The 1,153,433-nt window shown below is 38.3% G+C and overlaps 8 protein-coding genes, 8 long non-coding RNA genes and 1 pseudogene across 30 annotated transcripts; 12 read left to right on the forward strand and 5 right to left on the reverse strand.

Annotated features, from left to right (window-relative positions):
* Positions 1–95,823: 95,823 nt before the first annotated feature.
* On the forward strand, positions 95,824–105,973 carry LOC137249923 (uncharacterized). Its single transcript, XR_010952618.1, has 5 exons — positions 95,824–96,149; positions 96,546–96,719; positions 96,792–97,020; positions 104,065–104,245; positions 104,316–105,973. It is a non-coding gene; the product is annotated as an uncharacterized lncRNA (long non-coding RNA).
* Positions 105,974–118,261: 12,288 nt separating this feature from the next.
* Positions 118,262–120,061, forward strand: LOC137247982 (uncharacterized). The gene is made up of 4 exons (XR_010951974.1): positions 118,262–118,349; positions 118,416–118,554; positions 118,616–118,772; positions 118,832–120,061. It is a non-coding gene; the product is annotated as an uncharacterized lncRNA (long non-coding RNA).
* Positions 120,062–120,606: 545 nt separating this feature from the next.
* LOC137249924 (uncharacterized) lies at positions 120,607–123,966 on the reverse strand. Of its 2 annotated transcripts, none has more exons than XR_010952619.1 (5): positions 123,759–123,966; positions 123,628–123,699; positions 123,128–123,521; positions 122,367–123,071; positions 120,607–122,302 (listed from the first exon to the last, which is right to left on the reverse strand). It is a non-coding gene; the product is annotated as an uncharacterized lncRNA (long non-coding RNA). The 2 variants fall into 2 exon arrangements; XR_010952620.1 differs by having other exon boundaries at positions 123,128–123,571.
* Positions 123,952–127,168, forward strand: LOC137249925 (uncharacterized). Its single transcript, XR_010952621.1, has 3 exons — positions 123,952–124,205; positions 125,742–125,853; positions 126,013–127,168. It is a non-coding gene; the product is annotated as an uncharacterized lncRNA (long non-coding RNA).
* A 1,471-nt stretch (positions 127,169–128,639) lies between these two features.
* LOC137249933 (uncharacterized) lies at positions 128,640–130,918 on the reverse strand. The gene is made up of 5 exons (XR_010952627.1): positions 130,275–130,918; positions 129,984–130,210; positions 129,692–129,923; positions 129,293–129,635; positions 128,640–129,239 (listed from the first exon to the last, which is right to left on the reverse strand). It is a non-coding gene; the product is annotated as an uncharacterized lncRNA (long non-coding RNA).
* Positions 130,919–132,859: 1,941 nt separating this feature from the next.
* On the forward strand, positions 132,860–165,969 carry SmF (small ribonucleoprotein particle protein SmF). Of its 2 annotated transcripts, XM_067782025.1 has the most exons (3): positions 132,860–133,112; positions 141,960–142,025; positions 165,752–165,969. In XM_067782025.1, the coding sequence occupies exons 1-3, from the start codon at positions 132,935–132,937 to the stop codon at positions 165,841–165,843; spliced, it is 336 nt and encodes a 111-aa protein (XP_067638126.1). In that variant the 5' UTR covers positions 132,860–132,934; the 3' UTR covers positions 165,844–165,969. The 2 variants fall into 2 exon arrangements, with proteins under 2 accessions (XP_067638126.1, XP_067638127.1); XM_067782026.1 differs by lacking the exon at positions 141,960–142,025 and having other exon boundaries at positions 132,863–133,112.
* Positions 165,970–261,003: 95,034 nt separating this feature from the next.
* SK (small conductance calcium-activated potassium channel) lies at positions 261,004–852,682 on the forward strand. Of its 8 annotated transcripts, XR_010952625.1 has the most exons (16): positions 261,005–261,768; positions 376,095–377,093; positions 379,552–379,653; positions 518,279–518,424; positions 534,837–535,056; positions 536,223–536,324; positions 558,950–559,266; positions 607,489–607,593; positions 660,820–660,955; positions 674,720–674,830; positions 680,034–680,161; positions 701,160–701,229; positions 701,297–701,398; positions 703,619–703,785; positions 851,517–851,696; positions 851,915–852,682. XR_010952625.1 is itself a non-coding variant. In XM_067782017.1 (15 exons), the coding sequence occupies exons 2-15, from the start codon at positions 376,095–376,097 to the stop codon at positions 707,816–707,818; spliced, it is 2,874 nt and encodes a 957-aa protein (XP_067638118.1). In that variant the 5' UTR covers positions 261,004–261,768; the 3' UTR covers positions 707,819–708,434. The 8 variants fall into 8 exon arrangements, 6 of the variants coding, with proteins under 6 accessions (XP_067638118.1, XP_067638119.1, XP_067638120.1 ...); XM_067782017.1 differs by lacking the exons at positions 851,517–851,696; positions 851,915–852,682 and adding an exon at positions 707,650–708,434 and having other exon boundaries at positions 261,004–261,768; XM_067782018.1 differs by lacking the exon at positions 851,915–852,682 and having other exon boundaries at positions 851,517–851,906.
* LOC137247614 (uncharacterized) lies at positions 548,118–555,689 on the forward strand (annotated as a pseudogene).
* LOC137249926 (uncharacterized) lies at positions 776,005–777,153 on the forward strand. Its single transcript, XM_067782005.1, has 2 exons — positions 776,005–776,961; positions 777,044–777,153. Exons 1-2 carry the CDS (start codon positions 776,005–776,007, stop codon positions 777,119–777,121), a joined length of 1,035 nt encoding a protein of 344 aa, XP_067638106.1. The 3' UTR covers positions 777,122–777,153.
* Positions 802,175–835,104, reverse strand: LOC137249927 (N(G),N(G)-dimethylarginine dimethylaminohydrolase 1). Of its 3 annotated transcripts, XR_010952622.1 has the most exons (7): positions 833,479–833,669; positions 817,230–817,449; positions 817,053–817,155; positions 803,569–803,666; positions 803,240–803,464; positions 802,744–803,189; positions 802,175–802,669 (listed from the first exon to the last, which is right to left on the reverse strand). XR_010952622.1 is itself a non-coding variant. In XM_067782008.1 (6 exons), the coding sequence occupies exons 1-6, from the start codon at positions 834,875–834,877 to the stop codon at positions 803,064–803,066; spliced, it is 810 nt and encodes a 269-aa protein (XP_067638109.1). In that variant the 5' UTR covers positions 834,878–835,104; the 3' UTR covers positions 802,175–803,063. The 3 variants fall into 3 exon arrangements, 2 of the variants coding, with proteins under 2 accessions (XP_067638109.1, XP_067638107.1); XM_067782008.1 differs by lacking the exon at positions 833,479–833,669 and adding an exon at positions 834,840–835,104 and having other exon boundaries at positions 802,175–803,189; XM_067782006.1 differs by having other exon boundaries at positions 802,175–803,189.
* A 21,040-nt stretch (positions 852,683–873,722) lies between the features above and the next one.
* XRCC1 (DNA repair protein XRCC1) lies at positions 873,723–890,100 on the forward strand. Its single transcript, XM_067782027.1, has 6 exons — positions 873,723–873,779; positions 876,268–876,459; positions 876,536–877,543; positions 889,142–889,230; positions 889,330–889,652; positions 889,718–890,100. Exons 2-6 carry the CDS (start codon positions 876,373–876,375, stop codon positions 890,095–890,097), a joined length of 1,887 nt encoding a protein of 628 aa, XP_067638128.1. The 5' UTR covers positions 873,723–873,779; positions 876,268–876,372; the 3' UTR covers positions 890,098–890,100.
* Positions 890,101–896,450: 6,350 nt separating this feature from the next.
* Positions 896,451–921,201, reverse strand: LOC137249936 (uncharacterized). Of its 3 annotated transcripts, XR_010952629.1 has the most exons (6): positions 921,060–921,201; positions 918,763–919,305; positions 917,025–918,701; positions 916,556–916,745; positions 916,253–916,483; positions 896,451–896,939 (listed from the first exon to the last, which is right to left on the reverse strand). It is a non-coding gene; the product is annotated as an uncharacterized lncRNA (long non-coding RNA). The 3 variants fall into 3 exon arrangements; XR_010952628.1 differs by having other exon boundaries at positions 918,763–921,201; XR_010952630.1 differs by lacking the exon at positions 921,060–921,201 and having other exon boundaries at positions 918,479–918,701; positions 918,763–919,547.
* On the forward strand, positions 916,998–924,012 carry LOC137249935 (WD repeat domain phosphoinositide-interacting protein 2-like). Its single transcript, XM_067782029.1, has 4 exons — positions 916,998–917,571; positions 917,774–917,852; positions 921,960–922,334; positions 922,394–924,012. The coding sequence occupies exons 3-4, from the start codon at positions 921,977–921,979 to the stop codon at positions 922,558–922,560; spliced, it is 525 nt and encodes a 174-aa protein (XP_067638130.1). The 5' UTR covers positions 916,998–917,571; positions 917,774–917,852; positions 921,960–921,976; the 3' UTR covers positions 922,561–924,012.
* A 430-nt stretch (positions 924,013–924,442) lies between these two features.
* LOC137247983 (uncharacterized) lies at positions 924,443–930,280 on the forward strand. Its single transcript, XR_010951975.1, has 4 exons — positions 924,443–925,212; positions 925,274–925,481; positions 929,736–930,120; positions 930,180–930,280. It is a non-coding gene; the product is annotated as an uncharacterized lncRNA (long non-coding RNA).
* A 2,227-nt stretch (positions 930,281–932,507) lies between these two features.
* Positions 932,508–938,977, forward strand: LOC137247984 (uncharacterized). The gene is made up of 4 exons (XR_010951976.1): positions 932,508–932,979; positions 933,041–933,248; positions 937,511–937,895; positions 937,955–938,977. It is a non-coding gene; the product is annotated as an uncharacterized lncRNA (long non-coding RNA).
* Positions 938,978–942,301: 3,324 nt separating this feature from the next.
* LOC137249937 (uncharacterized) lies at positions 942,302–948,773 on the reverse strand. The gene is made up of 5 exons (XM_067782030.1): positions 948,512–948,773; positions 946,343–946,794; positions 945,561–946,273; positions 945,400–945,499; positions 942,302–942,919 (listed from the first exon to the last, which is right to left on the reverse strand). Exons 1-3 carry the CDS (start codon positions 948,562–948,564, stop codon positions 945,924–945,926), a joined length of 855 nt encoding a protein of 284 aa, XP_067638131.1. The 5' UTR covers positions 948,565–948,773; the 3' UTR covers positions 942,302–942,919; positions 945,400–945,499; positions 945,561–945,923.
* A 27,255-nt stretch (positions 948,774–976,028) lies between these two features.
* Positions 976,029–982,143, forward strand: fz4 (frizzled 4). Of its 2 annotated transcripts, XM_067782032.1 has the most exons (4): positions 976,029–977,220; positions 977,278–977,546; positions 977,608–977,808; positions 977,914–982,143. In XM_067782032.1, the coding sequence occupies exons 1-4, from the start codon at positions 976,262–976,264 to the stop codon at positions 978,348–978,350; spliced, it is 1,866 nt and encodes a 621-aa protein (XP_067638133.1). In that variant the 5' UTR covers positions 976,029–976,261; the 3' UTR covers positions 978,351–982,143. The 2 variants fall into 2 exon arrangements, with proteins under 2 accessions (XP_067638133.1, XP_067638132.1); XM_067782031.1 differs by having other exon boundaries at positions 977,608–982,143.
* Positions 982,144–1,153,433: the final 171,290 nt, after the last annotated feature.

Genomic DNA, 1,153,433 nt, shown 5'->3' on the forward strand with positions numbered 1-1,153,433 from the left:
AGCACGACGCAAATTGAAAGAGGAGCTCGGCCTTAGATCTCTTCGGAGGTTATCGCGCCTTACATTTATATTTATTTTTTTATAAACAATAGCATATAGTTTTAAAAAAAATTTTGTTTAGTATTTAGTAATATTGTATGACTTTTTTCAAAAATTAATTTCTCAAAAAAGGTTATTTTTTCTTTTAACTTTTTCTATATTGAGTGAACAGTTCATATTTCAATTTGGCTAAATGCCTATTAGCCAAAACTTGTTGTTTTCGAGATATTACTTTTTGAACATTAAACATTTTTTCCCCTTTATTGATGCAATGCATTACAGCATACAATAAAGGAGGTGACACAATGACATTTTTCATATAGATGCGTTTAACACAAGCTTATGCATTCCAATAACATCGCCATAATCAACCAATATGTTGCGTTTGTAAATATGAAGGAACTTCAGACTTGGCAATTGAAGTTTATTACGCCTTGCTCATTCACATACAAAATTTCGCGAAGCACTGTTGTAAACTTTCTCCCTATACAACAAAAATACTTGCTAACATATTTTGTGTCGTATTCGATTGTTATATTGCAGTTTTTAAATGCGAAAAATGTTAGAAAATTTACCAACCAGTGGGAAAAATAATTTCTCCTGCAAAGTGTGCCCTTAGCCAAAGCAAATGTCAAATTCTTCTTATTCTGATTTCCTTGGAACAAAATTGGGACGTTGGCTACTTTGCAATATCAGATGGCGCTAGTGTCGCTCATTCTACCGTTCTCCATAAAAATAGGTCCAATCTACTCATAATGCATAAGCATGTGTTAAACTCATCTATATGAAAAACTGCTTATGTTTCGGCCCTATAACTTTGTCAAAAATTAACCGATTCTCATGATTTTTTCTTTGAAATGTTCGTTATTACCAAATGCTTAAAATTATTTAAAATATCACATTTATTATTGAAAACATTTATTTGTTATTATTTTTCAGAGTATGGCAAAATATTTCACTAAACCTCCAATACCGTCACAAGAGCATTTGCCATGTCCTGTTACAATATCACTGCAATTCTGAAAAATAATAACAAATGAATGTTTTCAATAATAAATGTGATATTTTAATTAATTTTAATCATTTGGCATTGATTACTTTGTATGCTGATATGTATTGCAACAATATATGGCGAAAAAAAGTTTAATATTCAAAAATTCATATTTCGAAAATAACAAGTTTTGTCTAATGGATATTTACCCAAGTTAATAAATAAATATAAATATAAACTGCTCACTCGATATAGAAAAAGTTTAAACAAAAAACAATAATCGTTTTTTTTGAAATATTAATTTTTGAAAAAAAAGTCATAAATTTTTACTAAATACTAAAAAATTTTTTTTTTAACTATATGCCATTGTTTATAAATTTATATAAAATTAGAATTAATAGCGAACATTTCAAAGAAAAAATCATGAGAATCGGTTAATTTTTGACAAAGTTATTGTATGCTGTAATGCATTGCATCAATAAAGGGGGGAAAATTTTTAATATTCAAAAATTCATATCTCGAAAACAACAAGTTTTGGCTAATAGGCGTTTAGCCAAATTGCAAGATGAGTAGCTCACTCAATATTATAAGGAAAATATTCACTAGTTATAATGTAGTGTATGTGCGTGGAGCTTTAGCTGTGTTTGACAGGCGCGGGCAGTTGGCAACGCGCATGTTAAATAAAGCTACGGCCCACGTCACGCCATAAAAACGATATACATAGATATACATAAATTTAGTCGAGTCGCACACGAATGTGCTAGGAAGTTTTTATTAAAAAAATTTAATAAAGTGAAACAAATTTGATTTGAAAGTTTTTGTAATGGGCATTTGGCGCATAAGACCGCCTCATAAAAGAAATTAAAAGGATACGGCCACAATCTGGAGGAGGCGCCCTCCAAGGCGATATAACTGACCATTTGGGGTAGCAGAAGAGGTGGCGGGTAAGTCGGAGTTCACATGGCGGCCGTGAGGCTGGAGCCCGGTCTTTTTCAATTTTGGCAGCGTGACGAACCGGACATCTTTTCTCGGCAGTAGTGGTGAGTGGAAAATTTTTTTCGGTGCGAATTCAATGCGTGGTGTTCTACATAAAATTTAATAAAATCAATAAAGTTAATAAAACTACAATTTCTAAATCAAATTCATTAAATCTACGATTCGTAAAACAAATTTAATAATTTTCTAAATAAAATTCAATAAAAGTACAATACATAATTTTCTAAATAAAATTTTACTAAACTGCCATCGATTTTCTAACTAAAATTCAACAAAACTTCAATATAAAATTTTCTAAATAAAATTCTACTAAACTACGATATAATTTCCTACATTAAAATTTAACAAACTTACAACACAACTTTCTAAATTAAAATCTAACGATCTACGACATATTCTCTTAATCAAAATTCAACAAAATTACTCAAAATTTAACAAATTCTGAAAAACCAACGGGCCTGTGCATAACGGCGCTCGCACCACGCCACGCATAACGGCACTCAAAAACAAATACATGCACAATTTAACGCAATTTTCCACCACCACCAACTTTAGCACGCAAAGACGAAAATCAGTAACAACACCAGCAGCGAATTAAGACTGCCAGCGCAGCAGCAGCAGCGAACGCCAGCAGCAGTGGCCAGAAGAAGATAAAATAAGTATATTATATATATATGTATTTAACATTTTTAACATTTTTTCTTTACACGTATATATGTATGTACATCAAAAATTAAATTTTTTTTATTAAATTCGGTGCCTTCGCATTTCAATTAAAATAATTTCGCATTTCATATAAATTTTGGATTTTTGATATAACGGTGGTTTGTGAAAAACCAATTGAATTTTTTTATATAAGCGGTGGTATGTGAAAAACCCAATTAATTTTTTGATATATGTGGTGGTTCCGTTAAAAACCAATTAACTTTTTTGATATATGCGGTGGTTCCGTGAAAAACCAAATAAGAATTTTTGAATAAAGCGGTTACCGTGATTACCACATTTTGAGACTTTTACCAATTCGTACTTACATACTTTTGAGCCATTTTAAATTCAATAACTTTTTACAGATTTTTCATATAAGTATACTGCATTTTCAATTAATTCTTTTAGTAAATTGTTAAATATTTCTTTAGCGACTATTCACCTGTAAATCAGTTCCCTTTTATAACATTTTTTTTTCTTCTCTCTTTTTCCTCAACAATTCAAATATAAATTCAGACATTCAAATAAGTACTTCATTAATTTCATAGTATGAACTGAATTATTTGTGCTATTCTGATAACTACATATATACCTTAGAAGTGGTAAGAAAGTGCAAAAAAATTCAGACTCAGAATCCGATTCCGATAATTCAGCCTCAAGCTACGAAAGTTTAGCTTCATCTTCGATCGAAGAAGTCACAAACCAGGAAAATAGATTTTCTTTGTCAACAGATTTTCCAGACTTCGAAGATTCTTCCAGTAAAAATTTAACTTCTAATTAAGCTTCAAATATTAACGATTCAATTAGCGCACAATTAACTTTAACTTCTTCTACTTTAAAATCAGAGCTTAACGACTCAAATAGTACAGCCTTAGTTAACCCTTCTACTAACATAAACCAAGATCTTAACGATCCAAATAGTACAAATGTGGCCTCACCTTCTACTAATTCAGCTCCAGATCTTAACGTTCAAATCATGGCAACACCTGAGGAAAAGAGAATTTTCATTAACACATGTGCTAATTCTATTATTGAGAACTACAGTGGTGATCCTCTAGCACTTGATTCTTTTATAGACAAAATTGAATTACTTGAACAATTCGCTACTTCAGATTTAACTGATACTTTTATAGCGTTTTTAAAATCCAAACTTGAGGTTAAAACCCGGGAAGCAATACCAAGACAAGTAATCTCAGTTAATGAAATTAAAACAGCTCTACGTACCTAGTAGGATCAAACCAGACAACTCGAAAGTTGCTGCAGGAAAAATTGCAGCGTTGCACGTTAATAACAACAATTATACAGATTTTGCCAAAAAAGTTGAAGATTTAGCTGACTCACTTGAGCGGTCTCTTATTATTGAAGGGATCACTCAAGCGAAAGCTCATGAAATGGCAGTCGAACAAACTGTTAACGTGTGTCGTTTAAATGCAAAATCCAATTTAGTCAAAACCATTTTAGCCTCAACGGCATTTACTGATCCGAAAGACGTAGTAGCGAAATTAATTGTAGAACAAAATAACGAAGTAACTGAGCGTCAGGTTTTAGCTTTTCGATCGCGTGGTAGTTATAGAGGTTTTTACCCAAATCGCAGCTATACTGGTTATAGAAATAATAGCTCATTTTCATACAACGGCATATAGGTATATAGATCCATTGTAGAACCTCACTTCATATATTGCCCTACAATTTTATTCACATTAGCGGATTCGAATATCTCAAAACTCCAGGTGAAGCAAAATAAAGCAATGCGGTTTATCCTTAAGAAACGCTACGATACACCAATACATGAAATGCTTGAGGGCCTAAATTGGCTAAGTGTTAAAAAAATCGTCGTATACTATACTTTAAAATTTATACATAACATTAAAATAGGAAATCAGCCGAAATATCTAAACGACCGACTGATATACAACAACGAGGTTCACGATTACCAAACAAGAAACAGAAACAAGTTTCGCCTGCCGGCAGTACGATCGAAGCTCGACAAGTAAAATATATACTACGAAGGACTGAGAGAATACAACGATCTTCCAGTTGAAATAAAACAATCCCAAAACATCAATGAAATTAAAGAAGTTATTGTATAATTATCGCAAAGAACTACCTTTTAGATAATGATCTCATAGATGTACAAATAAGTTAGGTCTACAAGACTGTACAAAATTAAATACATAAATAAAATAAAAAACCGTAATGGCAGCAATAATCAAAGATATAGGAATTATAACGGAAATAGATACCAAAATAGCAGCAATAGTAATACACGTCCAAATACAAATGCTAATCCAAACAATAGTAACAAAAGAGGTAACAATTCGAGATCATCCAACGGTACAGGTAGAAACGCAAACGTTCGCGCTTTACACGCGAGTGCCCCTCAGGAGCGAACACTGGGGGAGGACGAACTAACCGAGTAAGCGAATTTCCCTCACCAATAGGCATCTATTGTTTAAACCTAAATTATTCAGATTTCATAGAATTAGAACTTAGCGAGTCAAAAAATTTTGTTCTTTTCTAGTAGACACTCAAGCCGACATTTCTCTAATAAAAATATCATGTATAGACAGTAACATTTCCTTAAATACAAACAACATTATTAACATTACCGGTGTCACTTCTAATTCAGTTTCTACTTTAGGTAAATTTACAGCAAATTTAAATTTTTCAAGCTTTTCTATTAAACATACTTTACATGTAGTAAATGAAGACTTTAATATTCCATCCGATGGCATACTGGGTAAAGATTTTCTGAAAATTAACAAATGCTTTATTAATTTTGAAAGAAATAGTATTTCCTTTTGGGTAGGTAATGAAAAAGTTGCGATACCAATCCTGCACGGAACAGAAAGCAGTTGTATCATTCCTCCCAGATGTGAAATATTCAGACTTTTTTATTTAAGAGATTCACCCGAGCCACTTTTCGTGGACTCGCAGGAAATTGAAAAAGACGTTTTCACAGCTAGGTGCATTGTTAATTCCAGTAACCCAATAATTAAAGTCATAAATACCACGGATGATATAAAGTATGTGAAAAGAAAAAGTATTCGGACAGAAAAACTTTCAAACTAAAATGTTTATACAATTAACAAGACAGAAACAGAAGACAAACGTACGAAAAAACTTATTTCAATTTTAAAAAATCAAATACCTCAACATGCTCATAGTAAATTAATTGACCTTTGCATAGATTATGCCGACATTTTCGCTCTTGACACGGACAAAATGACTTTAAACAATTTCTACGAGCAAAAATTAAGACTGACAGACAACGAGCCGGTATATGTTAAAAATTATAGATTGCCATACTCTCAACGGGAAGAAATAAATCGCCAAGTAAATAAATTATTAGGCAACGATTTGATTGAACCCAGTTATTCGAATTACAATAGTCCTTTGATTGTAGTCCCAAAGAAGGATACTAATGGTCAAAAAGCATATCGTATGTGCGTAGATTTTCGCGTAGTAAACAAAAAACTCATTGCTGATAAATTTCCACTAGCTAGAGTTGAGGATATTTTAGATAATCTCGGTAGAGTAAAATATTTTTCCACATTAGAACTTTTTTCTGGATTTCATCAAATCCCCTTGCATCCTGACTCACGTGACATTACGTCTTTCAGCACTGAAAAGTGCTTCCATTCGGTTTAAACATAGCACCAAATTCATTCTCACGAATGATGACAATAGCTTTTTCGGGTATACCACACAATGTCGCATTTTTATACGTCGACGATATTATCGTCATAGGTTGTAGTGAACCACACCATATCAAAAATCTTTCAAAATTTTTCGATACTTGTAGGTCTTTAAATCTCAAACGTAACCCAAATAAATGCAACTTTTTACGACCAGAAGTTACATTTTTAGGTCACAAATGTTCAGCCAAATGTTTGTTGCCAGACGACTTCAAAATAAACGCAGCGTCTCTAAATCGATTAAGCAGGAAAATAGTTGAATTTATATGGGATGTAGAGTGCGAAAGAGCATTTTTATCTTTGAAAGCAGAGTTACTTTCACCAAAATTACTTCAATATCCAGATTTTACTAAACAATTCATTATCACCGTTGATGCTTCCACAACTGGATGTGGCGCTATTTTGAGTCAAGAACAGCAAGGCAGTGATTTACCAATTTGTTTCGCTTCTAAAGCATTTAATAAAGCAGAGCAGAAAAAACCAATTATAGAATTAGAGCTTTTAGCTATTTACTTTGCAATCAAGCAATTTCGACCATACGTTTATGGCACCCATTTCATTGTAAAATCCGATCATAGACCTCTAGTATACCTTTTCAATATGAAAGACCCATCTTCAAAACTTTCGAGAATTAGGTTAGAATTAGCAGAATATAACTTTACTTATAGTTTACATAAGGGGTAAATCAAACGTTTTCAAGAATCCATTCTTGGTACGTTGCTAATGGCCGACATTTAGTAATATTCTTGTGTGTATTTGCTATCAACATCAGTTTTGAATCGTCATCTCGAAAAAACCATACCTTCCAAATTACCGAATGAAAATTTTACAACACAACTTGTAGAACAACTAAGTATGGTGAATGAATCTATTTTGATGATATTCTCAATTTTTTACAAGTTTTGAGATAAGAAATTAGTCAAATTCCAACTTATTTTTTCAAATTTGCCGAAATTTAGTTACTAATGGTCGAATTTTCGCCATCGCATATTCAAAAATGCCGACTTCAAAAAAGCTGGGATAAGAAATTTAGTATAATTCCGATTATTTTAAAATTTTGCAGGAATTTAGTTGCTAATAGTCGAAATATCGTTACCGCACATTCAAAAATGCCGACTTCTAAAAATCTGAGATAAGAAATTTAGTCAAACCCCAAATTTTTGTTTTTCAAATTTGTCGGAATTTAGTTGCTAATGGTCATCGCACATTCAAAAATGCCGACTTCAAAAAAACTGGGAGTGTGACACCCCCCACACCCCTACCTCGCACCGCCCCTGCCTCTAAAAATTGTTTTCAAATTTTGCTGTTCTCCCAATTATCTATGTCGGCTAGCTGTAAAACAAAAGCATAGAAGTTGGAGTTTTTGTAAAAAGCCGTACGCCAGTTGAAGTTTTGCAATATATGTGATCACGCCATATGATCGAGAGTGCGCATTGGCGAAAATTCGAGAATTTACGTTTTGCGGAAAATACAGTTAGCTGAAATTGGATTTTTGGGTAGTACGATTTGCTGATAAGTGCGATGGTGCGTGGCGGTAGTTACAACTTAAGATCGCAAGGTGACCAAGTGGATGCAGATGCTGAGAGCGTGGATGGTGTGCCAATTGCACAATTTTCCGCAGTTGTTGCCAGTGTTAAGGCATTAACCGACGCTGTGACCCGGTAAGAGCAGCCACGGAGGATAGTCAGCTTGACACAGAGCGCCTTCGAAATAACATCGCGTCAGAACCACAAGCAGCGGCACCAATTCACCAGTTGAGTGAAACGCCAACTGAATCTTTGCTAGAACGACCAACCCAAAATATATTGGTAGAAGCTAGTGAATCGACAAAAAAGTTATACGACTTGCCTATATTTTCGGGCAACACGGAAGAGTGGCCTCTTTTCTTGGCTAATTTTAAAGATACAACTGAAGCGTTCCGTTACAGCAATAGACAGAACTTGATGCGCCTACACAAGTGTTTAGTCGGCCGAGCAAAAGAAACGGTAGCTTCGATGGTAATATATCCAGAGGATGTGCCAAATGCCATTGCCGGACTTGAGTTTCAATTTGGTCGTCCAGACCTCCTAGTAAGAAACCAGCTCACCAAAATCCAACAGTTTCCGAACATCGCCGAAAATAAGGTTGAGCAAATTTTGTCGTTTCCAACAAAGACCCGCAATGTCGTAGCGTTTCTAACCTCAGCTAAATGTGAGTACCACCTGAATAACACCACACTCTTAGAGCACCTAGTTACCAAGCTACCACCTAGCAAGCAATACGAGTGGACCAGACGTGCGGTGAATATAAAGCCATATCCGACAACAAAAGAGTTTTCGCAATGGCTAAGTGATATTGCCCAAGTGGTTTGCCTAATGCCACAATCAAACATTGCTACGAGAAGTCAACAAGCACAATCGCATCCACAGTCCTCGCGGCGTTTAATGTTAGTTGGCAGGGAGCGTCAACAAGAGCATACAGTCAGTTTAAAGTGCTACGTGTGCGATGGGGCACACTCGATTAGCGATTGGCAAAACTTCCATCAGTCAATGAGTGCACGTTTGGAAAAGGTGAAAGCCTTACAACTTTGTTTCTCGTGCTTGCTTAGGGGACATAACACATCTATTTGCCGTTCCAAAAAGCCTTGTGGTGTAAACGCATGCCGCCGATATCATCACAAAAGTCTGCATGAAGCTCCGATCTCAAGTTCTACCCCGCCAACAGTTCAAAACAGTGGGCCACATCAGCCGCTACTTAATTGTAGGGAAGCACTGTACAAAAATAGCCAATTTTTCAAATAAGTACCAGTGTCGTTGTTTGGGCCGAATGGTAAAGTAGACATTTATGCCATGATAGAAGAAGGATCAGCCATATCCTTACTAGAATACAGCGTAGCAACGAAACTGGGACTCAAGGGCCTTAAGCAGCCATTAACGTTACAATGGTATGGTGTACGTCTGAATAGTCTTCGAAGGTGAGCTTCGATATACGGTGTATAGGTGCATCTGCGACGTACATCCTCCGAAATATATGTACTATTCGAAATCTCGATTTGCCAACGCAATCCTTTAGCAAAGCTGAGTATAACCATTTTAAATTTTTGCCATTAGAAGATTACCATCAAGCTAAACAATCGTTACTTTTACTTTTCGATCGCTTGTTTCTAATATTACAGAACTTGAAACCAAACTTAACTCGGACTCAACATGTAACGCCAGCGGGGCACAGTAGCTGCGAAAAAGTTCTGGGAAGGAATTGGAATACGGCAACTGATTCGTTCGAGTTTACATTCAAGTTTTGCATTTCAAAAGCAGTACTAGATGAAGTAGGTACCCCGACAATACGCGAACTTTTGAGCATTACAATGTCAGTTTTTGACCCTTTCGGCCTTCTCGCCGATTTCTTGTTATTCGCCAAAATACTGACCCAAGAAGTTTGGAAGACTCTCATCGAATGGGATGAGCTACTGCCACATGAACTTCACCATAAATGGTTTGCTTGGTGGGGTGAGTTCAAACACATCGACGAGGTCACGGTTGGCCGTTGTTACTCATCTTTACTACAGTCGCCGACATCCGTTCAGCTCCACATAATAGTAAACGCCAGTCAAGTTGCATTTGCTGCAGCGGGGTATTTTCGAGTCTCGAGCTCGCAAAATTGCGACGTTACTTTTATTGCCGGTAAAACCAGGGGCGCACCTCAAAAGCTTCTATCGGTGCCAAGACTGGAATTGCAGCTGTGCTAGGTGTCCGACTCGCCAAGCTCATATGTCATGGTCATAGCATTCAGCCAGACCTCGTCACATTCTGGTCAGATTAGCAAACGGTACTGCAATGGGTCAATTCAAAAGAAAGAAAGGTGTAAGCTTTACGTAGGCCATCGCATAGGAGAAATAATATCGTCGTCCAAGCCTTTTCAATGGTGTTGGATACCAACAGACAAGAGCACAATTGATACAGCAACTCGTCCGAAATGGCCACCTAAGTTAGAATAATGTAGTTTAATCGTTTTTCTTCTTTTGCCAGGTTAAAACGGGTGATGGCATGGGTGTATCGGGCTGCAAGTAAATTTACACGTCGCAAGCATGAAAACAACAACACTGCTCAGCTGAGTTCAGCATGGACAACCTCCGAACTCGAGAAAGCCGAGAAATACATCGTCAAAGAAGTCCAACGCGAGGTTTACGCGGAAGAGTTTGCACAGCTAGAAAAATCCAAACGTTTTACCAAGCAAAGCACCATATATGCATTGTCAACATACATAGACGACGAAGGTGTTATGAGGTTACGCGGGCGCATAGGCGAGGCTACAGTTTTGCCAGAAAAAGCTAGAAGACCGATTTTGATGCCGTCCAAACACATCGTCTCACAGCTTATCATGCGTCAGTACCACGAAAAGTATCACCAGAATGCCTCAGTAAGTTTGAATAAGGTTCGTCAAACATATTGGTTTCCTCACGCTAAATCGTTATTGAAAGTTGTGCAAAGAAGTTGTGCGCAATGCCGAATTGATAGAGCCACGCCGAAACCGCCTCTAATGGGTCAACTGCCGGAAGACCGGGTCACGCCTTACGTCAGGCCCTTGCATACACAGGGGTTGATCTATTGCGCCCATTTAATGTGGCGATAGGTCGCCGCAGAGAGATGGGCAGTTATATTCACGTGCCCTACCACCAGGGATGCTCATTTAGAACTTGCGCACGACTTGTCAACAAATACCTTTCTTTTAACCCCACGTAATTTTATCAACCGCCCCGGAACGCCAGTACGAATCCGCAGTGACAATGGTACGAACTTTATAGGCACCCAGAGAGAGCTAAAAGAATCCGAACACATCTTAGATTGTGAATGCATATCTAACGACGTTGCCCAACGCGGAATAGACTGGAAATTCAATTGCCCTTTGAGTACAAACTCAAGTAGTCTGTAAGAACCTTAGACTATTTTTGAAATTAAATTAAATAAATAAATAAATAATCCTAGTTCTGGTGGCTGCTGGGAGCGCCTCATACAGATCGTAAAACAACTTTTGCTCAAAATCATACGCGAAGACCATTAACCGAAGTACCTCTGTCATCAGAGGAAGATTCTCCAAGTATGCTAAATCATTTTCCTTTGGGGTGTCTCAATTAGACGCAAACGCCACAACCAATAGACGAAAAATTATGTTTGAAAAAGCAATGGCGCATAGCTCAAAGTCTCAAAGATCGATTTTAGAAACAATGGACACGACACTATTTACCACAGTTAATTTTGCGTCGAAAATGGCAGGATGAAGTCGAGCCCTTAAAGGTGAATGACTTGGTGTTGGTTGGGGGCTTCGCCAATAATCGAATGGTGTGGGAAAATTCCCAATAACGGCAACCACCATGGCGTAACTATACAAGGTGACAGCTGACTCGTAGTTTTTTACGAATTGACACATCAACTTTCAGCGCAGTACGATTTGACATTAGTACATCGGCTCACAAAAACAAAGTATATGGGAACTTTCAATGATGGCTGCAGGAATGTCACAGCGGCTACCACCTTGTATGGTTCCACCATGGCAACCACAGTTAAATCATGCCATTTAACGGCACTTTTCCATGGCGCAGTCGCAATAGGAGTGGAAAATGTTCTTCCTAACGTCACGACGGATTGGTGCGCATTTTTTGAAAAGAGAAGATGTGAAAGGCGTCTCTTGAGACCTCACTCAAAAACTTTGGTCCGAATTGCGGTGGGTAAAACTATTGTGAAAATATTCGGTGCTTTTATTTAATAAAACTTTAGTATCAAGTATCATAATTCGGATTTGTGCTTTGAGCGAGTGTGAATCGATCGGGAGCTATTGTTCGTTTTTTTCTTTGCGAATAATTGTGTAATTTTGTGTGCTTTTAGTGGTAGTATAAAATCACGGAATTATTTCTCGCAATATTTTCGAAAGAGGCTGCAAAATCTAAGGCTCCACCATCGCCAAACCGCGCGCTACCACCGCCGACAGCGCAACACCCCACGCCAATACCACCTTCAAACGTACACCCCAACCGCGCATGAACATCAAGAGCGTGCCGCACCGTGCAACAACAGAACAGTGACAGCAAAAAGGCAGAGGCCCACCTAAACGGCCTCCTGCATCTCCAATAGTGACATCAAAAGGCAGAGGCCCACCTAAACGGCCTCCTGCATCACCATGAGTGACATCATAAGGCAGAGGCCCATCTAAACGGCCTCCTGCGCCACCAATAGTGACATCAAAAGGCAGAGGCCCACCCAAGCGGCCTCCTGCAATACCAACAGTGTCCACAAAAAGGCAGAGGCCCACCCAAACGGCCTCCTACAGCATCGGCAGTGACATCATAAGGCATAGGTCCTCCTAAATGGCCTCCTGCACCACCAACATTGACAACTAAAAGGCAGAGGCCCACCTAAACGGCCTCCTGCACCACCAACAGTGACAACTAAAAGGCAGAGGCCCACCTAGACGGCCTCTTGCAGCACCGGCAGTGACATCATAAGGCAGAGGCCCACCTAAACGGCCTCCTGCAGCACCGGCAGTGACATCATAAGGCAAAGGCCCACCTGGTTGGCCTCCTGCACCACCAACAGTGACAACTAAAAGGCGGAGGCCCACCTAAACGGCCTCCTGCACCACCTGCAACGAAAACGGCCAGCAACATCAATGGCCTGCAGCCTGACTTTGGTGAGTACGTTCCAAAAAAACAAAACAATATATAATAAACTGAAAATGAAAATTCAAAATTAGAAAACTTAGAAGTTAGAAAAAAAGAATAATGTACTTAACTTAATTGAACACAATCTAATTAAATGGCGGCCACCGTGGTGTGATGGTAGCGTGCTCCGCCTATCACACCGTATGCCCTGGGTTCGCACCCCGAGCAAAGCAACATCAAAATTTTAGAAATAAGGTTTTTCAATTAGAAGAAAATTTTTCTAAGCGGGGTCGCCCCTCGGCAGTGTTTAGTAAGCGCTCCGGGTGTATTTCTGCCATGAAAAGCTCTCAGTGAAAACTCATCTGCCTTGCAGATGCCGTTCGGAGTCGGCATAAAACATGTGGGTCCCGTCCGGCCAATTTGTAGGGAAAACCAAGAGGAGCACGACGCAAATTGGAAGAGAAGCTCGGCCTTAGATGTCTTCGGAGGTTATCGCGCCTTACATTTATTTATTTATTTTTAATTAAATAATCGTAAATTAGGAGTTAGGAAACTAAAGTTGCAGATAGATCGGAAACGAAAAAACAAACAAAATTATTTAAGTTAATGAATTTAAACCGAATGGAAGGAAAATAAATAGAAAACTTAAGTTTAAAATAGATTAAGATAAGGCAGGTTTGACTATATTAAATAAAATTAAGGGTAAGGATAATTTTAAATAAGACTACCCTTACTTAACTAGATAAAAACAAAAAGAAAGGGAGAATGAATTGAAATAAATAGGACATTTTTAATTAATAAGCAAAACACAAAGAAAAGGGGAGAAATATATAAACTTAAAATCAGGGAAATAAGGAAATAACAAAGAAAATTATTTGCGCGTATACAAATGAAATAACGAATATGAAATAAAATAAAATAAGATCAAATTAAATTAGAATAAAACTACATTAAAATCAATTAAAGTAAAATAAATATATGCAGTAAATAAATAAAACAATAAATACCTAAATACAATTAATGCATAAATAAATACTATAAATCAATAAAATAAAATAAACAAATAAAATAAAATAAAACCTGATGAATAAAGTGAATTATTAACAAAACAAAAGGCCAATTATAATTAATGAATAGCAAATGGACGGGCCATACAAATAACTAAATTTAAACTAAATAATTAGGAACATATTAGGAAAAGAGAAGAAAGGAAATTTAATTCTTTTCTGGTATTATTAGTTTTGCATTCGGTAGTTAACGTAAACATCTGATATGGCTTTTTATTTCTTTTGAGCCTTCTGCATATTTTTATACATACCAGCAATTTTGATGAATTTTTCAATTGGATTGAATTATTTTGAGATTTTTTTTTGTTTAATAAAAGTGCGTAAACAAAATGTAAAAGCATCAGTTAGGGTAACTTATAAACAAAAAGAAAATATTTCAATATTTTTGTATTTCTATTATACCTATGTCCTAGTAATGTATATAGAATAAAAATGCACATAGGGAATTCAGGTAAGGGGCACCGAAATATAGGTGCGTCGGTGGCCATGGATTTGAGGGTGGGAATAAGCACCGGGCGTCGCAACAACACCCGCGGCGCCCCCTATGTGTATTCGGCCTTTATATTTTTCGTTTTAATTTTCAGCCCTATTTTCGATTTTCAGCGTATGGATAACCGGTCGTTTCCCGTTCGGCTCATTTTTTTTGCGGTTAGATTTTTTTTGAATTTTGTTTTTGAATGTTTAACGGTCTGTCCGTGGCATCCGGTTCGACCGGATATCGTTTTATTTTGAAATTATAAGCGTTTTCAGTCGTCTCTGCGCTTTTCTCAGTTTTTTTTTAAAGGCATGATATGACCTTTTTTCTGTTTATGGCGCAGGACAGCAAGGTTGGCAAGAACCCAGCCCAGCCGACATGACTAGCCACAGTGCTCCCCCAGATCATGCCGACTGCCTTCCTTGCTGCTCCACTGAAAATGCGTTTCCATAACAGATGGCGCCCAACTTGGGGCCTGAAGCACTGGTCTCGGTGGTCAGTTCGGGTCAACTTGTGAAGTTGACCATCCCACCAGTCCGAGGTGAGCAGCCGCAGGAGTAGCCACCTGCGTTGCGGTGGGATGGTTGGACTTATCAGGTTGTCCGGAGTGGTCATCGGGGGCAGTAGCGGAGGGTTCTACGGGACTACACGTGAAGTCCTCCGGATTTTGTATTTCTCCCGGTGAGGCAGTGCTGTACGCACTTAGTTTTTTTTGTAGATTTGGTGCTTTAGTTTTGCCGGATGTTGTCCGTTAGTCGGCTCGGATATATATATATGTCCGCTAATTGGGGTTTTTATTTTTTTTAATGTTTAAAATTTTGTAATTTTTTTTTCTCTTTTATTTGCCGAATTTGTATTGTCTGGTATAAGTGTGTGTATTACAAGGACCCCAGCTCATCCCACGTCTCAGGTGGTACTCTAGAATACGACCTGGATTTTGACGGGTTGAGCTGGGATTCAATGCGGCACCCTTTCCTGTCTCACCAGTCTGGGGAGCGGCCATTGAAGCCGCTCCACCGATTGCGGCGGAGGCAGGAGGGGTGTCCAGTTTGAGTGGACGGGAGGCCCCAACACCCCCAGCCAGTCCCAGAGGTGAACCACTGGAGGTCGTACTCGTGTTGCGGCTGGGTGTGCTGGGACTAAACTGTGTGTGTCTGGAACTGACCCTAATGGCCCCAACCAGTCCCAGAGGCAGGTCCCTAAGACCCCCTTTTGCGCTGCGGTTGGGAGCACTAGGGACAAGTATGAGTGAATTTTTTTTTTTTAACAATTTTTTTTTGCCAGTATGCCAGTGCTTCTAATGATGGGATGTCAGCATTTCCATTGCATCTAAATACACAAGTAGTTTTGCGAAACCTATACTGTTTTTTCTGATTTTTTTCCTTAACCCCTAACTGCCTTACGTTTTTTTACACCAATACGCAAGTTTAACAATTTACAAATTCCTTTTTGATTATAATGTCGCATGACCAGTCATTTAGGCGAATGTCCAGGAACACGTCGTTCGGGAGTGGAGGCAATTTTAGAGGGAACCACTTCCGGGGTGGCAATAATAGGGGTGCGTTTTCGAAGGCCAAGCATCCCCTGGTGATGCATACACCAGTAGGTGGCCGAGATGGAGGTTCAGCGGGGACGAATGCAAGCTCGGACCAAAATTACCAGCACGAAAAAATGGATAGACCGGGAACCACCAGCAATCTGAACGCGCCCCTGATAAACGCGCATAATACCTCGGGGCTAATGACCAATGTGTCGACATATGCACTAGACGGAGCTGGTGCTTTGCCATTGAATCATGGGACTTTTGGAGAAGCTGCAAGCGATAGGGCGCATACCCCAGGGATCCATGGCGAAGCTCCTCGTGGAGACTCGTGGGTGGAAGTGTTACACCAGCTTTTCCGGACCTCACAGGAAGAAATGCGGAGGGAGATGGGAACGATCCGAAACAACATGGATCAGCTCAACGCAGCTCTCGAGTCTGCTCAACAATCAACGAATTTTAACAGGAACGCGATTAGAACGGAACGTAACCCACTTCTAGCGGTTGTAACCCCAATGAACCCTGTTCCGAACAGCATTGTAGTAAAACCCCAGGAGTGGAAAATATCATTCGATGATACTGGGAGCGTTGCGGACTTCCTATTTAAGCTAAACACCATGTGCGACTTGTGCATTTTTGTGCTATTCATTAAAGAGAGAATTCGGTACCCTCAAAAGTAACCACGTGATCATGATGAAGATCTCCATGCTTAAGCAGAAGCTAAGCGAGTGCTTTGACGTGTTCCACATGGACATAGTCTCCTTAAATGTGCGCCTAAGAGAACCAATGTCAGAGGTCTTACTGATTGCCATCATAAAAGGGAACGTGAACATTAGCGTTAAGCTGATGCTCTTCAACGCGGAAGTGAGAACCCTTCATGATCTACGCGATGTAGCATGCAGAGGAGATCAAGTGCTGAAGGAAAGCAAGTTATTGGGAACCACTTACTCGGGACGTCACGTGAACGAGGCCCACACGATAACCCCGGAAATGTGGATGGAAGGCGAGGCTTGCGAAGCTGACCCACAGATAGAGGCGTTGGAGTATCGACGCAACAGGAAACCGGACTATTCAGGAATCCAGTGATGGAATTGTCAGGCTATGGGGCACTCTTATATTTACTGCGAGGAACTCATTAGGAATCCGTTTTGTTTTAAATGTGGGTATAAGGGAGTACTTACTCCAAAATGCCCTTGAGACCATCTGAGGCAGGGAAACCAGTACCCGAGCGAGAAGACGGTGGAACCTTGTTCGATGTCATAGCCCCATACCAGCCAGTGTTCGAGGCGTCGTCCCGTGCGCTGAACCAGAGGGTGAGTCTCTCGCAGGTACCGGGTTGCATGGAGGTGGTGAGCTTCCGAGGAGTAGTAGTACCCTGGCGAAGGAGTACCCAAAGGTAATAGTAACTTTCCCTGACAGTACAGATAATTCCAGTAGTTTTGAATCCGATAGTCAAACGTCCTCATCCGCGAGGGGCAAACCGACCAGAATTCTGCAACGCCAGCATAGGTATGCCGCTTGTCAGACGCATTTTCCACTTAGTCTAGAAGAAAGGGAACATAGGTACGAGCGAGTGAGACATGCGATTTTTGAAAATCAACCGGTATCAGAAAATATTTTGAGGTGCAGGAGAAGATATCACCGGAGAGTACAGGATTGCCGGAGAGTAGATTGCTGCAAACCACCACGTTAATGCTTACAGAGGATGAAAGGCCTCTCGTTAAGGCAAAAATCAAAGACAGTTTTATTGTGGGTTTGTCGGACTCGTAGCGTAGAGTGCGTAGAGGTTACCAATAAAAAGAACGAAGAACTTAATCTCCATGATTTGTCACCAACCGGAAGAAGAGATTTACAGAAGGTCATAGAGGCGTTTCCTTCATTTGGAAAGTTAGGTCCGCGGCAAAGGAAATTAGTGGAGCATCACATTGATACTGGTGATGCCGTTCCTATAAAAAGCAAACATTTCCCTCTCTCGCCACCGAGGCAAGCCGAAGCTTTTAGCGAGATAGGCAGGTTACTCGAATTGGGAGTTATAGAGGAATCGAACTCTCCGTGGGTAGCCCTGTGGTACTGGTCCGGAAACCAGGTAAAGTTAGGTTGTGCATAGATTCCAGAAAGGCGAACGCGGTACCCGCGGAACCCGCTGCCTCATATTAACGGCTTATTGAGCAGACTGAAGGATACGCACTTTATTAGTGGCATTGATCTGAAGGACACGGTCTTCCAGATCAAACTGACGGAGTCCTCCAAGGAAAAAGCAGCATTCGCGGTTCCGGGAAGGCCTCTGTACCACTTCAAGGTGATGCCCTTCTGTCTGTGCAATGGATCGCAGACTATGAGTAGACTGATGGACAAGGCAATCCCTTCGCGTCTGCGGGAGAATGTCTTCGTCTACCTGATGGTATGCAGTACGAACTTTGAGGAACATCTGGAATTGCTGGCGGAAGTGGCAAAGTGTTTGAGCGATGCAGGTCTGACAATAAACGTAAAGAAAAGCAAATTTTGTCTGAAGGAAATTCGATATTTAGGATACTTGGTAGGCAGCGGGTGCTTGAAAGTGGATCCAGGGGAAATAGAAGCGATGCAAAACTTTCCGATCCCTAAATCCCCTCGGCAGGTGCGTAGGTTTGTGGGCATGGCAAATCGCTACAGGGCATTTATTACCAATTTTGCTGACTTGGCAGGTCTCTTGACCGACTGCGTTCGTAAGACATCAGGCCCTTTCAAGCCTACCTCTGAAGCTATAGAGGCCTTGGGAAAACTTAAAGTAGTCTTGAGTTCCGCTCCTGTCTTGGCCCAACCCGATTTTTCCAAAGAGTTTGTAATCCAATGCGACGCTTCCAAAATAGGTGTTGGCGGGGTGTTGTTCCAGGTCGATGAAGAGGGGGCTGAGCATCCAATCGCGTTCGTCTCGAAAAAGCTGAATAATGCTCAACGCAATGATACAGCAACCGAGCTGGAATGTCTCGCCGCCACAGTCAGCGTGAAACGCTTCCGACCCTACGTTGAAGGATTACCGTTTCGGATTATCACGGACCACTCCAGCCTCAAGTGGTTGATGACGCAAAAGGACTTGATCGGGAGGTTGGCGAGGTGGTCGCTTCTGCTGCAAAGATATGACTTTAGAATGGAACATCGCAAAGGCACCCTGAATGTAGTACCCGATGCGCTTTCGCGGTTTGATGCCGACGAGTTGACCATCACTGCCACACCCGGGGAAATAGATTTAGTCTCTCCCGAATTTAGCAGCAACGAATATCTAGATTTGATTAGGACCATCACTGCAAACGAGGAGTCGCTTCCGGACTTACGAGTGGTGGATGGTGTAATTTTCAAAGGGTTAAATTTCGGAAGGGGGTGGAAGGTGAAGAAGACTCGCTATGGCGTTTGTGGTTGCCGAAGGGGCTGACGGAGGAAGCCGTGAGATTGGCACATGACGCCAACCAGAGTTACCATGGTGGGTGGCAGAAAACCCTGGAACGCGTTAGGCAAAAATACTTCTGGCCACAGCAGGCTAAGGACGTCAGGGACTACGTCCAGCGTTGTGACACCTGCAAAGCTGTAAAACCCACTAATCAGCAGTCGATACCACCTGCAGGGAATACCTTTGCATCCGAGAGGCCATTTCAGCGATTATATTGTGATTTTCTAGGGCCTTATCCGCGATCCAAACGGCGAAATCTATTTCTTTTCATAGTTCTGGACCATTTTGCATAGTATGTTTGGCTAAAGCCCATGCAGAGAGCCACAACTGTTAATGTTACAAATTACTTCGCTTCAGAAACTTTTCCAGCTGTAGGCCTCCCGGAGTTTATTCATAGCGACAATGGTAAACAGTTTATCTCGAAGGAAATGAAACAATTTTTAGAAAATTATGGGGTGACACACGTGAGGACGGGGTTATATTCTCCTCAAGCGAACGCCTCAGAACGAGTTAATAGAGAAATTGTGTCTAAAATTAGAATTTTCCTGAAGGATAAACCCGACCATACCGATTGGGACAAGCATATACCAGAGATTTTATCCGTTCTGAGAAGCGATTTAAATACGGCGATTCAGTGCTCTCCATACTTTGCATTATATGGTCAAAATATGGTCCAACATGCCTCGGCGTACAATATTTTAGAGAAACTCGACAGCCTTAGAGAAGACCAGGTTACAATAGCAAATAGAACCGACAAGCTGACTAATATTTGCGAGCAAATCCGTAGAAATTTAGATCAGGCAAAGGATAGGGGAATAAACACCTATAACAAGCGCTCTAGGCAAGTCACCTACAGGGAAGGTCAGGAAGTTTTCCAGAAAAACTTTGCTTTGAGTGACTTCAAACAGGGCATTAACGCCAATTTCTGCCAAAATACCTTAAGTGTCGAGTGCTCCGAAAAATAGGCAATGCATTGTATGATCTCGAGGACCTAAACGGGAAATTGATAGGTCGCTTCCTTGCTTCGGATATTCGCCCTCAATAAACCAAAAGAACGTTTTTTTGCTAAATTTAAAAATTTATTTTTTTTTAAACCTTCAAATTTGATTTGTTTTTTACTCTGTCTGGGCATTTTGGCGGTCGGCGACATCTCGCCCAGTACTCTCCCCGAGCAACGATATTCATAGGGTGTTCACACGCGTTCTCACCGAGTCCAAAATTGGGTTGGACTAGCTTTATGGAGTTTTGACGAATTCTCCTTTATCAAAATGTCTACATACATATACTTAATTTTTTGCCTTCCTGTGGGGGCGATAACCACAAGGGAATACCATGCGGAGTTTTGACGAGTTCTCCATAACAAATGTCTAATTGCGCAAAGCCTTTTACTAAGAAACAAAATTAATTTACCAATTGACTTGATTTGTTTTTTTTTTTTTATGATGGACCTTCTGTTGCCCGGCTAGCTTCGCGGTAGAACTTTGAGACTCTTATCTTAGGGGTGAGCCGTGCCCCACGTTAACTGACATCGGAGGTTCCTGAGAGTGGCTTCCTACAGGTGAACCGGTTTCCTGTTCGCTTCTTCGTCAGGTCTTCAAAGCGAAGCAGGTTTGTTATGGTCCACTTGGGAGATTCACATTGCGACGTTCTACTGACTGGTGATAGGAGGTTAGTTAATAGGGGAAAGGTTAGGATTCACCCTCACTCATGTGTGCCTGGGGTGGTTAAAACAAATTTTTGTTAATTTCGCGCGGGTGGCACGCCAAATAATCCAATGGTGTGGGAAAATTCCCAATAACGGCAACTACCATAGCGTAACTATACAAGGTGACAGCTGACTCGTAGTTTTTATACGAATTGGCACATCAACTTTCAGCGCAGTACGATTTGCCATTAGTCCATAGGTTCACTAAAACAAAGTATATGGGAACTTTCAATGATGGCTGCAGGAATGTCACAGCGGCTACCACCTTGTATGGTTCCACCATGGCAACCACAGTTATATCATGCCATTTAACAGCGCTTTTCCATGGCGCAGTCGCAATAGGAGTGGAAAATTTTCTTCCTAACGTCACGACGGCTTGGTGCGTATTTTTTGTAAAGACAAGATGTGAAAGGCGTCTCTTGAGACCTCACTCAAAAACTTTGGTCCGAATTGCGGTGGGTGAAACTATTGTGAAAATATTCGGTGCTTTTATTTAATAAAACTTTAGTATCAAGTGTCATAATTCGGATTTGTGCTTTGAGCTAGTGTGGATCGATCGGGAGCTATTGTTCACTTTTTTTCTTTGCGAATAATTGGGTAATTTTTTCTTGGTAATTTTGTGTTTTAGTTACGGAATCATTTCTCGCAATATTTTCGAGGCTGCACAATTTACGGCTCCACCATCGCCAAACCGCGCGCTACCACCGCCGACAGCGCCACACCCCAAGCCAATACCACCTTCAAACGTACACCCCAACCGCGCAGAGGCCCAACTAAACGGCCTCCTGCACCACCAGCAGTGACATTAAAAGGCAGAGGCCCACCTAAACGGCCTCCTGCACCACCAATAGTGACATCAAAAGGCAGATGCCCACCTCAACGGCCTCCTGCAAGAGCAACAGTGTCCACAAAAAGGCAGAGGCCGACCTAAACGGCCTCCTGCACCACCAATAGTGACATCAAAAGGCAGAGGCCCAACTAAACGGCCTCCTGCATCACCAATAGTGACATCAAAAGGCAGAGGCCCACCTAAACGGCCTCCTGCACCACCAATAGTGACATCATAAGGCTGAGGCCCACCTAAACGGCCTCCTGCACCACCAATAGTGACATCAAAAGGAGGAGGCCTATCTAAACGGCCTCCTGCCCCACCAATAGTGACATCAAAGGGCAGAGGCCTATCTAAACGGCCTCCTGCAATACCAACAGTGTCCGCAAAAAGGCAGAGGCCCACCCAAACGGCCTCCTGAAACACCGGCAGTGACATCATAAGGCAGAGGCCCACCTAAATGGCCTCCTGCACCACCAACAGTGACAACTAAAAAGCAGAGGCCCACCTGAACGGCCTCCTGCAGCATCGGCAGTGACATCATAAGTCAGAGTCCCACCTAAACGACCTCCTGCACCACCAACTGTGACAATCAAAAGGCAGAGGCCCACATAAATGGCCTCCTGCACTTCCAATGGTGACAATCAAAAGGCAGAGGCCCAACTAAACGGGCTCCTGCACTACCAACAGTGACAATTAAAAGGCAGAGGCCCACCTAAACGGCGTCCTGCAGCACCATCAGTGACATCAAAAGGCAGAGGCCCACCTAAACGGCCTCCTGTATCACCATCAGTGACATCAAAGGCAGAGGCCCACCTAAACGGGCTCCTGCACCACCAACTATGACAATCAAAAGGCAGAGGCCCACCTAAACGGCCTCCTGCACTACAACAGTGACAATCAAAAGCAGAGGCCCACCTGAACGGCCTCCTGCACCACCAACTTTGATAATCAAAAGGCACAGGCCTACCTAAACGGCCTCCTGCACTACCAATAGTGACATCGAAAGGCAGAGGTCCACCTAAACGGCCTCCTGCACCACCAATGGTGACATCATAAGGCAGAGGCCCACCTAAACGGCCTCCTGTACCACCAATAGTGACATCAAAATGCAGAGCCATCTAAACGGCCTCCTGCAATACCAACAGTGTCCACAAAAAGGCAGAGGCCCACCTAAACGGCCTCCTGCACCACCAATAGTGACATCAAAGGGCAGAGGCCCATTTAACGGCCTCCTGCAATACCAACAGTGTCCACAAAAAGGAAAAGGCCCACCCAAACGGCCTCCTGCAACACCGGCAGTGACATCATAAGGCAAAGGCCCACCTAAACGGCCTCTTGCAGCATCAACAGTGACAGCTAAAGGCCGAGGCCGACCGAAACGCCCTACTGCAGCACCGGCAGTGACATCGTAAGGCAGAGGCCCACCTAAACGGCCTCCTGCAGCACCGGCAGTGACATCATAAGGCAGAGGACCACCTAAATGACCTCCTACAGCACCGCCAGTGACATCATAAGGCAAAGTCCCACCTGAACGGCCTCCTGCACCACCAACAGTGACAACTAAAAGGCAAAGGCCCACCTAAACGTCCCTCCTGCAGCACCGGCAGTGACATCATAAGGCAGAGGCCCACCTAAACGGCCTCCTACACCACCAACAGTGACAACTAAAAGGCAGAAGCCCACCTAAACGGCCTCCTGCACCGCCAACAGTGACAACTTAAAGGCAGAAGCCCACCTGAACGGCCTCCTGCACCACCAACAGTGACGACTAAAAGGCAGAAGCCCACCTAAACGGCCTCCTGCACTACCAACAGTGACAATCAAAAGGCAGAGGCCCACCTGAACGGCCTCCTGCACCACCAACTTTGATAATCAAAAGGCACAGGCCTACATAAACGGCCTCCTGCACTACCAATAGTGACATCAAAAGGCAGAGGTCCACCTAAACGGCCTCCTGCACCACCAATGGTGACATCATAAAGCAGAGGCCCACCTAAACGGCCTCCTGCACCGCCAACAGTGACAACTTAAAGGAAGAAGCCCACCTGAACGGCCTCCTGCACCACCAACAGTGACGACTGAAAGGCAGAAGCCCACCTAAACGGCCTCCTGCAGAATCGGCAGTGACATCGTAAGGCAGATACCCACCTAAACGGCCTCCTGCACCACCAACTATGACAATCAAAAGGCAGAGGTCCACCTAAACGGCCTCCTGCACTACCGACAGTGACAATCAAAAGGCAGAGGCCCACCTGAACGGCCTCCTGCACCACCAACTTTGATAATCAAAAGGCACAGGCCTACCTAAACGGCCTCCTGCACTACCAATAGTGAGATCAAAAGGCAGAGGTCTACCTAAACGGCCTCCTGCACCACCAATAGTGACATCATAAGGCAGAGGCCCACCTAAACAGCCTCCTGCACCACCAACAGTGACAACTAAAAGGCAGAGGCCCACCTAAACGGCCTCCTCCAGAATCGGCAGTGACATCGTAAGGAAGAGGCCCACCTAAACGGCCTCCTGCACCACCAACAGTGACAACTAAAAGGCAGAAGCCCACCTAAGCGGCCTCCTGCACCGCCAACAGTGACAACTAAAAGGCAGAGGCCCACCTAAACGGCCTCCTGCAGCACCGGCAGTGACATCATAAGGCAGAGGCCCACCTAAATGACCTCCTGCAGCACCGCCAGTGACATCATAAGGCAAAGGCCCACCTGAACGGCCTCCTGCACCACCAACAGTGACAACTAAAAGGCAAAGGCCCACCTAAACGGCCTCCTGCAGCACCGGCAGTGGCATCATAAGGCAGAGGTGCTCCTAAATGGCCTCGTGCACCACCAACATTGACAACTAAAAGGCAAAGGCCCACCTAAACGGCTTCCTGCACCACCAACAGTGACAACTAAAAGGCAGAAGCCCACCTAAACGGCCTCCTGCACTACCAACAGTGACAACTAAAAGGCAGAAGCCGACCTAAACGGCCTCCTGCACTGCCAACAGTGACAAATAAAAGGCAGAGGCCCACCTGAACGGCCTCCTGCAGCACCGGCAGTGACATCATAAGGCAGAGGCCCACTTAAGCGGCCTCCTGCACCACCAACAGTGACAACTAAAAGGCAGAGGCCCACCCAAACGGCCTCCTGCAGCATCGGCAGTGACATCATAAGGCATAGGTGCTCCTAAATGGCCTCGTGCACCACCAGTTCGATTCCTTCTTGATCTAAAAATTCCTTCAAACGTACTGTTTTGAATTCATTATCCGCGGTTATTTTCTCTGGTTTGCCTATTTTCGAAAAATGATTTTCTAACTGTTCAATTATTGTAATGTGATTTCTATCTGTTAAGGCATATACTGCTCCAAATTTGGAGAATTTGTCTATTATTGTTAGAAAATGAAACCGCTTTATAACGTAAGTGTCTATATGTATTACTTGATTTATATCCGTGTTTCAGTGTAAAAAAATTTACGTTTGATGGGATTTCGATCATACTTAATTTCTTTACAAATGTCACATTGGTTAACGACTATTTGTACCAATTCCATTAACTTTGGAAAATAAATTTTTTCTATAATTTTATTATATGTCTCCTGGATGCCTGAATGCATACTCTCTTTTACGTGGTGCAGTGATATCTGTTTCACTGCCTCTACCTCCGTTTCATTGTCCCTTGCGCTCATTGTGCATTTATAGAATTTTAATTGCTTGTCATCTGAAAACATTTCCCTTAACTTCTGTTGGACAATGTTATATTTCGTATCGGTGAGCTCTGAGTACATTCCAACTGATCCTTTGGTGATATACTTTCTAAAGATTTCTCCCATTGTATTAAAATCGCTTTCCGCTATAAAAATTATTCTTTTTCCATGTAACTGTTTCATTTCTTCGATCTTGTTATTAGTTAAAATAATTTGTGTTTTATATTTGTTTACAATTTCTTCTTTGATAAAAAAATGATACTGAAGATTTTCTTCCGCTGAATGCATTGTAGCCATAGTCTCATCTTCTAGGTTATTTATCGTTTCCGAATCAATTTTCTTATCCTTGACTATTGGTAAATCCCTACATTTATCAATTTCTTTCACACTTTCCATTTTATCAACTTCATTATCTATTCTACTCAAAAAGTCTTCTACTTGATTTTCTTTCCTTTTTAAGTATTCTATGTTGAACTGATACTCTCCTAATTTTAGAAGCCATCGTTGATGTCTAGGTGACATGTCCTTTCCTTTATATTTAGCATGTAGGTATTTTATTGGCTGATGGTCTGTAAAAATTGTAAACTTTCTTCCGTAAAGGTATGGTCGTAAATAATTAACACCCCATAAAATCGCTAGAAATTCTTTATCTGTAGCAGAGTAATTTTTTTCGTGATCATTTAGTGTTCTGGAAATACAGCATATCGGATGCCCTTCTTGTGACAAAACGGCACCGATTGCGTAGTTCGACGCATCAGTAGTTAGAGTAAATGGTTTATCAAAATTAGGATATCTCAAAATTGGGTGAGAACTAATTAGTATTTTTAATTTACCGAATGCTTCTATATAGGTTGGATCCTTAGTATTGATCTTTACGTTTTTTTTTAAGTATTTTGTTATAGGATGTGCTACTCGTGCGTAGTCTTTTATAAATTTCCGGTAGTAACCTGTCACTCCTAGGAAACTTTTTATTTGTTTCTCCGTTTTAGGTAACTGTAACGCTTCTATTACCTTTATTTTATCCGAATTTGGTTTTAAGCCATTTTATGTTAAAATGTGCCCCAAAAATTCAGTTTCTTTTTTCATGAAATTGCATTTGTCCATTTGAACCTTTAAATTTGCTCTTTCTAGCACCTTAAAAATTTCTGTTATTGTCCTTACATGCTCCTGAAGGGATGTACTAAATATCAAAATGTCATCTAAGTACACAACACATGTTTTATTGATGAAGTCTCTTAGAGTTTCATTCATTAGATGTTGAATGTTGCCTGGGCATTTTTCAATCCAAATGGCATTCTAATAAATTCATACTACCCGTGAGGTGTTGCAAACGCCGTTTTCTCTCTATCTTGTTCCCTTATTAAGATTTGGTGATAACCTTTGGCTAGATCTAATGTTGTAAAGTATTGTGCTTTACCCAGTTTGTCCAAAATTGAATTAATATTAGGAAGAGGAAATTTGTCATCTATTGTTACTTCGTTCAGTTTTCTGTAATCTATCACAATTCTATATTTCCTTTCTCTAGAATTATCCTTTTTTTTTGGTACAACAATTAATGGGCTAGAATATCGTGAGCTACTTTTTCTTATAATTCCTTGTTCTTCTATTTCTTTTATTTGTTTCCTCACCTCTGCCTCATGTTGTGGGGGATATCGATATAATTTGCTGTTAACCTGTCCGTCTGTCGTCGTCCTAATTTCGTGTACGACCTTCGTCGTGCCTGTTAGTTGGTCACTCTCTTTAAAAAATAAGTTTTTAAACCTTTTTATTATTTTTTCAACCTCCTCTCGTTCTTCCTTGTTTAAGTGGTCAAGTCTTATTCTGCTCCAGTCAAACTTGTTTGCTTCTAACGTATGAATTTCAAGATTTTTAAACGGGTTACTTTCAAAATAAGTTGTTTTTTCATTAAGTGTTATACATTCATCCACTAAATTGATTGTTGTGTTAAAACAATTGAGTAGATCGATGCCTATTATAAAATTATATTTTCTGCCTTTTAATGGAGTTACTTTCCACTTAACTCTTGCATAGTTCGGAAGATTAAATTCCGTTGGGGCTTCCGTCAATACTTCATATTTAATTATATCATTTTTCAAATGTGATTGGATTCTTCAGCAACATTTTTTTTGAAATCGTTTATATCACTATCGATTAAACTTATACTTGCTCCAGTATCAATCAGAGCAAAATATTTCTTGTTCCGCAATGTAAGCGTTATGGTGGGAAGACAGTTCGAGCTGGTCCCTCGAAAAAATTTTGCTCCTCTTCATTTGGGTTTTCATTAAATTGGGTCCTATAATATTCACAATTATTTAATTCTTCTTTTCTTTCTTCTTGGTTTGCCCGAATTTTTTCTAAATTATCAATCTCCATCGGTTCCGCTCGGTCCTGCCTAGGTTGATTACCGCGATTTTGACCGGAATTTGGCCTAGGGTTTCCTACCTTTGGGTACCTCTGAAGTTGATCTGAACTACTTCTGTAGTTATTATTTTGGTAATAATTTTGAGGACTCTGCCTCCTTTGTAATGACACATTTTCCCTATTTTGGTATGACCCTTGCTGATTTTGTCTTACTTGTGCTGAGTTTCCTTGATTATTTCTAAAATTACCAGAGCTTCTCTCGCCTTGGCATGTGTTTTTATTTGGAACTTGTGGCGTTTGGTTATAGTTTTTCTTCGGCCAATCTCTATACCTTTCTTCTCTTCTATATATTTTTCTATATTCCGGTCGGATACACGTATCGTCGAATCTTCTTTGATTCATTATGGATATAATTTGGCCTAATTCCCTACATTCATATATTTTGTCTAGCAACGTGCCCTGTGTCATCTCCTTCGTTGTGTTTACTAAGAGACTATCTAAGTTAGTGAGATCTATTCCCTGTCTTCCCCTATAGCATACTATAAGCTCATCGGCTTTATACCTGATATTTTGAATTTCAACAGCCAGTTCGCTTACCGAGTTGACCTTAAGGGCTGTGATCCGTTTGTAGATCTCGTGAGGCTCAGTGTCGGGCTTATATCTCATCTTTAACACTTCTTTTATCAATTGCCAGTCGTCTGAGCGAGGGATATTTATTACTACGTTTTTTGCTTCGCCCTGTATGGTCCGGTAGAAGATCATTCTCGTCGACTCCTTCTTCTCGTTTTCGTTGTTTATTGTTGACAGCAGGTATTCTGTGCTCAAGAAGAAATAGTTTACCGATACATCACCTCGCCCGGTGAAAATTGGTATCTGGGCGATGTTCTTCGACAGCCGGTCCGTCCCCGTATGGTCCGCTCTGTGTTGCAGCTCCAGGTATGCTGCCCTCAGCGCCTCCAGCTGTTGTTCACGTCTTTCCAGTTCCTCGACCAGATCTACTGGTGCTATTTGAGCTTGATCTTGAGCCATTGCCCTTCTTAAGTCGTATTCTCTTTGCCTTGCTGTGCCTATGTTTTTTTTTTTTTGCACTATCACTTTTTATTTATGTCCGCTATTTGTGGGTGGTGCACTACAATCCTGATGCGTTCACTTCACTGCCACTTATTTCAATATTTTGTGGGTGGTGTTCTACAAGTTTATTGTGATCACTGCACTGCCACTTATTTCAATACTTTGTGGGTGGTGTTCTACAAGTTTATTGTGATCACTGCACTGCCACTTTTTGTTACTGATAACAAGTTTTATTTTTATTTATTTTATATCCTAGAGGGTCCGGCCAACTCCTGAGTTGACTACAGAATCGCAGGATTGTATACGGGTGTTAATTAGTATTATATATTTTAAGGGGAACGTTTTCCGTAACCGATCCTTTTTATTTCAAAAGGACTTTCGACTGCGCCAGATTCGTTGCTTAAGTCGCGGCGGGGCTTTTTAAAAAGGAAGATATAAACCAAAGGCAGAATACGCTTAAGTAAATCAACACGACTGACTAGGGTGTAACTCTGAATCAAACTGAACTTTCACTTTATTACAGTTAATAATGAAACTTACAATTTGCTGATAATAATATTAATACTTATTGCTAAATGAATGATATTATTGCTTACTAAGTAGAATTAACTAGCTGTGTACTTAATGTTTTGTTAAATAGCAGAATTCCCAGAATTGCCAGATGAAAACTTTATTTTAGACCGGATATTAATACTTTTGTTTATTTGTGATTTTTAAAATGAATTGGTCAATATCGTCTGCTGCTGACTCTGCACTTATATAACTTGGCGAGCTATTGACCTTATTTGGTAGAGTAGCGGAATTATACGTAACTACCCTCCCTTTTAGATTGGAATTCTCCTGAATTCTACTATTTAATTTTATAATTACTTTATTATGTTTAAAAATTGAAAATATTACAACCATTATTATTATAATAATTATGCTTACGATGCATACATATGAAACTTTGCTATGGTTATACAAGCTTGCAATACTCTGTAAATTTATTTAAGTTTAATGACATCCGTTAAAGTTATTTTTTCTGTAAAATTGCGTATCATTTAATTTTGAATGTATATTGTTTTTTCATCAATATTTTCTTTTGAATTTGAAAAATAATAATCATTTATTTTTAGTGAACAGTTCGTATATTGTAACAAATTATTTTCTACTAGAATAACTGTATTTTCTGTACAAGTTTGATTTATTAATAAGTTTCGGACATTCTTAATAAGAATTGTATCTATATCAATTTCTATTATTTCTAGCTCTTTGTTTTTAGTAAATTGGCAATTTGAGTTTAAAATACAATGTCTGCTTGGCTTTAATTTTCCTAGCTGTTTATTTTCTTCAAATTTATACGCTTTGTTGTTGTATTCAAAAATTTCTTCGATTTTGTAGTCAATCTCATGATAGGCATCGTTTGGTATGGAATAATGCATCTAACTTGAACATTTACAAAAGTTACAGGTATTTTTATACTAAGTATTAGAAATGTATTATTAAAAAATGCTGCTCCAGATTGTAGGTATTTTAGCTTATCGTAGTCAATATCATAGTTCATTATTTCATTCTTGTTAAGATATTAGGGTGTATTATCTTGTACTTGGCTGCCACTACGCTATAAAGTATATGTTCTATTCTAGTTTTCAGCAGTTAAATTTTTGTTAGTTGCTCTAAATATAAACTTCTTTCATATTCCTCATCAAGTGATTTTTGTATAAGGTTGAGTCCTTTTTCTATTTTAATTTTATCGTTATTTATAATCTTGTTAATCTGTTTTAGGGTGCTGCTAAAATAATCGTTTACAACGACCTGTTTATTAATTTTTTCTCCTGTTTGTAAGAGGTGATTTTTTATATCCTGTCTATCCTCATCGTCCATCGTACCAAATATCCATTTTGATAAGGTACCGCCTGCATTTATCAGCCCTCGCTTGTGTCGTTTGTTTTTCGGTCTTAGCGTTAGTAATTTGCTCCTTGTGTCTGCTGTTTCAAGTAATAAGAGGTCTTTGTATTTTGCTTTCGTTGATACTACGTTGTCCGTCATTTTGTTTAAAATGTCTTCTATCCTGGTTATATTAATCATGTGTAAGATAATTTCAGTGTCTTTCACGATTTCTTGCGCCTTAAATTGAATATCTGTAAATCCTGACTGATCCTTAATTTTAGTCACGACGATCTCACAATAGGTTTTAGACGTCCATTGTATCATCAATATTATCATCATTATTATCTGTAAATTTAAGAGGTCTTTTAATATTACATGGATGAATACCCTTGAGACTTTTCTTCTTATATTTTGGTTGCTCCTTGTGCCTTAATGCTTTATAATTTTTTATAAAGCCTCTTCTACTAGTTTCTACGTAGCTTTCTCGTTTCTTGTTAAGTTTATGGATACATTTTCCCATAGATAACTCCATATTTTGTCTAATTTTTTCTTTACTAATCTTGCCATTTTGTACTTCTACCGGGATACCTTTTATTGTTGAATGATATCTTTCATTATAAGTTCTTATTACTTTTTGCATAATTTGATTGATTGGTAATTTCTTGTTCAAATAATATATTATCCTAAATATCTCAGCCACAGAGTTGTGCATTCTTTCAATATCTGCATTTCCTGTGTGGCTATTAGGTTTCGTCAGGTGTAGTTCGATTCCTTCTTGATCTAAAAATTCCTTCAAACGTACTCTTTTGAATTAATTATCCGCGATTATTTTCTCTGGTTTGCCTATTTTCGAAAAATGATTTTCTAACTGTTCAATTATTGTAATGTGATTTCTATCTGTTAAGGCATATACTGCTCCAAATTTGGAGAATTTGTCTATTATTGTTAGAAAATGAAACCGCTTTATAACGTGTCTATATGTATTACTTGATTTATATCCGTGTTTCAGTGTAAAAAATTTACGTTTGATGGGATTTCGATCATACTTAACTTCTTTACAAATGTCACATTGGTTAACGACTATTTGTACCAATTCCATTAACTTTGGAAAATACATTTTTTCTTTAATTTTATTATATGTCTCCTGGATGCCTGAATGCATACTCTCTTTTACGTGGTACAGTGATATCTGTTTCACTGCCTCTACCTCCGTTTCAATGTCCCTTGCCCTCATTGTGCATTTATAGAATTTTAATTGGTTGTCATCTGAAAACATTTCCCTTAACTTCTGTTGGACAATGTTATATTTCGTATCGGTGAGCTCTGAGTACATTCCAACTGATCCTTTGGTGATATACTTTCTAAAGATTTCTCCCATTGTATTAAAATCGCTTTCCGCTATAAAAACTATTCTTTTTCCATGTAATTGTTTCATTTCTTCGATCTTGTTATTAGTTAAAATAATTTGTGTTTTATATTTGTTTACAATTTCTTCTTTGATAAAAAAAATGATCTTGAAGATTTTCTTCCGCTGAATGCATTGTAGCCATGGTCGCATCTTCTAGGTTATTTATCGTTTCCGAATCAATTTTCTTATCCTTGACTATTGGTAAATCCCTACATTTATCAATTTCTTTCACACTTTCCATTTTATCAACTTCATTATCTATTCTACTCAAAAAGTCTGCTACTTGATTTTCTTTCCCTTTTAAGTATTCTATGTTGAACTGATACTCTCCTAATTTTAGAAGCCATCGTTGATGTCTAGGTGACATGTCCTTTCCTTTATATTTAGCATGTAGGTATTTTATTGGCTGATGGTCTGTAAAAATTGTAAACTTTCTTCCGTAAAGGTATGGTCGTAAATAATTAACACTCCATAAAATCGCTAGAAATTCTTTATCTGTAGCAGAGTAATTTTTTTCGTGATCATTTAGTGTTCTGGAAATATAGCATATCGGATGCCCTTCTTGTGACAAAATGGCACCGATTGCGTAGTTCGACGCATCAGTAGTTAGAGTAAATGGTTTATCAAAATTAGGATATCTCAAAATTGGGTGAGAACTAATTAGTATTTTCAATTTTTCGAATGCTTCTATATAGGTTGGATCCTTAGTATTGATCTTTACGTTTTTTTTTTAAGTATTTTGTTATAGGATGTGCTACTCGTGCGTAGTCTTTTATAAATTTCCGATAGTAACCTGTCACTCCTAGGAAACTTTTTATTTGTTTCTCCGTTTTATATAAGTTATGCAGGTCCTTATGGTCCTTGCTTTTCTTAAATAAATAACACAACACAACACTTTATTTTAATACACTTTAACACTTTATTTAAAACAACTTTAAATATTTAGCAACTAATTAGTTGACCGTGCAACTTCACTGATTAAACTGAATTACCCTCGAAAGGCAATGATGCCTCCTTAAATACCTTTCCTAATGCCGTTCTGCTGCTGCTGTTATCATATGTAAAACGGTCGCACATTCAGTTGTTGTTGCTAGCGCATGTGATGCTATGATAAGTGCAAGTTGCTAGGTAAGTGCAAGCAGCGACGTCGCGCGATCAGTTTTAACGCTTCTCTTTATGCCTGCCTACGACCATCACGTTGCTATGGTAAGCAAGCGCAAGCAGTGACATTGTGCAGTGCGTTGCTGGGCTGGATATTAAACCTGCCGTTGCTATGATAGAACCACGCGCAATTACTTGTTCTACCGTTGGGTTGCATACCAAGCCCGTGCATATGATGTTGCTATGCTGTGATCGTATGCAGTGGGTTGTTATGCTGTTGGCTTGCACATGATGTTACTATGGTAGCGTCACGTATTGCTTTTGTGCGATTAGTTGCGCTGTTGTTGGGCAAGCTCTGTTAGGCAAGCGATGGGCATTTGAGTTGGATTGTTGGTAGGCAAGCGATGATCATTTGTTGGTTTGTTTTGCTCTGCATCAATTGACCTTGCCATTTGACTTGGTTGCTAACTAGTTGTTTGAGGCTACGTAGAGAAGCTAGGCATATTGTTGACTTAGCAGAGATGTGCAATAGGCATCATAACTTAACTCCTCCCCCTCTTAAATTCGGAGCGTCCCTGATCCGACGAACTTATAACTATACATATTTTTAAAAAATAAAAAGATCTATAATCTAAATATCCTTTTCTTTTGCGGACTTCGTAAAGAAATAATGATTTCGATGATCTTGTGTGACTTTTTTTTAAAGAGTTATAATTTGACATCTTTTGAAATTTTAATTAGCTGCAAATATTTAATTCTTTAATTTCTTACTAAATTACGGGAATTCCATATTTACTTCTCTTACAAATTTTAAATTGGCTTTTACAATAAGCTTTTTTCTAAAAGATATAACATGTTTGTTTTTTTTTTTTTTTAAGTGGTAATCAATGATTTATAATGTTGTAAATAATGTTTTCCGTATACATATGTACGTTTTTTTATATAATTATTATTTTCATTTTATTTTTGAATTATTGTAGCTTCGTAAAGTTAGGCTTCGATAAAAAATTATTTCTATATTTACCATAAAAAAAATTAGAATTTGGCTTTTATAAAAACCGTTTTAAAGAAAATTATAGATTTTTTTTTAATATAATAATAATTTATTTATTTAATTTTTGAAATAGTGTGTTTCGTATACATATGTACGTTGTTTTCATACTTATTATTTCCATTTTAATCTTGAGTTATTGTAGCTCTTAAAATATATTTATAATGTTTGGATATTTTTTACTAAACCATGTCAATTCTCTATTTATAATTCAGAAAAATTATAGGTAAGCTTTTATAGGAAGTGTTTTGAAAAAAATTATAATATTTTTAAATATAATAATAGTTTATTTATTTATTTGGTTTTGAAACTATTTTTTTTCTGTATACATATGTACATTTTTAATTCAAATATTATTTCCATTTTATTTATAAGTTCTTGAAAAATATAGCAAAAATTCATAATTTTTTGTTTCACTAAATTAGATATATATATGTACATTTCAGAACAATTTTATGCGGACTTTTATAATTTGCGTTTTAAGGTAATTGTATACATATTTTCTAAGTTAGTATTCTCAATTTAATCGAAAAATTATTGTTTCCGTATTATTTACATTTTATTTCGAGTTAAGCTAGGAAAACCTTACATGAAAATTATTTGGTTTTACTTCCATTCGGTATGTTTGTAGTTAGATTTTTTTTATATAATCATGTGATTTTGGTTGGTAGAGAATCTTAAGAAAATTATTATAAGAAAACTACAGTTGTCGTATACATATGTACGATTTTTTGTATAATAATTTTCAAAATTTAATATCAAAAAATAAAAAATTTTTTTTTTTTTTTTTTACATCAAAATTTAAGGAATCCAATATTTCGTAAAAACTATGTTTCATGGTTTTGAATTAAATTTAAAGCTAGTTGTTTTTTATTGGGTGATCAGTAGAAGTCGTTGAATTGATGACTTAATACCTTTGATTTAAAAGATTTTTTGTTTTTTTTTTTTGACAAACCAGTTGCGTTTATACTTGATATGCTGAATGCTTATCTTAAGTTATCCTTATGGACTTTTTTGCCATTTATCAACACAGTTGTTCCTAAATCTTTTTGTACAATGTTTTCCACGTACACCTTGCTTAATTTATTCCCTAGGCGTTTATTGCGGCGAACATATACCTTTTCTCCTTCATTAAATTTTCTATGATTGTTAACAGATTTTTTAACGACATTTTCTTGTGCAACAGTAAGCGCTACTTTAATTGAGTCTAGGTGATCTTTGGGAAAATTATTAATTACATCTATGGGTTTCGCATTTACAGTAGAATGTATTGAATTATTATACTTATATGTTGCAAGTAAAATCAATTCATTGGTATCTGTTATATTTTGTTCGGCTTTTATACATCTTGCGATTTCTGTTAGCGTTGAATGTACTCTTTCTATTTGGCCGTTACTTTTACTGTGTAAGGCTGGTATGAAAAGCTGCTCAATTTCGAAATGATATTTCAATAAATTGGATATTGTATTGGAATGAAGGGATTTCTCGTTATCGGAAACAACTATTTTGGTTTTTCTGAACTTGTTCAGTACTAAAAGTAGAGCAGTTTTAACATCGGTTGTTGATCTGGATTCGATAGGAATCGTAATTGTAAATTTGGAAAATTTATCTATGCAGGTAAAAAAATAAAATTTATCTACCGAAAATATGTCTAAATGGAGGATTTGGCCAGGATATTCTGGAATTGGTGTTTTTCCTACTTCTAATTTTGATGGGTGTCTATTATATTTATTCTCCGAACAAGTTTTACAATTTTTAGTAATTGTTGTAAGGGTTTTCTTTATATCTGGGAAAAAGTATTCAGATATCAACTGCTTGTAGTTCTCCTGAATTGAGCGATGGGCTCTGTTGTGCTCCGTGGTAGCAGCCTCGATTTGGTCTTCTCTTTTTATTAAGTCAATTACAATCCTTTCCGTATGTATAAACTTTACTCCTGGGAAATTGGACAAGAGTAACGACTGAACTCTGGCTAAAGTTTCGAGATCACCACAAACTCCGTTTACTACATTTGGGTTAACCTTTTCCCGGATTGTTTGTAAAAGATATTCTGCAGTTTTAAAGTGTATGGAATGTCTAACAAGTTTTTGGAATAGAATTTTGGTGGATTTGCTGTTCACCTCGGATGTTGTCAGCACTAACTGAGATCTAAATTGGTTTACGGGATTTTTTATGGTTTTTATTGTGTCTGAAAGAGATAATTCACTATGAGCTGTAGCGCTTGAGTCATCCAGATTGTGAATATATTGACGCGAAAGTGCATCCGCTACTTTGTTGTCTTTACCGGGCTTATAAAAATATTTCGGAGCAAATGAATTTATAAATGCGGTCCATCTTTTAATTTTCGAATTGGGGTTTTTATCTGGCATGGCGAATGTAAGCGGCTGATGGTCTGTGAAAATATGTATGTTTTTAATGCCATACAGATAATGCCTTAACTTTTGGAATGCCCAAACTATTGCCAACAGTTCACGTTCATTCGTGGCATAGTTTTCCTCAGCCTTATATAGTGTACGAGATATCATCGTTATAGGTTTGCCGTTTTGCGAAAGCACAGCTCGTAATGCTACGGATGAGGCATCGGTTGTTATCTCGAACGGCTTAGAGTAATCTGGGTGTTGGAGAAGGACGTCTTCTGAGGCCAAAATAGTTTTAAGTTTATTGAAGGCATTTATTGCTTCTTCGTCTAATGAGATATTAATCTTTTTGGACTGTCTACTAGTAACGTGGCCATTGTCACCTCTTAAGTATTTCGTAAGTGGTTTTGAAATATGCGCATAGTCCTTTATAAACCTACGGTAATAGCCCGAAAGACCCAAAAAGGACCGTAGAGATCTTAAAGATTTCGGCTGTTGGTAATTTAGGATGGCATCTACTTTACTAGGACATGTTTGAATTCCTTTATGCGAGACTGTGAAACCTAAAAAGTCGACTTCGTTCCTAAAAAATTTAGATTTTTCTAAGGACACTCGCATTCCTGCTCGCTCGATTTTCTTTAGAATGGAATCGACATGCCTATAATGGGAACTTTCGTCTGGTGAGAAAATGATGATGTCATCAACGTAAACGTGACATATTTTCCCAATGTCTTCACGCAGAATGTCATCTATTGCCCTTTGAAATATGCTTGGCGCATTTTTCAAGCCAAATGGCAAACGGCAAAACTCATACTTGCCATTGTTTACGCTGAATGCTGTTTTGCACCTATCTTTCTCTCGAAGGCAAATCTGGTGGACCCCTGACTTAAGATCGAGTGTCGTAAATAACTTGGACTTACCTAAATTTGAGAGTATTACTGTAGTATCTGGGATTGGATATTTGTCAGATGTAGTATGTTCATTTAGCTTCCGAAAGTCGATGACCATTCTCAACTTTTGGTTTCCGTCATCATCTAACCCTTTCTTTGAAACTACATGAACAGGCGAGTTATAGGGTGAATATGATTTCCTTATGCCGTCTTTAAGTAGGGACTCAATTTCGTTGTTAATAAAATTCGATACTGATATTGGGTAAGGATAGCTTCTTGAATAAATTGGCTTATCAGTTACCATGTCTATACTTGCTATTACATTTGTGTTATACGGAAGAGCTCTATTGGGGTTCGCAAATGCGTTAAAATTATTTTGTGTAAGTGTTTCAATACTACAAGGTGTTTCAATTTTTTTAGTATGAGCCATGTTAACTTCCTGACATTGAAAAAAGTTGAGATTCTCTTTTCCGTTTTTATGGAAAATCAGTCCAGCTTTTGTGTCAATATTTGCCTCGATATCTTTCAACAAATCATATCCAATGATTCCATCAAAAGTATCTAATTGGGGTAATATATAAAAAGTAGCAGTCGTTCCTAGAATATTGACTTTACATTTCTCAGAAATTTTATTTACACCATTTATAGATCTTAGTTGAAAGGGATATTGTGTGGCGGTTATTCCTTTCAAAAAACCATATTTTTTTATGTAATTTTTCGCGGTTCCCGTGTCTATCAGAATTTTAAGAACTTGTCCATTAGGTAAAGTTCGAGTAATGAAGGGCAAGTTCGACCTTAGCCTAAAAAATTTATCTCATCTAGAGGCTGATTATCTTCCATTTCGGAGTAGTATGGTTCGTTCGACAAAGGGTCTTCGTACTCGTCCACTGCCGTGGAAAATGAATTATTTTCCATAGCGTTAATACGTTGCAGTTTGTTAAAGGGTGCTTGAGTGGAGGTAGTGTTATTGTAAGGTCTCTTGAATTGTTGTTGAGGTTGGGCAAAGTTGTTGGCTTGTTGCCGCGTCCGCTGTTGATGAGAATTTAGTCGATTTGAACTATTTCCCTGTTGAAATGTTTGTTGGCGATTTCGCTGTTCGAAAGGATTGTTTCTGATTTGAGGATTTCTTCTGAAACAAGAGGTTCCCTGATCTATTTCCATTGGAACGGGGTATTGTGCTGAACTGCTTGGATTTGATCGATTTGGATGAGGAGGAGTATTAGAAAATGGGGTACTTTGATGTACTTGTGGCAATCTTCCCGAGGCATATGTATGCGCGAAGTTATATCTGTCTCGATTATGTTGCAACTCTTGCGCTGCAGCTAGTGCACTGGGTAAGTCTGGTGGGTTCGCAGAGAAAAGGGTATCGCAAAGTGGGCGCCTGAGACCGGAAATGAATACCCTTAAAGCGTTTTCCCTAGCCTTTACATTAAACGCATTGCAAAGTTCCTCATTACTGCTATATGTCATAATATTTTTGTTTAGAATCAAAGTAAGTTGCCTATCAACTACATCATAATATTCACTAATAGACATTTGTCCCTGCCTCAATATATTGAGCTGATTTTCTAATATGTGGAGTGGTCGTTTATCTGCATATAATTGGTCTAACTTAGAAATAATGGCTTTAAAGTTTAGCAGAGTGTTAAAAGCGCTAAGATTTTCGTTAGCTGCCGACGTTATTTTGTTACGCAAAATACCCATGGCAATATAATATGGCTCCGAGCCCTCGGTATAATAGTTTATCGCGAACCTAGCTGCTTCCCTCCATGCCGGATATTCAGATATTTTACCCCTAAATTCTGGTAGAGACTTAATCAAATTAAGATCCGTATGGCTACTTTGCGTACCTGCAACAATAGTTACGGGACTGAAAACTTCTACTTTTCTAGGTATAATACTCTGAAAATCTCGTCTTAACTCTGCTAATTGTTCCCTAAAGTTCTCTTCAACCACTTCTACTGTCGACGCCAGTAAACTAGCCACTGCATTTCTATCCATTTTTTAATTAAAAAATTTTTTGTTGTAACACTATTAATTTTTTTTTATAATTTAATTAGAATATAGATATTTATTAATGCAATTTTTTAAAACTAATAATTTTTCATACGTACAAATATATCGAAGTAGGTAATGAAGATCCTGTTGATTGATGAAGTATTTCGTCCTGCGATTTACAGATGACACTTCCAAAATTTTTTTTTTAATTTAGAGGGTGCCTTTAGTTTTTAAATCAACATCTTTTGTCTGTTTGAAGACGTTTAGCACCATTTGATAATTATTGTTTTAGCGTATTGTATTTGTATTCAGTTTTTTTTACCTTTCTTTTATTTAAATAATTCAAAATTTTCCAAATAGCATTTAAATTAATATGCTTGTTCTTTTCTTATTATTTTAAGGATAAGTATTTATTTCAAAGTTGTTTCACTAATTTTTATTTGAATTTACTGTTTGTTTTCCATTATCCTTTTTCAAGGATTTTTATTTTAGATAACGTTTTTTAAACATTGGTTTATTTTACAAGGATGATTTTATTTTCCTTTTTCTGTACACATTTTTTTTAAATAGCTTTTAAATTAATATATTTTAACTATTCAGTAATTTTTCTTTGACTTTACTTTTTTACTTCCTTCAAAGATATTTACTTCATTTAAAGTTTTTCCGAACACTGGTTTATTTTAATGGTCACTGTTTTTATGTCCTTATTTGATAAGGATAAATATTTAAGAAAAATTTTTTTGAATAAAACAAGTATTTTCCTTTAGCTTTATCCTTATTTACAGGATATAGCTTTTTAAAAACACTTATGTCTTGCACTGTCTTGTTTTTAATTATAACCCTTATTTAAAGGATATATCAATTTTTTTTAAAGCACTCGCACTGTTTTTTATTTTATTTGATTAAAATTTTTTTTTATTGTAATCCTTCTATAAAAGATATGTGTATTTTTTATACTCTTGGGTTTGCACTATAGTTGGGCGCCGGTTATGCAGGTCCTTATGGTCCTTGCTTTTCTAAAATAAATAACACAACACAACGCTTTATTTTAATACACTTTAACACTTTATTTAAAACAACTTTAAATATTTAGCAACTAATTAGTTGACCGTGCAACTTCTCTGATTAAACTGAATTACCCTCGAAAGGCAATGATGCCCCCTTAAATACCTTTCCTAATGCCGTTATCATATGTAAAACGGTCGCACATTCAGTTGTTGTTGCTAGCGCATGTGATGCTATGATAAGTGCAAGTTGCTAGGTAAGTGCAAGCAGCGACGTCGCGCGATCAGTTTTAACGCTTCTCTTTATGCCTGCCTACGACCATCACGTTGCTATGGTAAGCAAGCGCAAGCAGTGACATTGTGCAGTGCGTTGCTGGGCTGGATATTAAACCTGCCGTTGCTATGATAGAACCACGCGCAATTACTTGTTCTACCGTTGGGTTGCATACCAAGCCCGTGCACATGATGTTGCTATGCTGTGATCGTATGCAGTGGGTTGTTATGCTGTTGGCTTGCACATGATGTTACTATGGTAGCGTCACGTATTGCTTTTGTGCGATTAGTTGCGCTGTTGTTGGGCAAGCTCTGTTAGGCAAGCGATGGGCATTTGAGTTGGATTGTTGGTAGGCAAGCGATGATCATTTGTTGGTTTGTTTTGCTCTGCATCAATTGACCTTGCCATTTGACTTGGTTGCTAACTAGTTGTTTGAGGCTACGTAGAGAAGCTAGGCATATTGTTGACTTAGCAGAGATGTGCAGTAGGCATCATAACTTAACTTATAACTGTAACGCTTCTATTACCTTTATTTTATCCGGATTTGGTTTTAAGCCATTTTCTGTTAAAATATGCCCCAAAAATTCAGTTTCTTTTTTCATGAAATTGCATTTGTCCACTTGAACCTTTAAATTTGCTCTTTCTAGCACCTTAAAAATTTCTGTTATTGTCCTTACATGCTCCTGAAGGGATGTACTAAATATCAAAATGTCATCTAAGTACCCAACACATATTTTATTGCTGAAGTCTCTTAGATTTTCATTCATTAGATGTTGAATGTTGCCGGGGCATTTTTCAATCCAAATGGCATTCTAATAAATTCATACAACCCGTTAGGTGTTGCAAACGCCGTTTTTTCTCTATCTTGTTCCCTTATTAAGATTTGGTGATAACCTTTGGCTAGATCTAATGTTGTAAAGTATTGTGCTTTACCCAGTTTGTCCAAAATTGAATTAATATTAGGAAGAGGAAATTTGTCATCTATTGTTACTTCGTTCAGTTTTCTGTAATCTACCACAATTCTATATTTCCTTTCTCCAGAATTATCCTTTTTTTGGGTACAACAATTAATGGGCTAGAATATCGTGAGCTACTTTTTCTTATAATTCCTTGTTCTTCCATTTCTTTTATTTGTTTCCTCACCTCTGCCTCATGTTGTGGGGGATATCGATATAATTTGCTGTTAATCTGTCCGTCTGTCGTCGTCCTAATATCGTGTACGACCTTCGACGTGCTTGTTAGTTGGTCACTCTCTTTAAAAAATAAGTTTTTAATTCTTTTTATTATTTTTCCAACCTCCTCTCTTTCTTCCTTGTTTAAGTGGTCAAGTCTTATTCTGCTCCAGTCAAACTTGTTTGCTTCTAACGTATGAATTTCAAGATTTTTATACGGGTTACTTTCAAAATAAGTTGTTTTTTCATTAAGTGTTATACATACATCCACTAAATTGATTGTTGTGTTAAAACAATTGAGTAGATCGATGCCTATTATAAAATTATATTTTCTGCCTTTTAATGGAGTTACTTTCTACTTAACTCTTGCATAATTCGGAAGATTAAATTCCGTTGGGGCTTCCGTCAATACTTCATATTTAATTATATCATTTTTAGTTATTGTACTAAATGCGATTGGATTCTTCAGCAACATTTTTTTTGAAATCGTTTATATCACTATCGAATAAACTTATACTTGCTCCAGTATCAATCAGAGCAAAATATTTCTTGTTCCGCAATGTAAGCGTTATGGTGGGAAGACAGTCCGAGCTGGTCCTCGAAAAAATTTTGCTCCTCTTCATCTGGGTTTTCATTAAATTGGGTCCTATAATATTCACAATTATTAAATTCTTCTTTTCTTTCTTCTTGGTTTGCCCGAATTTTTTCTAAATTATCAATCTCCATCGGTTCCGCTCGGTCTTGCTTAGGTTGATTACCGCAATTTTGACCGGAATTTGGCCTAGGGTTTCCTACCTTTGGGTACCTCTGAAGTTGATCTGAACTACTTCTGTGGTTATTATTTTGGTAATAATTTTGAGGACTCTGCCTCATTTGTAATGACACATTTTCCCTATTTTGGTATGACCCTTGCTGATTTTGTCTTACTTGTGCTGAGTTTCCTTGACTATTTCTAATATTACCAGAGCTTCTCTCGCCTTGGCATGTGTTTTTATTTGGAACTTGTGGCGTTTGGTTATAGTTTTTCTTCGGCCAATCTCTATACCTTTCTTCTCTTCTATATATTTTTCTATATTCGGGTCGGATACACGTATCCTCGAATCTTCTTTGATTCATTATGGATATAATTTGGCCTAATTCCCTACATTCATATATTTTGTCTAGCAACGTGCCCTGTGTCATCTCCATCGTTGTGTTCACTAAGAGACTATCTATGTTAGTGAGATCTATTCCCTGACCTCCCCTATAGTATACTATAAGCTCATCGGCTTTATACTTGATATTTTGAATTTCAACACCCAGTTCACTTACCGAGTTGACCTTAAGGGCTGTGATCCGTTTGTAGATCTCGTGAGGCTCCGTGTCGGGCTTATATCTCATCTTTAACACTTCTTTTAGCAGTTGCCAGTCGTCTGGGCGAGGGATATTTATTACTACGTTTTTTGCTTCGCCCTGTATGGTCCGGTAGAAGATCATCCTCGTCGCCTCCTTCTCGTTTTCGTTGTCTATTGTTGACAGCAGGTATTCTGTGCTCGAGAAGAAGGAGTTTACCGATACATCGCCTCGCCCGGTGAAAATTGGTATCTGTGCGATGTTCTTCGACAGCCGGTCCGTCCCCGTATGGTCCGCTCTGTGTTGCAGCTCCAGGTATGCTGCCCTCAGCGCCTCCAACTGTTGTTCACGTCTTGCCAGTTCCTCGACAAGATCTACTGGTGCCATTTGAGCTTGATCTTGAGCCATTGCCCTTCTTAAGTCGTATTCTCTTTGCCTTGCTGTGCCTATGTTTTTTTTTTTGCACTATCACGTTTTATTTATGTCCGCTATTTGTGGGTGGTGCACTACAATCCTGTTGCGTTCACTTCACTGCCACTTATTTCAATATTTTGTGGGTGGTGTTCTACAAGTTTATTGTGATCACTGCACTGCCACTTATTTCAATATTTTGTGGGTGGTGTTCTACAAGTTTATTGTGATCACTGCACTGCCACTTATTTCAATACTTTGTGGGTGGTGTCCTACAAGTTTATTGTGATCACTGCACTGCCACTTTTTGTTGCTGATAACAAGTTTTACTTTGTTTTTATTTATTTTATATCCTAGAGGGTCCGGCCAACTCCTGAGTTGACTACGGAATCGCAGGATTGTATACGGGTGTTAATTAGTATTATATATTTTAAGGGGAACGTTTTCCGTAACCCATCTTTTTTATTTCAAAAGAACTTTCGACTGCGCCAGATTCGTTGCTTAAGTCGCGGTGGGGCTTTTTAAAAAGGAAGATATAAACCAAAGGCAGAATACGCTTAAGTAAATCAACACGACTGACTAGGGTGTAACTCTGAATCAAACTGAACTTTCACTTTATTACAGTCAATAATGAAACTTACAATTTGCTGATAATAATATTAATACTTATTGCTAAATGAATGATATTATTGCTTACTAAGTAGAATTAACTAGCTGTGTACTTAATGTTTTGTTAAATAGCAGAATTCCCAGAATTGCCAGTTGACAACTTTAATTTAGACCGGATATTAATACTTTTGTTTATTTGTGATTTTTAAAATGAATTGGTCAATATCGTCTGCTGCTGACTCTGCACTTATATAACTTGGCGAGCTATTGACCTTATTTGGTAGAGTAGCGGAATTATACGTAACTCACGCGACGCGAACCCTGCACTCCGAAGCTCGGGCGCCAGTTATCTCCTGTATCGGGGGAGATGTAAAAAATTTAAGGATGCGGAGGAACTCACTGTCCTCCGATACTTGTGAATTGAAACAAGGAACGATTTCAGATTAGACGTCACAACTTCTTTATTCGTGCCACTTGCACGCTAATTAACTACTACCCTAAACATACGTTGCAACTTACTTAAATAACTTCTTAGCCTAACTAAAATGTTTACATTGCAGTTCCCATGCTTTACCCAGAACTGCTCGTGCGTGTAGACAGAAATTGCTTAGCGTGCGATTCCCATAACTAACGTAAGGTGACCTGATCGATGGTTGCGCGTGTGCCGCTTCAGCGACTTTATCCTATTGAACTAAATAAGTCACACGATTAGCAACGTGATCGTAGGGTGGACCGTTGCGTAGTATTATGGTACCTATGCGTGTAACTTGCATTATGAGTAGATGGCACGTATTTTTATGGAGAACGGTAGAATGAGCGACACTGGCGCCATCTGATATTGAAAAGTAGCCAACTCCCCAATTTTGTTCCAAGCAAATCATACGAAGAAGAATTTGACATTTGCTTTGGCTAAGGGTGTTGGCACACTTTGCAAGTGAAATTATTTTTTGCACTGTTTGGTAAATTTTCTAATATTTTTCACAATTAAAAACTGCAATATAACAATCGAATACTACACAAAATATGCTAGCAAGTATTTTTGTTGTATAGGGAGTATGTTTACAACAGTGCTCCGCGAAATTTTGTATGTGAGTGGGCAAGGCGTAATAAACTTCAATTGCCAAGTCTGAAGTCCCTTCATATTTACAAATGCAACATCTTGGTTGATTGTGGCGATGTTATTGCGATGCATAAGCTTGTATTAAACGCATCTATATGAAAAATGTCATTGTACCGCCGCCTTCAGTTGTGATAGATAGTGGACGCGCATAGAATGCATGGGATTAGTGCAGAGCATATTTCAGTTACATTTGAGTATAATGCGTATTGAAATTTAGTAGTACTAATTTTATGCGTAGCAATTTCAGAGGTGTATTTAAAGTTTGTCGCTTAGCAGTCCATATAAAGTTTAAGCGTAAACGTATATAGACGTGAAAAAAAAACACAGCTAATATATGGAGAAACTTAAGAGCTTTTATAATGTATTGCCTTTTCTTTAATTGTTTAATCACCAATTGAAGACGTGCAAATGTAGGCTAGTACTTTTTAATGCAAGCCTTTTATATGGCACATTGGCAACACTTGTTTAGAACGATGACAATTTTTGGAACAGAGATGTTGAAATATTTGTAATTTGCTTCTTTTATTATTAAATTTTTAGGAAAATTTCAATATGAATACTTTTCCAGTTAACTTCTTCGTACTTTATTGTCATTTAAATATGGAAAAAATGGTCATCACGGACAATAATTAAATTTTGTGTTGATATTTTGAAGTGGCTTAAATTAAATGCAACCATGTGATATTTGAGTGGGTTTTGTGCATGTACGACATTTTTCATAATTGATTGGTACTAGAAAAGTGTGTGCACACTCAGCAAAGGCTGCACTCATTTGAATGCTTATTCTGTGTTGAAAAATGTTTGTGTTTCATTCAATTACTTCATTCCTTCTTCGAATGAGTTAAGGAGTGCATTCTTTTTTTCCACTACTGAATGAAGAATGGGTTGACTTTTAAGCCACATTCCTTAGCAAGGAATGAATGAATGAAGAGAAAGCATTCTTAAATCAATGATATAATATTTAAAATGATTGCACAGTTTTACAGCTCTGCGCCACGGTGATGTACAATTTTTTGTGTGGGTACAACACAACAACAACCACATGAAAATCGCCAACTTCAAATGCAAATATCTCCGGACAGAGATAAAATTTTTCTTTTCCGCCTGCGGATTATTGTTCTCCAGATTAATACGCGTCTTTTTACACCTCTCTCGATATTTTTGGTAGCGTATTAGCATTCGACCCCTCAACTAGACTTTTACCAAAAATTCAAGAGAAAAACTGGAAATGTGTATGGTTTTTCTCAACTTTGTTTACCAAGAAAAAGTTCATATTCCGTACTGTTAATATCAGCCAGAAGTTCCAGGAAACCACCCCGTATTCTGTTTTCTGAACATTGCATTCGGGGAAAATCTATACCTTCATGCAACACTTCCCCAAAGGAAATGATATTTTGGCTTTGTTTCGTGAATCATTTGGGTATTTTAGTCCCCTTTTCCATCACCATTCTTGAATTCAAGTCTGCCGCGATAGGTTGGAAGGTCCATCATATAATAGACTCCAGAAATCTCCAATGGTCTTCTGACACCAATTGTAATGCATTTCAAGAATACTTTGTTATTTTGCACCGTCTGCTATCGTACGAATCAGTTAATGGTCAAATAAATAACCAAAAAAATCAGTATAGCGATATCTCTTTTATTTACAACTCTACTGTGGTAGTACTTCACAGTTATAATACTCGCGTACTTCACTAAAAGCGTGTGGGGTAAGGACGTCTGTTCTTACCCTGCAAAAATCGCGAGTAGTCCAGGCATGCATGTATGGAGTACTCGCTATGGACCAACCGAGTGCTCCAAAATTAACCACAATTCATATAAAAAATATGGTCCAATTAACATTGCGATGTCCTAGGACTGGACCATATACTCCAGCTCCTCATTACATCAGAATAATCCATGGAGTACCCACAGTCCAATAGACATCGTGTAGTGATTACAATTAAGAACAATCAATGATCGGCTTACAATATGTTCGTGTAGAAATATGAGTTGGTCCATTGCTGCATTACAGTGGAGTGTTATGGTTAGTACTCCAGTACTCAAATGTTATTTTTGCTGTTAGCTAGCGACTAACATGTACATATGTGTGGGCAACTTGCTTTGATGTTTACTTTGCTGTTGTTGTGCATTTATTTACTAGCAGCATAGTGATATATAAACTGTGTAATAATCTTGTTGAGGGGTCGACTGTTAATACGCATCCAAAAATATCGAGAAAATTGACCTCGACAACAATAATCCGATGGCGGAAAATAAAAATTTTAACTCGTTCAAAAGATATTAACAAAAAACCGAAAAATGACATATGGGTCCCTCCGAAACCGGGGGTGGTATCCATAGTATTTTTGCGCAGAACTCCTTTCTGCGTTAACGGCCTTTGTCCGCGCTAGTAAAAAATTACCCTGGGTGGGTCCAACACCGGTTTGGAGACCAAAACTATATCCGCGCAAAACACATATGTCCACAATTTTTTTTGTGGGTACTGCAACCTTACAACAACCACATGAAAATCGCCAACTTCAACTGCAAATATCTCCGGGCATAACATTTTTCTTTTCCGCCTTCGAATTATTATTGTTGTAGAGGCGTACGGGCTATTGAAGTTAAGAGCCTTTGTAGAACATTATATTAATATTTATTTTGATATTAAATATGTTATGGAAATGCATTTTCAGTGGAGCAGCAAGGAAGGCAGTCGGCATGATCTGGGGGAGCACTGTGGCTAGTCATGTGGCTAGTCATGTCGGCTGGGCTGGGTTCTTGCCAACCTTGCTGTCCTGCGCCATAAACAGAAAAAAGGTCATATCATGCCTTTAAAAAAACTGACAAAAAAGCCCAGAGACGACTCAAAACGCTTATAACCGGATGCCACGGACAGACCGTTAAACATTCAAAAACGAAATTCAAAAAAAATCTAACCTAAAAAAAAATTTACCGAACCGGAAATGACCGGTTATCCATACGCTGAAAATCGAAAATAGGGCTGAAAATTAAAACGAAAAATAAAAAGGCCGGATATACATATATAGGGGGCGCCGCGTGTGTTGTTGCGACGCCCGGTGCTTATTCCCACCCTTAAATCCATGGCCACCGACGCACCTATATTTCGGTGGCCCCTTACCTGAATTCCCTATGTGCCTTCTAAATCAACAAAATAATCAGCATTCCCATTTTATATAACATTTATTCTATATACATTGCTAGGACATAGGTATAATAGAAATACAAAAATATTGAAATATTTCTTTTTGTTTATAAGTTACCCTAACTGATGATTTTGAATTTTGTTTACGCACTTTTATTAAACAAAAAAATCTCAAAATAATTCAATAAAATTGAAAAATTTCATCAAAATTGCTGGTATGTGTAAATATGCAAAAGGCTCAAAAGAAATAAAAAAGCCATATCAGATGTTTACGTTAACTACCTAATGCAAAACTAATAATACCAGAAAAGAATTAAATTTAAGTTCCTTTCTTCTCTTTTCCTAATATGTTCCTAATTATTTAGTTTAAATTTAGTTATTTGTATGACCCCGTCATTTATAATTGACCTTTTGTTTTGTTAATAATTCACTTTATTCATCAGGTTTTATTTTATTTTATTTGTTTATTTTATTTTATTGATTTATTGTATTTATTTATGTATTAATTGTATTTAGGTATTTATTGTCTTATTTATTTACTGTATATATTTATTTTACTTTAATTGATTTTAATGTAGTTTTATTCTAATTTAATTTAATCTTATTTTATTTTATTTCATATTCGTTATTTCATTTGTATACGCGCAAATAATTTCCTTTGTTATTTCCTTATTTCTCTGATTTTAAGTTTATATATTTCTCCCTTTTCTTTGTGTTTTGCTTATTAATTAAAAATTTCCTCTTTATTTCAATTCATTCTCCCTTTCTTTTTGTTCTTAGTGTTGTTTTGTTTTGTTCTAGTTAAGTAAGGGTAGTTTTATTTCAAATTATCCTAACCCTTAGTTTTGCTTAATATAGTCAAACCTGCCTTATCTTAATCTATTTTAAACTTAAGTTTTGTATTTATTTTCCTTTCATACGGTTTAAATTCATAAACTTAAATAATTTTGCTTTTTTTCGTTTCCGATCTCTCTGCAACTTTAGTTTCCTAACCCCTAATTTACGACTATTTAATTAGATTGTGTTCAATTAAGTTAAGTACATTTTTTTTTCTAACTTCAAAGTTTTCTAATTTTGAAATTTCATTTCCAGTTTATTATATATTTTTTTGGAACGAAGTCACCCAAGTCAGGCTGCAGGCCATTGCTGTTGCTCGCCGTTGTCGTTGCAGGTTGTTGTTGTTGTTGTAGCAATGCTTCGCCCCACCTAACAGCCGCGACCGATCACAAATTGTCATCAATATCCTCTAACGGGAATCCAAGGAAACATGCTGTTTCAACAGGGGTGGACCATAAGGAAAGGGGTGTTAGAGGCGTTGGTTCCACATTACAATTAAAGAGATGGTTAGTGTCATGTGGGGACATATTGCAAGCGGGGCATACATTTTGTATGTCTGGGTTGATTCTGGATAGGTAAGAGTTTAACCTGTTACAGTATCCAGAACGAAGTTATTCAATTTAAGACGCAAGAAATCGTGAAAGACACTGAAATTATCTTACACATGATTAATATAACCAGGATAGAAGACATTTTAAACAAAATGACGGACAACGTAGTATCAACGAAAGCAAAATACAAAGACCTCTTATTACTTGAAATAGCAGACAAAAGGAGCAAATTACTAACGCTAAGACCGAAAAACAAACGACACAAGCGAGGGCTGATAAATGCAGGCGGTACCTTATCAAAATGGATATTTGGTACGATGGACGACGAGGATAGACAGGATATAAGAAATCACCTCTTACAAACAGGAGAAAAAATTAATAAACAGGTCCTTATAAACGAACTCGATAGCGTAGTGGCAGCCAAGTACAAGGTAATACACCCTAATATCTTAACAAGTAATGAAATAACGAAGTTATGATATTGACTACGATAAGCTAAAATACCTACAATCTGGAACAGCATTTTTAATAATACATTTCTAATACTTAGTATAAAAATACCTGTAACTTTTGTAACTGTTCAAGTTAGATGCATTATACCAATACCAAACGATTCCTATCATGAGAATGACTACGAAATCGAAGAAATGTTTGAATACAACAACAAAACGTATAAATTTGAAGAAAATAAACAGCTAGGAAAATTAAAGCCAAGCACACATTGTATTTTAAACTCAAATTGCCAATTTACTAAAAACAAAGAGCTAGAAATAATGGAAATTGATATAGATACAATTCTTATTAAGAATGCCCGAAACTTATTAATAAATCAAACTTGTACAGAAAATACAGTTATTCTAGTAGAAAATAATTTGTTACAATATACGAACTGTTCACTAAAAATAAATGATTATTATTTTTCAAATTCAAAAGAAAATATTGAAGGAAAAACGATATATATTTAAAATGAAATGATACGCAATTTTACAGAAAAAATAACTTAAACGGATGTCATTAAACTTAATAAAATAAATTTACAGAGTATTGCAAGCTTGTATAACCATAGCAAAGTTTCATATGTATGCATCGTAAGCATAATTATTATAATAATAATGGTTGTAATATTTTCAATTTTTAAACATAATAAAGTAATTATAAAATTAAATAGTAGAATTCAGGAGAATTCCCATCTAAAAGGGAGGGTAGTTACGTATAATTCCGCTACTCTACCAAATAAGGTCAATAGCTCGCCAAGTTATATAAGACGATATTGACCAATTTATTTTTTTTTATCACAAATAAACAAAAGCATTAATATCCGGTCTAAATTAAAGTTGTCAACTGGCAATTCTGGGAATTCTGCTATTTAACAAAACATTAAGTACACAGCTAGTTAATTCTACTTAGCAAGCAATAATATCATTCATTTAGCAATAAGTATTAATATTATTATCAGCAAATTGTAAGTTTCATTATTGACTGCAATAAAGTGAAAGTTCAGTTTGATTCAGAGTTACACCCTAGTCAGACGTGTTGATTTACTTAAGCGTATTCTGCCTTTGGTTTATATCTTCCTTTTTAAAAAGCCCCGCCGCGACTTAAGCAACGAAACTCGTGTGTTAAGTGAAAAGTGCAAGAAAAATAGAGAAAATTGAAAATTCCCCAATCTAACAGGGAAAAGTGAAAGAGAAAGAGAGAAAATTGAAAATTCTCCTATCTAAACGCGAAAAAAATCCTCAAATTAGACATTGGATTGTGAAGGTCACACGTATATTTTCTTACAGTTCTTATCTTTTCAGCATACGTAATCATGAACGCCGACGAAATGAAGAAGTCGCTGACTGAAATGAATGGCGCCGCGAACACCATCCTCGCTCAGCTGAGGAAATTCGAGGAACGCCTCAAAAGCGTAGAATCGACAAACGCTGACGAGTCCATACAAGGACTTAGCCAAACCCTAGAGAGACTAGAAAGTAGGGTAGAAGAGGTTCGTCGGCAATCTGTCGATAGCGGGGCAACACCAGTAGAAGAGCCTCTTGTGACTCCTCATACGGAGGAGGATCTCAAAGAAATAGCGAGGTTACCAGATTGCGTGAAAGAACTTCAAGTGTTTGATGGATCTCGGGAGCACTATACCTCCTGGATCCATAGTGTAGAACAAGTCTTAAGTGATTATAAGCCTGTCCGGCAAAAGCCAATATATAGGGCAATTTTAAGGCACATGACATGCAAGATTAGGGGAGCGGCAGATGCCGCCTTGGTGTATCACAATATTCTAGATTCAGATTGGAAGAAAATCAAGGAGATTCTCTCCTTGCATTATGCGGACGTTAGGAATATCGAAACCCTTGATCAGCAAATTACCCTCATGACCCAGGGGCGACAAAAGTTGTCCGAATTCTATGCCCAAATCAACATGCAATTGTCACTCATGATAAATACGATAAGCACTGATAAATGCACACAGAAACGGTGAAGGCATTGACCGAGGCACATAGACGAAGAGCCTTGGATGTCTTCATCAGGGGGCTAAACGGCGACTTGCCGACCTTGCTTCTTATGCAGAAGCCAAAATCCATACCTGAGGCATATTTGTCATGCCTCACGTTCATGAACGTGGATCGGCGAAACGCTATTTACCGCCCCCACAGGCATTAAACAGAAGTGGCCGAATGTTCGGCGATTCGTACCAAACTCTATCACAGCGATATTTTCCTCGCGGCAGCACAGACTACTATGTCTTACCGCAGAATCCAGCCCGAACCATTCAAGGTACAATAATGCAACCCACTTCAATGGGAGCTTTGCAGACCGACATCAAAATCAGAGGGGATTCAACTCCCCATACGCTAGGTCAGGGCAAACCAGGAATAGCCACAAATCTGCGCAAAGCTGGCGCAACAACCGTGACCCCCCCCCCCTCCACGGCTTTAAGAGTGGATGCACGGTGCGTCCTCTCAAACCCGCCAGACAGGAAATTCCAGGTTCTCTAGGTACGACGGGCCAAGGAAAAGTCAGTTTCCAACAAAATTATCAAACAAGAGACAAAAATTGTTTCATCTAGTGGCCGTAGACGAAGAGGAGGGAGAATATGCCTCCAGTGAACAAAAAGGTTCAAAAGTTGACCAACTAAATTTTACAATGGGAGCCTCGTGTCCGGCGTACCATATTTAGAGTACGTCACTCAGGGTCAAAGTATATTAGAGTTCTTAGTTGACACCGGCGCAAGCAAAAACTACATTAGCGAGCGCGTAGCTTTAAACACTACCCCAGTGGAAAAACCATTCCAGGTAATATCGGCGGAGGGAAGAATCAAAATCGACAAGAAAGTTTGCGGAAACTTTTTTCAGTTTGTTGGTAGGGATCTGCCGACTACATTCTTTGACGGGATAATAGGGGATGATACTCTCTCCGAAATTACAGCGGTGTTAGATAGGGAGCTCAATACCCTCATCCTTAAACCAGACATCCTTCTTCCTCTTAAGCGAAAGACTGCGCAACACATTAACTCCATTAACATAGACATCCCCCTTGACAACTATGTCACCGAACGTACGAAAAGCAAGCTATATGGGATACTAGAAAAGTACGAATCTTTATTCGGTCCAGTCGACCAATCCACGGAAATTCAAACCAACCTCCAGGCTGAGATAAAAACAGTAACCGAAAACCCCATTTACACCTAAAGCTATCCCTACCCCGTCAATATGCGTAGAGAGGTCGAAAGACAAATTCAGGAACTGCTTTCACAAGGCATCATCCGTCCGTCAAAGAGTCCCTATAACTCCCCCTATGGATTGTCCCAAAGAAATCCGGCTCGGATGAGGAAAAGAAATACCGGATGGTCATTGATTTTAAAAGGTTAAACGCCGTAACGATTCCCGATACATATCCCATCCCGCACATCAACGGAACTATAGCCAGCCTTGGCGAAGCCAAATATTTTACCACACTGGACTTAACGTCAGGAATCCATCAAATCCCAATGAAAAAGTGTGACATCCCTAAAACGGCCTTTTCCACCATGAATGGAAAATATGAATTCCTGCGACTTCCTTTCGGGCTCCCTCTATCTTCCAAAGAATGATAGACGATGTCCTCAAAGAATTTATAGGTCGAATTTGTTTTGTATATATCGACGATATAATTATCTTTAGCAAGGACGAGGCCACCCATTTGGAGGACATCGAAACAATTCTTTTTAGACTACTAGACCCGGTACTCAAAGTTAACCTCAAAAAAACACAGTTTTTAAAAAGAAGCGTTGAATTTCTGGGTTATATTGTAACCTCCGAAGGAATCCTGCCAAATCCTAAGAAAATAAATTCGATAAGAAATCTGTTGCCACCCTCAAATCAAAAATAGCTCAAAAGTTTTTTAGGTTTAACTTCTTACTATAGGAAATTTATTCGGGACTACGCCACAATTGCGAAAACGCTCACTAACCTCACAAGCACAAGTTAAGACTACGCAGTCCAAAAAGTGCCAATGTCACTAAATAGGGACGCCCTTAGGGCATTCGATGACCTTAAGGAAATGTTGACAACCTCAGAAATCTTAACACTTCCCAACTTCGAAAAAACCTTTAACTTAACAACAGACGCCTCAGACTACGCTATTGGCGCGGTATTGTCGCAGGACTATGATGGCAAAGGCAAGCCAATTGCGTTTATATCGAGAAGCTTAAAAACCACAGAGGAAGGGTACGCTACAAACGAAAAAGAAATGCTCGTCATCGTTTGGGCGTTAGACAATCTGCGAAATTACTTGTATGGTGCCAAGAAAATACATATATTCACCGACCACAAACCACTATCTTTCTCCCTCAGCAATCGCAACTACAATGCTAAGCTGAAGCGATGGAAAGCCCGGATCGAAGAGTACAATTATGAACTCATCTACAAACCCGGAAAATCTAACGTCATGGCTGATGCCCTTTCTCGTCTAAAAACCCAAGTAAACCAACTGACGGATTCAATGCTGCCCACATCCGAGGTCGGTAGTCAGAATGCAACCATGGGGTCAGATTCCGATACAGTCCATAGCGCAGAACAGGATAACACAGACCTGATCCCCTTGGTGGAAGTACCACTAAATGTTTTCAGAAACCAAATTGTGTTCGGGGGCAGACTTGAAATCTACGAAGAACCGCACCCTGGACACTCACGCCACTACGTAGGGATAGAAAACATTAGTGAGAACGAACTAATTATCATTTTGAAAGAAAAACTGAGCCCAAATGTCATCAATGGTATCAAAATACCGGAAGATCAGTTAGGCCTATTACAGAGAGTTTATTTAGACCATTTTACCAACTATAAGGTACGAATAGCGCGTACCCTTGTGGAGGACTTAAGAAATCCAGATAATGTGTGTGGGCAATAACAAAGGAGCACAAAAGGGCTCACCGTAATGCCACGGAGAATAGGAAACAAGAGCGTTGCTATTTTCCCAAGATGAGCAGTCAAATTAGGAAATATGTACTGGCTTGTGAGACGTGTAAACTCAGTAAGTACGACAGGCACTCCCATAGGCCAGAATTACAGGCTACAGCAATCCCATCGCAACCATGCGAGATCCTTCACTTAGATATATTCGAAATTCAGGGGGAAACATTTTTGAGTTGCATCGATAAATTTTCTAAATTCGCAAAGCTTTTCCACATCAGAAACAAAGGAACCTTGCACCTTAGGCAAAAAATAGTGAAACTTCTGCACTATTTCACCACCCCTAGAATTTTAGTCACTGATAAAGAACGCGAATTGATTAGCCCTGTTATACAAAGCTTGTTAGAATCTCTAGGAATTCAGCTTTACCGCACCCCAACTCAGAGAAGTGAAGTGAACGGCCAAATCGAGAGATTTCACTCTACGTTACTTGAAATTTTTAGATGCTTAAAGGCGGAGAATGAAGCCCTCAGGACCAAGGAACTTGTTATCATAGCTGTAGATCGCTATAATAATTCAGTTCACTAGGTAACGAACAAAAGACCAACAGAAATTTTTGTAATCGCTCACAAGCCTCCTACTTCCAAGAACTCCTTGACTAGAGCAGAAAAATGAATATCCAAAGTAAAGCACTATTGAGGGAAAAGAAAATGGCTCAGATAAAAAGACACAATAAAAAAGGGATGCTACCGGAGCGCTATGACGAAAATGACGTCATATACGTGAAGGATAAGCAAATAAAGGGGAAGAAAAAACCTCTATACAAAAAAGAAATCGTTTCAAAAGACAATAAAGTTTCAGTCACCACACTTAGTGGAAAAAAAATTCATAAACTCTATATTAAAAATATAAAGAAGGGGACAAACTACCCCCACACAATAAAACAAACAAACATACAAAAAACATGAAAAGAAATTATAAAAGATCTGGCACCAAGAGGGAGTTTATCTAACAAGAGCGGGCTTTTAAGTGGGACAAATCGTGCTTTGGTAGGCTCGTAGTGCCATCGAATTTGACAAATGGCTACACTACTTCCAAACGGGATTCTGGCGATCTCCCCATAGCTGGTTCGAGAAATGTTATCACCTTTGGTCCAGGAGAAAAAAGAAAAATTTGAGCTTATGCGCCTAACCCGCTAACCAAATATTTATTTAATTCTCTGCGCCTAATCCGTAGACGAAAAAGAGAAAAGAAAAAGTTGAGCTTATGTGCCTCATCCGCTAAGAAAATATTTATTTAATTCTCTGCGCCTAATCCGTAGATGAAAAAGAAAAAAAGAAAAATTTGAGTTTATGCGCCTAATCCGCTAAGCAAATGCATATTTAATTCTCTGCGCCTAATCCGTAGATGAAAGAGGAAAAATGAAAAACAAACTTAAGCTTATGCGCCTAATCCGCTAAGCAAAAATAAAACAAAAAAAATTTTTTACAAAAAAAAATAAAAATAAAATTAAAATATTAATCCAAAGAAAAGAAGAAAAACCAAAAAATTGTTAACAATGAAAAAAAAAAGAAAACCCAAATTTTTCACCTTTTTAATTTTCCTAATTTTTTGTTCCTTTTTTATTTTTGAAACCTTTTGTAATAACAGTATAAAGTAAAATTTTTAAATTTTATTTTAATCTTCCCCACTAATCATAATTTGTAAACCACTGACACATTAACAAATTAACATCGCTAGAAAGGCGAAAATCCTAAACTAAAGAGGACGCTAGTTTAATGATAACCAATCTAATCTTAAGAATTCTGCTTACTAATAATACCTTCCTACTATCAATAACATTTTTCTTTTTTATTAAATAGATAACCGTAACTTACTTAGAACATAACAACTACTAACTACATTAAATTAGAATTAACATCTTGCGTTGCAGATTCCCACTACTGGCAGCCATCAGCGCACTACACTTATTTAACTACAAGGCCCCAATAATAACCATCCAGAGCGGAGATGGGTGGATCATAGGGGGCTCATTCAAACTCATACACGTAATCGACCTACAAAAATATAACACGATGGTGACTCAAATGGATAAATTAGGAAGTCATTTAATCAAACGAACCGACGAGCAACTCTTAGCCCAGCACTACATCAACCAAACACTCGAACGACTCGGAGAGTTGATGGGAAGCACAAGCAAGACTAGAGTCACCCGATCCATTGACTGGATTGGGTTAGCATGGAAATGGCTGGCAGGATCGCCTGACCCAACAGATTGGAATAACATCCTCCACAGCCAAAACCAGATAATAGCGAACAACAACCATCAATATAAGGTCTATAGAAAGCTATTCACAACCACCGAAACGAATTGAAACGAATTGAAGAAGTGGTGAACCGCACCAACTACGTAGTAAAGAAACAGAAGAAATCGAATTCGAGCAAAGCGCACTTCGCAACATCGTCCTCGTTTGCGAAGAGGTCAATGAATTTGTGCGAGCATGTCAATTGGCAAAGCGAGGAATTGTTAATACCAACTTTGTACCGTAGCAAATGCTACGCCACAATATCTATTATACTATTACTATCTATTACTATACTATATTATTACTACCGACATACATATGCGTACATACTGGCCCAACAACCATCGCGCAAGCACTAGGCAAGCCAGCGATGGTGAACGCACAATGCTTGGGAATTTTCGTTCGTGGCGCGCTGTGCGCGACAATGCGAGCATAATTCTCAATGTGTTCATAGTTACATATGAATATAATGATTTGCCGGAATACACCAGGCACACTTCGCCGTAGGTAAGTGAAGTGCGTGTCGGCCGCCATCGGCGGTCGACAAGGGGTGCCCTTTGGGTTAGGAGGGTACGTCACAAGGTCAGTTCCATCGATGGTACGCCCCCCTGCTTATCGAGCGCCCAGCCGGTTTACCCACATTTCAGGTGAGTAAGACGGGATTTACACCCCTTATTACTCACTGGAAAGGTAATGCACGAGCAGCCTTATCGGGCAGGAAGGAAACCCGTCCCAACGCCAGTGGCGGGGCGGATTTCCCCACTACCCTGGCAGACTGCCCGAGCCAATATAAATACATTCCAGGGAATCCCTTTGGGTCGACGGGGGGTAAAGTTACAAGGTCGGTTCTGCCGATGGTACTCCCCCCCCCCCCCCCCGGCTTATTGGGCAGCTCTAACACTTATTCCAGGGACTCCCTTTGGGTCGACGGGGGGTAAAGTTACAAGGTCGGTTCTGCCGATGGTACTCCCCCCCCCCCGGCCTATTGGGCAACCCTAATATATTGTAATCAACTCCTCTGAGTAAGACGGGGCTCATCCCCCCCCCCCCCCCTATTACTCAGAGGAAGGGTAATGCACGAATATACGGTTCAGGTAAGAGGGGAACACGTCCCAACGCCTGCGGCGGGACAAACTCCCCTACTACCCTAGCCGAATACCCGAGCCAATATATTATAGTTAGTTAAACTAGCCTCGTACTAATAGACACTTCGCCGTAGGTACCATCATCAACACGATCCCGATCCTCGGACATCCCATCCCGAAGTCTAGCCACCCATCGTCATAGCTATTTGGTGAGAGCCACCGTCACTCAGTACTCTCTCTTCGGGCGTGATCCTAACTACCGCCGTCATTACTACCGCCGTTAGCACCCCTTAGCGAGAGCCACCGTCGTCTTCGCCATCTCAGCCACCGCTTAGCTAGCACTCTATCTCCCTCTCTCTGCGGATAGCCGTCCTCCTTGGATTATACTATATTGTCAGCGACACTACCTAGTGAACATCTCTCTCTCTCTCTCTCTCTCCTGGATTCAAGGTTGTGGATATTTTAGCCTGAGAGCCGCGTTTGTGTGCGTGTCCGAAATCCAAACACTAATTTACTGTGTATTTATTTAGGTGGGGAAGTGGGACCTCCATCCGACTCTGGATTGACTTGAGCATACCTCAGCCTTTGACCAAACCCACCTCATAACTTGTTAGACATAGACGAGGTGAACCAAAACCTATCCAAACCAGAAACCCTCCCATACCAGAATGTAATTGAGGCAATCGAATATGGCCAACCATCGGTCCTCACAAACGGAACACTTCTACTCTACGTCCTATCGATGCCGAAAGTGGAGGCCAGTAAATACAATCTTCTGATTACCCGCGCTGGAATCTACGCTGGTAAACAAGTGGACCTACCGTACGATCAAGAGGAGACATACGGGTTGACGAAGGATTGCATGGTTATCGGCTCATCCACAGTATGCAGCTCCGAGTCCTTGATTGCGCTGGAAGAAAACAGCTGCCTGCCACGACTCTTAAAAGGTGGGGCTGCTAGTTATCAATTTAGAGCTGGTAAACGAAAACACCATTTTCATTTCAAACTACCAGGGCATAATAAGGAGCAACAATGCCAAAAATACTATTAATGGCACATACGTAATTCAATTCAACAACGAGACAATCAAGATTGGCGATCAGGAATTTTCCAGCAATGAAGCTGTTACCGCACACGCCCTCCCAGCCGTACTTTCTAACATAAAAAACCATACCATGAAAGTCAACTTGGAGTACATCCACGACATCACAATGGAGAATGTTAAGTATCTAGGCTATGTCAATGAAAACATCAATTTTTCTATCGTTACAGAGGATATCTTGATTTGCGCAATAGCCCTTATTGCCGGAACGCTGTGGAGATGTTACACAAAGAAACTAGACCTTCCTCCGGTTCAAATTCCTACGCATTGGACGGGAAGCATTAGCATAAATAGTATCCCCAAAGGCAAATATGCACCTGAATTTTATCTCTCAGATCCTAGCCTGCCAGTCACAAGCGTCAGTACTAAATCATCACCAGAAGGCCGCAATCACTCCTTACAAAATTTCTCCCCCTCACGCTTTTCGACATTTGATCTACGAGACGCAGATCTTTAAAGGGGGAGGAGTTACACGCATAGGTACCATAATACCACGCAACGGCACACCCTACGATCACGTTGCTAAGCGTGTGACTTATTTAGTTCAATAGGATAAAGTCACTGACGCGACACACGCGAAACCATCGATCAGGTGACCGTACGTTAGTTATGGGAATCGCACGCTAAGCAATTCCTGTCTAAACGCGCGAGCAGTTCTGGGTAAAGCATGGGAACTGTAATATAAACATTTTAGTTAGGTTAAGAAGTTATTTAAGTAAGTTGCAACGTATGTTTAGGGTAGTAGATAATTAGCGTGCAAGTGGCACGAATAAAGAAGTTGTGACGTTTAATCGGAAATCGTTCCTTGTTTCAATTCACAAGTATCGGAGGACAGTGAGCTCCTCCGCACCTTTAAATTTTTTACATCTCCCCCGAGACGGGAGATAACTTGCATAAGCATGTGTTAAACTCATCTATATGAAAAACTGCTTATGTGTCGGACCTATGATTCAGCTATATGTTATACACAGAAATACAATACACTCTGTAGCTGTAGCTATCTGTTTAACTACTACCGCTAGATGGGTCTCCTAAGTATTATCTAAGCGAGGATAGGCGTTTCTTCACGCGCAAACGAAACGTATAAAAAAAAATGTAAGGCGCGATAACCTCCGAAGAGATCTAAGGCCGAGTTTCTCATCAACGAAAAGTATACGCGTATAAAAAAAATACGGCTTTTATTCTTGTAAACACAATAGTTTGTAATTACAGTCATTTAAAGTAGGTTCTATAGGTATCTGCAGCTTTTTTCATAGCAAGGAAATTAACTATGAATACAAATCTGCTCAACTAAAATAGAATTCAACCAAAACAATTTCAATATTTTACCTATGCCGTGCAAATAGGCAGAGAGACTATTCTCAACCATTCGGGTCCTATATTTATATTCCGTCAAATACTGTTAAAATATCAGCTGTAAAAAAACTGTAGTCCGATGGGGCCAGTCAATAACCTCTGAAGAGTTTCATTTTTTTTTGTGGCACAGATGAAGGAAAACGCGGAAGGTGAATCAGGTGAATAGAAAAAGCCTGAAACACCGTAGGACGATGCCATGGAAATAGACATATGTTTATCGAAATTCTCGGAATTAGGAAGCTCCAACAAAATCGCCGATGGACCTATGCACTTTGATGTATTTAAATGACTTAAACTCAAATATCTATTTTTGTTATATTATCGACAAAAAATATCCACAATTTACTCTATTTGGTCAATGCACAATGTGTTCATTTACAAAATCCATTTTACAACAATAGCAAAATAAGAAGGAACATTTTGACATATAGCAAGAAAGCAATAGATTGTCTTTGCGAAGTTTCAGCCAAATTCGACTACATCTTCATGTGTTTTGAATACTTTATATAATCAAGAGCCCTATAGTTTTATGTAAGCGAATTTTCCTCGAGATGTACCTAAAAAGGAAACCAATCAACTCACAAGAGCCTAACATTATTTGTTCTCATACGATTAATTAAAGAAAAATCAACCCAATTACGAAGTATACAAAATCTGCTATGAAGTACTATTTCTTGTATGTCTTATGTTCGGACACCATGAAGATGATTTAAGACTTTCCTGGTTTATAATAACTACTTGTTTGTTTTCGAAATGGTACCATCGCAATATACATACCAGTAAATGCTTCTTTCTTTTCAGTTGCTCTTAAGCAAACATAATAATTGATATTCAACAATTATAAGCCGCTGTTAAGCTCATGAATTCTTAAATATTAAACTGCTTGAATAATTAGAAGGGGCTATTTGTCCTATTGACCAATTTTACGCCTTTTTTGCACCCAACTCCTAAATTGATTTAACATATCTGATGGCAATGAAAGTATACAAAAAATATAACATTGGGGAAAAAGTATTTAGTACTGAATGGTAAAAAAAGTGTGCATTCATTTCAAGTTTACATTCATTAAACGTTGGGAATAGTTCCTACATTCACACTCTATATTGAATTATATTTTACCATTCAATAAAACACACACTTTAGTTTTGAGTTAAAGTATTTTAAGCCATTCAGGAATGGAGATTTATAATATGCAACCAAAAAACCAGACATTTTTAAAAGAATGCTGAGAGAATGCACACTCAATTGATTCAATCTTTTTACAGCTCTTCCGTGGCGGTAGCCAAGGTTATACCACACACCAGGACTGGGCATGGCGTAGCCCAGGGCTATTTTTTATAAGCGCGGCCGAAAACCGCCAACGCAGAAAGGTGTTCTATGGATCCCACCCCAGGTTTTGGAGGTACCCGCGGGTCTTTTTTCGGGTTTTCGTTAATATCTTTTGAACGAGCTAAAATTTTTATTTTCCGCCTTCGGCTTATTAATACTGATGTCAAGACGCGTCGATGGTAGCGTATTAGCAGTCGACCCCTCAACTAGACTATTACCGATTTTTTTTGTTTTGTTAACAAATATGTTCTCAAGCTCTTGTCGGTGTGCTTTAAAACGAATGCAACCAGGTGCAAGAGCTTACAAAACAAGTGGAATTTTTGGAATGCTGGTTAAACATAATCCAGAGGATGCACAATTTTATGTAGATGTTTGAGACTATCGAGCATATTTAGGGTATGAAAAAGAAGGAAATATGATTACCATTATTCATACCGAAGTACCTTCTGCCTTGGCAGGCCGTGGAGTAGGGAAGTATTTGGCAAAGGAAGCACTGTTGTTGTTGTTGTAGCAATGTTTCGCCCCACCTAATAGCTGCGACCGATCACAAATTGTCATCAATATCCTCTAACGGGAGTCCAAGGAAACTTGCTGTTTCGACAGGGGTGGACCATAATGAAAGGGGTGTTAGAGGCGTTGGTTCCACATTACATTTAAAGAGATGGTTGGTGTCATGTGGGGACACATTGCAAGCGGGGCATACATTTTGTATGCCGGGGTTGATTCTGGATATGTAAGAGTTTAACCTGTTACAGTATCCAGAACGAAGTTGAGCCAAAGTGACTCGCGTTTCCCTGGGGAGTATGCGTACCTCTTCCGCAAGTTTTGGGTACTGTTCTTTTAGTACTGCATTCACCGGGCAATTCCCGGCATAAAGGTACGACGCCTGTTTGTGGAGTTCACCAAGGACCTGCTTGTGTTTTTTTGCTTAATACGGCTGAGTTCTCAGGTGCCGTATTTCCTCAAAATGATTACGGAGATGACTCCTCAAGTCTCTAGGCGGTGCTGGCTCATCAATCAGATGTCTGTTGGGATACCCAGGTTTCTGGGTATTCAACAGGAAATGTTTGGTTAGCATCTCATTACTCTCCCTGATGGGGAGTATTCTCGCCTCATTATGTAGATGGTGTTCTGGGGACATACGAAGATAGCCCGTAGCGGTTCTGAGCGCAGTATTTTGGCAGGCCTGTAGCTTCTTCCAGTGGGTACTTTTTAGGCTTAGCGACCATATAGGGGACGCGTAGCACGCAAACGGCTGGCCAATTGCATTGTATGTGGTAATGAGCGTTTCTTTGTCTTTTCCCCAAGTACTGCCAGCAAGGGATTTGAGGATTTTATTACGGCTCTGGATTTTCGGAACAATTGCGGCTGCGTGCTCACCAAAATATAGATCCTGATCAAACGTCACATCCAAGATTTTGGGGTGTAGGACAGTCGGTAGCGTAGTGTCATCGACGTGGATGTTCAAAATGGTCGACATTTGGGACGTCCAGGTTGTAAATAGGGTAGCAGATGATTTAAATAAAAAAAAAAAAAAAAAAAAAAAGCAGATGATTTAGTCGATGATAATTCCAGGTTTCGCGAGGCGAAAAAACTGGAGAGATCAGGAAGGTAGCCGTTTATTTTGTTGCAAAGCTCATCGATATTTGGGGCCGGGCCTGTGGCCATTATTGTACAGTCATCGGCGTAAGAAACAATAGTAACTCCTTCTGGTGGCGAAGGTAGTTTTGATATATAAAAATTAAGCAAAAGTGGGGATAGGATACCACCCTGAGGCACCCCTTGTTTAATTCTTTTTGGCTTTGATATTTTGTTTCTGAATTGCACCGATGCCTGCCGACCACCCAGATAATTTGCGGTCCACCTTTTAAGACATGGGGGAAGTGTAGACCCTTCCAAGTCTTGCAGTAACGTGCCATGGTTGACCGTATCAAAAGCGCCGTTAGCACCCCTTAGCGAGAGCCACCGTCGTCTTCGCCATCTCAGCCACCGCTTAGCTAGCACTCTATCTCCCTCTCTCTGCGGATAGCCGTCCTCCTTGGATTATACTATATTTTCAGCGACACTACCTAGTGAACATCTCTCTCTCTCTCTCTCTCCTGGATTCAAGGTTGTGGATATTTTAGCCTGAGAGCCGCGTTTGTGTGCGTGTTCGAAATCCAAACACTAATTTACTGTGTATTTATTTAGGTGGGGAAGTGGGACCTCCATCCGACTCTGGATTGACTTGAGCATACCTCAGCCTTTGACCAAACCCACCTCATAACTTGTTAGACATAGACGAGGTGAACCAAAACCTATCCAAACCAGAAACCCTCCCATACCAGAATGTAATTGAGGCAATCGAATATGGCCAACCATCGGTCCTCACAAACGGAACACTTCTACTCTACGTCCTATCGATGCCGAAAGTGGAGGCCAGTAAATACAATCTTCTGATTACCCGCGCTGGAATCTACGCTGGTAAACAAGTGGACCTACCGTACGATCAAGAGGAGACATACGGGTTGACGAAGGATTGCATGGTTATCGGCTCATCCACAGTATGCAGCTCCGAGTCCTTGATTGCGCTGGAAGAAAACAGCTGCCTGCCACGACTCTTAAAAGGTGGGGCTGCTAGTTATCAATTTAGAGCTGGTAAACGAAAACACCATTTTCATTTCAAACTACCAGGGCATAATAAGGAGCAACAATGCCAAAAATACTATTAATGGCACATACGTAATTCAATTCAACAACGAGACAATCAAGATTGGCGATCAGGAATTTTCCAGCAATGAAGCTGTTACCGCACACGCCCTCCCAGCCGTACTTTCTAACATAAAAAACCATACCATGAAAGTCAACTTGGAGTACATCCACGACATCACAATGGAGAATGTTAAGTATCTAGGCTATGTCAATGAAAACATCAATTTTTCTATCGTTACAGAGGATATCTTGATTTGCGCAATAGCCCTTATTGCCGGAACGCTGTGGAGATGTTACACAAAGAAACTAGACCTTCCTCCGGTTCAAATTCCTACGCATTGGACGGGAAGCATTAGCATAAATAGTATCCCCAAAGGCAAATATGCACCTGAATTTTATCTCTCAGATCCTAGCCTGCCAGTCACAAGCGTCAGTACTAAATCATCACCAGAAGGCCGCAATCACTCCTTACAAAATTTCTCCCCCTCACGCTTTTCGACATTTGATCTACGAGACGCAGATCTTTAAAGGGGGAGGAGTTACACGCATAGGTACCATAATACCACGCAACGGCACACCCTACGATCACGTTGCTAAGCGTGTGACTTATTTAGTTCAATAGGATAAAGTCACTGACGCGACACACGCGAAACCATCGATCAGGTGACCGTACGTTAGTTATGGGAATCGCACGCTAAGCAATTCCTGTCTAAACGCGCGAGCAGTTCTGGGTAAAGCATGGGAACTGTAATATAAACATTTTAGTTAGGTTAAGAAGTTATTTAAGTAAGTTGCAACGTATGTTTAGGGTAGTAGATAATTAGCGTGCAAGTGGCACGAATAAAGAAGTTGTGACGTTTAATCGGAAATCGTTCCTTGTTTCAATTCACAAGTATCGGAGGACAGTGAGCTCCTCCGCACCTTTAAATTTTTTACATCTCCCCCGAGACGGGAGATAACTTGCATAAGCATGTGTTAAACTCATCTATATGAAAAACTGCTTATGTGTCGGACCTATGATTCAGCTATATGTTATACACAGAAATACAATACACTCTGTAGCTGTAGCTATCTGTTTAACTACTACCGCTAGATGGGTCTCCTAAGTATTATCTAAGCGAGGATAGGCGTTTCTTCACGCGCAAACGAAACGTATAAAAAAAAATGTAAGGCGCGATAACCTCCGAAGAGATCTAAGGCCGAGTTTCTCATCAACGAAAAGTATACGCGTATAAAAAAAATACGGCTTTTATTCTTGTAAACACAATAGTTTGTAATTACAGTCATTTAAAGTAGGTTCTATAGGTATCTGCAGCTTTTTTCATAGCAAGGAAATTAACTATGAATACAAATCTGCTCAACTAAAATAGAATTCAACCAAAACAATTTCAATATTTTACCTATGCCGTGCAAATAGGCAGAGAGACTATTCTCAACCATTCGGGTCCTATATTTATATTCCGTCAAATACTGTTAAAATATCAGCTGTAAAAAAACTGTAGTCCGATGGGGCCAGTCAATAACCTCTGAAGAGTTTCATTTTTTTTTGTGGCACAGATGAAGGAAAACGCGGAAGGTGAATCAGGTGAATAGAAAAAGCCTGAAACACCGTAGGACGATGCCATGGAAATAGACATATGTTTATCGAAATTCTCGGAATTAGGAAGCTCCAACAAAATCGCCGATGGACCTATGCACTTTGATGTATTTAAATGACTTAAACTCAAATATCTATTTTTGTTATATTATCGACAAAAAATATCCACAATTTACTCTATTTGGTCAATGCACAATGTGTTCATTTACAAAATCCATTTTACAACAATAGCAAAATAAGAAGGAACATTTTGACATATAGCAAGAAAGCAATAGATTGTCTTTGCGAAGTTTCAGCCAAATTCGACTACATCTTCATGTGTTTTGAATACTTTATATAATCAAGAGCCCTATAGTTTTATGTAAGCGAATTTTCCTCGAGATGTACCTAAAAAGGAAACCAATCAACTCACAAGAGCCTAACATTATTTGTTCTCATACGATTAATTAAAGAAAAATCAACCCAATTACGAAGTATACAAAATCTGCTATGAAGTACTATTTCTTGTATGTCTTATGTTCGGACACCATGAAGATGATTTAAGACTTTCCTGGTTTATAATAACTACTTGTTTGTTTTCGAAATGGTACCATCGCAATATACATACCAGTAAATGCTTCTTTCTTTTCAGTTGCTCTTAAGCAAACATAATAATTGATATTCAACAATTATAAGCCGCTGTTAAGCTCATGAATTCTTAAATATTAAACTGCTTGAATAATTAGAAGGGGCTATTTGTCCTATTGACCAATTTTACGCCTTTTTTGCACCCAACTCCTAAATTGATTTAACATATCTGATGGCAATGAAAGTATACAAAAAATATAACATTGGGGAAAAAGTATTTAGTACTGAATGGTAAAAAAAGTGTGCATTCATTTCAAGTTTACATTCATTAAACGTTGGGAATAGTTCCTACATTCACACTCTATATTGAATTATATTTTACCATTCAATAAAACACACACTTTAGTTTTGAGTTAAAGTATTTTAAGCCATTCAGGAATGGAGATTTATAATATGCAACCAAAAAACCAGACATTTTTAAAAGAATGCTGAGAGAATGCACACTCAATTGATTCAATCTTTTTACAGCTCTTCCGTGGCGGTAGCCAAGGTTATACCACACACCAGGACTGGGCATGGCGTAGCCCAGGGCTATTTTTTATAAGCGCGGCCGAAAACCGCCAACGCAGAAAGGTGTTCTATGGATCCCACCCCAGGTTTTGGAGGTACCCGCGGGTCTTTTTTCGGGTTTTCGTTAATATCTTTTGAACGAGCTAAAATTTTTATTTTCCGCCTTCGGCTTATTAATACTGATGTCAAGACGCGTCGATGGTAGCGTATTAGCAGTCGACCCCTCAACTAGACTATTACCGATTTTTTTTGTTTTGTTAACAAATATGTTCTCAAGCTCTTGTCGGTGTGCTTTAAAACGAATGCAACCAGGTGCAAGAGCTTACAAAACAAGTGGAATTTTTGGAATGCTGGTTAAACATAATCCAGAGGATGCACAATTTTATGTAGATGTTTGAGACTATCGAGCATATTTAGGGTATGAAAAAGAAGGAAATATGATTACCATTATTCATACCGAAGTACCTTCTGCCTTGGCAGGCCGTGGAGTAGGGAAGTATTTGGCAAAGGAAGCACTGTTGTTGTTGTTGTAGCAATGTTTCGCCCCACCTAATAGCTGCGACCGATCACAAATTGTCATCAATATCCTCTAACGGGAGTCCAAGGAAACTTGCTGTTTCGACAGGGGTGGACCATAATGAAAGGGGTGTTAGAGGCGTTGGTTCCACATTACATTTAAAGAGATGGTTGGTGTCATGTGGGGACACATTGCAAGCGGGGCATACATTTTGTATGCCGGGGTTGATTCTGGATATGTAAGAGTTTAACCTGTTACAGTATCCAGAACGAAGTTGAGCCAAAGTGACTCGCGTTTCCCTGGGGAGTATGCGTACCTCTTCCGCAAGTTTTGGGTACTGTTCTTTTAGTACTGCATTCACCGGGCAATTCCCGGCATAAAGGTACGACGCCTGTTTGTGGAGTTCACCAAGGACCTGCTTGTGTTTTTTTGCTTAATACGGCTGAGTTCTCAGGTGCCGTATTTCCTCAAAATGATTACGGAGATGACTCCTCAAGTCTCTAGGCGGTGCTGGCTCATCAATCAGATGTCTGTTGGGATACCCAGGTTTCTGGGTATTCAACAGGAAATGTTTGGTTAGCATCTCATTACTCTCCCTGATGGGGAGTATTCTCGCCTCATTATGTAGATGGTGTTCTGGGGACATACGAAGATAGCCCGTAGCGGTTCTGAGCGCAGTATTTTGGCAGGCCTGTAGCTTCTTCCAGTGGGTACTTTTTAGGCTTAGCGACCATATAGGGGACGCGTAGCACGCAAACGGCTGGCCAATTGCATTGTATGTGGTAATGAGCGTTTCTTTGTCTTTTCCCCAAGTACTGCCAGCAAGGGATTTGAGGATTTTATTACGGCTCTGGATTTTCGGAACAATTGCGGCTGCGTGCTCACCAAAATATAGATCCTGATCAAACGTCACATCCAAGATTTTGGGGTGTAGGACAGTCGGTAGCGTAGTGTCATCGACGTGGATGTTCAAAATGGTCGACATTTGGGACGTCCAGGTTGTAAATAGGGTAGCAGATGATTTAAATAAAAAAAAAAAAAAAAAAAAAAAAGCAGATGATTTAGTCGATGATAATTCCAGGTTTCGCGAGGCGAAAAAACTGGAGAGATCAGGAAGGTAGCCGTTTATTTTGTTGCAAAGCTCATCGATCTTTGGGGCCGGGCCTGTGGCCATTATTGTACAGTCATCGGCGTAAGAAACAATAGTAACTCCTTCTGGTGGCGAAGGTAGTTTTGATATATAAAAATTAAGCAAAAGTGGGGATAGGATACCACCCTGAGGCACCCCTTGTTTAATTCTTTTTGGCTTTGATATTTTGTTTCTGAATTGCACCGATGCCTGCCGACCACCCAGATAATTTGCGGTCCACCTTTTAAGACATGGGGGAAGTGTAGACCCTTCCAAGTCTTGCAGTAACGTGCCATGGTTGACCGTATCAAAAGCTTTTGATAGGTCTAGCGCTACGAGTACTGTTCTATGGTGGGGCTTCTGATTTAAACCACAATTTATCTGGGTGCTAATGGCATTCAGCGCGGTGGTGGTGCTATGGAGTTTTCTAAAGCCATGCTGATGACTGGCTAGCTGCAAATTTGCTTTGAAGTGGGGGAGCAAAATGGCTTCGAGCGCCTTGGCTACTGGCGATAGGAGAGATATCGGGCGATATGACTCTCCTATGTTAGCTGGTTTCCCAGGCTTTAGTAGCGGTACCACCTTGGTCATTTTCCATTTTTCGGGTATGACAAAGGTGGAAAGAGACAGGTTGAAGACATGTGCTAAATATTTGAAACCCTCTTTCCCTAGGCTTTTAAGCATCGGCATGGCTATGCCGTCTGTGCCCACTGCTTTGGATGGTTTAGCATGACCGATGGCATCATCAACCTCTTTGGCGGTGGTGGTAATTGGTGACGCGCTGAACTTATGTATACGTGCGTGTCTGTTGGCCCTCCATCTATTTTTGTCGACCGTATAATGCATTATGTATTGTCGGCAGAAAGTACTTGCGCATTTATTCGCATCCGACAACACTTTGTCGCCACAGGCGATGGAAACTTTTTCATTGTGTCTAGACGGATTCGATAGGTACTTTACAGTGGACCAGAGTTTACCTACACCGGCAGAGAGGTTACAACCGCTTAGGTTCTCCTCCCATTCCGCCCGCTTGTGTTCATCCACAAGCAATCTGATGCGTTGGTTTATATCCCTTATTTGGGGGTCGCCGGGATCGAGCTGTCTTATAAGGTCACGTTCTCTCGCTAAACTTGCGGCCTCCGCCAGGAAGTGGGGCCGAATTTCGGGAATTCTACCGGCGGGAATGAAACGAGCCCAGGCGGATTCAATGACCTTGCGGAAAGCACGCTCCCCTTGGCGGGCATCAGTTGGGATAGGGAGGGCAGCAAAGCGGCTGTCTGTAAAGAATTTGTATTCGTCCCACTTTCTTTTTTTAAAGTTAATGAAAGTGCGTTTTTCTGCTACGATTAAGTCGGCGGGACGCTCGATTATGCACTTAAAAATAGTTTTAGGCTTAGACTTGATTGCGAATTTTTACAGAACTATGTACTGAAACATGAGCCGCAATACTTAAAATTGGTTAAGGATTCATTTTGGTTTGATTAAATACTTTTTTATAACGATAGAAGTTTAGAATTGGGGCTGTTGTATTAACGATAAAAGACACTCTCCTCCTTTCGCTCCAACGATCTGCCGACTTCATCGCCACCGAAAAACGCACTTTCATCAATTTTACGAAAGGAAAGTGGGATGATTATACTGAAATTGCTTTGCTGCTGTCTCTATCCCCACTGATGCCCATCAAGGGTAGCGTGACCGCAAAGTCATTGAATCCGCTTCGGCTCGTTTCATTCCCGCCGGAAGAATCCAGGAAACCCGGCCTCATTTTCCGTTGGAGGACGCAAATTTAGCGAGAGAATGTGACCTTATAAGACAGCACGACACGGCGAATCCCAAATAAGGGATATAAACCAACGCCTCAGATTGCTTGTGGATGCACACAAGCGGGCGAAAAGGGAGGAGCATCTAAGTAGTTGTAACCTCTCTTCCGGTGTGGGTAAGCTTTGGTCCACCGTAAAGTCACCCTATCGAATCCGTAAAAGCACAATAACAAAATTTTCATCGGCTTTGGCGATAAAGTGCTGTCGGAAGCGAAAAAATGCGCGAGCGCTTTTTGCCGACAATATATAATGCATTCTACGGTTGACAAAGTTAGACGGAGGGCCAACAGACACGCACATAAACATAAATTCAGCGCGTCCCCAATAACCATCACCGCCAAAGAGGTTGAGGATGCCATCGTTCGTGCTAAACCATCTAAAGCAGTAGGCCCAGACGGCATAGGCATGGCGATGCTTAAAAAGCTAGGCAAAGAGGGATTTAATTATCTATTATCTAGCGCATGTCTTCAACATGTCCCTGTCTACCTTCGTCATCCCCGAGATATGGAAAAAGGCCAAGGTGGTTCCGCTATTAAAGCCTGCGAAACCAGCTAACATAGGAGATTTTTATCGTCCGTCGCCAGTAGACAAGACAATTGAAGCCCTTCTGCTTCCATATTTCAAATTTGCCAATCATCAGCATGGCTTCCGATTTTACATAGTACTTGGCGGCCACCGTGGTGTGATGGGAGTGTGCTTCGCCTACCACACCGAATGCCCTGGGTTCACACCCCGGGCAAAGCAAAATCAAAATTTTAGAAATAGGATTTTTCAATTAGAAGAAAATTTTTCTAAGCGGGGTCGCCCCTCGGCAGGGTATTTCTGCCATTAAAAAAGCTCTCAGTGAAAACTCATCTGCCTCGCAAATGCCGTACGGAATCGGCATAAAAACAAGTGGGTCCCGTCCCGCCAATTTGTAGGAAAAATTAAAAAAAGGAGCACGACGTAAATTGGAAGAGAAGCTCGGCCTAAAATCTCTTCGGTGGTTATCGCGCCTTACATTTATTTATTTATATATCAACATTCAAGTTGATATTTTAAAAACTCTTGTTTTGGTTTGTAATATAAAATTTATTTTTGTTTTATTTTTGAGTTTAAATATTTTCCAACTAATTAGAATTTTCTTTTTTTTGAAGTTATTCAAAATTTTAAGTTAACACGAAAACTCAATTAAAATTATTTTAAAAATTAAAGTAAAGAGTACAAAGTAGTTAACACTATATTTACTCCCCCTCCAAGAAAATTTTAAACAAACAAATTATTAATTAATATTAAATGTAACCTTTTTTTGTTTTTTGTTGTTTAATGTATTTGTATTTAAATTAGTGTTAATAAGTATGTTTGCTGGTTTAAGTAAATCAATTGAAATATTTTTAATAGTATTATTGTATTGAATTGTAAATGTTTTATGTTTCTTAGATATAACTTTAAAAGGTCCTTCATAAGGTGATTCTAAATTAGATTTACGAAGAACTTTAACAAAAACATACTCACAATTTTCTAATTGTTTAGGAACGAAAACATTTTCTTTGTTATGATGAAAAACTTTAGAACGAACAAGTGAAAAATATTCTCTTATTTTATGAAGAGCGTCATTAGAAAAATCATGTTCTTTATTACTATTTGAAATAATTAATTCACCAGGTATTCTAAGTGTTTGGCCATAAACAAGTTCAGCAGATGAACATTTTAAATCTTCTTTAATAGAAGTTCGTAAACCAAGTAGAATGAATGGTAAAATGTCAGACCAATGAACCGAGTCGTTTGATGCTATAATTGCTGCTTTTAAAGTTCGATGAAATCTCTCTATCATGCCATTTGCTTGGGGATGGTAAGGAGATGTATGAATTTTATGAGAACCTAAAAGTTTAGTTAATTCCGTAAAAAATTTTGAGGTGAATTGTGAACCTTGATCTACTGTAATATTCAATGGTATACCAAATCGTGGTATATAATTTTGAATAAAAGTTTTTACTATAGTATTTGTTGAAATATCTTTAAGTGGATAAGCTTCAGGCCAACGTGAAAATCTGTCAATAATTGTTAAAATATAACAATTTCCTTTTGAAACTGGAAGAGGTCCAACAATATCCATATGAATATGTTCAAAACGGCCTGATGGTATTTGAATTTTTTGGATAGGAGATTTAGTATGTCTTGAAATTTTGGATTTTTGACAATTGATGCAAGATGAAGTCCAATCGTTAATCTCTTTACGCATGTTAGGCCAATAATATTTATTTTGAATTAATTTTCTAGTTGTTCTTATACTTGGATGAGATAATGAGTGAATTTTGTCAAATATAATTCTTCTCATAGAATGTGGAACATAAGGTCGAAAAGGTTGTAGAGAAACATCACACCATATATTTAAATTAATAACTGGAATATGAATTTCCTTTAAATTATTTTTAGAATTTTGATCAGAAATGGTTTTTTGTAAAAATGTATCAGTTTGTTGTTCTTTATATAAAGTTTCTAAATTTATATCTTGAATTGAAATTGCATTTATTTCTGGAATACGGGAAAGTGTGTCGGCAACTATGTTGTCTTTTCCACGTATATACTGAATATCATTTGTAAATTGAGCAATATATTCAAGATGACGTAGTTGACGAGGAGATCTATCTACTTTAGAATTTAGAACATGAATTAAAGGTTTATGATCAGTATAAATAGTAAAAGTTCTACCTTCAAGAAAATGTTTAAAATGTTTAATTGAATTATAAATAGCCAAAAGTTCACGATCAAATGTTGAATATTTAGTTTCTGTTGTAGTTAATTTTCTTGAAAAATAAGCTAAAGGTTCTAGTATATTATTGCTAGTTTGTTGAAGAACTGCTCCAATAGCAACATTTGATGCATCTACTGCTAATGATAAAGTACCATTTTTGTCGAAATGTGTAAGTAAAGTATTTTTAGCAAAAAGTTTTTTAACATTTTCGAAAGCTGTTGTGGTTTCATTTGTCCAATTTAATTGTTTGAGTTTGTTTTTAATTGCATGTGTTAACATTTCATGCAGAGGACTAAGTTCTGTTGCTAACATTTTAATATATCTGTGATAGTAATTTATCATACCTAAAAATTTTTGTAATTTATTTATAGAAATTGGTTTTTCAAAATTTGTTATGATTTCAATTCTATCTAAAGATGGTTTAATACCTTCGCCTGAAATTTCGTAACTTAAAAAATTTAATTTATTTACACCGAGAGTACATTTTGAAGGTTTGATATTTAAATTATATTCTTCAAGTCTTTTGAAAACTGATTTTAAATGATTTATATGTTGATCTTCATTATCACTGGCAATAAGAATGTCATCAATGTATGTAAATACAAAATCGAAATCAGAAAATACTTCATTAATAAAGCGTTGGAAAGTTTGAGCACTGTTTCGTAAACCGAAAGGCATTCTTACGAATTCAAACATTCCAAAAGGGGTAGTTATTGCAGTTTTATGAATGTCTTCTTCTGCCATTGGAATTTGGTGGTAAGCACGCACAAGATCAATTTTGGAAAAAAATTGTTTGTTTTTTAAATCAATTGTTAAATCGTGAATATGTGGTAAAGGATACCGATCTGGTGTAGTAATAAAATTAAGTCTTCGATAGTCTCCGCAAGGTCTCCAATCATTTGGTTCTTTTTTAGGAACGAGATGAAGTGGAGATGCAATAGGAGAATTTGAGGGTCTGCATATACCCGTTTTAACTAAAAATTCAAATTCAGCTTTAGCAATTTTAAGTTTGATTGGATCAAGACGTCTGGGTTTCGAAAATGGTAAAATACCTTTTGTTTCTATCCTGTGAACCGTATGGTGTTTAACTTTTTTAGTATAATCTGGTTCACAGGTAATAGATGGAAATTCATTAGGTAATTTTGAAAAATTATTTTCGACAATAGGAATTTTGAGTGAGAAAATATCAGAAAATCCAGAAGATCCAGTAACTTTAATTTTTGTAGTAGAATCCATTATTTCTTTATTTTTAATATTGACAATAATTCCGAATTTTTCTAAAAAGTTTGCTCCTAAAATTGGTGTATCAATATTCGCAATAATGAATGGAAATTCAAAATCTCTTCTTAAACCTAAATCAATTTTAAGTAGTTTTGTACCGAAAGTTTCAATTGAAGAACCGTTTGCTGCAGTCAAAGTAAGATCCGAATTTCTTTTATAAATTTTAAATTTAGAAAAAGGAATAACTGATACAACTGCGCCGGTATCGATAAGAAAATTAAGTTTATTGAATTTATCAAATATGAATAGGCGACGAGTAGGTTTAATAATAGTTCCATTATCCGTCACCGTCATAATGGATCGTTTCAGTTTAAATTTTGTTCGGAATTTGAATTGTGATTTTGATTAAAATTGCATGGGGGTATACATTTAAGAGTGTTATTCTTAAATTTTTTGTGATACCAACAAATATTTGTTTGTGAAGTAAAATTACGATTGTTTGAAAAATTTCTTGATTTTGAAAAATTTCGAGATTTAAATTTATTTCTATCTTTAGATCTTGAACGGATTTGTAATTGATTAATATCATTAGAAATTTTATTTAAATTTTGAAAAATAGCCGTGGTTAATTCAGTTAAATTTTTAACGCATTGTTCTAAAATATTATTATTTATACTTGAGACTACAGGAGATTTGGAAGAATGACGTTTGTTGATTAAATCAAAAAGTTTGTCAGCTAAAATAATTACTTCATCTTTATTTTGATTGTTACTAGAAGTTAAATGGATTTGTATTTCTTGTGGCAATTTACGAATCCATAATTTGAAAAGTAATTCTTGACTTACAATGGAGTCAGTACCTATAAGTGATTTCATAAATCTGAATAATTCAGATGGTGAACGATCACCAAGTTCAGTTTTTGAAAATAATTGTTCTAATCGTTTTTCTTCGCTAAGAGAAAATCTTTCACATATAATTTTTTTGATTGTATCATATTTATTAAAAAGAGGAGGAGGGTTAATAACATCTAAAATTTTAGATATAGTATCTCGTTGAAGAGTAATTAGAACATTTTGAAATTTTAAATTATCATCATTGATATTGTTAATTTCAAATTGTCCTTCAACAAGCAAAAACCAGGCATCAGGACAATCTTGCCAAAATTGTGGTAATTTCATAGATTTAGTAGAAGGAAAAGTTGTAAAGTTATCTTGTGTTGAAGTATTTTGTGTTGTATTAGAGATGTTGTTTTGTGTTGTATTAATGTTAGAATTTTGAGTTGTATTGTGAGTCATGATATTATTTGTATGGTTGATATTTTGATTTTCTGCATTTGTAAATTTACGAGTTCGTATTGGTGAACGTAGAACAATATGAAAAAAAAAAAAAAATAAAATAAAATGAAAAATTTGAAAATTAGGAAATATTTAAGATTTTTTTTGGAAAGGGAGTTAACAATTTAAATAAAATATTTAAGTTTATATAAAAAATAAGTAAATTTAAATAATTGTTAAAATATAAAAATAATCTTAAAATAAATTTGAAAGTTAAAAGGTTTAAAATTTTAATTTAAATTATAATTGAAAAATTTTTAATTTAATATTAGAATAAAAATTATACTTACATAAAATTAAATTTAATAAAAAAATATTAAAATTAATAAGTAGTTGATTGATGATTGTTTAAAAAATATCTTGAAATTAATATCTGGATTGTTTGATATCGTAATGCTTTTAAAATATGCAATGGCTTTGTTGTTTTATTTGTAAATCTCTTAATTTTCATCGTGATGTCTTCATTTTTAATCTGTTCTTGTGTGTATTGCGTGCAAAATTGTTGTTGTGGCTTGCATAACCCAATCGTTGTAAATGTTTTTATTTTGTTTACACACACGTTTTTAGAGTTCTTTATTAATTAACAAATCGTAAACAAATTTTATTTTGTATTTTGTTTATGTTGCATAAAATTCATAGAATGCTTACTAGTACATTTCTGTTATACGTACTTTTATGTTTTTAATTTGATTTTCAACACTTATTCTTTGTTTTAATGTTTCGTATATATAATTTACAGCGACTTTTATATGAAATTTGTACAGAATGTTGTTGTATTGCTTCCTGTTCACAAATGTATAGGGAACACGAACATAGTTAAATTATATGCACAAGAATTTCAATAGTGCTATTTATTAAATTTTTTATTCAGTTAATTCTTCAGCGCGTACTGCATAATGCTATTTTTATTATAACAAATATGGAGGGATAGTTTTGTAATTGGTTTAGACAACTAAAACAAATTTTCTTTGGTAGTACGTCACTTAGTTGCACTTCTATTTGCGGTATTGTACTGGTCAGTAGCTCTGCGATACGTAAAGCGCCACATTTAGTAATTGTATCAAATAAACATATAAGTCCGTTGGTAGGATCGCCAATATATCAACATTCAAGTTGATATTTTAAAAACTTTTGTTTTGGTTTGTAATATAAAATTTATTTTTGTTTTATTTTTGAGTTTAAATATTTTCCAACTAATTAGAATTTTCTTTTTTTTGAAGTTATTCAAAATTTTAAGTTAACACGAAAACTCAATTAAAATTATTTTAAAAATTAAAGTAAAGAGTACAAAGTAGTTAACACTATAATTTACCACCGCGATAACCGCCAATAGCATCCAGATAAATTGCGGTTTAAATCAAAACGCCCTACCATAAGACAATACTCGTTGTGTTAGACCTATCAAAAACTTTTGATACGGTCAACCACGGCACATTACTGCAAGACCTGGAAGAATCTCCCCTTCCCCCAAGTTCCAAAAGTTGGACCGCAATTTATCTGTCTGATCGGCAAGCATCTGTGCAATTGAGGAACGTACCATTCAAACCAAGAAGAATTAGACATGGGGTGCCACATGGTGGTGTCCTATCTTCACTTCCGTTAAACTTCTACATGTCAAAGCTACCTTCACCACCAGAAGGAGTCACTATCGTTTCCTACGCCGATATCTGCACAATAAAGGCCACAGGCCCAGGCCCACAGATCGATGAGCTATGCAACAAAATAAATGGCTTCCTCCCTGATCTCCAGTTTTTCGCCTCGCGAAACCTGGCGTCACCGACTAAATCATCAGCGACCTTGTTTACAACATGGACGTCCCAAATGTGGACCATTTTTAACATCCATGTCAATGCCACTACGCTACCGACTGTCTTACACCCCAATATCTTGGGTGTGACGTTTGATCAGGATCTACATTTTGGTGAGCATGCAGCCGCAACTGTAGCGAAACTCCAGAGCCGTAATAAAATCTTCAAATATCTTGCTGGCAGTACTTGGGGAAAAGATAAAGAAACGCACATTACCACTCACAAAGCAATTGGCCGGCCGATTGCATGCTACGCATCCCCGCCTAGTGACTTAAGGAGTCATCTCCTTAAGCATTTTGAGGAAATAAGGCACCTGAGAACTCAGCCGTATGAAGTAAAAAAAAACACAAGCAGGTCCTTGGTGAACTCCACAACAGGCGTCGGACCTTTATGCCGGGAATTGCCCGGTGAATCCAGTACTCAGGGAACAGTACCCAAAACTTGCGGAAGAGGAACGCATACTCCCCAGGGAAACGCGAGCCACTCTGAAGAAACTTGCTGTTTCAACAGGGGTGGACCATAATGAAAGGGGTGTTAGAGGCGTTGGTTCCACATTACAATTAAAGAGATGATTGGTGTCATGTGGGGACACATTGCAAGCGGGCATACATTTTGTATGTCGGGGTTGAATCTGGATATGTAAGAGTTTAACCTATTTCAGTATCCAGAACGAAGTTGAGCCAGAGTGACTCGCGTTTCCCTGGGGAGTATGCGTTGCTCTTTCGCAAGTTTTGGGTACTGTTCTTTTAGTACTGCATTCACCGGGCAATTCCTGGCATAAAGGTCCGACGCCTGTTTGTGGAGTTCGCCAATGACCTGCTTGTGTTTTTTTGCTTCATACGGCTAAGTTCTCAGGTACCGTATTTCCTCAAAATGCTTACGGAGATGACTCCTTAAGTCCCTAGGCGGTGTTGGCTCATCAATGAGATGTCTGTTGCGATGCCCAGGTTTCTGGGTATTCAATAGGATCTCTTTGGTTAACATCTCATTTCTCTACCTGATGGGGAGTATTCTCGCCTCATTATGTAGATGGTGTTCTGGAGACATAAGAAGATAGCCCGTGGCGGTTCTGAGCGCAGTATTTTGGCAGGCCTGTAGCTTATTCCAGTGGGTAATTTTTAGGCTTGGCGACCATATAGGGGACGCGTAGCATGCAATCGGCTTTGTGTGTGGTAATGAGAGTTTCTTTGTCTTTTCTCCAAGTACTGCCAGCAAGGGATTTGAGGATTTTATTACGGCTCTGGATTTTCGGAACAATTGCGGCTGCGTGCTCACCAAAATGTAGATCCTGATCAAACGTCACACCTAAGATTTTGGGGTGTATGACAGTCGGTAGCGTAGTGCCATCGACGTGGATGTTCAAAATGGTCGACATTTGGGGCGTCCATGTTGTAAATAACGTCGCGGAGGATTTAGTCGGTGATAATTCCAGGTTTCGCGAGGCGAAAAAACTGGAGAGATCAGGGAGGTAACCGTTTATTCTGTTGCAAAGCTCATAGATCTTTGGGCCTGGACCTGTGGCTAAACTTGCGTCCTCCGTCGCGAAGTGGGGCGGGGGGCATTTCGGAAATTCTACCGGCGGAAATGAAACGAGCCGAGGCGTATTCAATGAGCTTGCGGGAAGCACGCTCCCCTTGGCGGGCATCAGTTGGAATAGGGAGGGCAGCAAAGCGGTTGTCTGTAAAGGATTTGTATTCATCCCACTTTCCTTTTTTAAAGTTATGAAAGTGCGTTTTTCTGTGACGATGAAGTCGCCGGTAAGCACAAGCGAAAAATGTATAGGCAGGTGGTCGAATGCCAATGTTACCATCGGCTGCCAGTTGACGCAGCTTACGGGTTCTGCGCTCACGATTGATATATCCGGCGAACTGTGACAGCTTCTTACCATACGTGTGGGGGCGTCTCCGTTTATTGTGCAGAACGACGTTTCTTCTATTTGATCCGCCAACATCTCACCCCTACTTTCCGCCCGCAAGTTTGAATGCTATAGATCGTGATGGGCATTGAAATCGCCTAAGATAATGCGATTGTCGCCAGTGAGTAAGGCGCTGATATTAGGGCGGTATCCACTGGGGCAACAAGTGACAGAAGGGATGTAGATGTTGATGATTTCTAGATTTGCATCGCCTGACCGGACAGATAAGCCTTGACGTTCTAAGACACTGTCCCTGCGGCCAATGTCAGAATCAAATGTACGATATTGCACAGAGTGATGTATGATAAACGCGATGCCGCCTCCATTTCCGCTCTCGCGATCTTTTCTGTGCACATTATACCCAGAACAGGTCTGGAGAGCAGATCTTGCTGAGAGTTTAGTCTCTTGAATTGCAGCAATGCGGATGTTGTGCCGCTCATGAAATCGACTATCTCCGTGATCTTCCCAGTTAATCCATTGCAGTTTAACTGCAGAATTCTGAAGTGCATTGGGGGAGACGTCGTCACTCTGGGAGTAAGTGACGGCTGACTACGCTTGGGTTGTGGAAGGCTAGGACGCAACTGCTGTTGTGGCCCTGGGACTGGACGTCCTTGGGTAAGCATTAGGGTACCCGGTGTATTTGGGTATACGGCCTGGCAACATGGCGCAATGAAACCCGTCGGGGGGTTGCCGTCGCGGAGACCAGAACATCTAGGAAAGTGGCACCGTCCATGGCATGAACTGCATTGGGCGGATGTCGCAAACATATATATTCTGTGCTGGCAAACGGTGCAAATCGCCGGAGCCCTTCACTGATTTTCATTAAACATTTTATTTATTACGTGAGGTTACTTCTCTAAGTATAAAAAGCATAGAAAACGTAGTTTTTTAAATTGTTATGGAAAGTTTTTAAATGCAACAAAGTATTTCGGTAAAATATTTTCTAGGGTCTCTACATTTACCATGCATTTTTAACGAAAATAATAACAATATTATTGCTCAAAAACGTATTTAATAATCAAAATTTGGTAATTCTATACGGCAGCATGACACACATACATGTCCAAAAACATCTAGAGGGGTATCAAAAGACGCGTTTTGGATCAGGAACCCGAATTCGAAAGCGGAGGGCAAACATGTTGGGTATGTCAAGAGATAAGGATTATTGTTGTCGAGGTCAATACGCGTCCTTCGACACCTCTTCCGATATTTTTCGACGCATCTTAGCAGTATCATGCTGTCGTATAGAATTACCCAAAATTTTCCTCACATGCCTATTTTTTCCTGCTCTTCTAGTTTATTTCGACACTCACAGCATATTTTTATTTGCGGGAGACTTTCACAGCGCCATAAGTTAAGGCGGATTTGCATAGAAGCTTTGGTCGTGTTCCTTCGATCTGACGCTTAGGCAGGTCCATTATATAAGAGACTGTTTGCCATTTTCTTCGCTTTGAAGCGATCACAGGGTAGGAAATCCTCCTTTGAAATATTTTTGTTTACCTTAACATTGGATAATCTTTGCGGTGCGGCCATAAATTGAACTAATCTGTCTGGTGAAGCATCGCAACAAAAGTCGGACTTACATAAACGCTTTGGTTGCGTGCCTGTGCATGACATACGAAAAGCAATGAAATGCCTTGTCGTTATCTCCGCTTCGAAGCGACCAAACTATGTTTCACCTCTACACTAATTCTATGTATCACCTCTTAAAATGGTGAGTGTCCACAATTCATCGCAATTGATTCAGCTATATATTATACACTATGGCCAGCAGAGGGTTGTGTCTCCGCTTTTCGGTACACCCCGTGCTGTATCTAGTTATTTAACCACTGCCGCTACATGGGTCTCCTAAGACTTTGTCTAATGCCCCTATTACCGTTTACAACCCAACTCTGGTTGAGTTGAAATTTCGCAATTTGTTTAGTCTAACAACTTTTTGTGGCATTACCCTTTACAACCTTGTGTTAGTGTAGTTGTCAAAGATGTCAAAATCTTACAACTGATTACTAGCAGTTGTCTCATACAATTTTGCAGTTGTTTTGAAGAAATTTAACGTTTAGAAGACGGTTCACCACCTAATTTTTAACAAAAATTTTCAAAATTGATATCAAAAGACGCGTTTAGACCTTCGATTTAAGAATCCGAAAACAAAAATTAAAAATTTTATTTCTATCATATCATTTCGGTTCAAATTTTCATGTGGTTGTATTTTGCCAGATTTTTTTACACACTAATGCAGAAAGGCGTTGGATGCACCCTGGGTTATTTTTACAAATTGCGGCCTAAGGCTGCCAACACAGAATGATATTCTGTGCAAAAAAACTTTGAATCGGGCCTCATATTTCGGACCCTCTCGGGTCATTTTGTGGGTTTTTGTACCTAAATATTTTGCGACGGAATTAAAATTTTTAATTTCCGCTTTCGAATCCTAAAAACGGAGATCCAAAGGCGTCTTTTGATACCACCTTTGATAAGAGTTAGATGATGCGCGGGCTCATAAACCGTTACCAAAAAAAAAATATATATATATAGCCGGTAGTTAAACATTTTTTAATCAAACAATAATCAACAATTTTGTGCACATTTATAGAAAAAACAACGTTTAAACAAAGGATTATATTGAATAACTTTTTGAATTTTTGAACGACATTCCGAAGTTGGTCGAGGCTGGCCGCAGTTCGGATGCAGCCAAAATAGGTGAAATTATGCGAACGTGAGTCCCATTGATACTAATCACTACTCCTGGGCATCCTGTTTTAGAGTAAAATACAATTTTTGCTGTTTGGGTTTTAATCCACTTCGCACAAATAAGCTCGTCAATAATATCTAAAACCAGTCCAACACCAAAATCATTTCCAAAGCATATTTGATAGCTGCCATCATCAAGGAATCTGAATGTGGCGCATAATTTGAAAATAGGGGTAAATCCTTCCCTCGAAAGCGTTTGCGTAAATGGTCCTTAATTTTGTTTAGTAATGAGTAAAATGCTTCCTTTCAAATCTGCAAAATAACTTCATTTAAAGCTCATCATTTGTCACTTAAACATTTTCTTACTTGGTGCTTGGTAGTTCCAAGGGATTGGAATGATCACGCGAATGTTTTCCGTATTCGCGACAAGTTAATCACCAACATTTTCGCCATTATAAAATAGATTTCATATCATATAATATCAGTAATAACAAAATCACTTTTGCAAATGCTTAAATGTTCGCCACAAATTGATCAGCTGTTCATTCATCTGTCAAATCATCACTTTCTTAGGTTGGCAGCACCAATTCAACTTCAACTGAAATAAATTGTAATTTGTAATACTAAACAGAAGTTGAGTTGTTTTAATTACAACTCAACTAAGTTCAGTTGTATGCCGTAATAGGGGCATCACCCACAAATCATTTTCCCAGATTGCGCATTCACGAGTTCAAAATTGCTTCGTTTTGCGCAGCTACGTCACAGTTGACTTCTTGAGCGAATGAAAGAAAGAAAGAAAAAATAAGAGCTAAAGGACAATGCTGTATGAACTGCCATAAAAAACAGCTGATCTTTTTTTACATGCGCAATGCGCATTCTTCTGTTTGTGATTTGTGGTCTAAGCGAGGATAAAGGTTCATGCACATTATACGACGCGACATGTAGCGACAAAATATTCTTTGCATGTATTCTTATAGAGCCATGCATCCTAGCGAGAGTCGTAAGACACGACAGGACCAATTGGTTAAGATGACCAACTAGGCGAAAATGCCGCGAATATTTTGTCTGAGCGTGTCGCTACATGTCTCGTCGTATAATGTGCATGAACCTTAAGCGTTTTTTTTTTTTACGCGCAACCGTAAGCGTACACGCGTGTAAAAAAAATACGGCTAATAGAAGATTTGTGGCCTCCAACAATGCGGAAACTTCCGGAAAGCAAAACTTATGTAAACTAGATTCAAAAAAGTTTAGAGAAACTTAACAAAATATAAATATATGTATAATAGGGGCCACAAAGTCGATCTTCGACTGTGGTCGAAAGAGCTGATCGATCAGGACTAGTGTCATTGTTCGATAATTCAATAAATTTAACCGTTCAGAAAAGCACATTCCCATCATCTGGCAAATAAAATAAAAGCAAATTATTTATTATGAAGAAAAAAGCTTAAGTACTGGAATTAGCCAGAAGTGTAAAACGCTGAAATGCATTTCACCGCGTAATTTTAGCTTCCTAAACATGTTGTTACATGTGTAATGTATCCCACGAGGTGGTGGGTGCCTGCAAATTAAAGCCAAACTTCAGTTTAAGAATCCTTAACAAGGTTGGATTGGGCTTTATTTCCTACATCACGAAACGCAAACATAAAATATTACAGTACAAAAGTATTACAATGTTGGTTAAGTAAAATAAACTTACGCTTTTGTACGACCTCATACTCCACCGCCAATCTCGTTGCTTGTATTATATTTGATTAAATTATTTTCTCTAGGTATGGGAGACTTGGCGATGAAGTAGGCCTAATAATCGACAAACATTAAATTTACAAATAGAAACATCACTAGGTAAATCATTCTTAGGAGCTAATCATGGTTCAATTATGTACAGGTTGGCTCATCTCATCAGCTGATTTTATTTATGTCATTGCATGTTCGAAGGGATTGTCAAAAGGAGATGGCAAATTCAAAATGAAACCAACACATTGGCAACATTTTATTTACACAAACAAAAACTGCTAAGTTTTATGTTCCCATTCGCACGAACACCAATACACAGATTTTGACAATTTGAACAGACATATTTTGTTGCTTTACAGATGAGCCAACCTGTATATAGTTGAACCATGGAGCTAATTATGGCAAAATCAGTGAAAGCTCAGCTGCGGCAACATCCCCGCCTCCGTGACTCTATCAAAATTCACCAATATCAATTTTCGCTAGAACGCAGGCTGGGCGCTTAAACACTTCTATCTTCTTATAGACTTCCATGGATCTAACCTGACCCCTTCCCCATTAGCATACAACAACACTGGCACAATTTTGAATAACAACTTTGACTCCTGCCTACAATCTACTGTATTTGTAAAAACTGGATGTAATGATTCCTGCGAAACCTGTTGCGGGACGGCTTGCTGCGATGCTCCGGTTGTTGTGCCTGCCTGCTGCATTCCACTACTTGATGCTACTTGCGACCACTGCTGTCTATACGTTCCCGTACGAGCTCGTCCAGCTCCACTGTAATCATGTAGAAGTATATGCAACCATTTTGTACAACGTTGATCTCAGCAATCGTGTTGGTCGCGACAGACATCACTGCGATGGTTACTCTTTAAGCAATTAAAACAGAGTGGCTTTCGACGAACTAAACGCCATCTCTCACCGTAGTCCATCTCCAAAAACCGTTTGCATTTACTGAGCGTGTGCCACTCTGAACACACTTCACATTTCGTTGACCGTGAATCTGTACTCTTACTTTCATTCGCATGGAAAAATCTGGGACGACCTTCATTTCTATTTGGTCGCTGTTGTACGTTCGCATACACACAAGCTGAATTCACTATTTTCGACAATTCTTGTAGCCAGTCGCTAAAGTGACATATCGTTGGTCGTGGTACAATTTGTGAAGCTTGACGTGCCCACTCAATACGCCTTTGCATGGGAAACTTCATCAGGAGCTCCTACATCAAGGTTGGGTTCGACAAGTGATACTCACAGTCAGCTGCTTGGAGAAACGCGGATAGGTTTTGCACCTTCGTCGCAAACGTCACTAGCTGTGCCATATGGTTATCTTTAATTAGTGCTGCACTTCTAATTTTATTTATATGGCTCTTTACTAACAATTCCGGCTTACCAAAGCGCTCTTCCAGAGTCATCATAATTTGCCTAATATTCCTGCTATGTATCAACAAACACTCAATAGTTTCTCTTGCCCTACCTTTAACCGCCTTCTGCAAACGCATCATAATCTGTGTATCACTGTATTGGGATTCTGCAGTTGTTGCTGCGAATGTTTCTTTAAACATCGGCCAGTCTTCTGGATGACCGTCCAATTCTGGTAAATCATAGAGCTTACGTATTGCACCCGTTTGAGAAATTGTTTGGAAGCGACCTACTACGCTGGATGCAGCTCTAATTCTTCCAAACGATATACCTTCACGTTACAATTTTTTAACACGAGCACTGCATTGGATTTCCAATCCACATTACAAATAACATGTACGTCGTATGTATCTTAAATCCATCCAGCGCTTTTTCTTTTACGAGGAAATTCGGAACAATGTTTCCCAGAAAAAGCGAAATAAAGAGTTTTGTAAGTTATCGCACGTGGCGGTGGGTGGCTCCAAATAAAAGCCACACTTCAGTTTAAGAATCCTTAACAAGGTTGGATCAAGTTCGGTTTTCCCCACAACACAACCGCGTGCTAAAAAAATTACGCTATTCATGTGGTTGAGAATAAAATGGAGGATAGTGCGGGAATCGAAATGACAAAAATTAAATTAAAATTTATCGTACTTGGAGTAAACCATTAAATCAGAATATATATAAATATCAGTTCGCGTTATCATTTCGTCGCGAAGAAAAACACGCAAATTGTGCAAAAATATTCAAGTGCTATCGGGCAAAAAAATTGAAATTAATAAATAAACCTCATGGAAGTGCTAATATATATGTATAAAACCTTCGTTTTATACGCTTTTCAGTGGCAAACACAGACGAATGCTATCGGGCAAATATCCGATATAAAAAATCAATCATTGTTATAATGTTAAAATAATAAATTTAAAACAATGTAAATCTAAACATACATAAAACTATCTTTTTATGTACATTCATACCGATTTGGAAAATACATAATAGCCGTGTTTTTTTTTTTTACACGCATATACGTTTCGTTTGCGCGTAAAAAACACGCATATCCTCGCTTAGATAATGCTTAGGAGACCCATCTAGCGGCAGTGGTTAAACAACTAGCTACAGCTACACGGTGTACCGAAAAGCGGAGACACACCCCTCTGTTGTATTTCTGTGTATAACATATAGCTGAATCAGTGGTGAAAGATAGTGGACGCGCATAGAATACATGGAATTTGTGCAGAAGGTGAAACATGGACACATATTTCAGTTACATCTTAGTATAATTCGTATTGCAATTTAGTAGCACTAATTTTATTCGTAGCAATTTCAGAGGTGTATTTAAAGTTTGTCGCTTAGCAGTCCATATAAAGTTTAAGCGTAAACGTATATAGACGTGAAAAAAAACACAGCTAATGTCACCGAGGACAAACGGAACATATAACTGTAGAGAAAAGAAAACCAACATAAATGTACAGTCATGTACATATAATCAATCCACATAAACGTGTTATAATATAAAACCAATTACGATGAAAAATTTCTTAATAAAATAAAACAACTTAAAACTGAAGATTGGCTTAAAGATTGGAATTACCAAAGGTTGGACTAGTTGCGAGGATACATATATGCGCTACAACCAAAAAGTTACATAATATCAAATTTGACTGTAAATCATGAAAAATATGAAATACCAATAATATTTTATGCCACAGAAGACAAACGAAACAATTAATGCCCTACTATAGTCATCATATAGAGCTTCACAATCTGTTAATAACTAATTAAATTGAATATAACCTGGCGTGGTGCCATCTAAAATACCAACCCAATCGAATATAAGTTGGCGTGGTGCCATTCAGAAACCAACCAAATTGAATAGAATCTGGCGTGGTGCCATCTAAAATACCAACCCAATTGAATATAACCTGGCGTGGTGCCATTCAAAAACTAATCAAATTTAATAGAACCTGGCGTGGCGCCATTTTAAAACCAATAATACTTGAAAATACGAACAGTTACAAGAATGAATACCAAACAGCAAGCTGCTACACATGGTTCTGGCCGCTATGGTATTACCATTGTGTATTGCTGAAGCCAAAATTACATATAAACTGTTTTACAACAATCAAAAAAAAATAACCACTGTAAACGCACCATTATTGTAACATTGTGTCGGGAACGTGCTATTATGTACAGATTAAGAAAAGCAAAATACAACTCTGATCTATGTTTAAATATAAGGAAAATGCAACTACGTACGATTAAGAAAGAAAAGAAATAAAGAAGGAGAAGGCAAACTTCCGGTTAGCCATTATTATTCGATTCGGCGAAAAACTAAAAGCGTGTTTTATTAATCGGCTTGGATCCCTTAATATAGAAAGTTAATTTATTCAAATTTACAACTCAGGTGCGAGGTTCACCCGGAAAAAACGAAAAATAATATTATATATAAATTCAACATGCCAAATACTAGGGAAGATGTCATGAACGCCTTGCGACAGGCAGGAATACATTTTCCACCATCGGCTACGCTACAGCCACTACGAAAACTTTTGAATAATGTAGTGGGTGATAACAACGATTGGACTTTGCCATTGCCAGGAGTGACCGCGCATTCAACATCCACTAACATCACCTCCAATGGTGAAACTGCTGCGATTGGAACCACCCATAATGTTGCCGCTAATGCCCCTAATGCTGCCACTGCCTTAACTGGTGGCATAGGTGCCAATACTGACGTCACTGCCGCTACTGATACCAACGCTGCCACTAATACTCCGGTCGCCACAGAGACCACTGCCGCAACCATTATTACATGTGCCGACGTGACTGCCGCAACCGACAGTACCTCTGCCGATGTTACTGCCGCAACCAACAATACCTCTGCCGACGCCACTGCCGTTACCAATACTATCGCCACTGTCAATAGCACTCCTGCCACCACCAATATAATCGCCGTCAATGACGCCACTGACGTAGCTGCCGTCTACGATAACATTGCTGACGCCGCTAAGAACTCCACTGCTGCCACTAGTCTCATAGCCACCGATATCAATACCACTGACAACACCGCCATGTGTAGTGCCGCCGACGCCAAGCACGCCGATTCAGAGTCCGAGATTATAGCTCTAAAAAAACGTTTGGAAATTTTATTATTGCGAAGACAAATTCAGGAAATGGAAAAACCTCCAAAGCATTTTTACCAAAACCGCCTGCAATTTGGCTATATCGAACACGCTCTCCCCAAGTTCAATGGGGATGACGTCACCTATCCTGTACATAATTTCATTCGTGACCTCGAGGAGATTATGGACTCCTCAGGTGCAGATGAGAATTTCCGCTTGCTCGCTCTACGCCGTTCACTTACGGGCACAGCCCGGGTGTTCTTGTCGACTACGTCAGCAATAAGCTACCAAGCACTGAAGAGGGCGCTCTTCAATGAATTTGACATGGGAATCACCCGACAAGAGGTGTACAAAATGCTTGCGGAACCACGCTGGAAAAAGAAAGAGGAATCACTCCACTGCTATACGCTCACCATGCAGGCGATTGGTAAACGAGCCAATATCGACGAAACGGAACTGATAGGCTTTATTATAGATGACAATGGTAACTCAACTCCACATATCGAAATCCTCATGACGGCACGAAATGTGGAGGAGCTCAAGGCGTTAATCAACCGATATCAAAACAGGTATTTCATGTCAGGTGTGACACAACCACCCAACCATCGGACGCAACTATCCAACCAACGGCAGATAGAGCAAAATCAAGCTGAAAAACTAAAATGTTACAATTCTTCTAGGAATGGGCACATAAAGCCAAACTGTCCATTCCCAACACGCCCAGATGGCTCTTGCTTTAAATGTTGGCAGATGGGCCATGACCACCGTTCTTGTCCAAACCCGGCCAACATATTGAGGAAGCGGGATATAGCAACAGTCACCGGATACGAAGATGAACAACAACAACATGAACCATTTGATGTCATCGGCGAATATAATTAAGTGAGTATAGTTTCAAAACTCGTATAAAATTAGTCACTATTAACGTTGTTTCCCTTTTTGATACCGGCAGTCCTATTAATTTAATTCAGTTGTCCTCTATCCCAAAACAACTGTGGCCAAACTTCACCCCGGATGGGATTCCCTGGTTACAAAGGTATCGGTGGATGCAGAATCAAAATACTTTTTTAAATTAAATGCAATATTGAATTCCTCAAACAAATAAAAGAAATTGAATTAAACGTTATTGAAGATAAGAATATTAGTATGCCAGTTATTTTGGGACGAGACTTTCTTAGCAAGTTTGATATTAGACTCAATAATATGAGAAAGAGATATACTAAGAAGAAACTTTTATATATTAGAAATATTGTCAATAATCATAGCTTGAATGAAGTACAGAAGTTTGTAACTGATTCTGACGCACACTTCGAGGTTACAAAACTAAAACACCCATTGAGAAAAAAATATGAAAGTGATGCTGTCACTTACTCCATAGGTAAGGTTGATTATAATACCACTGCCGGATACAGCGGTCGACGTACCTGATATTTTTTGCATTGACATCCCGGAAGATGAGAAGAATATAGACATAGATACTAAACTAACCAAATACCAGCAAAAAGATTTAGAGAAACTTATAGAGAATACGTATCTCAATCCTGATATGAGACAAGAACTTTATAAATACGAAATGAAGATACATTTGACGACCGATGTACCTTTTCATTGTGCGCCGCGTAGACTTTCCTATTCCGAGAGAAATTAAGTTCAAACCATCATTGATGAACTTTGTCGAGATGGAATCATAAGACCTAGTGATTCACCATACGCATCAGCAATAGTGCTAGTTAAGAAGAAAAATGGTAAAGTCCGAATGTGCGTGGGCTATAGGGCATTGAATAAAATTACGGTCAGGGACAATTACCCACTGCCCTTTATAGATGAATGTATAGAGTACTTGGAAAATAAGAACTACTTTTCGGTTTTAGATTTGAAAAGTGGCTTCCACCAAGTGCAAATGGCTTCCGAATCCGTTCCCTTGACTGCTTTCGTAACGCCTCACGGCCAATATGAATACTTGAAAATGCCGTTTGGGCTGAAAAATGCTCCTGCCGTATTTCAACGATTTATCAATAATATTTTTAGGGATTTGATCGAAACTAGAAAGATGATAATTTACATGGATGATATTATTATAGCGACTCAGGATTTTGAAGAGCACAAGGCCCTTCTTAGGTTAGTATTAGAACGGCTTACCCTGCGGGCGCTGAAGCTCAATGTCGGGAAATGTAAGTTCGGATATGACGAGATAGATTATTTAGGATACATCGTATCACGATCAGGAATACTGCCAAATGGTTCTCATATTAAAAGTATCCAGAATTTCCCTGTTCCGACAAATGCTAAACAGTTACAGCCCTGTATTGGACTTTTCTCTTACTTCCGCCGTTTTGGCCGTCCTGCTCCCAAATAGCCAAGCCTTTACAGAATCTACTCCGTAAAAACTCTCCTTTTGACTTTGATATAAAATGCCTTGACGCCTTTAATGAACTTAAATCCAGATTAACCAAAAGTCCTGTATTGTCTATATTTAATCCGACGAAGGAAACCGAACTTCACTGTGACGCTAGTAGCATATGATTTGGTGCAGTTTTACTGCAACGTCAAGACGATAAGAGATTCCATCCAGTTTCGTACTTCTCTAAAACGGCTACTCCAGTCGAATCAAAGTATCACAGCTTTGAGCTTGAGGCTTTGTCCATCATATACGCGCTTAGAAGGTTTAGGACCTATTTAGAGGGTATACCTTTTATAATCATTACTGATTGTAACTCTCTCACAATGACGCTTGAGAGAAAACAACTCAACCCTCGAATAGCCAGGTGGGCCCTCGAGCTCGAAATTTCAACTACAAAATAAAACATAGAAGAGGGATAGCCATGCCACATATTGACGCCCTTAGTAGAAGGCAAATAGCCCTTGTTGGGAATACCGATGATGTTGAGTTCCAGATACAGGTTGACCAGGAACGAGATAAAGAAATAAGTTCCATCCGGGCCAGTTAGAACATTCAGAGAGCGAAGAATATAGCTTAGTAGATGGGGGTTGTGTATAGGAAGAGTCGAGACAAAAGGATTGCTCTATACGTGCCCCAGGAAATGGAAGATAGCGTAATACGGTCGATACACGAAAAATTAGGGCATCTATCTGTGGAGAAGACGGTAGACAATCTGAAGTTGTACTACTGGTTTCCAAGCATGCGACCAAAAGTTGAAAAATTCGTTAGAAATTGCCTGAAGTGCATAATGTATGCGACTCTACCGCGGACTAAAGAAAGGGCTTTGCATCCCATCCCTAAAGTCTCACTACCATTCGACACTATTCATATTGACTACCTTGGACCACTGCCGTCACTTAGGTCCAAAAGAAAGCATATCTTAGTCGTCATCGACGCGTTTACCAAATACGTTAAACTATATCCAACCAATTCGACTAGCACCCGAGAGGTCACCGCTGCCCTTGATAAGTATTTCAATTATTATAGTAGGCCTAGACGAATCATTAGCGATAGAGGCACATGCTTTACATGCCTTGAGTTCAGTTCGTTCGTGACAAAACGGAATATTTCTCATGTTAAAGTGGCCGTGGCGTCTCTCCAAGCGAATGGACAGGTGGAAAAGGTAAACAGAGTACTAAAGAGCATGTTAGGAAAGTTGATTGATCCTATTACCCACGACGATTGGGTTAAGAAATTACTTGAGGCCGAGTATGCTATTAACAATTCCATGCATAGCACCTGTCGAGATACCCCGAGCACACTCTTGTTCGGAGTTGAGCAACGAGGGGTCATTATTGACGAATTCACGGAATATTTTCAAGACAAGGGGAATCCCGATGCAGAGAGAGACTTAGGTCGCATCCGCATGGATGCCTCTGCCTCAGTTGCCGCCAGACAGGAGTACGACTCCGCGAGGTTCGCTAAAAATGGTATCCAAAGTAAGACGTATAATGTGGAATAGGGAATGACAGGTACGTCGTACGCGATATTGAAAATTGCCAGCTTACTCAACTACCCTATGACGGAGTTATTGAAGCTTATAGAATGAAAAAATGGTGTCAACCACCGCTGGTGTGCGACGAGAATACAGAACAGGATCCACTAGAAATTTGTTAGGACTACCTTTCAGTAATTTGATCGAGGCCGATCATGTGTCAGGTTTGGCCGAGTTGTAAACGCACCATTATTGTAACATTGTGCCGGGAACGTGCTATTATGTACAGATTAAGAAAAGCAGAATACAACTGTTTAAATATAAGAAAAATGCAACTATGTACGAATAAAGCTCCCATTACTGATACTTAGCATAGACTTGACTTGACTTGGCGTAAACTTGGCAACTTAGCCGCGATTATACTCCACTTGGCGCATACAACCTGGCATCATAATCAGCGTTGAAATTTATTTTTAAATAAATGTAATTTGTTTGACAAAATGTCAAAATGAATTGGAAACAAACAAATGGTATCTCAAAATGTAAACGTCACTTAGAACTTACGTAGATAATCAAAATTCAACAGACTTCTAAGTCAAGTTAAGTGTTGCCAAGTTTTGAGTAATCAGTAACATGCAATGTTCATTTAACAGAACTGTAAGTGACAGTTCTCAAGTCAAGGCAAGTCTATGCTAAGTATCAGTAATGGAGCCTTAAGAAAGAAAAGAAATAAAGAAGAAGGAGAAGGCGAACTTCCGGTTCGCCATTATTATTATTATTATTTATTCAAATTTACACCACTTGAGATTTAACTTTGCTTTATGGACTAACGTCCGTGCCATTATACCCAACCAAAAAAAAAACGGTTGGATTGAGTTGGGATTTATTTCCTACATCACGAAACGCAAACATAAAATATTACAGTACAAAAATGTTACAATGTTGGTTAAGTAAAATAAACTACCGCCTTTGTACGACCTCACACTCCACCGCCAATTTCGTTACGTGTATTAGGGGGACTCATGTAACCATATAAATGCCTTATAAAGTGTGTAAACGTATAAATTTATCTAGTGCGTAAACGAGCTGTCAAATTTTGTATAAAAAATTATTTACACAATTTGTATAAATTTACGCGCACATTTCATTGTGTAAACACGGTAAACTCAAGGAATGCAACCTTGCAGACATTACAGCAGGCATTTTCATCAGAAATCTCCAACATCAGCAAGTAAAGGCGTTTTAGTTTTGATTTTTCACTTAATCTTGGCATTTTTTAATTTGTATAACAATCAAACAAATTTTGTTTTGCAATAATACAGCTGATAAACAGTCAAGTTTATCAAGGGTATTACTAGGTGCGTTCATATAACCGCGTGTGTAAATCGATATAATTTTACACCTTATAAGTTTATATGCTTTCATGAGTCCCCCTATTATATTTGATTAAATTCTTTTCTCTAGGTATGGGAGACTTGGCGATGAAGTAGGCCTAATAATCGACGAACATTCAATTTACAAATAGACACATCACTAGGTAAATCATTCTTATGCGGCAATTACCCACCGACGTGTGCCGTACGTACGGCCGTTTGTCGTACGAAGCACGTTTGACCGAACTCTCAAGCCCGTAGGAATCAATGTGTGCGTCTGTGTACATGTACATAAGATATTTGTGTGTGTATTGTTTACAGATAAGCACTGTTGCCATTGACCATTTTGCATGTATGCTTATGGAAACATCAACTTTTTCCAATTTAATTTTTGATATTGTAAAAGGCCGGAATACTATTAAATAAGTATAAATAGATTAAATATTTATAATCAGCACTTTTACATAATTATTTCGAATTATTTTCACAATTTTTCAAACTTTAATTAGGCGTTTTTGCATAAAATTGCAAACGGTCAAAAATTAGCGCACAAAAGTTCACTAGGCAACTCTGTCTAGTGAGAGAGCGATCAGCTGACACGTTCTTACGGAAAAAATCAAAATTGTTTTGATTTCTACGTTCCGGGCTACGTACGTACGGGCGTTGCACGTCGGTGAGTTTTCGTTTACATTGCACACTCATAAGATAGGTCGTGTCAGCTGACACGTTTTTTCTACGTACGTTCGTGAGTAACCACGGCTTTAGGAGCTACCCTACAAGACGGTGGTAACCAGTTCACCCACACATTCAAAGCTTTTTTCGCTCTCCACTAACACATCGACGTTTCATGCTGTCATCGAAATGACAGTTCATTAATTATTCCGGAAAAATTGAAACGCAAAAAAAATATAAATTGTTTACAACGAAAAATATCTTGTGCTTTTAGTTGTGACATGTGACGGAAATTAAAAATTTTGTTGCAGAGAACACCTTTTTGCGTTGGCGACCTTCGCCCAAAATAACATTAAGTTAATTTGAGTTGTGACATGTGACGGAAATTAAGAATATTGCTGCAGAGACCATCTTTTTGCGTTGGCGGCCTTCGCCCAAAATAATATTAAGGGTAAAGTTTTACAAGACGGTACACCACCTAATTTAAAAATATCAAATAATAATAAAAACGGAGTTCGACGCGCGTCTTTTCATTCCTCGTTTGATAATTTTTTATAAAAATTAGGTGGTGCACCGTCTTTTAAATCGTTACCATATTAAGTTGTATAGAATCGACGGGATGGCCTACAAGGTTTCATGTCATACTAAATCGCTCCCGATATGTTCGGGCTAGTACCTTAGTTGTTCCCGGAACGTATCCGATCTGCATCCGGCAAAGGACCACCAAAGTCCATAACGGGGAGTGTCCTTATCGCTACAACAACAACAACATTATTTACTTTCTGATTTTCATTCATACGTATGTGCATTTTTAAATAATAAAAAAAATGTTATATTATTCTAATAGATAGCATCTCCGCCGGGTTGCGATTCAGCTCAGAATATGCCAAAATCAAAGGAAATCTACAAAAACAAGGTACTTTACAAGCAACATGCTTTGGAATACGGTACCAAACTGGTTGGATGTATTTCCCTAAAAAAGGCTGGAACTACGCATCTTGGTTTGCCAGTATTTGCTTCGGTAATTTATATTGATTTGTAGTGATTAAAAATTGCAATAGTAGATAATGTAATGTGAATTAAAATTGAATAGGTAGCCGGAGCAAAAAAGGCAACTGATCGGCCTGCAACTGTTATTTATGTGGTGCCACCGGGAGCTGCTGCTGCTATCCTAGAAGCATTAGAAGCAGAAATGTCTTTGATTTTTTGCATCACCAAAGTTGTGCCATAACATGATAGGGTTCGCGTTAAGCACGCTCTCTTAAGGCAAAAAATCGCGTCTAGTCAGGCCCGATTGTCCAGGAATCATCGCACCAGAAAGGGTAAGTAAATTGGCTACCATATTAAATATATAAGCAACATGTATGAATTTTTTAGTGATAATTTGTCATGCTTTTGTTGATAATCAACTGAAGAATGCAAATACGACAGAGTTCGAAGTTCATGTGAAAACCAATTAATTTTTTTAATTAGCATTTGGAGAGAAAAATGCATATGTATGTATGCATAGAACTGCATAGAAGGGGAGGAAAAATGAATTATTATCAGTAGATTTGCTAGATTTTTGTCATTTCCCCTGCATCGCAGTTGTCATTACATTGCGTTAAGAGAGGACATCAACACCTTACTACCCACAGCCAGTTAAAATTATTGTAAATTTTGCTCATTTCATCACTGTTTCAAAACGTGGAAAGATATATATCGAGCATTCCATGGAGAATGGTGCATTTTAGCAGACTTTCGCATTGCCGGCATTATTAATATTCAATCCCTAGAAGGTTTAATGTAGTCATATCAATAGTTCCCGAGATGGTGGGGCTAGTACCACAATGGTGCTTGTTACCCGAACGTAGATAGATAGATCATTTATTGAGGATTGCACAGTGACTTGCACATCTCCTTCACAGCACCTCATCCTAGCCGACTTCCTTGATGAACCCCAGCAGTGTTCTTTGCTTGAGGGATTAAATGTGGGAATGCTCTGGCCATGGTGAGCCCATAAACTTAGCCCTACGTCTTGAAATTGCGCCGCAATCTAGAAGGATATGGTCCACCGTATGCTGATCCATCACAAAATCGGTATGTGTTGTTCGATACTATACCCAGCTTTTGCATGTGACTGTTCAGTCTACAGTGTCTTGTAAGAATAGCCGTTGGGGTTCTTAGGTTATCTTTTTGAGAGGCCTATTAATGCCCTATATCGAGTTGTCCTGTAACCCCCTAACAGTAACTTAGATTGACTCAGGCCTGGCATATTGCGCCAGTGTTCTTCCCTATTTCCCTTTCTTCTACTAATAGATGCCCCTGTGGGCCAACTGGCAGGAACGGCTCGGGATCGATGGGTCATGCAGTTGCTGCCTCTCTTACCGTGTTGTCCGCCTGTTGTTGTTGTAGTAGCAGTGCTTCGCCCCATCCAATAGGTGCGACCGATCACAAATTGTCATCAATGTCCTCTAACGGGAGTCCAAAGAAACTTTCTGTTTCAACAGGGGTGGGCCATAATGAGAGGAGTGTTAGAGGCGTTGGTTGCACAATACAGTTAAAGACATGGTTGGTGACATGTGGGGACACATTACAAGCAGGACAATGTTTTGTATGTCGGGGTTGATTGTGGATAGGTAAGAGTTTAACCTGTTTCGTTATCCAGCTCGAAGTTGGGCTAGAGTGACTACTCTCGTTTCCCTAGGGAGAGTGCGTTCCTCCTCTGCTAGTTTTGTTCTTTGAGTACAGGAATCACCGGCATAGAGGTCCGACGCCTGTTTGTGGAGTTCACTTGTGTTTTTTAGCTTCAAACGGCTGTGTTCTCAGGTGCCGTATTTCCTCATAATGTAATGAGGCCGTGAACAACAAGAGCCACAAAAGATTTATAAAAGTTACGAGGACGCTGGATTTTGGAATCTAGCCCAGAGCAACCTGTTCGATGCAACCATCCCTTGCACATGAAACACTGACAAGAGAATTTATTTTTTTAATTTAATTTATTTGTTATTACGGCTGTTAGGCCCAAAACTTAAACTAATAAGTACAATTCATTGTTATAATCACTTATTTCTATTGAATATGCTGTTGGAATGCCATGTGATTCCGATCAGCATATTTACTAGCGTGACAGAGGGACGAGTCTGGGAGCCACTCATTAAAGGAAGGTTGGAAAGGACGCGTTTCCAATCCTCCAGTGCACCCAGCTTAAGGCAACAAAATTTGGAACTTATATTTTTCAATTATATGTGTATTTTAAGCTTTCGGAATGTATTAGTCTCCGATCAATGAAGCTAAACATGTCTTTGGATGTTGGAAATTGAAAATAAGTGTATCCAATCACCCCTCAACTTTGTTTAGTAAAGACGCTGTCGGAATGCATGAAGATACCGATTAGCACATCTCAACATATAATGGGAGGTTGAAAAGGACGTGTTTCCAATCCCCCTTGCTCCAACTTTTATTTGGCCTTATTTTCGTTAATTTTGTTACACATTATATAATTTTATTGTTATATTTATGCTGTCGGAATGCGAATGATTCCGATCAGCAACAGTAAATACCAGCTGGAAATACCGAATTCCAGCGAAATTAGTTGTTGGAACTGTCTGGAGTTACAGGTGGCGACCGATTTTCTTTTCCTTAGGGCCGGATGCATCGTATTTTGCTGCTACCATTATTACCATTCCCTTTTCGCGCTCCAGTATCGGTATATCATGTAAAAAAATAAAAGAAAAAAAACTATCTTATTGGAAGGGTTTTACAATGCTCCAATAAACTTTTTTTTAAAAGTATTGAAGTTATTACTACTTTTTATGTGATTAGGAAGTTCATTGAAATATTTCAGGCCCTTATATTGTATTGTATTGTATTGTATTGTATTTTATTAAACATTTTCCAGATGCATACTTATTAACCTAAGATTACAATATTACATTAAATAATTTCAAATTACTATGCAGCATAGGAAAAGTATATGGCATTTTTTATATTAAAGTTTAACATAGTTCTAAATGCCAGTCCTAGCTTTGGTATATTGTTTTGTGTGGGGTGTACAAAAATAAAAATTTCATAAAGAGTTTAAGTTATACATTAAATTAAATCATCAAAGATATGAAAGAGAATCAATACTAAATATTTGCAGCTTCCTAAGGTATGTACGGTTTATAGGGTCATCCTCAGCATCGTTTCTAATTCAAAGTGATTATAACCAAAAAGATACAGCTTAACTTCTTTTTTAAATAAGTTGACATTTCTTATTACCTGTACAGTGGCAGGAAGGGAGTTGAAAAATTTGCACGACGTGTATGTGTAAAAACTTCTAAAGTGCGACGTCCTAGTATGCGGAATTTGTACCATCGGAAGTAGATTTCTTCGTAAGTTGTAGACTTCCGAAGGAAAGCTTTCCAGGTAGCCACACCGTATAAAGAATGTTTTTAAAACTTTGTAAAGATAGAGATGTCGACACGGAAATATATCTAGTTTCCTAAAATATAGCATAGAGTGAGACCTATAGTTTGCACTACAGATTCGCCTTATAATCCCCTTTTGAATTGTTACCACTGCTGACAGCTTATTAGCCGAAGCGCCGCCCCAGCATGTGATACCATATTGCAGTTTAGATTGAAATATTCCGTAGTAAACTGTTTTTAAAGTGGATATTGAACATAACTTTTTCAGACGATAAAAGTGACGAGTGGTATATAGAAAGTATTTTTTTAGTGCATTAATGTGCTCAGACCAACTCAAGCGGTTGTCTATTATAATTCCTAGGTACTTGAAATTCTCAACAACTTCAACCCTGAAGCAGCTCTCACTACAGTTTCTATTACAATCAAAAGATCTCATCGCGTCACTTTGAGTGCACGATATATGGTGCATGTTAAAGCGAGAGCACACTGCGGAGTGAAATATGACATCATAACTTGGTTTTTCTTTGAGAACATGACTGAAATACATAAGTCTAGTTTTACTACTTACAATCAGTTTGTGTGAAGCGAACCAGGTTCGTAACAAATGTATATCATGGTTAATGTCACATATTAATTCAAAGTAATTCGGTGTACTGTACGCAATTGCAAGATCGTCTGCAAAGGCAGTGGCCTTGCCTCTCAATGGAAGCTTAAATATTGAATTAATATAGACCAAGAACAATATTGGACCAAGAACTGAGCCTTGGGGAACACCCAGATTAACAAGCTGTAATCTACTGTAGCTACATTCTACTTTAACTTTTTGTGTTCTGCCCGATATATACGATTTAAGCCACTTATGCATAACACCGCGGAATCCTGCACTATATAGTTTATCCAATAGTACACCCCTATCGACCATATCAAAAGCTTTTGTTATGTCCACAAAGAGACCAGCACAACTTCTTTTTTCATCCAGAGCTTTGTAGACGTTGGTGCAAAAATCTAGCAAAGCGTCTTCTGTTGAAAGGTCAGAACGAAAGCCAAACTGCATGGAGCTAAAAAAGCTCGCTTTATTTAGAAAATTAACAATTCTGGTTTTAACAGCCTTTTCAAAAACTTTAGATATGGCCGAGAGTAGTGAAATAGGTCTGTAATTATTAACATCTTTTTTATCCCCTTTTTTCAAGATCGGAATTACAATCGCACATTTCAAACCATCGGGAAAAATACCCTGAGTAATGCTGGTGTTGAATAAGTATATCAGTATATCAACCACATTAAAATATATCTTTTTTAAAATTAAATTGGAAATACAATCCTCACCGCATGAACTAGAGTTTTTTAAGGTTTTTATAATGCTTATAATTTCGAAACCTGTGATAGGGTCAAAAAAGAAGCTACCGTCCTAAAAATATTCTTTTCCGGCAAACGCAGCAAACCCATTTCTCAGTACTGGGGTCAGGAGAAGGACCCGGAGTGGGGTCGATACCTTCCCGGAAGAGGAGAGTATGGCGCAGACCCGCTGCAAGGATCTGCTGGGGGTTGACAATTTGTGGGAGAGACGCAACAAATTAAACATGGAGTCCGCCTGCTCATTGCCCTCCACTCCCCTGTGGCCTAGGACCCAGGCCAACAGTACTACGTTGTGTGCTCCTAATTGATTCAGCTTTTCTACGCACTGAAGGACAAGTGCTGACTTTATTTCGAACGCCGCAAGTGCCTTTTGTGGAACCTGACTGTCTGACTGAGTATGGCAATTGTTTCTTTGGGGTATCAGCGCTGAAGGTTCAGCTTAGCGCACTAACTTATGGCGAATACTTCCGCTCGAAAATGCTCGGATGTGCTTTTAGAGTTACTGATATTTTGGTTCTGGGTCCGAAAACTCTGGCTCCAATCCCCTCTGGCGTCTTCGAGCCATCTATGTACCTTCCGATCTTGAGCCTAGTAATACATTGCACCTGCCTATACCTATACAGCCGTACCAAGAGACGGAGCAGCCCATTACATATTGGCACAACCGGAGCACTGCTGGACATCCATCCTATATGAAAGCTATGCATTCAAAAGTGTTTGTACCAGTGGCTGGTGCACACCGAACTGGATCAATGTATGCTATATTGAGGCCTTCACAAATACCAAGCTATGTTTATGTAAATAATGTTACTGCTAATGTCAATTTGCACGGTTGAGCACATACAGTACCTACGTTTATACAAGGTGGAACACCACACTACCTACATGGCGATGTAGCCACCGATCAGGTTGTTGTAAGAGATTAATTAAAATATGTTATTCATAAACACTGATTCTTATATTTTTATTATCATTAAACTGTAGACTAGACTCATGACGGGTATTCTTACTGGATACTGCCTTCTGGCGTCACATGCCTTTAAATTAGGCTTGGTCAGTGATAGCAGATGTAGGAAGTGCGAGTTGGAGGAGGAAACGATCGATTTCATTCTGTGCTCGTGCCCTGCGCTTGCCGGGCTAAGACTCCAGCTGACAGATGTCAGATCTAGAAGCAGCAAGTGGCTTAAGTTCTAGGAAGCCGCTAACCCGCTGGAGCCATGAGAAGCGTGGGTGCACTTTGGGTGTCCCAAGACAAGTTCCGTACCTGCTCCGAATAATTTGATAGATAGATAGATTAGATAGGGATCTGTTCTAGGTCCAACTCTTTGGAATGCAGTGTATGGCGGGGTGCTACAAAACCACCTTCCCAGAGGCACGGAAATTGTCGGCTATGCAGATGATATTGTCGCAGTAGCAGTGGCCAAGAAACTTGATCTGCTCCAAGCATTATGTAATGACGCCATGGGAAGAATAGAGGAATGGTTGACGAACACGGGGCTGGAGATGGCTAGCAATAAGACAGAAGTGGTTCTGATGAGCTCAAAGCGGACTGTGGATGAGTTGGTCCTAACCATAGGAGATTTTCAAATAAATTCAAAGCCCTCCTTGAAATATCTAGGAGTAATCATTGACTCAAAACTAACTTTTAGGGAGCCCTTCAGGGCGGTGGGGGACAAAGTTTCTAGAGTTAGTGGAACCCTAACGCGAATAATGCCCAACATCGGCGGCCCAAGCGAAGCTACCCGTCAGCGATTATCCAACGTAACCAGCTCTATAATATTATATGCAGCACCAGTATGGCACAGATCTAAAATGGTCCACCAAAAAGATATACTAGCAGCCTACCGCATTACTGCTATACGAATAGCATGTGCTGTTCCGACGACGCGATCCATGTTTTATCCAGGAAAATCCCAGTAGATCTACTCTCAGGTGAAATGGCCGATCTGTATGGCATTGGATTCAGCCGACCATCTGAAGATGCTAAGAAAACCGTAAGGTCACGAACAATAGTTAGGTGGCAAGAACGGCGGGAAGATTCGAGAAAAGAGCGCTGAACCTTCATTCTAGTCCGGAATATAGCGGAATGGTACGAGCGAAAACACGGCAAACTAAATTACCATCTCACACAGATATTGAGCGGGCACGGTGGCTTGAAGGAATATCTACATAAGCGTGGGATAGAGGAGGATCCTTTCTGTCCAAGCTGTCCGTCCGAATTGGAAGGCGCAGAACATGTAATATTTCACTGCCCTCGTTTTCACGGCGAAAGACTGTCTATAAACAGAGTTTTTGGAGAGGAACCTTCCATTAGGAATTTAGTTCCACGAATTTGCGGACAAATAGATTGTTGGATTGCTGTGAGCAAGATGGCCTTTATAGTAATGACGAAATTGATGATGCATGCCGAAAGGGAGCGTAGAGAAATGCGCATACGAAGTAGTGGCGACTAAATCGCTTTTGAAGTTACTTTACCAGGTCCTGATTCTAGTTATCTGAAATTTCTCTTGTGCCTTTGGAAAAGAGCTATGTGTGGAGCCCTATTTATGGAACACTTTTCGGCTTATATTAAAAACTTTTAATCTATTCTTACTGATATGAGTTTCTTTTTCATTCTAGGTAATTTGATTTTGACGATGTGAGGATAGAAATATCCCAAATATTCCAGCTGTGGCTGTAAGAACATACATTTGCTCAAATTAGAAGAAAACTGCACGGTTGAGCACATCCAGTATCTACGTTTATACAAGGAGGAACACCACACTACTTTCACGGGGATGTAGCCACCGATCACGTTGTTGTAAGAGCTTATTTTAAATATGTTATTCATAAACACTGATTCTAATATTTTGTTTTGGTTTTTACTTTAGAGTCAACCTGTTATATAAGCGATGTCAGCTATGCCTGTAACTTAAGCGCCTTCAGATGTAATAGTTACCGCGGACGCGGTCACAGGAGTAGTTCACTACGTGGGGATTACACTAATCAAGGACTTTCAATATCGGAAGGATTTCCAGCACTATATCACACCAACAATATGTGCAATCACCCGAATAAATTGTACAACAAACGTTAACACCACATCATCAGCCAGCAACAACAACAACAAACGCAACAAGTTGAAACTTCTAAACAATTAATGACTAGTGAACCACCAACATATCCGCACTATGCGCAAACATCAACACCAACATGTGTCGCCTACTTTGCAACACGGTGAAGATGGCCAAGGCCATTCTGATTCTAATACTGATAAAGGCGAACCATTGGCAAATTTAAAAACTCAAACAGACCACGAAAAATGTTGATGATGGTATTAATTCTAGTACGGATAGTAAAGAATTTAAACCTAGGAAAAAAGCTAAACTTGATAAAAACTTAACCGAAGATGACAATGTTTCTAATTCTAATACTAAGGAAGATGAACCTTTGATAAATATGAAGCTTAAAACAGAGTTATCAAAAAATGACGTTGATGATAATGATGTTGATGCAAAGTCCAATGTTGAAAATGATGAAAATTATGAAACAGAATCTGAAAATAGTATGAGTGTGGATTATAACCTGAAGCAAAACTGTCATATCCTGTACGGCCAGAATTAGATGTTAAGAAAAGAGCCTACATAAAGAGGCTCAGTATATTTATGGAAAATTTATCATGAGACAATGCCCAATGTATGTATTTCAATTAAATTCAGCACATTGTTGGAAAAAGCATCTAAACTTTATGCATCGTGTAGAGAAACCAGAACATTTACAATTTAAATATAACGAACGTGGTGCAAAATGTAAATTTTGTGTTATTCAAGCAGCTACACCAAGCTTCAACAAATAATTGGACCATGAGATTTCTCATATGCCTAATAGTCATTATTTAAAATGTAAATTATGCGATTGGAAGACGAAAATACATTCAAGTATGAATTTTTATTTACGTGTACAACACGCTGAAACAATTGATGTAACAACGAAAAGTTTAGAATTGAATGTTTGTCCATATTGTAATCACAATGGTATTTACGCAAACACTTAATACATCTTTTCTATGTTTAGAATGTGGTGAATAATTTAGAACAAATACAAGTTTACGTGTACACCACAAGATTTGAACGGAAATATCTTGAGTGTATGGTTACACTATGTGGCATCTACAAGATATTTATAATTACTAGTATGGAATGAATCCGGATATGGAAGAAAACGGAGGTGACGAATCACCATGCTTCTTTGGGTTCTGGTGATACTCCTGACATGCTTCCTAATTTCCCTACGTCTGATGTTACTATACCTACCAAACTAATATGACTGCAAACTGATGAGCAACACTACCAGCGCAGGAAAAATAAGAACTTCAAAACAAGGTTTCGGAAAGGGCACGACTATGAATAGACGTTAATGTATTTATATAGTTTATAAATATAAAAATTCACATATGTAAAGTTCGCTAGAGTAATAAGGCAATAATTTAAATTCTAAAAAAACATTGTATATATGAATAATTTATAATTAAATATTATCTGAACATAAAGGACGCGTTTCATTCATAGAAAAAGCGATTTGACAGAAGGTAACCGATACGGGTAACCGATAGACCAGTTACCCGTATTGTTGTTGTTGCATATGTTTTGGTTAGCGATAACGAAAACATAACTGATGAAGTAACTTAAAAATGTAAATAACATCGAGCGAGAAGGAATGTCGAAAACACAATAGGTAAGAGCGAGAAAGAGAGTCACACGTACACTATTTTGAGAGAGCACATGCGTTACCTTTTTCACGACAGCAATGTAAAAGTCATTAAGACTTTGGTGGACAAGTTATTGATGACGATCAAGTAATCGATTAGGGAACGGGTACCTGTCTTGTAGGGTAATTATGGCAAAATAAGTGCAAGCTCAGCTGCGGCAACAACATATGTTAAAAACTAAACTTCATAATGACCATAGAAGTGTTCATGGACTTGCTATCCAGTAAAGATGAATGGCTGCAACAATGTACAAAGGCCAAGTCTATTCCAACCAATTTGCCAACAATTCTCAGATTTTGCGCTAGGGATTTTCTCAACTGAGCTTCGAAAACGAGAATGCACTCGGAATTTTTTCCACCTGGTCCTTTCTGCAAGTTTCTATTGTTATAAACGGGTTTTGTCCAATTTTTGAAACCAGTCTTCGAAGCAGTTGCTTTGTATTCAAGACCTTGGACCTATATGTAGGGTTCTTCAATTATATTGACCCAATTATTTTTATTTAACTCTGTTACTTTGAACTTTGTAATTTTAATATGATTTACAATATTTTAATTTTAAATATTCATTTTTCTATTTTCCAAAATTTTCATTATTATTCAATTGTGCATCATGAATATATAACATTTTCTTTTAAATAATTTTTGTCTGGATATTAATTTTAATAAAAATAAAGCCTCCTACACTATATACGATTAGTACAAATAGTTTAAAATTACTATTAGGTAGCAAAAAAAGGAGAAAATAAACACAAAAAACTTACGTTTCAAACAATTTCTTCTACTTCGAAACAGCGCACATAGGTAGATTTTAAAGTTTAAGGCGGCCAAAAATATTTTATTGCCTATATCTTCTTTAAATTGTTTAAAAAATGAAAAATTATAATAATTTTTGTAATTAATCGGTTATGTTAAAAAAAATAGATATTACACTGTGCAACACTAAAAAATTTCTGCGCAGTGAGGCTATTTTTTATGTTGTACAGCAAGAAGTGTAATAACTTAGTTCTGTCTTTATCTAGGTTTTATGAAAAATTATAATAATTTGTATAACTAATCATTTATATCAGAATAGATATTACACTGTGTAACACTGAAAAATACCTGCGCAGTGAGGCTATTTTTCATGTTGTACAGCAACAAGGGTGTATCAAACCCTCTACCTAACCCCCTATCTGCAAGTATCTGCAGCTAAATTTAATGCAGTTGGCAAGCTAATTGTGCAAATTACCATGTTAAAAACTAATTTTCACTTGGACGGACTTGGAAATATAACAAAACTGGTTTTGAACACCAAAAATCAAAAAAAAAAAACAAAAGATGGCAAACTCAAAATAAAACCAACAAAACATTTTCTTACTACACACAAAAGCTGCCAAGTTTTTTTTTTCATTCCATTCCATTCGTCCAACACCAACACGCTGATTTTGACAATCTGAACAAAGGTATGTTGTTGCTGTAGAGATGAGGCAACCATATAGTTGAGCCATGAGTGCTACCAACTCAAAAGTGGTTAGCAGTAAAAAAAAATCCACTAAAAAGACGAAACGGACAGAACTGCTATATGGATCAGAAATTGAACCAGATAAATATCAGGATCACAACGTTGTTCTTGCATTTGCATGTTAAATTTCTATCCGTATCTGGTTCACGGGTCTTAGGAACGTAACTATTATCTAAGCGAGGATAGCGTTTTTTTACGCGCAAACGTAAACGTATATGTGTGTAAAATAAAACACGTCTAAAATATCAAGCAGCAGCGCTCTACTTGACGGCAAATTTGAACAAAAAGGCGAAAAAGTGTGGAGCCGCTGTCGCTACATGTCATGTGTCTTAAGCTGCAGACAATGGTGCTTTATCGGTAACCGTATCGGCCATCTTATAACAGCTGATTCGACCAACCTATGGGAATCAATGCAATCGATTATTGGTGCCGCTGAAGTCGTAACCGTATCGTACCCAACCAATTGGTTTTTGGTTAACCGTCGTAACGATAAACAGCTGATTATGTTACGTATACGACTACAGCGATACGACAAACAATGACTCCGCTTTTAACAAAGACGATAAATATAATAACCAGCGGTGGGCACCACTACATATACACGATTACCAAATTGAGAATGTGTTAGTATAAACGAACACGTGGCCTGCACGAATGCAAAATCTAATAGCGTTTTCTTTTCTGAAATAAATTGTTGCCTAAGTAAATGGTAAAGCCTTAATAGAGTTACTCCTACCCCAGAAAATTGTCAACATTTATAGTGCATACAAAGAAAAATTCAACTCACCATATTCATTCATATCACAAAGTACACAAGAAGATTGTGCATTGCGCATGTAAACATTAAATCAGCTCTTTTTTATGGGCAATTTCTACGTCATTTCCCTTTAGCTCTTGTTTTTTTTCTCTCTTTCTTTCATTCACTCAAACAGTCAACTGTGACGTAGATGCGCTGAACGAAGCAATTTTGAACTCTTTTGAACTCGTGAATGCGCAATCTGGGAAGGTGATTTGTGTGAGCGAATTGAGAGTTTCACAGAGTTGCACTGCAACACCGCCATTTTATGCAGGGTAAAAGTGTAACGCTTTTGCGAGCAGGCAAAAATTTTCACAAAAGAACGAAATACCCCGTAAAGGCGGTGCCTGTTTTTTAGAATAGAACAACAACCCTTGCGCGGCGTACAAAAAGCGTAACACTATAGCCAGAAAAGAAAACGCTATAATATTTATTTAGTTTGATTTCAGCGCTTGTACTGTAAGCACGTATCACACGCACTCTTGGTACAGTGCTTGGTCGTAAAATACGGATGTATGTACATACTTATGAACGCAAAATATTACAGGTTGCATGGAAAGTAGATTTGTTTTTTTTTTTTTTTTTAAATAGCGCCAATAAGCTACAATGCTTAATTTGCGGAAACATTTTAAGTTACATTTGCAAGAAAGCTTAAGTCGACATTTCATTTAACTCCACAGGAGCGTAAACTCTTGTGTATCAATCTTTTCACCTATGGCTTTTATTAAAAACATCCACTTGGAAAATGAAAAACCATTCATATAAAGCTCAGTTTTGCAAAGATATAGCTTATTTTATTCGTCCACGACCCCCTTAAAAATCTTTTATATAAAAGTTGGCGTGGTCCTGAACCGATTTCGTAAATTTTTCTTTAAAGCATTCCTTATAGTAAAGGCAACTTCTCTGCCGAATTTGGTTACGATAGGTTTGACTATTTTTGGTTTATGATTAATAATATTTGTAAAATTGATTTTATCCCAAGTGGGCGGTGCCACGCCCATTTAAATATTTTTTTACAAATTTTTATCAAGTCTCAAGACGTCAAATTTCGACATTCTAGGTGTATTTACTAAATAATCAGTGTTTTTGTGTTTTCCAAAATGTTATATATGTAAAAAGTGGGCGTGGTTATCATCCGATTTCTCTCATTTCCAACACCCATCTATTCTGGGTCCAGATAAGCTCGTGTACCAAATTTGGTGAAGATATCTCAATATTTACTCAAGTTATCGTGTTAACGGCAGACGGACGGACGGACATAGCTCAATCAAATTTTTTTCGGTACTGATGATTTTGATATATGGAAGTCTATACCTATCTCGATTCCTTTATACCTGTACAACAAACCGTTTCCAATCAAAGTTAAAATACCCTGTGTACAGGTACATCTGGGTAAAAAAAAGATTAGAGAAACTGGTTTTTTCAATATATAAGTGCCACCTAACGTCAATGCAAAAGGGGATACACAGGACCAGTGCTCGCACTATGTATATGTATTACTTTTGTCATCGAATGAAAATAAAAAACTTAAACTGCGATGGGCAGAAAAATTCCATCGATATTCACCTACTGGTTAATGTGAAAAAAAAAAAATAGTAAAACTACCAAATTTTACTCCTGAAATATGCAAAAAACAACAGTTTTTCGTGGACAATATTGGTGGAAATTTTTCATTCATATGTACGCATTTTTCGACTGTCCTGTGTGGTAATAGTGCGTGCGACACTTCATTATTGTACGGACGTCGAAATCAAACTAAATGTGTATGGTCGTTGATATTGACGAAGTAGCAATTTTTCTTTCGCTCGTCGTATACGCATATGGCCGCTTAGCAGGTGCTAAGCTCATGCCCACCTATGATAATAACAGACGTCACTCGTTACTTTGCATAATGTTTTTGGTTAGGGTAATCGGAAGTTTTTTTTTTGCGAGATGTACATTACTGTCTTTATACCTTTTCGTGGGGTATTTGTGTTTAATTTTCCGACTGTATTTAATTAATTAATTAATTCCCTTTCCAAAAATCACATTTGCATAAGGTGCCTACACGACATGGATAAATGCGAGACAATTGAAAATGTCCCTCATGGAAAACATTGGGCCAAAGAGGATAAATATAATAATAGCCACTAGTCTTTTTTAATTTCCAGCGAGTTACTCGCCACTCGTAGCAGACTGGTGGCTCTTATTATTTTTATCCCCTTTGGTCTTACTGCCTCATTCTGTTTGATGATATCGTCTCCAAAACGATCATCGTTCGTGTGTTCGTATTATGAATGGCAATGCCATAGACAAAACGTCAACAGCTGACTGTTTCGTAACGAAAGTGCTCGATGGGTATTCTGTATCACGAAAAGGTGCTACCAATACGAAAACAAAGTGTCAAAAACAAAAAAAAAAACAAACAACAAACCTATCGTTTTGGTTGAAAATGAGCGGAACGAACAAAAAAAGTGGGTATTAATAATTAATTAGTTATTATTGTATAAAAAAACTTGTATTTTATATTAGAAGATCCAAAAAAGACCACAAGCGCCCAATTCCTCGTGCTTGTTCATGAGCTGGAAGCAAATGTGGATCTGGCCAGAGGAGCACCGGTATATGGCGGAAATAAAACTTCATTTGATGAGCAATTGACCAAAATTGCGGAAAAAGTAAATGCCCACGGTCCACCTCAAAGAAGAGCGAGTGAATGGAGAAAGGTATTATATGTATACATATGTATATCCAAATATTATTTTATGTTATTTTATAGATTTTTGCCGACCTCAAATACCGCACCAAAGAAAAAATTGCAGAAGACGCGGCAAATATGAGTGCTAGATGTGGCGGACCATTTCAGCTGTCTCCACTCAAAGAAGTGGACGAGGCTATAGACAGAATGCTGCTAATGACGAAAAGCAGCGCCAAGCGGAATGATAATTGGTGTGTCAAGTTCACCGAGGGCAACGTCTTCCACAGATGGAGAGCTAGTTGAATTCGCAGCAGTGAGTGCTGTAGCACGTCCAGTGTCCCCGACGCCACCATATGCTTGTGCTTCGCCAAATTCCATAGAGGAAGTTAATACCAGCACGACCACTGCCTGGACACCGAGCAGAACGCAGCGCAGAACCACTCGGACTCAAACCTTCCAACACCGCATTGCCGATTCGGCGAAAATTCAAGCCGATGCAACCGAAGCACTAGTTGACGTTGGTGAGGTACAGGCCAAGGCAATGGAAAATTTAGCTGAAGCAGTTATGCTACAAGCAGATGCTGCAAGTTCCATTGCCAAGTCATTAGAGCAGCTAGTTGCTATTTTCTTTCGACAGTCTGAGGCATTAGAAGCTATAGCAAAGAGGATAAATAAATAAGAGCCACCAGTCTGCTGCGAGTGGCGAGTAACTCGCTGGAAATCAAAAAAAATTTACGTCTAATGTTTTCTGTGAGGGACAGTTTTAATTGTCTCGCATTTATCCATGCCGTGTAGGCACCTTATGCATTAGGAGCGTTTCATTGAGTTATCGGGCTCTGGCTCACGATCAAGTCTAATTGGAAGGATCTGGATCAACTTAATGAGAGCTGGTAGCACTAATATAAAACATGTTTTGTTGAAAATAAGAAGAATAAACGCACACAAAAATTGAAGATACTGATAGAATTATTAACATTTAAATAGTTTCGCACGTAAACAAACTATTTATTTTCCTTACATTTTCTTCAAGTTGGTTACTCTTTCCGTGTTTTTGCTTTTAAATATGGCGAAATCTTTTATGTATACACATATGTACACCTATTTTTTTCAGTGCTACTATGGCTCAACTGCATGGTTGGCTCATCTCATCAGCTGATTTTTTTTTTCATTTCACTGGATTAAGGATTGTCAGAAAGAGATGGCAAACTCAAAATAAAACCAACAACACATTTTCTGTGTAGTACACACAAAAGCTGCCAAGTTTTATGTTTCCATTCCATTCCATTCTTCTAACACCAACACGCTGATTTTGACAATCTGAACAAAGGTATGTTGTTGCCGTAGAGATGAGGCAACCATATAGTTGAGCCATGAGTGCTACCAACCCAAAAGTGGTTAGCAGTCAAAAAATCCACTAAAGAAAACGAAACGAACAGAACTGCTATATGGATCAGAAATTGAACCAGATAAATATCAGGATCACAACGTTGTTCTTGCATTTGCATGTTAAATTTCTATCCGTATCTGGCTCACGCGTCTTAGGAACGTAACTATTATCTAAGCGATGATAAGAGTTTCTTTTACGCGCAAACGTAAACGTATACGCGCGTAAAATAAAACACGGCTAATATCAAGCAGCAGCGCTCTACTTGACGGCAATTTTGAACAAAAAGGCGAAAAAGTGTGGAGCCGCTGTCGCTACATGTCATGTGTTTTAAGCTGCAGATATTGGTGCTTTATCGGTAACCGTATCGGCAACCTTATAACAGCTGATTCGACCAACCTTATTGGAATCAATGCAATCGATTATTGGTGCCGCTAAAGTCGTAACCGTGTCGAGCCAACCAATTGGTTTTTGGTTTACCGTCGTAACGATAAACAGCTGATTACGTTAGGGATACGACTACAGAGATACGACAAACGGCACCAATGACTTCGCTTTTAACAAAGACGAGAAATATAATAACCAGCGGTGGGCACCACTACATATACACGATTAACAAATTGAGAATGTGTTAGTATACACGAATATGTGGCGAGCACGAATGCAAAATCTAATATTTATTTAGTTTGATTTCAGCGCTTGTACTATAAGCACGTATCACACGCACTCTTGGTACAGTGCTTGGTCGTACAATACGGATGTATGTACATACTTATGAATACAAAATGTTACAGGTTGCATAGAAAGTACAGTTGTTTTTTTTTTTTTTAAATAGCGCCAATACGCTACAATGCTTAATTTGCGGAAAAATTTTAAGTTACATTTGCAAGAAAGCTTAAGTCGAAATTTCATTTTACTCCACAGGAGCGTAAACTCTTGTGTATCAGTGTTTTCACCTATGGCTTTTATTAAAAACATCCATTTGGAAAATGAAAAAAGCTCTGGTATAAAGCTCTGTTTTGCAAAGATATAGCTTATTTTATTCGTCCATGACCCTCTTAAAAATCTTTTATATAAAAGTGGGCGTGGTTCTTAACCGATTTCGTAAATTTTTCTTCAAAGAATTCCTTATAGTAAAGGCAACTTCTCTGCCGAATTTGGTTACGATAGGTTTATCGATTTTTGATTTATGATTAATAATATTTGTAAAATTGATTTTATCCCAAGTTGGCGGTGCCACGCCCATTTAAATTTTTTTTTTTTTCAAATTTTTATCAAGTCTCAAGACGTCAAATTTCGACATTCTAGGTGTGTTTACTAAATAATCAGTGTTTTTGTGTTTTCCAAAATGTTATATATGTAAAAAGTGGGCGTGGTTATCATCCGATTTCTCTCATTTCCAACACCCATCTATTCTGGGTCCAGATAAGCTCGTGTACCAAATTTGGTGAAGATATCTCAATATTTACTCAAGTTATCGTGTTAACGGACAGGCGGACGGACGGACATGGCACAATCAAATTTTTTTCGATACTGATGATTTTGATATATGGAAGTCTATACCTATCTCAATTCCTTTATACCTGTACAACAAACCGTTATCCAATCAAAGTTATAATACCCTGTGTACAGGGTAAAAAAAAGATTAGAGAAACTGGTTTTTTTCAATATATCAGTGCTACCTAACGTCAATGCAAAAGCGGATACACAGGACCAGTGCTCGCACTATATATATATATATATATATTACTTTTGGCATCGAATAAAAATAAAAAACTTAAACTGTGATGAGCAGAAAAATTCCATCGGTATTCACCTACTGGTTAATGTGAAAAAAAATAGTAAAACCACCAAATTTTATTCCTGAAATATGCAAAAAACAACAGTTTTTCGTGGACAATATTGGTGGAAAATTTTCATTCATATGTACGTATTTTTCGACTGTCCTGTGTGGTAATATTGCGTGCGACCTTCATTATTGTACGGACGTCGAAATCGAACTAAATGTTTTTGGTCGTTGATATTGACGAAGTAGCAATTTTTCTTTCGCTCGTCTTATACGTATATGGCCGCTTAGCAGGTGCTAAGCTCATGCCCACCTATGATAATAACAGACGTCACTCGTTACTTTGCATAATGTTTTTGGTTAGGGTAATCGCAAGTTTTTTTTTGACGAGATGTGCATAACTGTATTTATACCTTTTCGTGGAATATTTGTGTTTAATCTTCCGACTGTATTTAATTAATTAATTCCCTTTCCAAAAATCACATTTGCATAAGGTGCCTACACGACATGAATAAATGCGAGACAATTGAAAATGTCCCTCATGGAAAACATTAGGCCAAAGAGGATGATTATAATAAGAGCCACTAGTCTCCTACGAGTGGTGAGTAACTCGCTGGCAATTAAAAAAATGTATGCCTTATGTTTTACATGAGGGACATTTTCAATTGTCTCGCATTAATCCATGTCGTTTAGGAACCTTATGTAAATGTGATTTTTGGAAAGGGAATTAATTAATTAATTAAATGCAGTCGGAAAAATAAACACAAAAACCCCAAAAAAAGGTATAAAGACATTTATGAACATCACGCCAAGAACTCAGCGCAGAACCACTCGGACTCAAACCTTCCAACACCGTATTGCCGATTCGGCGAAAATTCAAGCCAGTGCAACCGAAGCACTAGTTGACGTTGGTGAGGCACAGGCCAAGGCAATGGAAAATTTAGCTGAAGCAGTTATGCTACAAGCAGATGCTGCAAGTTCCATTTCCAAGTCGTTAGAGCAGCTAGTTGCTATTTTCTTTCGACAGTCTGAGGCATTAGAAGCTATAAATAATAAATAAGTAAGAGCCACCACTCTGCTGCGAGTGGCGAGTAACTCGCTGGAAATCAAAAAAATTTACGTCTAGTGTTTTCTGTGAGGGACATTTTTAATTGTCTCGCATTTATCCATGCCGTGTACGCACCTTAAACAAATGTTATTTTTGGAAAGAGAATTAATTAATTAATTAAATAAAGTTGGAAAAATAAACATAAATATCCCACGAAATGTATAGAAGACATTTATGCACATCTCGCCAAAAAAACCTGCGAGTACCCTAACGAATAAAATTACGACGTCTCTTATTATATTTATCCTCTTTGGCTATAGTAGCAAAGATGACTACAGAGTTTGTACGTGAGTCCTAAATTTAATTGTTCTAAACTTTATTGTTTCTAGGTCCCGCTTTTAGTGTTGATACTCTTTTTGTTGCTGCTTATATTTATGCTTTTGTTACTCATAGGTCGAGGAACTAATTCGGGACCTAGAAACAATGGTTCGGCCTTTCCAGAATTCCAAATTTGATAAAAATTGGCACTGGTATTTTTGTGTTCGCAACTGTAACTGTAAATCCAAAGCAGCGTTCGATAAGGTTTCGAGCTTCACAATGTACCTCATTGTATCGAGTTTGAACCGCTTCTGAAGGGGTCCTAAATGGCGTCATTAAATAAGGTTGCAGAGGATATCCGGAATCGCCTGTCAAAAAATTTTTGTTTGTTTTTTGCTGAATCATAGAGAAATTAAAAACTATAATTACCTAGTAGCCAAAAATTACTTTTTCCATTTTGATATTGTGTTCTCATATGCCGTTCTGCTTCACTATGCTTCCATATTAATGAGTCGTGGTTTGCCCCTGGATGCCTTGAATCTACAAACATTATGACCATATTGTGGTCACATATCTATAGAAGGAAACAAAAAAAAAAGCTGTCACCATAGTGAACGTAGTCTATTAGTATACATACTTACAACCAGCACATTTAAGCTATAAAAGCCTTACGGTTGTAATATAGGTGATTCATATCTGCAGGAGGTGACTTGATCCGCACGCGATTGCCATCCACGCAGTCAACAACACCCGGTATGCCGAATTTGGTAATGAAGTGCTCTTTTACTGCACGTTCTTCTTCCTCACTCCTCTCAAAATTTACCACTTTTGGCTGAAATGATTCGCAAAAATGGATAACCATTCATCAATGACTTTCTATACCGTAGGCTGGGCCATGGGTGAAATGCTTTCATTTCCAACTCATTTCTGATAATTGCCTGTTGCCAGAAAACGCAGGAACGTGGATAATTTTAGTTGGAGTGATAAATGCGTGCTATGAAATGTATCTTTGAAATATATTTGTAATTCGTCAAAGATATGTTGAAATATTTCTTTGTTACCGCGAAAATTTTGAACAAATCTACAAATAAAATTATTTTGTAAACAATGTCAACAAAGGCGCAATTTGTTATTTTACTCGGCGTCCGGTAAGTGAAGAACGTTCGAGCTGTCTCTCAATATCCGACTTTGGATTTTTAATTCTTTTGCTTGGAACACTAATAGAGCAATAGCTTGATACATTTTTATTATATTTATATCACTATATTTATTTCACTAACAACTTTATTTTTATTTCACTTATTTTGTAAACTTTATGGACGTGCGCAAAACCAAAACATATGTGCACAGAGTTGCAAGTTTGACACTTGATATCGTGTAGTTGACGAAGCATATATGACACTACCTTATTTTTGCATGGATTCCAAGCTAAAAAAAACGACGAAACTTTATCGAAACTTCAAAATACAAAAACAATTTCTATCATGAAAAAGCGAGAACACTATTCCCACAAAATTGTGAGTTTGACATGTTTTTGTTTGTTTGTTTTATGTTTTACATTTTATTTTTACATTAACATTTTTAACAATAATAACAATGCAAATAACACGCGAAAATTATTTCGGTCTCTAATGTTTCAATTTTTTTCGCAAGAAAGTTGATTTTAATTTTGTTTTTATGCACCAAGTTTTCAAACTAAATCAAAATTTTCATTTGTCAGAAAAATATAAAAAAAAAACGGGCGAATGTCAAGAAAACCTATCGAAATACAAATTGGCTCGTTTGTTTTTATTGAACTAGCTTGTATTTTTCTTGTATTTCGTTAGTTTTTTGAAATATAGTTTACACACTTACACCAGTACTAAAGCCGTATTAGGAGGGAGTGCGACAAAAAACTAAAGATAAAATACAAAAAAAAAATACACGAAAATAAAGTAGTGTCGTATAGATATAAGATTCAGAATACCATGAGCACGCCAAATCGTCCAAGCAGGTATCGTTCGTTGAGCGTATCATTAGCCCTCATCCGGTGGCAAAATCCTGAGCCAGATAAATAATTTTGCATGTGAATGCAACAACAACGATTTGAGCCAGATAAATCCAGATAGAAGTCTGGTTCAATTTATGAGCCAGATAATTTGTTAATTACTTATTCTTAGTTTGGAAACGGTGCCTTTAATAAACCTACTTTTTGAAAACTAGATGTCGCTGCTTAGCCTTTCGCCGTATGAGTTAAATGAAAAACAGCGGCGACATCTGCCAATCACATTTCACGTGTGCGAAAATTTCACGACATCTGCTTCTCAAGTCTCTCAATGATCCAGAGCATTCCCGTGAGAATTGAGCGTCAGCCGGAACTGTAAAACTCACTGGAAGACGGCAATTGTGAATCAAACTAAAGGCCCGATTAATCGTGACTTATAACCATAAAACCATAACCAGATAAAACAGATAGAACCTACCTTATGGAAATCGATATAATCGATTAATGGTGCCATACCATAACGATAACGCCATAACCATACCATAGCCAACCAATTGAATTTTGGTTTTCGGCCATATCCACAAACAGCTGGTTGTTCATTCGCCTATTTCTTTGCCATTTTGTGTATGTGTATATAGTTTTTTTGTTTGCCAATTTTTTTGTTTTGGTAATTAAAAATTCTATTGTTCCGTTTATTTGAAAGACAAATTAATTTCGTTTATTTTTTATGCAGATCATAATGGATGACTGCAAATTAATTGAATTTGTACGCGATTTCCCATGCTTTTATGACAAGGCAAACCGTGATTTTAAAAGACGCAAATAAAAAATTGCCGCTTGGAAGGACATAGCAGAGAATTTAGGTGTGGATGGTAAGTAATAATGAATAATCTTATAATATGTGCGCACATAGGGTATGATTATTCCCAATAGTTGCAGTAGCGGTAAGGCGATGGGGGAATTTACGAGAGCGTTTTAGCAAACAGATAAGAAGCAGTAATAACACTTCAGGAAGTGGCGCGTCTGATGGAAGGCAGTGGGTTTTCTTAGAGAGTCTTCAGTTCTTAAGAGCCCACATTATACCCCGACCGTAAGTATAATGGAATTACTTAACATGTTTGATTATGAACACATTTTCTAGTACAACAGAATGCGGCAGAGCTCTCAAAACATAAACAGAAGTGTTGAATGTGGCATAAGTACACCCACCGTTTGCGAGTCACGCCCTGCAACTCCCACTTTACCTGATCTGCTATCTATAAACACACAGTCCCCTCCTATTCCTCCAGCGCAGCTGTCACCTGCTTTATCTCAGTCGTCTCCGATGCCACAACCGCAGTCTGAGCCATCAACATCTCGCGGACGAAAACGAACGGTAGTTTTGCGTGATGAATTGGACGCTGCCATAATGGAGACCGTCCAAACTTTTAGGGATGTATGTGCGCCTAGAGCTCGCCGCGAGAATTACAGTTCCGATATAAGTGCATTTGGCTCCATGATGTGCTCCGTCATATCGAGTTTGAAGAAGAAAAATCAGGCGGTGGTGATGCAACGGTGCACTGAGATTGTCATGCAAGCTCAGATTGAGGAGAACGACGAAACAGAGACTGTGGAATACTTGTATGACAACCAGTAGGGTGATTGCCATTTTTATAATTTTAATTTTAAACTAAAAGGCTGGCACTACAAAGCAGACAAGAAATGAGTAATTATTTACGCCGGGTACGCGATCTAAATTATTTCTGCATAATTGTGTGTGTGTGTACAACAAAATCATCAAAAATACAGACACATGAAAATTTGAAACCGATTTTTGAAAATATCTATTGCCTGGAATAAACTGTTTAAATTTCGCCTTTGGATTATTGATATCGAGGTCAAAACCCGTCACCCGACACCTCTCCCAACATTTCTGGACGTGTTTTATCAGTTTGGAGCTAAAGTAAACAATTACCAAAAAAGGCAGGCATACAAATATATGTAAGTAAGAAGTTTTTGTATATCCACTTTTTATACATATTTGTATGTCTGCCTCTTTACGCGTTTTAACGCCAGCCTTTCAATAGCAAAACCTATCCTTTTAGTTTATAAAGAAACTGACTAATTTTTCTATTTAATTTCCTTTTAAGTTGTAATGAAATCTGAATACATCCCATGACATATATTTAATATGTCAATATGAATGCGACTGCAAATATGCCACGGGATGTTAAGTTGAGATTCCTAATGAAAGTACAAAATGTATATATAAATGGATGTACAGTTTTGTTCACAAAAGTAGTAGCAAAAATTATTGCAACATTTTATCGGTTATTTGTTTCTTTTATTTAATTTTATTAATTTTAGAAAAAACTTGATTGTAATGTACAACAAAACTATGTAAACGACTTTCAAAACGTTTTTAAACAAATTAGAAAATTCAAGAAGTTTTTGTAAATCTTCATAAAAATTTCATACTTTTTACTTGGATATTTTAGAAACTTTTTTAGTATGGAGTTTTGTAGGTTAATGAATTTTAGTCTAACAAAGTGCAATTTTGAAGTCTGCCAAAATTCGCATTGATTTTTGACACACTTCAAAATTGCACTTTGTTGGACTAAAATTTATTAACCTACTAAACTCCATACTCAAAACTTTTTTTATAATTCCAAGTAAAAAGTTTGAAATTTTTATGAAGATTTTCAAAAACTTCTTGAATTTTCTAATTTGTTTGAAAAGGTTTTTGAAATTGGTTTACATAGTTTTGGATATACAATACATTCAAGTTTTTTCTAAAATTAATAAAATTAAATAAAAGAAACAAATAACCGATAAAATGTTCCAATAATTTTTGCTACTATTTTTGTATGTAGATATATATGAGATTCCTAAGAAAGTACAAAATGTAGACTGAAAATCGAATTGTGATACATTAATTTCTTTATTTATTAATATATTATATGTTGTATTGCATGTAACATGAAAGTTGACCTATCCTAATATAATAATACGTTATTTCGAGTAAAAAAATATGGTGATTATTGAATTTTGATAATGTAACAAAGAAACACACATAAGAACTAAAATTTTTATAATAGTAGATATGTACACACCTGCTCATATTAATAGTGAAAATAGTTTTACTCACAACATATATTGATGTACAGTTGCGAGCACTAAAATAGCAGTGAAAATTATTGATGTATTTTATCAGTTATTTTCTCCTTTTATTTATTTTCTTTAATGGTAGAAATAACTTCAATGAATTGTATAACCAAACACATGTAAATTTATTTCGAAAACATTGCGAGCACTAAAATAGCAGTGAAAATTATTGATGTATTTTATCAGTTATTTTCTCCTTTTATTTATTTTCTTTAATGGTAGAAATAACTTCAATGATTTGTATAACCAAACACATGTAAATTTATTTCGAAAACATTTTCGGGAAAATGTGAAAATTCGAAAGGTGTTAAAAAATCTTCATGCAAATTTCAAACTTTTATTTAGAGTTTTCAGAATTTTTTTTTAGTATGAAGTTATTAGTCCAATCAATTTTAGTTTAACAAAGTGCATGTTTGAAGTCTCTCAAAAATCGCATTGATTTTTACCAATTTTTTTTCAAAGAGTGTTTTAGATTTTCTTCCATATAAATATTTACTCTTTGTGTGGAACGAAATTAGTTTACATGTGTTTTTGGTTATACAATTCGTTGAAGTTATTTCTAAAATTAACAAAAATAAATAAAAGAAAAAAATAGCGTTTATAATTCTCACTGCTATTGTCGTGTTCACAGCTGTATGTGTTATTATTGATATTCATTTAAAATATTGCATAATCTATAAAAAAAATGGTATATGTATATAAAAGTTTCAAAGTTTACGCAAATGCCAGAATAGATTTTTAGGTAATCTTTGAGTATGAAGCTTTGTTGCCCATTGGTTAGTAATAGCTCAAACATAGATTTTTGTTGATGCATTAGTGGATGAAAATTTAACACTTTCTAACTTGCACATTATTATAACAAAATTGAATAAGAAACAAAGTTGCATACAAGAGATTTTCTAAAAATTCTGCTCAAAAGGTTTCAAAGTTCGTGACGGATTTTTAAAGTTAAATATATTTATTTATATGAAATAAATTGGCGTATTTATGAAAGTGCAAAAAATATGTATTTAAAACATTTTTTTGTTGTCCTTCAAAATGTTGAGTTCAATTTTTCGTTTTCCGGCAAAATATTTAATTTGAATTTTGCACTTTCCATTTTATACTAAATATTAGTATGTGTAAACACTAAAGGGCAGAACTAGAATAAGAATGCAAAATACAAACTTTGTGGTATTATATTATGCTCTATTTAATATACACGAGGCAGAATTGCCATTTTTACCAATTTTTTATTTACTGAAATTATTTGAACTAACTTTCTATATAAAAACCATAATATATGTTTTAAAAATATATGAAGTATTGTTTCGTTATCGTTCTTTACTGTATGTGTAAAGAAAAAAATGAAATAAATTATATTATTCTATGTTAAAATAATTTGAAAAGCTCATGATTTTGTAGCAGCATTGTGTTTGTGCAGCATAAATGGTTGTTGCTTTGTTTTGTTGTGCATCCGCCTTCCGCCGAAATGATCTATAAGGAGGTAGTCAAAATGTAAAATAACTTCTAGATAAGTGTATATAAGTTGGGTTCTTACCTCCCGAAATATATTACTCGATGTGATTTTGAAATTCTACTGCACCATCGGTCATAAAGTAGTTGGTAAGGTATTCCCGATACTCGTATGCACTATTTCAAAATCCCAAATGCGTTTTCTATAACGCGGCGGGCCCGCGACAGTTTGTAATTAAAAACTCGCTGTCCTTGTCGTATTCATTCCCAGATAAGGTTTAATTAGGTTGGTTTTTAAGGGAAATGCACAATCTCCAACGAAAAAATGCGGAAAGGGTTGTGACGATAATGGAAGAGGAGTATCTGGTGGAAGTGGTAGTCGATTTTCCAACAGATATTCCCCAAACCTTGTGGCATGAAAAATGCCTCCATCGCTTTGACTTCCATAAGCTCCTACGCTTACAGCGGTAACTTGTATTTAGCATCGCATGCTGCCAACAAGACGATGCTGAAAAGCTTTTTATAATGAAAAAACAGTGATCGTGAATTCGGAGGGCATTTTATAGCAACGTGCCTTCCATCAATAGCACCTACACAATTTGGCATGTTCACATTTAGGAAGTCAGTAGTTATATCTTTGTATTGCTGCTCTGTGGGTTCACTTAAATATATTGGGGAAAGCGTTTGCCAGATAGCCTCGCAAGTCCCCAACACAATCATCCTCACAGTACTCTTTACAACTTTGTGGCTCCAAACAATTTTTTTGAAAGGAATACCATGTGCCAAGTACCTAAAAATCATACTAATTAATACAATATACGATGTTAATATCTGGAAATTTTTTACTTAAGTGTAATGGGTAAACGTTCTTCCACACCATTTTGTTGTTTGAATTTGGTCAGTGATGGAGCCATTAGTTTTAAAAAAGTGTCATAAACCGGTAGGGACATTCTTTTATGCGCAAAAAAACTCACTTTCGTCCATATCCTTAATTCTTAAGAAAGTTGTTTGGTGATATCCGGCTTGAGTCCTATTAGCATTAATGGGGCGGGCATGCCATCGTCTTTTTTGTATTAATTTCCTTCTTTTAGCATATAACGCCATTATGCTGAGGATCAAGTTGTCAATTTCTTCGTCACTGCAACATAACAAACAGGCCAAATGGTAAGAGCACCTCAGGATATGCAACCTCTTTGCTGGTGTTCGTATTATATGGTCAACCGTCAATCCCTAACAGACCCTACCAAATATAACGACAGAGTATTAATGCACTTCCCACGGCAGCGGGTTCTATGCACCAAAAGGTTTTGTGTAGCAGTTTCCGTGTTTGATTTAAAGATACTTACTGTTAAATTCACGTCCTTGCACTCAAATATATATAAATATTCGCCTATATGTAGTGCTATATTTAATTAAATCTGTAAGAATACAGAAATCCTTATTAATTTGTTAAACTTTTAATATGTGAACAACTTACATTTGAGGTACATGTAGATAGGTGGCTTTATTCACCACCTAATTGTTTCACTATGTAGATATGCGCCCAATTTGTTGCAATATTAATAAAAAAGACTATTAAAAATGTTTTCTTTTACTTTATTTTGATTAAAAATTACCAAATCTTGCAATCACTTTGCACAATCACTTTTTATAAACAAAACATTCCCAGCTCATGACGGCAATGGTCAGCAGTTTACGGTTATGTCACCATTAATCGATCACAATAGAGATGGTTATGGATATGGGTATGGTTACGACTATGGCGTTTCGTGGTACGCAGATCACAAAAAAGTAAAAATTCCATATAAAAAACGCTCAAGAAAAGAGTGGCCCAGGATATTGGATATTTCTGATCCATTGCATTGCAACAAAAATGCAGTGGATCAGGCCTGGGTCCACTTAAGTAGCTCACTTGGGAAAGAAGGTATGTTAATAAAACTTTGTGTATGTATATTTGTCGTAATTGTTTACTTTAGCTCACAACTGCTAAAACTCGTCCAAAAATATCGGGAGAGGAGCAAAAAGACGCGCTTTGCACCCAGGATCACGAATCCGAAGGCGGAAATTCAAAATTTTATTTCGTTTCGGAGATATTTGGGTAATAGTCTAGTTGAGGGGTCGACTGCTAATACGCGTTGTAGTACCCACAAGAAAAACTGTGGGTAAAGGTGTGTTGCGCGGATATAGTTTTGGTCTCCACACTGGTGTTGGACCCACCCAGCGTAATTTTTTATAAGCGCGGCCGAAGGCCGCCAATGCAGAAAGGTGTTCTGCGCAAGAAAACTATGGATCCCACCCCCGGTTTCGGAGCGCTACGGGGCCATTTTTCGGTTTTTTGGAAATAACTTTTGACAGAAATAAAAATTAGAATTTCCGCTCTCGGAGTCGTGGTCCTGGGATTAAAACTCGTCTTTTGACACCTCTCCCAATATTTTTGGTCGGGTTTTTGCAGTTGTGAGCTAAAGTAAACATTTACCATATTTGTGTATTTTAATTGGTAATTATTTACTTTAGCTCAAAACTGTTAAACCACGTCAAAAAAAAAAAGGAGGAGTGTCAAAAGACGCGTTTTGTCTGTTATAAACAGGTATTTGCAAGCAAAGTAGGAAATTTTCTGCAATTTCCATTTGGTTCGTGTACGCATTTTGTTGCGTGTTCCGAAAACTGCAAGTGTGTTATTGGTACGGAAGTCAAAACGCCACGCCCCTTTTATATAACGATATTATTTTTAGCCTATGACCATCCTTGGAAGGTTTCTAGTGGGTTGTGCAAATTTGGTTGTGATCGGTCGATATGTTTAGGACGCAACTCGATCTATACCTACATACATACATACATAATTTGATTTTTATATATATATATAGATGTGCAAGTTAAAAGTACCTGATAAGTTTCCCCGAAATTTCAGAATTTTTTTTTGTCGAGAGAGTGGAGTATTTTTTCCATATGTTTTGATTGAAAAATCACTTTTTGTGCATGAGTTGTATGGAAGAAAACAAAGCTGCACAACGAAATAAACAAATATTTTTTTTTCGACAACGAAGTCAAAAAAAAATTTTTTTAAATTCGTTATGTTGGCATCAGAAACAAAATGAAAAACTCAGAATTTTTTAGTAATTTTTTGAGCGTTTTTTGTATGGAAAAACATACTCAAACTCTAAAAATCAATTTTTTTTACTTTGATATCAACGAAATGAAATTTTTGAATATCGAATAAAAAACGAAATATTTTTATTTTTTTTAAGAAAATAACCAACACTCTCTACAAAAAAAGTTCTGAAAATTCGGGGAAACTTCTAACTTGGACATTACAAAACTGCATATTCGAAAAATTTTTTGAAATTCGGATAAAAAAATTCAAGTTTTGATAAAAAAAAGGTTTTTGAAGTTTGATCTATTGTCATGAATTCTGTGTGTATACTTCAAAATTTGTTAACATTGTACATGTACTCTCCTGCAGGACATTTACATCTTCATCGAATTTCAGTGAGGAATCAAGCCAATCTCCCTTAGATCCCTCAGAGGTCTTGAACAGCATGCAAATTAGTGACAACGATTCCCAATACGACTATGTGAGTATGGGTGCAGATGGTAATATCGACAGCAGTAATGCGCATTTGCACCAGCATCACATTCTGCGTTGATGTCTGGCAAAATGCGCAACAGCATGACGTTCTATAAATAATAAATAAATAAAATATATAAATAGACCTATCATTTTGTATTTACAGAATACAAAGTGTTCGAAACCGTATACGTTATCTCAAAGTCCAGATGAGAAGTGGGGGCGCTTCAATAGAATTTTAAAAAAGCAAGAGGAGTTTTTGGAGGATCGTAAGAAATCCCCATACGCCCAGGCATTATCGACTTTTGACTGGCTGCCAAATAAGCTGCCAAGTTCTGTCGGAGATGACATGTGTCTTCACATAAAGAGTATCCTTCTACAGAAAATCGAGGAACACAAATCCAGCCAGACCACAGAATAAATTGGTCTGTACGTCAGTGCACCACCTGTTATCACATATTGTCCTCATGAAAAATTGGTATAAATTATATTTAAGTAAGCAGGCTAGACCACGCCGTCGAAATTATGATTCCTTATGTTGGTACGAACAAAAAATTGGTCTACGACATACACTCATTGCCAAATTAATAGGTACATAATTGATCGGTCAACTACACCTTTCAGAATAGTTAATTGAATTTCAGAATTTGTCATCTGGATTGAGAATAGTTATCTGGATTTCAGAATATGTTAATTTGATTTCAGAATAGGTAATTGGATTTCAGAATGTGTCAATTGGATTTCAGAAATCGTCAAGTTGATTTCAGAAAATACCTTTCGAACCATTTTACATTTAAATGAATTTATGAAATGCCTTGAACTTACAAATTATTTTCCAACTTTGCGTAATTGATGCCTTCCGAAATTGAATTGTCTATTTTTGAAATCCACTTCACACATTCTGAATTTCAATTGTCTATTCTGAAATCCAATTACCTATTCTGAAATTCAGTTGACGTTTTCTGAATTCAAAATGGAAAAGGTTTAGATTTGCGAATGATTCCTTCTAAGTTTTTAATTTTTTTTATAACAACTTTAAATTTTTGTTTCGTTCGAACATGAGGAACTATAATTTCGACGGCACGGTATAAATTGCCAAATCGCCTCAGCCTAATACAGGCCCTTATTGAAAGTATACATTCAATGAATTTAATAAGCTCTTAAAGCGTCCAAATATTGAAGTCTATTAGCAAACTCTTTTGTTCATATTACCCAATATATTATTAGATAAAAAGAAATGTTATTTTATGTTTGTTATAAATTATACCCCTTATTCATAAAAAAAAAAAATAAAATAGATTTATTAAGCTCTTATAATTGGAAATTTGTATGGAAATGTCATTTTAAAAATCTTTATAAACCCTCATGATTTTTTATGTATAAGGGGTATATTTATTTAATCCCATTATTCATATAAAATATTGAAGGTTTATAAAGCATTTTAAAATGACATTTCTATACAAATTTCCAATTAAAAGAGCTTAATAAACCTATTTTATGTTTTTATGGATAAGAGGGGAGGTTTATAGGCGCTTATTGAAAGCATGCCTTTATTATTAATTATTGTATTGTATTATTAATGAGCTCTCCAAAAGTAAATATTGAAGTCTGTTGGTGAAATTTATGATATATAGTGTGCGACATAAATAAAGCACCGAAATTCCTTTCAGAACATCTACATAGCTCAACAAAAGTCAAATTATAAGTTCTAGGATGTTAAGTCTCTTTTATTAAGGAAGAACATATACTCAATATAATATATAAATGTTTAGTATATCGACGGCTGAGTGGAAGATCACCCTGTTTCAAAACATTTAAAAAAAAATGCCCTTTCTCAGAAATTGTTTCAAGAACGCCTTAATTTAGGATTTTTTCCTAAAACGCCCTATTTTATAACTTAGTTCCCAAACGCCGTATCTTAGAATGAGTTTACAAAAGGTCTTATTTGAACGAAAACACAATACACTTGCAGCTGAGATAGGGCTTTCTGAAATTCATTCTGAGATAGGACGTTCTTGAACCAAGTTTTGAAATAGGGCATTTTTGAAACAAGTTCTAATTTAAGGCGCTCGTGAAACAATTTCTGAGAAAGGGAAGTTTCGAAAAATGTTTTGAAATACGGTGATGTTCCACTCAGCCGTCGATTTGGTCTTCACAAATAAAAGCAAAATATTGGGGCATATTCATAGTCAGAATTAAGTGGGTACTTAAAGTTAGTTGTAGCTTTTTGACAAAACTTCCAATGGGCTATCTGTCAAAAAAGTTACAACTAATTTAGAGTATACGCCCCATTGAATTAAGAACTTGCATTTAAGATTTTACTTAACCAAAAGCAACAGAGACTTCGGTGCTTTAGTTTTGGCGCGCGCACACTGTACATATCGTCACATGATTGCCGGAAGCGTGAGTGTGCCATTTTTTAAACTTTGATCTAATCAGGCCATTAGATGAACCATTAAATATTCTATATTGTATCAAAATCTCGATTAAAATGCATCACAGGAAGGCTGTATAATTTGCATAACAAAAAGGCACTCTAATTTGCAAAATATAGCTAAATCTATAATAGAAGCCACCTAAACCAAAGTTGCAAAAGTTACAAAGAATTAATCTAACTTTGAAAAACGGACATCAAAATTTGCATCTTTTTTGGCAGAGAGTCTAGCAAATTTTTGAGTACGCAGTTTTGTAGCCCAATCAATTTCAGAATAATGGTGTAAATGCCTCTACAAAAGAGTTCTGAAAATTCAGATAAACTTTTTAGCCGTTCTAGCATTTACATTATTATTTTGAAATTGATTGGGCTACAAAACTGCGTACTCAAAAATTTGCTAGACCCTCTGCCAAAAAAGGTGAAAACTTTGATGTCCGTTTTTCAAAGTTTGATTAACTCTCTGTAACTTTTGCAACTTTTGTTTAGGTGGCTTCTATTATAGATTTCGGAGCCACTGTTTGTATGTATATTTATTTTTAGTTTTCAATGTTTCTTTGTATATACATACATTGTCTGAAAGTGAAATTTATAGACTGAATAAAAGCCTTCAATTCCAATTCTATATTTAATTTTGCTATTTTATATTTTTTGTATGACTTTGGGTCCATTAAAGGAAAGTACAGCGTCCAAAACCATTTTAGAAAATAAATCTTTTTGTTGATGAGTAAGTTTGGACGACATTGCTGTGGCAGCGCCTTTTTCCAATAAAGCACGTTGTTATTCCTTTGATTGGCGCCTCTACATGTACAGCCATGCCATATTTTGGTCATGCATAATTGTAATGCTTTACGTATAGCTTTAATAATGATATGTGCATGCGCGCCTTCCTCAACATATGGCTTAATTTGTTTTAAGATTTCACCTGCTTAAAGTACTACTGAAGTGGTGCCATCGCTGACCTGATAAGAGAAACATTTTTATTCTACACATTCTGATATAACAAAAAACTTACATCAGCATCTTGAGATTTGGCGATGTCGACTAGAGTTTTACGGCTGGATGCACAATATGCAATAGTTTCATACTGCTTGCCCCATCATTTGAAATTGTGGCCTTACCACTGGAATCAACAATATGCTTGTCCATACTGCGTGGACCCAATGTAGTGCGTATAGCGTCCACAATTGATTGCGAGGCATTGATGTTGGATATGAGTTGAGGTTTACCTTGAGAGCTATCGGTACCCAAACATTTTTTACACAAAAACTCATACGTACCCAATACAAGTTCAGGACATTCATATTTATCGACACGCTGTCCGGTGTGGCCCAAATATTGGAAATATTCAGTTGGCACTGTTGAGAAAAAATATGGATCAATGAACACAAGCAAAATTTAAAGATTTTTTTACCATCTGTTGTTACTTTACACACAAGACTTTGGAAACGACGACCAGCATCTACAAATTGTATATATGAGCCTTGCAAAGATTACATCTAATTGCACCCAATTCACCAAAATTTATAATGGGTGGCTCATATTCACCCTCAACCGTGCGTGCCATTGGTGAGACGGTAAATGTAATGGACAAAGCTGTTGTTTTTAATAAATCAGCTGTTGCAGGTATGCAATACAAAGAAGACCTGCAAAGAAGAAAGATCAATGTAATTGCCAAACAAAACATTAATTTCGATTATCGATACCTAACGTAACGTGGCGAGGAGTTACCCTAATTTTCTACCACATATTTTGTGGTCACCAATGGTGGTAATAAACCCTGTTCATTAGTAATAAAAGCACCACCAGCGCTATTTTGATTTTCAATGATAACGCTTATCGGATTTGGCATCTGATCGGGATCTAAACGGCGTCGGGCTTGATCATACTGTTGCGGCTGTTGATATTTACCAGTAACAGTTGCTGGTGGTTGCTAAAGAAAATAACACAAAAATAATCATCAGCAAATTTTTAAATTATTAGTTGTATTAGCATACATTATAACCAGAACGTCCGGACGTGTCCGGGTATTGGGTGTTGACCCGGCTTGGGTGGTTGACTGAGCATTGGCGTCTGTCCAGGTTGTGTTGGTGGCATCATTTGACCCATGTAACCACGTGGTACACCTGATTGTTGTAGAGGATAATTTGGATTTTGAGGTTGTGGTGGATAGCCCGGATTTTGTGGCATTGGCAGATAGCCATCCTGGGGAGGTTGTTGCTGCTGTTATCGTGGCATTGTATAACCCGGTTGCTGTTGTGGTATATACCTTGGCATAACTGGATGTGGTGTCATTGCCCCACCTGGTCCAGTAGATGCGGGCGGCATACCTGGAGGACCTTGTTGCTCACGGCCACCAAATGACTGGCGCATATGGTGTTGAGGTGGCATTTGACCGGATTTTGACTGCATTAGACTAGGCTGTCGTGGCATTGGACCCAGTTGCGGTGGCATTTGCTGTTCATCGGTTTGCTGGTATGGAGATTTAACACAGACGGCAATTGTTGTTGGTGGTGTAGCTGACCAATTTGAGGACCACTCTAGAAAAATAACAACATTTTTAGACAGAAAATTATCAAAAATATATGTTTGCGAATACTTTCCCTAATAAGGAAGTGACATTCTTTATATTTCTTTTGATTATGTGCTCTTCTTCTTGCTTGTTTCATTATTCACCGTAGATTTTTAAACGTCAAAATTACTTCCATACTACTATTTTTCACGCAAGAAAAAAGGCAAAATTTTTCTTGAGCAATTACTTGTGATCTGCGTACCAAGCTTAAGGATGTTTAATTCGGCCTTAAGGCAAGGTGCACACGAGGCTACGCGTCATAGACACTGCAGGCGAAATTTGTACGCTTAGATGCCGAACACATGTATTTGAATGGAGAGCTGCATACGAGGCGTCAGTTGCATGAAAGCGACAAAGCATGCAATTTTCGTGTAGCTAAGCGTACAGCAATGTTGGTCGCTGAGCGTACGTACGCTTGAAAAAAAGGAAGAACAAGATGTTTGTTCACATTTTTTTTGTATGCAAATTTGTGTAATTAGATAAAAAAAATGTTACTTTAGTTAATAAAAGTGCGTGAAAGGTATATTGCCAAAGCGAAAAAGAGTATTAAACACCACAACAGCTTGGTTAGACATTGTTGAAGCGTTTAAAAGGCTAAAAAGTGTTGGAAACTAGAAATCACCCTTTTCTCTAGTCCGCGGTGGTTTAAAATTGCATTTCATAATTTACAAAGGCACGAGGATGCAAACAACGGTTAATACCTATTTTCCTTTGGTTTCGGGGACGGATATAGCTGAAGAAATTTAATTTTCAATTTTTTTCAATAATTGTTTGCTTCTTGTAGCGACGCTCGAAAGTAGCTTCGTGTGCAGATCTTGAGGCGTAGAAAAATTGTAGCTATATGAAATATCTTGTACGCGTCTATGACGCGGAGCCTCGTGTGCACCTTGCCTAAGTGCGGTACGCAGATCACACGAAAGTAAAAATTCCATATAAAACGCGCTCAAGAAATGCTCAAGAAAATTCCTTGTGGTAAATTTTCTTGAGGTAGTACGCAGTTTACAAGAAATTTAGTACGCTACTTTACTACTATTTTTCCATCAAATTTGAATACGGCAACACCGGTTTCCGCAAGAAATATGTCAAGTGCCATATATTTTTTGAAGAAAAAAGTAAACAAACTGGAAAAATTAGGTAAGCGCATGTTTTTTTAATTTTTCTGCAATAAATAATTATTATTTTATTTCAGAAATGGAAATAACAATAGCTGCAGCACCAAAACGCAAAAAGCGCATAGTGAATTTCACGGCGGAGGAGAAACGGGCACTTATAAGGGAAGTGACATTCTTTTGTTCATGTGGTCTTCTTCTTGCTTGTTTCACTATTCACCGTGGATAATTATACGTCAACATAACTTCCATACTACCATTTTTCACGCAAGAAAAAAGGTTAAAATTTTCTTGAGCAATTACTTGTGATCTGCGTACCGCTCTTTATCTGTTAACTGCCTGACAGGATGTTCAATATGGCTACTTTTTATCTTTTTGACAGGGTGTTCAATATGGAGGCGCATATCTTCAGCGGGTGATAGAAAGAGATACAGAATGAGACAGCGATAGTCAATTACAAATCAATAAGAGATTCAAGGGGTTGTGTAGCGCAACATATAGCTTCTCCAACCCAATTGTAAACCTCACCTTCGAGCGGCGAATCCCGTTTCACTAACAGACGAGGCTCTGGCGACCCCAAGCTCTTCATGGAACTTGGGGGTGGGGAGGGAGGGATGGCCTGAAGGTTCAATGTGGCCATATAAATCGTTCCTGAGATGGTCGGGCCAGCACCTTAATGGTGCTGTGTTGCCGTAGCGTATCGGATCTGTATCCGACAAAGGACCATCACATCGAAAACACTCCCCAAAGCCTTCGGGGAGTAACCTATTTGGAATTCGCCGAACAGAATGTGGTAGTTAATTTGTAGGCATCTTCAATGGCATAGTGATGTGCATGACTTGCGAAAATTTGCTCCATGTCTATCGATAAATCTTGAATAAAAAACAATGTATCGGTTAGTACCAATTCCTAACGCGTTTTGTTCTTTATTTGCCGGTGTTCTCTTATCGAGTGGAATAAATTTACATTAGCCATCATGTCTGCTGCTATGCCAATAAATCCGAAACCATTTCTAAATGGCTTAACGGGGAAAGCGGTTATAATAAAGTTGAAATGGGGTCATGAGTATAAGGGATATTTGGTTTCTGTGGATGGATATATGAATATGCAGCTTGCCAATACAGAGGAGCACACTGCCGATGGTCAAGTGACTGGTAAGTATGGTAACGTTTTACAACACACTAAACTGCGCTGAAAGATATCGGGAGAGGTGTCGGTAACTCTATACGACAGCATCGAACTTTTAATACGTGTCCAAAACGGAAGGGATGTCAACAGCCGTGTTTTGGTGCTAGGATTGCGAATCTGAAAACGGAAAACAAAAATTTTGGGTAACGTTTTAAAAAACGGTGCACCACATAATTTGGTAGTAGTGTAGTTTACGGTACCCACCGAAATTTGGGCCAAGGTTTTCGAGTGAGGTATCAAAAGATGCGTATTAATCTCGAGAACAATAATCCGAAGGCGGAAAAGAAAAATTTTATCTCTGTCCGGAGATATTTGCAGTTGGCCATTTTAATGTGGTTGTTGTTGTGTTTATACCCACAAACAAAATTGTGCATCACCGTGGCGGTAGCCACGGTTATACCACACACCCGGACTTGGCATGGCGTAGCCCAGGGTTATTTTTTATAAGCGCGGCCGAAGGCCGCCAACGCGGAAAGGTGTTCTGCGCAAAAATACTATGGATCCCACCCCCGGTTTCGGAGGGACCCGAGGTCTTTTTTCAGTTTTTCGTTAATATCTTTTGAACGGGTAAAAAAAGTTAACTTCCGCTTTCGGATTCTTGATCTAGACGTGTATACGCGTATTTTGATACCTCACTCGAAAATTTTGGCCCAAATTTCGGTGGGTACCGTAAACTGCACTATTACCGTTTTTTGTAATATTTGTTGTACACACACACACACACTAATGCAAAAATGTGTTCTGCGCGCATTTAGTTTTGATCCCAAAACCGGTGTCGGATCGACCCCAGGGTAATTTTTTATAAGCGCGGCCGAAGGCCGCCAACGCAGAAAGGTGTTCTAGGCAAAAAAAACTATGGATCAGTCCCCATATTTCGAACCCTTTCGGGGTCATTTTACGGTTTTTTGTGAATAACTTTCGATAGAAATAAAATTTTTGATTTCCGTTTTCGGATTCTTAAAACGGAGGTCGATAAAAATTAGGTGGTGCACCGTCTTATAAAACGTTACCAAATCTTGTGTCGCAAAGGGTAATTCTTTACTTTAGCTCACAACTGCTAAAACTACTCCAAAAATATCGGGAGAGATGTCCAACGACGCGCTCTGGACCCAGGATCAGGAATCCGAAAGCGGAAATTTCCTTCCGGAGATATTTGCAAAAAAAATTGATTATTTTAATGTGGTTGTTGTAATTTTGATGCTTTTGTTGTACCCACAAAAAAATTGTGGGTAAAGGTGTTTTGCGCGGATATAGTTTTGGTCTCCAAACCGGTGTTGGACCCACCCAGGGTAATTTTTTATAATCGCGGCCGAAGGCCGCCAATGCAGAAAGATGTTCTGCTCAAAAATACCAGATCTGTTAAATTTGAATTAGCATTGGTAATCAATTAATTAGATGCCCTTTTAATAGCCAATGATTATTTCAATTGCTTTCCGAAAAAAGCAATTACTGTTGTTGTTGTTGTAGCAATGCTCGCCCCACCTAATAGCCGCGACCGATCACAAATTGTCATCAATATCCTCTAACGGGAGTCCAAGGAAACTTGCTGTTTCAACAGGGGTGGACCATAATGAAAGGGGTGTTGGAGGCATTGGTTCCACATTACAATTAAAGTGATGGTTGGTGTCATGTGGGGACACATTGCAAGCGGGGCATACATTTTGTATGCCGGGGTTGATTCTGGATAGGTAAGAGTTTAACCTGTTACAGTATCCAGAACGAAGTTGAGCAAGAGTGACACGCGTTTCCTTGGGGAGTATGCGTTCCTCTTCCGCGAGTTTTGGATACTTTTCTTTGAGTACTTAATTCACTTGGCCATTCATTATGCGTCGAGCGAACTCCTAACCCTTGATGAGGGTTCGTTTGACGTGGCGCTGATCCAGTAGCAGTGGCTCTCATCGGGAGGAAAAGTTTCTGAACTTGCCCTGCAAAAATCGTTGGACCATTTGGTCCACTGGAGTACTTACCATTATACTCCACTGTAATGCAGCAATGGACCAACTCATGTTTCTGCACGAACATATTGTAAGCCGATCATTGCTCATTTTTAACGATTGTAATCACTACACGATGTTAATTGGACTGTGGGTACTCCATGGATTACTCGGATGTAATGCGGAACTGGAGTATATGGTCCAGTCCTAGGACATCGCAATGTTAATTTGACCATATTTTTTGTATGGATTGTGGTTAACTTTGGAGCACTCGGTTGGTCCATAGCGAGTACTCCATACATGCATGAATGGAGTACTCGCGATTTTTGCAGGGTAGCGCGCGAGATTCGTTGCTTAAGTCGCGGAGGGGCTTTTTAAAAAGGAAGATATAAACCAAAGGCAGAATACGCTAAGAAAATCAACACGACTGACTAGGGTGTGACTCTGAATCAAACTGATCTTTCACTTTATTACAGTCAATAATGAAACTTACAATTTGCTGATAATAATATTAATGCTTATTGCTAAATGAATGATATTATTGCTTACTAAGTAGAATTAACTAGCTGTCTACTTAATGTTTTGTTAAATAGCAGAATTCCCAGAATTGCCAGTTGACAACTTTAATTTAGACCGGATATTAATACTTTTGTTTATTTGTGATGTTTAAAAATTTAAAATGAATTGGTCAATATCGTCTGCTGCTGACTCTGCACTTATATAACTTGGCGAGCTATTGACCTTATTTGGTAGAGTAGCGGAATTATACGCAACTACCCTCCCTTTTAGATTGGAATTCTCCTGAATTCTACTATTTAATTTTATAATTACTTTATTATGTTTAAAAATTTAAAATGTTACAACCATTATTATTATAATAATTATGCTTACGATGCATACATATGAAACTTTGCTATGGTTATACAAGCTTGCAATACTCTGTAAATTTATTTTATTAAGTTTAATGACATCCGTTAAAGTTATTTTTTCTGTAAAATTGCGTATCATTTAATTTTGAATGTATATTGTTTTTCATCAATATTTTCTTTTGAATTTGAAAAATAATAATCATTTATTTTTAGTGAACAGTTCGTATATTGTAACAAATTATTTTCTACTAGAATAACTGTATTTTCTGTACAAGTTTGATTTATTAATAAGTTTCGGGCATTCTTGATAAGAATTGTATCTATATCAATTTCTATTATTTCTAGCTCTTTGTTTTTAGTAAATTGGCAATTTGAGTTTAAAATACAATGTGTGCTTGGCTTTAATTTTCCTAGCTGTTTATTTTCTTCAAATTTATACGTTTTGTTGTTGTATTAAAAAATTTCTTCGATTTCGTAGTCAATCTCATGATATGAATCGTTTGGTATTGGAATAATGCATCTAACTTGAACATTTACAAAAGTTACAGGTATTTTTATACTAAGTATTAGAAATGTATTATTAAAAAATGCTGCTCCAGATTGTAGTTCATTATTTCATTCATGTTACGATATTAGGGTGTATTATCTTGTACTTGGCTGCCACTATGCTATAAAGTATCTGTTCTATTCTAGTTTTCAGCAGTTAAATTTTTGTTAATTGCTCTAAATATAAACTTCTTTCATATTCCTCATCAAGTGATTTTTGTATAAGGTTGAGTCCTTATCTATTTTAATTTTATCGTTATTTATAATCTCGTCAATCTGTTCTAGGGTGCTGCTAAAATAATCGTTTATAAAGACCTGTTTATTAATTTTTTCTCCTGTTTGTAAGAGGTGATTTTTTATATCCTGTTTATCCTCGTCGTCCATCGTACCAAATATCCATTTTGATAAGGTACCGCCTGCATTTATCAGCCCTCGCTTGTGTCGTTTGTTTTTCGGTCTTAGCGTTAGAAATTTGCTCCTTGTGTGTGCTATTTCAAGTAATAAAAGGTCTTTTGGTTTGGTTGATACTACGTTGTCCGTCATTTTGTTTAAAATGTCTTCTATCCTGGTTATATTAATCATGTGTAAGATAATTTCAGTGTCTTTCACGATTTCTTGCGTCTTAAATTGAATGTCTGTAAATCCTGACTGATCCTTAATTTTAGTCACGACGATCTCACAATAGGATTTAGATGTCCATTGTATCATCAATATTATCATCATTATTATCATCATTTTTATCTGTAAATTGAAGAGGTCTTTTAATATTACATGGATGAATACCATTGAGACTTTTCTTCTTATATTTTGGTTGTTCGTTGTGCCTTAATGCTTTATAATATTTTATAAAGCCTCTTCTCCTAGTTTCTACGTAGCTTTCTCGTTTCTTGTTAAGTTTATGGATAAATTTTCCCATAGATAACTCCATATTTTGTCTAATTTTTTCTTTACTAATCTTGCCATTTTGTACTTCTACCGGGATACCTTTTATTGTTGATTGATATCTTTCATTATAAGTTCTTATTGCTTTTTGCATAATTTGATTGATTGGTAATTTCTTGTTCAAATAATATATTATCCTAAATATCTCAGCCACAGAGGTGTGCATTCTTTCAATATCTGCATTTCCTGTGTGGCTATTAGGTTTCGTCAGGTGTAGTTCGATTCTTTCTTGATCTAAAAATTCCTTCAAACGTACTGTTTTGAATTCATTATCCGCGATTATTTTCTCTGGTTTTCCTATTTTAGAAAAATGATTTTCTAACTGTTCAGTTATTGTGATGTGATTTCTATCTGTTAAGGCATATACTGCTCCAAATTTGGAGAATTTGTCTATTATTGTTAGAAAATGGAACCGCTTTATAACGTAAGTGTATATGTATTACTTGATTTATATACGATGGTGTTTCAGTGTAAAAAAATTAACGTTTGATGGGGTTTCTAACATACTTAACTTCTTTACAAATGTCACATTGGTTAATGACTATTTGTACCAATTCCATTAACTGTGGGAAATAAATGTTTTCTTTAATTTTATTATATGTCTCCTGGATGCCAGAATGCATACTCTCTTTTACGTGGTACAGTGATATCTGTTTCACTGCCTCTACCTCGGTTTCAATGTCCCTTGCCCTCATTGTACATTTATAGAATTTTAATTGGTTGTCATCTGAAAACATTTCCCTTAACTTCTGTTGCACAATGTTATATTTCGTATCGGTAAGCTCTGAGTATATTCCATGATCCTATATAATGATCCTTTGGTGATATACTTTCTAAAGATTTCTCCCATTGTATTAAAATCGCTTTCCGCTATAAAAAGTATTCTTTTTCCATGTAATTGTTTCATTTCTTCGATCTTGTTATTAGTTAAAATAATTTGTGTTTTATATTTGTTTACAATTTCTTCTTTGATAAAAAAATGATCTTGAAGATTTTCTTCCGCTGAATGCATTGTAGCCATAGTCTCATCTTCTAGGTTATTTATCGTTTCCGAATCAATTTTCTTATCCTTGACTATTGGTAAATCCCTACATTTATCAATTTCTTTCACACTTTCCATTTTGTCAACTTCATTATCTATTCTACTCAAAAAGTCTGCTACTTGATTTTCTTTCCCTTTTAAGTATTCTATGTTGAACTGATACTCTCCTAATTTTAGAAGCCATCTTTGATGTCTAGGTGACATGTCCTTTCCTTTATATTTAGCATGTAGGTATTTTATTGGCTGATGGTCTGTAAAAATTGTAAAATTTCTTCCGTAAAGGTATGGTCGTAAATAATTAACACTCCATAAAATCGCTAGAAATTCTTTATCTGTAGCAGAGTAATTTTTTTCGTGATCATTTAGTGTTCTGGATATCGGATGCCCTTCTTGTGATAAAACGGCACCGATTGCGTAGTTCGACTCATCAGTAGTTAGAGTATATGGTTTATCAAAATTAGGATATCTCAAAATTGGGTGAGAACTAATTAGTATTTTCAATTTTTCGAATGCTTCTATATAGGTTGGATCCTTAGTATTGATCTTTACGTTTTTTTTTTTAAGTATTTTGTTATAAGATGTGCTACTCGTGCGTAGTCTTTTATAAATTTCCGGTAGTAACCTGTCACTCCTAGGAAACTTTTTATTTGTTTCTCCGATTTAGGTAACTGTAACGCTTCTATTACCTTTATTTTATCCGGATTTGGTTTTAAGCCATTTTCTGTTAAAATATGCCCCAAAAATTCAGTTTCTTTTTTCATGAAATTGCATTTGTCCATTTGAACCTTTAAATTTGCTCTTTCTAGCACCTTAAAAATTTCTGTTATTGTCCTTACATGCTCCTGAAGGGATGTACTAAATATCAAAATGTCATCTAAGTACACAGCACATGTTTTATTGAAGTCTCTTAGAGTTTCATTCATTAGATCTTGAATGTTGCCGGAGCATTTTTCAATCCAAATGGCATTCTAATAAATTCATGCAACCCGTGAGGTGTTGCAAACGCCGTTTTCTCTCTATCTTGTTCCCTTATTAAGATTTGGTGATAACCTTTGGCTAGATCTAATGGTGTAAAGTGTTGTGCTTTACCCAGTTTGTCCAAAATTGAATTAATATTAGGAAGAGGAAATTTTTCATCTATTGTTACTTCGTTCAGTTTTCTGTAATCTATCACAATTCTATATTTCCTTTCTCCAGAATTATCCTTTTTTTTGGGTACAACAATTAATGGGCTAGAATATCGTGAGCTACTTTTTCTTATAATTCCTTGTTCTTCCATTTCTTTTATTTGTTTCCTCACCTCTGCTTCATGTTGTGGGGGATATCGATATAATTTGCTGTTAATCTGTCCGTCTGTCGTCGTCCTAATTTCGTGTACGACCTTCGTCGTGCTTGTTAGTTGGTCACTCTCTTTAAAAAATAAGTTTTTAAACCTTTTTATTATTTTTTCAACCTCCTCTCTTTCTTCCTTGTTTAAGTGGTCAAGTCATATTCTGCTCCAGTCAAACTTGTTTGCTTCTAACGTATGAATTTCAAGATTTTTATACGGGTTACTTTCAAACTAAGTTGTTTTTTCATTAAGTGTTATACATCCATCCACTAAATTGATTGTTGTGTTAAAACAATGAAGTAGATCGATGCCTTTTAATGGAGTTACTTTCCACTTAACTCTTGCATAATTCGGAAGATTAAATTCCGTTGGGGCTTCCGTCAATACTTCATATTTAATTATATCATTTTTAGTTATTGTACTAAATGCGATTGGATTCTTCAGCAACATTTTTTTCAAATCGTTTATATCACTATCGATTAAACGTATACTTGCTGCAGTATCAATCAGAGCAAAATATTTCTTGTTCCGCAATGTAAGCGTTATGGTGGGAAGACAGTCCGAGCTGGTCCTCGAAAAAATTTTGCTCCTCTTCATCTGGGTTTTCATTAAATTGGGTCCTATAATATTCACAATTATTTAATTCTTCTTTTCTTCTTGGTTTGCCCGAATTTTTTCTAAATTATCAATCTGCATCGGTTCCGCTCGGTCTTGCCTAGGTTGATTACCGCAATTTTGACCGGAATTTGGCCTAGGGTTTCCTACCTTTGGGTACCTCTGAAGTTGATCTGAACTACTTCTGTAGTTATTATTTTGGTAATAATTTTGAGGACTCTGCCTCCTTTGTAATGACACATTTTTCCTATTTTGGTATGACCCTTGCTGATTTTGTCTTACTTGTGGTGAGTTTCCTTGACTATTTCTAAAATTACCAGAGCTTCTCTCGCCTTGGCATGTGTTTTTATTTGGAACTTGTGGCGTTTGGTTATAGTTTTTCTTCGGCCAATCTCTATACCTTTCTTCTCTTCTATATATTTTTCTATATTCGGGTCGGATACACGTATCCTCGAATCTTCTTTGATTCATTATGGATATAATTTGGCCTAATTCCCTACATTCATATATTTTGTCTAGCAACGTGCCCTGTGTCATCTCCTTCGTTGTGTTTACTAAGAGACTATCTATGTTAGTGAGATCTATTCCCTGACCTCCCCTATAGTATACTATAAGCTCATCGGCTTTATACTTGATATTTTGAATTTCAACAGCCAGTTCACTTACCGAGTTCACCTTAAGGGCTGTGATCCGTTTGTAGATCTCGTGAGGCTCCGTGTCGGGCTTATATCTCATCTTTAACACTTCTTTTATCAGTTGCCAGTCGTCTGGGCGAGGGATATTTATTACTACGTTTTTCGCTTCGCCCTGTATGGTCCGGTAGAAGATCATCCTCGTCGCCTCCTTCTTCTCGTTTTCGTTGTCTATTGTTGACAGCAGGTATTTTGTGCTCGAGAAGAAAGAGTTTACCGATACATCGCCTCGCCCGGTGAAAATTGGTATCTGGGCGATGTTCTTCGACAGCCGGTCCGTCCTCGTATGGTCCGCTCTGTGTTGCAGCTCCAGGTATGCTGCCCGCAGCGCCTCCAATTGTTCACGTCTTGCCAGTTCCTCGATCAGATTTACTGGTGCCATTTGAGCTGGATCCTGAGCCATTGCCCTTCTTAAGTCGTATTCTCTTTGCCTTGCTGTGCCTATTTTTTTTTTTTGCACTATCTCTTTTTATTTATGTCCGCTATTTGTGGGTGGTGCACTACAATCCTGTTGCGTTCACTTCACTGCCACTTATTTCCATATTTTGTGGGTGGTGTTCTACAAGTTTATTGTGATCACTGCACTGGCACTTATTTCAATATTTTGTGTGTGGTGTTCTACAAGTTTATTATTGTGATCACTGCACTGCCACTTATTTCAATAAGTTGTGGGTGGTGTTCTACAAGTTTATTGTGATCACTGCACTGCCACTTTTTGTTGCTGATAACAAGTTTTATTTTGTTTTTATTTATTTTATATCCTAGAAGGTCCCGCCAACTCCTGAGTTGACTACGGAATCGCAGGATTGTATACGGGTGTTAATTAGTATTATATATTTTTAGGGGAACGTTTTCCGGAAGAAGGGAGCAAAGGGCGGTTGGTCATAGGCGCAGATGCGAACGAGAGAGGTGAATATCTATTTTGTTACATCCTGCAAACCAATTTGCAGATAGCCAACAGGGGAAATGTCCCTACATACATTGGTCCAACATCCAGCAATGTTCTCGATATTACATTGAGCTCCGAGCGTTATATATGTTAATTTGACCATATTTTTTGTATGGATTGTGGTTAATTTTGGAGCACTCGGTTGGTCCATAGCGAATACTCCATACATGCATGCATGGAGTACTCGCGATTTTTGCAGGGTAGCGTGCGCGGGTTTGGCGTTTACTACGCGCAAACGGAAAGACGGGTGCGAGCTGTAGTAATGGTAAGGAACCAGCTGCATTCATATATGCTGCCTAATTACACCACTGAGGACCTCGTAGCGGTGGCCGTTGAGAAAAAGAATAAGCAGGCATTTATCCTGGCGTTCTGCTGCATGACCCATGCTGCGGACGTTCCACCGATGGAGTGCAAAATGCTAGTACAGGAGGAAGGGATCAAAGGGCGGTTGGTCATAGGCACAGATACGAATGAGAGAGGTGAATCTCTATTTTGTTACATCCTGCAAACCAACCTGCAGATAGCCAACAGGGGAAAAGTCCACCCCAGCGGGTTAGGGGATCAGAATATACCCGCGGTAGGTATGCCTGTCGTAAGAGGCGACTAAAATACCAGATTCAAGGGGCTGTGTAGGGCAACCTTTCAGGTTGCCAGCGCAATATATAGCTTCTCCAAACCCAATTGTCAACCTCACCTATACGCGGCGAATCCTGTTTCACTAACAGACGACGCTCTGGCGACCCCAAGCTCCTCATGGAACTTGAGGGTAGGGAGGGAGGGAATGGTCTGAAGGTTTAACGTGGCCACATAAATCGTTCCCGAGATGGTCGGGCTAGCACCTTAATGGTGATATGGTACCGGAGCGTACCGGATTTGTATCCGGCAAAGGACCATCACATCGATAACACTCCCCAAAGCCTTCGGGGAGCAACCTTATCGCTACAACAACAACAACAACAGGGGAAATGTCCCTACATACATTGGTCCAACATCCAGCAATGTTCTCGATATTACATTGAGCTCCGAGCGTTATATATCAAGGTATGATTGGATGGTTCTTGATAGACCATTCTTTTCCGACCATGCGTATATCAGTTTCAGTATCCCCTAAAGAGGGTAGAGAAGGGAATAACCTTTAGAGAATCCTAGGTCAGCGAACTGGACTAAATTCCAGACATGTAGAAACAAAACTGGGACAACCCAGAGAGGTTGCCAATGTGGAGGAAATGGAGGAGTAGAATGAATTCCTAACAAGGACACTTATGACTGCGTATAACAAAGCTTGCCCTCTAAGAAGATTCAGAGGAAAAGCAAAGCCGCCATGGTGGAGCAATGAGCTGAGTCTTCTAAGACAGGTAAAGAAATGTTTAAGCTCACAAAGAACGCGGAAAGCGAAGCGTGTCGGGACGAGCACAGGGATCTACTGAGGATCTACAAGCGTGAAATTTCCAGGGCGAAGAGAATCTCATGGAAAAGTTTCTGTACGGACTTCCAGCGAAACAGCACGGTTGAAAAAAATCCTAGCAAGGGGAAACATCGTCCAGGGACTAATAAAGAGAGAACAGGGAATGGTCACGTAATAGTGAGGAATCTCTTGAGGTGCTTCTCGACACACATTTCCCATCGGGAGACGGTTTAGAAGAGTCAGCAGACATCACCCTCACTTCGATCACGGAGCGGGTAGTGCCGGGTTTGGTGACCGATACCAAGATCGAATGGGCAGCGAAAACGTTTTCTAAGTTTAAATCGCCGGGCCCAGACGGTATATTCCCGGCCATGCTACAAGTTTCAAGAATGGCGGTCGTGGAATGGCTTAAAATAATATTCGATGGGTGCATAAGGTTGAATCATGTACCGCACTCTTGGAGAACTGCTCGTGTAGCTTTCCTACCAAAGGCGGGGAAGATGGGTCACGTGTATCCCAAAGACTATAGACCCATTAGCCAAACATCATTTCTGCTCAAAACCTTTGAGAGGCTTATAGATGTAAGCCCAACGTGGATGAAAAGCTGCTCTCCACAACACAGCATGCGTACACCAAAGGCAAGTCGGTGGACACCGCATTACATAGGGTGGTAATAAGCATAGAGAAATCCCTGGAATATAAGGAGTATGCTCTAGGAGTCTTCTTGGACATTGCCGGGGATTTCAATAATGTTTCTAAATGGGCGATTATGGATGGTCTTAATTGCATTAAAGTACATCCCGCCTTAATCAGATGGATCGGCTGCATGTTAAATTGCAGGAAGATTACATCACAATGGGGATTGTACGAGGCCACGAAATCAGTGGACAGGGGTACGCAGCAGGGAGGGGTACTATCACCTCTGCTGTGGACGCTGGTCATCAACCAATTGCTCAGGTGATTCGATGAGGGACCCGTAAAACTTACGGCTTACGCAGATAACGTTGCAATTGTCATAAGTGGAAAGTGCCTTCCAACGATTAGTTCTTTGATGGATCGGGCGCTTCGGGATATTCATACCTGGGCATCTAATGGGCTGAAAGGCAATGCGGAGAAGACGGATATGACCTTGTTTACAAAGAGGTACAAGGTTGTTACTGTTGTTGTGGCGATAAGGTTGCTCCCCGAAAGGGGAAAATTGTTCTAATGAAAGGTACAAGGTCCCAAATTGGACCAGGCCTAAGTTAGGGGGGGGGGGGTGACCTTACAGCAGAAACCTTCCGCAAAATATCTAGGAATCATCCTAGACAGTAAGCTGTCATGGAAACTCAACGTGGAGGAGAGGGTCAAGAAGGCCTCAACGGCGCTGTTGTTGTTGTTGTAGCGATAAGGTTGCTCCCCGAAGGCTTTGCGGAGTGTTATCGATGTGATGGTCCTTTGCCGGATACAAATCCGGTACGCTCCGGTACCACAGCACCATTAAGGTGCTAGCCCGACCATCTCGGGAACGATTTATGTGGCCACATTAAACCTTCAGGCCATTCCCTCCCTCCCTACCCCCAAGTTCCATGAGGAGCTTGGGGTCGCCAGAGCCTCGTCTGTTAGTGAAACAGGATTCGCCGCGGATAGGTGAGGTTGACAATTGGGTTTGGAGAAGCTATATATTGCGCTGGCAACCTAAAAGGTTGCGCTACACAGCCCTTTGAATTTGGTATTTTAGTCGCCTCTTACGACAGGCATACCTACCGCGGGTATATTCTGATCCCCTAATCCGCTGGGGTGCTTAGCATTACGGGAGCCCTGAAAACAACCCCGACGGCTGCATTGTATGCCATTCTGCACATTCCACCTGTAGACCTGGTAGCAAAGAACATAGCATTAACAACCGCAACCAGGCTTGGTGCCTCGGGGCAGCTTGAGCGCCGACCATATGGCCATAGTAGTATAGCGTCATCAATCACAAGACGAACAGACTACCTGATTCCCTATCTGCGCTTCGAGGAGATCTTAAGGCCACAATAGAGGTGGACGGTTGGCGCAAGGGTGCGCAAATGGCGGACGAGGCGATACATGTGTACACAGATGGTTCCAAAGTAGTGGAAGGAGTAGGGTCTGCAGTATACTGTGCTGATCCGGAAATAAGCAGATCCTACAGGCTGCCGGTTTACTGTAGCGTGTTCCAAGCGGAAATATAAGCCGTAACCAAAGCAGTAGAAACCCTGGAAGAGAATAGCTTAAGTCCCCCAGCGGGTTAGGGGGTCAGATTATACCCGTGGCAGGTATGCCTGTCGTAAGAGGCGACTAAAATACCAGATTCAAGGGGCTGTGTAGCGCAACCCTTCAGGTTGCCAGCGCAATATACAGCTTCTCCAAACCCAATTGTCAACCTCACCGATCCGCGGCGAATCCTGTTTCACAACAGACGATGGTCTCATGTAACCTGGGGGTGGGGATGGAGGTATGGCCTGAAGGTGTAATGTGGCCATATAAATCGTTCCCGAGATGGTGAGGCTAGTAACTTAATGGTGCTGTGTTATCGGAGCGTACCGGGTCTATATCCGGCAAGGGACTATCACATCGATAACACTCCCCAAAGCCTTCGGGGAGCAACCTTATCGCTACAACAACAACAACAACAGAATAGCTTAAGATGCAACCGTGTTAAGTTTTATATTGACAGTCAAACAGCAATTAAGGCAATAATCTCGCATAGCACAGCATGTAAATGCATGTTAGAGTGTAAGCAGTCTCTGGAGAGAATCGGGACAGGGAGAAGCATACATCTATATTGGGTCCCAGGGCATATGGGAATAGATGGGAATGAAAAAGCGGACGAACTAGCTAAAACAGGCGCATACCTTGAAGCTTTCTCCGTAGACGTCCCAATTAGACTGGGCGAGATTAAGCGAAGGCGAGAGGTGCACATGATCGACCAAGCGGGAAAGGCGTGGGTTCAAGCGCGGGACTGTAAAGTGTCGAAGATTATGTGTAGGTTTTACAACCTTAGACTAACAAAGCTGCTTCTATCATTAAAAAGAGATGACTGTAGACTCATGACGGGTATTCTGACTGGACACTGCCTTCTGGCGTCACATGCCTTTAAATTAGGCTTGGTCAGTGATAGCAGATGTAGGAAGTGCGGGTTGGAGGAGGAAACGATCGAGCACGTTCTGTGCTCGTGCCCTGCACTTGCCAGGCTAAGACTCCAGGTATTAGGAGTGATACAGCTGTCAGATATAGAAGCAGCAAGTGGCTTAAGTCCTAGGAAGCTTCTAGTATTTGCCAAGAGGACGGAGTTATTTTATTTTATTTATTTATTTATTTATTTGAGTCTTTAAATTTACAAATTTTTACAGACTAGCATAATATTATGAGTAGAAAGATCTTAAATGACTAATTAGGGATGCATACAAAGAAGTGCAGTCAACACCTGAAGAGCTGAAATCAAATTGAGATCCGCACAAGCCCTCGCGATAGGCGCGTAGTTGGTCCTTGCAAAACTAATTTTAAAGGTCTCAAAATGCCGCAAGTTTCTGCAGGGAACATTGAACGGAATTTTTTCCAGGAGCGATGGATAATCTACATCTACAGAAATTAAGCCAATGATAAACGAGCACGATAAGATGGTTCGTCTATTTTCAAGCGTACTCAGTTCAATTAAAAGACATCTCGATTCATCTGACGGTAAAGGATCAGAAAAATTCAAAGAACGGAGAGCAAAACGTAAAAAAACTTTTTGAACTCTCTCGATGCGATTAGAGCGACCAGTATGGTACGGTCTCCAAATTATAGCAGCATACTCCAGTCTCGATCTGTCAAAAGAGCAATAAAGAGACTTGAGGGTGTGAGGGTTAGTGAAAGCTGAACAATTTCTACGAATGAACGCTAGCATGGCATAAGACCGAGTAATAACGTAGTTTACTTGGTTAGCGAAACCAAATTTAGAGTCAAAAAATACACCCAAGTTTTTAATTTCCTTTACGGATTCCAGGGCACAGCCCGCAATACTATATGAAGTCCGTAGAACATAAGCCGATTTCGAAAAAGATACATGGACACACTTTTTGATGTTTAGGGTAACACGAGTTAAACAACACCAGTTTTCAACATTGAGGAGGTCTGATTGCAGCCGTTCAAAGTCACGAGAACTCTTTGTGGTGGCGAAAATTTTGAAATCGTCTGCATACAACAAGTATTCCTCAAAAGCGAAGCATCAGCCGATATCATTTATAAATAAAATAAAAATATAGAGGCCCTAGAATACTTCCTTGCGGAACCCCAGAGGAAGCAATGATCTCTGTGAATTTGGCACCTACTTGGGCGAATAATTAAAAAAACCATATCTCATTCGTTTGTCCATGCTTGTCCAGGAAAAATTTTCGTTTGTCCATCTTTTGTTAAAAAGTTATTTCAAAAAAAAAAAAATCGTGTGTGAAGTTGGCACCTCCATTTGCGAGTATTTAAAAAAACTGAATGCCATTCGTTTGTCCAGGAAAAATTTTCGTTTGTCCACCTTTTGTTAAAAATTTATTTCAAAAAAAAAAAAAAATCCTGTGTGAAGTTGGCACCTCCATTTGCGAGTATTTAAAAAAACCAAATGCCATTCGATTGTCCATCGTTTGTCCAGGAAAAATTTTCGTTTGTCCACCTTTTGTTAAAAAGTTATAACAAAAACATTTTTTTTCGAAAAAACCCAAAAAATTTTTTGTTTCGCTTTATTGTGCTAAATCGTATGTCCGTCGTTTGCCCATCATTTGTCCAGGAAAAATTTTCGTTTGTCCACTTTTTTTTTTAAATTATTTCAAAAAAACAAATTTACGAGTAATTAAAAAAAACCAAATGCTATTCGTTTGTCCATCGTTTGTCCACGATTGTCCAGGAAAAATTTTCGTTTGTCCACCTTTTGTTAAAAAGTTATTTCAAAAAAAAAAAAAAACAAAAATCGTATGTGAAGTTGGCACCTCCATTTAAATAAATAAATAAATCAATGTAAGGCGCGATAACCTCCAAAGAGATCTAAGGCCGAGCTTCTCTTCCAATTTGCGTCGTGCTCCTCTTGGTTTTCCCTACAAATTGGCCGGACGGGACCTACATGTTTTTATGCCGACTCCGAAAGGCATCTGCAAGCAGATGAGTTTTCACTGAGAGCTTTTCATGGCAGAAATACACCCGGAGCGCTTGCCAAACACTGCCGAGGGGCGACCCCGCTTAGAAAAATTTTATTCTAATTGAAAAACTTTATTTCTAAAATTTTGATGTTGCTTTGCCCTGGGTATGAACCCAGGGCATACGGTGTAGTAGGCGGAGCACGCTACCATCACACCACGGTGGCACCTCCATTTACGAGTAATGAAAAAACCAAATGCCATTCGTTTGTGCATCGTTTGTCCACGTTTTTCCAGGAAAAATTTTCGTTTGTCCACCTTTTGTTAAAAAGTTATAACAAAAATATTTTTCTTCGAAAAAACCCAAAAAAATTTTTGTTTCGCTTTATTGTGCTAAATCGTATGTCCGTCGTTTGCCCATCGTTTGTCCATGTTTGTCCAGAGAAATTTTGGTTTGTCCACCTTTTGTTAAAAAGTTATACAAAAATATTTTTTTTTCGAAAAAACCCAAAACATTTTTTTGTCCCGCTTTATTGTGCTAAATCGTATGTCCGTCGTTTATCTGAACGAGACTTCAAGCAATTATTCTCGTCAAAAACTTTATGTAGTTTCAATGCATCAAGCAATAAATTTGGATCGATATATGGTGATCGAGGCGGGCTTTAAAATTCAAAGCCAATTTGTTGGGATAAGAAAAAAAAACAATATTTTTCAAAAGAAAATTAAAAATTAACTTGATTAAAACTAAAAACCCTCACCTTTCAAAAAACGTAAAAGTGTACGCGCGACTTATTGTAAAAATGTAAATGATCTTAGAAAAAAGTTCTTAACGAAGGATTTTGCACCTTACATAAAAAAGCCACAATTTTAGCTTTATAAGGACATTCTAACTAATTCCTTAACATACAGAAAACCAACTTATACGTAATGAAACGGATCCAAATTCCTCAAACTCAGAGTCCAGGCCTTCGAAATCGAAATAGAAAGTATAAAGACGTAAATTTTTGTAAACAATAATCTACATAGTTTTTACTCATGCGATAATAATTTTTAAATCACAACCCACTTGAAGTTCTGAAAAAATACACGTGAGACAATTAATGTTTAATTGCTTAAATAATTATAAAACAACTAGCGGACCCCGTTGCACTTCGTAGCAACCAACCAAAAAAAGAAATGAAAGATTATAAATTTTTTTTATGAAATGAATGCCTTGTATTTAAAAATTATTAATGTCAATCCAAAACATTTGGATATACAATATTTTTAGTTTGCCCATTGGAAGCGAGCACAAACAAACAATTTGGAGTTCCAACTCTTGAGCAGGCCACGTATAGCTGTCCATGTGAAAAGCACGGCTCCTCCAAATTTAATCCGCATATTTGAAACGTTTGTCCTTGTGCCTTATTGATGGACATGACAAATGATAGACGCACTGGGAATTGCAAACGCAATTTTCATATGATATTCCGCATGAATGTCGGCATGAAATTGCCTCTTACAATTTTGGTCGCACCAAAAGACGTCATTTGAAATGTCGCATTGTATTCTTGAATGTGAGACAAAAAATGCTTAGACGTTTGCGACGTTCCAAAAATGAATGAATGAAGTGGAGGGGGGGAGATTCAAATGCTGGTAGTCTCACTTTTCCATTAGCACAACACATGCCAGGCGTTTCACCCTGAAATTTGGCTGCATCACGATGTGGAAATCTCACCGTCATTCCACCAATATTGGCATGTTCACTATAATCATTTTCGCTATTGTAAGCGAAAGCAGCGTATTCCATATCTTGCACAGCAATACGTGAAAGTCGTGTCGTTCGTCTCGATGTTGGATTTAATGGATTTGGATCTGTCGATCTATGACGACGTGCGTTTCGTAATTGTTGTACTTGGTTTTGTTGTGAGCGTTCCTCTACACTTTGCGCTCTCCTTTGATTAAATCTATAGGTAGAATTACGTGTACGTCGACCTATAGTTGATCGTCTTGTTGGTGGCATTTTGATGCATATGATGAAATTATGGAAAAAATCTTTTTTAACTATGTTTTCTTGCACTGAACACACTTAAAATCACTTTTTAAATTAATAATAGTTGGAGAAATGTAGAGCGTTTTCTACATCTATGTATATGCCAAATCAATAGGCAAACGAAATTTGGTTTTTATATGGCTTTATTTTGTCGTAACTCTTTGACGATTACAAATTCAGTGATCTTACATGCTAAGAAAAAATTCAATTTAGGCAGCAGAATTTATGTTTAGGAATTTTCCATGGAAAAGTCCTGCTATTTAATGTTGACAAAATAAGCGATGAGTGCGAAGAGTATATAGGCAAAGTAATATTAGTGCAGGTGAGTGTGCATTATGTTGCTGCAGTGGGAGTGGGAGTGCGGTGGGAGCAGGAGTGAGTGGGAGTGCAGTGCACTGAGGAATATGCCATAATGGCAAAATGATAAAAAAAGCGAAAAACAAAAGCGAAGACGGTGACGTTACGTTGTACAACAAAAGCATGGATGCGTGCGATGAGTGCGAGTGTGTGTTTGTATGTATGTAAATTATTAACTTAACGAAGATATGTTGGAAAGGCAGGCGTGAACAATAGTTACCATCAGAAGAAAGTGATCGATAAACATTTGCATTTGGACAGGTTCATCTGTTTAATATTTGTATGCTGTCAATGAAATTAACTTGTAATAGGTTGGATCGATTTTTTTCGTTAGGTCGGACCGAAATGTAAACTTTTTTTTTCATATTTTGAATTTTTTCTAAAAAAAATTATAACTCAAGAATGACTAAACCGATTTGGGATTTCAAAACCAACTAACCATCATCTCTCCTTCCTGTATCTTTCCTAAAAATTTCAATGCAATCTGTCGAGCCGTTCTCGAGTTATACTATGTTCAAACAGAAAAATAAATTGAGGCTATTTCGATTTAAATGGAGTGGTGTTCATACAACTCTATTTAGCTTACACAATAGTAATTTGATAGCTGGTTGGCTCATCTCTACAGTAACAACATATCTTTTTTGAGACTGTCAAAATGTGCGTGTTGGTATTAGGTGAATGGAATGGAATGAAAACATAAAACTTTGAAATTTTTGTGTGTTGTAAGAAAATGTGTTCAATGTTTTGGTTTCATTTTGATTTTCCCATTTCTTTTGACAATCCCTACTCCAGTGAAATGAAAGACATAAAATCAGCTGATGAGATGAGCCAACCATATAGTTCAGCCATGCGTAACTGACGTTTAAATATACTCAATAAACACACTTTACAATGTTGCATTTGCAGTTTGAAACAATTTATTACGCAATTTTTTTTAAATTGGCAATTTATTATATGACAAATTGCGTAATAAATTGCCCAACCAGTATAAATTGCCAATTTGGTGTGTGTTTGAACCTAGTATTATGGAGTGACAATCAAAATGTACACTTCTTTTTATATATATAGATAAAAATTTACCTTATTTACGGGTTGCACGAGGCAAAGCTTTAGCAAAGCGGAAATGCTTTGACAGAACGAAAAATGACACTAAGCCGAAATTGGTTTGTCTTCAAATCAAATTTGACAAGGGATGGTGGAACTTCGTTCCATGTACATCGATTTGAGAACTTGCTCTATATTAAACAATCAAGGAAACATAATCTTTTATCATCTAATCATAATTTTTTATCATCTTTTAGTAACTTAAGGTGCTTAAATCTTCTTTTAGTAACTTAAGGTGTTTAAATCTTCAATCAGAAACTATTTTTTTTCAAAAGGTTTTAAAAAACGTTTCTCCTTACAGGAGCACGCCAAAACGATTCTTGTTTAAGATTCACATTGGCCATTAAAATGAGATGCCTCTCCGAGACTTTGTAAGTTTTTATACTCAGTTGAGCAGAGCTCACAGAGTATATTAACTTTGATTGGATAACGGTTGGTTGTACAGGTATAAAGGAATCGAGATAGATATAGACTTCCATATATCAAAATCATCAGTATCGAAAAAAAATTTGATTGAGCTATGTCCGTCCGTCCGTCCGTCCGTTAACACGATAACTTGAGTAAAATTTGAGGTATCTTGACGAAATTTGGTATGTCGGTTCCTGGGCACTCATCTTAGATCGCTATTTAAAATGAACGATATCGGACTATAACCACGCCCACTTTTTCGATATCGAAAATTTCGAAAAATCGAAAAAGTGCGATAATTCATTACCAAAGACGGATAAGGCGATGAAACTTGGTACGTGGGTTGAACTTATGACGCAGAATAGAAAATAAGTAAAATTTTGGACAATGGGCGTGGCACCGCCCACTTTTAAAATAAGGTGATTTAGAAGTTTTGCAAGCTGTAATTTGACAGTCGTTGAGGATATCATGGTGAAATTTGGCAGGAACGTTACTTTTATTACTATATGTATGCTTTATAAAAATTAGCAAAATCGGAGAACGACCACGCCCACTTTAAAAAAAAATTTTTAAGTGAAATTTTTACAAAAAATTTAATATCTTTACAGTATATAAGTAAATTATGTCAACATTCAACTCCAGTAATGATATGGTGCAACAAAATACAAATACAAAAGAAAATTTCAAAATGGGCGTGGCTCCGCCCTTTTTCATTTGATTTGTCTAGGATACATTTAATGCCATATGTTGAACAAATATTTACCAATCCTTGTGAAATTTGGCAGGCGCTTAGATTCTAGGACGATAACTGTTTTCTGTGAAAAAGGGCGAAATCGGTTGAAGCCACGCCCAGTTTTTATACACAGTAGATCGTCTGGCCTTCCGCTCGGCCGCTAACACGATAACTGAAGCAAAAATCGATATATCTTTACTAAACTCAGTTCACATAATTACACACTTTGTATTGGTATAAAAAATGGCCGAAATCCGACTATGACCACGCCCACTTTTTCTATTTCGAAAATTACGAAAAATGAAAAAAATGCTATAATTCTATACCAAATACGAAAAAAGGGATGAAACATGGTAATTTCATTGGCTTATTGACGCAAAATATAACTTTAGAAAAAAACTTTGTAAAATGGGTGTGACACCTACCATATTAAGTAGAAGAAAATGAAAAAGTTCTGCAGGGCGAAATCTAAAGCCCTTGGAATCATTGCAGGAATACTGTTCGTGGTATTACATATATAAATAAATTAGCGGTACCCGACATATGATGTTCTGGGTCACCCTAGTCCACATTTTGGTCGAAATCTCGAAAACGCCTTCACATATACAACTACCACCACCTTCTTTTAAAATCGTTATTAATACCTTTAATTTGACACCCATATTGTACAAATACATTATAGAGTCACCCCTGGTCCACCTTTATGGCGATATCTCGAAAAGGCGTACACCTATAAAACTAAGGCCCACTCCCTTTTAAAATACTCATTAACACCTTTCATTTGATACCCATATCGTACAAACAAATTCTAGAGTCACCCCTGGTCCACCTTTATATCGATATTTCGAAAAGGCGTCCACCCATAGAACTAAGGCCCACTCCCTTTTAAACTACTCATTAACACCTTTCGTTTGATACCCATATTGTATAAACGCATTTTAGAGTCATCCCTGGTCCACCTCTATGGCGATATCTCGCAAAGGCGTCCACCCATAGAACTAAGGCCCACTCCCTTTTAAAATACTCATTAACACCTTTCATTTGATACCCATATCGTACAAACGAATTCTAGAGTCACCCCTGGTCCACCTTTATGGCGATATTTCAAAAAGGCGTCCACCCATAGAACTAAGGCCCACTCCCTTTTAAAATAATCATTAACACCTTTCATTTGATACCCATATCGTACAAACAACACATTCCAGGGTTACCCTAGGTTCATTTTCCTACATGGTGATTTTCCCTTATTTTGCCTCCATAGCTCTCAACTGAGTATGTAATGTTCGGTTACACCCGAACTTAGCCTTCCTTACTTGTTAAACATATATTTACACATGATCGGTGCGTAAGTGCTTTTGTAATTATGTTTTCAATAATAAGATTTATTCATATCCAACAAAATTTTTTTGGGGTTTTTTCGAAAACAAATATTTTTGTTATAACTTTAACAAAAGGTGGACAAACGAAAATTTTTCCTGGACAAACGTGGACAAACGATGGACAAACGAATGGCATTTGGTTTTTTTAATTACTCGCAAATGGAGGTGCCAACTTCACACACGATTTTTGTTTTTTTGAAATAACTTTTTAACAAAAGGTGGACAAACGAAAATTTCTCCTGGACAAACATGGACAAACGATGGGCAAACGACGGACATACGATTTAGCACAATAAAGCGAAACAAAAATTTTTTTGGGTTTTTTCGAAAACAAATATTTTTGTTATAACTTTTTAACAAAAGGTGGACAAACGAAAATTTTCCTGGACAAACGTGGACAAAAGATGGACAAACGAATGGCATTTGGTTTTTTAATTTCTCGTAAATGGCGGTGCCAACTTCACACACGAATTTTGTTTTTTTGAAATAATTTTTTAACAAAAGGTGGACAAACGAAAATTTCTCCTGGACAAACATGGACCAACGATGGGCAAACGACGGACATACGATTTAGCACAATAAAGCGAAACAAAAATTTTTTTGGGGTTTTTTCGAAAACAAATATTTTTGTTATAACTTTAACAAAAGGTGGACAAACGAAAATTTTTCCTGGACAAACGTGGACAAACGATGGACAAACGAATGGCATTTGGTTTTTTTAATTACTCGTAAATGGAGGTGCCAACTTCACACACGATTTTTGTTTTTTTGAAATAACTTTTTAACAAAAGGTGGACAAACGAAAATGTCTCCTGGACAAACATGGACAAACGATGGGCAAACGACTGACATACGATTTAGCACAATAAAGCGAAACAAAATTTTTTTTGGGGTTTTTTCGAAAACAAATATTTTTGTTATAACTTTAACAAAAGGTGGACAAACGAAAATTTTTCCTGGACAAACGTGGACAAACGATGGACAAACAAATGGCATTTGGTTAAATTTTTAATTTCCGTTCGAGGATTCGTGGTCCTGGGTCCAAAACGCGTCTCCTGATACTCTCGATATTTTCATACGAGTTTTAGCAGTTGTGAGCTAAAGTGGAGAATTACCTCGAAAAGACATTAACCAAAAACCGAAAATGACACCGATCCCTGAGGTGAAAAAACTGTAGAGATCAGGGAGGTAGCCGTTTATTTTGTTGCAAAGCTCATCGATATGTGGGCCTGGGCCTGTGGCCATTATTGTGCAGTCATCGGCGTAGGAAACGATAGTAACTCCTTCTGGTGGCAAAGGTAGCTTTGGTATGTAGAAGTTAAACAAAAGTGTGGATAGGACACCACCCTGTGGCCCCTTGTTTAATTCTTCTTGGTTTTGATGTCGCGTTTTTAAATTGCGCCGATGACTGCCGGCCAGATAATTTGCGGTCCACCTTTTAAGATTGTGGGAAAGGTAGACCCTTCCAGGTCTTGCAGTAACGTGCCATGGCTGAACGTATCAAAAGCTTTTCATAGGTCTAGCGCAACGAGTACTGTTCTATGGTGCTGGTTTTGATTTAAGCCGCAATTTATCTGGGTACTAATGGTACTTAGCGCGGTGGTTGTGCTATGAAGTTTTCTAAAGCCATGCTGATGACAGGCTAGTTGCAAATTTGCTTTGAAATAGGGGAGCAAAATGGCTTCCAGCGTCTTGGCTACTGGCGATAGGTGAGATATCGGGCGATATGAATCTCCTATGTTAGCTGGTTTCCCAGGATTTAGTAGCGGGACCACCTTGGCCATTTTCCATATTTAGGGTATGACAAAGGTGGAAAGGGACAGGTTGAAGACATGTGCTAAATATTTGAAATCCTCTTTTTCCTGGCTTTTAAGCATCGGCATGGCTATGTCGTCTGGGCCACTGCTTTAGATGGTTTAGCTTGACCGATAACATCCTCAACCTCTTTGGCGGTGATGGTAATTGGGGACGCTCTAAATTTATGTTTATGTGCGTGTCTGTTGGCCCTCCGTCCAACTTTGTCAACCGTAGAATGCATTATATATTTTCGGCAAAAAGCTGTAAGATGACCATCGTGGTCATCTTTATTCTTGCGTCGTAGTTGACGCAGGTTATCGCCCAAACGCTTTAGCGCAACTTAAGTAAAGCACACAATATTAATTGCGTAGACTTCTCGCACATACACTGCTTCTAATACCAAAACAAGAAACTGATGAACTTTACTCTTTAAATATATTCTTTTGAAATTTTATTTTTACTGAATATAAAAATGTTCACAAACTTAGAAAATTTAATATATATGTATATATATATATATATGTGAGCTGCTGAAAACTTTGCTTCTTGACGAGTTGAATGCGCGAAATTAATTGGCGTCATTCGAAGTGACGTTTATGAAGGTAACCCTCATGGTGAGTGATTGGTGTGGTCAAAAAATTGACGTGGTTAATATTTAATGATTGATGTTATGGTCACTCAACACTTATCATAAGGGTTGCCTTACATCATCCCCCTTTGGAAAAGAAGAATTGGCCAAATTCTTCTGTCCCAAACGTGATGTATTTTATCTTAATAAAAGTTTAAGACTGTTAAACTAAATTTAAATCTACATCTATGTTTAGATCTAAATTAAAAATGAAATTCTAAAGTCTAATTCTAAAGTAGGACTTAAATTTAATTTTTATAATTAAAAACAATTTTTTTTTTTGTGTTTTAATTTTACTGTATGAATTAAGTTCTTAATTTTTAATGATTGTTTAAATTTATTTGATTTCATTGTCTTTTTTTTTCAGGTTTGGAAGAAAAACATTTTATTTCTAATTTAACAATAGAGATTAACTTTAAATAATCTTGAATTTAAAATTTAATTTAATTAATTTTCCTTATTCTATTTTTATGTACTATTTTTTTCTTTTTCGTTTCGTCATCAATTAACGTGACGTTTACGCCGTCAATACCTATTACGGTATACGGACCAATATAGGTACTACTATGCTTGTCGCGGGGTTCTTTTTCAAGCAATACCTTGTCAAATACCTTGACAGATATTGGTTGTGAACTTTTGTTATATCCGGTTTGATTTTTTAATTTGTGTTCTGTAACTGTTTTATTCGCTAATTCGTGAGTTTTTTGAAAACGAAATTTAACTTCTTTCGAATAGTTTTCTATGTTATAAATCGGGTCTATTTTATCGGTTTGCAGTTCTTTTGGTAAATTAGCTGCTTTGCCAAATACTAATTCATATGGTGAGAATTTATTATCGAATACTGTGTTTGTTGTTGTGTTATGAAGAAAAGTGAAATATTTCAAGTAAACATCCCAGTCGGAAAAATTGGGATTTAGAAAAGATCTTAAATATTCATTGAAAACTCTGTGATTTCGCTCTACTGTGCCAAGAGTTTCATGATGGTACGCTGTGGAAAATTTATGTTCTATTTTTAATAGTTTTGTTAACTCTGAAAAAATTTCATTTTTGTATTCGGTACCTAAATCAGTTTTAATCGTCTTCATAATGCCATATATTAGTATGAAATTTTCAAAAATAGCTGATGCGACCGTTTTTGCACTTTTGTCAGGTATCGCAATCGTTACTAAGTATTTGCTGAGATCGCATATAATGGTGACAGCGAACTTGTTACCATTATCGGATTGAGGTAGAGGTCCTATAGTGTCAATGACAACAATGTCGAATGGCTTACATGGTGTTTCGGTTAGGACTAAATTTTCTTTTGTTTTTGGCTTAACCTTATTCAAAAGACATTTTTCGCAGTTTTTAACAAATTTCGCTATATCGCGCGCCATGCCTTTCCAATAATATTTGGTTCTGAGTTTTGCGTAAACTTTTTTGCTACCGAAATGTCCTCCTAAAATTTGGTCGGTATGGTAAATTGTTATTAATTGTTGTTTTTTGTCTTCGTCTGTCACAGTTTCTACGGGTTCGGTTAGGACGATTTCTAAATGTTTTAAAATTTTATTCCCAGTGGTTTTCAGATCTGATATCGAAAAATATTTAAAAAGATTATCATTTTTTTGCAATTCAATTATATTAATATTGCGCTTGCCAGCTTCTTTTTGTAGCTTCAAAAGTAATTCATCTAAATGTATTATTTTGTTAGCACACGCAACCTTAATTAACTCAATCTTTTTGTGTTTTAAATGCGCATTTAATTCAAAATTCGTAATTTTACCACTTTTATCATAATTTATTTGTGATTTTACTCTGGGTATTTTCTTTGAAAATTTGTTTGAAAAATTATCATAAACTTGTAATTTTATGTTTTCTTTTACTTTTTCTTCTTTGAGTATTTCTTGTTGCATTAATTGTTCTTGTTTTGTCTGTGATCTTGTCTGTACTGCTAAAATTGATGTTCCTGAATTTTTTATTTCTTCTATTGTGATGCGAGAGAGTGCATCTGCTCCTACGTTCGTTTTACCTTTTATGTATTCAATAGTGAAGTTGTACTCTGCCAGTTCAAGTCTGATACGTGAAAGTTTTGAAGAGGGATCTTTCATATTGAACAAGTAAACTAATGGACGATGATTGGACTTGACTGTAAAGTGTGTGCCATATATGTATGGTCTGAACTGTTTTATTGCAAAAAATATAGCTAAAAGCTCTAACTCAATTATTGATTTCTTTTGTTCTGAATTATTAAATGATTTGGACGCGAAACAAATTGGTAAGTCAATGCCATCTTTATTTTGACTTAAAATGGCACCACAACCAATTTTTGAAGCGTCGACAGTAATTATAAATTCCTTTTTGAAGTCTGGGTATTGGAGAATTTGAGGAGAAATTAAAGATTTTCGAAGTTTTTCAAATGCTATATCACATGATTGATCCCATTTAAATTCTACTCTTTTCCTGCTAAGTTTATTTAAAGGTGCTGCTATGGAAGCAAAATTTGGTATAAACCTTCTGTAATAATTGGCGAATGCCACGAATCGTCTTACTGCATCTTTATCGGAAGGTTTCGGATATTTCTTTATTGCAATTATTTTGGAATCGTCTGGAAGTAGACCTTTTGACGAACATTTGTGTCCTAGGAAAGTGACTTCTGAACGCATGAAGTTGCATTTTTCGGGATTAAGACGCAAATTAAATTTTTTGCATGTTTGAAAGACTTGTTCTAAATTTTTAAGATGGTGAGCTTCGCTGCACCCAATGACTATAAGATCATCGACATATAAAAAGGCTTGGTTTGGAGAAATTCCTGAAAAGGCAATTGACATCATTCTTGAGAATGAATTCGGAGCTACGTTTAAGCCGAATGGTAAAACTTTCCATCGAAAAGCACCGCGATCAGTGCTGAATGAAGTGATGTCTCTAGAATCTTTATTTAATGGGATTTGGTGAAAACCTGAATACAGATCCAATGTAGAAAAATATTTGGCTCTGCCTAGATTATCAAGAATATCGTCTATTCGTGCAAGTGGGAATTTGTCTGCTATCAATTTTTTGTTTACGGCTCTAAAGTCAACACACATCCTGTAGGATTTCTGTCCATTTGGATTTTTCTTTGGCACAAGTATCAATGGACTATTATAGTTGGAATAGCTGTGTTCTATAAGATCGTTTTGCAATAAATTATCAACTTGTTTATTAATTTCCTCTCTCTGACAATATGGTAAACGGTAGTTTTTTATGTAAACAGGATTTGTATCTGTCAATCGTAATTTCTGTTCATAAAAGTTGTTAAGTGTCATACGATCGGTCTTTAGTGCAAAAATATCATCATATTTTAGACATAAATCGAGAAGTTTTGGTTTGGCATAGTTTGGCATTTGTTTTTCTAAAATTGATTTTAATTCCTCTGACCTTTTCGAATCTTTTGAAAGATCATTGATTTTATACACGTTATAGTTGGTGATTTCATCCGTAAGTATGTTACAATTTCTTACGTATTTTACCTCGTCAGTGACGTTTAATACCTTTATTATCGGATTGTTAGTGTCAACAATACACTTTGCGGTGAACACACCACTACAAATTTCCTGTGCGTCTATAAAAACTGGATGTTTAGATTTTTTCAGCTTAAATAAGCGATAAACTTCGCATCTAGGAGGAATTATCAATGTATTATCGGTTGTATTATGTAAAATTGAAATTTTATGAATATTTTTGCCAATGCCAATAGTTATGCCCTCGTTTGCATAGTCTATGATGCAATTGTATTTTTTCAAAAAGTCTTTGCCTAAAATACCATCTGACGGTATATTGAATTTGTCATCTACTACATTTAAAGTATGTGGAATTGAAAAATTTGAATAAAAAAGTTCTGTTTTAATGGTACCCAATGTTGAAACTGTATCTGTCGTAACACCCGTTATATTTATAATATTGTTGTTATTTATAGAAACATTTTGTTTTAAACTTGAAAGTTTTATAATTGATATATCAGCCTGTGTATCTACTAAGAAAGTGCATGTTTTAAAAGAGTCATTGCAATTCAGTTCGATAAAATCTGAGTAGTTCAGGTTTAAACAATAAATTGATTTATTTTGAAAAACGTTATTTAATTCAGATTCTGGTCCCCCAGTGTTCGCTCCTGAGGGCCGTTGGCGTTTAAAGTGCGTACACTAGCGTTATTTGTAGTATTTGAACGTCGATTGTTGTTGTTACTGTTGTTATTGCTGTTGTTTCTGTTTACGGGCCTGCTATTGTTATTTCGAAAATTACCATTATTTCGCGAGCCATAATTATTGTTGTTATTATGCCTATAATTGCTATTGTTGTTTCTGTTAAAATTGTTGTTGTACCTCGAAAAGTTGTTCCTATTATATTGATTTGACCTGAAGTTACCTCGAAAACTATTATTTTGCCTGTTATAACGTGATCTAAACGCTAGTACCTGCCTTTCACTTGTTTGGTTATTTTGTTCTACGATCATTTTCGCAACTACATCCTTAGAATCAGTAAACGTAGTTGACGCTAAAATTGATTTTACTAGGTCTGAGCGAGTGTTAAGCCGACAAACGTTGACGGTTTGTTCGACTGCCATTTCGTGCGCTTTTTCCTGAGTCATTCCTTCTATAACTAATGATCGTTCTAAAGCATCGGAGAGTTCCTCAACACGTTTAGCGAATTCAGTATGATTATTATTAAAAACTTTTAACGATGCAATTTTTCCTGCAACAACTTTTGAGTTGTCAGGTTTTATTCTACTTTTTAATGCATCTTTTATTTGTTGAATTGTTGTTACTTCATTTGGAATTGCCTCACGCGCTTTCCCTTCTAACTTGGATTTTATAAACGAAATGAAAGTATTTGTCAAATTTTCTTCCATCAAATCTTCTATCAAAACTATTTTATCTATAAAGGATGCAAGTGAAAGCGGATCGCCGCTGTAGTTTTCTCTAATTATGGATGCACACATAGTTATAAAAGTTTTCTTTTGCTCTGAAGTCGCCATTGTTGGTTGTTCTTCGCTAATTGTGTCTAAATTATTATTGTGGAGTGAATTGGAAAATCCAGGGAAATCCTCAAGAAAAGATACGTGACTTTTTTTAATAATACTAGCTTTGTAAGCTGAAGTTGTCGATGCGTCAGATAATTCTTCCTCAGTGTCAAAATCAGAACTTGATTCGCTTTCTTGTATTAATTCAGAAAGATCTTTGGGTATTTTTATATTGCAGTTAATTCTAGAAAAACATTTAGTGAGTTGTTCTCTGCACTTTGACAAACTTTCGATTATTGAACTAGGCTTATCTCGATTTTCAAAATATGAGTTTACTTGTATTATTATTTGGTTATAGCTTTTAATTAAAGCATCTTCATATTCTATTGATTTTTTCGCTGAGATAGATCGGTTATTTAAAACTCGTTTAGTAACTTTAGTGAAATTAGAGCGTAAATTTTTGAAATTGGAATCAAAATCTGACATATGACAACTGACATCTGAAAACTTTATTACATTTATTGAAAATGTTTACCTCCGTGGCAGAAAAAAAAAAAAAAAATGTTTCATAAAAAAATTCGGAAAAATGTTAAGATTAACGCTGTAGGCACTGTTTATATAAGAATGAAGTTGAAACTATTCATTCGCTCAGTAATTGTGGTTTGTAATTTAAAAAAATTTTTTTTTTTGTTTAAAAAAAAATCAGAGAATATTCGAAATATTTAAAATCGATGAGTTAATTGGTAAATGGTAAAGATTCGCATATTCGAAAGGCACTGTATTTAAGACTTATTTTGTAAATGCAAGTGAATGTTGAAATATTTTAACCGCACTGTATTCGTTTAATAATGCAAAGAGAAAAAACTGTTGGGATATTTAAAAGACACTGTATATAATACACAGTTTGAAAAGAGTCGCAAATGTAAGATATGTTGAAATATTTGGAATACACTGTATTCGTGTGATGCTTCGAAGGAATTGTTAACTATTTGAATGGCACTGTATTTGTTGCAAAAAAAATATGTAAATGTTTAGACATCTATGATGCTTAATTTCCGAAGAAATAATTGGAAAAAGAGAAAAGTAAGCTTTCACCGATAAAATAAATTTTCACCATTACTTTGATTGACTGTAACCCGTCTATGTTGATATTTAAAGTCAATGAGAATTTTTCAAAATTGATTAGGTTTGAATAACTATCGCAAAATTTTGGCGAAAAGATTTGATATTTTTGGTATTATACATATAGAATTGATGTATAATTTGCGTTTCAAAAAATGTTTTTTAAAAAATGTATGAATTTGAAAAAAATATTTTTTCGATTGTATTTATTACGAAGCAATGTTCGCATTTAAAATAAAAAATTCCAGTTCCATATTAATGTTCGAAAAAGAAAGAATATAGTAATATATGCGTGATAATATGCATGTGATGGCCGTATATTTGAAATTATATTTAATGTGCATTCGAATTTTTGGCGATATTTAAATGTTTACATGTTTATATTTCAATATAATTGTTTTATGTATGTAAGTAATTTGAAAAATTCAATTTCTTAATTTAATTAGTTTAACATGTTATTGTCTTTAAAGTAGAAAAAGTATGTTGCTACATGCGTAGTAAACAAATGTTTAAGAAAAGTATGTTTATAATCAAAAGTGTCAAATTGTGTTGCTACATGCGTAGTAAACAAATGTTTAAGAAAAGTATGTTTATAATCAAAAGTGTCAAATTGTGTTGCTACATGCGAAGGCTACATGTGTATTACGAAAAATTGTTGCTAAGTTTATAGTATACATGTATTTATACTGAGAAAGCCAAACTACCTACGTATGTACAAAGTTAAAATTTTATATACGTATATTTTAAGGTACTGTACCGCCCTTTTTTCTGCTTTGCTTGCTGCCTTTGCTTGTATACTGCTGAAATTTGTTGTTGTTGTCTTCCTTTGCTGCCGTTACCCACTGATGCTTTTTCTGCTTCTCTGCCTCTCATTCTTGCTTCTGTCTTTTTGCTTCTTTTGCTTTCTCGAATTTTTGTGGATGAGTAAATGGCTTGGGGTTATATTTAACCGCTATTAACGGTGCTCTGTAAAGGCGTCACAGGTGGTTGTGTTTTTAATATCACCGTTATGGCATGGTACAGCCGATTAAAAATAAAATTTTTGTTCATATATACATATGTATATGTATGTATGTTCCAGCCCATCACAACTTTCTAACACTTCTTTATATTTTCAAAAATGTATATATGTATATTTTCTTTTATATGTATTTTAAATGTAAATTTTTGGGTAAAAGTCCACTTTTCGTTGTAGTTTTGGTTTTTTTTTTGAAATTTTATAATTTTTGTAGTTTTTCTTTTGATATATATATATTTGTTTGTACTTTTTAGAAATTTTGTAATTTTTGTAGTGTTTGAAATTTTAAGATGATTTTTTTTTTGTAGTCTTTTTGTAATTTATAATGTTTTGTAGTCTTTTTATGATTCTATGCTACTTCATGTAATTTTTGCAAAGTTTTTCTTTGTCTTTTATATTATTTTACGTATTTTTGCATTAGCACAACCACCACGCACTTTTTTCGTCCATAACCCCACGCACATATATATATTTTTTTTAAAACCTTAAATTGATTTTGTACTGCAGGGAATTTTCTTCTTCCCCGGAGCCATCTTTTGCCGCAGGCATGGCCACGGTCGCCATGTAAGACGACCATCGTCACGGTCGCCATGTAAGATGACCATCGTGGTCATCTTTATTCTTGCGTCGTAGTTGACGCAGGTTATCGCCCAAACGCTTTAGCGCAACTTAAGTAAAGCACACAATATTAATTGCGTAGACTTCTCGCACATACACTGCTTCTAATACCAAAACAAGAAACTGATGAACTTTACTCTTTAAATATATTCTTTTGAAATTTTATTTTTACTGAATATAAAAATGTTCACAAACTTAGAAAATTTAATATATATGTATATATATATATATATGTGAGCTGCTGAAAACTTTGCTTCTTGACGAGTTGAATGCGCGAAATTAATTGGCGTCATTCGAAGTGACGTTTATGAAGGTAACCCTCATGGTGAGTGATTGGTGTGGTCAAAAAATTGACGTGGTTAATATTTAATGATTGATGTTATGGTCACTCAACACTTATCATAAGGGTTGCCTTACAAAGCGCTCGCGCTTTGTCATTGCGCCTGGACGGATTCGATAGGGACTTTACGGTGGACTAAAGCTTACCCACACCGGAAGAGAGGTTACAACTACTTGGATGCTCTTCCCATTTCGCCCGCTTGTTTGCATCCACAAGCAATCTGATGCGTTGGTTTATATCCCTTATTTGGGGGTCGCCAGGATCGAGCTGTCTTATGAGGTCACGTTCTGTCGCTAAATTTGCGGACTCCGCCGGAAAATTAGGCCGAATTTCGGGAATTCTTCCGGCGGGAATAAAGCGAGCCGAGGCGTATTCAATGACCTTGCGGAAAGCACGCTCCCCTTGACGAGTATCAGTTTCTTGTGGTCATACCAAATTGTTCCTGAGATGGTCGGGCTAGTACCTTTATGGTGCTTGGTACCGGAACGTACCGGATCTGCATCCGCCAAAGGACCACCAACATCGTTACACTCTCCAAGGCCTTCGGGGAAACAGGAAACCAAGCCTTTACGGTCCCTGGAAAAAATATTGACAATCTCCGACCTTAGAAGAATTTTTATTAATATTTCATTTCGATATGTATACTAAATTCAATCCTCTATTTTTAGGAAACCTTGGCGAAGTGCTTATACGGTGCAACAATGTTCTGTATATCAAAGGTGTCGATGATGACGATGAAGAGGGTGAAATGAGAGATTAATTTTTGTAAATAAGTCAAAACAAAATACCAATGTTTCCCCACGCGGATTCTTATAATTAAGCTATTTAGTGTGTATGGTAGAAATTTTGTGTGAGGAGTTTTAATAAAATGTCATATGTAAGTCGATGTAAAGATATTTGGGGCATGTACACAGTTAGGGAACGTACCCAAATTACGTGACCCCTTTAGGGGGGAACGGGGGTTTCTTTAGGTATTACACCTGGTCACAGCGGGGAGGGGAGGGATTGAGACGTAGTCAATAATCTTTAGAAAATATTGCATTTTTTTGTGGAATTTATTTCGCGTCAAAATTTTCATGAAAAATCATCAGAAAAACGTGCACGGTAATGCAGTGGACGATGTGTCTCGCGTGCCACCTCTGCAGGTCCTCTACAGGAGACCAAAAGAGATCTTATGTATCGTAGAGCGAAGCGCTAAGTGGATGGACATCAAGGCTGTCGACGAGAAGAAAAAAAAATCACGTCTGAGGAAACTCCTAATGCTACTGCTCCCATAATCTACGAGGTATCCCAGTGGCTTGATGCTGGAAGCGTATTCGTAAAAGTTGAATTAGATGAAAAGAAATGAAAAGGAAAAAGACTATAAATTCAGCTGTTGTTATAATCTGTTTTTAAATACATTTTTTCTTCTTAATATTAAACAAAAAAAAAAAAAATGAAATGTTAGGCGCGATAACCTCCGAAGAGATCTAAGGCTGAGCTTCTCTTCCAATTTGCGTCGTGCTCCTCTTGATTTTTCCCTACAAATTGGCCGGACGGGACCTACATGTTTTATGCCGACTCCGAACGGCATCTGCAAGGCAGATGAGTTTTCACTGAGAGCTTTTTATGGCAGAAATACACCCGGAGCGCTAGCCAAACACTGCCGAGGGGCGACCGCGCTTAGAAAAATTTTCTTCTAATTGAAAAACCTTATTTCTAAAATTTTGATGTTACTTTGCCCGGGGTGTGAACCCAGGGCATACGGTGTGGTAGGCGGAGCACGCTACCATCACACCACCATTATTAACTTATAATTATATGTATGCTAGTTAGTAACAACAAATATAAATGAAATATATACATTTTTTTTTAAGTTAGCAAAAAATAATTTAAAATCATACTTATGAACTACTACATGAAAACTAAAGGGGGATGGTGGGGTCTTAAAATATACTACCGGTGGTTACCGAGGGGGGAGAGGGGATAAAAAGTTGTAGGAAATGGGTCACGTAGTTTGGGTACGTTCCCTTATATGTTTTTACTTTGATACAACAAAAACAACAACCCGGGTTAAAAAAATAGTTAAATGCTATTCTTACTATAGCTGAAACTACTTAGATCAGCATGACATATTAATTATTCACCTTGACCTATAAGTTTGGCTACAGCAAAAAAAAAAGCCATGGACGTTGCTTATGGCGGCAACTTTGGACACCCATGTCATGGCATTGTGCTACCGACTGTCACAAAAATACTGGATGTGACGTTCGATCACATCTACATTTGTACGTTAAGTTCAGAGCCGTAACAAAACTGTCTAGTCCCTCGCCGTCAGAACAAGGCGATTGGCCGGCCGCTTGCATGCTACGCGTCCCCGATATAGTCGCCGAGCCTAAAGGTTACTGGAAGAAAATACAGGCCTGTCAAAACACCGCTCTCAGAACCGCCACGAGCTGTGCTTCCTTATACCTTTTCACAAATCATACCGGGATCCGTCGATTCCATTAGCTGATTTTGAAATATTTTACTTCTAACTTCGCCATGATATATTAGTGTGGCTGAACATATGTAGGTAATTTTATGAAAAGTGCGGACACCAAGGAATCGTGCACTCTCGTAAACCTTGAACATATGAAACCTATACCGATTTCAAATTCATCGTTCAACTTCAAAAATTCGACTAGTAAATCGATTTACTTAAAAATGCCATTAGTAAAAAATGGAGATGCCATAACGTAATGTAATCATTCAGCATGTTAACTTGTTCATTCCGTGTGTTCGGACATTCTTCTCCATTCAAGAATTTGTAGAATCGTGTTATATTTGTAATATTATGTGAGGTAGTATCAAACGAAGGTGTTCCGAATATTCTAAATTAATGGTTTATCCGGAACGCGTCCATGAATACTTAAATGCGAAAGAGCTTTCCGAAATTTCAAAATAAAAAGGTGTACACAGGGGCTGTACACAGGGCCGCACAAAAGCTTATATTTTCCAGCAAAGTCAAAGCCAGAATATTAAGTTCTAAGTTCTGCTGAGTAGAGTATCACCCCATGTCGGCTGCCAGTTCACATAAACGCCCTATAACAGAACTAGGTTGAAGAACGCCTTATCTCAGAATGCTTTTCATTAGCTCCCTCTTATGTCGAAATGCATTGAATTTATGCTCAGATAGGGAGTTTTGAGATAGTGTATTTTTGAATAAAATTCTGACGTACGGCATTCTTCAAATTCTGTAAGAATGACCAAACCAACTTAACAATTTACCAATTCACGAAATACAAATTTATTATCACTACTCAGTGGCGTAACTATACCATCTGGGGCCCGCGGCAAATTCTTTTGATGGGACCCTATCAATAAAAATCGTCACGATGTACTCAGTTTTATTTTAATAAGCTTCAATATTTTCAGCGTACTCAATTTTTAATGTATCCAAACTGAATGCATACATATCTACACACATAACACACGCTGTGTCTAAGTTGTTTAGTCTGTAACTAAGAATTTGCTGACACCGTGTATTCCTCTACTCCAACATTTTCACACGCTTTTAGCAAGTGCATTGAAGCAACTTATGAATGTCTGTACGAATGTGTATGCATACGCTTGGCTACATGACTTTTGTTATTTTGTTAGACTTCTTAAGAATGTAAGAATTAGAGTACATATGTATATGTTTATGTAGTAACTAAGTAGCGCATAAGAATTATGTATAAATACTCTGAAGTTGTTATTAATAAAGAAGATTCGCTATTCGGCACTCAATGGTGCCACCTCCTTAAATAATCTTGTTTAAACCCGCAGGGGTATTCGGCACTTAATGGTGCCTCCACCCAAAATAAATAAATTAATTTATTTTACATGGCGATCCTGCCACTTGACAATCGCCACCAATAAAGAACATCAACATTACCAGTTCCTTAGACGGTTTCAAAAATTAAGGTGGTAATTTATATAGACATGCCCAGTTCCTGAGAGTGACGAAATCAAAACCCAATGGGATAAAAATAGAGCCTACATATTAAGCAAAAGTATTCACAGTACACAACATTGAAGGGACATAACTGAACATCCATTAACGTAATAACAGACGGAAAATAACAAGCGGCATACAAAGTGGAATAATACTGAAGAAGGACAAGAAAAAAAGGAAGATAAGAAGCTGATTCACATACGCTGAGGAAGATAACCGGCAACAGGAACAACAGAAACCTACAACAAAATTTAGGCATTATTAAGTAAAATAACTCTAAAAATATTAGGGCAACCTAACGGCTGCCTATTGACGAGCAAAAATTATATTTTTGCAATTTTTGTTGTTTTATCGGCCTACTTGATTTGTAAGATCGCGGGTTCGAATCGAGCTCAAGGCCTAACAATAATTATTTTATCATTATTATTGTTATGATAAATTTTTTCTTAATTGAAAAAATTATTAAATTAGAATAGAAGAAAGAAAAAATTTAGACAACTGCCAAAGCTCGTTGTATATATCCATTTCGGGAACTGCTAAATTCCTTCATCGGCAACGTTTAGGCGCCGCTGCTATAACGATTCAGTCATCACAGCGGTTTTTTGTTTGTCTTCATTAATCCTACTTCTATTCTGGTTTTTGCTAATTGATATTCACAACACTGCGACATCTGTTGCAGAATGAATGTGAAAATTGGACTTGTTTGATGGCAATGCTGCCATAGTGTCATATTTTATTGACACTTTTTCCCCGTGCTCTGGAATGTATTAACAATTTTTGTTGTTATATCGGCCTATCAATAGGACATTTCGGGAACTGCTAAATTCCTTCATCGGCAACGTTTAGGCGCCGCTGCTATAACCATTCAGCCATCACAGCGGTTTTTTGTGTGTCTTCATTAATCCTACTTGTATTCTGGTTCTTGCCAGTTGATGATATTCACAACACTGCGACATCTGTTGCAGAATTAATGTGAAAATTGGACTTGTTTGATGGCAATGCTGCCATAAAAAAAAAATAAATGTAAGGCGCGATAACCTCCGAAGAGATCTAAGGCCGAGCTTCTCTTCCAATTTGCGTCGTGCTCCTCTTGATTTTCCCTACAAATTGGCCGGACGGGACCTACATGTTTTATGCCGACTCCGAACGGCATCTGCTAGGCAGATGAGTTTTCACTGAGAGCTTTTCATGGCAGAAATACACCCGGAGCGCTTGCCAAACACTGCCGAGGGGCGACCCCGCTTAGAAAATTTTTCTTCTAATTGAAAAATCATATTTCTAAAATTTTGATGTTGCTTTGCTCGGGGTGCGAACCCAGGGCATACGGTGTGATAGGCGGAGCACGCTACCATCACACCACGGTGGCCGCGGTGGTGCTGCCATAGTGTCATATTTTATTGACACTTTCCCGTGCTCTGGAATGTATTAACAATTTTTGTTGTTATATCGGCCTATCAATAGGCCATTTCGGGAACTGCTAAATTCCTTCATCGGCAACGTTTAGGCGCCGCTGCTATAACCATTCAGCCATCACAACGGTTTTTTGTTTCTCTTCATTAATCCTACTTCTATTCTGGTTTTTGCCAATTGATATTCACAACACTGCGACATCTGTTGCAGAATGAATGTAAAAATTGGACGTGTTTGATGGCAATGCTGCCATAGTGTCATATTTTATTGACACTTTTTCCCCGTGCTCTGGGATGTATTAATAATTTTGGTTGTTATATCGGCCTACTGCCTTGTAAGATCGCGGGTTCGAATCGAGCTCAAGGCCTAACAATAATTATTTTATCATTATTATTGTTATGATAATTTTTTTCTTAATTGAAAAAATTATTAAATTAGAATAGAAGAAAGAAAAATTTAGACAACTGCTCGTTGTATAGATCCATTTCGGCAACTGCTAAATTCCTTCATCGGCAAGGTTTAGGCGCCGCTGCTATAACCATTCACCCATCACAGCGGTTTTTTGTTTGTCCCCATTAATCCAACTTCTATTCTGGTTCTTGCCAATTGATATTCACAACACTGCGACATCTGTTGCAGAATGAATGTGAAAATTGGTTTGATGGCAATGCTGCCATAGTGTCATATTTTATTAACACTTTTTCCCCGTGCTCTGGGATGTATTAACAATTTTTGTTGTTATATCTGTTAAGTTGTAGATTTAGTTAAGCATATGTGGTACGCCTTAGGCTATGTGTTAGGTGCACATCACTAGATACACATAATAAAGTATCATCACTAATAAGAAAACCATTGTAAAAGAAGCCACGTCTTTGTCAATATTTATATATTTAATAAAACCATTTCTTATATATTAAATAAAACCTTTTTCAATTTGATAATTGATAAAACCTTATTATGGTACCGTAGTCAAAGTTCGATTGACTTCATACGAAAATTAACTTTTGATTAAAGAAAACTATCTTGCCTTGTGTGTTACTCCCTACGAAAGAAGTCACGCAAAAAAATTTCAAATACAAAATGGCGACAAAGTGTGACATCAATATACCAATATTTGATGGTCAAAATTATACGATGTGGAAGAAAAGAATAATTATGTTCTTAAAAGTAAAAAAATGTAATGCAGTAATCGAACGGCAGAAGGCAGAGACCGACAAGCAGCAAGAATGGGAAGATCAAGATCTACGCGCTATAAATTATATATATAGTGCGATATCTAATAAGCAACTAGAGTTTGTATGCGACAAAAACTGCGTTGGAAATAATACGAAAATTCGACTCGTTATATATGAAAGAGTCTACAGCACTGCAAATTGTTTGCAGAAACAAGCTGGAGCGGCTAAAACTGAGGGAGTATTCCGACTCAGCAACATTTTTTGGGGATTTTGAGCGTTGCGTAAATGACTCGAAAACTGCAGGGGCAAGTGTGTCCGAAAAAGAAAAACTGAATTATATGTTGAATACGTTGCCGTGTTCGTATAGTTACATTGGCGATTTAATCGATACGCTGAAGGAGGAGGATCAGACGGCTGACTATGTGAAAAATAAAATTGAGATGGCGGAATTAAAAACTTCAAATGAAGAAAATGGTGGGCGAAAGTCAAATGAATTTGCTGCAAATAAGCGGCAAAATGCCCGCATATGTTATAATTGTGGCGAAGTTAAGCATTTCCAAAGATAGTGCAAAAATGGTGAAAAAAACATGTGGCGATCAACACGAGGGCGGCAAGCAGTCGGAAGAGGACGTTACGGCAAGGGCCGCGGAAATTATCACGGCAAAAGTACAGCAAGCCCGCATAGAAATAGCAAGCAAACCGAAGAGAAAAACGAAGACAGAAACAGCGCATAGGTGACAACGATTTCACGTCATATGGTGGCAAAGGCAAGCAAAGTAGAAGGTAACGAAATCAAATGGTTTTTAGATAGTAGGTGTACGGGCCACATAATAAATGATGAAAGACTTCCAAAATTATAGGGTATTTGAAAAACCTGTAAATGTTTATCTTGGTGATAATAGGGTTGTGAGGGCGGCCAAAATCGGAAATGTGCTAAGCTATTTTGAAACTTTCGGAAAAAACAATCTTATTGAAATGGAAAATGTTTTCTATATAGAGGACAGGAACACAAATTTAATCAGGTATATTAAGTTGACAAAAAATAATGTAGTGGTATCAAAAGGTAACTTGACAAAAAGCATTAATAAACAGACCAATTCTAAATATTCACGCGGAATTTTGTTCTCGCGGATTTTTTTATTCCCGCGGAAAAATTCCTCCAATTCTTTTCTCCTAGGGAGAAGAAAAATTGGGGAATAGGAATTTCGAATTTTCGAAGTCAGCTGTTTTGTCAATTGAAATTTCGTTGCGCATTTCTTATTTTGTTTAAAAAATTTAAAAGTTTAATTATTGTTGCGAATTTGTTTGAAATTAAGAAATAAGGTATAAATAATGCACATTATTGCATTTCATGTGGTATTCACTGAAATGAGTAATGAATTGGTGCCACAGCAACATCAACAGAGGAGCATAAGAAGAAGACGGCGGGATAACACAAATCCGCCGGAGTTGCCTGCTTTCATTCTGCAAAGCAATTTTCTGGCGGCCAAGTCGAGTTGAGTTCGCCTTTCGCCATATGCCAAAATCTAATTAAGCCTTCTTAAAAAATCCTTGCGCAATTTCTGGATGGCTGCATCAAATATACAAAGAGCTCTTCCGTTGGTTATGATATACTTTTCGACTTAAAATAAACAATATTGTGGTTGTTGTATTAACAGTGAGAATATTGTGGTAGAATGTAAATACATATTTTAGCACAAATTTGTACAAATAAGTGTTCTTTCTTAAAAGAACCAATTTCCTTTAACTAGGTACTTAGATGCATTCCCTTTAATTTAACTAGTGAAAAAACTCCTATGAAATGGCAAAGAAATCTCCCTCTCCCTCACATTCATAATACCTACTTTTCTCCCATAACCGGTTTCCTCTTTTTCGAACATTGTTCAGAATAGGAGGAAAGGGAGAAGTGAAAAAACTCACAAGGAATTTTTATTTAGAATACGAGGAATGGGAGAAGGAAAAAAACTCGCACAGAATTTTCGTTTAGAATTGGGCTGAAAAAGGGTAAAGTAACTGCAGTAGCGTTTAAAACCAATGGACTGTATATTATGAAAAGTAAATTAAAGCTTGATGAACATTTTTTCAATATGGCAAATAAAAATACCAAAAATATGAGTGAGAGAGAGAAGTGGCACCGATTGTTGGGTCATGTAAACTTCAAATATTTAAATCACATGTCAAAAAATCAAATGGTAGAGGGAATGCCGAGAGAACTTGAATGAAAATATGCATAATATTCCTTTTGAAAATAATAGACGAAAGGCAAAGGATTTGTTGGAAATTGTACATACTGATGTATGTGGACCTTTTTCAACAATTGGCTTCCAAGGTGAAAAATATTTTGTTTCTTTCATAGATGATTATAGCAAAATGGCAAAGGTGTATGTATTGAAATCCAAAGCGGAAGTTTTTGATTGTATCATTGCGTATGTAAATGAAAGTGAAAATTTGACGGGAAAAAGGGTAAAGATTTTACCTTATCGGCAACTCTTTGTTCGCGCGAAATGAACAGCGGGGAAGCCCAAATTTCTTCACTTATATTTTACAGGCGAACGAGAGGAAAAGAAAATGCTAAGTAATTTTTTGTTTTGAAATTTGATACTCTTATGATTATATGTACTTTTATTATTAGAAATACATCAATAAATAATGCACAATCGGAAGCTGAGTGGAAAAAAGTGAAATTCCTGTATTCCTAAGTATGAAAATTCAGATTTTTATGACAACGTATCAGTCGGCCAAGTTATCCATTGTGGACAAAGCCACGGTTCCAAAATGTTGAACACCTCACTGGAACAAGATTGACTAATACCCATTTCGTCCTTTCCAACGCCTTTTCCTTATGCGAAAAAGCGAATACATGTACTCAACTTTACAATTGGTGGAACTCCAAATTTTTGCTTCAGTGGTGGCAAGGAGTTGGTAAGAATATCTAGCTTGTTTAGCCTGTAATATTGGCGAACGCTAATTGAATAAAAATTAACTTGTTATTCAAAAGTGCTGACAATAGTAATGTTTAGCTTACAGTGAATCAATTAGCTCCAAAGGGTTAGAACTGTCCCTTTATTGGTCCGAATCGCTTTCACATTTATATTCTCCTCGCGCTCAATCAATACTAACCTAATTTGTGAGGACCCCAAAGCCGAGGACTTTGTATCCTCACAACATACACATATCCATAAATTTTTCTAAATAACTTGAAATAACTTGAAATTTATAATAATATTTGAATTTATCACTTATACATTTTATATGAAGCACCAGAAATATACATACATATGTATAACTTTATGAATTATGCCCTAAATACATATATTCTGTTGTACATTGAATTGATAATTATTAAATTGAAGAACAAATTAGAGTTGCGCACTTTTGCACGCAAGCAAAATATTTACATTTTCGCAAACATAAATTTTAAATATAGGATCACCCTAACATGCATTGAATATTTGGAAGGGAGGCAGATAGGAACAAAACATAAAAATGTAGCGGTCAATCAACCCTTTACACACTCAAAATCCAATACACCCAGCTACAAATACAACATACATAATAACTTAAGTGAATGGAGATCAGCAGCAAGTCGTCAAAATAAGCGCCGCTACTAATTGAAATTTCGCTATACATATTTACGCACTAGCATACAACATACCAACGCACGCCATACTACAGAAGGCAGAAGCATCGGGCAAAGCAAAACACAACATTAGAATCAGGTGATCACAAACAAATGTACAAACACACAATAATTATAGCAACGGCTGGAAAGCGCAGGATGAGCAAGTACAAAGGCATTGTATTCAATAAGGAGCATTATGGTGCATGGAAATTCATGGGAAGGAAATATTTACAGGAATAACAGTTGTTTTATATTGTGAATACTATTAGTTAAAAGTTATTTTAAAATAACCGTTTGCCTGCGCGCAAAAATTAGTATATAAGGGCGACGAGTTCGCATTGAAATTCAGAGATTAGGAGACAGGCATACGAGTCGGTAGGTTTTATCACTACCGACCAAGAGTACACCTGAAGGCTTTTTCACTTCATTTGTACTAAAAGTATACTCGTCTGGAGGCTTTATCACTCCATTCGACCGCAGAGGTTGGCCGAGGGCTTTATCACCTCAGTCACCTCTTACAAAGTAAGGGAATCAGCTAGGAGTAGAAATAGAATTTTTATTAAATAAATACTTTCGTAACGTTTTATAAGAATAAACAGGGTTATTCTTTTAGAAGGATCGGTAGGAATTTCTACTTTCAGGAACCCTGGACGGACTGAGACTAACCCCGGCAAAGTCAAAGGAAAAGTCCGTCACATTTTGGCGCCCGAGCAGGTTAAACAAGTCAAATTTTAAGATATACTTTCAGAGCATCAGAAACGAAGAGGGAAACAAGATCCACACACTTCTGGGTTAATACGACGAGGCCCGAGCAGGTTAAACAAATCAAATTTTAAGATATACTTTCAGAGCATCAGAAACGAAGAGGGAAACAAGATCCACACACTTCTGGGTTAATACGACGAGGATATAAAGCAAAACAATGGTAAAGGTATCGTGGATATACTATATCACTAGAGAGGATCTGGTAGCCTACAGCACGGAATTTGGGCTAGAGGATGGCGGAACGGTTGACGAACTAAGAAAACGATTGGCGACATTCATCCAAGAGGAGAAGGATAACGAGAATTTACGGAATCGATTCACAGAGTTGGCGATTCGGCATGCGCGGTTAACAAATCCACAAGCATCAAAGACAAGCAGCGAACTAAATTCACCAAGAAATGACAGGCAGGCAAATGGTGCACCAAGTCAATTGGAGGTCGGACAACCACCGGTACATTTTATTCAGCAGCCTGGTACGTACGCAACAACAAATTATATTCAACAGCGTGGCACATATGCAACGACCATGGACAGAGTAAGGAAGTGGGGATTGAAGTACGACGGAGGCAAAGATCCCCTAGGATTCATCGAAAGAGTGGAGGAGCTAGCAGATGGGTATGAAATCAACCGCAACACAATTCCAAAAGCGCTGCCGGAGTTATTGAAGGACAAAGCGTTGGTATGGTACAGGAATAACAACCGGCATTGGCAGGAGTGGGACGCCTTCAAGAAGGACTTCCTGAAGTTCTTTCTAAGCTCCCGATACTTAGAGCAATTGGAAGATGAAATTCGAATGCGCGTACAACGACAAGGTGAGCTATTTAAAGATTATGTCTTAGTATTACAAGGACTCATGCGTAACGCGGGCTACACCGAGGAGCAGAAGCTAACCCGCATCTACAGAAACTCACGCAGAGAACTTTATGTAAAGCGAAACGAGGTCAGCAATCTTGAGAAGCTGGTAAGTTTAGCTCAAGACTATGAAAATATTACTCCTGACAGGGAACCAATGCGACCTACCACAAGGCCATTCATACCACGGCGTCAAGAAGGTCAGTACCAGTGTCTCCAGGCAGAACAAAGACAGGAGGAGCGAGTAGAAGTCCAGCAACAGCAGAGGTCAGAGCCACAACAAGAATATGTATGTAGACACAAGAACGTCGTGCAGACGATGCGGAAGAGGCGGTCACTTTTCATACGGGTGCCGAGGCATAAGAAGAGAAGTTTGCTGGACATGTGGTAAGATAGGCGTGCTCACGCGTGATTGTTGTAGGAAGCCACAGGGAAACGACCAGAGACCACATTGCAATCGAGGGATGGGATCTTCGGAGAAATTAGACATGTTCAAATACACAAAGGACCGCATATTGGTAACAACGTATGTGAACGGAGAAGAAGCGGAAGCAGCGATTGACACGGGAGCGACGAGGAGCTTTATAAGTGATGCAATGGCGAGAAGATTAAAAACTGGCAAATTCAAGGAAGTAAAGACGCGAGTAAGAATGGGCGATGGCAGAGCAATAATAGTCAAAGAAGCGGTAGATGCAGAACTAAGAATGGGTGATAAAGTACAGAGGAACGAGATACTAATCCTACCGGGACTGGGCGATGAGGTGGTAATTGGCACGGACTATCTGGCGAAGGTAAACTTTGAGATGAGATGTGGTGGTCAAGAAATAATGTTGAGAGTAGACGAACGGAAGCAAGAGGTAGTGACATGTACAACTGTTCGGCCTGGGTGCGTCTGAAACCGGCAGTGGGTAGGCGCACACGGGTCGATCTCGGAATGGTGGTTTCTGACGATTGTCGCGACGCGTTTGGTTTTTGCACTTTCGAAGTGGCATGCCCTGTAAAACCAGACACTGTTTCAAGTGTCTGAAACCGATTAGACAGGAATTTATCCATATCCTCCCACTTGGATATGTCCATTTTATGGTCTATACTTTGCTCCCAAAGAGCCAGCGTGCTCTCTGGTAACTTGGTTGAGCATAGATAGGTCAGGATTGCATCCCAATTGGAAGTGTCAATTTTGTGGCATTTGAGGGACGAAATACAATTATTTATATCATTTTGCAGTTTTTTTATTGAACTGTCACACTCACTTTCTACCTTTTTTAAGTTAAATAAAATTTGTAGTTGCGTGTTAACTAAGATACGTTTGTTTTCGTATCTTTCACACGAGTTTTTCCAGGCCATCTAGAAACCTTCATTTGTGAGAGGGCATTTTTTAACGATATCTTTTGCTTCGCCCTGCGTTTTGTTGTTGAGATGGAATAACTTTTCCACCCCTTTCAAACTAGAATTGTTTATATATATTGCCGTGAACAGGTCGCGAAAAGTTGGCCAAGACAGATAATCCCCTTTAAAAACTTCCGTGTCGCAAGCAGGGAGGCGAATTTTATGCGCACGAGGTTCTTGCTCAGGGTTGACGTTCTTGTCCGCTTTCTTGTATTTTTCTGCCTCAGCAGATATAGACGCTAGGCATCGCATGTAGATTGCGTATGCTGCTTTTTGCTTTTTTCTTACCGCCATAACGTCATCCCCTGACACCTCCTCAGATCCTAGTAGCGAATCAAACGCAGACTTTACCTTCTTCCACAAGGACCACAACTCTTCCTGCTGTATCACAAGGGTGTGCTTGCTATGGTCACTTTCCGGAATAAGGCTGTAATCTGTATCAAACTCTGCGATTAATTCTACCAACCTGATGTAGGTTTCCATGGTCTTGGTTACGTTTATTAAAGAGAAAATTGCCGATTAGAAATAATGAGAGTCTCCTGAATTAAGATACCTGGCCTAGCAGTGATTTAAAAAACTTCGAATTTCGACGTTTTATATTTATTACTTTTATTTCAGACTTTCTCAGTGTAGCGACAACGGAAAAGGGTTTATTTTTTGGACTTTTTGTCACAGCAGTGAAAAATAGCAAACGATATTATGCACAAACTTTTTGTCTCAGCGGCAACAACAAAAGGGGGGACCACTCGCCACGTCCACAGATAAATGAGTGTATTGTGAACAAATGAAAAAGTGCGTGCGATATTGCTAATGAAAATCGAAAAAAACCCAAAAAAAAATGAAGAAAGAAATAAATTTTTTACAAGAAGTGAGCGCCTGAATTAATTTAATTGGAATTAATGTGTTTGTGATGTGCAAAAAAAAAACAACAACAAACTTATTCGGTATTGTGCGGAAAGTGAGGTTAGGTTAACCTCTTCCTTGTGTTGTGTCTGGAAAACCTTACCACTGGTGGGGGGATAGACCAGATAATCACAAGGATCGAAATAAAATTAATAAACCAAGTGATTTAATTTTTGAAATTGGAAAGAAAAAATTGGTGCTCACTAAATAACTTCACTTTTTCACTTCTTTTTTGATTTTAATTTTTTCGCGCACTACACGGGTCTTTTTTTTTATTTCTTTTGCAAAAAAAATAACACTCAAAAAAAAAGTGGCAAGAAATATAACACTTACTTTTTATTGGTTTTTGTGCCAGAAAATTTGATTATGCTGTGCTGTGGTTGGCGAATATGCTGTGGCTCTGGTCACCTATGTAAAATAAACCCTTGTCAATTTTCGGCTGCTAATATCGTGTTGTATAATATGTAACTTCCAAACTTATTTGTTATGTTCTGCTGGGATATGCTTTGGCAAATAAATTTTTTGTAGGCAAAATTGGCAAATTTGATAGTACGCAAATGTGCTGTGTTGTGGACTGTATAACAAAAGGCGCTTCTAGTTCCTGGTGAGGAGGACCAATGTTCGGCCTGGGTGCGTCTGAAACCGGCAGTGGGTAGGCGCACACGGGTCGATCTCGGAATGGATGGGTCACTCAAAGAAATAAATAAGAACACAAAGAGGATTCCCTCGTTATAAAATAATATTTAATTAGAGTGTAAGGAAATATAAAGAGGATACAATATTACCTTTGCGTATAACTTGACGATGGTGATCCTGGGCGATGTGAACTGGTTGGCGGTCGATCGAAAAAGAGGCCGGTTATCCCGTTGAGGACAACCGCTAAGCCGCGAAAAAGTCCTCTGGTATTAAGGAGGGGAAAAAGCCACACACACAACAGCCCCCACATATACGTGCATGGGTGCTGACAACCCGCACACACACGTGCATGCGTATGAAACGCATGCATGTGCATGCATGCACACAAATGCGGCGTGAGTGTGGGTGGCTGGAAATATTATTAAAACGTTAAGGAGGGGCGCCGTCAATCAGATAAAAGTTAGGCATTGGGCCTAAACAACAACTATGGTCGAAACAAATAGCAAAGATTTCAAGGAACACAACCCAATGGCGGCGATAGCAACTAGCAAGACAAAAGATGCGGTGAGTAAATTTCTGTGCCAAGAATTACAGGTATTTGCAAATATGACAGGAGTATCCAACGTGGCCACACACAAAATAGTTGTGAGGGACGACCGTCCAATTAAGCAAAGATACTATCCGAAGAATCCGAAAATGCAAGAAATTATCAACAAAGAAGTCGACGAGCTGATCGAAAAAGGTTGCATCGAACCATCGAATAGCCCGCACAGCGCACCCATAGTTTTGGCAAAGAAGAAGAATGGTAAATGGAGACTCTGCGTAGACTACCGTCAACTAAACGCAAGATCAGTACCAGACGCATATCCTTTACCTCGTATACAACATATCTTGGACAAATTAAGAAGCGCGAGATTTATCAGTAGCCTCGACTTGAAAAATTGATATTGGCAAATCCCTATGGAAACAAGCAGCAAACAATACACCGCATTCACAGCACCTGGGCGTGGACTATACCAATGGAGGGTAATGCCATTTGGCTTGCACTCAGCCCCAGCAACTTTCCAGAGAGCACTTGATCGTTTCATAGGACCAGAATTGGAACCATACGCGTTTGCCTATCTGGACGATATTATCATTACAAGCAAACATTGGAAGAGCATATTGCACATTTCACAGAAGTATTTCGAAGGCTGCATAGAGCGAACCTGAGGATAAACCCGGAAAAATGTGAGTTTTTTAAGAAAAGGTTAAAATATCTAGGTCATGTCGTTAGCGAGGAAGGCATCCATACCGACCCAGACATGATAGCAGCCATCAAAGAACTGGAACCACCGAAGAATATACGAGAGTTACGACGTTTTCTAGGAGTCATGTCATGGTATAGAAGATTCGTGCCGGATTTTTCACAAGTGTCACACCCGTTAACATCGATGCTCAAGAAAGGTAGTAAGTGGAGGTGGTCTGAAGAGCAACAATCAGCATTCGAAGCACTTAAGGCAGCACTGACGCAGGCACCGGTACTCGCTTGTCCAGATTTTTTGAGGAAGTTTAGTTTACAGACGGATGCAAGTGATTTTGGTCTTGGTGCAGTACTTACGCAAGGTTCAGGCGACGAAGAGCAAGTAATAGCATACGCAAGCCGCAGGCTAAACAAGGCAGAGATGAACTACTCACCGACAGAAAAAGAGTGTTTGGCAATAGTCTGGGCAATACGAAAAATGAGGCCACACGTTTACAGTAATAACAGATCACCTAGCGTTGAAATGGTTGAATTCGATAGAGAGTCCAACTGGTCGGATTGCGAGATGGGCGCTGGAACTACAGCAATACTCATTTGACGTACAGCATCGAAAAGGAAAGTTGAACGTTGTGGCAGATGCATTATCAAGGCAACCTATGGACGAGCAGTTGGGTACGTTGACGATGGATTACGGAAAAGCCGAGTGTAAGTGGCTTAAAGCAAAGATGGAAGATGTAAGAAAGGCCCCGGAGAAATTCCCAGAGTACGTTATCGAGGATGGAAAATTGTACAGACGCATAGGAAGTCAGGTGAATGGCGAAGATGCAGTGCCATGGAAGCTATGTGTGCCGACTCCACAGAGACGCAGAGTGCTAGAGGAGATTCACGACACACCGAGCGCAGGGCATATGGGCATCCGAAAATCGATAGCAGGAGCAACAACACGGCATTACTGGCCAGGAATGTTCAGGGATATAAGGAAGTACGTACAGCAGTGTCACATATGTCAAATATATAAACCGAGTCAACAGCCAGCCGCGGGTAAGATGCTAACGAAAATTTCAGAGGAGCCTTGGGCAACAGTCTGTGCAGACTTTGTTGGTCCAATGCCACGATCGAAGCATGGCAACACTATGGCATTAGTCTTCCTAGACAAATTTTCAAAATGGGTAAAGGTAGTACCAATCCGAAAGGCAACGACAGAATGTTTAATAAGAGGATTTCGAGAGAGCATTTTAGCACGGTTCGGCGTTCCAAAAGTATTTATTACGGACAACGGAGCGCAGTTTATCAGCAGACGTTTTAAGAGATTTTTAGAGGAACTTGGCGTGAAACACCAATTAACGGCACCGTACACACCGAAGGAGAACCTGACAGAGAGGGCAAACAGGAACATCAAGAGGATGATAGCACAATTTACGGGAAAAGAGCAGAGGATATGGGATGAGTTGTTACCAGAGATAACGCTGGCATTGAATACAAGTGTATGTGAATCGACAGGTTACAGTCCAGCATACATAGTACAAGGGAGGGAACCGAGAATCCCCAACAGCCTTTACGATGAGCAGACATTTGGTACAGGTGAGAAATTAGCGAACCCAGGAGAGAAGTCAACGAGGATGAAAGAAATATTCGAGATGGTACGACGTAAGCAAGAGAGAGCATCTATATAGCAAGCGAAGTATTACAACTTAAGACGAAGGCAATGGCGACCGGCGATAGGCGACCTAGTGCTGGTAAAGGAACATCAGCTGTCAAAAGCGGCGGATAACTTTGCAGCCAAACTAGCGCCCAGGTACAGTGGACCTCACCGGGTAACAAACTTTGTGTCACCAGTGATCGTAGAGCTAGACAAAGTCATCAGAGGAAGGAGGAGGACAGCCCATCTAAGTGAGCTGAAAGCATTCCACGCAGCCGACGCCGCCGACAACAACGAATCCAGGAGGCAAAGTCATAAACAGAGATACAAGAAGGACGCTAGTGAAGATCAAACCGCGTCAACATCGTCAAATCGAACAGCAAACAAAAATCCCGAGGTACAACAATAGAGAAACAACAGCGAGGTAGCCATTTGTGGTACGCTCACACGAGTAAGCGAAGAGACCGAGAGAAAACACGGAGAGAACCAAGGTACAAGTCAACAGCCGATAGCATACAGAGACCGTCAAGTACGAAACAATGCGGAGAATCAGGTACGAATATTTCCAGAAAATAAATTACAGATCGCCAGAGAACCGGCGCATGGATCAAGATTACACCTGGGAAGGCAGTTCGCTATGGCAGCCTTAAACGAACACACACCCCGAGACAACTGCGGAATTACAGACTATTTTGTAAGATTCTACTTCAATCCGGATGAAATCGGTAGTAACGGACACGCCCAACCGAGACAGTGTCAAATCATACACGAAGAAATTTCATTTCAAGAAGGACCCGGAAGTCGAATCAACCACTAAAAGCTTGGTAAACTCTAACCACAATAACATAATCACATAAATATACTCTTTAACTAGGCGCATGATATACCACTTTTTTTTTAAAATCCACCATACATGGCGGGAACACCCTAAGGAAAATCCACCAGTTTTTCATTTATTTTATAGACTGGCATCACACATACCGCCGACGGGAAGGGCAGCGAAACGCCAACAACCAACGACGACAGCGAAATATTCAGCCGTAAGGCCAGCGAGGTCAACGGCAGCCTCAACGACAAAAACAGCGACATATTGAGCCTGATGGCCAGCGACGGCAGCGACGACGAAGCAGCATGGGCGAACACCACTTCCGCGTACGGATCACGCGCACCGACCTGGTGACGGTGGGTCTCATTGCGGCAGGTGAGGGGGGAGTGTGAGGACCCCAAAGCCGAGGACTTTGTATCCTCACAACATACACATATCCATACATTTTTCTAAATAACTTGAAATTTATAATAATATTTGAATTTATCACTTATACATTTTATATGAAGCACCAGAAATATACATACATATGTATAACTTTATGAATTATGCCCTAAATACATATATTCTGTTGTACATTGAATTGATAATTATTAAATTGAAGAACAAATTAGAGTTGCGCACTTTTGCACGCAATCAAAATATTTACATTTTCGCAAACATAAATTTTAAATATAGGATCACCCTAACATGAATTGAATATTTGGAAGGGAGGCAGATACGAACAAAACATAAAAATGCAGCGGTCAATCAACCCTTTGCACACTCAAAATCCAATACACCCAGCTACAAATACAACATACATAATAACTTAAGTGAACGGAGATCAGCAGCAAGTCGTCAAAATAAGCGCCGCTACTAATTGAAATTTCGCTATACATATTTACGCACTAGCATACAACACACCAACGCACGCCATACTACAGAAGGCAGAAGCACTGGGCAAAGCAAAACACAACATTAAAATCAGGTGATCACAAACAAATGTACAAACACACAATAATTATAGCAACCGCTGGAAAGCCCAGGATGAGCAAGTACAAAGGCATTGTATTCAATAAGGAGCATTATGGTGCATGGAAATTCATGGGAAGGAAATATTTACCGGAATAACAGTTGTTTTATATTGTTAATACTATTAGTTAAAAGTTGTTATTATAAAATAACCGTTTGCCTGCGCGCAAAAATTAGTATATAAGGGCGACGAGTTCGCATTGAAATTCAGAGATTAGGAGACAGGCATACGAGTCGGTAGGTTTTATTACTACCGAACAAGAGTACACCTGAAGGCTTTTTCACTTCATTTGTACTAAAAGTATACTCGTCTGGAGGCTTTATCACTCCATTCGACCTCAGAGGTTGGCCGAGGGCTTTATCACCTCAGTCACCTCTTACAAAGTAAGGGAATCAGCTAGGAGTAGAAATAGAATTTTTATTAAATAAATACTTTCGTAACGTTTTATAAGAATAAACAGGGTTATTCTTTTAGAAGGATCGGTAGGAATTTCTACTTTCAGGAACCCTGGACGGACTGAGGCTAACCCCGGCAAAGTCAAAGGAAAAGTCCATCACAAATTGCAATACTAAACATTATTTTATAAATTTTTTATTTCTTTTTTGTTGTATTTTAAGGAAATATATAATTTGTTACAAAATTTACACAATTGTAAGTAAATTATTTGTTCACTGCTAATTCACAATAGAGCATCAGCTGTTTCGAAGTGAACTTTTGTTCGCCCGAAATTGCCGATAGGCGGAAAAAGTTCACCCGAACAAAAGAAGTGAAGGCGAACACTTTTCCGCGTGAACTTCGCGATAAGGGTGAATAATTGTCCGGCATATGTTCACGAGCTAAATGGAACCGCGGAAAGGTTTAATAGAACTGTAATGAAATTGTTTGTGCAACAACTTATTTGAAAAATCGTACGCTAACATCTAATATGGAAAAGAAAACGCCTAATGAGATATTTTTTGGAAAGAGAGCGGATATGTCAAATTTTCGGTAATATGGAAGCAAAGCTTTTGTTAGGAAATCAGAACAGAGGAGAACCTCAAAATGGGATAAAAAGGCAGAAATGGGTATTTTGATTGGATACAGCAGTGTTGGTTACCATGTACTATTGAATAATAAAGTCATAGTTGCTAGGCATGTAGAGTTTGTTGAAGAAAGTGTAAAATGTATTGGCTTGCATGAAGATGAGACTGCAGACGAAAGTAGTGATGCTAAGGAAAGATCTCATGATAAATCTTAGGTCAAAGTTTTAAAAGCGCAGATACTAAAGATGCTGACGGTAATGAAGAGGCTTGAACGCATTCTGAAAAGAGTGAAGAGGAAACCCGAGATGAGGTACGTAAATCAAAGCGCGAGATAAAGAGGCCAAAGAAACTTGAAGATTACACCTACGTCATTTGAGGAGGCGATTGAGTCAAGTGAGGGTACTTTTTGGAAAATAGCTATGAATAAAGAAATTGAATGCCTAAACAAAAATAAAACTTGGAAGTTAGTTGAAAATTCAAATAATAACAGGGTTTTGGATGTAAAATGGGTTTATAATAGAAAATCAGAAGGCACTTACAAAGCGAGATTGGTTGTTAGATGTTTTCAACAAGCCGATGAGATTGACGAAATTTTTTCTCCTGTTGCTAAAATGCAAACTTTAAAAATTTTATTAACATATTGTTGCCAAATGGGGTTCGAAGTTGAGCAAATGGATGTAGAAATTGATTCTTGTTTATATACTTGTAAAATTAGAAAAGAGGTAATTTTCCTTTTAATCTTTGTTGACGATTTATTAATCTGTGCTAGGGGTCAGAATGAAATTAGTAAAGTAAAAAGCCAGCTATCTAAAAAATTCAAAATGAAAGATCTTGGAAAAATTCAAGAGCATCTTGGTATAACCGTGGACTATGGGCCCAGTAAAAGTGAAATGAAATTGAACCAAACCAAATACATTGAATCATTGGCTAAAATGTACAATATAGAAATAAGCAAAGTATTTAAAACACCTATGGAAGTGAACTTGAAACTTGAAAAATCAGAAATATATAAAGAAAATATAAAATTGAGAAATTTAATTGGCGCCTTATTGTATATAAGTTCAGCTATCAGACCGGATATAAGGTTTAAGGTTAATTATTTGAGTAGATATCAAAATTGTTACGACAAAACACATTATGAATATTTGCTGCGAATCCTGAAGTATTTACACTCAACTAAAAATTTGAAATTAACGTAAAAAAGAGAGGAAAATGTTAATATCCTTGATTGTTATGTCGACGCCGATTGGGCGGGTGACATTTTGGATAGAAAATCCACCACAGGGTATATTATAAGACTATTTGGTAATGTAATATATTGGAAATCCATAAAGCAAAAAACTGTAACAAAAGCTTCAACATTTGCAGAATATGTAGCATTGTCAGAAGCCGTAAGCGAATTGAAATTTATAATAGAATTATTGAAATCATTTGACATAAAATTTGAAAAACCAATTAGTGTGTATGAAGATAACTCCGGAGCAGTAAATATTGCAAAGTATGGTAACTTTACTAAAAATTCTAAACACATTGAAATTCACTATCACTATGTACCTGAATGTGTTGAAAGAAAAATTATAGATGTTGTAAAAGTAAATTCAGATAATAATATTGCTGACATTCTAACAAAGTCGCTTGGCCGAGAAAAATTTGAAAAATTTAGAAATATGAAAATGTAAATTAATACAACTAAATCTAAGGAGGCGTGTTAAGTTGTAGATTTAGTTAAGCATATGTGGTACGCCTTAGGCTATGTGTTAGGTGTACAGAACTAGATACACATAATAAAGTATCATCACTAAGAAGAAAACCATTGTAAAAGAAGCCACGTTTTGGTCAATACTTATATATTTAATAAAACCATTTCTTATATATTAAATAAAACCTTTTTCAATACATTTGATAAAACCTTATTAATATCGGCCTACTAATTTGTAAGATCGCGGGTTCGAATCGAGCTCAAGGCCTAACAATAATTATTTTATCATTATTATTGTTATGATATATTTTTTCTAATTGAAAAAATTCTTAAATTAGAATAGAAGAAAAAAAATTTAGACAACTGCCAAAGCTCGTTGTATAGATCCATTTCGGGAACTGCTAAATTCCTTCATCGGCAACGTTTAGGCGCCGCTGCTATAACCATTCAGCCATCACAGCGGTATTTTGTTTGTCTTCATTAATCCTACTTCTATTCTGGTTCTTGCCAATTGATATTCACAACACTGCGACATCTGTTGTAGAATGAATGTGAAAATTGGACTTGTTTGATGGCAATGCTGCAATTTATCATAACAATTTCCGTCTTTCAGTGAGTTTTACAGCTCCGACTCACGCTCAATTATCACGGGAATGCTCTGGATCATTGAGAGACTTGAGAAGCAGATGTTGCCGCTGTTTTTCATTTAACTCATACGGCGAAAGGCTAGCAGCGACATCTATTTTTGAAAAAGTAGGTATATTAAAGGCCGCGTTGCCAACCTAAAAAGAAGTAATTAACAAATTATCTGGCTCACAATTTGGCAGTTGAAACCGCTTAGGTAATTGTCGACCTGATTGATAGTGTTGTATAGTGTTGCATATTGAAAAATATGACACTATTGTGAACGAACGAATGAAATGAACATACGAATGTGCAGGTAAACAAAAATAACAAAAAAACAGCGTGGCGGAAGGGTGACATACATACAAACAAACACACGCATTTCATGTATTTTGTTTTTGTAATTCTCTGGTTGAGTGTCAAAAATATACTGCGCTAGAAGTAGAAATATCATAGCAGCTAAAAAAGTATTAGCTGATAAACTTCCACCATCTGTATGGTTTTGCCATAATGAAACTGTTTCGCTAGTTGAAGCGTTTTTTTTTCAAGCTCGCTTGAAACCATCACAAGCATTTTTATACATGGACGATTTAGTCGTATTGGGCTGCTCCGAAAAACATATGATACAAAAGTTAAGAAATGTCTTTTCAACTTGCAGAAAATACAATTTAAAATTACATTCAGATAAATGTTTATTCTTCAGTCAAGAAGTTACTTATCTTGGACATAAATGCACAACTACTGGAATTTTACCAGACCCAAATAAATTTAAAATTGTTCAAAATTACCCAACTCTCAAAAATGCCGATGAAGCAAAAAGATTTGTCGCATTTTGTAATTATTATAGAAGATTCATACCAAATATCGCGGAATACACTAGTATACTAACAAGGCTTAGTAAGAATAATGTCATCTTCAAATGGACATACGACTGCGAAAAATCTTTTAACTACCTAAAAAATGCATTAATTAGTCCAAATATCCTACAATATCCCGATTTTGATACAGTTCCATATTACAACTAACGCAAGTGGTTATGCTTGCGGTGCTGTGCTAAGCCAAGAGTATGAAGGAAAACAATTACCAATTGCCTATGCCTCAAGATCATTTACAAAAGGCGAAATAAATAAAGTCACGATCGAAAAAGAATTGGCGGCCATACATTAGGCCATTATATATTTTAAACCATATGTTTATGGCAGAAGATTCACAGTGAAAACAGATCATCGACCTTATTTATTTTCAATGAAAAACCCTTCATCATTTGGGGTGGAGTACATAGCTGGAAAAGAAAATTACGTGGCAGACGCTCTGTCACGAATAGATATCAATGATTTGAAAGAAATGTCAGTACAGGCATGTAAAATAATGAAAGTTGCGACAAGATCATTAACTAAAAAGAATTCCAGTAATAACAAAATAATAAAAATAAAGAGAAGAAAAGCGACAAAGAGAACTCTATAGTATATTAAGCGCTTAATAAATGTGAAGTAAAAAGAATAGTACAGCTCGTTTTCGATCCTACGAAATTATATTTCAAAAAAGGAAAGAAAATGTGTAGTAATATAAATATAGATAATCAAATTGTTGAGGCGAAGTTTGACCTGGATCAATTCTTTACCAGGCTTATGAAAAAGCCGGCAATTTAAAAATAAATAAAATACAGTTGTCCTTAGGAGACAAATCGTTTAAGTATACTCGAGTAAACACATTTAAAGAGATTGGTACCAAAGTTCTCAGAAATTGTTGCATTAACTCCGGAGGTTGTGCATGTGACGGAAAATGATAAAATTAAAAAGATTCTTAAAAAATATCACGTTGATCCTGTTAATGGTGGCCACCCAGGAATCAATCGTACAACTAATAAAATTAGACAAAAATATTACTGGAAAAATATGAAAAATGATATAAGAAAATATATAAAGAAATGCGTAAATTGTAATAAAAATAAAATTAATAAAAATTTAAAAGAACCAATGATTTTGACTGAAACACAACCGAAGGCGTTCGAAATAGTACAAATAGATACAAGTGGACCATTACAGGGATCATTAAATTGAAACGAATACGCTGTTACTCTGATATGTGATTTGAGTAAATACTTAGTTACAATTCCTATACAGAGCAAACATGCAAAAACAGCAGCCAGAGACATTCGAAAATTTCATCTTAATTTATGGAAGTATGAAAACAATAATAACGGATATGGGATCTAAATATAAAAATAGCTTGTTTGGGGAACTATGTAAGCTTCTCAATATTGAACAAAAAACATCTACGCCGTATCACCACCAAATTTTATGGGCCAATTAATGGTGACTTATAACCATAAAACCACAACCAGATAAAACAGCTGATCGAACCTACCTGAATGAAATCTATGTAATCGATTAATGGTGCCATACTATAACGCTAACGCCATAACCATACCATAGCCAACCAATTGCTTTTTGGTTTCTCGCCATATCCATAACCTAAAAATATTTGAGTTGGTGAATTTAATATCTTTTTATAGATTTTATTCATTGTTTTGGACACGTTATTACTAAGAGCCTTATTTTTTGTGGAATATGTTTGTAATTTTTTGTGTTTTCTTCACTTTTATGAAATTTTCACGATTTTTAGATTAAGGCACCATTAATCGATCACATTGGAGATGGTTATGGATAGGATATGGTTACGATTATGGCGTTAGGGTTAAGGAAGTTTAAGTGGACCTTTAGGCACTGTTGAATGTAGCCATAGAACTTTCAATGAATATATGCGTCCTTAAATATCCATTAACAAAGATGATTGGGATGAGTATCTTAAATATTTTGCATATTGTTAAAATACAACCCCATCTACAGTTCATTATTATTGCCCGTTCGAACTAGTTTTTGGTAAAAAACCCTGACTTACGAATTTTTACAAGAAAATACGGTAAGCCCATTATACAATTATGAGGCTTACGATAAAGAAATTAAATATAGGTTACAAATAGCATAGAGTAGAGCCTTTAAATTAGTAAAAGAAGCTAAAGAAATAAATGTAGGAGATTCAGTGTTAGTTAAAAATGAAACAGACCATAAGTTAGATAGTAGATATAAAGGGCCCTATAAGGTAGAAAATATCGATAAAAATAATATTTTTACTCTAATACCCTATATAGAAAGCATAGAGAGAAATAATAATAATTACGCTTTAAGAAATGAAAATAAGAAAATTATAATACACAAAAATATACTTAAATTACTTATATAAAAACATCTTATCTCGACTTAAATGTTCACTTCCTCACTCATAAATTTCTACTAAAAACATGTACAAACAAACATATAAATCAAGAAAATTATTGTACGCAAGATAGGCACAAATCATTAGAAATAAAATCATTAAATTTTTTTATCATAAACATAACCCTATGCTTAAGCAAAATGTTCAAAAAAAAAGCAAAGCTTCTTAAGAAGGTTTTTGTCAATTTTAGTTTTGAAAATGACCGTTCAGCACTAACTGTAGTCCCAGGAATTGTAGAAAAATAACAGTAATGCAGTAATGTACAATTATTATATTTTATTATTAATCTATAGCAAGACGATTTTCCTATTTCTTTTCCTTTCTCTGTCTTTTCTTATATACCTCATTAAATTCTAGAGCTTTTTTTTTAATAGATCAGGGTCCTTTAAAATTTTTAATGTGGAAGGCTGCAAAATACTGAAATTTGAAACAATTTCATTCATTGGAATGAAACGCGATTTCGGTTGGTTTATAATGATGTCCAATAATCGATAAATTATGTTCACTTTGAACAAACTTTCCGGTGTTTTACCATTTTCCTGCGAGTTTAAGAAAATTCAGTGATGATGGACCATTTTTCTGCTTACTACTCGCTTCCATTTTTAAATTTTCAAAATCATGTCGATACCTTTCCAATTCTAGATAAATTGTGAAACGTTTTAATGCATCGATATTAAGTAGGATCTTGCAATGGAAAACCAATAACATAACAAAATTGTAGTTTTCGCTCTTCTTTTTGAGTGAAACAGCTTTATTTCTTTCATCTGATTTGCAATTTAACAGAATGTTTTCGTAAGAGCGTAAAGCGAACTTTTAAAGCAAAAACGAAATCATAACGTCCTGCGCATCTAGTAGGGTTTAATGTTTTAAGGTTATTGAAGTTGAAGACTCACTTTTTTTTATCTATATACATATATAAAATAAAATTTGTGTTAGTTGGTCGCCGGTGTCTGAAGAGATGCGTCGGCCGAATTTTTTCAAACTTTCACATAAGTTGCGTATACCTCACTCGGTGGTTATTACATAGTGTAACGAATTTACTGAAATTCCTATTATTTGCAACCTTCGTTCGTATCGCTAAATTGTTGAATAAATAACTCCAATATTCAATGATGCAAAATGGTCTGTATTAGAGTACTTCACAATAACACTTATACTTCGCAACCAATAGCGTGCTTAAATCAAACTGATTGGTCGTGCCCCAGCTGTTGCTGCTTTTATACTCTTCGGTTTCTTCGTTGGCATATTTCTAGGCGTTTCTATTTCTAAAATTTACTAGTTCTCTGAAAATTGCATACTTTTGTGAGTATCTCAGAAATATGCATGTGTATGTGTGAGAACTATTTTGCTGATGATTGCATACTTTTGTGAGTAACTCTCCGCTGCTGCATGTACATATGTGTAGACATAATGATTGATTTGTTTATGTAGATACAAGTGCTGCTGGAAGTACTAGGGCTTAAAAAAATAAATAAATGTAAGGCGCGATAACCTCCGAAGAGATTTTGGGCCGAGCTTCTCTTCCAATTTGCGTCGTGCTCCTTTTTAATTTTTCCTACAAATTGGCGGGACGGGACCTTCTTGTTTTATGCCGACTCCGAACGGCATCTGCTAGGCAGATGAGTTTTCACTGAGAGATTTTCATGGCATAAATACACTCGGAGTGCTTACCAAACACTGCCGAGGGGCGACCCCGCTTAGAAAAATTGTCTTCTAATTGAAAAACCTTATTTCTAAAATTTTGATGTTGCTTTGCCCGGGGTGTGAACCCAAGCCATTCGGTGTGGTAGGCGGAGCACGCTACCATCACACCACGGTGGTCGCTTAGTATCGGCTTAGAGATGATAGTATCCCTTAGTGTTGCTAATATTCGTCACACTGCCCTCCACCTAAGTCCGATCGTCCCGATCAGACAAATTTCCTGATCTAATCGCTGCTAGCCTCTCCAAATGAACCACCCTTCTATTTCGTGGTTTCCCAATGGTTTGTATGCGGTAGAAGGTATCATTGATCCTCTTCACAACTATGAGCCTCCTAAACTGCACCGAAATTTGGATGGAACACCTTTCCGCCGGTGGGGGTTGTATAACAGTATCAAATCTCCCTCCAAGAAACCTTCCGAATTTTTGTTCTCGTCGTACCTGTGTTTCATCTTACTACTCATTACCCTGGGCCGTAACCTCACACCGTTCTTTGGCCAATGAACTACTTCGTAGAGCTTGCGCTTAACGAATTGGCTTTGCATAATCAGTATCGTTCCCACGTTTCACAACAGTAGTACGCCCTGGCTTGAAACTATCCTCGCGTTCTTTCTGGGAAACTCTTTCCTTCGTTTTTGTGCGTCCATTTGGTTCTTTCAATGCCAGTTTTTCTATCGCAGGTACCTTTGATTTCGCTTTATTTGGCCCATTCGATCCATCAACCTTTGCCCGAACTACTGCCCTTGCCTTTGGTGGTCTTTGTCCAATCGCCTCCACCAGCGCTCACTTACTGCTGAACCCTTTCTCAAAACTGAAGTTTAGTGGTACATCCTTGTTCCTATAGCGCATAATCTTTCTCCGCATATCGATCCTGATGTCATGGTCAACTAATAAGTCCACTCCCAATATGACTTCATCAACGATCTCCACCACAACGAATTTGTGTAGAACCATGACCTTCACATATCCCTTCTCCCTGGACTTGGTTATACTCGCCAGTGACCGTACGCAACCTTGCTCCAGGTAATGACTTTACTCTCCTATTGACCAAATCAGATCGGATTAAGGGATGAGATGCGCCCGTATCTACAGTCAGTACACGCTCCTTGCCATCCACATTTCCTTTGACGGTAAGACTGCTTGATTTCCTTCCAATTTGCGACACAGATATCACAGGACTCGCTCTTGCCCCTCCAGCTCTGTTATTAAGACCACCCATGCTGTTGAAACCACTAGGATCAAGATCGCAACGACGTGCAATGTGACCGGGCTTCCCGAATTTGAAGCATTTGATAACTCTTTCACTCCGCTTTTGGGATCCTTTCAGCGCCTCCAATATTGTGTTCACCCAGTCTGGCCTTTCTACCTCCACACGGCGTGCTTTGGACGCTGGCTTACACAGAAGCGATGCTGTTTCCTGAATCAGAGCATGTGCTACCGTTTCTGTGAATGTAGGTTTTGGGTTTGCGTATGTCGCTCGCTTCGTTTCGATGTCCCGTATGCCATATATAAAGCTCTGGATTTTTGCCCTCTCGGTATATTCCACGGATGCGTCCGCATTCGCTAAATGTGCCAGCCTTTCAACATCCGACGCAAACTCTTGCAGTGTTCCACCAGCCCTCTGGAAGCGGTTCAGTAACTCCATTTGGTATATCTGTCTTCTATGCTCGGTTCCGTATCGTCACTCCAGAGCTCCCATCAATGCTTCATAACAGTTCCGTTCGCCCTCTGGAATGGTTTGTAAGATCTCAGCTGTAGGCCCTTTCAATGCTATGAACAGTGAAGCAACTCGATCTTCAGCATTCCAATGGTTCACTGCAGCGGTCTTTTCAAACTGTAGCTTAAATACCTGGAAAGGAACAGAACCGTCAAAAGATGGAATTTTTACCTTCGGATTGCTCGCTGGAACAGCCGGGCGATTTAGTTGTAATTGCTCCCTACGACCTTTTAAATCATTGAACTCTGCCTGAAATTGTGCGATTTTTGCATCCTGCGATTCAAGTTTTGATGATACCCTTGCTTCCTGTGCCTCCAGCTGCGAGGATATACGGGCCTCTTGTGCTTTCAATTATTCAGCCAACTGAGATGTCATATATGTCTTCTGTTCTGCCAGTTGAGATGACATTTGCGACGACATTTCTGAAATGCGTGCCTCCTGTGCTTCCATTTTCGATGTAATCTGTGTAGGCATTTCTGACATATGGTTTCTTGTGCTTCAATCTTCGATGTTATAGGTATCTCCTGTGATTCCAGTTGGGATGCTATACTTGTCTTCTGGTTTTCCAGTTGAGATGACATTTGCGATGTTTGAGCAGATATTGCAGCCAAAATTATGTTCAAGTCTGTGGTCGTAACTCTCTGCGATGTTTCGTCTTTCTCTTAAATTTTTGTTGTTGTCTCGTCCCCATCAGGATGAAAGACATCATCGTCCACATTAATTCCTTCCGACTCCATAGCGTCTCGTAGGCGTGCCTGAAGTTCGAGTTTATTGCCGGTTGTATTCACTCAACTTTGCCATGTCCAAGTTGTATTCGCAATCTTCGGGATTTATTCAAAAATCCTCTTCTGACACCAATTGTAACGAATTTACTTAAATTCCTCTTATTTGCAACCTTCTACTAACGTTCGTATCGCTAAACTGTTGAATAAATAACTTGTAATGTTTGCGGATTAGAGAAAATCGAAATCTAGGTTGCAGTGCCCAGTTAGCGGATAAAATTTAATGCCTATTGAAACGGCAGCAGGTTGAATTCTCCTCTTTATTCAAAAGTTGTTTTCTTTTATACAAAATTTCTATGAGCTAAAATACTTACACTAATACTTACAAACTAAGTATAACACACATATATATTCAATTCAGTTCCCTGGGAACTCCATTCTAAGCATTAAAATTGGATGTGGAATGTGCAACGCAAGTATAAATGAATTATGTTAATAATTTGTCTACAGGTAAAGTCTTGTCGCGAGCAAGCTCTAAACAGTGTCATACCAAGGCTCAGGTTACCATATGATGCACAATATATGTTTGTGCAAAATATATGTTTGTACAAATGAATGAATGTGTCAATAGAATCTCATGCCGTACCAAAGCGAGCCAAAATATACGTATGTACAATTGTATGAATATGTATGTAAGAGTCAATATATTTTAAGACATTCCAAAACGGGTTGAAATATATGTTTGTACAAATGAATGAATAACTTAATGAGTGAATGCTACACCATCCGCCTTTGAAAGAGTAGACATATATAATTTTGTACACGAATTATCTATGGCTACTCAAGTTAGGTTAATGGTTTTGAATCCGTTTGTGCTTACTTTGCTTGTTGGGGGTTTTTTTTTTTGTGACATTTAGCTTGGTTTCCAAAGAATAGTTTACATGTGTTTTTTTTTTCTCTTTTGTTTTGTTTTATTATTGTGTTTTTCTTTTGCATACAATAGAAATTTTCTTTGTGTTTATAAAGTTCAATGCTCTTATTCTATGATTTTAAGTCTATTTTTATGTATTACAATTTTCTTATTTTTATTAGTTTGATTTATGTTTTCTATGTTTCTATTTTCTACATTGTTTTTATCGATCTTTTCTACCTTATAGGGAATTAATATAAAATTATTATTTTCATCGATATTTCCTACTCTAAAGGATCCTTTATACCTACTATCTAACTTATGCCCTGATTCATCTTTTACTAACACTAAATTTCCTAAACTTATTTCTTTATGTTGTGTTTTCCTATCATAACTAATTTTTTGTTTTTCCTTAGCCTTGTTTTACTCATTTATATGCTCTACCTTGCGCTATTTGTAACCTATACTTAATTTCTTTGTCGTGAGCCTCATAATTGTATAATTGGCGTACTGTGTTTTCTCTTAAAAATTCGTAAGTCTGGGGTTTTTTGGCAAATACTAGTTCGTGTGGACAATAATTATGAACTGTAGATGGGGTAGTATTGTAACAATACGCAAAATATTTATGATATTCTTCCCAATCATTTTTGTCAATGGATATGTAGGAACGTACGTATTCATTGAATGTTCTATGAATACGTTCAGCTGTGCCTAAAGTTTGATGGTGGTAGGGTGTTGACGTTTTATGGTTTATTTTTAGAAGTTTACATAATTCCTCAAATAAGCTATTTTCATATTCGCTTCCCATATCCGTTATAATTGTCTTCATGCAACCATAAACTAGGATAAATTTTTCGAATATCGCTTTGGCTATTGTTTTTGCGTGTTTGCTGGGTATTGGTATTGCCAAATACTTAGTCAAGCCACATACTATAGTAACTGCATATTCATTTCCATTTTCCGTTATGGGAAGAGGGCCTATCGTATTGTAACGAATTTACTTGCAAATCTTCTTATTTGCAACCCTCTTCTAAGTTCGAATCACTAAACTGTTGAATAAATAACTCCAATATGTAATAATGCAAAATGGCCTTTATTAAAGTACTTCACAATAACACTCAAACTGTGCAACGAATAGCTTACTTAATAATCAATAACTGCTTGATAGCTCAACTCAAACTGAATTCCAGCGCCTCTACATTTGCTGCCTTTTATACTCTCTGATTTCAACGTTGCATCTTCTAGGCGCTTCCATTTCCAGAATCTTCTAGTCCATTAGCTCTTAAACTTCTCAGCTGTAACTACAATTGCACGATTTTATAGCTTCTCTCATTGCATACTTTCAGGAGTATCTCAGATATATGCATGTGTTTGTGCATTGACTCTCCGCTGCTCGTATACGTACATGGTACATATGTGTAGACGCAATTATTGTTTCGTTTATGTAGATACATAATGATTGAATTATTGATGTGAATTCACGTCACTGCTTAGTTTTGCTAATATTCGTAACACCCGATCAGACAAATCTCTCGATCTAAACGCTGCTAGCCTCTCCAAATGAACCACTTTCATTTTGGTTCGTGGTTTGGGAATGGTTTGTATGCGGTACATTACATCGTTGAGCCGTCTTACAACTTTGTATGGGCCTTCCCAGTTACACTGCAATTTCGGGGACAAACCTTTTTTTCGTTGTGGGTTGTATAGCAGCACCAAATCTCCTTCCTGAAACCCTTCCGAATTAATTGCTTTATCGTACCTCGCTTTCATCTTGTCACTCATAATCTTTGCTCGTTGCCTTACCAGATCGTGTATCTCTCTCAGCTCTTCTTCCAAGACACCAGTGGATTTCTTGACATTCCTCTCCGCATCGGCATCTATCCCATACTTCAAATCAGCTGGCAGTCGAAGGTCATTGCCAAAAATTACCTTTGCGGGAGTTTGGCCCGTTGTGTCATGTACTGCCGATCGGTAGGCCATCAAGGATTATGATATGTGTGTATTTCAGTCCTTATGGTACTTGTCTACTACTTTCCTTAAATGCTCCTCCAATGTTCTATTGAAACGTTCCACCATACCATCGGACTGAGGATGCAATGCAGTTGTCCGTGTTTTTCGAATGCCCAACTTCTTGCATATTTCTTGGAACACAGCTGATTCAAAATTCCTGCCTTGGTCAGAATGTAACTCCATTGGTACACCATACCTTGCAACCCATTCGTTTTTAACCACTTCTGCTACTGTTTCTGCTTCTTGGTTTGGGATTGGGTATACCTCTGGCCATTTACTGAAATAATCCATAACCACCAGTACGTATTTGTTTCCGCGGTTGCTAGTAGGAAATGGACCTGCGACATCCATGGCGATCCTTTCAAATGGTGCACCTGAAATATACTGCTTCATCTGGCCATGGCTTCGGGTTTTGGGCCCTTTCGCTCTGCTGCATACCTCGCAGTTGACAATCCACTCGGTGACCGACTGACGGCAACCAACCCAATAGAATCTCTGCTTAATTTTCTCGAGTGTCTTCGTGATTCCAAGATGACCTCCACTTGGACCATTGTGCAGCTCGCTGAGCACGTGAGGAATCCTCTTTCTGGGAACAACTATCAGTTTCTTCTTGCATTTACCATCCTCACTCTCCCATACTCGATGAAGGCAACCGGATATCAATTCTAAACTGTTCCACTGTGCCCAATATGACTTCGCAATGGGACTCTCTGCTGACATCTCTTCTCTGTTTGACCTTTCGTTTCGTTCGAACCCTTGCATAACACGTGACAGATCTGTATCTTCTAGCTGACACTTTCTTAGCTGTTCCTTGTCCCATTCATCTGTATATGTTATAGTCATTAGCCGGACATCTATAATGTCTCCTTTAGCCTCGGCTTTTGAACAGTGCTTGCATTCCAAACTACATGGTCTTCGTGACATTGCATCGGCATTCCATGGGTACTACTTTTTCGATGTTCAATGGAAAAGTCACAGCTTTGTAGTCGCTCGATCGACCGTGCCAATTGTCCTTCCGGATTACGGAACTGCATAAGCCATTTTAAAGCTGCGTGATCTGTCCTGACACAGAATCGCTGGCCGTAGAGGTATTTGTGAAAATGTTTAATGCACTCTACCAATACCAACAGCTCTCTCCGTGTAACGCAGTAGTTCCTCTCTGGTTTTCCAATCGAACGGCTGTAATATGCAACTACCTTCTCCTGTCCATCGACCAGTTGTGATAAAACACCTCCTATAGCATATCCACTCGCATCTGTATCTAGAATAAATGTTGCTCCTGGAATCGGATATGCTAATATTGGGGCAGTGCACAAACGCTCCTTAAATGTTTGGAAGTTTGGAAAGCTACTTCTTGCTCCTTCTTCCATTCGAAAGCTTTATTTTTTCTTGTAAGCTCATGGAGGCTATGGGCTACGCTGGAAAAATTTGGTACATATCGGCGGTAATATGTGCACAGCCAAGGAAACTTCTTAATTCATGTAGGTTCTGTGGTCTTGGCCAATCCTTTACAGCCTCTATCTTTTCGTTCGCAGTGCAGATGCCCTCTGTCGTTACCTTGTGACCCAAATAATTTACTTCCTTTTTAAACAGCGCACACTTTTTGGGACTTAACTTCAGGCCAACGCCAGCTATTCTTTGGAAAACTTCCTCCAAGGTCTTAATATGTTCATTAAAATTCTTGCCCAATACGATGATGTCGTCCAGGTACACCAAGCATGTTTTCCAATGTAGTCCTTTCAGTACCTGGTCTATGAGTCTCTCAAAAGTAGCTGGTGCATTACAAAGTCCAAAAGGCATCACTGTAAATTGCCAAAGACCATCACCGACACTGAAGGCTGTTTTCTCTTTATCTTCCTCCTTCACCTCCACTTGCCAGTAGCCACTTTTCAAGTCCAGCGTGGAAACACATTTCGTACCAGATAGCGAGTCCAGAGTGTCGTCAATTCTTGGCAATGGGTAGCTATCCTTTTTCGTTACGTCATTCAACTTCCGGTAGTCCACGCAAAACCTCATTTTTCCATCCTTCTTCTTTACAAGTACGACCGGTGAGCTCCATGGACTAGCTGATGGTTCGACCACGCAGCTGTCGCTCATTTCTCGTATGATATGATGTTTCACAACGTTGGTGCGGCCTGGTTTAGAACTATCCTGGTCAAATATGTTTGCGTACTTTTGGAGCAGTTTTGCCTTACTCTGATATGCTTCCTCTAGCCCCTGCGTCCATGCCGTGATGTCAATTGAAAGATCAGTATTACTAGCTGAAACGTGTTCCTGGAGCTGTTCACAGTTAATAACTACTTCAGCCTCTTGGCATCTTCCCAAAATAGCTCCTTTAGTCAGTTTGAGTGGTGACTTGAACTCATTGAGTACTCTTACCGGAATACGTCCATCTTGTTTTGTCATAGCCAGGGTTTTTCCTAAAAGTATGTTCAGTGCTGATTTGTTAGCTGCTTCGACAACCCACAATTTGTTTGTCCCACAATCTCCATAAACCTTTGCCCAGATGACTGCTTCGGATTTGGTGGTATTCGCTGACTCTCTTTCACCAGCACTCGTTTACTGCTTAGCCTCTCTCGTAGCCGAAATTAAGTGGTACATCCATGTTCTTATATCGCATCGTCTTGCTTTGCATGTCGATCTGTATGCCCTGGTCGACTAAGAAGTCCACTCCAATTATGATTTCATCAACAATCTCTGCCACTATAAAATTGTGTACTACCGTGACGTTCCCAATTGCGACTTCACATGATACTTCTCCTAGAACCGTGCTGGCTTCTCCAGTGGCTGTACGCAATCTTGCTCCATGCAATGGTCTTATCTTCTTGTTGACTAAATCCGCTCGAATGATGGAATGAGATGCACCCGTATCTACAGTCAGTAAACGTTCCTTTCCATCCACATGTCCTCCGACAGTAAGATTGTTTGACCTTCCAATTTGTGAAATAGAGATTATGGGGCATTCAATTGAGGGAGCCTGAGTCGCTTTAGTTTAACGATTGAGTGGACTTGGAGATTTGCTCATCTCCTTCAGCTCTGCGTTTACGGCCACCCACATTGTTGGAGCTATTGGGACCGCTGCTGCAATGTCGTGCAATATGACCTGGGTTGCCGCACTTGAAACATTTAATAACTCCGGCATTTTTCTGTTGTGATCCCTTCAGTGCTTCCAAATTGTGTCTACCCAATCTGGTCCTTCCACTTCCACACGATGAGCTTTGTATGCTGGTTTACTCAATAGTGAGGCCGTTTCCTGAGTCAAGGCATGTGATACCGTTTTAGCAAATGTCAGCTTTGGGTTTGCGTATGTAGCTCGCTTCGTTTCCACGTCCCGTATGCCATTTATAAAACTCTGGATTTTTACCCTCTCGGTGTATTCCACGGGTGCGTCCGCATTTGCGAGATGAGCCAACCTTTCAACATCCGAGGCAAACTCCTGCAAATTCTCATTCGCTCTTTGGTGACGGTTTTGCAACTCAATTTGGAATATCTGTTTCCTATGCTCGCTTCCATAACGTCTCTCGACAGCGGCCATCAATGCTTCATAGTTGTTCCGCTCTCCTTCGGGAATCGTCTGTAGGATTTCGGCTGCTGGTCCTTTCAATGCCACGAACAGAGCTGCAACTTTATCTTCAGCATTCCAGTTGTTCGCTGCCGACGTCTTCTCAAATTGGAGCTTAAATACCTGGAATGGAACAGAACCATCAAACGTTGGGGATTTTACCTTCAGAGTAGACGATGACGTTATTGGGCGGTTCAATGGTAACTCCTGAATACGATCTTTTAAAGCATCTATCTCGGCCTCAATTTTATCTTGTCGACCACTGAACCCTTCCTGAAACTGCGTTAGTTTCTCTTCCATACGCGATTCTAGTTGTGCAGAGATCTGCGATGATACCTGTGCTGAAATTTGTGTCGACATTTCTGATATACGTGCCTCTTGTGCTTCAATTTTAGATGCTATTTCTGACGACATTTCTGAGATATGTGTTTCTTGTGCTTCAATCTTCGATGTTATGCGTGTCTCCTGCGATTTCAATTGTGATGACATGTTGGTAGATATTTGTGATGACATTTCGGACATTTGTGCCGATATTGCAGCCAATATCATGTTCAGGTCTGTGTTCGCCATTGTCTGTGGTGTTTCTTCCATTTTTGTTATTTCCTCGCCATCAAGATGAAAGTCATTCTCTTCCACATCAATTCCTTCTGCTTCCATTGCCTCTCGTAGCCGTGCCTGAAGTTCAAGTTTAACGCCACTTGTATTCAATCCACGGCTCTCCAACTCCTTCTTCAGTTGCTGGATCTTCAATTCACTGAACTTTGCCATGTCCTTGTTGTCCTCTGGAATTTATTCAACAATCCCACTTCTGACACCAGTTGTAATGAATTTACTTGCAAATCTTTTTATTTGCAACCCTCTGCTAAGTTCGAATCACTAACTGTTGAATAAATAACGCCAATATGTAATAATGCAAAATGACCTTTTTAAAGTACTTCACAATAACACTCAAACTGTGCAACGAATAGCTTGCTTAATAATCAATAACTGCTTGATAGCTCAACTCATACTGAATTCCAGCGCCTCTACATTTGCTGCCTTTTATACTCTCTCATTTCAACGTTGCATCTTCTAGGCGCTTCCATTTCCAGAATCTTCTAGTCCATTAGCTCTCAAACTTCTCAGCTGTAACTACAATTGCACGATTTTATAGCTTCTCTCATTGCATACTTTCAGGAGTATCTCAGATATATGCATGTGTTTGTGCATTGACTCTCCGCTGCTCGTATACGTACATGGTACATATGTGTAGACGCAATTATTGTTTCGTTTATGTAGATACATAATGATTGAATTATTGATGTGAATTCACGTCACTGCTTAGCATCGGCTTAGAGATAGCAGCACCCCTTAGTTTTGCTAATATTTGTAAAAGTATCTATTTGTACTGTGTCGAACGCTTTTGTGGGCGTTTCGGTTATAATCATAGGCTCTTTAAGTTTTTAATTATTTTATTTTTATTACAATGAGCGCATTTTTTGATATATTTTCTGATATCATTTTTCATTCCTTTCCAATAGTATTCTTGTTTTATTTTATTTGTCATGCGATTTATTCCTGGGTGGCCACCAAAAATAGGATCGTCATGAAATTTGTGAAGAATTTCTTTAATTTTTTCATTATTTGTCACATGCATAACTTCTGGAGTTAATGCTATATTTAAATTTTTGAGAACTTTGGCACCAATTTCTTTAAATGCGTCTACCCGGGTATAATTATCTTTAAACAATTTGTCTCCTAAGGACAACTGTATTTTTCTAATTCCTAAATTTCCGGCTTCTTTCATAAGCCTGGCAAAGAATTGACCTAAGTCTATCTTCGCCTCAACAATTAGATTTTTTATATTAATTTCGCTACAAATTTTCTTTCCTTTTTTGAAACGTAATTTCGGAGGATCGAAAACGAGCTGGACTAGTCTCTTTGCTTCACATTTATTTAGCGCTTCAAATATTATTGGGTTCTCTTAGTGACTTTTTATTTCGCGAGTTAATATCGAGCTCAAGGCCTAACAATAATTATTTTATCATTATTATTGTTATAATATATTTTTTCTTAATTGAAAAAATTTTAAATTAGAATAGAAGAAAGAAAAAATTTAGACAACTGCCAGAGCTCGTTGTATAGATCCATTTCGGGAACTGCTAAATTCCTTCATCGGCAACGTTTAGGCGCCGCTGCTATAACCATTCAGCCATCACAGCGGTTTTTTGTTTGTCTTCATTATTCCTACTTCAATTCTGGTTCTTGCCAATTGATATTCACAGCACTGCGACATCTGTTACAGAATAGTTGTGAAAATTGGACTTTGTTTATGGCGATGATGCCATAGTGTCATATTTTATTAACACTTTTTTCCCCGTGCTCTGGGATGTATTAACAATTTTTGTTGTTATATCGGCCTACTAATTTGTAATATCGCGAGTTATCATTATTATTGTTATAATATATTTTTTCTTAATTGAAAAAATTTTAAATTAGAATAGAAGAAAGAATGTTAGGCCTTGAGCTCGATATTAACTCGCGATATTACAAATTAGTAGGCCGATATAACAACAAAAAGACTTTTTATTTCTTTATTTTTACTACTGGACTGTTTATTGTTATGTTTTTTGTTAGTTTCCGACCTAGTCGTAGCTTTTAGTATTTTACACGCTTCTACCGGTATTTGTTTTAGTTCTTTAATATCTATGCGTGGTAATGCGTCGGCTACATAGTTTTCTTTACCTGCGATATACTCCACCTCGAAATCATATTCTTCCAGATCTAATCTGATTCGAGTTAACTTTGATGACGGATTTTTCATCGAAAATAGGAATGTTAAGGGTCTGTGGTATGTTTTGACCAAAAATTTTCTACCGTAAACGTATGGTCTAAAGTATGTTATGGCCCAATGAATGGCCGCTAATTCTTTCTCAATTGTTGCTTTATTAATTTCTCCTTTAGTAAATGATCTTGATGCATAGGCAATTGGCAATTGTTTTCCTTCATACTCTTGGCTTAATACTGCTCCGCAAGCATATCCACTTGCGTCAGTTGTTATACATAATTGTTTATTGAAATCGGGATATTGTAGGATATTAGGGCTTATTAACGCAGCTTTCAAATAGTCAAAGGATTTTTTGCAATCCTCTGTCCAGTCAAAAACTACATTTTTCTTGCAAAGTCTTGTTATCTAATTCTAGAATATTCTGCAAAATTTGGGATAAATCTTCTGTAATAATTGCAAAATGCGACGAATCTCTTCGCCTCATCCGCGTTTTTAGGTGTTGGGTAATTTTTAACTGTTTCGAATTTACTGGGATCTGGCAAAATTCCTTTGCTTGTTCATTTATGACCAAGATAAGTTACTTCTTGGTTGAAAAATAAAAATTTATCAGGATGTAATTTTAAATTATATTTTCTACAAGGTGCGAAAACATCTCGTAAATTTTTAATCATATGATTTTCGGAGCATCCAAATACGACCAAATCGTCCATGTATAGAATGCTTGTGAAGGTTTTAAGCCTGCAAATGCTAATGTCATCCTTCTTTGGAATGAGTTCGGTGCTACTTTAAGGCCATTCGGAAATCTTTTAAAACGATAAGTACCATTATCTGCTGTAAAGGATGTGATATCTCTTGACTCTTCGCTGAGTTCAATCTGGTGAAATCCAGACATTAAATCTAAGCATGAAAAATATTTAGCTCTTCCTAACTGATCTAGTATGTCATCAATTCTTGGTAAAGGGAATTTATCTGCGGTTAATTTTTTATTTACTTGTCTGTAATCTACAACCATTCTCCATCTTTTTTCTTGGTTATTCGATAGTGATTTTTTCGGTACTAATAAAATTGGACTATTTAATTCTGAAATTGAAGGTTCTATTATGTCATCTTTAACTAATTTGTTTACATGTTTATTAATTTCACTCTAATCAGCTTCTGGTATTCTGTAATTTTTACCTAGGCTAGGTTATTGTCTTTCATATGAAGTTTTTGTTTGTAAAAATTATTAGTGGTAATTGGTTCTGTTTCCAATGAAAAAATGTCAATGAATTCCGCACATAATGCATTAAGTACTTTATTTGCAAATTTTGGAAAATTTTTATTTAATCTTTCTAATTTTTCCTTATTGTTGGCCTCATTTTCGAGTTTTTTATTTTTAACTATTGTATAATCATTAAAATTTTCTGTACGAATATTAAAATCTTGAAGTGTTGCATTTTTATCTGTTGTATTTATAATTCTAACAAATGTTTGTTGTGAATTTGCTAGTGTGTTTGCAATAAAAATACCTTCAGACAATTTTTGTTGTGGGATTAGTAAAGCTGAATTGTTATTTTCTATGTGAATTTGTCGAACTACTTCTGATCGTGCGGGAATTGAAATACTATTAATTGTTGGTTTGTTAGTCATCTGAATTATTATGTTTTCTGGGTAGTCATATGGACTTAGTATTACAGTGTCACCTTCTGTTTGATAATCTAAAATGCAATTATATTTTTTAATGAAATCTAATCCCAATATTCCATCGCATGGGATTGGGAAATTGTCTTCTACTACGTGAAATTTGTGTCTAATTAGTAGGTAATCATCTTTTAAGTCCGCTTTAACCGTGCGAATAGCGCTGGTTATCCCTTGACCAATTCTTCTTACATCTACTTTTTGAGATTATTATTGCAATAACTGCTCCCGTATCGATTAGGAGGGTTGATATGGAATCATTCAGAGTTGTTCTGGAAGATATGTAGCTATTAAGGTGTAAATTGAAAATATATAATTTTTTATTTATTGAGGTGGAGTTTGTTGGTTTTCCTGTTGTGTTACATTTCGGACATTTCTGGTGTTATTGCGGGTATTTCCTCGCGATCCGAAATTTCGACCAGATCTTTGGTTATTTTGTCTGTTATTATTATTATTGTTATTATTAAAAGAACGTCTATAATTTCCTCTATAATTATTGTTTTGGTAACTCGTGCGGAAGTTACCTCAGAAATTTGAATTTTGTTGGCGAATATGTAAAATTGAATTTGTGCTTCCAGTTACTTCTGTGCAACTGTTAGTAAATTTTGATATAGCTTCTTTCATTGTTGGGAACGTTCCAGCTTGCATAATTGTTTTTACTTTATCGCTGGAGCAGTTTTTACACATAGCTTTCACAGTTGATTGTTTAGCATACTTGGTTGCTAACTCTGGTGTTAGTCCGTCAGATATGTATGCTCCTTCCAACGATTTTGTGAGCTTTTCAATTTCAGCAGTGTATTGATTTGCAGTTCTACCGCGCTGTTGGATATTCAGGAGGTTTGCTGCCAAAACTTCAACTGATTCACCCTTAATTGCTGTTTTTAAATTTTGTTTTATTGCCTCAATTGAGCTTTCAGTGCTTATTAGGTTTCTGGCTGTCCCTTTCAGCTTGGTTTTTATTATCGAAACCGCTACAGCTTCATGGGTATCCTTAATTTGTTCTAAGATATTCAAATCATCCAAAAAGCTATTCAAGTTTTCAGCTTTACCATCGAATTCTGGCAAAACAGAAGAAGCAGTCTTTAAAAATTCGACTATTGTTTGTGACATTTTGTTGCTTTCAGTTTGTAAGGTTTTATTAAAAATTTCGATTTTTGGGGTTTCCCCTAGATTTGGTTGAGTTTCAGGTAATAATCTAGCGAAATCAATTTCTACCTCTCCTTCAAACGACGTTGGGACTAATGCCTCAATGTTATATCTACCTAATGAGGATACTAATTTATCTCTAACACCGGAATTAATTTGTTGTGCTTCTAGTTGATGGCTGGCAGTTAATTTGCTATGTACTTCTTGTATAGCTTTGCCTATATTATTCAATGACAGTAATATTGTCGTGAGGTGTTTTAAAATGGTTATTCTTTGTATGCTTATATTTTTATTGATACATTTATAAGCTTTTTCTGCTAAAATTTTTTCTTCCACAAGTGTGTTGAGAATAGTTTCCCATTTGCCCATCGAGGTAAAAAAAAATATGTATTTTTTTTTTTTTTGGGTTTAGACTTTCTAGACCATCTGCTCGGCTCATGTATTTTTTCTTTAAAAATTTATTATGAGTTGAGTATAATTTTAGAAATAAGTTGACGCAAGTGCAGACCGTCAAAATTATCAACAAGATTTTGATAGTCTAATGCCTCACCCTGGTCAATTACTTTGGAATTAATTACGTTTCACTGGGTTCTTCTGACAGACGGAAGGTTTTAAAACCGGGGCAAACTCCTGTAGGAACGAAAACGGCGACCTTGTAACTGATGTCCAGAGAGTGCTTAGATTATGGAGGGAATACTTCTGTGCTCTCCTAAATGGAGGCAGCAATTCACCGCGCAGAGATGAAGAACCCGATCCCGCAATCGATGATGATGTAATATATGTCCCGCCGCCAGATTATGACGAAGTTAGAATAGCAATAACCAGATTGAAAAACAACAAGGCCGTGGGCGCTGATGGATTGTCTGCCGAGCTATTCAAGTACGGCGGCGAGGAGTTGGTAAGGCGCATGTAGCAACTTCTTAGCAAAATACGGGCGGACGAGTGCATGCCCGACGGTTGGAATCTAAGTGTTCTTTGCCCAGTCCACAAGAAGGGGGATACTGCAAAATGCACCAACTATCGTGGAATCAGCCTTCTTAATATCGCATAAAAGGTCCTTTCAAGTGTATTGTGCGAAAGATTGAAGCCCACCGTGAACCGGCTGATTGGACCTTATCAGTGCGGCTTCAGACCTGGTAAATCTACCATCGACCAGATTTTCACAATGCGCCAAATCTTGGAAAAAACCCGTGAAAAGAGAATCGACACACATCACCTCTTCGTCGACTTTAAAGCCGCCTTCGACAGCACGAAAAGGAGCTGCCTATATGCCGCTATGTCTGAATTTGGTTTCCACGCAAAACTTATACGGCTGTACAAAATGACGTTGAGCAACACCATCAGCTCAGTCAGAATTGGGAAGGACCTCTCCGAGCCGTTCGAAACTAAACGAGGTTTCAGACAGGGTGACCCCCTATCGTGCGATTTCTTTAATTTGATGCTGGAGAAAATTATACTAGCTGCAGAACTTAACTGCAATGGAACAATATACTATAAAAGCGTGCAATTACTGGCATATGCTCGCTTCCCAAGGCAGTCGGTTCTATGTACCCGAGCGATTCGGGATTTTTCCCGACCAAGGACTGTCCTTTCAGTGTGACCCCATTTAATTTGTTGCGTCCCTCCCACAAATTGTCATCCTCCCAGCAGCTCCTTGCAGCAGGACTGCTCCATATTCTCTTACTCTGGGAAGGCATCGAATCCAATCCGGGCCCGTCTCCTGACCCCGGTCCTGAGAAATGGTTTTGCTGAATCTGCCGGAAAAGAATCTTTTTAGGACGGTCATACTCTGTTCAGTGTGTCTCGTGCAAGGGATGGTTGCATCGGACAGGTTGTTCTGGGCTTGATCCCAAAACCCGACGTCCACGTAACTTTTATAAATCTTTTGTGGCTCCTTGCTGTTCACGCCCAATGGCGTCCCGTAGTCCACGCCAAGGACGCCTAGTCCCAGGGCCACAACAGCAATTGCGTCCTGGCCTTCCACAACCCAGGCGTAGTCACCCGTCACTTACCCCCAGAGTGGCGGCGTCTCCCCTTATGCACTTCAGAATTCTGCAGTTAAACTGTAATGTGCTAACTGGGAAGATTACGGAGATAGTCGATTTCATGAAGCGGCACAACATCCGCATTGCTGCGATTCAAGAGACTAAACTCACAGCAAGATCTGCATTGCAGACCTGCTCTGGTTATAATGTCCACAGGAAAGACCGCGAGAACGGAAATGGAGGCGGCCTCGCGTTTATCATACACCACTCTGTGCAATATTATGTATTTGATCCTGGCATCGACCGCAGGGACAATGTCTTAGAACGTCGAGGCCTATCTGTCCGGTCAGGCGATGCAAACCTAGAAATCATCAACATCTACATACCTCCTGCCACCTGTTGCCCCAGTGGATACTGCCCTAATATCAGAGCCTTACTCACTGGCAACAATCGCATTATCTTAGGCGATTTCAATGCCCATCACGATCTATGGCATTCAAACTTGCGGGCGGACAGTAGGGGTGAGATGTTGGCGGATCAAATAGAAGAAACGACGTTCTGCACAATAAACGGGCACGCCCCCACACGTATGGTAGGAAGCTGTCACAGTTCGCCAGATAGCTCAATCGTGAGCGCAGAACTCGTAAACTGCGTCAACTGGCAGCCGACGGTAACATTGGCATCCGACCATCTGCCCATACTTATTTCGCTCGAGCGTACCGCCGACTTCATCGTCGCCCAAAAACCCACTTTCATAAACTTCAAAAAAGGAAAGTGGGAAGAATATAAATCTTTTACAGACAACCGCTTCGCTGCCCTCCCTATCCCGACTGATGACCGCTAAGGGGGGCGTGCCTTCCGTAAGGTCATTGAATCCGCCTCGGTACGTTTCATTCCCGCCGGGAGAATTCCCGAAATCCGGCCCACTTCCCGGCGGAGGCCGCAAACTTAGCGAGAGAACGTGACCTTATAAGACAGCTTGATCCAGGCGACCCCCAAATAAGGGATATAAACCAACGCATCAGATTGCTTGTGGACGAACACAAGCGGGCGAAATGGGAGGAGCACCTAAGAGGTTGTAACCTCTCTCCCGGTGTGGGTAAACTTTGGTCCACCGTAAAGTCCCTATCGAATCCGACTAAGCACAAAGACAAAGTTTCCATCGCTTTTGGCGACAAAGTGTTGTCGGATGCGAAAAAATGCGCGAGCGCTTTCTGCCGACAATATATAATGCATCCTACGGTCGACAAAGATAGACGGCGCACATAAACACAAATTCAGCGCGTCACCAATCACCATCACCGCTAGAGAGGTTGAGGACGCCATTGGTCGCGCTAAACCATCCAAAGCAGTGGGTCCAGACGGCATAGCCATGCCGATGGTTAAAAGCCTAGGGAAAGAGGGTTTCAAGTATTTAGCGCATGTCTTCAACCTGTCTCTTTCCACCTTTGTCATACCCGAGAAATGGAAAATGGCCAAGGTGGTCCCGCTACTAAAGCCTGGGAAACCAGTTAACATAGGTGAGTCGTATCGTCCGATATCTCTCCTATCGCCAGCAGCAAAGACGCTTGAAGCCATTTTGCTCCCTTATTTCCAAGCAAATTTGCAGCTAGCCTCTCATCAGCATGGCTTCAGAAAACTCCATAGCATTACCACCGCGCTAAATGCCATTAGCACCCAGATACATTGCGGTTTAAATAAATACCCCCACCATAGAACAGTACTCGTAGCGCTAGACCTATCAAAAGCTTTTGATACGGTCAACCATGGCTCGTTACTGCAAGACCTGTAAGGGTCTACCCTTCCCCCATGTCTTAAAAGGTGGACATGGGTGCAATTTAGAAACGAAACATCAAAACCAAGGAGAATTAAACAAGGGGTGCCACAGGGTGGTGTCCTATCCCCACTTTTATTTAATTTCTACATATCTAAGCTACCTTCACCACCGGAAGGAGTCACAATCGTTTCCTACGCCGATGACTGCACAATAATGGCCACAGGCCCAGGCCCAAAGATCGATGCGCTATGCAATAAAATAAACGGCTATCTCCCTGATCTCTCCAGTTTTTTCGCTTCGCGAAACCTGGCATTATCACCGACTAAATCTTCCGCGACCTTATGTACAACATGGGCGTCTCAAATGTCGACCATTTTGAACATCCACGTCGATGGCACTACGCTACCGACTGTCCTACACCCCAAAATCTTGGGTGTGACGTTTGATCAGGATCTACATTTTGGTGAGCACGCAGCCGCAATTGTTCCGAGAATTCAGAGCCGTAACAAAATCTCCAAATCCTTCGCTGGCAGTACCTGGGAAAAGATAAAGAAACGCTCATGACTGCATACAAAGCAATTAGCCAGCCGGTTACGTGCTACGCGTCACCCATATGGTCGCCAAGCCTAAAAAGTACCCACTGGAAGAAACTACAGGCCTGCCAAAATACTGCTCTCAGAATCGCCACGGGCTGTCTTCTTATGTCCCCAGAACACCATCTGCATAACGAGGCGAGAATACTCCCCATCAGGGAGAGAAATGAGATGCTGACCAAACAGTTCCTGTTGAATACCCAGAAACCTGAGCATCCCAACAGACATCTGATTGATGAACCAGCACCGCCTAGGGGATTAAGGAGTCATCTCCGTAAGCATTTTGAGGAAATACGGCACCTGAGAACCCAGCCGTATGAAGCGAAAAAACACAAGCAGGTCCTTGTTGAACTCCATATACAGGCGTCGGACCTTTATCCCGGGAATTGCCCGGTGAATCCATTACTTAAAGAAAAGTATCCACAACTCGCGGAAGAGGAACGCATACTCCCCAGGGAAACGCGTGTCACTCTTGCTCAACTTCGTTCTGGATACTGTAACAGGTTAAACTCTTACCTATCTAGAATCAACCCCGACATACAAAATGTATGCTCCGCTTGCAATGTGTCCCCACATGACACCAACCATCTCTTTAATTGTAATGTGGAACCAACGCCTCTAACACTCCTTTCCTTATGGTCCACCCCTGTTGAAACGGCAAGTTTCCTTGGACTCCCGTTAGAGGATATTGATGACAATTTGTGATCGGGCGTGGCTGTTAGGTGGGGCGAAGCATTGCTACAACAACAACAACAACTGGCATATGTTGGTGACATTGATATCATCGGCCTAAACACCCGCGCTGTTAGTTCTGCTTACTCCAAACTGGAAAAAGAAGCGGTAAAGATGGCGCGCCTTGGCAACCACGCTACTGTTGGCAGCCATAATTTCGAAATAGTAAAAGACTTCGTTTATTTGGGAACCAGCATCAACACTAGCAACAACATCGGCACTGAAATCCAGCGAAGAATCAATCTTGCCAATAGATGCTACTTTGGACTAGGTAGGCAATTGAAAAGTAAAGTCCTCTCTCATATTCTACAAGTCACTTATCGTACCCGTCCTGCTATATGGGGAAGAAGCATGGACCATGACAACAGCGGATGAAGCGGCCTTGGGAGTGTTCAAGAGAAAAGTTCTTCGAAAGATTTATGGACCTCTACGCGTTGGCGATGGCGAGTACTGAAGAAGATTTAATGATGAGCTGCACGAGCTATACGCAGACATCAACATAGTCTAGCGAATTAAAACGCAGCGGCTGCGCTGGCTAGGCCATGTTATGCGAATGAAAGATGATGCTCCGGCTAAGAAAGTGTTTCTATCGGAACCAGCCTATAGAAGCAGAGGTAGAGGGCGGCCTCCACTCCGTTGGAAGGACCAGGTAGAAAACGATTTAAACTCCCTTGGTGTGACCAATTGGCCCCGGTTGGCGGAGCGACTGGCGCGCCTTGTTGGACGGCCATAACCGTTTAGACGGTTAAGCGCCAATTTAAGTAAGTAAGTACATATGAATGAATAACTTTATTAGAGTACTTCGCAATAACACTTATACTTCGCAACCAATAGCGTGCTTAAATCAAACTGATTGCTCGTGCCTCAGCTGGTGCTGCTTTTATACTCTTCGGTTTCTTCGTTGGCATATTTCTAGGCGTTTCTATTATACACAAAAATATACTTAAATTACTTATATAAAAACATCTTATCTCGACTTAAATGTTCACTTCCTCACTCATAAATTTCTACTAAAAACATGTACAAACAAACATATAAATCAAGAAAATTATTTTCCGCAAGATAGGCACAAATCATTAAAAATAAAATCATTAAATTTTTTACTATCATAAACATAACCCTATGCTTAAGCAAAATGTTCAAAAAAAAAGCAAAGCTTCTTAAGAAGGTTTTTGTCAATTTTAGTTTTGAAAATGACCGTTCAGCACTAACTGTAGTCCCAGGAATTGTAGAAAAATAACAGTAATGCAGTGCATACTTCAAGAAAGCTGCAAGAGATAAAATTATTATTTTTTATTATTAATCTATAACGAGACGATTTTCCTATTTCTTTTCCTTTCTCTGTCTTTTCTTATATACCTCATTAAATTCTAGAGCTTTTTTTTTAATAGATCAGGGTCCTTTAAAATTTTTAATGTGGAAGGCTGCAAAATACTGAAATTTGAAACAATTTCATTCATTGGAATGAAACGCGAAATCGGTTGGTTTATAATGATGTCCAATAATCGATAAATTATGTTCACTTTGAACAAACTTTCCGGTGTTTTACCATCTTCCTGCGAGTTTAAGAAAATTCAGTGATGATGGACCATTTTTCTGCTTACTACTCGCTTCCATTTTTAAATTTTCAAATTCATGTCGATACCTTTCCAATTCTAGATAAATTGTGAAACGTTTTAATGCATCGATATTAAGTAGGATCTTGCAATGGAAAACCAATAACATAACAAAATTGTAGTTTTCGCTCCTCTTGAAGTGAAATAGCTTTATTTCTTTCATCTGATTTGCAATTTAACAGAATGTTTTCGTAAGAGCGTAAAGCGAACTTTTAAAGCAAAAACGACATCATAACGTCCTGCCCATCTAGTAGGGTTTAATGTTTTAAGGTTATTGAAGCTGAGGACTCACTTTTTTTTTTATCTATATACATATATAAAATAAAATTTGTGTTAGTTGGTCGCCGGTGTCTGAAGAGATGCGTCGGCCGAATTTCTTCAAAATTTCACATAAGTTGCGTATACCTCACTCGGTGGTTATTTCATAGCGTAACGAATTTACTGAAATTCCTCTTATTTGCAACCTTCTACTAACGTTCGTATCGCTAAACTGTTGAATAAATAACTCCAATAGTCAATGATGAAAAATGATCTGTATTAGAATACTTCAAAATAACACTTATACTTCGCAACCAATAGCGTGCTTAAATCAAACTGATTGGTCGTGCCCCAGCTGGTGCTGCTTTTATACTCTTCGGTTTCCTCGTTGGCATATTTCTAGGCGTTTCTATTTATAGAATTTACTAGTTCGCTGAAAATTCCATACTTTTGTGAGTATCTCAGATATATGCATATGTATGTGTGAGAACTATTTTGCTGATGATTGCATACTTTTGTGAGTAACTGCTGCATGTACATATGTGTAGACATAATGATTGATTTGTTTATATAGATACAAGTGACTGCTTAAAAAAATAAATAAATGTAATGCGCGATAACCTCCGAAGAGATTTTGGGCCGAGCTTCTCTTCCAATTTGCGTCGTGCTCCTTTTTAATTTTTCCTACAAATTGGCGGGACGGGACCTTCTTGTTTTATGCCGACTCCGAACGGCATCTGATAGGCAGATGAGTTTTCACTGAGAGATTTTCATGGCATAAATATACTCGGAGTGCTTGCCAAACACTGCCGAGGGGCGACCCCGCTTAGAAAAATTGTCTTCTAATTGAAAAACATTATTTCTAAAATTTTGATGTTGCTTTGTCCGGGGTGTGAACCCAAGGCATTCGGTGTGGTAGGCGGAGCACGCTACCATCACACCACGGTGGTCGCTTAGTATCGGCTTAGAGATGATAGTATCCCTTAGTGTTGCTAATATTCGTCAAACTGCCCTCCACCTAAGTCCGATCGTCCCGATCAGACAAATTTCCTGATCTAATCGCTGCTAGCCTCTCCAAATGAACCACCCTTCTATTTCGTGGTTTCCCAATGGTTTGTATGCGGTAGAAGGTATCATTGATCCTCTTCACAACTATGAGCCTTCCAAACTGCACCGAAATTTGGATGGAACACCTTTCCGCCGGTGGGGGTTGTATAACAGTATCAAATCTCCCTCCAAGTAACCTTCCGAATCTTTGTTCTCGTCGTACCTGTGTTTCATCTTACTACTCATTACCCTGGGCCGTTCCCTCACACTGTTCTTTGGCCAATGAACTACTTCGTAGAGCTTGCGCTTGACGAATTGGCTTTGCATAATCAGTATCGTTCCCACGTTTCACAACAGTAGTACGCCCTGGCTTGAAACTACCCTCGCGTTCTTTCTGGGAAACTTTCCTTCGTTTTTGTGCGTCCATTTGGTTCTTTCAATGCCAGTGTTTCTATCGCAGGTACCTTTGATTTCGCTTTATTTGGCCCATTCGATCCATCAACCTTTGCCCGAACTACTGCCCTTGACTTTGGTGGTCTTTGTCCAATCGCCTCCACCAGCACTCGCTTACTGCTGAACCCTTTCTCAAAACTGAAGTTTAGTGGTACATCCTTGTTCCTATAGCGCATAATCTTTCTCCGCATATCGATCCTGATGTCATGGTCAACTAATAAGTCCACTCCCAATATGACTTCATCAACGATCTCCGCCACAATGAATTTGTGTAGAACCATGACCTTCACAGATCACTTCTCCCTGGACTTGGTTATACTCGCCAGTGACCGTACGCAACCTTGCTCCAGGTAATGACTTTACTCTCCTATTGACCAAATCAGATCGGATTAAGGGATGAGATCTACAGTCAGTACACACTCCTTGCCATCCACATTTCCTTTGACGGTAAGACTACTTGATTTCCTTCCAATTTTCGACACAGATATCACAGGACATTCAATAGCTGGAGCTAGCTCTCGATCTCTACATCTGAACCGCTCTTGCTCATCCCCTCCAGCTCTGTTATTAAGACCACCCATGCTGTTGAAACCACTAGGATCAAGATCGGAATGACGTGCAATGTGACCGGGCTTCCCGAATTTGGAGCATTTGATAACTCTTTCACTCCGCTTTTGCGATCCTTTCAACGCCTCCAATATTGTGTTCACCCAGTCTGGCCTTTCTACCGCCACACGGCGTGCTTTGAACGCTGGCTTACACATAAGCGATGCTGTTTCCTGAATCAGAGCATGTGCTACCGTTTCTGTGAATGTAGGTTTTGGGTTTGCGTATGTCGCTCGTTTCGTTTCGATGTCCCGTATGCCATATATAAAGCTCTGGATTTTTGCCCTCTCGGTATATTCCACGGATGCGTCCGCATTCGCTAAATGTGCCAGCCTTTCAACATCCGACGCAAACTCTTGCAGTGTTTCACCAGCCCTCTGGAAGCGGTTCAGTAACTCCATTTGGTATATCTGTCTCCTATGATCGGTTCCGTATCGTCACTCCAGAGCGCCCATCAATGCTTCATAACAGTTCCGTTCGACCTCTGGAATGGTTTGTAAGATCTCAGCTGTAGGCCCTTTCAATGCTATGAACAGTGAAGCAACTCTATCTTCAGCATTCCAATGGTTCACTGCAGCGGTCTTTTCAAAGAACAGAACTGTCAAAAGATGGAATTTTTACCTTCGGATTGCTCGCTGGAACAGCCGGGCGATTTAGTTGTAATTGCTCCCTACGACCTTTTAAATCATTGACATCTGCCTGAAATTGTGCGGTTTTTGCATCCTGCGATTCAAGTTTTGATGATACCTTGCTTCCTGTGCCTCCAGCTGCGAGGATATACGGGCCTCTTGTGCTTTCAATTACTTAGCCAACTTAGATGTCATATATGTCTTCTGTTCTGCCAGTTGAGATGACATTTGCGACGACATTTCTGAAATGCGTGCCTCCTGTGCTTCCATCTTGGATGTAATCTGTATCGGCATTTCTGACATACGCGTTTCTTGTGCTTCAATCTTCGATGTTATAGGTATCTCCTGTGATTCCAGTTGGGATGCTATACTTGTCTTCTGGTTTTCCAGTTGAGATGACCTTTGCGATGTTTGAGCAGATATTGCAGCCAAAATCATGTCCAAGTCTGTGCTCGTAACTGTCTGCGATGTTTCGTTTTTCTTTTAAATTTTTGTTGTTGCCTCGTCGCCAACAGGATGAAAGACATCATCGTCCACATTAATTCCTTCCGACTCCATAGAGTCTCGTAGTCGTGCCTGAAGTTCGAGTTTATTGCCGGTTGTATTCAATCCACGGCTCTCCAACTCCTTCTTCATTTGCTTGATCCTCAATTCACTCAACTTTGCCATGTCCACGTTGTATTCGCAATCTTCGGGATTTATTCAAAAATCCTCTTCTGACACCAATTGTAACGAATTTACTGAAATTCCTCTTATTTGCAACCTTCTACTAACTTTCGTATCGCTAAATAACTCCAATAGTCAATGATGCAAAATGGTCTTTATTAGAGTACTTCACAATAACACTTATACTTCGTAACCAATAGCGTGCTTAAATCAAACTGATTGGTCGTGCCTCAGCTGGTGCTGCTTTTATGCTCTTCGGTTTCCTCGTTGGCATATTTCTAGGCGTTTCTATTTCTAGAATCGACTACTTGTTTACCAGCTATAAACTACAGATGCACGTTTATAGCTTCTCATATGCGCGTGTATGTGGGAGATATTTGCACAAATGATTGCATACTTTTGTGAGTAACTCTCCGCTGCTGTATGTACATATGTGTAGACATAATGATTGATTTGTTTATGTAGATACAAGTGACTGCTTAGTATCGGCTTAGAGATGATAGTATTCCTTAGTGTTGCTATTGGTGACTAGGCTCACGAGATATAGGCCAAAACGTGGATCAGGGTAACACTAGGATGTGGTTTTACATTAAACAAAATAAATGTAAGGCGCGATAACCTCCGAAGAGATCTAAGGCCGAGCTTCTCTTCCAATTTGCGTCGTGCTCCTCTTGATTTTCCCTAAAAATTGCCCGGACGGGACCTACATGTTTTATGCCGACTCCGAACGGCATCTGCAAGGCAGATGAGTTTTCACTGAGAGCTTTTCATGGAAGAAATACACCCGGAGTGCTTGCCAAACACTGCCGAGGGCGACCCCGCTTAGAAAAATTTTTTTCTAATTGAAAAACCTTATTTCTAAAATTTTGATGTTGCTGTGCCCGGGGTGTGAACCTAGGGCATACGGTTTGGTAGGCGGAGCACGCTACCATCACACCACGGTGGCCGCTTTAGTACAGGGTAGTTTTCATACCTATTGGTGACTATGGTCTCGAGATATAGGCCAAAACGTGAATCAGGGTAAAACTCTTTTCATCCTCTCTTATATCCTCTCTACTCTGCATTTTTTAGTTTACCATAAACGGCCCATTCAACTTGCCTATCCCTTTCATTCTTCCGTAACTTTCCTCTTACTCTTCCTTCCCTTGCTCCTGCCCACTCTCACTATTACTCTTAATTTGATCTTTATATTATTCTTACGCTTCCTGTAAACCTCTTTTTACTAATTTTTCTCAAACCATTACCCTTATTCTTACTTTTACCCTCACTCTCCCTCTTCCTCTTTGTCTCTTTACTTTTCCAACTGCCCACCAAATTCCTCTAATTTACTCCTTTTCTGCTAACTTTCCTATCCAAGTAATTATTTCTCATAAATATTTTTGCAATTTCTATGTCAAAAATTTAAAATCAAAGTTCAGCAAGAATGTGTCTATATAAGGACACTTTTTTCGCTGATTTTGCCCATTTATATAAAGGAAATACTTAACATTTTTTATTTTCTTTTTGTTTTACATATCAATTCATAACAAAAATTTTAACTGCAGATTCTGTGGTTCAAAATATGGACAATTTTTGGTCTAAAATTTAAGCTGCAATATTTTAATTCCAGTTTTTGGCGGTTTTAAATATAAACTCAAGTGTTTAAAAAGCAACTAAAAATGTTTTAGTTCTAGCAAACCGGTTTGTTTTGATATTAGCGTTTGGTTTGAAAAATGGCAATTTTCTGGACTTAAATTTAAACCAAAATGTTTCGATTTAAAACAAAAAAAATTTGTTAATATACATATGTAGCCAGAAAAGTTTAAGATCTAAACCAAAAATTTCAACCGTTCATTGATATAAGAATTTCACTTTTTTTTTTATTTACTAGACTTTCGTGAGCTGAGTATTGAACTCGGAATCTCCGACATTCATACTTCATACTGATGTTAAGGCAGATGCTTCTATCCATTCAGCCCCGCTACACACTTTGCAAATTGTCTCTAAGTATTGCCTTTTTCCGTATATTTCTGCCATGAAAAGCTTCTAAGTAAAAACATTTCTGCTTTGCAGATGCCGTTCGGAATCGCGATAGCCGCGGCGGCCGTTTATCCCCCCAAATATTTTGGTAAAATTCGTAAATACATCTTAAATTCAACTGTGAAGAATTTTTGGTGGATCTTCTGATAAAGTTTGTATTACTTATTAGAAGGAAAATGTCTAACTTCCTACAAATCAATTAGTCTGCTGGGAAGTTGTAAAGATTTTTAGGGAGAAACACATTTGAGAGTATTACTTTCACCTCCAAGTAGGTATGTTAAACTTTTTATACTCAGTTGAGCAGAGCTCACAGAGTATATTAAGTTTGATTGGATAACGGTTGGTTGTACATATATAAAGGAATCGAGATAGATATAGACTTCCATATATCAAAATAATCAGGATCGAAAAAAAATTTGATTGAGCCATGTCCGTCCGTCCGTCCGTCCGTTAACACGATAACTTGAGTAAATTTTGAGGTATCTTGATGAAATTTGGTATGTAGGTTCCTGAGCACTTATCTCAGATCGCTATGTAAAATGAACGATATCGGACTATAACCACGCCCACTTTTTCGATATCGAAGATTTCGAAAAACCGAAAAAGTGCGATAATTCATTACAAAAGACCGATAAAGCGACGAAACTTGGTAGATGAGTTGAACTTATGACGCAGAATAGAAAATTAGTAAAATTTTGGACAATGGGCGTGGCACCGTCCACTTTTAAAAGAAGGTAATTTAAAACTTTTGCAAGATGTAATTTGGCAGTCGTTGAAGATATCATGATGAAATTTGTCAGGAACGTTACTACTGTTACTATATGTACGCTTAATAAAAATTAGCAAAATCGGGAAAGGACCACGCCCACTTTTAAAAAAAATTTTTTTTTAAAGTAAAATTTTTACAAAAAATTTAATATCTTTACAGTATATAAGTAAATTATGTCAACATTCAACTCCAGTAATGATATGGTGCAACAAAATACAAAAATAAAAGAAAATTTCAAAATGGGCGTTGCTCCGCCCTTTTTCATTTAATTTGTCTAGGATACTTTTAACGCCATAAGTCGAACAAAAATTAACCAATCCTTTTGAAATTTGGTAGGGGAGTAGATTTTACGACGTTAACTCTTTTCTGTGAAAATGGGCGAAATCGGTTCATGCCACGCCCAGTTTTTATACACAGTCGTCCGTCCGTCCGTCCGTCTGTCCGTTAACACGATAACTTGAGTAAATTTTAAGGTATCTTCATGAAATTTAGTATATAAGTTCCTAGGCACTCATCTCAGATCGCTATTTAAAATGAACGATATCGGACAATAACCACGCCCAATTTTTCGATATCGAAAATTTCGAAAAATCAAAAAAGTGCGATAATTCATTACCAAATACGCATTAAGCGATGAAACTTGGTAAATGAGTTGAGCTTATGACGCAGGATAGAAAACTAGTAAAATTTTGGCCATTGGGCGTGGCACCGCCCACTTTTAAATGAAGTTAATTTAGAAGTTTTGCAAGCTGTAATTTGGCAGTCGTTAAAGATATCATGATGAAATTTGGCAGGAACATTACCCTTATTACTTTATGTCTGCTTAATAAAAATTAGTAAAATCGGAGAACGACCACGCCCACTTTTTAAAAAAATTTTTTTTTAAATTCAAATTTTAAAAGAAGAGTTAATATCTTTATAGCATATAAGTAAATTATGCCAACATTCAACTCCAGTAATGATGTGCTTACAAAAATAAAAGAAAATTTCAAAATGGGCGTGGCTCCGCCCTTTTTCATTTAATTTGTCTAGGATGCTTTTAATTCCATAAGTCGAACAAAAATTAACCAATCCTTATGAAATTTGGTAGAGGCTTGGCTCCTAGGACGATAACTGTTTTCTGTGAAAAAGGGCGAAATCGGTTGAAGCCACGCGCAGTTTTTATACACAGTCCACCGTCTGTCCTTCCGCTCGGCCGTTAACACAATAACTTGAGCAAAAATCGATATATCTTTACTAAACTTAGCACACGTACTTATCTGAACTCGCTTTATCTCGATATAAAAAATGGCCGAAATCCGACCATAACCACGCCCACTTTATCGATATCGAAAATTACGAAAAATAAAAAAATGCCATAATTCTATACCAAATACGAAAAAAGGGATGAAACATTGTAACTGGATTGGTTTATTGACGCAAAATATAACTTTGGAAAAAACTTTGTAAAATGGGTGTGACACCTACCATATTAAGTAGAAGAAAATGTAAAAGTTCTACAAGGCGAAATCAACAGCCCTTGGAATCTTGGCAGGAATACTGTTAGTGGTATTCCATATATAAATAAATTAGCAGTACCCGGCAGATGATTTTCCGGATCACCTGGTCCACATTTTGGTCGATATCCCGAGAACACCTTCACATATACATCTAAGGGCCACTCGCTTTTAAAACCCTCATTAATACCTTTAATTTGATATCCATATCGTACAAACACATTCTAGAGTCACCCCTGGCCCACCCTAATGGCGATATCTCGAAAAGGCGTCCACCTATAGACCTAATGCCCACTCCCTATTAAAATGCTCAGTAACACCTTTCGTTTGATACCCATATCGTACAAACATTCTAGAGTCAACCTTGGTCCACCTTTATGGCGATATCTCGAAAAGGCGTCCACCTATTGAATTAAGGATTACTCCCTTTTAAAATACTCACTACCACCTTTCATTTGATACCCATATCGTACAAACACATTCTAGAGTCACCCCTGCCCACCCTAATGACGATATCTCGAAAAGGCGTCCACCTATAGACCTCATGCCCACTCCCTCTTAAAATGCTCAGTAACACCTTTCGTTTGATACCCATATCGTACACACATTCTAGAGTCACCCTTGGTCCACCTTTATGGCGATATCTCGAAAAGGCGTCCACCTATAGAACTAAGGATTACTCCCTTTTAAAATACTCATTACCATCTTTCATTTGATACCCATATCATACAAACACATTCTAGAGTCACCCCTGGCCCACCCTAATGGCGACATTTCGAAAAGGCGTCCACCTATAGACCTAATGCCCACTCCCTCTTAAAATGCTCAGTAACACTTTTCGTTTGATACCCATATCGTACAAACATTCTAGAGTCACCCCTGGCCCACCCTAATGGCGATTTCTCGAAAAGGCGTCCACCTATAGACCTAATGCCCACTCCCTCTTAAAATGCTCAGTAACACCTTTCGTTTGATACCCATATCGTACAAACACATTCTAGAGTCACCCCTGCCCACCCTAATGACGATATCTCGAAAAGGCGTCCACCTATAGACCTCATGCCCACTCCCTCTTAAAATGCTCAGTAACACCTTTCGTTTGATACCCATATCGTACACACATTCTAGAGTCACCCTTGGTCCACCTTTATGGCGATATCTCGAAAAGGCGTCCACCTATAGAACTAAGGATTACTCCCTTTTAAAATACTCATTACCATCTTTCATTTGATACCCATATCATACAAACACATTCTAGAGTCACCCCTGGCCCACCCTAATGGCGACATTTCGAAAAGGCGTCCACCTATAGACCTAATGCCCACTCCCTCTTAAAATGCTCAGTAACACTTTTCGTTTGATACCCATATCGTACAAACATTCTAGAGTCACCCCTGGCCCACCCTAATGGCGATATCTCGAAAAGGCGTCCACCTATAGACCTAATGCCCACTCCCTCTTAAAATGCTCAGTAACACCTTTCATTTGACTCCCATATCGTACAAACACACTCTAGAGACACCCCTGGTCCACCTTTATGGCGATATCTCGAAACGGCGTCGACCTATGGAACTAAGGATCACTCCTTTTCAAAATACTCATTAACAGCTTTCATTCGATACCCATATCGTACAAACATATTCTAGAGTCACCCCTGGTCCACCTTTATGGCGATTTCTCGAAAAGGCGTTCACCTATAGAACTAAAGCCCATTCCCTTTTAAAATACTCATTACCACCTTTCATTTGATACCCATATCGTACAAACACATTCTAGAGTCATCCCTAGTCCACCTTAATGGCGATATCTCGAAAAGGCGTCCACCGATAGACCTAAGGCCCACTCCCTCTTAAAATGCTCAGTAACACCTTTCATTTGATACCCATATCGTACAAACAAATTCTAGAGTCAGCCCTGGTCCACCTTTATGGCGATATCCCTAAATGGCGTCCATCAATAGAACTATGACCTACTCTCTCTTAAAATACTCTTTAATACCTTCCATTTGATACACATGTCATACAACCACATTCCAGGGTTACCCTAGGTCCATTTTCCTACATGGTGATTTCCCTTATTTTGTCTCCATAGCTCTCAACTGAGTATGTAATGTTCGGTTACACCCGAACTTAGCCTTCCTTACTTGTTTATCATTAAATCAGTAGTCGAATCCGAAACCCAATCCGCATCTATGGGCTGATGGCGTATCGCGCGGTGGCGGTACTATGTAATTTTTGGGAGCCATGATTGGCAAGTCGCAAGTTTGCTGTGAAATAAGGAAGCGAGAAATATTCAAGTGTCTTGCCTACTGGCGATTGCCGAGATATTGTACGATATGAGTCTACCTGGTTTACTGGTTTCCCAGGTTTTAGTAGCGGTATCACCCTCGCCAGTTTTTACGGATGATGAAAGTGGACGTTTAAATCCCTCATTGCCAAGGTTTTTAAAAATCGCGTTGTCAATCCTGTCCGGGCCTACTGCTTTCGATGATTTTTACAAATTTCTATGTCTTCTTCAAATTCTTTGCCGGTGATGGTAATAGGGAACACGCTGTGCTTTTGTTTATGTGCGCGGGTATTGATTGGCCTGCAGACTAGATTTGTCAATCAAGAAATGCATAAAATATTGCCAGCAGAAAGCACTCGCGCATTTCTCCCCATCCAATAGCACCTTATCTTCGAAAGCGATGGATATTTTGTCGTTGTGCTTAATCGGGCTTGAGAGGGACCTTACCTACACCGGCAGAGAGGTTATATTTCTTCAGTTGTTTCCCAAATTCCTCATGCCTGTGATTGTCTACAAGCTAAATCATGCGCAGGCTTATGTCTCTGTTTTGAGGGTGGCCAAGGTCTTGCTGTCTGGCAAGGTCACAAACGAGCCAACGCGCAAACAAGGACCTTGCGGAAGTCACGTTCCACTTGAAGGACATCAGTCGGGATTGGCAGGCCAGCGAAAAGATTATCTAGGTATTATTAATATTTTCCCCACTTTCCTTTTCTAAAGTTAATGAAAGTGCTTTTCACAGATGTGATGAATTCGGCAGATTGATCAAACGAGAGGTGTATGGCTAGGTAGTCCCGGCTCACAATGGATATGTCTTACGAGCTATGACACTTTACTATCATTAGTGTGAGGACGTCCCCGTTTATTGTACAGAACGCCATGTCCTCTACTTTACTCCTCTGCTTATACTTATCTTTATCTTATCTACTAACCAATGTTTTTGTAGAAATAATATATTTTATTTGCTTTTGAGGACTGATACCTTCTACAGATATCAATCGGAACCAAAATCGGAATCAGAAGTCTAAGATCGGAAGCTTCAACGTTTCGGAATCAAAACAAAAGATCCATAAAATCACAAATATACAGACGTATACACATACCTACAGTTTATATACATATCGCAAATATTTACCCACCGTATGTTTGCATGCACGTAAATATTGTAACGAATTTGCTTGCAAATCCTCTTATTTGCCTTTTTGCTAAGTTCGTATCACTAAACTGTCGAATAAATAACTCCAATATTGAATAATGGCAAAATGGCCTTTATTAAAGTACTTCACAATAACACTTATACTTTGCAACTAGCTGGCTTAATAACCAAACTGATAGCTTAAATGAAACTGACTTTCAAAATAATACTGCTATTGCTCGCTAGATATCGTCTTAATCGAAAACTGCTTATAGCGCCTCTACCGCTGGTGCTTTTATACTCTGTGATTTCCTCGTGGCATCTTCTAGGCGCTTCCAGAATTTGCTTAGTTGCCGTCATATAATTATAACTACAGATGCACGTATATAGCTTCTCATATGCGTGTTTTTTGTGAGCGACACTTCAACAATTACAATTGCATACTTTTGGGAGCATCTCTTCTCTGCTGCGTGTACGTACATATGTGTAGATATAATGTTTTATTCACTTATGTAGATACAAAATGATTGATCTATGGATGTGCATGCAAGGCGCTCCTTAGCATCGGCTTAGAGATGGCAGCACCCCTTAGTTTTGCTAATATTCGTAACACTGCCCTCCACCTAAGTCTGATCGTCCCGATCTGCCGATCTAAACGTTGCTAGCCTTTCCAAATGGACCACTTTCATTTTGGTTTGTGGATTACCGATGGTTTGTATGCGGTACACTAAATCGTTGATCCGTTTTACAACTTTGCATGGGCCTTCCCAATTACACTGCAATTTCGGGGACAAACCTTTTTTACGTTGTGGGTTGTATAACAGCACCAAATCTCCTTCCTGAAAACCTTCCGAATTAATTGCTTTATCGTATCTGGCTTTCATCTTGTCACTCATAATCTTTGTTCGTTGCCTTATCAGATCATGTATTTCTCTTAGCTCTTCTTCCAAATCACTAGTGGATTTCTTGGCATTTCTCTCCGCATTGGCATCTATCCCAAACTTCAAATCAGCTGGCAGTCTAAGGTCATTGCCAAAAATTACTTTTGCTGGGGTTTGGCCCGTTGTCTCATGCATTGCTGATCGGTAAGCCATAAAGAATAATGGTATGCGGGTATCCCACTCTTTATGGTACTTCTCTACTGCTTTCCTTAAGTGCTCGTCCAATGTTCTATTGAATCGTTCTACCATACCATCGGATTGAGGATGCAATGCAGTTGTCCGTGTTTTTCGAATGCCCAATGATTTACACATTTCCTGGAACACAGCTGATTCGAAATTCCTGCGTTGGTCAGAATGTAACTCCATTGGTACACCATACCTTGCAACCCAATTGTTTATAAACACTTCTGCTACCGTTTCCGCTTCTTGAATTGGGATTGGGTATACCTCTGGCCATTTGCTGAAATAATCCATAACTACCAGTACATATTTGTTTCCGCCGTTGGTAATAGGAAATGGACCGGCGACATCCATGGCGATCATTTCAAATGTCGCACCTGAGTTATATTGCTTCATCTGGCCTTGACTTCGGGTTCTGGGCCCTTTCGCTCTGCTGCAAACCTCGCAGTTCGCAATCCACTCAGTGACCGACTAACGGCAACCAACCCAATAGAATCTCTGTTTAATCTTCTCGAGCGTCTTCGTGATTCCAAGATGACCTCCGCTTGGACAATTTGGCAGCTCGCTGAGCACGTCAGGAATCCTCTTTCTGGGAACAAATATCAGTTTTTTCTTGCATTTACCATCCTCACTCTGCCATACTCGATGAAGGCAACCGGATATCAATTCTAAACTGTTCCACTGTGCCCAATATGACTTCGCAATGGGACTCTCTGCTGACATCTCTTCTCTGTTTGGTCTTTCGTTTCGTTCGAGCCCTTGCATAACACGTGACAGATCTGTATCTTCTAGCTGACATTTTCTTAGCTGTTCCTTGTCCCATTCATCTGTACATGTTATAGTCATTAGCCGGACATCTATAATGTCTTCTATAGCCTCGGCTTTTGAACAGTGCTTGCATTTCAAACTACATGGTCTTCGTGATATTGCATCGGCATTTCCATGGGTACTACCTTTTCGTTGCTCAATGGAAAAGTCATAACTTTGTAGTCGCTCGATCCACCGTGCCAATTGTCCTTCCGGATTACGGAACTGCAGAAGCCATTTTAAAGCTGCGTGATCTGTCCTGACACGGAATCGCTGGCCGTAGAGGTATTTGTGAAAATGTTTAATGCACTCTACCAATGCAAACAGCTCTCTCCGCGTAACGCAGTAGTTCCTCTCTGGTTTTCCAATCGAACGGCTGTAAAATGCAACTACCTTCTCCTGTCCATCGACCAGTTGTGATAAAACGCCTCCTATAGCATATCCACTCATGGAGGCTATGGGATACGCTGGCAAAATTTGGTGCAAATCGGCGGTAATATGTGCACAACCCAAGGAAACTTCTCAATTCATGCAGATTCTGTGGTCTTGGCCAATCTTTTACTGCCTCTATCTTTTCATTCGCTGTACGGATACCTTCTGTCGTTACTCTGTGACCCAAATAATTTACTTCCTTTTTAAACAGCGCACACTTTTTGGGACTTAACTTCAGACCAGCGCCAGCTATTCTCTGGAAAACTTCATCTAAGTTTTTAAGATGTTCATCAAAGTTCTTGCCCAATACGATGATGTCGTCCAGGTACACCAAGCATGTTTTCCAATGTAGTCCTTTCAATACCTGATCCATGAGTCCCTCGAAAGTAGCTGGTGCATTACATAGTCCAAAGGGCATTACTGTAAATTGCCAATGACCATCTCCGACGCTGAAGGCTATTTTCTCTTTATCTTCCTCCTTCACTCCACTTGCCAGTAGCCGCTTTTCAAGTCCAGTGTGGAAAACCATTTCGTACCAGAGAGCGAGTCCAGAGTGTCGTCAATTCTTGGCGAGGGGTAGCTATCCTTTTTTGTAACATCATTCAACTTCCGGTAGTCCACGCAAAACCTAATTTTTCCATCCTTCTTCTTTACAAGTACTACCGGTGAGCTCCATGGACTAGCTGATGGTTCGATGACGCCGCTGACTCACAACTTCCCGCTTCGCCAGTGGAACACTACGTGGAGCTTGACGGATCGGCCTCGCATCTCCAGTGTCAATTTGATGTTTCACAACATTGGTGCGGCCTGGTTTGGAACCATCCTGGTCAAATATGTCCGCGTACTTTAGGAGAAGTTGTTTTTCCTTACTCTGATAGGCGTCCTCTAGCCCCTGCGTCCATGCCGTGATGTCATTTGAAAGATCAGTATTACTAGATGAAACGTGTTCCTGGAGCTGTTCACAGTTAATAACTACTTCAGCCTCTTGGCATCTTCCCAAAATAGCTCCTTTAGTCAGTTTGAGTGGTGACTTGAACTCATTGAGTACTCTTACCGGAATACGTCCATCTTGTTTTGTCATAGCCAGGGTTTTTTCTACAAGTATGTTCAGTGCTGATTTGTTTGCTGCTTCGACAACCCACAATTTGTTTGTCCCACAATCTCCATCAACCTTTGCCCAGATGACTGCTTCGGATTTTGGTGGTATTTGCTGACTCTCTTCCACCAGCACTCGTTTACTGCTGTAGCCTCTCTCGTAGCCGAAATTAAGTGGTAAATCCATGTTTTGATATCGCATCGTCTTGATTTGCATGCCGATCTTGATGCCCTGGTCGATTAAGAAGCCCACTCCAATTATAATTTCATCAACAATTTCTGCCACTATAAAATTGTGTACTACCGTGACGTTCCCAATTGCGACTTCACATGATACTTCTCCTAGAACCGTGCTGTCTTCTACAGTGGCTGTACGCAATATTGCTCCATGCAATGGTCTTATCTTCTTGTTGACTAAATCCGCTCGAATGATGGAATGGGATGCACCCGTATCTACAGTCAGTAAACGTTCCTTTCCATCCACATGTCCTCCGACAGTAAGATTGCTCGACCTTTTTCCAATTTGTCAGATATAGATTATGGGGCATTCAATTGATGGAGTCAGCTGTCGCCCCTTGCTGCTGACTCGCTGTAGTTTAACGATTGATTTGTCTTGGAGATTTGCTCATCTCCTTCTGCTCTGCGTTTACGACCACCCACATTGTTGGAACTGTTAGGGTTGGTGTTGCAATAACGCGCAATATGCCCTGGCTTTCCACTCTTAAAGCATTTGACTGCATCATTATTCTTCTGCTGCGTACCCTTCAATGCTTCCAAAATTGCGTCTACCCAGTCTGGCTTTTCCACATCCACGCGATGAGCTTTGTACGCTGGCTTACGCAAAAGTGAGGCTGTTTCCTGAGTCAGTGCATGCGATACCGTTTCAGCAAATGTTAGTTTTGGATTCACATATGTAGCCCGCTTCGTTTCCACATCTCGTATGCCATTTATGAAGCTCTAGATTTTTACCCTTTCAGTGTATTCCACGGGTGCGTCCGCATTTGCAAGATGAGCCAATCTTTCAATATCTGAAGCAAACTCCTGCAATGTCTCATTTGCTTTTTGGTAGCGGTTTTGCAACTCAATTTGGAATATCTGTTTCCTATGCTCGCTTCCGTAACGTCTCTCTAAAGCGCTCATCAATGTTTCGTAGTTGTTCCGCTCGTACTCTGGGATGGTCTGTAAGATTTCCGCAGCTGGTCCTTTTAAAGCTACGAACAAGGCAGCAACTTTATCTTCAGCATTCCAGTTGTTCACTGTTGCGGTTCTCTCAAATTGTAGCTTAAAGGCCTGGAAAGGAACAGAACCGTCAAAGGATGGTGTTTTTACCTTTGGATTACTCGTTGAAACTGCTGGGCGATTTAGTTGCAACTGCTCGATACGTCCTCTCAAAGCATCCACCTCGGCCTCGATTTTTTCTTCAAACTGTAAAATTTTTGTATCTTGCGCCTCCAACTTCGAGGAAATACGTCCTTCTTGCTCTTCCAGTTGAGCAGAGATCTACGATGATATCTGTGCTGAAATTTGCGCCAACATTTCGGATATCCGTGCCTCTTGTGCTTCAATCTTCGCTGTTATACGGTTCTCCTGCGATTCCAGCTGAGATGACATTCGCGACGACATTTCGGATATACGCGTTTCTTGTGTTTCCATCTTCGATGTTATTCGTGTCTCCTGGGATTCCATCTGTGATGACATATACGTTTTCTGTTCTTCTAGTTGAGATGACATATACGTTTTCTTTTCTTCTATTTGAGATGACATTGTCGATGTTTGAGCAGATATTGCAGCCAAAATCATGTTCAAGTCTGTGCTCGTAACTGTCTGCGATGTTTCGTTTTTCTCTTCAATTTTTGTTGTTGTCTCGTCCCCATCAGGATAAAAGACATACTCGTCCACATCAATTCCTCCTGCTTCCATTGCCTCTCGTAGCCGTGCCTGAAGTTCGAGTTTAACGCCGCTTGTATTCAATCCACGGCTCTCCAACTCCTTCTTCAGTTGCTGGATCTTCAATTCACTGAACTTTGCCATGTCCTTGTTGTCCTCCGGAATTTATTCAACAATGCCTCTTCTGACACCAATTGTAACGAATTTGCTTGCAAATCCTCTTATTTGCCTTTTTGCTAACTCCAATATTGAATAATGGAAAAATGACCTTTATTAAAGTACTTCACAATAACACTTATACTTTGCAACTAGCTGGCTTAATAACCAAACTGATAGCTTAAATTAAACTGACTTTCAAAATAATACTGCTATTGCTCGCTAGATATCGTCTTAATCGAAAACTGCTTATAGCGCCTCTACCGCTGGTGCTTTTATACTCTGTGATTTCCTCGTGGCATCTTCTAGGCGCTTCCCCTTAGTTTTGCTAATATTCGTAACAACATGTACCAAATACCAATGACAGTTACAGTGCAGGAGGTGTTGGAACTTTTGTACGCGATACTTTTGACTGCTCGTCAGTTAGTAATAGCTTAAAAAGTGCAGATATGTTACAGCTTTCCATTAATATCAAAGGCGAACTATTTGTTTTCTTTGGGGTATACAGACTTCAGTATGTACCTATCTCGTCATTCCTTGAAGAATATTCCTTTTTAGTGGTAAATGCGAAATCAGTTAATTTTTTATTCTTGGTGACATCAATTTGAATATTTTGCATCGTTCCAGTATTACTGCCGAATATTTGGCTTTAATGGCGGTAAATGGTTTGGAATCCTACATAAATGAACCAACACGAACAAGTTCAGACAGTTTCATTGACCACGCCTTTTGTCGTTGCAACTCGCTTCCTAATAGAAATTGTACAAGTCTTAATATGGACTTGCAAGTAACCGATCACACGATGACTGGTATACAGCTAACTGGTATTACGTCAGGCAAACCAAGTATCAGCCGCGCTCGTAAATCGATTTCTAAAGTAAACTTTACGATGCTGAATACCAAGCTTCTTCTGGAAAATTGGTCAGACGTGTACGCGGAAAGTAACGTATCGGCAGCTTATGGTATATTTTTAAACACTTTAAAAGTGCATATCAATACCTGCACTCTTAATGTGAGTCAGCGTCAGGCATGCTTAACCAACGAACAAAATAACTTTGTTTCGTTTATTAACGTTAATTATCGTAACGAAATGATATCGGTTCGTTGGTTAAGTATGCCTGGTCAGCGTAAACAAGCTGTGCGACTTAAACTTTGGATTAGCCGAGATCTATTAAGGAAAATAAAGTTCAAAAATAAGTTAGGCAAAAAATGTGCTAAGCATCTCAATTGTAGGAAGCTTCGCACTCGCTACAATAAAATTAGCAATCAGTCCAATAAAGCAATACGCACTACGCGCGATACCTTTTTTAAAAACAAGTTTAACTCAGCTTTGGGCAATACCAGAAAAGAATGGGCCGTCATCCACAGTTTCCTAAACCGCGACAGTGTAGGGAGCCACGAGCCAGTTACCCTACGTGCTGAAAGTCACCTGACTACAGACCCAGAAGAAGTTGCTAACAAATTTAATACATACTTTACCTCGATTGGTAATTCAAGTTCAACCCTTTGTGATTGTCAGTTTGCAGCCAATCTACCCTTATGCCAAGTTGCACCTAATAGTTTCTTTTTTAACCCCATATCCAGCTTCGAAATCGCTAAAATTATAAAAACATTGATCAACTCTAGCTCTAGCGGCGATGACGGCATTTCAAATAGTTTATTAAAAAAAAATATAGCTCAATATAGTAGACATATTGAAACATTTATTCAATAAAAGTATAACTCAGGGTGTTTTTCCTGATGATCTTAAATGTGCCATTGTAATCCCGATCTTCAAAAAAGGGGTTAAGAGGGACGCACGTAACTACAGACCCATATCTCTACTCCCATCGATTTCCAAAGTATTTGAAAGGGCGGTTAAAAATAGAGTTGTGAACTTTCTAGATAAATCGAACTTTTTCAGCCCCATGCAGTTCGGATTTCGATCCAGACTCTCAACAGAGGACGCTCGGTTAGATTTCTGCTCAAAGGTGTACAAAGCTCTAGATAATAAAAGTAACTGTGCTGGTTTATTTGTCGACATAACAAAAGCTTTTGATATGGTAGATAGGAATATACTTCTGGACAAAATACATCGTGCAGGTTTTCGTGGCTTTATGTACAAATGACATCTTATCTTTCTAATAGAATACAAAAAGTTAAAGTGGGTAGTTACTACAGTAGTCTGCAGGACGTTAATCTGGGCGTACCCCAAGGCTCTGTCCTTGGCCCGGTACTGTTCCTGATTTATATTAATTCAATTTTTTCAATTCCATTGAAGGGCGAAACGACTGCCTTTGCAGATGATCTTGCCATTGCGTATAGTACAATGAGCTACTTCGAACTAATATGTGATATTAGCCACGATGTATATCTGCTGAGGACTTGGTTTGCTTTACACAAGCTACTTGTTAGTAATAAAACGAAGTTGATGTATTTTAGCCTTGCCCCAAAGAATTTGAGGCTTGTGATCCTTTTTTTCATTCAGTAGAATGCGCACGTTTTAACATGCATCATATGTCGTGCACTTTGAATGCCACGAAAAGTTCACTCGCAACCAACGTTAAATGCAGTGATAACTGCTTCAGGATTGATGTTGTTGAAAATTTCTAGCACCTAGGTACTTTCTGTACACTACCCGTCACTTCTATCGTTTCAAAAAGTGTTGCACTATGTCCACTCTAAAAGCTGTTTACTATGGTCTAGTCCAATCGAAACTTCAATATGGGATTACCTGCTGGGGTGGCGCCTCGGCTAGTAAGTTGTCACCCATTGTAACACTCCAAAAAGGGAATTATAAGACGCATATGTGGCGCAAACTAAAGGTCTCACGCTATGATATCTTTTAGGAGACTAGATATACTACCATGTCGTCATCTATATTTTTTTAAAGTCCTAAAAACTTTCTTTATTAGATCGGGGTACTTAGGGGTACTTATCCTTCTGAAGTCTACAACCTTAGGAGCAATCTGCTTCCATCGGTACGAATCCCGCATGCTCGGACATCTCATTTCATAAGCTTTTATACATACACGTCGTGCAAAATGTTCAACTCTCTCCCTGCTTATAAGAAATCTTAACCTATTTCAAAGGAAAATAAAAATGTATCTGATTAGTTTTAGCCACTACGATCTAGAAGCCTTGCTGAGGACGCTTCCCAAGGCAGTCGGTTCTATGTACCGGAGCGACTCGGGATTTTTCCCGACCAAGGACTGTCATTTCAGTGTAACCCCATTTAATTTGCTGCGTCCCTCCCACAAATTATCATCCTCCCAGCAGCTCCTTGCAGCAGGACTGCTCCATATTCTCTTGCTCCGGGAAGGTATCGAATCCAATCCGGGTCCGTCTCCTGACCCCGGTCCTGAGAAATGGTTTTGCTGCATCTGCCGGAAAAGAATCTTTTTAGAACGGTCATACTCTGTTCAGTGTGTCTCGTGTAAGGGATGGTTGCATCGGACAGGTTGTTCTGGGCTTGATCCCAAAACCCGACGTCCACGTAACTTTTATAAATCTTTTGTGGCTCCTTGCTGTTCACGCCCAAGGGCGTCCCGTAGTCTACGTCTAAGCGCCCTCCACTACCTCCCAGCAGCCTAGCTGCTCAGCAAGCCACAACAAGTAAAGCAGGTCTTCAACCTGTCTCTTTCCACCTTTGTCATACCCGAGAAATGGAAAATGGCCAAGGTGGTCCCGCTACTAAAGCCTGGTAAACCAGCTAACATAGGAGAGTCGTATCGTCCGATATCTCTCCTATCGCCAGTAGCAAAGACGCTCGAAGCCATTTTGCTCCCTTATTTCCAAGCAAATTTGCAGCTAGCCTCTCATCAGCATGGCTTCAGAAAACTCCATAGCATTACCACCGCGCTAAATGCCATTAGCACCCAGATACATTGCGGTTTAAATAAATACCCCCACCATAGAACAGTACTCGTAGCGCTAGACCTATCAAAAGCTTTTGATACGGTCAACCATGGCTCGTTACTGCAAGACCTGTAAGGGTCTACCCTTCCCCCATGTCTTAAAAGGTGGACATGGGTGCAATTTAGAAACGAAACATCAAAACCAAGGAGAATTAAACAAGGGGTGCCACAGGGTGGTGTCCTATCCCCACTTTTATTTAATTTCTACATATCTAAGCTACCTTCACCACCGGAAGGAGTCACAATCGTTTCCTACGCCGATGACTGCACATTTTGGTGAGCACGCATCCGCAATTGTTCCGAGAATTCAGAGCCGTAACAAAATCCTCAAATCCCTTGCTGGCAGTACCTGGGGAAAAGATAAAGAAACGCTCATGACTACATACAAAGCAATTAGCCAGCCGATTACGTGCTACGCGTCACCCATATGGTCGCCAAGCCTAAAAATTACCCACTGGAAGAAGTTACAGGCCTGCCCAAATACTGCTCTCAGAATTGCCACGGGCTGTCTTCTTATGTCCCCAGAACACCATCTGCATAATGAGGCGAGAATACTCCCCATCAGGGAAAGAAACGAGATGCTGACCAAACAGTTCCTGTTGAATACCCAGAAACCTGGGCATCCCAACAGACATCTGATTGACGAGCCAGCACCGCCTAGGGGCTTAAGGAGTCATCTCCGTAAGCATTTTGAGGAAATACGGCACCTGATAACCCAGCCGTATGAAGCGAAAAAACACAAGCAGGTCCTTGGTGAACTCCACAAACAGGCGTCGGACCTTTATGCCGGGAATTGCCCGGTGAATCCAGTACTCAAAGTAAAGTATCCAAAACTTGCGGAAGAGGAACGCATACTCCCCAGGGAAACGCGTGTCACTCTGGCTCAACTTCGTTCTGGATACTGTAACAGGTTAAACTCTTACCTATTCAGAATCAACCCCGACATACAAAATGTATGCCCCGCTTGCAATGTGTCCCCACATGACACCAACCATCTCTTTAATTGTAATGTGGAACCAACGCCTCTAACACCCCTTTCCCTATGGTCCACCCCTGTTGAAACAGCAAGTTTCCTTGGACTCCCGTTAGAGGATATTGATGACAGTTTGTGATCGGTCGCGTCTGTTAGATGGGGCGAAGCACTACTACTACAACAACAACAACAACGTTGTTGTAAACCATATCTAATTTTTGTATCTACATATATCAGCTGTTTCTTTATCGGAACCTTAACTAATTAACGAATTATCAATTGTTTCTCTATCGTAATCCTAATTAATTATCTGAATTATTGTGAGCTTATTCTATAATATTGTTACGAATATTAGCAAAACTAAGGTGTGCTGTTATCTCTAAGCCGATGCTAAACAGTGATATCATGCACATCCATAGATCAATCATTATGTATCTACATAAACGAAGCAATAATTGCGTCTACACATATGTACCATGTACGTATACGAGCAGCGGAGAATCAATGCACAAACACATGCATATATCTGAGATACGCCTGAAAGTATGCAATGAGAGAAGCTATAAAATCGTGCAATTGTAGTTACAGCTGAGAAGTTTGAGAGCTGATGGCAATTAGTGGATTCTGGAAATGGAAGCGCCTAGAACATGCGAACGTTGAAATCAGAGAGTATAAAAGGCAGCAAATGTAGAGGCGCTGTAATTCAGTTTGATTTGAGCTATCAAGCAGTTTCGATTAAGACGCTATCTAGCGAGCCATAGCAGTATTCTGTTGAAAGTCAGTTTCATTTAAGCTATCAGTTTGGTTATTAAGCAAGCTATTAGTTGCAAAGTATAAGTGTTATTGTGAAGTACTTTAATAAAGGCCATTTTTCCATTATTCAATATTGGAGTTATTTATTCAACAGTTTAGTGATTCGAACTTAGCAGAAGGGCAAATAAGAGGATTTACAAGTAAATTCGTTACAATATTATTAAAAACTATACACCCCACACTGAAAAAGAATTTTACTTTGTGAACTAACATTTAATACTATTTTAAAATTTAATATAAAAAATGCCATGTACTTTTCCTATGCTATATAGTAATAGAATGTCTCTTTCAATATTGTAATTTATTTAAAATATGCATTAAGAAAATGTTTAATAAATTAATAAAATAAATAAATGTGTGTGTATGTAAATTGTAAATATTTATTTTTCCTTAATTCGAAAGTAGTTGCCATTCACGAAAATTGAGCGAAGCGCCAAGCAAATTTTACATCATTTATTCATAAATACATACTTACAAATATGCACACTAAATATAAAAGTGATTGTGACTTATCGTGGGTCAGACGCGGCGTATGAGTATTCCAACGATTTGAGGCAAAAGAATTGTTCGGTATACAGAAAATTAGGTCTACTGCACAATGCAACGGAATTCCTCTTTATATGTAAACATATACATATGTACATAAAGACAATTTGTATATGCGATGACATTTTTATGTTTTATCGTAAATATGTGCATTAGGGATGTTCTTACTTGTTCAGGAACAAAATACAAGTCTTATTATTGTTCTTTTCGGTTAAAAGAGCTCGCAACGGAAGACATTTAATGACCAGCATGTCCTGCAGCCCGCCCATCCTACATCTGCTGTCACTAACTCCAGAGGTCCCTGTGAGTACGCCTTGACCATGCTCCTCAAGTCTTCACTCTATCGAAATAAGAAAAATTTTGATTTATCGTAAGCCTTGCACTTAATCGATTTTGCAACTCGCGCTTGAAACAACGTATTTCCTAATTAATTGATCAAATACAATTTATGTCCAATTTTTATTTGGGAAAAATTTGTCCTCTTATAAAAAAAAAAATAAAAATTGCTTACGGTTTTATTGAAAACAATACTTACATTCAGTACTAATAATACTAAAAGATAGAAAATAATTAGGTAGGCCTTAGGTACTAGTCATCACACTCCTCAACAATCTAGGGCGTTGGTCAGAAAAATAAATAAAAGCGTGGACCGCGTCAAATTTCTATTGATAGTCAACCGCTTACATCTTTATAAATGATATTTTCATATATGCATAAGTACAATCAACTGAACCTTTATTAGGTTATGCTACGCCTCACGTTTTTAGAAATTTCACGCGCCCAACACTTTTACTAATTTTTCTGCTAAACGCCCTAGATTGATGAGGAGTTTGATGACTAGTACCTAAGACCAACCTAATTATTTTCTATATTTTAGTATTATTAGTACTAAATGTAAGTATTGTTTTCAATAAAACCGTTCAACAAAAAGTTTTTTTTAATTATTTCATTTTCTCTTTTATTATTATTACAATATTAATAAAAAAAATGTAAGGCGCGATAACCTCCGAAGACGTTTTAGGCCGAGCTTCTCTTCCAATTTGCGTTGTGCTCCTTTTTAATTTTTCCTACAAATTGGCGGAGCGGGACCTACTTGTTTTATGCCGACTCCGAACGGCATCTGCAAGGTAGATGAGTTTTCACTGAGAGCTTTTCATGGCAGAAATACACTCGCGGTGCTTGCCAAACACTGCCGAGGGGCGACCCCGCTTAGAAAAATTTTCTTATAATTGAAAAACCTTATTTCTAAAATTTTGGTGTTGCTTTGCCCAGGGCGTGAATCCAGAATCTTTGGTGTGGTGGGCGGAGCACGCTACCATCACACCACGGTGGCCGCTACAATATTAATGCACTCAATAGTTTGTCTGAGAAAGTTATTTTTAGTTAAAGTCGAAAACTGAAAATTGCGCACGGTTTGTACCTTACCAGCCGCGGAAAGCTCCTATAAAACATTTACTGATCAATAAACAACGTTCTTACCAAATATCGAATATTATATTAAAGTTTTGTGAAGAGTTTGGGACCAGGAACTTTTACGGGTTTTTTTTATACTCAGTTGAGCAGAGCTCACAGAGTATATTAAGTTTGATTGGATAACGGTTGGTTGTACATATATAAAGGAATCGAGATAGATATAGACTTCCATATATCAAAATAATCAGGATCGAAAAAAAATTTGATTGAGCCATGTCCGTCCGTCCGTCCGTCCGTCCGTTAACACGATAACTTGAGTAAATTTTGAGGTATCTTCATGAAATTTGGTATATATGTTCCTAGGCACTCATCTCAGATCGCTATTTAAAATGAACGATATCGGACAATAACCACGCCCAATTTTTCGATATCGAAAATTTCGAAAAATCAAAAAAGTGCGATAATTCATTACCAAATACGCATTAAGCGATGAAACTTGGTAGATGAGTTGAGCTTATGACGCAGGATAGAAAGCTAGTAAAATTTTGGCCATTGGGCGTGGCAACGCCCACTTTTAAATGAAGGTAATTTAGAAGTTTTGCAAGCTGTAATTTGGCAGTCGTTAAAGATATCATGATGAAATTTGGCAGGAACATTACCCTTATTACCTTATGTCTGCTTAATAAAAATTAGTAAAATCGGAGAACGACCACGCCCACTTTTTAAAAAAATTTTTTTTTAAATTCAAATTTTAAAAGAAGAGTTAACATCTTTACAGCATATAAGTAAATTATGCCAACATTCAACTCCAGTAATGATGTGCTGCAACAAATTACAAAAATAAAAGAAAATTTCAAAATGGGCGTGGCTCCGCCCTTTTTCATTTAATTTGTCTAGGATGCTTTTAATTCCATAAGTCGAACAAAAATTAACCAATCCTTATGAAATTTGGTAGAGGCTTGGCTCCTAGGACGATAACTGTTTTCTGTGAAAAAGGGCGAAATCGGTTGAAGCCACGCCCAGTTTTTATACACAGTCCACCGTCTGTCCTTCCGCTCGGCCGTTAACACAATAACTTGAGCAAAAATCGATATATCTTTACTAAACTTAGCACACGTACTTATCTGAACTCACTTTATCTCGATATAAAAAATGGCCGAAATCCGACCATAACAACGCCCACTTTATCGATATCGAAAATTACGAAAAATAAAAAAATGCCATAATTCTATACCAAATACGAAAAAAGGGATGAAACATTGTAACTGGATTGGTTTATTGACGCAAAAAACTTTGGAAAAAACTTTGTAAAATGGGTGTGACACCTACCATATTAAGTAGAAGAAAATGAAAAAGTTCTACAAGGCGAAATCAACAGCCCTTGGAATCTTGGCAGGAATACTGTTAGTGGTATTCCATATATAAATAAATTAGCAGTACCCGGCAGATGATTTTCCGGATCACCTGGTCCACATTTTGGTCGATATCCCGAGAACGTCTTCACATATACATCTAAGGGCCACTCGCTTTTAAAACCCTCATTAATACCTTTAATTTGATATCCATATCGTACAAACACAATCTAGAGTCACCCCTGGCCCACCCTAATGGCGATATCTCGAAAAGGCGTCCACCTATAGACCTAATGCCCACTCCCTATTAAAATGCTCAGTAACACCTTTCGTTTGATACCCATATCGTACAAACATTCTAGAGTCACCCCTGGCCCACCCTAATAGCGATATCTCGAAAAGGCGTCCACCTATAGACCTAATGCCCACTCCCTATTAAAATGCTCAGTAACACCTTTCGTTTGATACCCATATCGTACAAACATTCTAGAGTCACCCCCGGCCCACCCTAATGGCGGTATCTCGAAAAGGCGTCCACCTATAGACCTAATGTCCACTCCCTCTTAAAATGCTCAGTAACACCTTTCGTTTCATACCCATATCGTACAAACATTCTAGAGTCACCCCTGGCCCACCCTAATGGCGATATCTCGAAAAGGCGTCCACCTATAGACCTAATGCCCACTCTCTCTTGAAATGCTCAGTAACACCTTTCGTTTGATACCCATATCGTACAAACATTCTAGAGTCAACCTTGGTCCACCTTTATGGCGATATCTCGAAAAGGCGTCCACCGATAGACCTAAGGCCCACTCCCTCTTAAAATGCTCAGTAACACCTTTCGTTTGATATCCATATCGTACAAACATTCTAGAGTCAACCTTGGTCCACCTTTATGGCGATATCTCGAAAAGGCGTCCACCTATTGAATTAAGGATTACTCCCTTTTAAAATACTCACTACCATCTTTCATTTGATACCCATATCGTACAAACACATTCTAGAGTCACCCCTGCCCACCCTAATGACGATATCTCGAAAAGGCGTCCACCTATAGACCTCATGCCCACTCCCTCTTAAAATGCTCAGTAACACCTTTCGTTTGATACCCATATCGTACACACATTCTAGAGTCACCCTTGGTCCACCTTTATGGCGATATCTCGAAAAGGCGTCCACCTATAGAACTAAGGATTACTCCCTTTTAAAATACTCATTACCATCTTTCATTTGATACCCATATCATACAAACACATTCTAGAGTCACCCCTGGCCCACCCTAATGGCGACATTTCGAAAAGGCGTCCACCTATAGACCTAATGCCCACTCCCTCTTAAAATGCTCAGTAACACTTTTCGTTTGATACCCATATCGTACAAACATTCCAGAGTCACCCCTGGCCCACCCTAATGGCGATTTCTCGAAAAGGCGTCCACCTATAGACCTAATGCCCACTCCCTCTTAAAATGCTCAGTAACACCTTTCGTTTGATACCCATATCGTACAAACACATTCTAGAGTCACCCCTGCCCACCCTAATGACGATATCTAGAAAAGGCGTCCACCTATAGACCTCATTCCCACTCCCTCTTAAAATGCTCAGTAACACCTTTCGTTTGATACCCATATCGTACACACATTCTAGAGTCACCCTTGGTCCACCTTTATGGCGATATCTCGAAAAGGCGTCCACCTATAGAACTAAGGATTACTCCCTTTTAAAATACTCATTACCATCTTTCATTTGATACCCATATCATACAAACACATTCTAGAGTCACCCCTGGCCCACCCTAATGGCGACATTTCGAAAAGGCGTCCACCTATAGACCTAATGCCCACTCCCTATTAAAATGCTCAGTAACACCTTTCGTTTGATACCCATATCGTACAAACATTCTAGAGTCACCCCCGGCCCACCCTAATGGCGGTATCTCGAAAAGGCGTCCACCTATAGACCTAATGTCCACTCCCTCTTAAAATGCTCAGTAACACCTTTCGTTTCATACCCATATCGTACAAACATTCTAGAGTCACCCCTGGCCCACCCTAATGGCGATATCTCGAAAAGGCGTCCACCTATAGACCTAATGCCCACTCTCTCTTGAAATGCTCAGTAACACCTTTCGTTTGATACCCATATCGTACAAACATTCTAGAGTCAACCTTGGTCCACCTTTATGGCGATATCTCGAAAAGGCGTCCACCGATAGACCTAAGGCCCACTCCCTCTTAAAATGCTCAGTAACACCTTTCGTTTGATACCCATATCGTACAAACATTCTAGAGTCAACCTTGGTCCACCTTTATGGCGATATCTCGAAAAGGCGTCCACCTATTGAATTAAGGATTACTCCCTTTTAAAATACTCACTACCACCTTTCATTTGATACCCATATCGTACAAACACATTCTAGAGTCACCCCTGCCCACCCTAATGACGATATTTCGAAAAGGCGTCCACCTATAGACCTCATGCCCACTCCCTCTTAAAATGCTCAGTAACACCTTTCGTTTGATACCCATATCGTACACACATTCTAGAGTCACCCTTGGTCCACCTTTATGGCGATATCTCGAAAAGGCGTCCACCTATAGAACTAAGGATTACTCCCTTTTAAAATACTCATTACCATCTTTCATTTGATACCCATATCATACAAACACATTCTAGAGTCACCCCTGGCCCACCCTAATGGCGACATTTCGAAAAGGCGTCCACCTATAGACCTAATGCCCATTCCCTCTTAAAATGCTCAGTAACACTTTTCGTTTGATACCCATATCGTACAAACATTCCAGAGTCACCCCTGGCCCACCCTAATGGCGATTTCTCGAAAAGGCGTCCACCTATAGACCTAATGCCCACTCCCTCTTAAAATGCTCAGTAACACCTTTCGTTTGATACCCATATCGTACAAACACATTCTAGAGTCACCCCTGCCCACCCTAATGACGATATCTAGAAAAGGCGTCCACATATAGACCTCATGCCCACTCCCTCTTAAAATGCTCAGTAACACCTTTCGTTTGATACCCATATCGTACACACATTCTAGAGTCACCCTTGGTCCACCTTTATGGCGATATCTCGAAAAGGCGTCCACCTATAGAACTAAGGATTACTCCCTTTTAAAATACTCATTACCATCTTTCATTTGATACCCATATCATACAAACACATTCTAGAGTCACCCCTGGCCCACCCTAATGGCGACATTTCGAAAAGGCGTCCACCTATAGACCTAATGCCCACTCCCTCTTAAAATGCTCAGTAACACTTTTCGTTTGATACCCATATCGTACAAACATTCTAGAGTCACCCCTGGCCCACCCTAATGGCGATATCTCGAAAAGGCGTCCACCTATAGACCTAATGCCCACTCCCTCTTAAAATGCTCAGTAACACCTTTCATTTGACTCCCATATCGTACAAACACATTCTAGAGACACCCCTGGTCCACCTTTATGGCGATATCTCGAAACGGCGTCGACCTATGGAACTAAGGATCACTCCTTTTCAAAATACTCATTAACAGCTTTCATTCGATACCCATATCGTACAAACATATTCTAGAGTCACCCCTGGTCCACCTTTATGGCGATTTCTCGAAAAGGCGTTCACCTATAGAACTAAAGCCCATTCCCTTTTAAAATACTCATTACCACCTTTCATTTGATACCCATATCGTACAAACACATTCTAGAGTCATCCCTAGTCCACCTTAATGGCGATATCTCGAAAAGGCGTCCACCGATAGACCTAAGGCCCACTCCCTCTTAAAATGCTCAGTAACACCTTTCATTTGATACCCATATCGTACAAACAAATTCTAGAGTCAGCCCTGGCCCACCTTTATGGCGATATCCCTAAATGGCGTCCATCAATAGAACTATGACCTACTCTCTCTTAAAATACTCTTTAATACCTTCCATTTGATACACATGTCATACAACCACATTCCAGGGTTACCCTAGGTCCATTTTCCTACATGGTGATTTCCCTTATTTTGTCTCCATAGCTCTCAACTGAGTATGTAATGTTCGGTTACACCCGAACTTAGCCTTCCTTACTTGTTTTTTAATTTTTGCATTAATATTGTGACGAATATTAGCAACACTAAGGGATACTAATATCTCTAAGCCGATACTAAGCAGTGACTCGTATGCACATCAACAAATCGATCATTATGTCTACCCATATGTCCATACGAGCAGCGGAGAAGAGACGCACAAACACATGCATATATCTTATCTGAGATGCTCCCAAAAGTAGCAATTATCTGTGGAAGTGGCACTCACATATACACACGCATATGAGAATCTATACACGTGCATCTGTAGTTATAGTTTTATAGCAGTAACTAAGTAAATTCTGGAAGCGCCTAGAAGTATGTGAACGAGAAATCACAGATTATAAAAGGCAGCAACTGTAGAGGCACGACAATCAGTTTAATTAAGCACGCTATCTGTAGAAGTGTTATTTTGAAAGTAGTCCAATAAAGACCATTTTGCATTATCGAATATTGGAGTTATTTATTCAACAGTTTAGTGATTCGAACGTTACCAGAAGGTTGCAAATAAGAGGAATTGCACTAAATTCGTTACAATTGGTGTCAGAAGAGGAATTGTTGAATAAATTCCGGAGATTTTGAATACAACTTGGACATGGCAAAGTTGAGTGAATTAAATATCCAGCAACTGAAAAAGGAGTTGGAGAGCCGTGGATTGAATACAACCGGCAATAAGATCGAACTTCAAGCACGGTTACGAGAGGTAATGGAGTCGCAAGGAATTGATGTGGACGAGTATGTCTTTCATCCTGATGTGGAAGAATCAACAACAAAAATTGAAGAGAAAAACGAAACATCGTAGATAGTTACGAGCACAGACTTGAACACGATTTTGGCTGCAATATCTGCTCAAACATCGACAGTGTCATCTCAACTGGCAGAACAGAAGACACATATGGCATCACAATTGGAAACACAGGAGACACGTTTAACATCCAAGATGGAAGCACAGGAGGCACGCATTTCAGAAATGTTGTCACAAATGTCATCTCAACTGGCATAACAGAAGACAAGTATATCATCTCAACTGGAATCGCAAGAGACACGTATAACATCCAAGATAGAAGAACAAGAAGGGCGATTATCATTGCAGGTGGCACAAATGTCTTCGCAATTAGAAGCACAGGAAGCAAGGGTAACATCAAATTTGGAGGCGCAGGATGCAAAAATCGCGCAATTTAAGGCAGAATTGGATGATTTAAAAGGTCGTATGGAGCAGTTGCAACTAAATCGGCTAGCAGTTGCAGCGAGTACTCCAAAGTTTGAGAAGATCGCAGCAGTGAAGAACTGGAATGCTGAAGATAAAGTTGCAGCTCTATTTGTAGCATTGAAGGGGCCAGCAGCCGAAATCCTACAGACTATTCCCGAAGGAGAGCGGAACAACTATGAAGCATTGATGGCCGCTGTCGAGAGATGTTATGGAAGCGAGCATAAAAAACAAATATACCAAATTGAGTTGCAAAATCGTTACAAAAAGCTTATGAGACTTTGCAAGAGTTTGCTTGTGGTTGGCTCATTTGGCAAACGCGGACGCACCCATGGAGTACCGAGAGGTAAAAATTCAGAGTTTTATAAATGGCATACGGGATGTAGAAACGAAACGAGCTACATATGCGAACCCAAAGCCAACATTTGCTGAAACGATATCCCATCCATATACACAATTTTGGAAGCACTGAAGGGAGTACAACTGAAAAATGCCGGAGTTATGAAATGTTTCAAGTGCGGCAACCCAGGTCACATTGCACGACATTGCCGCACTGGTCCCAATAGTTCCAACAATGTGGGTGGCCATAAACGCAGAGCTGAAGGAGATGAGCAAATCTCCAAATCTACTCAATCGTTAAATTAAAGCGAGTCAGCCGCAAGGGGCGACAGCTGGCTCCCGCAATGGAATGCCCCATAATCTCTATCTCGCAAATTGGAAGAAGATTAAGCAATCTTACTGTCGGAGCACATGTGGATGGAAAGGGACGTTTACTGACTGTAGATACGGGTTCATTCCATCATTCGATAAGGTTTAGTCAACAAGAAGATAAGACCATTGCTGGGAGCAAGATTACGTACTGCCACGGGAGAAGACACCCAGGTAATTGGAGAAGTAGCATGTGAAGTAGCAATTGGGAACGTACCGTGAGTACTACACAATTTTATAGTAGCAGATATTGTTGACGAAATCATAATTGGAGTGGACTTCTTAATCGACCAAGACATCGATATGCGGAGAAAGATTATGTGCTATAAGAACCAGGATATGCCACTTAACTTTAGTTTGGAGAAATGGTTCAGCAGTAATCGAGTACTGGTGGAGAAGACTGGAAAAGACCACGAAAGTCAAAGGTAAAGGTTGATAGATCGAATGGGCCAAATAAAGCGAAGTCAAAAGTACCTGCGAGAGAAACACTGGCATTGACAAACCCTAATGAACGCACTAAAACGACTGAAAGAATTTTCCAGAAAGGATGCAAGGGTGGTTTCAAGCCAGCGCGCACTACTGTTGTGAAACGTCAAGACGATACTGATGATGCAATGTCAATCCGTCAAGATCAAGCTCTGAGAAGTAGTTCTTCATTGGCCAAAGAACAGAGTATGAGGGAATGGCCCAAGGTAATGAGTAGTAAGTTGAAACATAGGTACGACAAGAACAATAATTCGGAGGGTTTTCGGGAGGGAGATTTGGTACTGTTATACAACCCTCACCGGCGGAAAGGTGTTCCATCCAAATGTTGGTGCAGTTGTAAAGGCCCGCACAAAGTTGTGAAGAAGATCAGTAATACCATCTACCGCATACAAACCATTGGGAAACCACGAAATAGAAGGGTGGTTCATTTGGGGATGCTTGCAGCGTTTAGACCGAGGGATTTGTCTGATCGGGACGATCAGACTTAGGTGGAGGGCAGTGTGATGAATATTAGCAGCACTATGGGATACTATCATCTCTAAGCCGATACTAAGCAGTGACTCGTATGCACATCAACAAATCAATCATTATATCTACCCATATTTCCATACGAGCAGCGGAGAAGAGACGCACAAACACATGCATATATCTTATCTGAGATGCTCACAAAAGAAGGCAATAATTTGTGCAAGTATCACTCACATATACACGCGCATATGAGAAGCTATAAACGTAGTTATAGCTGGTAATTTTATAGCTGATAACTAACTAGTAAATTCTAGAATGGAAAAGCCTAGAAATATGCAACGGGGAAACCTGACAATATAAAAGGCAGCAACAGTAGAGGCACGACAATCAGTTTTGATTAAGCACGCTATCTGTCGAGCAATAGAAGTGTTATTTTGAAAGTAGTCTAATAAAGATCATTTTGGATTATTGAATAGTGGAGTTATTTATTCAACTGTTTAGTGATTCGAACGTTAGCACAAGGTTGCAAATATGAGGAATTGCACTAAATTCGTTACAATATATCTGCTATTGTAATGTAGTTACGTGCCATAAATATATTGTCAATTATGTGATAGTGAAAACTTTAAGCAACCTAACGAATTTTGCCGGGGACTAAAAATTATACGAGGAACCTCGATTTTGAAAAATTGCGAGGTTTATTGCATTAATAATTGTTCTAGTATCTGCTGATGCATTGCCCCTTTTCCTAAAATTTTCGATATCGAAAAAGTAGGCGTGGTTATTAGCTGACTTCGAACAATTTCAATACAAATATATTTTGAGTTCAGAAAACCCGTGTACTAAGCTGGGCGAAGATATTGGCATTTTTGTCCATCGTGTAAACGGACGGATAGATGGAAAGACGTACGATTTTTACAAGAAACAGTTTTTGTCTCCTCATTCCAAATATCGGTCTGATAGGTCGATTTTGATCCGACTTGCGGCATTAATAGTATTATAAAACTTTGTACTTTGCTACACCATCACTATTGAGGTGAAATATCAGCATAATTCAGTCATATACCACATAGATTTGAGAGTTTTGCTACCATTAGACTTTGAAAATATTTTTTTGAGTGGGTAATGAATAATTGCGTATTTAAAATTGTTCCAACATTCGATGTCGATATTTTTAAAGTGGTCGTGGTCACCAACCGATTTCGTTTATTTTCACATAGTGTATTGTGGCGAATTTTAGCATCACTAAGCTCTAGTAAATAAAGGCAGTGCCGTAGAGACAAAAATCCGGGCCGGGACTAGACAATTAAAAATTAATGACGTCTCCTTCATGAATCATTATTGATGGATTACATGAAAAAATTTTTTTGTCACATCAACTAAATGATTTTTAGACTAAGAGCTGACAATAAAATTATCACAGAATATTTACTATTTATACTATTTTATTGTAACGTAGAAATAAAATTCTCTTTTAACAGCCACATATTGTTTCAAATAATCTTTTCTAGTTATTTGGTAACATTTTAATACATTTCTGATAAATTTAATGATGATTATAAATTTTAATTATTCATAGAAAGTTCGGATATCAAAGAGTGGCTTTACTTGCTTTTTTTCGTTGCAAAATTTTTATAATAATATCAGAATTTGACTGTCTTGCCAAAACAGATTCAACACAAAGCGTGGCAAGTCCTGAAACTCGCTCTTGAGATGAACACGATCTATGAAAGCTTTCGATTCTTGAAAGGACGCTGAAGGAACGTTCTGCACTAGGTACAGTGACAGGTATAGTGCAAAAGATACGTAAAGTAACACAAATGTTTGGGAAAGTCGTATACAGATTTTGATCATATGTAGATGGCGTTTAGCAATTCCAATGTCGACAGACCTTTATCAAAATTTGCTTCGTAAATGTGTTTCAAGTGAATTATTTCATATTTTAAGCTTTGTCCGACTTGTATTTTTCGACAAATTTTGCTGCGCTCGCCCGAACCGTAGTTTCATCCATGTCTTCAAATTGCCACAGAAAGGAAAACGTCTCACTCAAATTTCTCATAGCTGCAAATCGTTCAGTAATGCCAGTGATTGAATCAACGATCACCAGGAATGTATTGTTTTTAAAATCAGACTCTGAATCATCCGTAATCATCTCATTTAAATTATCTTCAGAACGTCTTTTGAGTTCTTCAATTGAATAGCAAGTGCTTTGCATTCGTTTAAAATTGTTTCCCATTGGTTCCTGATCAACTTCAAAAAAGCTAAGGCATCTAGATGTCGGACCTCAACATCTATGGTGGTGTCTCTAGCTTGGAGGACCACGTTGCTTTCATTAATGGTATTCAGTATTTTGGACCAAATTGAGGACAGTATCTCCGTATGCTTGTGCAGTCAAAATACTATGAAGTTTGTCTGAAAGACTATGAAGAGAGCACGGTACATTTTTTTAAGGATGTCCCATCGTTGTGGACTGCTGCTGAAAATAGTAAAACATTTTTATACAACTCCGAAGAAAGTAGTTGCAGCCATACAACATTCTGCAGCATCAACACCACATAAATTGAGACTGTGGGTTGCACAAGGCAAGTAATCAGCATTCGAGTTTTTGTTGAGAATGTGACGTAGTGCTCTGTTGCAAGCTGCTTTCATATTGGCGCCGTTATCGTACCCTTGTGCACGGCAATCTTCAATCAAGTATGGCAAATTAGATCAGCGATTTTCTGATCAGTTTTTTGGTTACAATTCACGAAAGCCAAAAACCGTTCTAGAATTGTAAAATTTGTTGCTTTCGAATTGAAATGGAGTTAGCGCAAAATGAACGTAGTCAACGTGACTAGCATCAGGCATATCATCAACGATAATAGCAAAATACTTGGCTTTCTTGCCTTGATGTAATATATTTTCCCTCACGTGCTTTGTACAAATTTCTATAAATTCGTTCTCAATGTCTGGGGAAAGATAGTGAACTTGTAAACGTTTGTGCTGCTGTTGTGAAATCTCAACTTTCTCCAAATGATCTCTAAGTATCGGATCATATTGGCTTATGAGATCTTAGATGCTCAAAAAATTTCCATCGTTTCGTTCACCAAGATATATACTTTCGCCTTTCAAAGCTAGGCCTCTTTCACCCAAAAATAAAATAGTGTCCAAAATTCTATATAAAATTTCTTTCCACTTTTGAGTTTCAGTGATTAGCTGTTCATTAATAAGTGTATCAGTTGTAGCCTCCTTTTGAATTAGATTTTGTAAACATCGCCATTGAATATAATATTTAATGTGATCTTGAGTATTTTCGTGTGATGATAGTTTATCGTATAGCTTCTTCCATACCTCGAATTTCGAATATCCGCAGAACAAATTTTAGGTCGATTTAAAGTATTGGTGCTTAATAGACGACATGGTAGGCAAAAAAAAGCATTGCTAATGACACTCCACACTAACCAGTCACATTCCACTTTCTCTCCATTTGGCAAGATTCTGTTTAACAACGAGGTAGGAAATGCCTCGTCATGACAATCACGTGGAAAAATAACAGGACACTTTTGATGACCTCGACGAATTATTTCGTTGACTTCTTCAGATCGCAAAAACTCATTATTCGCGGTACCGATATCAAAGTCGTTTAAATAATCTTAACTTTGATACAGAGTTGGTGGTATTGTTGGAAGACTTTTTGAAGATGAACCTTCATCAGTATCACCACGAAAATTTTACGATTTCGGATTCATGTAAACATACATTTTTGTTTGATGCTTCTATTGTCTCCTCAGGCCCAGGCAAAAAATCATTATAAATATTCGTTGCATTTGAAATTCGGCTTAAAATTTGGACATGGAACAACTAAAGACTCTCCTGAATTAAAAAAAATATCTTAGTACCTCTAAATCGCGGCCCCCCTGAGAAACATATTTTTGTTTGATGTTTTTATTGTCTCCTCAGGCCCAGGCAAAAAATCTTTATAAATAATCGTTGCATTTGAAATTCGGCTTAAAATTTGCACATGGAACAACTAAAGACTCTCCTGAATTAAAAAAATTTATTAGTACCTCTAAATCGCGGGCCCCCTGAGAAACCCCGGGCCGCAGGGAATCCGCCCCCCCCCCCCCTCCTGTGAAATTATTAACTTAAAGTATTAGCAATAACTGCCATGGTGACAAGTAAGATAAAATTACTTGTTCACTTTCCATGCATGGAAATGTAGAAACTTCATACCAACTTCTAATGAAGTCCCAGCTACTGCTATAATTTTAATATATAATTCTAACGAATGGTGGCCAGGAGGAAAAAAGAATCGGCAGTTGATTTGAGGATATTGAAAAATTAAAATTGTATGATGATATTGGGCACACAGGAGTAATTTTTCGTATGAACATCCAAACGTATGCATGTATGTAAATTTAAACACACAAAAAAAAATTGTTTCCCAAATTATTAAATAAATTATAAAATTAAAAAATTGCTTCAAATAAATGTTTTCATACATTTGAAAAAGCAATATGGGCAATCCCCGATTATTAAAATCATACAAACAGACAAAATTGGTTAATTCGTTGTAGTTCTATAAATAGAACGAAAACAGCAACAAAAACCAAAGTTTCTTTGAAAACCGCCGTACCAAGCATAGCTTTAACACATAATTGCATACGAAGTATGCAATGTGTAAAAGATTAAAATATGCAAAAAGAAGGCAATTGGGAAGAACTTTACAACAGGCATGACGTAGCTGAATGCGTTTACAACCATTTCAACTATCGTAGGAGTGCGAGTTCGACTCCCACTTCCGGGAGAAAAACTTTGAAGAGATTTACAAGGTATAATCGAAACAGCTGTCGCCTTGTCCGTCCTGATGTCACGTTGTTTAAAAAAAATTTTTCCCAAATTATTAAATAAATTATAAAATTAAAAAATTGCTTCAAATAAATGTTTTCATACATTTGAAAAAGCAATATGGGCAATCCCCGATTATTAAAATCATACAAACAGACAAAATTGGTTAATTCGTTGTAGTTCTATAAATAGAACGAAAACAGCAACCAAAACCAAAGTTTCTTTGAAAACCGCCGTACCAAGCATAGCTTTAACACATAATTGCATACGAAGTATGCAATGTGTAAAAGATTAAAATATGCAAAAAGAAGGCAATTGGGAAGAACTTTACAACAGGCATGACGTAGCTGAATGCGTTTACAACCATTTCAACTATCGTAGGAGTGCGAGTTCGACTCCCACTCCCGGGAGAAAAGGCTTTGAAGAGATTTACAAGGTATAATCGAAACAGCTGTCGCCTTGTCCGTCCTGATGTCACGTTGTTTAAATTTTTCCCAAATTATTAAATAAATTATAAAATTAAAAAATTGCTTCAAATAAATGTTTTCATACATTTGAAAAAGCAATATGGGCAATCCCCGATTATTAAAATCATACAAACAGACAAAATTGGTTAATTCGTTGTAGTTCTATAAATAGAACGAAAACAGCAACAAAAACCAAAGTTTCTTTGAAAACCGCCGTACCAAGCATAGCTTTAACACATAATTGCATACGAAGTATGCAATGTGTAAAAGATTAAAATATGCAAAAAGAAGGCAATTGGGAAGAACTTTACAACAGGCATGACGTAGCTGAATGCGTTTACAACCATTTCAACTATCGTAGGAGTGCGAGTTCGACTCCCACTCCCGGGAGAAAAGGCTTTGAAGAGATTTACAAGGTATAATCGAAACAGCTGTCGCCTTGTCCGTTCTGATGTCACGTTTGTTTAAATTTTTCCCAAATTATTAAATAAATTATAAAATTAAAAAATTGCTTCAAATAAATGTTTTCATACATTTGAAAAAGCAATATGGGCAATCCCCGATTATTAAAATCATACAAACAGACAAAATTGGTTAATTCGTACATTTGAAAAAGCAATATGGGCAATCCCCGATTATTAAAATCATACAAACAGACACAATTGGTTAATTCGTTGTAGTTCTATAAATAGAACGAAAACAGCAACAAAAACCAAAGTTTCTTTGAAAACCGCCGTACCAAGCATAGCTTTAACACATAATTGCATACGAAGTATGCATGTGTAAAAGATTAAAATATGCAAAAAGAAGGCAATTGGGAAGAACTTTACAACAGGCATGACGTAGCTGAATGCGTTTACAACCATTTCAACTATCGTAGGAGTGCGAGTTCGACTCCCACTCCCGGGAGAAAAGGCTTTGAAGAGATTTACAAGGTATAATCGAAACAGCTGTCGCCTTGTCCGTCCTGATGTCACGTTGTTTAAATTTTTCCCAAATTATTAAATAAATTATAAAATTAAAAAATTGCTTCAAATAAATGTTTTCATACATTTGAAAAAGCAATATGGGCAATCCCCGCTTATTAAAATCATACAAACAAACAAAATTGGTTAATTCGTTGTAGTTCTATAAATAGAACGAAAACAGCAACAAAAACCAAAGTTTCTTTGAAAACCGCCGTACCAAGCATAGCTTTAACACATAATTGCATACGAAGTAGTTCTATAAATAGAACGAAAACAGCAACAAAAACCAAAGTTTCTTTGAAAACCGCCGTACCAAGCATAGCTTTAACACATAATTGCATACGAAGTATGCAATGTGTAAAAGATTAAAATATGCAAAAAGAAGGCAATTGGGAAGAACTTTACAACAGGCATGACGTAGCTGAATGCGTTTACAACCATTTCAACTATCGTAGGAGTGCGAGTTCGACTCCCACTCCCGGGAGAAAAGGCTTTGAAGAGATTTACAAGGTATAATCAAAACAGCTGTCGCCTTGTCCGTCCTGATGTCACGTTGTTTAAATTTTTCCCAAATTATTAAATAAATTAAACACATAAACTTTACATAGGTGTGTGATGAAGATATGTATAGTATGGCGGGCGCCGTGGTGTGCAGAGAGCGTGCTCGCCAACCATATCAGAGGGAACCGTGGGACCAAAAACGCTTTGAAAAATAGTTTGTTCAAAGCGAGGTCGTCCCTCAGCAGTAGTTTTTCAAGCACTTCGTGTATTTATCCCATGAAATATTTTCAGCGAAAATTCGTCTATCTTTCAGACTCTATTCGGAGTCGACATAAAACATCGAAGAAGGTATAAATTAAAATTATTATGTACATTAAGATGCCGCCGCGGGGTTTGCAGTTTTAAACAAAATATGAAAAGGAGAACGTTCTGTCGAATTTGGAAAACTCGAGTTATTCGAGCTAATCTTAAAATACGCTTGATATCTACTATTTATCTAATCGTTTTAATTTAACCCTGAAGTACGTTTTGTCAAAAATATTTCAATTTAAGTGTATCCTTTAAAAAGTAATTTGGATAAACCACATTCTGTTAATGAAATGCAAACCGAAAGAGTTAAAGTTTGGGTGGAACATATGTATACTCAGCGCTCACTTTAGCTTCAAAGATGGAGTTGGCTTTGAGCCTAGATCAAACATGGCAGTACCACGTCCACATAGAATCTCAAGCGTGACATTCATTTAGCAACAAAGGCAATTTACAAGGTTTCCTATTCAGCGTATGTACTATGATTTTAAACCTGACATGTTTGCTTTGTTGTTGTTTATCATATAAAATATAAAAAAAAAATACAGTGCAGCAGCCTATGCAGGTATATTAAGTGTGCTAAAGTGATACCAAAGCGAATTCAACCAATTCGCCGTACAGAAGAATGTGAAATCAAAAGAAAATTTTCATTAATTTCGATTAACTGACATATTGTTGTACAAGGCGTTGTATAAAAAAAAATCTAGAAAAAGCAATCAGCTGATGGGATAACAACACTTGGAATTGAATTCACCTTGGTTATAGTCAAATAATTTTTAGACAATTCCAAGGCGAATCCATACCAGGTGGTGGCAAAGCGAATTTAACCAATTCGCCGTTCAGAAGAATGTCAAATCAAAACAAAATTTTCATTGATTTCGATTAACTGACATGTTGTTGTACAAGGCGTTGTATGGAAAAAAATCTAGAAAGAGCAATCAGTTGATGGGATAACAACACCTGGAATTGAATTCACCTTGGTTATAGTCAAATGAGTTTTAGGCAGTTCCAAGGCGAATCCATACCAGGTGGTGGTGGCAAAGCGAATTTAACCAATTCGCCGTTCAGAAGAATGTCAAATCAAAACAAAATTTTCATTGATTTCGATTAACTGACATGTTGTTGTACAAGGCATTGTATGGAAAATAATCTAGAAGAAGCAATCAGCTGCTGGGATAACAACACCTGGGACTGAATTCGCTTTGGCTTTACTCAATTTTGGTATTGGAAACCATGGAAACAACTCAAATCTTAAAATTTTATTTATCTTTAAAAATTTCGAAGCAGTTTCTTAACAAAATGCAAAAAAAAAAAAAATGAAAAAATGGTAAGTAGAAATGAAAAGATTAGCGGTTGCATAAATTTTGATCTTTAAATTCTTTTGACTAAGGGCTCTTCTTAAAAAATAAAAAATATGTAAGGCGCGATAACCTCTGCTTAGAAAATTTTTCTTCTAATTCAAAAAACTTGTTTCTAAAAATTTGATGCTGTTTTGCACGGAGCGTGAACCCAGGATCTCCCGTGTGGTAGGCGGAGCACCCTATCATCACACCACGGTGGCCGGGCTCTTCTTACGGATGTGTTTTAATACGAAACACAACTCATTGCAGTGTTCACAACGCCCCTATTTAAGAAAATACTCCATAGAACATTAAGATACCTTATAAATCGCCTTAATTATTTTAAAATTTTGATGAGGCACCCCCACCAGGATTTTCTTCAATTTCACAGTGGTTGCCTTGCATGTTTTTCGAACCTCAGCTTCGCTCTTTTTTTGATTTTTTGTATCCCAATAATAGTCGTCGTCGACCTCACATAGACTGAATGTGTCCATAACGTTGCCAGAATTTGTTTAACGACCAAACGAAAGAAACCCAGGACTTATGTAATGGAAGAACTCCGACCTCTCGGCAAATACTATAAGTTTTCTAGATCCTAGCTGAATTGCTGCTTCGAGGTATTTTAACTCTGCCACCCCTAATAGGTGGAGCCTTGACCTGGCGAGCGCAGGACACGAACACAGAACGTTTCTTCCTGTAGCTCGCACTTTGTAAATCTGTTGCCATCGCGAGCCCGAAGTCTTCTATCTTCAGAGATATGACCCACTTCGTGAATCTTATATCGTAGGATTTGCATATGATTTGATTGATGCAACTCCTGTTTCCTTTTAATTTCTCCTAAACGTATTGGGACGTCTACCGTCGACTCAGTGAGTGCTGCATCCTCCTTTGCAAACCCATCTGTCTTTTCCTTACCTTCTATCTCCTTATGATCGGGAACCCAGTACAGATGTATGGTCCGGCCTGAGCGATGTATATATTGACGCAGTTGCAGCTTAAGCACGCTTCCTTCTGAGTTTCTGCAGCGTGTTCCATGGCTATAGTTTCCGCCTGCAAGACGCTGCAGCAATCTGGCAGCCTGTGGGATCCACTTATTTCTGGATGAGCACAGTAAATAGCAGAGCCGACCCTTTCCGTTAATTTGAAACCATGTATATAGACGTGATGGCGGCCACCGTGGTGTGACGGTAGCGTGCTCCGCCTACCACACCGGATGCCCTGGGTTCAAACCCCGGGCAAAGCAACATCAAAAATTTTAGAAATAAGGTTTTTCAATTAGAAGAAAATTTTTCTAAGCGGGGTCGCCCCTCGGCAGTGTTTGGCAAGCGCTCCGGGTGTATTTCTGCCATGAAAAGCTCTCAGTGAAAACTCATCTGCCTTGCAGATGCCGTTCGGAGTCGGCATAAAATCATGTAGGTCCCGTCCGGCCAATTTGTAGGGAAAATCAAGAGGAGCACGACGCAAATTGGAAGAGAAGCTCGGCCTTAGATCTCTTCGGAGGTTATCGCGCCTTACATTTATTTTTTTTTTATTTTTTATATAGACGTGAATGGTATGTTCTGCTATTTCTGCACTCCGGTGCCAACCCTCCAACTCAATTGTGGCTCCAAGATCTCTTTCGAAGCTGAGACACGGGACAGTCTATTCCGTTTGACCGATATTAGATGGCGCTATACTGCTGTTGGCGTACGGCCTGTACTCAAGCTGCCCAGAAGCCTTAAGTCTTGTTCATTTGCTAACGCGGTATATTTGGCAATTAGGTATGAAGGCGGGATGTGTACAATCGCATGCAATGCTGCTGTCGGAGTAGTTTGCAGAGCTCCCGCTATGCTCTGCATACACCCAAAAATTTTTTGGTAAACGTACTTTTTTGCGTGGCTGTCCAACAAAAAAGGATCCCATAGTACAGTTTGGGTTTGAAAATTGCCGCAACAACCCAATGAGAGAGTTTTGGTAATAGGCTCCACTTTCATTCTAGCATCCTCTTGCATGCATACAGTGCCGCAGAGGCTTTTTTCGCTCTCTCTTCCACATGGAGTTTCAACGACAACTTACTATCTAGTATATTTCCCAAATATTTTGTGCTATATTTTGATCGGCCTTTTCGGCGTTGGCCGTTAACCCGACCAGATGCCCAGGCATGTATATCCCCAAGCGCCTGATCGATCAGAGAGTTGATTATTGTTAGGTATCAGCCGCTTATGATGACTGAAACGTCATCTGCGTATGCTGCAAGTTTGGCTGGCCCTCCATTGAACCGCCTAAGAAAAAGATTTATGACCAGCGTTCACAGCACGGGTATAAACCCCCACACTGTGGCGTTCTTCGGTTTACAGATTTTGTTGCCTCTCATAGACCCCATTGCGATGTGATCATTCTGCAGCTTAACATGGAGCCGGTCACATTTGCTAAAGCTGGATGAACTTAATCGTGTTGAGACTGTCCATGATTGCTCTTTTCGAGACATTGTTGAAAGCTCCGGCAATGTCCAGAAAAACACATAGGGCATATTCCTGGTGTTCCAGGGCTTTCTCTATATTCATGGCCACCTTATGCAATGCAGTATCGACTGACTGGCCTTTGTTGTAACCGTGCTGAATAGAATAGTTCTCCATTCATATTGATTTTATATTATAACTTATATTTCGACAAAAATTAGTTCTTTTTTCAAAGAAAATAAACATATAATAGTAGTACATAGTAGTTAGCTTCTTTCCCCTCTGGGTGTTAACTTGTACCGCCTACCACACCAAATTATTTATTTGTGATATCTTTGTAAGGTAAATAAGGAATATTAGCACACACAATTTTGTAAGGGAAGGCAACTTAGCGGCTAACAAGGACAAACTGTGGTCCTAATGTTGCTATGACAGCTAATACCATCTTTTTTTACCGAATATTTGGGAAAGATCTCATCCCTAATAAAATTTCAATTGACGAACATTTTTAAATATACATACATATACATATATGCACATTAATCTTCCACGCTGTCCTCAATTCAACAAATCCAAACGATTTTGAAATTTTCTTTCTTCTACATATTCAAGAAAAGGTTAGGCCTGTCCCCAGCAAGGCCGTGTGGCACGCTTATGCCAGATGGTCCATCGCCTTTTTCAGACATTCCATGCGTGTTCTGGTTAGAGCCGGGTATGTGCAGAGGAAATGTTTCTTCTTCTTCGTCCCTACAACTTCGACAGAAGTCATTCGTTGAGATTCCCATGCGGTCGCCGTGTACTGCGATCAGACAGTCTTCCGTTAATATCCCGAACAACGGACCTAGGATGAGACGATTTCGATAGATAAGGAATTTAGTTCGGTTGTCTTTTATGCAAGGCCAGGTTTGTTGGGTCACTCCACAGTTGGAGTAGACATGAGGAAATGTTTGTACATGGCAAGCAAAGGAGCGATGTGCCCTAACTGAATTACCTCGATCTGTTCAGTGACATCAGTAACACGGTTCCCAAGAACACCAGTGTGATCCGCAACCCACATTACCATTGTGGTAAACCGAGAGGCTTGTTCGTTTGCCGACTGTTTGCATTCTATTGCAACCTTGAAATGGACGTGAGGCTGTTAGTTCTGCCTGTGATACGCTGCGATGGCTCTGTAGTCTAACACTTAAGAAGAGAGAAAGATCTTTTGGGGATTTTGAGTATGGATTGGAGATATCATCCCATTCGCATTGCCCTGTGATTCTAATAGAGAAGTTGTTGTCTTAAGGAAGGGCCGGAGTAGTATAATCTAGTTGACGAAAGTTTTCCGTAATGGTTCCCAGAATGGTGGTTTGGCCAAATCAGGTGTCGCTCCGAGGCAGGACTGTATTCAATTTAACCGCATTACAGCAAGCCTGAAGCTTACCACACTGGTCAATTAGAAACAGATAGAGCATAACCTCTGGGGATGTTGAACATGTTCTGAAACATATTTTTTTTACTAAGGGAGTGCATATTTTTGTGCATTTGGAACCACTATTTGCTATGCACTGTTAACACAACTACAAAAACAACCAGTTCGACATAAAACTTTCTTTCTCTTATTTTGTTTTGTACTGAAAGTTTTCATCAGATTTGTTATTCAGTGTTGAAAAAATTTACTAGGGATTTTGATGTTACTTATTTGCAATGACGTATTAGATGCATGACCATGTATTTTGTTAGTGTATTGTTTTGACAGGTGTGCAATGAAATGATCCTAGGCCATTTGCATAAAGTACTGACCTGCAATTAAAGGCAATCGAGATACATAGGTTTCGATTCAACAATTTCCAATAACACAAATTTAGACAAAAAACGGGTAATTTTTAGGGTTTTCGTGAATATCTTTTGATAGATACAAACAATTTTTTTCTGCATTCGGGTTAATGATACTGTTCTGAAGTGTAAATGGAACGTAAAACCCCATTTAGCAGTTATTGTAAGAAGGTAATTTTTCTTAGACTAGCGATTAAAAAAAAGCGTGAGTACCAAGTACTCGTGAAGATCGATGACTGAACATACAGGTGTACGTCTGGAATCAAATTTTTTTAGGTTAACAAGAGCTCGCCCAGGGGTTGAAGTTGACCCATAACAGAAACAAATAGTTCCTGAACTTTTGAGAAGAGCTCCGTCGGCTACTTGTTGGTACCAACCCATTTGGTTATATAATCTTCGACTTATCGGTTTGTTATCGAGTTGTTATTGCCAGTCATAGGCTTCTTAATGGTTTTTATAGGCTTGTCATAAAAGGGCAACACATTTGTAGTTGATTTGATATTACAATTTTATAGGTATCTGTGTCACCGTAAGCCGATGAGTCGTCATTATCAAATCAATAACATGCCAGTAACAAACTAGTAACACTCCGATAAGAAATCGATAACTTTTTTTATAAATCGATGCATTTTTGATAAGTTTATTTATTTTAATGTAAAGTTATTTTGTTTTATTTTATTAAGTTTTATTTAATTTTTTTTGAACTTTTTACTTTATTTTAGTTTCTTTTATAAAAATTTATTTTATTTTATTTAATATTTTTTTGTATTGTATAAATTTATTTTGTTTGATTTTTTAAATTGAACGTAATTAAATTTAAGTTTTTATTTTATTTTACTTTAATTATTTTTTCTCTGTTTGCACTTTATTACACATTTCACTTCAGTAATAAAAATCACGAATTTGTTCATGTTTACTCTGCCTCTTTATTTCCAACAAAACAGCAGTGTATACACCTTTTTGAGCACTTGCATGCACACAAATTGTGTATTTATATGCTCAGAGACTTAAATTTATGTGTAAATTACATGTCGATCTTGAGTTGCTGTGTAATTTCGCTAATATCAGCTCAACCACACACCTTGTTCCCATATTACGCTATATTGTAATTACTATACTTACGTTCTCATTTTTTTACTCCGCACAGCATACCAATACCACATACTATGCATACGCTTATACATTCTTTAGTTCACCATACAATACATATTCCCATATTACAGATTACACCTGTATTAACATTCTATTGCATATCTATTACAAAGACTTACGCTTACACTCACATCTAACTCTTCCATTACGCCCTTACCAGGAGTAAAGACCTAACAAACATGTTTACACACAAACATTTTCTCCACCCTAATGTGTCTATATATGCACATGTGCAAGTCGAATGCCACCTAAAAAAGTGAATAAAAGCAACTCAAGGAATAAACTTTTCCCGACTTGTTTTGCTGGCATGAAGAAATGTATACACTACATTTGCCGAGTTCATTCGTGGCTTAACATGTAAAAGTTTTTCCGAGCAACAAAAACGAGCGAAGCTAACGAACTTTCATGCAACAAAGAACAACGAAAGTGAAAAATTTTCGAACTTTCAGTATCGCACAAACAACACTAACGGTAACATCGTTTATATGAACAGTGGAGAATAAAGAGAACAACACCGCATTGTTTGTTCCGACAGCCCTATTCTTAGCAGTGTCCTAGTGTATTCACGCCTCTCAAAATACACTGAAAAAAAAATAAATAAAATTAATAAGAAAATGTAAAAGAAATAAAATTTAAAAATATAATAGTGACTAATAGATAATTAAATTTAATCAAAAGTAAAGTTCAAAAAAAAAATTTATGGTGGGCACAGAAAAGTGTATAAAAGCCAATGTATACATATAAATGTTCTTAAGTATACATGCGAATACATCTACGCAAATAAACCTACATACACATGTATACTCGCATTTAATGCGTACAAGTGAAAGGTTTAAGTTTAGTGAATTTAAATAAATAAATATAAAGTTCAATTGCACTGACCTACGGCGTCGGTGATTAAAGTAGGCACTCTGTACATATCCTTACTGTTTACATATATGTACTGTGTAATAAATGCTTTTATACATATATATAAGTACCTACTTGGTATATCATTTTTGTTGTACTCATCTTGTTTGTTTTATTTATTCTAAGTAATTAAAATGGTTTTCATTTGCGAAAGCTGTTGTTGTTGGAGTTGCAAAATTGTGTGTGCAATTGTGAACTAAAGGTAAGTAAATTATTGTGTTGTTAAAATATAATAATTTTTCATTTTTAGTATAGATAGTTTTTCCATATGGTTGGACGTACATAGATAAAATTTCTTGCATATGCATTTTATGCATTACAACTTCGGTGTTAAGGAGTTTTCTGTTCGTGTACGAATCCTTTGTCTGATCGATTGAATTCAAATAATGGAGACACGAGTGCACTGTACTTTTCATATGGCCAATGTACTTACATAAATACTTATATACATATGTACTTACTTAGTGCAAAAATACTTATGGCTGCCCTATATATAGGCACAAATAAACTTTATATATGTATGTATGTTCATATGTGTGGCGGCCACCGTGGTGTGATGGTAGCGTGCTCCGCCTATCACACCGTATGCCCTGGGTTCGCACCCCAGGCAAAGCAACATCAAAATTTTAGAAATAAGGTTTTTCAATTAGAAGAAAATTTTCTAAACGGGGTCGCTCCTCGGCAGTGTTTGGCAAGCGCTCCGAGTGTATTTCTGCCATGAAAAGATTTTAGTGAAAACTCATCTGCCTTGCAGATGCCGTTCGAAGTCGGCATAAAACATGTAGGTCCCGTCCGGCCAATTTGTAGGGAAAATCAAGAGGAGCACGACGCAAATTCGGAGGTTATCGCGCCTTACATTTTTTTTTCTTATTTATTTATGTTCATATGTGTGCTTATACATACTATTTATGTATGTATACTTGGGTGTATTTATGTAAAAGCAATTAAGGTAGACAATGCATGCATTATAAATAGAAACTTCAGCTATGTACATACATACATACAAATGTATTTATTTCAGTTTTATTTTAAATACATACATACATACATATGGATACATTGAGTGCCTATGTATTTTAGCACTCCTCCGATTGCAGCTATATTTAGTACTCTATTTACAAAAAGCTTTTACATACATATGTATAATTACATATCTACTTTCGTGTTTCTAATGTTGACAGAATTATATGTATCGTCACATGCTCTATGCAAAATTTACGTGCGTATCGCAATTTGTATACAAATTTGAGTTTTCTGCACCGAATGACAATCACCACTTGCCGACAATATAAAACAAATATGTATACATATTTAATGGGTGCACAAAAACTTATTTTTTATACCCAGCGTGTACTTTTACATATGGCTATTATAGCTTTATTTGGATAGCGGAAGGGCGTAAAGGCATAAAGGAATTGAGATAGACGCATACATCCATATATCATATAACACTATAATTTGAATAAAACATGAGATATCTTCACGAAGTTTTGTTAATTGGCTTATCTAGAGTGAGAATAGATTGGTATTGAAAATTTTCAAAATCTAGAGATAACCACGCCCATTTTTCGTCATCGAAAATTTCGAAAAGTGTAAAAAATGCGATAATTCATTACTAAAATCCGATAAAGTAATACAAGTAATACAACTTGACATGTGGATTGACTTTATGCAGGAAATAGAAATGTTGTTGATGATATCGTGCTAACATTTGGTACGCAGGTTGTCCAATAGCAGGGACTTTACTGTATGTAAATTGACCTAATTGGTTGGCGACCACGCCCACTTAAAAAACAAGCTATGTCGATATTTTGAAAAAAGGAAAAATGCGGCAATTCATTGCTAAAGAAAAATACTTTACGACTTGAAATAGATATTTTGTAAAATTTTGGAAAATGGGCGTGGCACTTCCCATATTTAGAAGAAGAAAGTTTAAAAGTTTTTAAGCCATAAAGCTGCTGAAAATATCTTGGCATGGATGTTGTCCTCGTTATATGTTTATACTATATGTATATGCCTTGATAAATTAACAAAATCGTTTGGCGACCTGCCCACAAAGTCTAATGGTAACAAAAATTCTAGTACGAAAATTTTATAATAAATAAAAATTTTGCCAAATGTGCCTAGCCCTCATTTAGGTTAATACCATTGTGTGAAAGGCTCATTTATTTCTCAGATCGATACGATACCAAGGTTTGGATACTCGATACCTAAAAATATAGTTATAGAAGTATCCCGAATACCTTCTCACAGAAAGTATTCCTATAACTGTAGTTAGAATAACTGTTTGAATTTTTCATATAACTGCAATCAATGGTGATTTTTGTAAAATCTCTTGGAACAGATGGAACGACTAAAGCAGAATTTTAAAATTTTAATAAAAGCAATAAATTTCAAATAAAAGTATCTAATATCAAGTTTACAAATACCGAGATTATTAAAGAACTAGATTTCTCATATCGTCGATGAAAGTGAAAACTGCCTCTAATTTTTGTAACAAAAAATGGCCTTATTCAGAGGCTATTATTTATTATAGAAAATTTATGTGCGGTTTCGCAGTTTCACCGACGATATATAACGATAATCAGTAATAAGTTATATACTTTAGAGATAGCTTTTGCCCAGACCTTGAACCATCTCTATGGTGTCATCCCTAGATGGCAGTACGGAAAAAAAGGAATCGACAAAACAAAATCATAAACAAGATTGGGGTACGACAGTTTTGACAGTTAAAAATTTAGTTCCTGCGGATGGGGCATATGTGAATGCGGAGATTAGGGCCCAGTTTTTCTGTACAAGTTGAACTCAGTTTGTCAGTTAAACTACGCTTAAATCATACAAACGGACAAAATTGGTTAATTCATTGTAGTTCTATAAATAGAACAAAAACAGCAACAATACCAAAGTTTCTTTGAAAACCGCCTTACCAACAAGCATAGCTTTAACACATAACTACATACGAAGTATGCAATGTGTAAAAGATTAAATATGCAAAAAGAACGCAATTGGGAAAAACTTTACAACAACTAAGGCATGACGTGGCTGAATGCGTTTGTAACACGTTCAACTATCGTAGGAGTGCGGGTTCAAATCCCACTCCCGGGAGAAAAGGCTTTGAAGAGATTTACAAGGTATAATCGAAACAGATGTCGCCTTGTCCGTGCTGATGTCACGTTGTTTAAATTTTTCCCAAATTATTAAAACGCTTAATCTTATTCTGCAGTTTTTCAGTCTACTTTAACTGAAGTTTAAGCTGAGCTTAAGCGGCCGATCTGGCTTAACTCTAGTTAACCTATCAGTTATTTGCGTTCGTTCGAAATGGCGCCGAATATACCCAATAAGCATTTGGGCTTGAGTACCATTAGAACTCATGTTGATAACTAGGTATACTTCTAAAATCTCAAGAGTTGTTTCGAAACAGTGGCTCAACTCGAGGATCATAGCGGACTCTGCAAAAGAGGGAATATTTTATAAAACAAAAAATGCTTTAACTTAAGTTGAAAAAATTTAATTCCCAACTTGTGGTTCTCTAACTGGAATCAAATGTAAAATTCCATACTACAGTATTTTCACGAAAATAAAATAAAATATATGTAATTTATTTTTGATTAATTACGCTTCATTACTGCTATCGACCAGGTGTTTATTTTTCACAATAAACAACTGTTGGTTTTGGTGTTACCTCCTTGGAGATTTTGTTTTCATCTCCACCTCAACTCGATATCCAATGTAGGATACAGATAAATTATTAAATTGCGTTGTTGTAATATTTGAAAATATTTTTAAGTTTTTAATATTTTATTCATTAACTTATATGTATATGTATTTATATTTAGATGCAAAATAGTTCAAAAAGACGTTTTACGGTTAAAAATGTTTGGTTATTTAACAATTAGGGGCCTGTTTAACAAAAGTTAAAGAGGCGGCAAAATTGTTTGCTTTTTTTAAATTTTATACGAATGTTGTTGATAATATTGTTGACGAACGTTATTGTACCCAAATATGACAATTATTTAAAATCGTCATTGACAATTTTGGAATTTAACCCCGTCGAAAGGTAAACTCAGTACCAGGTATTGTTATACTAACAGCTGATTGCTTCTTCTTAATTACTTTCCATACAACGCCTTGTACTACAATATGTCAGTTAATCGAAGTCAATGAACATTTTATTTTGATTTGACATTCTTCCCCACGGCGAATTGGTTGAATTCGCTTTGCCACCACCTGGTATGAATTCGCCTTGCCCTGTCGCAAGGAGTGTCAGAGTAAATTTACAAAGTAATTTGTGTGATAGAAGAGCTTATCTTATTTCTATGCCTTCAAGAGTAATGACGAGCCCTACGTGACGCATAGGACGACCCTTACACCTCACCAGTGTTGCTAAAATTTCGAGCTATATTTGGCTTTTTTCTCCGTCTAGCTTGAAAAAAAAACGGAAAGGTATTTAGCTTCTAGCTCTCCTTAGTTTTTTTTTTTCAAAACGGTGGACAACTAGATAAACATATTATCAAATGTTACCTTGCTGCGAGAACCTTTCTTTTTATGAAATTCACTACAGTGTGAATATAAAACTTGTAGAAACGTCTAACCTACCAAATAATGATAAATTCAAGCTTAAAATGCATTTCTAGTACTTTGTTTCAATGTAAAAATAGATACAGACTCAACTATTTGACTGAGGTGGAAGTAGTTCATTTTGAAAGAGCTGTCAAAAAATGTTTGATTCATAACATAAACAAAATGACTATCGCAGATCATCTTTATTTAATAAATTCGATTTATATGCAACAAGAAATAAAATTTCGATTGCTTTTTATTGTTATTATAAAAATTTTTATGTGCAAATAAAATACGCCTGAATGGACCATTACAAGAACTATATACATAGATTAGAGGGCGATTGTTGTATAGGACATAGTGGCGGCCTCAAATGGCTTCGCGCTGACACCGGGGCATAAAAATTTGATCCTGATTATTTGGTAGCCGTATGGATCCATTGGCCTAAAATAAGTTATTGACACCAGACCCAATGGTAGTCACAGCCTTGTATATAGCTTGGGTAGACTCGACGGCATCATACCAAGGTAAGGGCGTGTGATCGAAACACCCGATTACAAATCAATTTGGTACCAATAATGCGGCTACGAAGTGTTGCGGTTGGGAACATGGAGCCCATAGTTGGGCCATTGATAATGCAATTAGATCCGTGTTTGACACCGTGGGGTTGATTCTTCCATTCACAGGTACTCACCTAAAGCATATTGAATAATAAAAAGCCGTATAAGCTGGAGCCGCGTCGTTTACTGCTATGTGGGGATACTTGCTGTGGATCCCTATTGACCCCTTGCCTCTTGAAACATGCATACACATTACAAACACCACACAAGTCTTAAAATAATAGTTTTGTGATTAATTTCAGTCATAAACAAACAATTAAGTTTTGCAAATGAGCTCTCACAGTTTTGAATTTTTTTGTTCAAAACTGCTGCAGTGTTGAAAAGTTTCAGTGGAATATTTGTTAAAGTAACTAAACTTTAAGTGAACTTGCACCCAGCCTAAAGAAATCTTGTTGGTATTTCATATTTTAAAATTAGAAATTCTTGTTAAATGTATCCATCAATTCTGTTTTTACTTCTTTCTTTTATGGCTTTTGCATCTGAGTCAACGCATTTAATAACAAAGATTTTTTTAAATTAATTATTATTTCGCCTATGAACTAACCGCATTACATGAATACGGGTTTGAGCTTTTGACATACTCTTTTTAGTATAAATACATAGGTTCATTAAAGGCTTTTAATTCATACAAGTCCCACCCGTGGCAAATGCTGTGCCACCCGCGACCCTTACTCTTTAGATAATAGCATTAGAAATTACAAATTATTATAACAAATTAGTTACTCTTGCATTATTACATAGATTCCTCAGTTGTCAATATATTTGAAACAATCTAAACAAAACAAGCTAATGTCATATATTCGCAGGTACAGGTAATAAATATCCCAGCAGAAAATGAAACTAGTTGGTTCCCAATACTAACGTGTACTATTATTATCTGTTTATTTTCTTTGAAAAAAAGCGAAAAATTATTTAAGTTCCCTTGTTGTAACCAATTGGCTTCAGTTAATCCAACGAAGAAACGACGAACGCCTTGTTGGTCATCCATAACCTTTTAAACAATTAAGTGAGCAAGTAAGCTTGAAATCAGTTCTGAACAAAGCAGACGAGTATATATTATATATTTATGTATGTATGTTTTTTTTAGTTAAATTTTTCTCTTATTTGGAAATTTTTTAAACAAATAATAGTGAATAAAAAATATTTCGTTTTAATTTTTTTCATTGGCAGTATGGTACTGGCTATAAAAACAAACTGCCACGCCGCGGGACATATTTAGTTTCTTGTCACTCAAATATGTATTCGTAGAAATTATCTGCATTTTTGTGCGTAATGATAATGGATTCAAATTTGATCGAATGAGCCAAAAACAGAGTGATCCGAAATCGCATTTAAATACTTTGCTCACGTTTTATTGGCGCCAAGATGGACAAAAATATGAGATACCTTTTTTTGAGTTTCATAAAACCTTTTCAAGACAGCGGTGTTGAAAGCTCTCCTGTCAGCCGATTGTCACTAATCACATCTCGGTCGATTTCGAAGGTACTTTTCATCGTAGAAAGATCAGATATGGCACGTACGGACTTTCTCTTTATTCTAAAGTCAACGATATTTGCGATGACCTCAAATATATTCTAGAAATGTCGATTTTTGAAAATTTTTGGACAATCTTACCAAACTGTTGATTTTTCCCGAAAGTTTTGTTTTTCCAACCAACACCATTTTTAAGACGTACTATTCAAAGATTTCAGTACCTAGCAATCGATTAAATTAACAAAGATTCAACAAAGAACACATATGTGGTACATAAATGGCGTATACGTAATCGAATATTCGTTGAGTTTTCTTATGATCTCGATACCACGCTTAAGGCTTACCTTTTAGCTGCCAAGTTTTGTGATTCTGTTAGTTTTGTTTTATTATATGATACATTTTTTTACCTTATTTTTCAATTTGCATACACCAAAGCGAATTCAGTACCAGGTGTTGTTAACGATTCGCTTTGGCGTATACATTAAATGCTTGATTTTCTTCTCATTGAAAGCTTAAAAATCAAATGAAATTTTTTTGGTTAAGTTTTAACAAGTTTAACTTTTAGAATGAGGACGTGTTGTTAACCTATCTATTGTAACGAATTTACTGCAATTCCCCTTATTTGCAATCTTCTGCCAACGTTCGTATCGCTAAACTGTTGAATAAATAACTCCAATATTGAATAATGGAAAAATGGCCTTTATTAAAGTACTTCACAATAACACTTATACTTTGCAACGAATAGCTTGCTTAATAACCAAACTGATTGATAGCTCAAATGAAACTGATTTCTCGCCTCCACTGTTGTCGCCCTTTTATACTGTCCGACCTCCTCGTTGAATATTTCTAGGCTTTTCTAATTCCAGAACTTACTAGTTAGTTATAAATTTCTCAGCCACAACTACAGATGTATAATTTTTATAGCTTCTCTCATACTCCATTCGCTTGTATGTGTGAGCGACACTTCCACAATCACAATTGCATACCTTTAGGAGCATTTCAGATAAGATATCTGCATGTGCTTGTGCGTTGCTTCTCCGCCGCGTGCACGCGTATGTGTAGACATAATGATTGAATTATTGATGTGAATTCACGTCACTGCTTAGCATCGGCCTGGAGATGGCAGTACCCATTAGTGTTGCTAATATTCGTAACACTGCCCTCCACCTAAGTCTGATCGTCCCGATCAGACAAATCTCTCGATCTAAACGCTGCTAGCCTCTCCAAATGAACCACTTTCATTTTAGTTCGTGGTTTGCCAATGGTTTGTATGCGGCACACTACATCGTTGATCCGTTTTACAACTTTGTATGGGCCTTCCCAGTTGCACTGCAACTGGTTTTACAATTTCGGGGACAAATCTTTTTTCCGTTGTGGGTTGTATAGCAGCACCAAATCTCCTTCCTGAAATTAATTCGGAAGGTTAATTGCTTTATCGTACCTCGCTTTCATCTTGCCACTCATAATCATTGCTCGTTGCCTTACCAGATCGTGTATCTCTCTCAGCTCGTCTTCCAAGACACCAGTGGATTTCTTGACATTCCTCTCCGCATCGGCATCATCCCATACTTCAAATCAGCTGGCAGTAGAAGGTCATTGCCAAAAATTACCTTTGCGGGAGTTTGGCCCTTTGTCTCATGTATTGCCGATGGGTAGGCCATCAAGAATAATGATATGTGTGTATCCCAGTCCTTATGGTACTTGTCTACTACTTTCCTTAAGTGCTCCTCTAATGTTCTATTGAAACGTTCCACCATCGGACTGAGGATGCAATGCAGTTTTCCGTGTTTTCCGAATGCCCAACTTCTTGCACATTTCTTGGAACACAGCTGATTCAAAATTCCTGCCTTGGTCAGAATGTAACTCCATTGGTACACCATACCTTGCAACCCATTCGTTTGTAACCACTTCTGCTACTGTTTCTGCTTCTTGGTTTGGGATTTGGTATACCTCTGGCTATTTACTGAAATAATCCATAACCACCAGTACGTATTTGTTTCCGCGGTTGCTAGTAGGAAATGGACCTGCGACATCCATGGCGATCCTTTCAATTGGTGCACCTGAAATATACTGCTTCATCTGGCCATGACTTCGTGTTTTGGGCCCTTTCGCTCTGTTGCATACCTCGCAGTTGGCAATCCACTCGGTGACCGACTGACGGCAACCAACCCAATAGAATCTCTGCTTAATTTTCTCGAGCGTCTTTGTGATTCCAAGATGACCTCAAATTGGACCATTATGCAGCTCTCTGATCACGTCAGGAATCCTCTTTCTGAGAACAACTATCAGTTTCTTCTTGCATTGACCATACTCACTCTCCCATACTCGATGAAGGCAAGTGGATATCAATTCTAAACTGTTCCACTGTGCCCAATATGACTTAGCAATGGGACTCTCTGCTAACATCTCTTCTCTGTTTGGTCTTTCGTTTCGTTCGAGCCCTTGCATAACATGTGACAGATCTGTATCTTCTAGCTGACACTTTCCTAGTTGTTCCTTGTCCCATTCATCCGTACACGTTACAGTCATTAGGCGGACATCTATAATGTCTTCTTTAGCCTCGGCCCTTGAACAGTGCTTGCATTCCAAACTACATGGTCTTCGTGACATTGCATCGGCATTTCCATGGGTACTACCTTACCGATGCTCAATGGAAAAGTCATAGCTTTGTATTCGCTCGATCCACCGTGCCAATTGTCCTTCCGGATTACGGAACTGCAGAAGCCATTTTAACGCTGCGTGATCTGTCCTGACACGGAATCGCTGGCCGTAGAGGTATTTGTGAAAATATTTAATGCACTCTACCAATGCCAACAGCTCTCTCCACGTAACGCAGTAGTTCCTATCTGGTTTTCCAATCGAACGCCTGTAATATGCAACTACCTTCTCCTGTCCATCAACCAGTTGTGACAAAACGCCTCCTTTAGCATATCCACTCGCATCTGTTCTAGAATAAATGTTGCTCCTGGAATCGGATATGCCAACATTGGGGAAGTGCACAAACGCTTCTTCAATGTTTGGAAAGTCACCTCTTGCTACTTTTTCCATTCAAAAGCTTTATTTTTTCTTGTAAGCTCATGGAGGCTATGGGCTACGCTGGAAAAATTTGGCGGTAATATGTGCACAGCCCAAGGAAACTTCTCAATTCATGTAGGTTCTGTGGTCTTGGCCAATCCTTTACAGCCTCTATCTTTTCGTTTGCAGTGCAGATGCCCTCTGTCGTTACCTTGTGACCCAAATATTTTACTTCCTTTTTAAACAGCGCACACTTTTTGGGACTTAACTTCAGACCAGCGCCAGCTATTCTCTGGAAAACTTCCTCCAAGTTCTTAAGATGTTCATCAAAGTTCTTGCCCAATACGATGATGTCGTCCAGGAACGCCAAGCATGTTTTCCAATGTAGTCCTTTCAGTACCTGGTCCATGAGTCTCTCAAAAGTAGCTGGTGCATTACAAAGTCCAAAAGGCATCACTGTAAATTGCCAAAGACCATCACCGACACTGAAGGCTGTTTTCTCTTTATCTTCCTCCTTCACATCCACTTGCCAGTAGCCACTTTTCAAGTCCAGCGGGGAAAACCATTTTGTACGAGATAGCGAGTCCAGAGTGTCGTCAATTTTGGCAATGGGTAGCTATCCTTTTTCGTAACGTCATTCAACTTCCGGTAGTCCACGCAAAACCTCATTTTTCCATCCTTCTTTAGTTATTCTTATTTCAAAGAACCCCACGCTGAACCAGTATAAAATTGGATTTTTTACAAAAATGAAACCGAAATATAGAAAAAGAACCGCCGCAGTCGAAAATTGGAATACACGTTTTAATATTCCAAATTTTCTCTAAACCTTTAGTTAAATAAGTTCTTCTTATCTCAGGGAGGACGTCATTGAGCCATTTTTTTCAGATTTTTATTAGAATAGTACCAAAATATAGGAAAAGGACCGCGGTATCCGAAAATTTGTTATAATAAACATGTCTCTTTGCATTCGACAACAAAAATATAATAAAAACTATAAAACATAACTGTAATTCAACAGTTGTTAAAATTGTAATACGTGGAGGTATGAAAAAAATTATTGACTTTATGGCCATGTGAAAAAAAAAAAAAATTTGACTTTATGAACGTTTCACTTTTCATGTTGTGACCATTTCATTTCCAATTCCCAAAAATACCAGAGTCACAAAAGATCTTCGGGACTCGATATCTTTTTTAAGAGCAATCATAGGCAGCCAATTCAAACGTTACTTTCCTGACCCTGCAAAAAATGCGATTAGTCTAGGATACCGGACTCATCAAAAAGTTGCAAAAGAGTATGTGACCAACGCTAATTTTGATCTCTTTGTATGAGTTTATCTGTTCCCTTTTGTTTGAGCATGTCCTATGAAGAGAATAATTGTACCCATTTATACCCAAAAGGGACCAATAGGACCAATCCCCTTTGTACCCACATGGGAACATATGAAGACTTGTCCCTTGTTGTATCAATAAGGACCAGTCGCATTTTCAACCCCAATGGTAGTAGAATGATACTCTAATGATAGTGGGCGCTTTCTTATGTCAAAATACGCGTATTGACCTCGACAATAATAATCCGAAGGCGAAAAGAAAAATTTTACCTGGTGCAGTGATATAATATTTTGCCCGATCCAATCAGAAATGAAAAGATCTCTATAATAAGAACCAATTATAGATGACAAAGACGGTAAGGAGATATTTGAAGCTGAGCCCATGATTTGAACGCTGAAGAGCCCTAAAGCAGCGTTAATGGTCCGCCGCAAAATGTTAATGAAGCAGAGAGATAGTGAAGACACATTATGAAACTACAAAAGTCGATAATGAGGATTCCTTTGATTTTTACAATTTAAAATTACAATTTCTGCGATAGCCGTTGCTTTGGAGTGCTCCTGTTTGATGGTTTCATAAACGTCTGCGGTTTTTTGTGTTTGTGCGCTCACCTTATTGCTCGCTTTGGCATTGCCAGCCGAAGGCCAAAGTGTGACAAAACTTTATCGCTATTTTTTCGTTGTCGTTTTGTCTGGTTTTACAAGACCTTTACCAGACCACAGTTGACCGTTGACCATAGATCAACAACGCCGCTAAAGAAGTTTAACAATAAATTGGCGCAGAACACCTGAGCGGGCGCTGTCTGACAAGGCCTCATTGTACCCTTATGGGTAGTGACGGACAGATCCTATTTCTATTCGGCTTTATACCCTTAAAGAGTACTGTTCGAAGGTCCCCATTGTACCACAACGGGTGATGTCGTACAGGTCCTCCTTGTACCTGTTTGAATATTGTCGAACAGATGCTCTTCGCCTATTTTTACCGATTTTTAAATTTTTTCTTAACTTTCATACAATAATTTTTATATTTTTTTTCGTATTGGTATTGTAGAAAAATATTAAAAAAAAAACAAATTCTGCGATAATGAAACCTATGATACTGGTATATTAGGCTCGGTATGCGGCTCCGGATATTTATGAAATAATTCAATTCATATCCATTTAACGTTTTTTACTTTGTCTCTTAAAATTTGCTGCATAAGTTTCAAACTGACATCCTAACTGTACCCCAAAGGAACTAAAGGGGATCAATTATACCCCAATAAAAACAAAATAGATCAATCGCAGGTCTCTCTCTTTAGGCATTAATCGCATGATTTTTTGCAGGGGGTATTTCTTCTATAAATTTCACACCACAAGATTTTTTAATTGAGAGTATGTACCTACCGTTTCCTTCCAGCATTTTTTTGTGTTTCCTGCTGACACCTGAAGAAGTTTACATGGTTTTTGAGCAGAAGTTTTAAGTTCAACATTAGTTCAGGGTTAGCAATTACTCATATGGCAACATTTGGATTTCCCTATAGTGCTCTTCCTCACATACTGCTATTTTAGTCTGAAATTTATTACATTCATTAATTTTTATGCTTGTTTAAGTATGTTACATCCGTATACTATAAATAAATGCAGCCAGCAAAAAAAGAAACGTATGAGTGATTTTGAGATATAGGAAATATGTACGTCGACTGGCCTCGTTAGTCGCTTTAAGACGACATCAAAGTGAAGACAATACGAAGGTAAATATAGTACTGCTACACAAAAAAAATGTGCATAGTTCCATGTAGCTTTCGATAAGCACTGTTAAAAACATTAATACTTTACAAGAAAAATACATGCAAACATATTTTATCTACTATTCATTAGTTAATTAAAATTTTTTGATTGTGAAAATGTTAGAAACTTACCAACGAGTTGGAAAAATAATTTTACTCGCAAAGTCTCAAAGAACCCATAGGCAAAACAAATGTTAAATCTTCTTCTTTTGCAAAAGTCGAAAGTTTTGTTTGTCAGGTGGCGCTAGTGTCGCGCGATATGTCGTTCTCTATGCAAATACTTGCAATCTGCTCATCTGTCAATGTATGATGCTGCATCGAAAATCTTATGTGACGGGCTATTAAGGTTTATAATGCGCCTCAGTCTCAAACATCGTCTGAGTTGAATAAGTTTAATTTGGAACGAAAGCTTTCTAGATTTAAAATATCATAGTTGCGATTGGTTTTTTAAGTTTTTGTTTGTTTACGTTTGATTTTTAGCGCAAAACTGGCGAATTGGGAAGGTACTTAAATATCCTTTTTCTTTTTAAATACTTCTTATTAAACAAAAACTAGTTCAAAGTAACTGCAATAAAAATAAAAGTAACAACAAAGACCATTAATTTTAAATGTCAACAAAAATAATATTTGGTAGACTTGATTTTCCCTATATTTTTTTTTTTTTGTATTTACTTTGGGTTGGGTTTGGGTTTTAGGTTAGGTGCAACTGGCCGCTCCATGAGGACCTCACATAGAAGGTTGTTTTAACGACCAAACTGAAAAACCCTATCAAAAACCAGGACCTGTGTTATAAAATAACTCCGTCCTCTTGTCAAATACTAAAAGCTTTCTGACAGCAGTATCACTCTTAATAGCTGGAGTCTTAGCCTGGTAACCGGAGGACACGAGCACAAAACGTGCTCGATCGTTTCCTCCTCCAACCCGCTCTTCCTACATCTGCTATCACTGACCAAGACTAATTTAAAGGCATGGGACGGCAGAAGGCAGTGTCCAGTCAGAATACCCGTCATGAGCCTACAGTCCTCTCTTTTCAATGATAAGAGCAACTTTGTTAGTCTAAGGTTGTAAGACCTACACATAATCTTTGACACTTTACAGCCCTGCGCTTGAACCCACGCCTTTCCCGCTTGGTCGATCATGTGCACCTCTCGTCTTCTCTTAATCTCGCCCAATCTAATTGGGACGTCTACGGAGAAAGCTGCAAGGGACGCACCCATATGACCTGGGACCCAATATAGATGTTGAAGAAGTTTTAGTTTTGTAAAATTTATTAAAAGGAGCAGGAGAATGAATTATCCTTCAGACTTGGCAGCTTCGTCACTTGGCTCCAAAAGAAAAAATAGCCATTTTTTTCTTTGTGTGTATGTACATATATATGCACAATTATATTTGCGACTAAAAAACACTCATCGACAATTGCGCATAGCCCAATTAATAATTTTTCGACACGTCACTGTATGACTGCAGCAAAAGCAGCGTCATCTCCCTTCACAAGTGTGGATAAAGTTGTGCACATAGCAGTCAACATTAAGTTAAAGTGCAGATATATAAGCACGTAATGAAAACACAGCCAATATCAAATTTGAAAACCAATCCCAACTGTGAAAAGTCATGGCCTTGGCTGAATGTGTTTTATAACAGCGCAATCATCGGAGGAGTGAGGGAAAGGACTTTGAAGAGATTAACACGGTATAATCGAATTCGCGTTGTCCGTCCTGATGTCACGTTGTTTCAATTTTTCCCAAATGATTAAATAAATAAAATAAATAAAAATTGCTTTGACCAAATATTTTCATGCATTAAAACTAATAAAGGGCACTCCCCGCTTAATAATACAAAATTAAAGAATTCATTTTAAAAAATAAATATACAAATGGGACGATATTTGAAGAGCATAGTTGTATTGAACCCTCAATTCTTTTTTTAGCATATTTACTACACTAACTTGAATAAATCGTATAATGGGAGTGTTTCTTTGCAGGAGTCGTGAGTGTTACTTCGCAAGGGTCATCACACTTATTTATATAAAAGGTTGTAGAATAAAATCTTACGTCGGAAGAAATTAGTAGAGAAAAAGAAGAAGTAGTAGGTATTAGCATTGTTGCAAACCCGAGAAATACAAAATTCAGTTATCATATTGTAATCAGTTTGATAAACCTTACCTAAAGCCTAAGTTTTTTGGCTGGTATGCAAATACATGTGTATGTATCGTATGTATGTTTGTGCATTCTAGTGCCAATGTACCCTTACTGACAATAAAGGCTCCATTACTGATACTTAGCATAGACTTGACTTGGCTTGCGAACTGTCACTTACAGTTCTGTTAAATGAACATTGCATGTTACTGATTACTCAAAACTTAACTTGACTTAGAAGTCTGTTGAATTTTGATTTTCTATATAAGTTCTAAGTGACGTTTACATTTTGAGATGCCATTTGTTTGTTTCCATTTCATTTTGACATTTTGTCATACAAATTGACATTTATTTAAAAATAAATTTCAACGCTGATTATGCTGCCAGATTTTATGCGCCAAGTGGAGTATAATCGTGGCTAAGTTGCCAAGTTTACGCCAAGTCAAGTCAAGTCTATGCTAAGTATCAGTAACGGGGGCTTTAATTCGGTCGCAGTTAATTTTTCTTTCACACGACTTCCCCAAGGTATTGCCGTTTTCGGTTTCCTTAAACATACCTACATATGTACATATGTACGTTTGCATGTTTGTACACACCAGAGATCTGCTTTGTCTGAGCCAAAAAATTTTGCATAAATGTGTACTTAGTCAAGTACAGAAAAATACTATGAGTGACTAGCCCATAAAATAGAAAATACATACGAGTGCCCCGCAACACATATGTCCCATACATATATGACATTGTTGAGTATAAAGTTTATACCACACACAATGTTGACGAATGTTATTAGCAAGCAACAAACAAAGATCGTTTGTTAATATTTTCAATGCGCACAAGCGAAAAATATTTAATGATAATGTTGGCCAACCCTTTTGCGCAAATACAATGTATTTAATTATATAAACCTTTTGCTTCCCATTGTGCGCATTAAAAATATAATAACAAACGATTTTGTCTTGTTGCTTGCTAATAAGCGAATGAACCAAGCAAACCGATGTATCAAGTGATGTGCGCGATTATCGCGCTCTCACTAACACATCTGCATTTCCAATTTGCCGATACCTGGTATAAACTGAATTCATAGTCGCTTTAACTCAGTAGCATGTTGGTTTCGAGTGTACAGCTGGAGTCATTGGTGCCGTATGTGGTATCGCTGTATCCGTATCGCTAATGTAATCAGCTGTTTATCGTTACGACGGTAAACCAAAACCCAATTGGTTGGCTACGATACGGTTACGACCTTAGCGGCACCAATAATCGATTGCGTTGATTCTCATAAGGTTGGTCGAATCAGCTGGTAAAAGGTTATCATTTTTTAAGAGCCTACTGTTGTCCCTGCGTCCAGGTTCCCGCTATTTGCTCTGAGTGTCCATATAATCGCCACTGCTTCGCATGGACATTTCTCTGCGCTCCCCCACAGCATCCATCAGGCGTGTCATTACTATAAATGCCATTTTGCTTACTGCAGTCCAGCACTCTTTCCTGTTGCACATATGTGATACTAAATTTCTCGTGATAGGTTCCTCCCCAAAGACTCCATGCAGAACGAGTCTTTCTTCGGGGAAACGGGGGCAGTGGAACATGACGTGCTCTGCGTTTTCTACCTCCGTGGTACACATTGGGCAATGAGGATCTTCCTCTATCCTACGCTTCCATAAATACTCTTTGAAACCGCCATGTCCACTCATTATCTGCGTGAGATGGTAGTTCAGTTCGCCGTGGTTCCGCTCATTCCATTGAGCTACGTTCCAAACTAGCGTGAAAGTCCAATGCCCTTTACTCGAGGCCTCCCACCGTTCTTGCCACTTAGCTATTATTAGTGTCTTTGCTGTTTTCTTGTCTTCTTCAGATGGTCTCTCGATATTAGTGTTATACAGATCGGCCATTTTGCTTGCCAGTAAGTCCACTGAGATTTTCCGGGTTAGAACCAGGATCGCGTCGTCGGACACCGTCCGATAAGCACTTGCTATTCTTAAAGAAGTAAGTCGGTACGCTGCTAATATATATTTTTGATGGGTCTGTTTAGATCCATACCACACTGGTGCTGCGTGTAGTATTATTGAGCTGGTTATTGTGGACAATAGCTGACGTTCAGCTTCGCTCGGACCACCAATGTTAGGCATTATTCGCATAAGTGATCCATTAACTTTAGTAATTTTCTCCCCCACCGCTCTGAAGTGCTCTTTGAAAGTTAACTTAGAGTCAATGTGCACTCCTAAGTATTTTTAGGAATCCTTTGAAGTGATTTGATGATCCCCGACAGTTAAGACTAACTCGTTCGCTGACCGTTTGGAGCTTACTAATACCACTTCCGTCTTTTGGCTAGCCAACTCCAGTCCCATATTGGTCAGCCATTCCTTTATTCTTGCTACGGCGTCATTACATAATGCTTGAAGCAGGCCCAGTTTCTTGGCCACTACTACCACTGCAATATCGTCAGCATATCCCACAATTTGCGTGTTTCCTGGTAGATCAATCTTTAGCACCCCGTCATATATTACATTCCAAAGCGTTGGACCGAGAACAGATCCCTGTGGGACGCCTCCTGTGATTTTGTACTCTTTTGCTCCTTGATCCGTGTCAAAAAGAAGTACTCTGTCTTTAAGATAGCTACCTATTATTCTGCGTAAGTAAGCTGGAGTGCCGAAGCTTTGCAGCGCTGCCATTATATGCATCCAGTTCGCAGTGTTAAAAGCATTCTTGATGTCCAACATAATTAGTGCACAGAACTTCCTTTTATTTTGGCCTCCAGAGATAGCTTCTCTAGCTATATTGACGACTGTTTGTATTGCATTTACGGTGGATCTTGATTTGCGAAATCCATATTGAGTATTCGATAAGCCACCTGGTCTTTCTAGAGTCAGCTGTAGGCGCTCACTAATTATACGCTCGAAAATCTTCCCTATGGAATCCAGCATACAAAGTGGCCTAAATGAGGATGGTTGGTCCGGCTGTTTACCACGTTTCAGCAATAGGACAAGTCTTTGTCGTTTCCACGGGCGAGGGAACACGTCTTCTTGCATACAGGCATTAAAGAGATCAGTAAATAATGTAGCCCTAGTTGTGATCGCGGCTTTAAGGGCTATGTTTGGTACTTCGTCGGGTCCTGGGGATTTGTTATCAGCAACTCTTTTTGCAGCGTCCAGCACCTCTTGCTCTGTAATTTGCGGAATTTCCGTACTTTCTAGATCCTCGCTTGGATAAGTCCAGCGATCTTGCGCTGGGAAAAGTGTTTCAACAATAATATTCATCAGTATCGGGCACGTAGGTCGCTGTGATATCGGTCCTTTTACTTTGGCCATCACAGTTCTGTAGGCTGATCCCCAAAGGATCTAGGTCGACATTATCCAGCAGTTCCCTAAAGCATAACTTCTTGCTATTTTTTGTGGCATTTTTAAGTGCCTTTCTTTGTGCGACATAGATCCTGTGTAACTCCGCATATCGTTGTGATGAGCGTGCCCTCTGCGCTATTCTTCGTGCTTTGTGACATTTTCTACGCTCTTCCGCAATTTTGTCATTCCACAAATATACCGGAGTGCGCTGTGCTTTTCCGCGACTTCTGGGCATGGCAGCATCACATGCCATACATAGCAACTTAGTGATTTGAACCGACTGGTCTTCCGCATGCGATTCTCGTACTATGGCGTCCTTCCAGATAATGTTAAATATTTGTGGGTCGAAAAGGTGCTGTTTCCATTTCCTACTTTCTCGATGTCTTGCAGCCACCGTTCGTGGAGTTTCGAGCAGCTCTACGCTAATAGCTTTATGGTCGCTGTGTGTGTAGACGTGCTCGTCTTTCTATTTCGCTGCTAGCGAAGGTGAGATCTATAATGGATCGTCTGGTACCTGTATCGAAGGTATATATCCCTGGTTCATTAAGAAGTTCTAGCCTCAAAGAAGTAAGGCTTTCGAGAAGAACTCTCCCTCTTTTGTTGGCTCGTCTACTTCCCCACACAGACGACCATGCATTGAAGTCTGCAGACACTAAAGCGGGTGTTTACCTCGTGCTTCAATGGTGATCCCGTATATCATGTCTTCGAACTCCGCGATGGTCATGCTCGGATGGGCATAGCAACTGAAGACGTATGTACCGTTGATTTTTGCCCACGTGAATCCTGGTACCGTTGGCGTCATATTTTCCTGTGGGAGAAATTTCCCTGGTGCCCAAATTGAGGCTTTCCCTGCCGAATCTGAGTGCCAACCCTGCTCCTGGCGATTTTTGTATTGTTCAGAAAGTACCACTATGTCATATACTCCTTCATAGACTGTTTGGGACAATAGCTCTTGGGCTGCCTCGCAATGGTTTAAATTGAGCTGCAATACCCTCATGAGACAGTCATTTTGCTGCCCTCTCGTTGTTGGCATTTAAAACTGCCCCCACATAGCGCGCATTTCGGTGCGTTTTCGCTACTTGCAGCCTTATGACCTTCCTGGCTGCATTTCCTGCTTAGGCTAGACATATCTACAGTCTCCTTACATTTCTGAGCTATATGCCCGTAGCCCCAGCACCTATAACAGCGTTTCTCTTGCTTGAACTCTCTAATTCGACAGGAAACCCATCCTACCCGGATTCTTTGCGTATTAAGAGCCGCCTTGGCATCATCCCCTGTAAGGCTTATAAGTGCCGACTTCGTGCCACTGTACCCTGTGCGTATGCTTTTTATGGCAGTCACATATGGAAGTTGCACTGTAGTGTGACCATTTGGGACTTTGTTATAACTTTAGCCGAGTCCTTTAGTACCGCTTCAATTTCTGCTTGGTACGCGCTTGTTTTCCCATCTTCCGATTTTTTCAGCTCTAGTAACAGCTCTCCTTTCGCCGTTCTTCTAATCATTTTGACGTCATCACCCAGGGATTTTAATTCGTCGCATCTTCTCACTTTACGCAATATGTCGGCGTACGTCGCATCCCTCTTCCTCTTTCTGCTCCGTCTTCTCTTGCGTTTCTTGCCGTCGTTTGTGACCACCCACGTGCCCTGGTAAGACGTCTTTTAGTGTAGTAGTGGGTTTTACCACGTTGTTCTCCTTGTTCGAGTACGAAATATTCCTCGGTCGCTTTCCTGGGGGTGATGGACTTCTATCCTTGGCATATTCGCTTGCACGCAATTTATGTTCTAAATTCTTTACCTCTAGGGCCGACTCGATCTACAGCACTTTTATTACGGAGGCCAATCGCTTGATTTCCGCGTATATATTATTACGCCCTATGAAGAACTGCATCAAGTCCTCAATCGCCTTGCCTAGCTTGGTCATCTTTTTTCTCCAGGGGGTTTTTGCTGATTTAACGCAGCTGACGCCTGCTTAATTAGCTCACTTAATGTTGGTGTGCCCGTTTGAGCCTTGCTGTCGGAGCTATTTTTGCAAAGCTTCGGTGTAGCACCAGGCGACAACGCGCCCAGCTTGCTTTCGGCCTCCGCTCTTTTGGGGTTCGTTACCACTCGCGACGAATTGTTAAGGCCCCCAGCCGATGGACCACGCCCTTCTGGAGAGCGAGCTAGCTTCCTTCCTATGAATGGATTGAACGCCATTTCATTCTCCTGTGTTTGGTTTTTTATTTAAGTATAGTTGTTGTTCATCATTTATTTAATTGGGTCCCCACTTGAGGCCGCTATCTTGGTCCGAGTGTGCAGTTACCTATATAGATCCCTTGGTTGTCTATGCGAAGGTGGGGAGGCCACGTGAAGGTTGGCGCAGTCCCTCATGAAGACTGCGTTCAGAGCCAGATCAGTATTAATCGGGAGGATCTCAACCGAACTTGCACCACCAACTTAATGATGACGGACTTTGAACGTACCCCAAGGCCTGCCAAGGTTTTAACGGTACGGAGACGAATGGGGCATTAACCGGAAAGTCATTTCGACGGTGTGTCAAGCCGTGTACTGAGATTTCCGAATGCCACATTCGCCAGCCCTTAACAAACATATCCAAGTCGTTGATTCCAGTATACCTTAATTAAGACCTTACTGGGCTCAATCTTAATGTGAAAATCAGCTTAAATTTACAAAAAATTTACCTCTTTACTTTCCTGAGTGTGTACCCCACGTCGTATAGTTGCCTCCCTATCTTGGGTAAGTATTCCCTCGAAGCAACCCCGTACTAGGCTGTGGATGCTTAATTCAGGGTGCTATCTACTCGCCCTGCCACTGGAGGTTCTCAGGGTGCTTTAGGACTTTTGAGCCAAACTCCCCTCACCAGCCGCTCTTTGTCGAGGACTGCTTATTTGATATTCGCAGCTAACCTAATTAATAGGCCGTTCACTGTCCGCCAGCAGTGACCCCCTTGGCCTGAGCTCAGCCAGCTTAGCGCTGTATTCAGTTTAGTTTCGTGTACATCGATGTGTTGCTAGCGTCAGAAGACTGATATGACTATATTCATTTTATTACACTATTAGTCTTACTGATTCCAATTAGTGTTTTCGTATAACGCAGTTGACTTTCTTGCTCAATAAGACAATTGAGTACTGCATAGTGTACAAGTACAAGTGTGTTGACTTCTTTCTGACAGGCACTCGCTTAAGTGGGCATAACGGGAAAATCTGGGTTGCCATTGTTGTTTCGGTTGAAAAAGGTCAATTAGGGTTCTGTGCAGAGACGTAAAAGATTGAAACAGGGTTTATGTAGTCACAAAAGTGTTGCTCCTGTTCCACGGCATTTTAATTTTATATCATGGCGAAAAGTGTTCAGTTCAGAGTTATTGATTTTCATTAAAAGTTTAATTTATTACGGAGGGTCGCTCCTTTAATTGTAAAAAGCAGAGAAAACGTAGAGTTTTTCAAATTATTGTGAAAAACTTTTTAATTTGAATTTCTGTACCCAAGTTCACTATGAAAAACTGAAAAATGTACACTTATTGAAAACTCATTTGCACACACAATTTACACTTTGAATTTAATTGTTTTTATGCACAAAATTTTGAAACTAAAAACAAAATTTTCATTTGTCAGAAAAAATAAAGAAAAAACTGCCTAATGTCAAAAAACCCTATCGAAATACAAACTGGCTTGTTTGTTTTTAATGAACTACGTAGAATTTTTCTTGTATTTCGTTAGTTTTTTCAAATATAGTTCACATACTTTCACCAGTATTGAAACCTTATTGGCTCCCTCGACAAAAAATATAAGAGAAAATACAAGAAAAATACATAGAAAATAAAGTAGCGTCATATAGGAGTTTGATTTGTTTGCAATTACAGCACCATTATATTTGCAGGAGGCTTTCACAGCTACAAAAATTAAAGCGGATTTACACAGACGCTTTGGTTGTGTTGCATTCATTAATTCATCTGTCGGGCGAAGTATCGAAAAATTTTTCATAAATGCTTTGGTTGCGTGCCTGCGCTAAACTATATTTCAAAAAACTAACGAAATACAAGAAAAATACAACCTTTCATTAAAAACAAACGAGCCAGTTTGTTTTTCGATAGGTTTTTTTGATATTCGGCCGTTTTTTTTTTTTTTCAGACAAATGAAAGTTTTTTTTTAGTTTGAAAATTTGGTGCATAAAAACACAATTAAAATCAAGTTTCTTGTGAAAAAAGTGAACCATTAGAGAAAGAAATAATTTGCGCGTGTTATTTGCATTGTTTTATTGTTAAAAATGTCAATGTAAAAATAAAATGTAAAACATAAACAAAAACATGACAAACTCGCTAATTATGGGGGAATAGTGGCCTCGCTTTTTCATGATAGAAATTTTTTTTGTGTTTTGAAGTTCCGATAAAGTTTCGTTAGTTTTTTCAGCTTGAAATCCAAGCAAAAATAAAGTAGTGTCATATATGCTTTTGAAGTGACCAAAGCGTTTTATATAATTTTGCCCTTATGCATTTGTGTAAACAGCCTTAGAAGTGAAATTTTTCCATGTTACACGTGTGACGCTTTATATTTTGACTCTAATTTAAATAAATTTTGCTTTACGTATGTTTCCGCATTGTTGCAGGCTACAAATCTAGTATTCTTATTTCCGCGGAAATATATGCAACTATTACATCTGTAAATACTACAAAGTTTAATTTAACTATTAAATGCAACTCAGCTTGAAGTACTCTTACGTACCAAAAATGCAACTCTAGACCTGAGATTTGCATCAGGTGAGCGAGGCTGTTTGTAGTTTTGACGTTTATCGCTTAGTTGACACACTTGGTATAGGTACACTATGGAGTACTGAACTGCTTCGTAGCTTATGAGCGGTAATTCATTTTACGAAGCATGACTATGTAAACGTGTTTTAGTGGATATAAGTCATGACGGAACGATACAAGGTGGCAGCATGGTGACATACCTACAAACGTAAATAATAATTCCATGTATTTTGTAATTTCGATGGACAAATGTCAAAATCGTACTGCGCCGGAAGTTGATGTATCAAATCAAATAAAAAAAGGTTATAATGAGCTGTCCCATGCTGCCACCTTGTATCGTTCCGCCATGGATATAAGTGCTTGATATTATTTGTTTGTGTACGCACTAATACTCATTTTTTGGTTAGTCCACTAATAACCAGTGTTTCCAGGTGATGAAAAAAAGAAGCTAGATTGGCAAAAAAAGGTTAGAAAAAGCTAAATTTAGAAAAAAAGAAGCTAAAAAAAGGGCAGAAATTTTTTTGGTTAATTCATACAATTTTTTTTTTTATTTTAGTTTACACATTTGTAAATAAAAACTTATAAACATAACTTAAACATAATTTCTTGTTTCAAAACATATCAGTCACATTTTCCTTGACTAGCATATGGAATTACTTTAAATGATTGCATATGTGTATATACACACAAAAAAATATTACAAACTAATTATTTATATAAAATATTCCCCGTCTGAAACATCAGAAGAGCTTAAGTCTGCGAATAAAGTTTGGCTATTTACCATAGATATGAGATCATCGGTAATTTCAAAATCAATACAACATTTAGATAAGCGTTTTAACGAGCATCTAATATTAAGCAGCGCATTAAGCATTTTAATTTTTAGTTTGTTCCTTAATTTAGTTTTTAGAATTTTCATGCTACTAAAAATTCTTTCAACCTCCGCGTTACTGAGTGGTAATACTAAAAAACTAAATATGAATTCGACAAGTTCTAAAAAAGGTGGTTCGTTTAATGAATTTTTATGTTCTCGGACTTCCGACCAAAATTCCATGGTGGAGTGTACATTTTTCCATTGTATAGTTATAAGTTTTCGCCACTGCAGCTCCATTAATGCTATTTGACTTGAAGAATAACTATGCTTCTCTTTTTCAAAGTAAGAAAATACATCTGGTTTTGAAACTTTCAACGAATTTTCAGCAGAAAAAGAATTAATCTTTTGTAGAGAACTCATATTATTAGGTATTAGGTGTTCACAGGAACTATTGAAATTATTTTATTTTAGAAATTATTAAAAATACATTCGGATTAAAAAAGGCTAGAAAAAAGTCACGAAGATAAACCCAAAATTTCGAGGCTAAAGGCAAAAACAAAAGGCTAAATCTAGCCTCGAAAAGGCTAACCTGGCAACACTGCTAATAACCTTAAAAGATGAACAATTGCAGCCCACTGGTACACACATGTGGAAAATGATAAATTATCTACATATAAACATAACTATTATTTATGTTTATTAGAGCGGGCCAAATCCATCAGGAGTATAGCAAAAACATAATCTACAGATGATTCTAAGAAAAATTGCTGAAGACACCATAGCTCTAAGTCCGATTTCGAGTCCCCCACTTTTGCAAAATAGATATTTTGCCATATGAATGTGGGGTTTGGCCAAAAAATCTTCATAGCTTCTGATAGTATTATAGGAAAAATATCATAAGGTATTTTACGTACATTTCAGAATCTGTATTATTATCTATAGTGTTTTTGAATTTTAGTAGAGATATCAGGCTTAAATTATGAGAAATTAGCCTAAAATGAACTTTTAACAACTATATTATCATTTTTAACAAATTTCTTATGGAAATTTTTTTTCTTTACAGCTTTTTGTATTTAAATGTAAACATTGTTTATGTATCTCATATGTAGTACTGCGTCTCTAATGTGACTGAACACTTATTGAAATTGCAGTAAATCTACTACAATAGCGATTTGCCCTTTTGCAAAACTTTGCACTGCAATCTACTTACTCCTCTTAATTTCCTTTCTTTCGCGGATATTATTGCACCTAATACAATAAATCAAATTACAGCACAAAGTTACCAGCTCAGATCTTTCGCAGCGAAATTCGAGCGTTTGGAATCTAATATCGGGGCTCGGTGTTTGTTAACAAAATCACCATGTCTGGTAAATTGTTTTTGTTTGAAAATATTTGGTTTCGTTAAGCCTTACAAAAAATATTTTTCCGATTTCACACTTTTTCTTTATTTGCCGAATATCATTACCAGAAATCTGTAGACTTCTTAAGCTTTTATAACAGATAAATGATAGAAATCGAGACATAAATGCACGCAGTACGAACAAAATGAGGGCCAACTGGAACGTTAACGAATTTCGTTAAGGTACACTTTAAAATAACGTCATTAACACCTGGCTTAATTCATTATCGGTTAAAGACCACGCCCACTTTTCCTTAAGGTCTAACCTTAACAAAAGTTTCAATAGCTCTGTATTTACCTACATTTGACTTGGTATGGTTGAGCTAAGAACAAAAGTTAAACACATTTTGGCGTGACCCGCCCCTTTTCCAAAATACTCATAATGCCATAAGTCAAACAAAAATTTTCCAATCCGAGCGAAATTTGACATAAATATTTTTTATAGCTAAAATTGTTAAACTGTATTTTTACAATTTTTCAAGCTCATTAGTGGTAGTCTTTGTATCCCTTTTGCATCTTTTGAACGAAAATGAGTTCAGAATAGAACCATATATGTATTACTGCGCAGTTTAATAGCACTATTAACAACATAAAGCAAAGAAAAACAGCGTTTCAAATGCACAGCTGGGTATGTAATGTTCGGTTTCACCCGAACATAGACTTTCTTACTTGTTTTTCTCCAATTTCAATAAAAATTTTCATTAAGATATAAAATAATAATTTCAATTGGCAGTTGGCCCAACCTCTCAGAAAGTTTGTGTTCGTTGTAAGCGCCCATTGTTAAAGGTGTCAGTTGAAAGCACTGCGAGGGGTCAAAATTATAACTAGTATCGTCTCTTAATACGGTAGTTCTGCGTTAGTTTAGACTTAGTGAGATCCGCTGCAGGGAACCTACGACTCACAGTGGCGCCTCTGCCGTTAAAGCATGGCAAAAATTAAAAAAATCATGAAAGCGTTCGCTAAATCTAGTACATGTTTCTAATAGAGAATTTTCCAGGGATCAAGAATATATAGAGGCGCTCAAAGTTGACCAATTTTCAACATTGGGAAAAATTTGAAAATTTTCTTCTTTTTCGTGGTATTTGGTTTTGTGAGTAAATAAGGCGGCCGGTTGTCGTTTTCTTGTATAGCAATTAAAGGTAATTTAATTTAGGATTGAAACAAAAAAAATTGTTATTTTTAGGCCCTTTTTAAAACTTTGATGGCAAAAAATAAAATGTTAAAATATGTGCTCCGTCAAATAAACAGTAGTTATTTGTGAAATATTCAGTTACCTAAATTCATAAAGTCTACCTGCGTCCAGCTGCAACGTCACTTTTTACATCAAATAAAGTTAAACAACCTTGGGCATAAATACGCGCCTGAGCAGGTCTATATAATTCAGTACGGCCGTAAGGTCGTTTTAGTTATTGGAACTTGTTAACAACATACATTTTTTAGTTACGAATTGTACACCTGAAATTCATTTTAATAATTTGAGTAGGTACATAAAGCTATCCATCATACAATGCACATTATCATTCGTCTTTTGGAGATTAAGGAACTAAGTATTCTGTTTACTTAAATAAAGTGAATAGTATTTTTAAATACAGTTCACAGTTTAATATTTAGTCAGATACATTCGAAACCAATTCTAATATTTATCTAGAAAACTCGAAACTATTTGCGGTGTTTAAATCTACAAAGTCAAGACGGGACTTCGTTGAGGCTATTATGAGAGAATTAGCGAGTGAAACAAACATTAAAGAAAAGGAAGGCCTGGAAGAAAAAATTGGTTTACAATACATAATGATAGAAAGAAAATGGAAGGACGTCTATCGTAACAATTCAAAATTTCTAAGTAAGCATGAAAAGTGGCTAGCTGACAAAACTTTTTTGGACGAAGAAACGCCTAGCACGTCAACCAATCCAACTAGAAGGAGACCAACAAAACCCATAGAAGAGTGTTCTATCTACACAAGGAAAAGGAAGCTGTCTGATACCACAAAAGCTATGGCCACGACTCATCTTTCAGAAGCACTGGCTATTAAATATAAAAAAGACGAAGAAAACGTGAAGTCTCATATAACAGAAGCAGTTGCGGTAGCAAGTCCAGTGCGACTGATGAGGATCAAAAACAGCATTCACACACCACCCAAATACGCTACCAAGGAAATACACTCCCGAAGAAGCTTTGGCGCTGTTTATAGATCTCGGTTTAACGAAGGAAAAATATATTATATTGCGTAAGTCATTATATCAACGTAATGCCGATATTTTACCTGGATACAAAAAAATTACTCAAGCCAAGAAAAAAGCAGTTCCTCTAAGTCCCAAAATAACCGAAGTATCAGTCTACACGACTCAAGTTGAAATCACTGCCAAAGGAGCTAGCATTGATAACTAAGTGGGGCTGTGATGGATCATCAGGACAAAGCGCATATAATAGACGATGTAGACGATGAACCAATTACAGATAGTAATATGTTTATGGCTTCTATTGTTCCATTACGACTAAAAGATGAAGCTTCAGAATATTGGAAAAATCCACGACCGTCATCAACTATATTGTACCGCCCGATATTATTTAAATACGACAAGGAGTCTTCGGAACTCATAAAAGCTGCAGTGAGTGATATAAAAAATCAAATTGCCAAATTAGAACCAACAATAATTGAAATTGAAGAGGGGAATGTCATTGCAATAAAGCATGATTTTCTTCTAACAATGGGCGATGGAAAAGTTTTTAACTTAATAACAAATACGACATCTACAATGAAATGTCCAATTTGTGAGAAGAGCCAAAAGGAGTTTGAAAATCTTGATGATTGAATAACTGACGAACTAAATTATGAGTATGGAATATCTCCTTTGCATGCTAGGATAAGATGTATGGAATTTGTTTTGAAGCTGGGTGATACACTACCACAACAAGGAGAAGTTTTCGACAACAATACAACATGTAAGGAGAAACAAAACAGGAGAAAAAGAATAATTCTATAAAGAGATTGGCCTTAGAGTTGACTGTCCAAAGTATGGATACGGAAATACAGATGATGGTAACTCCTCAAGAAGATCTTTTGAAAACGATGAAGTAACTGCTCGCATAAAAGGAGTTGATAGAGATATTGTGAAAAGACTGGGAGTAAATTTAAATATTTTAAACTGCCATGAACCAGTTAGTGGACCCAAATTTGGAGAATATGCATCTAAAATTACAGAGCTGCTGCATCAAAAGTATCCTGAGAAGAAACTTACACCAACGGTACATAAAATTTTAGCACATGGAAAAGGTTTAATAGAGTACCAGTGGAAGAAGCTCAAGAATCTAAGAACAAGGACTACAAAAGATATAGATGTATGAACACCTGCAAAGTATCACGAGTTAGACAAAACGAAGACCTTTTCAACATGTTAGCTATCTCTTCTGATCCAGTCATATCATCTATGATGTATGTAAGAACACAAAAAGATCTTACAGATGCGTATAGCTCAGAAATTGTTGCTTTGTTAGATATATGTTCCAGTGACGATGACTATGTTAAGATAAAATAAGTTTCCCACTTCTTATCACAACAATGAAAAAGAGATTTCCCTTCACTTTTGTTACTTTATTGAAAAATAAGATATCTATGTACAAGTTAATTTTTTATTTCAAATAAAAGAATTAATTAATTTAGCAATTTATAAATATATACTTTTCGTTATTGCATTTCTCTAAAATTTTTCAAATTTATTTTAAAGCTTAGGCATTTCGCCTTCAAACGAGCATTAAATTTTTATAGAAATCGATACGTCTATCGAGTTTGGTACAAATTGGTAAAGCGGTTACTAAGATCAAACTTTTTAGCATAAATTGGCAGTGCCACTCCCCTTTTCCAAAATTCGTTGGCTGTTTAATCTTTAGCTCAAAACAATTTCATTGAACCACTTTCAATAACTTTTAGTTATTAATAAAATACATATTTGGCTTGTAAATAAAAAAAAAAAAACATGTAAAATTTTACGATGAATTTTGAAGCACCTTGTTATTGTGGCACCAAAAACGGACATTTGAGTTTTATAAGAGTATTGCCATTTAAAAGAAACAATACGTCTATCGATTTTGGTAGTTATTGATTACGTGACTACTTAGATACAGCTTTTTATCATAAGTGGGCAGTGCCACGCTATCTTATCAAAATCATTAGTTTATCTTATTTAATGTTTAAATACGTCATTATAAGACAAATCTTATTTTATTTTTTTTATTTTTTACTAAAAACATTTTGTTTTTGCATTTTTCTAAAAAATTTTCGACTTTGACGAATTTTTTTGAAGCACCCTGTATCTGTGACATTCTGAGCTTTCACACAATAAAACTCCAAATAATTAGCTTTCATTTGCATTTTAAATTTTTAAAATATCTTCATTGGTTCAAAAGTTATGATTTTTGCAAAGAAAAAACTCAAAAGGCGCCACTGTACGGAAGTAACAACACTGCTTTGTATACATACAATATATGTATGTACAACTCTATCACAGGTTAAAGTAGAAATTCGCACCAGTCTACGCTTGCTTTTGTGATTTTCCTACGTATTTCATCACAAACCATCAACTGATGCCAGTGACATTTAATAGTTGGCATGTTGACAATATGAGTGTCATAGACACAGTAACACGCGAACAAAAATTAACAATTCTTCTTTTGAGTGACGAAGGTTGAAAATAAATTTGGAATAGCTACATACGTAGTTTCAGAAATTGCCATCGATATTAATAAATATTTAAGCAGGCGAGGGTAGAAATAGCTCTAATTATTTATTTAGGTTAATTATTTATTTATTTGCTCGCTTATGTAGTAAGTATGTACATATTATTATTATATATACATACATACATGGGCTTTAATATTTTGTTACCAAATTGAAAGAAAAAACAAGTTACTTCTTAACAATTTATAAAACCTTTCATTTTTGAAAGAGCAGATTCGCGCACATATTTGTCAACAGCGTAACCGAAAAGCTTTCGTCTGCACTTATTTCCCAAATATGCAAAAAACATTGCCTCTTTGCAACTCCTATTAACTTATTTATGTATTCGTCCATGCTCTACTGAACATATCCAAATACTTTCTTTTGTTTTCACATGCCCAGTGGCACTAGATTGTGGCTATGCTAGTATGATTTTCTATTTTTAATTTCCAGAGATATTTCAGTAATATGTTTTCCTTGCGGGTTTAGATGAAAAATTCCCAATGCATCCGAATTTCCCGCAGCAACCGGTTCTCCGTGTACCAAAAAGCTTCCCCATCTCCGTTTAATACCGAATAGTTTTTAAGTGTTGAGAGAAAACTTAAATATTGAACGTGTAAAATACCCTTTCTCTACATGTACATGTACGCGCCAGAACTTTTCCAACAGAATAAGTCGAAGGATGGCTTAGAATAAACTTGCGTAGCAAAGGCCCATAACATGTTAGCGTGGTACCTGCTCTGGCAGAGACTTCTAGCAAAAAGCGTGTATTCTTGGTTACAAGTTAAACGGAAGTGGTAAAACTTTATTCATAGTAATGTTGGCTGTGTTTACATGTGACATCTGTTATTATTGATATGATTTCGAACGTATTTTCTGTGTCCGTAGAGCGACTTCGAGGCCGTGAGAACTTTGACGTCTGGAAAAGCCAGGCGAAATCATATTTGGTGATCAAGGGCCAGTGGAATGTGGTCGGAAAAGGTTTGCCTGGGAGTCCAACAGACGCCGATCGTGATGCTAATGAGAAAGCATTGGCTGAAATCACGATGTTGGTCGAACCAAATAATTTTAGACATTTTGCCGGTAAACATACAGCAAAAGGCGCATGGGATGCACTGATGGAAGTCTATGAAGACAAAGATTTGACGCGACAGGTTGAACTCTTAAAACAGTTGGTACAACTCAAGCTGTCGAATTGGGAATCTATGCAAGAGTATGTAAATTCAATGATTATGACTGCTTTTAAGGTTAGAAACGCAGGTCTGAAAATCAATGACGAGCTGACTGCATCGTTTAAGCTAGCTGTCCTGCCAAATGAGTTTCAAGCACTAGTACTTGCCGTTGAAAACTCAAAGAAAACGCTGACTGTAGACGCTGTGAAAAATATACTTTTGCAAGATGCAAAGCAAGGTGTTGAAAATACCTTGTAGACCAAATCGAAAACATTTGCAAAAATTCACTGTCGTTCGTGCAAACAATTAGGGCACATGAGCCGAAACTGCCGTAAGAAAACAGTAAGGGATGAAAAATCAAAACAAAACACACAACAAAGTCAAGTTTTATTTGCTTCATCGCTTTATGCGAACATTCACAATAATGAAGACTGGTATGTAGACTCCGGCTGTTCTCAACATATGGTGAAAAGTAAAGAATTGATGACAAATCAGAAAAGTGTAAAAAACAAGAGTGTTGTTGTAGAATAGCAAAATTACTGTTGAATGCAGAGGCGATGTGCAGATTTCTTTACCTGTTAAAAATCAAAATACGAAGGCAACCATAAAGAATGCTGAATATGTTCCTAGCCTGTGTGCAAATTTGTTATCAGTGAGCCAGTTGACAGACAACGGGAAAGAGGTTAGGTTTAAAGATAATGGATGCGAAATATTCGACGAAAATAAACAGTTGATTGCAAGTGCAAACAAAAACAAATAAGGCAGGTTAAGTTCGGGTGTAACCGAACATTACATACTCAGTTGAGAGATATGGTGACAACATAAGGGAAAATAACCATGTAGGAAAATGAACCGAGCGAAACCCTGGAATGTGTTTGTATGACATGTGTATCAAATGAAAGGCATTAAAAAGTATTTTATTAGGGAGTGGGCCATAGTTCTATAGGTGGACGCCATTTAGGGATATCGCCAAAAAGGCGGATCAGGGTTGACTCTAGAATGTGTTTGTATGGGTATCAAATTAAAGGTATTAATGAGGGGTTTAAAAGGGAGTGGTGGTTGTTGTATAGGTGGTCGCCTTTTCGAGATATCGGCATAAAGGTGGACCAGGGGTGACTCTAGAATACGTTTGTACAATATGGGTATCAAACGAAAGGTGTTAATGGATATTTTAAAAAGGAGTGGGCCTTAGTTCTATAGGTGGACGCCTTTTCGAGGTATCGCAATAAAGGTGGACCAGGGTCGACTCTAGACTTTGTTTGTACGATATGGGTATCAAATGAAAGGTGTTAATGAGTATTTTTAAAAGGGAGTTGGCCTTCGTTCTATAGGTGGTCGCCTTTTCGAGATATCGCCATAAAGGTGGACCAGGGGTGACTCTAGAATTTGTTTGTAGGGTATGGGTATCAAGTGAAAGGTGTTAATTAGTATTTTAAAAGGGCGTGGGGTTAAGTTCTATAGGTGAACGCCTTTTCGAGATATCACCATAAAGATGGACCAGGTGTGACTCCAGAATGTGTTAGTACGATATTGGTATCAAATTAAATGTATTAATGAGAGTTTTAAAAGGGAGTGGTGGTAGTTGTTGTATATGTGAAGGCGTTTTCCAGATATCGACCAAAATGTGGACCAGGTTGACCCAGAACATCATCTGTTGGATACATGTAATACCTGCCAAGATTTCAAGGGTTTTTTATTTCGCCCTGCAGAACTTTTCCATTTTCTTCTACTTAATATGGTAGGTGCCACAACCATTTTACAAAGTTTTTTCTAAAGTTATATTTCGCGTCAATAAACCAATTCAATTACCTTACCATGTTTCATTCCTTTTTTCGTATTTGGTATAGAATTATGGCATTTTTTTCATTTTTCGTAATTTTGGATATCGAAAAAGTGGGCGTGGTCATAGTCGGATTTCGTTCATTTTTTATACCAAGATAAAGTGAGTTCAGATAAGTACGTGAACTAAGTTCAGTAAAGATATGTCGATTTTTGCTCAAGTTATCGTGTTAACGGCCATGCGGAAGGACAGACGGACGACTGTGTATAAAAACTGGGCGTGGCATCAACCGATTTCGCCCATTTTCAGAGAAAGCAGTTAACGTCGTAAAATCTATGCCCCTACCAAATTTCAAAAGAATTGGTAAATTTTTGTTCGGGCGTTAAAAGTATCCTAGACAAATTAAATGAAAAAGGGCGGACCCACGCCCATTTTGAAATTTTATTTTATTTTTGTATTTTGTTGCACCATATCATTACTGGAGTTGAATGTTGACATAATTTACTTATATACTGTAAAGATATTAAATTTTTTGTTAAAATTTTACTTAAAAAATTTTTTTTTTAAAAGTGGGCGTGGTCCTTCTCCGATTTTTTATTAAGCATACATATAGTAATAGGAGTAACATTCCTGCCAAATTTCATCATGCTATCTTCAACGACTGCCAAATTACAGCTTGCAAAAGTTTTAAATTACCTTCTTTTAAAAGTGGGCGGTGCCACTCCCATTGTCCAAAATTTTACTAATTTTCTATTCACCTACCAAGTTTCATCGCTTTATCTGTCTTTGGTAATGAATTATCGCACTTTTGCGGTTTTTCGAAATATTCGATATCGAAAAAGTGGGCGTGGTTATAGTCCGATATCGTTCATTTTAAATAGCGATCTGAAATAAGTGCTCAGGAACCTACATACCAAATTTCATCAAGATACATCAAAATTTACTCAAGTTATCGTGTTAACGGACGGACGGTCGGACGGACGGACGGACGGACATGGTGTAGCATTATACGTCATACCCACTGTAATGTAGCATTATGCTTCATACCCACTGTAACACACTTGCAATAATACGTATCATGAACTCCAAATATATTTTAGTAATAATCGTATTACAATATTTTCCAACATAAATTATTGAACTAACCCAGACGGTTAACTAACATCAATGGAATGCCGAATATGAAACCCTTATCCGTTCACAGCTAATAAATTACTTATTACATAAAACCCATTATGGGAACTAACTAAAATACTCACATCGATATTCCAACGTTGCGAACAGGCATACAAACTTACAAACTTACGTGTATGCATAGCATTAACCAAAGTACTCACATTGATCTGCTGACGTAGCTAAATAACATATACAAAAATACATGTATAGAGTCATGCATACAAAACTACATGTATACAAAGACTGTATACAAACTTACATGTACTCATACCCCATTTTCAATGTACATATTTTTAGTTATTAGTATTAAGATATTTATGAATGTATAGGTTAAGTAAATTACTATATAAGACAAAGAATTTATTAAATAAACAGAGATTTAATGTTTGCACATCGAAGTCGTAACTTCTTTTCATTTTCTCCAAACATTTCATGGCGATCCTGCAAGTCTAGGTCAATAACTAGCACAACTGCTAAAAGATCTAGCTGGCCAGAAGAGCCTGTCGGTTCGGAAACATAAATAAAACAGGATCCGCCTGTAAATCAAACATTTAAAAAAAATTTTTTTAAAAAATTTCAAAAAAAATATATATATAATTTACCTTGTTAAAATTTAAAGTAAAATTTCTTTATGGAAAAAAAGAAGTAGCAGGAAAATTAAAATTTCCTAAATTCGAAAAAAAAACTTTACTTAAATTTTTTAAATATTAAAGTAAATTGGAATGTTTAGGACACTTCTTTAAAATAGTCAGTTAACTTCAGACAGTTTCACCTTTCCTTTGGAGAAAGCCTATAGGACATTTTTATAGATTTAAAAATAAAATTACTCTGTTAATAATAAATAAAAATGCAAAGAGATTCCTCGGACATTCCTCTCTATTGGTGGGACGAAAAGACCCGACACACTAGGGACCTATCCAAAGAATTAGAGGGTTTAAAGAAATTGTGGAAGATAATAGGTATGGAAAGGGAACCCACAATTGAGGACATTATAAACCTGACTACCAAGGTGGAAGAAATAATGCGTATGATGAGGAGAGTGTCCCCCAACAATGCCAAATGCTAAGTAGCATCTGAAAGAAAAAAAAAAGCTCGTTTCCAACCTAAAAATTTAGGAAAAAGATTGAAACCCAATGTGACATAGAGAAAAAAAAATAATAACAATAAATAATACTTGGAAATTTTTTTTCCTTTCAATTTTAAGAAATGTCAAAAATATTAAATTTAAATAAAGAAAACTAAATCAGCAAAATTTTATTTTAAAATATTTTGAAGAAAAATTACTATTTCTAAATATTAGTTACTTTGTAAAATTATTTAAACAAAAGAAAATAAAAATTTAAAAATTTTCTTTAAGGAAAAATGTAAAATACTTAAATCGAAAATGAATAATTCTAAAGTAAAACAAAAATTACAATTTTAGAAGTAAATTGTTAAAATATCAATTAATTAAATAAGATAAATTTATTAATGTCAAGAGTAAAATGGAACGCATAGGATAAGAGAATAACACCGAAAAATGTTATTAAAAATTAAATTTAGTTCATTACTCATAGAAGCAGGAAAATAATTATATTTCAAAATGTCTTGGTGGACAAAAATAGCCCAAGGCATTATGGTAGCCATAGCTGGCTACAAGGTAGGAAAAGGAAATTCTGAAACATCAGAGAACAGGATAGTAAATTATGAACCACCAGCTGAACCAGAAACAAAGGCTGCTCCAAACATTCCAGATGTTTGGCTAGCAGTTTTAATATGCATTATCGTGCTGTTAATCATAGCGATAGCCGCTATACTTAAAACCTATATGAAATTTAAATATAGGCAAATGAATAACGTGCAACAGCGCGTCTAATATCCTTTGTATCTCATACCCAAGTTTCCAAATTCAACACTGAGGAAGAGTAAAAAACAATTGAAATAAAATCTCAAATAGAAAATCTTAAAATATCACAATAGACGGTAAAGGCAGCCCTGCCTAAAGCGAACAGCAAACCAAAAACTTGCATAACACCTCTAAATGCTCTTGACAAAATTAGTCAAGAAACAATAGCAAATTCTAGGACAGTGGAAATGGGCAAAAACTAAGAACAAAAAATAAATAATACAAAACTCCTAAAACCAGCCCATAACAACAAAAAAAAAATAATGAAAAATAGTCACAAAAGAGAACATATAAACATATTAAAGCGCTATTTACAATAAAAGACTAGTCGCGCTCGTTTTTCATCTTAATACAGAAAAATAGTAGCGTAGAAAATTTTCAAGTAACCAGATTGTTGAGGAAGTTATTGACTTAGGACAATATTCGACCAGGCATAAAACAAATGCCGGCAATCCAGGACTTGAAAATTTTAAGAAAATACACAGTTGTCCTGAGGGACAAATTGGTGATTAAGAATTGAATATTTACTGCAGTAGGCGAATTTATAAAATAATAATTGTTAACAAAGTTCTCTAAGACCAAACAATAGCACTAACCAAAGAGGTTGTGCATGTGACAATCCCGGTATAACAATAAAAATATTCTTCATAAATGTTATAACCATTCTGTCTTGGTGGCCGCCGCAGAATTCGCATGACAAATAAGATCAAATAAATTGCTGGAAAAATAAGAAAAACAAATTAAAAGATGGGATAATTTTTGCATCCACTGTACCTTTTTTCCATTAACCAGCTAAATTACTACAATAAATATTAATTACCTCGCTCTTCCACCAACTACAGCTACTAAATTTCCCGAATAATTAGCTATACAATTTTTTTTGATTTTAAGTTTAATGTAACTCTAATAAAATAATATAAAAATACAAAGGTGTAGAAATATATATAAGTATGAGGTGTTTCAGCTATAAAAACTCGCTTTTATAGAAACCATAATTTTAGGAAAAATATTTTTTTTCTTTAACTCCGATAAAATAGAATAGGAAAAGTAATAGGAAATATCTTTTACGCTAAATAGAATTGAATAGTAGTAAGAAATATTCTTACTTCAAATTCCTCAATAGATTAGAAAATATTAATAGGAAAATATTTCGATAGGAAAATAGGTTGCTTGATAAAAATGGTAGAAACAATAAAAATAATTAATAGTCCATCTAAAATATCTCTTAGAAAGAATCTAAAAAGAAATATTCCAATTTGCTCAATTGTTTAATAATAATTTATATCTAAACAATTGAAAACATTTTTTTTTTCTTCTGCTTCATATTTCCATACAAATATTAAAAATAAATTCTAAAAACAAGCGGATTTTAGATGGGTCGACACATTTAAAATCCGGCAATAAAATAATAAAATAAATAAAATAAACAAGATAAATAAAATAAGTAAAATTTAAAAATTCTATATCTAAAAATTAAAATTTTTGAAAAAAGGACGTATACAAAAACAAAAAAAAATATATGTAAAATGTAAAAATATTTGAGAAAAAAGGGATATGCATTAAAATATAAACAATAAAAACATCAAGGTCAGCAGATCAAAAGCAAAGCAAACAACCTCTTTCACTACAATATCAAGTAACAATAAAATATCAAAATCATTGAAAATACGACAAAGAGTCTTATACAATTGTCCACAAAACAATTATATAACACTCTTTTTTCTAAGGCGGATGGTGTAGCATTATACGTCATACCCACTGTAATGTAGCATTATGCTTCATATCCACTGTAACACTCTTGCAATAATACGTATCATGAACTCCAAATATATTTTAGTAATAATCGTATTACAATATTTTCCAACATAAATTATTGAACTAACCCAGACGGTTAACTAACATCAATGGAATGCCGAATATGAAACCCTTATCCGTTCACAGCTAATAAATTACTTATTACATAAAACCCATTATGGGAACTAACTAAAATACTCACATCGATATTCCAACGTTGCGAACAGGCATACAAACTTACAATCTTACGTGTATGCATAGCATTAACCAAAGTACTCACATTGATCTGCTGACGTAGCTAAATAACATATACAAAACTACATGTATAGAGTCATGCATACAAAACTGCATGTACACAAAGACTGTATACAAACTGTATACAATGTACATATTTTTAGTTATTAGTATTAAGATATTTATGAATGTATAGGTTAAGTAAATTACTATATAAGACAAAGAATTTATTGGATAAACAGAGATTTATGTTTGCACATCGAAGTCGTAACTTCTTTTCATTTTCTCCAAACATTTCAATGGCTCAATCAAATTTTTTTATGATCCTGATGATTTTGATATATGAAGGCTATATCTATCTCGATTCCTTTATACCTGTACAACCAACCGTTATCCAATCAAAATTAATATACTCTGTGAGCTCTGCTCAACTGAGTATAAAAATGGTTTGTACCGTCTGAATTGCGCACCAAGCAACAATATAGCAATGACCGTGAAAAACTGCGACCTTTGGCATAAGCGATTGGGACATGTTTGCCGCGAAAGTGTCACAGCTATCCAAAATGCTTCTGATGGTATCAAAATTTCGTCTGGTGAAGGCAGCAATTGTGTGGTCTGCATAAAAGGCAAACAGACGCGAACATCGCAAAACGAAAAAGGGAGGCGTGCTACACTGCTGTTAGAGCTAATACACAGTGACGTAATGGGACTACTAAACGTGTCTTCATTCTCTGGTGCGCGCTATTTGTTAACGTTTGTGGATAACTATTCCAGGAAAATGTTTGCTACCCCAATTAAGTCGAAAGCCGAAGTTTTCAGAGAATTTGTTAAGTTCAAAACTTTAGCTGAAAATCAATGCTCGAAAACTATAAAAGTCCTTCGGACAGAAAATGGGCGTGAGTATGTTAACGAAAAATTTAGTAAATTTCTTACAGAAAATGGTATTATCCACCAAAAGACAACACCCTACACACCGGAACAGAATGGCGTTGCAGAAAGGCTCAATCGAACTATCACTGAAAGAGTCAGATGCATGCTCCTCGATGCAAATTTGGAAGACAGATTCTGGGCTGAGGCTGCCGTAACTGCAGCGTATCTATTGAACCGTACGCCGTGCAGAGGTAACGATGTTAGTCCAGAAGAGTTGTGGTTCGGTCAGAGACCAAACTTGAAGCACCTCAAAATTTTTGGCTGTAAGGCAATGGCTCACATAGCCAAAGAAAAGCGCAGTAAGTTAAAAGCTAAATCACGAGAATGTATTTTGGTTGGCTACAGTACTGAATCAAAGGCATACCGGCTGTATGACCCTGTAACTAAAAACATTATAATCAGATGTGATGTGGTCTTTCTTGAAAATTACACTAATAATAGTCCACATACTGCAGTTGAAAAGTCAAATATTGTTAATTTATGGCTACCTGAAACAATTCCGATTGACAATTCAGGGATGGGAAATGTGGAAGAATTGCCAACAGAATACAATAGCCGAGCAACTATGGACGACAACAACCAATCACAAAATGATGGCGACTCCACTGTTGAATTTTTATCAACTGATAGCGATGATACGTGTGTCCCAGAACATGACGAAATTACAAATTCTGCGCTACTGGGTATGTAACATCAGATCCAACCACTCTGGAAGAAGTGATGGCAAGCCATGAGCGTGATCTTTGGCAGGCAGCAATGCGTGAGGAAATGGAATCACATAAGATCAACGGCACCTGGAAGTTGTCTGAGTTACCTGTTGGTAAGAAAGCTATCCCATCGAAATGGGTATTTAAGACAAAAGTAAATGGCGATGGAAACCCTGTGCGCCATAAAGCCAGGCAACCACAAGGTTTCAGCCAAAAGTAGGGCGTCGATTACGACGAGACTTTCGCGCCAGTTGCGCGATATACCTCGATTAGGTTTTTACTCGCCTTAGCAGTCAAATATGGTCTGATATGGATGCTGTAATTGCCTTTTTGAATGGCGATCTTTAGCAAGAGATATTCATGACTCAGCCGAGTGGCTTTGATGATGGCTCAGGTCGTGTGTGCAATCTGCAAAAATCGCTATATGGTCTGAAGCAGTCCAGTCGCGTTTGGAACATAAAGCTGAATTCAACTCTAGTAAATTTCGGTTTGCAGCGCAGTAATGTCGACCCATGCGTGTACTTTCTCATTGCTGACAACAAAATGCTGTTTGTTGCAGTTTACGTTGATGATGTCATCCTCTTCGCTAACGATACAGAACTGCTTAACAAACTTAGAGACACGCTTTTCAAAACCTTCAAAATGAAGGGTCTGGGGTATAGCGTCGTCAGTTTTGGGTATCCGTATTACTCAAAATGTGAAAGAAGGAGTAATGAAGATCGACCAGTCCCGCTATATTGCCGATATAATTCGACGCTTCGGCATGGACGAGTGCAATCCGGTAAGCACACCCCTCGACGTCAACCAAAAGCTATCCGAGGAGATGTGCCCAACTAATGCCGACGACAAAAAGGAGATGGCTAGTGTGCCATACATGCAAGCCATTGGATGTCTGCTGTTTGCAACTCAAGTCACCCAACCTGATATATGCTACGCCGTTAACTTGCTTAGTCGATACAGTACAAACCCAGGGAAGGCGCATTGAACTGCAGTAAAGAGAGTATTACGCTACCTCAAAGGAACTCTCGACAAGGGCAAATGACGTAAGTAACCGCCGCTCAACAACTGGGTATGTTTTGTTACTTCAGAATGCAGCAATTTCTTGGGCTACCGAAAGGCAGCGTACGATTGCTTTGTCAACCACTGAGGCTGAATTAATGTCAATGGTGGCTGCGATTCAAGCGTCAATCTGGCCTAAGCGTTTGGAAATGAATTTAGTGCACAGAGTTTCAAAAACAATGACCTTGTTTTGCGACAACAAAAGCGCTATACACATAGCTGAAAACAACTCGTATTCAAGCAGGGTAAAACATGTCGATGTCAAATCACAGTTTATCCATGAAAAACTTAAAGATGGGCAAATAACTCTACAATAATTGGAACGGACAAAATGCTAGCCGATATTTACAAAAGCATTGTTTGCTCCAAAACTAAAACAATTTTCAAATGAATTTGAATTAATGTAATTTTTCATCTTAGCATAAGCAAAATCCTTTATATATTTTTTAGACTGTATAACGTTGCCTAATCAGAATTCGATGTATGGTAAAACGTACTTATTATATATTGTTTAAAACTTGAATTGCGCTTGAATGAAATGGAATATTTAATATAGGGAAGATGTTGAAAGGAAACTTAAATATTGAACGTATAAAATACCCTTTCTCAACATGTACCTATTATTGACAAATCTAAAGACAGCTAACATTACTATGAATAAAGTTTTACCACTTCCGTAACCAAGAATACACGTTTTTTGCTAGAAGTCTCTGCCAGAGCAGTTACCACGCTAACAGTCGAACATCTCTCATCCCGGGTGGGGCAATGGTACACAGTAGGTTAGGTTAGGTTGAACTGGCCGGTCCATGAGGACCCCACATAGACTGATTGAGTCGGTAGTGTTACCAGAAGTTTGTTTTAACGACAAAACTGAAAATCCCTATCAAAAACCAGGACCTATGTTATAAAATACCTCCGTCCTCTTGGCAAATACTAGAAGCTTCCTAGGACTTAAGCCACTTGCTGCTTCTAGATCTGATAGCTGTATCACTTCTAATAGCTGGGGTTTTAGCCTGGCAAGTGCAGGGCACGAGCACAGAACGTGCTCGATCATTTCTTCCTCCAACCCGCACTTCCTACATCTGTTTTCACTGACCAAGACTAATTTAAAGGCATGGGACGGCAGAAGGCAGTGTCCAGTTAGAATACCCGTCATGAGCCTACAGTCTTCTCTTTTCAATGATAAGAGCCACTTTGTTAGTCTAAGGTTGTAAAACCTACACATAATCTTCGACACTTTACAGTTCCGCGCTGGAACCCACGCCTTTCCAACTTGGTCGATCATATGTACCTCTCGCCTTCGCTTAATCTCGCCCAGTCTAATTGGGACGTCTACGGAGCAAGCTTCAAGGGATGCGTCCTTTCTAGCTAGTTCATCCACATTTTCATTCCCATCTAGTCCCATATGCCTTGGGACCCAATATTTATTTATTTATTTATTTATTTATTTATTTATTTATTCATATTATAGTCTAGGACAATCAGAACCTCCTTACAGACTATTTACTAATATATCTTAACTAATAAATATAAAATATTCAAATAATTTCATTCAATAGCAGTTTAAACCTAAATTTATTTAATGCAAAATCAATATCTATAGAATACAGCAAATTAAACTCCCTCATTGCCCTAGCAATTGGAGAGTTGGAAGCATAAGTCGTTCTAAATCTATCTAACCAGAAAAAATCGTGACATCGAAGGGTTCGCGATGGTACATTGAACCGTATACGTTCTAAAAGATAGGGCGAGTCAACCGTCCCATTGATGATATCATATAAAAATGTCAATGAAAGCATTGATCTTCTACTCACTAAAGATTTAAGGTTAATTAAAAGACACCTAGAACTGTATGTTGGAACAGGGTCTTGAAAACGCAAAGACCGGAGGGCAAATCGCAAAAATATTTTTTGAATACGCTCAAGTCGGTCTATATGGCAGGCATGGTACGGCCTCCAAATGAAAACAGCATATTCTAGTTTAGACCGCACTAGGGTTGTAAATAAAAGTTTTAAAGTATAAGGATCACTAAAATCCATACTGAAACGGCGAATGAACGCAAGTGTGGAATAAGACTTCGCAATGACATAATTAATCTGACTGTGGAATAGAAACTTCGCATCAAAGACTACACCAAGATCTGATATTTCATCAACAACCCTCAGCGTAGAGTCCCCAATATGATACGAAACAGGAAGAACATTTCGAGTTTTAGCAAAGGTAATACTAAAACATTTACTTATATTTAAAAGCAGACGATTCCGTTTACACCAGTCCATTACGTTATCAAGATCAGCTTGGAGCATAGTGGACTCAGATTGAGTCGTGATTGATGCAAAAATTTTCAAGTCATCAGCAAACAATAAGAATTCAGCATAACTGAAACAATGACGTATGTCATTAATAAAGATAACAAATAATAAGGGACCCAACACGCTCCCTTGGGGTACACCAGAATTGGCAGTAAACGACCGCGAAGAAATACCATCTACCACAACAACACAGCTACGATCTGCCAAGTAAGATCTCACCCAAGATAGCATACTAGAATGTATGCTTCTCCCTGTACCGATTCTCTCCAGAGACTGCTTACACTCTAACATGCATTTAGATGATGTGCTATGCGAGATGACTGCCTTAATTGCTGCTTGACTGTCAATATAAAAGTTAACACGGTTGCAACTTAAGCTATTCTCTTCCAGGGTTTCTACTGCTTTGGTTCGGCTAATATTTCCGCTAGGAAAACGCTACAGTAATCCGGCTTATTTCCGGATCAGCACAGTATACCGCAGATCCTACTCCTTCCACTACTTTGGAACCATCTGTGTACACATGTATCGCCTCGTCCGCCATTTGAGCACCCTTGCGCCAACCCTCCACCTCTATTGTGGCCTTAAGATCTCCCTCGAGGCGCAGATAGGGAATCAGGGAGTCTGTTCGTCTTGTGATTGATGACGCTATACTACTATGGCCATATGGTCGGCACTCAAGCTGCCCCGAGGCACCGAGCTTGGTTGCAGTTGTTAATGCTATGTTCTTTGCTACCAGGTCTATAGGTGGAATGTGCAGAATGGCATACAGTGCAGCCTTCGGGGTTGTTTTCAGGGCTCCCGTAATGCTAAGCATTGATAGTCTGCATACCCCCTCTAATTTTTTGAGGTATGTTGTTTTTTGTGTGGCTTTCCACCAAACAAGAACTACATAGTATAGAAAAGGGCTTACAATCGATGTAAAAACCCAATGAGAAAGAGAGGGCGATAAGCCCCATGTACACCCCATCATCCTTTTACATATATAAAGTGCCGTTGAGGCCTTCTTCACCCTCTCCTCCACGTTGAGCTTCCATGACAGCTTACTGTCTAAGATGATTCCTAGATATTTTGTGCAAAGTTTCTCCTGTAAGGTCACCCCTCCTAACTTAGGCCTGATCCAATTTGGGACCTTGTATCTCTTTGTAAACAAGACCATATCCGTCTTCTCCGCATTGACTTTCAACCCGACATTAGATTCCCAGGTATGAATATCCCGAAGCGCCCGATCCATCAAAGAACTAATCGTTGGAAGGCACTTTCCACTTTTGACAATTGCAACGTTATCTGCGTAAGCCGAAAGTTTTACGGGTCCCTCATCGAATCGCCTGAGGAGTTGGTTGATGACCAGCGTCCACAGCAGAGGTGATAGCACCCATCCCTGTGGCGTGCCCCCGTCCGCTGATTTCGTGGCCTCGTACAATCCCCATTGTGATGTAATCTTTCTGCAATTTAACATGCAGCCGATCCATGTGGTTAAGGCTGGATGTACTTTAATGTAATTAAGACCATCCATAATCGCCCATTTAGAAACATTATTGAAATCCCCGACAATGTCCAAGAAGACTCCTAGAGCATATTCCCTATATTCCAGGGATTTCTCTATGCTTATTACCACCCTATGTAATGCGGTGTCTACCGACTTGCCTTTGGTGTACGCATGCTGTGTTGTGGAGAGTAGCTTTTCATCCACGTTGGACTTTATTACACATCTATCAGCCTCTCAAAGGTTTTGAGCAGAAATGATGTTAAGCTAATGGGTCTATAGTCTTTGGGATACACGTGACCGATCTTCTCCGCCTTTGGTAGGAAAGCTACACGAGCAGTTCTCCAAGAGTGCGGTACATGATTCAGCCTTATGCACCCATCGAATATTATTTTAAGCCATTCCACGACCCCCATACTTGGAACTTGTAGCATGGACGCAAATATACCATATGGGTCCGGCGATTCAAACTTAGAAAACGTCTTCACTGCCCATTTGATCTTGGTATCGGTCACCAAGCCCGGCACTACCCGCTCCGTGATTCAAGGGATTCCTCACTATTACGTGACAATTCCCCGTTCTCTTTCTTTACTAGACCCTGGACTATGTTTCCCATTGCTAGGACTTTTCTCAACCGTGCTGTTTCGCCGGAGCACTCTATGTCCGTACAGAAACCTTTCCATGAGGTTCTCTTCGCCCTGGAAATTTCACGCTGGTAGATCCTAAGTAGATCCCTGTACTCGTCCCGACACGCTTAGCTTTCCGCGGTCTTTGCTAACTTAAACATTTCTTTTACCTGTCTTCTTAGAAGACTCAGCTCATTGCTCCACCATGGCGGCTTTGTTTTTCGTCTGAATCTTCTTAGAGGGCAAGCTTTGGTATACGCTGTCGTAAGCGTCCTTGTTAGGAATACATTCGACTCATCCAGTTCCTCCACATTGGCAACCTCTTTGGGTTGTCCCAGTTTTGTATCTACCTGTTTCTGCAATTTAGTCCAGTTCGTTGACCTAGGGTTTCTAAAGGTTCCTCCCTTCTCTTCCCTCTTTAGGGGGATGCTGAAGCTGATATACGCATGGTCGGAGAAGGATGGTCTATCAAGAACCATCCAATCATAACTTGATATATCACGCTCGGAGCTCAATGTAATATCCAGAACATTGCTGGATGTTGGACCAATGTATGTAGGGACATTTCCCCTGTTGGCTATCTGCAAATGCGTTTGGAGGATGTCTGCTGCTCCTGACGCATTGTGGTGCGCATTTGAATGTGCGCCTATGACCAACCGCCCTTTGCACCCTTCCTCCTGATACACAGTAAGTATTTTATCTTTGTTAAAGTATTTTGATTAAATGATCTGGGGATTTCAGTTCTTATAGCTTCATAAACTTAACATTTAACTATTACTATTGTGGTGAGCAACTAAATATATTGTTACGAATTTAGTGCAATTCCGCTTATTTGCAACCTTCTACTAACGTTCGAATCACTAAACTGTTGAATAAATAACTCCACTTTTCAATAATGCAAAATGGTCTTTATTAAAGTACTTCACAATAACACTTCTACTTCTCAACAGATAGCGTGCTTAGATCAAACTGACTTTCGTGCCTCAACTGCTGCTGCTTTTATGCTTTTTGGTTTCCTCGTTGACAAATTTCTAGGCGTTTCTATTTCTAGAATTTGCTACCAGCTATAAAATTACCAGCTATAACATAACTACAGATGCACGTTATAGCTTCTCATATGCGCGTGTATATGTGAGTGATACTTCCGCAAATAATTGCCTACTTTTGGGAGCATCTCAGATAAGATATATGCATGTGTTTGTGCGTCTCTCTCCGCTGCGTGTACGTACATATGTGTAGATATAATGATTGATTCGTTTATGTAGATATAAGTGACTGCCTGCTTTATTGTTGTTGTGGATTCATTTACTTAGCATCAGACTAGTGATGTGAGTATCACTTAGTGTCACTAATATTCGTCACAATATTTTATAATATTTGCAAATGGTAATCAATTTTGTAATTGTCACGGGCCCGAATTTAAAATATTTCTTTATAACCATCGTAAGCGGCAGACTTTGGCCTGCGTCAATCAATATCTTAATCCATTGATCTACCTTCCACCTCGTTTCCCCACTCCTACTTTCACTCCCGTTTCCGCTACCACACCTACTCACATGCCAACGCCCACTTGCGGAGACAAAGTGTGTTAAATTTGCCTTAATAGGAGGCGTGGTCTGCTCACTTTTTGAAAATTCGGAACAGATAAATTTATAGAGTACCTTTACTCCATCATCCATAGTTGAACTGTAACAAAGTCGGATGTTTTGGCAAGATTAAAGTTATATTGCCTGAGGTGCAATTTCCACTCATCCTTCTACTCCCACTCCAATCTCACTATCACTCCAACTGCCATACCTACTGCTACTGTAGTCGCAGAGATAAGGCGATAAGAGAGAATATTTAAGGCTCACGATTGGCATATTAACTGGACCCTGCCTTCTGGCTTCACATGCATATAAGTTAGGCCCCGTCAATAACACCAGATGTGTGGCGTACAAGCTAGGGGGAAGAAAAAATTGAGCACTCCCAGCCCTACTAACAATGCTTTTATGAAAAGCCAAAATTAAACATTTTTGTTAGGATTGATAGGGTTTTGATTTAAAACAAGTGGCAACGCTGTTAGAGATTTGCTTGAAACATTTTTGGTTATTTAGAGGTTTTTACCAATTTTTTTAAATATTTTATTATGATTATATACAGTCAACTTTTTTTTTAATCCTGTCATGTTTGCTGTAGCACTACTTTTTTGTCAGTGTTTAAAGTTTTCGGACTTCATGATATTTTTTTTGGGAAATTATGGGGCTTAAAAGATGGGATTATTCACTATATCCCTTCCCAGAGATAACACTCTTAAAATTAATTTTCGGGCAGCTGTCACAACAATTTCATTATTTGTGCACGGCGAAATTTGGCAAACTAATTTTCGAAGTTAAAAAATTGTTGTTAAATTACTATAACGTAGTTACATTTTCAGGTAAGACTAAGGAAATTACTATAACGATCTTTCATCCAAGCTATTTTATGTATAAGGGAAACGAAAAAAATGTGTTTAATGGAATAACTCACTGAAATATGTACATCCTTAATCATTTAAATACCAGGCTATGTTCACAGATACGTTTGCATGTAACATCTTAATTAATTTTTTGATTTATGATGTGATTAGATAAGGAAGGCAATTCCAAGTTACGTACAGTAAATGTTAAAGCTCTTATCGACTGACATTCTTTTTCTTACTACGTATTCGTAGGTGTACAGGTTAGATAAGCTCCAGATTTTGAAAAATACAAGGTGAAGGTGTTACTCGCTAGTTTGACACAAGCAAAGCTTTAGTATTTATATTACTGTCTTGACACATCTTTTTCGAGCTCAATTATGGTCAGATGCAAATTAATGGATATGAATTTGTTATCAGCACAGAGAAGTAAACAAGGGATACAAGTAAACACCAACAAAATGAGCTTTTCAGGGTCAGTAATAAAAACAAACCCTTGTGTATATAGTCGGATTTGGGAATCAAACACGCGTCTTTGATATATTCTCCAAAACTAAAACTTTATTTCAAATCATTCTTTACACAAGTTATACTTAAAACTTGAATTACGCTCTCTTAATAATAAATAACCGTAACTAAAACTAAATGGAAAGTTAAATGAATGCTCTCTAAAGTTCATTCGCTCTGTTCTTATTTTCTCTCTTTATAAAAACTTAAATATATGTATAATTATATATATGTGTACTTATGTACACATGCTGCTTATGTATGTACATATAATCATTATATCACTAGATGCGGTCTAAATATAGCTCTTTGAACTATGTGGTAATGAGTTGGTTACTCATACGCCATGTCGCATGGCTGTGTTAATAATTCTACTAATACTATAGCCGGGAAAGTTTGTAAATTGGTGGTTCAAACACGCAAGAACTATTTAACGGTATTGGCTAATACCTGCCTCAGAGGTTCCGAAAGCATACAAAAAAGCTATAAGGGTAGCGAAGGCTGTGTCCTGGCAATTCTTCTTCTCCTCAATAGAGAACACTCGTGAGTCCTCCAGACTGAGTAAAATTCTGTCCAAAGAACACCACAACAATCACTTCGTAAGAAGTGAGGCAGGCCTATGGACAGACTCAGCAGAGGACTCCCTGGGCACACTAATCAATACTCACTTCCCTGGATGCGATCTAGCACCAGTCAAAGAATCTCCCTGCAAGGACTCTCAGCCTTCAGAAGGCTTACTGAACAGGATAATAGACAGCGAAAAGATCAGGTTTGCCATAAATGGCTTCTCTCCATTCAAATCGCCCGGTCTTGATGGCATTATCCCGGTAATGTTACAAAAGTTAGGTGATCCAATGATCCTCTGGCTGGAAGTGGTATACAGAGCAAGGATCGCCCTGACCTATATCCCAAAAAGCTGGAGAAAAACAAAAGTAATCTTTCTGCCAAAATCGGAAGACGCACACACGAAAATGCCAAAGACTACAGGCCAATAAGCCTCACATCCTTCATGCTCAAGGTCCTTGAGAGGCTTCTGGATATATATATTAGATCAATAATAACAGGACCAAACCTGTCAAAGGCACAGCACGCCTAGATGAAGGGAAGATCTACGGAGACCGCTATCCATGAGCTAACGGGCTTTGTGGAAATATCACTACACTACAAACAATTCACACTAGCAGCTTTCCTAGATATAGAAGGCGCTTTCAACAACATCGAAAGCGGCACAATTGTGAAAGCCCTGCAAACGGCCGGAGTTGACAACCACATTTGTGTGGATGGACTCAATCAATGCTGGAAAACAGAACCATACAAGCGGATATGGGTTCAGTGACAATAACCCGCAAGGTACACCCCAGGGCGGGTCCTCTCGCCACTACTCTGGGTCATTGCACTGAACGAGATACTACTCGAACTCGACACGAATGGTGTTAATGCAGTAGCATACGCAGACGACGTGGTCATTGTAGTCTCGGGGGCTTTTCCCTCGACGCTAAGCGACATCCTTCAGGGTGCGCTAAGTAGGCTACACACCTGGGCGGCATCGTGCGGCCTCAACATCAACCCTAGCAAAACAGAACTGATACTGTTAAGTAACAGAACGAAAATACCAACATTTCGACTGTCCTCACTAGATGGTACGGAGCTCTCGCTCTCAACTAGAGTTAAGTACCTAGGCGTCGTAATAGACAACAAGTTAAATTGGAAAACCAATATCGAAAAAAGAGTAGAGAAGGCGTATATCGCATACTACTCGTGCAAGAGAATAGTCAACAGAAATTGGGGGCTGAAGCCAAAACTCATGATGTGGCTCTATACGGCGGATTGGTCGGTCGACAAAGTTGGCAGGGAGGGGTTCGCCTCACTCTGCACTGACGGATCCAAAATGGACTGCGGCGTCGGCCAACTAACTAAATGTCGCAATCCCCATCCGCCTTCCAAACACAGCTAGCATCTTCCAAGCTGCAAGGAATAGATAGGGCCTGCATCTTCCAGCTGCAGAACCGGATAGAAGGTGAGGTAGTCGTACACTCCGACTGTCAAGCGGAGCTAAAAGCGCTAGAATCACCATACACATCCTCAAAAGCCGTCGATAACTGTAAGAGGGTGCTACGTGAAGCAGCTAACCAGGCAGCTATCACACTTAGCTGGGTGCCCGGCCACAGGAATATTGACGGCAACGAAAAAGTGGATGAAGCAAAGGCGGGAGCATCGTTAGACATCATGGAAGTAGTCGCGGTGCATCGACCACTCACATCAATTAAAAGAGACATTCTCACCTATCTTAGGAAAATAGCAACCCGTGATTGGTACTCTACGGACACCTGTAGAACCACCAAACTAATATGGCCAGAGTACAACCAGAAAAGAACCGATGATCTACTAAATAGGTCTAGGCAAGAAATATACAGAATCACGGCCACTATTACAGGGCACTGGCCGTTTGGCCCGCACGCGAGTAGAATGGGTATCCCCTATAATGAGAGGTGTAGGAGCTGTAGACAGGAGGGTGCCAAGGAATCGGTTACCCACTTCCTCTGCGAGTAAGGTTAAGTTCCCCTCAAGAAGGGACTGTAGGGTCTGTCGTTCATCCCAACTGAAGTTCTGGGTATAGAGAGACGTGTACGCTCCTGTCGCATGACTCGACGAGGGGGCGCGAAATGTGGATTTGCTCAGATAGCCAAGCAGCGCTCATGGCGCTTAAATCCCCCATCACGGCCGTCAGCAGCTGCAAGAGGTCGCTTCAAGCTGCAGCCAACTTCGCAAACAAAACCATTTTATGGGTAACAGGAACATTGAGGTCAACGAGAAGGCAGACGAACTTGCTAAGGTAGGAGTCTTGATGGATGCTGCGGAGGCAGTCGATATACATCATAGTAGATAGTAGTAGAACAGAGGACCTACTAGGTAAAGGATTTCTGCCACAATCATGGTACACTGGCCACTAGGCCTTCATGCCGAGAGAACGGGGATCCCTTTCAACCCCATTTACAGGAGCTGTGGAGACGGAACATGGAAAGAAACGGTCGCATATTAGCTGTGTGAGTGCCCAGCCTTAGCTCACACTAGGTTTATAACTATGGGGAGTTATATACTGCCGAAACTTCCGGAAGTAGCTAAATGCTCCGTAAAAGATAGCAGCAGGTTCACTGACAGCACCTATTGGTTTGAACGGAAGACCGACTAGCCTTAATAAAGCAGCAATTGGTTTTAGAAGAAAGTGCATGGCGCAAAGTGCGCTAGTTGTGCTCGGGTTTTTGGTATTCAGGAGGAAACAGTTTTCCTCTCCAACCAAATTGTTACATTTATTTCTCCATCTCTGATCTTTCTTAAGATATTAATTCGATTTTTTACACCAGTAGGGAGTTTTAAATGAAATTCACTTCATGTTCGTATGTTTTTAGTGGCGATGTATAAAAGCTAAAGATCTATATATGTATGGCAATATAAATTAATATATAATTCAATAAGAGAATAAGGCGAAATCAGTTGCTCTTTTAAGAGAACGCCAAGTCATAGTATTTCCCAACGTACTAGTCCAATTCCCGTGGCTTGTGCACTGGGCTTGGGACATCCCACTTTAAACACTGTATTCAATGAAAAATCAGGGCACGCCTCGGATTAGATCTCTTCTTTGCGATGACGACCACGGGAAGTCGCGTTAATTTGTTTTTGCGGAGAGCCAGGCAGCCTTTCAGGGCATACTCTTAAAAAGCCTGTATTAAGGGTATAGAAAGTAACAAAAATACCGACGAGTTGACAAAGGAGAGTCTAGGTAAACTCAGTAGTATCACAACTCTGCGATATTGAAGCAGCAACGAAGCTGGCTGCTAGAGCAGTATTTGCCAACTAAAGGTCAAATACATAGATGTGATATGCGTTTTTGAAATTTTCGAAAATTGTGATGCTTGAAATGAACTTCTACACATTTTTTAGCCATTGTCGATGTATACACATTAACTAGTGAATGAAAGCAGCGGTTTTGTATTTACTTTATTGTTTATTTTTCTATTGACTTGTAACGACAAATAATGTGCGTAATATTATGGAGCATTTATGATTGACATTTTGAATTTTAGCTAAAGCCTTAAGTATACCTTTAATATAGTAAAACTAATAAACACATATAAATCGAAATATACACACTAGGCCGGGTCGATTTGTGGGGAGGCAAAAAAATCGCCCATTGCTCTATGAAAATCATATTCTAGGGATCAAAATAAGAAGTTTTGCCGAACCATACCTCTAAAACGAATTCTGAAATTGCTTGTGTTGTTTTTTTTAAGCCACCACAAGACACAGCAGGTAGAATTGAAATTGCCCCTACCCAAAAGTTCGACCCAAAGGGGGGGGGGGGGGGGGGCATCAGAATTCGTTTTAGAGGTATGGTTCCTTCGGCAAAGTTTCTTATTTTGATCCCTAGAATACGATTTTCACAGAGCAATGAGCGATTTTTAAATCGACCCGCCCTAATACACACATATATGTATATATGTTTATGTATATACGCAGTTGTGGTAAAAAAAATAGCACACATATACCACTACTACTATTTATACAATGGAATTTGTTAAAACATGATGTGACATACAACACTATTTTTATTATATAAAATAAAGATGTCACTAACTATTCTCTAAGTAATGATATTGTAGACATGTAAAATTAAGCTATCGAATATGTACATACGCTTATGAGAATAATGAAATAAATAATAATCTAATCTAATCTAATCTAAACCGAAGTTGAATTTGTATGTAAATTATGTTTATTGTTTTTAATAATTTTAACACATAAATAGTTCGATTTATAAAAGAGAAAATTTTCAAATTTATTGCAAGTTTTAGTCAGTGCCAACTCCATTCAACAAAATTTATATGTAGAACGAAAAAACTCAATGGAAACCACATTCAACCCTCCGAAATTGCAAAATGTATAGAAAATGACTGGATCTGATAACTTTTCATAATCACAAAAAGATTTTGTGCTGTGTTAACACTTTTCGAAGTGATATGAAAACTAAAACCCCCGTCATATACATGCGTTTAACGCAATCTTATGCATGATGAGTAGATTGCACGTATTTTTATGGGGAACGGCACATCGGGCGACACTAGCGCCATCTGACATGAAAAAATAGTCAACTTCCAACTTTTGTTCAAAGGAACGTATAAGAAGAAGAATTTGATATTTGCTTTGGCTAAGGGTGCTTTCAGACTTTGCAAGTGAAATGATTTTCCTCACTTGTTTGTGCTTTTCCAACATTTTTCACAGTTAAAAACTTCAATTGAACAAATGAATAGGACAAAAAATATGGCAGCAAGTATTTTTCTTGTATATTAAGAATGTTTATAATAGCAAAGAGCAAAAAAAAAAAATTTTAAAATCTTTCATAAAAGTGCTTCGCGAAACTTAATATTTTAATGGGTAGGCGAAGTAAACTTCAATTGCCAAGTCTGAATTTCCTTTACATTTACAAACGCAACATCCTGCGTGATTGTGGCGATGTTACTGGAATACAAAAGATTCGGTTGAACGCATCTTTATGAAAAACTTCGTGGTGGATCGGCCATAATTTTAGAGTTACCACTGTTGCCCGTTTTATTGTGTAATTCGTAATGACAGAACAGCAAGCCGCAATGGTGTAGTGGAATCGTGATTGCACACCGATCGCCGTGGGTTCAAATCGCAGCCCAAGCAACATTATTTTTGTTTTTTATTATTATTATTGAAATTCAACTTGTTAATGAAGTTTGCCAGATCTGTCCTAACAAGCAGATGGGGTGTAGTGGCAGCGTAATGTGCCTTTCAGACCGAAATACCTGGATTTCAGTCCCGGCCGAAGGAAATATTTTTTATTATTATTAAAATTTAAACTCCATTTTTAGAATAGTCCTGCTATTACCCAATATTTTTTTTAGTTATTTAAAATTTTTTACAAAAAATTCATTGAGCTTCTATTCAAAAATAGTTACAAATATTTAACTTTTAGGTTTTTAACTTAATTTAAAAATGTTCATGTTATTTTATCCTGTTAATTATTCCATGTGCTCTACTTAATATAGTATTTTGCCTTAGTGATGTAGATTGCATTGTTAAGACCACCTCAGTTATAATAATAGCCAATAGTCTTACGAAAGATTTTTGTCTTTCGAAAGAGTGTTTTGTGGTGAAAGTCCGTGATAAGAACTGCCCTGAAGATAGTTTCTATTGTTAAAAGGTTTTAGCAGTTTGGAACGTTTTTATCTCCTACTTCTTCATCGAAATAAAAAAATTCCTTTTTAGGGAAAATTGGAGTAGAGAAAGTGCTACTGCGAGATTGAAAGTTTTCTAAAGAATCTGATAGAAAAAATTGAAACTTTTATGAAAATTTGTTGTAACAATTTAATTTTTTTTTCAACTTGGTTAATGCTTACAAGCGTTGTTTACATCTCGATTTTTAAATCGTAAGTCGGTAGTTGTTAGTTTTTATGTGTACTTTGTTTTTATAAAATTTTGGAACTGCATGCAAAAAGAGAAGTTCTTTGAAAATGACGTTTTGGGATTTTGGTGCTTGAAGCATTTGAGGTGTTGTTGATTTTCCGACAGGGTGGATAATTGATGTATATTTGAACGATTTTCCGTCATCCCCTTTTTAGGCGTTGCGCCATCATCAGTATAAAATCTTTCCAATGTATTCGTTTACAAAAACCAATTTTTACAACTTTCGCCAAGAAAGGCGATGTGTCCCACTTCCTAGGTAAACAAAAGCAATCGGGATACAGTTGCATGCTTTTTCACAACTACCGACCAAAGAATTAACGAACCAGGTGTGTACAACGTTATGGCATTATTCATTTACGTTCTTTAATAGATCGAACTATCAAAAATAATCAAGATTCAAAATCAATAATACGCTAAATCCATATGTGTAGTCATATTTACCAAACAATATCAGACCAATTCTAAATATTCTCGCGGAATTTTGTTCTCGCGGATTTTTTTATTCCCGCGGAAAAATTCCTCCAATTCTGTTCTCCTAGGGAGAACAATAATTGGGGAATAGGAATTTCGAATTTTCGAAGTCAGCTGTTTTGTCAATTGAAATTTCGTTGCACATTTCTTATTTTGTTTAAAAAATTGAAAAGTTTAATTATTGTTGCAAATTTGTTGGAAATTAAGAAATGAAATATAAGCATTGCACAGTTTTATTGCATTTCATGTGGTATTCACTGAAATGAGTAATGAATTGGTGCCACAGCAACATCAACAGCGGAACATAAGAAGAAGACGGCCGCACACAAATCTGCCGGAGTTGCCTGCTTTCATTCAGCAAAGCAATTTTCTGGCGGCCAAGTTGAGTTGAATTCGTCCTTCATCATATGCCAAAATCTATTTAAGCCTTATTAAAAAATCCTTGCGCAATTTCTGGATGGCTGCATCAAATTTGTTTACCAAGAGCTCTACCGTTGCTTATGATATACTTTTCGACTTAAAATAAAGAATATTGTGGTTGTAGTTGTTGTTGTATTAACAGTGAGAATATTGTGGTAGAATATAAATACATCTTTTAGCACAAATTTGTACAAATAAGTGTTCTTTCTTAAAATAACCAATTTCCTTTAACTATTTTGATGCATTCCCTTTAATTTAACAAGTGAAAAAACTCCTATGAAATGGCAGAGAAATCCCCCTCTCCCTCACATTCATAATACCTACTTTTCTCCCATAACCGGTTTCCGCTTTTTCGAACATTGTTCAGAATAGGAGGAAAGGGAGAAGTGAAAAAACTCACAAGGAATTTTTATTTAGAATACGAGGAATGGGAGAAGGGAGAAAACTCGCACGGAATTTTCGTTTAGAATTGGTCTGTATATATTTTGAAATTTGGTGCTTGCGTTTTGAACGCCACTGTATACGCATACTTACAAATTTATATAATTATATACATGTTTGTACATATTTAGAATACAATTGCAATCGTCCGTCATTATTTTTGGCTCAAACGGTGCTGTCAGATTCAGTTTGTTTAAGAAATGTCTATCAAAACAGCCAGAAGCCAAATCGAGAAGAACTGGATGGGGATACTGGCCGGGTGAATGAAATATTTGGCTCAATGTATATATAAACGTATTTGTTTAAGTACATATTTCCATACAAATACATATTTACATATTTTTATGTAATATATATTTTTGTGGATTGTGGTGTAATAAAATGTCGTAAGAGGCGACTAAAGTAACAAATTGATTCAAAGGGTTGTGTAGCGCAATCCTCTCAAGGGGTTGCTAGCGCAATATATAGCTTCTCCAACCCAATAGTCAACCTCACATACCCGTGGCGAAACCTGTTTCATTAACAGCCTAGGGGTTGGCAGGGCGTTATGGCTTAGAAGGTTTCATGTGGTCATACCAAATCGTTCCCGAGATAGTTGGGCTAGTAAATTTATGGTGCTTGTGACCGGAACGTATCGGATCTGAATCCGGCAAAGGACCATCAGCATCGATAACATTCCCCAAGGCCTTCGGGGATTGTCCTTATCGCTACAACAACAAAAACAATATTATATTTATATGAAATCAGCATGTCTCTGAGTGGGACCAGTAGCCAACTGGTCTTTCTGCATTACCCTGGATTCAAAGATATCACCAGAAAATGGTCGGTTCCAAGTTCTTATATGTCTTGGTAGGACTAAAATCCCTCCGAGAGATGCCACTCGGTAAATATTTCTGCAAAGCAGCAAACAAGCTTATTAAAAACAATTATGGAGGGGACCTTACCTACCTTTAATGAATTTATTTCAACAACAGTATGAAACATTTTCACAAGTTCGTAGCCTATGAACGATCAATTGTGTGGATATAAGCATAGTGTTCCGTACTAATGTCCTATTTTCAGGGCGAGTTTTAAGTTGAAGTTGACTAGAGTTTAACCTTGCCACTTTGTTCGATTACATAAAATTTTGCTGCTCATCTCAGCGTAAACAGATCTAAACTCTAGTCAACTTTAACTGTAATTATAGCTCGCACGTCAAAACTACAAACAACCTCGCTCACCTGATGCCAATATCAAGTCTTAAGTTGCATTTTGGAACTTTGCGTTGCATTTGATAGTTTAATAAAACTTAGCATATAAAAAATGAAATGGTTGAAAATATTTCTGCAGAAATGAAACAATAGAAGATTTATGGTCTCCAACAATGCGAAAACTTGCGCAAAGTAAAACTGATTCAAATTAGACCCAAAAAGGCATGAGAACACAACAAAATATACTTTGAACGCGGCGCCCACAAATGTAATGTATTGGTTATGTTAGAAAAACATAAGAATCAATGATTTTATCATTTGTCAATAAACACTGAAGTTAGTTAAAGATTAGAGGAATATTGGATAACTCCCCATCAACATTCCCGAATCGATTACTAATATAGTTTTCTAACAATTTTCTTGAGTCGAAATTACACTAATTATCCAAAGTGTTTAAATAAAAATTCCATAACGTTAGAGAGTGTGTTTGCTGGGTTATTATTTAATATTTACTTCTATTTTAGTTTTTATTGACAAAATAAAAATAACGCAACTCTCTGTCGTTTGCCGAAAATAGAATAAGTTTTGAAATAGCGTCAGCGGCAATCGTGATACATTGTCGACCCTGAATAGAACACGTGTAAAAATAATTTGACAAATACCGCTTTGTAGCCACCGTCATGAATATAATCAATCCTAATGGCACGATGCCGCATAGCAGTTATAAGCATTTTGTAGTAAATTGGAGAGGCCAACTAAATCAACATTGATAACTTTGGTGCTAAGAAGCGCATGTAGAGCGGGCCACTGGTAGCCACACTTGTACCTACAGCGCTTTAGTCTGAGTTATATGTATTTAAATTAACTGCCCAGCAGTGAATCGCACTAGTTCTCTAATTATGTCCCCTTGCAGTGCTTTTAACTGGCACTTTTAACAGCGCAACTGGTTCATGCTTCTGGAATAATCGCAGTCTTTTATTATTCAATTTAAATACAAATGGCTCAGACTTCAACGCTGTTGGTACAAGTGTTGCTAATGACTGTCTCACTCTACATCCGATTAACACCAGTTCGGAGGTAGTCATTAAATCATTAGTGTGAAACTGTCCCATTGCGCGCCTATCTCCCATATACGCTGCAGGATAATCAAAAGCAGCGTCTATTTCAGAACAAACTACGACTGAACCAGTTGAAACACGTTCAAAAGGTGCCAAAGGGGCGCCATTGCCAATTCGAAGGACATCGCAATGACAAAAGAGTCAGTTGAGAGCATTGTTGAGCGGATTGTGCGATGGGCCTGTGACCCGCCACGTCGAACGACACTCCAGTGAAAATGCCCAAACAGCCTCGGATAAGTAGACAACCCTTAACTGATGACGAAACGTTCAAATTTCAATGATTTGAGAGCATGCATCTGGAACGCCCGTTTGCTAAATTGGGTTGTTGTCCTCTTCAAAGTGAAATCCAACATCACAGCCATGCAAGAAATGCGATGGACGAAGCAAGGATGGAAGAATATAAAAAAGACAAATATACAAATTTAAAAAAATATCACTGCTACAACAACAACAGCAACAACATAAAAAATACGACGAGTTGAAAGACGTTTTTTATGAACGCTTACAATGCACAGTAGAGCGCTTACCCGGCCATGATACAAAAGTCGTGCTGGGCTACCCCAACGCCAGGGTGGGCAAATAAAGTGCTTTTGATCCCACAGTAGGAAAGTTCAGCCTCTACAGTGAAACATCCCCTAATGGACTAAGGCTGATCGATTTCGCCGAGGCCCGAAGGTTTATGCACAAAAATATACATCAAGCTACATGGCTGTCCCCCGATCGAAATACACTCAGTCAAATCGACCACGTTGTGATAGACGGACGACATGCCTCCAGGAAAGCTAGAAGTCGAAAGGCTGCATTCGCAACGGACTGCCAATAACTTCGCCACCCGACTCTCACACTTGCTCTCTGAGAGTACAAGTCAACCCGGCGGAACGCAAGAGCAGTGGAAGCATATCTTTAAAGCATTTCGTACCGCCGCCGAGGAAATAATTGGTATGAACGCTACCGCGAGTTAAAAAGGGAATCGAGATTCCTTTTCAGGAAAAAAAAGCAACGGTGTGAGTGCGAGGAGCCTCAGTTGCTAACCACCAGGAATAACGCCCGCAAATTTTTTAAACAAACTTGTCGAAAGACGGAAGGTTTTATGTCCAGTAAGAACGAATACGGTGACCTCGTAACCGATGTCCAGAGAGTGCCTTGATTATGGAGGGAACATTTCTGTACTCTCCTAAATGGAGGCAGGGATGTACCGCTCAGGGGTGATGAATCCAATCCATTCAATGATGATGGAAATAAAGTCGCACCCATTCCATCCGATTATGACGAAGTCAGAATAGTAGTAACCAGATTAAAAAACAACAAGGCCTCGGGCGCTGATGGATTACCTGCGTAGCTATTCAAATAAGGCGGTGAGGAGTTGGTAAGGCGCATGCATAAGGTTCCTTGCAAAATATGCGCGAGTGCATGCCCGACAATTGGAATCTAGGTGTCCTTTGCCCAGTCCACAAGAGTGCGAATCCTGCAAACGGCGCCAACTATTGCGGAATCAACCTTCTTAATATTGCGCAAAAGATTGAAATCCACCATGAACCGGCTAATTGGACCTTATTAGGTCCGCTTCAGACCTGGTAAATCTACCATCGACCAGATTTTCACAACGCGCCAAATCTTGGTAAACACCCGCGAAAAAGGTATTGACACACATCACCTCTTCGTCGATTTTAAAGCTGCTTTTGACAACATGAAAGGAGCTGCCTATATGCCGCTATGTCTGAATTTGGTTTTCCGTTTAATCGTGTTAATTAGTGACGTCTCCTAATGCGATGCTTATGCGCTAGTTCGGAACGAGCGCGATTCGCTGTGGGAAGTTAGGTTTATTTCTTCTGTTTAATTTAGACAACATGTACACCACGATTTAGTCGTGCTAGTTTAGTGAGAAGCTTCACTTCTAAAGTGTACTGTTTTTCATGCCCAACCTTTTGTCTCTGAGTGTGACATGTACCCCAAAAACAATGGGGACAGCAAAAAACGTTTTTATGATTATAATACCAAAAACAAGAAAAAAAGTTAAACACCTTTTGTTTGTTCCAACCACAAAATAAATGTCCTTGAAGGAAATTTCATGTCATGGAGACTAACTGGAGCAGAAAGTGTGCCGGCAAAACTTTTTATTGTTCGCATGTTTGTGTGTATTTGTATGTAAATAGATTGTGTTCGAATAAGAAAATTTGTTTGCACCTGCCTTCAAAGCAATTCAAATACACGGAAACCAATATTATAAAAACTTCAAAGTATTTGTTTAGGGCCAATTTTTTGTGAGGCATTACAAGGTGATATTTACGGTAAAATCCTATTTAAAATTGTAATCTATAAAATTACACCTCCTTGAAACCTTTTCAAATCAGTTATCAGTGACGTAGTGAGTGAGGGGAAGGGGGGGGTTCAAGGGGGGCATCTTGCACCGGGCGCTACTCACAGGGGCGCCAAAGGGTCCGCAAAGCAGAACTTCATGGACAATTTGTATTTTTATTATAACTGATTTCTGGAAAAAAATTCTATACTAAATATGCATGCATATATCGGGAACACTTGCGACAGGTTGTGGAATAATTGAAAGCATATATCTTTTTTTCTCACATTCAATGTTACGATGGGAATTATTAAAAAATGCTTTAACAAAAACTGTCAAACGTGAACTTGAAACACAATGGAGCGCCAGAATATAGGCGGTTAGCGTTATCGTCGATAGGCTAGATAATGTAGTAGAACACTTAGAACAATTAGCAGAGGACACTAACACCACAAGTGACACCAGAACCGAAGCTACAATTCTGTTGCAAAATATACTAAATTGTATTTTCATAACATTAGTTCATTTGTTGAGGATTGATCGTATGCAGCTCAGATTACAAAATCCGGGGATGAATTTTAGAGAAGCATATCATGATCTTAAATCATTAGCGACTGAACTATCCGATATTCGAGACAATCTCTGTGAAGAAGCAATAGAAAAAGCGAAATCTCTCGAAATGGGATATTGATATACAGCCCAATTCTAAAAAAAAGATCCTTGCGAGTTTTTCCCTTCTCCCATTCCTCGTATTCTAAATAAAAATTCCTTGTGAGTTTTTCCACTTCTCACTTTCCTCTTATTCTGAACAATGCTTGAAAAAGCGGAAACTGGTTAAGGAGAAAAGAAGGTATTATGAATGTGAGTGAGCGGGAGATTACTCTGCCATTTCTTAGGAGTTTTTTCACTTGTTAAGTTAAAGGGAATGCATCTAAATAGTTAAAGTAAATTGGTTCTTTTAATTAAGAACATTTATTTGTTTAAATTTGTTCTAAAATATATACATTCTACCACAATATTCTATATTTTAAGTCGAAAAGTATATCAAAAACAACGGAAGAGCTCTTAGGATATTTGATGCAGCCATCCAGAAATTGCGCAAGGTTTTTTTAAGAAGGGTTAAATTGATGTTGTTTCTGTTGCTTTTTCGGCCTTTGAATTGAAATAATTTTAGTAATCTTAAACGAGCTCTAGGCCACACATTAAATAAAATACACACACTTGTTGTATATTTTTAGCGATATATCTAGGTCGATATTTCGATTTCAATTTGAAATCATTCAGGACTGAAAAATGTTGTTATAATATTAATAAATAAACACATAAAACCAAATTGCACAAAAGTATATCATCAATACCTACATTATTGACTTCACAAGGGTTAAATAGATTTTGGCATATGACGAGAGACGAATTCAACTCGACTTGGTCGCCAGAAAATTTCTTTAATGAATGGAAGCAGCAAACTCCAGCGAATTTGTGTTATCCCGCCGTCTTCTTCTTCTTATTCTCCTCATTTGATGTTGCTGTGGCACCAATTCATTACTCATTTCAGTGAATACCATATGAAATGCAATACAGTGCATTGTTTATACTTTTTTTCTTAATTTCAAACAAATTCACAACAATAATTAAACTTTTAAATTTTTAAACAAAATAAGAAATGCGCAACGAAATTTCAATTGACAAAACAGCTGACTTCGGAAATTCGAAATTCCTATACCCCAATTATTGTTCTCCCTAGGAGCAAATAATTGGAGGAATTTTTCCGCGGGAATAAAAAAATCCGCGAGAACAAAATTCCGAAGGAATACTTAGAATTGGGCTTATAGTAAAACGTGTAAGAAGGCACCGCAAAGAATCGGCTAGAGATGTTCGTCTTTCCGCAGAATGTGAAATTTAACGCTTAATGAAAAGTGTTCTCGATCGTCTCCAACAAGAAATACTTAAAAGATTTACACGGCTAAATGACCTTAGTTTTAAATTTCTTTTGGACGTTGGAAATTTGTTAAACAAGGATAATAAGGACTTAGAAAGAAATTGTATGAACTTGGGTGCATTTTATAATACAGATTTCGATGGAGCAGAACCAAAAAATAGTTTTCGCCGGGCGCTAGAAAACCTTCACTACGCCACTGGCAGTTATAGTGACAAAAGGGTAAATATGGTAAACAAAGTTGTTTTGCGGTTAAGATTCTTTGTAAGCAATCCAAGAAGGCTATCAAGCATTTCACTCCGTTAGTGCAAAGAAAACATTCAACAACCGGCACTAACATTAAAGCCAAACGACAGCGCGGTACTGACCAAATTTATATGAAAAACAAGTACGATAGGCTAAGTTCGGGTGCAACCGAACATTACATTCTCAGTTGAGAGCTATGGAGACAAACTAAGGGAAAATCACCATGTAGGAAAATGAACCTAGGGTAACTCTGGAATGTGTTTGTATGACATGTGTATCAAATGGAAGGTATTAAAGAGTATTTTAAGAGGGAGTGGGCCATAGTTCTATAGATGGACGCCATTTAGGGATATCGCCATAACGACGGACCAGGGCTGACTCTAGAATTTGTTTGTACGATATGGGTATCAAATGAAAGGTGTTAATGAGTATTTTAAAAGGGAGTGGGTCTTAGTTCTATACGTGGACACCTTTTCGAGATATCGCCATAAAGGTGGGCCATGGATGACTCTAGAATTTGTTTGTACGATATGGGTATCAACTGAAAGGTGTTAATGAGTATTTTAAAAGAGCGTGGCCTTAGTTCTATAGGTGGACGGCCTTTCGAGATATCGCCATAAAGGTGGGCCAGGGGTGACTCTAGAATTTGTTTGTACGATATGGGTATCAAATGAAAGGTTTTAATGAGTTTTTTAAAAGGGCGTGGGCCTTAGTTCTATAGGTGGACGCCTTTTCGAGATATCGTCATAAGGTGGACCAGGGGTGACCCTGGAATTTTTTTGTACGATATGGGTATCAAATGAAAGGTGTTAATGAGTATTTTAAAAGGGAGCGGGCCTTAGTTCTATAGATGGAAGCCTTTTCGAAATATCGCCATAAAGATGGACCAGAGTTGACTCTAGAATGCGTTTGTACAATATGGGTATCAAACGAAAGGTGATAGTGAGTATTTTAAAAGGGAGTGGGCCTTAGTTCTATAGGTGGACGCCTTTTCGAGATAACGCCATAAAGGTGGACCAGGGGTGACTCTATAATGTGTTTGTACGATATGGGTATCAAATTAAAGGTATTAAGATTCGAGATATCGACCAAAATGTGGACCAGGGTGACCAAGACCATTATCTGTCGGGTACCGCTAATTTATTTATATATGTAATACCATGAACAGTATTCCTGCCAAGATTCCAAGGGCTTTTGTTTTTGCCCTGCAGAACTTTTTCATTTTCTTCTCCTTAATATGGTAGGTGTCACACCCATTTTAAAAAGTATTTTCTAAAGTTATATTTTGCGTCAATAAACCAATCCAATTACCATGTTTTATCACTTTTTTCGTATTTGGTATCGAATTATGGCATTTTTTTCATTTTTCGTAATTTTTGATATCGAAAAAGTGGGCGTGGTCATAGTCGGATTTCGGCCATTTTTTATAACAATACAAAGTGAGTTCAGGTAATTACGTGGATTGAGTTTAGTAAAGATATATCGATTTTTGCTCAAGTTATCGTGTTAACGGCCGAGGGGAAGGACAGACGGTCGACTGTGTATAAAAACTGGGCGTGGCTTCAACCGATTTCGCCCTTTTTCACAGAAAACAGTTACCGTTCTAGAGTCTAAGCCCCTACCAAATTTCACAAGGATTGGTAAATTTTTGTTCGACTTATGGCATTAAAAGTATCCTAGACAAATTAAATGAAAAAGGGCGGAGCCACGCCCATTTTGAAATTTTCTTTTATTTTTGTATTTTGTTGCACCATATCATTACTGGAGTTGAATTTTGACATAATTTACTTATATACTGTAAAGATATTAACTTTTTTTTTTAATTTGACTTTAAACACTTTTTTTTTGAAGTGGGCGCGGTCGTTCTCCGATTTTGCTAATTTTTATTAGGCATACATATAGTAATAGGAGTAACGTTCCTGCCAAATTTCATCATGATATCTTCAACGACTGCCAAATTACAGCTTGCAAAACTTCTAAATTACCTTCGTTTAAAAGTGGGCGGTGCCACGCCCATTGTCCAACATTTGACTAATTTTCTATTCTGCGTCATAAGTTCAACTAACCTACCAAGTTTCATCGCTTTATCCTCTTTGGTAATGAATTATCGCACTTTTTCGATTTTTTGAAATTTTCGATATCAAAAAAGTGGGCATGGTTATAGTCCGATATCGTTCATTTTAAATAGCGATCTGAGACGAGTGTCCAGAAACCTACATACCAAATTTCATCAAGATACCTCAAAATTTACTCAAGTTATCGTGTTAACGGACGGAAGGACGGACGGATATGGCTCAATCAAATTTTTTTCTCGATTCCTTTATACCTGTGCAACCAACCGTTATCCAATTAAAGTTAATATACTTTGTGAGCTCTGCTCAACTGAGTGTAATTATTTGTTAGTTCTTCTCAGGTATGCTTTTTACATACATTTATTTTAATTCCTATACATTTATGTAGGCACATCGTCCAATACATTTAGATATTGTCCATCGGTTAACGACAGAACAGCTAATACTTACAAATCATTTGAAGTAAAAATTGTCAAAGAACAATGTTTTATAATGTATGGCTTATTCAAAATGTGTGGATACAGCTTAATGTAAAAGTTGTCATATGAAAATATTTCAAAGTTTTAAGTTTACTCATAGGTTATCTTCGCACTATCAACATATGTGCATTTCGGTAGTGGTTGAGGATAAATAGGTCTTTGTTAGGACTTTGCAACGAAGTTTTGAGAGTCCATCATACAAATGTATAAATTCCACCGACGCAACATTAAACTGTCGACCTATTAACTTAATACCATTGTCCAGAATTCAGAGCTAATACAGGAGATTTAAGTCTTAAGAGTTGCGTGCCAAACGTGTACCACCAACAGCGCGGATGTTTGAGGTATATACATTTCAATTAAATAGTCAAACGCAGCGACTAATTCAGTATCACATACGACTGAGCCAGTTAAGAACACGTTAAATCGGTCTGCAATGAAGGTTCAGTCGTTCAGTTTATTCGTTAAACGCTTATCTACAAAGGGAAAACTTTCGGGAAAGTGGAGAAAACTGAAAACTTCGTAGTGCATACAATGATGTAGATATGTACGTGGTAACTGAAGGAGCTTCAAACCAGCAAAGCTATTTATTTTGTTAAACTGACTTTCACCTCGCTTTTATTGCTGCTTTACAAGTGTTTTCACATAAAAAACAGCCTTTCTCAAAAAACGTAGTTATGCGGTTAATGAATAAATGGGGAAAATTGCCATTTCGTAGGACATCACAATGTTAAAAATGTCAGTTCCCCGCACTGCGATTGTACCGTCTCTTAATGTACCTATTGGATGGGGCGAAGCACTGCTACAACAACAACCATCTCTTAATGCATACTTCTGCGCTAGATCGGAGTTAATGCGATTTGCTGCTACAATTGTACTAGCATTTGTATTTTTGCAATCTAAAAGATTCTCGATTATTCGTTGCCTTCTGTTATAGTTCGAATGACTGAACTGTTGAATAAATAAACTCAACAATTTTGTATTCATCTTTATTTACAGCACTACTATGGTAGCAGAACTTCACAATTTAATGTATTCGCGTACTTCACTTAAAACATGTTAAAATGCTGTTTTTATACTCTCAGTTGGCTCGCTCGCCTATATCTCCCAGGGTCTAGACTTTTCGAAAGCCACCTTCTCGATTAGTTGCTTATCTACTTCCTCATCTCTTTGCATCTCACATCCGCCGTTATCTTCTGTATACATGCTTTGTTAGCAAATATTGACTAATAGTGAAGCGGGTAAAACCCAAGTCCCTCAAGTAAATTTTAGCCTATGAAAGAGACACATACATAAAATGATATTCAAAATGTTATAAGTGGAAATGAGGGAAAACATTACAAATATTTAGAGAGTGTGCTCTCTTTGCGGAGGTGATTATGCCCCACCTTCTCACAAAATTAACCAAGTCTGCAGTATGGCTGCTAGCCAAGCTAGTCAAGTGTGTCAGTTGTAAAACTAATCAATTAACCCGCACTATTCTTACTGGGTGTGTATAGATCAATAGTCGTCAGCAAATGAAGTAAGTATTCGCGCTCACTTCACACACATTATTATTCTCTTTCGTTTAGTATGAGCTGAACAAGCAGAGTAGCAACATCAAAGAGGCTATTGTTTATTTGAGTGTTTCCAAACAGATATTTTGCAAACAGACGCCCAAGCGCATAATGTTTTAATATTTAATTATGAGCAATATATTTTGTAAAATTTTTTTTAGACCCAAGCAAAAAAATAGTATTTGTATGGCATATTTGCATATTGAGTGTTAGCAAACATGCGTGCATACGTCCTACCTCATTGTTTTTTTTTTATCAACTACTAAAGCATTACCAGCATAATGATTTTACTCTTACTAACACAGCCACAAGTTCAGTTTTGGCGACCACTGGTGTAGATTATCTTATGCAGCGACAATTTTTTGCTGGCCCACGTGCGTAAATTTTTTCAGCTCTCATACAGAATATCGTACATGTATAAAGCAAAAGCTCTATTTGCACTGTACTAGAGTATAAGTGTGCTTATTCTTCCGATTAAATGCACACAATTTTATATTGAGTGGAATTAAAACTTTTTATTAAAAAAATATTCGTATTACTATGATAGTAGGGGTTGATATAACGGTACGATTTTAGAGAAACTCTTATAATATACACCACTAACAAAATGCATTATTATTCTCTAAAACATATACATATATTTCTAAATAAACAAAATTAGAACTTAAAATAAAAAAAAATTAGAACTTAAAATTTTCCACATGTATTTTATGTATTAAGTATGAATATTAAAATGCTTGAATATGGAAAAAGTTTAAGTCTTACCTTCAATTTTCCCAGTTAAATCCAAATAGTAAAAATAATAAAATCGAATTACATCCACACGTACTTATGTGAATTTTTGTATATTTCTGTGAGTGCACATACAGTGCACCTGCACACTCGAGGTTCATACTAAGTATCTCTAAGCATGGCATGTGATTCATTTGATGCACTAAAATGTAAAACACATGACTCAAAATTAATAGCAAGTATGGAACGCATTGATATTAAAGAATTATTAGTTTCTCTTTATACACTCAACAAAAAAAAAAACACTACTTACCTAAAATGATGAAATCATTTCCTAAACAAATTTTCTATGAATTTAGGAAGATTTATATAAAATGAGTAACTTCTTATTTTTGTAAACAACTTTTCATTAACTTAAGAGAACAGTTTTCTAAAGTTTTTAAATTGTTTTTGTTTAATTTTATACTTGCGACTAGGGGCTTCCTCCCCTCACTTCAACCACTTCGGAGTACAACCTTACTAGTTTCTGCCCCACTCTCGAAATAAAAAGTTGTTCTACGCTTACTTACATAATTGCCGCTTATCCGTTTAAACGGTTATCGCAGTCCAACAAGGCGCCCAATCGCTTCTTCTTGGGTTAACTGGTGCCAAATGGTCAAAACAAAAGAACTTGCATCGTTTTCCACCTGATTCCTAGAGCGGAGTTGGGACTGCCCTCTTCCTCTGCTTTTATTTTTTTATTTTTATTTTTTATTTTTGCCGAAAAGTCAAAAACAACAATGGTTCTTACTGACTAAAACGAATAACTAAGCCTAGCTACAAAACAGAGTTAAGTAAATTAAGAAAAGTAGACTTTGGATAAGAAAAATCAAGCATAATAGAATTAGAGATCTCATTAAGTTCACGTAGAGAGCGCGACAATGGAGCATTTATCGCATAGTTAGTAGACTTGTGTTTAATAAAAAGGGGTTATGAGAACGAAGAGACCTCGTTGGAATAAGAAAATGAATCGCGTGCAGTAAAGAGGTGCAATCAATGTCTCCATTAACAACTCCGAAAATGCGAGACAAGGAAACGGTTGACCTTCTAAGTTCTAATGGTTTCAAATTAATCAGCAGCAAGCGGGAATGATAAGAAGGGACTGGGTCTGAGAAATATAAGGATTTTAGGCAAAATTTTAGGAAGATTTTTTGTACTCGCTGAATCCTGTCGATTGCAAACTTGTGATAAGGCCTCCAAATAAATGCAGCATATTCCAGTTTGGAACGAACAAACGATGAGTATAGCAATTTCAAGGTATAAGGATCTGAGAAGTTGGTGCTACTACGCCTCACGAAACCTAAGGAAGCATACGCGCTTGAAATTGCATAGTTAATATGGTTATTGAAAGAGAATGAGGAGTCAAAGATAACCCCTAAGTCTTTAATCTCATCAAGGAAGTGAATGGGAGTACCCGAGATAGTATATGTGGTTGGTAAGACATTGCGAATTTTGGAAAATGTGACATGAAAGCACTTGTTGAGATTAAGAGATAGACGCGAATTACGGCACCAGATTGCTAATCTATCTAAGTCTTCTTGGAGACGCTGAGCGTCATCATTATTTTTAATAATGGAGAAAACTTTTAGGTCATCAGCGTAAAGTAAGAACTCAGTTTCCTATATCATTGATGAACAAAATGAAAAGATGAGGACCTAAGATGCTCCCTTGGGGTACCCCAGAGGTGGCATAAAAGAGTTGGAAGATACACCCTCAATAGAGACCATGCAGCGTCTTTTACTTAGGTAGGAATACAACCACTTGAAAACCGAGGGAAGCGAGTTTACGTAGTAGCATATTGTGAGATACCTTGTCAAAAGCCTTAGAGAAGTCGGTATAAATGCAATCTACTTGATGGCTTGAAGAAAACGCATCAATGCAATATTGACTAACAAGGATAAGTTTGTGACGGTAGACCTTCCTACAACAAAGTCATGCTGATTTGGTAGTTCATATGAGGATTCCGATGAAATACTTTCTTAGCCTAGGCATCTGTTTATCATAATAGTCCCTTACAAGGGAATCATTACATTTTGTTCCAAATACAATTTCTGTTTTTTTACAGATATTTTTTTTTTCAAGACAAGAATAACTTAAAGTTCTCTATTCGTTATTCGTATTCTGGAAATGTTCAAATCAGCCTAACAGGACTGTTTCCTAACATTTTCAGAATACGAATAACGATGATAAAATGTACTATACGTAAAATAAATTAACATTCTCTGCTGGCTACGTAATTATATTATGAAGTGATCCCCAAAAATTTTGTCAAACCTCGGATTTAAAACAAATTATTTAATTATAAAGAAATTTTCATCTTAATACTGTCGTATGAATGTTTTATGCAAAAGTAAATTTTAATAATAATTAAGCCTAAGATCTTTATCATGCATCTATTGAAAAATGATAGTTCCAAAAACGGAGAGATAATGGAATGAAATGTTGAGCACTAATTAGAAAGATTTGGCTGGAAGATACATCCTAAACACGGGACTTATATTCAAATTATAAAGTTTTTTGAATTTTCGACGCCAGATATCGAGCAGAAAAAAATTGTTGGGACAATTTTTTAGTAAAATTTATCCGTTCCTCGAGCACGAGGACGGTAGGAGCGAGATTTTGCGCGAAAACAAGCATTCCTGATTTTACTTCAAACCGATTTTGATACTTTAGATGAGCACGGACTGTACCCAAATCACAGTTTCTGGCGTAATTTTAAACTTTTTTTATGCCAGCATAACGGTGTGTCCAGAGTGCATATTGCGTAACTATAATTTGAATGAATCGGGAACAAACCAAAATTGCAAAAATATTTATATATATTATGCCATGTAACTCGTCTAAAAACCTACGGAATGTTACGGTCAATGTATTACAACCAGCCAGAGTTGTTGATAAAATTAAGAATATCCGGGATTGCTATCACAGATAACCCTCTGAGGTCTTCTAGAAACGGGGTTCCAAGGAACCTTAGCCGGGCCTTAGCTAGAGCCGGGCATTTACACATAAAGTGTTCTATTGTCTCCCTGGCATTTGGATCTTTGCAGCTTCTGCAGAATTCGTAATACGGAATGCCCATCTTGTCCGCATGCGTACCTGCTGCCCAATGGCCGGTGCTGACTGCTATCAGTTTGCGTGTGTTAGCCCTGGATCTGTTCAGAAGACTTCTCGTCCTCTTTCTATTATTGTTTGGCCAAATGGATTTTGATATTGCACAGGTGGTGATGTTATTCCACTTTGTTTGTTGTTGTTGTTGTTGTAGCAGCGCTTTCCCCATGCAATAGGTGGGGCCGATCACAAATTGTCATCAATATCCTCTAACGGAGTCCAAGGAAACTTTCTGTTTCAACAGGGGTGGACCATAATGAGAGGGGTGTTAGAGGCGTTGGTTCCACTTTACAATTAAAGAGATGGTTGGTGTCATGTGGGGACGCATTGCAAGCGGGGCATATATTTTGTATGTCGGGGTTGATTCTGGATAGGTACGAGTTTAACCTGTTACAGTATCCAGATCGAAGTAGAGCTAGAGTGACTCGTGCTTCCCTGGGGAGTGTGCGTTCCTCTTCCGCAAGTTTTGGGTACTGTTCTTTGAGTACTGGATTCACCGGGCAATTCCCGGCATAAAGGTTCGACGCCTGTTTGTGGAGTTCACTGAGGACCTGCTTGTGTTTTGTGGCTTCATACGGCTGAGTTCCCGTGTGCCGTATTTCCCCATAATGCTTACGGAGATGACTCCTTAAGCCCCTAGGCGGTGTTGGCTCATCAATCAGATACCTGTTGCGATGCCCAGGTTTCTGGGTATTCAACAGGAACTGTTTGGTTAGAATCTCTTTTCTCTCCCTGATGGGGAGTATTCGCGCCTCATTATGTAGATGGTGCTCTGGGGACATAAGAAGACAGCCCGTTGCGATTCTGAGGGCAGTATTTTGGCAGGCCTGTAGCTTCTTCCAGTGACTAGTTTTAAGGCTTGGCGACCATATAGGGGACGCGTAGCATGCAATCGGCTGGCCTATTGCTTTGTAAGTAGTAATGAGCGTTTCTTTATCTTTTCCTCAAGTACTGCCAGCAAGAGATTTGAGGATTTTATTACGGCTCTGGATTTTCTGTACAATTGCGGCTGCATGCTCACCAAAATGTAGATCCTGATCAAACGTCACACCCCAGATTTTGGGGTGTAGGACAGTCGGTAGCGTAGTGCCATCGACGTGGATGTTCAAACTGGTCGACATTTGGGACGTCCAAGTTGTAAATAAGGTCGCGGATGATTTAGTCGGTGATAATGGCAGGTTTCACGAGGCGAAAAAACTGGAGAGATCAGGGAGGTAGCCGTTTATTCTGCTGCAAAGCTCATCGATCTGTGGGCCCGGGCCTGTGGCCATTGTGCAGTCATCGGCGTAAGAAACGATAGTAACACCTTCCGGTGGCGAAGGTAGTTTTGATATGTTAAAATTAAACAAAAGTGGGTATAGGACACCACCCACAGAGGTGCCACACTCTGTTTAATTCTTCTTGGCTTTGATGTTTAATTTCTGAATTGCGCAGATGCCTGCCGACCACCCAGATAATTTGCGATCCACTTTTTAAGACATGGGGGAAGAGTAGACTCTTCCAAGTCTTGCAGTAGCGTGTCATGGTCGACCTTATCAAAAGCTTTTGATAGGTCTAGCGCTACGGATACTGTTCTATGGTGGGGCACCTGATTTAAACCACAATTTATCTGGGTGCTAACGGCATTTAGCGCGGTGGTGGTGCTATGGAGTTTTCTAAAGCCATGCTGATGACAGACTAGCTGCAAATTTGCTTTGAAGTAGGGGAGCAAAATGGCTTCAAGCGTCTTGGCTACTGGCGATAGGAGAGATGTCGGGCGATATGACTCTCCTATGTTAGCTAGTTTCCCAGGCTTTAGTAGCGGCACCACCTTGGCGATTTTCCATTTTTCGGGAATGACAAATGTGGAAAGAGATAGGTTGAAGACATGTGCTAAATACTTGAAACCCTCTTTCCATAGGCTTTTAGGCACCTACATGGCTATGCCGTCTGGGCCCACTGCTTTGGATGGTTTAGCATGACCGATGTCATCCTCAACCTCTTTGGCGGTGATGGTAATCGGAGACGCGCTGAATTTATGCTTATGTGCGTGTCTGTTGGCCCTCCGTCTATCTTTGTCGACCGTAGAATGCATTATATATTGTCGGCAGAAAGCGCTCGCGCATTTCTTCCTGTCCGACAGCACTTTATCGCCAAAGGCGATGGAGACTTTTTCATTGTGCCTAGACGGATTCGATAGGGAATTTACGGTGGACCAAAGTTTACCCACACCGGCAGAGAGATTACAACCGCCTAGGTACTCCTCGCATTTCGCCCGCTTGTGTTCATCCACAAACAATCTGATGCGTTGGTTTATATCTCTTATGTGGGGGTCGCCGGGATCGAGCTGTTTTATAAGGTCACGTTCTCTCGCTAAATTTGCGGCCTCCGCCGGAAAGTGAGGCCGAATTGCGGGAATTCCACCGGCGGGAATGAAGCGAGCCGAGGCGGATTCAATGACCTTGCGGAAAGCACGCTCCCCTTGGCAGGGAGGGCAGCAAAGCGATTGTCTGTAAAGGATTTGTATTCGTCCCACTTTCCTTTTTTAAAGTTTATGAAAGTGCGTTTTTCTGTGATAATGAAGTCGGCGGTACGCTCGAGCGAAATAAGTATAGGCAGATGGTCGGATGCAATGTTACCATCGGCTGCCAGTTGACGCAGTTTACGAGTCCTGCGCTCACGATAGATATATCCGGCGAACTGTGACAGCTTCCTACCATACGTGTGGGGGCATCTCCGTTTATTGTGCAGAACGTCGTTTCTTCTATTTGATCCGCCAACATCTCACCCCTACTGTCTGACTGCAATTTTGATGGGCATTGAAGTCGCCTAAAATAATGCGATTATTGCCAGTGAGTAAGGCGCTGATATTAGGGCAGTATCCACTGGGGCAACCGGTGGCAGGAGGGATATAGATGTTGATGATTTCTAGGTTTGCATCGCCTGGACGGACATATAAGCCTTGACGTTCTAAGACACTGTCCCTGCGGCCGATGTCGGGATCAAATAAATGATATTGCACTGAGTGGTGTAAGATGAACGCGAGGCCGCCTCCATTTCCGCTCTCCCGATCTTTTCCGTGGATATTATACCCAGAACAGGTCTGCAGAGCAGATCTTGCTGTGAGTTTAGTCTCTTGAATCGCGGCGATGCGGATGGTGTGCCGCTTCATGAAATCGACTATCTCCGTGATCTTCCCAGTTAATCCATTACAGTTTAACTGCAGAATTCTGAAGTGCAACGGGGGAGACGTCGTCTCTCTGGGTTGTGAAAGGCTAGGACGCAACTTCTGTTGTGGCCCTGGGACTGGACGTCCTTGGGTAAGCATTGGGGTACCCGGTGTAATTGGGTTAGCGACCTGGCAACATGGCGCAATGAAACCCGTCGGGGGGTTGCCGTCGCGGAGACCAGAACATCTAGGAAAGTGGCACCGCTCAAGGCAGAAGCTGCATTGGGCGGATGTCGCAAACATATATATTCTGTGCTGGTAAACGTTGCAAACGGGGGTAGGGACTAAGAGTCTGTTTCCCTGACCTACACGATTGCTGCCGGAAAAGAGGGGGGAAGAAGACGGGGGTAGGGGCTGATGCTCGGCATTGCTACCGACTCTACTACGGAGATAGTAGTTATGAGTGGTAGCAGCCATTTGAGATTTTGGCGCCGTGGGGCGCGAGCAGCAACGGGTACTTGTTGTGGCTTGCTGAGCAGCGAAGCTGCTGGAAGGTAGTGGGGAGGGGGGGGGGGGGGCGCGCTAAGGCGTAGACTACGGGACGCCCTTGGGCGTGAACAGCAATGAGCCACAAAATATTTGTAAAAGTTACGTGGACGTCGGGTTTTGGGATCAAGCCCAGAACAACCTGTCCGATGCAACCATCCCTTACACGAGACACACTGAACAGAGTATGACCGTCCTAAAAAGATTCTTTTCCAGCAGATGCAGCAAAACCATTTCTCAGGACCGGGGTCAGGAGATGGGTCCGGATTAGGTTCGACACCTTCACAGAGCAAGAGAATATGGAGCAGTCCCGCTGCAAGGAGCTGCTGGGAGGATGACAATTTATAGGAGGTACGCAACAAATTAAATGGTGTTACACTGAAACGACAGCCCTTGGTCGGGAAAAATCCCGAGTGTCTCCGGTACATAGAACCGACTGCCTTGGGAAGCGCCACTTTGTTTGTGCTTTCTTCAAGTAGAAGCTTTGGATATTCCCCTTGGCTACTGCTAAGGGTATGCCTACTTCGACACTGGTTATTTCCTCGTTCATATCTAATGAGCCCCTGCGTGCTAGCTCGTCGGCCTTCTGTTGTTGTTGTAGCAGTGCTTCGCCCCACCTAACAGACGCGACCGATCACAAACTGTCATCAATATCCTCTAACGGGAGTCCAAGGAAACTTGCTGTTTCAACAGGGGTGGACCATAGGGAAAGGGGTGTTAGAGGCGTTGGTTCCACATTACAATTAAAGAGATGGTTGGTGTCATGTGGGGACACATTGCAAGCGGGGCATACATTTTGTATGTCGGGGTTGATTCTGGATAGGTAAGAGTTTAACCTGTTACAGTATCCAGAACGAAGTTGAGCCAGAGTGACACGCGTTTCCCTGGGGAGTATGCGTTCCTCTTCCGCAAGTTTTGGATACTTTACTTTGAGTACTGGGTTCACCGGGCAATTCCCGGCATAAAGGTCCGACGCCTGTTTGTGGAGTTCACCAAGGACCTGCTTATGTTTTTTCGCTTCATACGGCTGTGTTCTCAGATGCCGTATTTCCTCAAAATGCTTACGGAAATGACTCCTTAAGCCCCTAGGCGGTGCTGGCTCGTCAATCAGATGTCTGTTGGGATGCCCAGGTTTCTGGGTATTCAACAGGAACTGTTTGGTCAGCATCTCGTTTCTTTCCCTGATGGGGAGTATTCTCGCCTCATTAGGTAGATGGTGTTCTGGGGACATAAGAAGACAGCCCGTGGCAATTCTGAGAGCAGTATTTTGGCAGGCCTGTAGCTTCTTCCAGTGGGTAATTTTTAGGCTTGGCGACCATATGGGTGACGCGTAGCACGTAATCGGCTGGCTAATTGCTTTGTATGTAGTCATGAGCGTTTCTTTATCTTTTCCCCAGGTACTGCCAGCAAGGGATTTGAGGATTTTGTTACGGCTCTGAATTCTCGGAACAATTGCGGCTGCGTGCTCACCAAAATGTAGATCCTGATCAAACGTCACACCCAAGATTTTGGGGTGTAGGACAGTCGGTAGCGTAGAGCCATCGACGTGGATGTTCAAAATGGTCGACATTTGGGACGTCCATGTTGTAAATAAGGTCGCGGAAGATTTAGTCGGTGTTAATGCCAGTTTTCGCGAGGCGAAAAAACTGGAAAGATCAGGGAGGTAGCCGTTTATTTTATTGCATAGCTCATCGATCTGTGGGCCTGGGCCTGTGGCCATTACTGTGCAGTCATCGGCGTAGGAAACGATTGTGACTCCTTCCGGTGGTGAAGGTAGCTTAGATATGTAGAAACTAAACAAAAGTGGGGATAGGACACCACCCTGTGGCACCCCTTGTTTAATTCTCCTTGGCTTTGATGTTTCGTTTCTAAATAGCACCGATGCCTGCTGACCACCCAGATAATTTGCGGTCCACCTTTTAAGACATGGGGGAAGGGTAGACCCTTCCAGGTCTTGCAGTAACGAGCCATGGTTGACCGTATCAAAAGCTTTTGATAGGTCTAGCGCTACGAGTACTGTTCTATGGTGGGGGTTTTGATTTAAACCGCAATTTATCTGGGTGCTGATGGCATTTAGCGCGGAGGTAGTGCTATGGAGTTTTCTGAAGCCATGCTGATGGGAGGCTAGTTGCAAATTTGCTTGGAAATAAGGGAGCAAAATGGCTTCGAGCGTCTTTGCTACTGGCGATAGGAGAGATATCGGACGATACGACTCTCCTATGTTAGCTGGTTTACCAGGCTTTAGTAGCGGGACCACCTTGGCCATTCTCCATTTCTCGGGTATGACAAAGGTGGAAAGAGACAGGTTGAAGACCTGCGCTAAATATTTGAAACCCTCTTTCCCTAGGCTTTTAAGCATCGGCATGGCTATGCCGTCTGGGCCCACTGCTTTGGATGGTTTAGCGCGACCAATGGCGTCCTCAACCTCTTTAGCGGTGATGGTGATTGGTGACGCGCTGAATTTGTGTTTATGTGCGTGTCTGTTGGCCCTCCGTCTAACTTTGTCGACCGTAGAATGCATTATATATTGTCGGCAGAAAGCGCTCGCGCATTTTTTCGCATCCGACAGCACTTTGTCGCCAAAGGCGATGGAAACTTTGTCTTTGTGCTTAGTCGGATTCGATAGGGACTTTACGGTGGACCAAAGTTTACCCACACCGGTAGAGAGGTTACAACCTCTTAGGTGCTCCTCCCATTTCGCCCGCTTGTGTTCATCCACAAGCAATCTGATGCGTTGGTTTATATCCCTTATTTGGGGGTCGCCTGGATCAAGCTGCCTTATAAGGTCACGTTCTCTCGCTAAGTTTGCGGCCTCCGCCGGGAAGTGGGGCCGGATTTCGGGAATTCTCCCGGCGGGAATGAAACGTGCCGAGGCGGATTCAATGACCTTGCGGAAGGCACGCTCCCCTTGGCGGGCATCAGTCGGGATAGGGAGGGCAGCAAAGAGGCCGTCTGTAAAGGATTTATATTCTTCCCACTTTCTTTTTTTAAAGTTTATGAAAGTGCGTTTTTCGGTGACGATGAAGTCGGCGGTACGCTCAAGCGAAACAAGTATAGGCAGGTGGTCGGATGCCAATGATACCATCGGCTGCCAGTTGACGCAGTTTACGAGTTCTGCGCTCACGATTGAGATATCTGGCGAACTGTGACAGCTTCCTACCATACGTGTGGGGGCATCTCCGTTTATTGTGCAGAACGTCGTTTCTTCTATTTGATCCGCCAACATCTCGCCCCTACTGTCCGCCCGCAAATTTGAATGCCATAGATCATGATGGGCATTGAAGTCGCCTAAAATAATGCGATTGTTTCCAGTGAGTAAGGCTCTGATATTAGGGCGGTATCCACCGGGGCAACAGGTGGCAGGGGGGATGTAGATGTTGATGATTTCTAGGTTTGCATCGCCTGACCGGACAGATAGGCCTTGACGTTCTAAGACGTTGTCCCTGCGGTCGATGCCAGGATCAAATATGTGATACTGCACAGAGTGGTGTATTATAAACGCGAGGCCGCCTCCATTTCCGCTCTCGCGATCTTTTCTGTGGACATTATACCCAGAGCAGGTCTGCAATGCAGATCGTGCTGTGAGTTTAGTCTCTTGAATCGCAGCAATGCGGATGTTGTGCCGCTTCATGAAATTGACTATCTCCGTAATCTTCCCAGTTAGTCCATTACAGTTTAACTGCAGAATTCTGAAGTGCATGAGGGGAGACGTCGCCACTCTGGGGGTAAGTGGCGGGTGACTACGCCTGGGTTGAGGAAGGCCAGGACGCAATTGCTGTTGTGGCCCTGGGACTGGGCGTCCTTGGGCAAGCATTGGGGTACCCGGATGATTTGGGTTTGCGACCTGGCAACATGGCGCGATGAAACCCGTCGAGGGGTTGCCGCCGCGGAGACTAGAACATCTAGGAAAGTGGCACCACCCAAGGCAGGAGCTGCATTGGGCGGATGTCGCAAACATATATATTCTGTGCTGGCAAACGGTGCAAACGTAGGTAGGGACTAAGAGTCTGGTTCCCTGACCTACACGATTGCTGCCGGAAAAGAGGGGGGGAGAAGACGGGGGCAGGGGCTGTTGCTCAGCATTGCTTCCGACTCTACTACGAAGATTGTAGTTATGAGTGGTAGCAGCTGTTTGAGTTGTTGGCGCCGTAAGGCGCGAGCAGCAGCGGGTACTTGTTGTGGCTTGCTGAGCAGCGGGGCTGCTGGAAGGTAATGGGGGGGCGCTTAGACGTAGACTACGAGGCGCCCTTGGGCGTGAACAGCAAGGAGCCACAAAAGATTTATAAAAGTTACGTGGACGTCGGGTTTTGGGATCAAGCCCAGAACAACCTGTCCGATGCAACCATCCCTTACACGAGACACACTGAACAGAGTACGACCGTCCTAAAAAGATTCTTTTCCGGCAGATGCAGCAAAACCATTTCTCAGGACCGGGGTCAGGAGACGGACCCGGATTGGATTCGGTACCTTCCCGGAGCAAGAGAATATGGAGCAGTCCTGCTGCAAGGAGCTGCTGGGAGGATGACAATTTGTGGGAGGGACGAAACAAATTAAATGGGGTTACACTGAAATGACAGTCCTTGGTCGGGAAAAATCCCGAGTCGCTCCGGTACATAGAACCGACTGCCTTGGGAAGCGTCGTCGGCCTTCTCGTTACCCTCTATCCCCCTATAACCCGGGACCCAGATAACGCGTAGTTCTAGATTGGAGGATAACTGGGATATGAGTCGCTTGCAAGCCCACACTAATTTTGAGTTAATGTGTGTCGAGGAAAGCGCTTTTATTGTTGCTTGGCTATCCGCAGGATGCAAACTTTACCAGCTACATTCAAGCCCTCCAGTGATTTGCCAAATCGCGAGGATTTATGCTTGAAACACGCTGCAGTGCGATGGGTGTCTGAATGGTGTAGACAAATCTAGGGACTCAAAGAAGACTCCGGCCCCCACTTCCGATTCCATCTTGGAGCCGTCAGTGTAGATTTGGATGTCGCCGACCCTTATACTATATACTATGCCGTTGCTGAGTATCCTCCCAACACCCAGACTCCCTCAGTCTCAGTGCGGTTTGTGACGATGTGCAAAGTATATGCAAGTCGATCGGAAGCAGGTGCAAAATGGGGTCTAAAGCAGCTGTGGGGCAAGTGCGTCCGGCCACTATGGCACCAACACACGCAGTCCGCTGGACTTTTTGCAGGCTGGTGAGATTGTAGCTCTTACTTAGAGCTTCCCACCAGACTATGGAACCATAGGTAAGCACCGGTCGCACCACCGCCTCGTACATCCAAAGTACCATGCTTGGCTTGAGTGCCCATTTCTTACCAAACATTGATTTGCAGGCATAGAAGGCGATGCAGGACTTCCGTACCCGCTCTTCGATGCATACTTTCCAATTCAACTTGCAGTCAATTGTTAGTCCCAGATACTTGGTACTCGATGACAGGGTTAGTTGCTGGCCGTTTAAGAATGGTAAAAAAAAGTAAAAAAAAAAATTAAATTGTTCTAATGAAATCGTTCTTAAACAATGAAAATTTCGTTTCATTATCTCTTTGATCTTTTTTCAATTTTTCAATACACATACATGTGTGAGATTTAATTATAAATAACTCATACAACAGTATTAACATGACACTTACCATTGTGTACTAAGCAAGTGTCATCTGCCTGACAGGTTGCATATACGCTGACATTTTTTTGTATTCAAAAAATATAAATTAAATGTTATGATATAACAATAATAATGATAAAATAATTATTGTTATGCCTTGAGCTCGATTCAAACCCTTTACAAATCAGTAGGCCGATATAACAACAAAAAATTGGTATATTTTCAAAAGCTGAAAAGTTTTAATATACATATCTATTCCTTAAAACATTTCGGATAATCGCTATGTCATCACAATACTCAAGAGCAATTAAACTTAATTCTCAAAATCCAGCACAACCACTACACTCAGCACCCGTTGATATTTATTTCAATTGTTATTGTCATTAATATGGCATCCAGATCATCTCCACCAATTTTTTGTTACTATACTTGAATTATTACTGGAGTTACAGCTTCAGAATTGTGGTGGAGCGGTGCCACACTGATTTCTTAAAATTTTGAATCGATATTGCTGCCGACCCAAATTTTAGTCCAAATACAATATTTGAACAAGTTCGCTTTATTAGCAGACATATATGGCATCCCAACTGGAATCACAGGAGGAACGTATTTCAGAAATGACGTCGCAAGTGTCATCTCAACTGGAAGACCAAAAGACATATATGGCATCTCAATTGGAAGCGCAAGAGGCACGTATATCTGAAATGTCGGCAGACATTTTGGAACAGGTATCATCAAAACTGGAAGCGCAGGATGCAAAACTGGCTCAATTTCAGGCAGAAGTAGATGATTTAAAAGGTCGTATGGATCAGTTACAACTAAATCGCCCAGCTGTTTCAGCAAGCAATCCAAAGGTAAAAACACCATCCTTTGACGGGTCTGTTCCTTTCCAGGTGTTTAAGATTCAGTTTAAGAAGACCGTAGCAGTGAACAACTGGAGTGCTGAAGATAAAGTTGCTGCACTATTCGTGGCATTGAAAGGATCTGCTGATGAAATCTTACAGACTATTCCTGAGGGAGAGCGGGATAACTACGAAACATTGATGAGCGCTCTAGAGAGGCGATACGGAAGTGAACACAGGAAGCAGATACACCAAATAGAGTTGCAAAGCCGCTACCAGAAAGCAAATGAGACATTGCAGGAGTTTGCTTCAGATATTGAAAGATTGGCTCATCTCGCAAATGCGGACGCACCCATGGAATACACTGAAAGGGTAAAAATCCAGAGTTTCATAAATGGCATACGAGATGTGGAAACGAAGCGGGCTACATATGCGAATCCAAAACTAACATTTGCATGGTATCGCATGCACTGACTCAGGAAACAGCCTAACCTTTGAATAAGCCAGCGTACAAAGCTCATCGCGTGGAAGTGGAAAGGCCAGAGTGGGTAGACGCAATTTTGGAAGCATTGAAGGGTACGCAGCAGAAAAATAATGATGCAGTCAAATGCTTTAAGTGTGGAAAGCAAGGGCACATTTCGCGTTATTGCAACACCAACCCTAACAGTTCCAAAAATATGGGTGGTCGTAAACGCAGAGCTGAAGGAGATGAGCAGATCTCCAAGACCAATCAATCCTTAAACTAAAGCGAGTCAGCCGCAAGGGGCGACAGCTGGCTCCCTCAATTGAATGCCCCATAATCTCTATCTCGTAAATTGGAAGAAGGTCAAGCAAGGAACGTTTACTGACTGTAGAAACGGGTGCATACAATTCCATCATTCGATCAGATTTAGTCAACAAGAAGATAAGACCATTGCTTGGAGCAAGATTACGTACAGCCACGGGAGAGGACACCCAGGTAATTGGAGAAGTAGAATGTGAAGTAGCAATTAGGAACGTCACGGTACTACACAATTTTATAGTGGCAGGTATTGTTGATGAAATCATAATTGGAGTGGACTTCTTAATCAACCAAGGCATCAAGATCGATATGAAAAGCAAGACGATGGGATATAAGAACATGGATATGCCACTTAATTTCGGCTACGAGAGAGGCTACAGCAGTAAACGAGTGCTGGTGGAAGAGAGTCAGCAAATACCACCAAAATCAGAAGCAGTCATCTGGGCAAAGGTTGATTGAGATTGTGGGACAAACAAATTGTGAGTTGTCGAAGCAGCAAATAAATTAGCACTGAACATACTTGTAGGAAAACCCCTGGCTATGACAAAACAAGATGGACGTATTCCGGTAAGAGTACTCAATGAGTTCAAGTCACCATTCCATTTGACCAAAGGAGCTATTTTGAGAAGATGCCAAGAGGCCGAAGTAGTTATTAACTGTGAACAGCTCCAGGAACACGCTTCTTCTAGTAATACTGATCTTTCAAATGACATCACGGCATGGACGCAGGGGCTAGAGGAAGCCTATCAGAGTAAGGCAAAACAACTGCTCCTAAAGGACGCGAACATATTTGACCAGGATGGTTCCAAACCAGGCCGCACCAATGTTGTGAAACATCAAATTGACACGGCAGGTGCGAGGCCGATCCGTCAAGCTCCACGTAGAGTTCCACTGGCGAAGCCGGAAGTTGTCAGTCAAATCATACAAGAAATGATCGACAGCGGCGTCATCGAACCATCAGCTAGTCCATGGAGCTCACCGGTAGTACTTGTAAAGAAGAAGGATGGAAAAATGAGGTTTTGCGTGGATTACCGGAAGTTGAATGACGTTACGAAAAAGGATAGCTACCCATTGCCAAGAATTGACGACACTCTGGACTCGGTATCTGGTACGAAATGGTTTTCCACACTGGACTTGAAAGTCGGCTATTGGCAAGTTGAGGTGAAGGAGGAAGATAAAGAGAAAACAGCTTTCAGTGTCGGTGATAGTCTGTGGCAATTTACAGTGATGCTTTTTGGACTTTGTAATGCACCAGCTACTTTTGAGAGACTCATGGACCAGGTACTGAAAGGACCACATTGGAAAACATGCTTGGTGTGCCTGGACGACATCATCGTATTGGGCAAGAACTTTGATGAACATCTTAAGAACTTGGAGCAAGTTTTCCAGAGAATAGCTGGCGCTGGTCTGAAGTTAAGTCCCAAAAATTGTGCGCTGTTTAAAAAAGAAGTCAATTATTTGGGTCACAAGGTAACGACAGAGGGCATCTGCACTGCGAACGAAAAAATAGAGGCTGTAAAGGATTGGCCAAGACCACAGAACCTACATGAATTGAGAAGTTTCCTTGGGCTGTGCACATATTACCGCTGATTTGTACCAAATTTTTCCAGCGTAGCCCATAGCCTCCATGAGCTTACAAGACAAAACAAAGCTTTGAATGGAAGAAGGAGCAAGAAGTGGCTTTCTAAACATTGAAGGAGCGTTTGTGCACTGCCCCAATGTTAGCATATCCGACCCAGGAGCAACATTTATTCTAGATACAGATGCGAGTGGATATGCTATAGGAGGCGTTTTATCACAACTGGTCGATGGACAGGAAAAGGTAGTTTCATATTACAGCCGTTCGATTGGAAACCAGAGAGGAACTACTGTGTTACGCGGAGAGAGCTGTTGGCATTGGTAGAGTGCATAAACATTTTTACAAATACCTCTACGGCCAGCGATTCCGTGTCAGGACAGATCACGCAGCGTTGAAATGGCTTCTGCCGTTCCGTAATCCGGAAGGACAATTGGCACGGTGGATCGAGCGACTACAAAGCTATGACTTTTCCATTGAGCATCGAAAAGGTAGTACCCATGGAAATGCCGATGCAATGTCGAAGACCATGTAGTTTGGAATGCAAGCACTGTTCAAAGGCCGAGACTAAAGAAGACATTATAGATGTCCGGCTAATGACTATAACGTGTACGGATGAATGGGACAAGGAACAACTAAGAAAGTGTCAGCTAGAAGATACAGATCTGTCACATGTTATGCAGGGGCTCGAACGAAACGAAAGACCAAGCAGAGAGGAGATGTCAGCAGAGAGTCCCATTGCGAAGTCATATTCGGCACAGTGGAACAGTTTAGAATTGATATCCGGTTGCTTTCATCGAGTTTGGGAGAGTCAGGATGGTCAATGCAAGAAGAAACTGGTAGTTGTTCCCAGAAAGAGGATTCCTGACGTGCTCAGCGAGCTGCACAATGGTCCAAGTGGAGGTCATCTTGGAATCACGAAGACACTCGAGAAAATTAAGCAGAGATTCTATTGGGTTGCTTGCCGTCAGTCGGTCACCGAGTGGATTGCCAACTGCGAGGTATGAAACAGAGCTAAAGGGCCCAAAGCCGAAGTCATGGCCAGATGAAGCAGTATATTTCAGGTGCACCATTTGAAAGGATCGCCATGGATGTCGCAGGTCCATTTCCTACTAGCAACCGCGGAAACACATACGTACTGGTGGTTATGGATTATTTCAGTAAATGGCCAGAGGTATACCCAATCCCAAACCAAGAAGCAGAAATAGTAGCAGAAGTTTTTAAAAACGAATGGGTTGTAAGGTATGGTGTAACAATGGAGTTACATTCTGACCAAGGCAGGAATTTTGAATCAACTGTGTTCCAAGAAATGTGCAAGAAGTTTGGCATTCGAAAAACACGGACAACTGCATTGCATCCTCAGCCCGATGGTATGGTGGAACGTTTCAATAGAACATTGGAGGAGCATTTAAGGAAAGTAGTAGACAAGTACCATAAGGACTGGGATACACACATATCATTATTCTTGATGGCCTACCGATCCGCAGTACATGACACAACGGGCCAAACTCCCGCAAAGGTAATTTTTGGCAATGACCTTCGACTGGCTGCTGATTTGAAGTATGGGATAGATGCCGATGCGTAGAGGAATGTCAAGAAATCCACTGGTGTCTTGGAAGAAGAGCTGAGAGAGATACACAATCTGGTAATGCAACGAGCAAAGATTATGAGTGACAAGATGAAAGCGAGGTACGATAAAGCAATTAATTCGGAAGGGTTTCAGGAAGGAGATTTGGTGCTGCTATACAACCCACAACGAAAAAAGGTTTGTCCCCGAAATTGCAGTGTAACTAGGAAGGCCCATACAAAGTTGTAAAACGGATCAACGATGTAGTGTACCGCATACAAACCATTACCAAACCACGAACCAAAATGAAAGTGGTTCATTTGGAGAGGCGAGCAGCGTTTAGATCGAGAGATTTGTCTGATCGGGACGATCAGACTTAGGTGGAGGGCAGTGTTACGAATATTAGCAAAACTAAGGGGTGCTGCTATCTCTAAGCCGATGCTAAGCAGTGACGTGAATTCACATCAATAATTCAATCATTATTAATCCACATAAACGAAACAATAATTGCGTCTACACATATGTACCATGTACGTATACGAGCAGCGGAGAGTCAATGCACAAACACATGCATATATCTGAGATACTCCTGAAAGTATGCAATCATAAGCTATAAAATCGTGCAATTGTAGTCACAGCTGAGAAGTTTGAGAGCTGATGGACTAGAAGATTCTGGAAATGGAAGCGCCTAGAAGATGCAACGCTGAAATCAGAGAGTATAAAAGGCAGCAAATGTAGAGGCGCTGGAATTCAGTTTGATTTGAGCTATCAAGCAGTTATTGATTAAGAACGCAATCTGGCGGGCAACAGTAGAGTTTCATTTGAGCTATAAATCAGTTTGGTTATTAAGCAAGCTATTCGTTGCACGGTTTGAGTGTTATTGTGAAGTACTTTAATAAAGGCCATTTTTCATTATTCAATATTGGAGTAGATGCATGAAATCAGGAACGCGATTCACTGACTTCTTTAAAAACATTTGACGGCGGTAAATTATTTTAACAATAATTTTAACAATTCTGCTATTCATTAACTCAAGCCCAAAACTCGATAAAATAAACCCAGCTGTTATCATTGTCTGTTTTGACAATTTACATTTGTGGTCGTTGTTGATGTGCTTACGCTGTCGAGAAAGTTGTAATAATTTATTTACTGGCTAATTATGTTTTATTTTGAAGTTTAATTTGTATAGTTTGTGGCGAAACGCAACTGCTAATAATAGATGAGTGGTAGACTTTGCTGGTGGACGCCATTCTGAAAAAAAAAAATTATGAAAAGAAGATATCAAATTTTTAAGTACTTCCTTTATATAAATGAACCAGAAGACACGACAAATGTTTGTTTCTTCAAAAACATAATACTGTTGAACTTTGATATTTAAAATTTAACATAACCAATGTATCTCTGAACCCCCTTGATCGCTTTCCCTCATTATACCATTCATGAACATGAAATGGTATATTAACTTTGGTCCGATGTTTGTAACGTTGAGAAATATAAAAGATAGACTCACCATTAAGTATACCGAATTGATCAGGGCGACGAACTGAGTTGATATAGCCATGTCCGTCTGTCGGTCCGTCTGTCCGTCCGTCTGTCTGTTTGAACGCAAACTAGTCCCTCAAATTTTGAGATATCTCAATGAAATTTGGCACAAGGATGTATTTTTGTATTATATTAGACATTTGACGGATCCGATATCGGACCACTATAATATATATCTCCCATACGACCGATCGTTCAGATAAGACGATTTTGGTCATTCCTGCCACAATTTAGAAAGTGTAAACGTGAAACTCGGTGATATATATTCCACCGTGGTGTGATGGTAGCGTGCTCCGCCTATCACACCGTACGCCCTGTGTTCAACTCCCGGGCAAAGCAACATCAAAATTTTAGAAATAAGATTTTTCAATTAGAAGAAAATTTTTCTAAGCGGGGTCGCCCCTCGGCAGTGTTTGGCAAGCACTCCGGGTATATTTCTGCCATGAAAAGCTCTCAGTGAAAACTCATCTGCTTTGCAGATGCCGTTCGGAGTCGGCATAAAACATGTAGGTCCCGTCCGGCCAATTTGTAGGGAAAATCAAGAGGAGCACGACGCAAATTGGAAGAGAAGCTCGGCCTTAGATCTCTTCGGAGGTTATCGCGCCTTACATTTTTATTTTTTATATCATAGAAAATTTGCTGTAAAAATAATTTCGATCGGAGCTATATATAATATATATCCCATACAACCGATCGTTCAGATAAGGGGGTTTTTTGCCATTTTTTATTTTATATTTATCTTCGTTTAGGTATGTACATCTGTTCACTATATATTTCTTATCTTATACATCCGAATGCGGCCACCGTGGTGTGATGGTAGCGTGCTCCGCCTATCACACCGTATGCCCTGGGTTCAACTCCCGGGCAAAGCAACATCAAAATTTTAGAAATAAGATTTTTCAATTAGAAGAAAATTTTTCTAAGCGGGGTCACCCCTCGGCAGTGTCTGGCAAGCGCTCCGATTGTATTTCTGCCATGAAAAGCTCTCAGTGAAAACTCATCTGCCTTGCAGATACCGTTCGGAGTCGGCATAAAACATGTAGGTCCCGTCCGGCCAATTTGTAGGGAAAAATCAAGAGGAGCACGACGCAAATTGGAAGAGAAGCTCGGCCTTAGATCTCTTCGGAGGTTATCGCGCCTTACATTTATTTTTTTTTATACATCCGATTATTTGGAAATTATGAACGGAATAAGATTATTGTTCAGCCCCATTCATGAAAGGTATGAAGTCTTCGGCACAGCCGAAGAAAGTCCCGTCCTTACTTGTTTTAAATTGTCATTGGTTTCGGAAGTGTGTTCCAAGTTTCAAGACTCTAGCATTCCGGGAAGTTACTTAAGAATGGATCTCCAATTTTGTATGGAAACTGGTGGAAAAACATTAAACGAAACTAATATAAGGAAGTAAAAAAGGAAATTTTTAAACAATATAAAAATACTTAACTTAGTTCTTAAGTTTTGACAGTTCATTACCAGGTGGACCACTTTTTCTCAAACTGAATAACAAATTAACAAGTGTTGTTTTAACAAAGTTAGTGAATCACCCAATCGACAATGCAACCAATAATTGACTACGATAAAAGGCTCGATCTAAAAAATCGGCAAAAGTTAGTCCATCGCGCTACAGGTCTGGGCACTGTGGACGTTACATTTATTTGCATATTTTTCGCAAGTTTTTTTTTTTTTAGAAACATTCAAATCACACACAATTTTACACTGAAAGAAAAAGACTGGTAAAATCAACCGAAATACGGGTCAATTCAACCGAAATTTCTGTCAATTTTTATCCATTGAAACAAGATGTTGAGTGAACTGCGCACAAATCGTTGATTCGTAATTGACCGTTTTACTAGTCAAATAAACAAAAAAAGCTGTGTCATTATACTTTACCCATAGTTTTGTTAAATTAACAATTATTACTGTCGCTCTAGGAATACAAATCAAAACTTTTAATATGAAAGGGATTTCTGTTCTTTTGAAATTACCAGTGCAAACTGTTAAATTAACAGAGTTTATTGTCGAAATTACACTACCAGTAAAATCTATTGAAATAACAGATATTTCTGTTTTTTCTAGATTAATAGCGTAAACTTTTACATCAACAGAGTTTCCTGTTCATATGACATTAATACCTGTGGAAAAAAGTAAAAGCCGGATAAATATATATTCAAACTTACGTAGTTTTTTTTTTTTATTTGTATAAAGTACACATAAGTACATTTCATTTGTAATGATTTTATTGCTATATGTAGTAATATTAATTAAAACAATAATAACTTAAATCTGAATTCAAATAAACAAAACTTGTTCCGAATTACCATCGACAGCTTTGTACGAAAGTATGTTGCCATATATACGTAAATATATGAATAAACAAAAAAAGTTGTGTCATTATACTTTACCCATAGTTTTGTTAAATTAACAATTATTACTGTCGCTCTAGGAATACAAATCAAAACTTTTAATATGAAAGGGATTTCTGTTCTTTTGAAATTACCAGTGCAAACTGTTAAATTAACAGAGTTTATTGTCGAAATTACACTACCAGTGAAATCTATTGAAATAACAGATATTTCTGTTTTTTCTAGATTAATAGCGTAAACTTTTACATCAACAGAGTTTCCTGTTCATATGACATTAATACCTGTGGAAAAAATAAAAGCCGGATAAATATATATTTAAACTTACGTAGTTTTTTTTATTTGTATAAAGTACACATAAGTACATTTCATTTGTAATGATTTTATTGCTATATGTAGTAATATTAATTAAAATAATAATAACTTAATTTATTTAATAATTTGGGAAAAATTTAAACAACGTGACATCAGGACGGACAAGGCGACAGCTGTTTCGATTATACCTTGTAAATCTCTTCAAAGCCTTTTCTCCCTTCACTCCCGGGAGAAAAGGCTTTGAAGAGATTTACAAGGTATAATCGAAACAGCTGTCGCGTTGTCCGTGCTGATGTCACGTTGTTTAAATTTTTCCCAAATTATTAAATAAATTATAAAATTAAAAAAAAAAAATTGCTTCAAATAAATGTTTTCATACATTAAAAAAAAAAAAAGCAATATGGGCAATCCCCGATTATTAAAATCAATAATAACTTAAATCTGAATTCAAATAAACAAAACTTGTTCCGACTTACCATCGACAGCTTCGTACGAAAGTATGTTGCCATACATACGTAAATATATGAAAACATAAATACGTATGATTGCTACATATATAATTGCTACATACATATTCATACACGCGTTAGTACAAGCTCTTAGCGAACCACATTGGCGTTGGTTTCAAGAACTTTATTGCCCCTATTACCGTTTACAACTCAACTCTGGTTGGGTTGAAATTTCGTAATTTGGTATTACAGATTACAACTCAACCTGTCAAAAAAAATGGCGGTTGAGTTGTCTAGTCTAACAACTTTTTGTGGCATTACCGTTTACAACGTTGTGTTAGTGTAGTTGTCAAACGTGTCAAAATCTTACAACTGATTACTAGCAGTTGTCTCATACAATTTTACAGTTGTTTTGAAAAAATGTAACGTTTTAGAAGACGGTTCACCACCTAATTTCAAAGTTGGTATCAAAAGACGCGTTTCGACCTCCGATTTAAGAATCCGAAAACAAAAATTAAAAATTTAATTTCTATCATATCATTTCGGTTCAAATTTTCATGTGGTTGTATTTTGCAAGATTTTGTGTACACACTAATGCAGAAAGGCGTTGGACCTACCCAGGGTTATTTTTACAAATCGCGGCCAAAGGCCGCCAACACAGAAAAATCTTCTGTGCAAAAAAACCGTGGATCGGGCCTCATATTTCGGACCCTCTCGGGGCATTTTGTGGGTTTTTGTAAATATTTTGCGACAGGAATAAAATTTTTAATTTCGGCTTTTGAATCCTAAAAACGGAGGTAAAAGTCTAGTTGAGGGGTCGACTGCTCATACGCTACCAAAAATATCGAGAGAGGTGTCAAAAGACGCGTATTGACCTCGAGAAGAATAATCCTAAGGCGGAAAAGAAAAATGTTATCTTTGTCCAGAGATATTTGCACCTGAAGCTGGCGATTTTCATGTGGTTGTTGTAATGTAGTACCCACCAAAAAAATTGCGAACTTAAGTGTTTTGAGCGGATATAGTTTTCGTCTCTAAACCGGTGTTGGACACACCCAGGGTCATTTTTTATAAGCGCGGCCGAAGGCCGCCAACGCAGAAAGGTGTTCTGCGCAAAATACTATGGATACCACCTCCGATATCGGAGGGAAGGTCATTTTTCAGTTTTTTGTTAAAATATCTTTTTAACGAGCTAAAATTTTTATTTTCCGCCTTCGGATTATTAATACTGACGTCAAGACGCGTCGTTTGACACCTCTCTCGATATATTTGGTAGCTTATTAGCAGTCAACCCTTCAACTAGACTTTTACCAAAACGGAGATCGAAACGTGTCTTTTGATCCACCTTTGATGAGGTTAAATGGTGCACGGGCTCATAAAACGTTACAAAAAAAAAAAATAAAAAATTTAAAACCGGTAGTTAAGCATTTTTTAATCAAACAATAATCAACAATTTTGTGCACATTTATAGAAACAACAACGTTTAAACGAAGGATTACATTGAATAACTTTTTGACTTTATGGAGCGATAATCCGAAGTTGGACGAGGCTGGCCGCAGTTCGGATGCAGCCAAAATAAGTGAAATTATGCGAACTTGAGTCCCATTGTTACTAATCACTACTCCTGGGCATCCTGTTTTAGAGTAAAATACAATTTTTGCTGTTTGGGTTTTAATCCACTTCGCTCAAATATGCTTCTCAATAATATCTAAAACCTTTCCAACACCAAAATCATTTCCACAGCATTTTTGATAGCTGGAATCTGAATGTGGCGCGTAATTTTAAAATAGGTGTCCACTGTACAGCCTTCCATCGAAAGCGTTTGCGGAATTGGTCCTTAATTTTGTTTAGTAAAATGCTTCCTTTCAAATCTGCAAAATAACTTCATTTGAAGCTCATCATTTGTCACTTAAACATTTTCTTACTTGGTGCTTGCTATTTCCAAGGGATTGGAATGATCACGCGAATGTTTTCCGCATTCGCGACATGTTAATCACCAACATTTTCGCCATTATAAAATAGATTTGATATCATATAATATTTCGTAATAACAAAATTACTTTTGCAAATGCTTGAATTTTCGCCACAAATTGATCAGCTGTTCATTTATCTGTCAAATCATCACTTTCTTAGGTTGGCAGCACCAATTCAACATGAACTGAAATAAGTTGTAATTCGTAATACCAAACAGGAGTTGAGTTGTCTGAAGGTTGAGTTGTTTTAATTACAACCCAACTAAGTTGAGTTGTATACCATAATAGGGGCATATTTCAACCTTTTCTTCAAAAAATTTCACCGTATTGTTATTATATAATTATAGTTATATTAGTATGTACTTAATAACCGAACTTCAATTGGGCGTACATCAAATATGCTGGCACACATTGAACAGTATACACTTTTATTAAACGCACTTTCACCAAATTTTATTTTTTATAATTTATTTAATTTATAGTTTTGAACTTCGCCGCGCGTCACCTCACTTTTTAAATAGAAATGAAAATAGTAGCCACGAAACTGATTCTCAATTATTTCAGTTGTAGCTCATTCTCAATTTCTTCTCTTGCATGTAGATTTGCCACACTTGATGGTTTCGAACAAAACTTGTAGTATAAATGTTTGACATAACATTTTAAATAGAGAACTTGTAAGTTATAGAAAAGTAAAGATTCAAGTCGCGGGAAGGTAATTCACCACTGGAGTAACTTTACATGTAATTCGGCAAGTTTAATTCTCGTAACACTTTGTTTTGAAACGATTCCAAAACAACTCAAAATTTTATGCTGTCGGAAACATCAAAAAGGATGTTTTTTATTGCCTTATTAGATTGTTCGCGTGAGTGTAGATTCGTAAAAACTTCAACAAAATGTTACTAACTTTGGAAAAACCCTGTTCGTTCAAACAAAACTTTTGCAACAAGAGGGTGCAATTTTGCATTTCGCTTGGAGGAGAAGTTGCAAAATTGTACCCGATAAAAAGGTGTCCCGGTTTCGCATAATTTTTTGCAGTGTTATGCACCGTAAATTCAAAAAAGGGTTTTTCGTTTGCTAAAATGAGCATTTGTGGCCATAAATTAAAACAGGGTATATTTGTTTATCCCAACGCGTTTCGACGTTACCTTACGTCTTCTTCTTTGGGGATCTGTTTAATGTTAAGTATATAAAATTAAATACATTAAACTTTATTTTAAGATATCTAACAATAAACATAAAACTGGCACATCACTTAACACTTATTTAGCTACTTACATTAATATTCACATTAATAATTATTTTTTTCAGGTACTAATATAATTGTGCAAAGAAGAAGACGTAAGGTAACGTCGAAACGCGTTGGGATAAACAAATATACCCTGTTTTAATTTATGGCCACAAATGCTCATTTTAGCAAACCAAATATTTATAAATTGGCCCAAACAACATAATAAAGGGTTTTTTCGTTTTGTATTGATAACTGAAAACTAGTTTTTTGTTGTTTTCCCAATTAGTGTGTTTTTTTGATTTGGTGGTTTCCTTATTTTGGTATTTTTTTTAACAAGTGGCAGCATCGTCATAAGTACAAAGTAGAGAGCGCAGTGAGCGTAAAATTCTCTTTGAAATTTGCTCATGCATTGACTGTTGTTGGCTGTTAAAATTACCAGTGAGATGAGTTGTGTTAACAGAAAAATTAGTTAGATTGCTTAGGAATCTGTCAATTTTACAGAACTTTGTTAACTTAAAAGCGACAATTTCTCTTCTGTTTAAATGACTATACTAAGTTGTTCGCTTGACATAGAACTCGGTCGAATTAACCATAATTCGATCAATTTCACCGAATCTCCGTTAAGTCAAGAACAACAGAACCGATTTGTTGATTTTACTAGCATCATTTCTTCCAGTGTATGAAATACGATACGAGAAGCACAATTTTTTTTTACATACATTTTTTTTTTAATTTTTTTTCTGACATAGAAGTTTTGCGATTTGTTTTCAAATTTCACTAACACAGTAGTTGCTATTACAACGCTGCATATCTTAAAAAAATATAACGACGGGGCACGATTTACCTCCGGCGAAATTAAGGACGGGTTTCTCTTCCAATTTGCGTCGAGCTTTTAATTTTTCCTACAAATTTCCGGTACGGTATCTACATCGAATGGCACCTGCAAGGCAGATTAGTTTTCGTTGAGAAGGTTTTCATGGCAGAAACACACTGCCGAGGGGCAATTAAAAAAAAACTGCTGCTGCTTTGCACGGGACTTGAACCCAGGATCTTCGGTGTGGTAAACGGAGCACGCTACACCACATCACGGTGACCACCAAAGACGGCATTTAATCAACGAAGAAGCCCATAGCGAAACACTCAAGAGTCTAATGATAATCCACCCTTAATGTTTTCAATGTGGGTGTACAAAGCTTGAGCTAAATTGCGGATTTCGCATATCCAGTTTAAATGAAGGCAACTTGTGTACTTTTATAACTGTATTTAAAGGAAGATAATAAACGAAAATATGCAGATAAATCCACTTGGAGCTCATAATCGTGTACGTTTGTAGCCCATGCAGTAAGAAGTTCTGTCATGTGTTCGATGTGCACAGATTTTGTCATAAGCAACTCGTGCTGTGGCTGCAGTATTCTACATAGCGTCGCCCGGAAAAATTGTTGTCGTATGTGAAATTTGGGCCGAATTGAGTTAATAATGCAGTTATACTAAAATAATCAAGATCTTTCGAATGACGTCATCCGTTGTTCGCTATCTGTTTTATTTTCAGAGATATTGAGCAGTATTTTGTCGTATGTGCAAGGTCACAAGCGATTTCGTCTAATTTTGTCGCATGTGACAACTAATTTTCACGTACGACAATTCTCCATATATACTTTCTTCTTTGAACACTCGGTAAAATATTGTCGTAATCACCAATTAAACCAACACATACGATACAATTTTACAGAAGAGTGCTAACATTTTGTCTTATGTGTCATACAAAACCGCATGATCTCACAATATTTAGTATAGATTACGATGTCGGCAAGTACGGACGAATCACCTGCGCCACTTTTGCCGCCGGAAGTGAGTAAGTATAAATTCAAAAATATGCAATGCAATTAATTGAAAACGGTTTAATATTAAATACTAAGCGATAGCGATAGTGATTTTTCACCAGATGATGATCAGAAAGATCCGAACTACATTCCAAATACTTCGAAAAAGTCTGCAATAACGCATTATTATGAATCTACGCTTCCCAATGCAGTCAGTTCTATGTACCAGAGCGACTCGGGATTTTTCCCGACCAAGGACTGTCATTTCAGTGTAACCCCATTTAATTTGTTGCGTCCCTCCCACAAATTGCCATCCTCCCAGCAGCTCCTTGCAGCGGGACTGCTCCATATTCTCTTGCGGGAAGGTATCGAATCCAATCCGGGTCCGTCTCCTGACCCCGGTCCTGAGAAATGGTTTTGCTGCATCTGCCGGAAAAGAATATTTTTAGGACGGTCATACTCTGTTCAGTGTGTCTCGTGTAAGGCTTGGTTCCATCGGACAGGTTGTTCTGGGCTTGATCCCAAAACCCGACGCCCACGCAACTTTTATAAATCTTTTGTGGCTCCTTGCTGTTCACGTCCAAGGGCGTACCGTAGTCTACGCCTTAGCGCCCCCACTACCTTCCAGCAGCCCAGCTGCTCAGCAAGCCATAACTAGTACCCGCTGCTGCTCGCGCCCCGCGGCGCCAACAACTCAAACAGCTGCTACCACTCATAACTACTATCTTCGTAGTAGAGTCGATAGCAATGCTGAGCATCAGCCCCTGCCGCCGTCTTCTCCCCGCCTCTTTTCCAGCAGCAATCGTATAGGTCAGGGAAACAGACTCTTAGTCCCTAACCCCATTTGCACCGTTTGCCAGCACAGAATATATATGTTTGCGACATCCGGAGCTGCATTGGGCGGTGCCACTTTCCTAGATGTTCTGGTCTCCGCGACGGCAACCTCCCGGCGGGTTTCATTGCGCCATGTTGCCAGGTCGCAAACCCCAATCTACCGGGTACCCCAATGCTTGCCCAAGGACGCCCAGTCCCAGGGCCACGACGGCCGTTGCGTCCTGGCCTTCCTCAACACAGGCGTAGTCACCCGTCACTTACTCCCAGAGTGGCGACGTCTCCCCCTATGCACTTCAGAATTCTGCAGTTTAACTGTAATGGATCAACTGGGAAGATCACGGAGATAGTCGATTCCATGAAGTGGCACAACATCCACATTGCTGCGATTCAAGATACTAAACTCACAGCAAGATCTGCACTGCAAACCTGTTCTGAGTATAATGTCCACAGAAAAGATCGCATGAGCGGAAATGGAGGCGGCCTCGCGTTTATCGAACACCACTCTGTGCAATATCATATATTTGATCCTGGCATCGACCGCAGGGACAGTGTCTTAGAACGTCAAGGCCTATCTGTCCGGTCAGGCGATGCAAACCTAGAAATCATCAACATCTACATCCCTCCTGCCACCTGTTGCCCCAGTGGATACCGCCCTAATATTAGCGCCTTACTCACTGGCAACAATCGCATTATCTTAGGCGACTTTAATGCCCATCACGATCTATGGCATTCAAACTAGCGGCGGACAGTAGGGGTGAGATGTTGGCGGATCAAATAGAAGAAACGACGTTCTGCACAATAAACGGAGACGCCCCTACACGTATGGTAGGAAACTGTCACAGTTCACCGGATATCTCAATCGTGAGCGCAGAACTCGTACACTGCGTCAACTGGCAGCCGATGGTAACATTCGCATCCGACCACCTGCCTATACTTATTTCGTTCGAGCGTACCGCCGACTTCATCGTTACAGAAAAACGCACTTTCGTAAATTTTAAAAAAGGAAAGTGGAAGGAATACAAATCTTTTACAGATAACCTCTTTGCTGCCCTCCCTATCCCGACTGATGCCCGCTAAGGGGAGCGTGCTTTCTGCAAGGTCATTGAATCCGCCTCGGCACGTTTCATTCCCGCCGGGAGAATTCCCGAAATTCGGCCCCAGTTCCCGGCGGAGGCCGCAAATTTAGCGAGAGAACGTGACCTTATAAGACAGCTCGACCCAGGCGACGCCCAAATAAGGGACATAAACCAACGCATCAGATTGCTTGTGGATGAACACAAGCGGGCGAAATGGGAGGTGCACCTAAGAGGTTGTAACCTCTCTGCCGGTGTGGGTAAACTTTGGTCCACCGTAAAGTCCCTATCGAATCCGTCTAAGCACAATAACAAGGTTTCCATCGCCTTCGGCGATAAAGTGCTGTCGGATTCGAAAAAATGCGCGAGCGCTTTCTGCCGTCAATACGTAATGCATTCTACGGTCGACAAAGATAGACGGAGGGCCACAAGACACGCACATAAACATAAATTCAGCGCGCCACCAATTACCATCACCGCCAGAGAGGTTGAAGATGCCATTGGTCACGCTAAACCATCCAAAGCAGTGGGCCCAGATGGCATAACCATGCCGATGCTTAAAAGCCTAGGGAAAGAGGGTTTCAAATACTTAGCGCATGTCTTCAGCCTGTCTCTTTCCACCTTTGTCATACCCGAACAATGGAAAATGGCCAAGGTGGTCCCGCTACTAAAGCCTGGGAAACCAGCTAACATAGGAGAGTCGTATCGTCCGATATCTCTCCTATCGCCAGTAGCAAAGACGCTTGAAGCCATTTTGCTCCCCTACTTCCAAGAAAATTTGCAGCTAGCCTCTCATCAGCATGGCTTCAGAAAACTCCATAGCACCAACACCGCGCTAAATGCCATCGGCACCCAGACAAATTGCGGTTTAAATCAAAACCCCCACCATAGAACAGTACTCGTAGCGCTAGACCTATCAAAAGCTTTTGATACGGTCAACCATGGCACGTTACTGCAAGACCTGGAAGGATCTACCCTTCCCCCATGTCTTAAAAGGTGGACCGCAAATTATCTGGGTGGTCGGCAGGCATCGGTGAAATTTAGAAACGAAACATGAAAACCAAGAAGAATTAAACAAGGGGTGCCACAGGGTGGTGTCCTATCCCCACTTTTGTATAATTTCCACATATCTAAGCTACCTTCACCACCAGAAGGAGTCACTATCGTTTCATACGCCGATGACTACACAATAATGGCCACAGGCCCAGGCCCACAGATCAATGAGCTCTGCAACAGAATAAACGGCTACCTCCCTGATCTCTCCAGTTTTTTCGCCTCGCGAAACCTGGCATTATCACCGACTAAATCTTCCGCGACCTTATTTATAACATGGACGGCCCAAATGTCGACCATTTTGAACATCCACGTCGATGGCACTACGCTACCGACTTTCCTACACCCCAAAATCTTGGGTGTGGCGTTTGATCAGGATCTACATTTGGTGAGCACGCAGCCGCAATTGGTCCGAAAATCCAGAGCCGTAATAAAATCCTCAAATCCCTTGCTGGCAGTACCTGGGGAAAGGATAAAGAAACGCTCATTACTACATACAAAGCAATTGGCCAGCCGTTTACGTGCTACGCGTCACCCATATGGTCGCCAAGCCTAAAAACTACCCACTGGAAGAAGCTACAGGCCTGCCAAAATACTGCTCTCAGAATCGCCACGGGCTGCCTTCTTATGTCCCCAGAACACCATCTACATAATGAGGCGAGAATAATCCCCATCAGGGAGACAAATGAGATGCTAACCAAACAGTTTCTGTTGAATATCCGAAAACCTGGGCATCCAAACAGACATCTGATTGAAGAGCCAACACCGCCTAGGGGCTTAAGGAGTCATCACCGTAAGCATTTTGAGGAAATGCGGCACCTGAGAACTCAGCCGTATGAAGCAAAAAAGCACTAGCAGGTCCTTGGTGAACTCCACAAACAGGCGTCGGACCTTTATGTCAGGAATTGCCCGGTGAATCCAGTACTCAAAGAAAAGTACCCAAAACTTGTGGAAGAGGAACGCATACTCCCCAGGGAAACGCGTGTAACTCTTGCTCAACTTCGTTCTGGATACTGTAACAGGTTAAACTCTTACCTATCCAGAATCAACCCCGACATACAAAATGTATGCCCCGCTTGCAATGTGTTCCCACATGACACCAACCAGCTCTTTAATTGTAATGTGGAACCAACGTCTCTAACACCCCTTTCATTATGGTCCACCCCTGTTGAAACAGCAAGTTTCCTTGGACTCACGTTAGAGGATATTGATGACAATTTGTGATCGGTCGCGGCTGTTAGGTGGGGAGAAGCAGTGCTACAACAACAACAACAACATGAATCTATTGCCCCGACAATCGATTCAACACCAAATGATGTTGGCAGCCAACTTCGAAATTTGCCGTCCCACGCCAGCAATTCTTGTATGTATGTGCCTTTTCTTATTTTAGTTAATCTATCAATACTTATCTTCAGATTATAGCACGTTTGTTTTTGTTTTGCCCTTAAGAATAGGCACAGATACAAATTCACACTTTAAATATAAAAAAAATCTTTTAAATGCTTTTTGATTCATTTCTTTTTTTCATCATTGGCTTGGCATTTACATTTCCTTTTTTCTTGCTTCGATGGATTTTTTATTAGTAAAGGTCGTTGGTTGTATTGTTTAATTCTTGAGCAATCATAATGTTGGCAGTTCAAATTTATCGTTAGGATTTCTTTATGGTTTTATATTTTACGAGCTTCGTTTGTTTCGCATGCGCATACTTATTAACATATAATACCTGCTCCTACAAACATATGTATGTACATATGTATGTATATATCCGTAAGTCCGTGCCTCCCCCATGTATACACAAACTTTGATGACGACGCCTATTGAAATGAAGGAAATGTTTGCTTATACACAAATAATTTAATTTTAATTGCTTTATATACTATGTACTTATCTACATATAACCATTGCCCAACAAAAAATACGACTAGTCTAAGATAAATCCGGGGTGGTCAGAAGAATGCGACTATATGCCTTGAACCATCCCTTCTGTTTGACTATGTCCTATGGAAAGTCTAATTGTACCTATTTATGCCTAGACTGATCATTTTTGTATCCCCTGAGTACTGTCGTTCAGATACTCTTTTAACTCCCGTGAGGGTACAACGGGTGCTGTTGGACAGGCCGCGTTGCGGCTACTGTCGGCCCACTCCTCTTTGTTTGAGCATGCCCATTTTCATTAGTTTGGATAAATTACAGCCCATTAGAGCCGAAATAGATCAATCTCTCTTTAGGATTTACACGCTCGATTTTACGCAGGGGGTTCAAAGCATTTTCTTTGTGTATACTTTTATATATACATACATATGGGGTATTCCATCCCATTTCGACCAATTTTGAACCCGACCCCTTTAGAATTGGCTGAAAGTTTTTCTTCTTTTCCTAGCTTACGAAAGACGTTTTTCAGAATTTTTTCAAATTTTTTCATCCAACTCAAAAAAAGTTATGAATTTTTAAAAAAACACCGTTTTTGTTTTCAAAATGCTATAACTTTTCCAAAAATTTACCGTTTGGGATTTTTTTTTTTAAATTTTTTTTTAAATGTACTTTTCGAAAAAAATACAAAAAAATTTTTAAAGTTTTTTTTTTAATTTTTCAGTTTTTCGAGATTTTTCGAATTTCGCCATTTTTTTTTTCTCATAAAAAACTTCAATCAATTCTGCAATCACCCCCACTAATCCCAGAATGGCGCGATTTTTTTTTTATTTAATTGAAAAAAAAATTTTCAAAAATAAAAATTTTTTTTATCAATTTTATTTATATAACAAAAAAATGTAAGAAAATGATTTCTAAGTATTCTTTTCTTTATATATGTTTCAGTTGGATGAAAAAATTTGAAGAAATTCTGAAAAACGTCTTTCGTAAACTAGAAAAAGAAGATAAGCTTTCAGCCAATTCCAAAGGGGTCGGGTTCAAAATTGGTCTAAATGGGATGGAATACCCCATATGTATACCTAAATATTTCCATTCTCGCTTCTTCACTTTCGCTTGCTATATACTACTTAAGGGTACTTCACACCATAGTTACCTTGTATGGATGGAATAAGACTGAAATTTGTGCATTAATTAAAAATGCTGAATCGTAATTTTAAGTGACTACTGACTACTATGTAAAAGGCGTTAATGCGCTGGAGACCACCATTCAGAATGACGGCTCTTACGTCATCATCGCGTTAACCTCTTTTACTAAGTCGTTTTAACTACTTAATGCGGATGTGGTTCAACTAAAAAGTGTCAACTTTTTGTGAAAATTGCATGTATGTTAAAAACTGGATCCTTTACTGCTGACTTTTCAAAATGTTTAACATTGATTAGATTTCGGTCTACTTAGCTATATGTAAGAAAATGTGCCTAAAACTATTTGCGAAAGTTAGTGACTTATTCATAATATGTGAGATGAGGATCAAATTCGGTTATAAGCCTATCGTCGCCCGAAAAAATTGATGTCGTATGTTGCATTAAAAGACTTTTGGGAAAACAGGTTTGAAGTTTGGAATTGTATTTCTCCAAAACGCCTCATTAGATTTTCTCCAAAGTCTGGGAGAATACTACTAGGCCACGAAATTCTTAAATTGTTTTAGTTCTGTTATATATTGTTAATTATTTTGGAATTTATAAAGGATTTTCTTCAGTAAAATTTTGTCGTATGTTATATTTAGCAACAGTCTTGCAGCAATGTGTATAACGTACGACAAAGTGTGCTCTCAAGTTCAACCAAATTAAAGACTTTTTAAATTAGTTAAATATTGTATTTTATTTCTCATAAAAGTAAATAAATTAATTCACAGCAAGTAAAAGCACAGTAGAATGAACATCTTTCCAAAAAAAGTTAAATTCTGTTTTAAAAAAAACCTAAATGTACGAGTATCATAACCAAACAACTTAAACAAATAAATAAACATAACAATTCAGTTTTTAAACAAAAATAAAGTAAACAAACAATTAAACAAATAAATAAATAATAATAAACAAAGCGATAAGTAGCTCAAAATTTAAGTAAAGCTTGATAAAAGTCTTTATCTTCCTGGTTTTCCAGGAATGAAATGGCACTTGTTAAGTCTTTCTTTTTATTTTCATCAAAGGCTTTTTTCGGCACAAGACAAAAGGGGTTCTCTCAAATGGTTATGGATTTTGAAAATCAATTTCTTTTTTTGAATATTTGTAAACGAATAATTTGCATGTTCAAATGAAATTTTCGTTCCAATTTTGAACAAAACATTTCCAGGATATAGTAGAGATTTGCATTTAAAAAATTGTACATCTTTAAAATTCATATTTTCCGATTTTATATAATAGCACTTAAAGTCATTATCAGTCATTTGTAACAAACGGAGTTTTGTATTTAGAAAGTTTGTATTTTTAAGCAGTCTTAATAATGTAAGTTGACTAGGAATTTCGACGTTTCGTAAGTATTTCTTAATTACGCTGTGAACACAATGAACCAGTTGTAAGCAAGAATGCCCTGGCTCACTGAAATTTTGCTTAATTTCTATAATATGTGGATGATCGTGTAAGAATTGTAGCAAAGCAGTCGCAGTTATACGATTCCTTTTTTGCGGAACGCACGAGTCACTCCATAATATAATGGTATTAATATTTGGATGCTCTTCTAAAATTTTACTCAATATTTTAATTAAGGCACTGGCAATGTCGTTTCCGCTTCGTCCGCTCAAAGTTTCGTTCCAAAGGGCGCAGTATGTTACTTTGTCGCATTTAGGTAGTATAAGCGTACCAGTAAGGTTAAATACAGACAACTTTCTTTTATAGTAAAAGCTTGAAGCAAATAATTTCGGAAGTGAAAATACATTTTGTAGATCATACTCTAAAATCGCAGTATTTTTGTCAATAATCTTGAGATCGGCATCACGTTCAGCTATTGTAAATCTTTTTTCATTTAAATGTTTCTCAAACAGTTGAACAGAAGCTACCGTTCATTTAGCATTATTTGCTTTAAAGAGACTACATTTGTCGCAAACATCCTTACGTGGTGTATAAAACCCTAAGTTGAACTTTGTGTTAAATACCTGCCTGTAAATATCTAAACTGACTGGGTTATTGAGCGAAATTTTATAGAGATCATACATTTTTTGGATACTTAAATTGGCCTTGAGGTGAAGGATCTACAGTAATGTGATTTGACTGTTGGGAAGCTCAAAATATGATTCTTTACTTCCTCTATTCGACTTTCTTCGGTACGTTTTCTCCCACGATGATGTAGTTTAGACAAACATTCCTTCGTGTCTACTGCATAATGTTTGCGAAAAAAGTAGTAGATGACTCGTTCGGATATTGATAAGGTGTTTAAGAAAAATCTTTTGCAAACCTGTACAGTTTTGGTACATGATTTCAAATAGAATTTAAAGCTGTTCTTTTTTTTTTTTGGATCATCCTGCCTTTTGGTCTCACATCGTCTGTGTTTACCTTCCTCATGTTATACAAAATTAGCATAAAAGGTCTGTTTCTCTGCAGGACTTAGGCTCCAGAAATGGACGAGTATAAGTTGCTTTTCCTCTGTAGATATATTTCTTGTACATGTATAAAAACAAGATTGAGAACATGCTTGATCAAGAGTTTTGCCAGGCATTTGTTTGCCTTTGTTGCTTACATATGGTAAGCGTCGATTGCGAAGATTTTTTCTCACATTTTGTTTCCAAAGTTCGGGATTTCGCTCACGTTTCCTAGTTACTGGAGACTCGCTGTAATCTGAAGATAAGTATTGATAGATTAACTAAAATAAGAAAAGGCACATACATACAAGAATTGCTGGCGTGGGACGGCAAATTTCGAAGTTGGCTGCCAACATCATTTGGTGTTGGCAGCCAACTTCGAAATTTGCCGTCCCACGCCAGCAATTCTTGTATGTATGTGCCTTTTCTTATTTTAGTTAATCTATCAATACTTATCTTCAGATTACAGCGAGTCTCCAGTAACTAGGAAACGTGAGCGAAATCCCGAACTTTGGAAACAAAATGTGAGAAAAAATCTTCGCAATCGACGCTTACCATATGTAAGCAACAAAGGCAAACAAATGCCTGGCAAAACTCTTGATCAAGCATGTTCTCAATCTTGTTTTTATACATGTACAAGAAATATATCTACAGAGGAAAAGCAACTTATACTCGTCCATTTCTGGAGCCTAAGTCCTGCAGAGAAACAGACCTTTTATGCTAATTTTGTAAAACATGAGGAAGGTAAACACAGACGATGTGAGACCAAAAGGCAGGATGATCCAAAAAAAAAAAAGAACAGCTTTAAATTCTATTTGAAATCATGTACCAAAACTGTACAGGTTTGCAAAAGATTTTTCTTAAACACCTTATCAATATCCGAACGAGTCATCTACTACTTTTTTCGCAAACATTATGCAGTAGACACGAAGGAATGTTTGTCTAAACTACATCATCGTGGGAGAAAACGTACCGAAGAAAGTCGAATAGAGGAAGTAAAGAATCATATTTTGAGCTTCCCAACAGTCAAATCACATTACTGTAGATCCTTCACCTCAAGGCCAATTTAAGTATCCAAAAAATGTATGATCTCTATAAAATTTCGCTCAATAACCCAGTCAGTTTAGATATTTACAGGCAGGTATTTAACACAAAGTTCAACTTAGGGTTTTATACACCACGTAAGGATGTTTGCGACAAATGTAGTCTCTTTAAAGCAAATAATGCTAAATGAACGGTAGCTTCTGTTCAACTGTTTGAGAAACATTTAAATGAAAAAAGATTTACAATAGCTGAACGTGATGCCGATCTCAAGATTATTGACAAAAATACTGCGATTTTAGAGTATGATCTACAAAATGTATTTTCACTTCCGAAATTATTTGCTTCAAGCTTTTACTATAAAAGAAAGTTGTCTGTATTTAACCTTACTGGTACGCTTATACTACCTAAATGCGACAAAGTAACATACTGCGCCCTTTGGAACGAAACTTTGAGCGGACGAAGCGGAAACGACATTGCCAGTGCCTTAATTAAAATATTGAGTAAAATTTTAGAAGAGCATCCAAATATTAATACCATTATATTATGGAGTGACTCGTGCGTTCCGCAAAAAAGGAATCGTATAACTGCGACTGCTTTGCTACAATTCTTACACGATCATCCACATATTATAGAAATTAAGCAAAATTTCAGTGAGCCAGGGCATTCTTGCTTACAACTGGTTCATTGTGTTCACAGCGTAATTAAGAAATACTTACGAAACGTCGAAATTCCTAGTCAACTTACATTATTAAGACTGCTTAAAAATACAAACTTTCTAAATACAAAACTCCGTTTGTTACAAATGACTGATAATGACTTTAAGTGCTATTATATAAAATCGGAAAATATGAATTTTAAAGATGTACAATTTTTTAAATGCAAATCTCTACTATATCCTGGAAATGTTTTGTTCAAAATTGGAACGAAAATTTCATTTGAACATGCAAATTATTCGTTTACAAATATTCAAAAAAAGAAATTGATTTTCAAAATCCATAACCATTTGAGAGAACCCCTTTTGTCTTGTGCCGAAAAAAGCCTTTGATGAAAATAAAAAGAAAGACTTAACAAGTGCCATTTCATTCCTGGAAAACCAGGAAGATAAAGACTTTTATCAAGCTTTACTTAAATTTTGAGCTACTTATCGCTTTGTTTATTATTATTTATTTATTTGTTTAATTGTTTGTTTACTTTATTTTTGTTTAAAAACTGAATTGTTATGTTTATTTATTTGTTTAAGTTGTTTGGTTATGATACTCGTACATTTAGGTTTTTTTTAAAACAGAATTTAACTTTTTTTGGAAAGATGTTCATTCTACTGTGCTTTTACTTGCTGTGAATTAATTTATTTACTTTTATGAGAAATAAAATACAATATTTAACTAATTTAAAAAGTCTTTAATTTGGTTGAACTTGAGAGCACACTTTGTCGTACGTTATACACATTGCTGCAAGACTGTTGCTAAATATAACATACGACAAAATTTTACTGAAGAAAATCCTTTATAAATTCCAAAATAATTAACAATATATAACAGAACTAAAACAATTTAAGAATTTCGTGGCCTAGTAGTATTCTCCCAGACTTTGGAGAAAATCTAATGAGGCGTTTTGGAGAAATACAATTCCAAACTTCAAACCTGTTTTCCCAAAAGTCTTTTAATGCAACATACGACATCAATTTTTTCGGGCGACGATAGGCTTATAACCGAATTTGATCCTCATCTCACATATTATGAATAAGTCACTAACTTTCGCAAATAGTTTTAGGCACATTTTCTTACATATAGCTAAGTAGACCGAAATCTAATCAATGTTAAACATTTTGAAAAGTCAGCAGTAAAGGATCCAGTTTTTAACATACATGCAATTTTCACAAAAAGTTGACACTTTTTAGTTGAACCACATCCGCATTAAGTAGTTAAAACGACTTAGTAAAAGAGGTTAACGCGATGATGACGTAAGAGCCGTCATTCTGAATGGTGGTCTCCAGCGCATTAACGCCTTTTACATAGTAGTCAGTAGTCACTTAAAATTACGATTCAGCATTTTTAATTAATGCACAAATTTCAGTCTTATTCCATCCATACAAGGTAACTATGGTGTGAAGTACCCTTAAGTAGTATATAGCAAGCGAAAGTGAAGAAGCGAGAATGGAAATATTTAGGTATACATATGGGGTATTCCATCCCATTTAGACCAATTTTGAACCCGACCCCTTTGGAATTGGCTGAAAGCTTATCTTCTTTTTCTAGTTTACGAAAGACGTTTTTCAGAATTTCTTCAAATTTTTTCATCCAACTGAAACATATATAAAGAAAAGAATACTTAGAAATCATTTTCTTACATTTTTTTGTTATATAAATAAAATTGATAAAAAAAATTTTTATTTTTGAAAATTTTTTTTTCAATTAAATAAAAAAAAAATCGCGCCATTCTGGGATTAGTGGGGGTGATTGCAGAATTGATTGAAGTTTTTTATGAGAAAAAAAAAATGGCGAAATTCGAAAAATCTCGAAAAACTGAAAAATTAAAAAAAAAACTTTAAAAATTTTTTTGTATTTTTTTCGAAAAGTACATTTAAAAAAAAATTAAAAAAAAAAAATCCCAAACGGTAAATTTTTGGAAAAGTTATAGCATTTTGAAAACAAAAACGGTGTTTTTTTAAAAATTCATAACTTTTTTTGAGTTGGATGAAAAAATTTGAAAAAATTCTGAAAAACGTCTTTCGTAAGCTAGGAAAAGAAGAAAAACTTTCAGCCAATTCTAAAGGGGTCGGGTTCAAAATTGGTCGAAATGGGATGGAATACCCCATATGTATGTATATATAAAAGTATACACAAAGAAAATGCTTTGAACCCCCTGCGTAAAATCGAGCGTGTAAATCCTAAAGAGAGATTGATCTATTTCGGCTCTAATGGGCTGTAATTTATCCAAACTAATGAAAATGGGCATGCTCAAACAAAGAGGAGTGGGCCGACAGTAGCCGCAACGCGGCCTGTCCAACAGCACCCGTTGTACCCTCACGGGAGTTAAAAGAGTATCTGAACGACAGTACTCAGGGGATACAAAAATGATCAGTCTAGGCATAAATAGGTACAATTAGACTTTCCATAGGACATAGTCAAACAGAAGGGATGGTTCAAGGCATATAGTCGCATTCTTCTGACCACCCCGGATTTATCTTAGACTAGTCGTATTTTTTGTTGGGCAATGGTTATATGTAGATAAGTACATAGTATATAAAGCAATTAAAATTAAATTATTTGTGTATAAGCAAACATTTCCTTCATTTCAATAGGCGTCGTCATCAAAGTTTGTGTATACATGGGGGAGGCACGGACTTACGGATATATACATACATATGTACATACATATGCTTGTAGGAGCAGGTATTATATGTTAATAAGTATGCGCATGCGAAACAAACGAAGCTCGTAAAATATAAAACCATAAAGAAATCCTAACGATAAATTTGAACTGCCAACATTATGATTGCTCAAGAATTAAACAATACAACCAACGACCTTTACTAATAAAAAATCCATCGAAGCAAGAAAAAAGGAAATGTAAATGCCAAGCCAATGATGAAAAAAAGAAATGAATCAAAAAGCATTTAAAAGATTTTTTTTATATTTAAAGTGTGAATTTGTATCTGTGCCTATTCTTAAGGGCAAAACAAAAACAAACGTGCTATAAGTTTATAGGGGTTGAGCAGCTCTGATAATGAGTGTTCTGATTTCTTTCAAGATAGGTCAATTCTTCTTCCAGTTATAGCTGCCGAAACTTTGAAGAAGGATGATGAAAAAAGGGTTGATGCCACGCCCACTTTCTAATATTTAAAATTTTTAATTTTCATCAATTTCTTGTCATAATGGAACTTTGGAAGTAAAATAGCATTTATATAGAGTAATTTTTCTCAAACATATTGCCTATTATATGCGGCTACGGGCCTTTAAAATTTTTTTACATAGAAATGGCCTTGAGCTGATTTTGTCCATATTATTTAGGTTCACTCCCTATGACAATAATCGACCGAGTTTTGCGATGACAACGGTTTTTCATTATTTCAAAAATTTATTTGATTAGAAGTGGCCGAACATTTTAGAACATTTAAACTATGGGTTAGTATTTTAATCTACTCATGAAATTTGGTTATTGTTTATTGAATAATAACGATTTTGGTGCTTTTAAAAACTTTCTTTATATATATATAGTGGGCTGGTTATCGTCCGATTCCCTCATTTCAAATCGCGATGGAAACTAGTGCGCAAGAACCCACATACCAAATTTCAATGCAATATCTCAAATATCTTACTCAAGTTATCGTGTTCACAGAGGTATGGATGAACGGATGGACGGACATGTCCTCTCTCGACGAACAAAAAGCACGCTCTACATGTCCTGATACATGGTTCGGAATCATGGACGGTGTCGAGAGAAAATAAGATGGCTCTTGAAGTGTTCTAGAGAAAAGTTCTTCAGGAGGTTTATGGTCCTGTCCGTGGTGTAGATGGCGAGTATCGAATGAGGTATAATGATAAGCTGTATGAGCTTTACGCAGATATGACAATAGTGCAGCGAATAATTACCCAAAGGCTTCGCTGGCTGCCCCATGTCATGCGAATTGTCGAAGACGCTCCGGCCAGGAAAGTATTTCAGTCGACTCCGCACTTGGGAAGCAGAGGACGGTGATACCTCTACTGAGCCAGGTGGAGGAAGACTTGAAGACTCCCTTGGTGCTTCCAATTGGCGTAAGCTATTGCGAAATAGAGATGGTGGCGCTACTTGTTGCGAAACGGCAAAAATCGCTTAGGTGGTTAAGCGCCAATTAATGATGATGATTATTTTGATATATGGAAGTCTTTACTTATGTCGACTGGTTTATGCCGCTGCCACATACCGTTATGCCTGCAAAACTAATATACTCTTGAAGTTTAGTACAAAAACAACTACTTTTTGAAATTATTATTAGGTTGCCTTTTTATCGTATAGGTAGATATATTGAAAAGAAAGAATGTTAACTTCAATATGCGATAAAACTCGACGTGGTAACTGACGTATACCTTAAGTTGTGGAGGGAACACTTCTCTTCTTTGCTAGCTATCGAGGGAGAAGCCTAACCCGATATCATAATCGCCGATGATTGAAAACACCTACCGGCTCCCCGAAGTGGGAATGGCAATATCCCGGCTATAAATTATGGGTCGCCTGGTAATATCGTCGAGCTGAAGCGAAGAGTTGGTAAAGAGCATGCCTCAGCTCCTGTACAAAATATCGTCAGATTAGCGCATCCCTCCAGGTTGGAATTTAAGTGTGCTCCCCCCAATCCACAAACCGAGCCAACTACCGGGGGAACAACCTGTTAGCGTATTGTGCGAAATACTGAAACGCATAGTCAACGAACCGATTGGACCTTATAACAGGGGCTTCTGACCTGGTAAATCTCTTATCGACCAGATCTTCACGATGCGATAGACCCTGGAGAAGACCCGTGATAGGAGAATCGACACTCTCCACCTTTTTATCGACTTCAAAGCAGCCTTTGATAGCGCTAATATAACTTGTTTGTATGCTGTTATGTCTGAAATTAAATTGACTGCAAAGTAAATAAGACTCTACCAAATGACGTTGAGCAACACCCCAACTACGTAAGGATTAGGAAGGACTTCTCGTAGGCTTCGACTCCCTTTCGTGCGATTTCTTCACCATAATGCTGGAGCAGCAGAACTAAATCGTAATGGTACAATCTATTATAGGAGCGTGACTGACATATAGCTACCTGAGAATACCGATGTCGAATGTGAAAATTTTCGATTTTACGATTATTGCAATTTCATAGTATACTCCTCATGCTCTATCGAATGGTACCATTAGTTTCTTCCTGAACGCTATAGATTTCCAGATATCCATCATTTTATCGTATGTCATATGATTTTAACGTCCTGTGTGTGTATTTTGTCGTATGTGCAACAAATAACGAACATACGACATTTTTATATTCAAATTGGTGATTTATTTTGTTCAGAATACAGTTGTCGTATGTCACACAATTTTAAATGCACTTATATACATTGAGCAAGTCAAGTAACAAAAACAGCAAATAGATGTGAGTTTAAATAAAAATATTGGTTTTGTTTATACTCCATACCATCTATTGCTTCTTTTGGTGAAGGAATCGAACCAATTAAAAGAAAATGTGATTTCACTTGTGGAAAATAACTACTTTGGCCGAAAAACGTTTTTAAAAGTAGGTACCGGTTATAGTATGCATTGAAATAGTTGCAATATAAAATTCAGTTAACTCTATTTTTGCTTGTTGCCGCGCTTAGTGAATTTTGTTTCAAACAGAAACAATGAATAGTTAAAAGGAGGGAAATACACTCACAATTTTGGCAGTTAAGTTCAATCGAAAAACGTTTATTTTATGCTAATTTTGTCAAACCAACAGTAATAAAACAAGAGTTTGCACTATTTTTTTCAACGCATAGTCAACGAACCGATTGGACCTTATAACAGCGGCTTCTGACCTGGTAAATCTCTTATCGACCATATCTTCACGATGCGATAGACCCTGGAGAAGACCCGTGATAGGAGAATCGACACTCCCCACCTTTTTATCGACTTCAAAAATTTTTTTTAAATACTTTGGGAATATCTGAAAGAAAACTCTATTATTGTTTCAAATTTTTGAATGACCCTGAACAAGGACTGCGAAATGAACGCAGAAAGCACCATGGTAGACCAAAACCCTCGCAGGACAAAATTGAAGAAGTAAAAGCCCACATTAATAGTTTCGCACTACTGCCGTTAAAGAACATCGCACAAGTATTTGGAGTGCAATTTAAATTTACAAAAAATTTATGATTTGTATAAGGAAAAGTGTGAATATCCTGTACGCATACATACATATAGGAGTGTATTTAATAATGAATTCAACTTGTCATTTTATAAGCCGAAAAAAGACCAATGCGATATGTGTGTTTACGCAAACGTCAATAAAAATATTTTAAATGAAAGTGAAATGACAACATAAAATGCAATGTATGCAAAAGACCCTATGCAAAGAGGAGCGAGATGCCGATCGCCGCAATAAAGGTCCCTATATTGCCGTTTTGTGTTACGATCTGGAAAATGTTTTCACTTTGTCCAGAATGTTCGCTTCCAATTGCTATTACCAGAGAAGACTGTGTGCGTGTCTATACTTTGACGGGAACTCTAGTTAAGTGCAATGGTGAAAAAATAACGTGCTGTGCCCTATGGAATGAATGTAGTGCTGGAAGAAGTGGTAATGATATAGCAAGCGCTCTTTTAAAAATTTTAGTCAACGTTGAGAACGACTACCGCGAAATAAAGAAAATTATATTATGGAGTGATTCCTGCATTACACAAAGTAGAAATAAAATAACTGCCACAGCTTTACTTTACTTCATATATCAAAGTCGTATTAAAGTGGCAATACAAAAATTTTCTGAGCCAGGGCACTCCCAGGTCCAAGAAGTGGACTGTGTATACAGTGTCATTGAGCGGCATTTAAAACATCTTGAGATTTCGAGTCAAACGGTATTGGTACGTCTCTTATGAAACGCTGTATTCGAAAGAGTGAAACTTAAAATTTTGAAACTAGAAAAAAATTACTTCAAAAATTTTGCGTTGAAAGCAAAAACACTATATTTTAAATCTATTCCATTTTCTAAAATAAAATATATTGAGTATAATATGGCAAGTTTATATCAAACCGGCTATCAGCTTTCGCATGGTGAAGTCGAGTTAATTTATAAAAACGTTAAACAAGAAAACCTCTGACGGATAAATCAAAATACACTGGACAACTTCATAGAAAAACAATTATCTGTTTTAAAACCTAAAAAACTCGTCGAAGGTAAAATAAAAGACTTAAAAAGTATGTTGTGTTACTTTGAAAAGGAGAACGACCGCAAATTTTATGAGGACCTCTTTCAGTAGCTTACATGCATTGTTATTCTTACATATTTATCAATCATTTGAGGTGTTGCTCACAGTTTTATTTTACTTTCAATAAAGAACGTATTGTAGTGAAAACCAATAATTTTATTATTTGAAAATTCTCCTTCTTGATAATGATAATAACTAATAATTTTTTTATTTATTTATTTTTTTGTTATTTTTTTATTCTTTTTTTGTATACATATATATTTTGATGTCTTTTTCCTGGGGCTTTCGGTATGAAGGCCAGCACACTGTCATACCATACAAGGGCGACCACTTATCCTAAGCGCCCATTTGATTAAAACTGAGTTAATTGCATTTTTTGAAACTTTAGCATCATACCTATCTTGTGGTTCATAGACGTCTATAGATATATTCACCTGACCTTTCGTCGCATCTTTTGAATGACAGTATTGTCATATTTTGTTTCTTCCATCGGATCAAATTCTAATTACATCGCCAAACGTCCTAAGTAATTTTCTTCAAACAATTAATATGTATCTTTATATTCATACATAGTATATTCATATTTCTAATATGCTTTTTGTCGTATGTTCAATGGATTTTTTTTTTTTTTGTAAAAAAATGTAAGATACGACAAATGTATTCTGGAGAAATACGCTAATAACATCTTTGCTATAATAGTACAGTTAATTTGACTAAGCCTGATGAGAGTGCAATACTCAGTCCACAATTAGTCCGAAATTTGAGAAAATATACAGCGCCATTTTGTAAATATTACTGTTGAACTTAAAAAGTCGTCTCCTGAAAAATCCAGATTTGTAACATACGACATTCGTATTCTGAGGTAGCGATATGCCGATGATATTGATATTATTAGCCTCAACAAATGGGCCGTGAGTTCTGTCTTGTTTTGATTAGAAAAAATGGCAACAAAGTGGGTCCAGCGGTAAATGAGAACAAGGCAAAGTACTCGTTGTCATCCAAGAAAGAGTTGGCGCATTCGCACCTTGGCAGCCACGTCATTGGTGACGGATATAAATTCGAGACTGTGAAGGATTTCGCTTATTTGGGAACCATCATACCTGTCCTGATGTATGGGCCCTTCGATGGCTCCAGAGAAAAGCGTTCCAGCCATAGACTCGCACCTGTATATTCGAAAATTAGGCGTTGGTTGATAATTCGATTTGTTGATTACGCTTCAATGAATCTTTTATTTTTGTTAATATGTTTATTGCATTAATAGCTGGAGAACTTTAATAAAATTAGGTTACTAGACGAAATGAAATAAGCTATTGCGGAAAATTTTTCAGATAAGCAGCGTAAACGAGCATACGTAAATAATCTTTTCCATTTCTCTAAAAAGCAAAAAAAAAATAAATAAAAAGTAAATAACAATATGTACATACTGGAAACAAAATAAACGCATTCATTTAGAAATTATATAAAACACACAGTTATTCCCTCAGCATGACACCATTGCATAATTAAATGCTATCCATTTGGATGAACGGTCCATGCGGAGCAAGCACATTGAGGTGAAGGTCACAGCTATAAAACTTAGGCACACAAATTCAATTAACAGCTGAATCTTTAAGTTATATTCATAACAATTGAATGTTTTAAATTGAGAATACTTTTCTATTGAATGATATTTACAGAATAATCAAACAGAGATAGAATATTGATGCGCTCTGTTATGTGGGTATTAAATTTAAATAATTTCATTTAAGGCATCACTGTATGTGAATATCTTAGCTCTAAGATACTTTTGATTTTTTTTCAGCCAAATTTGGACAAACTTAGTAGCAGTGTACGGGTATAAGGAATGTACCGAAGGGTTCGAAATTTTCAACTCATCTTTTTTGTCTTTTTTACTTAATTTTTATGAACATGAAATAGCATTATTATAGCCTTGATTCGCTGTTGAAAGTTAGTAAGTAAATATATAAAATATTTGGTTTTTATTTATGCGTTGCCTTGAGCTCGAAAAATTGAATAACGTACTCTACCGTTATGTAAAGGGCGTTATAAAGCGGCACCGCTTTCAGAGAACCCAAGCCTTAACCCAAAATTAAATACCCAGAGCTTCTATCCATTCATTTAGCTTCAGATTTGGAGACCAAGTATTATCAAAATTGAAGGTGTTATTAATCGCATTTGCCCACTTTTATTAAAAATATAGTTTTTTTTTTTAATGAAATTAGTGCACAGAGGTTTTTTAGGACAGGTGAATTTTTCTTCCAGTTATAAGCCGCCTCGAAACCTAGCAGAAACATATCTCAAAAAAGGGCGCTTTTCGTTTTTGAGTCGACGTGTTCCACATTAGAGTGGTGTGTTATTTTCACTACGCTATCACATCTTCATAAGAAAACGTATCACAACACCGGATATTAATATAGCGTTGCCAGATTTAGAAATCGAAAAAAATACGTTGGGGCAAACTAAACAGTAGAAAACACAATCAAACAGTACATTTCTTATGAAACAAAAATATCAAAATATTGATATGATTTATGTGTTTTTTTAAACAATTTGACCTTTCGCCCTTTTTATATTCGTAAAAACGACATATCTTACATAAACTAGCGCATTCAAAGCTTTATAATTTGAATTCCTTTGTTAAGATAATTGAAAGTTCTAATTTTTATATGGCTCATCGTAACGCCCCGTTTATTACCTTTTCACTTTATTTTAACTTAAGATTCTTATCTTTTATTCAAGTTATTTGAAATAAGTCACCAATTAAAATATCATTTTTTATATTAGTGTAACAATACAATATATGTATAAATATTTTTCTTTTACGCTTTTTTTCAGATGTCCCTACAAAAGCTATGTGAAAATACAAATTCAGGTTATGTCAGCTCTGAAGAAACCGATTCACTGCTTGTGTCGAATACTCCAAAATGTAAGTCCTCGGTACTACGTCACATAAAAATGAGCTCAGCCAATGGACCAACATCGAACATGAACTCCTCATCGGCTGGAAAGCCGGCTCTAATACGCCAAGACCGCACCTCCACCTATTTAACGAGTCCACAACTTTCCCAGCAAACTCGCATAGGTTCGGAGGAAAGCGTGCGTGGCGTGATTGGCAGCACTGGCGGCGGAGGAGAAGATGATCTCGAACAAGGCCTACGACCGACAACAGTGCCTGACATTGAAGTTCATGAAGACGACCAAACTAGGCAACAGTCAATACAAAAGAAATTGGATTCGAACCATTTTAAACAGCAACAATCACAAGCAAACTCACGTACACAGTTGCAGCAACAACACTCACAACCAACCATATCAATAACAAATTTAAATACGTATCAGTTGACGCAAGAGTTAGCACATCCGCAAAGTAATCCGAATTTCGGATCATCATCATATCAAAATCTATCATGTGGCATACCATCAGGTGCCCAAAATCGTTGTCGCGCTTGTCGCAATTGTAGTCGACGAGCTTCAACAACGCCTATTTCAACAACGGTCAATCTCGGCATGGACCGCTCAACATCGAAAGACAGTGTCCGAAGTGCCTTTCAACAGGGTAACCTGTGCATATCCAGTTCGACGATGCAACAAAATGCTCCGCCATCTGTTCTCGTTACTTCGTCACCAACGAATGGATCACGCATAATACGACAAAGTTCTCAGCCAGAGTCGAGTACTGCTGCAATTTGTTGTGGAGCTCATAGTTCTTGCGGTCATTCGCATACAGTTCCAAACGTTTCACTTAAGTTGCTACGTGATAGTGCAACGGATGGATTTGCAGGAATTGCTGCTGATTCATTGCGTATAAATGGTGGAATGCGACCATTCAAGCAGGTAAGAAAATTTATCATTCTTAAATATTCGCATACATCGCACAAACGCTCATTTCTATTATTTACATTTGATATTTTCCTACTTGTAAATAATGACTGTAAACGAACCTACAAATGGAGAGACCGAACACTGTCTGAAAATATGCTGAACATATGGGGAGCATTAACTCAATAATTGTGAAAGCAGATTAGAAGTAGATTATTAATCGACAATTTATCTGAAACGGAATGCATAAGTAAATACAAAAGTAATTTGCGGAATAAACTTGGCAGTTCCTTATCTTAGCTCACCTCTTCTAAAATTTTTGGACGAGTTTTAGCAGTTGTGAACTAAAAAAGTAAAGAATTACCATCAACTTTTTGCCAATAAGGAATGTTTCAAAATATTAAAAATATAACAAAATATATTTTAGTGTGGCAGTATGAAAAGAAAGAGTTCCGATTATTCCAAATTAATAACTTAACACAAGTATAGGTTATCCGGGAAAGATTTCATGAATACTTAAACAAGAAAGAGCGTTCCGAAGTATCACAGGCTAATTTGGCCTACGAGATACAATCTTTCCTGAATTTCTTATGAATGTGATCTGGTTTTTTTTAAAGGATGGTAATTCTTTGACAGTAAGATTTGGAATGAGGAATTGTATTCTAAATCAAAATATATTTGAAATAAATAAATCTCGCACCAAAGTATAGTTACTTATTCGGGAAATTCACAAGAGCGTCGTATTCATGTAAAAATTTAAGAATTGAGTTATTTCCATAGTTTCCAATATAAAATTTGATTAAAACCTAGCACATACGGCGAATAGGCGACCTTGTGAATTGCCTAATTGATATAATTCAGGAAAAGTTCTAAAAGCGATACCGATATAACTTAAAATATCCCCAGTTTGTTTGTGAAGAATTAACCTCGTAACCATCCCAGCCTGTGCCAAAAAAGTGCCACAACCCACTTATTCTGAACGCATTCAAAAACGGCATCGAAATCATATGGAAATACCGCAAAAGCAAGTCTCACAATTGCAACGAAATCACTCCTAGGTTATCTATTGGGATTGCCACCATCATTTAACATTTATGTAGTTTCTCATGTTCATAGCGACTCAAACAGTCAGTTTTGTCTCATACGACTGGGAAGGCCAGTCAGTATACTGGCGGCAGCAAACTTTGGCTTAGTAGCTGACTTTGCGCCAATCGGTCACACTACGGGAATTTAAATAGTTTTCCACCTGTTCCTTCTAGCGGAGTGGAGCCGCCATCTTCCTCTACTTTAATTGGCGGGTTCCGATAAAAATACTTTCTTAGCCGGAGCATCATCTTTCTTCGCATCACATGGCATGGCTAGCCGCTGCGTTTTAATTCGAAAGGACTTCGGGGATTCAATGGGTTGTGTAGCGCAATATATAGCTTCTCCAACCCAATTGTCAACCTCACCTTCGAGCGGCGAATGCCGTTTCACTAACAGACGAGGCTCTGGTGACCCCGACCCAGAGCTCCTCACGGAACTTGGGGGTGGGGAGGGAGGTATGGCCTGAAGGTTTAATGTGGCCATATAAATCGTTCCCGAGATGGTAGGGCTATGTTAATGGTGCTATGTTAACGGAGCGTGCCGGATCTGCCGGATCTGTATCCGGCAAAGGACCATCACATCGATAACACTCTCCAAAGCCTTCGGGGAGTAACCTTATCGCTACAACAGCAACAACATCTTCTACGTCGGTACGCGCCATCGCCAGCTAGTAGAGGTCCGTAAATCTTTCGAAGAACACTCCCAAAATCGTTTCATGTTGTCATGGTTCATGCTTCTGCACCATAAAGCAGGACGAGTACGATAAGTGACTTGTAGAGTATGACTTTCATTTGCCGAGAGAGTAACTAACTTTTCAATTGCCTACCTCAGCATTTGTTACAAAAGCGCCCAATCTCATAACTTAGTTGAATAACGATTATCTCAGATTTTTTTTTTCATATAACCTTATCACCTGTCAAATGTATTGAATTTATGCTGAAACAAACTCTGAGATAGAGCGTTTTTGGAGAAAGCTCTGAAATACGGCATTCTTCAAAACAATATCTTTATAATTTCACAAAATATTTAGTAAAAAATTCATAATTTTCCCCAAAATTTTTCGTATTTACAAATTTAGTAACACTACTAATATACTACTTAAGGTAGTTTTCTACTACAATCTTCCTTGCAGGGTATTGAATTATTCCTCGCTTTTCTTGCTTTGTAAAAGGAACCCCTTATGTTTTTTAAATGTAAGCTCTGCAGACATTAAAAAACAACCCTCTAGTGATTTAATCATGGGATTGAATATCGCTTGTATTTTGGAATCGATTTATTTTTAATTTGCATAACCATAAAAAAAACGTCGACTCCGCATTTCCTTACATACATTGAAACAATCAGAACTATTTGCATATATAAGAATTAAACAACAATTCTCCTCTAGGGTGTTCTACTAATGCCCCGAACATTGTCGGAGAGCCGAAAATTACGCCTAAGAAGAGCTTTCACAGAAGCAACTAACGAAACCCTGCAATGCTCCAAAATGGTATTTAAACAAAAACTTACAAATTATAGATTTTCACACAATTCCCCTTTACTTAGTTACATTTGAGCCCTTTGTATGCCTTATCAAAATGCACCGTTAAGCTAGATTGCTGTTTAAAAATGTTAAATAATAGAATAAATAAATTAATATTTCATCAAAATTGTAATTGCATAAAATGTAGTCAAGTGAATACCCCAATTGCGCATATTCACTGTACCAAGCACCCTTCTGATAAATTATATAAAAATATCATTGCTTTAATCCAAGTTTATGGCACCAGCTTTTGTTTGCATTTGCTGCGTCCTTCACTGCATTCCCTGCTTGTAATACCGTTAGCTGTACCTGCATGTAATTCATAACGCTTTGAACCCATTAAATAATAACACGGGACAACAAAATAAAAGCACTTTCTTGCAACAGAGTAATCATGGTATTTTTCATTTAGATCCTTCTCGCTGAACATATAGTCTAGCATGTCTGAGCTATTTTTTATTTGTACTTAAAAATTTGTGGGCATTTTTGATGAAGTTTTAAAAGATCTAGAAGAGTTACAACTTTAATGTCGAAGAAAATATTGCTTCCTGTAAGAAGCTTAAGATTTCATACAGGAACTTTAACTCCTCAGGATTAGTCTTTCAATAATTTTTTTATACTCAGTTGAGCAGAGCTCACAGAGTATATTAACTTTGATTGGATAACGGTTGGTTGTACAGGTATAAAGGAATCGAGATAGATATAGACTTCCATATATCAAAATCATCAGTATCGAAAAAAAATTCGATTGAGCCACGTCCGTCCGTCCGTCCGTCTGTCCGTTAACACGATAACTTGAGTAAATTTTGAGTTATCTTGATGAAATTTGGTATATATGTTCCTGGGCACTCATCTCAGATCGCTATTTAAAATGAACGATATCGGACAATAACCACGCCCACTTTTTCGATATCGAAAATTTCGAAAAATCGAAAAAGTGCGATAATTCATTACCAAATACGGATTAAGCGATAAAACTTGGTAGGTGAGTTGAACTTATGACGCAGAATGGAAAACTAGCAAAATTTTGGACAATGGGCGTGGCACCGCCCACTTTTAAAAGAAGGTAATTTAGAAGTTTAGCATGCTGTAATTTGGCAGTCGTTGAAGATATCATGATGAAATTTGGCAGGAACGTTACTCTTATTACTATATGTCTGCTTAATAAAACTTAGCAAAATTGGAGAACGACCACGCCCACTTTAAAAAATTTTTTTTTTAAACTCAAATTTTAAAAGAAAAGTTAATATCATTACAGTATATAAGTAAATTATGTCAACATTCAACTCCAGTAATGTTATGTTGCAACAAAATACAAAAATAAAAGAAAATTTCAAAATGGGCGTGGCTCCGCCCTTTTTCATTTAATTTGTCTAGGATACTTTTAATGCCATAAGTCGAACAAAAATTTACCAATCCATGGGAAATTTGGTAGAGGCTTAGATTCTAGGACGATAACTGTTTTCTGTGAAAAAGGGCGAAATCGGTTGAAGCCACGTCCAGTTTTTATACACAGTCGACCGTCTGTCCTTCCACTCGGCCGTTAACACGATAACTTGGGCAAAAATCGATATATCTTTACTAAACTCAGTTCACGTACTTATCTGAACTCACTTCGCATTGGTGTAAAAAATGGCCGAAATCCGACTATGACCACGCCCATTTTTCGATATCGAAAATTACGAAAAATGAAAAAAAAATGCTATAATTATATACCAAATACGAAAAAAGGGGATGAAACATGGTAATTGTATTGGTCTATTGACGCAAAATATAACTTTAGAAAAAAACTTGGTAAAATGGGTGTGACACCTACCATATTAAGTAGAAGAAAATGAAAAAGTTTTGCAGGGCGAAATCAAAAGCCCTTGGAATCTTGGAAGGAATACTGTTCGTGGTATTACATATATAAATAAATTAGCGGTACCCGACAGATGATGTTCTGGATCACCCTGGTACACATTTTGGTCGATATCTCGAAAACGCCTTCACATATACAACTAACGGCCACTCCCTTTTAGAACCCTCATCAATACCTTTAATTTGATACCCATATCGTACAAACACATTGTAGAGTCACCCCTGGTCCACCTTTATGGCGATATCTCGAAAAGGCGTCCACATATAGAACTAAGGCCCACTTTTTTCATATACTCATTAACACCTTTCATTTGATACCCATATCGTACAAAAAAATTCTAGAGTCACCCCTGGCTCTCCTTTATGGCGATATCTCGAAAAGACATCCACCTATAGAACTAAGGCCCACTCCCTTTTAAAATACTCATTAGCACCTTTCATTTGATACCCATATCGTACAAACAAATTCTAGAGTCACCCCTGTTCCACCTTTATGGCGATATCTTGAAAAGGCGTCCACCTATATAACTAAGGCCCACGCCGTTTTAAAATACTCATTAACGCCTTTCATTTGATACCCATATTGTACAAACAAATTCTAGAGTCAACCCTGGTCCACGTTTATGGCGATATCCCGAAAAGGCGTCCACCCATAGAACTAAGGCCCACTCCCTTTTAAAACACTTATTAACACTTTTCGTTTGATACCCATATTGTACAAACGCATTCTAGAGTCAAACCTGGTCCACGTTTATAACGATATACCGAAAAGGCGTTCACCTATAGAACTAAGGCCCACTCCCTTTTAAAATACTCATTAACACCTTTCACCTTGATACCCATATCGTACAAACATATTCTAGAGTCACCCCTGGTGCACCTTTATGGAGATATCTCGAAAAGGCGTCCACCTATAGAACTAAGGCCCACTCTCTTTTAAAATACTCATTAACACCTTTCTTTTGATACCCATATCGTACAAACAAATTCTAGAGTCAACCCTGATCCGCCTTCATGGCGATATCCCTAAATGGCGTCCACCTATAGAACTCTGGCCCACTCCCTCATAAAATACACTTTAATACCTTTCATTTGATACACATGTCATACAAACACATTCCAGAATTACCCTCGGTTCATTTTCCTACATGGTTATTTTCCCTTATGTTGTCACCATAGCTCTCAACTGAGTATGTAATGTTCGGTTACACCCGAACTTAACCTTCCTTACTTGTTTACCCATGAAGTTGAATTGCCGAGTGATTTTTTAGCAACATGCTTCATCAACGCATGGCAACTTCCTGCCGATTCCGGGAAAAAGGTGAAAAAGTGGATAAAGTTGGTATTACTTATTTTATAAGCTTTAACTCTTCAGGATTCTGCACACATGGCTATGCAAATTGAGAGTACAGCAGACGAGGTTCGATAAACAACTGAGAGCTACCATGGTTACTTTGTTGCAAAAGTGCTGTTGTACAGTGTAATTACAATGAATTTATTATGAATCTTCCAATCAAATATAAAATGATCGACGACCAAAAATATCATTGCTATTCTTGTAATATTTATCTTGTCTTTTTAAGTAGGTAGTATTTAAGTTTCAGTCGACTATTCGTGATTATGATCATAGTAACTACAATTATGTTTCGCATTTTACTTATACATATGTACATAAAAACGAAAATATGAAGAGACTAATTTTATATAAGGAGCACTCGCTTTACTCTGATTGTGAACCTAAAATTCTGTGGAAACAAATTAAATTTCAACTGATAACATTAACCACAACTATTAATTTGGAAATATGTATGTCGCAGCTTATACTCTGAAATTAGGTTAGGTTGAATTGGCCGGTCCGTGGGACCTCACATAGGCTGAATGTGTCCATAGTGTTACCAGAAGTTTGCTCAACGACTATACTGAAAAATCCTATTTTAAAACAGGAGTTATATTATAAAAGAAATGGCGGCCGCCGTGATATGTTGGTATCAAGCTCCGTCTACCACAGCAAAGGTCCTTGGTTCAAGTCCCGCAAGAAGCAAGAACCAAAATTTATTTAAACGTTTTTTTATAATTAACAACAAGTTTTTCTAAGCGGGGTCTCCGTCGGCAGTGGTTGAGCGAACACCCTGGATGTATTTCAATGATAATTTGTCTGCCTTGCAGCTGCCGTTCGGTGTCGCATAAAGCACTTTGGTTCCGTCCGCTAATTTGTAGGAAAAATTTAAAAAGAAGCACATCGCAAATTGTGAGCGAAGCTCGAACTATCCCTCCCCTTGGCAAATACAAGAAGGTTTCTGGGATCTATCCTACTAGCTGGTCCTAGATGTGATAGCTGTGTCACTCCTAATAACTGGAGTATCATTTCCACCTACAGCCCGTACTTCCTATTGCCTAGTTTAAAATATGACGCCAGCAGGCGTGAGCTTCCAGTCCAGTATATATGTATGTCTCTCCCTATCTCTAGGGGTTGTGTAAATCCTAACACAATTTTGGATGTTGTGCTATGCGAGATTATTGCCTTTATTGTTTCTTGGCTATCAATATAAAAATTGACGCGGCTCCTGTTTAAGCTATTTTCCTCCAGTGCTTCTAATGCTTTGGTCACAGATAAAAAACTACTTTGCACGATATACCACTGCCGAGGGGGACCACGCAAAAAAGTACTTTTTCTAAATTATTTTAACCCTTTCGCCCCGACTTGTGCAGAGGTTTTGCTCAAACTTTAAATTAAATGAAGTTTGTAACTTACCTGTATTACGGTATTTTGGGGTGGGACATATTTATCCCAACAGGGTATAAACTACACACTTGTTATGTAATAAAATATGTATTGTAATTTTATTTATTTTATGAATGTGATGAAGCGAAACACTGCATAGAGAATGTCAAATTACAGGCACGGCAAATAATTTTTGTTCTTTTCTCGATTTTTCGACTGGCGCATGCGACGCATCAACGCACTGTTGCGCCTCTGCCGTTAAAGCATGGCAAAATCAAAAAAATCATGAAAGCGTTCGCTAAATCTAATACATGCTTCTAATAGAGAATTTTCCAGGGATCAAGAATATACAACTGATTTTTCACAGAAAATTATAGTTTACCAGGTAGAGCCGCTCAAATTTGACCAATTTTCAACATTGGGAAAAATTTGAAATTTTTCTTCTTTTTCGTTGTATTTAAAATGGTTTCGTGAATAACTAAGGTGGCCGGTTGTCGTTTTCTTGTATAGCAATTAAAGATAATTTAATTTAGGATTGAAACAAAAAAAAAAATTGTTTTTTTTTTTGGTAAAAGTTTGCGGATATACCTGTTTTTGGAAATGCCTATTTTTAGGCCCTTTTTAAAACTTTGATGGAAAAAACAAAAAAATTTTAAAACATATGCTCCGTCAAATTAACACTAGTTATTTGTGAAATATTTAGTTACCTAAATTCATAAAGTCTACCTGCGTCCAGCTGCAACTTCACTTTTTACATCAAATAAAGTTAAACAACCTTGGGCATAAATACGCGCCTGAGTAGGTATATATAATTCAGTACGGCCGTAAGGTCGTTTTAGTTATTGGAACTTGTTAACAACATACATTTTTTTAGTTACGAATTATATACCTGAAATTCATTTTAATAATTTGAGAAGGTATATAAAGCTATCCATCATACAATGCACATTATCATTCGTCTTTTGGAGATTAAGGAACTAAATATTCTGTTTACTTAAATAAAGTGAAAAGTATTTTTAAATATAGTTCACAGTTTAATATTTAGTCAGATACACTCGAAGCCAATTCTAATATGTATCTAGAAAACTCGAAACTATTTGCGGTGTTTAAATCTACAAAGTCAAGATGGGACTTCGTTGAGACTATTATGAAACAATTAGCGAGTGAAACAAGCATTAACGAAAAGGAAGGCCTGGAAGAAAAAATTGCTTTACAATACATTATGATAGAAAGAAAATGGAAGGACGTCTATCGTAGCAATTCAAAATTTCTAAGGAAGCATGAAAAGTGGCTAGCACGTCAACCAATCCAACTAGAGGGAGACCAACAAAACCCATAGAAGAGTATTCTACCTACACAAGGAAAAGGAAGCTGTCTGATACCAAAAAATCTATGGCCACGACTCATCTTTCAGAAGCACTGGCTATTAAATATAAAAAAGACGAAGAAAACGTGAAGTCCCATATAACAGAAGCAGTTGCGGTAGCAAGTGCAGTGCGACTGATGAGGATCAAAAACAGCATTCCCACACCACCAAATGCGCTACCTAGGAAATACACTCCCGAAGAAGCTTTGGCGCTGTTTATAGATCTCGGTTTAACGAAGAAAAAATATATCATATTGCGTAAGTCATTATTGCAACGTAATACAGATATTTTACCTGGATACAAAAAAATTACCCAAGCCAAGAAAGAAGCAGTTCCTCTAAGTCCCAAAATAACCGAAGTAACAGCTGAAATTGAGCTACAAAACCTAATGGATCATACGTCTACACGACTCCTTCAAAGTTTTACTGAAGAAAAGTTGAAATCACTGCCAAAGGAGCTAGCATTGATAACTAAGTGGGGCTGTGATGGATCATCAGGACAAAGCGCATATAATAGACGATGAAACAATTACAGATAGTGTTGCGACTAAACAACTTTTGGCTAAATTTACGAGGCTTTCGAAAGTATAAAGAACAGGCTTTACTGAGTTTTACAGAATTCGCTTTTATTATTTGTAACGTGTGAATATTGTTTAGTTTAAAATGAATAGTTAAATGCAATATATGGCGCACTTTTGCGCTTTACTAATAGTTATAAAGAAATTGTTTAAATTAGTTAAATTGGTAAATCGTTTCAACACAGCTTAGCTTAGTGGCGGTTTTGTTTGGTTTCGTTTGTTTTTATATCTTTTCGTGCCTCGTACGCGTCTGAATTCTCGTAGCAAACTAAACTCCTCGAAGGAACGTTTCGGTTAATTCAAACGCGCTTACATTTTTGGCACGGTTGCATTTTTGAGTATCAATACAGATAAGTTGCAATTTTTTGTATAAATAATAAGATAATTCAAATTCAGTTTCGAAGTGATTGACAAGCAGTTTCATTTAAATAAGATTTAAAATACTGTAACGTTCTTAAGGAATATTTCCGAGCATTCTATGGTTTAAACTGTAACATCCTCCCCCCCGTGATTCACGTCACTGGTAAGAGAATCACTACCAACGTCAAGTATTGCAATTTTGGATGCTGGCCTTCGTATGACTCCGGTTGATGTCTTAACTAAAACGGATCTGACTTGACCATCTGGAGCTGGCTTTGCCTCTGTGACGATGCCCCTTTTCCAGTGCCCTCGGCTTTCGTTGTCGTCGCAGATTATAACAACGTCACCTACCGCTATCGGCTTTACTCTCTTATACCATTTAGTACGACGTGTCAAAGTGGGAAGATACTCAAGTATCCACCTCTTCCAGAAGGTTTGCTTCAGTTGCTGCGCTATATGCCATTGTTTGCGCAGACATTTTTCGTATGAGAGTGCAGGAGTTTGTATTTCATTTGCGCACCCTAGCAAAAAATGATTTGGTGTTAGAGGTTCGGCGTCTTTGTTTTCTAGTGGAACATGTGTTAATGGACGCGAATTTATCAAATTTTCTGCTTCAATCAGTAGACTCTGTAACGTTTCCAACTGTGGCGCTCGTTCTTTAAGTGTGAATATTAAAACGCGTTTTACGCTTCTCACCATTCTCTCCCATGCGCCTCCTGCAGATGGATTGGCAGGTGTGTTGAAAACCCACTCAACTCCTCTACGATCGCATTCCGATTGCATGCCAACCTGCACACTTACCCAGTCTTCCTTGCTCGCGCCGACAAAATTTGTTCCCATATCGCTCCTAAGTCGCACCGGGACACCTCTTCGGTTTACAAAATTACGACAGACAATTATGGCGGAATCAGTCGACAGGTCCTTAGCTAGTTCTAAATGGATGGCTCTGATAGTTAAACAAGTAAAAAGCGCGACCCAACGTTTTTCTCGACGCCGGCCTATGGATACCAATATGGGCCCGAAATAGTCGACCCCTGAATACGTGAACGGGCGAACGAAGGGCGTAATTCGATCGCTGGGTACTTGGCCCATGATTGGTGGTTCAGGTACAGCTGATAAGTTTTTGCACATTTGACAATTAGCTTTAATTGACCTTAGTACTCGGCGTGCGCTTGGAATCCAAAACTTCCGACGTATTGCGCATAGTGCTGCATCAAAATTATGGTGATGGAAAACTTCATGATAGTGTTTGGCTATAAGGCGGGATATAGGGTGGTCTTTTGGCAGAATTATTGGTCGCCTAGTTGACAGTGGTAGACATTCTGCGTAATCAATCCTCCCGGCCAATCGTAATGTGCTTTTCTCATCTAATATTGGGCTGAGCTTAAAGAGAGAATTACATTTCGGAATTTGAGCACCCTTACGTAACAATTCTATCTCGGCAGCAAACACATTGTGCTGTACTAGTGCGCAAATCAGTAACTCAGTTCGCTTAATTTCATTTGCATTAACAAAATTTGACGCATATTCATAGCCTTTACCCTTGCGAAATTTTATTATAGCATATCGTACCCATGTCATTACTCTTAAAAACTTATAATAATTTGAATACTTGTTGAATGGGATTACCACGTCTGGTAAAGCTATCGTGTATATTTGCTTAGAGAGTCTCTCCTCTTGGCATTCGTTTTGATTAATATCGCTTGGCATTACTGGCCATTCAGTATCAGGTAATCTCAAAAAGTTAGGTCCATTTAACCACTTACCATTTCCAGAAAATGTTTTGATGCGCGTTGCATTATCGGCTGGGTTTTCTATACCTGGGACCCACCTCCACTGACTGGGTTCAGATGTTTGCAATACCTCAGCTATACGGTGTGCTACGAACTGCTTGTAGCATCTGGCATCGGACCTTATCCACTGCAGAACTATTTTTGAGTCTGACCAAAATATCACTTTATTTGGCTGAACGTCATGTCTATTGATGGCCGCTTCTTTCAACCTTATACCCAGGACAGCTGCTTGCAATTCAAGCCGTGGAATGGACAGGGGCTTGAGCGGGCTGCATCGGGATCGACCAGCTACAAACATAACTTCCGTGTTGTTTGTGTATTGAATGCGCCAGAAAGCGACGGCAGCAAATGCGATCTCGCTCGCATCGACAAAAACATGCAGTTGTATGTTAGCATTCGGGTTCAAAAAACTTACGCTATAGCATCTGGGCATCTTGAAATCTTCGATGGTGTTCAGTGTTTTGTACCACTGCATCCATTTCTTATAAATGTCCTCAGGGATTGGCTCATGCCAGTCAACGCTTCTGTGCCACAAGCTTTGCATTAGCACCTTTGCTCGTAAAACCATTCCACAAACAAAACCAAGTGGGTCGAATATCGACATAGTAACGCTTAACATTTCACCTTTCGTCGGTCGTCTACTATAGTCCAAAACAGCTTTTGGCACTTCTGAAAATGTTAGCTTGAATAAAAAATAATCTTCGTTTGGGTTCCAGTGCATACCCAGTACCTTTTCGGTAGCACCTTCACCTCGGCATATATAGTTATTTTGTTGCGTACACGATTGCGCATTGTTCGATACGGCTCGTATAAGCTCTTCTGAATTTGATACAAACCCTCTTATCTCGAAGCCAGCGCTGCTGTGGATGTCAATTACATCTTTGGTTACTTTAATACTTTCTTTGACGGTGTCAAAAATGTCCATGTAATCATCTACATAGTGCCTGTCGACGATGGCATCTACGGCTCTTGCGTTCATATTTCGATATTTTTCAGCATGCATATTTTTTATAAATTGCGCCGAGCAAGGGGAACTTATTGATCCAAATATCATTGCGCACATCACATATACTTCAGGTGCTTTTGATTGGTCGCCCTCTCTCCAAAGAAAGCTTTGCGCTCTTTGATCTTCTTTACGAATCAAGATCCGATGAAACATCTCGCGGATGTCACCACAAACTGCTACTTTACCCTGCCTAAACTTGCATAATATTGCTAAAAGCGATTTGGGTTGGTATTTTTCCGGCCCTTTCATTAAGGCACAGTTCAACGACATATTATTGATTTTTGATGCAGCGTCGAAAACAAGTCTGCGTTTGTTACCCTTATTTATGTTACATGTAGCAAAATGTGGTAAATACCACGTACGATCGGCACTTACACTTAATTCATCGGGGGAAAGCCGCTTCGTGTATCCCTTGTCTACATACTCGGCAATTTTTTCCTTGTACCACTTTCCATACTCTTGATCTCGTGCCATTTTTGCTTCAATTTGCTCTGAACGTTTTACGGCCGTACTGTAACTCTGCGGAAAATTTATATTATCTTTATTCCACAGTAAACCAGTTTCATACCTGCCGTTTACATAATTTGTTGTCTGTTGCAATAAATTTTCGGCTCTTATATCTACTTCTGATTTTACAATTGGCGATTTTACAACTTCAAACTTTTCTGCAGCAAAATATTCTGACATCTGTTTGTTTATTTCATACAGTTGTGTGTAATCAATATTCACGTGACCAACTGTGACGTCATTAGAGCGATATTCGTTCGATCCAAATAGTGTCCAACCTACCATTGTTTTGTGGACTGCAAAACCATCATCTAAATTGACATGTTTACTTGTTCTTATTAAATCTGCATGCGAAAGTCCAATTAGAATTTGTGGTGTTACATTGTTATAATCTGTGATTGGTATATTTCTCAGCTGTTCGTGACGTTGCATGAATTCGCTCAAGTTCAACGATTGCTGTGGTAGATACAACTTCTTTGTTGTACGAACTCCCCTCATTTGATAACTCGGTGCTGCTTCATTTATGCCGCCGATCTCAAACGATACTTGCCGCGACTGTTCGCTCATACTTTTATTTCCAATCCACTTCAGCCGAAGTAAATCGGTTTTGCCTTTGAGGCCAATGGCGTCTGCTGCCTTTTCTTCTAACAGCGATATTTTTTCGCCTTCGTCTATAAAAGCAATAACATTGATTTCTCCTTTTGGACCTTTTATTTTTACAGGCAAATATTTTAGGAGTGTTTGTTTACGTTGTGGTGAATTCGACATTTGGTCAAATGGTTGCTTTGGATTCAAATACATTGTAGCGACAGCTGTTTCAACTGATGAAATATTTGTTTTGTTATTATTACTAGGATTGTGAAGCAAACGATTATGATATTTATTACATGACGATATACCACATACACGTCGTTTTCGGCAGTTTTGCACACTATGACCGGGCTGTAGACAACAAAAACACAAGTGTTTCTTTTTGATCAAATCCCACCGTTTGGAATAATTTTCCTCTTTAAATTTTGGGCATTGATTTAAGCTATGGTTTTGATCACATAATGAGCATGATTTTTCCTCTTTTGTGACAGTCATTATGGGTTTGAGTGGGCCTTTCGGCTTGTGGTGTGAAAGATCGTTGGACATATTTCGTGTCGGCATAACATCTATCGCCATTGACACGTACATGGCGGTGTTTTGTAACCAGTTTGAGAACTGATGCACATTTGGATATGGATTCTGCATTTCGAGGATGTGGCGTGTCCACTCTTCTCTCTTGTTGAGCGGCAATTTGCTCACTAACTCATCTATTAATATTGGGTTATTCAGATGTGGCGTAGCACCCGAAGTTTCTAAAAATGCTACTAAATTCGACACCATCGAACTAAAATTTAGTATATCGCCGATTCGTCCGGCAGTGACAGGTGGAAAGGTTCGAGCCTTGGCAATTTGGCTCCTAATCAGAAGCTCTGGGCGCCCGTAGTGAATTTCTAATGTTTTCATGGCTGCATATACGCTAGATGGGTGTATCAGTAGTGACTCTACTCGCTGTCTAGCCTCTCCTTTTAGGGCTTTCTGAAGACGCAGCAAATTCTCCAACTGGGAGTACGAGTGCATTTCAGTGGTTTCCTTAAAGGCCACGGAAAACATAGGCCACTCTTCAGGGGAACCATGGAACTCTGGTAAATCTAAAATCTTACGTGTAGCTGAATATCGTATCGGACTCCAGGATGGGTGTTCCTGAGGGGTGGTTTGTGGGTTATACACTGAAGTTGTCGTGGGCGGAAAATTTCTTCCTGGTGGAAAATTACCTCGATAGAAGTTGTTTGTGTAGCAGTGTGGCTGCATTATTGGTGGCCGGCATGTTGGCGACCACATGAAAGCGCCACTGGTTGCATCGAGTTTGACGTTGGCTGTATTAACGTCGGCAGAGTTTAACATTGAGGCGTTGGCGGGGTTAACGCTGACTGAAGCTGGGTCGAAGAGGTTTGCAGTGGTATATAGGCCACTGTTATAATGACTGCAAGTACCCGTAGTGCTGGCAAAATTAGCGCTTGTGGTTATACAGTTTGTAGGTATGGTGCTGGTACAATTAGCACCTGGAGATATAAAATTGGCATGTATGGTGCTGGCAGAATTAGCACCTGGAAATATAAAATTGGGATGAATAGTGCTGGCAGAATTAGCACCGGCAATATAGGCACTAGCTGAAGTAGTGCTGACTTTAGTGAGGTTTTCATGACTTATTGTGCTTGCGATCGAAGGATGGGGTGTCTCAGATACAAATACACGATTACCTGAGTTAACAAAGATGACTTCATCGGGCTTGAAGCCGGCAGGCTTGGCTTCGTTGCTAGGTACGTCGGCGGCGGTGACGTTGTTAGCTGTTTGACGATGTAGGGCATCCTTGCATTCTACCTTTTCCTTCTCCGATGATACAAGTGACATTTGCAAGGTTTTTATTTGCTGGCGTAAGTCTTCAATGAGTTGACCATGTGCCACCATTGTGGTGTTGGCTTCGTCCTCACTGCTGGAACTCTTATTCGTACTATTGTTGTCGGCCATTTTCTTGTCTCGAATATTCGATGAACGCTTTCTCATACGAAGATTATAGCGTGAATTTACTGGTGCAGATTTTACGCGAGTACTTTTTGCGTATTTCATTAACAATATTTACGATTTGCGATTATATAAGCGCGGTTAGCGTAGCAATTTGTACGTAAATTGCGAAAAGATATAAAAAGATGTTGCGACTAAACAACTTTTGGCTTAATTTACGAGGCTTTCGAAAGTATAAAGAACAGGCTTTACTGAGTTTTACAGAATTCGCTTTTATTATTTGTAACGTGTGAATATTGTTTAGTTTAAAATGAATAGTTAAATGCAATATATGGCGCACTTTTGCGCTTAACTAATAGTTATAAAGAAATTGTTTAAATTAGTTAAATTGGTAAATCGTTTCAACACAGCTCAGCTTAGTGGCGGTTTTGTTTGGTTTCGTTTGTTTTTATATCTTTTCGTGCCTCGTACGCGTCTGAATTCTCGTAGCAAACTAAACTCCTCGAAGGAACGTTTCGGTTAATTCAAACGCGCTTACATTTTTGGCACGGTTGCATTTTTGAGTATCAATACAGATAAGTTGCAATTTTTTGTATAAATAATAAGATAATTCAAATTCAGTTTCGAAGTGATTGACAAGCAGTTTCATTTAAATAAGATTTAAAATACTGTAACGTTCTTAAGGAATATTTCCGAGCATTCTATGGTTTAAACTGTAACAGATAGTAATATGTTTATGGCTTCTATTGTTCCATTACGACTAAAAGATGAAGCTTCAGAATATTGGAAAAATCCACGACCGTCATCAACTATATTGTGCCGCCCAATATTATTTAAATACGAGAAGGATTCTTCGGAACTCATAAAAGCTACAGTGAGTGATATAAAAAATCAAATTGCCAAATTAGAACCAACAATAATTGAAATTGAAGAGGGAAACGTCATTACAATAAAGCACGATTTTCTTCTAACAATGGTCGATGGAAAAGTTTTGAACTTAATAACAAATACGACATCTACAATGAAATATCCAAGTTGTAAGAAGAACCAAAAGGACTTTGAAAATCTTGATGATTCAATAACTGACGAACTAATTTATGAGTATGGAATATCTCCTTTGCATGCTAGGATAAGATGTATGGAATTTGTTTTGAAGCTGGCTTATACACTACCACAACAAGGAGAAGTTTTCGACGACAATACAACATGTAAGGAGAAAAAAAATAATTCAGGATGCATTCTATAAAGAGATTGGCCTTAGAGTTGGCTGTCCAAAGTATGGATACGGAAATACAAAAGAAGGTAACTCCTCAAGAAGATTTTTTGAAAACGATGAAGTGACTGCTCGCATAACAGGAGTTGATAGAGATATTGTGAAACTGCCATGAACCACCTAATGTACCCAAATTTGGAGAATATGCATCTAAAATTACAGAGTTGCTGCATCAAAAGTATCCTGAGAAGAAACTTACACCAACGGTACATAAAATTTTAGCACATGGAAAAGATTTAATACAGTACCAGTGCTTACCATTAGGAGAATTGTCTGAAGAAGCTCAAGAATCTAAGAACAAGGACTACAAAAGATATAGATGTATGAACACCTGCCAAGTATCACGAGTTTGACAAAACGAGAACCTTTTCAACATGTTAGCTATTTCTTCTGATGCAGTCATATCATCTACGAGGTATGTAAGAACACAAAAAGATCTTACAGATGCGTATAGCTCAGAAATGGTTGCTTTGTTAGATATATGTTCCAGTGATGATGACTATGTTAAGATAAAATAAGTTTCTCACTTCTTATCACAACAATGAAAAAGAGATTTACTAATCAATTTTGTTACTTTATTGAAAAATAAGATATATATGTACAAGTTCATTTTTTATTTCAAATAAAAGAATTAATTAATTTAGCAATTTATAAATATATACTTTTCGTTATTGCATTTCTCTTTCAAATTTATTTTTAAGCTTATTTTAAAGCTTAGGCATTTCGCCTTCAAACGAGTATTAAATTTTTATAGAAATCGATACGTCTATCGAGTTTGGTACAAATTGGTAAAGCGGTTACTAAGATCAAACTTTTTAGCATAAATGGCCAGGGCCACTCCCCTTTTCCAAAATTCTAATCTTAATCTTTAGCTCAAAAAAATTTCGTTGAACTGCTAGGCGTTTTTATTAATAAAATACATATTTGGCTTGTAAATTAAAAAAAAAAAAAACATGTAAAATTTTACGATGAATTTTGAAGCACCTTGCTATTGTGGCACCAAAGACGGACATTTGAGTTTTATAAGAGTATTGCCATATAAAAGAAACAATACGTCTATCGATTTTTGTAGTTATTGATTACGTGGCTACTTAGATACAACTTTTTATCATAAGTGGGCAGTGCCACGCTATCTTTTCAAAATCATTAGTTTATCTTATTTAATGCTTAAATATGTCATTATAAGACAAATCTCATTTTATTTTTTTTATTTTTTACATTTTGTTTTTGCATTTTTCTGAAGCACCCTGTATCTGTGATATTCTGAGCTTTCACACAACAAAACTTCAAATAATTAGCTTTCATTTGCATTTTAAATTTTTAAAATATCTTCATTGGTTCAAAAGTTATGATTTTTGCAAAGAAAAAACTCAAAAGGCGCCACTGTGCGACGTCTTTTAGACTGTTCTATGGGTAAATGATCACCTACATTTCTCATTGATTTGTACCTTTTCGAAAATCTTCCAGAGCGACGGCATCGTTTATATATGGTAGACTCCTTTCCTTTTTAAATTAGCGACTCAGCAATTTCGACAAACATTGGTAAAAAGGGACGTTTTTTCCTATTTAGCTATGAATATGTAACTCAAATGTTAACAGCAGCCATTATCATTCCACGATAAAATACTTTTTCCCACCATTTGCTTGATTTTCTTTTAATATCATACAATCCAATTAATATCATCAAAATCCTTCCGTTTTTCATCTCACGCTTGACAGTGCTCATTTCAGATGTGTGGCAGTTACTGAGGAAAATTACCTCTTTGACACATTGCCTGCCACTTCACCGCAATGGAATGGTACCTGTAATCAAGAAAGTTACGATTGAAATACTAAATTAAGAGGTTTTGAATTTGACTTGGTACCTGCCTTATTTATGTAATATTTCCTCACATGTGAACCCAGAACCTTCGATGTGGTAGGCGAGCACGCTACCACCACATCACGCGGCCGCCTCTTAGAGAATGAAAGAAAAATATCATTTAATAGGGTAGGTTCAGTTGGCATGGACAGCCGTATATGCACATATCGATCAATTTGGGGGTGATATAAAAAAATAATTAGAACCAATGATTTTAAAAATTTAAAAAGAAAGTTTTCTTCTCAAATACGGAAAATACCACAAAGAAAACTAAAACCGAACTAAACTCTAAACTGACTGCAACTACCTTTAAATACACATACATAGCTGCTGTTAAAAATACTTACTCACCGGATGTCAAGGAGGGAGGGCTTCCGCTGTAATTTGCCTCTCTTTACCCGCCCAAATGATGTTAATTCGGTACGTCTTGCTATTCACCATACAAATGGATTTTATCCCCAAATGATGTTAATTCGGTACGTTCAATAACATATGACAGCCGCCGTGGTGTGGTGGCAGCGTGCTCCGCCTACCACACTGAAGATCCTGGGTTCAACTCCCCGACAAAGAAACACCAAAGATTTACAAACAAGTTTATTAACTAAAACAAATTTCATGAATTCTGCACAGGAGCTATGCAAACCAATCTAAAAAACGCTTTCGAAAAAGTTCGGAAATTAGTTAAGTATGTAGTTTTATAGCCTACCGATATTATTGTTACTGTAGTAAAACTTATAAGTCACTCAAAATTCGCATAGATTTTTGTAATTCTTTTTATCGAAGTTTCTTTTATACGAAGGGCGCAGGGCGCATGTTTTATTTCTTTTAATATATTTCATAGTTTGTTTCAGTTACACAAGCCATGCAATTTTTTTCTTTAACATTGGAAAATAAACAAGGGCTACAAGCTACTTAAGAGTTTTTCGTCTTCGCAGTTTTTCTTGATTTCAGTTCTTCTGTTCTTATGTACATATTTATAATAGAGCTCTTGTATTTACATAGGTAATCGCCCCCGCGTAATTTCCCGCGCCACGCCCACGCCCAGAAGAACAAATTATAGGAGTTTACCCCACACACTATTTTTCGGTTTGCCAAGTTCACCAAATGCAAGCCGAGCTCCCGCGTAATTTCCCACGCCCACGGTGGGGAGTGGTGGCTTGGGAGTTTCCCTAGTCTAATGGTGTTTTCTTTTCTACACGAAAATGTCGCCTTCACGCCAACCCTTCAAAAAGTTGTGTTCTGTTGTAAAATCAGCTTGGCCTCAATAGAGGGCATCGTTATCTTTTCTCAACAACCTTCCCCTAAAAATGGCCAAAAATGCAACATTACTTCCCTCGCTGCCATTGACGGTGCAGGAAACAGACCTGTCAATTAGCTGGTGAATCACACGAACCTGAAGCGAATGCTATATATGTACGTATGTGTCGCATCATGCCTCACTCAAAAGTAATTTGCGATCACAGTGACAGCGAACAACCACACGAACTGCATTTTTTGTAAAAATGGTTACAATTTTTGTTCTTTTCAAGTCATGCAGGGTGGCACTCAACATTTTAAGTGGATAAAATTTCACAGGGCGAAGTGAGAATCTTAAAAATGTTTGCACCTGAAAGTGGCGACATTTTCGTGTAGAAAAGAAATCATCATAAGTGTAGCACAAGAATTCTGTTATCTAAACAAAGATGTCTGTTATTACCATACTCTTGTTACTCTGCAAAGCGCAACACAAGAATTTTACTTACATTGTTGCATTGCAACAACATGTTTGAAATCATGATGATTGTGATGATGATTATTTCCCTCTGCCAAACACAATAATTCTGTTATTTCTCTGCAAAAGCAATGCAACACGCAACATGTTTTCTCTCATGCGACTTTTTTTTATGGTGTGTTTTTCCAAGACGTGGTAAATACTTCCTGCTTGGTGAGTTTATAATCTAAATGCGCTAGTTGACAATAGATGTCGCAGTAAGTAGTACACGTATTTTTCATATATGTTTAGTTGTGAGGGGAATTCTTGCTGTAATAAGAGGTGAAAAGCCGCGCATACAGTGTTCTAAAAAAGCTGCATGTATAAATTTAAAAACAATTGCGCTTATAGAAAATGGTTATTTCAACTGCTGAGTAGAATATAACCCTGTCCTTCGTTTTCGGATTCGCGATTCTGGATCCAAATGCGTCTTTTGATACCCCTCTCGATATTTTTGGACGAGTATTAGAGTGTTATCTATATCTATCTATCTATCTATAAATCTTATAAAATAAAGTCGCTAAATGCCATGTATGCACATAACTTCACACAGAAGGCTCCGATTTTAAAACGGGTTTTTGCATTTGAAAGCTTAGCTACGTGAGATGGTACAGTTAATATAATTTGAAGTTATATATTATAGGGGCGTGGCAAATTTCCAAAATGTAGTAAAAAATCATAAAATATTTGTTTACACAGCTATAACTCATAAACGGATGGATGGATTTAAAAAATTATACTTTTCAGTAAAACTTTGAAATATTTACCTTCGATCTGCATCAAAAAAAAAAAACTTGATTTCTTTCTTATATCAGCCAAATTGTTTAAACAAAAGTAACATTTTTATCAAAAAATGCGTATGTGTGTTTGTTCGCTGTGAACTGTCCGCGCTAATTGCTTTTGAGTGAAGCTTGATGCGACACACACATACGTACATATATAGCATTCGCTGCGTTATTTAACTTCGGGCGTAGGTTTATAGGTATGTATGGATGTACATCACTACATAGTATAAACCAAAGTCGCTTTTTCTGTCCCTATGTCCCTTTGAATGCTTAAACATTTAAAAATACGCAACGGATTTTGATGCGCTTTTTTTAATAGATAACGAGTGAAGAGGAAGTAACGGATGAACATATTTGGCTGAAAATTGAACCAGCAGACAGACATAGGCTAATTTTTATCCCGTTCTGGATAGGGTCTTGAGATCAAAACGTGGACCTGGTAATCCAGGGATATGTTTGTACAATATGGGTATCGAATGTAAGCTGTTTATTAGTACTTTGATACGGGGTATTTCTCGTACCCGCGGGTAACTAGGGTCTCGAGATATAAGCGAAAACGTGGACGCGGGTACCCCTAGAATGTGTTTATAGAATATGTATAACGAATGAAAGCTGTTGATGAGTGCTTTAGTACAGGGTAGTTTTCATACTTATTGGTGACTAGGGTCTCGACATTGAGGCCAAAACGTGGACCCGGGTTCCCCTAGAAAGTGTTTATACAATATGGATAACAAATGAAATTTGTTGATGAGTGCTTTAGTACAGGGTAGTTTTCATACCTATTTGTGAAGGGTCTCGAGATATAGGCCAAAACGTGGATGCGGGTACTCCTAGAATGTGTTTATATAATATGGATAACAAATGAAAGCTGTTGATGAGAGCTTTAGTACAGGGAAGTTTTCATACCTATTGGTGACTATAGTCTCGAGATATAGGCCAAAACGTGGACCAAGGTAACACTAAGATGTGTTTTTACATTATGGGTATCAAATTGAAGCTGTTGATGAGTGCTTTAGTACAGAGTAATTTTTATACCGGTGGGTGACTAGGGTCTCAAGATATGGGCAAAACCTGGACCCGGATACCCCTAGAATGTGTGTGTAATATGGATATCAAATGAAAGTTGTTGCTGAGAGCTTTAAAGTAATTTTCATTGTGATATTCGATTTAGTTGCATTAACCTGGCAAAACTGATAAATGTGCATGCGAAGCCGAAATAAAGACATGAATTAATAATACCCACATACCTATTTACATACGTCCTATTCGATTTGCCTGGCAATAAGGGATGAAGAAGAATGGGAAAAACTTTAGAGAAGAGAAAAGAGAGAAGGTGACTGAGAAAGAGATAGAGTGAGACGAAAATAGAGATAGATGAAGCAAAAGACGGAGGGAGGAGTGAATAAAAGGATTAAGAAAAAGTGTGGAGGGGGGGGGGGGATAGACCAAATTTAGGGCAGAACAACGTCTGACGGGTCTGCTAGTGCTTTCATATATGAGAAGGGCGTTCTTCAACCGAATTCTTGGATCGGGGGTTTTTGATACAAATTCGCGTTTTTGATTCAAACGTTTTCGAAACGGCAGCCGAGATGTGATATTCCACTCAGCAGTCAATTTTAAAAATAATTAGATATTAATAGCTTAGACTAATTAGAATAAATAGTAGTTTAAAAAAACTAAAAAAAAAAACACAAAAAGACTTTTATAAGAATGGGGTGCTTAATATATTAAATTTTACAATTATTTTATTTGCAATTATCTTACTTACTTACTTAATTGGCGCTTAACCGTCTAAACGGTTATGGCCGTCCAACAAGGCGCGCCAGTCGCTCCTTCGCTCCGCCAACCGGCGCCAATTGGTCACACCAAGGGAGTTTAAATCGTTTTCCACCTGGTCCTTCCAACGGAGTGGGGGCCGCCCTCTACCTCTGCTTCCATAGGCGGGTTCCGATAGAAACACTTTCTTGGCCGGAGCATCATCTTTCATTCGCATAACATGGCCCAGCCAGCGCAGCCGTTGCGTTTTAATTCGCTGGACTATGTTGATGTCTGCGTATAGCTCGTACAGCTCATCATTAAATCTTCTTCGGTACTCGCCATCGCTAACGCGTAGAGGTCCATAAATATTTCGAAGAACTTTTCTCTCGAACACTCCCAAAGCCGCTTCATCTGCTGCTGTCATGGTCCATGCTTCTGCCCCATATAGCAGGATGGGTACGATAAGTGACTTGTAGAGTATGATTTTCGTTCGCCGAGAGAGGACTTTACTTGTCAATTGCCCACCTAGTCAAAAGTAGCATTTATTAGCAAGATTGATTCTTCGCTGGATTTCAGTGCCGATGTTGTTGCTAGTGTTGATGCTGGTTCCCAAATAAACGAAGTCTTTTAAAAAATAAAATAAATAAATGTAAGGCGCGATAACCTCCGAAGAGATCTAAGGCCGAGCTTCTCTTCCAATTTGCGTCGTTCTCCTCTTGATTTTCCCTATAAATTGGCCGGACGAGACCTACATGTTTTATGCCGATTCCGAACGGCATCTGCGAGGCAGATGAGTTTTCACTGAGAGCTTTTCATGGCAGAAATACACCCGGAGCGCTTGCCAAACACTGCCTAGGGGCGACCCCGCTTAGAAAATTTTTCTTCTAGTTGAAAAACCTTATTTCTAAAATGTTGATGTGGGTGCGAACCCGGAGCACGCTACCATCACACCACGGTGGCCGCTTTCTAACTTAAGTCTTTTACTATTTCGAAATTATGGCTGCCAACAGTAGCGTGGTTGCCAAGGCGCGTATGCGCTGACTCTTTGCTCGATGACAGCAGGTACTTCGTTTTGTCCGCATTCACCATCAAACCCATCTTTAGCGCTTCTTTTTCCAGTTTGGTGTAAGCAGAACTAACAGCGCGGGTGTTTAGGCCGATGATATCAATGTCATCAGCATATGCCAGTAAATGCACGATTTTATAGTATATTGTTCCAGTGCGGTTAAGTTCTGCAGCTAGTATAATTTTCTCCAGCATCAAATTAAAGAAATCGCACGATAGGGGGTCACCCTGTCTGAAACCTCGTTTAGTTTCGAACGGCTCGGAGAGGTCCTTCCCAATTCTGACTAAGCTGATGGTGTTGCTCAACGTCATTTTGCACAGCCGTATAAGTTTTGCGGGGAAACCAAATTCAGATATAGCGGCATATAGGCAGCTCCTTTTCGTGCTGTCGAAGGCGGCCTTAAAGTCGACGAAGAGGTGATGTGTGTCGATTCTCTGTTCACGGGTTTTTTCCAAGATTCGGCGCATTGTCAAAATCTGGTCGATGGTAGATGTACCAGGTCTGAAGACGCACTGATAAGGTCCAATCAGCCGGTTCACGGTGGGCTTCAATCTTTCGCACAATACACTTGAAAGGACCTTATATGCAATATTAAGAAGGCTGATTCCACGATGGTTGGTGCATTTTGCAGTATCCCCCTTCTTGTTGACTGGGCAAAGAACATTTAGATTCCAACCGTCGGGCATGCACTCGTCCGCCCATATTTTGCTAAGGAGCTGCTACATGCGCCTCACTAACTCCTCGCCGCCGAACTTGAATAGCTCCGCAGGCAATCCATCAGCGCCCACGGCCTTGTTGTTTTTCAATCTGGTTATTGCTATTCTAACTTCGTCATAATCGGGCGGGGGGACATATATTCCATCATCATCGATTGCGGGATCGGGTTCTTCCTCTCTGCGCGGTGAATTACTGCCTCCATTTAGGAGAGCAGAGAAGTATTCCCTCCATAATCTAAGCACTCTCTGGACATAAGTTACAAGGTCGCCCTTTTCATTCCTACAGGAGTTTGCCCCGGTCTTAAAACCTTCCGTCTCTCGCCGTATTTTTTGGTAGAATTTTCGGGCGTTATTCCTGGTGGATAGCAGCTCAAGCTCCTCGCACTCACGCCTTTCTGCTTCTGCTTTTTTCTTCCTGAAAAGGCGTTTCGCTTCCCTTTTAAACTAACGATAGCGTTCACACACTCCTCTTGTCGCGCTCGCTTTTAACGTAGCCCTGTAGGCAGCGTCTTTTCTTTCGGTTGCAACGCGGCATTCTTCATGGTACCAATTGTTTTTTCGTGGCCGCCGGTAACCAATTTTTTCCTCGGCGGCAGTACGAAGTGCTTTGGAGATATGCTCGCACTGCTCCTGTATTCCTTCAGGATTAGTTGTGCTCTCAGAGAGCAGGTGTGAGAGTCGAGTTGCGAAATCATTGGCAGTCTGTTGTGATTGAAGCTTTTCGACGTCTAGCTTTCCTTGTGTTTTTTGTTCCATGGTTTTAGCCGCGTTGAGGTAGGTGCGTATTTTGGCTGAAACGAGATAATGGTCCGAGTCGATGTTAGGTCCTTGAATCGTGCGCACATCTAAAACACTGGAGGCATGCCGTCCGTCTATCACAACGTGATCGATCTGATTGCGAGTATTTCGATCAGGAGACAGCCATGTAGCTTGATGTATCTTTTTTTGCATGAACCTCGTGCTGGATATGACCATGTTTCGAGCAACGGCAAAGTCAATCAGCCTCAGTCCGTTAGGAGAAGTTTCATTGTGTAGACTGAATTTTCCGACTGTAGGGCCAAAAACACCTTCTTTCCCCACCCTGGCGTTAAAGTCGCCAAGAACGACTTTTATATCATGACGGGGGCAGCGCTCGTATGCCCGTTCTAATTGTTCATAAAAAGTGTCTTTCACCTCATCGTCTTTCTCCTCTGTCGGCGCATGGGCGCATATGAATGATATATTAAAAAGTTTTGCTTTTATTCGGATAGCGGCGAGACGCTCGTCCACAGGCGTGAACGCCAGTACTTGGCGACAAAGTCTCTCTCGCACCACGAATCCGACGCCGAAACTGCGCTTATTCGTATGGCCACTCCAGTACATGACACAATTTTTGATCTTCTTTCTTCCTTGCTTCGTCCAACGCATTTCTTGGATGGCGGTGATGTCAGATTTTGCTTTTACGAGGACATCAACCAGCCGGGCATCTGCACCAATCCCATTCATGGAGCGGACGTTCCAGGTGCCCCCCAGCGGGTTAGGGGATCAGAATATACCCGCGGTAGATATGCCTGTCGTAAGAGGCGACTAAAATACCAGATTGAAGGGGCAGTGTAGCCCAACCCTTCAGGTTGCCAGCGCAATATATAGCTTCCACAAACCCAATTGTCAACCTCACCTATCCGCGGCGAATCCTGTTTCACTAACAGACGAGGCTCTGGCGACCCCAAGCTCCTCATGGACCTTGGGGGTGGGGAGGGAGGGAATGGCATGAAGGTTTAATGTGGCCACATAAATCGTTGCCGAGATGGTCAGGCTAGCACCTTAATGATGCTATGGTACCGGAGCGTACCGGATCTGTACCCGGCAAAGGACCAGCACATCGATAACACTCCCCAAAGCCTTCGGGAGCAACCTTATCGCTACAACAACAACGTTCCAGGTGCACGCCCTCAATTCATTGTCCTTCAAACGTTTGCCATGGTCATCATCAATAGAGAGTGTATTTATCCGAGGCTTGTTGTTATATTTCATTGGAGTATGGTTTTACGTGGCGGGTCCCAAGCCCAGCGGACAACCCGCTCAGCGGGGGTGTAAATATTACTTGCACGTTTATATAGCGAGCCGCTTGTTCCAAGACAGAAGCCCGCTTGGGGCCGCACCTAGGAGGTGTACAGACGCTGCCGATGAGATCTCCCACGGCTAGCCCTTAAACCGATTATGTCAGAGTGGCCTAGCCAGGTTGTCGCCTTCTCACATTAGCTCACCGCTAAATGGATGTTTAGCGGCTACCCAGTGGATACTTGGCCGCAAGCGACCGGCAGTAGTGAGCTGCTTGAACCGCATGCAAAAGAATCGCTCTGGCCATTCCCAGGTGAACGGCGGTCAGAAGCTTTCCCCACTTTCGTGGACTTCTACACTCGGCTCCACCCTCCACCCCTCGGCTTAAATTAGCCTACAGTAATTTTACCATGTTAATTTTATTGATACATGTTAAAACTTTACATGGTGGTATAAAAAATGTATACCACCCTAAGTCACATAAATATACGCCCACACGTATGGTTTTTCAATCTATGGGTAATAGATTTACATACTTTTAATTCTATTTATATACAGTCATTCGAAAAAGTTAAAATACAGCAAATTTTGTTTCAGCAATTTTCAGCAAACTTAGCTCCGTTTGAATTATTTTCGATATTCCTTTCTTAAAATTTGCGTCAATATACATATAATAAGACTTGTGCAAGTGTAAGTTTAAAACTTTATTCAACATTTGAAAAAATTAGGCGAATTTTCATGAAAATATAAAAATTTTTCAACTAGGTAAGGTTGAACTTGCCGGTCAATACAGACCTCACCGAGACTAAATGTGTCCATAGTTTTACCAGAATTGGTTTGACGATCAAGCCAGGACTTATGTTATAGAATAATTCCGTCCTCTTGGCAAATTCTAGAAATTTTCTACGACCTAGCTCAATTACCAGAATTGGTTTGACGATCAAGCCAGGACTTATGTTATAGAATAATTCTGTCCTCTTGGCAAATTCTAGAAATTTTCTACGACCTAGCTCAATTGCTGCCTAAATGTGTCCATAGTTTTACCAGAATTGGTTTGACGATCAAGCCAGGACTTATGTTATAGAATAATTCCGTCCTCTTGGCAAATTATAGAAATTTTCTACGACCTAGCTCAATTGCTGCCTCGATGCCTAGAGGTGTACAGACGCTGCCGATGAGATATCCCACGGCTAGCCCTTAAACCGATTATGTCAGAGTGGCCTAGCCAGGTTGTCGCCTTCTCACATTAGCTCACCCCTAAATGGATGTTTAGCGGCTACCCAGTGGATACTTGGCCGCAAGCGACCGGCAGTAGTGAGCTGCTTGAACCGCATGCAAAAGAATCGCTCTGGCCATTCCCAGGTGAACGGCGGTCAGAAGCTTTCCCCACTTTCGTGGACTTCTACACTCGGCTCCACCCTCCACCCCTCGGCTTAAATTAGCCTACAGTAATTTTACCATGTTAATTTTATTGATACATGTTAAAACTTTACATGGTGGTATAAAAAAATGTATACCACCCTAATGCACATAAATATACGCCCTCACGTATGGTTGTTCAATCTATGGGTAATAGATTTACATACTTTTAATTCTATGTATATACAGTCATTCGAAAAAGTTAAAATACAGCAAATTTTTTTTCAGCAATTTTCAGCAAACTTAGCTTCGTTTGAATTATTTTCGATATTCCTTTCTTAAAATTTGCGTCAATATACATATAATAAGACTTGTGCAAGTGTAAGTTTAAAATTTTATTCAACATTTGAAAAAATTAGGCGAATTTTCATGAAAATATAAAAATTTTTCAACTAGGTAAGGTTGAACTTGCCGGTCAATACAGACCTCACCGAGACTAAATGTGTCCATAGTTTTACCAGAATTGGTTTGACGATCAAGCCAGGACTTATGTTATAGAATAATTCCGTCCTCTTGGCAAATTCTAGAAATTTTCTACGACCTAGCTCAATTGCTGCCTCGATATATAACAACTGCCTGGCAGCCTATAGCATCTACTTATTTCTGGATCGGTACAGTAAACAGTATACCCGACCCCTTCTGTTCATTTGGAGCCATCGGTTAACACGCGAATTCTGCCGTTCAAAGCAGAAGGCAGCAAAGTTCATATATTGCCTTTTAGGAATATTGACGCCAATAAATTTCTGCAACTTCAATTTACGCAGTAACTAAAAAATCTTTAAAAGCTCAAATTAAAAGAGAAAACAGCATTTAAAATTTGTTTTATGTTTCGTCTTTCTAAATTTGCAGGCCAGAAAAACAGTAAAGCAATTTTCCAAGGCAAGAAAGCAATATAAAATAAATATTACTGCTTTTTTTCTCTGAAATTTGGTTATACATATACATTTTATACTATAATATTAATAAAACATAAATATAATATATACAATAAAACTGAAGACAGTGCGGATACAAATATTGTAAAAACGTTCAATTAACCTAAAAGTATCTTGAGCAACTTCATGCGTATATAAAAAATATTTCGTTGTTTTATAGCTTTTAAACGTTTAAACGGTTAAGCGCCTATTAAGTAAGTAAGTAAGTAAGTAGTAGTAAACAGCGGAAGCATTGTTAAATAAAGCGCTGCTAAAAATCCAATGTAACTAGACTCTGTTGATGCGCGCCTGTAAATATACCACACAATTTGGACATCAAAGACCATAACAAGTTTTTTCAACATTGCAAGCAAATCAGCAACTGTCAATTCGAAATGTGAAATGAAAAAGTTTAAAATGCATAACGTTGTTTGCTATTGCAACGTTTCCAATATCAAATGCTTAAAATATCAAAACTCTGCACTACCTTATTGTAATAAAATTGTACTGTTAGAAAGATTTCTAAGCAAGAAAGTTAAAAGACATGAAATTGTAGTCTCATTTTACTGCTTTTAGGTTTATAAGACAAGAAGGCAGTTCTCGTCTTATTTCAGCCTTCGATTAATTAATTATTAGAACCACATAATAAAGATTGCGGCCCAAGACCTTTTACGAAGGTCAGGGACGGGACCATGTAGCACGTTCGCCGTATATTAGATGACGCTTTACAGCTATGACCGTGGGATCAAGACCCGGCAAAAGCAACATCAAAATTTTGGAAACAAGTTTTTTACAATTAGAAAACAGTTTTTTTTTTAAGTTTTGTGTGGCTGTCCACCAAATCAATGACCTCATAGTAAAGTACGGGCTTGAAATTTGCCATGCATACCCAATGAGAGAGCTTGGGCGATAGGCCAAATTTTAAGAACTTTTCTGGGTACGCAGTTTTGTAGCTCCTTGATTTGTAGTGTAATAAAGTGTTAATCTTTATCCTACTTATTTTTTCCCATACAAATTTAGGAACAACATTTTTTCATACGCAAGAATATAGAGAAAAAAAATGTCCAGAAACGGAAACATTTTCGAATTAAAATTAACACCATTGTAGATAAAACAAGTGGGATACCTTATCCGTAAATTTTCTGGCAGGATGTTCAATATGGCGGCGCATAGGGCCGGCTATCTTCAGCGGGTGATAGAAAGATATACAGACTGAGACCACGATAGTCATTAAAAATGAGGTGATCGGCTCTATTTGTAATTTTAACGTCTATGCAGAAGTTTTCACACTTGTCTTATCCACAATGATTATCACTTTATTGAACTTGAGTTCAATGAGATAGAAGTTTACATACCTACTCAGACAACTTCTAAAAATTCTTAGTGTTAACTTTAATTTTTTCATGAAAAGTCGTTGAATTTTGTCGAATTTTTCATAAATTTTCAAACCTCAATATATATCAAATAATATAAATTGAACTTTTTATAAAAAAAATTAGAGGAAATTATTTAACTAAACTAATTAGGCTTGCTGAAAATATCTGTGTATTAACTTTTGTGATAGACCGTATATTTTATATAAGCAGATATGTATAAGTAAATACGTTTCAACATGGCCACATGGCTTGTCTGTCACTCGATTTCTTCGATTTTTGTTTTATTTACACGGTAATCTTTTTTTGTTCGGTGTTTACAATGTCTCGGTAAATATGGTGCAAAATATGGCATTTAAATTATAAAATACCGCACGAATAAATTAGGTGTAGATTTTTGAAATTGTGTTTAATGTGAAATACCTAAGTGGATGATAGAGCGGAAGGGATTAACCGATATGCAGGTAATTTGCAAAACATATTTAATATTATTATTGTCACGGATATTAGCATCACTAAGTTATCCCATCACTAAGGCGATGCTAAGGCCCACGATAAGCAGTATTTACGTGAATAACCAAATCATGTATACACATATATAAGGCAGCCGAAATAAGTCACACACAGATGCATTTACTTATACGCCTATGTATGCGCGAGAGACTGTAAACTACAAACATTCACATCAATAATTCGATCATACATAAACGAATAAATAATTGCGTCTACACATATGTACGTATACGAGCAGCGGAGCGGCAATGCACAAACACATGCATATATCTTATCTGAGTTGTCACAAGAGAGAGCAATAATTTGTGCACGTAGTTGTGGCTGGCGATTTTGTAGCCGAAACTAACTAGTAAGTTCTGGAAATCGAAGAGCCTAGAAGTATGCAGCGTAAACTATAAAAGCGGGGCAGGCGAGTAAGAAGTAATTCAGTTTGAGTTGAGCTATCAATCAGTTTGATTAAGCACGGGATCTGGCGGCCAATAGTAGAGTTTCATTTGAGTTATCAATCAGTTTGGTTATTAAGCCAGCAAGTAGCAAAGTATAAGTGTTATTGTGAAGTACTTTAATAAAGGCCATTTTTCCATTATTCAATATTGGAGTTATTTATTCAACAGTTTAGTGATTCGAACTTAGCAGAGGATTGCAAATAAGAGCATTTGCAAGTAAATTCGTTACATTATTATTATTAGAACTTGTGAACTTGATGACTTTGTAACTTAATGGAGTCTGGTAATTAGCTAACTGAATTTTTAATTAGGAAAACCAAGTGGCCACAAAGCTTTCTCCAAAGTCAACCGGAAGTAGGTAAACTTTTTTTCTTATTAATGGTTTTATGTGGAGGTTTGATTTGCCTTCTAGTTATTCAAATAAAAACCAATTAAACTGGTCAACAACATTTTTGTACATGGGTCGTGCGTATATTTTTTTATTGCTTTTGCACCCAGAAATAAGAATATGAACATAAAAAAGTTTTTGATTTGGTTTTGTTCGAAAAAAATGAGAAAAACGAAAAATATGAAAATTCATCAAAATTTGACATAGATTTGACTTATTCTAGTATAGTAAAAATCAATTTAAGATTTATTCTTATGAATTTAGTTTTAGAATACAGTTTAAATGTTTAAAAATGCTTTTTCCTGCTTTTCCTACCATATTCGGTAACATGTTCTCTTTTATTAACGTCCAAATATAGTCCCCCATCATGCTTTCCGTATACTGGCCTTGGTACCGTTTCTCAAACTCCATTATATCTTGATGGAATCGCTCCCCGTGTTCTTCTGAAAAAGCTCCCATATTCAGACCAATTCTAAATATTCTCGCGGATTTTTATTCCTCCAATTCTTTTCTCCTAGGGAGAAGAATAATTGGGGAATAGGAATTTCGAATTTTCGAACTCAGCTGTTTTGTGAATTGAAATTTCGTTGCGCATTTCTTATTTCGTTTAAAAAATTGAAAAGTTTAACTATTGTTGCAAATTTGTTTGAAATTAAGAAATAAAATATAAACAATGTACAGTATTGCATTTCATGTGTTATTCACTGAAATGAGTAATGAATTTGTGCCACAGCAACATCAACAGAGGAGCATAAGAAGAAGAAGACGGCGGGATAACACAAATCCGCTGGAGTTGCCTGCTTTCATTCAGCAAAGCAGTTTTCTTTCGGCCAAGTCGAGTTGAGTTCGCCTTTCGCCATATGCCAAAATCTATTTAAGCCTTCTTAAAAATCCTTGCGCAATTTCTGGATGGCTGCATCAAATATACCAAGAGCTCTTCTGTTGCTTATGACATACCTTTCTACTTAAAATAAAGACTATTGTGGTTGTTGTTGTATTAACAGTGAGAATATTGTGGTAGAATGTACATTCATATTTTAGCACAAATTTGTACAAATAAGTGTTCTTTCTTAAAAGAACCAATTTCCTTTAATTATTTTGATGAATTCCCTTTAATTTAACAAGTGAAAAAACTCCTGTGAAATGGCAAAGAAATCTCCCTCTCCCTCACATTCTTAATACCTATTTTTCTCCCATAACCGGTTTCCGCTTTTTCGAACTTTGTTCAGAATAGGAGGAAAGGGAGAAGTGAAAAAACTTACAAGGAATTTTTATATAGAATACGAGGAATGGGAGAAGGGAAAAAACTCGCACGGAATTTTTGTTTAGAATCGGGCTGATTATCTTTGAATTTATCCAGATGTGAATGTAACATGTGCATCTTTAGCGACATTCTACATCCGACGGCGGAAAAATTCGTAATCATGCCAGTTATCATCATAATTTTCATCCCTATGATTTCCAAGAAAGCCATACTGCCTTAAAACTGTTCAACGCTACTTTCTCCTCATTGCTAAGTAGGTCCGGGAAAATATCGCAGTTCATAATTTTTTTATTTGAGGGCCAACAAAGACTCCAGCTTTAATTTTCGCCTCTGACAGCTTTGGAAAAAAAGTCTGCAAATATTTGAAATCTTTAGACTCAATATTAAGAGCCTTCTCAAATTGTTTAATAAGGCCCAATTTAATATGCAATGGCGGCATCAATATATTTTTAGGATCGACAATTGCTTCATGTTTAATATTAGATCTTCCCACTCCATACTCAGTACGTTCAGGCCAATGTTTTTGGCGATAGTGGGCGGCATCATTTCTGCTATCCCATAGGCAAAGATAACAGGAGTGTTTGGTATATCCACCCTGCATTCCAGTAAAAAAAGCAAACCATCTTGAAGTCTCCAATAACTTCCCACTTGTATTCCGTATATTTGATTGCAGTTAATAGCATTTTAATACTGTCATAATTTTCTTTGAGATGTATGGAATGAGCCAGTGGAATATATGGAAATTTGTTCCCATTGTGTAGTAGAACTGCTTTTAGACTTTTTGTTGAGCTATCGATAAAGAGGCGCCATTCATTTGTATTACAAGGAATACCAATTGCTTCAAATAAACCTTTCACGTCATAGCAAAAACAGAGTCCATCTTCCTTACTGTAGAAGCAATAAAATTCTTCATGGCGCTTTCTTTGCCGAGATATTCGAACATCAGAAGTAAGTAAATTTCGTTATTTAAGCCGCGATGCTAATAACTCTGCTTTGTCTTTTGATAGATTTAATTCTGTTATTAAGTTATTGAGATCTTCATAGTTGATGAGATGTGGTATTCATAGTTCAAATTGAGGAACAAATTCGGAATGTAGGGATGCAGATGAACTCGGTGTTTGAAAGCTGCCTTGAGGGAATAGTTGCTTTTCCAACACAGGTGGATCAGGTACAGGATTTTGTTCCGAATGTGGTACTGGAGCGGATGTCGATGGTAGTTCCGGATATATTGTTTTCCTTTAACATTACCCTTTCGGTGGTTTCACTACACAAAAATAGCAATCAGTGTAATGATTACTCGGTTCCCTCCAAATCCTCGGCACTGCGAACTTCATGGCTCTTTTCTCACCCTGGTACCAAACTATAATAAAACTTAAAGCATTTCGTAACAATTTCAGTTATTATGCAATTATATATATGTAGATATATGTATATATATATATATATATATGAAACAGTTAGTACAATAAAAAAGAGAAAATAAACTTACGATCCAGAATGCTTCTGCAAGAGTTACATGAAACATGTGGATCCCATTTTTATACTCAGTTGAGCAGAGCTCACAGAGTATATTAACTTTGATTGGATAACGGTTGGTTGTACAGGTATAAAAGAATCGAGATAGATATAGACTTCCATATATCAAAATCATCAGTATCGAAAAAAAATTCGATTGAGCCATGTCCGTCCGTCCGTCCGTCTGTCCGTTAACACGATAACTTGAGTAAATTTTGAGGTATCTTGATGAAATTTGGTATGTAGGTTCCTGGGCACTCATCTCAGATCGCTATTTAAAATGAACGATATCGGACTATAACCACGCCCACTTTTTCGATATCGAAAATTTCGAAAAATCGAAAAAGTGCGATAATTCATTACCAAATACGGATTAAGCAATGAAACTTGGTAGTTGAGTTGAACTTATGACGCAGTATAGAAAACTAGTAAAATTTTGGACAATGGGCGTGGCACTTTTAAAAGAAGATAATTTAGAAGTTTTGCAAGCTGTAATTTGGCAGCCGTTGAAGATATCATGATGAAATTTGGCAGAAACGTCACTCTTATTACTATATGTCTGCTTAATAAAAATTAGCAAAATCGGAGAATGACCACGCCCACTTTTTAAAAAAATTTTTTTTTAAACTCAAATTTTAAAAGAAAAGTTAATATCTTTAAAGTATATAAGTAAATTATGTCAATATGAAACTCCAGTAATGATATGTTGCAACAAAATACAAAAATAAAAGAAAATTTCAAAATGGGCGTGGCTCCGCCCTTTTTCATTTAATTTGCCTAGGATACCTTTAATGCCATAAGTCGAACAAAAATTTACCAATCCTTGTGAAATTTGGTAGAGGCTTAGATTCTAGGACGATAACTGTTACCTGTGAAAAAGGGCGAAATAGGTTGAAGCCACGCCCAGTTTTTATACATAGTAGAACGTCTGTCCTTCCGCTCGGCCGTTAACACGATAACTTGAGCAAAAATCGATATATCTTTACTAAACTAAGTTCACGTACTTATCTGAACTCACTTTGTATTGGTGTAAAAAATGGCCAAAATCCGACTATGACCACGCCCACTTTTTCGATATCGAAAATTACGAAAAATGAAAAAAATTCCATAATTATATACCAAATACGAAAAAAGGGATGAAACATGGTAATTGTATTGGTCTATTAACGAAAAATATAACTTTAGAAAGAAACTTGGTAAAATGGATGTGACACCTACCATATTAAGTAGAAGAAAATGAAAAAGTTTTGCAGGGCGAAATCAAAAGCCCTTGGAATCTTGGAAGGAATACTGTTCGTGGTATTACATATATAAATAAATTAGCGGTACCCGACAGATGATGTTCTGGATCACCCTGGTCCACATTTTGGTCGATATCTCGAAAACGCCTTCACATATACAACTAAGGGCCACTCCCTTTTAAAACCCTCATTAATACCTTTAATTTGATACCCATATCGTACAAACACATTCTAGAGTCACCCCTGGTCCACGTTTATGGCTATATCTCGAAAAGGTGTCCACATATATAACCAAGGACCACTCCTTTTTAAAATTCTCATTAACACCTTTCATTTGATACCCATATAGTACAAAAATTTCTAGAGTCACCCCTGGCCCACCTTTATGGCGATATCTCGAAAAGGCATCCACCTATAGAACTAAGGGCCACTCCCTTTTAAAATACTCATTAACACCTTTCATTTGATACCCATATCGTACAAACAAATTCTAGAGTCACCCCCTGGTCCACCTTTATGGCGATATCTTGAAAAGGCGTCCACCTATAGAACTAAGGCCCACGCCCTTTTAAAATACTCATTAACACCTTTCATTTGATACCCATATAGTACAAACAAATTCTAGAGTCACCCCTGGTTCACCTGTATGGCGATATCTCGAAAAGGCGTCCACCTATAGAACTAAGGCCCACGCCCTTTTAAAATACTCATTAACACCTTTCATTTGATAACCGTATTGTACAAACGCATTCTAGAGTCACCCCTGGTCCACGTTTATGGCGATATCCCGAAAAGGCGTCCACATATAGAACTAAGGCCCACTCCTTTTTAAAATACTCATTAACACCTTTCATTTGATACCCATATCGTACAAACAAATTCTAGAGTCACCCCTGGTCCACGTTTACGGCGATATCTCGAAAAGGCGTCCACATATAAAACTAAGGTCCACTCCTTTTTAAAATATTCATTAACACCTTTCATTTGATACCCATATCGTACAAAAGAATTCTAGAGTCACCCCTGCCCCACCTTTATGGCGATATCTCGAAAAGGCGTCCACCTATAGAACTAAGGCCCACTCCCTTTTAAAATACTCATTAACACCTTTCATTTGATACCCATATAGTACAAACAAATTCTAGAGTCATCCCTGGCCCACCTTTATGGCGATATCTCGAAAAGACATCCACCTATAGAACTAAGGCCCACTCCCTTTTAAAATACTCATTAACACCTTTCATTTGATACCCATATCGTACAAACAAATTCTAGAGTCACCCCTGGTCCACCTTTATGGCGATATCTTGAAAAGGCGTCCACCTATACTAAGGCCCACGCCCTTGTAAAATAATCATTAACACCTTTCATTTGGTACCCATATCGTACAAACAAATTCTAGAGGCACCCATGGTTCACCTTTATGGCGATATCTCGAAAAGGCGTCCACCTATAGAACTAAGGCCCACGCCCTTTTAAAATAATCATTAACACCTTTCATTTGATACCCATATCGTACAAAAGAATTCTAGAGTCACCCCTGGCCCACCTTTATGGCGATATCTCGAAAAGGCTTCCACCTATAGAACTAGGGCCCACTCCCTTTTAAAATACTCATTAACACCTTTCATTTGATACCCATATCGTACAAACGCATTCTAGAGTCACCCCTGGTCCACGTTTATGGCGATATCCCGAAAAGGCGTCCACATATAGAACTAAGGCCCACTCCTTTTTAAAATACTCATTAGCACCTTTCATTTGATACCTATAACGTACAAACAAATTCTAGAGTCACCCCTGGTCCACGTTTATGGCGATATCTCGAAAAGGCTTCCACATATAGAACTAAGGCCCACTCCTTTTTAAAATACTCATTAACACCTTTCATTTGATACCCATATCGTACAAATGAATTCTAGAGTCACCCCTGGCCCACCTTTATGGCGATATATCGAAACGGCTTCCACCTATAGAACTAGGGCCCACTCCCGTTTAAAATACTCATTAACACCTTTCATTTGATACTCATATCGTACAAACAAATTCTAGAGTCACCCCTGGTCCACTATTATGGCGATATCTGGAAAAGGCGTCCACCTATAGAACTAGGGCCCACTCCCTTTTAAAATACTCATTAACACCTTTCATTTGATACCCATATCGTACAAACAAATTCTAGAGTCACCCCTGGTCCACCTTTATGGCGATATCCCGAAAAGGCGTCCACCCATAGAATTAAAGCCCACTCCCTTTTAAAATACTTATTCAGACCTTTCGTTTGATACCCATATTGTACAAACGCATTCTAGAGTCAATCGTGGTCCACCTTTATAACGATATTCCGAAAAGGCGTCCACCTATAGAACTAAGGCCCACTCCCTTTTAAAATACTCATTAACACCTTTCATTTGATACCCATATAGTACAAACAAATTCTAGAGTCACCCCTGGCCCACCTTTATGGCGATATCTCGAAAAGGCGTCCACCTATAGAACTAAGGCACACTCCCTTTTAAAATACTCATTAACACTTTTCATTTGATACCCATATCGTACACAAAAATTCTAGAGTCACCCCTGGCCCACCTTTATGGCGATATCTCGAATAGGCGTCCACATATAGAACTAAGGCCCACTCCCTTTTAAAATACTCATTAATACCTTTCATTTGATACCCATATCGTACAAACAAATTCTAGAGTCACCCCTGGTCCACCTTCATGGCGATATCTCGAAAAGGCGTCCACATATAGAACTAAGGCCCACTCCCTTTTAAAATACTGATTAACACCTTTCATTTGATACCCATATCGTACAAACACGTTCTAGAGTCACCCCTGGTCCACGTTTACGGCGATATCTCGAAAAGGCGTCCACATATAGAACTAAGGCCCACTCCCATTTAAAATACTCATTAACATCTTTCATTTGATACCCATATCGTACAAAAAAATTTTATAGTCACCCCTGGCCTACCTTTATGGCGATATCTCGAAAAGGCGTCCACCTATAGAACTAAGGCCCACTCCCTTTTAAAATACTCATTAACACCTTTCATTTGATACCCATATCGTACAAAAAAATTATAGAGTCACCCCTGGTCCACCTTTATAACGATATTCCGAAAAGGCGTCCAGAATTAAGGCCCACTCCCTTTTAAAATACTCATTAACACCTTTCATTTGATACCCATATAGTACAAACAAATTCTAGAGTCACCCCTGGCCCACCTTTATGGCGATATCTCGAAAAGGCGTCCACCTATAGAACTAAGGCCCACTCCCTTTTAAAATACTCATTAACACCTTTCATTTGATACCCATATCGTACACAAAAATTCTAGAGTCACCCCTGGCCCACCTTTATGGCGATATCTCGAAAAGGCGTCCACATATAGAACTAAGGCCCACTCCCTTTTAAAATACTCATTAATACCTTTCATTTGATACCCATATCGTACAAACAAATTTTAGAGTCACCCCTGGTCCACCTTCATGGCGATATCTCGAAAAGGCGTCCACATATAGAACTAAGGCCCACTCCCTTTTAAAATACTGATTAACACCTTTCATTTGATACCCATATCGTACAAACACGTTCTAGAGTCACCCCTGGTCCACGTTTACGGCGATATCTCGAAAAGGCGTCCACATATAGAACTAAGGCCCACTCCCATTTAAAATACTCATTAACACCTTTCATTTGATACCCATATCGTACAAAAAAATTTTATAGTCACCCCTGGCCCACCTTTATGGCGATATATCGAAAAGGCGTCCACCTATAGAACTAAGGCCCACTCCCTTTTAAAATACTCATTAACACCTTTCATTTGATACCCATATCGTACAAAAAAATTATAGAGTCACCCCTGGTCCACCTTTATGGCGATATCTCGAAAAGGCGTCCACATATAGAACTAGGGCCCACGCCCTTTTAAAATACTCATTAACACCTTTCATTTGATACCCATATCGTACAAATAAATTCTACAGTCACCCCTGGTCCACCTTTATGGTGATATCTCGACAAGGCGTCCACCTATAAAACCAAGGCCCACGCCCTTTTAAAATACTCATTAACACCTTTCATTTTATACCCATATTGTACAAACGCATTCTAGAGTACCCCTGGTCCACGCTTATGGCGATATCCCGAAAAGGCGTCCACCCATAGAACTAAGGCCCACTCCCTTTTAAAATACTTATTCACACCTTTCGTTTGATACCCATATTGTACAAACGCATTCTAGAGTCAATCGTGGTCCACCTTTATAACGATATCCCGAAAAGGCGTCCACCCATAGAATTAAGGCCCACTCCCTTTTAAAATGCTTATTAACACATTTCGTTTGATACCCATATTATACAAACGCATTCTAGAGTCAACCGTGGTGCACCTTTATAACGATATTCCGAAAAGGCGTCCACCTATAGAACTAAGGCCCACTCCCTTTTAAAATACTCATTAACACCTTTCATTTGGTACCCATATCGTACAAACAAATTCTAGAGTCACCCCTGGTCCATCTTTAGGGCCCTTTTAAAATACTCATTAATACCTTTCATTTGATACCCATATCGTACAAACGCATTCTAGAGTCACCCCTGGCCCACTTTTATGGCGATATCTCGAAACGGCGTCCACCTATAGAACTTAGGCCCACTCCCTTTTAAAATTAGCATTAACACATTTCATTTGATACCCATATCGTACAAACAAATTCTAGAGTCAAGCCTGGTCCACCTTTATGGCGATATCCCTAAATGGCGTCCATCCATAGAACTATGGCCCACTCCCTCTTAAAATAGTCTGTGTCATACAAACACATTCCAGGCTTACCCTAGGTTCTTTTTACTACATGGTGATTTTCCCTTATTTTGTCTCCACAGCTCTCAACTGAGTATGTAATGTTCGGTTAGACCCGAACTTAGCCTTCCTTACTTGTTTGTCCTGGTTTTTAACAGGTAGACCGAATTAGGCTAGGTAGGTCTCGCAAATCCTTGCGTTTTTGGTTAAATCGAACTTTTTTTTTGTCTTCTTTTAATACATTCGCCACATATATAGCAAAACGAATTAGCCGCTCGTTTACAACTTCTAGAAGACGTCATTCCTCTGTGATATGCAAAAACATAGTGTCGCCCAAAACGAGTGACCCAAGAAACTACAGCTTCTTAAAAAAATGTTTACTTATAAAAACGCTCTATTGCTAGGCCTGCCAATCCGTCAGTAAAAGTTTCGATGAGTTTCTTAATATGTACTTAACGAATTGCCAAATTTAGGTAAATCATGTGTATCTGGGACCTTTTATCTCATTTTTACTGTTTCTCAGCCACATTTTTTTGGTTTTTTTTTACTGGAGCCCTTTTTATCACCCCTTCATACCTTAGTCAAAAATATCACACGATTTGAATGATATTTTAATAGGTGTAAACATTTTACATATTTTTAAAACAAAATCAGAAAGAATATCGGTTCGAATACGAGCTGAAGGCCTTACTTTACTTTTTTTTAGCTCGAGTTACGCTACGTAAATTTTTTGTAGAATTTGGAAGATCTTTTTTTACAGTTTGCTTTAGTTAGGGTCCTAGAGTTAGCAGAGTCCTTGATATGTCTCGTTGCCATACGGCAATTGCAGGTAAGCCGGAAAACTGGTTAATATATACATATTGAACTCTAAGGGGTACTGCCATCTCTAAGCCGATGCTGGGCAGTGACGTGAATTCACATCAAAAATTCAATCATTGTGTCTATACATACACGTACACGTAGCGGAGAGGCAACGCACAGACACATGCAGATATCTTATCTGATGCGCATGGGGTATGAGAGAAGCTATAAAAATTATACATCTGTAGTTGTAGCTGAGAAATTTATAACTAACTAGTAAGTTCTGGAATTAGAAAAGCCTAGAAATAGGCAACCAGGAGGTCGGACAGTATAAAACGGCGAAAACAGTGGAGGCGAGAGATCAGTTTCATTTAAGCTATCAATCAGTTTGATTTAATTAAGCAAGCTATAAGTGTTATTGTGAAGTACCTTAATAAGGCCATTTTTCCATTATTCAATATTGGAGTTATTTATTCAACAGTTTAGTGATTCGAACCTTAGTAGAAGATTGCAAATAAGGGAAATTGCAAGCAAATTCGTTACAATTGGTGTTAGAAGAGGAATTGTTGAATAAATTCCGAAGACTTCGAATACAACGTGGACATGCCAAAGTTAAGTGAATTTAAGATCCAGCAACTGAAGAAGGAGTTGGAGAGCCGTATATTGAATACAACCGGCATTAAACTAGAACTTCAGGAACGACTACGATAGGAGATGGAATTAGAAGGAATTGACGTGGAAGAGTATGACTTTCATCTTGTTGGCGCGGAAACAACAAAAATGGAAAAAACACCGCAGACAGTTACGAGCACAGACTTGAACATGATTTTAGCTGCAATATCTGCTCAAACAACGACAGTGTCATCTCAACTGGCAGAACAGAAGACATATATGGCATCTCAGCTGGAATCGCAAGAGACACGTTTAACATCCAAGATGGAAGAGCAGAAGACATATATGGCATCCCAGCTGGAATCACATGAGACACGTATTTCAGAAATGTCGACACAGATTACATCAAAGATGGAAACACAACTGAAAGAGCAAGAGGCGCGTATATCATCAAAACTCGAAGCGCGTATGGACGAGAAAATAACGCAGTTTGAAGAAAAATTCGAGGCAGAGGTGGATGCTTTGGGAGGTCGTATACAGTAATTGCAACTTAATCCGCCGGCTGCTTCAGCGAGTAATACGAAGGTAAAAGCTCCATCTTTTGACGGTTCTGTTCCTCTCCAGGTCTTCAAGCTACAGTTTGAGAAGTCCGCAGCAGTGAACAACTGGAATGCGGAAGATAAAGTTGCTGCACTGTTCGTGGCATTGAAGGGGCCAGCAGCCGAAATCCTACAGAGGATCCCCGAAGGAGAGCGGAACAATTATGAAGCATTGATGGCTGCTGTAGAACGACGTTATGGAAGCGAGCATAGAAAATAGATATTCCAAACTGAGTTGCAAAACCGCTACCAAAAAGCAAATGAGATATTGCAGGAGTTTGCTTCAGATATTGAAAGATTGGCTCATCTTGCAAATGCGGACGCACCCGTGGAATACACTGAAAGGGTATAGATTCAGAGCTTTATAAATGGCATACGGGACGTCGAAACAAAGCGAACTACATACGCAAACCCAAAGCCAACATTCGCAGAAACGGTGTCACAAGCTCTGATTCAGGAAACAGCGTCGCTTCTGTGTAAGCCAGTTTCCAAAGCACGCCGTGTGGAAGTAGAAAGGCCAGAGTGGGTAGACGCAATATTGGAGGCGCTGAAAGGATCGCAAAAGCGGAGTGAAAAAGTTATCAAATGCTTCAAATGCGGGAAGCCCGGCCACATTGCACGCCATTGCGATCTTTGTCCTGGTAGTTCCAACTTGGGTGGCCGTAAACGCAAAGCTGGAGGAGATGAGCAAGAGCGTGCCAGATGTAAAAATCGAGAGCTAGCTCCAGCTATTGAATGTCCTGTGATATCTGTGTCGCAGATTGGAAGGAATTCAAGTAGTCTTACCGTCAGAGGGGATGTGGATGGCAAGGAGCATGTACTGACTTTAGATACGGGCGCATTCCTTAATTACAGGAGAGTAAAACCGTTAACTGGAGCAAGGTTGCGTACGGTCACAGGCGAGTATAACCAAGTCCAGGGGGAAGTGATATGTGAAGTCCTAATTGGGAAGGTCATGGTTCTACACAAATTCGGTGTGGCGGAGATCATTGATGAAGTCATATTGGGAGTGGACTTCTTAGTTGACCATGACATCAGAATCGATATGCCAAGAAAGATTATGCGCTATGAGAACCAGGATGTGCCACTTAACTTCAGTTTGGAAGAAGGGTTCAGCAGTAATCGACTACTGGTGAAAGAGATCCGGCAGAAACCGCAAAAGTCAAAGGCAGCAGATCGGGCAAGGGTTGATGGAACGAATGGGCCAAACAAATCCAAACCGAAGGTACCTGTGAGAGAAACACTGGCATTGAAAAGCCCTAACGGACGTACTAAAACGAAGGAAAGAATTTGACAGAAAGAATGCAAGGGTGGTTTCAAGCCAGGGCACACTACTGTTGTGAAGCTTCGCACAGTGGCGCCTTTTGAGTTTTTTCTTTACAAAAATCGTAGCTTTTGAACCAACGAAGATATTTAAAAAATTTTAAATGCAAATATCGCATATACAGGGAGCTTCAAAAAAATTCGTCAAAGTCGAAAATTTTTAGAAAAATGCAAAAACAAAATGTTTTTAGTAAAAAATAACAAAAAAAAATGAGAGTTGTCTTATAATGACATATTTAAGCATTAAATAAGATAAACTAATGATTTTGATAAGATAGCGTGGCACTGCCCACTTATGATACAAAGTTGTATCTAAGTAGTCACGTTATCAATAACTACCAAAATCGATAGACGTATTGTTTCTTTTAAATGGCAATATTCTTATAAAGCTCAAATGTCCGTTTTTGGTGCCACAATAACAAGATGCTTCAAAATTCATCATAAAATTTGACGTGAATTCACATCAATAATTCAATCATTGTGTCTACACATACACGTACACGGAGCGGAGAGGCAACGCACAGACACATGCAGATATCTTATCTGAGGTGCTCCTAAAGGTATGCAATTGTAATTGTGGAAGTGTCGCTCACACATACAAGCGCATGGGGTATGAGAGAAGCTATAAAAATTATATATCTGTAGTTGTAGCTGAGAAATTTATAACTAACTAGTAAGTTCTGGAATTAGAAAAGCCTAGAAATATGCAACGAGGAGGTCGGACAGTATGAAAGGGCTACAACAGTGGAGGCGAGAGATCAGTTTCATTTAAGCTATCAATCAGGTTGATTTAATTAAGCAAGCTATAAGTGTTATTGTGAAGTACCTTAATAAAGGGCATTTTTCCATTATTCAATATTGGAGTTATTTATTCAACAATTTAGTGATTCGAACCTTAGTAGCAGATTGCAAATAAAGGAAATTGCAAGCAAATTCGTTACAATATGTACGACATCATTTCGCAAGCCTTTAAAACTCAAATTCGGCAAACAATCGCCCATAGCATTATCGGCAAGTGCCAATTTGAAGAAATGGCCGTCCTAAATCTAGTGTGAGGTACATCACGCCTTGCATTTATCATTGTAGATAAGAAAAGTGTGATATCTTAAACATAGACATCAAACTAATTTTTAACACGCTTTTATTAGCTTGGCCTGTATGTAACGGAATCTTTCAGCTTAATTTTCACCGGTTTCTAGAATTCTGATTAATTTGAAACTTTGCAAACGTATCAAGGACCGATGACAATGCATTAATGTGGTGGTGCGGTGACATAAGGTCAACGGCCATAAGGTCAATTGGCCTTATTACCACTTTGAATGGCCATAAGTTTGATTGAAACTTTGAACACGTATCAAGGCTCGATGACAATGCATTAATGTGATGGTGTGGAGACATAAGGTCAACGGCCATAAGGTCAATTGGCGTTATTACCAGTTTGAATGGCCATAAGTTTGATTGAAACTTTGCACACGTATCAAGGCTCGATGAGAATGCACTAATGTGATGGTGCGGCGACATAAGGTCAACGGCCATAAGGTCAATTGGCCTTATTACCACTTTGAATGGCCATAAGTTTGATTGAAACTTTGCACACGTATCAAGGCTCGACGACAATGCGTTAGTGTGATGGTGTGGTGACATAAGGTCAACGGCCATAAGGTCAATTGGCGTTATTACCACTTTGAATGGCCATAAGTTTGATTGAGACTTTGCACACATATCAAGGCTCGATAACAATGCATTAATGTGATGGTGTGGTGACATAAGGTCAACGGCCATAAGGTCAATTGGCGCTATTACAACTCTGAATGGCCATAAGTTGGATTGAAACTTTGCACACGTATCAAGGCTCGATCACAATGCATTAATGTGATGGTGCGGTGACATAAGGTCAACGGCCATAAGGTCAATTGGCCTTATTACCACTTCGAATGGCCATAAGTTTGATTGAAACTTAGCACACGTATCAAGGCTCGATGACAATGCATTAATGTGATGGCGTGGTGACATAAGGTCAACGGCCATAAGGTCAATTGGCCTTATTACCACTTTGAATAGCCATAAGATTGATTGAAACTTTGCACACGTATCAAGGCTCGATGACAATGCAATAATGTGATGGTGGGCTGATATAAGGTTAACGGACATAAGGTCAATTGAACTTGTAACCACCTCAAATGGCCATAGATTTGAAACCTTGCACATAATGCGAAAAACGCATTCCTTTATTAATGATAGAAGTGGATGCATGGCACATCTACGAAAGAGCATACTGGAGCCCTTTTTAACACGCTTTTATTAGCTTGGCCTGTATCTATCTATGTATCTATGTATCCATGTATGTATGTGACGGAATCTGGAGTGGAACCGAGAGCCCCGGTAACGCAGAGATCCGAACTCCGTTGCACCTTTTGAATCATTGTAAGATAGGTACTTTTAGCTAGTGCAGGCCACCAGACCAAGGCACCATAAAGAAGAATCGGGCACACAATGGCTGTGTAAATCCAGTAGGTCACCCTAGGGGAGTATCCCCACGAGGTGCCAATTGCCCTCTTGCAGGTGAACAGCTCTGCTGCTGCCTTCTTGCATTGCTCCACTATATGGTCACTCCATAATAGCTTCCTATCCAGAATGACTCCCAAATACTTGACTTGATCGCTAAACGCTAAGAACGTACCCCCAATTCTTGGCGGTGTAAGATTTGGTACTTTGTAACTCCTCGTGAAGAGGACAAGCTCGGTTTTATCCGGGTTGACTTCGAAACCTGTAGCGGGTTGTACTCCTGGAGCAGATCCAGGATGTCAGCTGGGTCCGTTGGTGTCACTGGAACCCAGGCTCTTGCCCTTGGTCGTGAGGGGATATCACGCGCCTCCACTACCTTAAGGCGCGCGCCCGGATATACCACCCCTATCAGCGTGACGGCGGCTCTATAGAGGTTTACCGACCTGGCGTCGTCACAGGCAGTTAGCTTGACATTGCCCTGGAACCACCCTGCAACGGTGTCAGATGGCGGTGGACCAGGGTTGTCTTTATTAACCTTAACGGCCACCGTAGCGAGCGCAGCCTCGATCCCCTTCCACTGTTGTTTCGGGATCCTGCCATCTTCGCTGCTATCGTCTATAATGCCAATGATCTGCCGACCCTTGGCAATTTCGGCGAAAGACCGCGTCCAGCTCTTTTCGGTGCCGTGGGGTTGGATTCATCCATGGACCGCTGGCGTTTCGAGGTTTCATCACTCTCGACTAAAACTTTTAAAATTACTTGAACTAAAAAATTTAAAATAAATAATAGTTTAAAAAAACTAAAAAACACGCTTTTATAGCTAACCGAACTAAAAAATAGAAAATAATTTTCAATTAAAAAGAGTTTATATAACAGTAGTAGAAGGTAAAACAATCATTTATAGTTAATCACCTCAAAATAAAATTATAATAAAATTTAATTTATTAACAGAATAATTTAATTCACAGTAAAAAGCGTGGGGTGCTTGATATTGAATGTTACAATCATTCTATTTGCAACTATCTGAGAGGAAAGACATAAAATGTAGTCAAATACACCCCACGCTTTTTAATCTGAATTAAATTATTCTGTTAATAACTTAAAGTTTATTATAATTTTATTTTGAGGTGATTAACTACAAATGATTGTTTGACCTTCTACTACTGTTATATAAACTCTTTTTAATTGAAAATTATTTTCTATTTTTTAGTTCGGTTAGCTATAAAAGCGTGTTTTTTTAGCTTTTTTAAGCTATTATTTATTAAAGTTATTATTGTGGTTTCTTCCTGCGTTTATCTTTATCATCCACTCTATGCGCCGCCATATTGAACATCCTGCCAAAGCGCTAAAACGCTTTCTGTCCTGTCAGTTACTTTGACGGATAAGATATCACACTTGTTTTATACACAATGGCTTTTATTTTTTACTAGCCTTTACCCGCGGCTCCGTCCATACAGAGAAAATAAAATATATGGGCTATTCACGTTAGCCTGCTTATCATAATATCTGATTAGAAATTATTTTTGTCTAATATATTGTTACGAATATTAGCAAAACTAAGGGGTGCTGCCATCTATAAGCCGATGCTAAACAGTGATATCATGCACATCCATATATCAATCATTATGTGTCTATATAAACGAATAAATAATTGCGTCTACACATATGTACGTATACGAGCAGCGGAGAAGCAATGCACAAACACATGCATATATTTTATCTGAATTGCTCACAAGAGAGGGCAATAATTTGTGCAAGTATTACTCAAATGAGAAGTTATAAACGTAGTTTTGGCTGGCGATTTTGTAGCTTTTGAACCAACGAAAATATTTAAAAAATTTTAAATGCAAATATCGCATATACAGGGAGCTTCAAAAAAATTCGTCAAAGTCGAAAATTTTTAGAAAAATGCAAAAACAAAATGTTCTTAGTAAAAAATAAGAAAAAAAAATGAGAGTTGTCTTATAATGACATATTTAAGCATTAAATAAGATAAACTAATGATTTTGATAAGATAGCGTGGCACTGCCCACTTATGATACAAAGTTGTATCTAAGTAGTCACGTTATCAATAACTACCAAAATCGATAGACGTATCGTTTCTTTTAAATGGCAATATTCTTATAAAACTCAAATGTCCGTTTTTGCTGCGACAATAACAAGATGCTTCAAAATTCATCATAAAATTTTACATGTTTTTTTTTTAATTTACAAGCCAAATTTGTATTTTATTAATAACTAAAAGTTGCTGAAAGTGGTTCAATGAAATTTTATTTGAGCTAAAGATTAAACAGCCAACGAATTTTGGAAAAGGGGAGTGGCACTGCCAATTTATGCTAAAAAGTTCGATCTTAATAACCGCTTTACCAATTTGTACCAAACTCGATAGACGTATTGATTTCTATAAAAATTTAATACTCGTTTGAAGCCGAAATGCCTAAGCTTTAAAATAAATTTGATAAACTTTAGAGAAATGCAATAATGAAAAGTATATATTTATAAATTACTAAATTAATTAATTCTTTAATTTGAAATAAAAAATTAACTTGTACATAGATATCTTATTTTTCAATAAAGTAACAAAATTGATTAGTAAATCTCTTTTTCATTGTTGTTATAAGAAGTGAGTTGGCGGCCACCGTGGTGTGATGGTAGCGTGCTCCGCCTACCACACCGTATGCCCTGGGTTCACACCCCGGGCAAAGAAACTTCAAAATTTTAGAAATAAGGTTTTTCAATTAGAAGAAAATTTTTCTAAGCGGGGTCGCCCCACGGCAGTGTTTGGCAAGCGCTCCGGGTGTATTTCTGCCATGAAAAGCTCTCAGTGAAAACTCATCTGCCTTGCAGATGCCGTTCGGAGTCGGCATAAAACATGTCGACAATTTTTAGAAAAATGCAAAAACAAAATGTTTTTAGTAAAAAATAAGAAAAATAAAATGAGATTTGTCTTATAATGACGTATTTAAGCATTAAATAAGATAAACAAATGATTTTGATAAGATAGCGTGGCACTGCCCACTTATGATACAAAGTTGTATCTAAGTAGTCACGTTATCAATAACTACCAAAATCGATAGCCGTATTGTTTCTTTTAAATGGCAATATTCTTATAAAACTCAAATGTCCGTTTTTGGTGCCACAATAACAAGATGCTTCAAAATTCATCATAAAATTTTACATGTTTTTTTTTTAATTTACAAGCCAAATTTGTATTTTATTAATAACTAAATTTGCTGAAAGTGGTTCAATGAAATTTTATTTGAGCTAAAGATTAAACTGCTTTACCAATTTGTACCAAACTCGATAGACGTATTGATTTCTATAAAAATTTAATACTCATTTGAAGGCGAAATGCCTAAGCTTTAAAATAAATTTGATAAACTTTAGAGAAATGCAATAGCGAAAAGTATATATTTATAAATTACTAAATTAATTAATTCTTTTATTTCTATAAAAGAAAACGACAACCGGCCACCTTATTTACTCACAAAACCATTTTAAGTACAACGAAAAAGAAGAAAATTTTCAAATTTTTGCCAATGTTGAAAATTGGTCAACTTTGAGCGGCTCTACCTGGTAAACTATAATTTTCTGAGAAAAGCCAGTATATTCTTGATCCCTGGAAAATTCTCTATTAGAAACATGTATTAGATTTAGCGATCGCTTTCATGATTTTTTGATTTTTGCCATGCTTTAACGGCAGAGGCGCCACTGTGCGTCGGAACGATACTGATTATGCAAAGCAAATCCGTCCAGCGCATGCTCTACGAAGTAGTTCATTGGCCAAACAACAGAGTGTGAAGGAACGAACCAGGGTATTGAGTAGTACGATGAAACACAGGTACGATGAGAACAATAATTCGAAAGGTTTCTTGGCGGGAGATTCGGCACTGTTATACAACCCTCACCGGCGGAAAGGTGTTCCATCCAAATTTCGGTGCAGTTGGGAAGGCCCGTACAAATTTGTGAAGAAGATCAGTGACACCATCTGCCGCATACAAACAATTGGGAAACCACGAAGTAGAAGGGTGGTTCATTTGGAGATGCCAGCAGCGTTTAGATCGAGGGATTTGTCTGAACGGGACGATCAGACTTAGGTGAAGGGCAGTGTTACGAATGTTAGCAGTGACGTGAATTCACATCAATAATTCAATCATTGTGTCTACACATACACGTACACGCAGCGGAGAGGCAACGCACAGACACATGCAGATATCTTATCTGAGGTGCTCCTAAAGGTATGCAATTGTAATTGTGGAAGTGTCGCTCACACATACAAGCGCATGGGGTATGAGAGAAGCTATAAAAATTATATATCTGTAGTTGTAGCTGAGAAATTTATAACTAACTAGTAAGTTCTGGAATTAGAAAAGCCTAGAAATATGCAACGAGGAGGTCGGACAGTATAAAAGGGCGACAACAGTGGAGGCGAGAGATCAGTTTCATTTAAGCTATCAATCAGGTTGATTTAATTAAGCAAGCTATAAGTGTTATTGTGAAGTACCTTAATAAAGGGCATTTTTCCATTATTCAATATTGGAGTTATTTATTCAACAATTTAGTGATTCGAACCTTAGTAGCAGATTGCAAATAAAGGAAATTGCAAGCAAATTCGTTACAATATGTACGACATCATTTCGCAAGCCTTTAAAAGTCAAATTCGGCAAACAATCGCCCATAGCATTATCGGCAAGTGCCAATTTGAAGAAATGGCCGTCCTAAATCTAGTGTGAGGTACATCACGCCTTGCATTTATCATTGTAGATAAGAAAAGTGTGATATCTTAAACATAGACATCAAACTAATTTTTAACACGCTTTTATTAGCTTGGCCTGTATGTAACGGAATCTTTCAGCTTAATTTTCGCCGGTTTCTAGAATTATGATTAATTTGAAACTTTGCAAACGTATCAAGGACCGATGACAATGCATTAATGTGGTGGTGCGGTGACATAAGGTCAACGGCCATAAGGTCAATTGGCCTTATTACCACTTTGAATGGCCATAAGTTTGATTGAAACTTTGCACACGTATCAAGGCTCGATGTCAATGCATTAATGTGATGGTGTGGTGACATAAGGTCAACGGCCATAAGGTCAATTGGCGTTATTACCACTTTGAATGGCCATAAGTTTGATTGAAACTTTGCACACGTATCAAGGCTCGATGAGAATGCATTAATGGGATGGTGCGGTGACATAAGGTCAACGGCCATAAGGTCAATTGGCCTTATTACCACTTTGAATGGCCATAAGTTTGATTGAAACTTTGCACACGTATCAAGGCTCGATAACAATGCATTAATGTGATGGTGTGGTGACATAAAGTCAACGGCCATAAGGTCAATTGGCGCTATTACAACTATGAATGGCCATAAGTTGGATTGAAACTTTGCACACATATCAAGGCTCGATCACAATGCATTAATGTGATGGTGCGGTGACATAAGGTCAACGGCCATAAGGTCAATTGGCCTTATTACCACTTCGAATGGCCATAAGTTTGATTGAAACTTTGCACACGTATCAAGGCTCGATGACAATACATAAATGTGATGGCGTGGTGACATAAGGTCAACGGCCATAATGTCAATTGGCCTTATTACCACTTTGAATGGCCATAAGATTGATTGAAACTTTGCACACGTATCAAGGCTCGATGACAATGCAATAATGTGATGGTGGGCTGATATAAGGTTAAAGGACATAAGGTCAATTGAACTTGTAACCACCTCAAATGGCCATGGATTTGAAACCTTGCACATAATGCGAAAAACGCATTCCTTCATTAATGATAGAAGTGGATGCATGGCACATCTACGAAAGAGCATACTGGAGCCCTTTTTAACACGCTTTTATTAGCTTGGCCTGTATCTATCTATGTATATATGTATCCATGTATGTATGTAACGGAATCTGGAGTGGAACCGAGAGCCCCGGTAACGCAGAGATCCGAACTCCGTTGCACCTTTTGAATCATTTTAAGATAGGTACTTTTAGCTATCGCAGGCCACCAGACCAAGGCACCATAAAGAAGAATCGGGCGCACAATTGCTGTGTAAATCCAGTAGGTCACCTTAGGGGAGTATCCCCATGAGGTGCCAATTGCCCTCTTGCAGGTGAACAGCTCTGCTGCTGCCTTCTTGCATTGCTCCACTATATGGTCACTCCATAATAGCTTCCTATCCAGAATGACTCCCAAATACTTGACTTGATCGATAAACGCTAAGAACGTACCCCCAATTCTTGGTGGTGTAAGATTTGGTACTTTGTAACTCCTCGTGAAGAGGACAAGCTCGGTTTTATCCGGGTTGACTTCGAAACCTGTAGCGGGTTGTACTCCTGGAGCAGATCCAGGATGTCAGCTGGGTCCGTTGGCGTCACTGGAACCCAGTCTCTAGCCCTTGGTCGTGAGGGGATATCACGCGCCTCCACTACCTTGAGGCGCGCGCCCGGATATACCACCCCTATCAGCGTGACTGCGGCTCTATAGAGGTTTACCGACCTGGCGTCGTCACAGGCAGTTAGCTTGACATTGCCCTGGAACCACCCTGCAACGGTGTAAGATGGCGGTGGACCAGGGTTGTCTTTATTAACCTTAACGGCCACCGTAGCGAGCGCAGCCTCGATCCCCTTCCACTGTTGTTTCGGGATCCTGCCATCTTCGCTGCTATCGTCTATAATGCCAACGATCTGCCGACCCTTGGCAATTTCGGCGAAAGACCGCGTCCAGCTCTTTTCGGTGCCGTGGGGTTGGATTCATCCATGGACCGCTGGCGTTTCGAGGTTTCATCACTCTCGACTAAAACTTTTAAAATTACTTGAACTAAAAAATTTAAAATAAATAATAGTTTAAAAAAACTAAAAAACACGCTTTTATAGCTAACCGAACTAAAAAATAGAAAATAATTTTCAATTAAAAAGAGTTTATATAACAGTAGTAGAAGGTAAAACAATCATTTATAGTTAATCACCTCAAAATAAAATTATAATAAAATTTAATTTATTAACAGAATAATTTAATTCACACAAAGAAATGACATATTTAAGCATTAAATAAGATAAACTAATGATTTTGATAAGATAGCGTGGCACTGCCCACTTATGATACAAAGTTGTATCTAAGTAGTCACGTTATCAATAACTACCAAAATCGATAGACGTATCGTTTCTTTTAAATGGCAATATTCTTATAAAACTCAAATGTCCGTTTTTGCTGCCACAATAACAAGATGCTTCAAAATTCATCATAAAATTTTACATGTTTTTTTTTTAATTTACAAGCCAAATTTGTATTTTATTAATAACTAAAAGTTGCTGAAAGTGGTTCAATGAAATTTTATTTGAGCTAAAGATTAAACAGCCAACGAATTTTGGAAAAGGGGAGTGACACTGCCCATTTATGCTAAAAAGTTCGATCTTAATAACCGCTTTACCAATTTGTACCAAACTCGATAGACGTATTGATTTCTATAAAAATTTAATACTCGTTTGAAGCCGAAATGCCTAAGCTTTAAAATAAATTTGATAAACTTTAGAGAAATGCAATAATGAAAAGTATATATTTATAAATTACTAAATTAATTAATTCTTTAATTTGAAATAAAAAATTAACTTGTACATAGATATCTTATTTTTCAATAAAGTAACAAAATTGATTAGTAAATCTCTTTTTCATTGTTGTTATAAGAAGTGAGTTGGCGGCCACCGTGGTGTGATGGTAGCGTGCTCCGCCTACCACACCGTATGCCCTGGGTTCACACCCCGGGCAAAGAAACTTCAAAATTTTAGAAATAAGGTTTTTCAATTAGAAGAAAATTTTTCTAAGCGGGGTCGCCCCACGGCAGTGTTTGGCAAGCGCTCCGGGTGTATTTCTACCATGAAAAGCTCTCAGTGAAAACTCATCTGCCTTGCAGATGCCGTTCGGAGTCGGCATAAAACATGTCGAAAATTTTTAGAAAAATGCAAAAACAAAATGTTTTTAGTAAAAAATAAGAAAAATAAAATGAGATTTGTCTTATAATGACGTATTTAAGCATTAAATAAGATAAACAAATGATTTTGATAAGATAGCGTGGCACTGCCCACTTATGATACAAAGTTGTATCTAAGTAGTCACGTTATCAATAACTACCAAAATCGATAGCCGTATTGTTTCTTTTAAATGGCAATATTCTTATAAAACTCAAATGTCCGTTTTTGGTGCCACAATAACAAGATGCTTCAAAATTCATCATAAAATTTTACATGTTTTTTTTTTTTAATTTACAAGCCAAATTTGTATTTTATTAATAACTAAATTTGCTGAAAGTGGTTCAATGAAATTTTATTTGAGCTAAAGATTAAACTGCTTTACCAATTTGTACCAAACTCGATAGACGTATTGATTTCTATAAAAATTTAATAATCATTTGAAGGCGAAATTCCTAAGCTTTAAAATAAATTTGATAAATTTTAGAGAAATGCAATAGCGAAAAGTATATATTTATAAATTACTAAATTAATTAATTCTTTTATTTCTATAAAAGAAAACGACAACCGGCCACCTTATTTACTCACAAAACCATTTTAAGTACAACGAAAAAGAAGAAAATTTTCAAATTTTTGCCAATGTTGAAAATTGGTCAACTTTGAGCGGCTCTACCTGGTAAACTATAATTTTCTGTGAAAAAACCAGTTTTATATTCTTGATCCCTGGAAAATTCTCTATTAGAAACATGTATTAGATTTAGCGATCGCTTTCATGATTTTTTGATTTTTGCCATGCTTTAACGGCAGAGGCGCCACTGTGCGTCGGAACGATACTGATTATGCAAAGCAAATCCGTCCAGCGCATGCTCTACGAAGTAGTTCATTGGCCAAACAACAGAGTGTGAAGGAACGAACCAGGGTATTGAGTAGTACGATGAAACACAGGTACGATGAGAACAATAATTCGAAAGGTTTCTTGGCGGGAGATTCGGCACTGTTATACAACCCTCACCGGCGGAAAGGTGTTCCATCCAAATTTCGGTGCAGTTGGGAAGGCCCGTACAAATTTGTGAAGAAGATCAGTGACACCATCTGCCGCATACAAACAATTGGGAAACCACGAAGTAGAAGGGTGGTTCATTTGGAGATGCCAGCAGCGTTTAGATCGAGAGATTTGTCTGAACGGGACGATCAGACTTAGGTGAAGGGCAGTGTTACGAATGTTAGCAGTGACGTGAATTCACATCAATAATTCAATCATTGTGTCTACACATACACGTACACGCAGCGGAGAGGCAACGCACAGACACATGCAGATATCTTATCTGAGGTGCTCCTAAAGGTATGCAATTGTAATTGTGGAAGTGTCGCTCACACATACAAGCGCATGGGGTATGAGAGAAGCTATAAAAATTATATATCTGTAGTTGTAGCTGAGAAATTTATAACTAACTAGTAAGTTCTGGAATTAGAAAAGCCTAGAAATATGCAACGAGGAGGTCGGACAGTATAAAAGGGCGACAACAGTGGAGGCGAGAGATCAGTTTCATTTAAGCTATCAATCAGGTTGATTTAATTAAGCAAGCTATAAGTGTTATTGTGAAGTACCTTAATAAAGGGCATTTTTCCATTATTCAATATTGGAGTTATTTATTCAACAATTTAGTGATTCGAACCTTAGTAGCAGATTGCAAATAAAGGAAATTGCAAGCAAATTCGTTACAATATGTACGACATCATTTCGCAAGCCTTTAAAACTCAAATTCGGCAAACAATCGCCCATAGCATTGTCGGCAAGTGCCAATTTGAAGAAATGGCCGTCCTAAATCTAGTGTGAGGTACATCACGCCTTGCATTTATCATTGTAGATAAGAAAAGTGTGATATCTTAAACATAGACATCAAACTAATTTTTAACACGCTTTTATTAGCTTGGCCTGTATGTAACGGAATCTTTCAGCTTAATTTTCACCGGTTTCTAGAATTATGATTAATTTGAAACTTTGCAAACGTATCAAGGACCGATGACAATGCATTAATGTGGTGGTGCGGTGACATAAGGTCAACGGCCATAAGGTCAATTGGCCTTATTACCACTTTGAATGGCCATAAGTTTGATTGAAACTTTGCACACGTATCAAGGCTCGATGACAATGCATTAATGTGATGGTGTGGTGACATAAGGTCAACGGCCATAAGGTCAATTGGCGTTATTACCACTTTGAATGGCCATAAGTTTGATTGAAACTTTGCACACGTATCAAGGCTCGATGAGAATGCATTAATGGGATGGTGCGGTGACATAAGGTCAACGGCCATAAGGTCAATTGGCCTTATTACCACTTTGAATGGCCATAAGTTTGATTGAAACTTTGCACACGTATCAAGGCTCGATAACAATGCATTAATGTGATGGTGTGGTGACATAAAGTCAACGGCCATAAGGTCAATTGGCGCTATTACAACTATGAATGGCCATAAGTTGGATTGAAACTTTGCACACATATCAAGGCTCGATCACAATGCATTAATGTGATGGTGCGGTGACATAAGGTCAACGGCCATAAGGTCAATTGGCCTTATTACCACTTCGAATGGCCATAAGTTTGATTGAAACTTTGCACACGTATCAAGGCTCGATGACAATACATAAATGTGATGGCGTGGTGACATAAGGTCAACGGCCATAATGTCAATTGGCCTTATTACCACTTTGAATGGCCATAAGATTGATTGAAACTTTGCACACGTATCAAGGCTCGATGACAATGCAATAATGTGATGGTGGGCTGATATAAGGTTAAAGGACATAAGGTCAATTGAACTTGTAACCACCTCAAATGGCCATGGATTTGAAACCTTGCACATAATGCGAAAAACGCATTCCTTTATTAATGATAGAAGTGGATGCATGGCACACCTACGAAAGAGCATACTGGAGCCCTTTTTAACACGCTTTTATTAGCTTGGCCTGTATCTATCTATGTATCTATGTATCCATGTATGTATGTAACGGAATCTGGAGTGGAACCGAGAGCCCCGGTAACGCAGAGATCCGAACTCCGTTGCACCTTTTGAATCATTTTAAGATAGGTACTTTTAGCTATCGCAGGGCACCAGACCAAGGCACCATAAAGAAGAATCGGGCGCACAATTGCTGTGTAAATCCAGTATGTCACCTTAGGGGAGTATCCCCATGAGGTGCCAATTGCCCTCTTGCAGGTGAACAGCTCTGCTGCTGCCTTCTTGCATTGCTCCACTATATGGTCACTCTATAATAGCTTCCTATCCAGAATGACTACCAAATACTTGACTTGATCGATAAACGCTAAGAACGTACCCCCAATTCTTGGCGGTGTAAGATTTGGTACTTTGTAACTCCTCGTGAAGAGGACAAGCTCGGTTTTATCCGGGTTGACTTCGAAACCTGTAGCGGGTTGTACTCCTGGAGCAGATCCAGGATGTCAGCTGGGTCCGTTGGCGTCACTGGAACCCAGTCTCTAGCCCTTGGTCGTGAGGGGATATCACGCGCCTCCACTACCTTGAGGCGCGCGCCCGGATATACCACCCCTATCAGCGTGACTGCGGCTCTATAGAGGTTTACCGACCTGGCGTCGTCACAGGCAGTTAGCTTGACATTGCCCTGGAACCACCCTGCAACGGTGTAAGATGGCGGTGGACCAGGGTTGTCTTTATTAACCTTAACGGCCACCGTAGCGAGCGCAGCCTCGATCTCCTTCCACTGTTGTTTCGGGATCCTGCCATCTTCGCTGCTATCGTCTATAATGCCAATGATCTGCCGACCCTTGGCAATTTCGGCGAAAGACCGCGTCCAGCTCTTTTCGGTGCCGTGGGGTTGGATTCATCCATGGACCGCTGGCGTTTCGAGGTTTCATCACTCTCGACTAAAACTTTTAAAATTACTTGAACTAAAAAATTTAAAATAAATAATAGTTTAAAAAACTAAAAAACACGCTTTTATAGCTAACCGAACTAAAAAATAGAAAATAATTTTCAATTAAAAAGAGTTTATATAACAGTAGTAGAAGGTAAAACAATCATTTATAGTTAATCACCTCAAAATAAAATTATAATAAAATTTAATTTATTAACAGAATAATTTAATTCACAGTAAAAAGCGTGGGGTGCTTGATATTGAATGTTACAATCATTCTTTTTGCAACTATCTGAGAGGAAAGACATAAAATGTAGTCAAATACACCCCACCCTTTTTAATCTGAATTAAATTATTCTGTTAATAACTTAAATTTATTATAATTTTATTTTGAGGTGATTAACTATAAATGATTGTTTTACCTTCTACTACTGTTATATAAACTCTTTTTAATTGAAAATTATTTTCTATTTTTTAGTTCGGTTAGCTATAAAAGCGTGTTTTTTAGTTTTTTTAAACTATTATTTATTTTAAATTTTTTAGTTCAAGTAATTTTAAAAGTTTTAGTCGAGAGTGATGAAACCTCGAAACGCCACTGGCGGCCACCGTGGTGTGATGGTAGCGTGCTCCGCCTATCACACCGTATGCCCTGGGTTCAACTCCCGGGCAAAGGAACATCAAAATTTTAGAAATAAGATTTTTCAATTAGAAGAAAATTTTTCTAAGCGGGGTCGCCCCTCGGCAGTGTCTGGCAAGCGCTCCGATTGTATTTCTGCCATGAAAAGCTCTCAGTGAAAACTCATCTGCCTTACAGATGCCGTTCGGAGTCGGCATAAAACATGTAGGTCCCGTCCGACCAATTTGTAGGGAAAAATCAAGAGGAGCACGACGCAAATTGGAAGAGAAGCTCGGCCTTAGATCTCTTCGGAGGTTATCGCGCCTTACATTTATTTATTTATTTAACTTAAATTTTATTATAATTTTATTTTGAGGTGATTAACTACAAATGATTGTTTGACCTTCTACTACTGTTATATAAACTCTTTTTAATTGAAAATTATTTTCTATTTTTTAGTTCGGTTAGCTATAAAAGCGTGTTTTTTTTTAGCTTTTTTAAGCTATTATTTATTAAAGTTATTATTGTGGTTTCTTCCTGCGTTTATCTTTATCATCCACTCTATGCGCCGCCATATTGAACATCCTGCCAAAGCGCTAAAACGCTTTCTGTCCTGTCAGTTACTTTGACGGATAAGATATCACACTTGTTTTATACACAATGGCTTTTATTTTTTACTAGCCTTTACGCGCGGCCCCGTCCATACAGAGAAAATAAAATATATGGGCTATTCACGTTAGCCTGCTTATCATAATATCTGTTTAGAAATTATTTTTGTCTAATATATTGTTACGAATATTAGCAAAACTAAGGGGTGCTCCCATCTATAAGCCGATGCTAAACAGTGATATCATGCACATCCATAGATCAATCATTATGTGTCTATATAAACGAATCAATAAGTGCGTCTACACATATGTACGTATACGAGCAGCGGAGAAGCAATGCACAAACACATGCATATATCTTATCTGAATTGCTCACAAGAGAGGGCAATAATTTGTGCAAGTATTACTCAAATGAGAAGTTATAAACGTAGTTTTGGCTGGCGATTTTATATCTGAAACTAACTAGTAAGTTCTGGAATGGAAAAGCCTGGAAGTATGCAATGAGAAATCAAAAAGTATAAAAGGCGCGACAGTAGAGGCGAAGAGTTAGTTCATTTGAGCTATCAATCAGTTTGTTTATTAAGCCAGCTAGTTGCAAAATATAGGTGTTATTCTGAAGTACTTTAATAAATTCCATTTTCCATTATTCAATATTGGAGTTATTTATTCAACAGTTTAGGGATTCGAACTTAGCAGAAGGGCAAATAAGAAGATTTGTAAGTAAATTCGTTACAATTGGTGTCAGAAGAGGAATTGTTGAATAAATTCCAGAGGACAACAAGGACATGGCAAAGTTCAGGGAATTGAAGATCCAGCAACTAAAGAAGGAGTTGGAGAGCCGTGGATTGAATACAAGCGGCGTTAAACTCGAACTTCAGGCACGGCTTCGAGAGGCAATGGAAGCAGAAGGAATTGATGTGGACGAGTATGTCTTTTATCCTGATGGGGACGAGACAACAACAAAAATTTAAGAGAAAAATGGAACACCGCAGACAATGGCGAAGCGGGAAATCGTGAGTCAAATTATACAAGAAATGAGCGACAGCGGCGTCATCGAACCATCAGCTAGTCCTTGGAGTTCACCGGTAGTACTTGTAAAGTAGAAGGATGGAAAAATGAGGTTTTGCGTGGACTACCGGAAGTTGAATGATGTTACGAAAAAGGATAGCTACCCACTGCCAAGAATTGACGACACTCTGGACTCGCTATCTGGTATGAAATGGTTTTCCACGCTGGACTTGAAAAGTGGCTACTGGCAAGTTGAGGTGAAGGAGGAAGACAAAGAGAAAACAGCCTTCAGCGTCGGAGATGGTCTTTGGCAATTTACAGTAATGCCCTTTGGATTATGTAATGCACCAGCTACTTTCAAGAGACTCATGGATCAGGTATTGAAAGGACTACATTGGAAAACATGCTTGGTGTACCTGGACGACATCATCGTATGGGGCAAGAACTTTGATGAACATCTTAAAAACTTAGAGGAAGTTTTCCAGAGAATAGCTGGCGCTGGTCTGAAGTTAAGTCTCAAAAGGTGTGCGCTGTTTAAAAAGGAAGTAAATTATTTGGGTCAAAAGGTAACTACAGAAGGTATCCGTACAGCGAATGAAAAGATAGAGGCAGTAAAGGATTGGCCAAGACCACAGAATCCGCATGAATTGAGAAATTTCCTTGGGCTGTGCACATATTACCGCCGATGTGTACCAAATTTCGCCAGCGTAGCCCATAGTCTCCACGAGCTAACAAGAGAAAATAAAGCTTTTGAATGGAAGAAGGAGCAAGAAGTGGCTTTCCAAACATTGAAGGAGCGTTTGTGCACTGCTCCAGTGTTAGCATATCCGATTCCAGGAGCAACGTTTATTCTAGATACAGATGCGAGCGGATATGCTATAGCAGGCGTTTTATCACAACTGGTCAATGGACAGGAGAAGGTAATTGCATATTACAGCCGTTCAATTGGAAAACCAGAGAGGAACTATTGCGTTACACGGAGAGAGCTGTTGGCATTGGTAGAGTGCATTAAACATTTCCACAAATACCTCTACGGCCAGCGATTCCGCGTCAGCACAGATCACGCAGCGTTGAAATGGCTTCTGCAGTTCCGTAATCCGGAAGGACAAATGGCACGGTGGATTGAGCGACTACAAAGCTATGACTTTTCCTTTGAGCATCGGAAAGGTAGTACCCATGGAAATGCTGATGCAATGTCACGAATACCATGTAGTTTGGAATGCAAGCACTGTTCAAAGGCCAAAACTAAAGAAGACATTATAGATGTCCGGGTAATGACTATAACATGTACAGATGAATGGGACAAGGAACAGCTAAGAAAGTGTCAGCTAGAAGATACAGATCTGTCACGTGTTATGCAAGGGCTCGAACGAAACGAAAGACAAAACAGAGAAGAGATGTCAGCAGAGAGTCCCATTGCAAAGTCATATTGGGCACAGTGGAACAGTTTAGAATTGATATCCGGTTGCCTTCATCGAGTATGGGAGAGTGAGGATGGTAAATGCAAGAAGAAACTGATAGTTGTTCCCAGAAAGAGGATTCCTTACGTGCTCAGCGAGCTGCATATAGGTCCAAGTGGAGGTCATCTTGGAATCACAAAGACGCTCGAGAAAATTAAGCAGAGATTCTATTGGGTTGGTTGCTGTCAGTCGGTCACCGAGTGGATTGCCAACTGCGAGGTTTGCAACAGAACGAAAGGGTCCAAAACACGAAGTCATGGCCAGAAGAGGAAGTATATTTCAGGTGCACCATTTGAAAGGATCGCCATGGATGTCGCAGGTCCATTTCCTACTAGCAACTACGGAAACAAATACGTACTGGTGGTTATGGATTATTTCAGTAAATGGCCAGAGGTATACCCAATCCCAAACCAAGAAGCAGAAACAGTAGCAGAAGTGGTTACAAACGAATGGGTTTCAAGGTATGGTGTACCAATGGAGATACATTCTGACCAAGGCAAGAGTTTTGAATCAGCTGTGTTCCAAGAAATGTGCAAGAAGTTGGGCATTCGAAAAACACGGACAACTGCATTGCATCCCCAGTACGATGGTATAATGGAACGTTTCAATAGAACATTGGAGGAGCATTTAAGGAAAGTAGTAGAAAATTACCATAAGGACTGGGATACACACATATCGTTATTCTTGATGGCCTACCGATCGGCAGTACATGAGACAATGTGCCAAACTCCCGCAAAGGTAATTTTTGGCAATGACCTTCGACTGCCAGCTGATTTGAAGTATGGGATAGATGCCGATGCGGAGAGGAATGTCAAGAAATCCACTGGTGTCTTGGAAGAAGAGCTGAGAGAGATACACGATCTGGTAAGGCAACGAGCAAAGATTATAAGTGACAAGATGAAAGCGAGGTACGATAAAGCAATTAATTCGGAAGAGTTTCAAGAAGGAGATTTGGTGCTGCTATACAACCCACAACGAAAAAAAGGTTTGTCCCCGAAATTGCAGTGTAACTGGGAAGGCCCATACAAAGTTGCAAAACGGATCAACGATGTAGTGTACCGCATACAAACCATTGGCAAACCACGAACCAAAATGAAAGTGGTTCATTTGGAGAGGCTAGCAGCGTTTTGATCGGGAGATTTGTGTGATCGGGACGATCAGACTTGGGTAGAGGGCAGTGTTACGAGTATTAGCAAAACTAAGGGGTGCTGCCATCTATAAGCCGATGCTAAACAGTGATATCATGCACATCCATAGATCAATCATTATGTATCTACATAAACGAATCAATAATTGCGTCTACACATATGTACGTATACGAGAAGCGGAGAAGCAATGCACAAACACATGCATATATCTTATCTGAATTGCTCACAAGAGAGGGCAATAATTTGTGCAAGTATTACTCAAATGAGAAGTTATAACGTAGTTGTGGCTGGCGATTTTGTAGCTGAAACTAACTAGTAAGTTCTGGAATGGAAAAGCCTGGAAGTATGCAATGAGTAATGAAAAAGTATAAAAGGCGCGGCAGTAGAGGCGAAGGTGAGTTTCATTTGAGCTATCAATCAGTTTGGTTATTAAGCAAGCTATTCGTTGCAAAGTATAAGTGTTATTGTGAAGTACTTTAATAAAAGCCATTTTTCCATTATTCAATATTGTAGTTATTTATTCAACAGTTTAGCGATACGAACGTTGGCAGAAGATTGCAAATAAGGGGAATTGCAGTAAATTCGTTACTATATTTTATTTTTGTAATAGAGTAAAAAAAGTACTAAATGAGCTTATAACTCATAAGGCGCGCTTACGTACAATACAGTTTTTTTTAAATTAAAAAAATACATTTTGTTTTAAGTTAAATTAATTGATATGACAGGGGTAAAGGAACTACTATACAGAGAACAAAGGAGTGAAATTGCAATTAGCTAAAAACAAAGATACCTTTTTAGATGAAAATAGTGGTGCTTTTTCGGGTATTTAGTTGGTTAAAATATTACAATAAATATATATTATAATATTACAATAATTTAGGTGTAAAGTTTTAATGTTAAAAATATATAATTATGTACAATAAGGAATTTTTTTGTCGCAGACGAAAAAGCCTAATTATCGTTAAAGGTTACAATGAAATTATAAAGTGTTTTATTTCTTTACAGTCAATTTATTTTTTACTTTTTAGTTAATTTTATTAACCAATAATAGAAGGTTATTTTTAAAAAAGTTTGTTTTTCCTTTAATTTTGTTTTTTACTTTTTAGTTCGTTTTATTAACATGTAATAGAAGATTGTTCTTAGAAAAGCTTTTTTCTTAAATTTAATTTAAATATGAATTTTTTTTAATTTTTAGTAGGGTAAAATATTGTTTAAATTAGTTACGTATTCTTTACTTAGTTATTTGTAACGTTTCTCATCCTATCCATTTCTTTTAATGCATCAACATTACAAGGTTTCTTCGAAGTCAACTTTGAACAGGCAAGTTCTTCTATTCGAGTGCTAACTAACCTAAAATCATATTTTATTGTGACTTTGCTTATGTCGCGTTCAATTTACAACTATTTATTACAGATCTCTGCTCTGTTCCATCGCCAAAAATCTGTAAAACAAAATCAAGTGCGCAGAAAAGTATGCAACAAAAAGTATACAACATTTAGCGATAACAGCCTAACTTCTACGTTGGTGCATACACAAACAAAGCGAAATTACCTGCGTTCATGAGGACCTAGGATTTTATTCTTTATTATTTTATTATTTATATTGTCATCGGAGTTATACATGTGTGCAAAATTTCAGCTCAATCGGACACCGGGAAGTGTATCAAATTTAACTTGCAAGATTTGATTACAGACAACAGCCAAGTGAAAGTAAATAAAAGCTTATAAAAAGAGTAAGTATAGTTATAACAGTTCGTTATAGGATTCATTTAAAAAACTCAAAAAGAGAACGAAAAAGCTGTGTTAGATATTAAAGATAAAACATACCGAATTTTGTGGTTATTATTAAAATAAAAATTGGCCCAAATTAACATACCGAATTTTAATTACGAATAATTTCCAGCAAATCCATGGCCACAAAAGCTCATAATTTAAAAGGGCATGTGTGCTGAACTACCGGTTTCGAATGGTCCTTAAATGATCCCGGAAGAGTTCACAAATGATACCAAAATAGTCCCGAAATGATCCCGACGTGATTCCGGACAAATCCCGAAAACCATCGAGAAATTATCCCTTAGGATTCCCCAAATGATGTTGTTGTAGCAATGCTCGCCCCGCCTAATAGCCGCGACCGATCACAAATTGTCATCAATATCCTCTAACGGGAGTCCAAGGAAACTTGCCGTTTCAACAGGGGTGGACCATAAGGAAAGGGGTGTTAGAGGCGTTGGTTCCACATTACAATTAAAGAGATGGTTGGTGTCATGTGGGGACACATTGCAAGCAGGGCATACATTTTGTATGTCGGGGTTGATTCTGGATAGGTAAGAGTTTAACCTGTTACAGTATCCAGAACGAAGTTGAGCAAGAGTGACACGCGTTTCCCTGGGGAGTATACGTTCCTCTTCTGCGAGTTCTGGATATTTTTCTTCAAGTACTGGATTCACCGGGCAATTCCCGACATAAAGGTCCGACGCCTGTCTATGGAGTTCACCAAGGACCTGCTTGTGTTTTTCCGCTTCATACGGCTGGGTTCTCAGGTGCCGTATTTCCTCAAAATGCTTACGGAGATGACTCCTTAGGCCCCTAGGCGGTGCTGGTTCGTCAATCAGATGTCTGTTGGGATGCCCAGGTTTCTGGGTATTCAACAGAAACTGTTTGGTCAGCATCTCATTTCTCTCCCTGATGGGGAGTATTCTCGCCTCATTATGCAGATGGTGTTCTGGGGACATAAGAAGACAGCCCGTGGCGATTCTTAGAGCAGTATTTTGGCAGGCCTGTAGTTTCTTCCAGTGGGTGGTTTTTAGGCTTGGCGACCATATGGGTGACGCGTAGCACGTAATCGGCTGGCTAATTGCTTTGTATGTGGTCAAGAGCGTTTCTTTATCTTTTCCCCAGGTACTGCCAGCAAGGGATTTGAGGATTTTATTACGGCTCTGAATTCTTGGAACAATTGCGGTTGCATGCGCACCAAAATGTAGATCCTGATCAAACGTCACACCCAAGATTTTGGGGTGTAGGACAGTCGGTAGCGTAGTGCCATCGACGTGGATGTTCAATATGGTCGACATTTGGGGCGTCCATGTTGTAAATAAGGTCGCGGAAGATTTAGTTGGTGACAATGCCAGGTTTCGCGAGGCGAAAAAACTGGAGAGATCAGGGAGATAGCCGTTTATTTTATTGCATAGCTTATCGATCTTTGGGCCTGGGCCTGTGGCCATTATTGTGCAGTCATCGGCGTAGGAAACGATTGTGACTCCTTCCGGTGGTGAAGGTAGCTTAGATATGTAGAAATTAAACAAAAGCGGGGATAGGACACCACCCTGTGGCACCCCTTGTTTAATTCTCCTTTGTTTTGATGTTTCGTTTCTGAATTGCACCGATGCCTGCCGACCACCCAGATAATTTGCGGTCCACCTTTTAAGACATGGGGGAAGGGTGGACCCTTCCAGGTCTTGCAGTAACGAGCCATGGTTGACCGTATCAAAAGCTTTTGATAGGTCTAGCGCTACGAGTACTGTTCTATGGTGGGGATATTGATTCAAACCGCAATTTATCTGGGTGCTAATGACATTTAGCGCGGAGGTAGTGCTATGGAGTTTTCTGAAGCCATGCTTATGAGGGGCTAGCTGCAATGCGATAGGAGAGATTTCGGACGATATGACTCACCTACGTTAGCTGGTTTCCCAGGCTTTAGTAGCGGGACCACCTTGGCCATTTTCCATTTCTCGGGTATGACAAAGGTGGAAAGAGACAGGTTGAAGACATGCGCTAAATATTTGAAACACTCTTTCCCTAGGTTTTTAAGCATCGGCATGGCTATGCCGTCTGGGCCCACTGCTTTGGATGGTTTAGCGCGACCAATGGCGTCCTCAACCTCTCTAGCGGTGATGGTAATTGGTGACGCGCTGAGTTTGTGTTTATGTGCGTGTCTATTGGCTCTCCGTCTATCTTTGTCGACCGTAGGATGCATTATATAAAATGCAAATGATCCCGAAATAGTCCCGAATTGACTCTGACGGGATCCCGGACGTATCCCGAAAACCATTCAGAAATTATCCCGGAGGGTTCAACAAATCATCACGAAATATTCCAGAAAAAGTCACGAAATTACCCCGACTGATTCCCGGACGGATCCCAAAAACCATCCAGAAATGATCCCGGAAGAGTATCTGAATGATCCCGACATAGTCCCGAAAATTATCCAGAAATGATGCCGGAAGGGTCCCCAAATGATCCCGAAATGACCGTGACGGGATCCCGAAATAATTCCAAAGAGTCCCCAAATGATCCCGAAATGACCCTGACGGGATTCCATACGGATTCCGAAAACCATCCAGAACTAATGCTGGAAAGCTCCCGAAATGAACCCAAAATAATGCAGAAAAAGTCGCGAAATGACCCCGACGGGATCCCTAAGCCACCCTGAAAGGATCCCTGAAGGGTCCTCAAATGATTCCGAAATAGTCCCGAAATTACCCGGACGAGATCCCTGACGAATCCCGAAAACCATCCAGATATGATGTCGGAAGGGTCCCGAAATGATCCCGAAATAGTCCCGAAATTACCTTGACGGGATCCAGGACGGATCCCAAAAACTAACCAGAAATGATCCCGGAAGGATCCCCAAATTATCCCGAAATAATTCTAAAGAGTCCCCAAATGATCCCGAAATGACCCTGATGGAATTCCAAACGGATTCCGAAAACCATCCAGAACTAATGCCGGAAAGCTCCCCAAGCAAACCCGAAATAATCTAGAAAAAGTCGCGAACTGACCCCGACGGGATTGCGTAAACTGTCCAGAAAGAATCTCTGAATCCCAAATGATCCCGAAAAACTCCCTAAATGACTCTGACGGGATCCCGGACGAACCCCGAAAACCATGCAGATGTGACGCCGGAAGGGTCCCCAAATTATCCCGAAAAAGTCCCGAATGGTCCCGAAAAGATCCAGAAATAGTTCCGAAAAAGTCCCGAAATGACCCTCACGAGATCCCGGACTGATATCGAAAACCATTCCGAAATGATGCCATAAGGGTCCTCCAATGATCCCGAAATAGTCTCAAAAAATTTCCAAAATGACTCTGACGGGATACCAGACGGATCCCGACAACCATGCGCAAATGATGCCGGAAGAACCCCAAATGATCCCGAAAAAGTCCCGAACAAATATCGAAATAACGCTGACAGGGTTCCGGACGGATCCCGAAAACTATACAGAAATAATCCCGGAAGAGTCCCAAAATGTTCCCGAAAAAATTCCGAAATTACCCCGACGGGATCCCGAACGGATCCCGAAAACCATCCAGCAATGATCTCTGAAGGGTACGCCAATGATCCCGCAATGGTCCAGAAAAATTCCCGAAACTACCGGGATGCCAGATGGATCCCGAAAACTATCCATGAATGATGCGGGAAGGGTCCCCAAAAGATTTCGAAATAGCCCCGAAGGATCCCAAATGATCCCGGAATAGTCCTAAAAAGTCCCAAAATAACCCCGACGGTATCCCAGACGTATCCCGAAAACTATACAGAATTGATCCCGGAAGAGTCCCAAAATGATCCCGAAAAGTACCAAAATTACACCGACGGGATCCCGAAAACAATCTAGGAATGATCCCGGAAGGGTATCGATATGACACTGTCGGGATTACAAATAAGGTGAAGCTAATTATAAAAAAAAACATGTTAATAAGGCAGCAAGCGCGTTGAACCGAATGAAGAGTTACAAACAAACATACAGGTAAAGCTAATAAAAGCGTGCTAATAAAAACAATTGAAGGAGGGAGGTTGGCGGGAGGAGACGGAGAGAACCACCGATCGTTTTCCCAAAATTGTTCTCGATCTGTATTAGCCAAATATCAAAAATTATTGATTTAGGAGAAAATTTATATTGAGTTATAACAATTTATAGATTTTGAACAATAGGTTAAGAGGAGGGGTGGGGGGAGGCGGAGGGTGTGACTGCTCACTTTGTAAGCCCTCGACTTATTTTAATTGTAATATTGGTGAAGGCCAGTATACGCAAAGTTATAATGTGTAAAAATTATTAAAAAATAATTGTTCGAAGGGTCGTGGTACCTCCGCCCCTTTGCATTTTCAAAAAAAATTTCGTCAGTAGACTATGGTCTATCTGTGTCCCAAATTTCATTAAAATCCGTGTAGCCGTTCTGGCGTGATGCAGTCACAAAGACGAAAATATACAATACAATAATTAAATTATAACTGGGCCTAGGGGCGGGGACCCCCCCCCCCCCCTTTAAAAAAAATTATCGCCAGTAGATCCTTCTAGACTATTGGCTATATGTGTGACAAACTTAATCCAAATCCGTCCAGCCGTTCTTGCGTGATTGAGGCACAAAAGCAAACGTCTGGACATATAAACATCCAAACATCCAAACTTTCGCATTTATAGTAATAAAAACATTTAAGCAATCCGAAAATGCACGGAAGCAAATACAATAAGACGTTTAGGTTTTTCATATATTTTATCAGTGGCCTAATGTACATATGTATGTGTATACAGGTATATTTATTAAATTATTTATATATATGTACATATATCTTGTGGTCGAAATGCTTACACCCAGGGCCGTAGAGAGAAAATCTGGGCCCGGGACTAAACAATTTACGGGCCCCCCATAAAAATCCACTAATACATTTGATTAATTTGAATTAATGACGTCTCATTAATGAAAAATTATTGATGGATTACATCAAAAAACATTTTTGCCAAATCAACTAAATGATGTTTGGACTAAGAGTTAAAAATAAAATTAACACAGAATATTTACTTTTCATCATATATGTAATACTCCTATATTGCTACAACATGTTACACTCATGAACATCAGAGTGCCGATATATTGGTTCCACCCATAAATTCAGAAAACAAAAATGCAGAAACACATTTTTTCAGAAAAAATTAGTCAGTACTCTTTTTTTATAAAGCCAAAGTTTAGAAGTCACAACTCCGAGACAAAAGTTCAGAAATCAAAATTCAGAAGTCAAAATTCAGAAATTAATATTCAGAAGTCAAATTTCAGAAGTCAAAATTATGAAGTCAAATTTAAGAAGACAAATTTCAGAAGTTAAAATTCAGAAAGTAATCACACAGCAAAAAAACATAAAATTTTGCGCAAAATTTAATGTATTGTAACGAATTTACTGCAAATCCTCTTATTTGCCCTTTTGCTAAGTTCGTATCACTAAACTGTTGAATAAATAACTCCAATATTGAATAATAGAAAAATTGCCTTTATTAAAGTACTTCACAATAACACTTATACTTTGCAACTAGCTGGCTTAATAACCAAACTGATAGCTTAAATGAAACTGTTTCAAAATAATACTGCTATTGCTCGCTAGATAGCGTCTTAATCGAAACTGCCCATAGCGCCTCTGCCGCTGATGCTTTTATACTCTGTGATTTCCTCGTGGCATTTTCTAGGCGCTTACAGAATTTTACTTAGTTATAAATTTCTCAGCTACAACTACAGATGCATATTTTCTCATTTGAGTAATACTTGAACAAATTAATACCCTCTCTTGTGACAACTCAGATAAGATATATGCATGTGTTTGTGCATTGCTTCTCCGCTGCTCGTATACGCAGATATGTGTAGATGCAATTATTGATTCGTTTATGTAGATACATAATGATTGAATTATTGATGTGAATTCACGTCACTGCTTAGCATCGCCCTAGAGATGGCAGTACCCCTTATTGTTGCTAATATTCGTAACACTGCCCTCCACCTAAGTCCGATCGTCCCGATCAGACAAATCTCTCGATCTAAACGCTGCTAGCCTCTCCAAATGAACCAATTTCATTTTGGTTCGGGGTTTGCCAATGGTTTGTATGCGGTACACTACATCGTTGATCCGTTTTACAACTTTGTATGGGCCTTCTCAGTTACACTGCAATTTCGGGGACAAACCTTTTTTCCGTTGTGGGTTGTATAGCAGCACCAAATCTCCTTCCTGAAACCCTTCCGCATTAATTGCTTTATCGTACCTCGCTTTCATCTTGTCACTCATCATCTGTGCTCGTTGCCTTACCAGATCGTGTATCTCTCTCAGCTCTTCTTCCAAGACATGAGTGGATTTCTTGACATTCCTCTCCGCATCAGCATCTATCCCATACTTCAAATCAGCTGGCAGTCGAAGGTCATTGCCAAAAATTACATTTGCGGGAGTTTGGCCCGTTGTCTCATGTACTGCCGATCGGTAGGCCATCAAGAATAATGATATGTGTGTATCCCAGTCATTATCGTACTTGTCTACTACTTTCCTTAAATGCTCCTCCAACGTTCTATTGAAACGTTCCACCATACCATCGGACTGAGGATGCAATGCAGTTGTCCGTGTTTTCCGAATGCCCAACTTCTTGCACATTTTCGTTTTTAACCACTTCTGCTACTGTTTCTGCTTCTTGGTTTGGGATTGGGTATACCTCTGGCCATTTACTGAAATAATCCATAACCACCAGTACGTATTTGTTTCCGTGGTTGCTAGTAGGAAATGGACCTGCGACATCCATGGCGATCCTTTCAAATGGTGCACCTGAAATAAACTGCTTCATCTGGCCATGACTTCGTGTTTTGGGCCCTTTCGCTCTGTTGCATACCTCGCAGTTGGCAATCCACTCGGTGACCGACTGACGGCAACCAACCCAATAAAATCTCTGCTTAATTTTCTCGAGCGTTTTTGTGATTCCAAGATGACCTCCACTTGGACCATTATGCAACTCGCTGAGCACGTCAGGAATCCTCTTTCTGGGAATAACTATCAGTTTCTTCTTGCATTGACCATCCTCACTCTCCCATACTCGACGAAGGCAACCGGATATCAATTCTAAACTATTCCACTGTGCCTAATATGACTTCGCAATGGGACTCTCTGCTAACATCTCTTCTCTGCCTGTTCTTTCGTTTCATTCGAGCCCTTGCATAACATGTGACAGATCTGTATCTTCTAGCTGACACTTTCTTAGTTGTTCCTTGTGCCATTCATCAGTACACGTTATAGTCATTAGCCGGACATCTATAATGTCTTCTTTAGCCTCGGCTTGGTCCATGGGTACTACCTTTCCGATGCTCTATGGAAAAGTCATAGCTTTTTAGTCGCTCGTTCCACCGTGCCAATTGTCCTTCCGGATTACGGAACTGCAGAAGCCATTTTAACGCTGCGTGATCTGTCCTGACACGGAATCGCTGGCCGTAGAGGTATTTGTGTAAATGTTTAATGCACTCTACCAATGCCAACAGCTCTCTCCGCGTAACGCAGTAGTTCCTCTCTGGTTTTCCAATCGATCGGCTGTAATATGCAACTACCTTCTCATGTCTATCAACCAGTTGTGACAAAACGCCTCCTATAGCATATCCACTCGCATCTATATCGAGAATAAATGTTGCTCCTGGAATCGGATATGCCAACATTGGGGCAGTGCACAAACGATCCTTCAATGTTTGGAAAGCCACCTCTTGCTCCTTTTTCCATTCAAAAGCTTTATTTTTTCTTGTAAGCTCATGGAGGCTATGGGCTACGCTGGAAAAATTTGGTACAAATCGGCGGTAATATGTGCACAGCCCAAGGAAACTTCTCAATTCATGTAGGTTCTGTGGTCTTGGCCAATCCTTTACAGCCTCTATCTTTTCGCTTGCAGTGCAGATGTCCTCTGTCGTTACCTTGTGACCAAAATAATTTACTTCTTTTTAAACAGCGCACACATTTTGGGACTTAACTTCAGACCAGCGCCAGCTATGCTCTGGAAAACTTCCTCCAAGTTCTTAAGATGTTCATCAAAGTTCTTGCCCAATACGATGATGTCGTCCAGGTACACCAAGCATGTTTTCCAATGTAGTCCTTTCAGTACCTGGTCCATGAGTCTCTCAAAATTAGCTGGTGCATTACAAAGTCCAAAAGGCATCACTGTAAATTGCCAAAGACCATCACCGACGCTCAAGGCTGTTTTCTCTTTATCTTCCTCCTTCACCTCAACTTGCCAGTAGCCGCTTTTCAAGTCCAGTGTGGAAAACCATTTCGTACCAGATAGCGAGTCCAGAGTGTCGTCAATTCTTGGCAAAGGGTAGCTATCCTTTTTCGTAACGTCATTCAACTTCCGGTAGTCCACGCAAAACCTCATTTTTCCATCCTTCTTCTTTACAAGTACTACCGGTGAGCTCCGTGGACTAGCTGATGGTTCGATGACGCCGCTGTCGCTCATTTCTTGTACGATTTGACTCACAACTTCCCGCTTCGCCAGTGGAACACTACGTGGAGCTTGACGGATCGTCCTCGCATCTCCAGTGTCAATTTGATGTTTCACAACATTGGTGCGGCCTGGTTTGGAACCGTCCTGGTCAAATATGTTCGCGTACTTTAGGAGCAGTTGTTTTGTCCATGCCATGATGTCATTTGAAAGATCAGTATTACTAGATGAAACGTGTTCCTGGAGCTGTTCACAGTTAATAACTACTTCGACCTCTTGGCATCTTCCCAAAATAGCTCCTTTGGTCAAATTGAATGGTGACTTGAACTCATTGAGTACTCTTACCGGAATACGTCCATCCTGTTTTGTTATAGCCAGGGGTTTTCCTACAAGTATGTTCAGTTCTGATTTATTTGCTGCTTCGACAACCCACAATTTGTTTGTCTCACAATCTCCATCAACCTTTGCCCAGATGACTGCTTCTGATTTTGGTGGTATTTGCTGACTCTCTTCCACCAGCACTCGTTTACTGCTGTAGCCGCTCTCGTAGCCGAAATTAAGTGGCACATCCATGTTCTTATATCGCATCGTCTTGCTTTGCATATCGAGTTTGATGCCTTGGTTTATTAAGAAGTCGACTCCAATTATGATTTCATAAACAATACTTGCCACTATAAAATTGTGTAGTACCGCGACGTTCCCAATTGCTACTTCACATTCTATTTCTCCAATTATCTGGGTGTCCTCTCCCGTGGCTGTATGTAATCTTGCTCCAAGCAATGGTCTTATCTTCTTGTTGACTAAATCTGATCGAATGATGGAATGGGATGTACCCGTATCTACAGTCAGTAGCCGTTCCTTTCCATCCACATGTCCTCCGACAGTTAGATTGCTTGACCTTCTTCCAATTTACGAGACAGAGATTATGGGGCATTCAATTGAGGGAGGCCAGCTGTCGCCCCTTGCGGCTGACTCTCTTTACTTTACCGATTGAGTGTACTGCGAGATTTGCTCATCTCCTTCAGCTCTGCGTTTACGACCATCCACATTGTTGGAACTGTTAAGGTTGGTGTTGCAATGTCGTGCAATATGACCTGGGTTGCCGCACTTGAAACATTTAATAACTCCAGCATTTTTCTGTTGTGATCCCTTCAGTGCTTTCAAAATTGTGTCTATCCAATCTGGTCTTTCCACTTCCACACGATGAGCTTTGTATGCGGGCTTACTCAAAAGTGACGCTGTTTCCTGAGTCAGTGCGTGGAATACCGTTTCAGCAAATGTTAGTTTTGGATTCGCATATGAAGCCCGCTTCGTTTCCACATCTCGTATGCCATTTATGAAGCTCTGGATTTTTACCCTTTCAGTGTATTCCACGGGTGCGTCCGCATTTGCAAGATGAGCCAATATTTCAATATCTGAAGCAAACTCCTGCAATGTCTCATTTGCTTTTTGGTAGCGGTTTTGCAACTCAATTTAGAATATCTGTTTTCTATGCTCGCTTCCATAACGTCGTTCTACAGCAGCCATCAATGCGTCATAACTGTTCCGTTCGTACTCTGGAATAGACTGTAAGATTTCGGCAGCTGGTCCTTTCAATGCTACGAAGAGTGCAGCAACTTTATCTTCCGCATTCCAGTTGTTCATTGCCGCTGCTTCTCAAACTGTAGCTTAAAGACCTGGAAAGGAACAGAACCGTCAAAGGATGGTGTTTTTACCTTTGGATTATTCGCTGAAACAGCTGGGCGATTTAGTTGTAACTGCTCTATACGACCCTTCAAATCATCGACTTCTGCCTGAAATTGAGCGATTTTTGCATCCTGCGCTTCCAGCTTTGAAGTTACCCTTGCTTCCTGTGATTCTAACTGCGAAGACATTTGTGCCACCTGCAATGATAAGCGCTCCTCTTGTTCTTCTATCTTGAATGTTATACGTGTCTCTTGCGATTCCAGTTGGGATGCTATACTTGTCTTCTGTTCTGCCAGTTGAGATGACATTTGTGACGACATTTCTGAAATACGCGTTTCTTGTGCTTCAATCTTCGATGTTATTTCTGACTACATTTCTGCAATACGTGTTTCTTGTGCTTCAATCTTTGATGTTATGCGTGTCTCCTGCGATTCCAGTTGAGATTCCATCTTGGATGTAATATGTGTCGACATTTCTGACATACGCGTTTCTTGTGCTTCAATCTTCGATGTCATTCGTGCTCTTAGGATTCCATCTGTGATGACATTGTCGATGTTTGAGCAGATATTTCAGCCAAAATCATGTTCAAGTCTGTGCTCGTAACTGTCTGCGATGTTTCGTTTTTCTCTTCAGTTTTTGTTGTTATCTCGTCCCCATCAGGATAAAAGACATACTCGTCCACATCAATTCCTTCTGCTTCCATTGCCTCTCGTAGCCGTGCCTGAAGTTCGAGTTTAACGCCGCTTGTATTCAATCCACGGCTTTCCAACTCCTTCTTCAGTTGCTGGATCTTCAATTCACTGAACTTTGCCATGTCCTTGTTGTCCTCTGGAATTTATTCAACAATTCCTTTTCTGACACCAATTGTAACGAATTTACTGCAAAACCTCTTATTTGCCCTTTTGCTAAGTTCGTATCACTAAACTGTTGAATAAATAACTTCAATATTGAATAATGGAAAAATTGCCTTTATTAAAGTACTTCACAATAACACTTATACTTTGCAACTAGCTGGCTTAATAACTCAGATAAGATATATGCATGTGTTTGTGCATTGCTTCTCCGCTGCTCGTATACGTAGATATGTGCAGACGCAATTATTGATTCGTTTATGTAGATACATAATGATTTAATTATTGATGTGAATTCACGTCACTGCTTAGCATCGGCCTAGAGATGGCAGTACCCCTTAGTGTTGCTAATATTCGTAACATTATTTTTGCTGTCTGATTACTTTCTGAACTTTGACTTCTGAAATTTGTCTTCTTAAATTTGACTTCTTAATTTTGACTTCTGAAATTTGACTTCTGAATACTAATTTCTGAATATTTGTTTCTGAATTTTGACCTCGACAACTCTGGTGGCGTCTCTAGCTTGTGGTACGACGTTTCTTTCATTAATGGAAGTCAGTATTTTGAACCAAATTGAGGACAGTCGAAGTTGTTGATGTACTTGAGAATGCCGAAAATATCTCCGTGTGCTTCTACAGTCAAATTTAGTTTAAGTTATGCGTTTAGTGCTTGTGTTAATAATGGAACATGGTTTGCGAATGGTCTAACTGCCCAATTCTAGCCGACCACATAGTGTCTGAAAGACTGTCAAGAGAGCTCGGTACATTTTTTTGAGGATGTCCCATCGTTGTGGACTGCTGCCGAAAATTGTAAAACATTAGCAGCCGTGCGAAATTCTGCAGCACCAACACCGCATAAATTCAGACTGTGGGTTGCACAAGGCGAGTAATCAGTATTCGAGTTTTTGTCGAGAATGCGACGTTGTGCTCCGTTGTAAGCTCCTTTCATATGGGCATCGTTATCGTACCCTTGAGCACGACAATCTTTTAATGTGATTTCATGTTTACCTAGAGTATGGCAAATTAAATCAGCGATTTACTGACCAGTTTTTTTGTTACAATCCAAGAAAGCCAAAAACCGTTCTTAAATTGTAAAATTTGTTGATTTCGAATTGAAATGGTGGTAGCGCAAAATGAACGTAGTGTGTTCAAAGTGACTAGCATCATGCGTAGCATCAACGATAATGGCAAAATACTTGGCTTTCTTGCGTTGATCTAATATACATAGTTTCCCTCACGTGTTTTGCACAAATTTCTATAAACTCGTTCTGAACGTCTGGGGAAAGATAGTGAACTTGTAAACGTTTGTGCTGCTGTTGTGAAATCCTAACTTTCTCCAAATGATCTCTAAGTATCTGATCATAATGGCTTATGAGTTCTAAGATGCCCAACAAAGTTCCATTGTTCCGTTCACCAAGATATATACTTTCGCCTCTGAAAGCTATGCCTCTTTCACCCAAAAATAAAATAGTGTCCTAGTTCTATATAAAATATCTTTCTACTTTTGAGTTTCAGTGATTAGCTGTTCATTGATAAGTGTCTCAATTGTAGCCTTCTTTTGAATTTGGTTTTTGTAAAGATCCCATTGAATATAACATTTAATGTGATTTTGAGTATTTTCGTGTGCTGACAGTTTATCGTATAGCTTCTTTCACACCTGCAATTTCGAATATCCGCCAGGACAACAAATTTTAGGTCGATTTACAGTATTGGTGCTTAACAGATGACATGGTAGGCGATAAAAAGCATTCCTACTGGCACTCCACATCAACCAGTCACGCTCCACTTACGCCGTAAGCAATTATACAGCAATTATCAAAGCAATAAATCAAAACACCACGCTCAGAGCTGCCTCGGGATTTCTTCTTATGTTTCCAGAACATCATATACACAGTGAGACAATAGTACTCCCCATAAAGAAGAGGCATGAAACTCTGACCAAACTGTTTCTGTTAAATACGCAGAAACTTGGTCATCCCAGCAGACATCTGATTGAAGAGGCCCCTCTTCCCAGGAAAATTCACTAGATTGGGTAAAGAGGCAAGCAATTTGGGTCGTGCGGTGAATTCGGAAAAACGAAGTAACGACTGTCATCCAATAAAGTATCAGCACATTCGATCCTTGGAAGCCAGTTCCCTGTTGACGGATATAAATTGGAAATAGTGAAAGATTCGGCTATCTGGGAACCAGCATTAACAGCAAAAACAGATAGCCTGATTACAGTGAAAGAGGCGGCTGCACACCACAACGACAATAAAGCATAGTTTGTAAACAAATATTGAACGCGGGAGCCAAAAATGTAAATTAAAGCAAGCAGTAACCAAAAATTAAAAGTTGTGTGCTAATTAATTTAAAATATTGTAACGAATTTACTGCAATTTCCCGTATTTGCAACCTTCTGCTAACGTTCGAATCACTAAACTGTTGAATAAATAACTCGACTATTCAATAATGCTAAATGGCCTTAAGTAACGTACTTCAGACGCTCGCCAGATAGCGTCTTAAATCAAACTGATTGTGGTGCCTCTAGTGTTGCTGCTTTTTATACTCTTCGATTTCCTCGTTCCATATTTCTAGGCGCTTCTATTACCAGAACTTACTAGTTAGTTATCAGCTATAAACTTACTCAGCTATAACTACGTTTATAGCTTCTCATATGCGCGTGTATTTGTGACTGATACTTGCACAAATCATTGCCTACTTTTGGGAGCATCTCAAATAAGATATATGCATGTGTTTGTGCTTGTCTCTCTGCTGTGTGTGCGTACATATGTGTAGACATAATGATTGATTCATTTATGTAGATCAGACATCGGCGTTTCATAGATCAATTGATCAGACAAAGAGGTTACGCTCTTCACACAGACAGGTTGCGCTCTTTGCTTACCAAATTATTTAGTCGTCGCTTAACAAGTGGCGTAGCAACACCATGTGGGGTTATCGCATGTTTGCGCAGCGAATGTTAAAAATATACATGAATGTACGTATATTTTTTTTGGTTAGCATAGAAAATTGTTCGCTTTGCATTTTGTGCATCAAAAAAATAGCAGTCTTTGTTAGTTGCTGTCTAACAAGTGACTGACATGAAAACCAATTGGTTCGCGCTCTCACTTACCTATACACTTGCATTTACAAATCTGCCTACGCTTGATGTAGATACAAGTGACTGCCTGCTTTATTGTTGTTGTGGTTTCATTTACTTAGCATCAGACTAGTGATGTGAGTATCACTTAGTGTCACTAATATTCGCCACACTGCCCTCCACCTAAGTCTGATCGTCCCGATCAGACAAATCTCTCGATCTAAACGCTGCCAGCCTTTCCAAATGAACCACTTTCATTTTGGTTCGTGGTTTGCCACTGGTTTATATGCGGTACACTACATTATTGACCTTTTTTTTGTTGTGGGTTGTATAACAGCACCAAATCGCCTTCCTGAAAACCTTCCGAATTAATTGCTTTATCGTATCTGGCTTTCATCTGGTCACTCATAACCTTTGCTCGTTGTCTTAAAAGATCGTGTATCTCTCTCAGCTCTTCTTCCAAGACACCAGTGGATTTCTTGACATTTCTCTCCACATCGGCATCTATTCCAAACTTCAAATCAGCTGGCAGTCGAAGGTCATTGCCAAAAATTACTTTTGCGGGGGTTTGGCCCGTTGTCTCATGCATTGCTGATCGGTAAGCCATCAAGAATAATGATATGTTTGTATCCCACTCCTTATGGTACTTGTCTACTACTTTCCTTAAATGCTCCTCCAAGGTTCTATTGAAATGTTCCATCATACCATCGGACTGAGGATGCAATGCAGTTGTCCGTATTTTTCGAATGCCCAATGATTTACACATTTCCTGGAACGCAGCTGATTCGAAATTCCTGCCTTGGTCAGAATGTAACTCTATTGGTACACCATACCTTGCAACCCAATTGTTTATAAACACTTCTGCTACTGTTTCTGCTTCTTGATTTTGGATTGGGTATACCTCTGGCCATTTGCTGAAATAAGCCATAACCACCAGTACATATTTGTTTCCGCAGTTTCTAATAGGAAATGGACCTGAGACATCCATAGCGATCCTTTCAAATGGCGCACCTGAGTTATATTGCTTCATCTGGCCATGACTTCGGGTTTTGGGCCCTTTCGCTCTGCTGCAAACCTCGCAGTTCGCAATCCACTCAGTGACCGACTGGCGGCAACCAACCCAATAGAATCTCTATTTAATCTTCTCTAGCGTCTTCGTGATTCCGAGATGACCTCTGCTTGGACCATTATGCAGCTCGCTGAGCACGTCAGGAATCCTATTTCGAGGAACAACTATCAGTTTCTTCTTTCATCGACCATCCTCACTCTCCCATACTCGATGCACGCAACCGGATATCAATTCTAAACTGTTCCACTGTGCCCAGTATGACTTCGCAATGGGACTCTCTACTGACATCTCCTCTCTATTTGGTCTTTCGTATCGTTCGAGTCCTTGCATAACATGTGACAGATCTATATCTTCTGGCTGCTATTTCCTTAGTTGTTCTTTATTCCATTCATCGGTACACGTTATAGTCATTAGCCGGACATCTATAATGTCTTCTTTAGCCTCGGCCTTTGAACAGTGCTTGTATTCCAAACTACATGGTCTCCGTGACATTGCATCAGCATTTCCATGGGTACTACCTCTTCGATGCTCAATGGAAAAGTCATAGCTTTGTAGTCGCTCGATCCACCGTGCGAATTGTCCTTCCGGGTAACGGAACTGCAGAAGCCATTTCAACGCTGCGTGATCTATCCTGACGCGGAATCGCTGGCCGTAGAGGTATTTGTGAAAATGTTTAATGCACCCTACCAATGCCAACAGCTCTCTCCGTGTAACGCAATAGTTCCTCTCTGGTTTTCCAATCGAACGGCTGTAATATGCAACTACCTTCTCCTGTACATCGACCAGTTGTGATAAAATGCCTCCTATAGCATATCCACTCGCATCTGTATCTAGAATAAATGTTGCTCCTGGAATCGGATATGCCAACATTGGGGCAGTGCACAAACGCTCCTTCAATGTTTGGAAAGCCACTTCTTGCTCCTTCTTCCATTCAAAAGCTTTTTCTTTTAATCTCATGGAGGCTATGGGATACGCTGGAAAAGTTTGGCAAAAATTGGCAGTAATATGTGCACAGCCCAAGGAAACTTCTCAATCCATGCAGGTTCAGTGGTCTTGGCCAATCCTTTACTGCCTCTATCTTTTCATTCACAGTACAGATGCCTTCTGTCGTTACCTTGTGATCCAAATAATTTACTTCCTTTTTAAACAGCGAACACTTTTTGGGACTTAGTTTTAGACCAGCGCCAGCTTTCTCTGGAAAACTTCTTCTAAGTTTTTAAGATGATCATCAAAGTTCTTGCCCAGTACGATGATGTCGTCTAGGTACACCAAGCATGTTTTCCAATGTAGTCCTTTCAATACCTGATCCATGAGTCTCTCGAAAGAAGCTGGTGCATTACATTGTCCAAAGGGCATTACTGTAAATTCCCAAAGACCATCTCCGACGCTGAAGGCTGTTTTCTCTTTGTCTTCCTCCTTCACCTCCACTTGCCAGTAGTCACTTTTCAAGTCCAGTGTGGAAAACCATTTCGTACCAGAGAGCGAGTCCAGAGTGTCGTCAATTCTTGGCAAAGGGTAGCTATCGTGTTTCGTGACGTCGTTCAACTTGCGGTAGTCCACGCAAAACCTCATTTTCCCATCCTTCTTCTTCACAAGTACCACAGATGAGCTCCATGGACTAGCTGATGGTTCAATGACGCCGCTGTCGCTCATTTCTTGTACGATTTGACTCACAACTTCCCGTTTCGCCAGTGGAACACTACGAGGAGCTTGACGTATCGCCTCGCGTCTCCAGTGTCAATTTGATGTATCACAACATTGGTGCGGCCTGGTTTGGAACCATCCTGGAACCATATGGTTGCGTACTTTAGGAGCAGTTGCTTTGCCTTACTGTGATAATCTTCCTCTAGCCCCTCCGTCCATGCCGTGATGTCATTTGAAAGATCAGTATTACTAGATGAAACGTGTTCCTGGAGCTGTTCACAGTTAATACCTACTTCAGCCTCTTGGCATCTTCCCAATATAGCTCCTTTGGTCAGTTTTAGTGGTGACTTGATCTCATTGATTACTCTTACCGGAATACGTCCATCTTGTTTTGTCATAGCCACGGGTTTTCCTACGAGTATGTTCGGTGCTGATTTGTTTGCTGCTTCGACAACCCACAATTTGTTTGTCCCATAATATCCATGGACCTTTGCCCAGATGACTGCCTCTGATTTTGGTGGTATTTGCTGACTCTCTTCCACCAGCACTCTTTTACTGCTGTAAACTCTCTCGTAGCCGAAATTAAGTGGTACATCCATGTTCTTATATCGCATCGTCTTGCTTTGCATATCGATCTTGATGTCCTGGTCGATTAAGAAGTCCACTCCAATTATGATTTCATCAACAATCTCTGCCACTATAAAATTGTGTACTACCGTGACGTTCCCAATTGCGACTTCACACGATACTTCTCCTAGAACCGTGGTGTCTTCTCCAGTGGCTGTACGCAATCTTGCTCCATGGTCTTATCTTCTTGTTGACAAAATCCGCTCGAATGATGGAATGAGATGCACCCGTATCTACAGTCAGTAAACGTTCCTTTCCATCCACATGTCTTCCGACAGTAAGATTGTTTGACCTTCTTCCAAATTGTGATATAGAGATTATGGGGCATTCAAATGCGGGAGTCAGCTGTTGCCCCTTGCGGCTGACTCGCTTTAGTTTAACGATTGAGTGGACTTGGAGATTTGCTCATCTCCTTCAGCTCTGCATTTACAGCCACTCACATTGTTGGAACTATTAGAACCGGTGCTACAATGATGTGCAATGTGACCTGGGTTGCCGCACTTGAAACATTTCATAACTCCAGCATTTTTCTGTTGTGACCCCTTCAGTGCTTCCAAAATTGTGTCTACCCAGTCTGGCCTTTCCACTTCCACGCGATGAGCTTTGTACGCTGGCTTACTCAAAAGCGAGGCTGTTTCCTGAGTCAGTGCATGCGATACCGTTTCAGCAAAAGTTAGTTTTGGATTCGCAGATGTAGTTCGTTTCGTTTCCACATCTCGTATGCCATTTATAAAACTCTGAATCTTTACCCTTTCAGTGTATTCCACAGGTGCGTCCGCATTTGCCAGATGAGCCAATCTTTCAATGTCTAAAGCAAACTCCTGCAAAGTCTCGTTAGATTTTTGGTAGCGGTTTTGCAATTCTATTTGGTAGATTTGTTTCCTGTGTTCGCTTCCGTAACGTCGTTCTACAGCAGCCATCAATGCTCCATAGTTGTTCCGCTCTCCTTCGGGAATCGTCTGTAGGATTTCGGCTGCTGGCCACTTCAATGCTACGAGTAGAGCTGCAACTTTATCTTCAGCATTCCAGTTGTTCACTGTTGCGGTCTTCTCAAACTGAAGCTTAAAGACCTGGAAAGGAACAGAACCATCAAAGGATGGTGTTTTTACCTTTGGATTACTCGCTGAAACTGCTGGGCGATTTAGTTGCAACTCTCAATATTTCAATCTCGGCATCAATTTTGTCTTCGAGTTGTAAAATTTCTTGCGCCTCCAACTTCAAGGAAATACGTCCTTCTTGCTCTTCCAGTTGAGCATAGACCAGCGGTGATATCTGTGCTGAAATTTGCGCTGACATTTCGGATATTCGTGCCTCTTGTGCTTCAATCTCTGATGTAGTCTGTGTCACCATCTCTGAAATACGCGTTTATTGTGCTTCCATCTTGGATGTTATACGTGTCTCTTGTGATTCCAGTTGGGATGCTATACTTGTCTTCTGTTCTGCCAGTTGAGATGTTATATCTGTCTTTTGCGATTTCAGTTGGGATGAAATTTGTGACGAAATTTGGTTCAACACTGCTAGTATCGCGTTAGTGTCAACACTTGCCAATGGATTCGGAGTCTCTATCTTCTCCTCCATTTTAGACGCTGGCTCTTCCACATCAGGATAAAAGACATACTCGTCTGCATTAATTCCTTCCAACTCCAATACCTCTCGTAGCCGTGCCTGAAGTTCGATCTTATTGCCGGTTTTATTTAATCCACGGGTCTCCACCTCCTTCAGTTGCTGGATCCTCAATTCACTCAACTTTGCCATGTCCAAGTTATATACGCAATCTTCGAAATGTGTTCAACAATTCCTCTTCTGACACCAATTGTAACGAATTTACTACAATTCCTCTTATTTGCAACCTTCTGCTAACGTTCGAATCACTAAACTATTGAATAAATAACTCCACTATTCAATAATGTAAAATGGCCTTTATTAAAGTACTTCAGAATAAGACTGCTATTGCTCGCCAGATGGCGTCTTAACTCAAATTGATTGTCGTGCCTCTACTGTTGCCGCTTTTTATACTTTTCGATTTCCTCGTTCCATATTTCTAGGCGCTTCTGTTTCCAGAACATACTAGTTAGTTATCAGCTATAAAATTACTCAGCTATAACTACGTTTATATTTTCTCATATGCGCGTGTATTTGTGACTGGTACTTGCACAAATCATTGCCTACTTTTGAGAGCATCTCAGATAAGATATATGCATGTGTTTATGCTTCTCTCTCCGCTGTGTGTACGTACATATGTGTAGACATAATGATTGATTCCTTTATGTAGATATAAGTGACTGCCTGCTTTATTGTTTTTGTGGCTTCATTTACTTAGCATCAGACTAGTGATGTGAGTATCACTTAGTGTCACTAATATTCGTCACAATATTGTATGCACATCCATAAATCAATCATTATGTATCTACATAAACGAATCAATCATTACGTCTACACATATGTACGTACACGCAGCGGAGAAGCAACGCACAAACACATGCAGATATCTTATCTGAGATGCTCCCAAAAGTATGCAATTGTAATTGTGGAAGTGTCGCTCACAAATACACGCATATGAGATGCTATACACGTGCATCTGTAGTTATAATTATATGGCAGTAACTAAGTAAATTCTGGAAGCGCCTAGAAGATGCCACGAGGAAATCACAGAGTATAAAAGCACCAGTAGTAGAGACGTGACAGTAAGTTTCGATTAAGCACGCTATCTATCGAGCAATAGATGTGTTATTTTGAAAGTACTTGAATAAAGACCATTTTGCATTATTAAATATTGGAGTTATTTATTCAACAGTTTAGTGATTCGAACCTTAGTAGAAGATTTGAAATAAGCATTGCAATAAATTCGTTACAATTGGTGTCACAAGAGGAATTGTGGAATAAATTCCGAAGATTGGGAATACAACTTGGACATGGTAAAGTTGAGTGAATTGAGGATCCAGCAACTGAAAAAGGAGTTGGAGAACCGTGGATTGAATACAATCGGCAATAAGATCGAACTTAAAGCACGGCTACGAGAGGTAATGGAGTCGCAAGGAATTGATGTGGACGAGTATGTCGTTTATCCTGATGGGGACGAGATAACAACAAAAATTGAAGAGAAAAACGAAACGTCGCAGACAGTGACGAGCACAGACTTGAACATGATTTTGGCTGCAATATCTGCACAAACATCGACAGTAACATCAATGTCGTCGCAAATGTCGTCAGAAATAACATCGAAGATTGTAGCACAAGAAACGCGTAGGTCAGAAATGTCGACACAGATTACATCCAAGATGGAAGCTCAACTGGAAGAACAGAAAACATATATGCCATCACAATGTGAAGTACAGGAGGCACGTATTTCAGAAATGTCGTCACAAATGTCATCCTAACTGGAATCGCAGGAGACACGCATCACATCGAAGGTTGAAGCACAATTGGATGAACAGAAAACACACATGGCGTCACAAATTGCAGAACAATTAAAAGAGCAAGAGGCACGCATAAGATTACAACTCGAAGCACAGGAAGAGCGTACCTCAACGAAGCTGGAGGCACAGGAAACAAAAGTCTCATCGCGGCTGGAGGCTTTTAGTGAATGACAAGATAAAATGGGGGCCGAAATGGATGCTTTGAAAGATTCGTATACAGGAGTTGAAATTAAATCGCCCAGCAGTTTCAGCGAGTAATCCAAAGGTAAAAACACCATCCTTTGACGGTTCTGTTCTTTTCCAGGTCTTTAAGCTACAATTTGAGAAGACCGCTACAGTGAACAACTGGAATGCTGAAGATAAAGTTGCTGCACTGTTCATGGCATTGAAAGGGCCTGCAGCTGAGATTTTACAAACCATTCCAGAGGGCGAACCAAACTGTTATGAAGCATTAATGGGCGCTCTAGTGAGACGATACGGAACTGAGCATAGGAGATAGATATGCCAAATGGAGTTACTCAACCGCTTCCAGAGGCCTGGTGAAACATTGCAAGAGTTTGCGTCGGATGTTGAAAGGCTGGCACATTTAGCGAATGCGGACGCACCCGTGCAATACACTGAAAGGGTAAAGTTCAGAGCTTTATAAATGGCATACGGGACGTCGAAACAAAACGAGCTATGTACATACGCAAACCCAAAGCCAACATTCGCAGAAACGGTTTCACAAGCTCTGATTCAGGAAACAGCGTCGCTTCTGTGTAAGCCAGTTTTCAAAGCACGCCGTGTGGAAGTAGAAAGGCCGGAGTGGGTAGACGCAATATTGGAGGCGCTGAAAGGATCGCAAAAGCGGAGTGAGAGAGTTATCAAATGCGGGAAGCCCGGTCACATTGCACGTCATTGCAATCTTGATCCTAGTGGTTGCAACAGCATGAGTGGTCTTAATAACAAAGCTGGATGAGCAAGAGCGGGTAAGATGTAGAGATCGAGAGTTAGATCCAGCTATTGAATGCCCTGTGATATCTGTGTCGCAAATTGGTAAAAAATCGAGCAGTCTTACAGTCAGAGGGATGAGCAAGAGCGATTAAGATGTAGAGATCGAGAGCTAGATCCAGATATTGAATGCCCTGTGATATCTGTGTCGCAAATTGGTAGAAAATCTAGCAGTCTTACCGTCAGAGGGAATGTGGATGGCAAGAAACGTGTACTGACTGTAGATACGGGCGCATCTCATTCCTTGATTCGATCTGCTTTGGTCTACAGGAGAGTAAAGTCTTAACCTGGAGCACGGTTGCGTACGGTCACTGGCGAGTATAACCAAGTCCAGGGAGAAGTGATCTTCTAAGTCTTAATTGGGAAGGTCATGGTTTTACACAAATTCGTTGTGCCGAAGATTGTTGATGAAGTTATATTGGGAGTGGATTTCTTGATTGACCATGATATCAAGATTGATATGCAGAGAAGGGTGATGCGTTATGAGAACCAGGATACGCCACTTAACTTCAGTTTGGAGAAAGGGTTCAGCAGTAACCGAGTACTGGTTGAGAAGACTCGACAAACACCACGAAAGTCAAAAGTAAAGGTTGATGGATCGAATGGGCCAAATAAAGCGAAATCAAAAGTACCTTCGAGAGAAAAACTGGCATTGACAAAACCTAATGGACGCACTAAAACGACTGAAAGAATTTTCCAGAAAGAATGGAAGGGTGGTTTCAAGCCAGCGGGCACTTCTGTTGGGAAACGTCGGAACGATACTGATTATGTGAAGCCAATCCGTCAAGAGCAAGCTCTACAAAGTAGTTCATTGGCCAAACAACAGAGTGCGAGGGAACGATCAAGGATAATGAGTAGTAAGATGAAACGCAGGTACGATTAGAACAATAATTCGGAAGGTTTCTTGAAGGGAGATTTGGTGCTGTTATACAACCCTCACTGGCGGAAAGGTGTTCCATCCAAATTTCGGTGCAGTTGGGAGGGCCCGTACAAAGTTGCGAAGAAGATCAGTGACACCATCTACCGCATACAAACCATTGGGAAACCACGAAGTAGAAGAGTGGTACATTTGGAGATGCTAGCGGCGTTTAGATCCGGAAATTTGTCTGATCGGGACGATCAGACTTAGGTGGAGGGCAGTGTTACGAATATTAGCAACAATAAGGGGTACTGTCATCTTTAAGCCGATGCTAAGAGTGACTTGTATGCACATCCATAAATCAATCATTATGTATCTACATAAACGAATCAATCATTAAGTCTACACATATGTACGTACACGCAGCGGAGAAGCAACGCACAAACACATGCAGATATCCTATCTGAGATGCTCCCAAAAGTATGCAATTGTAATTGTGGAAGTGTCGCTCACAAATACACGCATATGAGATGCTATACACGTGCATCTGTAGTTATAATTATATGGCAGTAGCTAAGTAAATTCTGGAAGCGCCTAGAAGATGCCACGAGGAAATCACAGAGTATAAAAGCACCAACAGTAGTGGCACGAGAGTCAGTTTCGATTAAGCACGCTATCTGTCGAGCAATAGAAGTGTTATTTTGAAAGTACTCGAATAAAGACCATTTTGCATTATTAAATATTGGAGTTATTTATTCAACAGTTTAGTGATTCGAACCTTAGTAGAAGATTTGAAATAAGCGGAATTGCAGTAAATTCGTTACAATATTATTAAAAAACAACCATTTACACGCTCATATAGCCGTGCCGTATGATGCTGCCGGTGCGTATACGTAACATGTATAACCAGCAAATATACAATTGAAGCCAAGACGAATCTATAGAAGGTGATAGCAAAGCGAATTGAACGCAATTTGCTGTGCAGAAGAATGTCAGGAGAAAAGAAAATTTGTATTGATTTCGATTAAATGACATATTGTTGTACCAAGGCGTTGTATGGAAAATATCAAGAAAAAGCAAACGACTGATGGGATAACACCACCTGGTACTGAATCCGCCTTAATTAAAAGTAAGTTAAGGTTAACAGCGTACAATTGAATTCTTTTAACTTATACTACCTGCTATTTACATTTTGTTATATTTTTATTGAAAAAATCAAAAGAACGCCACTCTCTATAGCTTGTCAAAAATAGAATAAAATTTAAAGTATTTTCCTTGAAAAATTATAGCTTTTGAGCTATTGAAGACATTTTAATGAGTTAAGCTGTCTCGGAAACCGATTTATTTAAACCTTCAATAGTTTAAAACACAATGTGCCACAAAAACCGTGTGGTTCACAATAGTACGAGTCAAAGTTAAAAAATGTGTTTAGTAAAAACTGAAGGAAAACAAGTAAGGAAGCCTAAGTTTGAACGATACCAAACATTATTGACCCAGGGTATGGTCTCATATATATATTTAGGATATATTTAGAGAAAACTTGTATGGCATTTATTGATATTCAAGCAGCAAATCTCGTTAAATTCGATCGCTTTTCGTTCGACTTTCGGCGGCCGCCGTGGTGTGGTGGTAGCGTGCTCCACCTACCACGCCGAAGATTGTGGGTTCAATTTCCGGGCAAAACAACATCAAGCTTCTCAGCATGAAAATCGTCTCACACGTTTTCCCAGTGTTGAAAATTTTGTCAACTTTGAGCTGTTCTACCCAGTTTTCTCGTTAAAAGTTATTTAAAAGTTATTTATTCGTGGCCCCGAACACGTTTATGACACTTTTCTTCATAACAAGGCTTTTTCGACAGAGGCGCAACAGGGCGCCGTCAGTGTAATCAGACCTTATGCCAGCTTGGAAACCAACAAGTGTTACTTTTTACTGAGTAGGCAATTGAAAAGTAAGGTCATATCCCGAGGAACAGAAATCACGCAGTATAGGACTCTTATGATACCTGTACTGCTGCATGACTTGGAATTATATACGGCGTCGATATTAAACATGTAGGTCCCGTCCCGCCAGCTTGTAGGTAGAATTAAAAAGGGGCACGGCGCTAATCAGAAGAAGAAGCTTAGCCTAAATCTCCTCTGAAATAAATCGTGCCAAGTATACGATACGTCTCCTGGTGTTTAGCTGTTCTGTGTTCTTGTTTAGATGTAAATAATTCCCGTATTGCCCCAAAGTGTAGGGTATGTTATGGTAGGGCATGTTGTGCGTATGGATGAAGACGGTTCCACCCAGAAAGTGTTCTTGTCGGCACCCGTGACCTTCTATTGAACGGCAAAATTCTCCTAAGTGATTAAGAACTAAATTATGATAATGATGCATGATTTATGAAATATTTTTTAAAAACCCATTGGTTTATTTTCCAATATAAGAGAGAAAGTGGCGGCCTATTCAATGAAATCTTTAATATGGCTTCAATAAATGGCAGTGTTGTTTTATTCACAAGCAGAGTTTTACTTTCTGTATTTAGAAGATTATTAATTCGATTATTTGAAATTCTTGCCATTAAAGCGTTACATGAATGAAATTATTCGTATTAATTATCTTGTAGCACGGGCCTATAATTGACTGTTTTAGTGAAAAATGTGTTTGCTTGCTATTAATGTCACCCTAATGTTTACTTGTGTAATACAACGTTTGAGTGTTATGCAGCGATATGGCAACTTTAATACTAATACATATAAGGGAGCCGGCAATGGTTAACGTATTTTCTCTTGACTTTACCGATTGGTGTTCGTATTCGACGATTCGTGTCGTCATTGCGACTAGTAAATATTTATACGTAAGGCTCGTTCGCTTGCCATCCATTGTACGTGTGCCGTCAGCCCAACTCATACGCCAGGAGCATAAAGGCTTCCCCCTCGTCATATAGTATCAATACAGTTTTATTGTTGTTAATTTTCTCTTTTTCTCTCTCTGTCGGAGCATATACTTAATAAGTAACGGTCGTAACAAATTTACTTTTATTTTGTTATTGCTTCTACGATTCTTGCATGCCCCACCTTGTGACTTCGATGACACTTCAAACGACTGCCTGATTCGAGCAAAACAATATTCTGCGAAAATCGCTACAATAATATGCAAAAGAGAACGTAGCAATAACAACATATCCTTTTGATAATTTACTCACATTCTTTTGCTTATATCTATTACTTCTATTTTTGCATTTGCCATTTCGGTTTCCGTTGTCGTTGAGTGGTTAGTGGCACATTCAGTCTGTATTGTGTTTACACCCCTGCCTGACGTGGTAGACCCGAAGTTTTAAGCGTATTTTTTGACCGTACAGAAACAAATCAACAACAAAGAGGCCCTTCAATACTATATAAAATGAAAATTCGGAAATAAAAAAAATTTGATAATTTTAAAATTAAAATATGTCTCACTAAACACAAAAGAAACAAATGAAGTTTTCGTCACCCTTGAAACTAATTTTTACCAAAAATGTAAGAACTATTTATATGTGTATACCAGCAAAAATGTATTGCAGTGATTTTGCTTTATATTGTTAAAAGTAAGAAAATATGTTTTGTTTTTTTAAATAAAACTCAGCATAAAATAATAATAATGTTCATCAAATCTATTCAACTTAAAAATTTTTTCTATGTTGTAATAACTAAAGCCACCGCACCGCGCCGTCTGGTCGAACCTCTTTTTTTTGCAAAAATAACAAATAGTGAACAGGAAAAGGAAAATGTATCTATCTCATGATGAGCCTCAAAAAGTTTCACAATTGTGGGCAGAAAAATGTTCACTGATTAATTTGAAATATTACTTTGGGCAGCAAAACGATATTTATTATAGAGTTGAAGTGAAAATACAAAAGAAAAAAATATCTACGAAATACAGCAGTATTAAATAATTTGTTCATATGTGCAAGTGCGTGTGCGTGGCTACGTGTGTATCATGCATATATACATGTGTATGTGTATTATCTACTACAAACCGATAATACAACCAAAGAAGCAAAAAATAAAGTAATACAAAAATTAATTGTGAAGTTTTTTTTATTATCTTGTTGAAACAGTGAAATATTGAATTGAAAGAGTCCACGCAATTGTAGAAAAGAAAATACACACCTTAAAAAGGACAACGAACAATGAACTGAAAAAAAAACAAACGCAAATGGCGAAAGGCCGTGCGTGAAGATTAAATAGTCTCCAAGTGTGCTTTAGTGGGTCGCGGAAATTTGTTTAATACGCGCTTCTTCCACGCCATACCGACATAAAAATATTTAAAAAAAAAAATTATAATAATAATGTGTGCATACATACCAGAGACCAAAAACTGCCGCTATTTAAACTTCGCAAATTGAAAAAAATGCCTACTCTTAGTTTTGAGTTCATTTTGTTCAATACAAGTCATAAAAGAGAAATATTTTTTCAGTTGTCAATAAGTCTAAGATTGGGTTAAGTCAAACTGGTCGGTCAATCAAAACCACCATAGATTGACTGAGTTCATAATGTAATCAGAACTTTTTTGGCGAACAAACAGAAAACACAACTAAGTACGCGGACTTGTGTTATATAATAGCTCCATCCTCTTAACCAGAAGTTTTCTAATAAGTGTTATGTTTAAACGTCTGTTTCTTTAGTTTATTTTGTATAGTGTTGGATATGAATAACGTGAGCTGAAAATTTAATAGAAGATAGCATTCATAAGATAACAGCTTTGTGAATAATGCTCAGCAACTACAAAATAGAAATAGAACTTTGTCTTTCCTCGCGCAAATAGTAATAATCCTTTTGTTTAGCATTTCATTTGGAGCGCTTATTCTGCTATTTGCTCCACTTTAAAACACGATGTAGCTCGTAGCAGAGCATAAGAAATGCTACGGCTTATTTATGCTACGGCTCTGCTCTATGCTCTGTTCTTGTTCAGAACCAGAGCAGTAGCAGAGCATATTACTCGTTGCTTCTGCTGCTACGGAGTAGCAAGTGCAAACACTGGTTCTAACATTATAAGTTTCTATAAGTGGCGCATGTTTGAAAAAACGTTTACAATAGTAAACATACACGATGTTCTGTTAAATCACTGTTCGATTACTTGAACCGTTTGGTCAATAGTTTTAATCAAAAATGTTTCTAGAAGGCATGTCATTGCATATTATTGCAATATTTAAATATCTTAAAGTTTTCGTTTAACAGGCAACGAATATTTTCACGATTAGGTTGAGCTCAGACAGAATGAGTGTTATTAAACGATTTTATTTAGCTTGACTTGACAGGCCGGTCGTTCTGAACGAATTTTGTAATTAAAATATCGTTAGCTTAATGTGAAAATGTGCTAAGTCAACTTTTACGAATTTTACAGGAGACGAAAAAAACTGAATAATTTTTGAAATACCCATCTTTTTTCAAAACTGTGAATGGGGATACCTTAATTGCAATGCTTTTGATTGTAGAAGCTTTGAAAAAGATAAATAAAAATCATGTATGCCAACCCAGCAACTATTTTATGACTTAGCACAATTTCCGCACTCAAAACAAATTTTTTCTCCTGACTTAGCACTTTTTACTCAATATGTTTTCCCATCACTCCTCCCCTTTAATGATTGAAATATAACACTAAAACTATATTTTTGACAAAAAATACTATTTATTTCTCAAACTATTTCTAACGGTTCTTATCTGGACTCTTTTGGCGGATTGTGCGCAGATAATAATTTATGTTTAAATTCAAACAATTGCTGTGTTGTGTCTTATTCCAAAAAAAACTGCCATATACTTTACCTACAAACTAAATGCTAAATCTCTTAATCGTTGTCAAGAGAGAAAATACGTGGGTGTTATTTTTGACTCCAAACTCTCTTTTTCTAGTCACACTGACTTTATTGTTTCAATGGTTGGGTTCAGTAGACTAACACCAGTGACTTTAAGGACCCTATGACGTTGAAGGCACTTTATATATCCTTGGTCAGAAGTGGTGTTGAATATTCCTCAATAATATGGAATCATTTCTATGAATCTAACTCCTATAAAATTGAGGGAGCTCAAAATTTTTTTACACATATTGCTTTATGTATGCTTCACTGGCCAGACGGCCTCCCATCCCATACAAGCAGGCACAAATTGCTTGGACTTCATGCTTTGCTTGCCTATAATGTAATAAACTTTAGCACGAATTGCTCTAATTTATATAATTTGTTCATTCCATATATTCCACTGCGTGATCTTCAGCATAATAGATTACACAGGCTGACAGCATCTCAGACCCAGGAACCGGACTATATATTTTCGAAGGATTTTGATGCGATGAATGGAAATCTGGCCTCAAAATTGCTCCATCAGCTCTAGTTTTCGAGATATCCTAACCTAAAAGTGCAAAAAAACACCGTTTTTGCCCATATTTGAGGTTATGTAGCCTTGCAGATATTTTCTTTCACCAAAATTAAAGGATGGCACCTTTGCATACAAGTCTTATTCTTTCAAATGGCGTTGAGTTTGCTCAAATATAATTTTTTTCGCTGAAATATCGTATTTTGAAATTTTGTGGTGTGGTAGCAGTTGTTTCTGGGGGTTAGGGGATACGGAAGTTGATGGGTTAATAATTAAGTTGAGTGGCCCACTTGTGGTGTGAGATATCTAAATAAATAAAACTTATTTTAGGAAAAAATGCGAGTAAACGCTGTCCCCAGGGTTAAGTGGGTTAGCCTGCTTGCGGTATGATAGGGCTGGTTTCGAGGGGTTTCGAAGGGCTGTGTGTGACTTGGTACCGGAGGGTTAGATAGTGTAGGGGTGTGGTGAGTTAGCAAACTTATGGTGTGAGACAAAATTTTAAGAAAAATGAGACTCAATTCAAGAAAATTAGTAATCGACTATATCATGTCTATGTTATCTCAATCGATTTTCAGGTGTAGGGAAATTTAGCAACATGAAAATTTCAAAATGCGATATCTCAGCGAAAAAAACGATATTTGAGCAAACTCAACGCCATTTGAAAGAATAAGACTTGTATGCAAAGATGCCATCCTTTAATTTTGGTGAAAGAAAATATCAGCAAGGCTACATAACCTCAAATATTGGCAAAACGGTGTTTTTTGCAATTTTAGGTAAGGATATCTCAAAAACCAGAGCTGATAGAGCAAGGCCAGATTTCGATTCAGCACATCATAAACTTTCTGAAATATATAGTCTGGTTTCTGCGTCTGAATAATGGCCTGTGTTATTTATCGAAATAACTCATAAAACGAATTATGCTATGAATGAACCTATAACTAGGACTATACATCTACATAGCAAATAGAGTCAGTAGTGCTATTAATTTTAATAACAGCTTAAATTTAAGCTTGAATTGTTTTCTATTTTTAACTAGTCTGTAAGAAAGCCTGTAGTTATCGACATGTAAAAATTGAAGTAGATAAAAGTCAGCGAAAAGCATTTATCAAATACCAAAGGCATGTCTCAACTGGGTGAATCCAATTTCAAGGGGTTGTGTTCGCAACCATCTCAAAGGGGTTGCCAGTGCAATATATAGCTTCTCCAACCCAATTGTCAACCTCAACTATACGTGGCGAATCATGTTTCATTGACAGCCGAGGCTCTGGCGACCCCAAGTTCCTTTTGGAGGTAGGCGGTGGGGAGGGTGGGATGACCTGGAAGGTTTAATGTGGTCATATAAATCATTCCCGAGATGGTCGGGCTAGTACCTTAATTTTTTGTTACCGGAATGTAGCGGATCTATGTATATCCGGCAAAGGACCATCAACATCGGCCCAAAGCCTTCGTGGAGTGTCTTTATCGTTAATACAACAACAACAACAAAGCATGTAATTTTAGACTGAATGAATTAAATAAGTAAATAAAATGCGCGCACAAAGAAATTACTAGTAATTCAGATTGATATTATTGACTGGTTGACTTAGCACATTTTTTTTTGAACAGCTGACGACTTAGCACATTTACACATCATTGCCCACAGCACATAAAAATTAAAAATTAAAATATTTTTTTTTTTTTTTTGTGATCGTTGTATTTTGAATTCAGTTTTAAAACTGCATTAAAATGCAATTTTTTCAAAAAAAGTGACTTAGCACATTTTCACATTAAGCTAACGATATACATATAAGCTACAAGCTTGAAACTTGGAATTTAGTTAGGAACCCGAAGACAATGCAATAATAAGATTAAAAAAACTCCGCTGGGTGGTGCAAGGATCGAGATATTCAAAAACATCGTATTTGTGATCCGATTTGGCTCATATCTGTCACAAATATTACATACAGTCCGGTAGAAGTGAGATCAAAATACTTTGGAGTTCGAGGAGGGACAGGCATACGTGGCGCCGAGTCAAGTAAAGTCTTTCGAAAGATTATGTATTGAGATTAGATTGTAACAAATTGACAAAAAAGAGTCCTTGTAATAATGAGTCACTAAATGAACTAAATAGAATGAGAAATAATAGGCAATTAAATAAAAACTAAGAACTTGAAAAAAAAAAATAAAAAAGAAAACAATTGTTTAAGTTAAACGGTTTTATTGAAAACAATCCTTACTTTAAGTAATAATAATACTAAAACCTAGAAAATAATTAGGTAGGTCCTAGGTACTAGTCATCACACTCCTCATCAATCTAGGGCGTTGATCATACAATTAAATAAAAAGCATTGGGCTCGTGAAGTTTCTAAAAATATGAGGCGTAGCATAACCTGATTAAGGTTCAGTTGGTCTTACTTATGACCTAAAAATTTTACGCATCCAATGCGTTTTATTTAATTGTATGATCAACGCCCTAGATTGATGAGGAGTGTGATGACTAGTACCTAGGACCTACTTAATTATTTCCTAGGTTTTAGTATTATTATTATTATTACTTAATGTAAAGTTGTAGTTACCCACCGACGTGTATAACGTACGTATACGTATACCGTACGTACACACATTTGAGCGAAATTTATGCCCGTAGTGGCAAAGAAAAAACTGTTGCCATTGACCTATTTGAATGCATGGAAACATCAACTTTTTCTATTTTAATTTTTGATGTTGTAAAATGCTGGAATTAATATTAAATAAGTATAAATAGATTAAATATTTATAATCTGCACTTTTACATAATTATTTCGAATTATTTTCAAAATTTTTCAAGCTTTGATTAGGTGTTATTGCATAAAACTGCAAACGGTCGAAAATTAGCGCATAAAAGTTTACTAGGCGATCAGCTGACACTTTCTTACGGAAAAAATCAAAATTGTTTTGATTTCTACGTTCCGGGCTAGGTACGTACGTGCGTTGAACGTCGGTGAGTTTTCGTTTACATTGCACATTCATAAGATAGGTCGTGTCATCTGACACGTTTTTGTACGTACGTTCGTGGGTAACTGCAGCTCAAGTATTGTTTTCAATAAAACCGTTTAACTTAAAAATTTTTTTTAAATTATTTTATTTTCACTATTAACTTGATTTTAAAAATAACTAATAGCGTTTGGTCTGATATTTTATACATTCAATTAAAGTAAAAAAAATGGTTAGAAGCACAAAAAAGGTAATTCATGTCAACTCAATTCATTTATCGCGAGCAAGCAAACACACATTCCTTCCACTCTCTTGCCATTCGCGACAGCCTTTATCCCTGTCAATTAATTTGACACACGTACGAATTAACAATGAATTTAACCTTTTTATATCAAAAAATTACATGACTTGCAAGCTTGATGCTTTCGTATCCAAAATATTTATATTTACTGCCCAATTATTGAGAATTCGGTAGAGCTTTAGCTTAAATCTTGTGTCTTTTAAGATTTGCATGTTAAAACTTGCAGGACCTGCCGCCAAATGTTTGCAGAGGCTTAAATCTATTTAATATTTAACAGTAGACATACATATATCAATTTTCTTTTTCGATTTGCGTTTTGATGCACTGAGTCCGAATCCGCTACCAAAATTGACCTGTTCTTGAGTTCTGGTTCAGCCCTAGCCTCAAAAACGGGCAAATATCTCTTGCTGTTGAACGTTTCTGCGCATATGCCGATAGGCAGTTCTGGTTGTGGACTCGGATTCAGCGCATCAAAACGCGTCCGCATTATCAGACACGAAATTTATTGTTTTTTGTCTCCAAAATACATTAAATGGTTATCGGTATTGCATATAGTAAATACAAAAGCCATTAGATATGAGCCTTGTCTTTTTATTTCTCCTGCAACATAATGTATGAAGACAGACACGTTCAGGCAAAAGTAAACATCGTTTTGCCCATGGTATAAATATTACCAGGTAAAACCATTTACTCTTCTTAGCGGCCATAATCATGAACTAATAAACAGATCCCGCATTAAAAAATGAGAGAGCACAAAATCATAGTTAGCTGTGAAATAAATTGTCTCGTCGTGACGTCACGCTTTTGACAACATGTTTCATTGCTGACCCAGTGTTCAGACTTTATTCCAATCGGAGTATTTTTCTCCGCTCTTATCTTCCTCTACATTTTTTATCTCAAAAGTTTATTTGGGTCGAATTGAAAACTAAATAGTATTACTACCTAATATTTTTGGTTGAAGTTTTTATTATATACGTATGGAAACCTGATTGTTTACACGTGACGATTGGATGAAATTACGTGAATTCATTTTTCGGGGCTTAAGACATGTTTCTTCACATTCTACTCACAGTTTTTGTACTTTTTTCGTACGGAAAGAGAATAGGGGGAGTAAAATGTGTGCGATCTGTAAATCCTGCCAAAATTCAACGTGCTCTATGTTCTTGAAGTTTTATATAAAATTAAGTACGTTGAGTCAGTGAGGCCAGCTAACCCAGTTTTGCGATAACAGTCGCCAATTGGGGGCACCAAGTGAGGTCAAATTTTCCTCCAACTAACTCTCCCAACTCAGTAAAGGTCTTCTCTTTCCTCTGTTTACAAACTGCCGGAGCGTGTTCGTTCATCCGCATAACATGCCCCACCTAGCGAAGCCTTTGGATTTTCAATCGCTGCACTATCGTCATGTCTGCGTAAAGATCATTTAGCTCATCATTATACCTCATTCGATACTCGCCGTCGACATCACGCATAGGACTATAAACTTTCAGGAGAACTTTTCTCTCGAATATTCCAAGAGCCATCTCATCTTCTCTCGACACCTTCCATGATTCCGAGCCATACATCAGGATAGGTATGATGAGTGACTTGTAGAGCGAGAACTTTGTTCATCGAGAGAAGACTTTACTTTTCAATTGCCTAAAGAAGCACTTCTTGGCAAGAGTTATTCTCCGTTTGATTTTTAGACCGACATTGTTTTTGCTTTTAATGCTGCTTCCCAAATGAACGAAATCCTTCACAGTCTCGAATTTATATCGGTCAACAGTGAGCTACAAAGGCCGCGATGACAGCAAGTATTTCATCTTGTCCAAATTTACTGCAAGACCCACTTTTTTTTTTTTGCTTCTTTATCTTATACCAACTCTTCGCCTCCCTGTATGAACAGCCACTACTTGGCACCTTGTGGTTTTTTAGCCGTGATATTGGATGCCGGGGAGTGTTTTTCATCATCGGCGATCGTGGTATAGGGTTCGTCTTCCCCCACACTCTGTACGTCAGTTACCAGGTCGCCATTTTCGTTCCTACAGGAATCTGCCCGGTCTTCAAACCATAGGTCATTAAAAGAGCATGAAATATGTATGATAAACCGAAAATAATAATAATAATATTTTTTCGCGTTAAATATCCGGGGGGGGGGGGGGGGGGGATAGAATGTGCTGTGTTAATGGGAGCATTAATTGGTCATCCTACACGTTTTAGGCCGACTCCATGTGCATCTGATAAGGCAGATAACTGCTGAGATACATTTCATGGCAAAAACACAATCGAACGGTTTGCCAATCCACCAAATCAATTTGGTGTTAGTTGTTCGCCCGCTTTCAAAAAGGAAGGAAAAATATGCTGTGAAAATTAAATTTTTACTCCGATGTAGTCGTTTACTCAGGTAATAGTTTTAAATACTCCGAACACTGGTAGCGAAACATGAGAGAAATGTAATAAATCGAAAATTTTCAAAAGCGCTACGCCATCAAACTTTTTTTCAAATTCGATTACAAATACAACAATTCCGGAATGCGGGATCTTAGCTCATTCGATTAAGGGCCATAATGGTTTTTTTGATTTTTAAAAAAATTTTAAAATCACTCTCTTAAATTTTGTGGAAATGCCAAACCAAACGAAACACACAAAAAATTGTTGGTATGACATTTTTCACTTTTTTTAATGCCAAAAAAATAAAATGCTTATGAAATAAATGAAAAAATATTTGAAAAGTTTTGAAATCCGTTTTTATGTATATGGAAAAAAAATGAGTTGCCAATATAGTGGATACCTCAACACGTCCCATTTTTGCAAAGCGACAAAAGAAAATACCTTCCTTCTAAACCTATTCTAATTAAGAAGCGAATGTTGGAGACCACCCCTATTGATTTTTCATTCATCCTTCACTTGGTTGATACGTCTTTAACCCTTAAATATGCTGAAACTTCACTTTTATAAGAGATCAGCAGTCTCAAGTGTCCCCGCTACTGCAGAAAAAATGATCTTGGAAGGTAAATTTGTTAATGGGTGCTTATCCGTTTAGGAGATGCTGGTCGTTCGCGATAACTGATGCCAACAGGCACCAAGAGAAATCAAAGTCTTCCCCCACCTGCTTTTCCGAACTCAGTGGAAATCTTCCTATAACTTCCCCACGCCAGCAAAAGCGCTGTAGCTCTTCGCATCTTAGCTAAAAATCATCGTCCAGTTGGAGTATGATAGTTTTTGGAGGCTGAATTTAACGGCTGAACGGCCAAAGTCTGCCGCCGTGGTGTAGAGCTGGTGTGATGGCCTATCCATTAAAAATATTTAAGAAAATTGCTATAAATGGTAACGGTTGTCCCTCGGCATTACCTTGACACCAAAAGTTCGTCCGCCTTAGCAGATAAAGTTTTGGGTCGGCATAGAACATGTATTTAGGTGAGCCAGTTCGTAGAAAAATTAATACACGATACCTAGCCTTTAAATTGGATGGAAAGCTAGACCTTAATCTCCTCGGATATATATCACACCATTCCTCAGAAGAGGATCGTGGCCTGATGCTTATTTTTGCGGGAGACTACAATACAATTCTGAATTGAAAATTCTGGAATGCGGTTGACCGTTGAGATTTCTTTCCCACCAAAAAAAGTTATTTCTACCAATAAAAAATTCGGTTTTGGATAAAATATCATAATATTAATGTTAGAACGCAAAATACCGAGAGAGATGTCAAAAGACTCGTATTGACCTCGACAACAATAATCCGAAGGCGGAAAATACAAATTTTAGATTGTTCAAAAGATATTAACGAAAAACCGAAAAATTACCCCGGAGTGCTCCGAAACCGAGGTATATCCATAGTATTTTTGCGCAGAACACCTTTCTGCATTGGCGGCCTTTGGACGCGCTTATAAAAAATTACCTTGGATGGGTCCAACAACGGTTTGGAGACCAAAACTATATCTGCGCAAAACACTTGTTCACAATTTTTTTTCTTTGGGTACACAAAATCATCAAATTACAACAACCACATGAACATTTTTAAAACTTCTTTTGCAAATATCTCTTGACAAACACAAAATTGTTTACCTTCGCTTTCGGATTCGTAATCCTGGATCCAAAACGCGTCTTTTGATACCCCTCTTGATATTTTTGGACGTGTATTAAGAGTGTTATGCTGTCGTATAGAATTACCAAATATATTACAGTTTGTTATATTTCTGTTATGAAAACAAAACCAAAATAAAAAAATTAAATTGTGAGAGCAGTGAGAATTAAAAAAATTGTTTAAACGTCATTTCGGCTCTCACTGGTTTTACCTTGTAATATTTATACCCATAATGGAATGAGCCAAGATCCCGCATTCCGGAATTGTTGTATATGTAATCGAATTTGAAAAAAAAGTTTGATGGCGTAGCGCTTTTGAAATTTTTCGATTTATTACATTTCTCTCATGTTTCGCTACCAGTGTTCGGAGTATTTAAAACTCTTACCTGAGTAAACGACTACGCCGGAGTAAAAATTAAATTTTCGGAGTATATTTTTTTTTAATTTTTGAAAGCGGACGAACAACTAACATCAAATTGATTTGGTGGCTTGGCAAACCTTTCCATTATGTTTTTGCCATGAAATGTTTCTCAGCAAAAAAGTTATCTGCCTTATCATACCTGTACATGGAGTCGGCCTAAAACGTGTAGGATGACAAATTAATGCTCCCATTAACACACCACATTCTATCTCCCCGGATATTTATCGCGAAAAAATATTATTATTATTAGTTTCGGTTTACCATACATATTTCATGCTCTTTTAATGACAGAAGGTTTCAAGACCGGTGCAGATTCCTCTAGGACCGATAATGGCGACCTGGGGGTCTTGCAGTGAATTTGGACAAGACGAAGTACTGTTGATGGATATAAATTCGAGACTGTGAAGAAACTTCAAGAAGTGCTGGCAGGATTTACAGATCGCGCCCGGAAACATCTTTTGCTTACATTCTACTTCTTCTTTTCTCATTCCGTACGAAAAAAGTATAAAAACTGTGAGTAAAATGTGAACAAAAATGACTCAAGACGCAAACAATGAATTCACGGCATTTCATCTAATCTTCACTTGTAAACAATCAGCTTTTCATACGTATACAATAAAAATTTAAACCAAGAGATATTACGTAGTAATACTATTTAGTTTTCAACTCGACCCAAATAAACCTTTGGGATTAAAAATGAGCGGAGCAAAATATTCCCATTGGAATAAAGTCTGAACACTGCGTCAGTAATAAAACATGTTGTCAAAAGCGTGACGTCACGCCGAGAAAATTTATTTCACATCTAACTACGATTTTTTGCTCTCTCATTTTTTAATGCGGGATCTGTTTATTGGTTCATGATTTATACCCACGGTTCAACTATATGGTTGGTTCATCTGTACAATAACAAAACATGTCTGTTCAAAATGTCAAAATCTGTGTATTGGTGTTGGTGCGAATGGTATGGAATGGAAACATAAAACTTAGCAGTTTTTGTATGTGTAAGAAAATGTTGCCAATGTGTTGGTTTCGTTTTGAGTTTGCCATCTCCTTTTGACAATCCCATCGACCATGCAATGAAATAAATAAAATCAGCTGATGAGATGAGCCAACTTATATCATGGTTTTGCCAATAACTTCAGGGATGTTATTACACTGCTACTATTGGGCTTATCACGTAGGTGTGCTTATGAGGTTATCTGGTTATTATGGTTTGATAAAAAGAAGAAACAAGAGGTTAAAAGGAAGAATAACATTAAGATAAGATTAAGAGTAATAGCGGAAATCAGATTTAGAGGCGATTAAGAGTTAAATCGAGACGATTAAGAGAAGAAGGGGGAAGATTTACGGAAGAATGAAGCGAATTGGGAAATTCAGTGAACCGATTACGGTAAACTGGAGAAAACAGAGGGTAGAGGAAACAAGTTAAGTAGAAGAGATTGCGACAGAGGAGAAGCAGGTGGAAGGATAGAGATACTCAGCACAACGTATGTCAAGTTTGGTCATAAGGCTGTAAGTATCTAATATTGCTGTATACGTTAGGTTAGTCAGAACTGTTCAAAATAAAGATCTTATAAGTTAAACATGTTTTTTTGATATCAAGAAATTCCATAAGCTCTGATTTTTTGAAGTATCGTTGCTGTAAAACTTCTACCGCTATATATTTTTACATCCTTCACCTTTTTCTGCTAAATGAGCCTACCTCTTGAAATTTGGTTTACATAGGTAAATGTTGGGTCGTATACAGTCAATCGGAAGTTTTCGTATTACAAGCTTCCATATGCTTTTCTGTAACTACATCGCATTGTCCCAAATCGTCAGTCATCTTATTGACGTCAAAGTTCTATTTCCATATTCCTTAGATGTGGACATTCAGATACTCTGAAGATCCAGCAATTCAGTTCCGCTGACTAAAGCGTAGTCATTTCCTCTCAGCAACCCCGTAACTCTTGTGCATTGAAATAATTCCCGCGGAATCAACGTCAAAAAATTGAAGAAATGGGCGGGTATAGTCAAATGTGGTGCCATTTTGTATTTTTTTAATTGCCATCCAAGATTTATTTTTTTACATGACGAATATTTCAAAATGTTCTTGTTTTATAAAGCTGTGTATCAAAATGCCTGACGTTGTCCTAGACAGGAAAATGTTAAAATATGAGATTTAATTAATCGCACCAGTTACGTCTAGTAATAGAGTACTAAATATGCCTCCATCTAACTATAGTTATTAGACTCACATGCTTTTGACAGCTTGTATACAGCTTGTATACAGCTGTCATTGGTTATGTAATTTGGCATAGTTGTCAATATGACGTTGACACATATACACATATACCAATGTAAATTTGGCTATACTTAAGTTAATTCCTGGACTATACACAGAACAGTTAATAATATCCAAACTTTGTTTTTTACTAAAATTTGTTGAATAATAGTGGAGAATTAATGTGGAAGTAACCACGCAAAATCTAAAGGTGTTTCTTTTTAAGAAAATACTCAAATAATAGCGCAGGTTGGCTTTTTGCACAACGTTCAAGTATTACGTAGCTCATTTGTAAATAATTCTTAATGGTAAGCGACTGAAATATTTGTCTTAAAAATCAGTTATTAAGTAAAGAAAAAGTTAAAGTTAGCAAAGAGATCTAAATTTTATTTAATAACTGCTATAAAGAAACATTTATGTCCTATCCCTGTTGCGTATGTACAATACTGTGAATGTAAATTTTGATTAAGCCTTACGTTCTAACAACCCACATACATACTTTCAATTTAAAAATTAATTCTCACATGCTTTTAAGTATGATGTATGCGTTAATGTGTGTAAATGCTTGCAACTACCCTGCAAAAAATGCGGTTAGTCTACGATGAGTTCGGGAGGAGTCGCGAAGGAGTATGCGACTAATGCCAGTTTTGATCTCTTTGTATGCGTTCAAATGTTCCCTTGCATGTTTAAGCATGTCCTATGAAGATACTAATTGTACCCATTTATACCCGTACGGGAACGATAGGACCAATCCCCTTTGTACCCATATGGGAACGAACGAAAACTAATCTCAAAACATTTCAAATGCAATATTAAAACTCGTAAAAAATTGTTAGATACATCTATGTTAAAAAATCATTAAGTCGCCAACTAATTCCAAGAGATATGTGTCGATGATAATGGAACATATGGTCCAAGTCATTTAGGTTCGGTATAGGGCTCCGCATTTTTTTTTAAATAATTCGAATCAATCACCTATAATATTTTTTATTTAATTCACTTCTTTGCCGCTTTTCTTATATTTATTAAAATGGGCTACATGGATTTCAACCCAACTAATCCCAATTGTACCCAAAAGGGATTAGAGGGGTCAATTATGCCCCAATGTAGACAAAAGAGATCAACCGGAGACCGCTCTCCTTAGCGATTAGTCGCACAATTTTTTGCAGGGTATAATTTAAGACAAACACATCCTGCATGGCGTATACGTAACTTTTTGTTGGAATGTACTCTAAGTAGCCAACTTACTGGCATAACTGGGCATTGTAAGAGAGTAAAGCGGCAATTACCCACCGACGTGTGCCGTACGTACGGACGTTTGTCGTACGAAACACGTTTGACCGAACCCTCAAGCCCGTAGGCATCAATGTGTGCGTCTGTGTACATGTACATAACATATTTGTGTGTGCCTTGTTTACAGCAAAGCACTGTTGCCATTGACCAGTTATCATGCATGCTTATGGAAACATCAACTTTTTCATTTTAATTTTTGATGTTGTAAAAGGCTGGAATTTATATTAAATAAATATAAATAGATTACATATTATAATCTGCACTTTTACATAATTATTTCGAATTATTTTCACAATTTTTCAAACTTTAATTAGGTGTTTTTGCATAACGGTCAAAAATTGTTTTGATTTCTACGTTCCGGGCTACGTACGTACGGGCGTTGCACGTCGGTGAGTTTTCGTTTACATTGCACACTCATAAGATAGGTCGTGTCAGCTGACACGTTTTTTGTACGTACGTTCGTGGGTAATGCGGCAGTTACCCACCGACGTGTGCCGTACGTAAGGATGGTTGTCGTACGAAGCACGTTTGACCGAACTCTCAAGCCCGTAGGAATCAATGTGTGCGTCTGTGTACATGTACATAACATATTTGTGTGTGTATTGTTTACAGATAAGCACTGTTGCCATTGACCATTTTGTATGTATGCTTATGGAAACATCAACTTTTTCCAATTTAATTTTTGATATTGTAAAAGGCCGGAATACATATTAAATAAGTATAAATATATTAAATATTTATAATCAGCACTTTTACATAATTATTTCGAATTATTTTCACAATTTTTCAAACTTTAATTAGGTGTTTTTGCATAAAACTGCAAACGGTCAAAAATTAGGGCACAAAAGTTTACTAGGCAACTCTGTCTAGTGAGAGAGCGATCAGCTGACACGTTCTTACGGAAAAAATTAAAATTGTTTTGATTTCTACGTTCCGGGCTACGTACGTACGGGCGTTGCACGTCGGTGAGTTTTCGTTTACATTGCACACTCATAAGATAGGTCGTGTCAGCTGACACGTTTTTGGTACGTACGTTGGTGAGTAACTGCCGCATAACTGCCGCTTAAGCTTGTACTTGATAGTTTCCTATACATATAAATATCTGTATTTTTATATATCTATATATATAAATCTGTATTTTTATATCTAGAAATCTTATAAAATAAAGTCGCTAAATGCTATGTATGCACATAACTTCACACATAATGCTCCGATTTTAAAACTGTTTTTTGCATTTGAAAGCTTAACTTCGTGAGATGGTACAGTTAATATAACTTGAAGATATATATTATAGGGGCGTGGAAAATTACCAAAATGTAGTAAAAAATCATAAAATTGTTTTACACAGCTATAACTCATAAACGGATGGATGTATTTAAAAATTCTACTTTTCAGTAAAACTTTGAAATATTTACCTTCGTTTTGCATAAATAAAAAAAATTTGATTCCTTTCTTATATCAGCCAAATTGCTTAAATAAAAGTAACATTTTTACCAAAAAATTGATTGTTCGGTGTCAACTGTGCGAGCAAATTACTTTTGAGTGAGGCATGATGCGACACATACGTATATACATGGCATTCGCTGCGTTATTTAACTTCGGCCGTAGGTTTATAGGTATGTACTATGTATTTTCATATCAGCTTCATATACATATGTATGTACATAAACAAATAATAATAATAAATGGTTAAGAATGCATACATCTCCCCCCAGCGGGTTAGGGGATCAGAATATACCCGCGATAGGTATGCCTGTCGTAAGAGGCGACTAAAGTACCATATTCAAGGGGCTGTGTAGCGCAACCCTTCAGGTTGCCAGCGCAATATATAGCTTCTCCAAACCCAATTGTCAACCTCACCTATCCGCGGCGAATCCGTTTTCACTAACAGACGAGGCTCTGGCGACCCCAAGCTCCTCATGGAATTTGGGGGTAGGGAGGGAGGGAATTGCCTGAAGGTTTAATGTGGCCACATAAATCGTTCCCGAGATGGTCGGGCTAGCTGGATTTGCATCCGGCAAAGGACCATCACATCGATGACACTCCCCAAAGCCTTCGGGGAGCAACCTTATCGCTACAACAACAACAACAACAATTCATACATCTCTTGAAAAATACTCTTTCATTAAAAATATTGAATATTTCCTTAAAATTCTTAAACCAAAGTTTTATTTTTTGGTATTTTTGCATGTATCACTATCACTACGTAGTATAAAACAGAGTCGTTTTTTCCGTCCCTATGTCCCTTTGAATGCTCAAACCTTTAAAACTGCGCAGCGGATATTGATGCGCTTTTTTTTTAGTAGATAGAAGGATTGAAGAGGAAGGTTTATATGTATAATAACATCCATTAAATAAGGGAGAAATGCTGTTATTTTTGAAGTTTCTAATGTGATGTGGTGTTAGTATTTATAACTCAAGAACGGATGAACAAATTTGGCTGAAAATTGGTAGAGGGGTAGCTTATAACAAGGAGACAGACATAGGATACCTTTTATCCCGTTCTGGCTAGGGTCTTGAGATCAAAACGTGGACCTGGGTAATCCTGGGATATGTTTGTCCAATATGGATATCAAATGGAAGCTGTTTATGAGTACTTTGATACGGGATATTTTCGTACCCGTGGGTGACTAGGGTCTCGAGATTGAGGCCAAAACATGGACCCGGGTACCCCTAGAAAGTAGTAATACAACATGGATAACAAATGAAAAATGTTGCTGAGTGCTTTGGTACATGATAATTTGCATACCTATGTATTTGTGACTAGGGTCTCGAGATATAGGCCAAAACGTGGATCAGGGTAACACTAGGATGTGTTTTTACATTATGGGTATCAAATTGAAGTTGTTGATGTGTGCTTTAGTACAGAGTAATCTTTATACCCCAGGGTGACTAGGGTATCGAGATATAGGCCAAAACGTGGATGCGGGTACTCCTAGAATGTGTTTATATAATATGGATAACAAATGAAAGCTGTTGATGAGAGCTTTAGTACAGGGAAGTTTTCATACCTATTGGTGACTATAGTCTCGAGATATAGGCCAAAACGTGGACCAAGGTAACACTAGGATGTGGTTTTACATTATGAGTATCAAATTGAAGCTGTTGATGTGTGCTTTAGTACAGAGTAATACTTATACCCCTTGGTGACTAGGGTCTCGATATATAGGCCAAAACCTGGACCCGGATACCCCTAGAATGTGTCTGCAATATGGATATCAAATGAAAGCTGTTGCTGAGAGCTTCAAGTAATTTTCATTGTGATATTCGATTTAGTCGCATCAACCTGGCATAACTGATAAATATGCATGCGAAACCGAAATAAAGACATGAATTAAAAATACCCACATACCTATTTTCATACGTCCTATTCGATTTGCCTGAAATTTGGTATATAAATTTGCCTATATATTTACGATCCTTTTTTTTGGGAAGTAGACCAGAGACGGGCTGGGACTGAGATTAGGACTAGGACTAGGACTGAGACTCGGAGTGGGACTGGGACTGGGACTCGGAGTGGGACTGGGACTCGGACTCGGAATGGGACTGGAACAAAATACATACCACCCTCTGGGACTGGCAATAAGGGATGAAGAAGAATGGGAAAAACTTGAGAGAAGAGAAAAGAGGAAAGGAGAAGGAGACTGGGAAAGAGATAGAGTGAAACGAAGATAGAGATAGATGAAGCCAAAAAGACGGAGGGAGGAGAGAATAAAAGGATTAAGAAAAAGTGAAGAGGGGAGGAGGGCAGGGCTAGACGGAAAAAGCTTATTAAAATGTATGCAGATAGACCAAATTTAGGGCAGAACGACGTTTGACGGGTCTGCTAGTATCTATATATATAAAAATGAATGTCCGTTTGTATGAGGCAGAATCAAAAACTAGCCGATCGATTTTGTTCAAACTTTCACATAAGTTACGTATACCTCACGTGGTGGTTTTCACATACATAGGTTTGGTTGCGATCGACGCACAGGGCATCGAGATATAGGCCAAAATGTGGACCCGGGTACCCATAGAATGTGTTTATAAAATATGGATATCAAATGAAAGCTGTTGACGAGTCCCTTAGTAGAGGGTAATTTTCATACCCCTGGGTGACTAGGGTCTTTAGATATAGGCCAAAACGTGGACCCGGATACCCCTAGAATGTATGTGTAATATGGATATCAAATGAAAGCTGTTGCATCAACCTGGCAAAACTCACAAATATGCATGCGAAGCCGAAATAATGACATGAATTAATAATACCCACATACCTATATACATACGTCTGGGACTGGAACAAAATACATACCACCCTCTTGGACTGGCAATAAGGGATGAAGAAGAATGAGAAGAACTTGAGCGAAGAGAAAAGAGAGAAGGAGACTGAGAAAGATATAGAATGAGACTAAGATGGAGATAGATGAAGCGAAAAATACGGAGGGAGGAGTGAATAAAAGGATTAGGAAAAGTAAAGGGGGAGGGCAGAGTTGGACGGAAAAAGCTTATTAAACTGTATGCAGATATACCAAATATAAGACAGAACAACGTCTGCCGGTTCTGCTAGTGTATCTATATACAATGCATAAAAGTCGACAAGCATGTACATATGTATGAACATTTGTTTGTGGGCAGCCACATGAGCAAATTAAATACATGCTAGATATACATCACAGAGGCTTAGCGAACGTACCCAAATTACGTGACCCCTTTAGGGGGGAGGGGGTTTCTTTAGTTATTACACCGGGTCACCGGGGGAGGGGAGGGGATGAGACTTTATCACGTAGTCAATAATCTCTAGAGAATCTTGCAATTTTTTTGTGGAATTTATTTCGCGTCAAAAATTTCCATGAAAAATCATCAGAAAAACGTCTACGGTAATGCAGTGGATGACGTGTCTCGCGTGCGATCTCTGCAGGTCCTCTCCAGGAGACCAAAAGAGATATTATGTATCGTGGAGCAAAGCCCGGAGTGGATAGACATCGAGGCTGTCGACGAGGAAAAAATAATCAAGTTTTAAGGTAGCAAAAAAATAATTTAAAATCTTACTTATGAACTACTACGTGAAAACTAAAGGGGGAGGGGGGGGGGGGGGCTTAAAATGTACTACCGGGGGGGGGGGGGGTGGAGGCGGGTAAAAAGTTGTAGAAAATTGGTCACTTAGTTTGGGTACGTTCCCTTACTATACACATTGTGCTTGAGTGATTAATATGCGGGTACAAAAGAATTAAATATAAATAGTCTAAAAAGACTCTTCCATTTTGGTATTATATGTAATATTCTTGAATGCATACAAAATACCTCTTTTGAACAACGATTTCATCTAAAATGCTTCTTTGGTAATATTTTAATATTTAAAAGGATTCTCCATCAATTTAGGTACTCATGTGACGATATACAATTTTTTAAGACATTCATTCGAATTGTGCACATGAATTTACGTGCCTTTGAAAATTCAATTTAATATTCAAATACGATCATACATAAGGACATCTTTGCGGCTTTGTCTTTTTTGTTACATCAAACTGTATGCGTTTTTATGTCCTATAGTATGTATATACGAACACTGTGACAGAGTTTCCCAACCTGTATTTCGCATCCCAAAAGAGATACATATGTATATACATACTTGGTTTAAACACTTTTAAAATTTCGTTCGAAACTAACACTTCGGCCAATGGCTGACGAAAACTAGTAATTTATTATTTTTTGTTTGACCCTGTAAATTGTCTAGTGTTGTAAAAGAACTTTTGATTTATAAAATTTACTGCAAAAGCTGAACCTAGCGATGAAATTGGGTAATTGTCATTTAAGACCTCATTGTTAATCATAATAATTTAACCCTAAGCTGTTCAGCCGATTTTGGCCTTACCTCACGCCAGTTATCCTGTTACGGGATAACTGACGCTAACTTGGAGCACCAAGGGAGATCAAGTTTTGACCCATCTGCCTCTAACAAATCATTGGAGGTCCCCTTCTTCTGCTAAAGAATACGGATGTCACAAGAACATTTTTTGTATCCCGGAGCGTGCTCATACATTCGAAAGCCATGACCTAGTCAACAAAGCCTTTGCGCTTTTAATCCTTGCACTATCATCATCTGCGTAATACTCGTCACTAAACATCCTTCTGTACATAGAATTCAAGGTAAACCATTAATGGCTACTACCACAAGAAAAAGATTTAACATTTTGTTGTTATATCAAAAATATGCTGGGATACCGTGATGCAACTCACTTTATATCAAAACTATCTTGGTCACCTTTTGTTTGATGTCTTACTTACTTATTTAATTGGCTCTTAACCGTTTGAACGGTTAGGGCCGTCCAACAAGGCGCGCTTGTCGATTCTTCGCTCTGCTAACTGGCGCCATAGGCGGGTTTCGGTAAAAATACTTTCTTAGCCGGAGCATCATTCTTTATTCGCATAATATGGCCATTGTATTTTTAACCTCGCTAAACTATGTTAATGTGTGCGTAAAGCTGGTACAGCTCAACATTAAATCTTCTTCGGTACTCGCCGTCGCCAACGCGTAGAGTTCCATAAATCGTTCGAAGAACTTTTCTCTCGAACACTCCCAGAGCCGCTTCATCTGATGTTTTCATGGTCCATGGTTCTGCGCCATAAAGCAGAACGGGTACGATAAGTGACTTGTAGAGCATGATTTTCGTTTGCGGAGTGAGGACTAGCACTTATTGGCAAGAGTGATTCTTCGCTGAATTTCAGAGCTGATGCTGTTGTTTGTGTTATTGCTGGTTCCCAAATAAAGGAAGTATTTTACTGTTTCGAAATTATGGCTGCCAACAGTAGCGTGGTTGCCAAGGCGCAAATGCGCTGACTCCTTGCCCAATGACAGCAGGTACTTCGTTTTGTCCTTATTCACCACCAATAGCGAGCTCCTTTTTGAAGGCTTTTATTGAAAATCAGACTCCATATTAATATTAATTTTCAAAATCTAGATAATAGAGAAAATGTAAGCAGCAAGTTAAGCAAATATTTTAAAATATGTAAATAATGCATTGTACCAGTCATTTGCAAAAATGTTTGAAAAACACTTTTGAACAAATGAAGCGAACAGCGATTTAACAGGTAACTCAGGCTGTTTACTATCGTGAACGATTTTTTTTCAAACATTCTCCAGTTGCATGAATTCACAATGGTTGCAGCCAAGGCGAACGCCTTGGTACAACAATATGACAGTTATTCGCAATCAATGCGAATTTTCTTTTGCTTTTACATTCTTCTGCACGGCGAATTGGGTTGAATTCGATTTGCCATCACGTTGTATAAATTCGTCGTCGTTGCTATGACAACCTTGCATCACTTTTCAACTAGTTAATAGCTGGTTATTTGTTGTTAACTAGAAGTGAGTTACTTTCCGTAATCCTGTCAAATAGTCAACTAATAGAAAGGTTTTTTTGGCAATGGATATTTTTTTAATGGGGGAAGTAATCAATGCAATCATTACGACTCAACAAAAGCACTCAAGGGGTATCAAGGCGGGAAGCTTAATTAACTCCAAAGCGTTTGTTAGTGCCAAACACAAAGGGTCCTTTTTATAATATTATATGCAGATAATTTGTGCCGAAACCTATACATACATATGTTATGTAGATGCAGGTCGATAGACAATTTTAGAAAATAAGATAAAGTTATGTTAGCTGCTGGCGCAACAGAAAAGATTGGGAAATTCTGCCACATAACATGCATGCGCTCGAACTTTTTAACAATGAAAGCTAGTTTAATATACGTGAAACGTACATACACATATGCACTTATACATCAATAAAGTACACATGAATGCTCTTACTGCCAATATAAAATCAAATATTGTCTATTCTTCTTTGCCATCTTTGACAAATCCAAGTGCACAAACGGACGCACGTGCACAACATGAACTTAAATATTGATTTTCATTTCATAGGCATTAAAATTTTTGTTGAGCTTTAAATGATAGAAGTAAGTGTAAAGGGTAAATCGAATAGAAATATATGTATGTATGTACATACTCTTCGTTTTATACGTTGACACCGGACATAGAATGCCATAGACAACGTCAATCGGCAAGCAGATTTTACCGATGATAATATGAAAAACCGAAGCGTTCCCCGTTATAATTTTGCAATATTCACGATTATAGCCAAACAATATTACTATCCTTGCGGCTAAAGTTATTGAAGTGCATTCGTGAGCATATAAAATTGTGAGAAAAATCTAACGGACATTTATATTTTAATAATAAAAACTTCTAAAAGTGTTCATAAAATTCAAATAAATGCATCGAAGTATTCCAAACGACGGAAATCCTCGTATTATTGTATTCAATTTGCGAAGAGAATTTTTCTTTGTGATTTTTAAAAGTTTTCTTTTCATCGTCATCTTTCGCAATTTATTCGCAGTGTTAACATTTTAGTTGCAGTCGGTTACTGCATGCCAACTAGAATAACAAAGAAAATATAATTGTACAAAAAAAAATATATATATAATGACGTATGAGTCAATTTAATGCAAACATCAAATACATAAAATATATTGCAACTGAACAAACCGTGGTTGAATAATTTATTATAGCTGTGGTTGTTGTTGCATGTTGCTTGTCAATAATCATAGCAACAACGCAGAAATCATCAACATTGACATCAACAATAATTCAAATAATAACAAGCAAAGTTGCATTTACCGTACAGGTGTGGCTTTGAGAAATAAAAAGTGGCCAATTATATAGTCATGTTTCACTTGTGAAATAACGACAGTTAATCAAAACAGGATTTTAACAAAATCCATGATTCCAGGTAATATAAACAAATTGACTTGCATATACTCACATACACAGACACGCCTGTACCCACATATAAGTACATACCTACAAATGCACTTGCACTCAGGTACATTCTTAAAAAATATATATATTAACATAGTATCTACACTAGGGTGGGTCGATTTGTATGGACGAAAGTTAACCGAAATCGCGGCATCGATTTTTCGATAGGATTTGGGCCCAGGAAAAAAGTTCCACTACGCATACCCAAAAATATAATTTTCGAGCCTGCGAAATTTCATTTCTTTTTTTACTTTTTTCGACTTTGATTTTTAAGGCTTTTGCATGACCTACTAAAAAAATTTTCATATGTATACCCTTACAAATTGTAGTCTGCCAAATTAAACGACCGAGCTTCTATGATTCTAGTTAACGACTGACTTTTATTGCTTCATAATTTTAGAAGTTCGTGTAGCTTATGTACATACAGTGAGTGTCACCTTATTTGATGCAGCCACAAAAATTACATTTAAACGCCCATAACTTTTGAACCAATAAAGATATTTGGAAAAATCAATAGTCTTAATAAAAGTAGCATTGTTTTCTACTTAAAAAACATGTCATGTAAAAAAAATTTTTCACTTAATCCTTGCAAACCAATAAAAAATGAAAAACCAGTATATTTCATATGAGCAGCTTATTTGATGCACTCAGCTTTTAATGGTAGTGATCACGTTGCCTTGGCTTTTTGGTAAAAAAAAATGACGCTATCCACAAAATAATTGTTTTTTCATAGAATTAGTACATTTTTTAGCGTGAATGAGTAATTTGATTACTAAGAACAAAAAAATGGGACGACGCACCAGTGTAGAACAACGAGAATTGGTAATTCACCACTTTAAGAATGGGAAAAGTCAGCGTTCAATAGCTGAAATGGTTAATATTCCATCGTCTATAGTTCAGCACATAATCGAACGGTTTTTAAAAGAAAATCGTGTAAAAAACAAGGGCAGAGAAGCGCCAAATAAAATATTTACACAAACTGACGAACGATATATCGTTAGAAAAATTAGTGAAAATCCCAAATTGTCGGCACAAAAATTGGCTGATCAAGTGAAAAGCTTCCTTGGGAAGGAATGTAGTGCATCAACTATCCGCCGTATCTTACGATCACATGATTTTCATGGTCGAGTTTCACTCAAAAAGCCGTTCATTAATTCAAAAAATAAGGCTAGTCGTTTGAAATTCGCCAAAAATTACGTTCTGAAGGATTCCACATTTTGGAACACTGTGATATTTTCTGACGAGTCCAAGTTTAATATATTTGGATCGGATGGAAGGTCGATGGTTTGGCGTAAACCCAACAAACAACTCGATAATAAGAATTTACGTGCGTCTGTGAAACACGGCGGTGGGAGTGTTATGGTTTGGGCATGTATGGCTGCTTCGGGCGTTGGAAACCTTGTTTTTATAGATGGAATCATGGATAAGAATATGTATCTTAACATTCTAAAGGAAAACTTGCTTCAAAGTGCTGAAAAACTAGGTATACGGAGCAACTTTAGATTTTATCAAGACAATGACCCGAAACATAAATCAGGAATTGTCCAGCAGTGGTTGATATGGAATTGTCCCCACGTAATGGAACCACCAGCGCAGTCTCCTGACTTAAATGTCATTGAGAATTTATGGTCCCTACTAGAAAAAAACATACGAAAACACCATATTTCTAGCAAAGAAACCCTCAAATCAGCACTTCTCGAAGAATGGTCAAAAATTTCACCGGATTTAACTGAAAAACTTGTCGGCTCAATGGAGGATCGTATAAAATCAGTTATCTCACAAAACGGTTACCAGACAAAGTACTGAGTTTACTTATAAATTCAAGAATTCGTTTTTGTTTTATTCTTTTATTGCTGCATCATTTAAGCTGCTCATGTGAAATATACTGCTTTTTTCATTACTTTTTTGATTGTAAGGACTAAATAAAAAATGTCTAGTATTTGTAATGATTTTTAAATAAAAAACAATGCTAATATTACTGTGTCTTTTATTTTTTTTGAATATCTTTTTTTGATCAAAAGATATGGGCGTTTAAATGTAATTTTTGTGGCTGCATCAAATAAGGTGACACTCACTGTACATCAATTTTAAGAAAGAGATGAAATATATCTTTAAACTAGGTGTACTATGTGTTAAAACGAATACACCACTCCAGCGACGCGAATAAAAGAAATGGGATAATAAATAAGTAACTTAAATTAACGGATGACGCTTCCTTATTTACTTTAGATATACGTATATATATATATATATATATATATATATATGCATGTATTAACCTTTCATTATCTGCAGCTTGAGTCCTAACCTCTCTATGATTTTGTTGAACAAATTTTCCTTCCCCTTCCTTCAATTCTGCACTAAGCAAATCGACAACCTCACCCCGTTGCTTAATCCCGAAGAGCATTACACTTGGGTATTGTCTTATTGTTCTGTGGATGCTATTATTTAAGGTGTATTCAACGGTTTCCACTACGTTGTCCCAATGAATATTTCGTTCAGTATCGCATAATTTGGCTATCATAGGCCCTAAACTCCTATTCACTCTCTCTACCTGTCCATTCGCCTGTGGCGACCCTGTCGCTATTTTTATGTGTTGAATATTTTCTGACTCTAAGAACTGCGTAAAATCATTTGAGGTGAAACAGCTACCTCGATCTGATATGATTTTTCTTGGTTTACTATATGAACCAAAATAATCTTTAAGGGCGTTGATTACTTCTTTAGTGTTAGTTGTTTTTGTAGTATATAGCCTAAAAAATTTTGTGCACGAATCTATAACTAAAAATATGTACTTCTTAGAACGGGAATTATCGACCGGTCCGAAATGATCTACATGTATCGACTCAAACGGAATACTTGTTCTTGGGATATTATGTAAAAATATTTCTTCCTTACCCTGTTTCGTAGAAAAAACTATACACTTAAGACAATTTCGTATGTGATTAGCAGTTTTTCCCTCATTTTTGCAAACCAATAGTTTTTTGATATAAGATCAACCGTCTTGTCTATGCCAACATGTCCCATTTCATCGTGGTACGTTTTGAGAAGTAAAATATTGGATGCATTTTCTTGTCAGACTTACGTTGCATCAATATTGAACCAAACCCCAGTGCACTCGCATCGCAATGCAACTACATTTCATCTTTTGGATCGTAAATTGCTAATATTGGCGATTCCAATAATTTTTGCTTCAGTAATTCAAAACTTTTAATTTCTTCAACGCCAAAATTAAACTTTTTGTCTTTTCGCGTAAGGTCATATAAAGGCTTGGCAATCAATGAAAAGTCTTTAAAAAACCGCCTAAATATGAACACAACCCTAAAAACTTTGTACTGCTTGAACCTTAGTTGGCACTGGGAAATTTTTGATTGCTTCTAATCCATTTTCATCAGCTTTAATTCCATTTTTTGAAACTGTGTAGCCTAAATATTTAACCTAATTTTGTAGAAAGTCGCATTTATCTACCCTTAGCTCTAAATTGTTATCTGCCAACCGTTTTAAAACTTCCGTCAATATTTCAAAATGTTGCTTTATGTCTTTTGTAGCGATCATTATATCATCTAAGTAAATTATCACTTTGTTTTCTTTTACCTTATCTGAGAATATTTTATTTACAAAACGTTGAATGTTGACGGTGCATTTTTGAGCCCGAACAGCATGCGCAAAAAACTCAAACTGGCCTAACGGGGTTACGAAAGAGGTATATTTTATTGAATCTACATGCATGAATACAGGGTCAAATCCATTCTTCAAATCCAGTTTTGTGAAAAATTCTTTATCTGACATTCTGTCCAACAAATCATCTATTAACGGAATAGGGTAATTATCCTTAGCCGTCACTTTGTGTAAAACCCTATAATCTACGCACATTCTACGATCACCTGTCTTTTTACGAACCAGTATGATTGGTGACACAAATTCCGACTCACTCGGTCTAATTATTTTCTTTTTCAAGTGATCATCTAGCAACTTTTGTAACTCAATTTTTTCAACGTATGACAAACATCTTGGAGGACAACTGAAAGGCTTTACATTTTCAACAATTAGCTTCATTTCACTTTTAAATTTAGGCTCATCAGCGCGCTTGGCATTATAATAATTTTTCATAAACATTTCGTACAACTTTTCTGTATGATAAAAATTTAACTTAGAATTAACTTTTAAATTCGGCTTCTCATTATGTACATCACAAATTAGCAAAAGTTGTTTAGTAAAATCTTGTTCTTCTTTTCTAATTATACAGCTTGAATCATCAATTATATCACACATTTTCTCGGAATACCATTCATTTTGATTTGATTTAAAAGCATCGATTTTACTACCTGAAATTCTATTTTCGCTATTAACATTATAAACTATGTTGGCAGACATTTTTATCTTTTCCAATTTCGCTATCTCTTACCAACTTATATTTACAAACCTGTACAAAATCTCTACCCAATACAGCATTATAACGCATGGTGCTGTTGCCAACTATTACGAAATTTATTTCAAATAATACACCGTTTATTTCAATGTAACACAAAAACTTTCTATAAGTAACAATTTTTTCGTTATTTAAGCCAAAATAAGAGTTATTTACATTTGATATTTGATCTCCGTCTACTTTTCCACTGATACAGGACCGCTTTATAAAGCTGATTAGGCTACCAGTATCAATCAAACATTCTAAAAATAACGAAATATTTCTAGAATTTTTTATAACAATATGAAACGTTCTCTCTTCGTAGTCCTCCACCAAATGGATACCCTTTTTCTTGTCGAAAACCGCAGCGCGATGGTCTTTGCTGCCACACACGTAACATGCCCTAAAATCTCTCTTATAACACCTTATACCCGTTTCTGCTTTTGCTGCTGCTGTTGTGGCTGTTGTTGTATTTCCTTTGATTTCGACTTTGGCGAATGCCTTTATCAGCTGTACCTTGGTAGTGTAGCATTGTAAATATGCCTGTGTTCTTAGCCTGTAATCGCTATGCCTTCTATTGCGTATTCAACAATCTCTTCCTCGTCAAGTTGCAACGGATTTGCCAACATTAGTTTGTCGTTTAAATAATGAACAAATTTTTCACCAGGTTTCCATTTTCTAGCCTCTAATCGCCGGCGAAACATTATACGGTTTTCTTTTATATCGAAGACTTCTTTAATTTCCTCGAGCAATGTATCAATATTTTCTGTCACAAAATTTAATTTGCCTTGCAACCACTTTTGTGCTTTGCCTTTTAGTTTCGTTAATAATAACACACGCTGTTCATTTTCTTTAAGGTTATATGCTGAGGCAATGCTTTTAAATTGGGCTACCCATACACTAAAATTGGGGCCACCCTCGTAATCTTGTAAAATATTTTTTATCATGCCCAAAGAAATTTTCGGCTGGGCAGCCGATGTACCAGTTAACAGTTCATAATTTCGTAGTAAAAGATTCTCTCTCTCTAGCAATTGTTTTTCGCGCCGCAATAAATCTGCTTCTCTCTTTAGCATTTCAAATTCCGAAACGTTGTTGCTCACTTCTTCGTTTCGCCGTATGCGCTGCTCTGCTTGCAGCGTGACGCCGCTGGCCACCTGACGATAATCTCATCCTCTTCGGTTGGCTGTATTTCTGCTTCCTCACCATTCGAATAGTCGGTGTTATCGGCAAAACATTTGCCGCGATCTTCTGCAGGTACATCAGCCAAACGTATCATAAGTGCGCTTTTATTACCGCTCGACGGTAACTCCAGACTACGTAACCAACTCCGAAGTTGTGTTACGCTATATTTGGAAAAATCCTCCATTTTATTCACAATCAATTCCCGTTTTTCACCCAGTTCTATGCTTATTGTTTTCACTCTTTTTTTCTCTAAATTATTTCAAGCACTCTTTTATTTAATGTTCATCCAGTCTTTATAACAAAGCCGGCCAAAAGTTGCACATTGTGCAATTTTAGTTCGTATTTTCACACCGACACTAAGGATGTGTGATCACGATCGTTTGCTTTCGTTTGTCACTCACTAAAATCAACAGTGAATGCAAAAGGAAAAGTCCATGCTATTTTTTGGGGACATAATAAAAACAATATGCTGCAATGTTAAAGTGACTTTTAATACGTTTTAGTTAGTATTATTAAGTTCCTTTGAACATACATATTAATATTGACAACTTAAATATTAATTATTAATAAATATTCCCAATTTAATATAAATATATTTTTATACGTTCTACTTAGTATTATTAATTTTCATAATTTTTTTTTTTATTGAATAACTTTTTGTTTTGAAAATATATATTTCTATCTTTACATTTACTTTGTTTTATAGTTCTTTCTTAACGAAAAAGTGCATTTTTTTAAGTAAATTTTGCATTGACCATACCTTCTATTATAAAAAAGTTTTATCTGACTAGCTCGACCTCCGTGTTCTTAGTTATACGAATATACATAAGTAAATATAGTCAGGATTAGCTTGAAATCAAATAACCAAAGTCCTTTTTAATTTCAAACTTCACAGTCCACATTTTCTTTTAGCACACTGTGGGGAGTTGTCCCTCAATTTTTACACACACTTATGCAATTGTTTTAGTATATGTGCGGCCGGTTCTGCTTTATAAATTCAAAATTACATTTAGTTTGCGCAACCGAGTAAAATAAAAACTTTTATGAAGAAATTTGCAGGCGACGGTACAATCTCACTTCTGAGAAATTGTAGTCTGTCAAATTAAACGACCGAGCTTCTATGATTCTAGTTAACGACTGACTTTTATTGCTTCATAATTTTAGAAGTTCGTGTAGCGTATGTACATATATCAATTTTAAGAAAGAGATGAAATATATCTTTAAACTATGTGTACTATGTGGTAAAACGAATACACCACTCCAGCGACGCGAATAAAAGAAATGGGATAATAAATAAGAAACTTACATTAACGGATGACGCTTCCTTATTTAAGCTGCAGACATTGGTGCTTTATCGGTAACCGTATCGGTAAGCTTATAACAGCTGATTCGACCAACCTTATGAGAATCAATGCAATCGGTTATTGGTGCCGCTACGGTCGTAACCGTATCGTAGCCAACCAATTGGGTTTTGATTTACCGTCGTAACGATAAACAGCTGATTACGTTAGGGATACGAATACAGAGATACGACAAACGGCACCAATGACTACAGCTTTACTTGAGATATACGTATATATATACGTATATATATATATATATATATATATATATATATGTGCATGTATTAACCTTGTGGTGCACACTCATCTATTATACTTATATTGCTACAAAATGAAAGTCGAAAAAAGTAAAAAAAAATGAAATTTCGCAGGCTCGAAAATTATTTTTTTGGATATGCGTAGTGGAACTTTTTTTCCTGAGCCCAAATCCTATCGAAAAATCGACGGCGCGATATCGGTTAATAAATCGACCCAGTCTAATATACACTCATATGCATTTAGCTCGGGATTTTCAACTAATTGTAAAACCTCATCATCATTAATTGGCGCTTAATCGCCTAAGCGATTTTGGCCGTGAAACATGACCACGAAATCTTTTTTACATTCATGCATAACCACTTATTTTGTCCCGCCAATTTTTTACCGAATATATAAGAGAAATACTAATGTGATTTAGTTCAAAACAGGTTGCTATATACATATATCTCCCGAGAGAATAGTAACGTTCCAACGACGCGTGAACCAGATACGGATAGAAATTTAACATGCAAATGCAACAACAAATTTGTGATCCTGATATTTTTCTGGTTCAATTTCTGATCCGTATAGCAGTTCTGTTCGTTTTGTTTTCTGTACTGAAATAAATATGTGTTCATATGTGTATGCATAAAAGATTTCGCCATATTTAAAAGCAAAGCCACGAAAAGAGTAAGCAACTTGAAGAAAATGTAAGGAAAATAAATAGTTAGTTTTCGTGTGAAACCATTTAAATGTTAATAAAATAAATTTCACTGTTTGGGAAAAAGGAATATCAACCACAACCATGAACACAACAGATGTTTTTTATTAGTGCTGCCAGCTCTCATAAAGTTGATCCAGATCGTTCCAATGAGATTTGATCGTGAGCCAGAGCTCGATAAGTCAATGGAACGCTCCTAATAACTGCAAGAATCGCCTAAACAGAGGCCGAGAACAATTAAATATATACATGTGCTTAATGTGAGTGCCTGCCTCTTAGGCTCAACTTAATGTAGTGAAACAAACGAATCTAATTGCGTGATCAGCGGCCCAACGAAACAGCTCCAAGAAACGCAGTTTCAAACATTAAAAAAAAGTGGATGAGCGCATACCATGTCATAGGTAGTGTTACTCTTTTTCTTATTCAATGGAAAATATTTTGTGAAGGGGACACACAAACTCACCAAAGAGGTGACAGAAAAGAAAACGCCATTACCAACAGGTATAATCCGAGGTCACAACTAAAGAATGTCATCGCCTTTTCTTTAACCTTCCACAGAAAAATCATTGAAAAATGTATGCGTAGGTTAGAATAGGTAAAGAGGCCGCTTAACTCTTGAGGGCGGATCAAGGGAAAACTTTACTGCCATCTTTCCAACGGAGGAGATCACGTTACTCCGAAGAGAATGCTTCATTGTCAAATTCAGCGGAGAAGATACTGCATAGCTTCGTTAAGTATGCGAATCTCCCACTATGACTCATCGTTATCCTCTAACGGAAGTCCAAGGCAACTTGAAATTTGCAGAAGGTTTGGCCAAAGATACATACATGTTAGAGGCATTAGATCTTCATTGCATTTGACAACGTGGTTTGTGTCACGTGGGGATACATTACATACTGAATATAAATTGCGTATGTTGGTGTCGATTCTGGATAAGTAAGAGATGGAAATTGTGCCCGAGTGACGAGCGTCTCCTACGACGAAGCGACGAGTCTGCTTTCCTCAACTGCGAGTTTCGGGTATTGGACTATGAGAAAGAGACTCGCCGGGCATTTATCGGCATACGCAAGCGGCTAAATATTTGTGTGACGGATTTTTTCATAGTGCTTTCTAAGAAGATTGCTGATGTCTTTAGATATCGAGTATTATACAGAAACTGTTTTTTCAACGTTTCGATCATCTCCTTTAACGAGAGTATGCCCACCTCACCATGTTTATTATGTTCTGGCGACATAAGAAGACATCCTGCAGCTACCTCCAGTTTGTTAATTTGAAGTTCGGCTCAACATTGGAATAAAACAGGCTCCTTCTTTTTCGGTGAGGTGCAAAAGCAGCTTTTGAATGATGCAGACCAATTTGTGGGATCCGCATGATAAGTAGTGGTCAGTGTCTGATGCCCGTCCATTTCTAGTGTCTCTCCACATTTGACAGCAGCTTTGACTGTTGTGGCATGAGTTGCTTCCTCCAGCCAAGTCTATCTTTGTGCCGAATGTTGATCCGACAAAACATGACATAGAAAAACTGTGCTCCTAAATGAAAAAATTTTATTTTTTATACCCGAAGCAAGTTTTCCGATCACAGCTTCTCCCTGACGTCACTAATTTTAACTACCCGCCAATACTTTGTGAGGACCCCTGGGTTTCCGGACCTAATATTCCCGAAAATGGACTCTGGCGTCGATGGTTCAGCTGCTGGAATTCAGGCCCAAGTTAAGCCTGCCTCAGACCACCGACGCGATGGCTTCGTTGTAAAGTATGACCGGACTCTCATCGCCACAGGACTCTTACTTTATGCGCTTTTGATGCCAATCGGCATCACGAATAACAGGAGCAGGGAGAGGATGTGGGCCTCTCGAGACGGCCGTCTGCTCGCTATACCTTCTTCGTACTTCGTGGAGTACGACTCTTTACTAACATTGCTACGAAGCCCATTTCATCAGAACTCTCTGGAGTATAAATCTTCCTCATGCTATTATGTTCTTATTTTAATTTTGTTCATACTCGTAAGTACCTCTTAGAAGTTACGTGGCTGGCAAGACGTGTGTACACAATTTCTTTAGATTAGCCTACATAACAAGTCACTGTGTTTGACAGATGAGTTTAATGCTTTAAGCACAAAAGGGTTGCAATTTTTTCTATATTTAAATGCATTTTTCTTGATTTTAGCAACAAACTTACCAATACACATGCCCTTCCTATTTTTTATTATTCAATGGCGATAACGAAATGTTATTCACTGTATCAGAACACAAGGTGTTCTGAACAGAATTCGAACTTAGAACAAATTAAAACAATGCAGTATGTCTATGCAACTGCGCCAAACTCGCTCTTCCCCCACCGGGTTAGGGGGCTTAGAATATACCCGCGGCCTGCTGTTAGAGGCAACTAAAATACCAAATTCAAGGGTTGTGTGGCGAAACCCTTCAAGGGGTTGCCAGTGCAACTTATAGTTTCTACCACCCAATTGTCAAGCTCACCTCCCCGTGGCGAATTCTATTTCTTTAACAGCCGGATGTGGACGCACCCGTGGAGTATACCGAGAGGGTAAAAATCCAGAGTTTTATAAATGGCATACGGGATGTAGAAACGAAGCGAGCGACATATACATACCCAAAACCCACATTAGCAAAAACGGTATCCCATGCACTGACTCAGGAAACAGCGTCGCTTCTGTGTAAACCAGTTTTCAAAGCACGCCGTGTGGAAGTAGAAACGCCACAGTGGAAAGACGCAATATCAGAGGCGCTGAAAGGATCGCAAAAGCGGAGTGAAAGAGTTATCAAATGCTTCAAATGCGGGAAGCCCGGTCACATTGCACGTCATTGCGATCTTGGTCGTGGTAGTTCCAATATGGGTGGCCGTAAACGCAAAGCTGGAGGAAATGAGCAAGAGTGTGTCAGATGTAAAGAACGAAAACTTGCCCCAGTTATTGAATGTCCTGTGACATCTATCTCGCAAATTGGAAGAAACTCGAGCAGTCTTACCGTCAAAGGAAATGCGGATGGCAAGGAGCGTGTACTGACTGTAGATATGGGCGCATCTCATTCCTTAATCCGATCTTACTTGGTCAACAGGAGAGTAAAACCGTTACCTGGAGCCAGGTTGCGCACGGTCACAGGTGAGTATAACCAATTCCAGAGAGAAGTGATATGTGAAGTCTTAATTGGGAAGTTCATGGTTCTACACAAATTCATTGTGGCGGACATGACATCAGGATCGATATGCGGAGAAGGATTATGCGTTATGAGAACCAGGATACGCCACTTAACTTCAGTTTGAAAAAAGGATTCAGCAGTAATCGAGTGCTGGTGAAAGAGATTCGATAAAAACCACAGGGAGGGCAGTGTGACGAATATTAGTGACACTAAGTGATACTCACATCACTAGTTTGATGCTAAGCAAATGAAGCCACAACAACAATAAAGCAAGCAGTCAATTGTATCTACATAATCGAATAAATCATTATGTCTACAAATATGTACGTACGAGCAGCGGAGAGTAATGCACGAACACATATATATATATTTGAGATACTTCCAAAAGTATGCAATCATTTGTGCAAGTATCACTCACATATACATGCGCATGGGATATGAGAGAAGCTATAAAATCGTGCATCTGTAGTTATAGCTGAGAAATTTATAGCTGATAACTAACTAGTAAATTCTAGAAATAGAAGCGCCAAGAAATATGTCAACGAGGAAACCAAACAGTATAAAAAGCAGCAACATTAGAAGCACGAAAATCAGTTTGATTTAAGCAAGCTATCAGTTGTGAAGTATACGTGTTATTGTGAAGTACTTTAATAAAGGCCATTTTGCATTACTGAATAGTGGAGTTATTTATTAATTAAAAATTGAGAAATGTAAGAAAGCGTAAGTCAAAATGCGGAGCGATTTTTTTGCTAAAAAAATTAGTAACACATAGCCATTGTTTGTGACAACGAAACGGCAAAAGTTTTGCGTCTGAATTAAAATGTAAATAATTAAGACTTTGGCCACTCTTAGCACTGGTTCCTCCCATAAATTCAGAAAACAAAAATTCGGAAACACATTTTTTCAGATATTGTCAGAACCCTCTTTTCAGAAAGCCAAAATTCAGAAGTCAAAATTCAGAAACAAAACTTCAGAAATCAATATGCAGAAGTCAAAATTCAGAAAGTAATCAGACAGGAAAAAAACATTAAATTTTTGCGCAAAATTTAATGTTTTTTGCTGTCTGATTACTTTCTGAATTTTGACTGATTACTTTCTGAATTTTGACTTCTGAAATTTTTTTCAGCATGGAACACAGCAACGTCGGAAGAAGGCGTTATATCCAATCGAATTATGGAATATGTATAATATCACCAAATTGGGTGAAGTCCTTACAAATAATTCTATCGAAAGGTGGCACAACGTCATTCGAAGTGCGTTTGGGGCACACGCTAACATATTTAATTTCATAAATAAAATAAAAACCCAACATGTAATAACAGAAACAAAACTGCAGCAATTTTCAGCTGGAGGCGAGCCATATCGGTAGCCAAAGATAAAATATAAAGACTTAGTTTTTTAATATTGTATATTCATTTGAAAAAGATAAACGCGAAAAGATTTAATTGCATGCTTATTATATCACACAATTTAAAATTTTAGATTTTACTACTTTTTCTTTATAAATAATTCCTTCCAAATAAATGAATGTTTCTGAATTTAGAGAAAAATCTAATGTTTTTTCTGTCGTTTGATTACTTCCTGAATTTTGACTTCTGAAATTTGCCTTCTGAAATTTGACTTCTCCAATTTGACTTTTGAAATTTGACTTCTGAGATTTGACTTCTGAGTTTTGACCTCTGAATTTTGTCTTTCTGAAAAAATAAGTTTCTGAATTTTTGTTTTCTGAATTTATGGGGGGCACCCTTAGCATTACCTATTACGGTGCGCCCATGCACCGACCGAAAGGAACGCATTCTACGCCTCCGTCATGATATAAAAGACGTGCTTGGCGAATTTAACGCCAGGGTGAGAAAAGAAGGTGGTTTTGGTTTCACGGTCAGAATGTTCAGCCATCACAATGCAACCTTCCCTTATGGACTGAGGCTGATCGACTTCATCGGTGCCCGAAACATGGTCAGCGTCAAGTTTAAGCATAAAAATATACATCAAGCTACATGGCTGTCCCCCGATTTAAAGACGTGTAACAGATCAACCATGCCTCCAATGTTTTATATTTGAGGACCCAGCATCGCAAAAGCTAGAAACAAAAAACACAGGGAAAGCTAGATGTCGAAAGGCTGCAATCACAACAGACTACCAATGATTTCGCAACTCGATCTCATAATTGCTTCCTGAGCGCACAAGTCAGTGCAGAGCAGTGGGAAAATATCTCTAAAGCAATTTGTGTCGCCGATGAGAAAAATATTGTTTACCGGCAACCACGGAAAAAACTAGTACGATGAAAAATGCCATTGAGCAAACAATATCAGCTCGGTCAAACTTTGGATGGACTTCTCCGAGCTGTTCGAAACTAGTTCAGAAAGGGTGAAACTCTATCACGCGCATTCTTTAATTTCATGCTGAAGAAAATAAAAGAAGCAGCAGAACTTGTCCACTCTGAGCCAATATTCTATAAGAGCGGGAAATGACTGTCGTATGCCGATGGCATTGACATCACCGCCCGGAACTCCCGCGCCGTAAATTCTGCTTACTCCAAAGTGAAAAAGAAGCAAAAAAGATTGGTTTGATGGTGAATGAGAAAAAAACGAAGTAACGGCTGTCATCAAGCAAAGAGTCAGCGCATTTGCTATTTGGCAACCCCGTCATTGCTGGCAGTCATAATTACGAAATAGTAAAATAGTAGCGTTCTCCGCCTACCACAGCAAAGATCCTGGTGTCAAGCTCCGGGCAAAGCAACATTATTACAACAACAATACAATTTAGAAAAAAGTTGAGAAAAGTTTTTTAATTAGAACAAGCAAGGAAGGCTAAGTTCGGGTGTAATCAAACATTACAAACTCAGCTGAGAGCTTTGGAGACAAAATAAGGGAAAATCACCTTGTAGGAAAATGAACCTAGGGTAACCCTGGAATGTGTTTGTATGACGTGGGTATCAAATGGAAGGTGTTAGTGAGTATTTTAAAAGGGAGTGGGCCTTAGTTCTATAGGTGGACGCCTTTTCGAGATATCGCCGTAAAGGTCGACCAGGGGTGACTCTAGAATGTGTTTGTACGATATGGGTATCAAATGAAAGGTGTTAGTGGGTATTTTAAAAGGGAGTGGGCCTTAGTTCTATAGGTGGACACCTTTTCGAGATATCGCCATAGAGGTGGACCAGGGGTGACTCTAGAATTTGTTTGTACGATTTGGGTATCAAATGAAAGGTGTTAGTGAGTATTTTAAAAGGGAGTGAGCCTTAGTTCTACAAGTGGACGCCTTTTCGAGATATTGCCATAAAGGTGGACCAGGGGTGACTCTAGAACGTATTTGTACGATACTGGCATCAAATGAAAGGTGTTAATGATTATTTAAAAGTCAGTGGGCCTTATTTCTATAGGTGGACGCCTTTTTGAAATAACGCCATAAAGGTGGACCAAGGGTGACTCTATAATGTGTTTGTACGATATAGGTATCAAATTAAGGGTATTATAGAGGGCTTTAAAGGGAGTGGCCCCTAGTTGTATATGTGAAGGCGCTTTCGAGATATCGAACAAAATGTGGGCCAGGGTGACCCAGAACATCATCTGCCGGGTACCGCTAATTTATTTATATATGTAATACCACGAACAGTATTCCTGCCAATATTCCAAGGGCCTTTGTTTTCGCCCTGCAGAACTTTTTCATTTTCTTCTACTTAATATGGTAGGTGTCACACCCATTTTACAACGTTTTTTCTAAAGTTATATTTTGCGTCAATAAACCAATCCAATTGCCACGTTTCATCTCTTTTTTCATATTTGGTATAGAATTATGGCATTATTTTCATTTTTCGAAATTTTCGATATCGAAAAAGTGGGCGTGGTCATAGTCGCATTTCGGCCATTTTTTATACCAAGATAAAGTGAGTTCAGATAAGTACGTGAACTGGGGTTAGAAAATATATATCGATTTTTGCTCAAGTTATCGTGTTAACGGCCGAGCGGAAGGACAGACAGTCGACTGTGTATAAAAACTGGGCGTGGCTTCAACCGATTTCGCCCATTTTCACATTAAGCCACTACCAAATTTCACAAGGATTGGTAAATTTTTGGTTTCGACTTATGGCATTAAAAGTATTCTAGATAAATTAAATGAACGCCCGTTTTGAAATGTTCTTTTATTTTTGTATTCTGTTGCACCATATCATTACTGGAATTGAATGTTGACATAATTTAGTTATATACTGTAAAGATATTCAATGGTTTGTTAAAATTTGACTTTACACATTTTTTTTTTAAATGTAGGCGTGTTCTTCACCCGATTTTGCTAATTTTTATTCAGCACGTATATAATACTAGTAGTAACGTTCCTGCCAAATTTCATCATGATATCCTCAGCGACTGCCAAATTACAGCATGCACAACTTTTAAATTACCTTCTTCTAAAAGTGGGCGGTGCTACGCCCATTGTCCAAAATTTTACTAACTTTCTATTCTGCATCATAAGGCCACCCACCTACCAAGTTTCATCGCTTTGTCCGTCTTTGGTAATGCATTATCGCATTTTTTCGGATTTTCGAAATTTTCGATATCGAAAAGGTGGGCGTGGTTATAGTCCGATATCTTTCATTTTAAATAGCGATCTGAGATGAGTGCCCAGGAATCTACATACCAAATTTCATGAAAATACCTCAAAATTTACTCAAGTTATCGTGTTAACGGACAGACGGACGGACATGGCTCACTCAAATTTTGTTTAGATACTGATGATTTTGATATATGGAAGTTTATATCTATCTCGATTCCTTTATACTTGTAAAACCAACCGTTATCCAATCAAAGTTAATATACTCTGTGTGCAAAGCACGCTGAGCATAAAAAAGTTTTTTTAAGCGGGGCGTCTTTCATATGCCTTGCAGATTCCTTTCGGCATCGGTGTAAAAACATGTTCATAGGTCCCGTTCCGCCAATTTGTGGAATAGAATCTCAGCCCAAAGTCTCTTCGGAGGTTATCGCACCCTGCATTTATTGATTGAAGGGACTTGGTTTGTTTAACCAACAGTAATACAAATAACAATGCCAATCTAGAAATCTAGCGAAGAATCACCCTTGCCAACAAATGCTGAATTGGACTAAGTAGGAACCTGAGAATAAAGTCCTCACACGGTAAACAAAGAGCATCCTCTACAAGTCACTGCTACATAGGGGGCGGTTCTGGGAGTGTTCGAGAAAAAATGTCTTCGAAAGAATAAGATGTAATAATGGGCAATACGAGCTCTATACAGACATCAACATAGTCCACCGAATTAAAACATCGCTGCTACACTGGCTAGGTTTTGTTATGCGAATGAAAGATGAGGCTCCAGCTAAGAAAGTATTTTTTTTCGGAACCCACCTATGGAAGCAAAGGAAGAGGGCGGCCCCACTCCGCTGGAAGGACCAGGTGGAAAACGATTTTAATTCCTTCGATTTTACCAATTGCCGCTAGTTCGTTCAACGAAGAAGCGACTGTCGCGCTTTTTGGACGACCATAACCGTTTAAGCGATTAAGCGCGAATTAAGTGAGGAAGCAATTATTCGCTGCTACGAAACTCCGTTTACTTTCCTTCTTAACGTTCTATACCAAAGGTCGATTAGCTTTAACAAAAAAAAAATGTTTCGCTTTTGAAGGTTGTTTAAGTACCTCGAATCAAATGTACGGTTGGACCTGCTGTAGTGGCTAAAATTTGTACAGCCGCCTCTTCGAGTGATAACACCAAGGAAAATTTTGTTCCCGATTGGAGACGATTAAGGAGTGCCACACAGGGTTCAAATTTAAGTTGTATCTATGGAGTGGCGGCCACCGTGGTGTGATGGTAGCGTGCTCCGCCTACCACACCGTATGCCCTGGGTTCACACCCCGGGCAAAGCAACATCAAAATTTTAGAAATAAGGTTTTTCAATTAGAAGACAATTTTTCTAAGCGGGGTCGCCCCTCGGCAGTGTTTGGCAAGCGCTCCGGGTGTATTTCTGCCATGAAAATCTCTCAGTGAAAACTCATCTGCCTTGCAGATGCCGTTCGGAGTCGGCATAAAACATGTAGGTCCCGCCCGGCCAATTTGAAGGGAAAAGCAAGAGGAGCACAACGCAAATTGGAAGAGAAGCTCGGCCTTAGATCTCTTCGGAGGTTATCGCGCCTTACATTTTTTTCTATGGAGTCTCAAAAAATTTAATTAAATTCCTTATTTAATAATTTGGGAAAAATTTAAACAACGTGACATCAGGACGGACAAGGCGACAGCTGTTTCGATTATACCTTGTAAATCTCTTCAAAGCCTTTTCTCCCGGGAGTGGGAGTCGAACTCGCACCGCTACGATAGTTGAAATGGTTGTAAACGCATTCAGCTACGTCATGCCTGTTGTGAAGTCTTTCCCAATTGCCTTCTTTTTGCATATTTTAATCTTTTACACATTGCATACTTCGTATGCAATTATGTGTTAAAGCTATGCTTGGTACGGCGGTTTTCAAAGAAACTTTGGTTTTGTTGCTGTTTTCGTTCTATTTATAGAACTACAACGAATTAACCAATTTTGTCTGTTTGTATGATTTTTATTAATCGGGGATTGCCCATATTGCTTTTTCTTTTTATATGTATGAAAACATTTATTTGAAGCAATTTTTTAATTTGTATTTAATAATTTGGGAAAAATTTAAGCAACGTGACATCAGGACGGACAAGGCGACAGCTGTTTCGATTATACCTTGTAAATCTCTTCAAAGCCTTTTCTCCCGGGAGTGGGAGTCGAACTCGCACCCCTACGATAGTTGAAATGGTTGTAAACGCATTCAGCTACGTCATGCCTGTTGTGAAGTCTTTCCCAATTGCCTTCTTTTTGCACATTTTAATCTTTTACACATTCCATACTTCGTATGCAATTATGTGTTAAAGCTATGCTTGGTACGGCGGTTTTCAAAGAAACTTTGGTTTTGTTGCTGTTTTCGTTCTATTTATAGAACTACAACGAATTAACCAATTTTGTCTGTTTGTATGATTTTTAATAATCGGGGATTGCCCATATTGCTTTTTTTTTTTATATGTATGAAAACATTTATTTGAAGCAATTTTTTAATTTTTATTTAATAATTTGGGAAAAATTTAAACAACGTGACATCAGGACGGACAAGGCGACAGCTGTTTCGATTATACCTTGTAAATCTCTTCAAAGCCTTTTCTCCCGGGAGTGGGAGTCGAACTCGCACCCCTACGATAGTTGAAATGGTTGTAAACGCATTCAGCTACGTCATACCTGTTGTCAAGTCTTTCCCAATTGCCTTCTTTTTGCATATTTTAATCTTTTACACATTGCATACTTCGTATGCAATTATGTGTTAAAGCTATGCTTGGTACGGCGGTTTTCAAAGAAACTTTGGTTTTGTTGCTGTTTTCGTTCTATTTATAGAACTACAACGAATTAACCAATTTTGTCTGTTTGTATGATTTTTAATAATCGGGGATTGCCCATATTGCTTTTTTTTTTTTATATGTATGAAAACATTATTTGAAAAAATTGCTTCAAATAAATGTTTTCATACATATAAAAAAAAAAAAGCAATATGGGCAATCCCCGATTATTAAAAATTCCTTATTTTTTAACACCAGAAATCGGTAATAGGTATTATGGTAAAAGATATCATAGATACTGTAACGAATTTACTTGCAATTCCTCTTATTTGCAGCCTCCTACTAACGTTCGTATCTCTAAACTGTTGAATAAATAGCTCCAATATTTAATAATGCAAAATGGCCTTTATTAAAGTACTTCACAATAACACTGATACTTCACAACCAATAGCTTGCTTAAATGAAACTGATTGTCGCCCCTCTACTGTTGCTGCCTTTTATGCTCTGTGATTTCCTCGTTGCATCTTCTAGGCGCTTCCAGAATTTACTTAGTTACTGCTATAAAATTATAACTACAGATGCACGTGTATAGCTTGTCATATGCGCGTGTATTTGTGAGCGACACTTCCACAATTATAATTGCATACTTTTGGGAGCATCTCAGATAAGATATATGCATGGTTTGTGCGTCTCTTCTCCGCTGCGTGTACGTACATATGTGTAGACGTAATGATTGATCTATTGATGTGCATACAAGTCACTGCTTAGCATCGCTTAGAGATGATAGTACCCCTTAGTGTTGCTAATATTCGTAGGTTAGGTTAGGTTAGGTTGCAAGGGCTGAGCTGAACACTATGGTAACAGCTCACTACTTAGGCCACCAATGGGCCCATTGTAATACCCTATATGGTCTCAAAGAGGACCCCTACCCTGCCTAAAGCGGGTCTAACCACCTCGTGGAAATTATAAATTTTGCTAGAGCCTTTACTTCATAGCTAGAGACCTCAGCGAGGTCATGTAGAAAAGGTTTACCAAGGATGGCCTACTAAGTGCTGGACAATGACAGAGAAGGTGCTGGACACTCTCTTCCTCTTCTGTACATCTGCAGCTGCGACAATAGTCGAAGGTCGTTGCCCCCATTCTAGCACCATGCGTGCCTATTAAGCAATGCCCTGTTAGAACCCTTATCAGGGACGATAGAACTGATTTGTTTAAAATCAGAAGCGCTCCTGTGCGCCCCTTGTCATATGAGCGCCAGGTTTGCCTGGATGTCTCACACGATGATATGGCTGACCATAGTCCATTTGCAATTCTTATAGTGCTTGTGTTCACACGAAGCCTGAAAGTGGCCATGGGTATACCTCTCGATTCATTTCCCGGAAGGATATGGTTGGTGGTGCTTCTTCTGGCCAGCTCGTCTGCTCTGCAATTGCCTTCGATATCCCTCTGCCCAGGTACCCATATAAGGCTGATACTGAAGTCCTGAGCCATCTCGTTAAGAGATCTGCGGCATTCAGTGACCGACTTTGCGTTGTCGACGAATGAGTCCAGGGCCTTTAATGCGGCCTGGCTGTCTGAGAAAATAAACACCCGTTTACCATCGTTAGGCATAGACCCGAGATGGTTCACAGCCCTGTGTATTGCCAGCATTTCCGCTTGGTAAACACTACAGTGATCTGTTAGGCGAAAAGTGACCTCTAGACCCAAGTCCGGCGAAAAAAGGCCTGCTCCCACCTTCCCGTCAAGCTTAGAACCATCCGTGAATATGTTGATGGCACCCGGTACCGTATGTTGTCTGATATTCCAATCCTGTCGCGATGGTATATATATACTATAGTTTTTAACGAAGACGTTCTTTGGCGTGCAGTAGCCAGTGCGCACCGGTATTGGGACTGGGGCGTTCGTGCCCAGGATTGTTGCGTGTCCACTAGATCCATTTAACCACAAACCTGTTTCCCTTATTCGTAGAGCGGCGATGACCGCTATTTCCTTCTTCACCAGGTCAAGCGGTGTAAGGTAGAGCATAGTGTTGAGTGCTTCAGATGGAGTGGAGCCGAGAGCCCCGGTGATGTAGAGCTCCTTTTGAAGCGTTTTAAGATAGGTAGTTTTAGCTAGTTCAGGCCACCAGACCAAGGCACCATAAAGAAGAATCGGGCGCACAATGGCTGTATAAATCCAGTAGGTCACCTTAGGGGAGAATCCCCAGGAGGTGCCAATTGCCCTCTTGCAGGTGGACAGCGCTACTGCTGCCTTCTTGCATCGCTCCACTATATGGTCACTCCATAATAGCTTCCTATCCAGAATGACTCCCAAATACTTAACTTGATCGCTGAACGCTAAAAACGTACCCCAATTCTTGGCGATGTTAGATATGGTACTTTGTACCTCCTCGTGAAGAGGACAAGCTCGGTTTTATCCGGGTCGACTTCCAACCCTGTGGATGTGGCCCAGTGCGAAACTTTGGATAGTGCCCCTTCCATTAGGTTGCAAAGAGTTTGAGGAAATTTCCCCCGCATGCATACGCGATCACTTGGGAACCTTCTGATTCCATGAGGCGTAGTAGTTGGTTGACGGTAACTACCCAAAGTAGCGGAGAGACCACCTCCCTGCGGAGTGCCTCTGCCGACCGGTCTGCGGATCACGCATCCACCTAGCTGAGATTTAATATTCCTACGCGTAAGCACCAGGCACGCGTCCAACCCCCAGATCGGTCAGCGCCGAGGTGATAGCCTCTGGGACAACGTTGTTGAAGGCACCCGCTATATCTAGAAATGCCACCAATGTGTATTCCTTGAGGTCTAGTGACCTTTCGATAACGGATACCAGTGAGTGAAAGGCCGTGTCAGTTGACCTGCCCTTAGTATAGGCATGCTGAGCTTGCGAAAGAAGCGACGGCTCCTCCTCCTGATGTAGTCCTCTAGGAGTCTTTCGAGTGCTTTAAGCAGAAAAGAAGATAAGCTTATAAGCCTATAATCATTTGGTTTAGAGTGGGAGGGTTTCCCTGCCTTGGGGATAAATACCACGTTGACTTCCCTCCACGATACTGGTACGTAATTGAGCCTAAGACAACCTATACAACCCGGAACAGGTATTATCGATTTTGGGTATTAGAAATTTAATTAAATTTTTCGAGTTCCGAAAAAGAAACCTCTACTTGACCGAGTGCGACACCACCTAACCTTCTCGAATCGCGACGAAAACTTGTAGGTCATATTTTTGACCTTGGTATTACCGTTCGAAGATATGAGACTGGAACAAATAAATCGTTTTTTTTTTATTCATAAAGAGCACCCTAATAAACATAAGAGCGTAGACGTTGAAAACATGTCTATAAGGTTTGTCTAGCGTTCTTCTCCTACAAAATGGAGGGTCTATGAATTAAGTCGCAGGCCACATCAAAATTTTGAAACAACTTTTTTCAGCGGGGTTCCTGATCGGCAGTGTTTTTTTTATTTATTTTTTTTATTTATTTATTTAAAGTCGACGCAAACACAAAGCGGTCGACTAATTATTTTAATAGAACACATATATATGTAAATACAGAGTTATCCTTAAAATTAAAAAGTTTAAAAGAGGTCCATAGAAAATTAGTATGTTATAAAAATTTGACATCGCATTGCATAATTTTTTTATTTAAGTGTGTTCAGTGAGGGCCATTGTGAGGAGCTCAGAAGGGAGCTTACGCGAGGTGCTCAGAAAGGAGCTCGGTGCCCATAAGGGGGCTGACGCGACATGCTCATAAAGGAGCCGGATGCCCAGTAGGGGGAACACGCGAAAGAAAAATAAAATTAAAATATCAGGCTAAACCTAAGAGTATGGCAGTATGTAAAGCCGCAAACGAACATTCAAGGCTAATGCAGTTGTACAAATCATTGTAACGTGAGCACCAACGACGCAGGGGCCTATTTCTAGCAAAATTTTGCCGGCATAGAGGTAAATGAAAAGGTACAAAATGTTTGGAGGCTCTAGCAGGAATTAAAAGAAGCCTATTTCTGTATGGTGGAAGATGTGTACTTGATTCCCAGTTGAGATCTCGTAATGCAAAAATTAAAATCTGTCTCTGGACCGATTCAATCCGATTTATATGACTTTGATAGGTTGGAGACCAAACACATGAACAATACTCGAGAATGGGACGTACCAGCGAGATAGAAAGGACCTTGGTGAAATAAGGGTCATCAAACTCTTTAGCCCAACGTTTGATAAATCCTAGTACACCAGTTGCTTTGTTAATAGTGGTAGAGATATGTATGTTAAAACTTAATTTCGGATCAAAAATAACACCTAGATCATTTACAACAGATATCCGCTGCAAAGGGTTGCCGTTAAGTATATAAGATGTCAGGACCGGCCTTACCCGGTGAAATGTCATTTGCTTGCATTCAGAGCTATTCAAAAAAAGTAAATTTGCAGTACACCAGCTTTGAAAATAGTCGAGATCAGCCTGAATCTGATTGAAACAGGACAAGTTTGAAGGCAGATATGTGTAACAAAGTTTTACATCATCTGCGTACATAAAAACTCTAGAATGCAAGATAACCTGTGGTAAGTCATTGATAAACAGGGTGAAAAGTAACGGACTCAAATGGCTCCCCTGGGGCACGGCAGAAGTTACATCATTCGACCTTGAAACATTGTTTTTGAAGAAAACACGTTGTGTCCTATTTTCAAGATAACTTGACATCCAATTTAACAAAGGCTTTGGAAAGCCCAGTAGATCAAGTTTGTGAACTAAGAGCTCGTGATTAACAGAGTCAAACGCTTTACTAAAGTCAGTGTAAATGACATATGTTTGTTTGAAATCTAAAAAACCATTTATAACAAAAGACGCAAATTCAAGCAAGTTGGTAGTTGTTGATCTTCGACCCACAAAGCCATGTTGGCAAGTTTGGCTGTTATTCCGTTTGGACTTTTAGTAATCTGCCGCCGTTAAAATTTTTTGTTAATTTCAGTCTGTCTACATCTTCTAAATCTATATAAAATTCAAACAAACGATACTACTTTTCAATCCATTGACACAGTCGTGGAAGAATCGCAAGCTGTGCATTGTCCGGTTGAGTTTCTTAACTCCTTGGAGCCACCAGGAATTCCTCCTCATCGATTGATCCTTAAAAAAGGGTCCATAATATTATGCTTCGTAATTTGGATCCTCCGCGCTTATGTAATGCAACAAGGCTTATCATCACAAAACTTCCAAAGTCATTGAAGCAATGATTTGATCGGGAAATTTCGAAAACAACAAAGTTTTCATACCAAGGATTCAATTAATACCGACAGATATGCCTTTAAATTTCAAACACCTCAAGTTTTCTATTAGGTTGGCTTTCGCAATGTCTATCAATAAAGCTCAAGGACAGCCATTAGCTGTAGTAGAAGTCAATCTTTCCAACTCATGTTTCACCCATGGCCAATTATAGGTAGCCTACTCCAGAGTTGGCTCATCAAAAAATCTTTTTATTTATACTCCAAATAATTTAGAAAAAATATTGTATATCCTATGGTTTCAAGAGTACCTAAATTCGCAAATACACATCCTTAAAATAACTTGAAAATTTGTGTTATTTAAAATAACTTTAAAATTTGTGTTATTTATTTTGCATATTTTTATAGCAAAGTGGGGTGGAACCCACGGGCATAAGCTAGTTTTAAATAAAAATGGCAAAGTATTTATTGAATTAAGTAATGTATGCAAAAATTACTTCAAGAAGTTACAAATATAGTGAGTTAAATTAGAATTTTAAAATTTTAAATATTAGAGCGTAATAGCGGAACGGTCGCGACATTATTGATCTCATAAATTGTGTGGAACTAATTTTTATACCATACACTGAGAAAATTTCCCACCAAACACAATAAAACCATCTCACTATATCTAAATTTGGAGATGCTTCTATTGATACTGCAATCAAAAAAAAAAAACAAATATTAGGCGTTTCTGATTTATTAGCATTTTAAAATGTTACGTTCGCGACTGATTAGTTTTTTTAGTGTACAGCTCATTTCGTGTGATTCGCATATTCAGGTAAAATATATTAAGGTCATCCAGGTCCAAAAGTTGACAAACATCTCGACTGCGAGGGCTTATATAGAAAAAATATTAGTACTACCAAATCAGTGGACTTGGAATAGTTGACTAAAAAAGAAAATTGAAATATGGTACCTTCAGTCTCAAATAAAATGTTACGGTGGCGACACATATAAAAAGATAGAAATAAATTAAAAGGGTAACCTTCCTTAATGAAATTTTGATAATGTAATATTTAGAATGTTTGCAACTACGATTAAGATTTTAATCGTCAAAATATCCAAATGCAAACAATTTTAAATTATAATGGAGTAGCCTTATAGGGCCTGATTTGGTGGAAACTCCCATTTGTCTACTCTACTGCGTTGAGATGGAATGACCCACTTATAATATTTCTAAAAGTTGTTCAGTTAATTAAGAACCATCGAATTTTAGTTGAAGTAGACGGATAAATATGTGTATGTAAATACTCGAATTTTACTAATACTTCGCAGCGTTCCATTGAGTGAGCGAGCTCATGTTGAAAAGTTAATTGCATTTCCTTGTCGCGAATTGAAATTTCCGCTATCAGATATGTAATTTATATGTAAGGTATTTGGTGTTTGCAAAGAAGCCGAAACAATTCCGGAATCGACATATTCAAGCTTTTGCGGTAACTTTATTTAAATTAAAAGATAACTCAAAGTCAGACAAGCTTGATATGGATGCCTCTATAGAGAAAAAAAAGCAACTTAACTAAATACATATTACAAAAACAGGCTTGGCGATAGTATTTTATTTAAAGATAATTATTATAGACAAAATGTTTGATGTTTTAATAAGGCACACATTTAAAAGAAAATCTATGCAAAATTTGTTTGAGCTGTGAATGTTTTTGGATTATGTTGCGCTGTTATGTTCGACAGGTGTGACAAGCACTTAACCTCATGCCGAGATGACTGTCACAGAATTGATAACTGTTTGCAACAACAATTTTGGGAGCGCAATAACTCCAACTCAGAAAAAAAAGACCCAGACCCATTTAGTAGATGCTTTTAAATGCTTCTTATTCAAAATGCTTCAAATGAACCCATTTAGTAATACCCTGCATTCTTTAGTAAAATTTTACTTCCTTCAATTAATTTGTTTTATATTAGTCCCAAATTTCAGCACAAAACTAAGAAATCTTGCTATTGACTTTTAAGTAACATCCGGTGTAGAGTCTTGAAATTTGGAAGATACTTCAGAACAGGATGACAATGCAACAACTGCCACTAGGTGGCGCGGAAACGTGATAATTTGAGTTTAAAGTAATCTCCCGATCGGCTCACAGTAAATAACTAAACTTTAAATTATATGGTGTCTGACCGTTACGGGAAAAGGGGAAAAAGATTATTAATATGAGTACTAAAATTTTTGCAAATTATACGTGTGAAACAGTATCTAGATATTACAATGTCAAAATTTCATTAAGAAAGGTTAAGCCGTTTAATTTGTTTCTAACTTCTTATACTTGTCGCGGTATATTTTCTTTCAGACTGAGGGCATTACACTAAAGTCTGATTTTTTCTTTAATCAAACGGGAAACGGGGCGGATACAATGATTTCAAGTCCGCTGAATTCATTTTTTTATGTAGGACCTCGTTGTCGAGATATTGACGAAAATTTGAGCCTTAAAATATTTTACTACAATATGGTTATCACACGAAAAGAGCTGTTCAGATTATCAAGATAGGATACATTTCGTGTGTATACAACAACTGGTACGCCCTAATTTAACCTTTACTAGGCATTAGTAATTAATTTTTTAAATTTAAATTTTAATTTACTGTATTTCTAACTTCTTGAAGTCCGTTTCGGATGATAGTTCAGTCACTACTTTGACAGTTTTATTTAAAATTGTGAGAGTTTTACACAAAAGTGTAGTGACCGTCACAATGGAAACTTCCATTCGTATGATACACTCAAAAAATATCGACTTTGGAAGTCATATAAAAATGAAAATAATTTAAATTTTTTGAGACTTCATAGGAAAGTCTGAACTTTAATCCCTGTGCGACACGACCATCACCAATATTTGACTGTGGTATAACCTTTTGAATGGAGAAAAAATAGTTTAATTGATGTTTGAGGACCACTCTAGTTAACATACATACACATTAGGGTGGGTCGATGTATGGACGAAAGTTAACCGATAACGCGCCATTGATTTTTCGATAGGATTTGGGCACAAAAAAAGTTCCACTACGCATACCCAAAAAAATAATTTTCGAGCATGTGAAATTTCATTTTTTTGACTTTTTTCGACTTTGATTTTTAAGGTTTTTTTCATGACCTACTAAAAAAATATATATATTTTTTTAAACTGTTATCGCCAACGTTTTTAGCGGACATTTTTGGGTCGGACAGGGTATACATGAAAATTTTGCAATCAAATGAAAATTTTTTTAATAGGTGGGGAAAAAAACCTTAAAAATCAGAGTCGAAAAAAGTCAAAAAAATTAAATTTCACAGTATCGAAAATAATTTTTTTGGGTATGCGTAGTGGAACTTTTATTCCTGAGCCCAAATTCTATCGAAAAATCGATGGCGCGATATCGGTTAATAAATCGACCCAGTCTAATACACATACATATTCACATATATTAAAAACGACCACATAGTGGTTTCAATTTAAAAATGCCCCTAAAACACTGACTATAATCGTAGCTAATTTTACACAATCCCAAAAAAAAAAAATATTTTCGCACTTATAAAAATATGTACTACACCTTCCCATAGCTAGTTTGATATTTTCATAAGCATTTTGCACTTTTTAAATATTTAACTGATTGAACTTTGAGCGTCATTAAATTTTCTATATCTTTTTGCATGTATCCTCCGTAATATTCTTCAAAACTCCATTTATGAACGTAATAGCTCCGCAAACCAGCATCCACTCTCTCAATTCCTGGCTCGATGAAAACACCTTCTATAGCGAATCGAGAACAGAACTCATCCGGATGCAACGAAGAAGCAGCAGAAGCTTTAGTGGGTATCCACTCAGATTACCCCAGGTATGAAATGTATGTATACCCAAAATCCTTTCATATATTATAGAATTAGACACATTTATATTCATCCATATATAAATTTAGTTATTATTAGTGAAAACCAAAATTAGTTTGTTCAGTATTTTCATATTTTTCGTCAATGTTACATCTTTACATGTTTATACATAAGTTAATGCAATCTTTTCCAAAAAACTTACTTTCGTCGTTAAGTTTGCTGTATCTAAGTTGCTGCACATATAGTTTATACAAGAACTATTAAATTTATTTTAAGCATTTTTTTTTGTGATCCCTTTGAAAAGGACAGTATTTTATGTAGTACATATTTTGGCAATTCACAAGGCCTCCTATTCGCCGCATGTGCTATGAGATAAAAACCGTCATAGATGCTTTTAAGATATTTCAATTCAGCAGCGTATGTACATCAGATGCATAAACAAATCATCAGATGTGTAAAGTTATTGTCAGTTTATTTAAATTTTTATAAATTTTACAAAGAGTTTTATAAAAAATTTAAACTAAAAACAAAAAATGATAATTTTTAATTAAAATATGAGCGGTTTCATAAAGATCACTTTATGCTCTTATGGATGGGCCAGCTTGACTTGACAGGCTGGTCGGCTGGCTGGACGGCACGAATGTTGTAATTGCAATTTAAGTAACTTCCCGATCAGCTACAAGCTTGAAACTTGGAATACAGTTCAGAGCCCTATGAGAAAATAAAATAATTAAAAAAACACATGTTAAGTTTAACGGTTTTATTGAAAACAATACTTACATAAGTAATAATAATACTAAAAGCTAGAAAATAATTAGGTAGGTCCTAAGTACTAGTCATCACACTCCTCATCAATCTAGGGCGTTGATCAGACAATTAAATAAAAGCATTGGACGTGTCAAATTTCTATTGATAGATATATATACCAACTGAACCTTAATAAGGTTATGCTACGCCTCACATATTTAGAAATTTCACGCGCCCAACGTTTTTATTTAATTGTCTGATCAACTCCCTTGATTGATGAGGAGTGTGATGACCAGTACTTAGGACCTACCTAATTATTTTCTAGCTTTTCGTATTATTACTTAATGTAAGTATTGTTTGCAATAAAATTGTTTAACTTAAACATTTTTTTTTAATTACTTTATTTAGAAAGGATTTCATATGTACGTAAGGTAATATTTCGTTATATGTAGTAAATTCAAAAATACTTGTTGACAAAGACAGTTTCTAATGAAAAATTTCACAGAAATTCCATTAGGTGTGTGTATTCAGAGACTCATTCTGTATTGCGAATGATAGCTCAGGTGAACGATTCGCCTCGAAACAATTTCGCCTAGCAATAGTATTCTCTATCATTTTAGTTCGGCCTTTACGTTTCTTACTTTATGTCAATCAGAAGGGCGAAAGCAGTTGTCAAAGGATATGTTGCCATCGTTTAACATAGTGCAAATACACTAGCGTTTCGTCTCTGAGGCGAAACGAACGTCCGTTCCGTAATAGAGCAAGAGGCCCTCAGTTTCGGTAATATCTCTCTATTCCAGAAGCAAAACATTATTAAGCATCTAATATACCTTTCATTTATTTTTTTACATTTCGCCGCCATATGGATGGGTTACATAACCGTTGCTTTGCTGTTTTCCACAGGGGTTCTTGAACTATCCATTTTAATTAAATGGTGTTCCTTTTCTTCTCTTTTCTCTGGTTTCGTGTTCCGCGTTTTTGACCAGTTAAATTGCTTGTTTTCGGCAGCCATTGGCCGAAAGTATTAGTTTTCGTATGGTACGTTGTTATATTTGTCATAAAATTAAATATATCCGAGGCGCTATATATCTCAGAGGAGGTAGATACCCAAGATTGTCTTCCAATTTATTTAATTTTTCCTATAAATTAGCAGGACGTGACTTACATATTTTATGCGGACTCCGAACGACATATACAAGCAGATGGATTTTCGCTGTGAAGTTTTTCATGGCAGAAATACACTCTGAGTGCTTGCGAAATCACTGGTGAGGGGCGATCCCGCCTAAAAAACTCGTTTCTAATTAAAAAAAATCGTTTTCGATGTTACTTTGCCCAGTACGTTCGGTGTGGTGGAGCGGCAGAGCACTCTATCACCACAACACGGCGGCCGAATCTTTAAGTAAATATTTCAAATAAAACGTTTCATTTAAATCATTCCCAATTATTTAATTTAAATGTTTTTCCAAACAAAGATTTACACATTTTATTTAATAATTTGGGAAAATTTTAAACAACGTGACATCAGGACGGACAAGGCGACAGCTCTTTCGATTATACCTTGTAAATCTCTTCAAAGCTTTTTCTCCAGGGTTTGTGTTTTAAACTACTAATATCGTTCAACATTTCCAGAATATACAGGATGTCCAAAAAATACGAATACAAATACTGTAATTTATTTTAAAATCAATCAAGTGAGCTTTGGCATTCATTTTTTAAAAATCAAGAATATTTCATATATGACGCTTTCAATACGACAGACACAAAACTTTAGCAACTATCAAATGTAAAGCATTGTGAATCAAACTAAGTGTGATATCTTATCTGTCAACTGCCTGACAGGATGTTCAATATGGCTACTTTTGAGCGTTTTGACAGTGCGTTCAATATGGCGGCGCATAGGGCCGGCTATCTTCAACGGGTGACAGAAAGATATACAGAATGAGACAGCGATAGTCAATTACAAATCAGGTGATCCAATCACTTTGGAATTTTGACGTCCATGCAGAAGATATCACACTTAGTTTGATTCACAATGATGTAAAGCTTGAAAACATTGCGTAGGGTATTTATTACATAAAAAATCGGACGAAATGTCGATGTGTTTCTTTTTAAATGCGATTACGCTTGGTAAGTTATCCAAGGGATAGTGAAAGATGCAACACACATTTTTTTAAATAAACATTTTTAAGTGCTTGCCATATCTCTTGCTTTAAAAGGACTTCAGTTTTGAATTCGAACTTTTTGGACACCGGGTATATATTTATAGAAATAGTATGAAATAAAACTTTGGATGGAAGCCAAAAGTTATTTTGATTCGCCTCGATTGTCGGTAAGTTTATATGATATCCCTAGTACATTATTACATAAAGTAAAACCAAAATCATTCATTGACGCCATTATTCTTCATACACACAGCCATGCATTTATTATTTTGACTGGCTTTTTTGCAAAAATCCATTAAACGTCACCATTCATCACAACTTAATATGTACATATGTATATATGTGTGTAGGCACATACAGAAGCGCCAAAAACCAAAAAATAATAAAAAGGACTTCCTTTGCGCAAATTTTATTTTACGGAAGGCAGTCATTATGTATAATAAATTGAAAAATGCACACCTTTAATGTCAATGCAGTAAATATCATGATATCAATTTATTTACACAAATAACTTACTTCAGATGCAAATATCGCGTTTCATATTCGAGGTCGACAAACATGCAAGTAATGAATTGCATACAACATTGCCGACTTTGCTATAAACTTTAAGTTTATTGTTGCAGATGAAATAATTATTTTTATTCGAGGTAATAAATTATACATAGAATAGGCCGTTAACTTAAGTCATCAATTTCTAGCATTAGGTGCACTGGTTTTGTCATGCAAAGAGGAATACATGAATTACGCGAACTTTAACGTCATAACAATAAAATACCCGCAAACAATCCATGCAATTTATAATGTTGCTACGGATCTTAAGACTCTTGATTACTATGTGCCGTCAGTTATCGTTCGATTCACTGAACTGTCGAATAAATAAACTGAATTCTTCAATATATCGAAATGTGCTTTATTTACAGTACTAAGTACTAATGTAGTAGAACTTCACAATTAAAATTATTGGAGTAATTCACTTACAATTTTTAAAATCAAACAGATTATTTCACAGACTATGCTTCTTATAACTATAGCACTCAGTTGGTTTCGTTACAACTATTCTGCTAGGTTCTCGAACAGCCTTCCCGAGTAGTTGCTTACTTACATCTCGTTTCGTATCTGTAGTTTATGTAATGCAATGGTCACCATTTAGTTGAATAATTATTGGCCCCACTTCACACGTATTATTATTCTCTTTCGTCTTAAGCCGGAGCCATTGGTGCCGTATGTCGTATCGCTGTATCCGTATCCCTAACGTAATCAGCTGTTTATCGTTACGACGGTAAACCAAAACCCAATTGGTTGGCTACGATACGGTTACGACTTTAGCGGCACCAATGACTCCAGCTTTAATTCGTATTTAGTTGTCGCTGAACAAGCAGAGTAGCAACATCGGTTAAGGCTATTGTTTATTTGCGCATTTGGGAAAAGATGTTTTGCAAACAAACGCTCATGCGCAGAATGTTTTCATGTTAACAATTTATTTTGTTTAAATTTTTCCTTAGACTCAAGCAATAAAGTAGTATTTGTATAGCATATTTACGAATTACTTTTTGTGTGTTAAAAAACATGCCTGCATACATCATACCTCATTGATTTTTCATCAACAACTAAACCACTGCCAATAAGATGATTTTAGTTTTACTCACACAGCCACAGTTTGAATTTTGGCGCCCATTGATGTAATGGCATATGCGGTCTTTGTTGATGTATATATGTGTGTGAAATGCCGTCTATGTAACTGTTTGTTGTATCATCTGCTTGGATTGATGTTGTAGTTGTGCAGCATTTATTTACTAGCGGAATTGTGATTTATCGGAATTGCTTTGTGAAAAATTAAAATACAGCCCTGCTTAAATAGTATTTCTCTGAAACATGAGCAATTGTTTGACATATCTTTTGTCGTATTTCCTTATTTTATATGTAAATTTACGCTTTTACGGAAGCATATATAACTGTCTCGCAGTCTTGCATATTTTACCGTAGGATATAAACAATCCGTGCACCTTGTTTCACCACGCGTATCCCCGTACTGTGTTACTTCGTTACAGTTGTATTCAAATTTAAAATATCGCACTTAAATTTTTTGCCAGGAAAGTACTTTTGTGTCTTGTACAAAGCTTTTTACTAACCCGCCAAAAAACGATTTTGCCCCGGGCGCACGAAAACCTCACTACGCCACTGAATGATTTATTACTTTTTAGCAAATATTAAAAATAGCATGTATTTAATCAGCTAAATAAATCTAGAAAAAGTATACTGTAACAGTGCACACAAGTGACTCAGTTACATGAAGACCGCAGACAGTGAGTTTTCTGTCAGTGTCTAGTAATTAACGTCGAATGAAAAGGAAAACAATTTTTTTTTAATATTTCTTACTAAATGCAACTAAATAATGAAGGCTTTTAACTTTTGTATCGCCCGGGAATATCTTGCGAAAAAATGTATTTATAGGAAACACCCACAATAACCCCCTCCTTTCCTTTCGTTGCCATTACTTTTGTTTGCCTTCCATTCCTTTCCCTGTTGTTGTTGTTGTTATAGCAATGCTCGCCCCACCTAATAGCCGCGACCACAAATTGTCATCAATATCCTCTAACGGGAGTCCAAGGAAACTTGCCGTTTCAACAGGGGTGGACCATAAGGAAACGGGTGTTAGAGGCGTTGGTTCCACTTTACAATTAAAGAGATGGTTGGTGTCATGTGGGGACACATTGCAAGCGGGGCATACATTTTGTATGTCAGGGTTGATTCTGGATAGGTAAGAGTTTAACCTGTTACAGTATCCAGAATGAAGTTGAGCAAGAGTGACACGCGTTTCCCTGGGGAGTATGCGTTCCTCTTCCGCGAGTTTTGGATAATTTTCTTTAAGTACTGGATTCACCGGGCAATTCCCGGCATAAAGGTCCGACGCCTGTTTGTGGAGTTCACCAAGGACCTGCTTGTATTTTTTCACTTCATACGGCTGGGTTCTCAGGTGCCGTATTTCCTCAAAATGCTTACGGAGATGACTCCTTAAGCCCCTAGGCGGTGCTGGTTCATCAATCAGATGTCTGTTGGGATGCCCAGCTTTCTGGGTATTCCACAGGAACTGTTTGGTCAGCATCTCATTTCTCTCCCTGATGGGGAGTATTCTCGCCTCATTATGCAGATGGTGTTCTGGGGACATAAGAAGACAGCCCGTGGCGATTCTGAGAGCAGTATTTTGGCAGGCCTGTAGTTTCTTCCAATGGGTAATTTTTAGGCTTGGCGACCATATGGGTGACGCGTAGCACGTAATCGGCTGGCTAATTGCTTTGTATGTAGTCATGAGCGTTTCTTTATCTTTTCCCCAGGTACTGCCAGCGAGGGATTTGAGGATTTTGTTACGGCTCTGAATTCTCGGAACAATTTCGGCTGCGTGCTCACCAAAATGTAGATCCTGATCAAACGTCACACACAAGGTTTTGGGGTGTAGGACAGTCGGTAGCGTAGTGCCATCGACGTGGATGTTCAAAATGGTCGACATTTGGGACGTCCATGTTGTAAATAAGGTCGCGAAAGATTTAGTCGGTGATAATGCCAGGTTTCGCGAGGCGAAAAAACTGGAGAGATCAGGGAGGTAGCCGTTTATTTTATTGCATAGCGCATCGATTTTTGGGCCTGGGCCTGTGGCCATTATTGTGCAGTCATCGGCGTAGGAAACGATTGTGACTCCTTCCGGTGGTGAAGGTAGCTTAGATATCTAGAAATTAAACAAAAGTGGGGATAGGACACCACCCTGTGGCACCCCTTGTTTAATTCTCCTTGGTTTTGATGTTTAGTTTCTAAATTGCACCGATGCCTGCCGACCACCCAGATAATTTGCGGTCCACCTTTTAGGACATGGGGGAAAGGTAGACCCTTCCAGGTCTTGCAGTAACGAGCCATGGTTGACCGTATCAAAAGATTTTGATAGGTCTAGCGCTACGAGTACTGTTCTATGGTGGGGGTATTGATTTAAACCGCAATTTATCTGGGTGCTAATGGCATTTAGCGCGGTGGTAATGCTATGAAGTTTTCTGAAGCCATGCTGATGAGGGGCTAGCTGCAAATTTGCTTGGAAATAAGGGAGCAAAATGGCTTCAAGCGTCTTTGCCACTGGCGATAGGAGAGATAACGGACGATACGACTCCCCTATGTTAGCTGGTTTCCCAGGCTTTAGTAGCGGGACCACCTTGGCCATTTTCCATTTCTCGGGTATGACAAAGGTGGAAAGAGACAGATTGAAGACATGCGCTAAATATTTGAAACCCTCTTTCCCTAGGCTTTTAAGCATCGGCATGGCTATGCCGTCTGGGCCCACTGCTTTTGATGGTTTAGCACGACCAATGGCGTTCTCAAGCTCTTTAGCGGTGGTGGTGATTGGTGACGTGCTGAATTTGTGTTTATGTGCGTGTCTATTGGCTCTCCGTCTATCTTTGTCGACCGTAGGATGCATTATATATTGTCGGCAGAAAGCGCTCGCGTATTTTTTCGCATCCGACAGCACTTTGTCGCCAAAGGCGATGGAAACTTTGTCTTTGTGCTTAGTCGGATTCGATAGGGACTTTACGGTGGACCAAAGTTTACCCACACCGGTAGAGAGGTTACAACCTCTTAGGTGCTCCTCCCATTTCGCCCGCTTTTTCATCCACAAGCAATCTGATGCGTTGGTTTATATTCCTTATTTGGGGGTCGCCTGGATCAACCTGTCTTATAAGGTCACGTTCTCTCGCTAAGTTTGCGGCCTCCGCCGGGAAGTGGGGCCGGATTTCGGGAATTCTCCCGGCGGGAATGAAACGTGCCGAGGCGGATTCAATGACCTTACGGAAGGCACGCTCCCCTTGGCGGGCATCAGTCGGGATAGGGAGGGCAGCAAAGCGGTTGTCTGTAAAGGATTTATATTCTTCCCACTTTCCTTTTTTGAAGTTTATGAGAGTGCGTTTCTCAGTGACGATGAAGTCGGCGGTACGCTCGAGCGAAATAAGTATGGGCAGGTGGTCGGATGCCAATGTTACCATCGGCTGCCAGTTGACGCAGTTTACGAGTTCTGCGCTCACGATTGAGATATCTGGCGAGCTGTGACAGCTTCCTACCATACGTGTGGGGGCGTCTCCGTTTATTGTGCAGAACGTCGTTTCTTCTATTTGATCCGCCAACATCTCACCCCTACTGTCCGCCCGCAAGTTTGAATGCCATAGATCATGATGGGCACTGAAATCGCCTAAGATATTGCGATTGTTGCCAGTGAGTAAGGCCCTGATATTAGGGCGGTATCCACTGGGGCAACAGGTGGCAGTAGGGATGTAGATGTTGATGATTTCTAGGTTTGCATCGCCTGACCGGACAGATAGGCCTTGACGTTCTAAGACATTGTCCCTGCGGTCGATGCCAGGATCAAATATATAATATTGCACAGAGTGGTGTATGATAAACGCGAGGCCGCCTCCATTTCCGCTATCGCGGTGTTTCCTGTGGACATTATACCCAGAGCAGGTCTGCAATGCAGATCTTGCTGTGAGTTTAGTCTCTTGAATCGCAGCAATGCGGATGTTGTGCCGCTTCATGAAATCGACTATCTCCGTAAACTTCACAGTTAGTCCATTACAGTTTAACTGCAGAGTTCTGAAGTGCATAAGGGGAGACGCCGCCACTCTGGGGGTAAGTGACGGGTGACTACGCCTGGGTTGTGGAAGGCCAGGACGCAATTGCTGTTGTGGCCCTGGGACTGGGCGTCCTTGGGCAAGCATTGGGGTACCCGGATGATTTGGGGTTTCGACCTGGCAACATGGCGCGATGAAACCCGTGGGGGGTTACCGTCGCGGAGACCAGAACATCTAGGAAAGTGGCACCACCCAAGGCAGGAGCTGTATTCGGCGGATGTCGCAAACCTATATATTCTGTGCTGGGCAGACGGTGCAAACGGGGGTAGGGACTAAAGGTCTGTTTCCCTGGCCTGCACGATTGCTGCCGGAAAAGAGGGGGGAGAAGACGGGGGCAGGGGCTGATGCTCAGCATTGCTACCAACGAGCAGCAGCGGGTACTTGTTGTGGCTTGCTGAGCAGCGGGGCTGCTGGAAGGTAGTGGGGGGCGCTTAAGCGTAGACTACGGGACGCCCTTGGGCGTGAACAGCAAGGAGCCACAAAAGATTTATAAAAGTTACGAGGACGTCGGGTTTTGGGATCAAGCCCAGAACAACCTGTCCGATGCAACCATCTCTTGCACGAGACACACTGAACAGAGTATGACCGTCCTAAAAAGATTCTTTTCCGGCAGATGCAGCAAAACTATTTCTCAGGACCGGGGTCAGGAAACGGACCCGGATTGGATTCGATGCCTTCCCGGAGTAAGAGAGTATGGAGCAGTCCTGCTGCAAAGAGCTACTGGGAGGATGACAATTTGTGGGAGGGACGAAACAAATTAAATGGGGTCACACTGAAATGACAGTCCTTGGTCGGGAAAAATCCCGAGTCGCTCCGGTACATAAAACCGACTACCTTGGGAAGCGATTCCTTTCCCTCCCACTCCTTTCTATTCCTTTTCTTCTCTTCCCTTTATTTTATTTTATTTCATTTTATTTTATACGATTTTATTTTTTTTTATCTCCTCCTTATTTTATCTCCTCTTTCCTTCCCCTTATTTTTCTTTTCCTTTCCTTTTTCCTTTATTTTATTTTATCTCCTATCTCCTTTCCTTTTTTTTTGTTTCTCTCCTCCCGTCTCCTTTCCTTTACTTTACTTTCCTTTCCTTTTATTGCCTTTACTTTGGTTTCATTTTCCCTTCCCTACCTCCCCTTTCTTTTCCTTTTCTTTCCTTTACTTGCCTTTTCTTCTCTTTCCTTTATTATATATCATTTTATTTTATATTATTTATTTATTATTTTATTTTATGGCCTTCTCTTTCCTTCTCTTTTTTACTAAGAAAGCAGTACACAAAATTGCTGCAACCAACAAAACAAATAAATACTCTATCTTGAATATTCTCGTCTGTTTTTGTAAACACTTTGAATATCAGCAAAGAAAATTACATGTTTACTCATTTTTGCTGTATCTCGCGTTATACTTCCAACAAAACAATTGCATATGTACGCACTCTTCGTTCATTTGCTCGCTAGATTAAATCTGAGTTCATTTGCATGAGGCCTGAGATTTTCTCAACTCAATAACATTAACACATGTTTCCTTCCTAGTGTAGTATTGATTGTAAACATTGCCGTAGTTTAAATAAGTGGTTGGCATTGGTAGTGGTGCAATTTTTATACTCAGCGTGCTTTGCACACGACAATTGAGCAAATATTGAGATAAAAAAACTTAATAAATATCAGGCATGCTTAACCAACGAACCGATATCATTTCGTTACGATAATCAACGTTAATAAACGAAACGAAGTCATTTCGAGTTAATTCTACGTTAATTCTACGATCTTAACGAAATGACTTCGTTTCGTTTATTAACGTTAATTATCGTAACGAAATGATATCGGTTCGTCGGTTAAGCATGCCTGATAAATATAATGCGCGATAACCTCCGAAGAGATTTTAAGCAGATCTTCTCTTCCAATTTGCGCCGTGCTCCTCATTAGTCTTCCTACAAATTGGCGGACGGGACCTACTTGTTTTATGCCGACTCCGAACGGCATCTGGAAGGCAGATAATTTTCACTGAGAGCTTCTCATGGCAGAAATACACTCGGAGTGCTTCCTAAACACCGCCGGGAGCCGACCCCGCTTAGAAAAAATTTCTTCTAAATGAAAAAACTTGTTTCTAAAACGTTGATGTTGTTTGCCTTTTATATAAAAGATTTTTAAAAGGGTCGGGGATTAATAAAATAAGATATATCTTTGCAAAAAAGAGCTTTATAGCAAGTGGAACTATAACAAGAAGAGCAAAAATTAAAATTTTTGAATATGCGCGTAGCACCGCCCCATTTTCACCAACCAATTTTCTATGTTTCGCGAGCCATAACTTGAAGAAAAATTAACGGTTCGTAATAAGATTGGGTGCACATATTTTCCTTATAGCTGAAAATATTTCTAGTAAAAATGGACGGGATCGGAAAGACCACGCCTACTTTTATATATACTAGTATCGCCTGTGGTCGAAATTCGACCAACGTGTATTTTTTTCAACTCAGTCTATGCATCAAGTGTTGGAAATATAGCAAACTGGTCTAACTTACTTAACTTCTTCTTTAAAACTTTGAATTTGATCTAAGACTTTGTAGTTTTTGATTGTATTTTCTTAAATTTTCTACAAACTTTTCACATATAATTATAACGTTTTGGTATGGAGCTCCTTAAACAAAAATATAAAAATTATGTAAAATCAAATGAAATTGACATAGAATTATGGTGAAATTACTTGAAATTGAATTGAAAAATAGGTTTTTCCACACCACCCGGAAGGTCCCCGTTGGCGCGCTACCGAAGTTAGTTTTGGGAGCTCGGTTCCCCAGTAGGCCTATATCACCCATATACATTAGGGCGGGTCGATTTGTGGGGAGGCAAAAAAATCGCCCATTGCTCTGTGAAAATCATATTCTAGGGATCAAAATAAGAAACTTTGCCGAAGGAACCATACCTCTAAAACGAATTCTGATGCCCCCCCCCAAATTTGGGTCAAAGTGGGATTTTTCAAAATTTGCCCCTACCCAAAAGTTCGACCCAAATTGGGGGGGGGGGGGGGGGGCATCAGAATTAGTTTTACAGGTATGGTTCCTTCGGCAAAGTTTCTTATTTTAATCCATAGAATTCGATTTTCACAGAGCAATGAGCGATTTTTAAATCGACCCGCCCTAATATACATATATCGTCCATTTACTTCAATAGTGTCATAATTCAAAAAACATGAACTTTTAGAAAAAAACGAATAAATTTGCTAAAGGAATTTAACCTATTTCACGCCACCCATTTAATTTTGTATAAATACATATCTAATATGTAAGTGTGACACAAAACAAAAATTTCGAGTAGAATAGAGAATACTTTCATAAAAAATAAAATAAAAATATAAAAAAAATAATGTAATGAGAAAGAAGGCAGAGTTTACTAAAAAAATGTTTAATTAAAGATAAAAATAAAGTACTTAAATTGCGAAAAAATTAAGTGAACAAACAGTTCCATATAAAAACGCAATAAGTGCACTTAGACTTTTTTCCGGGTTTTAATGTGATCATTGTGGAAATATCAAGATTCTAATGTTCGGATATTTAATGTTGGGATTCCCATTGAGATCTATGTAGGTAATTAATTTGAATTAAATTTGTAAAAACTCCATTTCATGAATATATATGACCATATCTACCATAAAATATCGTCTGTGAACAATATAATACCAAGATATAACAAAGCAGAATAAATTAGAAAGAAAAGAAAAACAAACAAAAACATTGAAATTATTCATGCAAACATATTCACTAAAATACAATTGATTTCATAACTTTAAGCGACATAAACAAATTAGGGTTATGGGATCTAAGCATCCGATTAATGGATATATAATCCAACAAAGTTAGCCTAATAATAAATATAGTGGGTAATATAATGCCTATGCAATACGGCCGCCATGATGCCGGTTGCCGTTTTCACCTAAAATCAAGGGACGTTTTTTTTTCGTTAAATATACAACGTGAAATTTTCCGATTCATCAAGATGCATTTAAGTAATAATAAACTATTCAACTATCGTAGGAGTGCGAGTTCGACTCCCACTCCCGGGAGAAAAGGCTTTGAAGAGATTTACAAGGTATAATCGAAACAGCTGTCGCCTTGTCCGTCCTGATGTCACGTTGTTTAAATTTTTCCCAAATTATTAAATAAATTATAAAATTAAAAAAATTGCTTCAAATAAATGTTTTCATACATTTAAAAAAGCAATATGGGCAATCCCCGATTATTAAAAATCAATAATAAACTAAGTTGAAATAAAAAAATATATAATAAAGTAAAATAAGAAATAACATAAATTAGCATAAAAGACAATATAAAAAATTTAATGTTATATTTTTGTAACTTTTTTGTTTTTTGTTCAGTATAAGACGTACTTTATTTAAAATGAGGATTAAATCTGCAAATGCAAAAACATTTTCGGGCAAATTTGCCACTAATTGTTATAAATAAATTTAGTTAGTTTCAACAAAAGTTAACTCATTATTTGTTATTTCATGTTTTTTTGAAAACAACTAAAATAAAAAACAAAGGATCTGTTAAATAAAGACTTATTTATTTACGTGTAAGTGAAATTTGCCACAAAAAATTGGCCGGTCAAAAATTAATTCTATTTAAGATTTTTTGGTACGCTACAAATTATTTTGGAACAATTTTTTAGGATTTTGGTAGAAGCTATTATAGGTAAGTGGCAACAACGGGAAACCATATTTGTATCTAGGTGAAACATTTGTGCTTTCGAATTTAGCGGGGATACATAAAGGTTTATGTCGTTGAAATTCGCATTAGAACACTTAGATAATTGTTCCCAAAGATGGCGCGCTTGGGCACGAAAATGAATTTCGATATTTGTATGAATTGTTCGCATTTACAAAAAATTTTTTTTTAATTATAAACAAATAGAGTAATATTTGTTAACAAAAATAGGCCTATGCACTGCGGCTGATCAATACGAATCTATTCATATAAGTTTTATATGATTTTACGTATGCTAAGTATGCGAAACAGCCTGTCAATTGATTGTATGGAAATTTTGTTAGCGTATTAATATATAGATAGTGGGTAATATACTGCCTATGAAATACGGCCGCCATGATGCCGGTTGCCGTTTTCACCTAAAATCAAGGGACGTTTTTTTTTTCGTTTAATATACAACGTGAAATTTTCCGATTCAGTCAAGTTGCATTTAAATAATAATAAACTAAGTTGAAATAAAAGAATATATAATAAAGTAAAATAAGAAATAAAATAAATTAGCATAAAAGACAATATAAAAAATTGAATGTTATATTTTTGTAATTTTTTGTTTTTTGTTCAGTATAGGACGTACTTTATTTAAAATGAGGATTAAATCTGCAAATTCAAAAACATTTTCGGGCAAATTTGCCATTAATTGTTATAAATGAATTTAGTTAGTTTCAACAAAAGTTAACTCATTATTTGTGATTTCATGTTTTTTTGAAAACAACTAAAATAAAAAACAAAGAATCTGTTAAATAAAGACTTATGTATTTACGTGTAAGTGAAAGTTGCCACAAAAAATGGGCCGGTCAAAAATTAATTCTATTTAAGATTTTTGGTACGCTGCAAATTATTTTGGAACAATTTTTTAGGATTTTGGTAGAGACTATTATAGGTAAGTGGCAACTATGGGAAACCACATTTGTATGTAGGTGAAACATTTTTGCTTTCGAATTAAGCGGGGATACATAAAGGTTTAGGTCTTTGAAATTCGCATTAGAACACTTAGATAATTGTTCCCAAAGATGGCGCGCTTGTGCACGAAAATGAATTTCGATATTTGTATGAATTGTTCGAATTTATAAACAAATAGAGTAATATTTGTTAACAAAAATAGGCCTATGCACTGCGGCTGATCAATACGAATCGATTCATATAACTTTTATATGATTTTACGTATGTTAAGTATGCGAAACAGCCTGTCAATTTATTGTATGGAAATTTTGTTAGCGTATTAATATATAGATAAAGGATGTTTAAAAGGGTCGTAGACTAGAATAATAAGCTATATCTAAGCGAAAAATTGTTTTGTATCAATGATATTTCACTTACCAAGTTTTATTGTAAGAGGAAATTTGGAGACTTTTTTTAATGGGCGGTACCACGCCCCTATTCCGATCAAGCATAACACAACATTTCTAGAGCCTCAAAAAAATAAATCCCTTGTAACAAAATTCGAAAAAGTAATTTATCTGAATTGAACTGAAATTGAAACTCACGCTGAGTATATAATGTTCGGTTACACCCGTACTTAGACGCCCTTACTTGTTAAATAACAATTTTGGCCCTATATTAAACGTTCTTAAAATTGTAACAATAGCCTGCATTTCTAAGACGTTATTTTCAATATATTCCCGTCTGATGAGTACCTATGTGACACAGTTGTGCTAGGTTGGGCTGGCAGAAATGCACTCGGAGGGTTTTACCCCCACCACCGTTTGCATAACAATGTTCAACAGACCAAATAGCAATTTTTTTTTGCTCTTGCTCCACTACAAATAGCACTTCGTTTGGAACCCGACGTGGGTCGAAGCAGAGCATATGAAATGATATCAATTTTGTATGCTCCGGCTCTGCTCTATGCTCTGTTCGTGTTCAGGTGTAGTAGCAGAGCATATTTTTCGCTGCTGCTACTACTCTGGAAATACTGATCAAGACATTTCATGTAGCTTCAACTACTTTTTGTAAAGATATTTATAGTTATCTGAATATTATTCGAGGAGAAAGAGGCGAACAGGTAGATGGAAATATGGCAAACTTACAAAATTAACGAGTTGGGTGAAAAAAAGGATCTATTCTGAAAAGTATGTCACCAAAGAAGTTTTTTAATTTTTTTATTGTATGCAGCATCTTTAATAATCCAACTCACTATTACTATCGTCTTCATCGGACGATCTATTTATACAAATTCGTATATACTTTTTCCAAATATTGCATTAAATATTTCAAATTATTATTTTTTTCTGGGGCCCGTTCATCAAATTGACATCTCTAAATTTACTCGATTCCTACTTGGTCAATTGCTTTCAGCCTTTTTTTTTTTGAAGGTTTTTTAGTTTTTGTATTATTTTGATGGTTTTCTTAAATAAGAACTACTACGATTTCGCACTTGTTTAGCTCTAGCCGTGCCAATAATACTTTTTATTACATTCAGAAAGGTAATTTGCTGATTAAGCTATCGCCAGTATGGCATTCTCCTTCGTCGTTGGTTATTCTCAATGTCTTTACGTATCTTCACGCAACATAGTATTGTAACGAATCTTGGGGATTCCGATTATTTTGCACCTTCTGTTAACGTTCGAATCGCTGAACTGTCGAATAAATTACTCCAATATTCAGTATTGCAAAATGGTCTTTATTTAGGCTACTTTGGGAGCAGTACTTTACACTAACAAATATACTTCACTAATATCGTGTTTAAATCAAACTGATTCATTGTTCCTCAGCTTGCGCTGCTTTTATGCACTCTCTTACCTCGTTCACATATATCTCCAAAGGTCTAGACTTTTAACGAACATGCCTTCTGGAACAGTTGTATCTCAGACTGGGTTATTTAGCTATATGCGTATGTATGTGTGAGTAATAACTTCTGCTCTAAGCTGATGACTACATACATATGTGTTTGTAAAATAGTCTCTGCGCTTCGAGTTGGTTATTATGTGCGTGGAATATTCTTCGTTGCTTTGTAAATAAGTGTGGCTGCTTGCTTTTTTTTGTTGTTGTGATTATTTACTAACATCATAGTGATGCTAATATTCGCCACAATATAATGCTTGTATTGTATTAAGACCATTTTTCGTTTTTGTATGATTTCTGTCTATTTTTATTTTATGTTTCAGGTATATGGAGGAGCGTGCCCTCACTGGCGGTAATACATCGCGGAAACCTTCAACGATCTCAGCAAAGCACAAACCAAATGTAGGATACAGGCTTGGCAAACGAAAAGCTTTATTCGAAAAAAGGAAACGAATCAGTGATTATGCGTTGGTAATGGGCATGTTCGGCATAATCGTTATGGTTATAGAGAATGAATTAAGTAGTGCTGGTGTTTATACAAAGGTAAATGTAACGAAATATGCAAATCAAATATGAACTAACAACATTCCACTACTTCGAACAATTAAATCTTCATTGTAGATAAAAGAGTACAAAGCATATTTTCGCGTCATTGTTCGAATGATGTTCACATGGCCTCCAACTTTCTTCAGTTGCATCTTTTAAGTCGGACCACCTTACAGGCATTGTTTCTCACGTTGATCTTAACGTTTCTTTGTGCTTCTCCAAGTAGATACGTACTTATTAAGCGCATAACACTCGCAAACATTTTTACCGCATAGCAAATCGCGCCAGACACCTAGCGACAAAAAGAGATTCCCAAAGAAGCTAGATCGTTGTCCACTTGTTGGTACCAATGGTTTGGGCCTCCCTCTTCCTCTGCTTCCATATGTGCGCTCCGATAAGAATATCTTTTGGGTAAGATTATCTTCATCCATTCGCATAACGTGCCCTAGCCAACTCAGCTGTTTGATATTGTTTCTTTGGATTATGCCAATGTCTGTATCTTCTCCAAATCTCCAAGATAATTGACTTGTAGAACTTCATTTTCGTTTTCTCAGCGTTTCTCGTTTTTTCAGGCGTGATTTTGCCATTATTATGCAGTAGTCTTAGTAGACAATTATGCGGATGGTTTTTGGTGAGAAAGGGAGTTTCGATGCGTAGAAACTAAAAAATAGTCGGAATAGGTCATAGACCTGTGGGACCCACCATTTGAAAATTTCTGATTTAGATGTCTCGTTCTTATAATGCAGAGACCTATGTCTGCCAAAGTTATATACTGAGATGTCGAGATAATCTATCTCTGCCTTGCAGCGTGCCGTGCGATGAATGCGCCTTTTTATCGCACCCGTGATAGCTAGAGAACTTATAATAATTTGCAAATATACGAATATATTGTACGTTTTTATACATAATAGTAGGAACTCAAAATTAAGTTCTTCGAACGATCTATTTTAACCAAAAAATCCCAATTCATTTCATCAATAAGCTTTAAACAATGTGAAGTATTGCGTGGAACTATTCCAACCATGACGCTGGAAAACCTTTTTGCGTCTATTATTATTATTTTAATTATTTACATGGTACAAAGCCTCTTAAGTTATTTACCTACATCATCAATATTGATACATTTTATTAATATTATATATTTTATCTTTTAACCATTTCAGGCTTCGTTTTACTCGACGGCGTTAAAAACCTTAATATCTGTTTCGACTGTGATTCTTTTAGGTCTTATTGTAGCTTATCATGCTTTGGAAGTGCAGGTGAGAGTGAGTGCGAATTTAAATTCCTTTTCAGATGTTAAAAAACTACGTCCTTCGCATAATTGTCCTTGTAGTTATGTATTTCATGCATGTTAAACCGATGTTTTAGCACACGTGACATACAAAATATTGTTTGTCACCAGCCTGCACTCTCTAAATTGTAAACTCATTATCAAAAAAAAACTTAAAATTGTAAATTAGGACAAAATCCACATTTACAGCTAAAACTAATAGTTATTTGATAATTTAAGTAGTTTGTAAAATACTTTTACGTAAATATACTTGAGGAGTTCCATATCAAAACGCAATAAAAACACATTCAATTTATTTTGAAATATTGATGCGATTTGCGCACTCACTACCATGATACAAAAATGGAGATAATTCCATTTAGTGTGGCGTTAGTCACTTGACTTTTGCGGGGACAATGACATTTTCACCAAAAACAAGCTACCAGATTGAAAAATATTGCGAATTTGTCTAATTTTGATGGATTTCATATTAACGGATACTACTAAATTACTTTCATAGTTATTTTAAATAGGATAGGATAGGATAGGTTGTGTGGTAGCTGCCCTGATAAGGATAGCTCACTTGCACAACACGAAGGTCCGTTGTGATGCCACATACACCAAAAATAACGGTGACTTAGATCTAGCTACTTAGAGAATAGTTGGGTAGCAACGATAAAGCTCCGAGTGATACCGATCTCAATTTTGGATAAATCCTCGGGAGATCCAAGTGAGTCGCGACCGAAGTACTTTCGCCTAGTTCAGGCAAAAGCTGAGCAATCAAGCATAAAGTGATTTGGTGATTCCACCTCATCATCCTCCATACAGCTGCATCAGGATGGAGTTTCCAGTATATTGAGACGTACCGCATGGATACCCATGGGACAGTGTCCTGTCAAAACCCCAATGACTATTGATAGATGAGCCTTATTGAACCCAATTATTTCAGCAGACCTCCTGCCATCCACTTTCGGACAGAAAGATCTTGCTACCCTGCAAGACGTGGTGTCCGCCCAACGTTTGCTGAGCTGACTCGAGGCCCAGCTATGGAGGAGCAATCCACAGGTGGCCAGCGGAATCCCGAAATCCCTACAGCCATCTTCATCCGGTTCAGTTGTACCGATGCGGGCTAAGAGATTCGCTTGACAGTTACCCGGGATATCACTATTGCCCGGGACCCAGATAATCTTAATTGTAAAATAATTCGATGCAATCGCAAGCGAGGTCAGGCACCCCAGACCACCCTCGATTGCACTGTAGTTCAGCTCAAGGCCTTGATAGCCGCTTGGCTATCAGAGTAGATGTTAAATTCCATAATTTTAGTAGCACTGGATAGCATTCCATCCACCGCATCCTTAATCGCAGCAACTTCCGCTTGGAATACACTGCAGTGACCAACGACCGCCGACCATGCAGGCGAAGATCCCTGCGCAACTGGGACATCGAGAAAATGATTGTCCAGTAAAAGCTTTAGGGACTCCTCGCTACTCATCGACCAGTCCCCACCATCATCTCGCAGATACCCCAGAGGAGCGGGATTCCTAGAGAGTATTTTTCTAAGCCTCGCGGATTCATTGCAGCCTTCTATGTTTTCGCAGAAGCTTCGCCGTGCATCTCGCTTAGCTATCCTTATTTCACATTTATAAATCCCCAGACTCACCTTATAGAGCTCCCAGTCCGAGGGTAATTTACTCCTCCTGGCTCTGTTGAAGAGCCGCCGACTGGACGCTCTTAGGTCGTCAAAAGAATCCGACCACCAGGGCGGCTTGCCCTTCCCCCTGTAAATTTGCAATGGGCAGGACAGCTGAAAGGCGCTATTGCTTGCCGAGGTGACGTTTTCCACAAGAACGTCTATCTCAGATTCGGACAGGTCCGAACTAACGGTAGGCCCCGCAGGCAATAGCTCTCCCAGCTTCCTACAATACAAGTCCCCGTTAGTACTTTTAGGGCTCCTAAAGGATATTTTACCGGGACGATCTTCGTTCACCGAGAACTGAATATATCGGTGATCAGAGAAGGAGTGCTCGTTGAGAACACTCCAGCCAGATATCCGACCTTATAGTTCTCTACTAACCAGGGTGGGGTCCAGGACCTCCTCCCTTACCGCAGTAATAAAAGTCGGGTCATTCCCCCTATCACATATACAAAGTCCCTAATCTACAATAAAAGTAAATAAAGACTCACCTCTAATGTTGGTATCCGAGATTCCCCAGATGCTATGATGGGCATTAGCATCGGCACCGATGATCACGCCAACACCTCTCCGCCTTGCTTCAGCGGTGATTTCGCCGGTGATGGTCCCGCTACGTTCCCGTGGGACATGTACGCTGAGACCACCCACGTTTCATTACTTCCTCGCTCGAGGCAGACCGTGGTTACGTCAGCATTGCTGAAATTAGAGAGAATAAAAGCTTTAATCTCTTTTTTAACAAGCACTCAGGATCTAGGCCTACTTGCCTCCCCATGCACGAAGGTGTTGAATTTTCCAGTCCTTAATCCAGAAATCTTACTTCCGTTACTACTCAGCCACGGCTCCTGGACAAGGATTATATCCACTCCGCCTTTTTCAAGGCAGAGCACCAAATTTGCGGAAGCCGCCTTAGAGTGCTGAAGATTGATTTGACGGATTTCCATCAAAACCGCTCTTCTTCCGCACCCCATCCTTGGCGGATTCGTGTTAGTCGTGTCCATTCTAAAAAGTCCCCCCTCAAGGCCGCTATCCGGAGCCGATTGTGTAGTCGCCCTTCAACGGTCTCGTGGTTATCTATGCTACGCAGGGAGGCCACGCGAGGGTTGACGTATTACCTTATGAGTAATGCGTTCAGAGCCAGACCGGACGCAAAGCGGGAAAATCTTCAACCGTCTCTACACCACCAACTTAACGGCGACGTACCTTGAGGGCCGTCACGGTTTTAACGGGACGTGAGCAGGTGCAGCATTAGCCTACCAGCCGTTTCGATAGGGTTTCACCCCGACCTACTAAGGTGGCAGAATACCGCACCTACCAGCCCAATGTCATTAATTCCTAAACATAGTCAAAATCAAAGTCCCTAACAATCCAGTTCTTCACCGTTGTGTACCGATCTTGACCCTTAACAGGGTCCTCCCTCCCCTGAGTTCGGCACAATGGCTCAGGGGTGGGGGTTTTATCGAGTTGTCCTCTCTAGAACCGCCATTATTAGTAGAAGCAGGGGCACCTAGTGCAGGACGTGATAACTAATCACGCGTGACATTCGTCACTATGGCCGGTCTAAGACTGATAACAGTACCTGATCCAGAGCCTGGAACCACTTATGATATCCAATCCAAGTATCTTAGCCCCCTTATTTTAAATAAAAAAGGGGAAAAATTAACCGCATGCGTTGGAAATATCAGCCTAGAAAATAAGGTTTTTAATAATCGAGCTCCCGAAAATTGCTTGGGTGGAAGAAACATGGTTTGAAGTATAAAAAGCAAGGAAATATAGCTTTCTTAAGTGTCCGTACGTTTGCTCAGAATATGTTGATAAAACATACACGTCCTTATAACAGACACCGCAATTTCTAAAAAGCCTTTAGCATACTTAAACGCAATTTTTATGAAATTGAATGGTGATAAATTGGCTTCAAGTCCACATTTTTTATTTATTGTATAATTCAAGCGTAGCGCTTGAGGAGGGAATTGGTAAACCATTTTATAGGGATAACATCGCCCTGTAGCTCTGCAGGTTAGCCACTTGTTATGAGAGTTCTTTTGCCCGTTGTACCAGGGGTCACCTTGGGGCAAGCCCCGCCTATACACATTCTGTGCCCTTTTAGCATGTACATGGATGTAGCGTCCCACAAACGTAATAAATTAAACACCTACCACTCACTGCAGACTTTGGAGGTACACTTTTTCTCAACATGCCTTGAGAAATATCCACTGTGGATGCATGATAGGACTCTTGGTGTATTTTTTTCTGTCTAGGGGTCAAGCTGCCATAAAGATGTGAATCATAAACCAATGTATGGGTCATTATCCACTATTTTTCAATAAAATTGCATCTTTTACTCTATTCTCAATCGGTATTTATGCACCTAAATCGCGCTAAAGCATATTATTATTGTCTCAGACGACCATTACGTTTTCATCCTAAAGGAAATTTCCATCCCGAAATACCACAATTTCGCCTTAAACAGTAACGGTATGGCAACGCTTCTAGCAAAACAACAAACATTATGAAACTTCAAAAATCCACAAATACGTCAAAAATTTTTGAACGGAACTACCTTCGATTTTGTACCATGCTCATAGTAGTGATACCAAAAATTTCACAAGAGCACTTGGTTTACTGTCACTCACTGAACTGAATGAATGAATGCTCTTTATCATACGAATTTTCGTTTACACGAGAAAACATGACTCATCGCCCTGTACATAATTTGACCCTTAACTTCTTATTCTAAAATCTACTGTAGAATCTGTAAGAACTGTGAAAAACAGAAGATTCAGCCACTCTGGACCATTCCAAAAAATACTTTTCATAACAAAATGCAATTACTTCATAAACTTTATACATTAACTAAGTTAAAATGTTTGTTGTGCTTATATACTGCGTCTCATAACTATAGCACACATTTTTCTTCAGAGAACCAGCTGCTGAGAAGTTTTTGAGATGCTCTTGGAAATAAAAATAAAAATATGGAAAATTACATCTATTCATCCTCACTCATTTCAGCCACCACTTTTTCGAATATCTCTCCTGCATTGAATTGACCGTTATAAAAAAGCTAAGCATTTTCTAGATTGTGCTTATAAAATCGTTTCATAACTATAGCACTCAGTTCGATAAACATTCTCTAAGCGAAAATCAGCTTCTTAACGAACTTCTTCTTTTTTGTACGTATAAATGTAAGACAACGGTGATAAAAATGCCACGTGAAACAAAATTAACTGAAACCGAAAGAGGCAAGATTTCGTTTTTGAAGGAAGAAAATTTAAAAATTAGTGAAATAGCCAAAAAAATGATCGGAGTCGCAAAGTTGTGAGCAACTTCTTATCAAATACAGCGGAGTACGATAAGAAAGGACTTGGGGGTCCAAAACGAAAGCTTTCGGATCGCGAAAGGCGAAAAATAATAACAAACGCCATCAACTTCTCGCTGAGCTGTTCGAAATTGGCGACACTCGTGAGGGCAAGCGTAAGAAGCTCCAAGTATTTGCCGCTAAAAATTGAATATTGCTTCTTTTTTAACAGAACGATGTAAAAATGCTCGCATTGAGTTCACCAAGAAACATAGGAAAATGGATTGATCTCAAGTAGCGAAGTTTAATTGCTTTTTTGAACACATATTTATGTCTCGCCTTTTGTTGCAGGTCATATTTTCAGATTAAAACAAGTAAGGAAGGTTAAGTTCGGGTGTAACCGAATATTACATACTCAGTTGATAGCTATGGTGACAACATAAGGGAAAATAATCATGTAGGAAAATGAACCGAGGGAAACCCTGGAATGTGTTTGTATGACATGTGTATCAAATGAAAGGCATTAAATAGTATTTTATGAGGGAGTGGGCCATAGTTCTATAGGTGGACGCCATTTAGGGATATAGCCATGTAGAATGCGTTTGTACGATATGGGTATCAAATGAAAGGTGTTAATGAGTATTTTAAAAGGGAGTAATCCTTAGTTCCATAGGTGGACGCCGTTTCGAGATATCGCCACAAAGGTGGACCAGGGGTGACCCTAGAATTTGTTTGTACAATATGGGCATCAAACGAATGGTGTTAATGAGTATTTTAAAAGGGAGTAATCCTTAGTTCCATAGGTGGATGCCGTTTCGAAATATCGCCATAAAGGTGGACCAGGGGTGACTATAGAATGTGTTTGTACGATATGGGTATCAAATTAAAGGTATTAATGAAGGTTTTAAAAGGAGTGGTGGTTGTTTTATAGGTGGTCGCATTTTCGAGATATCGCCATAAAGGTGGACCAGGGGTGACCCTAGAATTTGTTTGTATAATATGGGTATCAAAAGAAAGGTGTTAATGAGTATTTTAAAAGGAAGTAATCCTTAGTTCCATAGGTGGTCGCCGTTTCGAGATTTCGCCATAAAGGTGGAGCAGGGGCGACCCTAGAATTTGTTTGTACAATATGGGTATCAAACGAAAGGAGTTAATGAGTATTTTAAAAGGGAGTGGGCCTTCGTTCTATAGGTGTTCGCCTTTTCGAGATATCGCCATAAAGGTGGACCAGGGGTGACTTTAGAATATGTTTGTACGATATGGGTATCAAATGAAAGGTGTTAATGAGTATTTTAAAAGGGCGTGGGGCTTAGTTCTATAGGTGGACGCCTTTTCGAGGTATCGCAATAAAGGTGGACCAGGGGTGACTCTGGACTTTGTTTGTACGATATGGGTATCAAATGAAAGGTGTTAATGAGTATTTTAAAAGGAAGTAATCCTTAGTTCCATAGGTGGACGCCGTTTCGAGATTTCGCCATAAAGGTGGAGCAGGGGCGACCCTAGAATTTGTTTGTACAATATGGGTATCAAACGAAAGGAGTTAATGAGTATTTTAAAAGGGAGTGGGCCTTCGTTCTATAGGTGTTCGCCTTTTCGAGATATCGCCATAAAGGTGGACCAGGGGTGACTTTAGAATATGTTTGTACGATATGGGTATCAAATGAAAGGTGTTAATGAGTATTTTAAAAGGGCGTGGGGCTTAGTTCTATAGGTGGACGCCTTTTCGAGATATCGCCATAAAGGTGGACCAGGGGTGACTCTAGAATGAGTTTGTACGATATGGGTATCAAATTAAAGGTATTAATGAGAGTTTTAAAAGGGAGTGGTGTGAAGGCGTTTTCCAGATATCGACCAAAATGTGGACCAGGGTGACCCAGAACATCATCTGTTGGATACCGCTAATTTATTTATATATGTAATACCTGCCAAGATTTTAAGGGTTTTTTATTTCGCCCTGCAGAACTTTTTCATTTTCTTCTACTTAATATGGTAGGTGTCACAACCATTTTATAAAGTTTTTTCTAAAGTTATATTTCGCGTCAATAAAACAATCCAATTACCTTACCATTTCTCATCCCTTTTTTCGTATTTGGTATAGAATTATGGCATTTTTTTAATTTTTCGTAATTTTCGATATCGAAAAAGTGGGCGTGGTCATAGTCGCATTTCGGCCATTTTTTATACCAAGATAAAGTGAGTTCAGATAAGTACGTGAACTGAGTTTAGTAAATATATATCGATTTTTGCTCAAGTTATCGTGTTAACGGCCGAGCGGAAGGACAGACGGACGACTGTGTATAAAAACTGGGCGTGGCATCAACCGATTTCGCCCATTTTCACAGAAAACAGTTAGCGTCGTAAAATCTATGCCCTTACCAAATTTCAAAAGGATTGGTTAATTTTTGTTCGACTTATGGCGTTAAAAGTATCCTAGACAAATTAAATGAAAAAGGACGGAGCCACGCCCATTTTGAAATTTTCTTTTATTTTTGTATTTTGTTGCACCATATCATTACTGGAGTTGAATGTTGACATAATTTACTTATAAACTGTAAAGATATTAAATTTTTTGTTAAAATTTTACTTTAAAAAAAATTTTTTTTTAAAAGTGGGCGTGCTCCTTCTCCGATTTTGCTAATTTTTATTAAGTGTACATATAGTAATAGGAGTAACGTCCCTGCCAAATTTCATTATGATATCTTCAACGTCTGCCAAATTACAGCTTGTAAAACTTTTAAATTACCTTCTTTTAAAAGTGGGCGGTGCCACGCCCATTGTCCAAAATTTTACTAATTTTCTATTCTGCGTCATAAATTCAACTCATCCACCAAGGTTCGTCGCTTTATCTGTCTTTGGTAATGAATTATCGCACTTTTTCGGTTTTTCGAAATTTTCGATATCGAAAAAGTGGGCGTGGTTATAGTCCGATATCGTTCATTTTAAATAGCGATCTGAGATGAGTGCTCAGGAACCTACATACCAAATTTCATCAAGATACCTCAAAATTTACTCAAGTTATCGTGTTAACGGACGGACGGACGGACGGACATGGCTCAATCAAATTTTTTTTCGATCCTGATTATTTTGGTATATGGAAGTCTATATCTATCTCGATTCCTTTATATATGTACAACCAACCGTTATCCAATCAAACTTAATATACTATGTGAGCTCTGCTCAACTGAGTATAAAAATGAAATGATGTTCGTTCCTGTCCATGTTGTGCTGCCGATACGAGGCCAATTTTATTTCTTTTTTCATACTATAGGGATCAAATAGGGGAAGGTTTTTAGCAAAAAAAAAAATTTTTTAAATTTCTATGGCCTTAAGATATAGGTCAAAACGTGGACCCGGATAACCCTACGATGTGTTTGCATATAATGGGTATCGAATGGAAGCTTCTGATGAGTACTTTAATATGGGATACTTTTCGTACCCCTAAGTGACTAGGGTCTCGAGATATAGGCCAAAGTGTGGACCTGGGTAGCCCAAAAATGTGTTTGTACAATATGGATATCAAATGGAAGCTATTGATGAGTGCTTTAGTACATGATAATTTTTCGCACCCCTGGGTGAATAGGGTCTCGAAATATACTGGTAGCCCGCGACACATGCATGAATATGCACAGGATGCCATGGCATATGTTCGCGCTTATGGACGGCTGGATCTGTTTATTACTTTTACATGCAATCAGCAATGGAGTGAAATCAAAGACCATTTGTTTCCCGACCAATCCCCAATTGATCGACACGACATAACTGCATGTATTTTCAAACTAAAACTAAAATCACTTGTGGACTTTATTGTCAAACATAGAGTGTTTGGAGAGGTGCGTTGTTATATGTACTCCGTTGAATGGCAAAAGTGTGGATTACCGCACGCACACATTTTGATTTGGTTGGTTGATAAAATTAGATCAACTAGTTCACCGTCAATCGGACGATTTTGTAAGAACATTGCTATATGCAGAAGTGCCACAATATTTCACATGGGATAAATCCAGGAAAACATTTCAAAGGCGAAAACAAGGAAAACCAGTTCAAGGTCATCCTATATGTTCTAAAGAGATGCATTAGGACGCATTTATGCAGTTCATCCAAATAATGCTGAGTGTTTTTACTTGCGCGTGCTGTTAATTAATGTTCGTGGCCCAACATCATTCCAAGCTTTAAGAACAATTAATGACGAATTGTGCGCTATATATCGTGAAGCATGTCAACAATTAAATTTGTTGGAGGATGATATGCATTGGGAAGATACGCTTGCCGTTTCGCACGCACACATTTTGATTTCGTTGGTTGATAAAATTACACCGGATCAAATTGATAATGTGATATCAGTTGAAATACCGTATCAAACGATTGATCCAGATATAATATAAATATAAATCTGCAACAGACAGCAGCTTTGCTGCCCTCCCTATCCCGACTGATGCCCGCCAAGGGGAGCGTGCCTTCCGTAAGGTCATTGAATCCGCCTCGGCACATTTCATTCCCGCCGGGAGAATTCCCGAAATCCGGCCCCACTTCCCGGCGGAGGCCGCGAGCTTAGCGAGGGAACGCGACCTTATAAGACAGCTTGATCCAGGCGACCCCCAAATAAGGGATATAAACCAACGCATCAGATTGCTTGTGGACGAACACAAGCGGGCGAAATGGGAAGAGCACCTAAGAGGTTGTAACCTCTCTACCGGTGTAGGTAAACTTTGGTCCACCGTAAAGTCCCTATCGAATCCGACTAAGCACAAAGACAAAGTTTCCATCGCCTTTGGCGATAAGGTGCTGTCGGATGCGAAAAAATGCGCGAGCGCTTTCTGCCGACAATATATAATGCATCCTACGGTCGACAAAGATAGACGGAGAGCCAATAGACACGCACATAAACACAAACTCAGCGCGTCACCAATTACCATCACCGCTAGAGAAGTTGAGGACGCCATTGGTCGCGCTAAACCATCCAAAGCAGTGGGCCCAGACGGCATAGCCATGCCGATGCTTAAAAACCTAGGGAAAGAGGGTTTCAAATATTTAGCGCATGTCTTCAACCTGTCTCTTTCCACCTTTGTCATACCCGAGAAATGGAAAATGGCCAAGGTGGTCCCGCTACTAAAGCCTGGGAAACCAGCTAACGTAGGTGAGTCATATCGTCCGATATCTCTCCTATCGCCAGTGGCAAAGACGCTTGAAGCCATTTTGCTCCCTTATTTCCAAGCACATTTGCAGCTAGCCCCTCATCAGCGTGGCTTCAGAAAACTCCATAGCACTACCTCCGCGCTAAATGTCATTGGCACCCAGATAAATTGCGGTTTGAATCAATATCCCCACCATAGAACAGTACTCGTAGCGTTAGACCTATCAAAAGCTTTTGATACGGTCAACCATGGCTCGTTACTGCAAGACCTGGAAGGGTCTACCCTTCCCCCATGTCTTAAAAGGTGGACCGCAAATTATCTGGGTGGTCGGCAGGCATCGGTGCAATTCAGAAACGAAACATCAAAACAAAGGAGAATTAAACAAGGGGTGCCACAGGGTGGGGTCCTATCCCCGCTTTTGTTTAATTTCTACATATCTAAGCTATCTTCACCACCGGAAGGAGTCACAATCGTTTCCTACGCCGATGACTGCACAATAATGGCCACAGGCCCAGGCCCAAAGATCGATGAGCTATGCAATAAAATAAACGGCTATCTCCCTGATCTCTCCAGTTTTTTCGCCTCGCGAAACCTGGCGTTGTCACCGACTAAATCTTCCGCGACCTTATTTACAACATGGACGCCCCAAATGTCGACCATATTGAACATCCACGTCGATGGCACTACGCTACCGACTGTCCTACACCCCAAAATCTTGGGTGTGACGTTTGATCAGGATCTACATTTTGGTGCGCACGCAACCGCAATTGTTCCAAGAATTCAGAGCCGTAATAAAATCCTCAAATCCCTTGCTGGCAGTACCTGGGGAAAAGATAAAGAAACGCTCTTGACCACATACAAAGCAATTAGCCAGCCGATTACGTGCTACGCGTCACCCATATGGTCGCCAAGCCTAAAAACCACCCACTGGAAGAAACTACAAGCCTGCCAAAATACTGCTCTCAGAATCGCCACGGGCTGTCTTCTTATGTCCCCAGAACACCATCTGCATAATGAGGCGAGAATACTCCCCATCAGGGAGAGAAATGAGATGCTGACCAAACAGTTTCTGTTGAATACCCAGAAACCTGGGCATCCCAACAGACATCTGATTGACGAACCAGCACCGCCTAGGGGCCTAAGGAGTCATCTCCGTGAGCATTTTGAGGAAATACGGCACCTGAGAACCCAGCCGTATGAAGCGGAAAAACACAGCAGGTCCTTGGTGAACTCCATAGACAGGCATCGGACCTTTATGTCGGGAATTGCCCGGTGAATCCAGTACTTGAAGAAAAATATCCAGAACTCGCAGAAGAGGAACGCATACTCCCCAGGGAAACGCGTGTCACTCTTGCTCAACTTCGTTCTGGATACTGTAACAGGTTAAACTCTTACCTATCCAGAATCAACCCCGACATACAAAATGTATGCCCTGCTTGCAATGTGTCCCCACATGACACCAACCATCTCTTTAATTGTAATGTGGAACCAACGCCTCTAACACCCCTTTCCTTATGGTCCACCCCTGTTGAAACGGCAAGTTTCCTTGGACTACCGTTAGAGGATATTGATGACAATTTGTGATCGGTCGCGGCTATTAGGTGGGGCGAGCATTGCTACAACAACAACAACAACATTGATCCAGATTTGTTCGAAGTCGTCACAAAAAATATGATGCATGGACCTTGCGGTGCATTGAATGTGAACTCTCCGTGCATGATTTATGTAAAATGTTCGAAGCGATACCCACGAGCATTAATTTCGGATACGGTCACAGTTGACGATGGATATCCGGCATATCGTCGTCGATCCACTGATGGCAATGGTAAATCAATGATATTTAAGATGGGAAATCAAAATGTTGAAGTTGACAATCGTTGGATTGCTCCATATTGTCCATTGTTGTCCAAAATATTCAAAGCGCATATTAACGTCGAATACTGTAATTCCGTTAAATCAATTAAATACATTTGCAAATATGTAAATAAAGGAAGCGATACGGCTGCATTCGGTGCAGTCCCAAATGAAAACGACGAGATTAAAAAATATTAAATGGGGCGTTATATAAGCATTAACGAAGCGATATGGCGAATTTTTTCATTCCCAATACACGAAAGACATCCAACAGTCGTTCATTTAGCGTTTCAACTTGAAAATGGCCAACGCGTTTATTTTACTCCTGAAATGCAGCGCTTAGAGCAGCAAGTGCACCGTCTACAACTTTGAGCGCCTTTTTTCATTTATGTCAATCGGACGATTTTGTAAGAACATTTCAAAGGAGAAAACAAGGAAAACCAGTTGAAGGTCATCCTAATGTGTTCTCAATAGATGCATTAGGACGCATTTATGCAGTTCATCCAAATAATGCTGAGTGCGATTTTGTAAGAACATTGATATATGCAGAAGTGCTACAATATTTCACATGGGATAAATCCAGGAAAACATTTCAAAGGCCAAAACAAGGAAAACCAGTTCAAGGTCATCCTAATGTGTTCTCAAGAGATGCATTAGGACGTATTTATACAGTTCATCCAAATAATGCTGAGTGTTTTTACTTGCGCGTGTTGTTAATTAATGTTCATGGCCCAACATCATTCCAAGCTTTAAGAACAATTAATGGTGAGTTGTGCGCTATATATCGTGAAGCATGTCAACAATTAAATTTGTTGGAGGATGATAAGCATTGGGAAGATACGCTTGCCGTTTCGCACGCACACATTTTGATTTGGTCCACATCAAATACGAATAATTTCAAAGATTATATGGCAGATGATATTTTAAACCAAATGTGCCGAAATACTGCAAATTATGAGTTCGAATTCACATTGGAAATTTACAATGAAGCATTGATAAGGATTGACGACATTTGTTTGTCGATGTCAAACAAATCGTTAGTACAATTGGGCATGCCAGCAGCAAATCGTCCAATGCATGATATGTTCAATCGAGAACTGGAGCGTGAATACCGTTATGATTATAATGAACTAAAAACATTTGTAGCATCAAATTTAACGAAATTGAATAACCAACAGCAACATGTTCATGATACAATCATGAATAATGTTAGCCATGGAACTGGCGGATTGTTTTTCTTGGATGCTCCTGGGGGAACAGGCAAGACCTTTTGATTTCATTGATATTAGCAACAAATCGATCAGATAATAACGTTGCATTGGCACTCGCTTCTTCCGGAATTGCGGCTACATTACTGGAAGGCGGTCGTCCAGCACATTCTGCATTAAAGTTGCCTTTGAATACGAAGCTAAATGAAGCACCAACATGTAATATTTCTAAAGAATATGTAATGGCAAAAGTTCTTAAAGTATGTAAGCTCATCGTATGAGACGAGTTCACTATGGCACACAAGAAATCATTGGAAGCACTTGATAGAACTTTGAAAGATCTAAGAGGAAGCCAAACAGTATTTGGAGGTGCCACGATTTTATTGGCTGGAGATTTCAGGCAAACATTACCTGTGATCCCAAAATCCACGGCTGCAGATGAAATCAATACATGTTTAAAATCATCGTATTTATGGAGACATGTAAACATGCTTACACTTACTACAAACGTACCTGGTCAACTACAAAACGATCCGTCAGCAGCTGAATTTTCACAGCAATTACTGAAAATCGGAAACGGCCAAATGTCTGTCGATCCAACAGGAATGATTACATTGCCTAACAATTTTTGCACTTTTTCACAGTCTAAAGAGGCATTGAGGAGTGTATTTCCAAACATAGTTCAACATTACAAAAACTATGATTGGCTCAGCGAAAGAGCAATTTCAGTTGAGAAAAATAAGGACGTCAATGATATGAATGCAAGTATTCTGGATTAAATACCTAGTGACATAATTGCATATAAGTCAATGGACACTATTACTGATCAAGATGATGTCGTAAATTATCCAACTGAATTCTTAAACTCACTCGATTTGCCAGGCCCACCACCTCATAATTTAAGATTAAAAATTGGAGCACCGATTATTATGCTGCGCAACATTGATGTGCCACGACTTTCCAACGGTCCCAGACTCGCTGTGAAGAAGCTAATGGGTAACGTTATCGAAACAACAATTTTGAAAGGGAAGTACAAAGGCGAAGACGTTTTGATACCCAGAATTCCACTGATTCCGACGGATTTACCATTCGATTTCAAACGTTTGAAGTTCACTATTCGCTTTGCCTTCGCTATGACAATTAATATGGCGCAAGGACAGTATCTACAAATGTGCGGTATCAACTTAGAATACCCAATTTTTTCTCATGGACAATTGTATGTAGCTTGTATGTAGGCAAACCATCGTCATTATTCATTTACGCGAAAGATGGAAAAACCAAAAACGTGTCTACCAAAAAGTGTTACAATAAAGTTCGAATAAAATTGTATGAAAGAATTTGCTTTTTTTCGTATTACTTTTATTCTATTTCAGCAAATCATTGAATTTATCGTCTAGCGAAGCGGGCGAGGGTACGCTAATAATAACATAAAAATTATAAGCAAAAACAGAAATACTAAAAAACTTAATTAGGGAGCGTAAATTCATACGCCGTCATTGCGTAATGGTAGGTAGGATTAGAATTCTGACAACTTGAGTTCGAATCTCAGCTCGGAGAGAATATAAAAATGAAATAATAATTCAGTTTGGTTTCTGGAATAAACATATGTATGGGCCAAAAGAGCAACAGTGCGCTTGAAATCCTGAATGTCTGTTGCTATATAACTAAGAAGCTATCAATAAAACTTTGAATTTAAAACGAAATGTAGATTATATTTCATCGGCTTCGTTGTCCAAGATCACCACTTCTTTTTATTTAACACAATATTTTTTGCTTAGATACATAATTTCCAAATCAATTACATATATAGCGTAGGCATACATATGTACATTGTAAATAGGTAGTATGCTAACATCTTCTTCTTCTTCCTCGTCTGATTTGTAAGCTGGCATTGTTTCTGCTGTTAATGCTGGTTCTAAATAGACGAAATCCTTCACAATCTCCACAGAGACGGCTCTGCCCAGCCGTGAATGCACCGATTCTTTCTTGGATGACGGCAAGTACGTCGTCTTATCCTCATTTACCGCAAGACCCACCCTGCCCGTTTATCTAATCCAGAGAAGGCAGAACTAACGCCACGTTTGCCAATGCCAACGAAATCAATATCACCAGCATACAACAACAAAAGTACGCCCTTATAAGAGAACAGAAGTTAGCGAAAAAGGATGAGGAAATAGGGCACCTGAGATTTCAGCCGCATGAAGCAAAAAAACACAAGCAGGTCCTCAGTGAACCCCACAAACAGGCGTCGAACCTTTATGCCAGGAATTGCCCGGTGAATCCAGATCTCAAAGAACAGTACCCAAAACTTGCGGAAGATGAACACACTCCCCAGGGAAACGCGATTCACTCTAGCTCAACTTCGAACTGGATACTGTAACAGGTTAAACTCTTACCTATCCAGAATCAACCCCCACATACAAATCGTATGCCCTGCTTGCAATGTGTCCCCACCCCACACCAACCATCTCTTTAATTGTAATGTGGAATCAACGCCTCTAACACCCTTCACATTATAGTCCATCCCTTTTGAAACAGCAAGTTTCCTTGGACTCCCGTTAGGGGATATTGATGACAATTTGTGATCGGTCGCACCTTTTTGATGGGGCGAAGCACTGCTAAAACAACAGCAACATTAAAGGATGTCTACGAAGGGGGGCTAATCTTTCAGGAGTATCCACATTATTTCAGACAGCCAGGCAGCATCGGGTGCCTTGCGGTCTTACACAATTACTTCTAAGCTAGTGGGTGAATGCATCGGAGTTCTTAAGTATCTAGAAGCCAAAAACCGGGCATCGGGGACATGAAGGTAATGGGCAGGCAGACTACCTGGTCAACCAGTATATTTTTTTTTGTTGGAAAGAGGTATTCTTCGTCTGATTTCTAAGCTGACATTGTTTCTGCTGTTAATGCTGGTTCTAAATAGACGAAATCCTTCACAATCTCCACAGAGACGGTTCTGCCAAGCCACGAATGCACCGATTCTTTCTTGGATGACGGCAAGTACTTCGTCTTATCCGCATTTACCGCAAGACCCACCCTGCCCGTTTATCTAATTTAGAGAAGACAGAACTAACGCCACGTTTGCCAATGCCAACGAAATCAATATCACCAGCAAACACCAGCAAAAGTACGCTCTTATAACAAAACAGAAGTTAGCGACAAAGAATGAGGAAATACGGCACCTGAGACTTCAGCCGTATGAAGCAAAAAAACACAAGCAGGTCCTCAGTGAACTCCACAAACAGGCGTCGGACCTTTATGCCAGGAATTGCCCGGTGAATCCAGTTCTCAAAGAGCAGTACCCAAAACTTGCGGAAGAGGAACGCATACTCCCCAGGGAAATGCGAGTCGCTCTAGCTCAACATCGATCTGGATACTGTAACAGGTTAAACTCTTACCTATCCAGAATCAACCCCGACATACAAAATGTATGCCCTGCTTGCAATGTGTCCCCACATGACACCAACCATCTCTTTAATTGTAATGTGGAACCAACGCCTCTAACACGCTTCACATTATAGTCCACCCCTGTTTAAACAGCAAGTTTCCCTGGACTCCCGTTAGAGGATATTGATGACAATTAGTGATCGGTCGCACCTATTGGATGGGGCGAAGCACTGTTAAAACAACAACAACAATAAAGGATGTTTACGAAGGGGGGCTAATCCTTGAGGAGCATCCACATTATTTCAGACAGCCAGGCAGCATCGGGTGCCTTGCGGTCTTACACAATTACTTCTAAGCTAGTGGCTGAATGCATCGCAGTTCTTAAGTATCTAGAAGCCAAAAACCGGGCATCAGGGACATGAAGGTAATGGGCAGGCAGACTACCTGGTCGATCAGTATATTATAGCAGCATTCTGTGATCCAGAGCCTTTATATTGACTGACAAAGGTACGCACTGGAAAAACCATAACTAACTGGAAACAAAGCAGTTCAAACAATACTGGATTGAGTTCCCAGGGCAAAGACACGATGAGACGAGAGAATCAGCCAAACTCATTATTTAAGCAGACAGGATCTACGAACTCTCACTGGGACTACGAGATACTTTAGTCTTCGATATCACCTAAGTATGTTTAATCTATCGGTTATACAAATCTGTCGATTTTGTGATCTACGAGATGAAAGGCTGGGTCACGTTCTTTGCCAATGCGTCGCTTTGAAAAGGCAGAAACTCTCCCATTTAGGTGACGTGATATTGGGTAAAACGCCTGAAGAGGTAATTAAATACATCAAAAACCTTCACATATATTAAAATGCTGAAAGGCCAAGTCAATAGATCTAGATTCAGGGCGCAGTGCATCGGGGCCTAATAATAATAATAATCTACATGTTTCGTTAAAGCACAAATTGGATCTTAGACCTAGTTTACATGTAACGAAATTATCTTCGTTTTCATACTTAACTCCTAAACGTTAATTATATAACTAGATTTCCCATATCGTCGGCTTTACGTGCAAAGGTGCTAAGTCCACTTTTTTGCCAAAAATTAATTCTGATGCAGTTCGGTAGATAATTTGAAAATACATACTATGTTCAAAAAAAAAACCTTGTCGACTCTTATTTTAAAGTTATCTAAGCAGCGGTGTGCAAAAGTGACATGCCCACATATGACAAAACGCACGCGCTAAGTCCACTTGACAATAGTTTTGTTCCGGTACTTTTACTGACCAAACCTAGTACAAATGTCAAACATAAAAATCATATATAATACCAGTCAGAGAACCGCATACCGGAACACGTTCCAGCAGTCCATGACTGTCTCTGACTGTTTCTGACTGATTCTGACTAGTCTAATGTGATTTCTACATATAGTGCTGTGTGTTGTTTTTTGTGCTCAAGCAAAATTCTTTGCTTATTTTAATTTATTTATTATTAAAGGTAAAAAATATCAAATTCAATTTAATGAATATGAATTGGACTAAAATTTGCATATATTTAGACATTTCAATGGACACTGATAAAAACAACAGCGAGTATTTCAAAAAATATGGTAATCAGGCAGATGATGGAGTTATGGGACTGGTGCCTTACGGCTTTAATAGCGATTCGGACGAGTCGCTAGACCTTCCTTTAAAATCACAAACGCGCAAAAGAAGAGGAAAAGTTGTTAATCAGGCATGGTTCGCAGCAAAAAACAAAAAACTGAGAGAAAATGGCAAACTATACTTCGGTAAAAAAAAAGATAATGGCGTGTGGAATTATCGGAGAGTTAGAAATGCAAGAGTTATTGGAGAACGATGTAGGTGTAAAAAAGCCACTGGGTCTGCTACCCTCCACTGTGCAGAAGTCACTGAAGACCAAAGACAAATAATCTTTAAACAGTTCTGGAAAATGGATTGGAAAGAGAAACAAACTTACGTAAATACATTGATTCAAGTAACAACACCTGCAAGAATGCCAAATCGTAAATATAAAAACCAGACAAGAAGGGTTCGAACATTACAATACCATGTAAGGGTACAGCAAAATAATGTTAAAGTTTGCCAAACATTCTTTTTGAACACTCTTAGCATTGGCAAACGTATGGTGCTAAATTGGGTCAAACAGACAACGATTTCAAATAAACACTACGCAGAACGCACCACACAAAAATTGTAGCATTGCACGTCAAAATCTTTATTCATTTTTCGATTCTCTACCGACCATGGAATCACATTACTGCCGTGCAACAACGAACAAAAAATATCTTTTGCCAGAATGGTCTTCAAAAAAAATAACTATTTGATTTTTACGTAGAGGATTTTTGTAAGCCACGTGGGGGAACCCCACTCTCTATTTCGGCGTTTCATGATGCATTTGCTGTTAAAAATCTCGGCCTACACTACCCAAAAAAATATCAGTGTGAAATCTGTGCTCGACATTCTGTGGGAGATATTTTGGATGACGTCTACAATCTTCACCTGACAAAAAAAACAGGAAGCTAGGGAAGAGAAGTAAAAAGACAAAATCGAACAGGCCTTTGTGTTTACTGTCGATCTGCAAGCGGTCTTAATGGAACCAAAATCCCAAGTAAGCAGCCTTTATTACCGCACGAAGTTGCAAGTCCACAATTTGGTATTCTACAATTTGATAAGTCATGATGCTTATTGTTTCGTATAGAATGAAGTAGAAGGTGAAGTATCTGCGGAAGAATTTGCTAGCATTTGGGTGTACTTCATCGAGAAGAAAATAGTTCCAAAACTTACCGAGATTGCAGCTGATACGAAAATCATTCTTTATAGTGATGGGTGCACGTACCAGAATAGGAATGTTACTATGAGTAACGCTTTGCTCAATACATCTATTAAACATAGCGTAACAATTGAGCGCAAAATACTCGAAACGGGACACACACAAATGGAAGCTGACAACGTCCATTCAGTTATCGAGCGTGCCATTAAACACCGAATTGTTAATGTACCAGCAGAGTATATTGAAATATGTCGCAATGCTCGAAAGAAACCGACACCTTATTGAGTAGAGTATGTGGATCACAATTTTTTCAAATGTTTCAAGGGCATACCATATTTAAAAACAATTCGTCCTGGTCGCGGAAAAGGTGAATCAAAAGTCACCGATATTCGTGCAATAAAATACACGCCGCAATGTGAAATATTTTATAAATTGTGTTTTCCAGAGCCATGGAGCTATTTGCAACAAAGAGTGGACAGAAGTGTTGTGCCAACTGAATGGTCTAATTTGACTCAACTTCACCAAGAAAGAAGAAAATTAACATCCAGAAAATACGCAGATTTACAATATATAAAAGCTTCTTTGCCAAGAGACTACCACCAATATTATGAGGACCTGCCACATGAGTGATATCTATTTATTTTTGTTTAATTTATAATTTACAAACAGCAATGAGGAAGACTGTAGATTTATTAATTTTTGGGATACCCAAAATAAAAATTTTCCATTAATTACTTATGTTTTCCTTTAAACGACAGCAACGAAGTAAGACTTTTTAATATTTTTTTGTGATAATAAAATACGCCGTTGGCAAAAAATCTTTTACTGCAATACTTCGTTTTGTAAAATGTCCTAAGTCCAATACATAAAGTGAGTATAATTCCATAAAATGTGCTATGTCCATAAACAAGCTTATTTGAGGGCGCTAATTCTATTGTTTTTAATTTGTATTTTTAACTTAAATGAAATATGAAAGTTGACAAAATTGCATTAAAAAAAATATATATATATTTATATTAAATTATTATTCAGTTTTTTTTTTGTTTTATTCAACATTTCTAAAATGGCACTTAGAACCTTTGCACGTTAAGCCGACGATATCATTTTTTTCCCTCAATAATCGGTATTTTTTTTTATCGAAAAAGTTCTTCTAATTGGAAGCATGATACAAAAAAGGAGGTAGTTCCATTTAGTGTGACATTAGCCACTTGACTTTTGCGGGGACAATGACAATATCACAAAAACAAGCTACCAGATTGAAAAATGTTACGAATTTTTCTAATTTTTATGGATTTTATTTTAACGAAGACGACTAAATTAATTTCATAGTTATTTTAAATAAAAAAGAAAAAAATGAGTTTTGGAAACATTTCAATACAAAATATCAGCCTAGAAACGAAGGTTTTTAATAAGTTTTTCGAGCTCCTGGAAATTGTTTTGGTGGAAGAAACATGGATCAAAGTATGCAAAGCAAGTGAATATAGCCTTCTTAAGTGTGCGGACGTTTGCTCAGAACATTTTGACAAAACATATACGTTTGTCAATTGCTTGCCCAAAGGAGGTCTTTATAAACCGAAACCGCAATTTCTTGATAAATTGGCTACAAGTCCACATTTTTTATTTTTTATTTATTGTACAATTCAAGCGATTCGCTTTAGGAGAGAATTGTCAAACCATTTTTAGGGAGAACATTACCCTGTAGCTCTGCAGGTTAGCCACTAGTTATGAGAGTGTTTTTGCCAGTTGTACCAGGGGTCACCTTGGGGCAGCCCACATTATGTGCCCTCTTAGCATTGACATAGATGTGCAGACTTTGGAGGTACACTTTTTATCAACATGCTTTCAGAAATATTTACTGTAGGGGCATGATAATAGGGCCATGCTAGAACACCAGGATTTTTCGTGTATTTTTTTTTCTGTCTACGGGTCAAGCTGCCATAAATATATGAGTCATTAACCAATTTATGAGTCATTATCCACTATTTTTCAATAAAATTGCATGTTTTACTTTATTCTCAATCGATATATATACACAAAAATCATGCTAAAGCACATTATTATTGTCTGGGATGACCATTGCGTTTTCATCCTAAAGGAAATTTCCATCACGAAAAACCACAATTTCGCCTTAAACAGTAACGGTATGACAACGCTTCTGGCAAAACAACAAACATTATGAAACTTCAAAAATCCCCAAATACGTCAAAAAATTTTGAGTGCAACTACCTTCTTTTTTGTATCATGATTGGAAGCACAAAATAAAAGCGAAGCGTGCAAATTTGACAGAAAGTAATCTAGTTCACAGGAATGGAACATATGAAAACGCGTAGATTATGTATTGACGATATATTGTAGATTAAGGCATGTGCAAACGTGGTCTTAGTTTCTCATTAAAACATACTGGACATCCAATTTCGAAAAGTTGTTCACAATTTGTCTGAAATTAAAAAGTGAACCCTTCCACTTTCATAGGCGGGTGATTTCCTAGTCCCAACCGTCACATAAAGAAAATTACAATTTGTCGTGTTTAAAATAATAAATAAATATTCGCCTTTAAGTGTTAAAATTTTTGTAATTACTAGTTAAAGAGGATATACTTAAAGTATGATTCAAAATGTCCCACCCGTCAATATGGAATGCCCCCGTTCACATATATAGTTTGAATATGACGCGTGTTTATCTGTCAAACAGACTTCTGAAGAGCATTGAAATCTGCTGTTTCAGTGGAAAAAGTTCTGCCGTATATTTGTAGTCTTCCCGGAATGTCGCGTTGATATCAGAGATAACTTTTAAATTACATCCATACTATTACATAAGTGTTTCTCAAGTAGTTAAAATTCATTTCATTTTCAAGCATGTCTCTATGATTGGAACTTAAAAAAATAATTTTATTAAATAACGTAAATCCATCCATGACTATGAGAGCGAGATAAAATTTGAAATTTACTTGAACACTAAGCATAAAAAGTTTTACCATTTAAAATTTTCACCTCCATGATTTTGTATTATATATATATATGCATATGTACTTACGTAAATATAAATCCTATCATGAATGCTTAAGTAGAGCTATAATTATTAATTACATTTTTTTCATTACTTTTTTTTTGTAATGAGTGTCTTAAGTGTCACTTCCCAGTTATTAGTTTGTATGTTAGCTTGTTGTCACACTTTAAATAAATTTATATAAACGCGCTTAATTAAATTTTAATAAATGCATTTCAATTTTTTATTTTTCTTTGATTTCAAACTCGTCAACAGTTGTTCATGATAGATAATTGTGCGGACGACTGGCGGATCGCGATGACATGGCAACGAATTAGTCAAATAAGCTTAGAGCTTTTCATATGCGCAATTCATCCAATTCCTGGCGAATATTATTTCCAATGGACGACAAAGTTGGCAAATAAAAATAAAACAATGGGCACAGAAACGGTGCCGTATGATGTTGCATTATCATTACCCATGTTCCTTCGGCTATATTTAATATGCCGAGTTATGCTTCTTCATTCAAAATTATTTACGGATGCATCATCACGCAGCATAGGAGCTCTCAACAGAATTAATTTTAATACAAGGTAATTTGAAATACCACATATTGTATTTTTCGAAAAAAAATTACATTTATTTAGTGCCACACACGTTAGGCCATTCTGGCCCATGATTCAATCACAAGAGGTTTGCTCAGCTGACAAATTTTTTGACAATTGCAGCCATTTTGGTCCCAAATCGAATTGGCATCCGTGTTCTTTCTTTGCGATTTTTCGAAAAATATTAGTAGTAGAAATAGGAGGCAATCAGTTTACAAATACCTGATAAGTACTGAACTGCACAATTTCTTATAACATTTTTTTTAATTTTATGATGAATTTGGTAACTATGCCATGATCTATTAGTGTGGCTAACATAGGTTAGGTTAGATAGAACTGAGCGGTCTATGAGGATCTCACATAACCAAACTGAAAAGCGCTATCAAAAACCAGGACCTATGTTATAAAATAACTTCGTCCTCTTGGCAAATACTATAAGCTTTGTAGGACCTACGCCAATTGCTGCTTCTAGATCTGACAGCTGTAACACTCCTATTTTTTTTTTTGTCAGTTCATTGTGGCTGCTGCGTATACCCATATCCGCTGCAAGTTCGAAATCGCCCTATCTCAAAATATTTTTTCAAAAATGTCCCATTGCAGGATTAGCACAAAAACGTCTTACTTCAAAATTAGGTTGAAGAACGTCGTATCTCAGAATGCGTTTCATTAACTCCTCTTATGTCAAAATGCATTGAACTTATGCTTAGGTAGGGAGTTTTTGAAACAAATTTTGGGATAGTGTATTATTGAATAAAATTCTGACGTACGAGATTCTTCAAATAAATTCTGAATTACCAACCCAATATAACTCTTTATCAATTCACGAAATATTTAGTCGAAAATTAAATATTTCCGCCAAAACCTGGTGGCGTTTACAAATTTACTATCACTACTAATATACTTCTGAAGGTACTTTTCTACTACAATTTTCGCTGAAGGTGATTGAAGTATTCCCCGTTTTCCTTACTTCGTAAAAGCAACCCGTCCAAATTTTCCAATATGGGAGTGTCAAAGCTCTTGTCACCATTGGAGAACAAACCTCTAGTAATTGAATCATGATTCCGGGCCTTTATTATGTCACAAGGCGCCTAGTACTGCTGCTGTGCGGAATTCTTGTCTTTTGGTTTACTTGCTCAACGGCAAGTTATTTTTCTGATTCAGAGTTAATTTCTAAATTTGTCAAAAATTTAGGAGTTTATCCCCTTATGACAAGCTAATTCTCATTAAAAGAGATAAAGTGCCATTCCGAAACTAGTTGTCAGGCGCGGTTTCGCAGTATTTGGTTAAGCTAAGGTTAAACTAAGTTTGCTTTAACTCCAGTCAAATTTAAACTCCAGTTAAACTAAAGAGCACTTTTAAAGTCACAGCTTAGGGCCGCCTTTGGGGTAGGCGTTTTGATATAGCAACATTGGTTTTGCATTATCTAGATAATTTGTAGATACGGCAACAGTTGGATTTTGTTTACCCAAGAAACATGGAAAAAATTCGAGTATTGATATCCAACATTATTCTCTAATTATTCTTATTTAGTTCTTAAGTTGATATCCAACACCATTTTCCAATCACTATCCAACCTATGAGAGATTTTGTGAAATGTACATTTCTCAAATGAATATCCACATAACGCATTTTTTCAGTTGATATCCTACATTCGATAACGAGTTGAGGTGGAGTTGAAAAAAATCTTCTCCAAGGTGGTACCACCAAGCCCAACAGCTGTCTATGGTGAGAAATAAACACTTGGTTGGTAGCAGTAATGAAGCGTTATAAATTAAAAATAAATTATCAATCTTTTATATTATTTTCGTTAAAATACTGCACTATTGGAATCTTACATTTGAGTACAATTAGAGAACGACGCTTGAATACAAGATAAAGGCTTAAAAAAACTCCGTTGAAAACTCCATGATTCTCAAAATAACTCAAGCCCAAATGCTTGTTGGATATATTCGACGTCATTTCGAACGAATTTAAATAACTTATAGGTTAACTAGAGTTTAACTCTGCCAGATCGGCCGCTTAAGTTCAGCTTAACTTCAGTTAAAGTAGATTGAAAAATTACAGAATAAGTTTAAGCGGAGTTTAACTGACAAACAGAGTTGAACTTGTACTGAAAAACCGGGCCTTTAACTGACTAAACTGAGATGAACTTGTACCTAGCTTTAGTAATTTTACTTTAATTAACAAACAAAACAAGTAAGGAAGGCTAAGTTCGGGTGTAACCGAACATTACATACTCAGCTGAGAGCTTTGGAGACAAAATAAGGGAAAATCACCATTTAGCAAAATGAACCTAGGGTAACCCTGCAATGTGTTTATATGACATGGGTTTCAAATGGAAGGTATTAAAGAGTATTTTAAAAGGGAGTATGCCCTACTTCTATGGGTGGACGCCATTTCGGGATATCGCCATAAAGGTGGACCAGGGGTGACTCTAGAATGTGTGTTGTACGATATGGGTATCAAATGAAAGGTGTTAATAAGTATTTTAAAAGGGAGTGGGCCTTAGTTCTATAGGTGGACGCCTTTTCGAGATATCGCCATAAAGGTGGACCAGTGGTCACTCTAGAATGTGTTTGTACGATATGGGTATCAAACGAAAGGTGTTAATGATTACTTAAAACGTAGTGTGCCTTAGTTCTATAGGTGGATGCTTTTTCGTGAAATCGCCATAAGGGTGGACCAGGGGTGACTCTAGAATGTGTTTGTACGATATGGGTATCAAATTAAAGGTATTAATGAGGATTTTAAAAGGGAGTGGCCCTTATTTGTATATGCGAAAGCGTTTTCGAGATATCGACCGAAATGTGGACCAGGGGGACCCAGAACATCATCTGTCGGGTACTGGCAAGATTCCAAGGGCTTTTAATTTCTACCTGCAGAACTTTTTCGCTTTCTTCTACTTGATATAGTAGGTGTCACACCCATTTTACAAAGTTTTTTCTAAATTTATATTTTGCGTCAAAAAACCAATCCAATTACAATGTATCATCTCTTTTTTCATATTTGGTATAGAATTATGGCATTTTTTTTTCATTTTTCGTAATTTTCGATATCAAAAAAGTGGGCGTGTCATAGTCGCATTTCGGCCATTTTTTATACCAAGATAAAGTGAGTTCAGATAAGTACGTGAACTAAGTTTAGTAAAGATATATCGATTTTTGCTCGTGTTATCGTGTTAACGGCCGAGCGGAAGGACAGACGGTCGACTGTGTATAAAAACTGGGCGTGACTTCAACCGATTTCGCCCATTTCACAGAAAACAGTGATCCTCATAGAATCTATGCTCCTACCAAATTTCACAAGGATTGGTAAATTTTTGTTCGACTTATGGCATTAAAAGTATTCTAGACGAATTAAATGAATAGAGGCAGAGCCACGCCCATTTCGAAATTTTCTTTTATTTTTGTGTTTTGTTGCACTATACCATTCCTGGAGTTGAATGTTGACATAATTACTTATATACAGAAAAGATATTAAATTGAAAATTTAACTTTAAAAAATTTTTTTAAAGTGGGCGTGTTCGTCATCCGATTTTGCTAATTTTTATTTAGCACACATATAGTAATAGGAGTAACATTCCTGCCAAATTTCATCACGATATCTTCAACGACTGCCAAATTACAGTTTGCAAAATTTTAAATTACCTTCTTTTAAAAGTGGGTGGTGCCACGCCCATTGTCTAAAATTTTACTAATTTTCTATTTCTCGTCATAAGGTTAACGTACCTACCAAGTTTTATCGCTTTATCCGTCTTTGGTAATGAATTATCGCACTTTTCGGTTTTTCGAAATTTTCGATATCGAAAAAGTGGGCGTGGTTGTAGTCCTATTTCGTTCGTTTTAAATATCAATCTGAGATGATCACCCAGGAACCTACATACCAAATTTCATTAAGATACCTCAAACTTCACTCAAGTTATCGTGTTTACGGATGGACGGACGAACGGATATGGCCAAATGAATTTCTTTTTTCGCCCAGATCATTTTGATATAAGAAGTATATATCTATCTCGATTAGTTTATGCCGTTACGGATTACCGTTATGCGAACAAAGTTAATATACTCTGTGAGCGCTGCTCAGCTGAGTATAATAAAACAGACTTATTCTCTTTCAGAAAAAAATTTGCGATTGCTTAAAAAAAGACTCACTGTAGTTAAGTAGAACAAATCAGCTATACAATTGTTGGAAACTCATGCAAGGTTGCCATAGCACTTTTAATATGTCACACATTCGAATATTTTTATACATGATGTAATAATAAAGGTGAAGTCAACAACATAACCTCACTTTCTCGGTAGCCCTATTTTCCAGTATTTACTTGTATTACAAAAGTATTAAATTTTGTTTGCTTCGTTTTTCGTACAACATTCCCAAAAAATTTGTTTTCTGCAAAATTGTTTCTATATTCTTTTGGGGAACACAAAGTTACGTAAATCTTTTTGGCTAAACAATTATAGTAGCGGCTTATATAAATAGTTATAATAATTCTAAACATATATTAAAATCTACTTCGATCATAGTAGAACTCAAAGCCAGTTCTCTATGATAGACAACCCTCAAAAATATGCATGCCGAACTTGTCAGAAAAAGGGAAAACGTCAACGGGATGAGAACACGTGATTTCCATTCATCATGATGTTTACATTAGCCGCTTTCACTTTTCCCTGCGGCCACCGTGGTGTGATGGTAGCGTGCTCCGCCTACCCCACCGTATGCCCTGGGTTCACACCCCGGGCAAAGCAAAATCAAAATTTTAGTAATAAGGGTTTTCAATTAGAAGAAAATTTTTCTAAGCGGGGTCGCCCTTCAGCAGTGTTTGGGCAAGCGCTCCGAGTGTATTTCTGCCATGAAAAGCTCTCAGTGAAAACTCACGGGGCACGATACCAACAGCACGGACCGTTCGGTGCTCCGCAGCAGGCCTGCAGACGGCTTCACACCGAGGCAAGGTGGCAAATATCCTCATGAACGAGGCCATCAGAGCGCTGGAGCAGCTCAGATTGACATTAGCCGGCTAACGCGTCTAGGCGGGGCAAGATGTTCAAGCGAGCGATTAGCGCACGCACCTTTTATTGAATTTGTACCCTTTGAATTAACCACCCTAATCACCATACCACGGTAACACACCCAACACATTAAATTCGTGGTTGGCAACGCGTGCGCTACTCGCTCGCCTGAACGAGCCAAGCTGTCAATCATGTTGACATTTTTTATCCTTCGTATTCTTTTTCATATATTTTTTGCGCTAATAAAATTTGGATTGTTCGCGATATAAGACCGCGTTTTATACCCATATATCTATTGTGTGCATTTTCCCCGATATCCGTATAAGTTTGAAGTGAATAAACGTTGTGATATATCGTAAAGTTTACGCGTTTCTTTTCTACAATAACCCCGGTCTTCCCGAGTGTTCCAAAATTCACCACCATCGCCATCATCATCACCAGTATCGCCGTGAGACCCTACATCCCCAGCACCTACAGCACCGGAGCTGTACATTTGGTCCTTCGTCGCCATTTTTGGACCCAGCGTTGGAAAATTAAAAGAGAAAGTATCCCAAAAATCGTGAGTAGAAATCAAATTTCTTATTCCCAACTCACACCCGAACTAATTAAAAAAAGAAAAAAATTTTAATATTTGTGGAGTTTTTCGACTTGAATATTGTATAAAATTATTCATTTGCCCTCAGAGCGATAAAACGCATTAAAGAAATTAAGATTAACTTGCCCCCTCTCTGCCTCTACCCTTCATACATACAAAATTAAATTATTAAAATAATAATCCACAAATCTAAGGAATAATCCTCCCTGAAATAGTTAATATTCCCCATTTTTAATTAAAGTTTGATATTTGTGGATTTCCCCAGAGGATTCATAAATACATACATATATATCCCCAATAATTCCTTGCAATCATAAATTTTAATATTTCTTAAATACATATATAAGTCCCGTATTGCAAAAAGGAAAGGCAGTTCACCCCCAAAACAGTGCATTTCCAATATACTTATTGGTTTTTTCATTCGTATGTATGTATGTGCATATGTAATAATTAACTCGTTGACAGGGACCCAAAATAAATTTATAAAACTCTCACCTTTTCAAATTTCTTTAATTAGCGTTTTCAACTTCTCTTCTCAAATACTCACAAATATTACAAGTCCCTCAAATATATAACAATTATACATACATATATCGCTTTGGAAAAAAAAATTTTTTTTTTTCCTTTACTCATATATATATATATATATACGCATATATACTCATATATACACACGTTTATAAAAGTGCGGTACGGTGATACAATTTTATTTTGTTGCTCTCTCAAGCGGGTACAGTGGTACGAATTCACGGTTCGCGTTATTAAATATAATTTCAAAAGTTCAAAAAGTTTATTTCTCTTGTCGTGAAATTTGCATTGCGGTGATAAATCGTTCTTTAAGTCGTCAACTCGCTCTCTCTCTCTCAGGCTCTCTCCCTCACTCTCAGGCTCTCTCCCTCGCTGGCGCACTTTATGTTAGGTGTCCCTCAAAGAAGCCAATCAAAAAGCCCCACAATGAGTGACGACGAGAAATCCCAAGGCAGCGCCAAAGATCAACGCCAAACGCGCCTAAAAAAAAATAAGCAAATGTTCACGGCAAACAAATTCATCTCGGAAACGGATAATTTCACGGACTACTGTGCTCGATTCAGGTCCACCCCGATTAACGAAAATACGGAATCGTCCCTGAAAATTAAAGATACGAATATTGATAGGTTTTGGGACCGGGTCCAAACCTCCCATGACGCGGTATTAGATACAGCTGATTTAGATCTCCCAGATGACTTTAAACCGGTCGAGTTTAATAAATACCGGTCATGTCTAATTATGTATGAGGACACAAAAGCCCAGATAGGGGACCAACTTATGTTACTCCAACAAGCAAACACTCCCATAGCGGCCCCCACCGCATCACTTCCCAGAGATGGAACAGGTTTCGGCTTAAAAATCCCGCCTTGTGATACAGAAGTATTTTATGGGGGTTACGAACAATGGCCGTCATTTCGTGACATGTTCACGGCGATATATATTAACCACCCAAAACTCACAAAAGCCCAGAAATTATACCACCTCCGGTATAAAACACAAGGCAAAGCCGGCGAAATAGTCAAACAGTTCCCACTCAGTGATGCCAATTTTGAACTGGCGTGGGAAGCCCTAAGGTCGCGATATGAAAATCGCAGGGTTTTGGTCGACAACCAAATAAAAACCCTTATGAATTTAAAACCAATTCCCATTGAAAATAGCGAGGATATACAGAAATTGCAATCATCCGTGAATAATTGCCTCCAAATTCTCGCCACCCAGCAAGTTTCAACAGAAAGTTGGGATCCAATCCTCATTTATCTGGTCACCTCTAAACTCCCGGAGAACACGGTAACCCTGTGGGAACAGTCTCTAACCTCCAGGAAAGATCTCCCCAACTGGTCCCAAATGAACCAATTTCTGACTACTCGCTATGAGGTGGTAGAAAGAATAGACCAATGGCGCCCCTCTAAACCCACATCGGCCCCCGATAGCACAAGCTACTCTAAACAAAATAATTATGCATTCAGAGGGAACAATCTAGAAAAATCCAATCCGAGGATTCAATCCCATGCTACAGAACACCGCACAATGTACAAATGTGCATATTGCAAAACCTCCGAGCACCCCCTGAACAGCTGTGCAAAATTCGCGAGAATGCCAGTCCATGATCGGAACAAGTTCGTGAGAGACAATCACATGTGCTTTAACTGCCTATCCCAATCCCACGTTCTAAGAGATTGCAAAAGCACATTCAAGTGTGTTCACTGCCGGCAACGGCACAACTCGGCTCTCCATGATGATGCGACCTCTAGCACATCATCAACACCCAGAATGCATAAAGCCACAGCCCAAGTAGCAACTACCACCCCCACTGATGTCAGTCTCCCAACTCCCCACTCTCCGGAAGACAACCGCGATCAACCCACGTGTTCAAAAAATGCCCACGTACAATCTTTCTACTCGGACAATGAAAGTAAAGTACTACTCCCGACGGCAATCGTCTCTGTAGAACACCGAGGTGAACTCTTCAAACTCAGAGCCCTAATTGACCAAGGGTCAGAACGGAGCTTTATCTCCTCCAAAGCTCAAATAAAACTGCGTCTACCATGCCGAGCATCTAATTTCGAAATATCAGGCATGGGTGGAAGAGTGGTTCAAACATCGAACAAACTGTGCGCTCTAACTCTAGTCTCGAACGATTTAATCACAAGAATCCAAGCACAAGCTATTGTCCTACCCCAGTTAACCAAGGTGTTACCCAAATTCAATCCCACCCTAGCACAGCGTGAAAAATGGGCGCATCTAACCCTCGCAGATGCAAACTGCCACTCCCCATCCCAGATTGACTTAGTCATTGGCAGTGACCTTATCCCGCAGATAATGCTAGAAGGTGTTGAGAAAATCTCCCCGAACCTACTAGCGCAAAACACCATATTTGGGTGGATCCTTAGTGGTCAAGTCCCTAGCAAGGTAGTTTCATTCTCAACCCAGGTGGAGGAAGTATCGAACTCCCTCGATTCGCAGCTCAGAAAATTCTGGGAACTGGAAGAAGTATCCACCCCCAAGTGTCTTAATGTTGAAGACACTATATGCGAAGAATTGTATCAGTCCACCACCACTCGCAGAGATGACGGTCGCTATGTAGTGCGACTCCCCTTTAGACGCAGTTTCCCAGAACAGGTAGCCTTAGGTAGATCCCGAACCTCAGCTCTCCAGCAATTTCTTAGCATGGAGAGAAATCTTCTCAAAAAAGGCGAACTTAAATCCCAATATGACCAAGTCTTATTAGAATATCTCACCCTAGGTCATATGGAAGAAACCACTTCCTACGAAAAATGCTCGGACAACAAATACTTGTCGTTCTACCTACCCCATCACGCGGTTATAAAGCCCGAAAAAAGAACTACCAAGGTACGTGTGGTCTTTAATGGATCAAAGAAATCAACTTCCGGTAATTCTCTGAATGATGTTCTTTATACCGGTCCCACCCTACAACCCGATTTGATGCTATTAATACTCAAGTGGCGCACGTACCAATTTGTTTTCAACGGCGATGTAGAAAAAATGTACCGCCAAATCCTCTTACATGAGGAGGACCAAGAGTACCAAAAAATTGTTTTTCGCTCAGCCCCCAATGGTCCAATTCAAGATTTTAAGCTTAAAACCGTCACATTCGGTCTTAATTGCGCTCCCTATCTGGCAATACGTACCTTGCACGAGCTCTCTAAAGACGTCAATAAGACCATCCCTAAAGCATATCAGATACTAAAAGACGAGACATATGTAGACGACATACTTTCTGGCGGGCTCTCCATCCTCTCAGCTGCAGAGTCCCTCTCGCAAGTCAGGCAAGCCCTTACGTCAGCAGGCTTCCCCCTTAGAAAAATCACGGCAAACCATCCTGAAATAATTGAAACTATTCCCACAGCAGACTTGCTGGATTCCCAGTTTCTCGAATTCGAAAAAGCAAGTACGACGAAAACGCTCGGGATTCAATGGAATGCCATAAAGGACTCATTTTCGTACACCGTTGAATCCATCCCAGTAAGCACCGCGAGCACAAAGCGACAAATTCTCTCTTCCGTCGCAAAACTTTTCGACCCCGCAGGATGGCTAACGCCGATAATGATCCAAGCCAAAATTCTCTTGCAAGAGCTGTGGCTTGATGGAACTGACTGGGACGAACAGGTGAAACCCCTCCGCCTCGCAAAGTGGACGCAGTTCGCACATAACCTCCACGCCATAACAGGGATTCAAATTCCTCGTTGGGTCAATTACTCCCCTGACCAACCCACGGATCTGCATGGCTTTTGCGACGCGTCGGAGAAAGCTTATTGCGCCAGCATTTATGTCCGAACGACGGTAGGACAAAACACAACCTCTCGTCTCCTAGTCTCTAAAAGCAAAGTGGCACCCCAAAAATCCACTAGCTTGCCACGGCTGGAATTGTGTGGAGCTCTGCTCCTAGCGAAGCTAGTCTCCGTCGTTCAATCCCAACTCAATCTCAGTCCGCCTACCTTGACGCTGTGGTCGGACTCCGAAATAGTGCTCGCATGGCTCGAAAAGCCCCCCTATACATGGAGAACCTTCGTAGCAAATCGAACCGCGCAAATAATCGATCTGGTTGGAAACGCCACTTGGCGACATGTACGCAGTTCCGAAAACCCCGCCGACATGGGCACAAGAGGTTGCAAACCTCTTGATTTGGCAACTTCCTCCCTGTGGTGGAAAGGCCCAGAATGGCTCATCAGTCCCCCGGAATCATGGCCCAAAGACTTGCGCCGCCCCTCCGTAAGTCCACCCGAAGTCCGCCGAATCGAAGCATTACATGCCAGCGAAGAAGAACCCGACATTCTGGATCGATTTTCCTCGTTTCCGCGTGCCCTGAGAGTTTTAACTCACGTGTTGCACTTCATACGCCCCTTAAAACCCGCGCGGGCCACATATCAACTTCCCCGTTAACCCTTACACACGACGACTTCCGAAACACGAAACTCAAGCTAATCGCCTTAACTCAGTCGCGATATTTCCCCAAGGAAAAGGCCTCGTCGTTAGCCTCGAAGCCTATAGACAAACGGAGCCCCCTTCTCACCCTTAATCCATATTTGACTCAACAGCCTCAACGCCTAGTTGACTCAACACTAACCTACAACGAGAGCCACCCCATTATTATCCCGGAAAAATCCCGATATGCTGCACTTTTCCTACGCTTCCTGCATGAACTTTTCTTGCACGCTGAAGTCCGTCTCATGCAACAAATGATTAGACAAGAATTTTACATTCCTCGGCTCAAGCCACTCATCAAAAAATGCATTTTTCAATGTAAAACATGCACCGTCCACAAGCAGCAAATGCGCTCCCAAATAATGGCAGCCTTGGCACCCTCACGATGCACTTTCGCTCCCCCCTTCACCACCACGGGTGTTGATTTTGCTGGCCCTTTTTTGATAAAAGCATCCATGCTAAGATCGCCTACCCTCGTGAAGGGGTACGTGGCCGTTTTTGTTTGCTTCACGACAAAAGCGGTACATTTCGAGTTGTGCTCAAATCTCACCTCTGAGGCCTTTCTGGCTGCGTTTGCCCGTTTTGTTGGACGTCGAGGCTATCCCGCAACTATGATGAGCGATAATGGCACCACCTTTGTAGGTGCCAAACGAGCTACGGAAAAGGAATTTGCGACCTTCTCCAACGAAGTATCCCAAGAAGTCGTCAAAAAGTACGCCGCTCAAGGCATAAAATGGAAGTTTATACCCCCCAGCGCTCCTCACATGGGCGGCTTATGGGAAGCTGCGGTCAAAAGTTTTAAAATCCACCTCAAGAAGTCAGTCGGATCTCACAAATTCACGTTCGAGGAATTTACCACCCTGCTAATACGAATAGAGGCCGTGTTAAACTCACGCCCCATCTCCCCGCTATCTCAGGATCCCTCTGACTTTACCGCGCTCACCCCGGGACATTTCCTTCGGGGAACCCCTTTATTAGCGATTCCTGAACCCGACCACGAGAACCTATCTCTGCTCAACCGATGGGAAAAGGTCAAGGTCATCCATCACCAGTTTAGTCGAAGATGGAAGGAGGATTACCTCAAGGACCTTCACAAACGGTATCGTTGGAAAGACACCCGCATTGAACCAAAAGTCGGTGAGTGTGTCCTCATCAAGGACGATACACTTCCTCCCACCGAATGGCGCCTCGGACGCATCGAAAAGGCACGCCCCGGCCCCGATGGCCACATTCGTGTCGTCGAGGTGCGCACCCAATCCGGCATTATCACACGGCCGATAGTAAAATTATGTTTTCTGCCTACGGCGGATCGTCCGCCCAGCCCCCAAGCAACCGTGTAGATTTTCGTTACCACCCCACTCACAAGACCGCTGAGTCCTTCAGACTCGTCAAATCACCGTATCCGCCTAATCCCAAAAACAACAATTAACGTCCTGCTACATCTCATAGTTACAATCATCAATATACCCGCACTAAAGTCATATGATTACGACTCGTTTCAGGCGAACATGGATGTAACACCAACTCCAAGGCCAAGAACGTCGATACGCTCTCAGGTGGTGGTGGCTAGCAATCACGCCGAGCGCCAAAACAACAACTCCAACAGTAACTTCATGCAATGCCGCTTATGCGCTCGCCATCATGCGCTACGTACTTGCCCACTCTTTATTTTTGATTGTCATTTGTAACATCGGCAATAACACTATTCAACAAGTTTTGATCAACTTTACTCTCCAAGAATAAAATAGAATTCTCCTAAAGTGCAATTTTCTCCTGATTCCGAATATAACTTCCATTTTCCTGTGGCAGATCTAGTTTCCGAGATATCGAAAATTCCCATTTTTGTAGAACACTACTTCATATAGGTACGGCAAAAATTTGTATTTTTCATTTTTTCGTTTTAAACTGTTGAATTATACATTAAACTAATTCCCATAAACATTTCTTGCCTTCATCTCCTTTCAGTAGTTTCAGTAGTTTGGCCACTATGCCAAAAAAACGTTGAAAAAATGTTGAGAAAGAAAAGAAATTTTTTACAAAATTTTAGATTTAACCACTTTAAAACCGGAAAAATTCTATGGACGAAAAAAAGTTAGCCCTCCTATGTTGTAGGTAATTTAACTATGAAAATTTTAAGCATACACCAACAATCAGACGTGCCGTTGAGACTAACGGGGCGTTAACTCGCAAGCGTCTATCCTAAAATTTTTTATACGGACAATTTTTACTAAAACTACGTTTTTATTTTTTATAACGTTTTATTATAGACATATGTTTGCACGTTAAACTGTATTCAATTGAGTAATATGAGTATAAATCAGCAATTCAGTAAAAAACAACAACGACAACAACATTAAATACATATATATCTACATCTAAAAAAAAGTCAAATTGAGCGATTTTACCGTGGTGGTCAATAGTGAGGGACGTGGGTATTTTTAACTACCCGTTTAAAATTTTCTGGGTTTCTCTCCCGACACGTATGTGTCGAAACAATTGTTTTGCTTTTTTATTTTTATAAAGACAAAAACAATAAATATATTGTTTTTGTTTTTATCGGCCTATTGATAAATGATTCATGGTTCGACCTCAAGGCCAGAACAATCATTTTTTTTCTAATGATAATTATTGTTATTTTTTAATTTTTCTTCTAATCTTCTTTTTCGATCTGCGCAGCTATGGCAGGTTGTCTGAAATATTTTCTACTTACTATTCCAAAAACAAAATACAATTTTTCAAATTTAGAAAAATTAAAAAACAACAATAATTATCACTAGATAAAAATTGTAGTTCTGGCCTTGAGCTCGAATCGAACCTTGAATAAATATAATGTTTAAACGAATTTAAGGTGTATCAATTTTATATTGTCGTGTGTGGGAGTCGTTTACCACTCTAAACTAACTATTTAGTCCCGTATTATTGTCCAGCAATAATCTCCCATCATTTCTTCATTCCAAAAACCTTGGTAACGCTTTTCAAATATCATGAGGTCTTGGTGAAACCTTTCACCCTGTCCATCACTTTCAGCACCTAGGTTTGCGGGAAAATTATACAAATGTGAATGCAAAAAATGTATTTTGAGGGACATGTTGCATTTCATAGCACTGTAGTTTTTCAACAAGGCTTTGACCATCTCTCTATAGTTGGGATCTTTGTTGTTGTCAAGAAATCCACTAACGACTTGCTTAAAGCTGTCCCAAGCCGCTGCTTCTACTGATGATAAATGATTCGCAAAATGTTCATCTCTCAGCAACTTTCTAATTTGCGGACCAACAAATATACCTTCTTTTAATTTGGCTTGAGTTATTTTAGGGAAAAATTTCGTTAGGTACTGGAAGGATGGCGCGTCCTTATTTAAAACCTTTACAAAAATTTTCATTAATCCTAATTTGATGTGTAGTGCTGGCAAAATAACTCGTTCGGGATTTACTAAAGACGGGTTTGCGATATTGTTCGTACTCAGCTCTTGGTGGCCAGTTTTCCTGAATATAATGGGTCTCTCTAGCACGGCTGTCCCAAAGAAAGAGAACACAACAATATTTAGTGAAACCTCCTTGAAGTCCGAGAATTATATCTACAACCTGTGATGTATTTCATATACTATTTATTTTAAATTGTACCACCAAAACTGCTTACCTTTAAGACCGCACAAATTTTCCAATTAAATTGTTTATATTGAATGAGCTCAAATAAATTGGATATGCTTAAATAAGTTTCTTTAGTATTCTCAGAATGTGCCACTGGTATTGACGGTAACGAATTTCCTTTATGCAGTAATGCTGCTTTTAAACTATGCTTTGAACTGTCTATAAACAAGCGCCAATCATCCACTATATTTTCAAAATTAGTGCTTCAAATAAACCTTGAACATCATTGCGGGAGCAAATATTTTCACTTTTAGTAAAAAAAGAGAAAGTCTTGTGTCTATTTCGAAATTTGGAAGTACTTGTCGAAGGGCTCAGGCTGCCCCATTGCTGCAAACGAGATACTAAAACTTCGCTATCAAATTTCTATAATTTCAAATCTCTGGCCAAGTCATTAAGTTCGGCTTGTGAGACTCGAAGTACTGGTATGCTTAAAATATTCGTAGTTAAATTACCTAGGAGGGCTAACTTCTTTTCGTCCACAAAATTTTTCCGATTTTAAAGTCGTTAAATCTGAAATTTTGTAAAAAATTTCTTTTTTTTCTCAAAATTTTTTCAACGATTTTTGGCATAGTGGCCAAACTACTAAAGATACTGAAGGGAGATGAAGGCAAGAAATGTTTATGGGAATTATTATAATGTATAATTCAACAGTTTAAAATGAAAAATTAAAACTACAAATTTTCGCCATACCTATATGAAGTAGTGTTCTGCAAAAATGGGAATTTTCATATTTTCGCCGATATCTCGGAAACTAGATCTGCCACAGGAAAACGGAAGTCATATTCGGAATCAGGAGAAAATTTTACTTTAGGAAAGGCCTATTTTATTTTTGGAGATTTTTTTGTCGAGTAGTGTAATATTCGAAACACAAAGCGAAGCGTACTAGACTTTTCACTCCGTTAAGCATTCAATAAAGTAATACTGAGAAAATTAAGAATTTCAATAAGGGATTTGATGTAGAAAACTTGACTAATTATTTCATAAAACCTCGTTAAGGGAAAACTTGAAGAAAAAAAAAAATGAAAAATCATCAGTTCACGCAAATCCGCCTAAAGGCTTGCTTTCCTCGAAAGCGATGCCGCTATATAGCGACCGTTACATAACGGTAGAGTACGTTTTCAAAAATGTTGCAATGTTAGTGTAAAAGTAATTGCTCCGACACATAAGCAGTTTTTCATATAGATGAGTTTAACACAAGCTTATGCATTATGAGTAGATTGCACGTATTTTTATGGAGAATGGTAGAATGAGCGAAACTGGCGCCATCTGATATTGAAAAGTAGCCAACTCCCCAATTTTGTTCCAAGCAAATAATAAGAAGAAGAATTTGAAATTTGCTTTGGCTAAGGGTGTTGGCACACTTTGCAAGTGAAATTATATTTCCCACTGGTTTGTAAATTTTCTAAAATGTTTCACAATTAAAAACTGCAATATAACAAGCGAATACGACACAAAATATGTTAGCAAGTATTTTTGTTATATAGGGAGAATGTTTACAACAGTGCTTCGTGAAATTTTGTATGTGAATGGGCAAGACGTAATAAACTTTAATTGCCAAGTCTGAAGTTCCTTCATATTTACAAACGCAACATTTTGGTTGATTGTGGCGATGTTATTGGAATGCATAAGCTTGTATTAAACGCATCTATATGAAAAATGTCATTGTACCGCGGCCTTAAGAACACGGCGAAGTTCACCGTACGTACTCAACATTTTTTCCCACCGATTTTGAAAGCGGTGAACGTTTTGTGAAATATTTGATATTATTTATAAAATAAACAACATTCTGAAGTTGAATTTTTTAATATATTTTTTTCGCACATACTAGGCATTTAAAAAAATAAGAAGGGAGCTAAAAAAACACGCAAAAATGAAAAATTTAATTTTGCGGGTAGTCTGCCGTAAGTGTACCTAGCTTCCAACAAAGCTTGTGTCGCTGAAAACTCTGGGTATATCGGCAGACCTTTAGCGGTCGTAATACAGCGGCACCGCTTTTGGAGGAAAACAAGCCTTAAGCAATTTTTGCCGTTACGTAACAAGTCACGACAGCTGTCCCTTTTTTGGGATAACTGACGCCGATTGGGAGCACCAAAGGAGCTCAACTCTTCCTCCATCTGCCTCTTCCAACTCAGTGGTAGTCTCCCCTTACTCTACTTTCAAACTGCGGTACTTGGCCGAAACGTCTTGTCTATTCGCATAACATGACCTGGCCAGCGCATCCTTTGGAATTTTAATTCGCTGAACTATCTTCATATCTGCGTAAAGCTCATACAACTCATCTGTATACCTCCTTCCATACCCGCCGTCGGCATCATGAACACTCCAAGAGCCATCTCATTTTCTTTGCCGCCATTGTTTTCACCTTTAATGCTGGTTCCAAGATAGGCGGAGTCCTTCACAATCTCGAATATATCTTTGGTCTCATGCAATAACCGCTTAAGTCGACTTAAGAAGAATTTGAGTTATTAGTGGTATGGTGTTCGCGAATTAAAGCTACATATTTGTGTCCAACCAGTATCCATCTAGGTAAGCAAGTGCATAATCGCCGAACTCGAATTGTAAACATTTATTTGTGTTGCATAATACGTCTATCTTGAGATAAGCGGTTATTGCAGACATATTTTCATAACAAACCGGCATATTTTAGTATAAAGTAGAAATCGCCTAAGTCGTAGTAAGCGATTATTGCAAAATGGAAAACTTACAATGTGGAGCGACAACTAGGTTAGGTTAGGTTAAAGTGGCTGCCTCCGCTGTCCAAGCGGAGACTCACGTAGGCCGTTGTGGCCCGTTGTGCTACCACGCGGGGGGCCCCTATTTCCTATTTCCCTACTTCCCTACTTCCGAAGAATGTCTAGACCCCAGTGAGGCTAAACCAGTGCAGATTCAAGCTCCGCAAGACCCTCAAAGGAGTGTCTGTGGAGGCATCGGTACCTGGTTTCTGAAAGTGTGGGACAGTGGCACAGACAGTGCTCTACGCTTTCTATATCCTCCTCGTTTCTACAGCTGCGGCAGAAGTCATTTGTTTGTAGGTCCATATAGGCACCATGAGTGCCCATGAGACAGTGAACTGTGAGAAGGCCCAATAGTGGGCTTATAGAGATACGGTTCAACAGTGTCACCGATTGCGATCTCTTTTCAACCAGCTTAGGCCAGATTTACTTGAATATTCTACATGTAGGTTCCATGGCCCATCTGGCGTTTGCTTTATGCGTGAATAGAGATCGCAAGCAGTGCTTGCAGGTGTTTAGAGGAGGGCTGGCCCAGCCAGCGGAGGTTATTGTTTGCAGATTGGTGCCTTTCCTAGCTAGCTCATTTGCAGCGCAGTTCCCTGAAATGTCACAGTGGCCAGGAACCCATATAATGCTCAGGATGCATTTTTCAGCTAGTTTTTTGAGGGTTTCTCTGCACTTCAACGCCACTAGTGACGAGGTGTTGCTGCAGTGCAGGGATTATATGGCAGCCTGACTGTCCGAGAAAATTGAAATAGAATTGGTCACCTGCAGGTTAGCAAGATAGAGGGCTGCTTCCCAGATAGCTATAAGTTCAGCCTGAAAAACGCTGCAGTGGTCGGGTAAGCGTAAGCTTTCGCTTAGATTGAGCTTCTCTGAGTATAGTCCGCTCGTTCCGACTCTGTTGTTCAGTTTAGAGCCATCTGTATAAACGGAGATTTCATGAGATCCCGGCTCACTGCCGTTTGCCCACTCGTTCCTCTCTGGGATTCTTGTGGAGAATTTGTTGTCCCAGCAAGGATACGGTATTGTATGGTCCAACTTTAAGAAGGTATCTGGGACCTGCTTCAGGATCTGGGTGTGACCAAACCGGCAGTCCCTCCATGGCTCGATGGCGTTGAGCCTTGCCGCGTTGCAGGAGGCACAGTATTTTCCATACAGATCAGTGGGGAGAAGGAATAATATGGTTTCAAGAGCTTTGGTGGGAGTGGAGGGAAGGGCACCGCTAGTAAGCATTGCCGCCATCCTCTGCACTCTCGTTACTTTGCTCTTGTTAGATTCGATATCGAGTGCCGTCCACCATACGGTGACGGCGTAGAAGAGTATTGGTCTCACCACTGCCGTGTAGATCCAATGGACGATGCGGGGCTGGAGACCCCACCTTTTTCCTACTGTCGACTTGCAAGCGTAGAGAACCATTGTGGCTTTCCGGGATCGCTCCTCCATATTTCGCTTCCAGTCTAACTTCCTGTCTACAATAACTCCGTGATATTTAACCTCGGTAGAGAGTTTGATTTCCCTCCCATTTAGGTACGGGGGGTAAATTCCGGTATAATGCGTTTGCGGGTAAAAAGCACCATCTCAGTTTTTCACTGCTGATGCTGAGTCCGTATTCGCTAGACCAAGTATTTGTTAGATTAAGAGCATATTGCAAGAGTTCGCCAAGCCCGGAAGGTGTTTGCCGGTAACTGTCAAGGCTATGTCATCGGCATATGCAATGACTTGGCATCCGGTGGGCTGTAGTATAGATAACAGAGCATTCACCGTCAGGTTCCATAGTAGAGGAGAAATAACGCCCCCCTGGGGGGTTCCTCTGTTGGTATCCATTATTAACGAGGAGTTTCCCATAGCTAGAATTAGGTTTTTATTGTAAATTTGTTATGTCGCGAATAACAGACCTATATCGAGATAAGCGGTTATTGCACTAATTTTGTAACACGTTTAAGCTCTTAAGTCTACTTAAGTTTTTTTAATTCAATCAAATAGCACACATCCAATGTACTTATCACTTACTTCCATAGCAGATATTTCTTTCAAAGAAATAAAAACGAATAAAAAACCTTTTCTTTCCCTGGATTTGATCTTACAACCTTCCGATCGTAACCAAGTCAGTCGCTTTACTCGTCCGCCAAAGGCTGTTCTCGAGCCACGACTACAATTTGCATAGTATGTACCGCAGCTTCAAAATTGTCGGTATTCGAACATGAAATCTTTAAATTTGTATCAAAATACTTATTCATTGGGCAAATTGGTTTGTGTTTGGGCAGAATGTAAGAATGTGTGTGTGAGTTTGAGAAACGTTACACTTTTTTTCATAGTAGATAAAAAATTCTGCCTTTAAGTTTTTTTATCATGGCTTCCTACAATGCTTATTGGGAGAGCATTTAAAATAAGATTAGGAGCTTCAACTTCGTTGGTTGGAGTTGAAGTACTTCACCTGCTTATCAAGTTAGTGATTTTGAATCTGAAATTGATAACCATGAAAATAATCAAATTAGTATCATTGAGTCAGAAGAGGATCACCAAAAAATCGATGAAACTATTTCAAGCACTGCAGAAGGTTCCTTCTCGCGCTAACACTCGAAACTAAACGGAATAGTGGTAAAAGTTACGTAAACGTCAAAGGAAACGTCGTAGCAGAAAGAGTTGTCCACCTTATAAATTACGAATGTCGCAGAAAATGTAAGACTAAAATATCACCTTCCCTCCACAAAAAAGTGTTTGATAGATTTTGCGCACTTGGTTCTCACAATGAACGAGTTTTGATTATTGAAACCCTTATAAATATTGATGGCGAGAAATTGGCTAGATTATATTGCCTCGCTAAAAGCCCCGTCAGCGTGGTATGATCACGTGTGTGTGTGTATATTGTGAAAGAGGGCGGAACAAACATTCAAATATGTCAAAAAGTTTTTAAAAACCGTTGTGAAAAAAATCGATAGTCCAAATTCAAGTTTTCTTGATAGATGGGCTCCGCAGCTGGATGGAAGGAACATGCTCTTAAAAGATAGAATTAGCAAAATTAAAGAACACAGCTTTCCAAGCTAAGAGAGGCACTACACAAGGAGTGGCCTAAGCTGAAAATACTTTCACGATTAGTTTCGCTTTCCAAAATGTATGCACTATTTTGTGACAAATATCCATCCCAATCAGTGGGCTAGTTTTTATATTGAAAGGTTTTTAATTGTACAGAATTTATTATATTTATTTTTAACTCACTACGTTTGTTTTTAGCAATGAAAATTACACCAAATACTTGTATAACATGTGATAAACTTGAAATAAATTCGAGGCAAAAATATTAGTTGCTTATCAAGACAACAATCAAGATCTAGTTCAATAATTGCAGAATGAGCGGTCAGTGCACCAAGACACAGCGAAGTTGGCATGTAACTCCAAATGCTTAGATAAAGGAACTACTGGCATAAGAAGTTTTACCTTCACAATGTTTGCAACTCCTTTCCTGCGCAACTCCTTAAGTTTTTATAAAAAGCAATTGTGGACTTTTAATTTTACAGTCAGCGATCACACAACAAGATATCCACATTGCTACATGTGCAAGAAGGAATATTAGAGCGCGGTGAATATCAGATCGCTTCTTGTTTATTCGAACATCTTAAGAACCTTCAGGGAGTGAACCATGCTGTGCGCCACAATGATAATTGCGCTCATTTGTGTCCGCAATGTTCACATCAGCAAATCACATTCCCAATACTATTTATATTATAAAAAAAAAATAAAAATAAATGTAAGGCGCGATAACCTCCGAAGAGATCTAAGGCCGAGCTTCTCTTCCAATTTGCGTCGCGCTCCTCTTGATTTTCCCTACAAATTGGCCGGACGGGACCTACATGCTTAATGCCGACTCCGAACGGCATCTGCAAGGCAGATGAGTTTTCACTGAGAGCTTTTCATGGCAGAAATACACCCGTAGCGCTTGCCAAACATTGCCGAGAGGCGACCCCGCTTAGAAAGTTTCTTCTAATTGAAAAACCTTATTTCTAAAATTTTGATGTTGTTTTGTCCGGGGTGTGAACCCAGCGGTGTGGTAGGCGGAGCACGCTACCATCACACCACAGTGGCCGCCACCACAAGTTTATGGAACCAGACCACACTCACATGGAGTGCGGCGTAGATCACGCGTTTATTGAAAGAAAGAAGAAAATTTCAAATGCTATAATGCATCATCCCCATGATTGGTATAATTTTGTTGATTATGCAGGTACAAAAAACGTTTTTGATGTTATAGAAATGGATACAAATAGTTTCTATACATTTTCCACGCTACTAAAATCAAAACATAAATGGTGACTTAGTAATCAAGATAGCGACAGATTTTTTGGAAAATTGTTAAATGGTTACGATATAAGAAAAGAAATTTCGCTAAAATTTACTATAAAACTAGTCTTAATGAAATTGGCCTTTCAAAGTTTTAAATATCCTAAATAAAGGTTCAAATATAATTTATTTAAAAAAAATCCATTGCTTAATGAAAGGATTATAATGAAACTTAGCTCACTATATTAAATATAAACATATTTATGAGTGCAATTACCCCGAATTTTTCCTTTTACTTCTTCTAATTTCTTTTGTGTTAAAAATTGTGTTTATTAACAATAAAACTAACAAATGAAATATTTGAATTTTGAAATATTTTGATTTAAGTCGTTAATTTTGTCCGTTTACTGTTTGCAATAACAACCTGTGTCGATATAAGTTAGACTGATATTTAAATCAAACTCTGTAATAAAGGCTTAAGTCGTTGTAAGATGTAGGTGCACATATTTTAAAATTTGCAATAACCCACTAAGTTATTTAAGTGCAAAATTTCTTGTAATACACATACGTTTTAAAAAAGAGTTGGTGGCCTTTATTAAGCCATCTGATTCACGAACTTTTGATTGAGTACCTGTTTTAAATTTTTGCAAATATGCATTTAAACCTTAAATATCAATATACGGTGAACTAATTCATAAGACTTAAGCGGTTATTGTAAAAAGCACAGATATATTGGTAAGCAGTGTCGTAGCTCTCAAGGCGTGAATGCGCCAAATTTTTTTGGAGGACAGCAAGTAACTCGTCTTCTCATTTGCCGCAGGACATACTTTTTTGCCTCGTTATCTAATCTAGAAAAGGCGAACTTACAATGCTTTTGCTATGGCCAATAATATCAGCATATGCCAACAACTGTACGTTGTTATAATAGATTGTGCCATCAAGCTTAAGGGATTCGCCTTGTATGAGCCCTCGTTTGGTTACGAATGGCTCGGATAAGTCTTTCCCAATCTTTATGGAGGTTATAGATAAAACTATATATTTAAAAGAAAAACAGTAGTTCCGTGTTTAAAATAATTTCTAATAATAATACAAATTTTTTTTGAGAAGACAATATTTAAAAAGATAGAAGTGTAAAAAAAGAACTTTTAAAACAAAGTAAAAATTGGTAGTGTTTGCCACATTACACCCTTCCTAACATAAATTAAACGAAACAGATTTAACCTTTGTATTTGTACAAACTGATAATAAACTTAAAAAATTAGTATTGTTTACCGACAAAGATTCTAAAAAACTGGTTTTAATCTGTCGATGGAAATTGTATCTTCTTTTTGACCAACTTGAATTTTGAAGTATTTGGAATTCCGCTCAACAATTTTGAAAGGTCCCATATATCGAAAATCTAACCCCTTTTAATGCTCTGTTCTCACCCACATATATGTGCAATCTTGTAAGTCTTTATAAACAAAAGGCTTGAGACGTGAAAGGTTACTTGCTGGAATAGGTTTCATTTCTGCCATGAAACGTCGTAAATTGCTGAGAACTTCACCTTGCATATCTAATCGTTCAGATATTGTATCAGTAAAAAATTCACCAGGCAAATGAATCGTCTGGCCATAGACCAGTTCTGCTGCTGACGCTTGAATGTCCTCTTTAAAAGAAGTGCGTAATCCCAACAATACTGTTGATAATGCCTTCGTCCATTGTACATTTTCATGTGAAATAGGAGCTGCTTTTAAGGTTCGATGTAAACGTTCTACCATTCCATTTGATTGCGGATGAAAAGACGTGGTGTGGTAAAGCTTACAGCCTATAATTTAAGCAAAATTGGAGAAATAATTAGACGTAAATTGTCTACCTCTATCCGTATGAATAGTACTTTGACAACCAAAGCGTGCGATCCAATTATCATAAAATGCGCGACAAATTTCCTCTGCAGTAATTTTACTAAGTGGGATTACTTCCATCCAACGGCTGAAACGACCTACCATAGTAAGCAAATATCTTTTACCTTCGGAAGGAGGCAAAGGACCAACTAAATCCAAATGTATACTAGAAAATCGATGTGTTGGCACTGGAAAAATACCACGAGGTGACTTAGTATGTCGATAAACTTTTGGTGCTTGACATTTTAAACAAAATTTAACCCATTGATCGCAATCCTTATTTATAGAAGGCCGTACGAATCTTTGAGTCAACAAACGTTGTGTTGCTTTTATTCCAGGATGCGATAAACTATGTAAGTTTTCGAAAATGACCTTTCTAAATTCCATTGGAATATAAGGGCTTACGTGTTGAGTTGACACGTTCGGGAATTTTCAGAAGTTTAAGTTGTAGTCCTCTTGGATTTTGTAATAACAACTGTAATTCCTTGTCATTATTCTGAGCTTGTGCGATATGTTGATAGTTAATTACAGTTATTTCACCAATTCTAGACAACGTATCCGCCACAACATTATCTTTTCCTGACTGAAATGTGACGCACATCCGTTGTAAATTGAGCAATGAAATACAAATGTCGAAACTGACGTGGAGTTGCATTTTCAGACTTCTTTTGCTTAAACGTAAAAGTTAATGGCTTGTGATCCGTATATAAAACAAAATTTCTTGCTTCCAACATATGACGAAAATATTTAATTCCACAATAGGCTGACAAAAGCTCTCTGTCATAAGTGCTGTAGTTACATTCAGCATGCGACAACTTTCGAGAGAAAAAACCTAACGGCCTCCAGTCCTTACCTTCTTTTTGTTCAAGGGCTACTCCTATAGCGATATTTGAGGCGTCAACTTTAAGACATATTTCTAGTTCTGGATTAGGATGCACTAATATTACTGAATTTGCAATACTTTGCTTACAATAGTCAAAGGCATCATTTAACTCTTCAGTCCAATCAATTTTCGTCTTATCATTTTGAATTGCATCTTTCGTTAAATTATTAAGCTTTGCTTGAACTTCTGCGCCGGCAGGTAAGAATTTTCGATAAAAATTTATCATTGCCAAAAAACGCCTAAGTTCAGTTATATCCTCAGACCTCTTATACGAGAGTATTGCATCAATTTTTGATTTCATTGGAGAAATGCCCTCGCTGCCTATTTCAAAACCTAAGAACTCTATTTTGGACACTCCAGATACACATTTATCAGGATTGATAATAATTCCGAATTCCTTGAAACGATTAAGTAAAATCTTCAAATGTTGAAGGTGCTCGTTAATATTCGTTGAAGCTATGAGTACATCATCAACGTACACAAAAACGAAATCTAAATTACGACAAACTTCATCCATGTAACGTTGAAAAGTTTGGGCCGCATTTCGAAACCTTTCTCGGAGGCTCTAAAGGGAGTTAACGCTAAGAATCCGGCTTTCTCGGAGGTGCCAAAGGGAGATAACACTAAGACTCCTGCTTTTCCCGAGAAGATGAGTGATGTGGCAAAGCAGTCACTGACTGTGGCGCTGGTTAATCGTAGCAGTCCTTTCGGACAAATGACTACTGAAAGGTGGAGATCTGTGGAAAGGGAGCTTATTAGCTTAATGCTTAAGATGATGCGGAACAACCAAGTAAACCCCTTCCAACCTTTGATTGGGGGGGATGGTATAATGGTGTGAAGATGATAGCGTGCGACAACATCGCGAGCTTGCGGTGGCTGGAGGAAGTGGTTCCAAACCTCCAAAGGCAAGGCACGAACGCGCGGTTTGAGGTGTTGGATAAAGCGCAAACCCCCACGGTACCAAAAATTAAGGTATGGATACCATGCGTGATGAAGTCGGAGGATACACTGCGACTTCTGCAGAATCAGAATCCGAACATACCGACACAGGATTGGAAGGTACTTACTGTATCTCGGCCTACCGAGGATGGTCAGTCCTACATCTTCCAAATAAAAAAGCAGGCGGAGGATATTTTGTACACGCAGCTTGGTAAAATGTCCTTTGGCACTGGCAAAATTTACATGCGACTCAGGAAAAGAAGTCCCGAGGATAAAAACCCTAACACGCTAGAGGTGGACGAAGTCGAAAAGGACCTCAAAAGCCTAAGGGAAAAAAGGTGGAGGTCCCCGACGTCACCACGAACGTGCTAGAAGAGGACCAACCGCTAAATGGTGCTGTGACTCGCACAGAGGAACACCCTGCACAACAGTCACGAGAGGCTGAAGGGGGCCTCGAATACTCTAAACCAAAAGGGCAAGGGGAGGACAACGACGTCAAGACGAAGGTACTGGAGGGGAACAAACAGCCCAATGGTGCTGGGAGTCCTACAGATAAACCTCCAACACAGTAAAGTGGCGCCGAGCGAACTCCTCCTAACCCTTGAGGAGGGTTCGTTTGACGTGGCGCTGATCCAGGAGCCGTGGCTCTCATCGGGAGGAAAGGTTTCTGGACTTAGCGCGCGCGGGTTTGGCGTTTACTACGCGCAAACGGAAGGACAGGTGCGAGCTGTAGTAATGGTAAGGAAACAGCTGCATTCATATATGCTGCCTAATTACACCACTGAGGATCTCGTAGCGGTGGCCGTTAAGCAAAAGAATAAGCAGGCATTTATCCTGGCGTCCTGCTACATGGCCCATGCTGCGGAGGTCCCACCGATGGAGTGCAAAAGGCTAGTACAGGAGGGAGGGCGCAAAGGGCGGTTGGTCATAGGCGCAGATGCAAATGCGCACCACAATGCGTGGGGAAGAGCAGATACGAACGAGAGAGGCGAATCTCTGTTTTGTTACATCCTGCAAACCAATTTGCAGATAGCCAACAGGGGAAATGCCCCTACATACATTGGTCCAACATCCAGCAATGTTCTGGATATTACATTGAGCTCCGAGCGTGATATATCAAGGTATGATTGGATAGTTATTGATAGACCATCCTTCTCCGACCATGCGTATATCAGCTTCAACATCGCCCTAAAGAGGGTAGAGAAGGGAAGAACCTTTAGAAACCCTAGGTCAACGAACTGGACTAAATTCCAGAAACATGTAGAAACAAAACTGGGACAACCCAAAGAGGTTGCTAATGTAGAGGAACTGGAGGAGTCGAATGAATTCCTAACAAGGACGCTTATGACTGCGTATAACAAAACTTGCCCCCTAAGAAGATTCAGAGGAAAAGCAAGGCTGCTATGGTGGAGCAATGAGCTGAGTCTTCTAAGAAGACAGGTAAAAGAAATGTTTAAGCTCGAAAACCTAACGGCATTTTGAGAAATTCGAAAAGTCCGAATGGTGTTATAATGGCCGTTTTCTCTACATCATCTTTATGCATGCGAATTTGATGATATGCTCGTACCAAATCCAGCTTGAAAAAAATATGTTTTCCATGGAGATTATGATTGAAGTCAGTTATAAACGGAATAGAGTATTTATGAGGTAAGGTTATTTTATTCAAGAATCTGTAATCTCCGCAAGGACGCCAGTCCCCATTTTTCTTGGGGCCATATGCAATGGATTGGCCCAGGCACTTTTTGAAGGTTAAATTATACCCTGATCTAACATGAATTGAAATTCTTTTTTAGCAATTGCCAAACGTTTAGGGTGCAGTCGTCTAGCTTTAGCAGTAACTGGTTTTCCGGAAGTTTCTATGAAGTGAAAAGCAAGAGTTTCCTTTGGGTGTTTAAGAGAAGAATTTACACTTATAACCTCAGGGAATTGTCTTAAAATCTTTTGATGTTCTGGATTATCCTTTACTATATGCGAAACTGAAGGGGATGCAGTACTTGTAATACGAGCTTTAGTTCCAACGAAAGTTGTTCCATCTACTAAAGTACCATTGCGTAAATCCGGAAGTAAATTGTAATGCTTAAGAAAATCAGACCCGATAATAGAACGAGTAACGTCAGCGACAACGAAAATCCAATTGAATGAACATCTCAATCCAAAATTTAGTTCTAAAAGCTTCATGCCATGTGTTTTGATTTCAGTACCGTTAGCAGCATAAAGTTGTCAGGGTGTGGGTGTTCCCCGCGTTGGGTCGAAAGCGCATCTTATCCCGCTCGAATGTGGCAGCAGGGAGTAAAGGGCTCAAAGCCGGAGTTTCCAAGTTCCGCACTGTAAAAGAAAAGAGAAAAAAGAAAACTTTAATTAATGTAGGTCTAAAAGGGTAAATCACTTATATAAGTGCACAATATTTTTTGGTAGGTATTTAAACCATTAAAATTACAATAACCACATGAAAAATGTCTTTAATTTCGTCCGCAAATATCTCTTGGCAGTTACAAAATTTTTAATTTCTTCTTTCGGAGTCGTTATCCTGGGCCCAAAGCGCGTCTTTTGGACACCATCGCCGATATTTTTGGACACGGATAGCCCTAGACTTGTAGACTTGGGTCAAATGTTTGGGCTCATGCGCCTGGCTGCCATAGGCACGGAGCTGGCTTTTACACAGCCAGTCTTGAGGCAAATAACAATTTTTTATGACATCACAGAGTCCAAAAGTATATTGTACCAATTCGCCTGTGCTGCGCGGTTCGTTGTGGTGTAAAATAAATATCTAAAGTTTTGATTTTAAAAGTAGTTCCCTGTGCGCGGAGTGATAAATCGAATTTTTCAAGTTTAAAATTGTTTTATAAAAGTTTGTTTTATAAGGCTTGTGTCCTTAAAAACACATATCGGGTCCGTCGGTAAACTAATTTAACCCAACTGCTGCATATGGATGTGGAATAAATTTTATTAGGTTGGAATGCCATCTGGTCACCGCGGATGACGAAAGCTCTAACAGCGCCAGGGAAATTATTTATTATACTATACCGGACATTTATACTCCGCATTTACACATTTATACTGGTGACGTATACCAGTCACATATACCAATCACCTACATTTAAACAAAACTGTTCCCATATGTTATCTGGTTATATACAATATACACTTTTGAAGCAGCGCACTCGAGATCGACGAGAAGCGGAAATGATAGGAGCAAGGCGTTTGCATGAACAATATTAGGCGTTTTATGTATTGTTATATGTGTTTTTCGTATATTTAAAAATTCAATAATTTGTGAAAGTCAACTGTCCAAATTTAAGTGGCACCTCTAGGGCACATAAATACATTCCAAACGGGTCATTTCAAGAAAATACGTTTTTTGTTTAATATCGTGCAGTGGCCATTAAGCCCTGCAACAAACCCCTGGACTCCCTTGAGAGCGCTCTTGCAGGTAGGCATTAGGGTGGTTTCGTCTGACATAACCGTTTGGGTGAATTTTGGTGACCAAGTATGCCTTGAATAAATTGCCAATCTTTGATTGGAAAACATTTGTAGGGATATATCCCATGATAGAAATATTATAACACTAGCAGGGTACCCGACGTTGTTCGGGATGTGTATTTACATTAAAGTGGCCCTTATTTTTTTTTTTAATTTTATTTAGTGTATGTGTACGACAACCAATCGCACACCTACCAAAGCATCGCAGTACACACGAAAACTTTGCGCCACCTCTCAGCGAATAGATAAACCGAATTGCACCAAAAGGTTTGAGTCCCTGATTAACGCCTGTAAAAGGTTTAAAATCTTAGCTAAAAGTATTTCATATTGTAGGTAAATTTAAAGATTTTGGAGCAAATACATTTTGACCGATAACTCAGTTATCGATTAATTTATCGAAATATCACAAAATTCAAATGAAACCTGTGACCTTCCTCTATTGTTTGGTGCCCATATTGTACGCATATTTAGAGGTTTTAGGTAACCTCATTTTAACCGATTATCGTAATATGGCAGCGTGAAATAATTTTTGTTGGTACGCCACTGTATCTATTCATGAATTTGATTCTTAATTTATATGAAATTGAAAAAAAAACTTTGCAAAGGCATTCTTTGATATTTGTTTGGAAACTAAGTGCATTTTCCTCCGTTTTTCAAAAAAAAATCCTTAAAAGTAGCTTAATTATAGCTTAAACAACTATATCTTTATTGTTTCTCACGCGATTTTAATGAAATAAGTTCTAGATTCACTTCTGGATTACAGGCTATCCATCTGTGAAAGTCTCATAAAAATCCATTCGTTAGTTTTCGAGATTATCGATATCATACAGACAAACAGAAAAAAGTGGTGCCGATGGATTCTACGACATTCCAAACGTCAAGTACACTCATTTTTTTAGAAATCTTGGATGTACATACACGATTTTCTAGAGATTTATTATAGTATAGATAGAGAAATTATTGTTTGAATTTTATATATGTTAATGAATAATTGTCTTTTTGCCAAAATTCGAGAATAATCGAAAGACTGATTTTTGTTTGTAACATTGTATTTTTAATAATTCCGTTACATGTACATATTTCTTATTTTTTGGTACAGTGTCGTAAATCGAACATTTTTCTGATAATATATATATATACCGTTTTAAGTTTTGAAAGTACGTACATATGTGAATATCTATATATATATATATATATGTATACTAGGGAGGGTCGATTTAAAAATCGCTCATTGCTCTGTGAAAATCGTATTCTAGGGATCAAAATAAGAAACTTTGCCGAAGGAACCATACCTCTAAAACGAATTCTGATGTCCCCCCCTTTTGGTCGAACTTTTGGGTAGGGGCAATTTCAATTCTACCTGATGTGTCCTGTGGTGGCTTAAAAAAACAACACAAGCAATTTTATGATCTGCAATTGTGTCACAGTGATACCTTCATTGTTTAAAACGGTTGAATAAAAGACCCACACCACTATGTTTACGACATGCAAATGCATCACACTGATGCCTTGGTTTTAAAAGGGGGTTGTAAAAACGCTAATTTCTAATAATTTTTTTTAATTTATTTTCTATTACTAAGTTAAATTCATTTTTTCATTTACATATGTTCTGACTAAATAAATTTCTAAAGAGAAAAATAAACTCCAAAAAGAAAAAACATAGGCATTTCAAAGTGGGATTTTTCAAAATTGCCCCTACGATCCAAAGGGGGGGACATCAGAATTCGTTTTAGAGGTATGGTTCCTTCGGCAAAGTTTCTTATTTTGATCCCTAGAATATGATTTTCACAGAGCAATGGGCGATTTTTTTGACTCCCCACAAATCGACCCGGCCTAATGTATACATATGCCGTTCGGCAATCGATTTTTTGTTTTGGAAACGGTATAAATTTTGATTCCTTGCGTCTCTTTTTTTTTTTTTGTGGTTTTTGTTAAACCTGTGAATAATTATACATTTTTTTCTATGTGGTAGCTGTGGATATTCACATATATATACATATATGGATCCAGGTATGATATAATTTTTTTTTGTCCTGATATAAATCATTTTTTTTGAACAGTGCCATTGGCTCGATAGCCGTAAGATTTGTTTTTTTTTTATCAATATCGTTGTATACGATTAAGATATTTTAGTAAAAAATGTTGAAGTGAATGGGAAGGAATTAATATGGGTTGCTAATTCAATCGGGTGGGAGGGGGAAAGGATGACAAAGGGTAAGTGAAAAGGAGTCAGGCGGAGCAGAAGGAAAAGGGGACCAGCTTAAATCCGAAATAATCGAGCGGTCCAAGGTAGGGTGGGCTTCCTCCGAGGTGTGTGCATCTCTACAGGAAGAGTAGGTGATTGTAACATCCGCCCCGCATCAAGGTGGACAAGGGTTAAGGGCCCGACACCTCACACTGAGCTAGCTGGGGCAATCCACCTTTATTGCGCAAAGGGGCGGATTCACACTAGGTCTACGTTACAAAGTTTCAAGGGACACCAAAGTTGTTGAACTATTAGCTTCGTTGCCGGTATGCCAGATACGTCAGCACCAGTATCAACAAAGAAAATACGCAATGTTCACATCAGCAAATCCCAATACTATTTATATTATAAAAAAAAAATAAAAATAAATGTAAGGCGCGATAACCTCCGAAGAGATCTAAGGCCGAGCTTCTCTTCCAATTTGCGTCGCGCTCCTCTTGATTTTCCCTACAAATTGGCCGGACGGGACCTACATGCTTAATGCCGACTCCGAACGGCATCTGCAAGGCAGATGAGTTTTCACTGAGAGCTTTTCATGGCAGAAATACACCCGTAGCGCTTGCCAAACATTGCCGAGAGGCGACCCCGCTTAGAAAGTTTCTTCTAATTGAAAAACCTTATTTCTAAAATTTTGATGTTGTTTTGTCCGGGGTGTGAACCCAGCGGTGTGGTAGGCGGAGCACGCTACCATCACACCACAGTGGCCGCCACCACAAGTTTATGGAACCAGACCACACTCACATGGAGTGCGGCGTAGATCACGCGTTTATTGAAAGAAAGAAGAAAATTTCAAATGCTATAATGCATCATCCCCATGATTGGTATAATTTTGTTGATTATGCAGGTACAAAAAACGTTTTTGATGTTATAGAAATGGATACAAATAGTTTCTATACATTTTCCACGCTACTAAAATCAAAACATAAATGGTGACTTAGTAATCAAGATAGCGACAGATTTTTTGGAAAATTGTTAAATGGTTACGATATAAGAAAAGAAATTTCGCTAAAATTTACTATAAAACTAGTCTTAATGAAATTGGCCTTTCAAAGTTTTAAATATCCTAAATAAAGGTTCAAATATAATTTATTTAAAAAAAATCCATTGCTTAATGAAAGGATTATAATGAAACTTAGCTCACTATATTAAATATAAACATATTTATGAGTGCAATTACCCCGAATTTTTCCTTTTACTTCTTCTAATTTCTTTTGTGTTAAAAATTGTGTTTATTAACAATAAAACTAACAAATGAAATATTTGAATTTTGATATATTTTGATTTAAGTCGTTAATTTTGTCCGTTTACTGTTTGCAATAACAACCTGTGTCGATATAAGTTAGACTGATATTTAAATCAAACTCTGTAATAAAGGCTTAAGTCGTTGTAAGATGTAGGTGCACATATTTTAAAATTTGCAATAACCCACTAAGTTATTTAAGTGCAAAATTTCTTGTAATACACATACGTTTTAAAAAAGAGTTGGTGGCCTTTATTAAGCCATCTGATTCACGAACTTTTGATTGAGTACCTGTTTTAAATTTTTGCAAATATGCATTTAAACCTTAAATATCAATATACGGTGAACTAATTCATAAGACTTAAGCGGTTATTGTAAAAAGCACAGATATATTGGTAAGCAGTGTCGTAGCTCTCAAGGCGTGAATGCGCCAAATTTTTTTGGAGGACAGCAAGTAACTCGTCTTCTCATTTGCCGCAGGACATACTTTTTTGCCTCGTTATCTAATCTAGAAAAGGCGAACTTACAATGCTTTTGCTATGGCCAATAATATCAGCATATGCCAACAACTGTACGTTGTTATAATAGATTGTGCCATCAAGCTTAAGGGATTCGCCTTGTATGAGCCCTCGTTTGGTTTCGAATGGCTCGGATAAGTCTTTCCCAATCTTTATGGAGGTTATAGATAAAACTATATATTTAAAAGAAAAACAGTAGTTCCGTGTTTAAAATAATTTCTAATAATAATACAAATTTTTTTTGAGAAGACAATATTTAAAAAGATAGAAGTGTAAAAAAAGAACTTTTAAAACAAAGTAAAAATTGGTAGTGTTTGCCACATTACACCCTTCCTAACATAAATTAAACGAAACAGATTTAACCTTTGTATTTGTACAAACTGATAATAAACTTAAAAAATTAGTATTGTTTACCGACAAAGATTCTAAAAAACTGGTTTTAATCTGTCGATGGAAATTGTATCTTCTTTTTGACCAACTTGAATTTTGAAGTATTTGGAATTCCGCTCAACAATTTTGAAAGGTCCCATATATCGAAAATCTAACCCCTTTTAATGCTCTGTTCTCACCCACATATATGTGCAATCTTGTAAGTCTTTATAAACATAAGGCTTGAGACGTGAAAGGTTACTTGCTGGAATAGGTTTCATTTCTGCCATGAAACGTCGTAAATTGCTGAGAACTTCACCTTGCATATCTAATCGTTCAGATATTGTATCAGTAAAAAATTCACCAGGCAAATGAATCGTCTGGCCATAGACCAGTTCTGCTGCTGACGCTTGAATGTCCTCTTTAAAAGAAGTGCGTAATCCCAACAATACTGTTGATAATGCCTTCGTCCATTGTACATTTTCATGTGAAATAGGAGCTGCTTTTAAGGTTCGATGTAAACGTTCTACCATTCCATTTGATTGCGGATGAAAAGACGTGGTGTGGTAAAGCTTACAGCCTATAATTTAAGCAAAATTGGAGAAATAATTAGACGTAAATTGTCTACCTCTATCCGTATGAATAGTACTTTGACAACCAAAGCGTGCGATCCAATTATCATAAAATGCGCGACAAATTTCCTCTGCAGTAATTTTACTAAGTGGGATTACTTCCATCCAACGGCTGAAACGACCTACCATAGTAAGCAAATATCTTTTACCTTCGGAAGGAGGCAAAGGACCAACTAAATCCAAATGTATACTAGAAAATCGATGTGTTGGCACTGGAAAAATACCACGAGGTGACTTAGTATGTCGATAAACTTTTGGTGCTTGACATTTTAAACAAAATTTAACCCATTGATCGCAATCCTTATTTATAGAAGGCCGTACGAATCTTTGAGTCAACAAACGTTGTGTTGCTTTTATTCCAGGATGCGATAAACTATGTAAGTTTTCGAAAATGACTTTTCTAAATTCCATTGGAATATAAGGGCTTACGTGTTGAGTTGACACGTTCGGGAATTTTCAGAAGTTTAAGTTGTAGTCCTCTTGGATTTTGTAATAACAACTGTAATTCCTTGTCATTATTCTGAGCTTGTGCGATATGTTGATAGTTAATTACAGTTATTTCACCAATTCTAGACAACGTATCCGCCACAACATTATCTTTTCCTGACTGAAATGTGACGCACATCCGTTGTAAATTGAGCAATGAAATACAAATGTCGAAACTGACGTGGAGTTGCATTTTCAGACTTCTTTTGCTTAAACGTAAAAGTTAATGGCTTGTGATCCGTATATAAAACAAAATTTCTTGCTTCCAACATATGACGAAAATATTTAATTCCACAATAGGCTGACAAAAGCTCTCTGTCGTAGTTACATTCAGCATGCGACAACTTTCGAGAGAAAAAACCTAACGGCCTCCAGTCCTTACCTTCTTTTTGTTCAAGGGCTACTCCTATAGCGATATTTGAGGCGTCAACTTTAAGACATATTTCTAGTTCTGGATTAGGATGCACTAATATTACTGAATTTGCAATACTTTGCTTACAATAGTCAAAGGCATCATTTAACTCTTCAGTCCAATCAATTTTCGTCTTATCATTTTGAATTGCATCTTTCGTTAAATTATTAAGCTTTGCTTGAACTTCTGCGCCGGCAGGTAAGAATTTTCGATAAAAATTTATCATTGCCAAAAAACGCCTACGTTCAGTTATATCCTCAGACCTCTTATACGAGAGTATTGCATCAATTTTTGATTTCATTGGAGAAATGCCTTCGCTGCCTATTTCAAAACCTAAGAACTCTATTTTGGACACTCCAGATACACATTTATCAGGATTGATAATAATTCCGAATTCCTTGAAACGATTAAGTAAAATCTTCAAATGTTGAAGGTGCGCGTTAACATTCGTTGAAGCTATGAGTACATCATCAACGTACACAAAAACGAAATCTAAATTACGACAAACTTCATCCATGTAACGTTGAAAAGTTTGGGCCGCATTTCGAAACCTTTCTCGGAGGCTCTAAAGGGAGTTAACGCTAAGACTCCGGCTTTCTCGGAGGTGCCAAAGGGAGATAACACTAAGACTCCTGCTTTTCCCGAGAAGATGAGTGATGTGGCAAAGCAGTCACTGACTGTGGCGCTGGTTAATCGTAGCAGTCCTTTCGGACAAATTACTACTGAAAGGTGGAGATCTGTGGAAAGGGAGCTTATTAGCTTAATGCTTAAGATGATGCGGAACAACCAAGTAAACCCCTTCCAACCTTTGATTGGGGGGGATGGTATAATGGTGTGAAGATTATAGCGTGCGACAACATCGCGAGCTTGCGGTGGCTGGAGGAAGTGGTTCCAAACCTCCAAAGGCAAGGCACGAACGCGCGGTTTGAGGTGTTGGATAAAGCGCAAACCCCCACGGTACCAAAAATTAAGGTATGGATACCATGCGTGATGAAGTCGGAGGATACACTGCGACTTCTGCAGAATCAGAATCCGAACATACCGACACAGGATTGGAAGGTACTTACTGTATCTCGGCCTACCGAGGATGGTCAGTTCTACATCTTCCAAATAAAAAAGCAGGCGGAGGATATTTTGTACACGCAGCTTGGTAAAATGTCCTTTGGCACTGGCAAAATTTACATGCGACTCAGGAAAAGAAGTCCCGAGGATAAAAACCCTAACACGCTAGAGGTGGACGAAGTCGAAAAGGACCTCAAAAGCCTAAGGGAAAAAAGGTGGAGGTCCCCGACGTCACCACGAACGTGCTAGAAGAGGACCAACCGCTAAATGGTGCTGTGACTCGCACAGAGGAACACCCTGCACAACAGTCACGAGAGGCTGAAGGGGGCCTCGAATACTCTAAACCAAAAGGGCAAGGGGAGGACAACGACGTCAAGACGAAGGTACTGGAGGGGAACAAACAGCCCAATGGTGCTGGGAGTCCTACAGATAAACCTCCAACACAGTAAAGTGGCGCCGAGCGAACTCCTCCTAACCCTTGAGGAGGGTTCGTTTGACGTGGCGCTGATCCAGGAGCCGTGGCTCTCATCGGGAAGAAAGGTTTCTGGACTTAGCGCGCGCGGGTTTGGCGTTTACTACGCGCAAACGGAAGGACAGGTGCGAGCTGTAGTAATGGTAAGGAAACAGCTGCATTCATATATGCTGCCTAATTACACCACTGAGGATCTCGTAGCGGTGGCCGTTGAGCAAAAGAATAAGCAGGCATTTATCCTGGCGTCCTGCTACATGGCCCATGCTGCGGAGGTCCCACCGATGGAGTGCAAAAGGCTAGTACAGGAGGGAGGGCGCAAAGGGCGGTTGGTCATAGGCGCAGATGCAAATGCGCACCACAATGCGTGGGGAAGAGCAGATACGAACGAGAGAGGCGAATCTCTGTTTTGTTACATCCTGCAAACCAATTTGCAGATAGCCAACAGGGGAAATGCCCCTACATACATTGGTCCAACATCCAGCAATGTTCTGGATATTACATTGAGCTCCGAGCGTGATATATCAAGGTATGATTGGATAGTTCTTGATAGACCATCCTTCTCCGACCATGCGTATATCAGCTTCAACATCGCCCTAAAGAGGGTAGAGAAGGGAAGAACCTTTAGAAACCCTAGGTCAACGAACTGGACTAAATTCCAGAAACATGTAGAAACAAAACTGGGACAACCCAAAGAGGTTGCTAATGTAGAGGAACTGGAGGAGTCGAATGAATTCCTAACAAGGACGCTTATGACTGCGTATAACAAAACTTGCCCCCTAAGAAGATTCAGAGGAAAAGCAAGGCTGCTATGGTGGAGCAATGAGCTGAGTCTTCTAAGAAGACAGGTAAAAGAAATGTTTAAGCTCGAAAACCTAACGGCATTTTGAGAAATTCGAAAAGTCCGAATGGTGTTATAATGGCCGTTTTCTGTACATCATCTTTATGCATGCGAATTTGATGATATGCTCGTACCAAATCCAGCTTGAAAAAAATATGTTTTCCATGGAGATTATGATTGAAGTCAGTTATAAACGGAATAGAGTATTTATGAGGTAAGGTTATTTTATTCAAGAATCTGTAATCTCCGCAAGGACGCCAGTCCCCATTTTTCTTGGGACCATATGCAATGGATTGGCCCAGGCACTTTTTGAAGGTTAAATTATACCCTGATCTAACATGAATTGAAATTCTTTTTTAGCAATTGCCAAACGTTTAGGGTGCAGTCGTCTAGCTTTAGCAGTAAGTGGTTTTCCGGAAGTTTCTATGAAGTGAAAAGCAAGAGTTTCCTTTGGGTGTTTAAGAGAAGAATTTACACTTATAACCTCAGGGAATTGTCTTAAAATCTTTTGATGTTCTGGATTATCCTTTACTATATGCGAAACTGAAGGGGATGCAGTACTTGTAATACGAGCTTTAGTTCCAACGAAAGTTGTTCCATCTACTAAAGTACCATTGCGTAAATCCGGAAGTAAATTGTAATGCTTAAGAAAATCAGACCCGATAATAGAACGAGTAACGTCAGCGACAACGAAAATCCAATTGAATGAACATCTCAATCCAAAATTTAGTTCTAAAAGCTTCATGCCATGTGTTTTGATTTCAGTACCGTTAGCAGCATAAAGTTGTCAGGGTGTGGGTGTTCCCCTCGTTGGGTCGAAAGCGCATCTTATCCCGCTCGAATGTGGCAGCAGGGAGTAAAGGGCTCAAAGCCGGAGTTTCCAAGTTCCGCACTGTAAAAGAAAAGAGAAAAAAGAAAACTTTAATTAATGTAGGTCTAAAAGGGTAAATCACTTATATAAGTGCACAATATTTTTTGGTAGGTATTTAAACCATTAAAATTACAATAACCACATGAAAAATGTCTTTAATTTCGTCCGCAAATATCTCTTGGCAGTTACAAAATTTTTAATTTCTTCTTTCGGAGTCGTTATCCTGGGCCCAAAGCGCGTCTTTTGGACACCATCGCCGATATTTTTGGACACGGATAGCCCTAGACTTGTAGACTTGGGTCAAATGTTTGGGCTCCTGCGCCTGGCTGCCATAGGCACGGAGCTGGCTTTTACACAGCCAGTCTTGAGGCAAATAACAATTTTTTATGACATCACAAAGTCCAAAAGTATATTGTACCAATTCGCCTGTGCTGCGCGGTTCGTTGTGGTGTAAAATAAATATCTAAAGTTTTGATTTTAAAAGTAGTTCCCTGTGCGCGGAGTGATAAATCGAATTTTTCAAGTTTAAAATTGTTTTATAAAAGTTTGTTTTATAAGGCTTGTGTCCTTAAAAACACATATCGGGTCCGTCGGTAAACTAATTTAACCCAACTGCTGCATATGGATGTGGAATAAATTTTATTAGGTTGGAATGCCATCTGGTCACCGCGGATGACGAAAGCTCTAACAGCGCCAGGGAAATTATTTATTATACTATACCGGACATTTATACTCCGCATTTACACATTTATACTGGTGACGTATACCAGTCACATATACCAATCACCTACATTTAAACAAAACTGTTCCCATATGTTATCTGGTTATATACAATATACACTTTTGAAGCAGCGCACTCGAGATCGACGAGAAGCGGAAATGATAGGAGCAAGGCGTTTGCATGAACAATATTAGGCGTTTTATGTATTGTTATATGTGTTTTTCGTATATTTAAAAATTCAATAATTTGTGAAAGTCAACTGTCCAAATTTAAGTGGCACCTCTAGGGCACATAAATACATTCCAAACGGGTCATTTCAAGAAAATACGTTTTTTGTTTAATATCGTGCAGTGGCCATTAAGCCCTGCAACAAACCCCTGGACTCCCTTGAGAGCGCTCTTGCAGGTAGGCATTAGGGTGGTTTCGTCTGATAATTTTGAATGTGGCTCCGATGGAGCACATAAACGTTTGGGTGAATTTTGGTGACCAAGTATGCCTTGAATAAATTGCCAATCTTTGATTGGAAAACATTTGTAGGGATATATCCCATGATAGAAATATTATAACACTAGCAGGGTACCCGACGTTGTTCGGGATGTGTATTTACATTAAAGTGGCCCTTATTTTTTTTTTTAATTTTATTTAGTGTATGTGTACGACAACCAATCGCACACCTACCAAAGCATCGCAGTACACACGAAAACTTTGCGCCACCTGTCAGCGAATAGATAAACCGAATTGCACCAAAAGGTTTGAGTCCCTGATTAACGCCTGTAAAAGGTTTAAAATCTTAGCTAAATGTATTTCATATTGTAGGTAAATTTAAAGATTTTGGAGCAAATACATTTTGACCGATAACTCAGTTATCGATTAATTTATCGAAATATCACAAAATTCAAATGAAACCTGTGACCTTCCTCTATTGTTTGGTGCCCATATTGTACGCATATTTAGAGGTTTTAGGTAACCTCATTTTAACCCATTATCGTAATATGGCAGCGTGAAATAATTTTTGTTGGTACGCCACTGTATCTATTCATGAATTTGATTCTTAATTTATATGAAATTGAAAAAAAAAACTTTGCAAAGGCATTCTTTGATATTTGTTTGGAAACTAAGTGCATTTTCCTCCGTTTTTCAAAAAAAAATCCTTAAAAGTAGCTTAATTATAGCTTAAACAACTATATCTTTATTGTTTCTCACGCGATTTTAATGAAATAAGTTCTAGATTCACTTCTGGATTACAGGCTATCCATCTGTGAAAGTCTCATAAAAATCCATTCGTTAGTTTTCGAGATTATCGATATCATACAGACAAACAGACAAACAGAAAAAAGTGGTGCCAATGGATTCTACGACATTCCAAACGTCAAGTACACTCATTTTTTTTAGAAATCTTGGATGTACATACACGATTTTCTAGAGATTTATTATAGTATAGATAGAGAAATTATTGTTTGAATTTTATATATGTTAATGAATAATTGTCTTTTTGCCAAAATTCGAGAATAATCGAAAGACTGATTTTTGTTTGTAACATTGTATTTTTAATAATTCCGTTACATGTACATATTTCTTATTTTTTGGTACAGTGTCGTAAATCGAACATTTTTCTGATAATATATATATATACCGTTTTAAGTTTTGAAAGTACGTACATATGTGAATATCTATATATATATATATATATGTATACTAGGGAGGGTCGATTTAAAAATCGCTCATTGCTCTGTGAAAATCGTATTCTAGGGATCAAAATAAGAAACTTTGCCGAAGGAACCATACCTCTAAAACGAATTCTGATGTCCCCCCCTTTTGGTCGAACTTTTGGGTAGGGGCAATTTCAATTCTACCTGATGTGTCCTGCGGTGGCTTAAAAAAACAACACAAGCAATTTTATGATCTGCAATTGTGTCACAGTGATACCTTCATTGTTTAAAACGGTTGAATAAAAGACCCACACCACTATGTTTACGACATGCAAATGCATCACACTGATGCCTTGGTTTTAAAAGGGGGTTGTAAAAACGCTAATTTCTAATAATTTTTTTTAATTTATTTTCTATTACTAAGTTAAATTCATTTTTTCATTTACATATGTTCTGACTAAATAAATTTCTAAAGAAAAAAATAAACTCCAAAAAGAAAAAACATAGGCATTTCAAAGTGGGATTTTTCAAAATTGCCCCTACGATCCAAAGGGGGGGACATCAGAATTCGTTTTAGAGGTATGGTTCCTTCGGCAAAGTTTCTTATTTTGATCCCTAGAATATGATTTTCACAGAGCAATGGGCGATTTTTTTGACTCCCCACAAATCGACCCGGCCTAATGTATACATATGCCGTTCGGCAATCGATTTTTTGTTTTGGAAACGGTATAAATTTTGATTCCTTGCGTCTCTTTTTTTTTTTTTGTGGTTTTTGTTAAACCTGTGAATAATTATACATTTTTTTCTATGTGGTAGCTGTGGATATTCACATATATATACATATATGGATCCAGGTATGATATAATTTTTTTTTGTCCTGATATAAATCATTTTTTTTGAACAGTGCCATTGGCTCGATAGCCGTAAGATTTGTTTTTTTTTTATCAATATCGTTGTATACGATTAAGATATTTTAGTAAAAAATGTTGAAGTGAATGGGAAGGAATTAATATGGGTTGCTAATTCAATCGGGTGGGAGGGGGAAAGGATGACAAAGGGTAAGTGAAAAGGAGTCAGGCGGAGCAGAAGGAAAAGGGGACCAGCTTAAATCCGAAATAATCGAGCGGTCCAAGGTAGGGTGGGCTTCCTCCGAGGTGTGTGCATCTCAACAGGAAGAGTAGGTGATTGTAACATCCGCCCCGCATCAAGGTGGACAAGGGTTAAGGGCCCGACACCTCACACTGAGCTAGCTGGGGCAATCCACCTTTATTGCGCAAAGGGGCGGATTCACACTAGGTCTACGTTACAAAGTTTCAAGGGACACCAAAGTTGTTGAACTATTAGCTTCGTTGCCGGTATGCCAGATACGTCAGCACCAGTATCAACAAAGAAAATACGATTTGATAAACGATCTTTTACTAAAAGTCGACTTGTAGTTGAAGATATTTCGAGCGTCGCAGAACCCGAAAATTCCTCTAGTTTTTTGATTGCTTATATGAGCATGGTGGAATGCATTTAGATGCTTTAAGACCAAAACGACTATGATACCAACACAAATCATTTCTCTTTGACTTACTATTCTTTCTACTTCTATCAACCATTGAGCGATCTCTGCTGCTACTTGCTATCTGCGGTCGAGAAATTTCGAAAATTTTATCAGCTTGTTGAGCTAATTCTGTAAGTTCCGCATTGCTTGTTGCTAATATTGAACATACACTATCCGGTAATTGATCTAAAAATAGAGTCTTTAACACATTATCTCCAACACCATTACCTACCGCTAATGCTTTCATTGACTGTAAAAAATGTGTTGGCTTCTGATCACCAATCACTAAACCTCCAAACAGCTTCTTTAATTTAACTTCTTCCGAAATAGCAAAGGATGATATCAGGCATTTCTTAATGGCTTCATATTTATTTTCTTGTGGTGGGGAAAGTAAAATGTTTCCAACAAATTTTAAATGTGCTGAGTCCAAATTAGCGACGACATGTGCGTATTTCGTTTCTCCCCTCCTGATGCGCGAAAGGGAAAAAAGAGTATCCGCCTGAATGAACCATAACTGTGGCTGTTCCGACCAGAAAGGAGGCAGCTTGCATACGGTTGCTGCTCCAATTTCAATATTATCTGTGCTCAAATTCTGACGTTGCGATGATATACCATCTCCGCTTGGAGGATTTGCTGGACGAACCGGATAATGACTTAAAGACATTTTGCTTTTACGGGGGTCACCAAAAATATATAGATAAAAATATATATTTAAAAGAAAAACAATAGTTCCGTGCATGATACAAAAAATGGAGGTAGTTCCATTTAGTGTGACGTTAGCCACTTGACTTCTGCGGGGACAATGACAATTTTACCAAAAACAAGCTACCAGATTGAAAAATTTTACGAATTTTTCTAATTTTGATGGATGTAATATAAGCGAATACGACTAAATTACTTTCATAGTTATTTTACAATTGTTTTTGTTTTTATCGGCCTATTGATAAATGATTTAAGGTTCCATTCGAGCTCAAGGCCAGAACAATAATTTTTTTCTAATGATAATTATTGTTATTTTTTAATTTTTCTAAATTTGAAAAATTGTATTTTGTTTTTGGAATAGTAAGTAGAAAAATTTTCAGACAACCTGCCATAGCTGCGCAGATAGATCCATTTCGAAATATGCTAAGCCTTCATCATCAGTACGCTTTAGGCACGCTGCGCTAAGCATTTAGCTATACAGCGGTGGTTTGTTTGACTGGCAAATTTGCTACTTCTATTCCTTTTACCAACTATATTTATTCAGTGTTGCGCCATCTGGTGCAAATCACTGATAATGCTGGATTTTTGTTTATTGTCAATTACTTTGCTTGACATTCCCAAGTGGTCATGGTTTATTAACAATTGTTTTTGTTTTTATCGGCCTATTGATAAATGATTCAAGGTTCGATTCGAGCTCAAGGCAAGTACAATAATTTTTTTCTAATGATAATTTTTGTTATTTTTTAATTTTTCTAAATTTGAAAAATTGTATTTTGTTTTTGGAATAGTAAGTAGAAAAATTTTCAGACAACCTGACATAGCTGCGCAGATAGATCCATTTCGAAGGCTGCTAAGCCTTCGTCATCACTACGCTTTAGGCACGCTGTGCTAACCATTTAGCTATACAGCGGTGGTTTGTTTGACTGGCAAATTTGCTACTTCTATTCCTTTTACCAACTATAATTATTCAGTGTTGCGCCATCTGGTGCAAATCACTGATAATGCTGGATTTTTGTTTATTGTCATTTACTTTGCTTGACATTCCCAAGTGCTCATGGTTTATTAACAATTGTTTTTGTTTTTATCGGCCTATTGATAAATGATTCAAGGTTCGATTCGAGCTCAAGGCCAGAACGATAATTTTTTTCTAATGATAATTATTGTTATTTTTTAATTTTTCTAAATTTGAAAAATTGTATTTTGTTTTTGGAATAGTAAGTAGAAAATTTTTCAGACAACCTGCCATAGCTGCGCAGATAGATCCATTTCGAAGGCTGGTTTTTGTTTTTATCGGCCTATTGATAAATGATTCAAGTTTCGATTCGAGCTCAAGGCCAGAACAATAATTTTTTCTAATGATAATTATTGTTATTTTTTAATTTTTCTAAATTTAAAAAATTGTATTTTGTTTTTGGAATAGAAAGTAGACAATTTTTCAGACAACCTGCCATAGGTGCGCAGATAGATCCATTTCGAAGGGTGCTAAGCCTTCATCATCAGTACGCTTTAGGTACGCTGCGCTAACCATTTAGCTATACAGCGGTGGTTTGTTTGACTGGTAAATTTGCTACTTCTATTCCTTTTACCAACTATATTTATTCAGTGTTGCGCCATCTGGTGCAAATCACTGATAATGCTGGATTTTTGTTTATTGTCAATTACTTTGCTTGACATTCCCAAGTGCTCATGGTTTATTAACAATTGTTTTTGTTTTTATTGGCCTATTGATAAATGATTCAAGGTGAAAGTCTCATAAAAATCCACTCGTTAGTTTCCGAGATTATCGATATCATACAGACAAACAGAAAAAAGTGGTGCCGATGCATTCTACGACATTCCAAACGTCAAGTACACTCATTTTTTTTTTAGAAATCTTGGATGTACAGACACGATTTTCTAGAGATTTATTATAGTATAGATAGAGAAATTATTGTTTGAATTTTATATATGTTAATGAATAATTGTCTTTTTGCCAAAATTCGAGAATAATCGAAAGACTGATTTTTGTTTGTAACATTGTATTTTTAATAATTCCGTTACATGTACATATTTCTTATTTTTTGGTACAGTGTCGTAAATCGAACATTTTTCTGATAATATATATATATACCGTTTTAAGTTTTGAAAGTACGTACATATGTGAATATCTATATATATATATATATGTATACTAGGGCGGGTCGATTTAAAAATCGCTCATTGCTCTGTGAAAATCGTATTCTAGGGATCAAAATAAGAAACTTTCCCGAAGGAACCATACCTCTAAAACGAATTCTGATGTCCCCCCTTTTTGGTCGAACTTTTGGGTAGGGGCAATTTCAATTCTACCTGCTGTGTCTTGTGGTGGCTTAAAAAAACAACACAAGCAATTTTATGATCTGCAATTGTGTCACAGTGATACCTTCATTTTTTAAAACGGTTGAATAAAAAACCCACACAACTATGTTTACGACATGCAAATGCATCACACTGATGCCTTGGTTTTAAAAGGGGGTTGTAAAAACGCTAATTTCTAATAATTTTTTTAAATTTATTTTCTATTACTAAGTTAAATTCATTTTTTCATTTACATATGTTCTGACTAAATAAATTTCTAAAGAGAAAAATAAACTCCAAAAAGAAAAAACATAGGCATTTCAAAGTGGGATTTTTCAAAATTTGCCCCTACGATCCAAAGGGGGGGGGGGCATCAGAATTCGTTTTAGAGGTATGGTTCCTTCGGCAAAGTTTCTTATTTTGATCCCTAGAATATGATTTTCACAGAGCAATGGGCGATTTTTTTGACTCCCCACAAATCGACCTGGCCTAATGTATACATATGCCGTTCGGCAATCGATTTTTTGTTTTGGAAACGGTATAAATTTTGATTCCTTGCGTCTCTTTTTTTTTGTTAAACCTGTGAATAATTATACATTTTTTTCTATGTGGTAGCTGTGGATATTCACATATATATACATATATGGATCCAAGTATGATATAATTTTTTTTTGTCCTGATATAAATCATTTTTTTTTTTTTGAACATTGCCATTGGCTCGATAGCCGTAAGATTTGTTTTTTTTTTATCAATATCGTTGTATACGATTAAGATATTTTAGTAAAAAATGTTGAAGTGAATGGGAAGGAATTAATATGGGTTGCTAATTCAATCGGGTGGGAGGGAGAAAGGATGACAAAGGGTAAGTGAAAAGGAGTCAGGCGGAGCAGAAGGAAAAGGGGACCAGCGTAAAGCCGAAATAATCGAGCGGTCCAAGGTAGGGTGGGCTTCCTGCGAGGTGTGTGCATCTCTACAGGAAGAGTAGGTGATTGTAACATCCGCCCCGCATCAAGGTAGACAAGGGTTAAGGGCCCGACACCTCACACTGAGCTAGCTGGGGCAATCCACGTTTATTGCGCAAAGGGGCGGATTCACACTAGGTATACGTTACAAAGTTTCAAGGGACACCAAAGTTGTTGAACTATTAGCTTCGTTGCCGGTATGCCAGATACGTCAGCACCAGTATCAACCAAGAAAATACGATTTGATAAACGATCTTTTACTAAAAGGCGACTTGTAGTTGAAGATATTTCGAGCGTCGCAGAACCCGAAAATTCCTCTAGTTTTTGATTGCTTATATGAGCATGGTGGAATGCATTTAGATGCTTTAAGACCAAAACGACTATGATACCAACACAAATCATTTCTCTTTGACTTACTATTCTTTCTATTTCTATCAACCATTGAGCGATCTCTGCTGCTACTTGCTATCTGCGGTCGAGAAATTTCGAAAATTTTATCAGCTTGTTGAGCTAATTCTGTAAGTTCCGCATTGCTTGTTGCTAATATTGAACATACACTATCCGGTAATTGATCAAAAAATAGAGTCTTTAACACATTATCTCCAACACCATTACCTACTGCTAATGCTTTCATTGACTGTAAAAAATGTGTTGGCTTCTGATCACCAATCACTAAACCTCCAAACAGCTTCTTTAATTTAACTTCTTCCGAAATAGCAAAGGATGATATCAGGCATTTCTTAATGGCTTCATATTTATTTTCTTGTGGTGGGTAAAGTAAAATGTTTCCAACAAATTTTAAATGTACTGAGTCCAAATTAGCGACGACATGTGCGTATTTCGTTTCTCCCCTCCTGATGCGCGAAAGGGAAAAAGAGTCTCCACCTGAATGAACCATAACTGTGGCTGTTCCAACCAGAAAGGAGGCAGCTTGCATTCGGTTGCTGCTCCAATTTCAATATTATCTGTGCCCAAATTCTGACGTTGCGATGATATACCATCTCCGCTTGGAGGATTTGCTGGACGAACCGGAGAATGACTTAAGGACATTTTGCTTTTACGTGTATCGGGGGTCACCAAAAATATATAGATAAAACTATATATTTAAAAGAAAAACAATAGTTCCGTGCATGATACAAAAAATGAGGTAGTTCCATTTAGTGTGACCTTAGCCACTTGACTTCTGCGGGGACAATGACAATTTTACCAAAAACAAGCTACCAGATTGAAAAATGTTACGAATTTTTCTAATTTTGATGGATGTCATATAAGCGAATACTACTAAATTACTTTCATAGTTATTTTACAATTGTTTTTGTTTTTATCGGCCTATTGATAAATGATTCAAGGTTCGATTCGAGCTCAAGGCAAGAACAATATTTTTTTCTAATGATAATTATTGTTATTTTTTAATTTTTCTAAATTTAAAAAATTGTATTTTGTTTTTGGAATAATAAGTAGAAAATTTTTCAGACAACCTGCCATAGCTGCGCAGATAGATCCATTTCGAAGGGTGGTAAGCCTTCATCATCAGTACGCTTTAAGCACGCTGCGCTAACCATTTAGCTATACAGCGCTGGTTTGTTTGACTGGCAAATTTGCTACTTCTATTCCTTTTACCAACTATATTTATTCAGTGTTGCGCCATCTGGTGCAAATCACTGATAATGCTGGATTTTTGTTTATTGCCAATAACTTTGCTTGACATTCCCAAGTGCTCATGGTTTATTAACAATTGTTTTTGTTTTTATCGGCCTATTGATAAATGATTCAAGGTTCGATTAGACCTCAAGGCCAGAACAATAATTTTTTTCTAATGATAATTATTGTTATTTTTTAATTTTTCTAAATTTGAAAAATTGTATTTTGTTTTTGGAATAGTAAGTAGAAAATTTTTCAGACAACCTGCCATAGCTGCGCAGATAGATCCATTTCGAAGGGTGCTAAGCCTTCATCATCAGTATGCTTTAGGCACGCTGCGCTAACCATTTAGCTATACAGCGGTGGTTTGTTTGACTGGCAAATTTGCTACTTCTATTCCTTTTACCAACTATATTTATTCAGTGTTGCGCCATCTGGTGCAAATCACTGATAATGCTGGATTTTTGTTTATTGTCAATTACTTTGCTTGACATTCCCAAGTGCTCATGGTTTATCAACAATTGTTTTTGTTTTTATCGGCCTATTGATAAATGATTCAAGGTTCGATTCGAGCTCAAGGCAAGAACAATAATTTTTTTCTAATGATAATTATTATTATTTTTTAATTTTTCTAAATTTGAAAAATTGTATTTTGTTTTTGGAATAGTAAGTAGAAAATTTTTCAGACAACCTGCCATAGCTGCGCAGATAGATCCATTTCGAAGAGTGCTAAGCCTTCATCATCAGTACGCTTTAGGCACGCTGCGCTAACCATTTAGCTATACAGCGGTGGTTTGTTTGAATGGAAAATTTGCTACTTCTATTCCTTTTACCAACTATATTTATTCAGTGTTGCGCCAGTAAGCTAACTACCACTAAGTGATTTAGCCAGTGACAATTACTCGGACCTCTTTACCTTTGTACAGTATTAGGCAAGGAATTGTACCTTCCGATTCTATGAATAGTATTTATTAATATATAGTTTTACATTACTCAATGTACCAGGCCGACGCTAAGTTTCTTCATTTATGTATAAGTTTCCAAAACTTTATTATTACAAAAAATATGCGAATAAATATCAAAATAAATAAATTTATCGTTCATTGAATTGCAGATTTGTTTTAAAAACTTTAATGACAATATGTCCTGGAACGGTGCTACTCGTTTTTATGGTATCCCTATGGATTATTGCTTCTTGGACGTTGCGGCAGTGTGAAAGGTAATGAATTCTAAACATTTTATTTATGTTTATTCTTGTTTTGTTTTTTTGCAGTTTTTATTTTGCACACTAAAATATATTTAGTTCACGAACACCAACGCAAACACACACATACGCAATACACTTTTATATTATGTATGTGTGTATATGTACTTGCTTTCAAATGTATTTCTTTGTAAACTTCCGATCATAAAACGACAGATTTCCAAAAAAGCATAAATATAAGAAAACAAAAGTATATTTAAAAATGTATGGCATATACCTACTTATTATTGTTATTGTACATAATATATATAATAAATGGAAACTCATAACGTCAGTAAAATTGCAAACCCGCGAATAGAATAGACTTGAACGCGGAAACGAAAATGTGTGGAAAGTGTTTTAAAATGTTCATATATAGGGACATAGTATAGCTACACTTATATTAAAAATGAATTCTGGGAGAAAGAAGTGTATTCCTTCTCATATTTTTAAAAAAATGTCAATTTGAATGGGTTTGAGTAATTGGTTTCATTCATTATTTATAGATATTGAGCCTATCTTAAATTGGAAAAAACCACTTTCACACCGAAGTGGCCTGGCAAACTCCATGTGTATTGCTACATTTATAACCTTCTCGCTAAAAATTCCTCTGCCTTGCAGCTGCTGTTCGGAGTTGGCCTAAAACATGTAGGTCCCGTCCCACCCATATGTTAGAAAACTTAAAAGGAGCACAACGCAGAAAGGAAGAGAGGCTCGGCCTAAATCTTCTTGCAAGTAAATCGCTCGAGGTATTTGTTTTTTTATAGGCTAACGCACGAGTAACATAACATGAGATTTGGCTTTTCGTAGTCTCAATATTTTCTAGTCCCATCATCGAAGATTGTAAGAAATTGCAACGTTTGTGTATGATTTAATCGAGCTGCTAGTTTTGACAACTTAATGGTTTTCTAATATAGATAAATAACTATTTTTTATTATTTAAAAAATCATACTTTAATAAAAATATTTTGCTTTTCCTCAATCGCGCAGATTTTAAATTAAAATAAATAAGTTTAACTTAAACGGACATTTGGTTTACTCGGTCGAAGCAAATCATAAACCGCGCCATGCAAATCGCTCAGAAAATGGCTGACCCTACTCCTTCCATTACTTTGGAACCAGTAGTGTATACGTTTATCGCCTCGTCTGCCATTTGAGATGACGCTATACTGCCATCTCATCGCAGTTGTTAAAGCTATGTATTTTCAGCGAAAAAAAATTTAAAAAAAAATGTAAGGCGCGATAACCTCCGAAGAGATCTAAGGCGGAGCTTCTCTTCCAATTTGCGTCGTGCTCCTCTTGATTTTTCCCTACAAATTGGCCGGACGGGACCTACATGTTTTATTCCGACTCCGAACGGCATCTGCAAGGCAGATGAGTTTTCACTGAGAGCTTTTCATGGCAGAAATACAATCGGAGCGCATGCCAGACACTGCCGAGGGGCGACCCCGCTTAGAAAAATTTTCTTCTAATTGAAAAATCTTATTTCTAAAATTTTGATGTTGCTTTGCCCGGGAGTTGAACCCAGGGCATACGGTGTGATAGGCGGAGCACGCTACCATCACACCACGGTGGCCGCCAGCGAAAAGACATAAAAAATATTTTAGGTACGAAAGGCGCATACGGAAATATTTTGACGCAGAGTGATATTTAAAAGACGCATTAGCATAGTATTTGTGGAAGAGAATCTCTTAAATATATTTAAACGCAAAAGGAGGGGCATAGCGAACAATTTTTACAAAATTTTCCAGTCTAGTTCTTTCACCCTGAGTTCAACTCATTTAGCCCCAAAAATGTTGTTACACTGCGAATAGATGCCAATGAAACAGTTTGATGTACCGAATTTGCAACGCTTCTTTGAATGAACTTAGGTATGTCCCGGGTTTTCAGTGGTAGATTAAACTACATAACTTCAAATGTAGTAGAGATAAACCCTGCCACTTTGGCCGCTTAAACTAAGATGAGCACTAAAATTTTTTTAAACGGATACTGAATAAACTCTGGTCTTTCTTCGCTACACTTAACACTTCAAATTAAAAAGGTTTATAGTTTTTTTTTTTAAACGTTACAAATTCAGTTTTTATTTATCCAATAATTAATAATTGCAAATTAGTTTCAACTCTGCACAAACTTCAACTTCACGGGTTATCTTTTAAATTGTCCACGATATGGAAAAAAGATAATTTTCTTAAAACTCTAGCTTTTGACTTTAACTATTAAAAATAGAAGAAATATATACAAGAGCGCGTCCGAGAGATAGTACTTGACTGTCGGTCGGTTGCCGTTCTGTTCATGGCTATGGTCCTTCGTGGGTGTTGGCACTTTCTAATTCGCCGCGCACGGCTGCGCGTAAGGATGGCGCTCGCCGCCGTCTAATTAGGGATATAGGCGGCTTAAACTTCCGGCCCGCCCTACAGGGAGGTGCTAGTGAGTACCTTCTGCAGTTCCTGCAGGGCGCGGATGGTCGTATCTAAGGCGCGACTGGTGTTGCGCCGTTGACATTGCGCCGTTTGCAGACCTTGTGAAGTGCGCGCGATCGTGCGCTTGGTCGTCCGCTCCGTTTTGGGGGTTGCCGCGGGTTTGGTTGCCGGGTGCGCCTCTTGTGCCCTACAGGCGCAGGTGGGCTTCTTCTCTCCTTTCTTATTCGCTGATTTCGGTTTCGCGTTACTCCCCCTTTTTTTAGAGTTGTAGCTTTGTGCTGCCCTCGTCGTCCTTTCGGCCCCTCGTGTAGGAGGGTGTGATGCGCCAGACCGCAAATTTTGCACGACCCTCGGGAGTGACATTCACCCGTTGTATGTGTGAGGGCTAAGCAATTATAACAATAACCCTTTGCCCTGGCCACTGTTGCACGCTGCGGTGGCCGCATCGCCTTAAAAGCCGGGCAGGTCCGCAGCGCGTGGTAGCGGTGGCAGAGCCGACACTGAAGGCAGTTGTCGGTCTCTGCCGTGGGAGCCAGTGGACATGCTGGTCGAGATGCCATGATGGTGTCGTCCTGAAAGTACAAGAGCAGACAGAGAAACGAGAAGTAGTTTGATACAGCGGATGATAAGCGGACATTTAATAGGAAATTTTAATATACAAGGAAAGCGTACATATATAAGTTACAGCGCCGGGCGCAAAGAGTGCTCCATTGGAAGAAAGCACAGTTTTACTAAGGGGCGCATGACAAGCCCATTTTGGGTGCGAACCTCTACAACTCGAACATGGTTGTCAGGGCCGAGGCGGACGTTCTCGATTCGTCCCAGACGCCACTCAGTGGGTGGGAGCGAATCTTCTTTAATTACGACGAGGTCGCCTGGCTGAGGATTTCGCTGTGGCGTTTGCCATTTATAGCGCTTCTGAAGCTCCTTCAGATAATCCTCTTTCCAGCGTCGACTGCATCGGTGATGAAGCGATTTGAGTTTTTCCCATCGATTTATCCAGGAGAGGTCTTCCGCGTTTGGCTCAGGAATGGCTAATAGCGGTGCACCTCGAAGGATGTGACCCGGAGTGAGCGCTGTGAAATCAGCTGGGTCCTGGGATAGTGAGGTTAGAGGCCTCGAATTGAGAACTGCTTCAATACGCACCAACGGCGTCGTAAATTCTTCGAATGTAAACTTGTGGGATGCAGCGGTTTTTTTGAAGTGGGTTTTAAAACTTTTTACTGCAGATTCCCACAAGCCGCCCATATGAGGTGCGCTGGGTGGAATATACTGCCAGTTTATTCCCTGGGGGCATATTTCTGCACAATGTCCGCAGAGCATTCGTTAAGAAATTTAACGAAGTCGCGTACGAGTGCGCGCTGAGCGTCAATGAACGTTTTACCATTGTCGCTCATCATTTTTAAGGGATAACCTCGTCTGCCAACGAATCGGGCGAATGCTGCTCGAAAGGCTTCAGTAGTAAGGTCCGAGCATAGCTCGAGGTGTACTGCCTTTGTGGGAAAGCAGACGAATACAGCCACGTACCCTTTTATGATAGTGGTCGACCTCAGAACCGATGCTTTTATTTGGAATGGACCTGCAAAGTCTACTCCTGTTGTGGAAAAGGTGAGTGTGAAATTGCAGCGCGTAGGTGGTAGAGCTGCCATTATTTGCGTGCGCGTTTTCTGTTTGAAAAGCGTGCAAGATTTGCATTGAAAAATGCATTTCTTTATAAGAGGCTTTAGTTTTGGTACGTAGTACTTTTGCTTCACCATTGGGAGCATTAACCGCATTTCTGCATGAAGAAGCAGGCGGTGTAAAAACTCCAGAAGGATTACTGGATGCTTTTTGTTGTATTGCATTGTAGAATGTTCCAATCTCCCACCGATACATAGGAGCCCGTATCCATCCAGAAATGGGTCAAGAGCCAGAAGGGAACTCTTTTTGCTTATTGGCATATTGTTTTGTAAGGCGCTCTTTTCCGCCCCGAAATGGCGAGATTGTGCCATTGCCACAAGCCGCGTTTTCACATGTTGCAACTCTTTGTACGTCAGATGGGGATTATGTGTTGTTGCCACCGATTTGGATTTGTTGCAGGCATTTTTCGCAAAGCGGAACACGTATGCAATCACACGGAGAGCTCGAGAGTATGAGGAGAAACGTTGAAGAATATCGTCCTCTTCCTCGAGTGCGTGATATGCTTCGACCTTGCATTTCTGGGGTGGAGAAGCGCTACCTGCTTTCGGCTTTGGCCATGCCGAAATGTGGCGAGAAAGCCATTGTGGTCCGTGCCACCAAAGTGAAGAGCCTATCAAATCATGCGGCTTGCAACCACGTGTACCAAGATCAGCAGGGTTGTCTTGGCTAGATACGTGGCGCCAGGTGCCGCTAGGAAGATATTCTCGAATTTGAGAGGTACGGTTGGCCACATAAGTTTTCCAGGTCGATGAAGATTTTTCTAGCCAGGCTAGTACAATCTCAGAATCTGACCATAAGAATGTGTTGCATGCTTGTAAGTCGAGCTGTTTTCGAACAGTTGAAGCCAGTTTGGCGAGTAGGACTGCACCACATAGCTCTAGGCGGGGTAAGCTTACAGTTTTTATGGGGGCAACTTTGCCTTTCGCAACCAAAAGTGAAGATTTTATTTGGTTGCCCACATGTGTGCGGATGTCAATCGCTGCGCAATATGCTTTTTCCGAGGCATCACAGAACCCGTGGATTTGGGTGTCTTGCCCTGGAACGACATTAACCCATCGAGGGATTTCGATGTGGCAAATGGCTGGCAGATTTTCTGCGAAATGTTGCCATTTTGATAATGTTGCGGGCTTGGCGCTTTCATCCCAATCGCTGCCATCCAGCCAGATTTCTTAGAGAAGCATCTTGGCCTGGATCATAACTGGCGACAGCCATCCTGCCGGGTCAAAAAGTTTTGCAACAGAGGATAAAATTTGTCGCTTTGTGACCGCATTTTGGGTGTGTTCCGGCAGAATGGTGTATGAAAATTTGTCTGTGAGCGCGTTCCATCGAATGCCAAGAGTTTTGGTATTGGAAGTGCTCCAGCTGATTTTAGGGCGTTTATCACTTGAACTAGTGATTCAGTGGCGTTATCGATGGCATGACTTCCTGATAGGATGTCGTCGACATACGTTTGCGTATTGAGAATTGTTGCAGCCAACGGAAATGTCGCTTTCGTGTCATCGGATAGTTGATGTAACGTACGAATAGCGAGATATGGTGCCGAATGTAACCGTTTTCAGATTGAAATCGCTAACAATGGAGTTGGCCGATTTGCGAAATAGGATTCGCTGAAAATCTTTATCGTCCTCTTGTATGGAGATCTGACGGTACATTTTTTCAATGTCTCCATTGAACACATACTTATGCATACGCCACTGTAGAATTAGTAGCATGAGATCTGGTTGGAGAGTTGGACCTGTATATAGCACGTCATTCAGGGATTTTCCTGACCCAGATTTTTTAGAGGCGTTGAAAACCACACGAACTTTGGTGGTGACCTTATCTGGTTTGACTACCGCAAGATGTGGCAAGTAAAATGAGAAGACCTTGCCATTCGAAGTTATTTCGCATGGGTCGGTATATTCCATGTGATCAAGGTCGAGATATTCTTGCAACACATTGTTGTACATTGTACCTAACTCCCCCTTTTTCTGAAGCGATCGCTCCATGCTGAAAAACTGCTGCAGAGCAGCCGGGCGGGATTTTCAGGAAACTCTTCCTTGAATGGAAGTCGCACAATATATCGACCGTTTGGTGCACGTGTCGAGGTTGTTGCGTATATCTGCTCACACGTTTGATCCTCGGGGGATATCTGTGGAGGTTGTGGAATTTCCTCCTCTTCCCAAAATTTTTTCAGTTGAGAACTGAGTGTCTCTTTTGACGCTTGGACTTGCGTCGAGAATGACACAACATTTTCAGTTATTGGACCACTGAGAATCCAACCAAAAATGGTTTGTTGCGCAAGTATGCTACCGCACACCTTTTTTATACCTTCCAGCAGAATTTGTGGAAGTATGTCGCTGCCAATGACCATGTCAGTCTGACCCGGTATGTGGCAACTGGGATCAGCGAGCTCAAGGAGTTTGAACTGCTGCCAGATTTTGCGACTAATGGTGGATGTTGGCAGATTTTTTGTCAGTTGCGGCAACACAATGGCATGAGCCTTTATCCTTTTCATGGCCTTGGGTGCAACCAGTGTCAAAGGACAAAGTTTGGAGGACTTTTGTACGACTTGTCCACCCATGCCAGAGATTTCGAACTTTGAATGTTCGAATGGAAGTTTCAACCGTTTTTGAACTTTCGAGGAAATGATAGTTCTTTCCGAGCCCTGATCGATAAGGGCCCTTAGTTGAAATAATTCCCCTTCGTGTTCGACTGCGACCATAGCAGTAGGAAGGAGAATTTGGTTATCATTGGCTGCATGCAATGATTGAACCGGTGCGTGTTTTGAACAACACGGTAGCTCGCTAGAATCGGAGCTATTCTGCGTTTGTCGAACTGGAGATGTTGACTCAGCAGTTGTGTGCTGCACGTTTGCAACAGCGTGTGATGCCGTTGATGACATGTCGAATATGACCACTTGCTCGTGCACTCATTGATGATATGAGTGCTGCTAAGGCAGTTTGTGCACAGCTTAGCTTGTTTTATGAATTGTGTCCGGTTTTGCACAGACATTCGTTTGAATCGTGGACAGAATCTAATAAGGTGCGGGGAGTTGCAACATTGGCAAGTTTCCTTTTTAGATTCTGCCACAAGGGTTTGCGTCCTGTTGAAGGACCTGCTTTTCGCAGAATTTTGATGAGCGACTGGTTTTTGTTTGCTTGGTTGAAGCCTATTGACCCTTTCAACGACTTCATATCTCGAGGTGAGAAAGTCGTTCATTTGTGACCATGAGGGTAGATCTCTTCGAGAAGAGAGAGATTGTTCCCAAAGTGACAGGGTTGTTTCTGGGAGCTTTGATGAACAAATGTACACCAGAATCGGATCCCAACTGGCTGTCGTAACTCCTTGGGAGTGAAGGACGAGTAGGCAGTTGTTGATTGTAATTTGCAATTATTAATTATTGGATAAATAAAAACTGAATTTGTAACGTTTTAAAAAAAACTATAAACCTTTTTTAATTTGAAGTGTTAAGTGTAGCGAAGAAAGACCAGAGTTTATTAATGGTCCTTCGCAGCCATCCTTGGCCCACCCTTAAAGTTATAACAAAACTTATCAATTCAATTCGAATTTTCGTTCGTGCAAAAAATTAAAAATAAAAATATAAAACAAGAACTACACAAAAGTTCCACAAAACAAAACTACAGTGTGTACATAAAAATATATCTATACAACGAAATATATATACGATATAACTATAAAACAAATGAAAAGTGAGGAGTGAAGGAATTTCAGTGTTTTGTTGGAAAACAAAAAAAAAAATAATAAATATATAAAATAAAAGTTACAGTGTGTGTTCAAAATATACACATACATATCTACATATATATTGACAAAAAAAAATAAAATTTTGGAACAAACTCTGGTCTTTTTTCGCTACACTTAACACTTCAAATTAAAAAAGGTTTATAGTTTTTTTTTAAAACGTTACAAATTCAGTTTATATATAATTAATAATTGCAAATTAGTTTGAACTCTTCACAAACTGCAACTTCACAGGTTATCTTTTAAATTGTCCACGATATAGAAAGAAGATAATTTTCTTAAAACTTTAGCTTTTGACTTTAACTATTAAAAATAGGAGAAATATATACAAGAGCGCGTCCGCGATTGCCGAGTGATAGTACTTGACTGTCGGTCGGTTGCCGTTCTGTTGATGGCGATGGCCCTTCGTGGGTGTTGGCACCTTCTAATTCGCCGCGCACGGCTGCGCGTAAGGATGGCGCGCGCCGCCGTCTAATTAGGGATGTAGGCGGCTTAAACAGATACATTGGTAAGGTGCGAATCAACTTTAACTGCAATTTAAACTACTACTAAAAACGGAGCCTAATGAATCATTATACACATTAAACAGGACAATATACAAACAAGTGAATGCAATGAAATACAAATGATGTACATATACACAAATATATGATATATACATGTATGTATGAAGAAATATAAAGTAAAGGTGCTGGCATCTAAATTATAGGTCATGGGTTTAATAAAATATTATAGCGTATTTACACATAACACCGGCAGTTAAAAATTATTATTTTACTAGCGATAATTTATAATTTCTATAATTCAAATTATCTTATCTGCATATTTATTCCATGTGTACGTGTTGAAAGTATTCGTGATTGTAAACCGCTTTGCTTGCATTTATAGTATTTTCATTCTGTCTTCATAAATACTAAGTAAAACTGTCTATATTCGTATGAGTATGCTACTACATACATATGTACATACACACACACATACACACACACACAGAAAATGCATTAATGTGTTTATATAATTAAAAAATATCTAGTAAATTGATAAGTATAATTAATTTATGTAACAACCACAATGTATATTTATTCATAACTGTCACACACTCAAACATATCTACATATTTACATAAGTAAATGTCTGGATGTACATATGTACATACATATGGGCAAATCACAAAAAAGTGAGAAAATCATTTGAAAATGTACACATTGTTGAAGCGTTTAACCAAACTTTTCAGGAGTATCTACTTTTTTCGCCAAAAATGTAGATAAGTCTGTTAAAATTCATTTAAAACAAGTAACTGCGATTTAAATTCAGAAACTTTTCAGAAACAGTGCCCTTTTCAAACTGCTGATATTAACTGGTAACGTCTGTATTTAATTAGCGAGACATGCTCATATTGCTTTATACCATTGATATAATAGTGAACAGCGGAAGTACTGCTTATAAAAGCAATGCTATAAACCCAATGTTACTAAGCTCTTGGAACATGCCTATAATTATTCCACACAATTAGGATTAAAAAGCATACACTGAAAGAAAAAGACTGGTAAAATCAACCGAAATACGGGTCAATTCTACCGAAATTTCTGTCAATATTTATCCATCGCAACAAGATGTTGACTCAACTGCGCACAAATCGTTGATTCGTAATTGACCGTTTTAGTAGTCAAATGAACAAAAAAAGTTGTTGCGACAGCTTTGTATGAAAGTACCTATGCTGCCATATAAATAAATAAATGTAAGGCGCGATAACCTCCGAAGAGATTTTAGGCCGAACTTCTTTTCCAATTTGTGTTGTGCTCCTTTTTAATTTTTCTTACAAATTGGCGGGACGCTTGTTTCTATAATTTTGATGTTGCTTTTCCCGGGGTGTGAACCCACGGTCTTCGGTGTGGTAGGCGGAGCACGCTACCATTACACCACGGCGGCCGCCATACAAATACGTAAATATGTGAAAACATAAATACGCATGCTTGCTACATATAAATACATATGAATATAGAAATGAAAATAGTAGTCACAAAACTGATTCTCAATTCTTTCAGTTGCAGCTCAGCTCACTCTCAATTTCTTCTATCGCATGTAGTTGCCACACTTGATTGTATCGAACAAAACTTGTAGTATAAATGTTTGACATAACATTTTAAAAAGAGAACTTGTAAGTTATAGAAAAGTAAAGAATCAAATCGCAGGAACGTAATTCACCACTGGAGTAACTTTACATGTAATTCAGCAAGTTTAATTCTCGTAACACTTTATTTTGAAACGATTCCAAAACAACGCAAACTTTATGCTGTCGGAAACATCAACATTAAAAAAGGATGTTTTTTTATTATCTTATTAGATTCGTTCGCGTGAGTGAAAATTCATAAAAACTTGAACAAAATGTTACTAGCTTTTGAAGAATCCTGCTCGTTCAAGCAAAACTTTTGCAACCAAATGGCGCAATTTTGCATTTCGCTTGGACGAGAAGTTGCAAAATTGTACCCGATAAATAGGTGTCCTGATATCTCATAATTTTTTGCACAGTAAATTCAAAAAAGGGTTTTTTCGTTTTGTATTGATAATTCAAAAACTATTTTTTTATTGATTTCCCATTTTGTGTGTTTTTCCGATTTGATGGTTTTCTTATTTTGGTGTTTTTTTTAACAAGTGGCACCATCGTCATAAGTACAAAGTAGAGAGCGCAGTGAGCGTAAAATTCTCTTGGAAATTTGCTCATGTATTGACAGTTGATCGCCGTTGAAATGACCTGTAAGATCAGTTGTGTTATATTGAAATGACACTAAACTAATTTGTTCGCTTGACAAAGAACTCGGTCGAATTAACCATAATTCGATCAATTTCACCGAATCTCCGTTAAGTCAAGAACAACAGAATCGATTTGTTGATTTTACCAGAGAATTTAAACACAATGAGAAGGCGTTATTTTGGCATCCACTGCTTACGATCCATTTGCATGTGTCACGTCTTGCACTTCACCACTATTCCCCAAATTCATGTTAACTTAACAGGGTGCAAGACGTAACAGAAAATTCTCTTAACGATTTCCTCTGTTCGTCTGTTACCAAAAAATCTCTGATCAGAGCAAATATATTGGAAATTTGAATTCTCTGATTTTTTGTAAATAAATTACGATGGTTGGAAGGTTGAAGTCTTCGGCACAGCCGAAGACAGTCCTGTCCTTACTTGCTTTTTTTTATATTCAAAGTGTGAATTTGAATCTGTGCCTATGATTGAGGGCAAAACAAAAACAAAAGTGCTACAAGTGTATAGGGGTTGAGCAGCTCCGATGTAAAGAAATATTTTGACAAGTATAAAATACATTATTCAGTCAACAAATATAGTCAAAAAAGATTCAGAAAGCTGAATTAAAAATTATTATAAATTTTTGATCTCCTAAAGTAAACACATTTGATTCAAATATAATTCCAAAATGTGGTTGAAAAAATATATTCAGTGTTTGATCATCTAAAGTATTCATATTTGATTATTTCTTTTGTTCAATTGTATGGTAACTCATTATTTTGCCAGAAAGAGTAATCAAATTATATTGATATGTAGGGAAATTGAAAATTTAATCACCTAAATGGTGAGTGGGTATAAACAAACCTAGATTGGTATATATGTACACACATATATTCCTAAACTAAAGATCAGCCTACACCCCCATTTCCCACCCACTTCATTGATACCAATATATCCATGCATAAGCTAACAAATGTTTGTACATTCACATGTTCAAATAAAAGACAAACTGTTTCAATCAACCACTTCCAACAAAAATTATTCTTACGCACAAGCATATGTACAAATCTATGTTCATATGTAAGCTAAGAAATATTTTTATATTCGCATGTTGACAAAGAAAACAAAATTCACTTCAACCATCCAACCATACGCACAAGCACACATACATATTTACATATGTATGCTCATGTTTTGTATGTAAATCGCAAAATCCTGAAAACTAGCTTCCTCTTGATTTTTCATTCATAAATGCTTCTTCTTAAGTTGTCCGAATTGCTGATAGAATTCGGCAACATGGCATTTGATAAAATCGTCAAAAGACAAATTTTTGCGATTTTATAAATTCCAACTTCTATGCATATTGGGGGTATGCATTATGACGAGCATAACTACTTTCATAACCCCGCACTTTTCCTATGAAATAATACCAAACTATTTATAAGCCTGTATGAAAGTACTAATATGGTAGTAAAAAATGCATATAAACATGCACAGATATTGCCTAGTAAATGTCCACTAACATATTAGCAATATAATCTAAAAATTTCCATCCATTGTTCATATAAATTATTGCACATAATTTTCTCATATCCTGAATTGCCGAGTTGTCACAGCTTATGGACATTTTTATTTGCTATTTGAAACCCCCTATCATATTCTGCCGAAAAATTGTTCGCGCAGTCACGCAGCCAAATTTGCAGCAACTGTGTTGCAGTTGCTACATAAGAGTGGTGTTTTACCCGTTTCTGACCCGAATTCGCACTGTGACGTCATACTGTATATGCTGACTTGTTTATCACATGTCAGTACAAAGTAAGAATTTTACATTATTTTCATAGATAAAAATTAATATATTTGGGAGCGGCGAAATAAATTAAAGTAATTTTGCAAAGAAATATAACATTATTTCGCAAAAGAGCAATAAATTCGTTTATTTTAATTTTACAATAAATTCCCCTTTTAGCTGTGAGTTGTTAAAGGTATAAACGGCAACACTTTTAACCACCGACGACACATAATTTGGCTCGTGCCTATTGTATTTCGTCGGCTAATTGCTACGAGCATTGATATTTACATATCCATGGCCGTATACGCGGATTGCCATAATTGATTTGGTCGCTTCATAACGCGGAAAGCGACAAGTTGTTTTATTAATAACTTAAGCCACTGCCACAGCATCAAAGCGACCAAGCTTTTTATACATGTCTGCCTTTAATTGGAGTATTATTGAATATGTATATATGTATGTACATTTGTACTTTTTTGCTTTGGTTTGTATTTTCATACATACATATATATTCAATGATACAATGCTCAACATCTGATCAACAGACACATGTCTTTTGTGTATTGTTGGTCTTATTTACGTATTTAAGGGTTGATTTGAGGCAGGTCAAATGTATTTAAGTTTGACTTGGCTTATCAAACCTGCCTTTGAAAATATTCAAGTACATATGTATGTAGGTACTTACATCATTGTATTGAATAACACATATAAAATGCTTTAGGAAATTTCTTTATAGGTACCTCCCCTCCCACCCATAGTCCAAATAATAACTAAATATTTTTTTATTTATCAATTGTTATCAACTATTTTATTTATTTCAATTTTTCAATTTATTAATAATTCATACTTCATGGTTAATATGCATACATTTTATGCAAATTAACGTTTTATAAATATGCAATGGATTTCGTGTGCACAGAAATTCCAAGTGTGCAAATGCCGTCGGCAAAACACTATTTGCATGCATATTTCAATTTGCATACATTTTCCTAACATTTTAATTTATTAACAAAAAGGGATGGGATAATTCATAAATGTATGATTAATTTACATACATTTCATGAAAGGGCATATTTTGGGTATATGAATTGGTTTTTGTTTGTAAAGAAATAAGCAAAATTTCTGCAATTTGCATCAACATAAAACAAGCAAATATATTGCTATTATTATATCAATTGAGTTAAAATTCATATTAAATCATAAAACAAGCAAATATATTGCTACAAGTAATACAATTTAAATTTAATTAATCCTACTAAATACCTATATTCCCACAAAGAAATCATATTAAGAGAAAATCCAGAGAATTTATACACCAGCTGAAACTGTTGACAGAGAATTTTCTGCTGTTAACTGGTTAACATTGAAATTGGATTGTGTGTGGTGAAGTGCAAGACGTGTTCACATGCAAAAAAGTTGGAATCTAGCAAAAACGCCTTCTCATTGTGTTTAAATTCTCTGATTTTACTGACACCATTTCTTTCATTTTTTTTTTTTTATTTCTTTCAGTATATAGAATTACATAGTATGTACCTAAATGGTGAATAAAGGAATAGCAACTAAAAGGCAATGTTTAGAGACCAATTGCAAAGCGAGCAGCGGGGCAATGGCTGAGTGGTTTACACTAGTATAAAGTATGAATGTTGGGTTTCGAGTTCAATACTCAGCCCCCGAGAAGCTTAGCCAGATCCTTTTTCTGATCCAGGACACAAAAAACAAAATAGTACTTCTGGATGAGATTACCTTTCTCAGTCAAAACATCCCATCGCTTTATCTTAAATTTTATTATTATATCCATGATAAAAACACTTACAAGGCATAACCTTTCTCTTTTCTCAGCCATGATTAGTGATAGAACTTTCAGAAAAACTATCGATATAGATACTCATATAAAATACTCGGATCAAATTATCGATGGTAGTACTCATACTCAGTAAACGTATCGAGTATACTCGATCCAAGTGAGTACTTCGAAATTTCTTACCAAAAGTGAAGAAAATTTTTTTTAATGAGGCCGTATGTTTTGAATTTAATAGAATACAAGTGATGAATTGAAATTTTGATTTATTAATTATAGCTTATTTGGTAGTTCAATTTAAAGCAAAGAGAAGCGTCACGAACATCAAGTGATTTAAAAGATTTTTGATCGACTTATGGCATTTGAAAAAAAAAAAGATTTTCAGTTAGAAAAAAGTTTTTCTAACGGGGTTATCCCTTGGCAGTGGTTTCACAAGCACTCCGAGTGTATTTCTCCCACGAAAAGCTTCCCAGTGAAAATTCAACTGCCTCAGAGGTGCAGTTCGGAATCGGCATAAAAGATGTAGGTATCGTCCCCTGAATTTGTAAAGAAATTTAAAAATAGCACGACACAAATTGGAAGAGAAGCTCGGTCTAAATCTCATCGGGTGTAAATCGTGTCAAGTATTTTTTTATGGCATCAAACCTTTTTTGGAGAGATTAGCTAAGAAGATAGAACGTTTTTTCTATTTTTACCTTTTGTACTTTGAACTACCTTATCTCTACTGGTAGTATTGTTACGAACTATATGTATATATATCTGAAATTTTGTAAAGATTGAAACTGTAACACCTTTTTTTTAAGTAGTCGTGGTCCTTATCCATTTTTGATCGGATCTATTTATGTAAGTTAAAGGACAATAGTCCTTGATTGTTAAAAAAATTTATTTGTTGGGCCAACTTGCCCAATGAACAACACAACACAAAAGTTTAACAGGTAATGATTAAGTATATTTGCATGTACTTTCAATTACAATTAAACGTAACACTAATTAGTACTAAACACTATTCCGTCCCGAACTCGACTGACTGCTCTACCGCAACTGCTCCCCTATATAGCCCAATATCCAGCAGCGACGCGCCTCTTGCATAACTTGTTTACAGCCCGTTGTCTGAGAATGTTGAAGTCGGTTTCTTCCCACAGGTGCCGTATGCGTATATTTCACAATTATGTGCAATATAATTTTGCTGACTGTGCGTCTACACGATTTCCAGTTGTAAATGAGAAAGCGCCATTTGGAAATGAGAATAGTTACTTTAAAATGAAGAAAGTCATTTAAAAATGCGAATAGTTACTTGAAAATGAGAAAGCGTCATTTGAAAATAAGGTTTGTAAATTGTAAATGAGATTAATCAGTTGTAAATTAGAAAGTCTGAAATGCAAATGCGAAAGCGGTATATGGAATTGAGAATAGTCAATTGTAAATGCGAAAGCATCACTTCGATATGAGAATAGTCACTTGAAAATAAGAATAGTCAATTGTAAATGAGTGAGTTTTATATGAGAATAGTGAATTGTAAATGCGAAAGCGTAATTTCGAAATGAGACTATCCAATTGTAAATGCGAAAGCGTCACATGGAAATGAGAACAGTCACTTGTAAATGAGAAAGCGTCATTTTAAAATTGGAAAGCGTCAATTGTAATTGAGAATGGCCACGTGTAAATGAGAATAGTCAATTGTAAACGCGAAGGCGTCATATGTAAATGAGAATAATCACTTGTAAATGAGAAAGCATTAAATGAAAATAAGAAAGCGTAATTTATAATTTAGAATACGTAGTCAATTATAAATAAGGAAGTATCACTTAAAAATGCGAAAGCGTCATATGGAAATGAGAACAGTCAATCCTAATTGCGAAAGCGTTATATAGAAATGAGCGAAGTATGTAAATTTTGAATGAGAAAGCATTAAATGAAAATTCGAAAGGCTTATTTGTTATTAAGAATAAAATTTGACAATTATATGTAAAATTATAATGTAATGGTTCCCTCTTATTACCCATTTCCCACCACTGTACAACTTGGACTTCCCGCCCCAGCACGTTAGCGGCTTAGAATATACCCGCGGGAGGTATGCCTGTCGTAAGAGGCGACTAAAATACATAATTGATTCAAGGGGTTGTGTAGCGCAACCCTCTCAAGGGGTTGCCAGCGCAATATCCCGTGTCGAATACTGTTTCATTAGCAGCCGAAGCTCTGGCAACCCCGAACTCCTGATAGATGGGAGGGCGGGATAGCCTAGAAGGTTACATGTGGTCATACCTAATCGTTCCCGATATGGTCGGGCTAGTACCTTTTTGGCGCTTGTTACCGGAACGTACCGGATCTGCATCCGACAAAGGACCATCCATATCGATAACACTCCCCAAGGCCTTCGGGGAGTGTCTTTATCACAACACCAACAACAGCAACTTGGACTTCTCTTCAAAAAATGCATAAGGAGTCCGAAGTCCGAGAGACACAATGGGAATAATCAACAAAACCTTATTAAAACCTAGTGTTATTTTAGTGAAGTAAATAGTGGTTAAATACCACTCTAAAAGCTAACCACGGTTTCAAGTTATTTAAGCAATTAGTTTGAATCTGCTTTCTCATTTACAAGTGACTATTCTTATTTTCATATGACGATTTCACATTTACAATTGACTATTCGCATTTACAATTGACTCTTTCGAAATTACATCTGACGCTTTCTAATTTTCAAATGACGCCTTCTCATTTATAAGTGACTACATATTCGCATTTCCATTTGGCGATTTCGCATTTACAACTGAATAATCTCATTTGCAAATGACGCTTTACAACTGACTATTCTCATTTACAAGTGACTATCCGCATTTCCATATGAAGCTTTCGTATTTACAATTGACTATTCTCATTTCCAAATGACGCTTTCCATTAACAATTCACTATTCTCATTTACAACTGACTTTCTCAATTACAATTGACGTTTTCCAAATTTCATTTACAATTTTATCATTTACAATTGACTATTCTCATATCGAAGTGACGCTTCGCATTTACAGTTGACTATTGTCATTTCCATATGATGGTTTCGCATTTATATCTGACGCTTTCTCATTTACAACTGGATATGGTTTAGAGTAATTCCGTAGCATAAGTATTAGTTGCCGTCACTAACTATGGCCTTGAATTAAGGTGTTAGATTGCCATGCGTGGCCGTATGTTGTGAGAAATACAATTTGCTGACTCAGCGCACGTGTACTGGCCATACATGGGAATGTTGCAATAAGGGCAACTGGCGCGTGTTAACTCTTCCCCCTTTAAAGATCTGTGTCCCGCAGATCAGGAGTTGGACAAGTGTCCTCTTTATGTTGTCTTCTAATGGACAGTCGCAATTCCGGAAATTTTGGTCCCGTTGTTAATTTCCTCCAAATTATCCAAATCATGAGTAGGAGCAGAAGTAGCCCCAAAGTTTCCGACGCCGTGAACCAATTTGTTTTGTCCCTCAGGTACCTCAAGAGCTTAACATTGCCGATTGTCATCTCGTGTACAAGATTAAGGACTGCAAGGCTTTTATTCGCAATAGTAGATAGCACAGGGGGGAGTATTTGAACTAATTATACTCTAGTAGGTTCTGTCACCAATGCGAATCGTTTCATTGTCCAGTTGAAGGATGTAAGAGCCGCTCAAGTGATTCGGAGCATCACCTGACCACACGGTGTTATTGAAATTGTCTAAGAGAATCGTGTCTTCCTTGATCGCCTTGATCGTTGAGTCATTAAAAATGATGTATCGGCAACTAGTTTTACCACCTTTGAGCAGACGTGGCAAACAGTCATCCTCTCGAAGTAGGTCCAGCGCTTTTTGTTTGCATACTATTGCGCTTGTAAGGTGGGTGCAGCTATTCTTGATTGAAGGTTCGCTGAATTATATTGCGTCGATCACATTGCTGTATGAAAGGACATCTACTTCGCTTATAAGTCCATTGATCTCTTCTTTGTCTAGTAGGTTGCTGTTGACAATACCTGCCTTAGCCATCTGGCAGGCCTGCACCAGTTCGTTCATGTCATCCTTCAGGATCATGGCTTTCTGAAGGATTTCTTGTGAAGCTTTATGAGATGATTCTGGCCAATGATGTCATTTGTGTTGGTTGCGATGCCGCTGACAACCTGCTATAACTCATGAGTTTTTTTAAATATTTCAGAGTTTACCTTGTATTGTTGGTTATTGTTGGATACTAGCGAGTCTTGGGCTTGTAGGAGCTCATCCCAGTGGGAAGCGTCGGGGGAGCCGGCTATCCATTTCCAAGCCGATCCTATTCAGTTGGTTGATCGCTTAACTCTCTTGTCCTTTGGGCCTTTTAACTCCTCGAGCTGGGTTTAGATTTTACGCAAGTGAAAAAAATTACGTCTGTGAGATCGTTCGTTTCATCCAGTTTCTTAACTTCAAATTCCAGGCGGTTTGCTATTTCCTCATAACGGGCTAGGTTTATTACATGAATTAATTTGAAGTAGCCATTGATTATCCAGCCGTACCCATCACGTACCGTTACCAGGGGCGAGTCAATTCGAATACAACATAGGATTGTGCGGATGCACAGAGGCAGATTCTAGGAGTTGGAGTACAGATAATTCTTATAACTAGTGAAATACATAGTTGACTATTGCTATTAAAAAATTTACATTTCAAAGTTTTACTTTTATAGATATCATCATCATCATATATATTATTTCTGTAAGGTCTTTTTGTGTTATTTCCTAATTTTCTGCTCTCATTTGGAACCAATATTAATAAATAAGGCTCTACATGCAAAACCATGTTTTAGTTAGCAGAGTGCTTCTGTTTAAGCGTATTTAATAAAAATAAATTATTTAAAATGAGCGATTGTGAATGCACAAAAAAATCAATTCGTACTGCAACGCTATTGTGACTGAACAATATTAGGCAGTGGTGATTATGGTGAATATCACCCACTGCGAGCGCGCCATCTACACGTGAAATTTGAAATGCGAAATTAAAGGCAGTAGTGAACCAACCCACTGCGAGCGCGCGATTAAGTTTTACACTTGAATATTGAAATTCAAACAGCGGTTTAGGCATATTTGTATAATGTTTTGTGGTCTCACAAGAGTAGCTGATTTTATTCGTAATTGAAAATCTTTTTTATACACCTGTCATAAAATACATAATTGGTAAGTTCTAAAATGTGCATTTTTACATGAATTACATGTGCTCACATTTTGTTCATATTGTTAGATTATAATGCCTAGGGCCACCTTAAATCCTTCAACTGAGCGAAGAAGACGTCAAAAAGGTAGAAGAAGTCGACCAAGTCAGCAACGAAATATTCATCTAGCCCATGCAAGGCAAACAATGCGTAACCGCCGACAGGAACAAAGTGCTCAAATGGTAGTCCAGCGTAGGAGTGACTTGGTACCATCATATATTTTAAAGTTAAGCAGCGACACAAATTCTAGGAGAATGCAGGAAAAGCTTCCAAAAACTTATTGTTGCGCACGCCTCGGAATCATTCAAGAACCACATAGCGTTGGACGTATGGATCAACAATGTATATTTTGTATGGCCAAACTATTTGCCAGTGAAGTTAGCGATAGAAGTTCTTCAATTTGTTGTCACAAAGGGAAGGTGAGTTTGCCAGAAATTTCTGTATGTGAAGAACAAACTATAATCGAACGCAATGATTCTGTAACAAAAAAACTATTTGGAAAACGTAAGAAAATTTAACAACGCTCTAGCATTTGCATCAGTTCAAGTTTAACTTTGTTAACATCCCTGGAAGAGGCCCCTTTTGTTTCAAGCTAAACGGTCAAGTATATCATAGAATTGGAGCTTTACAACCACCTGAGGGCGAAGCACCCTCATATGCTGGCCTCTTTATTTTAGACAATGATGATGCTTTGCAGTATCGTACAAACCGAGAGGTTAATAAGAGCTGTTGCCAATTTCTTATGAACCAACTACAAACAATGCTTATAGCCTATAATCCGTATGCGAGTTTATTCAATTGTGTCAAAGATATGTCTAATAATATTGCTGATATGCAAATACAATTTACTACGGAAAATGCTTTCCATCCCGGAAGATATAATGCACCCACTGTATCTGAAGTTGCGGCAGTTTTTTTGGGTCAAGATGGCGTTCCACCAGGCATATTTGACTTTACAATTTCTTATAAGTCAGATGGATCTCTTAGTAAAATATCGTATCTGAATCCCCATTCAGATCCAATGTGCTATCCTCTGCTCTTTCCCTGTGGAGATGCAGGATGGAGACCAGGTACGCAACATGTCGACATCCACGCAACTGCAATACGAACCGTTACTACTCAATTGCAATATTATTGTTACCGTTTAGCAATAAGAGGTGAATTTAATATAATACAAGCTTCAGGCAAATTATTTCAGCAATACATTGTAGACAGTTATGTCAAAGTGGAGGGCTCCAGAGTTGCATACATTAGGTCACATCAAAAAGATTTAAGAGTTGAAAGCTATAAAGGGTTAATGGATTTCCTTCCTGCAGATGCTCAACAAAGAGGTGCAGCTACAGAACTTCCTGTTGTTCTTCCGTCTTCGTTTATTGGTAGTCCGAGAAACATGCTTCAAAATTATCAAGATGCTATGAGTATAGTATCCCGCTTTGGCAAACCAGACATTTTCCTTACATTTACTTGCAACCCTAAATGGATTGAAATAACATCAGAACTCAAGCCGTATGCGAGGACAGAAAACAGGCCTGATTTAATCTCAAGAGTATTTCACTTAAAACTCAAATCACTTTTAGATGATTTATTAAAAAAGCACGTACTAGGTGTAGTTCTTGCGTATGTTAGTGTATTCGGATTCCAAAAAAGAGGCCTACCGCACGCGCATATTCTTCTTATGCTTCGAGAAGTCGATAAGCTCCGTTCAATTGAAGTTGTGGATTCCTTAATTTCTGCCGAGCTTCCAAATAATGAGGATGACCCGCAACTTTTTAAAATTATAAAACAAACTATGACGCACGGCCCATGCGGTATTTTAAATCCAAACAGCCTCTGTATGAAAGACGTTCAGTGTAGTAAAGGGTTCCCCAAAGAATTTCGAAGTGAAACAAACATAAACGTAAATGGTTACCCTCTTTACAGACGTCGTGAGAATTCTGTTAGAGCAACTACTGAAAATCAGGAAATCGACAATCGTACCGTATAATTCTTACCTAAGTCGAAAATATCAGGCCCACATTAATGTCGAGCATTGTTCCTCAATTAAATCTGTTAAGTATTTGTACAAATACGTTTATAAGGGTCATGACTGTGCTTCACTGAAATTGAGCATTAATTCTGACGGGCAAAGGGAAGTAAATGTAGACGAAGTTAATACATTTTTAGACTGTCGCTATGTTAGTCCTCCAGAGGCAATGTGGCGACTTCATGAGCGCCAACTCTTTCATCGTTCACATACTATCGAGCGGCTACCAGTCCATTTACAAGAAGAACAGATGATTTACTTCCGAGCTGGTCGCGAAGCTGAAACCAATATTAGCAAGGACTCCAAACTCATGGCGTTTTTCAAGCTTTGCAACGAAGAAGAGGACGCCCGTCAGTATTTATACCACGAAATTCCCGAACACTTCGTATGGTCTAAAGGCAAATGGTGCATAAGGGCGAGAAACAGTAAGTGCATTGGTCGGATGTATACCGTAAATCCAATGGATTATGAAAGGTATTTCCTTCGTCTTTTACTTCTCCATACCAAGGGACCAAAGTCATACACGGAAATACGTACGGTAAATGATGTAGTCTATGATAGTTTCAAGCAGCTGCGGAAAAATTGCATTTAGTAGGTAACAATGCTGAGTGGAAAGAATGTTTGCAGGAAGCTGTAACTTACCAAATGCCAACTCAGTTGAGATGGCTTTTTGCAATTATTTGCGTTTTCTGTTCACCAACCAGCATTTTGGAACTTTGGCATATATTTCGTGATGCATTATCAGAGGGTTACCAAAAACAACACCAGCGCGAAGAGTCCTACAATCTTGCTTTACTAGATTTAGAAAACATTTTTAAAATGCATGGCAGAACGTGTCAACACTTTTGCTTACCTCGACCAACTATAGTTGCACAGCCTAACATACTCTACAACGTTGAACAGGAACGTCAACATCGACAAGAAGCTTTTAGCAAACTGAATCGAGAGCAAACGTCAATAGTGGAAGAAGTCTTGAGTTCGGTTAGAAATGAATCTCCAAACTGCTATTTCATTGACGGACCAGGTGGTTCAGGAAAAACATTTATTTACACTACGCTATGTCACATCCTCCGAGGGGAAAATAAAGTGGTTTTACCAGTTGCATGGACAGGCATTGCTGCGAATCTGTTACCTGGGGGACGAACTTCACATGCTCTTTTTAAGCTACCTGTGTCTATTTTAGATATTTCAGTGTCATCTATGCGGCCAAACTCAAAAGAGACACAGCTTTTACGGGAAACAGATTTATTTATTTGGGACGAAGTATCTATGGTACCTAAGGATGCAATAACCATTGTTGATAAGCTTTTGAAAGATATAACAAATGTGAATTTGCCATTTGGAGGAAAAATATTTGTATTTGGAGGTGATTTTAGACAAGTTCTTCCAGTTGTTAGACATGCCACCAGAACTTCAATTATTGAAAATTGCATTAAACGCTCACCGTTGTGGTCAAAGGTGAAAATTCGTAGATTAGTTCAAAATATGCGAGCCAATAATGACCCTGAGTTTAAAAACTGGCTACTCAAACTGGGAAATGGTGACTTAGAAATCCAACATGAAATATCCGAAGATACTATTAAAATTCCACGACAATACTACGCTGATTATGATAACCTAATTGCTAAGATTTTCGGCACAAATAAAATAAATAACAGTAACATATCTAAGTTTTACTCAACAGCTATTTTATGTACAAAAAATGACGAATGCTCGACTTTTAATGATTATATAAGTAGTTTCAAAATTATTGCCCGGGGATATTAAAGTTTATCTAAGTTGCGATACAGTCGAAAACAATGAAAGTTATAATGCTCAGTGTTATCCAACTGAGTTTCTTAATTCTCTAAATCCTTCCGGCTTACCTCCACATAAACTAATTTTGAAGAAAAATACAATCGTTATGTTGATTCGTAATCTTAATGCCAAAGAAGGACTTATAAATGGTGCCAGGATGGTCGTCAGTCATTTAGGCGAGAACGCAATAACTGTCAAAATAATTGATTCGGGAAAAATAGCTATCATACTGCGAGTTAAACTAACTCCCTCAGATCCTACTGTACCCTTTAAAAGTCGCTTTCGCTATGACTATCAACAAAGCCCAAGGTCAAACATTCGATAAAGGCGGTTTATATTTACCTAGCCCAGTATTTTCACATGGACAGTTATATGTGGCCTTTTCTAGAGTCAGGCGATTCGAAGATATCACTTTTTCAGCCCAAGCGACATTTAAGCAAAAAATTGAAAATGAATTTATTTTTACATCGAATATTGTATTTAAAGAAGTTTTGTAAAAAAATGTTAAGTTAATAAATACATGTACATATCGAACATAGCTAAAAACGTATACATAAATCTATTACTTCTGATTGGTGGTTTTGTGGTCATTAGGTCATATTTATAAAAAAAAAGCTATTGCTAGCTATTTTCAGAAATTGATATATCTATGTAAGTTTGTATGAAGGAAACTTCAAAATTTGAGAAAAAGGTTTGAAAAATCCTGGACCTGGACTAATAAAAGGTTTCAAACCATTTTTGTTTTTTTTTTTTTGCGCAAGGCGCGCACGGGTCCACCTAGTATTTAAGCACAAATTTCATTTTAATAATGTTGGTTAAATTTTAGGTAGATTTTAGATTCCAAAATTGTAATTAACATTTCAAGTGTAAAGTAGACTATTTCTTAAAGTGGAATTTTTCTGACAGTTAGTTTTCAGTAATTAATTTAGTAAGTTAGTTATTAGTTTTTGTTAGATTTATATTTTTTTTTTGTTTTTTTCTTTTTTTTGTAAGTTTAGTTTTAGTTTTTTGTTAGTATTAGTATTTTTTGAGGAATGCTTCTCCTTTTTTCCTTTTTTTTGTGGCTTTTAGCGCCTTTTCTTTGAAAGATTTTGTTTCACTCTCAAATAATTCTTTAATTTTTGTTCTTTTGTTTTCAAAAACCTCGAGGGCTTATACTTTGGTTATACTTTGGAGGATTGACTTTTACCTCGTTTTCTGTTGCAGGTTTTTTACCTTTTTATTTCGATTTTTCTTTGTTTTTCTGTTGGAATACAGGCGTTAACCCAGATGACATGATGAAGGCTCGTGAGTATCCCCTTTGAAAGTAAACATAAGCTTTCGTACGTGAAAATTTTTCCGCCCATCGAACGAGTGACTTCTCATGTCAATTAAAGCCAATAGTCCCATGGAGGAATTGAACCACTTCGATTGATATCGCTCGGACCACCGAGTGAAGTCGAATTGAGCTGATACGACAGATCGAATACAAAAGCGAATTTGTACCCGGACCACCGGGGCTTAGGGATCTATGCATGAGTTTTCTACCTCTTGGCCAATGTTCTTTTATATCATTATTAATTTTTTGGCTTTGCCGAGCTTTTGAGCGCTTGAATTCCGACTAGTTATGGAGGATCGTATGTCTCCGTTTCGGAGGTCGCATTGCCATTTGTCATGTTCGATGGCGCCACCACCTACTAAGGCACGATTTGTCCTACTCTTGTTTTGAAGTTCCCCCTTAGTGCCGAATCTCGTCTGATATGTTTTTCGTAAGTTTTTAATGTGCCCTTGGACATTTTGTCTGTTTATAGACATTTTTGTTTTAGTTAAATATTTTTAGTATCCGATTTGTGGAATTTTTTCCCACTTTGCGTGGCTATAGCGGAATTTCTATTTTCCGCAACAGCGTATTTCTTCTAAAGTGGCTTTTGCTTACTTTTTATTTGTTTGTTAGCTATGAATAATTCATCGCCACTGTCAAAGTTGGGGGGGGACGAACGAGTTTTATTATTTCTTAAGTTTCTACTTTCCTGTTCGTGTAGAAGAAGAGCCTTTATGTCCTCGTTAGTGCGCTCCCTGAAGTCTGCTAAATCCTGGTAATTTATCTTGTCCTATTCAGAAAAACATCAGCTGGCTTGCGCTTTATTACGGAATGTATCGTGTTATTATACTTATCCACAGTTATTGCGACGCGTTCTTCAGGTGTTAATCTAGGAAATTCAACGGAAAGGCAGTGGTATATTTCAATCAAGGTAGAGTGTAGCCTCTCTACCTGAACATTGCACAGTGTTTCGTGTAGAACAAGCTAGCTGGACAAAAACAAAGTTCTTATTCCAAGAAAAGTGTAATGAGAAATGAAAGAAAACAAACAAAATAACGGGATTTTTTCTTTTTTTTGATATTTTTGCTCATATATATTGAGTAATTAAAGTAAAAAGGCAGGAGTGGCCGTAAAATGCATTGATTAATTTGCAAAATTCTTGTTGAATATTAAGCTTCATATTTCTTTTAAGTGAACACTTTTATATAATTTTTTTGATGGATTCTAAGCTCGAAGGTAATAGTAATTCTTTCGCAATTAGAGTGTTTTCAATATATTTAACATTCCGTTATTAAGAAGAAAGTGTATTTTTTCTCTATATTTTTAACTTGAGGGACAAAAAAGTTACATACATCCGCGGTCATCCCGGCTAAATTTTACATATTATATAGTCGCAAGTATTCTCTAATCGTCGAAAGAAAAAACCATTGCGAATTCTTTGCACATCTATTTTTATTTTTTGTAGATTTAGTTATCTCTACATATAAAATAGGATGTATGTACGTACCTGCTCCGACGAGATATTTGAACCTTTAAAGCTGATCTACAAACGGCAAAACCAATTCCCAGGTACAGGGAATAAACACGTAGCCATAAAACACACAAAAATAACGCGCAAAGTCAACAAGAGCACACCAAAAGCAAAAAGGGGAAGATCACTGACTTCAACCTGCCACAACCTACCGCACCAGTCACCAAGGCATAAAAACAGGTACATACAAAGCAATCCTAATGCAGGTATAACCACACAGGAACGCTACACAAAACAACCCCATTTGGTAGCATCTACGCCAATACCTGAATGTAATATAAATACTGCACAACTGATAACAAATCAGAACGATAAACGACACTTAAGATGGCAGCACAACAATCATCAACTATTCACCCTGTCGGAAAATCAAAAACACAAAGCAGTTTAGTTATAACCATACCAAGAACGGAGTTTTTTGACATTTGGGTTCAGCATTCGAAGGAAACCAGATATACAGAATTATTGAGTTTTTGAGTACAAAACGACTCGGAAGTGGAGCATCAAGGCAGGCCATAAGGTTTATCCATCATTTTATAGTCTAAGAAAAGCTAAGCAGAATGCTATCCAAATGAAATTGATGTGGGTGAAACACGTGCGGAAATTAAAGTCCAGTCCGTATTGGATAAAACTGTTGAGCGTTTAGTTTTAGCAAATCAAGAAGTTCTTGTTAGTTTATTACCTACAAACTTGACGTATACTTTAATCAGCAAGTGGGGTTGCGATGGAAGCTCTGGCCATAGCACATATAAGTAAAAGTTTACATGCAGTTCTGACACTGATGAGTTTTTGTTTATATTTTCTTTCGTTCCTCTCCAATTACAGGACGAAAAAGGTAGCATTGTTTGGCAGAATCCTCGACCTTCTTCTACCAGTATTGTCGTCCAATTAAATTTATTTTTTCTAAAGAAACAAATGATTTTGTTTTTGAAACGGACAAAGTTTTAGAGGGATAAATGCGTTGTTGCCAACAAAGTACATGCTCGAAGAATACGAAGTTTCCGTAAATCACAATATGCTTCTAACAATGATTGACGGAAAAGTTTGCAATGTATTTGACTGAAACTTCTTCCGTACAAAAGTGTTATATTTGTGTTGTCACTCCAAAAGATATGAATAATGAGTTACGGGACTTTACGCCTAACCGAGATAATCTTGGTTTTGGTTTGTCTACTCTCCATGCATGGGTAAGATGTTTTGAATGCTTGCTTCATATAAGTTATCGCCTCGAAGTAAAAAAATGGCAGCTTAGGAATAAGGCAGATAAAGAGGGTGTAAAGCTACGTTCCAGCGAAATCCAGAATAAATTTAAAAGTGTACTTGGATTGATAGTAGATAAACTAAAACCAGGTTTCGGCAATACCAATGACGGCAACACTGCTCGTAGGTTTTTCGAAAATTCTGAGGCTAGTGCTGAGATTACGGGGTTGGATGTAACGCTCATCAAAAGATTCGACACTCTCCTTCGCGCATTCGCATCTGGGTACAATATAAATATCCAAAGATTTGAAAAATTGGCGCTCGAGACTAAAAAACTATACATAAATCTCTATCCATGGTTTAATATGCCTGTTACAGTTCATAAAATATTAGTGCATAGTACTGATATTATAAAATCAGCAATTTTACCTATTGGTCAACTTTCTGAGGAAGTACAGGAAGCCCGTAACAAAGATTTGAAACGATTCAGGGATGATAACACACAAAAGCAGTCGCGTGAAGCCACGAATAGAGATCTTATGAATATGTTGCTTATAACATCGGATCCTTTAGTTAACAGTTTTAGGGAGATACCTAAGAAAACATTTAAAAGTCTGACTTCAGAAGTCTTAAATTTACTGTCCCCCGATAATGTTGAGGAGTCAATAAATACCCCATTTTTTTCAAGCTTTCACAGTAGTGTTGCTGATGCTCATGACTATTCCACAAGTGACTCATCGAATGAAAGTGATGATAGCGAATAATAACATAATTATAAAAGATAACCTACGCTATAACTTTTTGTTGGATCAGGTTTTATTTAATTTAAATCTATTGTCTTTTCTACTTTGTATGATACTTTACTTTAAAGTTTTTGTAATAAGTAAATTTCACATAATTTATTTAATTATTTGCATTGTTATTATTATTATTTTAATTCACTTTTACATTCCTGACTGGTACTATAAAATAATTTTGTAAAAATTGTAGTGCCAGGATAAATACTCAAATTAATACAAAATACGTATGTACATTTGTACAGTCACTCACATAAATAAGTAGACACTCCTTTTTGGACAATTCTTACAATTTTCGCTTTCGCAAATTTATTTTAACTAATTTACCATAAGAAAATTTGTCACGATCTATAACAAAAACTAAATTATATTTAAAAAATGTTGGAAAAATTCGACGAATTTTCATATTTTAACTAGTTTCCCATAAGAAAATGTGTCACGATCTATACCAAAACTAAATTATATTTAAAAAATGTTTGAAAAATTCGACAAATTTTCATAAAAAATTTTAATTTTTTTTCCGAATTTTTAAAATTTTTTAGAGTATTGAGATTTGTAGTCCATTCAATTTAAGTACAATAAAGTAATATTCTTGTCCTTTAAATTTTTTTGGATCTATGTCACTTATTCACATGAGTTACTGTATATGAAATAAGCAAATGTATGCATATGAAGTAAAATTTTGAAAGCAAAAATAAAAAAAGATAATATGGCTGAAACAAAATGACGTAGCTGTAATAAATGACTGCATATGAAACGGAAAATCTCATAAAATAATTTTGTCCAGCTAGCTTGTTCTACACGAAACACTGTGCATTGGCCTCACTTCGCTGCGTTGGGGTTTGGTATATTTCTATCCATCCCTAAGGACCTGATATAATTTGATACAAGTGGTGACAAAAATCCGCGTTCGTTGTCCATGACCAAGGCTCGTGGCACTGTAAAATAATGCAGCGCGATTGTTAGGTTCATTCGAAAATGAGGAGATGACTTATTTTTGATTGGGAAGAGCTTAGCAAATTTGGTAAATTTGTCGATATAACTCAAATATTTTTGTCGTTGAATTTCGAAAATATCGTTGCACATCGATTTCGCACGGATAACTAGGAATGGGAGCTGGTTGCTAATATGGTTTAGAAGGGTGCCTATCGTATTTGTTCAATTTACATGTTTCGCATTGGCTAATATATTCCCTAATCTGTTTGGAAATTGCGGGAAAATAAAATTTTTCCAGTACCTGTCCCCTATTCTCACCAGCATTTCGATGCGCGCGCTTGTGCTCCTTATCGATAATGTTGAACACCCTATCAGCTATTGTCACATCGTCTACCACGCGCTGCGTGATCCTAATTTTATATCTACTGAAATTGTTGAAGTATACAGCCTGCAAACTGTGGAGGTCATCTTCCGGAATTTTAATGCCATTTATAACGTTTGGGTTGAGGTAATTTTTGAGGACTGGTGACAAAGCTTCGACGCTTAATACAGGCATTGTGATAAAGTACCTCTTGTAACCCCTATGAGGCTCTTCTGTACACTCGCAACTCGTACCCCGCCTAAAAATTATTTCATTTCTAAACACATTTATGGGTGCCTCTACGTGAGATATGAGGTTAGAGCTATCCTGCTCTACGGAGTGCATGGTACCCTCTGAAGCAGTGTCAGTTTCAGATACCGCGTCAGCTATAATACTCGATGGTTGTACAGCTATCGAGTCAGTGAGTGCGTTCACTTCTATTTTGAGACGGGATAGTACATCAGTGACTGCATTTGCCTTACCTGGCTTGTAAATTAGCTCGCAGTTATATTCCTCTATACGAGCTTTCCATCGCTTGAGCTTTGCATTGCAATTGCGATTACTCAAGGAAAATGTCAGAGGTTGGTGATCAGTGTAAACCCTAATTTTCTTTGCGCCGTAAAGGTAGGAGCGCAAATTATCCAGTGACCAAACAAAAGCTAGAAGCTCTTTTTCATTCGTAGCGTAGTTTTCTTCGGCTTTGTTTAGAGACCGCGATATGTAAGCTATCGGTTTATCATCGCCTATTGATCCTTGTGATAGTACCGCGCCAATGGCGTAGTTTGATGCGTCCGTTGCCAAATTAATTGGTTTGGAAAAATCTGGAAATGCTAATACGTCCGCTGACATCAATAGTGGTTTCAGCTCGCAGAAGGTTTCTAAGGCATCCTTGTTAAGTTTAGTCGCTACGTTTTTGGACGCGTTCGCTTCTACCTGTGCGTTTTCCCCCCGAGTAAGGTTGGTGAGTGGCTTGGCGACCTTGGCGTAATCCTTAATGAATTTCGTATAGTATGAGGTCATACCAAGGAAGCTTTTTAAATCCTTCAAATTTTCCGGGTGAAATTGTTTTAATAGCTTCACCTTTTTTGGGTCAGCGCGTACTCAATCCGGAGTAATAACATAGCCTAGAAATTCGACCTCTTTTTCAAAGAAGCATGTCTTTTCCAAATTAGCCTTAAGATTCGCCTCCAAAGTGTTGCAAAAACCTTCTCAACATTAACAAGGTGTTCCTCTGACGTAACATATTTTTCCGATGTACTTCTTGAAGACGATGTCCTGGCGCATTTTTCAACCCGAATGGCAACCGAAGAAATTCGTATTTGCCATTCATTGTGGAGAAGGCTGTCTTTGGGATGTCCGAATCCTTCATGGAAATTTGGTGAAATCCGGAAGTCAAATCAATTGTCGTATAAAAGTTGACTTGGCCAAGGCTACAAAGAGTCGCGTTTATTTCGGGAATTGGGTAAGTATCGGCGATAGTTACAGCGTTCAGCCGTTTATATTCTATAATCATACGATACTGTTTGTCCCCATTCGCCTTAGGCTTTTTCGGGACTAACCAAATTGGAGAGTTGTATGGGATTTTTGACGGCTGGATAACACCTTCGTCTAGGAGCTCATTTATCTTTTTTTCGACTTCATCTCTCATACATGCTGGGTATGGGTAGGATTTACTATATACCGGTTCGGCAGTTGATGTTTTTATTTCTGCACGGACATTTGCGTTTACAAGCTCATATCCGTTAAGTGGTTCGAGAAGACCAGAGTATTTTTCAATAGTGAATTGACCATGAATATCAATAGGTCCTTTCTTAATGTAAAGTTTATATCGAGAGATTTTCTGCCCTTCAGGGGGATTTTGTAATTATACTAAAGCGGTTATTTTTCCTATCCTAACTTCCTCAGGGTATCGTTCCCAATGATTCCGCAGAATTCACTAAGAGTCGGTAAAACGAAGAAATCAAATTCAGTGGAGTTACCCACACTTTCAAATAATTTTAATTTTACTTTATCCTTAATTGGCACGCTACCCACAACCGAAGCTACATTGAATAATTTTTTCACAGGAGTTGTTTTCGCTGCAATAGCATCTTAAATTAAATTCTTATTTGCGCCGGCATCCACAAAGAAATCTAGCATACGAACATCGGCCAAGGTATATTCTAAGTATGGTACGCTAGATGACCGGAATACAGAAAATCCTCCGAGTTGTCTTCACTTGACGATTCCTTCAGGTCCACATCTTTCTCCTCACTCTCTCCAGGTGTGGTATGGAATACCCTTTGTTGGTTCCGTGGTAGATTTTCCGATTTTGCGCTTCTTTTAAACGGATTTGGGCGATTCATATAGTTAACGTTGTTCGTCTGCACTCAGGGGTCTACGTCCATTTTCCCTACAGGCGAATGTAGTGGGGCGCTAGCACTTCCAAATCGACCTGACGGGCGATCACTCCTTACATATGGATGCTTTTGCTGGTTGCGCCAAGTAGGTTTAGGGGACAACTGGGGAGGCCAACTCCTATTCCTGAATGAGGAGATACTTGGTAAATTGTTAATAGGAACAGCAACACGGTTATTAAAATTGTTCGTATGAACGAAAAAATTGCGGAAATCCACATTTCAGATTTCCAAACAGGCTGAATATGCCTCTTGCAACGTTTTAGGACGTCGTATGAGAAGCATTCGCGACACCTCGCCGTTAAGCCCACGTATAAAAACGTCCAGGGCACGATTACGGCAGGTTTCTACCAGAACTTTAACAGCGTCTTCCGTGTAGGATTCAGCTTTTATTTTATTAATAACAAGAGAGAATCGATGATTCACCTTGGCGTAGAATTCATCAGTTATCATTCCCTTTTGTTGTAGTTGGTGCAGTTGGTGTTCGAGTGTGCCAACATCCCTCTTATCTGCGTAGTGCAGGGAGAGACATTCCTTAATTTTTTCCCAATTACTGTTGAACATGTTGAACGATATAAATGCCGAATCAGCTGCACCCCGTACCTTCTGTCTAATATGTTGGAGAATCGCCCGGTAAAGGGGCTTTCCCTTCATTACCGTAAAGTCTGAAAGGATCACTGAGTGAACCCATGATATGTACTGGACGGGGTTACCGTCAAACACTTGTAGTTCCTTCACGCCTGCTGATATCCTTGAGATCTGCTTCTGTGGCAGGGGCCCGAGCAATTACTTCTTCTGCAGGTTCAGCCATTCCCCTAGCCGCTGACATGACAATGGAGTTATTTGTATCAATGCGTGCCACACGCCTCCCCAAAGTATTAATTTTTTCTAGAAGCGCATTGACACCACCGGTCAAGTTAGTAACTGTGGTCCTGAGTTCCTCCATTCTGTAAAATACTCAAATAAATATTGATTTATCGTTTACTTACAAAAGAATAATCGGCATCTGTTGATGGTTTCACTCTTAGCGCCTTGTTCCCCTCAGGGTTTGTATGCACCTTTCAGCACTGTTTGCAATTGATGTTTTTTAAGAGTTTCGCTTATGATTTTTTCTTGCCCTTTTTTGCGGCTTAATTCTGTTAATAATTTTTTTCTTCCGCTTTGTTTCCTCTTAATTTCTATCAATAAATTTTTTTGCTTCCACTTAGTTTCACTAGCTTTTTGCTTTGGTCTACTTGGTTTTCATTTATTTTGTAAAAATTTGTTTCCCTACTGTTTTAACTCCTGGCCACTGCTCGGGCGCCAGTTAAATGACAATTGTCCTTGATTGTTTAAAAAAATTGATTTGTTGGGCCAACTTGCCCAATGAACAACACAAAAGTTTAACAGGTAATGATTAAGTAGATCGAACTCGACTGACTGCTCGGCCGCAACTACTCCCCTATGTATCCCAATATCCAGCAGCGACGCGCCTCTTGCATAACTTGTTTACAGCCCGTTTCCTGAGAATGTTGAAGTCGGTTTCTTCCCACAGGTGTCGTATGCCTATATTTCACAATTATGTGCAATATAATTTTGCTTAATGTGCGCCTAGAGTAATTCCGTAGCATAAGTATTAGTTGCCGTCACTAACTATGGCCTCGAATTAAGGTGTTAGATTGCCATGCGTGGGCGTATGTTGTGGGAAATATAATTTACTGACTCGGCGCACGTGTACTGGCCATACGTGGGAATGTTTCAATAAGGGCAACTGGTGCGTGTTAACTTGTATAATACCTAGGATTATATTTCTGCCAAATTACAAAGTGATACCGTCAAGTTTCACAACTTCATCAGTATTTGTTAAGCGTTGTTCCTTTTTTGCATTTTTGAATGTGGGCGTGGATATAATCTGATTTCGACCATTTTCAATACCAATACATCGTCCTCAATGCTGTCAAAGCCGCTAGATCGATCCACCAAAATTTAAAAGTAAAACGAAAAAGATTTTTTGCAGGACAAGATAAAATGTATTTAAATTTTATGGAGTTTGCAGCTTTTCATAATTTTGTTGCAGCTAGTGATTCTGCACAATAAACACAAACTTTTCTTTTACCACCCTATGCAGAAATCGTCTCCCATTCCGCCATTATCAAAAAGTGGGTTTAAGCTAAATGCGGATGTTTTACCGCATCGTCGACGATCTCAGTTTATGCGCAAGTAATGGCGTTAATGGACTGAACTTTGTTGACCTTAAACATGTAGATAATGGGAAAGTTGTAAAGTATCGGGGAAAAGTATCGAGGAAAAGTATCGATACTCAGTACTTGGAAAAAAGCATCGAGTACGAAATACTCGAGTATTTTTTGTAAAAGTATCTATACTACTCACTCAGTAGTCGTATCGTTCTATCACTGGCCGCGATTTTTTCTTTTGAAGTTTTAGCGCATTATAATATTTAATAATCAATCTCAGAACAAAAGGAAATAAAAAACATCACAAAGTAAAATCATGAACCAAGTAACAGATTCCGCATTAAAAAATGAGAGAGCAAAAAATCATAGTTAGCTGTGAAATAAATTTTCTCGGCGTGACGTCACGCTTTTGACAACATGTTTATTGCTGACGCAGTGTTCACACTTTATTCCAATCGGAGTATTTTGCTCCGCTCTTACTTCTTACTACATTTTTTATCTCAAAGGTTTATTTGGGTCGAGTTGAAAACTAACTAGTATTACTACGTAATATATTTTGGTTCAAGCTTTTATTGTATATATAACAAATATCTTGTTACCTAGCAACCGTACCAAGGTGTCTCTGCCTTTGATTAGTTCGTTTGCGACCACAACCCAAAGATGGAGATCCAGAAAACCCACTGCTGCATACTCTTCTCACCTTTATTGGCCCACTGAATTGCTGCTCTGCTGTGACAATCCTGCTGCACAAAAAATTTTATAAATAGTATCATAAATAGTTTGACCTCCAATCCGGCTAAAGCTTTTTCAAAAAACTCGGCCGAGCATTAATAAGAGCTATTTTACTGTCAAGAAAAAATCCAACTCCATGGAGCTATCCAGCTGCATGTAGTTCCGTCTCTGCATTTGCACAGAAAGCCATGGAGATTTGTAGGGCTTTAAAGTGTCGATTGTCTATGCAAACTCGTTTGCTCGCTGAAGGTAACGGGCAACCCTCTTAAGGCAGCAGTCGGTGAGGAAACGAACTTAAATGCTTCTAACCAATGCATACAATCTAGCCAGAAGAAGTACTTAACGACCAGAGATGGATCAGTCGACACCATTGGCTACAGTGGGCTTCACTAAGCAGGCGAATTTAATCGAGGAACATAACTGCATAATGGCGAGCCTGATCTGACCCAGCATTAATGACAATAGAACTGTGTCCCTTCGCCGTTTAGGAGCGACTTTCTCTGATCCTACTGGTGGGACTGTAAATAGCCCGCTATCTAAGTGGGATACATGACTCACCATTGTGATTGGCCGCAAATGGCTTCTGCGGAAGTATCCCATTTCGATATGTCCAAGTAAACTAGAATTTGACAAAATATTTTGAATATTTTTTATGTTTGTAAATAAAAAATGAAATTTCTTTTTTTCTACTACAAAATAATCGAGTCCATTACAACATATTAAAAATTAAGATACTCCATAAAATTAGCACATAGCGCCATCGGCTGAAGAAGTAGTAAATCTGTTAATCTAAACAACCAAAAAAAAAACATTATATTATGAGTAAAAAGCTTCAGATTTCCACTGCTGACTTGACTGACTTGTCCATATGTTTGCCTAAATAATCGTCTATGGTCTTGTTTTTTCCTCGCAAATAACACCGGCATATAAGAGGACTAAATTATTCAAATTGGATGTTAAACTCAAGAACGTAACTATTATATCGGAAAGGAATAAAAATGCTTATTTTACCACTAAAAATGATAGGAGAGTTCAGGATTTTGTGCAAATGGTCTAGCATCATTATAGTTGAAAACAGGTGTAGTATTTTTCCACAATACATTAACAAAATACACGGCTATGCATTTGTTGAGTCATGGCATATACGCAACATCAAAAACCATAGTTTATTTTTTCAACATTGATTAGCAAATCAGCAACTGTCAAAATTAAACAAAATGTGAAAAAAAAATTTTAAGTAAAAAAGTTGTTCACAATCATGATTCAATTACTAGAGGTTTGTTCTCCAATGATGACATATGTAGCTTTGACACTCCCAAATTTAAAATTCTGGACGGGTTACTTTTACGAAGTAAGGAAAACAGGGAATAATTCAATCTCCTTCAGCGAAAATTGTAGTAGAAAAGTACTTTTAATAGTATATTAGCAGTGATAATAAATTTGTAAATGCCAACAGGTTTTGGGGGAAATAATTCATTTTCTACTAAATATTTTGTCTGTTAATATAGTTATGTTGGTTTTTACATTCTTTCAGAATTTGTTTAAAGAATGCCGTACGTCTGAATTTTATTCTAAAATACACTATCTCAAAACGTGTTTCAAAAACTTTCAATCTGAGTATAGGCTATATTAGGCTGTGTGAATAAAAAAATATACATGAATTTCTTTTTAAAGTTTTAACTTAAATTTTGAAGTATTTTCTTAATATTTGTGAAATTTAAAAAAAAAGCATTTGCTTATTCTCACCGCCGATTAATGCAATCTCCTTCATGTCCTATGCATCACATTTTCATGGGTGTTGTCTTTTTAAACGTACATATTTGGTCCTATTAAATGTATAATAAATAACACACATATACATTCTTACATACATATGTACATACGATATATATTTTTCTTATGAATACTTATTTTGATGCTTTTTAAGTAATATACATATACATACACACATACATACATACATATTACTTTTTCGCTTTACATTTAGCTTCAGTTAAATTATTTAATTACATATATTTAACAACAGGTTTTGAAAACACCTAAAAGCAATAATCATTAAAATATTAAGAACTACAAACACATGCTATCGACATTCTTAAAAGCGTTTGCAGCTAAAAAGGATAGCGGATTGACTAAACAAATTTTTTTTAATTAAATAAACTTCAAGATGTAATGATGCCATACATATTTTCGTTGAGACAAATAAACAACCAACCAACCAACGGACCAAACAATAATAATCAAATTACATAATAAGCAAAAATTGAGTTTATCCGAAAGCACGTGCTGCAACATTAACATAAATTATTTATTAACTATAACATATTTGCTGTTTATTTATTTTACATATTCAAATCCATTTCATAATTCATAATAAACGCAAGTAAATTAGCGCTATGGGTGCTTTAATATTACATCGAAATGTCAGTTTTCATTAATAAATTTCTTATTATCGTATAGAATGTGTCATTTATATATAAATGTAGCTATTTATTGTTTCATTGCAAATTCTCAATTAATTCAAATTATTAGTTTTTCATAAAAATCCAAAATTTACGCTCATACAGCGTTACAAAAGAATTCCACGGCTGAGTGGTATATCAAACTATTTCAGCGTCCAGTTCGAAAACGCACTGTTTAAGAATATTTTTCAAAAACATACTATTTCATATTTAGCTTCACGCCTAATGTCAAACTGTATTGTATTCAAGCTCAGATGTCATGTTTTTGAAACAAATTCTTAAATAGAACTTTTTCGAAACGGCAGCCTAGATAGGGTAATATTCCATTTAGCTGTCGAAATAATATCATAGATATATTTTAAATTAATTTTTGATTTACATAAATATCATGTAGAAGATTTTAAGTTTGTGCTACGCTAAAATTTTAGAAGTACTATCATGAAAAATAAGTATATACGAACATATATTTAATTGCTTATAGTTAAAATTCAAAACGTAAATTTTTTAGACTTATCAATATTACATATTGTATACATATAAATGTTTATGGAATTTTATATTTTAGCATGATCATTGTTGAAAATGCGAAAATTACTAATTCAGTTCTTATAACTTTTGTACATTGGAATGAATAATAATTAATTTTCTGGGTAGGATTAGTTTACTTTTATAAGGTATCATATGATAAATAGAAAAAAACGCGAAATTTATTAAAACTAATTTCAATGCAAATTACATATTATCGATTTCAATGTGATAAAGACACAAAAAACGCTTGAATACGATAAATTTGGTGCCATTTGCAGTCTACCTGTAAGGCATATATCTGGTTCTTAGCTGGTGCATTTTTAGTGCATTCGGTGCCATTACTAAGTAGTTTGCCCACAATCTTGTTTAACTATATGCTTTCAACTGGCGAATTTGACATAGCGATGTCTTTACATTGCTAAATCTTATTCTCAACATATTTCAGCAATTTTAGGTAGGGAAATAAGTAATTGTTATATCCGGACTTTTATTTCATATGTCCGAAAATAAAAGTTAAATGAGAACCTTAAATTTTAAAGGGTAAACTGGAATTCTAGGCCCTATAATATAGTCGTTCCTCTGCTTCCAAATGAAACAACTACTTTTTCATACAAAATCGTTCTAGTTTCAACAGAGAGCAGTGTATTAAATTTCAAGGCGATATCTCAATTGGATCAAGCTTTTTGAGGAAAAAATTGGGGCAAGTTTACTTTATATAGTATAATTATAGTAAAATGAGTTATGGTTTTTAAATGACAGATTTCTAGTATTATTAACAAAAATTATGAAGTGCCCCTACAGGTTAAAAATCCAGATCTTTACGGGAGAATCGATTGGTAAAAATCTTGTTTCATTTGGATAAGCCATTCCTTAGTTATTTTCGGACGTATAAAATCAAAGTCCGGATTTAATTGTTTTCATTTGTGGATTTTTTTTAAGTCTGAAAAATTAAAAGAGTGCGATCCCCGTGATCCCAGATACTTTCACCTCTGACAATTTTCTGACCCGGTCTTTTTCGACTCAAAAAAAAAACTATTAAAATAGGTCGCTGATTTTAAGTTTGTAAATGACTTTTTCATCGCGAGTAACTATTTTCTTTAAAAAATTGGCAGATATCGTTAAAAGCTTGACCTTTTTTCTTTGTAAATGGCATCAAAACTCGTTAGCTTCTTTTTAAACTCACGATATTGTCAGTTATGTGCCGTTTTGAGCTAAGGCGGCTCTAAAAATTAAGGGGCTACCTTTTAATATTAAAGATAAATGTAGTATGAATACTTAAATATAAGCAAACATGTTCTCTTAATTACTGCAAATAAAGTGTCCTAAATGCTATATTTTCCAAAATTATCACAGTTTATGTCTGTTTAAAAATTTTACTTGAATTACCATTATGGCCATTAGTGATGTTTGTGGTTGTGCAAATTTTAAGCGATCAGCTGTTATTTGCGCTACTTGTTAAGGTTTACAATGATGCATAGAACCTCACTCGAAATATGTAGACATCTAGATGTTGCAGTAAAAGCACCATATTCCGAAAAGCGGCAAATACAAACAGACATAACAGAATCGCTACTGGTGAAATAGGTGGTGGAACCTGAAAAATTCGTTTCCATAAGAAAATCAATGTCTATTTAGGCCAATCAGGGCTGTCATGGAATCCAAGTCGGTTTTGCGTTTTGTCGGAATTTTAAACTAATATTGATTTAAATTGGTGTCTTAAAACCATATTGATTTTCCTCTTTTCGAATGTAAATAAAAGCGATGTTCGAATCAGCTGTTTTGCAGTGTTATCGGTGCACCGGCAATTTTGATGTTAATTTTTTTGGCAAAATTTTATAAAATAATTGTTTTGTGCATCTAAACAGAAATAAACAAATTTCTTGACATCAAAATGACAACATCAGTTGTAGCATTTATGTTATTGGAAGAAGAAAGTTGCGAGAAAGTCAAAACGAAAATTTTGAGAGATCACAGAAATTCATTTGAGTTGTCAGAGACAGCGTAATTAAAAATATTTCTTAATGTGGGTAAATATTTATAGTGTGTTTGCAGTTATATTGCATACTATCGCATAAACAAAGAGGCTTTCCGAATGGTATTGGACACCATTGAAGGACGCTTAACTCTCTCCAAAGTTCTGCAAGTGCTGCAACTAGCAGACGTTACGATTTTTAGCTGAAGGATCCTATCAAAGATCAGTTGGGCAAGGATTTTAGCATGAGTGTAGGTAGAAGCACGGTGTCAACGATTTTAGATAATGTGCTTCGTGAAGCTTTTCGAATATCTGGATGTTTCTCCATAAATTCAATCAAAATACTGTTTTGCATGGAATTTTTAGGCTTTTCCCTATTAAGAATGAAAATATACATATGTAAATTTACATTTATTTTTATAAAACAAACCTTTATTTACTAACATTTTTAGAAAATATTCAACTGCAAGAGAAAAACAACTATGAAAAAATTAAATCTAACAGCAACAAACCAATCAGTTTCAGATAGCAAAATCGATATTATCGGATTCTGTGACACCTAAAACCGACACTAATTCCAATTCGAACATTAAACCGATAACATTGGATTTCATGACACCAAAGTAATTTTTTTGTCGTTTTTAAATCCGATTCCGACAACAGCCCTGACTAAATTTAGGCTATTTTTTTTTTGGTTCAGTGACGTCTTTTGGTGTTTAGATGACTAGACGTCTTTTGAAAAGACCATCAAACCATACATTTAAATATACGATCTATTTCAAAGCAGGGTTGCAAATTTAAGGCACTACATACCAGCGTATATTTGCAGAAAAACAAAAAACGAAACCTATCTTCACTTAAGTGTTTATTACAAATATGTTTGATTGCAGAATAATAAATAAAAATATTAGCGGCAAAAAGTTAATATTGAGAAAGTTTTTAAAATCGCAAAAATATTTCCTGGAGCTTCCGAAATCTCACAGGTGATGTATTTGTATATATAATTTTGCTTACATCTTTTTCGCTGTAGGAGATCTGCATACATTGAGGGAGTCCTGAAAAAATTAAGACGCCCGTATTTATATAATCACAATTTTAAGTACATAGAACATATGTATACATTTCACAAAACACAATTTACAAAACATAGGCTTTTCATTATATAATTTAGTTAACTTTTAGTTTGAAAACCAGTTTTCTCCAAATATATTATTTCTAGTTATCCTCTTTTTACTGAACCCATTCCGCACTCAACATTCCCTTTAGTAATCACATAAAGATAAGAATTTTCAATAAAAAATAGCATTTCATTTAGTAAAATATGAAGTATTGTCACATTTTCAAAAAAATCCTGTTTATTTGTTTGTACCAATTTTCATTCACCAATCAATCACCACTACTACTATAACTACTACTACTACCATCGCTACCGCTAAAACCATTGACCAAATGTATCGTGCGTACCGTTCATATTTAAAACGAAAGATTTCACGATGAGGAGCATGCGAATTTGCTAAACGCCATGTGGCTAACTGCCATAACATTCTTATGCGTTGGCTACGGCGACATTGTGCCCAACACATATTGTGGACGTGGTATAACACTTACCTGTGGCATGGTGGTAAGTATTCCGTCAAAATTGTAAAAAAAAACAAACAAGTTAGTTTAATGCGTCGAAAGATATCACTACAGAAGAATGATGAGACCAGCGATAAATCCTTGCAGAAATTTGATTAGTCAATAAGGGGGAAAATCTCAACCCAAAATTTAAAAAATTGTGATAAAACTTTATTTTATGTTATTGTTATATACTTAATTGTATAAGTTAACGTATTCATATATATTATGAATATAATAAAAACATAAGCCAATTATCGACACTGACAAATGGTTTGAAAGTTGGTTGGTTGTTTCTGCGTTTATGTGTATGTGTGCAGTATCTATATATGTATATAAATTTTATATATTATATTTTATGCAGAGAAAATCTATATTTTGCAATTTCGAATGGGGGTTTTACCCCACATGACTATTGTATTTAAAAATAAGCAAAATAAATAAACGGAACTTCGTCTTTACACAATAGTTATACGGGATCCTTTTCCCACTTCCTGTCATTTTCTTTCTCTATCTCCTCCTCCTTTTCTTTTTTTCGCAATCCCTGTTACTCAGCCATTCCCACTTTCTCCCTTTTTCACACTTTTTTATTCACACTCCCGCTCCTACCCCAACTCCTACTGCCACCATCTCGATGTATATTTACATATATCGAAATTATGCTTTTTCCACGACCATGCTTGCAAGATTACCAGGGTAGCAATCAAAGCTCGAGCTTCATGAATCAAAGTTACAACAGCTTCTTGAATTTATGCAAGAGTTTTCGTGCGGTCAGCAGCAGTAGATAAATTTGTTCAACAATGAGAATACACAACAATTTAGACATAATTTTTTTGAGTGGGTCAAGCCCACCATAAAATCAGTTTATGTCGTTTACATTTACATAACTCTTACACTGTTGCTCACAGAGTATATTAATTTTGTTCGCATAACGGTACCCCGTAGCGGCTTAAACTAATCGAGATAGATATCGACTTCTATATATCAAAATGAGAAAAAAGAAATTTATTTAGCCATGTCCGTCCATCTGTCCGTAAACACGATAACTTGAGCATATTTTGAGGTATCTTAATGAAATTTGTATGTAAGTTCCTTGTCACTCATCTCAGATCGCTATTTAAAGGAACGAAATCGGACTATAACCACGCCCCCTTTTTCGATATCGAAAATTTCGAAAAACCGAAAAAGTGCGATAATTCATTACTAAAGACGGATAAAGCGATATCGAACTTGGTAGGTGGGTTGACCTTATGACGCGTGGCACCGCCCGCTTTTAAAAGAATGTAATTTAAAAGTTTTGTAAGCTGTAATTTGGCAGCTGAGTATTTAATGTTCGGTTACACCCGAACTTAGCCTTCCTTACTTGTTTTCAATATATTTTGAAATCAGGAATTTTGAGTGTCGTTTTTATTCAACTGAGATTTTTCTAATGTAAAAATTTGTTGTATGGAATTAGCACCTTTACCAATAGCCTGTACTTGTAATTGATTGGATAACGGTAGTACCTAATGGCATCGAAATTATCAGCATCGAAAAATATTTTGATTTAGCCTTGTCCGCCCGTTTGCCCTTTAACTCGATAACTTGACTAAAAATTTAGATATCTTTACTTTGGTAAACTGCCTTTCCCGTGCACATAATAGATCTGTATTGAAAATGATATGATGAAGCGAAACGTATATAATAATAATAGAGAATTAGGCCCCAAGTTCGATCGGCTGCATGTTAAATTGCAGGAAGATTACATCACAATGGAGATTGTACGAGGTCACGAAATCAGTGGACAGGCGCACGCCGCAGGGAGGGGTGCTATCACCTCTGCTGTGGACGCTGGTCATCAACCAACTGCTCAGGCGATTCGATGAGGGACCCGTAAAACTTACAGCTTACGCAGATGACGTTGCAATTGTCATAAGTGGAAATGCCTTCCAACGATTAGTTCTTTGATGGATCGGGCGCTTCGGGATATTCATACCTGGGCATATAATGTCGGGTTGAAGGTCAATGCGGAGAAGACGGATATGGTCTTGTTTACAAAAAGGTACAAGGTCCGAACTTGGACCAGGCCTAAGTTAGGACGGGTGACCTTACAGGAGAAACCTTGCACAAAATATCTAGGAATCATCCTAGACAGTAAGCTGGCATGGAAGCTCAACGTGGAGGAGAGGGCGAAGAAGGCCTCAACGGCACTATATGCATATAAAACAATGCTGGGGTGTACGTGGAGCCTATCGCCCTCTCTTTCTCATTGGGTTTTTACAGCGATTTTAAGCCATATTCTATACTATGGAGTTCTTGTTTGGTGGAAAGCCACACAAAAAACAACATACCTTAAAAAAATAGAGGGGGTATGCAGACTATCGATGCTTAGCATTACGGGAGCCCTGAAATCAACCCCGACGGCTGCACTGTATACCATTCTGCACATTCCACCTGTAGACCTGGTAGCAAAGAACAAAGCATTAACGACCGCAACCAGGCTCGGTGCTTCGGGCAGCTTGAGCGCCGAACATATGGCCGTAGCAGTATAGCGTCATCAATCACAAGACGAACAGACTACCTGATTCCCTATCTGTGTTTCGAGGGAGATCTTAAGGCCACAATAGAGGTGGACGGTTGGCGCAAGTGTGCGCAAATGGCGGACGAGGCGATACATGTGTACACCAATGGTTCCAAAGTAGTGGAAGGAGTAGGGTCTGCGGTATACTGCGCTGATCCGAAAATAAGCAGATCCTACAGGCTGCCGGATTACTGTAGCGTTTTCCAAGCGGAAATATTAGCCGTAACCAAAGCAGTAGAAACCCTGGAAGAGAATAGCTTAAGCTGCAACAGTGTTAACTTTTATATTGACAGCCAAGCAGCAATTAAGGCAATAATCTCGCATAGCACAGCATCTAAATGTGTGTTAGAGTATAAGCAGTCTCTGGAGAGAATCGGGACAGGGAGAAGCATACATCTATATTGGGTCCCGGGGCATATGGGAATAGATGGGAATGAAAAAGCGGACGAACTAGCTAAAAATGGCGCATCCCTTGAAGCTTGCTCCGTAGACATCCCAATTAGATTGGGGGAGATTAAGCGAAGGCGAGAGGTGCACATGATCGACCAAGCGGGAAAGACGTGGCTTCAAGCGCGGGGCTTTAAAGTGTCTAAGATTATGTATAGGCCTTACAACCTTAGACTAACACAGTTGCTTCTATCATTAAAAAGAGAAGACTGTAGACTCATGACGGGTATTCTGACTGGACACTGCCTTCTGGTTTCACATGTCTTTAAGTTAGGCCTGGTCAGTGATAGCAGATGTAGGAAGTGCGGGTTGGAAGAGGAAACGATCGAGCACGTTCTGGTCTCGTGCCCTGCACTTGCTAGGCTAATACTCCATATATTAGGAGTGATACAGCTGTCAGATCTAGAAGCAGCAAGTAGCTTAGGTCCTAGGAAGTTTCTAGTATTTGCCAAGAGGACGGAGTTATTTTATAACATAGGTCCTGGTTTTTGATAGGGTTTTTCAGTTTGGTCGTTAAAACAAACTTCTGGTAACACTACGGACTCAATCAGTCTATGTGAGGTTCTCATAGACCGGCCAGTTCAACCTAACCTAACCTAACGTGGGGCTTATCGCCCTCTCTTTCTCATTGGGTTTTTACAGCGATTGGAAGCCCTATTCTATACTATGGAGTTCTTGTTTCGTGGAAAGCCACGCAAAAAACAACATACCTCAAAAAATTAAAGAGGGCATGCAGACTATCGATGCTTAGCATTACGGGAGCCCTGAAAACAACCCCGACTGCTGCTTTGTATGCCCTTCTGCTTATTCTACCTGTAGACCTAGTAGCAAATAACATAGCATTAACAACTGCAACCAGGCTCGGTGCCTCGGGCAGCTTGAGCGCCGACCATATGGCCATAGTAGTATAGCGTCATCAATCACAAGACGAATAGACTACCTGGTTCCCTATCTGCGCTTCGAGGGAGATCTTAAGGCCACAATAGAGGTGGACGGTTGGCGCAAGGGTGTGCAAATGGCGGACGAGGCGATACATGTTCCAATTAGACTAGGCGAGATTAAGCGAAGGCGAGAGGTGCACATGATCGACCAAGCGGGAAAGGCGTGGGTTCAAGCGCGGGGCTGTAAAGTGTCGAAGATTATGTGTAGGTCTTACAACCTTAGACTAACAAAGTTGCTTCTATCATTAAAAAGAGAGGACTGTATACTCATGACGGGTATTCTGACTGGACACTGCCTTCTGGCGTCACATGCCTTAAAAATAGGCTTGGTCAGTGGTAGCAGATATAGGAAGTGCGGGTTGGAAGAGGAAACGATCGAGCACGTTCTGTGCTCGTGCCCTGCACTTGCCAGGCTAAGACTCCAGCTATTAGGAGTGATACAGCTGTCAGATCTAGAAGCAGCAAGTCGCTTAAGTCCTAGGAACCTTCTAGTAGTTGCCAAGAGGACGGAGTTATTTTATAAAATAGGTCGTGGTTTTTAATAGGGTTTTTCAGTTTGGTCGTTAAAACAAACTTCTGGTAACTCTACGGACTCAATCAGTCTATGTGAGATACGCGTAGACCGGCCAGTTCAACCTAACCTAACCTAGGCCCCAAGTAAACTAGAGTAAATTTCCAAACGAGAATTCGGACCTAGCTTCTCTTCCAATTTACGTCGTGCTCCTTTTAATTTTTCCTACAAATTGGTGGAACTGGTCTTACATGTTTTACGCTGACTCCTAACGGCATTTGCAGGAGAGATGAACTTTCACTGTGAAATTTTCCATGGCAGAAATATACTTGAAATCACTGCGGAGGGGAAACTCTGCTTAGAAAAAGTTTTTTAATTGAGAAAACATGTTTTTTAATTTTTGAAGTTGCTTTGCCCGGCGTTTGCACCACAATTTTTGGACGAGGTGGAGCACGCTACGCTATATAGCATAGGGGAAATCGAAATTTCAAAAGTGAATTGCACACGTGTCCCGTAAAAACAATTTATTATTAAACACAATTTAAAGACGACAAAAAATGTGTACGATTTATCCCGTACCAACCGTGGAATGCGGTTTCTGTTAAGAGCGGGTTTAACATTATCAACAACGCTGGGTGCTTCAACGCTGCCTTCTTTTAAGACGCAGACGACTTCCCTCTAGAGTCTGAGCACTCCCTGAACATTGGTTACCAGCTCGCCCCTTTTCATTCTGGCAGCAATTTGACCCGGGTTTGAAACCTTCGGTCTTTCGCCGAATTTTCGGTAATATTTCAAATTTTTCCTATACTCTCTGCCGTGTTTTTGGAACAGCATGTAGCTTTATGGATCTTTAAATGTTTAAACTTTGAGCTGGATATGAAAATATGTCGGGAAATAGCGAAGTCGATCGTCCTCACTACATTTATTATTATCTGAAATTGCATAGACAGGAACGGATCAGCAATTCTAACATAAACTTTTGTTATATCGTTTGACACGATTTTTCTGGTTGACTTAGTAGTATACAAAACAAGCAAGGAAGGCTAAGTTCTGGTGTAACCGAACATTACATACTCAGCTGAGAGCTATGGAGACAAAATAAGGGAGAATCAACATGTAGGAAAATTAACCAAGGATAACCCTGAAATGTGTTTGTATGACATGTTTATCAAATGGAAGGTATTAAAGAGTATTTTAAGAGGGAGTGGGCCATAGTTCTATAGGTGGACGCCATAAAGGTAGACCAGGGCTGACTCTAGATTTTTTTTGTACGATATGGGTATCAAATGAAAGGTGTTAATGATTATTTTAAAAGGGAGTGGCCCTTAGTTCTATAGGTGGACGCCTTTTCGAGATATCGCCGTAAAGGTGGACCTGGGGTGACTCTAGAATTTGTTTGTACGACATGGGTATCAAATGAAAGTGGTTAATGAGTATTTTAAAAGGGAGTGGGCCTTAGTTCTATAGGTGGACGCCGTTTCGAGATATCGCCATAAAGGTGGACCTGGGGTGACTCTAGAATTTGTTTGTACGACATGGGTATCAAATGAAAGTGGTTAATGAGTATTTTTAAAGGGAGTGGGCCTTAGTTTTATAGGTGGACGCCTTTTCGAGATAACGTTATAAAGGTGGGCCAGGGGTGACTCTAGAATTTGTTTGTACGATATAGGTATCAAATGAAAAATCTTAATGAGTATTTGAAAAAGGAGTGAGCCTTAGTTCTATAGGTGGACGCCTTTTCGAGATATCGCCATAAAGGTGGACTAGGTAGAATGCTTTTGTACAATATGGGTATCAAACGAAAGGTTTTAGTGAGTATATTAAAAAGGGAGCGGGCCTTAGTTCTATGGTAGAATGCGTTTGTACAATATGGGTATCCAACGAAAGGTGTTAATGAGTTTTTGTTAAAGGGAGTGGGCCTTAGTTCTATAGGTGGACGCTTTTACGAGATATCTCCATAAAGGTGGACCAGGGGTGACTTTAGAATTTGTTTGTACCATATGGGTATCAAATGCAAAATGTTAATGAGTATTTTAAGAAGGAGTGGGCCTTAGTTCTATATGTGGACGCCCTTTCGAGATATTGCCATAAAGGTGGACCAGGGGTGACTAGAATGGGTTTGTACTATATAGGTATCAAACGAAAGGTGATAATGAAATATCGCCATAAAGGTGGACCAGGGGTGACTCTATAATGTGTTTGTACGATATGGGTATTAAATTAAAGGTATTAATGAGGGTTTTAAAAGGCAGTGGTGGTAGTTGTATTTGTGAAGACGTTTTCGAGATATCGACCAAAATGTGGACCAGGGTGAACCAGAACAGCATCTGCCGGGTACCGCTAATTTATTTATATATGTAATACCACGAATAGTATTCCTGCCAAGATTCCAAGGGCTTTTGATTTCGCCCTGCAGACATTTTTCATTTTCTTCTACTTAATATGGTAGGTGTCACACCCATTTTACAAAGTTTTTTTCTAAAGTTATATTTTGCGTCAATAAACCAATCCAATTACAATGTTTCATCCCTTTTTTCATATTTGGTATAGAATTATAGCATTTTTTTCATTTTTCGTAATTTTCGATATCGAAAAAGTGGGCGTGGTCATAGTCGGATTTCGGCCATTTTTTATACCAATACAAAGTGAGTTCAGATAAGTATGTGAACTGCGTTTAGTAAAGATATATAGATTTTTGCTCAAGTTATCGTGTTAACGGCCGAGCGGAAGGACAGACGGTGGACTGTGTATAAAAACTGGGCGTGGCTTCAACCGATTTCGCCCTTTTTCACAGAAAACAGTTATCGTCATAGAATCTAGGTTAGGTTAGGTTAGGTTGCAAGGCCTGAGCTGAACACTATGGTAACAGCTCACTACTTAGGCCACCAATGGACCCTTTGTAACACCCTATACGGTCTCAAAAGAGGATCCCTACCCTGCCTAAAGCGGGTCAAACCACCTCGTGGAAATTTTAAATTTTGCCAGAGTCTTTACTTCATAGCAAGAGACCTCAGCGAGGTCATGTAGAAAAGGTATACCAAGGATAGCCATCCTTCGCCTACTAAGCGCTGAACAGTGACAGAGAAGGTGCTGGACGCTTTCTTCCTCTTGTGTACGTCTGCAGCTGCGACAATAGTCGAAGGTCGTTACCCCCATTCTAGCACCATGCGTGCCTATTAAGCAATGCCCTGTTAGAACCCTTATCAGTGACGATAGAACTGATTTGTTTAAAATCAGAAGCGCTTCTGTACACCCCTTGTCATATGAGGGCCAGGTTTGCCTGGATGTCTCACACGATGATATGGCTGACCATAGTCCATTTGCGATTCTTATAGTGCTTGTGTTCACACGAAGCCTGAAAGTGGCCATGTGAATGCCTACCGAATCATTTCCCGGAAGGATATCGTCGGTGGTGTCTCTTCTGGCCAGCTCGTCTGCTCTGCAATTGCCTTCGATATCTCTGTGCCCAGGTACCCATATAAGGCTGATACTGAAGTGCTGAGCCATCTCGTTAAGAGATCTTCGGCATTCAGTGATCGACTTTGCGTTGTCGACGAATGAGTCCAGGGCCTTTAAGGCGCCTGGCTGTCTGAGAAAATAAACACCCGTTTACCATCCTTAGGCATAGACCCTAGATGGTTCACAGCCCTGTGTATCGCCAGCATTTCCGCTTGGTAAACACTACAGTAATCTGGTAGGCGAAAAGAGACCTCTAGACCCAGATCCGGCGAAAAGAGGCCTGCTCCCACCTTCCCGTCAAGCTTAGAACCATCCGTGAATATGTTGATGGCACCCGGTACCGTATGTTGTCTGGTATTCCAGTCCTGTCGCGATGGTATATATATACTATAATTTTTAACGAAGACGTTTTTTGGCATGCAGAAGTCAGTGCGCACCGGTATTGGGACTGGGGCGCTCGTGCCCAGGATTGCTGCGTGTCCACTAGATCCATTTGACCAGAGATCTGTTTCCCTTATGCGTAGAGCGGCGATGACCCCTATTTCCTTCGCCTCCAGGTCAAGAGGTGGAAGGTATAGCATTGTGTTGAGTGCTTCAGTTGTAGTGGAGCCGAGAGCCCCGGTGATGCAGAGCTCCGAACTCCTTTGCACCTTTTGAAGCGTCTTAAGATAGGTAGTTTTAGCTAGTTCAGGCCACCAGACCAAGGCACCATAAAGAAGAATCGGGCGCACAATGGCTGTATAAATCCAGTATGTCACCTTGGGGGAGAATCCCCAGGAGGTGCCAATTGCCCTCTAGCAGGTGAACAGCGCTGCTGCTGCCTTCTTGCATCGCTCCACTATATCGTCAATCCATAATAGCTTCCTATCCAGAATTACTCCCAAATACTTGACCCGGTCGCTAAACGCTAAAAACGTACCCCCAATTCTTGGCGGTGTTAGATTTGGTACCTTGTACCTCCTCGTGAAGAGGACAAGATCGGTTTTATCCGGGTTGACTTCCAAGCCTGTGGCTCTGGCCCAGTGCGAATTTTTGGATAGTGCCCCTTCCATTAGGTTGCAAAGAGTTTCGGAAATTTCCCCCGCATGGTGACGCAGATGTCATCTGCATACGCGATCACTTGGTGACCTTCTGATTCCATAAGGCGGAGTAGTTGGTTGACGATAACCACCCAAAGTAGCGGAGAGAGAACACCCTGCGGAGTGCCTCTGCCGACCGGTCTGCGGATCACGCATCCACCTAGCTCAATTTTAATCTGCCTACGCGTAAGCAGATTGTATATAAACTCCACCAGGCACGCGTCCACCCCCAGATCGGTCAGCGCCGAGGTGACGACCTCCGGGAGAACGTTGTTGAAGGCACCCGCTATATCTAGAAATGCCACCAATGTGTATTCCTTGAGGTCTAGTGACCTTTCGATAGCGGATACCAGTGAGTGCAAGGCCGTGTCAGTTGACCTGCCCTTAGTATAGGGATGCTGTGCTTGCGAAAGAAGCGACGGCTCAATCATCCTCCTGATGTGGTCCTCTAGAAGTCTTTCGAGCGCTTTAAGTAGAAAAGAAGATGAGCTTATAGGCCTATAATCATTTGGTTTAGAGTGGGAGGGTTTCCCTGCCTCGGGGATAAAGACCACGTTGACTTCCCTCCACGATACTGGTACGTAATTGAGCCTAAGACAACCTATAAACATCCCGTTAATCCAGGGCCTTATAAGTTCGGCAGTATACTGGAGCTGAGCCGGAAAAATTCCATCCGGCCCCGGCGATTTATTGGGCTTGAAGGTCTGTAAAGCTTAATCTATCCTTTTATCATCTGTGATTTCGCTTATCAGCTGATCATTAGGTGACCCTCCGCTGACAATACTTGAAACACGCCCGTACTTGCTGGGAAGTGCGTATCCATTAGCAAGTTTATGGTTTCAGCGCTGGAGTCCGTCCAGTGCCCATCCGGCTTTTGGACGTAACGTAGCTGAGTTAGAGATTTCGATAGCACCTTCCTTAACCGGGAGGCCGCGGATGTGGATTCAATCCTGCCGCAGAAATCCCTCCAGGAGGATCGCTTTCCATTCCGGATTGATTTTTTATATATATTTATTTTCGCTTTATAAGCAGCCCATAAGGATTCATGTCCATCATGCTTTGCTTTATTAAAGGCCGCCCTACATGACTTCCTAAGTTTATCAAGATCAGACGACCACCATGGTGGTTTGTGAGTTTCCAAAACCTTTTTATCCGGGCAAGCCCTATCTAAAGCATTCCTGCAATTTTGACTGAAGTTATTTACAAACACGTCTAGCAGCTCCTCCTCGCTTTCTGGGACTCGTACCTCCTCAGACAGCTTTTTACCTATAATCTTCTTATAGTAGCCCCAGTTAGTTCTTCTAATATTTTGTATGTACTTAGGACTTGCGTGCGCCTGCGATATAGAAAAACTTATATATCTATGGTCAGAAAAGGAGTGCTCCTTTAGAACTCTCCATGAAACGATCAGGTCACTGAAAGAGTCTGTGGCCAGTGTTATGTCAAGGACCTCTTCGCGGTTCCTCGTAATGAAAGTGGGATAATTTCCCCTATTACATATACTCAGATTAGTGCCTAACAGATAGTTAAATAGAGACTCGCCTCGTAGAATCTAAGCCTCTACCAAACTTCACAAGAATTGGTAAATTTTTGTTCGACTTATGGCATTAAAAGTATCCTAGACAAATTAAATGAAAAAGGGCGGAGGATTGGTAAAGTTTTGTTCGACTTATGGCATTAAAAGTATCCTAGACAAATTAAATGAAAAAGGGCGGAGCCACGCCCATTTTGAAAAATATCTTTTATTTTTGTAATTTGCTGCACCATATCATTACTGGGGTTGAATGTTGACATAATTTACTTATATACTGTAAAGATATTAAATTTTTTGTTAAAATTTCACTTTAAAAAAAATTTTTTTTTTTAAGAGATTAAGATTTAAGATTTTGCTAATTTTTATTAAGCATACATATAGTAATAGGAGTAATGTTCCTGCCAAATTTCATCATGATATCTTCAACGACTGCCAAATTACAGCTGCAAAACTTTGAAATCACCTTCTTTTAAAAGTTGGCGGTGCCACGCCCATTGTCCAAAATTTTACTAATTTATCGCACTTCTTCGGTTTTTCGAAAATTTCGATATCGAAAAAGTGGGCGTGGTTATAGTCCGATATCGTTCATTTTAAATAGCAATCTGAGATGAGTGCCCAGGAACCTACATACCAAATTTCATCAAGATATCTCAAAATTTACTCAAGTTATCGTGTTAACGGACGGACGGACGGACGGATATGGCTCAATCAAAACTTTTTTCGATAGTGATGATTTTGATATATGGAAGTCTATATCTATCTCGATTCCTTTATACCTGTACAACCAACCGTTATCCAATCAAAGTTAATATACTCTGTGAGCTCTGCTCAACTGAGTATAACAAGTCGCTAAGCCTAAGTGGCCCTGTGTGAAATGGAAAACTTGATTATTTCATCAAATAAAATTGTGATTCGATTAAGTTTTTGTGTGAAATTGGTACAAGACATGTTCGTGCTATGTACATATATGTATGCATATATATGAATTGCTATGTATAGAAGTAAATGGATTTTTTTATTTTTTTACACAACTTTTCTTAATAAAAATAAAGCCGTTATAAGTATATATAAAGTACATATATATAAAGTAAATAAGTATCAATATATAAAACGAAAAGTTATTATACATATGTAGATATATTTATGTAGATAAAATTTCATTTATTCCAAGCAAATTGTTTATGCGAAATATTTCAATGAATAAATGTTAAAAATTATGCAAATGTTCTAAATACTTGTGCTAAACTTTGTTCTCAACGACATTATATATACATTCCTACATACATATATATAAACATTCAAAAAGTTAAAGCATACTCGTATGAAAATCGATCGCATCACTTAAAAAGTAATTTAAAAAAAGTAACTATTCATACATATTTTACTTGTTTAAGTTTTATTCCCACTGTTGCGAAGAGTCCAAAAAAACGAACTTCTATTTTATGTATGTAAATGTGTATCTACAATTTGTACAGGTTCCATGACGAAGAACATGCTAATCTTTTAAATTCAATGTGGCTGATAGCAATAACATTTTTAAGTGTCGGTTTCGGTGATATTGTACCAAACACGTATTGTGGACGAGGTATTGCCGTTAGTACAGGAATTATGGTGAGTGTCGAAAACTAAACGAAAATTTGTACAAAGTTGGACAAATGCGCAGTGCTAAACAGAAAACAGCACAGCTCAAGTTCTTTTAATCATTGTTCAAAGCAATTAAACAATCGGCAAAACGAAAAACACTATTTGAATCAGTAATAATGAAAAAAGTTCCAACGATATAAGATTACCTATATTTAAAAAAACTGGAAAGCTTAGTTCGCCTTTTTTATACGACTTTTAAATTTTGCTATAATTTCGGAAATTACGGTTTTAATAAATTTAATTCTGCGTTTGGTTCTTATGATTATAAACATTAAATTTGAAGCGGCTTTACTGCAATATTACCATTTTCATAAACATTTTATTGATGGACTTAGAAAAACATCCACCTATCATATTTCGTTTTGTGAAAATGATGTCGGCGAATTTTTTTATCCAAAAAATATTCGCCTTATAGTTAATGCCATAGGCGAATTTTTTTATTTTGAATCTATAAGACCCTTTTGCAGAACGAAAAGTTAACTTTTCCTCTTATAGGTTACTACATATGAGGGGTTAAACTAATACATATTTGAAAATTTGCTAAGAGAAAAAAGGGAACTTTCCATTATCAAGTGGCCCTTATAATATTATGAAAATGTCACATTCTTTTGAGAACGCTATGTTTGTCCAGCGTTTCTCGAGTCGCCCTCTAAAATTAGAGATTCAAGAAGAGGGGTACTTTGTTATCTAATCTTCCTCTAATCTTTACCTAACTGGGTTTTATATCAGCCCTAAATTCAGGCGCACTGTTGAAATAGACATCTTTGAAATTCCGAAACTATATGTCAAAAGCTGCTTAAAGTGAAATAAAAATCAATAACAATATTTTGCGAAAAATACTTTCCCTCTATCGAGAACTGACGAATGGTGACTAACTTATGCAAATGAAACTTACAAGTGGACTTGTCTTACAACGATTAAAATTTGTTAAAGTTTTCGCAACATAATTGTTACACTGCCCACATTAAAAATACTATTATTTAAGTATTTTAAGTCGAAATTTGGCAAAAAGTGTTAACTTTTCAATAAAGACGAAGCATGTCTAGGACATTGGAAACAATCCTGTTTCGGCGTTGTGCCATCTTCAGTGTAAGTTTTCGTTTCTCCAAAAGCTGCGAAACCGGTGTTGTACCATCTTCTGTCTAACGTAGAATTGCACCGATGATGATACATCACCGAAACCGGATTTTTCTTAAAACAACATTGTTCAAGATGGGCACACTGAATATTTAGTCGGAACACACTCGTTTTTGCAGCGAAGAAAATGGCCGCAGTCCCGTAGGAAATTTGCCATCGGGAAGCTGTTCATGTAACAGACAGCTGACGATTTCTCCTTTCGGTTCTCACATCTGCTCACTGAGAGCCATCCAAGACCTGAAGATATGAGCACATTTGTCACTCTCTGCTTACCATTGCAAACTGTGATTTTTTGCTAATTTAGGATGCCAAAGTCACAAAAATTTAAGCTTTCCCAAAACTGTCACGTTTTATTAGGTCATGTAACAATTTTCCGAGAAAGTGCTCAAAATTTACAAAACCATTAATTTTAAGGGCTCAACGCGACTTATTTATTATGCATGCAAAGAGTAGCTAGGAATTTCTGAGTTTGACGACGCACTGTGTTTCACGCACAACAATAAATGCTGAACTTTGTTTTGTTTTTTTTTTTCGTCCAATGTGTCACTTTTTCTGTAGGAAACAGTGCACAATCAATTACATGTGGAAAATCCCATTTGTATGTGAGGTTAGGTCCATAGTGTTACCAGAAGTTTGTTTAACGACCAAACTGCGAAACCCTTTCAAAACCCAGGAGCTATGTTATTAAATAATCCCGTCGTCTTGTAAAATAGTAAAGTTTTCTAGGACATATGCTACGTTCTTCTTCTAGATCTGAAAGCTTTATCACTCCTAAAGCCGGAGTGTTAGCCTGCCAAGCAAGGGTCATGAGCAGAAAACGAGCTCGATCGTTTCCTTTCACAATCCGGCCTTCCTATATCTGCTATCACTGACTATGCCGAGTTTAAAAGCAGTTCCCAGTCAGAATACTCGTCATGACTCTACAGTCTTCTCTTTTTAATGATAAAGTATCTTCGTCAGTCTAACATTTTAAGGCCTACACATCGAACGTTTTATTGTTAACAGATGCAAGTCAAAAACATCATATTTCCAGACCTTATGATACCCCAAAATAACCGTCTAGTGAGACTATGATCACATTTATAGAATACTTAAAGTTCCATAGCTGTCTTTGAATCTCATTTTTAAATTGAAACTGTATGAAAAAATATAATTTTATTTACGTCTCCTCAAAAAATTTAGGTCCTCATTCTCTATTACGAAACGAACATTCATTACGCCTCATAGATGAAACGCTAGTGTATTTGCACTATGTTAAACGATGGAAACATATTGTCACGGATATTACCACCCCTAAGTTATCCCATCACTAAGGCGATGCTAAGGCCATGCAAAGCAGTATTTACGTTAATAATCAAATCAAGTATACACATATATAAGGCAGCCCAGAGAGATGTCACACACAGATGCATTTACTTAAAAGGCTATGTGCGCGCGAGAGACTGTTAACTACAAACATTCACATCAATAATTCAATCTTTATGTATCTACATAAACGAATAAATAATTGCGTCTACACATATGTACGTATACGAGCAGCGGAGCGGCAATGCACAAACACATGCATATATCTTATCTCAGTGGTCACAAGAGAGGGCAATAATTTGTGCACGTAGTTGTGGCTGGCGATTTTGTAGCCGAAACAACTAGTAACTTCTGGAAATCGAAGAGCCTAGAAGTATGCAGCGTAAACTATAAAAGCAGTGCAGGCGAGTAAGAAGTAATTCAGTTTGATTTGAGATTTGGATTAAGCGCTATCTAGCGAGCTATAGCAGTATTATTTTGAATAGTAGAGTTTCATTTGAGCTGTAAATCAGTTTGGTTAATAAGCAAGATATTCGTTGCAAAGTATAAGTGTTATTGTGAAGTACTTGAATAAAGGCCATTTTGCATTATTACATATTGGAGTTATTTATTCAACAGTTTAGCGATACGAACTTAGCAGAGGGTTGCAAATAAGAGGATTTGCAAGAAAATTCGTTACAATTGGTGTCAGAAGAGGAATTGTTGAATAAATTCCAGAGGACAACAAGGACATGGCAAAGTTCAGTGAATTGAAGATCCAGCAACTGAAGAGGGAGTTGGAGAGCCGTGGATTGAATACAAGCGGCGTTAAACTTGAACTTCAGGCACGGCTACGAGAGGCAATGGAAGCAGAAGGAATTGATGTGGACGAGTATGTATTTTATCCTGATGAGGAGGAGACAACAGCAAAAATTGAAGAGAAAAATGAAACACCGCAGACAATGGCGAACACAGACCTGAACATGATATTGGCTGCAATATCGGCACAAATGTCCGAAATGTCATCACAAATATCTACCAACATGTCATCACAATTAGAATCACAGGAGACACGTATAACATCCAAGATGGAAAATCAAATGGAAGAATAGAAGACACATATTGCAGAAATATCGTCAGAAATAACATCAAAGATTGAAGCACAAGAAACGCGTATTTCAGAAATCTCGGCACAAATTTCAGGGCAGATATCATCTCAGATCTCTACACAACTTGAAGAGCAGGAAGTCCGTATATCATCAAAGCTGGAAGCACAGGATACAAAAATCGCGCAATTTCAGGCAGAAGTCGATGATTTGAAGGGTCGTATGGAGCAGTTACAACTAAATCGCCCAGCTGTTTCAGCAAGTAATCCAAAGGTAAAAACACCATCCTTTGACGGTTCTGTTCCTTTTCAGGTCTTTAAGCTACAGTTTGAGAAGACCGCAGCAGTGAACCAATGGAATGCTGAAGATAAAGTTGCTGCACTGTTCGTGGCATTGAAGGGGCCAGCAGCCGAAATCCTACAGATGATTCCCGAAGGAGAGCGGAACAACTATGAAGCATTGATGGCCGCTGTCGAGAGACGTTACGGAAGCGAGCATAGGAAACAGATATTCCAAATTGAGTTGCAAAACCGTCACCAAAGAGCGAATGAGACTTTGCAGGAGTTTGCCTCGGATGTTGAAAGGTTGGCTCATCTCGCAAATGCGGACGCACCCGTGGAATACACCGAGAGGGTAAAAATCCAGAGTTTTATAAATGGCATACGGGACGTGGAAACGAAGCGAGCTACATACGCAAACCCAAAGCACACATTTGCTGAAACGGTATCACATGCATTGACTCAGGAAACTGCCTCCCTATTAAGTAAACCAGCATATAAGGCTCATCGTGTAGAAGTAGAAAGGCCAGAATGGGTAGACAAAATTTTGGAAGCACTGAAGGGATCACAACAGAAAAATGCCGGAGTTATTAAGTGTTTCAAGTGCGGCAACCCAGGTCATATTGCACGACATTGCAGCACCGGTCCGAATAGCTCCAACAATGTGGGTGGCCGTAAACGCAGAGCTGAAGGAGATGAGCAAATCTCCAAGTCCACTCAATCGTTAAACTAAAGCGAGTCAGCCGCAAGGGGCGACATCTGGCTCCCTCAATTGAATGCCCCATAATCTCTATCTCACAAATTGGAAGAAGGTCAAACAATCTTACTGTCGGAGGACATGTGGATGGAAAGGAACGTTTACTGACTGTAGATACGGGTGCATCTCATTCCATCATTCGAGCGGATTTAGTCAACAAGAAGATAACACCATTGCATGGAGCAAGATTGCGTACAGCCACTGGAGAAGACAGCACGGTTCTAGGAGAAGTATCATGTGAAGTCGCAATTGGGAACGTCACGGTAGTACACAATTTTATAGTGGCAGAGATTGTTGATGAAATCATAATTGGAGTGGACTTCTTAATCGACCAGGGCATCAAGATCGACATGTAAAGCAAGACGATGCGATATAAGAACATGGATGTACCACTTAATTTCGGCTACGAGAGAGGCTACAGCAGTAAACGAGTGCTGGTGGAAGAGAGTCAGCGAATACCACCAAAATCCGAAGCAGTCATCTGGGCAAAGGTTGATGGAGATTGTGGGACAAACAAATTGTGGGTTGTCGAAGCAGCAAACAGATCAACACTGAACATACTTGTAGGAAAAACCCTGGCTATGACAAAACAAGATGGACGTGTTCCGGTAAGAGTACTCAATGAGTTCAATTCACCACTCAAACTGACTAAAGGAGCTATTTTGGGAAAATGCCAAGAGGCTGAAGTAATTATTAACTGTGAACAGCTCCAGGAACACGTTTCAGCCAGTAATACTAATCTTTCAAATGACATCACGGCATGGACGCAGGGGCTAGAGGAAGCATATCAGAGTAAGGCAAAACAACTGCTCCTAAAGTACGCGAACATATTTGACCAGGATGGTTCTAAACCAGGCCGCACCAACGTTGTGAAACATCAAATTGACACTGGAGATGCGAGGCCGATCCGTCAAGCTCCACGTAGTGTTCCACTGACGAAGCGGCAAGTTGTGAGTCCAATTATACAAGAAATGAGCGACAGCGGCGTCATCGAACCATCAGCTAGTCCCTGGAGCTCACCGGTAGTACTTGTAAAGAAGAAGGATGGAAAAATGAGGTTTTGCGTGGACTACCGGAAGTTGAATGACGTTACGAAAAAGGATAGCTACCCATTGCCAAGAATTGACGACACTCTGGACTCGCTCTCTGGTACGACATGGTTTTCCACACTGGACTTGAAAAGCGGCTACTGGCAAGTGGAGGTAAAGGAAGAAGACAAAGAGAAAACAGCCTTCAGCGTCGGAGATGGTCTTTGGCAATTTACAGTAATGCCCTTTGGACTATGTAATGCACCAGCTACTTTTGAGAGACTCATGGACCAGGTACTGAAAGGACTACATTGGAAAACATGCTTGGTGTACCTGGACGACATCTTCGTATTGGGCAAGAACTTTGATGAACATCTTAAGAACTTGGAGGAAGTTTTCCAGAGAATAGCTGGCGCTGGTCTGAAGTTAAGTCCCAAAAAGTGTGCGCTGTTTAAAAAGGAAGTCAATTATTTGGGTCACAAGGTAACGACAGAGGGCATCTGCACTGCGAACGAAAAAATAGAGGCTGTAAAGGATTGGCCAAGACCACAGAACCTACATGAATTGAGAAGTTTTCTTGGGCTGTGCACATATTACCGCCGATTTGTACCAAATTTTTCCAGCGTAGCCCATAGCCTCCATGAGCTTACAAGAAAAAACAAAGCTTTTGAATGGAAGAAGGAGCAAGAAGTGGCTTTCCAAACATTGAAGGAGCGTTTGTGCACTGCCCCAATGTTAGCATATCCGATTCCAGGAGCAACATTTATTCTAGATACAGATGCGAGTGGATATGCTATAGGAGGCGTTTTATCACAACTGGTCGATGGACAGGAGAAGGTAGTTGCATATTACAGCCGTTCGATTGGAAAACCAGAGAGGAACTACTGCGTTACGCGGAGAGAGCTGTTGGCATTGGTAGAGTGCGTCAAACATTTTCACAAATACCTCTACGGCCAGCGATTCCGTGTCAGGACAGATCACGCAGCGTTGAAATGGCTTCTGCAGTTCCGTAATCCGGAAGGACAATTGGCACGGTGGATCGAGCGACTACAAAGCTACGACTTTTCCATTGAGCATCGAAAAGGTAGTACCCATGGAAATGCTGATGCAATGTCACGAAGACCATGTAGTTTGGAATGCAAGCACTGTTCAAAAGCCGAGGCTAAAGAAGACATTATAGATGTCCGGCTAATGAATATAACATGTACAGATGAATGGGACAAGGAACAGCTAAGAAAGTGCCAGCTAGAAGATGCAGATCTGTCACGTGTTATGCAAGGGCTCGAACGAAATGAAAGACCAAACAGAGAAGAGATGTCAGCAGAGAGTCCCATTGCGAAGTCATATTGGGCACAGTGGAACAGTTTAGAATTGATATCCGGTTGCCTTCATCGAGTATGGGAGAGTGAGGATGGTAAATACAAGAATAAACTGATAGTTGTTCCCAGAAAGAGGATTCCTGACGTGCTCAGCGAGCTGCATAATGGTCCAAGCGGAGGTCATCTTGGAATCACGAAGACGCTCGAGAAGATTAAACAGAGATTCTATTGGGTTGGTTGCCGTCAGTCGGTCACTGAGTGGATTGCGAACTGCGAGGTTTGCAGCAGAGCGAAAGGGCCCAGAACACGAAGTCATGGCCAGATGAAGCAATATAACTCAGGTGCGCCATTTGAAAGGATCGCCATGGATGTCGCAGGTCCATTTCCTACTAGTAACCGCGGAAACAAATACGTACTGGTGGTTATGGATTATTTCGGTAAATGGCCAGAGGTATACCCAATCCCAAACCAAGAAGCAGAAACAGTAGCAGAAGTGGTTAAAAACGAATGGGTTGCAAGGTATGGTGTACCAATGGAGTTACATTCTGACCAAGGCAGGAATTTCGAATCAGCTGTGTTCCAGGAAGTGTGTAAGTCATTGGGCATTCGAAAAATACGGACAACTGCATTGCATCCTCAATCCGATGGTATGGTAGAACGATTCAATAGAACATTGGAGGAGCACTTAAGGAAAGTAGTAGACAAGTACCATAAAGAATGGGATACCCGCATACCATTATTCTTGATGGCTTACCGATCAGCAGTGCATGACACAACGGGCCAAACCCCTGCAAAAGTAATTTTTGGCAATGACCTTAGACTGCCAGCTGATTTGAAGTTTGGGATAGATGCCAATGCGGAGAGAAATGTCAGGAAATCCACTAGTGATTTGGAAGAAGAGCTAAGAGAAATACATGATCTGATAAGGCAACGAACAAAGATTATGAGTGACAAGATGAAAGCCAGATACGATAAAGCAATTAATTCCGAAGGTTTTCAGGAAGGAGATTTGGTGCTGTTATACAACCCACAACGTAAAAAAGGTTTGTCCCCGAAATTGCAGTGTAATTGGGAAGGCCCATACAAAGTTGTAAAACGGATCAACGATGTAGTGTACCGCATACAAACCATCGGTAAACCACGAACCAAAATGAAAGTGGTCCATTTAGAAAGGCTGGCAACGTTTAGATCGAGAGATTTGTCTGATCGGGACGATCAGACTTAGGTGGAGGGCAGTGTCACGGATATTACCACCCCTAAGTTATCCCATCACTAAGGCGATGCTAAGGCCATGCCAAGCAGTATTTACGTTAATAATCAAATCAAGTATACACATATATAAGGCAGCCCAGAGAGATGTCACACACAGATGCATTTACTTAAAAGGCTATGTGCGCGCGAGAGACTGTTAACTACAAACATTCACATCAATAATTCAATCTTTATGTATCTACATAAACGAATAAATAATTGCGTCTACACATATGTACGTATACGAGCAGCGGAGCGGCAATGCACAAACACATGCATATATCTTATCTCAGTGGTCACAAGAGAGGGCAATAATTTGTGCACGTAGTTGTGGCTGGCGATTTTGTAGCCGAAACAACTAGTAACTTCTGGAAATCGAAGAGCCTAGAAGTATGCAGCGTAAACTATAAAAGCAGTGCAGGCGAGTAAGAAGTAATTCAGTTTGATTTGAGATTTGGATTAAGCGCTATCTAGCGAGCTATAGCAGTATTATTTTGAATAGTAGAGTTTCATTTGAGCTGTAAATCAGTTTGGTTAATAAGCAAGATATTCGTTGCAAAGTATAAGTGTTATTGTGAAGTACTTGAATAAAGGCCATTTTGCATTATTACATATTGGAGTTATTTATTCAACAGTTTAGCGATACGAACTTAGCAGAGGGTTGCAAATAAGAGGATTTGCAAGAAAATTCGTTACAATATCATTTGGCAATTACTTTCGCCTTCATGTTTGACATAAAGTAAAAAACGCAAAGGCCGACCGTTGCCAGAAGAAATCGTTGAATGAAGCCCTTAAATTTTTTACTACTTCTGTTTACAATAAAATGATCTTCGATACTTAACAGTTCCCTCTTGGGTTTACGCCTTTCCCACTTGGTCGATCATGTGAAACTCTCTCCTTCTTTAATCTCACCCAATGTTATTGGGAGGTCTACGGAGCCATCTTCGAGGGATGTACCCTTTTTAGCGAGCTCATCTGCCATTTCATTCCCATACTTAGCTGTTCACGCCTAAGGACGTCCCGTAGTCTGCGTCTTAGCGCCCTCAAACTACCTTCTAGCAGCTCCGCTGTTTGGCGCCACCAGCTCACACGGCCGTTCCAACCTATAACTACAATTTACGTAACCGTGTTCTCCCCCTCTTTCCGGCACTATCACATGAGTAGGTCGGGGAAACATACTCTTAGTCCCTATCACCTTGTGCTCCGTTTGCCACCACATAATATATATGCTTGCGACGTCTGCCCAATGCTACACCGGGTACTCCGATGCTTACCCAAGGACGTCTAGTCCCAGGGCCCCAACCAGGGCACTTGCGACCTAGCCCCCTCAACCCAGATGCAGTCACCCCCAGAGTGACGACGTCTTCCCCGTTGCACTTCATCGTACTCTAGTATCAAAAAAAAATACTCTTATTTTATACAAATTCTGGTGCACATGAGAAAGTATGACTCGTTGCATTATACATAATATACCCCTTAAACTTGACTAGAATTTCACCACGCAATTTTTATTGCTTAGGTTCATTTTTTCAGTGCAAATTTAAGCTGTCGTTAAAGTTAATCCAAAGAGCTGGTTTAACCTGGCACTGTATTACCGGCCCTAAATCAGTTCTATCGAGCTCGGAAAACAACTAATGTGATATAGAATGTCGCGCCGAAAAAGAAGGACTTTGCCTTTAGAACCACACTGATAGGGGGTATATGTGAGCGTGCTAACTACGAGAAGAGGAAAAACAAGATACCGCGATGTGAGACGGGTCGCTTCACCTCTGTTTTGACAGCGCGAAAACTAGTGCCCTGTATGTCACTTTGTCTGAATTGAAGCTTCCCGCAAAGCTTATATGGATTTTCTTAACGACGTTAAGCAACCCATTCAGCTCCGTAAAGATTGGGAAGCACCATTTTACAGCCGTTTGAAAGCAAACGATACTTCAGACTTAGCGACACGCAATCGTGCGATTTCTTGAACCTGATTACGGAGAATATAATTCTAGCATCTAGCTGCGATGTTACAATTTTTACAAGAGTGTACAATAACTGGCGTACACTGTTGATATATATATCATTGTTTTTAACAAAGGCATGGTAAATTCTACTTTTGGCCTGGATAAGAAATTGGCAATGTGGGAATTGTAGTAATAAGGAACAAGGCAAAATACTTTTTCTCTTTAAAGAAAAGTGCGGAACATTCTGAAGTGAAAACAATATCAACTAGAAATCCAAATGTGAATCACGAGTTCTTTCGAGGAACAATAATCACGTTCTCTAAGTCGCTCGTCTACGTGTCAAAAGAAGATAGAATGGTCCTTTGAGTATTCAAGGAAAATTTTTTGGTATACTCTTGCCAATTAATGCTTCTTTGGACTAGGTAGGCAATTTAAAAGTACAGTCCTCTCTAGGCAAACGAAAATGAGGCTCTACAAGTCACTTATCGTTCCCGTCCTGTTGTATGGTGCAGAAGCATTAATAAAATAAAGTTCTTCGAAAGACTTACGGATTGGCAACGGCGAGTACTGAAGAAGATTTAATTATGAGCTTTACGAACCTTACCCAGATATCAACATAGTGCGAATTAAACACAGCGGCTGCCCTGGCTACGCCATGTTATGCAAATGAAAGTTGATGCTCCGGCTAAGAAAGTATTTTATCGGAACCCGCCCACGCAAGGAGATTTAGAGGGCGGCCCCACTACGCCGGAAAGACCAGGTGGAGAACGATTTAGACTCTCTTAATGTTACCAATTGCCGCCAGTGTGCACTAACTCAGAAACAGTTGCGTGCGTGAAGCGGTAAAAACCCATTTTTTTGACATTTGGCCAAGAGTAAATTTATTCCAAAGACCGATTAGATAAGGGCTTTTAAAATTTTATTAAAATTGTGTGAGCTGTAAGCGAATATTTATACTACCATCACCACTTTTTTTACTAATTTGAAGTGGAGTGTTTTCTAATTGCTTGACTATTCAATTGAAAAAGTGCAGTAGAATGATTGAAAATGTATGTTAAACCCTTTAAATACTATGCGAATTATGTAAAGGCGCTGTGGTTTTATTATATGAGTACAGTTTATATACAAGGGGATAAATAGACTTCACAAAAGATTTTTCCAACAGATAAATAAATACATACAAATATATATAAAAAATACCGGATTGAGATTTATTTTATGTATATGTGAAATAATATTTTGGCAAATACATATATAATAGGTATACAATAAACATGCAGACATATCGCACACCTAGATCAATAAGTAGCTAACTAAAAAGTCTTAAATTTCGAAGTTATGACTAACTCCAGGCGTGCCAATTCAATGCCTACTGAATTGTATACTCGATTTACTAATATATCCTTTAATCAACGAGAAAAGGGTTTTGGTGCATCTAGGTGTGCGATATATAGCTGCGTATTTTGAGCAAAAATGCGCACGTACTTATTTCAATTTTTACGCAAAAAAAAATTCTCTGATAACATTATTATAAAGTTGGCCTCTTTGACTAGAACAATGTATAACTTATGTATCTTATAGGCTATTCATTAAAGCATCGAATCCCAAAGGTCTTTTGCAACTACGGGATTCCGGGATTTGAAAACGATCGTAGTGACAAAGTACCAGTTTAACAAAAAAACCTTTAATTATTAGAAAAATATCTGTTTCCTTTGAAATTGGACCATTGAAATTTCAAACGTCTAAAGAAAGCTATACTTTACCAGGAAAAGAGGATTTCCTGTGGGTTCAAATTGAAACTTAGAAAAATGAACCAATTAAAGATATTTAAATTTGCAAAATGAGATCCCGAAATCCCGGGATTGTTTTAAATGTAAAATCGGGATTTCAGAATGGCAACTTGGCACGGGAAGCCAGGTATTCAGTATCATGATTTATTGCTCATGCTTAGCCCGTATTTAGCATTTTGACCGCATTTTAAGATTTAGCCTAACGTGCAACAGTTATTTTCGCATTAGCCATATTGACAGCAATATGTGATTTAATGCGACCGCATTTTAGCTTTAACAATGTAAATGCGGATGCCAAGTTGCGTAATGCTGGTTATTCGGAGCAGTACCCACTGTTATTCGATGTTTGTTTGTAAATTCATCGTACTTGTAAATAAGCGTGTGTGTTTTAATTTTCTACAATAATTTTGGATGTATAATGTGTGACTCCATTCACCGAACTAAAAATTTACAAAGTGCGCGTGCATAAAAACAGCATCAGACGCTGTTGCATACACTGGCGGCCACTTTTGTCTAGCCAATCGTGGGTTACTGATATAAAGCAAATTTGTCAAAAATTTACAGTATAAACAAAGTTTGATATGTAAACAAAAAGCACGTGGGTCAGAAGTTGGTAAACAAAAAACATATGCTTCGAACTGTGCAAATGCGCAATTCCGAAATGCGGCCAGCATCAACAATGCACGATAATGCAAAATGCTAAATGCTAAAAGGAACATGAACATGGTATTAGAAATATATTAGATCGCTTGTGTACATATCGCACCGTAAGCCAAAAAGTCACAACTCAAAAAATGAGACAGCCCTAAAGTCCAGCCTCCGCTAACGCTAAGACTTCATCGCCAAAAATATCTAAGTGTGCATTTAGGCTGTTATTCCTTGAGATTCTATGGTACTAAAAGTTGCATAATTTCCTGCGCACTTGATACTGTTTTAGATATTTTTCGCGATGTAGTTTAAGCGTTGGCGCAGGTTGGAATTTGGGGGCAGCCTGAAATTGCTGAATATTTTGCAGCTTCTTTTAACGTTCGAATCTCTCAACTGTCGAATAATTAACTCCAATATTCAGTATAGCAAAATGGTCTTCATTTAGTACTTCACAATTACAATTATCGCGTTCTATAGCGTGTTAAAATCAAAGTGATCGATTCTTGCTTGCACCGCGCTGCTTTTATACTCTCAGTTAGCCTCGTTCAACTATTTCTCCTAAGGTCTAGACTTTTCACGAACATGCCACCTGGAATATTTGTATCGCATACTTGGTTGTCTAGCTATATACGTGTGTATGTGAGAGCAACAGCTTCTGCTCTTAGCCGATGATAACTTGATGTGTGATTGTTTCTCCTTCTTCTTCGCTCTTATCTGCTGACTACATGTGTGTATGTGAAGTAATCTCTTCGCTTCCAGCTGCTGGTTGTGTGTGTGAAATATTCTTCGTTGCATTCTATGTATGGGTGTAAATGGCTTACCGTCGTTGTGTTTATTTGCTAACAGCATAGTGATGTGAAAAATGGCAATATTCGCCACAATATCAAAAAGTATGTGTTATTTCGTAAAAACATTACAAGCTCATTTGCGGAAGTAAATGTGTGTGTTTGATATATTTTATTGAGTTGTGCCTCATTTTGGTTTAGGCAGCAATATGTATGAATGTAAACTTTCAACTTTGTTGAAAAAAAAATTCATATAAGGATAAAAGCTGCTTTGTAAAATCCTATACAGATATATATGTAGCCTTAATTATTGGTTTATTTACAAGCAATATTTCTAAGTATCTTTATGTATAACAATAATTATTCATTGTTAGTAACAATAACCTATTAACAATATTCCAGGGCGCCGGTTGTACGGCGTTGCTTGTTGCGGTTGTATCGAGGAAAATGGAACTTACTCGAGCGGAGAAGCATGTACATAACTTTATGATGGACACACAATTAACAAAAAGGGTATTTTAAAAATGTTTCCTTCTTAATTTTATGAGTTACTTTCTTCAAAATAAAAAGTCGCCTATTTCAAGTAATGCTCTTAACGTATGATTTATTATATACTGAAAGAAAAGTTAATATCCTTTTAAAACGATTTCTGGTAGGATATACAAAGTATGTTTATTTATGCATTGGATTACATACATATATTGTACTAATTTCAAGTTATTCACTTAAAATATCTATTTCAATTATTAGCATAGATTTTAGCTTAAGTACATCGCTTCCATATATTTCATAGTCATAGTTTTTTCCAAGATCTTAATCGAAAATATGTGTTGATACTGCAGAAGTATGAATTTAAAACCACTATTTATGTATTTATATCTTTATGCAATTTTAAACCTATTTAAATTATTTAAACCTATTTTCGAAAAAAAAAAATGTAGATGCCCACATTCATTATTAGGACGGCCGTATACATGTGGGTACTTCCATGAAATTAGTACATAGTTGCATGACCCTTATTCTTTAGAATTGCAGCACAGCGATGTGGCGTTGAGTCAACAAGTTTTTAGCATCTTTCAACTGAAATAGACTACCATGTTTTTTTGTACCTTCCCATAATTGCGTATTCGATGTTGGCTTGCGTTGGGCGACTGCATCTTTGACATCAACACACAAATTTTCACTGGGGTTTATGTCTGGCGCCCATGTGATCTAGTTTTCCTCTGGCATATGGCAGCATGATGTCCTTGAACATATCAACAAATGAAGATATGAAGAAAAGCATGCCCATACCATAATACTGGAACCTCCATGTTTTACGGGTTTTGTTGTATACTTCGGCTGATATTCAGTATTAGGTGGCCGTCTTACATATTGGCGTGTTTCTTTTCCACATTACTTAATAAAGATAATGAAAATTTGCTCATTAGCTATAGAATATCAACTAAATAAACTAACCTCAACGTTCCTTTTAAATTTTTCACAAAGTAGCGATAGTAATAATTTTTTATACACTTTTTTACGCACTACTAAGATTTTGACTGACTAACTGTTGTAGCTATAAAGAAACTTCCCGAAGGTTTTTCGGAGTTTTATCGATGTTGAGAGTCCTTTGCCGGATATAAATCCGGAACGTTCTGGTAACAAGTACCATTAAGGTAGTAGCCCAACCATCTCTGAAGTAGTTTAATATGACGACATTGAGCCTTTTAGGCCATACCACACTTTACCCTTTAGGGGTGCAGAAGCTCTGAATTACGCTTATCCACCCCTTTGATTCCCTATGCGCTTAATCAATTTCTTTTTCAGGCTTAGAACCCTCTTAGAAAATAATTTTGATCTTGACCGCCAAAAAATCCCCAACAGCTGCCATAATGTCACTATCACCGTCAGGTTTCGCCCATGGCCAGCGTACAACTGTGGAATATGGAGGAGAATAATCTAATAATGTTTCCAGTTCGTCGCTGTGAATGTCAAGCAGAGGTATTTGAATCAGCGTTGAATAAATTTTTTTCCATATTTATGTTCACTCCTCGGCAGCTCATAAATAAATATATAGCTTTTGAGAACATTGACATAATTAAGTTAATTTTTTCCTAAAATAATTAACAACTGAGCAATTAGTGAACCATTATTTTTATCTTTGCCGATTATGATTACTTTTGGGTCGCCCGCGTATATACACTGATAATTATGAGAGATGATTGACGTTCTCATGGAAAAACCCGTTTGTTATCAGTTTCATGTACTCTTTACAACTTTAGTCATAGGTAGTTAAGCTACTTAAAAATTAATGCATATACAAGGTGTTTTCCAACCAACTTTAATGTTATATTCTGTGGCTAATTTCAAGAAGAAAGAGGCCGTAAGTTGGTTATATCCTCTGAAGCGAATTTCCCACGCTGGAAAAGTTAGGCTTAGTTGATGTGGATTAAAATCTTTTAATAGACAATTTCTTAAACATGTTTTATCAGTCACTTTATACGTGTGAAAGATTTGCCCTTTCACTACCATGGTGATCATGCATCCCATTAAAATTTCAAAAAACGACAAAAATCCAATTCGCACTATATCTGAATAAGGAAACATCCTATTGGTACTTATTAGTATTTTCTTTTCATAACCAGCTGTTTTAGGTTTGTTTATTGAGCCCAGACATTTTTACAGTTATTTTTTGACAACGAGTATTGTGGAATGTGTGCGTGCTACTGAAAAGTGAGTCGATATACGAGTAAAAATAAGCTTTACTAGACCTGAAATTTCTTTTGCGAAAGCATATAAGTGTCCTACATAAGATTCAAGTGAGTAAGCAACAATGTGTTACAAATATGTATGTTCTTCTAAGTGTGTTTTTTTATTGCGCGATGATATGTGCCTTTGGTATGGTTTAGGCTACATAAATGGGACATATTATCTCTTCGGCGTACAAATATGAAAAGTTTTATTAATTTGAGAGTTTTCTAAATTTGTAGAATGAATAGAAAAAGGAATGGTGGTAGATTGACGAAATATGAAGTTGTTGCTTTGGTAAATCATAGCGACTCTGAGCTTCGCGATTTTAGTGCTTAAGATGCCCAGTATATGCCAGATTCCGATGAAGAATCAAATAAAGCATCGAACAATCCGGATGAAAATGAAACACCAAAGCCCTCGAATGAGAATTCCAGAATTCAAGGCTCTAACCCAGATGAAGAGAATGTTCATAGTTCATCAATGCCGTCCAATGAGCGTTCCAATCTACCAGCAGTATGGGTAGACCCATCGGGCTTATTTTGTCCTCAATTTTCTATTACTGAAGAGATTGAACCCATTATATTAGCTCCGATTTCAAGAAATTCTACTGAGCTCCAAGTATATAAATGTATATTTCCTAATCCCTCTCTAGTTTTATTGCTGAATGCACGAATGAACGGTTGGCCCTCCTAAAAGTAAAAGGAAACCGTAAGATTTTGTTAGGGATTTCGCTTACCATTGGTTATAATAAACTTCTACAGATTTCTGATTACTGTGTGATTGCTATCAAAATTTAATATCAAAACTATATTTTAATTTTCCCAAGCAACCGGAAACGGCATCAAGACTGTATTATATAGAGGAAGCTGTCAATTGCTTGAAGTATACTTTTATAAAAGCCCGAAGCAGATGAATCGATGGCTAAATTCAAGGCGCGATCTTCACTAAGCAGTATCTTCCGCTGAAGACCACTAACGTGGTATTAAAATTTGGCAAAGATGTAACTCTAAAAGTGGATACTCTTACGATTTTAACATTTACGCTGGTAGCGATAACAACCCAGCCCAACCTAGACCTTTAGGTGAGAGGGTCGTTACCAAATTGTGCGAAACTGTGTGGAATCCATGCACGGTTCTGGTTTTTGATAGATTTTTCACGTCATACGATCTGATGAAAACTTAACCATTTGCTTGCGTCGGGATATGTATCCAGAACCGGAAAAATGTGCCTGTAATCACTAACCGTTAGGAGAAAGGCGAATTTATATTTCGAATTAGTGAAGCAGGTATAATGGTTGCAAAATGGCAAGACTCACGAGAAGTTGTTGTGATGAGTAACTGTCATAAGCCTACAACATCCACTATCTTTCGAACGTCGAAAGATGGATTCAGAATATCCATCATCTGTCCTGAAGCCTTAGCTTTCTATAATCAGAGCATGGGTGGAGTTGACATATCTGACCAAAAAGTTAAGACTTACGATCAAAACAGAAAATCATCAAAATGGTGGCGTAAGGTCTTCTTCAAGCTTTTAATCACGTCTGTTGTAAATGCGCACATCCTTTATCAGGAAAATATCCACAAAAAATCAATACTAAAAGAATTCATTGTTCAACTTGCAGAGCAGCTCATTGCGCAGGGTAGAGCCAGGACAACAGTTAAAAGGACATCTACAACAAAGGGTCCAAGGTCAAAAAGAACAATAAAACAAGACCGACGTAGACGTTGTGCAGCTCAACTGGAAAAGAAAAACGAAGTTATTATATTTGATCCATGTGTAAAGAACTTTTGTGTTTTGATTGTTTCGGCAAATTTCATAAATAAATTATAAAAAATTAGACACAAAAGTAAAAATAAACGTTCGTTATTTTTTAATATATGCTACCGATGGGACATTTCATCCCAATTCGTGGTTTGTAAAAAACCAACGGGACATATTATCCAAGCACATTTTCACTTTTTTAAAGACATTCGATTTTTTTTTTTCTAATTTTTTTTCCTGAAGTTGGGTGTTATATCTATCTAAAAAAATTACCTTACTGTTTATAGTACGGTAGTGAAAGGGTTAAGGTTAGGTTAGGTTGAATTGTCCGGTGCTTGAGGACCTCGCATAGACTTATAGCGTATTATTTTCTGGCAAAAGTGTTACGCTTTTTGTATGCTCCGAAAGGGTTGTAAACATATTTTGTTCCATTCTAAAAAACAGGCACCGCCTGCACGGGGTATATAAAAACGTTTCACTTTTACCCTGAATGAAACGACGTTGTGAAAGAGTACCCCTGCCAAACCAGCTGATCGTGATAATTTATTTTCGTTACTTTACAAATTTTTAGCGAAGAAAATTGGAATGAAAGCAATAAATGCTAATGAATTTTTATTATTATTGACAAGACGCTTGTGGGAATCAGCTGATACACGGGGTAGCCATTTATGTTCTTTTCATGCACTATAAAAGTTAACACTTTTCAAGAGTAGGAGTAACTATTACGGTTTTACTATTTCTTTAGGCAACAATTTTTTTCACAAACGAAAACGATATTAATGTGGCCATAATGTTATTAAAAATTTACGTGATGACCAAACTAAAAACCCTTATCATGATAACTTCGTCCGCTTTGCAAATACTAGCTGCTTCTAGAAAGAAATTTTCTTAAAGTTCGATAAAATTTTTTGTCGAATTAGCCTTCGTTTTTCAGCGTTAGGCATTTAAATCAAAAGCTATAATCAATTAAAGGCGCATCCACCTGTTCCAGCATGTCGGAAAATTGGCTGCTATGCCTAGGGGCTTCGAGATAGAACCCAAGGTTTCCTTTAAGTCGTATAGGTTCGTTGCAAAATACCCTGTATATGTATGTATATAATATGAACTTATTTTTAATATTAGAACATATTTTCTAATCTTTTTTTATATAATTCATTAATTAGTTCAATTAAATAGTTTTAATTAAAATGTATTCCATCTCTTCCTTATAACGTAATTTTAGCTGAAAAATGCAGCGGCAAATGTTCTTCGTGAAACTTGGCTCATTTACAAACATACAAGACTAGTAAAACGGGTTAATCCCGGACGTGTAAGAACCCACCAAAGAAAGTTCCTTCTAGCTATATATGCGTGAGTATTCTAGCCAATCCTGTCTCACAAATTTGTTGTGCAATGTGATCTGTCAAAGTCATGCGAGTTAACCGAAATTGAACATTGTACATACAATAAAAACAAAGACGTATTCGTAAATTCTCACCCCAAATTTGTCCAATGGTCAACATTTTAATTATTACAATTATTAAATAATATTAATAAAATTGAGCTTTGCAATTTACTTATAGTTTTTGTTTTATTCCACCTTATAACCACCTCAAGCGAACATGCACCAAAATGTTCATGTAAAAAGTGCTTGTTTAACATGCATGTATTTCCATATAAATATTTATTACCTTTTGGATAAATCCATTGTTTTTATTTCCATACTAACCCAAAGATAATCAAGATGGTCGTTATTCAAAGACTTACCTACCTGCAACATAAGTGATAAGCAAACAAACCCTTATACATATGTGGGTGTGCATGGAAAGTCAGCTATTTCATACTAATATGCTCTAAATATATTTAACCTTAATCCCACATTACTCTCAGATATATTTGTGCATTAAGGGATCTTTATCTTATGTTCAGTAAATTTGTTGGATCAATTTTTTATTCAACTATTTTCAACTTAAACAAAATGGGCTCATGGAAATTTTGTTATCTGAACTCGTTTTACTAGCCTGTAACTAGGTTGTAAAGCCCTGTTTACATACTGCACAAATGCACAAAAACAACAACAATAATATACATATGTTACATGTATGTCAAATATTATGCGAGCTACGTGCGTTTGCATAAAATTAGTGACAACAAAATAAATGTGACAAGTCGTTAATTTTGTAGAATTTCGTATCTCAAATTGTAATTTGATCACTAAACCACCACAATCACAAACCGTTAGTTTAAGAAAATGGTATAAGTGCAGATTTCCCTTGTAAGCTTGTGGGTGTTGTTGGTGGACTTACAATATTACAAATAATATGTAAACTCCAATTTTCACTTTGAATGTTAGTATCCATGATTTCGTTAGTGTTAAGATTGCAGAAGTCTCCCACTTCTCATTCACTCTTTAGATTTCCTTTTCACATATTATGTCTCCACCTTCAGCAATAAACAAAACAAAAAACAAAATCCCTTAAGAGTTAAGTGGTCAAAATTTAAACTGAGATACGATTTTCTGCAATCTTAACGACGAAATTTATTTCTATCGCTACATATTTTTCAACAATTGCTTCGTAATGAACTTTACGAGTATGTATTCATGACAAATAATATTCATAGTAAACACAAAATTATTGCAATGGATTTGATGTGGTCAATCCTGAGAAAGGAATGAACATAAATATGATATTATCATAGAAATTGTAAGTAATGATTTTGTAATGCCAAGCAAAGACTGCTCCCCATATATTTCTGCATTTTTCCTATTTGTTTTAGTTGAGTATGCATACACAATATTAAAAACCACAGATACATAGTAAGCACATACATTTTATCAGCCATTACAAAAACCTTTTGTTTTTTGTGCGCTCCAATCATTCTAACGGTTATTTGCTTCACGAAAGATAATTTAGCTATTCTTAAATTCAACTACAACAAATAAGGAAGGTTAAGTTCGGGTGTAACCGAACATTACATACTCAGTTGAGAGCTATGGTGACAACATAAGGGAAAATAACCATGTAGGAAAATGAACCGAGGGTAACCCTGGAATGTGATTGTATGACATGTGTATCAAATGAAAGGTATTAAACAGTATTTTATGAGGGAGTGGGGCATAGTTCTATAGGTGAACGCCATTTGGGGATATCGCCATAAAGGTGGATCAGGGTTGACTCTAGAATTTGTTTGTACGATATGGGTATCAAATGAAAGGTGTTAATTAGTATTTTAAAAGGGAGTGATCCTTAGTTATATAGGTGGACGCCGTTTCGAGATATCGCCATAAAGGTGGACCAGGGGTGACCCTAGAATTTTTTGTACGATATGGGTATCAAATGAAAGGGGTTAATGAGCATTTTAAAAGGGATTGGGCCTTAGCTCTATAGGTCGACGCCTTTTCGAGATATCGCCATAAAGGTGGACCAGGGGTGACTCTAGAATGTGTTTGTACGATATGGGTATCACATTAAAGGTATTAATGAGGGTTTTAAAAGGGAGTGGTGGTAGTTGTATAGGTGGTAGCCTTTTCGACATATGGGCATAAAGGTGGACCAGGTGTGACTCTAGAATGCGTTTGTACAATATGGGTATCAAACGAAAGGTGTTAATGAGTATTTTAAAAGAGAGTGGGTGTTAGTTCTATAGGTGGACGCCTTTTCGAGATATCGACATAAAGGTGGACCAGGGGTGACTCTAGAATGTGTTTGTACGATATGGGTATCAAATGAAAGGTGTTAATGCGCATTTTAAAAGGGAGTAATCTTTAGTTCCATAGGTGGACGCCGTTTCGAGATATCGCCATAAAGGTGGGCCAGGGGTGATCCTAGAATTTGTTTGTACGATATGGGTATCAAATGAAAGGGGTTAGTGAGCATTTTAAAAGGGAGTGGGCCTTGGTTCTATAGGTGGACGCCTTTTAGAGATATCGGCATAAAGGTGGACCAGGGGTGACTCTAAAATGCGTTTGTACAATACGGGCATCAAACGAAAGGTGTTAATGAGTATTTCAAAAGGGCGTGGGCTTAGTTCTATAATTGGACGCCTTTTCGAGATATCGCCATAAAGGTGGACCAGGGGTGACTCTAGAATGCGTTTGTACAATATGGGTATCAAACGAAACGTGCTAATGAGTATTTTAAAAGGGCGTGGGGCTTAGTTCTATAGGTGAACGCCTTTTCGAGATATCGCCATAAAGGTGGACCAGGGGTGACTCTAGAATGTGTTTGTACGATATGGGTATCACATTAAAGGTATTAATGAGGGTTTTAAAAGGGAGTGGTGGTAGTTGTATAGGTGGTAGCCTTTTCGAGATATGGGCATAAAGGTGGACCAGGTGTGACTCTAGAATGCGTTTGTACAATATGGGTATCAAATGAAAGGTGTTAATGAGGGTTTTAAAAGGGAGTGGTGGTAGTTGTATAGGTGGTAGCCTTTTCGAGATATGGGCATAAAGGTGGACCAGGTGTGACTCTAGAATGCGTTTGTACAATATGGGTATCAAACGAAACGTGCTAATGAGTATTTTAAAAGGGCGTGGGGCTTAGTTCTATAGGTGAACGCCTTTTCGAGATATCGCCATAAAGGTGGACCAGGGGTGACTCTAGAATGTGTTTGTACGATATGGGTATCAAATGAAAGGTGTTAATGCGCATTTTAAAAGGGAGTAATCTTTAGTTCCATAGGTGGACGCCGTTTCGAGATATCGCCATAAAGGTGGACCAGGGGTGACTCTAGAATGTGTTTGTACGATATGGGTATCACATTAAAGGTATTAATGAGGGTTTTAAAAGGGAGTGGTGGTAGTTGTATAGGTGGTAGCCTTTTCGACATATGGGCATAAAGGTGGACCAGGTGTGACTCTAGAATGCGTTTGTACAATATGGGTATCAAACGAAAGGTGTTAATGAGTATTTTAAAAGAGAGTGGGTGTTAGTTCTATAGGTCGACGCCTTTTCGAGATATCGCCATAAAGGTGGACCAGGGGTGACTCTAGAATGTGTTTGTACGATATGGGTATCACATTAAAGGTATTAATGAGGGTTTTAAAAGGGAGTGGTGGTAGTTGTATAGGTGGTAGCCTTTTCGAGATATGGGCATAAAGGTGGACCAGGTGTGACTCTAGAATGCGTTTGTACAATATGGGTATCAAATGAAAGGTGTTAATGAGGGTTTTAAAAGGGAGTGGTGGTAGTTGTATAGGTGGTAGCCTTTTCGAGATATGGGCATAAAGGTGGACCAGGTGTGACTCTAGAATGCGTTTGTACAATATGGGTATCAAACGAAACGTGCTAATGAGTATTTTAAAAGGGCGTGGGGCTTAGTTCTATAGGTGAACGCCTTTTCGAGATATCGCCATAAAGGTGGACCAGGGGTGACTCTAGAATGTGTTTGTACGATATGGGTATCACATTAAAGGTATTAATGAGGGTTTTAAAAGGGAGTGGTGGTAGTTGTATAGGTGGTAGCCTTTTCGAGATATGGGCATAAAGGTGGACCAGGTGTGACTCTAGAATGCGTTTGTACAATATGGGTATCAAATGAAAGGTGTTAATGAGGGTTTTAAAAGGGAGTGGTGGTAGTTGTATAGGTGGTAGCCTTTTCGAGATATGGGCATAAAGGTGGACCAGGTGTGACTCTAGAATGCGTTTGTACAATATGGGTATCAAACGAAACGTGCTAATGAGTATTTTAAAAGGGCGTGGGGCTTAGTTCTATAGGTGAACGCCTTTTCGAGATATCGCCATAAAGGTGGACCAGGGGTGACTCTAGAATGTGTTTGTACGATATGGGTATCACATTAAAGGTATTAATGAGGGTTTTAAAAGGGAGTGGTGGTAGTTGTATAGGTGGTAGCCTTTTCGAGATATGGGCATAAAGGTGGACCAAGTGTGACTCTAGAATGCGTTTGTACAATATGGGTATCAAACGAAAGGTGTTAATGAGTATTTTATAAGGGCGTGGGCCTTAGTTCTATAGGTGGACGCCTTTTCGAGATATCGCCATAAAGGTGGCCCAGGGGTGACTCTAGAATGTGTTTGTACGATATGGGTATCAAATTATACGTATTAATGAGGCTTTTAAAATGGAGTGGTGGTAGTTGTATATGTGAAGGCGTTTTCCAGATATCGACCAAAATGTGGACCAGGGTGACCCAGAACATCATCTGTAGGATACCCCTAATTTCTTTATATATATAATATCACGAACAGCATTCCTGCCAATATTTCAAGTGTTTTTTATTTCGCCCTGCAGAACTTTTTCATTTTATTCTACTTAATATGGTAGGTGTCACATCCATTTCACAAAGTTTTTTTCTAAAGTTATATTTTGCGTCAATAAACTAATCCAATTACTATGTTTCATCCCTTTTTTCGTATTTGGTATAGAATTATGGCATTTTTTTCATTTCGTAATTTTCGATATCGAAAAAGTGGGCGTGGTCATAGTCGGATTTCGGCCATTTTATACACCAATACAAATTGAGTTCAGATAAGTACGTGAACTGAGTTTAGTAAAGATATATCGATTTTTGCTCAAGTTATCGTGTTAACGGCCGAGCAGAAGGACATACGGTCGACTGTGTATAAAAACTGGGCGTGGCTTCAACCGATTTCGCCCTTTTTCACAGAAATAAGTTATCGCCCCAGAATCTAAGCCCTAACAAATTTCACAAGGATTGGTAAATGTTTGTTCGACTTATGGCCTTGAAAGTATCCTAGACAAATTAAATGAAAAAGGGCGGAGCCATGCCCATTTTGAAACTTTCTTTTATTTCTGCATTTTGTTGCACCATATCATTACTGGAGGTGAATGTTGACATAATTTACTTATATATTGTAAAGATATTAAATTTTTTGTTAAAATTTGACTTACAAAAAATTTTTTTTAAAAAGTGGGGGTGGTCGTTCCGATTTTGCTAATTTTTATTAAGCATACATATAGTAATAGGAGTAACGTTCCTGTCAAATTTCATCATGATATATTCAACGACTGCGAAATTACAGCTCGCAAAAGTTTTAAATTACCTTCTTTTAAAAGTGGGCGGTACCACGCCCATTGCCCAAAATTTTACTAATTTTCTATCCTGCGTCATAAGTTCAACTCACCTAGCAAGTTTAATCGCTTTATCCGTCTTTGGTAATGAATTATCGCACTTTTTCAGTTTTTCGAAATTTTCGATATCGAAAAAGTGAGCGTGGTTATAGTCCGATATTGTTCATTTTAAATAAAGATCTAAGATGAGTACTCAGGAACCTACGTACCAAATTTCATCAAAATAACTTAAAATTTACTCAAGCTATCGTGTTAACGGACGGACGGACGGACATGGCTCAATCAAATTTTTTTTCGATCCTGATGATTTTGATATATGGAAGTCTAAATCTATCTCGATTCCTGTATACCTGTACAACCAACCGTTATCCAATCAAAGTTAACATACTCTGTGAGCTCTGCTCAACTGAGTATAAAAATTCATAGTTAGTTACTAACTATAAAGTCGTGCTTACAGGAAAAGGTCTCCTAACGAACCCGCATACAATTGAACACAAAAGCTATGCTATGTATGTACATAAATACAAGTATGTATGTGTGTACAATGTACATTGTACATATGTCGCAGAAGGCTAAGGAGGCAGATGGTGTACAAGAACACAAAACAAGACAGGGAAAGCATCAACAGAACTATCATTGCAGAAGTGGGAGATCGCTGTACAGCTGTGGTTTTGCCGTTCTGCTGCTGTTGTTGTTGTTGTAGCAGTGCTTCGCCCCATCCAATAGGTGTGACCGATCACAAATTGTCATCAATATCTTCTAACGGGACTCCAAGGAAACTTTCTGTTTCAACAAGGGGTGTTAAAGGCGTTGGTTCCACAATACAGTTGAAGAGATGGTTGGTGTCATGTGGAGGTGAGACGTTACAAGCAGGACAAATTTGTTGGCGTTGATTCTGGGTAGGTAGGAGTATAACCTGTTACAGTATCCAGATCGAAGTTGAGCTAGAGTGACTCGCGTTTCCCTTGTTCTTTGAGTACAGGCTTCTTCCAGTGAGTAGTTTTTAGGTTTGGCGACAGGCTTAGGTTAGGGGACGCGTAGCATGCAATCGGCTGGCCAATTGCTTGTATGTGGTAATGAGCGTTTTTTTGTCTTTTGCCCAAGTACTGCCAGCAAGTTATTTGAGGATTTTATTACGGCTCTGGATTTTCGGTACAATTGCGGCTGCATGCTCACCAAAATGTAGATCCTGATCAAACGTCACACCCAAGATTTTGGTGTGTAGGACAGTCGGCAGGGCTGCAGAGAGCCGAGCCGGGTCCCTGGGACAGTTCGCGTTTACGGACCCCTAAAAAATAAACTCAATCCAGTAGAAAAATAACATAATATACATATAAAATAATGTTTACTGGAGTACTTACATAAATGAAATGTTAGATTTCATTGTTTGATTTGCTTACATTAACTTTTTCTATATATGTATGTAAATTTTAAGAGCTTAAATCAGCCAAGGAAAACCTTCCGTGCTTTTTTGTCTGCGATATGGAAATTACCGATTCAAAACTAATGCGGCGAGCAAGGCTGGACTGCAACGCCAATGCTCCAAGGCTTGTCAAGCGATTTTGGCTCATAGTAGAACGTAAAAAATTTTTCACGCGAGACAATAGACTAAAATAACGCTCTCTTTCAGCCACACTGACTGGAAGTGTGCAAAATATTCTTAATGCTATGCAGATGTTAGGAAATAATACCTACACTTTAAGTCATGTTCAGAAGTTGAAATGGTGGCAGCGAATCACATCCTAAATTTGCTAAGTGGATGGCTTTGAGATGAATGATTTCATCTATTAGATCCGTAGAAATATCGATGCCATAAATCGTGCAGAATGCCGCTGCCTTTTATCTGAGCTCTTCTTCCGTCAGATCCTGATACGTCCTTGTCATGTTACCAATCAAGCAGTCCAAAAGAACGTAAAAAACTTGCTGTTTGAATTGAGTTTCGGAATCACACTCTGGTGATGCACCAGGTAATTCATCGAACTGGCGCTTTTCCTTCTTTCTCTGCGAAGGTATTCACAACTCCTGTACTCCCTGCCAGAACCTTACATTCTTGAAGTATGATCGACCATTGATCCCTGAACTTCTTCAACTCATCAGGCTACTTGTATTTTCTGTTTCCACGTCCAGTGTGGCATTTCTAGCTTGCAGTATCAGATTTCGATGGTTGATTACCGTCAACACTTTGAGCCAAATGGAGGCTAAAAGGATACACTCAAATTTCCCCATATATAGTTCAATATCTTTCAAATCCGTTACTGTTCCTGAACTCAGATTCAAAAGCTTGATTTCATCAATAGCTTTCAATATTTGGGGAATGTGAGTTGCGAAAGGTTTCACACTATCCACACGAGCATACCATCGTATTTGTGACATGCTGTGCAAGGAGCAATTAGCTTTTCCCATCTCTGAGGGCTTGCGCTAAAGATATTATACAATTTCTGCATAATACCGAAAAATGTGACGACTTCTGCACATTAAAAAATTTACCAATAATTGCACCATTTACAAAAGAAATACGAAGCTTGCAAAAATTAACGTGAAACTAACCTATGTATGTAAGCTTATCCACGGCATACTCATATATTTGCACAAATTTGCGCTTCGCAAAACAAGTAAAGTGTACTAATTTTTTCAAAATAAGGCTCTAGTTTATTATCAGCCTGTATTTACAGATGTCGCTGGCTTTTACAAAAATGAAAAAGCAATACGACCAAACCGATAGGAGCATAGTTATAGTCGAAATAAAATGTGATTTTAAGTTAGTTGAAGCATTTTTGACAGATAGCGCTTATAAAATTGTGTCAAAAACGTTTATCTAACTTAAAATCACATTTGATTTCGACTATGACTATGCCCCATAGTATTTGATTGGATGCTTATGACTTTAGTTTAGTGATTTTCAATTTTAAAACAATTTTTTATAGCAACAAAATATGTATGTATCCATGAAATCCTAGTTAGAGTACTGTCAATACTGCTTTGCCTTGCCGGGCCCCCAAAAACCTTCCCGACCCTAGGACATTTGTTCTGGCTGCCCCACCCCCTCTCCGCGGCCCTGACAGTTGGTAGCATAGTGCCATCGACGAAGATGTTGAAAATGGTCGACATTTAGGAGGTCCATGTTGTAAATAAGGTCGCGGAGGATTTAATCGGTGATAATGCCAGGTTTCGCGAGGCACCCCTTGTTTAATTCTTCTTGGTTTTGATGTTGCGTTTCTAAATTTCACTGATCCCTGCCGGCCACCCAGATAATTTGCGGTCCACCTTTTAAGACTTGGGGGAAGGGTAGTCCCTTCCAGGTCTTACAGTAACGTCCCGTGGTTGACCGTATCAAAAGCTTTTGATAGGTCTAGCGCAACGAGTACTGTTCTCTGGTGGGGGTTTTGATTTAAACCGCAATTTATCTGGGTGCTAATGGCATTTAGCGCGGTGGTTGTGCTATGAAGTGTTATAAAGCCAAGCTGATGATAGGCTAGTTGCAAATTTGTTTTGAAATAGGGCAGCAAAATTGTTTCAAGCGTTTGGCTACTGGCGATAGGAGAGATACCGGACGATATGACTCTCCTATGTTAGCTGGTTTCCCCCGCTTTAGTAGCGGGACCACCTTGGCCATTTTCCATTTTTCTGGAATGACAAATTTGGAAAAGGACAGGTTGAAGACATGTGCTAAATATTTTAAACCCTCTTTTCCTAGGCTTTTAAGCATCGGCATGGATATGCCGTCTGGGCCCACTGCTTTGGATGGTTTAGCTTGACCGATGGCATCCTCAACCTCTTTGGAGGTGATGGTAATTGGGGACGCGCTGAATTTATGTATATGTGCATGTCTTTTGGCCCTCCGTCTAACTTTGTCAACCGTAGAATGCACAGCTTCCTACCATACGAGTGCGGCGTCTCAGTTTATTGTGCAGAACGTCATTTCTTCTATTTGATCCGCCAACATCTCACCCCTGCTGTCCGCTTGCAAGTTTGAATGCCATAGATCGTTATGGACATTGAAATCGCCCAAGATAATACGATATGCGATCTTTTCTGTAGACATTTATTTCATTTCATTTTTTATTTATTTCATTTATTTAACAAATTTGTACAACTAAGAACTTAAGTCTTTTATATGTACATCAACTGACATTAAAAACTTATGCTAATACATTTTATGTAAATGGGAAGTTCACAATATAAAAATTTAAAGAAAACAAAAATTTACCTACTGACATAAAAGTATGCGTTTAATATATGCACTTACTTAAATTAATCTTATAACTATTACAAATTAATCGAGACACATGAATAGCAGAGGTACAGAAAACAATGAAAGGAGAAGCTAGGAAATTAGATGACATAAAGATTATTTTAGAAATAGTATTTTAGTCAAAATATAGAAGAAATATCAACATCTGCGAAATATTTCAATATAATGATTTTGAAGTTTCTATTATTCAGCCCTACTTTAATTGATTCGGGAATTGAGTTCCAAAGTCTAACAGCGCTAATAAAAAACAATCTGCTAGACATTAAGTATTTGAACATTGGAACCACCAATTTACGGTTTCTTTGAGACCTGGTAAAATGCAGTTTGTCATAAAGATACTTGGGGAGCTTACATTCTAATAGTTTAAACATGAACATGCAGTTTCTGGCAGCCAAGTAATTAAGGATGTTGCATCCCAGAATTTTATCCCTCCAGGGTGATATGTGATCGTATCGACCTACCCCATACACGTACCTGGTAACATTATTGAAGGTTACATTGATCTTGTTGGCGGACTCCGAGTCAAGTTTAGTATACACAAGTTCAAAGTATGTGAATTGGGGTACAATTAGCTGCATTGCAAGCTTGCGACGAGTTTCCTGTGGTGTGAACGGTGCCGATATGCGTAAGGTCCGCAGTATAACATAAACATTGCGGACTACTTTATTAACGTGGTCGAAAGAAGTTAATTTGTTATTTAATACAAAGCCTAAATTTTTAACTTTGTCAGTGGTACTAAGTGCCTGCGAGCCAATCTTTAAAGATGGAATACTTTCAGGGTCGATTTCATTTTTGGATATCGGCATAACGTACGATTTTGCAGCGTTAAGGCATAAAGCATTGTTTTTAGCCCAACAGAAAACAGCAGACAGATCACAGTTTACTTTGAAGCATAAGTCTTCAACGAGGCCAACACGATTAGAAAGGTACAACTGAATATCATCAGCATATGCGTGGACGTTAACATACTTACACACGGAAAACACATCATTGACAAACATACTAAATAACAGAGGACCAAGAATTGATCCCTGAGGAACACCTGCTTTAATGGATTTGAATTCTGACGAAGCTTTCTCTCCTCTGACCTTTTGTTCCCTACCTTGGAGGTAACTAGCCATGACTTTAATGGAACTATCAGAAAAGGCAAAGAAGTGACGGAGTTTCCAGCACAATAGCTCGTGGCTGACCGAACCGAATGCCTTAGAAAAATCCAACATGCAAAGAATGGTTAGGTCGCCATTATCAAATGGCCCTCTGATGTCATCCATGATTTTTACCATAGCAGTGGCACAACTGTGTTTAGGCTTAAAGCCACACTGTAGAGGTGAGAGCAAGTTGTTTTCTCTAACAAAATTAGATATTTGTTCAGCCATTAAAGATTCACACACTTTTGAGAACGATGGTACGATACTAATCGGTCTGAAATCCGAAGGATCCGCAGCAAACGGTTTCTTAGGCACAGGCACAACTATTGCTTTCTTCCAAGCAGAAGGAAAACAACCACTTGTAAAACAGTGGTTAATAATGTTGGTCAGAGGATTTACAATAAAAGGAAGAACAATTTTTACGAATTTTAACGAAACCACATCATTACCCACGGCACACGATTTTATAGACAAGATAGACTTTATTACGTCACACTCACTAACACACTTAAACTCAAACGTATTAATAAAAGTATTGACAAGTTCAGGCATCCTCTCAGGAGAGACAGAGCTGGAGTTGTTGCTGGAACCGATGAAAAAATTATTTAGTATGTCAGGGTCAATACTGCATTCCACCTTATTTCTCCCATGGACCTTTAGGGTTTTAAGGTTACGCCAAAGCGCTTTTGATGGCAGAGAAGGATCCAATTTGCTATGAAAGAAATTCTTTTTGGACTGCCTAATTACGGCAGTCGCTTCGTTGCGAGCAGCTTTGTACAAAGCCAATGAAGCATCATTTCGGGACCTTCTCCATTTGGCGTGCAGCTTATTGCGCTTTTTTATTGCACAAATAACTCTTCTACTAAACCAAGGACAAGATTTATTTAAAACATGGACAGTACGTGTAGGGACATGACGATCAAATATGACATTTATGTTTTGGTTAAGATGGTCAAGTTTCTTATCTACCGTATCTAAATACCAACAATCGTACCAAGGAATACAGGAACAATCGCTGAGCAACACTTTGGTATCCACAGAACGGAAATCACGATATACATAAACATATGGCTCAGGACGATTAAACCCAACGTTAACAGTACAAAAAATTAGGTCATGGTCTGATACAAAACAAAGCTGGTCAAATTTAAGAATATATGTCAAGTCAGATATCATAAAATAGTCTAATAAGCTGGGATTGGAGTTGTTAGCGTACCTCGTAGGCATTGTGTCATTTACTATGACTAAACCAGCTGTTGAAACTTGATCACACAGTTGTTTACTATACGAGTCATTTACAAGTAAATTAACATTGAAATCACCGCTAATGACGTAACATTCATAATCAATTATATACACGGACAGGGCAGTAAAAAAACAATCTAACGTGAAACATTTAGGCGGGTTATAAACACAAGAAACTAAAGCTTCTTTTACACCATCAGAGACCTCAGAAATGATAAACTCAATATCTGAGTCAACAGACATACTAAGAGGCTTAATGCTAAGATTTTTCTTACAATAGATCGCCACACCACCCCCTTTCCTACCTTTCCTGTCATTCCGAATGACGTTATAGCTACTAATACAAGAATGCAGATCAGAGGTATTTTCACTAAACCATGTCTCACTTACACAAACAACATCAACCAACGATTATACCCAGAAAAGTTTTGCAGAGCAGATCTTTCTGTGAGTTTAGTGTCACTTCATGAAATCGACTATCTCGGTGATCTTCCGAGTTAATCCATTACAGTTTATCTGCAGAATTCTGAAGTGCAGCGGGGGAGATTTCGTCATTCTAGGAGTAAGTGACGGGTGACTACGCCTGAGTTGTGAAGGGCTAGGACGCAATTGCTGTTGTGGCCCTGGGACTGAACGTCCCTGGGTAAGCATTTGGGTACCCGGTGTATTTGGGTTTGCGGCCTGGCAACATGGCGCAATGAAGCCCGTCGGGGGGTTTCCGTCGCGGAGACCAGAACATCTAGAAAGTGGCAGGGTCCAAGGTAGAACCTGCATTGGGCGGATGTCGCAAACATATATATTCTGTGTTCCTAAACGGTGCAAAAGGTGGTAGGGACTAAGCGTCTGCTTCTCTCACTACACGATTGCTGCCTGAAAAGAGAGGGAAGAAGACGGGCACGGGGGCTGATGCTCGGCATTGCTACCCACTCTACTACGGAGATTGTAGTTATGGGGCCGTGTGGGCTGGTGGCGCCGTAGGGCGCCAGCAGCAGCGGGTACTTGTTGTGGCTTGCTGAGCAGCAGAGCTGCTGGAAGGTAGTGGCGGTACTAAGGCGTAGACTACGGGACGCCCATGGGTGTGAACAACAATTAGCCACAAAAGATTCATAAAAGTTACTAGACGTCTGGTTTTGGGATCTAGCCCCGAACAACCTGTCCGATGCAACCATCCCTTGCAAGTTACACACTGACAAGAGTATGACCGTCCTAAAAAGATTCTTTTCCGGCAAACGCAGCAAAACCATTTCTCAGGACCGGGGTCTGGAGATGGATCCGGATTGGGTTCGATACCTTCCCGGAGCAGGACAGTATGGCGCAGTCCCGCTGCAAGGAGCTGCTGGGAGTTTGACAATTTGTGGAAGAGACACAACAAATTAAATGGGGTTACGATGAAATGACAGTCCTTGGTCGGGAAAAATCCCGAGTCGCTCCGGTACATAGAACCGACTGCCTTGGGAAGCGTCACGCTGTTGTGTTTTGTTTAGTTTTTTCCAAACTTTTTATTAAAATTAATTTTGTTGGAATTTTTGTCCGCAGTTTTTTTCTTATTTCACCCGAAATGAAAAATAACAGCAAAAAATAAAACCACAAGATCCGGAAAACACGGCACAAAAATATAAGTAATGTGCCATTTTTATTTGGTTAATTTATCATGGATTGAGATAAAATTTGTCTTGTTTAGTGATGGAATTGTTTTTATTAGTTTAGTATATAAAAAAAAATTCTATATTTCATTAATATATGTATGTTAGTTCGCAGTAAAAAATACATTTAAGCACCGTTTTTTTTTTTTTTAATATCTTAGCTACTTCCTTATAAGTATTCCTTATAATTTCATGAGAAGAATTTGCAACTTATATACTTGCCTTTTTCGCAACATTAAATAGACTTCAAAATAAACCAAATATAACTTGGAGCAGGTTAAAATTATTTCCATATAACGCTTAACTTACAGCTCGAACTTTACTGCAATTTCACATCTGAGATGACGAAAATTCTATAGTACCAACAACTACAATGAAATGCACCTTTTGTGAGATTTTTTTACTTTTACCTTTGTTTCTTCTAATAATGAAATAACAAAACGTAAAATAAAATCACGTAACCAAACCCGCAAATTAGGAGTTTTATATTTTAGAGAATTCAACTGTTCACTTTACATAAGTTATATACTAGCAGACCCAGCAGACGTTGTTCTTCACTAATTTTGACCAAGCTGCATAACTTTTAGGAAGTTTTTACCTCTTACTCTCCCCCACCTCTCTGACCTTTTTCTTTATCCTTTTATTCATCCTCTCCCTGCGTCTCTTTCTCCCTTTTCGTCTCTGATATCCCGTTTTTCTCTCTAGTCCCCTCCCCTCCTTCCTCCCCCGCTACACCTATCCTCTTTATCCCTATCTTCGTCTAGCTCTGTCTATTTCTCAGTCTCTTTCTCCTTCCATTTTTTTCCTCTCTCTAGTTCTTTTTATTCTTCTCCAGCCCTTATTCCCAGTCCCAGTCCCAGACCTACTACTACTTCCGGTCGCAGTTCCAGTCCGAGTTTCGCACCCAGTCCCGGAGATTCGATTCGTAGCCCTACGCAATATGCTCCCTTAATTGCATGACACGAGAAATTTATATATAAGGTAATACTATTATTCACATGAGGAATGCTTTTGAATTTTGCTTTTCCACATGTGGAATGCAAAAATTAATAATTAGTCCAGAGACTGACAAAAAGCAGTAATGACTAAAAAAATGTATTCATTATTCCAAATAAAATTAAGGAAAAAAAAACTTTTTTAAAAATAAGCTTTTATTATTGGTTAATAAAATAAACTAAAAAGTAAAAAATAAATTGTAAATTTAGTAAAGAAATATCACACTTTATAAGTTCATTGTAACTTTTAACGATAATTAGGCTTCTTCGTCTGCGATAAAAAAATTCCATATTGTTCATAATTATATATTTTTAACATTAAAACTTTACACCTAAATTATTAAATCTTACAGTTTATATCACAGTGTTAAATTTTGATGGTATAATTAAGAACATTTAGGACCTCCTTTTCTTGCTATCACAATGTAACACGCTTTTATTAGAACAATTAGGACTGTGATACGTAAAAGTTTTAATGTTAAAAATATTGTAACGAATTTTGGAAAATTCCTCTTATTTGCAACCTTCTACTAGCGTTCGAATCACTAAACTGTTGAATAAATAACTCCACTATTCAATAATGCAAAATGGCCTTTATTCAAGTACTTCACAATACTACTACTTCTCGACAGATAGCGTGCTTAAATCAAACTCATTGATGATTGCTCATATTGCGCTCTTTTATACTCTTCGATTTCATCGTTTCATACTTCTAGGCGTTTCCAGAATTTACTTAGTTACTAGCTATAAAATTATAACTACAGATGCACGTGTATAGCTTCTCATATGTGCGTGTATATGTGAGTGATACTTGCACAAATTATTGCCTACTTTTGGGAGTATCTCAGATAAATGCATGTGTTTGTGCGTTGCTCTCCGCTGCTTGTATGGACATATGTGTAGACATAATGATTAATTTGGTTATGTGCATACAAGTCACTGCTTAGTATCGGCTTAGAGATGATAGTACCCCTTAGTGTTGCTAGGATTCGTCACAATATATATGTAATTGTTATTAGCAACACTAATGGATACTATCATCTCTAAGCCGATACTAAGCAGTCACTGGTATGTACATAAACAAATCAATCATTATGTCTACACTTATGCACATACAAGCAGCGGAGAACCAGCGGAGAGATACGCACAAACACATGCATATATCTGAGATACTCACAAAAGTATGCAATCATTGGTGGAAGTATTACTCATATTAACACGCGCATATTGCTATGCGAGAAGCTATTATACTACTACTATGCATCTGTAGTACTATGCATCTGTAGTTTATAGCTCGTAATTTTATAGCTGGTGACTAAGTGCCAAAAACTTACGAAAAGGGACGTAGATGAAAAGTCCTTACGGAGTGTTAATTTTAAGCTTGGGATCTCAGCATCTAATTACAATAAGTTGCTCGATTCGTCAATTTGGCCATCGGATGTAAAAGTAAGGCCGTTTCGTTTTTTTCAAAGGACTGTGGTGCAAAAGGACAACTCATAAGTCCTCGCTCCGTAACCAATAATGACTGCTACAATTCCTGTCTAATTGATGATGCCCGTTCTTTAAAGAACTCAATATCAATATATTTTCAAAACATATCAGGCATGAGAACTAAGGCATCTGCTGTATTTGCTGCTACCTCTAGTGAAGAATACGATTTGATAGTTCTTGTTGAGACGTGGCTTACTGCGGACTTTTTTAGTAATGAGTTTTTTGATAAAAATTTGTATAATATATATCGCAAAGATCGTGATAGTGTAAGTACAGGACTTTATCGAGGTGGAGGAGTGCTAATTGCTGTAAGAAAAAGCCTACAAACCTCGGAGGTTCCTCTTAATATCGCTGATACTTCTATTGATCAGCTTATAATCAGTATAAAAGCAAAACAAAATGTCTATTTGTCAGTGTTTCTTATATACCACCAAATAGTGCAGATAGTGTTTATGAAAATCACGTTAATAATATAATGCATGTTTCGAGCACTAACTTGAATTCTAAATTTTGTATTTTAGGGGATTTTAACTTAAATAAAATCGTATGGAATTATCTTCCAGGTCAGAAAACTTGCATACCTACTAATGTCAATCAAGCTAGTGAAATGTACTTAGTTGATAATTCTTATAGTTTACAGTTAGGTCAAATCAATGATTTTGAAAACACGCTAGGTAAAATCCTCGATCTTATATTTGTTAGTAATGATCTTAATTATAATTTAATTCGTTATCTCTGCCCGTTATCTAATACTGATAAACATCACGTACCATTGATATTGGAGATTAAGTTTTATGAATTTGGAAATATTAAACTCAATAATGAAGTTGGTTTCAATTATAGCCGATGTGATTTTGCCTTGATCAATAATTTGATTTCAAATATTGACTGGCAGTCTCTTTTTAATAATCGCAATCTTTCAGACTGCTTTGGCTTATTCAAAAGTAATATCTCGGAAATAATGAATATTAATATTCCTCGTTTCCCGGCAAGGGTTTACAAGTTGCCGTGGTATACCAAAAGATTAAAGACTCTAAACAATTTGCGTAATAAATATCATAAACTTTTTAAAAAATCAGGAAGTCCCGAACTCAAGCAACAATATCTGAATTACGCGAAGGAGTTTAATTGTCTTGATAAGTTTCTGTACAATCGATATATTCTCAATTTCGAAAATAATATCAAATCGAATCCTAAATCGTTTTGGAATTTCATTCGCTCCAAACAATAGGTTTCAACAATACCGTTGTCTGTGTCTTACAAGGGCAAGAATTCATCATCGTCTAGTGATTCAGCCAATTTGTTTGCAGAATTTTTTAAAGCAAACTTTTGCTATTGATGATCTGTGGAATGACGACGGGGATATGTTGAACGAGATAACGTCTTGTTTCGACTTCTCCTCATTAGTTCTAGATATTGATGATATTATCTTAAGTATTCAGACGATCAAGAGCACCAAGCAATATGATTATCAAAAATTTTCATCTTTTTTCCTGAAGCAATGTGTAGCTTCCGTTGCAGATCCCTTGTTGCATATATTTAATTTATCATTAAAGTCTAGTATCTTTTTGGATGAATGGAAAACTACTTTTATTCAACCTATTCATAAAAGTGGTAGTCAAATTGACGTTACAAACTATCGGCCAATATCGAAGATCCCCGTGATTTCAAAACTTTTTGAGAAAACGGTGATGTTTAAATTATCGTCCGTAGTCAAGCGTTATATTTGCCCATGTCAACATCGCTTCGTTCCGGGGGGTTCAACAGTAACTAATCTGGTCGTTTTTCGAATTACTGCATCTCGTCTTTTACTCATGGTTGTCAAGTTGACTGCATATATACAGACATATCCAAAGCTTTTGACAGAGTTTCGCACAAAGCCCTCTTGGCTAAATTGCGAAAAATGGGTTTCCACTCTACATTTTTACAATGGATTTATTCATACTTATCCAATAGGATAAATTTTGTTGTTATTGACAACGTAAAGTTATCGCCTTACGTAGCAACCTCAGGTGTGCCCCAAGTATCCTTGGCCCACTTTTCTTTTTCTCTTTATCAATGATGTAAGTGCTTGTTTCAAGCAATGCAATTATCTCCTTTACGCTGATGATTTGAAAATTTTTTTCAGAATCAAGAACGAGTCTGATACTCTCATACTACAATTTGAGTTAAATAATTTTAATGAGTGGTGCTGTAAAAATAAGCTTGCGCTGAATGCCAACAAATGTTATTACATAACTTATTCCAAATTATGTAATAAATTGATTTCGTCTTACTATGTCTCTAATAAGCCGTTACTTAGGGTGAATAAAATTCGGGATTTAGGTGTTGTATTTGATTGGTCTTTTACATTCAACGAGCACTTAAATTTTATTATCCCCAAAGCATATTCCTTACTGGCCTTTATTAAAAGAAATGGATCCGAGTTTAAGGACCCATATACTAAAAAACTATTATACAATGCCTTTGTACGGTCAAGGCTTGAGTATGGTTCCATAATATGGAGTCCTTATTATGAGGTACACAATAAGAGAGTCGAACGTGTGCAAAAAATATTCATGAAGTACTGTTTATACGATATAAACTTCGATCTGCCTCTTCCTCCATATATCTCTAGGTGTAAGCTAATTAATCTTCACACATTAGAAAGTAGAAGATTAATTACATCTATAATATTTATTTATGATATTTCCAATGACATTATTGATTGTCCGATACTGTTAGAGTCTTTGAACTTTTATGTTCCACCACGGACTTTGCGCCAATATACTATGTTTGTAATTGACCAGTTTAGATCTAATTACGCACTTAATGGCCCGATCACTTGCGTTCTAATTGCTATTAACTCAATCAATAATAATTATTGTATTGACTTTTCGATATCTCGTCGAAGTTTTAAAAATATGTTATTTTCCATTTTAAATTAACTTTACTGTAAATAAACCTTATTTTTAATAATGTTTAATATAGTCTGTAAGATTCTTGTAAATCATAGACTGAATAAAGAAATATGAAATAAATTCTAGAAGAAGAAACGCCTAGAAGTATGCGAATGAGGAAACCGAAGAGTATAAAAGCAGCACAAGCTGAGGCATGAGTAAATCAGTCAGTTTGTTTTGAACACGTTATCAGTTGCGAAGTGAAGTTTAGTTGTAAAGCACTTTCAAAGCAGTCTAATAAAGACCATTTTGTAATACAGAATATTAGAGTATTTTATTCAAGAGTTTAGCGATACGAACGTAAGCAGAAGTTTGCAAATAAGTGGAGCTCCCTGAAATTCGTTACAATATGGAATTTTTTTGTCGCAGACGAACAAGCCTAATTATCGTTAAAGGTTACAATGAACTTATAAAGTGTTATATTTCTTTAAAGTCAATTTATTTTTTACTTTTTAGTTAATTTTATTAACCAATAATAAAAGCTTATTTTGAAAAAAGTTTTTTTCTTTAATTTAATTTTTTACTATTTAGTTCGATTTTTTCTTAAATTTAATTTAAATATGAATTTTTTAAAATTTTTAATAGGGTAAAATATTGTTTAAATTAGTTATGTAATCTTTACTTAGTTATTTGTAACGTTTCTCATCCAATCCATTTCTTTTAATGCATCAACATTACAAGGTTTCTTCGAAGTCAACTTTCAACAGTCAATTTTTCTATTCGAGTGTTAACTAACTTAAAATTATATTTTATTGTGACTTTGCCTATGTCGCGTTTAGTTTACAACTGCTATTTGCAGATCTCTGCTCTGCTAAAATTCCATCGCCAAAAATCTGTAAAACAAAATCATGTGCGCAGAAAAGTGTGCAACATTTAGCGATAACAGCCTAACTTCTACGTTCGTTGTAACACAAACAAAGCGAAGTTATCTGCGTTCTTGAGGACTTAGGCTTTTATGCCAAGGTGATCACAAATCTTTACCGATAACTCTGTTATCGATTAATTTATCAAATTCTCGCAAAGTAATATTGCATTTTCATCGGAGTTATACATGCGTGCTAAATTTCAGGTCAATCGAACACCGGGAAGTGTATCAAATTCAACTTGCAAGATTTGATTACAGACAACAGCCAAGTGAAACTAATGTTGTGTTGTTATTGGACGTGGTGAGAGATATAAGTAGGCCTGAGGTGGACTCTTTTTAATACTCTTATGAGTGCTGATATACGAGAAAAATTTTGCTCTCATTTGAAATGAAACACTCAACCAAATAAGGATGATCGTGTATTTCCTTACAAATTCGACAACCCTCGCCCACACGGCTTTTAGGAATTCCAGTTTTCCCGAAGGTCAGGTCGTAGGTATACCTCCAAAGTTTCCAATCAACTGCGAGTGAAAAGTTGACAATTTAACTTCGTTCGATTGCAACTATGTGAGGCCTTTCAGTGTTGACGACTTCAAGTACAACTTAAATTAAAGGCATTGTATAAATCCATACTATGTTTATTTATGCAAGTACATAAGTACATTTAAACATCTAAATGAATGTGATAAACTTTCTCTCACTTGTAACTAATGAGAGATTTTGATCATAAATTAGGTTGCGAAAGGTTAAAATGGACCAACGGAAACTAATGGATAACGCAAACACAATAACCGATATGGCAAAGGTAAACAAACTTTAGCATTTAATTTATAATAAATTCTTACTTGCATGGTCCCTTTATATTGTCTTAGACTCAAAACACGGTATATGAAATTATTTCGGATATGTCGAGCCGTCAAGATGCGATTGAAGAACGCCTTACAAGTTTGGAAGACAAACTGCAGTCAATTCAGGTAAATACAAGTATTTGTTTATTAAACTTTTATTTTAATTAGTCCATGTACACACGGATAATGTTAGACCGAGTTATGGTGCATCCATCTGCTGGTTTAATGGTTTTTGACGTTTCCATTGTCGGGAAATTAGCATACACATTTCCTATTATCCCATTTCACAAGAAAGCATTAATTAGAACTTTGGTTAACCTGATTATTTAAAACAAATTTAAGAAGCTTATATTGATCAGTCTTCCTCTCCCCTCTTATTATATTAAAATACACTCCGTTTACCCATATTGCAGAACTAAATTTTTCTGCATTAAGAGGAATCATAACTTCAACGATGAATTATTCGTGGTGTTGTTCCGATACGAGTACATACTCGAGTACTTTCCTCATTCTTGAGAATCGAGTAGGTGGGTACAATAATAACGGTTCCCTGTAATTACGTTGGAACCATAATTGTAATACTCCTATATTGCTACAAAAGGCTAGGTACATTACCCAAACATAAGAGTGCCGATATATTGCTGTTTAAACGTTTTTGTTTTTGTACTCAATAATCGAATGTACCTAAATTTAAATTTTTTCTTGTCACACTTATGCTGCTACAATCACAAAAATTTTATAGGCTGTGTTGTTTTGTTGTTTGTTTTTTCTTTGTTTGTTTGTTTCGAATTCAAAACACATTGCGAGGATTTTCAATTAGCAATATAGGAATACTACATATATGGTTGGAACAAATATTGAAGGTAGAAGCTTTTTAAAGATAAAATAAAAAAATATACAAAACAACAACAAAAATTTTACGAATTTTTAGGAAGTATTTGAAAATTGCCTAGTTTTTTTTTAAGTTTTTTTAGTTTACAAAGTCTATACAGCCACGTCCCATACGAATAACAGAAACGTTTAAGTAATTTCCATAGTATAAGGTATATCCAAGATTGCTCATGTATCATATAAGACACATGGGACAGGGAACCTGTCAAATTCCTATATAAAAATGATTCAAAATAATTTGCATTCTGCTCATAAATTGGCTTTCGAAAAAATGTCAGAATTTGAGAGTATTTAGAAAAAAACATCATTAATAATTGGCGCTTAACCGCCTATGCGATTTTCGTCTTGTAAAAAGTTCTCTGCTTCCAAATACGGGTGTTAATAGGAACAAAGGAACAACTCCTGAGTCTTCTTCGGGATTTGGCTATAGTGAAGATCTGGTCAAAAATAGATTAACCACGTCTGAAGCTGCAATGACAAGGTGCAAGCAGTCCTTAAAAAATGGTAGCTTTTGAGAATATTGAGCTCCGCTCATAAACTCGAAAAAAACGAGGTCAATTTTAATTAATTACACCGGCACACAAAAACAGAAGTTGTTTGTAGATTTAGCAAGACTCACATTAAATTTAAAATAAAAGTAGGAAATGTAGGGTGCAGTTTATGTGGCGCTTTTAAAACAGGGTCTACTTTCTTGGTGGGGTTTTCAGGAAGAAGGGAACCTAACATATTTTAAAAATTCAGGAGTTTGGGTAAATGAGCTAATGCACATAAATTTTGCATCGCCTTTACTGAAATTGTATTGTGCGCTCCGCGGAATGCAATATTTTTTATAAAAGGGAAACTAATGATCCCTGGCAAAGCTCGTAAGCCGTATAAACCTCAACTTTTACAAACATCGTTTCATTTGCGAAGGTTCCATGGTTATGAGGCAATGACGAGTTCCCTGCAAAAATCGTTGGATCATGTTGTCCACCTGTGTCATACTGGAGTACTCCATGGATTACTCTGATGAAACGCTGAGCTGGAGTATATGGTCCAGTCCTAGGACATCGCAATGTTAATTGGACCATATTTTTTGTATGAATTGTGATTAGTTTTGGAGCATTCGCTTGGTCCATAGCGAATACTCCATACATGCCTGCATGGAGTACTCGCGATTTTTGCAGGGTTATAGTGAGTTTCTTCAACAAGAAACGAACTATTTTCATAAGTTTTACGATAGGAGTAAGTATCGAGTACATTTCCTCAATACTTATTTTGGTGTCGATTACTTTTCTCAATCCGTTTATATGACTACAGCTATCGAGTACAGGGTGGTATCGGAACAACACTTAGTATTGCTAATTTTTGTGTCACATAAGCCGCTTCGATCTAACGTATTTATGTACATACGTTAGTCGGCATCTTAGTTCATAAACTCTAATAGTAATTACTTTACTCGATTTTATCGTACAGGATCATATAGAGAGTTTACCGGACATAATATCCCGTTGTCTAACGCAACATCATGAACGGATAGAACAACGTAAGAACTTTCTACATCCGGATGCAGCAGCTACTTCAATACAACCATCACCACAGTCTTTGTTCAACGCATCGCCGATGTTATTTCCACACTCAAGGTTTGTTTAACGATTATTTTTTCACGTTCAAATGTCTCTCCTTGCACTTGTTTGTTTTGTTCTGTCCTTCCTACCCATATCAACAAAATTTTACACTTTCATGCAGAAAAATATTTTAAAAAGAAAAATATAGAGTACTCCCATGGAATTTCTCATATTGGCTATCTATTCACTATTTTGTTTATTTCTTTTATCTTTTTGTAAATAAATTTAAATGACTTTTGAACTAAATTGTAATTAGAGTTAACAAAAAACCCGTGGGTAGTACAGTACACCTGACAGAGATTAACTTCTTATCATGAATCAGTAAAGTCAACAAACCAAGTTCGTTGCTCTTGAATTAAAACATATTCAGTAAAATTGATCGCATTATGGTTAATCTAACCAGGTTTTTTGTCAAGAAAACAAATTTGTTTAGTTATTTCAACAGAAGGAAAACTATTGCTTTCAAGTTAACAATATTACGTAAAAATGACAGATTCTCAGTCAATGACTGATTTTCTGAAATCTTTAGAAAAAAGGGCCGTCGCTTACTGAACTTTTTTTTTTATTTGACACTCAATTCAGAATCAATAATTTTTGTGAAGTCGATTCAATAGCGTCAGGTATGCCTGTTGAAGAGGCGACTTAAATATCCAAATGATTCAAGGGTGGCGCAAAATATTCAAGGGGTTGCCTGTGCAATTTATAGCTTCTCCAATCCAATTGACAACCTCCCCTACCCGTGGAAAATCCTATTTCTTTAGCAGCCGAGGTTCTAGCGACCCCAAGGCCCTCATGTAACTAAGGGGTGGGCCTAGAAGGTTGTCATATTAAATCGTTCGCGAATTGGTCGGACTTGTACCTCAATGGTGCTTGTTACCGGATTGAACGGAATCTATATCCAGCAAAGGATCATAAACATCGTTTACACTCCACAAAATCTTCGGGGAGTGTCTTAATCGCTACAATTGGCCAGTAATTCGGTTGATTTTGCCAACTTATTCCTTTCAGTGTACGCCAACTATTCAACTGGTGTTCTAGTCTAGTGGTTAAAAACTTAGATTTATTCAAAGAGATTGGTGATTCCAGTCCTGCTTAACGGCTTAAATTTCTGTTTTTTCTTCATGGTCTTAAAAGACTTAATTGGCGCTCAACCGTATTAAACGGCTGTGGTAGTTCAACAAGGCGTGCCAGTCGCTTCTTTTTTGAGTTAACTGGGGATAATGGGTCACAACGAGGGCATGATTTGCATTTGCCGAGAGAGGACTTTACCTTTCAATTGCCTACCTAGTCCGAAGTAGCATTTATTAACAAGAGTGCCTCTTCCCTGGATTTCAGAATGGATGCTGCTGTTTTTATTAATGCTGCTTCCCAAATAAACGAAGTCTTTTATATACTATTTCGAAATTACTGCTGCCAACAGTGGCGTGATTGCCCAGGCGCAAATGTGCTGACTCTTTGCTCGATGGCAGAAGATACTTCGTTTTGTTCTCATTCGCCATCAAACCCATAATTTGCTCTTCCTTCTTCAGTTTGGAGTAAGCAGAACTTAAGGCGCAGGCGTCGCACAGTGGGGTATTTGATCAATCTAGCTGGCCAAAACTAAAACAGCAGTTATTTCTGTTAAAAAAGTAGTTGTCTTACTTCATTGTTATGAAACAAAATATTTGACAGTAAATTCACGGTGTTCCGCGCAGAATTGCTATGGATCGACCCTCCGGCTTCGGAGGGAACCGGGGTCATTTTTTGGCATTACATGGGATATATATGTCAATATGGGTATCAAACGAAAGGTATTTTACTCCGCATTTCTATTGATACTTCTAAGTAGGATTGCAGGGTTGCCATCTCGGAAACGGCTTAACCGATTTGAATCAAATTTGGTACATCGATATAGTATTATATTTTAAAACTTTTCACCTAGGTGTTACCACTGAGGCTGTTTTCACAAGATTGCCACCATTTGCCAATAAGGGTATCAGTCTCTTACAAAATTGATCACCACTCAAAAAATTGCGGGTATGCGCAGCATTAAACTTTGAAACAACCACAAGCTTATGTATTGCCAAAAAATTACTGACATGATATGCAATGAAAAAAATATATATCTTTTTATATGAATTAATCGGGGATTGCCCGTATTGGTTTAAATGTATGAACATTTATTTCAAGCAATTTTTAATTTTAGAATTTATTTAATTATTTGGGAGACTTCGACACATAACTATATACGAATTATGTGATGTGTGGAAGATAATATATGCGAAAGAAGGCAATTGGGAAAAACTTTACAACAACTAAGGCAGTAGCTGAATGCGTTTGTAACCATTTCAACTATCGTAGGAGTGCCGGTTCGACTCCCACTCCCGGAAGAAAAGGCTTTGAAGAGATTTGCAAGGTATGATCGAAACAGCTGTCGCCTTGTCCGTCCTGATGTCACGTTGTTTAAATTTTTCCCAAATTATTAAAGATATATCTTTTTGTTTGCAAGGTTCTTAAAAAATTTAATATTAAAAAGTAGTAGTATTACAAATAGAATAAATTAGTTAAAACATGCGGCATAAAAAATCTTACATATGAATTAAAAACATATTTACCTGTCCTAAAAGAAAATGTAACTAGATTTGATTAAGGCTAAACAAGGGACAAGTATTTAGGTTAGAAGGGTATATTGCTTTTTAATCCAAAAATACATCGAACTGCACACAATTTTTATACAACTTTAGATGTGCGCGGTTAGCTCCGTTGACGGTGCAGATGGGTTTTGGGGTATGTATACTATTCAGTGGGTATCTAGGAGCACTAGGGAAAATCTTCTTTTGACCGCTAGATTGATCAAATACCACACCATGCGTCGTCAGCAAACGCCAGTAATGGCACTTTTTTACAGAATATTATCCCAGAGCGGTTAAGTTCTGCAGCTAAAATAATTTTCTCCAGCATCAAATTATCTGTGATCTATTGATGTTTTTGTACTCTACGTCCTTGATTGCTGTGAACAAAAGCAATATGTGTAGCACACTTTTAGGTGGACTTTCTTACTTTGGGTTTGGAGTTGCATGTCAGATGGACTAGTCTATATAAATAATGCCTTTTAACTCAAATAGTTTGCATAATAAGTTTTCGAGACGTAAAAGCGTAGTGAATAAAGCAAGAAAAACCATTTTTTAGCAATTTCCGGTACAAATTTTTCGCAAACCAGAACTAATTATAAAATTCTAATACCGGATTAAGGTTCAACGTACCAAAGTCCTTCGAAAAGTAAAGTCTCATTTTTGGATCTTAAGCTAGTCAGACTGTGTAATCTTACGAAATATTTTTGTAAGTAGGTAAGCTTAGCCGAAGGAATACTGCCCCGCTATCTGAGGCCGAGGGCCAATTTTAAGGTTAATTAATTAAAATGTCGCAACAGTTTTTCCTATGCGTTTTGCTTTTCATCCACCTCAATGATGTACATTCTGATGATGAACTAAATTTTTTAAGGATTGTTAAATCTCAATGGGAAAACTAATCGCTTATTTATGTGTGTCGCTTCACCGTGAACCAATACACTTTGAAATAAAAAATTTATAAGCTTTGGTAATTTTATGTGAACTGTGTGCCTCAATTTTGAGTTGAAGTTTGCTTGTGGCCGAAGCACATTGATTTCTTGACTTTTTCCTTCAATTTCTCATAAAGTCTTTTGGGAAAAATTTATTGATTTTCAAGATTTCAATAGCATGATTGAATCATGTTTCAGTAGGACATTAGATTGTTTATGTTTTTGTGAATAGTCAATATGGATAATTCCTCTTTATATTAACTTGGCTTTCAAAAATTAATTTTTTTAATAAATCAAAATATTTAATTATATTAATTATGATCACACTCATTTTTGCATAGAAGTGTTCCCTCATCCAATAATGTTGCTGCAACATACCATTGGCCAACCAGTCCTATTTTGCCACCTGTATCTAGTAGAACTCCACATTTAGTGCCTGATACTCACATACCATCGAATGGATCTGCCGCAGTTAATACCTACGCATCTTCCAATAAATATGGCAGCTGAATAGAAGAAAATGAGTGCTCCATGCCTGTCACTAATATCGAGATGCCTACAATAACAATACCATTGTCATTAAAATCGCCCACATCAAAAATTACAAATACCATAGCGCTTTCACCATCACCAGCAAACCTTATCGGCGGTGCAAAACAAAATAACGATTCACAATTACACATCGGTCGTATAATACCGAATTCTTTACATCTCATCATGGAAACAGCAATTTCCGAAGATGCTGAAATGAATATAAAAGATTCGCCGGAGAGTTCATCAACAATAACACAACAACAATTAGAAACACGCCCAGCGTCACCAGCCACATGCACAACAACCACGTCCATGGCCAATAACAAATTCACAAGGAAGAGAAAACGTCTTTACAATAGCTCTAGCTATATAAATAGTGAAAATAATTATAATTCTAATTATTTCATTTCAAAAACGGATAGTTTTAAAACTTTCTCAAAATAATAACGATTTTACAATGAAATATGACAGTTAACTAGTTGTAGAACATTATATATATATTAGGCCGGGTCGATTTGTGGGGAGGCAAAAAAATCGCCCATTGCTCTGTGAAAATCATATTCTAGGGATCAAAATAAGAAACTTTGCCGAAGGAACCATACCTCTAAAACGACTCTGATGTCCCCCAATTTGGGTCGAACTTTTGGGTAGGGGCAAATTTTGAAAAATCCTATTTTGACCCATTTAGAGTGCTCCAATCGAGTCCAAATGTATGACAAACCCCACTAACTTTGGAGGCCCGACCCACCGATGCCAGTGGCACACCCCCTGGAACCCCCCTGGGGGTTCACCATACAAACATTTCAAAAAATCGCCGGTTTTGCACTTTACATGAAAAAATCAGCTAAATGGCTATGTGGTAATAAGGCCAATTGACCGTATGGCCGTTGACCTTATGTCACCACACCATCACATTAATGCATTGTCATCGAGCCTTGATAGGTGTGCAAAGTTGCAATCAAGCTTATCGCCATTCAAAGTGGTGATATATGGCTCATTGGGTTTTCGATAGTTGTTGATGTAGTTGCTTCATCTTGCGGTGTAGAGGATGGTGGATACATTGTAAACTTTTTGATTTGGAATGGTCACATCACTTATTATTTTTTTTTTTTTAATATTTTTTTATCTGAAATTAGCACTTCACACTTTGAGTTCTTCACAACGTCTTAATGCATTCACAAAAACTGTTGCGTTATATATGGTCTACGAGACGAGGTAATAAGAATGAAATGGTAATTTCAAGTCTGATTAATTTGAAACTTTGCATACGTATCAAGGACCGATGACAATGCATTAATGTGATGGTGTGGTGACATAAGGGCAACGGCCATAAGGTCAATTGGCCTTATTACCACATAGCCATTTAGCTGATTTTTTCATATAAAGTGCAAAACCGGCGATTTTTTGAAATGTTTGTATGGAGAACCCCCAGGGGGGTTCCAGGGGGTGTACCACTGGCATCGGTGGGTCGGGCCTCCAAAGTTAGTGGGGGGTCGGTCATACTTTTGGACTCGATTGGAGCACTCTAAATGGGTCAAAGTGCGATTTTTTAAAATTTGTCCCTACCCAAAAGTTCGACCCAAATTGGGGGACATCAGAATTCGTTTTAGAGGTATGGTTCCTTCGTCAAAGTTTCTTACTTTGATCCCTAGAATACGAGAAATGAGCGATTTTTAAATCGACCCGCCCTAATATATATATATATATATATATATATATATACAGCTTCACAGCAACTTTGTACTACACACCATCGCATATTACTATCTCAAATCATACTGGGACAGTACCAATTATATCATTTTGTTTTAATTTTAATATTTTTTTATTAGAAACCTTAACTAATAGAAGGTAACATAGACATGCCTTTTAAGCTTGTGCATATCTCTATCTTGGTCTAAGATCCGTAATAAGCGATATCTAACACGATCTCATAGTCGAATCCCAGCAGCGAATTGCACTTGTTCCGAACTGGCTCAGTATTATTGCACTAAGAGAAAATACTTAACTTACTTATAATTTTGTTCATTTCGTTCACAAAAAGATTCAGCAAGTGTTCTTTTATATTTTTTGGTTGTATATTGTTTTAATGTGTCAATATTTTGAAGCTTTGTAATGGGCGTGCTATAACTTCCCAATGGGGTGCTCGCGCAGTCTCACAGAATATAAACAATCCGGGCAATCCATGTGACTTGCAAGGCGAAGCGAGTCCCCCTATTGTGATGTCCTACAAAATTACAATTGCCCGCTTTTGCGGACATTTTGAAATAGGAGACAGTCACACAAAGCAGCAGTTTCGTACTACCGGTTTAATGACTACCTCCGAACTGGTGTTAGCCGGATACAGAGTGATACAGTTGGTAGCCATACTAGTATCAACTGTCACTAAGTCTGAGCTCTAAGAGTTTAAATGAACTATTTAAAAGCATCAACTATTTCTTAACCACTTAAGTCTGAACCAGTTAAGAACGTGTTCAAAATGTATGCAAACAGGAACAATTGCCATTTCATTTTCATTTTTTTCATTTTCAATTTATTTAAATATAGTCATTTATGAAATACAAGGTTTCTTACAGACTAAACAACACTAAAACTAAACTCTCGTAAGGTTTTGATGAGAGGGGCATAATAAGCATAGTTAGTATTCACGCATTCAATAAGAAGCATATCGTTACTTCCAAGGTTCCTCCGTTGTAAAAGAACTGGAGCGTCTACAGTGCAGTATTCTTCGGTTATCCAACGTCTTCAAGGTAATAAGGAGACATATAGCAGTGTATGACGGAATTCGTTAGACTTCACACTATTAAAAGTGTAATTTGAATGCTCTGCGAGGGGCAAAATTCATACTTGTATCGCCTCTTAATGAGATAGTTCTGCGCTTGTTCGAAACTAATGCGATTCAGTGCAGAGATATAGCTCAGAGCTAAGTACATTGCTGCTAACTATCCTCTCTGCATCCCATTAGCACCAGCTCGGAGGCAGTCATTAAATTAGGATATTATATAAATGTATGTAGAAGAGAACATGTCTTTTAGATTTTTCTATAATAAATAAGTCTGTGGCAATTTGAAAAACAACCTATTTTGAATTAATGTAATAGCTATAAATTGAGCTATAACTCAAAAACTATCCGCAACTCATCATTGTGACTTCCTACATTTTTTAGCAGCCATTTGGCGCTAGGTTATGAATAAATAAATTAAGAAGTCAAAATATCACTTTTATCCTAATCAACCTATGGGTTTGTCAAATTGCCACAGAATTCTACAAATACTTTTTTATTTTCCATTACAACTGGAATTGGTGTAGAAGACAAAATTTTTATTTAATTGTGATAAAAACAAATCGACTGCTAAGTGGACTATGGCCATTTTTGCCCCATCTAAAATTTTTTTACAAAAACGAGTCGGCATGAATTCAATCAACTCTCAGCTGAGAAAATAAATATCGGACGAGTTTACTCAGGCTCGATTTTCTGACTAAAAGGTTGGTATTTTGTTTATGCACCAAAAATCAACAACCCAGCTTATACTCAAGTAAAGTCTGAGTAAATGCTAGATTTTCATGTAAAAGGCTCATTTAACCTCATTATGACAAGTTCTATGAAAGATCGTTTTCCAATTTTCAGCCGAGACTATGTGAAATTCCACACACGTCGAAATTATTTTAGGGTAGGTATCGATTAGGTGCAAATGGTCTTGCATCGTTGCCTAGCAAATTTTCATTGCATACTATTAGCAATGCAACAAAACAACAAAACAAAATACACACAAATGCAAATGTCACAAACTTTGCAGGATAAATCCTAAGCTCTCGAAATGCAATCCACGAAACCATGGTATAAATATTACAAGGTAAAACTGGTGAGAGCCGAAATGACGTTTAAAAAATTTTAAAATTCTCACTGCTCTCACATTTTTATTTTTTTTATTGGTGCCCAGCCAGCATTTTTTGAAAATTATGATCAACAAATATTCAAATATCATACCCAAAGATGATTAAAAACGTTCAAATTTAAAAGCATTTTCTGTTCGAAAATTAACGTATCGTCGGGAGAAAAATGTACCATAAATGTGATTATTCTTCAATAATCATTTATGATTCATATTTCGAAACGCTTTTTGTGCATATCTGATATCATTGTAAAATTGGGCTTTAATTGTTTTATAGTAATATTTGAATGCTTTTCACAGTTATTTTTTGATCATATTCGTGAACATATTTCAATCATTTTGGTAGAGATTTCTGAATCATTTTTGAATGCGATTATCATGCATTTATTTTTCATATCTCATACAAAATAAGATACTACATGCTAATCTTATTGCATCAGGGGAAGAAAGCATGCGGAAGTGAGCTATTTGAACAAAAGGTAATTCGCAAACAAACTAGACCAATATACACCTGTGACTACAACATCTAGTATCAGATATTATCGTCAACATCTAAAAAAACGATATGGTACGGGATGTTGAAGCCATATCCAGGTACATATGTCAAGAGAGTTTCACTTACCTGGGGTTCAAATAGTTCACAACCTTTGTATTGTCTAATGGTTGGATTTGTATTTTCTGGGAAGCCGAAGGTAGAGAAATGGTTGGGGACATCTTTTGTTAGGAGCAGTATATACATTATTTCTTGTCTTGAAGAATAAAATTTTAATATATTTTTTCTGAACTTCATGATTGAAAAAATGTGTGTATGCGAAAAAATAAGATCTTCAATCAAAAGTAAAATTTTAACAAGTATAAAATTCACTATTCAGTCAACAAAGTTTGTCAGAAAAGATTCAGAAAGCTGAATGAAAAATGATTAAAAATTTTTGATCACCTAAAGTAAGCACATTTGATTCAAATATAATTCCAAAATATGATTGAAAAACTATATAAGTATAGTTTTTGATCATCAAGAGTATTCATATTTGATTATTTCTTTTGTTCCATTGTATGATAACTCATTTTTTAGTCAGAAAAAGTAATCAAATTGTATTGATATGTAGGGAAATTCAAAATTTTATCACCTAAATGCTGAGTGGGTGTTGTTTTCATAACAAAAATATAACAAACTGCAATATATTTGGTAATTCTATACGACAGCATGACACTCTTAATACACGTCCAAAAATATCAAGAGGGGTATCAAAAGACGCGTTTTGGTCCAGGATCGCGAATCCGAAAGCGGAGATAAAAAATTTTGGGTCTGTGAGGAGATATTTGCAAAAGTACTTTTGAAAATTTTCATGTGGTTGTTGTAATTTTGATGATTTTGTGGTACCCACAAAAAAAAATGTGAACATAAGTGTTTTCCGCGGATATAGTTTTGGTCTCCAAACCGGTGTTGGACCCACCCAAGGTAATTTTTTATAAGCGCGACCAAAGGCCGCCAATGAAGAAAGGTGTTCTGCGCAAAAATACAAAAATATTCGGAACACTCCAGGGTCATTTTTCGGTTTTTCGTTAATATCTTTTGAACGATCTAAAATTTTTATTTTTCGCCTTCGGATTATTGTTGTCGAGGTCAATTCGAGTCTTTTGACACCTCTCTCGGTATTTATGGACGCGTATTACCAGTGTCATGCTGTCGTATAGAATTACCATATATTTTTGCGTTCTAACATTAATATTATGATATTTTATCCAAAATCGAATTTTTTATTGGTGGAAATAACCAGAAAATAAGAAGTATCAACGGTCAAACGCATTCCAGAATTTTCAATTCAAGAATTGCATTGTGGTTTCCCGCAAAAGGAAGCATCAGGCCACGGTCCTCTTCTGAGGAATTTTCTTCAACAAATTGTTTAGAAATCTATCAGCGTCTGCGCGACGAGAAGAAAAACGCGACTTACCGCCAAGAAGATACATATCTACTAATAATAACAATTTGGTGTGATATATATCTGAGGAGATTAAGGCCTAGCTTTCCATTCAATTCGTAGGCTAATTCCGACGAACTTTTAGTGCCAAGGTAATGCCGAGGGACAATCAATACCATTTATACAAATTTTCTTAAATATTTTTGATGGATAGGCCAACACACTAGCTCTACACCACGGCGGCAGACTTTGACCGTTCAGCCGGTAAATTCAGCATCCATGAACTATAATACTCCAACTGGACGATGATGTTTAGCTAAGCTGCGAAGAGTAGTGGGCAAGTTACAGGGTTCGGAGAAATAGGTGGGGGAAGACTTTGATCTCTCTTGGTGCCCCCTGTTGGCGTCAGTTATCAATAAACAGGTTTAGCTGGAGTGACTTGTTACGCAACGGCCAGCATCTCCTAAACGGCTAAGCGCCAATTAAAAAATGTATCTTCCAACCGCGAGGAAAAGGACCAAAATAAACCAAAAAATATCTCCAAGATCATTTTTGTGCGCAGTAGCGAGGAAACTCGAGACTGCTGATCTCTTATAAAGTGAAGTTCCGGCATATTTAAGGGTATCAACCAAGTGAAGAAGGATGAATGAAAAATCAATAGGGGTGGTCTCCAACATTCGCTTCTTAATTAGAAGAGGTTAAGAAGTAAGGACTTTTTTTGTCTCTTTGCAAAAATAGCACGTGTTGAGGCATCCATTATATTGTGTAACTCATTTTTTTGCCATATACATAAAAATCGATTTCAAAACTTTTCAAAATATTTTTTTACTTATTTCATAAGCATTTTATTTTTTTGGCATTAAAAAAATTAAAATATCAAACCAACAATTTTTTTGCGTTTACTTTGGTTTGGCATTTCCACAAAGTTTAATAGAGTGATTTTAAAATTTTTGTAAAAATCAAAAAACCATTATGGCCGCCAAAAAGAGTAAATGGTTTTACCTGGTAATATTAATACCACGCACGAAATCAAACTTCGAACAACTGAAATTACCAACAAGAACACTTTCAGTAAGATAACTAGTTGTCGCAATGAAACTTCTTTTGGATTTACAAAATTAAATTGATAAATGTATGCGTGTGCGCCTTTTGCGGGTGATCTTTTCTCATTTCCTTATCTTGAGCACCCATAGCTTTCAGTTTATTCGCCATGCACGAGTTGTTTATGAGCATCTAATCGCTTTAGTCGTGTCTTGTAGGCTTGTTTTTGCTTGTTGGTTGCTATGACTTACCAAGGTCTCTCACGATCCGGTGTATTTTCATGCAATGGCATAACTTTGTCACCTCATATGCAATTATTTATTTTTCAAAAGTGGTGAATATTTTTTCTATAGCATTTCGTACTCAAGTTCAAATGAACTGTATCGCGTTTATTTAGCAACCACTTGTTAACAAAACAAAATCAGATCAAACATATACCATCTAACAGAAACCGCACCTAGTTTGGGTAGGGAACTTGACAATCAAAATGATCTGTAACTGTTTCTCGCACTATGTTAATAGTTAAAGGTTCGAAAATGTAGGGTTTTTCCTCACAGTTTTCTCCCTGTAAGTCAATAATTTATATATATATATATATGTATATATATATATATATATATATATATATATATATTAGGGCGGGTCGATTTAAAAATCGCTCATTGCTCTGTGAAAATCGGGATCAAAATAAGAAACTTTGCCGAAGGAACCATACCTCTAAAACGAATTCTGATGCCCCCCCCCCCCTTTGGGTCGAACTTTTGGGTAGGGGCAATTTCAATTCTCCCTGCTGTGTGTTGTGGTGCCTTAAAAAAAACAACACAAGCAATTTTACGATCTGCAATTGTGTCACAGTGATACCTTCATTTCATAAAACGGTTGAATAAAAAACCCACACAACTATGTTTACGACATACAAATGCATCACAGTGATGCCTTGGTTTTAAAAGGGGGTTGTAAAAACGCTAATTTCTAATAATTTTTTTTAATTTCTTTTCTATTACTAAGTTAAATTCATTTTTTCATTTACATATGTTCTGACTAAATAAATTTCTAAAGAGAAAAATAAACTCCAAAAAGAAAAAAACATAGGCATTTCAAAGTGGGATTTTTCAAAATTTGCCCCTACGAGGGGGGGGGGCATCAGAATTCGTTTTAGAGGTATGGTTCCTTCGGCAAAGTTTCTTATTTTGATCCCTAGAATATGATTTTCACAGAGCAATGGGCGATTTTTTTGCCTCCCACATATCGACCTGGCCTAATATATATATATATATATATATATAGAATGTATATAGTTAAAGACAATGGATTATTTTTGTGTTAAAAATATTTCATAAAAGTGAGGAAGTTAAGTCAATTTTTATATTCAAAAACAAAAATATTGATTTTTTCAATATTGTACATATGTATCTGTATGCAAATAAATGGCTTTTGTCCATTCAATTTAAGTTAATCATAGATCATAGAGCGATGATTCCTGTTGCGATTAAGGTCCGATCGATTGTACGTGATGGTGAGCTCAATTTTGTTCAAGCTGACGTTGGCGACACAAGAATGGGATCCTTCTCAAATATGGACCGCAATCTGAACATATTTGGCAGCCAAGTGCACTAATTGGCATAAAGAAGTTATTGGAGGGGTACCAACATCACAGTATTGAATTCGAGATTGTGGAAAAGGTCATTGTGCACGTGCTCCACTATGTCTGAAAAAAAAGCCTTATAAAACGAAGCCACTGCATTTTCTTGAACTGCTATCTTGGGATACATAGGTACTTATCGCGGACCCTAATTGACCTCTGTTCATTTTAAGCATGAAAACGCATCAAAGATACCAAATATCCCGTATTGTTATTATTTGCTTAACAGAAATAAACAATTTAGGTTTTCAAATCAACTCGCACAGTTTTTCCTAAAATATTGCAAAGCTGGAAAGTTCCAGTGGAACATTAGTTTAGGTACCTAAAATTTAGGCGAACTCGCCTTAATTGCATTAATTGCTATTGGAATTTTCATGTGGCCCCGTCACAATGAAATTGTTCATGTTCATGAGTTTTGATGCAAAAGCGAACATCGTCACAATGTAATTAAAAACCAAAATATAAGTAAATTAAATCTTTTGGGCTTTGTTTAAACATAGTTTGCTATAATTTATGTTTGTGGCTGCCGCGTTCAAAGTAATCAAGTATTCAGTGCTTGGCTACGATTGTCGTCAAACTTTGCTTTATTGTGATGAAGTGCACTGACTCAGCTCTGCATAGGTGCACATCGCACACCATTTGTTCAGACATACGAAGCACTGATTCATATCCGCTAAAGGAATATTCTATTTTTGAGAATTAGTTTCTCCGTGAACATTTTCGTTGTTGTTGGATATGTTCTGTATGGAGTCCGGCAAGGGTTCGGCTTCTGGGTTTCCCAATTAATCGATAGTATTTTTATGTTCAGCTAAGTAATGGGTGTCATTTGAATATGAATAGCGATTGAAACGCTACTTGTTTCTGAATGCTCCGTTCAAAAGATTAGGATTGCCTTTTTGGCTTCCAAGATCCCCGTAGTCGCCCAAAATGTTGTGTTCTATTTAAAAATGGAAGGGTTTCTTTGACATCACTCTCTTGGAATCACCAGACTATCAGAGAGCGTAGATAAGCTGTACAGTGAAATTACAGTTTCATGGGTTTTCGTATTTATCCAAATATGTGGCCAGATAAGTTTTTAAAAGTTGTTAACTAATAAAAGGCTTATTAATGTAACCTCACATTTCTTAACATTATTTGTTGCTATTATTCATCAACTATATATATTTGTATATATATTTGTCTTAATGAGATAGTTCTTCTAAGTATTAACGATACATCGTTAATCGTGCGATTTACGTCCACAATGGACAAAAATTTCTCCGAATTAAAGTGTGGAAATTCCCTCGCACGCCCGCGCCCTCTTAATCAAACTTCTTATTAGAGCAGAACAATTTACATCAGAATAAGTAGGCCCCAATACGAAATAAAAGTGTTGCAAAAGAAATTTGAAGCTTATGTTAAGACGATATCGAAAAATTACTTTTTCATTTTTGTTTTATTCTTGCAAATAACGCCGCAATTGTTTTTTTATTGAAGCTTTTATTTTATGCATATAAATTCTTGTCAAAAATTATTCAAAGTTTGTGATACTTAACTGTTTTATTAGTTAATGTAAGACGACTTCTGTTGTTGAATATAATAGGCATTTTTGAGTATTTAAAAGACAACATTTAAATTAGTAAAGCAAGTAAAATACTCCTTCTTACTATATTTAAAAAGTACATACCAAATAAATCTTAGTTTATGCTCTTCAAAATTCGGTACAATGTTTCTGCTACCATTTTTTAGGTGCTGTTCTAATATAATTGTAGTACACTGTTTAAAAGTATCCAAACTTCTAAGTTGCTGCCCAAGCTGAAATTGTGGATAAGCAAGTAAACAAATTAGCATAGGACACTTTGGGTTAGATTAAAATAAAAATCATATCGACGATTCTACCTATGTGTGATATTTTTCTCGCCCATGGGGTAAAATTTCCCGGTTTCACCATATTTCCGATGCTTCCGTTTCATATTATTATGGAATATTATCAGTAAGGCCTAGCTAACATATAACGAGATTATCTTCCTTTTCGTACTTAACTCCTAATAGTTAAATAACTAGATTTCCCACATGAGTTTTTCCCTTCGATAATCGGTTATTATGAACAGATTTTAGAGATGCCGATTTTTTTTCATAGAAAAAATTCCACCTCCAGAGAGTAATCTCAAATGGACTCACGAAACAAAAGAGGAACGTGAAAATGCGCGTAGATTGTCTATTGAGGATTTATTGTAGACTATTGCATGTGTAATCTTCTTTTTTAGCTAAAAAAATATTAAAATTGCGTTTTTAAAGAAAAATAAAATATAGTATGTATATTTTATGAACAAAATTTCTTTCTAGCATCACCAATGCTTATTAAAAACTTCGAAAGAACTTAATAAGAATATTTGTAAACACGATTTAATATTGCATTTTAGTCAAAAGATTTCTTTTAAACTGCTGGAACATTGGGTAGAAGTATTTTAAAAGGAAGTATTGAAGATTCGATGGAGCGAAGCCCTACTACAGAAACAGAAATAGCTGTGAATTGAAACAATAAAAGAAACACAAGAAACACTTTTATTTGGACATAACAATCACAATTTAACTATTTGTAACTCGAATATGAACTTTTTATGTTAAATTTCTACCAAAAATTCGTGCTTTTTAATAATTCTTAGGTAAGTAATGTGGTGAATTATCTATCGCCAGTTTGACACCCCCAAATTATATTCATCGTTGGTGATACTCTATAGCTTCAAGTCTGTCTAGAATATAATGGGCAGCAAGAAAAAGGCCGCTGTGCTTATTAAATTATTTGGTAATTGTTTATAGATATTGAATATGTTTTTATATATATTATATTTTCTGTAGTATTCGAATTAATTTATAAGGATGTAAAAAACGTAAATTATTGAACAAATATTTCCGGATCTGTCACTACACACATTTCTTTTGATACATAAACATATATGGGTTAATTTGTAAACATTTTTATATATAATGTTTCATTACTGTCGTAGTAACAAATTAGGCTATGTAACAATTTCCGGTCAAAGTTTTGCATAAATTTTAATATAAACAGATAGCAAAACTAACTTGTTAAAAAATTCACATTGATTTAATTTCTGTTTATTGAGACCTAGTGTAAAATACTAGCAAATATCACATAATTATTTGAAAAATTTGCAATATTATTACTTGAAGTCCAAATTGAAACAAATTTATTTTCAAAAGCAGAAATTTGCAATTATGATCTCAATTAAGAAAAAAAATTTAAAAAAGATAAAACTTAAAAGTACGTATGATCATACATAGATCTTAATATAATATTTTTATTATATAGAATTTATGTACATATTTATGTAGTAATATGAATGCTTGTATTAATTATAGTGCGAGTGATTTCTGAACGATTTTGTTCGTGTGATTTCGTAGACAAAATATTTAAGTAAAGTTTTACCTTTTTGAGAAAAAAGGAAAAAAAGACTTATATAAATAATAACAAAATATTTAGATAAATATGATGTAAGAAAATTCTAGTTAAAGTGAATCCAAATTGCGCTTAAGTTGAATAAAATCATAACAAAACCAAAAAAAATTGTATTTCCTGTCTAACTGAAATTCTAATTGATAAAATTTGTTTAATGATGAGTATGTTGGAAATCCATATATACGATATATATTGGAAAAACAACGACAGTTCATTTTTATTGGGCTCAAATATTTCTGAAAACCCCTCGCTGACAGTGCCGTATAAAAGAATATATGTATTTCGAAATTCATAATCACTTTTAGACCAAACAAATTAAAAGCTTTACAATATCATATAAGGTCTGTACATGTTAACCTTCCAGTAATTGTCATCCAACATCAAATTACTGTTTTCTAATTCACAGTTATTGTTAGTTATCATTCTACTTTAAACTAAAATTGTTAAATTAATTCAATGCAATTTTACAAGCTCTCCCAAAGAAACGTTTCCAAATTCATTAAAATGATAATGGTTGTGTACTTGTCCTTATATTGTAGGCTCCAAGCTCGATTCCCTTTGCAATCAACTAGGGATGCATCTCACCCCTTAAAATAATTAGTATAAATTAGGCTAGTGATGTGCGGCTCACTGTTTGGTTCGCGCATATACCACATGTTCAGCTTATTTCCTCTGGGTTGTACCTAAGATATAGTTTACATATAACTTGTTATCGCCATTCGTACTTAACCAAAGGGGATAAATTATCATAAGAGCCACCAGTTTGCTACGAGTGGCGAGTAACTCGCTCGAAATCAAAAAATTTATGGCGAATGTTTTCTATGAGGAACATTTTTGAATTATCTCCCATTCATCTATGCGGTGTAGGCACCTTGTGCAACTCATGATACAAAAAAATGGAGGTAGTTCCATTTAGTGTGACGTTAGCCACTTGAGTTTTGCGGGGACAATGACATTTTCACCAAAAACAAGCTACTAGATTAAAAATTTTACGAATATTTCTAATTTTTATGGATTTAATATTAACGAATACGACTAAATTACTTTCATAGTTATTTTAAATAAAAAGGAAAAAATGAGCCCCATGCCTTCGAAATATTTTAATACGTAATATCAGCCTAGAAAAGAAGGGTTTTAATAGGTTTTTCGAGCTCCCGAAAATTGTTTTGGTGGAAGAAACATGGATCGAAGTATGCAAAGCAAGGGAATATAGCCTTCATAAGTGTCCGTACGTTTGGTCAGAACATTTTGACAAAACATACACGTTTGTCAATTGCTTGCTCAAAGAAGGTCTTTATAAACCGATAAATTGGCTACAAGTCCACATTTTTTATTTTTTTATTTATTGTATAATTCAAGCGTTGTGCTTTATGAGGGAATTGTCAAACAATTTTTTAGGGAAAACATTACCCTGTAGCTACTAGTTCTGAGAGTTTTTTGCCCGTTGTACCAGGTCACCTTGAGGCAGCCCCGCCTATACACATTCTGTACCCTTTTATCATTGACATAGATGTACAGACTTTGGAGGTACACTTTTTCTCAACATGCCTTGAGAAATATCCACTGTAGCGGCATGATAATAGGGCCATGCTAGAACAACAGTTTTTCGTGTATTGTTTTCCTGTCTAGGGGTCAAGCTGACATAAAGATATGAGTCATTTACCAATGTATGAGTCATTATCAGACATGGGCACTACCACATTCAAGTGATCAGCACAACTTGCGCATGTGTGGGTGCGCCTACGATAGAACGGTGGAACAAACTTGCGATCTTGACAGCATTCTTTATGTTATTTCTAATTTGTAACTTTTGGTAAAAATTTGTTGATAATGAACAAAGCTAATAAAAAATAAAATGACGCAAATTTTGATTTGATCTTTTTTATTAATTTTTTTTTCTTTTTTGTATATTTTGTTTGTTTTCTTTTTTTTCAATAATAAAAAATAATTCAATTTAATACTTTGCAAGAATTGTAACTGCTAGTAACATTTTTTGATATCGAAAAAAGCTATTAAGAGATTTAAGTAATGCGCATTTTGATTGTTTTTTTTTGCACTAATAAAAAAGTAATGCAATTCACCATTTAATATATTTATGATATATATTTAACTACATCGTATCCTCTTTAACACTGAACTCCTCGTCTACAATTCTGATGCAAACTATGAGTTGACTAACGTCAGAAATGTCAGTACTATCGTCTAACGCAATCGAGTAAAATTTTGAATTAATTATATTTCTCTTAAGGCTAAGATATAAAAATTGCGAAATATTTGTAATACGACGGGTAATTGTTCGGCGGGAAGAAGGTATAGCGCTTACAACCTCTGACATCTCTGTGCCCTTTTCCCCTAAACATTTAAGTACAGCTACTGCAAGCTCTTTAAAAAAAACTCCAACCTCTAGTGGCCTCCCCTTTTTGGCCAACGCCAAAGCTTTTAAATGAGCTTCTTTCGAACTGTTATCCTGTTTATTATACACTGTAACGAATCTAGGCGTTTCTTCTTCTAGAATTTACTACATAGTTAGCAGCTATAGAATTACCAGCTATAAACTACAGATGCACGTTTATAGTTTCTCGCATAGCAATATGCGCGTGTTTATGTGAGTAATACTTCCACCAATGATTGCATACTTTTGTGATTATCTCAGACATATGCATGTGTTTGTGCGTATTTCTCCGCTGCTTCTCCGCTGCTTGTATGTGCATATGTGTAGACATAATGATTGATTTGTTTATGTACATACATACCAGTGACTGCTTAGTATCGGCTTAGAATTGATAGTAGCCCTTAGTGTTGCTAATATTCGTCACAATACATTTACTTGAATGCTTTGCAAGTAAGCAAGTTTGCATTCAAATAAATGTATAATGCGGTCTTCTGAGTTCAATTCGTTTATCTCCCTGTGAAACGTTAAAAAATGCCGCTTTAAATTTGATGCTTTTATCATATTAGACATTGCAGTTTTTCCGCACAATTTAAAACAAAAAAATTCACTGTCCCACCCAATCTGAAACATTATAAAAATTTCATTCATGCGCATTAACGTTTGCCCACTGTAGCAAAAGTTTGAAGTACAAAAAATGAGCGACAACAATCTATTCGTTTGACTGTTGGATGCAAACTAAAAAAATTCACCGCAGAAATCGTACTCTTCGTTTTTGTATGTGTACACGCATTTTTACTCTCTCAGAACGATCGAGCCGCTCTGCCCATGTCTGGTCATTATCCACTATTTTTAATAAAATTGCATGTTTTACTGTATTCTCAATCGATATGTATGCACATAAATCGTGCTAAAGCATATTATTATTGTCTCAGATAACCATTGCGTTTTCATCCTAAAGGAAATTTTCATCTCGAAAAACCACAATTTCGTCTTAAACAGTAACGGCGTGGCAACGCTTCTGGCAAAACAACAAACATTATGAAACTTCAAAAATCCCCAAATACGTCAAAAAATTTTGAGTGGAACTACCTACTTTTTTGTATCATGGTGCAACTGTGATTCTTGGAAATAGAATGAAATAATTTATAAAATACACTCGGAAAATAAACACAAATACCCCACGAAAGTGTATAGAAGACATTTTATGCACATCTCGCCCAAAAAAAAACCCAGCGACTACCTCATAGAAAACATCGAGGAAATGGCTACGAGTAACGAGTGACGTCTCTTGTTATAATTTATCGTCTTGGCTTAACTCCTAATCGCTAACTAAATAATCTAGTTATTTATCCCCTATAAATTTTTCATTACATTATTAACAAATTTTAACGATAGGGTTTATTTTCCAAGTCCAAAAACCGTTTCTAGGGTGTCATCTCTAAACGGAAGCATGAAATAAAAGAGAAACGTGAAAATTTCACAGCTAATAATGGGCACTTTCAGCGAACACTATTTTTGTTGATACGTTGCAATCATTTCCGGTCAGTTGAGTGATAGAAAATGTGTTCTCTGAACAGCGAGTTGAGCCAAATGCCAATGAAATAATTATCCTTAAATTTTAAGGAAAAAGAATTCATAAAGTTATCACTCAACGATTGATCAACACTTATATTCGTTGAAAGCGCCCAATGTTGTTTGAAGTGGCGGAACATATGTATGTGAACGGCTAAATTAACTATCAAGGCGAATTCATTACAGGTGGTGTTATATCATCAGCTGATTTCTTCTTCTTGGTAATTTTCCATACAAAGCCTTGTACTACAACATGTCAGTTAATCGAAATCAATGAACATTTTCTTTTGACTTTCATTCTTCCGCACGGCGAATTGGCTGAATTCGCTTTCCCACCACCTAGTATAGATTCGCCTTGATTAACTATTGTAGATTAGCAGCCTAAATATGTATCCCGAAATATTGGTTAGACGAACGAATCGTCTGCTGAGGTCTTCGTCTTCTGTTGCGATCGGATACCTCTATCGTTCGTCTCTGCTAATACTTACGTTGCTATCGACTCCATTACGTTAATAACATATGTATGTGGTTAGTTGCCGGATGAATATTTGTATATTTTTGAATGTTTTGCTCATCTTTCTGTTTGATTTTCTGATTTTTGTTATGAACTAGCGACTTTGGGAATTGTTTACATAAACTTGAAAGTAAATACCGCGACATAATGACATTTTTCATATAAATGCGTTTAACACAAGCTTATGCATTCCAATAACATCGCCACAATCAACTAGAGTTGGGTCGTTTCGTTCTGAACTTGTTCAATTGACCGAGTCTCTCAACTGAACAAGTGAACTAGATCTTCGATTAAGGTTCTATTCGTTCTTTTAGTTCATTTGTTCTTTTAGTTCGTTTTATCTAATGTTATTCTTTCTCTCTTCTCGTTCGCGAACATTGTAAATTCATACATACATACGTAGGAATTCACAGTGAGCACGTGTGGTCATCTTTGTGTGTGGCACTGCTACAACAATATATGTATGGACTATTTATGAAAGACATGTTTTGTAAGAAACTAATTATTACATTTATTAAACTTGAAAAGTTCATATTTACAATTTGTGTCTGTACTCTTTCAATTTGTAACTTTTTTTTGAAGTTAATTATACATATATATATTAACTTATTTGCATTGCTGCATACACACCCCCATCTATACTTGTTGGCTTTTTTCGCGGGTGCGAGCAGCAGTGAACAAATTTGCTTGAAAAAAAAGAACAGATGAACAAAAAGAACCACTTGTTCGTTCATCAGAAAAAGAACGAAAGATTCGAATCTCTGAAAAGAACGAAAAAGCACAACTCTACAATCAACCAAAATGTTGCGCTTGTAAATATGAAGGAACTTCAGACTTGACAATTGAAGTTTATTTCGCCATGCCAATTCACATAAAAAATTTCGCGAAACACTGGTATAAACATTCTCCCTATACAACAAAAATACTTGCTAACATATTTTGTGTCGTATTCGATTGTTATATTGCAGTTTTTAATTGCGAAAAATGTTAGAAAATTTACCAGCCAGTGGGAAAAATAATTTCACTTGCAGTGTGCCAACACCCTTAACCAAAGCAAATGGCAAAATTCTTCTTCTTATGATTTGCTTGCAACAAAATTTGCGAGTTGGCTACTTTTCAATATCAGATGGCGCCAGTGTCGCTCATTCTACCGTTCTCCATAAAAATACCTGCAATCTACTCATAATGCATAAGCTTGTGTTAAACTCATCTATATGAAAAACTGCTTATGTATCGGGGCTTTAATTAAACATATTAAGTATATTGCAAAAAAATGTGTGCTGCTACTGGCTGGGAAATGTAAAGAAAGGCGAGTATAGAGAAGATTGCGACCACACCTGATACTGAGCCGAGTGAATAACAATATAAGCATTTGTTTTTTACAGCTTTAAATTTTGAAGTTTCTTTCATACAAATTTACTAACATATGTAAAATTTTTGAAATCTTGAAGACAAATATTTTGCGTATTTTACTTCACACGATCCCCTGAGTAAGCGCCGACGATTATGGCCGTCCAACACAGTCCCCTCTTCGCCGGGTTAACTGGCATCAATTGGTCAAACAAGTTCACTTGAATATAATAATAATGTAATGCTGCTTAAGGAGTATTTATTCCTTTTCTGGTTCGTGGCAAATTTGAGAATAAACAACAAAACTAGTTATCAACTTTTTTATAATAAACTGGAACATGCATTTCAATTCTTATCACACTGAATCATATTGATATTATTGTTAAAAATAAGCTAAAAATACACAAAAAAATTAAAATCTTACATGCTGTGCTTTTCCTCAAAACTACGAAAATCAGCCACCACTATCATGATGATAACTAATAACCTTTCGCGTATTTTGGATGATTATCGTCTCACTTTCGTCCTGTATTCCATTTACAAAAAACTGATGTGGGAACGTGGTCTAAGCCTTGAGATAGTTCACTCAATCAAAGAAAATTTCGTAATTTTAATAGTTTTAGCAGTATTCACATTATTTTTGCTGATAAGATTACTGTTACCAGAATTTGTTTGATGACAAATAATTTTCGCTGTTTTTTCATGAAAATTTAGAGCTTTCACTAAATTTGGATCGACTACCTGGAAAATCGACCAGCGTTTGTTTGGAACTATTCTATACACATTTTTTTTGTTTTGTTGCACTTTCATGCAATATTTTAGGTGTTTTGCATATATGTAAAATAATATTCAAAAAATTAAAGAGAAAAGCAAATAAATAAATGGAAAATTTTGTGTTTTTTTTGTTTTGTTATACCTTGGTTGAGTCGATTCGCTCATTGCGCTGATTGAAACTATTTAAATGAAACGTTTTTTGATAGACGTTAAAAACTTGTTTTGCGTAAGGCAAATTTAACTTTTTTTCATAAAAGCTAATTCATCAAAAAGCTGTCTTACTTTTAATGAGCCGTATAATTCCGTGATCGGGAAATATTTTTTAAATCAAAGTGGCAAGCTTTGTAACGAGTTTTATATGTATTGTGACTCAGAAAATTGTTCTGGATCACGAAACGTATGTATATGATAATACGGCCCCTAATTTTTTCTACACTGATTATTGTCGCAAGTTCCATACATTGTTGTATTGATACAATTTTTACACACATCAAAGATGTTGATCTATTTTTGAACAAGTTTCAGTTAAGTTTTTTAAAACATTTTCTCTAATGATGATTCTAAAGATATTCAACTCTAGACATATATAAAATAAATATTTACTACAACTAACTGCAAAATGTTCAATAAACCATTAACAAGTTGGAAGGCAGTGTATCACTGGATAGGATAGCATTAACTACATATATGCCAACAGACATGATTATATCGAAAAACGTAACTCGGACACCAATATACACCGGTACATCTCTGAATGTTGAATCTATCGAAACTCCGGTTATAACTTCATCACTAATATTGTTGGTTTAATATAAAAGAATAATCGTTATTTTGCTGTGATCACCAATGATACACCGGCGTTCAACGAATAAGTAAAATTCATACATATTTGGATTCTGAAAAATAGTTGACACACAATTAAATTTAATTATACAAGACTGCGGCTAAAAAGCTTTATCAAATATCAAACGTAAAAAGTAATACTCAATACCAGCTTTAAACCCTATAGAGCACTGATATCTGGGTTTCAAAAATATTGAATACCCACAAAATATTTTTACGAAATCGTCAAATCCCATACCTTAATACGCAACAACAAAAACAAAAAATGTATTTCTCATTACTGACTTTTCACATACAAAGTAAAAATATTATGAACCAAGTATATAATAAGCTATAATCAAAAAAGGATCTTTTAAAGCTAGATATTTTGAAATAAGAATGTACAACAATATTTTGTTCCAGCCTAAAATGAACTTTTTTTCAAATTTACCTCAATTAAATAAAATTGCATTACTTAGAAACTTTACTTATGAGTAAATTTTATAAATTATTTTGACATGCGAGATTGCAAAAAAACAGAAGAAAAACTAAAGCCATTTCAATCGGCTCAACTAATGAATGACATAGAAGGGAGTTGATAGTTGAAATGAAGTCGTTGCCAAATCGAGTAAGTTTGACGGTTAGCTTAAAGGGAATTGTGTGAAAAAGCTGCAAACTACTTTATTTTAACTATGATCATGCGCCATAAATTTTAACTAATTATTTGTCAAAAAAGGTATAAGTAACTACACAATTCGATGGAACTAGTTTACATATCGAAATATCGAAATAACAGTCACTCTATATTATTGGTGTCGTTAAAAGTGCGCTTACTGCAAGTGTGCCCTTAAGTATCGATAACTGAAATCGATTTCATTTCGAATATTGGTTGAGCCGAAGGTTTTAAACTAATATTCATATTGTGAGTCAGATGCCAATATTTTTGTTTTAAGATTTGGTTTTGTACATTTCTGTTAAAAAAAATATACCCTTCCATGTTTGTATTTAAAACCTAATAGTTGATATTGGAGCTTGTCGGTGATGTTGGTGTATCGATAAGGACATTCTTTGAAGGTTTTGCTCTACAATGTTAATACTCCTTTGCCGAATATAGATTCCATACCAAAGAGGATAAATATAATAAGAGACGTCACTCGTTACTTTGTATAATGTGAGATGTGCATAAATGTCTTCTATTCATTTTCGTGGGGTATTTGTGTTTATTTTTCCGACTGTATTTAATTAATTAATTCTCTTTCCAAAACACATTTGTATAAGGTGCCTACACCCCGCATGGATAAATGAGAGACAATTGAAAAAGTCCCTCTTGGAAAACATTAGGCATCAATTTTTTTAATTTCCAGCGACTTTTTTTTTTAGTTCAACGCCGAGACCGGTTTGTGTCCAAACATTTGTTGAGCTTAAGGCCAAGATACAAAAAGAATGAATCGATTTTCCTAATATCTGTGGTCACAGACGATTGCTAGGTCCATCTTTTTACATAGAACTTGAATGATAATTGCTTATGACTACAGATATTTTAAACTTGTATTTTATAAGAATCGCAACGGCATCGGTTACCCACTTTTTCCATTTAACAGCATCGTCCTGGTGATATTGGATCCATATGTGACCTAGGTAGCCCAAAAAACGTTTTATATAATATGAAGTAGCACCTACGTGTCACAATTAGAGTGCAGGAAATGAAAATAATCGACATCTCTAAAATTTGTTCATAACTACCGATTATCGAAAGGACAAATTTTATATGGGACATTTAATTAACTAAACTCCTAGCACGAATATGAAGATGATCTCTAGATTGTCATCATATTTGTATTTGACACCTAATCAGTAATTAAATAACTAGATTTCCCATACAAATTTTTCCCTCCGATAATCGGTAATTATGAACAAGTTTAAGAAATAACGATTTTGATTCCTAGCCTTAGCACTATCTCTAGGGTGTCATCTCTACTTATAAGCACGAAATAAAAGAGAAACATCAAAATTTTACAGATAATAAGCTAGCTTTTGGGGACGCTTAGATTATCTATTGAGGATTTATTGTAGATTAGTGCATGTCTAAACGTAGTCTGATTCCGGCCTTTACCCATAAACAAAAGGGCTTTTTACATGTATAGAACTTGACTTTAACTGTAATATCACAATTATACTGAGCACAAATGCTTGCGAATAGAGTAGAAGGCACCCGCAAGCCGTGAAAATAGGCACTCGAATGGAGTGGAATGAAGAACAGTAGGAAGACCAGAGTTGCATTGGATCAATCATTGCATCAATATTAAAGATAAATTTAGAAAAAATAATTAAATACTTGAGTATAAGCAAACATTTTCTTTCATTTACTGCAATTAAGGTGTCCTAGATGCTATATATTCCAAAATTATAACATTTTATGTCTGTTTAAAAATTTAACTTCAATTTCCCTAAGATTTCCGTAATATGGCCATTAGTGATGTTTGTGTGTGTGTGCAAATTTTCAGCGATCAGCTGTTAGTTGCGCTACTTGGTAAAGTTTACAATGGGATTCGCCTTGCATTCATTACTACAAAAAGAAATATAAGCAAACTTTTGACATTGATTTTATTTCGACTTAATTTGCTGTCTTTGATTTTAATGCGTTCCTAATTTCCAACGTATATTTTCGCATTTACTTATTTAATTGGCGCCATTTAAATAACTATAACTGGACTATGTTGATGTCTGCGTAAATCTCGTACATTTCTTCATTAAATCTTCTTCTGTACCGTGGCCAAGGCGTAGATGTCTGTAAATCTTTTGAAGAACTTTTCTCTCGAGCACTTCCAGAGCCGCCTCATCTGATGTTGTCAAGGTCCATGATTCTCCACCATATAGCAGGATGGATACGACAAGTGACTTCTAGAGCATGTGTTCGTTCCGCCGAGGGAGGACTTTCCTTTTCAGTTGCCTCCCTAGTCCAAAGAAGCATTTATTCGCAAGAAAGATTCTTCGCAGGATTTCAAAGATGATGTTGTTGTTTGTGTTAATGCTGACTTCCAGTGAACGAGATCTTTTACTGTTACGAAATTATGGCTATCAACAGTGGTGTGGTTGTCAAGGCACAGATGTGCTAACTCATTGCTTGATGACAGCAGGTACTTCGTTTTGTCCCAATTCACCATGAAACCCATCTTTACAGCTTCTTTTTCCAGCTTAGAGTAAGCAGAACTTACGTCGCGGGGTTCAGGCCGATGATATCAATGTCGTCAGCATACGCCAGTAACAGCACAATTTTATAGAATATTAGCCGTGTTTTTTAACACGCGCGTATACGTTTCGTTTGCGCGTGTTAAAAAACGCCTATCTTCGCTTAGATAATGCTTAGGAGACCCATCTAGCGGCTGTGGTAAAACAACTAGCTACAGCAACAGGGTGTACCGAAAAGCGGAGACGCAACGCTCTGATGGCCATAGGGTATAACATATAGCTGAATCAGTTGCGATGAATTGTGGACACACATATAATACATAGAATTAGTGTACAGGGTGAAACAAAGACACATATTTCAGTTACATCTGAGTATAATGCGTATTGAAATTTAGTAGGACAAAATTTATGCGCAGCAATTTCAGAGGTGTATTTATAGTTTGTCTCTTAGCAGTCAATATAAAGTTTAAGGGTAAACGGATATACGCGTGTTAAAAAACACGGCTATTATTTCAGAGGGGTAAAGTTCTGCATCTTGTATTATTTTTCCCAGCATCAAATTAAAGAAATCCTACGATACGGTGCCATCCTGTCTAGAAACTCATTTCGTTTCGAACGGCTCGGAGAGGTCCTTCCCAATGCTGACTGAGCTGATGGTTTTGCTCATTTTGCACAGCCGTATAAGTTTTGCGGGGAAACCAAATTCAGACATATAGGCATATCTCTTTTCGTGCTGTCGTAGGCGGCTTTAAAATCGAATCAAGAGACAATGTGTGTCAATTCTTTTTTGCGGATTTTTTGAAACATTAGGCCCGTAGTGATCGATGGTAGAAGCCGCACTAATAAGGTGCAATCACCAAATTCACGATTGGCTTCAATCTTTCGCACAATGCGCTTGACAGGACCTTATATGCGATATTAAGAAGGCGGATTTCGCGATAGTTCGCGCAGTCTGCACGATCTCCCTTCTTGTGGACTAGGCAAAGGGCGCTTAGATGCCAATCGTCGGGCATGCACTCGTCCAACCATATTTTGCAAAGAAGCTAATGCATGCGTTTTACATACTCCTCGTCGCCGTATTTGAATAGCTCGCTTGAATTTGCTTCCTAATTTTCTTCAAATGCGACGAAATGCGTACTTTTGTAAATAATCACATTGCTTAAACAGGTACACGGAATATAAAGAATCTTTGATGAGTTTTATGACTACAATACCCCCAACACATACTCATTGTTTGTGTAACAAACCATTTGAACCATGAGGCCATTCTTTCTGATTAACACTGCTTTAGAGTCATGTCCTTGTTTTTTCTTTCTCTTGGGAAATAATCGTTCCATGCAAATTGCCTATTGAGATCAAAGAGACAATTTTGGTAACCATTGGTATCAGGCTAACAATATAAATATAAACCTAATTAAATAAAATATTTGTAATTCATCTTAAACTTTATTCCCATGCATTCGATTTAAACCGCACACTTTCATAAAATGTGGGTAGTTAATCAGCGATTTGTTTTCAATGAGCGAAGTATAAAAATTGTATAATTATTTAGTTTTTGTAACCCAAATATAAAGTATGAATTTATGTAATCATTTTATAAATAGGTCTATATACAGGTTTATTTATTATATTATAAAAGAAAAAAAAAACTAATAATAAGAAGGAAAAAGTAAAAAGTTGGTTATTAACAAAAAAACCGAATCCAATTTTAGCTGACTTACCAATTACATAGTGTCATGTTTATTTAATTACCAGTTATTAGTTTTTATAAATGTAGACATAGAAAATCTTTATATTTAAAAATATAAGACCAAAACAAAAAAACGTATAGACCATAAGCAACTTATTATGATATACACGAAAGCACTTGAGCAGTGTAACATAGATGTGTAATTCTACAATTTAAACTTAAAATACTAAACAATGATTGTTAACAAAAAAGAATTGAATAAATAAAATAAAAATTAAATGTTGAAATTTAAACCCACAAGCTAAAATAAGTCTAGGTAAAAGGAAAATATTGTTATTCTATATTAGGTAAAAGTGTTTTGCAAAAAGCTTTAATATTTAGGGTGCCTACATTTGCTAAAAATTTGGATTTTACGATAACAAACTTTAAAGGTATAAGAGTATAATTATGAGAATATAAATCAAAATCCATTGGATTGGTTTTGAGGTTTTATAACCATCATCATAGACATACGTACATAAAACTACGTAGTTAACAAACCATACAAATTTACATGTAGTTTTTTTGAGGATTTCATTTTTAATTTACTATACTGAAACCAATTTTCTTAGTTATTAAAACAAAAAATAGAAAAATTCTTTGGTGTACCTTTTTTTCTTTATTTTTTGGCCCAGTTCCCGTCAGAATAACAAATTTTCCAATTTTATTAATTATTACATACATCATGTTTGTAGTATTTGAGAAGAACGATTTTATATAAAAAATATGTAAATGTATATGCATATTTATGCGTAAACAGCAAATGGCACCGACAATGGAATTTGTTTAAATTTATAGTGAAAATATAAATATACCTTTTTACGTTAATTTTATGTATACACATACATGCATACATACTCCATAAAACCGTTATTATGAACTCTTTATGCATAAGTAGATGTATCATTATTATTATTTTTGTTATTGTTTTTGTTTTTGTAACCACACTACCAAAAGCAGATTGCGATTTCATAAAAATTTAGATTAAGTAAAACAGAGAATAGAAGATTTGTAAAATTATAGTAACATCATCGAGTAAATTTACTACGAGTAAAACAATTAAACAAAACGTATTATAATAGACATAGTTATATTTACTTATACAATTAGTTTCATTGAATAAAAGAAAAACGCAGTTTACATAACGCCTCTTTTGTTTATAAATTTATTTCGTTTAGTGTAAGGAAGAGGCTCCTCTCCCGCAATTTTTTTTCTTATTCGTTCGGAATTTTTAACCTATGAAAATTTCCGAGGTAATAGGGATAGCCTTAATAATTTGATAAAGGTAAGTATGTGGTGTATTGGCGGTATAACGGTAATAAAATTATCATAAAAAAAATTTCTGAGATAGGGCGTTCATCAACCGAATTCTGAGATAGGCCGTTTTTGAAACAAACTCTGAAATATGGCGTTATTCAAACAACTTTCGAAGTAGGGGGTTTTCCTAACTTCAGCCGGAAGAAATTAGCCACACCTGAACCTTAGCACTTCCAATTTGCCATAGTGAAAGCTTACACCTCATGTCTTAATAAATGCTTTGAGATTGTAGCAACAACACTGTGCTTTTGAAATACTTTCATAATTATAGTTAGTTGGCATTGATTTTTAATTGTAAATTTTTTCTTGCCATCAAATATTTTTTTTTTTTATACTGTCATATTACAAATTAAATAATTATTCGTGTAATTTTTAAATCGTTTAAAAAATTTAAAAAATATTTTTTATAAATCGGGTTTGTTTTAACTTAAACAGCTCGATAAGATCATCTTCAAATGACATTAGCCATGCCCAAACTCCAAACATATTCGAAAATCTTTCATTTGGGCATGTTCCAAATCCGATTTAAAGTGCTATAGTTTCGATTTAATTCAAGAAGACTTGGACAACTGGAAGTAAGTAATTAAAAAAATTCAATACGGTAATTTTTGTGCTCAACCGACCAACGGTAATTTTGAAAAAAAAAATACTAATTATTTCGGTAAGCCTTTTCACTCTTTTAGCAAATTTTTTATTAAAAATGCCACAAAAGGGCGAAAATACCTCGATTTGGCATCACGACTGCATTAGGCTAAATTACACTGGCACACAAATAAAAATGTCTATACATGCGCCCACCTATGTACTCTAGGGCATTTCAAAAATAAACACAATTTTTTCCTCGGAATCAAGCTCAAAAGTATCTTTTAGATGCCAAATAGGCCCGTGAAAATCATATACCTTAATATTGTCATGTCCGCTCTTGGCATCTAAGCGACAGCGAACTATAGTTTTTACTATTCGCATTAGTTCAATATTAAAATTTAAGACTCGCGTCACAGACTTCATTTGTCATCCGAATAGAATACTTTCTTTTTAATAAAAGCTTAATATTTCAATGTGGAAGGCATCAAGATATTTAAAAACTCCATCAAGAGCATGTGAAATATTGCCATCGATTCTAAAATAACTTCTCAATGAGCTGAAAACTTCAAACCTCACCCATACATACTTAGTTCAGGACAACGTGACAATACAACAAAAGGAGAAAAAATGTCCGCCACCACCGAATTTATCAGTCAAAATTACGACGATATTTCTGCCGGCTGGCAGCTTACATTCCTCCCACTGACGCTTTTCAGAATCTGCTTTTTTCCTGTGAAGTCGCCTCGCTTCCCTTTTCAACTTGTGGTAGCGATCACATACTTTTTTGTTGCGTTCCCTTTTAACGTCGCCCTTTATGCGGCGTCTTCTCTCTCAGCACCACTTTCTGCACTGGGGGCATTCGGCCATGTGTTAATGGATTCAACGCCGACTAAGTGATCTAAAGCAGCGGTCGTCACCCCATAAGCGCTTTCGCGCAATTGTTTTTGTAAAACGCTTAGGCAAGCGCACCACACATCCCCGCGCGCACGGATTCTATCCTCTCGCCAACAACCGAATGTATTCTGCTGTGCCCATTAGGAACTAAACTGCTATAATTTCGTGTAAATATCTTTTGAAGTAATATTTTTGGTTGGTTTACCTGTACGAAAACAATAAAGCTTTGTTTGATTTATTTAATTCAACGCATTTAGAAGTATTTTTAAATACATTCAAGAAAACAATACGATACTTTAATTTTGAAAGCTACCAAGTCCGACTGAGTTTGTGTACGTGCCAGAGCCATCTCTGCTCGCTGATTGGTTGTCGTTATTTTTTCGAAAAATCAAAATGAAGAATAGACATGCACTCACAAAAATTTAATAGAATATAATAAATAATATAATAAAACTTGATTAAGCGTTTATTGCTTTATTGTATTTTTTGAGTGCGTTATTTTTTTAAATGCGCAGAACGTAAATTTTTCGCCACTCTGTTGACAAAATCCTGTGACGTACATTTCTTGAATTTTGAAGTAATAAAATAAGCTTTGAATATTTCTAAAAAATTTAAATATACATATATTTAAATTCTTTTTACAGTGTACTTTTTACTAGGTCCGTCCCCATTTTTTTAGTTTTGAATATACATTTTGTTTCAAAGTAGGTGTGGACACGCTTTCATAAGAAGTTTCTGACGATCGCTGATCTAAAGTAATTCCGAGAAGAACACGTTTTTGCATAAAGGTGCGTGTGCATCGGAAAATATAATATTACAAGTACATATATGAGATATATCTCTTGACTGACAAATTTTTTTTATTTTCCGCCATCGCATTAATTATAATGAAGATAACGAGGTCCTAAACAAGCAGGCGAAAAGTAGCTGTTACATGCAGCTTGTGAAAATTGAAAGCGCCCTCGAAGGGTTAAATCAATAAAAAATAGCATATAGTGCATTTCATAAAAGAATTTGTAAGCCGGAAGTAATTTTAATTAATGAGTTTTTGTTTATTAAAATAATTTGTGAGCGATGTAAGAGCAAAGAGGATAAATACAATAAGAGCCGTCACTCGTTATTTTGTGGCTAGTACCTCGCTGGAAATTGAAAAATTTGATGCCGAATGTTTTCTGAGAGGGACATTTTCCATGTCGTGTAGGCCCCTTGTGCTACTGTGATTTTAGGAAAGAGAATTAAATAAATTAATTAAATACAGTCGAAAAATAAACACAAATACCCCACGAAAATGTATAGAAGACATTTATAAACATCTCGCCCAAAACAAAAGTAGCGACTACCTCTCAATATACATCGAGTAAATGCCAAAAAAATAACGAGTGACGGCTCTTATTGTATTTATCCTCTTTGGTAAGAGAACCAAAGTATATTTTTGTTAATTTTATATTACGGGTGTGTACACCTCGCGGGGTAGTTCCCTGCAGAAAAGATTTACCTACTGCTAAGAAAAGCTATCTTATAGTTACATATTTCACTGGATTCCGGAAAGTTACTCACTTCCAGTCAACTACAATAAATAAGGTTTTTACTAGGTGGATGGTCATGCAATGTTGCCAATTTGCGCTATGCTCCCACTCCGAACAGCAGATGCGAGGTAGATGGAGTGTTTTCCACACAACTGCCGAGGGGCGACCCACTTAAGCCTACATTACTGATACTTAGCATAGACTTGACTTGACTTGGCGTAAACTTGGCAACTTAGCCACGATTATACTCCACTTGGCGCATGCAATCTGGCATCATAATCAGCGTCGAAATTTATTTTTAAATAAATGTCAATTTGTATGACAAAATGTCAAAATGAAATGGAAACAAACAAATGTCATCTCAAAATGTAAAAGTCACTTAGAACTTACATAGAAAATCAAAATTCAACAGACTTCTAAGTCAAGTTAAGTGTTGCTAAGTTTTGAGTAACCAGTAACATGCAATGTTCATTTAACAGAACTGTAAGTGACAGTTCTCAAGCCAAGTCAAGTCTATATCAGTAATGGGCCCTTTAGAAAAACTGTTTTCTAAGTGAAACAACTTTTTTTAAATTCTTGATGTTGCCTTGCTCGGGACTTGAACCCAGAACCTTGCGGAGCACGCTATTATCACACCAAAAACTAAAACTACTTATTTTATTCAGTAGAACTACTTGTTTTATTTAACAACGTGTTCTCGCCGCATGTACATACTTACATATGTATTTGATAAAAAAAACTATAAGCCGCATTTTTGAAACCATGTTCAATGCAAAAAAGCAAAAAAACAAGAACAAGTTTTAGGACTTCATTCTGTTTGGCGAACGATTCGCCTCCAAACGATTTCTAGCAGTGGTAATCTCTATAATTTTCTTTCGACCTTTACGTTTCTTACTTCAAACGTCAAACTGGAAGGCAAAAGCATTTGTCAAATGATATGCTGCCATCGTTTTACTAAAGGGCCCATTACTGATACTTAGAATAGACTTGATTTGACTTGAGAACTGTCACTTACAGTTCTGTTAAATGAACATTACATTACTCAAAACTTAGCAACACTTAACTTGACTTAGAAGTCTGTTGAATTTTGATTTTCTATGTAAGTTCTAAGTGACGTTTACATTTTGAGATGCCATTTGTTTGTTTCCATTTCATTTTAACATTTTGTCATACAAATTGACATTTATTGTTTATGATGCCACATTGTATGCGCTAAGTGGAGTATAATCGTGGCTAATGCGGCAGTTACTCACGAACGTACGTACCAAAAACATGTCAGCTGACACGACCTATCTTATGAGTATGCAATGTAAACGAAAACTCACCGACGTGCCACCCGTACGTACGTAGCCCGGAACGTAGAAATCAAAACAATTTTGATTTTTTCCGTAAGAACGTGTCAGCTGATCGCTCTCTCACCAGACAGAGTTGCCTAGTAAACTTTTGTGCGCTAATTTTTAACCGTTTGCAGTTTTATGCAAAAACACCTAATTAAAGTTTGAAAAATTGTGAAAATAATTCGAAATAATTATGTAAAAGTGCAGACTATAAATATGTAATCTATTTATATTTATTTAATATTAATTCCAGCCTTTTACAACAACAAAAAGTAAATTGGAAAAAGTTGATGTTTCCATAAGCATGCATGCAAAATGGTCAATGGCAACAGTGCTTATCTGTAAACAATACACACACAAATATGTTATGTGCATATACACAGACGCACACATTGATCCCTACGGGCTTGAGGGTTCGGTCAAACGTGTTTCGTACGACAAAAGCTGGAGACATTGGTGCTTTATCGGTAACCGTATCGGTAACGTTTTAACAGCTGATTCGACCAACCTTATGAGAATCAATACAATCGATTATTGGTGACGCTAAGGTCGTAACCGTATCGTAGCCAACCAACTGGGTTTTGGTTTACCATCGTAACGATAAACAGCTGATTACGTTAGGGATACGGATACAGCGATACGACATACGGCACCAATGACTCCGGCTAAACGTTCTTACGTACGGCACACGTCGGTGGGTAATTGCCGCTGAAGTTGCCAAGTTTACGCCAAGTCAAGTCAAGTCTATACTAAGTATCGTGCAAATACACTAGGAATTCGTCTCTGTGGCAAAACGAACTTTCGTTTCGTAATAGAGAGTCAGACTCTTAATACAAATTCATAAATTTATTTAATTATATAAATTTTGCCCTTGAATAAAAAATTTCTGAATATTGATATATAAAACTAACTTACCTTTGAAGAATTATCGGGACCTTTGCAATAGGTTTTAAATTGTGATTTATATGTTTTATGGGTGTTGTCAATCCCACTTCCAAGTTTATTGTATCTGTTGCTTTTATTGTTATAAATACAGTTATTTCAGTTATATGTGTCTCAATAGTCTACTATTTACACAATTTCACGCACATTTCCAGAAATTGTTTGTTATAAATAAACTGAGAATTAAAACGGAATCGATATAAACCAGAGACGTAAATCTATAGAGAATAATCCACGACGAACAGCAATAGAAATTGTCAAACTGGCGGTAGGATTCACCACATTACCTACTTGAAGATTAACAAAATACGCGGTGTTTTCGTTGAAATTTCACAAAATAGTAATTGAAAACGTTAAAAAATAGTTAAGTTCAGGTTAATATATCAACATAAAATTTTTCTGGCGTTGGAATTTACGAATTTCATGCCACATTTCCCCAATGGTGAATTATCTACCTGCGATTTGGTGGTTTACTGTTTCCCACTCTGTTGGCGGTTCTCTTTAGTTATATGTATTTACGTTCCCTGATATAAACCTATTTTTGGCAAAGATATTGCCTGTTTTATTTACGAGTGTGTGCGTGGTCCTTTATCGTTTTCGTTCATTTATTCCAGACTCATTTCTTATGACAATGCGTACCAAGTTTTGTAATGGCAACTTAACCTGTTTTGAGTTATGACCAGTAATATTTGAAAATTTGAATTTTTTTCAAATTGAAAATAAACTACTTATGTACCATGGCGGAACGATACAAGGTGGCAGCATGGGACAGCTGATTGTAAACTTTTTTTATTTGATTTGATACATCAACTTCAGGTGCAGTACGATTTTGGCAGTTGTCCATCGAATTTACAAAAACAAAGTACATGGAATTTTTATTTATGTTTGTAAGTATGTCACCATGCTGCCACCTTGTATCGTTCTGCCATGGTATGTACATATGTAATTAAATTTCAAACTTCTTATGAAATTTGGTGCTTGTAGCTGCATTATTTATTGAATAATCACGTTTTTGATGTTGGTGTATTTGGGGGTGTACATCAAAAAATGGGCGTGGTTATCATCCGATTCCGCTCACAATAAATAGCCAAAGTGCTAAAGAACCCACACACCGAATTCCAACAAAATATATAAAATTTTCTCAGGTGATCGTGTTCAGAGGGACAGACGGACGGGCGAACATGGCTTAATGCGTTTCCTTTTTCAACCAGATCACTTTGATAAATGGAAGTCTATTATTATTCATGCCGTTATAACCTCATCATGTCAACAAAGTTCGCATGTATGTATATTCTGTGAGCTTTACTCAGCCGAGTATAAAAACATACTGTTGAAAGGTTCCCCCATTTAATTTTTCTAAAATGTTGGCCATATCTTCAGTTGCAAAATGCTTTTGGGCAGGGGTCGAAAATAACTTTTTTTTTTTTCGGCGTCGAAAAAGTCCGTGTCAAAAAATTGTCCTAGGTGAAAATGTTTGCGTTCCCAGGTATCCCTATAGCAATATCATGTCGAATCATGCATCCTTTTTATTTTTCGAACTTTTTCCATATAAGTCCACTTATAAAAGTAAAATCAGTATTTTTATTATTTGAGTCCGATAGAACTAGTTAAGCTCGGACTTTTAAAAATAAAAGTCTGGAAATAAAAGTTTAATCCGGACTTTTATTTTTTAAGGCCAAAATAAAAGTCCGCCTTGATAACAAGGCTTATCCGAATTAAAAAAAAAATGGTACCAATAGATTCTCCTGGATTCCTAAAATTAAAAACCTTATGGACTTTTGAAAATGTATGTTAATAATACTAGAAATTTATCATAAACAAACTATATCGAAAATCTTGTAGTATAAATAGTGAACTTGCAGTGGATTTTTGCAAAAATTTCGTTTCAATGCAACATTAGAGTGAAAATTGGTAAACCACATTCTGCTATGATGGGAAGGCTTTCTAAAAAAAACGGGCGTAATCGGTCAGTAGCCACGCCTCTTTATGTATATAGAAATTTCCGCACAGAACATGCGGTATTTGAGAGTCTAAAGAAACCACGTTATTTAAATTTGGCGCGTAAATTACTGACATTGCATGTAAGGTAAGTGTCCCTAATTTCGTGGTACTAAGGATTTTTCTGACTTTCTACCTCTCTTGCGTTAAAACAAATGAAGGAAAACTAAAAACGTAAATTTTTCCCATTTAGTTGATCAATTAAAATAAGTTTCCACCTACTTTCAAACAAAACAAATGTTTTAATTTATATAAATCAATATGTGTGAGTACCTCAAATGTACCTAATTTCGTGGCAAAAATTTTCTGATGTACATACCTAATTCCGTGGTAAAGCGTCCGTAATTTCGTGGTATTTAGGTAAACTCTAATTTTATGGAAAAAAATAGTTATAATTGATTTCAAAGGCAAATTCCTAAAGATACACAAATTGATTTACTGAAATTCATATTCAGAAATTTAAAACTATTTTTTTTTTATTGTTATTTCATTTATGAAAAGAAAGTTTCAAGGCCAAAATAAATAAGTAAAAAAACTAGTTTATTGTTCGTACTTTTCAAAAACTTTTTTATTATTTTTTTTTTTGTCATTTTCTTTTTTATTATTTGTTTGTTTTTATATATTTTTTCATTAAATCTAATATTTCTTAGAACTTTAGACATTATTGATATGAAATAAAAATAAATAAAGGTTTAAAACAAAAATAAACAATAAATAAAAATTTATTCAGTTGATGTAGCTTGTTAATTTTCTAAAAATTTCTTTTATTTATTATTACTGAAAAATTTTTTTTTGTTTTTTTTTGTTTTTATTTATTTTTTTTTTTTTTTCATTAGTAACACCATTAAGCGCTTCTGTCAAATCTTCTTTTGTGTAACGAGCTTTTGTCATTTTTTCTATAAAATTAAGTTATTAACCCAAAATCAGCGAATAGAGATCTAACTAAGTTTGAGGCAGTTTTCTTAAATTTATTTGAAACAAGTAAGGAAGGCTAAGTTCGGGTGTAACCGAACATTACATACTCAGCTGAAAGCTTTGGAGACAAAATAAGGGAAAATCACTATTTAGCAAAATTAACCTAGGGTAACCCTGGAATGTGTTTGTATGACATGGGTTTCAAATGGAAGGTATATTAGAGAATATTTTAAAAAGGAGTGGACCATAGTTCTATAGGTGGACGCCATTTCGGGATGTCGACATAAAGGTGGACCAGAGGTAACAATAGAATTTGTTTGTACGATATGGGTATCAAATGAAAGCCGTTAATGAGTATTTTAAAAGGGAGTGGGCCTTAGTGCTATAGGTGGATGCCTTTTCGAGATGTCGTCATAAAGGTGGACCAGAGGTGACATTAGAATTTGTTTGTACGATATGGGTATCAAATGAAAGGTGTTAACGATTATTTAAAACGTAGTGGGCCTTAGTTCTATAAGTGGACGCCTTTCTGAGACATCGCCATAAGTGTGGACCGGGTGTGACTATAGAATGTGTTTGTACGATATGGGTATCAAATTAAAGGTATTAATGAGGGTTTTAAAAGGGAGTGGCCCTTAGTTGTATGTGTGAAGGCGTTTTCGAGATATCGACCAAAATGTGGACCAGGGTCCCCAGAACATCATCTGTCGGGTACCGCTAATTTATTTATATATGTAATACCACGAACAGTATTCCTTCATTTTATTCTTTTTAATATGGTAGGTTTCACACCTATTTTACAAAGTTTTTTCTAAAGTTATATTTTGCGTCAATAAACCAATCCAATTACCACGTTTCATCTCTTTTTTCATATTTGGTATAGAATTATGGCATTTTTTTCATTTTTTGTAATTTTCGATATCGAAAAAGTGAGCGTGGTCATAGTAGGATTTCGGCCATTTTTTATACCAAGATAAAGTGAGTTCAGATAAGTACGTGAACTAAGTTTAATAAAGATATATCGATTTGTGCTCTAGTTATCGTGTTAACGGCCGAGCGGAAGGACTGTGTATAAAAACTGGGCGTGGCTTCAACCGATGTCGCCCATTTTCACAGAAAACAGTTAGCGCCATAAAATCTGTGCCCCTACCAAATTTCATGAGGATTGGTAAATTTTTGTTCGACTTATGGCATTAAAAGTGTTCTAGACGAATTAAATGAAAAAGGGCGGAGCCACGCCCATTTTGAAATTTTCTTTTATTTTTATATATTGTCATTACTGGAGTTGAATGTAGACATACTTTACTTATACACTGTAAAAATATTACATTTTTGACTTAAAAAAAAATTTTTTTTTAAGTGGGCGTGTTCGTAATCCGATTTTGCTAATTTTTACTTAGCACACATATAGTAACAGGAGTAACGTTCCTGCCAAATTTCATGATAATATATTTAACGACTGCCAAACTACAGCTTACAAAACTTTGAAATTACCTTCTTTTAAAAGTGGGCGGTGCCACGCCCATTGTCCAAACTTTTACTAATTTTCTATTCTGCGTCATAAGTTCAACTCACCTACAATGTTTCATCGCTTTAGCCGTCTTTGGTAATGAATTATCGCACTTTTTCTGTTTTTCGAAATTTTCGATATCAAAAAAGTGGGCGTGGTTACGGCCCGATTTCGTTCATTTTAAACAGCGATCTGAGATGAGTGCCCATAAACCTACATACCAAATTTTATCAAGATACCTCAAAATTTACTCAAGTTATCGTGTTTACGGACGGACGGACATGGCTAAATGAATTTCTTTTTTCGCCCAGATCATTTTGATATATAGAAGTCTATATCTATCTCGATTAGTTTATGCCGTTACGGATTACCGTTATGCGAACAAAGTTAATATACTCTGTGAGCTCTGCTCAGCTGAGTATAAAAATACGCGCATAAATAAGTCCACTCCAAAAATGCATGCTTTTCTACTGAAATGTAAGTGCGCAGTATACCACGAAATTAGAGGCATGCACAAAATTTGGTGTACGTAAGTTCGTGGTATCGCTTTAAGCGGTAATTTGAGGTTTATATAAAATTTTTTTTTATTATCAATATTCATTCAAAACAATAGTAAAGAAGTTGAAATCTTGATACATTTTTTTAAATTAAATGAAAAATTATTGAATAAACAAAAGTTTTATAATGCCATTATTTCGTTAAAATGTTGTGCTTCGCAGAGCTTTTTGATTAAAATATTGACGAATAGATTAATAAAAGTATACCACGAAATTACATCAAAATCTTCCTCGGGGGTTTATTTAATAACTAAAATACTTAAAAAATAGGGTTTCTTATGAAATGTTAAAGAAAATATGAAAAACATAAAGTATTATATTACATCACAAAAAAAGTGTGTCCTCAATTTCGTGGGTTAGAAATATGAAAAAAAAGTTAAAAAAATTATTGGAATGAGTTTTGCAGTAATAGAAACGTTTAAGAAATGGTCACAAAATACCAAAAAATTATCATCATAAAAAACATTTACCGATACAATTTTTACAAGCTTAACAAAATACACTGGACTCCTTAACACTTTACTTAAGAGGCCTCCTTACAAGAGGCTCATTTTCCGAGCTTCCAACTTTATATTGCTTGATATTTAATATTAGGTTTAATATTAAAAATTAGTAAAATATCAATTATTATACCGTAAAAACCAATCTTTATTATGAAATTTTCAGTTTAAAGAAACACTGCCCCAATTCCTTGTTTGGAAGAAAAAATCGAAATGCCACGAAATAACGTACTACCACGAAATTAGGGACACTTACCTTAGTTGATCCACATAATTTTTTGGACAATGGGCGTGGCACCACCTACTTTCCAAATAAGATTTTTTGGACTTTCAAGAGCGATATCTCATACACCCTTTGAGCTATATTTTTGGAAATTGGTAAGCGAACTTCGTATTTGTATTTGTACATACCGACAGAAAAATTTTAAAATCGAATTAAAGTCACACCCACTTGTATATAAAAATATCAAAACTGATAACTTGAATTCATTGCTAAGTACGTGAATATGTCGAAGTTATTTCGGGACTATTCCGGGGTCATTTGGGCATCCTGCCGGTATCATTCCTGGATGACTTTCGGAATCCCGTCAGGTCATTTCGGGACTTTTTCGAAATCATTTGGGGATCTTTCCGGCATCATTTCTGGATAGTTTTCGGGATCCGTCCAGGAACCCGTGAGGATTATTTTGGAACGTTTTCGGGAGTATTCCGGGATCATTTGGGGATCCTTCAGTGAAAATGTATCGATGGTTTTCGGGATCGCGTCGGGGTTATTTCGGGATCATTTGGGGACTCTTCCGATATACTTTCTGGATGGTTTTCGGGATCCTGTTAGGATAATTTCGGGATTTCTTCGGCACTATTTCGGGATGATTATGGGACCCTTCCGGCATCTTCTGGATAGTTTTCGGGATTTGTCCGGGATTCCGTCGGGATCATTTCGAGACTATTTTGATATAATTTTGGAACCCTTCCGGGATCATTTAAGCACTCTTCGAAACCGGTAGTTCAGCACACAGGATTTTTTAAATTATGAGCTGTTATGACCTTGGATTTGCTGCAAATTATTCATAATAAAAATGCGGTATGTTTTATTTTTAATAACTAGCACAGCTTTTTCGTTTTATTTTTGATTATTTTAAATGAATCCTGTAACGAACTGTTGTAACTATAATTAAACTTTTTGTAATATTTTAACCAACTAAATATCGGCGGCCACCGTGGTGTGATGGTAGCGTGTCCGCCTACCACACCGGATGCCCTGGGTTCAAACCCCGGGCAAAGCAACATCAAAAATTTTAGAAATAAGGTTTTTCAATTAGAAGAAAATTTTTCTAAGCGGGGTCGCCCCTCGGCAGTGTTTGGCAAGCGCTCCGGGCGTATTTCTGCCGTGAAAAGCTCTCAGTGAAAACTCATCTGCCTTGCAGATGCCGTTCGGTGTCGGCATAAAATCATGTAGGTCCCCTCCGGCCAATTTGTAGGGAAAATCAAGAGGAGCACGACGCAAATTGGAACAGAAGCTCGGCCTTATATCTCTTCGGATGTTATCGCGCCTTACATTTATTTATTTTTTATTTAAATACCCGAAAAAGCAACACTATTTTCATCTAAAAAATTCTCTTTGGTTTTAGCTAATTGTAGTTTCACTCCTTTGTTCCATGAATGGTAATTCCTTCACCCCTGTCATATCAATTAATTTAACTTAAAAACAAAATGTATTTTTTAATTCGAGAAAACTGCATTGTACTATTCACGTAAGCGTGCCTTTCAGGTTATTAGCTCATTTACTTATGTTTTTTACTCTATTGCAAAAATAAAATACACTGGCAAAATAATTTTTGGTTTGCTAAATTGAGCATTTGTGGCCATAAATTAAACAAGGGTATATTTGTTTTTATCGACGCGTTTCGACGTTTACCTTACGTCTTCTTCTTTGGGGATATTAATATTCAGCCCTATTCTGCATTTCGACTTGGATTGGAATTTTTTCGATTTGGGAATTTTGGTATTCTGTGTTCCAATCTCTTTCGATCCAACTTCGAATCGTTCGATTTTTTGTATTCTGCATTTCGATCGTAGTTCCGTTTTTCTAGTTGCAAATTAGTTGGCGGAAAAATATTTTATTTTTATTTTTTTTATTAATTTATAACAAAATTTTAACAAAAATGTAAGTAAAACTTATTAAGAAACGTAGAAGGCTTGATGATGATTGTTTTTTATATGTTTCCAGGTCAAAAACAACATGTCGATGTCGAAGTCCTTGGACGTATTTGCCCCGCAAAAGTATCTAACACATACTTGAAAGCATCCTTGTTAAGTCGAAAGTTTTTTTTGAACCTAAATAAGAAAATAAGTCAATAAACTTTTACCTTACCTAACTTTAAGTTCAATTTCTTACAATTCGTCACTCATCTCAAATGGATTACACAAATCTCGCAACATTTTCCTTTCCATTCTCGCCTGGCAATTTTCGTATGCGTTGCTTTCCAACTCCATAAATAATGCCGCGGCTATTGATTCCATTATAATAGACAGCTATAATTTGTGTCTGTTCGTTGGGTCCAGTTATATGCCAAAGCAAGCTGCCGGCGTAGAGGAAGGTGAAGCGAAAACGTAAACAATCCTTGCGGAAAGAATAAATGAACCTTTATAAAGTATTTTAGGCCAGTGCAATGAAATTAGCGTCCTTAAAATTCAGCAAAATGTCAACTATATTCGTGCAGGAATCCGTTTTAACAAAACTTGATGGCCAAAAGAACGACAAAATACACTTACAATTATGAAAGCACTTCACTCCAAAAAATATAACACTGCGGCAATATAATCTCTTGCTTTTTTTTTGTACAAAATGGCGTGGATAATAAAATATAAACGTTTTTCAGTGTTTTTTACAAATTTTCTTTAATTTATTTTGTTCCAATGTTCACACATTCCGTACCAACAGCTGATTTCGAAAAATCATTTGCTCTTCCTCTTCTCTTTACGATTCATGAATGTTAATCACCCCTATTCTGCATTTCGATTACGTTCCCGTTCTACGCTCCGCTTTAATCGAAGTTTGGTATTCTGCATTACGACGGAATCGTAAAGAGAAGAGGAAGAGCAAATGATTTTTCGAAATCAGTTGTTGGTACGGAATGTGTGAACATTGGAACAAAATAAATTAAAGAAAATTTGTAAAAAACACTGAAAAACGTTTATATTTTATTATCCACGCCATTTTGTACAAAAAAAAGCAATAGAATATATTGCCGCAGTGTTATATTTTTTTGAGTGAAGTGCTTTCATAATTGTAAGTGTGTTTTTGTCGTTCTTTTGGCCAATTCCCTGCCGTGGCCACCGAGTTTTGTTAAAACGGATTCCTGCACGAATATAGTTGACATTTTCTGAATTTTAAGGATGCTAATTTCATTGCACTGGCCTAAAGTACTTTATAAAGGTTTATTTATTCTTTCCGCAAGCATTGTTTACGTTTTCGCTTCACCTTCCTCTACGCCGGCAGCTTGCTTTGGCATATAACTGGACCCAACGAACAGACACAAATTATAGCTGTCTATTATAATGGAATCAAGAGCCGCGGCATTATTTATGGAGTTGGAAAGCAACGCATACGAAAATTGCCAGGCGAGAATGGAAAGGCAAATATTGCGAGATTTGTGTAATCCATTTGAGATGAGTGACGAATTGTAAGAAATTGAACTTAAAAGTGGTAAAGTTTATTAACTTATTTTCTTATTTAGGTTCAAAAAAAACTTTCGACTTAACAAGAATGCTTTCAAGTATGTGTTAGATACTTTTGCGGGGCAAATACGTCCAAGGACTTCGACGTCGACATGTTGGTTTTGACCTGGAAACATACAAAAAACAATCATCATCAAGCCTTCTACGTTTCTTAACAAGTTTTACTTGCATTTTTGTTAAAATTCTGTTATAAACTAATAAAAAAATAAAAAGAAAATATTTTTCCGCCAACTAATTTGCAACTTAGAAAAACGGAACTACGATCGAAATGCAGAATACAAAAATCGAACGATTCGAAGTTGGATCGAAAGAGATTGGAACACAGAATACCAAAATTGCCAAATCGAAAAAATTCCAATCCAAGTCGAAATGCAGAATAGGGCTGATTAATAATTATTTAGTTCAGGTACTAATACAAATTGTGCACAACATTATTCACGTACATTAAAATGACAATGTAAATTAAAATGTAATTTTAATGTACGTGAATAATGTGCCCAATTTGTATTAGTACCTGAACTAAATAATTATTAATGTTAGTAACCCCTATTCTGCATTTCGATTACGTTCCCGTTCTACGCTCCGCTTTAATCGAAGTATTCTGCATTACGACGGAATCGTAACGAGAAGAGGAAGAGCAAATGATTTTTGGAAATCAGCTGTTTGTACGGAATGTGTGAACATTGGAACAAAATATATTAAAGAAAATTTTTAAAAAACACTGAAAAACGTTTATATTTTATTATCCACGCCATTTTGTACAAAAAAAAGCAATAGAATATATTGCCGCAGTGTTATATTTTTTTGAGTAAAGTGCTTTCATAATTGTAAGTGTGTTTTTGTCGTTCGTTTGGCCAATTCCCTGCCGTGGCCTCCAAGTTTTGTTAAAACGGATTCCTGCACGAATATAGTTGACATTTTTTGAATTTTATGGATGCTAATTTCATTGCACTGGCCTAAAATACTTTATAAAGATTTATTTATTCTTTCCGCAAGGATTGTTTACGTTTTCTCTTCACCTTTCTCTACTCCGGCAGCTTGCTTTGGCAGATAACTGGACCCAAAGAACAGACACAAATTATAGCTGTCTATTATAATGGAATCAATAGCTGCGGCATTATTTGTGGAGTTGGAAAGCAACGCCTACGAAAATGGCCAGGCGAGACTGGAAAGGCAAATATTGCGAGATTTGTGTAATCCATTTGAGATGAGTGACGAATTGTAAGAAATTGAACTTAAAAGTGGTAAAGCTTAATGGCTTAATTTCTTATTTAGTTTAAAAAAAAACGTTCCACTTAATAAGGATGCTTTCAAGTATGTGTTAGATACTTTTGCGGGGCAAATACATCCAAGGACTTCGACATCGACAATCATCATCAAGCCTTCTTCGTTTATTAACAAGTTTTACTTACATTTTTGTTAAAATTCTGTTATAAATTAATAAAAAAATAAAAAGAAAATATTTTTCCGCCAACTAATTTGCAACTTAGGAAAACGGAACTACGATCGAAATGCAGAATACACAAAATCGAACGATTCGAAGTTGGATCGAAAGAGATTGGAACACAGAATACCAAAATTGCAAAATCGAAAAAATTCCGATCCAAGTCGAAATGCAGAATAGGGCTGAATATTAATATCCCCAAAGAAGAAGACGTAAGGCAAACGTCGAAACGCGTCGGGAACAACAAATATACCCTTGTTTAATTTATGGCCACAAATGCTCAATTTAGCAAACCAAACATTTATAAATTTGACCAACTAATATAAAAATAATTTTTAAAGAGATACTTCTTCTTGCGGACGGGGCCGCCGGTAAAGGCTAGCATATACATAAATACAACTATGTACATTAGACTGGGTCGATTTATTAACCGATATCGCGCCATCGATTTGGGCTCAGGAAAAAAAGTTCCACTACGCATACCCAAAAAAATAATTTTCGAGCCTGCAAAAAAAAAATGGCGAAAGGGTAAATTTTTCAACCAAAACACTCCGCAAAACCCAAAAAATATTTTTTTTTTTTCAAAAACTATTATCGCCAACGTTTTTATAACAGTTTATTGAAAAAAAAAATGTTCTTTGGGTTTTGGGTAGTGTTTTGGTCGAAAAATTTACCCTTTCGCCATTTTTTTTTCGCAGGCCTATCGAACAATCGATGGCGCGATATCGGTTAACTTTCGTCCATACAAATCGACCCAGATTAATGTACATACATATGTACATATTCACGTACTTAGCAATGACTTAAAGTAGCCAGTTTTGATATTTTCCCTACAAAAAATGTGATTAGTCCAGGATGAATCTGGGATGAGTCGCAAGGAGTATTCGACCAATACCAGTTTTGATCCCTTTGTATGAGATGAACTGTTCCCTTTTGTTTGATAATATCCTATGAAGAGACTAATTGTACCCATTTATACCCGAAAGTGATCGATAGGACCAATCCCCTTTATACCCATATGGGCCATATGAAGGCTAGTCCCTTTTCGGTTCAGTAAGGACTCAAATATGGACCAGTCGCATTTTTCATGGCAGAAACACAATCGAAAGGTTTGCCAAGCCACCAAATGTATTTGATGTAAGTTGGCCGCCCGCTTTTCAAAAAGGAATAAAAAATATTCTCCGAAAATTTAACCCTAACTCCGGCGTAGTCGTTAAGTCTTAGTAATTTAGGTTCGGTATAGGGCTCCGCATTTTTCTTAAATAATTCGATTCAATCCCGTGTAATCTTTTTTATTTTTGTGATTTTGTTGCCGCTTTTTTTAATATTTCTTATAATGGGATACATAGATTTCAAACTGTCTACATAATTTCAACTGTACCGAAATGGACTAAATGGGATAAATTATGCACAAATGTAGACAAAAGAGGTCAATCGCAGACCAATCTTTTTAGGGATTAATCGCATAAATTTTTGCAGGTTTTATATACAAGTAAGTGTGACGTGTCGGCCACCGTGGTGTGATGGTAGCGTGCTCCGCCTACCACACCGTATGCCCTGGGTTCACACCCCGGGCAAAGCAACATCAAAATTTTAGAAATAATTGGAAGAGAAGCCCGGCCTGAAATCTCTTCGAAAGTTATCGCGCCTTACATTTATTTTTTATTTAAGTTTGACGTGTACAAACACAAATATGAAGTTATTTTCAAAACACTGTTGTAAAAACGTTGGCGATAAGTTTTAAAAAAAAAAATATTTTTTGGGTTTTAGGGAGTGTTTTGGTCGAAAAATTTACCCTTTCGCCATGTTTTTTTTTTCGCAGGCTCGATACTTATTTTTTTTGGGTATTCTTAGTGGATCTTTTTTCCTGAACCCAAATCCTATCGAAAAATCGATGGCGCGATATCGGTTAACTTTCATCCATACAAATCGACACAAGTTAATGAGTGTGCATGTGTGAGTAATAAATTCGCTCTTAATTGCAACCTACATATATGTATGTGAAATATTCTCTTTGCTGTTAGCTTCGCTGTTCACATGTATGTGTGACTGCTTGCTTTGGTGTTTACATGTGTATATGTGTGGCTGATTACTTTGCTGTTGCTGTGCATTTATTTACTAGCAGCATAGTGATGTATAGAACTGCTAATGTTCACCACAATATTAATTCTGTCCGGATAACGGTAGCTTTTAATTGAGATAAATATTGACTTCCATATACTATCAAAATAATCGATAGTGCAAAAGGAAATTAAGCCATGTCCGCCCGTCCGTCTGCAAACACCATATTTGAGTAAATTTTGAGATAAAAAAATAAATGTAAGGCGCGATAACGTCCGAAGAGATCTAAGGCCGAGCTTCTCTTCCAATTTGCCTCGTGCTCCTCTTGATTTTCCCTACAAATTGGCCGGACGGGACCTACATGCTTAATGCCGACTCCGAACGGCATCTGCAAGGCAGATGAGTTTTCACTGAGAGCTTTTCATGGCAGAAATACACCGGGAGCGCTTGCCAAACACTGCCGAGGGGCGACCCCGCTTAGAAAAATTTTCTTCTAATTGAAAAAACTTATTTCTAAAATTTTGATGTTGCTTTGCCCGGGGTGTGAACCCAGCGCATACGGTGTGGTAGGTGGAGCACGCTACCATCACACCACGGTGGCCGACACGTCACACTTACTTGTACATAAAACCTTGGCACTTAAAAAGTAAGGGAAATAGAGGGACATTTTTAAAAAGAGGCGTGGCACAGCCCACTTCTGCAAAATTGCTTTTTCAATAAATCAAGAACCGTTCAAATTATCACCACAGAACTTGGTTAACTCATTAGCCTTGTCATATGGAATTAACCTGGAAAAATTGATAAAATCGGACCACGTCGCATTATATATAAACGATTTTGGAAAGTATATTAGATAAAAAATTGGAAAAAGCGATAAAATATTTGGGTTTGGCGATGCCCCATTTTCGACCAATCATTTTTCTAAGTTTTGGGTGCCATAACTTAAAGAAGAATTGACCAATCATCAAATATGCTGTACAGCATAACTCCGTCCTCTTGGCAAATGCTAGAAGGGAACAGCTCAATATCTGCCTCAAAATCTGGCAACTCCGCCGCCCCTAGATGATTTACAAATCACACACACAAGATTGCGCATTGCGCATGTAAACAAAAGATCAGCTGTTTTGTATGAGCAATTTTTACGTAATTTTCCTTTAGCTCTTGTTTTTTTCTCTCTTTCTCTCATTCGCTCAAGCAGTCAAGTGTGACGTATATGCGCAGAACGAAGCAATTTTGAACTCGTAAATGCGCAATTTTCTGTGTTTGATTTGTGTAGAAGCTTTGACCTCACAAGCGAAACGTACACAATCGTTTCTTCCTGCAGCTTGCTCTTCCTACTGTCAGCTGTTACTGACGAGGCCAATTTACAAGCACGTGACGCCGGAAGGCAATTTGGGCCAAATCAATTAGCTGCAAAGTTTATTGCTTTTACCATTTAGGTATTATACAAAGTTTAATTAATAAAACTTACCAGTTAACATTTCTTTATGGATTAAAGACAATTAGTTTGTACTGGTTAAGTTTTAATTGTATCAATATTACTTTGTATTTTTGTAACAACCGCTAACAATACAAGGCAACAAAAATATTAATGGCAGTTATCGCATGTTAACTTTAAAATTTATCAGCCTATTATTACAAATTTTTTTTCACAAAAACGGTTTTATCGGACGGATAAACCTTAAATTTTACTTGAGAAAACATCCCTTAGTGAAATATTACAGCGGATTCTAAGAGTTTTGCTTGAAATCTGAATCCAATCTGGAACATTTTTCGTTAGCTCCACTTATTTTCCAAAAGTACTTTAAAAAATATCAATATGTGTGTATTTTATTTAATATTGGGTGATTGCTTCTACAGCTTATGCCCCTATTACGGTTTACAGTCAAAGATGACTTGATACGCAACTCTCTGATTTTTTGCGCTCTCCCGAGGGTTTTATCTCAACTTTGAGCTGGCAACAATCACAGATAAATCCCTCGCGCCAGCTGAAGCGGCTGTCTGAACAAAAATGTGCCAGCTAATATGAAAAACGAGCCAAAAATTTCGGTAAACTTTAGTTTGACCTACAACTGTGGAAATGCGTTCAAAAATTATGGAAAAAAGGATAAAAATACTTGTTTTAGTGTAAATATTATTAGTTCGAAGGCGGTGGGTAAATATTATTTCCCATTCAAAAGTTATCACTAAAACCAGGTTTTGTAAATATGAAGTCCCGATGCAACCAGTCCATTTTGATCACAGAACCTGGTACGTCAGACATGTAGGATAAGCCCTATCCATTAAATGATGTTAACTATTATATCATAGGTCCGATTTACTGAAATTTCAAAAGAATATATGGTTTTCACTGTGAGTTAAATGCGTTACATTATTTGACTTATTAATTTAATGAAAATGTAAATTTTACTTAGATTTGTTTATATTTGACTCTAACTAGTCGTATTATTGTAAAATAAGTCTAAAGAAATGAATATTCTACGACTATCATTTTATTAAATGATTGAAACCGTAATCGCCGAAATGTATGTTAAAAATTCCCATATAAGATATATTCATTTTTGTTTGGAGTGGCATCATTGACAAATGTTATAAAAAATGTGCATTTTGACAGCGCTCTCTCGAAACAAAGAGTTGCAAATCCATTCATCTATGACTCAACTCCTGTTTGGTATTAACGAATTACAGCTTATTTCAGTTGAAGCTGAATTGATGTTGCCAACCTATGAAAGTGATGATTTGACAGATAAATGAACAGCTGATCAATTTGTGGCGGAAATTTAAGCATTTGCAAAAGTGATTTTGTTATTAAAAGCAAAACGGATATTATATAAAATCTATTTTATAATGGCCAAAATGTTGGTCATTGACATGTCGCGAATAGCGAATACGGAGGACATTCAAAGCTATTCAATGTAATCATTCGTTGAAGCGTTGTCTTTTCTATAAATGTGTACAAAATTGTGGATTATTGTTTGATTAAAAAAGGTTTAACTACCGGCTTTCAATTTTTTTGTTGTTTTTTTTCGGTAACGTTTTATGAGGTCGTGTACCATCTAACTTTTATCAAAGGTTGTATCAAAAGACACGTTTCGACCTCCGTTTTTAGGATCCGAAAGCAGAAATTAAAAATTTGATTTCTGTCGAAAAATATTTACAAAAACACACAAAATGGCCCCGAAAGGTGTCTAAATATGGGGCCCGATCCATAGTTTCTTTTGCACAGAACACCCTTCTGCGTTGGCGGCCTTCGACCGCGATTTGTAGAAATAACCCCGGTTGGGTCCAATGCCTTTCTGCATTGGTGTGTACAAAAAATTTGGCAAAATACAACAACCACATGAAAATTTTAAATGATATGATATGACAGAAATGAAATCTTTAATTTTTGCTTTCGGATTCTAAGAACAGAGGTTGTTGTTGTTGTTGTTGTTGTTGTTGTTGTTGTTGTTGTAGCAGTGCTTCGCCCCACCTAACAGCTGCGACCGATTACAATTGTCATCAATATCCTCTAAAGGGAGTCCAAGGAAACTTGCTGTTTCAACAGGGGTGGACCATAATGAAAGGGGTGTTAGAGGCGTTTGTTCCACATTACAGTTAAAGAGATGGTTGGTGTCATGTGGGGACACATTGCAAGCGGGGCATACATTTTGTATGTCGGGGTTGATTCTGGATAGGTAAGAGTTTAACCTGTTACAGTATCCAGAACGAAGTTGAGCTAGAGTGACTCGCGTTTCCCTGGGGAGTATGCGTTCCTCTTCCGAAAGTTTTGGGTACTGTTCTTTGAGTACTGGATTCACCGGGCTATTCCTGGCATAAAAGTCCGACGCCTGTTTGTGGAGTTCACCAAGGACCTGCTTGTGTTTTTTTGCTTCATACGGCTGAGTTCTCAGGTGCCGTATTTCCTCAAAATGATGATGGAGATGACTCCTTAAGCCGCTAGGCGGTGTTGGCTCATCAATCAGATGTCTGTTGGGATGCCCAGTTTTCTGGGTATTCAACAGGAACTGTTTGGTTAGCATCTCATTTCTCTCCTTGATGGGGAGTATTCTCGCCTCATTATGTAGATGGTGTTCTGGGGACATAAGGAGAATGCCCGTGGCGATTCTGAGAGCAGTATTTGGCAGGCCTGTAGCTTCTTCCAGTGGGTAGTTTTTAGGCTTGGCGACCATATAGGGGACGCGTAGCACGCAATCGGCTGGCCAATTGCTTTGTATGTGGTAATGAGCGTTTCTTTGTCTTTTCCCCAAGTACTGCCAGCAAGGGATTTGCGGATTTTATTACGGCTGGATTTTCGGACCAATTGCGGCTGCGTGCTCACCAAATGTAGATCCTGATCAAACGTCACACCCAAGATTTTAAGGTGTCAGACAGTCGGTAGCGTAGTGCCATCGACGTGGATGTTCAAAATGGTCGACATTTGGGACGTCCATGTTGTAAATATGGTCGCGGAGAAGAACGGAGGTCGAAACGTGTCTTTTGATACCAACTTTGAAAATTTTTGTTAAAAATTAGGTGATGAACCGTCTTGTAAAAAGTTACCTTTTTTCCAAACAACTGCAAAATTGTATGAGAACTGCTGGTTATCAGTTGTCAGATTTTGATGTCTTTGACAACTACGCCAACACAATGTTGTAAACGGTAATGCCACAAAAAGTTGTAAGACTAGACCACTTCAACCGACATTTTTTTTACAGGTTGAGTTGTAATCTGTAATACCAAATTGCAAAATTTCAACCATTGTTTACCATATAGTTTGGCAGCTCAAATTAAGGCTATGTTGCGAATAGAGTGGAAGGCACTCGAATTCAGTGAAAGAAGGCACTCCAATGGAGTGGAATGAAGAACAGTAGGAAGAGCAGAGTTGCATTGCATTAATTAAATCATTGTATCAATATTAAAGATAAATTTAGAAAAAATAATTAAATACTTGAGTATAAGCAAACATTTTCTTTCAATTACTGCAATCAAGGTATCCTATATGATATATATTCCAAAATTATAACATTTTATGTCTGTTTAAAAATTGAACTTGAATTTTCCGAAAGATTTCCGTAATATGGCCTTTAGTGATGTTTGTGTGTGTGTGCCAATTTTGAACGATCAGCTGTTACTTGCGCTACTTGGTAAAGTTTACAATGATTTCAGCAGAAACAGACATTGTGAATGATGACTAAGTGTGATATCTTATCTGTCATCTGCCTGACAGGATGTTCAATATTGCTACTTTTTAGCGTTTTGACAGGGTGTTCAATATGGCGGTGCCTATCTTCAGCGGGTGATAGAAAGAGATGCAGAATGAGACAGCGATAGTCAGTTACAAATCAGGTGATCCAATCACTTTGGAATTTTGACGTCTATGCAGAAGATATCACACTTAGTTATCATTCACAATGGAAACAGAGTTGAGTTGTAAACGGTAATAGGGGCATTAAAAATTTTTTCTGCACCCTTATGCCTATGTGACACTACTTTATTTTCTTGTATTTTTTCTTAAATTTTTGTCGGCTTCCCTTTTGATACCGTTTCAGTACTGGTGTGTAAACTTAGTTTCCAAAAACTAACGAAATACAAGAAAAATACAATCTAGTTTGTTAAAAACAAAACGAGTATAAATTGATTCGACTCGATATTTTCGATTCGATTCTCAAAAAAACTCGATTTATCGATTCGAAAAAAGTTGACTGCTGCTTAATTGTTTACCTTATTATTTTTACCGTTCAATAGAGGTGGACGGTTGGCGCAAATGTGCTCAAATGGCGGACGAGGCGATACATGTGGTTCCAAAGTAGTGGAAGGAGTAGGGTCTGCGGTATACTGCGCCGATCCGGAAATAAACAGATCCTACAGGCTGCCGGATTACTGTAGCGTTTTTCAGCGGAAATATTAGCCGTAACCAAAGCAGTGGAAACCCTGGAAGAGAATAGCTTAAGCTGCAACCGTGTTAACTTTTATATTGACAGTCAAGCAGCAATTAAGACAATAATCTCGCATAGCACAGCATCTAAATGCGTGTTAGAGTGTAAGCAGTCCCTGGAGAGAATCGGGACAGGGAGAGGCATACATCTATATTGGGTCCCAGGGCATATGGGAATGAAAAAGCGGATGAACTACCTAAAACGGGCGCATCCCTTGAAGCTTTCTCCGTAGACGTTCCAACTAGACTGGGCGAGATTAAGCGAAGGCGAGAGGTGCACATGATCGACCAAGCAGGAAAGGCGTGGGTTCAAGCGCGGGGCTGTAAAGTGTCGAAGATTATGTGTAGGTCTTACAACCTTACACTAACAAAGTTGCTTCTATCATTAAAAAGAGAGGACTATAGACTCATGACGGGTATTCTGACTGGACAATGTCTTCTGGCGTCACATGCCTTTAAATTAGGCTTGGTCAGTGATAGCAGATGTAGGAAGTGCGGATGGAGGAAGAAACGATCGAGCACGTTTTGCGCTCGTGCCCTGCTCTTGCCAGGCTAACACTCCAGCTATTAGGAGTGATACAGCTGTCAGATCTAGAAGCAGCAAATAGCTGAAGTCCTAGGAAGCTTCTAGTATTTGCCAAGAGGACGGAGTTATTTTATAACATAGGTTCTGGTTTTTGATAGGGTTTTTCAGTTTGGTCGTTAAAACAAACTTCTGGTAACACTAAGGACTCATTCAGTCTATGTGAGGTCCTCATGGACCGGCCAGTTCAACCTAGCCTTTACCGTTCAATAAAGCTCGCCAGTTTGCTCCTCGTTTTGTTCACTGAGGCTTATTGGCAATATCAAGGAGTATCAAATGGTTCTTCTCTTCGTCCTTTGGAGTGCTGGAGAGAAATATCATGCCGTTTTATGGCCCTCTCCGTGATGCCCACCGCTAGGTCATGTTATGGGAATGCATGACGACGCTCCGGCACAGAAAGTATTCCTATCGACACCCGTATTTGGAAACAGACAAGGGGGGAGGGAGACTGTTCGCAATTGGTGTAAGTTATGTTGAAACAGGGATTGCTGGTCTGACTTGTTACGAAACGCCAAAATCTTCTAAGCGGTTAAGCGCCAATTGGTGGTGATGATAAAATGTCATCTTTCTCCTTTCATTCCTTTAAAAAATTTCGATTGAGTCGATTAAAAATTTTATCAAAATCCAGCCCTACAAACGAGCCAGTTCAGATTTCGTCAGGTTTTTTGACCTTTTTTTTGTTAGTTAGAAAATTTGGTAATTCTATACGACAGCATGACTCTCTTAATACTCGTCCAAAAATATCAAGGGGTGTTAAAAGACTCGTATTGACTTCGACAACAATAATCCAAAGGCGGAAAATAAAAATTTTACCTCGTTCAAAAGATATTAACGAAAAACTGAAAAATGACCACGGAGTGCTCCGGGGTGGGTGGGATCCATAGCATTGGCATCCTTCGGCCGCGCTTATAAAAAATTACCATGGGTGTGTCGAACGCCGGTTTGGAGACCAAACTATATCCGCGCAAAACACTTACAAATCATTTCATTTTTCATTTATTAGTTACTAGCCTTTACCCGCGGCCCCGTCCGCAAGGAGAAAATAAAATATATGTGCTATTCACGTTAGCCTGCTTATCAAGTTGTCTGTTTAAAAATGGTTTCTGTAATGTATTTTAGTTTTTAATACAATAAAAAAAGAACTAAATGAGCACGCTTACATGAATAGTACAATACACTTTTTTCGAATTAAAAAAAAATACATTTTGTTTTTAAGTTAAATTAAATATGACAGGGGTGAAAGAATAACTACTCATAGAACAAAGGAGTGAACTACAATTAACTAAAACCAAAAAGAATTTTTTAAATGAAAGTAGTGTTGCTTTTTCGTGTATTTAGTTGGTTAAAATATTACAAAAATTTTAATCATAGTTGTAACAGTTCGTTACAGGATTCATTTAAAAATAGAACGAAAAAGCTGTGTTAGGTATTAAAGATAAAACATACCGAATTTTAATTACGAATAATTTGCAGTAAATCAACGGCCATGTGTGCTGAATTACCGGTTTCGAAGAGACCTAAAATGATCCCGGAAGGGTCCCTAAATGACCCCAAAATAGTCACGAAATGATGCCGACGGGATCCCGGACAAATCCCGAAAACTATCCAGAAATGATGCCGGAAGGGTCCCAAAATAATCCCGAAAAGTCCCGAAATTACCCTGACGAGATCCCGGACGGATCTCGAAGACCATCCAGAATTGATTCCTGAACGGTCCGCAAATGATCCCGAAATAGTCCGGAAAATGTCCCGAAAAAACTCCGACGGGATCCCGGACAAACCCGAAAATCACCCAGAAAATATCCCGGAGGGGTTCCAAAATGATTCCGAAATAGTCACGAAAAAGGCCCGAAATGACCCTGACGGGATCCCAAAAACCATCCAGAAATGACTCTGGAGGGATCCCCAAATTATCCCGGAAAATTCACCAAACCATCCAGAATTGATCTCTGAAGGTTCCGGAAATGATCCCGAAATAGTCCGGAAAAATTCCCGAAAAAACTCCGACGGGATCCCGGACAGATCCCGAAATCACCCAGAAATTATCCCAGAGGTGTCCCAAAATGATTCCGAAATAGTTCCGAAAAAAGCCCGAAATGACCCTGGCGGGATCCCGAAAACCATCCAGAATTGATCTGACAGATCCGGAAAATCATAAAGAAATTATCCGGGAAGGGTCCCAAAATTACCCCAAAATAACTCCGATGAGATCCCGGACAGATCCCGAAAATCATCCAGAATTGAGCTCTGAAAGGTCCGCAAATAATCCAGAAATAGTCCGGAAAAAGTCGCGAAAAAACTCCGTCGGGATCCCGGACAGATCCCGAAAATCACCCAGAAATTATGCCGGAGCGGTCCCAAATTGATTCCGAAATAATCCCGAAATTACCTCGTCGGCATCCCGGACGGATACCGAAAAGTATACAGAAATGATGCCGGAAGGTGAAATGATCCCCTTAAAGAAAGATGACAGATGGTCGAAAAAGTCCTGAAATGATCCAGGCGGGATCCCGGGCGAATCATGAAAACCATCCATCTAGGTACCCCAAATGATCCCGAAAAAGTCCTGAAATGATCCCGGCGGGATCCCGTACGGATCCCGAAAACCATCCAGAAATGATGCCGGTAGGTACCCAAATGATCCCGAAATAGTCCCGAAACGACCCCGACGGATCCCGAAAACCAAACAGAAATGATGCCGGTAGGTACACCAAATGGTCCCGAAATGACCCCGTCGGGATCCCGAACGGATCCCTAAAACTATCCAGAAATGATGCCGGAAAGGTCCCCAATTTATCCCCTAATAGTCCCGAAATGACGCCGACGGAATCCCGGACGGATCCCGAAAACCATCCAGAAATGATGCCGAAAGGGTCCCCAAATGATCCTGTATTAGTCTAGAAAAAGTTCCGAAATGACCCTGACGGGATCCCGGACGGATACCCAAAAACCATCTAGAAATGATACCGGTGGATACCCCAAAATGATCCCGAAACGACCCCGACGGGATCCAGGATGGATCCCGAAAACCAAACAGAAATGATGCCGGTAGGTACACCAAATGGTCCCGAAATGACCCCGTCGGGATCCCGAACGGATCCCTAAAACTATCCAGAAATGATGCCGGAAAGGTCCCCAAATTATCCCCTAATAGTCCCGGACGGATCCCGTAAACCATTCAGAAATGATCCCGCAAAAGTCCCAAAATGACCCCGACAGGATCCCGGACTGATCCCGAAAACCATCCAGAAATCATGCCGGAAGAGACCCCCAAATGATCCCGCAAAAGTCCCAAAATGACCCCGACAGGATCCCGCACGGATCCCGAAAACCATCCAAAAATGATGCCGGAAGAGACCCCAAATGATCCCGCAAAAGTCCCAAAATGACACTGACAGGATCCCGGACGGATCCCGTAAACCATTCAAAAATGATGCCGGAAGAAACCCCCAATGATCCCGCAAAAGTCCCAAAATGACCCCGACAGGATCCCGGACGGATCCCGAAAACCATCCAGAAATGATGCCGAGAAGAAACCCCAAATGATCCCGCAAAAGTCCCAAAATGACCTCGACTAGATCCCGGACGGATCCCGAAAATCATCCAGAAATAATGCCGGAAGAGACCCCAAATGATACCGCAAAAGTCCCGAAATGACCCTGACAGGAACCCGGACGGATCCCGAAAACCATCCAGAAATGATGCCGAAAGGGTCCCCAAATGATCCTGTATTAGTCGAGAAAAAGTTCCGAAATGACCCCGACGGGATCCCGGACGGATACCCTAAACCATCTAGAAATGATGCCGGTGGATACCCCAAAATGATCCCCAAATAGTCCCGAAATGACCCTGACGATATACCGGACGGATCCCGAAAACCATCCAGAAATGATGCCGAAAGGTTCCCCAAATGATCCTGTATTAGTCGAGAAAAAGTTCCGAAATGACCCCGACGGGATACCGGACGGATCCCGAAAACCATCTAGAAATGATTGCCGGAAGGTACCCCAAATGATGCCGGAATGGTCCCGAAATGACATCGACGGGATCCCGGACGGATCGCGTAAACCATTCAGAAATGATCCCGCAAAAGTCCCAAAATGACCCCGACAGGATCCCGGACTGATCCCGAAAAACATCCAGAAATCATGCCGGAAGAGGCCCCAAATGATCCCGCAAAAGTCCCAAAATGACCCCGACAGGATCCCGCACGGATCCCGAAAACCATCCAAAAATGATGCCGGAAGAGACCCCAAATGATCCCGCAAAAGTCCCAAAATGACACCGGACAGGATCCCGGACGGATCCCGTAAACCATCCAAAAATGATGCCTGAAGAAACCCCCCAATGATCCCGCAAAAGTCCTAAAATGACCCCGACAGGATCCCGGACGGATCCCGAAAACCATCCAGAAATGATGCCGGAAGAAACCCCAAATGATCCCGCAAACGTCCCAAAATGACCCCGACTAGATCCCGGACGGATCCCGAAAATCATCCAGAAATAATGCCGGAAGAGACCCCAAATGATACCGCAAAAGTCCCGAAATGACCCTGACAGGAACCCGGACGGATCCCGAAAACCATCCAGAAATAATGCCGAAAGGGTGGCCCAAATGATCACGCATTGGTCGAGAAAAAAGTACCGAAATGACCCCGTCGAGATCCCCGATGGATCCCGGAAACTATGCAGAAATGATACCGGAAAGGTCTTCAAATGATCACCTAATATTCCCGAAATGATCGCAGACGGATCCCGGAAACTATGCAGAAATGATGCCGGAAGGGTCTTCAAATGATCCCCTAATAGTCCTGAAACGATCCTGGACGGATCCCGAAAACCATCCAGAAATGATGCCGGAAGGGACCCTAAATGATCCCGAAAAAGTCACGAAATTACCCCGACGGGATCCGGCAAGGATCCCGAAAACCATCCAGAAATTATGGCGGAAGGGACCCAAAATGACCCCGAAAAAGTCCCGTAATGATCTCGGAAATTCCCCGACGAGATGCCGAACGGATCCCGAAAACCCCATACAGAAATGATGTCGGAAAGGTCCCTAAATGATCGCGAAATAGTCCCGAAATGATCCCGGAATAGTCCCGAAAATATCCCCAAATAACCCCGACGGGATCTCGGACGGTTTCCGAAAACTATTACAGAAATGATCCCGGAAGGGTCCGAAAATGATCCCGAAATAAAACCGAAAAAGTCCCGAAATGACCCCGGCGGGATCCCGGACGGATCCCGAAAACGATCCAAAAATGAACCCGGGAGGGCCTCGATATGAACCCCAACAGAATTACAAATAAGGCGAAGCTAATTGTAGGACCATTTTAATAAGGCAGCAGGCGCGTTGTAGCGAATGAAGAGTTACAAAGAAACATACAGGTAAAGCTAATAAAAGCCTGCTAATAAAAACAATTGGAGGGCGGATGGCGGAGGAGAAGGACCGCTGCTCTTTTTTCCAAAATTGTCTAGATCTCGATCTGTATATGCCAGATACCAAAAACCAGATCCCCACCCCGCTTTCCATGTTCGAAGAAAATTTCGCTAGTAGACTACTGTCTGTGTCCCAAATTTCATCAAAATCCGTGTAGCCGTTCTGGCGTGATTCAGTCACAAAGACGAAAAAATACAATAATTAAATTATAACTGTTCCTAGGGGGCCGGGACCTCCCCCATTTTGAAAAATATATAGCTAGGAGATCGTTCTATACTATTGGCTATATGCGTGCCAAATTTCATCAAAATCGGTTTAGCCGTTCTTGCGTTATTGAGTCACAAAGACAAACGTCTGGACAAACATCCAGACATCCAAACTTTCCCATTTATAATATATACTAGCCTTTACCCGCGGCCCCGTCCGCAAGGAGAAAATTAAATATATGGGCTATTCACGTTAGCCTGCTTATCAAGTTATCTGTTTAAAAAAATGTTTCTGTCTAATGCATTTTATTTTTGTAATTGAGTAAAAAAAGGACTAAATGAGCTGATAACCTGATAGGATCCCCAAATGATCCCGAAATTATCCAGAAAAATTCACGAAATTACCCCGACGCTATCGCGGACAGATCCCGAAAACCATCTAGAAATGCCACGGAAGGGTCTCCAAAAATTCCCGGAATAGCCCCAAAACCCCGAAATGACAACGATACGATTCTAGACTTATCCAGAGAACCACAAAGAAATGATGGATGAAGGGTACTAAAATGATCCCGAAAAAGTTCCGAAATGACCCTGACGGGCTCCCGGACGGTTCTCAAGAACCATCCAGAAAATATCCAGGAAGGGTCCCTAGGGGATCCACGACGGATCGCGAAAACCATACAGAAATGATTCCGGAAGGGTCCCAAAATGATCCCGTATTAGTCCCGAAAAAGTCCTGAAATGACCACGACGGGATCCCTGACGGATTCCAAAAACTATCCGGAAATGATGACGGAAAGGTCCTCAAATGATCCCCTAATAGTCCCGAAATGACCGAAAACCATCCAGAAATTATGCCGGAAGAGACCCCAAATGATCCCGAATACCATACAGAAATGATGCCGGAAAATACCCCAAATGATCCCGAAAAAGTTCCGAAATGACCCCGAAGGGATCCCGGACGGATCCCGAAAACCATCCAGAAATTATGCCGAAAAGGTCCCCAAATGATCCGATACCAGTCGATAAAAAGTCCCGAAATAACCCCGACGGGATCCCGGACGGATCCTCAAAACCATATAGAAATGATGCCGGAAGGTATTCCAAATGATCCCGAAATAGTCCCGAAATGACCCTGGCAGGATCCAGTACGGATCCCGAAAACCATCCAGAAATGATGCCGAAAGGCTCCCTAATTATTCCGTATTAGTCCCGAAATGACCCCGACGGGATTCCTGACGGATCCCGAAAAGCATCCAGAAATAATGCCGAAAGGGTCGCCAAATGATCCCGCATTAGTCGGGAAAAAGTCCTGAAATGACCCCGTCGGGATCCCGGATGGATCCCGAAAACTATACAGAAATGATGCCGGAAGGTACCCCAAATTATCCCGAAATAGTCCCGAAATGACACTGACGGGATCCCGGACGGATGCCGAAAACCATCTAGAAATGGTGCCGGAAGGTACCTCAAATGATCGCGAAATAGTACCGAAGTGACCCCGACGGGATCCCGGACGGATCCCGAAAACCATTTAGAAATGATGCCGGAAGGTACCCCAAATGATCCCGAAATAGTCCCGAAATGACCCCGACGGCATCCCGGACGGATCCCGAAAACCATCCAGAAATGATACCGAAAGCGTCCCCAAATAATCCCGTATTAGTTGAGAAAAATTCCCGAAATGACCCCGACGGGATCCCGGACGGATCCTCAAAACCATATAGAAATGATGCCGGAAGGTACTCCAAATGATCCCGAAATAGTCTCGAAATGACCCTGGCAGGATCCAGTACGGATCCCGAAAACCATCCAGAAATGATGCCGAAAGGCTCCCTAATTATCCCGTATTAGTCCCGAAATGACCCCGACGGGATTCCTGACGGATCCCGAAAAGCATCCAGAAATAATGCCGAAAGGGTCGCCAAATGATCCCGCATTAGTCGAGAAAAAGTCCTGAAGTGACCCCGACGGGATCCCGGGCGAATCCCGAAAACCATTTAGAAATGATGCCGGAAGGTACCCCAAAGGATCCCGAAATAGTCCCGAAATGACCCTGACGGGATCCCGGACGGATCCCGAAAACCATCTAGAAATGGTGCCGGAAGGTACCTCAAATGATCCCGAAATAGTACCGAAATGACCTTGACGGGATCCCGGACGAATCCCGAAAACCATCCAGAAATGATGCCGAAAGCGTCCCCAAATGATCCTGTATTAGTCGAGAAAAAATCCCGAAATTACCCCGACGGGATCCCGGACGGATCCAGAAAACCATCTAGAAATGAAGCCGGAAGGTACCCCAAATGATCCCGAAATAGTCCCGAAATGACCCTGACGGGATCACGGACGTATCCCGAAAACCACCTAGCAATGATGCCGGAAGCTACCCCAAATTATCCCGTATTAGTCGAGAAAAAGTCCCGAAATTACCCCGATGGGATCCCGGACGGATCCAGAAAACCATCTAGAAATGAAGCCGGAAGGTACCCCAAATGATTCCGAAATAGTCCCGAAATGACCCTGACGGGATCCCGAAAGGATCCCGAAAACCATCTAGCAATGATGCCGGAAGCTACCCCAAATGATCCCGTATTAGTCGAGAAAAAGTTCAGAAATGACCCCGACGGGATCCCTGATGGATCCCGAAAACCATCTAGAAATGATGCCGGAAGGCACCCGAAATGACCTTGACGGGATCCCGGACGGATCCCGAAAACCATCCAGAAATGATGCCGAAACGGTCCCCAAATGATCCCATCTTATTCGAGAAAAAATTCCGAAATGACCCCGACGGGATCCCGGACGGATCCCGAAAACCGTCCACAAATGATGCCTTAACGGTCCCCAAATGATCGCGAAATAGTCCCGAAATGATCCCGGAATAGTCCCGAAAATGTCCCAAAATAACACCGACGGGATCCCGGACGGATCCCGAAAACTATACAGAAATGATCCCGGAAGGGTCCCAAAATGATCCCGAAATAGTCCCGAAATAAACCCGGCGGGATCCCAAAAACCATCCAGAATGATTCTGGATGGGTCTCGATATGACCCAAACGGGATTACAAATAGGTTGAAGATAATTATAAAACCATGTTAATAAGGCAGCAGGCGCGTTGGAGCGAATGAAGAGTTACAAAGAAACATACAGGTAAAGCTAATAAAAGCGTGCTAATAAAAACAATTGAAGGAAGGCGGATGGCGGGAGGAGGAGAGTACCACTGATCGTTTTTCCAAAATTGTTTAGATCTCGATCTGTATGAGCCAGATACCAAAAATTATTGATTTAGGAGAAAATTTACATTGAGTTATAACAATTTATAGATTTTGCACGAAGGGAGAAAGGGGGGGGGGGGGGGGGGGAGGTATCACTGCTCAGTTTGTAAGCCCTCGACTTATTTGACCCATTGAGTTTGTAATATTGGTGAAGGTCAGTATACTTTAAGTTATACTGTGTAAAAATTATTAAAAAGTAATTATTCGAGGAGGTCGTGCGACCTCCGCCCCCTTTCCATGTTCGAAAAAAATTTCGCCAGTAGAGTATTGTCTGTGTTCCAAATTTCATCAAAATCCGTGAAGCCGCTCTGGCGTGATTCAGTCACATATACGAAAAAATACAATAATTAAATTATAACTGTTCCTAGGGGGCGTGGACCTCCCACTTTTCAAAAAAAAATATAGCTAGTAGATCCTTCTAGACTATTGGCTATATGTGTGCCAAATTTCATCCAAATCCGTCCAGCCGTTCTTGCGTGATTGAGTCACAAAGACAAACGCCTGGACAAACATACAAACATCCAAACTTTGCCATTTATAATATATACTAGCCTTTACCCGCGGCCCCGTCCGCAAGGAGAAAATGAAATATATGGGCTATTCACGTTAGCCTGCTTATCAAGTTATCTGTTTAAAATTTTGTTTCTGTGTAATGCATTTTATATTTGTAATTGAGTAAAAAAAGAACTAAATGAGCTGATAACCTGATAGGATCCCCAAATGATCCCAAAATTATCCATAAGAGCCACGAAATGACTCCGACGCTATCGCGGACGAATCCCTAAAACCATCCAGAAATGCCCCCGAAGGGTCTCCAAAAGTTCCCGGAATAGACCCAAAAAAACCCAAATTGTCAACGACACGATTCTAGACTTATCCAGAGAATTCCACACAGAAATGATCCCGGAAGGGTCCCAAAACTATCCCGAAAGAGTAAAAAAAATCTCGAAATTACTCCTACGGCATCCCGGAGGGATCCAGAAATGACCTCGGAAGGGTCCCCAAATTACCCTGATGGATCCGGAAACCATAGAACTGATACCGGAATGGTCCACAAATGATCCAGAAATAATACAGAAAAAGTCATGAAATGACCCCTAAAGGGTCTCCAAATGATCCCGAAATAGTCCCGAAAAGTCCCGAAATTACCCTGATGGGTTCCCGTACAGATCCCGAAAACCATCCAGAATTGATCTCTGAAGGGTCGGCAAATGATCCCGAAAAAGTCACGAAATGACCCCGACGGTATCCCGGATGGATCCCGAAAACCATACAGAAATGATGTCGGAAAATACCCCAAATGATCCCGAAATAGTCCCGAAATGATCCCGAAAACTATCCAGAAATGATGCCGGAAAGGTTCTCAAAAGATCTCTAAATAGTCCCGAAATGACCCTGATCCCGGACAGATCCCGAAAACTATCCAGAAATGATGCCGAAAGGGTCCCCAAATGAGCCCGTATCAGTCGAGAAAAACTCACGACATGACCCCGACGGGATCCCGAAAACCATCTAGAAATGATGCCGGAAGGTACCCCAAATGATCCCGAAAAAGTCCCAAAATGACCCCGACGGGTCCCGGACGAATCCCGAAAACCATCCAGAAATGATGCCGGAAGGGACCCCAAATGATCCCGAAAAAGTCCCGAAATGACCCCAACGGGATCCCGGACGGATACCGAAAACCATCTAGAAATGATGCCGGAAGGTACCCCAAATGATCCCGAAAAAGTCCTAAAAAGGCCCGACGGGATTCCTCACGGATCCCGAAAACCATCTAGAAATGATGCCAGAAGGTACCCCAAATGATCCCGAATTAGTTCCGAAATGACCCCGACGGGATCCCGGAAGGATCCCGAAACCCATCCAGAAATGATGCCAAAAGGGACCCCATATGATCCCGAAAAAGTCCCGAAATGACCCCGACGGGATCCCGGACGGATCACGAAAACCATGCACAAATGATGGCGGAAAGGACCCCAAATGATCCCGAAAAAGTCCCGAAATGACCCCGACGGGATCCCGGACGGATACCGAAAACCATCCAGAAATGATGCCGCTAGGTGCCCCAAATGATCCCGAAATGACCCCGTCGCGATCTCGGACGAATCTCGAAAACTATTCAGAAATGATGCCGGAACGGTCTTCAAATGATCCCCTAATAGTCCTGAAATGACCCTGACGGGATCCCGGACGGCTCCCGAAAACCATCCAGAAATGATTACGGAGGGGACCCAAAATAACCCCGAAAGGTCCCGTAGTTATCCCGGAAACCATCAGGAATTTATCTCTCAAAAGTACGCAAATGATCCCGAAAATACCCCGACGGAATCCCGGACGGATCCCGAAAACTATACAGAAGTGATCCCGGAAGGGTCTTAAAACGATCCCGAAAAAGTCTCGAAATAGTCCGGAAAAAGTCCCGAAATGATCCCGGCGGGATCCTGGACGGATCCCGAAAACCATCCAGAAATGATCCCGGAAGGGTTTCGATACGACCCTAACCATGTTAATACGGCAGCAGGCGCGTTGGAGCGAATGAATAGTTACATTGAAACATACAGGTAAAGCTAATAAAAGCGTGCTAATAAAAACAACTGAAGGAGGGCGGATGGCGGGAGGAGAAGGAGAGGACCACTGATCGTTTTTCCAAAATTGTTTAGATCTCGATCTGTATGTGCCAGATACCAAAAACTCTTGATTTTGGAGAAAATTTATTTTGAGTTATAACAATTTATAGATTTTACACCAGAGGTGGAGAGAAGGGGGAGGAGACGGAGGGTGTCACTGCTCATTTTGTAAGCCCTCGACTTATTTGACCTATTGAGTTGTAATATTGGTGAAGGTCAGTAAAGGTAAAATTATAATGTGTAAAAATTATTAAAAAGTAATTGCTCGAAGGGGTCGTGGGATCCCACCCCTCTTTCCATGTTCGAAAAAAATTTCGCTAGTAGACTACTGTCTGTGTCCCAAATTTCATCAAAATCCGTGTAGCCATTCTGGCGTCATTCAGTCGCAAAGACGAAAAAATATAATAATTAAATTATAGCTGTTCCTAGGGGGCGGCGACCACGCCCCTTTTGAAAAATGTATAGCTAGTAGATCCTTCTAGACTATTGGCTATATGTGTGCAAAATTTCATCCAAATCGGTCCAGCCGTTCTAGCGTGATTGAGTCACAAAGACAAACGTCTGGACAAACATCTTCACATCCAAACTATGCCATTTATAATATATACTAGCCTTTACCCGCGGCCCCGTCCGCAAGGAGAAATTTAAATATATGGGCTATTCGCGTTAGCCTGCTTATTATCTGTTTAAAATTTTGTTTTCTGTCTAATGCATTTTATTTTTGTAATTGAGTAAAAAAAAAGAACTAAATGAGCTGATAACCTGATAGGATCCCAAATGATCCCGAAATTATCCAGAAAAAGCTACGAAATGACCCCCAGGCTAGCGCGGACGGATCCCGAAAACCATCCAGAAATGCCCCGAAAGGGTCTCCAAAAGTTCCCCGAAGTCCCAAAAAAACCGGAAATGACAGCGACACGATTCTAGACGTATCCAGAGAACCACACAGAAATGATCCCTGAAGGTGTTCCAAAATGATCCCGAAAAGGTTCCGAAATGACCCTGACGGGCTCCCGGGCGGATCTCAAAAACCATCCAGAAAATATCAAGGAAGGGTCCCTAAATTATCCCGACATACTCCAGAAAAAGTTCCGAAATGGCTCCGAGGGGATCCACGACGGATCGCGAAAACCATACAGAAATGATTCCGGAAGGATCCCAAAATGATCCTGAAATAGTCCGGAAATGACCCAGATGGGATCCTGCACAGATCCAGATATGATCCCGGAAGGGTGCAAAAACTATCACGGAAAAGTAACAAAAAATCCCGAAATGGCTCCTGCGGCATCTCGGACGGATCCAGAAATGATCTCGGAAGGGTCCCTAAATGATCCCAAAATGGTCCCGAAATGACCCTTATGGATCCGGCAAACCATCAAGAAATTATACAGAAAGGGTCCCAAAATGTTCCCGCAATAATACAGAAAAAGCACGAAACGACCCCTAGAGGATCCCCAAATGATCCCATATTAGCCCCGAAAAGGTCCCGAAATAACTCTGACGGGATCCCGGACAAATCCCGAAAACCATCCAGAAATGATGCCGGAATCCCAAATGATTCCGAAAAAGTCCCGCATTGATTCCGACGGGATCCCGAACGGATACCGAAAATCATCCAGAAGTGATGCCGGAAAGGTCCTCAAATGATCACGTAATAGTGCCGAAATGACCCTTCAGGGGTCATGGACGGATCCCATAAACCATCCAGAAATGATTCCGATATAGTCCCGAAGAAGTCCCGAAATGACCCTGACGGGATCTCGACCGCATCCCTAAATGACCCTGACGGGATCCCGGACAGATCCCGAAATCCATTCAGAAATGATCTTGGGAAGGTCCCAAAATGTTCCCGAAATAATACAGAAAAAGTCACGAAACGACCCCTAGAGGATCCCCAAATGATTCCATATTAGCCCCGAAAAGGTCCCGAAATAACCCTGACGGGATCCCGGACGAATCCCAAAAACCATCCAGAAATGATGCCGGTAGGTATCCCAAATGATCCCGAAATAATCCCGAAATGACCTCGTCGGCATCCCGGACGGATACCGAAAATTATCCAGAAATGATGCCGGAAAGGTCCACAAATGATCCCCTAATAGTCCCGAAATTACCCTGATTGGCTCCCGGACGGATCCCGAAAACCATCCAGAAATGATGCCGAAAGGGTTCCCAAATGATCAACGATACAGAAATGATTCCGGAAGGATCCCAAAATGATCCCGAAATAGTCCGGAAATGACCCAGATGGGACCCCGCACAGATCCAGAAATGATCCCGGAAGGATCCAAAAACTATCCCGGAAAAGTAACAAAAAATCCCGAAATGGCTCCTACGGCATCCCGGACGGATCCAGAAATGATCTCGGAAGGGTCCCCAAATGATCCCAAAATGGTCCCGAAATGACCCTGATGGATCCGGCAAACCTTCAAGAAATTATGCCGGAAGGGACCCCAAATGATCCCGAAATAAAACAGAAAAAGTCACGAAACGACCCCTAGAGGATCCCCAAATGATCCCGTATTAGCCCCGAAAAAGTCCCAAAATGACCCTGACGGGATCCCGAAAGGATTCCGAAAACAATCCAGAAATGATGCCGGAAAGGTCCTCAAATGATCCCCTAATAGTCCCGAAATGACCGTGACGGGATCCCACCAACTATCCAGAAATGATGCCGAAAGGGTCCGCAAATGATCCCGTATTAGTCGAGAAAAAGTCCCGAAATGACCACGACGGGATCCCGGACGAATCCCAAAAACCATCCAGAAATGATGTCGGTAGGTATCCCAAATGATCCCGAAATAGTCCCGAAATGACCTCGTCGGCATCCCCGACGGATCTCGCAAATTATCCAGAAATGATGCCGGAAAAGTTCCCAAATGATTCCCTAATAGTCCCGAAATTACCCTGATGGGATCCCGGACGGATCCCGAAAACCATCCAGAAATGATGCCGAAAGGGTTCCCAAATGATCCCGTATTAGTCGCGAAAAAGTCCCGAAATGACCCCGACGGGATCCCGGACGGATCCCGAAAACCATCCAGAAATGATGCCGAAAGGGTTCCCAAATGATCCCGTATTAGTCGCGAAAAAGTCCCGAAATGACCCCGACGGGATCCCGGACGGATCCCGAAAACAATCCAGAAATGATGCCGGAAGAGCCCCAAAATGATCCAGAAAAAGTCCCCAAATGACCCAGACGAGATCCCGGACGGATCCCGAAAACCATCCAGAAATGATGCCGGAAGAGCCCCCAAATGATCCCGAAAAAGTCCCCAAATGACCCCGATGAGATCCTGGACGGTTCCCGAAAACCATCCAGAAATGATGCCGGAAGGGTCCCCAAATGATCGCGAAAGAGTCCCGAAATGATTCCGGAATAGTCCCGAAAATGTCCCAAAATAACCCCGACGGGATCCCGGACGGATCCCGAAAACTATACAGAAATGATCCCGGAAGGGTCCCAAAATGATCCCGAAATAGTCCCGAAAAAGTCCCGAAATTACCCCGGCGTAATCCCGGACCGATCCCGAAAACCATCCAGAAATGATCCCGGAAGGGTCTCGATATGACCCTTACGGGATTACAAATAAGGTGAAGCTAATTATAAAACCATGTTAATAAGGCAGCAGGCGCATTGGAGCGAATAAAAAGTTACATAGAAACATACAGGTAAAGCTAATAAAAGCGTGCTAATAAAAACAATTGATGGAGGGCGGATGGCGGGAGTAGAGGAGAGGACCACTGATCGTTCCTCCAAAATTGTCTAGATCTCGTTATGTATGTACCAGATACCAAAAACTATTGATTTAGGAGAAAATTTATATTGAGTTATAACAATTATAGATTTTACACCAGAGGGGCAGATAAAGGGGGCGGGCGGAGGGTGTCACTGCTTACTTTGTAAGTCCTCGACTTATTTCACCCCTTGAGTCTGTGATATTGGTGAAGGCCAGTATACGTAAAGTTATAATGTGTAAAAATTATTGAAAAATAATTTCTCGAAGGGGTAGTGGGACCCCCACCCCTCTTTCCATGTTCGAAAAAAATTTCGCTTGTAGACTACTGTCTGTGTCCCGAATTTCATCAAAATCCGTGTAGCCATTCTGGCGTCATTCAGTCGCAAAGACGAAAAAATATAATAATTAAATTATAACTGTTCCTAGGGGGCGGAGACCACGCCCCTTTTGAAAAATATATAGCTAGTAGATCCTTCTAGACTATTGGCTATATGTGTGCAAAATTTCATCCAAATCGGTCCAGCCGTTCTTGCGTGATTAAGTCACAAAGACAAACGTCTGGACAAACATCCAAACATCTAAACATCCAAACTTTGCCATTTATAATATATATTAGAATTAGATTAGATTAGTTTTAATACATTAGCACATTAAGATAAAAATCTGTTCACAATTTTCAATTTCTTTTGCAAATATCTCTTGATAGACCCAAAATGTGTTACCTCCGCTTTCGGATTCGCGATCCTGGAACCAAAACGCGTCTTTTGATATTTTTGGACGTGTATTAAGAGTGTCATTCTGTCGTATAGAATTACCGAAAATTTTATACAAAAATACATTTTGTACATTCGATTATTGAATAAAAAAACCAAACCATTTAAACAGGAATATATCGGCACTCTGATGTTTCTGTGTATGTAGAAAATTAAATATATAACAGAATTCTGTCACTCAATAGCTTGACATATATACATATCTACTTAGTTATTTGCATTCTTATATTCACTCATTGTACTCTATTCTCTTTTACTGGTGCCTATGTACTCAACCAAATGTAGGTACTTACCTACGTAAATTTACTTTTGAATTCAGTTCTTATTAAATAGTTCACCGAGACTGTCTAAAATCGGGAACTTAACGAAATAGCGCGTTTTTATTTAAATCATTTTTTTCATGGTGCCGAAACCCGGGACAGTCGGACTTAGCGATCGGTTGAATTTAATAAAACCCAAAAAAATCGAATTGATAAGTGATTATGGAAGCGGTAGTCCGAGCATCGTGTCGAACGCAAGTTACTAAGCTATGTAACGCGGCCAACGATTATCTAAAAACAATCAAACCTGCAATTTTTTCCGGTTCAAGTTGTCCAACTACAGTAGAGGAAGAGCTGACCATATTCATACAGCGATTGAAAAATGCTCATTCCAACCTCAAAAGGGCGGATGAAGCCGTACGAAACACTGTAAAGCTCGATGATATGCAAGAGGAGGTTGAAAGCGTAATCGAGTACGACGATGAGGCCATAACGCTACTAGCAGAGATGGATTACGTTCTTTCTACCTATTTTAAGCCAGCGCAAAGCAATCAACCCAGCAGCGAGGGCACCGCGCCAACCGTTCAAAACAATGAAAGTGGTCATTATGGCATTAAACTAAAGGCTTTCGAGATAAAGAAGTTCGCCGGAAGTCTGGAAAACTGGTTGCCATTCTGGGATCAGTTCAAGCTAGCGGTTCATGAAAATCAAAAATTATCAACAGCGGCAAAGTTTAACTTCCTAAGCGAGGCGTTGATAGGGAAAGCTGCAGCTACGATAGCGGGATTTACTTCATCTGAACAATGCTACAACGATGCCATAGCCCTGCTGCAAGAGGAGTATGGCGATAGTGACAAACTAGTAGAGAAATGTTTGCAAAAATTAATGAATCTTAAAATAGTACAGTCGTCGAGCGACGTTCATGGTCTACGCAAACTGTATAATCAGGTGAGCGCCACTATGAGATCCCTAACGGCACTTCAAATACCATCGTCACACTATGAAGTTATGGTGAAGTCGGTATTGCTTAAAGCTCTCCCATCAGCCATGCGCGTTCAATTCCATAGATCAGCTGGTAGGGCATCTCTTTCTAGTACGGTACTTAACACAACCACTAACAACTCCCAAAATAGCATCACGAGTGACGCGCAGTTAAAGACTCTACTTGATTTCATTAAAGTTGAACTGGAAGCTTTGGAAAAGTCATTATTGTCAGAGCGAGAAGGTAAGCGATGTGACGAACACGAACGTAAAGGATGGCATGCTAAAACAGGTACCGCCACTGGCCTGTACACCAGCACAAGTGATAAGCAGCCTCAGTGTGTGTTTTGTAAGAAAACTAACCAGTCCACAAGAAATTGTAAAAGTAATTTGAGTGCTGAACAGCGGAAGGCCATTCTCCGTCGTGAAGGAAGATGCTTTCGTTGCACAAACAAAAACCATAATTCAAAATTCTGCAAAGCCCAGTGGCTTAAATGTGAGTTGTGCGGTGGGAGGCATGTGATGTCAATGTGCGAGCGGCCGACAAAGATCGAACAAAGCGCAATAAACGATAAGTCGAGCGCTGTCGAAGCCAAAACGTTACCGTCGACAGCGAGTGCTGCTACGTTAAGCACGACGGATGAGAGCGGTGCAAAGACTTTTTTGCAAACAGCGAAGGTAATAATTAGTAACGAAAATAATTGAGAGCGTATTCTGTCCAGAATTATAATGGACAATGGAAGCCAGCGAACATACGTTACTGAGAGAGTTGTGAAAGAGCTCAATTTACCTACGTATGATACGGAAAAATTACGAATCATTGCATTTGGCAATAAAAATCAGAGCAAACGCCTAACAGAACTTAAGCGAGTACAATTGTCACTAATGAGTCAATACAACAGCGTTCAAAGTAAAGTCATAGCGACTGTAGTGCCCTCAATATGTGAAGACCTTTTACCCACGCCAACAGTTGACAACACGGAGCTAAACAATGTGCGAATGGAATTAGCAGATTATAAGAGTTGTAATGAAAGGCTAATCAGTGGTATAAATCTATTGATTGGGCAAGACTACTATTGGAAATACAATACATCGGAGAGCAAATCGGTAGCGGATAACTTAGTAGCAGTGAAAACATTTTTCGGTTGGACAGTTCAGGGTCAACATAAAGGCAACAAAGGCGCAGCATATGTATTTCAAGTGCGCGAAGAGGACACTGCAGATTTTGATATTTCACAATTTTGGAATTTAGAGTCAATTGGCATAGCGAACGTAATAAATTACGATGAGAAATTGGCAATTGAAAACACACTGGCTAATATAACGATTGACGATGGACGATATGTAGTTAAATTGCCGTTGATAATTGACTGTGCGACACTAAACAATAATAAACAAGTAGCCCTCAGTCGGCTTTATGGACTAACCTACAAATTGAGAAAGAATAGTGAAAAATTTGCGGAATATGATAACGCGATTCGCGATTTAATACACAATAACATCGTGGAGAAGGCGCCTGAAACCGCCGTTGGTAACCCAGTGTACTACATGCCACATCGCCCAGTTTATCGCGAACATAAAACCACTACAAAAATGCGTATTGTGTTTGACGCGTCCTCAAGCGAACCAGGATATACATCTCTCAACGAACATTTGAGTGCAGGAGAAAATTTGGTTGCGGATTTGGTGAGCACTATTTTAAGGTTTCGTTCCAATGCAATTGCTATTACTTCCGATATTGAAAAGGCATTTTTACAAATTTCCCTAGCTGTCTGTAAGCGTGATTCGCATCGATTTTTGTGGTATAAGTCCCTGCCTAATTCACAAGATGAGCTCCCAGAAATAGTTGAATTCCGAATGACGAGGGTTACCTTTGGTGTCGCATCCAGCCCATTTTTGTTGGCAGCTACGATTCATAAGCACTTAGATGTTAGTGAGAACCAGTATGGTCCTATTTGCGATAAATTGAAAAAGTCCTTTTATGTTGATGACTTGGTTTTAAGCGAGCAAAATTAGATATGGCTATGGCCACATATCACCAAGCCTCTAAGATCATGGGTGAAGCGAAGTTTAACTTACGAAAGTGGAACACAAACGATACCGAATTACGAAAACGTTTTCTTAATGATGGGTTTCAAACCGAACCCAATCAAAAGATTCTTGGCATCAATTGGTGCACGTTAAGCGATAACATCAGCGTAGATGTGTCAAGCAGCATCGACTATTTACAGTCCTTGCGTGGCACAAAACGAAATATTATGAGAGCGATGGCCAAGATTTACGATCCAATAGGGATTCTTGGTCCATTTACAATTACAATTAAACTCATTTTGCAAGATGTTTGGAAAGTGAATGTTGGATGGGACCAAGCGTTGAGCGGCGAGTTGTCCAGTGATTTTCAATGTTGGCAAGACGATTTGCAGTTACTACAAGATTTTGCAATACAGCGATGTTTATCTACGAGTGATTCAAAATGTGAGCTACACATATTTGCCCCAAGGCGTACGGAACTCTTGCGTATGTTCGCCGAATATCAGCCTGTGGAACTATAACCACACATTTCGTATGCTCAAAAAACAGAGTGAGTCCAATCGAAAAGGGCTCTGCGAAGAGGGAACTCACTTTGCCAAAATTAGAGTTGACAGCGGCATTAATAGCAGCAAGATTAAGCAAATTTTTAATAAAGTCATTGGATTTCGAAATAGCATCTGTTCATTTTTGGACTGATTCCGCAATAGCACTTAACTGGATAATCGGTCATGGTAAGAAAATTAAAAACTATATTGCAGCGCGGGTAAGCGAGATCAATGACCTTACCAACATTTATGATTGGAGACATTGTCACGGTAAGACAAATCCTGCCGATCTTTTGACCAGAGGCGTTCGAGCCAAGGTACTTGCGAAATCTAAGTTATGGAAATATGGTCCATCTTGGCTATCAGAAGATTCATCAAGCTGGCCCTCGAAATTTGTTATTGAAAACTTTACTAATTTAATGGTAGCTACCCCTGAAACTAACAGCGTAGCAGAACGAATGTCAATTTTACCCATCGAGAAATTTAGTCAACTTAAGCGGCTCTTACGTGTCACAGCATTCATATTCAGGTTTTTGTGTAACTTAAAGTGATGTTCCTCAAATCAACATGTAATATCGATTAGCGAAGTAGAAGAGCTGACGTCGCAAGAATTAAAATCGGCGGAGCTATACTGGATAAAAACTACACAAAATAAATTTTACTGCAATGAGATTCAGGCTCTGTCCAAAGGATCGACGGTTTCGTATGATGCAAAAATTTATTCTTTATGTCCTAAACTGGAAAACGGCATCTTACGACTAACTGGCCGTTTACCGGCGGACAAAGTTGGTAAGAATATCTCTATGCCAATAATATTACCAAAAAGGTCTCATTTCAGTCAGCTGCTCGTGCTTGAAGTGCACAAAAAATGTTTCATGCCGGTGTTAATGCGGTTTTAGCCCAAATCCGACAGAAGTACTGGATAGTACAAGGAAGGCAGCTGATAAAGAATGTTTTGGGACATTGCGTTATTTGTAAGCGGCTGCATGGTAAGAGCGCTTCCGAGCCATGGACTGTATTGCCTATAGAGAGAGTGTCAGCTAGTCGCCCATTCGAAACGACTGGTGTTGACTTTGCCGGACCACTTTTTATAAACTCAGAGAGCGAGAAACAACAAAAAAAGGTTTACATTATGCTGTTTACATGTGCGGCGATTCGGGCGGTACATTTAGAACTGGTTGGCGATATGTCAACGAAAAGCTGTACAGATGCACTAAGAAGATTTATAGCGCGTCGTGGAGTGCCAGCGACCATAGTCTCTGACAATGCCAAAACGTTTAAGCGCGCAGACCTGGAACTAGCTAAACTAAACGAGCTTATGAAAACAACTGAAATGCAGCAACTAACAGCTCACCAAGGCATTAATTGGAAGTACATACCCGAACGAGCAGCATGGTGGGGTGGCTTCTGGGAACGCCTTGTTAGAAGTGTGAAAACGTCATTGAAGGCTGCTGTTGGAAAAGCGCGTCTAACATACGATGAATTAGCTACACTCCTAGCAGAGGTAGAAAGCATTGTAAATGCGCGACCTCTTACGTATATAACAAACGATCATAACGATTTGGAGCCACTTACTCCATCTAATTTTCTCACTGACTGCAAATCTATTTTATTTCAGGCCGATCTCAAAAATGACGTAAGTGCCCTTTCACAATCATGGCATTTGCGACAAGCCTTAATGAAGCGCTTCTGGAAGCGCTGGCAGCAAGACTACCTAAATCAACTTCGTTCAATTCACCATAACCAAGGCGGCCCAGTTCGCAGCATTAAAATCGGCGATGTTGTGTTGGTCCACGAAGATAATAAGCCGCGTCTTCTATGGCGGTTGGCAGTTGTACAAACTACGTATCCTGGACGAGACGGCCGCGTTAGAGCATGCGACATTCGGCTCGCAAATCAGCAAGTGCTAAAGAGGCCTATTCAACTTCTATATCCTCTCGAAATTACATCATCCATTTCCGGGGCCGAGGATGTAGAAAATTAAATATATAACAGAATTCTGTCACTCAATAGCTTGACATATATACATATCTACTTAGTTATTTGCATTCTTATATTCACTCATTGTACTCTACTCTCTTTTACTGGTGCCTATGTACTCAACCAAATGTACTTACCTACGTAAATTTACTTTTGAATTCAGTTCTTATTAAATAGTTCACCGAGACTGTCTAAAATCGGGAACATAACGAAATAGCGCGTTTAAATCATTTTTTTCAGTGTATCCAGCCTGTAGTAGCAGGGTATTACCAAAGAGGATAAATACAATAAGAGCCGTCACTCGTTATTTTTTTGGCATTTACTTGATGTATACTGAGAGGTAGTCGCTACTTTTTTTTTGGGCGAGATGTTTATAAATGTCTTCTATATATTTTCGTGGGGTATTTGTGTTTATTTTTCGACTGTATTTAATTAATTTATTTAATTCTTTTCCAAAAATCACAGTTGCACAAGGGGCCTACACGGCATGGATAAATGCGAGACAATTAAAAATGTCCCTCTCAGAAAACATTCGGCATCAATTTTTTCAATTTCCAGCGAGATACTCGCCACAAAATAACGAGTGACGGCTGTTATTGTATTTATCCTCTTTGGTATTACATACATATATGGATCTGTTGTTGTTGTTGTAGCAATGCTTCGCCCCACCTAACAGCCGCGACCGATCACAAATTGTCATCAATATCCTCTAACGGGAGTCCAAGGAAACTTGCCGTTTCAACAGGGGTGGACCATAAGGAAAGGGGTGTTAGAGGCGTTGGTTCCACATTACAATTAAAGAGATGGTTGGTATCATGTGGGGACACATTGCAAGCGGGGCATACATTTTGTATGTCGGGGTTGATTCTGGATAGGTAAGAGTTTAACCTGTTACAGTATCCAGAACGAAGTTGAGCAAGAGTGACACGCGTTTCCCTGGGGAATATGCGTTCCTCTTCCGCGAGTTTTGGATATTTTTCTTTAAGTACTGGATTCACCGGGCGATTCCCGGCATAAAGGTCCGACGCCTGTTTATGGAGTTCACCAAGGACCTGCTTGTGTTTTTTCGCTTCATACGGCTGGGTTCTCAGGTGCCGTATTTCCTCAAAATGCTTACGGAGATGACTCCTTAAGCCCCTAGGCGGTGCTGGTTCATCAATCAGATGTCTGTTGGGATGCTCAGGTTTCTGGGTATTCAACAGAAACTCTTTGGTCAGCATCTCATTTCTCTCCCTGATGGAGAGTATTCTCGCCTCATTATGCAGATGGTGTTCTGGGGACAATTCTGAGAGCAGTGTTTTGGCAGGCCTGTAGCTTCTTCCAGTGGGCAATTTTTGGGCTTGGCGACCTTATGGGTGACGCGTAGCACGTAATCGGCTGGCTAATTGCTTTGCATGTAGTCATGAGCGTTTCTTTATCTTTTCCCCAGGTACTGCCAGCGAGGGATTTGAGGATTTTGTTACGGCTCTGAATTCTCGGAACAATTGCGGCTGCGTGCTCACCAAAATGTAGATCCTGATCAAACGTCACACCCAAGATTTTGGGGTGTAAGACAGTCGGTAGCGTAGTGCCATCGACGTGGATGTTCAAAATGGTCCACATTTGGGACGTCCATGTTGTAAATAAGGTCGCGGAAGATTTAGTCGGTGATAATGCCAGGTTTCGCGAAGCGAAAAAACTGGAAAGATCAGGGAGGTAGCCGTTTATTTTATTGCATAGCTCATTGATCTTTGGGTCTGGGCCTGTGGCCATTATTGTGCAGTAATCGGCGTAGGAAACGACTGTGACTCCTTCCGGTGGTGAAGGTAGCTTAGATATGTGGAAATTAAACAAAAGTGGGGATAGGACACCACCCTGTGGCAACCCTTGTTTAATTCTCCTTGGTTTTGATGTTTCGTTTCTAAATTGCACCGATGCCTGCCGACCACCCAGATAATTTGCGGTCCACCTTTTAAGACATGGGGGAAGGGTAGACCCTTCCAGGTCTTGCGGTAACGAGCCCTGGTTGACCGTATCAAAAGCTCTTGATAGGTCTAGCGCTACGAGTACTGTTTTATGGTGGGGGTATTGATTTAATCCGCAATTTATCTGGGTGCTAATGGCATTTAGCGCGGTGGTAGTGGTATGGAGTTTTCTGAAGCCATGCTGATGAGAGGCTAGCTGCAAATTTGCTTGGAAATAAGGGAGAAAAATGGCTTCAAGCGTCTTTGCTACTGGCGATAGGAGAGATATCGGACGATACGACTCTCCTATGTTAGCTGGTTTCCCAGGCTTTAGTAGCGGGACCACCTTGGCCATTTTCCATTTCTCGGGTATGACAAAGGTGGAAAGAGACAGGCTGAAGACATGCGCTAAATATTTGAAACCCTCTTTCCCTAGGATTTTAAGCATCGGCATGGCTATGCCGTCCGGGCCCACTGCTTTGGATGGTTTAGCGCGACCAATGGCGTCCTCAACCTCTTTAGCGGTGATGGTGATTGATGACGCGCTGAATTTGTGTTTATGTGCGTGTCTATTGGCTCTCCGTCTATCTTTGTCGACCGCAGGATGCGTTATATATTGTCGGCAGAAAGCGCTCGCGCATTTTTTCGCATCCGACAGCACTTTGTCGCCAAAGGCGATGGAAACTTTGTCTTTGTGCTTAGTCGGATTCGATAGGGACTTTACTGTGGACCAAAGTTTACCCACACCGGTAGAGAGGTTACAACCTCTTAGGTGCTCCTCCCATTTCGCCCGCTTGTGTTCGTCCAGCAGTCTGATGCGTTGGTTTATATCCCTTATTTGGGGGTCGCCTGGATCAAGCTGTCTTATAAGGTCTCGTTCTCTCGCTAAGTTTGCGGCCTCCTTCGGGAAGTGGGCCGGATGTCGGGGATTCTCCCGGCGGGAATGAAACGTGCCGAGGCGGATTCAATGACCTTACGGAAGGCACGCTCCCCTTGGCGGGCATCAGTCGGGATAGGGAGGGCAGCAAAGCGGTTGTCTGTAAAAGATTTATATTCTTCCCACTTTCCTTTTTTGAAGTTTATGAAAGTGCGTTTTCCGGTGACGATGAAGTCGGCGGTACGCTCGAGCGAAATAAGTATAGGCAGGTGGTCGGATGCCAATATTACCATCGGCTGCCATTTGACGCAGTTTACGAGTTCTGTGCTCACGATTGAGATATCTGCGAACTGTGACAGCTTCCTACCATACGTGTGGGGGCGTCTCCGTTTATTGTGCAGAACGTCGTTTCTTCTATTTGATCCGCCAACATCTCACCCCTACTGTCCGCCCGCAAGTTTGAGTGCCATAGATCGTGATGGGCATTGAAATCGCCTAAGATAATGCGATTGTTGCCAGTGAGTAAGGCTCTGATATTAAGGCGGTATCCACTGGGGCAACAGGTGGCAGGAGGGATGTAGATGTTGATGGTTTCTAGGTTTGCATCGCCTGACCGGACAGATAGGCCTTGGCGTTCTAAGACATTGTCCCTGCGGTCGATGCCAGGATCAAATATATAATATTGCACAGAGTGGGGTATGATAAACGCGAGGCCGCTTCCATTTCCGCTCTCGCGGTCTTTCCTGTGGACATTAAACCAAGAGCAGGTCTGCAATGCAGATCTTGCTGTGAGTTTAGTCTCTTGAATCGCAGCAATGCGGATATTGTGCCGCTTCATGAAATCGACTATCTCCGTAATCTTCCCAGTTAGTCCATTACAGTTTAACTGCAGAATTCTGAAGTGCATAAGGGGAGACGCCGCCACTCTGGGGGTAAGTGACGGGTGACTACGCCTGGGTTGTTGAAGGCCAGGACGCAATTGCTGTTGTGGCCCTGGGACTGGGCGTCCTTGGGCAAGCATTGGGGTACCCGGATGATTTGGGTTTGCGTCCTGGCAACATGGCGCGATGAAACCCGTCGGGGGTTGCCGTCGCGGAGACCAGAACATCTAGGAAAGTGGCACCACCCAAGGCAGGAGCTGCATTGGGCGGATGTCGCAAACATATATATTCTGTGCTGGCAAACGGTGCAAACGGAGGTAGGGACTAAGAGTCTTTTTCCCTGACCTACGCGATTGCTGCAGGAAGATATGCTCAGCATTGCTACCGACTCTACTACGAAGTTAGTAGTTATGAGTGGTAGCAGCTGTTTGAGTTGTTGGCGCCGTGGGGCGCGAGCAGCAGCGGGTACTTGTTGTGGCTTGCTGAGCAGCGGGGCTGCTGGAAGGTAGCGGGGGGCGCTTAGGCGTAGACTACGGGACGCCCTTGGGCGTGAACAGCAAGGAGCCACAAAAGATTTATAAAAGTTACGTGGACGTCGGGTTTTGGGATCAAGCCCAGAACAACCTGTCCGATGCAACCATCCCTTACACGCAACACACTGAACAGAGTATGATCGTCCTAAAAAGATTCTTTTCCGGCAGATGCAGCAAAAACATTTCTCAGGACCGGGGTCAGGAGACGGACCCGGATTGGATTCGATGCCTTCCCGGAGTAAGAGAATATGGAGCAGTCCTGCTGCAAGGAGCTGCTGGGAGGATGACAATTTGTGGGAGGGACGCAACAAATTAAATGGGGTCACACTGAAATGACAGCCCTTGGTCGGGTCTCGCTTTCTCTTGTGCGAAATTGTTCTTGTTGTTTGTAGCTGCGATAAAGTTTCGTCAGTTTTTCAAGGTTGGAATTCAAGACAAAATAAAGTAGTGTCATATACGTAGGTTAGACTGGGTCGATTTATTAACCGATATCGTGCCATCGATTTTTCGATAGGATTTGGGCTCAGGAAAAAAAGTTGCACTACGCATACCCAAAAAAATAGTTTACGAGCGTGCAAAAAAAATGGAGAAGGGGTAAATTTTTCGACGAAAACACTCCCCAAAACCCAAAAAATATTTCTTTTTTTTTCAAAAACTGTAATTGCCGACGTTTTTACAACAGTTTTTTGAAAAAAAAATATTTTTTGGGTTTTTGAAAACAAAAGTTAATTATTTGTTTTTTGATTTTCAATTGAAATTATTTTCTAAGCGAGCAGAACAAGTCTTGAATATGTAGAAAAAAATCGCCATCGCATTGTGACGAATATTAGCAGCACTAAGGGATACTATCATCTCTAAGCCGATGCTAAGGAGTAACATGTATGCACATCAATAATTCAATCATTATGTCTACACATATGTACGTACACGCAGCGGAGAAGCAACGCACAACCACATGCGTTAATCAGAGATACTCCCGAAAGTATGCAATGGTTGTGGAAATGTCGCTCACACATACAAGCGCATGGGGTTTGAGAGAAGCTATAAAGTCATGCATCTGTAGTTACAGCTGAGTAATTTTATAGCTGATAACTAACTAGTAAGTTCTGGAAATAGAAAAGCCTAGAAATATGCAACGAGGAAGCCAGACAGTATAAAAGACAGCAACAGTAGAGGCACGACATTCAGTTTGACTTAAGACGCTATCTGGCGAGCAATAGTAGTGTTATTTTGAAAGTAGTCTAATAAAGGCCATTTTGCATTATCGACTATTGGAGTTATTTATTCAACAGTTTAGTGATTCGAACATTGGCAGAAAGGTTGAAAATAAGAGGAATTCCAGCAAATTCGTTACAATTGGTGTCAGAAGAGGAATTGTTGAATAAATTCCGAAGATTTCGAGTACAACAAGGACATGGCAAAGTTAAGAGAATTGAAGATCCAGCAACTGAAGAAGGAGTTGGAAAGCCGTGGATTTAATACAAGCGGCATTAAACTCGAACTTAAGGCACGACTACGAGACGCAATGGAAGCAGAAGGAATTAACGTGGAAGAGTATGTCTGTCATCTTGATGTCGACGAGACAACAACAAAAATTTAAGAGAAAAACGAAACATCGCAGACAGTTACCAGCACAGACTTGAACACGATTTTGGCTGCAATATCTGCACAAACATCGACAGTAACATCCAAGATGGGAGCACAGGACACGCGCATAACAGAAATGTCATCACAAATATCCACAAATATGTCAGCACAGCTCGAAGAACAGAAGACATATATGGCATCCCAACGGGAATCAGAGGAGGCACGCATAAACAAATGAGCCAAGATCCCGCATTCCGGAATTATTGTATTTGTAATCGAATTTAAAAAAAAAGTTTGGTGACATAGCGTTTTTGAAGTTTTTCGTTTTATTACATTTCTCTCATATTTCGCTACCAGTGCTCGGAGTATTTAAAACTGTTACCTGAGTAAACGACTACGTCGGAGTAAAAATTTAATTTTCGGAGTATATTTTTTTTTCCTTTTTGAAAGCTGGCGAACAACTAGCATCAAATTAATTTGGTACCATGAAATGTTTCATAGCAAAAAAGTTATCTGCCTTATCAGGTGCACATGGAGTCGGTTTCAAGACCGAGGCAAATTTCTGTAGGAACGATAATGGTGATATGATAATTGACGTACAGAGTGTGGGGGAAGACGAACCCGATACCCCGATCGCCGGTGATGAAAAATACGATCCGACATCCGACAATGGTGAAGTAGAATAACAATATCACGGGTAAAAAATCACAAGGTGCCAAGTAATGACGGGATACCCGCCGGACTGTTCAAACATGTAGGCCAAGAGTTGGTATAAAATAAAGAAGCAAAAAAAGTGGGTATTGCAGTAAATGTGGACAAGACGAAGTACTTCCTGTCATCGTGGCCTTGTAGTCACGACACTGTTGACGAATATAAATTCGAGACTGTGAAGGATTTCGTCTATTTGGGAAGCAGCATTAAAAGCAAAAACAATGTCGGCCTAAAAATCGAATGGAGAATAACTCCTGCCGGAAGATTTATAATCCTATCCGTGATGTCGACGGCGGGTATCGAAGGAGGTATAATGATGAACTATATGCAGTCCTTTTCTGCATTTCGACTTGGATTGGAATTTTTTCGATTTGGCAATTTTGGTATTCTGTGTTCCAATCTCTTTCGATCCAACGTCGAATCGTTCGATTTTTTGTATTCTGCATTTCGATCGTAGTTCCGTTTTTCTAAGTTGCAAATTAGTTGGCGGAAAAATATTTTCTTTTTATTTTTTTTAGTAATTTATAACAGAATTTTAACAAAAATGTAAGTAAAACTTGTTAAGAAACCTAGAAGGCTTGATGATGATTGTTTTTTATATGTTTCCATGGCGATGTCGAAGTCCTTGGACGTATTTGCGCCGCAAAAGTATCTAACACATACTTGAAAGCATCCTTGTTAAGTCGAAAGTTATTTTTGAACCTAAATAAGAAAATAAGTCATTAAACTATACCACTTTTAAGTTCAATTTCTTACAATTCGTCACTCATCTCAAATGGATTACACAAATCTCGCAATATTTGCCTTTCCATTCTCGCCTGGCAATTTTGGTATGCGTTGCTTTCCAACTCCATGAATAATGCCGCGGCTATTGATTCCATTATAATAGACAGCTATAATTTGTGTCTGTTCGTTGGGTCCAGATATATGCCAAAGCAAGCTGCCGGAGTAGAGGAAGGTGAAGCGAAAACGTAAACAATCCTTGCGGAAAGAATAAATAAATCTTCATAAAGTATTTTAGGGCAGTGCAATGAAATTAGCATCCTTAAAATTCAGCAAATGTCAACTATATTCGTGCAGGAATCCGTTTTAACAAAACTTGGTGGCCACGGCAGGGAATTGGCCAAAAGAACGACAAAAACACACTTACAATTATGAAAGCACTTCACTCAAAAAAATATAACACTGCGGCAATATATTATATTGCTTTTTTTTGTACAAAATGGCGTGGATAATAAAATATAAAAATTTTTCAGTATTTTTTACAAATTTTCTTTAATTTATTTTGTTCCAATGTTCACACATTCCGTACCAACAGCTAATTTCGAAAAATCATTCGCTCTTCCTCTTCTCTTTACAATTCCGTCGTAATGCAGAATACCAAACTTCGATTGAAGCGGAGCGTAGAACGGGAACGTAATCGAAATGCAGAATAGGGGTGATGAGCTTTTCGCAGATATGACGATAGTGCAGCGAATAAAAACATAAAGTTCGCTAGCTGGATCATGTTATGCGGATAAATTACTACACTCCGGCAGTTTGTAAATAGAGGAAAGGGAAGATCTTTACTGACTTAGGAGAGACAGTTGGAGGAAGATTTGACCTCGCTTGGTGCTCCCAATTGTTATCGCAAAACAGGATTAGCTGACCTTACTGACTCAACGTACATCATTTTTATATAAAACTTCAAGAAGTGCTGTACGTTGAATTTTGGCAGAATTTACAGATCGCTTCCGGCTTACATTTTACTCCTTCTATTATCATTCCGTACGAAAAAGGTACAAAAACTGTGAGTAAAATTTGAACAAACATGTCTTAAGACACGAACAATAAATTCACGGCATTTCATCCAATCGTCACTTATAAACAATCAGCTTTTCCTACGTATTAGTAGTATACTATTTAGGTAGTGATACTATTTCGTTTTCAACTCGACCCAAATAAACCTTTGAGAAAAAAAATGTAGTAGGAGGTATGAGCGGAGCAAAATACTCCGATTGGAATAAAGTCTGAACACTGCGTTAGCAATGAAACATGTTGTCAAAAGCGTGACGTCACGCCGATAAAGTTTATTTCCCAGCTAAGATTTTTTTGCTTTCTCATTTTTTAATGCGAGATCTGTTTATTGGTTCATGGGAGGCACGTATTTTAGAAATGACGTTGCAAGTGTCATCTCAACTGGAAGACCAAACGACATATATGGCATCTCAATTGGAAGCGCAAAAGGCACGTATATCTAAATGTCGGCAGAAATTTTGGAACAGGTATCATCAAAACTGGAAACGCAGGATGCAAAAATGGCTCAATTTCAGGCAGAAGTAGATGATTTAAAAGGTCGTAACTAAATCCGCCAGCTGTTTCAGCAAGCAGTCCGAAGGTAAAAACACCATCCTTTGACGGTTCTGTTCCTTTCCAGGTATTTAAGCTACAGATTGAGAAAACCGTAGCAGTGAACAACTGGAATGCTGAAGATAAAGTTGCAGCTCTATTCGTAGCATTGAAGGGGTCAGCAGCCGAAATCCTACAAACGATTCCCGAAGGAGAGTGGAACAACTATTAAGCATTGATGGCTGCTGTCGAGAGACGATATGGAAGCGAGCATAGAAAACAGATATACCAAATTGAGTTGCAAAATCCTTACCAAAAAGCTAATGAGAATTTGCAAGAGTTTGCTTCGGATGTTGAAAGGTTGGCCCATCTAGCAATGGCAACGCACCCGTGGAATACACCGAGAGGGTAAAAATCCAGAGTTTTATAAATGGAATACGGGATTTCGAAACGAAACGAGCTACATATGCGAACGCAAAGCCAACATTTGCTGAAACGGTATCCCATGCACTGACTCAGGAAACTGCCTCACTTTTAAGTAAGCCAGCTTACAAAGCCCATCGTCTGGAAGTAGAAAAGCCAGATTGGGTGGACACAATTTTGGAAGCACTGAAGGGATCACAACAGAAAAACTCAGGAGTTATGAAATGTTTCAAGTGCGGAAACCCAGGCCACATTGCACGTCATTGCAGCAACGGTACTAATAGTTCCAACAATGTGGGTGGACGTAAACGCAAAGCTGAATGAGATGAGCAAATCTCCAAATCCACTCAATCGTTAAACTAAAGCGAGTCAGCCACAAGGGGCGACAGCTAGCTCCCTCAATTGAATGCCCCATAATCTCTATCTCGCAAATTTGAAGAAGGTCAAGCAATCATACTGTCGGAGGACATGTGGATGGAGAGGAACGTTTACTGACTGTAGATACCGGTGCATCCCATTCCATCATTCGATCAGATTTAGTCAACAAGAAGATAATGTCAATGCTTGGAGCAAGATTACGTACAGCCTTGGGAGAGGACACCCAGGTAATTGGAGAAGTAGAATGTGAAGTAGCAATTGGGAACGTCACGGTACTACACAATTTTATAGTGGCAGAGATTGTTGATGAGATCATAATTGGAATGGACTTCTTAATCGACCAAGGCATCAAGATCGATGTGCAAAGCAAGACGATGAGATAGAAGAACATGGATGTGCCACTTAATTTCGGCTACGAGAGAGGATACAGCAGTAAACGAGTGCTGGTGGAAGAGTCAGCAAATACCACCAAAATCAGAAGCAGTCATCTGGGCAAAGGTTGATGGAGATTGTGGGACAAACAAATTGTGGGTTGTCGAAGCAGCAAACAAATCAATACCGAACATACTTGTACGAAAAATCCTGGCTACAACAAAACAGGATGGACGTATCCCGGTAAGAGTACTCAATGAGTTCAAGTCACCACCCAAACTGACCAGAGGAGCTATTTTGGGAAGATGCCAAGAAGCTGAAGTACTAATCAATTGTGAACAGCTCCAGGAAGAGGTTTCAACTAGCAATATTGATCTTTCAGATGACATCATGCCATGGACGAAGGGACTAGAGGAAGACTATCAGAGTAAGGCAAAACAACTGCTCCTAAATTACGGGAACATATTTGACCAAGATGGCTGCAAACCAGGCCGCACCAACGTTGTGAAACATCAAATTGACACTGGAGATGCGAGACCGATCCGTCAAGCTCCACGTAGTGTTCCACTGGCGAAGCGGGAAGTTGTGAGTCAAATCATACAAGAAATGAGCGACAGCGGCGTCATCGAACCATCAGCTAGTCCCTGGAGCTTACCGGTAGTACTTTTAAAGAAGAATGATGGAAAAATTAGGTTTTGCGTGGACTACCGGAAGTTGAATGACGTTACGAAAAAGGATAGCTACCCATTGCCAAGAATTGACGACACTCTGGATTAGCACTCTGGTACGAAATGGTTTTCCACACTGGACTTGAAAAGCGGCTACTGGCAAGTGGAAGTGAAGGTGGAAGACAAAGAGAAAACAGCCTTCAGTGTCGGTGATGGTCTTTGGCAATTTACAGTGATGCCTTTTGGACTATGTAATGCACCAGCTACTTTTGAAAGACTCATGGATCAGGTACTGAAAGGACTACATTGGAAAACTTGCTTAGTGTACCTAGACGACATCATCGTATGGGTAAGAACTTGGAGGAGGTTTTCCAAAGAATAGCTGGTGCTGGTCTGAAACTTAGTCCCAAAAAGTGTTCTCTGTTCAAGAAGCAAGTTAGTTACTTGGGTCATAAAGTAACGACGGAGGGCATCTGCACCGCGAATGAAAAGATAGAAGCAGTGAGGGATTGGCCAAGACCACAGAATCTGCATGAATTGATCTGTGCACATATTACCGCCGATTTTTACCAAATTTTGCCAGCGTATCTCATAGCCTCCACGAGCTAACAAGAAAAAATAAAGCTTTTGAATGGAAGAAGGAGGAAGAAGTAGCTTTCCAAACATTGAAAGAGCGTTTGTGCACTGCCCCAATGTTGGCATATCCGAGCGAGCGGATATGATATAGGAGGCGTTTTATCACAACTGGTCGATGGACAGGAGAAGGTAGTTGCATATTACAGCCGTTCGATTGGAAAACCAGAGAGGAGCTATTGCGTTACACGGAGAGAGCTGTGGGCATTGGTAGAGTGCATTAAACATTTTCACAAATACCTCTACGGCCAGCGATTCCGCGTCAGGACAGATCACGCAGCGTTGAAATTGCTTCTGCATTTCCGTAATCCGGGAGGACAATTGGCACGGTGGATCGAGCGACTACAAAGCTATGACTTCCATTGAGCATCGAAAAGGTAGTACCCATAGAAATGCTGATGCAATGACACGAAGACCATGTAGCTTGGAATGCAAGCACTGTTCAAAGGCCGAGGCTAAAGAAGACATTATAGATGTCTGGATAATGACTATAACATGTACAGATGAATGGGACAAGGAACAGCTAAGGAAGGGTCAGCTAGAAGATACAGATCTGTCACATGTTATGCAAGGGCTCGAACGAAACGAAAGACCAAACAGAGAGGAGATGTCAGCAGAGAGTCCCATTGCGAAGTCATATTGGGCACAGTGGAACAGTTTAGAATTGATATCCGGTTGCCTTCATCGAGTATGGGAGAGTGAGAATGGTCAATGCAAGAATAAACTGATAGTTGTTCCCAGAAAGAGGATGCCTGTCGTGCTCAGCGATCTGCATAATGGTCCAAGTGGAGGTCATCTTGGAATCACGAAGACGCTCGATGACTTACCGATCGGCAGTACCTTCGACTGCGAGCTGATTTGAAGTATGGGATAGATGCCGATGCGGAGAGAAATTTAAGAAATCAACTGGGGTTTTGGAAGAAGAGCTGAGAGAGATACACGATCTGGTAAGGCAACGAGCAAAGATTATGAGTGACAAGATGAAAGCCAGATACGATAAATCAATTTATTCGGAAGGGTTTCAGGAAGGAGATGTGGTGCTGTTATACAACCCAAAACGAAAAAAAGGTTTGTCCCCGAAATTGCAGTGTAATTGGGAAGGCCCATACAAAATTGTAAAATGGATCAACGATGTAGTATACCGCATACAAACCATTGGCAAACCACGAACCAAAATGAAAGTGGTTCATTTGGAAAGGCTGGCAGCGTTTAGATCGAGAGATTTGTCTGATCGGGACAAAGCAACGCACAACCACATGCATATATCTGAGATACTCCCGAAAGTATGAAATGGTTGTGCAAGCGTCGCTCACACATACAAGCGCATGGGGTTTGAGAGAAGCTATCATGCATCTGTAGTTACAGCTGAGTAATTTTATAGCTGATAACTAACTAGTAAGTTCTGGAAATAGAAATGCTAGAGATATGCAACGAGGAAACCAGACAGTATAAAGCAGCAACAGTAGAGGTACGGCATTCAGTTTGATTTAAGACGCTATCTAGCGAGCAATAGTAGTGTTATTTTGAAAGTAGTCTAATAAAGGCCATTTTGCATTATCGACTATTGGAGTTATTTATTCAACAGTTTAGTGATTCGAACGTTAGCAGAAGGTTGCAAATAAGAGGAATTCCAGCAAATTCGTTACAGTATCATGTGCACTTTAGAGCCGTAAAATACTCTTGATAAGACGTCGAACCGTTCCCTTCACACCGGCCTTAACCAACAAGTTTTAAAGTTGAAAAAGAAAAAAACATTTCATTTTGAGTAGCTTTTGGTACTAACATTATGAGCTGTTTACTTTTGTCGATTTGTCATTATGTATCTACATAAACGAATCAATAATTGCGTCTACACATATGTACGTATACGACAAGCGGAGAACCAATGCACAAACAGATGCATATATCTTATCTGAGTTGTCACAAGAGAGGGCAATAATTTGTGCAAGTATTACTCAAATGAAACGTAGTTGTGGCTGGCGATTTTGTAGCTGAAACAAACTAGTAAGTTCTGGAATAGAAAAGCCTGGAAGTATGCAATGAGAAATCAAAAAGTATAAAAGGCGCGACAGTAGAGGCGAAGAGAAGTTTCATTTGAGCTATCAATCAGTTTGGTTATTAAGCAAGCTATTCGTTGAGTGTTATTGTGAAGTACTTTAATAAAGGCCATGTTGCATTATTAAATATTGGAGTTATTTATTCAGCAGTTTAGTGATTCGAACTCAGCAGAAGATTGCAAATAAGGGGAATTGCAAGTAAATTCGTTACAATTAATGTCAGAAGAGGAATTGTTGAATAAATTCCAGAGGACAACAAGGACATGGCAAAGTTCAGTGAATTGAAGATCCAGCAACTGAAGGAGTTAGAGAGCCGTGGATTGAATACAACCGGCATTAAACTCGAACTTCAGGCACGACTACGAGAGGCAATGGAATTAGAAGGAATTGACGTGGAAGAGTATGAATTTCATCTTGATGGCGAGGAAACAACAAAAATGGAAGAGACAGTTACGCAGACAGTTACGAGCGCAGACTTGAACATGATTTTGGCTGCAATATCTGCTCAAACATCGACAGTGGCTTCTCAACTGGAATCGCAAAAGACAGATATAACATCTCAACTGGCATCTCAACTAGAATCCCAGGAGAACCGTATAACATCCAAGATGGAAGAACAGAAGACATATATGGCATCCCAACTGGAAGAGCAGAAGACATATATGGCATCCCAACTGGAATCACAGGAGGCACGTATTTCAGAAATGACGTCGCAAGTGTCATCTCAACTGGAAGACCAAAAAACATATATGGCATCTCAATTGGAAGCGCAAGAGGCACGTATATCTGAAATGTCGGCAGAAATTTTGGAACAGGTATCATCAAACTGGAAGCGCAGGATGCAAAAATGGCTCAATTTCAGGCAGAAGTAGATGATTTAAAAGGTCGTATGGAGCAGTTACAACTAAATCGGCCAGCTGTTTCAGCAAGCAATCCAAAGGTAAAAACACCATCCTTTGACGGGTCTGTTCCTTTCCAGGTCTTTAAGCTATAGTTTGAGAAGACCGCAACAGTGAACAACTGGAATGCTGAAGATAAAGTTGCTGCACTTTTCGTAGCATTGAAAGGACCAGCTGCCGAAATCTTACAGACTATTCCAGAGTACGAACGGAACAGCTATGAAGCATTGATGGCCGCTGTCGAGAGACGTTATGGAAGCGAGCATAGAAAACAGATATTCCAAATTGAGTTGCAAAACCATCACCAAAGAGCGAATGAGACTTTGCAGGAGTTTGCCTCGGATATTGAAAGGTTGGCATATTTGGCAAACCCGGACACACCCGTGGAGTACACCGAGAGGGTAAAAATCTAGAGTTTTATAAATGGCATACGGGACGTAGAAACGAAGCGAGCGACATATGCAAACACACAACCTACATTCGCAGAAACGGTATCCCATGCACTGACTCAAGAAACAGCGTCGCTTTTGAGTAAGCCAGCGTACAAAGCTCATCGCGTGGAAGTGGAAAGGCCAGACTGGGTAGACACAATTTTGGAAACACTGAAGGATACGCAGCAGAAGAATAATGATGCAGTCAAATGCTTTAAGTGTGGAAAGCCAGGGCATATTGCGCGTTATTGCAACACCAACCCTAACAGTTCCAATAATGTGGGTAGTCGTAAACGCAGATCAGAAGGAGATGAGCAAATCTCCAAGACCACTCAATCGTTAAACTAAATCGAGTCAGCCGCAAGGGGCGGCAGCTGGCTCCCACAATTGAATGCCCCATAATCTCTATCTCGCAGATTGGAAGAAGATCGAGCAATCTTACTGTTGGAGGACATGTGGATGGAAAGGAACGTTTACTGACTGTAGATACCGGTGCATCCCATTCCATCATTCGATCAGATTTAGTCAACAAAAAGATAAGTCCATTGCTTGGTGCAAGATTACGTACAGCAACGGGAGAGGACACCCAGGTAATTGGAGAAGTAGAATGTGAAGTAGCAATTGGGAACGTCACGGTATTACACAATTTTATAGTGGCAGGTATTGTTGATGAAATCATAATTGGAGTGGACTTCTTAATCAACCAAGGCATCAAAATCGATATGCAAAGCAAGACTATGCGATATAAGGATATGGATGTGCCACTTAATTTCGGCTACGAGAGAGGCTACAGCAGTAAACGAGTGCTGGTGGAAGAGAGTCAGCAAATACCACCAAAATCAGAAGCAGTCATCTGCGCAAAGGTTGATGGAGATTGTGGGACAAACAAATTGTGGGTTGTCGAAGCAGCAAACAAATCAGCACCGAACATACTTGTAGGAAAAACCCTGGCTATGACAAAACAAGATGGACGTATCCCGGTAAGAGTACTCAAAGAGTTCAAGTCACCACTCAAACTGACTAAAGGAGCTATTTTGGGAAGATGCCAAGGGGCTGAAGTGATTATTAACTGTGAACAGCTCCAGGAACATGTTTCATCTAGTAATACTGATCTTTCAAATGACATCACGGCATGGACGGAGGGGCTAGAGGAAGATTATCAGAGTAAGGCAAAGCAACTGCTCCTTAAGAACGCAAACATATTTGACCAGGATGATTCCAAACCAGGCCGCACCAATGTTGTGAAACATCAAATTGACACTGGAGACGCGAGGCCGATACGTTAAGCTCCACGTAGTGTTCCACTGGCGAAGCGGGAAGATGTAAGTCAAATTATACAAGAAATGAGCGACAGCGGCGTCAGCGAACCATCAGCTAGTCCCTGGAGCTTACCGGTAGTACTTTTAAAGAAGAATGATGGAAAAATGAGGTTTTGCGTGGACTACCGGAAGTTGAATGACGTTACGAAAAAGGATAGCTACCCATTGCCAAGAATTGACGACACTCTGGACTCGCTATCTGGTACGGAATGGTTTTCCACACTGGACTTGAAAAGCGGCTACTGGCAAGTGGAGGTGAAGGAGGAAGACAAAGAGAAAGGAGCCTTCAGCGTCGGAGATGGTCTTTGGCAATTTGCAGTAATGCCCTTTGGACTATGTAATGCACCAGCTACTTTTGAGAGACTCATGGACCAGGTACTGAAAGGACTACATTGGAAAACATGATTGGTGTACCTGGATGACATCATCGTATTGGGCAAGAATTTTGATGAACATCTTAGGAACTTGGAGGAAGTTTTCCAAAGAATAGCTGGCGCTGGTCTGAAGTTAAGTCCCAAAAAGTGTGCGCTGTTTAAAAAGGAAGTAAATTATTTGGGTCACAAGGTAACGACAGAAGGTATCCGTACAGCGAACGAAAAGATAGAGGCAGTAAAGGATTGGCCAAGAACACAGAATCTGCTTGAATTGAGAAGTTTCCTTGGGCTGTGCACATATTACCGCCGATTTGTACCAAATTTTTCCAGCGTATCCCATAGCCTCCATGAGCTTACAAGAAAAAACAAAGCTTTTGAATGGAAGAAGGATCAAGAAGTGGCTTTCCAAACACTGAAGAAGCGTTTGTGCACTGCCCCAATGTTAGCATATCCGATTCCAGGAGCAACATTTATTCTAGATACAGATGCGAGTGGATATGCTATAGGAGGCGTTTTATCACAACTGGTCGATGGACAGGAGAAGGTAGTTGCATATTACAGCCGTTCGATTTGAAAACTAGAGAGGAACTACTGTGTTACGCGGAGAGAGCTGTTGGCATTGGTAGAGTGCATTAGACATTTTCACAAATACCTCTACGGCCAGCGATTCCGTGTCAGGACAGATCACGCAGCGTTGAAATGGCTTCTGCAGTTCCGTAATCCGGAAGGACAATTGGCACGGTGGATCGAGCGACTACAAAGCTATGACTTTTCCCTTGAGCATCGAAAAGGTAGTACCCATGGAAATGCCGATGCAATGTCACGAAGACCATGTGGTTTAGAATGCAAGCACTGTTCAAAGGCCGAGGCTAAAGAAGACATTATAGATGTCCGGCTAATGACTATAACGTGTACGAATGAATGGGACAAGGAACAACTAAGAAAGTGTCAACTAGAAGATAAAGATCTGTCACATGTTATGCAAGGGCTCGAACGAAAGGAAAGACCAAGCAGAGAGGAGATGTCAGCAGAGAGTCCCATTGCGAAGTCATATTGGTCACAGTGGAACAGTTTAGAATTGATATCCGGTTGCTTGCATCGAGTATGGGAGAGTGAGGATGGTCAATGCAAGAAGAAACTGATAGTTGTTCCCATAAAGAGGATTGCTGACGTGCTCAGCGAGCTGCACAATGGTCCAAGTGGAGGTCATCTTGGAATCACGAAGACACTCGAGAAAATTAAGCAGGGATTCTATTGGGTTGGTTGCCGTCAGTCGGTCACCGAGTGGATTGCCAACTGCGAGGTATGCAACAGAGCGAAAGGGCCCAAAACCCGAAGTCATGGCCAGATGAAGCAGTATATTTCAGGTGCACCATTTGAAAGGATCGCCATGGATGTCGCAGGTCCATTTCCTACTAGCAACCGCGGAAAAAAATACGTACTGGTGGTTATGGATTACTTCAGTAAATGGCCAGAGGTATACCCACTCCCAAACCAAGAAGCAGAAACAGTAGCAGCAGTGGTTAAAAACGAATGGGTTGCAAGGTATGGTGTACCAATGGAGTTACATGCTGACCAAGGCAGGAATTTTGAATCAGCTGTGTTCCAAGAAATGTGCAAGAAGTTGGGCATTCGAAAAACATGGACAACTGCATTGCATCCTCAGTCCGATGGTATGGTGGAACGTTTCAATAGAACATTGGAGGAGCATTTAAGGAAAGTAGTAGACAAGTACCATAAGGACTGGGATACACACATATCATTATTCTTGATGGCCTACCGATCGGCAGTACATGACACAACGGGCCAAACTCCCGCAAAGGTGATTTTTGGCAATGACCTTCGACTGCCAGCTGATTTGAAGTATGGGATAGATGCCGATGCGGAGAGGAATGTCAAGAAATCCACTGGTGTCTCGGAAGAAGAGCTGAGAGAGATACACGATCTGGTAAGGCAACGAGCAAAGATTATGCGTGACAAGATAAAAGCGAGGTACGATAAAGCAATTAAGTCGGAAGGGTTTCAGGAAGGAGATTTCGTGCCGCTATACAACCCACAACGAAAAAAAGGTTTGTCCCCGAAATTGCAGTGTAACTGGGAAGGCCCATACAAAGTTGTAAAACGGATCCACGATGTAGTGTACCGCATACAAACTACTACCAAACCACGAACCAAAATGAAAGTCGTTCATTTGGAGAGGTTAGCAGCGTTTAGATCGAGAGATTTGTCTGATCGGGACGATCAGACTTAGGTGGAGGGCAGTGTTACGAATATTAGCAAAACTAAGGGGTGCTGCTATCTCTAAGCCGATGCTAAGCAGTGACGTGAATTCACATCAATAATTCAATCATTATGTATCTACATAAACGAATCAATAATTGCGTCTACACATATGTACGTATACGAGAAGCGGAGAACCAATGCACAAACAGATGCATATATCTTATCTGAGTTGTACAAGAGAGGGCAATAATTTGTGCAAGAATTACTCAAATAAAACGTAGTTGTGGCTGGCGATTTTGTAGCTGAAACAAACTAGTAAGTTCTGGAATAGAAAAGCCTGGAAGTATGCAATGAGAAATCAAAAAGTATAAAAGGCGCGACAGTAGAGGCGAAGAGAAGTTTCATTTGAGCTATCAATCAGTTTGGTTATTAAGCAAGCTATTCGTTGAGTGTTATTGTGAAGTACTTTAATAAAGGCCATTTTGCATTATTAAATATTGGAGTTATTTATTCAGCAGTTAAGTGATTCGAACTCAGCAGAAGATTGCAAATAAGGGGAATTGCAAGTAAATTCGTTACAATATGTTTGGTACACAGTTTCAGTAAATATTTGACTTTTATTTTTTAAGTCTGATAATATCAGTTTAATATCAGCATTTTGAAATTACCAACGAACCGTTTATTCTATAAAAATAAATTTGAAACCAATCGATTGGTTTTTTTGTCTATTTTCAATAATTCAATACAATGAACACTCAAATGAAGTTTACTTTTTTGTTAGCTCGTCTTGATCGATTAATTTGGCAGGTAGATGCAGGCGCGGATCTACGGGGGACAATTAGGGGAGATTCCCCTAACCCCCCCCCCCCCCCCCCCCCAACTTGTACTTTTATGCATATGACCCAGTATCTCGAATTTTCTAAGATCGTTTCGTTATTAAGGTATAAATAAAAAAACAGAAAGTGTGAGAAGCACGTAGATTTAACAAGTACTAGCTCCTTAACCACAAAAATGCGTTTACTCTCTAGACACATGTTCAGCTAGGCAAGTACCAGAGCTTCGAATCCGTTACGTGGGAACTTCCACACATAACAGGAGTTTTCAACGGAATATTCCTATAGTTAGTTACTTAGCTCATAATGAATTTAGTCTTATAACACTTAGTTTGTAAACATGACCAAGTGAAGTTAAAGGCTATTTAAAATTTATTTACTCTGCATAAATAATTTTTTGCTGTAAAATTTAAGAGCAAAGCTCTATATTTTATCAAGCTTGAAAATAATATAAAATGGTAAAAAGTTATTAAAATTAATGGGACATAGCGAAATATTAACATTCGAGTATTGTGCACCTGAAGTTAAAATAGGGGAATCCAAGACATGTGGAGAAATGATTAACATCGTAACATATACACGTACGACAAATCACACAAGAAGATTGCGCATTGCGCATGTAAACATTAGATCAGCTGTTTTTTTATGGTAATTTTCCTTTAGCTCTTGTTTTTTCTCTCTTTCTTTCATTCGCTCAAGCAGTCAACTGTGAGTAGAAGCGCAGAACGAAGCAATTTTGAACTCGTGAATGCGCAATCTGGGTAGGTGATTTGTGTACAAGTACGGAATAACATAAGTATCGTCATTGTCATAGTGTACAATACCAAGTGTGTCAACTAAGCGATAAACGTCAAAATTACAAACAGCCTCGCTCACCTGATACAAACCTCAGGTCTAGAGTTGCTTTTTGGTACGTACGAGTACTTTAAGCTGAGTTGCATTTAATAGTTTAATAAAACTTTGTAGTATTTACAGTTGAAATAGTTGCATACATATATATAAATCATAGAAAATATTTTACCGATATAATTTGTTGTTGTGTTAAAAACTTTTTTACAATAATTTGAAAAACTCGACGTTTTCTATGCTTTTTACACTTAGAGGAGTAACCTCACGTAATAAATTAAATTTTCAATGAAAATCAATAACTGAACTGAATAATTTTCGCCATGAAAAAAATTCAAATGCTGTGTAACAGGAGCAACACTTTTGTGGCTACATTAACCCTGTTTCAATCTTTTACGTCCCTGCACAGAAACCTAATCATTGTTTACTATATAGTTTGGCAGCTTAAGTAGAGGTTATGTTGCGAATAGAGTGGAAGGCAGTGGACTAGGCAGTCGAATGTCATATAATGAAGGAATGGTGTTCGGAGATTTTTCAAAGTTAAAAAAAAAAATGATAAAAGCTTTAATATAAATAAAACTATTGTTTTAATAACAACAAAAACGCCATATATATTCTGTATACATAAATTTGTAAGGATTATCTCACTTTAAAATTTGAATTAAATAATCTAAAGTTTTTTTTTGAAACTGAGTCGAGAACTGTGCGCGTGAATGTGCGAATTTTCACCGATCAGCTGTTAGTTGCGCTACTTGGTAAATTTTACAATGAACCTAATTGACCGTTTTCAACCGAAACAACAATGGCAACCCAGATTTTTCCGTTATGCTAACTTAAGCGAGTGCCTGTCAGTAAGAAGTCAACACACTTTTACTTATCCAAATGGTCATTGTAAAGGTCTACAAGTAGGATATGTAGCAGCACGCACATACACAGCCATGCTCACCTGATAAAATGTTATTTAAAAACACAACGCTTCCCCATGCAAAATGAATATTTAGGTGTGCGAAATGTCAAACATTGACAATATTAAGAACCACAGTAGGGATGAACTTTTCTTCTTTACAAGTCAACCTAATAAAACCAGACTGCGTTTTTTTAGCGGCGTTTTTTGCCCTAACCGCAATAAGCATGCGTGCGTGCTTAACTGAGCTGTCATATCTGTATAAAAATTGAACGTCAGCTGGCAGTAAACGTCAAATCTAAATGTCACGCAGAACAAAAATTGGAAATCAAGTTAGGTTTTCACGCAGCAAATTCAATTTCGGTTGCTCTCATAGAAGTTGTGTGTGCATGAGACATTTTGGACAGAAAATGACTTGCGTGCGTTTATATTAGGTTGGCTTGCTACAGAGTTGCATGCAATATGCTAATGACCTGAGTACAATCGAAGCCGCAAATATGGCCATGTTTTGTAGCAGATTATAATTTATTAATTTTGATATTGTGAGGACATAACATTTCCCGGCGGGACACTTTAAAATTTGTGAAAAATACGGGATGTCCCGGACAATACGGGACATTTGGCAACGCTAGTCGAGTTGTTGTTGTTGTTGTTGTTGTAGCGATAAGGTTGCTCCCTGAAGGCTTTGGGGAGTGTTATCGATGTGATGGTCCTTTGCCGGATACAGATCCGGTACGCTCCGGTACCACAACACCATTAAGGTGCTAGCCGGAACATCTCGGGAACGATTTATATGGCCACATTAAACCTTCAGGCCATCCCGTCCCTCCCCACCCCAAGTTCCATGAGGAGCTTGGAGTCGCCAGAGCCTCGTCTGTTAGTGAAACAGGATTCGCCGCGGATAGATGAGGTTGACAATTAGGTTTGGAGAAGCTATATATTTCGCTGGCAACCTGAAGGGTTGCGCTACACACCCCTTGAATCTGGTATTTTAGTCGCCTCTTACGACAGGCATACCTACCGCGGGTATATTCTTACCCCCTTACCCGCTGGGGGTACGCTAGTCGAGTCTATGGTGACTCCGTAGAAATGGGTGTGTGGGTATGCAAAAATAAAACTTCGCTTCTGTAGACACTCTATGGCAGGCTCTCTTTATTATTTCTTATCTGGATTTTACATTTTCTGCTTACTGAATTTCCATCGTATGAAAACTGCGAGCCATAAATATGTATATGATAAATCAATGCAAGAATGGTGCTCACTTTAAAACTCTTTCAAGGCTCATTCATGAGTGAGGAATATCACTTAGGGCAAGATAAAAAAAATGTATGACAATGCTCCTGCGTTTCTAAAACCGTAAGTTTTTTTTTTTTTAATAAATACTTATCGGAGCAAGACCATATTCCGTTTGTTTTCTGAACGCTGTGTAAAAGGAAGTTCGATAATTGCATGCAAAAAAGCTGCTTGGAAGCCAACTTTTGAAGCGTTTAATTATTTGTTTCGCGCAACGCTCCCTTTGTTTATATTTCCAAAATAAATTTATGTTTATGATAGTGTCTATATAGCGTAATCGTTTTTTGGGGTTGCTGACAGATGTTTGTTAACGAAGCAAGTGGCTCTATGTGAAAAGCAAAAACTAATTAATTAGTTAAAAATGTCGGTGTTAAATTGACATAAAGTACTTTTGATTACCTCCAAAGTACATTTGATAATAAGAATCCGTTGTATTATTTAAGTCACCAAAATTTGTTGGAGGTGTAATATGTAAGAACTTATTTTATAAGTATATATATTGTTTGATATTCAAAAGTTGGAGCTAATAAATAGTTTTAACATTTTTTAACATATAATCGAATTTCTTATTTATACATAAATGGTGCGTTACAGTTAGGTGTACATTATTACTACTAAAGAATCAGGGGCAGACTTGATTCCAAATTAATCCTATTGAAATTTGACTAATGTGCGTGAATAAAAAATGTTTAATATAACAAAAACAATTTTCAATAATTTTAAATATTTCGTATTGATTTCCAACGGCGCAATAATAGACACGCCGACGTAAGACCATTAGAGAATTTACCGAATTCACTAATATCAATACTACGGCTGGGAGTGTCAATTTTTTCCTTTATGACCTGTAATTGTAAATTAAATAATAACGCATTTCATGTAATCAAATGTTTACCTTATATGAAGCCGGAATTTCCCTTGGTGAGCGATGTATAAGAGTACCGTTTATATACAGCATATTAGCAGCATGTTCCTCTGGTAGTGTTATTGTATGGTATTTAAAACTCGCTTCTCTTTCCATGCGTTTGATAATCTCTTGGCAGTAAATACTCGTGCTTACAGATAACAAATCTGAGCCCGCCATTGTAACATAATACTTTAAACGATTGTTACCACTAACCTACAAATTAAATATAGAAGTTCATAGTTTGTTGAGTATAAGATAAGGCAAATGAATATCGGTAGGAATCCTACGATAACTATTAGTACTCAAAAAACTAGTACCTTAATAGGTGTGACCGGATACTCTGGAAATGCGACCGCCACAGATTTGGCTCCATCTTCATTAGTATAGTTTGAAATACCCACGAAAAATTCACGCCCTTTAAAAAATAATAAACTTAATAACTGTAATACAAAAACAACCATGAAATCTCGATTAAAAATGTAAAAGTAAAAGATTGTTTTTCGAACCAGAAGTACCTTCTTATTTCCATATACCCGCTGGGTCTTAGCTTATTTATTACGTCTGACACAAAATTCGTCTCAATTATGTTGTTGCTTTTGTAGCGATAAAGATATTCTCTGAAGGTTTTGGGGAATGTGATCGCTGCTGATGGTCCTTTGCCGGATATAGATCCGGTACGTTCCAGTAACACCGACCATTTTGGGAACGATTCAATATAACCACATTGAACCTTCTTGGCCATACCGCCCCACCCCTAGTTGCATGAGAAACTTGGGGTAGGATGCTAAAGGAAAAAGATTCGCCACGGGTAGGTAAGGTTGACAATTGGGTGGGAGAAGCTATAAATTGCGCTACACAACCCCTTGAATCCTTTGGATATTTTAGTCGCCTTTTACAGGTGTACCTGCCGCGGGTATATTCTAAGCCCCATGTCCCGCTGGGGGTCGTCTCAATTGTCGTGTCTACTTCCCGAAGGTTTTGGGGAGTGTTAACGATATTGAAGGTCCTCGGGAAGGTTGAACCTCACCCTTGGGTTGCGGAAGTGTATCTATAAAGTTTTGTATTGCGCTCTCAACGCCTTGAATTCCGGAAAATAAGTATCATCTAGGAAATTTGAAGGAAAGCATAATTTCAACGCATCGAAAAGTATTCCCAACAGTAAAAGTGTACTATACACATCGTCGGCTTATTTTCAATGCCCTCTATCAGAAAAAACCCATTGGGTTGTGTATGCAGAAGGGCTTTTTGTTCCAAGCTCAGTTTAATTAAGTTAATAAGTATATTGCTATTTAAATGAAAAGTGTTCTCTTTATAAAAAATATTGCTGATGTAGTTTTTTGCAAAACAAAGAAAATATAAATTTTTTGGATGTAGTGTTTATGAGTAATGCTCTGAACATGACAACCTATACCGTAATAGTGAGGAAATGCAAGGATTCCATATCGAAGAGCAAGTTGTTAGTTCTCAAGGCAAATATTATCAGAAACGTTGACGACGAATACACAGACAGACAGATACACCGACCTGGCTCAAATAAAATCTCTTTCGACACTTATAATATTGATGTCCGCAGTTTAAGTCTATATCAACCGCTTTACACTATAACGCTATAGTATAGCTATTTTTAATCTCCATCAATGACGTCGGTTTGTATCTAAAGCAATCAGAATATTTACTCTATGGAGATGACTTAAAACGGAATAGAAAGATCACATGTGCATCAGATACATTGCTCTTGCAGGATGATTTATGATGACTGGGCTCTCCATAATAAGCCACAACTTAATCTTAGTAAATGTTGCCATATGTGTCATTCTAAATCTACTTCCTTCGGTTACCGAATTTCGTTATCTTGGTGTTGTTTTGGGCTCTTCATTCAATTTTGTTAACTATATCATACCGAGGGCTTATGATAATATAACATTTTTACGGCGGTACGCGAATAATTTCACGGACCCAACCACTAGGAAAATTGTGTATAGTTCTTTAGTGCAATCTAAGTTAGAGTATGGATCTGTCATTTGGAATCTCATTTACTGCACACCCTCGGCAAGAATCGAAAGGGTTCAACGCAAATTCATTCGGTTTGATCTTCAACCCCGCTTTTTGGATAACCCCTTGCCTCCCTATACTTCTAGGTGCACACTTATCAACAGTTCGCCACTGGAAGTTAGAAGCCCTGTTCAAAATTCAATGCTTATCGTCGACATTATGGCTGGTGTAACTGACTGCCCAGCTCTTCATAGACTCCATATTCCTAATAGAACTCTTCGCTCTTATAATATGTTTTACATTGAAGTTTGGAGATCTAATTATCTTAACTTTGCTTTTCTCATTAGAAGGTTTGAAGAGTTTAAGCGGATATCTATAATATTGTAACGAATTTACTTGCAAATCCTCTTATTTGCCCTTTTGCTAAGTTCGAATCGCTAAACTGTTGAATAAATAACTGCAATATTGAATAATGGAAAATGGCCTTTATTAAAGTACTTCACAATAATACTCATACTTTGCAACTAGCTGGCTTAATAACCAAACTAATTGATAGCTCAAATGAAACTGACTTTCAAAATAATACTGCTATTGCTCCAGTTAACACCTTTAGACCCTAAGTAGATAGATATATACATATATACATACCAAACACACACATAATTATTGTTTACGAATTAAAATATCTGTAAGCAATAACAATAACAATAACCTTTTTCCCTTCAAGAGATAATGAAGAACAAACAAAGAAACATAATCTTGTTTGTCTCATAAGTAACAAAGCATTTTGATAACATTATACTTAACATGTAAACATCTTTCGAATAACAACCTTGTCAATAAACAAACAATATTTAGAATTAGTATAAATAGAAGTAAACACAAAAATGTAGGCAGTTCTGAAAATAAACGAAGATTGAAAGAAGCTTCTGCTTATATTTTTATTTCAACTTCCAACACGGACTCATAACTGGGGGCTCAACCGAAACTTAAGCCTTTTTTCTATTGAAAAAATCAATCCACGGGAAGAAAGACTTCCAACACTCGTTTATTGAAAAAACTGGATAAATAATAATAAAAAAAAAAAAAATCTCTGAAAAATTTAGACAAAAAAGTGAAGTGAAAATCTGGATACTTTACGGAGACTTCGGAGCGGAAAAAAGCAAAAATCCTACGACGAACACAGAAACATAAATAAGAATGGAACAACAACTGGCCCAACTAAATGCCCAGTTTACCGTACTGACGAACCAGATGCAGCAACAAAAAACGGAATTCATGGAGAAAGTTGCCTCACTAGAACAACGAAACGCTCCGGAAGCATTGGTTTTGTACGAAGAGGTAAAACTAAATATTACTGACGCCAAGGATATCGACCTTGAGCTTTTCAAATCCCTACCAAAATTTTACGGGGATATGGAACAATACCGATCATGGAGATCGCAAGTGTGGACATTCATGGAAGCTATAAAGACCTTCCAAGACCACCCCAGATATTACAGTGCTCTGGGAATAATGCGCACAAAAATTACTGGACCCGCTGCTAACGTTCTGACGAACCACAACACCCAATTGAATTTTTATTCAATCATTAATAGATTGGATTATACATATGTAGACCAACGCCCACTATATGTGCTTCTGGATGAAATGAAGCGAATTACACAGGGTAGAAAAACCCTTGCAGAATTCCACAGCGATGTTTCTAAGGCACTTAATTTAGCCCTATCAAAAATTGAGATGTCCAATGATCACAAGGGAATGATAGCATACGCTAATCAGGAGGCAATAAGGACGTTTATTCTTGGGTTAAACTCCAAATATACAAATGGTACATTGTACAGCCATAACCCAGAAAATTTGGAATCGGCATATGCGATAGCTTCTACCATTTTTCACGAAAATGAGAATGCGGAATTCGAGACACGGCCCAGACTAGAAGGTAACAGCAGACGGAATCAACACAGCACAAACCGAAACACCTACTCACAACATAAAGAGGAAAGATATTACAAGCCAAACGTAAGGATGCAGAATCACAACTACCAGGCAAGTAGTTTTAATCAACAACACCAACAACAACCACCACAGCGACAACAACAACCCACACCTACTCCAATGGACATAGACCAATCCAGACAATTCATGCAGACAACCAAGTACAATAATGCCGTAAGTCAAAATCCTTTTAAATCAAACCATGTATATAAAAGAGACAGGGCATCTAGCTACAATAACGCCACTTCTCCGCCAGTTAGGAAGTTCCAAAGAATTAACCAATTAAATAGAGAAGATCTAGAGTCAGTGGATGTACCTAATTATGAAGAACAATTTGAAACAGGCAGTACTTTTTTAGGCGAATAAACGGGTTGCCTTGCTTACAAACAAAATGCGGCCTAACCGGCACACCCGTTACCTTATTAATTGACACACGCTCCACTAACAATTACATTAATATCAATTGTAATATTGGAAAATCTATTAAATTAAAACCATTTAAAACCAAAACCTTACATGGTTACGCAATTGTAAATTCTAAAAAAGTTACAACGATGTACGGGCATCATTTAACGTTCTATGAAATAAGGGAACTAAACGACTTTGGCATGATACTCGGAGAACAGGGATTACGCCGAATGAAGGCAGAAGTTAGGTTATTTGACTATAGCTTGAAGTATCAGAAGAAGATCCTGGCAGCAGAACCAAGGGTTAATTATACAATAAATAACGAAAAATTTAAAGACCAGGTGGAAGAGCTAATGAATAGAAATAATAATACAAATGGTAAATTGCCTTTTACAACCACAATACAAGCAGCTATCAAGACCGAGAAATTGAGAAACTCTTAAGCGACGGTATAATACAACCAAGCAAAAGCCCATATAATTCACCTATATGGACTGTACCAAAAAAGGGCACCGATGACCAAGGCAAGCCCAAACGGAGAATGGTTGTTGACTTCCAAAAGATAAATTCTCATACGATTACTGACAGATATCCAATTCCAGATATTTATATGACAATACAAAACCTCGGAAAAGCCAAGATTTTTTCCACAATAGATTTAGAATCAGGGTTTCACCAGATTTTAATTAAAGAACCTGATCGAGAAAAGACAGCATTATCTGTCAACGGCGCAAAGTATGAATTTATCAGAATGCCATTCGGGTTAAAGAATGCACCCTCCATATTTCAACGATGCGTTGACGACATCCTTAGAGAGTATATCGGAAAGTTCGCGTATGTTTATATTGATGACGTACTAATTTATTCATCTACACCAGAAGAACATATGGAACACATCCGGATTATAATTAACGCACTTCATAATGCTAACATGAAAATTTCTGACGAAAAGTCAAATTTTTTCCAGGATTCAGTTGAATACCTTGGACACATTATAAAACATAATAGAATTACGGTAGACCCAAAGAAAATCGAAACTATAAAGAAATACCCGAAACCAAAAAATTTTAAAGAATTGAGATCTTTCCTAGGACTTGCTAGTTACTACAGGAAGTTTATAAAGGATTTTGCTAAAATCACGAAACCTTTAACGATTAATTTGAGAGGAGAATTAGGAATGGTATCAAAAAATCAAAGTGCTAAAATACCAATACAATTAGATACAGGAGCCGAAGAAGCCTTGGAAAAAATAAAAAACGCTCTACAAGAGCAAGTTGAACTTTTCCAGCCTGATTTCTCTAAACCATTTAGTCTAACAACCGATGCTAGTAATTTCGCTATCGGGGCAGTTCTGTCACAAAATCGTCACCCTATCGCATTCATTTCACGCACTCTAAGTGAAACAGAACAAAACTATAGTACCAATGAAAAAGAACTACTAGCAATCATTTGGTCCTTGCAAAAACTTAAAAATTATTTGTATGGTGTGGCAAACTTGACAATTTACACGGACCACCAATCGCTAATATTTTCAATTTCCGAAAAAAATCCGAATGCGAAATTAAAGCGTTGGAAAACCCTAATTGAAGAATACGGTGCCAAAGTTGTATATAAACCTGGACACCAGAATGTCGTTGCAGATGCGCTTTCGCGACAACAAATAAGTACTTCAACGAATTGTTCCGACCATTCGCAACAAAGTTCTCCTGTAGAAATTATGAAGAAAGTTAAACAACCACTTAACGCTTTCAGAAATCAAATAGTTGTGTTACAAGATAATGAAAGGAATGAAGTCCTCAGTCAAACAATATTTCCTGTTCGGTTTAGACATACAATATTTTATAGAGAAACCCCGGACTTACTATCTAAACTTAAAGATGTACTTAACCCAACAGTTACTAATGCGATAAAGATAGATGAGGAAATACTGTTTCACCTAAAACAAGAAATTGTCTCCGCCTTCCCTAATTATAACCTAGTGCTAGCCCAAAATAAGTTAAACGACGTAACTTCTCCAAACGAACAAAGAGAAATCATCACAAAACACATACACGTGCGCATAGGAACTACAAAAATAACGCGCAAGAAATATTGTTGACTCAATACTGGCCCAATATTGAAGAAATGTGCCGTAAACTAGCCGTAGACTGTGAAATATGTCTACAGCATAAATATGAAAGACAGCCAAATAAACAACCTATTGGAAAAAGTCCAATACCAACACAAGTAGGAGAGTATATACAGATGGATATTTTCCATATCAACAACAAACAGTACCTTAGTTCTACAGATAGATATTCCAAATACTGCTTCTTACGAAAATTGGACACAAAGACAAACTGCCACGAATACATAGAAGAAGTACTCACACAAGTCTACCCAAATGCCAAGTACCTCATGACTGATAACGAAAGTATATTTAAGAGCAACATAACGAAATTCTTGTACAACCGGCTACAAATAACACACTCAGTTACGCCTGTACATCATTCAACATCAAACGCTCAAGTTGAACGGATACATAGCACTCTAATTGAACTTTGCCAAAGTTTAGCTGCAGAAAATAATACTGCTCCCGGTGACGAATTATTCAACGCAGTTCGCCAATACAATAGGACGATACACTCCACAACAGGATATAAACCCGAAGAGGTTTTTTACAACCGAGACAAATATCTTAATATCAAGGACATACTTGTGGATAAACAAGAGAAACTCCTCAGGCACCATAATAAAAAAAGGAAACCAATTATATATAAACCAGGTGATACAATTTATAGCCGAACAGATCGGCGTAATAAACTTGCAACAAAGTACAATAAACACAAAGTAAAAGAAGATCGTGGGGACACAATCCTAACAGCGAGGGGAAAAATCATTCACAAGGACAGTATAAGGAAAACTAGCACACCATGCAACGAATAGGCTTCCTAATTTTAATAATAGCTACCTACGGATTTTGCGATAAGATCACAGACTTGTCTGGTAAAAAATATGTTCTTACAGAGTTAGATAGTGTATATACATACGAGAGTTCATCCTACCTTTACCATATATCGAACTTATCTATAATATTAGAACCGTATGAAAAAATTGTGCTAACTAGTTATGACTCAACTCAAAACGAAGAAAAAAATATATTAATTGAAAAAATAGAAGCTTCGAAGTCACAGTTAAAACCATCCGAGTATCGTGCCAAACGTGCCATAAATTTGTTAGGATCAGTATTAAAATTTGTAACAGGAATACCAGATCACGATGATCTTGTAGAAATTAAAACAGGACTTAACCAGCTTATTGAAAATAATAATCAGCAAAGGAAAATAAATTCCAGGTTTGAAAAAATTTTAGCAACACTAAATCCAGAATTAATTTTTGATCAGTCAGTACTTACAGAAATATATAACGAATTATTAACTATTACAAATACCATTAACTTTGCGAAAACAGGAAATTTCTTCTCTGGTACACTTAATTTTAGAGATATACAGCAAGTAATAAAAAACGAAATATATGATATTCCCGTAATAAATGTACTAGAATATTCCGACATACACGTATGTACCTTTAATGATGCTATTATTACAATTTACAAATATCCTGTAATAACCGAAAAATGTAATATGTATAATCTTACTCCATTAGCCTTTAAATATGGAAAATATCAGCTTTATAATACAATTGCTTTATGTAATAATAAATTCACCAACTTATCAAAATGTAAAAATTATGTAGGGACTTATATTTGTAAAAAAGAACCAAATGATAATTGTACCATTCCTTTATTATTAAAACAAAAAGCACATTGTAATATAATTCCCTTACAAGTAATAGACGACGGTAACATTATTATCGACTATGAACACACATGGAACGGACTTAAAATAAATGGTCCACATTTAATCCAATTTAATTTTAATACAACAATTGATAATAAAACTTATGTTAACTACAAACAAGAAATAAAAAATGCAATACATGCTCACCAGAATGAAATGGTCAATGTACTAAGAATTCTAAACTCCGAAACAGATTATAAGTTTACTAACATACAAAAAATGTATAAATTATTAATGCCAATTGAGGAACATCCTTGGAAATTTACTTTATATATGACCATAGCAATATTTATATTAATTTTAATTACGTACTCAATTATAAAATTGTATGCTTATCGGCAATTGCAATTAAATATTAACCGCCAAAGAAACTTCGAATTAGCTTATCTAACCGAATTACAACGAATACAAAACCTAAGCTGTTGAAATGAAGACATTTCATTTTCAACACAGGGGAGAGTTAACACCTTTAGACCCTAAGTAGATAGATATATACATATATACATAGCAAACACACACATAATTATTGTTTACGAATTAAAATATCTGTAAGCAATAACAATAACAATAACCTTTTTCCCTTCAAGAGATAATGAAGAACAAACAAAGAAACATAATCTTGTTTGTCTCATAAGTAACAAAGCATTTTGATAACATTATACTTAACATGTAAACATCTTTCGAATAACAACCTTGTCAATAAACAAACAATATTTAGAATTAGTATAAATAGAAGTAAACACAAAAATGTAGGCAGTTCTGAAAATAAACGAAGATTGAAAGAAGCTTCTGCTCATATTTTTATTTCAACTTCCAACACGGACTCATAACTCTCGCTAGATAGCGTCTTAATCGAAACTGAATTCCAGCGCCTCTATATTTGCTGCCTTTTGTACTCTCTGATTTCAACGTTCGCACCTTCTAGGCGCTTCCAGAATATACTAGTTGCCATCAGCTCTCAAACTTCTCAGCTGTAACTACAATTGCACGATTTTATGGCTTTTCTCATTCCATACTTTCAGGAGTATCTCAGATATATGCATGTGTTTGTGCATTGACTCTCCGCTGCTCGTATACGTACATGGTACATATGTGTAGACGCAATTATTGTTTCGTTTATGTAGATACATAATGATTGAATTATTGATGTGAATTCGCGTCACTGCTTAGCATCGGCTTAGAGATAGCAGCACCCCTTAGTTTTGCTAATATTCGTAACAATATCCAGAATTTGCGATGTTAATGCCCTTGTTTAAGTTACGTATTGCGTCTTACTATCGAGCAAATACAACTGCTCCTGTTGTTGTTGCCATTGACTTAATAAAGATATGAGTATGAAAATGTATACTGATAGAGGGTTTAAACAAAAAAATAAATAAATAAATGTAAGGCGCGATAACCTCCGAAGAGATTTTAGGCCGAGCTTCTCTTCCAATTTGCGTCTTTCTCCTTTTAATTTTTCCTACAAATTGGCGGGACGGGACCTACTTGTTTTATGCCGACTCCGAACGGCATCTTGAAGGCAGATGAGTTTTCACCGAGAGCTTTTCATGGCTTAAATACACTCGGAGTGCTTGCCAAACATTGCCGAGGGGCGGATCCGCTTGGAAAAATTGTCTTCTAATTGAAAACCCTTGTTTCTAAAATTTTGATGTTGCTTTGCCCGGGTCGTGAACCCAGAATATTCGGTGCTGTAGGCGGAGCACGCTACCATCACATCACGGCGGGCGCTAGAGAGCTTTGCATTTGAAAAATATTTCATTGCTGATAGTGAAATTTCCAAAATGAGAATTAATACCTTTTGAAATAAGTTTTGGAATTAATCATATATAGTCAAAATCATTTTGCCATCTAAAACTCATTTCGTAAAAATTGCTGATGGAGGGTATTGAATATAAGCCGACGATATGAACTAAAGCAACAATTACACAATTCTTAAACAACGACCGGCCGGCCGGCCGCTCGATACACAGAGTAAAGATAGATAAAACCGTTTAAAAAAGGCAAAAGTTAGAGACAAATTACAAAGCGTGCAGCGGGGCATTCAAATGGCTGAGTGGATAGAGGCATCTACCTTAACACCAGTATGAATGTAGGTGAAATCGACACTGCCCGAAGGTTTTGGGAGTGTAATCGATGCTGATGGTCCTTTGACGGATATATATAAAGTACGTTCCGGTAACAAGCACAATTAAGGTACTAGCCCGACCAATTCGGGAGCATGTTCTAGTAATCATCGCTATGTGTAAATTTTGTAATTTTTCTCCAATACCAATTACAAAAAGAAAATTTGTATAAAGCAATACCGCTTATCAAATACATGGAGTACGAGACCATTTTCTAAAAAAAAATATTCATAGGCTCTAAGAAACTGTCCTGTTTGCTTTAGATTAATGTGGCACTGTCAACTTTTTTCAAAAAGAGATAGCCAAGGTGGGCCTACCCGAAAGTACGTAGTATTAGGAGGAGCTAGTAAATTTTGGAAACTGTTTCCACCCTGACAATAACAACACACCCACACTTCTCTGGCTTTATTGAATTTCTCGAGCCTCTACTTATACGCTATGATAATATAATCATCGCTGGGGATTTCAACACCAACCTTTTCGTCGACTCAACTCTAAAGCTAAGTATGGAGTCTCTTGGACTTTTTCCCACCAATTTTATTTCACCTACACACTTTAGTGACTCAAATTCTTCTTTGCTGGATTTATTTTTTGTGAATGATCCCCTGAAATTGCTCCACTACGATCAATTGTCGGCATCTTGCTTTTCGAAACACGATCTGATATTTCTTAGTTACAACTTTCAAACGTCACACATCCAATGTTCCTTTACGTATCGTGATTTTAGAAGCATAGATTACAGTTCCCTTAATGCAGCGGTGGAGTCGGTCGAATGGAGCTTGATTCGTACGCTGACATCGGTCGATGATCAGGCATCATTCCTACAGAACCATATTATTAGGCTTTTCGACAACCATGTGCCAGTGAAACTCAAAGCTGCTACACACAATAATACCCCTTGGTTTAGTGCCAATCTAAACCACTTAATTCACCAGCGTAACCTTGCTTACTCACGATGGAAAAGATACAAAACCCTGGAGGCTCACAACTCCTTCAAAGCAGCTAGGATCGCTGGAAACAAAGCCATTAGGTCAGCTAAGCAGAAATTTTATAATAACAAGTTTAGTGCTGCTTTGAGTTCGAAGGAAACCTGGAAGTCGATTAAAAATATTGGTATCGGAAAATCCAAATGCGATATTTCTGTCCTCCCTGATGTAGACATTAACGAGATAAATATAAATTTTGTAAATCTGCCAATCTCAACTGACAATATATGTGCTGACAATTATTGTATTCGCGCTAATGTTGATTTTGGTCCTCTTGAGTTTGCTAGTGTCGATGATTGTGATGTCGTTCAAGCCATTCTTTCAGTAAAGTCTAATGCTATGGGGTTCGATGGTATATGTCCGAAATTTTTAAAAATAATTCTTCCTAAAATCCTTCCTCACTTAACCTACTTGATTAACTCTGTGCTGACGTCCTGTGTATTTCCCAAATGTTGGAAAGTTGCTAAGGTAATCCCAATCCCCAAGCAAAACAAGGAGTATAGACCTATAGCTATTCTGCCTTTCCTTTCCAAGGTCGTCGAACGAATTTTGCACTGCCAGATAAATACTTATGTGCAGGATAATAACCTTCCCACAGATTCCCAGTCTGGATTCAGGTCAAATCGAAGCTGTAAAACGGCGCTCCTATCGGTGATAGAGGATATTCGAGAATAAGTTGACAACAATTTTACTGCTTTCCTGACTGTTGTTGTTGTTGTAGCGATTAGGTTACTCCCCGAAGGCTTTGGGGAGTGTTATCGATGTGATGGTCCTTTGTCGGATACAGATCCGATACGCTCCGGTAACACAGCACCATTAAGGTGCTGGCCCGACCATCTCGGGAACGATTTATATGGCCACATTAAACCTTCAGGCCATCCCTCCCTCCCCATGAGGGAGGAGCTTGGGGTCGCCAGAGCCTCGTCTGTTAGTGAAACGGGATTCGCCGCTCGAAGGTGAGGTTGACAATTGGGTTTGAGAAGCTATATATTGCGCTACATAACCCCTTGAATCCTTGCTTTCTTAACTCTTCTCGACCATTCAAAAGCGTTTGACTCGGTCGACCACACCGTTCTCTTCAAGAAGCTGGACAACCTATTTAATTTCTCCAACTGTGCAACAGCCCTAATCAGATCGTATTTGGCCGACCAAACTCAGGCAGTAAGTGTTGGTAGCAGAAAGTCTGACTTCGTCAGTGTTTTAAGAGGCGTCCCACAAGGCTCAATCCTTGGTCCCCTGTTATTTGTTTTGTATATAAACGATTTTCCTGGTGTTCTCAAGTATTGTAATATTCACATTTATGCTGACGACGTACAATTGTATATGTGCTGTCCTAGTGATCGTACCAGTTCATATATTAATAACTTAAATTAAATTGGTACGTGGGCTTCTATGAACGGCTTATGTCTTAACCCTAAGAAGTCGAAATGTATAGTCATTCATAGAGGGTTACTAGATAAAAGTGGAATGGAAAATTTAATTTTAGACAACACTATTATAGAATACGTTGACACGGCAAAAAATCTAGGTGTAGTTTTTAACAAAACCTTGACATGGAAACATCACATCTTCCGCACAGTGGGAAAAGTGTATGGGATGCTTCGTACACTCTGGCTTACACAATTGTTTACTCCGTTACATATTCGTGAACTAATAGCAAAAGCGTACTTAATACCTACGCTCCTTTACGGTTGTGAGGTTTACTCTAAGTGTGACTATGTATGTGATAGGAAACTTAATGTTGTTTATAACAACATTGCTAGATACGTCTATGGGTTGAAAAGACTTGACCACGTCTCTCATCATGCTTACAGGTTGCTAAACATTTCATTCGATAACCTTATTAAACTTAAAACGCCCACTACGCTACATAAATGAATATATATGAAGGAACCTGACTATCTGTATCGGAGGCTAAATTTTCTCCAGTCGTCTAGATCTGTTCTCCTTACCCACTTCAGACATCGTATGCTAATATCTGATCGCCAGTTCTTCATTACTTCCATACGTCTTTGGAACTCGCTCCCTTCTAGACTTAGGCTTATAAGCAATGTTCTGCTCTTCAATAAAGAATTAACAAGTTTCTATAATAACCTAGACAATTTTTAATTTCTTCTAAGCAAATGTACTCTATCATTCGTTTATTTATTTCTTTATTATTTATTAAATATATTATTTATTGTAACCTTTTCTTAGCCATAGTCATTAGCTTTAAGTTTCAAGTTTAAAGTGTTCCTATTTTATGCCTTTTACCGACTAGCACTATAAAATAATTTTTGCCAAATTGTTGTGCTGGGATGAATTTCCTAATAAATACAAATACAAATACTTTGCAAAACTGCATCAATAGCGAAATCGATACCACAACCAAGGCATTGGGCTCAGTATATAGGAATTCCTTACTTGCGATGACAACTAAAATTTCTCAAATCTTTGTGACTTTTTCACTTACCAGTAAACAATACATCACCACCATCCAATAGTGCATTTGGAATATTGGGGTTGACAACAGGAATATCAAGCTCCTTTTTTAATACTATTTCCATACTGTCAGCCTTGATATCCATAAAAATACAATAATAGGTATACATCCTAGCTGTTATTGCAATTTTCCACGACATCTACTCACCTCTCTTTGTCGCAGCAAATTGTCTGATTTGCTTATTAAGGCAACGCCGTTACATATTATTGAAGCATTTTCGACAAACACGCCTTCGGGCAGCATTTCATCTGGTGGTAACTCTATAACATCTAAGCCTACATCTCGAAGCAATGTACAAAAGTCTTGATGCTGTTGCTTCGCTTTAACATAGTCAAATTCTCCTGATTGCCTTAACGATTCCGAAATCCTTCAAAATTCAGTGAACAATAACAATAGTATTAACATATATTTACAGTCTTAATATTTTCTTTATGTGATAATTTTCTTGGAGTTCCCATAGCGTTCAACTTTATAATCCATTAACTTTTAGTGAAAGCGAACATTCCCCTTTTTACGAATCGTCTGAGAGTAATAAACCCTCATACCTTTATTCGGTGTGACGAAAGTGTTGAATTATTATTACAAAAGGGCTCAGGTAAAGTCTCTAACTCATTTCCTCTAATCGCAATGAAATTCAACGAACCCCTTCGGCCATTAAGACATTAGGGATATTGAACATCTTTACGTGAAACAGTGTACATCCAATTTGTAATTAAATTAGCCTTCCCGATGTTGGGGGTGTAGCACAAGCCTTTTAAGGGGTTCCCAACCCAATTGTCAACCTCAAATTCTGGTTGTTGTTGTTGTAGCAGTGCTTCGCCCCATCCAATATGTGCGCCCGATCACAAACTGTCATCAATATCCTCTAACGGGAGTCCAAGTAAACTTGCTGTTGCAACAGGGGTGGACCATAATGAGAGGGGTATTAGAGGCGTTGGTTCCACAATACAGTTAAAGAGATGGTTGGTTTTGTTGTTGTTGTAGCTTCTTCCAGTGGGTAATTTTTAAGCTCGGCGACCATATGGGTAACGCGTAGCACGTAAACGGCTGGCCAATTGCTTTGTATGTAGTAATGAGCCTTTCTTTATCTTTTCCCCAGGTACTGCCAGCAAGGGATTTGAGGATTTTATTACGGCTCTGGATTTTCGGAACAATTGCGGCTGCGTGCTCACCAAAATGTAGATCCTGATCAAACGTCACACCCAAGATTTTGGGGTGTAGGACAGTCGGTAGCGTAGTACCATCGACGTGGATGTTCAAAATGGTCCACATTTGGGATGCCCATGTTGCAAATAAGGTCGCGGAAGATTTAGTCGGTGATAATGCCAGGTTTCGCGAGGCGAAAAAACTGGACAGATCAGGGAGGTAGCCGTTTATTCTGTTGCAGAGCTCATCGATCTGTGGGCCTGGGCCTGTGGCCATTATTGTGCAGTCATCGGCGTATGAAACGTTAGTGACTCCTTCTGGTGATGAAGGTAGCTTAGATATGTAGAAATTAAACAAAAGTGGGGATAGGACACCACCCTGTGGCACCCCTTGGTTAATTCTTCTTGGTTTGGATGTTTCGTTTCTAAATTGCACCGATGCCTGCCGACCACCCAGATAATTTGCGGTCCACCTTTTAAGACATGGGGGAAGGGTAGACCCTTCCAGGTCTTGCAGTAACGTGCCATGGTTGACCGTATCAAGAGCTTTTGATAGGTCTAGCGCTACGAGTACTGTTCTATGGTGGGGGTTCTGATTTAAACCGAAATTTATCTGGGTGCTGATGACATTTAGCGCGGTGGTGGTGCTATGGAGTTTTCTGAAGCCTTGCTGATGGCAGGCTAGCTGCAAATTTGCTTAGAAGTAGTGGAGCAAAATGGCTTCAAGCGTCTTTGTTACTGGCGATAGGAGAGATATCGGACTATACGACTCTCCTATGTTAGCTGGTTTCCCAGGCTTTAGTAGCGGGACCACCTTGGCCATTTTCCATTTTTCGGGTATGACAAAGGTGGAAAGAGACAGGTTGAAGACATGTGCTAAGTATTTGAAACCCTCTTTCCCTAGGCTTTTAAGCATCGGCATGGCTATGTCGTCTGGGCCCACTGCTTTGGATGGTTTAGCGTGACCAATGGCATCTTCAACCTCTCTGGCGGTGATGGTATTTGGTGACGCGCTGAATTTATGTTTATGTGCGTGTCTGTTGGCCATCAGTCTATCTTTGTCGACCGTAGAATGCATTACATATTGACGGCAGAAAGCGCCCACGCATTTTTTCGAATCCGACAGCACTTTATCGCCGAAGGCGATGGAAACTTTGTCATTGTGCTTAGACTGATTCGATAGGGACTTTACGGTGGACCAAAGTTTACCCACACCGGCAGAGAGGTTACAACCTCTTAGGTGCTCCTCCCATTTCGCCCGCTTGTGTTCATCCACAAGCAATCTGATGCGTTGGTTTATATTGAGCTGTCTTATAAGGTCACGCACTCTCGCTAAATTTGCGGCCTCCGCCGGGAAGTGGGGCCGAATTTCGGGAATTCTCCCGGCGGGAATGAAACGTGCCGAGGCGGATTCAATGACCTTGCGGAAAGCACGCTCCACTTGGCGGGCATCAGCCGGGATAGGGAGGGCAGCAAAGAGGCTGTCTGTAAAAGATTTGTATGCTTTTTTAAAGTTTATGAAAATGTGTTTTTCTGTAACGATGAAGTCGGCGGTACGCTCGTATAGGCAGGTGGTCGGATTCCAATGTTACCATCGGCTGCCAGTTGACGCACTTTACGAGTTCTGCGCTCACTACGGAGATATCTGGCGAACTGTGACAGCTTCCTACCATACGTGTGGGGGCGTCTCCGTTTATTATGCAGAACTTCGTTTCTTCTATTTGATCCGCCAGCATCTCACCCCTACTGTCCGCCCGCAAGTTTGAATGCCATAGATCGTGATGGGCATTAAAGTCGCCTAAGATAATGCGATTGTTGCCAGTGAGTAAGGCGCTAATATTAGGGCGGTATCCACTGGGCAACATGTGGCAGGAAGGATGTAGATGTTAATGATTTCTAGGTTTGCATCGCCTGACCGGACAGATAGGCCTTGACGTTCTAAGGCATTGTCCCTGCGGTCGATGCCAGGATCAAATACATGATATTGCACAGAGTGGTATATGATAAACGCGAGGCCGCCTCCATTTCCGCTCATGCGATCTTTTCTTTGGACATTATACCCAGAACAGGTTTGCAGTGCAGATCTTGCTGTGAGTTTAGTCTCTTGATGCGGATGATGTTGTGCCGCTTCATGAAATCGACTATCTCCGTGATCTTCCCAGTTAGTCCATTACAGTTTAACTGCAGATTTCTGAAGTGCATAGGGGGAGACGTCGCCACTCTGGGAGTAAGTGACGGGTGACTACGCCTGGGTTGTGAAAGGCTACGACGCAACTGCTGTTGTGGCCCTGGGACTGGACGTTCTTGGGTAAGCATTGGGGTACCCGGTGTGTTTGGGTTTACGGCCTGGCAACATGGCGCAATGAAGCCCGTCGGAGGGTTCCCGTGTTGTAGCGATTAGGTTACTCCCCGAAGGCTTTGGGGAGTGTTATCTATGTGATGGTCCTTTGTCGGATACAGATCCGATACGCTTCGGTAACACAGCACCATTAAGGTGCTGGCCCGACCATCTCGGGAACGATTTATATGGCCACATTAAACCTTTAGGCCATCCCTCCCTCCCCACCCCCAAGTTCCATGAGGAGCTTGGGGTCGCCAGAGCCTCGTCTGTTAGTGAAACAGGATTCGCCGCTCGCGGTGGCGTAGACTACGACACACCCTTGGGCGTGAACAGCAAGGAGCCACAAAAGATTTATAAAAGTTACGAGAACGTCGGGTTTTGGGATCTAGCCCAGAACAACCTGCCCGATGAAACCATCCCCTTGCACGAGACACACAAAGCAGTTCTTATATACGTAACCTAGATGAGTTTTTCTACAGTATTTAACTTTTACACCTTTCAAGGACCTGCCAAAATCAAAAAATCTGCTAGTCATTCAGATGCGTCCTTTTTTTTTTTTGCTAGGGCGGAATATGCTAGGTAGTCCGTTGGCATTATAATAAAGCTTTTTATTATTTAGGTACTGTTATATTATTTAGGTACTGTTACATTTGAATGATTTGATACTGAGCATAGAAGTCTGCATTTAATTAAAAATCCTGTACTTATCGTTTTGGTTATATAAATTTCTTTAATTCATCACTTAATTTTACTTATTATTTACTAATTCGCTCACATTTGCCAATAAAGTTACACAATACGCTTTCTTCAGGCATTGTTCTGAAGTTAAACTTCAAAAGCTGTGATTCACATGGATGAAATTAAATAGGCCAAAGTTATTATTGTAAGTACAATTATTATAGATTTTATTGTAAAGTTAGGACAACAATGTAGTTTATAAGTATGGGTATGTGAATACTTACAACCATACTGCTGTCCATAACAAAAAGACAGTAAAGTTCACTTTCTGCCTTTTAGGAATTTGGATGCCAAAATATATCTGCGCCTCCAATTGACTCATTAACTTATAAATTAATCATTTAAAATTCAAATTAAAAGATAAAACTAGATTTACAATTTGTTTTTTTTACTTCGACTTTCTTAAATTCCCAACAAAAAAGCAGTAAATCAATTTTTCAAGGCAATAAAGTACTATCAAATAACATTATCGCTTTTATTATTTGTATTTATTTAAAAATTAAACATTAGTACAATAAGACTTAGTCTTTTATAGTACAACAGCAAAATTATCAAAAATATAAATGCTTGGGGAAACAATAAAATGGAGATATCAGATTGTCAGAAAGCCTGGTAAACCAGCTAACATAGTAGAGTCGTATCGTCCGATATTTCTCCTATCGCCAGTAGCAAAGACGCTTGAAGCTATTTTGCTCCCTTATTTCCAAGCAAATTTGCAGCTAGCCTCTCATCAGCATGGCTTCAGAAAACTCCATAGCACCACCACCCCGCTAAATGCCATTAGCACCCAGATAAATTGCGGTTTAAATCAAAACCCCCACCATAGAACAGTACTCGTAGCGCTAGACCTATCAAAATCTCTTGATACGGTCAACCATGGCACGTTACTGCAAGACCTGGAAGGGTCTACCCTTCCCCCATGTCTTAAAAGGTGGACCGCAAATTATCTGGGTGGTCGGCAGGCATCGGTGCAATTTAGAAACGAAACATCAAAACCAAGGAGAATTAAACAGGAGGTGCCACAGGGTGGTGTCCTATCCCCACTTTTGTTTAATTTCTACATATCTCAGCTACCTTCACCACCGGAAGGAGTCACAATCGTTTCCTACGCCGATGACTGCACAATCAAGGTCACAGGCCCAGGCCCACAGATCGATGAGCTATGCAATAAAATAAACGGCTACCTCCCTGATCTCTCCAGTTGTTTCGCCACGTGAAACCTGGCATTATCACCGACTAAATCTTCCGCGACCTTATTTACAACATGGACGTCCCAAATGTCGACCATTTTGAACATCCACGTCGATGGCACTACGCTACCGACTGCCCTACACCCCAAAATCTTGGGTGTGACGTTTGATCAGGATCTACATTTTGGTGAGCACGCAGCCGCAATTATTCCGAGAATTCAGAGCCGTAACAAAATCCTCAAATCCCTCGCTGGCAGTACCTGGGGAAAAGATAAAGAAACGCTCATGACTACATACAAAGCAATTAGCCAGCCGATTACGTGCTACGCGTCACCCATATGGTCGCCAAGCCTAAAAATTACCCACTGGAAGAAGCTACAGGCCTGCCAAAATACTGCTCTCAGAATTGCCACGGGCTGTCTTCTTATGTCCCCAGAACACCATGTGCATAATGAGGCGAGAATACTCCCCATCAGGGAGAGCAATGAGATGCTGACCAAACTGTTCCTGTTGAATACCCAGAAATCTGAGCATCCCAACAGACATCTGATTGATGAACCAGCAAAGTATCCAAAACCCTCGGAAGAGGAACGCATATTCCCCAGGGAAACGCGTGTCACTCTTGCTCAACTTCGTTCTGGATACTGTAACAGGTTAAACTCTTACCTATCCAGAATCAACCCCGACACACAAAATGTATGCCCCGCTTGCAATGTGTCCCCACATGACACCAACCATCTCTTTATTTGTAATGTCGAACCAACGCCTTTAACACCCCTTTCCTTATGGTCCACCCCTGTTGAAACGGCAAGTTTCCTTGGACTCCCGCTAGAGGATATTCATGACAATTTGTGATCGGTCGCGGCTGTTAGGTGGGGCGAAGCATTGCTACAACAACAACAACAACAACTCCTTAAGCCCCTGGGCGGTGTTGACTCATCAATCAGATGTCTGTTGGGATGCCCAGATTTCTGGGTATTCAACAGAAACTGTTAGGTAAGCATCTCATTTCTCTCCCTGATGGGGAGTATTCTCTCGCCTCATTATGTAGATGGTGTTCTGGGGACATAAAAAGACAGCCCGTGGCAGGTAGGTAGGTAGGTTGAACTGGCCGGTCCATGAGGACCTCACATAGACTGATTGAGTCCGTAGTGTTACCAGAAGTTTGTTTTAACGACCAAACTGAAAAACCCTATCAAAAACCAGGACCTATGTTATAAAATAACTCCGTCCTCTTGGCAAATACTAGAAGCTTCCTAGGACTTAAGCCACTTGCTGCTTCTAGATCTGACAGCTGTATCACTCCTAATAGCTGGAGTCTTAGCCTGGCAAGTGCAGGGCACGAGCACAGAACGTGCTCGATCGTTTCCTCCTCCAACCCGCACTTCCTACACCTGCTATCACTGACCAAGCCTAATTTAAAGGCATGTGACGCCAGAAGGCAGTGTCCAGTCAGAATACCCGTCATGAGTCTACAGTCCTCTCTTTTTAATGATAGAAGCAACTGTGTTAGTCTAAGGTTGTAAGACCTATACATACACACGACACTTTACAGCCCCGCGCTTGAACCCACGCCTTTTCTGCTTGGTCGATCATGTGCACCTCTCGCATTCGCTTAATCTCTCCCAATCTAATTGGGACGTCTACGGAGCAAGCTTCAAGGGATGCGCCCATTTTAGCTAATTCGTCCGCTTTTTCATTCCCATCTATTCCCATATGCCCTGGGACCCAATATAGATGTATGCTTCTCCCTGTCCCGATTCTCTCCAGAGACTGCTTACACTCTAACACGCATTTAGATGCTGTGCTATGCGAGATTATTGCCTTAATTGCTGCTTGACTGTCAATATAAAAGTTAACACGGTTGCAGCTTAAGCTATTCTCTTCCAGGGTTTCTACTGCTTTGGTTACGGCTAATATTTCCGCTTGGAAAACGCTACAGTAATCCGGCAGCCTGTAGGATCTGCTTAATTCCGGATCAGCGCAGTATACCGCAGACCCTACTCCTTCCACTATTTTGGAACCATCGGTGTACACATGTATCGCCTCGTCCGCCATTTGCGCACCCTTGCGCCAACCGTCCACCTCTATTGTGGCCTTAAGATCTCCCTCAAAGTGCAGGTAGGGAATCATGTAGTCTGTTCGTCTTGTGACTGAGAACGCTATACTACTATGGCCACATGGTCGGCGTTCAAGCTGCCCCGAAGCATCGAGCCTGGTTGCGGTCGTTAACGCTTGGTTCTTTGCTACCAGGTCTACAGGTGGAATGTGCAGAATGGCATACAGTGCAGCCGTCGGGGTTGTTTTCAGGGCTCCCGTAATGCAAAGCATCGATAGTCTGCATACCCCCTCTAATTTTTTGAGGTATGTTGTTTTTTGTGTGGCTTTCCACCAAACAAGAACTCCATAGTATAGAATAGGGCTTACAATCGCTGTAAAAACCCAATAAGAAAGAGAGGGCGATAGGCCCCACGTACACCCCAGCATTCTTTTACATGCATAGAGTGCCGTTGAGGCCTTCTTGACCCTCTCCTCCAAGTTGAGCTTCCATGACAGCTTACTGTCTAGGATGATTCCTAGATATTTTGTGCAAGGTTTCTCCTGTAAGGTCACCGCTCCTAACTTAGGCCTGGTCCAATTTGGGACCTTGTACCTCTTTGTAAACAAGACCATATCCGTCTTCTCCGCATTGACTTTCAGCCCGACATTAGATGCCCAGGTATGAATATCCCGAAGCGCCCGATCCATCAAAGAACTAATCGTTGGAAGGCATTTTCCACTTATGACAATTGCAACGTCATCTGCGTAAGCCGTAAGTTTTACGGGTCCCTCATCGAATTGCCTGAGCAGTTGGTTGATGACCAGTGTCCACAGCAGAGGTGATAGCACCCCTCCCTGCGGCGTGCCCCTGTCCACTGATTTCGTGGCCTCGTACAATCCCCATTGTGATGTAATCTTTCTGCAATTTAACATGCAGCCGATCCATCTGATTAAGGCAGGATGTACTTTAATGTAATTAAGACCATCCATAATCGCCCATTTTGCAACATTATTGAAAGCCCCGGCAATGTCCAAGAAGACTCCTAGAGCATACTCCTTATATTCCAGGGATTTCTCTATGCTTATTACCACCCTATGCAATGCGGTGTCTGCCGACTTGCCTTTGGTGTACGCATGCTGTGTTGTGGAGAGCAGCTTTTCATCCACGTTGGACTTTATGTACACATCTATCAGCCTCTCAAAGGTTTTGAGCAGAAACGATGTTAAGCTAATGGGTCTATAGTCTTTGGGATACACGTGACCGATCTTCCCCGCCTTTGGTAGAAAAGCTACACGAGCAGTTCTCCAAGAGTGCGGTACATGATTCAGTCTTATGCACCCATCGAATATTATTTTAAGCCATTCCACGACCGCCCTACTTGAGACTTGTAGCATGGCCGGGAATATACCATCTGGGCCCGGCGATTTAAACTTAGAAAACGTCTTCACTGCCCACTCGATCTTGGTATCGGTCACCAAGCCCGGCACCACTAGCTCCGTGATCGAAGTGTGAGTGATGTCTGCTGGTTCTTCTAAACCGTCTCCCGATGGGAAATGTGTATCGAGAAGCACCTCAAGGGATTCCTCACTATCACGTGACCATTCCCCGTTCTCTTTCTTTATTAGTCCCTGGACTATGTTTCCCTTTGCTAGGACTTTTTTCAACCGTGCTGTTTCACTGGAGCACTCTATGTCCGTACAGAAACTTTTCCATGAGTTTCTCTTCGCCCTGGTAATTTCACGCTTGTAGATCCTCAGTAGATCCCTGTACTCGTCCCGACACGCTTCGCTTTCCGCGGTCTTTGCGAGTTTAAACATTTCTTTTACCTGTCTTCTTAGAAGACTCAGCTCATTGCTCCACCATGGCGGCTTTGCTTTTCCTCTGAATCTTCTTAGAGGGCAAGCTTTGTTATACGCAGTCATAAGCGTCCTTGTTAGGAATTAATTCGACTCCTCCAGTTCCTCTACATTAGCAACCTCTTTGGGTTGTCCCAGTTTCGTTTCTACATGTTTCTAAAATTTAGTCCAATTCGTTGCCCTAGGGTTTCTAAAGGTTCCTCCCTTCTCTACCCTCTTTAGTGGGATGCTGAAGCTTATATACGCATGGTCGGAGAAGGATGGTCTATCGAGAACCATCCAATCATACCTTGATATATCACGCTCGGAGCTCAATGTAATATCCAGAACATTGCTGGATGTTGGACCAATGTATGTAGGAACATTTCCCCTGTTGGCTATCTGCAAATTGGTTTGCAGGATGTAACAAAATAGAGATTCGCCTCTCTCGTTCGTATCTGCTCCTCCCCACGCATTGTGGTGCGCATTTGCATCTGCGCCTATGACCAACCGCCCTTTGCGCCCTTCCTCCTGTACTAGCCTTTTGCACTCCATCGGTGGAACCTCCGCAGCATGGGCCATGTAGCAGGACGCCAGGATAAATTCCTGCTTATTCTTTTACTCAACGGCCACCGCTACGAGATCCTCGGTGGTGTAATTAGGCAGTATATATGAATGCAGCTGTTTCCTTACCATTACCACAGCTTGCACCCGTCCTTCCGTTTGTGCGTAGTAAACGCCAAACCCGCGCGCGCTAAGTCCAGAAACCTTTCCTCCCGATGAGAGCCACGGCTCCTGGATCAGCGCCACGTCAAACGAACCCTCCTCAAGGGTTAGGAGGAGTTCGCTCGACGCCACTTTACTGTGTTGGAGGTTTATCTGTAGGACTCGCAGCACCATTGGGCTGTTTGTCCCCCTCCAGCACCTTCGTCTTGACGTCGTCGTCCTCCTCTTGCCCTTTTGGTTTAGAGTATTCGAGGCCCCCTTCAGCCCCTCGTGAATGTTGTGCCGTGTGTGCCTCTGTGCGAGTCACAGCACCATTTAGCGGTTGGTCCTCTTCTAGCACGTTCGTGGTGACGTCGGGGACCACCTGTCTTTTTTCCCTTAGGCTTCTGAGGTCCTTTTCGACTTCGCCCACTTCCAGCGTGTTAGGATTTTTATCCTCGGGACTTCTTTTCCTGAGTCGCATGTAAATTTTGCCAGTGCCAAAGGACATTTTGCCAAGCTGCGTGTACAAAATATCCTCCGCCTGCTTGTTTATTTGGAAGATGTAGAACTGACCATCCTCGGTAGGCCGAGATACAGTAAGTACCTTCCAATCCTGTGTCGGTATGTTCGGATTCTGATTCTGCAGAAGTCGCAGTGTATCCTCCGACTTCATCACGCATGGTATCCATACCTTAACTTTTGGTACCGTGGGGATTTGCGCTTTATCCACCACCTCAAACCGCGCGTTCGTGCCTTGCCTTTGGAGGTTTGGAACGACTTCCTCCAGCCACCGCAAGCTCGCGATGTTGTCGCACGCTATCATCTTCACACCATTATACCATCCCTCCGAATCAAAGGTTGGAAGTGGCTACTTGGTTGTTCCCGCATCATCTTAAGCATTAAGCTAATAAGCTCCCTTTCCACAGATCTCCACCTTTCAGTAGTCATTTGTCCGAACGGACTGCTACGATCAACCAGCGCCACAGTCAGTGACTGCTTTGCCACATCACTCATCTTCTCGGGAAAAGCAGGAGTCTTAGTGTTATCTCCCTTTGGAACCTCCGAGAACACCGGAGTCTTCGCGTTAACTCCCTTTAGCGCCTCCGAGAAAGCCGGAGTCTTAGCGTTATCTCCCTTTGGCTTATCTCCTACTTCCGTAGTTGGAACTTCCCTCTGACTGGCAGCTTTCGAGGTAGTTGCTACCTCGCTATTGGAACCCATCTGTCTTACAGCTTTGGGCCTACTTGTCTTGTCTATGCGACTGCCCTGCCTCGCGGCTCTAGGACTGGGTCCTTTCTGCCTCTTGAAAGCAGGCTTGTCGCCTTCTGCCGAACGTTGCCTCTTCATTCTGCCATTCGACGCTTCTTCCTCCTCGTACCGGTTGCAGAACCGAGGGTTTCTCGCAGCAAACCTTTTGAACTGCCTTCGACCTACTTCTACCGCTTCATGGGCCCATTCCAAGCGCTCGATCTCCACTTTTGTTGGGTCGACCACTGCTCCCAAGCGTTGTACAATTCTTAGTGCTGCACGGTACTGCGAGAGAGCTCTTTTACCGCTTCCCAAGGCAGTCGGTTCTATGTACCGGAGCGACTCGGGATTTTTCCCGACCAAGGACTGTCATTTCAGTGTAACCCCATTTAATTTGTTTCGTCCCTCCCACAAATTGTCATCCTCCCAGCAGCTCCTTGCAGCAGGACTGCTCCATATTCTCTTGCTCCGGGAAGGTATCGAATCCAATCCGGGTCCGTCTCCTGACCTCGGTCCTGAGAAATGGTTTTGCTGCATCTGCCGGAAAAGAATCTTTTTAGGACGGTCATACTCTGTTCAGTGTGTCTCGTGTAAGGGATGGTTGCATCGGACAGGTTGTTCTGGGCTTGATCCCAAAACCCGACGTCCACGTAACTTTTATAAATCTTTTGTGGCTCCTTGCTGTTCACGCCCAAGGGCGTCCCGTAGTCTACGTCTAAGCGCCCCCCCCATTACCTTCCAGCAGCCCCGCTGCTCAGCAAGCCACAACAAGTACCCGCTGCTGCTCGCGCCTTACGGCGCCAACAACTCAAACAGCTGCTACCACTCATAACTACAACCTTCGTAGTAGAGTCGGAAGCAATGCTGAGCAACAGCCCCTGCCCCCGTCTTCTCCCCCCCTCTTTTCCGGCAGCAATCGTGTAGGTCAGGGAAACAGACTCTTAGTCCCTACCTCCGTTTGCACCGTTTGCCAGCACAGAATATATATGTTTGCGACATCCGCCCAATGCAGCTCCTGCCTCGGGTGGTGCCACTTTCCTAGATGTTCTGGTCTCCGCGACGGCAACCCCTCGGCGGGTTTCATCGCGCCATGTTGCCAGGTCGCAAACCCAAATCTTCCGGGTACCCCAATGCTTGCCCAAGGACGCCCAGTCCCAGGGCCACAACAGCAATTGCGTCCTGGCCTTCCTGAACCCAGGCGTAGTCACCCGTCACTTACCCCAGAGTGGCGACGTCTCCCCTCATGCACTTCAGAATTCTGCAGTTAAACTGTAATGGACTAACTGGGAAGATTACGGAGATAGTCAATTTCATGAAGCGGCACAACATCCGCATTGCTGCGATTCAAGAGACTAAACTCACAGCACGATCTGCATTGCAGTCCTGCTCTGGGTATAATGTCCACAGAAAAGATCGCGAGAGCGGAAATGGAGGCGGCCTCGCGTTTATAATACACCACTCTGTGCAATATCACATATTTGATCCTGGCATCGACCGCAGGGACAACGTCTTAGAACGTCAAGGCCTATCTGTCCGGTCAGGCGATGCAAACCTAGAAATCATCAACATCTACATCCCCCCTGCCACCTGTTGCCCCGGTGGATACCACCCTAATATTAGAGCCTTACTCACTGGAAACAATCGCATTATTTTAGGCGACTTCAACGCCCATCATGATCTATGGCATTCAAATTTGCGGGCGGACAGTAGGGGCGAGATGTTGGCGGATCAAATAGAAGAAACGACGTTCTGCACAATAAACGGAGACGCCCCCACACGTATGGTAGGAAGCTGTCACAGTTCGCCAGATATCTCAATCGTGAGCGCAGAACTCGTAAACTGCGTCAACTGGCAGCCGATGGTATCATTGGCATCCGACCACCTGCCTATACTTATTTCGCTCGAGCGTACCGCCGACTTCATCGTCACCGAAAAACGCACTTTCATAAACTTTAAAAAAGGAAAGTGGGGAGAATATAAATCCTTTACAGACAACCTCTTTGCTGCCCTCCCTATCCCGACTGATGCCCGCCAAGGGGAGCGTGCCTTTCGCAAGGTCATTGAATCCGCCTCGGCACGTTTCATTCCCGCCGGGAGAATTCCCGAAATCCGGTCCCACTTCCCGGCGGAGGCCGCAAACTTAGCGAGAGAACGTGACCTTATAAGGCAGCTTGATCCAGGCGACCCCCAAATAAGGGATATAAACCAACGCATCAGATTGCTTGTGGATGAACACAAGCGGGCGAAATGGGAGGAGCACCTAAGAGGTTGTAACCTCTCTACCGGTGTGGGTAAACTTTGGTCCACCGTAAAGTCCCTATCGAATCCGACTAAGCACAAAGACAAAGTTTCCATCGCCTTTGGCGACAAAGTGCTGTCGGATGCGAAAAAATGCGCGAGCGCTTTCTGCCGACAATATATAATGGATTCTACGGTCGACAAAGTTAGACGGAGGGCCAACAGACACGCACATAAACACAAATTCAGCGCGTCACCAATCACCATCACCGCTAAAGAGGTTGAGGACGCCATTGGTCGCGCTAAACCATCCAAAGCAGTGGGCCCAGACGGCATAGCCATGCCGATGCTTAAAAGCCTAGGGAAAGAGGGTTTCAAATATTTAGCGCAGGTCTTCAACCTGTCTCTTTCCACCTTTGTCATACCCGAGAAATGGAGAATGGCCAAGGTGGTCCCGCTACTAAAGCCTGGTAAACCAGCTAACATAGGAGAGTCGTATCGTCCGATATCTCTCCTATCGCCAGTAGCAAAGACGCTCGAAGCCATTTTGCTCCCTTATTTCCAAGCAAATTTGCAACTAGCCTCCCATCAGCATGGCTTCAGAAAACTCCATAGCACTACCTCCGCGCTAAATGCCATTAGTACCCAGATAAATTGCGGTTTAAATCAAAACCCCCACCATAGAACAGTACTCGTAGCGCTAGACCTATCAAAAGCTTTTGATACGGTCAACCACGGCTCGTTACTGCAAGACCTGGAAGGGTCTACCCTTCCCCCATGTCTTAAAAGGTGGACCGCAAATTATCTGGGTGGTCGGCAGGCATCGGTGCTATTTAGAAACGAAACATCAAAGCCAAGGAGAATTAAACAAGGGGTGCCACAGGGTGGTGTCCTATCCCCACTTTTGTTTAATTTCTACATGTCTAAACTACCTTCACCACCGGAAGGAGTCACAATCGTTTCCTACGCCGATGACTGCACAGTAATGGCCACAGGCCCAGGCCCACAGATCGATGAGCTATGCAATAAAATAAACGGCTACCTCCCTGATCTCTCCAGTTTTTTCGCCTCGCGAAACCTGGCATTATCACCGACTAAATCTTCCGCGACCTTATTTACAACATGGACGTCCCAAATGTCGACAATTTTGAACATCCACGTCGATGGCACTACGCCCAGCGGGTTAGGGGATCAGAATATACCCGTGGTAGGTATGCCTGTCGTAAGAGGCGACTAAAATACCAGATTCAAGGGGCTGTGTAGCGCAACCCTTCAGGTTGCCAGCGCAATATATAGCTTCTGCAAACCCAATTGTCAACCTCACCTATCCGCGGCGAATCCTGTTTCAGTAACAGACGAGGCTCTGGCGACCCCAAGCTCCTCATGGAACTTGGGGGTGGGGAGGGGGGAATGGCCTGAAGGTTTAATGTGGCCACATAAATCGTTCCCGAGATGGTCACGCTAGCACCTTAATATTGCTGTGGTACCGGAGCGTACCGGATCTGTATCCGGCAAAGGACCATCACATCGATAACACTCCCCAAAGTCTTCGGGGAGTAACCTTTCGCTGCAACAACAAGAACAACATGGCACTACGCTACCGACAGTCCTACACCCCAAAATCTTGGGTGTGACGTTTGATCAGGATCTACATTTTGGTGAGCACGCAGCCGCAATTGTTCCGAAAATCCAGAGCCGTAATACAATCCTCAAATCCCTTGCTGGGAGTACCTGGGGAAAAGATAAAGAAACGCTCATTACTACATACAAAGCAATTGGCCAGCCGTTTACGTGCTACGCGTCACCCATATGGTCGCCAAGCCTAAAAATTACCCACTGAAAGAAGCTACAGGCCTGCCAAAATACTGCTCTCAGAATCGCCACGGGCTGCCTTCTTATGTCCCCAGAACACCATCTACATAATGAAGCGAGAATACTCCCCATCAGGGAGAGAAATGAGATGCTAACCAAACAGTTCCTGTTGAATACCCAGAAACCTGGGCATCCAAACAGACATCTGATTGATGAGCCAACACCGCCTAGGGGCTTAAGGAGTCATCTCCGTAAGCATTTTGAGGAAATACGGCACCTGAGAACCCAGCCGTATGAAGCAAAAAAACCCAAGCAGGTCCTTGGTGAACTCCACAAACAGGCGTCGGACCTTTATGTCAGGAATTGCCCGGTGAATCCCGTACTCAAAGAAAAGTACCCAAAACCCAGTACCCAAATCAAATCAACATCTTCCACCTTATAGAAATAGACTTCTTCTCATTAATTTGCTAACTTTAGAGAATAGAAGAACAGTACTCGGGGTAATGTTCCTTCATAAACATTATCGGTGAGATAGACACCACGGACCTTGTAAGCAGACTGAATTTTTCCGTTCCTGCGAGAACTACAAGACACTATGTACTCTTTCATTTACCCATTCTACGGCGTAATTTTGCCAAATATAGCCCTCTTCGCAATTGGTGCTCGCGCTATAACGAACTGTACAACTGCATTAGTTTTGAGTATTCGATTGCTGATATCCGTAAGGAAATACTCTCACGTCTGGCATGATATTTTTAAAGATTTTTAAATAAGATGTCAATTTTATTTCAATATTAATTTTAACTAATCTTTATTTTTGATTTGAGTTATGTATTAATTAAAATTTAACTTAATTAATTTGATTGTTTATTATTAAGTTTTTACTTTAAATTTTGTTTTTTACGCTTATGTTTTCTTTCCTTGTTATATGTATTGTATCTTATATTCAGTAGTCGACCGCTTTGTGTCTGTGTTGACTTTAACAAACAAATAAATAAATAAATAAAAAACTTGTGGAAGAGCAACGCATATTCCCCAGGGAAACGCGTGTCACTCTTGCTCAATTTCGTTCTGGATACTGTAACAGGTTAAACTCTTACCTATCCAGAATCAACCTCGACATACAAAATGTATGCCCCGCTTGCAATGTGTCCCCACATGACACCATCTCTTTAACTGTAATCTGAAACCATCGCCTCTAACACCCCTTTCATTATGGTCCACCCCTGTTGTAACAGCAAGTTTCCTTGGACTCCCGTTAGAGGATATTGATGATCGGTCGCGGCTGTTAGGTGGGGCGAAGCACTGCTACAACAACAACAACTCCGTTTTTAGAATCCGAAAACAGAAATTAAAAATTGTATTTGTTGAAAGATATTTACAATAAACCATAAAATGACCCGGAGAAGGCCTGATCCATAGTTTTTTTGCACAGAGCACCTGTATAATAAATAAACTTAAATGCGCGCAGAACGCATTTTTGCATTAGTGTGTGCGTGTAGAACAAATCTGGGAAAAATACAACAACCACATGCAAGTTCGAACAGTTTTTTGCTTATATCTTTTGACTGAAATAAAAATTTTCATTTTCGCTTTCAGATTCTAAGAACGGAGATTGAAACGCGTCTTTTGCTACCAATTTTAATAGTTCTTGATAAAAATTAGGTGGTGCACAGTCTTGTTAAACGTTACCCTAGTTTTTTTTTTAATAGTCTAGTTGAGGGGTCGACTGCTAATACGCTACCAAAAATATCGAGAGGTGTCAAACGACGCGTCTTGACATCAGTATTAATAATCCGAAGGCGGAAAATAAAAATTTTAAAGCGTTCAAAAGATATTAACAAAAAACCGAAAAAAGACCCGCGGGTACCTCCGAAACCGGGGGTCGGATCCATTGTATTTTTGCGCAGAACACCTTTCTGCGTTGGCGGCCTTTGGCCGCGCTTATAAAAAATGGTAATAGTCTAGTTGAGGGGTCGACCGCTAATACGCTACCAAAAATATCAAGTCAGGTGTCAAAAGACGCGTATTAATCTCGAGAACAATAATCCGAAGGCGGTAGCCACGGTTATACCACACACCCGGACTTGACATGGCGTAGCCCAGGGTTATTTTTTATAACCGCGGCCGAAGGCACCCAACGCAGAAAGGTGTTCTGCGCAAAAATACTATGGATCCCAACCCCGGTTTCGGAGGGTCCCGCGGTTTTTTTTCGGTTCTTCCGCTTTCGGATTCTTGATCTAGACGTGAATACGCGTCTTTTGATACCTCACTCGAAAATTTTGGTTCAAATTTCGGTGGGTACCGTAAACTGCACTACTACCAAAAAGTTAACTTCCGCTTTCGGATTCTTGATCTAGACGTGAATACGCGTCTTTTGATACATCACTCGAAAGTTTTGGCCCAAATTTCGGTGGGTACCGTAAACTGCACTATTACCCTTTTTTTTTTGCAATTCTACCTTGCCACAATAGCGTGAGTATACTTTAGAGGCGTCATTTTCACAATTTTTCAAATTCTAGAAATATCACACTTGTTGAGTAGTTATAACTGTGGGCAAAAATCCATGTATCGTGCTAATTTATATGGATGAAAAAACTCGCAATGTTGGTTTTTTATGTTTAGCATGAGAAAATGTTCACAATAAAGCAAGGATGGCAATAAAGTATACAATATAAAAACTCCTCCCACTTAGGGATAAAACCATTTTGGAAAAAAGTAGGTGTCGATACTTTCGAAACGATACCAAAAAAATTAAGTATCGGAAAGAAGTAGAACTCCGACGATTATTAACAATTCTGACACATCCCTATTCCGCTAGTATATAAATACAGCACCCACAAATCACACACCCAGATTGCGCATTCACGAGCATTGTGAAGAAACTAAGGCAAGGTGCACACGAGGCTACGCGTCATAGACGCTGCAAGCGAAATTTGTACGCTTTGATGCCGAACACATGTATTTGAATGGAGAGCTGCATTCGAGGTGTCAGCTGCATGAAAGCGACAAAGCATGACATTTTGACAAGGTGCACACGAGGCTACGCGTCATAGATGATGCAGGCGAAATTTGTACGCTTTGTTGCCGAACACATGTATTTGAATGAAGAGCTGCATACGAGGCGTCAGCTGCATGAAACCGACAAAGCATGAAATTTTTGTGTAGCTAAGCGTACCGCAATGTTGGTCGCTGAGCTTACGTACGCTTGAAAAAAAGGAAGAACAAGATGTTCGTAACATTTTTTTGTATGCAAATTTCTGTAATTAGTTAAAAAATGTTACTTTAGTTAATAAAAGTGCGTGAAAGGTACATTACCAAAGCGAAAAAGAGTATTAAACACCACAACAACTTGGTTAGACATTGTTGAAGCGTTTAAAAGGTTAAAAAGTGTTGGAAACTAGAAATCACCCTTTTCTCTAGTCCGCGGTGGTTTAAAATTGCATTTCATAATTTACAAAGACACGGGAATGCAAACAACGTTTAATATCTATTTTCTTTTGGTTCCGAGGACGGATAAAGCTGAAGAAATTTAATTTTTTATTTTTTTCAATAATTGTTTGCTTTTTGTAGCGACGCTCGAAAGTAGCTTCGTGTGCAGATCTTGAGGCGTAGAGAAATTGTAGCTATATGAAATATCTTGTACGGGTCTATGACGCGGAGCCTCGTGTGCACCTTGCCTTTCGTGTAGCTAAACTTACAGCAATGTTGGCCGCTGAGCGTACGTACGCTTAAAACAAGGAAGAACAAGATGTTTTTTTTACATTTTTTTGTATGCAAATTTGTGTAATTAGTTATAAAATGTTACTTTAGTTAATTGTTATGGTACACTTGGGAGATTCAGCCTTGGAACGTACCAGTTGGCTAGTGATAGGGAAAAAGGTAGGATTCACCCTCACTCATGTCTGCCTGGGGTGGTTAAAACAACATTTTGTTAGTTTCGTGCGGGTGGCATCATCAAAAATTCCCATGAAATTGACGAATTTTCAATAACACCTGGCTCAGTTGTGTAGGTGGCTCATCGCATCAGCTGATTTTATACGTTTCATTGTGCTGGCCTAGAGATTGTCAAAAGGAGATGGCAAACGCAAAATGCGACCGATGCACTAGCAACTATGCGCTGTCGTGGTGGTAAAATTTCACCTAATTTAGCGCACAACGTTCCCACAATACACAACAGTTGCAAAGTTTTACACTTTCTCTACGTTCCATTCACCTAACATCAACACAAAAGTTTGACAGCCGGAACGCGACATGTATAATGCCGTAGGAATGATCTAAGCATAACAATGAACCAATCGATAATCGCCGCCACTGTTAGATAACTGCGTTTTTCCATCGCTGAATGGAAGAAAAGAAATTTTTTCACAAGTCGATGGCGTGTGTGGCCATTTTGGAGGGAAGCAAAAAAGATTAATTAGAAAATGACAGGCGTTGTTACAAAAATTGTTTCCTCGCGGAGAAAAGTGTGTTTTTCCACAAAACAGGAATTTTCTAATACCTTTTTTCATCTCAAGAAAAGAAATTAAAGTGCGTAAGTAAGGAATGTTGGTATCCCGTAAGGCAGTGAGTGGGTAAAGGATTGTAGTCTGGTATAAGTTATCTAGCCGGAATGCTAGAAACGTACTGGGCTGATATAAGGTCACCAAAAACCATAAAAGAGTTTGTGTCGATATAACAAACAGTGCTGTGTGCAGCGAGCGTACATCCTTGGATTACCTCCGCGGGGATGTACAAATTCCCATTGGCCATTATCCTAATAAAGATAATAATCATTCACCTGGTTTCTAACGTTGGCACGATCCTTATCAGTTCTGCGTTCCTGTTGCTGTCGCTCTGTGTACATTGGTCATCGCATTCTAGGTATAATTTTGATGGAAAATTCTCCAGACTCCAACTTCGACCAAACCAGTATATATATTCACCGGCACTAGGGAGCGCATGGCGCGCAACTTTGGGTGGTACCAATTTGGATTCTTTTGTGCCCACGGTTTCTAATTGCCACCACTTTCGCAAGTATTTCTTGCAGTGAATCGACAAAACAGAGTCACTATCATACACCCGGAATAACTATCTTATGCAGTATCAGAATTAGTGCTACCTCGGTTATCACCACCAATATTTAACAACCACCATCATAAGTGCAACCACAACCACTTAGACAGCGCAACCACCACCAACTGTGCCTACCATTACAACGCGCCAACCACCATCATAAGTGCAACCACATCCACTTGGACAGCGCAACCACCATCACAAGTACAACCACAACCAATTAGACGGCGCAACCACCACCGTCATCGCACGCCCAAAACCGCGCACCACCACACTACACTACCAATATTTAACAACCACCATCATTGCGCGTCAAAACCGCGCACCACCACTACTACTAATAGCGCCAACACCACGCGCACATACCACCAGATACGACGACATCAATACCGGCAACAACACTCCACACCGGCACGACCATTACAGCAGGGCCATGCGCATAGGCCACGACAGCAAACATACCGGCATCATCTTAGGAACACAAACACCAATTCTAGCAACAACGGGGTGAGTTCGTTCCGTAAAGCGGACAACTACAATTTTCTAAGTTAGGAATTTTCATGTTTAAATCTGGTAGTTTATTTTTTTTCAATCAGTAATGTTTTATTAACAAGTTTTACTCAAGCCTTAATAATATCAAGGGTGGTTATCACCATCAAATTAATAGCAACTAGCAGCTATGTAAGTAAGAATATGACCTAATATTATGTAATTCAGCACTACTTGGAAAAAGAAAAAAAGAAAATTTGCTGAACGATATGCAAATAGTACTTCTACTTTAGAGTAGGATTATATAATTACCTAATCAAATTGACTATAATTTATAATCGACTATAATTCATAATCCAAATATCCTGATCATAGTTTCGTCAAATGAAAACCCTGAACTACATTCTGACGAACTGCTTACTTACTGTCCTTTGTTTACCTTTACTTTAAGTTCAGCATTAACCAAAAACAAAAAAAAAAAAAAAAAAAATTATAGTTGCATAATGCATATACGATTTATTTAAGAATTTCAATTACAAAGGTAGTCAGAAAACCATTCGGTCATTTATTAAATTTAATTATACTTTTAAAGCTCCTAATTGAACAACGAAAAGAAGGAAAATGAAACAAAGTTTGTTAATTGAATTTGTCTTATAGGCAAAATGTATAGGTATATATATACACATATTTACTTATTATCCATAATATAGAGAGTGGCCAATGAAGGCATCATCATAAATACATATGTAGAATTACGTATCTCGCAATAGATTTATAAACAAACAACACACATACCTAGCCTTAATATGTACGATTAGCTATTTAGGTAAATAAGGGTGTAGACTGTCTTGTGTGAATAGCAATAAACTATTAAGCCTATGGTCATGCACACGTATTTGGCACATATATTTTGGCACATCATCACGTCAGTATCTTTGGGATACGTTTTAGCTACAAACAGTAGGAATTTTGAAATAACAAATAACTTTTTATGAAGTGCGATAGGAACAACCAAGAGAGTAGAAAAAGGTAACTCAGATAATAGAGCCACCAAGCGATCTTAATTAATACAAGATTGAAGAGGCGAAGGGTAATTAGAATTGAGTAGCGACTTTATTATAAAATATGAAAGGTGTGCTAAAATTTGTTTTTGATTCTTCTTCACGAAACAACACACTCATATACATAGAAACCCAACAATCCACATTCGTAGTTACAACACCGACACAGGTATCGATTACACTCAACTAGAATTATTAGCATTTAACGCACCAATACTAATACCTAACCATAATTACTAATACTTACCCCAGAAGTACTAATGATTCAATAATTACATTAAAATTTTCCAGTTCCCTATTTTAACGAAGTTACGTGCGAATATACGTACTTATAATTATTCGAAGCGAATCTAATCGGATAATCCGAGCAATCCGGCTAATTCGAATAATTTAAAGAAATGTAGGCCTTTTAAAATTTCTGAGCGATCATTTTTCTAAAGCTTCTAGGTATAGTAAGAAGGATTTGAAAACGGAAAAGAGTGCGACTATTGCCGCTAAGGAAAAAAAAATAAGGAAAGGGGATTTGTTTAGGAGATTTTATTTCTTTCCTTTGCTGTACATTTTTTTTTGTGATACTTGGATTAGTCCTAGTATAAATCTAGATGTATTGCACTCGTTGCCATGTATATACATATTGTTGCAATCAATTAAGGTCTTAGGGCAGAACGTTTGTAAGGAATATTATCTTGCAAAAGCAAAATCAAAACAGACTCAGGGTGGGACAAGCACCGGGCGTCGCAACAATACCCGCGGCGCTCCCTGTGTATATTCGGCCCATTCCTTTTTTATTTTAATTTTCAGCTTTTTTTCCTTTCACTTTTGGATTTTCAGCAGTTAGTAACCGGGCATGTCCGGTTCGGTAATTTTTTTGCGTCTAGTTTTCTTTTGACTATTTTTTTTTTTGAATTTTAAATTTTTTAATGTTTAACGGTCTGTCGTGGCATCCGGTTTTACCGGATGTTGTTTTATTTTGAATTTCCAGCGTTTTGAATTAGTTACGCACTATGTGAACATTTAATAGGCATGATAGGAAGTTTTTTTGTTATGGCGCAGGAACAGTAAGTTTGGCAAGGACCCCGCCCAGCCGACATGACTAGCCACTGTGCACCACAACATCATGCCGACTGCCTTCCTTACTGCTCCATCAAAGATGTGATTCCATAACAGATGGCGCCTAACGTTTTGGTGTCCGAGGCACTGTCGCGATGACAGTTGCTGAGGGCGCCATAACAGATGGCGCCCAACGTGGCGCCTAAGGCGCTGTTCGCGAGGGTCATTCCGGGTCAACTTGGGAAGTTGACCATTCCACCAATCCGATGAGGGCAGCCGCAGGAGCAGCCACCTGCGTTGCGGTGGGATGGTTGACGGATCAATTTGTCCGGACTGGTCATCGGGGGCAGTGACCGATGGAGCCACGGGACTTAACGTCAGTCTCCGGATTTTTTTATTTCACCCGGTGGGGCAGTGCTGAACGCACTTAGTTCTTTTTAGTTTCCCGGATGTGGTCCGTTAGTCGGCTCTGGTTTAAAAATGTGTCCGCTAATTGGGTTTTTTTTGTAACGTTTAATTTTTATAATTTCTTTCTTTTGCCGAATTTGTGTTGTCTGGTGTGAGTGTGTGAGCGAATGGCAGGACCTTAGCTCAGCCCACGTCTCAGGTGGTACCGCAGAATACCACCTGGATTGTGACGGGTTGAGCTGGGATTCAAAGTGGCACCTCTTCCTGTCCCACCAGTCTGGGGAGCGGCTCGAAAACCGTTCCACCAATTGCGGCGGAGGCAGGAGAGGCGTCCCGGGTGAATGGACGGGAGGCCTCAACACCCCCCAGCCAGTCCCACTAGCGAGTCCCAAGAGACCGCCTCTGCGTTGAGGCTGGGTGTGTTGGGACCAACCTGTGTGTGTAAGAAATTGACCCTAGTGGCCCCAACCAGTCCCAGAGGCAGGTCCTTAAGACCTCCTTATGCGTTGCGGTTGGGAGCACTAGGGACAAGTATGAATGAGCTTGTGTTTTTTTTTCTCCCTGTAGACCTATTGCCTTCTTGTCAGCATTCCCATCATCCCCCCCCCCCCCCCCCCCCCCCGTGTACGCGAATTTTTTTTATTCCCTCGCGCAACATTTTTTTCGTTAGTTCTCTACATATATTTATACGTGTTTTTTTTTCAAACCACCTTCTAGACTATAGGGTGAAGAGGGGTGAATTCAGGTCTTTTTTCTTAACCGTTAACTGCTTTACGTATAAGGTTTTTTTGAGATACCCAAAATTACGACTTAACTAATTACTTTTTTCCAATTATAATGTCGAATGACCAATCGTTCGGGCGAATGCCCACCAGAAACACCCCTTCCGCGAGTAATGGCAATTTTTTTTTATTTTTTTCCAAATTTATAAAATAATTTTTTTTAAAAACTTACAAATTTGATTTTTTTTAACCTGTCTGGGCGTTTTGGCGGTCGGGGACATCTCGCCCAGTATTCTCCCCGAGCAATGACATCATAGGATGTTCACACGCGTACTCACCGTGAACCGTGAACAGCCTGGTAGTCCACGCTTGGGTTGGACTAGCCTTACGGAGCTTGGACGAGTTCTCCTTGTCAAAATGTCTACACACATACATTTTTTTGGCCTTTCTGTTAGGGCAATAACCACTAGCCTTTCGGAGTTTGGACGAGTTCTCCTTATCAAAATGTCTACACCCATATTTTTTTTGCCTTTCTGTGGGGGCAATAACCACTAGAAAATGCCATACGGAGTTTTGACGAGTTCTCCATAACAAATGTCTAATTGCCGCAAAGCATTTTAAACTAAGAAACAAAATTACTTCACTATTTGACATAACTTGATTTTTTTTTTATGGATCTTGTTGCCCGGCTAGCTTCGCGGTAGAACTTTGAGACTCTTATCTTAGGGGTGAGTCGTGCCCCACGTGGCTTGGCATCGGAGGTTCCTGGAAGTGGCTTCCCACAGGTGAACCGGTTTCCTGTTCGCTTCATCGTAAGGGCTTCAAAGCGAAGCAGGTTTGTTATGGTCCACTTGGGAGATTCAGCCTTGGAACGTAACAGTTGGCTAGTGATAGGGAAAAATGTAGGATTCACCTTCACTCATGTCTGCCTGGGGTGGTTAAAACAACATTTTGTTAGTTTCGTGCGGGTGGCAGACGTGGTGATCGGTCGAGATCATGTAGTGGTCGGACCTATTGAACAGTAAAAAAAGAAAACGGGAATTATAAGTGTGCGCGCACCAAAAGCGTTGTTATAAAAATTGTTCCCTCGCGGAGAAAAGTGTGTTTTTCCACAAAACAGAAATTTTCTAATACCTTTTTTCATCTCAAGAAAAGAAACTAAAGTGCGTAAGTGAGGAATGTTGGTATCCCGTAAGGCAGTGAGTGGGTAAAGGATTGTAGTTCGGTATAAGTTATCTAGCCGGAATGCGAGAAACGTACTGGGCTGATATTAGGTCACCAAAGACCATAAAAGAATTTGTGTCGATATAACAAACAGTGCTGTGTGCAGCGAGCGTACATCCTTGGATTACCTCCGCGGGGATGTACAAATTCCCATTGGCCATTATCCTAATAAAGATAATAACCATTCACCTGGTTTCTAACGTTGGCACGATCCTTATCAGTTCTGCGTTCCTGTTGCTGTCGCTCTGTGTACATTGGTAATGGCATTCGAGGTATAATTTTGATGGAAATTTCTCCAGACTCCAACTTCGACCAAACCAGTATATATATTCACCGGTACCAATTTGGATTCTTTTGTGCCCACGGTTTCTAATTGCCACTACTTTTGCAAGCATTTCTTGAGTGAATTGACCAAACAGAGTCACTAGCATACCCGCGGAATAACTATCTTATGCAGTATCAGACTTAGTGCTACCTCGGTTATCACCACCAATATTTAACAACCACCAACATAAGTGCAACCACAACCACTTCGACAGCGCAATCACCACCAACTGCGCCTACGATTACAACGCGCCAACCACCATCATAAGTGCAACCACTTGGACAGCGCAACCACCACCAACCGCGCCTACTATTACAACACGCCAACCACCATCACAAGTGCAACCACAACCAATTAGACGGCGCAACCACCACGGTCATCGCACGCCCAAAACCGCGCACCACCACCAATATTGCGCGCCAAAACCGCGCACGACCACCGCATTGCGCGGCAACACGGCAGCAACTAGCCGCCTCATAAGCTACACCACCAATATTTAACAACCACCATCATTGCGCGTCAAAACCCCGCACCACCACTACTACTAATAGCGCCAACACCACGCGCACATACCACCAGATACGACGACATCAATAACGGCAACAACACTCCACACCGGCACGACCATTACAGCAGGGCCATGCGCATAGGCCACGACAGCAAACATACCGGCATCATCTTAGGAACACAAACACCAATTCTAGCCACAACCGGGTGAGTTCGTTCCGTAAAGCGGACAACTACAATTTTCTAAGTTAGGAATTTTCATGTTTAAATTTGGTAGTTTACTTTTTTTTCAATCAGTTATGTTTTATTAACAAGTTTTACTCAAGCCTTAATAATATCAAGGGTGGTTATCACCATCAAATTAATAGCAACTAGCAGCTATATAAGTAAGAATATAAACTAATATATGTAATTCAGCACTACTTGGAAAAAGAAAAAAAGAAAATTTGCTGAACGATGTGCAAATAGTACTTCTACTTTAGACTAGGATTATATGATTATCTAATCAAATTGACTATAATTTATAATCGACTATAATTCATAATCCAAATATCCTGATCATAGTTTCGTCAAATAAAAACCCTGAACTACATTCTGACGAACTGCTTACTTACTGTACTTTGTTTACATTTACTTTAAGTTCAGCATTAACCAAAAACAAAAAAAAAAAACACAAAATTATAGTTGCATAATGCATATACGATTTATTTAAGCATTCCAATTACAAAGGTAGTCAGTAAACCGTTCGGTCATTTAATAAATTTAATTATACTTTTAAAGCCCCTAATTAAACAAAGAAAAGAAGGAAAATGAAACAAAGTTTGTTAATTGAATTTGTCTTAGGATATAGGCAAAATGTATACGTATATATATATACACATATTTACTTATTATCCATAATATAGAGAGTGGCCAATGAAGGCATCATCATAAATACATATGTAGAATTACGTATCTCGCAATAGATTTATAAACAAACAACACACATACCTAGCCTTAATATGTACGATTAGCTATTTAGGTAAATAAGGGTGTGGATTGTCTTGTATGAATAGCAATAAACTATTAAGCTTATGGTCATGCACACGTATTTGGCACATATATTTTGGCACATCATCACGTCAACATCTTTGGGCTACGTTTTAGCTACAAACAGTAGGAACACTTTATGAAGTGCGATAGGAACAACCAAGAGAGTAGAAAAAGGCAACTCAGATAATAGAGCCACCAAGCGATCTTTAATTAATACAAGATTGAAGAGGCGAAGGGTAATTAGAATTGAGTAGCGACTTTATTATAAAATATGAAAGGTGTGCTAAAATTTGTTTTTGATTATTTTTCACGAAACAACACACTCATATACATAGAAACCCAACAATCCACATTCGTAGTTACAACACCGACACAGGTATCGATTACACTCAACTAGAATTATTAGCATTTAATACTGTTTTCACACAGAAACTTAATGATCTCATTTCACCTGCTAATGAAATCGTAAATTTTTTGCTTTCACACAGAAGTAACTGCTCGATTAGTATGAAGGATGAGACAGACAATCATGGCGGAACGATACAAGGTGGGAGCATGGTGACATACCTACAAACAAAAAAAATTCCATGTACTTGTAAATTCGATGGACAAATGTCAAAATCGGACTGCGCCGGTAGTTGATGTATCAAATCAAATAAAAAAGGTTATAATCAGCTGTTCGATGCGGCCACCTTGTATCGTTCTGCCATGCAGACAATGACATTTGCTTTGACAAATGACATTTTTAAGCACTGAACACACCAAAAACTAAGAAGCGGAAACGGAAGCGGAAAGCTGCCAACAGAGTTGCATTGTGCTTTTGACTTCATTAGGCATTCGATTAGCTACTAATTAAATAATAATAGATTCGAATTTTGTAGGGAAGATTGAGCTCAATAAGCGTCTTAATGTAGAAAATTGCCTTTATTATTCAATAAGCCGTCTGTGTGAAAACAGTATAACGCACCAATATTAATACCTAACCATAGTTACTAATACTTACCCCAGAAGTACTAATGATTCAATAATTACATTAAAATTTTCCAGTTCTCTGTTTTAACGAAGTTACGTGCGAATATACGTATTTTGAATTATTCGAAGCGAATCTAATCGGATAATCCGAGCAATCCGGCTAATTCGAATAATTTAAAGAAATGCAGGCCTTTTAAAATTTCTGAGCGATCATTTTTCTAAAGCTTCTAGGTATAGTAAGAAGGATTTAAAAACGGCAAAGAGTGCGACTATTGCCGCTAAGGAAAAAAAAATAAGGAAAGGGGATTTGTTTAGGAGATTTTATTTCTTTCCTTTGCTGTACATTTTTTTTTGTGATACTTGGATTAGTCCTAGTATAAATCTAGATGTATTGCACTCGTTGCCATGTATATACGTATTGTTGCAATCAACTAAGGTCTTAGGCCAGAACGTTTGTAAGGAATATTATCTTGCAAAAGCAAAATAAAAACAGACTCAGTTCTTTTATTATCCTCATTAACAGGAGATGCGAATATGCGAATAAGATATAAAACCTAGTTAACTTTCAGTGATGAACGAGTCCTTATCCTTGATCGTGATTTTTTAAGATTGACCATTAGTTAGTTTTAGACTTAAGAGATTCACCTCGTATTAATTCGATATATATCCAGATACATTTTGAGTAAGTTTTCTTGCAATGAATTATAAATAAAGTGTGTGTAATGGGAATGTTGACGTTCATCTTCCTTTAGAAGGCACGTATGGTTAACAGGTAAGGGGCCACCGAAAATTAGGTGCGTCGGTGGCTATGGTTTTGAGGGTGAGACAAGCACCGGGCGTCGCAACAACACCCGCGGCGCCCCTGTGTATATTAGGCCCTTTCCTTTTTTATTTTAATTTTCAGCTTTTTTTCCTTTCACTTTTGGATTTTCAGCAGTTAGTAGCCGGTCATGTCCGGTTCGGTAATTTTTTGCGTCTAGTTTTCTTTTGACTATTTTTGTTTGAATTTTAAATTTTTGAATGTTTAACGGTCTGTCCGTGGCATGCGGTTCGACCGGATGTTGTTTTATTTTGAATTTCCAGTGTTTTGAATTAGTTCTGTGCTGTGTGACCATTTAATAGGCATGATAGGAAGTTTTTTGTTATGGCGCAGGAACAGTAAGATTGGTAAGGACCCCACCCAGCCGACATGACTAGCCAACACACAACACCATGCTGACTGCCTTCCTTACTGCTCCATCAAAGATGCGAAACCATAACATAATAAAAGTGCGTGAAAGGTATATTACCAAAGCGAAAAAGAGTACTAAACACCACAACAGCTTGGTTAGATATTGTTGAAGCGTTTAAAAGGCTAAAAAGTTTTGGAAACTAGAAATAACCCTTTTCTCTAGTCCGCGGTGGTTTAAAATTGCCTTTCATAATTTACAATGGCACGGGGATGCAAACAACGTTTAATACCTATTTTCCTTTGGTTTCGGGGACGGATATAGCTGAAGAAATTTAATTTTTCATTTTTTTCAATAATTGTTTGCTTTTTTTAGCGACGCTCGAAAGTAGCTTCGTGTGCAGATCTTGAGGCGTAGAGAAATTGTAGCTCTATGAAATATCTTGTACGCGTCTATGACGCGTAGCCTCGTGTGCATCTTGCCTGAGTGTGATATCTTCTGCATAGACGTCAAAATTTCAAAGTGATTAGATCTCCTGATTTGTAATTGACTATCGCTGTCTCATTCTGTATCTCTTTCTATCACCCGCTGAAGATATGCGCCGCCATATTGAACACCCCGTCAAAGCACTAAAAAGTAACCATATTGAACATCCTGTCAGGCAGTTGACAGATAACATATCACACTTAGTTTCATTCACAATGTTCACGAGTTCAAAATTACTTCGTTCTGCGCATCTACGTCACACTTGACTGCTTGAACGAATGAAAGAAAGAGAGAAAAAAACAAGAGCTAAAGGAAAATTACGTAAAAATTGCCTTAAAAAACAGCTGATCTTTTGATTACATGCGCAATGCGCAATCTTGTGTGTGTGATTTGTGCAACTACACCAAAGAGGATAAATAAATAAGAGCCACCAGTCTGCTACGAGTGGCGAGTAACTCGCTGGAAATAAAAAAATGTATGTCTAATGTTTTCTGTGAAGGACGTTTTTAATTGTCTCTAATTTATCCATGCCGTGTAGGCACCTTATGCAAATGTTATTTTTGGAAAGAGAATTAATTTACTAATTAAATAAAATTGGAAAAACAAACACAAATACCCCACGAAATGTATAGAAGACATTTAGGCACAGCTCCCAAAAAAAACCTGGGAGTACCCTAACGAATAACATTACGCAAAGTAAAGATTGACGTCTCTTATTATATTTATCCTCTTTGACTACACATCAATTTTAGCTTATGAGATGACAAACAATTACGCACACAGGTACAAAGCAGCTAAAGGCCTCGGCACAATGACATTTTTATATAGACGCTTTTAACACAAGCTTATGCATTCCAATAACATCACCACATTCAACCAAGATATGAATGCGCAATGAAAGTTTATTTCGCCCTGCCCATTCACATACAAAATTTTGCGATTTTAAATATGAAGGAGCTTCAGACTTGGCAATTGAAGTTTATTTCGCCTTGCCCATTCACATACAAAATTTCGCCAAGCACTAATATATTTTTGAATTTGGGCTGTTGGCCTAACACACTGTTATAAACATTCACTCTATCGATTGTTATATTGCAGTTTTTAATTGCGAACAATGTTAGAAAAGTTACCAACATAGAAAAATAATTGCCCTTGCAAAGTGTGCCAACACCCTTAACCAAAGCAAATGTCAAATTCTTCTTCTTATGACTTGCTTGCAACAAAATTTGGGAGTTGGCTACTTTTCCATATCAGATGGCGCCAGTGCCGCTCAATCTACCGTTCGTAAAATAATGCAAGCTACTTATAATGCATAAGCTTGTGTTAAACACATTTATATGAAAAACTGCTTATGTAACGTAGCTATAAGAACGTATCCGACGTTACACACACATGTATACAGCGACGAAGGGCTGTATGGTATTATAGGCTCCGGCGACTAACAGTGAGCCCCCAGCGGGTTAGGGGGTTAGAATATACCCGCGGTAGGTATGCCTGTCATAAGAGGCGACTAAAATACTAGATTCTAGGGGTTATGTAGCGCAACCAGGTTTCCAGCGTAATATATAGCTTCTCCAAACCCAATTGTCAACCTCACCTTCGAGCGGCGAATCCCGTTTCACTAACAGACGAGGCTCTGGCGACCCCAAGCTCCTCATGGAACTTGTGGCGGGGTGGGAGGGATGGCCTGAAGGTTTAATGTGGCCATATAAATCGTACCCGGAAAGGTCTGGCTAGCATCTTAATGGAGATGTGTTACCGAAGCGTACCGGATCTGTATCAAGAAAAGGACCATCACATCGATAACACCCCCCAAAGCCTTCGGGGGATAACCTTACACGTATTTGTTGTCGGCTACACGGTGATGAAAATCAAAAAATTTTGATTTTTTCATTTGACGCTTGCTTATTTCATCGTCGCGGGTTGTGATTGACAAAACAGCAGTCTTGTATTTGCTTTCTGTTGACATTCAAAATGAACAAATGCGCGGAAGAACAGCAATTAATATTAACATTTATTGAAAATTATCAATTGTCATCATCCGGTGGCAAAATCCTGAGCCAGATAAATAATTTTGCATATAAATGCAACAACAACGATTTGAGCCAGATAAATCCAGATAGAAATCTGGTTCAATTTGTGAGTCAGATAATTTGTAAATTACTTCTTTTTAGTTTGGTAGTTAATAAGCTTACACCCCTATCAAAGAGTATATATTGTCAAGAGGCGTCACTCGATACTTTTGTTGTTGCCAAAGCAAATTACTCGATGTTTTCTCAAGGTAGTCGTTGTTTTTTTTTATCAGATGTATTTATAAAAACGCCTTCTATACATTTTCGTGGGGTATTTGTGTTTATTTTACTGAGTGTATTAAATTAATTAATTAATTCTCTTTCCAAAAATCGTAATTATGCAAAGTCACTTTACCGCATAACTATATAGGATTCAATTAAAAAAAACTAAACAAAACTTCCTTGAGAATCACATTCGACATGACAGGGTTGCTTTGGCAACAACAAAGTATCGAGTGACGCCTCTTAACAATATATACTCTTTGCCCCTATTATGAACTCGTACGATACACGATAAACGCTTGCAATCTGTTCTACCGTATTATGAAATAAATTCTAGCGTGTGAAACTCGATCGTTAGCGTTTATCGTTTATCGTGGTATTGCCATACGCTAACTATCGCATACGCTGTTCAATTTTCTACGCTAGCTATCGCTGATAAATTTTTCCACGATACGTTGGGAACTATTTAAATAAAAGTAAATATACAATTATTACATAATCCAAAATAATCCAACTACAGCCTCATTCCCAACACTCTGTTGCAACACCCTGGGCAAGAAGCCTTAAAGTGGCACAAACCTTCAAAATATTTGGGATGGATGGCCTATTTTTACGGGCGCGCAAACTGCCTTCTATTTCTTTTAAGACATACTCTGACATCAATTTTGTTTATTAAACTTTTTTTACTTTTAGTATGTCAAGTACTTACAGTGTAGAGTTCATTTCAAGAAGATTGGAATGATCTCTCAATTTTCTTCTTTCGGTGGAATCTATGCAAGTTCCGTCAATTTGTTCATTTGAGTTTATATAAAAGGTAACAGAGGTTGCATAAAACATTTTATTATAATAGCTTTTAAAAACTTTTGCCACTTTTACGTACAAGACAAATGAATTGTTAGTATTTACGTTTTGTTTTGCTATCTGTTTCGTATAGATTCACAAAAATTTGTAAACAAAACTCTGCTGTCATTCACAATAGTACATCTATCGGGCGTGTGGAAATCGCAATATGAAAGCTGATTTTTTACGATACGCTAGGAAGCGTTTATCGTCTATCGTATGAAATTTCATAATAGGGGTGTTACTTTTTCAAAAATAGATGTCCTTCGCCGTATGAGTTAAATGAAAAACAGCGGCGGCATCTGCCTATCATATTTCACGTGTGCGAAAATTTCACGACATCTGCTTCTCAAGTCTCTCAATGATCCAGAGCATTCCCGTGAGAATTGAGCGTGAGCCGGATCTGTAAAACTCACTGGAAGACGGCAAATGTTTACCAGCATTACGGAATGTAAAGCTGGAGGCATGTTGTAATCGTTTCTTTTTATCATTCTTTTCCCTTTTCTCTTTATTTAATAAAACTGCTGTAGTTGCAAGTAAAAAAATCATCATCCGTTGACGACATATTCACGTCCGAACGCTACGGTTTCTCAATGCAAATGTTGATTGATGGCTTTTTATTTGATAGTCGCGGGGCAAGCGTTAACCACCCGACACGCACACAACAAAAATTCAGTCGATCTCGTTGTTAGTCTAATGCATTCTAACGGCCCTATGCTGCGCGTAACCGGTAAAATTGTTATCGGCAAACAAAATTACCAAAAGTCGTAACCCCCAAATGTAACCGCGATTCTGAGCAGATGGTAACGCTGTCATGACTAAGAAACTCACCAGTGTGTATGGTGGAACTGGAAAACATATGTGTTTGCAATCAAAAGAAGAAAAAAGGAAAATGGAAATCAACAAGTAAATTTTGGTAAATATTTTGTGAAATTCATTATTAATTGTTTATTTTAATTATAGAAAATATGCACGTACCACCCCGTCCCAGTTGCGACTATATGTGGCATATTGTAGGGATCATCCCGAGCTCCTGCAGGGTAAAAACTGCCCCACATCGCCAAATCATGTTCAAAGGATGTGGGAGGAGCTCACATCTAAATTGAATGCAATGGTGGGGCCATCAAGAACATGCGATACCTGGCGAGAGCTAAGCAAATTGATTTTTATATAATTAAGGGTTTTGTGTTGTTTTGTGTGCCAAAAATTTACTCAGGCTACAGCGTGATTGTGCGTTCAAACGCGTAGCCGGAGTAATGCAATCTGCAGGATTTCTGTGTCAAGTACACATTTTAATGTCCAATAGCATAGAACAGCGCACCTGTGTAATTAAATACTAAAATTCTTATTTATAAGTTATTAGTTGTTGAAATTTGTACTTGGCATAACAAAGCATGTATGAACGCCACAAACACCAGAATAATACCATACATAACTACATACTACTAAATTATTATTTGAAAGAGGGTAAGCACTGATTGTGTGTCTTTATTTATAATTTCAGAGTTTGCGAAACTGGCGAAAACAGTTGCATTCCCGGGCCCGAAAATTTTCTGCCGAGAGGAGAAAGACAGGTGGTGGACAAAATCCTGTGGCAGAGCTCACTGACTTCGAGCAGCAAGCGTTAGAGGTGTTTGGGATTGCTGCTGTGGAGGGCCACTCAACCCCAAGGCTCGGCTTCCAGGTAAATATATTTGTAATAAACTTGTGTAATACAATAATAACCGCTGGTAGTGTATGTATGTAATTATTATGCCCAGGTACATATATGCATTTCTTGCATTTTTATTTAAGAATTGAAATATGTTTTCATATACTTAAAATATACTGCCGGTATTGTAATGTTACATTTTTATATTGTAAAAAAATGTTTGACGATAATACTTTATTTTTTATTAATAGAACGCCAACAATGCCGAAAATGTTCCTCCAACGCCAGAGGAATTACCACTGGAAATGCCACCACCTGCTTTTGCGGAAGATCCGAACGAGTTTGCCTCGTTTTGCTTAGTGGTAAGTGAATCGCCCAGTCGAACTTCCTCACGTCCTGTTACTCCCAATCCCGTGCCACGTAATCCTGCTGCGAGCAATTCTGCGGCGTAGAATTGGTGCAACAGGACATGAGGAACAGACGTCATGAACAGTCAAGACTGGCTGAGTCCCTAGACAATTTGGGAAATGGGTTGATTTCGTTGGCTGCGGCAATTCAGGAGATGGTGGCATTGCAAAGACAACACCGGGACTAAGCTCGTATGATGTCAGCAAGTATGCGTTAAGTTTAGCTTAAGAATATTGAATTCCTTTTTTTAAGTATTAAGTAATTTAAGAAATTAAAAAAGACTGAATTAATTTTTATTTGTTTTATATTATTGAATTTTTATTTCATTTAAAACGAATTTCTTTTAATTTTAAATGTATCAATATAGTGCAATAATTTTTGCTTTTAAATAACCAATATGAAATGTGATAAAATTATTGACAAACTTAAAAACAAACTATTCTGTACTTTTTATTGTTTTATTTACTTTATAAACAGATTTATATTAGATTTTAAGTAAGCAATACGGTATGTGATAAAACTCATTGCTATGAAACAAAATTATCAAAAAAGATACTCAGTACTATTTTTTTGTTATTGACTTATTTAGAATTATAAACCCACAAATAAGAAACCTGCCATTCAAGCATATAATTAATAAAGAGTTTTGAAAATTTTAAATTTTGTCTAAATATTTATTCATTCTTCGGTATTTGTTTGTGTTTTTTTTACATATATTATCCTATTCGCAGGCACAGTCAGGGTATATGGTTGATTAACTACTGGCGAATCCTTTCACCTTGGCGGTGAAGATGGGTGTTGGTGGCAATTTCTGGTGCAGTCGTTTCCTCGTCTGGCTCTACTTCTTCACTTTCCACTTCGTCACTCGGAAAATTTTTTCTTACAACATTGTGAAGAATAAAGCAGGCGTTTACAATTATAGTTACTCTTTCGGGACTATAATTTAAAGTGCGATGTTGTGCCAAGCATCGAAGACGTGACTTAACCACTCCAAATCCTCTTTCAATAACATTCCTTGCCTTACAATGTACTTTATTGAATTTTTGTTCCCGAGGATTTGCGGGCTGAGCTAAGGGTGTGATAAGCCAAGGCTCTAGGGGGTAATCCTGATCACCTAGCTTCCTCTCTGCCCGCTCATAAACGCACGCACGTTTGATGTTGTCCATATACCTGAGCCGTGGCATGACCCAGGAAAAGTTGCATCAATTAAAAATAAAATAAATGTAAGGCGCGATAACCTCCGAAGAGATCTAAGGCCGAGCTTCTCTTCCAATTTGCGTCGTGCTCCTCTTGATTTTTCCCTACAAATTGGCCGGACGGGACCTACATGTTTTATGCCGGCTCCGAACGGCATCTGCAAAGCAGATGAGTTTTCACTGAGAGCTTTTCATGGCAGAAATACAATCGGAGCGCTTGCCAGGCACTGCCGAGGGGCGACCCCGCTTAGAAAAATTTTCTTCTAATTGAAAAATCTTATTTGCATCAATCTAGTTGCATCAATTGCCAGAAACTTTAAGTTGTCGTCGCAAACAGCTTCAACATTGACGCTGTAGTATCCCTTGCGATTCATGTAGAGGCTGCACGGTCTGGCCGGAAAAGTTCTTGGTGGAAAAATGAGCGCCATATGTGTGCAATCGATTGCACCGATAACACCCTTCAAACCAAACTTTGCGTAGAACCTAAACAAGTAGAAACAAAAAATATTATCCCATGTACTATCTGTAAGTTTCCACGTTCAACGTTACCTTGCTTTTATAGCCAACTGCTCCTCGTTTGTGGTAGGAAAACTTCCTTCAGATACTTTTTCTTTCACAATTAAATTTTTAATATATTTGATAGCTCGTGATGCAGAAGATTGGCTGAGCGCAGCAAATATATTATTAGCAACACATTTTTGATACGATCCATGTGCTAAAAATGTGAGACAACAAAAAAATCGTACTCCAAAAGGCAGAGAAGTAGGTTGGTCACCCTTTGGCCACAACTCTTCTATAAGTATTTTACAGGCTTCTTTCGGTAAACGAAAATGCTCTTTGAAGGTACTACAAGGAAGGTTCAAAGGATCACTACTGTCCCGAAGACTCTTTAAGTTATGTCTCCGTTCCAAAATTTCATCATATTCTTCATCTTCAGCAAGCAGCAATAATAGTAAGTTGGAAATTTTTATTATATTAATCTGATTATTGGCGTTTGAAACGTTTTGGCAAATTTTTACTTTTCCTTGTATTTGTTTATTGTATTTGTTTTTAAAATGCTCGATTTAATTTTCACTTTCGCTTTATTTATTTTTCAGAGTAAACATCAGCTGTTTTATGTGGTTACGTCGATGCTGGTGGTTACGTTGTTATCCGGCAACTTTTGCATTCAGAATACCAAAAAGGTGTAAAAGTTGCCAGAAGATTTCGTAACCGGTAAAAAACTAAGTTGTCACCACTGTAGAATAGGGCCGTAACGCCCAGTTTTCAGTTATTGGTTAAGCTAAGCTTAAACTAAGTTTGCTTAACTTCCAATTGAAATCGCAAAGTAAAAGAGAAACGTGAAAGTGTGACATATATATGTCGTTCCAATGAAGCGTGATCCAGATACGGGTAGAAATTTAACATGCAAAAGCAACAACAATGTGAATCATACGGATCAATTTGTTGTTGCATTTGCATTCTAAATTTTTATCGGTATCTGGTTCACTGTTCATTGGAACGGAAGGATAATAATCTAGTTCCTAGGGATGGAACATATGTAAACACCAAGATTATCTAATGACCCTACAAGAAACGCTGATAGTTTTACTAATACACTCACACTTGTAATTGACAATGCTGATCCTGCGATGACGTAAACATTGATACTCAAATTTATGTATGTTGCTTTGTTCGCTCACGCACGTCCGCATGTTCCCAACGACAGTCTATAATCATGAAAAAGGACTCAAACTGGGAAGGCTTCGGACACCTGGTACAGAACAAAAGAACATACAGCAGATACCATAATGCATGTGAGACAGATACATAATTCTCTACGGAGTTTTATGTATGCGAGAACAGATTATCCGATTTAATCATGTTGTCACTACTGACTGTCATATGACAATCAAATGATTATCACGGTTGTTTTGTTATTTTTTAAATTCCGCCATTTTCAAACGACGAAACCCATATCAAAAATAAGTTTAAAAATGAAAAAGAGAGCATTTCAAAGCTCCATGCTAAAAGAAAAAAAATCGAAAATAATATTAAAAAATACCAAAAGCTGTCGGAATGTATGGTGCGCACTCAAATAATTGATACGCGAAAAATAATAGTGGTTAGTGGTGATTCATTTTTAAATGTGTTTCCGCATGAGGAAATCGCTCTTCTGTTGTTTTGTTATTTTCTGAATTTAAATTGAACATTTTGAACTCGAATTCTTATAAAACTATTTATTTTAAACAAATACGAAACACGTATGCTTTTTGTACGTGATAAAATTAATAACATAATGGAATAAAGTAAATAAAAAGCAAAAAGCATTGTTTCATTTTTGGCGAAATATAACAATGGTCATTTATGATAGTATAACAGTCAAAACTGATATCTACAGTAAACTATCATTTATGACACTTTTTGATAGTTAGAGTGTCAGCACTGATCCAGGAAAAGGAATGAGAGTGAGCAGTACGGCTATATACTTAATCAGTAGGCCATGTTAGTGTATAAGAAGGAGACAAAAACTCACACATACACAGTTGTTTACATCACATTTGCGCAAGTCCCCTTAAGTTTGTGATAGAAAGTTTGTATGAGGCGCTGATCGTTAGGTTGACATTGCTGACAATCACATGATAGTCATATGATAGTCTGTTACGGTCTGCTGCTACGGTCTACGGCTACGATCTACTTGGGAGCGTGTTCACGCGAACACACCTAGCGATGTGGCGAAAGTTGCGATAAAAAGATATCGAAAAAACAAGAAAAAGACAGACCGGCCATCACTACGAAATAAATCGGCCTTTTTTGAAGATTGAGTTTCCGCCGTATACACCTAAGGAAAGAAAAAATTTGGTAAGGGAAACTAAATCAAGAAAATCGCCGAGTTGCCGGCCAAATCGACACCAAATTAGATGATGGTGGTAAAACGTATTCACCGATAGTGTTTTTAAATGATTATTGGGACTTACAACGTGAACATTTTCCCATCAATGAAACAACGCCAGAATTAGATCTGCATTTTAACCTATCAACCATTAGGCATGTTCAAGTGGCAATTGTATGCAGCGCAGAAATAAAAAAAAAGGGAAATTGGGTGGTAATATATCTTAACCTAGGAGGACACTACCACCGGCGTAAAGGCCAGCACGAAGCTTTATCGCCACCTGGGTCTTTTGTTCACCTCGGACCACCGCGCCATCCACCACCAACGGTGCCTACTATTACCACGGGCATCACCATCGGTAGTACCTCCCCCAACTCCGTCATAACCGCAACCACGAGCGCAACAACCATCAGACGTACCGCCACACCAGTTGCAACGCACGTAGCGGGACCACGTACATAGGCTTGAGGCCAATAAGGTTAACACCAACAACATGCGGTTCCACCGACCCCAAGACTAGCGCACCTTTATTAACTGCGCTCATACCGGCAATAATACCAGCCGCATCCTTACTAGCCGCGCTCATACCGGCAATAACACTACTAGCGCATCTTTATTAACTGCGTCCATACCGGCACTAATACTACTAGCGCAACCCTTACCAACTACGACCAGATTGGGCTACAATAAACCTGCTACAATGACAATCACAGGACAGTGAATATAGGCCTGCGGGCATTCCAATTGCGATAACGAACATCAGCGGTTAAAGCGGTGAGTTCGTTCCACTACTAAACTAAAATTATGTATTTGTAGCCTTAACCTTTTTTTTTTAATTATATTTTTGACTCCGCAATATTATATAATGTTAATGTAGCCACAACTAAATTAAAAGTGAATTGTTTATATAAAACACAAAGACCAATGTGCTAAATACCTTTGCACTGTAAATAGGATTGCAATTTGGTAGAAAAATGGAAAAATGAATTCCCTGTAGTTAAAGGCACTAATAGTAAAAAAGCATAAAAACAACTCAAGATTGATAGTAGTGTAAAGTTTATGTCCTATAACTAAAAACCACGAAGATCAATTTAACGTAACTATTTTGTTGCAAAAAAAAGGGTATAAAGCTAATTAAAAGAAAAAAAAAAACCATATTCGAGTATATATCTATGTAATGTTTAAGTCATAGTAAATTGCCTTTTTTCTACAAGAAAAATTTTTAACCAACAAAAAAACAAAGCATATTTTAATGGTCATGGGTGTGCAATTTATACTGCCTGTGAAACAAAGAAAAAGGTGTTTCAGACATTAAAATCTGCTTTGCGTTGTGGTAAAATTTTACTAATAAATTTTTTTTTTATTGATGCCATCGTGGCGAATATGATTTTGGAGTGAGCAAAAGTGTTGATATTGTTTCGGTAAGGAATAAAGTTTTATTGGTAATTCAAGCTCAGTTGCTCAGTAAAATGCATTAACTCTATATTAAGAGATGCAAATAACAAGTAATGCGGGTTGGCTGGCGTTAGCAAAACAAAACTTTTTGTTGTATACATTTTTTTTTGGGTGACTGAGTCGAACTAAACCCGAAACAATAGCAACCCTAACACTTACTTGTAAAACAGTTTACGTTTCACTTGAACAAGTAAAACGATTTCAGTAATTATACTATAAGTTTAAAAGGTTCATGTTTTACCTGAACAGGTGAATGACTTCGGTAATTTTTCCATGAAGCTAAAAGCTTAAGTTTTGCTTGAGCTTGTGAAACAATATTTTTTGAGGGGTAGGATTTACCCCAAGTTTAGTCCTAGTTGCGTTTATGACTAATTTCTCAGCGCATAGTACATATTACTGTCATTATACTATGTGTAATACCGAATTGATGTTTAGTTAAACTCAAAGTAATTTTAATACAACAACTATTAATTTTGTAAGGGGGCCCCAATTAGCAGAAGTTGTATCCAAACTGTACAGCCCTAGATAGATTTGTAAAAAAAGAAAAAGGAGAAAAGGGCATTTGACCAAAGTTCTACAAAAAAAAAGATTTTCTTTCATTACATATATAGTATATTTTTATTTTAGTACATATATAGCCTTTTTGATTGCTATAAAATTTTTTCAAAAAAATTTGTTAATAAGCTTAAATAGGTTCCAAAACCCTTGTAGTAAGAAGTAAGAGAAAACAAAAGAGAAATCTATGTTAGTAGTAATAATGAGCATTGAATAAATTTGTTGACAATATGGGAATGCTGGCATCATTATTGATTTAGAAGGCACGTAGGGCACACAGGTAAGGGGCCACCGAAATACAGGTGCGTCGGTGGCCATGGTTATTGAGGGTGGGACAAGCACCGGGCGTCGCAACACCACCTGCGGCGCCCCCTATATATATTCGGCCCTTTATGTTTATTTCCCCTTTGGTTATTTTATTTTAATTTCAGCAGTTTTTTTTTGAATTTGGTTTTTAGAGTTAGTAACCGGTCATGCATTACTCATAAGGTAATGCGTCAACCCTCGCGTGGCCTCCCTGCGTAGCATAGATAACCACGAGAACGTTAAAGGGCGACTACACAATCGGCTCCGGATAGCGGCCTTGAGGGGGGACTTTTTTAGAATGGACAATACTAATACGAATCCGCCAAGGATGGGGTGCGGAAGAAGAGCGCTTTTGATGGAAATCCGTCAAATCAATCTTCAGCACTCTAAGACGGCTTCCGCAAATTTGTTGCTCTGCCTTGAAAAAGGCGGAGTGGATATAGTCCTTGTCCAGGAGCCGTGGCTGAGTAGTAACGGCAGTAAGATTTCTGGATTAAGGACTGGAAAATTCAACACCTTGGTGCATGGGGAGGCAAGTAGGCCTAGATCCTGTGTGCTTGTTAAAAAAGAGATTAAAGCTTTTATTCTCTCTAATTTCAGCAATGCTGACGTAACCACGGTCTGCCTCGAGCGAGGAAGTAATGAAATGTGGGTGGTCTCAGCGTACATGCCCCACAGGGACGTAGTGGGACCACCACCTGCGATACTGGGTGAAATCACCGCTGAAGCAAGGCGGAGAGGTGTTGGCGTGATCATCGGTGCCGATGCAAATGCCCATCATAGCATTTGGGGAAGCTCGGATACCAACACTAGAGGTGAGTCTTTATTTACTTTTATTGTAGATGAGGGACTTTGTATATGCAATAGGGGGAATCACTACGACTTTTATTACTGCGGTAAGGGAGGAGGTCCTGGACCTCACCCTGGTTAGTAGAGAACTGGAAGGTCGGATATCTGGATGGAGGATTCTCAACGAGCACTCCTTCTCTGATCACCGATATATTCAGTTCTCAGTGAACGAAGAACGTTCCGGTAAAATATCTTTTAGGAACCCTAAAAGTACTAACTGGGACTTGTATTGTAGGAAGCTGGGAGAGCTACTGCCTGCGGTGCCTATCATTAGTTCGGGCCTGTCCGAATCTGAGATAGACGTTCTGGTGGAAAACTTCACCTCGGCAAGCAATAGCGTCTTTCAGCTGTCCTGCCCATTGAAAACTTACAGGGGGAAGGGCAAGCCGCCCTGGTGGTCGGATTCTCTTGACGACCTAAGAGCGTCCAGTCGGCGGCTCTTCAACAGAGCCAGGAGGAGTACATTACCCTCGGACTGGGAGCTCTATAAGGTGAGTCTGGGGATTTATAAATATGAAATAAGGATAGCCAAGCGAGATGCATGGCGAAGCTTCTACGAAAACGTAGAAGGCTGCAATGAATCCGCGAGATTTAGAAAAATACTCTCTAGGAACCCCGCTCCTCTGGGGTATCTGAGAGATGATGGTGGGGGCTGGTCCATGAGTAGCGAGGAGTCCCTAAGGCTTTTACTGGACAATCATTTTCCCGATGTCCCAGTTGCGCAGGGATCTTCGCCTGCATGGTCGGCGGTCGTTGGCCATGCAGAAGTGCCTGCCATTCCAATACGGGAAAGTCAGATAACCTGGGCTATAGGGTCGTTCAAGCCCTATAAGTCTCCGGGCCCGGATGGAATCATTCCTGCGTAGCTTCAAAGGTCTTTGGGGATTTCCTGCCGCTGGTTGGCCATCATATATACTAACTGCCCCAGGCTTAACTATATCCCGAAGTCTTGGCACACGGTTAGGGTTATTTTCATTCCGAAGGCCGGCAGAAGCTCTCATGTATCACCTAAGGATTTCAGGCCAATCAGTCTCTTGTCATTTCTTCTTAAGACGTTTGAGCGGTTGATTGACCTGTACCTACGGGAAAGGATACCTCGGGGGTTACTGTCGGCTTCACAACATGCGTACTGCAAGGGCAGATCGACGGAAACGGCTCTCCATTCGATTGTAAAGCAAATAGAGGGGTCCCTAGAACACAAAGAGTATGCTCTGGTGCCTTTCTAGACATCGAGGGAGCTTTTAACAATGTCTTACCGGGGTCAATCGAAAGAGCTCTGGTGGGTTTAGGAGCCGAGGCGGCTCTGGTTGAATTTATTAGCAAACTTCTATGCGGCAGAATTGTCGCAGCGGAGTGGGGAGGGGCCATAATTAAGAGGAAGGTGTGCAGGGGCACGCCACAGGGGGGTGTCCTATCTCCTCTCCTCTGGGTTGTGGTAGTCAACGAGCTTCTTGTGGAGCTGGAAGCCAATGGTTGTCGGGTGGTTGCCTATGCAGATGACCTCGCTATCCTAGTCAGAGGCAAATTTCTGGGCGCCCTGCGCGATGTTCTTCAGGGCTACCTGGATACTGTGGCTAGGTGGGCTGAATCATGTGGATTGGCGGTCAACCCGGGAAAAACGGAATTGGTCCTTTTCACAAGAAGATATAAGGTGCCCGATTTCAGAACTCCCTCGATTGGAGGGGTACCGTTGGTACTTTCTGATAGGGTTAAATATTTGGGGATTGTTTTGGACAAGAAACTGTCCTGGAGACCCAATGTGGAAGATCGGGCCAGGAAGGCCGCCATTGCCTTGTACTGCTGCAGAGGAGCTATCGGAAAGAGATGGGGACTCTCGCCAAGAATAGTACACTGGCTTTATGAGATGGTGGTCAAACCGATTCTGCTATATGGGGTGCTGGTCTGGTGGAAAGCACTGGACACGGCGAGCACCTCCAAAATGTTAGTGTCAGTGCAACGGACGGCGCTGATCGGTATCAGTGGCGCTCTCAGAACAACGCCTACCTTGGCACTGAACGTCATGCTGAACATATACCCAGTAGATATTGCGGGAAAGGCGGCCGCGGCAAGGTCGTTGGTCAGGCTTCGTGATATGGGATATAGACTTTCTGACCGCGGGCACTCTAGCCTTCTTACCAGTTTCGACTTCATCCCGGACAGAACGGACTACTGTATGCCGATAACAGCTCCCTATACAACCTTCACCCCAGTTATTCCAGAGAGAGAGGATTGGGGAAGAGGAATTATCTGGGACAAGGGACCGGTTAACTTGTTCACGGATGGGTCAAAGCTGGTTGGAAAGGTTGGTGGGGGGTCTTTTGTCAAGAGCTAAATTTAAGCCGCAAGTTTAAGTTGGCTGATCACTGCAGTGTATTCCAAGCGGAAATTGCTGCGATTAAGGATGCGCTGGATGGAATGCTATCCAGTGCTACCACTGTTAGGGAATTTAACATCTACTCTGATAGCCAATCGGCTATCAAGGCCTTGAGCTCAACTACAGTGCGATCGAGGGTGGTCTGGGAGTGCCTGACCTCGCTTGCGATTGCATCGAATTATTTTACAATTAAGATTATCTGGGTCCCGGGCCATAGTGATATCCCGGGTAACTGTCAAGCGGATCTCTTAGCCCGCATCGGTACAACTGAACCGGATGAAGATGGCTGTAGGGACTTCGGGATCCCGCTGGCCACCTGTGGATTGCTCCTCCATAGCTGGGCCTCGAATCAGCTCAGCAAACGTTGGGCGGATACCACGTCTTGCAGGGTAGCAAGATCTTTCTGGCCGAAAGTGGACGGCAGGAGGTCTGCTGAAATAATTGGTTTCACTAAGGCTCACCTATCAATGGTCATTGGGGTTTTGACAGGGCACTGTCCCATGGGTATCCATGCGGTACGTCTCAATATACTGGAAACTCCATCCTGCTGCAGCTGTATGGAGGATGATGAGGTGGAATCACCAAATCACTTTATGCTTGATTGTCCAGTTTTTGCCAGAATTAGGCGAAAGTACTTCGGTCGCGACTCACTTGGATCTCCCGAGGATATATCCAAAGTTGAGATCGGTATCATTCGGAGCTTTATCGTTGCTACCCAACGATTCTCTAAGTAGCTGGATCTAGGTCATCGTTATTTTTGGTGTATGTGGTATCACAACGGACCTTCGTGTTGTCCAAGTGAGCTATCCTTATCAGGGCAGCTACCACCTAACCTATCCTATCCTATCCTAACCGGTCATGTCCGGTTCGGTAATTTTTTTTTGCGCCAGTTTTTTTTTTTGAATTTTAGATTTTTGAATTTTTTTTGAATGTTAACGGTCTGTCCGTGACATCCGGTTCAGCCGGATGTTGTTTTAGTTTGAATTATAAGCGTTTTGAGTCGGTCTCTGCGCTTGTGTCGGTTTTTTTTTGAATTTGACAGCTGTTCGTTTTGATAGGCATGATAGGAACTTTTTTCTGTTTATGGCGCAGGAACAGTAAGGTTGGCAAGGACCCGCCCCAGGCGACAATGACTAGCCACTGTGCACCAACACATCATGCCGACCGCCTTCCTTACTGGTTCCATAGTAAATGCGTTTCCATAACAGATGGCGCCCAACGGGATTTGGTGTCTGAGGCGCTGTCGCGCTGATCATTCCGGGTCAACTTGTGAAGTTGACCATTCCACCAGTCCGAGGTGGGCAGCCACAGAAGCAGCCACCTGCGTTGCGGTGGAATGGTTGACGGATCAGGTTGTCCGGACTGGTCATTGGGGGCAGTAGTCGAAGGCGTCACGAGACTTCACGTCAAGTTATCGGGATTTTGTATTCACCCGATGAGGCAGTGCTGCACGCAATATATTTTTTTTTGTAAGTGGGGTTTTGTGTTTCCGGAATGTTGTCCCTTAGTCGGTTTGGTAATAATATGTCCGCTAACTTGGGTTTCAATTTTTTTTTAATGAAAAAATTTTTTTTTTTTTTCAATAAATTTTTTTTTATGCCGAATTTGTTTTGTTTTGTGTTGTCTGGAGTGTGTGTATGTGTTGATAGGACCCCAGCTCATCCCACGTCTCAGGTGGCAACGCATAGTGCCACCTGGATTGTGACGGGTTGAGCTGGGATTCAGAGTGGCACTCCTTCCTGTCCCACCAGACTGGGGGAGCGGTTCCGAAACCGCTCCACCCATTGCGGCGGAGGCAGGAGGGGTGTCCAGCGAGAATGGACGGGAGGCCTCAACACCCCCAACCAGTCCCAGGGGCAAGCCTCTGGAGACTGCCCCTGCGTTGCGGCTGGGCGTGTTGAGACCAACCGTGTGTGCCTGGAGTGACCCCAACCAGTCTCGGAGGCGCCCTCAGACCCCCTCGCACTGCGGTTGGGAGCACTAGAGACAAGTATGAATGAGTCTATGTAATTTTTTTTCTCGCCTGTAGCCCGAGTGCCTTCGGGAAGGGATGCCAGCATTCCCATTGATTGCACGACACATTCGAATTGCTTCGTCGCTTCTGTTTTTTTCAGCTTTTGAAAGTTTTACTTATTTTTTTTGTTGTGTATAAATTTATATACCCAAACCCATTTTTGAATTCTTAACTGCCTTACGTGGCAAAAGTTTTTTGTCCTATAACTGACCATTTTTTTTTAATATGTCGCGCGACCAGTCGTTCGGGCAACCGGGCCGGAATACCCCGTTTGGGAGTGCAGGGAATTACCGGGGAAACCAGAACCGGGGCAGTAAAAATAGAAGGGCCTTCTCTCAGGCCAGGCGTCCCTTGGTGGTGCACACCCCAGTAGGCGGACAATATGGAGACCCCGCGTTAATAAACATGGGCTCGGACCTGAATGACCCTCGCGAGAAACTGGACGGACCTGTAAGCACCAGTCACGTGAACGCGCACGATATCTCGGGGCTAATGCCCAATGTGCTGGTGCTTTACCACCAAATCAGGAGATTGGAAATTTCGGAGACGCTACAAGTGATCGGGCGAATACCTTAGGAATGCAGGACGAAGCCACTCGTGGAGGCTCGTGGGTGGACGTGCTACGCCAACTGTTCCAGGCTTCGCAGGAGGAAATGCGGAGAGAGATGGGCTCAATTAGAGCCAATATGGCCCAGCTCAACGCCGCTTTCGAATCCACGCAGCAAGCGAATCAGCAAAATAGGAACGCAAGTAGGATGGACCGTAACCCATTTCCAACGGGAGTACCACCAATGTACCCGACTCCAAGCAGCACAGCAGTAAAACCGCAGGAGTGGAAAATCTCATTTGACGGCACTGGTAGCGTAGCCGATTTCCTCTTCAAACTGAACACCTTGTGTGAGCGCACACAATGCCCTGACGAACAAATAATGGCTAGTTTCCACCTGTTTCTTTCCGGGCGGGCCGAAGAATGGTACTGGCTGTTCACAAAATAAAAGCCTAATGCGACATATGCCTTTTTGTGCTACTCATTGAAAAGAGAGTTTGGCACTTTGAAAACTGACCACGAGATCATGATGGAGATCTCCATGCGAAAGCAGAAAGCAAGTGAGTGCTATGACGTGTTTCACACGGACATAATCTCCTTGAACGCGCGCTTAAGAGAGCCAATGTCGGAGCTTCTACTGATTGACATAATAAAAAGAAACGTCAACAGTAGCCTTAAGCTGATGCTTTTCAACGCAGATGTAAGGAACCTTCATGATCTACGGGATGTAGCACGCAGAGGTGAACAAGTGCTGAAAGAAAGCAAGCTGTTGGGAGTTACTTACCCAGGACGGCATGTAAACGAAGCACGCATGACAACCCCGGCCATGAGGATGGAAAACGAAGACGGCGAGACGGATCCGCAGATAGAGGCGCTGGAATATCGACGCAGCAGAAGACCGGACTATTCGGGAATCCAATGCTGGAATTGCCAGGGAATGGGGCACTCCTATATATATTGTGAGGAACCCATAAAAAATCCTTTTTGTTTCAAATGTGGGTATAAGGGGGTATTTACTCCTAAATGCCCTAGGGACCATCGTAGGCAGGGAAACCAGTACCCGAGCGAGAAGATGGGGGAACCTTCATAGCTCCCACACCAGCCGGTGCTCGAGGCGTCGTCCCAGGCACCGAACCAGAGGGCGAACCTCTGCATGGAGATGGTTAGCTTCCGAGGTGCAGTAGTACCCTGGCGGAAGAACCCTAAAACGTAATAATAACCTTCCCTGACAGTACTGACAATTCGAATAGTTCTGAAGCCGAGAGTCAAACGTCTTCATCCGTGATGGGCGAGCCGATTAGAATTCTGCGACACCAGCATAGGGATGTTGCTTGCCAAACGCAACTTTCACCAAACCTAGAAGAAAGGGAACATAGGTATAAACAAATAAGACATACCATTTTTGAACAATATCCGGTATCGGACAATATTTTGAAGTGTAGGAAGAGATACCACAGGAGAGTACAGGAGCGTAGACTGCTGCAAGCCACCACGTTAGCGCTTACCGAGGATGAAAGGCCTTTAATTAAGGCTAAAATTAAAGACAGTTTCCTTGTAGGGTTGTTGGACTCGGGAGCCAACGTCTCCATCTTAGGGAAAAATGGAGTAGAATTCTTAGAGGATAACGGCTTCGAATATCAGGCCTTACACGCGTTCGTATATACCGCGGGCGGCAACAAGCAAAAAATTTTAGGCTCAGTATCCCTACCAGTCACCTTCAAAAATATCACAAAGGTTATTCGTTTTTATCTTGTTCCCTCATTGCTCCAAGAAGCTTACTTCGGGGTAGATTTTTGGAGATCATTTGCGTTAGCTCCCGAAATATTCCCAAGCGTAGAGTGTTTAGAGGTTAGACTTGAGAAGGAAGAAGAACTTAACCTGCACGAATTGTCACCAACAAAAAAATTAGAATTGCAAAAGGTCATCGAGACGTTCCCTTCGTACGAGAAGTTAGGCCTAGGACAAACCAAATTAGTGGAGCATCACATCGACACCGGTGATGCTGTACCTATAAAAAGCAAACATTTCCCTCTTTCGCCACCGAGGCAAGCCGAAGCTTTTAGAGAACTAGACAGGTTACTCGAATTAGGAGTTATAGAAGAATCCAACTCCCCGTGGTGTAGTCCTGTAGTACTGGACCGGAAACCAGGTAAAGTTAGGCTGTGCATAGATTCCAGGAAGGTCAACGCGGTGACTAAGAAAGACTCGTACCCCCTGCCTCATATCAACGGCTTATTGAGCAGACTGAAAGATACGCATTTTATTAGTGGCATTGATCTGAAGGACGCGTTCTTCCAGATCAAATTGACAGAGTCCTCTAAGGAAAAATCAGCATTCGCAGTTCCGGGGAGGCCTCTGTACCACTTCAAAGTAATGCCATTTGGTCTGTGCAATGGACCGCAGACTATGAGTAGGCTGATGGACAAGGCAATCCCTTCGCGTCTGCGAGAGAACGTCTTTGTCTACCTGGACGATCTGCTGGTATGTAGCACTAATTTTGAGGATCACCTAAAATTGCTAGCGGAAGTGGCCCAATGTTTGAGAGACGCAGGGCTGACGATAAACGTGGAAAAAAGTAAATTTTGTCAAAAGGAAATACGCTACTTAGGGTACTTGATAGGCAGCGGGTGTTTGAAAGTGGATCCGGGAAAAATAGAAGCAATGCAAAACTTCCCGATCCCTAAATCCCCTCGGCAAGTGCGTAGGTTTGTGGGCATGGCGAATTGGTACCGAGCGTTTATTACCAATTTTGCTGACTTGGCAGGTCCCTTGACCGACTGTCTCCGCAAGTCAGCAGGCCCGTTTAAGCTTACTCCTGAAGCTATAGAGGCATTCGAAAAACTAGAAGTAGCCTTGAGTTCGGCGCCTGTCTTGGCCCAACCAGACTTTTCCAAAGAATTCGTAATACAATGCGACGCTTCCAAAATAGGTGTTGGCGGAGTGTTGTTCCAGGTCGATGATGAGGGCGCTGAGCATCCAATCGCATTCGTGTCGAAAAAGCTGAATAATGCTCAACGCAGTTATACAGTAACCGAGCTGGAATGTCTTGCAGCCATAATCAGCGTGAAGCGCTTCCGACCCTATGTCGAAGGATTACCTTTTCGGATTATTACGGACCACTCCAGTCTCAAGTGGTTGATGACACAGAAAGACTTAAGCGGGAGGTTAGCGAGATGGTCACTCTTACTGCAAAGATACGACTTTAGAATGGAACATCGTAAAGGCACCCTGAATGTAGTACCAGACGCGCTGTCGCGTTTTGATGCCGATGAGTTGTCTTTCACTACCACACCCGGAGAAATAGATTTAGTCTCTCCCGAATTTAGCAGCAACGAGTATTTAGACTTAATTCGGGCCGTCACCGAAAACGAGGAATCACTTCCGGATTTACGAGTTGTGGACGGTGTAATTTTCAAAAGAGTTAAGTTTCGTAAGGGGATGGAAGGGGAAGAAGACTCGTTGTGGCGTTTATGGTTGCCAAAAGGGTTGACTGAGGAAGCAGTGAGATTAGCACATGACGCTAACCGGAGTTACCATGGCGGATGGCAGAAAACCTTAGAACGTGTTAGGCAGAAGTACTTCTGGCCTCAGCAGGCTGAGGACGTCAGAGACTACGTGCAGCCTTGTGACACCTGCAAAACGGTAAAACCCACCAATCAGCAGTCGAGACCACCTATAGGGAGTACCTTTGAATCCGAAAGGCCATTTCAGCGGTTATATTGCGACTTTCTAGGGCCGTATCCGAGATCTATGCGGCGAAATCAATTTCTTTTCATAGTACTAGACCATTTTTCAAAATACGTTTGGCTAAAGCCCATGCAGAGAGCCACCACTGTTAACGTTATAAATTACTTCGCTTCAGAAATTTTTCCAGCTGTAGGGGTCCCTGAGTTTATTCACAGTGACAATGGTAAACAGTTTATCTCGGAGGAAAAGAGCCAATTTTTTGCAAATTACGGGGTGACGCACGTGAGGACGGGGTTATATTATCCTCAAGCAAACGCATCCGAGCGCGTTAATAGAGAAATTGTTTCGAAGATTAGGATTTTCCTGAAAGATAAACCTGACCAACCATCAGACGTACCGCCACACCAGTTGCAACGCACGTAGCGGGGCCACGTACATAGGCTTGAGGCCATTAAGGTTAACACCAACAACAGGCGGTTCCACCGACCCCAAGACTAGCGCACCTTTATTAACTGCGCTCATACCGGCAATAATACCAGCCGCATCCTTACTAGCCGCGCTCATACCGGCAATAACACTACTAGCGCATCTTTATTAACTGCGTCCATACCGGCACTAACACTACTAGCGCAACCCTTACCAACTACGACCAGATTGGGCTACAATAAACCTGCTACAATGACAATCACAGGACAGCGAATATAGGCCTGCGGGCATTCCAATTGCGATAACGAACATCAGCGGTTAAAGCGGTGAGTTCGTTCCACTACTGAACTAAAATTATGTATTTGTAGCCTTAACCTTTTTTTTTAAATTATATTTTTGACTCCGCAACATTATATAATGTTAATGTAGCCACAACTGAATTAATAGTGAATTATGATTTTAATAATCGGGGATTGCCCATATTGCTTTTTTAAATGTATGAAAACATTTATTTGAAGCATTTTTTTAATTTTATAATTTATTTAATAATTTGGGAAAAATTTAAACAACGTGACATCAGGACGGACAAGGCGACAGCTGTTTCGATTATACCTTGTAAATCTCTTCAAAGCCTTTTCTCCCGGGAGTGGGAGTCGAACTCGCACTCCTACGATAGTTGAAATGGTTGTAAACGCATTCAGCTACGTCATGCCTGTTGTAAAGTTTTTCCCAATTGCCTTCTTTTTGCATATTTTAATCTTTTACACATTGCATACTTCGTATGCAATTATGTGTTAAAGCTATGCTTGGTACGGCGGTTTTCAAAGAAACTTTGGTTTTTGTTGCTGTTTTCGTTCTATTTATAGAACTACAACGATTAACCAATTTTGTCTGTTTGTATGATTTTAATAATCGGGGATTGCCCATATTGCTTTTTTAAATGTATGAAAACATTTATTTGAAGCAATTTTTTAATTTTATAATTTATTTAATAATTTGGGAAAAATTTAAACAACGTGACATCAGGACGGACTAGGCGACAGCTGTTTCGATTATACCTTGTAAATCTCTTCAAAGCCTTTTCTCCCGGGAGTGGGAGTCGAACTCGCACTCCTACGATAGTTGAAATGGTTGTAAACGCATTCAGCTACGTCATGCCTGTTGTAAAGTTTTTCCCAATTGCCTTCTTTTTGCATATTTTAATCTCTGTTTTCGTTATATTTATAGAACTACAACGATTAACCAATTTTGTCTGTTTGCATGATTTTAATAATCGGATCAATTAGCAGAAGTTGTATCCAAACTGTACAGCCCTAAGATAGATTTGTAAAAAAAGAAAAAGGAGAAAAGGGCATTTGACCAAAGTTCTACAAAAATTTTCTTTCATTACATATATAGTATGTTTTTATTTTAGTACGTATATAGCCTTTTTGATTGCTATAAAATTTTTTCAAAAAAATTTGTTTATAAGCTTAAATAGGTTCCAAAACCCTTGTAGTAAGAAGTAAGAGAAAACAAAAGAGAAATCTATGTTAGTAGTAATAATGAGCATTGAATAAATTTGTTGACAATATGGGAATGCTGGCATCATTATTGATTTAGAAGGCACGTAGGGCACACAGGTAAGGGGCCATCGAAATACAGGTGCGTCGGTGGCCATGGTTATTGAGGGTGGGACAAGCACCGGGCGTCGCATCACCACCCGCGGCGCCCCCTATATATATTCGGCCCTTTATGTTTATTTCCCCTTTGGTTATTTTATTTTAATTTCAGCAGTTTTTTTTTGAATTTGGTTTTTAGAGTTAGTAACCGGTCATGTCCGGTTCGGTAGTTTTTTTTGCGCCAGTTTTTTTTTTAATTTTAGATTTTCGAATTTTTTTGAATGTTAACGGTCTGTCCGTGACATCCGGTTCAGCCGGATGTTGTTTTAGTTTGAATTATAAGCGTTTTGAGTCGGTCTCTGCGCTTCTGTCGGTTTTTTTTGAATTTGACAGCTGTTCGTTTTGATAGGCATGATAGGAACTTTTTTCTGTTTATGGCGCAGGAACAGTAAGGTTGGCAAGGACCCGCCCCAGCCGACAATGACTAGCCACTGTGCACCAACACGTCATGCCGACCGCCTTCCTTACTGGTTCCATAGTAAATGCGTTTCCATAACAAGTCAGTATTCTTGTAGGGGAGTAGTTATGTATTGTAGATTAGTTGTAGTGTAAACGTGGTCTAAATTGTAGTAAAAGTAGGAATTTTCATCTCCCCAAGAAAAATAAGTCACAAAAATGTAAATTTTACCATAGAATTGGGCCAGAGGCTGTATTCAGTACGTGTGGGTTTTGAAATATAAGTTTCTCTTTCATACAAATTGCATTTACATTTTAAAACTCACACTTACTGAATCTTCACAGGTCCACATTGGTCTGGAGTTAATGGCGCATAGTCATAGTTAAAATAAAATAGGTTCTAAATTTAGTTTCAGCTTTTTGACATAATTTTCTATGAGCTGTTCACCAAAAAAGTGAAACTAATTATACAACCTTGTCTATTTTGACTATGGCTATTCGCTAGTAAGTTTTTGTGTGGTGCACAAGCCTCAGCGGGGTGAGAGGCAGAGCGCGGTAGTAGTGCAGTTTATGGTACCCACCGAAATTTGGGCCAAAATTTTAGAGTGAGGTGCCAAAAGACGCGTATTCATGCCAAGATTAAGAATCCGAAAGCGGAAGTTAACTTTTTTTACCCGTTTAAAAGTTATCTGCGAAAAACAGGTTTGTGATACATATTGTTCCCGCACGTTTACAATTTTTAAACGCACACATCACTTTGATTTTTATATTTAATATATTAACATAATCAAGCTTGCACCAATTAACGAAAAAATTATGTTAAATTTCACTAATTTACTTATAAAATATCAAAACAAATATAGCTAAAAATGTCTGTCCAAATGAAAACACATGAAAGTGAATAGTGTTGCCAGCTCACCAACGATGGAAATTACCTTTGTTGTTCTCTGTTAGGATTATTACAAGGCGGTGGCGGCTAAACATAAATTTAAATACACATAAAATTACATTGTTTTTTTAATTTACTGAATATTTTGCAATTTAATATATTAAAAGGGAAGTGAATACGTCTTTAATTAATACAAACAATGTAATGCTGGCAAATATTTGACATTTTCATTTTTATTTAGGCGCAGTCTTTTCTTCTCTTCTCTTATCTTCTCTCTCTCTTCTCCCTTCTCTTCCCTTTCCTTCTCTTCTCCACCCTTTCCTTTTTTTTCCCAACACTCTCCTTCTATTCCCTTTCCTTCCCTTCACTCCTCTTCTCTTCCCTACCCCTCTCGCTTAAATCGTATCATAAAATATGAAAATTTGGAATAAAAACTGGCGCAATTTTTCATTCCAAATTTTCGCCTACGACCCTTTTTTTGTTAAATGAAAAAATCTCTGTGATTCTTTTCATTTCGTATCATAAAACGCAATTGTGCCGGAACAAAACGAGCCCAATAGAACAGTTTTTCGCGGATAACTTTTAAACGGGTAAAAAAATCCAAACGTGAATACGCGACTTTTGATACCTCACTCGAAAAAAAGACCCAAATTTCGGTGAGTACCATAAACTGTACAAATACCCGAAGCGCCTCTAAACAAAAATTAACAACTAGTAGTAGTTTTGGCATCTAGGAGGATACCTTTACTACTTTAATTTATATATTTATTGTCAAAGCCTGGTGCATTTATATAAAATTTTACCCGCGTTTCGCACAAAAGAAATGGTCGGTCAAAAATGTGCGTCACGTTACCGCTACTTTTTCCGAAACCTACTCCGTACTCGGTGCAAAAGTAGGCACAACCCATTTTCATGATGAAATTAGGGGGACTCATGTAACCGTATAAATGCCTTATGAAGTGTGTAAACGTATAAATTTATCTAGTGCGTAAACGAGTTGTCAAATTTTGTATGAAAAATCGTTTACACAATTTGTATAAATTTACGCGCACATTTCATTGTGTAAACGCGGTAAACTCAACGGAATGCAACCTTGCAGACATTACAGCAGGCATTTTCATCAGAAATCTCCAATATCAGCAAGTAAAACCGTTTTAGATTGATTTTTCACTTGATCTTGGCATTTTTTAATTTGTACAACAATCAAAAAAATTTTGTTTGACAATAATACAGGTGATAAACAATCAAGTTTATCAAGAGTATTACTAGGGGCGTTCATATAACAGCGTGTGTAAATGGATATAATTTTACACCTTATAAGTTTATATGCTTTCATGAGTCCCCCTATTATATAAGGTGGCGCATTGCGCATGTAAACATTAGTTCAGCTGTTTTTTATGAGCAATTTTTACGTCATTTTCCTACAACTCGTTTTTTTCTCTCTTTCTTTCATTCGCTGAAGCAGTCAAGTTTAACGTAGATGCGCAGAACGAAGCAATTTTGAACTCGTGAATGCATAATTTTCTGTGCGTTATTTGTGACCATTTTCTTGATATCGGAACAAACGTATCGATACCTACTTGTATTTACTAGTGTCCTTTCATCCCTAGCAACAATTGTAAACATCTAAGCCATAGATGAATGGATTTGCAACTCTTTGCTTCGAGAGAGCGGTGTCAAAATGCACATTTTTTATAACATTTATCAATGATGCCACTACAAACAAAAATGAATAGATCTGAAAATGGGTATTTTTGACATACATTTTGGCGATTATAGTTTCAATCATTTAATAAAATGATAGTCGTAAAATATTTATTTCCTTAAAGTTATTTTACAATAATACGACTATTTAGAGTTAAATATAAACAAATCTAAGTAAAATTTACATTTCGATTAAATTAATTAGTCAAATATTGTAACGCATTTAACTCGCAGTGAAAACCATATATTCTTTTGAAATTTCAGTAAATTGGACCTATGATATAATAGTTAACATTATTTAATGGATCGGGCTTATCCTGCATGTCTGGCGTTCCAGGTTCTGTGATCAAAATGGACTGGTTGCATCGGGAGTTCATATTTACAAAACTTATTTTTAGTGATAACTTTTGAATGGGAAATAATATTTACCCTCCGCCTTCGAACTAATAATACTTTCACTAAAACAAGTATTTTTGTCCTTTTTCCCATAATTTTTGAACGCTATTCTACAGCTGTAGGTCAAACTAAAGTTTACCAAAATTTTTGACACGTTTTTCGTTTTGGCTGGCACATTTTTTGTTCTGGCACCCGATTCAGCTGGCGCGAGGGATTTATCTGTGATTGTTGCCAGCAACAACTAGAAGATAAATCCCTCGTGAGAGCGAAAATATGAGAGCATAAGCAAAAGATTCGTATCAATCTAATCTATGATCTAAGTCCAAGAATGATTGGAAGGGTGTCCAAAGATGCGGCGGTAATTCTTCACTACAGCAAAACGTAATAGTCTAGGTGCTAATACGCTACCAAAAATATCGAGAGAGGTGTCAAAAGACGCGTATTAATCTCGAGGGTAATGGTCTAGTTGAGGGGTCGACTGCTAATACGCTACCAAAAATATCGAGTGAGGTGTCAAAAGACGCGTATTAATCTCTAGAACAATAATCCGAGGTAATAGTCTAGTTGAGGGGTCGACTGCTAATACGCTACCAAAAATATCGAGTGAGGTGTTAAAAGACGCGTATTAATCTCGAGAACAATAATCCGAAGGCGGAAAAGAAAAATTTTATCTCTGTCCGGAGATATTTGCAGTTGAAGTTGGCGATTTCCATGTGGTTGTTGTTGTGTTTTTACCCACAAAAAATTGTGCATCACCGTGGCGGTAGCCGCGGTTATACCACACACCCGGACTTGGCATGGCGTAGCCCAGGGTTATTTTTTAGGTAATAGTGTAGTTGAGGGGTCGACTGGTAATACGCTACCAAAAATATCGAGAGAGGTGCCAAACGACGCGTCTTGACATCAGTATTAATAATCCGAAGGCGGAAAAAATTTTAACGCGTTCAAAAGATATTAACGAAAAACCGAAAAAAGACCCGCGGGTACCTCCGAAACCGGGGGTCGGATCCACAGTATTTTTGCGCAGAACACCTTTCTGCTTTGGCGGCCTTCGGCCGCTATTATAAAAAATAACCCTGGGCTACGCCATGCCAAGTCCGGGTGTGTGGTATAACCGTGGCTACCGCCACGGTGATGCACAATTTTTTTTGTGGGTACAACACAACAACAACCACATGGAAATCGCCAACTTCAACTGCAAATATCTACCGGCAGAGATAAAATATTTCTTTTCCGCCTTCGGATTATTGTTCTCGAGATTAATACGCGTCTTTTGACACCTCACTCCATATTTTTGGTAGCGTATTAGCAGTCGACCCCTCAACTAGACTATTACCATTCTTTATAAGCGCGGCCGAAGGCCGCCAACGCAGAAAGGTGTTCTGCGCAAAATTTCGATGGATCCGACCCCCGGTTTCGGAGGTACCCGCGGGTCTTTTTTCGGTTTTTCGTTAATATCTTTTGAACGAGTTAATATTTTTATTTTCCGCGTTCGGATTATTAATACTGATGTCAAGACGCGTCGTTTGACACCTCTCTCTTTTTGGTAGCGTATTAGCAGTCGACCCCTCAACTAGGCTATTACCCAGCAAAACACTTAAGAAAGATATTATATTTGTTGAAAGTTTTCATATGGTTGTATTTCCGTGAAAACTTATCCAGAATACTTCTTTGTGCGTATTTAAAGTTGGACCCCCAAAATTAGAAGTTTCTAATCTTGGTAATTGTGCAGTTTAGGGGCCCCACCCTAAAATTGGTTCTTTTTTTACCCGTTCAAAAGATATTAACGAAAAACCGAAAACAGACCTGCGGGTACTTCCGAAACCGGGGTGGGATCCATAGTATTTTTGCGCAGAACACCCTTCTGCGTTGGCGGCCTTCGGCCGCGCTTATAAAAAATAACCCTGGCTCCGCCATGCCAAGTCCGGGTGTGGTATACACCGCCACGGTGATGCACAATTTTTTTTTGTGGGTACAAAACAACAACAACCATATGCAAATCGCCAACTTCAACTGCAAATATATCCGGACAGAGATAATTTTTTTCTTTTCCGCCTTCGGATTATTGTTCTCGAGATTAATACGCGTGTTTTGATTCCTCACTCAAAAATCTTGGCCCAACTTTAGGGTGGGGCCCCTAAACTGCACTAATACCCTAATCTTTGGTAATAGTCTAGTTGAGGGGTCGACTGCTAATACGCTACCAAAAATATCAAGTGAGGTGTCAAAAGACGCGTATTAATCTCGAGAACAATAATCCGAAGGCGGAAAAAAAATTTAATCTCTGTCGGGAGATATTTGCAGTTGAAGTTGGCGATTTCCATGTGGTTGTTGTTGTGTTCGTACCCACAAAAAAAATTGTTCATCAACGTGGCGGTAGCCACTGTTATAGCACACACCCGGACTTGGCATGGCGTAGCCCAGGGTTATTTTTTATAAGCGCGGCCGAAGGCCGCCCACGCAGAAAGGTGTTCTGCGCAAAAATACTATGGATCCGACCCCCGGTTTCGGAGGTACCCGCGGGTCTTTTTTCGGTTTTTCGGTAATATATTTTGAAGGCGTTAAAATATTTATTTTCCGCCTTCGGATTATTAATACTGATGTCAAGACGCGTCGTTGGACTCCTCCCTCGAAATTTTTGGTAGCGTATTAGCAGTCGACCCCTCAACTAGACTATTACCTAATCTTTTATAACTTTTAATAGAAGCAACCATTTTTTCCTGATTTCGGATTGTTGATACCGAGCGACGATGCGTCTTTTGACACCGTTGTCGACATTTTTGAACGTTTATTAGCAAGCGACTGCTGTTGCAAATTATTACTTTGATATTTAATAGAAATCAGTATCGATATATTTTTAAACCTTCAGAATCATCCAGCTGAGAATTTGCTAAAGCCAACCGCAAAAAAATGGAGAACAAAAAATATTGGCGAAAGGGTTGCATACGTTGTTATTGAGCTCTCGGAGCAATGTATGATTACAGGTATTGATATTGGAAATGAATTTTCCGCTTTTGTTGAAGTTTTGGTAGGGAAGACAAGCAGTACAAATAACTTTACGGTAAGTAAGCAATTTCATATTTTTCGTATTATATCGATAATGAATCGTCCGTTACATGACGCATGGTCTGTTATAGGAAATTTTGGTGACATGCTCATTTATGACACCAATAGAGAGTAAAAACTCAACAAACCCAAATCGTGTACGTTGCTTCAATAAAGAATCTTTAGTACCTACCGCGGCGTGTGAAAAGTGGAAGTTTATCAAAATTATATGTACTCAACCTTTTAACAAACACATTCAATATGGTATTTCCTTTATTAAAATACATGTTGCTGAATCGGAGCATGAAAACAGCAAAAAATCATTTGCAAACGACATCAAAGTTGAGGATTCAAATACCTCTCTGAATTTTTCACAACTAGGTAAATTTAAATTGCGTGAAGAATCTCCGGACTCGGATTCAGAGAGTTCAACGTCTTTATTTAAACGTTGGAAAGCTTCTGAAAGGAGTCATGAACAAAATTTAAAACATGATGCAACTGCGAGTACCAGTGGAGTCTCTTCTCACCGTAACATTGCCATTATGGACGATGCACAACAACAACAACATGCACATTTAGTTGGATCAAGTGCCGCTGTGTCAACATCTATTAAACTAGGTCGATCAGGGAACAAAGCTGAGGAAAATGATAAACCATTGCTTAAACAAAAAAATCCAATCGATGTTTTAGATCGAAATAGAGAAGATCTTGCATTTGGTAATGATGATGTTAGTGACAATCAAGAGGTAAATAAAAAAAGGCGCAAATTGTTAGAATCTATAGAGCTTGAACGTCAACAATTACGGCTTCAAGCAGAGAAAACTAAAGATCGCAATGAACCAAAGAAAGCAAAAGGAAATGCAGCACAAAATGAATGTAAAACTTCCACAAAAAAACGTTTTGAAGAGATGGTACGCAGTGAACCTGTGAATAATATGCCAACACTGCCCAACAACGAAAAAACAGCCCCATCCCAAAAGTGTTCTACACAGAACGAAAGCAATATGACAAGTAACGCATCAACGAACGTGATAACTGGTGTGTTTCGACCATTTAATCAACTATTGAAAGGAACGATTTTGGTGATCAGTGGAATACAAGTACGTTTTATAAGAAGGCCGATTTAATTACCTAAATATATACACACAGAACGCCTCATAACTATAGGAAAGGCTCTCATTTTATCAAATTTGTTTTTATGTAGTCGGTTAAATTTACCTTTAGCAAAAATTATATGGCAGTGTGTCCAATCCATTACGATGTGATATTCTGAGGGACCTTAGTCGGTAGTGTTGGATATGTTGAGAAAAATTATTCCCTGAAGTCTGCAACGCGTGGCAAGACGCCCTTGTCCCTATTCTTTCAGTGGGATATTTTCCAATAATTAAAGTATGTAGCGTGTTTATATGCTGGACTAGGACATGTACAAGAATACACAAATACTAGAATGTACAAATTATCACAAAAAATCGTTCGCGATGTCGAAAAATAATTAAAGTATGTAGCGTGTTTATATGCTGGACTAGGACATGTACAAGAATACACAAATACTAGAATGTACAAATTATCACAAAAAATCGTTCGCGATGTCGAAAAAATTGTAGAGTACGGGAAAATGAGAGAGAAAAATTAAATTTAAATTTTAGAGAAGTTGCAAATATCTGTTAGAGGAGCTTTTGTCAGAAGAAAGTTTGCAGTCAGGAAATTAGCTTAACATGGCACTTGTTTGACTTGTGATCCGCAACACAAATGTGTCACAAGAATAATTTTACTCACAAATATATATATGTATGTGCATATATTTACGTTGTAAAAAAGTTTAGAAACACAGTCCATATTTCTTCTAACTGGCAGGTTTCCATGATAAAAACACCTACAAGGTATAGCCATTTCAAATTTCTCAATTGCACACATACATATTTCTGTTTTTCTCAAACATAAAAAAATTTGAATGTTTTTGTTAATTTCCTTTTGTATGGAGATTTATTTTTAAATATTAAATTGCGCTAGAATTTCAAAAAATAAATCATGGCCGACCAGAAGAGACAACGTGAGCGTTTTTATCATGTAGGTTTTTGATGGCCTTGCGTTCGGATACAAGTTTGCAACCATCTTTCATAGAGAGATAATACGTGAAAATTTAGAGAAAATTTGCCGCTGGAAAATTATTTCATTTCATTTATTAGAATTTACATTAGTACAGTAGGATAATATATCTTTATTATTATTACTGGATTTTTACACGAACACAGCGTATCAAAATTCTCTATTTAAATATGTATTAAGGTTAGGTTAGGTTCAAATGGCCGGTCCATGAGGACCTCACATAGACTGAATAAGTCCGTAGTGTTACCAGAAGTTTGTTTTAACGACCAAACTGAAAAACCCTATCACAAACCCGGACCTATGTTATAAAATAACTCCGTCCTCTTGGCAAACTACAAGCTTCCTAGGATTTAAGCTGCTTGCTGCTTCTAGATCTGACAGCTGTATCACTCCTAATAGCTGGAGTCTTAGCCTGGCAAGCGCAGGGCAAGACCACAGAACGTGCTCGATTGTTTCCTCCTCCAGACCGCACTTCCTACATCTGCTATCACTGACCAAGCCTAATTTAAAGGCATGTGACGCCAGAAGGCAGTGTCCAGTCAAAATACCCGTCATGAGTCCATCGTTCGTTAAGGATCACTACGCAGTACACCATATTTCGTAAAGATAGATTAAATTATTTATTTATTACGGCCAGAAGTCTAATTCGTAAATTAGAATATATTACAGCTTTTTTTATAGCTAAGGTTTTACAATATTCATATAATTTTGTTTTAAGTACTGTTATTTCGTTGCAACTTTTTATATCCATAGGCAGATCATTGTAACTTTTCAAACCCTTGTAGAAAATGTTCTGTTGATTAATTTCAGTTCTAAAAAACGGTAATTTGAAATTATGTTCCTCGTATTTATGTTGTGAGTTTGCTCAACTAATGCTATATTTTTATTTAAATACTCAGGTACATTTCCATGTTTTGTATTAAATATGAATTTCATGGAGTAGAAAAAAATCTTTTGTTTTACACTTAACCAGTCTAAAGTCTTCAACATGTCAGCCGTTCGTGTATCTCTAGGTTTCTGAAGAATAAATCTCATGCATTTATTTTGAAGCTTTTGGAGCTTGTCTACTTCTTTATCCGATATTATGAATAGAATGGACGGGCAGTACACGAAGTGCGGTTCTATAATTGATTTATATAAAATTATTGTGTACTTTTTTGGAATGAATTTAGTTGTTCTCTGCATGACTCCTATTTTATTAGCAACTTTTTTAATTCTATAATTTATATGATCTTCAAATTTGAGTTTATTATCAATTATTATTCCTAAGTATTTTATACTGTTAACTCTTTGTATGATTTCATCATTTATTTTTAGCTCGGTTATATCATCCTCATTGATATTCCTCCTTGTTATTATCATATATTGAGTTTTATTAATATTTAGTCTCAGTCTGTTACCACACAACCATTTATAAGATATCTCAAAATAACGGGAGGGCGGACGGATGGAGATGGCTTAATCAAAATATTTTTTGGTACTTATAACTTTGATATGAGGGAGTTCATATCTATCTCGATTCCTTTATGCCATTACAAACAACCGTTATCCGCTTCCCAAGGCAGTCGGTTCTATGTACCGGAGCGACTCGGGATTTTTCCCGACCAAGTACTGTCATTTCAGTGTGACCCCATTTAATTTGTTTCGTCCCTCCCACAAATTGTCATCCTCCCAGCAGCTCCTTGCAGCAGGACTGCTACATATTCTCTTACTCCGGGAAGGTATCGAACCCAATCCGGGTCCGTCTCCTGACCCCGGTCATGAGAAATGGTTTTGCTGCATTTGCCAGAAAAGAATCTTTTTAGGACGGTCATACTCTGTTCAGTGTGTCTCGTGCAAGGGATGGTTGCATCGGACAGGTTGTTCTGGGCTTGATCCCAAAACCCGACGTCCACGTAACTTTTATAAATCTTTTGTGGCTCCTTGCTGCTCACGCCCAAGGGCGTCCCGTAGTCTACGCCTAAGCGTATCCCCACTACCTTCCAGCAGCTTCGCTGCTCAGCAAGCCACAACAAGTACCCGCTGCTGCTCGCGCCCCACGGCGCCAACAACTCAAACAGCTGATACCACTCATAACTACTACCTTCGTAGTAGAGCTGGTTGCAATGCTGAGCATCAGCCCCTGCCCCCGTCTTCTTCTCCCCCCTCTTTTTTTTGTGGCAGCAATCGTGCAGGTCAGGGAAACAGCCTCCGTTTGCACCGTCTGCCAGCACAGAATATATAGGTTTGCGACATCCGCTCAATGCAGCTCCTGCCTTGGGTGGTGCCACTTTCCTAGATGTTCTGGTCTCCGCGACGGCAACCCCCCGACGGGTTTCATCGCGCCATGTTGCCAGGTCGCAAACCCAAATCATCAGGGTACCCCAATGCTTGCCCAAGGGCGCCCAGTCCCAAAGCCACAACAGCAATTGCGTCCTGGCCTTCCACAACCTAGGCGTAGTCACCCCTCACTTACCCCTAGAGTGACGGCGTCACCCCCCATGCACTTCAGAATTCTTCAGTTCAACTGTAATGGACTGGAAGATTACGGAGATAGTCGATTTCATGAAGCGGCACAACATCCGCATTGCTGCGATTCAAGAGACTAAACTCACAGCAAGATCTGCATTGCAGACCTGCTCCGGTTATAATGTCCACAGGAAAGACCGCGAGAGCGGAAATGGAGGCGGCCTCGCGTTTATTATAAACCACTCTGTGCAATATCATATATTTGATCCTGGCATCGACCGCAGTGACAATGTCTTAGAACGTCAAGGCCTATCTGTCCGGTCAGAAATCATCAACATCTACATCCCTCCTGTCACCTGTTGCCCCAGTGGATACCGCCCTAATATCGAGGCCTTACTCACTGGCAACAATCGCATTATCTTAGGCGATTTCAATGCCCATCACGACCTATGGCATTCAAACTTGCGGGCGGACAGTAGGGGTGAGATGTTGGCGGATCAAATAGACGAAACGACGTTCTGCACAATAAACGGAGACGCCCCCACACGTATGGTAGGAAGCTGTCATAGTTCGCCAGATATCTCAATCGTGAGCGCAGAACTCGTAAACTGCGTCAACTGGCAGCCGATGGTAACATTGGCATCCGACCACCTGCCCATACTTATTTCGTTCGAGCGTACCGCCGACTTCATCGTCACCGAAAAACGCACTTTCATAAACTTCAAAAAAGGAAAGTGGGAAGAATATAAATCTGCAACAGACAGCAGCTTTGCTGCCCTCCCTATCCCGACTGATGCCCGCCAAGGGGAGCGTGCCTTCCGTAAGGTCATTGAATCCGCCTCGGCACTTTTCTTTCCCGCCGGGAGAATTCCCGAAATCCGGCCCCACTTCCCGGCGGAGGCCGCAAACTTAGCGAGAAAACGTGACCTTATAAGACAGCTTGATCCAGGCGACCCCCAAATAAGGGATATAAACCAACGCATCAGATTGCTTGTGGACGAACACAAGCGGGCGAAATGGGAAGAGCACCTAAGAGGTTGTAACCTCTCTACCGGTGTAGGTAAACTTTGGTCCACCGTAAAGTCCCTATCGAATCCGACTAAGCACAAAGACAAAGTTTCCATCGCCTTTGGCGATAAGGTGCTGTCGGATGCGAAAAAATGCGCGAGCGCTTTCTGCCGACAATATATAATGCATCCTACGGTCGACAAAGATAGACGGAGAGCCAATAGACACGCACATAAACACAAACTCAGCGCGTCACCAATTACCATCACCGCTAGAGAGGTTGAGGACGCCATTGGTCGCGCTAAACCATCCAAAGCAGTGGGCCCAGACGGCATAGCCATGCCGATGCTTAAAAACCCAGGGTGGAAGGACTCATTGGTAGTGCCAGTTGAAAAAATCGCTAAAACAAAAAAATGTGAAGAGTTTCGTCCAATAAATACTCTTAAGATATTTGAAAAAATAATGGAAAGTGTTGTGAAAAATCAACTACAAACGTACCTAGAAACTAATAATATACTGTCTCTAAACCAGTCTGGCTTTCGTAAGAATCATTCATGTGAAAGTGCAATAAACTTCGTCCTAAGTGAGTGGAAGAAGCGTCCACGAAAAACAATAATAGCAGCTCTATTTCTTGATTTTAAAAGAGCATTTGAAACAATAGACAGAGGTATTCTAATAAAAAAGCTGTATATGTATGGAATAAGAGGAAAAGAGCTACTTTGGTTTAAGGACTACCTTACAAATCGTAGACAGCAAACAAAAATAAAATCCACAAAATCAAGTTTTTCATATGTGAATACAGGGGTGCCCCAAGGATCTCTTCTGGGAGCAATTCTGTTTATAATTTACATAAATGATATAGAAAAAGTGATATCAAAATCCAAATTGGTAATGTATGCAGACGATACATTGGTATATACAGAAGCAGAAACAGTGGAAGAATGTAAACGAAAGTTAGAATGTGATATAGATGAAATTATGAAATGGCTTAAAATGAATAGGCTCAAATTAAATGAACAGAAAACAAAAGTAATGGTGATAAATACAAATAGCGAAATAAATTTAGAGATAAATAATACTAGTATTGAGCAAGTAACCAATATGAAATACTTAGGTGTAATAATAGACAATGAGCTCAAATTTAACAATCACGTGGACTATTTGTGTAAAAAAGCTGCAAAAAAGATTTACTTCTTTAGAAGAATACGAAATAAATTAGACACTTTAACAGCAATAAAAATATACAATACAATCATAAAGCCACATTTTGAATACTGTTCCACAATTCTGTACACATCATGTAACCAATCACAAATAGGAAGGATACAGAAATTACAAAACAAATGTATGAGATCAATAATGAAATGCCACAAATACACCCCAATAAGTCACATGCTTGAAACATTGAAATGGCTAAATATTGAGCAAAAACTGATGCTCAATACACTAATAATGATTTTTAAAATTAAACAGAACAGGGCGCCGATGTATTTAACAAGTTGCATTCAGTATGTTAGAGATACACACCAATATGCTGTGCGGAATGCGAATGACTTTCGACTAGGATTACAGCGGACTACTGCAGCCCAAAACACATTATTATATAAGGGCCTTAACATATTTAACTCGTTACCTGATTATATCAAACGAGAGAATAATATTATGAATTTTAAACGGCTATGTATAGATCTTATTCGAGGCTAAAATATTTTTTATTACTTTTTACTTTTTATTACTTAATATATATATATCATACACGTCTGTGAATTGAAAATGAATTTGTGATATTTAAAATTTATTGTGAAATCAAAAAATATGTAAACATATTAATAATAAATATCAATCAATCAATCAATCAATCAAATATTTGGCACATGTCTTCAACCTGTCTCTTTCCACCTTTGTCATACCCGAGAAATGGAAAATGGGCAAGGTGGTCCCGCTACTAAAGCCTGGGAAACCAGCTAACGTAGGTGAGTCATATCGTCCGATATCTCTCCTATCGCCAGTGGCAAAGACGCTTGAAGCCATTTTGCTCCCTTATTTCCAAGCACATTTGCAGCTAGCCCCTCATCAGCATGGCTTCAGAAAACTCCATAGCACTACCTCCGCGCTAAATGTCATTAGCACCCAGATAAATTGCGGTTTGAATCAATTTTGATACGGTCAACCATGGCTCGTTACTGCAAGACCTGGAAGGGTCCACCCTTCCCCCATGTCTTAAAAGGTGGACCGCAAATTATCTGGGTGGTCGGCAGGCATCGGTGCAATTCAGAAACGAAACATCAAAACAAAGGAGAATTAAACAAGGGGTGCCACAGGGTGGTGTCCTATCCCCGCTTTTGTTTAATTTCTACATATCTAAGCTACCTTCACCACCGGAAGGAGTCACAATCGTTTCCTACGCCGATGACTGCACAATAATGGCCACAGGGCCAGGCCCAAAGATCGATGAGCTATGCAATAAAATAAACGGCTATCTCCCTGATCTCTCCAGTTTTTTCGCCTCGCGAAACCTGACATTGTCACCGACTAAATCTTCCGCGACCTTATTTACAACATGGACGCCCCAAATGTCGACCATATTGAACATCCACGTCGATGGCACTACGCTACCGACTGTCCTACACCCCAAAATCTTGGGTGTGACGTTTGATCAGGATTTACATTTTGGTGCGCACGCAACCGCAATTGTTCCAAGAATTCAGAGCCGTAATAAAATCCTCAAATCCCTTGCTGGCAGTACCTGGGGAAAAGATAAAGAAACGCTCTTGACCACATACAAAGTAATTAGCCAGCCGATTACGTGCTACGCGTCACCCATATGGTCGCCAAGCCTAAAAACCACCCACTGGAAGAAACTACAGGCCTGCCAAAATACTGCTCTCAGAATCGCCACGGGCTGTCTTCTTATGTCCCCAGAACACCATCTGCATAATGAGGCGAGAATACTCCCCATCAGGGAGAGAAATGAGATGCTGACCAAACAGTTTCTGTTGAATACACAGAAACCTGGGCATCCCAACAGACATCTGATTGACGAACCAGCACCGCCTAGGGGCCTAAGGAGTCATCTCCGTAAGCATTTTGAGGAAATACGGCACCTGAGAACCCAGCCGTATGAAGCGGTAAAACACAAGCAGGTCCTTGGTGAACTCCATAGACAGGCGTCGGACCTTTATGTCGGGAATTGCCCGGTGAATCCAGTACTTGAAGAAAAATATCCAGAACTCGCAGAAGAGGAACGCATACTCCCCAGGGAAACGCGTGTCACTCTTGCTCAACTTCGTTCTGGATACTGTAACAGGTTAAACTCTTACCTATCCAGAATCAACCCCGACATACAAAATGTATGCCCTGCTTGCAATGTGTCCCCACATGACACCAACTATCTCTTTAATTGTAATGTGGAACCAACGCCTCTAACACCCCTTTCCTTATGGTCCACCCCTGTTGAAACGGCAAGTTTCCTTGGACTCCCGTTAGAGGATATTGATGACAATTTGTGATCGGTCGCGGCTATTAGGTGGGGCGAGCATTGCTACAACAACAACAACAACCGTTATCCTATAAAAGTTACAATACTCTTGTGTACAAAAACACCCTGGGTATAAAAAGTTTGTAACCCAATCTGGATTTTTTATTATTCATTTTCTTTAAAAAAAATTGGCTCGACATGCGATTTGAATGCATCAATTGAAGAAATGCTCACGAAATACATGCATGCTTAAATTGAGGGCTGTAGTATGCATTTCGTAATAAATATTGTAAATAAAATTAGTAATAAACAAGTAAGGACGGGACTGGCTTCGGCTGTGCTGAAGACTTCATACCTTTCATGAATGGGGCTGAACAATAATCTTATCCCGTTCGTAATCTCCAAATAATCAGATGTATAAGATAATAAATATATAGTGAACAGATGTAAATACTTAAACGATTTTTAAGATAAATATAAAATAAATAATGGCAAAAAAACCCCTTAACTGAACGATCGGTTGTATGGGATATATATTATATATAGCTCCGATCGAAATGATTTTTACAGGAAATCTTCTATGATATATTAGAATATGTATCACCAAGTATCACGTTTTTATTTTGGAAACTAAGGGAGAAATGGCCAAAAATCTTTCTATCTGAACGATCGGTTGTATGGGATAGGTATATACTATATACTTTCACGTTTATACTTTCTAAATTAAGGGAAAAATGGCCAAAAATCTTTCTATCTGAACGATCGGTTATATGGGATATATCTATATATAGCTTCGATCAAAGTGATTTTTTCAGGATATCTTCTATGATATATTAGAATATATATCACCGAGTTTCACGTTTATACTTTCTAAATTGGGGCAGGAATGACCAAAATCGTGTTATCTTAACGATCGGTTGTATGGGAGATATATTTCATAGTAGTCCGATCCTACCGGATCCGACAAACGTCTAATATAATACAAAAATACATCCTTGTGCCAAATTTCATTGAGATATCTCAAAATTTGAGGGACTAGTTTGCGTTCAAACAGACAGACGGACGGACAGACGGACATGGCTATATCAACTCAGTTCGTCGCCCTGATCAATTCGATATACTTAATGGTGAGTCTATCTTCTATATTTCTCAACGTTACAAACATCGGACCAAAGTTAATATACCATTTCATGTTCATGAAAGGTATAAAAAGGAAAAATATATATTTTAGAATGGAAATTATTCAAGTTTGGCTTACAGCAGAAAATAAAAAAAAATATCGGACATTTTCTTGTGATCTACATTGAACAGAAATTAGCATATAACGATTTCGTTTGCGGATGCTGTTTTTTATTATTAAACAAGTTATGAAATCGATTAAAATAACGTTCCGACCTCGCTTCGTTTTTTTAACCTGTTTCGGCTTTGGTTCTGGTTTTGTTCGTCAAAATTTATTTCGGCTTCGGTTTTGAAGACAAAATAATAGGGAAATTCTCTCAATAGGAAGCGTAGTGAACGTAGAAAATATTCCGCGTTTTCTAAACCAATTATATAACACTTAAAGATTTCCCTACTTAAGAAATATCATCTCGGTCTGATTCTGCATTTTTCGTTTCATTTATTGCAAAAAGAGTACTAGTACAATAAGATCTGAAATCTTTTATAGTACAACAAAGAGATAAATAGCAACAATAAAAAAGCAACAACAGAAGGTTATGTAGCTTAATTTGGCGCCAAAAGTTAATTATAAAGTCTATATTTTAAACATTCAAAAAGTTTACAAAACACAGAAAATTGTTATTTTTCCAATGAAAAACTCTGCTTTAACATTCTGGTCACATAAATTTTCTATTCAAATATATATGAGAATATGAGATTGAGTACAGAAAATGTAGAAACCGTAGAAAATGTTTCACAAATGTATTTTATTGTTGCGTGTAAAAACTTTTGACAGTAAAATAGAAAACTTTTTACGTTTCCAATGATTTCTAGACAGAGAGAATACCCCTAATATTTATTAAACAATATATCGCTCGTTTTATTGTAAACCGAAGTCATCCAAAATTTTTATTTTTTTTTGGAAACACAAATTAAGTTTTATTTTTTCATTATAAAAATTTGATTCAAAGATAGCTATGGCGGTGAATTTAAGCCCCTTAAGTATTCTATATGCATATCTCATCATAATCTTACTAAACGACTACTTTGGGGTATCATCAAATCTCGAAACATGAAATTTTCGATTTGCATCTGGTTACAGTAAACCGTGCGATATGTCCCACGTACTACCTAAGTGTGAAGAAAACTAGTCTGAATCCTTGATCAATGTGGTCAGATAAGCTCACGCTATAGTCGTAATGGACCGGCCAGTTCAACCTACTTGAAATTAAACTAGAGCAAAGAACAAGTTGTCAGTTTCAAAACCAAAATTATAATTGCTTAATTTAAAATTGAAATATGTAATTCAAATAAAAATTAAACCAATAGAAAATTTTAAAATTAAATAAATGTATTTTGGCATTTTATTCGCAATTTCGCGCATATTTTACGAAAACCCAACGTTACAATTAGTCATGTGTCGCCTGTTTTTAAATAATTTCCTGAAAAGTGTTTCGGGAGATGTTTGCTCTGAACCTTTCTGCACTTAATTTGGGTTCAATAAACAGACCCAATAATGATACAATTTTCTAATAACTATTCTACTTAACGTTTTTAATAAAATTGAAAAAAAAAATAAATAAATACATTTTGTGTTCTGGTAAACTAGAAATAGTTCAAATTATTAATTAAAATTTACACTTGCTAATAAAAATATAATAATACTATTTATATGAAAAATTAAAATAAGACATTTTCGGCAAAACCGTTTGGAACCGGTTTCGGTTACATTTCTTGTTATTAAATCGTTGAACGTAAACCAAATAAATTTAGTTGTTAATTAAATAAATTTTTTATTTACTAATTTTTATGGGAATAATGCCTTTGCCATGTTTCAGTCTTTCGAAATTAATGGCGTGCTAATTCGTGCTGGAGGAAATTTTCCAAGCCCGAATTGCACCTCCCCTACGAATGAGTTGTCAAAATTACGCTCTCTCGTTGCAAATTCAGTAACAATTGGTTCAAGTTTGTTAAATTTTCCGCTCGCCAAATGTTAATTTAATGAACATTTTCAACATCTCATATGTAAATATATTCCATGGTTATTACATAAATATTTGTATTCCAAAAAATATACATACATACATAAAATTGTATTCAAAATTAAAAACAGTAAAAAATATAGTTGTTGTTGTTGTTTTCCCGACGCGTTTCGACGTTCTTTTTTCTCACATCATCTTCTGGGGATTTCTTTAATGCTAAATATGTAAAAATAATATACATATTAACATTTGATACTTTTTTCTAACAATAGAAAAAATAGAAAAAAATATTTTTGCGAAAGTTGCCCCTACAGAAAATAAAACTACGAAAAAAAAAACAGAAAAAAAAAAACAATTTTGTTGAACCCTCAATGATACAGTGTGGAAAAGGAAATAGTAAAATTTAAATAAAAGTTTGTCTGAAGAAAACCCTGAATCCGCCTTTAGATTTCGAAATGTGTGCTATAGTTATGAGACGTGCTTTATATATGAATATAATTAAATTAAATGTTTAGTAGAACCCTGAACGATCAAACCTCCGTGATAAAGCTTTAGCAATGGGAGCCAAATACCGGGCAGATTGGGAATCTGGTTGTACTCATTTAATGTAAGTAAACAGCAATTGCAGTAAAGATTAAAATGATAATCCCACGAATGTAGCATTCGTATTCAAAGTAATATATATATCAACATTTCCCTAATTAAGATGTGCTTTCAAAAATACACCAAAATATAATCAAGTGAAGGGAAAAGGTAAAATAGTTACTCGTGCGTGGGTAGAAGATTGCTACAGACAGAAGAAAAAATTGCCTTGGCGTAGATATGCATTGGATAGCAGTGATCTTAATCAACCCGACAGTGAGGATGAGATACTTGACGAATCACTAAGACCCGTTGAGGCAACTAGTATTAATGATATCCACAAAAAAGCTGATTCGAGTGTGGCATATTCAAACTCCAATGATGTAAAATCTTTTATAGTTACATCTGGAAGTGATACAGAAGATGAGATACAAAAAGTTTTGAAAAGTAATCAATAAAAACAGTCTTAACTGAGAGCTTTATAAAAAAACATTTTTTTCTATTAACTACAGATAATAATTCATCCCAAGATCAGAGAAATGGAAAGAACACGACGAAAAGAACTGTTTTTGATGTTACCACCGAAGAAGAGGAGTTTTTGGCAAAGAAGGCAAAATTAAATACAACATCAAAAAATGGAGGATTCTTCAAAGGTGTAAAGTTTTTTATTTGTGATGATATAAAACCTGCAGAATGGAAGAGACTTGAAAATTTACTACAAATAAATGGAGGCTCTATCATGAGTGATGAAAACGAAGCAAAGTATTTGATAACAAATGGCCAAACCACAAGTAAATCTAGTTCAACAGATAGAATGCTTGTTAAACCAGATTGGATTTATGAATGTAATGATATGGAAATAGAGGTTTCAATAAAAAAATTTCTTTTATAAGAAGCTCTTTAATTTACAAAACGGAGCTCGCCGTTGATTATTTATATATTTTCAAAGAAAAAGTCGGAGCAAGTAAAGCATAGAGACGGCTTAGGTAGAAAAAAATGAGAAAGTTGGCCTAATCCGCCCTAATTTATAAAACGATATATATATATATTTTTTTTTGTGGAAATGTATCGGGAAAAATAAAATTTTTTAGAATTTTCAAAAGTAACGACCTTATACTGAACGTCAGTGGTCAATTTGTAATCGGATATTATGTAACCGCAAATCGTAACGAGTTCATGTAACCCGATTCTGGCCTGCACGATTATACTGTCAAAATACAAAGATGCTCAATTGAGAATAAAATGAAAATGTAAACTAAATTTTATCTTAAAAAATGGATATTGCTTAGAAATTCATGTACATTACATGTATACACTTTTTTATTTACTTTGTTCAAACAAGTATTTAGCAAACACGTGCAATTTTCCGCGGTAACGAGACGTCGCTACCTATTTTGATTTTAAAGTTTTTTGAGGCATATTTAAAAATCGTGCAAATTTTTAATTTATAAGAAAAAACTCCGCAGGAAAAAATATGGTATAAAAGATTGCGGCAAATTTTTTTGCATTTAAAAATTAAAACTGAGTTTACTTAATTAACGCTTAACCATTTAACTGGTTATGGCATTCCTACAAGGCACGCCAGTCACACCAAGGGGTTTTATAAATCTTGCAAACTTGATATTTATCAAATAAAGGCGCCGCAGGGAAAAATTTGGAACAAAAAATCGCGTGATTTTTTATTTTTTAAAACAAAAAAATCTTGTTAATTTAAATTTAGCGAACAAACGCGCATCACCAATGCAAACAAACAGTCAGTGTCAAAAGAACGGACACAATGGAACGACTTATTTTTTTTAATGATATGTGTTACCAAAGAGGATAGTTTAAAATAAGCGCCACCAGTTTGCTACATACCTGCCTTGTTGTTGTTGTTTTTGTTGCGATAAGGTTGCTCCCCGAAGGCTTTGGGGAGTGTTCCCGATATGATGGCCCTTCGCCGGATACATATCCGGTACGCTCCGGTAACACAGCACCATTAAGGTGCTAGCTCGACCATCTCGGGAATGATTTATATGGCCACATTAAACCTTCAGGCCATACCTCCCTCCCACCACCAAGTTCCATAAGGAGCTTGGGGTCGCTAGAGCCTCGTCTGTTAGTGAAGCAGGATTCGCCGCGGATAGGCGAGGTTGACAATTGGGTTTGGAGAAGCTATATATTGCGCTGGCAACCTGAAGGGTTGGGCTACACAGCCCCTTGAATCTGGTATTTTAGTCGCCTCTGACGACAGGAATACCTACCGCGGGTATATTCTGACCCCCTAGCCCGCTGGGGAATTTTTAATTTCTCCTATTTATTTATGTAATTGTGATTTTTGGAAGGGGAATTATGTACTTAAATACAGTCGTTTAGATAGATAGATAGATAGATAGATGTTGTGAGGTTAAGCACTGCGACCTATTGGTCTATTGTGCCCTCAATTCTCTTTACAACACTTCATCCAAGCCGAGTTCCCTGAGAAAATCCAGAATGGTTCCCGGCTTCAGAGAGTGTATGTGACTATTTCCTAGTTTGGATGATCCTAGGATTCTAAGTCTTCGTCTCGCGACTGCCTCACATTCCTTCAGGATGTGTTCTGCAGACTCATCTTCGACATCACAGAAGCGACAGAGGCTACTAGCTGATATGCCCAGTTTATGCATGTGGCTCTTTAGCCTACAGTGACCTGTGAGTATACCTGTTACAATCCTAAGGCTACTTTTTGGGAGGTTAATCATAGCCTTATATCGCTTCGAGTTGTACCCTCCTATTAGTGCCTTTGCCTGCCGAAGTCCTGGACTCTCGCGCCAGTGTTGTTCTCTGAGGCACGCCTCCTTTTGTATAAAGTCCTCCCTTATTGTATGTGACCCTATTGGCACCATAGGCTCGGGTCCTATTGGCTTTCCGGCCGCTGCCAACTTGGCAAGCTCGTCGGCTCGCTCGTTACAGTCGTTTAAATAAACACAAAAATGCCACGAAAATGTATAGACGACATTTTACGCAAGTATCGCAAAAAAAAAAAAACAACAGCGACTACCTCATAGAAAACATCGAGCAATTGCTTAGGGCCTCCTTATGATTGTCTGGGTCAAAATGCTGTGTTCGCAGGTGCCAGATTTCGTCTTAGTGCTTATGAAGATATTTCCTTAGGTAGCGGCTACATCAAGCAGTTGTTTGCTAGGGTGTCCTGTTGTTGTTGTAGCAGTGCTGCTAGGGTGTCCTGGTTTGTGGCAGTTCAGCAAAAACTGAAATACAATGACAAATAAATAAGCAACTGTTCGAGAAGGCTATTCGTGAAAAGTCTAGACCCCAGGATAAAAAGGCGAACGAGGCAACTCAGAGTAAAAAAGCAGCGCAAGCTGAGAAATAATCAATTGGTTTGATTTTAACATGCCATAAGTGAGGTATATAAAATATACCATTTAAATGATTTCATTCGGCGTTATTTGCAAGATGATGAGATAAGGTAATTCAATTAATTTTTAATAATACAAAGGTAAAATTCAGAAATTGTAAGAATTTGGCAATTGATGTTTGCAATAAGGAGGATATTTTTGAAAAAAAGAGATCGTATCCATATTGAAAGCAATCGAAGAGGAATACATATCTGAACATTTTAAGGATATCGAATTAAAAGCAGTTCTATCCCAATTTGAAAACAGTTATAAATAAGTCGCACGTTTTATTTTAAACTGATGTTGTACAAAATTTTAAATTTTTGAGATAGTATGACATTTTATAACTAAGTGGTGACATTATGTTATAATTAATGAGATAAAAATGGCGGAAATAGATTTCTTTCCATCTTTATTTTATAAATTTTGGTCATTGAAAGTGTTTTGATGTTTGAATATAAAGTGAATTAACACGAAATAAATCTGTATTCCACTATAAAAATAGATTTTTTTAATTCTGTTATACTACACTGGCGTATTTAGAAATACTCCGCATGAATTTACTATGAAAGTTGTATTTGGCTGCAAACTACAACAACCAACCCCACTTCAATGGGGTAAACAGCGCGCCCCCTACGAAAAATGAAATAATTTCAGCAATCAAGTCCTTAAAAAGGGCAAGGCCCCAGGAGCTGATGACATATATGCTGAATACCTCATAGCAGATCCAGATACCGCAGCTGAAACCTTACTTCCAATCTTCCGTCAGGTATGGGAAGAAGAATCCTACCCTCGTCAGTGGAATGAAGGCATACTTGTAAAAGTCGCAAAAAAGGGAGATACCTCTGATTGTAACAACTACAGAGGTATCACCTTACTCTCGATTCCTAGCAAAGTGTTCTCCACGATCTTACTGTCCCGAATTCAAGAGGCGGTGCACGGAACTCTAAGAGAAAATCAGTTTGGCTTTAGACAAAACCGATCCTGTGTTGATCTAATAAATACCGTCCGAATCATTGTTGAAGAATGCTGTGAATACAGAACATCAGCTTATTTACTTTTTATCGACTTTAAAAAGGCTTTTGATAGTCTCGACAGGAAATATATTTGGGAAATACTACGAAAACGAGGGATGCCCAATAAAATAATCAACATTATAAAGGCAATGTATGCCGAATTTAAGTGCCGGGTCAGTCACGATGGGTGCCTCTCAGAACCCTTCGAAATTAAAAGCGGGGTGCGACAGGGATGCATACTCTCGCCGCTCTTGTTTATCTTGGCATTAGACGAGATTATGAGGAACGCAGAAAATGGTGGACACGGTGTACAGTGGACGCCTTTCACTCAGCTAGGGGATTTAGAATATGCAGACGATGTCTGTCTGCTAAGCCACAGAAGTACTGACCTCCAACACAATTTAGAAGCTGTCAACACACATGCAAAGGAGGCCGGACTAAGCATCAATACAGCGAAAACCATCAAAGTCGTAAGATGCGGCTATAGTATTTTATCAAGGCCATTGATGCTTACGGTTGACGAAAATGAAATCGAAGGTGTAGAGTCCGTTGTTTATCTTGGTAGTATTGTCTCAAATAAGAGCGGTGCAGATGAGGACGTTCAGTCTCGCATAAACAAAGCAAGAATGGTTTTTGGGCAACTGGCAAACGTTTGGAGGTCCAGCCAAATATCTTTAAAAACGAAGCTTCGACTGTTTAATTCGAATGTTAAATCTGTACTGTTTTATGCTTGCGAGACGTGGAAAAGCTCAACTTCAATTCAGAAATGTCTACAAGTTTTTAATTATAAATGTCTGCGCCGAATCCTGAAAATTCGATGGCCGGAAAGAATTTCAAATGACGACTTATGGTCTAGAACAAATCAACCTAAGGCTGCCACAGAAATAACCAAGCGTAAATGGTCGTGGATTGGTCACACTCTCAGAAGACCTTCAGTAAATATAGCCAGACAAGCATTGCGATGGAATTCACAAGGAAGCCGACGACCTGGTGCACCTGCGAAAACTTGGCGCAGAACTGTGGATAAAGAACTCGAAGACGCAGGATATACGTGGAATGACATCACAAGAACTGCATCTAACAGAATAAGATTTAAGTCGGTGGTCGAGGCCCTATGCTCCAATAGGAGTTGATGATGATGATGATGAATGTGAATGAAAAACAAAAAGCGAAAATAAGGCAAAATCTTCAAAATAGTATCAATATATAATGAAAAAAGCAAGGGCCGAAACTGTTATTCCTTTTATAATATAATTCCTTGCAAAACTATTTGGACTTTTAATATATTTGGATCAAGATACAAATTATTTTCGGATTTTTATTTTTTGAGTCCGATAGAACTAGTTAAACTCGGACTTTTAAAAATAAAAGTGCGGAAATAAAAGTTAAATCCGGACTTTTATTTTTTAAGTCCAAAATGAAAGTCCGGCTTGATAACAAAGAAGCGGTTTATCCGAACTAAACAAAATTTTTTAAAAGTCCGAGTTTAACTAGTTCTATCGGTCTAAAAAAATAAAAATACAGATTTTACTTTTATATGTGGACTTTTATGGAAAAAGTTCGAAAAATTAAAAGGATGCATGATTCGACATGATATTGCTATATGGATACCTGGGAACTCAAACATTTTCACCTAGGACAATTTTTTGACCAGGACTTTTTCGACTCCGAAAAAAAACAATTATTTTTCGTCCCTGGGAAAAAGAGAAAAAAAATTAAAAATTTTGTTTATAACGTTTATGTTAGGAGTCTGAAAGCAATGAGACAAAAAATAGCAAAAAACTTGGCCAAACATAAAACCTCTGCAAAAAATAGATTTTGCCCAGATTAAACGGCTATTGGAAGACTTTGCAGTTTAATAATTTTCGATTGTTAGGTATTTTTATTGATTTAAAATAACTTGGTTGTGAATTTTGAATTAAAATTCGAAAGGACTCGAATTATATGGAGGAGAGTTTTGTATGTGTGCATGATTATATTATGAAGTTTGTTGTTTAAGTCTTCGGTTTTGTATTAGTATTGTTTTTATGATATGTGACCCGGCCTAGGTATGACTCAAAAAAAGAAGAAACTGAAGAAATGCATTGTTTATCTTTAACGCTGTTTCTAGCGATTTCTTTTTTGAGTGATAAGCCACCTTTTCATAGGACAGGTCACATATACTTGTTTGTAAACAAACTCTACTTGTTTCAATAACTTTCCATTTAAATTAAAAAATATAATTAAAATTTATTGCTTCTTAAAAAAAGAACTTGAATTTGTTGTGATCCAAAATATCACCTACTAAAATAAAATTTCTCATTTAAAGAATGGAGCCTTAGTTTCGAAAGTAGTTCTACTGGATCCAGTTCTGAAGCGGGTATGAATCTGGTTTGTTCCGATGCTTGAGCCCTTTATTTTATTTTATAAACACAGTTATAGTAATACCTTGTAATTTGGACACAAACATGTATTCAGTGTCATCTAGAAGATGAGAGCAATATGCCGAGCATGAATCTCTTTGTAACAACCCAACAAGACAGATACCCGTTACCTAATCGATTACTTAATCGTTACCAATAACTTGGTCACCAATTATCGTCTTAATGACTTTTACATTGCTGTCGTGAAAAGGTAACGCATGCGCTCTCTCAAAATAGTGTACGTGTGACTCGCTTTCTCGCTCTTACCTATTGTGTTTTCGATATTCCTTCTCGCTCGATGTTATTTACATTTTTAAGTTACTTCATTAGGCATTTTTTCGTTATCGCTAACCAAAACATATGCAACAACAACACGGGTAACTGGCCTATCGGTTACCCGTACCGGTTACCTTCTGTCATTTCACTTTTTATATGAATGAAAGGCGTCCCTTTTGTTTAGATAATATTTAATTACGAATAAATTATGTATACAATGGTTTTTACAAATAATTTCCTTAATTTTCTAGTAAACGTTACATATGTGCATATTTATATGTACAAACTACATATGTAAAGACATAAACTCATTCGTAGTCGTGCCCTTTCTGAAACTATTTTGAGTTTCGAAGCTCACACTGATGGTGCTCAATTTTTCCTGCGCGGGTGGTGTTGTTAGTATCAGTTTGCATAGATATGAGTGTTGTAGATGTAATACCGGAATATATGCAGCCCCATTTCGTGCTATCAAAGTCGATTTGCAGATGATGTTGAGCCTTTGAACTTGACCCTTTCCCATAATATGCGTGGTAGGGCCTTATATCTGATACTAAAAAGGCCGAGGGACAGTTGTCGCAGTTTTCTTGTAGGTTGAGCAAATGTACGTTCTTCTTACAGCCACAGCTGGAATATTGATATGCCCACATCGTCAAATCGAATTACCTAGAATGAAAAAGAAACGAATATCAGTAAGGATAGATAATAAGTTTTTAATATAACCGGAAGTGCTTAATAAATACAAGATACTCAAGGGGATTTCAGATAACCAGAATCAGGACCTGTAAAGTAAATTCAAGTGAACCTTCACCATGCCAAGGCATCTTCCGGTAGCGGGGGTACCCGAAGATTATAACAAGGGATAATTGATATATGTTGGGGTAATGGATAGTAAATTAGGCGTGCTACAAAAGCAAAAACGAATAAATGCAGGTGACTGTTTAATCCATTATGCGAAGTTCTTTGAATGGATGTGCAAATTGAAACGGGCAAAGTACTGCTAAAACGGCTTTCCCCGAGTAACCCGGGAACGAATTGATATAACTACGTCTATTCTTCTTTAGCAGCAGTGCCGAGCACCAATTCCCTTTTGGACAGGAAAGTAAACGTTTGGTTGTCTGCAAGTTTATCATATGCCAGTACAGAACATACTCCTTTGCTGGATCTGAGCAGTACACCTAATTATACTCAGTTGAGCAGAGCTCACAGAGTATATTAAGTTTGATTGGATAACGGTTGGTTGTACATATATAAAGGAATCGATATAGATATAGACTTCCATATATCAAAATAATCAGGATCGAAAAAAAATTTGATTGAGCCATGTCCATCCGTCCGTCCGTCCGTTAACACGATAACTTGAGTAAATTTTGAGGTATCTTGATGAAATTTGGTATGTATGTTCTTGAGCACTCATCTCAGATCGCTATTTAAAATGAACGATATGGGACTATAACCACGCCCACTTTTTCGATATCGAAAATTTCGAAAATCCGAAAAAGTGCGATAATTCATTACAAAAGTCAGATAAAGCGACGAAACTTGGTAGATGATTTGAACTTATGACGCAGAATAGAAAATTAGTAAAATTTTGGACAATGGGCGTGGCACCGCACACTTTTAAAAGAAGGTAATTAAAAATTTTTGCAAGCTGTAATTTGGCAGTCGTTGAAGATATCATGATGAAATTTGGCAGGAACTTTACTCCTATTACTATATGTACGCTTAATAAAAATTAGCAAAATCGGAGAAGGACCACGCCCACTTTTAAGAAAAAATTGTTTTTAAAGTAAAATTTTAACAAAAAATTTAATATCTTTACAGTATATAAGTAAATTATGTCAACATTCAACTCCAGTAATGATATGGTGCAACAAAATACAAAAATAAAAGAAAATTTCAAAATGGGCGTGGCTCCGCCCTTTTTCATTTAATTTGTCTTGGATACTTTTAACGCCATAAGTCGAACAAAAATTAACCAATCCTTTTGAAATTTGGTAGGGCATAGATTTTATGACGTTAACTGTTTTCTGTGAAAAAGGGCGAAATCGCTTGATGCCACGCCCAGTTTTTATACACAGTCGTCCGTCTGTCCTTCCGCATGGCCGTTAACACGATAACTTGAGCAAAAATCGACATATCTTTAATGAACTTAGTTCACGTGCTTACTTGAACTCACTTTATCTTGGTATGAAAAATGAACGAAATCCGACTATGACCACGCCCACTTTTTCGATATCGAAAATTACGAAAAATGAAAAAAATGGCATAATTCTATATCAAATACGAAAAAAGGGATGAAACATGGTAAGGTAATTGGATTGTTTTATTCACGCGAAATATAACTTTATAAAAAACTTTATAAAATGGTTGTGACACCTACCATATTAAGTAGAAGAAAATGAAAAAGTTCTGCAGGGCGAAATAAAAACCCTTAAAATCTTGGCAGGTATTACATATATAAATAAATTAGCGGTATCCAACAGATGATGTTCTGGGTCACCCTGGTCCACATTTTGGTCGATATCTGGAAAACGCCTTCACATATACAACTACCACCACTCGCTTTTAAAACTCTCATTAATACCTTTAATTTGATACCCATATCGTACAAACTCATTCTAGAGTCACCCCTGGTCCACCTTTATGGCGATATCTCGAAAAGGCGTCCACCTATAGAACTAAGCCCCACGCCCTTTTAAAATACTCATTAACACCTTTCATTTGATACCCATATCGTACAAACATATTCTAAAGTCACCCCTGGTCCACCTTTATGGCGATATCTTGAAAAGGAGAACACCTATACAACGAAGGCCCACTCCCTTTTAAAAATACTCATTAACACCTTTCATTTGATACCCATATCGTACAAACAAAGTCTAGAGTCACCCCTGGTCCACCTTTATGGCTATATCCCTAAATGGCGTCCACCTATAGAACTATGACCCACTCCCTCATAAAATACTCTTTAATGCATTTCGAAACGGCATCCACCTATAGAACTAAGGCCCACTCCCTTTTAAAATACTCATTAACACCATTCGTTTGATGCCCATATTGTACAAACAAATTCTAGAGTCACCCCTGGTCCACCTTTATGGCGATATCTCGAAAAGGCGTTCACCTATAGAACTAAAGCCCATTCCCTTTTAAAATACTCATTAACACCTTTCATTTGATACCCATATCGTACAAACGCATTCTAGAGTCAACCCTGATCCACCTTTATGGCTATATCCCTAAATGGCGTCCACCTATAGAACTATGACCCACTCCCTCATAAAATACTCTTTAATGCCTTTCGTTTGATACACATGTCATACAAACACATTCCAGGGTTTCCCTCGGTTCATTTTCCTACATGGTTATTTTCCCTTATGTTGTCACCATAGCTCTCAACTGAGTATGTAATGTTCGGTCACACCCGAACTTAACCTTCCTTACTTGTTTTCCCAGATTTTATGGGCTCAGCGAGGGTATCCTCCTGAATGGTGCATGTGTACCCTGCTGCCTTGCCTGGCCGCTCACCCAACAACACCAGGCACGACGGAACTTGCCTTGCGACACCCAAAGTGCACTCACGCTTCTCATGGCTCCAGCAGGTTAGTGGGCTTAGAGTATACCCGTGGTAGCTATGCCTGCGTAAGAGGCGACTAAAATACCAAATTGATTCAAGGGGTTTTGTAGCGCAATCCTTTCAATGGTTTGCCAGCGCAATATATAGCCTCTCCAACCCAATTGTCAACGTCACCTACCCGTGGCGAATCCTGTTTCTTTAACAGCCGAGGCTCTGGCGACCTCATGTTCCTTATGGATCTACATTTGAAGGCGCTTAGTTAGCTGACAACGCTTACTTAACCGGTAGATTCTAAAGTAAAAACCAAAACACAAAATATAGGTTAGGTTGAAGTGGCCGGTTCATGAGGATCTCACATAGACTGAATGAGTCCGTAGTGTTACCAGAAGTTTTTAACGACCAAGCTGAAAACCCTATCAAGAACCAGCACCTATGTTATAAAAAAACTCCGTCCTCTTGACAAATACTAGAAGCTTCCTAGGACTTAAGCCACTTGCTGCTTCTAGATCTGACAGCTTTATCACTCCTAATAGCTGGAGCCTTAGCCTGGCAAGCGCAGGGCACGAAATTTCTCAGGGGGCCCGGTATTTCTCAGGGGGCCCGCGATTTAGAGGTACTAAGACATTTTTTTTAATTCAGGAGAGTCTTTAGTTGTTCCATGTGGAAATTTTAAGCCGAATTTCAAAAGCAACGAATTTTGATAATGATTTTTTACCTGGTCCCTCGAACAGTGAGGAGACAATAAAAACATCAAACAAAAATATATGTTTACATGAATCCGAAATCGTAAAGTTTTCGTGGTGACACTAATGAAGGTTCATCTTCAAAAAGTCTCCAAACAATACCACCAACTCTGTCTCAAAGTCCAGATTATTTAAACGACTTCGATATTGGTACCGTGAATAATGAGTTTTCGCGATCTGAAGAAGACAACTAAATAATTCGTAGAGGTCATCAAAAGCGTGCTGTTATTTTTCCTCGTGATTTTCATGACGAGGCATTTCCTACCTCGCTGTTAAACAAAATCTTGCGAAATGGAGAGAAATTGGAGCGTGACTGGTTAGTTTGCAGTGCCAGTAGCAATGCTTTTTATTGCCTACCATGTCCTCTATTAAGCACCAATACTTTAAATCGACCTAAAATTTGTTGTCCTGGCGGATATTCGAAGTTCCAGGTATGGAAGAAGCTATACGATAAACTGCCATCACACGAAAATACTCCAGATCACATTAAATGTTATATTCAATGGCGATTTTTACAAAATCTAATTCAAAAGAGGCCACAATTGATACACTTATCAATGAACAGTTAATCACTGAAACTCAAAAGTGGAAAGAAATTTTATATAGAATTTTGGACGCTTTCAAAGGCGAAAGTAAATATCTTGGTGAACGAAACGATGGACATTTTTTGGGCATCTAAGATCTTATAAGCCATTATGATCCGATACTTAGAGATCATTTGGAGAAAGTTAGGATTTCACAACAGCAGCACAAACGTTTACAAGTTCACTATCTTTCCCCAGACATTCAGAACGAGTTTATAGAAATTTGTGCAAAACACGTGAGGGAAGCTATATTAGATCAAGACAAGAAAGCCAAGTATTTTGCCATTATCGTTGATGATATGCCTGATGCTAGTCACGTTGGCTACGTTCATTTTGCGCTAACTCCATTTCAATTCGAAAGCAACAAATTTTACAATTCAAGAAGGGTTTTTGGCTTTCGTGAATTGTAACCAAAAAACTGGTCAAAAATCGCTGATCTAATTGCCATACTCTAGGTAAACATGAAATCCCATTAAAAGATTGTCGTGCACAAGGGTACGATAACGGCGCCAATATGAAAGGAGCTTACAACGGAGCACTACGTCACATTCTCGACAAAAACTCGAATTCTGATTACTCGCCTTGTGCAACCCACAGTCTCAATATATGTGGTGTTGATGCTGCAGAATGTTGTACGGCTGCAATTACTTTCTTCGGAGTTGTACAAAAATGTTTTACAATTTTCAGCAGCACTCCACAACGATGGGACATCCTCAAAAAAAATGTACTGAGCTCTTTTCATAGTCTTTCAGCCAAAAGCCAAATTTGACTGCGCAAGCATACGGAGATGTTATCGGCATTCTCAAGTAAATCAACGAGTTGGAATGTATCTTGCTGTCCTCAATTAATGAAAGAAACGTGACAACCATTAATGAAAGAAACATGGTCCTCCAAGCTAGAGACGCCACCATAGTTGTTGAGGTCCGACATCTGGATGCCTTATTAGCTGATTTCAAGTTGATCAGGAACCAATCGGAAACAATTTTAAACGAATGCAACACAGTTGCTTTTCAATTGAACATCTCGTCAAAGTTTCCGGACATTCGAAAGAGCAAACCTAAAAGACGTTTTGAAGATAATGGAAATGAGATGATTACGGATGATCCAGTCTGATTTTAAAAACAATACATTCTTGGTGATCGTTGATTCGGTAATCACTGACATTACTGAACGATTTGCAGCCATGAGAAATTTGAGCGAGACGTTTTCCTTTTTGTGGCAATTTGAAGACATGCATGAAACTACGGTTCGGGCGATCGCAGCAAAATTTGTCGAAAAACACAAGTCGGACATTTCTCAAAGCTTAGAATGCGAAATAATTCACTTGAAACACATCTACGAAGCAAATTTTGATAAAGGTCTGTCACCATTGGAATTGCTAATTGCCATCTATGTTCAAAATCTGTATACAATTTTCCCCAATATTCGTGTTGTTTTACGTATCTTTGCACTATATACCTGTCACTGTAGCTAGTGCAGAACGAGCTTTCAGCGTCCTTGCAAGAATCAAAAACTTTCATAGATCGTGTTCATCTCAGGAGCGAGTTTCAGGACTTCCCACGTTTTGTGTTGAATCCATTTTGGCAAGACAGTTAAATTTTGATATTATTATAAAGAATTTTGCAGCGAAAAAAACAAGAAAAGCCACTCTTTGATATCCGAAACTTCTATATTGAATAATTTAAATTTATAATCATCATTAAATGTATCAGAAATGTTCTAAAATGTTACCAAATACATAAATAGAAAATATTATTTGAAACAATATGTGGCTGTTAAAAGAGAATTTTATTTCTACGTTACAATAAAATAGTATAAATAGTAAATAGTCTGTGTTAATTTTATTTTCAGCTTTTAGTCCAAAAATCATTTAGTTGATGTGGCAAACATTTTTTTTGTTTTTTTTTTTTTTGTTTGATGTAATCCATCAATAATGATTCATGAATGAGACGTCATTAATTCAAATTAATCAAATGTATTAGTGGATTTTTTTTAAGGGCCCGTAAATTGTTTAGTCCCGGGCCCGGATTTTCTATCTACGGCCCTGCATATGTACATATATCCTCAACTTAAGTATGAGGTAAGAATCATTTTAAAGGAGTGTTTATTGCCCCTGGAACCTACTAGTGATCAGTGATCCTTGATTTCGCTTATTCTTTCAGCCAATCGCAATGTAAAATTTGTTTAAAAATCGGCACCTTTTTTGGGTAGTTCGCTTTTTTTAACAACTTCAGTACAATTGAAAAACATGTTCGCCTTGGGTCATTTTATTTGAATTCATTGTTCAGTATTAATTTTTAGAAAAAATATGCAAAGTTAGCAAATAAATTTATTATATGACTTTTTTTTAGTGTTTTGTTTTAATAACTTGGTGAATTGGGTGATGCAAACTCCGTGGTAAGCTGACATCGAAAGCGGCTGTTTTTAAATAACTTTTGAAGAGTTAGAAAGAGTTAAATTTCGCAATTAATTTCTTATAACTGGCAGTGATGCTCATCCGTTGATACCACTTTCGACCATATCCGACCAATTTTCGACATGAACAATAAATGGCCTAAACAATCTTAAACGAGTAGAAAATATAATAACGCGCCAGACGCCGCCGCCGCACCGATATTTTTGACATTCGGCGGCGGCGTGCGAAAAACAACAAAAAACCGCGGCGGCGTATATCTCTAGCGCGAAGTGAAGTAATTAGAAAGATCGCGGAGATAGCTGTTTATTTTGGAAACTAATTCTTGAATTGAAGGGCCAGGTCCCGTTGCCATAATCGTGCAGTCGTCGGCATAGGAAATGATTGTAACTCCTTCTGGTGGGGAAAGGTGTTTTGATATGTAGAAATTAAACACTAGTGGGGATAGGACACCACCCTGTGGTACGCCCTGTTTAATTTTTCTAGGTTTTCCGATTTCGTTCCTAACTGAACCGACGCTTGCCGACCATTCAGATAATTTGCGGTCTATCTTTTTAGAAAAATGACTCTGATGATGCCAAATTGCTTTGCGTTCGTGTAAATTTAAGTTAAATTCCGCCTCAATCTGATAGTTCTTTGTATTTGAAACATTCGTCCATAGTTCAATCAGTCGTTTCTATGGTCAGGTAGTTGTTGTTGTTGTAGCGATAAGGGCACTCCCCGAATACCTTGGGGAGTGTTATCGATTTTGGTGGTCCTTTTCCGGATGCAGATCCGGTACGTTCCGGTAACAAGCACCAATAAGGTACTAGCTTCACCATCTAGTGAACGATTTGGTGTGACCACAGGAAACCTTCTGCGCCGTGCCGCCCTCCCACAGCCCCTAGATCAATGAGGAACTTGGGGTAGCCAGATCCTCGGCTGTTAAAGAAACAGGATTCGCCAAGGGTAGAAGAGGGTGACAATTAGGTTAGAGAAGCTATATATTGCGCTTGCAATCCCTTGAAAGGGTTGTGCTACACAACCCCTTGAATCAATTTGGTATTTTACTCACCTCTTACGACAGGTCTAAGGATTCTGTCGTATTGCTGTCGATGACTTTAATCTGGCTTGGGTGTCTTGTAATCGCATAGATGGCTTGCTGGTTTCTGCTTCTTCTCTTACGAGCTTTTAAATAACCTTGCCGATGCCGGACTTTCATCAACTGAACAATGTTCGCAACAATTTGGTAAATGTTTGGGTCTGATATTTGCAGATAACACGTCTAATTGTTCAGTAAGTAGTTGCGATCTGTTTGCTTTGCTTGAAGACGTTTATCACCCTGAACTGCCTATGCTGCTAACTCTTTTTTACGTCACAAATAAAACACCTTAAACAACCGTTGCTTTAAAAAGTATATTAATAAGATTAGGAGTCAAGTTTTTTGTAACCCAAAGACGTTTTAAAGTTTTGTTAACTCGGAAAGAAAGACTAAAGGGTTAATTATACAATGAGGTTTAACAACCTTACTTCGAACGATAACGCCATAATTGCTAATGTGTTTGCAGATTTCTACAAATCTAATTTTTCGTATTCGGCGCCGTCAGATTATCCATTTAATTTGTCCTCACTAACCCGGCAGTAGTTCCTGGTTCTGGTATCTGGAAAATTTAAAAAAATCTTACTCTGGTGGATCGGATCAAATTCCGCCAGTTATGATCTGGCAGTTTGTAGGATCTGTTTATTTCTGGATCTGCACAGTATACAGCAGACCCTATTATTTCTACTACTTTGGAACCATTCTCACCCCCCTAGATACATGAGGAGCTTGGGGTCGCCAAAGCCTTGGGCGTTAAAGAAACAGGATTCGCCACAGGTAGGTGAGATTGACAACTGAAGCTATACAACTTTGTAGTGCGCTTATCCACCCTTTGATAGCAAAAAGTTAGTGTTAATGATGTGCAACTTCCAATATATAGAATCGAACGAAATTGGCGATAGGGCCTTGCTTTATACCTCTTGACTAAAGTAACACATCTGTCAGCTATTGTAAATTACTTTTCTTTATTTTTAAACATAGTCGATACATAAACATAACTTTTCTTAATTTTAAATCCTTTACGATTAAACATGTATAGAGATGTAGGCACATTTATAGCGTTTTCTTTTCTGAAATAAATTGTTGCCTAAGTAAATGGTAAATCCTTAATAGTGTTACTCCTACCCCAGAAAATTGTCAACATTAATAGTGCATACAAAGAACATTTCATCCCACCATATTCACTCACATCACAAATCACACAAGATTGCGCATTGCGCATGTAAACATTAGAACATGTCTTTTTTATGGGCAATTCTTACGTCATCTTCCTTTAGCTCTTGTTTTTTTTCTCTCTCTCTTTCATTCGCTCAAAGAGTCAACTATGACGTAGCAGCGCAGAACGAAGCAATTTTGAACTCGTGTATGCGCAATCTGGTTGTTGATCTGCACTCATATTAACAGAGTATATGTGGAACTCAAGAGCGAATTGAGTTTCACCAAAGAGGATAAATACAATAAGAGCCGTCACTCGTTACTTTGTGGCGATTATCTCGCTGGAAATTGAAAAAATTGATGCCGAATGTTTTCTGAGAGGGACATTTTTAATTGTTTCGCATTTATTCATACCGTGTAGGCCCCTTGTGCAACTGTGATCTTTGGAAAGAGAATTAAATAAAAGAATTAAATACAGTCGAAAAATAAACACAAATACCCCACGAAAATGTATAGAAGACATATATACACATCTCGCCCAAAAAAAAAGTAGCGACTACCTCTCAGTATACATCGAGTAAATGCCAAAAAAATAACGAGTGACGGCTCTTTTGTATTTATCCTCTTTGTTTTCACAGAGTTGCACTGCCACACCGCCATTTTATACAGGGTAAAAGTGTAACGCTTTTGCGTTGCGAGCAGGCAACAATTTTCTCAAAAGAACGAAATACCCCGTAAAGGCGTTGCCTGTTTTTTAGAATAGAACAACAACCCTTGCGCGGCGTACAAAAAGCGCAACACTATAGCCAAAGAGGATAAATACAATAAGAGCCGTCACTCGTTATTTTTTTGGCATTTACTCGTTTATACTGAGAGGTAGTCGCTACTTTTTTTTTGGGCGAGATGTTTATAAATGTCTTCTATACATTTTCGTGGGGTATTTGTGTTTATTTTTCGACTGTATTTAATTCTTTTATTTAATTCTCTTTCCAAAGATCACAGTTGCACAAGGGGCCTACACGGCATGGATAAATGCGAGACAATTAAAAATGTCCCTCTCAGAAAACATTCGGCATCAATTTTTTCAATTTCCAGCGAGATAATCGCCACAAAGTAACGAGTGACGGCTCTTATTGTATTTATCTTCTTTGCTATAGCCAGAAAAGAAAACGCTATTAGTTTGACCAAAGAGGATAAATACAATAAGAGCCGTCACTCGTTATTTTTTTGGCATTTACTCGATGTATACTGAGAGGTAGTCGCTACTTTTTTTTTGGGCGAGATGTGTATATATGTCTTCTATACATTTTCGTGGGGTATTTGTGTTTATTTTTCGACTGCATTTAATTCTTTTATTTAATTCTCTTTCCAAAGATCACAGTTGCACAAGGGGCCTACACGGCATGGATAAATGCGAGGCAATTAAAAATGTCCCTCTCAGAAAACATTCGGCATCAATTTTTTCAATTTCCAGCGAGATAATCGCCACAAAGTAACGAGTGACGGCTCTTATTGTATTTATCCTCTTTGATTTGGGCAATTCACATTTTTATATTGAAAACCACGAAAATAACTTAAAATTTTTTGATAATACTTTTGAATTGCCTAGATGTATATATGTACATAAATAGCTGCGTTGAAAAGTTGCCTCATATTTTATAAACGAATAAGGGCCGTTTTCTCATGTGAACTTTAAAGTTTATCCGCCCTATTAACACGAATTTTGTTTACAAAAAATGTTTTTATCGAACCGATACACTATACAATTTACTTGAGAAAACGGCCCTTACTTAGGGTTAAACTTAGCAAATTCCCAAATAAATATAAAAAATAAACAAGTTTTTAAGCTTTTAATTAGTAGTTTCGGGCAATCAGGGAACTTCTTTCATATTGCGTTTTAAGAAATTTTGCTGTAATTTTTTTGTTATAGGAAACGGTTGAAATATATAAAATATGTCTTAATTTACTTATATTTACAAAATTGCCAAAAAACGTCGAAATAATAGGGTTACAGACGTGCGGTATTCACATATATGTACATACATAGCACAAAAGCAATTGTGATACATCAATGATAATTTTATGTATACATCAATTTTAGCCAAATTGGGCGGCGTTTGAGCTTAATGCCGATTTCACACATAGGCTTAATGAAATAATTAGCCAAGTCTTCTACATTAAAAGCCCTTATTGAACTCAATCCTCCATACAAAATACAAATTCTTAATTATTTCATAATTGCTTTTAGCCCTTTTACACAAAGTATATGGGGAAATCCGCCAAACTTTGGTTTTTTTGGAGAAAAAAAATTTTTTTTGAAACATGGTATCACGCAAATATCTTTTTGTTAGGAACATTGCGGAGTAAATTGGAGCTATAGTGCATCGCCGTTACTTGTCTTACATAATGCCTAAAAAAGATATAGTCAAAAGATCGAGCAAAATATATATAAATTGAGGTCGCAATGTTAAATATACATTTATTTCAACACTTCTGTACCGATTAAATCGAAATTTTAACAAAATATGGAGATATCGGTAAAAATATAAAACCGAATAGCCGCCAAATATTATTTACTGCAAAGTTTGCAACACATTTATTTTAACACCCTTCTACCGATTATTTTCAAACTTTAAAAACATATAGATATGTGAACTAAGTATGTTTAGGTAAAAACGTTTTAATGCCGGAGATCCGGTTTTGGAGATATTGATAAAAATATAGACCCGGAAAATCTTAATTTTTTTTACTTATTTAAACAATTCTTAACCGATTGTGTGGAAATTTTATTATTATTATTGTTATTTTTTCTCTACACCACAGTAGTATACCATCAATTGCCTCATCTTGGAATATTTACGCAAGGAAAGTTATTGATGTTTGTACATGGGGCAAATATGCGAAATTTTCGCCAAAAATTGGCAATCGTAAAAGCGACCCCAAGCTCCTCATGGAACTTGGGGGTAAGGAGGGAGGGAATGGCCTGAAGGTTTAATGTGGCCACATAAATCGTTCCCGAGATGGTCGGGCTAGCACCTTAATGGTGCTATGGTACCGAAGCGTACGGGATTTGTATCCGGCAAAGGACCATCACATCGATAACACTCCCCAAAGCCTTCGGGGAGCAACCTTATCGCTACAACAACAACAACTACCTGAACATAAAAACGACTGATTGAACGCTTACTTAACCGGTAGATTCTAAAGTAAAAACCAAAACACAAAATATAGGTTAGATTGAAGTGGCCGGTTCATGAGGATCTCACATAGACTGAATGAGTCCGTAGTGTTACCAGAAGTTTTTAACGACCAAGCCGAAAACCCTATCAAGAACCAGCACCTATGTTATAAAAAAACTCCGTCCTCTTGACAAATACTAGAAGCTTCCTAGGACTTAAGCCACTTGCTGCTTCTAGATCTGACAGCTTTATCACTCCTAATAGCTGGAGCCTTAGCCTGGCAAGCGCAGGGCACGATATTTCCCGGTATTTCTCGGGGGGCCGCGATTTAGAGGTACTAAGACATTTTTTTTAATTCAGGAGAGTCTTTAGTTGTTCCATGTGGAAATTTTAAGCCGAATTTCAAAAGTAACGAATATTGATAATGATTTTTTACCTGGTCCCTCGAACAGTGAGGAGACAATAAAAACATCAAACAAAAATATATGTTTATATGAATCCGAAATCGTAAAGTTTTCGTGGTAACACTAATGAAGGTTCATCTTCAAAAAGCCTTCCACCGATACCACCAACTCTGTATCAAAGTCTAGATTATTTAAACGACTTCGATATCGGTACCGTGAATAATGAGTTTTTGCGATCTGAAGAAGTCAACGAAATAATTCGTCGAGGTCATCAAAAGTGCCCTGTTATTTTTCCACGTGATTGCCATGACGAGGCATTTCCTACCTCGTTGTTAAACAGAATCTTGCCAAATGGAGAGAAAGTGGAGCGTCACTGGTTGGTGTGGAGTGCCAGTAGCAATGCTTTTTATTGCCTACCATGTCGTCTGTTAAGCACCAATACTTTAAATCGACCTAAAATTTGTTGTCCTGGCGAATATTCGAAATTCCAGGTATGGAAGAAGCTATACGCTAAACTTCCATCACACGAAAATACTGAAGATCACATTAAATGTTATATTCAATGGCGATCTTTACAAAACCTAATTCGAAAGAAGGCTACAATTGATACACTTATCAATGAATAGCTAATCACTGAAACTCAAAAGTGGAAAGAAATTTTATATAGAATTTTGGACACTATTTTATTTTTGGGTGAAAGAGGCATAGCTTTCAGAGGCGAAAGTATATATATTGGTGAACGAAACAATGGAAATTTGTTGGGCATCTTAGAACTCATAAGCCATTATAATCAGATACTTAGAGATCATTTGGAGAAAGTTAGGATTTCACAACAGCAGCACAAACGTTTAAAAGTTCACTATCTTTCCCCAGACATTCAGAACGAGTTTATAGAAATTTGTGCAAAGCATGTGAGGGAAACTATATTAGATCACGGCAAGAAAGCTAAGTATTTTGCTATTATCGTTGATGCTATGCTTGATGCTAGTCACGTTGACTACGTTCATTTTGCGCTCAGTCCATTTCAATTCGAAAGCAACAAATTTACAATTCCAGAACAGATTTTGGCTTTCGTGAATTGTAACCAAAAAACTGCTCAGAAAATCGCTGATCTAATTTGCCATACATGATTGAAGATTGTCGTGCACAAGGGTACGATAACGGCGCCAATATGAAAGGAGCTTACAACGGAGCACTACGTCACATTCTCGACAAAAACTCGAATGCTGATTACTCGCCTTGTGCAACCCGCAGCTATGATAGCGTTTTCTTTTCTGGATAAAGTGTTACGCAAGCGTTGTTGTTCTATTCTAAAAAACAGGCAATGCCTTTACGGGGTATTTCGTTCTTTTGTGAAAATTCTTGCCTGCTCGCAACGCAAAAGCGTTACACTTTTACCCTGTATAAAATGGCGGTGTGGCAGTGCAACTTTGTGAAACTCTCAATACGCTCTTAAGTTCCACATATACTCTGTTAATATGAGTGAATTTGGTGAGTTGAAATGTTCTTTGTATGCACTATAAATGTTGACCATTTTCTGGGGTAGGAGTAACTCTATTGTTGTTGTTGTTGTTGTAGCGATAAGGTTACTCCCCGAAGGCTTTGAGGAGTATTATCGATGTACGGTCCGGTACGCTCCGGTACCACAGCACCATTAAGGTGCTAGCCCGACCATCTCGGGAACGATTTATGTGACCACATTAAACCTTCAGGCCATCCCCTCCCTCCCCATCCCAAGTTCCATGAGGAGCTTGGGGTCGCCAGAGCCTCGTCTGTTAGTGAAACAGGATTCGCCGCGGATAGGTGAGGTTGAGAATAAGGTTTGGGGAAGCTATATATTGCGCTGGCAACCTGCAGGGTTGCGCTACACAGCCCCTGGAATCTGATATTTTAGTCCCCTCTTACGCATACGACAAGCATACCTACCGCGGGTATATTCTGACCCCCTAACCCGATGGGGTAGAGTATTACCATTTACTTAGGCAACAATTTATTTCAGAAAAGAAAACGCTATCAATTTATGTGGTGTTGATAGATAGATAGATAGATTGATATTTATTATTAATATGTTTACATATTTTTTGATTTCACAATAAATTTTAAATATCACAAATTCATTTTCAATTCACAGACGTGTATGATATATATATATATTAAGTAATAAAAAGTAATAAAAAATATTTTAGCCTCGAATAAGATCTATACATAGCCGTTTAAAATTCATAATATTATTCTCTCGTTTGATATAATCAGGTAACGAGTTAAATATGTTAAGGCCCTTATATAATAATGTGTTTTGGGCTGCAGTAGTCCGCTGTAATCCTAGTCGAAAGTCATTCGCATTCCGCACAGCATATTGGTGTGTATCTCTAACATACTGAATGCAACTTGTTAAATACATCGGCGCCCTGTTCTGTTTAATTTTAAAAATCATTATTAGTGTATTGAGCATCAGTTTTTGCTCAATATTTAGCCATTTCAATGTTTCAAGCATGTGACTTATTGGGGTGTATTTGTGGCATTTTATTATTGATCTCATACATTTGTTTTGTAATTTCTGTATCCTTCCTATTTGTGATTGGTTACAAGATGTGTACAGAATTGTGGAACAGTATTCAAAATGTGGCTTTATGATTGTATTGTATATTTTTATTGCTGTTAAAGTGTCTAATTTATTTCGTATTCTTCTAAAGAAGTAAATCTTTTTTGCAGCTTTTTTACACAAATAGTCCACGTGATTGTTAAATTTGAGCTCATTGTCTATTATTACACCTAAGTATTTCATATTGGTTACTTGCTCAATACTAGTATTATTTATCTCTAAATTTATTTCGCTATTTGTATTTATCACCATTACTTTTGTTTTCTGTTCATTTAATTTGAGCCTATTCATTTTAAGCCATTTCATAATTTCATCTATATCACATTCTAACTTTCGTTTACATTCTTCCACTGTTTCTGCTTCTGTATATACCAATGTATCGTCTGCATACATTACCAATTTGGATTTTGATATCACTTTTTCTATATCATTTATGTAAATTATAAACAGAATTGCTCCCAGAAGAGATCCTTGGGGCACCCCTGTATTCACATATGAAAAACTTGATTTTGTGAATTTTATTTTTGTTTGCTGTCTACGATTTGTAAGGTAGTCCTTAAACCAAAGTAGCTCTTTTCCTCTTATTCCATACATATACAGCTTTTTTATTAGAATACCTCTGTCTATTGTTTCAAATGCTCTTTTAAAATCAAGAAATAGAGCTGCTATTATTGTTTTTCGTGGACGCTTCTGCCACTCACTTACGACGAAGTTTATTGCACTTTCACATGAATGATTCTTACGAAAACCGGACTGGTTTAGAGACAGTATATTATTAGTTTCTAGGTACGTTTGTAGTTGATTTTTCACAACACTTTCCATTATTTTTTCAAATATCTTAAGAGTATTTATTGGACGAAACTCTTCACATTTTTTTGTTTTAGTGATTTTTTCAACTGGCACTACCAATGAGTCCTTCCATTCATTTGGGAATACTCCGCACATTAATGAATGATTTATTAACTTTGTTAAGAAAGGCCCAAGTACATTCCAGTTGTCCAAAATGATCTTTGGGCTCACATTATTCCAATCCTTTTTGTTCTTAAGTTTTTTACAAATTGCCTTTAGTTCGCAAATTTGTATTTCTTTAAAATGAAAGGTTTCAGGACAATGATCAATATTGTTAATATATATTTCTTTATCAATTGACTGATCTATTAATTCTATGCTCTCAATGAAGTATTTATTGAGCTTATCAGCTATTTCATTTTCATCACTTATTTCTTCGTTTTTATAAATTATAGAGCTTATTTCTTTTACATCTTTGCTAAGTATTAAATTTTTAAGTATTCTCCACATTTCTTTTTGATTTGTTGCGCTATTGATTTTTAGCTTAAAGTATTTATTTTTTTCCTTTATTATCTCTTGTTTGTATGTTTTACATATACTTTTATAAATTAACCATGAATTGGTATCGTCCATTACTCTCGCAGCTTGGTATGCTCTAATTTTATTTATTTTTAACTTTTTTAACGTTGAGTTAAACCATTTGTTGCGACTTGAGCGATTTCTAATCGTTCTACTTCTCGTATTAGATACCACCAAATCTTGTATGCACTTTTCCAGAATAACAGTGTTTTCATTTACATCATATGCGTTACTATGTTTTAGGTTTTTGTTTAAAAGCATTCTATTAAATTCACGCTGGTTGTAGTGGAATTGTTCAATTACTTTGTACTTTGGTTTTATTACACTTTCGCGAGTAGGTTTTTCTATAACTATCGACTCATGATCTGATATTTTTAGAGAATGTTGCACTGTTACTCTCAGATTGTGTATATTCGTTAAAACATAATCAATTAAGGTTTTAGAGTTTCTAGTTATTCTAGTATTCTCGTTCATTTTCTGCATTATACCGTTATCATTTGTTATTCTTTCTAATTCTCGCTTGTATAAACTATCTTTCGACCAGTCAATGTTAAAGTCGCCTGCTATTATAAAATCTTTACTTATTTCCGTTATTGTTTCCAGTTTATCTTGAAATGTGTTGCAAAATTCACGTTCCGAGCTATTTGGTGATCTATAAAGCCCCATGATGTACAGCTCGTTGTTATCAACGATGCATTTTATTATTATTGATGCTGCAGAATGTTGTACGGCTGCAATTATTTTCTTCGGCAGCACTCCACAACGATGTGACATCCTCAAAAAAAATGTACCTAGCTCTCTTCATAGTCTTTCAGCCAAAAGTCAAATTTGACTGCGCAAGCATACGGCGATGTTACCGGCATTCTCAAGTACATCAACAAGTTCGAATGTATCTTGCTGTCCTCAAATTGGCTCAAAACCCTACCATTAATGAAAGAAGCGTGGTCCTCCAAGCGAGAGACGCCACCACAGATGTTGAGGTCCGACATCTAGATGCCTTATTAGCTGATTTGAAGTTGATCAGGAACCAATAGGAAACAATTTTAAACGAATGCAAAACAGTTGCTATTCAATTGAAAATCTCGCCAAAGTTTCCGGACATTCGAAAGAGAAAACCCAAAAGGCGTTCTGAAGATAATTTAAATGAGATGATTACGGATGATTCAGAGTCTGATTTCAAAAACAATACATTCTTGGTGATCGTTGATTCGGTAATCACTGGCATTACTGAACGATTTGCAGCTATGAGAAATTTGAACGAAAAGTTTTCCTTTTTGTGGCAATTTAAGACATGGATGAAACTACGGTTCGGGCAAGCGCAGCAAAACTTGTCGAAAAATACAAGTCGGATATTTCTCAAAGCTTAGAATGTGAAATAGTTCACTTGAAACACATTTACGAAGCAAATTTTGATAAAGGTCTGTCACCATTGGAATTGCTAAATGCCGTCTATTTTCAAAATATGTATACAATTTTCCCCCAACTTTTGTATTGGTTTACGTACCTTTTGCACTTTACCTGTCACTGTATCTAGTGCAGAACGTTCCTTCAGCGTCCTTTCAAGAACGAAAGACTTTCATAGATCGTGTTCATCTAAAGAGCGAGTTTAGGAGAAGGCGGGGGCAAGAGCTGATGCTCAGCATTGCTACCAACTCTACTACGAAGGTAGTAGTTATGAGTGGTATCAGCTCTTTGAGTTGTTGGCGCCGTGGGGCGCGAGCAGCAGCGGGTGCTTGTTGTGGCTTGCTGAGCACCGGGGCTGTTGGAAGGTAGTGGGGGGGGGGGGGCGCTTAGTCGTAGACTACAGGACGCCCTTGGGCGTGAACAGCAAGGAGCCCCAAAAGATTTATAAAAGTTACTTGGACGTCGGGTTTTGGAATCAAGCCCAGAACAACCTGTCCGATGCAACCATCCCTTGCACGAGACACACTGAACAGAGTATGACCGTCCTAAAAAGATTCTTTTCCGGCAGATGCAGCAAAACCATTTCTCAGGACCGGGGTCAGGAGACGGACCCGGATTGAATTCGATGCCTTCCCGGAGTAAGAGAATATGGAGCAGTCCTGCTGCGAGGAGCTGCTGGGAGGATGACAATTTTTGGGAGGGACGAAACAAATTAGATGGGGTCACATTGAAATGACAGTCCTTGGTCGGGAAAAATCCCGAGTCGCTCCGTTACATAGAACCGACTGCCTTGGGAAGCGAAGTTTATGGGCTCACCATGGCCAGTGCATTCCCACATTTAATCCCTCAAGCCAAGAACTCTGCTAGGGTTCATCAAAGAAGTCGGCTACTATGAGGTGCTGTGAAGGAGATGTGCAAGTCACAATAAATTATCTCCTCGATAAATTATCTATCTACGTTCCGGTAACAAGCACTAACCCGACCATCTCCGGACCTATTGATATGACTACATTGAACCTTCTAGGGATTGAATATTAATAATGACCGCAATGCGAGTCTGCTAAAATTTACCATTCTCCATGGAATGCTACATTTATAACTTCCCACGTTTTGAATCACTAATGAAAAGAGCAAAATTTTCTAAAATTTTAACTGGTTGTGGGTAAGGTGTTGATGTCCTCTCTTAACGCAATGTAATGGCAACGGCGACGCAGGGTAAATAATAAAAATCCTATAAATTAAATCCTAATAATTAATTAATCCCTCCCTTTCTATGCAGTTGTATGCATACATACATATGGGTTTTGTTCTCCAAACGCTATTCAAAGAAATCAATTGGTATTTACATGAACTTCGAACTCTTTGGTATTTGCCTTCTTCAGTTGATTATCAACAAAAGCATGACAAATTATCACTAACAAATTCATACATGTTGTTTATATATTTAATATGGTAGGCAATTTACTTACCCTTTCTGGTGCGATGATCCTGGACAATCGGGCCTGACTAGACGAGATTTATTTTGCTTTAACATAGCGTGATTAACGCGAACCATATCATGTTAGGGCACAATTTCGATTATGCAACCAATCAAAGAAATGTCGTGCTTGTAATACTGCTATGATAGCAGCAGCAGCTCCCGGTGGCGGCACATAAACAACAGTTGCATGCGGATCAGTTGCTTTTTTTGCTTCGGCTACCTATTCAAATTTAATTCACATTACATTATCTACTATTGCAATTTTTAATCAATACAAATCAATATAAATTACCGAAGCAAATACTGGCAAACCAAGATGCGTAGTTCCACCCCTTTTTGGGAAAATACATCCAACCAATTTTGTACCGTATTCCAAAGCATGTTGCTTGTGGAAAGTACCTTGTTTACCGGTAAATCCTTGGCAAATGACACGTGAATCTGCATTTAATTGTAGGTTTCTTGTTGTTTTGGCATATCCTGAGCTGAATCGCACCCCGGCAGAGATGATGTATATTAGAATAATATAACATTTTTTTATTATTTAAAAATACACATACGTATGAATGAAAAGCAGAGAGTAAATAATGTTGCTTTGGTTGTAGCGATAAGGACACTCCCCGGGAGCGATTTATTATGACCACCTGAAACCTTCTAGGCCATCCCGTCGATTCTATACAACTTTCAGATTCTAAAAACGGATCTCGACACGCGTCTTTTGATACCACCTTTGTTTAGGTTGTGCGCTGTCTTGAAAACGTTACCTTTTTTAGTTTTGGAAATCGAATCTTCCAATTCCAATTGGTGGCAAGAGGACTTGGCTGCCTCTAGTTAATGCGCCAGGTTAATTTAGAAGTGCCTAAACAGCTAACACACGTCACACCTAGTAGCACAAGCACTTTTTTAGTTTTTTAGTTTAATTACCACAATTATAGTTTTTCATCGTTTTAAAATGTTTCCCGGAATAATTACCCTGCAAAAATCGTGTGACCAAAAACGCACACAGCCACATGAATTTTTGACAGGGGTGACGATTTGGAATGAAAAATTCTCCAAATGAAATAGCATGTTGACAACTTTAGCTTTGCCACAATGTATCGTGCTCTCTCGCACCTACTATATTCATAGAGATGGTGAAATATGTCAGCTGCGCACGATAAAAAGTCTGCGAAGCCGCCATTTTTATTGACAAGTAAATTTTGAGCAGAGACAGGCCTGGGTCTATTTGTATTTAATTTAATAATTATAAAACTAAGAAAATACCAAATAGGTGTTAATAAAAATTTGCAAAATCAGGATCTTAATACCTTGGTAAGTGCGTGGAAAAATTTTCCCATATCGCTACACATTCATTCATTCATTTTTTTGTTTAGCCATTTTCTGGGAAATCTAACATCATTTCATTACTGATGCAGCGAAATTTGCTGCGTTAAATATGTTATATTGCTTTATATAATTTATATTAAATATATTGCTTTAATATAATGAGTTAATACAAAACTATTATTTACAGGATATCGACAATTTGACCCCATTATCGCCAGAGGTAATTTCGCGTCAGGCAACAATCCATATTGGTACGATTGGACACGGTAAGTCCACTGTAGTAAAAGCTATTTCCAGAGTTCCAACGAAAAGCCATTTTTTATGAGGCAACTGACAACTATTCTGTCGTAGGATTTCTTTTAAAACTATTTGTATTAATACAAAATTATTATTTACAGGATATTGTAAAAATTGAAGAATCTGTTCATTGCTCCGAAACGTTGGTAATTCTATATAGCATGACACTCTTAATACACCGCCAAAAGTATCGAGAGGTGTGTCAAAAGACTCGTTTTGGTGCCAGGTTCAGCAACCCGAAAACGGAAAACGAAAATTTTGAGTCGTTCAAAAGATATTAACGAAAAACCGCTGTTTTGCGTTGACGGCCTTCGGTCGAGCGTATAAAAAATTACCGCGGCCGGTCCACCAATATGGTGGTATCAAAATTAAATCCGTGCAAAATTTTCATTGTGCGCAAACATTTTTTCAGTGCACAACAACATTACAACAACCACATGAATATTGCCAACTTCAACTGCAAAAGTTTCCGGGCAAAGATACTATTTTTCTTTTCCGTCCTCCGATTATTTTCGGAGTCAATATGCGTCTTTTGATACCTCTCCCGATATTTTTGGACGCGTATTAGCAATCGACTTCTGTTCTAGACTTTTACCATGACTTCCTACGCTACGATCAAAATCGTTTAGAGAGTTGATGATATTAACGATCTACACTTCATGAAGACTCTGCATTTTTCTTTTTTAACCCTTCCATAACGCCAGCGAAATTAGCCGCCTTCTTTTTTTGTTGATTTCGGAGTTGTATTTTGATTTCTAACACGCATTTGTGTTTATGCCACATCGTCGCTAAAATCAAAGTCGTTTTTCGCTGCCGGTCTAAAGGGAAATATAAACAAGTAGATCACTTATTAATAATTTAATTTTTGTGTACTCGTACTCTGTTTCCGCATTAGCTGGTGTTGTAGTTTCAACTTTGGCCGTTGTGTCAGTTGGTTCCGTAACTAATGGATGGCATCCCGGAAATTACCATAGCAATTCCGGCATTGTGCCTTTCTCCAACATAGCATAATATGATTCCAATTCTTCTGCATCAGGTATACAGAATATTTCTGCATTCGTTTCGAAGTTCTCCGAAGTATTTGTGTCTGTCCGTGTTTCACCCATTTTATTTTGTTATATTTTTTTGCGGATTTGCTCGTATACGTATAAATACAGCTGATTGGTTAGCATGTAAATACAAAATTAACAACAGCTGCTAAATTCTTGGATGCCACTCGTCCTGCTAGACCAAAGTCACCAAATTAGCACGAACTACCCAACAAGAACTTTTTCGGATTGTAGTGCAGTTTATGGTACTCATCGACATTTGAGCCACAAGAGTGAGGTATCAAGAGACGCCGACATATTTACGCATAGATTAGATACCGAAAACGAGTTTTTTTTTTTTTACCCTTTATCCTCGAAAAAATTGATTGACCACCTGGTAAATTTTGTTTCAGCGCATTTACGTTATTTGTTTTTCATATTCGGTACAATGGTAGTAGTGCAGTTTACGGTACCCACCCTAAAGTTGGGCCAAGATTTTCGAGTGACGTATCAAAAGGCGCGTATTAATCTCGAGAACAATAATCCGAAGGCGGAAAAGAAAAATTTTTTTCTCTGTCGGGAGATATTTGCAGTTGAAGTTGGTGATTTTAATGTGGTTGTTGTTGTGTTTATACCCACAAAAAAAACACACCCGGACTTGGCATGGCGTAGCCCAGGGTTATTTTTTATAAGCGGTGTTCTGCGCAAAAATACTATGGATCCGACCCCCGGTTTCGGAGGTACCCGCTGTTCTTTTTTCGGTTTTTCGTTAATATCTTTTGAACGCGTTAAAATGTTTGGTAATAGTCTAGTTGAGGGGTCGACTGCTAATACGCTACCAAAAATATCGAGAGAGGTGTCAACCGACGCGCCTTGACATCAGTATTAATAATCCGAAGGCGTAAAATAAAAATTTTAAGGCGTTCAAAAGATATTAACGAAAAACCGAAAAAAGACCCGCGGGTACCTCCGAAACCGGGGGTGGTATCCATAGTATTTTTGCACCTTTCTGCGTCGGAGGCCTTCGGCCGCGCTTATAAAAAATTGCCCTGGTGGGTCCAACACCAGTTTGGAGACCAAAACTATATCCGCGCAAAACACTTATGTTCACAATTTTTTTGTGGGTACAACAACATTACAACAACCACATGAAAATCGCCAACTTCAACTGCAAATATCTCCTTCGGATTATTGTTCTCGAAATTAATACGCGCCTTTGGTAAAAGTGTAGTTGAGTGGTCGACTGTTAATACGCTACCAAAAATATCGAGAGGTGTCAAAAGACGCGTAATAATCTCGAAAACAATAATCTGAAGGCGGAAAAGAAAAATTTTGTCTATGTCCGGAGATATTTGCAGTTGAAGTTGGCGATTTTCATGTCCAATTGTCCATCACCGTGGCGGGATTTCGTTAATATCTTTTGAACGCGTTAAAATTTTTGGTAATAGTCTAGTTGAGGGGTCGACTGCTAATACGCTACCAAAAATATCGAAAGAGGTGTCAACCGACGCGTATTGACATCAGTATTAATAATCCGAAGGCGGAAAATGAAAATTTTAACGCGTTCAAAAGATATTATAGAAAAACCGAAAAAAGACCCGCGGGTACCTCCGAAACCGGGGGTCGGATCCATAGTATTTTTGCGCAGAACACCTTTCTGCGTTGGCGGCCTTCGGCCGCGCTTATAAAAAATAACCCTGGGCTACGCCATGCCAAGTCCGAGTGTGTGGTATAACCGTGGCTACCGCCACGGTGATGAACAATTTTTTTTGTGGGTACAAACACAACAACAACCACGTGAAAATCGCCAACTTCAACTGCAAATATCTCCGGACAGAGATAAAATTATTCTTTTCCGCAATCGGATTATTGTTCTCGAGATTAATACGCGTCTTTTGACACCTCTCTCGATATTTTTTGTAGCGTATTAGCAGTCGACCCCTCAACAACACTATTACCAAATTTTTATTTTCCGCCTTCGGATTATTAATACTGATGTCAAGACGCGTCGTTTGACACCTCTCTTGATATTTTTGGTAGCGTATTAGCAGTCGACCCCTTAACTAGACTACTACCGTCGACCCCTAAACTAGACTTTTACACAAATAATATTCATGTTTTTAAAGCTGAATTGCATAAAAACTTTACTCTTTGGCCGCTAGAACAAGTTGCCAAAAGGCGTCCATAATAATCGAATGCCATATCATGGATAACATCCTTATGACCAGCTGATATTAATTCTACTTCAAACATTTCGCAAACTGTAATTGGAAAACAATCAGAGCGCACTATTTACCAGTATAAATAAAGAATAAAATAGTTGCTCTGGAAACGGATTTTGTCAAACGTAGCAAGAATAAAACAAAGGGTGTTACAAAAGTCGTAACGTGATTGTTGCTTTACTACGGGCATCGTAGTATATACCCAGCCAGCATTTTTTGAAAATTTTGATCAAAAAATATTCAAATATCATACCCCAGGATGATTAGAAACGTTCAAATTTAAAAGCATTTTCTGTTCCAAAATTAACGTATCGTCGGGAGAAAAATGTACCATAAATGTGATTATTCTTGAATAATCATTTATGATTCATATTTCGAAACGCTTTTTGTTCATATCTGATATCATTTTATTTTATTCGGTAATGCATATACATATCTTTGGCAAGGAGATATTTATTTTAATAACGTGTTTTGCAGAAATTTTTAAGTTACAGGGCCGGATGAAGTTTGAGAACGATTTCCCAAAATACGTAATCCAAAGTCACAATAGATGTAAACAGAGGCGTTACCTACAAAAAAAAATAGTAAAACGTAAAACACACAGAACTGCGAAAACCGCATCAGCCATCACAAAACCTACGAGGTGTCTATCGCTAATCCAAATTTAAAGTTATCTGCTGCAACAATCTATGGTATTTATCATTCACTCACCAGGACAAAGCCGCTGAGACTTTGCTATACTTTAACATACAATACTTTACCCTTTTTTAGCACAACTATTATTTTTGATTTTATTAAATTTTATAAATTGTTTCTTCCTCTACAGTTCAATTTCCGTATTGGATGGTAAAGATGACTTTCGCATATTCTCCATCAATAACTGTGACAAGGTATATTACCTTGGTCGAGCGTTTATTCAATAGCTCTCTAGTGGTGATGGTGACAGCAGGGGAACCCAACTGCTTACAAATGCTACACTTCAAAAAGAATCAAAATATCTGCCATTGCGTCTACGGCTCAAATATACACAGTATACGAATGAATCGAACGCGCTTAACAGATAGTTTACATATTCATGATATACGAGACTTGAAAATGTTACATCAAATCGAAAATATTGCACCAAACGAACTGGGTCTGAATACTGAAACATTAAACATATTCAAAATCGATAAGAAGGCTGTGATGATGGCATTAGACGGTGAGTTATTGAATAACATACGAAAACCATTTTAACCCATCTATTTATTTGCATTACAGCTTTAGCTTTACAAGTAGCAAAAATTGCTGCCGCCAGGCAATTGGAAAAAGCAGAGAAGCATTCATCACACTGTACGGATGATGCAAAGTCAGAAACTGCTGTTGTTACTGCTGCCACCGACACAACGGTCATCTCTAATTCGCCGAGCAGTGGCTGTTCCGACTAACTATCAAAGACAGTATCATCATATCTTTTGCCAACACAGGTCAGCGATGTGCTTACGCAGGACCGTGCCTTCGCTACTTTATGATGAATGTCAATTCCCACCAATAGCTATTGCGGCGCGCGATTGACCAACAAGATGCCGGCGCAGTATAGATAAAGAACGTTTGACTGCCGCAGCGAGAGCTTAAACAATTTTTGTTTGAACATAAAAAAGGATTATGCATTTTTTTACTGGTTTAGTGTAGGCTGTTGCAGCGACGTTTGAAGTGAGAAATTTATTAAAATTTTAATTTGATAGTAAGTTTAAACCAAAAAACGCTTAAGCTTTACAAGCATTTAATTATTATGAATATAATATAATGTAATATAACAATATTTTGCTATGTACAGTGCTGGCCACTTAGACGACGCTGCAACAATATAGCTCAAAGCAATTAATATATTTTTTATGTTGTTATTAAAGTACTTATTTCTTTTTTATATCAACCAATTAAGCGAGTTTATGTTATTATTAAAGTACTTATTTCTTTTTTATATGAACTGTATTAATTTAAGTTACAATTTCATGTACATATATAATAAAGTATGTCGTGGTACGATTGCTGTTGGTATTAGATTTGAAACCAATCAATACTTCTGCTAAGGGTTGCAGAATTATTGCTGGAATGATTAGATTTAGAACAATAATAATTCTGACTCAATTACTAGTCCTACATTTTTAAATTCATATTTTACTTTACTTTATTACTTTCAAATTCAATTACGACAGCAATCGGATTCCACGACACTTTTGAATATTCTTGATCTGAAAAAAAAAGAGTAAATCTAATCTGAATTTCTAATTAGCTTTAAGTTGTAGATTTAAATAATTTGAGTTTTTCCAAAGCTTAAAATTATTTTCTGTTGGCTTGGAAAAGATTTCAATTGGAAAACGAAAACCAATTAAGCGAGTTTATTTATTATTAAAATACTTACTTTTCTTTATATGAACTGTATTAATTTAAGTTACAATTTCATGTGCATATATAATAAGGGATGTCGTGATACGATTGCTGTCGGAATTAAATTTGAAACCAATCAATACTCCTGCTAAGGGTTGCAGAATTATTGCTTGATTGATTAGATTTAGAACAATAATTAGTCTGACTCAATTAATATTTGTACATTTTTAAGTTCTTCAATTACGACAGCAATCGGATTCCACGACACCTTTGAATATTCTTGATCTGAATTTCTACTAAGCTTTAAGTTGTAGATTATTCAAATAACTGGAGTTTTTTCCAAAGATTAATATTATTTTTTTTGCACGCTTAGAAGAGATTTCAATTGGAAAACAAAAACCAATTAAGCGAGTTTATTTATTATTAAAGTTCTTCTCTTTTATATGAACTGTATTAATATAAGTTCCAATTTCATGTACATATATAATAATATTGAAAATAATAAATATTGAAAATTCAATTTTTTTGGTTCATATTTTATTCATATGGCTGCTTCAGGTAAAGTAAATCTGCAGGTAAAATTCACGTTATATGGCGGTTATATAAATGGTAAAACCGCAGTAAAATTGATTGTCAAATGACTCGAAAATGTAGAGTGAAATGACGGAAAAATGACCGCCATTTGACGAGCATTGTGACGTGTGTGAGCAGCACAGTACTATGCTCGCATCCTATACCCTGCAAAAATCGTGTGACCAAAAACGCACACAGACACACGAATTTTTGACAGGGGTGACGATTTGGAATGAAAAATTCTCCAAATGAAATAGCATGTTGACAAATTTAGCTTTCCCACAATGTACCGTGCTCTCTCGCACCTATTATTTTTATAGGGATAGCAAAATACGTCATTTTTGCGTGCAAAAAAATCCGCAATTTCTAATTCAGCAGAGACAACAAAACATTTGGTGGTCGAAAAATTTTTCAATTTTGAGAGTTTTAAATGGAATATCTCCGGAAAGATTTAAAATTAAGAGGGAGTTCTCCAGATCACATATATACATATATATATTTTAAAGTGCGCAAACTTATAATTTAAAAGTTATTTGGTGTTAAAGTTTGCAAATTTCTATACAAATTTTATATGTGTATACGTATATGTATGTGGCAGCACAGCTTTGTAATGTCATCAATAAATATATGTATATGTATATATATATATATATATATGTGCATGTTGCTACAAAAGCGCGATTGATTTAATAAAAACATTTATAATAAGTGAAAACAATGCAAAAATGAAATGTGAAATATACAAAAATGCAATTTAAGTTTATCGTTGCCAATTTATATAGAAATGTATGTGGATTAAGGTTTTGAAAGATGTGTAAATTGTAATTTAAAGTGCTATAGAAATTTGCTAAATTTGCAAACTTTAACAACAAATAACTTTTAAATTATAAGTTTGCGCACTTTAAAATATATATATTTGTGATCGGGAGAACTCCCTCTTTCATTTGATACCAAGTTTTACCCCGAACTCGGGGGGTGCTATTCTAAAATTTTCCCAAAGTCTTTAATATACAATGATTTTTGCTGTTTATTTCGACAAAAATTTTTGCTTTGATTTTCGTTCTCATCGAAAGAATTCACAATTATATAGCACCATGCCGCGAATTATGATAAAAGGTGGTGTGTGGAGAAACACTGAGGTAAGCATTTGACGCGACTGGTTACTCTTGGCCGTTTATTAACTAAATTGCTAACTTTCAGGATGAAATCCTCAAAGCAGCTGTAATGAAATATGGCAAAAACCAGTGGTCACGTATTGCATCACTGCTGCCCCGCAAATCTGCCAAGTAATGTAAGGCACGCTGGTACGAATGGCTTGATCCTAGCATAAAGAAAACAGAATTGTCACGGGAGGAGGATGAAAAGTTTTTGTATTTTGTTGGTGGTGAATGTTTCAACATTTTCCAAGGTTTGGCATTAATTTCATTTTTATAGTTTATAATTATTTAAAGGTTGCATTAGAACAAGTACATTGATTTTACGTGGCAGTGTTGAACAATTTTTGGAAGAAACTGAGCTTCGTTACATGATGCTATAGGGAGGGATGGCCTGAAGGTTTAATGTGGCCACATAAATCGTTGCCGAGATGGTTGGGCTGGCACTTTAATGGTGCTGTGTTACCGGAGCGTACCGGATCTGTATCCGGCTAAAGGACCATCACATCGATAACACTCCCCAAAGCCTTCGGGGAGCAACCTTATCGCTACAAAAACAACAACAACATTGTGTCCAAATCCCGAAAAAAAACTATAAAATTTGTGTCAGTGAAATGATAATTATTGCTTTTGGTTGTTAGTTTTGAGGCATCGTCATCGAGTTCCTTCTAATGTTGTTGTTGTTGTTGTTGTAGCGATAAGGTTGCTCCCCGAAGGCTTTGGGGAAAGTTATCGATGTGATGGTCCTTTGCCGGATACAGATCCGGTACGCTCCGGTACCACAGCACCATTAAGGTGCTGGCCCGACCATCTCGGGAACGATTTATGTGGCCACATTAAACCTTCAGGCCATCCCCTCCCTCCCCAACCCCAAGTTCCATAAGGAGCTTAGGGTCGCCAGAGCCTCGTCTGTTAGTGAAACAGGATTCGCCGCGGATAGGTGAGGTTGACAATTGGGTTTGGAGAAGCTATATGTTGCGCTGGCAACCTGCAGGGTTGCGCTACACAGCCCCTTGAATCTGGTATTTTAGTCGCCTCTTACGACAGGCATACCTACCGCGGGTATATTCTGACCCCCCCTAACCCGCTGGGGGAAGTTCTTTCTGATCGTATATGCCGGTTCTTTTGCATTCTTTTACATGCATAAAGTGCCGTTGAAGCCTTCCTCACCCTATCCTCCACGTTGAGCTGCCATGACAGCTTACTGTCTAGGATCATTCCTAGATATTTTGTGCAAGGTTTCTCCCGTAGAGTCGCCCCTCCTAACTTAGGCCTGGTCCAATTAGGGACCTTGTACCTCTTTGTAAACAAGACCATATGCAACGTCATCTGCGTAAACCGTAAGTTTTTCTGGTCCCTCGTAGAATCCCCTAAGCAGTTGGATAATGGCCAGCGTCCACAGCAGAGGTGATAGCACCCCTCCCTGCGGAGTGCCCCTGTCCACTAATTTCGTGGCCGCGTACAATCCCCATTGCGATGTAATCTTACTGCAGTTTAACATGCAGTCGATCCATCTGGGTAAGGCTGGATGTACTTTAACGTAATTAAGACCATCAATAATCGCCCCTTTAGAAAGCCCCTTAAGAAGACTTGTAGAGCATACTCCTTATATTCCAGGGCTTTTTCTATGCTTATTACCACCCTATGCAATGCGGTGTCTACTGACTTGCTTTTGGTGTACGCCTGTTGTGTTGTGGAGAGCAGCTTTTCATCCACGTTGGACTTTATGTACACATCTATCAGCCTCTCAAAGGTTTTGAGCAGAAATGATGTTAAGCTATTGGGTCTATAATCTTTGGGATACACGTGACCGATCTTCCCCGCCTTTGGTAGGAAAGCTACACGAGCAGTTCTCCAAGAGTGCGGTACATGATTCAGTTTATGCACCCATCGAATATTATTTTAAGCCATCCCACGACCGCCCTACTTGAAACTTGTAGCATGGCCGGACATGTACCATCTGAGCCCGGGGATTTCACCACCACTACGAGATCCTCAGTAGTGTAATTAGGCAGCATATATGAATGCAGCTGTTTCCTTACCATTACTACAGCTCGCACCCGTCCTTCCGTTTGCGCATAGTAAACGCCAAATCCGCGCGCGCTAAGTCCAGAAACCTTTCCTCCCGATGGAAGCCACAGCTCCTGGATCAGCGCGTTAGGAGGAGGAGTTCGCTCGACGCCACTTTACTGTGTTGGAGGTTTATCTGTAGGACTCGCAGCACCAATGGGCTGCTTGTCCCCCTCCACCACCTTCATCGTGACGTCGTCGTCCTCACCTAGCCCTTTTGGTTTAGAGTGTTCGAAGCCCCCTTCAGCCTCTTGTACCTGTTGTGCCGGGTGTTCCTCTGTGCGACTCACAGCACCATCTGGCTGTTGGTCCCCTTCTAACACATTCGGGGTGACGTGGGCTAACTCCACCTGTCTTTTTTCCCTTAGGCTTTTGAGGTCCTTTTCGACTTTGCCCACGTCCAGCGTGTTAGGACTTTAATACCCGCGACTTCTTTTCCTGAGTCGCATATAAATTTTGCCTGTACCTAAGGACATTTTTGCAAGCTGCGCGTACAATATATCCTCCGCCTGCTTGTTTATTTGGAAGATGTATAACTGACCTTCCTCCGTAGGCCGATATACAGTAAGTACCTTCCAATCCTGTGTCGGTATGTTCGGATTCTGATTCTGCAAAAATCGCAGTGTATCCTCCGACTTCATCACGCATGGTATCCATACCTTAACTTTTGGTACCTTGGGGATTTGCGCTTTATCCACCATCTCAAAACGCGCGTTCGTGCCCTGCCTTTAGAGGTTTGGAACCACTTCCTCCAGCCACCGCAAGCTCGCGATGTTGTCGCACGCTATCATCTTCATACCATTATACCATCCCCCGAATCAAAGGTTGGAAGGAGCTTACTTGGTTATTCCCGCATCATCTTAAGCATTAAGCTAATAAGCTTCTTTTCTACAGATCTCCACCTTTCAATAGTCATCTGTTCGAAAGGACTGCTACGATCAACCAGCGCCACAGTCAGTGACTGCTTTGTCACATCACTCATCTTCTCGGGAAAAGCCGGCGTCTTAGTGTTATTTCCCTTTGGCACCTCCGAGAAAGCCGGAGTCTTAGCTCCCTCTAGCACCTCCGAGAAAGTCGGATTCTTATCTCCCTTTGGCTTATCTCCTACTTCCATAGTTGGAACTTCCCTCTGACTCGCAGCCTTCGAGGTAGTTGCTACCTCGCTATTGGGGCCCATCTGTCTTACAGCTTTGGGCCTACTTGTCTTGTCTATGGGACTGCCCTGCGTCGCGGCTCTGGGACTGGGCCCTTTCTGCCTCTTGAAAGCAGGCTTGTCGCCTTCCGCCGAACGTTGCCTTTTCATTCTGCCATTCCTCATACCGATTGCAGAACCTAGGGTTTGTCGCAGAAAACCTTTTGAACTGCCTTCGACCTACTTCTACCGCCTCATGAGCCCATGCCAAGCGCTCGATCTCCTCTTCTGTTGGGTCCACCACTGCTCCCAAGCGTTGTACAATTCTTAGTACTGCACGGTACTTCGAGAGAGCTCTTTACCCTTCTCCACTCTTCTACTCCTTTTTCATTTGTGTGCTTCTCCAACACAGAGTTCATTGAATTAGCACTACTCTCGCTCCCCGAGTCCGACGCATCGCTGAATGCGTATTTGTCGTCGTTGGCTTGCGGCTCAGTCCTCTTCTTATCATCGTCCTTATGAAAATTAGGTAATGAGTCGTTCACCTTGGTCGCACGACCACCAGCCCGACAAGGCGGGCTCAGCGGTCCAGTATTATATACGGGGAAAGAACCGTCAGCCACAGCAGCGCCCCTTACTGTGGTAAGGCCATCAATACTTCCCGAGGTGGTCCAGTATCGGGAAGGCTCCGTTCGAATACAGCCGAATTATCCCCTGGCTACAAATCGTCCAGCAGGCACGGTCCGCATAACACCCTGGATTAGGGGGTTGGCAGTTCTTGGTCACCGACATCCCGCCGCCCTCCTATGAGGCGAAACGGCGTAGATGCCAGTCCTAAACAGCTCCTCCTCATAGTCGGGCGCTATGGAGATCGGCTAAGCCCTCACACCTACGACGATTTTCGTTACAATTGCTAGTGCATGCTCTCCAAGATGCAGATCCTGATCGAAAGTCACACCCAAAATTTTAGGGTGTAAGACAGTCGGTAGGGTAATGCCATATGGTCGACATTTGGCGCGGTCATGTTTTAAATAAGGTCACCGATGATTTGGTTGGTGAAAATATCAGGTTTCGCGAGGCGACAATAAGTTATAGCAAAAAAAGCGTTGAGGATTTTTAATATCTTACCAGGTACCTTCGTACATGTTTCTAAGAATGAAGAATAAAACCTATTCAAACTCAATTTTCACCAGGACAAAGCCGCTGAGACTTCGCTATACTTTAACATACAATACGTTACCCCATTTTAGCACAACTATCATTTTTTGATTTTATTAAATTTTATAAAATGTTTCTTCCTCTACAGTTCTATTTCGGTATTGGATGGTAAATATGGCTTTCGCATTTTCTCCATCCATAACTCCGAAAAGGTGGAAGAAATCTATGCGTGTAAATCTCACATATTATCTTGGTCGAGCGTTTCTTCAATAGCTCTCTAGTGGTGATGGTGACAGCAGAGAAACCCAACTGTTTACAAATGTTACACTTCAAAAAGAATCAAAATATTTGCCATTGCGTCTACGGCTCAAATACCCACAGTATATGAATGAATCGATTGAACCTAATTGTCTGCCTAACGGATAGTATACATATTCTTCAAATCGAAAATATTGCACCAAACGAACTGCGTCTGAATACTGAAATAGTACACATATTCAAAATCGATGAGGAGGCTGTGATGATGGTATAGGGTGAGTTGTTGAATATCATACGAAAACCACTTTAACCCATCTATATATTTGCATTACAGCTAAAGCTTTACAAACAGCAAAAATTGCTGGCGCCAAGCAATTGGAAAAGGCAGTGAAGTATTCATCACAATGTACGGATGGTGTAAAGTTAGAAACTGCTGTTGGAACAGCTGCCACCGACACAACGGTTATCTCTACTTCGCCGAGTAGCGGCTCGTCCGACTATCTATCGAACACAGTATAATCATATCTTTTGCCAACACAGGTTAGCGATGTGCTTGCACAGGAAAAGATTTCAATTGGAAAACAAAAACCAATTAAGAGAGTTTATTTATTATTAAAGTATTTACTTTTCTTTATATCGACAGTATTAATTTAAGTTGCAATATCACGTACATATATAATAAGGGATGTGATACGATTGCTGTCGGAATTAGATTTGAAACCAATCAATACTCCTGCTAAGGGTTGTAGAATTATTGCTTGAATAATTAGATTTAGAACAATAATAAGTCTGACTTAATTACAAGTCGTACATTTTTAAGTTCATCAATTACGACAGCAATCGGATTCCACGACACCTTTGAATATTCTTGATCTGAAAAAAGAGTAAACCTAATCTGAATTTCTACTAAGCTTTAAGTTGTAGATTATTCAAATAATTGGAGTTTTTTCTAAAGCTTAAAATTATTTTCTGCTCGCTTAGAAAAGATTTCAATTGGAAAACGAAAACCAATTAAGCGAGTTTATTTATTATTAAAATACTTACTTTTCTTTATATGAACTGTATTAATTTAAGTTACAATTTCATGTGCATATATAATAAGGGATGTCGTGATACGATTGCTGTTGGAATTAGATTTGAAACCAATCAATACTGCTGCTATGGGTTGCAGAATTATTGCTTGAATGATTAGATTTAGAACAATAATAAGTCTGACTCAATTACTAGTCGTACATTTTTAAGTTCATCAATTACGACAGCAATGGGATTCCACGACACTTTTGAATATTCTTGATCTGAAAAAAAAAAAAGAGTAAATCTAATCTGAATTTCTAATTAGCTTTAAGTTGTAGATTTAAATAATTTGAGTTTTTCCAAAGCTTAAAATTATTTTCTGTTGGCTTGGAAAAGATTTCAATTGGAAAACGAAAACCAATTAAGCGAGTTTATTTATTATTAAAATACTTACTTTTCTTTATATGAACTGTATTAATTTAAGTTACAATTTCATGTGCATATATAATAAGGGATGCCGTGATACGATTGCTGTCGGAATTAAATTTGAAACCAATCAATACTCCTGCTAAGGGTTGCAGAATTATTGCTTGATTGATTAGATTTAGAACAATAATTAGTCTGACTCAATTAATAGTCGTACATTTTTAAGTTCTTCAATTACGACAGCAATCGGATTCCACGACACCTTTGAATATTCTTGATCTGAATTTCTACTAAGCTTTAAGTTGTAGATTATTCAAATAATTGGAGTTTTTTCCAAAGATTAATATTATTTTTTTTGCACGCTTAGAAGAGATTTCAATTGGAAAACAAAAACCAATTAAGCGAGTTTATTTATTATTAAAGTTCTTCTCTTTTATATGAACTGTATTAATATAAGTTCCAATTTCATGTACATATATAATAATATTGAAAATAATAAATATTGAAAATTCAATTTTTTTGGTTCATATTTTATTCATATGGCTGCTTCAGGTAAAGTAAATCTGCAGGTAAAATTCACGTTATATGGCGGTTATATAAATGGTAAAACCGCAGTAAAATTGATTGTCAAATGACTCGAAAATGTAGAGTGAAATGACGGAAAAATGACCGCCATTTGACGAGCATTGTGACGTGTGTGAGCAGCACAGTACTATGCTCGCATCCTATACCCTGCAAAAATCGTGTGACCAAAAACGCACACAGACACACGAATTTTTGACAGGGGTGACGATTTGGAATGAAAAATTCTCCAAATGAAATAGCATGTTGACAAATTTAGCTTTCCCACAATGTACCGTGCTCTCTCGCACCTATTATTTTTATAGGGATAGCAAAATACGTCATTTTTGCGTGCAAAAAAATCCGCAATTTCTAATTCAGCAGAGACAACAAAACATTTGGTGGTCGAAAAATTTTTCAATTTTGAGAGTTTTAAATGGAATATCTCCGGAAAGATTTAAAATTACGAGGGAGTTCTCCAGATCACATATATACATATATATATTTTAAAGTGCGCAAACTTATAATTTAAAAGTTATTTGGTGTTAAAGTTTGCAAATTTCTATACAAATTTTATATGTGTATACGTATATGTATGTGGCAGCACAGCTTTGTAATGTCATCAATAAATATATGTATATGTATATATATGTGCATGTTGCTACAAAAGCGCGATTGATTTAATAAAAACATTTATAATAAGTGAAAACAATGCAAAAATGAAATGTGAAATATACAAAAATGCAATTTAAGTTTATCGTTGCCAATTTATATAGAAATGTATGTGGATTAAGGTTTTGAAAGATGTGTAAATTGTAATTTAAAGTGCTATAGAAATTTGCTAAATTTGCAAACTTTAACAACAAATAACTTTTAAATTATAAGTTTGCGCACTTTAAAATATATATATTTGTGATCGGGAGAACTCCCTCTTTCATTTGATACCAAGTTTTACCCCGAACTCGGGGGGTGCTATTCTAAAATTTTCCCAAAGTCTTTAATATACAATGATTTTTGCTGTTTATTTCGACAAAAATTTTTGATTTGATTTTTGTTCTCATCGAAAGAATTCACAATTATATAGCACCATGCCGCGAATTATGATAAAAGGTGGTGTGTGGAGAAACACTGAGGTAAGCATTTGACGCGACTGGTTACTCTTGGCCGTTTATTAACTAAATTGATAACTTTCAGGATGAAATCCTCAAAGCAGCTGTAATGAAATATGGCAAAAACCAGTGGTCACGTATTGCATCACTGCTGCACCGCAAATCTGCCAAGTAATGTAAGGCACGCTGGTACGAATGGCTTGATCCTAGCATAAAGAAAACAGAATTGTCACGGGAGGAGGATGAAAAGTTTTTGTATTTTGTTGGTGGTGAATGTTTCAACATTTTCCAAGGTTTGGCATTAATTTCATTTTTATAGTTTATAATTATTTAAAGGTTGCATTAGAACAAGTACATTGATTTTACGTGGCAGTGTTGAACAATTTTTGGAAGAAACTGAGCTTCGTTACATGATGCTATAGGGAGGGATGGCCTGAAGGTTTAATGTGGCCACATAAATCGTTGCCGAGATGGTTGGGCTGGCACTTTAATGGTGCTGTGTTACCGGAGCGTACCGGATCTGTATCCGGCTAAAGGACCATCACATCGATAACACTCCCCAAAGCCTTCGGGGAGCAACCTTATCGCTACAAAAACAACAACAACATTGTGTCCAAATCCCGAAAAAAAACTATAAAATTTGTGTCAGTGAAATGATAATTATTGCTTTTGGTTGTTAGTTTTGAGGCATCGTCATCGAGTTCCTTCTGATGTTGTTGTTGTTGTTGTTGTAGCGATAAGGTTGCTCCCCGAAGGCTTTGGGGAAAGTTATCGATGTGATGGTCCTTTGCCGGATACAGATCCGGTACGCTCCGGAACCACAGCACCATTAAGGTGCTGGCCCGACCATCTCGGGAACGATTTATGTGGCCACATTAAACCTTCAGGCCATCCCCTCCCTCCCCAACCCCAAGTTTCATAAGGAGCTTAGGGTCGCCAGAGCCTCGTCTGTTAGTGAAACAGGATTCGCCGCGGATAGGTGAGGTTGACAATTGGGTTTGGAGAAGCTATATGTTGCGCTGGCAACCTGCAGGGTTGCGCTACACAGCCCCTTGAATATGGTATTTTAGTCGCCTCTTACGACAGGCATACCTACCGCGGGTATATTCTGACCCCCCCTAACCCGCTGGGGGAAGTTCTTTCTGATCGTATATGCCGGTTCTTTTGCATTCTTTTACATGCATAAAGTGCCGTTGAAGCCTTCCTCACCCTATCCTCCACGTTGAGCTGCCATGACAGCTTACTGTCTAGGATCATTCCTAGATATTTTGTGCAAGGTTTCTCCCGTAGAGTCGCCCCTCCTAACTTATGCCTGGTCCAATTAGGGACCTTGTACCTCTTTGTAAACAAGACCATATGCAACGTCATCTGCGTAAACCGTAAGTTTTTCTGGTCCCTCGTAGAATCCCCTAAGCAGTTGGATAATGACCAGCGTCCACAGCAGAGGTGATAGCACCCCTCCCTGCGGAGTGCCCCTGTCCACTAATTTCGTGGCCGCGTACAATCCCCATTGCGATGTAATCTTAGTGCAGTTTAACATGCAGTCGATCCATCTGGGTAAGGCTGGATGTACTTTAACGTAATTAAGACCATCAATAATCGCCCATTTAGAAAGCCCCGGCAATGCTTAAGAAGACTTGTAGAGCATATTCCTTATATTCCAGGGCTTTTTCTATGCTTATTACCACCCTATGCAATGCGGTGTCTACTGACTTGCCTTTGGTGTACGCCTGTTGTGTTGTGGAGAGCAGCTTTTCATCCACGTTGGACTTTATGTACACATCTATCAGCCTCTCAAAGGTTTTGAGCAGAAATGATGTTAAGCTATTGGGTCTATAATCTTTGGGATACACGTGACCGATCTTCCCCGCCTTTGGTAGGAAAGCTACACGAGCAGTTCTCCAAGAGTGCGGTACATGATTCAGTTTATGCACCCATCGAATATTATTTTAAGCCATCCCACGACCGCCCTACTTGAAACTTGTAGCATGGCCGGACATGTACCATCTGAGCCCGGCGATTTCACCACCACTACGAGATCCTCAGTAGTGTAATTAGGCAGCATATATGAATGCAGCTGTTTCCTTACCATTACTACAGCTCGCACCCGTCCTTCCGTTTGCGCATAGTAAACGCCAAATCCGCGCGCGCTAATTCCAGAAACCTTTCCTCCCGATGGAAGCCACGGCTCCTGGATCAGCGCGTTAGGAGGAGGAGTTCGCTCGACGCCACTTTACTGTGTTGGAGGTTTATCTGTAGGACTCGCAGCACCAATGGGCTGCTTGTCCCCCTCCACCACCTTCATCGTGACGTCGTCGTCCTCACCTAGCCCTTTTGGTTTAGAGTGTTCGAAGCCCCCTTCAGCCTCTTGTACCTGTTGTGCCGGGTGTTCCTCTGTGCGACTCACAGCACCATCTGGCTGTTGGTCCCCTTCTAACACATTCGGGGTGACATGGGCTACCTCCACCTGTCTTTTTTCCCTTAGGCTTTTGAGGTCCTTTTCGTCTTTGCCCACGTCCAGCGTGTTAGGACTTTAATACCCGCGACTTCTTTTCCTGAGTCGCATATAAATTTTGCCTGTACCTTAGGACATTTTTGCAAGCTGCGCGTACAATATATCCTCCGCCTGCTTGTTTATTTGGAAGATGTATAACTGACCTTCCTCCGTAGGCCGAGATACAGTAAGTACCTTCCAATCCTGTGTCGGTATGTTCGGATTCTGATTCTGCAAAAATCGCAGTGTATCCTCCGACTTCATCACGCATGGTATCCATACCTTAACTTTTGGTACCTTGGGGATTTGCGCTTTATCCACCATCTCAAAACGCGCGTTCGTGCCCTGCCTTTAGAGGTTTGGAACCACTTCCTCCAGCCACCGCAAGCTCGCGATGTTGTCGCACGCTATCATCTTCATACCATTATACCATCCCCCGAATCAAAGGTTGGAAGGAGCTTACTTGGTTATTCCCGCATCATCTTAAGCATTAAGCTAATAAGCTCCTTTTCTACAGATCTCCACCTTTCAATAGTCATCTGTTCGAAAGGACTGCTACGATCAACCAGCGCCACAGTCAGTGACTGCTTTGTCACATCACTCATCTTCTCGGGAAAAGCCGGCGTCTTAGTGTTATTTCCCTTTGGCACCTCCGAGAAAGCCGGAGTCTTAGCTCCCTCTAGCACCTCCGAGAAAGTCGGATTCTTATCTCCCTTTGGCTTATCTCCTACTTCCATAGTTGGAACTTCCCTCTGACTCGCAGCCTTCGAGGTAGTTGCTACCTCGCTATTGGGGCCCATCTGTCTTACAGCTTTGGGCCTACTTGTCTTGTCTATGGGACTGCCCTGCGTCGCGGCTCTGGGACTGGGCCCTTTCTGCCTCTTGAAAGCAGGCTTGTCGCCTTCCGCCGAACGTTGCCTTTTCATTCTGCCATTCCTCATACCGATTGCAGAACCTAGGGTTTCTCGCAGAAAACCTTTTGAACTGCCTTCGACCTACTTCTACCGCCTCATGAGCCCATGCCAAGCGCTCGATCTCCTCTTCTGTTGGGTCCACCACTGCTCCCAAGCGTTGTACAATTCTTAGTACTGCACGGTACTTCGAGAGAGCTCTTTACCCTTCTCCACTCTTCTACTCCTTTTTCATTTGTGTGCTTCTCCAACACAGAGTTCATTGAATTAGCACTACTCTCGCTCCCCGAGTCCGACGCATCGCTGAATGCGTATTTGTCGTCCTTGGCTTGCGGCTCAGTCCTCTTCTTATCATCGTCCTTATGAAAATTAGGTAATGAGTCGTTCACCTTGGTCGTACGACCACCAGCCCGACAAGGCGGGCTCAGCGGTCCAGTATTATATACGGGGAAAGAACCGTCAGCCACAGCAGCGCCCCTTACTGTGGTAAGGCCATCAATACTTCCCGAGGTGGTCCAGTATCGGGAAGGCTCCGTTCGAATACAGCCGAATTATCCCCTGGCTACAAATCGTCCAGCAGGCACGGTCCGCATAACACCCTGGATTAGGGGGTTGGCAGTTCTTGGTCACCGACATCCCGCCGCCCTCCTATGAGGCGAAACGGCGTAGATGCCAGTCCTAAACAGCTCCTCCTCATAGTCGGGCGCTATGGAGATCGGCTAAGCCCTCACACCTACGACGATTTTCGTTACAATTGCTAGTGCATGCTCTCCAAGATGCAGATCCTGATCGAAAGTCACACCCAAAATTTTAGGGTGTAAGACAGTCGGTAGGGTAATGCCATATGGTCGACATTTGGCGCGGTCATGTTTTAAATAAGGTCACCGATGATTTGGTTGGTGAAAATATCAGGTTTCGCGAGGCGACAATAAGTTATAGCAAAAAAAGCGTTGAGGATTTTTAATATCTTACCAGGTACCTTCGTACATGTTTCTAAGAATGAAGAATAAAACCTATTCAAACTCAATTTTCACCAGGACAAAGCCGTTGAGACTTCGCTATACTTTAACATACAATACGTTACCCCATTTTAGCACAACTATCATTTTTTGATTTTATTAAATTTTATAAAATGTTTCTTCCTCTACAGTTCTATTTCGGTATTGGATGGTAAATATGGCTTTCGCATTTTCTCCATCCATAACTGTGAAAAGGTGGAAGAAATCTATGCGTGTAAATCTCACATATTATCTTGGTCGAGCGTTTCTTCAATAGCTCTCTAGTGGTGATGGTGACAGCAGAGAAACCCAACTGTTTACAAATGTTACACTTCAAAAAGAATCAAAATATTTGCCATTGCGTCTACGGCTCAAATACCCACAGTATATGAATGAATCGATTGAACCTAATTGTCTGCCTAACGGATAGTATACATATTCTTCAAATCGAAAATATTGCACCAAACGAACTGCGTCTGAATACTGAAATAGTACACATATTCAAAATCGATGAGGAGGCTGTGATGATGGTATAGGGTGAGTTGTTGAATATCATACGAAAACCACTTTAACCCATCTATATATTTGCATTACAGCTAAAGCTTTACAAACAGCAAAAATTGCTGGCGCCAAGCAATTGGAAAAGGCAGTGAAGTATTCATCACAATGTACGGATGGTGTAAAGTTAGAAACTGCTGTTGGAACAGCTGCCACCGACACAACGGTTATCTCTACTTCGCCGAGTAGCGGCTCGTCCGACTATCTATCGAACACAGTATAATCATATCTTTTGCCAACACAGGTTAGCGATGTGCTTGCACAGGAAAAGATTTCAATTAGAAAACAAAAACCAATTAAGAGAGTTTATTTATTATTAAAGTATTTACTTTTCTTTATATCGACAGTATTAATTTAAGTTGCAATATCACGTACATATATAATAAGGGATGTGATACGATTGCTGTCGGAATTAGATTTGAAACCAATCAATACTCCTGCTAAGGGTTGTAGAATTATTGCTTGAATAATTAGATTTAAAACAATAATAAGTCTGACTTAATTACAAGTCGTACATTTTTAAGTTCATCAATTACGACAGCAATCGGATTCCACGACACCTTTGAATATTCTTGATCTGAAAAAAGAGTAAACCTAATCTGAATTTCTACTAAGCTTTAAGTTGTAGATTATTCAAATAATTGGAGTTTTTTCTAAAGCTTAAAATTATTTTCTGTTCGCTTGGAAAATATTTCAATTGGAAAACGAAAACCAATTAAGCGAGTTTATTTATTATTAAAATACTTACTTTTCTTTATATGAACTGTATTAATTTAAGTTACAATTTCATGTGCATATATAATAAGGGATGTCGTGATACGATTGCTGTCGGAATTAGATTTGAAACCAACCAATACTCCTGCTAAGGGTTGCAGAATTATTTCTTGAATGATTAGATTTAGAACAATAATAAGTCTGACTCAATTAATAGTCGTACATTTTTAAGTTCTTCAATTACGACAGCAATCGGATCCACGACACCTTTGAATATTCTTGATCTGAATTTCTACTAAGCTTTAAGTTGTAGATTATTCAAATAATTGGAGTTTTTCCTAAAACTTAATATTATTTTTTTGCTCGCTTAGAAAAGATTTCAATTGGAAAACAAAAACCAATTAAGCGAGTTTACTTATTATTAAAGTTCTTCTGTTTTATATGAACTGGATTAATATAAGTTCCAATTTCATGTACATATATAATAATATTGAAAATAAAAAATATTGAAAATTAAATTTTTTTGGTTCATATTTTATTCATATGGCTGCTCCAGGTAAAGTAAATCTGCAGGTAAAATTCACGTTATATGGCGGTTATATAAATGGTAAAACCGCAGTAAAATTGATTGTCAAATGACTGGAAAATGTAGAGTGAAATGACGGAAAAATGACCGCCATTTGACGAGCATTGTGACGTGTGTGAGCAGCACAGTACTATGCTCACATCCTATAGGTGGGAGCGGAATGCACGATCACATTAATAGGAACGAAACGGAAAATTTGGTCACAAAACCTAATCCGCCCATGCAAAAATGACTATGAATATAACCGCTGCAGAAAGTCACAATGACCGTAAAATGACTAGTAAAATGACGTGGAGCGTTTTTGCAGGGATAGGTGGTAGCGGAATGCACGATCACATTAATAGGAACGAAACGGAAAATTTGGTCACAAAACCTAATCACGCCATACAAAAATGACTATGAATATCACCGCTGCAGAAAGTCACAATGACCGTAAAATTACTAGTAAAATGACGTGGAGCGTTTTTGCAGGGTAATAAATTGTCGTATTAAGATGACGCTGTCATTTCGATGACAGCAAGAAACGTCGATGGCTTAGTGGAGAGCGAAAAAAGCTTTGAATGTGCGGGTGAACTACCCTGCAAAAACGCTCCACGTCATTTTACTAGTCATTTTACGGTCATTGTGACTTTCTGTAGCGGTTATATTCATAGTCACGTTTGCATGGGCGTGATGAACTTTTGTGACCAAATTTTCCTTTTCGTTCCTATTAATGTGATCGTGCATTCCGCTCCCACTTATAGGATGTGAGCATAGCACTGTGCTACTCACACACGTCACAATGCTCGTCAAATGGCGGTCATTTTTCCGTCATTTCACTCTACATTTTCGAGCCAATTGACAATCAATTTTACTGCGGTTTTACCATTTATATAACCGCCATATAACGTGAATTTTACCTGCAGATTTACTTTACCTGGAGCAGCCATATGAATAAAATATGAACCAAAAAAATTGAATTTTCAATATTTATTATTTTCAATATTATTATATATGTACATGAAATTGGAACTTATATTAATCCAGTTCATATAAAACAGAAGAACTTTAATAATAAATAAACTCGCTTAATTGGTTTTTGTTTTCCAATCTCTTCTAAGCGAGCAAATAAATAATATTAAGCTTTAGAAAAAACTCCAATTATTTGAATAATCTACAACTTAAAGCTTAGTAGAAATTCAGATCATGAATATTCAAAGGTGTCGTGGATCCGATTGCTGTCGTAAATGAAGAACTTAAAAATGTACGACTATTAATTGAGTCAGACTTATTATTGTAACCCTTAGCAGGAGTATTGATTGGTTTCAAATCTAATTCCGACAGCAATCATATCACGACATCCCTTATTATAATGCACATGAAATTGTAACTTAAATTAATACAGTTCATATAAAGAAAAGTAAGTATTTTAATAATAAATAAACTCGCTTGATTGGTTTTCGTTTTCCAATTGAAATCTTTTCCAAGCGAACAGAAAATAATTTTAAGCTTTAGAAAAAACTCCAATAATTTGAATCAATTTAAATCTACAATTAAAAGCTAATTAGAAATTCAGATTAGATTTACTCTTTTTTACAGATCAAGAATATTCAAAGGTGTCGTGGAATCCGATTGCTGTCGTAATTGATGAACTTAAAAATGTACGACTAGTAATTGAGTCAGACTTATTATTGTTCTAAATCTAATCATTCAAGCAATAATTCTGCAACCCATAGCAGGAGTATTGATTGGTTTCAAATCTAATTCCGACAGCAATCGTATCACATCCCTTATTATATATGTACGTGATATTGCAACTTAAATTAATACAATTGATATAAAGAAAAGTAAATACTTTAATAATAAATAAACTCTCTTAATTGGTTTTTGTTTTCCAATTGAAATCTTTTCCTGTGCAAGCACATTGCTAACCTGTGTTGGCAAAAGATATGCCCAGCGGTTCAGGGGGTTAGAATATACCCGCGGTAGGTATGCCTGTCGTAAGAGGCGACTAAAATACCGGATTGGCCTGAAGGTTTAATGTGGCCATATAAATCGTTCCCGAGATGGTCGGGCCAGCACCTTCATGATGCTGTGTTACCGGGGCGTACCGGATCTGTAAACGGCAAAGGACCATCACATCGATCACTCCCTAAACCTTCGGGGAGCAACCGTATCGCTACAACAACAACAACAACAACAAGCAAAAGATATGATTATACTGTCTTCGATAGATAGTCGGACGAGCCGTTACTCGGCGAATTAGAGATGACCGTTGTGTCGGTGGCAGCTGTTACAACAGCAGTTTCTAACTTTACACCATCCGTACATTGTGATGAATGCTTCACTGCCTTTTCCAATTGCTTGGAGCCAGCAATTTTTGCTGTTTGTAAAGCTTTAGCTGTAATGCAAATATATAGATGGGTTAAAGTGGTATTCGTATGTTATTCAACAACTCACCCTATACCATCATCACAGCCTCCTCATCGATTTTGAATATGTGTACTGTTTCAGTATTCAGACCCAGTTCGTTTGATGCAATATTTTCGATTTGATGAATATGTATACTATCCGTTAGGCAGACAATTAGGTGCGTTCGATTCATTCATATACTGTGGGTATTTGAGCCGTAGACGCAATTGATATATTGTAACATTTGTAAACAGTTGGGTTTTTCTCATTGTACAGGTCTACAAGTAGGATATGTAGCAGCACGCACATACACAGCCACGCTCACCTGATAAAATGCTTGTTCTTGTTCGTTTTTTTTGTGGATGCTATTTGGCACTGTTGTACTTCTTAGGACCAAAAAAAGTTTAGTAGCTGCTATCGAAAACTGCTTAAAATTTTTTTTTCCTATATTACAAAGAAATATACTTATTTACTTTCAAACGAGCACTTAATTACATCTCTATTTAATAACCATATATTTTGGACAATTTTAATTAACAAATTGTGATACTATATTACCGGGGACGATTGCTAAAACACGACCAAAACCGTCGGGGGAGGTATTAATAGACGCGTTTTGGCCTCGCTTCCAATAATTCGAATACTTTTTCTCTTCGGACTATTGACAACAGGACAAAACACGTCTATTCATTTTTCTTTCCGCTTTTTTGGACGGGTTATTGCAGTCGACCTCGGTTTCAAACTGTTTTTCGCGGAGAACTTTTGAACGGGTAGAAAAACTTAACTCACGTGTTTGTATTCTTAATACTGAAATAACTACGCGTCTTCAGATACCCCAATTGAAGACTTTTTTATAATTTTCTGAAGGACCTATATGGGTGCACTTAAAATTTCCTACTAAATTCGTTCAAAAAAATTTACCATCACAGCAACCCATATCTGATATTCCGATCCCTTTTTTGCTTCCCTGTGTCGCTTTCGACGAAGCAACCCCGGTAATTTTGACACTTCGTTCAGTGTCAAAACTCATGTTCCACGCAGGTTCCACTGGTTTCCACGCTAGTTTGACACTGACCGAAGTGTCAAACTGCCGTGTGTTAGAAAGAGAAAGAAATTGTTTCCCTCTCATACATATCATACTTGTAAACCTGTACAATGGGTTTTTCTGCTGTCACCATCACCACTAGAGAGCTATTGAAGAAACGCTCGACCAAGATATGTTGCGATTTACGCGCATAGATTTTTTCCGCCTTGTCAGTTATTGATGGAGAAAATGCGAAAGCCATATTTACCATCCAATACGGAAATGGAACTGTGGAGGAAGAAACATTTTATAAAATTTAATAAAATCAATAAATGATAGTTGTGTTAAAATGGGGTAAAGTATCGTATGTTAAAGTGTAGCGAAGTTTGAATAGGTCTCATTCTTCATTCTTAGAAACATGTACGAAGGTACCTCGTAAGATATTAAAAATCCTCAACGATTTTTTGCAATAACTTAAAAAAAACTCATATTAATCAAATTTCTGTTTAACTTCTACATATCAATAGCTACCTTTACCACCAGAAGGAGTCACTATTGCTTCTACACCTATGCTATTGTTTCCTACACCGATGAGCTTTGGAATAAAATAAACAGCTATCTCCCCAATCTCACCAGTTTTGTCGCCTCGCGAAACCTGATATTGTAACCAACCAAATCATCGGTGATCTTATTTAAAACATGGCCGCGCCAAATGTCGACCATATGACATTACCCTACCGACTGTCTTACACCTTAAAATTTTGGGAGTGACTTTCATCAGGATCTACATTTTGGTGAGCACGCAGCCGCAATTGTTCCGAGAATTCAGAGCCGTACCAAAATCCTCAAATCCCTCGCTGTCAGTACCTGGGGAAAGGATAAAGAAACGCTCATGACTACACACAAAGCAATTAGCCAGCCGATTAAGTGCTATGCGTGACCCATATGGTCGCCAAGCCTAAAAATTACCCACTGGAAGAAGCTAAAGGCCTGCCAAATTACTTCTCTCAGAATTGCCACGGGCTGTCTTCTTATGTCCCCAGAACACCATCTGCATAATGAGGCGAGAATACTCCCCATCAGGGAGAGAAATGAGATGCTGACCAAACAGTTCCTGTTGAATACCCAGAAACCTGAGCATCCCAACAGACATCTGATTGGTCAACCAGCACCGCCTAGGGGCCTAAGGAGTCATCTCCGTAAGCATTTTGAGGAAATACGGCTCCTGAGAACCCAGCCGTATGAAGCGAAAAAACACAAGCAGGTCCTTGGTGAACTCCATAAACAAGCGTCGGACCTTTATGCTAGGAATTGCCCGGTGAATCCAGTACTCAAAGAAAAGTATCCAAACCTCGCGGAAGAGGAACGCATACTCCCCAGAGAAAAGCGAGTCACTCTAGCTCAATTTCGTTCTGGATACTGTAACAGGTTAAACTCTTACCTATCCACAATCAACTCCGACATACAAAATGTATGCCCCGCTTGCAATGTGTCCCCACATGACACCAACCATCTCTTTAATTGTAATGTGGAACCAACGCCTCTAACACCCCTTTCATTATGGTCCCCCCTGTCGAAACAGCAAGTTTCCTTGGACTCCCGTTAGAGGATATTGATGATAATTTCTGATCGGTCGCACCTATTGGATGGGGCGAAGCACTGCTACAATAACAACGTGTGAAAGATAGTTACATCATTCGTTTGTTGCTCCCTGTTGCTTTGCTTATATTTTTTTTTTCTCAATTTTAAACAAATTCGCAACAATAACTAAACTTTTAATTTGTTAACAAAAATAGAAATGCGCAACAAAATTTCAGTTGGCAAATCAGCTGACTTCGATGATTCGAAATTCCTATTCCCCAATTATTGTTCTCTCTAGGAGAAAAGAATTGGAGGAATTTTTCTGCGGTGCTATTAAGGCAATGACCTTTGACCTCGAGTAATTTTTTTTTAGCTCGAATAGGATAGATGGGGACTTTTAATTTTAATATTTTTAGGGTTAACTAGAGGTCCTCACTAAAATTTGGCTTTGTAATAATTTTTGTTATTTTAATTGTCTAAATTAGCCGTTCTAATATTAAAATCGCCACTCTCAATACAAATCAAAAAACAAGTATGAAAAAGTTGTTAACGTTACAGTGCTTATGGATTCATTTTAAGAGTGCATTAAAAGAAAAAAGTTTTGTTAAGCACATTTTTAAAAAGGAAAGGAAAGGTCGGTAAAAATGAGACTTACCATATAATCATATCGGCTGCTGAGTGGAATATCACCAAATCTCGGCTGCCGTTCCATAAACTTCCTTTCTCAGAATTCGTTTGAAGAACGCCCTATCTTAGAATTTGTTTCATAAACACTCCAGCTATTGTCAAAATGTGTTGTATTTGAGCTCAGATCGGTCATTTTTGAAGCCAAATCTGAGTTAGGGCATTCTTCAACCGAATTCTGTGATAGGGCTTTTCTAATATACGGGGGTTTTCAAATGTTTTCTGAGAAAGGTACTTTTCGAAACGGCACCCGAGACCGGGTGATATTGTTGCAGCAGTGCTTCGCCCCACCTAACTGCTACAACAACAACCGGGTGATATTCCAATCAGCAGGCGATATGGATATAAGGTTTCATTTAGTTGTCCCATTTTTACTGAGCTTTTGTTTCTGTGTCTTTCGTTTTACGGATATGTTTAGATATAAGTTTTTTTATTAACTTTTAAAATAAATCCATTTTTAACTGCCGGCCGTTCAAACTCTGAACCCTATTGTATATTCTTACGATTTCAATGAGAATGATTTCCCACACTCTGAGCACGAGTATGGTCGCTCGCCGGTATGCATACGTATATGGCGCTTTAGCTTAGATGAAGTTGTAAAATCTGTGAATTAACGATCAGTGAAATGAATATCATTTACAATCACAGTCTTATAAACCTTTACCCTTGTTGCAGAAATTGCACGTATATTTTCGTTTGGGTTTTGGCGGCTGCTGAATTTTAGTGGCCAAATTTTGCTTTAATTTAGCCTCCTCCTCCTTTAAGGCTGTCATATTTCGCTCCCGCGTTTCTGGATCTTCGTCTTTGTGCGTAGTTAAATGCGTACGTAACTCCGTAAAGTGAGGAAAAGTTGATGGGCAAAACTCACATCTATGAATATTTTTGCCCAGATGTGTACGTAAATGCGACAGCACTGGACCGCTTACAGCAAAGATGCATTCGCAGTAATCGCATTTGTATGGTTTTCCACCGGTATGAGTACGTATATGACGGCGTAGATTTAGAGCGTAGGTAAAGCTTTTTTTTTTTAAAAGCTTGTTGTCGCTGAAGTTTCACTGCCTTTTTGAGCGCTTTGAAAGCTTATGTGTGATGATGCATCATCACCACCCAAAGAACTATTAGACTGATCTTCGCAATTTTCCTCTAGTATAGTAGATGGTCTGAGAAGTCTCACCATTTTCAAAGGTGAAGTTTGTAAAGTGGTATCGCCCACTATTGTGGAGTCCCACGTTTTAGATGGCGCTTCAATATCTTCTAGTAGTGTTACATCAATACTTTTTAAAGGAGTTTCATTATCCAATTGATGCTGCTCCTGTACGCATAAGTCATGTAATAGACGTTGCAATGATTGTGCTTCTTCATCTATTTCTTGTAGCTCTAAGATTATATTATAAAATTTATACCACGCAATCTTATCAACTTTCAATATGTTGTATATTCACTTACCTTGTTTACAAGGGATTTTAAAATAGTTTCCATCGGCGCTGCGCTTTTTAGCATCTTCTTTAACCATATCCTTGTTCTCGCTATGTATGTACTTAAATAGTGTGCTGTCAGGATCGGATGCTGTTTTATCACATATTTTTTCCAAAGCCATAAAACTTTCATCAGACGTACGTTGCTGTTGGCATTCGAATGTAGTTTCGTCACAAGATGCCTTAGTTGAAAAATTATAAGGAATCCTCTTTATAGTGTTTGCATTGTTGGATTTATTTTCATCCTCCATTTCAAATATTTTGTTCATTGCATTTCCGCTAACAGCAACGTTACTTTCGTGTTGATCCACATTCGCTACACGAGGAGCTGCGCGTGCTTCTAGCAAAGTTTGTAGATCCTCCTCTAAATCCAAGCTAAAGCGTTGGCAAGATTCCGGCTCTTTAGCAGGCGTTGTAGCCTTTCTAAATGTGTTCGTGAATCGAGAAAAAAATGTTGAAGATATTGTTTGTATTAATTTTTAATAATAGGTATATATTACCATGCTAAAGTGATTTATCTTTTTAAAAGTAAAGTAATAAAGTTCTACAAGCAAGTAGCTACTTTTTAGTCAAAGATTTGGAAAAATTTCAAATACTTATATAGTAAGCCAATTTGCTCTACAGTATTTAAAACATCCAGCTCCATGCTCACTCGAATGGCTCATCATAAACAAGCATACAATTTTAATGATATATTTATAAGCATTTACCGTTGCATGACAAGTAATTTCTTGACTTTTGCACGCCAAGCTTTATTTGCTTGAAATTTTTCCAATCCAGACATTTGTATTCAGGAAAATTGAAAAAGAGCAACAAACATCCAAGTTATATTTTGTTGAACCACAGCAGACAAGGCGCGGTAATCTTCCAGGGTTTTCGTTACGAAATATCTTTTCCAGGTAAGCTTATACCACTTGAGCACGCTATGTTGTGTTATTATTTTATCCAATAGTTTCTTAATGGTTGCCCCATCATTTGAAATTGTGGCCTTACCACTGGAATCAACAATATGCTTGTCCATATTACGTGAACCCAATGTAGTGCGTACAGCGTCCACAATTGAATGCGAGGTATTGATGTTGGATATGATGAATATTTTTTACATAAAAACTCATGTACCCAATACAAGTTCAGGCATACCGCCGATAACACACCTTTTAAACGACGTTGTGTGTCCAAATCACTTAGCGGTTTTTCTTCTATGATTTGTAGCAATTCTTCAACAAACGTTGGATCATGTATGGGATGCGACCAAAGTGGACCGCCCATCTATATTTGGGAATATAAGAAACAATTTGGTGTGAACAATTGTTGCCAGTTAACCCTCTGAAAAAGCGACTGACGCGCCTTTTTGAACGGACATAACCGTTTAAACGGTTAAGCACCAATTAAGTAAGAAGGAAAATATTTGATTTATTCGAGTTTAAATACTTAAGTGGGATAGTTGAAACTTACATGATGTTTATCACCGCAATGCGCACAATTTGTATTAACATTTGGTCCAGTTGGTATACCGAATTTTACTTCCGCATTGCCTTTATCTGAGATCTTGCTTTTTACAATACCCATAGACTGTAGCGTATAGGTATCACAACCAGTGCATTGAAATACCATTCATTGTTTGCTGTGTTCATAATATAAAGATATGGTAAGTAATTGGATTGTGGTAAAACGCCAAAATGCTGAATACCAACCTCATGCTATATTTACACTTCGCTTGACTACTATGCATACGCACAAATATGCGTATATAAAAATTGGCAGAAATGCTCAAAAGTGGCTCAATATATTTTCCATAACGATTAGAGTGCGTTTCAATGCAATGCAATAGTATACGCAATCCCATCTCATGGCAGCATTTCATACGCAAAGGCACAGAACTATATTTGGCATTGCAGGCTTCAGGCGTATTGCCTGCCAGCACAGCCATATCATTCGCAGTTACAAGTAATGAACACCCACTCGTCAGTGATTGTATAGCGCCATGCAGAAAGCGATTCGGACAACCATAAGGATCTAGGTTTATAACATCGAAACGCTTCTCATATGAAGTTGAAAGGTAAATGAGAGTCCTATTGCGAATTTTATTATTGATTATTACAGTTAAATCACTAGCTATTGATTCGTATATCAAACCTACATTGCATCCCCTTCGCTTGGCACAATTAAATGTTCCACTCCATTGTGTCGCATATTTACGCTAATGGAATCTACTGCCACCTTAGATAGATCATTTGCAACAATTTCACGCACGCCTGCTACTTCTTTTGCATAACTTATGCTACGTAAACCTGTTGCAGCAAGCGCTTCCAATATTCGCAGTTCATCGTCGTATTTTACACCACCAGCCGTGTATGGTTTCTTGTCATTAGCATTGCTTGCTTTCCTTTGTATTTTGTGGATTTCTATGCGCCGCCGCTTCCCGCTCTCTTATCAACCGCTTTGAGTATACATTAAGTACTGAAATACTTAAATCACGATCAAATTCTTGTACTGGATTGTAGAATACGGCCCAGCCGGCAATAATTTCCGTAGTGCTTTCTTTGATCACACGTTCGGGTGCTTTGTCGTTCGTAGCGATCTGTTAATTCATAAAATTTATGGCGATTTTGTTAATAACGCGAAACATATATTTACCTTATTTTCAGATATTTCCTCAACTTCCATTTTGGCTTTAAACTGCTGTGCATCCAAGTTTTTGTTATCAGCTGTTCGGTGGTGGCATACGCTGGCTGCTGCTTTCGTTGAACAGTGAATCGTGGAAACTGTTTCAACAGAGGAAATATTTAAGCATTAAAGATGCACAACACTGCCTTGGGAGGTTGTTGCTGCTGCTATCGTGGCCTTGCATTACCCGGTTGCTGTTGTGGTATATACCTTGGTATAACTGGATGTGGCGTCATTTCCCCACCTGGTCCAGTTGATGCGGACCACGAACAACAACCACCACGACCTACACTGTTTGGGTTCACTTTGCTGCTGCAAACACACCTCCGTCACAATAATTAATGGAGACCAGGGAGGGGTATCTCAACAAGAGAGGCTATTTTATTGCACACATAGCCGTTTTTTTACACCGAATTTTCTAATCTTTTTTTTTTTCAATTTTGGATAATAAATCTTAATGGTAACAAGAATTTTTTTCTTGTATGTATGTGGAAATCAAAATTTACTATTCTGCATTAGAATTGCTCACGATTATTTATACTATGCAATTACTTATTTCACTTTCTTTCTTTATAAACATGCACACATTGATATGAGTTTTTTTTGCTAAAACACTCTTTAGTAGACCAAAAAATATTAAAGAATGCGTATATTAATTTCTGCAAAATGTAAATCACACAAACTGAAAAAATTTTCCACTTTTCTGCAGAATTAGAAATGGCGGATTTTTTGCAGGCAAAAATGACGTATTTTGCTATCCCTATGAAAATAATAGGTGCGAGAGAGCACCATACATTGTGGGAAAGCAAAATTTGTCAGCATGCTATTTCATTTGCACAATTTTTCATTCCAAATCGTCACCCCTGTCAAAAATTCGTGTGGCTGTGTGCGTTTTTGGTCACACGATTTTTGCAGGGTAGTTACCTCCGTCTTGTAGGGAATTATCTACTAAGGCACCATATCACCGTGCAGCTCTAATGTAGTATTCTGTTTCATATTCAGGTTGTATTGATGCAATTCTAAAAGCGAGGCTAATTCAGTACCCAAGTAGTCGATGCCAGCTAGTATATTAGAACTCAACTTATTGACGGTGTATAGCACATGAGGTATAAAAGACTCCTTCATCTAAAATAGTAAAGGTAAATCATATAAAAAGCAATCATTGATCTTACATTTACCTCAAGCCCCGGTTCTGTTATTTCTGTGTCAAAGTCACTACCTTCCGATGACTCTTCTATGATACCGTCGCTGAAGTATAATACACATCGCTCCTTTTGTCCATTAATCACAGACATACTATTGAATGCAAAATAAATATTTTTTTTTGTGTGGTTTGAATTTCATATGGCAGCTCAAAAATCATTAAATGCCAATAAATAGAAAATAAATAACTTTTTGCACATATATGTAAACAAACGGTTTCACTGGAAGGAATGAAATGATGCAACCCTTCAAAATAATGTAAGGAATACTCCTTTGGGAGTATAGGACTGCTCCAAATCTAATCTGTATTCATACAAAAAATGTGCTCCAATTAACATTGCGATGTCCTAGGAGAGGGGTAGGTGATCCCACTCTCGCTTTGTTTGTGAGTATTCCATAGAGTACATACGTGAGAGTACTTTCACTGTAGTACTCCATGGAGCACCCACAGAGGATCATATGTCAAAGTACTAAAGAGGAATTGTGTCGGAAAGAATTATCGAAGTGAATTTAATTTAAAATGAAAGTAAATGAAGAGGGGCAATACAACTTTTATATTTTATACTACGAATATTCTTATGTTATTTAGCATTTGCGTGAATAAAAAAACTAATATTTCTCTATACATACTAAAGTATGTATACATAAAACCAGTGCGCTGTTGTATTTTATCAGAGTTGCCAAAGTAAAATTTTATTATTAGTTATTTGCATGCAATATTTTACTTTTGGCAACTCTGTTCGATCGTCATCGTGTCGTGATCACTGTCGTTAAAAAACGAGCTATGATCGGCTGAAGGTGGTCCGCAAACGCATTGCAAAGGAGTATTGTTCATTGTGAATTATGACTAAGTGTGTTATCTTATCTGTCAACCGCCTGACAGGCTGTTCAATATGGCTACTTTTCAGCGTTTTGACAGGCTGTTCAATATGGCGGCGCCTATCTTCAGCGGGTGATAGAAAGAGATACAGAATGAGACAGCGATAGTCATTTACAAATCAGGTGATCCAATCACTTTGGAATTTTGACGTTTATGCAGAAGATATCACACATAGTCATCATTCACAATGGTATTGTTAGAGTACTCCAACATGACGAAAATGGAACACGTAATCCAACAATTTTTGCAGGGAAGTGATTAGAAATAGGTACCGCAACTTTCGGTTCGATACCAAGAAAATTGGTAGTCGATACTTTTGTACCGCGTACTGCCCTTCAAAAAACGCGGGTACTCCACAAATAGTGTTAGGCATACTTCTTTAGGAGTGCTCCAAAACTAATCTGTATTCAAACAAAAAATGTGCTCCAATTAACATTGCGCTGTCCTAGGAGAGGAGTAGGTGATCCCACTTTCGTTTTGTTTGTGAGTATGCCATAAAGTACATACGTGAGAGTACTTTCCAAAGTACTTTCACTGTAGTACTTGTTGAATTTAGTTTAGTTTACGCAACACTGTCGCTCGTCTATATCTGCTAGAGATAGGTTTGCACAACACTGTCACATGCTCATCTCTATCTTGTAATGTCATTGAAATAAATTTTGTACTCTTCCCTTAATACAACAAATCGCCGAAGAATACACACGTGTTTTATTCAATATCTCCCAACAGGTTATGGGCCTTTTATTTGCATTAATTTTGTATTAAGCATTATCGGGATATTGAATCGGAATTCATTTGAAAGCATTAGTTGCTATATTCAAAGGTAAAAGCATGAATTATTGTTTACGACATTTGTTGCAAGAAAAAAAAACCTTGGTTAAACACTAGAGTTGGGTCGTTTCGTTCTGAACTTGTTCAATTTACCGGGTCTCTCCACTGAACAAGTGAACTAGATCTTCGATTTCGGTTCTTTTTGTTCTTTTAGTTCGTTTTATCTAATGTTATTCATTCTCTCTTCTCGTTCGCGATCATTGTAAATTCATACATACATACGCAGAAATTCACAGTGAGCACGAATTCGATGATGCCACTTACACTAAAGATATGTGTGGTCATCTTTGTGTGTGGCACTGCTAGAATAATATATGTATGGACTATTTGTGAAAAACATGCTTTGTAAGAAACTAATTATTACATTTATTAAACTTGAAAAGTTCATATTTACAATTTCTGTCTGTACTCTTTCAATTTCCTAGATCTTCCGAAATTTGTAACTTTTTTTTGAAGTTAATTATACATATATATTAATTTATTTATTCATTACTCATTTAAATATATCTACACAAAGCATTGCTGCATACACACCCCCATCTATACTTGTTGGCTTTTTTCGCGGGTGCGAGCAGCAGTGATCAAATTTGCTTAAAAAAAAAAAAGAACAGATGAACAAAAAGAACAACTTGTTCGTTCATCAGAAAAAGAACTAAAGATTCGAATCTCTGAAATGAACGAAAAAGCACAACTCTATTAAACACGATGGCGAAACTGCATAGGGAATTTGTATTTAAAAAGTTGTCTGGCGGCGATAATTACCACGATTGGTCATTTGCAATGGAAAACTTATTGGAGTCGAAGGGGCTCACCAATTGCATTACCATAAACACTGAAACCTCGGTTGCTATTGAAAAAAAATGTATCTAAACTTGGGGAGGCAAAAGCTACACTAGTGCTGTCTGTGGAGAAATCTATATATGCGCATATTAGAACATGTAAAACTGCACTAGAGATATGGGAGAAACTTAAAAAATTATATGAAGATACAGGGTTTCTACGAACAAATTCGAAAACTGTCAATCTATGGAATCGTACATAGAATCCTTTACTTCTGTTTACCACAAATTAAATAGCGCAGGATGGGAAGTTGACGATCGCTGGTTGGCTGTGTGCGAGCCACAAGCAACCCTCTCCCTCATCTCCCTGCATTTCGCCATCAAAGCATAATTGTACTAAACGCTGCAAACGTTGCTGAGATCTTCCTAGGGCCACTCTTGACCTATCTCTAAGTCCAACCTGATCGAGTTTTCCCACCCCCAGCTTTGGAATTTTCAAAATGAATGAATAGCAAATCCTCTCAAGTATTTGCATAAATATTAAAATATGTAAAAATGTAAAATTTGGCATATAGTACAATGTACGAAGAAGAAGAAGAAGTTAAAAGTTAGTATACTGAAAAGACAAGTCATTAAATACAACAAAACTTGGAGCAAAAGGTTGCTAATAAGAATGTATATGATAGAAAGAATTGCGAAATTGAAATTATTATTATTTCCGAATAGAAACATCAATCTAAGAAGGATTATCCAATAAAATTAAAATAATACCTAGATTTAGTCCCATTTAGATTTAAACCCACTGTGGAAAACAAAAAAAGTTAAATTTAACATATCCATTAGATTTTCATAATCAAATTTCATATAATGATTATCAACATGAATATGTAATGTAACTAGCGATCGCTCATCAACATATGCCTATGTTGTTGTTCGTGTACATTCAGATTGTTTAAACATGCGACAAATATAAATTGTAAGGAATGAGAATGATTGAACATGTTTGAGAGAGAGTCGTATGACGTCGTTTGAACCCAAATTGTAGCCTAAATAATTTTTTGTTGCGATCTCTCTTAAGCATTTTGTATGAATTCGGATGGTTACCGTCATTCGCAAACTTATTATAGATGGGTAATTTATATTTAAAAGAATATTTGAATGTTTACGATATTCCTAATGCAGCAACTGCAAGCGTGAAGGCCTTCGATGCTACGTAGCAATGCAATATATATATAAATATTTATATATATAATATATACCTATATCTACCTTTTTTTTGATGCCCCTAAATATTGAAGCACACCACATACATATGCATATCTAGTCATAAGATTTTATTAATGTTACTTAAACACATATTTTTCTTAAAACATACTTACTTTGTTGTTGTTGTACATACATACTGTATGTACATAAGCATGTGTGGATATACGAATGTAATTTCAACTTAAGTTAAATTCGATGATTTTTAATGATAAATACTTTGTTCTTGCAAAGTGAGTTTTCTTTGCATCTACACACATACATATTTACATACATCTGTATAAAGCTTTTTATTGAAGTTGAAGTTAAAGACAAAAAAAAAAAGTGAGTATGCTTATAGGAATCATTATAGTTCTGCCACCTCATACTTTTCGTTGTAGTTTTAGGAAATAATAGGCAAACTAAGCTAATATCCTTAATATTGTAATGGATTGATTTTGGATGAAATAATAATTGTTAAAATGGGTAGATAATTTGTGTTTGCTTTGGTTTGAGACACAGGAGTTAGTGGTAATGTATCGGGGCCTCAAAAACATCTATGGGGCCAATGGTAGGGCGGGTAAAGAGGCAGCCACCAAACCTTGCAACAATGAGCTGCCATGCATAGAGGTGAGTATACAGTGGGTCATATGACTGAAGTGTGGCATGTAAGTGCGTTTGTTGTTTTATTTTATCTTCTTATGCTAGTGTATCCCAGTGTGCAAAACAAATTATTCTGTTTGACCATTGACTGGGGAGAGTAGTGCTGTGCAGTGATCACGTTAAGGAATCCACGAAGCTGAAGCTCCGGGCCTAAACGCCAGTGCACACGCCGTGGTCATCGCACCTTGTCACAAGCACTGCTGCTCGTTTGTTCCTGAATGTGCCTGTTGCACACTCAGTCGATGGATATCATAACAGATAAAATGGCGCCCAACGTGTGGGGCACAGCCCTATAGAGGAAAGCAACTTTTGTGTGCTTTTGTTAGATATTGGCTCCACATACATGATTCACTCCTGGAATCAAATAGTCTGTCTGCTTTTGGAATTTTTTTTAGATTAACATTTTATAAATTTTTGATTTTTTTTCGGTTGTCGTTGTGTTCAAACATTTTTGTATGGATGCGAAGAATTTTCGCTGGAATTGACCATCCTATAGGCTAGATGCTTGGAGATGCGTACCGCGTTAAAACTTCGCGTTTAGGGAATTATTTGAGCATAGCACTTCTTTTGGTTTTGTTCCAAAAATACGTTATACGCTTCTTGGGAATTTTTGTCATTAAGGCTAAATGCCAACTGACTTACCAGGCGTTTACGTTTGCTACAAACCAATAGAAAAATATATGCAAGTTTTCGTTAGTTAGTACATCTCACACTCATCGTCGAGATGCCACCTCAATTTCATACCTTTTTTATAATTTTAATTTAATTTATTTGAGAAAGATTGTGAATATGTCGGAATTTGTGAGTTTAAATCAAATAAATCACAACCGATCTTTCTTTTTCAAAATGTTGCATGCTACAACACAGTATGACATTATGCCCTTACTTACACCTTTGTGCCACATTACCACTACAGAGACTCCCATGGTCTCAAACCAAGTTTCTTTTGATGATTTTTGTTCTTTGATAAATAACCTTTTGGCGTTTAATTACAAGCGGAAAAGATATAATTATTTTGATTTTTGTTGGGTTTTCTTTAAACGAAAGTTTTCCTTTGCGTTTAAGGACATAACAAGCAGATAAGCTTCTAATATTTTTTGGTGCTTTTTTTTTATTGGTTTTCGTAAAAACAATTCTGTTTGCGTGAAACTATTTTTTTTTTAACACTGCGTTAAAGGTTTATATCTTTTTTTTTGCGAGTGCAAATATACATATACTTTTTTTTAATTTTTTTTGGGAACATGCCATTGCGTCACAGCGACGAACACACTCCTTTGCAGGCTGGATGTTTTCTATGTAGGAAGGCTTTTACGAATAGGGATAACATACTAACTACCGCGTGTGACCACCGCTTCCACCGAAACTGCCTATTGCCGTGGCTTAAGAACAATTCTTCATGCCCACTTTGTAGAGCTCCTTGCCGCAGTAGGGAGTTTAATCAGAATATATATAACACTAGATTATTGAAGACGATGTCTCAGGGAAACGCAGGTAATACTAGTGGGAGTGGAAACCTGCAAAAGTCCCATAGGGAAGCGCAGCATGAGCTGCAACAAAGATCCGAAAATGCCAATAATTTGTCAGCTGAAGGAGCACATGGTGGTGACGTACCACCCGTAAATGATGACGAAGCTCGTATTAGGAATATGGTCTCGGCTATTGTATCAGCGAGGTCAGCAACAGTTTTTGAAGATTTAGAGAATCGCGTAGCGCAAATGGTAGAACAGCGGATAGAAAATACTTTATCCAGTTTTTTAGAACGGTTAAATATTAACCCTACACCAGCAGTCCCTGTAGGCAATGACATAAGTCAGCCAGCTAATTTGTCCACAACTCAACACCCACCAAATAGGCCTAGAGATGCACCTCCATTGCCAAATAATACCAATACAAATTTTCATAACCAGATTGACCAAATACGGCTAAGTGATATGTCGACCGTGCCGTACATGGGTAGAATAGCCCAATTAATTGCAAGTTGGGACGTAAAGTTTGACGGCACGTCTCGTTTATCGGTAGATAGCTTCTTATCGAGAATAGAATTGCTAGTTATCGATTCGCTTAACGGCAATTTCAACCTTTTGTGTGAACACATACAAAGCCTTTTTATTAATGAAGCCAAGGACTGGTACTGGCGATACCGTAGATCTGTCGAACGTGTCACCTGGCCAGCTCTTTGCCAGGCGTTAAGAACAAATTTTCAACAACATAAGAGTGACTTCGAAATTAAAGAATCGATTCGTGCTCGAAAGCAGGGCCAAAACGAATGTTTTGATGAGTTCCGTAATGCCATCCTAAAAATCGCAGAACCACTTGAAACTCCACTTTCAGAGGTAGAGTTACTCGAAATTTTAAAACATAATTTGCGACCTCGGATTCGGCAATAGCTTCTTTTCATTCCTATTCATTCTGTGGCAGAATTACGTAGACTCTGTTTGAAAGGTGAGAGTCTTGCCAATGAAATTGCGAAGACAACGTCATCTTCACAAACAAACAGCTCTCGACTATTGCCTAGGAGACAGGTTAACGAAGCCTACCTTGACTTGGAAGTAGATGATGACGCGATAGTGCAAAGTGAACTTGCTGAGGTACACGCAGTTTCTCACCTAGCTTCCAAACTAAAACCTGGCTGCTGGAATTGTAACAAAGAGGGACATAGATATTATGACTGCCTTGAAGAGCGAACGTGGTTTGCTACGGTTGTGGCGCCTCAAATACTTATCGTCCCAAATGCCCGAAGTGTAGCCCGGGAAACTGCAAAACGAGCGAGGAATCTCGACAGATCCCTCGCAACGACAGCAAACGCTAGCCAGCAATATCTCACACAAGTATACGCAAACCAGCTGTGTACCGCCAAGTATACACACTGGTGATTCTCAGACTTTTACAACTCCGCCAAGAAAAGAAATTATTCCATACGAAGAACGGTTGAAGAGATACAATGAAGTTAGAAGAAGAATATTTAGTCCTGATGATAGTACCTCAGAATTTCCAAAACGTTCCTCAACTCGTATGAAAGACTTTTGGATAAAAGTTAAAACAAATAGAAAAAAATTGAAGAAGGTTATTTGTTCGTTGCCGCGAAGTGAAAGTGATTTGAGGCCCTATGCCAAGGTTAGGTTATTGGAAAGCGACCACTTAGGCCTCCTAGACAGTGGAGCTCAGGTGTCTTGCCTAGGAGGTTTGTTAGCAAAGGAGGTTTCCAAACGTCCTTTACGAAAACACCAAATTCCGATCTGCACAGCTGATGGCAAGAATCAAATAGTTTTCGGTACTATAGACCTTACTGTAAAATATAAAAATAAAACAGAAATCATAACTTTTTTTGTTGTACCGAGTATGTCACTGGATTTGATACTAGGTGTTGATTTCTGGCTTAAGTTCCAAATTGCGCCGAACATTATTTCGGAAATTTCACTTGATGAAAATTATAATGACGAAACTCGCTTTCGTTGAATGTTGAGCAACAGCATCAGTTAAGTTTAGTTAAAAATAGATTTCCAAGCTTCGAAAAAGAAGGCTTAGGAAAAACCTCTTTATTGGAGTACGAGATACAGCTCGAACCCAATGTCCGTCCGATAAAGCAGCGCTACTTTCCAATTTCGCCAGCTGTCGAGAAACAAGTACATGCCGAAATTGATGAAATGATTAAGTTAGGTGTAATCGAGGAAGCTCCAAATAGTCCATGGTCCAGTCCGGTGGTGTTAGTGAAAAATCCAGGTAAAGTCCGTCTGTGTCTTGATTCAAGAAAAGTAAATAGCGTTACCGTGAAGGACGCTTACCCCCTTCCTCATATTGATGGGATTCTTAGCAGAATACCCAAGGCAAAATTTATAAGTTCACTAGACTTAAGGCGTGCCTTTTGGCAAATTCCCCTAGCCGAACAATCCCGAGATTACACCTGTTTTACCGTCCCTAATCGTCCGCTTTATCGATACCGTGTTATGCCTTTCGGTCTTTGTAACGCCCCACAAGCACTTTGTCGCTTGATGGATCGCGTAATTCCACCCTATTTAAGAGATCAAGTTTTCGTCTACTTAGACGATTTATTAATTGTGTCAGAAGATTTTGACACACATATGTCCGTCCTTGCTGAAGTTGCTCGGGGTTGACCATAAACGTCAACAAAAGTAAATTTTGCATAAAGGAAGTGAAATATCTGGGGTATATCGTACGCAACGGAACTATACGTACCGACCCCGAAAAGATTTCGGCTGTTACGCAATATCCGGTTCCAACAAACGTCAAGCAAGTTAGACGGTTTTTGGGAATGGCGGGCTGGTATCGCCGATTCGTTGACAATTTCGCTGCATTGACATGTCCTCTTACTAACTTATTAAAGAAATCCAAAAGTTTTCAATGGAACGACGACGCCCAACTAGCCTTCGAAACGCTGAAAGGAAAGCTCTGTACAGCACCAGTACTGGCTAGTCCAGACTACACAAAACCTTTCATCATCCAGTGTGATGCCAGTAAACTAGGAGTTGGTGCGGTGGTGGTACAAAAGAATGCCGAGGATGTTGAGGTTCCTATAGCATATTTTTCGCAAAAGTTGAACAAAGCGCAAAGTAACTATAGCGTAACAGAACTCGAGTGTTTAGCAGCTCTGCTAAGTTTAAAGAAATTTAGAGCCTACGTCGAGGGGCAGGAGTTCACTATAATTACTGACCACGCTAGCTTGCAGTGGCTTATGCGACAAACTGACTTATCCAGCCGACTAGCGCGTTGGTCTCTCAAATTGCAAGGTTTCAAATTTAATATAGAACATAGGAAAGGCTCCCTTAATGTAGTGCCTGATTGTCTATCACGACAAAATTTTGAGGAAGTAGCTGAAGTCCGTGAGATTGAGGTCCGTCCGTTAGTTGATTTACAGTCGTCCGAATTTTTGTCCGATGATTATCAAACGTTGATAAGTCATGTCCGTCGAAATGAGAACCGCTTGCCTGATCTTCAGGTAATCGACAACCTGGTTTATAAAAGAACCGAACACCCCGATGGCAATCCTGAAAGGGAATCATTTAATTGGAAGCTTTGGATTCCCACATCTCTAGTTCCAGGGGTCATCGAAAACGCGCACTGTCCACCAAATAAATGTCATGGTGGAATTGCCAAAACATTGGAGCGATTGCGAAACAATTTGTATTGGCCAAATATGACAGTTGATGTCAAGAACTACGTTAGCCGATGCGAAACATGTAAGCAAAGCAAATCGCCCAATGTTACGCTAAGACCACCAATGTCCGCACAATACACTGTACAAAGACCGTTTCAGAAATTGTATGTAGACTTTCTTGGACCTTACCCTAGATCCAAGCAAGGAAACATAGGAATATTCATTGTATTAGACCATTTGACAAAGTTTCCCCTTTTAAAAACGGTTAAAAAGTTTAACACTCCAGTTGTATGTGACTTCCTCCAAAATAACGTCTTTAGTATTTTCGGAACTCCCGAAATTGTAATGAGTGACAATGGCAAGCAATTTAGATCCACTCAATTTAATACCTTATTGTCGGCCCGTGGGATAAGACATGTTTACACGGCCCTATATAGTCCTCAGGCCAATGCAAGCGAGCGTGTGAATCGCTCAATCATTGCAGGTATAAGAGCTTACCTTAAGAAGGACCAATCACACTGGGACAGGAACATCTCTGAAATTGCTGAAGCACTTCGAAGTTCATACCACCAAACGATCGGTGTAACACCATATTTTGCATTGTTTGGACAGCAGATGATGTCCCATGCAGGTGATTATGAACTATTAAGGAAGCTCAAGACCCTGGACGACACCGTTTTGGAACGAAGTGACAACCTGAAACTCATAAGAAAGAAAATTTCTGAAAACATCTCAACAGCCTTTGAAAATTCCTCAAAACGATACAATCTTCGAAGCTCTGATAAACGTTTTGAAATTGGTGATTTCGTTTTTCGGCGCAACTTTGTCCAAAGTGATGCCTCAAAGAGATTTTCAGCGAAACTTGCTCCAAAATTTGTAAAATGTAAATTGACTGCGATAAAAGGCAACTGTATATACGAGTTAGAGGATATCGATACAGGGAAAAGAGGAATTTATCATAGGAAAGATATCCAGAATAGCAACTAAGGCACACCGCACCAGCTCTCTAGGTGGGGGGATGTGTACCATAGTACAAAGCCGCAAAATAAATTTCGCTTTTTCTACTTTCATTTGTAGCTACTTCTTCTTATTTTGATTCATATAGTTTTACTTTCCTTGCCACCACTGTTCAGACTTCAAAACTTTAAGTAACTCAGCTCATGTCAAAAACATATGTTTTAAACTGAGTTATCGACACATCTTGGAAACGCAAGGGTCTCCCTAATCTCCCTGCATTTCGCCATCAAAGCATAATTGTACTAAACGCTGCAAACGTTGCTGAGATCTTCCTAGGGCCACTCTTGACCTATCTGTAAGTCCAGCCTGATCGAGTTTTCCCATCCCCAGCTTTGGAATTTTCAAAATGAATGAATAGCAAATCCTCTCAAGTATTTGCATAAATATTAAAATATGTAAAAATGTAAAATTTGGCATATAGTACAATGTACGAAGAAGAAGAAGAAGTTAAAAGTTAGTATACTGAAAAGACAAGTCATTAAATACAACAAAACTTGGAGCAAAAGGTTGCTAATAAGAATGTATATGATAGAAAGATGTTGCGAAATTGAAATTATTATTATTTCCGAATAGAAACATCAATCTAAGAAGGATTATCCAATAAAATTAAAATAATACCTAGATTTAGTCCCATTTAGATTTAAACCCACTGTGGAAAACAAAAAAAGTTAAATTTAACATATCCATTAGATTTTCATAATCAAATTTCATATAATGATTATCAACATGAATATGTAATGTAACTAGCGATCGCTCATCAACATATGCCTATGTTGTTATTCGCGTACATTCAGATTGTTTAAACATGCGACAAATATAAATTGTAAGGAATGAGAATGATTGAACATGTTTGAGAGAGAGTCGTATGACGTCGTTTGAACCCAAATTGTAGCTTAAATAATTTTTTGTTGCGATCTCTCTTAAGCATTTTGTATGAATTCGGATGGTTACCGTCATTCGCAAATTTATTATAGATGGGTAATTTATATTTAAAAGAATATTTGAATGTTTACGATATTCCTAATGCAGCAACTGCAAGCGTGAAGGCCTTCGATGCTACGTAGCAATGCAATATATATATAAATATTTATATATATAATATATACCTATATCTACCTTTTTTTTGATGCCCCTAAATATTGAAGCACACCACATACATATGCATATCTAGTCATAAGATTTTATTAATGTTACTTAAACACATATTTTTCTTAAAACATACTTACTTTGTTGTTGTTGTACATACATACTGTATGTACATAAGCATGTGTCGGATATACGAATGTAATTTCAACTTAAGTGAAATTCGATGATTTTTAATGATAAATACTTTGTTCTTGCAAAGTGAGTTTTCTTTGCATCTACACACATACATATTTACATACATCTGTATAAAGCTTTTTATTGAAGTTGAAGTTAAAGACAAAAAAAAAGTGAGTATGCTTATAGGAATCATTATAGTTCTGCCACCTCATACTTTTCGTTGTAGTTTTAGGAAATAATAGGCAAACTAAGCTAATATCCTTAATATTGTAATGGATTGATTTTGGATGAAATAATAATTGTTAAAATGGGTAGATAATTTGTGTTTGCTTTGGTTTGAGATACAGGAGTTAGTGGTAATGTATCGGGGCCTCAATAACATCTATGGGGCCAATGGTAGGGCGGGTAAAGAGGCAGCCACCAAACCTTGCAACAATGAGCTGCCATGCATAGAGGTCAGTATACGGTGGGTCATATGACTGAAGTGTGGCATGTAAGTGCGTTTGTTGTTTTATTTTATCTTCTTATGCTAGTGTATCCCAGTGTGCAAAACAAATTATTCTGTTTGACCATTGACTGGGGAGAGTAGTGCTGTGCAGTGATCACGTTAAGGAATCCACGAAGCTGAAGCTCCGGGCCTAAACGCCAGTGCACACGCCGTGGTCATCGCACCTTGTCACAAGCACTGCTGCTCGTTTGTTCCTGAATGTGCCTGTTGCACACTCAGTCGATGGATATCATAACATAATAATTTTAGATTACCTCTTCTCAAAACAGAAATGGTCAAGCAAAATATATTTTACAAAGGCCGGAAATGTTTTAATGAACTACCTAATCATGTTAAAAATTGTGAACACTTAAACACCTTCAAAAAAATTTTATTAGAATATTGCAAAACCCTTCCAATAAGATAAAATATTTTGTATCTGTATTTCATGTTACTGATCCTGGAGCGTACATGGCAATCCAAATAGACACAGAGGAACCTTATGCATCAGGTCAAATACATATATCGCTCGCAATCAAATTAGGAAAGAATTCCTGAAAATATCGTCCCAGACAAACAGATGGAGTGTTCACGTGAATCACGTATATTCCTACAACAATGATATATTATAATTAATTATGTTAACATAAAAGCTGGTACAGGGAGGATTGGAAACACGTCCTTGCCAACCGTCCGATAAGAGTGGCTCATTCTGCTGAGCTGCTAGCTTTTGGGTTGACCGGAATCAAATGCATTCCGACAGCATAAATAATAAAACTGTGTAATCATACGTCTTGGAGTAGGGCAGGATTGAGAACACGTCCTTCCAACCTCCCAATGATATGACTCCAAGACCTGCCCGTTGGGACCACCAGTTCCCGTGCTGATCGGAATCTCATGCATTCCGACACCCCAAACGGTAGATATCCTATTATTATTAAAATGTATTTATAATTTGTAATAATCTAAGTTTTAGGCTTAAAATGCCGTAATAATAAATAAATAATAATAATAATTGCAAAGCAAAAGATGGTGTATACAAATTTACATCTGGTTCGTCGTTAATGTGCAGAAGTTTTGAAACTAATGCAATAACTTGGCATCGCAGATTAGGTCATATAAATTTTCAAAGTTTGAAACAAATGAAGCATATTGTTGATGGATTAATATTTGATGACAAAACAATCGACACTAATTGCACAGAATGTGCACAGGGCAAACATTCAAGAAAACCCTTTCAGCATAGTAAGTCGAAATCAAAAGAACTTTTAGAGATCATACATTCTGACCTGGTAGGGCCAATGGAAACGCATTCCATTGGTGGAGCTAGATATTTCATCACGTTTATAGATGACTATAGTCACAAAGTATTTTTATACTTAAAGCAAAAATACGAGACTATAGAAGCGTTCATAGATTTTAAAGCGTATGTTGGGAACCAGACATAACGTAAAATCAAAATTTTCCGCACAGATGGAGGGTCTGAGTATTGTAGTAAACCATTTTTGCAAATTTTTAAATCGTCAGGTATCCAACATCAAATGACAAATTCGTATAACCCACAACAAAACGGTATTGCAGAGCGTATGAATCGCACTTCAGTAGAACGAGCTAGGTGCATGATTTTTGATGCAAATTTAGACCATTCATATGGGGCTGAAGCATGTGCGATCGCAGCGTACATTGTGAACAGGTCACTTTCTTCAGCATTAGTTAACAAAACACCAGAAGAAGTATGGTCTGGAACAAAAGTAAACATTTCTCATTTGAGAATCTTTGGATCCACAGTGATGGTTCATATTCCAAAACAACTTAGAACAAAATGGAATGCGAAGTCAATAAAGATGATATTTGTCGGTTTTGATGGTGATAAGAAAGGTTATCGCTGCATTGAACCCAACACTAAAAAACTCACAGTAAGTCGTGATGTAATTTTTCATGAGAGCCCTCCAAAAACGAACATGAAAGTGGATATTAGTACAACGATTGTTGATTCGGATAAAGTGAGGGACGTGGACTTCTCAGATGAAGATTATCCGAACAAACAAATTGAAAGCATGCAAAATGCGAAAGATAGTTCAGTCTCAGGGAGGGATGACGCATTAGAAACTTTTGTTGACGCGCATCCAATTGATAATACAGTAAGCAGTTTATCAGAAGTCGGTATAGATAATGAAACTAACCAATATGATAGCGATTATGTACAAAGTGACCCAAGTTATAAAGATTTGTCGATGCAAGAACCAAGAAGGTCTTCGCGTAAGCCCAAACCCAAAGTTTTAGATGGGTATGTTTCATATATATCACGTAGCGAAAAATTTTCAGAACCGGCTACGCTAACTGAAGCCTTGAATAGCAAAGATAATAAAAGATGGCAGAAAGCCATGGAGGAAGAAATGAATTCCCACAACGAGAACAATACGCGGACTTTAGCTGAGCTACCTAAAGGTCGAAAAGTCATAAAAGGCAAATGGGTTTTCAAAACTAAGCGCGATGACAACGGAGATCTATTGCGTTACAAAGCTCGATTTGTTGCGAAAGGTTGCGCTCAAAAGTTTGGTATAGATTACCAAGAAACATTTTCCCCCGTCGTTCGTTACACGACAATTCTTTTTTTAATTGCGTTAGCTGCAAAAAGAGGAATGAAAATCGATCAAATGGATGCTGTATCCGCATTTCTTCAAGGAGATTTAGCAGAAGAAATATATATCGAGCAACCAGAAAGTTTTAGCGATGGTACTAGTAAAGTGGGCAAAATGAATAGAGCCATGTATGGTTTGAAACAGGCTGGTAGGCAGTGGAATCATAAGCTTATTACAGCTTTAAAGTCCTTCGGATTGATTCAGTCGAAACTTGACCCATGTGTATTTTTTAATACAGAACTAAATCTCATGTTAGCAATATATGTGGACGATATATTAATATTGTAGCGAATTTACTTGCAATCCTCTTATTTGCCCTTTTGCTAAGTTCGAATCACTAAACTGTTGAATAAATAACTCCAATATGTAATAATGCAAAATGGCCTTTATTAAAGTACTTCACAATAACACTCAAACTGTGCAACGAATAGCTTGCTTAATAACCAAACTGATGGATAGCTCAAATGAAACTCTACTATTCAAAATAATACTGCTCTTGCTCGCTAGATAGCGTCTTAATCGAAATCTCAAATCAAAGTGAATTCCAGCGCATCTACAATTGCCGCCTTTTATACTCTTTGATTTCAACCTTCGCATCTTCTAGGCGCTTCCAGTATCTACTAGTCCAGCAGCTCTCAAACTTCTCAGCTGTAACTACAATTGCACAATTTTATAGTTTTTCTCATTGCATACTTATAGGAGTATCTCAGATATATGCATGTGTTTGTGCATTGACTCTCCGCTGCTCGTATACGTACATGGTACATATGTATAGACGCAATTATTGTTTCGTTTATGTAGATACATAATGATTGATCTATGGATGTGAATTCGCGTCACTGCTTAGCATCGGCTTAGAGATGGCAGCACTCCTTAGTTTTGCTAATATTCGTAACACTGCCCTCCACCTAAGTCTGATCGTCCCGATTAGACAAATCTCCCGATCTAAACGTTGCCAGCCTTTCCAAATGGACCACTTTCATTTTGGTTCGTGGTTTACCGATGGTTTGTATGCGGTACACTACATCGTTGATCCGTTTTGCAACTTTATATGGGCCTTCCCAATTACACTGCAATTTCGGGGACAAACCTTTTTTACGTTGTGGGTTGTATAACAGCACCAAATCTCCTTCCTGAATACCTTCTGAATTAATTGCTTTATCGTATCTGGCTTTCATCTTGTCACTCATAATCTTTGTTCGTTGCCTTATCAGATCATGTATTTCTCTTAGCTCTTCTTCCAAATCACTAGTGGATTTCTTGACATTTCTCTCCGCATTGGCATCTATCCCAAACTTCAAATCAGCTGGCAGTCTAAGGTCATTGCCAAAAATTACTTTTTCAGGGGTTTGGCCCGTTGTCTCATGCACTGCTGATCGGTAAGCCATCAAGAATAATGATATGCGGGTATCCCACTCTTTATGGCACTTGTCTACTACTTTCCTTAAGTGCTCCTCCAATGTTCTATTGAATCGTTCTACCATACCTTCGGATTGAGGATGCAATGCAGTTGTTCATGTTTTTCGAATGCCCAATGATTTACACATTTTCTGGAACACAGCTGATTCGAAATTCCTGCCTTGGTCAGAATGTAACTCCATTGGTACACCATACCTTGCAACCCAATTGTTTACAAACACTTCTGCTACCGTTTCCGCTTCTTGATTTGGGATTGGGTATACCTCTGGCCATTTGCTGAAATAATCCATAACTACCAGTACATATTTGTTTCCGCCGTAGCTAGTAGGAAATGGACCGGCGACATCCATAGCGATCCTTTCAAATGGCGCACCTGAGTTATATTGCTTCATCTGGCCATGACTTCGGGTTCTGGGCCCTTTCGCTCTGCTGCAAACCTCGCAGTTCGCAATCCACTCAGTGACCGACTGACGGCAACCAACCCAATAGAATCTCTGTTTAATCTTCTCGAGCGTCTTCGTGATTCCAAGATGACCTCCGCTTGGACCATTATGCAGATCGCCGAGCACGTCAGGAATCCTTCTGGGAACAACTATCAGTTTCTTCTTGCATTTGCCATCCTCACTCTCCCATACTCGATGAAGGCAACCGGATATCAATTCTAAACTGTTCCACTGTGCCCAATATGACTTTGCAATGGGACTCTCTGCTGACATCTCTTCTCTGTTTGGTCTTTCGTTTCGTTCGAGCCCTTGCATAACACGTGACAGATCTGTATCTTCTAGCTGCCACTTTCTTAGCTGTTCCTTGTCCCATTCATCTGTACATGTTATAGTCATTAGCTGACATCTATAATGTCTTCTTTAGCCTCGGCTTTTGAACAGTGCTTGCATTCCAAACTACATGGTTTTCGTGACATTGCATCGGCATTTCCATGGGTACTACCTTTCCGATGCTCAATGGAAAAGTCATAGCTTTGTAGTCGCTTAATCCACCGTGCCAATTGTCCTTCCGGATTACGGAAGTGCAGAAGCCATTTTAAAGCTGCGTGATCTGTCCTAACACGGAATCGCTGGCCGTAGAGGTACTTGTGAAAATGTTTAATGCACTCTACCAATGCCAACAGCTCTCTCCGCGTAACACAGTAGTTCCTCTCTGGTTTTCCAATCGAACGGCTGTAATATGCAACTACCTTCTCCTGTCCATCGACCAGTTGTGATAAAACGCATCCTATAGCATATCCACTCGCATCTGTATCTAGAATAAATGTTGCTCCTGGAATCGGATATGCTAACATTGGGGCAGTGCACAAACGCTCCTTCAATGTTTGGAAAGCCAGTTCTTGCTCCTTCTTCCATTCAAAAGCTTTATTTTTTCTTGTAAGCTCATGGAGGCTATGGGCTACGCTGCAAAAATTTGGTACAAATCGGCGGTTATATGTGCACAGCCCAAGGAAACTTCTTAATTCACGTAGGTTCTGTGGTCTTGGCCAATCCTTTACAGCCTCTATCTTTTCGTTTGCAGTGCAGATGCCCTCTGTCGTTACCTTGTGACCCAAATAATTTACTTCTTTTTTAAACAGCGCACACTTTTTGGGACTTAACTTCAGACCAGCGCCAGCTATTCTTTGGAAAACTTCCTCCACGTTCAAATTATACGATGTATAACGATAATAACCCTGCAAAAATTGTTGGATTACGTGTTCCATTTTTTTCATTTTGGAGTACTCTAACAATACTCCTTTGCAATGCGTTTGCGGACCTCCATCAGCCGATCATTGCTCGGTTTTTAACGACCGTGATCACGACACGATGACGATCGAACAGGGTTGCCAAAAGTAAAATATTGCATACAAATAACTGATAATAAAATTTTACTATGGCAACTCTGATAAAAGGCAACCACACAACTGGTTTTATGTATACATACTATAGTATAGAGAAATATTCAAAGAGGAATTGTGTCGGAAAGAATTATCGGAGTGAATTTAATTTAAAAGACAAATCACTTTATTGGTGAAAAATAGAATAAATAAAATAATTATAACCAAATATATAAAGGTAAAATATGGAATACAGCGCACGTCACAAAAGACGTATTCAGAAAATGGAGAGGGAAAAGTGCGCGTAGACTGAAAAATGTAGAAAATGCGATGCTCCAAATTGAAACTACAAATTATGCCGCAGAATTAGAGGTTATGGAATTGGTCAGCTCTCCTAGCATAGCACCACAAGGCAATCATTTACAACTTTTATATTTTATACTATGAATATTCTTATGTTATTTAGCATTTGCGTGAATAAAGAAAATAATATGATTTTTTTTATAAATTTTATGTTTTATTTTGGGTGGCTTCTTCTCTAGCGATGATTTTAAATGCACTCTTCCATAAATACTCCAAAGAGTAATGCTTTGAGAGTATTTTCTTAAGTAATCTCCTGTAGGTACTCCATTAGGTAATCCATCGAGGGTGGTTTAACGAGGACTCTTTTACTAGTATGGAGTAAGGAGTGATGTTTTGTGAGCAGTTTCGCAAGTAATCTCTTGTCGGTGCTCCATGGAGTAATATTTCAGGAGCATTTTAGAGAGTACTGTCCCGCAGATACTTCATAGAGTAGTTTTTCTGGAGTAGTTTGGCATATGATCCTCTGTGGGCGCTCCATGTAGTACTACAGTGAAAGTACTTTGGAAAATACTCTCACGTATGTACTCTGTGGAATATTCACAAACAGAGCGAGAGTGGGATCACCTACTCTTCTCCTAGGACATCGCATTGTTAATTGGGGCACATTTTTTGTATGAATACAGATTAATTTTGGAGCACTCCTAAAGGAGTATTCCTTATACTATTTATGGAGTAATCGCGTTTTTTGAAGGGAAGGCCAAACAAATGTTGGAACAGGGAGGATTGGAAACACGTCCTTTTCAACCTCCCATAATATGTTGAGCTGTGCTGATCGGAATCTTCATGCATTCCGACAACGTCATTGCTAAAAAAAGTTGAGGGGTGATTGGATACACGTTATTTCCAACATCCAAATACATGTTTAACTGTGTTGATCGGAGACTAATACTTTCCGGCAGCTTAAAATACCAATTTAAATGAAAAATATATGTTTCAAATTTTGTTGCTGTATGACGGGATCACTGGAGGATTGGGAACGTATTCTTTCCAACCTCCCTTAAAAGAGTGGCTCCCATTCTCGTCCGTTTGTCACGCTAGTAAATATGCTGATCGGAATCACATGGCATTCCGACAGCATATTCAATACAACTAAATGATTGTAATAATGAATTGCATTTAGTGGTTTAAGTTTTAGTGCTAAACAACCATAATAAATAATAAATTAATTAAAAATTCACTTTATATGAATTAACATGAAATAAATCAGTTGTTATGATAACTGACTTTTGGCGGTAAGGCGGAGGTGGCGTGTGGCATGGTTGCAAGCCCCTGCTAGCTCGTCGAATAGGGTGGGGTTTTGCACACCTGCCTTACCCGCAGCTATCTAAACAAAAAAAAAAAAAAATGGTGGTTCATGCCTAGCAGTAAATACATAAATAGAGGGAAAGAAGTAAGTGGAAAAAAGGAAAGATGGCCACTCCAGAGTCAGGGGGGAGTCAACCCACCCTCTTCGCGTATCTTACGCGAAGCCATGGGCGCCGTGCTGACTCCTCTAATTTTACGACGCCCCCAATACCTTACTCAAGTTCGTCTGTCTAAGGGTCTTTCACGTCATTGTCCCTCCCACTTCCCCTCTTCTTACCGGGAACAACACCCACACCAAATAGTTGAAAAGTTAGCCTTCCATTACCGAAATAAATTTTGCTTCAGCCTTTCAAATTTGCCAAGGTTATAAACATTATTTTATTCAGTTGTTTGATGGGCTAATGTTTATTATGTTTGGGTTATTTTATATAAGAGCTATTAGGCCGGTGCTTTTTAAGCGAAAAACAAAGTTTTCCTTTATCCTCCTACGCGTTTCGGTACATTTTGTACCTTCCTCAGGGAGATCTTTTTTTTATTAATAACATAAAACAATTATTTGCAAAAGAAACATTTTACACAACATTAAGAATTTCACTTACATTACATTCAATTAAATTAAAAATTTTTTTTCAAAACTATATACATATATTCAATTTTAAAGTCGCAAACAAAATAAATAGATGATACCCTAACCACTAGGCTTAAATATACGTGTAAAAAATTATCGCAAACAAAAGGCTAGTAAAGTATTTTGACAATCCTATTTAGCAATACAATATATCTATATAAACAAGAGCTTGACATCTTCGAATAACTTTTCAACCATAAATTCAAAAAAAAAAAAAAAAAAAAAACAATCGGGTTTGAAGCAGAAAAAAGTAATCCAATTCAAACAAAATTAAATGGACGATATTGAGGGTTGCATATAATTCGTCACCCCCTAATTCATTCGGTATCAGAAAGATACTTTGCTTCTACAAAAAAAAGAATATTGTTATATCTTTCCTTCCCAAAAAAGTAGCACAAAGGTATGTACGTATGTATTTATAAAAAAAAAACCAATGCAGCTAAAGTTAATGCAAATTCCTGACCTAGGCTAAGGTATTATGTACATAGGTATATGTGGATCGATGCTTGCATAGGTACATATATATATATATGGGTATAACCAGAAGAGTATGATTTTTTTTTTTCTCACTCACCTGATATCAGCACATCAGCATTGTAGGCGCCTTCAAGCTGTGGGAGACCTGTGAGGGGGAAATTTTATATACATGTGTCTCTTCCTATTCGTACAAATACCATGCATTCATTGCCTAAGTAAGGTTCAATGGAATTTTGCAATCAACTCCACGCTCACTCACTCGCGGTAGCGGGCGTCGAGTGGGTCACAAAATTACGCGGCCAAAAAAATCTTTAGCAAAGCTCAAGGAAGAAAATCCAAACAATATTGTTGACATAAAAAAATTTTTGTTTACTGCTAAAAATTTAAAAGTGGCTTTAATACGAAAGTGCGTGCAAAATTTTTAAACACTGCCAATAAAAATGTGTGGGCTAAGGAAAGTTACAAGAAAAAAACAAAGGTACCGAGAACTTCTTTGTCCGAAACAAAACTGTGCTTAAGTTAGGCTGTAACCTAAGAAGATGTGCAAGCCACGTGGTGTATGTAGCAAAAAAAATCATAAAAAGAAATACAAAAAAATGCATACATGCGTAACATATCAGTAATTAGCTAAGTGTAAATATAATTTTTGGCAGTGATATAAAAAAAAGGGTGAAAAAAAGTAAGAAGAAAAATGTTAATTCGGCCCTCCTGGGGCTTTGGTGGTGGTGATGTCGCTGATGCTGCTGTCGGCGTTGCTGATGGTGGAGATGCTGTCGCTGACGTTGGTTGTCGTTCGCTGCTACTGACGCTGGCTTGATTTCGCTGCCAAGTGTTGGCGTTGGCGTTGGCGTTGGCGCTGGCCTTTGCTCTATCTGTAATGTCGCCGGCAGGCCGCGATCATTTTTCTAGCCTGGAAAAGTCTCTCTCTCTCTCGTTCCCTGCTCTCTATGACATTCCACGGCAATCCAATTCGCTACTTATGTCGTTGGAATATAGGTGTTTTAAAATTTCCATATGCTCCCTTTAAAAAAATTGTCTGACGATGCGGGTAAGTAGGTATGTACGTTCCTTAACCCCCTTCCTAGGTCTTGCCACAAAATCTATAAAAGAAACAAGAAACAAAAAAACGAAAAATTTTCTACAGGTTGAATATCATAAGTCTCGTTGCTTCTTTTATTGCTTTCTGTACCTATGTATGTATGCCCAGCCATACCCTATCTTTCCAATCCCAATTGGCACATAGGGCAGTATACATACATATGTGCATGTAATAAAACAAACCGACGAAAAAGTTTTTTCCTTCTGTTTTCACCTACTAATCTAATTTCAACTTCAAATTTTATTCCAAATCAATTATGCTTTTTCGTTTTAATTAATTTCAAGTTAATTTTATAGCGTTTTCTTTTCTGTAAAAAATGTTGCCCTCATATTGCCCTCTTAAATTCTAACTTTTGATCTAGTCACCTACCGCGATGCACAATGGCTCTTCTTCGTAGTTAATAAGACCCGCTTTCCTTATTCGGTGGAAAATATTTTGTGAAGAGAACAAACAAACTCACAAGAGAGCTGGGAAAAACCGACAGAGCGACACTATTTTCAGAAAAGAAAACGCCGTTAACTTAATTCGGATTCTTACTTTAATTTACATTAACTTCTGATACTCAAAAATTCAAACTCAAAACAAATTCTGATTAATAAAATTTTTTTCTTTTTAACTATTTTTTTTCTTTTTCAAGAATTTGGGTTTATTTAATTTTTTCGTTTTACACCAATTTTATTTTAACTAATTTCTAAATTCCAAAAATTCTAATTCTTTTACACCTATTTATTTTTCTATTCATTTAACTTTTATTCAATTTTAGCCTGTATTTTAAAGATATTATTTTATCTTCCACTTATGTTTAATACAAAAAACTCTCCTTTAGATTAGGTTTAAGTTGAAAATATCACATGGTTGCATTTAATTAAAACTACTTCAAAATATCAACACAAAAATTTAATTATTGTCCGTGATGACCAGTTTATTCGTTATTTAAATGGTAATAAAGCACAAAGAAGTTAACTGGAAAAGTATTTTTATTGAAATTTTCCTAAAAATTTAATAATAGCAAATGACAAATATTTCAACATCCCTGTTTTAAAAATTGCCATCGTTTCAAATAAATGTTGCCAATGTGCCATATAAAAAGTACTTGCTTGAAAAAGTACTAACCTACATTTGAACGTTCTCAATTGGTGATTAAACAATAGGTAGTTGTAGCTTTTTTTGATGGCGAAGAAAATTGACTTTGAATACAAATATACTCAAGTAAGATAGAATTCAGCAATTTCAATCTTTTACTAATGCCGTGCAAATAGGCAGATAGACTAATGGTCCTTCTCAACCACTCGGGTCCTAGGTCCTATATTTATATCCCGTAAAACACTGTCAAATACTCAGCTTTAAAAAAACTGTAGTCCGATGGAGCAAGTCAATCTCTTTGTGGGGAGGGAAATTAATAACCTATGAAGAGCTTCTACCAATTTTTGTGGCACAGATGAAAGAAAACGGAGAAGGTGACTGAGGTGAATAGAAAAAGCCTGAATCGCTGTAGGACGATGCCATGGAAATAGACATAATTTTATCGAAATTCTCGGAATTAAGAAGCTCCAACGAAATCGTCGATAGACCAATGTACTTTGATGTATTTAAATTTAAATTACTTAAGCTCAAGTATCTCATTTTGTTATATGATCGATAAAATCTAACCACAATTTAATCTATTTGGTCAATGCACAATGTGTTCATTTACATAATCAATTTTACAACAATAGCAAGATAAGACATATAGTAACATTTTGACACATAGCAAGAATAGATTTGCGAAGTTTCAGCAAAATTCGAATATATCTTCATTTTTGGAATACTTTACATAATCAAGAGCCCTATGCTTTTATATAAGCGAGTTATCCACGAGATATACCTAAAAAGAAATCAGTCAACCCACAAGAGCCTAAAATTTTTTTATCCTACACGATTAATGAAAGAAAAATCAACCCAATTACGATGTATACAAAATCTGCTATGAAATACTATTTCTTGTATGTCTTATGTTTGGAAACCATGAAGATGATTTAAGACTTTCTAGTTTTATAATAAACTACTTGAATAATTAGAAGGGATTATTATTTCTATTTACCAGGTTTACGCCTTTTTTGCACCCAACTCCTAAATTGATTTAACATATCTGAAGGCAATGAAAGTATAAAAAAATAACCTTGGGGAAAAAGCATTTAGTACTGAATGGAAAAAAGTATGCATTCATTCCAACTTCACATTCAATAAAGACTGGGAATGATTTCCACATTCACACTCTATATTGAATTATATTTTACCATTCAATAACACACATACTTTGGCTTTGAGTTGAAAGTATTTTAAGCCATTCAGGAATGGAGATTTATATGCAACCAAAAAATCACATTTTTTAAAAGAATGCTGAGAGAATGCACACTCAATTGATTCAATCTTTTTACAGCTCTGATACTAAGGCATCGAGTCCCGGGAAACACAAGCTAAAATAAATCAAAGGAAATCCTATTTCATGATAAATACAGTCGGTTTTTGACATATACAAAGGGTGTATAATATATCAACAATGTATCCAATCAGTATGAAGTCTAAAAGATGTTTCTCATTTGCCGGTTAAATGTGTAACATGTAAAAATGAAGACTATCTAGTCTATTAAATAAATAAATAAAAAAATAAATGTAAGGCGCGATAACCTCCGAAGAGATCTAAGGCCGCGCTTCTCTTCCAATTTGCGTCGTGCTCCTCTTGATTTTCCCTACAAATTGGCCGGACGGGATCTACATGTTTTATGCCGACTCCGAACGGCATCTGCAAGGCAGATGAGTTTTCACTGAGAGTTTTTCATGGCAGAAATACACCCGAGGCGCTTGCCAAACACTGCCGAGGGGCGACCCCGCTTAGAAAAATTTTCTGCTGATTGAAAAACCTTATTTCTAAATTTTGATGGTGCTTTGCCCGGGGTGTGAACCCAGGGCATACGGTGTGGTAGGCGGAGCACGCTACCAGCACACCACGGTGGCCGCCAGGGTCTATTATAGTTATAATATTATACTTAATATTTGAGAATTCATGAGCTTAACACCGGCTTATAAAAATTGAATATTCAATTATTATGTTTGTTAAATGATACCATCGCAATATCCCAGTAAATGTGTCTTTCTTTTCAGTTTCTTTTTAACAAACATCATAATTGAGCATTCAATTGTTATAAGCCGGTGTTAAGCTCATTAATTCCTAAATATTAAGTATAAATTGAACACACCATTAAACAAACATAAATGTTAGGATATTATTTAATATAAAGAAGTGTTTTGAATCGCCTGAATTTTTATATATAAAAATTGCATGATATAGATAATTTATTTTTATTTTGTTTAAAAGTTGTATTAATTTATTTTGAAAACATTGGACTGAAGTACATGTTTTTGTTAAACTACTCATATGCGTATGAGTCATTCCATATAAAACTGTCTGGAAATAAAAAAAGTGTTTTCCACCCATTTTAGATTTCACTGCAACTTCGAGAAACTCTTCTCTAGAATTCCAAAGTACATAATTTACACGAGTTTGACGTTTGCAAGCGCTCGTTTCGGCGTATTTGAATCAAGACGCTGAAAAATCTTTAAAGCTTTATCAGTAACGATAATTGACTCAATGAATACCTTTCTTTGATTTCATTGAATAATGGACGCTATAGAAAGCCTGTCAATAACTATTGAACAGCTGCCTGTCGCCTAGGACAGCTAGTGATGGTTAACTTAATTATCAAGTATACAAACACGATACTCATCTTTATTAAGAATATTTTTATTTCGTGTTGCAATGGCTTTTACAGATTTTAGTTTTGGCTTTTTCTCAGTTTTTGCAATGTATTAATTGTTCAGAACTATTTTTGTTTAGTTCTATCATAAATTGCGATAACTAGGTTTCTTTTTCGCAATTATGTGCAAGTTCTGTTAAATTGTGGTTCGATCAAGAAAAAGGGAAATATTATTACCTATATGGAGCGCTGAAAAATGGCGACGGAATTGCGATACTGGTTGATTAAGATTTTATTGACTATTTTAGTTTTAACCATTAAATGTGATCCCCTTCCACTTCGGCAATGTGAGCCGATAAAGATTGAAATGTGTAAAGGCATTGGTTACAATGAAACATCCATGCCGAATTTAGTCGGACATGAACTGCAAGCTGACGTTGAGTTTACCCTGGAAACATTCGTACCGCTAATTGAGTATTTCTGTAGTACACAATTAAAGCTATTTTTATGTAGTGCTTATGTGCCTTTGTGTACACCAAAAGTTCCTGTTCCCATTGGACCCTGCAGGAGCTTGTGTGAAAGCGTAAGGATGCGTTGTCATCCAGTCTTGCAAGGATTTGGTTTTCCGTGGCCACCAGCATTAGACTGTAACAGATTTCCAAAAGAAAATAACCATGAAACTATGTGTATTGAAGGGCCAGGAGAGGCACATATGAACACAAAAGACAATGATAACTTTTCTGGAGCAGCAACAAACAAATTACCAACATCAACTGCTACACTTCAATGTCCCGGTCTATCAAAATCTCATATGTATGTGAAACTATATCGTTCTGGCCGTTGTGCCCCCTTATGTGAAGCTGATATATTATTTGGCCAACATGATAAGCATCTTGCCGAACTGTGGGTGGCTACATGGACGTATGCCGATATATTTATGGCATTAATTGCGATATTATGTCTAATACTAAGCGATAATTCAAAAAGAACTAACCATCGGAAATGGATACGCGTTCTTACGCCGTTTGTGTGGTGCCATTTTATGGTAGCATTAGGGTGGACTGTGCGTTTCATAGTAGGCCGAAAAAAAACGTCATGTGGATACGATCCGCAGCTACCAAATATATTGTTATTACTTGTGGATGGCCTTTCCAACGCAGCGTGTGCGACAACATTTTTACTACGATATTACTTTTATATGGCTGCTTGTGCCTGGTAAACATTTGCCGGTTAATATTTTCTTAATATTATTATTATTTTTTTCAATTTTAGGTGGGCAATTCTATGTTTAAACTGGCATCGAGATGTGAGGCGTATTAATCCTGAAGATTTAGAATGTTTTTCAATCGAGAACTTAAGCATACGTTCAGAATTACATAAGCGAATAGCTAAGAAAAGCCACTTAACAAAAAATGGAAAACGAAATGAGAATTTAGCAATAATGGATAGTAGTTTGGCTAGTTTCGCAGCTTGGGGTATACCAGCCTTTCAGACAGCGGCAGTTATAGTAGCTAGACTTGTTGATGCTGATGAACTTTTTGGTAATTACTTTGCAATTCATATGAGCCAATTAGAAAATTAAAAAATTTATTTGTTCTGTAGGTGCTTGCTTTGTGGGAAATCAATCCGACAAAGGACTGCAAATATTTGTTGCGACCCCACTGTTTTGTTATTGGATTTTTGGATCAATGAACCTTGGTTCAGGATATCTAGCTTACCGGCGGTTTAAGACTATATTAAATGGCGCATCAGTGCCGGTTTGGAAGCAGGAATTGCGCAATAAGTGCCCCAGTTATGACTTTGGTATATTTTTATTTATATACTGTATACCATGTGCTTTACTATTGCTTTCCGTGTTCTATGAGTTTGCCAATATTGACACTTGGCTAAATGTTCCTCCTTATTTAGTGGCAACGGAAGGTTTTACAACACCAATGTGGTCGTTTTTGATGCGTGCTTTCATGGAAATATCATTGGGAATGATATGTTTCGCGTGGATCCTTGGTCCAAAAATATCAATCTTTTATAAACAGCAGTTGGAGCTTCGTAATTTAAAAGAAACACCGGTTGCAGCAATTTCACCACGTAATAGTCGCCATTTAAATCATAACCGCAACCAAGCATACAGCACAACATCGTACCAGACAATACGACCGCCAGTAAATATATATTCCCAACAAAATTCACAAAGAAGTATATCCATGAGTCAATTATCGAAATATTCTAACAATAAAAATGTCATATCAAAAAGCGTGCAAAATACGAAGCATTTGCAACAGCATCGCAACTATGTAAGACCAGCGCAATTGCATTTGGAATATTGTGGAGATGAAACTATATTATAAGTATTGTTCTTATTATCTTGCCTCAAACTATGTAACAATAAGACTGTGATAGACATAACAGTATATAAATATTTCAATATTTTGGTCTTAGAGTACTCTAGAACTAGTTGTTATGTACTGCTTACTTTTAGAAAACGTACTTATTTTTTATTACTTTTAAAAAGTGCCATTATTTACTACTACGTAAAATAATAAACATTACCCCACAAATAAAAATTATAAAAAATGCAAGGCGAGCTCAGTACTATGTGTTGCTATCCCAACAGTTAATTGCTTCTTCTTGATTATTTTCCATACAATGCCTTGTACCAAAGAGTTTTTATTTGTAAATACTGGATACTGCCTTAAGCATCGTCAGTGACAGCAGATGTAGGAAGTAGGAGCTCTGGGACGAAACGGTTGAGCAAGTTATGTGTTGTTGTTGTTGTTGTTGTAGCGATAAGGTTGCTCCCCGAAGGCGTTGGGGAGTGTTATCGATGTGATGGTCCTTTGCCGGATACAAATCGCGTACGCTTCGGTACCATAGCACCATTAAGGTGCTAGCCCGACCATCTCGGGAAAGATTTATGTGGCCACATTAAACCTTCAGGCCATTCCCTCCCTCCTTACCCCAAAGTTCCATGAGGAGCTTGGGGTCGCTTTGACGATTGCCAATTTTTGGCGAAAATTTCGCATATTTGCCCCATGTACAAACATCAATAACTTTCCTTGCGTGAATATTCCAAGATGAGGCAATTGATGGTATACTACTGTGGTGTAGAGAAAAAATAACAATAATAATAATAAAATTTCCACACAATCGGTTAAGAAGTGTTTAAATAAGTAAAAAAATTTAAGGTTTTCCGGGTCTATATTTTTATCAATATCTCCAAAACCGGATCTCCGGTATTAAAACGTTTTTACCTAAACATACTTAGTTCACATATCTATATGTTTTTAAAGTTTGAAAAGAATCGGTAGAAGGGTGTTAAAATAAATGTGTTGCAAACTTTGCAGTAAATAATATTTGGCGGCTATTCGGTTTTATATTTTTACCGATATCTCCATATTTTGTTAAAATTTCGATTTAATCGGTACAGAAGTGTTGAAATAAATGTATATTTAACATTGCGACCTCAATTTATATATATTTTGCTCGATCTTTTGACTATATCTTTTTTAGGCATTATGTAAGACAAGTAACGGCGATGTACTATAGCTCCAATTTACTCCGCAATGTTCCTAACAAAAAGATATTTGCGTGATACCATGTTTCAAAAAAAAATTGTTTTTCTCCAAAAAAACCAAAGTTTGGCGGATTTCCCCATATACTTTGTGTAAAAGGGCTAAAAGCAATTATGAAATAATTAAGAATTTGTATTTTGTATGGAGGATTGAGTTCAATAAGGGCTTTTAATGTAGAAGACTTGGCTAATTATTTCATTAAGCCTATGTGTGAAATCGGCATTAAGCTCAAACGCCGCCCAATTTGGCTAAAATTGATGTATACATAAAATTATCATTGATGTATCACAATTGCTTTTGTGCTATGTATGTACATATATGTGAATACCGCACGTCTGTAACCCTATTATTTCGACGTTTTTTGGCAATTTTGTAAATATACAAATTAGAAAGAAAATTAAGACATATTTTATATATTTCAACCGTTTCCTATAACAAAAAAATTACAGCAAAATTTCTTAAAACGCAATATGAAAGAAGTTCCCTGATTGCCCGAAACTACTAATTAAAAGCTTAAAAACTTGTTTATTTTTTATATTTATTTGGGAATTTGCTAAGTTTAACCCTAAGTAAGGGCCGTTTTCTCAAGTAAATTGTATAGTGTATCGGTTCGATAAAAACATTTTTTGTAAACAAAATTCGTGTTAATAGGGCGGATAAACTTTAAAGTTCACATGAGAAAACGTCCCTTATTCGTTTATAAAATATGAGGCAACTTTTCAACGCAGCTATTTATGTACATATATACATCTAGGCAATTCAAAAGTATTATCAAAAAATTTTAACTTATTTTCGTGGTTTTCAATATAAAAATGTGAATTGCCCAAATCAAAGAGGATAAATACAATAAGAGCCGTCACTCGTTACTTTGTGGCGATTATCTCGCTGGAAATTGAAAAAATTGATGCCGAATGTTTTCTGAGAGGGACATTTTTAATTGTCTCGCATTTATCCATGCCGTGTAGGCCCCTTGTGCAACTGTGATCTTTGGAAAGATAATTAAATAAAAGAATTAAATACAGTCGAAAAATAAACACAAATACTCCACGAAAATGTATAGAAGACATTTATAAACATCTCGCCCAAAAAAAAAGTAGCGACTACCTCTCAGTATACATCGAGTAAATGCCAAAAAAATAACGAGTGATGGCTCTTATTGTATTTATCCTCTTTGGTCAAACTAATAGCGTTTTCTTTTCTGGCTATAGCAAAGAGGATAAATACAATAAGAGCCGTCACTCGTTACTTTGTGGCGATTATCTCGATGGAAATTGAAAAAATTGATGCCGAATGTTTTCTGAGAGGGACATTTTTAATTGTCTCGCATTTATCCATGCCGTGTAGGCCCCTTGTGCAACTGTGATCTTTGGAAAGAGAATTAAATAAAAGAATTAAATACAGTCGAAAAATATACACAAATACCCCACGAAAATGTATAGAAGACATTTATAAACATCTCGCCCAAAAAAAAAGTAGCGACTACCTCTCAGTATAAACGAGTAAATGCCAAAAAAATAACGAGTGACGGCTTTAATTGTATTTATCCTCTTTGGCTATAGTGTTGCGCTTTGTGTACGCCGCGCAAGGGTTGTTGTTCTATTCTTAAAAACAGGCAACGCATTTACGGGGTATTTCGTTCTTTTGTGAAAATTGTTGCCTGCTCGCAACGCAAAAGCGTTACACTTTTACCCTGTATAAAATGGCGGTGTGGCAGTGCAACTCTGTGAAAACAAAGAGGATAAATACAAAAGAGCCGTCACTCGTTATTTTTTTGGCATTTACTCGATGTATACTGAGAGGTAGTCGCTACTTTTTTTTTGGGCGAGATGTGTATATATGTCTTCTATACATTTTCGTGGGGTATTTGTGTTTATTTTTCGACTGTATTTAATTCTTTTATTTAATTCTCTTTCCAAAGATCACAGTTGCACAAGGGGCCTACACGGCATGAATAAATGCGAGACAATTAAAAATGTCCCTCTCAGAAAACATTCGGCATCAATTTTTTCAATTTCCAGCGAGATAATCGCCACAAAGTAACGAGTGACGGCTCTTATTGTATTTATCCTCTTTGGTGAAACTCAATTCGCTCTTGAGTTCCACATATACTCTGTTAATATGAGTGCAGATCAACAACCAGATTGCGCATTCACGAGTTCAAAATTGCTTCGTTCTGCGCTGCTACGTCATAGTTGACTCTTTGAGCGAATGAAAGAGAGAGAGAGAGAAAAAAACAAGAGCTAAAGGAAGATGACGTAAGAATTGCCCATAAAAAAGACATTTTCTAATGTTTACATGCGCAATGCGCAATATTGTGTGATTTGTGATATGAGTGAATATGGTGGGATGAAATGTTCTTTGTATGCACTATAAATGTTGACAATTTTCTGGGGTAGGAGTAACACTATTAAGGATTTACCATTTACTTAGGCAACAATTTATTTCAGAAAAGAAAACGCTATAAATGTGGCTACATCTCTATACATGTTTAATCGTAAAGGATTTAAAATTAAGAAAAGTTGTTTATGTATCGACTATGTTTAAAAATAAAGAAAAGTAATTTACAATAGCTGACAGATGTGTTATTTTAGTCAAGAGGAATAAAGCAAGGCCCTATCGCCAATTTCGTTCGATTCTATATATTGGAAGTTGCACGTCATTAACACTAACTTTTTGCTATCAAAGGGTGGATAAGCGCACTACAAAGTTTTATAGCTTCAGTTGTCAATCTCACCTACCTGTGGCGAATCCTGTTTCTTTAACGCCCAAGGCTTTGGCGACCCCAAGCTCCTCATGTATCTAGAGGGGTGAGAATGGTTCCAAAGTAGTAGAAATAATAGGGTCTGCTGTATACTGTGCAGATCCAGAAATAAACAGATCCTACAAACTGCCAGATCATAACTGGCGGAATTTGATCCGATCCGCCAGAGTAAGATTTTTTTAAATTTTCCAGATACCAGAACCAGGAACTACTGCCGAGTTAGGACAAATTAAATGGATAATCTGACGGCGCCGAATACGAAAAATTAGATTTGTAGAAATCTGCAAACACATTAGCAATTATGGCGTTATCGTTCGAAGTAAGGTTGTTAAACCTCATTGTATAATTAACCCTTTAGTCTTTCTTTCCGAGTTAACAAAACTTTAAAACGTCTTTGGGTTACAAAAAACTTGACTCCTAATCTTATTAATATACTCTTTAAAGCAACAGTTGTTTAAGGTGTTTTATTTGTGACGTAAAAAAGAGTTAGCAGCATAGGCAGTTCAGGGTGATAAACATCTTCAAGCAAAGCAAACAGATCGCAACTACTTACTGAACAATTAGACGTGTTATCTGCAAATATCAGACCCAAACATTTACCAAATTGTTGCGAACATTGTTCAGTTGATGAAAGTCCGGCATCGGCAAGGTTATTTAAAAGCTCGTAAGAGAAGAAGCAGAAACCAGCAAGCCATCTATGCGATTACAAGACACCCAAGCCAGATTAAAGTCATCGAGCAATACGACAGAATCCTTAGACCTGTCGTAAGAGGTGAGTAAAATACCAAATTGATTCAAGGGGTTGTGTAGCACAACCGTTTCAAGGGATTGCAAGCGCAATATATAGCTTCTCCAACCTAATTGTCAACCTCTTCTACCCTTGGCGAATCCTGTTTCTTTAACAGCCGAGGATCTGGCTACCCCAAGTTCCTCATTGATCTAGGGGCTGTGGGAGGGCGGCACGGCGCAGAAGGTTTCCTGTGGTCACACCAAATCGTTCACTAGATGGTGAAGCTAGTACCTTATTGGTGCTTGTTACCGGAACGTACCGGATCTGCATCCGGAAAAGGACCACCAAAATCGATAACACTCCCCAAGGTATTCGGGGAGTGCCCTTATCGCTACAACAACAACAACTACCTGACCATAGAAACGACTGATTGAACTATGGACGAATGTTTCAAATACAAAGAACTATCAGATTGAGGCGGAATTTAACTTAAATTTACACGAACGCAAAGCAACTCGGCATCATCAGAGTCATTTTTTCTAAAAAGATAGACCGCAAATTATCTGAATGGTCGGCAAGCGTCGGTTCAGTTAGGAACGAAATCGGAAAACCTAGAAAAAGTAAACAGAGCGTACCACATTGTGGTGTCCTATCCCCACTTCTTTTAATTTCTACATATCAAAACACCTTTCCCCACCAGAAGGAGTTACAATCATTTCCTATGCCGACGACTGCACGATTATGGCAACGGGACCTGGCCCTTCAATTGAAGAATTAGTTTCCAAAATAAACAGCTATCTCCGCGATCTTTCTAATTACTTCACACTACTCGTTTAAGATTGTTTAGGCCATTTATTGTTCATGTCGAAAATTGGTCGGATATGGTCGAAAGTGGTATCAACGGATGCGAATCACTGCCAGTTATAAGAAATTAATTGCGAAATTTAACTCTTTCTAACTCTTCAAAAGTTATTTAAAAACAGCCGCTTTCGATGTCAGCTTACCACGGAGTTTGCATCACCCAATTCACCAAGTTATTAAAACAAAACACTAAAAAAAAGTCATATAATAAATTTATTTGCTCACTTTGCATATTTTTTCTAAAAATTAATACTGAACAATGAATTCAAATAAAATGACCCAAGGCGAACATGTTTTTCAATTGTACTGAAGTTGTTAAAAAAAGCGAATTACCCAAAAAAGGTGCCGATTTTTAAACAAATTTTACATTGCGATTGGCTGAAAGAATAAGCGAAATCAAGGATCACTGATCACTAGTTGGTTCCAGGGGCAATAAACACTCCTTTAAAATGATTCTTACCTCATACTTAAGTTGAGGATATATGTACGTATGCAGGGCCGTAGATAGAAAATCCGGGCCCGGGACTAAACAATTTACGGGCCCCTTACAAAAAAATCCACTAATACATTTGATTAATTTGAATTAATGACGTCTCATTCATGAATCATTATTGATGGATTACATCAAAAAAAAAAAAAAAAAAAAAAAAATATTTGCCACATCAACTAAATGATTTTTGGACTAAAAGCTGAAAATAAAATTAACACAGAATATTTACTATTTATACTATTTTATTGTAACGTAGAAATAAAATTCTCTTTTAATAGCCACATATTGTTTCAAATAATCTTTTCTATTTATGTATTTGGTAACATTTTAGAACATTTCTGATACATTTAATGATGGTTATAAATTTAAATTATTCAATATAGAAGTTTCGGATATCAAAGAGTGGCTTTTCTTGTTTTTTTCGCTGCAAAATTCTTTATAATAATATCAAAATTTAACTGTCTTGCCAAAATGGATTCAACACAAAGCGTGGGAAGTCCTGAAACTCGCTCCTGAGATGAACACGATCTATGAAAGTTTTTGATTCTTGCAAGGACGCTGAAAGCTCGTTCTGCACTAGCTACAGTGACAGGTATAGTGCAAAGATACGTAAAACAACACGAAAATTGTATACAGATTTTGAACATAGATGGCAATTAGCAATTCCAATGGTGACAGACCTTTATCAAAATTTGCTTCGTAAATGTGTTTCAAGTGAATTATTTCGCTTTCTAAGCTTTGAGAAATGTCCGACTTGTGTTTTTCGACAAGTTTTGCTGCGATCGCCCGAACCATAGTTTCATGCATGTCTTCAAATTGCCACAAAAAGAAAAACGTCTCGCTCAAATTTCTCATGGCTGCAAATCGTTCAGTAATGTCAGTGATTACCGAATCAACGATCACCAAGAATGTTTTGTTTTTAAAATCAGACTGGATCATCCGTAATCATCTCATTTCCATTATCTTCAAAACGTCTTTTAGGTTTTCTCTTTCGAATGTCCGGAAACTTTGACGAGATGTTCAATTGAAAAGCAACTGTTTTGCATTCGTTTAAAATTGTTTCCGATTGGTTCCTGATCAACTTGAAATCAGCTAATAAAGCATCCAGGTGTCGGACCTCAACAACTATGGTGGCGTCTCTAGCTTGGAGGACCACGTTTCTTTCATTAATGGTTGTCAGTATTTTGAACCTAATTGAGGACAGCAAGATACATTCCAACTCGTTGATTTACTTGAGAATGCCGATAACGTCTCGGTACATTTTTTTTGAGGATGTCCCATCGTTGTGGAGTGCTGCTGAAAATTGTAAAACATTTTTGTACAACTCCGAAGAAAGTAATTGCAGCTGTACAACATTCTGCAGCATCAACACCACATATATTGAGACTGTGGGTTGCACAAGGCGAGTAATCAGAATTCGAGTTTTTGTCGAGAATGTGACGTAGTGCTCCGTTGTAAGCTCCTTTCATATTGGCACCGTTATCGTACCCTTGTGCACGACAATCTTTTAATGGGATTTCATGTTTACCTAGAGTATGGCAATTAGATCAGCGATTTTTGACCAGTTTTTTGGTTACAATTCACGAAAGCCAAAAACCCTTCTTGAATTGTAAAATTTGTTGCTTTCGAATTGAAATGGAGTTAGCGCAAAATGAACGTAGCCAACGTGACTAGCATCAGGCATATCATCAACGATAATGGCAAAATACTTGGCTTTCTTGCCTTGATCTAATATAGCTTCCCTCACGTGTTTTGCACAAATTTCTATAAACTCGTTCTGAATGTCTGGGGAAAGATAGTGAACTTGTAAACGTTTGTGCTGCTGTTGTGAAATCCTAACTTTCTCCAAATGATCTCTAAGTATCGGATCATAATGGCTTATAAGATCTTAGATGCCCAAAAAATGTCCATCGTTTCGTTCACCAAGATATTTACTTTCGCCTTTGAAAGCGTGAAACATTCTATATAAAATTTCTTTCCACTTTTGAGTTTCAGTGATTAACTGTTCATTGATAAGTGTATCAATTGTAGCCTCTTTTGAATTAGATTTTGTAATAATCGCCATTGAATATAACATTTAATGTGATCTGGAGTATTTTCGTGTGATGGCAGTTTATCGTATAGCTTCTTCCATACCTGGAACTTCGAATATCCGCCAGGACAACAAATTTTAGGTCGATTTAAAGTATTGGTGCTTAATAGAGGACATGGTAGGCAATAAAAAGCATTGCTACTGGCACTGCAAACTAACCAGTCAGGCTCCAATTACTCTCCATTTCGCAAGATTTTGTTTAACAGCGAGGTAGGAAATGCCTCGTCATGAAAATCACGAGGAAAAATAACAGCACGCTTTTGATGACCTCTACGAATTATTTAGTTGTCTTCTTCAGATCGCGAAAACTCATTATTCACGGTACCAATATCGAAGTCGTTTAAATAATCTGGACTTTGAGACAGGGTTGGTGGTATTGTTTGGAGACTTTTTGAAGATGAACCTTCATTAGTGTCACCACGAAAACTTCACGATTTCGGATTCATGTAAACATACATTTTTGTTTGATGTTTTTATTGTCTCCTCACTGCTCGAAGGCCCAAGCAAAAAATTATTATCAATATTCGTTGTTTTTCAAATTCGGCTTAAAATTTGCACATGGAACAACTAAATACCCTCCTCCGATAAAGTGATCGGCGTTAATCTCTACTTCGCGCAACCTGGAATGATCACCGACAAAATCCACGGCCACTCTGTTTACGACGTGGAAGAAACAGATGTCACAAATATTGGACGTTGACGTCGATGGTGCCACACGACGTTCACGTCGATGGTGGAAACTTCTTAATTCATGCAGATTCTTTGGTCTTGGCCAATCCTTTACAGCTTCTATCTTTTCATTCGCAGTGCAGAGGCCCTAAGTCGTTACCTTATGACCCAAATAACTTACTTCCTTTTTAAACAGTGAACACTTTTTGGGACTTAGTTTCAGACCAGTGCCAGATATTCTCTGGAAAATTTCCTCCAAGTTCTTAAGATGTTCATCAAAGTTCTTGCCCAGCACGATGATGTCGTCTAGGTACACTAAGCATGTTTTCCAATGTAGTCCTTTCAATACCTGATCCATGAGCCTCTCAAAGGTAGCTGGTGCATTACAAAGTCCAAAAGGCATCACTGTAAATTGCCAGAGACCATATTTGACACTGAGGGCTGTTTTCTCTTTGTCTTCCTCCTTCACCTCCACTTGCCACTTTTCAAGTCCATTCCATTTTTCCATCCTTCTTCTTCACAAGTACCACAGATGAGCTCCATGGAGTAGCTGATGGTTCGATCACGCCGCTGTCGCTCCTTTCTTGTATGATTTGACTCACAACTTCCCGCTTGGTCAGTATAACACTACTAGGAGCTTCACGGATCGGCCTCGCATCTCCAGTGTCAATTTGATGTTTCACATCGTTGGTGCGGCCAGGTTTCGAACCATCCTGGTCAAATATGTTTGCGTACTTCGTCAGCATAAAGCAAATAATTCGATTTTTTTAAACATGAGCCAACGTAATTAATAAAAATGAAGAACAAACTAGGACTAAGGATGCTATCCTATGGTACACCCAAGGTTGCTGAGAATTTGTAATATTTAATTGGCTCGATTTCAACAAAAGATTATATTTTCCAGGTAAGACTTCAGCCACGGCAGAAAGCTTGAGTGAAAGCCCATGTTTTCAAGTTTACACAAAAGTAATTTGTCCGAAACTATATCAAAATCCTTAGAGAAATCCTTGTATATGGTATCAACTTGACATTCATCCTTTAACGTCGAAACACAAAACTGAGAGACAATAGCCAGGTTTGTGACGAACGTCCTGCAATGAAACCATATTGACATGGATCGACTACTTTATTGATAGCGAATGATAAATTGTCTTCAACTACCTTTTCAAAAAGTTTGGACCAAGTTGATAATTTAGATATTAGCCTGTAACTCTTTACTTCATTTTTATTACCTGACTGTTTGAGCAAGTGCCATTAAATTTAACACAAGTTGGTTTATTGGAACATCCTTTCTATGAGCGAACACAGGTCTAGAAAGATTTAAGATTAGCTTTTAACTCATCTTGACCTCGAGAAACGTATTTATTGTACAAGAACTTATCAACAGCAAGCAAGACCGCAGGTTGCATTGTATAATTTCTTTGCTGGAGTGTGTGGGTTTTAAGAACAAGTTTCGAAATTTGACATAAGTCGCTCATGGAGCTGCAGGTAAATATACATAGCTGCACATGTATATACGAAATAATCAAGCAGCAGCACAACTAGCAGCGCTGCACAGTGTTTCGTGTAGAACAAGCTAGCTGGACAAAAACAAAGTTCTTATTCCAAGAAAAGTGTAATGAGAAATGAAAGAAAACAAACAAAATAACGGGATTTTTGCTCATATATATTGAGTAATTGAAGTATGAAGGCAGGAGTGGCCGTAAAATCCATTGATTAATTTGCAAAATTCTTGTTGAATATTAAGATTCATATTTCTTTTAAGTGAAAACTTTTACATAATTTTTTTGATGGATTCTAAGCTCGAAGGTAAGTAAAATTTTTTATAGTAATTCTTTCATAATTAGAGTAATTTCAATATATTTAACATTCCGTTATTAAGAAGAAAAGGTATTTTTTCCCTATATTTTTAATTTTAGGGACAATAAAGTTACATACATCCGCGGACATCCGGGCTTAATTTTACATATGTTATAGTCGCAAGTATTCTCTAATAGTCGAAAGAAAAAACCATTGCGAATTCTTTGCACATCTATTTTTAATTTTTTTTTGTAGATTTAGTTATCTCTACATACCAAATAGGATGTATGTACGTACCAGCTCCGACGAGATATTTGAACCTTTAAAGCTGATCTACAAACGGCAAAACCAATTCCCTGGTACAGGGAATAAACACGTAGCCATAAAACATACAAAAATAAACGCGTAAGGTCAACAAGAGTACACCAAAAGCAATAAGGGGAAGATCATTGACTTCAACCTGCCACAACCTACCGCACCAGTCACCAAGGCATAAAAACAGGTACATACAATGGATTGATGAAGATAAACCAAAACCAGGTTTCGGCAATACCAATGACGGCAACACTGCTCGTAGGTTTTTCGAAAATTCTGAGGCTAGTGCTGAGATTACGGGATTGGATACAATATTCTGGGTACAATATAAATATCCAAAGATTTGAAAAATTTGCGGTCGAGACTAAAAAACTATACATAGATCTCTATCGATGGTTTAATATGCCTGTTACAGTTCATAAATTCTTAGTGCATAGTACTGAAATTATAAAATCAGCAATTTTACCTATTGGTCAACTTTCCGAGGAAGCACAGGAAGCCCGTAACAAAGATTTGAGACGATTCAGGGATTATAACACACAAAAGCAGACGCGTGAAGCCACGAATAGAGATCTTATGAATATGTTGCTTATGACATTGGATCCTTTAGTTAACAGTTTTTGGGAGATACCTAAGAAAAAATTTAAAAGTCTGACTTCAGAAGTCTTAAATTTACTGTCCCCCGATAATGTTGAGGAGTCAATAAATACCCCAGTTGTTTCAAGCTTTCACAGTAGTTTTGCTGATGTTCATGACTATTCCACAAGTGACTCATCCAATGAAAGTGATGATAGCGAATAATAACATAATTATAAAAGATAACCTACCCTATAACTTTTTGTTGGATCAGGTTTTATTCAATTTAAATCTATTGTCTTTTCTACTTTGTATGATACTTTACTTTTAAGTTTTTGTAATAAGTAATTTTGACATAATTAATTTAATTATTTACATTGTTATTATTATTGTAATTCACTTTTACATTCCTGACTGGTACTATAAAATAATTCTGTAAAAATTGTAGTGCCAGGATAAATACTCAAATAAATACAAAATATGTATGTACATATGTACAGTCACTCACATAAATAAGTAGACACCCCTTTTTGGATAATTCTTACAATTTTCGCTTTCGCAATTTTATTTTAACTAATTTCCCATAAGAAAATTTGTCATGATCTATAACAAAAACTAAATTATATTTAAAAAATTCGACGAATTTTCATAAAAAATTTTAATTTTTTTTCCGAATTTTTAGAATTTTTTAGAGTATTGAGATTTGTATTCCATTCAGTTTAAGTACAATAAAGTAATATTCTTAAGTCCTTTAAATTTTTTTGGATCTATGTCACTTATTCACATGAGTTACTGTATATGAAATAAGCAAATGTATGCATATGAAGTAAAATTTTGGAAAAAAATAAAAAAAACATATGGCTGAAAAAAATGACGTAGTTGTAATAAATGACTGCATATGAAACGGAAAATCTCATAAAATAATTTTGTCCAGCTAGCTTGTTCTACACGAAACACTGTGCGCTGCCGGCAAAACTGCTGCAAATGTGTTTTGGGGGCAAATAAAGACAAACCATTGGGTTATTAGATAAAGTATTTAGTTCATTAATATTGTTTCACACGTGTCTAAATAAAAATAGCTTGTTTTTTTTAAATATTTGTATATGCACATATCCATGCTAACTAACGTTACAACTTTTACTCTATATTATCGTTATATCGAACTACATTAGCTTTATTCATTTCCCACGACAGCCGGTTCTATGTACCGAAGCTAATCGGGATTTTTGCGACCAAGGGCTGTCATTTCAGTGTAACCCTTTAATTGTTGTGTTCCTCCTCCATGCAGCTGGACTGCCCAAAACCCTACTGCGCTGGGAAGGTATATAGAACCCAACCCCGGTCTTAGGAAGTGGTTTTGCTGTCGGAAAAGAATCTACTTAAGGCGATCATACTCTTGTCATTGTGTCACGTGAAAGAGATCATAAGACTAGCTCATCCTTTTCCGGCACACGCACACGCGTAAAAAGGAGTTATCAGCTCCTGGTCCCTCACATCACGTGCTTCGTATGCCAGCGTAGAATATTTATGATAGTGACATCAGTCCAATGCAGTTCATGCCTTGGCCGTTGCCACCGTCATAAATGTTGTTGCAATGGCAACACTCGGACTGGTGCATATGTTGCAACGTGCTGCCAAAACACAAGTACCCATAAACAACAGATACACTAGCAGCAGTCGGGAAACACGAAGAACAAAGCCTAAATCCATCAATACGTGTCCACCTACCTGTAACCAACAGAGTAAGCCTTTTATACAGTCATTCACAACACGTTACTCCAAAACTTGGAAGGGTTCACACTTACCTCAAGTCTAAAAAGGTGGACTGCAAATTATGTGTGTGATCGGTTTTGGTAATAAACCAAATATTTATTTTATTTTTAAAAATTTATATTTTGTTTATTTTTGAGTTTAGATATTTTCTAACTAATTAGAATTTTCTTTTTTTGAAGTTATTCAAAATTTTAAGTTAACACGAAAACTCAATTAAAATTATTTTAAAAATTAAAGTAAAGAGTATAAAGTAGATAACACTATATTTACTCCCCCTCCAAGAAAATTTGAAACAAACAAATTATTAATTAATATTAAATGTAACCTTTTTTTGTTTTTTGTTGTTTAATGTATTTGTATTTAAATTAGTGTTAATAAGTATGTTTGCTGGTTTAAGTAAATCAATTGAAATATTTTTAATAGTATTATTGTATTGAATTGTAAATGTTTTATGTTTCTTAGATATAACTTTAAAAGGTCCTTCATAAGGTGATTCTAAATTAGATTTACGAAGAACTTTAACAAAAACATACTCACAATTTTCTAATTGTTTAGGAACGAAAACATTTTCTTTGTTATGATGAAAAACTTTAGAACGAACAAGTGAAAAATATTCTCTTATTTTATGAAGAGCGTCATTAGAAAAATCATGTTCTTTATTACTATTTGAAATAATTAATTCACCAGGTATTCTAAGTGTTTGGCCATAAACAAGTTCAGCAGATGAACATTTTAAATCTTCTTTAATAGAAGTTCGTAAACCAAGTAGAATGAATGGTAAAATGTCAGACCAATGAACCGAGTCGTTTGATGCTATAATTGCTGCTTTTAAAGTTCGATGAAATCTCTCTATCATGCCATTTGCTTGGGGATGGTAAGGAGATGTATGAATTTTATGAGAACCTAAAAGTTTAGTTAATTCTGTAAAAAATTTTGAGGTGAATTGTGAACCTTGATCTACTGTAATATTTAATGGTATACCAAATCGTGGTATATAATTTTGAATAAAAGTTTTTACTATAGTATTTGTTGAAATATCTTTAAGCGGATAAGCTTCAGGCCAACGTGAAAATCTATCAATAATTGTTAAAATATAAGAATTTTCATTTGAAACTGGAAGAGGTCCAACAATATCCATATGAATATGTTCAAAACGACCTGATGGTATTTGAATTTTTTGAATAGGAGATTTAGTATGTCTTGAAATTTTGGATTTTTGACAATTGATGCAAGATGAAGTCCAATCGTTAATTTCTTTACGCATGTTAGGCCAATAATATTTATTTTGAATTAATTTTCTAGTTGTTCTTATACTTGGATGAGATAATGAGTGAATTTTGTCAAATATAATTCTTCTCATAGAATGTGGAACATAAGGTCGAAAAGGTTGTAGAGAAACATCACACCATATGTTTAAATTAATAATTGGAATATGAATTTCTTTTAAATTATTTTTAGAATTTGGATCAGAAATGGTTTTTTGTAAAAATGTATCAGTTTGCTGTTCTTTATATAAAGTTTCTAAATTTATATCTTGAGTTGAAATTGCATTTATTTCTGGAATACGGGAAAGTGTGTTGGCAACTATGTTGTCTTTTCCACGTATATATTGAATATCATTTGTAAATTGAGCAATATATTCAAGATGACGTAGTTGACGAGGAGATCTATCTACTTTAGAATTTAGAACATGAATTAAAGGTTTATGATCAGTATAAATTGTAAAAGTTCTACCTTCAAGAAAATGTTTAAAATGTTTAATTGAATTATAAATTGCCAAAAGTTCACGATCAAATGTTGAATATTTAGTTTCTGTTGTAGTTAATTTTCTTGAAAAATAAGCTAAGGGTTCTAGTATATTATTGCTAGTTTGTTGAAGAACTGCTCCAATAGCAACATTTGATGCATCTACTGCTAATGATAAAGTACCATTTTTGTCGAAATGTGTAAGTAAAGTATTTTTAGCAAAAAGTTTTTTAACATTTTCGAAAGCTGTTGTGGTTTCATTTGTCCAATTTAATTGTTTGAGTTTGTTTTTAATTGCATGTGTTAAAATTTCATGCAGAGGACTAAGTTCTGTTGCTAACATTTTAATATATCTGTGATAGTAATTTATCATACCTAAAAATTTTTGTAATTTATTTATAGAAATTGGTTTTTCAAAATTTGTTATGATTTCAATTCTATCTAAAGATGGTTTAATACCTTCGCCTGAAATTTCGTAACTTAAAAAATTTAATTTATTTACACCGAGAGTACATTTTGAAGGTTTGATATTTAAATTATATTCTTCAAGTCTTTTGAAAACTGATTTTAAATGATTTATATGTTGATCTTCATTATCACTGGCAATAAGAATGTCATCAATGTATGTAAATACAAAATCGAAATCAGAAAATACTTCATTAATAAAGCGTTGGAAAGTTTGAGCACTGTTTCGTAAATCGAAAGGCATTCTTACGAATTCAAACATTCCAAAAGGGGTAGTTATTGCAGTTTTATGAATGTCTTCTTCTGCCATTGGAATTTGGTGGTAAGCACGCACAAGATCAATTTTGGAAAAAAAATGTTTGTTTTTTAAATCAATTGTTAAATCGTGAATATGTGGTAAAGGATACCGATCTGGTGTAGTAATAAAATTAAGTCTTCGATAGTCTCCGCAAGGTCTCCAATCATTTGGTTCTTTTTTAGGAACGAGATGAAGTGGAGATGCAATAGGAGAATTTGAGGGTCTGCATATACCCGTTTTAACTAAAAATTCAAATTCAGCTTTAGCAATTTTAAGTTTGATTGGATCAAGACGTCTGGGTTTCGAAAATGGTAAAATACCTTTTGTTTCTACCCTGTGAACCGTATGGTGTTTAACTTTTTTAGTATAATCTGGTTCACAGGTAATAGATTGAAATTCATTAAGTAATTTTGAAAACTTATTTTCGACAATAGGAATTTTGAGTGAGAAAATATCAGAAAATCCAGAAGATCCAGTAACTTTAATTTTTGTAGTAGAATCCATTATTTGTTTTTTTTTTAATATTGACAATAATTCCGAATTTTTCTAAAAAGTTTGCTCCTAAAATTGGTGTATCAATATTCGCAATAATGAATGGAAATTCAAAATCTCTTCTTAAACCTAAATCAATTTTAAGTAGTTTTGTACCGAAAGTTTCAATTGAAGAACCGTTTGCTGCGGTCAAAGTAAGATCCGAATTTCTTTTATAAATTTTAAATTTAGAAAAAGGAATAACTGATACATCTGCACCTGTATCGATAAGAAAATTAAGTTTATTGAATTTATCAAATATGAATAGGCGACGAGTAGGTTTAATAATAGTTCCATTATCCGTCACCGTCATAATGGATCGTTTCAGTTTAAATTTTGTTCGGAATTTGAATTGAGATTTTGATTAAAATTGCATGGGGGTATACATTTAAGAGCGTTATTCTTAAATTTTTTGTGATACCAACAAATATTTGTTTGTGAAGTAAAATTACGATTGTTTGAAAAATTTCTTGATTTTGAAAAATTTCGAGATTTAAATCTATTTCTATCTTTAGATCTTGAATGGATTTGTAATTGATTAATATCATTAGAAATTTTATTTAAATTTTGAAAAATAGCCGTGGTTAATTCAGTTAAATTTTTAACGCATTGTTCTAAAATATTATTATTTATACTTGAGACTACAGGAGATTTGGAAGAATGACGTTTGTTGATTAAATCAAAAAGTTTGTCAGCTAAAATAATTACTTCATCTTTATTTTGATTGTTACTAGAAGTTAAATGAATTTGTATTTCTTGTGGCAATTTACGAATCCATAATTTGAAAAGTAATTCTTGACTTACAATGGAGTCAGTACCTATAAGTGATTTCATAAATCTGAATAATTCAGATGGTGAACGATCACCAAGTTCAGTTTTTGAAAATAATTGTTCTAATCGTTTTTCTTCGCTAAGAGAAAATCTTTCACATAGAACTTTTTTGATTGTATCATATTTATTAAAAAGAGGAGGAGGGTTAATAACATCTAAAATTTTAGATATAGTATCTCGTTGAAGAGTAATTAGAACATTTTGAAATTTTAAATTGTCATCATTGATATTGTTAATTTCAAATTGTCCTTCAACAAGCAAAAACCAGGCATCAGGACAATCTTGCCAAAATTGTGGTAATTTAATAGATTTAGTAGAAGGAAAATTTGTAAAGTTATTTGTATTGAAGTATTTTGTGTTGTTTTAGAGATGTTGTTTTGTGTTGTATTAATGTTAGAATTTTGAGTTGTATTGTGAGTCATGATGTTATTTGTATGGTTGATATTTTGATTTTCTGAATTTGTAAAATTACGGGTTCGTATTGGTGAACGTAGAACCATATGAAAAAAAAAAAAAAAAAAAAAAAAATTAAATGAAAAATTTGAAAATTAGAAAATATTTAAGAATTTTTTTGGAAAGGGAGTTAACAATTTAAATAAAATACTTATTTTTATATAAAAAAAAAGTAGATTTAAATAATTTATATAAAATTGTTAAAATATAAAAATAATCTTAAAATAAATTTGAAAATCTAAAAGGTTTAAAATTATAAAATTTTAATTTATATTATATTTGCAAAATTTTTAATTTAATATTAAAATAAAAATTGTACTTACATAAAATTAAATTTAATAAAAAAATATTAAAATTAATAAATAGTTGATTGATGATTGTAAAGATTTTAAGCGAATTAATTGCGTTTTTTTGACGTGATAATCATTAAATACATCGTTGTTGATGTTTATGCAATGGTTTTGTTATGCAATGGCTTTGTTATGAAATGGCTTTGTAATTAGTGAAGAGGACAGGTTACGAATGATTCCAAAAAATGGCATACAATATGATTTGTTCGCTGAAAAGTTGACGTAGTGTATACTCAATTAAATAATTTATTATACACAAAGTTCACACAAAAATCTCTTTGTTATAAGAGAAAATACTTGGTCAACTTTTATAAATTTTCGTTTCGATGATATGTGCGTGGAATAAATGTCGTACGCACAGAATATTACATAAATAAATAAATGTGTATACATACACATACGAATAAGTGAATTTAGAAAAGTTAATTGCTTTTGATTATTTTCAATTTTTGTTCATAAATCTGGTAAAATTTGGGTTCCATTTTCGGATTATTATTAATTAATTTGTCGTAATCTGTATTTGGATTTAATATTTTTATTTATTTCTTTTATGATGTTGTTGTTAATAAGGTTTATTGTACATAAATAATAACTTAAAATATCTTGTAAATGTCTTAAATCATGTTCAGTTTTTCGTAGTACATTAGTGATTTTAAAATTTATTCCGTATTCCGTTAGTGGCAAGTATGTATAGTCACTGCCGTTGGAACAGAAAACACTGCAAATTCCACTGTTTTTTTTTTTTTTTTTTTGTAATGAAAATGTGTTGAAAAAATTCTACAGGCTTTTATATTTCTCTGCTGTAGTGTGCTTAAATCCTTTTCGTTCATTAACTTTTAAGATTTTTGCGATACATACATCGATTCCTTAAATTTTTTGGTATTGTTTTTGCACATCACATAAACATATAAAGTTCGTTGGTGGGATCGCCAATATATTTGGTAATAAACCAAATATTTATTTTATTTTTAAAAATTTATATTTTGTTTATTTTTGAGTTTAGATATTTTCTAACTAATTAGAATTTTCTTTTTTTGAAGTTATTCAAAATTTTAAGTTAACACGAAAACTCAATTAAAATTATTTTAAAAATTAAAGTAAAGAGTATAAAGTAGATAACACTATATCGGTAGACATCGGTGCAGTTAAGGAACCTTACATCAAAACCCAGAAGAATTATACACGGGGTGCCAAAGGGTGGTGTCCTATCCCCAATTTTACATTTCGAAGCTCCCTTCCCCACCAGATGGAGCTACCCTTGTGTCGATGGCATTACGCTGCCGACTGCCTTAGATCCAAAAATACTGGGTGCGACGTTCAATCAGGATCTGCATTCTAGCGAGAATACAGCCACAATTGTACCTAAATTCCACAGCCGTAACGAGACCTCAAGTCTCTTGTCGGCACTGATCTATCTGTTTCTTCTGAATACCCAGAAACTTGAGTATCCCAACATACGTTTGATTGAAGAGGCCTCTTTGAAGGAATCCGGCACTTAGAATTTAGCCGTATGAACAAAAGGAGCATGGAAAGGCCCTCAAAGAATCCCACCAAATGGCGTCGGACTACTATGTTAGGGATTTCTCGGTGAAGCCCGTTATTAAAGACCAATATCCGGAACACACAGTTAAGAAAATCATAATCCCCAGGGAGACGCGGTCACTCTAGCTCAACTTCAATCTGACTACTGTAATAGGTAAAAGTCTTACTTATCCAGAATCAACCCCGACATACCCAATGTACGTCCCGCTTGTAACGTGTGCACACATGACATCAACCCTCTTTTCAATTGCAATGTGGAACCAACGCCTGTAACACACTTATCTCTCTGCTCCAACCCTATTTAAACTGCACGTTTTCTCGGAGTCCTGTTAGAAGATATTTAGGACAATGATGAGCGGTCTCACCTATTGGATGGGGAAAAGCACAGCTACAACAACAACAACAATATAAGAAAGGGATAACGGTGGAGGCTTGGCTTTTATCACCCATCACACTGTGTAATACAGTCTATTTAAACCCAACATTAGTCGCAGAGACAAAGCCAAGGCCTAACTATCCGTTCAAGCGATGTTAACCTAGAAATAATTAACATCTACATTCCTCCTGAGACTATCTTATTCTTGGCGATTTTAACGTACACCACCACCTCTTGCATTCCAGGCGCATGACCGATAGAATAGCTGAAATCAAACCACACTTCTCGGCCGAAAGTGCAAACCTAGCAAGAGAACGGGAACTAGCGAGACAGATCGACCCTAGAGACCCTCCTATTAGGAATCTCAACTTCCATATTAAGTGACTGGTAAATGAACACAAATGTGCCAAATGGGAAGAGCACTTAACAGTAGCGGATCGTGAGATTGGCTGTGGGGGGAAATGGTATCAAAAAGTTTTATAAATTTTGTTTTATTTTTATAAAAGCTGTATTCATGTATGAATTCTCGACCTTTTGGAGGGGGGCGCGGTTTGAACGGTTAAAAAAAGAAGTTTCCCATTCGTATTATTTCCCTCCTTCGACCATGAAATTCGGCGGCGGCGCCCTTATCTACACACACGGCGAATTCAGTACCAGGTGCTGTTATCCCAACAGCTGATTGCTTCTTCTTGATTATTTCCATACAACGCCTTGTACTCCAATATGCCCGCTAATCGAAATCAATGCAAATTTTGTGTTGACTTGACATTCTTCTGCACGGCGAATCGGTTGAATTCGCTTTGCCACCACCTGGTATGGATTCACCTTGCTACACACATTTTTCACAACTTCGAATGAAAAATGTGGGTATCTATCAAGAAAAATCCATACAAGGTGATGGCAAAGCGAATTCAACCCAATTTGGCGTGCAAAACGTCAGAAACGTCAGAAAAAGAACGTCAAGAGAAAATAAAATGTTCATTGACTTCAATTGACTGACATCAAAGCGCATTCATACCAATACCAATCAATGATTCCGATTAACTGACTTGTTGTAGTACAAGGCGTTGTATGGGAAATAATCATGAAGCAATCGGCTCTTGGGATAACAACACTTGGTACTGAATTCACCTTAACTGACATGCTGTAATTTCACTTGATTTCTTAAAAAATTTTAGATTTTGTAGATGCCAAGGCGAATTCAGTACCAGGTGTTGCTACCCCATTCTTCTTGATTATTTTCCATACAGCGCCTTGTACTTTAATATGTCAGTTAATCGAAATGAAATAAAATTTTCTTTTGACTTAACATTCTGCAGCACGGCAAATTGGTTGAATTGAATGCAATTGTGTAGGTCAGGGAAACAGACTATTAGTCCCTACCTCCCTTTGTACCGTTTGCCAGCACAGAATATATATGTTTGCGACATCCGCCCAATGTAGCTCCTACCATGGATGGTGCCACTTTCCTAGATTCAGAATTCTGCAGTTAAACTGTATTGGATTAACTGGGAAGATCACGGAGATAGTCGATTTCATGAAGTGGCACAACATCCGCATTGCTGCGATTCAAGAGACTAAACTCACAGCAAGATCTGCTCTGGGTATAATGTCCACAGAAAATATCGCGAGAGCGGAAATGGAGGCGGCCTCGCGTTTATCATACATCACTCTGTGCAATATCATACATTTGATCCTGACATCGGCCGCAGGGACAGTGCCTTAGAACGTCAAGGCTTATCTGTCCGGTCAGGCGATGCAAACCTAGAAATCATCAACATCTATATCCCTCAGAAAAACAAAAAATCGTCACAGAAAAACGCACTTTCATAAACTTTAAAAAAGGAAAGTGGGACGAATACAAATCCTTTACAGACAATCGCTTTGCTGCCCTGCCTATCTCGACTGATGCCCGCCAAGGGGAGCGTGCTTTCCGCAAGGTCATTGAATTCGCCTCGGCTCGATTCATTCCTGCCGGTAGAATTCCCGAAATTCGGCCCCACTTTCCGGTGGAGGCCGCAAATTTAGCGAGAGAACGTGACCTTATAAGACAGCTCGATCCCGGCGACCCCCAAATAAGGGATATAAACCAACGCATCAGATTGCTTGTGGATGAACACAAGCGGGCGAAATGGGAGGAGCACCTGAGCGGTTGTAACCTCTCTGCCAGTGTAGGTAAACTTCGGTCCACCGTAAAGCCCCTATCGAATCCGTCTAGGCACAAGGACAAAGTTTCCATCGCCTTTGGCGATAAAGTGCTATCGGATGCTAAAAAATGCGCGAGCACTTTCTGCCGACAATATATAATGCATTCTACGGTCGACAAAGATAGACGGAGGGCCAACAGACACGCACATAAACATAAATTCAGCGTGTCACCAATCACCATCACCGCCAAAGAGGTTGAGGATGCCATTGGTCATGCTAAACCATCCAAAGCAGTGGGCCCAGACGGCATAGCCTTTCTCTTGTCATACCCGAAAAATGGAAAATGGACAAGGTGGTCCCGCTACTAAAGTGTGGGAAACCAGCTAACATAGGAGAGCCATATCGCCCGATATCTCTCCTATCGCCAGTAGCCAAGACGCTTGAAGCCATTTTGCTCCCCTACTTCAAAGCAAATCTTGCAGCTAGCCTGTCATCAGCATGGCTTCAGAAAACTCCATAGCACCGGCACCGCGCTAAATGCCATCAGCACCCATATAAATTGCGGTTTAAATCAAAACCCCCACCATAGAACAGTACTCGTTGCGCTAGACCTATCAAAAGCTTTTGATACGGTCAACAATGTCACGTTACTGCAAGACCTGGAAGGGTCTACCCTTCCCCCATGTTTTAAAAGGTGGAACACAAATTATCTGGGTGGTCGGCAGGCATCGGTGCAATTTAGAAACGAAACATCAAAACCGAACCCAACTTTTATTTAATTTCTACATATCTAAGCTAACTTCGCCACCAGAAGGAGTTACTATCGTTTCCTACGCCGATGACTGCACAATAATGGCCACAGGCCCAGGCCCACAGATCGATTAGCTTTGCAACAGAATAAACGGCTACCTCCCCGATCTCTCCAGTTTTTTCGCCTCGCGAAATCTGGCATTATCACCGAATAAATCCTCCGCGACCTTATTTACAACATGGATGTCCCAAATGTGGACCATTTTGTGCATCCACGTCGACGGCAATACGCTACCGACTGTCCTACACGCCAAAATCTTGGGTGTGACGTTTGATCAGGATCCACATTTAGGTGAGCATGCAGCCGCAATTGTATCGAAAATCCAGAGCCGTAATAAAATCCTCTAATCCCTTGCTGGCAGTACTTTGGGAAAAGACAAAGAAACGCGCATTACCACATATAAAGCAATTGGCCAGCCGATTGCATGCTACGGGTCCCCTAACGCGAGTCACTCTAGTTTAACTTCGTTCTGGATACTGTAACAGGCTAAACTCTTACATATCCAGAATCAACCCCGACATACAAAATGTATGCTCCGCTTGCAAGGTGTCCCCACATGACACCAACCATCTCTTTAATTGTAATGTGGAACGAACGCCTCTAACACCCCATTTATTATGGTCCACAGCAAGTTGAAACAGCAAGTTTTCTTGGACTCCCGTTAGATGATATTGATGACAATTTGTGATCGGCCGCACCTATTAGGTGGGGCGAAGCACTGCTGCAACAACAACAACAACAACCCAAGTTGAAAGAGGAGCAGATGTATCGTATAGGTATATTTTTGAAATTTGTTGGACGAAATGGACCAACTAAATTTTCTTTAGCAGTTTAATAAAATATAAATTGAATAAGTAAGGTAGTCTAAATTCGGGCGAAACCATTATATACCCGGCTGTATGCTCAAACATAATGTATATATTAGATATACATTTAGGGATATGAAAGCTGAAACATACTTATATACATATGCAAATATCGTTTTCGGTAAGAAGCTATAAAACTTTGTTCTTACCGAAATTCATTAAAATTGGTTTTGTGCAGAGCTAACTTAAAGAAGTGCACCTGGACCATATACAACTTTTTTTTTAATTTTCGTACTTTGCACTAACTTACCTATAATGGTAATGTAGTTACGTGCCATAAATACAATTTTTAACCATCGAGTAAACTTTAAGCAACCTTTTTTTTTTAAGAAGTGGGCGAACAATTTTTTTTAAACTTTACGAAGTTCATATTTAGGACATAACTCACCTGTTAAGTTTTATCACTTTATCAGGCATTTTTCGAAATTTTCGATATGGAACGTAGTTGTCGTTCGTGTACAACTACAGGCCGATTACAAAAATGATTTTAGGTTTTTTAGTTCTGTTGGATTCGCTATATCCGGTATATGCGGTTAAATTTTTAAAGTTTTCGCAAAATCGATTGAGACAGCTTCCCGTTCCTAAATCGTTCTAGTTTTGGTTTGTTTTTCAGATCGGTTGTATAAGACGAAACGGTTTTAAATGGTTACTATTATAGTTTGGTTAAAGAGCAAACCTGATCGATTTCAGTGACGAACAATTTAGCAAAAACCGACAAAGTCTATAACGGAAAGGTCTCCAGTAATATCGGCACCCTAATGTTTTTATCCGGGGAGAGTTTTACGCTCTCCTTATTCTATTTTAAAACATATCTACACATATGTGAAACCACGCCTCCAACATTTTTGAAGCCACCCTTAAGGTGTATTTCAATAGCACTAACCTATGACCACATATGCACACACACTAATACCGATGTATGATGTGGAGTCATGTAACTTTTTACAGTTGGCTCTTGGCTTCAGTTTTTGTTCTCGGTTGTATGAACGTAATCGTACGTGTAAAAAGGACATATAGCATAGTAGTTTCAGTATTAAATGAATATCCAATATTGTACATGTCGTTCGACGTTATCACATATGAGGAATTTTTTTAATTCTGGAGAGAGAGCTGCGCATGTGTTCAGAGTCACACTCGCCACCACAAATGGATATGCATGTGTTTGCAAGATTTATTTTCAAATGTATATGAGTATGTATGGGTCTCATTTTGGCATGTATGTATGCCCAGATATGAATTTATTTACTCAAAGTGGTACCTGTGGAAACACGTACGGCTATATATTCATGTTCATATGTATATGTTTATGAACGTATGCACATAAATATAAGCTACATACATACTTGCCATCATAGTTGCAGAACACATTTTTCTTTGCACACTTCATGCAATGTGACAAAATGAGAGTAAAAAAAATGCGAATGTAAGAGGCAAAGATTTGGTAAGATGGTGTTAGGTGGTAGAGCTCGCGAACTTGAAGTCGCTTAAAGAGCACTAGTTAACTTTAGCAAAAAGCGTTACATACGGCACAAACCTTCTTTACAGAGGCACATTGACTTTTTTAACATTGCTACCTACAAGACTTCTTGCAGGTTATATTTATTATATCATTCAGTTTTATTAAAGAAAAAAATATTCCACATTTAATTTTTTCTTCTTCTTTTACTGCTTACAACTTTCGCTCTCGTTTTCTTAGTTTCACTCGTTGGTGTTGCGTTATGATTTCTTTAAAATCATCTGCTGAGAGAAACAAGAAAAAAATGGAGAGCCTGAAATGCATAAAAATAAAAATGTCATGGACGTGAATACTGTTTTTTTTTGTTTTTTTTTTTTAATTCTCGCACTAGTTTAAATGGATTTTGCTATGTTAAGAACGCAGGCGGGAATATATGCTGCAGTTAGTTTCAATGCCTCCTGAATGAGAGCTTGGCAATGTTATAGGTACAAATCTTAAATGTGTAAGATAAACTTGGCAATGAAATTATTAAAATTATTTTGTTACATATATATTTTACTAGCACATATTTTATGTATGAGCCTAGCTAAGTACCACATGCAAGACAATATATGTAAGTATATATAAGAAGTTATTTTTAAATTTGTCTTGTATAAAAATAAAAATTTGTTCTGTGTGCGTTTTTGCATTTACGATTGACATTCTGCTTATGTCATTGACCGAAACCGCACCTGCATTCGTTGATAAAAAGCTTATGTATGTATGCATGTGTGTATATACAGCCGCCACTACCACCGTTAATAGAGTTTTGTATCAATTATGATAAATAAAATTTTTGTGAGGTCATAACTTTTGTTAAATAAAGTTAATGTACTCCATTCTTCGTCACCTTTTTTATCTTGCTACTGGTGTTATTTTAAAATATATGTGACGCTCCGCTAGGAAGGGGTCTAACTCGAAAAAAATTTATTTTTAATATTTAACTATTTATTACAAATGAAAGTTCATTCCCGAAAGTGGCAAAACCGGAGATGGATAACTTTATTCTTTTTTGCGTTATGCACAGCCAAAGTCGAAAGTAATTGTGCCGTATACAGGTGATCATGCGAAAGCTAGTGCTACCTGGAGAAAAGACCTCTTCAACTGACCAAACTGCAGAGTGACAGGCTTTGAAAAGGTACCTAAAGTATAGAAAAAAATTAATAACAAAAAGTAAAAAAAATGTATAAAACAATATAATAAAAATAGACTAAAAAAAAAAATTAACAATAAAAAAGGGGGTGTTCCATCGTAAATGGGTGAGACATTTGTACGCAATACTTCATATTCGTTGACGCATGCTGATAAAACCAGCAGAAGATTTCAGGTTTTTATAGATAGGTTGAGACACTTAGGCCTTTTTCAGTAGTAGGTTAAGCTAAGCTTAAACTATGTTTGCTTAAACTCTAGTTAAATTTAAACTCCAGTTAAACTGCTGAACAGTTTTTCAGTCACAGTTTATGGCCACTTTTGTTATGGCAGGCTTTTTTGCGGTAACATTGGTTTTTTATTATCTAGATTTTTTTTTTAAATACGGAAACAGCTGAATTTTGTTTACCAAACAAAAATGGAAAAAAGTATCTAGTTGCTGAGGTGATATCGAACTTTATTATTTAATTATCCTTAAACTAGATAGTTCTCGAGTTGATATCTAACTTCATTCTCCAATCACTATCCCCCTTGTGAGAAATTTTTTAAAATTTAGAGTTATCGAGTTGATGTCCAACGTCATTAGCATTTTCAAATTATTATCCAACCTTTGGGAGATTTTGAGTAATGTACAGTTCTCAAATGAATATTCAACACATTTCTCTAGTTGATATCCTACATTGGATATCGAGTTGAGGTGGAGTTGAAAAAAAAAAATTTCCAAGGTGGTACCACCAAAACCAACAGTTGTTTCTTGTGAGAAAGAAACAGCTGGTTGGTAGCAGTAATGAAGTGTAATTGATCAAAATTAAATTATATATATTTTGTTTTATTTTCGTGAAAATACTGTAGTCTGGCATCTTACATTCGAGTCAAGTTAGAGAACCACAAGTTGGGGGTTACATTTTTTTCAACTTAAGTAAGCATTTTTTGCTTTATAAAAAAATCCTTTGCTGAGTACACTATGATTCTCTAGTTGAGCCACTGTTTCGAAACAACTCTTGAGATTTTAGAAGTATGCCTAGTTATCAACATGAGCTCTAATGGTTCTCAAGCCTAAATGTTTGTTTAGTATATTCGACGCCATTTCGTACGAACGAAAATAACTGATAGGTTAACTAGAGTTTAAACCTGGCAGACCGGCCACTTAAGCTTAGCTTAAACTTCAGTTAAAGTAGACTGAAAAACTGCAGAATAAGTTTAAGCGTAGTTTAACTGACAAACTGAGTTGTACCGGGCCTTAACATTAAATCAATATTGTTATGTAAAAAAAACTCACAATATCTTGTTATATATGCAAATTATAGTAAGTTTTATAATTGTCACGGGTGGGACAAAAAAAGACGCTATCCATTGGTAAACTATGCAAATATATGGAAGACTGTAGCTTGTTTAGTTTTTTTAGATAAACGAACATTTAAGGAATCCATAGCGTTCGAATGAAAAACTTTAAATGAACTTTTTTATAGTAAATAAAGTATTCCAACGGTTCAAAATATGTTGCACGACATGGGATCATTTCATGGGCTAAACAGATTGGAGTTACGGGAAACTTTATGAATTTTCGCTCTCCTAAGGCTTTGAGTCAGATTCAAGGGCCATGAAAAAACCTACTTCATAGATGTTGTATTTAGATTAAAACTTCTACAAGGCGTAATTAGTTGATATCCTCTTTAGGATTATAAGGCGTAATAGCTATGCCTACTCGTTGTTAGCAACAGTTTCTGCATGCTTGTCACGGGTGGGTAGAACTTTATCGTTGAATAATTCCTTAAGACCTTCGAAGAAATCAATGCTGAATTGTTGGATATATTTTAAACGACTTTCTAACGTTGTAAAACAAGTATAAAAAAAGGACGACTTGCAAAATTTAGAATAACAACCTTTGTCTCTTTGTCACGGGGGGACAAAGCTTATACTATTCGATAGATTTAATAATAATAATATAGAGCTTATATAATTTGGTATTTTAATCAGATCCAATAAACAATGATGAGTTAATACAGTGATGTTTCCCTCCAGTGTTAAATCACAAATTAACTTGACAGCTTTTTCAAAACAAACTACCTAATTGAAATAGTTCAATCAGCGCTAAAAAAGGTGTTGAAGATAAATACCTTTAAAGAATAAATTTAATATTTTTCGGTTGATTGAAGGTTTTTACAACATTTGTATCCACATGGCCTCCAGTTTTGTAAGAAAAATTATCTCAGCACCAAGGTTCGCTCTCACCTCTTAAGGACAAAAAACAAAAAAAAAAAATTATATAATTACATACATATCTATCCTATTGGTCTATGCGAAGATTTAGTATGTAGAATGAATGTTGACCTAAAAGCTATATCAAATTGGGCCAAGGTGAATGGAACTCCTATGACTTAAATGAATTGCCATCTATAGTACTGGTGAAACCAAAATAACTTTTTTTTCGGCTGTGACTAATCTTGGGTTTAGGATGAACTCCCGGCTTACTTGCATAAACCACATTAATTTTGCTGTCTCGAAAATATATTATGTTCTTAGGAGGTTGTGGCTTGGCTGTTCTTATCTTCCAGTTAACACAAAAATTAAACTAGCAAAGGCTCTCGTTGTCCCACAAATCACCTATTTCGAACTAGTATATAGAGATCTCGACTCAGAATCCAATAGGAAATTAAACCTAGCTCTGAAGAATGCTGCGAGGTTCATATACGGTAAGAGGAAGTTTGATCACATCTCCATCTACACGAAAAATATTCTTGGAAGGAGCTTGGAAAATTAATTACCTTCGGACTAGGAACGTAATTTTTTTATTTAAAATTAGTAGGTACCAGAAGCCTGGCTATCTTTATGAAAAACTCAGCTTTGCAACATCTTCCCGTACTAATAATATTGTAGTACCACGATTTGTATCTCTACCAGGGTCTAGATTGTTCTTTGTTAGTGCTGTGCGACTATGTATTTTTATATTTTATAGAAATGACATTTGTCACTATGCTAAACTTAGCATAAAAATGTCTTAACTTTTCCATTATCTACATGTATATATATCCCATATAAGATTAAATTGTTTGCTTTTTATATTAATTTAAAATGTACATTCATAGATATAAGGAAAATGCTTAATAAATGAATGAATGAGTGAATGAATGGAACTCATTGCCAATGTCAATTAAATGTATTAAATCAGATAGATGCTTTAAAGCGGCAGTTGCAAATCATTTTTCATAGGGATGTCTTTTACATGCCGCTCTGCCTGGTCCGTGAGGTGTCTTCTAATTTAAGTTATTTTATATTCTAATATCAGTAAACTCTGTAATTTATATGTAAAACGTACACAAAAAGACTCAGCGTCTTAATGTGCTAAGGGAGTAAACAAATAAATAAATAAATAAATATCTGAAGGTACTTTGGCTAGATAAGTGCCACTAATCGTACACAGCAAAAAAATGGGCACGAATTGGAGACATGTCCCCTCCAAACGTTCAAATCGATTCTGCTTTCGGATACCGGAGCGATACACACGTGGTCAACGGTGTAATAAATAAGCCACAAATACAGTAAATAAACATGATAGAACTGCAACGTGACCCACAGCCTGTTTTTGTAGCAGTGCTTTTCCTCATTCAATAGGTGCGATCTCTCTCACAAATTGTCATCAATATCCTCTAGTGGGAGCCCAGGGAAACTTGCATTTTCAACAGTGTTTGACCAAAGAGAAATGGGTCCTAGAGGCGCTGGTTCCACATTGCAATTGAAAAAATGGTTGGTATCATGTGGGGACACATTACAAGCGGGACATACATTATCTACGCGGGGTTAATTCTGGAAAAGGAAAATTTAAACCCAATATATTATCCAGTTCGCAGTTTTGCCAAAGTGACGCGCATCTTCCTGGGGATATTACTTTCCTCAACTGCAAGTTTCGGCCCGGAAACTCAGCTCTCGAAAAGCTAGCTGATGAAGAAGTAAAATTCAGAAAAATGTTCTGGTAACCATCGCCACGCGAAAGTTTTGCACTTATACCCAGCTGTACTTGTACACAGGGTATTATAACTTTGATTGGATAACGATTCGTTGTACAGGTATAAAGGAATCGAGATAGATATAGACTTCCATATATCAAAATCATCAGTGTCGAAAAACAATTTGATTGAGCCATGCCGCTCGTCCGTCCGTCTGCCTGTTAACACGTTAACTTGAGTAAATATTGAGATATCTTCACCAAGTTTGGTACACGAGCTTAACTGGACCCAGAATAGATTGGTATTGAAAACGAGTGAAATCAGATGATAACCACGTCCACTGTTTATATATATAACATTTTGGAAAACACAAAAAACCTGATTATTTAGTAAATAATACGCCTAGAATGTTGAAATTTGACGTGTGGACTGATATTGAGACTCTTGATAAAAATTTGTTTGAAATGGGCGTGGCACCGCCCACTTGTGATAAAAACAATTTTACAAATATTATTAATCATAAATCAAAAATCGTTAAACCTATCGTAACAAAATTCGGCAGAGCGGTTGCCTTTGCTATAAGAATGTTAACGAAATAGGTTAAGGACCACGCCCACTTTTATATAAAAGATTTTTAAAAGGGTCGTGGACGAATAAAATAAGCTATATCTTTGCAAAAAAGAGCTTTATATCGATGGTATTTCATTTCCCAAATGGATTTATAACAATAAATATGAAAAACTTCAAATTTTAAAAAATGGGCGTAGCACCGCCCTTTTATGACTAAGCAATTTTCTGTTTTGACAGCCATAACTCTCAGAAAAATTAGTTCAGAATAGAACCATATGTATATGGGGTATTCCATCCCATTTCGACCAATTTTGAACCCGACCCCTTTAGAATTGGCTGAAAGTTTTTCTTCTTTTTCTAGCTTACGAAAGACGATTTTCAGAATTTTTTCAAATTTTTTCATCCAACTCAAAAAAAGTTATGAATTTAAAAAAAAAACGGTGTTTTTTTCAAAATGCTATAACTTTTTCAAAAATTTACCGTTTGGGATCTTTTTTTTTTTAAATTTGTTTTTAAATGTACTTTTAGTTTTTTTAGATAAACGAACATTTAAGGAATCCATAGCGTTCGAATGAAAAACTTTAAATGAACTTTTTTATAGTAAATAAAGTATTCCAACGGTTCAAAATATGTTGCACGACATGGGATCATTTCATGGGCTAAACAGATTGGAGTTACGGGAAACTTTATGAATTTTCGCTCTCCTAAGGCTTTGAGTCAGATTCAAGGGCCATGAAAAAACCTACTTCATAGATGTTGTATTTAGATTAAAACTTCTACAAGGCGTAATTAGTTGATATCCTCTTTAGGATTATAAGGCGTAATAGCTATGCCTACTCGTTGTTAGCAACAGTTTCTGCATGCTTGTCACGGGTGGGTAGAACTTTATCGTTGAATAATTCCTTAAGACCTTCGAAGAAATCAATGCTGAATTGTTGGATATATTTTAAACGACTTTCTAACGTTGTAAAACAAGTATAAAAAAAGGACGACTTGCAAAATTTAGAATAACAACCTTTGTCTCTTTGTCACGGGGGGACAAAGCTTATACTATTCGATAGATTTAATAATAATAATATAGAGCTTATATAATTTGGTATTTTAATCAGATCCAATAAACAATGATGAGTTAATACAGTGATGTTTCCCTCCAGTGTTAAATCACAAATTAACTTGACAGCTTTTTCAAAACAAACTACCTAATTGAAATAGTTCAATCAGCGCTAAAAAAGGTGTTGAAGATAAATACCTTTAAAGAATAAATTTAATATTTTTCGGTTGATTGAAGGTTTTTACAACATTTGTATCCACATGGCCTCCAGTTTTGTAAGAAAAATTATCTCAGCACCAAGGTTCGCTCTCACCTCTTAAGGACAAAAAACAAAAAAAAAAAATTATATAATTACATACATATCTATCCTATTGGTCTATGCGAAGATTTAGTATGTAGAATGAATGTTGACCTAAAAGCTATATCAAATTGGGCCAAGGTGAATGGAACTCCTATGACTTAAATGAATTGCCATCTATAGTACTGGTGAAACCAAAATAACTTTTTTTTCGGCTGTGACTAATCTTGGGTTTAGGATGAACTCCCGGCTTACTTGCATAAACCACATTAATTTTGCTGTCTCGAAAATATATTATGTTCTTAGGAGGTTGTGGCTTGGCTGTTCTTATCTTCCAGTTAACACAAAAATTAAACTAGCAAAGGCTCTCGTTGTCCCACAAATCACCTATTTCGAACTAGTATATAGAGATCTCGACTCAGAATCCAATAGGAAATTAAACCTAGCTCTGAAGAATGCTGCGAGGTTCATATACGGTAAGAGGAAGTTTGATCACATCTCCATCTACACGAAAAATATTCTTGGAAGGAGCTTGGAAAATTAATTACCTTCGGACTAGGAACGTAATTTTTTTATTTAAAATTAGTAGGTACCAGAAGCCTGGCTATCTTTATGAAAAACTCAGCTTTGCAACATCTTCCCGTACTAATAATATTGTAGTACCACGATTTGTATCTCTACCAGGGTCTAGATTGTTCTTTGTTAGTGCTGTGCGACTATGTATTTTTATATTTTATAGAAATGACATTTGTCACTATGCTAAACTTAGCATAAAAATGTCTTAACTTTTCCATTATCTACATGTATATATATCCCATATAAGATTAAGTTGTTTGCTTTTTATATTAATTTAAAATGTACATTCATAGATATAAGGAAAATGCTTAATAAATGAATGAATGAGTGAATGAATGGAACTCATTGCCAATGTCAATTAAATGTATTAAATCAGATAGATGCTTTAAAGCGGCAGTTGCAAATCATTTTTCATAGGGATGTCTTTTACATGCCGCTCTGCCTGGTCCGTGAGGTGTCTTCTAATTTAAGTTATTTTATATTCTAATATCAGTAAACTCTGTAATTTATATGTAAAACGTACACAAAAAGACTCAGCGTCTTAATGTGCTAAGGGAGTAAACAAATAAATAAATAAATAAATATCTGAAGGTACTTTGGCTAGATAAGTGCCACTAATCGTACACAGCAAAAAAATGGGCACGAATTGGAGACATGTCCCCTCCAAACGTTCAAATCGATTCTGCTTTCGGATACCGGAGCGATACACACGTGGTCAACGGTGTAATAAATAAGCCACAAATACAGTAAATAAACATGATAGAACTGCAACGTGACCCACAGCCTGTTTTTGTAGCAGTGCTTTTCCTCATTCAATAGGTGCGATCTCTCTCACAAATTGTCATCAATATCCTCTAGTGGGAGCCCAGGGAAACTTGCATTTTCAACAGTGTTTGACCAAAGAGAAATGGGTCCTAGAGGCGCTGGTTCCACATTGCAATTGAAAAAATGGTTGGTATCATGTGGGGACACATTACAAGCGGGACATACATTATCTACGCGGGGTTAATTCTGGAAAAGGAAAATTTAAACCCAATATATTATCCAGTTCGCAGTTTTGCCAAAGTGACGCGCATCTTCCTGGGGATATTACTTTCCTCAACTGCAAGTTTCGGCCCGGAAACTCAGCTCTCGAAAAGCTAGCTGATGAAGAAGTAAAATTCAGAAAAATGTTCTGGTAACCATCGCCACGCGAAAGTTTTGCACTTATACCCAGCTGTACTTGTACACAGGGTATTATAACTTTGATTGGATAACGATTCGTTGTACAGGTATAAAGGAATCGAGATAGATATAGACTTCCATATATCAAAATCATCAGTGTCGAAAAACAATTTGATTGAGCCATGCCGCTCGTCCGTCCGTCTGCCTGTTAACACGTTAACTCGAGTAAATATTGAGATATCTTCACCAAGTTTGGTACACGAGCTTAACTGGACCCAGAATAGATTGGTATTGAAAACGAGTGAAATCAGATGATAACCACGTCCACTGTTTATATATATAACATTTTGGAAAACACAAAAAACCTGATGATTTAGTAAATAATACGCCTAGAATGTTGAAATTTGACGTGTGGACTGATATTGAGACTCTTGATAAAAATTTGTTTGAAATGGGCGTGGCACCGCCCACTTGTGATAAAAACAATTTTACAAATATTATTAATCATAAATCAAAAATCGTTAAACCTATCGTAACAAAATTCGGCAGAGCGGTTGCCTTTGCTATAAGAATGTTAACGAAATAGGTTAAGGACCACGCCCACTTTTATATAAAAGATTTTTAAAAGGGTCGTGGACGAATAAAATAAGCTATATCTTTGCAAAAAAGAGCTTTATATCGATGGTATTTCATTTCCCAAATGGATTTATAACAATAAATATGAAAAACTTCAAATTTTAAAAAATGGGCGTAGCACCGCCCTTTTATGACTAAGCAATTTTCTGTTTTGACAGCCATAACTCTCAGAAAAATTAGTTCAGAATAGAACCATATGTATATGGGGTATTCCATCCCATTTCGACCAATTTTGAACCCGACCCCTTTAGAATTGGCTGAAAGTTTTTCTTCTTTTTCTAGCTTACGAAAGACGATTTTCAGAATTTTTTCAAATTTTTTCATCCAACTCAAAAAAAGTTATGAATTTAAAAAAAAAACGGTGTTTTTTTCAAAATGCTATAACTTTTTCAAAAATTTACCGTTTGGGATCTTTTTTTTTTTAAATTTGTTTTTAAATGTACTTTTCGGAAAAGAAACAAAGATACAAAAATGGCGAAATTCGAAAAATCTCGAAAAACTGAAAAAACACAAAAAAAAAACTTTAAAAATGTTTTTGTATTTTTTCCGTAAAGTACATTTAAAGACAAATTGGTGAATTTTTGAAAAAGTTATAGCATTTTGAAAACAAAAACGGTGTTTTTTTTAAAAATTCATAACTTTTTTTGAGTTGGATGAAAAAATTTGAAAAAATTCTGAAAAACGTCTTTCGTAAGCTAGAAAAAGAAGAAAAACTTTCAGCCAATTCTAAAGGGGTCGGGTTCAAAATTGATCGATATGGGATGAAATACCCCATATGTATCATTGCGCAGCCTTGGAACACTATTAAGCACACACCACAAACAACAACAGCATTTCAAGTGTACAGCTGGGTATGTAATGTTCGGTTTCACCCGAACTTAGACTTCCTTACTTGTTTTTTTTTAATATCAATAACAAGAACAATTTTTTGTTTGTATTTATATAAAAGTAAACTGCGTAAGCATTGCTCATAAAACGTGTCTGTAAATATTCCACATAATTTGGATTAAAAAATATAAAGTATGTAAATATAAAATATGTACCAAATTTTGCTGAGTGGATAGAGGCAACTGCCTTTACACCAGTATGGAGTATATCTTTTGCATGTGTCACCTTAGTTTGAGCTGCATTTTATTTCATTCTACTTTTGCACTGTGGCATCTCTAAATATTTGACATTTTGTTTTATATGTTTCTTTTCACTATGTATATGGATTGCTTTTACATTTTATTAACCACAGTCAGTATCATTGTAAATTTTACCAAGTAGCGCAACTAACAGCTGATCGGTGAAAATTCGCACATTCACACGAACAGTTCTCGACTCAGTTTCAAAACAAAACTTTAGATTATTTAACTCAAATTTTAAAGTGAGATAATCTTTACGAGTTTATGTACATAGAATATAAAAGGCGTTTTTGTTGTTATTAAAACAGTAGTTTTATTTTTATTAAAGCTTTCATCAATTTTTTTTTTAATTTTGAAAAAACTCCGAACACCATTCCTTCATTTTATGACATTCGACTGCCTAGTCCACTGCCTTCCACTCTATTCGCAACATAACCTCTGTTTAAGTTGCCAAACTATATAGTAAACAATGGTCAGTATTGTACAAACCTTGAAGAAATAAAGGCTTTACATGTTTAATCTACATAAATTTATTCGGAACATCCTGACAGAGTTCAGAAGGGGATAATAAAACCCATATGTTCAGTTTAATTAAAACGCGGTATTATAATTCTAATAAGTTTGTTTTAAACCGTAAAAAGTAAAGTTCGGGTATGAATGTACACAAACTTACGATAGCAGAATTAAAAGAGCAATTACGGAAATTAGGCGAGAAAACGAAAGGCAACAAAGTGGAGCTAGTTGCACGGCTGCAACAATATCAATTAGAACACATAGATAGTGTAGGGGGATAGCACTAAGCCAATTCGAGTGAGGAAACTGTAAACGCAGTGACTGAGCCAGGAGCGCACGAGGACACTAAGGTGATGAAATTGCGCAGCGAGGTAAGTGGGCTTCAACGTACAATGGAAGCGTTATCTCGTCAATTTCAAGCAGTGTTTGACGCTACGACGCTGGTAAGTCACACGACGGCGTTGCAGAGAATAGCTCCAGAAAGTTCTTTTGCACATTCGCAAAATTTAGTTTCGTCAACGCAAGCGCAAGCATGTGCATAAAACATAATTTTGGGGCACAAAACGAAAATCCACCCTTAACGTACATGAGTGGAGCATCAAAAAAATATAGTTTGTCTGTATGTACAGCAAGTAGCATTGGAGATACGAACTTCACAACGACAGTTACAACAACAAACGCTGCTCTGTCGCCGACAGCATCGTCGCCACGGGTAGACAGTTTTCAACATGTTTCGAACGTTGAAAATATTCAAATAATTCGTGGTAAAATAACAAATGGTAGAGGAGGAATAAACGATAATGACAGATATGAATGTCGAAGAAGTATTGTTTGCGAAATAATTGACATTTTACTAGACTTTGATCCATGTAAAGAAGATATGACATCTGTACAATTTGTGGAACGCGTTGAACAATTAAAATACGCTTATCATTGGGATGACAGCGTATTACTTTTTGCAATACAAAGTAAATTTAAAGGTGTTATGAAATTGTGGGTCGATTCACAGCCGGTATTTAGACAGTGGCAACAATTTGTTAATTCGTTCTTAAATGATTTTCCGTGCAGAGTAAATAGTGCGGATATTCACATACAACTTATGAACATATGTACGTATGAACAAAACAGAATCGGTAACTGAATTTTATTTTAAAATTTTAGCTCTAGGACGTCGGGGAAACCTAGAAGATAATGCGATAATGCGGTATATAATCAATGGTTTAAGTGATGATGGCTTACGAAAGACACTAACAGCCATGCATTTTGTTAAGTGTTCTGATTTGTTGGAAGCTTTGAATAATACGGTCATGAGTGTGAGAAGAGATTATTCCACGAAGGCGTCGACATTTAATTCAACCAATCATTATAATTCTAATTCGAGCAAAATAGATATGAATGTAAATGTGAAAGATGGCCCATTATGTTATAATTGTGGTGATCGAGGACATATTTTACGAAATTGTCAGCAACCGCGAAAGAAATTACGATGTGAAAATTGTGCCGAGGTCACTCATGAAACAAAGAATTGCCCTTAAAGAAATGAATCGCGAGTCAATGCAATAGCAGGCGATAGTGAAATGGCTGAAAGTGTGAGTAACCATGAAGAGATAATTAATGCAATTAAAGATAGTGTGCAAAATATTTCAATAAGCGGTGTTGAGTGTGAAGCTTTGATTGACTCAGGCAGTTGCAAATCTCTTGTTCGACGCAGTGTTGCTGAAAAATGTCAACACACAGATATGTCATGCGATAAAAATAGTAAGAATAAAATAATGCTATGCGATAAAACGTTACATGGTTTTGTCGGGGGTGAGTTTCAGTGTCATGAATTAATAAATGCATCAGTTAAGATTGATAACAAAAATTTTGAATGTGAACTTTAATTATTGATAATGAACTAATGGCATACGATGCCATAATCGGGACAGATATTTTATCTAAAATCGCGTTGTTATTGAGAATGGACAATGTTATATCGGGACAATTGATGAAAATAAAATTTATGTAAATAATAAACTTTTAGTTGAGGAACAATTAGAGTTAAAAAGAGTTTTGAATAAGTACTCAAATTGTTTTGGGGAAGAACTGCGAGAAATTGGTAAATGTAGTATATCTAAAATGAAAATTTGACTGACTTCATCCAAACCGGTAGTGCATAACCCATATCCAATACCTATTCCAAAACAGAAAATAGTAGAAAATATCATTAGTGAGCTACTCAATTTAAATATTATTCATCCACCTAGTTCGATGTATGCATCTCCAATAGTATTGTTGCCTAAAGCTAATGGGGAGCATCGACTTTGTGTTGAATGCAATCACACAAAAATAGCCATGTCCTATGCCAACAGTCGAGGGGACATTATCCATTTTGGCAGGTAAGAAGTATTTTAAAATGTAGACATGATGTCTGGGTACTACCATATCGAGACTGAAGAAGAGTCAAATGGTTTGACAGCATTTATAACACATAACGGGCATTATGAGTTTAACCGAGTGCCATTTGGGTTGCGTAATGCGCCAAGCACATTCCAGAAAATGATGATGCATCTTATCGAGCCTATTAAATCGAAGGCTGTGAGCTACGTTGGTGAGGTCATCATTGCGTCGGACACTTTTGAAGAAAGCAATCAGAACCTTCAAGAGTTTTTGGATATTATTCGTCGAGAGGGTTTAACGCTTCGATTGTCAAAATGCGCGTTCATGCAGAACAGCGTAACATTCCTAGGTCATGAATTAAATGAGATGGGTATAACTCCTGGTCGCGTTAAAACTTCTACAATACAGAACTATCCTCTGCCTACAAATGCTACGGAGATTCGACGATTTCTGGGGCTTACCGGATTTTTCCGGAAATTTGTTCCAAACTATGTGCAAATTGCTGCACCGTTAACATATTTAACTAAGAAAAACGTTTTGTTTGAATGTTCAACTAAATGCCAACAGGCGTACGACCAGTTAGGTGATTTATTGACACGAGAACTTATTTTGGGAATTTTTGATGGGTCGAAAAATCATCAGATACGTACTGATGCGAGTAGTATTGGTATTGCAGCTATGTTGTTACAAGAAGAAGATAAAGATCTGAAACCAATTGCCTATTATAGTCGGCAGTGCAATGAAACTGAACGTAAGTATCATGGGTATGAGCTAGAAGTGTTAGCTTTAGTCGAAGGTTGCCAACGGTTCCGTATGTATGTTCTGGGTAAGCCATTCACTGTTTTCACTGATTGCAGTGCTATTGCAACTTTGAAGTCCAAAAATCCCATGATTCGACGAGTAGCACGATGGTTATTAAAACTACTTGAATATGATTATATAGTTACACATCGTCCAGGAAAGCTTATGAATCACGTCGATGCATTGAGTCGAGCTCCGGTCAGTCCGAAGACGTTTCCTCATGTGTTATGTCAGTTTATATGGCACTAGAAGACTGGATCTTCACTATGCAGAAACAAGATCCACACTTGAATGACATTGTGAATGTTCTCACTATGCAGACCGAGTCAAAGCAGCGAAAGATGTACGAGAAGGAATTTGTTATCAAACATCATCGATTGTATAAGATGAGCGAAAATAAGTTATTGTTGTTGATCCCTAGTGGCATGCGTTGGAGAGTTGTCAAGCTATGTCATGACGACGTTGGTCACCCTGGAATTGATGGAACCATTAAGCGTATATCGCAGCAGTTTTGGTTCCCACGAAGCCGTAATTTTGTGAAAGGATATCTAAAGGGGTGTATAGAATGTTTTTTTACACGTAAGCCTACGAAAAAGGAATGCCAATTGTATGGTATGGAGGTACCCAAGCTGCCATTTGAAGTATTACGAATGGACCACTTGGGGCCATTTATAAAGAGTCGACGTGGGAATGAGCACATCCTTGTCATTGTGGTGCCAAATCTACAAAAACGAAACCAGTAATAGATGCATTAAATCAGTTGACCATGTACTTCGGCCTGCCGAAGAAGATTATTATTACCGATAGAGGAACATCGTTTACATCATCAATGTCAAATGAACTGGCCGAACGGGTTAATCAGTCAATACTGGCATTCCTCAAGAATACCACTGCAAATCCCAAGGGTTGGGACGAGAATTTGCGCCGTCTTCAATGGACTATCAACACCCATGTGAATGCAACAACAAAATACTCAGCAATTCATTTAGTCTTCGACTTCTCTCTACGTGATATTAGTGGTAAAAAATCCTTGCGAAAGCCTTGATCGAAAGTGCCATTCCAAGTACGGGGAAGTCTCGAAAACTAGAACACAAATATCGAGGGCCATATGTTGTCGACAAGGTTCTTCGATTTGATCGCTATGTTATCAAGGATTTCGATGGTGCACAACTTAAACAACGTCGATTTTGCACCGTCATGAGTAGTGATAAGCTCAAACCATGGTGCGTACTTTTCCCTGAACTTGATGATATACCAGATACTGAAGATGATACTAGCATTACACCAGATCAAACTCGAGACGAGTTTCCGTCAGGAAGGGCCGAGCTGTCACCTTAGTTTGAGTTGTAGTTTATTTCATTCTACTTTTGCACTGTAGCATCTCTAAATATTTGACATTTTGCTTTATATGTTTCTTTTCACTATGTATATGGATTGCTTTTAAATTTTATTAACCACAGTCAGTCTTGTATAAACCTTGAAGAAATAAAGACTTTACATATTTAATCTACATACATTTATTCGGAACATCCTGACACATGCATCAACTTTGTTATAGCATTCAACCAAATTTCCGATTGTTCAGAATAATTTCTAAATTGTAATGTTTTCTACGTCGTGTTTCGCAAACTTTTCGTTAAATCTTTTGAAAAAGTTGTAGCGATAAAACAAATAGCGTATAAAATTAACAGAGTTCTGTCGTATTTCACACTCAGAAAAAACACTTAAGTACCTAACATGAGAAAAACATTTCCTTAACAAATTTTCCTTAAATAGTTTAAATTTTTATATACAATTTTTCCTTATTTGAATAGTTATTTTCCTCGTTTTTAGGATTTTTTTTAGGTGCAGAAATTATTAAAATCGATCAACCAGATTACTTCCTAGTGGTCCTCAATAAACCATTTCTGGTGAATCTGGTGAACTGATAAGCCGAAAAAACGTGCGATGTCTGAGACGTCTTGTTTGCAGTCCTGGATATCGGCAGAGAAAGTGATGAATCGACTCCTCCTCCTGATTGCTTCGGCAGAGGGAGCTTGTTGGTATGCGCCATCATCGGAGCATTGTTACTATAGCGTAATAAAATCCGTAAGTACGCTTGGGAAGAAAGCTAGTTCCTTCCCTTTCTAAACATGGTCATATGAACCTAGAGAACTCGCAATCATCCCGGTTGGTCCACAGCAAGTCCATTGCTCTCATATCGTGCTCCTAGATTTTCCTCAGAAGATTACCCAGTGGTGGGCTTGCGGAGATGTCCGCCTCGCTTATGTCCATTTCGGAACCTTTCCCTCCGCATGATATCCGGCTTTATCACGTTGGATTCGATTGCTTTTAAGGCTGCCGAAAAAGATTGTTACATAGATGTCTGAGACCGTACTATCCTGAAGCAGTATCTCGCTCTATGACATAACCCTGGAAGATACTGCATGAGTCTGAAAGTTGGGTCGTCTGCATATGCTTTGAATATATTTCAGCTTTAGTCTGTGTAGATTGTAATTCCTCTACCGCTATCTAGGCCTTACATCCATTACTTCCTTAACGAATATCTTATGTTCTGCATCTGGAAGTCCGAAACCGCCATGATATTGTTGGTGTCGGATGTTAGGTCAGTTGTGATACTGTTTATTCACCCCCCTGTCACGTCATCTAATATCTTCGCGTGCCCGTATTCGGTTGACTTCCACATGTTGGATTCTATTATCCGTAGATACCCTTTTGCGGCCAATCCTTGCACAAATACTTTTAGACACATCAAGTGAAAAATTACGTTTAGCTGTTATTGAGTTACGCTACTCAATGCAACTGACATACCCAGGCAAGCTAGCCTTTGCACCATACCAACCCTATATTGATTACTCTTTTTGTCTAGCACCTAGAGCATCACATGATAGTATCGGTCGAATGACTGTGTTGTACATGCCATACATGACACGCTGTGACAGTCTCCAGTTTCTCACGAAAGCCCTTTTGCAGGTCAAGTATGATGCAGAGCTTACCTTGATCTCATCTCAAGGTTCCTTTTCCAGCCTTATTTGGAGTCGAGTATTATGCCAAAATATTTGGCTTCAGAAGAGAGATCAGTTAACTATAGTAAAGCAGAGATATGAATCCATATTGTAGTTTATTATATTATTCATATCTTTATTAAGTTAATGGCAAACGACCTTACTGACTAGATTTACAACATTATTGTAAATTAACTTAAAACTAATTAACGATGAGTTCAAGAAACAGTTGTATTTGCTCGGTAGTAAGACTCAATCAGTAACTTAAACAAACTCCTGCGAAGACAGTCACCTTGTAGTGGTGCAGGGGCTTATGCCGATCGCATGCGATACTAATTGGTCAGATGGGAGCGGTGCAACTGCGCTCACGTGACAGGTGTGGTCGAATTCGATTGGTAACCACGAACTGTCACCTCCTAATCCAAGGTGTAATGTGTCACCGTGCCCATTGGACTGGTTTGCAGCCAGGAGGTGCACAACACCGGCTGCATTATAACGGCGCCTCCCCAACACCGGGCCACCTTGGGGAGTAACATATATTTGACAACTACGATTGCCATGTCAAGCAAGTTGTCGTAAGACCAAGATGAGCAACAACAACAACAAAAAACCCAACAACAACAGCAACAAAACAAGTAAAACGGGCTCTAGGAAGAAAAGCGGGCAGAGCAGCAATAGGCCACGCAGGCACTCCAGGCAATTCCTGGAAAGCCTCACGAGGGAGGAGGCAATGCTATTCCTAGAGCATCAGAGGGACGATGAATCCCCCTCCACCAGCGCTGGAGTGCGCAGAGAGCCAGCTCTTAAACCCGCAAACACCAAGGGCAATACCAATTACCAAGGAGAGCAGCGCGGACCAAAGGAGCATGTTAACAAAACAGCGACAAAACCCGCGATCCCCAGCATCATCTCGGCCACTGGAGAGCAGCGCGGGGAAAACAAGAAAGGGGAGCAAGAAGAGTAGAGTAAGAAACCCGCGAACCATGGAGGGCCCAGTACCACCAATGCGCATCGCGGCGTCACGGAGAAAACAATGGAACCGGCCGCCGAGGAAAGAGGTATAGCATCCAAACGGAGTTACGACGGTACCTCTACACGCATGAGTGCAAGGGACAACAGCCACCCTAGCACGTCCTCTAGAGGGACGAGTAAATCCAGGCGCTCACCGTCGGAGCATGAGTCTTAAAGCAGCTCACAAGGCAGCTGCGATAGGTCCCAGAAAGGGAACACCAGTGAGAGGAACCCGGAAGAGTGGAAGCGGCCCAACAGAAGGAGGCAAGCAACCTGCACTACCACCACTGGGCAGACCAGGATGGCTTACCGATAAATGGCGCCTTGGACTAAGTGGGTCTGGTGTAAAATGTTATCTCCGGTACCTAGAGAAGGGCCTGTCGCGCAGGGAGGCAAGAGCCAGGGCACACGAGCACATGCATAAACCAGCCCACGAGCAGAGAACAGCCAGCGGTAGCTAGCCAGAATACACCCGCTCCCGCTGATAAGCGTAGGATCGGGCAGATTACGCCGGAGGAAACTCCTAGTTCCAAGAGGCAACGGGCCTATTCTCCGCAGAACACTGCAACCATGCGCAGGGAGAATTTGGCCAGAGCGACTGGGAAACCCGCTGAAGCAGCACCAAGGCAGCAGAGCTACACGGACGCCCTCAGGGGTACCCGAGTGGCTGTGCTACTCAGGAACTACCCAGCGGATGCCCTAAGTCAAGAAGACCTGACAAATCTCCAGGAGCGCATAATGGGTGGAGTGTTCAGGGATTGTGGGCATGCCTTATTAATTTGTGGGGTGTAGTTCCGAGCAGGACTCCTCCTCGTAGACTGCGAGGACGAGAAAACCTCAAAGCGGCTCGAAGAAGTAGTGCCAATACTCGAGGGGGACAGGGCCACCATTATGCACGAGGCGCGGAGATGATATACCGCCCACGCATAACGTGACAATGTTCCTCCCAAGAAATGGGGATCGCCCCAGAGAATTTGCGATCTGGCTCCTCGCGAATCAAAACGAGGGCCTTAAGATGCAGAGGTGGCGGGTCATCAACAGCAGCGCTGCGGAAACGAGCCTACGTCTAGACGTGTGCATTGACGAAGAATCATACCAGCTCAACCAGGGAACAGTGAGCGGCGGAAGACAAGGCGGTAGAGGGCGTCGACAATGACGAGATGTCGGACGAGGACATGTCGCACGCGAGCACCGACACCATCCCCACTCGTGAGACTACAAACCTTCCCACCGCCGCAAGTAGTAGCGACGAAATTGCGCAATCAAGGGGCCAAGGAATACCCACCACACAGGAGCCCATTGAGGGCCTGAACCTCCAAGAGCTGGCACTGGATAGGCAGGACGATAGCGAAAGCGAGTTGTCAGACTACGACGACCCGGTGAGACCGGCCGGGCCAAAATGACCGGCATAAGTATTCAGATAGCCCAGATCAACCTCCAACACGCCACTGAAGCTTCGACTGTACTGGCGAGGAGATTTGCCTCGGATGATCTGGGCAAAGCCCTCACACAGGAACCTTGGGCATACTAGGGACAGGTGAGGGGCCTTAATCTGAGTAACAATAAAGTAATTTGGAATCTCTCTCAGCAGGGACCTAGAGCATGTGTAATGCTTAAAGCAGATATTAACTAGTTTTGGATTAAAGAGTTTTTAAGTCGAGATCTGGTGGCGGTGCAAATCGATGGGAAGGTCAATGGAGACGACTCCAGCATTGTGCTAGCCGCAGCCTACTTCCTACGACAACACAGTCCCTCCAGACCACGTACAGAAGCTGGTAGCACACTGCAGAAGAGCCAAACTTCCGCTGATAATAGGAAGCGATGCTAACTCTCACAAAACGGAGTGGGGCAGCAGTGATACCAACTAAAGGGGTGAATGTTTGCAAGAATATATAGCCAGCAATGATTAAACTATATACAATATCGGGATTAAACCGACATTTGTTACGAGAGCTAGGGCAGAAGTTCTTGATATAACAACAACCTGACTGAGAATATGATCTCGAAATGGAAGGTCTCAGAAGAACCCTCCCTTTCAGACCACAGGATCATAAGGTTTGAGCTGGGTGCTGTATCGGGGCAAGCCAACCCTAAAAGAAATCCCAGGAAAACAGACTGGGGCAGCTACAAAAGTATTATAGAGGCAAACGTAGATAGACTCAAGAAAAAGAGCAGAGTAGGGTGGATAGGGCAAATCAGATAATGATAGATACATACAACTCCAGCTGCCGGGTCTCCTTGGTTACGAGAAAGAAGGCAACACCCTGGTGGTCGCATGACCTGACGTTACTAAGGAAGAAGGTTAAGTTAGGATAGGTTAGGGTGGCTGCCCGAGGGCACACTTAGGCCAGTAGTATTAGGCCCGTTGTGATACCACGAAAAACACCTTTCCTCTCCGAACCATTTTGAAGACCTGATTAAAGCTACCAGGTCCTTGACGTCATGCTCCAAACCTGGCTCAGATTATCAAGAAATGGAGCTCCAAGAAAGCGCTGCCGTGCTCCGCTTAGTGCTGGGCAGTTGCAAATGAGGTGAACCACCGTTTCCTCCTCCTCATCCTCTTTACAACTCCTACAGCAACGACGATAAGGTGCTCCTAACCTTTCTGCATGCCTACCTATGAGGCAATGACCCGTTAGTGCCCCTACAAGTGTGGAAATTGTGTCCTTTCTTAGGTTGTATACGTGACGGGATCTTTTAGGATCCCATTTAGGCCAGGCTTCTTTCGATGTTCGACACCCCGGTGTTTGTAGCCATCTTTCGTCGGCTTGACGGTAGATGTGCTCTTTTAGCATTAGCTTGCATGTGGACAGGGGCATACCTAAGCGTTATTGTCCAGGAAGAACCTGCCTGGTTGTACCCTGCCTAGCGAGTTCATCTGCAATGCAGTTTCACTTGATATCCCTATGTCCATGGACCCATGTGAGGTGTACACGGTTCTGTTGAGCCATCTCTTGAAGAGATCGGCGACAGTTTAGTGCTAGTTCAGAATTTAACGAGTGGGAGCCAAGAGATTTTATGGCAGCTTGGCTGTCGCTGAAGATAAAAATTTCTTTGCCGACATTGTATGTCCCTATCCTAGCTGCGGCTTCCATTATGGCAGCAACTTCTGCCTGGATACACTGCAGTGGTCGGGTAGTCTGAATGAGAGCTGGAGGTCAAGGTCCCTTGAGTATACTCCACCTCCAAATCTACCGTTTAGCTTGGAGCCGTCTGTGTATATGGAAATGCTGCTGCTCATAGCAAGGCACTTATCCGACTCCGTGCAGGCATCCCTCCTGGGTATGTTTATCTTAAAGTTGGTTTCCGCAACTGTTGTGGTCGCACAGCGATCCGTGCTAGGAGGAAGAAAACTGTATTTGTTTAGTATACTTGTGTGTCCTGTGGTCTTATTGTTCCAACACGACAACTCCCTTAGACGCAGGGCTGACGTTGCCGCTGCTCGAAGACCAGCTAGATCCAATGGAAGGATGTCAAGAATGACTTGAAGAGCTTGGCTAGGCGTTGTTCTTAGAGCCCCGCTTATGCTTATCATGCTGGATCTGTGGACTTTACCCAACAAGTTTAGGTTTGACGCCTTGCTCAAGGCTGGCCACCATACGACTACCCCATATTGCAGTATTGATCTGATAATCGCGGTATAAATCCATCTGCATATGTTGGGGGTGAGTCCCCATTTTTTGCCAATGGCTCTTTTACACGTATATAATGCAATGTACTCTTTCTTTTGTCGCTGAATAACGTTGTCCTTCCAGTTCAGCTTTTTGTCTAAAACTACGCCTAGAAATGTGGCTTTATCTGCCAGGCTTATGCGCACCCCATTTAGTTCTGGTAGGTTAACGATGGTATTTTGTATCGTTTGGTATATAAGACAAGCTCACCTTTATCGCAATTGACGACGAGTCCACATCGGGAAGCCCACAGGGAAACCTCTCGCAATGCTACCTGCATCAAGTCGCATAAAGTTTGAGAGAACTGCCTCTGTAGACAATCGCTAGGTCATCAGCATATGCCACAACCTTATCGCTCCCCCAACTAGTATCTCTTAATAGCGAGTTTGCCTTTAGGTTCCATAGTAGAGGGGAAAGGACACCACCCTGGGGCGTACCCCTTGCGACAAATCGTGTTATATCAACCCCAGTGAGGAAAGCACTTTCCTTCCCCTGAGTAGTTAATCAATCAGTCCCACTAGGGGTCTATTTACGTCCAGACCAGTTAAAACATTGTTAACGGCGTCTGGACTTATATTGGTGAATGCTCCTTCAATGTATAGGAAGGCCACAAGACAATAATCCTTTTCGAACAAGGATGTTTCTATAGTAGAAACTAGGCTGTGTAGCGCAGTCTCCGCAGATTTACCTTTGGTGTACGCGTGTTGATAGCCCGAAATGAGCTTCCTATCAATGTTTTTGGTGAGAAAATCGCTAACTAATCTCTCTAGGGTCTTGAGTACGAAGGATGAAAGACTGATAGGTCTGTAGTCCTTCGGCTTGTAGTGAGAGGCCTTGCCTGCCTTAGGAATGAATAAGACCGTGGCGCTCCTCCATGCACACGGAATATAGTTCAGAGCCAAACAAGCGGTGCATACATATATGTGCCGCAGCCAGTTGGCTGATAACTCCAAAGAGTAGATAAGTTGAGAGGGACAATCCCGTCTGGTCCAGCAGCCTTAAAAGGAACAGCTCTAGGGTTTCCCCTTCTGTGCTGGTCCAGGTACCATTCGGTCTCCGCAGAAAGCTAATAGCTGTTTGCGTCTTAGAAATCACGCCCCGTAGCCATGATGTGTCAACGACACTTTCGACTCCCGTGCAGAAATTTCTCCATGAAGTTCTCTTCGCTTGTTTCAGGACTTTTTTGTAGGTCCTTAGTTAGTCCTTGTATTCTAGCCATTGTGACCCGTTATCAAGGAATTTGGCTTTGTTAAACTGTTCTCTACAGGATTTACGAAGTAGGTCCAGATCATGGGACCACCAGTGAGGTTTACGCTTACCGCGTGGTTTTGGCATTGTACAAGCCTGTTTTAAGGCATTTGAGAATGCCGATGTGAAGGTTTCTACCAGACCTTCTAGCTCCTCCGTTGATGAGGGGCTTTGTGGGGGCAGTGCTGGTAGTTCTCTTGCTGACAGCTCATTATGTAGTTCCCAGTTTGTATTACGTGGGTTACGTCTCGCAATGGGCTGATCGACGAAGAACTCTAACATTACTTCAATATACCGGTGGTCTGAAAAGGAATGTGTGGAAGAACACGCCGTTTTTTAACCCACCCAAAAACGCGTTCGCTACAAATAGTGAGGTCAATAACCTCTTTACGGTTTTTAGTAATAAAAGTTGGTTCATTACCTACATTGCAAACTACCAGGTTAGTTGTTAAAAGGTAATCAAAAAGTGACTCACCACGAGTGTTTATGTCGGAACTACCCCACTGTACGTGGTGGGCGTTTGCGTCTATTAGCAGATGGCCTTTGCTTGAGTCGGCCACCAGATCCTTTACCGTCTTTTGCGGAGGAGATTCCTCTGCGTCGTACGGCATATAAACGGAGGCTAGCGTTACGTTAATTGGGTGCCTCCGCTTGCCAAGCTGGCCGCTGTAACATCACCATTGCTATAATTAGGTAAGAGAAAGACATTTAGCTCAGACTTTACTATAATGTAGGTTCTAACTTTACTTTCATCTGCAGCTCGGATGAGCTTAAACCTAATGGCCCCCAATCCGCAAATCCTTGAGTTGTTCACCCAGGGTTCTTGGATAAGGACCACGTCGACGTCGCCTTTAGACAGGCGACTGATGAGAGCAGCCGAGGCTGCCTTACTTTTGTGGAGGTTTATGCTTGCTCAGACTCCCCTGCCTCCATCACCGAGATGTTGGGACCGTCTCCGTCGCTATCCAGCAGAGCATCCTCCATCGACAAATTGCCTAGACCCCTGCGCAATTTGACGTGGCGGAAACCAGGCTTTCGGCGTCGGAGATTTCCGCTTCCACTTCGGGTGCCTCAATGTCTGTGTCCAAAGAGGCACTCGAAAGGGATGCGCGCTGTGCGTGTATATACGTGAATTACGACCTCGCCGCGGCCGTAAAACACTCTCCCTTTGCTCTGTCTAAGGGGCTCGAGAGCTTTCTTATTCAGGGTTAACACGACCTGTCTCCTAGGCCCTACAGCGTCCTCGACTTGGATGACACTCCAGTCCTGCTAAGGAAGAAAGTCAGGAAACTCTTTAACGTAGCCAACAAAGCTAGCTAACAAAGTACAATAAAGAGATAAGGAAAGCAAAAAGGGAAAGTTTTAGGAATTTCTGTGAGGGAATTTCCAGCACACCTGCAGCGGCAAGGCTCCACAAGGGCCTAGCTAAAGAGCAGAGAGAGATTAACCTAGCAATTAACCTCCCAGACGGCACCTATACCGGAACGAGCAAGGGCCTTGCGGCAAGTGCATTTTCCTGATGCCTCTCCGCAAGTACCGGAACATGTATTCCTCATAGTGAGACCAACCCCATCAGACTGGCAATTAGCCAATTCCCTCTTCTGTGAGGCTAGAGTCAGATGGGCAGTGGAATCCTTTGAGAAATACAAATCTCCGGGGGTGGATGGCGTCTTCCCGGCGCTAATGTTGCAAAGGACACAGATTATCCCACATCTCGCCAGGATTATGAAAGATAGCCTGGAACTGGGATACATACCCATGATGTGGAGAAGAGCAAAAGTGGTTTTCATACCAAAAGTAGGTAAAAAGGACTATTCGCAAGCAAGGTCCTTCAGACCAATAAGTCTAACCTCCTTTGTCTTGAAGGCAATGGAAAAGATAATAGACCAAGAAATCAGTTCGAACGCCCTTAAGAGCTGGCCTCTACATCATAGTCAGCATGCCCACAGAGCGGGTAGGTCCACGGACACAGCTCTGTATCAATTAACATCCGAAATACAGAGGGCGTTCGAAACCGAGGAAACAGTGCTTTGCGCTTTCCTTGATATCGAGGGTGCCTTTGACAACACATCTCACGAAAGTGTAAACATAGCACTACAGAGAAGAGGAATTCAGATGTCTATCCAGAGATGGATTGATAATCTACTCCGTACAAAAATCGCTGAAGCCCATGCAGGCAACAGAACAGTTAAGGTTAATATCACGAGGGGGTGCCCCCAAGGAGGTGTCCTGTCACCCCTTATGTGGAGCCTAGTAGTGGATGAACTCCTGCAAGAGCTATCAAAGAGTGACATAAGATGCCAAGGATATGCTGACGACATCGTCATAATTGCAAGGGGTAAATTCGAGAATACGCTTTGTGACATAATACAAAAAGCATTGAACATTACAAGGGGATGGTGCGCCAGTGTGGGCTTAACATCAACCCATCTACGACAACCATCATCCCCTTCACTAGAAGAAGGGTCCTACCAGCCCTGAGACAAATAACAATAGATGGCGTGGCACTAGAATATGGAATCGCTGTGAAATACTTGGGGGTCATTTTTGACACCAAGCTCCTATGGACACAACACTTCAACTCCATTAAAACTAGGGCCACGAGGTCCATCATGGTATGCAAACGTCTGGCAGGCAAATCATGGGGCTGTAGCCCACATGTGTTAAGATGGATGTATACCATGATAGTAAACCCTATGATAACATATGGATCGAAAGCCTGGGCATCGAGAACAACTCGGGCGACGACGAGCCAAGCACTGACAAAACTTCAGCGACTGGCATGCGTGTGCATACCGGGAGCTATGCGCACATGCCCTACAACAGCGCTGGAAGATATCCTCGATCTAACCCCGCTGCATATATCGATAGAGCAGTCAGCCAAGTAAACCCTCCTGAGTATCGTGAAGGAGGGCTCAGACAAAGGTAAAGTCATATCGTCCCGGAACATGGAGGAATTGAGTGGGAAGATCTCAAGCTCTCAACAACCGAGGGCAGATAGTTTTTGAGAAAAGGTATAAAGTAGAACTGGGAGGAAAGTAGAATTGAGAGCATTCAGCAGCTAAATAGAATAATGTAATATAATATAATGTATTTATTTATTACGGCTTTCCTAAGCCTAACTTAAATCTATTTTACATGTTTATAATTGTCTTCTGGACTATGCAATCTAAATAGTTACATCTATGTCCTACCTTGGAGTACTAAGGATGGGAGACTTCCAGATCATGCGAACAAAGTGTTGTGCTAGTGGCATTTTACGCATGTTAGTAAAGCGCGAAGGCAACATCTGCACGGCGATGCACTGAGTTAATCGAGTGATGCGTTCCAGTATGTGCTATGGCAACCTTTTTTGTATGCGTACAAGAGCTTGGAAGTCTTGGCGCTACATAGCAGAATAGTTTCGCTGCACTTCTATCGATGCTATGGAAGCCCGCCTGTCCAGCACTAAATTGGTAGTGTTCTGCAATAATTGTACAATTTTTGTTTAAATTTATTGGAATGACATGATTTAATATCATTCGGTAGTTCATTATAGGATTTAAGACCTTTATAATACAGATTACATTTGTCTGCTTCAGTTTTATAAGCCGGCAGATTAAAATCATTTTTATTACGAGTATTTACAGAGTGCATATCTTTTGCATATTTTATATTAGTCCTCAAATACGAAGGCAAGGGCCTTCTATTATGTTTTTAATAAATTTCATGGTATAATAAAAAAGTTGCTGTCAATGCTAAGCCAATTAAGAGAGCATAGCATGTCTCTGATAGGTGTGTCATACCGTTTTTTGAGAATGAATCTCATAGCTCCGTTCTGTTGCTTTTGTAGCTTGTATATCTGACTATCTCGCAAGATGAAAAATATAGTTGGGCAATAAATAAAATGAGGTTCGATTATAGATCTGTAGACGATGATTTTATACCTTCTATTTAAATATTTGCAGGTTCGTTGTGTAAAATATAACTTTTTCGCTATTTTTCCTACCGTATAATCCACGTGCTCGTTGAAATTCAGCTTATCATCTATTTTTATTCCCAAGTATTTTATGGTGCTGACTTTTTCATTTAGTTCGTTATTTATATTTAAGTTTTGTAGCTCACTGTTTTGAAAATTGCGTCTAGATATAACCATAAATTTCGTTTTATTCTTATTGCAGTTTTATATCTTATTGCAGCTTAGCGTATATTTCAGTAATATTGTTCCCACTTATCATCAGCAATGTATAGGATAGGATAGGTTAGGTGGTAGCTGCCCTGATTAGGATAGCTCACTTGGACAACACGAAGGTCCGTTGTGATACCACATACACGAAAAATAACGGTGACCTAGATCCAGCTACTTAGAGAATCGTTGGGTAGCAACGATAAAGCTCCGAATGATACCGATCTCAACTTTGGATATATCCTCGGGAGATCCAAGTGAGTCGCGACCGAAGTACTTTCGCCTAATTCTGGCAAAAGCTGGACAATCAAGCATAAGGTGATTTGGTGATTCCACCTCATCATCCTCCATACAGCTGCAGCAGGATGGAGTTTCCAGTATATTGAGACGTACCGCATGGATACCCATGGGACAGTGCCCTGTCAAAACCCCAATGACCATTGATAGGTGAGCCTTAGTGAACCCAATTATTTTAGCAGACCTCCTGCCATCCACTTTCGGCCAGAAAGATCTTGCTACCCTGCAAGACGTGGTATCCGCCCAACGTTTGCTGAGCTGATTCGAGGCCCAGCTATGGAGGAGCAATCCACAGGTGGCCAGCGGGATCCCGAAGTCCCTACAGCCATCTTCATCCGGTTCAGTTGTACCGATGAGGGCTAAGAGATCCGCTTGACAGTTACCCGGGATATCACTATGGCCCGGGACCCAGATAATCTTAATTGTAAAATAATTCGATGCAATCGCAAGCGAGGTCAGGCACTCCCAGACCACCCTCGATCGCACTGTAGTTGAGCTCAAGGCCTTGATAGCCGATTGGCTATCAGAGTAGATGTTAAATTCCCTAACCGTGGTAGCACTGGATAGCATTCCATCCACCGCATCCTTAATCGCAGCAATTTCCGCTTGGAATACACTGCAGTGATCAGCCAACTTAAACTTGCGGCTTAAATTTAGCTCTTGACAAAAGACCCCCCCACCAACCTTTCCATCCAGCTTTGACCCATCCGTGAACAAGTTAACCGGTCCCATGCCCCAGATAATTCCTCTTCCCCAATCCTCTCTCTCTGGAATAACTGGGGTGACGTTTGTATAGGGAGCTGTTATCGGCATACAGTAGTCCGTTCTGTCCGGGATGAAGTCGAAACTGGTAAGAAGGCTAGAGTGTCCGCGGTCAGAAAGTCTATATCCCATATCACGAAGCCTGACCAACGACCTTGCCGCGGGCGCCTTTCCCGCAATATCTACTGGGTATATGTTCAGCATGACGTTCAGTGCCAAGGTAGGCGTTGTTCTGAGAGCGACACTGATACCGATCAGCGCCGTCCGTTGCACTGACACTAACATTTTGGAGGTGCTCGCCGTGTCCAGTGCTTTCCACCAGACCAGCACCCCATATAGCAGAATCGGTTTGACCACCATCTCATAAAGCCAGTGTACTATTCTTGGCGAGAGTCCCCATCTCTTTCCGATAGCTCCTCTGCAGCAGTACAAGGCAATGGCGGCCTTCCTGGCCCGATCTTCCACATTGGGTCTCCGGGACAGTTTCTTGTCCAAAACAATCCCCAAATATTTAACCCTATCAGAAAGTACCAACGGTACCCCTCCAATCGAGGGAGTTCTGAAATCGGGCACCTTATATCTTCTTGTGAAAAGGACCAATTCCGTTTTTCCCGGGTTGACCGCCAATCCACATGATTCAGCCCACCTAGCCACAGTATCCAGGTAGCCCTGAAGAACATCGCGCAGGGCGCCCAGAAATTTGCCTCTGACTAGGATAGCGAGGTCATCTGCATAGGCAACCACCCGACAACCATTGGCTTCCAGCTCCACAAGAAGCTCGTTGACTACCACAACCCAGAGGAGAGGAGATAGGACACCCCCCTGTGGCGTGCCCCTGCACACCTTCCTCTTAATTATGGCCCCTCCCCACTCCGCTGCGACAATTCTGCCGCATAGAAGTTTGCTAATAAATTCAAACAGAGCCGCCTCGACTCCTAAACCCACCAGAGCTCTTTCGATTGACCCCGGTAAGACATTGTTAAAAGCTCCCTCGATGTCTAGAAAGGCACCCAGAGCATACTCTTTGTGTTCTAGGGACCCCTCTATTTGCTTTACAATCGAATGGAGAGCCGTTTCCGTCGATCTGCCCTTGCAGTACGCATGTTGTGAAGCCGACAGTAACCCCCGAGGTATCCTTTCCCGTAGGTACAGGTCAATCAACCGCTCAAACGTCTTAAGAAGAAACGACGAGAGACTGATTGGCCTGAAATCCTTAGGTGATACATGAGAGCTTCTGCCGGCCTTCGGAATGAAAATAACCCTAACCGTGTGCCAAGACTTCGGGATATAGTTAAGCCTGAGGCAGTTAGTATATATGATGGCCAACCAGCGGCAGGAAATCCCCAAAGACCTTTGAAGCTGCGCAGGAATGATTCCATCCGGGCCCGGAGACTTATAGGGCTTGAACGACCCTATAGCCCAGGTTATCTGACTTTCCCGTATTGGAATGGCAGGCACTTCTGCATGGCCAACGACCGCCGACCATGCAGGCGAAGATCCCTGCGCAACTGGGACATCGGGAAAATGATTGTCCAGTAAAAGCCTTAGGGACTCCTCGCTACTCATCGACCAGTCCCCACCATCATCTCTCAGATACCCCAGAGGAGCGGGGTTCCTAGAGAGTATTTTTCTAAATCTCGCGGATTCATTGCAGCCTTCTACGTTTTCGCAGAAGCTTCGCCATGCATCTCGCTTGGCTATCCTTATTTCATATTTATAAATCCCCAGACTCACCTTATAGAGCTCCCAGTCCGAGGGTAATTTACTCCTCCTGGCTCTGTTGAAGAGCCGCCGACTGGACGCTCTTAGGTCGTCAAGAGAATCCGACAACCAGGGCGGCTTGCCCTTCCCCCTGTAAGTTTTCAATGGGCAGGACAGCTGAAAGGCGCTATTGCTTGCCGAGGTGAAGTTTTCCACCAGAACGTCTATCTCAGATTCGGACAGGCCCCAACTAATGATAGGCACCGCACGCAGTAGCTCTCCCAGCTTCCTACAATACAAGTCCCAGTTAGTACTTTTAGGGTTCCTAAAAGATATTTTACCGGGACGTTCTTCGTTCACTGAGAACTGAATATATCGGTGATCAGAGAAGGAGTGCTCGTTGAGAACCCTCCATCCAGATATCCGACCTTCCAGTTCTCTACTAACCAGGGTCAGGTCCAGGACCTCCTTCCTTAACGCAGTAATAAAAGTCGGGTCATTCCCCCTATTACATATACAAAGTCCCTCATCTACAATAAAAGTAAATAAAGACTCACCTCTAGTGTTGGTATCCGAGCTTCCCCAAATGCTATGATGGGCATTTGCATCGGCACCGATGATCACGCCAACACCTCTCCGCCTTGCTTCAGCGGTGATTTCACCCAGTATCGCAGGTGGTGGTCCCACTACGTCCCCGTGGGGCATGTACGCTGAGACCACCCACATTTCATTACTTCCTCGCTCGAGGCAGACCGTGGTTACGTCAGCATTGCTGAAATTGGAGAGAATAAAAGCTTTAATCTCTTTTTTAACAAGCACACAGGATCTAGGCCTACTTGCCTCCCCATGCACCAAGGTGTTGAATTTTCCAGTCCTTAATCCAGAAATCTTACTGCCGTTACTACTCAGCCACGGCTCCTGGACAAGGACTATATCCACTCCGCCTTTTTCAAGGCAGAGCAACAAATTTGCGGAAGCCGCCTTAGAGTGCTGAAGATTGATTTGACGGATTTCCATCAAAAGCGCTCTTCTTCCGCACCCCATCCTTGGCGGATTCGTATTAGTGTTGTCCATTCTAAAAAAGTCCCCCCTCAAGGCCGCTATCCGGAGCCGATTGTGTAGTCGCCCTTTAACGATCTCGTGGTTATCTATGCTACGCAGGGAGGCCACGCGAGGGTTGACGCATTACCTTATGAGTAATGCGTTCAGAGCCAGACCGGACGCGAAGCGGGAAAATCTTCAACCGCACCTACACCACCAACTTAACGGCGACGGAGCCGGAACGTACTTTGAGGCCCGCCACGGTTTTAACGGGACGTGGGCAGGTGCAGCATTAGCCTATCAGCCATTTTGGTAGGGTTTCACCCCGACCTACTAAAGTGGCAGAATACCGCACCTACCAGCCCAATGTCATCAAGTCAAAATGTAAAGTGAAATCAAAGTCCTTAAACAGTCCAGTTCGTCACCGTTGTGTACCGATCTTGACTCTCCCTCCCCTGAGCTCGGCACAATGACTCAAGGGGTGCGGGTTTTATCGAGTTGTCCTCTCTAGATCCGCCATTATCAGTAGAAGCAGGGGCACCTCGTGCAGGACGTGATAACTAATCACGCGTGACATTCGTCACTATGGCCGGTCTAAGACTGATATCAGTCCCTTATCCAGAGCCTGAAACCACTTATGATATCCAAGCCAAGTATCTTAGCAATGTATCATCAGCAAACAATTTTATTTCACAGTGCTTAATGGAGCTAGTTATATCATTAATATACATATATATTGAACAGTATGGGTGCCAGCACATACCCTTGAGGTAGACCAACAGGTACCTCCCTTTTATCCGATACGGACGTTCCAATCACTGTTCTTTGGTATCTGTTAATTAGGAAGTCTTGAAACCATTTTAGTTCTATACCAGAAACGCCAATGTAAGAAAGCTTTTTCAGCATTTTAAGAAAGCTTTTTCAGCATTAAGTTTTGGTCGATCGTCTCGAATGCACGTTTTAAATCTAAAAACACAGCTAATATGTGTTTTTTCCTGCTTAAGTCTTCTTTGCAGTTAGCTACAACCAAATTCAAAGCACTTTCACAGGAATGTTTCTTTCGAAAACCAGATGTTTGAGGTATAATAATTACATTATCTTCTAAATATTTTACCAGCTGATTTTTTGCCACTGTTTCCAAAATTTTTTCATCACATTGTAACGTATTAATAGGTCTTATCTCCTCAGCTTTGATGGTATTTTTAACTTTTTTCTAATCGCACAACTATAGAAGACTTCCATAAACTAGAAACGAGACCTTTATCTAAGCTCTCATTAACAAGTTGAGAATAGAAAAAACCTGTATACGTTATGGAGTCTTTAACGACTCCTTCCGACACAAGTTTCTTCCCTCCAATTTTATTTTTAAACTTACTTACTATATCAACTATTTCTGAAGTGGATACTTTCTGAAACTTAAAAACATTAGGGCCATTTTGCTCATTTATAGTACCTTCATTACTAAAAGAAGTAGGAATATTCATGCTAATCTCCAATATACTATCAATGAAATAGTTATTCAAAGACTGCGCTATTTCATTTTCCTCTGTGTAGAGTTGGTCATTTATTTTAATTATTTTAATACCATTGTTTTCTTTAGCCATGCTATAGTATGGTATACCGATGGCTCGAAGACACCAGAGGAGATTGGATCTGGATTCGTTGGACCCAGATATCAACACCCCTGGGAGCATACCCGAGCATTTTTCAAGCGGAAGTAATCGCCATAATCCAGTGCTCTGACCTGAACCTTCAGCGCGAATACTCCAATGAAACAATTGCCATACTCAGTGACAGTCAGGCCGCCCTCAAGGCAATCTCAGCGTTTGCAATAAAATCAGCACTCGTCTTTGAGTGCGTTGAAAAGCTAAATCAACTAGGAGCACACAACGAACTACTGCTGGCCTGGGTTCCTGGCCACAGGAGAGTTGAGGGTAACGAGAAGGCGGACAGCTTGGCCAGAGAGGCAGCAACGACACGACCTATTGGTTCCGAGCCGTTCCTGCCAGTAGGCTCGCAGGAAATTAGGGGGCATCTATTAGTAGAAGAAAGTGAAAAGAGGGCAGAACAATGGCGAAATATGCCAGACCTGAGACGATCTAAGTTACTGTTAGAGGGTTACAGCACAACTCGATATAGGGCAATAATAGGCTTCTCGAAAGTTAACCTAAGAATCCTAGCGGCTATTCTTACAGGACACTGTAGACTGAACAGTCACATGCAAAAGCTGCGTATAATATCGAAACACACATGCCGATTTTGTGATCGATCAACGGAGACGGCGGACCATATCCTCCAGGAGTGTGACGCAATCTCAAGACGTAGGGCTAAGTTTATGGGCTCACCATGGCCATAGCATTCTCACATCAAATCTCTAAAGCCAGGTGAACTGCTAGGGTTCATCAGAGATGTCGGCTTGGATGAGGTGCTGTGAAGTAGCTGAGGGCACAATAGACCAATGGTCGCAGTGCGATCCTCAATTAATTATATATCTATCTAACTTAAACAAATGTGTTGACATCGTAAAGGTAAGATCCAGACTTCTAGAGATCTAATTAAACTCTTCAAGTCCTCTAACGAGAGGTGCAAAATTAAGATAATTAGATCTCCGAACTTCAATGTAAGATAATTATAAGAACGGAAATTCTATTGGGAACATTGAAACAAATTTGTCCAAGAAGAGTTGGGCAGTCAATTATACCAGCGATAATGTCGAAGATAAACCTTAAATTTTGAACAGAACATCTGGCTTCGAGCGGCAAAATGATGATAAGCATGCACCTAGCAATATATGGAGGTTGAAGAGCGAATCGAATGAATTTTCGTTGAGTCCTTTCAATTCTCGCCGAGCGTGCGGAGTAATTACAAATGGTTACAAATGGCAGATCCATACTCGATTGCTCTAAAGAACTATACAACATTTTCCTAGTATATGGGTCCTTAAAGTCCTTCGCGTACCGCCTTAAAAAAGCCAAATTAGCAAAAGCCTTTGGTATGATATAGTTAACATGGTTAACAAAAGTAAAAGAAGAGTAAAAAATTATACCGAGATTACGAAATTCGTTAGCCGAAACAAGTATAGATCTTCATATATAGTATATTGCCGAAAGCGCACTTATGGATTTAGAAAACGCCATATGGCAACATTTACCTATATTAAGGCGCAGATTATTTTGGAGAGCCCAGGAATTAAGAGAATTTAAATCATCTTGTAAGAGTAATGTATCTGATGGGCATGTTATTCAATCAACTTTCTTTGTAAAATGTTAAACTATAATGAATTGAGTTAAATTGATTGGCTACCACCGTGGTATGGCGGTAGCGTGCTCTGTCTACCACACCGAAAGTCCTGGGTTCAAGTCCCGGGTAAAGCAACATCAAAAGTTTGAAAAAAATTTTGGTTTTGAAAATATTTGGTTTGGAAAGCCTGGCAGCTGCCGTTCGGAGTCAGCATAAAACATGAAGTTCCCATCCCGTCAATTTGTACGAAATATTAAATGGAGTGCAACGCAAACTGAAAGATAAGATTGGATCAAATCTCCTCGGAGGTAGATCGCGCCAATTATTTTTATCTTATCAATTATATCGGTCACAAGCTATTTGTTTTCTACAGGGAACATGTATTTAAAATCCATGCTACATTTGCAATAACATTTGTTTTATTTTGTATGATTTACATATTTTTTCAATTTTACGGAAACCTCAATAATATTAACCCCAGAATTTATTCTTTTTCAGATAATGCCATAACTATTGCATGAATATTAGACTGCCTCAATATAAATACAAAAAAATTACTTAAATACATAAACTATAACACGGGCTACAAAAAACGCTGACTAAGCCCTCCAATGGGGTAAATTGTTTGCTCTCCTTCCGAATGCTGCGTTGATCTTCATGCTGAAATAAAAATGGACAAAAAACGGGGAGTATGCGACGAATCTGTTCAATAATCATAAGTGCATGGTGTCAGATACGAAACTCTGAGGGAATACCCATAGAAATAAGACTCCGACTTAGGATGAATTGTTTGTGATATCAACTCCAACTTTAATGGAAGAATTTATAGTTCCTTATACCTATTTTGGTAAGTCTAATGTAAACAGATTGCCAAAATGGTTTGCTTTCAAATAACATTCATGTTTTTCTGATTCAATTTTGCTGATTGGAAAAATTGTAGTCAACATACATACCTCCATGCCACAAACAAATGAACGTATGCATATGCTCGCATAGAATAGTAATGCTTTTCAATTTATATTTTTGGATTTATTTTATGTTGTTAAAATACCCAAAAAGCGAATATTGAAACCCCTAAATAACTAGATATTAGATTTGGGAGTAAAATTGCTTTGAACGGCTGGATTGAGTAGTCAATGTTGTGTGACCGTAACAGGTACATATCTTCAAAAATACTGAAGCTTGAGAAAAATTGGATGAGTAACATTTTAAAAATATTCATAATGCATATGGAAGTATTTCTATCCTATTAATGTCTAAATTTATTTCGTGAAACATTTGCGCATCTATTCATATAATTGAAACAGGCGGATGTCTGTATGTGGTATGTAGGGTATTAAAGAAAAAAATTAAATATCCTCATATTTTCGCAATTTTTAGAACTGTTGTTTTGTGTTGCTACGCGCATAACTCAATAATATATGCAAGGGATTAAACCAGGAGCGGTTCCAACAACACTTCTTGGGTCAGAGCACCAACGCTGATTGGAGGCGTCAAGAGGAACCAAATATTCCTTCACTTGTCCCTGTAAAGTGGCATTTCGATGCCACTTATTTTTGGGACTTGCAGCCGCACGCTCACACACCAACAACAAACAAACACAGCTGTTTTTAACTTTAAATTTTATTTATTTTGCCTTTTTAATTTGTTTGTTCAATAAATGTTTTTAATTCCTTATTTATAATTGTTTTATTAATTAACACGTCTTAGTTCTTTTGATTCTAGTTCTTTATACTAATTTTTGCTTCACACGTTTACGCTCGCGTCGTAACATTGCGCCGGCTCAATTCAAACTGACTTTATTTAATATTTTCTTCTATTTATAACTTAAAGCCAAGAGGTATGTAATTTTTATGACTAAGTCAATGATTGGTGTGAATGGACAAGGGTAATCTGAGTTCGCATATGCTGTCCGTTAAGTAGGTCAGTAGGTATCCAATATCGAAATACCGAAAGTATATTGCACTGCAAATGAGTTTAGCAATCTGAGGTGGATGACTCAGGCGATATTGTTATATTGTAAAAATGTAATTGCGCTGATTACCGTTGTCCATTAAACCTTCCCTCAAGAAATTCAAAAAGGCATTCTCATTGCAAATACCCTAATATCAACCAAAAGAGCATTTGTTAGGCTCATAAATACGACCGATAAAGAGGTGTCAATAAAAAGTTTAAATTTAAAATCCGAAAATCTATCCAACTATCAGATAGTCCAAAATAATTTTGTAAGAACCCCAAACCATAGAAGCGAAATTTTATCGAAACTCAGTAAAATTTTTCCGGAATTTGTTAAAGATAAACTAAGGAACCTATGCCAGGAATATATAGACATATTTGCTTTAGACTCGGATAAAATAACTTCAAACAATTTTTACAAACAGAAACTGAAATTAAAAGATACAACTCCAGTCTACATAAAAAATTATAGGATACCACATTCACAGAAAGAGGAAGTAATTAAGCGAGTAGACAAATTAATTAAGGATGATATCGTTGAGCCATCTGTATCAGAGTACAATAGTCCGGTTTTACTCGTACCCAAAAAATCTCTACCAAACTCCTCCGAAAAACGATGGAGATTGGTCATTGACTATAGGCAAATAAATAAAAAATTAGTAGCTGACAAATACCCACTGCCTCGGATCGACGATATCTTAGACCAACTGGGACGAGCGAGATATTTCTCATGCCTAGATCTCATGTCCGGATTTCATCAGATCGAGTTGGAAAAGGATTCGAGAGATATTACGTCGTTCTCAACAAGCCAGGGCTCGTTCGGGTTCAAAAGGTTGCCCTTTGGCCTGAAAGTAGCTCCAAATTCATTTCAGCGTATGATGTCATTGGCTTTTTCAGGACTGTCTCCTTCTCAAGTTTTTCTGTACATGGACGACTTAGTTGTCATCGGTTGTTCAGAGAAACATATGCTTAATAACTTAAAAGAGGTTTTTGATATTTGCAGAAAATGTAATCTAAAGCTGCACCCAGATAAGTGTACATTTTTTAGCCATGAAGTAACTTACCTGGGGCACAAATGCACAGCAAACGGTATATTGCCTGATGAAACAAAATATGAGGCAATAAAAAACTACCCAACGCCGAAAAATGCCGATGAGGCAAGACGGTTCGTGGCCTTTTGTAATTATTATAGACGCTTCATTAAAAACTTTGCTCACTATTCAACGCACCTCTCAAAACTAACAACGAAAAATTCTGTTTTCATATGGGCCAAGGAATGTGACGAAGCATTCCAAAAAGGTCACTCTTAAAACCACCCTTATTATTATTTTGCATCACTACTGACGCCAGCAAAGAAACCTGTGGTGCCATATTGAGCCAAGAATACAATGGTATTCAACTACCAGTTGCTTATGCATCACGAGCGTTTACGAAGGGCGAAAGTAATAAGTCGACAATAGAACAAGAACTAGCGGCTATACACTGGGCAATCACCCTTTTCAGACCCTATATTTATGGCGCGAAATTTCGGATCAAAAGTGACCATAAACCACTTACTTACCTTTTTGCCATGAAAAACCCATCTTCCAAACTCACTAGAATGAGACTTGACCTTGAAGAATTTGACTTCGAGGTCGAGTATATTAAAGGTAGAGATAATTGTGGTGCGGACGCCTTATCTCGCATTGATTTCGGACAAATCAAACGAATAAAGGAAGAAAATTCAACACATGTCCTAGCAGTTAAAACACGATCACAGACTAAACAAACGGAATTACACAATAAAGACGCTACTTTAACTGATACCATTTGCGATACGCCTAAAGTACAAGTTTATGACAAATTTTCGTACGATTTTTCAAAAAGGATACCACGAATAAAATCAGATATACAGTATAATAAAAATAATGAGACCTCCAATTTACAAATTTATGCGCATTTAAAACATAAAAAACTAAATTTACTTCATTTTGCTAACGAAAAAATGAACTTAGATGAGTTTTTTTCGAGGCTTGAAAAAGCAGCCGGCAATCACAATATTAAAAAGTTGGAATGGCCAAAAAATGATATACTTTTTAATAACTTTTCAATTACGAACTGTAAAGTCAGCGGAAATAAAATTCTATATTCATTAGAAATAATATTAACGGACCCTGTAGAAACTGTAACAGAAAAAGAACAAAAACAAAAACTTATGACAATTTATCACTAGGACCCACTTTTAGGCGGTCATTGCGGTACAAAAAGATTATATGCAAAATTAAGAACAAAATATTGCTAGAAAAACATGATGCGTGATATAACGAAATTTGTAAAAAAGTGCAGTAAATGCCTTTTAAATAAAGTTAAGCCAAAAACAAAGGAAAATCTTGTTCTGACTCCAACACTCTGTAAACCATTTGACATAGTAATTGTCGATACAATAGGCCCACTTCCAGAATCCAAATATGGTAACAAGTTCGCTGTTACTATGATTTGTGATTTATCAAAATATTTGGTGACGATAGGCGTACCAGACAAATCGGCAAAAACAATTGCATGCGCTATTTTTGAAAGATTCATATTAACTTATGGAGCCATGAAAGCAATTAGATCTGATTTAGGCACCGAGTACAAAAATGAATTATTCTCTGAGCTGACAAAACTTTTAAATATTAATCATGATTTCTCAACAGCTTACCACCATGAAACTGTTGGTACTGTTGAAAGAAATCATAGAGTCTTTAACGAATACTTACGTGCTTATCTAAATGAAACGTATTCAGATTGGGATACATATTTAAAATACTTCACGTTTTTACACAATACTACAACTAGCTCGGTTTTTGATAATAAATTTTCTCCTTTTGAACTAATATTTGGCAGAAAATCTACTTTGCCACATGAATTCCAAAGGGAACAAATTGATCCGATATATAATGTAGAAAATTACGTAAAATAATTAAAATTTAGAATGCAAAAATCTCATAAAATGGCTATAAATTTAATTAATAAACATAAAATTAGAAATAAAGAATTGCATGATAAAACAGCTAGACCTTTAGAAATTAATATAAATAATAAAGTTTTAGTAGAAAAAGAACCGAAAAATAAACATGAAAATATATATCAAGGCCCATACATAATAAAGGAAATAGATGACCCTAATGTTACAATTTATGATGAAATTACTAAAGCCAATAAGATTGTTCACAAAAATAGAATAGTAAAGATTAAATAAATAAGTGGATTGTAATTATGCTATAAAAAAAAAAAATTATAAAACAAAATTAAAATTATGTATATCTATTACTTGCGCTTAGGTTTATATATTTCCATATCTTTAAAAGTATTATTACTAAATTTTTTTTAATAAAACCGCTCACTTAAAACTGATTCTAAATTTTGCAATAAATTTTAAATTTTCCACATTTAAAATCAATCTTAACTTAACAAAAATATTAATTATTTACCTTTTAAATTTTCCAGGAAAATGCTGCACTGCGGTAAATGAACGAATCCTGGGTTATAACCGCCCTAAAGTATGCAAATTCGTTCATTTACAACAGTTCAACTGAATTAGAAAAAGCATAAGAAATACTAAAAATACATATATATATTAATTTAATGATATAATAAAGCGAATGACATTTTGTTTGTTTGTTTGTTTGAATTATTTTTTTCTTTTCTTTTTTTTCACTACATTTGGCAACACGACGGAAATTTCAGGGCATTGTCTGTAGATCCTGCATGTGAGTGATTAACATCGTTCGCCGTTTAATAAAGCAGGCATGCTTAACCAAGTTACGATAATTAACGTTAATAAACGAAACAATTAACGTTAATTTGACGTTCTTAACGTTAATAAACGAAACGAAATTACTTTGTTTCGTTTATTAACGTTGATTATCGTAACGAAATGATATCGGTTCGTTGGTTAAGCATGCCTGTAATAAAGTCACAATGTTCGGAGTTTAATAATGTCACATGTCACAGTCGCCATGTAAAGTGGCATTTCGATGCCACTTATTTTTGGGTCTTGCAGCCGCACGCTCACACACCAACAACAAACAAACACAGCTGTTTTTAACTTTAAATTTTATTTATTTTGTCTTTTTAATTTGTTTGTTCAATAAATGTTTTTAATTCCTTATTTATAATTGTTTTATTAATTAACACGTCTTAGTTCTTTTGATTCTAGTTCTTTATACTAATTTTTGCTTCACACGTTTACGCTCGCGTCGTAACATTGCGCCGGCTCAATTCAAACTAACTTTATTTAATATTTTCTCCTATTTATAACTTAAAGCCAAAAGGTATGTAATTTTTATGACTAAGTCAATGATTGGTGTGAATGGGTAATCTGAGTTCGCATATCCTGTCCGTTAAGTAGGTCAATAGGTATCCAATATCGAAATACCGAAAGTGTATTGCACTGCAAATGAGTTGAGCAATCTGGATGACTCAGGCGATATTGTTATATTGTAAAAATGTAATTGCGCTGATTACCTTTGTCCATTACATCCCTCTCAACACGAGAGGGGATTTATTTAGCACTTGTTGACAAGAGTAACTCTCTGCCTGAATTCTATGCTGTTACCCCCACCGGGTTAAGGCATGAAACGATACCATGAAAGTATTTATAACTGTACTTACAAATATAATAGGAAAAAGTATTGACACCTTCTAATACAGGAACGAAAGTATCGATACTTACTTAAATTGTAAGTTTTTTGATAATAACTTACAACAGGAATTGACTGCTAGAACACGTCCTAAAATGTCGCGACGAGTATTAAAAGACGCGTTTTGACCTTGATAGCACGATCGCCGATGATGAAAAACACGGTCCCGCACCCAACTATGACGAAGTGAGAATGGCAATATCCCGGATAAAAATCACAAGGCGCCAGGTAATGACGGAATACCCACCGGCCTGTTCAAACACGGAGGCGAAGAGTTGGTAATAGATAAAGAAGCAAAAAAAGTGGTTCTTGCGGGCCTTTGCAGCCACGTCACTGTTGACCGATATAAATTCAAGATTGTAAAAATTTCGTCTATTTGGGAACCAGCATTAACAGCACAAACAATGCCGGCTTAGAAATCAAACGGAGAATAACTCTTGCCAACAGGTGCTTCTATAGGCAATTTAAAAGTAAAGTCCTCTCTCGATGAACAAAAATCTCGCTCTACAAGTCGCTCATCACACCTGTCCTGATGTATGGCTCGGAATCATGGAAGGTGTCGAGAGAAGAGGACCCCAGGGGGTTAGGAGGTTAGAATATACACGCGGTAGGTATGCCTGTCGTAAGAGGCGACTAAAATACCAAATAAATTCAAGGGGTTGTGTAGCGCAACCCTTTCAAAGGGGTTGCTAGCGTAATATATAGCCTCTCCAATCCAATTGTCAACATCACCTATCCGTGGCGAATCCTGTTTCATTAACAGCCGAGGCTGTGGCGACCTAGAACTCCTCATGGATCTAGGGGGCGGGAGGGCGGTATGGTCTAGATGGTCGGGACTGATACCGCGACGTACCGAATCTGCATCCGAAAAAGTACCATCAACATCGATAACACTCCCCAAGGCTTTCGGGGAGTGTCCTTATCGCTACAACAACAATAACAACAACAACAGAGAAGAGGAGATGGCTCTTGAAGTGTTCGAGGGAAAAGTTCTCCGGAAGATTTACAGTCCCGTCTGTGATGTTGACGGCGAGTATCGAAGAGGTATAATGATGAGCTGTCTGAGCTTTACACGGATATGCCGATAGTGCAGCAAATAAAAACAGAAAGCTCCGCTAGCTAGGTCGTGTTATGCGAATTGACGAATACGATCCGGCCAAGAATAAAAGTAACCGCAGTTCGGAAGCAGAGGAAGGGGAAGACCTCCACTGAGTTGGGAGAGGAAGTTGGAGGAAGATTTCCTATTAGCGACTGTTATCGTGAAACAGGGACAGCTGACATCACGACTCGACGTACTTAGTTTTTATATGAAACTTCTAGAAGTGCTGTGTTGAATTTTGGCAGGACTTACAGATCGCCGGACACATTGTTTGTTTACATTTTACTCCTTCTATTCTTATTCGCTACGAAAAAAGTACAAAAACTGTAAGTGAAATGTGAACAAACATGTCTTAAAACACGAGCAATGAACTCACTTCAAAAAAAGTTCATTCAATCGTCACTTGTAACCAATCAGCTTTTCATACTTATGCAACGAAAACTTTAACGAAAAGATATTAGGTAGTAATATTATTTAGTTTTCAACTCGACCTCGAATAAACCTTTGAGATAAAAAATGCAGTCGGAGGTCAGAGCGGAGGAAAGTACTCCGATTTGAAGAAAGTCTAACACTGTGTCAGCAATGAAATTATGTTGTCAAAAGCGTGACGTCACGCCAGGAAAATTTATTTCACAGCCAACTATGATTTATTTGCTCTCTCATTTTTATACTCAGCCGTAACGGCATAAACTAATCAAGATAGATATAGACTTCTATATATCAAAATGATCTGGGCGAAAAAATTAATTCATTTAGCCATGTCCGTCTGTCCTTTAACACGATAGCTTGAGTAAATTTTGAGGTATCTTAATGTAATTTGGTTTATAAGTTCCTGGGAACTCATCTCAGATCGCTGTTTCAAATGAACGAAATCGGACTATAACCACACCAACTTTTTCGATATCGAAAATTTCGAAAAACCGAAAAAGTGCGATAATTCATTACCAAAGACGTATAAAACTATGAAACTTGGTAGGTGGGTTGACCTTATGACGCAAAATAGAAGATTAGTAAAATTTTGAACAATGGGCGTGGCACCGCGCACTTTTAAAAGAATGTAATTTAAAAGTTTTGCAAGCTGTAATTTGGCAGCTGAGTATGTAATGTTCGGCTGCACCCGAACTTAACCTTCCTTACTTGATTTTTTGAAAAATGTATCAAGTTGTCGAAAAATTATCTATTTGTTACAGGACTTGTTACCAGTTTATCGATTTCTAATCAACTTCTCTTTTCCACGTTCACCTGTTTTTCACACATCGAAATCTTTGCTCCACGTTCTTTGGTAATGCATTTTAACAGATTTGAAGGTTCTCTTTTTTTTGTGTTTTGAGTTTAATGTTAGGAACTTTGTCCTCATAACTCAGGTTATCCCTCTTTTATTTCTATATATATATCTATTTCACTGTGGCGTTTAGTCATGTGATTTTTATTTTTCCGTTATTTCATTGTTTTTTATGCTATATTTTCTTGGCTACACAGTTTTTATACTCAGTTGAGCAGAGCTCACAGAGTATATTAACTTTGATTGGATAACGGTTGGTTGTACAGGTATAAAGGAATCGAGATAGATATAGACTTCCATATATCAAAATCATCAGTATCGAAAAAAAATTCGATTGAGCCATGTCCGTCCGTCCGTCCGTCCGTTAACACGATAACTTGAGTAAATTTTGAGGTATCTTGATGAAATTTGGTATGTAGGTTCCTGGACACTCACCTCAGATCGCTATTTAAAATGAACGATATCGGACAATAACCACGCCCACTTTTTCGATATCGAAAATTTCGAAAAATCGAAAAAGTGCGATAATTCATTACCAAATACGGATTAAGCGATGAAACTAGGTAGGTGAGTTGAAATTATGACGCAGAATAGAAAACTAGTAAAATTTTAGACGATATGCGTGGCACCGCCCACTTTTAAAAGAAGGTAATTTAGAAGTTTTGGAAGCTGTAATTTGGCAGTCGTTGAAGATATCATGATGAAATTTGGCAGGAACGTTACCCTTATTACTATATGTCTGCTTAATAAAAATTAGCAAAATCGGAGAACGACCACGCCCACTTTTTAAAAAAAATTTTTTTTTAAATTCAAATTTTAAAAGAAAAGTTAATATATTTACCGTATATTAGTAAATTATGTCAACATTGAACTCCAGTAATGATATGGTGCAACAAAATACAAAAATAAAAGAAAATTTCAAAATGGGCGTGGCTCCGCCCTTTTTCATTTAATTTGTCTAGGATACTTTTAATGTCATAAGTCGAACAAAAATTTACCAATCCTTGTGAAATTTGGTAGAGGCTTAGATTCTAGGACGATAACTGTTTTCTGTGAAAAAGGGCGAAATCGGTTGAAGCCACGCCCAGTTTTTATACATAGTCGACCGTCTGTCCTTCCGCCCGGCCGTTAACACGAAAACTTGAGCAAAAATCGATATATCTTTACTAAACTCAGTTCACGTACTTATCTGAACTCACTTTGTATTGGTGTAAGAAATGGCCGAAGTCCGACTATGACCACGCCCACCTTTTCGATATGGAAAATTACGAAAAATGAAAAAAATGCCATAATTATATACCAACTACGAAAAAAGGGATGAAACATGGTAATTGTATTGGTCTATTGACGCAAAATATTGCTTTAGAAAAAAAACTTGGTAAAATGAGTGTGACACCTACCATATTAAGTAGAAGAAAATGAAAAAGTTTTGCAGGGCGAAATCAAAAGCCCTTGGAAGCTTGGAAGGAATACTGTTCGTGGTATTACATATATAAATAAATTAGCGGTACCCGACCGATGACGGTCTGGATCACCCTGGTCCACATTTTGGTCGATATCTCGAAAACGCCTTCACATATACAACTAAGGGCCACTCCCTTTTAAAACCCTCATTAATACCTTTAATTTGATACCCATATCGTACAAACACATTCTAGAGTCACCCCTGGTCCACGTTTATGGCGATATCTCGAAAAGGCGTCCACATATAGAACTAAGGCCCACTCCCTTTTAAAATACTCATTAACACCTTTCATTTGATACCCATATCGTACAAAACAATTCTATAGTCACCCCTGGCCCACCTCTATGGCGATATCTCGAAAAGGCATCCACCTATAGAACTAAGGCCCACTCCCTTTTAAATACTCATTAACACCTTTCATTTGATACCCATATCGTACAAACAAATTCTAGAGTTACCCCTGGTCCACCTTTATGGCGATATCTCGAAAAGGCGTCCACCTATAGAACTAAGGCCCACGCCCTTTTAAAATACTCATTAACACCTTTCACTTGATACCCATATCGTACAAACAAATCCTAGAGTCACCCCTGGTCCACCTTTATGGCGATATCTCGAAAGGGCGTCCACCTATAGAATTAAGGCCCACGCCCTTTTAAAATACTCATTAACATCTTTCGTTTGATACCCATATTGTACAAGCGCATTCTAGAGTCAACCCTGGTCCACTTTTATAACGATATTCCGAAAAGGCGTCCACCTATAGAACTAAGGCCCACTCCGTTTTAGAATACTCATTAACACCTTTCATTTGATACCCATATAGTACAAACAAATTCTAGAGTCACCTCTGGTCCACCTTTATGGCGATATCTCGAAAAGGCGTCCACATATAGAACTAAGGCCCACACCTTCTTAAAATACTCATTAAAACCTTTCACTTGATACTCATATCGTACAAACCAATTCTAGAGTCACCCCTGGTCCATCTTTATGGCGATATCTCGAAAAGGCGTCCATCTATAGAACTTAGGCCCACGCCCTTTTAAAATACTCATTAATACCTTTCATTTGATATTCATATCGTACAAAATAAATTCTAGAGTCACCCCTGGTCCACGTTTCTGGCGATATCCCGACAAGGCACCAACCAAAGAACTAAGGCCCACTCCCTTTTAACACACTTATTAACACCTTTCGTTTGATACCCATATTGTACAAGCGCATTCTAGAGTCAACCCTGGTCCAAATTTATAACGATATTCCGAAAAGGCGTCCACCTATAGAACTAAGGCCCACTCCCTTTTAAAATACTCATTAACACCTTTCATTTGATACCCATATAGTACAAACAAATTCTAGAGTCACCTCTGGTCCACCTTTGTGGCGATATCTCGAAAAGGCGTCCACATATAGAACTAAGGCCCACGCCCTCTTAAAATACTTATTAACACCTTTCACTTGATACTCATATCGTACAAACCAATTCTAGAGTCACCCGTGGTCCATCTTTATGGCGATATCTCGAAAAGGGCGTCCATCTATAGAACTTAGGCTCACGCCCTTTTAAAATACTCATTAATACCTTTCATTTGATACCCATATCGTACAAAATAAATTCTAGAGTCACCCCTGGTCCACGTTTATGGCGATATCCCGAAAAGGCGTCCACCTATAGAACTAAGGCCCACTCCCTTTTAAAACACTTATTAACACCTTTCGTTTGATACCCATATTGTACAAGCGCATTCTAGAGTCAACCCTGGTCCACTTTTATAACGATATTCCGGAAAGGCGTCCACCTATAGAACTAAGGCCCACTCCCTTTTAAAATACTCATTAACACCTTTCATTTGATACCCATATAGTACAAACAAATTCTAGAGTCACCTCTGATGCACCTTTATGGCGATATCTCGAAAAGGCGTCCACATATAGAACTAAGGCCCACGCCCTCTTAAAATACTCATTAGCACCTTTCACTTGATACCCATATTGTACAAACAAATTCTGGAGTCAGGCCTGGTCCACCTTTATGGCGATATCCCTATGGCCCACTTCCTCTTAAAATACTCTTTAATACTTTCCATTTGATACACATGTCATAAAAACACATTCCAGGGTTACCCTAGGTTCTGTTTACAACATGGTGATGTTCCCTTACTTTGTCTCCACAGCTCTCAACTGAGTATGTAATGTTCGGTTACACCCGAACTTAGCCTTCCTTACTTGTTATTTTTAATTTACACTGATTCCTGTTACGAGTGTAAAACTTTACAGGGAAGCATTGCATCTTCCAACTCCGCCAAACCGCCAGAAGAGAGCACAGGTGCCAACCTTGAGGCCTATTTTTATTTTCAGCTCAACCAAAAAGCCCGATTATATTATAGCTGAGCCGAGGATAACACTGCACGTCCACTCAGACGAAAATACAAGAACGGAAAAGAAAATTTCTCTTTGAAATTTAAAAAGCCAAAGGATCTATCTATCCGTATTGTTCCTTTCAGCGGATAGCTACAAAATTTCCTTCACACTTTTAACGCATAATTATGTAACCTCTTCCACTATATCTAAAAATATTTAAATCAACTTATCTAACAATATATAAAGGTACGTACATTCAGGGACTGCCAAACAAATTATTGAAGGCCAGAGTGCACGTTAATTTGAATTCAAACTTTTATTAGAAATAGTTTGTTAAGTTGACGTTATAAGGAAAATTGTAAATCCTTTCGGTATTCTGCCTGCGTAAGTTTCCTGGAAATATTGCGACAAATAGAATAGGTGTATCGATAGTGGTAGATTAAAATATTTTAGTGTAAGTCGTGAAGAATATCCACCATCCGAAACGCAAGGATCCCGGTCGGTAAAATTTATTCCACCTGCAAATTGCCTAAACCAAAATGCTGGAAATTTACCAAATACCAAAACATCAAATGTTGCGATCGATAACTGCTAACTTCACAATACTTTTTTTGAAGTTGCATTGAGTGAGTAAATTTTGAAGCTAAAAGATAAAAAAGTTATCTGGAGGTCTACTTTTTCATAGATACATCCTTAAGCACGGATTAGAATTACAATGAATAATGTTAAAAATTCACTACCGGCTTAACTTGTAAAAAAGTTACATCTTCCATCAGTTGTGGGCCACACAACCAATATTTCCTCAATGATCGAAATAAAATGCCCTTATTAATAAGAGGAAACCGATTTTTTAAAACATTTGTATTGTTGCACACTAAAAACCCTATTTTGGACAACTCCGGGTTCCCTACGGTCGGCAAAAGAACATAGTGATGTAGATATATGTAATAAGGCAATCCACGATTAAATTATGCAGTTTGACAGTCCTATAAAAACGGTCTTTAACAAGGTTGTCTCTTCTACTTTGTGGCAGGGTTGTTAACTTTTCGTGTTCTTTAATTAGAATCCCCCTATGCCAATTGCTTGCTCCATCTTTAAAATGATTAACTTGGAAAATTATGCTTAAAAAATCGACATTTGTGGCTATTACCTGTTTTGAATTATCTATTCAGTCTTCACGAGAATCTGTTGAACTCTCCACTGAGCTCTAGTTTTGGAACCTCTGCCTGAGATATGTGACTTTTATGAGTAAAAAGCAAATTAGGGTTGGGCGTGACATTTTCTGCATAATTCAAGCTGGTGAATGTGGCTTCTTCGACCCTTATCATAATATTTTTCACCACCAAATGACCCTTGTCCATCAGCAATCACCCTGGCGTGTGATCACATACCTTTGCATACCCCTTGTTCACTTATGTATATGTATGTACAAATACATACAATTATGTACCTTCACATAGAAACCCAGCAAAAAATTGCATAACTGGTTCAAAGCAAAACAAATACTGTGGCGAATATTAACATTTTCAACACGTCACAATTCCGCTTACGTTATTAACCTACAAGTAAAAAGCAGATTAAAGCGCAGAAGTTATTAATCATCTGAGCAGGCATCAGCAGTTAACAGCTGAAATACTGAAGAGAAAGTTGTTGAAGGACCTGCCAGTGGAGTTTTACAGACCATTCCAGAGGAGGGACGGAAGGGTGGAGGGCCGCTGTCGAAAAATGTTACGGAAGCTAATATACCAAATGGATTTACTGTAAATGCGGCTTACCCTGCAAATGCGGACTTACCTGTGTAAGAGAGTCAAAATTTAAATCTTCACAATCGGAATTCGGGATGTCGAAACAAAGCGAGCTGCATACGCAAACTTAAAACCCACATTCGCTGAAACGGTATCACATGCACAGATTCGGGAAACAGCCTCTCTTTTGTGTGAGTCAGCATTCAAAGCACGCCGTGTGGACGTAGAAAGGTCAAACTGGGTGAACAAAATATTGGAAGCTCTTAAAGAATCGCATCAGTGGAGTGACATAGTGATCAAATGCTTAAAGTGCGGGAAACAAGATCAAATTGCACGACATTGCGGCCTCGTCACTAGTGGTTCTAATAACATGGGTGGTCTTGAGTACAAAGTTGAATGAGATGGTCTAGAACGAGCCAGATGCATAGAGCGGAAACTTGCTTCAGCTGTTGTATATCCCATTATATCTGTATCACATATCGGAAGAAAGTCGAGCAGTCTCACCGTCAGAAATGTGAATGAAAAGGAGTGTTTACTGACTGTAGATACAGGTGCATCTAATTCCATAATCAAGACCGACGTGCAAAGAAGGATTATACGATATAAAAACAAGGATGTGCACTTCACTTCAGCTTTGATAGGACCTCATCAGTAAACGAGTGCTGGCCGAGGAGAGTCGACAAAGAGCACAAAAGTCGAAGTCAGTAGTTCGGCCAAGGATTGGTGGAACGAATGGGAGAAACAAATCGAAACCGCATGTACCTGAATTGAACTGAAAAACACTGGCATTGACAAACCCAAATGAGAGCTTTCAAAAGAATAAGAGCACTTCCCGGAAAGAATGCATGGGTGGTTTCAAGCCAGGGCGTACTTCTGTTGTCAAACATAAAATCGATACTGATGATGCAAAACCAAACAGTCAAGCTCTTCCAAGTATCACATTGGCCAAACAATAGAGTGTTAGGCAACGAACCAGAATAATGAGTAGTAAGATGAAATACAGATACGAAAAGGGAGGTTTGGTACCTCCCGGGGTAAAGATGTTCCATCAAAATTCCAGTGCAGCTGTGAAGGTCCGCACAAAGCTGTAAAGCGGATTAGCGACGCCATCTACCACATACCATTGGGAAGCCACGCAATAGAAGAAGTGTGGTTCATTTCGAGAAGCTAGCAGCGTTTGAATTGGGAGATTTATCTGATCGAATAATTGCTTAGGTGTAGGGCAGTGTGGCGAATATTAGCATTATCGATACCTCATATCTGCGACACATAAGCAGTTTTTCATATAGATGAGTTTAACACAAGCTTATGAAATATGAGTAGATTGCACGCATTTTTATGGAGAACGGTAGAATGAGCGACACTGGCGCCATCTGATATTGAAAAGTAGCCATCTCCCAAATTTTGTTACAAGCAAAGCATAAGAAGAAGAATGTGACATATGTTTTGGTTAAGGGTGTTGACACACTTTGCAAGTGAAATTATTTTTCCCACTGTTTGATAAATTTTCTAACATTTTTCGCCAGTAAAAACTGTAATATAACAAATTAATACGACACAAAATGTGTTAGCAAGTATCTTTGTTGTATAGGGATAATGTTTATACCAGTGCTTTGCGAAATTTTTTATGTGAAAGGGCATGGCGAAATAAACTTCAATTGCCAAGTCTGAAGTTCTTTCATATTTACAAACGCAACATCTTGGCTGATTGTGGCGATGTTATTGGAATGTATAAGCTTGTGTTAAGCGCATCTTTATGAAAAATGTCAATGCCTTCACTATGCCGCTGAAAGATAAAACAGCCACACATACATGCATAAGGAGATAAACAGCGCATACACACATAAGCATAGAAGGCCACAGTGGGAGCGCACAAGAGCTCAGACGTTATTATATATATGTACATGTAAACAGCAGCTAAAAGCGCAGAAGTTATTAAAGCTAGAAAACTATAGTGAATATGGGAGACATAGGCGGACGTGCCAACTGAGAGTACAAAAGCAGCGCAAGCTAAGGATTATTCAAACAGTTGATTTTAACAAGTTGTAAGTGAAGTACGCGAGTAATTTAATTGTACATTTCTACTACCATAGTAGTTTTGAAATTAAAGAACATATTGCTATACTGAATACTTGAGTTATCTATTCGACAGTAGAGCGATTAGAACGATAACAGAAGGTGTAGAGTTATCTAGAATTTCCTAAAATTCGATACAATATATGTATGTAGTACCTACACCATACGCTTTGTCAAGACATCGCTTTTTAGTTTTATTTACACATCGAATCGGCCTAATGCAAAAAAGTATTAAGAGAGATAAAAAGATTACAATCCATGTCACACCATATTTTCTTGCCAAAACTTGTTTATTTTGATTCTAAACGGTCTATAAGCCCTAATATACTGTTGTTATATTCTTCCCACGCCTTATACATAACGTTATATTTCAGATAAATATAATGAATGATCACATAAGTACAAAAAGAAAGAAATATACAGTTATAAGCCATTGGACAAGCTTTATACTTAGGCCCACTTGCAGAAAGCCAAGTTATATTTTTAACTCATAGTTAACCTGATATAACTTTTCGATTTAACTCTGAGTTAAAAATATAACTTACCATTCGGCAAGTGCACCTTATAAGGTCGACGGTTTTTGGTGGGTACTTACGGTTACAAACTTATTTGTGGTTTTATGGCAGAGCTATAAAAATTTGCAATCACAAAATATAATAAATATTACAATCATATCGTTAGCTTAATGTGAAAATGTGCTAAGTTAACTTTTACGAATTTTACAGGAGACGAAAAAAAATTAATAACTTTTGAAATAACCTTTTTTCAAAACTGGGAATAAGGATACCTTAATTGCAATGCTTTTGAGTGTAGAAGCCCTGAAAAAGATAAATAAAAATCATGTCTGCCACCCCAGCAGCTACTTTATGACTTAGCACAATTTCCGCACTCATAAACAAATTTTTTTCCTGACTTAGCACTTTTTACTCAATATGTTTTCCTAAAGCACTAAAACTATATATTTCACAAAAAATACTATTTATTTCTCAAACTATTTCTAACGTTTCTGATCTGGACTCTTTTGCCGGATGTGCGCAGACAATAATTTATATTTAATTCAAACAAATGCTGTGTTGTGTCTTATTCCAAAAAGGCAACTGCCACATACTTTATCTACAAACTAAATACCAAATATTTTAATCGTTGTCAAGAGAGTAAAGACTTGAGTGTAATTTTTAACTCCAAGCCCTCTATAGTACCATTGACTTCGTTGTTTCCAAATTTGTTGAAATGGTTGGGTTCAGTAGACTTAACACCAGTGAGTTTAAGGACCCTACGACGTTGAGGGCACTTTATATATCCTTGGTCAGAAGAGATCTTGAATATTGCTCAATAATATGGAATCCTTTCCATGAATTTAACTCCTATAAAATTGAGAGAGTTTAAAAATTTTTTACAAAAATTGCTTTACGTATGCGTCACGGGCCAGACGGCCTCCCATCATATACCAACAGGTGCAAATTACTTGGTCTTCAGGCTTTGCATGACAGAACAACTTGTCATGCTTTCCCATAATGTAATAAATGTTAGCACGAATTGCTCTGATTTATCTAATTTTTTCATTCCATATATTCCAATGCGCGATCTTCGGCATAATAAATTATTTATCTAAATAATTAATAAAACGAATTATGCTATGAATGAACCTATAACTAGGACTATACATCTAGCAAATCGATTCAGTAGTGTTCTTAATTTTAATAACAGCTTATATAAGTTTAAGCTTGAATTGTTTTCTATTTTTAACTAGTCTGTAACAAAGTATGTAGTTATCGACATGTAAGAATTGAAGTAGATTATGGTCAGCGCAAAGCATTTATCAAACACCAAAGGTATGTCTCAATTGGGTGAATCCAATTTAAAGGGGTTGTGTAGGCAACTCTCTCAAGGGGTTTCGAGCGCAATATGTAGTTTCTCTAACCCAATTGTCAACCTCACCTACACGTGGAGAATTCTGTTTCATTGACAGCCGAGGCTCCGGCGACCCCAAGTTCTTCATGGAACTGGGGTGTGGGGAGGACGGTATGGCCTAGAAGGTTTAATGTGGTCATATAAATCGTTCCCGAGATGGTCCGACTAGTACCTTAATAGTGCTTTGTTACCGGAACGTACCAGAACGTACCGGATCTATATGCAGCAAAGGACCATCAACATCGGCCCAAAGCCTTCGGGGAGTGTCTTTATCGTTAATACAACAACAACAACAACAACAAAGCATGTACTTTTAGACTGAATGAATTAAATAAGTAAATAAAATGCGCGCACAAAGAAATGACTAGTAATTCAGATTGATATTATTGACTGGTTGACATAGCACATTTTTTTTTGAACAGTTGGTGACTTAGCACATTTACACATCATATCAAACGGAACGTAAAAATTAAAAATTAAAATATTTTTTTCTTGTGATCGATGTATTTTGAATTAAGTTTTAAAACTGCATTAAAATACAATTTTTCAAAAAAAGTGACTTAGCACATTTTCACATTAAGCTAACGATATTAGATTTCAATCAATCGTGATTATATTTTTTGTGATTTTAAAATCGCAATCCACAATCACTTCGGAGTATTTAGTTCCAATCACGGATTGCTTACAATCTTTGATAACACATTCAATGATTGTATAAAAATTTCAATACATAATTGAGTTATGAATGATAGCAATCATATTTTCGCTACAATAATTGATTGCAATCAAGATTTGGCTACACTCGTTGATGCTGGTGCTATATCTGACGTGTTGCTCTTCTTTTCTAAAGCAATGAGGTTTCAGGTTAGCATATATGTACTTATGAACCAAGCTTCATTGAAATCGCTGACGTTGTTAATTTGCCGCCCATTAGTTTTAGGGGCGTGGCCGTCGCGCAATTTTCATAAAATTTCAGATTTACAGTAATCGGAGACTCCAAGATGAACTACAGTGAAATTGCAGCGCGATAGGTACTTTTTACCGCAATTACATATATGGCATTTCGACACTGTGGGACGTTTCCAATTCTGCCCTACCCCAGCTTTTAAATAGAAAGAATTACTCATAGTATTCTATATAATAAATTTATCATTCTTATCGGAATGAACTTGATTTCGATCAAAACGGCAACTAACGGAAGCGAAACTCTTCAGGGTCAATGACTAGAAGATTGGAAAGCACTCGTTTCCAATCTTTGAATTTTCACAAGGTGTATTTGCTTGTTTTCAGGCGAGCCATTATCGGTACCTGATGCTGCAGCTAAAAGCTTGCAGGGTTATGCAGTAAGTAGTGCTATTGAAATATGCGCCGCTGCTTATGCATTTCGCGGGTTCATATGTGCTTTTAGAGAGCAGGCTTGGTTAGCTTTCCTTATGTTTTTGTTTGTTCGCTTTTAGCCGCGTAGAGGATTTGGGCTGCGACGAGATAGTGATTTGAGTCGCTGATGCGCCCTCGAATCGTGAGCACTTCTAAAACCCTGTGCGACGCTGTCCATTACTATTAAGGACAGCCGTTTTTATTACTACGTACCCAGTACATCCTCTATCTAGAACGTTTATATGCAAAATTTAGCGTATGTTCTTCCGAGCACAGTACATTTCTATGTTTACTTGCAAACAAAACGACAGCCATAATTACTTACTCATAAGGAATTTAAGTAACACAAGTGCACTGAGGGGAAGATTTCCAAAGTTTAACATGTAATTTATCAAATGTAAGACTAACAATCCATCTGTGTAGCCAATATGACAAGATTTATAACGCATGGGATTGGTCGTACACATATGGACGCGTAGGTACATAAATAATCACATATATGCGCATCGCTAAGAAACTCGGTTGTTAAGTATAGTTTATGTATTTTCAATTGGGTTCCAAGAATTCAAGTAGATAAATAGACGAGCACATATTCGTCGACAAATACCTATTTACATATGTATGTCTGTACTTCTAGCTCATCTTGAACAAAAATATACAAATAAAATGTATGGGAAAATGAGTACAGGTATACAAATTGGCGGTGAGCCAAAGTGAGAAGACAACAACCTTTAAAGGACATAATCGATTCAATGGCTGTTGGGGCACTTTTTTCATTAGCATCTATTTTCTATGAGGTACGGCTGCAACCGGGCATCATGTCATGCATGCTAAGGGCTTGTTTATGTCCTCATGAAGACAAAGGCTAACACCAACGACAGGAAGTGGATAACACTCCTCGTAACAGTGCTTAGACGAGGCGAAAAAGGACTTTCTCTAGCAGTGCATGAAATACACAGCCAAGCACTGCACATAAAATGTAAAAAGTTCTTCTCTGTTGATAACCCACAGGGTAGATATAACAGATTCCCAACACTCTGTGGGTCCTCACTTTCACTGGAATGAATGTACCCCTACCACTTAATAATGTACTAATATTGAGGTGATAATCTTACTTGCCGTGGGAATACTGAATGCAGTGGCGTAGTGAGCAGAACTTCCTGTATAATTTGTATTTTTATTATAACTGATTTTTGGAAAATATTGATATCTGGAAAACATTTTTTATACTAAAAACACTTGCGACAGGTTGTGGAATAATTGAAAATATATCAGCCCAATTCTAAACTAAATTCCATGCGAGTTTTTTCCCTTCTCCCATTCCTCGTATTCTAAATAAAAATTCCTTGTGAGTTTTTTCACTTCTCCCTTTCCTCCTATTCTGAACAATGTTCGAAAAAGCGGAAACCGGTTACGGGAGAAAAGTAGGTATTATGAATGTGAGGGAGAGGGAGATTTCTTTGCCATTTCATAGGAGTGTTTTCACTAGTTAAATTAAAGGGAATGCATCAAATAGTTAAAGGAAATTGGTTCTTTTAAAAAGAATACTTATTTGCACAAATTTGTGCTAAAATATGTACATTCTACCACAATATTCTCACTGTTAATACAACAACAACAACAACCACAATATTCTTTAAGTCGAAAAGTATATCATAAGCAACGGAAGAGCTCTTTGTATATTTGATGCAGCCATCCAGAAATTGCGCAAGGATTTTTTAAGAAGGCTTAATTAGATTTTGGCATATGGCGAAAGGCGAACTCAACTCGACATGGCCGCCAGAAAATTGCTTTGCAGAATGAAAGCAGGCAACTCCGGCGGATTTGTGTTATCCCGCCGTCTTCTTCTTATGCTCCTCTGTTGATGTTGCTGTGCTGTGACACCAATTCATTACTCATTTCAGTGAATAACACATGAAATGCAATACTGTACATTGTTTATATTTTATTTCTTAATTTCAAACAAATTCGCAACAATAATTAAACTTTTCAATTTTTAAAATAAAATAAGAAATGCGCAACGAAATTTCAATTGACAAAACAGCTGACTTCGAAAATTCGAAATTCCTATTCCCCAATTTTTCTTCTCCCTAGGAGAAAAGAATTGGAGGAATTTTTCAGCGTGAATAAAAAAAATCCGCGAGAATTTCTCACGTTCAACGTTAGATGGGAATTATTAAAAAATGCTTTAACAAAAACTGTCAAACGTGAATCTGAAACATGATGGAGCGCCAGAATACAAGCGGTTAGCGTTATCGTCGTTTGGCTATAGAATGAAGTATAACACTTAGAACAATTAGCAGGGACACTAACACCGCAAGTAATACCAGAAGCGCGGCTACAGTTCTGTTGGAAAATATACTACATTTTAGTTTCATAATATTAGTTCATTTCTGGTGTGAAATCTCAAGGAGGATTGGTCGTGTGAAGCAGGCTCGACGAGAGGGGTGGGGGAATGGGGGGATTCCACCCAGGCCCGGGGTTTCTGAGGAGGCCCGCGATTTAGATGTACTAAGACATTTTTTTTAATTCAGGAGAGTCTTTAGTTCTTCCATGTGCAATTTTTAAGCCGAATTTCAAAAGCAACGTATATCTGCATTTCGTTTTTATATTATAGTGAAGTGTGAAAAATAATTTCAAAAGTCGTTTTCCTTAAAATTTAAGAATATATATTTCATTTGGCAGCTGGCTGAAAGCCATTCGGGTTCCGCATACGTTTCGACTATTGATAATGATTTTTTGCCTGGGCCTTCGAACAGTCAAGAGACAATAAAAACATCAAACAACAAGTAAGGAAGGTTAATTTCGCGTGTAACCGAACATTACATACTCAGTTGAGGGCTATGGTGACAACATATGGGAAAATAAGCATGTAGGAAAATGAACCGAGGGAAACCCTGGAATGTGTTTGTATGACATGTGTATCAAATGAAAGGCATTAAAGAGTATTTTATGAGGGAGTGGGTCATAGTTCTCTAGGTGGACGCCATTTAGGGATATAGCCATAAAGGTGGATCAGGGTTGACTCTAGAATGCGTTTGTACAATATGGGTATCAAAAGAAAGGTGTTAATGAGTATTTTAAAAGGTAGTGGGCCTTAGTTCTATAGGTGGACTCCTTTTCGAGGTATCGCAACAAAGGTGGACCAGGGGTGACTCTAGACTTTGTTTGTACGATATGGGTATCAAATGAAAGGGGTTAATGAGTATTTTTAAAAGGGAGTGGGCCTTCGTTCTATAGGTGCTCGCCTTTTCGAGATATCGCCATAAAGGTGGACCAGGGGTGACTTTAGAATATGTTTGTACGATATGGGTATCAAATGAAAGGTGTTAATGAGTATTTTAAAAGGGCGTGGGGCTTAGTTCTATATGTGGACGCCTTTTCGGAGATATCGCCATAAAGGTGGACCAGGGGTGACTCTAGAATGAGTTTGTACGATATGGGTATCAAATTAAAGGTATTAATGAGAGTTTTAAAAGGGAGTGGTGTGAAGGCGTTTTCCAGATATCGACCAAAATGTGGACCAGGGTGACCCAGAACATCATCTGTTGGATACCGCTAATTTATTTATATATGTAATACCTGCCAAGATTTTAAGGGTTTTTTATTTCGCCCTGCAGAACTTTTTCATTTTCTTCTACTTAATATGGTAGGTGTCACAACCATTTTATAAAGTTTTTTCTAAAGTTATATTTCGCGTCAATAAAACAATCCAATTACCTTACCATGTTTCATCCCTTTTTTCGTATTTGGTATAGAATTATGGCATTTTTTTAATTTTTCGTAATTTTCGATATCGAAAAAGTGGGCGTGGTCATAGTCGGATTTCGTTCATTTTTCATACCAAGATAAAGTGAGTTCAAGTAAGCACGTGAACTAAGTTCATTAAAGATATGTCGATTTTTGCTCAAGTTATCGTGTTAACGGCCAAGCGGAAGAACAGACGGACGACTGTGTATAAAAACTGGGCGTGGCATCAACCGATTTCGCCCATTTTCACAGAAAACAGTCAAGGTCATAAAATCTATGCCCCTACCAAATTTCAAAAGGATTGGTTAATTTTTGTTCGACTTATGGCGTTAAAAGTATCCTAGACAAATTAAATGAAAAAGGGCGGAGCCACGCCCATTTTGAAATTTTCTTTTATTTTTGTATTTTGTTGCACCATATCATTACTGGAGTTGAATATTGACATAATTTACTTATATACTGTAAAGATATTAAATTTTTTGGCGTGGTCCTTCTCCGATTTTGCTAATTTTTAAGCGTACATATAGTAATAGGAGTAACGTTCCTGCCAAATTTCATCATGATATCTTCAACGAATGCCAAATTACAGCTTGCAAAACTTTTAAATTACCTTCTTTTAAAAGTGGGCGGTGCCACGCCCATTGTCCAAAATTTTACTAATTTTCTATTCTGCGTTATAAGTTCAACTCATCTACCAAGTTTCGTCGATTTAGCTGTCTTCTGTAATGAATTATCGCACTTTTTCGGTTTTTCGAAATTTTCGATATCGAAAAAGTGGGCGTGGTTATAGTCCGATATCGTTCATTTTAATAGCGACCTGAGATGAGTGCTCAGGAACCTACATACCAAATTTCATCAAGATACCTCAAAATTTACTCAAGTTATCGTGTTAACGGACGGACGGACATGGTTCAATCAAATTTTTTTTCGATCCTGATTATTTTGATATATGGAAGTCTATATCTATCTCGATTCCTTTATATATGTACAACCAACCGTTATCCAATCAAACTTAATATACTCTGTGAGCTCTGCTTAACTGAGTATAAAAATGTATGTTTACATGAATCCGAAATCGTAAAGTTTCGTGGTGACACTAATGAAGGTTCATCTTCAAAAAGTCTTCCAACAATACCACCAACTATGTATCAAAGTCAAGATTATTTAAAGGACCTCGACATCGGTACCGAGAATAATGAGTTTTTGCGATCTGAAGTAGTCAACGAAATAATTCGTCGAGGTCATCAAAAGTGTCCTGTTATTTTTCCACGTGATCGTCATGACGAGGCATTTCCTACGTCGTTGTTAAACAGAATCTTGCAAAATTGAGAGAAAGTGGAGCGTGACTGGTTGGTGTGGAGTGCCATTAGCAATACTTTTTATTGCTTACCATGTCGTCTGTTAAGCACCAATACTTTAAATCGACCTAAAATTTGTTGTCCTGGCGGATATTCGAAATTGCAGGTATGGAAGAAGCTATACGATAAACTGCCATCACACGAAAATACTCAAGATCACATTAAATGTTATATTCATTGGCGATCTTTACAAAATCTAATTCAAAAGGAGGCTACAATTGATACACTGATCAATGACCAGGTAATCACTGAAACTCAAAAGTGTAAAGAAATTTTATATAGATTTTCGGACGCTATTTTATTTTTGGATGAAAGAGGCCTAGCTTTCAGAGGCGAAAGTATATATCTTGGTGAACGAAACAATGAAAATTTTCTGAGCATCTTAGAACTCATAAGCCATTATGATCCGATACTTAGAGATCATTTGGAGAAAGTTAGGATTTCACAACAGCAGCACAAACTTTTACAAGTTCACTATCTTTCCCCAGACATTCAGAACGAGTTTATAGACATTTGTGCAAGACACGTGAGGGAAGCTATATTAGATCAAGGCAAGAAAGCCAAGTATTTGCCATTATCGTTGATGATATGCCTGATGCTAGTCACGTTGGCTACGTCCATTTTGCGCTAACTCCATTTCAATTCGAAAGCAACAAATTTTACAATTCAAGAACGGGTTTTGGCTTTCGTGGATTGTAACCAAAAAAACTGGTCAGGAAATCGCTGATTTAATTTGCCATACTCTAGGTATACATGAAATCCCATTAAAAGATTATCGTGCACAAGGGTACGATAATTGCGCCAAAGGAGCTTACAACGGAGCACTACTTCACATTCTCGACAAAAACTCGAATGCTGATTACTCGCCTTGTGCAACCCATAGTCTCATTTTATGTGGTGTTGATGCTGCAGAATATTGTACGGCTGCAATTAGTTTCTTCGGAGTTGTACAAAAATGTTTTACTATTTTCAGCAGCAGTCCACTACGATGGGACATCCTCAAAAAAATGTACCGAGCTCTCTTCCCAGTCTTTCAGATACTAGGTGGTCGGCTAGAATTGAGGCAATTAGACCATTCGCAAACCATGCTCCAGAATTGACACAAGCACTAAACGTATTACTTAAGCTAAATTTGACTGCACAAGCATACGGAGATATTACCGGCATTCCCAAGTACATCAACAAGTTCGAATGTATCTTGCTGTCCTCAATTTGGTTCATATATGTTGAGGTCCGACATCTGGTCCTCCCTCCCTCCCCCCCCTCCCTAAATTCAGAAAACCAAAAATTCGGAAACACATTTTTTCAAAAAACATTAGACAGAACCCTTTTTTCAGAGAGCCAAAATTCAGAAGTCAAATATTCGGAAACAAAAATTCAGAAATCAATATTCAGAAGTCAAAATTAAGAAGTGAAATTTTGCGCAAAATTTAATGTTTTTTGGCTGTCTGATTACTTTCTGAATTTTGACTTCTGAAATTTTTTTCAGCCTGGAACACAGCAACGTCGAAAGAAGTCGTCATATCCAATCGAATTATGGAATATGTATAATATCACCAAATTGGGTGAAGTCCTACAAATAATTACATTGAAAGACGGCACAACGTCATTCGAAGTGCGTTTGGGATACACCCTAACATGTTTAATTTCATAAATAAAGTAAAAAACCAACATGCAATAACAGAAACAAAACTGCAGCAATTTTCAGCTGTAGGCGATCCATATCGGAAACGCAAGATAAAATATAAAGACTTCGTTTTTGAATATTGTAAATTCATTTGAAAGAGATAAACGGGAAAAGATTTAATTAATTACATGCTTGCTATTGCACACAATATAAAATTTTAGATTTTACTACTTTTTCTTTATACATACATAATTCCTCCCAAATAAATAAAAGTTTCTGAATTTTGAGAAAAATTTTATGTTTTTTCTGTCGTCTGATTACTCTCTGAATTTTGACTTCTGAATTTTGCCTTCCGAAATTTGACTTCTGAAATTTGACTTTTGAAATTTGACTTCTGAGATTTGACTAGTGAGTTTTGACCTCTGAATTTTTTCTTTCTGAAAAACGGTTCTGACTAATGTTTTCTGAAAAAATGTGTTTCTGGTTTATGCCACATCTACACAGCTACATCTAGATGCCTTATAAGCTGATTTGAAGTTGATCAGGAACCAATGGGAGATAATTTTAAACGAATGCAAAACAGTTCCTATTCAATTGAACATTTCGACAAAGTTTCCGGACATTCGAAAGAGAAAACCCAAAAGACGTTTTGAAGATAATTTAAATGAGATGATTGTGGATGATTCAGAGTCCGATTTTAAAAACAATAAATTCCTGGTGATCATTGATTGCATTACTGAACGATTTGCAGCTATGATCAATTTGAGCGAGACGTTTTCCTTTTTGTGTCATTTTGAAGACATGGATGAAACTACGGTTCGGGCGAGCGCAGCAAAATTTGTCGAAAAATACAAGTCGGACGTTTCTCAAAGCTTAGAATGAGAAGTAATTCACTTGAAACACATTTACGAAGCAAATTTTGATAAAGGTCTGTCACCATTGGAATTGCTAAATGCCATCTATGTTCAAAATCTGTATACAATTTTCCCCAACATTCGTGTTGTTTTACGTATCTTTTGCATTATACCTGTCACTGTAGCTAGTGCAGAACGTTCTTTCAGCGTCCTTGCAAGAATCAAAAACTTTCATATATCGTGTTCATCTCAAGAGCGAGTTTCAGGACCTGCCACGCTTTGTGTTGAATCCGTATTGGCAAGACAGTTAAATTTTGATATTATTATAAAAAATTTTGAAGCGAAAAAAGCAAGAAAAGCCACTCTTTGATATCCGAACCTTCTATATTGAATAAATAAAATTTATAATCATCATTATGTTTATCAGAAATGTTCTAAAATGTTACCAAATACATAACTAGAAAAGATTATTTGAAACAATATGTGGCTGTTAAAAGAGAATTGTATTTCTACGTTACAATAAAACAGTATAAATAGTAAATATTCTGTGTTAATTTTATTTTCAGCTCTTAGTCCAAAAATCTTTTAGTTGATGTGGCAAAAATTTTTTTCAATGTAATCAATCAATAATGATTCATGAATGAGACGTCATTAATTCAAATTAATCAAATGTATCAGTGGTTTTTTATAGGGGCCCCGTAAATTGTTTAGTCCCGGGCCGGATTTTCTCTCTACGGCCCTGGTTTGAAGCTCAGATTTCAAGATCCGGGGATGAGTTTTAGAGAAACGTATCATGATCTTAAATCATTAGCGACTGAACTATCTGCAATTCGAGGCAATAGAAAAAGCGAACTCTTTGTAAAAAATGGGATATTGATATAGTAAAACGTGTAAGAAGGCACTGCAAAATGCTCGGAGAATCGGTTAGAGATGTTGGTCTTTCCGCAGAATGTGAAATTTCTCGCTTTATGAAAAATGTTCTCGACAGTCTCCAACAAAAAATACGTACAAGATTTACACGACTAAATGACCTTAATTTTAGATGTGGATTTCTCTTAGACGTTGGAAATTTGTTAAACAAGGATAACAACGACTTAGAAAGAAATTGTAAGAACTTGGTTGAATTTTGTAATACAGATCTCGATGGAACAGAACTTTGTATCGAAATATGTGACTGCAAAATATTACTTCGCAACAGAAAAGAAATTGAACCTAAAACTCAGTTAGAATTAGAGTTTTTTTCCAAACTTGCGAGTGACACTTCAAATACTCTTGACTATCTCAGTATCAATTGCTACCTGCGAACGTTCATTCAGCAAACTAAAGCTGATTTTGACAGATTTACCATCAACGATGGGCCGAGATCGCCTAAGTGAGCTACCATTATTAAGTATGGGAAAAGAAAATATTTTTCCCCCGGCGCAACAAAACTTCACTACGCCGCTGACTGAATGTTAGCCCAAAATGTAAGTGTAAGAGTAAGCGTAGTCTTTGTAAGAGGTATAGTATATGGTTGATATACCTAGAATGTAAAGGGAGGCGTAGTGTATAATATTGGTATATGCACTGTATGGAGTACTGTGTAAGCATATGTGTAATATGTAATATTGGTATACTAGTGTATGGAGTACTAGAGAATATTTAAGTGTAGGCGTAGTATGTGGTATTGGTATGCTGTATCGAGTAATAAAAAATGAGAGCGTAAATTTATTCACTACACCATAGCGTAATCTAGGAGCAAGGTACGAGATGGAGTTTATATGAGCGTAGTCACAGAGCAACTAAAGGCAAACATGTCACCTACATATAAATAAAACATTCTGAGTATATGCAAAGTTTTCGTACATGCAAGTGCTCGAACAGATGTATACACTGCTGTTTTGTTGGAAATAAAAAGCCAGACAAACATGAGAATACAATACAAAAAGTGTTCACAAAAACAAAGTTTAAGTTAGTTACTTTTTAGGGTTCCATTGGTTGCAACATCTTCGTACATTATTTGGTTTGATTTTATAAGCGGCCGCCGTGATGTGATGGTAACGTGCTCCGTCTACCACATAAAAGATCCTGGATTCACACCCCGGGGAAAGTAACATCAAAAAGAAAACAGTTTTTTCAATTAGAAGGAAACGTTTCTAACGGGGTCGCCCCTCGGCAGTGTTTGGCAAGTACTCCAAGTGTACTTCTGCCATGTAAAGCTCTTAATGAAAACTCATCTGCCTTGCAGATGCCGTTCGGAGTCGACATAAAACAAGTAGGCCCCGTCCCGCCGATTTGTCAGAAAAATTAAAAGGAGCACGACGCAAATTGGAAGAGAAGCTCGGCCTAAAATCTCTTCGGAGGTTATCGCGCCTTACATATATTTATTAATAAAGTGCAAACAAAGAAAACAATAGTTAAAATAAATCAAATCTTAATAAAATAAAGTTTAAAATTCAAAGAAAGTAAAAAAAAAATAAATTAAAGTATATAAATAGAAAAATAAAAATTAATTGAAAAACAAGTAAGGAAGGCTAAGTTCGGGTGTAACCGAACATTACATACTCAGTTGAGAGCTATGGAGACAAAATAAGGAAAATCACCATGTAGGAAAATGAACCTAGGGTAACCCTGGAATGTGGTTGTATGACATGTGTATCAAATGGAAGGTATTAAAAAGTATTTTAAGAGAGAGTAGGCCATAGTTCTATGGATGGACGCCATTTAGGGATATCGCCATAAAGGTGGACCAGGGCTGACTCTAGAATTTGTTTGTACGATATACATAGGTATCAAATGAAAGGTGGTAATGAGTATTTTAAAAGGGAGTGATCCTTAGTTCTATAGGTAGACGCCTTTTCGAGATATCGCCATAAAGGTGGGCCAGGGGTGACTCTAGAATGTGCTTGTACGATATCGGTATCAAATGAAAGGTGTTAATGAGCATTTTAAAAGGGAATGGGCCTTAGTTCTATAGATGAACGCCTTTTCGAGATACGACAGACGGACATGGCTCAATCAAATTTTTTTCAATACTGATGATTTTGATATATGGAAGTCTATATCTATCTCTATTCCTTTATACCTGTACAACCAACCGTTATCCAATCAAAGTTAATATACTCTGTGAGCTCTGCTCAAGTGAGTATAATAATAATATAATAAATAATATAAAATAAAATTAAGTTAAATTAAATAATGTAAAACTAAACTAAATCGATTCTTAACATATCAAAAAGTTATTGATTATTTACAAAAAGCTATCGATATGTCATAAAAAAATATCAATATGTTTTAGGAAAATTGTAGATTTGTTATCTGGTGGTTAGCAATTTGTTATCTGCGTTGTATGGAAAAATGTTCGATTTCGCTATCACAAATATCGATTTGTTATGAAAAATTATAGATTTCTTATCGGAGTGTTATCAGTTTGTTATCAGCGTGTTATCGACTTATTAACGATGACTCATCGGTTTGTTATGATAAAAATACCTATGAAACTATAATAGAAAATCGATGACAAATTAAATATCCTTCTTTGACGAGCCGATTAGAAACCAATAAGAAGCCGATGACTCAGCAATAAAGAGCCGATTAAAACCCGATAAGTCGACAATCATTATTTGTTATTGTTAACAAGCCGATTATAAAACGATGTGGGTTGTTACCAATAAGAAGCCGACGAAACCCTTCTTAAACAGCCCGAAAATGTTTGTTTCTGGTAAAGTTACCTCTGTTGTGGGTCAGCTCCCACCTCGGAAAGTTCCTCTTAACTTAAAAAAATTTGTTTCCAGAAGTACACCTGCACAATTATGGTTTGAAGATATTTAAAACTTTGTTTTCTCAAATTTTGAAAAACAATACCTTACCTTCACCATTATAAACGAAAGCTCTGAGGTATGTTTTATAATATATGAATATTGGGAAATTTAATTAGTTTGAAATATTAGTTATCAGATAAGGGTATAGAAAGGGTACATACGGGAGCATCGAGATACCGACGACAATCCGCTACCACCTTAAGCAGGAATTATTTTTGCTCCTCGTCCTTTGTTACAGTGCCATTTAAGTCTGAAACTTAGCCCCTCTCTCTGTCATGTCTTTTATTACCTTCAATGCTCAAAGAGTACTTCTGAGTTTCAAAATATCTCACCAGCTCTTTGGGTCGTCGGTCAAAAAACTCATGTTGACCTTGAACTATTCGAATAATAGGTTTGATCGGAAACAAACTCATCAAGAGAAACGTTTTGAACTTGCACTCCCTGCGTCTTCTTTCAAATCCTTGCATGATCAAATCTTGTTTGTTATATGTAATTGTAGTTCATTTGAAACATTGATGTCGAGAAACTAAAAGAAACCAGTTACGGGTTGAGATACCAGACGTGAAGAAAATATTTTCCAAATATTATTTCGGATGCACTCTGATCAATATGTTTGTACTAAATGACCTCTTGAACAAATATCAAATCATTATTAGGTACAATAATAGCTTACTTTCCGGCATGGAAAACTGTTCCCTTAAAATGAAAATTCCGAGAGTATGTGGTGAGCATGATGATAAGAACCAAAAAAGCGAAACGGAGTGTAGCGTGAAAGGAATTTTCCTAAATACAAGTATATGAAACATAATTTGATAAATTCTAAGTTATCATCCCTGAGATACTTTTCAGTTAATTGAAGAGAAGTGTCTGTTTAGCACTCTTTCACTGACATTTTGAGCCAATATCATGTACCCCTTCCAAGTAATTATACTGATCTATGTTAGAGCAATGCATTTGACATCATTTAAAAATGTTAAGCTGAGGAGCAATCGTTTGTTCCATTTGTACCAAAATGCTGACCTTAAAACAACTTCTATACAACAATTTTTTATCTCGTTGTTCCCTAACAGAGTGCATGCGCCTTTCATTCGCCCAGTGTTGGAAGCCGTCGTATCAAAACACATAAACAATTTCATCTCCAATATGCCATTCATTTAGGGAATCGTTTACAGCATTTGCATGACTGGACTTGTGATATTCTCTAATTCAGGGGCTGCAAGTAGTTCAGTTGTTGTTTTTGTTGTTGTAGCAGTGCTTCGCTCCACCTAGATGGTTGGTGTCATGTGGGGACACATTGCAAGCGGCCATACATTTTGTATGTCGGGATTAATTCTGGGTAGGTAAGAGTTTAACCTGTTTCCCTGGGGAGTATGCGCTCCTCCTCTGTAAGTTTTGGGTACTGTTTGTGGAGTTCACCAAGGACCTGCTTGTGTTTTTTTGCTTCATACGGCTGAGTTCTCAGGTGCCGTATTTCCTCAAAATGCTTACGGAGATGACTCCTTAAGCCCCTAGGCGGTGTTGGCTCATCAATCAGATGTCTGTTGGGATGCCCAGTTTTCTGGGTATTCAACAGGAACTGTTTGGTTAGCATCTCATTTCTCTCCCTGATGGGGAGTATTCTCGCCTCATTATGTAGATGGTGTTGTGGGAACATAAGAAGACAGCCCGTGGCGATTCTGAGAGCAGTATTTTGGCAGGCCTGTAGCTTCTTCCAGTGGGTAGTTTTTAGGCTTGGCGACTATATAGGGGACGCGTAGCAAGCAGTCGGCTGGCCAATTGTTTTGTATGTGGTAATGAGCGTTTCTTTGTCTTTTCCCCAAGTTTTGCCAGCAAGGGATTTGAGGATTTTATTACGGCTGCGTGCTCACCAAAATGTAGATCATGATCAAACGTCACACCCAAGATTTTGGGGTGTAGGACAGTCGGTAGCGTAGTGCCATCGACGTGGATGTTCAAAATGGTCGACATTTGGGACGTCCATGTTGTAAATAAGGTCTCGGAGGATTTAGTCGGTGATAATTCCAGGTTTCGCGTGGCGAAAAAACTGGAGAGATCAGGGAGGTAGCCGTTTATTCTGTTGCAAAGCTCATCGATCTGTGGACCTGGGCCTGTGACCATTATTGTGCAGCCATCGGCGTAGGAAACGATAGTAACTCCTTCTGGTGGCGAAGGTAGCTTAGATATGTAGAAATTAAACAAAAGTGGGGATAGGACACCACCCTGTGGCACCCCTTGTTTAATTCTTCTTGGTTTTGATGTTTCGTTTCTAAATTGCACCGATGCCTGCCGACCACCCAGATAATTTGCGGTCCACCTTTTAATACATGGTGGAAGGGTAGACCCTTCCAGGTCTTGCAGTAACGTGCCATGGTTGACCGTATCAAAAGCTTTTGATAAGTCTAGCGCAACGAGTACTGTTCTCTGGTGGGGGATTTGATTTAAACCGCAATTTATCTGGTTGATGGCATTTAGCGCGGTGGTGGTGGTATGGAGTTTTCTGAAGCCATGCTGATGACAGGTTAGCTGCAAATTTGCTTTGAAGTAGGGGAGCAAAATGGCTTCAAGCGTCTTGGTTACTGGCGATAGGAGAGATATCGGGCGATACGACTCTCCTATGTTAGCTGCTTTCCCAGGCTTTAGTAGCGGGATCACATTGGCCATTTTCCATTTTTCGGGCATGACAAAGGTGGAAAGAGGCAGGTTGAAGACATGTGATAAATTGTTTTTGTTTTTATCGGCCTATTGATAAATCATTCAAGGTTCGAATCGAGCTCAAGGCCAGAACAATAATTTTTTTCTAATGATAATTATTGTTATTTTTTTAATTTTTCTAAATTTGAAAAATTGTATTTTGTTTTTGGAATAGTAAGTAGAAAATTTTTCAGACAACCTGCCATAGCAGATAGATCCATTTCGAAGGGTGCTAAGCCTTCATCATCAGTACGCTTTAGGCATGCTGCGCTAAGCATTTAGCTATACAGCGGTGGTTTGTTTGACTGGCAAATTTGCTACTTCTATTCCTTTTTACCAACTATATTTATTCAGTGTTGCGCCATCTGGTGAAAATCACTGATAATGCTGGATTTTTGTTTATTGTCAACCACTTTGTTTGACATTCCCAAGTGCTCATGGTTTATTAACAATTGTTTTTGTTTTTATCGGCCTATTGATAAATCATAAAAAATAATTATCATTAGAAAAAAATTATTGTTCTGGCCTTGAGCTCGATTCGAACCTTGAATGACATGTGCTAAATATTTGAAACCCTATTTCCCTAGGCTTTTAAGCATCGGCATGGCTATGCCGTCTGGGCCCACTGCTTTGGATGGTTTAGCATGACCGATGGCATCCTCAACCTCTTTGGCGGTGATGGTAATTGGTGACGCGCTGAATTTATGTTTATGTGCGTGTCTGTTGGCCCTCCGTCTATCCTTGTCGACCGTAGAATGCATTATATATTGTCGGCAGAAAGTGCTCGCGCATTATTTCGCATCCGACAGCACTTTGTCGCCAAAGGCGATGGAAACTTTGTCATTGTGCCTAGACGGATTCGATAGGGACTTTACGGTGGACCAAAGTTTACCCACACCGGCAGAGAGGTTACAACCGCTTAGGTGCTCCTCCTATTTCGCCCGCTTGTGTTCATCCACAAGCAATCTGATGCGTTGGTTTATATCCCTTATTTGTGGGTCGCCGGGATCGAACTGTCTTATAAGGTCACGTTCTCTCGCTAAACTTGCTGCTTCCGCCGGGAAGTGGGGCCGAATTTCGGGAATTCTACCAGCGGGAATGAAACGAGCCGAGGCGGATTGAATGACCTTGCGGAAAGCACGCTTCCCTTGGCGGGCATCAGACTGGATAGGGAGGGCAGAAAAGTGGTTGTCTGTAAAGGATTTGTATTCGTCCCACTTTCCTTTTTTACAGTTAATGAAAGTGCGTTTTTCTGTGACGGCGGAACGCTCGAGCGAAATAAGTATAGGCAGGTGGTCGGATGCCAATGTTACCATCCGCTGCCAGTTGACGCAGTTTACGAGTTCTGCGCTCACGATTGAAATATCCGGCGAACTGTAACAGCTTCCTACCATACGTGTGGGGGCGTCTCAGTTTATTGTGCAGAACGTCGTTTCTTCTATTTGATCCGCCAACATCTCACCCCTACTGTCCGCCCGCAAGTTTGAATGCCATAGATCGTGATGGGCATTGAAATCGCCTAAGATAATGCGATTGCTTCCAGTGAGAAAGGCGCTAATATTAGGGCGGTATCCACTGGGGCAACAGGTGGCAGGAGGGATATAGATGTTGATGATTTCTAGGTTTGCATAGCTTGACCGGACAGATAAGCCTTGACGCTATAAGACACTGTCCCTGCGGTCGATGCCGGGATCAAATATATGATATTGCACAGAGTGGTGTATGATAAACGCGAGGCCTGCTCCATTTCCGCTCTCGCGATCTTTTCTGTGGACATTATACCCAGAACAGGTCTGCAGTGCAGATCTTTCTGTGAGTTTAGTCTCTTGAATAGCAGCAATGCGGATGTTGTGCCGCTTCATGAAGTCGACTATCTCCGTGATCTTCCCAGTTAATCTATTACAGTTTAACTGCAGAAGTCTGAAGTGCATAGGGGGAGACGTCGTCACTCTGGCAGTAAGTGACGGGTGACTACGCCTGGATTGTGGAAGGCTAGGACGCAACTGCTGTTGTGGCCCTGGGACTAGACGTCCTTGCATAAGCATTGGGGTACCCGGTGTATTTAAGTATGCGGCCTGGCAATATGGCGCAATGAAACCCGTCGAGGGGTCGCAAACATATATATTCTGTGCTGGAAAACGGTGCAAATGGAGGTAGGGACTATGAGTCTGTTTCCCCGACCTACACAATTACTGCCGGAAAGAGGGGGAGAAGATGGGGGTAGGGGCTGATGCTCGGCATTGTTCCCGACTCTACTACGGGATTGTAGGTATGAGTGGGAACAGCCGTAAGAGTTGGTGGCGTCGCGGGGCGCGATCAACTGCGGGTACTTGTTGTGGGTTGCTGAGCAGCGGGGCTGCTGGAAGGTAGTGCCGGGGGGGCGCTAAGGCGCAGACTACGGGACGTCCTAGGGCGTGAACAGCAAGGAGCCACAAACGATTTATAGAAGTTGCGTGGACGTCTGGTTTTGGGATCTAGCCCAGAACAACCTGTCCGATGCAACCATCCCTTACACGAGGCACACAGACAAGAGTATGACCGTCCTAAAAAGATTCTTTTCCGGCAGATGCAGCAAAACCATTTCTCAGGACCGGGGTCAGGAGACGGATCCGGATTGGGTTCGATACCTTCCCGAAGCAGGAGAACATGGAGCAGTCCCGCTGCAAGGAGCTGCTGGGAGGATGGCAATTTGTGGGAGGGACGCAATAAATTAAATGGGCTTACACTGAAATGGCAGTCCTTGGTCGGGAAAATCCCGAGTTGCTCCGCTACATAGAACCGACGGCCTTGGGAAGCGAAGTAGTTCAGTATTTACTTTGCTCAGAAAGATTGCTGGCCGTTCAGCGTAGTCTTTCTGAGACAGTTGTGGTAAAAGTTTCCCATCCCAGTGAACAAGAGAAGCGCCTAAATCTGAATTTTCAAACCTGAATTTCTGTGCTCTTTTTTCCAGATTATATTCTCTTTTTTATCAAAGTACTTCTAATGCTAGTTCCTCGACATTACGTCCCAGACTTTCACCTTTCAACTGTTGGCAATTATTCGCACAGCATTTCTATTAGGAAATTTTCACCTTTCTAGCAAAACTAATTATTTTTGACTCATTAATTCTTTGTACACACGACGGCATATCCTTTTTTTACTCGTTGTGTGCGCTTTCTCGGATTTCCCATCGTCGATGTACTCCCCGTCCGAGGAAATTTCTTTCATTTCTGGTTTAGAAGACAATGAGGTGTTTCGTATGTTTTCTGCTGCAATGAAAAAATTAGATAAAATTTATGAATTTCTGGGGAAAAATACTGTTGATATGAAAAAGGGCACAAGTCTTGTGGGCGGACGGTCCCGGGTTAACTGGGTTTGTTGGCTCTCCAGCTTGACAGAACGATGCGATGTACTTAAAATTCTCAAGATTTCTGGTGCGAAGTTAAGAAGAACAGTCGATGGCCAGGTAAAACCCGAGCAGCTCTTATACTTACTACTTATACTATCTTACGGCTGTAGTGGCAATGACCTTTCCTAAAAGTGGATTATTTTCGAAATTCAATAGAAAAAGCCTTATAGTTGAAATTTCTATATTTTTTTTTACAATTAATATCACCGTTATTCACACCAGGCTCGTTATTTGGCTAGCGGAGAGAAGTATAAAAAGTTATAAAAAATCTAATTTCAGGTGTGAAAATCGCTACTTTTTTCAGCAGAGATTCCAAATTTGTTAACTTTTTTGCATTCAATTATACAGGGAGCAAAATTAACGAGGGTATACTTTATATATAACAATAGGTTTTTGGGTATGAGCAAATGTGCGTTTAATTTACATAAGTTTATGTACTAAAATACTGAGGAAGAAAAGCAAAAGTAACGTGCATCCATGGAAGTGCGAGGGTGAGGTTCCGTGTATGAATATGTTGTGACCCATAGGTTCGTAGGTATTCAAACAAGTACATATGGATTTATACCAGGCATGCTTAACCAACGAAACGATATCATTTCGTTACGATAATCAACGTTAATAAACGAAACGAAGTCATTTCGTTTCGTTTATTAACGTTAAGATCGTCAAATTAACGAAATGATTTCGTTTCGTTTTCTGCCATATCAAAACGAAATCAAATCGTTTATGTTGATTATTAATTTCAAACTATGCTGGCAAAGCTGATTGATGGCGGAGTCATTAAAGGTGAAAGCATTAGCCAAGCTGATTGCAACTTTTCTCATGAATTTTGACAGTACAAACATTTCTCAGAGTATTTTTGACATTACCACCAACGAATTACACAAACAAATTACATAGAGTTTGTGTGTGTATGTGCGCTCGTTGTTGCCACCTTACGGCTTCACCATGGCTATAGCATTGCCAGCACAATTCAAACATAAAGTATCACGTTTTTGTTAACGTTTTTAACGTTAACGAAAGCTTTTCGTTTCGGTTAAAAACGAGATACAATTTATCTTGATAATTTCTTTATCGATAATATTTCGAAGTGTTTCAACGGAAACGGTGGAAATTTTTTGATAAACGATTAGCTTAACGTTAAGGTGCATCCCTGGTGTTGGATAAGAGTCATGTGTATATCCGAATGAGTGGATATCGACAGGTTTATTTACAAATATGTGTACATATGTACATACACATGTAAATGAGTCCTTTTAAAGTATACATTTTGTGTATGCTTCTACAGTCAATTTTCATTTATGTATGTGTGGGTACCATGTGCTGTGCTTATGTATTATGTAGTTTCGAGTACTTTCTTCTACTCCCATAAAAAGCAGTCCAATTAGCAAAGTCCCGGATTCAACTAATTAAAAAAGTTAGAATGAAAAGACGTTTGAAAACTATTAATGAATATTCGAAGCAAAGTGTGAGATCTCTTTGTTAACAATGTTAAAGGGAAATAATGTACGGGCATACGTTGAATATTTTAAAGGGGATCAAATAACCGTGAAATATTTTCTTACCTTGTTAAAATTTTACTAATATACTGCTTTCAACTGACACTTTTAACGTTGCACTGACCATATAAACTTTGTGGTTGGTAAAATTTATAAAATCCTTCGTAACTTATACAGAAATACCTACACTCACAGAAAAACGCCGTTCTAAAATCGAGCACCACCGGACTCAATTCAAGCTTTTCATGTTTTTTTTTTATAATTCGTGTGCACTACAATGTTAAATACAACATTTGGCACAAGCTATCAGGCAGTTGTAGTGGCTCAGCGGGTATTATGTTGCGGTTGCGATCGTGTGGCGCTGGTTCGATCACCGTCAAACTCTGAAGTGTTTTAAAATAATTTTTTTATACTCTATTTTTTAACTCTTTTTTTTTGTTCTGTTCCATTCACATATGCACAGGTAATTCTCAAACTTGTTATGAAATGTTTTAAATATATATTCAGATTGCATCATCAAATAAGAAGAATTTCTCAAGAAGAGAAATATATAAAAAAATGCATATTATGCGTTTTTTATAATCTTTTGGATATTAATAATAGTTTTTTTTTTGTTATTAATATTTTTTATTAATAACAAAAAAATTATTTATTAATTAAAAAAATAAATAAATGGTACCTTCCCACTCCCACCAATGATCAAGGACAATCCGTTTTTGAATTAAGACCCAAAACTGTTAAATCGACCATAAATCGTTCTCGAACCCTGAGAACGAAAAACCTTAAATCAAGCCCAAGTAGTGCTTGAAATGAGCACTAAAGGTTCACACATCAATACTAAAGTAGTCATAAAATACGATCGGTGTGCTTGGAAAAATTGTTCTAAATTTTAAAAACAAGCCCATCGGTCACGAGTTAAGAAAAAACGTACTTAACAGACTTTTGTCAACGAATGTTTTTGATTTTGAACTTGTTTCGTTTGTTATAGTACTATTTTTTCTCTGAGTGTATTTATTACCGCGAAACGCTAAAATGAAAGCTAGTCAAAGCTTTTATAATACCTCACATTTCTTATGGAGAACTTAGGTAGCCTTGATTCGATGTCGCTTAATAAATTGCAGCTAGCCATAAACAATACTGCCCGATTAATTTTTTCTAAGAGGAAATTTGGCCATATATCTTCGTACGCTGCCCAAATTCTCGGAAGCGACGTTTGTAATTTCCTAAAAATGAGAAATTTATGTTTCTTACACAAACTACTGCATTTTCAATATCCGCCTTACTTATTTGATAAACTAACTTTGTGTCAGTCTACTCGGACTCTGAATCTATTGACCCCGAACTTTCAATACCTGACTTCCTCCAGAATGTTCTTTGTCAGTACAATCCGTCTTTGGAACTCGCTACCTTCCAAGACGAAAGCAATCAGTAAAGCCAGATGTTTCAAACTAGCAGTAATATCCTTCCTTAATTCATAACTTAAATTAAATTATATAATTCTATTAAGCAATGTTCATACATGGAAATTTACGTCTTACTGAGGTAAATAAAAAAACTTCCTCAGAAGATAAACATTGGAAAGATTTTTTACAATAGGCAAAGAAATTTTCTCTTCAATTTATTATAAAAAATATTAAAATAATGAAGAAAACTTCCTTACATATGAGAAAGGGGTTTCTTTTGTTTTTAGAAAACTGTTCTGAGAAAAAATTCCTATGGTAAAAAATAATTCCCATTTAAAAAAAAAAAACATTTATTTGAGTGTAGAATTTGTATCTGTGTCACAGATTAACAGAGCTCCGATGGCTTTTGGGGGGAACTCTCCACTGAATCCGTGAAAAAAGACTTCAGCAGTATGAATTAAGCGGTGTTTAAGTGGCTGAAACTATGAACATTTTTCTTTTGTGCGCCATTGAGTGCGCGTTTAATTCTCAACTGGTTAGTGAAATATTCCAAAGACATAGTTTAAAATTTGTAGCCGAAAGCGGGGTTGTTCATAGCAAAATAAGGTGGCTCAAAAAGCAGCCAATACCTTAGAAGCGAAGTGCTGACCCCCAGTAAATACATAAACGGTAAATGGCGGGGTTTTCAAAGCGAAATGACGAAAATTTTCACCCGGAACCCAAGTGCTCGCCCCCAATTAAATACATACAAAAGTGTAACAGGTGCATAGCGACCACTGTTCTTTTATAAGAACAAACAAATAAAATAAACATATAAAATAACATAAAGTCCACTAAAATAATAAATAGTATAATTATAAAAAGAACTATTCGCCCTTCGAAGCACCAAAGCTTAGACAAGCGGGGATTGCCCTCATTGCCTTTTAATGTATGAAAATATTTATTTGAAGCAATTTTAAATTTTTTTAATAATTTGAGAAAAATTTAAACAATGCGATATGATTACGGACAAGACGACAGCTGTTTAGAATAAACCGTATGAATCAAAAATACATAAACAGGTCACGATGAATCGGCGAATTCCTATGCCGATAAATGCCCGGCGAACCCCGTTCTCTGGGCCCAGAGATGGAAACTCGCAGCAGACTTTCCATGGAGACGCGCGTTACCCTAACATAACTTCGATATGAATACTGCAATACTTACTTCTTCAGACGTACGCAATATATCTGCGGCATGTAACGTGTCCCAACATGATACCAACCATATTTTCAATTGCAATGTGGAATCAGCGCATCTAACACCCATGTCTTTCTGTTCCAACCCTATTCACGACTCCAGATAGATTTTATCGATGACAATTTGTAGGTAAATGATACGTTTGGATGTGGGCGAAACACTGCTATTAGAAAAAGCAGATCGGTATCCCTAGGATTTTTCAATTATATACTAAACTAGCGGCTACTAAACTTCGCTACGTATAAAGTGAAATATTAAATCAAACTCATTTATTACAAAAAAAAAGATATTTTATTATTTGCTAGCTATTTTAAAACTTAATCCAAAACATTTGGATAAACAATATTTTTTTTCCATTTTGAGCATGAATAAACAAACGGCAGGGGGTACCGACTCTGGAACAGGCAACATAAAGTTGGGCATGTGAAAAACATGATTCCTCCAAATTCACACCGCAAACGTTAACTGTTTGCCCTTGGGCTTTGTTGATGGACATCGCAAATGATAAACGCACAGGATATTGTAATCGTTTGAATTCAAATGGCATAGCAGTTGGAATCATAGGGATACGCGGTATTAAACAAACTTCTCCTTTTGATTTACCAGTTAAGATCGTAGCTTCAATCAAATTTGGCAATAAATTTTTCACTGCCAATCTGGTGCCATTACACAGTTTTGGTAGATTAATATTTCGCAATAATATAACCAAAGAACCCACTTTCAGATTCAAACAATGCGGTGGCATACCAGCCGGTTCTAATGAATTTAAAAATTCAATTGGATAATTCATTGCATCATCTTGATTCATAGCACTGTCAATAGATTTATATGTCGTGACTACACCTGGGAGTTTTGCTTGAATTTGAAAATTAATGGCATTGACATGAATGTTCTTCGATGCTAAAATGGCGCGTTCTCTCAACTAATCATGATTTCTGTAATTCTGAAGAATATTTGGAAAAACACATTCAATCAATTCATCTATCGATTTCGTAATTGTACAAAAATTGTTCGGTACAGTGAACAATCCGTTGGTTCTGTCGATTTGTATTTTGCCATCACCAATTTCTAACAATTGTTTTGAAAACTCATGGGCAGCTGGATCATTTTGTAGGTGAATACGCATATTAATGTTCAGTGTCAATTTTTGTATATATCTCCAAAAAACTGATGACTTCAAACAGGCATTTATTTCATCAGCAGGAGTTGATCGAGGAATGACAGGCAATGTTTGTCGAAAATCTCCTGACAGTAATATCAAGGCACCACCAAAAAGCTGTTGATTACCACGTAAATCTTGCATTGTTCGATTAAATGCTTCTAGTAATCTTTTATTCGCCATTGTACACTCATCCCATAAAATAATTGACGTTAATCGCAGAACTTTGCCATAGAAGAATTTCTTGAAATATTGCAAGTTGGAGTTTCAATCACCTGTACATTCAATGGCAATTTTAATGCAAAGTGTGCTGTCCGACCACCTTCTAATAATGTAGCAGCAATTCCCGAAGATGCAAGTGCCAATGCAATTTTCTGTTCCGATCGAATAGTCGCTAAAATCAGTGATATAACGAACGTTTTGCCTGTACCACCAGGTGCATCCAAGATAAAAAATCCATCTGCATTATTGGAAATGGCTTGCATAATTGTGTCATATACATGTTTTTGCTGAATATTCATTTTGGTTATATTCGATTGTACAAATAAACGCAAATCATTAGAATCGAATTCCTGCTCACGTTGCAATTCACGATCAAACAGATCATGCATCTCACGATTTGGTGCGATTATATCCAATTGTTTATTTGCAATCGTTAGAGACATATCTTCAATTATTATCAAAGCTTCGTTGTACATTTCCAAAGTTATCAACAAATCAGGATTTCTTGCATGAAGGCGCATACGAATTAAAATATCTTCTGCAATATAATGTTTATATTTGTTCCATAATTCAAGTAGATTTGTTGGCATACATTTTGATAATATAATGGCAAATAGCATTCGTATTTGTTGAGGATGAGCCGAAATAGATGCATCATGAAGTGTTGAATCCCAATGTGCATCATCCTCCAACAAATTCAAAATTTGGCATGCTTCACGGTATGTTTGATACAAATGACCGTTGACTCTTCTCAATTCTTGAAATGATTTTGGGCCATTCACGTTAACTAATAACAATCTCAAATAAAAACACTCAACATTTTTTGGATGTACTGTATATATTCTCCCAATTGCATTTGTTTGGAAAATGCCAGGATGCCCATGAACTGCTCTTCCTTGTTTACGTCTTTGAAATTTTTTCGAAAACACATTCCATGTGTAATACTGAGGCACTTCACAACATAACAAAGTTATCGCAAATGTATCAGTTTCGCATAATTTGAAAAAAAGCTGTTAACGTATGTAGTTGCTGATGGTTGTGCTGCTCTTTTCAATACATTTACTACATTAAAATAAACACGTTGGCCATTCTCAAGATGTACAGCCAATGAACAACCGCAGGATATCTTTCATCCATTGGAAACGACATAATCCTCCAGACAGCTTCATTGGTACTAATATAGCGCCCCATCCGATGCTGAGTAATTTCATCATTTGTATTATCACCAGCAACCCCGAAAATTTCCATATCGCTCCCTTTATTTACATACTTGCAAATATATTTAATGGATTTGACAGAATTATAATATTCCACATTTATATGAGCATTGAATATTTTCGATAATAATGGACAATACGTAATCACCCAACGATTATCAACTTCAACTTCCTGGTTATGCATTCTAATGGTTGCCGTTTTGCCATTATCATTAGGTGATCTACGTCGATACAACGGATATCCGTCATTGCCCGTTATTGTGTCTGAAGTAAATTGCCTTGGGTATCTTTTCGAACACTTTTTATCAATCATACATGGTGAATTTACATTTAGTTTACTGCTCGGTCCATGTATCATGTTTTTAACGACAACTTGAAATAACTCAGGATCAGCAGTGTGATCAGGAATTTCAGCTGATATAAGGTTATCGATTTGATCCGGAGTTATTTTATGTACCAGCCAAATTAGTATATGTGCGTGCGGCAATCCCATTTTCTGCTATTCGATGGAGTACATATGGCAACGCACCTCCCCAAATACATATAATTTCACAAAGTGCTTTACATTTTTGCAGAAAAACACGCGCAGTAATGTCATGACGATCGGTTGTCGACTGTCCTGCAAATAAATTCTTTTTGATGTCATCCCTCTGCGGATTACATGTAAATGAAATGAACAGATCCGGTCGAGCGTATTTTCGAACATAACACATTGCGTCTTGTGCATATTCGTTCATATTCCGTGGACTACCAACATAAGAAGATGGCAATATAGTTTAACATCCTATGTCATTAATATTAGCATCATTCGCTATCGCATCTTGCAAATTAATATATTGTTCAGATCTTAATTTTGCTTTGCTGAAACGAATAAAATTAAGACGTTCTGTTTCTATTTTGGCATACATATCAACGATGTACTGATGATATAGTTTACCACATCTCAAGATATAATTTTGTTCTTGTGGACGAATCATAAATTGATACGAATAAAAATTCATGGCACTAACTTTTTTCTGTACATGTAGACCTGAAAAAAAGTGCAAAATGTGACTTAAGAAATTTATACAAATGATGAAATTTCAACACACTAAAAATATTATTTACCTGTTCGTGGATCAATCATTGGTATATTGATATGGTAGCTATCGTCACCTTTCCAATGCAATATTGGGTATTGTAATGCGTCGTAACTACGATGAAGCTCCGAAACACGTTGCAATTGCTCATTTCTGCGATGAAGTATAATATCACGGGATTGAAACTGATCACCAAGAATTACAATTGCAACCTCATCAATTGTCGGTGCATTGAATCGCCTTTCATGCTCTCCAAAAGTTGTTCTATCAGCCCTTATTACGATTTTGTGATTATCAGATGGCATACGATCGACGATCGGCGGCCACCGTGGTGTGATGGTAGCGTGCTCCGCCTACCACACCGTATGCCCTGGGTTCGAACCCCGGGAAAAGCAACATCAAAATTTTAGAAATAAGGTTTTTAAATTAGAAGAAAATTTTTATAAGCGGGGTCGCCCCTCGGCAGTGTTTGGCAAGCGCTCCGGGTGTATTTCTGCCATGAAAAGCTCTCAGTGAAAACTCATCTGCCTTGTAGATGCCGTTCGGAGTCGGCATAAAACATGTAGGTCCCGTCCGGCCAATTTGTAGGGAAAATCAAGAGGAGCACGACGCAAATTGGAAGAGAAGCTCGGCCTTAGATCTCTTCGGAGGTTATCGCGCCTTATATTTATTTTTATTTTTATACGATCGAAAGCAATTTTGAACAATTGAACTAATGCATTATGCTGATGGAAAAACCTTTGTAGCTCACAAATAATTTCTCGTCTTGTATTCAAAGCAATTGCACAACGTTGATCCAATTCACGATTTTCATCACCAATAAAATAAATTTGCAGAAATTTATAATCAGCGTCGGGGTATGGCAATAACGAACCAGCTTGACGATAAATTTGGCCCTGAATTTGCAACGTGTATGCAATTTTAGGTATATGTTGCATAATAATTTTTAAAACTATAGAACACTTTTATGATTCAGACTGATTGGGACAATCCTGTTTAAGTATTTACCTTAAACGTCGGCATAAAATTATCTCTAATAATTTTAGTAGCACCAAAAGAAGTCAATTGAAATGTCGAATTGTATTTTGAATATGACTCAAAAATTGCTTCGATCTTTCAGAAGTCCCAAAAATTAATGAAGAAATGGTTCGGGTGGAGTTTCTAATGCTGGCATCTCACTTTGCCATTAGCACAACACATGCCGGGCATTTCACTTGGAAATTTAGCCGCAACGCAATGTGGACATATTGCGTCCATTATTCCAATATATCCGTACATACTGTAATCAATCTGACTGTTGTAATTAAAAGCAGCACGCATAATTTCAGGTCCAACAGATCTATTTCGCGCACTACGTTCACTCTGCGATGCATTAGCTTGTGCTCGTTCGTCTGGAGTCTGTGATCGCCTTTGTAATGCCGAAGCATTTGCATGACACGTTCGGCGACCTATATTTCCTCGTGTGAGTCATGGCATTTTTCTTTCATTAAAAAAAGAACAAATTAATTTTAAAAAAATGTCTACATTAATAGTGGTAAACCATATGTTTTTTCAAATAAGGAAACACACATGCATTCGTGTAATTCAATTCAATAGTTCAAAACTTACCCTTTTTTGCTCGGAAATTCGCTTTGCGCTATATTTCTTCTTTACACATATTCACACAAAATTCAATAATTATTAAACAAAATCACTATTTGCATTTTTATGTAATAGCTTGCACCGCGGTAATTTCGGACACTACTGAACGTATTGGGCTCTTTCGTTTATTCTACTAAGGAATGGTGTTGAGACCAAAGAAAACGCTCCAGCGATGTTTACACTTCAATGACATATATTGTCCTAATTTGAATTTTCTTAATGCTAAGAGCCAAAGCTCTATATACTTATCTATACAAAATATTGATATATTTCTCTATGCAAAAAAAAAAAAAATGAACCGTAATATTGTTCGATGTCTTTTCAAAGCCTACTTTGTTTGTCGATCTGCCTGCTGCATACATACATGTTGATATAAATATAATGCAAGTAAGTTTGTAGGTGGGAATAATAAGTAAGCTAGTTAAGACGAAAGTACATAAATTTTGAGAGCGAAAGAGCGTAGCTAAGTAGGTAACAAATCGTTTAGTAAATGATTAAACTATTATTCATGTATGTATGTTAATATGAAAACGTATAATACGCTGGCTAAGTGGGATGAATCTGACCAAACAAATGGGTTTTTGGTGCGTTTTTCAAAATAATTTCACCATACATTGAGCGCTTTTCAGCACCTTCAGGTAAAACGATTATTTTGTTATGTGATTGAATATACCATTTTAACTGGTTGTAGTACATAAGAATGCAATCTCTTAACCTGAAGGCGAATTCCCAATTGGTCTATATCTCGCGTCCTTAGTTACCCAGCGAAAAGAAAAGCCTTATTTTCATTAGCATTTATCAACAACTTACAATGGATACTCATATGGTTCAAAGACATCCTAGGGTTATCCGGGTCCACGTTTTGGTCTATATCTCGAGATCCTAGTCACGGAGCGGCATGAAAAATACTCTATACTATAGCAATCATCAACAGTTCCCATTTGCTACCCATATTGTACAAACACATCCTAAAGTTCTCCGGGCCCACGTTTTGGTCTATATCTCGAGATCCTAGTCACGGAGCGGCATGAAAAATACTCTATACTATAGCATTCATCAACAGCTTCCATTTGATACCCATATTGTACAAACACATCCTAGGGTTACCTGGGTCCACGTTTTGGCCTATATCTCGAGACCCTGGTATCCGATTATTAAAATTTCAAAACACAAACCATCTACTGAATAGTCAGAACAAAGCCTAAACATTTCGTTTGGATAGGTGTGCCCGTTCTTGAGTTATAAAATCACAACCAAAAATGGCATTCACTTTTCTATATATAGATAGATATATTCTACCTGTACAAATGTATGAAATTTGTATGGCACTAAAATTCTTGTTTGGAGTGATTTGTGGGTCAAACTCATATATGTATGCACATACTTAAAAATACGTACATATATATGTCCTTTCAATTACTTAAGCTTGATTTATTCAATGTGAGGACAGTTTCCTACCCTAAGTATGGTAAATAAATAAAAAAACTCTAATCTGTTTAAGAGTTATCTCCGACAGAAATGTAAACATAAAATACGCACATACTTTTTTACAATATATTCTTGTCGTTATACCCTGTGGCATGGGAATCTACCGCATTCACTTTTGACGTCGGATAACAACCCTCTCAACGTGTAATGTTCATTTCATGGTAATAATTGTGAGGCTGACTTACATATTTATCAAATTGGAAAAGTACAGGTAAAAAATATGTTATGCCCTTCAAATATATTTATGAATAAAATAGGATGATGCACCTATTTAAATAAATCGGTACCCGGATATACAAAGGTCAAAATATAAAGGTGACGAGCAATAGGACACTTAGAGTGGTCATTACAGTCGTAGTTGGGTCAAGGATGCTGAGGCCAGGTTAGAGAAAGCTGGCTACGGTTACCCTAGTCTGATATAAACACTTTCATCAGTCTGGTTTCTTTCCGACACGTATCTTGCTATCAATTGTTTGTAGTAAAGGAGTCACGATTTTCCAACTTTGAAGATAAAGGGAAATGTTAAAGCTTTCACATTCTCTACATACATCCTATCGACTTGCTAATTCATGGAGGTTGGAAAATGACCATAAAATTGTTTATAGGAACCTTTAAGCCCGGACTGAGTCACCTTTCACGCCGCATGTTCTACGTTCAAGTGTCTACCGAACCAACATCCAACAAAAACAATTTTTTGTTGCTTCGGTCTGACTTCATCCCAGGACGTTCAGTGTGAAAGACGTCTAGAAACTTTAAACCTCTCTTCTGAAACATTGTAGAACTAATTTCCGTTGTTTATATCAAAATTATAACTCTCACTATAAGGCACATTTGATATTTCGGACTCGCTCTTTCGAATAAAGGAATTTTCTTCTCTTAATAGCAAACTCATTTACCCTATTCAGCTGATAATGTATTCCAAAACACAACCCCCAGCCAGCAATTTACGAAAATTTTTTGTAAAGATTTGATAAAAAAATATTAAAATATCATACCTCCAGATAATTAAAAACATTCAAATTTAAAAGTCTTTTCTATTCGAAAATTATGTATCGTCGGGAAAGAAATGTACCCTAAATGTGATTATTCTTGAATGATCATTTATGATTCATATTTCGAAACGCTTTTTATTTATATTTTATATTATTGTTAAATTGAACTTAAATTGTTTTAGAGTAACATTCGACTGCTTTTCACAGCAATTTTCTGATAATATTCGTGAACATTTTTCAATCGTTTTGGTTGATATTTTTTAATACGATTATCATGATTTTTTTCATCATATCTCATACAAAATTAGATACTACATGATGATCTTATTTCATCAGGGCAAGAAAGCATGCGGAAGTGAGCTATTTGAAGCTTTTGATACGATATGGTCGCCAAGCCTAAAGGTTACTCACTGGAAAAAAATACAGGCCTGCCAAAATACTGCCCTCCGAACCGCTACGGGCTGTCTTCTTATATCCCCAGAACACCACCTACACAATGAGGCGAGAGTACTCCCCATTAGGGAGAGAAATGAAATGCTAAACAAACAGTTTCTGTTGAATACCCAGAAACCTGGGCATCCCAGCAGACATCTGATTGATGAAGCTATATCGCCCAGGGGCTTAAGGGGTAATCTCCGCAAGCATTATGAGGAAATGCGGCACCTGAGCCGTATGAAGCCAAAAAAGCACAAGTAGTTCTTCATTGATATCCACAAACAGGCGTCGGACCTCTATGCCAGGAATTGCCCTGCGAATCCGATACTTAAAGCAGATTACCCAGAACTAGCAGAAGACGAACGCACTCTCCCTAGGGAAACGCCTGTCACTTTATCTCAATTTCGATATGGGTACTGTAACAGGTTAAACTCTACCTATCCAAAATCACCCCGACATACAAAATGTACATATGTACTGCTTGCAATGTGTCCCCACATGACACCAACCATCTCTTCAATTGTAATGTGGAACCAACGCCTCTAACACCCCTCTGATTATGGTCCACCCCTGTTAAAACAGCAAGTTTCCCGTTAGGGGACATTGATGACAATTTGTGATTCGTCCCACTTATTGGATGGGGCGAAACACTGCTAAAACAACAATAACAAGCTATTTGAACCCCAGGTAATTCGCAAACAAACTTGACCGATAAACAAATACAACAACATCCAACATCAGATATGACCCGTCAACATCTAAAGACACGATAATATTGCAGACTCTTGAAGATCAGGCAAAAATAATAATTTTACCTAATTTTACCACGTTTAAACCATACTTTTTTTAATATTATTATTTGATGTTTTTGAGGATCGTATTCAATGGGGTATCTTGAAGCCGTGTTTAGGTATGTCAAGAGATTTTCATTTACCTGCGGTTCAAATAGTTCACAACTTTCGTAGGGTTCAACCATAATGCATTTTCTGAATGTGCCGAATGTGGACAAACGGTTGGGGACATCTTCGGTTACGAGCAGCATGTACATTATTTTTGTCTTGAAGAATATCTTAATAATAAAATTTATGATTGAAAATGTGTGTTTCATATACACAAAAGAAGAATTTCAATGAAAAGTAATATTTTAACAAGTTCTATTACAGTCAACAAAGATAGCCAGAAAAGATTCAGAAAGCTGAATGAAAAATGATTATAAATTTTAGTTCTTCTAATGTTAACACATTTGATTCAAACATGATTCCAAAATGCGACTGAAAAACTATGGCCCTTATTATGAGCACCTTTTGATCTTCGATCTTCGTTGGCTACCGAATATCGAAATTCGAATTTCAAATTCGTATTATGGACATTGCTCTCGAAATTATCGTTGTGTATCTAATTTTGAATGGAATAGAAGTTTCTTTTCGTTGTATTGAATTACAAGAAAATTGTTTGAAACGTAAGCTTTTTGAGTTTATGTTCTTTTTCTACCTAATAGTAATTTCAAACTATTTGTATTAATCTCATATAGGTCCAAGGTGCTTGGAAGACCGGTTTTAAAAATGGGATAAAATCCGTTTATAACAAAAGGAACTTGCACAAAGGATCAGGTGGAAAAAACTTCCGAGTGCATTCTCGTACCCGATGCTCAGTTGAGACAATCCCTACCGCGAAATCTGAGAATTGTTCCCAATTTCAAAAGGTTGAAATAGACTTGGCTCTTGTGCATTGTTGCAGCTTTGTTGCATTGTTCTCCTTGGTTTTGATGTTTCGTTTCTGAATTGCACCGATGCCTGCCGACCACCCAGATAATTTGCGGTCCACCTTTTAAGACATGGTGGAAGGGTAGACCCTTCCAGGTCTTGCAGTAACGAGCCATGGTTGACCGTATCAAAGGCTTTTGATAGGTCTAGCGCTACGAGTACTGTTCTATGGTGGGGGTATTGATTCAAACCGCAATTTATCTGGGTGCCAATGACATTTACTGGATAGCAAGTCCTTGAACGCTTTTATGGTCATTACGAAGTTTAGTTTTAACACATGTAACAACATGTTTAGAAAGTTACAATGTTTGGAAAGCTACAATGACGCGTTGAAATTCATTCTAGTTAGTTTCAGTACTTAAGCTTTTTTTTCCATAATAAATAATTTTGCTTTTATCTTATTTGAAAGCTGATGGGAATGTGCTTTTCTGAACGGTTGAATTTATCGAACTATGGAACAATGACACTAGTCGTCATCGAATGAGTGTCATAATACCGAATGAGAATTCGTTCGATCAGCTCTTTCGACCACAGTCGAAGATCGAATTTGTCTCATAATAGGAGCGTATATTCAGTTTTTAATCATCAAAGGGAAACAAATTTGATTATTCCTTTTGTTGATTTTTATGAAATATTAAAATTTAGTTGTTGTTGTTGTTGTTGTAGCAATGCTCGCCCCACCTAATAGCCGCGACCGATCACAAATTGTCATCAATATCCTCTAACGGGAGTCCAAGGAAACTTGCCGTTTCAACAGGGGTGGACCATAAGGAAAGGGGTGTTAGAGGCGTTGGTTCCACATTACAATTAAAGAGATGGTTGGTGTCATGTGGGGACACATTGCAAGCAGGGCATACATTTTGTATGTCGGGGTTGATTCTGGATAGGTAAGAGTTTAACCTGTTACAGTATCCAGAACGAAGTTGAGCAAGAGTGACACGCGTTTCCCTGGGGAGTATGCGTTCCTCTTCTGCGAGTTCTGGATATTTTTCTTCAAGTACTGGATTCACCGGGCAATTCCCGACATAAAGGTCCGACGCCTGTCTATGGAGTTCACCAAGGACCTGCTTGTGTTTTTTCGCTTCATACGGCTGGGTTCTCAGGTGCCGTATTTCCTCAAAATGCTTACGGAGATGACTCCTTAGGCCCCTAGGCGGTGCTGGTTCGTCAATCAGATGTCTGTTGGGATGCCCAGGTTTCTGGGTATTCAATAGAAACTGTTTGGTCAGCTTCTCATTTCTCTCCCTGATGGGGAGTATTCTCGCCTCATTATGCAGATGGTGTTCTGGGGACATAAGAAGACAGCCTGTGGCGATTCTGAGAGCAGTATTTTGGCAGGCCTGTAGTTTCTTCCAGTGGGTAGTTTTTAGGCTTGGCGACCATATGGGTGACGCGTAGCACGTAATCGGCTGGCTAATTGCTTTGTATGTGGTCATGAGCGTTTCTTTATCTTTTCCCCAGGTACTGCCAGCAAGGGATTTGAGGATTTTATTACGGCTCTGAATTCTCGGAACAATTGCGGTTGCGTGCGCACCAAAATGTAGATCCTGATCAAACGTCACACCCAAGATTTTGGGGTGTAGGACAGTCGGTAGCGTAGTGCCATCGACGTGGATGTTCAATATGGTCGACATTTGGGGCGTCCATGTTGTAAATAAGGTCGCGGAAGATTTAGTCGGTGACAATGCCAGGTTTCGCGAGGCGAAAAAACTGGAGAGATCAGGGAGATAGCCGTTTATTTTATTGCATAGCTCATCGATCTCTGGGCCTGGCCTGTGGCCATTATTGTGCAGTCATCGGCGTAGGAAACGATTGTGACTCCTTCCGGTGGTGAAGGTAGCTTGGATATGTAGAAATTAAACAAAAGTGGGGACAGGACACCACCCTGTGGCACCCCTTGTTTAATTCTCCTTGGTTTTGATGTTTCGTTTCTGAATTGCACCGATGCCTGCCGACCACCCAGATAATTTGCGGTCCACCTTTTAAGACATGGGGGAAGGGTAGACCCTTCCAGGTCTTGCAGTAACGAGCCATGGTTGACCGTATCAAAGGCTTTTGATAGGTCTAGCGCTACGAGTACTGTTCTATGGTGGGGGTATTGATTCAAACCGCAATTTATCTGGGTGCCAATGACATTTAGCGCGGAGGTAGTGCTATGGAGTTTTCTGAAGCCATGCTGATGAGGGGCTAGCTGCAAATGTGCTTGGAAATAAGGGAGCAAAATGGCTTCAAGCGTCTTTGCCACTGGCGATAGGTGAGATATCGGACGATATGACTCACCTATGTTAGCTGGTTTCCCAGGCTTTAGTAGCGGGACCACCTTGGCCATTTTTCATTTCTCGGGTATGACAAAAGTGGAAAGAGACAGGTTGAAGACATGCGCTAAATATTTGAAACCCTCTTTCCCTAGGTTTTTAAGCATCGGCACGGCTATGCCGTCTGGGCCCACTGCTTTGGATGGTTTAGCGCGACCAATGGCGTCCTCAACCTCTCTAGCGGTGATGGTGATTGGTGACGCGCTGAATTTGTGTTTATGTGCGTGTCTATTGGCTCTCCGTCTATCTTTGTCAACCGTAGGATGCATTATATATTATCGGCAGAAAGCGCTCGCGCATTTTTTCGCATCCGACAGCACCTTATCGCCAAAGCCGATGGAAACTTTGTCTTTGTGCTTAGTCGGATTCGATAGGGACTTTACGGTGGACCAAAGTTTACCTACACCGGTAGAGAGGTTACAACCTCTTAGGTGCTCTTCCCATTTCGCCCGCTTGTGTTCGTCCACAAGCAATCTGATGCTTTGGTTTATATCCCTTATTTGGGGGTCGCCTGGATCAAGCTGTCTTATAAGGTCGCGTTCCCTCGCTAAGCTCGCGGCCTCCGCCGGGAAGTGGGGCCGGATTTCGGGAATTCTCCCGGCGGGAATGAAATGTGCCGAGGCGGATTCAATGACCTTACGGAAGGCACGCTCCCCTTGGCGGGCATCATTCGGGATAGGGAGGGCAGCAAAGCTGCTGTCTGTTGCAGATTTATATTCTTCCCACTTTCCTTTTTTGAAATTTATGAAAGTGCGTTTTTCGGTGACGATGAAGTCGGCGGTACGCTCGAACGAAATAAGTATGGGCAGGTGGTCGGATGCCAATGTTACCATCGGCTGCCAGTTGACGCAGTTTACGAGTTCTGCGCTCACGATTGAGATATCTGGCGAGCTATGACAGCTTCCTACCATACGTGTGGGGGCGTCTCCGTTTATTGTGCAGAACGTCGTTTCTTCTATTTGATCCGCCAACATCTCACCCCTACTGTCCGCCCGCAAGTTTGAATGCCATAGGTCTTGATGGGCATTGAAATCGCCTAAGATAATGCGATTGTTGCCAGTGAGTAAGGCCTCGATATTAGGGCGGTATCCACTGGGGCAACAGGTGACAGGAGGGATGTAGATGTTGATGATTTCTACATTTGCATCGCCTGACCGAACAGATAGGCCTTGACGTTCTAAGACATTGTCCCTGCGGTCGATGCCAGGATCAAATATATAATATTGCACAGAGTGGTGTATAATAAACGCGAGGCCGCCTCCATTTCCGCTCTCGCGGTCTTTCCTGTGGACATTATACCCAGAGCAGGTCTGCAATGCAGATCTTGCTGTGAGTTTAGTCTCTTGAATAGCAGCAATGCGGATGTTGCGCCGCTTCATGAAATCGACTATCTCCGTAATCTTCCCAGTTAGTCCATTACAGTTTAACTGCAGAATTCTGAAGTTCATGAGGGGTGACGCCGCCACTCTAGGGGTAAGTGACGGGTGACTACGCCTAGGTTGTGGAAGGCCAGGACGCAATTGCTGTTGTGGCCTTGGGACTGGGCGCCCTTGGGCAAGCATTGGGGTACCCGGATGATTTGGGCTTGCGACCTGGCAACATGGCGTGATGAAACCCGTCGAGGGGTTGCCGTCGCGGAGACCAGAACATCTAGGAAAGTGGCACCACCCAAGGCAGGAGCTGCATTGAGCGGATGTCGCAAACCTATATATTCTGTGCTGGCAGACGGTGCAAACGGAGGTAGGGACTAAGAGTCTGTTTCCCTGACCTGCACGATTGCTGCCAGAAAAGAAGGGGGGAGAAGAAGACGGGGGCAGGGGCGGATGCTCAGCATTGCTACCAGCTCTACTACGAAGGTAGTAGTTATGAGTGGTATCAGCTGTTTGAGTTGTTGGCGCCGTGGGGCGCGAGCAGCAGCGGGTACTTGTTGTGGCTTGCTGAGCAGCGAGGCTGCTGGAAGGTAGTGGGGGGCGCTTAGGCGTAGACTACGGGACGCCCTTTGCTCGTGAGCAGCAAGGAGCCACAAAAGATTTATAAAAGTTACGTGGACGTCGGGTTTTGGGATCAAGCCCAGAACAACCTGTCCGATGCAACCATCCTTTGCACGAGACACACTGAACAGAGTATGACCGTCCTAAAAAGATTCTTTTCTGGCAAATGCAGCAAAACCATTTCTCAGGACCGGGGTCAGGAGACGGACCCGGATTGGGTTCGATACCTTCCCGGAGTAAGAGAATATGTAGCAGTCCTGCTGCAAGGAGCTGCTGGGAGGATGACAATTTGTGGGAGGGACGAAACAAATTAAATAGGTTCACACTGAGATGCCAGTCCTTGGTCGGGAAAAATCCCGAGTCGCTCCGGTACATAGAACCGACTGCCTTGGGAAGCGATTAAAATTTAGTCATCAAAGGTTCTTAAAAATTATTCCAAAAATTTATGGAAAAAAGTGTTTCAGTACTTACTTGATCATCAAAAGTATACATATTTTAATATTTTTTGGCTCAATTGTATGATAAGTCAGAAAGAATAATTAAATTGTATTGACATAAAGAAAATTTGTCTGTGGGTATATGTATATTCATAAGCATTTAAAAAATTTTAGTATTGCAACTTTTTGCATTTCTTGTTGTTTTTATTTTATACAATAATAAATAGAATATTACGCCCCTGATGATGCCAAGGAAATTTGGCGAAACGTTGGGCCGCAAGGTGGAATAAACCTTGTTTTTATTCGCACTACAACGAAACAGATCAGAATAGCTTAAAGGAAACTTAATCTCTACATATGTCATACTGATCGGAAGGAATTTATTCAATTATCACTCACGGAAAGCCAGCCAGTAAATTAGCATAAGGAATATTCATTTTCAGTACAACAATAAAAACAAATAATCAAGAAAAAATCCCTTAAAATGAAGAACTACTACAACCACATGAAGTACAAACATGGTGAACATACGTGCATGTATCTTAAACACTTCAGCAAACAGAAAATCAAACTTACAAAACAAACGCAACAACTCAAATTCTTATTAGAATGTAAAAGGTACGGACTCATTCCAAACTATATTTCTAACACATTAAAAAGCTCTATAATAAACACAACATCGGGTAAAATAAGACAACAAATAGAAAAAACAAAACACAACTTCTTTTTAAAAATACTTAAGATTGAAATAACACAAAGAAATATAAACATCAAAAGTACCAAAAATGCAATATATCACGCGCAACAACAAATACGCAGTACTCTCAACGAAGAAGAATTTAAATCTGCAATCGTAAAACAAAACTGTCTAAGCGACAAAATTGGTAAGCAGAAAGAAACGACACTATCCACCAAAATAAGGAAGCTCAAGCACGAGCAAATACTACAATTAGGAATAAATCTCAATAACGAATGGTTTGTCAACCACACAAACATAGTTTTTCCCGAAGATGTAAAGTGGCTGCTGTCTTTAGGTAAAAAATTTACAGTACCAACAACAAAAAATAACTTCACCCGTACACACAATAGCCGAAATGGAACAAGTATTTGAAACCCTAGAAAACGAAAATGAAAAAGAATTAGCCAGAAATAAATTAAGCAACAGAATCACATTTAAACGAAGCATCAAACATACTCCAATAGAAAAATTTATACTAGAAACATACAACAAAACAAAGTTTTTTCTAAAACAACCAAAGAGGACATAATCGTAACAGACGCGGACAATGGTAACAAAACAGTCGTTCTCTACAAAAATGACTACAATATGAAAATGGACAAATTACTAGGAGACAAGAATACTTACAAAGCAATAAGAAGTGACCCGACAAATACACTACAGAGAAAAAACAATAACTTGGTACAGGAGCTTTGGAAAGGCAAACACATAAGCATAAAGGAAAAACAACAATTGACCAGCTCAGCAGCAACTTTCCCCCGATTATATGGATTACCAAAAATCCATAAACCTGAATGTCCGTTACGTCCAATTGTCTCGTCCACCAATGTTCCATGTTACCATTTGTACACACTCATCGGAAGAATTCTACAACCACTAATTTCGGCTGAATACAATGTTAAAAATTCACTGGACTTTAAAGAAAGATTGAACAGCGTGAATATATGTGATGAAGATATGTTAGTGTATTTTGATGTCGTTTCTTTGTTTACTAATAACTACAAATTTAGCATCCAAAATAATAATGCAAAAATGGGAAGACGTAGAAAAGAATACGAACATAACCAGAAGCAAGTTCAAGAATGCTCTGGACTTCTGTCTCAAAGACAACAACTATTTCACCTACAACGATGGGCAACCCCCTCTCTCCAACCATCGCAAATATAGTCATGGACGATTTACTAAACTACACTCTCACAGAACTCCAAAAACAACACAACATACAAAAAAAGTTCCTTATAAAATACTTTGATGACATATTCGCCATAATCAAAAGAATAGACGCAAATATAATTTTAAATACATTGAACAAATACCACAACAAATTGAAATTTACCATAGAAAAAGAAGAAAACGACAGTATCCCCTTCTTAGACACCCGAATATATAGAAATAACAACGTTTTAATATTAGATTGGTATTCCAAACCAACTGCTTCTGGGCGCCTAATAAATTATTTTTCATCGCAACCGTTAAAATATAAAATAAATATTGCCAAGAACCTCATAAGCAAAATATTGACAATCAGCCATCAAACATTTCACGACGCTAAATTAAGAAAAATCAAAATGACACTTACGGCCCGATTCTTAGCGTTACCGGTAAAATAGTACCCAGAACATTATGTAACCGAAAATCGTTACCAGTTGTTTTATTCGCGATTCTGGCCAAAGTGGTAACGCTGTCATCACCGAAAAACTCACCAGTGTCTGTGGTGAAATTTAAAAGTTGGTTTTCTTCGCTTTACCCATGGCGGAACGATACAAGGTGGCAGGTGAATATAAACTTTTTTTATTTAATTTGATACATCAACTTCCGGCGCAGTACCATTTTGACATTTGTCCATCGAATTTACAAAAACCAAGTACATGGAATTTTTATTTATGTTTGTAGGTATGTCACCATGCTGCCACAGTGTATGGTTCCGCCATGGCTTTACCGAAAATGTGTCACTCGTAGATACGATGTTAACGAATAAACGGGACGCTGTGTATATACATATGTACATACATGCATACGTTTTTACATAGCTATATTGTAATATATACTGTGAAAGTACATGGAAACAAATATTTATAGCAAGAGGCAACACTTTTTTACTATTATGTTTACTTATTTGCGCTCACAATTCTTTATTTTTCAGTATTGCTTTTTTCTAAACAACAGCTTTTGTGTGGTTACATCGATGTTACCACATATTTTAGTGGGTAAACAATTATCCGGCTACTTTCGTGGGCAGAATACAAAAAGGGTACAAAAGCTACCACATGAAGAAAGTAGCCGTGGTGAAGAAAGTTGTTACCACATTAGAATCAGGCTGTTAGAAAGAATAATTACCCCGACTACTTGATATCAAGCCTAATCATGCAAAAACAAATGGACATCAAAAATACTAGACTTCAAACAGCACACACAGGCAACAACAACCAAACAAAGCAATACTTCAGTGTCACATATATTCCTAGGCTCACAGAAAACTTCGCGCGAGATCTTATAAAAACATCAACCAAGGTATTGGCTTTTGAATCAAATTGCACTTTGGCGACTTGCTTTACAAAAACAAAAAGCCCTGTAGATCTCCAACAACAAAGCAACGTAGTGTATCAAATACAATGCAAAGGAAACAACGAAGAAAAATGCAACAAAGTGTACATCGGGACGACCAAACGAGCTTTAGGTACGCGACTATCTGAACATGAAGCCGATATACGAAAACAAAAACAAAGCACAGCATTAGCGCAGCATGCAATAACAAATAATCACGGAGCAGACTTTGCAGGCGCGAAAGTTTTAGATAAAGAAATGAGAGAAAGAAAACGTTACACTTTAGAGAGCCTACGAATACTGCAAAATAGAGAAAAGACAATCAACAAGAAGGAAGATACTGACAATATTGCCGCAGCTTATTTATTAGGGGGACTCATGATAGCATATAAACTTATAAGGTGTAAAACTATATCCATTTACACACGCGGTTATATGAACGTACCTAATAATACTCTTGATAAACTTGATTGTTTTTCAGCTGTATTATTGCCAAAAAAAATTTTTTGATTGTTATACAAATTAAAAAATACCAAGATTAAGTGAAAAATCAAAACTAAAACGCCTTTACTTGCTGATGTTGGAGATTTCTGATGAAAATGCCAGCTGTAATGTCTGCAAGGTTGCATTCCTTTGAGTTTACCACGTTTACACAATGAAATGTGCGCGTAAATTTATACAAATTGTGTAAATGATTTTTCATACAAAATTTGACAGCTCGTGCGTAAACTAGATAAATTTATACGTTTACACACTTTATAAGGCATTTATACGGTTACATGAGTCCCCCTATTATGTTTATCGTGTTTAATGTGATAAAGTGTACCACACCTCGATGGTACCGATTTTATATGTAATTAATGGTGTAGTTTTTGTAAATTTTATTTATATTCATTTTGTAATTTTGTCTACCGCCACATCTAAAGTAAGTTGATTTTCAGAAGTATGTTGTATTTGTTCATCTGTTTCGCTGAGTTTTGTCTGTGGATATATGTATATTCATAAGCATTTAAAAAATTTTAGTATTGTAACTTTTTGCATTTCTTGTTGTTTTTATTTTATACAATAATAAATAGAGTATTACGCCCCTGATGATGCCAAGGAAATTTGGCGAAACGTTGGGCCGTAAGGTGGAATAAACCTTGTTTTTATTCGCACTACAACGTAATAGATCAGAATAGCTTAAATGAAACATAATCTCCACATATATCATACTGATCGGAAGAAATTTATTCAAAATTTCAACATTTAATCATCTAAATGATGTATGGCCTTTTCCATCTTTTAACTAATTCTTTATTTTCTTTTTTCTCTGTAGCTGGGCAGTTTTAGATCTCGACGGTTCGACAAATCCCTGCCTTTCAATGACTGGTCATCAAAAACATATACAGGTAATCTGCACGTCATTCGAGTGCACCCCTCGCGCCGATTGGGCGGGCTTTGTTGATTAAATCGTTGGGAATTATTATTATTATTATTGTTACGATAGTATAAATGTATGCCAAAAGAAGGCAATTGGAATAAAAATGCACTGTGGCAAGACGTGGCTTTGGTAGACAATGTTTGTCAACAAATTAATCATTGCAGGAGTGCAGTGTCTAAACCTACCCCCAGGAGAAAATGCGTTGAAGAATTTTACAAAGTCAGTGGTTGCTTTGTCCATCCTGATGGCGAGTTGTTTCAATTCTTCCCAAAATATTCAATTAATTAGTATGTTTTTATTGAAACAGATTTAATATTTTGGTAAAAAAATTTAATTTGGCAAACTTTTACAAATAATATTTTTACCATGGCTGTTGTTAAAACTTAAAAATCTTAATTCATCATCAATAAATCTATGTCTAAGTACAAATTTTTCGCTGCTTTTTGACCCATGTCTCCCCTGCAGAAAAAATTGCAGACATTTCGCGCTAAGGGACAGTTTCTCATTACATGTTTAAAGACTATCTCTGAACCGGAGCTATTCGGATGCACAACGGGACAGTTGACAGCCACACTTGTACAAACAACGCTGACGTCTAAGCTTTATGTATTTAACTTATTTAATAAAGGGTTGTGACTTTTTGAAATCGGCTACGTCTGAACCAGCTAGGGACGCGCTCAAAAGGTCTGTAAAGGGGGTAGACATTTCTTTATTTATGTTTTGCTGGGTAGAGCTTTTATGGTCGTTTTAAATAATTGCACTTTGTTGTTCTTTTTTTCTTTATTTATTTGAACTTATTCAAATGAATCAGATATTACAACTACAAAACGAGTTTTCTTGAAGAATAAAAGGAAAATAAAATAATAACATTTACAAAATTAATTTTTATTTGTACATTGTGCGAAAGGAACATCTTTGGCCCATTAGTTGAAAACTAAATGATAGAATTATATAATTTAAAGTAAGTTAAGCATAAATTTTTCTATATAAAATATAAGACGATGCGCGACATATTCCGAAGAATTTATGCCGAGCTTCTCTTCAAATTTAGGTTATGCTCCTTTTAACTTTTCCTACAATTTATCGGTGTGGTAGGCGGAGCAACTACAACTACTAACAAATTTTTTTTTTTTTTTTAATATTAATATTTTCGCTGAAGTTTCACCTGGCCGACTGGTGTCCTATAGTTTTTCTTTAGTTAAAATCTGAAAATGAAAAAATGTGTACGATTTGTCCCGTACCAGTAGCAATTATTGTGAAAAGCGGGGAAACATTATCACCTTCGCTAAATGCTTCAATGCTGCCTCCGCTCAGAGAATCTGAGCTCAAACATTTCGGGAAACAGCGACGTCGATCGTCCGCACTCCATTAATTAATATCTGAAATTGCTGTGTAAATGTATTTTCATGAACAATATATGGATGTATGTAAATTTTTTCATCGCTAAATACATGGGAAAAAATGCTAGATTCTACAGATCTTGAATTTGTATGTTTGTTCTATATGTGTGATTTCGTAATTTCTTCTCTAGAGCAATTCTATTTGGAAAAGGAAAGATGGTAATAAATAATATAACAATTTCTTCAGCCGTTTTTGAAGTCGATGCAAAGATTTTCAAAAGATTCGAGCTGTCTTAGTAGACGTTGCCAAGCTCTTTTTCAAGATAGTTACATACAGTTTTTAAGTCAACCTTACAAAGATTACCACATACAATTTTAGCTTGTAGCTTTATATATGACGGAAGTATCCCGTTACGTCAAGAATTATCACAAAATTTTATTTCATTATGAAATAATATTTTACAGGAGTATTAGCAACGGTCAGAAGAGGTAGTGTGTTGAGTTTCATTACAATGCTTTTCTTTAAATGAAAGTTATTGCAAAAAAAAAAAATTAGGCTGATTGGGAGACCAATGAATAGATGAGCAATGATAGCATAAAGTTTTTTTACGGTTGAGACTACCGATTTTTTCGTTTGACTTAAGTACGATATTTAAAAAAATCGCTAGGCGCTACCACCGATCAAGTCGATAGTCGCTACCGAAAAAATCGGATTTTTTTCTTTTTGCACCAGAAGGTCGGTTAAAACCCACAGATATGCGCAAGTTTCTGAGTTTACTATCGTAAGATTTGCACATGTGCTTCTATCCACGCATTTACTTCTTATTGGTTACATGCAACTCCTGTCTCCTTTTGATTTCTCCAAAACGGATTCGGACGTTTACCGCAGATTCATCGAGTGCTGCACTTTTTGCACTATTTCCTAATGACCGGGAAGCCAGTATAGATATGTATATGGTTCAGCCAGAGCAAAGTTTCAATAATGCTTGTTTGCATTCCAGGATACTTCTTGATGAAGTACGTGTGAGCTTTTAACCTTTATGGCCGCCTGATTATCAATATATATGTGATTCGCCTATGAAAAGGTGGCTTATGACTCATAAAAAAAGAAAACTACTCAAAACCTGAAGAAATGCATTGTTTATCTTTAACAGCTGTTTCTCGCAATTTCTTTTTTGAGTAATAAGCCCCCTTTTCATAGGCCGGGTCACATATATTGATACAATCTGAATCCTGAAGTTACCTGGGTACGCAGATTTTTAAATAGGTACAGTAAATATTGTAAATGTGCAAAGTATGTATCTCTATTATATTCTCTTCACGGTTCAAATTTCAATTAATCTTAACTGATTCATACACATCCAGAGTCAATAAAATTGTATTATAATCCCTCCAATACTTATAGGACGTAAAAGTAGGATAGACAAAATAACAAATTCTCCGCCTTCTCTTTCCAAAAACCTTCACTTGCAAATCCCCACATGTTTATACGTACATATGTCCATACGTGCATTTTCTTCAACGAGTGTATATACGAGCTTACTTGAAATAAATCGGTTCTTACTCGTATAGCCAAATTCACCGCTAACCTCCGCTACCATTCTTTGCAGGATTTACTGTTGTGGTCACACATGGCAACGGCATGACATGGCTATCAAGAATATATCATTTCACATTCAAAGTTCACCCTTATTCACAGTGCTTATATACTCGTACTCATATGAGCACTTTCCACAGCCATATAAATATACTTATGTGCATATGTGCTTATTCATGCACTTGTCTACTCCTAATATGCTTTCCCTTATTCACATGTGTGGACACACACGTCCGTACACATGAGAGTCTGTGCCCACAACAATGTTAAATGGGTGTGGGTGTTGGTGTAAGTGTAAGCATACAACTTCACACTGTACCGTCCATCATGTGTATATAAAACCATCCGCCACCGGTAACTGCCTAGCCATTACCACCGTTATTGCCATACAGTCCGCCATCGTTCATAGCCATTCAATGACGCCAGCCATGTTGAAATTTTAATTCCTCGCCCACTCAATTTAGCTCCTTTTTTGTGCTTCTACTCCGCACAACCATTTGAATTCGCGTTCAAATGTGCGCGGCGAGCCACGAAATGAATATGGGACAGAAGGGTAAGCTAAGTGGAACTGACGTTTCGTTGCGAGTTTCATCCATATGGATGTAGGCAAATATACAGATGAATGAATGTGACAATGTGTATATGTATATTCGTGAATGTAAGTATAAGAAAGCTCATTTGAGTTAGACAGGCGAATGTGCATACGAGCACATACGAACTAATATATCCACCTACATATGTATGTATAAAGCCAACTATTTAGTATGTACTAGAGATTCCAATACCAAGATTCCGGAATCCTTGACTTGCTTGATAAAAAAATTTGCTGGATGACCGATTGAGTGGAATATTACATTGTATTAGCTGCCGATTTAAAAACAGTCTATATCAGCCAAGTTTTGAAACATACTACGAGTTCTTCCATCATTCGCTGAGATAAGGCATAACAAGATTCAAGCTAAGAAAGGGTTAACTTCAATCAATCTGGCGTTATGCAAATGAAAAATTGAATTTGTATGATATATGTGACTCTTTCGTTATCATTTATGTATTCATTTCAACTAGAGACGGATCAAATCTTACAGACAACTTGGATGTATGTACATTTCAAGATAATCAGTATACAGACTCTTCTATCGACTGCTGAGTGGAATATCGCCATCTATCGGCTGCCAGTTCAAAAGCGACCTATCTCAAAAACGTTTAAATAATGCCCTATTTAAGAATTTGTTTCAAAAAGGCCTACCTCAGAATTCGGTTGAATTTGTTTTAAAAATACCCTATCTGAGCTTAAAGTTAATACATTTTGAAATTAGCTGGGACGTTTATGATTTTTTTTAGATAGGGCGTTCTTCAACCGTTTTCTGATATAGGGCGTTATTCAAACGTTTTCTGAGATAAGGTGTTATGGAAACGGTAGCCAAGATAGGGTGATATTCTATTCAGCACTCGGTACATAAAAACAGACCTGTTAAATAATGATTACTAATGGTAATTATTAGCCGTTCCATTGACTATTTTCTTTAAACGCCATTTAATGATTACTTGCCATTATTTTCTATTTTTAATGATTACTTTTCAACTGATTAAAAAAATAATAAAAAATAAATCATGATTTTTTACGATTATTGAAAAAAAAAAAATCGAAATAATCAAAAGTAATCAAAAATCAGAAAAAAATCAAAAATATTCAAAAGTAATGATTATTTTTGTTTTTTTTTAATTTTTTTTGATCTTTTTTGATTATTTTTTCGCTTTGTTGAAAGAAAAATTCTCGTTTGTTGCATGCATACAAGTACATTTTAGGATGGAATAGTAAATCGTAAGCGCTTATCGAGGCGAATATATACATGCAACATATTGGGCGATTCAAACATGTTCTCAGGTAAGTATATACACATGCACATTCATTATATAAAATAATAATGGTTTCATCCTTAAGTCAAGCTAATTTTGGTTTGTATCTAAAATTAATATATCCGCCATTTTGGATTAAGTTATGGCTATGCACTGATTGTTTTGTAATCAAAGTTCGCTTTATTTTAGTAATATTGGTTTCATATCATCGCCACTATGTGAGTGTTCTTCGTCCCATTTAGAGAGATTTATCATAAATAAGCATTTTTTCCGGTAATACATTTTGAACGACTAAAAATTTTTGTTTTCCGCCTTCGGATTATTAATACTGAGGTCAAGCTAAGTCTTTTAGGACACGTATTAGCAGTCGACCGCTGTTATAGACTTTTAAAATGTATACGAGTATATATATTATATATATTCCTGGAAAATATCCAATCATGTCGAAAAAAATAATGTATGATAGGCAAACAAATGTGTTTGGAATTTCCATTGTTAGTACTAAAAATATGGCTCATTTTGCAAACCATAAAATTTTATAGATTCTAGACGTAATCATAAGGAATTAAAAAACAAGTTTCAACCTAATGTACATGGACACATGTTAATTTTATCTGGGATATCACAACTTTTGGTTAGACAACTGACCATGATGATAAATGACAACTTAGAGGATCGCTCCAGTTGGAAGTGAAGCTATCAACCTAATTAGTATTACTCATACATATTGTTTTAGCATATTGTTTTGTCGTAAAACAATACGCGGTTACATATATAGACACGATAATTTGTAGGTGGGTATGTATGTACGCATATGCCTAAATAAGCGCTCAATATATACCGTTACCGTTTTGTACTTGTATGTACAAAATAATCAGTGCATAGCCATAACGTAATCCAAAATAGTGGATATATACATATTTTGGATATACAAAATTGGCTAGACTTAGGGATGAAACCATAAAGGATCGTTGCTAAATGAAAGCTTTTGGACGCCAATCTATCCAACATTTTTTTACATATTGTCTGGGTAATTACAAAAACCTCAGTTTTCGATCCCACATTATTTTATAAAATGAGTGTAGTAAAATATGCAGATGTGTGTATACTTACCGGAGAATATGTTTGAATCAACGCCCATATACTATTCGCCCTATATGTTGCATGTATATATTCGCCTCGATAAGCGCTTACGATTTATTATTGCATCCTAAAATGTACTTGTATGTAGAAATTATCCCGTGCATGCAACAAAAGAAAATTCTTCTTTCAACAAAGCGGAAGAATAATCAAAAATAATCAAAAAAAATAATAAAATCAAAAATAATCAAAAAAATCAAAAATAATAAAAAGTAATCATTTTGATATTTTTAATTTTTTTATTTTTTTCAATAATCGGAAAAAATTATTATTTTTTTTGATTTTTTTCTAATGGTAATCAATTAGTAATTGCTTTTTTCGGAAAACAATTGAAATAATCATTGGCCATTAAAATATGCATCTAATTAATTGATTACTAATGCTAATTCAAATTTATCAGGTCTGCATAAAAATAATGGACACGATTCTGTGGAGCAGTGAATCATATTTGATTGAATAATAATGCAGGTGTACAATTATCATACAACAATTGGAGCTGACTGAGTGGGAGTTTGGAAAGGCAGAAAAACTACACTTAACAACTTAACTAAACATACAGAGGAATAATTATAAACAATCATTATATTTTTTAGTGAATTAATCACAAGATACGAAGAATATTTTGATAGTTCGAATAACAAAATGACTACTCCCACATTCATACTCAATTATTACAAACCCCATGATTCAATTCTTAGAGGTTTGTTCTATAATGATGACGGAGCTTTGGCACTCCCAAATTTAAAAATCGGGACAGGTTTCTTTTACGATGTAAGGAAAACGGGGAATAATTCAATCCCCTTCAGCGAAAATTGTAGTAGAAAAGTACCTTTAATAGTATATTAGCAGTGATAATAAATTTGTAAATTCCAACAGGTTTTGGGGGAAATAATTCATTTCCTACTAAATATTTCATGAACCAATAAAGAGTTAGGTTGGTTTGGTCATTCTTTAAGAATTTGTTTGAAGAATGCCGTACGTCAGAATTTTATTCAAAAATACACTATCTCAAAATTTGTTGCAAAAGCTCCCTATCTGAGCATAAGTTCAATGCATTTTGACAAAAAAGGAGTTACTGAAAAGCATTCTGAGATAAGGCGATCTTCAACCTAATTCTGATATAGAGAGTTTTTGTGACAAATCTTGAAATGGGGAATTTTTGAAAAATACTTTTGGGATAGGACGATTTCGGAGTGGTAGCCGACATGGGGTGATACTCTACTCAGCAGACGCAATAAAATTGACAAAAAAAATAAAAGAAAACGGCTCACTGTCTTAGAACTTTATTTATATTCCGCCCTTGACTTTGACAGAAGAGTTAAACTTTTGTTCGGTCCTGTTACACAGGGAGTTTTTACCTTTTTATTCTGAAATTTCGGGAAGCTCTTTTCCGTTTAAGTATTCATAGAAGTGTTCCGGATAAATCGTCAATTTAGAATATTCGGAATAAGTTCGTTTGATACTACCTCACGTGGTCCGAATATTCCAAATATAAAACGATTCCACAAATACGAATATTCCGAACATACGGAATGAATAAGTTAACATGCTCAATGAGTACATTTCGTTATGGCATCTCCATTATTTACTAATGACATTTTTACATGAATCGACTTATAAATGTTTGACGATGAATTTTAAATTGGTTTAGGTTTCGTACGTTCATAAGTTTACGAAAGTGGACGATTCCTTGGTGTCCGTACTTTTCATAAAATTACGTATGTTCAGCCACACTAATAGATCATGGCATAGCTACCAAATTCATCATAAAATCAAACAAAATTCTTCTAAAGAATTATGCAGTTCAGTACTTATTTGGTATTTGAAAACTGATTGCCTCCTATTTCTACTACTAATATTTTTCGAAAAATCGCAAAGAAACAACACAGTTAACGGATATCAATTCGACTTGGGAACAAAATGGCTGCATTGTCAAAAAATCTCAAACCTCTTGTGATTGAATCAGTATAAACCCAACCGTCTCAAACAGTAGCACGTATTTCAATTTCATATAACGTTGCGCAATAAGCAATACATCGTACTTACAAGTATGTATCTCTAGGTAACTATGGACATGGAGTACGTTAACTGCTCGTTTTATTCCACCGTGAACTGAACTTGTGCGCAGATATGTAATATGGAATTTCGTAAGGGCATTGAGATATTTTCTAGATCCGTCCCTGGATTAAGCTAACAAAACAAGTTTGAATGTTTCATTAAAGTCTTTTGATGCCGACGAAACTAAATTAAATTCACCCGTAGTATGCTAATGCAGCTCGACTCAAAAACAAATATTTTTCAACTTAAGATCGAAATGTCCGTCTCAAATTTTTGCCTAAAGAATAAACAATTTTAGAATAGAGGTTTGAGAAAATTTTGAACATAAATATTGTAACGAATTTTGGGAAATTCCACTTATTTGAAACCTTCTGCTAACGTTCGAATCGGTGAACTGTCGAATAAATAACTCCAATGTTCAGTATTGCAAAACGGTTTTTATTCGACTACTTTGGGAGTAGTACAAATATACTTCACAACTGATTAGTTATTCCTCAGATTGCGCTGCTTTTCTACTCTCTGTTGCCTTGTTCGCATATTTCTCCTAAGGTCTAGAGGGGCCCCCAAAATCAAAACTGTGGCTGTGTGAGTAAAACTAAAATCATCTTATTGGTAGTATAAGCTTGAGTCTAATGAAAAATTTAAACAAAATAAATGGCTAATATTAAACCATGAAAACATTCTGCGCATGAGCGTTTGTTTGCAAAATATCTTTTCGCAAATGCGCAAATAAACAATAGCCTCATTCGATGTTGCTACTCTGCTTGCTCAGCGACAACTAAAGCCGAATAAAGACGAAAGAGAATAATACGTGTGAAGTGGCGCCAATAATTATTTCACTAAACGATGACCACTGGTCTAGACGTTTCACCTTCTAGAATAGTTGTTTATATGCGTGTGTATGTGTGAGTAACAACTTTTGGCTGATGACTACATATGCGTATGTGAGATAATTTATTAGCTTTAAGATACTGGTTATGTGTGTGAGAAATTTTTCGTCGCTTTCTATGTATGTGTGTATATGATGATTGATGTGTTCATGTACACAAGTGCGGCTTGCTTGCTGTTTTTGTTGTTGTGATTATTTACTAACAGCATAGTGATGCTAATATTCCACAATATAAAATATGTATAAGAATTATACTAACCCAAAAAAAGGAGTGACTATATAATTGAGTGAGTGTAGGTACTGTGGTTGGAATCTCAGTAAGAGCTCTTAAAGTTATTCGAATAATTATATTAATCGAGTTTTCGATTCTAGATTTTTCTACGTTTATTGATCGAATTTCGCTACTCGATTAGTTGATTTGTTTGGATTATTCGAATAACCTGTTACAATTGAGGGTTCAGTTGGATTTACTTATTATGTATACGCCATGTTGAACCACACAGTTTTTATATTTCCTTACAATTCTTCAAAGTATAGTTACAATTTTGCACTATTTTTAGTGTAGGGCCCAAATCTTCACTACCACTCAGCTTAATTGGTAATTTGTTGTGTCTCTAAAAGGAGGGAGGCAGCAGTAGGTATATAACGCTTATGAAGGTGTTCGTCACGCACTGAAAATTTAGTGCACTACCCCTAACCATGCCCTTCGCTATGATTATAAAAGTATGGTAAGCGCCAATGCTCCTTTAAAAATTTCGGAATTCGAAGTTTAGTATTCATAAGAAAATGGCATTTAGGCACTTATATTGTTATCTATAAATATTTGGTTTAAATGTTTAACTGGTCAAGTTAGAAGCAGTAAACACCAGAAATGATACCATCTATTCGTCCATTTTAAAGCCGCCTTCGATAGCACGAAAAGGAGCTGCCTATATGCCGCTATGTCTGAATTTAGTTTCCCCGCAAAACTAATACGGCTGTGCAAACTGAAGTGGAACAACACCATCAGCTCAGTCAGAATTGCAAAGGACGCCCGAGCCTTTCAAAACTAAACAAAAGGTTTCAAACAGAGTAACCCGCTATCGTGCGATTTCTCTAGTTTGATGCTGTAGAGAATTCTATAAGCGGAAGAACTTAACCGCTTAAGTTCTATATGAGCATACAAGTTCTGCTTACTCCTAACTGAAACAAGTAAGGAAGGCTAAGTTCGGGTGTAACCGAACATTACATACTCAGTTGAGAGCTATGGAGACAAAATAAGGGAAAATCACCATGTAGGAAAATGAACCTCGGGTAACCCTGGAATGTGTTTGTATGACATGCATATCAAATGAAAAGTATTAAAGAGTATTTTAAGAGGGAGTGGGCCATAGTTTTATAGGTGGACACCTTTTCGAGATATCGCCATAAAGGTGGACCAGGGCTGATTCTAGAATTTGTTTGTACGATATGGGTATCAAATGAAAGGTGTTAATGAGTATTTTAAAAGGGAGTGGGGCTTAGTTCTATAGGTGGAAGCCTTTTCGAAATATCGCCATAAGGTGGACCAGGTGTGACTCTGGAATTTGTTTGTACGATATGGGTATCAAATGAAAGGTGTTAATGAGTATTTTAAAAGGGAGTGGGGCTTAGTTCTATAGGTGGAAGCCTTTTCGAAATATCGCCATAAGGTGGACCAGGTGTGACTCTGGAATTTATTTGTACGATATGGGTATCAAATGAAAGGTGTTAATGAGTATTTTAAAAGGGAGTGGGGCTTAGTTCTATAGGTGGAAGCCTTTTCGAAATATCGCCATAAGGTGGACCAGGTGTGACTCTGGAATTTATTTGTACGATATGGGTATCAAACGAAAGGTGTTAATGAGTGTTTTAAAAGGGAGTGAGCCTTAGTTCTATGGGTTGACGCCTTTTCGAGATATTGCCATAAAGGTGGACCAGGGGTGACTCTAGAATTTGTTTGTACGATATGGGTATCAAATGAAAGGTGTTAATGAGTATTTTAAAAGGGAGTGGGCCTTAGTTCTATAGGTGAACGCCTTTTCGGGATATCGTTATAAAGGTGGACCAGGGGTGACTTTAGAATTAGTTTGTACGATATGGGTACCAAATCAAAGGTGTTAATGAGTATTTTAATAGGGAGTGGGCCTTAGTTCTATGGGTGGACGCCTTTTCGAGATATTGCCATAAAGGTGGACCAGGGGTGACTCTAGAATTAATTTGTACGATATGGGTATCAAATGAAAGGTGTTAATGAGTATTTTGAAAGTGGGTGGGCCGTAGTTCTATGGGTGGACGCCTTTTCGAGATATCGCCATAAAGGTGGACCAGGGGTGACTCTAGAATTAATTTGTACGATATGGGTATCAAATGAAAGGTGTTAATGAGTATTTTAAAAGTGTGTGGGCCTTAGTTCTATGGGTGGACGCCTTTTCGAGATATCGCCATAAAGGTGGACCAGGGATGACTCTAGAATGAGTTTGTACAATATGGGTATCAAACGAAAGATGTTAATGAGTATTTTAAAAGGGAGTGGGCCTTAGTTCTATAGGTGGACGCCTTTTCGAGATATCGCCATAAAGGTGGACCAGGGGTGACTCTAGAATTAATTTGTACGATATTGGTATCAAATGAAAGGTGTTAATGAGTATTTTAAAAGTGGATGCGCCTTTGTTCTATGGGTGGACGCCTTTTCGAGATATCGCCATAAAGGTGGACCAGGGGTGACTCTAGAATTAATTTGTACGATATGGGTATCAAATGAAAGGTGTTAATGAGTATTTTAAAAGTGGGTGGGCCTTAGTTCTATGGGTGGACGCCTTTTCGAGATATCGCCATAAAGGTGGACCAGGGATGACTCTAGAATTTGTTTGTACGATATGGGTATCAAATGAAAGGTGTTAACGAGTACTTTAAAAGGGAGTTGGCCTTAATTCTATAGGTGGACACCTTTTCGGGATATTGTTATAAAGGTGGACCAGGGTTGACTCTAGAATGCGTTTGTACATTATGGGTATCAAACGAAAGGTGATAATGAGTATTTTAAAAGGGAGTGGGCCTTAGTTATATAGGTGGACGCCTTTTCGATATATCGCCATAAAGGTGGACCAGGGGTGGCTCTATAATGTGTTTGTACAATATGGGTGTCAAATTAAAGGTATTAATAAGAATTTTAAAAGGGAGTGGTGGTAGTTGTATATGTGAAGGCGTTTTCGAGATATCGACCAAAATGTGGACCAGGGTGACCCAGAACATCATCTGTCGGGTACCGCTAATTTATTTATATATGTAATATCACGAACAGTATTCCTGCCATGATTCCAAGGCTTTTGATTTCGCCCTGCAGAACTTTTTCATTTTCTTTTACTTAATATGGTAGATGTCACACCTATTTTACAAAGTTTTTTTCTAAAGTTATATTTTGCGTCAATAAACCAATCCAATTACCATGTTTCAACCCTTTTTTCGTATTTGGTATAGAATTATGGCACTTTTTCCATTTTTCGTAATTTTCGATGGGCGTGGTCATAGTCAGATTTCGGCCATTTTTTATTCCAATAGAAAGTGAGCTCAGATAATTATGTGAACTGAGTTTAGTAAAGATATATCGATTTTTGCTCAAGTTATCGTGTTAATGGCCGAGCGGAAGGACAGACGGTCGACTGTGTATAAAAACTGGGCGTGGCTTCAACCGATTTCGCCCTTTTTCACAGAAAACAGTTATCGTCCTAGAATCTAAGCCGCTACCAAATTTTACAAGGATTGGTAAATTTTTGTTCGACTTATGGCATTAAATGTATCCTAGACAAATCAAATGAAAAAGGGCGGAGCCACGCCCATTTTGAAATTTTCTTTTATTTTTGTATTTTGTTGCACCATATCATTACTGGAGTTGAATGTTGACATAATTTACTTATATACTGTAAAGATATTAAATTTTTTGTAAAAATTTCACGTTAAAAAACATTTTTTTTTAAAGTGGGCGTGGTCGTTCTCCGATTTTGCTAATTTTTCTTAAGCATACATATAGTAATAGGAGTAACGTTCCTGCCAAATTTCATCATGATATCTTCAACGACTGCCAAATTACAGCTTGCAAAACTTCTAAATTACCTTCTTTTAAAAGTGGGCGGTGCCACGCCCATTGTCCAAAATTTTACTTATTTTCTATTCTGCGTCATTAGTTCAACGCACCTACCAAGTTTCATCGCTTTATCCCTATTTGGTAATGAATTATCGCAATTTTTCTATTTTTCGAAATTTTCGATATCGAAAAAGTGGGCGTGGTTATAGTCCGATATCGTTCATTTTAAATAGCGATCTGATATGAGCGTCCAGGAATCTACGTACCAAATTTCGTCAAGATATCTCAAAATTTACTCAAGTTATCGTGTTAACGGACAGACGAAAGGACGGACGGACGGACGAACGGACGGACGGACGGACGGACGTACATGGCTTAATCAAATTTTTTTCGATACTGATGATTTTGATATATGGAAGTCTATATCTATCTCGATTCCTTTATACCTGTACAACCAACCGTTATACAATCAAAGTTAATATACTCTGTGAGCTCTGCTCAACTGAGTATAAAAAAGAAACGGAAAAGAACGAAGACCTGCTGCCATCGAGCAAAGAGTCAGTGCGTTTGCGAATTGGCAACCACGCCACTTTTGGAAGCCATAACTTCGAAATAGTAAAAGACTTCGTTTGTTTGGGAACTAGCATTAACACAAACAACAACATCAGTTGTTGTCCACTGAATAATCACTCTTGCCAATAAATGCGTCTTTGATCCAGGGAGGCAATTGAAGAGTGCTCTACAAGTCACTGATCATTTCCGTCCTGTTATATCGTGCAGAGGCTTGGACCATGACAACATCAGATGAAGCGGCTCTGGGAGTGGTTGAGAGAAAAGTTTTTTCCACAGATTAACGGACCTCTACGCGTTGGCGATGGCGAGTACCGAAGAAGATTTAACGATGAGCTAAACGTAGACATCAACATAGTCCTCCGAATTAAAACGCAGCGGCTAGGCCTTGTTATGCGAATGTAAGATGTCGCTCCGGCCAATAAACTGTTTTTATCGGAACCCACCTATGTTAGCAGAGGAAGAGGGCGGCCCCCACTCCGCTGGAAGGACCTGGTGTAAAACGATTCCCTTGGTGTGTACAATTGACGCCAGTAAACCCAGAAAAGAAGCGACGGGCGCGCCTTGTTGGACTGTTTAAACGGCTAAGCAACAATTAGTTAGGTAAGTAAACACCGTCTAATGTATGTAGAATTTGTTTTTGGTGCTTAAGATTGAATCGCGTTAACATATTTTTTGGTTTGTGTTGTCCCCTTCCGTCTTTCTAACAAAAACCTGCCGAAAATTGTTGTCAAGAAAATATGAACATGACATACGATTAGGTCAATAAACAATGATATAAAGGTCGGCCCGTAAAAACCATACAAATTGAAACTCTCGAAACAAAAAACAAAATTTTGCTTATCTTTCTAAATAGATTCAACCTTTTTTTTTAATAAAACTCTGTTAGAGATATTAGATGTTTAAAATTAATGTGACGCTTTTTTGGTTTTGATTAGCCTTATAATTCCTTCTAATGTTTTTCCCCTTGAGATTAGTATCCACACCAAAAGCAAAATGAAAAGTTAAAAAAAGCTCAAGAACTACTCAAGAAAAATTTTGTTATCAAGTAATATCCATCTCTCAAGAAGACGCATACGTTTTCTGCTACCTTTTTCATATATTTTTTAACAAATATGCACTGCACAGCTTTGGTTTGGCCAAAAAATGTATGTGTGTCTCATTATTTCGACCCTGTAAGAACACATTCGGCTAAGTACCAAGGATTACAGTGAATGTATTCGTGGGTTTTGTGAAGGGAATTCGCAATTCTCTTTGAGCGCAACTTTTCTTTTTATTTTATTTATTGTATTCCTGTTAACTTAAGGGCATTTCAAATTCGAACATGTTTACTTTGATACATTTTTTCTAATGCATTTGCAGAATCTGATTTTTGTGTCTTGCAGGGAACTGACGCCGCTTCAAAATTACTTGGCTATTATTATTTATCACTTAAGAAATATATACGGAACTGTATTGAGCATTGTCCTATGATGTGCATACATAGCTTTAAGGTGAATTTACGTAAGCGTTAAACGTTGCAGGAAAACCCCAAAATAGTTACCAAGTTTTATATTATAGAACAGCTTCGTTCTCTTGGCAAATAAATTTTCTAGAACCTAGCTTAGCGGGCGCTTTTGGCAACTCTTTCACTACAAGAGCTAGAGCCTTGTTGACCTTGCGAGCGCAGCACACGAACACATAATGTGCTCAACTCTTTCTTCCTGCAGCTCGCACTTCCTACATCTTCTGTTAACGAAGAGGCCTAATTTATAAGCATGTGACGCCAGAAGGCAGTGTCCAGTTCGTAAGCCGATCCTGAGCCTTAAGTATTCTCTCTTTAATAATATGATCAATTTTGTGAGTCTAATGCGGTACGATTTGCACATGATTCTAAGAATTCTCTCTCGGGCGAAAGTTTTAGACTTATTTTCATGTTACGCCCCGAAAGTCATGCAAATAGACTCAACACGTGATCCTGGCATTTAAATAGTGTACAATTTTATTTGAAATTTGTACACTTAACGGCATACAATCTATCGCATAAATTTTAAAACGAAAATATAGCTTGTATCCATATTTATGTTTTCTATTTTATTCGCTAATGATGTAGGAAAATTGGGAAGTTCTTTTTTCCTCTTTTTGTGTCACAGCTTGTGATAAAATTTATTTCGTTCCGTTGTTAGTGGTAATATATTCGAGAACACATATGACACATTCAATGTTTGTAATCGTGGAATTTAATCAAATGGCATTGACATCCAAATTTTGCGTGCTAGACAATCACAAATTTCCATATAAACATTTTTTACTATCTGTCGTACCTTTTTTTTAGCACTTACCTCAACTTGTTGTTGTTGCTGATACATGTCCTACATTTATCCATGCTACCCCTCACGATCACGTACACATATGAATGCATGTTCGAACTGTGGGGTGCTGCAGGGAAAGGGTAGATTTGCGAAACACATCACATCGTTTTCGGTATGTAAATCAACTATCATTGTTCTAAAGTAAAAAGAGAAAAAAATGAATTTGAATGCATATAAAAAATCAAAATAATAAATTACCAAAACAATGGCAACGCAACAAAGATAGGCACGGCAAGGGGTACACATCTACGCACATTCATACAAACACATATGCATATAAGGTGGAAAATCAGAAACGGCGGGACGGGTAATATTACCCTCGATATTAGCATGTCAAAGGCAAAAAATGTTACACTTCCCAATTTCATAGAGTCGTACGAGTATGTATGTAGTTACGCATGCGCGTTTGCCAAGACAGATAAAAGGGTAAAGCGCAAAGGTTTGTGGGAATCTGCCAAAAAAAACGGCACAACAACAAATATCAAATATTTAGAAGCAATGGTACTAAACATCAAGCCGAAGACTATTGCTTGGGTTGTCGTCATCGGCATCTTCTATTGCATTCCCAACACGCATAAATCGCTTTGCTTCCGAAATGGGATAACAGAGCCGAGTAAACATGACACCCAACTGTCAATAGATATTTCGCGGTTATTTTCATTATGCTAGTTGATCCATCCAGCCGCTACTGGCATAGCGGATGAGTGAACGTTTATTTGATTTATGTCAAAATCTAACGAGCAGAATCCTTTCATTCGGCCACTCATCTGTTCACAGTCATTCATTATGTCGTCCTTTTTGTGTATCTTCTTTGCAAAAACAAGTACGTACATATTACATATTATGTGAATGTATGGACTTTTTTGTGTTAATGTATGCACACATGTATGTGTTTGATGAGTGGCTGAATATGCACATTCGTTGTAAATTCAATTGTTATCTCACCGAAATAATCATAGACGATTTTGAAAACTGAACACTGAATGCATGGTGAGGCAAAACTTGAGGATTTCTTATCATTAATCAGCGCTGCTAAGTCCTTTATCGATAAATGTCAAGGATAAAAGGTTCAATTTCACACTTCTATTTAAAAAGTACAAACAATTTTATAAGCATTTCTGTTTTTTTTTCTATTAACTATTCTCAATAATTAGTACGTCACGTAGATAATTAAAAAACAAAGATTTCTAAAATGAACAAAAGTGTTAATATTGTAACGGTCGCCATACTAATAAAGAATACTTGCATATACATTCTCACTGAGGCATGCCTGTGAGTTTCGAAGTCAATTCCCTACACGAGCACACAAAGGCTAAGTACACTACAAATAAACCAGGGTTACAGTGAAATGAGAGCACTTAGTCGGGGCAAAAATGCCAAGTCGCTCTGGTACTTACAACCGGCTACAATGGTAGGCGCGACATACGCAATGTATGTACTGCGCGCGATGTGTCCCTGCGTGGCATCAACCATCTTTTCAATTGTAATGTGGAACCTACGCCTCTAACACCAACTTCCCTATGGTTCACTCCTGTCGAAACTGCTAGTTTGATGCCACTGTTTGAGTGGTCGCACCCATTGAATGGGACGAAACGCTGTTAACAGAATAGCAACAACAGCTGACAGATTAGATTATTTTTTTGAACTTAGATAAAGACATCTATCTTCGCCATCAAGGATGCCCGCGAAATGGCTCTATTGGAGAGACAAGCATTTGCACATCCACTTATTTCGTGGCTTTCAATGCGAAGTAATCTTCCTGCAATTAAACATGCAGCTGATCCACCTAGTTAAGGCTGACCATCCATGATCGCCCGTCAAGAGACATTGTGGAAAGCTCTGGCAATGTCTAGAACTCCTAGGGCGTACTCCTTTTATTCTAAGTTTATAACCGCTTTATGCTGTGTCGTGTCTACCGACCTGCCTTTGGTGTAGGCATGTTGTCTTGAAGAGAACAGTGTTCCTTCCAAGTCGAACTTTGTATACATACTAGGGAGGCCAATTCAGTGATCATTATCTTTAAAGTCCTTAAAATCCCAGGTTTTTTTGGGAAGTAATCCTGGGACTCGCGCGATTTCGAACATCCTACGAAATATGGTTCTTAAGTAAAAAATAATATGGATAAAAACTGATCTCTAGGTGTACGTACATACTTTTTGCATCATATTGTGTCCAATGGTTGCAATATTTTTGTTACATATCCCCTTCCAGTTACGAGTACAATGTACAGTAACCATACTGTTTAAAAACCAAGTGAATGAAATTCTCATACTTCGCGTAAACAGCATTATTTTTTTCATTACAATATAAGTGTACATACAAACATAATCGCAAAATAGCGAATGAATAAAAAAAAATGTGCACATCAATTTACGATATGGAAATGGCATCATAGGATTACGAAGCGTTATCTGAAGTTTCCGCAGTATGTCTAAGCTTAAGGCCTTTTGCAAAGTGTTATCTAACGAGCAAAAAATATATTTACATATATATTCAAATTGACAGGATTTTCCTTTTATTGGTAGGGGTGGACAGCAGTTTTCGTTTAGCCAAAGCAACCAAATGTCAAGACGACGGAAACGGTAAAAACACCACATCATATCACACCCTTAAATATCTGCGATTCAATGGCATTTTGTATAGCGTTTTATTAGATATAAAAACGTGAGTATGTAAAAATGTATGCAAACCATTTATTGTACACACAAACCAACATACATATATGTACTTATTCATATTCAAAATAAGTATAAACCGTCTTACAATCGTCTAAATAACCACATGAAGTCTACATATTACGTACAAGGGCCCATTTCGCACAAGCCAATGTATACATATTTTGGTTATGCAAATTTATATACAGACAAATGTACAATTTTATATATACTATACTTTGTCTATTAGGATGGAGAGGATGTTCTTTTTTTCCTTTTTGGAGACCCGCAGAAGTTGATTCCTAATCGAAAGTTAGGGAGCGAATCTAGAGGCTCCCTCGACATCACTAAAGGCCGCGGCACAATAGCATTTAACAATATAGATGCATTTAACACAAGCTTATGTATTTCAGTAATATCGCCACAAACATCCAAGATGTTGTGTTTATAAATAGAAGGAACTTCAGACTTGACAACTGAAGTTTATTTTGCGTTGCAAATATAAAATTTCGCGAAACACTGTTATAAATATTCTCCTTGTACAACAAAAAAAACATGCTAACATATTTTGTGTCGTATTCATTTGTTGTATTGCTGTTTTTAATAGCAAAAATGTTAGAAAAGTTAATAAAGAGTGGGAAAAATAATTTCACTTGCAAAGTGTGCCTGCACCTTTAGCCAAAGCAAATGTCAAATTCTTCTTCTTATGCTTTGCTTGCAACAAAAGTTGCAGGTTGGCTACTTTTTCATGTCAGATGGCGCCAGTGTCGCTCAATATACCGTTCTCCACAAAAATACGTGCAATCTACTCATAATGCATAAGATTGAGTTAAACGCATCTATATGAAAAACTGCTCATGTGACGGGGCTTTAAAAAAAATTACCATTTTCAGTTCAAAATAGTTACACGCAAGTTTGCTTATTTTTTTTAAATTGCCCTTTAATCGTTTAACCGGCTTTTTCGCTGAGCTAACTGACGCCAATTAATGAAGAATTCACGTTGACGAAATTTGTTGTGTTACCAGATGTATTTTACATGGAAAATAACGCCCATAAATACGAACATTATAAATATCTAAAAAATTTAAGTTTGAAAAAATCAATTTGTGAAAATCGTGGGATTCCGGAAAGTCACTCACGTCTAGTTAACTACAAATGTCCGGTATTAACAGGTTGCACAGTTTTGCAATCTTACCATGGTAACAACTGTAGCAGAGAAACTGAAAAAATCAAACCGGAATTATTCTAAGTCAGAAAATTATATAAAAAAAAAAACCAAAAAAAAAGTACAATACAAGAAAATGTTTGTCTTTTAAATCCGTTGTATATGTATTTTTTTACGAAGAAAGTATGAGAATACTGATTTTATTTCGAAAGTTGCTGCGATTAAGGATGCGGTGGATGGAATGCTATCCAGTGCTACTACGGTTAGGGAATTTAACATCTACTATGATAGCCAAGCGGCTATCAAGGCCTTGAGCTCAACTACAGTGCGAACGAGGGTGGTCTGGGAATGCCTGACCTCGCTTGCGATTGCATCGAATGATTTTACAATTAAAATTATCTGGGTCCCGGACCATAGTGATATCCCGGGTAACTGTCAAGCGGATCCCTTAGCCCGCATCGGTACAACTGAACCGGATGAAGATGGCTGTAGGGATTTCGGGATCCCGCTGGCCACCTGTGGATTGCTCCTCCGTAGCTGGACCTCGAGTCAGCTCAGCAAACGTTGGGCGGCCACCACGTCTTGTACGTCTCAATATACTGGAAAGTCCATCCTGCTGCAGCTGTATGGAGGATGATGAGGCGGAATCACCAAATCACTTTATGCTTGATTGCCCAGCTTTTGCCAGAACTAGGCGAAAGTACTTCGGTGGCGACTCACTTGGATTTATCCAAAGTTGAGATCGGTATCATTCGGAGCTTTATCGTTGCTATCCAACGATTCTCTAAGTAGCTAGATCTAAGTCACCGTTATTTTTGGTGTATGTGGTATCACAACGCACCTTCGTGTTGTCCAAGTGAGCTATCCTTATCAGGACAGCTACCACCTAACCTAACCTAACCTAACCTAACCTATTTCAGATCTGATTTCATCTATCCCAAATAAAAGCCGTCTGTTGTTGGCCTTTAGTTGGATGTGATACTTCGCAGATCAAATATATTTTTAGTATAACAGTTACACATAATAGTTGACAATGAGCTAACTTACATTTTGACCAAAATATTGACTAGTAGTTAGTTGGCAAGTACTGCAGAAATTACTAGCTCGGATTATTTTGCGGCCATTTCCATACAAAACTAGTTAGCTATATTCAAAAAAATACAAACATGATTCAAGGTTCGAAACGAGCTCAAGTCCAGAACAATAATTTTTTGTAATGATCATTGTTTTTTTTTTTTAATTTTTCTATAATTGAAAAATTGTATTTTGTTTTTGGAATAGTAATTAGAAAGTTTTTCAGACAACCTGCTCTACTTACTATTCCAAAAACAAAATACAATTTTTCAATTATAGAAAAATTAAAAAAAAAAAATAAAACAAAAAACAATCATCATTTTCAAAAAATTATTGTTCTGGCCTTGAGCTCGTTTCGAACCTTGAATCCTTTATTAATAGGCCGATAAAACAAAAACAATTATACAAACATGATACACGTTGGTCAGGAACTCGGCTAGTTGCAAATGTATTTTAAGTTGACTACCTAGCCCCCAGTACTGTTTTAAAAGTCGACTATTTTACATGAAGTGAGTAATCAGTTATATTTTAGTCAAGTGACTTAGGTCCTGCGATTGTATGCACTTAATCCGGTAAGCCAATCGTGCCACCGTAGATTTCGGTACTTGTCCTAGATAGCATGATATAGGTATAATCAATTAACGTCTCATTAACACTTAACACAGGACCTTGATTATGTCAGCCCACTTAACTTCGAGCAATGTTGCTGCTCAAAACTTGGTGCACTGCTCCCAACTCTGGGTTTTGTGGGGGTATAGAATAGAAAAATTAGCAGTTTGGAAACAGATAAAACTATTTAGTGTACCTTTTGTATTTTTCTGTGTTTATTCATTAAAAATACAAACATTATATCACGTAGCCTTTCTCAATTTAATAGCACAATTAAACTGTGCAAATATCTAAACAAATCACATGGCAATTTTCTTTTGAAAACAGCCAAATATTTGCTTTGTGCCCATTTCCTGAATCTAGAAGTTTCTACTTATTTGTTATTGACACAATCCACTAATGTATAAATAGCGCCTACTAAACTTATCTGGATTTACTTAATATTTAACAAGTGTCTGAAAAGGGTTTAACTAAAATGAATTCAAGAAATTATTTCGGGCTCCTGTTGGTCGCGCTTAGTTTCATTGTCACCTACACTAATGCGCAATTTCGCGCTGGCAGTTCATCCAGAGGAAACACCATATGTGGTGGCAATATATGATGACGAAGAATATGTTTGCGTTGGATCATTGATCACTTTGGAATACGTGGTTACAAATTTAAAATGCGTGGGGAGAATAGAGCGGAAAGGATCAGAGTTAAACTGGTGTAAACAGTATATCTCAAACGGGGTAAGTTCGCGTAGTGGCTTGTGTTCATCGTAAACCAGTCGAGGGAAGCGACTATTTGGATATAAGAATAATTAAAGCGAAAACCCCCTTTGATAAAGTTCCCACAGTAGGAACAATAAGACTTTGCAAAAATAAATTAAAAGCGGGCAAGCAAATGCGAGTTAGTGGATTTTGTTCACGAATTGGACAAGGTGATAATATTCGTTCTACTCACGAAACTATGGGACAAAAGGGCAGTTTTGTTCGTGCTCTCTATGACGACAGTCAAACATTTATAATAAAAACGATTTCTGGATATGAAGTAACAACTGAAGTAGATTCTGGAGCACCGGGCGTTGTGGAAGGAGCTCTTTGTGCTGTGGCAGGAAGTCTTTTCTTTGATGATACGGAAATGATATATGGAGTTTTGTCTGTTGGAAGTCCTGCTCGATTATATATAGAAGAAGAAACGTGATATACATAAGTATTATTATAAATCAAATGCTGTCATAAAATTATGCAATACTTCTAAATAAATAGTACGAAAAAAAATGTTTTCGTTTTTCTTTAAGTAAGATATGTTTGTTTCCTTCTCTTTCTAACACACTGCCGTTTGGCACGACCGAAGTGTCAAAACAGTGTGGAACAAGCGTTTGACACTGAACGAAGTGTCAAAACTACTGGGGTTGCTGCCATCGGGATCGATGTAGGGTTGTATTTATAAGCGGAAAAAGGAGCGGAATTTCAGATATGGGTTGCTGCGCTGGTAAATTTTTTTGGACAGATTTAGTATGAAATATGTAGTGCATTATAATGGACCTATTGACAATTTTACAAAAGTCGAGGAATGGGATATCCAAAGACGCGTAGTTATATCAACATTAAGAATTCAAACACGGAAGTAAAGTTGACCGATTCGTTCAAAAGTTATCCGCGAAAAACAGTACTACAGTTACTCCACACACTACTACACAACAGGTACAACACTATTTTTTACTAAAGAAGTACAACGCTGCCGCATGGCCTCCACAAAAAAGGAGATAGAACAAGTATTATGGTCAGGTGAGCGCAGCTGTGAACGAACAGCTGATACATATCTTACTTGTAAACCTTTGCAATCGTTTTGACAGCCCAACGCAAGGTCAGGTTTTTAAAAAAACATAGATTGTTTAGTTTCTACGTTACTTTGGGTTGACTTGTAGTCATTTCATTTCATTTTCATTTCATTTCATTTATTTAACAAATTTGTACAACTAAGAACTTAAAGTCTTTTATATGTACATCAACTGACATTAAAAATTTATGCTAATACATTTTATGTAAATGGGAAGTTCAATAGCAATATAAAAAAAAACAATATAAAAGTTAAAGAAAACTAAAATTTACGTTCTAACATAAAAGTATGCGTTTTATATATGCATTTACTTAAATTAATCTTATAACTATTACCAATTAATCTAGACACATGAATAGCAGAGGTACAGAAAACAATGAAAGGAGAAACAAGGAAATTAGATGACATAAAGATTATTTTAGAAATAGTATTTTAGTCAAAATATAGAAGAAATATCAACATTAGCGAAGTATTTCAGTATAATGCTTTTGAAGTTGCTATTATTCAGCCCTACTTTAATTGATTCGGGAATTGAGTTCCAAAGTCTAACAGCGCTAATAAAAAACAATCTGCTAGACATTAAGTATTTGAACATTGGAACCACCAATTAACGGTTTCTTTGAGACCTGGTAAAATGAAGTATGTCATAAATATACTTGGAGGCCTTACATTCTAATAGTTTAAACATGAACATGCAGTTTCTGGCAGCCAAGTAATTAAGGATGTTGCATCCCAGAATTTTATCCCTCCAGGGTGATATGTGATCGTATCGACCTAGCCCATACACGTACCTGGTAACATTATTGAAGGTTACATTGATCTTGTTGGCGGACTCCGAGTCAAGTTTAGTATACACAAGTTCAAAGTATGTGAAGTGGGGTACAATTAGCTGCATTGCAAGATTGCGACGAGTTTCCTGTGGTGTGAACGGTGCCGATATGCGTAAGGTCCGCAGTATTACATAAACATTGTGGACTACTTTATTAACATGGCCGAAAGAAGTTAATTCGTTATTTAATACAAAGCCCAAATTTTTAGCTTTGTCAGTGGTACTAAAGGCCCGCGAGCCGATCTTTAAAGATGGAATAATTCCAGAGGACCAAGAACTGAGGAACACCTGCTTTAATGAATTTGAATTCTAACGAATCTTTCTCTCATCTGACCTTTTGTTCCCTACCTTGGAGGTAACTAGCCATTACTTTAATGGAACTATCAGAAAAGGCAAAGAAGTGACGGAGTTTCCAGCACAATAGCTCGTGGCTGACCAAATCGAATGCCTTAGAGAAATCCAACATGTAAAGAAAGAATAAATGGCCCTCTGATGCCATCCATGAATTTTACCATAGCAGTGGCACAACTGTGTTTAGGCTTAAAGCCAGACTGTAGAGGAGAGAGCAAGTTGTTTTCTCTAACAAAATTAGATATTTGTTCAGCCATTAAATATTCGCACACTTTTGAGAACGATGTTACGATACTAATCGGTCTGAAGTCGGAAGGATCCGCAGCAAGCGGTTTCTTAGGGACAGGCACAACTATTGCTTTCTTCCAAGCAGAAGGAAAACAACCACTTGTAAAACAGTGGTTAATAATGTGGGTCAGAGGATTTACAATAAAAGGAAGAACAATTTTTACGACACACTCACTAACACACTTAAACTCAAACGTATTAATACAAGTATTGACAAGTTCAGGCATTCTCTCAGGAGAGACAGAGCTGGAGTTGTTGCTGGAACCGATGAAAAAATTATTTAGTATGTCAGGGTCAATATTGCAATCCACCTTATTTCTCCCATGGACCTTTAGGGTTTTAAAGTTACACCATAGCGCTTTTGATGGCAGAGAAGGATTCAATTTGCTATGAAAGAAATTCTTTTTGGCCTGCCTAATTACGGCAGTCGCTTCGTTGCGAGCAGCTTTGTACAAAGCCCATGAAGCATCATTTCGGGACTTTCTCCATTTGGCGTGCAGCTTATTGCGCTTTTTTATTGCACAGATACCTCTTCTAAAACATGGATAGTACGTGCAGGGACATGACGATCAAATATGACATTTATGTTTTGGTTAAGATGTTCAAGTTTCTTATCTACCGTATCTAAATACCAACAATCATTCCAAGGAATACAGAAACAATCGCTGAGCAACACTTTGGTATCCACAGAACGGAAATCACGATATACATAAACATATGGCTCAGGACTATTAAAAACAACGTTAACAGTACAAAAAATTAGGTCATGGTCTGATACAAAATAAAGCTGGTCAAATTTAAGAATATATGTCAATTCAGATATCATAAAATAGTCTAATAAGCTGGGATTGGAGTTGTTAGCATACCTCGTAGGCATTGTGTCATTTACTATGACTAAACCAGCTGTTGAAACTTGATCACACAGTTTTTTACTATACGAGTCATTTACAAGTAAATTAACATTGAAATCGCCACTAATGACGTAACATTCATAATCAATTAGATACACGGACAGCTCAGTAAAAAAACAATCTAACGTGCAATATTAGGCGGGTTATAAACACAAGAAAGCTTTTTTTACACCATCAGAGACCTCAGAAATCTGAGCCGACAGACATACTAAGAGGCTTAATGCTAAGATTTTTCTTACAATAGATCGCCACACCACCCCCTTTCTTACGTTTCCTGTCATTCCGAATGACGTTATAGCTACTAATACAAGAATGCAGACCAGAGGTATTTTCACTAAACCATGTTTCTCTTACACAAACAACATCAACCAACGATTCCTCCAAAATGTAGTCAAACCAAAAAATCGAAGAAAACTGAAGAATTTTTTTGAACTTGTTCATTTCTGCATTAACTGGTTGGCTTCTGCATGACTTTGGGGTTAACTAAAAGTCAGTCCTGAAAATCAATGAAAACCAAAAAATATTGATTTCACTTCATTGGTTTCAATGTGACATGCTACAAAAGTTCCGACTGGATATTAATGCTCCATCTTAATGTATGTGCACATATTTGTAGTGTGTTGACATTCGCTGGGGACAAGCTGCACACATACATACATATATAGGTTGAACATATAAAAACAAAATTTGGCAAAAGGATGAGCGAATAAACCAATTCGCAAATAAATTGCATTTTATGTACATAATCGGTATTTATAGCGAACGAAATCAACAAAATTTACTAAGTTGGTGATTCCTTGGATCCACTTGGCAACATTACTGAAGAGGAAAAATATACGGTGTTTTTAGGTGCATCGGTACACATTTCCAAATTCATATACATATGTACATATACACTGGTAGCAAAAAAAAAATGGATTGTTAACCGTAGGGATCTTTGCGTCAATTTTACACCCTCTTTGAAACTAAAAATGCTGTCATAAATTTAGCAAAGCGTGCCGGTATGGCAGCTCTGCCTAAGCACCTTCTTAAACTCGGCAATGGTTTCTTATAGGTACATAGGTACGAAGAGGTGACTAATTATAGCAGATTGATTGAGGTTTTAAGGGAATTGGGTTTCTGTGGGTTTCAAGAGATTGTCAAGCGCAATACAAAGCCTTATAGCTTCACATCTCCCCCAACAGCATTTACATTTTAATACAATTGTATCTTTTTTAATACATTTTTTTAATTTCGTATTTTGATAATTTTTTTTATTATAGATGCCCCATTTCTATACATTTTTCAGATTTTTATTAAAAAGAAGGTTAAATGTGTTCGCTTCCGAGATGGTCGGGGTAGTGCTTAATAGTATTCGGCTCCGGAACGCACCGGATCTATATCAGGCAAAGAACCATTAGTATCAAAAATACTCCCAAAACTTTTCGTGTCTTTATCGCGACAAGAAGAAGCCGTCTGCGTTTTAATTTTTTTTTTAATTAAAGTACATATGTAGATATTTATTTGGGAGGGCTTCGATTTCGATATTTTAAGTAAATCTTATCACTACACTTTTCTACAGATTGATAACTTTCCCATTTGCATTTGATTTGTATGAGTTTATTCGTCATTCTATTTAAATTGAACATATTTATATATCTTATACCCTGCTTACACTTTCGATTCCTATATTGAAACTTATTTTGGCTTGCGCATTTACATAAAAAAACTCACGAAGCATTGTAATAAACATTCTCATTATACAAGAAAAATACTTGCCAGCATATTTTGTGCCCTATCCTTTTGTTTAAATGCAGTTTTTAATTTTGAAAAATGTTATAAAAGTACCAACGAGTGGGAAAAATACTTACACTTGCAAAGTGTGAAAGCGCTCTTAGCAAAAATAAATGTCAATTTTTCTTCGTATGGTTTGCTTCCAACAAAAGTTGAAAGTTGGCTACTTTGCATGTCAGATGGCGCTGGTGATGCGCTATTTTTCGCTCGCCATGCAATCTACTCATCTGTTAGTGCGCGATGCTGTATCAAAAATCGTATGCATTCCCGTCAGTAAGCTTAGTTGGTAGTAGGAAAAGACCCAGTACCACTTGATTTTACTTGAGCTTTTGAATAAACAGCAAGAAAACATTTTCTGGTTGGGTGAAACTTTCTTATTTGGCGGTTAATACTTTGTACCAGAGGTTTTAAAAATTTTCGAAGTCGCAACCCAAAACATTCGAGCTTTCGCGATAAACCTAGTGGAATTTTTGGCTCCTATAATTAAGCATTTTATTTATGTGTATATATCGAAAATATCGATGTCAATACTTTTACAGCTCCAAATAGAGGAAGTATGGTAAAAAGGACCCTATAATTTTTCTGTTACTCGTAAAATCAATCCTGCTACTTATATCGGTCATAAAAAATAACGGGTGCTATCCAATATGTTAAATACTATGTGCTCTCCACATCTTAATTCCTTTGGCTTGCTGTATAGAAAGAGGTCCACAGATTTGACACAGACTTAAACTAATTGAATCTTACTTACTTACTTAATTGGCGCTTAACCGTCTAAACGGTTATGGTCGTCCAACAAGGCGCGCCAGTCGCTTCTTCGCTCCGCCAACCGGCGCCAATTGGGCACACCAAGGGAGTTTAAATCGTTTTCCACCTGGTCCTTCCAACGGAGTGGGGGCCGCCCTCTACCTCTGCTTCCATAGGCGGGTTCCGATAGAAACACTTTCTTGGCCGGAGCATCATCTTTCATTCGCATAACATGGCCTAGCCAGCGCAGCCGCTGCGTTTTAATTCGCTGGACTATGTTGATGTCTGCGTATAGCTCGTACAGCTCATCATTAAATCTTCTTCGGTACTCGCCATCGCCAACGCGTAGAAGTCCATAAATCTTTCGAAGAACTTTTCTCTCGAATACTCCCAAAGCCGCTTCATCTGCTGTTGTCATGGTCCATGCTTCTGCCCTATATAGCAGGACGGGTACGATAAGTGACTTGTAGAGTATGATTTTCGTTCGCCGAGAGAGGACTTTTCTTTTCAATTGCCTACCTAGTCCAAAGTAGAATTTATTGGCAAGATTGATTCTTCGCTGGATTTCAGTGCTGATGTTGTTGCTAGTGTCGATGCTGGTTCCCAAATAAACGAAGTCTTTTACTATTTCGAAAGTATGGCTGCCAACAGTAGCGTGGTTTCCAAGGCGCCTATGCGCTGACTCTTTGCTGGATGACAGCAGGTACTTCGTTTTGTCCTCATTCACCATCAAACCCATCTTTACCGCTTCTTTTTCCAGTTTGGAGTAAGCAGCTAACAGCGCGGGTGTTTAGGCCGATGATATCAATGTCATCAGCATATGCCAGTAATTGCACGCTTTTATAGTATATTCCAGTGCGGTTAAGTTCTGCAGCTAGTATAATTTTCTCCAGCATCAAATTAAAAAAAATTAAAATTTTGTATTTTGTGCTTTTGAACTTTGTACTATGTACATTTTCAATATGCCCACAACCATTGGCAGATCCACGGAGGGAGCTGGGGAAGAGTTTTTTTAGTGTTTATTTCATATGGCACATTGGTAGCCACGACCGCAAGTGCGAATAAAAAACAATTTAAGAGCATTCCATGGAAAATCGTAAATTTCCTACATATTGTAACGAATTTACTTGCAAAACCTCTTATTTGCCCTTCTGCTAAGTTCGAATCACTAAACTGTTGAATAAATAACTCCAATATTGAATAATGGAAAAATGGCCTTTATTAAAGTACTTCACAATAACACTTATACTTTGCAACTAGCTTGCTTAACAACCAAACTGATTGATAGCTCAAATGAAACTCTACTATTGCCCGCCAGATTGCGTGCTTAATCAATAACTGCTTGATAGCTCAAATCAAACTGAATTCCAGCGCCTCTACATTTGCTGCCTTTTATACTCTCTGATTTCAACGTTGTATCTTCTAGGCGCTTCCATTTCCAGAATCTTCTGGTCCATCAGCTCTCAAACTTCTCAGTGTAACTACAATTGCACGATTTTATAGCTTCTCATTGCATACTTTCAGGAGCATCTCAGATATATGCATGTGTTTGTGCATTGACTCTCCGCTGCTCGTATACGTACATGGTACATATGTGTAGACGCAATTATTGTTTCGTTTATGTAGATACATAATGATTGAATGATTGACAAAAATTTTTGAATATAAAGATATTGCATGCGCGAACTTCGGTGGAAAGCAGCGGAGCGTAACAAAATTCTAGTAGGTCACTTTCACCACACCAAAAACTTTAACACAATTTTTAACATAATTTAAGCACAGAAATACACTGATTGGAGTTTTAGTGAGTAAAAGTTAAAATTCTGAATACATTAGCTGCATAAAAAGTGTACAAATAATTATTAAATAACAAATACAGACAGTGGTAGTTTAACAAATTCTGCTGTGGTAAGTGGTGAATGTGACCTACTAGAATTTTGTGAAGCTTGCCTCACACGATTTTTCGTCTATGCAATGTCTCTATATTATATCGTTTCCGTGATTGATGTGAATTCACGTCACTGCTTAGCATCGGCTTAGAGATAGCAGCACACCTTAGTTTTGCTAATATTCGTAACAATATTTTACGCTGACTCCGAACGACATTTGTAAAGCAAATGATTTCCACTGAGAAACTTTCCACGGCAGAAATACGCTTGAAATCAATGCAGAGGGAGACGCCGCTTAGAAGAAGTGTACTAATTCAGAAAACTTGTTTCTAAATTTTAGATATTGCTTTGTCCGGGACTTGAATTCAGGATTTTTAGTGTGGTAGGTGGAGCACGCCACGCTATATAGTATAAGCGGAAGTCGAAAAATCAAAATTGAATTTCACATGTGTCCCGTAACACTATTTACTTTTAAACAATTTTTTTTTTGAATGAACGTATTTAATTTAATATGACCCTCCAAAGGGTTGCGACCAACAGTTTGAAAACCACTTGCTTAAAATGTATTAGGCGTCCAGAAAATCTTGCCAGTCACTTCTGCTTTATGCTTCCTGGAGCAAATTTGAAATTACAATGCATTGGCAATCTTCCCTGCTGTTATAGGTTGTTTCCGATAAGCAAACCGATTGGGCCATAGTATTTTTTTCGATGTCCCGATTATTTAACGAAAATGAAAATACTGTCGATTCGTAAGCCAAACAGATGATCCGTGTTCTAACTATAAGGTAAATAGGTTTAAGGAGCGAGCACCTTTATCATAATTCTTATAATGGCCTACGGAATTTGTTGACAGGTCAGTACGCAATACATTACATATTTACATACGCGTACACATTCTTACAAAGGCATATAGATGAAATGTATGTGTGCAAGCGTGGACTCCTTTTGAAAATGGGCGCTTTCAGCAAATATAACTGTTGATCAATCGATGAGCGATAGCTTTCTGAGATCTTTGAGTATTTCTGATATACTCATCGGTTTGTATTACACGTCGAATTAAGGCCGCGGTACAATGACATTTTTCATACAGATGCGTTTAACACAAGCTTATGCATACCAATAACATCGCCACAATCAACCAAGATATTGGGTTTGTAAATATGAAGGAACTTCAGACTTGACAATTGAAGTTTATTACGCCTTGCCCATTCACATACAAAATATCGCGAAGCACTGTTGTAAACATTCTCCCTATACAACAAAAATACTTGCTCATATATTTTGTGTCGTATTCGATTGTTATATTGCAGTTTTTAATTGTGAAAAATGTTAAAAAATTTACCAACCAGTAGGAAAAATAATTTCACTTGCAAAGTGTGCCAAAACCCTTAGCCAAAGAAAATGTCAAATTCTTCTTCTTATGATTTGCTTGGAACAAAATTGGGGAGTTGGCTACTTTTCAATATCAGATGGCGCCAGTGTCGCTCATTCTACCGTTCTCCATAAAAATACGTGCAATCTACTCATAATGCATCAGTTTGTGTTAAACTCGTCTATATGAAAAACTGCTTATATGTCGGAGCTATTACTGACCATACATTTTTCTTCGCTACATTCACTCAACATTTTTAATCGCCTGTCTGGCAGCTCTATGTCATTTTAAAAAAATAATTTCCTCTTTATATTATAGTGAAGTGTGAAAAGTAATTTAAGGAATATCTTTCCTTAAAATTTAAGAATAATTATTGGCTCAACTTGCTGTTCACAAAACAAAATTTCCAACGTTCCACTGACGACACCATCAATAAAATATGTGTTCCCTAAAAGGGCTCAATGTTGCAAATATTCCTTATATGTGGACTCAATAATTCCCTCGCTTAGTTTGTACAGCATAAAATGTTTATATCTTTCAAAGCAAACATCGATAAAGCTGACAGCGAGGGTGGTATAAAGCCGTGCAGTTGGGAAAGAAGTCGGGGGCAAAGATAAAATAAATATGGAAGTGTCATGAGTTTACTGAGTAGGTACATATATGTAGGACATTGAGGTGAGTATGTATGTATGTGTTTTGTATATTGGCCGATTGGATGTCTTATGGCGACTTGCTGCTAACTTTTGGCTTGGCAGTGGAGCAGCCATATTACACTTGTATTCACCCAGTTAGCCAAAGGAGATTATGAGTTCCATGCGATGATATTGTGGATATGGGAATACTCTCACCAGGGATTTGATTCAACCTTCTATGGCAAGTTGGGTACATATGTACATACATATATGTACAGATGTATGTTTATGTAGATAAGTGATACTCGTGCATGAGACATCTTTTACTGATAAATTTTAAAGTTAATATATATAAATGTAAAAGCGTTTATATTTTAACATATACATGTGTACATACAAACATATAGATACATGTATGTGACCACAGAAACTCCTGCTGGAATTGCAGCCATATGTACATATGTAAATGTACATAAACACATACATTCTACATATGTATGTGTGTATGTAGAAAATATAATTCGTCCGTTGAATTTTCCAAGGAGATGTGGGTGGGTGTAACGATTGATGCCTGACGTTAGTGAGCAAGTGAAGTGTAAAGGGCTGTTTCCTTTATTGGTTTTGTATTTTACTTTTATTATTTTACCTCGCAGATAGGCGTCGACAACATTTGATTTCATCAGATTCGCTTCAGGCACTGATGGCACTTTTGCAAAATATTATGGGCCATATGGGATTTTGATATGCCAACAGAATGCCTTCTAAAGCGCTGCAAAGCTCGTTCGTGGAAATATAAGCAGGGTTGGGTTGTGCGCTGTTCACATAGATAATATGGCCAAATCTGTGATATAGAAGAAAATAAATTTTATCTGCTATAACGGAAGAACAACATTTGCATATAATGCTCGTGCCCAGTCATAAACTCGCTAGAAAGTCGTTGTTATGTACATACTTAGCCATGCCTTCATATGAATGTTAAAAATGGAGGTGTTGGTAAATGGGTATTTAAATATACGTACGTATGCGTATAGACATCTCTGTAAGTACATATAAATATGTATACATACATACATATGTAATATCTATACTTCGTGATAAAATTAACTATGTTATCGTAACCGTGGTTCTAGCTTCAGAATAACTTATAACTTGTACATATACCAATATCTGATACATGACAGCCCTTTGAAACTTTCTTAACAAAATGTTCCCGGACGTAAATTTCCACTTCGATACCCAAAAATCAGTCTTTAGGCTTTAGCAATAGAAATACCAACATCTCCCCTGCTTCTCCGATAATTTTGTGGTGTCTACTTACTGTGAGGTGCTAGCCACCAGAAATAACGCCCGAAAATTCTACCAAAAAATACGGCGACAGACGGAAGGTTTTAAGATCGGGGCAAACTCCTGTAGGAATGAAAACGGCGACCTTGTAACTGATGTCCAGAGAGTGCTTAGATTATGGAGGGAATACTTCTCTGCTATTCTAAATGGAGGCAGCAATTCACCGCGCAGAGATGAAGAACCCGAACGCGCAATCGATGATGATGGAATATATGTCCCACCGCCCGATTATGACGAAGTTAGAATAGCAATAACCAGATTGAAAAACAACAAGGCCGTGGGCGCTGATGGATTGCCTGCGGAGCTATTCAAGTATGGCGGCGAGGAGTTGGTAAGGCGCATGCAGCAGCTTCTTGGCAAAATATGGGCGGACGAGTGCATGCTCGACGGTTGGAATCTAAGTGTTCTTTGCACAGTCCACAAGAAGGGGGATACTGCAAAATGCACCAACTATCGTGGAATCAGCCTTTTTAATATCGCATATAAGGTCCTTTCAAGTGTATTGTGCGAAAGATTGAAGCCCACCGTGAACCGGCTGATTGGACCTTATCAGTGCGGCTTCAGACCTGGTAAATCTATCATCGACTAGATTTTCACAATGCGCCAAATCTTGGAAAAAACCCGTGAAAAGAGAATCGACACACATCACCTCTTCGTCGACTTTAAAGCCGCCTTCGACAGCACGAAAAGGAGCTGCCTATATGCCGCTATGTCTGAATTTAGTTTCCCGGCAAAACTTATACGGCTGTGCAAAATGACGTTGAACAACACCATCAGCTCAGTCAGAATTTGGAAGGACCTCCCCGAGCCGTTCGAAACTAAACGAGATTTCAGACAGGGTGACCCCCTATCATGCGATTTCTTTAATTTGATGCTGGAGAAAATTATACTAGCTGCAGAACTTAACCGCACTGGAACAATACACTATAAAAGCGTGCAATTACTGGCATATGCTGATGACATTGATATCATCGGCCTGAACATCCGCGCTGTTAGTTGTGCTTACTCCAAACTGGAAAAAAGAAGCGGTAAAGATGAATGAGGACAAAAAGTCAGCGCATATGCGCCTGGCAACCACGCTACTGTTGGCAGCCATAATTTCGAAATAGTAAAAGACTTCGTTTATTTGGGAACCAGCATCAACACTAGCAACAACATCAGCACTGAAATCCAGCGAAGAATCAATCTTGCCAATGAATGCTACTTTGGACTAGGTAGGCAATTGAAAAGTAAAGTCCTCTCTCGGCGAACGAAAATCATACTCTACAAGTCACTTATCGTACCCGTCCTGCTATATGGGGCAGAAGCATGGACCATGACAACAGCAGATGAAGCGGCTTTGGGAGTGTTCGAGAGAAAAGTTCTTTGAATCATTTATGGACCTCTACGCGTTGGCGATGGCGAGTACCGAAGAATATTTAATGATGAGCTGTACGAGCTATACGCAGACATCAACATAGTGCAGCGAATTAAAACGCAGCGGCTGCGCTGGCTAGGCCATGTTATGCGAATGAAAGATGATGCTCCGGCCAAGAAAGTGTTTCTATCGGAACCCGCCTATGGAAGAAGAGGTAGAGGGCGGCCCCCACTCCGTTGGAAGGACCAGGTGGAAAACGATTTAAACTCCGTTGGTGTGACCAATTGGCGCCGGTTGGCGGAGCGAAGGAGCGACTGGCGCCCCTTGTTGGACGGCCATAACCGTTTAGACGGTTAAGCGCCAATTAAGTAAGTAAGTAAGTAAGTACTTACTGTGTCAATAAACCATTTTATTATTATGTTTTCCCGCCAAATTCCATACAAAATTGGAGACTCTTGCAATTCATTTTTGAGTAACTTCCCAGGGAGCTAAAGTCTTGAAACTTGGAACGTATATCGGAACCTAGTGACAATTTACCCTGAGGGAAAAAAACTTTGCTTGATACATAGTCCAAGGATCGTGACAATTGTTTCGTAATCTGAAACTTTGAACGAAGATTATGGCTCTATTAGATTGTAATATTTAGGTTAAAAGAGTTTTCTAGATGCGACAGGGATCGCGATATTTAGAAAGTCCTTCTACAACAGGTGGAATCTTGCGACCGCTTTTTTTGAAAATTTATAGGTATTAAAAAGTCCATTTAGAATTCTGGAATATTGCGATCGATTTTAAGTAGTTACATTGAGCTAGAAACATGAAACTTTACACACACACAGAGAAAAACTATTGTACAAACAACTTAAAATCGCGTATACCACAACTAAAACTTAGACATAATTAACCTACTAAGTTTTTTTCATCATCTTAATAAATATTAACTAACTTAGGTAATAAATGGCCTAAACTTTGTTTCCATTGTCGAGCATAAATTGTGTAAGTACTTTGGTAGGATGTACAAGTTTCTTGGGCCCCATACAAAATTCTTTAACTAAGTCAACTTTGTTCGATTTACAATTATTTTTTCTCTGTGTGCACATGTACATAGTTATGTTCACCTTGACAACAAAGGGAAAAAATAAAAATATAATAAAAAAATTGTTTAGTACTTCCTTCATGTCAATGGTCCAAAAGAAAAAAAAATTTACATATGTACCTTTAAACAAACACATAAGCTATGCTAGGCGAGAAGCAATTTTAATTTTATATATATGTGTATTTTACAAGTTTGAAACGTGACGACTTTTACCATTTCCGTAAGAAATAATTTTCATAGCTTTCTATCTTCATATTATAGCAACGCTCTTCGCTTCCACTCTGCCGTCTGCCTAAAAATGTTTATGAGGAACAAGTTCCAGCTTCTTCTATCTTTTATATTAAACTACCGCACTTTTCCCATTTTTCAAAATATTTTTTGAAATGGGCGTTGTCGCAAACCGATTTTGCAAATTTTTATAAAGTGTATGTATACTGGCAAGGAGAACCTCTGAGCCAAATTGCAACACGATATCCTCAATGGCTTGTGATTTACAGCTTACACATTTTTTTCCCGCTGTTGTTGTAGCAGCGCTTCGTCGCATCCAATAAATGCGACTACTCACAAATTGTCATCAATATCGTCAAACGGGAGTTCGAGGAAATTTGCAGTTTCAAAAGGGGTGGGCCAGAGAGAAAGCGGTGTTAGAGGCGCTGGTTCCGCACTGTAATTGAAAAGATGGTTGGTGTCATATGGCGACACGTCACATGCGAGACATACATATGTATATTATGTTTTTCAGCGTTTATTCTGGATAGGTTAGAGTTTAACCTATTACAATTATTAAGATCGAAGATGTGTTAGAGTGACGCGCGTTTCAATGTGGAGGTTGCTTTCCTCTACTGCGAGTTCAGGGTATTTGACTTTATTTTCTTCTTCTAAGTGTGGGCGTTGCCCCGCCGATTTTCCAACATTTTTCAAAATTTCTGTAATAGATTCAGGTCACATATCAAGTTTAATTACTTCATCTGTCTTTGGTAAAGAATTGTTGCTTTTTTTTCGTTTTTTGATATCGTTCGATAAGCCAGCATACCAAATTTGTTCATTCATTTTATTTATAATTTTGACAATTTTGATATAAGAAGGTCTATATCTATCTCGATTTCCTTAAGCCATTACGTATAACTGTTATTCAATCAAAGTTACACTATCCTTGTGTACAATTACACGCTGGGTATAAAAACCCTTACTTTAGAGTATTTTTCAAAAATGGCATAAAATTTGACTTGAGATAGAGCGTTTTTGAAAACTTATTCTAAAATAGGGCGTTTTAAACTAGTAGCCGAGATAGGGTGATATTTATGATTTATGATATCACACTAGCATTAAACTTGAAATATATTTTCAAGAAATCCTTCTACTTAGTGATGGATAATTGCACAGAAGATGCTGCACGCCTTCCTCCTCCTCAATACATTAAGTTTCAGCAATATCCGTAACATTCTACGCCCATATTAAAGACGGGAGTACCTATCAAACAGACCAGTGAGAACCCTTACTAGAGACGAGGGGGCTTAGCTATACATAACGAATCATTTTCGGGAAGGACGAGGGCGGTCGTACCATCAATATTCCTGTGCTCATCTGCGGCATTCAGTAATCGACTATATGTTGTCGAGTGCAATGCCCTTAGCGCGGCTTGACTGTACGAAAAAATAATAACCCTTTTCTCATCTTTAGGCACAGCTCCAAATTGATTTACAGCACCGCGTATTGCTAACATTTCTGCTGTCTGATATACGCTATTGCGGTCGGGAAGGCGAAATCAGACATATGTACTTGATTATTTAGGATGTATGTATAAGGAGAAATGTCACGATCATTAAAGAGTATGGAAGCTGAAATGCAAATATGGTCTTCCGTTGCATGCTATAAAACAGCTACCGAAATAAAAACAACGTTTTCAACAGCTTCGTTAGAATTTGTAGATTTTTGTTTGTTATGAGATGGAATATTTGTTTTATATAAATTAAGCATTTTTCGGTTTTACGGTTTTGTTCCCTAACTAAAGACAAAAAATAAATTCACCAAAGTATTTATTGCATAAATAATGTGTGATATATATCGAAACAAACCCTCTAGGCACTAGGCATGAGAACTCTCGTGCACGGGTTACCCCCGTTACGTAGCAAACTAAAGGCCTTAAGAAGGGCGTCCTGCAACACACTGCAGAGGTTAGGGTATACTTTTTCTCAACATCCCCCACATTATAAACTAAATGCCTTGAGATATGTATATCCACCGAAGGGACTTGATAACACCGCGTTACACATATTCTGTCCTATGAACCAAATATACTTTTTCGGAAAGGGGAGAAAAAATAAAAATACACGTGTATCGGCGATTTTCATGTACACGTCAGAATTTTTTTTATGTATAAAGTATAAAGCTCATAGCGTCCGTCTGTCTGTGTGAAAGACTTTGGATCGATTTTTAACCCCTTTTCCGTGATCCAATCGAGCTGAATTTTTGCAGACAGACTGGTGGAAATGTCTGTATTACGTCGAATTTAAAAAAAATATATTTTTATCAATTCTCAGATTTTCCTGAATTTTTTCTTTTATTTTTTTTTTTTATATTCAGCTGAGCTGAGCTCACAGAGTATATTAACTTTGTTCGCATAACGGTAATCCGTAACGGCATAAACTAATCGAGATAGATATAGACTTCTATATATCAAAATGATCTGGAGGGAAAAAAAAATTCATTTAGCCATACCCGTCCGTCCCCCTCACTAGGATAGGTACCTTGTCGTTGGCGTGAGGGCTTAGCCGAACTCCATAGCGCCCGACTATGAGGCGGAGCTGGTTAGGACTGACATCTACGCCGTTTCGCCTCATACGAGGGCGGCGGGATGTCGGTGACCAAGAACTGCCAACCCCCTAATCCAGGGTGTTATGCGGACCGTGCCTATTGGACGATTTGCAGCCAGGGGATAAATTCGGCTGTATTCGAACGGAGCCTTCCCGATACCGGGCCACCTCGGGAAGTATTAATGGCCTTACCACAGCAAGGGGCGCTGCTGTGGCGGACTGTTCTTCCCCGTATATAATACTGGACCGCTGAGCCCGCCTCGTCGGGCAGGTGGTCGTACGACCAAGATGAACGACTCATTAACTGACTGTAATAAGGACGATGTAAAGAGGAGGACTGAGTCGCAATCCAAGGACGACAAATACGAATTAAGCGATGCGTCGGACTCGGGGAGCGAGAGTAGTGCTGATTCAATGAGCTCCGTGTTGGAGAAGCACACAAATGAAAACGGAGTAGAAGAGTGGAGAAGGGTACGGAGCAGAGGAAGTAAAAGAGCTCTCTCGCAGTACCGTGCAGCACTAAGAATTGTTCAACGCTTGGGAGCAGTGGTCGACCCAACAGAAGTGGAGATCGAGCGCTTGGAATGGGCCCATGAAGCGGTAGAAGTAGGTCGAAGGCAGTTCAAAAGGTTTGCTGCGAGAAACCCTCGGTTCTGCAACCGGTACGAGGAGGAAGAAGCGTCGAATGGCAGAATGAAGAGGCAGCGTTCGGCGGAAGGCGATAAGCCTGCTTTCAAGAGGCAGAAAGGACCCAGTCCTAGAGCCGCGAGGCAGGGCAGTCGCATAGACAAGACAAGTAGGCCCAAAGCTGTAAGACAGATGGGCTCCAATAGCGAGGTAGCAACTACCTCGAAAGCTGCGAGTCAGAGGGAAGTTCCAATTAAGGAAGTAGGAGATAAGCCAAAGGGAGATAACGCTTTCTCGAAGGCGCTAAAGGGAGTTAAGGCTAAGACTCCGGCTTTCTCGGAGGTGCCAAAGGGAGATAACACTAAGACTCCTGCTTTTCCCGAGAAGATGAGTGATGTGGCAAAGCAGTCACTGACTGTGGCGCTGGTTGATCGTAGCAGTCCTTTCGGACAAATGACTACTGAAAGGTGGAGATCTGTGGAAAGGGAGCTTATTAGCTTAATGCTTAAGATGATGCGGGAACAACCAAGTAAGCTCCTTCCAACCTTTGATTCGGGGGGATGGTATAACGGTGTGAAGATGATAGCGTGTGACAACATCGCGAGCTTGCAGTGGCTGGAGGAAGTGGTTCCAAACCTCCAAAGGCAAGGCACGAACGCGCAGTTTGAGGTGGTGGATAAAGCGCAAATCCCCACGGTACCAAAAGTTAAGGTATGGATACCATGCGTGATGAAGTCGGAGGATACACTGCGACTTCTGCAGAATCAGAATCCGAACATACCGACACAGGATTGGAAGATACTTACTGTATCTCGGCCTACCGAGGATGGTCAGTTCTACATCTTCCAAATAAACAAGCAGGCGGAGGATATTTTGTACACGCAGCTTGGTAAAATGTCCTTTGGCACTGGCAAAATTTACATGCGACTCAGGAAAAGAAGTCCCGAGGATAAAAAGCCTAACACGCTAGAGGTGGGCGAAGTCGAAAAGGACCTCAAAAGCCTAAGGGGAAAAAGACAGGTGGAGGTCCCCGACGTCACCACGAACGTGCTAGAAGAGGTCCAACCGCTAAATGGTGCTGTGACTCGCACAGAGGAACACCCTGCACAACAGTCACGAGAGGCTGAAGGGGGCCTCGAATACTCTAAACCAAAAGGGCAAGGGGAGGACGACGACGTCAAGACGAAGGTGCTGTAGGGGGACAAACAGCCCAATGGTGCTGCGAGTCCTACAGATAAACCTCCAACACAGTAAAGTGGCGTCGAGCGAACTCCTCCTAACCCTTGAGGAGGGTTCGTTTGACGTGGCGCTGATCCAGGAGCCGTGGCTCTCATCGGGAGGAAAGGTTTCTGGACTTAGCGCGCGCGGGTTTGGCGTTTACTACGCGCACGGGTGCGAGCTGTAGTAATGGTAAGGAAACAGCTGCATTCATATATGCTGCCTAATTACACCACTGAGGATCTCGTAGCGGTGGCCGTTGAGCAAAAGAATAAGCAGGCATTTATCATGGCGTCCTGCTACATGGCCCATGCTGCGGAGGTCCCACCGATGGAGTGCAAAAGGCTAGTACAGGAGGAGGGGCGCAAAGGGCGGTTGGTCATAGGCGCAGATGCAAATGCGCACCACAATGCGTGGGGAAGAGCAGCTACGAACGAGAGAGGCGAATCTCTGTTTTGTTACATCCTGCAAACCAATTTGCAGATAGCCAACAGGGGAAATGTCCCTACATACATTGGTCCAACATCCAGCAATGTTCTGGATATTACATTGAGCTCCGAGCGTGATATTTCAAGGTATGATTGGATGGTTCTTTATAGACCATCCTTCTCCGACCATGCGTATATCAGCTTCAACATCCCCCTAAAGAGGGTAGAGAAGGGAGGAACCTTTAGAAACCCTAGGTCAATGAACTGGACTAAATTCCAGAAACATGTAGAAACAAAACTGGGACAACCCAAAGAGGTTGCTAATGTAGAGGAACTGGAAGAGTCGAATGAATTCCTAACAAGGACGCTTATGACTGCGTATAACAAAGCTTGTCCTCTAAGAAGATTCAGAGGAAAAGCAAAGCCGCCATGGTGGAGCAATGAGCTGAGTCTTCTAAGAAGACAGGTTAAAGAAATGTTTAAGCTCGCAAAGACCGCGAAAAGCGAAGCGTGTCGGGACGAGTACAGGGATCTACTGAGGATCTACAAGCGTGAAATTACCAGGGCGAAGAGAAACTCATGGAAAAGTTTCTGTACGGACATAGAGTGCTCCAGCGAAACAGCACGGTTGAAAAAAGTCCTAGCAAAGGGAAACATAGTCCAGGGACTAATAAAGAAAGAGAACGGGGAATGGTCACGTAATAGTGAGGAATCCCTTGAGGTGCTTCTCGATACACATTTCCCATCGGGAGACGGTTTAGAGGAGCCAGCGGACATCACTCACACTCCGATCACGGAGCTAGTAGTGCCGGGCTTGGTGACCGATACCAAGATCGAGTGGGCAGTGAAGACGTTTTTTAAGTTAAAATCGCCGGGCCCAGATGGTATATTCCCGGCCATGCTACAAGTCTCAAGTAGGGCGGTCGTGGAATGGCTTAAAATAATATTCGATGGGTGCATACGACTGAATCATGTACCGCACTCTTGGAGAACTGCTCGTGTAGCTTTTCTACCAAAGGCGGGGAAGATCGGTCACATGTATTCCAAAGACTATAAACCCATTAGCTTAACATCATTTCTGCTCAAAACTTTTGAGAGGCTGATAGATGTGTACATAAAGTCCAACGTGGATGAAAAGCTGCTCTCCACAACACAGCATGCGTACACCAAAGGCAAGTCGGTAGACACCGCATTGCATAGGGTGGTAATAAGCATAGAGAAATCCCTGGAATACAAGGAGTATGCTCTAGGAGTCTTCTTGGACATTGCCGGGGCTTTCAATAATGTTGCAAAATGGGCGATTATGGATGGTCTTAATTACATTAAAGTACATCCTGCCTTAATCAGATGGATCGGCTGCATGTTAAATTGCAGAAAGATTACATCACAATGGGGATTGTACGAGGCCACGAAATCAGTGGACAGGGGCACGCCGCAGGGAGGGGTGCTATCACCTCTGCTGTGGACGCTGGTCATCAACCAACTGCTCAGGCAATTCGATGAGGGACCCGTAAAACTTACGGCTTACGCAGATGACGTTGCAATTGTCATAAGTGGAAAGTGCCTTCCAACGATTAGTTCTTTGATGGATCGGGCGCTTCGCGATATTCATACCTGGGCATCTAATGTCGGGTTGAAAGTCAATGCGGAGAAGACGGATATGGTCTTGTTTACAAAGAGGTACAAGGTCCCAAATTGGACCAGGAATAAGTTAGGAGGGGTGACCTTACAGGAGAAACCTTGCACAAAATATTTAGGAATCATCCTAGACAGTAAGCTGTCATGGAAGCTCAACGTGGAGGAGAGGGTCAAGAAGGCCTCAACGGCACTCTACGCATGTAAAAGAATGCTGGGGTGTACGTGGGGCCTATCTCCCTCTCTTTCTCATTGGGTTTTTACAGCGATTGTAAGCCCTATTCTATACTATGGAGTTCTTGTTTGGTGGAAAGCCACACAAAAAACAACATACCTCAAAAAATTAGAGGGGGTATGCAGACTATCGATGCTTAGCATTACGGGAGCCCTGAAAACAACCCCGACGGCTGCACTGTATACCATTCTGCACATTCCACCTGTAGACCTGGTAGCAAAGAACAAAGCATTAACGACCGCAACCAGGCTCGGTGCTTCGGGCAGCTTGAGCGCCGAACATATGGCCGTAGCAGTATAGCGTCATCAATCACAAGACGAACAGACTACCTGATTCCCTATCTGTGTTTCGAGGGAGATCTTAAGGCCACAATAGAGGTGGACGGTTGGCGCAAGGGTGCGCAAATGGCGGACGAGGCGATACATGTGTACACCGATGGTTCCAAAGTAGTGGAAGGAGTAGTGTCTGCGGTATACTGCGCTGATCCGGAAATAAGTAGATCCTACAGGCTGCCGGATTACTGTAGCGTTTTCCAAGCGGAAATATTAGCCGTAACCAAAGCAGTAGAAACCCTGGAAGAGAATAGCTTAAGCTGCAACCGTGTTAACTTTTATATTGACAGTCAAGCAGCAATTAAGGCAATAATCTCGCATAGCACAGCATCTAAATGCGTGTTAGAGTGTAAGCAGTCTCTGGAGAGAATCGGGACAGGGAGAAGCATACATCTATATTGGGTCCCAGGGCATATGGGAATAGATGGGAATGAAAAAGCGGATGAACTAGCTAAAAAGGGCGCATCCCTTGAAGCTTGCTCCGTAGATGTCCCAATTAGATTGGGGGAGATTAAGCGAAGGCGAGAGGTGCACATGATCGACCAAGCGGGAATGGCGTGGGTTCAAGCGCGGGGCTGTAAAGTGTCGAAGATTATGTGTAGGTCTTACAACCTTAGACTAACACAGTTGCTCCTATCCTTAAAAAGAGAGGACTGTAGACTCATGACGGGTATTCTGACTGGACACTGCCTTCTGGCGTCACATGCCTTTAAACTAGGCTTGGTCAGTGATAGCAGATGTAGGAAGTGCGGGTTGGAGGAGGAAAGGATCGAGCACGTTCTGTGCTCGTGCCCTGCACTTGCCAGGCTAAGACTCCAGCTATTAGGAGTGATACAGCTGTCAGATCTAGAAGCAGCAAGTGGCTTAAGTCCTAGGAAGCTTCTAGTATTTGCTAAGAGGACGGAGTTATTTTATAACATAGGTCCTGGTTTTTGATAGGGTTTTTCAGTTTGGTCGTTAAAACAAACTTATGGTAACACTACGGACTCAATCAGTCTATGTGAGGTCCTCATGGACCGGCCAGTTCAACCTACCTACCTACCCGTCCGTCCGTCCGTCCGTAAACACGATAACTTCAGTAAATTTTGAGATATCTTGATGAAATTTGGTATGTAGGTTCCTGGGCATCTCAGATTGTTGTTTAAAATGAACGAAATGGGACTACAACCACGCCCACTTCTTCGATATTGAAAATTTCGAAAAACCTAAAAAGTGCGATAATTCATTACCAAAGACGGATAAAGCGATGAAACTTGGTAGGTGCGTTGACCTTATGACGCAAAATAGAAAATTAGTAAAAGTTTGGACAATGGGCGTGGCACCGCCCGCTTTTAAAAGAAGGTAATTTAAAAGTTTTGCTAGCTGTAATTTCACAGTCGTTGAAGATATCATGACGAAGTTTGGCAGGCACGTTACTCCTATTACTATATGTGAGCCAAATAAAAATTAGCAAAATCGAATGACGGCCACTTTTAAAACAAAAATTTTTTAAGTCAACTTTTAACAAAAAATGTAATGTCTTTACAGTATATAAGTAAGTTATGTCAATATTCAACTCCAGTAATGATATGGTGCAACAAAATACAAAAAAGAATACTTTTAAGGCCATAAGTCGAACAAAAATTTACCTATCCTATTCTGTGAAAATGGGCGAAATCGGTTGAAGCCACGCCCAGTTTGTATACACAGTCGACCGTCTGTCCTTCCGCTCGGCCGTTAACACAATAACTTGAGCAAAAATCGATATATCTTTACTAAATTTAGTTCACGTACTTATCTGAACTCACTTTATCTTGGTATAAAAAATGGCCGAATTCCGGCTATGACTACGCCCACTTTTTCGAAAGCGAAAATTACGAAAAATGAAAAAAAAAACGCCATAATTCTGTACCAAATATGAAAAAAGAGATGAAACATGGTAATTGGATTGGTTTATTGACGCAAAATATAACTTTAGAAAAAACTTTGTAAAATGGGTGTGACACTTACCATATTAAGTAGAAGAAAATGAAAAAGTTCTGCAGGGCGAAATCAAAAGCCCTTGCAATCTTCGCAGGAATGCTGTTCGTGGTATGACATATATAAATAAATTAGCGGTACCCGACAGACGATGTTCTGGGTTACCCTGGTCCACATTTAGGTTGATATCTTGAAAACGCCTTCACATATACAACTAAGGGCCACTCCCTTTTAAAACCCTCAATAACACCTTTAATTTGATACCCATAGCGTAAAAACACATTATAGAGTCACTCCTGGTCCACCTTTATGGCGATATCTCGAAAAGGCGTCCACCTTTAGAACTAAGGCCCACTCCCTTTTAAAATACCCATTAACGCTTTTCACTTGATACCCATATCGTACAAACACATTGTAGAGTCACCTCTGGCCCACCTTTATGGCGATATCTCGAAAAGGCGTCCACCTTTAGAACTAAGGCCCACTCCCTTTTAAAAACCCATTAACGCTTTTCATTTGATACCCATATCGTACAAACACATTCTAGAGTCACCTCTGGCCCACCTTTATGGCGATATCTCGAAAAGGCGTCCGCCTACATAACTAAGGCCCACTCCCTTTTAAAATACTCATTAACACCTTTCATTTAATACCCATATCGTACAAATACATTCTAGTCACCTCTGGTCCACCTTTAAGGCGATATTTCGAAAAGGCGTCCACCTATAGAATTAAGGCCCACACCCTTTTAAAATACTCATTAACACCTTTCATTTGATACCCATATCGTACAACACACATTCCAGAGTCAACCCTGGTCCACCTTTATGGCGATATCCTGAAATTGCGTCCACCTATAGAAATATGGCGCACTCCCTTTTAAAATACTCTTTAATAACTTCCATTTGAAACCCATGACATGCAAACACATTCCAGGGTTACCCTAGGTCCATTTTGCTAAATGGTGATTTTTCCTTATTTTGTCTCCAAAGCTCTCAGCTGAGTATGTAATGTTCGGTTACACCCGAATTTAACCTTCCTTACTTGTTTACTTTTTTCGGCATAACTTGAAGAGACTCCAAATGTTTAAACTACTAAAGCGTTCCGACCCATCCCATATATGGATTAATATTTGTAGTTTATCAATAGTAACTTTCTAACACTAAACTGCTTATGACTTTTACAACACTTACAACTGGTATTACAGATGAAATATTGAATTGCACAATCATTTAAATTCGTTTAATTTATTGTTTGATACAACACGCTCCGCTTGTGTGTTTGTTCCGATCAGCTGACAGTTGTGCTACTTGGACCCTATACTATGACAATTGTTTTAAGTTCCGTTGTGCGAAAACGTATTTCTATATATTTCATCTGAGAAAAAATGCAGTGCCCGACTTGAAATAACTTTTGTTACGTTTGTGGCTTATCCGCACCAAGTAAAAATTTTGAAAATATTACGAAAACAGTGGTTAATTCGTTTCAGAAAATATTCAAACTGGACTTGGGACTGCAGTGCCGCATTTAGTAACGCAAGCTGACTTCAATGACCTTGTACGAGGCGGAAATTTGTCAAAGAGAACAGGGGAACTCTTTGCATCACGCTTTAAGCAGTGGAATATAGTGGCGGCTGATTTTAAAATAACAGCCGCTCGTAATCGACGTAGCACTATTCCATATGACGAATTTTTTAAATTGCACGAAGATCGGGAAAAAACCTGACTTATTGTTATGATATTGATTCAATGTTTGCAAAAATTGGTTACCCTAATATTTCAGAGGAGTGGTGAGTTTTCATCGATGCATCGGTCAACAGCCTTAAAGTCGTGCTGCTTCATATCGGTAACAAACATCCAGCTGTCCCGATCGCATATGCCACAAATCTCAAAGAAACATACGAAGGCATGTAATTAATATTACAGCTGATAAAGTACCAAGAGCATAATTGGAAAATATGCTGCGATCTGAAAGTGGTCGGATTACTATGGGTGTTAAGCGTAGATTTCCAACCCACCAGTGCATTTTGTGTACATGGGAAGGTCGCAAAAGGGATCAGCATTACACTGAATTTAAGTGGAAGCCGCGAACATGTTACAAAGTAGGCGTAGAAAGTATAGAAAATCTACCATTGGTGTAGCCATCTCAAATCATTTTGCCACCACTACACATTAAGCTCGGTGTCGTATAAAATTTTGTTAAAAAACTGGATCGTGAGGGCGAGGCGAATGCAAGTTTGTGCAAAATTTTTCCGAAATTGAGCTGCGCAAAGATTCACGCAGGTATTTTTTTAAGAAGGCATTCAGTAACTTTATTTTTTTATTTATTTGATTAAGGTGTTTTCAATGGTCCTCAGATAAAAAAATAGTTCCAAGTTATGAATTTTCATCAAAATTGAACGCTATCGAACAACGTGCATGGAAAGGCACAGTTGCCATTATTGACCAGTTTCTTGGCAACAAACGATCTGCCAATTATAAAAATATTGTTGCAGAAATAATTTCGGCATATGGCGAAATGTCGCTAAAGATCAATTTCCTTCACAATCATTTAGATTTTTCCCTGATGATTTAGGAGCTTGTAGCGATGAGCATGGCGAAAGGTTCCATCAGGACATTGCGGCTATTGAAAAGCGCTTTAAAGGACAAGACATAACGCATATGCTTGGCGAATACTGTTGGTCTATTTGCCGCAAAAATAAAAGGCCCAAGTTTCTTTAAAAGCATTGAAATTTTAATGTAACAATTCTTAAATTTAATATAATAAAATTAATAAAAAAATTCGGTTTTTTAATGAGCTGAAACCACTACAAAAAACCGATAACCATTTAAAAAAAAAATCCAGGAAAATCTGAGAATCCATGAAAATCATTTATCGTGATACAGACATTTCCACGAGTCTGCCTGCAAAAATTCAGCTCGATTGGATCACGGGAAATGGGTTAAAATCGATCCAAAGTCTTTGACACACAGACGGACACTGCGAGCTTTATACTTTATACATAAAAAAAAAAAATTCTGACGTGTACATAAAAATCGCCGATACACGTGTATTTTTATTTTTTCTCCCCTTTCCGAAAAAAGTATATTTGATTCATAGGACAGAACTAAAGCTCGTTTTTGTAACGCAGTGTAATAGGCATGGTAACTAGTGATACAAATTTCTAGTTCAACTCTATACCTAAAGTACCAAATAAGAACTAGTTCAAAAATAGGTTTAATAATAGGTAGAAAAGGCAATACTGTGGGGGACAATTTCCACTGCCTAAGACATCGTCATGTAAAATTCCCCAGTTCCTAATTAGAAGAAAGTCATAACTAAAATGGATATTTATTTATTTATTAGTCTACAAATTGAGCAATTTAAACAGACTAAATAGCAAATAGCAGTACATTTACAAATAGTATGTCTTATACAAAACGAATGTGCAGTATAAAACATTAAGTAAACGATCTTAAGAGTTACATATATGTTTATAGATGGACCAATTTAAAATATTTGTGTTTGCTGGGTTGAGCACATATGGTCAAAAATTAAAAAAACAGTTGTTGTTCTTTCAAGACGCGTTTCGACGTGTTTTTTAACGTCATCATCTGAGGATTTCTTTAATGATAAATATGCAGAAATAATATACATATTAATATTTTGATACTTTTTTCTAACACTTTCTAACAATTAACATGAAACTGACACATCATACAAATTTTTTATTTACTTACATTAATTGTATTATAATTAAATTAACTATTGCACTTTATTTTAACAAATATACATAAACAGTTCGCACTTGCATTTTTGTTTACTGTGATTTACATCTCTGAATAACAGTTGAGTAGACGCTGCTGATATTGTCAAATGAAATTTAGTGTGTTGTGTATTTGTTGTTGTATTCGTATGCTTTCAAGAGACATTCTCGTCTTTTCTCTTTTTTCGATATCTAATATTTCAACATTTGAAAAGTCCGCTACGTGGTTGCTCTTTGTTAAGTGATGAGCTAAACCGGTGTTCGTTTTTTTGTTTGCTGCGTCTTTTCTGTGTTCATTAATACGTATACCCAGTTGTCGTTTGGTTGTGCCAATATCATAGTGTACAAGTATAAGTGTGTTGACTTCTTTCTGACAGGCACTCGCTTAAGTGAGCATAAGGGGAAAATCTGGGTTGCCATTGTTGTTTCGGTTGAAAACGGTCAATTAGAGTTCTGTGCAGAGACGTAAAATATTGAAACAGGGTTTATGTAGTCACAAAAGTGTTGCTCCTGTTCCACAGCATTTTAATTTTATATCATGGCGAAAAGTGTTAAGTTCAGAGTTATTGATTTTCATTAAAAGTTTAATTTATTACGGAGGGTTACTTCTTTAAGTGTAAAAAGCAGAGAAAACGTTGAGTTTTTCAAATTATTGTGAAAAACTTTTTAATTTGAATTTCTGTACCCAAGTTCACTATATTTGTGTAACACAAAAATCTGGAGGTCAATTCCTTAACTATGAAAAACTGAAAAATGTACACTTATTGAAAACTCATTTGCACACACAATTTACACTTTGAATTAAGTTGTGTTTTTATGCACAAAATTTTGAAATTAAAAACAAAATTTTCATTTGTCAGAAAAAATAAAGAAAAAACAGCCTAATGTCAAAAAACCCTATCGAAATACAAACTGGCTTGTTTGTTTTTAATGAACTACGTTGTATTTTTCTTGTATTTCGTTAGTTTTTTTAAATATAGTTCACACATTTACACCAGTACTGAAACCTTATTGGCTCCCTCGACAAAAAATATAAGAGAAAATACAAGAAAAATACATAGAAAATAAAGTAGTGTCATATATGAGTTTGAGTTGTTTGCACTTACAGCATCATTTTATTTGCAGGAGACTTTTACAGCTACAAACATTAAGGCGGATTTACACAGACGCTTTGGTTGTGTTGCATTCATTAGTTCATCTGTCGGGCGAAGTATCGAAATATTTACATAAATGCTTTGGTTGCGTGCCTACGCTTTGACAACCCCAGACGAAAAACAATGAAACGCCGTACGTTATCTTTGTTTGAAGCGACCAAAGCGTTTATATAATTTTGCCCTTATGCATTTGTTGTAAACAGCCTTAGAAGTGAAATTTTTCCATGTTATACGTGTGGCGCTTTATATTTTGACTCTAATTTAAATAAATTTTGCTTTCCGTATGTTGATGCAGGCTACAAATCTTCTAGTATTCTTATTTCCGCGGAAATATATGCAACTATTTCATCTGTAAATACTACAAAGTTTTATTAACTATCAAATGCAACTCAGCTTGAAGTACTCTTGCGTACCAAAAACGCAACTCTAGACCTGAGATTTGCATCAGGTGGGCGAGGGTGTTTGTAGTTTTGACGTTTATCGCTTAGCTGACGCAATTGTATAGGTACACTATGGCCAATATAACATTTTCTACATTTATCATCATCGCGACCATTGCATGTTACTTTGTAAACCACATCGTTTTGTTGATCTTTTGGGATTGGGTCTTTAATTTTTTTTTAAATATAATTAAGTGTGTTGTTCGGCTTGTGCGCGTAATTAATGTTTTTGTAGTTTATTGTTTTATGTAGTATTTGATTGTCTGTAAGACCCGGTATATATGTTACACCGATGTATTTTTTGTTGGTGCTGTCCGGCGGTAAATTGTCGAGTTTTTCACTAATTCTGTTTATTGTGTTTTGAATTAGTCTATCAATGAAGGTGCTTGGATAGCTATTTTGGAATAATATATTCTTTATTTTCTTCATGTTTTCCTCAATGTACTTTTCATCACTGAGTAGCGCTTCTTTTCTAATCATACTTGTTGCCGTATTAATTTTTTGCTTCCATGGGTGGTTTGAGTGATAGTTAAATAGTCGGTCCGATGCGATGGATTTAGTGTACCAATTCATTACTAACCGTTTGTTTTTTCTACTTACTTCTACATCTAGGAAGGCTATTTTATTTTCCTTTTCTTTTTCCATAGTGAATTTTATGCTTGTATGTTGCGCATTTAATATTTTTAAGATGTCTTCAGCGTCCTTGCTTTTTATGATGGCGATTACATAATCTACATACTTATTGATGTATTTGATGTATATGTCCTTTTCTTTTAATTCAGCTATGCTCTCGGCAAGTATTTGGTCCAATACTATATCTGCTATAGTCGGAGATAAGGGATTCCCCATTGGCATCCCGTACGTTTATTGGTACAACCTCGAGTTGTACATAAAATAATTGTTTTCTCGTAAACAAAACTCTAATATATTTTGGAACTGTTTTTTGAGATATTTGTGTGTTTTTCCAATTGTGACCATTGTTTCATAATCGTCTGTATTGCTAAGTGTTTTGGAATGTTTGTAAATAGTGAAATGACGTCGAACGATATGAGTGTTTCATCATCTTCTATTTAAATAGTCTTTAATCTGTCTTTTAGTTGAAATGCATTTTTTATGTTGAAATCTTCCGATATTATGTTTTTTAGTACCGCACCAATATGTTTGGACAATCTGTAACAAGGTACCTTTGTAGATGATGAGATTGGTCTTAGTGGCATATGTTCCCTGTGGACTTTAGGAAGACCGTATAATCTTGGTGCGACAGCTGCTGTACTAGCTAGTTTAAATTTGTCTCTTATGTTGATTTTGTTTTCTTTAAATAAATCATTAACAATTGCGTTATTTTTTCGTATAAGTTGTTGCGTTGGATCTTTTCTTATTGTTTTGTATACCTTTCTGTCGCTAAGTAGATCACTAATTTTTGGTTCATACTCGGTTTTGTTCATCAGAACCGTTTTGTTTCCTTTATCCGCCTGTGTTAACACCACACTGCCCTTGTGTTGTCGTAGAAATTTCTTTGTGTTTTCAAACATTTGAATTATATATTTTTCTTTCGGATTATTATTTAACATAATATCGGAAGATTTCAACATAAAAAATGCATTTCAACTAAAAGACATATTAAAGACTATTTAAATAGAAGATGATGAAACACTCATATCGTTCGACGTCATTTCACTATTTACAAACCCAAAACACTTAGCAATACAGACGATTATGAAACAATGGTCACAATTGGAAAAACACACAAATATCTCAAAGAAACAGTTCCAAAATATATTAGAGTTTTGTTTACGAGAAAACAATTATTTTATGTACAACTCGAGGTTGTACCAACAAATGTACGGGATGCCAATGGGGAATCCCTTATCTCCGACTATAGCAGATATAGTATTGGACCAAATACTTGCCGAGAGCATAACTTAATTAAAAGAAAAGGACAAATACATCAAATACATCAAAAGTATGTAGATGATGTATCCGCAATCATAAAAAGCAAGGACGCGGAAGTCATCTTAAAAATATTAAATGCGCAACATACAAGCATAAAACTCACTATGGAAAAAGAAAAGGAAAATAAAATAGCCTTCCTAGATGTAGAAGTAAGTAGAAAAAACAAACGGTTAGTAATGAATTGGTACACTAAATCCATCGCATCGGACCGACTAATTAACTATCACTCAAACCACCCATGGAAGCAAACAATTAATACGGCAACAAGTATAATTAGAAAAGTAGCGCTACTCAGTGATGAAAAGTACATTGAGGAAAACATGAAGAAAATAAAGAATATATTATTCAAAAATAGCTATCCAAGCACCCTCATTGATAGACTAATTCAAAACACAATAAACAGAATTAGTCAAAAACGCGACAATTTACCGCCGGACAGCACCAACAAAAAATACATCGGTGTAACATATATACCGGGTCTTACAGAAAATCAAATACTACATAAAACAATAAACTACAAAAACATTAATTACGCGCACAAGCCGAACAACACACTTAATTATATTTTTAAAAAAATTAAAGACCCAATCCCAAAAGATCAACAAAACGATGTGGTTTACAAAATAACATGCAATGGTCGCGATGATGATAAATATGGAAAATGTTATATTGGCACAACCAAACGACAACTGGGTATACGTATTTATGAACACAGAAAAGACGCAGCAAACAAAAAAACGAACACCGGTTTAGCGCATCACTTAACAAAGAGCAACCACGTATCGGACTTTTCAAATGTTGAAATATTACATATCAAAAAAGAGAAAAAACGAGAATGTCTCTTGAAAGCATACGAATACAACAACAAATACACAACACACTAAATTTCAAAGAAGACTTTGACAATATCAGCAGCGTCTACTCAGCTGTTATTCAGAGATGTAAATCAAAGTAAACAAAAATGCAAGTGCGAACTGTTTATGTATATTTGTTAAATAAAGTGCAATAGTTAATGTAATTATAATACAATTAATGTAAGTAAATAAAAAATTTGTATGATGTGTTAGTTTCATGTTAATTGTTGGAAAGTGTTAGAAAAAAGTATCAGAATGTTAATATGTATGTATATTATTTCTGCATATTTATCATTAAGAGTTATAGTTACATATTTGATATTAAGAGGTGACATATAACTTAAGGAGCCCAAGGACTAGGGCTCCAAAAAGTTAAAGTTGGGGGCCGCCCTGCGGCCCCATTGCAACCTGTAAAGATCCAAATAAAAATAGTCTTTAGTCCGCTTAATAATATTTACCATTTATTTCCGTTCAATGTCAAAAACAGACTGACTTTTTCATTAACTTAAACTAAGCTCTAAGCTTGTACATTAATCTAACTGATTTCATAATTGCTGACACTGCACTTCCCACGATTGGCCAAAATAATATTTTATCGCTTGCGTGGCGAATCACACGGCTTGCATTTTGTCCGCATATCATATCGCTTACGCTGCAGTTCCCATGGATTGCATTTTGTCTTGCTTACGCAATATGATATCGGATCAATTACCTACGTTGGCTTTGCTTGTGTTTGTTGAAGAGTGGTGTCAGTACATTCTTACAAGTAAGTGTGTCTGCCCCCTTGTTAAGTACCCCCGATGAGCTCCTTTTTCAGAAGGGTCCTTTGCATGGCTTGGCTAGTCCTGATCTGTGGCCTGATTTAGTCTAGGAAAGTTGATTGTAGTAGTGAGTTTTCTCCAGATAATGTAGCATACGGCTACTAGAATGGCCAAGGCAAGAGCGTCAAAAATTAGCGAAAAGTGAAAATTATTGCCAAGTTGTTTAAGCTGACTAATATTTTCCATGCTAAGGCCGTGAATGTAGTTAAGGTTCAATTTTAGTCCTTCGCTCGTGATGTTTACCAAGGGCGGTGGCAGGGCCTGCGCTGTGCGTACTGATCTGCTGGTGAATGTTTGATTTCCCACCGTGACTGTTTCGTTGTTCAAAATAATGACATACGTTCTATTTAGGGTTGTGGAGTAGTTCCTCCCTTGTAATAGGCCTTCAAAGTTTGTAACAAATATTGTTGAGTCTGTGATCATCTCGACGGTTTTGGTGTTGTCTGGTTCAAAGCGGCATTTGGCATCGCCACCTTTAACTAGCCTAGCTAGGCACCCGTTTTCCCGAAGTTTAGTCAGGGATTTGGGA

This window comes from Eurosta solidaginis, chromosome 4, assembly GCF_040869045.1.
Source record: "Eurosta solidaginis isolate ZX-2024a chromosome 4, ASM4086904v1, whole genome shotgun sequence".
Lineage (NCBI taxonomy): Eukaryota > Metazoa > Arthropoda > Insecta > Diptera > Tephritidae > Eurosta > Eurosta solidaginis.

Coding starts and splice junctions, on each gene's coding strand:
- SmF (XM_067782025.1), top strand. CDS start 132,935: ATGTCTGCTGCTATGCCAATAAATCCGAAACCATTTCTAAATGGCTTA. Junction 133,113..141,959: donor TGCCGATGGTCAAGTGACTG/GTAAGTATGGTA, acceptor ATATATTTTTAG/GGGAACGTTTTCCGGAAGAA. Junction 142,026..165,751: donor CGCAGATGCGAACGAGAGAG/GTGAATATCTAT, acceptor CTCTATTTTTAG/GAAACCTTGGCGAAGTGCTT.
- SK (XM_067782017.1), top strand. CDS start 376,095: ATGTCCCTACAAAAGCTATGTGAAAATACAAATTCAGGTTATGTCAGC. Junction 379,654..518,278: donor CCCTGCAATGCTCCAAAATG/GTATTTAAACAA, acceptor TGAACGTAATAG/CTCCGCAAACCAGCATCCAC. Junction 701,399..703,618: donor ACAAACTGCAGTCAATTCAG/GTAAATACAAGT, acceptor TTTATCGTACAG/GATCATATAGAGAGTTTACC.
- LOC137249937 (XM_067782030.1), bottom strand. CDS start 948,564: ATGCGACACAATGGAGTGGAACATTTAATTGTGCCAAGCGAAGGGGAT. Junction 946,795..948,511: donor CCAAGCGAAGGGGATGCAAT/GTAGGTTTGATA, acceptor GAACACATTTAG/AAAGGCTACAACGCCTGCTA. Junction 946,274..946,342: donor TAAAATCCCTTGTAAACAAG/GTAAGTGAATAT, acceptor ATATAATCTTAG/AGCTACAAGAAATAGATGAA.
- LOC137249927 (XM_067782006.1), bottom strand. CDS start 833,546: ATGGTGTCATGTGGGGACACATTGCAAGCGGGGCATACATTTTGTATG. Junction 803,667..817,052: donor TGGTGATGTATTGTTTACTG/GTAAGTGAAAAA, acceptor TATTTTTTAAAG/GGCGTGAATTTTTCGTGGGT. Junction 803,190..803,239: donor AAATTCCGGCTTCATATAAG/GTAAACATTTGA, acceptor TTACAATTACAG/GTCATAAAGGAAAAAATTGA.
- LOC137249935 (XM_067782029.1), top strand. CDS start 921,977: ATGGTAAAGATGACTTTCGCATATTCTCCATCAATAACTGTGACAAGG. Junction 922,335..922,393: donor TGTGATGATGGCATTAGACG/GTGAGTTATTGA, acceptor TTTGCATTACAG/CTTTAGCTTTACAAGTAGCA.
- XRCC1 (XM_067782027.1), top strand. CDS start 876,373: ATGATTACAGGTATTGATATTGGAAATGAATTTTCCGCTTTTGTTGAA. Junction 876,460..876,535: donor GCAGTACAAATAACTTTACG/GTAAGTAAGCAA, acceptor GGTCTGTTATAG/GAAATTTTGGTGACATGCTC. Junction 877,544..889,141: donor TGGTGATCAGTGGAATACAA/GTACGTTTTATA, acceptor AATGTTTAGTAG/AACCCTGAACGATCAAACCT.
- fz4 (XM_067782031.1), top strand. CDS start 976,262: ATGGCGACGGAATTGCGATACTGGTTGATTAAGATTTTATTGACTATT. Junction 977,221..977,277: donor TATATGGCTGCTTGTGCCTG/GTAAACATTTGC, acceptor TTTCAATTTTAG/GTGGGCAATTCTATGTTTAA. Junction 977,547..977,607: donor TGATGCTGATGAACTTTTTG/GTAATTACTTTG, acceptor TTTGTTCTGTAG/GTGCTTGCTTTGTGGGAAAT.
- LOC137249926 (XM_067782005.1), top strand. CDS start 776,005: ATGGACAATGGAAGCCAGCGAACATACGTTACTGAGAGAGTTGTGAAA. Junction 776,962..777,043: donor AAAATTTGGTTGCGGATTTG/GTGAGCACTATT, acceptor AAATTTCCCTAG/CTGTCTGTAAGCGTGATTCG.